Here is a 1153433-nt window from a genome sequence, read left to right as displayed (position 1 = left end):
ACTGGCTCCTCTCGATGTGGAGGAGCAGCGGCTCTACTCCGAGTCCCTCCCGGATGTCCGAGCTCCTCACCCTATCCCTAAGGCTGAGCCCAGCCACCCTGCAGAGGAAACTCATTTCGGCCGCTTGTACTCGCGATCTCATTCTTTCAGTCACTACCCAAAGCTCGTGACCATAGGTGAGGGTTGGAACGTAGTTCGACCGGTATATCGAGAGCTTAGCTTTCTGGCTAAGCTCCCTTTTCACCACAACGGACCGGTTAAGCGCCTGCATCACTGCTGATGCCGCCCCAATCCGCCTGTCAATCTCCCGATCCATCCTACCCTCACTCGTGAACAAGATCCCGAGATACTTAAATTCCTCCACCTGAGGCAGGACCTCCCCCCCGACCTGGAGTGGGCAATCCACCCTTTTCCGGCTGAGGACCATGGCCTCAGACTTTGAAGTGCTGATTCTCATCCCAGCTGCTTCACACTCGGCTGCGAACCGTCCCAACGAGAGCTGGAGGTCACTGTTCGATGGAGCTAGGAGGACCACGTCATCCGCAAAAAGCAGGGACGAGATCCTCCCATCACCAAACCTGACACCCTCCACCACTCAGCTGCACCTAGAAATTCTGTCCATGAAAGTTATGAACAGAACCAGTGACAAAGGGCAGCCCTGGCGGAGTCCAACCCTGGACCACTGGACAACCCGGGAACAGGTCCGACTTACTGCCGCCCACGCGAACCAGACTCATGGTCTTTCGGTACAGGGACTGGATGGCCCTTAGCAAGGGGCCACCAACCCCATACTCCCGGAGCACCCCCCACAGGATGCCCCTGGGGACACAGTCGTAAGCCTTCTCCAAATCCACAAAACACACGTTGACTGGTTGGGCGAACTCCCATGCCCCCTCCAGCACCCTGGCGAGGGTAAAGAGCTGGTCCACGGTTCCGCGTCCAGGACGAAAACCACATTGCTCCTCCTCAATCTGAGGTTCAACTAACACTTGGATTTTCAATATGAGATCAGTTAATCCAAATGATGGTCCATTGCTTGTTTGCTTTAACAGGCTAGCAGGTGAGCTACAGTTAGCAGTGTGGGGGCAGTAACAGTAGTGTACGACACTCCTCGAAACCCCTGCTGTCCAGGGGTCGCGTTAACCAGATTTTCTCGGTCATTGACCAGTTTTTTACAACAATGACCAGAAAATCTGAAGGCTGCCGGTTTATTGACCGGTTGCAATTACCACCCCTGCCCACCTGGCGGCAGAGTGTGCTCATTAATTAGCTATTGTCTAGTCTTGATGCATGACCACCTTGTTGGCTGCTGAGTCTCCGAAATTTTTCCCAAAAGCCCAATAATGGTGATAAAAAAGGTGAAAAAAGAGGCACTGATGCATTGGAGGATGAAGAACAAACAATTAATCAGCCTTCGTCATCTATAGAGCAAGCAAGCGGCAGCAAGGAGGTCAGGAGGGAGTACAGAGTTCAGTGGGAGCAGGAGTTCACGTGGCTGAGGAGGGAGGATGGAAAAATGTTCTGCGACATGTGAAAAAAGCCAATAAGAGCAACGGATTTGTCCGAGGGTGCACAAACATGCAGAAATCAGCATTAAGTGAACACCAAAGTAGCCACAGCCACATCGAGGCTTCAAGGGTCCTCAACCAGAGTGTGGCCATGATTAAACGTGGAGAAATCACAGGTTGCCTGCAACGAGGCTTTAAAAACACAACTTAAGGTTGTGCTACACATGGCTAAAACAAACACCCCAAGCCACATGTATCCTGACCTCTTACAGTCTGCCGGCTGTCCAAACCTTAACAGTGCACACATGTACACCCACCATGAGACAGTCAGTCAGATGGAGGAGGCATTATCAAAGACAATAACCAGCGCTATATGTGCAGATATGTGGGAATAATAGTTGATGAAACCACTAATATCACGGTGGAGAAAATGCTGATGACATATCTGACACTTCAACACAAAGGGGAGCCTGAAACTGCATTCATCGGCAATTACGCAGTAGCCTCTGGCACTGCTGAATGCATCACAGCAAAAACAAAAGAGGTGCTATCGGGCTGTGGGGTCGCTATGGCTCGGGTTGTTGGACTTGGAAGTGATGGAGCGAATGTGATGGTGGGTCGAAAGGCCGGAGTTGCACAGCTGTTGCGTCAGAATGACTCTCCCTTCCTTGTAAACATTCACTGCGGTGCGCAAAGGACAGCGCTCGCTACGTGCAATGCCTCCACTGCTGTGCGTCGAGTAAGCACATATGTCACCACTGTTAATAACATATACACATACTACAAGAATTCCCCCATTCAAACATACCGACTAAATGAACTTCAGTCCAGTTTCCAGTGTGGCAGCAGAGCTCGGATTCAGCCTTCAGAACAACATCAAAACAGCCACGAGAAGTCGTCTGTCCGAGGCAAAAGTACAAAACTTAATGACAATCGCCTCCGCAGCAACCTCCCTTTGATGCGTTTGATTACGCACAAGCCGGCACAGAGTTCCAGTCCATGTGCAAGAGGAGGAAGGTGTAAGACTGAGAGTTCAGGCCACAGGTGACCTATGTTCAAGTCAGCTGATTTCTTGCCATTTTTTGTTCAGATTTTATTTGTAATTGTTTAATTTTGTTAAATTGCTTCGTTAATATATTATGCACAGTTAGTGGTTTAAGTGGCTGCCATTTTCACACTGCAGCGTTGTTGACATAAGAAGCCTAATGGCACAGGCGTGGATGTCTGTTAATCTTTTCGTTCATGTCCTTAATGCACACTTTGTAACGAGCTTGTTGAATTTATTAAAAATGAACGAATGAAAACGAAATGTCTTTGAATATCTTTATTATCATTTAAAAAAAAAAATTAAAATGACCGGTAAAAATAGATTATGACCGGATTTTTATGACCCTCTCGGTCAAAATGACCCGTGACGAAAAGGTCTAGCGCAACGTCTGCTGCTGTCATATATCTCTGCAGAATGAACTCTCTCTGTATCAACATCACCCGACACAAACACACCAGCTTCCTACTGAACAAGCGGCACCTAAACGCCTCTCAGAGATGATTTGTGACGCTCTGATCGTTGGCTCTGATACAATCTGCTCTCTCATTTTACATTTCAGGCATTTCGCTGACACTCTTTATCCAAAATGACTCCCCAGCAGTGAGACAGGAGAATCATAAAAACACATGTCATGTTGCTCTGTAAACGGTGGAGGAATTTATCCCAGATATATCTTACAGGGTCAGGAGCAGATACAGGCAAGGATCCAGTGGGAGTAGAGGTTCGCAGAAGTCATCCTGCACTCCTCTGGCAGCCATGTTGGAAGATATACATGTGATCCCAGTGAATCTGGCTGCAGTTCCTTCTGTGTGCTGCTACTGTAGGCCAAACAGTTCATATTTCAGGTCACTAAATGAGCACCAAACTTTAAAGCACTTCATCAGGAGTCACACATGATGGGTCTGTGTCGACATTCAGCAGAGATAGGGGGAGGCTGGCAACAGTTTGATGGAAATAAATGAAATATCCGGGCAAAAAAATTGCAGCTGAGAACTTTATAGCACTCTAAAATACACGATATTGATATTGTGCATGTGCAATAACTGTGTCTCCACTTCAGCTTCATAAAGCTCTAACGAAAGTTCAGTCAGGAAGACAATACTGTTCATGTTCAGGCACTAACTTTCTTTCTCACCCTGCCATTCACTCGTATGCTCACTCACTGTCTCTAGGTGTCAGTGTCTGGGTATAGACTTCTAAGTCCCCAGCTGATTCACAATCAACCAATAACACAACGACACACCTTCTCTGTCAGCCTATCATCTTCCTGCACTTCATTTTAAATATGGTTCTTTCTCTGTCGTAGGTATTTCTTGTTGCCATCGTGCACATTTTCCACCTCCCAATCACCACCTAGTCTTCACAGATTCATCAGCCTCATATGCCCCATCAGCCATCAACCTCAGAGTCATCAGCCACCAGTGTCTAGACTCCATGGAGGGATTTGTCTTGCTGCCGCTTAGATGTCCCTCAATCGCAGAAAATCTCCCTCAGGTGTCCAAGCGCCAAAAACTTCTGTTAAATCTTAATCAGCACAAATCACCTGTTAATCTGTTCACTCATATTCTGTATTAAATATTATCTTTACTTCACTCTCCTTCTCTCCTGATTGGATTATGACTCGTCAAAGTTAATGTAACTCCTGCACAGCACATGACATGTTGGCTTAGCTATTAGCAATAGGGAGCCAACAGGTGGTGTCATCTGTGGAGGCTGATGGGTGGCTCCAGATTATCAGAGCATACAGGGAGAGATTTAAGTTTTGACAGCAAACAAGAACAGGAAGCTGAATGAAATCAATGTTGTATCCACAGGTTTGAGTGAAAACAGTAATTCCTCCTTTGCTCACAATCTTAAAAACATTTTGCTTTTAGTTGTGACGGTCAAACTTTTTTCATTTTTTTCATTTGTCTCACTGATGTCACAGTGAAGATGATCTTTGACCTTTTGGATATAAAATGTCATCATTTCATCCAGTCAGACATTTGTGTAATTTTTTTTCATTATTAGAACAATCATTCTTGAGTTATGGCCAAAAACATGTTACGTGTGGTCACAGTGACCTTGTCCTTTGACCTTTATCCACCAAAATCATATCAGTTCATTCTTGAGTCGTTCTTGAGATATCACATTCACAAAAATGGGACAGACAACCCAGAAACATAATGCCTGTGGCACAGAGGCATAAAAATGTTCAGTAAAAGTTGCTATTGAAAACTGTAAGACAAGATATTTTACCAATTTATTATATACATTTTAGCTAACGTTACTGTTCGGTTGTACAGCAACATTTAACAACGCTGGCTTATTTTGTCAACGGGGACAAAAAGGTTTGGGTAAAATACATTTATACCCCCCCCCCCCCCCCACCCCCCAAGTAACCATAATCTGCATCTCTTTTACAACTTAGTTTTTCGAGAATCATTTGCCATATTATTATTATTATTTATCATTATTTATCATTTTTCACATTTCTCATTTTAATTTTCTTCGTTAATGTCTCTTCAAAGTTTCTACTTTATGCATCTGTTAGTATGAAATGCTTTATATCCACCTTATTCCTGAGGGTGCTACAAATGAGTATGGTCACAACTTCCTGTGAGATAGGGAAAGTGGCAGTAAGCTAGTTAGTTGTATTGACTCTGTGGTTTGTCCCAGTGGCTATTCTCGGTGGCTAACCGCCAAAGGTGGATCTTTTCTAAAGTAATTTGCCTTCAATTTAGCAAATCCTGCTTTGTTTTTTAACAGATATTTAACTCATGTTAAGTTTGCTTTTTCTGAAAATGTGCTTGTGAAGCTCTGGTACCTGTTGTGCTCTCCACCTCTGTGACATTACCAACAACCAGACTAGGCTAAATTTGTGGCTTCGACAACAGTGTGTTAAACACACACCAAGAACAAAAAGGGATTGCCCCTGTACCCAGTGGTACAGTTTCCATCGGCCACCTACAGAGGGGAATATTTTGCAACCCGTACTTTAGAAAATTAATACCACGGCGGACTTCAGGGTTTTTTCGGACCTAATTGTATTGCGGAGTTTTGCACAGCGGCAACCGGATCTTTGCTCTCAAACCACAAAAAATGTGATGGCACAACAGTCTCCTTCAGTACATTATTCTATGCTTTCTTTTGATTTTCACATTGGCTAGTCATCCTGTTTAATTTGTCTTCTGATTAAATCAGAACCGTTGAAACAAGTTGTAGGAAGCCTCTGCAAGTAACTGGTTGCTGGCAGACACTCTGTGCTGCAATAAAATGGTTAATCAGCAGTGCCGTGCACTGTAGAGCCGATGTGCTGCTGGTTCTGCCAGCCTGAATAGAATATAATGTCTATAGTCTTACTATTGTGTGTACAGCCTTTATAGACTGAGCTGAGTAGTGATGCACGGGTCGACCCGTAACCCAGCACATCGCAAATGGACCTGCGGGTCGGGCAGCAGTGATCGTCTGTTAAATCGGTCTGTAAATGATATTTTGACATTATTGGCTATTACTGTCATGGCATCTGAAGGTACTGATGCGTTGAGCAGGTGACAGTCCGCGGTCGTTTTCAAAACACACTTGTGTCACGCACTCCAAAAGACTTGTTGAAACTTTAAACAATAATTTATTGCACAAAACGGGGGAAACAAACGTTGACAAAAACGGTTCCATAATTCATATTAAATTCAAAAGATAACGAAGAAACAGCCACAAGTTAGAGGGAATAGTGATAAAGTGGTAAAACTTGGCATTGATCCACAGCCTCAGACGGATGCGCTCAAGCGTGCCGTGCACACAAGCTCAGTTGGTAAGCGATACTATTTCACATTTTTAACAATGCTATTTAAAAGTTTTGATGTTTATTGATAACCTACATTTACCAACAACAAAAAGATTACATTTAGCACCAAAAGATATGTTAAAAAAATAAATAAATTTAAAAAAAAAAAAATGTAAATAAAAAAACGAATATCGAATACCAGATTTTCATAACGAATACCTACCCATAGAAACAAATATTTGAATACCCGAATATTTTGGTACAGCCCTATGATGCATACACTAGGTCTTCACGTGCTTGGAATGACATAAGAAATAGAGTTTTCAGAAGAGAATTACACCCAGTGGTCTGTCACTCAAGCCAGGGGTCAGGGTTAGAAAAATACCTCTGACTGTGATCCAACGAAAAACTGATGCATATTTTACATTATAAATATTATTACATTGCTTTATTGTGACTTATTGTGGCTTGCACCATTTGTTATTTCCAGCACCAGTGGAGGAGGAGAATAAATAGTTTTGTCACTCTGTATGATTGCTAAGTGTTTATAAGAGAAATACGACCCATGGAACAAAGGCACTAAGAACTTTTGGATGACGTAGCTCTGATCCAGTCGAACGTTCTGGGCCCCTCCTCCTCCTGGATTCATTAACTCGTCCTGACGCACCTTTTCCCAACAAGACGTACCCAGAGAAAGGTCTCATGCCCAGGCAGCCTGGCCCTCAGGGACACTCTGGACTGAAATAGTGTCATAAAGTCATCCATCAAACAAGTAGGCCAAGGGTCAGTAACGAGGCGGCAGCCGAAGGAAACCAGAGAGATAAAACTGAACCCAGCAGGAACATCCCAGAATACTCCTGAATTCACACTCACATATTTTTAGACTGTAAAGTACGTGTAAAGTTTTCTCAGTTAACGTCTGCAAAGGTCAACCTGCAGGAATTTATAACCAGATAATTAGAAAATACAAACTTGCGTCTAGTGTTTTAAACGGCATCGTGTGATGACGCAGATCAGTTCCAGATGGTGCATTCAAGAACACTTTGATTTCTGATTACTAATAGCTTCCCCTTTAAAATCCCCGTATCAGTAACATATGATGTAACTTACATAAGAAAAGAGTCTGGTGTGTCCTTGAATGCACCGAAACGACACCTCTTTAAACAGGTACCTACTCACAAATGCATCATCGTGTTGTGACGATGGAACAAAAAAGGTCAAAATTATCCCTGTGATGAATTATGGAATAAAAAACATGATCACTCCTATAAAAATATAATGAGGACTCAACTTAAGTCCAGACAGTGAAACCTCCCAATACAAGAAGTGTCACTCGGTTCATTTCAGCGTGCTATAATAATCATCTGACAGAGTTTTTAATACAGTGGTGGAGAAGTGCTATTTCTGGGGGTGGGTTCAGGGACACTCCGACATCAGACATTACAGGCCTCTGCAGAACAGCAACCTGTACAATAGAAAAATAATAAATCACAAGGTCTGTGTTGCTTACTTACTTTTTCTGTCCCCTGGCTCTGATTGTCACACTGCAGAGCTTCAGACTGAAACACTGCTCAGCAGGAATCTAAAATCTTTTCTATTAGATGGCTGGCTTTTGTCAACTTTTGTCTCAGATCACTGACCAGGAGTGAGACACTCATCATGTCTTTGAATGCACCGCCAACAAGAGTTTTGATCTCTTGTGTATTTTTAATAGTGCTGTTTGGTTTGTAGATGTGAGTCGTGGCAAATTTCACCAAATGCAACAACGTATAAGAGCCTTGCTGTCACTACCATAGACTGTATATAAAGATGGACGACATGACAGCCCCCAAAGTGAAGGCGAAATATCTAGATCGCCCCCTAGTGGCTGGCTGCAGTACAGGTCATAAAGCCCACCTTCTCCATGTTAATGGATGGGACATGGGCCAAACTAAAAACTCAGAGTACACATCAAATACATTTTTCCCAAAGATGGTTTCTGTCATTTAAAGTATTTTTTATTTTTCAGGTAAATCTGGTTTTAATTATTTATTAGGGGTGGGTGCGATACGGGCATAAAATAATATGATATTTCAGGGTAGTTTTGCAATAACGATATTCTTGACGATATATTTGTTATTAATTTAAGAAAACAGTATTGCAGCAAAATAAATGGTCCAGTTTACCTTCAAATATTCAGTAAAAACTAAAGAAAAATGATGTCTCATTTCCTTCGTTTAGTAAAATCCTAAATGACTGAGTTGTTTTTTTCCCACCTGGACCTTTATGCTCTGCCATTTCTCCTCTGATCATCACGCTGTAACCTGTGACAGGCTGCTATGATACCACAACTATCACACAGTCACATATATGGAGTTTCTTCACGTAGGTTTACATCACCAAAGGTTTATGACAAAATCACTTGACGACACCGACTCCGCTGTGCTGCTGCCAGAGGAGCTGCTGAATGAGTTCCCTCTGAGCGCTAAGAGAAGTAAAACATTCAGGACGACACAGTTTATTCCACACTACTGAAGCTGCTCCTCTTTTTGGAGCCACCAAGGAGTTGCTAATAATTTCGCTTTCAGCCATGCTTGTTGTTGCCGTGGGTAACAGTATGACGTCAATATGTCAACAAGTGAAAATGTCCCAAGTATCACGATATGAATTTTTCATATCATATCAAACATTATACCAGTGTTATCATGAACGAGATGATATGGCACACTCCTAATTAACCAGGGTCAAATTCCCTGTGTGCAAGAAACTCTGCTTATAAAGATGATAGTGATTAGAAATGTTCTGTTCTGTTGGCGGATCATTTCAGCTCTACAGTGACTGGCAGCCATGTAAAATACACAATATTGTAGTTAGATGAGATGAGTGATGATGAGGCGTCAGTAGCGCTTCGATATGACGCGCACAAATCACATTAACTCTAAAGACAAGTGGGATTACCGCTGAACACAGGACTCCATCTGCTTCCACTCAGATCATCCTCACTGTGTGTGAGAATCGATCCTGCTGTCCAACTTTAATCTGACTTCAGACACACAGAAAGAAGGTAAGACGCTTCAGTCTGAGCCCCCCCGCAGACGAGCCTCCGTCTGAAACTGATCTCTGGTTTGAACCCAAAACAAAATGAAAACAAAACAATTCACAACCCTCTTCCCATGCTCCGCTCCATTCATATTCATCCCATAAGAAAATAACAAACCTATTAGTGCTGATCATCAACCATAAATATCAAACAATCGCTGGGCCCAGATGGGGAGGATTATGTCGCCTTAAAGTCATTACCATCACATCCTCTCCTTAAGCTTCCAATTCCCCCTCTCAGCTGCATTGTAATACCCGGCCTCGGATCACTTTCCCATATTAAACTCACTGTTTGCCGATGAGCTTATTAATGCTTTTGTTTCGGCGTGCCAAAACAATGGCCCTCCACTCCGGCAGATAAAAGTCCAGAGCGTGATGAATCCGATTTAGTCTCAAATGGGTCGTAGCTCTGTGGAAACAGACACATCATGGCTCTACTGGGGCTCTTCCTAGGTGGCAGTGGGACGTGTTTTTTTTTCTTGCCTCCTTTGAAGTGAGGACAGTGCATGTTTCACGCCGCAAGTGGCTGTCAGAAGTCGGGCCGGGCTTATAACAGGCCGTAACCTGAGAGCGCAGAGGGGCTTAGGCTTCCCCCGCCACAGTTTTGATATCAATTAGATTTGTGGTCACCTGATACTGCCGAGGGCCCGGCGCTGAACATCTGCACAGGATAATGAGAGCAGGAGGAGGAGGAGGAGGAGGAGGAGGAGGAGGAGGAGGAGGAGGAGGAGGGTCTGTGGTACCTTGGCACTGCTGGAGCACACACATGAAACATCAGTCCACACTGGTGAAACAGATCCACAGAGCAAGACGACAACATCTATTCTCACAGAGCTCCCAATAAACAGAATGGACAACGATAAAAGATGTCTGACAACAGTGAAAAGTTTCAAGTTTAAGGTTGTGTTGTCAAATTTCTTGGTTTGTCCAACGAAAGTCTAAAGACAGATGTACGTAGGCCCAATGTAGAGTCTACACCGGAACCTACGCAGGTGACCTATGCCGTTGTGAGCACTGACTCTGGTGCGATAGTCGCTCTTCAATTTCACCACCAAACACTAACGTCCACACTGATGTTTGTAGAAATCTCTTTCCATGAAGCTGCAGCTATCTGGCAGTCTTTGTAACTTGGCGAAGAGGAGACCCACAAACGTACATGTTTACAGACTTTCTCAGTTAAACTGTGTTTAATCTGGCTCACGTTCAGTCAAGATGGGGCAGCGGGAAGTGTGTAGGAGGAAATGTCACGCTACCAAGCAGACCGGTCACTGTTGTTTTGGTTAGCATCACAACAACTTGCAGTCACATTTCAGTGGAGGTCAACATCCGGCTACAACATAGAGTGCAATTTGACGCATAAGTATGAACCGGCCTGAAACCCAAAATATATTCAAATTATTATTTATTTCAAAAACAAAAGCATCAAATCCTCATTTTAAAATCCAAATCAGTGACTTAGAGGCCGTACACATCCCGCCTGGAAAACACGAGGTCAGGCTCTGAGTGCTACTCTTGTGCCTGTTCTGTGCCAACTTTCAAGGTTGCTAAGCAATTATATAAACACTATACCTGAAATCCTGAGTGCAGAGCTGATCTTCTTCCAGGGGCTGTTTGTGTGTAGGCCGATGTGGAGGACAGATGTGAAGCTCTGGCAGCTCTGCACTAAATTAATCAAATTCTTCTCCATATTTATCACAGACTGATATTTACTGAAGAAGGGAAGGATATCTGTCCGCTGTGATTGGTTGGTCCTCGTCACAAGACATGCGGTGAAGCTGACATCTGTTTAGTTTTCAGCACGCTGCCGTCGCACCCTGAAAAATGGGCACTTGGGATCGCGTGCGTGCTGCAACTGCACCACACTGGTGTTTGTGTCTAAATTGAAAATGAATTTGAGGGTGCAAAAAACACACTGTGTAAAACTAAACTAAAACGATTCATTCTCAAAACAGTTGCAGATATTTTTTTTGTTTATCAAGAAATTCAGCTCTAAATTAGGTTCAAATTATTTTCTAAATGTGTACATGGCTCCAACATAGTCAAAATATCAGTTTGATATACCAGTCTGAACATCTGTAGAGTCAGAAATGATCTGTTTAGGCCAAAACACACTGGCGCCGTACGACGTGCGTCAAAACAGCCGCCCCCATTATTTTCTATTTACAAACCCACACTGCGGCGCGGCACTTTACACTATTGTCCTATTTTTCCAGCGTCGCCACCCTTGAAAAAGCGCTATTTTGTACTTCCCAGCTCCCGTAGCAGCAGTAGCAACGTACCGTTGTTATCTAGTTGTCGTGGCCGTCCTGCGCTGTGTGTTTTCTTCTCGCGCCCCGTCTTCTTCCTCGTCTTTTGTTCTAATTGGCGGTTGGCAACCAGTACCGTCACCTAACGGACTGGAGTGTGCAATGGAAATCCGGTTGATGCCCCACAGTGCGACGCTTTTTGTGTATGTTGGGGGCGGCACTTGACTCGCGTCAATGACGCCACCGTCAAATGACGCCGCTGGTGTGTTTTGGCCTTTTATTACAGATGAAGCAACAGTTAGTGTAAACATGTACCCTGGAAATCCAGAGTTCTCACGAGAGCACAATTTGAATTTGCTCTGCGAGTCACTCTGGCAATCAGTAATGATGCTCTTTACCTATGCCTATGAAACCGAGCTGCACCAATCACATCAGTGTATCTGATATAGGCGGGCCAGAGGCGAGCTAAACAGATGACGACAGCGCTGCGACGACGAAGTCCAGAATCAGTCAGTAAACATTGCAAGATGGCTACAGATGAACACCAGTTGTTTGAAACGGCTTTGGCCGCTACAATGAACGAGTTAGACTTGGCTTTTTCTCTAAAAGAGGAACAGAAGACGGTGCTCGAATCTTTCCTTTGCAAGAAGGACGTTTTTGCTGTTTTGCCGACCGGATACGGCAAGAGTCTAATCTACCAGTTAGCTCCACTGGTAGCTAAGCGTATACGTCACCCCGTGTATTGTTCTGATTGGTCGTAGTGTTATCCAATTGCGTGCAGTGATATTTACAAATGCATGCTTGGTGCCGCCCCTCAAGTTGGGCCATTTTCATTACTCATGGCCAGACCCTAAATCTTTCTAGATTTGGGTCTGGATTTCCAGGCTAGTAAACATGCTGCTGGACACCAGAAACACAATCAACATGATGAGGACACTCAATCTACACTGCCTGTGCCTTTATGATCAATACAAAGCTTGAACCTCTGTGTTTCAGGCTAAAGGAGGCTATTATGTCACTATTAAACGAAAACACAAAACAATGGTATTCAATTTAGCAAATCAAAAATGTCAGGAGATACATCCATAAATCCACAGTCTGCTGATGGTCGCTGCCTTGCTCAGAGGCTCTCTGGACGTGTTGCCCTCTAATGGTGCAGCAGTGCATGCTGCTGTATTAGTCAGACGAGTGACGACGTGCAGCAGTGTGTCATCTGTTGACACTCTGCTGGTGAACGTCTCCCAGCTGGACGCTAACAAGATGCTGAGAGGCTGACGGAGCAGAGAACTACTTCTCCCAGCAGCCACCACACACACACTTCAAACAGAAAACACAACACACATGTCAGCTGAGAGGTTTGCTCCTGTGTTTTTCTCCCGCTAAAGATGATAAAACCTCTCTGCCCTGCAGACCTGGTCACTAACTCTCCTGTAGTGGTGCAGACTCTGCACAGACGCCTCCCTGAAACACTGCTAGCTGCTTCTTTTTACCTGCCAGACATGAGCTTCACCTGGATGTTGAAACATAGGTACATGAGAGCTTCAGAAGACAAGCTGGCCTGCCAGCAGCCCTTTAAAGGAGTTTCCACTGCACTCCCTCAGCTCTGGGGACAAATTACAGAGCATACATTTCAGCACTGCTCAGGAGGTGATATGAATTATGTTCCTGGTACTTTCAGAGGTTGCCTGTAGCGCTGTCCATGATTGATGCATCTGGCAGAAATACAGACAACTCAAATAGTTTAACTAGAGAAAAATAAGATTACGATGCAAATCAAAAACTACAAACTAGTTTCAGCACATTGGACGCTGTTATAGATTCGTGGCTCCAGAAGTGTCTTGTTGCAGTTGTGCCTTCTGTTCATGTTAATGTGACAGAAAATCAGTAACAACATCAGTGCCACTTCTTCGATTGTTGTCTTGACCACAAAGACTTCACTCGCCCAGCACATTAAAGTTATGAGATCAGTCCTGCTGTTGTCTTTTATGACGTAAATTCAAAGTGTCTTGAAAGACAAGGAAGAACCTGCTACCAAAGCCTCGTAAAGTTCATAAGGTCTCTATAAATCCATTCCTATCAGCGTGATGACTGGAGGAGTTTCAGGACCATTATCTGCTCCATAGCTTGACAGTAACACAATAACAAGTGCACATCTTTACTGGTCAGTCGAGTCATCTGAAGCCAAGTGTTTGCTGCTGCAGACCCAATTTTAAGGTTCACTGAGAACGTTGAGAAGGACGAAACAGGAAGTGCTGCTCTCTGGGGATGCTGGCTGAACCCGTCCCATAATTAACGTCCTCCGTGTTACTCATGCCAACCGCTTGCAAACGGTATGCAAACAATTCTGCAGCCGTCTCGTGTTTCAAAGTCAAGTTCTCTGCACCAGCTGTAGACCAGGACGCAGTTTTTAACTATCTGATGCTGAAATGGGAGCAGAGAGAGTGAGGATGGAGGAACGAGCATGTTTGATAAAGTGCAGATGTCCTGCAGGATAAGACGGAGCTGCTGACAGGCTCTCTGAGCACTAACAGCCTGCAGCAGCAGCAGCAGCTCTGGACGAGTCATTCACAAAGAGCAAATACAATTTCAACATACAGTGCTGATTCTCACTAAAGCTGACCACAGGAAGTGTTTGTCAACTGCTCATCATCATGCTACAAGTTATAGTTAACTTTTATAGAAATACCCTTGTGTCAATACTGTCAATATATTCTAAAAGAGAGACGTCTGTGAAAGAAATCATGTCCCTCCTCCCCTCCTACTGCCTCTAATGGCCTTCGCTAAAATCAGACCGCGATGCAGAGGTAGAGCTTCTAATAGCATTACTGCAACAACCAGTCAGAGCCGAGGAGTCTCTAACGCAGCTGCCAATCATGTCGATCACTCCATAAACTGCGGTCAAACTGTCAAACTAGGCAGCGCTGATCAAATATAAATCAAAACGTTGTTACTGCATTACCTATTTCTCAATAATGTTTCAGAGGCACATTTCAGTGCACTGTTTGGCTGTAACATGAGAAAGTTTACCACTCAGCTGCTATGTAGGGTACAGTCGACCAAAGTACTGAGCACTGCCCACCAGCCAGAGGAAACGTTCTCATCTAAATAATACGCTAACATATGTTTCTGAAAACATTTCAGGCAAGAAATAGACAATGCAGTAACAGAATCTTGATTCATATTTGATTAGCGCTGCCTCATTTGACAGTTTGACCACAGTTCAGTTCAGTTTCTTCTGTCTGTTATTTTTCAAACACAAAGACATGTGAAGTACGACAATTTACAAACACCTGCATAACATTAATGTTGTCACATCAAAAAAGTCACACATACATACATGTAGTTTTTGGGAAGTTTTCAAATGAGGAAAAAAAGATACTTTTCCATGTTTTAAAGCGTGTTTGGAATCTGTTAAACCCCTGCTAAGTTATTATTAACCAGTCACCACGTAGAGTTAGTTATTATGAACCAGTCACCACGTAGAGTTAGTTATTATGAACCAGTCACCACACACAGTTAGTTATTATGAACCAGTCACCACGTAGAGTTAGTTATTATGAACCAGTCACCACACAGAGTTAGTTATCATGAACCAGTCACCACACACAGTTAGTTATTATGAACCAGTCACCACGTAGAGTTAGTTATTATGAACCAGTCACCACACAGAGTTAGTTATTATGAACCAGTCACCACACAGAGTTAGTTATTATGAACCAGTCACCACACAGAGTTAGTTATTATTAACCAGTCACCACACAGAGTTAGTTACCATGAACCAGTCACCACACAGAGTTAGTTATTATTAACCAGTCACCACACAGAGTTAGTTATTATTAACCAGTCACCACACAGAGTTAGTTACCATGAACCAGTCACCACACAGAGTTAGTTATTATTAACCAGTCACCACACAGAGTTAGTTACCATGAACCAGTCACCACACAGAGTTAGTTATCATGAACCAGTCACCACACAGAGTTAGTTATTATGAACCAGTCACCACACAGAGTTAGTTATTATGAACCAGTCACCACACAGAGTTAGTTATTATGAACCAGTCACCACACACAGTTAGTTATTATGAACCAGTCACCACACAGAGTTAGTTATTATGAACCAGTCACCACACAGAGTTAGTTATCATGAACCAGTCACCACACAGAGTTAGTTATTATTAACCAGTCACCACACAGAGTTAGTTACCATGAACCAGTCACCACACAGAGTTAGTTATCATGAACCAGTCACCACGCAGAGTTAGTTATTATGAACCAGTCACCACACAGAGTTAGTTATTATTAACCAGTCACCACACAGAGTTAGTTATTATTAACCAGTCACCACACAGAGTTAGTTACCATGAACCAGTCACCACACAGAGTTAGTTATTATGAACCAGTCACCACACAGAGTTAGTTATTATTAACCAGTCACCACACAGAGTTAGTTATCATGAACCAGTCACCACACAGAGTTAGTTATTATGAACCAGTCACCACACAGAGTTAGTTATCATGAACCAGTCACCACACAGAGTTAGTTATTATTAACCAGTCACCACACAGAGTTAGTTACCATGAACCAGTCACCACACAGAGTTAGTTATCATGAACCAGTCACCACACAGAGTTAGTTATCATGAACCAGTCACCACACAGAGTTAGTTATCATGAACCAGTCACCACACAGAGTTAGTTATCATGAACCAGTCACCACACAGAGTTAGTTATTATGAACCAGTCACCACACAGAGTTAGTTATCATGAACCAGTCACCACACAGAGTTAGTTATCATGAACCAGTCACCACACAGAGTTAGTTATCATGAACCAGTCATCACACAGAGTTAGTTATTATGAACCAGTCATCACACACAGTTAGTTATTATTAACCAGTCACCACACAGTTAGTTACCATGAACCAGTCACCACACAGAGTTAGTTATCATGAACCAGTCACCACACAGAGTTAGTTATTATGAACCAGTCATCACACACAGTTAGTTATTATTAACCAGTCACCACACAGTTAGTTACCATGAACCAGTCACCACACAGAGTTAGTTATTATTAACCAGTCACCACACAGAGTTAGTTACCATGAACCAGTCACCACACAGAGTTAGTTATCATGAACCACACAGAGTTTGACCACTGGACGGTTTGTGTTTTCCAAAGGAAAAGGAGCAAATGGTAAATGGAGCTGCATTTGTATAGCACCTTTCTGGTCATCTAGTGACCACTCAAAGTGCTTTTTACATTACGAGTCACATTCAACCATTCACACACACATTCATACACTGGTGGCCGAGGCTACCATACAAGATGCCATCTGCTACTCAGTTTTAACACACTCACACACCGATGGAACAGCCATCGGGAGCAATTTGGGGTTCAGTGTCTTGCTCAAGGATACTTCGACATGCAGCCTGGAGGAGCCCGGGATTGAACCACTGATCTTTCGATTGATGGACGACCCGCTCTGAGCCACAGCCGCCCCATATGAATGAATTTGCTGTACCAATGTTAGCTAAAAACCACCTAGCTTCAGAGGCACTGACCATTTCTGTGTTAATGTTTCTGTCTGTGTTACTGCCCAAGTCTTTGTTACTTCTCTCCAGTCTCTCTCCTTTTTCCTCGTCTCTGTACATTTTTGAAGCAGATGAATAAAACCCAGAATCTGCTTTGTATGAGGTCATGCTGCATCCAAACTTCTGCATTCTGCCCGAACACACAGTTATGAGCATCAGTCCATCCTGAGACTAAAATTGAGAATAGTCACTGTGTATCTGAAATTCAAACTACCGTTCAAACATGAGAACAAATGTAATATTCAACCTCAGTAATACGACCAATTTTAAAATTACTGTGTAAAAATAAAAATTAGGCTTTTCTTCTTCTTGCAATGGAAAATGGAGGAATTTAGCAAGCAGCGCTGAACAGACAGTTGTCAACCCAAACCATGTGAGGCGCAACATGAAGAAGTATTTCAGATTCAGCACCAAAGATGGAACAGCTCATGGATAAAGGAGGTTGCTGCCTTTTAAAAATGCACCTGACTCACAATAACATAACCACCATGTAAAAATCTGAAGTCTGAAGCTGCTGAAGTGAGGCAGCAGCAGAGGCAGCAGCAGCAGAGGCAGCAGCAGCAGCAGAGGCAGCAGCAGCAGAGGCAGCAGCAGAGGCAGCAGCAGCAGAGGCAGCAGCAGCAGAGGCAGCAGCAGCAGAGGCAGCAGCAGAGGCAGCAGAGGCAGCAGCAGCAGAGGCAGCAGCAGCAGCAGCAGAGGCAGCAGCAGAGGCAGCAGCAGCAGCAGAGGCAGCAGCAGCAGAGGCAGCAGCAGAGGCAGCAGAGGCAGCAGCAGCAGAGGCAGCAGCAGCAGAGGCAGCAGCAGCAGAGGCAGCAGCAGCAGAGGCAGCAGCAGAGGCAGCAGCAGCAGAGGCAGCAGAGGCAGCAGCAGCAGCAGAGGCAGCAGCAGAGGCAGCAGAGGCAGCAGCAGCAGAGGCAGCAGCAGCAGAGGCAGCAGCAGCAGAGGCAGCAGCAGAGGCAGCAGAGGCAGCAGCAGCAGAGGCAGCAGCAGAGGCAGCAGCAGCAGAGGCAGCAGCAGAGGCAGCAGCAGCAGAGGCAGCAGCAGAGGCAGCAGCAGAGGCAGCAGCAGAGGCAGCAGCAGCAGCAGCACCAGAGGCAGCAGCAGAGGCAGCAGCAGAGGCAGCAGCAGCAGAGGCAGCAGCAGCAGAGGCAGCAGCAGAGGCAGCAGAGGCAGCAGCAGCAGAGGCAGCAGCAGAGGCAGCAGAGGCAGCAGCAGCAGAGGCAGCAGCAGAGGCAGTGTGAATGAACGGCCAAAGTCAGATACACAACAAATTTTACTACTGGATACGTAAGTAAAAATGTTTGTCCATCAGCAGATAATTAGAAGTAATTAATGAGCTGTGATCTACTGAACCAAAGGCTGATACATTCAACATCCATGTGCTGCGTTCACTGCCTGCTCAGACTTTACCCTTGACTTTGGTTCTACTCTCTCTCAGTAACCTTAGGCTGCCGACCCCTCCCCTTTTGTCCTCACTGACCCCATCACCGGAGCAGAGCTGAATTTACATTCTTCACCAATCCTTTAAGCTCAGCGACCAAGACGCTCTCATCCCCTGATCAAAACAGACCTGTTGACACGTCCAGCCGAGTCCCCGGACACAGTCTGTCCTCCTCAACTTCTCTAATTGGCTCACTGAGAGGAACAAGATGTCGTATGGAGAGGCGACAGTGATCAGGGGGAAAGAGCTATCTCGCCAAATCTTGTGGTTGTTGTTGACTGTCGGCCACCATGACAAGTACAGCTTCATTAGGAAGGGATAAGCAGAGGCGAGACAGAGGGTCAAAGGTCAGAGATGATGTGTGAGGGACTAAACACCTGCAGAGTGAAGCTGTAAAGATGAAGAATGACCAGTAATGTGCTCTTAAAAACTACAATCCTGCTGAAAACTCCTTCAAAGCTACTTGCCAGTTTGGCAGAACGATGTGTTCGTTGACTTGCAGGAAAATCAAGAGGAAAGGAATGGGAAGAAATTAGAACCATTTCTAGTAACTTCTGGAGGAGGCACATAAAGAAAGGAGTCAGTCTTTCAGTATGTCATTAATATTGTTTGATTAACAATATTTTGATGTAGAGCTGAAACGATCGTCAGAATATTATAACTGGCATCAACTTTGATTAATCAATCATTTTCAAGCAAAAATGTCAAATACTTTCTGGTTCTACGTCTTTAAATGTCAGAAATATCTTTGGGTTTTGGACTATTGGTCGGACCAAAAATAAAAAATGCTGACGACATTACTAAACTTTTTTTCCATTATTCTAAATGACTAAATGACACAATAACACTTACTGAAGAAAAACGAATCTGCAGATTAATCAATATAGAAAATCATGCCGGCTGTACACCAAATGACTTTTCAAGTAATTCCTGATGTTGGAATAAAATCACAGGTGACAGGTGGCAGAGTCAGATTACTAAAACTAAAACAGCAACTAATAAATAATGATACTGTACATTATTATTACTGTATATCATTATCAGTTGAGCTACCCAGCACTTTATAAAGTAATTAAAATGAACTCAACTTTTACCAGCTGCAACATTTAAGTGATGAACACATTAATGCATAAATGATTCCAATAATACATGGGCCATGGGGACTTCTATAAGGGCTTACCCCCCAATAGTCGACCAGAAAGGTCATTAGGCTGCAATATTTAATTGGTCACTTAATTGCAGAAACAAAACAAAAATAAAAAATAAATAAATAAAAATAAAATAAAATAAAAATATGAAACTCTATCAGGAGCTGCACCTTGTCAAAATAAATCCAAACCTATATGACTGGACCATGTGTGACTTTAATGTGAAAGGACAGACACAGGAAGTGTCCACGCTCAGCAGTCAGACAGGAGTCAGGTTAATCTCCAGGGCTGGTACCTGCGGTTATTCCACAGGCTAGTTAATAACATGTCGGGCAGGAAATCCAAAGTGTGGGATCATTTTGAGAAGGTGAAGGACGAACCCAAGGTGATATGTAAACTCATCTTCATTGGTCGACTACAAACATGACGCATAATGTGAAACATGGAAGTAGCTACATGCCCATTAGCCCACAGCGTCATTAACAGGCGGCTCGCTCAGTGTGTGACGTGCACTTGGAGATAAAATATAGGCCTATATTAATGATCAATATTAAATGACTCAGATCAGGATCAGGGGCAAAAACTTGTAACAGTATTTTTACACTGTAGTATTGTTACTTTTGCTCAAGTACATATTTATTTACTTCTTCCACCACTGTTTAACACTGACTTTGTTTTGCTGGCTGCCACTGGTCTGTGACCTCTGACCTCTGAGGAGAGTGGAAAAATGAAAGGCTTCTCTATGCCAGAGAGAGATAAAGTATGAAATGAGATCTAAGTATGAATGATGACACATAGTGAACTGATGACACTCCGAATAGCCTGAACTCTGACTGGTAATCCTGCCATGTTGTGACTAATCATGTTGATATCAAAGCTATGAGGGGGTTTCTCATTTCCCAGCGTCGATCCGGGGGGATGAAGTTGTAATCTTTCCTTCTCTCTCTCTTTGACCAACCAGGACGATGACGGCAGCAGCGAAGCCTCAAAGCCTTTCGGTACATGAGGAACACTTAGTGAGGCTTCAAAACCACAAAACCTCAAATGCACCATTACCTCAACGTGTGTTATCGTAAATGTTTTTGTTATAGTTTCCAATAGAGGCCAACAAAAGCAGGAAATTACACTTAATTAATGATTCAAAGTGGGATACCGGATATGAATAATTTTCGCTCTGCCACCTGGTCTTTGAGTCATGTTTTATCACTAGGGCTATGTATCACCTCTAAATCCTCAACTAGTGTTGTCAAAAATATTGACTTACTGATGAATACTGATTTTGAATATTTAAACAGTTTCAATACTAATTCTCTACAGTATCGACAGACTGGTACCAGCTGTACGTTCTCACTCTCTCATATTATTAATGTTTACTACAGTCATTCTGCTGCTCTCTGCTAAAAACAAAGTAAAGAAAAGTCGTTGTTGCCACGTTATAGCACGGTTATCTTGTTTATCTTTAAATAAAAAATATATGCCCTCAACGTCAATTTTTCGAAAGTGATATTGAATATCATTATTTTTCAAGGTATTGTATCGAAGTTAGAAACTTTATTAATAAAACAGCACTAACCTTAACCAATCCGATGCCCTTTTTAGTGTAGATTCAGAGATTTTTACCAGTTTCTTTGAACATTAACGCTCTAGCTCTGATTGTTGAACTCACAAAAGGAGCCTACAAAAGTACATCTTGTAATAAATACATTTAAACTAGAATTACTGCCTTGTGGTTGTGCGCCTCCACAAACCAGTCAAGCAGTTACAGTCTCCATCCATGTCAGTGAAAACATGGATGCTTCACACACAGAAGATCTATACAATCAGCACAGTTTCAAGATTAGAGTCACCAATTCAGTATCTGACCAAATGTCTCCCCTTCTGATATGACGTTAAATAATGACCGGAAAAGTGTTTTTGGGAGAACATTATGATGTCGCAGTGAAGTTGACCTTTGACCTTTTGAATATAAAATGTCATCACTTCATCATTTTATCTTATTAGACATTTCAGTGAAATTTTGTCATAATTACTGTATGACCTCTTGAGTTATGGCCAATACATGTTTCGGGATATCACAGTGACCTTGACCTTTGACCACCAAATTCCAATGAAACTATCCTTCAGTTCAAGTGAAGGTTTGTACCAAATTTGAGGAAACTCCCTCAAGACACATCAGGTTCAGGAGAATGCAAAGGACAAGGTCACAGCGACCCTGACCTTTGACCATCGAATTCTAACCAGTTCAGCCTTGATTCAAAGTGGATGTTTGTGTCAAATCTAAAGAAATTCCCTTAACATGTTCTTGAGGTATTGCGCTTATGAGAATGAGACCAATGTAAGGTCACAGTGACCTTTGACCTTTGACCACCAAATTCTAACCAGTTCATCCTTGACCCAAAGTGGATGTTTGTGCCAAATTTAAAGAAATTCTCTCCTCCTTTTTTAGATATCGCTTTCACAAGAATGAGACAGACGAGGTTACCTTGACCTCTGACTTTTGACCACCAACATGTAATCAGTCCATTGTTGAGTCCAAGTGGACATTTGTCCCAAATTTAAAGAAATTCCTTTAGATATAATGCTACCGAGAATGGGACGACCAGAAAACCCCAAAACATAATGCCTCTGGTCACGATTTTCACAACGTCACAGTGCAGAGGCATAACACAAATCAATAATTTCTTAAATGCCCGTTTTGGAGAAATCTATGAAATACAACAGTCCTACATACTGAAACAAAATGTTAGAAGGCTGAACTGAAAGTATGGTGTAATGTTAAGAGTGGGTTAATTTAGCTCTGGCCTGATCTAAACTCCTCTACAAGATGGAAGTTATCCTTTCCCCCATAACTTGCTTTGACCTTGAGATAAAAGTCATTTTAAAATTCATAACCTTTCCATTAATCCTCTCCTAAGCATCAATGAAACGTGGTGAGGTCTCATCATGGCTCACACTTTTCTCAGAAACCTTCCAGTCATTTCTCATCATTTACATTTCAGAGTTTAGAGTGGGCGCAGAGCATTTTGGGAGTGGAGTGTTGGTATTGAGAGCTACCGTCTGATTTTTGGCTGCGGCTGCATGCCTGAGGCCTTACTGTCATAAAACTCACTCTAATCAATTAAAGCATACAGCTGCAGTGTGTTGAGCCGATCGTGTTTCCCACTCAGAGCACCTGCTATCAGCCGTGATCACAGCTCTCTGCGGCTGAAAACCCACTGACTCACACCCGCCTCGCAGTTGGCCCGTCCACTGACAGGGCATCAGCACACACACACACACACACACACACACACACACACATATCGGCTTACACAGCGGTGTGCGTGCCAACAGCTAACACGCTCCTCCACGCACAGCCTCGCAAACTTTGTCATTTTATTTTCGTGCCCGTCACAATTTCACACGTCTTTTCCGGGCGTGGTTGGTTAATCTCTCGCGGGGCGAGCGCCTGCAGGTCAGCGGGGCCGCGGCATGCCAGGCCGAGACCGTCACGACCCCTAAAAAAACATGTGAGCCAAGGTGAAGCTCGCTCAGCATTCTGGGTGCTTTCTTGGTTCTGCGACAAAACTTCAGGCGATATTTCCAGGAGCTTTTCTTAGAGAGGATCGAATGACTCTAAACATAAAGTGAAGAAGAAGAAGAGGCCACATCAGCGTGAGGAAGACTGAAAACACGACACATGCAGTCATATTGGTACATGATTTATAACACGTTTCACTGTATTTGGTTTAAAACTGAGTTCAAAGACAGTTTTACCAAAAATTAATTGAACTGATTGTGTAACAGGTGAACAACACTGTCAGGGCGCTGTTCTATTTCTAGATATAAAATCATATAAAATTTTAGGACAGTGAAAGTTTCTCAGTCTTTTCTCCCAATTTTAATGTCCAGAAATGTTTATGGGCCCAGCTATTAGAGCTGTCAAGCCATCGTGTGATTTTAAGTTTAGCATATTTTGGTATTTTCAAACAAGGAATCTAGGAAATATGCTTGACCTTATCTCTCTCTCTCTCTCTCTCTCTCTCTATCTATCTATATATATATATATAGATATATATATACACATGTATATATATAAAAATATATGATATATGAGATATAAAAATATATGATATATGAGATATATATATATATATATATATATATGTATACATATATATATATATATATATCATATATTTTGACAAATAATTTTGTGCTTAAAGTTACGAAAAGAAGGTCACTGCCAAAACAGGAAGGTGTCATATGACTGCAGTAAAAGCTGCAGGTCATCAGTCTACCTCCAGGTTTGTGCAGGTGCACTGTCATGCTTCTATGCGTCTTAGCAACAAACCGATGAAACTGCTGTGAGCTAGCAAGTCAACTTATTTTGTATTTTAGCGGCACTGCAGCCAACTTAACGGATGCGGACTTTGCGGAGCAGTTGTCCTGCGGAATATATCTCTTTATTGGCCGCACATGCAGCATAGGGTTGTGTGAGTCACAGGCAAAAAAAGACGATGAGCTCCACTTTGGGATTGTATAGGATTGTTCCTGGCCAAAACAAATGCAGACAGGGTTTGTTATGGAAGCTAGCGAACAAATTAGTTGCCCATATCAGCTATCAGTTAAATTGTGAAGATGATCATTGTTCAGAAGTAAATGAATTCCAGCTAACATTAGATTCATATTCACATATCTTTCCCTTGATGAAGGAGGTGATGAAAAATCCTCCACCTCATAATTTACTAAGACTGACCACTCTCTATCTGTGCTACTGTTTGACACGTACACTAGAATGGCAGTGTGGTTTAGGGCTGCCCCCTGAAAGTCAGAGATTGAAATCCTCAGTCAGAGACCCCTCAGTCGACTGAGACTGCTTCGTCCTGCAGTCCTCTTTTGTTGTTTTTAATTGCAAGTCAGTGTGCAGTGTCGGCTACTTCTGGGAACAGTTTGGTCCGCACATTTCGCTGCAGCGTGAGCTCTCTCCACTTTCACGCTGCTCTTCAATACAGGCAGCTGTGGACACAGAGGATGCTGCCTGGAGGTAAAGAGGCTTTGTGCGGTCAGGCTCCAAGATAACATTATCTCCTGCCCTCTGCTTAGAAGTGGTGAATTTACAGCTCACAGCAACTTAATACGACACAGGCTGTGGCTTTTGTTTGATATCTAGTGTGGGCAAAAAATGTTGTTGCACATTTCTGATCAGTCGTAAGTGTAGTTAGCTTGTTCACTATATTAAGTGAATGTCACTGTCACTCTGAACGTCTCGCTGAGCCCGAACAGCCAAATATCATTCGACTGATATAATCCTGAGTCAGGTACAGCCCTAATCTGGTTGCCATAGTAACGGATTACATCCCACAATTAACCACACCCCCATCCTCTGCTTGAGAAAGAACATGAACCGAAAAACAGAAGGCGACAGTAGCTGAAGTGGGGCTCTAAAATTAGACTGTGGGAACTTGAGATGGAGATAATTAGTATTTTCTAGACAATTTTCTAAACTAAACAATAAGTTAATTATTCAGGAAAATATTCTTCACATCAGTCGATAATGACAGTAATTGTTGGTTGCACCTTTTGTGCTAGGACAGTTTTGTCATTTTATGGATTTAAGGTTAATTTCAAAAAGTAATATGTGAAAAACAGCCTGTTTCTTATTGAAGAGAGCAAATGAAAGCTTTAAAACAATAATCAGGGAAAGGACCGGAGAACATTTAAAGGCAAATTAAGAGTAGACAAAAGAAAATACACGATAGTCTGGTTTTAAGACATATCACTCCTTTTAAACAACTTTAAATTTCAGACGTTTGAGGGCCAGAGGACACCCCGATGCCACCCTTGTGGATGAACACAGTATGCCCTGTGTATGTACGTACTGTATATGTGAGGATATCCATCAGTCTCGGCACATGAATCACAGTAAAAGCCTCCCGTCTGTGGGACTCTGGAGAATAATCTGGCCCAGCAGTTTGTCTTTTCTCTGCAGTTACTACTCATCGCTGTGAAACACCCTCATGCTTTGGGAGTAGAGTCAGCGCTTGTTAAAAACAAGGATTACCTCACCGATTCTGCACGGTAAAGAGGCCGAGCGCTCCGACAGAGACATTCTTTCCAGTTTACTGTCGGGACGGTAATGAGCTCAATGACGACGACTCAGAGCCAGAACACAGAGACTTTATGGAGGTTAAAGATGCTGCCGTCTTTGGAAACAACCTTTAGACAACAACTCTGTCTGTTCATGTCTCCAGAGACTGAAGCTGCTCTGGAGGCTGGCGGTTAATTCTGGCACGATCTGTCAGTACACTTGAAGAAATGGTTGCTAGTATGGCTCATGTGTATTCGGGTACGATTCCCATTACATGTGAAAACCAACTGTACAAGTTGAGCAGCTACAGCTCAGGAGGTCATCTGCTACCGCTCAATCTGCCAATCTTCCAAATAGTTAACAAACGAGCAGTTCAATTCCTGGCTCGTCTACTCCACTTGTCGAAGTATCCTTAGGCAGGATACTGAACCGCCAAATTGACTGAGTAGCAGGTGGCATCGTGTACGGTAGCCTCAGCCATCAGTGTATGAATGTGTGTGTGTTCAGGTGAATGTATCAAGTAGTGTGAAAGCACACAGAGTGGTCAAAAGACTAGTCTCTTGAAACAAATTTATAGTTTTAGTTAAATCCAGTTTCAAATATTAGTATTTTTTGTTAATCTCAGTCAGTTTTTGCCCTTTCTGCCAAAAGAAACTGAGCGACCCACCACAAGTAGCCTTTGTTTTAAAGCTGATTTCACCTGATATTGACAGTTTGACACCACTGATGTATCAGAGCCAGGGTTTCCAGAAAAATCTGTTGAAGTCTGACATATTTAAATCTCTTCTGTCCAAATGTCTATGTAATGAAAATAACTCTCTGTGACAACATGTCCTAACTAAATGTGATGCGAGCTCGTGTCAGCACCAAATGAGTTTGTCTGTGCAGGTATTTTAAACTGAACTCTTGACACCTTGTTTCGATTTATGCTCTGAAAGTGCCTCAATTGAAGAGCAACAACTGATTCATGGAATTAAAATGACGCCTTGTCTAAACAACACCTCCTAATTTCGCTACAAAAACCTAAATAAGGTGGCAGCTCAAGGTCCAAAATTAACACTCGCCAAGCACCAAATGTGGGTCGATTTTCTCAAGTGAGTGGCGAGTACATATCAGAGAGATATCTGTCACACTGGTGGGTAAATATCTGTACCACAATAGTCATGTAATAGTAAACTATGCTGAGAATCTGTACCACCTTTTGGTGTAATTTAGGTGGTGTAATTATATCACTTGCAGCTGGACTGCTACTGTTGCACCCATACTTATGAAGGTAATAAAATATTAGCATGGAGGCTCTGTAGTCTGAACCAAGATGGCAAACTCTTAATGCCTCCCACACTGTCAGCAGCAGTGCATTAGCTTCACTCCTTCCATTCTGACCTTTCACAATAAAAGCCCTAGACCCGTGCACTGAAAAGTACAGTAGTAAAGTTTCTGGTAAATGACCGTCGCTAATATCAACTTGCTGTTGGATGTATTTTATGTCATTTCCAGTTAATGTCGCAATATAAAACGTGTTTTCTGTTTGAATAGTACAAATGTAGGAATACAGCAAGTAATCACACGTTTTCAGTGATTATGTCTCCAGTCTGACCTCAAACACACAACAGTGCTTTCAGTTGGTTTTAAGCTCAATAAACACAAAACACTTAGACTGAATTTCTTCTATTAGTTCAGGATATTTAAGGACAGATGAACCAGCACAGATTATTCCTACAGAAAATATAAAGTATAAATAAGACAGGACAAACTAAAGGCCTTCCTGTACAGCAACGGTGTCTGTGGCTCCCCAGTGGTGTCACCATGGGGGTGAGGTGGGTGCAGAGGTCAAAGGTCATGGGTGACGGGGGAGCCTGTAAACAGCAGTGGTGGGCCGCAGCGGGCAGGTACAGCCGCAGCTTTATTTATGAAGCTGCAGCCGTGGCCTGGGTCACGGTTGCCAGGGGCGACTGGCGGGGGGAGGTTGGGGGGGTCGTTACTGTGCCCACGGGGATAGGAAGTTGGTCACGGGGTCAGGGGTCGAGGGGGTGGTGTAAGGGGTGTGTGTGTGTGTTTGTGGGCACGAAGGGGGTCGGATCGACAGGTGGGGCGCTGCTGCAGATCAGCCACACCTGCCCCGCCTGTCAATCAACGTCCAGCCACGAGTGTGCGGTTACAGTGAGAGTGTGTGTGGTTTTTGTGAATGAGATGACAGAGACACAGATAAAGAGACAGAGAGAGACGATTTGGACAGTTTTAATAGACCTTGTGTGTGTTTGAGATTTTTTTATCTGATGATTCTTTCTTACATTTCGACCAAAACAAGCCTCTGAACTCTTTCAGCTTACATATACGTGTATACGAATGGGAGGAAGAAAATGAGGACAGGAAATGAGAGAAGAAGGTGAGGGAAGGATGAGATAGGTAAAGGAAAAGAAAGAGAATAGAAAGACAAACAAAATAAGGAAAGAAGGAAGGAAAGGAAGAAATATATTGTCCCAAATAAGCATCAGTTATCTTAGTAAAAGTATCAGCTAGCTGCCGGTCAGTTTCCCATCATGCCCTGCAGTTGGTCAGTCGGACGCTCGGCTCCGTCTGTCTCTTATGTAGGCCCACTGTATGAATGTGTGTGTGTGTGTGTGTGTGTGTGTGTGTGTGTGTGTGTGTGTGTGTGTGTGTGGGTGGGTGTGTGTAGACGTACATTTGCTGTGTCAGTGGCAGGTGCAGATTAGACGGGTCGTTGTCCTGACAGTTGCAGTCGACCCAAAACAACACATGCAACACACACACGCGCACACACACAAAGCTCGTTCAGTGAGTCAGCAGTGTGTGTGTGTGTGTGTGTGTGTTGTGTAAGAAGTACACTTTCAACAAAACACTTTTATTTAATACAGTAAAGCTCCATTAATTAGATTATTTAAGATTATGTGCCTGCTTATTTTAAATTAGCACGTATTTTTTGTATTGAGTCATTCGTTTAATTAAAAACTTATAATATCTATTTGACAAAAAAATAACTTTACAGCTGCAACTAACTGAGAAGCACAGTATGATGTGGTGAACATGAAATATTAAAAGGTGGCACCATGAAAACATGGGTGTGTGTGTGCAGTCTGTGACAGGGAGGGATTCTGGGAAACTCAAGAAAGCAGATCTGTGAATTTAGAGCAGTTTGCACTCGATATGATGACATCATTTTCACATCGAGACAGGAATTTAAAACGTGAACAGAAATGATGTGTGATGGAAATCAACTCGGAGAAACATGGATATTACAGCAAATGTCAAATAAACTTGGTGTATAGTTTTTGAGACACTTTTTCATCTTCTTCTTTACAACTTCATCTTCTCTAGAGGGATGTTTAGTTTAGAGTTTAAAATGTAAATTTTTTCCATATTGCATAACTATATCACATACATCATTTCTATGTGTTTCTTCCAGCAGTTCCCTGATGGGTACAGGAAACTGCTTCATTTAAAAGACTCTTGTGGTGACGGTAAGTCTCTCTGTGATGCGTAATTTCACGGTTCATTTGCACTGATTCTGCATGAAATTTGCTTCTGTTATTTAAATGAAAAGCACAGAGATTATTTTCTAAATTCATCTGAGCATGACTTCCGTGATAACACAATCAATGCAAATCCCTTTGTATAAAGACACTTAACAAAAATGGCTTTGTATGAACATTCTTCACAATATGATCGATATTAGTTTAATCTGATCTTGTGGTTTCAGACTTATTAAGGCTTTCACGCTTCACTGAGGACAAACACTGAAGGACGAACACAATGTTCCCTGCAGAGGAAAAAACCCTGTTGTCTCTAGAGGGCGCTAATCCCGCTGTACTGCCAGTGTGTGTGTGTGTGTGTGAGAGAGAAAGAGTGTGTGTGTGTGTTTTGAAGGCCATGAGGGACCCATGGGACTCTCCAGTTGCAGGCCTGCAGACTGGCTGGCACCCTCAAAGTAGCTTCTTCATCCTGGAGACAGCTGTTGTCTCCGTGACGACACGATTGGCCAATGAGGGAGTGGGTGGGGAGGCTGAGGGGTGGGGGTGTTGTCCTGTGAGTGTGAGTGTGTGTGTGTGTGTGGGGGTGTGTGTTTGTGTGTGTGTGAGGCTGGAAATATCGAGTGGCGGGGATCAAGTAAAGTCAGATTTACTTGTAAATAAATACAGAAAATAATAAAACCTGGGAAATTAAGATTATGACATGAACTGTATGAAACACAGCTTGTGTGTTGCGTGTGTGTGTGTGTGTGTGTGTGTGTGTGTGTGTGTGTGTCAGCAGTACAGTCCAGTTGGCTCTGTGCAGTAAACACCATTCCTTCAGTCCCACTGTGGCAGAAGAAAAGACTCCATATAGATTCAACAACAAGGAAACATAATTCTGGGTCTGATCGTGCAGTTAGCAGCTGGACGTGTAAAGAGCCTGCTGGGACCAGACACAGGTTTCACTAAAACAGTGTTAGCTTACATCCAGCAACACGGGCCTGAGGCTGAACTGTCTCAATGTGTACAAACAATCTGTATCCACAGAAATAACACTGGTCAGTTCTGCTGTGCACAGTTTAGTTGACAGTTAGGCCTCGGTGAGGAAGCAGTGCAGCCTAAATATGGCTGGACCAAGGAACAGCAGGGTGTGTGTTGGTCCACACACTTATTCTACACATAACCATACCAAGAAAAAAGATCAGATATGACTTCTTGTGTTATCACAATTCAACACACACAGACAGCAGGGCTGTATATTAACTTGTTTTGCACATAGCTCTGGTGCTGCAGAGGTGGAAAGGGTTGTAGCACAGGCACAAATATAAAAGTATCAAGGGAGTCTATCACAGTTTGAGGCTATTCAGATTTAGTGTGATGCAGAGTCAGTGCCGACCCGTGGCATAGGCAGTATAGGGGAATGCTAAGGGCGCCATCATCCATAGGGGGCGCCACAAATGGGGGAAGAAAAAACAATGTTTATCTTTTACCGTTTTTTTACTGATACTCTTATTGTTTATGAAATATTACATTACACGAGGCCTTTTTAACTGCGCTCCCAGAATATGTATTGTATGGCTCTCAGCTAGCGAGGCTTCTTCCACTGTAGATGTTCAGTGCAGGTTTTGAGGAGGCAGCTGCTGAAGTGACCAATCTTCCATCAACCTGAGCTGAGACCTCATCAGACAGGTGGAGTGTAAAAGACCAAAAACACAACGTCATGGTCCTTTAACCAGGTGAGTGGATGAGGAACAAGATGTGAAGTGATTGGCCAGATGATGCAGTGACAGGGCACGACACTTGGTCCTCAGGAAGTGACCTCAACACCTCTGAACATGTCCATGTCACCTCCTGCAGGAAGAAGTGCTGATGTGGTCTGAAGGAGGCAGAGGGCAACGACTGATGTGTTCTCAAGACACAGGTCAGTACAGAGAGACAGGTGTGTGTGTGTGTGTGTGTGTGTGTGTGTGTGTGTGTGTGTATGTAGGTTTCTTTAATATGAACTGAACAGCAGGATAACATACAATGGATATCTCAATCTAGATTTCAGATTCATGTTGACTTTGATTAATTGCTGCCTGATTTAAATACAGTGGGTCTTCCGTTGTTGTCGACTGTTTCCCCAGTTGGAAAATAACCATTCCCATCAGCATTAAAAATGGAGACTGTACCATAAGTCCAAACAAACGTCCTTCACTACAAACGGGCACAAACTACCAAATATACAACCAGCTTTCTCAGTAGGCTCCTGCCTCACTAGACTCAGTCAGGACAATGGACAAAACCCACACATCTTTACTGAGGGGCTGTACGCATGCTGCGTCAAATTCATTGTTTTCAATATAGACGCGTGGCAGGACGCTCAAACGCCAAAGCAACACCAGAGCAGCACACATGCATTCCCAAGCGCCTCTTGATGGCTGCGCCCTGAGATAAACAAAGTTTAACTTTTGGATCGCAGCACGGTGCACTGCATGTCATGTGATGAGGAACAACCAATCACAACAGGCAGATATCTTTTCCTTCTTCCGTAAAGAAGAAGTTCTTTACATCTGTCCCACTGATGATATGTTTGGTCTAATACACACAAATTACCTGGAAGAAGATCAGCTCTGCACTCAGGATTTCAGGTATGTAGGCTATACTACAACACTGCTTATCGTCGCTTAGCAACCTCAGACACAACCTGCCTCCACGCCCTTAAAAATTGGCACAGAGAAGGCACAACAGTGGTGTCCAGCACCCAACCTCGTGTTTTCCAAGCGGTTAAAGGCATGTTGTGTGTACGGTCCCTAACATGACCAACAACAAATAAAAAGGGCTGTGAGCTGTAGAGCTGCAGGATACAAGGAAGATATGCGATAACATTGTTGGATATCATGATAACGATATTATATATTGCAATAACTACACAGATATTAAAATGTATTCAGTCCCCACTTCCTGCTGCTCCTGCTGATAAAATACAATCAATTGCTTGTTAAATTAAAAAATAAAAGTAAATTGTTTCCAACAGTCTTTTCTTGAAGAAATTTTTAACTGAATACAAAAAGCACTCGTGAAAAAATAAAGGTAGTTATATTTTAAAGTTTAGTTTTCTACTGTTGCTCTCTTTTAACTACATCTAGCGCAGTCTTTTGCAGTGTGTTTCCCATCGGTTCACATCAGGATGACAATAAAAACATTGTGCAGCCATACAGTGGGCTGCTGGAGTAACAGGGAGCGATACAGAGAACACGAGTCAAATATTTACAATTGATCAACTTAAATTTGAGAAATTTGAGAAAATGACCCTTTCCCCTCTACTGTCTCCTCACTCTCTTTTCATCATGAGTGACCTTTGACCTTTGTAACTGACAGTTTAGCAGTTAGCGTTAAGTTGTGCTGAAAATGTGTTCACATCCAGGAAGAGACAAGTCCACAGGAAGATACCTCACAACAACTGCTAACATGTGAACGTACTGCATCATCACCTGCTTTAAGACAGATTCATGAGTCCAGCTGAATTTAGACATTTAAGAAGTTGTGTACATTTAATATTACAAGAGATCATTCTGTAAGGCTTTGTTTTTCCTTGCGGCATAAGCCAGAGTGAGACACTCCATGTGGTTCTCCTCTGATGTCCCAGCATCCTCTGCTTCATTTGCAGTAGCTGGACAAGAAACCTGACACTAACTGGTCGGGAGGGGGGTCAGCTCGAGGTCAAGGCCACCATCCAACTATCAGGAGCAGCCGATGATCAACAGGTTTGAAGACAAAGACCCTTATAATCTCAAACTGAAAACACTGATCTGAGAACAGTCAGACAATTCTGCACTGAATACTTCTTAATGTTGGACTCATTTCTGAAGGTAAAAAGCAGATTCAATCAAATATCGTATCTTCTGCTGCCACTGGTGTCTGGCCATGTACTAGGTAATGTCAGATATTAAATCTCTGACCCTAAAGCATCAGTCACCATTCTGCACCTCCTTAATTAACATGGCAGCAAACATTTATTTTCAACTGACAAAAACAATCCAAACTCTATTTTTTCCAGAGCTTTAAAATACATGACACTTCATTAGATGATGAAGTTTACTCAACTGTCATACAGATAAATACACAGGAGCAGTCTTTTTATTTAATTTGTGGCATTTATAGGACCTGTCATCTGTGTGGGCTTAAAAGTGAGACCTTGTTTTGTCATACAGCTTCTTCCACGGTCAAGAATGAACTTGTAGGTTGCTTCATAAAGCTACAATCTACAAATCCTGTGGGTTCTTTTGGTGGGGGAGGGAGAATGTCCCTTAATTACAAGAGACTGAAAACCCACTTTTTTGGCTTTTAACTGTGCCTGACATTCTGTAAATCAGAATACACTGTGAATAGAAAGCAATTTTTATGAACAGAGTTGATTCACTTCATTACGTTGGGATGAAAACAGCAGCTCATCTCTCTGTACATCCCCACTCCAGAATGAGAAGTGACTGAGGATACACTGATACATCAGCTGAACATCGGTATCGACCAATATTCACCTTGTTGACTGCCTTCGGCCTATCTGCAAATGAGACAGCAGTCACCAATGGCAGTGGCTGATGTTTTATTGTTGTGTTAGAATTCTGACACAATGCCGCTGTGTCTGGGTTCACAATATCCTCCAGAAATGCACACAGCTGGGTGAATATCATCACCTCCTGCAAGAGCTGCGTCTGAATGACGGTCATTTCCAGCGGTACTTCAGGCTGACGCTGGCCCAGTTTGAGGACCTGTTTGCCCATATCGGTGCGAGGATCTCCCGCCTGGACACCAACTACAGGCACTCCATCCCAACGGCGGCGTGTGGGTCTCCGATCCAAATCAGATGCCCACAACAGATAAAGAGCAGCTACGGTAGTTAACTCAGCCATGGTTGACGAGAAAATAGCGGGAGGTGAAGAAAATTGCGGGAGGAGGGTTGCGTTATCGCGATTGAAGCGACGAAGCGATGATCAAAAAGGTGACATTTGTGATCAAGCGACGCGATACTCACGTTACGGACGATGACATTGCGTCCATCGCGTTTGGTGTGAACGCACAGTTAGGGACGAACAGAGATCTTCTCTAGGACACCTGTGAGAGAAAAGGACGCAGTACAATCACTATCGACACTTCATGAATTCACGCATAATCGCGAGATATAACAAGATGTAGTTTCTATAAACAGAACCACAAAACCAGAGGAGTAGTAGGAGGACATCTGGGTGCACCTCCATGATTAACATCTCCTTGTCCATGGTGTCAACGGGGTGAAATGACGTCTGAAAACCTCTGACCTGTTGACTTCAGGTCTGCCTCCACCCATTATGACGTTTTCAAGGTGTAGTGCAGGGAAATATGATCCGCCGTGAACACTGTGTATGTTATTTTGAAAATTAACTGGATGTTTTATTTTGTTTCTGTGCACGACTTTCTGCCCCGCACGATCTGCTCTGTGCTGAATTGCTGCATTATGCTCCAGCGTCCAGCAAAAATAGAAGTCCTGCGTATCTGTGGCGGAGGGCTCCGGAGCGCCACAGCTGTGACGGAGCTGGAACGCAGCACAGCCACAGCCGGTGGAAACACACACATTGACTAGAATTGAAACGTATCGGCTCCGCTGCCGTTCCGGAGCGCAGACGCAACCAACACGCATCTGGTGGAAATTGGGGGTGAGACGGCCCACTTTAGATTCATTTTTCACAAGCCCCAACCCGTCTAAACATTCTTACACTGAAATAGCTTTTTCTTTTCAGACAGACAAACCTGGAGAAAATCAACTTTGTTGGAGACATGTCTCTGTTTTGGTAACATACTCTCATGAGATCTGGCAGCTACTGACGTGATCTTGCACTCGACTGAGATCAGAATTAAGCTAGCAGATAAAAACGAGCAACAAAATAAGGAGCAAACATTAAACTTGCACTAAATATAGTGTTTTATTGTTTTCAATCTGATTTCATCCATCCACAAAACCTTTACTGCACTTCCCAGTGAGGTGGGGGGATGTGAGGGAGAGCACACCACAACAACTAAGGAGACCGGAAGTGTATACCATGTCATACCACTGCCGTAGCTTTACTGCGTTATCTTTTGTTCTAGAGTCTCTTCAAAGTAACATTATGATGCATTCAAGCTCTATGCAGTGAAAATTAGTGTTGAGTGAAGGTAAATCATAACATAATCATGATGTGTCCATATGTTATTAGTTTCTGGCAAGCATCTAATATCAAACGTCTAATCAAACGAGCATCTTCACTATCAATGATTTGACTGCTGAACTTCAACAGTCTCTTCCTCACAGATTAATTACCCACAACCCCCTAGCTGCTTCCTGGTCAGAAAGTCATTTGTCAGTATTAAGGTGGATCATGTCGGGAGCCACCGTAGGTACCAAGGTTAGGACACAGCAGTTGAGTAAACATCAGTCAGGGTATTGCTTTCAGTCCGGCTGCTGGCCTCACCTCAGGGTAAACAGAGGCAGCGTCCACACTCACCACGATTTACGCTAAGAAACCCTCTCATTTCTGTCAGACAGACTGAGGAACACACGAGGAGGAGACGCTCAGCTGTTTATGTCTCCTCTGTGTTAATCGGGATATCTGGTGTCCTGTCTGAGTGGAGGCTTTCACTTCAGGTCAGCCTGTGACCTGCTGGACCTGGACGTCCCCCCAGACACCAACACGGTCTGGTAAGACTGGAGCCCATGCTTGATCGTTTGGTCTGATGAAAACATTAAAACACGCCAAAACAGTTACCATGTTCTGACACCAATACCCATACCTTGCTTTGAGAAATGCAAACTAGTTTTGCTGAGGCCTTTTTGTCACTTACAAAATTCTTATATTTAAACATTTATTTTAAACTCTAGTTGGCAATGCTGAACAGACAATCATGACACCAAACCGTTTCCATGCCTAGCTGTTAAGGTAGCAGCTAAGGATGTACCCAATCCAAATATGTTCTTCAGTAAGGCTCAACTAATGTGATGGAAACAGATATTAATTCTACACAAAGCTGCTTGGCATAAACAAAAAAACATCATCAACAGGTGTGTGTCTGTTTTGGGGGAGGGGGTGGACTACTGTGTGGCAGTGTTTTTGTAAATTATCAATAAATTACAGTTCAAAATATTAAAACAATCCTTTGACAACAGGGACCTTTGTTGCACATCACCCCATCTCTTTCCTCATTTTCTGACCGTGTCCACTACATTCTATCAAATATAAGCAGAAAATTCCCTAAAAAATAGTTTATAAAATAATAATCTGAATTCAGATCAGTCACTGTGTTCTCATGGCCTGCTGAAACCCCTCCTCCAATCTCGAGGTGGTTGTTCCTGGTCTGTGAGTCAGTCGGATCAGAAGCTTGTTTTGTTTGTGTATCTGAATTCCCAGCTGGCTCTGAAGTGTCAACTCTGTAAAGCCAAACAGAGGAAATCTTTGAGAAATCTGACAGGTTCACGTCCAGTCAGAAGGTCATGGACACCGAGGAGAGATTCGGTGTTTCCGAGTCCGTCAATAAACCAGCCTGTTCATGAAGTTAATCCAAAGCTGTCAGGGGACAATTTCTCCAATCTAAACACTTTCTTAATGTTTACAAAGACCAGCAGGTTTCTCCAACAAGTCAATTTGTGTGATTTTTATTTTACTTTATCTATAAGCATGTTGTTTTTAAACTAAAACACATTTCTTGTCCATTAATTGTTTGGCTGGTTGTTGCTGACAATTTCTGAACCAATTTGCATCTCATGGTGGAATCAGGAAGTAAAGATCTTGAAAATCAGATTCCAGAGTTGCCCTCCTGACTTGGTACTGAGCTGTAAACATCACATTGTTGAATTATTTGCTGCTGGTCTGGTTTGGCATTGAACTTGGCGTCCCCCGGCACGTCTCCAGTCCACTGTTTGACACTAAACTATCACATTTCCAAAACAGCGGTGACTCTCTGCACGGCCGATGAAATATTCAATGATGCTTGGGTTTCAGCTCTTCACCAGCCTGAATCCTGCGGCTCGTACTGAGGCGTCCCCCGGGTGCCTCGCCCACTGGACCCACAGCCCCCTCGGCAGAGTTTGGACCTCGTCAGTAGGAAGCGGGCCCCTGGGAGCCGTTTATAACCCGACTCAGAGCTCGCAGGGCAGCGCTCGCTCTCCTGCACTTCTCTGCCAAGTGTTAAAAGAGAGATTCTTAAAAATGGAGCAGCCATATGTAGCGCACCCCGGAGCTTTAAATGAGCTTTTCATCGAGGAGGGGGTCGAGCTTTCTCCTCTTACAGCCTTAAGCACTCAGCCGCCTGCTGACAGGTCAGCCATCTTTGAGGACTTTTCTGTGGTGGTGTGTGGCGTTCAAGGGAAAGTCAGCGGTCCACTGGAGTTACATTTTGAAATTGTCTTTAGTAAGTTCGAAGTTAAGTTACTCAGTGAGCGTGCCAAGAGGTCTGAGTTGATGCTGGACAAAGATTAAGGGAGGGAACGCTGGCGTTGTTATTCTCCTTGGCCTTCATGTCTCATTCATGGTTTCAGTCAGCTGTGTTGCTTTGAGGCGCAGACACAAGTCTCATCCACTCTTTGCATGTGATTTGTTCTCTCCTGAATGTGAAAGTCTTCAAGCAACAGATGACGATGGTTGATGAACAGTGATTTTCTTTATTGCAGTCTGCAGTCTCAACATTCAGTCAAGGTTTTCACAGGCTGACGCTGCAGGTGCATGTGCAGCAACATGACAGCTCTTCAAAAGTGGAGGCTGGCTGTTAGTTTAGGAGGCGCTTGATTTGTTAAGCGCATCAGGGGAGTTTTCTATGAGCGGAGCACGCATTTTAAATGTCGGTCATCCTCCATCCATGTAATTGTGGGAAGCCAAAATTGTGATTAATATGCCATTAATTATGCAGCTCTACATTAATTGTGCACTTCTGTTACCTCATGTAATCATGTATGTATCATGTAACTGGATCTCTTAACCAGCCGGGTTGGTGCAGGTTTAAAAAAAACCCTGACCCTTGCATCATTAGAGAGCTGTATCTGCTGGCTCAGTGGTGAACTATTTTCAGTTGTAGGCAATAGCGTCAGAGGAAGCTATCTGGTGTAGCTGAAGACAGGAAGCTGCATTTCTCTCTTGAGCAACACACAGAGTACATACTGTACATCTACAGTCAGGCTGAATGGCATACAAGCTACACATGAACACACACTGAAAATAAATACTGCTGCAGTCTTAATGTGAACCTAGTGCACACTCACACATGTATTCTCAGTTTAACTGGACCAGGTTCAAGGTGGGTGGAGCTACAGTTTGATGGAAGTCAAGTCAATGTACCAACAACTCTACCAGCAGACAGCTGCAAGTCAAACTATTGACCATCACTGGTCAAGTTTCCAAATGAAGGACAAATTTTAACTGAATTTCCAGAAAATCAGCCAAAAAAATAAGGTGTTTGTGCAAGATAAGCAGCTGGTAAAATTAAACTAATTCTCCAGTCAGGTCTTATTAAACCACTGCAGAGGAAGAAGAAGAAGACACAACAAGATGAGGCCATTAAAAGTGCTCCAGTCAAAACTCACACAGTGGAAAACCATGTGGAATAAATGATGGAAATATGACACACGTATTAATGTGAGGAAGGTTACAGTCTCCTCATCACTCATCAAACATCTGATGTTTACAGCTCTTCAGTTTAACTCACATGCTTCATGTACTTCTACATTCATTAATTAAGTCTGTTTTTATTTGGTTTTTGATCAACATTAGGAGTGTAAATCACCAGTTTCATCACGAAACGATATAACAATTCTTTAGAGAACAATACAATACTTGCCGATATTACAAAGCCCGCCACGATACAATTTTGATTCAATGCGATTTGAGGGCCTGCGATCGATATTAAACAGTATTATCTGCCCATTTAACACAGTCAGTTACAGAAGATGCAGCAGCATCTTAAGACCTAAGCTGTAATAAACCAGAATCATCCTATAAGAATATCTAAATTATTATGTGCAGCCTGTGCAGCTCATAGATTAATATCAACAGAAGACATGAAATGACGTAACAACAGGAAGTGTGGGAGAAGTTCTTCACTGAAACAAGAGTCAGAGCGCGGCATCGAGGAGTCCGGATAACTGTGTGTTCCCAAAATAAAGCCTAAAGACTTCAGTGCCTCTGGTTGGGAATGTGAGCTATGGACACCCTCTAAGCCCCGGGACCAGATTCCTCCTTAAAATAGCGTCCTGGGTGAAGAGAGATGTTCTGAGGCCACGGAGCTGCTTTGTGCAGGAATTTACGCTTCAGTTAATTGGAGGTTTCTTCATAGCAGTGGTGGACTGAAGAGAGACACAGGAATATCTGTGATATCTGTTTTAAAGGCAGCAAGGCTCTGACCTTTGACCTGCTTACGGTTGGTCCCTCGTAATGTTGGTGACTGTATTTACCTGCAGGAGTCTGACAGTTACAACTACATCATTAATTGAGTTTCTCTTGTTTCTGCATCACAAAAGCAACAGAAATTAGCAGGTTGATTACTGTGATTTAGTTTTTCTCTTTTGTCTATGAAATTAATATTTTGTGAAGGAGACCTGCATCTTTACAATGTGGTAAGTGATACTGATGAACTTCTCCACCCACTGGATTGTGTCATCGTTGGTCCATTGTGTCCAGACATTAATTGGCCCAGCTGACGGTTGTCTGCCACCCACTTTGCCAGCACACATTACAAATGTTGGCAGCTCTTGTCGCATGCGTCAGAAGTCTTTTTGACGTTATTGGTCCCCTTGAAAAAATGCCCCCACCCCCACCCCCCCATTGGCCTTGGCATGGAATCACCATCAAACTGAGCAGCACATACCGCCATGGTCGCCTCCCTCCGCCCAGGTGTGAGGTGTTTTCCATGACAGGATCCTCCTCCTTCCTTTATTAGCCTCATACGCTTCCTTTGACATTTTTTCTAACCTCCACACACCAGTCAAGTTTCTCTTAAAGTTTACATCCCTATCTGTGAAAACATGTTCTTGAGATATTGCATTCTCAAGAAGGAGATGGACGCAAAGTCACAGCGACCTTGACCTTTGACCCTTAACCACCAAAATCTAATCGGTTTATCCTCAAGTCCAAGTGCACATTTGTGCCACATTGGAAGAAATTCCCTCAAGGTGTTCTTCAGATATTATGTTTACAAAAATGAGCCGGACAAGGTCACAACGACCTTGACCTTTGACCCTTAACCACCAAAAACAGATCAGTTCATCTTTGAGTCCAAGTGGACATTTGTGCCAAATCTGAAGAAATCCCCTTGAGGCTTTATGGAGCTGTCCTATTTACAAGGATGGGACGGACTTACAACCCAAAACATAATGACTCCAGCCACGTCTATAGCCGGTGCAGAGGCATAAAAAATTATTAGGATATCGAGGGTTAGCTTTAGCCAGTTAGCATCATAGGTAAACTGTCCTGTGACTGTGATTGGCAGAAAACGGTCACTGGTCTGAATGGGCCAATCAACTTCCCAGACATACTTTTTTACTGGCCCCAGGCCATCAGGCCATCGCCTGTGTCGAACCCTGATTTAACCTTTTAAATGCTCTCTGATAAAACAACAACAATCACTTCCAGGTAGACAACTGGCTATTGATTTCATATTTTAACTTTATGTTAATGCTCAATATACTGTTCACTAAAGGCCATCACAGTATAAAGTATTTGTACTACATGTTAGCTCTGAAAGCAGTATTTCAGGTTAAAGATTAAGTTTCTAGGTTCAATGAATGTTGTGATAATAGCATAAAATAAAATTCAATACCAGCACATCCCTACTTTTCATACACCTTAACACAGACACTTTACAGCAAGCTGCACCCAGACTGTTGGTTCAAATCCCTCTCTGACTGAAACACCTCTGTAGTCCTGAAGCTTGAACCTGAAGCCTGTGACACTGTGATAATTGGGGCATTACAGCTGTTCTGGAGGGCCCCTGGCCACAGGAAGAAACCTCTAACTTAAGGTCTACCAACCCCCCACCTGCTAGACTGAATGAGCAGAGACAAAACATCATCAGTGTATGATGTATAATGCTGAACGTGTCTGTGTGGAAAAAACGTGTCTCTGTGATGAAGATGAATGAGTTGTGGTGGGAAACGTCACTTGAACAGGGGGATGATTTAACTGAAGGATCATTAGGAGAACTACACACACTTCACATGAGAGAAACCTTACGCACCAAAATTCACAAAACCACCGACAAATGAAAACTATACAACCTGGAAAACATATTTGTACTACAAGATGCAAATCACCAGTGAACACAGAAACAATCAGTCACTCATTTAAAGGCTCATGTTCAAATCAAAAACACCAAACACATGACACACTTGTGCTTAGTGTATAAAAATGGACTACAAGTCGGCACTGCAGAGAGGCAGCTGCTCCCTCTGAGGATGTGGCATATATGCATTTGTTTTGATGACAATTTTTAGCACTTTCTGTTACCATTACACTCTTTTAAGCTCCATCAGCCCCAGTTATCAGCCACAGCTATGGCCTACACGGCCTACAGGACTCAGATCACTAATTAATGTACAACATCTAAAGTACAACAAAAAACCTTCAGTAAAGGCAACAAACAATCACAAACCCCAGTCAACTCCAACAGGTGCAAAATAAAATGCAAAACTGGGAAATTACTATTATAGTGACTCAATATAATCTCCATAACCAGTGGTGAAAACTGACAAAGTTACAGCTCTGAGGTACTTGTGCTTTACTTGTGAATATCCAGCTACTTTATACTTATACCTAACTACATTTCAAGGGGAGATATTATACATTTTGCTGCACTTCATTAAGAACTTTACTTGTTACAGTACTTCTTTACTTAAGTATCTGTACTTTTATTTATGTAAAAGATCTGAGTACATATTCCACCACTGCTTTTACACACTCTTGAAATATGCTCTTACAAGTAAAAGTCCTGCATTTTAAATGTTATTGATGTAAAAGTACATTATCAATGCATTTTATTGTGTGGAGTTGCAGTTGGTAAAGGGGGAGATTACTGTAAAATCTTTATATACTTCTGGGTAGTTTAACCTGTAACAATACAATACGTACCTCAGGGATTTTTTCTGCTTAGCAATAATAAAATATTGAAAACCACCCCACTGTTCCCAGCAAGTTTTCCTGACCACCCCATGGTTCCCTGTGCTTTGTTCCCTCTGCTATCAAGACTTTTGAACTTAGATGACCTCCTCCTCCCCACAGAAATGTTCTTCTCATTTAAAACAACTTCCCTGCTAGTCCAATGACCATGGGCGTGTATTTCATGTCAAGTGTAATTGAATTTGAATTGTGCTTAGTGATTAAATTTAACACTATGATCTATCTATTGCTTGCTGTTCTTTTTTATGTCTAACCCTGACATTTACAGATAAAAGGTCAGCTAATCTGATCACAGAAATGTAAACTTTTACATTCAGTAAATATAATGGCTACTTTTTAACCAACCATCTTCACATCCTCATTTACTTGAAATCAAAATGGTTTTATTGGTATTGTAAACATTTTAAAATTTTAAGCAGTACATCTCAAGGTAAAAGTCATTCATCTGCCAAATGTGATCGACTGTTCTTCCTCAGTCTGACTATATGGCCGTTCCATACGGGGTAATGCTGCCAGAGCAATTATTAGAGTCACTGCATTTCTGCTTCAGTTTCCTCAAATTCCTGGAATTCAGTATATGTCCCATCTCCAGACGGATACTTGGGCCTAGAATAGAATAGAAAGTTGTTTGCCATTTGTAACAAAAACACAAACATATTACCAGGTCACAGTTCCTACACTTCCACTTCACTGATTCAAAGTTCAGCAGTCTTCCAGTAGCAGACGCCTAGATACTTCGTGTCTAGGCTGGTGTAACACTCACCAGCTCTGTATTCCTACCTACAACCATAACAACTATTATTCTGGCGTATTCCACCACTTAGCATAGTTACAACGCACAATTGTTTTGGGAAGATTACTGTGCCTAATGTACGTAAGTGTTGATCAAAGCTCAGATCTGGCACCCATACAATGCAAAACCATTTTTGCACAGTAAGAAAACTTACTTGTTAGAAAGTGTACCGGCGGGCCCCTCTGGTTCTGAGTTCCGACTCCAGTTTATTCGTGGCGATCTGAAGAAGGTTGTCAGTATGCCTTCGTTGGAATGATTTGCTAGGTCTGGGTGGTCGACAATGCAAACAGGCTGCTCCAGTAAAGTTAGATCATAGACATCGGCTCGAACAGATATGGTTGTATGGCCGCTGCCGCGCCATAGAAAGCAAATTCTTCATCATCTTGGCGATACATAATTTCGCTAGACTGGCTGCTAAGAAGAAAATACTGTGAATGATAGTAGCTACTCAGCTAACCAGCAGCAAGCCACAACTCACACAACAAATAGTGGAGGCAGAGCGACGTCACGCCCTGCGACGAGCGCTAGACGGCAGGAAATGAACAATGCAGAACGCGGTTTATTTGATTTTGGTTAAAATCATCTTTTGAAAACAAATTTTTGGAGAGAAACTAACGCCAACGTTTTGAAGCTTGCAACTATAAAACAATTTTAAAATATGTTTGGTGCCCATACGTTAACATTAAAAAAATAATGAAAATTTGTACAAAAAATAATATCTTTTTCCAAGAGCTGCAGTTGGATGGATGGATGGTCTATAATGGACTCACGTAGTGAAACTGGTCCATGGAGACAAGCATTGATTGGGACTGGCCTGGCCCTTTAATATAACATCTCTATATGAGTTTAATAGAAAGATGAGTGTCTGTATTATTGGTGATTTTGAAAATCATATCGTCGGGCTTTCTAAATACCCTGGTATCCCATAATATTGTACTCTCCTTGAGTATTTCCATTTCCTGTTACTTTCTTTATACTACTTCACCACGCTTTAAAATGAACTCATCAGAATCAGCATGTTTGTTTGTTTTTTTTTAAATTTTGCACAATGAATGAAAATTACATACATTGAAAAGTATTGTATTTCATGTCTCCATCTGCTGGTGGGCCATCACGATAAGCGCGTGCATGAATAATACAGTAGCTATGTTTCCATCCAAAAGTGATTTGAATCATTGGGAAATGCGCATTAAAAGAAATACGAATCCTGTGTGTTTCCATTAAATGTACGGACTTTGGTGAAAACTACGAACTTGCACGATTTTTCCGCAGAACCGGACACAAAACAAGTCTTCTTCTTCTTCTTCTACGTTTTCTGGCGGTTGGCAACCAGCTTGTAAATGCATTACTGCCTTCCCGACCCGGAGTGTGGATATCACCATGGAGAGAGGTGCGCTACATCACACTTAATTTGAACATAACTGTTTCCATCCCCCGTTTTGCGAATCAACATTTTTTTCCAATCAACCAAAACCCAGCTAAAGCGAGCGTATTTTAGTTTGTGCGAATCAGGGGATTTTAATTCAAATTTTGGCGTTTCCATCCTAATCTTCCGATGCGATACTTCTAGATGCGCATCTAAACAGGCTGATGGAAACATGGCTAATGTTAACTGTACTACAGACGAGACTTGATGCTCACTAAAATTAGGTAAGTTGTTATATATCGACAAAAATCCAACATGGTGCATTCCTAAAATATAATCAATAAATTAATGTTGTATAAATATAATTTAAGATAACACGTTATTGATCCCCAGAGTTAAATTCACAAGCTAACCAGCAGATATAGATTAATTCAAATTTAGTTCCAATACACTCAAGCACTGTACACATTAATGTATAACGTTAGATCCTCCAGTAATTATACGGCCTACCAAAGCCATCTATGCATGATGACTACTTTTACTTTACTTAAGTTTAGGCTACTTTGATAACAATATATTTGAACTTTTACTTTGAATTTAGAGCTCTGACTTGCTACACAGTATTTCAACACTGTGGTTTTGTTGTTTTTACTAAAGTACGTTACACACGATGTAAGTAACGTTACTTCCACAGTAGTCCATAACATTAGCGACGCAGCCAGCAAATAGACACAGCCAGTAACGCTACAGCACTGAGCCAGTAAATACACAGAGCCACTGCGGGACATTTAACCAGCAGCAAACAAGCTAGCAGACAGACAGACAGACTCACCTCATTAGAAGAGGCCGTTGTCCTTCGGTCCTTCACGGAGGTTTGTTTGTACAAATCCACGTTATTATGTCCCGCTGAACTTGTTGTTTTGTGGCGGTTAGAGCTCCGGTTATCGCCATCTTGTTTAACGGTAACTAGCTAAAATACGCTAACCTAGCTAAAGTTAGCTGTCAGTAGTTAGCCAACCATCCAGGTTGATTTTTATAAAAAGAAACTGTCTTTAATTAGCTTCAAGTTTGTTTTCTAGACCCATCACAGTTTTCCGGTGACTTACCGGTGACCACGTCATCGTCCCGTTTTACTAATTAACGGAAGGTAACGTTTCACCGGCTTCTCTACCTGAACGGGAGGGTGCACTACCTTTTCTCACCGCTGTCGTTGACTAACACATATCTGCCGTTAGAACTAAGAGAGGCGCTGTTTCACCAATTTGAAGAACTCTGAAAACTGGAGAAGAAGAAACTGTTAAAAGACAAACTGAAACATATTTTAAAAAATAATGAGTGTTACAAACAGTAATGGAGGAAATACTGAAATGTTTTACTTATGTAAAAGTAGCAATACCACCTGAGATTAAAGTAAAAGTACAGAAATGTTGCAGCAAACATTTACTTAATGTATAAAAGCACACAAGCTCACTTCAAAGTGTTGATATATTATTCATGATTATTATTTATTTATGTGGATCCCCATTAGTCACTACCAAGGTAGGAACTACTCCTCCTGGGGTCCACATGAGCAGACATTACATCATAGTGTAGTGTGTTTTGTGCAGTTTACGTATAACACTGATTTGTGTGTTTCTTATCACCGATATGTTTTTATATATTGCGTTATGATTTCTTCTACTGATGCCTCCTGTTTGCACCATTCCTTTGCTGCTGTAATGTTGCAAACTCCCCCGCTGTGGGACGAATAAAGGATTATCTAATCCTATCTCGTCTTATCATATATAATGGTTATCTAATCTTCAAGCTGCGATGTGTGATTGTTGCACAGTCAGCTGCAGCAGTCCACTTTTGTCATAGAGCCTGGGGGGGTTTGAAGCCTCCTCTAAACAGCCAAAATATTCACGTTAGCTCAGCTTGATGTGAACAAAACTGGTGGGAAAAAAGTACCAACAAAAGGAGGAAGTCAGTCTGTCCAGTCTGTGTTACTCCTCCAGCGCTGCACAAACATTACATTCATTTCTGATTTTTCAGATGATTATGATCATGATTAACTAATAATAGCTATACACTGTCAGGAAATATTGAGAAATAGCCATCATCATCATCATCATTATTAAACTAAACAGAAGTTTACATATACAGACATGTGCTTATTTACCACAGTGACACTGGATTCAACAGGGTTTTTTTTTTTACTGTTTACTGTTATGTGGAAATCAGCTGTCAGCAGAAACTGACAGTAAAAACTCTTTTATTGTCATTTGCACGATGCTCCAAACAGACTGTATACAGTAGCACTGATACTGATTTAAACTCTGTCACTGATGTCTACTGATGAGAATGAGTTGAGTTTCCTGAGTGAATCAGAGCTGTTATGTCTTTCACAGATGGACAGACACCTGTCGTACTGAGACAATGACCCCCAGTCAGCAGGTCAAAGGTCACAGAGCCACACAAACACACTGACCTACTTCTGAAAAATATAAACTGATAGATCATATAAATCTGCATCTTTTTTATGACACAAATACACTGAGGTACCAGGGAACTTTTTGTATTATTATTATTATTATATTTTGTATTATTATTAACATTATGGAAGAGATCAACATTTGTAGTGATATACACAAAGGAAGATATCAACTATAACACATATAAAGTGAGTATTTAAGATATAAATTATTAATTTGAGGCAACAAATTGGGTACAATAAGAGGATGAGAGTTAATCAGCAACAGTTTTCAAAATTGAATTAAACGTTATTCATATGATGCAGCAAATATAATCAGTAAAGCACAGCAGCACTGAAAGACAGTAATAATTTACTTTAAGAAGTAAATGATTAATTGATTACTAGATTAATGGATAATGAAAAAGTGCAGTTGTAACATTCACACCTTAATCATGTGTGTGTGTGTGTGTGTGTGTGTGTGTGTGTGTGTGTGTGTGTGTGCACATGTACCGTGTGGTTTACTGCAGTGGTTTTCAAACTTTTCGTGCCCAAGACACACCAAAGGGCGACACTTCTGTTTATATCTGTGCCCAGTAGCCTCGATAACGAGTCTCGTCACTCTTATCACAAGATAAATATTTGTTTTTATTTACTAATATCAAATAATACTTATGAAATATTTATTAACAAATGATTCAAGAATTCATTTTAAGCTTTTTAATATTACATCAAAGCACCAAAAACACATCTGTTTAAACAGTAATGTGAGATCATTTAAGATAATGTGATGTGTCACACTCTTGTAATTCCCACATGTGAACGTTGACAAATAGGTTCCCGTAAAGGTTTTGTAAACTGAATTTACTTACTTATGGGGCAAAAGGCTGCAATTGTTCACTGCCACTGAACCCTGTCTCGTGCTTTGGCCTGTGCCGTCTCCTTTAGCTCCATCATCACTGTCCTTCGCCCTTTCTGGTAGGGGGCTGGTAGAGTTTGCCTCTTTATTGGAAAATGGGTGTCCACAACATAGTGATACAGTCAATTAAAAGTTCATTCATAACTTTTTGTATAGGTCCAGTTTGATATTACAATTATGTGTGGTTATCACAAACTCCCACGGCACACCATTTGAGAACCGCTGCTTTACTGCAACTTAACAGGAGGTGGGTTTTTTTTTTTAAGTTAGCTCGGCTGCAGATACTCTAACATTTACAGGAAGTGCATTTCATTATTGAGAGGTTGTGACAGCAGAGGCCGACCGCCTCTGATTATCAAGTTGGACTCCTGAGGTGATGTTACGTTTGTTAAGAGACATGTTGTATTGTCATTTATCAGTCAAAAACAGCACTGGTGACAGTTAAGGACTGAAACATTTGCTGCTGTTTCTAATCACTTTTTATTATTATTTTTGCACGTTGAGCACCCGTCTTTTTTAGTGCACGAATGTTCTAAATAAACTGAGTTTTTTTCTTCTTCTTTTTTTGCATTGATCTCAACCTGTGAACCTTTTTTTGTGGCTGTCCAGCCCAGTTATATTGGTGTGCAGATATCTCCTCTGCCATTTTCTTTTGGTTGTTCATTGTACCGACACACCCAAGATAAAAAAAAAAACATGTTGCCTCAAGTAGGCGCAGTTTCACAGCAGCCCTGAGACTCAGTCAAAAACAAAACTGAATGTCTCTGGGTTTCAGACTGTTTGGTGACTGTTTGGTCACTCGGGGCATTCTTCCCTATTATTTGACATCTTATAGATTGAACAGTTGATAGATTGATTAAAAAAAGGAGGAAATAAGAGATAAATCTGAAATAAAGGTAAAGCTCAGGCAAGCCAAAGCTGAGGACCCAATAGGCATGTGTAGCTAAATCAAAATCAAACCAAAGATAAGAACAGGTGACCGCAGGCTGAAGATAAAAAGGTGAATGATGACGTCCTGAAGTCAAACCAACACAATAAACCGTAAACTGTGAACTTAAGTGCACACACACAAACCAGAGCTGCAGTGTCAGCAGTCCAAACACTGGTGGAGCATCTGGAAACTTCATCCACTTCCACCTCTGACACTGCTTCCACCCTCCAACCCCCCGCAGGCTGCAGGCTGGGACACTGCAGGGTGGAGGAGCTGGAGGGGACAGCAGCCAGCCTGAAGGGACCTGAGGGAAGTGTCCGGGGGGGAAACTCCCACGAGGGACAAACGATCCTGCCATGTTACTGAACAGGACGCCACGACCTGGAAGTCTTGTTTTCTACATCAGACTCAATGTGGTAGACCAATCTCTCCACAGCCGCCCTGGGAACCCAAAACACTGGCAGAGCACGAGGGAAAGTCTGGGTGCAGAAAGCTCCAGGTTTATACTTTAATAAAGAACACAAAGTCTTAATCTTAAAAACTGCAGTAAAAAATACAATAAAAGGGTCAAAGAGATAATGGTAATTAAAAAATGATTATTGTCAGAACCAAACAGAAAAAAAGATACTGATCTAAAACAAAATATTAAAGTGACATTCAACAAGAAACAAGAGGGAGATACTGATCCATCAGGTGTAGTAATGATGTGGTTGAAGAAGTATTTAGTCTCTTAATGAAGTAAAAGTACTGATAACCACACTGAGTAAACACCCACTGTAAGTCAAAGTCCTGCACTGGCTCTCACTGGACAGGAAAACTGTCACCTGAAAAATGTAAGAACAATACTGACCTCTGACATGTAGTGGAGGAGAAGTTTTATAAAACTGCTTAAAATGGAATTGAATTTGTGCTTAAGTAAATATACTTAGTTAGTTTTCCACTAGCTGGAAGATGTTTTAGGAAATCTGGAGAAACCTTAAATCAGCTTCACTTCCAGTCTAAACACACCTGAGCATGCAGCCTGATTCTCCACGCCCACTCAGGTTACCTCTCCTACACCCCCTCCCCCGAGGTGCAGTGAACGTGAGCTTCAGCAGGTTTGATATTAAACCTGATACCAGCCGGTGGTTGTAACATCCAGTGTTTATATAAAACCAGCAGCAGAACCCGAGGCTGCGAAACACATCAAGCTCAGAGGACCAAACTCCACCTGTTAACAGAGGGAAAGGCTTTACTTCTCTCAGTCTGTAGTTCATTAACACGTATGATGTTCTGAGCAGGCTGGAGTCCGTGAAGGTGTTTGGAGGTTTATTTGGTGTCTTCAGATCTTTTTTTTTTTTTTTCTTCTTTCACTGTTGTGAGCATTTATACTTGTGTGGTGGTGTGTCTGTGTCACTCTGCACTTACACCTCCTAACCACTGGTCGGCAGCGGGGCTTCTGTGAAGTGCTGTAAAGTTTAGTTGATTCTAAACACACATTAAACACACATTAAACATGGCTTAATAGAGACAATGTCAAACACAACTCAGCTTCACTATAACTCGCAGCATTCACAGACAAACACTTGTCTTTATCTGGACACATTTTCCCCACAAATACAACATGCTAACGTTATTAGCACAAGCCTATGGCATTTTACATTGTTTTGTGGAGGCTTTATTATTTTCACAATTTATTGTTTCTTATCTGTGAAATTAAAGTAAATCAAAGCTTTGTTTCCACTGAGGGAAATGGTTTCAGCTAACAAAAATTGCCGTGACGTGTAGTTACATTTCTGAGGAGGTGCACGTCAGGCTGTAGCGTTGATGGCAGCATGGATTCAACGCAGACGTAAAAATCTAGCTTAATTTAGAGAAAACATTTACTGAAGAAAGGCACACGAGGGGAGCAGGAAAATATGAGTCATTAAATCTAATATAAAAAAGTAGAGAAAAAAGACATAAAATAATGCAATTTCCAAAAATAAAATCAATGTATTGATTGAACCAGTGGTGGAAGAACTATATAGACTTTTACTTCAATAAAAGATGCACTACTACAGGTAAAAAGCTTGCACTGAAAATCTCAGCAGTATTGTAGGGGCTTCAAAATAAATAAAGCATCAATATGATCAACGTCAGCCCTTTCCTGTTTAACATGACATGTCAACTCCATAAAGAAATGCTTTCCCAGTTTGATGTGGAAGAACTTGACTGGTCTGCACGGAGCCCTGACCTCGACCCCATCCAACACCGCTGAGATCAACTGGAGCAACAACTGTGAGTCAGACCTGATCACCAACATCAGTATTTGACCTCACTGATGCTCTTGTGTCTGAGTGGAATCAAATCCCTGCAGCAGGTTCAGGAACCAGAAGAGAGGAAGCGGCACATTAATCTCCCTGGTTCTGACATATTCAGCTATCACGTATGAGTGCAATGTCCAGCTGTCCACATACTTTTGGCTACGAGAAGTGTAGCGTGGAGCACTTGAGCCTCAGTCTATGAGTCACATGTGGATGACTGTGGATTCTGAAAGCTAAAAGTTGTTCAAATATCTTCACATTTTTGTGCACTCCAGCGGTCGGGCCAGTTCTCACAGCTTCCTCTTCTCTTTCATCGTTTGGACCTCACACTGCTCTCTGTCGCTCACACACACACACACACACACACACACACTGACACACACACACACACTGACACACACTCCTCTCAGATGGCTTGTTGGTCTGTTGCTGTTCCTGGTTGGTTGGAGCCGGGGACCCCCCACCCTGCCCTGGCTGAGTGCCGGGCTGCAGAGGGCAGGACGGCGCCTCCATTACTTAGAGGGCAAAATTCGCCGGGTTCACGGCTTCGTCTGTGAGTGGAAAACGAGATTATATCCTGCGGTTTGTCTAAATCCACTGACCCGGGGAAAAGAAAATGTCTGATTAAGAGCCTGAAACACCACATTACAGAACATTTGAGGTATTTAAGCGGCCGGGGGGCAGAGCGACGGGCACTGACTGCAGCAGGTGGAGCTTTATGGGGCTGAAACTCAAACATTTTAATGATATAAACAGTCGAACGTATCAATGAACTGAAATCGGACCTTGTTTTGATCAAGACTTTGTGACAAAATAGAAGCAGGAGCACTCTTTAATTAGCAGCAAACATTCCTCCACATCATTAACTAGTGGTGGAAGAAGTATTCACATCCTTCACCTGGTAACAGTAGTAATACCTGCATTCAGAATGTTACTCACAGGAAGTTCAAGTACAGAATTATTAACAGCAATATCAAAAGTAAGTATTTGTCGTACAGAAACACTCCTTTGAAAGAGAGCACATTATATTATTAAATCATTTTACTTAATGTTGTAAGTTGTCAGTGCGCAGCCAATTTCAAGTATCTACTGATGAGTTTAATAGTAAAATATCATCATATACATCATATTTTATGAGCTCCTTATATGTTTTGTGTGTTTACTCTTAATCTGAAAAGTAACTAAAGCCTCCAAAATAAATGTAGTGGAATAAAAAATATAATATTTCTCTGTGAAGTTACAGAGTTGACGTAAAAAGCTGAATGAAAAGGAAATACTCTAGTTAAGTACCAGTACCTCGAAACTGTACTTAGGCCTGTTTGAGTAAATGTACTTAGTTACTCTCCACCGCTGGTATTAAGTAACATCTATCACTGAAGCACCAGTCAACATGTTGATCATGTGTTTAGCATGTTAGCATTGTGAATCTTCAGTGTTGTGAGGGTTAGTTTTAAAATGTCCACGATAGATTACTGAATACATTCCCTCATCTGAGTAAAGTAGTCGAAATTCTCTCGATAACTTTTGGAATACCGTAAAACTTTTTTTTTTTAAGATATTTTTTCGGGCATTTTTGAGCCTGGGGCGGCACAGTGGTGTGGTGGTTAGCACTCTCGCCTCACAGCAAGAGGGTTGCCGGTTCGATCCCGGGTGTGGGAGCCCTTCTGTGCGGAGTTTGCATGTTCTCCCTGTGTCAGCGTGGGTTTCCTCCAGGTGCTCTGACATGTTCTCCCCGTGTCAGCGTGGGTTTCCTCCAGGTGCTCTGACATGTTCTCCCCGTGTCAGCGTGGGTTTCCTCCAGGTGCTCCGACATGTTCTCCCCGTGTCAGCGTGGGTTTCCTCCAGGTGCTCTGACATGTTCTCCCTGTGTCAGTGTGGGTTTCCTCCAGGTGCTCCCACATGTTCTCCCTGTGTCAGCGTGGGTTTCCTCCAGGTGCTCTGACATGTTCTCCCCGTGTCAGCGTGGGTTTCCTCCAGGTGCTCTGACATGTTCTCCCCGTGTCAGCGTGGGTTTCCTCCAGGTGCTCTGACATGTTCTCCCCGTGTCAGCGTGGGTTTCCTCCAGGTGCTCCGACATGTTCTCCCCGTGTCAGCGTGGGTTTCCTCCAGGTGCTCTGACATGTTCTCCCCGTGTCAGCGTGGGTTTCCTCCAGGTGCTCTGACATGTTCTCCCTGTGTCAGCGTGGGTTTCCTCCAGGTGCTCTGTCATGTTCTCCCTGTGTCAGCGTGGGTTTCCTCCAGGTGCTCCGACATGTTCTCCCCGTGTCAGCGTGGGTTTCCTCCAGGTGCTCTGACATGTTCTCTCCGTGTCAGCGTGGGTTTCCTCCAGGTGCTCCAGCTTCCTCCCACAGTCCAAAGTCATGCAGGTTAATTGGTGACTCTAAATTGTCCGTAGGTGTGAATGTGAGCGTGAATGGTTGTCTGTCTCTATGTGTCAGCCCTGTGATAGTCTGGTGACCTGTCCAGGGTGAACCCTGCCTCTCACCCAGTGTCAGCTGGGATAGGCTCCACCCCCCCGTGACCCTCAAGAGGATGAAGCGGTTAGAAGATGAATGAATGAATTTTTGAGCCTTTAATTGATAGGACAGGTGAGCCTGAAGGGGGAGAGAGAGAGAGAGGGAGTGACATGCAGCAAAGGGCCACAGGCTGGAGTCGAACCTGGGTTGCTGCGGCAACAGCCTTGTACCACTAAGCCACCGACGCCCCAGAATACTGTAAAACTTCAATCAAAAGCCTGGTCCCAATTAAACAGGGACTGTCCCTTTTACTAGCCCAGTGTGATTTTAACAAATAAAGACCTGTCTCAATTAGAAGTCTGGTCTGGTTGCACTTCATTTTTATAGCAGTTCTTTAGATGTGTTAGGGCCGTTTCATAGTCGACGCACGCAACACGAGCAGCGACGTGATCAGCACACTTCCTTTCATAGTCAACACACTGAATGCAAACGACACGGGCGACACTTGAAATGCAATACACTGCTCGCACAGTAGGGGGTAGCAGCGTCACTGGTACGCTGTGGCTAGCTAGCACTGCTGTAGCTAGCTAATGCTGCTATTTTATTAGAGTGCAGGGCACTTGAGCTGTCATATAAATGGGGTGTGCTCGTACGAGTTCGCAAAGTTTTTCCTCCTTGTCCACCATATTTCATACCTGCTTCTTCTGTGAATAACAAAAAGCGGTTAATTTCAGGTATGTTGCTTGCACTATCACCCCTGTGAGTCTGTGAGGGTACACTGATGAAAAGAATGAAATACAAATTTCATACAAATTAATCCAAGTTGTGAGGATTGTTTTAACAGGATAAAGTGCTGTTGTGTCTGTGTGTCTGTGTGTCGTGTCATAATGCACTCTCTCTCTGATGCTTTGTGTGTCAGAGCCAGATTAAATGAATGACTTGTAACTGACGTGTTATTTAAAGTCTAATTTTTATACAAGTACTATTCATACTGGCTCAAATAAACAATTGTTTAATTGTTGGAATTAAAGGCCCGTCTCAAATACAGGCCTGCTGACTTCAGTGGGCTACTGACTGAAGTTTGACGGTACTTCAAAATCTTGTTGCTGAGCTCATCTGTCTGGGTCTTAAATTTAATGCCCACATCACCAGACAGTGTCCTGGCTGTGTTTCCTCTGCCACAGTCATGCAGCAGGTGCACTGCAAAGACTTTTAAAAATCGGTTTATGGGAAATACCTCATATGAGTTTTACATGCTCAAACAGCAAACGACTGAAGCTCTGTGTCCACACTGAATCTGTTAAATATGCACTTCTGATACATCATATTTAAACAAACCATGTCGACTGCCAATCAGCTGTGCGCTCCACTCGAGACCTATCCCCTGAAAAGATGGGCGGGTACCTTCTATCTCTCTACGTTAGTACTTTTTAAATCAGATATCACATGTTTTTTATTGTGACATTTACTGAAAATGACAAACAGTACAGCCATCAGTAGGAAACCTTCAGCTCCCTGGAGGTCAGAGGTCACAGAGATACAGAGGTGACACTGCAGTGTTTTAACTCCACTCTCTCGTGCAGGATAAGATGGAACATTTTCTCTGTAACAGGATGGGCAGCTACAGCATGTATCGTCTGACGTGTCCTGTGTGAAGCACCTTGCAGGAGTTACAGTGCAGATATGTGCAGCCCCAGTGGGACTCAAACCCTCGACCTCAGCAGCCAGAGTGCCTTGCTCTGCTCTGTGGAGCTGCACAGGACACTTGATCCCAGTCATATCGGAGGGTTTAAATGGGTTTAAATGAGGGCTCAGGGGAGTGGTGAGGGGGTGAGGGATGAGGAGGGGTGAAGAGGGGTGTGGTGGGGAGTGAGAGAGGAGATGAATGGCCGCTGTTGGGAACAGCAGAGAGGCATTCTGGGAACTGGTCATGCTGAGGCCTTCCTTATGGCTCTCTATGAGAAATGGAGAGAGTGTGACAGGAGCCAAATGGAGCTGACAGCCAACTGGTTTTGACTTCCTCTGCCACGCACACACACACACACACACACACACACACACACACACACACACACACACACACGGGGCCTCATATCCACCACTTCCATTTTCTTTTTCCATAATTTTGTTTTGGAAAAACACGAGCTCGTGTTTCGTCTCTCTGAGAGCCACCAGCGCTCTCCAAACTTTCATGTGTCCTTCGCTCCGACCCTCCGCTACTTAAAGACCTTTGTTTGGGGCTGAGGGCAGATTTTGGCAGGCGGGCAGGTGCTGATAGAGACAAACTCCATAACGCAGAGTGAACCGTGTGCCAAGAAGCTAATGGCAGCCTAAAAAACACAGAAAGCCAGATGAGAGTGCGTTTGAGTGTCGGCTCTGCTGGAAATTATCCTGTTGTTCTTCAGAAGACTGATGAGCTCATCTGGGAGGGAAGTTTCCTCTCTGGACATCGGTCACAGGTTAAAACTAGAATAATGGAGCGTTACAGTCCCTGAGGAGTGCGTCATATCAGCTTTCACTGTACTGAGCATCATCACAGAGCTGGGGTTATATCAGAGTTATTAATACTGCATATCAGTTTATTTACGACTTCTCACGTCCCCAAAACAACACTTTGGGTGGCATTGATATGTTACATTTGTACATTATTATGTAATAGATGAGTTGAAACTTTACTTTTCAAAAATGCATCCTCATCCTCACTGTGACCTCGTCACATGTCCACGTTTGGTCATGGACTTTCCACGTCCACATATGGCGTCCAAGGTACCCTGGGTGTGTTGGTTGTTGACGTTCTGGGACGCCGTGTCAACTTCAGCCTGTTACATGCATTGTCTGTTTTCAAAATACACTTCTGTTTTCACAGGAAATGTACAGTTTGATACAGTCTCTTTCAAAATAAAAGCACTACGTCAGTACAACACCGCCAACTGATGTTTTTTTCCTTCAGCACAAACACACGTGGTTACATTTTGCTAACATATGCACATAGTTGTGTTTAGGACAAACCCACAGTGTTTGGCTTTGTAGTCTTACAGGGGGAGAACATCAGCCTCCCGACTGAAAGTCGGTGGGTGCTGAACACATCCGCCACCCCTCCCAGATGCAACCACCTTAACTGTGGTCACTGTCCTGCCACATTTCACCCTGACGCCGCTAGGCACCGCTAAACAGTATCAGCGACCACCTGCGTATCATGCTGACGTGAAAGGTCAGCTTTTGCGTCAGTGTCTGATGCTGAAAGTCACTGCCTAAGCATCTGTTATTGACGTCTTCAGAGTGAGACCAGGTTGGTTTAACGTGGTCAGGGTTAGACACAAAAACCACTTGGGTATGGGTGGCTTCAAATGACTGGTTTTGTTGGTCCTAAACAGTGGTTGGCAGCTTGGCAGCCGCAGGTGTCACGCCATCCATCATCCCCTCCACCTTCAGATGACCCAGTCAGCTCATACGTCACGTTAGAAATGTTCATATGATTCAAATGAAACTTTAGAAATATAACATGTTCGTGGTCTGCAGAAATACACAACTCTCCTGGTGACTGGGCTGCAGAGGTGGCAGCCACTGTACAACATGCTGATTTTCCACCTTCATTTCCCACAATGCTCTTGACTCTGTGGAGCCCCTCTGGGGTTACATGGGAAAATGACTCAGAGTGTAAAAATAATGGACTTAGCTACTGTGATGTCACCCACTGGTTCAAGCATCAAGTGTTTACAAGCGTTGAGTTCAGCATTTCGGCTGTCGCCATCTTGGTTTTTTGGAGCCAGAGGTGATCATATTTGGATGAAAGGCTGGAGCTGTGGAGGAGAGAGGGGTGGCTCCAACTTGTGGGTTATCAAAAGCCTGCTCTTGATTATACATAAATTTAAGCCGTACAGTCGTCATGAATGTGGAAATTAGCTATACAGACCACAACTGTTTTTGTGCCAGGCTGTAAATATGTTTGTTTCTGCTGTAAAGTTCTAACATGGAGGTCTGTGAGGATTGACTCACTTCTGGAGCCGGCCTCTAGTGGACATTAGAGGAACTGCAGTTTGTGGCTCTTGTGTGTTGGCGTCATGTTTCAGCCACAGAGGCTGCTGTTACCAGGAAGTTAATGTCAAACATTGTGATTCAGTCTGTTGAGGGAGCTGAGATTAAGCTCATATAGACTAACATTAGAAAGCACTTGTTGCCATAGCAACAGTAAACATTTAAGATGTGGGCTGAAGGAACGTAAACAAAGAGATGATCAGGCTACACTGTAAATATGAGATGTAGTGCAGTAGAAGTACAAAGTGGCAGAAAATGGAAATACTTGGGTAAATTACCTCAACGTGTACTTAAGTGTAGTGCTTCAGTGAATGTACTTAGTTACTCTCCATCACTGTAATCTCATCCCAAATATATTCTATGACTTTATTTTCAGAGACTTCTGCTTCCCACTCCTTCTGCTGGTTTATTTGCTGTTAACAGCAGTTTGTGTCTCCACTTGTGAACCTCGGGATGTAGAATTCATCACGGTGCTGAAACCCGATCTCCGCTCGTTCCTGGGGGCCTCCCTCATCCTCACCGCTCAGCGTTTATGGCTAGCGTGCTACAGTTACAGCGCTGAGGCCGAGGCTGGACGGCTCTTTACTGCAGCCAACTCCAGCATTCCTCTGCTTTTGTCACAGCCACGCTCCACGCTGCTGCTGCTGCTCCACGCTGACGGAGGAAACAGAAGAAGAAGAAGAAGAAGGCAGGAAGCTGGAGGATGTCAGGAGCTGGATCAGACTCGGGTTCAGTTTCCATGACTGAGGAAATTCTTCAGCCGTGTAAAAGATTATAAACAGCTCTGCTGACTCGTATGTTCAGCTCACTGAGCAATGAGAGGAACACAGTACTCTGCAGATGATCACGTTTTACATGTTAGAGCCTTAAATTTAACCCTGCTGATCTCAGTGTGACCGAGAGTACATTTACCCACCCACTGTACTGAATTACAAATCCAATGTACTTTACTTGAATATTTCCATTTTAAGCAGCTTTATACTTGTACTCCATGACATCTCAGAGGTTAATATTGTACTTTTTACCTCACAACATTCGTCTGACAGCTCTAGGTACTTTTCATTCATTCATTTAGTATCTGTAACTGCTGATCCTGGCGGAGGGTCGCAGGGGGCTGGTGTCTATATAGTGGTTGTTGCTCAGTTTCTTGGGGGAAGACCGCCAGACTCCCTTCCTAAATATATGAGCCCCCAAAATTAAGAAAAACCCTACATCCTTGTCTGTCCAGAGTTTTGGATCATGGTGAGCACGCTGACACTTGCTTTGGATGGAAATGACCAGTGTGACGTCCAAGTGTCAAACAGGAAAACATCGTGGGAGGTTCGGACGTGTGATGAGTCCTAATTGCTGCAATTCAGAGGCAGTTAGACAGTTTGGATCCTGTCAGACGCTCAGCAGGGGAAACCTTCTCTCTACATTTAGTTATTCTCATGGATGCTTTACTGAACGGGCCTATCGGGGCCCAGGGCCCGAAGTGTCGGGGCCCCCTGGCCTTTATCTGCAATGTGTCACTCAAATTACTGCAGCACACACCAACCAGGAGAAGACTCAGAATGACCACAAAAATCTGAATCAGAAATACTTTATTGATCTTTGAGAGGAAATCATGATTGGTTACAGCTGCTGTGATGTAAGAAGAGAGGATTCTAAGAAGTCAGAATGAGAGTATGAAATAGAAGTAGAATAGAATAGAAATGTAAATGTATATAATGCGAATATAAAGCAATAAATAGCAACAAAATAAAATAAATAGAAATGAAAATGTAAATCAAAGTTAGAATAAAATGTGCATTATGCTACAGTGTTTAACACTAGTACTTAAAATATTAAGATATTAAAAATATGAAATAAAATAAAATAAAAACATATATCCTCACTGTGCTGAGGCTGTAAGTGTGAATACATAGATAGAATCAAACAAGAACAGAATAAGAGTTAACATAAGAAATATGTACTGTATGAAATAGAAGTAAAATATAATATAAATTGAATGTATATAATGTAAATATGCAGCAATAAAAAAGAAACAAAAATGTGCATAAAATCAAAAAGGTGCATAATGCTACAGTGTTTAACACTAGTATTTAAAATATTAAGATAATAAAAAATGTAATGAAAAATAAGAGAAGACAAGACAAGATAAAAACTGTGCTGAGGCTGTAAGTGTGAACATTTAACAACAGAATAAAAGTAAACATAAGAAATATGAATGGTTTTGTGCATCGTATGTTGAACAAATAGAAACATTCAAGAGGTGAAACACATGCAGCAGTTGAGTTATTGCAGCCAGTAGATAATAATGAATCATATGTTGCATTAAGATGCAAAGGAACTGCACACAGTAACTGCAAAGACAAGAGAAAAGACACGAAATGAACTTTAAGAGACACAGAACCACAAAAAGATGTGTGACGACTACAAAGAGATGCAAAACAGCAAAGGTGTGTCTTGCTTCTGTGTAGGAGAGGTAGCTGGGCCTTTCACACATCTGTGCCCAGAGGTCCATCGTTTCATAATCTGCCTCTGGTTATTTTTTACATCAACAAAAACATCAGGCATAAAAGCACGTAACATTATAGGTACACACAAAGATAGGAAACATTAGGCATTACGCCCATCAGTACGTATGTGAGGACAGGATAACACTGAGCTGAACTTTCAGGAAACAGCTTCACATTCCTCAAACGTCTCTGGTGAAGTTTGGTGGACAAAAAGTTTTTCTAACCACTTCAGGAATGTTTCGTCCAACTGTCAACGCTCAGCTCATCAAATGGTCGTGCGGAGGAGGCGTTGATGTTCGACACATACTTCACCATTTGTACAGAACAAGAATGTAACAAAGTGTGTGGACCACCAGGACGCTGAGGACACCTCTGAGCCATCGTTAGGATGTGACGTCCAGAGGCTGCTCCAGAGTCTCTGTCTGTGTTCGAGGTGTCCTCAGCTGCTGGTCCTGTCAGAGCCGCTCTCGCTGTGTGTCCTCCTCCATCCACCCTCCAGGAGCTCAGCTGGAAGTCTGAGAGGACGCAGGGAATCAAACGGCCGGTGATGAAGGTAAACACTGAGCTGCTGTGATCTTAGCTGAGGTCTGCTGATCTCCTGCAGGGCCGAGCAGGAGGGGGGACGACCAGTCTGCAGGGACCAGACCAGACTGGACACCAGTCACCTCTGAAAACTCCACCCTGTCTCCTGGAAATAACCTTTACTAAATGTTTCCCCAATTATGTTGTGGATTATGATCACAGGAATCAACTCAGTTTTATGTACACCGACCGACCAGTAGCACAAATCCCACATTTTCCTCATGAGGCTTTAAACTCTGTCCTGAGAGCCTTGACTCAGATAAACAAACACTGTTAGAAACCAGGAGGAGCATCTGAAGACAGATCCCTCTGCCAGGATGGACACATGTGATAGATGTTGCGTCACAGTAGAGACAGTCAGGATGACACAATCATAGATACCTTATAAACATAAAGACAATGGATTCAGGAGGACGTCCAGCAGCTTCAGGTTTCTCTGCAACCCATCCTCACTGTGACCTCGTCACATGTCCACGTTTGGTCATGGACTTTCCACGTCCACATATGGCGTCCAAGGTACCCTGGGTGTGTTGGTTGTTGACGTTCTGGAACGCTGTGTCAACTTCAGCCTGTTACATGCATTGTCTGTTTTCAAAATACACTGAATTGACTGTGTTAACTTCAGCAACAAACGTACGTGATGACGTTCAGCCGACACGCTCACGTGGTTGGGTTTCAGAGGAAAAAAAAGAAGAAAAAAAGAACAGGGTTTGGCTTTACAGTCATACAGGAAGTGAGCACTGGCCTGCAGGGTGAAAGTCAGTATTTGTTGGACCCATCCGTCCACGTACTCACCTTAACTTACGTTGTTGTCTGCCCGTATTTCCCCCTGACGCTGCTGTGCGCCGTTACACAATCTCAATGATTGGCCGTGATTCATGCCGATGTGAAAGGACAGCTTTTTTCGTCTGTGTCTAATGCAGGAAGTCACTGCCCATGCGTCAGTATTCGACGACTTCAGAGTGAGACCAGGTTGTGTTAACGTGTGCTTGCTTATGGTTTGGAAGACAACATGTTTTGTTTTAAAATACTTTTTATGGGGGGCACAATCGCTGCCGGAAAAGCAGTGATGTCTTGGTTAAAAACTATTTTGTAGTTTGCCGGACTTTAACAGTGGTTTGCAGCTTGGAAGCAGTCTCACGTATGTGTCATGCACCCCCCCCCACCTACCCCACCTACCCCACCTCCAGGTGACAAAGTCAGCTCATATGTCACTTTAGAAACATTGATATGATTTGTATGAAACTTTGAAAGTATGATGTGTTTGTGGCTCTGGAGAAATGCAGGCTGCACAAGTGCTAGCTACTGTACAGCATGCTGATTCTCCAACTTCATTTCCCAGGATGCTTTTAATTCTACCTCCAGGTTTCCATGAAAAACAAGACTCAGACTGTAAAAATAATGGACTTATCTGATTTGATGTCACTCACTGGTTCAAGCATCAAGCGTTTACAAGTGTCAAGTTCAGCATTTCGGCTGTCGCCATTTTGTTTTTCCGGAGCCAGGGTTTGAATACAGTTACAATTACTGTACATACAGGAGCATTTTAATGTTGTAGTTTGTCAGTGTGGAGCAACTTTGAGACACTTTGTGTATCATTAGGTAGATTAGTCGTATAGCGTGACATCATATCATATGTTCATGAGTGTTTTTAAGTGTCAGACAAATGTAGTGGAATAAAGAGTACATCTCAGATGTAGTGGAGTATTAAGTGGAGTATAGAGCAAATACTCGAGTACAAGTATGTCAAAGTACTTCAGTATCATGGCTGGTATAATCCCATATAATAATATACTGCACATTACTCTGCATAATGAGTACTTTATCTTGAGTGAGACTGTGGACGCAGCACTTTTACTCTTTACAGAGTATTTCTCCACTGTGGCATTACTGTTTCTACCTAAGTGTAGGAGCTGAGTACTTCTTCCACCTCTGATGGACTCTTTAAGAAACTTGACCGCGAGCTGAAAGGTGAACGAGGATGATGATGATGATGATGTTGATGTTGATGATGATGAGGATGATGATGTTTAAAGTGTGAAGAGCAGCAGCAGCAGCTCAGTGTGTTGACTCAGACTGTGGAGGCTCCTGAGGCCTGCAGGTTAAAGGGTGACAGACCACACAGAGAGGCCACACACACACACACACACACACACACACACACACACACACACACACACACACACACACACACAGTGTAATCTGAGTCTCATTAGTCTGTGAGGGATTACTGTGATGTGCTCATCACTACATTAACTGCCATGTAACACACAACCAGCAGAGTGTGATTACTGCTACCTGTGTGTTCAACAGAAGTACACACACACACACACACACACACACACACTGGACACACACTCATATGGATTTATAGTTGTATCAATGACATTACAGGATTTATAAAATACATTACATACAATTGTATGTATGATATGTGTTATTAAGATAATATAACAAATATTACACTATAAACCTGATAAAAATGGGAAATAAAAAATAAACTAGAGTTACCACCTCGTACTGTAGTTGTACGCCTCCACACACCAGTCATGCTGCAGTTACAGTTTCCATCGGTAGTCTGAAAACATGGACACCTCACACACAGAAGATCTATACAATCAGCACAGCACACCAATTCAGTATCTGACCAAATGTCTCCCCTTCTGTTCCTGAGATATGACGCTGACCGGAAAAGTGTTTTTACAGAACATTATGATTTCACAGTCAAGCTGACCTTTGACCTTTTGGATATAAAATGTCATCACTTCATCATTTCATCCTTTTACACATTTGTGTAAAACCTTTGTCATAATTAACGTATGAATTCTTGAATTATGAAAAAACATGTTTTTTGGGGTCACCGTAATCTTGACCGCCAAATTCCAATCAGTTCATCTTTGACTTGGAGTGGACGTTTGTGCCAAATTTGAGGAAACTCCTTCAAGGTGTTCTAGAGATATCACGTTCATGAGAATGAGACGTAAGCAAAGTCACTGTGGGCTTGACCTTTGGACTTTGACCACCAAGTTCTAATCAGCTCATCCGTTTGTGCCAAATTTGGGGAGATTCCCTGAATGTGTAGGAGATATTGTGTTCATGAGAATGGGACGAATTAAAGGTAACAGTGATCTTTGACCACTAAAATCTAATCAGTTCATCAGAGTTCAAGTAAACGTTTGTGCCAAATTTGAAGAAATGTATTCAGGGCATTCTTGAAGTGTTGTGCTCATGAAAAGTGTTTTTGCTTACTGCGCCCAAACCTTTAAGGGGTATTAGTGTAAGTGTTTAGGTGTACTGTGGTATGTCTATTGTAGATGTATTGTGGGATATGTTGTGATGTTTGTGATGTTTGTGTTGTGGTGTGTGGACTGTGGTTTATGTATTTCATTGTGCCTTCCATGTTTACAGTATACTGTGGCTGTATGATGTTTTAAACTGTATATTTCTAATAACATTATAGATCTACATGTAAGAGCCCAACGAGAGACAAGAGTTGAAAATTAGCAATAGCTATAAACTCTGTGTGCAACACATCAGTCCCACACTCTGCACTGGAACTATGTTAAACTGTATCGTCCCTATCAAATAATAAATAAATGAATAAATAAAGAACTGGACAGACAGATGATTTTTGCAAATTCAAATTTAAAAAGTGCACAACAGAAAAACTAAACATGGAAACAACTGCACTGTTGTTTTAATATTATCATGTTGCACAGACACAGTGTGAGGGTGTGTTTTTAAAGAGCTCATCTTCAAAAGGGGGTTTACAGGGGGGACGACAACCTGCAACACACACACACACACACACACACACACACGCACTATGCCCACTTGCTGAGTCTTTTTAAAGCAGCTTTGGTTTCACTCTGATCTCATAGTTACTCACCGGCCTTTAAATGGACCAAACAAAATGGACGTCAGACGTCTCAGCAGAGATATGACTGGATTCTCACAGCATCTTTATTCCTGTTTTGAATAATCAAACTGGCTCCATTTGAATGAAAAAAAGCCATTTTTATTAAACCTTTGGCCTCCAGTTCCTCCCAGTCCCACACTGAACTGGGACGGATCTAGAAACCAGTGTTCCTCTGTGGATTTTCCTGATGTGTTGAACCTGCAGCAGATATGCGAGATGTGTTGATACGTTATCTGTCCTGGGCAGAGAGACGTGTGAGTGTAACAGCAGCAGGTCGTTCAGTCAGTACGACAGCGATCATCTCTGCACATGATATCTGGGTCATCGTCACTATTCCCACCATGTGGAGGAACAGGAGACGTTAATCTGTGCAGGGCTGAAGATCAACACAGCTGTCAGACACAACCTGTCAAAAACAACCTGCTCCATGCAGAAAAAATACACTTATGAGTTAAAATAAATACTCATTAAATGGGACAACTGAAGTCACTACAGTCCTGTCCCTTTAGTTATTATTGCTAGGTTGGACAATTTGACAATTTGTGCTTGTTGCGTTTTGCTGGGTGCTGCTGTGTTTATTAGATCCTGGGTGTCAGGCAATCAAGTTTCAGCATGCTGAAAGCAAGGACTACAGCATGCAATGGAAGGACGTATTCATGATAGGATAATGCATGTCGTGTATGTCCCAATAAATAACGCCAAAAGTTACTTTGAGGCGGCACACAGCCTTACAGAGGTAATATAAACGAAGGACCGTTAGCCAGGTGTTAGATTCCACTAAAGATTATTCATGTCATTAAAAAAAAAAAAATGTCAGCAACCAACCACTCTGTCCTTTCTAAATGTTTTTAAAGTTGTCACAAAAGCAAGACACAAAGAAGCAAACCTGGCTGACACTGGTGAACTGACATTAGACGAACTCCTCTTGATGTAGCTATATCTAGTTAGCGCTTTGCTAACATTAGCTAACTTTAGATGTGACTAAAAGCAGCGCTCGTTTTTACAGGTCCCTCAGCCACAACTTTAAACCTCTTCAAAATGTGTTTTTCTTTGCCAAAGAGACACGCCTAGCACATGCTTACTTACTTAATCCTCTTCTTCAAGGCTTCGACGACTCAACGTCATTCATCTCGGTGTTGTGCTACTTTCTGTGCATCTCCCCATGTCAGCTTCATTTCTTTCAGCTCCCCTTCAGCTGTTCTCCGCCAGGTGTTCTTTGGCCGCCCAGGCTTACCTTTTCCAGGTGGCGTCCATCATAATGCTACCTTCAGTATCCTCTCCTTGTCTATTCTTAGGACGTGGCCTAGCCATCTGAGTCGCTGGTGTTTTATTTCAAGGACCACATCTCTGCATCCTGTTTTGCCGTACAGCTCCTTGGTTGTTATTTTGTTTGACCAGAAAATTCGGCAGATTTTTCTCAGGCACCCATTGTGGAAGGCACTGATTTTATTTATGTCTCCTTTCACCACTCGCCAGCATTCTGAGCCGTACATAAGAACAGATTTCACATTGTTGTTGTAGAGCTGAATCTTAGTCCTAAGGTTGTACTGTCTGGACTTCCAGATTGGCTGAAGTCTTGCAGATGCCCCATGAGCTTTGGAGAGCCTTGCTTGGATGTCCTTTTTCCCTCCATCATCCTTACTGCTGAGGCTCCCCAGGTATGTGAAGTCCTCTACAAAGTCAAGTGGCACGCCATTGATGGTGATAGGTGTAGGGTTGGTGGCTACTATGCACATGACTTGTGTCTTTGAGGAGCTGATATTAAGACCTGTCTGCTAGCACATAGCATATTGGAATATAATGGAAGGGGAAAGTTGACTGAGGTTCTGTCGGGTACCCAGCTTGCTCAATGTTATTGGAGCACAGAGTGAAAAGGGGCGGGATCAGTTATTTAGTACTGTTTTTGCAGCATCACTGTGATATGATGTCATCCAATGCAACAAGATTACAGAAAGTTCAGCCAGAGATTTAGGTGTCAGTAGCAGCTGATGCAGTATTTCCTACAGACTTAGATGCTGTATGTGGCTGCAGTTTTTCTGCTGCACTTACACAGGTTAGACCAAGGGTTAGTGCACGGTCTCCATGTGAACGCAGCCAGTTTCACCTAAAGTAGGTTTGAAAAACGTCAGACACAGACGGGTCCGTTTTCTTTGGGTGCGTTTGTATGAGAGTCCCGATGTTTGAAGAAGCAGAGCGTTCTATTTTAAATAAGTTACGCATATTCACTGCGCTGAACACTCTGTCTGAGGAGACAGAGCAGCAAAGTGTCCAGAATACAGTCTGCTGCTCAGAAATCGTGGTGCTCTAAATAACGAAATGCCCAGTTTTTAGCAGAGAGTGTGGTGTTCTGAATAACAAAGGGTTCAGTTTTGAGCTGTCTGTGTGGGAACCCTTGGCTAACGTATCCTGAAGCCTCTGTTCTGCAGCAGAGATGAACAAGCTCAATTCTCTCTAACTCCACACCTCCAGATTTTTGTAGTCTTCAACTGACACTGACTCAAGTGACATCACTAAAGGCTCATGCAGCTTTTAAAACATGCAGAGGAACTCCTCGACATCCAGAAATATACTGATGTTTTCTCCTTGTTGTTGTTTAAACCACATAAGGAGCTAGTTACAGGCCTAATGCAAGTATCAGTAATAATATCAGTAAACTGGTGGTTTAAGTGTTAAAATGAGAATCTTTTTGAGTCTGAAAAACAGACCTGAAGATCGACTTTCCTCCATCACGGTGGTCCGATTACCCACAGACACCGAACCCCTCACATGTGTAAAGAATGTGTTTCTGCCATCGCTGGAAATAGTCCTGTTTTCACCCCCCCCCCTCCTCTGAGCATCATCATTCATCATTGTTTAATTTCTGCCACATAACACTGCGGCATCCATTTACCCTCCATCCCTCTCTGGACCAGACCGCGCTATATTTGTCTCTTTAATGAGGAAGGGGGCATTCCAGGGGCTTTCTGGGTAATCACAGTGTCTGGCACAAAAGGCATCCAAGAGGATGGGGGGGTCTCATCGGCCTCAGCGCCAAACTCGGATTTACTTTCCTCCTGTTTCAGTGGGCAACAACATCCTTCAAACGGGCCGAGTCTGTTTCGTCCGATGAAGTTTACAACAAGAAGGAAAAGGTGGAGCAGCGCTGTGAGGGGGTTACGGTCCCCATAACGAGGCAGACTCTGGTGTCGGGTACCGGCTGTGAAACAGGGCACCGCTGCAGGCTCGGGTGTCCCGGCTCTGATCAGTAATTGTATTTACCTTGTCTCTGTCTTCCCTCCATTAAGGGCGGTAATGAGGCGAGTTGTGAGCTGAGGAGTTCTCCACTGATGACGATCAGGAGGATTCTTAATAGACAGCTGCTGGTGCGGTGTAAAGACAGGTCCTGCTGATCTGTTTGACAGCTGTGACCTGCTGCAGGCCGCCGGCTCTGCTCACTGAACATGTCACACCTCTGAGATGAGACATGAAACAGATTTTAATCCAGCAGGTTACGATCTCCATGCAGGATCGTTAATTTGAGTTTGGAAGAACAGTATCAAGAAAAAAAACTGCCCAAAAGAATTTTAATAATGTGCAATTAAGATATTTTTCTTAATATTTCAGTCATGATAAAGTTAATCAGTTATATTGAGAACAGTTTGTATAATACACAAACACACAGAGTATACTCAGGAAGTTCTAGCGCTGGTTGCACAAAGCACCTTACGTGAAGAAGTGATTCCTTTAAATCAGAGTTAAGATTTCCTTTTAACAAGATCAGTTGCACAAAAAACATCCTTAAGTCTTTTCCTTAAGGTTTCCTTTAGTTTTTTTCCTTCTCTTGGTCTAATACGTAAAGAAGTTCTGGCTGCACCTTAACAGCAACATGGCTGAGTTTATGGTGATGAATGAGGAAAATGAAGGCACAAGTAAAATCCAGTTGTGGTTGTTTAGCCTGTGTGGAGCTACAGCCAATGTTTGCGGATGCGGAGGGCTCACCTTTGGTGCGGTGTATTTCCTGGAGCTTCGCCTTGCTGTGCTGTCGGTTGTAGTAGCCGAGATGTTTCAGATCGGAGGTTTGAGGACGTGTTTTTCGCAGTGGAAAGAGTTTAAGTCTGCAGCAACAGTGTTCTTATCATCTTCCCACTCCACAGAATTAAAGTAATGAGAATGTTTCCAGCAGCTAACGTAAATGTTTCCATTTTCCAAACTAGCTTGCTGCTTCGCAACGCACCTGTGCAGCACGATGACTGCTAAAATGAGTCTGCTGCTATGTATTTCAAGTCAGTAGTGATGTGATAACAAAAGTAATGCAACAAGTTATTTGATTTTGGGGTACCTGTAATAGTGATTAGTTACACTACTTGTTACTGGAAAAAGTCATATTGCCGTAACACGTTACTGATCAACACTGTGCACGACAAACCCCCCAAGGACCCTACGTAGAGGAGAGTAAGAAAGAATGAGAGAAAGAGCGTGGTAGTAAGGAGGGGTGAAGAGCACGAGAGCAGAACAGGAGGCGTGGGTTTGAAAGGTAATTACGCAGGATTAGATTTTAAGATGTTGAAATCACAAAAACATGTTCAGTTAGTTTCTTATTGTGTTGATATGATACAGTTCAAAAATCCAAACAGCAGTAAAATTCTCCAGGTCTAAAAAGTTTGCCTTAATATTCAGGTAATAATGATCTCAAGTGAAGATCAGCTCCTTCCAGTGTCTTTGTTTCCCTGCAGACGTCAGACGATCTGTTTTTGTTCTCTTCAGTGCACCAGCTGTTCTGTCTGAGGCACGAAGACATGAGGCCTCGACATGCACGTATTTATAAGCCGGGTCATGTGATGAGAGACAGGAATTCAAAATGAGGGGCGGTGGCGGTTCTGGATGTCGCACAGAGCCACGAGAGTCCGGCTTCATTTTCTCTTCTGTGTTGGTGCTGCATGATCAGACTGAACCATCAATTTGTGTCACTCCATTGTTCAGTCTAACTTCATGCTCCAGAGCAGTGGGTCCCAACTGGTGGGTCACGGTCCAAAAGTGGTTTGTGACTCCATTCTGTGTGGACAAGTGACTCACGAATGTGTCAGGTTTGTAAAAACACACTTTGTTTTGAAGTGCAGTGAACGTCCAGCACAGAGCTTTTATTTTGAAGTGCAGTTTCCTGCTGTAGAGTGAGTGACTAACAGACAAATACCTGACAGAGACAGAGAGCCAGCTCGACGACACGACGCTGAATATTTTAAACTGTGTGGACCATCTGAGCCCTGTGCCTGCACCAGTTGGGAACCTCTGCTCTCGAGGGTTGTTTAGCTGTACGCAGATGATTGGTAGGTTTAACCTGCATGTCTTTGGACTGTCGGAGGAAGCCAGAGAAAACCCACACTGACACAAGGACAACACGCAAACCCCACACAGAAGGGAAGAGACCGGTTGGCGGCTTCTAACCAAGAACCCTCTCACTGTGAGGCAACAGTTCTGCTAACCGCTGCACAACTGTTATATACATATTCATATTTTTTTAAAAATATTTTTAGGGCATTTTGCCTTTAATAGACAGGACAGGCAAGTTTTTGAAAGGGGGAGAGAAAGAGGGGGTGACGTGCAGCAAATGGCCGCAGGCTGGACTCGAACCCAGGCCACTGTGGCAACAGCCATGTACATGGGGCGCCTGCTCTACCACTAAGCCACCGACACCCCATACATATTCATATTTATTGTCATTTTTTATGCACCACAACACCAAATATAGCATCTCAGCAATAATCCTGACTTTGTCAAAATGTTGACAAAACACTCAGTTCCAGTCAGCTCCTGGTCACTGGTCAGACTGGTCCAACTGGTGTTTAATCCAAACTCCTGTCGTCAGGCCACAAACACAGCAAACCTCACAACTGTCTGCAGAGCTGTAAATCTGCTGCGGCAAGGTAATCCAGCTCCCTGCGTGTGTGTGTGTGTGTGTGTGTGTGTGTGTGTGTGTGAAGTAATCTTTCACCAGTGTGAGGACAATGCAGTCGTTGTAACGTTGGTGGTTTACAGCAGGCAGCAGGTGTGGAGGCCGACACCTCTCCTGTCAGTCTGCAAGTTTTAGGTTTATTAAGTGCTTTATGTGTGTGTGTGTGTGTGTGTGTGTGTGTGTGTGTGTCCTGTCTCATTATTATTGTGTGTATATCTGTTATTTGTCTCTTTGCTGCTTTGTAAGTTTTGTTGAACAGATTTGTCATAGAGAACTTAACATCACATATTAGATATTACTCTGAATATTCTACAATGTATTATATATAATATAATATACTGTGTATGTTATAATTATTATTATATATAATTATTTTTGAAAAGACTATACAAAAGACTTGTTTTTATGTTATTTAACGTCTTGTTTTCCTTTTTCCTTTTCATTCTGTGGATGTGATTTATTGACAAGTCTTCAACCAAGACTGGTTCATCAGGTGAAGATTAAAACATGTAGCAGAGAGAGGACAGTCATTTCTACGTAAAACTATATAGTAAAGGACTTTATCAGCAGATTTTAATACATTATGGAAAGAAAAATTAAAAGATGGTTTTGAACCGATTATAATAATTGCAATATGACCGGCGCTATGGCAGGTGTCACAGTACACGGCATTTCACAGGAGGCAACTGATGATTTTTGGAGACATAACGATCAGATGTCATTGAGAAGTAACCAAAAGGGCCTAAACTACGCATTGGAGGGATATATTCATCATTTTATTGTTGAGAAGGTCGATGAAAAGCTTAAATTACAAGCCAAAATTTACAGGTCACAGTGTACGCTTGTGAACTGCATCTGGTTGCCGTCACCATCAAAGACAACAAGTTAAAGTGCCACTGAAGTTAAGGTTTTTGGCTCAGAATATGAGAAAAGGATAACGGCCTTTTTACCATCTTTACCAAGAGTGTCTCTCCGTTAGTTTGGTGCTACAGTATTTACACTGAATCATTCAGCATAACGTTTGCCAACCTTTGTTATCTCTGCCATTACAGATAAGTTAATGAAGCTAAGCTCCAGAAGTTAACGTTAGCTTAACTAGAGCCCTTTGGACAACAGCTAACAATGATGTACCATCACCAAAGTACAAAACTAGAACAAAATAGGCTAATGAACTCCCAGCAAACAAGGTGACATGATGAACAACGCAGCTAGGACGTTAGGCTAACTTTAGCTAACGTTAGCCAGAGATGTTAAAGATAACTTTATATTTCTTTCCAGCAAAGTGACAATATGTTGCCTCAAACACAATGTTGACTTACCTTAGAACAGATGTAGACATCATTGTTAATCTTATTCACGTTGAGTTGATGTTGTGGTCTAACGTTACCACACAACTTTATCCAAAGGAGACACTTTTCTCGCTTGAGATGTGGTTTAAAGTGTAAAAATACACCTGGTCGCCCAGCCTCTCAGGATACCTTGTGTCAGAGTTGCATGTACCCCATGCACACCGTTTGACCATTTTTAAACTTCAAATCTCAGAAAAAGCTCATAAAACCCAACAAACTGACTTTCTGTAATGCATTTCAATGGACGTCCAGGCAGAGAATGTCCCAGTGTATGGGAATGGCTATACGCACTGTGATTGGCTCATCACGTTTGAGGGCGGGGCTTAGCCATAGGTCAGTTGTCCACATGAGTGTCCAAGTGAGCCCCGCATGGGGGCTAAGGCTACCTGGGCACCAAGTGGTAATGGGCAGAAGAGGGGCATCTTATTTTGGGCCTACTTGGGTGAACCCACCCACAATTGTGCATCATGGAGCCTGTGGGCAGTCCCATATAGGGCCCATTTTTAGCTGATTTATGGGGCCCACATAAAATTTTGGCTGGGTTGTAGCTATTTTGTGTGTCTGGGCACTTCCTTCCTTTGCATCTCTTTGAACAACCAGACTCATTAACAGCTTCTTCCCCCAGGCTGTCAAAGCCACCCCCCCATCCCACCCAATGACTGAGGCCCCGTTTAGATGACAACGATTTCAACTGAAAACGGTAAACTTTAGTTGCGTTTTGGCCGATCGTTTACACGACAGCGGCGTTTTGGTTGCCTGAAAATGCAACGGGTTCCAGATGTGCAACTTTTTCTGAAAACGGAAACTTTTCGCACGTGTGCATTACGGTTCCAGTCACTAGGCACGCCGACCGTCACAACAACAATGCCGAGCTGTGTTTGTGCTGCTCACCCTGTTGATCTGAAGTGAAGTGTAGATCTGTTACTGTAGCAGCTCCACCTCGTCGTCCATCCAGACAAAGTTATCTGTGCATGCTTTCACCATTGTGTCTTCTTTGTTTTGGTTTGTAATCACGGCGTTGTAGAGGAAGGTGCTTCAGTGCATGGCATCATGCTGTGGTGTTGCTTTGCAAATTTACACTGCCACTCATTGGCCTGGCGTGCATACTGCAGTGTTTCCAGTAGATTTTGCGGCTCCGTGTGAACGGGGATCGTTTCAATAACGTCGTCATATAAACGCAAAAGTTTTTTAAAACGCAAAGGACAGATTTTTCTGTTTTTAGAGAAACCGTTGTCGTATAAACAGGGCCTGACACTGGAACCACACTAAAATATTGAGTGCAATGTGCACACAACCCTTTGATTTCCACAACCTCCTGCACCTTAATAATATCTGCACATAATACTATTTCATTCTGTATATATGTTATTTATATTGTTCATATTGTTTCTTTTGCATATATTCTGCTTATATTGTTATGTTATTTTCATACTGTTACAGTGTTATTTTTATTTTTACTATTTTTTGTACTACTGCCAAATATGAGCTGCTAAACTGATTTTCACAGTGATACTGTCTGACAATGTTAACGGTGACAATAAAGTATTCTTATTCTTATTCTTTGTGGTCCTTTTGTGTCCTTATGGAAATTCTGAGTCTCTTCCTGGTTGGTGATTTGAGTGGCATTTTGCAGATGAGGGTCAGGGGGGTCCCTGTAACTTTGGGCCCCTGGGCCTGTGCCTGCCAGGCCCATTCAGTAAACCATCCATGGCTGTAGTGCCATATTTATCGTACAAATATGAGAGTGGACTCAATATGCTCATCTTATGCTTAGCTTGAAAGCACATACATCAGCAGTGTCCAAACTTTTTTGATTAGATAATGTGACAATACCTGGGGGCCAGCTACTGAAAAACGGCACTGATCATGAACTGTGACGTCTCCAGTTTGAGTCCGATCTTTGTCACGTGTCCTTCCTCTGATCGCTACAATCGTTTCCTGTCAAATTCCCTCTGTCACCTCTGTGATGGAGACAGAAAATACCTTCCTACTGCTTCACAGTGTTTTAATATTTGAATGATTAACAAACTGTATCTGTACTCACTGAAGTGTGACTCTCAGAGGCTGTGTATGTACAGAGAGTCCAGCTGGACAACAACAACAACAACAACAACAACAACAACACAGTGTCTGAGTGGAGCTCCGAGTGTGTGTTGACAGCTGCAACGTCCAACACACAGACAGCCCTGTGTGTGTGTGTGTGTGTGTGTGTGTGTGTGTGTGTGTGTGTGTGTGTGTGTGTGTGTATCACAGTAGCATAGTGGGGGGTTGCAGCGATGGTCGACCTCCACAGGGTCATGAATCAAAGCGTCCTGACATCTGAAGCCCAAATATGTTATGAAGCTGTGTTTACTCACATTATCAACATAATTAGAATTATATTTGAATCTCATACAGTTAAACTGAGAATTGCTCCAAAAACCAACCACTGAGGTTTGAGTCCAGTTTAACTGATCGTCATGTTATCATCATGTGGTCTGTCCCTCTCTGTGTCACTGATCAGCTGATCATCAGTAGTCTCTCCGGGGTCACAGTCGACCCCCCGTTCTTCCTCCTCTCCTGTTGCAGGATGAGTGACGGGAGGGGCTGGCTGCTCCCCGGGGGGTCAGCTGGTCCAGCAGGGAAGAAAGGACGACTCTCAGGCTGGAGCACCCCCAGGGTCAACAGGACCCCGCACCCTTGACACGACCCCCTCAGACCCTCCCGGGCCCTCGGACAGCTCAGTAATCACCTGGGCTGGACCTCGTTGTAACACATCATGGGCTCGCTGCAGGAGGTCACTCACCTTCCACCAGGTGATACTGCACGTTTCGACAGCAAGGTCTTCTTCAGTGTGAAGAAGCGTCAGTGTACTGGTGCTGCCATCCAAGCTGGTTTATTAAACTGAACTATTACTATTAAACGATTTTTGCAAGCCTTTTACTTGTAATACAACTTGTAACTTGTCATGTCTTTATTTCAAGCTGACTCGACCACAGTAACACACTTTTTACTGGCCTCCCAAAAAACACCACTGACAGACTTCAGCTGATTGAAACTCTGCAGCTACGAACCAGAGCCAAGAGGAGCGAGCACATGAGGCCAGTCTGAGCTGCTCTGCACTGACTTCCTGTTACATTTACAATTGATTTTAAGCTCCTCCTCCTTGTACATGGGCTGGGACCGAGCTACATCGCTAACTCCCTTGTTGACTATTAGCCTCCAAGAACACTGCGATCATCTGCTGCTGGTTTGTACAGACTGAAGCAGATCGAGGATGCAGCCTTTGTCAGTGACGCCCCAAAGATATGGAACACACTAGCTGCAGATATCAGAGAGGCTAGCTCGCTAAATGTTTTTAGAAGGAAGCTGAAGACATACAGTATCTGTTCACTTTAGACTTTAACTCGCTCTGACTTTCCTGATGCAGGTCTGAAACTCTCTTTTAACGCTTCACACTGCTGCAACTCTTAAAATGTGTCTCACTTGATTTTATTATTTATGGTTTCACAGTTCTAAGATTTTATTTTATTTTTTTTTTTACTGGTTTTAAACTGTATTAAATGTCCTTTTATATAGAATTGCCTTGATTGTCTACTTTCTGCATTTCTTGTATGAAAGGTGAAATATAAATAAAGTTTATTTCTCCATTGTGGTGTTGGAACTCTGAGTTCTTCTTCCAGCAGTGTTCTTCACTGACGTATAGATGAGAGTAAACCTGTTATTAATGAAGCAGCTTATTGCAGATGATCCTTCAGTTAAGCTCTTTAACATGTGAACTCTGGAGTCATCATGATGAAGAGGAAATACAACTATCTGTTTTACAAAATAAACTTCCTCATGCTGTCAGATCATCTTTATGATGTTCAATGTAGAAAGAACATAAAGGCATAATGACTGACTGCATCATGTTCATATGATTATTATTGTCTTATAACACTGTTTTTTTCCATGGCAGCAGCTCTGAGCTCAAACGCACCGGATGAACTTGAGCAGCTGACCGGGAAACAGTTGATCCACGCTGGCTAAATTTATCCTGTGTTGACGGGTCGTGTCGGCTGAAGAGGAAGAGGACGCGTTTATTACAGTCGGACAGTTTATCACCTGTAATTCACCTCTGCGGTGAAGGTGTCCGGACTGTGCTTCCTCTCCTGGATCAGTGACGGGGCTGAGACATGACTGAGCCCGCAGAGAAGAGGCTGAAGAGCAGCCTGCCGCTGTGCAGAGCGCACCGGAGCTCCGCGGGCTGCAGCCGGGCCAGACACAACCTGCAGGCCGCTGTGGAGGAGGCTCTGTGCGGGGTGAGCAGCCTGCTGTGGGACGGAGTGTACCGGCTGCAGGCTCTGGTAGGAGACACAGGCATTCAGCATGGAGCTCTGATCTGTGTGTGGCTGTAAGAGCTCAGACAGGACGTCAATAATTAAATCTCTGGAGTGTTTATTCGTCAGAGCTGAAGGTTCCCTGAAGGACACTGAGGTCCTCTGGGTGTGTTCTGGGAGGTTAGCTGATGGACACGACCTGAATTAGCACATGTAGGATGTTTTATAACTTCTTTAAAAAAATTAAATTAATTTAAAGTCCACTTTATGCACTTTAAAGTCACACACAGAAACAAGTGCATTAACAGACATAATTATTATCAAATACATCGTAAGTACTGTGAGGATCTAGATCAATAGTATTAATTGTATTAATGCTACAAGAGGAGGAACACTGAAGGCTGTGATCACATCCATGTTTACTGTTGAACCAGTCCAGTCACCAGGAGAACATGTTGGCATTGTACATTTCTGCAAACCATGAACATGTAACATGAGTACGTTTCATATCATATCAATGTTTGATGTAATGTAGGAGCTGACTTTGTCACTGTGAGGTGGAGGGGATGGCGTCACCCAGGCGACATGTCTGCCCACCTGCAGACCAAACAGACAACAAAACCTGTTGTTTTTTTACAGAGACATTGCTGCATTTCCTGCCAACACATCCTCCCTGTGACCTCGTCACATGTCCACGTTTGGTCATGGACTTTCCACGTCCACATATGGCGTCCAAGGTACCCTGGGTGTGTTGGTTGTTGACGTTCTGGGACGCCGTGTCAACTTCAGCCTGTTACATGCATTGTCTGTTTTCAAACTACACTTCTGTTTTCACAGGAAATGTACAGTTTGATACAGTCTCTTTCAAAATAAAAGCACTATGTCGGTACAACATCGCAAATTGACTTTTTTTTCCCCCCAACACAAAAGCACGGTTGGGTTCAGGAGAAAAGAACAGGGTTTGGCTTTAGAATCTTACGGGACCGAACACCTCTCTCCTGGGTGAAAGTCGGTTTTTGTTGGACACATCCACCATGCCTCTCGCCCTACTTGGATTTTCACCACCTTTCTTGGCCCAGTGCGTTTCCGCCGATGCCACTGAGTGCCTTTATACTAACTGCGACCGGCTGCGTATCATGCCGACGCCACAAGTCACTGCCCAAGGGCCGGATTCCGACGGCTTGGGAGTGAGACTGGGTTGTTTGTGATTGTGCCACCAAAAGCAGTGTTTCCACAGCATTAGAATCTATGTGTGGTTGTTGCTGGCGATTCCATGAACACAGCTCAGGTGAAAATCTTCTTTGAGTTTGTGGAGTTTTATGTTGTGGGGTTGAAAATTGATCAGTCGCAGATCTGATCGATGGAAACTGTGACTACATCCTTAAAGCACTGTAACCACACATCACCATTATAAGAGATAAAACTGTTGACAATGAACCTTAATCTGAAAACAGGTATTCAATTATTATTCTTAAAACAAGAAGTTTTTTATATTGGCAAAACTACCAGATTTTTATGTGTATGACATCATCATGATGTAAACTCTGTGGGCCGAATGGCCAGAGGTTAAAATGCTACTTAGCATGTGCAGTTGGCCGCACAACGCTGACACAAATCAGGAAGACTTTGTTGGCTGACGAGCAGTTTTTATTCAGATGAGGCAATTCTGAACCCAGTATGCATCCCTGGTTTATACTTAGAGATAATTAACCTTAAAGTGTTGACACTGTGCTGTTGAGTAGGGGACCCTAAGACACAATCATGGTGTGTTCAGTGGGTCTTCTTCACTCCACTCTGTGTAATCTTTTTTATTCTAATGTATGACTTTCCTTTTATCTGCTGCAGGCCAGCGTGTTTGAACGGGACGATGTCGCTCTGCCCCGCGTCACCTCTTTCTTCCAGCAGGAGGCGCTGAAGCAGGAGGAGGAGGCCGAGGCCATGCTGGGCTACCTGGCTGAGAGAGGGGGAAGCTACTGTGGCAAAGACGTCCAGGTTAAAACTCTTTATTAAAAAACATTGTCTTTTTCATTGGTAGAAGAAGTAATCAGATTCTTTACTTTGGTAAAAGTACAAATACCTCACTGTAGAAATACTCCATTACATGTAACAGTCCTGCATTGAAAATGTTACTTAGGTGTGAGTAAGTACAAACAGTAAAATGTAGTTAAGTATTAAAAGTATAAAGTGTCCCCTGTGATCTCGTTAGATGATTCGGACTCATACATTAATGTGGAAGCAGGACTGACTGTTGTAGTTTGTTGAGGTGGAGCTCTTTCTCCGTTCACCTTAACTCAACATTGAACTGACGGTCAAAGGTCACTGTGACCTCGCATCTGTCTCATTTTCTTTAATGCGTGATCTCAACAACACCCTGAGGGAACTCCTTTGGATTTGGCACAAACGTCCACTTTGATTCAAGGATGAACTGATTAGAATTTGATGGTCAAAGGTCAGGCTCACTGTGACCTTGCGTCCGTTGCATTCTTGTGAATGTGATATCTCAAGAAGGCTTCGAGGGAATTTCCTCAGGTTTGGTATGGTCACAGGGCTGCTGTAAGGCAACAAAAAGTTTCTTGGGTGTGTTGTTTCAATGGACAACCAAGGCAGGACGGCAGAGGAGACACCTGCACACCAACAACTGGGCTGGACAGCAGGCACTGATTATAGTTAAGGGGTGAAACGTTTGCTGCTGTTTGTGCACAGATGTTCTCAATAAATTGACTTTTTTTTGCTTTGATCTCAGCCTGTGAACCTTTGTTGTGGCTGTCCAGCCCAGTTGTACTGGTGCACAGGTATGTCCTCTGCTGTCCTTTCTCAGATTTGGCACAAACGTCCACTTGGACTCAAGAATGATCTGATTGGAATTTGGTGGTCGAAGGTCAAAGGTCACTGTCACCCCACAAAACATGTTTTTGGACACTCAAGAATTCATACGCTAATTATGGTAAAACGTCACACACATATCGAACTGGATAAAATAATGAAGTGATGACATTGTATATCCAAAAGGTCAAAGGTCAACTTCACTGTGACATCATAAGTTTCTGCATAAAACACTTTTCTGGCTTGACTGGTTTGGTTTGGTCTGCGAGCATACGACCACATCATTCTAGTTTGAATAACTGTTGTTATCCCTCTTTATTTTTTCTGTTAAACCACAATGTAAAAACACTTTGTCACAAGAAAAATCCTCAAAAATCAAAGACAGAATGTGCAGGTATTATCAGTAAGATGTTATATATCAAAAGAAGATGGTTGCTTTCTCCGTGTTGCATTATTGGACTAAAGATTATGTTTTAGTTGGTTGAGATGGAGCTAATTTCAACTACTTATTACACTGTTGGGTTGTAAACTACATCATTTATTTTAATATAAACACGCTGAAACTGAAAAGTAACCAGTAATGCCAGCTGTCAGATAAATGTGGTGCAGTGAAAAGAGCAATGTTTCGTTCTGTAGTAAAGGTAGAAGTAAGTATGTTAAAGTTGTACTGAAGCACAGTACTTGAGACACAGAGAAGTCAGTCAGAGGTCAGAGGTCAGGGTCAAGAGCGTTTGTCGCCCAGAGACACTTCAGCAGAGTGGGGGAGGGTTGCTGAACCCTCGAGGGTCCTGAGGGGCGTTTAGATGATCCGCTGTGAAGAGCTGATTTGTGGATCCATTTTGAAACTAAATTTACGATCTGAACTTTATCTGTGAGACAGAGACGCTTCAGTCTGTAACAGCGTTCTCGTTTTACTCCTCGCGTTCCTCCCGATACGTCGCAGCAGGAGGATTTATCTCTCCTCCTGTGCTATCTTTCATTTTGTCAGAGCAGGTGTCGTCTCTATCTCTCCGTGTTGCTGCTTTTTTTCAAATTTCAGAGATCTCATTTTGGAACGAAGCTCTTTATTCTGTGTCAGTGATCGGACGGACGGGTGGACGGAGGAGGGGTTGGGGAGGAGGGAGGTTACACCCTGGAGACCTGGCCCCCGGCTCTGGCCTACAGCCGGTCAGGGTGTCCATTTCCTCCCCTGAGTTCCGGAAAATTGGCGAGATTAATGCTGCAGCAGAGGGATGGTGGTGCTGATGGCGTTTCCAGATGGCTGAGTGGCATCAGCGGTGGTGGCGTTGGCGCGTCGCAGCGTGGCCTCCGACCGCCGGCCCAGGTTTATGAGTCGTGTAAAATCGTTTCAGGGCTGAGGCCCCGGGGCCCAGTCAGCAGCAGTTTGGGACACCTTGTTATCCGTCTCTCAAAGTGGCGTGTACTTCAACGACACAACGCCTCACAGTTACTGATCGCCTCAGTTTGATTTAGTTTCACTTCACGCCCCATTTGATTCTATCAAATTAAAGTTTGGCCCCTGAATCAGATGTCGTTTATACGTTCATACAACTGTTTGACAGACAGACCGCTCATATGTTGTGGGTGGTGTCTTTACTGTAGTTTATTCTCTAACTAATCAAATGTCTTTGATTCTCAGAAGCCGAACTGTGAGGCCGTCTGCGCCGTCCTGCCGGCTCTGGAGCTCCTGCTGCTCCAGCTGAAGGAGGAAGCCGCCGTCATGGTCGAGCTGAGCCAGCTGGCCCGTAACCACGGAGACCCGCACACTGCCAGCATCGTGAAGAGCGATTTCCTGACGCCGCGGGTAGACCGCCTCAAACTGCTGGGAGACCTGCTCACCAGCGCCCGCAGGGTGGGCTGCACCAACGACCAGACGGGGGGATTCGGGGAGTACATCCTGAACGAGCTGCAGGAGGAGCTGAGCAGATAATCGGTCGGAGTCAGTCAGAGGAAGTATTGATTGACTAGAAATGATTCTCCTCTCTGAGTTCAATTCCCTTTTGTAGAAGCTAAAACTCAGGATTTTCTCCAAATGACCAGAGTGACATTTTGGCAAATTAGCTTGTTAGCAGTGTCCAGAGTCCAGACAGATGTTAGTGTCACTTCACTGCCTCCAGTACAGAAATACGTGTTTAGCATAGCTTAGCACAAAGACTGGAAGCAGAGGGAAACTGTTAGCCTCAAGCATCCAGCAACTCGAAAGTCTGATTTTACATTTTGAAATGTTTCCAATAAATATTGTAATATTTTCCACGAATTACCATTTCCATTCAGAACAGCTAGCAACAGTCAAACAGCAGCTAACAGTTAGCAACAGTCAAACAGCAGCTAACAGCTAGCAACAGTCAGACAACAGCTAACAGTTAGCTAGCTGGAAAGTTGCGACCTTCCCACACCGCATAAAATGTTTTTAGAATTATGAAATGAGTCAGTACTTGTCACTTTGAGTGAAGAAGCACATTTTGAAATCAAGCATCTGAGGCGTCCAGGATGTGTTAGCTTAGCTTAGCTTAGCACAAAGACTGAGAGCCAGGGGAAAGTGTTAGCCTCAAGAAAAAATACTCTCCAGCAACATGAAAGCTGTCTGAGTTACAGTCTGAAATGTTTTTCAAAAGAAATATTTTAATATTTTCCAAAATTCAGGGCACAGTTAGCTAGCTGGAGAGTTGTGACCTGTCAGCACCATGTAACATGTTTTTTTTTTATATTTGTCACTGTAGGTGTGGAAGCCCATTTGAATTAAAGCACCTTAGGCGCCGCACACATGCTGTGTCTTTAACTGCCTGAAAAACGTAAGATCAGGCGTTGGACAATCTGGAAATCCATCGGTTAAAAAAAAAAAAAAAAAAAAAAGGATTTTTCTTTTGTTCCTTTACCTCTGGAGGCACAGCCCGGAGTTTTTCGACTAACGGAAGTGCAGGGGCCTCGGGCATCGCTCAACCCCTTCACTTTCGGTGGTGCCCCCAGGGAATCACCGTGTTGTTTACAAATACTTCCAGGTAGAAAACTGGCAGAGTATATATATATATATATATATCTCACATTTTTCACGTCACTGTATCACCGTGTAGACTAATCTGATGTTTGTAAAGTCTATAAACACAATGATTGAACAAACGTTACTATTTCTGTGTGCACGTTTTGTAATTAATAACATGGTTATCGTAGATTAGCTGGGCTAACCTTTAGCTGTTAGCCCCATTAGTGGTGTCTGTAATAACTCAGTAACTCAATAAATAGTCCGTGAATAAAATATCTTTTCCAGCGGATATCTTAGTTACAACATGATTGAGCTAGCAAAGCAGTTTTGTGTTGCTATGTGTGGTATTTATTCAGTTATGGGAAATCACGATGTCTAGAAAGCATCAGTGGCTGCAGCTGACAGGGACAGTTAGCAAAGCCAACATCAGGACATCATCTGTTAAAAGCCTCCCGTTGTCGGATACGACATGAAACTACTCCAGTTAGCTCAATCATGTTGTATCTAAGACATTCGCTGGGAAAAAAAAAAAAAAATTCACGTTGATGTGACGCCGTTTTGGGTGGAGCGGTCGCCATGGACATGGAGCTTTCTGTTTCTGTACGTACACATTTCCTGGGGACACCTGCACGTCTCGGCCACGCCCCCTCAATTGTGATGGGCTAAAGCGCAGCATCGTTCAGACTCAAAGCCCCCCCCCCCCGCCCCCCCGTAGTCATCTTTCACACAGAGCTGCCGACAGATTCTACAATGTAAATTGCAGAATCTGTCTTTTGTCTCGTTTATGAAGTTTATGTTCACTTTGTTCCTCCTGAGACCCTGTGTCCTCATGAGGACGTCACATTTTGGGTTTACTGGACCATACACTTCATTCTGCTTCACTCAGACCTGTTGTCCTCGTTCATGGACACTTTTTTGTGCCATCTAGTGGCAGTGAGAGCACAGCACACTAATGCATGTAAAAACAAGATGGCAGCCATCTCCAGTCTGCAGCCGATCCTGACACAAAAGAGGACAAGGTCTAAAACCTGATCACATGTTATGACTGAAACTTGTTTATTAATAATTAATAATATTTGTAGTTTGATATGGCAACAACTTTTTAGCAATTTAAGCAACAGTAAGACAATAAGACGCTGTTGATTAGGAAGTACTCGTCTGAGGACTCTGGGACTTTATTATCGTTGACAATGTTTAGTTTTTTATACTTATCAGGTCCTACTGATCTTAAATAGCGAGGAGACATTAAAAATGCAAACCTAACAAAAGTTCAGGTCTCAGGAGGATAGAAATAAATATAAAGTGTGAGCAGATGAAGACTTTGTTAAAAAGGCTGATAGAGGCCGTCGAGGCCGTGTTAGGCTGAGCTTAGCACAGAGACTGAAAGCAGGGCAAAACTGAGCCAAATAATATAAAATTTTGTATTAAAACTGTACTTTTTTAAAATATCTTTGAAGAATTTAACACATTTTTTTTCTACAGAACTTGATTTGGGTACAAATCTGAGACAAAAATTAATGCCAACAACAGTAGTTTATTAATAAACAGACATATTTTGGATGGTACCAAAGAAATATTAATGTTCAATAACCAGCTTATGAAATAGTTTGACCAAATCATTTACAAGTATAAAATATTTGTAAGTATTTTATTATTTCCCACCAGTATACTGCTACTTGTGTATTCCAACATATAAATGTGCTTTTATTTTGATCATTTCTTAACTATGTATTCAATATCTGTATGCTTCAGAGACAGTTTGACTGTGAAGGAGGAGACGTGATAGTCACTGGTTTGGTTTTGATTTGTTTGCACTTTGTAATAAAGTTGAAGTTAGAAAAATAGTTTTGCGGCTCTCAGTTTTTCCCACATCAGTGCTCTGTGTCATGTTTTAAAAATATTAATCCACATGTAGAACTCAGTGAGTTTAAAGGATCATTCTGCATTTTTGAGCACATAAAGTGAAAATGAACATATATAACATCATTTTAGACTTTGACCTCTGAAATATTATTAGTTTTATTTAAGTTTGTTTAACTCTTGTTGAGAAACATTACACTCACACAGACAGACCTCTAATAGCATCTGAAAACATTACCAACATGCATGTAGGTGTCGGAGTCTTGTATTAAAAGACCTGTCAATCATTTTTGGAGTGATCGTGATAATCCTTTGAGCAGAGGCTTTGAATATTTGTCTCAAACACTTGCAGCAGCCACAGAGTCCAGCTCCTCCTCATCTGTCCTCTCTGACAGGCTGGAGGTGGATGGGTAGTTCGTTCACAGCCTGCGAGACGAGGCTCAGGGCACAGCAACCCGCTGGTGTCGGAGCTGCAGCGGGCTGGTGGGAGAGTTCTGAGCTCTGCAGCGCCCTCCAGCTGCAGTGATGTGAACTGCTGCATGTTTGAGTCAAATCAATAATCTGCGTTTGAATATTTCTGGATGGAGTCGGTGCGGTGATGAGGAGGGCTGCAGGAGGAAGAGGAGGAAGAGGAGAAGAAGTCAAATGAATCTGTCCTTCAAAGATAAACTCTCAAAATTAAACTTGAGTTCACACTTTGGTGCAGTTTTTACACTCTTAAAAAAGCCGTGTCCGAGTCGTGTATGAGTTCTTTCTGTGTCTTGATTATTTTTATATCCATAAAATAAATATAAAACATTTATTTAAGCGTTGTGATCTTCATGCAATGACTTCCCATGTCATGTGTTTGCCTTCATGCGATGCTGCTGTGATTGTGTGCTTCTTTCAACCCCATAGGGTCTGTGATGGGCTCTTTTTGTTGTTATTAAAATTAAAAACTAAATCAAATATCTTGAAAAAATAAAACAAAAGAAATATTATTATTTTTATTTTGTATGCTTTTTTGGTTTTTGATTTCTTTTTCTTTACATATAAAAATAAAAGAGTCAGCTCTATATAGAAAACAAACTCCTGCTGAAGGACCTGTTTGACAGTAATTCAAAAAAATAATTTATTTCTAAATGCGACCAAACAACACATTTTAATAATATATATATATATTTGCCTTAATTCGATTACTTTTATAGTTTTCTTGCAGGTGAAATAAAATGTAATAAGATCGAGATTTCCCATTTTACTGTTTTCTGCTTTGATTCAGAAATTACATGTTTCCCCTTCTGTTGAAACTTTCTTTACTTTATTCATTCTAGGAGGCAAATAAATGAGAATTTCGTTTTATTACAAATTAGATTGGCTTTTATTTGAGCTTCAGTTTCACATTTTAATGCATGGTTTTATCATACCTTTAATTTCGTTTGTTCAAAACAAATTTGTTTCCTTTTAATTCGTTTTTTCTTTACTTATTAAAAACATTATTTTGATCAGGCCTCTGATTACATTTTTAATTTCTGTCTCTCTGTTTTTAAAATTCTCTTTTTCCAAACTAGTTCCATCACTCTGTGCTGCAAGACATGCAGTCCATTTTATTGTCGTTTATTTATTTATAAGTAAACTCAGTATGAAATGCATTAATACAAAAACAACATTTACAGAAGAATAGCATAAACGAAATACAATATGACGCAATAAAAGTCACCACTTTAAGATATTTTATGATTTAAATACTTTAGTTTTTGTCAGTGTGTGTGTGTGTGTGTGTGTGTGTGTGTGTGTGTGTGTGTGTGTGTGTGTGTGTGTTGGCCCCCCGCTGTGTGCAGCACTATATCACCCTGCTGTTACTGCTCTGTTAGGGGTAATTGTACACTAATTACCGTGAAGTTGTAAACCCCTCCTGCTGCCAGCTGATTGGTCAGACCCTGGTGGTCATCATGGTCCTGACCCCGCCCCCTGCTGATGTCCCAGGTATAAGTTGATCCAGGTCAACAGCTGAGAGACAGAACAGTGTGACAGGACTCTACATTCCCCCGAAAACACAGAGCCGCTCCGCAGCGTCCCGCCTCTTCTTCCTCCTCTTCCTCCTCTTCTTCTTCTTCTTTCCTAAAAACAGTTTTGATTTTGGCCTGAAGACGCTTCTGTCTCCGTCACTGGATTTTTCTTCTTCTGTGGTGTGTTTTTGGGACTGAACCATGGAGCTGTCGGATATCTCTTTCCCCATCCCCGCCGCCGATGACTTTTATGACGACCCGTGCTTCAACACCAGCGACATGCACTTCTTCGAGGACCTGGACCCGCGGCTGGTCCATGTGGGCCTGCTGAAGCCGGACGACTCCTCCTCTTCGCCCTCACCCTCCCCTTCCTCCTCCTCTTCCTCCTCCCCGTCCTCCCTCCTGCACCTCCATCACCACGCCGAGGTGGAGGACGACGAGCACGTCCGCGCCCCCAGCGGGCACCACCAGGCGGGCCGCTGCCTGCTCTGGGCCTGCAAGGCCTGCAAGAGGAAGACCACCAACGCGGACCGGCGGAAGGCGGCCACGCTGCGGGAGCGCCGGCGGCTCAGCAAGGTCAACGACGCCTTCGAGACCCTGAAGCGCTGCACGACGGCCAACCCCAACCAGAGGCTGCCCAAGGTGGAGATCCTGCGCAACGCCATCAGCTACATCGAGTCTCTGCAGGCGCTGCTGCGCGGCGGGCAGGACGACGGCTTCTACCCGGTGCTGGAGCACTACAGCGGGGACTCAGACGCCTCCAGCCCCCGGTCCAACTGCTCCGACGGCATGGTGAGTTCAGGGTCTGACAGGTGTTAAAGAGAGGGAGAGGGGGGTCAGTGCTTTTGAGTCTGTCCGAGCGCTTTGGTGTGTTTGTGAACGTGTCCAAGAGTTGATCCAGTGCGTCTTTACGCACGGACAAATGTCGAGTTTGACTCTGCTTTGGTTCATTTCATGTTCACTTTGAGTTTTTATTTTTACTCTTGTTGTTATCTTGGATTTATTCTTTAAGGTGCGTTGACCAAAATTTGATTTGAACAATTTTCACGCGTCATTACAACCCGTGAACTTTACACAGGCCCGTGTTTTATTTTTGACACATTTGGCTCAAACGGATTCTTTTCTCCTTTTGGCGGTAACATTTTTCTAAACTGATCTCAAACAGTGACCTGCGCTTCACTTCAGTGCACTTTTGGAATTTAATGAAGGAACAGAAAAAGACAGCTAACTCGTGTGTGTGTGTGTGTGTGTGTGTGTGTGTGTGTGTGTGTGTGTCCGCACTAGATTAGTTTCACCCTTTAGAGGAAACTTAGTTTGTATTTCGTTGGATTTCATTCTTTTTTTTAATTCTAAATAAACAGAGGGTCAATTTTCATGTTGATATTTTAAAGAAACACGTTTTTAATTTAACGGATAAAAATCAGTCGCGATTCTTGAATGTGAAAAGATGAAATTCATGTTCGTTTCACGTTTTTGATTATTTGACAATGTGATTTTTTTTTTTGTGGTCCGCAGTGATTCAAACATTTCAGAAAAATTATTCTAAAACATTTTAATTTAATAAAGATTTCACCACTGTGACTGAGTGTGTGTAAAAGGTTTTATGAGTTTATTAAAAAATATGAATCTTTTTCTGAAGAACTTGTTTTATTCTTCTTTTTTAAACACTGTTTTCAGCTTCAGTTACAACTCTTTACCCGAGTGATGCTGAAACATTTAGGCCTCAAGATTTTCTCTAAATTAAGTCATACAGAAACATCACTCAAACTAATTCCTTCATGTCTTCTCTCACTACAGACGGATTTTAACGGCCCGACCTGTCAGTCAAACAGAAGAGGAAGTTATGACAGCTCTTATTTCTCCGAGACTCCAAACGGTAAGAAATCTGAAAGGACTCATAATATTACAATACATACATGATATAATAATAACAATAATAACAATAATAAAAATAAAAATAATAATAATGATAATAATAGGAGGAGCAATAAAAACAGCAATAAAACAATAAAACGTAAACTTTAAACTGATTTCTGTCAATAATTAAATTTAGTTTTTGTATTAATAAACACATCAATTAAATGTTAAGTATTCTTGATGTTTGTTTCACTACAACAAACATCCACTAAAGTTTTAGCACATTTTACTGAAATATGTCATTTGTTGAATTCAGATATCTGGATCAAAAAACAAAAAATAGAATAAAAAGAGTATTATGTTTTTACTCACAGTAAATCCAAATTAAAAAAACATAATAATTCAAACAAATGGAGTAAACAAACAGCACCATGATGGAAAATATTTTGTCTCATTCTGTAAACAGGAAAATAATGAGACAAACACTTGATAATCTCACTCACTCAGGATTAAACTAAAAGAACAGTCAAACCGATTTATTCAGCTATCTGTGATGTTCTTTGTCTTTGCTGTTATTTTTTAGGATCATTTTGACCATAAACATTAAGATATGTCTTAAATCATTGACCAAAACTTTATCTGTGCTGTTTTGTGTCCTGCAGGCGGCGTGAAGAGCGCCCGCAGCTCGGTGGTCTCCAGTCTGGACTGTCTGTCCAGCATCGTGGAGCGAATCTCCACCGACAACAGCAGCCTGCTCCCACCTGCTGACGCCCCCGGGTCCCCGCAGACGGACCCCGCCGGTGAGGCAGCGGCCCCCGGGCCCGTCCAGGTCCCCTCCCCGACCACCAGCCAGGACCCCAACCTGATCTATCAAGTCCTATAGACCTTCACACCTGGGACTTTACCATCCTGTCATGTCACAAAACACACACACACACACACACACACACACACACACACTAATTTAATTTAAAGCTACCGGGCTGAGCTGAGTCTTCACAACCTGTCTGCATCAGCGGTGGCGTTTCATAATTCAGAACCAAAGTTCAGCCTGTTTTTATTTCCTCAAGCTGAAAGTATGGAGGCTCGTTCCTGCCGGGAAAATAATATAATCAGAGTGTCAAAGATCAGGAGTGACCTTTCCGTCTGTCAGATAAAAAAGTTAAGGCCCATGTGTAATCTGACCTTGTACTGAGCTCTCAAGGCTTCGCACAGTGTTCATCAGAGGACTGAGTTTCAGATTTTATATCAGAGTTTATAGATTTTATAGTAAGCAAGCAAACTCCATGTGCTGATGAAGATCGTGAGATGAAGTTGAAAGTTTTGTAAGTGGGCCTCGAGTTAATACTGCTAAAAAACGCCAGTCTAAATCTTAATTCAGTCTTAGTTCGATAATTCTCAGCATGACAGTGAATAATAATTACAAGATAAAGTCAGAATTACATGATGCTAATTTATATTTGTAGCCTAAATGAAATTTTTAGTCTTATTTTATCATTTTTTTTTAAATAGATTTTGTCAATCTGACACAAGGAAATTAATAAAAAGCTGAAATATGTAAAAATAAAAAACAATGAAAGTGAGGAGGTGGCTCGCCAAAGCTGATTATCATTCCAAAGTTTCCATACCATAGATTTATTTTCCTGGCATGAACGATCTTCCGTACTTCAGCATATCCGAGCCCCAGATTCTCTTTCCTGCTGTTAAACTTATCTGTAGATTTAGATAAAAACCACTTGGATGCTGAGAAATGTTGTTTTATTTTGAACAGGTTTACTGATCGGTTCAGTTCTTGCTGTACTTTTATTTTAAGTTATGAGAAAATATTTTAACGGCTCAGCTGAGTCATTCAGATGGATTTTTCTTCCTTTCTGTTTAAAAGTCTATTTGATGAAGGACGGAGGCCAAGAGAGAAAAAAGAAACACATCCATTTACATTCCTCCACTTTCGTCCATCTGAAGTTGTAAAAAGCCCCAGCTGTTCACTTCCCTCAGGAAACTAAAAGCAACTGCAACAGTCCTGTGATATTTTAGAAAGATGTCGCACGACTGCAGATTTCTGTGGAAAAACTGAGGTGATAAAAAACAGAACCCAAAAACAGATCAAACTGTGTGAGTATTGTCGTGACAGGAAGTCGGTTCAGACCTCCATCCTGTCAAACTCCAAATTTCATTCACTGCAGCGGAGGACCATTTTTCTGTTTCTGTACATATTATGTAAATAAGAGCTGATTTGTTCCAACTGAAAGTATTAATTATGTATTTAATGTTTCTGTCTGTATGTGCTTTGTTTGTTGTGAAAATGTTAAACTTTATATTTATACATCTGAAAAGCGAGTGACAGTCACATGACAAATAAATGAACCTGCTTATTTATACAAAAACACATGACTCTGCTTTTTTATTTTATTCAACAAAATTTATATTTTATGACGAACTATTTGATATTTAGGCCTCGAGATTAATTAACATGTTAGTTTTTTGTTTTTAGGAATGATGGGAATTTTTTTTTTGTTAGAAAAGCTACAAAAGAAACCAACCAAAAAACAAACACAACACAAAATAGAAAAAACAAACAAAACCAAAAAAAGAGCATTTAAACCAAAGTTTATTTATTTTTAATCAAATTTATTTTTTTATTTTCTTTGATATCTGATATATATATATATATATATATATATTTACACACACTGTATATATATAGTTTTTATTTATTTTTAGTTGAATATATTTAGTTAACAGTAGGGTTTTATAAATAATTATTAATTGCAGTTGTGATAGTTAAAACTCATGAACACTTATCTTGAATTGCTTTAAATTTTTCTATTTTCATAACACCCTTATTATAACTTACTTTAATTATGTTTTATTTGATTTTTTTTTTCAATCATTAAAACTTTTTTAAAGAAAAAAAAAAAACAGCTCCACAAATTACATTTATTATTTGAGTTTTGTATCCGTGTCACCATGAAAACATTTTAATTTACACTGTGAGTGAAGTGAAACACTTTATTATGAATAGGATATTCATCACACTAAGGCTAGACAGAAAATATATGGATAGAAAATAGAATAAATAAGCTGCTGAACCTTTACACCCGTTGACTCAAAGAGCTGCAGCGCCATCATGTGACTGAACAGAATAACTACATAATAATGTGTCATATTAATGACGTATACAGTGGCCTGCAAAGGTTTGGGCACCCCTGGGTCAAAATTTTGTTTACTGTTCTCCAGAAGACATGAAGTTAAAGATGAAACATTTCTTCAATATTTTAGGCAAGATTACTTTTTAGTTTAGTTTATTTGCACATACATGTTTAGAAAATACAGGAAAAAGAAATCAAAAGATTGTGCAGGAGAGGTTAGAAGACAAAATGGCGTATGAAGATACCTCCACTATTAAATAACAACAATTATACATAAAAAGAAAAGGACAAAAACAATCAATTGTTCCAGACTAAGAAGTATTAAGAGGTGTTAAAGATGTGTAATTTACAAAGACAAAAAACACAAAAAAAATCAATAAAGTGTTGAGAGTCTTTGTAAGTTAGAGTCCTTCTCAGATGCTTTTTGAATAATGATAATGTAGATGATGATTGTAGAGATGGAATGAATCAATGAATATTGAGAATGTTAATATTGATATTTAATATGAGAATATTAAGATATGTGTGACAGTAAGGAAGACAAAGGTCCTCAGAGTGTCTTGTGGAATATGATTGTATGTTTGAGGAAGACTTAAAAATGTTCTGAAAAAATGCTCAGCAAATCATGATTGAGATGTACACATTTACACATGAATACACAAGTCTGGTTTATGTTCACATTAAAACTTGATAAAAAAAAAAAAAGTTTATATTTTCTAAAGAGAGAAGATGATTTGCATTTTTTTAACAAAAAAAAAGTTATTTTGATGTTATCTATAAAAATTTGGGCTTTATTTATTTATTTTTTTTATTTTTGTTAGAAACTATCATGAAGTCTGATTTCTCTATATTGAGAGAGAGTTCATTCATCTGAAACCATTTAGAGAGAGATGATAGCTCTTCATTTGCTTCTTGCATGAGTGTGCTAAAGTTTTCATGTGAAGGTACCAGACATGTATCGTTAACAAATAAAAAAAGGCAGTACATTTTTGCAGACCCTAGGTAGGTCATTTCTGTAAATCAAGAACAAAAGAGGTCCAAGAGTGGAGCCCTGAGGTACTCCACAAAGAAGCTTAGCTCTACTTGAATCATACCTGTTAACAGCGACATACTGTTCTGTCTCTGTTGAGGTCTAGCCACAGATTTGTACTGATGTTTAGGCTGGGAGACTGTGAGGACTGTGAGGGCCATCGCAAAACCTGCGGCCTGCTCCTCTTGAGGTCATCCATTGTAGATCTGGAGGTGTGTTTAGGATCAGTGTCCTGTTGTAGAAGCCATCCTCTCTTCTTCTTCAGCTTTTTTACAGATGCTGTGAAGTTTGCTTCCAGAATTTGCTGCAATTGAACTGAATCCATTCTTCCCTCTGCCTGTGAAACACAAGCCCAAAGCATCATCCATCCAGCCCCGTGTTTAACAGTTTGTTCTCAGATCAAACCTTTGCTCATTGTGTCCAAAAAGTTCTATTTTACCTTTCTCAGTCCACAGGACTTGTTTCCAAAAAGCATCAGGCTTGTTCCTTTGCAAACTTGTGAGGCTGAATTTTGTGGTGATGACTCTTCCATGAGGGTCATATTTGTCCAGGTGTCGCTGCACAGTAGTAGTAGAACTTCCTGCAGGTCTTTTGCAGCCAAACACGGATTTTGATTTGTCTTTCTTACAATCCTACGAGCAGCTCTCTCTGAAAGTTTTCTTGGTCTTCCAGATCTCAACTTGACCTCCACAGTTAACTGCCATTTCTGAATGACATTACAAACCGAGGAAACAGCTCCCTGAAAACACTTTGCTATCTCCTTATAGTCTTCTCCTGCTTTGTGGGCATCAGGTATTTTAGTTCTCAGAGTGCAGGCAGCTGTTTAGAGGAGAACATGGCTGCTGATTGTTGGGACAAGGTTTAAATAGTCAGTTGAAATTAGCATCACCTGGCCTTTCCTAACGATGACTGTGCATAAGCCGTAGCCCTATAAAGCTAATTATTGTCTGAAACCCTGGTAAAAGTTGTCTGAAATCTCAAATGTCTTGGGGTGCACAATGCTGCTTTCATTTTCTTCACTCTAAAATTCTACAAATCAAAAATAACATTCTAGTCTTGCTTAAAATGTTGAAAAGCATGTTTCATCTTTAACTTCATGCCTTTTGGGGATCAGTTCATCTTCTACTCACTTAAATATTCACAGGAAAAGAAATTTGGACCAGGGGTGCCCAAACCTTTGCGACTATAAGGTCGCATAGAGATGAAAACGGTCAAGCAAAGTGCCTCAGAATGGTACTAAAGTACAGTAACTGATGAATGTACTCAGTTACTTTTCATTTGTAAATGAAGCATGTGACTGTGAGGAGCTGAAAACATCAGGTTTGTGTGGAGCGATGGGGAGACAGTAACCTTCCTCACATCAATACATGGAACAAACAGAAATGTTGTATTTTCATAATGTTTTATTCCACATCGTTTGAGTTACTTGAACTCTTTTTTAAGACCTCAACTCTTCCTGTCTGTCCCAATACCCGTACTATCATACTATATAGTACGGCAGAAGAAGATTTAGTATGTCCTGACACACAGTATGTCCAATGCAGTATGCCAGAAATACCAGGATGTTCTACTACATCTGGTTGGATTTTGCAGTGTGCAAGCCAGCATGCTTTTTTGGCTGCTCTGACCCACAATCTGCTGCAGCGAAAGATTCGTCACATCGACTGTCAGAAGTCTCAGTGATGGATGATGCATTAGAGTGACTGATGACCAGTTGATTAGTAATAATAGGAATATAAATTGTTTAACTGAATAAAATATTCAGAAATATAACCAAGAACAGAGGGGCATGAGCATTAAATATCTATGAAAGTAATGTTTAGCCTCTGTCATTTTAGGATTGTGAATTTCATCTCTGGCGAGTTCGGTGAACAGCATTTTGTTTTATCTCCATGGTAACGGATATATAAGCAAGAGGGTTAAAGTTCGGGGCGTAATGTTGAGGGAGTAGTTTGTCCTGATTGTGTGCATACTGCATGTAGCAGTACATCATTTTTAAGAACAACTGCACTACCTACTAAAAGTAAAAAGAAAAAAGTATTCGGTTCCAAACGCACCCTGAGTGTCCTCTTCTTCTTCAGCAGCTGCACCAGCTGTTTCATCAAACCATTGCAAGAATAAATTTTGGCATTGTATGTTTCTGCAAATCACTGATTTGCTACATTTGTACATTATTACACAGCAGTTATGTTAAAAGTTTACAAGTCAAGAACGATGTGGTTAACATGTGGTTAGGTTTAGACACAAACGTCACTTGGTGATGGTTAAGAAACGATCAAGGTTTGGCCTAAATTATCTGGTTCTGGAGGCACAGTCCCTGCAGGAAATGAACAAACACCCAGAAATAGGAGCGCAAAAGCAGCTGGTAACACAGTGATGGCTCTCTACAAAACACCCACATTTAGAGGATGAAAAACTGCAGGAAAAACAACAGTTTTTGCTGTTTGTGGTCTCAAAGTTCAGTCTATAGTGTTGCTGGCAGGAGTCTTGCCTAAATGTCACACCATCCATAGACTCACAAGTCAGTCTTTAGACACTTTGCTTAACTAAAGACTGATGTCTTTCTCCCTGATTTTGTGTTTAGATGGGCGGATACAATTTCAGAGTTTAAAAAAACTCCCTAAGTTGCAGAACTAATAGTAAATCTGCAGGGCGGTCCTTCGGTGGCTCGCTGAACTCTTGTGCTTGTAAACACAGTCCCACTAGAAACACGTGTAGCGGTACAAAATGGCTCAGCTGCGCTCGCAGAAAACACCGTCAAAGTTCAGTGGATGTTTGTCGCGTTTGCGGTGACACATTCTCGCCAACTAAAAGAAACAAACATAATCTTTTACAAGGCCATGATTCATCCGTCCGGCCGGACTATAGAGGGAATCGCCTTGTTGTTTACAAATACTTCCGGGTAGAAAACCAGCAGAGCTTTTAGCTATGTCTATATGTATATACTATTTCTTAGCTGTTAGCCGTGTCTGTAATAGGTAATAACTCATTAAACAGTCCGTGAAAAAAATATCATTTCCAGCGGATATCTTAGTTACAACATGATTGAGCTAGCAAAGCAGTTTTGTGTTGCTATGTGTGGTATTTATTCAGTTTTGGGAAATCACGATGTCTAGAAAGCATCAGTGGCTGCAGCTGACAGGGACAGCTAACAGCAGCAGCAAAGCTAACATCAGGACGTCATCTGTTAAAAGCCTCCCGTTGTCGCATACGACATGAAACTACTCCAGTTAGCTCAATCATGTTGTAACTAAGACATCCGCTGGAAAAAAATATTTTCTTCACGGATGAGCACACGTTTGATAAAACAGAGTTTAATCTCTCGGCATCCATTTTCAAGCTCTCTGTGTGTTTGTTTCCTTGTGGACGAGAAAAGGGAGAGCGCACATTTCCGAGAAGACATGTCCTTTTCAAAAATGCCAGAGGCGTTGCTTTGTTGCCGGCCGTTTTCGCCGGTGTGTTATACACACTTTAGAAAGGAGTGTCCCCAGACTATCAGAAGGCGGAGATCTCTGATTGTCTGGTGGCGAGACTACACCATCCACCATCTCCTCTGCCTCCAGATGACAAAGTCAGCTCATACACTACATCACTGTAGAGACGCAGACACAATGAAACATATCCATAGTTTGCAGAAACATTTTCTTCTGGTGCCTGGGCTGGTTTCATTCAACAGTGAATGGAAGTGCACAGATTCATTTGCATTTTCTCTGGGTTTAAATTTGCTCTACATTTTCTATGGAAACCTAGAGAGTGTGAGCTTGTGCGCACAATACCAGGAGCCTGAAATCAGCTCAGTGGAATTAAGCCATCATTTATTTTATTATTCACACCTGTGTTTTTCTGTCTGTGACATGACAAAATGTCTGCCAAGGAAAAGGGGCACTGAGGCTGATCTGGAGGATCATGACAGATCGTTAAGACGCTTTGTTGGTTTTCAATTTAACTTTTCATCCATGTATCTGGACAACTTTGAAATAAGGTCAAGGGGTGTTGCTTGAATGAACTGTTTATTGCACCAGAACTCAAGTATCAACCAAACAAAGCAAAAAAAGCTCCAGTCTAAACCTTCTTTCTACATTCCCAACTTCAATCCCCACAGCTCCCAAACATGTGAAAACCAGCTCAACAAACTCTGCCTGCGTTTATAGACTTTCACCTGCACTCAGGTGTTTACGATCAACAATCACACACCTGTCTCCTGTTCTCTCAGTCAGGTGGTGAGTAATCCCAGTGAGAATTATTTGATTCAAGCCTCTAAAAAAGACATCTAATAAAGAATAATAATGGCAACTCAATAATCAGTGCATGAAGTGAGTTTTTTGACCAACAACTGATAGATCTTGTAACATTTTTGTGTACTAAACTTCTAATTTCAAGATAATTGTTTCAAGAAATATATGTTTCCGAAACACTCACTGCTTTCTTAGGCACCCTGATGCAGTATTTGTCCATCTTAAATCTGAAAATACAAAAACTTTCACTTTCCTTTAGCAACCATTTTATTCTAATTTAATCACTGCACAAAATTGTTTATTTATTCAGCAATATAAGAAATAGAGCAAACTTTTGAATGCATTTGGATAAAATACAGAATTTTTGAGGTAGCTATGAATGCAGAGCCTCCATATCGACTACATCGCTAAAGTTCGATTCAACTCTGCAGTTAGAAAACAGTGTTGAACAAACGACTGTCTGAAAAATACTGAACTTTATTGATTTCTGAATGACAACAGCTCTACAGACATGGCTTGAAGTGTCACACTTTATTTACAAAAATACTGAGAACCAAACAGCTGAGGGCGAGGAAGCATGATGGCGAAACAAGTTTTTATATAATTCCTATAGAACAGCAGCTAAAGGTTCCTGGTTGTATGTAACAGGAAGTGCGTTGATAACCGCATGGTACACCTCAGTGTTACTGGCTTCTTCTGAGCTAAGACCTTCGCCACAGCGCGCGTTGTTTCATCAGGCGTGTGTCCGAGACAATAGCAGTTTGGTTTCTGGGTTGATTTACTTTCTGCGGCGAGCGGCGGCTCCCTTCTTGCTGCTGTAATACGAACAAACAAAAAGGAAGATACACGTCAGAAATCTGGGGTGTGTTCAACAATTTGTAAATTCAACAAGGGACAGTTGACGGTTGTGCAGGCTGAGCTTCGGTTTCACACAAATTCACACTCCAGAGTTTAGCGCCACACTTAGAGGCTCCTTAGCAGCAGTCAAATTATACGAAGTGTTCGATCCTCCATTAAAAATACTAACAACTGTAGAGTCTGTCTGGATCATGTGGAAGTAAAGGTGGATATTTTGCATCATCTTGTATGCAACAGATTAGTCTTCTAACATGATGTCCGAAATCTCTTAATAAAATGCCAAAAATAGTGAAAACAAATCCACGGGAGATAAATGTTATGCGGTGTGAGGCGTCAAAAAAGTACATTTAAATCTTTTAGTTAGTGCCTTATATTAGAGACGTTTGCTAACGGCATGCTAACTGACACAGAAAGCAGCATTAACACTATTTCTATCTCTATTTCTTGTTCTAGGGTACTTTGTTGCCGAAGCTCAATGCGATGACATGAATAAGTTAGCAAGTTACTGCTTACTACTACTGCAGTAGTAGTAGAAGTAACAGTTGCTTTTGTCTGACCAGCTGAAATCTTAGGGTAGCTAATGTAGCTAACGTAGCTGACAACAAATTCCCAAACAATTAGCATTTCACTGCAATAGTCGATTTAGAAAGTGACTTATTTAATGGCACAAAAGATATCTCACAAGGAATGAAAGAATGGGGATAATGTTTAAGTGCTCATAATTAAGTTTATCTTATAAAAAAATAATAATTACAGGGAGAAATAACAGTCTAGATCACAAAATAAAACCATCTGTTCTTCTCAAAATACTTTTGTTTGATCATGAAAACTAAACCGACTTCTATTTTACATACAAAGGGATTTCCAGCCACATGCAAAATGGCAAAAATGCTTCATTTCCAGTCTACGACATTACAGTCAGACGTCTCTGTTGACATGTTGCAGTTCAGACAGAAATTAGTCACAAACTCATGCAGCACTTACCTGCACATACTGAATCATTACTGAGCCCAACAGTCACTAACTTAATGTGAATACCTTCACAGTTACTGCAGTAATGGCTCTCACACCAAGTAAAGAGGTCAGTATGAAGAGAAGGACCCTGACCGTTACTCTGAAAAAGGATGCACCATTCTGGGTCATAAGTGTACTCAATATTTTTTGTTTCTGTTAAATGATTACTAAAAAATGATTGTCTAAAAAAAGAAAACAGACAGTGTTTGCTTCAACCTTGTACAATAAATTGACGAATTGAGCTGTTTATACATCTTTTTTCAGAGTAAACCAGGGAACGCTCCTCACATACTGACACTGAGTGACACCAGTAAATCCACAGTTATAATGAAATGTAAAATGTGTTGTTAATTATGGAAAACAAAATAATACACACAAAATGTCTGGGACATTACTGAAACAACACAGACACAAATAAACATGACGCCCACCTTGTATCAGGAACAAAAGTAGACATCTACGTGCACAAATTGCTAAACTAAGCAAACGAGATAATAATGGTTTTTTTATTGCTTGATTTAGCAATTCATTTACATGGAATGCCATCTTATTCCTACTGCATGTCAGAAATAGATGTAGACATACAAAAGCAGCAGCTTGTTTTTTCTTTAAATTAATATAACAGCAGATTAGCGTTTTAGTCTACAAATGTCTTACCTTTTCATCATTCTAGCCATATTATCATATTCTGGCCATTACATTAGTTTGTTAGCTAGCTTGTAACACTTTCTAAACAGCATACGAAAAATGTTTGTTTTAATTTTTAAAAACCCTGTTATTAACTCTAAATTATTCAGTTTAGTTATGTCAAGTTTCCCACGTTAGCCAGTTAGTCTAGCTGACTTTCATGATCAATCCAGCCACATTACGATTTACGATTGAACAATTTTATTGAACATGTTAAAAGAAACAAAAAGTCAAACAAAATAAAGCATACGACATAAAACAAAACAAAACAAGCAAAGCAGAATCAAATAATAAATAACTTCAGTGATATTGGTCATGTTCAAAAGGGGTAAGTAGAAGTAAAAAAAACCTTTTCTAGTCCTTACCATACCTGTCAGCTATTTATATTTGGTAGCTAGTTTGCTACACTTTCTAAATGGCATAAAATGTTTGTTTTAACTTTTCAAACTCTAATATTAGCAGTAAACAAACATATTAAGTTTTCTGTGTTAGCTAGTTTGCCTAGCTGACTTTCCATGATCAATCTAGCCACATAGCCGGCAGCTATATTAGCTTGTCAGCTAGCCCGCTAAAGTTTTGAAATATTACATGATTAATGTTTTAACTTTTAGCTTTTAGAAACTCTATCATCAACTGTAAACAATTCAGTATAGTTATTATGTAGTTAAGTTTTCAACGTTAGTCTAACTGACTTTCTATCATCAATCTAACGTTAGCTGTGTTAGCTTGCCTGTAAAACTTTACTAATGGCACAAAATAAATGTTTGTTTTAATGTTTAGCTTTCAGAAATCTTATTATTAACTGTAAACAATATAGTTAAGTTGTTTCAAGTTTTTAATGTAGGGTAGTTAGCCGAGCTGACTTTCCATGTTTAATCTATAGCCATATAACTGTAGCCTGCAGGTATATTAGCTTGTCAGCTCGCCTGTAAAACCTTCAAAATGGCAAAAGATGAATGTTTGCTTTAACTTTTAGCTTTTAGAAACCCAGTCAGTAAACAATTCAATTTAGTTAAGTTTTCCATGTTAGCTAGTTAGTCTAGCTGACTTTCAGTGATTAATTAAGCTATATTAGCTGGGTTAGCTAGCCTGCTAAACTTTCAAAATGGCACAAGATTAATGGTTTAACTTTAAGAAACCCTATCATTAGTTCTAAGCATTTCAATTTAGTTATGTTAAGAATTCTATGTAAGTTAGTCCAGTTGCCTTTAAATGACTGATTTAGCTGTATTAGCTTGCTAGCCTGCTAAACTTTGAATTAACCTTTGGCCTGCTATATAAGCTATGGTGTCACAGACTTGATGACAAACTGCTGCTGCTGTATCTTTGGACAAACACGTGACATGACAACATGTATGACCTGTGAGGTGGATCAAGACCAGTCCACTGCCTCCATGTTGACTTTCAGACAAGACAAGTTTGTCTGGGCCTGGATTTGGGCCTAAACACTTACTGGTGGTGTTAGTGTGTTTGGTGTGTTTATGGCTTTTCTAGCTCACAAAAAAAAGATTAAAGTATCCAAAAATACATAAATAAAAAATCCCCATTGTGAGATTCACGGATGGAAAGTGGATGCCAAAAGTTCAGATGTGGGCTGCTATCTTTGAATGTACAATAAAACTTAAGAGTGAAACAAGATTATAGACAAAAGCTGTAAATTGTCTCCTGCATGAAAACCATTGCCTTGCTAATATCCAGCTCATATTTAATAAATACTGTAATAAAAAGTAATAAAAATAAAAAATTGTATATTATATTAAGTGAAAAACATTAAATCCTCTGTCCCTACCAAGCAAGTGTTTTCTGCCATAAACTGACATAAGCTGTCCTGAATGTTCAGGACAGCTTATGTGTTGCTAAGGGAAGGGTTCACGCAGACATCAGTTGGAGTTAAGTTTATGAGATGACTGGATGTCTATGAACCCAGACATGACAGTACTTACTGCTTCTGTAACTCATCAATGCGGTTCCTGTACGTGAGCACCTGAAAGACGACACAGCAGCAGCTTTAACACATTTACCTCTGAGGAGAAGGACTTCCCTCTGCTCTCCTGTAACAGGCTCCGTGGGCTGAAAGCTGCAGACTGAGGCATCGTGGGAAACCAAGATGGGGTCATGCATATGATCAGTATTTGGATTTGACTGTCTCTGTAATGTTAGAGTGTACTGAGAGATATTATTTTTGTATGTTTGGGCTAAATTCTATGGGTGCTCAAGGTTGGGACTTTATGAGAGGAATAAACACTGTGTAACTTCCTGATTGGACTTGTTGATTATGAATAATCTGATCATTGTTGCATTAAAACACCCGTTCTGGTTTCCCCTCCAAAAAGAAACAGTTTAGAGAGATTGGGCTTCAGCTCGGCTCTGTGACCTCAGCAAGGTCCGACTTACCTGTTCGACCGCTCGCTCACACACCTGACCAAAACTCTGTGATGCTAAAACTAAAAAATTCCAGACCAGGACAGAATGTGGAGGAGCTCAGACACCCAGCACCACCTTTACAACTGAAGAGTTTGACTCCAAAATGACAGCTGTAATACACATTAGTATAAAACCAATACAACTTTGCAAAGGATGGAAGGTAACTTAACGGTTTTAAATAATAATTTACCCATCAGTCTTCATTCATTCAGTTTAAGGTTGTTTAACTTATGTACGGAAGCTCAAAGGTGTCATTATTAGAAGAAATATTTTTACATTTTTCTTCTTAAAGGAGGCAACTTTTTGAAAACCTTTTCATAATCGGGAGAAAAACAACAATGTTTCTCGTGTTGACCTTCTAGTGATGTAAAGAAAAATGTTCTTTTATTAATTAAACATTGTGAATTATACTTGTTTCCTTATCTTTGAGTTGATGTACAGTAACTCTATTTTTTAAACCGTTAAAAAGTTCTGATCCAGAGCCAGCAGACACAAAAAGAAAAAGAAGTCAAGCTAATTGATACGACTCAAATTATTTTCAATTTGTTGAGGTGAATCCCAAAATTAAAGCTGTGGTGCCTCCTTAAATAAAACAGTAAAAAATATTTAACTCAGCTGATTGCTAAACTTTTTCACAGCCGATGCTCAGATGTCATTTTTGGAAACAAACTCTTCACCTCCCTTCTTTAGTTTTTATTTCCTAGGTGGTGTGTTGTGTCCTTTCTCGGCCAGCGCAGGGCGCTCTGGTTCTTACCGACCTTCCGTCATGCTAACATGCAGCGAGCCTGAAGCCAGCAGGCAAAAGTCCCTGCTGCTCAGCTCTACTTACAATTTACTGAGCTCCTCCACTCTCTTACGCAGGGTTGTAACCTGGAGGGAATCAAAGAGCACATCGAGGGTTCAAACCCGGAGGTTTGCTTAGCCGCACGCTCACCTCAGGCTCAACAACAACAACAACAATAGCTGGTACAGTTTGAGAAAAGTGTGATTTATGTTTTCTTTATCTGCTAGTTTTGTGTGTAGATCAGAGTGCACAAATCAGCGTACATACTGAGGACAAAGCTGTGGATAAATATGTTATTTGTGTGCAATTAAGGCTGAGTAACATTATGAAACCAGACAAAGTAAAACTTTTTTTAAAACCTCATTTTGAGAAAACATATTTTTCAAAAAAATAAATAAAAATATTTTTTAAGTTGTCAGTTTTGAATTTTGTCTGAACACAAGCAGCAGTTATTTCTAAATAAAAAGAACTTTAAAACTGTCAAAATCAAGATGTGAATCAGGAACAATTAAAAAAAAAAAAAAACAAATAAAAAAAAAAAATGTAAATAAAAAAATTAAATAAAATTACAAAATGTATCAATGCCAACTTTCTGTACTTGACATTTTTCAATACTTGATGGTAGAACTGTGGCATGGACACCAAAAAAAGTACTGAGTTTCTCTCTATATGATCAAAAATGAATATTAAATAAATAATTAGGTAAATAAAAAACAGGTAAATAATAATAAATAATAAGAACAAATTACTATTCATCCAAGTATTTAGTTTTGAGTCCCAGCTCTGTACATTATCAAAATGGCTGTGAACCATCTCCATTAAAACTGGACCTGATTTATTTTGTGTGACAACCTTTGTGCTAAAATAATAATTCAAATCAAGTCAATCAAATTTGTAATGTCATTAAAAAACAACTATAACTAAATGTTTTTTTTCCTGGTCAGGATATTGAGCCAAATGTATTTTCAAAATAGCACAGAGTAAACATATAGCAGGTGTCAAAAATTCCAAAAATTCAAAAGCATCATTTGCAGGATAAACTCCTCAATAAGCTCCTGTTTCAATGTAAGAACAAAGACTTTTTGTTTTACTTAATATCTGTAACGAAAAAGTCAAATGTTATTAATCAGTTTTTTTTCTAACCCAGGATTCTGCAACCAACAAATATATTTAAGAAAGTCACAAACACAAATAATCTTTCAGGTCTTAAAATCGACCCCAAACCTCTTCACTGTGTGATCCTAACCTCAGAGTGAGAAGAAGAATAAGAACCACACTGAACATCATTACCACCCAGTAAACATCAAAGCAGCACATTATGATAAGTAACGACGGCGAGGATGGGGCGGAGTCTCACCTCATACTTCTGCCTCTTCAGTCTCTCCATGTGGTCGAACTTCTCAGACTCCAGCTGGGTCATCCATTCATGCAGCTCATTGATCTTATCCCTGCAGGAGACACAAGTGAGATAAATAAAACACGACGACTTTAAGAGCAGCTCAGTTAAGGTAAGTCAAGTTAGTTAAGTTTTTTGTGTTTGAGTCGTACCTCAGCTTGTCCTCATTCAGATGGTCGATGTTGAGTGCCTTGCGTCTGCCGGCCAGGATCTTCTTCTTCTTCTCTCTCTCAGTCTCTTTCTTGCCTCCTCTCTTCTGGTCAGCCTGTTCAGTGTGAGTGTGCAGACACAGGTTAACAGCAGTGGTGGAGGAGGTACGTGCATGGTGGAATGTAATGGAGTACATTTTACTCAAGTACTTGAGTACAATCTTAATGTACTTGAGGTAGAGCTAATTTGATCAGTTTTATATCCGTCAGGTGGCTTCATTTACTGTATGCTTTTTGTTACATAGGACCATATTACCCTAATCTGAAAAGTAAGTGATGGATGAATGAAGTGTATTAAAAAGTATAATATTTATCTGAAATGTACTTGAATCTAAGGAAAAAGTAGCATAAAATGAAATGACGTAAGAACTGTACGTACAGTCCTTGAGTAAATTTACTGCTGCATTTATGACTGTGTGTACTGACTCTCTGCAGGTGGCTGCTGTAGTTGGAGCCCATGCTGGACAGAGCGGACTTCTTCTTTGCCTCCTCTTCTGCCTTCTTCTTGGCCTCGCTCTCCTCCCTGCACCGCCTCTCCTCCTGGTTCACACAAACGAATCAGAGTGAATCAAACATCTGATTATAGGGTCATATTTCAGCAGTCAAAGAAGAAGAAAGATGAAACCACGAACCTCACGTCTGGCCTGGCGCTCCTTCTCCTTCTCAGCGCGGACCCTCTGTTGCTCGGCCCTCTCAGCGCGACGCTTCTCCTGCAGGACAGCAGCAAATACATCGTCAGCGCACTTTACTCTACACAATTAAACCCAACACAGATAATAGATGAGAAGATTGCAACCGCTCTTTTGTTTCTATATGAAGCTACAGCCAGGTAGCTCAGCATAACAACTGGAAAGAGGGGAAAACAGATTGCCTGGTTCTCTCCAAATGTAGCCTATGAAACCGTAGTTTTACAAATTCTGTCTTGATACCGTTCAAAAACTGCAAAATGGTGAGTTTGTACGGATTTAAGAAACCATGAAGTGTCGATCAGTGAGTTTTACAGGAGCTGCTGGGTGGATTTTGTTACCTTTCGACAGAACCAATTTTCAGTCTTTATGCTAAGTTAAGCTAACGGGCTGCTGCTTCATTTGTACAGGATGAGAGTGGTATCCATCTACTCATGTAACTCTTGGCAGGAAACTAACAAATATTTTTTAAGAATTTTAACAATACACCATTCACCATTTCTTAATGCTAGTACATATCTCTTGAAATAAACTGAGGGCCCCTCAAATCAATTAATTTCACACTCAGAATTATTGTGCAAGCTTACACATTGTGCATTCCTTATTTCAACATTTCCTCTTAACATTAAGAAGAAATGCTGCTAATTGATGAATCTGGCATGTTCCAATACTGTTGATTCTGAGTGTGTCAGCAAAATGTTTCAGGTGTTTTTATTGCCAAAATTAGCAATCTAGCTACCTAGCAATCCACTCATAGCGACTACAGCATTGTTATGTATTATTTTTGTTACCTTATTTGTTTATATTCAACATAAATCACAATCTTTCCCTAATCTTAACCAAAGTAGTTCATGGTGCCAAAGTCCTGCACAGATATCATCCCCAACCACCTAGCCAGCAATTACATTGCCACAAGACCGTAATTCAGAAATCAGTTTGGAAACATAATTTCTAGGAAACAGTGGTAGATATTTAGTGCTCTGTCCAGTCTCCAAGGATCAAATTCAATTGTATTTTTCATTCTATTTTACCAAAATATATGTGTGAGAGGTTTAATGGGGTTTTAAGGTGTGATGTTATTGTCTCTGGCTGAAGACTCACAATCCTCTCCTTGAGGGCGATCAGCTCCTCCTCCTCCTTCTTCCTGCACTCAAAGTGAGCATCGATGAGGCCCTGCAGCTCGATCAGATCCTTGTTCTGACGTTTCTTCTGGATGTCCTGCAGGGTCACAGACGCACAGGAAACAACCCTCAGCCAAACAGAAACACTCACGCACTTGAGGTGACAACACTTGTCACATCAGGTCCACTTACATCAAAGTCCACTTTCTCACCATCGGGAATCTTTGGAGCGCTGGGCCTACAGGAGAGAGCGTTTTGGTTTTAAGTGCACAGGTGCTGATTATTATGTTGTGTCAGTGCTTTATTAAATTCTTGTCAGCCAAACATCTTGGATGGTAATGTCTATGGAAATGATTTGAAGTCAAAATTACACAAGAGGGAAACTTACTTGAATTTGGGCTTCTCCTCTGCAGGTTAGGAAATGAAGAGGGGACAAGTACATGTCATGGGGTTAGAAACAAGGCAGATTATTTCACTTCTCTCAGGCATTGCATGGATTAAACTGTGTGGGTTTTAGGTCTATGTGACATGTTAGATTAAGATTAAAACAATTGTGCCTCGGTGTTTGAGGGTTAGAACAACAGGTGAAAACAAATGAAAACTTCACATATAAAAAAACAAACAGTTTTTAACATTATGAAGTGAACTGTGAATATCAGAGAGCAATCTTTAGGTGAATGCAGTTACAGTAACACAGTTATGTATTCTTACGAAATGTTCAGTTTTCTTATAAAGCCTCATTTATCTAAAAAAAAAGTCGCTTGAAGTTGTGACTTTTCTGTACCGTACCAACAGTATGTGTTATGTTTTTTGGCTTGACCCCAAAACCATTTTACACAAGCAAGACAAAGTCATTCCCCCATTTCTTCCTTGTCTTTTTACCCAGATGCTGGCGGCTCCATGCCATGCAGATGACGAGTGGCATAGCAAGAGTGAAAAGGTGGGGTCGCTGCGCAGTAAAGCACGTGTTAGCATTTCATATTCTTTCACCCTTTTTCTCCACTAGTTTTCTCAAAAGTTGATCAATAATAAAATTCAGTGTATTAATGTGAATTTGGATTCCAAACTCTCAGTGCCAGTTGGGCAGCGCTCCTGGATTTTGACAGACAGATAAAATTTGGACAGACATTTCGTGAACAGCAGGCGTTCCCCAAGTACAGACGTCAGACCTGGACACTGTGGTCCTTCCCAAAACCAGAATGACAGATTTCAGATTTGTCAGAAGTTTGTTTAAATCAACATACCTTCCTCTTCAACGGCCTCTGCATGCAGCAAGCATCCAAAACAGAAGCAGAATAGACAACATTGTTAGCAAGCAAACTGTACACCGCTTCAGCTAAATACAGTGAAACTGGGAAATTAATGCAGAGAGTCAGTGTGCTGCAGCTTCATGAATTTTTCATTAGGCTACTGTAAATTATCAAATAATGGCCGAGTAATGTCAAAACGGCACAAATAAAGGCAATTTGCTTATAATGCGCATTGCATACGTTTGTACAACAGCATTAACATAAATACCACTGATGCTTTTTCACGTTAGCTTTAAAGAAATTTAAAATAAAGAACTGGAAATGATTGGGAAACAAAGAGAGGCTAAAACATTACAAAATATATGTTAAAAACGGGAGGTTTTCAATAAAAGCAATATAGGACTGTCAAATAAAAATCTCACTGTAGTTTGAGGTAAATAAAGGCCAATATTTGAGAATTTACATACAGTTTAATATTCAAACAGCTTAATAAAGTAGGATCCCTTTAACATTTATCCCTGACTTCACACGCAATTTCAAAAATGGCATGTGAAGTCGAAAAGTCAGGGTAGATTTCGGTAGACATGCATAATGCAATGATAGTTTTTAACATCAAATTTAGCAACAGATATCAAGCTTTACATGGGTCTGGGTTTTGCATTAAATCATACATTTAGTGGAATTACATGTAAGTTATCACCAAAATAGCACGTGAATGCAAAACAGACTTTCCAACTAGCATGTGAGCGTAATATAAGATGGTGTGACAGTGGTAAATTTAGAAAAAAGATAAAATCTGTGACACCATCTTTGTCTCGTTTTTATTGAAGTAATGTTTTTATTCATGCGTAGCAGTAAATGTTATTCCCTTAAAAGAAGCAGTTCAGATATTTAATGTCATGGTTACCTATATCTGATATCAAAACATTAATAAAGCAACCATGTACGCCAAATACGAGTACTTAGAGTACATGTGGTACAGTAGTATTTGGGGTTAGACTGATAAAAGAGGCCAATATTTATCTTCTTTTTTAATTTAAGCCCTCAGATATTCCCTTAGTTTGAAGTAGAAAGCCATTGTCCATTATGAATGCCAACATGTTGGCATACAGTATGCTAGGCTAACTTGCTAATTACCTAGCACTCTATGTTTTTATGTATTTGTAAGTTTCCACTATTTATTTTTTTTCACATTCACAGAAAGGTATATTTTCTTGTTAGACTTTGAATGTAATTGTTTACTTCACATGTAAAGTAAATTACGTTAGCTAAGAAGCTAAACTTTTCACAACTGAGATTTTCATTTTTCTTAACTTGTGAATCTATAATTCTCAGGCCCAAAATGAAAACTATATAAATTTTAGATTTCTAAAGGGGTTTACAAATACTTAGAGTACATGTGGTACAGTAGTAAAAGTGGAGAAAGACTGATAATATTTGTCTTTTTAGAATTTAAGCCCTAAAATATTCCCTCTGTTTGCAGTAGATAGCTTTGTTTACTACGAATGGCAACATATTAGCATACAGTATCTCAAGTCAGTAATTAACAAGCACTCTCTGTATCTTTTTATATATTTGTAAAATTTTAAGATTCACTTAAGACTTGTTGAAATTACTAAAAACTATATATATTTTGTTGTTGTTTCACATATAGAGCAAGTCACGTTAGCTAAGAAGCTAAAGTTTCGACAACTGAGATTTTCATTTCCCTGAACCTGTGAATCTGTTTTTCCCAGATTCAGAATGAAAATTATATATATTTTAGATTTCTAATTAGGGTTCATACTGTAGGATGGTATACTCTGATAATCTTAGGCTACTGTATCGTACTGTACTGTGACATGTTAGCTCGAACACATCAGGTAGATGCATCTACATAGTTTGTAGTAAGTTTTTATTGCCCACTTAAATTAATAATACCAATTCACCTCAGAATTAATCCCGCTAAAAACATATAGATTAAGAAAGGAATGAATTAACTTTTGCTTTTGAGCATTTTGAGATTGGAAAGCTGACGGAACAGATGCTAACATATATGTGGGGCAGGACTTTGGATCTTTGTATCAGCCTAAAACATGAGCTTTGGTAGAAAGAAAAAATATCGGCTTTCAAACATTAGTCATATGTAAAATGCTTTATCTCAACATATGTTTATATAAGAAGTCATCACATCCCAACTTGCGCCCCTTTGAGTGCTGCATGAACAGGCTTTCTTTGACTTTGTTCAGAGGTGAAAGGAAGGTAACGTTAGCGTTAGCATTAGCAGACATGGTGTGGATCAGGATTAGTGGGGTCTGTCTGGCTGGCTGCAGCCCGTTGGAGCGCACCTGTCGCCTGGGAAAGGATGATAGAATACCCCTTCCCCCCTCCATGCCACATACCTTCAGGCTCAGGCTCAGGCTGCGGTTCTGGTTCTGGTTCTGGTTCTACCACTGGTTCTGGCTCTGGTTCTGGTTCTGGCTCTGGTTCTGGCTCTGGCTCTGGCTGTGCCTCTGGCTCTGGCTCTGGCTCTGGCTCAGGGGCCGCCTCAGGGGCCACCTCTACTTCCTGTACTACCTCCTCTTCTACAGCTACACAACATGCAGCCAGTCACCAGGGGAGAGGAAGGGCGGTGAGAGTGTTAATGAAAGCAGGAGAAAGGGGAAAGAGTTGGAGGTGATCGGGGGGTGAGTAAATGGAAAGGGGAGATGTGAGATATGAGGAGGTTCATTGCAGGGCAGTTTGGGGAAACTGCCACCGGATGGAGCTAAAGCATGTGAGACAGCAAGCAGTTAAAGGAGGAAAAGGTCAGTCATTGATGGTCAGTCATTGATGGATGAAATATAATTGAATCCTGCGCTGCAACTCAGAGTAGTCGAAGACAAATAAAGACAAAGTCTATCCTGACGCAATCAACTTTTCTAACCTGCGTCTTTTCATTAGTGTTAACCAGCATGCCAAAGTTCACGTGGAAGTATGAACACATGTTTTCAAAAATGACCGACAAATTAGTATAAGTGGCATAAGACTTATCATCTGCAGGCTGCGTCTTACCATCGTATTCTTCACGTCCGTCCGAGAAAGAAAGGAGCAGAAGAACATTAAGAAAAGATCCCATTTGTACCCATTTTTGACAGAATACAAATTCAAAATGTGGGTACACTGGGGATCCATGCTGAGCAAACACAACACAGTCCTCCTGGGCTGACCAGAGCTAACAGACGGGACCTTTAAGTGGCATCAGACTTCACGAATGTCCTTTAATCTGAAGGACTGTTCAGCTCAGGAGGACTGCACAGTTGCAGGTGGTCATGCAGTGCTGCAGGACTTGTTGCCAACAGGCCAGTGTCGGCTTTTTTAGACTTTATAAGGTAAGACTTTAATCTCACACAACATAACTGACACTGTCCTGATGCCAACATTAGTGCTGCAACCGCGCAACAGCGGTGAAATAATTTATGAGCAGATTCACTTTTAAGTTAAATTGCACAACTTGAATCTGGAGGGAGTCAAGCCAAACCTGAAAACATACGTATTTGTCCAGTGCAAATAACTTTCTACAGGGGATGGAAAATCAGTTAGGCAAGATTCAGAAATAATACTGGGTTTTAGCATGGAACTCCGGACTGTACCTGGATCTAATGTTTAGGGGATTGAATATTTTAAACGGGGGAAAATGGTGCTACTTACCCTCAACCTGATCACTGCAAGACAGAAGGCAAAGAAATTCTGATTTAGAGTTAAATCTAATCAAAATATCAGCGTAACAAATTCATGCTTGACCACGAATATAGTAGTCCGCTTTGTGGCTTTTTCTAGAGCTTTCAGCTGCAAACACATGCTTATGAATTCTCAAGAGGTCAATAAACAGACCTTGACTTGATTATTTTGTCAAATCTATCACCATAAGTTTCAAATGTGTGAGTGAAAATGTGAATGGACTTACACTTCCTCGTCAGACATGGTGACAGTGGACTTTACAACCTGGAGGCAAAAGAGAAGAGAGGAACTTAAAGTCTGTCTGCAAGAAGCAAGTGAGCAGCCGGCTGTATTTATAGCTCAGGATTAAGTTGCAGATGTCTTAAATATCTGGTGCCGACCCCACCCTGACCAGACCCCACTCTACTGGCCTTCACATATTTCACCCCCATCTCCAAAAACACAAAATATTTATGTAGAGTCATTTCTAAAAGTTTGTTCCTCATCATTTTTGAGGAATACTAATGAAATACATTTACAAAACTCTTGTGTTCAAAACTCCAACTTTGCAGATCCAAATTGGTTTATAATAAGCGTTAAAGCTTTGGGTTGAAATCCGAGCCTCAGTCCTGAATCTGCATCTCTGATGGTAACTGAGAAGGGAGCCAAACATAGATTTATGCCAACGGTCTGTTTTCAACTGAGGGATCAGATTAATGTTTTAAAAAAGAGGGGGGTCATGGTAAAGGTCGGCCTCCTGCCCTGTCCCATCACTCTGCGTCCAAGGCGTTAAAGACTTTTTATCTTTAGAAACACTCTCGACAGCTTTTAGCAAATTCCATCACATCTCTAATCTCAGCTCACGCTCCAGTTCAGTGGTAAAAATCCAGACTGGATCTGACCTAACCCCCTGCAATGATAAACACACATGACCTGAATATATTAATAATTTTAATCTATCAGTGATTAAATGTCGGATTAGTTGCCCATTAGTCTCATTAGCGTGAGGCCACCATGAGTGCGTCCCGACATCACAACTATTTCCAACTGACAGCTGCACAGGTCCCAGATCTGGTTTCAGGGGACCCGATGCTGAAGATTGGGTTCCTTTCTCTGGACCACTACCCACAATTCCACCTTCATCACCTTATCTGGCTGTCTCGCTCTCACATGTTTCCTTCAATCACGTTCCTGAGGCTCCCTGCTGACTGAGGCCACTTTGCTGAGGAATTAAAATAAACCCTGAGAAGCAGCCATGAGGGTTAAAGGGCTAATGCTTGTATTTGCTCTTTGAGTCTCGTAAATTCCAACCTCAGATTTATGTTTACGCCATGATGTAATATTGGAAAAATCACTGGAGGTTCTTGGCTCCTGTTCAAGATGTTAAAGTGTTTATCCTCAAGCTATGTGCACTACAATGTACACACATGCCACGCCCAATTTACATCTTCACTACTGGACATCAGCAACAAGATAAAGCCAAGAAAACCTGCAATCCAAAGGGTACAGCAATGTTCTTGACTTAAAATATCAAGAATAACAACTCCATTCATCACCGCTGCTGTCATGATGTTACATAAGTCATTAGTATCATCTTCTGTCTCCTGAAGCGGAAAGCTGCTTCAAAGGCTATAAGCCATCTGTAAATCCTTCAGGTATGAACCTCCGCCGCGTCACTGGACTCGAACCAAACCGGCATGACAACAATAACAAAGTCCTTTAAGTTAACGGCAGATGTACTGCAAGAATGTCAGAACTTCTAAACCTTTAAGAGTTTCACATCTTAACATCAGCTGAAGGTTTTGCATGATTTCAAACACCACAAAGTCATCAGATTTCTCATTTTGGAGATACGGATGTACCACAAGGTGTCAAAAACCCCACTGCTTATCAGCTTCTCAGGCACACAGCTGCAATCAAACACCAACGCAAACTACATTTCATCACTGCTGAGCTCAAACATAAAAGCATCACACTCTGTGGGCTTCAAAGAGAGGCCTGTTCTCTTCTAACCCCTGACCTCTGCAGCAGCCTCTGCTAGTCGTGGCAGTGATTTTAACACATGGGGACTCAGCTGTCCTCAGTTTGGGTGATGTTTGGGGGATCATTGCACTTGAGCTTCATTTCTTCCATTCACACACTCACTCTCTCTCCTCTTTCTTACCTCAGAAAAGCTGAAAGAAGCGAGCTCTCCGCTGGCCAAGACAGGCTGTAAGGTTCTGCAAACTTACCGCGCTGATTATGTCCTTCTGTTATAGTGACATCTGATCCACTCGGCCTTCCCATTGGACGAGCAGTCGGCATGGAGGCGAGGCCTTGGCATGCGGTGGGGCAGGGTCCACCACTTCGGGACCCCCCCTCCCATCGCTGGCACTCAATAAGGAGATGGAAGGGTCGAATGCTAAGGAGGGAGGCTCAAGTTTGGAGAAGGGGGCAGCCAAGACGCCCCCCAGGTTGCTATTCTGGGTCAGCTGCATTAGGCAAGCAAATTTCATCTGAGACTAACAGGAGCGTTTGGACATCAGGGAAACGAGGCAGGTGGTGATCCTGAACCTCTTAAAGAAGTAAACATAATGTACAGTCAAAGGAGGACAAACACCTGATTAATTTGTCTGTCCAAGCTGTAAATCTTTCATGTTTATCCATCCTCTGTTTGTTTATTAGAGCCTCTGGTTTGCAAGAATCACATAGAGGGGCAAAAATAATATCCCCAGGAGTCACTGGATCTAAGTCAGTCAGTTTTAATCCATGCAGGTCCTAAAAACATGCAAAATCAACATCTAATGTCAGCTGAGATTCAACACAAACAGCTCATCCTCATGTCATCAAACTGTAGTTCCTCAGTCTGGGACAAATTAAAGGAAAAAAAAGTAAAAATGTAAAGGTGTCTCATAGTTATGTAATATGCAACATCTTTGTTAATAAATCTTTGTAATTCATTTTTGTTTTTTCAAAATCCCCCATTGAAGACTAAGTATTAACCTTTTTTAATAAGTCAAGCTGTATTACATTGAAGTACAGTGTAAGGTTTTATTTCCAGTGTGATATTGTTTCAAAAATAACTACCTATCTGACAGAGGATCAGTTTGATCTGTTGCTAATGTCTTTCAGCTGAGCTGCAAGTCTAAACAAGCTGCAGCATGAATCATTCAGCAGACTCCTCTGCTTGATTTATAAGCAGGATCTGTGATTTGGGTGTCAGTCTCAACCGTCTCACGGATCCTGAGTGAGCCTCTTTTTCCTGCAGGGGGCACTACAATGACAGCATAAAGAACAGAGAGTCTTGGTCACTCCTGTGGGGAGTGTCAAATGTGTCACAGAAACACAAATAGACAAACCTCAGGCCAAAGACCCCCTGTTCAATTCAGTTGTAGTTGGTTAACAGTTGAGCTGACAATCAGCTACAATCCAACTGCTGGGATGAAACTAACCACCACAGCAGTTATATGGTGCATTGCACTGCACAGCGTAGCCAAATAAAACCTAGTCTGCCAAACTGCACAAGGAATTCCCCACAAAGGAAAACACAACCTTTTCAGTGACCTCATGGATCCTTACACCTCCTGAAATACTCTTGGAATCCCAATAAGGACCCTCCAGACCTCAGACAGACATTAGAACCTGCTTTTCAACCCAGTCACCAGAATAAATGTTGGCATTAAACATTTCTGCAAACCATGGTTTGTGGTTTAGGCACAAAAACCACATGGTTATATGTAAGTGCTATATTGTAGACAACTGGACTCGCTTGTGTTTCCAGCTGCCTACGTCATCTTCCAGGAGGAAGAAAACTTAGGAGTGTCTCTGTAAAAACAGTTGCTTTTCCAACACATTCTCACTCCGACCTTGTGACATATCGACGTTTGATCGTGGACTTTCCACGTCCAGATATGACATGCAAGCTACCCTGTTGGTTGTTGACATTCTGGGACGGTGTGTAAAATTCTGCCTGTTACATGCATTGCCTGTTTTCAAGATAAACTTCTGTTTTAACAGGAAATGTACAGCTTACATAGTCTCTTACAAAATTAACACACTACGTTGATACAACGCCGCAACAGACACATGTGGTTGGGTTTAGGAAAAAAGAACAGGGTTTGGCTTTACAATCTTATGTGGAGCAAACTGGGTGAAAGTCAGTGGTTGGACCCATGCACCAACCCTCCCGCCTGCCCCACTTGGACTTAACTTTCGTTGTGTTTCCACATTTCCTCCTGATGCCACCGGGCACCATTAAACAATAATGGCGACTGGCTGCGTATCATGCTAACATGAAAGGACAGCTTTTTTCACTGGTGTCTGACACTGGAAGTCACTGACCAAGCAGCGGTTTTCAACGGGTTTGGAGTGAGACCAGGTTGAAAGCATGGCACTATCCCTGTTGGAAATACAGCATCGGCTCACTGAAAAACACCCATGTTTGACGAATATCACATCACTGGAAAAAAGGCAATGACTTGCCAAAAAAGCATTACAAGCATTAGGGAAAAACATTAGGAACCTCCAAATACCCGTATAATCCCATGAAGGATCCATAAAACCCTACTTTTTGTTGGTATATGTACAAACAGTGTATGAGAACAACCTGAATGACCACAACCCCTTCACACCACATTACATGATGGTGGGATGTAAGTAATGTGTAGAGAAATTACGTGCCAGCACTACATTAACAGTACCAATACAAAGTTAATTAGGGTCCTTCATTGTGGTGGACACTCAAATTTCCTGGTTTTATGACACCATGCAATGATTGGTGGTTAATATTAAGACACCATAGGTGGTATAAAGAGCAACAAAGTGTGTTTAGGGAAAAGGTCGGGTGGCATATGGGTCAAGCAAACACAGGACTTTTGCACAGGAGGCCATTGTTTGTGTTACATGTGAAACCAAAAGTCAGTTACTTGATGTCCTGCATGTCCTGTACATAAAAACAAAACAGACTTTGTTTTCTTTCAGACAGAAAACACGATCTTTTGTTACGGTGCCTGAACCCAACAGTGCCACCTCCACACAATGCAGTGTTAAGAGACTGTGGTCATTTCACATTTCTCTCAATCAATACAAGACCTCTACAGCTTTCAGCACCCTGAGGTTCCTCTTTCAAGGGTTGCATAAACCCTCTCAAGGATGCCCTGGAACTCTCTCAAGGACTTTCAGATCCACAATTTAAAAATCCCATTAAAGAGTCCTGGAACCCCTTCAAAGACATCTGGAATGTCATACCCAGCCCTGGAATCCTGTCAATGACCCTTGGTAATCCCCTTTGTAATCCTCCAATGCCATTACAACATCTCACAGAGATTGCTGCGTCTCATAGACTCACTGCAAACAGGGACGGTTTCTAATGTGAAACCAGTTTTAAGAGTACCCTGAAACTCACTATAAGAACCCTAAGAACCTCCTGAAGAACCCACAGAGTCCCCTCAGAAACTGTAAGAACACTCTAGGGAGCCTAATGCTGTGGTCATGTTATATGAGATGGATGGTAGAGATTTTAATGACTTGCAAGTGTTCACATCATCAGGATGGTTGTATGATTACAGATTTGGCTGTATGAAAATATGGTGTATTGACAATTAACACCCTATCAATAAAATTAGGGGCTATTACAACAACAACAGACTTGATGTGAAGCATCCATGATTGTTTTCTGCCACTTTTATATTATTAAGTCCCGAGTCAAATATATATCACAGCTTTTTGTTTCCCGGTTGTGACAGGACTTGGATGTTGACTATTTATAAGTCACAAAATCATGATTACAATAACCTACGATACGACACGAACGCAGCATTACAGCTCCCAGAAGAGCCAAAAAGACTGAACCCCTTTCATTACCGTAATTACAGTTTACAGCTTGTAAATGCCATGCACAGTAGCCTGCAATAGCCTGCATCTGTTTTGGACGTTCAAGGATGGCGTGCATTGTGACTTTTTAAAATGCAGTTCCGTTTTTGCAGGAAATGTACAGTTTCTGATTGTTTCGCGCTTAAATCTTTTTCAAAATAAATTTACGACGTAGGTAAAACAGTTTGCTTTTAGGTTTATTTTCTTAAGGTTAGCCAAGAAAAGGTCTGCGTTTAGGTTTAGAAAAAAATAATGGTCTGGCTTTTAAAAGTACAGTTGTTACTAACATAATGTCACGTCACATGACATATGCCATGTGACATACATCACTAGCATAGCATGGGTCATAACACCACAGACTACCCTGTAACTTTACACTGATAACATAACTTTACCTTAAGGATGTAACGTCATTCATTCTTGGGGCGCTAATTCATAAGATATCATACAGACCGTTCGAACATCAGATTGCTTCAGTGTTTACTGATGAAGATGTCCTAACCTGCCCCGTGCTTCGGTAAACAAGCTAAGTGACATAGTAAACAAGCTAACTGACGATCTGACCGTATGAATAACTGCTTGCCCTGGCTTTATTTTGGCAAAGCTCAGCACGCCTCCTATCCGTTTTCAGAGCATCAGCAAGCTGTTGCGTAGGCTCGATACCCTCAATCAATGTTGATGTTGCTCGTAGTCTAGCAGGACAAGTTTTTGCACTTCACTCGCCAGAGTTTGCTGGCTTGCTGTATGTTAGGAGGAGGGATGAGAACCTTGCAACACTCCTTTAGGACCTTTGAAATCACATCAGTGATGACTGACGCTAAATTCTGGAACTTTAAATAGGACTCAAGAACTCCTTAAGTCCCTGACAGCACCTTTAAGACTGTTTAGAACCCACTCTGATATCCCTGCAACTCCTTGAAGGACCCCCAACCACCACCATGAACCCCAGAATGTCCACCTCTAAAGCACCTCTAAAATCTTTCCAGAGTTTTTACAACTCAGATGTTTGGGTGACTAGAAATTCCAAATCCCATCAAGAACCCCTGAATTATTTCAACAGAATTCAAATCACGAGAAGTTAAATTCTTTCTCATTTTTTGGAGCCCTCTACCGGGTCCATAGTACATCCGTCTAGGACCCCTGGGTGGCCCTCGGACCCCACTTTTAGAGCCCTGAGGTGGTGAAACCTAAGGTCCTGTGGCCTGTCGGTGCTGCGTCTCGCCTCGCTCCACTGTCACTCTGAGCAGCTCACAGGGCTCAGGATTTATTTTTGGACTGCCATGGCGTCTGTTCCTTCCATTTGTAGGAAGGGGGGTCGAGTTGGGCTCAACATGAACCTGCTGCTCTGACACTCCGGGCTGGGACAAGCAGGCAGCAGCCGGCCGGCCGCCCCCCGAACAGCAGTCGCACAGGTAAACACGCCATAATTACACCTTTTGTTCTCCAGATAGAGCGCAGGGAAGCTGTTAGCAGTGTTGGGGAGGCTGTTGCCGTCGAATGCAGAGCCCCCCCACCTCTGCAGCCGGAGATCTGACATGTGTTCGGACAGCTCAGGGTGTTTTTTTTGCACCAGCAGGGCTGAGCTAAGTGTTAGCCTCGCACTCTTTCTACTCCCTGTGGCTTCAAATCACACCCTGCCCTGTCATTTATCTGCAGTGAGGCATGACTGAATCATGAGCACATTTCAGCTTTGAGTTGTAATCTTCCTGCTGTGTAATTATGGGGAATAAAGTTTGATATTCTACACTGAACCTGAATCCATGTTCTCTCCTGTTCCGTCAAGGGGAACCTGCCTGCAGCACTGCCTTGAACATCTGCAACAAGTTTTTACCTGGTACGTTCCGTCTTTTTGCATCTAAACTCTAAAACCGTTTGCTGTGTTTGTGTGTGTGAAGCCTCATAACTTCACCGAATGACTTTTTGGGGTGGATTCATTTACTTAAGGAGGCCATTGTGGACCAACTTGGTTTTTTATTACACGGCTATTATTACCCTTTCCTCTTTTGAACTTGCATCCTGAAGGCGCTCCAAATACCGAACCTACTAGAGCCTTAAAAGGAGGAGCGAGCTCTCATGTGTCAGACAGGCAGCAGGTTCAGGGTGGGAGGTGGGAGATAGGAGCGGGTGGGGGCGGCTTAAAAACACAACCGGCTCTGGCCTACATTTCACTGAGGTGACACACATAACAAACTGAGGATATAAAACAGTTGTTTTTATACAGTTATCGTCATAAACTTATCTGACTCCTATTTTAAGATCAGGCTGACAGCTGTGATGTCACATGACTCTTGAGCTGTTTTATTTTACTTTTCGGGGAAATAGAAATAAAAAAAAAAAAAATCATCCTTTTATGTTAAATACTTGTCCTCTCATGTGATTGGTTGTCCTCAGTGACAACATATTTCTGACGCCCTATCCTGCGTCGTCAAGCTGTGATGTCATGAGGTCAGATACCCTACATTCACTTTCACCCCTCAGCAGATATATTTACACATCTATATGTGTATTTAAGTGTGAAGAGACACGAGAGGATCCTGACAAAGCTGAAAAATAAAACAGTTAACTGTAACCTCAAAAGAAGCCATAAGTTCGCCGATATTTAATATCGAACATTTGAAGTAGATCAAATATCGCCTCTTTTAAAACAGGCCGCTCTTGTAAATAAGAATTTGATCCTAATGACTTATGTTAAGGTTAAGAGGAGACATCTCAGGTGAATAGGGTGAAACTTTAAACTAATATATGCCACTATGAAGCTTCATAAATATGCACTGATTTGCCTACATATCCAGAACAGAAGACCAAACAATGATTAAAGTCAAGTTCAAAAACGTTTCATTTTGTTGACGTATTAGAGCCAAATATTTTTACAGACGGGATTTTGAGTATTTCCTTTAATCACTCCATAAATGACAAAATACTGTCAACGGCCATAAAAAAATCCAATTTTGACAGTTTTTTTGGAATATAATGTTATAAATCAGGCTGTCATATGATATCTGTAAAAACCTTAAGAAAAAAAATGTAAAGTTTGGTATGTAAGTGCTACTGAAGTTCAGATTTTTGAGAAAAAACTAATTTTGAGAAAACAGCCCTTTAAGATAAATGATGTAGAATTCCATTTACATTTGATAATTTCCACTGACAATTAATTTGTGTACTACAAGTTTTCTGAAACTTTATGCAAACGATGACTTTTCTAATTAAGTCGGCACATTTGCGTACATTTCCAGAGCAAAAATCTGAACCAAAATGAAACCCAAATGTGTATTTTGAACATTTTCTTTCCACTTGTTTTAAAGAAGACATGCATGGAAGAAAAATAGCCCAAAAATCTCGAAATTAACCGGTGCATTAAAAATATATGCTTCCATTTGGGGCGTCTTGCCTTAGATAAAAATAAAATAAGAACAAGAATATCTTAAGTTAAGGAATATGAGGCTAAGGATGGAGATAACCAAACAAATACTTGCTAGATTTACATGAAATTAACTATGAAATATATTACTTATTTTGACCCTGAGTTTTCCGCAAGTATGCAATAAATATTAAAATCTAGATTTTGATATCTTAACGATCATTAGCCATTTGTTATTTTCAAGACATTTTGCTTTGGATGTTCCTGGTCTCCAGAGGATAATCTGACCTCCTTCCCTTTCCTCTAGTGCCATCATTAGGAGACATTTTCCACTTTTATACAGGAAACATTCAAATAAAAAAAAGGCAAACATTTCCTGATCATAGTCCAGCTCCCCAGTGGATGAACCATTTTGTTTTTAATGAGGACATGATCTTTCTCTTAGCACAAACTTTATATTTTAAGCTCCTCCACTGCTAACGCTGTAAGAACAGCTGAATCATCAGTATGTTTTTTTATTCTGTTGGACGTTTTATTAACTTCCAACTGTGTTAGTCATGTTAAACCTGCAAAACGAGTCCCATAATTTGACATTTTCTTATTGTTTGTTGAACCCCGCCACCCTAAATTAAACCTTAGACCTTTATGATTCATTCTGAACACTGATCATAAGTGAACCATAAGTGAACCGTGATGTTGCTGCAACACCTGTCAGGACAAAACCCTCAGAGCCAAATTTAAGATCAGACATGAAAACATAAGCAGCCATATTGACCTGATGCTGCACTCATGAACACACTTTATGCAACTGCAGTTGATGCTGAAATATAATCTCAGTTACTATACACCTGTCGTACACAGCGCTCCTCTTACGTAGAGTTTGTTTTTGTGATGGTCTGGAGGCCGCTGAGGCTGCAGAGGCTCCAACTGATCTGCATCACGGCTCTCTGATTTACTGTTTTCGGGAAAGTGATGCAGCCTGTAAAAAGCTGGGAGTCTTAAAAAAGGAAGCAGATGATTGGCCGAGACTCCTCTCTGCCTTCAAACTAAATTAGGACAGAGTAAAAAGCTCCCAGGATCAGCTGTGAGGCTGTAACATCATCCAGGAAGACTTCAGCTCAATTCTCCTGCTGCTTTTACAGCTCGCAGCGATGATCTCTGGGTTTTAAAAACAGCACTCACACAAACAGGATCGGTCATTCTCACTGCATCTGTTTGGAGTTACCGATGTTTTGGAACTGCATATAAAACCTCTTAAACCCAAATTACTGACTTTTATGTTGTGTTCTTTGTAGGCAGAGAACATTTTGTCTTTCTTTTTATTTGTACTTTCACTGCATTTATACTCAATTTGAAAATCTGAAAAAAAAAGTATTTTCATTCTATTTATATTCTGTTAAACTCTGATCTATACATTCTCAGTTCAATGTTTTGATAATACTTTATAATAACCATCATTAACAATTGGTAAACTGATTAATTAAACTTTAGTTAAAAGTTATTTTACTGTTAATGAGTGATTAAATGATAATTATTAATGTGTTCTATAGTAATGCAACAATTTACATTATTTTAACAGTTTGTTGTTGCATGCATTATAAATACTGAATACTATACTGTATACTAGATCAAATGTTTTTTACCAAATGATTCGTAAACCTTTAAGCAATTGTTTGTAAAACATTGTGAAACATCTATAAACATTACTTACATAGATGCACCAGGTATTTGTGACACTTTTTTTACTGGTTAATAATTGTGTGTTACCAATTTGAATACAATTATGAAGCTGCAACTGATGATTATAACACCCTGTTAAATGGTTAATACTGTATATATAAACACTGCTACATAATGGCCGTCCAATTAATGTTTATAGATGGTTTACAAACCAATTATTATCCATTCACAAAGTGTTATAAATATCAATCTATGTGATGTTCTTACAATTTCTTAAAGGTTTAAATATCATTTGGTAATCATTAATAAATACTCAATAGAGTATATAAAATGTTATAACATGTGCAACAAGTTAAAATTACATAAGTTATAGTACAATTAATAATAAGTAAACATGATAATTATCATTTCACTGTTTGTTAACAGTAACATAACTATTACCAAAAGTTTAATTAGCTATCTGTATAACATTCATTGATAATGGTTATAGTAAAGGGTTTCTCTTTGTAAAGCACTTTATGACTTATTTGTTTGCTTCAGTGTTTACCGATGAACTTATATGTTAGATGAACAGTTCTTACTTTAATTGAATTTCAGTACATGCTTAAGCCAAAGCAGTTTGGTACATTACTTTCAAACTACTTTCTTTTAACAACTCAGATCCCTCATAGAGAATAAAGATTTTGCTATATCTAAAATTTTGCTGGTTGTGGAGGAAAGATATGAGGTTTGTCCTGCAGGTGGCGCTGGAGAAGAGATCATGAACTTAACAAAGGGTTCATCCTCTGTGGAGCAGGAATGTCATCAGGAAATTTCATTCTGATATTTCTTATGTAGTCAAGGACATTTTGGCCAAATGGTGACACTACAGGAAAGTTCAAAGGGTCACTAAAATCATTAGGATTCATCCTCTGGTGACCACGAATCTCCACCAGTGATTTAATGGAAATTCAGCCAGTTGTTAAAATATTTTGCTCATAGATATTGAGCCTATAGATATTTACTTTCCTTAACCTATACATAACTTTACTTGCCCAAACCAAACCTTCCCAACTTTACAGTGCTCAAGCATATTTATTTTCCTGAACCTCTATGTAACTTACCTGTTCTTAACCTTCACATAACTTGCCTCAACCCAAACTTTGCAACTTTAAAATGCCCAACCATGTTTCTTTTCCTAAACCTAAACAATGTAACTTTACTTTCCATCACTTATACGTGACTTCACTTGTCTAAACTCAATATTTGCAACTTTACAACGCCAAGCCATACTTTTTTTCCAAGCTTAATTTATGTTACTTTTTTGCTTAACCTAACCTGTAGGTTTAGGCAAGTTAAGTTACGTAACGTAACTTAACTTGCCTAAACCCACCCTATGTAACTTTACAAAGCCCAACTACATTTCTTTTCCTGAACCTAACCAATGTAACTTTAATTTCCTTAACCTAACATACATAATTTTAGTTGCCTAAACCCAATCTACATAACGTAACAACACCCAGCCATATTTCTTTTTCCTAAACTGTATGTATGTAATTTTACTTATGTTGCAATATTAGTGAGCATTTCAGATGTAAAAGGTTATAAAGTTGTGTTTAGGCAAAAATAGTTTGATAAAGAGGACACTGCAAAAAGTAGAAAATGATTTAATTTATTTAAGAAAAGGGGTTATAAACACTTACAATCAGAAATCTCAGTACATGGATATTAAAGGTGAAAAACATCTGCAGTAGTACAGAGACAGAGCTGATAAAAACACACAGGAAGTAGTTTGATTGTGTTGATTGATAAAGGTTGTTGAGATGTTACAGTTACCTTCTTCTACATGGCTGCACTAAATAATCTGAGACATGATAAACTCGGTTTTCAAACTTTTAGTGTTAATATTGACAAAATGTGTCTCTGCGGAGCTCTGTATGTAAACTTTTACTATTCTAAAGACTTAAGTTTCCCAACACACCATCATACGTGGACAACCCAGACGTTAGGAATGGTTCACCTAAACACTGTAGTCGAGAAGAATACAGAAACATTAAAGCTCACAGTCAGATATATACACAATAACAGAAACAGAATGTCAGAAAAAACAAAAGCAAGGAGGAAAGTGAACAAATATAGACATTTGATGATAAAATCTTTTGGACTTGAACTGTTGGTTTGTATACTTCATCTGAGAGAGTCGGAAAAAGTGATTTATTGGATATAAATGAAATGAAATGACGTGTGGAATGGCTGCTTCTGTTCGACCTGAAGAGACGACACCTCCTCAGTAATTATCATGATATAAATCTGCAAAAGACACAAAAATAAAAGGTTAAATATGAATATATCATAAAATGGTCCACGTCAATTTAATTACCTTTATTTGTTTTGGAAAGTTCTAACACTTTTAGGTTGAACAAACAGGATGGATGCATTGGCAGCTGTAACAGGATGTTTCAGAACATGATGAATCAGAACTGACAATAGACCGATCTGATCAAAATCAGGCTGCAAGGCTGGTTTGCACTGCGCCAGAGAAAAAGCTCACAAAGACATTTTAAACCTCTTGAAACTATATTAAAAAAAACGTATGGTACAAGTGCAGGAATCTTGGAAACCAAAATGAAGTACAGCTCTTAGGTTTTAGTCTCAGATAGTAAGAAATGTGAACTTTCTGAACTTTTAACTTGACAAATGCTTTGATCATAACTTGCTATGAATGTCCCATTTCTAACAGTTTTTGTTTTGTTTTCTCCGCAGGGTGCTGATGCGCTCATGGCTGTCGCTTATGGTACCGTCACCCAGCTGGGCCTGCTTTCCCAGCAGTACCCTCCCCCCCTGCTGCCCAAGCCTGGAAAAGACAACGTTCGGCTTCAGAAGCTCCTCAAAAGAACTGCCAAGAAAAAGGCCTCCGCTCAAGCATCGCAGTCCGCTGCACCCTTCCGCTCCAGCCTTTCCCCTGTGAACGAAGCAAGTCCTGACCTTGAGCACAGTGACCACTCCACCCCTCCTAAGACTCCAGAGACACCGTTCAGCCTCTACAATGTTCAGCAGCCTCCACGGTTCACCATCAGGCCGCTGTATCAACATGTGGCGTCCCCTTACCCGCAGCGTGCAGCTTACGGCAAAGCAGCGACGTTCTCACCTCAGACAGTGGCGACACCATCATATTCTTACTCACAGCACGTTACCATAGTTTCTTCATATTCTGCATCAACCCACCTTCCTGGAGTCTCAACAGCTCCAGGGCCAGTTGCCGAGCTGGAGGTGCCCAAAATACCGCTGCCAGCCTCCTCTGTACCTGAGACAACAGCTCCAGCTGCTGAAGCTGCTTTTAGCACATTTGCTGAAACTCATGTTGACCTTAGACCTACTGCTGCTGCAGGAACCCTACAGACAAAAGGTCCAGGTCCAACTCCTTATATAGCAACTGGGGGTCAAGCTGTGATTCGTCCTCTCACTGTGTTGACCACGCTCAAATGCAAAAGTCCACGTCCAACATTCAAAGCAACGGAACCTTCAAGATCGCCCAAACCGATGTTTGATGTTCCTCAAATTAGGATGTACACGGCGACCACATCGTACTACGAGTCATCCAGGACCCCACCAGTGTATGACACAGCTGGATTAACTGCTATTGGCAGCGCAGTACCTCAAAGTAAAGATCTGACTTCAACATCTGAGGTTAAAAGAGGTGCAACACCAACGGCTCTGCCTCCTTTACTGGGCACAGACCCCCAGAGGAAAACACCAACCCCAGAACCTAAAAGAGGCACTACACCAACAGCAGAGATTATTACAAGCATAACTCCAACAGCTGAAATCAAAAGAGCCACTCCAACGTCTGAAATCAAAAGGGCTACCCCAACACCTGAAATGAAAAGAGCTACCCCAACGCCTGAAAACAAAAGGGCTACCCCAACACCTGAAATGAAAAGAGCTACCCCAACGCCTGAAAACAAAAGGGCTACCCCAACGTCTGAAATCAAAAGGGCTACCCCAACGTCTGAAATCAAAAGGGCTACCCCGACACCTGAAATCAAGAGGGCTACCCCAACATCTGAAATCAAAAGGGCTACCCCGACACCTGAAATCAAGAGGGCTACCCCAACATCTGAAATCAAAAGAGCTACCCCAACATCTGAATTCAAAAGAGCTACCCCAACATCTGAAAGCCAAGTTACAACAACTTTTGAGTTTCAAACATCAAGAACACCAACAGGACGACCTAAAACCCCGGCATACTATGTGACTCGGGCTGCAACACCTGTCTTTGAAGTCTCAAAACCCAATCCTCTCTTGTTTGCTGTGTCACCAATCACAGTAGAGCCAGAGAGGTCAAGAACACCTGAACCTGCTGAGACAATACTGAATGGGGACATTCATTTGGACATGACACCTCCAGTTAAACCAATCCAACAAACAATTACAAAGTCAAAATCAGAGCCTGATCTGACAAGACAAACTGCTCCAGCAGGCTCTCAAAGACCTAAAAGTCCAATGTCTGAGCTACAGACACCAACGGTGACTTCTTACGGCAATCAGAGGCCCAAGACTCCAACATATGAGGCATCCCGACTTATGACCACATCACCTGGTTATAGAAGACCAAAGACACCTACATATGGGACATCACCTTCCGGTGTATCACCTGTAGCCTTTCAGAAACCTAAAACTCCAACCCAAGTGGCTCAAAAACCAAAGTCTGGCTACCGTGGATTGACACCGGCTGAATATGCTGCTTACGGTGGAATCAGAACTTACACTCCAGCATTTGCTGTCTCCGGTTCTAAGCTGCAAACTGAGGTGGAGGTTAAAACTTCAAAAGAGGAACCAGCAGAACGTAAAACACCTAGCCAAGAACCATCTGTGAAGGTACAATCTATGTCTGAGGTGTCTAAAGCCAAAGAGACCCCCAAAGATGTAGATAAACCCTACGTGAGAGATGAGACTGGCACCACCCCCTTGATCCCTGCTATTATTGTTTCACAGGCATCTGACACCGCAGGAACAACACAAAAGACAAGTTCAGTGTCAAGTCAACTTGCAGCCAAACAAGAAATAACAGTGATTCAAGAAACACCAAAGGCTAAACCTCCAACAGCTGAGGAGAAAACTCCTGTGAAACTGAAGGTGGAAGCACAAATTCAAGAAGCTGCCAAACCAACACCACCTTCTGAAGTCAAACACCCTCTGCCTAAAGGGGACGACCAGGATCCTCTGAAGGCAGTGAGAAAACTTTTAGGCAAAGATAAAGTGCAGAAATCTGCAACTCAGACAAAAGCTGACATCTCAGATAAAATAGAGCCAGCGAAACCTGTAGCTGCCGTCAAGACTAAGCTCGAAGACTTTAAGGCAGCTGAGCCAACAGGAAGTGAAGATAAAGGACAAGAAAAGAAAGCAGAACCAGACTCAGCAGTTAAATCTTTACCTGAAAAAAAGGAAGCTGAGGAAGCCCTCCCAGAAGCTGAGCCCCTTCTTAAAGTCATACAAAAGCCAAAGGGATTGAAATCCAAAGTCAGCGGTTGGTCCCGACTCAAGAAGCACATGGTGGTGGAGCAGGAGGAGCCCAAATTTCCAGAGGTAGGCCCTCAGAAGGAGGCCACTGGGCAGGACCAGAGCGAGGCGAAAAAGGTTGACGAGAAGGCTGCTGACAAAACTGGCACTCAGGACGAGAACCAAACCAAAGACGCCCCCATAGCAACAAAGATGTGGGACGCCGTCCTCTTTCAAATGTTTTCCTCTAAAGAGAACATCATGCACCAGATCGAATTAAACAAAAGCGAGGAGGAGAAGAAGAAGGACAAAGAGGGAAAGGACGAGTCGAAAGAGATACCTTCATTCGCTTTCCGGCTGCCTGTGCTGCTTTTTAGTCCAAGGTTTGATGCTAAAAAGCTTAGAGAGGCGGCGTCGAGGCCCGTGACAAAAATTTCAACTGTTTTTGAAATGGGTCTGATTGGGCGGAAAGGTAAAGACGAGGAACCAAAAGACTTTAATAGAACAGCAAAGGGGTTCGCTGCTACTTAAGCTAATATAATGAAGTGCCAGGATGAAAATGTGAAAAACAAACAAAAAAAAGTTCTGATATGTTTTATGTACAGGTGCAGAAATCTTTGAAGTCTTTGTGTTAAACAAATGACGTTTGTGTTGTAGAAAAGTCGGCTCTGAACTTTATACTTGACAAATGCTTTGTGTTGCATTCGTGTGACTGGTCGTCTGGATGTTAAATGTTTGTATTTGTGGATTATCTGGAAAAAGAGAGAGAGCTACATTTGTCTTAAAGTCATTCAGACGTCACATCAGATTAAAGTGTTTTTGTTTTCAGTAAATTTGAAGCTTCTCATTTGTTCCTTTCATCACACGTTCACAATTAAACATAGATCAAGTTAGAGATTTGAAAATATCTGGTTATTGTACAGAAAATTATCTGTGAAACAGAGACTGATCATTGATACGCAGTAGTTCAACCAAGATTGAACTATTAGTTAAAAAAAAGAAAATCAACCAGTGAATTATTAATATTTTATTTATAATATCTGTATTCATAATAGGCAAAAACAAGTTTAAAATCTTTTATAAATTTAATGATTTTAAGACAAATTATTCCTGAAGGAGAAAAATTCTGTTTTCTCTTCAATGATTATTCAAATATCCAATTTTTTTTCAAAATGGTGCTACTTGCCTCAGGGTAAACACTTCGTATGTAGAGTATTACATGATTTTTGAAAGTTTTGTTAGACTATAGGTATTTGTTTTGTGATTTAACTTTCTTCAAGTCACAATGAAATGACATTTTAAAAACAAATTAATTTGACCTTCAGCTTGCTCAATCAGGGTGATAATGCAGTGACGGATCAATTAAAAGAATGCACCAATCGGATATCATTTAAACCGTTTTCTCATACAAACTCTCAACAATGTCTGCAGAATCAGGTCGGACATTATCTGTAGTTTCCCTTTCACTCGTGTAGCACACAACACGAGACATCTGGGTCAGAAGCATTCTCACTAATGGAAATAATCTGGTTTAGGTGAGGAATGGCGTCTGGTTAGAGCGTGCAGGAGGCAGGACATGACGCAGACTACACCGCAGTCACATAGACAGTTCGTAATTTGGTTATAAACAACAATCTCTTGCCATTCCTTAAATTTGTCTGACGATTTCCACGACGGCCCTTTCTGACAGAAGTTTCCGAATCTCGACATCTCTCCAGTTAGACATTTTCAATGCCATCTTAGTGGAAATGACCAAACAACCCTTGTTCTCTACCTGCAGTTGTTTGTTTTCTTCTGGGTTTGCGTGAGCCACATGATAAAAACATCATCCATATGCCCCCTCTCTTGCTGTGAATTCTCCAGACAATAGACTGCCCCAGAAGTTAGCCCTAAAACCTGGAACTGAGTTAGCATTTTAGCACTCCTGGTTCCCTCGTCTGAAAGTCAGTGGGTTTTTTAATGTGTTTTTGGTTAGATGTCTGAAATAAGGTCTGTGGTGAACACAAGCTTAAGAGACTTTCACGTTTTGTTCTAGGACATAAAATAAGTCAGTATGTACCCCAGTTGTTTATTTTGAAGTTTGTCTTGAAAAAATCAGTTGCTAAATGAAACTACAGAACATCATCATGCCGACTGTGGCTTTACAGCCTACTTGTGGTCGCGACTTTAAACCATGCAACCATAGCATAGTTCGTTTATATTCGTTTATGCATTTTACTTTTGATGATTGCACTTTGGCTTCATAAATAATAAAAGTAGTGTTTAGTTTTGCAGAGTATCCTGAACAGAATGTGTAAGTATCATAAATGTGTGTTTGCCACAGAGCTTATTTTCTGCAGTAATCCAAAATCCAGTGGAAAAATTCCATTGGCTTTTTGACGAGGGAACCAGGATGATGCTAATTTCCGTTTTGGCCGACGGAGAAAAGTCGTCCCAGGAGCACTCTAATGCCTGCCCTATTCACATGGGCTCAGTCAGATATTACACGGTCTTGTTCTCGTGAGATGTGACATTTGTGTTCTCACATACAGCTCCTCTGGGTAATGTCTAGGTAATTTCAGGTTTGCAGTGCATGTGTGAAAGGGGCTTTAGACACACACAAACAAGAGGTTTGACTAGATGGAGAGGCAGGTTTACCTGGTGGTGGCATGTAATGTGTTAAAATTACAGGCATGGAAACAAGCATGGAAAAAATGTCAGTGGAAAGTCAATTAGGATCCTTTGTTGCGGTGGACACATGAGTTCCCTGGACATTGTCACGGATGGCATAAAGAGTGACAGGGGGTCTGGTATTGATCAGACAGGTCAAACAAACACAGGACTTTCACACAGGAGACCACTGTTTCTGTCCCTTGTGATACCAAAACTCAATGTTGGGTATTTAAACATTACGTACTTGCGTATCTTTACCTAACTATGTCACTTTACGGTCCGTACATACTTGTTTTACTGAAACCTAGATCTTTCCCTAACCCTAACCAAACTGCAACAGATTCACAATTTTAACAACGTGTTTAAACTGTGAACATGATTGACTTTGCATTAGCGTTGTTTCTGTGGTGCTGGCACGTAATTTTAACACATTACATGCCATCATGCAGTAATGCAGTGAAGGTTGAGGTGATGGAAGAGGCTGTGGTCATTTCACATATTTTTTGTGAGATCACATTGAGGGAGGCTACATGACAGGAGAAATTTGAATTTCATTTATTTTCAAAGAAGTAAAGAGCCATCGCGAGATGAATATATAAATGTACAGTATCAATCTCACTCATCTTGAAGCTTTATAATGTTCTCATAAAGAGAAAAAAACCTGCAATCAGCAAACTTCCTAACGTCAATTACACATTTATAAAATACAGCATGTTGCATTGTGGGACTGTTAGCTGAAAGTAGTGTTACATGGTGTGGACTGGATGTTGAGGTCACCAACACAGTCAGGATGGGAATCATCACCATAAGATATTATCATGATACTTAAGTCACGATACAGTATTATTAGGATTTTACATATGTTGCAATTTATTACCTTTTTTCAACTGTAAATTATGTCCCCAAATCAAAACTTTTTTAGCATCTGTTTTATCTGGTAAGATAAAGTTTCCAGTCTTTTTATCTCATTTCACTCATTTTTTTGCAGCAGGAAAAAAAAAAACGTTTCTAGTGGACTTAAAAAGCAATTGATTATATTATCCTACTGAGCTACCTAAAGTTCAATCTGTACATGTATTACTGATCATTTATATAATAAGAAAATCAATACTTGGCACTGTGTGAAGATACGATGTTTCCACACAATCAAAGTTTTCCCCACCCCTGCCACACAGTGGATAAAACTCACTCTCAGAATTCCAATAAATCCAAATAAAAGAATAGTTAAAAAATTATAAATATAGTGCACGAGACATTAAACCTGTGTAGACAGGTGACCCTAATATTTCTCCAATTTAAAAATATTTCAGTGAACAATTATCCGCTGAGGGAATGTTTGTTTTCATTGTGACTTGAAGAGCTGACCGACTTAAACGCTTGATTAAGTTCAGAAGAACAAAGATGAGCAGCCTCCACTGTGATGGAGGTCAGTGTGATAGTGACCTGTGGGGTTAAAGGTCAAGATTTTAGAGGACTGTGAAGTAGCGTGGGCTATAACACAAACTATTCTTCTAGTGTTAGGTCTTTTTCTAATGTTCTTTCTAATGTGTGTGCTGGACTTTGTTTTTTGTTTTTGACAGTTTCCTTCATCTTGACTTCATCTGTGTTTCCAAAGTTTCAACACTGAAGCAGCAGATCATTTCTGTTCAGTAAAGTTATTTTTCTTGTTTGTATGACCGCACCTACAGAGACACAATACATTCACTTGAGAAATAAAATATTTGCCACGTGTAACTGAATTAATTATTATCTCAGAAATATGAGAGAAGAAGGAAAAAAATCAGATTTTTTTTCTATTTTTTAAAAGGTTTTTCATTTTCTTGTTTATTTCCTGCTGATTTAACAAAAGTATTATCTCTTAAATTCAGAAATCAAGAGCAGATTTTTTTTCTATCAAACCTTTATTCATAATTTTGAGATAATGATTTTATTACTTCAGATAAATAGTAGGTGATTTTTTCTTTTCTCAAGTGAATGCATTTTTCTTTTGAATGCACCTAAATGGGGTACTATTACTATCGTATAAATATTGCCATCATTAATGGTCTGTGTAATGCTTATGAGTTAATTTTCCATGTAAAAATAAAATAAAAAAAATCCATAATTGGGAAGCATGTCAGATCAATGAAAAATTAAGACTTTGTTTGTTTGTTTGTTTCTCTGTTTTCCATCTTTTGAGTGTTGGACTGAAAAACTAGAATAAATAAACAAAATATATTTATAGAAATATAAACTGAATTATTATTATTCTATTTCTTTTTCTTGTTTTTTCCCTGAATCAACAATAATTGTATTTTGTTAATTAAGAAAACAAGAGCAGAACTTGTTTTTCTATTAAAGTAAATGCAATTATTTCCTGAATGCATGTGAATGAAGTGCTCTGGAAGATTTTCCAATCATTCATGGTCTGTGTCGCGCTCATGAGTTTAATTTCCAATGTAAGAAAAATTCAGTAATTGAAAAACATGCCAGATTGTTTGTTTGTTTTCGAGCTTTGAACTGAAAAACCAGAAAAAAGAATAAAAAATGAAATATGAAAGAGCACATTTTAAAATCTTAAGTTTACATTCATCTGTGCTGCTGAAGGTGTTTTACAGACAGCTGTCAGTAATTAGTTACAGTTAGTCTGTGTTTGAACTCTTTTGTTTTCTTATGTGAAGGACTGAACTATCATCCTGCACAAACACACGCTGCAAAATAAAGTTTGATGTGATTCAACTGTTGGATCAGTGAATTCTTTCCAGTTTGGGCTTCAGTTAAACAGCAGTTTGTTTTCAGGCAGAGAATCAGACACAGCTGATTCACCTGTGGAGTGATCTGTGGCTCAGAGACACACCTGCAGGCCGTCACGAATCAGCTCTCCTCTCCACACATCTCCTACCACACATAACCAAAGTTGAATTCTATTTATTGTCAAAATAGTAAGTAGCACACAAATACAATACACCGTAAAACTATGATTAAAAAGCCCAGTGCAGATGTAAACACCCATGATGTATTGTAATGTAATGTATAACTTATAAAACCGGGTTGTTGGCTGCCCACCTGAGCTAATGTTGGCTAGCTGTTTAAATGGCACATACAGGTGTAACCATGAGCACCACAGTCGATCGTAATTCATTCAGCTGCATCGGCATGATAAACACGAAAGACCAAAATAAAGATGGCGACCCCCTCCGTTACCTCTAAAGCCATCATAAAGTCACAAGATATGTCTATGCCTTGAATACATGCTAAGTTATTCAGATTTCTTTAGTTCATCAGGGTTTCCAGAGTGCAAATGTTTGGAAACAGCAACTCTCCCTAACCCTCCATCCATCCATCCATCCATCCATCCATCCATCCATCCATCCACCCATCCATCCATCCATCCATCCATCCATCCTCTGAGGTACTGAACCCCACCAGAGGAATAAACCTTTATATTCAGGTGTTGATATGTTTTCACTCATACAAACAGTTTTCACATGTTGGGAAACGTTCAGGGACACTTTGAACACTTCCTGTCTGTGCTCTTACCGGACTCTCCGTTAGTGAACTCTCCTCCGTTCTCATCATCCACGGGGATCTTCTCATATTTGCCGTGACCAGTGACCACAAATTTGTACTTTTTACCAGCTGCTGAGCCCTGAAGAGAAAAAAATATATAAACTGTCTGAGCGCTCTGAAATGATTTATCATCATGAGACGAAACACTGAATACAAACCCATCATATATGAAAAGCTCAGCAGCTGAAAAATAAAAGTGTTTTTCCAAAATGTTGTCATTAAAAACTCTCAAAAGATTGAGTTAACTGAAATAGATAATAAATAATATAAATAATAAATGAAAACAATTGTAGAGAGGGGGAAAGGTTTTGTATTCACTTGTATTTGTGTGTGTGTGTGTGTGTGTGTGTGTGTGTGTGTGTGTGTGTGCGCGCGCTCACCTTGGGTCTCTGTCTGGGTCTCTCTGTCGAGTCTCCAATAATCTCCCACATGTTCTTTTTCTGCATCACATCTCCAGGTCTCACGTCCTGACAGATCAATCAATAATCAATGATCAGAAGATGCATCAGAAAATACAAAGCAACTGTCATGGTGTCGTCAGACTGACTTTGTTTAGAAAAAATATTTTCAAAAAGTGTGTGAGAAAGTGTGGACCAAGAGAGGAAGGGCCTACAGAGACTGCTCATACAAAGGGCCAAGATTCTGGTGCTACGTCCCTGAATACGGACGTGCAACATGGAAGATATATCAAAAAATGATCAGCATTAAATAAAAACATCTCTGTTGTTAAGAAAAATGTATTTTTCTGACCTAAAAGTATCAAAAACTATTTAATTTTTTGTGGTTTCTAAATATTCACTGCAGTTATTTAAAAATATTTTAGCAAAAGTTTGTTTCTCATCCACTCATTTTCACAAATAAAATAAAATAAATAAATAAAATATCAATATAAAACGTAAATGAATAAAATTTGAATAAAAAATATTAATGAAAAAATATTCACTGCAGTAAATTAAAATAACAGAAGTTTGTTTCTCATCCACTTAATTTCATAAATAAAATATTTCAAAAAATTAATAAAATTTCATAAATTAATAAAATATAAATATAAAATATAGATAAATAAAACATTCACTGCAGTAATTTAAAATCATTTACCAGAAGTTTGTTTCTAATCTACATAAATAAAATATTTTAATGAAATAATGAAATAAGTAAATTTGAATACATTAATAAAAAATAAATATAAAATGCAAATAAATAATGTAAATATAAAATAAATAAAATATTCACTGCAGTAATTTAAAATAATTCAACAGAAGTTTGTTTTTCACCCGCTTAATTTCATAAATAATATATTTTAACAAAATAAATAAAATTGAAAAAATTAATGAAATATAAATATGACATTTAAATAAATACAATTTAAATATAAATAAATAAAAGTAATTAAATCCATCCCAGGTGCAGCAAATGAAGCTGTTTCAACATTGTTGTTTCTTTTTTCTCCACAAGAGGGAAACCTCGCAAAACAAACCTTTAAGCTGCACCTGAACGCATCACAAGGGGTCAGCCGAGCAAGATCAGATCCTTTACTTCAGTTAACAATGTCAAAATACTCCATTACAAGTAAAATACATTCATGACCCTAATTAGTTCAGTAACAGTGTTAACAACAAAACTGACTTAAAGCATCAGCTGTAAAAAATACTCATCCTGCAGTGAAACGTCTCCCGTGACTGATTTGATGTGACGTCATCGGATATAATTTATGCATCAGTGTGACAGCAGCATGTTTCTGTTGCAGCTGTTTGAGGTGTTTGACCTGTCGTCATGGTGTTGTGTTTGTGACTTACTGCTGGTTTGCTGAGCGACTGTCTGCTGCTGTCAGACGGACCCTTCACCCACTGAGTGATCCTGTTGGCCACGCCCACCTTCAGCCCCTCAGTGTCCTGATCCAGACAGAAAGTTAAGTTTGGGTCAGATTAGGTTGGAAAGGATTTGATTTTCAGAGGTGCAGGTGGTTTCATATAACTATCAGCATTTTAACATGTGAAACAAAACACCTTCACCAGAACCATCGTCAACCAAACTCAACTTGATTTTTAAGAAACAGATAAAACATGTGAGCGATCTGATTGATTCCAGATGCGTCGTACAAACTAGGCAGAGAAAACCTGCTTCTTCTCTGTATTTTAATGTTTAATTCAGTCTGAACACACCACAGTCTAGAACCCTCCAGTGAAACAGAGAGCTGCACACTCAGAGCTCCGTCACCGCCTCCATTAAACTCAAGTGTGCTTGTTTGTTGTTGACTTCAGAGAGCTCCAATAAAACAGACTGATATTTAACACACGAGAGCGTCGGGGCGTCTGCCAGGAGTTTAAATAGAGGCGTGAAGGTGGAGCTCTGAGTTCAGCCAAACTGACAAACATGATCTGCAGAGATCTGATCTGTCTGTTTGTTCTCTGACGGGACGTTCACAGACTCAGTTAAAGCACCCTGGGTGTGTTGGTTGTTGACGCTCTGGGACTCCGAGTCAACTTCAGCCTGTTACATGCATTGTGTATTTTCAAAATACACTTCTGTTTTCACAGGAAATGTACAGTTTGCATACAGTCTCTTTCAAAATAAAAGCGTTGGGACAACACAGCAAATTGATTTTTCCCTTCAACTAAACACACACGTGGTTAGGTTTAGGAAAAAATACCAGGGTTGGGCTTTACTTTCATGGTGGAAGCGAAAGTCGCTGATTGTTGGACTTTTGTCCCTCTTAACTTACGCTGTCGTCCCACTGCCTCTGTCAGGCACTGTTAGGTATTGATGCCCCCAGCTGCATATCATGTGGATGTGAAAGGACAGTTCTGTCTGTCTGTGTCTGACACAAAAGTCACTGCCCAAGTGTAACAGGGTCAACTATGCAGCAGCAATATGTGTAAAAGAAAATGTACATTAGTTATTGTGTTATAATTACACAAAATCTGTGTAACCTTAAGTTTATTTTATTTATTTTAGTTAATACCTGACACGTTAGGCCTCCGAGTCAGTGATGTGGAACTTTAATTTGAGACTGTACCCCTACGTTTACCATACAGTGTGACACTGCCCTCTGTAACTAGTGTCTCCATGCCTTTTTCTCTTCCCTTTTGTTGTTGATCTCCGTGGGAGAGGTAAGCGGCCTTGCAGTCTGTGTTTAGCCTCTGTTATTTACATTTAAAAGTTTACTGGCTAGCTTAAACTTGTTGTGAAGTGCTTGCGATACACTACAACATATGTCAGTGTCATTTAATTTGTGTAGGGGCACGTTTTATGGAAGACAACGTGACTGACCGGAGGATTTTGTATTTATGCTGCTTCTGTCAGATTAAATGGAGACTGCCTCCAAAGATATCCACGTCTGAGTCTCTTCCTCCAACACAACGCACACAGTGCAGAGTCAGACACCACCGGTTACACAAGCACTGATAATCCACAACTTTGGATTGAAAGCGCGTTGCCTTGGGCCACATTAGTTGTGAACATGACCCTGTTTGAGCTTTAGTCAGATTTCATGTTTAGTTATTGCAGATACAAATGACCCACTTTCATGTGTTCACACTGTGTGTTAACTACAGTATCTATCATGCACACGTTCACATGTAAGAAACAGTAAAGACATCAGGATTCTTCAAATCAAACTGGCTTCTCTTGATTATCACCTGACAGTCTGGAGGGGCCGTTTGCAAGACTTCCTGTTGGAGCGGGAAGTAACCAGGTCTCCAAAAGGCTTCTCTTACCTTGCAGGTGGCTGCTTTAGTGGGACTCTGACTCCAAACCTCTCCGGCCTCAAACAGGTTTTTCTTGGAGATGACGACCTCAGGTGAGCTGTGCAGGTCGGGTGGTGATGCCTTCACTGCCCGGGTCTCCTGGGAGTTCTGCACAACAACAACAGCAACCACCATGGCTCAGTGTCCAGTCACACTGTCATATGACAAACTCAGAACTTTCATGTCTTTAGAGAATTATAACTTCTGATCAAACAGAGAGCAGCGACGCACCTCAACATTTATTAGTTAACTGTTTTACATATTTTAAACTCCAAATACTGATGAAATATGAACCAGTTTTGTCTTCAGTTTAGAGGAAAGTTTAGTCTTTCAAACAACATTTTAAAATGCTTAAATGTTTGTTAAAATGTCCGGTAATATTTGACTTTATCACTGTTTTCATTTATTCTTTGTTTTATTTTCCTTCCCATGATATTTCTTTTTACCATGTTTCTCCTCGTGGGTCTTTCTGTTTCATTATTACTATTAAACTTTGTCATCAGCAATGTTTCTTTTATTTTATTTTATTTTATTTTTTTGACTGTGAAGACTTTTCATAATCCTGAATCTTGACATAAACATATATATGTATATATATGTATATATATTTAGTTTAGTTTTGAATTAAAAACAAGCCAGGTGCAGACTATTTGTATTTTTTTTGTCTTCAGATTAAATTGTCTGCATCTTCTGTCAGTTTCATTACCGTTATAGCAGTGTGATGCAGTATGATTGGTCAGTTCAGATTTCATTTAATTTTGGTTCAAATTATGTATTTTCTCAATATGAAAATGAAAACCAGTTTAACATATATCATGTGCAAATAAAAACCAAAGCTCAGTTCAAACTTATTTTCAATGTTGGCATCATTGAACATCCGTACTTTAGAGGGCCATAGATGAATTATGTGGGAATAAAAAGCATCTCGACTCGACTGGTTTATGGTGAGAATATTCGTTCTTCTTCACATCTGTAATTTGTCCTTTATTGCTTTATTGAGTTGAGTTAACCTGCAGGTCATTCAGCGTGCTGTCAGTCAGCCTGAGGTGAGGAGAACAAACGGGGAACGGAAAACTAAAAATAAAGAGGTCCTAATGTCGGGTGTTCCTGCCATAAATCTGTCAGCGCTGTGATGTCATCGCCCAGGTGTGACAGAGATTTGTGACCTCAGCACAAAAAGGGTCAGAGCTGCTCTTTGACCTTCAGCTGGTTTTAAACAATAAGAGTCCTAAGTTCATCAGCTGCTTCTCAGTGAGCAGAAAACACCAGAGGACACTTTGAACTGGTGGTTTTACCATTCCTATTCACTCCAGAGACCTCGTTAGCATCAGTCTGTTAAATGTAAGGCTACAAACAGCAGCCAGTTAGCTTAGCTTAGCATTACAGTGAGCAGTGAGCTTTAAAGAAGCTGATCTGTGGATCTTGTTTCCTCTGAGCGGAGCCAGGTAGTTACCTCTCCCTGTTTCCTGTCTTTATGCTAAGCTAAGCTAACCAGCTGTTGGCTGTAGCTTCATATTGTTGCTGTTGGGTGGAAACCTTGTATCTCCACATTTCAGCATTCTGCATTTTCTTTTCAGAAATTATTAGTCACTCTTTATGTCTGTATGTGGATTTATGAATATTTAACCAATGAAGTGTTAAAAAAAGCGTGTTCACTTTAACTTCCTGTCATCATCCACCATGATGACGCTACTCCCCCTTCTCTTATTAATACCTTGTAACTGTTCTGGCAGAATGGAGGCATGAGGGCTGTCAGAGACCTCTATAAAGAGACAAATGATTTCAGACTCATCTACAGATTTTAATTTACCTACAGCCCATCGATTTCTCTACTTTCAAATCAGACACTGTGCCTCTTCAGCCATGAGATGACCTCTTGACCTTTAATCCTCATCAGAAATCACTAATATCCAACATTTATGACCAGCCCATGGTTCCTGATACTTGTTCGGTTGTCAGAAACAAAAACACTCGAGGGTATGAGCTTGGGGCAAATCTGGCAGATCAATAATGAGACAAAGTTGTGCACAACTGCTCCTTGTGTCAGGCTGCAGCTTCTTCACTACAGGGTTTTACACAGAGTCCATTTCAGCAAATATCAACTACCTGACACAAATCCTAATGTTCCAGACCAATGTGACAGACGCCACGCCTCATCGGGTAATCTGAGTGATACGTTCGTCCTCTGCCTCAGACTAGTTAGACTCTGGACTGACTTGTTATGATTTTTAACAAAGGTTTTAGGAGTCCAGATAAAAATGGATCCCTTTATTGCCATATTCAGTGGTGTCATCTGAACAACTCCAAATTAACTCCTCACGGTCAGAGATATTAACCTTTACTTCCTTTTACACACCTGTGGAAGTCTCCTGAACCCCCATCGATAACGCTGTGGTTTAAGGATGTTGTGTCCTGTCCTAGATGAGAGAAAGTAAGTTTGTGTGTGTGTGTTGTAGTGTGAGCTGACCTCCACAGCGTGGGTGTACTGCTCCAGCTTGTCATCGATCTTGGCCAGCAGGACGAGAGGCTGCGTCTTCTTGAAGCTGTTACTGGTTAAAAAAACAACACGACAGGTTCAGGATCAGATCCTCACTGTGGACACCTGACGTCTCTTTGAAGGTCATCACACCTTCTCTCTCCACACTGCATCATTACATCACCTACAGTACACACAGTGAACTTGTGCATCATCTTGTTTTATTTCTCTGCTGAAGCTTTATCATTTTCAAACTGAGAGAAATATTCATGACTCCAGGTATTCTAGACTGAAGATGCTGTGCTTCATTTTGCTCACATTTCTGCTAAATTCAGGCTGAAGTTTTTCCACATTTTTTGAGAAAGATAGTCTTCATAAATGAACACCATTTTCATGATAACTGAAGCCTAAAGGTGAAAGCCTAACGTTAGACTACAACCTAACGCCTAACGTTACCACCATAAGACGAATGTAAAGCCGTGTTTGGCGAGATGAAGCTCTGTAGTCTCATTTAGCCACTTGTTAGCAACCACCTTCTTAAGCTTTAAAGTTCACGAGTGGGGGATTTACTGACGTATTTTATGTCGTAGAAGAAAACATGAAAGTCTCTGAAGCTGGTGTTCAAATTCACCACAGACCTTATGTCAGACATCTAACCAAAAACCCACTGACTTTGAGACGAGGGAACTGTAAGTGGTAAAATTACTTTCATGAACTTTTGGCTCCAGCTGTCTCAAAAAAACAAACTTCACCTAATTTCATTAAACAAAAGTTCCTAATTTATTGCCATAACAACAAATTCTGTGTTTTCCCGTGTTTTTCTCTCGTCACTGTTATTCCCTCGGGTAAACAAATTTAAAAGTCTCATGTCAGAGCGACACATGTGGGTCAGTGAGTGATGGTGTGTATGAGTGCAGATCCAGGAGGGTTTCACTCTTTGGACCAGCTGTCTAAACTCAAACACTGAGCCTCCTCCCTCACAGCTACAGCTTCAGATACGACTGCTGCTGCTGGATGATGTCACTGCTCCACAGCGGGGGAGGAAACATCATTCATCATCCAAATCTGCTGTTTCAACATGTTGGAGGCGCCGCCGCAGAGCCACGCCCACTTTTAAGAGGAGGTGTACACATGATGATGTCATGGCTGGTGGAGTGAAACACAGCTTGAGATGACATCAGATCTGACATGTTCAGATTGATAACTGTAGATTCTGTTTAATAACGTTTGCTGACGAATGTTAATCTAGCTGCTCCTAATGCTGCTCAGTTTTGTGTCTTCACGTCTTTAAACGCTTTTCTCATTTCCATACTCTGAAATCAGTACAAATCTTTAACCTTTAGATCGATACATGAGATTTAAATGAAAAGCGATGAGGAAATATATTTTGTGCAGCTCAGTCACCAGAAGCAAATATTTCCTCAAACACATCACATTTTTATGTTTTATACGTTTCATATCAAAGTTTCTAAAGTGACATAGCACAGCTGACTTTGTCATCAGCAGGTGGAGGGGATAGTGGATGGCGTGCTGCAGCAGACCACTCTTCAAGACCATCAAGCAACAAAACAGGCTGTTTTCAGTGAGTCACTGCAGCATTTGCAGCGACTCTTCAGACACCAAACAAGTGTGTTTTTAGCAACCTGTTGCTGTGTTTCCACCAGAGATTGTGCCACAAAAAGCTGCTGTTTTTTACTGAGACATTGCTGCGTGTGCTGCCAGGAAAGTGTCATGAAACGGGATCGTTTTTTACCGAGACATCATAGTATCCTGTCAGGACAGTGCCTGATAGAAAAGTTGTACTAAGTGAGATATCACTGTGTTACTTGTCGGGATAGCGCCGAACAGCTGTTGTTATTTGTCGAGGCATCATAGCATTTCCTGCTAAGACAGTGTCACAAAAAGGTTTTGTTTTTTTACCTCGTCATCACAGCATCCTGCCAGCATGTTGTTTCTCACCGAGACATTGCTGCGATTCCTGCACAAATAGTGCCACACAAAGGTGTTGTTTCATACACCTAAAACCAAGAGTTTTAAACCAAAACATGATCTTTTCCTAACCAGGAAACACATGGAAATTAAGTTTCCATGTTAACACTACATAATAATATACAAATGTAACCGTGGTTTGCATAAACATACAATGCCAACATTTTCTCTGGGGTCTGGGTCAGCAGCCCCCTCTGAACACTGTCCCCTGCTCCTGGTGTACTTATTATAAAAGGAAAGCATCCACACAGAGGCTTCGCTCCTGCTGAGAGCTCCTCAGAGCTGATAACTTCCTGCTGCAGACTGCCTGGAGCCTCCACACCTCACCAACCACCAGAGAAAACACAGAGAACTCTGCATCTGGACGGAGTTAAGCCGAGCCATAAATCATGGTCTGAGGAGGGTGATGCACTGAGAGAGGTGGAGAGGTCACCTCCGACCCTCCGACCCTCTACTTCAGTGTTTACCTTCAGAAAAGTGAGCTCTCCAAATGATTAACTGATTGACAGAAAGTCACTTTAATTGTTTGATAATCATTTATGGTTCATCAGTTTCATATCTTCCATCCATTTTCAACAGCTTCTTCCAGGTAGCGGGGGCAGCAGGCTGAGCAAAGCACCCCAGACGTCCTTCTCCCCAGCAACACTTTCCAGCTCCTCCTGGAGGACCTCAAGGCGTTCCCAGGCCAGATGAGGTATGTAATCCCTCCAGCATGTTCTGGTCTCTGCCCCGGGGCCTCCTACCACTTGGACATACCCCAAACACCTCCAACTGGAGGCGACCTGATCTGATGCCCAGACGAGTTCAGCGGTCTTCTTTCGATGCAAAGGATCAGCGGCTCTATCTCTAAGGCTGAGTTCAGACACCCTTCTGAGGAAACTCATTTCGACCGCTTGTATCCATGACCCTCGGGGAGTTCAAGTATCCCGGGGTTCATAAGTGAGGGTAGAATGGAGTGTGAGACGGATCAGCAGTTTGGCGTGGCATCTGTAGTTTGAGGTTGCTGTGCCGGACTGTCGTAAGGAAGAGGGAGCTGAACCAGGAGGCAAAGCTTTCGACTTACTGGTCCATCTACGTCCCAGTCCTCACCTGTGGTCACGAGCTATGGTCACGGTCATGTTTCATATCATTATAAACTGAAATCTTGGGGTTGTAGAGTGTTGCAATCGTGGCAGGAAATGCAGCAATGTCTTGGTACAGAACATGTGCTTTCCGTGCTGGAAATACAGTGACAGGTCATAAAAAACACGTTTGGTTCCTAAGACGCCGCTGGAAACACAAAGATGACTCACTAACAAACACCACCTTTCGGTTTTGTTGGTCTTGAATGGTGGTTTGCAGCTCGACAGGCGTCTCTCCTCACTGCAGCGTCATCCACCATCCCCTCCACCTCCTAATGACAAAGTCAGCTTGTATACTATGACGTCACTTTAAGAAATGTTGGTAAGACATGTATGAAATGTGCAAATGTATCTGTGGTTTTTTGTTGACTGATCAAAGTCAGTCATTTTATCTTGATTTTAAACGTTGCTCGAGGACGCTTCTTTACAACTAATGTACAGAACTTTATTTCAAGTTCAAGAGGTGATCCCAAAACATCCAAATATACCAAATACTGAACTTTGGGAGAAATGCTTCTTATGCATTGCACTAAACATCCAGAACATTTCTCGCTGACGGACTGATGCAGCCATAAAAAACAGATTAATGAGGATATTCACCTTTTCTTCAGCGAGCGGTTCAGCGACTCAGTTCTCTCTGTGATCTGAAAGAGAAGAGGAAGAAGTCTGAGGTCATTTTTTCTGAGGAACACAGGAAGTTTTCCATGTCACCGCCTCGGTCCAGAAGTGTGTTAATTACAGTTCGGCTCTGCGCTCAGACCGCCGACAACCAGGTCCAACACAAACACAGCCGAGTCTGCTGGCCTCCATCAAACTGTACGAGTCATCGCAGCAGCTACACTGAGCAGAGGATGATGGGAAACAGAACAAGACACGGACTCAGACTGTGTATTTTTACTGTTTGCTTAGCTTGTTGTCAGGTGTATGAAATTAATCATGTTGCAGTTTGTATTTCTGTTTCAGTTTTCCCAGCTCGCGTGTGTCTCTTTGAATTTCCTTTTCATTTTGTCCTCTGAGGTGTTTTTTCTGGGATTTTTCATCTCAAAACTTCAGGATGTACTCTAAAATAAAATCTAAAATATTTTCAGGATTAAACCGCCTGTGGCAAGAATATAAGTAAACTCAACATTTATTCTCAGTACTGTACTTAAAACAGTTACTTTACATCAGTACTTTCCATTTCATGCTACTTTATACTTCCACTCCACTTTACTTTACAGATTAAGAGTTTATATACAAAACATCTGATTACTGTATAAAATATAATGCACTTACTCCTAACAACTGACTTTGTATTGACCAGCTATGATGGTGAAATGCTGTTTACTCATTAATGCACCAGCAAAAAAATTAAATTAAATTAAATTAAAAATAAATAAATCTATTCTTACGCACTGGTTATGTTTACTTTTCACATCTGTACTTGTATCATTTTTAACACATTTTCTACAAGTAACAGATTATTTCTGCAACGTGCTATTAGTACTTTTACTTGAGTAACATATGTGAGTACTTCTTCCACCTCTGTGCACCTCTAGTCACTAAGTGTGATGTTATCAGCATGACGTGGAGTGGAGCATTTTTGAAGTATTTTCACACTTAATTGAATACTACTGTACTTCTGTCAATGATCTGAGTACTTCTAGCGTCAACTTCTTTGTACGCGACAAGAAAAAGCACCCCCACTGTCAGTGGTGACTTCATCTGTTTTTCACAGTCTGACACTCCCGACATCGTGACATAGTGTTTTAGCATTAGCAGCTCTTTCGGGCAGTCTGCTGTGAAACCCTGTGAAGGACTCGTGTTCTGGCTGCAGTTGTCACATGTTTGTCACATGTTCGTCACATGCTAGTGAAGCTTTGTTTCATCAGTCGACTGATGTTCAGGACAGGATCATTGTTTTCTGACCTCAGAGGTCAGCCTCTCGTCCTGCTGCCCAACACTGACTGAAGGCTGGAGTAGTGCGCCCACTGAGCTCCACTTTGACCAGCTGCAACAGTGAGGAACACATGAATGCGTCAACAGCTATAATCACCTAATATTATATATATTATCCCTAAACGGGACATTCTGCCTAAAGAGAAGTGTTGGTGCTTTATACCTTTGAAACCTGAGCAGTTTGATTTCTTTCAAACACATGGGAGGAAGACAACAAGCAGCTTAAAAAGAAATGACCCAAAAATAGCAAGGAAAAAAAAAGACCTGAAAATTAGTTAAAAATCAATCAATCAATAAAAAAATTAAAAAAAACCTGAAAAAAGTGCAAGCTAATTTTAAATACATGCTTACATAATAATTATAAATACAGGTTTGTGCACACAGCTTTTTGAAAAATTCAGGATTTACAAATGTACCAACAGTTTGCAGAGCATTTCTTGCCAAGTCGCTCATTGACCTTTGTCCCATGTTTGTGACAGAAACCAAACCAAATTGTTTAAGTACTTGTGAAGGGTGTCTGAACGCAGTATGAAAAGGTGATGTCGCTCCAGGTTTCAAAGGGTTCAGTGTATTCTGATGAGAATTATTTAATTTGATTCTATTATCATGATTTTGTAATTCGAGAATGTTGAGCAGCTGATCAAAGGTGCAGAACACACAGGCAGTGTCATGCACATCAACATTTCCATCAGACATCACAAACTAACCTCCAAATACAGAGACAAAGTCCTGAGACATGTTTGCACACAACATATTTCAGGACTGCAGGAGCTCTGTAAGGATCATTAATAAATATCTGTGACCAAAGATTTTAACTTGTGGGAACGAGATAGAAAAATGTTCAGCACTTTGGTGACTCTATTCAACAGTGTTGTAAAACGCAGAGAGTCCACCTGCAGCTGGAACACATTTGGAGAAATTTCCCTTGAGGCCTTTCTACCAGAGACGGATCTATTGGTTAAGGATCGGAAAAAACGTGGTGGTTTGGGTTCAAATTAATGGATTTGTCTTTCTGGGAGAAATCCTACAAGGAGAACTTCTCCCATGTGCAGCGGGCACAGTCAGATGTTCACAAGTCAGAGTCACACACCAGAAACATTTCAAGGATCCGTGAGTTCACAACACGCTTTTCAAACAAACACACACACATGCGACTTACAAGCTGAGCCTGAACCCATCGGCTGTGAAGATAACACACAGTTAACCTGTCACTAGCTTTGTTTACAGTAGTGACATCATCCTACACAAGTCAGTCTGTGTTAGTTAATGAAACTTAATGGGTTACAGAGTCGAAGGACAGTTCACCCAAAAAACACACTGGAATATGATCCAGTCGGAGCGGTGTGCAGCTCCTCAGGTGATCTTTACCTTGTGTGTAGAAGTTTTGGGGCTGAAGGGACTGAACGTCTCGTCTCCGTCCGAGCTGGACACACTCAGGATCTTCATCCTCTCGGCCGCCTCCATCCTCCTCCTCTCGATGTCCTCCTTCATCTGCCTCCTCTCCTCCTGCGAGTCGCGACACAACACAGTTCAGCTCCACATTCCTTCATCAGCTGCACAAGTCTGATTATAATAATGACAGTGCTGTAGTGAAAACATTCACACTGCACGTTTGCTTCACTTTAAATATGAAGTAATGGTTTTGTCGCAGTCGTGACATCACTGATGACTTTAACTGTAACTTCACTGTTTAAGTACATTTGATTAGTGTGATTTAGCAGCACGCTCCTGTAGAGTTACTTCACTGTAATCTCACAGCTAAACTTCATATATTTTATATTACAGTGATTTAGCAGTATGTTTATGTAAAGTCACAGTAATTACCTGCATGAATTTCACAATAAAGTCTGATTAAATATCACAGTAACAGCCTGTGAGGTGATAATAATGTAATTGATTACAGTTACATATTGGAACTTCCTGGAAATAATTTGCAGCGAGGTTTCATCTCTACAGTCTAACAATAGAAGCCTTTAATGAGGCCCGGTCACCTCCTCTTTGGCCAGCCGCTGCTGCTCCTCCTCCTCCCTCCGACGCTCCTCCTCCACCCGCACTCGACGCCTCTCCTCCCTCCTCCTCTTCAGCTCCTCCAGCTCCTGCTCGGCCTCCACCTGCCTGTGTCTCAGATGCTCCAGCTCCTGGCACTCCTTCTGCTGGAGGCTCTGCCGGATCTTCTCCAAGCGCTGCTCCGTCTCCAGGATGGCCTCCGCCTCCTCTGGCTCCGCTCCTCTGCTGCAAACACCAGGAGGTTTTTAAATATCTAACACAGAACTCTTTAATTGTCTGTCTCTATTCTCAGACATCTGCTAAAGTTAAACATCTGAAGCTCAGTCTTCACTACAGCCTTCAATAAAACACATCACACACCTGGTGGAGTGTTTTGTCTTGTTGTTCTTGTATGATGTCACTTCCTCTTTGGTTGCGTCTCCGTTGGTGTTGCTGTGTTTTGGCTCCTGGTGGAGAACCACCTTAGATGTGTAGGAGATTTTGACTTCTTTTCTTTTCTCCACCTGAACAAGAAGCGTTCAACACAACAGATCTTCTTTTTAAACATGTTGTGTAATTTTTAGTCAGCTGCCAAAAACCTGAAAGACCTGAATGTTGACTCGTAACTTGTGACTTTACGTGGTCCTGAAGAACTTCAGACCTGGACTTGTTTCAACTAACTTGAGATACAACAAATTATTTTCAAGCCCAAGTATCTTGAGACTTGATCCGACATTCGTCTTAAATGACTTGAGACCTAACTTGGACTCGTGTCTAGTTGCTTAGAGAGGATCTCTTACCTCTGGATTCAGCCTTTGGATCTCCCTCCTCCTGGTCATCACCTCCTCTCTCTTCCTCTTCTCCTCCTCCTCCTCCCTCTCCTTCTCTCTCCTTGCTCTCTCAGCCCGGATGGCCTCCTCCTCACGCTCCTTCCTCCTCTTCAACTCCACCCTGGCCCTGTCCTCTTCTTCCTCTTCCTCTGCCTGCTCCTGTCTCTGGAGTCGGCTGGAGGACGTGACCGAAGCCTGGACGGTCTTTACGGGTACAGCTTTGTTTATCATGTGCTCTTCTTCTTCCTCGTCTTCCTCGCCTGCCTGGCTGAGCTCCTGCAGGCGCTGCTGCCTCCGTCTCTCTCTGCGCTGAGTCCAGTCACTGAAGCCTTCGTCCTCCTCCAGAGATGGAGAGCTGTGTGGCTTCAGTTCACCGTCGTACCTGAGGACGAGACGAGAGAGGAGAGTCAGGACGTCTCATTGACAGAAATGAACTGATACGAAACAGCAACAGGAGGAATCGCTGCAGAGGGCATTATGATAAAACATAATTAAAGACAGAGTTAGAATACTAGTAACATGACTCAGCAGAAAATAGAGAAACAGAAAAATGAACATGGTGCACTCAGCAGGTTACAGTTTGGTGTCATCAACAAAGAAAGACACTGTGCTCATCATAAGCGCACAGTAAGATGATCATACAAACACACAATCATCTGATTGTATGTTGGTGAAATGGACTTTTATAGGAAAATATGTTTGGTTCAAGGGCACGTGGGGATAAAGGGATGTGCTTTTCCTTATTTTCTTCATATATTCAGTGTTACAGTGTTGGATGTTCATTAACTGTGGCAAAAGTTTCAAATAACGTTTTTTTTCCTACTGTGGCTCCAAGCTGCCGTCAGCTCATGATGGATTTCTTTATATGTTCATCTGCTCCAGGCACACTACTGCATGTGTTCTCATGACATAGACTGCTACATGTAGCTACATGCTAATGTCAGGGAAACATGTAAACTCATTTGCTGATGTTGTAAATTTTTCCTTCAAAAAGCTGACCAATGGAGGTCTTAAGGTGCGGACACACCAAACCGACATCAAAGAACTAGCGGCGATGAAAGCCAACTGTTGCGTCGTCTACGTCGCCTCACGTCGCCCTGTGTCAGTTGCATTTGAACACACTACACGGACTACATCCGACGGCCAAGTAGCACGTACGTTCTGCGCCTGCGTGAGAGAGAGCGGAGTGAGAGAGTGGTACATCCTGTCAGCCCAGGGGTTTCCTATCTGTGCAGCCGAGCACCGCAGCACCTCCACGGACTATTACATCCAGACGGTCCCGGTGTTTCCTCCGCAGGCTCCACTTCACTCAGCTGCCCGATAAACCCGCTGCTTCTTCCCACTTTAACCTGAATAACAAACCAGGGCTCGGTGCTCCGGTTGGATCCAAACGGAGAGCCGGGGCTAGCTCAGAGACTAGCGGAGGCTAACTGGCTGTGCTTCCCTCCGGTCATGCTGCGGCTAACGCTCCGCTAGCCTCACAGCTAGCCCCGGTTTGTTATTCAGGTTAAAGTGGGAAGAAGCAGCGGGTCTGTGGGGCAGCTGAGTGAAGTGGAGCCTGAGGAGGAAGCACCGGTTAGCCCCGGTTTCACTACAGGCAGATTCACTCGCTACAGGGGCGAGGAAATAAAACCTGAACAGCCAATCAGAGTGATCTCTCTCACCGACAAGCTCTGCCGCCGATTCAACATGCTCAATCGGCCGAAAAGCCGTCGACAGCGAAGTGCCGACGGTGCGGGACACACCGCAAAAACTAGGCTGACAGACGCTCACCGTCAGCCCGACTTTGGTTGACGGCCGACCGTCGGCTTGGTGTGTCAGGGCCTTTAAAGAGACAGGCACCTAAACGGAGCGTCCAACATGTTCTCATACCAAGTCATGACATATCGCTGCTTTGTCAGTGGACTTTCACGTCTACATATTACACACTAGTTATCCTTCTGCGTCTGCTGCTGATTTCCCGGGACGCCGCTACCCACATCAAGACGTCAACAGAAGCACGTTGTTAGGGTTAGAAAAAAACCATCATGGTTTGGTTCTACATTCACACAGGAAGTCTCCCAGGTGAAAGTCTGGGGTTTGCTGGACCTATCTACCCTAACCCTAAATGGACTTTCCAACTTCCTATATTACATCATTACAAGCAGTGTTTCAAACTGAAGTTGTCCTGTGGCATAACATAATGTGTTACAAACTGATGCCACCCGGGATCAGCGCATCATACCACAGCGAAAGGTGTCTTTTGGCAACGCTACGTGACACCGAAATCACTGACAAAGCAGCAGTATTTATCAACTTCAGCATGAGAACTGGTGTTTCAGAGAGAGGGGGAAGGCGTCCCAGCAAAATGTAGTTTTTTTCTGAACATTAAAGTATGTAAACATTTTCTAGAAACCCAAAGTACAAGTATGAACCTGTAAATGACTGTAATAGATTAGCTTTCATTTTATTTTTAGTTACTTAACTTAAGAAGAATACGCACCTGTATAGATTTTCTTTCTTGAAGGATTTATTTTCCCTCAGCACCCTGATGTGGATGTCAAAACAATCATACTGCTCAATGTGAAAACACAATGTTCTTAAATCTTTTATTCAGATCAGATGACTAAATAAAAAGTTGTTCTGACTTTATTGTACGTGCAGTATTACTATAATGCTCATTAATTAATAATTCATAGAGAACAATGTAAGGTCAGGTTTAAGTGGAAACTGTTTGGGCTTCATTACCCAGAAATCCTTTTACAACATGGGGCTAATTTTCTCAGGAAATAAATAAATAAAGTGACATCACTACATGCAGCTCCCTTCCTTGCTGTTTGAGATTTGTCAGTCACCTCTGTGAAACAATTTCTTATCAAACTGGCAGCAGATATAATTTGGAAAAACAGGCAGAAGTCACAGAGTCCAAAGCCAAGTGTAAAACTTTCCACTTCCCCACCCTGAGAAATGATGCATTCAGTGCCCTCTGAATGGCACAGCGTCCACCCTGCTGTCCATTTCAGAGTCTGTCCACACCCTTCAGTTGGCAGGGATGAGACACACTGTCTGCTCAGCTGTTGGAGCACTGAGATCTCTCTCCTGATGGAGGTTTATCATGTTGATTTTACTCTTGAGAAGCTTCCAGGACGGGGTCATTAGTCCTGTGCTTTAGAGGCGACAGGTGGGCTCCTGACAGCAGGTCTGAGCTCGCCTCAGGTCTCAGTTTCTGTCCGTCAAAAGGCATTAAGTGATTTTAGTAACAAGCCCTTGGGCGCTTCAGTAAACAGAGACTTTGCCTGACACTGAAACACCGCAGTAAAGATATCTGCTGGGTCAGACTGAGGCCGCGTTGGACCCGCGTGTTAATATCAGAGCTGCAGCTCCTCCGTGGTGGCTCAGTGCTGATGGAGCTCTGAACACAGGATGTGCAGATCATCAACAGTGACACCTCTGCGGCTGCACACCTGCCTCCCTCTGCAGCATCACCCAGATCTCTCTTATATAATGTTCGACCTTTATTTAAGTGTTGATCCAGTGAATTTAGGATCGGACACATTCTCAACAATTAGCACAACGTCTCCCCCCCCCCCCCCCCCCCACTGAGTGAAAGTAATGAAAGTGTGTTTTGTGTTCCCAGGAGCTGGCAGAAAGGAATTCACTCAGCATTCCCCAGATGATTAAGACGCCCGGCTGGCCGACGGAGCCCCCGCTGCATGATGGGAGTCTCTCAGCAGCTAATCAGCCTTAACGAGCGGCGATGTCTCTGTTCCTGTGTGTGTGGACACCTGGATGGATTCCTGACAGGAGTGAGTCAGGAAACGTCTCCTCCTCCCTGGTGTAACATATTCTACTCGTCTTCTCACGGTCGGATCCTCTGTTGCACGATTTCTGTCGTCAGTTTAAAAAATGTTCTCTAAGTATTTTTTGTCATGATTTAAAAGAGTGTGTAAGAACGGCTCCTGAGGTTAAGACCAAACAATATCGTGCTTCCACTTTCCGACCGATCATCGATTAGACCTCCGCCATCTTTAACTGTTGTTGTTTATCAGCGCCCGGCCACGTATCATGCCGACATTAAAGGACGCCTTTTTTCATTGGTTTCCGATGCTGCAAGTCACTGCCCAAGCACCGGATTTCAACAACTTCAGAGTGAGACTGAGATCACTGGGTGACACATTCCTTCATCACCATGAACACACACTGTAGTGAATTTTGACTCACACTGTCCTGCTGCCACAAATACTCACTAGAGCAAGTGTGGATTAATCCGCTGCTGAAAATAGTCCCCGATAAAGTCACTATTTCTTCCTGTTTGTTTGGTAAAAACTACAGTGAGCAGCTGTTCTAGAAAATGAAACATGAAAATACATAGTTGTGTTTTTACAGATTTACATCTTCAGTAGGAACCAATGGACCTGCAGCTGAGAGCCACAAACAGGAAGTTGGTTAGTTTAAAAGATGGAATGACAAATTAATTGATGGTTGATTCAAAGACCAGATGTAGAGTCGTCGTGTAGCCGGACAGTTTAATCTGAGCAGAAGACTGATGGTTACTTCCACCAACATCCGTGGGTTTAAACTCTGCCTGCACTTGACCTCCGACCTTATCTGAGGCAGGAAATCATGGAGCAAAAGGGGGATTTCGAAACAGCATTACATCACTGCTGCGTCTTGAACAGAAAACCTTTCAATTACAGGCTGTAGCGGAGCGACCTCACGATGAGTCACCGCAGCCTCAGACCAGCTGAGCCTGTGATGTGACGGAGGAGAAGGTGTTCGAGGCGCAGGCTGTAATCAAGAGGCCGAAATTAAAAGTCGTCTGAAACGCCACAGGCTTTGACATGGTGGTCGTTTCCCCTCGAGACGCTTTGTAGTAAACATTCTTCTGAGGTTGTGTAATGAGAAAGCAGCTGTGTGTTTGTCTTCACTTCAGCACAACGGGAGGGAAGAGGTCGTTTGCAGCTTTTTCCCAATGGAAACGTTTATTTTATGGAACCAGACGAGTGTGAAACTGAGCGAGCGTACGACGAGGAGCAGCGAGGAGGAGAGAGGGGGAAGCTTTAAGTTTCACAGCTGTAAAAATGTGACGACAAACTCTTTAAACTCGCAGTTATCGCCAGAGACAAATAACGCACAGTCGCAAAGTTAGCAGCTCGTACAGGAAGTCGTTATACATGAGGCGAATGAGTGAATAATGTTCTGCACTTAATAACTTCCTGGGTTCCCATGAGTACATGAGCGAGGAATTCATCCACTGTTTGATGTCATCTCTGCATTTGACATGTGGAAATAATTAAATGTGGAAGTCTGGAATCATGCAGCTCCAAGTTTGGTGACTTTTACATTTAAGATATTTAAGAGTATTTGGCTCACAGACTGGAATGTAACTAAGTACATTTACTCAAGCACGGTTCTTTAACAGAAATGTAATGTATCCTTCTATGAAACTACATTTAAGAGGGAAATATTGTACTTCCTCCACTACCACAGCATCACTAGCATGGTGAAGGAAGTATTCAGACTGTTTACTATAGTAAAAGTAGTGCACTAATGTGTCCGTCACTTAAATGTTAAAACAGTGGATCCCAACTGGTCATTAGCTCAGGGTCCACACAGGTTAATATATTCAACGTCACACTTGTGTTTGGCCATGTCGTTGAGCTTTGCCGTCTCTTCTGAAAGGCTTTTATTCACTCACCCTACAGCAGGAAATGACCCTGCAAAATAAAAGTTTGTGCCAGAAATTCACTGTATTTCAAAAATAAAGTGTTTTTTTTTTTTGTTTTTTTTACAAACTTGACAGATTTGTGAGTCAGTTGCGGTCCATTCAGAGCGGACCAGCGACCCACCAGTTGGGAACAACTGGCTTATAAGTCCAGTGTGTAAGATTTAAGGGCATTTAGTGGCGTCTGGCAGTGAGGATTGCAGATTGTAATCAGCTGAAACCTCTCCTGGTTAGAATTCCTTCAGTGTTCATTGTTCAGGAGGTTTTTACCGGGAGCCAGATTATCCACAGAGGTCTCTTCCTCTCCTGAACAAACAGACCAGCTGATTTAAACCAGTAAAAAACACTGAATAAAGACGTTTCACTGCAAAAAGAAGTTAGTGTTTTTCTGGCGCTGCTCATCATAGAAGAGCTTCTGACAGTGGAAGCCGACATGAATACGCAGTGTTTGGTTTGACTGTTCTGGGCTGCTGTAGAAACATGGCAGTGCATGACTGAATCCTACACTGGACCTTTAAAACACCTTCGAACTTTGCTTTATAAAGCGCTGTTTCAAATATGATTAGTATTATCATTGTTATTACAGAGAGTGTGGAGCTGTTTTTACGTACATGCTCTCCTGTGCCGTCGTCTCGTTCTCCTGTGAAGACTCTCCGGCCAGCGAGGCTTCGTTGTTCCAGCGTGAGGCCTCCCTGGCTCGACGACGGCGCTCCCTCTCCACCTCCTCAGCGTCCTCCATGCTCCTCTGAGCCGTCAGCCTGCAGAGGAGAGAGCACACAGTACAGTTAGCAAGGCTGGGAGAGTAACAGAGTATGTATCCGTATCAGTATCAAATGTATCAGTAATTGAGTACTCTCATTTTCCAAGCAAAATATTGGATATGGTTACATAGATTTAAATTTAACCTGAAAGAAATATCACTGTTTGTTGGGACTCTCTGCTCCACTGTCACACATATACATGTATGCATTCAAGATGTCCACTCCACCCAGGTACCATTATTCACTACTTCCAAAATGACAGATAACCCTACTGAGGATCAGACTTGAGACCAATTTGGTCACAAACATGCAAATAAATATGACCACAAAAAAGATCTGTTTGATCAAATTAAGTGATTCTTTGTTTGACGACTGCAACGAATGATTTTCATGATCGCTCAGCTCAGCTCGTGGTGCCTTCAGTCAGTATGGCCCAACTCTCTGGAACGGACAGATCTTTTTTCACAAGCTTTTCATTAAGTTTTTAAGCATGTTTTTATTTGTTTTAGGAATTAGTGTTATTATTGTTATTATCTCCCCTTTTTTTAAGAATAATAATAGTACCCAATTATTTTGTTTGTTTTTTCATGTCCTGCTTGTTTCTATGTGTAATACTTTATTATCTGAGGTGATATTTTATGTTTGTCATGTTTGATGTGTTTTAAGCACTTTGAGTTGAAGCAGGAAATGTGCTTTATAAATGAAGCTGACGTGATTTGAAAAATGTTCTCAATTTATTTACCGTAAAGTGTCGAATCTTTAAGACGATTAACAGCTTTAATAATTTACAACTTTATTTATCCTGAGAAAAAATGCTGCAGTACAAAGTAGGAGCACTGCACATACAAAGCATGCAATTTACAAAAAGACTAAACACAATTAACAGCAGATTTAAAATGCAACTGCAAGGATTCATCAATTATTAAAATATTACAATATATTCAATAATATCTCTACAAAATGTTATTTACGTGCTGGCAAATGACCTGTGTTTTTATGAAATGAGCGATCAGAAATGAGACATCAATTTATCAGAAACTGAAAAATCTGTTTCTTAGCTCGATGACACAACTCCCTAAAATCCCATATTTCACTTCATTGCTGACGTTGACACGTCATGAGTGTTTTTCCATCCTCACAGATAACGTCTGTATTCAGTGGTGGTTAGGAAACAATAAAAGCTTCAATGGGAAACATTTGTCACGTATCACACTCTGACTCAGAACCGTCTCTCAGGATTTCTCAACAAAGACTGTGTGAAGTGGTGAGGAGGTTGAGATCCGGCCAGACGAACATCTGCCGAGCTTCGGACGGGAAATGTTTACCTGCGGGATAAACACACGTGCTCTTTGCCTCGTGTGCAGCGTGACATCACAGTATTTATTACAAACACTGTTAATCTTTATTTATGCAGAGACGACGTGCCAAACCTGAACACACACACACATGCATGAGTGTTCGTCTCCACAGTGACTCAGAGAGCTTTGATCCAAGTACTTCGCACACTTTAAAACATTTTATTGTTTGTTTGATCATTAAGATCTGCATCAGGGGTCGGGACTTTGAGATCATGGTTTTTACATCAGTGTTTTTATGAGCAGATCCTCGATTAGTTTGCACGAAGCAGCACATGTATCTGAGCAGCAAACACAGGTTGAACATTCAAAAATTGTTGCAGGAGTGCCTTTAATAAATGCTAAACTACGTCAACTCAGTCTCACTGCACAGAAGGAAACATGTATCTACTCATGGATGAGAGGCTCGTGTACGTGACAGTGTGACATTAGTTAGCTCAGTGGTGCTAGGTGAGTTAGCAGTACATGCACGCTTCCTTCAGTGTGGTCATTGGGTTGGTGGGTGTAGTAAAGTAAAAAGAAAATAGTCCCTAAATGAAACTGCTCACAACAAGGTCTGTGGATTATCTTGAGTCACTGGGTCATGATCTCAGGAAAGAGACGTTGATGTTGAGTATTTATAACATATTTTTTTGGCACTTTGAGCGCCACAAGAGGAGTGACATCTAGTTCCATTATACTGGAGAGAAGGCAGACATCTCTGAGGCCGAAACTATCTAGACTGATAAATAGCACCACAGGTAAGAGGGAAAATATCAAGATTATTGGGTGAACTGTCCCTTTAGTTTTTAAACCTGTAGATGTATGAGTGTGAGCTGGACTGCAGCTTGTGTTAATGTTGATCCTGTTCAGCTTCAGTAGAGACAGTTTGAGGACTAACAGCTCAATGAGCTCCATGTGGCAGCTCAGGTGTCAAGTTACTGGACTCACATTTGGCTTCTGGGTCACTAACAGACCCCTAATGGCTCCATCTGTTCCTCCACCCTCCACTCTCTTTCACAGAGGGGTTGATGAAGGTGGGGGTCACTGTGACTTCTGACCTCTCAGCATCTTCACACACAAAACTTGTATCTGCACCTTAAAAATATCTTTAAAAAAAGTCTTCATGTTTTGCTCCTCCTCGCTGTTTAACACTTTCCAGATTTTGTCACATTAGATTTCTGTTTCTTGTGTGTGTGACAACAAACTGGTTTAGTTTCTGCAGCTGATGAAGGAGACTGGCTGACAGCGGATTAATATAAAAGCAATCACTGGATATCAGTTAATGATCCATGGGAACGCTCTAAAACCATTTCGACACAGTGCTGGATCAAGGTCTGGGCGCACTTTTCTATTCATCGCATCCTTGTATGCCAATTTAAATCGGCATCTCTGTACAAAAAGTAAGCAAAATACATGAAGCCAATATAATAACGACTTCTTAAATGACAATGTTAAAGTAGTGACGAATCTCCTGATCCAGAGTTCTGTCATGGATCAGTTGAATCTGCAGCTGCTCTCAGCTTTACAGAGATTTAAAGAGAGTTTCAGCTCTTGTTTTTCTCCCTGGCCACAACTCTACTGCTGTGCTTCACTGTCACTGCTCTCAGAGCGTCATTCCCAGACACAAGAGGCATCAAGCTCTGTATGAAAGGGACAACCAGCAGGACGGCACCACAGGTGGCACAGGTGTGACATTTCAACGGCATGTTATGCATGCAACCCACTGCGAGAGATTTAAAAAGTAGCTGATAGCAGTTAGTGGCTAACTTCAAGGAAGAAGAACAGCAGCTGTAAATGTCTGCAAAATGGGATCACAGTGACGTTAAGGAGCTCCTTCCCCCTCAAGGAGATGATCAGCCGGCGTATAACAGGGACGGTAAATGACTGTTATTGCCATTTCAATGCCATTGTTATTGTTTAGAAAGCGCTCTCAACACGTATGTTCAACCAGGTCTCACTCCAAAGTCGTCAAAATCTGGCACTTTGGCAGAAAGCTGTCCTTTAAGGTTGGCATGATACGTGGCCAGTTGCCATTATAGTTTCAGGGGGAAACGCGGCGGGACAAGAGCGAAAGTTAAGGTGGCAGAAGTGAGAGAAGGGTGGGCAGGAAGGGTGGATGGGTCCAACAAACACAGACTTTCACCCAGGAGAGCTGTGTTTGTGTCCCGTAAGATTCTAAAGCCAAACCCTGTTCTCTTTTTTGGTGGCGTTGTTTGGTTCTTTGTAAAAATGCAAAGGTGGCATAAAAAAGGGACTTCGTAGTGCGATATAGTGATCTCTGTGTAAAAAGAGCTGTTAGAGACTAGCTGGTGAACACAGTGAAATATTCAGCAGCTAAAGAGACAGAGTTGATGGACACCAAAAATACCTGACCTATTTGAATAAATGGAGGAAATAAATCTGAGATGTGGGTGCATGGTGATCCAGAGATCTGTAACTAATAAGCTCTACACTAATCAGCATCACTTCCTCCTCCTCCATTTGTCTCCCCGAGCTTCCTGTGAGCAGATGGAGGGACGAGCAGAGAGGAAGTGAGTGAAGCGACGGAGGTGGAGAGGCCGATCAGCAGCTGGATGTGGGTCAGAAACTCTCTGATAGAGGCTGGAAGCTGCAGATAGGCAGCGGTCACCGTGTCGGCACGATTCACTCAGGATGTGCAGTTCAAGCAAGAGCTGACATTTAAAACAAAAGGTTCTTAGAAAATATCAAGACCTCTGCATCGCTGCACACATCTCAGATTTGTTCAGCGGTGGAAGAAGTAGTCAGATCCAGGATTGATCTTGCTGCTGCTGCTGCTAAGATGCTCCTGGATCGCAAAATATCTCCCTCTGGTGTCCAAACACCAAAGACTTCTGTTAAATCTTAATCAGCACAGCTCATCTTTTAATGTGTACACTCATAGTCTGTATTAAATATGATCTTTACTTTATTCCTCTGTCTCTCCTAATAGAAATGACTTTGTCATCAGGTGGAGGTGGGGATGGAGAAAGACGTGACACTTGCCAAGTTTCACTGTTCAAGATCACCAAACGACAAAACTGGCTGTGATTTCACAAGTCATTGCGGTCTGTCGAGCACCTTTTTTAGCCGCCAAATGTGTGTATTTTTTAGTGATCTATTGCCATTTTTCCAGCAGGGATAGTGCTATGAAGAGCTGTTAACCCTAGCGTTTTTAAATTGTAATGTTTCAATGTATCTGCAGAAAATATACAATGCCAACATTTTTATCTGGCGATTGGATTTGTTTGTCAGTGTGGAGGCTTTATATGTTGCAGTAATTATCATATAATCATATAATATAAGTAAAAAGTACAATATTTCTCTCTGAGCTGTTGCAGAGTAGAAGTATAAAGTGGCAAGATGGAAGTATGTCAAAACTGTACTTAAGTACAGTACTTGAGTAAATGTTACATCCCATTGCTGCCTTTTTGTACAATTTTACTTTGAGATTTTTCTGTTAATACTTTTGTACGTATACAGAAATATATTACATGAGTATCGTATGGTTTTATATGTTAAACCATCCGGTCTCACTCAAAAGTCGCCAAAATTCAGTGCTTGGTCAGTGACTTGCGGCGTCAGAAACCAACGAGAAAGCCGTCCTTTAACGTTAGCATGATACGCGGCCGGTTGCCGTTATAGTTTGACAGCTAAGCAGCGTCAGGAGGAAACGTGGCGAGACAAGGGCGAAAATTAAGGTGCCAAAAGTCCGAGTAGGGCAGGCAGGATTGGTGGTGGATGGGTCCAACAAACACGACTTTCACCTGAGAGAATGGTGTTCTTTTTTTCTAAACCCAACTACTTGTGTTAGTTGTTGGAGGAAAAAAAACGTTATTGTTGTACTGACATAGTGCTTTTATTTTGAAAGAGACTGTATGCAAACTGTACATTTCCTGTGAAAACAGAAGTGTATTTTGAAAACAGACAATGCATGTAACAGGCTGAAGTTGACACGGCGTCCCAGAACGTCAACAACCAACACACCCAGGGTACCTTGGACGCCATATGTGGACGTGGAAAGTCCATGACCAAACGTGGACATGTGACGAGGTCACAGTGAGGATGATGATGACAAAAGGAACTATAAATGTCAAATAAATGTACCAGTGTGTCCATTCATTTTTTTTAAAAACTCTAACAAGAATAATTTTGCTCAGGGATCTAAGGAAACTTTTTAATATGAGGCAGAAAATGTAAACAAATGCATTATACATATATTAAATAGTATTTTGTGTTGCTGTGTGGGACAGTTGAGCGTACAGTAGTTGGTGTATAGAAACTGGCCCAGCCGCTTGTCTGTCTGCTGTTTTAGTGTTAAAAGCTGCCGGGCTTGGACCCAGCAGACTGTATGAGCTTAATGTTATGTCTCCGTTCTGTAATCAGTGCTGTGTGATTCTGTCATGCTCGACTCAAACATCTGATTCAGACTAAATAATTAATCCCTCTCAGAGTGATTTTTAAAGTACCGGGATTACCGGCAGCTTTACTTCCTCCTTTTTCTTTCATGCTCGTGTCGTCTAATCATCCAGAACCCTGAGAGCCGGTCTGGACTGAATCGGGCTAAACGCTGCCTCTCAGACAATTACAACAACATGTACAGAACACTTTCACTTCCTCAGCAGGAGTCCAGCAGGTTTTCTGTAGCCTTGTTGTTTCTATGTAAACTGACACCAGAGGCAAGACCGAGCACGCTCCCTCCATAAACCATCCCTCCAATTACAGGCTGACACAGTGCCCTTGAGCCCTGGAGGTCCTTGTGATTAGGAAGACGGTTGAAACCTGTTAACACGAGGAAGCAGTGAGACCAAAGGAGAGCTGTTCAAAACTAAAGAAAGTTAAAGATTTAATAAAAGGACAGAGATGTGATTCATGTGGAAACTCTCTTCTCTTATTTTCTGTGTTTAAATGGGATTTTTGTAAGGAAGGCATTAAATTTAATTTGAGTCTCAATGACTGTGAGCCACAGACATTTCCACTGTTTAATTGTATCTTAAATACTTGGTAGCAAAACATCTTGTGTGGATGCTTTCCATATTTGACTGTGTAGAAGAGAGAATAAAACTGAGCAAGGCCATGGAGATGAAAGAGAATGAAGATGGAGAGAAGAAAGAAGAAATTGAAAATGAAGAAAACTGAATAAGATCATGAAAAAGAAAATGAAGGAGACGAACAACAAGAAAACTGAACAACTGCACAGAGATGAAGAAAATGAAGAACACGAAGAAAAATAAGACTTAAGAGCGACTAAAAAGGGTACATGGAAGAAAAAGGATAGAAAGGAGTGAACTGAAAAAAGATGAAAAGAATGAAAAGAGACAAAGAGGACAAGAAAAAGAGAAGAAGAAGAAGAAGAAGACAGAATAGAAAAAAGAACAAGAGGAAAAATATTAAAGTTATAAAGAAAAAAGAGGATTTGGATTTTTGGTTATTTCTGGTGAACTTACAGAAGTGATTATCAGTGTGTTCCCTCCCTGTTATATCAACCCTGTCTTCTAGAAATTAGATCTGTAACAAATGATTATTTTCATTATCAATTAGTCTATCAATCGATTAATTGACCTGTGGCTAAGCCCCGCCCTCAAACGCGATGAGCCAATCACAGTGCGTATAGCCATTCCCATACACTGGGACATTCTCTGCCTGGACGTCCATTGAAATGCATTACAGAAAGTCAGTTTGTTGGGTTTTATGAGCTTTTTCTGAGATTTGAAGTTTAAAAATGGTCAAACGGTGTGCATGGGGTACATGCAACTCTGACACAAGGTATCCTGAGAGGCTGGGCGACCAGGTGTATTTTTACACTTTAAACCACATCTCAAGCGAGAAAAGTGTCTCCTTTGGATAAAGTTGTGTGGTAACGTTAGACCACAACATCAACTCAACGTGAATAAGATTAACAATGATGTCTACATCTGTTCTAAGGTAAGTCAACATTGTGTTTGAGGCAACATATTGTCACTTTGCTGCAAAGAAATATAAAGTTATCTTTAACATCTCTAGCTAACGTTAGCTAAAGTTAGCCTAACGTTAGCTCCTAGCTGCGTTGTTCATCATGTCACCTTGTTTGCTGGGAGTTCATTAGCCTATTTTGTTCTAGTTTTGTACTTTGGTGATGGTACATCATTGTTAGCTGTTGTCCAAAGGGCTCTAGTTAAGCTAACGTTAACTTCTGGAGCTTAGCTTCATTAACTTATCTGTAATGGCAGAGATAACAAAGGTTGGCAAACGTTATGCTGAATGATTCAGTGTAAATACTGTAGCACCAAACTAACGGAGAGACACTCTTGGTAAAGATGGTAAAAAGGCCGTTATCCTTTTCTCATATTCTGAGCCAAAAACCTTAACTTCAGTGGCACTTTAACTTGTTGTCTTTGATGGTGACGGCAACCAGATGCGGTTCACAAGCGTACACTGTGACCTGTAAATGTTGGCTTGTAATTTAAGCTTTTCATCGACCTTCTCAACAATAAAATGATGAATATATCCCTCCAATGCGTAGTTTAGGCCCTTTTGGTTACTTCTCAATGACATCTGATCGTTATGTCTCCAAAAATCATCAGTTGCCTCCTGTGAAATGCCGTGTACTGTGACACCTGCCATAGCGCCGGGCACTGAATGTTGATAGTTTGTCCGAGTGAGTGGAGGGGGCGTGGCTTAGCCATAGGTCAGTTGTTTAGTCAGTGATGTGTCAAAAAGAAGTGGAAAAAAAATACCCATTACAGTCTCTCCAACACATTCTCACTCCGAAGTGGTCACATATTGAAGCAATATCACACTCGAGCTCGTGATGAAAAAAAATGAAGAACGATATCCCAAAAAGTCAGACTGTTTCTTTAAGTTACAGTCCTCCAGTGTTTTGGAGACGCAGCTTGTTGCTGCGTAGCAGATTTCTGTCCACAAAGACTTTAATAATTCAGTTCTGTGACCACCAACATTAGAGGCAACCACCAGAAACACAACCCCACAGTAACCAGATAAAAGCTGCACCAGCTGCCAACACACCACCTGAGCCGCACATTGTTGCTCTCTATCTGTCTGCACTTGTTCTGGCTTCAGCTTTATTGTCCGGCGACGTTTTACCGGAATGAGCGTGAAAGAGGGATTCACTGTCAGGAGCACTAAAAGTTAAAAGTATTAGCTGCTCTTTTGTAAGCACACATGCTGTCATCGCGGGGATGACTCGGTTGAATGACACAATAATAACAGCCTGAAAAGCCCCGCCAGGCTCAGCGGGACAGATGAGGACGGTGGGAAGACGTTTGGGAGATGAAGTCACTGTTATGTTGAGACAAGTCGCAGTGACGGAGGGCATTGAATCACTCTCGCACAACAACAACAACAACCAAGACGACACTTCCCAGAAAAATGACATCTGACGAGTTGTATGGGAAGGAGCCGCAACCTGCAGAGTCTGTAGCTTCACCATCACTGTCCAGTGGATTTAAAATGGACAGGAAGTCACCATATATGTTTTAACCAGGTCATGAAGGGTCAAAAAGCCGAACAACAGCTGAACACAGCAAAGACCGTCAAGCAGTCAGACACCAGCTGCCACCACCACAAGTCCAACAATTCCTCAGAGACATCAGGCAGACAGTAACCACCCTGTTATGGCCTTATGTCCGGGTGTTTGTCCCCCCACGCAGAGCACAAATGGGCTGCAGCTCATTTCCTAGAGATCCCTGAAGTCTGGGAACCCTGCAGCTTTGTTTGACTTTAACTTTGAAGGACAGCAGAGAGACGAGCAGTTTGTCAGACCTGACAAACGACCTCATCCTGAAGGACTACAAACAAATTCAGGGTTACAGCGACGGCATCTTTCTCTGTGAAGTCCCAAAGACAACAAACTTTGTATCTGATTGAACCTGAAGCTTTATTTTCTTTTAAGATGCCAAAAAAATGACAAGCAGCAGAAACAAGAGGGCGAAGGTGAAGAGGTGAGAGCCCTGAACGTTTCCCTGAGGCCGGAGACGCTCGGGAAGGTTTCTGGTTCATGTTGGAGGCAGAAATGTTTGATGTAGTTCCCACATTAGTAATTAATGACCTTAGCCGCGACCACATATGATTATACACCCACATGGTCATGCTGTTGTCCACAAACAAGCCTGTGAATCCATTTGGAAGTAACGCATCTTTTAAGCCCAGTCGCCAAAAGGAAATGTTGGTGTTATACCCTCCAAAACCTCGGACACATAACATTTGTACATTTTATATGTATCATATCTATGTTTAAGTGACGTAATGTGTGAGCAGAATTTATCACTGGGACATGGGGAGAGAGGTGGATGGCGTGTCACCTAGGCAAGATGGCTGCCAATGTTCAAGACCAGCAAACAAGCCACTGCTGCATTTCCAGCAGCGATTGTGCCACCTAACATGGGTGTTTTTAAGCAGCCAGTCACTGCCTTTCACTGGGGATAGTGCCACGAGCACAAATTGTTTTTTAAATAGACATCCTTTCATTTTCAGCTGAGCTCTGTGCCACCAAAACCATTTAATCTGAGCCAAAACTTGATCTCTGCTTTCCATGACCAAGAGGTTTTTGTGCCTAAACATAACCACACATTAACCACAGCGTTCAGTTCATTAAGAGACGTCCAATATCGACCAGAGAGGAGTTTCTGTCTGTGCTCACATCACGTCACATTATCTGCTCTCACAGATACGACTCCTGGAAACAGGAAGCCCTCTCTGTTTACTTTCCCTCCATCCGTTTAATGCAGACAACCTGCAGAGGGAGGGAGAGTTCAGTGCCCCCATCACTCATCAGCTAACTCCACCCCTCCCACCCCGAAAACATTCCCCCGTCTCTTATCTGCCCGTATCGTAAACACTGAGGACACCCACCCATGTGTGGGGGGTTCGGGGGTCAGAGGTCGCAGCAGTTGGTTTGTTTTGAAGCAGGTATACCTCCTGGATGACATCATCTGGAGTGAGCTGATTAAAAACAGTCGCTCTGCATACCTGCCTGGACCCAGCACAGGATCTGATAACAACATGTTTTTGATACGCAGGCAGTTGCCTCCTCTCTGAAAACAACAGCATCAGTGTGGAACACAGCCGCAGCGCTGCAGCTCGTTAGCAACACAAACTGTTGTTGGCACCAACCTGGTGTGGACAACAAATCTGGTCATGTGACTTGGCCACAAGCAATAATATATTTTCCAAAGAAAAGGCAGGTGGTGCGAGGAGAGAAACGCAACTCTTGAAAAAACTAAGTAGCTGTTTACAGACAGTGTGCAGAGACAACAGAGATAAATCAGACAGGTGGTGAGAAAAAGCAACTACAGCTGTGAAGCAGAGTAGCGTACCACTACCATAAAGCTCCAGTGTGCAGGATTTAGGGGGATATATTAGCAGAGATGGAATATAATAAAATAAGTATGTCTTCTTTAGTGTGTAATCACCTGAAAGTAAGAATCATTGTGTATGAGCCACTGAAATCTACACAGGGAGCAGCTCCCTGGATGTTGCATCCGGACTGACCAAACACTGGCTCTAGATAGGGACATAATCAGCAGTCGCTCTGGGATGAGAGTGTCAGAAAAACACTGATATTTGTCAACGTGAAACTGCTTTATGCACCGTGTTTACCAGTTTAAATCACCTATTCTGATAATTTGAGAGAGGAAGAGACCTCTGAGGATAATTCAGCTCCTGGTAAAGACCTCTTGAGCAATGAACGCTGAAGGAATTCTAACCGGGAGAAGTTTCAGCTGGTTGCATCTGAAATCCTCATACGTCCTTAAAGACTGGACTTAAAGGGGAAATACACCCACTTTCAAAACTCATACGTGTTATTCATTTGATCTGAGACAGCCCATCTCTGCCAAATCCAAAAACAAGAGTGCTAAAACTCATACTTATGATGTCATAGGGTAGAAAGTCTGGAGATCCTCTATAAATAGTGGATGGTGAACGATGTTCTAGATGACACTGAGAGCAGCCAGGAGCATGTTCTGAGCATGTGGGTACATGATCTGTTTCAGGACTGAGAACACAGTAGAATAAAACTCATTAGGGTATAAAACAGAAAACACACATTGTGTGGCTTCACAAAGTCAGTCTCCTTTTCATCGTCTACGGAGCAGCTCCAGATTTTATACTCTATGACATCACAAGTTTTAGACTTCCTTCTCTGGTTTCTGTCTTTGAACGAGAGCAGCTCATGTTTACAGATATTGATTGAACTTTTCTAGGCGATGGAAATAATAAACTGGAATTCTTAAGTTCTTCTTTTAGGTACAAATGAACAGGTAGCACTCCTCTTGTTTTGTCTAGATAAGTTATTCACAGTAGCACTAAAAACGTGGACAAAATTTAACCTTTCCATTGGGTTATCTCACCAGTTGAACGTTATATTATTAACTGGAAAGCTGTCAGGTAAAAAGGTTCAAAATAACCTATAAATACGCAGATATAAAAAACCCAAACTCAACTTCTAACCCGACATGGAGAAGAAGTCCTCACAGTGCTGCTACAGAATGTTGTGCGATACGATCAAAGCTCAAGAACATCTACTTTCATAATGAAAAACTTTCAATCTGAACCTTTAAACCAAATAAATATGTCTGAATCCCTAAAAGTGAATTTGGGACTTTTCTAATGAGAATAAACCAAATAAATTGGATCAGGTTTCAGCAGCGCAGCTCAAAATGTAATCCAAAACATCACAGGCAGCACCGCCTGGATAAACTAAACTTCTCAACATCAACGCCTAAACATGCAGGATGAATCACTCCGTCTGATGTGGATGATGGATGTAAAACAGTTGAGCTAAGATGCCTACGTCGTGCGAGTGTTTTCAGAGTGATGTCACCACCACCACCGCCACTCCTCCAGACTGATGCCATCTGCTGAGTGGACTGAATCACAGCGAGACGCCACCTCCTCCAGCTGTTATCTGCTTCATAAATATACAGACCAAACTCTTCTCACTGTGACTCAGACGTTTACACCGAACTCACTGATTACAACACCTCCAGAGACACGCAGACGACGCTCGCAGCTCCATAACTCAACTGTATGACAAATCTGTGCATCAGCTTTCTACAGAAACTCTGGAGTGGACGGGAAGTCACCAGTTACACTGAGAGGGAAAGATGCTCTGGTTTTACAGTTAGGATTCACATGCTTGTCAAGTGTCTGATGAATCGCCCTGACTGGAACTTTGTCTTTGAACTAAATCATTTTTCGATGAGAGAGTTTAAAAGAAAAACAAAGCAGACGTCCGTAAATTAATTTTCAATACATGAGAGACCTGAAGACGCTCAGAAATACGACCTGAACCAAAACACAACTGACTCGAACAAAACCACAGAAACTCATCTGTTATGTCTGCAGATCAGGTCATCTTCAGGTCGACTTTATGTCGTCTGATCTTCCCATTAATGTCAAAGTGCAGCTGAGGCAGATGGAAACTCGGTCATTAGTTTTAGAGGAGTCCTTTCAATATGTAAAGGGCTTAACGAGTGGAAATGTTGACTTGGCTGTTTGTGCTAAGTGAATATTCAGAGGATTATTAGAGTCATTAGGATTCATCCTCTGATGGATTGTCTTAAAATTTTGGATAGACATTTATGTTCTCCAGACAGTTGTTGAGATATTTAACTAAAAACCAAAGTGACGGACCAACAGATCAACAGACTGCCTTCACGGGACAGTGGAGTCTTTCTAAGTGATTACAGACTTAAAACTTCTCTATCCAACACATTCTCACTTGTCACATGTCCACGTTTGGTCATGGACTTTCCATGTCCACATATGGCGTCCAAGGTACCCTGGGTGTGTTGGTTGTTGACGTTCTGGGACGCCGTGTCAACTTCAGCCTGTTACATGCATTGTCTGTTTTCAAAATACACTTCTGTTTCCCTGGGTGAAAGTGGGTGATTGTTGGACTCAGCCACCACCCCTCCCAACGACCCTACTCAGACTTATGCGCCTTAACTTTCGTTCTTCCCCCTGTGTTTGGGTTTAGACAACAAAAACATGTGGTTGGGTTTAGGAAAAAAGAACAGGGTTTGGCTTTAGAATTTTACGGGGCATGAACCCCACTCTTTCGGATGAAAGTCTGTGTTTGTTGTAGCCCTCCCACCCGCCACACTCTGACTTTTGCTACCTTAACTTTCGTCCTTGCCTTGCTGCGTTTCCCCGTGTGCTGGGCACTGTTAAAGGGGAATTTCGGTTTATTTCAACCTGTCTCCTATCGTCCTAAATTTGTTTCAAGTGACTAGTGACATAAAAATAATAGTTAGCATGTTAGCCGTTAGCCTAGATACAGCCGGGGCGCATAGTAGCGTCAGACCTGTTAAAACATAAGTGAACGGGCAACCTTCAAGTGCAAAGTTAGTCCACTAAACAAGCTTTTTTTCCCACAAAGACCGCCTCATATCGTTAGGATAAATGTCAGAGAACATATAGAAAACGACATGTAAACGTGTTGTCTTACCTTACCGGTGTGCTGCCATGTTTGTTGTTTACAATTTAGCTCTGCTTTCCAAAGCACGGCCGAAATATATCTCGCGAGCTCTAGATGAAGCCCAGCTGGAAACTGAAATTTCCCTTTAAACTATAGTGGCAGCTGGCCGCGTATCATGCCAACATTAAAGGACAGCTTCTCTGTCAGTGTTTGACGCCACAAGGCACTGCTCAAGCGCCAGATTTCAATGAATCTGGAGTGAGACCAGGATGTTCTATCAGAGATATCTAAACAGTTTTTATTATTGATCTGGATTTGAAACAGTGATCAACCACGACTGAAGACCTGTGTGTGTGTAATACAGAAAACACTCTTAATATACTTCAGGAAAATCTGGAAAGATGATCTTTAGAACCATCATAAAATCAAGGTTTTGCTGACAAGCGTGTCATGTAGTGTGTTTGTGATATAACTCTCTGCCAGAAAGAAAATGTATCTTCACTTTAAAGGCAAAAATCAAAGTTGCAAGTCTTTTTTGATTTTGTCAAGTTGGAAGATTCAGATTCATGACTCAAGTTTACTCAAATCAAAGTCATGTAAGTCTTTTGGTTTCACTGACTAATGCTGAGATCAGACTACATGGCATCAGCCCAGTAATGAACCAACCTACAGACGTGTCGTACTTTTATTAGTAATAAGTTACAGTACTCATTACCAGAAAAAGTACTGTGATTACTGTAAGGTGTTACTGCCCAACACTGTGCCAAAGAAACAATAATGTGTAATACATTAGTTTTTTGATTAACGACACACTGGTCCTGAAGGAAGGCAACGCACACCTTGCAAAGTCTCGACACAAAGACTAAGGTGATCTTTTTTTTTTTTGCCTCTATGAGTTTGACAACTTCTGCAATGTAGGAAGAAGTTTATCGGCTCAGCTGCCTCACAAGGAATGGCAGCACTGTCCGCTGCTCTCAGAGAAGGGATGCATCATCATCATCATCATCATCATCTTCATCAGGGAAGGCTTATGAGAAACAAAAAAATGATTTAACTGGAGTTGAAATGTTGCTCTTCTAATGAAGTCCATGTGCTCCTGTGCACTTTGGACCAAAACTCTCCTGATACTTCTACAGTGTGCCGGCTGATGGTGACGGTACGAGCACACAGAGCTCCTGAACTGCAACCGTGGAGAGGAGACAGACTGACATAGTCATGGTGAGACTTTATGACTCTCTGATCTGCTGATCTGTCACAATGTCCATCTCCAAACGCAGAAAAATCCCCTGACTACAGAGCATCAGCAGGATGAGCTCTTATCTCCTCCATGAACAAACCACTGGAACCTGACACAGGATGAAAAAGAATACAGGACGTGTCGCCACCCGAAAAACAAAAGACTGACTCAGGCGACCTTTCACCTCTGACACAGGCCACCGACATCACTTCCCCTTTCTCTATGAGAAAGCCTCGGGCGTCCAGCTCGTCTCAAACCTCCCAGTCAGTCTGGACTCGTTGTCTTGAGTTTGACATGAATTAAACACGTGTGTAACTGTGTGTGAACAGGAACAATAAAGATTACAGATCGTTCCTTTGTTATGATTGATTAATGAGAGCGGAGGTAAGTCGATTTAAAACCCCAAATCCTCCCAAAACCCTGCATGACCCAAAACACTCCCATTAATCCCACTGTTCCCATTTAGACAGACGTGTTTACCACACACACACACACACACACACACACACACACACACACACACACACACACACTACAAAAACACTTTATCCTCATCTGCAGATAAAAATACTTTGTTTTTTCCAGGAGAAAGTGCATCTTCTCAGCTGATGAGATTCAGATTTAATTTCCTAATTCCCTTGAATCAGTGTGTGTGTGTGTGTGTGTGTGTGTGTGTGTGTGTGTGTGCGGTGTTTAAATATTAACCTGAGCTGTGTCCTTCTGTGTGGACACAACAGAAACAAACAGAAACCAGACACACACAAGAGGACGATCACATACCTCATCAGGTTTTGTAAACCCTGTTTGCTGGAGTTTCTCCTCAGCAGAGCGTTGGACATGTTGGCCTCTTTTCTTCTTCTACTTGTTCTACTACTTCTTCTAACTCTTCTTCTTCTTCTTCTTCTCTCCCTCTGTTAGAAACAAAACAGATCGCTGAGAACAACTTTCTCTTCTTCTTCTTCTTCCTCTCAGTTTCCACCTCGACAGTGAAGGCAGCTCTCTGTCCCGCAGCCGCGCCGAAGCCCAGAGCTCAAACTGATTAGTGTGTGTGTGTTACACTGTTAATGACTCCTCTGGTGGTTTCACACACACACACACACACACACACACACACACACACACACACACACACTCTTTCTTGTTGGATGTCACACACACAGTTTTCTCCCCTGCAATGCTTGTTGGGAATGTCAGCGGTGCTCAGAGTGACTCCCCCTCTCTTGGAGGCTGGGTTTTAGTCATTACACCCCCCCCTCCCCTCGTCTCACACACACACACACACGCACACACACACGCACACACGCACGCACACACACACACACACACACACGCACACACACCTCACCCCCCTCCCTCTGTCCTACATGTGGTTTTCATTGAAGAGCTCAGAGCAGCGGGGCCCAACATCTTTCTCTCTTTTTTCTTTGCTGCTTTTCTCTGTTATGCCGGGTCATGTGGTCTTCCCTGAGGGGGAATGAAAAACGATCCCCCCCCCCATCCACTACTGAACCATCCCGTCCCCGACTCAACATTTCAACCTCCCTCTGATTGCCAAAGCAGCAGATTGGCAAACAGTTGTTTATCTCTCATTAGTGCAGCTGTGACAAAATCTAATCCGTCACATAATGTAAAAACATCAGTGTGAAGACATGAGCAGTGTAACCATACAAAAAAAACTAAATGTATAAAGATTTGGTTTTAGATGAAATAATTGGTGCACATTAGACACCTTTAACAAGGAGTCTTGCAGACAGCACTGAACGCAACCTTTATACACGTCACCATTTCCTTGCAAAGCATAAATAGATAAATGAAAACTTGCATGTAGGTCTTCTTAAATTCTATCAAAGTGAGTTTGAACCAGAACCAATGAGAATATCCACAGACTTCACTGTGGATGCTCGCACTTCTTTACATTTGTTTTAAACAGACAGTAGTTAAAGTGTCAAAGACAAACAAAATCCTCTTACTGGTGACAGAGGAAACATTTTGCCCTCTGGCAACCTTTTGAACTTTTGAAAAACTCTCATGCTCATGATATATATGGTGTCAACAGGACTCTGCGGCTGGTTTTAAAGCACAAAGACTCACAGATTCATGCCGACAGCCTTATACCTCCTCTCCATCATCTGATCAATCACTGTATCAGGCTTTCTATCTTTCCCTGCAGCTGGAAAACAGCTCAAATCCCCGCTGTTTTTAAATCTGAGGATCCAACCCTGGTTTCAAACTACAGGCCAATATGCATTCTTCCTGCAGCATCAAAATTACTGGAGAAACTTCTGTCCAACCAAATTAGCACTCACCTTGAAAGCAATAAGCTCCTCAGTGACTTTCAGTTTGGTTTCTGATCCACATGATTAACAGTATCTGCTATGTTATTATTTACTGAACAAATATGTATCCCACTCATCAAAGGTCATGTCGCTGGAGCCATTTTTGTTGATTTCAGCGAAGCCTTTGACACAGTGAGTCATCAGATTCCACTAAATAAACTCAGCTCATTTCAACTTTCTTCCTCTGTGATAACAATTTCCTCCTCTTATCTAACAGGTTTCAAGTAGTTAAAATCAATCAGGGAGCACCTGCCCCTATAACTTGTGGGAGTTCCACAAGGCAGCATTTTGGGCCCCCTACTTTTACTCCCTTATGACATTGTCATTTTTCTTTCTGAGCTAAACCCTGACATTGTAAATTTGAAACTACCTCTGATCTGAACTGCTTCAATGACTGGCTGAAACATAATCATCTAACTATCAATGTCAAGAAAACTGAATGTATGTGTTTTCATGCCCCTAAAAAAAACAGTGTCTATGTCTGACCCTTTTCCTTTTGCAAACCAAACACTAACCATCACAGAAACCTACAAATATCTTGGAGTACTCATTGACTCACATCTCACTTATCGACACCACATTCAGAACCTAACAAATAAGCTCAACCAGACACTGTACGTCTGGAACAAAATGAGACCATATCTCACCCCTGCTGTTTCAGACACATACCTACATGCAAATATTCCATCATCAATATCCTACTGTCTCCCCATATGGTCCCTCGCCACAAAGGAAACCACTGAACCCATAGCAAGACTATACAAGGGAGCTTACAAGATCCATGGTAACATCTCCGTTTGGACTCATCACTGCACCCTCACTTTCTAACACTCTGATTTTTCAAAACTACGCAGATCTAATCTAGCCATTAAATGTTATTATCAGATCCTAATCAACTCAAATACTACACTTACGGCTCTACTTCCACGTCCCAGCACAAGACAGCAGTGCATCACTAGACCAATTTCACATGCACTTATTCCTGTCCCGCATTACAAAAACAATTATGGTTGGTTTCAGTTTTATTTCAGACCAAAGATTTGCAGCCAGCTTCTTGCAGTGTGCCGTTCTGTAACGTTCTAAAAACCTGCCAGTTCACACCAAGTCACCATGATGAGACGGCGTATCATCTCTAGTCAACGACTCTCTGTGCTTCTGATCTGTAACGTTGACAGGAAGTGACCACCATGAGACGGCGTATCATCTCTAGTCAACGACTCTCTGTGCTTCTGATCTGTAACGTTGACAGGAAGTGACCACCATGAGACGGCGTATCATCTCTAGTCAACGACTCTCTGTGCTTCTGATCTGTAACGTTGACAGGAAGTGACCACCATGAGACGGCGTATCATCTCTAGTCAACAACTCTCTGTACTTCCGTTCTGATTTGCAGCTTTTCAGACTTATTTTGTGGCTGAATATAATTTGTAGCTTCTTAAAATCTGAATGAGGATAGTGATAGTGAGATACTGGCTACAGTGATGAAACAAAACCAGCATCAGATGGACTGTATTCATAATCAATACGCCACAATAATATAAATAACCAGCATCAGGTCATCAGTCAGTGAGAATGTGTGTGTGTGTGGGCAGGGCATAAGCACATACAGCCAGCAGCAGCAGCGACCCACCGTCTGACACCAAACAGAGGGCTCGGTGGGGACGAAGCACCTGCTGCAGCAAGCCAACACACCATTTGCGGTCATTTTGACTTGACCAGTGGACTTCACTACAAGCTGATTGGCTGTTGAAACAGGCGACGTGCTTTAAAACCAGCCACTGGTGATTTGACCAGCTGAGTTGCAGGTGACACCATCAGCCGGGTTGAGTCGGGCTCAGACCGGCCAGTTCACACTGCTGCAACTTTTCTCTGCAACTTTCTAAAATGGTTTCTTCTCATGACGAATCTTTGGTCTGAACTGGGCTTAAAGGAACAGTGTGTAGGATTTAGTGGCATCTAGTGGTGAGGTTGCAACACTGCAACTGGCTGAAGCTTCTTCGGTGTGCCAAGCATTTGGGAGAACTATGACTGCAGACGTAAAAACGGAAAAGGCCGTATTTAGAGCCAGAGTTTGGTTTGTTCGTTCCAGGTTACTGTAGAGGTAGCATGACAAGCTCTGTACAAGGACATGCTCACTATGTAGATATAAGCGGCTCATTCTAAGGTAACAAAAACAACAACTCTTATTTTCTGGCAATTATACATTAATTAGAATATCTGACTATATAATGACGAAAACTCTCTGTGTGTGTGTGTGTGTGTGTGTGTGTGTGTGTGTGTGTGTGTTCCACGTTTTTCTCCTCACTGACTTGGTCAATCCATGTGAAATTTGGCACAGTGGTAGAGGGTCATGGGAGGATGCCAATGAAGCAATATTACATCAATTGGCCAAAGGGGGGCGCTATAGCAACCCATTGAAATGTCAAACTTTGAATGTGCATATCTCATGCCCCGTATGTCGTAGAGACATGAAACTTTGCACAGAGATGCCTCTCCTCATGAGGAACACATTTGCCTCAAGAACCCATAACTTCCGCTTATATAGATTTTCCGCCATTTTGAATTTTTTGAAAAACACTTCAAATGGATCTCTTCCTAGGAAGTTTGAGCGATCTGCATGAAACTGGGTGAACATAATCTAGGGAGCAATATCTAAAGTTCCCTCTTGGCAAAAGTTGGAAAACTTCCTAAAACTGAGCTTCTATAAGGCAATGAATATTGCGGAGGGCGTGGCTCATCACATAAAGGTGTAGAACATCTCAAGGGTTTCACCCATCACCACGCAACTTTGTAGGCATATGACCACACATAATCTGAGGGGACCCCTCCATTATTGACCCCATCAAACAAAATGGGGGCGCTAGAGAGCTCATTTCTTATCTAGGCCTAACCGCCATATGGATTTTTACTAAACTTGGTAGATATGTAGAACAGGACGCCTCAAGGTGACTCAACGTGCTACCTCAACTACTAATGTACAGTTTTAGCCCACTAACTATCCCACTCTTGGCAATGGTACTACTGTACTTTCAATAAAGCAATCGTACTATCAACTTCACAAACACTCTGTCTGAATACATTGCTCTTCTTAATGGGTTCAGTTGACTATTTAATCTGCAGTTTCCTATGACCTGTATCCCAAACACACACCATGTGAAACTGTACGTGGGCCACTGTGCACTCAGTGGGTATGGACTAGTAGTTATAAATATCAGACTGTATTTCTACACACTGAACCTTTAAGTTTCCAGCGATGCAAAATATGTCAGGCTGAATTTTGTGGGTGTGTGTATAAAATAATGCAGAAATTAATTCAATATTTCTCTTCAGTGGGACTATAAAACTATTTAAAAAATGAAGCCTTCAGAAGCCCTCTGTCTTCTTCCTTTTCTGCAGCACAAATTTGTCTTTCAAAGATGTAAAAGAACAGAAAAACTAGTAAAATACCTGATTTTAAAGTCAATTTTTGACTTTGGAATAATAAAAAAAATCCTCTTTATTTTAACCTCTGCGTGCACGTGATATCCAGCTCGGCTGAATTTGTTTGCCGAGCGCTCACAGGTCATGAAAGTGTCTCTCTGCCCTTCACACAAACAAACCCCGCGTCTTTGTCTTCGCCCACCCCTTCCCAAACACCCTCACACTCACATAATCAACACACTGCCGTTGCCACGGTAACCCACTCATCACCATTCACCCCTGGAGTGTTGGTAAGTCTTGCTCAGTGGCACGTCAGACAAAAGGGCATTCTGGGAAGTGAATTCATGGCTTGGACGACAACCCCTTCATCTCTCGTGCTCATAAAACAGAGCTGTGGTTTCCAACAAACACTGGCTGACCTGAACACAATCCTGACACTCAGACGCTCTAAAACAAACAGAACAGAAACGTTAAAGGCTGAATGGTGTTTGAACGGCACTGATTTTCATCACAGCTGCATACGTTTGAAATCATTGTTTGTCTATAAAAAAACCCAAAAACAATCCTGGTACACATGAAATGAGACACGACTCATCTGTGATGAGGCAAAGACAGTGGTAGGTGGATTTTAGGAATGAGAAAAACAAACACAAAACAAACATAGTGAAGGTGTCACTTTGAGTCATTGTGATGTAATTTCTCATTATTTTCACGATGTTTACAAACTAACAATTAACAAAAAATATAACCAGCAGATTAATCCATAATGAAGATAATCATTCGCTGATAGTTCAAAATGAGCTCCACCTCAACAAACTACAACAGTGAAATCCTGCTTTACATGAATGCATGAGTCACAGTCATCTCATGAGAACATTTGCACTGCTCAAAAAATTAAGGGAACCCTTAATGGTCACAGTCTGGCAGGAAGTCAGTTAAACTTCAGGGAGATCAATCTGTCCATTTAGGTCTCACTTCGAAGTCATCGTAATCTGGTGCTTGGGCAGTGACTTGCGGCATCAGAAACCAACGTAAGAAGGCATCCTATAACGTTGGCATGATACGCAGCCGGTTGCCATTATAGTTTAATGGTGCCCGGCGGTGTCAGGGGGATAAGGACGAAAGTTAAGGCGGCGAAAATCTGACTGGGGTGATCTCATCTGGATGTTGAAAGTCCATGACCAAACGTCAGTGTGTGATGAGGTCGGAATGAGAAAGTGTTGCCCAAGAAGATTTACTGTGTCTCCCAGCACAGTCTCAAGAGCATGGAGGAGACACCAGGAGACCGGCTGTTACACGAGGAGAGCTGGACAGGGCCGTAGAAGGGCATCAACCCAGCAGCAGGACCGCTATCTGCTCCTTTGTGTGAGGAGGAACAGGAGGAGCACTGCCAGAGCCCTACAACATGACCTCCAGCAGGCTACTGGTGTGCATGTTTCTGACCACACTGTCAGAAACAGACTCCATGAGGGTGGCACGAGGGCCCCACGTCCTCTAGTGGGACCTGTGCTCACAGCCCAGCACCGTGCAGCTCCATCATTCACCAGAGAACACCAGAACTGGCAGGTCCGCCATTGGCGCCCTGTTCTCACTGAGCACATGTGACAGGCGTGAAAGAGTCTGGAGACGCCGTGGTGAACGTTATGCTTCTGGAGTCAGCCTCAAGTGGCCATTAGAGGGACTGCAGTTTTTAACACTTTAGTATTAGCTTAATGTTTTAGCCCTGGAGGTTACTGCTTAGTTTCTCCTAATGGAAACATTTTGGGCCGTTAGAGTGTGTTTGCTCTTGTCGGCCGCCGTAACATCATGTCGTAAAATCTAGACAGCATTAAGGTGAAAAAGCTGTGAGTTTAATGCTGTAAACACAGCTGTAAAAACAGCTTCTGATCCTGAAAGACATTAAAAAGAGACTCTTCAACCAGACTCTTCAAGCAGCAGTGGAGTGATGGGGGATGAGTGTTTTCCATCAATACCTGGCATCAGCAGATAAACCAGAACACCAAACAGGCTGTTTGCTTTGAGCTGGAGGTGAGAGTGTTGCTTCTCTGCTGATGGATGGAGGTGTTTGTTTTCCAGTATGCAGGGAAGGTGGAGGAGATAAAACAGAGACGACTGTGATGCATAAAGGCAACTAATTATCATCGTTTTCATCATTACAAATCTATAAAACTATTTGATGAGGTGATTTATAATTTATTTTATCTAACGTTCAACTTGATTAACCCTTTCAATAACACAGACGGAAGAAGTGCTGATAGATTTGTTTGTGTGAAGTTTTCATGAAGCAATAAATGTATACATCCACATTTAATCTAATATTCCCAGTCATAACATGACATTTTGATAAATCTTTTTTTGATTTTTTTTTTTTTTAAATAAAACTGTGACTTTATTCTTTAAATATTATGCCATTATTTTTCTCTTAGCAATTACAATGTATTTTTTCTTTATTCTCAAAATATAACTCATGGTTTTATTATGATGTTAATGTTCACAGCACAAAAGTATGAAAACAGTCCACAGCATCGTCTCAGGCCGCATCCACACGTATACAGATATTTTTTGGCCTCTCGTCCACACACACACACACACACACACACACACACACACAGTTAAGGGCAATAAAATGAAGATTTTAAGGTGCAGATTTTTCAAAACTCCAGATTCTGTTTCTCAAGCTGTTTATTATAGTTACAGTTACAGAGAAGCACGAGATGAAACTCTCCAACAATGCTCATTAAATATTTTTAAAAAGAAAATCATGCATGTAAAACATGAGAATCTAAAACATAAAATGAGGCAGGAGTCAAAATATGTGGCCAAAATATACATATATTTTCATCAGCGATTAAACTGATTACATCCTCTGCAGACACTGATTGTGCTTTCAACAGCTGAATATTTCAAACCACATCGACGCTTCATTTTTACAGATTTAATCTGCCTCGCTGTGCTTCAATCAGAGCAGGACTTGTAGAATAAATGTCTGAGTCATGGCTGGATGTCTGCGGCAGTGTGAATCATTCAGACGAGCAGTTTTTACATCTACAGAAACAGTTCAGCCAGTCGTCCCACTGTGAAGTGAAACACATTCAACCTCCTGCGAGCCGTCTTTCCTCAGCCAAGATTGACCCTGGGTTCCTCCTGGTGCAGAGGGCCTTGGGTTCCTCCTGGCGCAGAGGGCCCTGGGTTCCTCCTGGTGCAGAGGGCCCTGGGTTCCTCCTGGCGCAGAGGGCCCTGGGTTCCTCCTGGTGCAGTGGGCCCTGGGTTCCTCCTGATGTAGAGGGCCCTGGGTTCCTCCTGGTGCAGAGGGCCCTGGGTTCCTCCTGGTGCAGTGGGCCCTGGGTTCCTCCTGGTGTAGAGGGCCCTGGGTTCCTCCTGGTGCAGAGGGCCCTGGGTTCCTCCTGGTGCAGAGGGCCCTGGGTTCCTCCTGGCGCAGTGGGCCCTGGGTTCCTCCTGGTGTAGAGGGCCCTGGGTTCCTCCTGGTGCAGAGGGCCCTGGGTTCCTCCTGGCGCAGAGGGCCCTGGGTTCCTCCTGGTGTAGAGGACCCTGGGTTCCTCCTGGTGTAGAGGGCCCTGGGTTCCTCCTGGCGCAGAGGACCCTGGGTTCCTCCTGGCGCAGAGGACCCTGGGTTCCTCCTGGCGCAGTGGGCCCTGGGTTCCTCCTGGCGCAGAGGGCCCTGGGTTCCTCCTGGTGCAGAGGGCCCTGGGTTCCTCCTGGTGCAGAGGGCCCTGGGTTCCTCCTGATGTAGAGGGCCCTGGGTTCCTCCTGGCGCAGTGGGCCCTGGGTTCCTCCTGGCGCAGAAGGCCCTGGGTTCCTCCTGGTGCAGAGAGCCCTGGGTTCCTCCTGGTGCAGAGGGCCCTGGGTTCCTCCTGATGTAGAGGGCCCTGGGTTCCTCCTGGCGCAGTGGGCCCTGGGTTCCTCCTGGTGCAGAGGGCCCTGGGTTCCTCCTGGCGCAGAGGGCCCTGGGTTCCTCCTGGTGCAGAGGGCCCTGGGTTCCTCCTGGCGCAGAGGGCCCTGGGTTCCTCCTGGCGCAGAGGGCCCTGGGTTCCTCCTGGCGCAGAAGGCCCTGGGTTCCTCCTGGTGCAGAGAGCCCTGGGTTCCTCCTGGGGCAGAGGGCCCTGGGTTCCTCCTGGTGCAGAGGGCCCTGGGTTCCTCCTGGCGCAGAGGGCCCTGGGTTCCTCCTGGTGCAGAGGGCCCTGGGTTCCTCCTGGTGCAGAGGGCCCTGGGTTCCTCCTGGTGCAGAGGGCCCTGGGTTCCTCCTGGCGCAGAAGGCCCTGGGTTCCTCCTGGTGCAGAGGGCCTTGGGTTCCTCCTGGTGCAGAGAGCCCTGGGTTCCTCCTGGTGCAGAGGGCCCTGGGTTCCTCCTGGTGCAGAGGGCCCTGGGTTCCTCCTGGTGCAGAGGGCCCTGGGTTCCTCCTGGTGCAGAGGGCCCTGGGTTCCTCCTGGCGCAGAAGGCCCTGGGTTCCACTTGAATAATTATTTAATCAAGATCTGATGTGTGATTTTAAGAGTTCCCTCAATTCTTTTGAGCAGTGTAAAATCGTGGCAGCTCAGCTTCTCCTCAATTACAACAAGTCTGTTTTGCTTATTTGGCTGAAGCAGGATTAAAGCTCTGGAACAAAAGAGCAGCTCATTCCTGCAGATCTCCTCCCTCCCTCCCTCAGAGCGAGGAGTGCTGTTGATCCATTAGAGAGCTCGGGGAGTGTTGACCTGCAACCCAGAATGTGTTCCTGCCTCTCCTCTGGTCGATGCCAGAGCTGCTCTCATCACCTCCCACTCAGAGAGGCTCCTCTCAGGCCTCAGGAGCCAGAGATTTCCTCGTCTGACACCGAGAGCCAAACAACACCAGGCTCTCCTGGCGGATGAGTTTACACACTGGAATCCAGTCACAAGTTAGTCGAGATTAGGAATTAACCCGTCAGCAGGAGCTTTGGAAGTGATATCATAAAGATATCAATGTTGAATCTTTAAAAAGTAAAGCTGTGGGGAAAAAAAAGACCGTCATGTAAAATCCAAACAGAAATTACTCACATTTTCTCATATTTTGGATTTCACAGTATCCTACAGAACAAACTTAAAATTACCCATAACATCGTCGTGTTTGAGGTGACGTACCCGTGGGAAGAGAGGACGTTAACGCTTTAAAGACAACACAGGTGAAGGAATGCACCGACAGCAGATGGAGGGTTAAGTGTCTACCTGTTGAGGTCAGAGGTCAAGAGGTTTTACAGACCAGTCACTGTGGAGTAGACGGTGGTGGAAGAAGTAGTCAGATGTTTTACATAGGTAGAAGTAGTGATACCACAGTGTTAAAGTTCCGTATATACTTATAAAGAAAAAACCTGTGCTCAAAATTGTATGTAGGTTGAAGTACACAAGCATTAGATTATACCTAAAGAAGCAACATTCAGAGCATTAATATAGCAGCAAAAAACTATTTGTTATGTTAAGATATGGTCGATTAATGGTGTCCTAAGCAGAGAATGAAATGAGTTGGGAGTGAGAATATTTTGCCCTGCCAGAAGAGTGAAGCCAACACAAGTGCCAAAACCTGCAGTTCCTCTAATGGCCACTTGAGGCTGTGAATCAACACCCACACACACCTATGTTAAAATCTCCAACTTTACAGCAGAAATAAACATGAATACAGCCTGGTACAATAAACGGTTCAGGTCTCTACAGTTAATTTCAACATTCATGACAACAGTACATGGGGTGACTTTTTATATAACACACCCGTTTACATTTTATTAAGGCTAAAAGTTCTGCATAATTAGGGGCGGGCCACTTGAGTGACAGACTGTCTGCCGATAGTGTCCTCGCTCCTCCACAGCTCCAGCCTCTTGCCCAGATATGTCACTTTTGGTTCAAAAAAACCTGAGCTGACAGCAGGTGAAATACCAAACTTGAGGCTTCTAAACTGGAGTCCACACATCAAGGTGGCTACTTCCAATATTTCTACAGTCCATGGTATATCCACTCTGAAGCTCCACACTAAAATGAGAGCACTGTTGTTCGAAGATGCTCTGAGAGTGTGGTGCTCTGAATAACTGAAGGGTTTATTCCAACAGTTCCCGGAATTTATGAGTGGTTCAGTTTGTACCAGAGTGCACTGTGGCGTTCGGGGAGACTATTCATGAACGCATCCACACAAAGTCTGAGTGATGTCCCGAACAGCATTTACAGCCTGGTGAAAATCTCAAGACACTAAATCACTCTGATTGGCAGTTCAGCTCAGTGCACGAGAAGAGAAATGGAAGTGAGGAAAGTAAACAGCTAAAGAGGGAGTGAGACAAAAAACAAAGTTGTTACATGAGGTCATATTATTTTTCTTTAGACATTTAGCTCTTCAGCAGAAACATTTTTTGATGTTTGTGTGACGTTTGTGTTGTTGTTGTTGTTCACTGGTGCTCGGTAAATGTGCTCTTTTTTTTCAACATTGGATTGTGTTGTTATTGTGCTAACTGGCTAACTAGCATTAAGACGATTTCATCTTTAAATGACGACTACAGACGACCACCGTCTGCTGGTGTGGAGAGTTAATGTCTCTCACACAGGCACAGGACGTACATGCTGGTTGGCTGTAGTTTTTGCAGTGTGTTCACGTACAACTTAGTGGCAGAGACTCAGACGACAACGAGCGATGCAGCAGGGTGCTTTTGTTGCTGCAAGTTTTCTACAGTTGGTTTTGTGTGTCTGGGCCTTTATATGCAAAGATTCATATTAGACGCACCTCGGTAGGTCCATCAACGAGCCTGCAAGACTGCTCTGGAGAAACGCAAACAGCTGGGTTCTGTATCTGGTGTACTGTCAGGTTTTGTGGTTCATGCAGGGTCGGTATCTATGGTCATTCTCACAGTGTGCCATCACTCATTGGGCATATTAGTCCGGGTAATTCACCTGCTGCTATCCTGGTAATTTATTTTCCTGTAAACAAAGCCAAGTAAACAGCCTTACAGTACACAAGTCCATAAATATTCAGTGGGAATCGAACCCTTGGTCCTGGCAGAGGAACACACACATGAAGCAGCCCCGGGGTCTCGTTGTGCAGCTGAATATCTGAGGAGAGATTCAGTTTCAGATCCTACAGCTGATTAAAATTTGGAAAAAGAAGCTGACGAGGGGAAAGATGATCCGAGGGGAAAGATTTGAGTCTGAAGATGACGGAGTGAACGTCTGCTGTGTACTGTAAACACCAGGACATTAAGGAACCATTCACTGCTGCCGAGGGCCCTGAAGGCTTTTCTTCCAGAACACGATCACTTTGTTGTTTTCTGCCTGCGGTGGTAAATAAAGACGGGTTTCCATGCCAACGCAGATCTGCTGACACCCGACTCGTAATGAAACCTTTCTCAGGAAGAAACTAGAGAAAGTGTAGTTCCTGCATCTGTATGTGTGATATTTGATATTACGCTGAAACCATAAATGCTTAAATATTGGCAGAACCAGCTCTGGAAAAAAAAAGTGCTCAGATCTCACATAACTTCTTTTTCTTTTGGTGCTTGTGATCGTCTTTTTTGGTCATTGTTGTTTCTGTTACTGTTTGTCAGTGTTTGTTTTATTGTTAGTCTCTGAGGCTTTATTAGGCCATAGTCACACAGGAAGAGTTTATACTGTTTATTTATTTATGTCACAGTAATGAGTGTGTAGCTGCTGCCATGTTGAGGCAGAGGGTGCTGTCTGTAGCTCTGGTTGAGGGTGAGAGGCTGTCAGCAGATAAACAGAGATCTGTGTGGGTACATGAGACCCTAAAAAACAGGCTGGATCATGGGGAGTACCACCAGTTGGTCCAGGAGCTTCTCCTCCATCATGGACGTTTACAGGCAGATTTTAGGATGACTCAGGGACAGTTTGACAACCTGCTGTCTATCATCAGGCCGTATAGCTCTGGGTATCCAGCAACCACTACCACCAGTTTCTCCTCCATTGGTTACCAGCTGTAAATTGTCCGATTGGACAATGGGAAAAAAAGATGGTGCTTTTCTGCTCTGAGTTGAAGTCTTTTTTTTACTAGAGGAATTCAGAGCGCTGCAGCAAAAATGCCAGGCACTTAGCAAGCAGAAACATGACACACATCGCAACACAAAAACATCAAGCAAGAAGCTTCATTCTCATTAAAAACAATTACGCTTGCTGTGTGATCGGGGCGTTAGCATGTTGTGATATGTGTTTTATTCTTCAAATGTTTGACCAAAAACAAGGTATGCAAATTAGCTAAGGCTAGAAGTCCTATATACACTGCATCAGCTAAATTTTATTTAAATGTAACAATGCCTACATGTGTTGTCCCTGTCAAATAACTTAATAAATAAAAGCGGCAATACTACAGTATAAAAATACTGTTATTAAACATTAAAAATCATACTCCAGTTAAGTACAAAAGTATTAAATATATTTAAAGTACCAAAAGTAAAAGTTCTCATGAAGCAGGAAGAATTTCTTTATGCTAAATTCATTCACAGTTCTCTCTCTGTGCCACCGCTTCCTCCAATCAGCTGACTACAAGCAGTCCCTCTCCAGGTTAGCCTATCAAACTTTGCCACAATCTCCTTCAGCCATTCATGTTGCTGCTGCCAAACTTTCAATCTGTTCTCCTCTCTGCTGCTGTCAGCTGTCATTTTATACAGAAGTGTTGCGCCCTCCTCCTCCCCGTTCACCTCCAGTCACCTGATCCAGAGCCCAGGACGAGCTCATCAAAAGCCCACTCCTCTTCACATCCAGATCCTCAGCTCCCTCTTCACCTCATCACCACCAGCGTCCACACTCCACAGAGGGGTTTCCCTAACCTGCTACATCTGTACCACCCTCCTGAAATATGACATCACAATGGGGTCTAATCACCAAAGACTCTTCACATTTCTACTTATGTGCACATGTAAATAATATATATTCTTTTCTCTCTCCTGACTGAAATTATGGAGCACGTTTACATACTGATGGTGGATTAATCTATAGTAAGATATCAGAATCTATTAGTTGAATATGTTTTGTATTAATAATCTTGTAACTTAAGCTGTCAAACAAATGCAGTGCAGTAAAAAGTACTATCTTCTCCTGAAAGGTAGTGAAGTAGAGGTATAAAGAGACATGGAAACCACAATACCTCAAAATTGTCCTTAAGCACATAGAACTTCAGCAAATGTACTTTCCAACACTCAGTGAAAATCAAGACAAACTTTGTGTTCAACAGTGTGTTTGTACATTTAATTATCAATGGAAAATTTTTGAAAGAACGGCACACACACTGTAGATCATCAGAGTAATTTACTGACCTTGAGAAGAAGAAACTTCCTCCTCTTGGAGTCTCTGGACGTTATAATCAGCTGATGGCAGACGTGAAGTTAAATTAATGGACTCGACCTCAGTTTCAGGCCCCGGCCGCCCCGGCAGCTCAGTACATGAAGTCATACACTGAAGTTAAAACACCCTATTGATCTTGTTCAGGGTGTTCAGTGCTGCTGATGATTGATCAAGGCAGCTGTGGAGTCTGTTGAACACAGGTGTGCACTGCTGACAGAGGGTGTCACACACCTGGCCCATAATCACTGCTGTGACTGTGGAAATCATTTAAACAGAAGTGTGTGTTGCTGGTAAAGAAGGTGTAAATGTGTTTGATGTAAAAATCAGTGTACAGTGCATTTGCAAAATACATCTGTTTACTGCGATTTGTGACACACGACCCCTTGTCTGTTCATGATCGGCTCTGTGCGCCGTCATCATCAGTACATTATAAGATAAGTTTTTACATTTTACTTTCACACTTTAACTTAAAATAATCCTCATGTGTTCATTCTGAGTCACATGCTGCATGAGGTAACATTATACATCTGTTATTCCCTCACACCTCAGTACACTCTGTAATTAGTGTTTGATGGACAGAGAGCAGAGAGGAGGCTGCAGGATGAAAGAACTTAATGTTTATATTAAAAACCACATGAAGTGTTTATGTAACCAGCTGGTAAACAATGTGTTTGTTTGTTTGTTTGTTTGGTGAAAGAAGAACTCACAGAGTCAAGAGGCTGATCCACCCTGCTGCTGCTGCTGAGGGCTACGAACGGGTCAAACACAGGACAACAAAGGGCACATACAGCATACATGTACAGGAAGCAGCTCCATAAAGTTAACCTGACAGACAGATATAAACTACAAGTCTCTTGGACACATAAATAAAACCACAACAATATCCATTCAACTCTGACTCTAAATAAAGGTTCAGACTGATAGATACAGATACTAAACAACCCAACTGTATGTTTCTACAGACTTATTATGTAGTAGATACACTGAAACTTAACGTGTCAATAATGCTGTGGTTAACTTGTGGATAGGGACAAAAAACACTTGGTTATGGTTTGGAAAAGATCATATTTTGGCCTAAAACACCTGGTTTTGGTGGCACAATCGCAGGGGAAACGTGAAGTTTCAGTAAAAAAAACCCAATTTATTTTTTGCAGTACTATCCCTGCTGGAGAAACGACGACAGGCCACATACATACACCCATATTTGCTGGCTTAAAAACAGCTAAAAACACAGAAATTATTCGTGAAAAAACAACATTTTTGTCCTTTGTTGGTCTGTCCGTTAAAAGCGTAGATTTGTTCTTTAGTTCACACCTCCTAACATTTCGTTTCTCATCTTCTTCAGACTTCAGCTGTGATGATGAAAACCTGAAGGATTTTTCTGCACCAACACAGGAATGTGATGATCATGTTTCAGAGAGCAGAGGAGAATAAACAGCTACCTGGAGAACGTTCTGTGTTCAGTCGTTGTTCCTCCTCCTGGTTTTTATGAGCTGCAGTCAGGATAGCTTTTATGGCAGTGTAGTTATTTTACAGCCCCCCCACCAGGAGCTTCACAGCATGCAAGAGGTGTGTTGAGCGAACTGACGAAGTAATGCAGCAGTGATCCTACATTCAGGTGGAGGAATGCAGCCTCATTAAAGCAGCAGAGAGCAGGAACGATGCATTCCTGCAGAGTGAGGTAAAGCAGGACGACACACAGGAGATACCAACAAAAAATAAATAAAAAATCCAACATTGAGTATGACTCAAACTACAACTTTATATACTTTTCCAAAGGTTCCATGCAGATGTTATTAATCTGTACATATGTTCATGATATCATGTTAATCATCTGTAACTGATTAGTTTATTACAAACATCAGTCACACTGCAGGCACAAAAACTAACCAGTTACAGCACAAAGAAAAGTTTAATGAAAAAAAGCCACTTTAAAACAAGTTCAAAAAGCAAACACATGATGTATCTAACCACAAAGAGAGGCAAAATAATATTAAGCAAAATTATTATTACCAAATACATTTACAGCTAATATTAATTACATTTTTTAAAGTCTTCTTGCAGACTACACAAAGTTCTCCATCATTTTTCTGTCCTAGAATCATTTTTATCTGTCTGTCTGTCACTTCAGATCAAATCTCCAGTCACTACCGGTGTTCCTCAAGGTTCTGTCTTGGGTCCCCTTTTGTTTACCATCTACCTGCTTCCTCTCCGCCTCATCTTCTGTAAATTCAACATCCACTTCCATTGCTATGTGGATGACACCCAGCTCTATCTGTCCACCCTCCCAACCTCCTCTCTCTCTCTGACTGCCTTCAGGAACCTGGTTCTCCTGCAACATCCTCAAATTAAGTCTGCCTACTTCCATCTACACAACATTATGCATTATATGCATTGTATGCATTGTCTTCTTTCAAAATATACTTCTGTTTTCACAGGAAATAAACGCACTACATTGGTACAACACCGCAAATTGACTTTTTTTTTTCCCTTTAACATCAAACACACATGGTTGGGTTTAGGGAAAAAAAGAGCAGAGTTTGGCTTTAGAATCTAATGTTTGTTAATGTTTGTTGGACCCATCCGCCACCTCTCCCACCTGCCCCACTCGGACTTTTACCACTGTAACTTTCGTCCTTGTCCCGCGCACTTCCCTCTGATACCGCTAGGCACCGGAAAACTACAATGCAGATGTTTAAGGATGCCCCAAGTCACTGCACAGGCGCTGGATTTCTACATTTTCAGAGTGAGACTGGGCTGCTTAGCTGTCACTCCATCCACCAACGCCTCCACCTCCCAGTGACAAAGTCAGCTCAGATACTAAATAAACATCTTGTACCATAGTGAGAGCAATCATCTCCAGTCGTGTGTAAACTACACAAAGCGTCCAATTTAACGGAGGACAGAGAAGCAGCTCTCAAAGCAAACCTGTGACAGAAACCAGTCTGCAGTTTGACTGTGACACAGAACAGAGACCTGGATGTGCACTCGATGGTCTTCCTCTGCAGCCCTTCAGGACTTCTAATGTTGGAGAATGACACACAGATGAAATCATACTGACTGTGGGAGGCTCAGATAAAAGTAAATAAAGGTTTCATGTGCAGAGATAAATTCCCACAATTCACAACAACTGCCCGCTCCCCCTCCAAAGGTCAAAGGACACATTCCAATTAAAACGTCCTCTAAATATTAGTTCACTTCTTTAATATATTTATAGACTGAAACATTTGCTTTGGAGAGCTCAATGCTTTTTCAGCTCCTTTGATTCAAAGAATTAGATTTTTGTTCCCTGTCTGAGGTCAACACGGTCGCATCATTCACACACTGAAAGAATCTCAGATACACAAACATCTGGTAGAAGCTGCAGATTGAGTCCCAAACACCAACAAAGAAGAGACACAAAGGGTAGAAAAAGGTAACGAGGGATCCAAACTGGACCAGATGTTTACTCACAGCTCCATAAATAGCTACAGATTGTCATCCAACACCACAATTACTTCAATTACTCACACCTACGACAGACAGATTTCATGCTGCTCTCGGTGGTCTGGAGACGCTCAGCAGGATCATTAGTGGTTTAAGACCAGAATTATTTTGCAGGTAACCGGATCGGCATTCAGCGAGGAGATTAGTGATCATGTGACATCTGATGCAGATCTGGATTCTGATGCAGAATACTGACGTTCTGGAACGCCGCGTCAACTTCAGCCTGTTACATGCATTGTCTGTTTTCAAAATACACTTCTGTTTTCACAGGAAATGTACAGTTTGCATGCAGTCTCTTTCAAAATAAAAGCACTACATCAGTACAACATCGCGAAACTGATGGGTTTTTTTTCCTTCAACAACAAACGCATGGTAATGTGGTCGGCTTTAGGAAAAAAGAACAGGGTTTGGTTTTATAATCTTATGGGAAGTGAACACTGCTCTCCTGGTGAAGGGCAGTGTTTGTCGGACCCCTCCAGCCAGCCTCACTCGGACTTCCGCCCCCTTAAAGGCGCTGTATGTAAGAATGTGGCCAAAACGTTTACTGCACTCAAATTCAAAATACTGCCGCGAGTCGTGTCTGCCCCCCCTCCCCTACAGATTCGCTTTGCTGGACAGCGGCACGCTGGAGACTGATTTGTTTGCCCACGGGCGGCTGCTGTGGCAGGGCCGCGTCGCCGCGTCCTTGATCTTCAGTTTTCCAGTGGACCGTTCGAGCAAGTCCGGCTTCTCTGCTGCTAACACTGCTGCCGGGATACAGTGGAGGAAGAGCCGGCTGCTAATGCTATGTACCGGGACACTGCTAATGCTGCTTGCCGTGCTGCTGTAGCTCAGTCGTAACTGTAACTAATGCTGAGACTCTACTGACTGTGTGACTGGTTGACGGCGGTGGGTGGCACAACAGGCCAAAACACAAATTCAAAACATAAACATGATTTGCAGACCGTAAAAATTGTTTTTGAAATGCGAATATTCTGGCTGTACTATTGTTGTCGGTGAGATCAGTATGTTATATTAACATTATTCCTTAGTCTCTGTGACATATTAGGAGGATTTTACGACTATTTGCTTTAGATTTCTTACATATAGCTCCTTTAACTTTCGTTCTCGTCCCACCATCTTTCCCCCTGATGCTGCTTGGCGCTGTTAAACTATAACAATGACTGAGCGCGTCTCATGTCGACGTTAAAGGACGGCTTTTTTCATCGGTGTCTGACACAGCAAGTCACTGTCCATGCGCCAGATTTTGAAGACTTCGGAGCGAGACTGGGTTGGTCTATGGGGACTCGCTCTTGGAGTCTGCCTCAAGTGGTCATTAGAGGAACTGCAGTTTTGGCGCTTCAGCGTTGGCTTTATTTTTCAACCTATGAGGATGTTGCTTGATGCAAACAGATTCGATCTTAGAAAAACTTTTGGTTAAATTTAGGTTAATCCGGCCTTAGCACTCAGTAAGGATTTTAAAAATCCACAGCTGTGCCTCTCTGGAAGGTGACAGCACTGTTTGAAATCAGATAAACCTGATCCTGATGCACAACCTTTAGGAACCAGATGGACCTGAGGTCGGGCTGCAGAGGAGCGTGGGCCGCAGAGCGCCTGGCGGACGGCCGAATTCAAAAAGAAATAAATCACCATCCATCCAGAGATGACAACAACCACTGACTCCCCGTCTGTGAGCTCCGGTGTGCTGAAAGTGAAACCATATGGGACAAATGAGGGGAAAGTTAATGAGATTTTGAGCAGGCACTAAATGTAATGGCACTCCTTGAACTTTTACAATGACCTCCGGCAGCCTGGACATAATAACCCTAAATGACTTTACAGCCTGCGTCGGTTATTAGGATGTGCTTGGGTTACAGTCATGAGGTCTGCAGGGAGACAGCATGACGGAGGGAACGACTGCTGAGCGATTTATATCTGAGTCAGCAGAGTGAGGAGATGGAAAATGACCCGAGTGATTTCCACCGTGCAGGAAATAAAGAGACAAAAAGTAAATATGAAGCGGTGGATGTAAGATAAGAGGGCACAGGGAGGCTTTGGACCATGAAACTGAAGTAAATGAAAATGAGAAAACAATAAGAGAGTTCATACAAGACTGAAAACTCCAATATTAAAAAATTCCTGGAGCTGCACCAGGAACTAACCTCGTGCTTCACGGTCAAACTTTCCACCAAATCATTTATTCCCCAAAAAAGGGCAGCAACATTTTTCATCAGGTGACTGAGACGTGCAGCACGTAGCCTTCTCCTGTCTCTGTACATCAGCTCCACTCTCACATACTGTATATTTACAACTGAGTTACAATAGTCATTATAAAGGAAAAATACAAAAAACAAGAATTTAGATTGGATAGATAAAGTTAAGTATCTATCTCACTGGAGATTACAAAGCTATGAATATGACAATGCAAATACAAGAGCTTATAATCCACTCAGACGAGCAATAACAGTAAAACATGAAATATACTGAACAGACTAAACAACCAGAGACGGCCTGCGAAAGAACTTTACCTTCTGGTGCAGCTCGTTTGAACTCAAAAGCTAAACTACCATTTAATCCAGCTAATGGTCATGAAAGTGTCCAGACAGCAGTCTCAGAAAAATAAGACAATAGGAATGTGACAGTAGAGATAAGCATCTCAAAATATTTGTAAGAGCATACGCAGACAAACCTGTAACAAGGTTATTTCAAAACTAGACTAGAGATTGTGCATTTAGAAAACATCACAAATGCTTTTTCAGGTTGTGAACAAAAGCCTTTCTGTCTGTATTCATTTTTTTTTTTAATTCAAGGAAGGAAATGATAATTTAAGAGGGCTGCTTATTTATGAAACATGTAAAGTAAGAACTAATGTAAAATACAGATGTGTTTCAGTTTTGGGAGTCAAACTATGAAAAAGACTCAGTGCTGATTTGAAATTGTGTTGTTCTCTGTTGAGTTTCAAAAAGGCCTTAAAACATTTGTGTGAGGAGCGATCAGCCTGTCAGTGTTAATTATGCATAGGTGACATAAAAATAATAGTTAGCATGTTAGCTGTTAGCCTAGATACAGCCGGGGCGCATAGTAGCGTCAGACCTGTTAAAACGTAAGTGAACGGGCAACCTTCAAGTGCAAAGTTAGTCCACTAAACAAGCTTTTTTTCCCACAAAGACCGCCTCATATCGTTAGGATAAATGTCAGAGAACATATAGAAAACGACATGTAAACGTGTTGTCTTACCTTACCGGTGTGCTGCCATGTTTGTTTACCATCTAGCTCTGCTTTCCAAAGCGCGGCTGAAATATGGCGACTATTATTTCTATGTCACTAGTCACTTGAAACAAATTTAGGACGATAGGAGACAGGTTGAAATAAACCGAAATTTCCCTTTAAGCCTTAATAAAATGGGTTATATGAAAATTCAGCCCCCGTACAGTTGTCATGAATGTTGACCTTAGCTACAGAGACCAAAGCTGTTTTTGTACCAGGCTGTAAATGTGTTTATATCTGCTGTAAAGTTGGGCATTTTAACATAGAGGTCTATTAGGACTGACTCTGTTTTGGAGCCAGCCTCAAGTGGCCATTGGAGGAACTGCAGTTTTGGTGCTTTGTGTTGGCTTCACTTTTCAGCCCCAGAGGTCGCCGCTGGGCCTGATCATACTGGAGGAAGTTAAATGGAGGAAGGAGGATAAATATTTGCTGAGAATACTGACAGTGAGTTTTTTCTTAAGAGGCCACTGTGTTTGAATAGTTCATTGTATGTTTGTTGTGTTTTAAAAGTGTTTTGATTGGCTCTCAATGGGACCTCCTGGTTTCATAAAGGTTAAATAACAAAAAAAATTCAGTAGTATTTTAGTATTTAGTATTTTCAGTATTTTTTTCCAGTCACCAGTTTATGTGCAGATGACCACACAAACTCAATCTGAGCTGCTGTTCAGAGCAGAACAGACCAAACACGCCCCCTACTGACCGTGAACCAGCAGGACGACCTCCAACAGCTGATCTGAGGTCTGTTTCAGCTCTGAGCAGGAACATCTGAACATGTGTGGATCTCCTTATGCACCAACACCAGTGAGGCTTCACACTTTCAGTCTTCTTATTTATACTTGTATTTTCCACCATGTGTGTGACCTCTGACCCTCCCTGATGTGTTCATGCTGGTTTCCACCCTGAAGACCTCCAGTATGTGGTGAGAAACATTCAGCTCATCTTTATTATCTGAAGCTTTTTTCTGCGTGATTTACTCTGATCGACGGCACAAACTATCATCCTGCAGCATCTCAAGTCCAGAAATAACCACTATCAGTTTTCAGAGAACCATACTGGTCAAAGTGGGACGCCCCTGACCTCTGACCTCTGAGCCAGTGTCAGCCTGCAGCTCCCCCTGTCTGCCTGAACACAAATCACCAGGTCTCTGCTACTGCTGGGAGAAATATTCAGACCTTTAACTGCAATTAAAGTACCAATCCCACAACACTTGGCTCCAAATAAAGAACGTATGGTGCAGTAATGTTAGCCTTCCTGTTGTTTTAGCTAACGTCTGTGCTCCTGACACAGTGGACCCATCCTCTCTTGGGGAGCTGGATCACAAGCTGAATGTGATGGGTGATTATCCACTGATCATAGGTGGAGATTTTAATCAGGTGTGGGACCCAGTTTTAAACCGACAACCCTCAATACTGCGACCCTGTGGATCTGTGAACATGTTAAAGGATATGTGTGAGAGCAGATACATGGCGCCTCCATAATCCAACATCCAGAGAGTATATATTCTACACTGCCTCATGGCTCACTCTCTCAGACTGGTTACGTTTTATTTCTGACTCCACTGTGTCCTCCACATGAACCGGTAGCACAGGCAGTATTCACATCTCAGGCCACGCCCACATGATGGTCAATATTCTCCCTATTAATGGACTGAACAGGACCCCAAGATGCAGACTGAATTCTTCTCCTAGATAGCGACTTTAGGGATCATTCCAAACTCAAATTACTCTCTTTAAAGAACCAATTTTAGGGGGAACTTCTTGTGTTTATTTGAATTTGAAGAACCAATTTTACTACAGTCTCTTTCAGTAGGTGCAGCAGGAACAGGCTTATTAATCAGGTGGAGAAACATCTCCGTCATTAAAGGTCCCTGATGTAACTATATGATGATGTAACATACTGGCTCAAATCCTTAAAAAATATTTAGAAATGTGTCATGTGACATTCGGCTATTTTCACATCTGCCAGTGATTATTTATTTTTATTATTTTTATTTTATTATTTATTTATTTATTAACGTATCTATTTTTATTTTCTAGTATTGTTCATTTCTGATCTACTGGCAGTGGAAAAGGAGTCTATAGCCGACTGTTAGCGTGCTTACTCGTGTTTTGACGACCTACATTTACATGCTTATTTTGGTGGAGCAGTACATGTAGGCAGCACTGACTGAATGTAAACCAAGATTCTGTCATTGTGTTGCCTGTTTGTCACCTGCAGTGTCCTCAGAAACGTCTTTTAGTGCCCTGTTTTAATTCAAGATCGTTTGTTACCAAACTCTTGAGCAGAATCTAATTCCTCTGTTCCCACTATTTTTACACATTTATAGGGCCATGTGATGAATCCCATTTGAACGTGAACGTTGTATTTCACTGCTGTAGATGTTAAAGGTTGTGCTCATCTTAACTCTTGGGTAGTTTAATCTACTGCAATGCATCATACGTATATTTACCTCTGAGATGTCGTGGAGGAGAAGGATAAAGTAGCATAAGATAGAAATATTCAACTGAAGTACAAGTACCTCAAACTTGTCCTTAAGAGCAGTCCTTGAGTAAATGTTGCTGTCTAACCTGTGTGGCTCTCTGTGGTTTTCAGTCCTGCTGAGTTTCAGCTAATTAACACTGATTTCTTCCAGCTGACGTCGCAGCTGTAAATTATAACCTAATGAAACAGCAACAATGGAAACCAGCAGGACTGAAAGTCAACGCCTAAACTGCACTCAGATATTTGCAGGTGAAGGTTTTCCTGTGATGTATTTATTTATTTATTTCCCCCCACAAATAAAGTTTAAAAAAAAAAAAACTGGTGACAAATAGTCACAACATGGTGTTTATTCTAATTTTCTGATTATTAATCAAAACACTTGCTCCACACAGTCCATTTAAAACTAGCTCTGAAGAGTCACACAGAACTGTAGGTTACAGATGTGTTATTTAGATTTTAAGATATAAATAATTACAAGGAGCAGATTTTTTTTTGTCTATAATTGAACAAATAATCATGTACAAGAGTGTGGACATACTGTACGTATGCATGAGGTGTATATGTTTATGTGTTGATGTGTACTGACTCACCTTTGAGCTCAATGCCAACCACATACAATCACAAAGTTGTCTCTTATAAAGTATATCCTCTCCTCATGAGCATCTCACCTGAGCTCATTGCAGCTGGTGCAGTAATATATTACAACAAAGAATTCAGTCAGTTGGATTTTAAATGCAACTTTCTAACCTTAAAAACTAAAACTAACATCTTCCTTACTTTCATGATGAATGTGCTCTCTGCAGCAGCACGCAGTCAAACATGTTTACATGTGCAGATGTGACCTGTGGAAACATTACTGGCCTGTTTTGTACCGTTTGTTTTAATACGCTGAAGCGTCAGTCGGCCAGCTGTGGCCACATCTGCTGAAATAAAGCAGAACGCACCAGGACGCCATGACATCATTAACAAAACACCAACATGAGCACCAGCTGGTGTTCTGGACCGCTTTGTCCATTACATCAATATTTACTGTGTTTAAGACACATTCATGGATTTAAAGAGACAGATATTTCCCTCAGGAGTTGGTGGAGACCAAAAACAGAGCTAAAAGAGACAGACTGACCCTTGGCTGCTGCTCTGCCTGCCTTAGACTTTCCATGTAAGCGCATGGAAGGGCAGGGAGGCCCCAGAACAGAGCCATACATACCGCCAAATATAATACTGCAAATGGAAATTAAGTTTTCTTTGACTAAAGTGGTCCTGACTGAAATACAGCTTAAGTATATCCAAATAAACTTTACACATTTGACAGGTACTGAGTTACACAGAGGCAAGGACTCCAAAACACAGGCTCTCACCGGGCAGATCAGTGGAGACAAGTCTTTTACAGTCCGGATCAGCACACAAACAAAAACAACAAGCTGAGGTCAAAAATCACGAGAAAACTCACAGAGGAAACAACGCTGGAACAAAGGCGACACGAGGGAACACACTGACAACAAACTGAGACAGACTGGGGATATATACACAGGTAATCAGGGGCAACAAGACACAGCTGTGACACAGGAGGTGGGGAAAGACATCAAGCTGGAAACGCTGGGGCCTGACTGGATCTGAGGAGACAGGAAACACAGGTAAGTAACCAAAATAAAACAGGAAGTGACAGACTGAAACACAAAAAACTGAACATAACCTCAGGAGCTTGACGGAGTCATGTCAACATTGTGTTATGGCCTGATTACCAGAGCCTGCGATATCTGCTTACTGCATTGTGAAGCCACACTGTGACACTGGGAGACACGTTCCTTTATCGCCATGAACACACACACACACACACACACACACACACACACACACACACACACACACACACTGTAGGTGGTGGGTCACAGGTCTTTATTTTGAAGTACAGTGAATTTCTGGCACAGCACTTTTCCTGCTGTGGAGTGAGTGACTAATGGACAACACGGCCAAATGTATGAATGTATGAAACTATGTGGAACTAATGACTAAGGAGAAATCTGGAGCCTGAGGCTCGACCAGGAGGGAACCACTGCTAGTTTACTCTGACTCATTCCCACACACACTGTCCTGCTGCCACAAATACACACAAGAGCAGCAAATGTGGATTAATCCGCCGCTGAAAATAGTCCCCAACAAAGTCACCGTTTCCTCCAGTTGGTTTGATCAGCTGCTCACTGCAGTTTTCTACAGTGAGCAGCTGATCAATACTGATGAAATGATGTATTTGTGTTTTTAAAGATTTACATCTTGGCTGTGTGAGCTGTAACTAACGGTAACATAACCAATGCAAAGAAGTCTGAAGTGCTTTGTGGTCTTTCAAACGATAAATCTAGAGCTGGACAGATTATTTTAGATTATCTTCATTATGAAGTATTTCCGCTGTGGGTTCCTCTGCCTCCCTGTTTCTCCTGTCGCTGTGCTTTTCACTCTGAAACACTTCACTTACATATATTATCATTTTAATGCCACATAGAGGGCCACAGGAATCCTGCTTAATTTCTTTAACTTAATTTAAAACTCAGCGATGAGACTGAGCCCAGCAGACGGCTGACAGAGAGAGAAAATGCAACGATTTTTAAAGGGAGTCTTGGTGAAGTCACATGATCCAAATATAACTCTGAGGCGTCTGCTCACATTCCCTCCGCTGACCGACAGGATAAAGTTAGAAACTGAGGAAACTTTAGAGGCTCCGGAGCCTCGGACCCCCAGCAGGCCGGAGGCAGAGCTCAGAGCACCATAGAAGGAGTGTGAGAGCGTGTGTGTGTGTGTGTGTGTGTGTGTGTGTGTGTGAAACAGGCAGTGAGCTGTATCTGTAGGCTGTAAAAATAATGGACGCAGCCACCGTGACGTCACCCACTGGTTTGTGGACTCCAGTTTTGAAGTCTTGAGTTTGGCATTACGGACGTCGCCATGTTGGTTTTTTTGGAGCCAGAAGTGACCATATTTGGGTGAGAGGGTGGAGCTGTGGAGGAGCGAGGGGTGGAGCTGACTGACAGAACACGATCAGCCTGTAACTCAAAGCAGCCACATGCGTAATTATGCCAAACTTTAAGCCTTAATAACAGATGACTTATATAAAAAATGTAGCCTCTGTCCAGCTGTCATGAATGTTGTAATTAGCCACAGAGACCAAAACTGTTTTTGCACCAGACTGTAAACATGTTTGTATCTGCTGTAAAGTTGGGCATTTAAACACGGAGGTCTTCTGTGGGGATTGACTCATGTTTGGTGCCGGAGTGGCCATTACAGAAACTCTTCCACGCTGGCTTCATTTTTTAGCCTCTTAAGTTGCCAGAGATCGAAATTCTTCAGCAGAAGCAAAGTTGTTGACAAAGTCCCTGATGAAATCTGATAATAAATACACTCATAAACCATCAAACTGAAGCATATATAAAACACGTTCATAAATATACAGTACAGGCCAAAAGTTTGGACACACCTTCTCATTCAATGCATTTTCTTTATTTTCATGACTATTTACATTGTAGATTCTCACTGAAGGCATCAAAACTATGAATGAACACATGTGGAGTTATGTACTTAACAAAAAAAGGTGAAATAACTGAAAACATGTTTTATATTCTAGTTTCTTCAAAATAGCCACCCTTTGCTCTGATTACTGCTTTGCACACTCTTGGCATTCTCTCCATGAGCTTCAAGAGGTAGTCACCTGAAATGGTTTCCACTTCACAGGTGTGCCTTATCAGGGTTAATTAGTGGAATTTCTTGCTTTATCAATGGGGTTGGGACCATCAGTTGTGTTGTGCAGAAGTCAGGTTAATACACAGCCGATAGCCCTATTGGACAACTGTTAAAATTCATATTATGGCAAGAACCAATCAGCTAACTAAAGAAAAACGAGTGGCCATCATTACTTTAAGAAATGAAGAGGTCAGTCAGTCCGGTATAAATTGCTGAAAAACTTTAACATGATTTATTTTTGCACAGTGTTTACTTAATTAGTCATAAAACAAATAATAATATACAATGCAAAACTGGCAACATGAGGACCGCAGGAAAGGAAGACCAAGAGTCACCTCTGCTTCTGTACCAGGAAAATATAAGTTCATATATACAGCCTCAGAAATATTCTTTTGATTTTAACAGCAGCTCAGATCAGAGAGCAGATAAATGCCACACAGATTCTAAGACCCATCTCTAGAACATACTGTTAAGAGGAGACTGACAATCAGGCCTTCATGGTCAAATAGCTGCTAGGAAACCACTGCTAAGGAGAGGCAACAAGCAGAAGAGATTTGTTTGGGCCAAGAAACACAAGGAATGGACATTAGACCAGTGGAAATCTGTGCTTTGGTCTGATGAGTCCAAATTTGAGATCTTTGGTTCCAACTTGTCTTTGTGAGACGCAGAAAAGGTGAAGGCATGGATTCCACATGCCTGGTTCCCACTGTGAAGCATGGAGGAGGATGTGATGGTGTGAAGAGGGTGTTTTGCTGGTGACACTGTTGGGGATTTATTCAAAATTGAAGGCACACTGAACCAGCATGGCTACCACAGCATCCTGCAGCGACATGCCATCCCATCCGGTTTGCGTTTAGTTGGACGATCATTTATTTTTCAACAGGACAAATCCAAACACACCTCCAGGCTGTGTAAGGGCTATTTGACCAAGAAGGAGAGTGATGGAGTGCTGCGGCAGATGACCTGGCCTCCACAGTCACCGGACCTGAACCCAATGGAGATGGTTTGGGGTGAGCTGGACCGCAGAGTGAAGGCAAAGGGGCCAACAAGTGCTAAACACCTCTGGGAACTCCTTCAAGACTGTTGGAAAACCATTTCAGGTGACTACCTCTTGAAGCTCATGGAGAGAATGCCAAGAGTGTGCAAAGCAGTAATCAGAGCAAAGGGTGGCTATTTTGAAGAAACTAGAATATAAAACATGTTTTCAGTTATTTCACCTTTTTTGTTAAGTACATAACTCCACATGTGTTCATTCATAGTTTTGATGCCTTCAGTGAGAATCTACAATGTAAATAGTCATGAAAATAAAGAAAACGCATTGAATGAGAAGGTGTGTCCAAACTTTTGGCCTGTACTGTATATATGATGCACTGCAGTAGATTAAACTACCCAAGAGTTAAAATGAGCACTCAACATATAGGATAAGATACTCATCACTGGAATGTTGAGATGAATTTAGTGTTAGTTGGTAGTTTTCATAACTGCATTAATACAAAACTAAATGATTTTACCTTTGAGCTGTCATTTCTGTCCATGTTTGACGGTTACGTCCATTTATTTATGTCTAACTAATATGGAAGATACATGATGCTGTGGTATAACTTTCTACTGAAATATTTTAAAACATTGATTTATTTTTCACAGCACTGTTTACTTAATTAGTCATAATAACAAATAATAATATAATAAAATGCAAAATATTTAATTAATATTAAAAAAAATCAGCAGTAGGATAAACTTGAATTTTTCAAATTGTACTTTTTTCTGTACCAGAAAAATATTTTTAATTATATATAACATATTTTAGAAATATTCTTTTGATTTTAGGCTAATCTAAGCTTTAACACAAATAAAGATATAGATTCTAAAATTTTAACATATTCCATGTTGAAATACAATATTTCATGTTTTGTGGTCTGAATAAATCATTTTAAAAATAAACTTGTTTTAACTATTAAAAAAACCCTAAAAAAAAAACACAGTAGTGTTCAGACTGCCTTAAAAATTTAAGTTGACTGAATTTAAAAAGTTGAAAACTTACCTCAACTTGTCTTCTTAAATTCAGTCAACTCAAAATTTGAAGGCAGCCCAGACACTAACTTTTTTAAGTTAGAAGAAATAGATTTTCTTTACAGTGAAGAGAAGTTAAATTAATCTATATTATTTTACATTTTATGAAAATGTTATTTTTGGTGTTGGGTAAAACATCTGTGTGGGTGTGGGGTGCACTTCTCTGAAATCAGTCCCATAAACAGAAACGGGGCAAAAGACGACACAAAAAGACAAATCCAGACTTATTTTCTTCCACTTTGACTTTATTGTTTCTACTCAGCATGGTTGAGTTTGTGTGGATGTTTCCCTGAATGTGTGGAGACCTGGTGATGTGTGTTGGTGTGCAAACCTCCTCCCCCTCCCTCCAGACAAACAAAGTGCCAGAAAATAAAAACAAATAAACACCTTCAAATTTCCTGCAGAGCTACTCCCCTCAGACACGCTGGCGTGACTCAACTGACGTCTGGTTCAACCAACACATGTAAGACACATGGAGTTCATATAAACAGAAAGCAAAGCAGCAGCAACACGTTTAGGCGGCGGCCTCGAACATCTTCTTCCTGTCGGCCTTGTCCTCAATGTTCTTACGCCAGTCGCCTGCGGCTTCTACGGGCTGCAGAGAAAAAACAATTTTCATCAGAGCCAGGTTTGTTGCCAAGTCAGGTTTCACATACAAGAATTCATGTTTAGATATCAGACTGTCCCTCCCCCGCCAAAAATGACCTCATACTGTTGGTCGTCTGTATAAGAAGCTTTTTACGACCCATGTTTCAGGGTGTCTGCATGTATCAGATTATCATATTTAATGCTTCTGAACCTTTGCAAGATAATTTTAACCAGACGTATTTGTCTTTTTTCTTATGTAAGTGTTGCAGGTAAGTACAAGGTTAGTAGCATATATTTGGTCCCATGGAGAGGTTAGTTTTATGTAGGAATACAGACACTTAAAGACAAGTGAGCACAAGTAAAAATTATAAAGACAACATTAGGTTCAGTGGTAGGGTTAAATATTTGTAACATCAGATGTGGACTTTCACTCAGAAGAGCTCGACTCATTTTGACTGAAATAAATTAAAAGATGGATAAATTAGATCAAATATTTGTGGCAGGTACGTCCTCACAGATCAACTTCAAGATTAATCTAATATTCATAAAACTGAATTTAAGACATTTAAGACTTTTCTGTATCTACGTTTCGTTGGATGGCGACCTCTAGTGGCCGTAATTATGACGGGAGCGAGGGAAGGAGTCACGTGACAAAAGAGAAATTAAAAGTCAACGTTGAGTTATTTAAACCTTACGTTGTTGTCATCATAACGTAACAAAGTTTTGTCTCATAACATACGTAACTTAACTTGTACACATCGAACACATTAACACGTTCTCATTCAGCTCATCACATGTCACTTCTTGGTCTGTGGCATTCATGTCTATATGTTACACGTTACGTACGCTCCTGTGTTTGTTGTTCAGGCACGTTATAATGCTGCCAAAGGTTCCATCTGGCTGCATTATGATCTGCCGCCACCCTTCCGTGTTTCATACTGCTGGGACATGCATATCATAACACTGCCAAAGGTTGTGTGGGGCCACGTTACAAACTGACACCGTGTGTTGGTGTATCAAAGTGCCGTGAAAGGTGGCTTTTGGCACTGGTGTCTGACGCTGGCATCACTGACAAAGTGGCGGTATTTTAACTCAAGAATGAGAGCAGGCTGGGGCTCATTTGTCCTCAGCGTTAGATATGGAGGCCGAGATGGACGGTCCGTACTCTGCGTTCATTTCAAATCAGTGTTTATTGACGCTGTTGTTCTTATGGGGCTGCCACACAAACACAAATGTCCCTATCTAGATCCAGTGTGTGATTTGTCCACTCTGGGCTACTGTAGAAACATGGTGGTGCAGTTATTACACACTAAAGAAAACAAACTTATCATATCATATTCCTGTCAATTTGTCCTCCTGAATCCTACACGCTGGACCTTTAAGTATCATCTACGAGGCACCTCGAGTATTACTGCAGTATTTGTACTCTAATGTAACTGGACTAAATGATAAACACAGTAATAATATTTTTAAATAACGGTGAACTCACCTCCTCTTTTGACTCCTTCTTGACCTGCTTCAGGTTGGCCCTCAGGTCCATGTTGACTGTGTGTTTGGAGCCCAGCAGAGCCTTCAGCATGGAGTCAGCGGACATACGTACTTTCTTCAGAGCGGGTTTCTTCACTCCTCTCAGATCCACCACTTTGATCTTCAGGTCTTCAATCTACGGGAAGAAAAAGAAAATGTTCCTGATTCAGTTTACACTTCTTAAACGGAGTAGCTGTTGTTGTTAGATCCCGTCAGAGTGTCGTCACCTCTTTGTCAGCCTTCTGCACTTTGGCCTCGATGTCGTACCTCTCCTCGTCCACCTTGTCGATGAGGGCGTGGAGCTTCTTGCAGTACTCCTGTCGACACACAGGTCTCATGTTACCTTCATGTCAGACTACAGATGCATTTATACGCGTCAAGCTTCTGCTCTGAAGCTGAGGCTGAAAAGTTCAAACTACAGTGACGTCCCACTGAAAGTTAAAGTAGATTTAAAGTTAATACTTTCATTTCAGTTTTGGAATATCACAGAGTACAGTTTCTATAGTACTGTGCTAAACTTTAAGGTATTTGAAGGTGAGTTTTTCCATTTTACGCTGCTTCATACTTCTAGAAGACAGAGGGAAATATTGCACTTCATTTATCTGACAGCTGTGGTTATGTTTCACGTCAGGATTTATTGATTTTTTTCAAAGTAATCAGCAGACAAAAACAGAATCTTGGAATTGTTTTTACAGATTTTAGCGTTGATTCAGAATGAAAATCTATGGAATATTTATTTCTTGCTTGTCATGTGATAGATAATATTTATGTTATTTATTTATTTTTAATCTTGTAAAAATATGTAGAGATTTGATCAGACTTGTGTGGGCGCAGATTCAATGTGCACCTGGTTCATCGTTTAAAAAAATATTATGTACCCTCATAAATTAAACTACATAAAGTCGTATTTATAGACCGCATCACTATGACATCACACTAACAACTTGTTTATTTCTGCTGTCATTGTCAGCCGTGGTGCAGCATTTAAAGATATGTGGTCAAACAGTGGTCTGACCTGTCTGATGTTTCTGTTTGCTCTCATTTTTGATGAACCAAACCTACCTGCAGAGAAGGTGACAGTGCACCGCTGTGGACGGGGCTGCAGCCAAATATATTTTAGCCACTTATAAAAATCAGTATCAGTGCAAGTGTACACTGTGTTTTGCATATTGGCTCCACCTACACACTAACCAACTGCGGTTGTGGTAGACCTGCAACTCCTGTGTTCTGAGAAGTCAAATTTTTGTCAGTACAATCTGGTGGCTTTTATGTAACGGCGTCAATGCTCACTTAAACTGATATTGATTTTTTTAGGTGGCTAAAACGAATCAATTGAGGCAGCCTTTTCTTCAGTGCTGTTTGATTATATGTGCATGATGCAATGGTTTCCTAACAGGAAGTGATTGTAAATAAACACTGTCCTTCTGTCTTTGGCTCCATCTTGACATTAAAATATCAGGTCACATATTTAGCAGGGGGACTGTGAGCATCAGACACTTAATGTCCTGCGCTCTGGTGAAATTCTGTGGACCAATTTGTTTGTTTTCTGAATCAATTAATGGTGGAATGTCATGGTACTGAAGCAAGAACCAGACAGCACAGTGTCCTGGTGCTCCTGGCGCTCCTGGCGCTCCCTGCTTCGACTGCACACAGTTGTTTCTTCTTCTTTACGTTTTTGTGGTAGATTGAAACCGTTGCAGACTGCGCACACCTGCTTTCATCTTTCACGTCGCTTCTATGAGTTGCGTTCTAGCAGTTCTTCAAAATAAAAGTCCTCTGCTACCTCATGTTTTTATTCTGAAAGATTCAGAGGGGTGTGTCCCCTGCACGCCCCCCAAAACCTACGCCTATGTGCTCCTTACATAAATGCATCAATAATAATGATTCCAAAAACATATATAACACTCTGAGGTCATTTTGCACAGTGGGTACTTTCACCTGGCTACTTCATGTATATTTTGATACTAATACTTCTATAATTATAAATTTTGGATGCAGGATTTTATTTCAAATTACGGTTAAATAAAGAAACCCTGGCTCTGTGATTCTGACGGTCTTTCTGGCCGGTGCTCTGCTCACCATCAGGGCGGCCTGGTCTCCGCTGGTATCTGGGGGAGGACAGTGCTCGGCCATGTAGGCCTGCTTGGCTGCTTCGTTGTCCTTTCTCTCCTGTGTGAGCCAGTTCTGAGCGATCGACAGGATCAGACTCTGCAGGACGAACAAGAGGGAAACAGCTTTTATTGTTCCCTGCAGTCACAACTCATAAACAGCATCATGAAATAATTATACTATTGAAACCCATCACTTTAAGCATACCTAAAGGATGAACACCAAATATGGATTCATCCGCTGCTGAAAATAGTCCCCAAAAACTGTGCTAATATTTTTTATCGCTAATATTTTCAGGAAACACATTGAAAATCTCATTTCTATCCAGGACAGTAAGAGATGCATCTGTAAGTACAGACAGATTTTTTTCAGGTTACCTTCAGATGATGCCTGCGGCTCGAAGTCATCTTTTTCCTGTGGGGGAGGAAGTCAGGTCAACATGTCATCATAAACATCATGAAGTACATTCATATTTACAACTTTTCACTCTGAAATTCATGCTTATTTTTACAAGTGAAAATAATTTGACATTTGTTACAGTGAATTTTTTGCTTGTTCAAAGTACAATTATAAAGTTATTGCTTTGAAATGAGGCAGAGTTCAGGATCATTTTGTGCAAAAAAATAAGCAAAAGTTGTAACAAATACACCAGTTTTAGAAAAATGCCATTATAGATTCCATAATATGAGATGATGATGATGATGATGATGATGATGGTGATGTGCTTGTAAACGTGGGTGTTTTTGCACAGACGTGATGTAACCCTGATCAGAGAGGATGCTGTTCAGACTTACTCAGACATCTTGGCGTTTTTTGAGGTTCACAACCTGCATGAGGACACACAAGAGAACACACACTGAGTGGGGGAAACATCTGAGTGTTTTTGACCTCTGCTGAACACCGTAGTCGCTCAGATCAGGATGTCACAGATTCTCTGAGATCAGCATGTTCTGCTGCTCTGACGGATGGACAGAATATTTGTGCAGTAACGTGATCTGAGGCCACAGCTGAAGAGCAGCGACGTCGACTAAAACTAAAACTGGATCGGTCGGGATCCGGTGTCGCGTCTGAACTGTTTATGACCAGATCGGGTGAGAGGTTAATTTAAATAAATTGTCTAGCGGAATATTACCAACTGAAGTTCATCACTGATACATTGAAATACTTTGAATGTTAAAGCAGCAGCTCCAAATCAGGTGGAATGATCTCTTCATGATTAATTAATTCACAACTTTAGCTTTAAATTCTTACAGTGAGCTCTCAGAACTGACAGACCCAAATTTACCACCTTTAAAAGCTGCATTATTTCCAGTTTTTTTAGTTTTTGTGACAAACTCCGAAGCAAGATGCTAAAAATAAAAGAAATATCAGCCAAGAGCTGAATTCATCCAGCTGTTTATCAAACTGCTCAGTCCTGCAGGCATAAATAAATGTTCTTGTTAACCATGATCATTATTTTTAAGAATAATATTCATATTAATTACCAATTAATTAATAATAAGTGAGCTGTTATTGTCATTAAAAAGAACCAATAAGCTTTAAAGAACATTTCAACGTCCTGCTCAACAAAAAAATGGCTCAAATTTTAAGGACTTCAGTGATGCAGATAAATAAATAAATTTGCTCTTATTCAAAAAGATGTTTCCTCAAATCAGAGTCATGATAATTGTGTTACTCTAAACCCTTTTACAGCATCATCTAATTAAGATATCATAATGACAACATGTTATTTTAGCCGTTTAACTGAGCTGCAAACAGCTTCAGGACCATTAAACACAACACAGTGCAGCTGAACAGGTCCCATAAATTCAGGTCTGTCAGGAGAAGGTCAAATGTCGGCAGCAAACATGCAGAAAGCGATTTCAGGATGTCAAGCAGGGCCAAAGGTGGAGCAACAAGCGGCTGTGATCCCCCTTTATAAAAGAGGATTTTTAGAAGCAGAGTCTGGCTGATGTTTGGCTGCTCTAAACTCCTCTGGTAAAATATGAGATGCTGCTCTCAGAGAGGCTGGACAGAACAAGACAGAGACAAAATATAAAGAAGATCATTTCTCACCTGTTGAGAGGACGAAGAAGACCACGACACACTGGGTGGAAGAAAATCAGACACTACCAAAGCCACACAGTGAAAAATGAAATAGGGTATATATGGTGGGTTGCGATGCCTCAGCAAAATGCCCAGATCCTCTTTATGGAAATGGATTCCCGGGCAGACCAATGGGCCAACGAGCTCCTGAAATACACCCGACCCAGCCCCGCTCTGCAAACCGCCCCCTCCCTGTGAGACGACTTCAAGCTTCAAGATGCGGATTCACACAGGCAGGAGGGGGGTTATAATATAAAAGAACATCAACTGGACAAACTGAAGTTGTTGTGACACCAGTTAACCTTCAGGGTTCTTTAAGTTGAACCAGGAGTCCTTAAAAAACTTCAGCATGGACTCTTGTTTCTGATTTCCACCTTATAGAATCTGCCATGTAGCTTTAATGGTGTTACAAGTTATTCACCAATTACAACCAACATCAAAAGGAAATATTTATATATATATGTCAAAGTAACTATAAACACATGAAACAACAGAAAAGAGACGTAAAGACACACAAAATGAACTCAAAGAGACAAAACGACAACAAAAAGATGCAGAAAAAACTAAAAGAGAGACACAAAACGACTACAAAGAGACACAAAACGACCAAAAAAGAGACAAATGACAACAAAGCCATGCAAAGAAACCTATAAAGAGACATAAAATGACTAAAAGACAAATATACCTCAAAGACATGAGATGAGACATGACAAGAAACTACAAGGAGACACAAAACAACGACAAACAGATGCAAAGAAACTACAGAGACACAAAACAACAACAACAGAGATGCGAAAAAACTACAAAGAGACACAAAACAACGACAAAGAGATGCAAAGAAAATACAGACACAGAACAGCGACAAAGAGATGCAAAGAAACTACAAAGAGACACAGAACAACGACAAAGAGATGCAAAGAAACTACAAAGAGACACAGAACAGCGACAAGGAGATGCGATGAAACTACAAAGAGACACAAAACAACGACAAAGAGATGCAAAGAAACTACAAAGAGACACAGAACAACGACAGAGATGCAGAGAAACCACAAAGAGACAAAGAGACACAAAACAGCGACAAAGAGATGCAAAGAAAATACAGACACAGAACAGCGACAAAGAGATGCAAAGAAACTACAAAGAGACACAGAACAACGACAAAGAGATGCAAAGAAACTACAAAGAGACACAGAACAGCGACAAGGAGATGCGATGAAACTACAAAGAGACACAAAACAACGACAAAGAGATGCAAAGAAACTACAAAGAGACACAGAACAACGACAGAGATGCAGAGAAACCACAAAGAGACACAGAACAACGACAGAGAGATGCAAAGAAACTACAAAGAGACACAGAACAATGATAAAGAGATGCGATGAAACTACAAAGAGACACAAAACAACGACAGAGATGCAGAGAAACCACAAAGAGACACAGAACAACGACAGAGAGATGCAAAGAAACTACAGAGACACAGAACAGCGACAAAGAGATGCGATGAAACTACAAAGAGACACAAAACAACGACAAAGAGATGCAAAGAAACTACAAAGAGACACAGAACAGCGACAAAGAGATGCAATGAAACTACAAAGAGACACAAAACAACGACAAAGAGATGCAAAGAAACTACAAAGAGACACAGAACAACGACAGAGATGCAAAGAAACTACAAAGAGACACAGAACAGCGACAAAGAGATGCGATGAAACTACAGAGACACAAAACAACGACAAAGAGATGCAAAGAAACTACAAAGAGACACAAAACAACGACAAAGAGATGCAAAGAAACTACAAAGAGACACAGAACAGCGACAAAGAGATGCAATGAAACTACAGAGACACAAAACAACGACAAAGAGATGCAAAGAAACTACAAAGAGACACAGAACAACGACAAAGAGATGCAAAGAAACTACAAAGAGACACAGAACAACGACAAAGAGATGCAAAGAAACTACAAAGACACACAAAACAACAACAGAAAGACGCAAAGACACTACAAAGAGACACAGAACAGCGACAAAGAGATGCAAAGAAACTACAGACACAGAACAGCAACAAAGAGATGCAAAGAAACTACAAAGACACACAAAACAACAACAGAAAGACGCAAAGACACTACAAAGAGACACAGAACAGCGACAGAGAGATGCAAAGAAACTACAAAGAGACACAAAACAATGACAAAGAGATGCAAAGAAACTACAAAAAGACAAAACAACAATAAAGAGATGCAAAGAAACTACAAAGAGACACAGAACAACAACAAAGAGATGCAAAGAAACCACAAAGAGACACAAAACAACGACAAAGAGATGTGAAGAAAACACAAAGCGACACAGAGGCTCACTGTCTCATTATCTGTCGGTGGAAACATTTGATTGTTTTGCTCTTGATTTTAAACATTTCACATGTTATAAAGTTGTGTGTTTCTGAATGAGAGTTTGACCTGCGTGCTGTTTGATTATTCAGGTCACCATAGAGAGTAAGATGAGAGGATAGATTTTAATCAAAGTTGGAGGCAGGCTGTGGTTAGCTTAGCTTATCTTAGCTTAGCTTAGCTTAGCATAAAGACTACACAGGGGGAAACAGTTAGCATGGCTCTGTCCAAGATACACATCCTGATTACTGTGCTAGAACTTTTCTTTTGCCCTTTGAGATTTGAAGTTTTGTAAACTTTTTAAACCAGAAAAACACAATATGTTAATCAGTGAGCTTTAGAAGTGTTAGCAGAGCCAGGCTAGCTGTCTCCAGTCTTTATGCTAAGCTAAGCTAAGCACAAATGAAATTATTATTATCCATCTTCTCATCTCACTCTCAGAGAGAGAGCAAATAGACATACGATGCTCACACTGCTGGAGAAAACATTTCACAATGAGCTAATACGGAAGCTGAAAGCAGACATGCTTACACTTATTTTTTTAATGACGTTAGCCGGAAATCACAAGTTAATTATTTTGTTATAACATGGCTCATTTTTTAATGATTAATTTATGTTGATTCTCTCAAAGAAAGGCCAAGTTCTTTGAGAACGAGATAATTTATCACAAGAAAACGACTTATGCTTTCTCCAGTCACAGGATGACAGTGGAGAACCCAAAAACTTGTTATTTCTCCTGTTCATTCTTATTCTATTTCATTTATTTATTTACTGTCTTTTTATTCTATGGAGTTTTAATCATCTCTTAGCTATAGATATATATCTAATAGCTAAGCTTGTTTTATTCCACATAACAGCTTGAGAAAAATAAGTGCAAGCACAGCCGTCCTTGGCTTCCGTAGATTTTTACTGATAACTACTTGAAATATTTTCTTTATAGGTTTAAAAAAGTCCTGCAGGAGGATGATTTCTGTCCATTTCTGTAGATTAAAAAAAGATCTTAACTCAAGGTCCACTTATTAGTTTTTTTTCTGAAGCTTTCAACCAAATCTAATGACCAAAGTTCTCACTTCAACTTTTCTGCATCATATTTTAAACACAAAGTTCAGTTCACGTGTTTGTATCCAAACTGTTTGAGTGTCAGTTTGCTGTTTTGGGAGAAACTAAATGAAGAGTGAATAATGTGAGGATAAATGTACCAAACAAATTAATCCTTATTTCAAAACGTTTATTTCTAATGACTCCATGAAAACCTGTACATTTTGAAATGATCATTTTCTGTCAGACGTTTTAACTGCGAACATGTTGGCGTTACTTTGTCTCAGTTCAGTCTCTGTCTCGGGGGGACGACGGTATCACAAACATAACCTACAATAACAAAAAAGTGTTTCAAGTGTTGTCCTTGTGAGTCCTGCTGGAACTCAGACACTTTCAGTCACTCAGACCTCAGACGGAGACGTCTCCCCTGCTGTCGCTCCTCGCCACTTCAGGCAGGTTTTTAGGAGGTCTCGAACATCTTCTTCCTGTCAGCCTTATCTTCAATGTTCTTACGCCAGTCGCCGACCGCCTCTGTCGACTGCAGAGAACAGCAACACAGACTCATTAACACAAAGACATTATCAGTGTCACTTCAAACTACACAAGCTATTTCTATTAAATAACTGTGAGACTAAATATAGAATTATTTTTGTCCTGTAGCTCAGTCCATAAGATCTTATTCTCCTGAAGGCATGTTTTAAAAGCTAGCAAGTTCTGTCGACTTGTTTCAGACAATGAAGGAAGATGATACGAATGATGCATTCAGAAATACCCAGAGCGCAGTCTGGACACTCTGTCTGTGGAGACGGAGCAGCAGAGCGCCGAGCGGAGTGAATGTGTGATTAACTTAACCGTTGGTTCATTCATGTAGAAATATAACGCTGCGTTTCTTCCACCAACAGGGCTCTCATTTTAGTGTAGAGCGTCAGACTGAATTTACCAACGCACCATGTCAGGTCACTCACTCTCCGGGACCGCCAGTGTTACTTGAATAAGTAAACACTGACCAACGGGACCAGACTGGCCGACCCGTATGCTCTCACTCAGTGGATGGATGATGTCACAGGAAGCCAATCTTACAAAGGAGGACCACACTTGTTTGTTTTGCTATGGAAGCTAACGTTAGCTAATGTGCTAAAAAGTTAGCGTTGCAGAGAAATCCAATCTTCCTCTTAATCCCTCCCCAGTTTCTGATGAGGTGGACATGATAACCCTTAATACACATAACCTTATTCATCCCTACAACAGGAAATACTTTTTCCCTAACCTGATATGAAGTGTGCGCTGCACATGTGAGCATTTTTGATGATGGCCTCCGTCCAGTCCTTTGGTCTTATCACATTTAACCATAGTTGTCTTTGTTTTTGTTGACGGGCAGTGGCGGCTGGTTTTGAGCCATGACTCCTTCTATTCTGGCTCCCAATAACACAACAAGCTCCTCCTGACAGTTCACTCCTAACTACAGTGTTGGCAAAAAGTTAATTTCAGGTGCAGAACTTTTATTTGTAATGGAGTATTTCTACACGTTGGTGTTTGTAATGGATCTTTGTCGACCACTGACCTGGAATAAACTTGATCGGGAGAAAACTCTCTTCAGAATAAAGATCTCAGTCTCCACTAAAGCTGCATGGGTCTGACTTTAGCACCTAAGTGTCATTATTATCTGATACATGATTTCATGGTGGAGGGAATCATGTGACAGCAACAGCTTATTTCAAGCTCCTGTGATCAGTGCGGACTCCTTCCTCACCTCCTCTTTGACCTCCTTCTTGACCTGCTTCAGGTTGGCCCTCAGGTCCATGGTCACCTTGTGTTTTCCTCCCAGCAGAGCCTGCAGCATGGCGTCAGCGGACATACGCACTTTCTTCAGGGCAGGTTTCTTCACTCCGGCCAGCTCCACCACCTTCATCTTCAGATCCTCGATCTGGAGGCAGAAAAACACCAACACATGTCTGTCTAAAGAAAAGTCTACAGATAGATGAGAGACGATTTCTCTCTTTGACACTGAAGCTAAAACTACATGTACTCAAAGGGGCAGTATCAGTCAATCAATTGTATTTATAAAGCCCAATATCACAAATCACAGTTTGCCTCACAGGGCTTTACAGCATACGACATCCCTATGTCCTTATGACCCTCACAGCTGATCAGGAAAAACTCCCCAGTAGTATTTTACATCCATAAATTTTGAAGCAGCTAATTGTGTTGCTGCTAAACTCAGTCACCAGAAAAAATGTTTCTGTGAACCATGGATACGTCACATTTGCACATTGTTATGTAGCAGATTTATTAAAACTTTACATTTCAACATGTTGGTGAAGACTCTCAGGCATCCATGTCACGGTGATCCAAAGCCCTTTATCACAGGCAACTGGACTCGCTTGAGTTTCTTTCAGGAGGTGTCAGAAAAGTACGCACAGGGATTACTGGCTTGTGGCGGCCAAGCGTTCATAGCGACGTCGCTTTTTGATCCTTCGATGTCGGCTCTTCCAATCATTGTGAAGCAGAATTCACCAAGCGTTAGATTGTTCACCCACTAACAGGGAGCTGGGATCAGACGTCGTGAGACAGGTTAGTTTGGAAGTTTCTGAGAACTTCAGACCTGAAGACGACTCTTGGATGAGAAGTGAAACATCGTCAAGGAACTCAAACGAGCCCAGTTGCCTACGATATGGCACTAAAGATTTAAATTTCAACATCGCTATGGTTAATGTGAGGTCAGGTTTAGGCACAAAAACTACTCGATTACTGTTGGGAAAACATCATGTTTTGGGTTAAAGTATAAAAACTGGGACAGGTCGCTAACAAACACCCACGTTGGGTGTCTTAACGGCTGCTGGAAACTCAGCAATGACTTCCTGAATCACAACTAGTTTTGTTGTTTGCTGCCATCAACCAGCCCTCCACCTCCCAATGACAAAGTCAGTTACTTAAGAATATGTTTCATAGGAAACGTACAAATGAGACATATTTGTGGTTTGCAGAAACGTACAATGCCAACATACTCTACTGGCGACTGAGCTGTGCTGCTTCTCATTGATTACAGTGTTATGAGACTCCACTGGGACAAATACAAAGTGCTTCAACTACAACTTACCAGAACCCGACATGCACATAAATACTAATTAAATGAAGTGATCCAAAGACAGAAAAAAAAGATACACCTGATCCAAAATGCACCAGTGAAGGAGCAGCGATAAATGTTGTGTATCATCAACTGTTCTTAATCACGTCAGAAAGCGTTTACCTCTTTGTCAGCCTTCTGCACTTTGGCCTCGGCGTCGTACCTCGCCTCATCCACCTTGTCGATGGCCTGGTGGATCTTCTTACAGAGTTCCTGTTGATACACACAAAACAAACAAACACTCTCACTGAAGAGCTGTACGTATGTTCAGAGATACTGTATAGGGATGTCCCGATCCTATATTCGGATCGGTATCGGCCGCTGATATTAACAAAAAACGGACATCGGTATCGGATCGGACTGCATGGGAAAATGCCAATCATGAACTCTGATCCAGTTTTTCATGGAATCTGTGCCAGGTTTTCCGGCCAGCCCAGCGCTCCGCGATTCAAGCAGTCAATTCCAGTGATCTGCTCCAGCTCTTACTATCAATCCAGCAGGCCAGCATGCAGACGGCAGACACACGGAGGGTAGGAAGAGTAGCGGTTAATTTAGCTAAGTGACTATTTGTTTTCTGCTCTGGTTTTTTGAGAGTGATATTTTTATTTGGTTTACACTCTTACTGTTTAAGTGAAGAGCACTGATGGCACTGTTTTGGGCACAATTAGTGAAATTGGAGCCATGGATGGACTACAAATCACTACTAAAATAACTGAAAAGGAAAGGCTGCATTGTTTGTTAAATGTCAACAATGTCTTGTGGTGTTGATCTATTTTTTATTTATTAGGGGGCCAAAGCACAAGTGTGTGGAGTCTTGCTGCTATTTTAATTTCAGTGTTAGACATTTATAGTCACATTAGTTATTGCTGTGCAGTGTGGGGTAATGCAGCTCTGAGAGATATGAGGAGGCTGCAGATTACATTAAACAAGGCAGCTAGAATGGTCTTAAGATGTGGGTTTGAAAAAGCAGTAAGTGAACTTCATGCTATGATGGGATGGCCCACAGTAGTAGAGCATGTGAGACAACATTCTATTGCACTAATTTCAAAGATTCAAAAGTTTAGCAAGCCAGTGAGTATCAGGGACAAGTTGTTATTAGTGCGTGAAAAACATCAAGTCAACGTTAGAATAAGAGATAAAAATCATTATTAGTCTAGCAGCAAGTCCTCAAAAAAGGCTTTAGTTTTCGAGATACCCCTACCCGAGGTAGAACAAAACACAACAATGTTTTTTTAAATCTTCAGGGTCTCCCATTCATGAAATGGATTGTCTTCAACTTTTATTTTGGGGCAAAATTATTTTTGGGGGGCATTCTTTACAACTACCCCAATCTCTGAAAAAGGGACAAATCAGGCCAGTTCGGATAAGGGAAATATGACAAAAAAGCCAATTTCTTGAGAATGCTCACTCCTTTCCTCATAATATTTGCTGAAGTATAAAACAAGTGTCTGCCCTACATCACAAAAGAGTCAGAAAGTAATTCACTTTAAAAAATCCTGAAATATAACCCTGAAAACATGGCTTTAATTTAGGCGGAAATTGCATTTTTGTGATAATAAGAAAAGAGGGCTTCTTTACTTTTCTCTTATTTAACAGAAAATCATAAAGTCCTGTCAAATACACTGTTACTGTATTGTCTAAGGTGTTTTTGAAAAATAACCATTGGTTGTTTGGAGATACCTAGTACAGTTTTGTTGTAAATGAGGTTTCTATAGGTAAACCCCTTCTCTAAAAACAGCCAAATTAGGTCATTCCGAATGAGGAATGGGTGGCATAGCCTATAAGTTAAGAATGCTTAATCTGATGGTCATCACACTTGGGGAAGAAAAGACCAGGTGATTGAAAGGTTGAGATGTGTATAATACAGTCCTGTCAAGACTGGCTCTGTTGGCTCCATTATTACAGTAAACTCTGGAAAATATGGAAAATACAGTAGTTTTATGTGGCCAATTTTTGGCCCAAGTCTCTCTCTCCATCATAAACATACACACACTCACACACACACACACACACACACACAACTGCTAACTCATGCTAGCCTCTGTCAGCCTAGATCAGAACACCTGCCAGTGACTTACAACTTCCAATCTATCTTGCAAATAAAACAAACTATTCTTTAATCTAAAAATATGAAGGAATATGTCATTTGCACATTTGTCTTACCTGTTATTTGCCATTAGGTTGGTGGTTCCTTTTGTTTCCAGCGCATTTCATGTTTCTCCTCAGCAGAGCTGTATGTTGTGATTTAAAATAACTGACCATCAGTAGCCCCGCCCCCACACTGACTGTTACTGTTACACTTACTGTAAGTGTACTGTAAGTGTGCAGCACTTGTCTGTATTCAGAGCCTTATAATTCCCAGCTAAATTAATTTATTAATACACTTTCTGTTTGAGTGTGTAGAACAGATTGTTCTGACTACTGAAATTGTAAATCTGATCAAAATAGATTTCCATTAATAAATGACGTGGTTTTATGTTGCCCTTCCCTATTCGGAAGAATGAATCTCTTCTCCTGGATAAAACTTCCCTTAACTTGCCACTCATAAAACTCATGTTTAAGGTCTTGACAGGACTGTATTATACACATCTCAACCTTTCAATCACCTGGTCTTTTCTTCCCCAAGTGTGATGACCATCAGATTAAGCATTCTTAACTTATAGGCTATGCCACCCATTCCTCATTCGAATGACCTAATTTGGCTGTTTTTAGAGAAGGGGTTTACCTATAGAAACCTCATTTACAACAAAACTGTACTAGGTATCTCCAAACAACCAATGGTTATTTTTCAAAAACACCTTAGACAATACAGTAACAGTGTATTTGACAGGACTTTATGATTTTCTGTTAAATAAGAGAAAAGTAAAGAAGCCCTCTTTTCTTATTATCACAAAAATGCAATTTCCGCCTAAATTAAAGCCATGTTTTCAGGGTTATATTTCAGGATTTTTTAAAGTGAATTACTTTCTGACTCTTTTGTGATGTAGGGCAGACACTTGTTTTATACTTCAGCAAATATTATGAGGAAAGGAGTGAGCATTCTCAAGAAATTGGCTTTTTTGTCATATTTCCCTTATCCGAACTGGCCTGATTTGTCCCTTTTTCAGAGATTGGGGTAGTTGTAAAGAATGCCCCCCAAAAATAATTTTGCCCCAAAATAAAAGTTGAAGACAATCCATTTCATGAATGGGAGACCCTGAAGATTTAAAAAAACATTGTTGTGTTTTGTTCTACCTCGGGTAGGGGTACCTCAAAATCTGAGGGCCCCTGCTGCTAGACTATATGTATTACCAAAAATAAAAACTGAAATGGGAAGGCGGACTTTCATTTTCAGAACCATTAAATTATGGAATTCATTACAATAATTACTGAGGAGCGGTTTGGCAGTTGGATTGTTGACTGTAGGATTTGTATTTGTATTTTAAATGTTGTTATTATCACAATATTATATTGCAAGTAGGTTTGCACAGTAGTGGTATTTCTGTGAATGAATATCTCATTCACATGAATATTTCATTTCATACATGCATTTGTTTGAATGAATGTGTGTATATATGTAGACATATATAGTACTCAAATTGTGCTAATGTATTTTGGCTGAGTATGTGTGTGTGTGTGTGTGTGTGCGCGTGAGTGTGCGTGAGTGAGTGAATCTATATATGTATATGATTATATGTTTAAGTGTTATGATTACTGTATGTTTAATTGTTTTTAATCTTGATGTGGACTCTTGGAAGATTAGCCAATGGCTAAAAGAGATCCAAATAAAATCAAATCAAATCAAGACATTTTAAAGATTTCTTGTGTTGATTTATTTTCTATTTATTAAGGGGCCAAAGCAGCCAAAGCAAACCAGCTATATTTTTTATTTAATGTTAATGTTCAAGTTTAAAGTTTGTTTATTTAACCCTGTTAACAATAAACAGGTCAGTTTCTCATACCAACTGTTGTGGATCATTCTAACTAACCCGATTAAGTAGTTGTTCTTTGCTTGATCAAACCTTTTCGAACATGACTGACAACAAAATAAGTGAATATGTATAATACGTGTTTGGATCGGATCAGTATCGGCCAAAACTCAAGGCTGTAATATCGATATCGGATCGGAAGTGAAAAAGCTGGATCGGGACATCCCTACTACTGCAACTGTGCTTTACTCTGTTATACACACATTTTACACACACAACACATGATCGTCTTATAAAACAACACTCTCTTCAATTAAACTGTGTAACACTATATAAAACACATTTGAATGTCATTTAAAGATTCATCCATTCATTTTCATTCATCAGCTCGTGGGGGCAGCAGGCTGAGCAAAGCACCCCGGACGTCCCTCTCTACAGTGACACTCTCCAGCTCCTCCTGGAGGACCCCGAGGTGTTCCCAGGCCAGATGAGATATGTAATCCCTCCAGTGTGTTCTGGGTCTGCCCCGGGGCCTCCTACCAGTGGGCGGACATCTAATATTTAGGATTTAGTGGCATCTGGCGGTGAGGTTGCAGATTGCAACCAACTGAGGTCACATCCACACTAATATGGATTTCTTCAAGTCTTTTAAAGTACCAATAAATGACAAATAAAAAAAAGTGCAATACAAAGTTCAACATTTGCCTCCACATTGTTGGAGTAGAGATATATAATGTACTAAGTTACGGCCCACTGCTGCCATTTTACTTTTCATATTTTAGGTACATTTTTCTGAATGTACCAACATACCACCACCTGTTCTATATTTTGTTCCTGATACTTGTAGCAGAGTATTTTACAGTTACCACTGGCTGACAGCGTCATGGTCTCACCATGAGGGCGGCCTGGTCTCCACTGGCGTCGGGGGCGGGACAGTTCTCGGCCATGTAGGCCTCCTTAGCCGCCGCGATGTCCTTCTTCTCCTGCTCGATCCAGTTGGCGGCGATCTGCAGCATCAGACTCTGCAGGGAGGTGAAAACATCAACATGTCATAGTTAAATTAAAAACAATGATGCTTAAACAAGACGTCAGTGAAAAGGAAAAGGTTTTATCCTCACCTTCAGATGATGCCTGCGGCTGGACGTCATTTTCTTTCCCCTGTGAGACAGAGATCAGTCTTTAACGGTCGTTATCATCTATTCTTCAAGTATGATTCAACTTTTAGGGTGAGAGTATGTGAGGAGATTGATGCCACTCTCATGTCTGTGCAGTAAACATGAAGCTACAGCCAACAGCTGCTTAGCTTAGCTTAGCTTAGCTAGGCTAAGGGGACGGCAGCAGCTCAGTCCATAGGGATGGATTGGGAACCAGACGGTCACCAGTACAAGTGTCCGTACAGACCAAGTATGGAGCGTGGACTGGTAGCTGGAGAGGTGCCAGTTTGCCTCCAGGGCACTGCCGAGGTGCCCTTGAGCAAGGCACTGAACCCATGACTGCTCAGAGTGAGCAGCCACCTCACTCTGACATCTCCCCATTAACACATGTATAGGTCCTGTGTGTGTGTGTGTGTGTGTGTGTGTGTGTGTGTGTGTGTGTGTATTTCAGGCCCGTGTGTATGTGTGTGACAACTGAGTGAAAAAACTGAGTTTCCCCTCAGGGGTTAATAAAGTATATCGTCTTGGAAACAGTTAGCCTGATTCTGTCCGCCATCACGCACCTCTGCAGCTCATTGTTAACACGTTATATCTCATTTAAAACCATGATGAAGATGATGAGTTAACTAGTTACAGGTTTTATGTGTTTGACTATTTCTTAGCTGGGACCAGTAACTTCCTGGAGTCTCTGCTGGTTGCCTAGCAACTGTGCAGAGCCAGGAAACAACCCAGGACACAACCCCTTGTTTTACTGTTTGGTAAAAGACATGATCATAGATAATGTGTTAATTAGTGAGTTTTAGAGGAAGTGGAAGATTTAAACCAGCAGGAGCCAGGCCAGATGTTTCTCCTGGTGTCCAGTCTTCATATGAAGCTAAGCTAACTGGCAGCAGCTACATACAAGAGTGGAGTCAACCTTCTCATCTAACTCTCTGCGAGAATAGTATACACTATTGATATATAGAAAAAAGACAAAAAGCATGAATAGAATACAATAAAAATCTGCACGTGGGTTGAGATTATTTCACTGCTTCCAATCTATGAAATGAATGAATCAATGTTTTTTCACTTCTTTCAGCACAGAAACATTTTTAAAAGATGCTAAACTGGAGAATTCATTACTCAGCTCAGCTGTTCCTGTTTTTGTCTCACACACATTTAAAGTGATAAACTGTGGGAGGATAAACACAGAGATACTTTAAAATGTATTGATCTGAAGAGAGAAGGCAAACTGCAGCCATTTAAGAGGTTGAAATAGATTAAAAAATGGCTTCTTTTAATATCCTGAAATATAAATAAATATCTCCGCCCGCTTTAAAGCTCCAGTGTGAAGGATTTAGGGGTTCATACTGGCAGAAATTTACTATAATAAATGGGTTTTCTTTAGTGTATAATAAGCTGAGCCATTTATATCTATGTAGGGAGTGGGTCTCTGTCTACAGAGATCGTCATGTTTCTACAGTAGCCCTGAATGGACAAACCAAACATGGCCATTGGTGCTTTCATGCCAGCCACTGTAGTGAGCAGCCGCTCTGTGATGAACCAAACAGCATCAGACAACACTGATTTTTGACATCAAACTGTTTAATTAAGTGTTTTCACTGGTTTAAATCAGCTGATGTGTTTGTTTTGGAGAGGACAGACCTCTGTGGATAACTCAGCTCCCACTAAACGCCTCCTGAACAAAGAACACTGACGGAAAACTGACGTTTCGGCTGGTTGCAGTCTGTAACCGTCACCACTAGACGCCACTAAATCCTCCACACTGTTCCCTTAACCTGTTATTTATTCCTCGCACATGCCAGCAGCACGTACAGCTGCTGTCATCTGAAGCTGCAGGTTTGACCTTCAGACTGAACTGTTGCCTTCACATGTGCTCAGATCAGTTTAGACACATCTCAGACTCTCCGTCGGTCCAACAGCGAGACGTCTCAGCGACCGTCAGACCGACTGTCGTGATAATTCTCTGCAGAGATTAAAGTTCACCAGAAGATGACTCCTGATGAAGCAGGTCAACGTTTACACGACTGAATGTCACTGAGCCGTACTCTGGGATTAGTGCCAACACACAGCGCTGGAAAGTGATTAAGCTTTCTCAGATACTCTTCTGAGCTGCTTGTACTTTACTTGAGTATATCTTGAGGGACATGATGTACTTTGCATATTCAGACGACTAACCCAAATTATAATCAACTAATTAAATATATTGTTATAGATTCTCAGTAATTTATGAAGTGATGAAAATGAGCTTCACCTTTACCAGCTGCAACATTAAATCACACATCATGAGTTAGAACAGAATAATATAATATATATCATTATGAAATGGGCCGTTCTGCACAGTGAGCACTTTGATTTGGGGTGTTCTATTTTAATTCTAATACTTTTACTTAAATGAAGTTTTATAAGCAGGATGTTTAACCAAGTATTTCTACACTTCTTGATGTGATTTCTTTTATACCAAAACATTTTTGATCATATTTTCGTATGACTCAGTGTTTTAGTTTTTTAGCTCCTATTTCTTTAATGTGAGACACTGAACGTCTCCGTCCGTCTGTGTGAAACTATGAAAACATTCAGGGACAAAGACGAAACGTCCAGGATTTGATCTAATGTGTCCTATTGTTACTAATACCTGACAATATTGTCAATAAAACAAATAACTGTTTTCTTTCGACTTTCTTTCTTTAGTTCAGCCGTCTCCTGTTATATTTCATCCCTGAAGTCTTTTAATTCACCTTGAAATCCTCTGAGTTCCTCTGTAGTATCAGATGCTTCAATCTTCGTCTCCTTTACTGTCCCAAATTGTGGATTCATCCCTCTTTAAGTTAAGCTCAAGTGTCTTTCATCATGTTTCAGTTCAAGTAGTTATTTTAACATTTTAAGATCAGTGTTTTGGAGAAGATGAGCGCTTGTGCTGCCGTCATCCCCCACTTTGTCAATAAAACAAAGTCAAGCTAAAAGAGCAGCATATCCTGGTTTATCTTACGAGACACAAGTGAGATGTAACTGTGAGCTCAGATTCATGAAAATAACTATTTACTAATTTACTTATGTTAATAATTTGAGTTCTACTTTTAGAGTGAATGGAGACTGTTCAATTGTACACATACACATGCATCAAAAGGCAGTCTACAGTCCAGAATAAATGCAAAATAATGTAAATAAATTCATTAATAACTAACTAATCAATACGAATTTGGGTTTAAATTAAGATTTTCTTTCATTAAAACTTCTCAAGAAACCATCAACTGCCTGTATTTGAGAACTTTGTCTCTATTTTCTCAACATTTACCACCGAGCCACGTTTATTTTTGGACTAAGCAACAGATCATCTGAGCAATTAACAGGGCTAAGTTTGAATTTGGATCTGCTGGATGTTTGAAAGGTCATGAACTCTAAAGAACATGTGTATTAATGCCTGTGTAAGTCCAGCAACATGTTGTGACACACTATCTGGGATTTACACCGTGTTTTTACTCAGAGAACCTCTTAACAAAGGCTTAGCCTGACAAGCTGAGTCTGAAACGTCTCCAAAGCCCCAAAACGGCAGAAAATAATTAAATAAATGAATGAAAATAAAAACAGAGAGCTGTTACAGTTTAAAAATCAGTGAGAGGAAAATGATGTGATGTCGGTGAGATTTTTAAATTAAATTAAATTAAACATTTCTGAGTTTTTGGTGAGTTTGGCTCTCGTTTGAAAAGTTAACAAAACCAAACCACAGAAGAAGAACAACTTAAAGAAGAAGAGGAAGAATACGTGTACTCACTCAGACATGTTGGCGGTTTGTGATCTTCACACCCTGTTCAGAGACAGAAATCAGTTAATCATGAGCAGACAGGTGACATAAAGCTGAAGTGAACTTGTTGCCTCCCCGTTATCAATCAGCGACCCTTGACCTCCAGCAGGAAACACGATATCATGGAAACCCTGGTTGCCAGGCCAGCGATCACAAACCGGCTAATTTTGGACGGGCGGGGTCAGATGCCGGGGCCCTGGTGCTCTTCAGTTGCCCCCTCTGAAGACATTTCTGCCTGGAATTTAACTTCTGAACTGAGCACGAAATGCCACCAGCACAGGAACCAAATGTGGCGCCAAGCACGTGGTGAGAGCCGTTAACACCGACGCCGTTAATACCGACATCCTGCAGGCATCCGAGCTGCCGGCTGACAGCGAGGTGTGTCCAGAGACAAGTTAAATCAGAAACAATAAAACTTTGTAGGAACGTACACGAAGCTTTAAGGCATAAAAACGTCACGTCTGAGGCTCAACGAATTTAAAACAACAAGTACAAACTCTTCTTTACAGTTTCAAACCAGCAGTGGGAACAAATGTGAGATCTAGATTCCTTCACACGACAATGCTTTTTCAAATCTTATTTTCATACCAGCATCAAACGCTGAGCCGCAACAAAACATCCAACTAATGCCGAAACGTGAAGATCAAAATTCATTAAATTGTTAATGAAAAAAGTGCTACATGCAAATGCATTAAACTTGTCCACAGGCAGCAAAGAATTTAAAATATATGAAGAACTCAGTTTCCAAAAATGAATAAATGGATATTCACTCAGATTAAATGCTTTTCCTTCAAGGAAATTAAAGTTTTCCTGCAACTGGTGCCAAATAACAAACTTCTTTTTGGAAGGAAATTATCAAATTATTTGTATCTGTAATGTGCGAATCAGTTTTACACTGCACGCAAAATAAAATGCTTTAAAGATTTAACATCCAAGTTGACAAAACAAACATTAACTTTATATCATTTCATATATTACACATCAATAATTTTCCCAGCAGCATGCAAGCTCATGGAAACACCCAAGCTGCATCATGAGCTGATTTTCATCTCAAGACAAACAACAAATCAAACGCTGCAGAATAAAACCACAAATTTGCTTCAGTTTCAGTCCAAACTTTAACCTGAACGTCCCGCAGTTATTCACAGTCCTACAGTGTCCTCCAATAAGTCCAACAAGTCTCAGCGTCTCTCTGATTCTGAACGCAGCCTCAGAGGTCAGAGGTCACACCTGCAGCAGCACCTTTCAAAGAACCCCTTAAAAACCACCTTAAAGTCCCACCTGTCGACCAGACCTCAGCGCGGCTCTCTGTATTGTCTCCTACCGGAGTGAAAACGAAGCCGAGCTGCAGAGACTCTCACCTACTGAACGTGACGAGGAGGAGGAGGAAGAAGAAGAGGGGGAGACGCTGCCAAGTCCTAAACAGTAAAGAATAAACAGAGTATATAGGGTGTGAAGTGCTCACTCAGCAGTAAAGTCAGCCCTCTTTATGGTAGCAGAGTCACTTCAGACCAATGGGCCGGCAGGCTCCAGAAATACCACCCCAACTCTCTGAGGAACCTCATAAATTTCTGCTGCAGGAAGTCGCCTCCCTGGACTGAACAGACGCTATCAGGTTCCCCTCCCACGGAGAGCGGAGCTCGGGTGAAGCAATTGTTACACAACAGTCAGGGCGACATGATTAGAGCTCAGAGATTCACTTTGCTTTATACCAGCAGCTTAGCAGGCAGAGGTGACAACAGTCGCACCCGGCAGGAGTCAGCTAAACTAAAGTTCAAGTTAATGTGAGGCTTCAGCAGGCTGAGGGAACATAAATCAGCTGGAGAGCAAAATCCCTCTGTGGTGCTGTGAAGGCTGAACACTGATAGAGTCCCACTGATGTGTCTCATTCACACTGAAGGAACAGTTCACCCACAGAATCACACTTTTTCTATCACTCACCCGTGTTACGATATCAGATATGTGAAGAAAAGCTCTGTTTTTCAAACACGTGTCAGTCACATGTCCACGTTTGGTCATGGACTTTCCACGTCCACATATGACGTCCAAGGTACCCTGGGTGTGTTGGTTGTTGACGTTCTGGGACGCCGTGTCAACTTCAGCCTGTTACATGCATTGTCTGTTTTCAAAATACACTTCTGTTTTCACAGGAAATGTACAGTTTGATACAGTCTCTTTCAAAATAAAAGCACTACGATTTTTTTTTCCCCTCAACAACAAAAACATGTGGTTAGGTTTACAGAAGAAGAACAGGGTTTGGCTCTAGAGTCTTACGGGACATGAACACTGCTATCTCGTGTGAAAGTCAGTGTCTGTTGGACCTGTTCACCACCCCTCCTGCCGACCTCACTTAGGCTTTCGCCGCCTTAACTTTTGTCCTAGTTCCACCACGTTTCTCCCGACACCTCCGGGCCTCATTAAACTACAACAGCAACCCGCCATGTATCACGCCAACGTTATATGGCAGCTTTCTTTCGTTGGTTTCTGACAATGCAAGTCACTGCCCAGGTGCCGGATTTTGACGATTTCGGAGTGAGACCCAACTCGTTTATCTCACATGCCTTCACGCTACACGAACAATCCAAACACTGAGAATATTCTGATGAACTGAAGTCATGCAGAGCTGCGTTTAACAACATCAGTGTCAATACATCAGTTTACGGACTCATCACACAACTCGTGCAGAATAATCAAAATCTCATCTATGCAGTCATACACTCAGTACTTCCTGAATACATGCATCTTCACAAAAAACACTTCTGCACACGAGTGGCAAACACGAGCAACTGCATGAATTTAAACTGCGCTCTTGGAGTCAGTTGAGCTGTTGAGACGCACTACTCGTCCATGTGTTGGACTGTTTATGTGAAAATGTTTTAAATGTTACGGTTTAAATGAAAATGCATGTGTCAGTGAAGTCCAGAGCAACGCCTGGATAAATGAGACTTGAGTTTGCAAACTGAAGTTTTGCTGTTGTTTGACGTGGAAACCAATGACATCAGCTCACGAAGAATTTTCACTGTTCTTGGATTCTTGGTTCACAATGTTTCTTTACAAAGTGAAGGTAACAAGAGATGAGTTAACTGATGTACAAGTATAACTATAAAAGAATAAAAAAATAAAAATGGACACAGCAAAAAAAAAAAAAATTAAATGTTAACCAGTGACTAAAAAAGAAAAAAGGCAAAAAAATTCAGAATCTGAATTAATTAGTCATCTTAACTTTATTAAACTGTCAGAGTCAAACTGTTTTTTAGACAAATTCATCAATAACTGTAAAAAACACCACCACATGGGAACAGATGAACATTTAACCGTCATAAATCAGTTTTTAATACGGTGTTAACGTCATCATTTATTATTATAGAAGCTGAATGAACGACATAATCATTTTTTATGGACTGAATCATCACTGACAGAAATGTGTTCAACTAAACCTAAACTACCAGTGAAAATGAAAATGTCGAATAAATCAGAGAAATGTTTTGGTTAGTTTTAACGATTCTGGATGAAACTAGATTTTAAATATTGTTTTCAGTAAGAACTTCCTGTTTGCTTAAATTTTAAAGCAGAAAAAGTTTCAGTATTTGTGAACTGAACCTCTTAAAGTCTAAATTCTCCACGTGTAAAAAGTCCAACAAACCTTTTTATTTTAAATCCAAATAAAGTTCCCAAAACAGTTCTCAAAGAAACCAAATTTATTGCCCTGACATTTGGGGAATTGTGTTAAAAAAATAAGAAGAATATTTAGAATGATTCCCCTTGATGGATACGTACAGTCGTAAAAATGTAAAGTTTAATAATTTTACTCAGTGGATGAATGTGTGCTCCTGTTCTGTAAGATGCAGATGGTTTCATGAAGAGTTGAACAAAACCAAATAACATGCACAGATTAAATTCAAAGTAAAGTAAAAAGAGGAAGTTACTCACCATCTGTAGAGCTTCATGCTGCTGCAGCTTCGCTTGTGACGGAGAAGTAGAAGTTTGATTCTGATGGAAATTTTTGGCAAGAAGCCATTTCTCATGACAGAAGAAGAAGAGATGATGTGCAGGAAGTAAGAAGAGAGCACAGAGGGAGGAAGGCTCTCTGCTGACATCTGGTGGTTCATTGTGAACACAACACTTTTTTCAATTTGCTGCTGTGCCACATAAAATATTTATCAGTTTAAATTAAAGTTAAAGTGATTTTTGTTGCTGAGAACAAGCTCGCCTGATGTGGAATTAGTCTTCTCCTCTATAAGACTTTCAGTGTGAAAGTCCAGATTAACCTCGACTTCTATCTGGCTGAGTCGTTGTTAGAGAATATAAAGTGGGTTTTAAACAGAACCTCCTTTAGTAAAGTTAATGAAATGTAAACGGAGCAAATCCAAACTTCTGAACAATGTCTGGAAAAAACTGCAGCGTGACATCAATGCCTTATTCCAAAAAATAATTTAATGGCACGAGTTTTTTCAAAGATGTAACAAAGAGTTGTAGAAGCCCACAAGAAGTGAAAGTCTTTAGGAAGTCTCGAACATCTTCTTCCTGTCGGCTTTGTCCTCAACGTTCTTACGCCAGTCGCCGACGCCCTCGCCAGCCTGAAGGACGGACACATTCGACACAGTGATGCAGGTCACGTAACACCAACCCAACGTGGAGTGCATATGAAGTCAGTGATGTATCTGAGTCTCACCTCCTCTTTGACCTCCTTCTTGACCTGCTTCAGGTTGGCCCTCAGGTCCATGGTCACCTTGTGTTTTCCTCCCAGCAGAGCCTGCAGCATGGTGTCGGCCGACATACGCACTTTCTTCAGGGCGGGTTTCTTCACTCCGGCCAGCTCCACCACCTTCATCTTCAGATCCTCGATCTAAAGACACACAGACGTGAAGCTCAAACAGCTGCAGATACAGTCACACACAGTGCTGGAGTGTAACTAAGTACTTTTGACATACATGCACTTTTTCACAGCTACAGTGTTGATCTCTCATCTAAAACTAAAACAAGACTTATGTTCCCTCAAACCTGCAGGCAACTCATTGATCTGCTCTGCTCTTAGTTGTCCTTGCGTGTTGCTGTATTATTCGCAGTAATGAGTTTGACAGTGGCGCCCGTCAAAAGGCTCAACAGCTTCTCCCTGACGCCCCTGTTTGAGTGTCTCGAGGACATTAAAGCACGGATGGTGCTAAACTTCTTTAATATAAATGAAAGTAAAACAGAAGTTGTTGTCTTTGAATCAAGTGGTGTTAGCCTAGTTTCTTCCAGTGACTTGGGTTTCCTGTTAAACCTGTGGTCTCTAACCTTGGCGTCAAAATAGACAGTGCTCTTACACTTGAAAAGCAGATAAATGCTGTAGTGAAGTCCAGTTGTTATAATTTGAGGCTTGTATCAAAAATCAAACCTGTGCTTTCTTTTAATGACCTTGAGCGGGTTATCCATGCTTTTGTTTCTAGCTGTTTGGATCACTGCAACGCACTGTATGTGGGGCTAAACCAGGCCTCCCTAGAACGTTTGCAGGTTGTTCAAAACGCAGCAGCACGCCTCCTAACAGGTACCTGCAGGCGTGAGCACATCACACCCATCCTGGCCTCCCTCCATTGGCTTCTGATCAAGTTGAGAATTGATTTTAAGATTTTATTGTTTGTTTTTAAAGCGCTGAATGGGCGAGCTCCCCAATACATCGTCAACTTCCTAAAAGTGCACACCCCCTCAAGGTCACTGAGGTCGGCCGATCAGCTGCGGCTTGTGGTCCCAAAAAGCCGTTTGAAAACGAGAGGTGACCGCGCCTTCTCGGGAGCTGCACCCAGGCGATGGAATGACCTGCCCACACATGTCAAAATGGCCCCACTGTAGAATCTTTGAAGTCCCGCCTCAAGACCCGCTTGTTTTCCTTGGCTTTTGATTCTGGTTGACGAGTAGACCAACCTGTCTCTGTGTCTTTTATCTCTTGAGCTTGCTGTACTCTCTGCATCTCTTCTGCATCTATGACCTGTATATGCTTATGTGTAGTTTTGTGCAGCACTTTGGTGACTTTGTGTTTTAGAAAAGTGCTATATAAATAAAATGGACTGGTATAATCTTTCTGAAGCACTGGAAGGTGCTGTGAGCTTCACATTTACCTCTGTGCAGAAACAGGGACTGGCTCATTTGTAAAATAGGAACAGCAGTAAGTTTAATTGAAAAATCTGAGACAATGACTTCCCTGTGATTTTTACACTTAGCAAAGTCATTAAATGAGTGAGACTGGACCCTGTGATGGGCCGGATCTGGTCTGTGGGCCGTGTTTTATGTTTGACACCCCTGCTCTAATTACATAATCAGAATAAAGCTATGATAAAAATAGGGTTCAGAGTTTTAAATGAAAAGTTTAGTTACTCTTTAACATCAAATCAAATACATTTGACATTAGTGTGACTGTCTCTACCTCTTTATCTGTCTTTGCCACTTTGGCCTCAGAGTCGTATCTGTCCTCATCGATCTTGTCGAGGGCCTGGTGCAGCTTTTTGCAGATTTCCTGTTGATATAAAAAGAAAACAAAATCAGCTCCGTTCAGTCTCTCTTTAGCACTCAGAGTTTGTTTCCCCACAATATTTTTATTTAAATATTCATGCCATAAAATACAGAACACATAACGTAGCATGTAACTGCTGCCTCAAGACAGAACCAAGACAAGTTGATGCTTTTTTCCTTCAACATCAAACACACGTGGTTGAGTTCAGGAAACAAGAACAGGGTTTGGCTTTAGATCTTACAGGAAGCGAACACCGGCCTCCTGGGTGAAAGTTAATGGTTGTTGGACCCATCCACCCTCCCACCCTATCTACTCAGACGTTTACCGCCTTAAAGGGATAGTGCACCCAAAAATGAAAATTCAGCCATTATCTACTCACCCATATGCCGAGGGAGGCTCAGGTGAAGTTTTAGAGTCCTCACATCACTTGCAGAGATCCAAGGGGAGAGGAGGTAGCAACACAACTCCACCTAATGGAGGCTGACGGCGCCCCAGATTCAAACGTCCAAAAACACATCATTGAAACCACAAAATATCTCCATACTGCTCATCCGTAGTGATCCAAGTGTCCTGAAGCCCCGACATAAAAAGTTGTTTGGAAAAACCTCATTTGAACTCTGTTTTTAGCCTCATTGTAGCCTGTAGCTCTGACTGCCTCTCTGGGCACCGCGCTCACGTGTGTGTCGGGGCTTCAGGACACTTGGATCACTACGGACGAGCAGTATGGAGATATTTTGTGGTTTCAATGATGTGTTTTTGGACGTTTGAATCTGGGGCGCCGTCAGCCTCCATTAGGTGGAGTTGTGTTGCTACCTCCTCTCCCCTTGGATCTCTGCAAGTGATGTGAGGACTCTAAAACTTCACCTGAGCCTCCCTCGGCATATGGGTGAGTAGATAATGGCTGAATTTTCATTTTTGGGTGCACTATCCCTTTAACTTTCATTGTTGTTCCGCCATTTTCCCCTCTGATGCCGGCAGGTGCTGCAACCCATCACGTATCATGCTGATGTGAAAAGACAGTTTTTTTCATCTGTGTCTGATGCAGGAAGTCATTGACTTGTTATTTCAACGTCAGAGTGAGACTGGTTTGGCATCAACCATTTACACTGTATTAATTCAAGGTGTGTACAGTATTTATAGACTTCAGCACCAGCTGAGCTCCAGACTGTGTTTCTTTTCTGCGTGTTTCGGGCTGTTTTTGTTTCTTCTCACCATCAGAGCCGCCTGGTCTCCGCTCATGTCGGGGGCGGGGCATTTCTCTGCCATGTAAGCTTCTTTGGCGGCTGCGATGTCAGTAGCTTCCTGCTCGAGCCAGTTAGCAGCGATCTGCAGTATCACACTCTGCAGGACGAGGACACACACACACACACACACAAACACACACTCTGTTAAGTGACAGTGACGCAAAAGGCTTCTTATTGTTCTCAGAACAACAATAATTAATCTTTTGGCCGGTTGGAGACAAATATACGGAGGCTGAGAAAGGCCGTGCTTGAAATTATTTTTTTTAATGTTTTTATCTCGGGATCACAAGTTAATTATTTTGTTATCTCGAGTTAACAGACTCATTTTTTGTTGTGATTACATGGTAATTTATGTCAAGTCTGGAGAAAACAAAAGGCTAAAAGATAACAAGATAATTTATCACAAGAAAACGACTTCTGTTTTATCGACTTCACTGGATAATAATAATAATAATAATAATAATAATAATTATACTGTGGGTGAGTCATCGCCTGTGAATAACTATCGCGAGTCTTTTTCTTGAGATAAATTATCTTGTTATTTCTAGAAATTTGCTTTTTTTCCCCGAGAATCAACATAAATCACCACGTTATCACAAAAAGATTAAACAATAATGAAATCATTTACCTGTGCTCTCAAGATAAAAGCATTTTAAATAAATAAATAAATAAATAACTACAAGCACTGCCGTTTATGGCTTCCATACTGAAGAACCTTACACAGTCCTGTCATGTCACAATATGCCGTTTACATTTTAGCACATTATTCCCTTTTTGTTTTTACACCCAACAAACACCTGAGCAACATCAGAATCTGATCATTTTTAATCAGTGTTAATCTCACCTTGAGATGATGCCTGCGGCTCGATGTCATCTTCTTTCCCCTGTAAGTAATAAAAAAGTAAAACAATAAGAACACTTTCACAGAAATCATCAAAAAATGATGAATAATAATAATAATAAATCAAAATGATGTTCTTTTACTTAAAATCCAGATCGTACGTGTTTCTGGGTTAGTTTGTGTGCAGAGTGAAAGAAAAGTCAATAAACTCACTCAGACATCTCGACTTCTTTTTGGTTTCAGACTCTGTTAATAATCAGAAAAATCAAGGAGACAGTTAGGACAGAAATAAGAAACTATTAAACAACACCTGCGTCTGTAAGTGACTTTGGTGAGTATAAACATGAACAAACATAACAGAATCACAATAAGTTGATATCAAAGAACAACAAGACTGATACCAACACTTAAATAATGTGCTGATACATTTAATAAACATCTGCTTGTTTGTGTCCTTTTATAACCCCATTAGCAGCTGTGTTTTTCTGCCGGTCATACAAACAAATGTCATATTCAAACTCTCAATATTTATTATTATTCTAAAATCATTGTCTTCACTTTAAACCAAAAATATTTCATCTCATTTTTCTTTAATTTTTTTATTTTAATATGGTTTTATTTTTATTTTATTCTCATAATATTTCAATTTTTAAAAAAATAAAAAATCAAATTTCTTAATCAAATACAAAGAGAACACTGAATACATTGCACTCTGTTTTTAATGTTCCTTTTACACAGCAACACATTTTCCCACTAAATTACCGTAAACTTTAGGCAGCTGTCGCTCACGGCATCCTCCCATTAATTTACAGTGTCACTACCATAATTCACTTCAACAGTCTATCCTGCTGAGACCCTGTGTCGTCATATGAGGACGTCACATTTTGGGTTTACGTGATCTTAGACTTCATCCTCCTCGAGTTTGACCTGTTGTCCTCGTTTGTGGACACTGCCATCTAGTGGCAGTAAGAGCACAGCACACCAATCCACGTAAGAACAAGATGGCTGCCATCTCTGCCAAGTCAGTCAGTCTCCCGACACACATGTTCACATGTTGTGACTGAAACTTGTTTATTTATGATTAATAACGTTTGTAGCTTGATATGGCAACAAATCTTTAGCAATTTAAGCAACAGTAACGCGACAAGACACTGTTGATTAGGAAGTACTCGTCTGAGGACACTGGGACTTATCAGGTCCTGTTAATCCCAAATAACTAGGAGAAATTAAAAATGCATAGCGAATAAAAGTTTGGGTCTCAGGGGGATATTACTGTTAAATTTATGACTGTATTCCACAGTAAAATATGAGTTTACAGTGTCATACTGTGGCTAACCTGCCAGTAATACACTGTACCTCCACAGTCTTATTACTGTAATCTACACTAATGTATTTTACCTTCAGTTTCTCTGTAATGCATTTACATTTTTATAAAGATTATTATAAATGTAAATAATATTCTGTCTGTACAAAACAAAGCCTAACAAATGAAAATGATCCCATGTACAGACAAACTGTCAGAGACGAAACCTTTAAACCACTTTAAATGAGAAACATTTGTCAGAGTCAGTGTCAGTGTCTGTCAAACTGTGGTCTGGGGGCCACTGGGGGCCCCTCTGTAGGCTCCAGGGGACTCATGTGTCGTTTCTCTCTCAGGCCAGAGCTAATCCTGGCTCAGGGTCAAAGGTCAACACTGACGTCTAAGATTTATCTGTGAGCAGTGACACAGACGGTAGCTCATCTGACAGGTGAGGCAGGCGTCAACAATCAGTCAAGTAAAAGTCGACACAAGTCAACTGCATGTGAAACAAACCACATTCAGACTCTCACTAATTTAATCTCAGCTGAGTCTCATCTGAGAACAGATTTACTCTTATCATGTATAGATTATATTTCATTATTTTTATTTTATTATCTTATTTTGGATCATTATGTTACATTATTTAATTGAATCTAATCTAATTTAATTTAATTTATTCTGTATTATATTATAACTATAATTTTGTCAGTAATCAAACTCCCTTTCCTTTTATTTACTCATTATTTTAATTTTTCCTCTTTTACCTTTAACTCGAGCCTGGTTCAGTTTAAAAGATGCTGACTTGCGTCATCTATAGTTACATCACGTATTTTTCTCCCTGAGCTCTAACCTGTCCGAGGTAATCTGATATCTAGGTTACGTCTCACTCAAAGGTCGTTGGATATATGAGACAGGAAACACTGACCAGCGAGGAGCCAAAGACTTTCCTAACAAATGCAAAAGTTTTTGCTCCTGCTGGAAGAAGAGGAAGGAAATTCTTTGCCTACTTTTTGCGTGCAGAAGGCAGAATTTTTTTTTTTTTAGGTTTGCATGTGTAAAATCTGGATTTAAAAAGGGAACATTAAAACACAACATATCGCATCCAGACACGACACAGTAAAACATAAAAACACCATATACTATAGAAACTAAAGGGGCCCAGGTACTCCACCCTGAGGTCCACACCAGTACTAAATACTTTGTGGAAATATTCATTAACGTCTGGTTTATAAATGAAAGAAAATTGTCACTTAAAACAAGAACTTCACTTCTTAAATTTAGGAAAATGCAAAGTTTAGGCAGGATGAATCTTCATTTTCAAATGGTTTCAACTATTTTAAAGAGAAATTATGTAAACTTTTCAATAGATCTGTGCTCATGACACGACGTTAGGGTGCACTGAGGCAAAAAAGAATCAAGTATACAAAAAAAAAGAAACTTAGGTCCTTAAATTTGAAAAAAAAAAAAACTTAGCTTATTATTACCCACAAAGTAAAAGAGCTTCTCACCTACACAGTGACGAGGAGGAGGAGGAGGTGGAGGAGGAGCAGCAGAGACTGACAGAAGGACTGAGAGAAAGTGGGGGAGTCACAGACTAAAATGTGAAATCTGTGGGGGTATATATATGAGCTTGGACAGATATTTGAAGGTTTCTCTTTATGGTCATGAGAATGTCTGAGACCAACCAGGCCGAAGAGCTCCTGAAATACCGTCATGGTTTGACCACTCAGGTTGTAAATCGTCCATCAGTGTCTGATATCTGCTCAGGCCGAGGTGGTCAGCAGTCCTCAGGGGCGGGGGGGGGGGAGAGACCTGGGGAACACACAAGAAAAATATCACAAGACATGAAGTTCATAAACCTAAAGTGTTTAAGTGTCTGTAATCAGCTGATGTGAGGCGGACATGTTTGTTTGCTTTGAAGGCACTTTTATATGATGAAACATCAGAATATTAATAAGGTTTTAAACGTGACCACTGTGTATTTAAGCACAATAACAAAACAGCACTTCACCTCTCCCAACAACAAACACGTCATGAGGGAGCTTTAAAGACAAACCTCTTTTGTTTCTGCTGCAGTTCATTCTGGACTCAGACACGACAACTGAAACACAACACGGACTGAAATCAAACAAAAACAACAAAAACACAAAGATCAATAATTTTACCTTTTTATATAAAACTGACTGAAGGTGACATTTAATGACAGAAACGTTTAAATGAGACATTTCTGCACATAAAAGCAGAATAAAATGAGATGTGTCTCACCTTCTGTTTGAACAGAGTCCTCCTCTGATCAGTACGATCGATGGGAAACATTCATGTGTTTATCAGTGGAGGAGCAACGTATTTTTGTAAAAATGACAAAAAAATGGGTATTTGAAAAAGAAAAGAGTTCAGCTGATGAAGAGCTTTGACATCAGTCAGTATCACGAGACATAAGTAATAAACTGTATCAACAAGCAGCAGTTAAACTGAGTGAGGTCATAAATTACAATAAAATGCAAATTATTTGGACAAAATTTCTTAATTAAAGAGTCAGAAAGAAGCGTCCACCGGACTTTAAAAAATGTTTTAAAAATACGTTAAAAAAAAAAAGTAGTGAACATGAAAACAAAAATAAACAGCTCAGTATTTTGTGAAATTTGTCAAAATATGTGATTTAAGGAATTTGACCAGAGGAATTTTTGTCTTCATGTGTCCAACATGAACATGTGACGAAAACTACAGACTGAAACACTGAACACAGAGAGAGTAGTGAAGTCCTCTGCTGACACCGTGTGGTCGCCGTCATCGCCAACATTTACTCCCCTTGTTAAAGCATTTAGTAACTGGGTTATAACACATTCAAAAGTTGTGAGCAGATTTAAGTTTATTAACCCTTTGAAACCTTGATTTCGTTTGAAAGTGAGCAACAAAAGAAATGTCCCCAAAAGCAGGAAATCAGGAAAAAGAGAAAATTATGAAAATCAAGAAAATTAAAAACAAATAAAAAAGTAAATGACCTGGAAAGTGCTTTAAAATTACAATACTTCTTTGCAATAATTAAAAAAAATTAAATAATAATAATAATTATGAATATAATTTTCCCCTAGCTTTTTTCTTTCTTTCTTTTTTTTTAAAGTTTGTGGAACAATTCTCACTGCTTATTTTATTTTATTTATTTATTTATTTATTTATTATCATATTTTAGAATGAAACTGCACCAATTTGCTCAGAGAGGGTTCAAAGGTTTTAATACTTGTCTGAAAGCAGAAAAAGAAAAGTGATGTTGCTCCAAGTCTCAAAGGGTTAATGTATTTTAGTGGAGGCTGCTGAGAAACATGATGAGATGCAATATAGTAAAGCACAGCTGTGATAATACAAAATATGTTTTCATAAGGGGCATTAAAACAGCTGGCGATGACTCTACATTAATATAATATGTGTGTGTAAATATAAGTATGAAGCACTGAGTCATTAGGCTGCGTTCCTAATTACAGATCTAAAATACAAATGTGTCTCAAAAGTATCTCTACCTGAATAGTTTTTTTTAAATTGAATATGGATTTGAGCGTGTCTTATAAAACATATTCTAAAAACAAAGTTCAGGTACTTGCTTGTTTTCTAGAGCTTTCCACAGTCTCGTGTGGACTTCTTCAGTAAACCCTCAGGCGTTATCACATGACCCAAGCACGAAAAATGTTGATCATGTGAGAACATGTGGTCCTGAGGGGTCTGCAGGAGGTGAGAGGACAGGACCGAAAGCTCTGGGAAGGTCAGTAAGTGAACCTTGAGTTTAGAACATGTAATCATAGATAGGTTAGGGGGTTTTGTAACTGGGTTTTGTTTCATTATTTGAAGTGTTAAGTTTTAACATTTAAAATCAAGGGTGGCTGAAAAGAGCAAACACACTGCAGCGGCCCAAGAGACGCTGAAGCTTCAGAAACAACAGCAATTCAAAAACACGTCCAAAAATCCAAAACAAATACACGCTGCGAACACAGAAATGATGACCAGCCGGGCAACACAACAGAGGTTGTCCAGGTCTCTAGAGGCAACACGTCCTCACTGTGACCTCGTCACATGTCCACGTTTGGTCATGGACTTTCCACGTCCACATATGACGTCCAAGGTACCCTGGGTGTGTTGGTTGTTGACGTTCTGGGATGCCGTGTCAACTTCAGCCTGTTACATGCATTGTCTGTTTTCACAGGATTATTTTTTCCTTCAGCAACAACAACACGTGGTTGGGTTTAAGAAAAAAGAACAGGCTTTAGAATCTCACAAGACGTGAACACCGCTCTCAGGTGAAAGTCGGTGTTTGTTGGACACATCCACCCGCCCCAGGCAGACTTTCATCGCCTTAACTTTTGTCCTTGTGCTTGTGTTTCCCCCGATGCTGCCGGGCATTGTTAAACTATAACTGCAACCGGCCACATATCATGCCGACATTAAAGGATGACTATTTTCTTTGGTTTCTGTCGCCGCAAGTCACTGCCCAAGCACCAGATTACCAGGACTTTGGAGTGAGATCGGCTCCTAGAGCGAGCACTAAGAGGAACAGTTTCATCCTGAGAGAGACCAGACGAGAGCGTGTAAAAGACAAAGGCCCGACGTAAAAAATATTGAGTATCTTTTTATGTTGGGCCTTACTCTCTCATCTCAGCTGATCTCTCGGGTCATAAGTCAAGCTGTTTGACTTTCACCTCCCTCTGTGGTATCTGTATCTGCAGCATGTTTGCTGCTAAAATGTTGGAATTGTACGTTTCTGCAAACCACTGATGAGCTACATTTGCACATTATTATGTTACATTACATTTCAACAACGGCATGGTTAATGTGTGGTTTAAGCACAAAAACCACTTGGTTGTGGTTAGGAAGAGATTATGGAAGTGCCTGATTTAGGGGGCCACAATCCTGGCTGGAAATGCAGCGACGTCTCTGTTAAAAATAAGCACTGTTTGTGCCTAAAAAGCAGCCAGGAATACATAGATGGGTTCCTAAAAAACTAGCCATGTTTGGTGCTTCAAGAGCAGCTCTGCCATCACTCATTAAACAAACTGGTGGCGTACAGCTTGGCAGGTGTCTCATCAAGGTGTCACGAAGTCCACCATCCCCTCCAGTTCACATGCTACGCCACTGTAGAAACACTGATATGTTCGTGGTTTGCTGAAACGTACAATGCCGACATTCTCCTGCCGACTTGTTCTGAAGCTGCAGCACGTTTCTCCTTATGGAAATGTTTTGGGACGTTGAAGCATTTGCTCTCTCAGCCACCGTAGCAGAAAATAATAAAAGCATTTTCCTAAGTCTAAGAAGCGAACTATTAAACGACAGGTCAACATTCACTTTTCACAGCTCCCTGATCACATGACTACAGATGGAAGCATGGATATTGTGTCTCGTGCCTCACTGACATGCACAGCACTACAAGGAGCAGCACAACACAACCTCATTAAAGCTCGGCCCCGCCCTCAAACACAGCTCACGATATTATAAAGTTCAGTCACGTCAGAAAATTCAGTTTTAATCAAAAGTAGTAAAAGTAAAAAAGCTTTTGTTGCAGCAGATATTAGCTGAACTTAAAATAAGCATGAATTCTGTTTGAGGGCAGGTGGAGCTTTAACGCCTGACAAGAACAAACACAGGTAAACGAGCTAAATGTCGATCTTAAGAACTCCGAAATGATTTCAGTTTCATCAAGGTGTGTCATGCGCTTCGTCTGCAGTGGTGTGCGTCACCGAGTCAAAGACAGAATACCTCATGACGAACAGACTTAGGAAATAAAAACACATTTATTACAAAAACACTATGAAGCAGGAAGTTGTCAAAAGTCAACAGGAAGTCACACTACAGAATAAAGGTCTGATATCGGAGAAGGAAATCAAAGCTGAACCACTCACTATACAAATGTACAATGACAGGCCAAACTGAAACTTACAGATTTAATGAAACAAAAAGGTTTTTCAATTCGTCTAAAAATTCCATAAATTCCATAAAAAGTGCTAACAGCCAGAGAGCGACTACAGGAGCGGCGGTGGATTCTTTAGGAGGTCTCGAACATCTTCTTCCTGTCAGTTTTCTCCTCAATGTTCTTACGCCAGTCGCCGAGCGCCTCTGCAGGCTGCAAGACACAGACAGGTCACGGTCAACAGGCGTCGACTGCTTGTGTATGTGTTTACCTGAGTGGCTGACGTCCTGCAGACACTCACCTCCTCTTTCACCTCCTTCTTGACCTGCTTCAGGTTGGCCCTCAGGTCCAGGTTGACCGTGTGTTTGGAGCCCAGCAGAGCCTTCAGCATGGCGTCAGCGGACATACGCACTCTCTTCAAAGCGGGTTTCTTCACTCCGGCCAGGTCGATCACTTTGATCTTCAGGTCCTCGATCTGCGAGGAAGAGTCTGATGAAGTTCTGCTCTTTTCTGGTCGTCAACACATCTCATGTTCACACTCAGATCGACACAAACAAGTACAGTGTGTGTATCTACAGCCTGATGTATCTTCTTCCTCCACTGTAGCTCCGGTGTAGGGTGCGCGTCTACACAGAACCTGCACCTCCCCACACATATAACTATACTCCATGGTGTTGCAGACCTCCTGTCTGTCTCTGTAAGCTGAAACCATTTCCCTCAGTGAAACAAAGCTCTTATTTAAAGTAAAGGTAAAGTAAAGTTCCACTGATTGTCACACACCTGAGTGTGTGAAATTTGTTCTCCGCATTTGACCCATCCCCTGAGGGAGCGGTGAGCAGCAGTGGTGCTGCGCTCGGGAATCATGTGGTGATCTAACCCCCCAATTCCAACCCTTGATGCTGAGTGCCATGCAGGGAGGCAATGGGTCCCATTTTTACAGTCTTTGGTATGACCCGGCCGGGGATCGAACCCACGACCTCCCAGTCTCAGGGCGGACACTCTACCACTAGGCCTTTACTTTACTTTACTTACTTTACTTTGATTTTACATATAAGAAACAATAATTGTGAAGACAATAAAGCCTTATTTAGGTAGGAAAACTCCTCTTGCCACAAGGCTAATTTATGCAGTGTAAAATGTCATAGCCTTATGCTAATAACGTTAGCATGTATTTGTGGGGAAAATGTGTTCAGAAAAAGATCTGTGTTTTGTCTCTGAATCTTGTGAGTTATAATGAAGCCAGTTTGTGCACTTGTGTTCGAAATTATTGCTATTAAGCCATGTTTACTGTGTGTTTTAGGTGTGTTAGGCTGCTGTCAGCCCTAGAGTGGTCTCCTCTGGTCTGAATCAGGGACTCATGTTGTTCCAAAGTTGTATAATTGCCTAGAGTTGGTTGGTGTTCTCACGGCAGCATTTACAAGAGGACCAGATCAAATGCCTTGTGTGAGAAAGCTGCTCTTGATTGGTCAGAATTTCCATGTGGGAAAAATCCAGGAAGTAAAGCAAACGTTGAAGAAGAGTACACTTGCAAGATAAATGTGACACTTTCTAATGTCACAATGGAGGGACAACTACGCAGGTTGATTTTAGCGCTGCTCATCGTGGACTATATTGCTGTCATTGTTCATTTTAGTCAAAGCATACAGTTTGAAAACGAGGCAAACGCGGCTCCAACTAGAAAACAATGTTTTGATGCATTGGATGTGCTGAATGTGCATATTAAGGCAGTACAGGAGGAGGTGCACATTAATAATCCTCCAGGACTGTAACATGCTCATGTTTAACCCAAACAATGTGTCATGTGACTGCAGTTGCTTCACATCCAGGTCGCAACAACTACGCAGGTTGATTTTAGCGCTGGCATTGATCTCAGCCTGTGGACCTTTTTTGTGGCCGTCCAGCTCAGTTGAATTGGTGCGCGGGTGTTTCTTCTGCCATCCTCTCTCGATTTGTTCAGTGTACTGATGCAGCCACTTTCAATTTTTGCTGCCTTAAATAGGCGCTGTTTCACAGCAGCACCTAAAACTTAAAAATAATAACTCCCACAAGCTGCTGGTACTTTTATACGCCCTGTCCATATCAAGTTCTCTGAGTGATTCATAATAGCCCTAAATAAACTGCATTACCCATGGGGCAGTGGTCGCACTACGTGATGCTCACCTGTTCCCGTTCTCGCCTGCCTGCTGTTTTTGTCAACAGTGAGTCTAAATGACGTTGGGCTGACTCCAACACAAACTGAGCATGAGCAGAGTCAGATACATCAGCATGTTTGTGAGAGGAGCACTGACACTTATTTCTTTCCATTTCAAGCAAAAACTTGACACGTCATGACCTCACAGACACAACAGGAAAAGGAAGAGCAGTCAGAGGAAAAAAAGGCCAGACCACACACACTCCTGATGACGAACACACACTGAGTTCAGTCTGAATGATTTCTGTCAGCTGTTTGTCGTGTTTGCATACGTGTGGTGAGAAGCTCAAAGGCCGCACAGCAGCAGGAGGAGGAGGAGGAGGAGGAGGAGACGTACCTCTTTGTCAGCTTTGGTCACTTTGACCTCCATGTCGTACCTTTCTTCATCCACTTTGTCGATGAGGGCGTGCAGTTTTTTGCAGGTTTCCTAAAGACGCAGACAGACGTGATGTTTACTCACCGATCCCAACCCTTCACTGATGACATCATGCTGCAAACTGCTGCTAATAAACACTTATCTAATCATGCTGGTGTCAACTTTAGTATGAAGTATGTTAATATAAGGTAATAAAATACAATAGAAGAGAAATAAAAATGTGCATTATGACACAATGTTAGCAACAGTACTTAAGACATACAAGAGGTGTTAAGACACCTGCACAGTTGAGTAATTGAACAGTATGTGCGAACATTAAATAAAACACTCACTATGAGGGCACTGTGGTCTCCGCTGGTGTTGGGCTTGGGGCAATGCTCAGCCATGTAGTTCTGCTTGGTGACTACGAGCTCCTGTTTCTCCTTTGCGATCCAGGTGGCCGCGGTGGACAGTATCAAACTCTGCAGGGACACATCGAGGAGCGAGAGTCAGCAGAGGGAGGACTAATGTGCTCTTTAATGGTTTCATACAGTCATTCATCAGGTTTAAGAACGTTTGTGAGGATTATTTTTTATCTCTAAATGTGAACACTGTTGTGAGTTTTGCACATGTGATAAAAATGTTCTGACTCTGAAGGCGTTAACAAATTAGACCTGTCCCTTTATCATTATTACTTCCTGTTTAACAACCTGTTTACATCTCTGTATGTTGATTACTTCTCATTACGCATATGTTTACATTCACATTACATATTGACTGTACACCTGTCAACCACATATTGTGTATTATATTTTATATACTTTATATTTTAACTATTTTCCGCCTTAGATTCTTGTTTTTTCAGACGTGGGACGGAGTCATTGTTTTGCAAGTCACAAGTAGGTCTCAGGTCTTTGCACTCAAGTCTAGACCCCCAAGTCAAGACCAACAGGGTCTCACCCCAAAGTCGTCGAAATCTAGTGCTTGGGCAGCCATCCTTTCACGTTAGCATAACACGTGGCTGGTCGCAGTTATTGTTTAACAGCGCCTGGAGGTGTCTGGGGAAACGCAGCGGGACAAAGGCGAAAGTTAAGGTGGCAGTAGTCCATGTAGTGTGGGTGTAGTGTCGGTGGTTGTTGAACCCATCCACCACCAACAACCGCTGACACTACACCCGGGAGGCTGGTTTTCCTTGTTGAGGCAAAAAAAGACATCAAAACCAAATTTAAAGCCGTTTTTAAAACACAGTAATAATATATTAAATGTACATCATTTATGAAGGCTTTTTAAAGTTTGCATTTATTTGTTTAAATAAGTTTGTTAAAAAACGTACTTGGTTGTGAAGCTAACGTTAGCTAACCATTAGCTCATTAACTATGTTAGCATTAAGCTCCACCTACTGTTCTTTGCACAGCTTCAAATGTCAAACAAGGTTGCAAGATGTTGTAATTTTCGACCTGTGTGTTTTCCATGCTGCAGTCGTTTTTGGACATGAACTAAATCGTCTTTGGTGTCATTTTTTTCCCAAATTGGTGCTGGTAGCATCATGTGAGTGAGTTGATTGAGAAAACGAAGGTAAATGAAAAATGTTTTTTAATTTTTGGGCTTAAGGAAAAGTATCAAGTACTTTCATGTCAAAAGTTTTAAGTCCAAATTAAGTCACGAGTCATCAGTGTTAAAGTCTTTTTTAATTTTATCAAGTTGAGTCTAACGTTGTCAAATTTTGCTTCGAGTCCAAACCTCTGCTGTTTTTACTGTACAGTGTGTTTGTTTCCTCAGTTCACATCAGATGAGCGTTTGATGGACGGAGCCTGATTATCTGTACGTATGACAATAAATAACCTGAAACATCTCTTGTTTGGGTCACAGAGGTTTTTCTTGGTCCATCTATTTAGAAAATAAAGAATATTTTACTCCATTTAACTCGAGTCAACTTGGAGCTCAGCAACATCACAAAGAACCTGAATATGATCCTCTGAAGCTCCGTAATATTAACGATGAATAAATCACCATGATGGAAAATAATTAAATTACTGTATCAGCAAACACATCATTCATAAAATCACACTCACAGCTTCCAGTCTGTGACTGAAACCAGTTTAAAGTCAACAGACGACGCTTCAACACACAGTATAAACCAGTATGAAGACTAAGTTCATCACATGACAAAACTTTTAAAACTTTTTAGTATTTCTTAAACATTATTCTGTGAGTGAGAAACATGAAGCAAAAACTAATCTACCAACAATCTGACCAGGACTACTGGTCTCTGCAGAGGACAAAAACAACACCTGCCTCTTATTATTGATTATTATTGATCTTATTTCAGGTATTTTTCTGGGATGTCACGTGTTGGTACCTTTTAACTTGCACTGATTTTAAAAATTTCCCTGTACTTATACAACGACAACAAAGGACTTCTGTTTCTTTTATTTATTTTCTATTAACTTTCAATAAAACAAGTCAAATAATTTATGTAATAACTCAACTGTGCATTACACTAGCATTAAAACTGCATTTATATTGTACACATTGTCAACTGGTGCACTTGTTATTTATCCTATTCTTGCATTTAACACACACATCGCTGCATTTTAATTTTTTATTTACACTGTGGTTTTATGTTGCAGGATGACTTGTACATATTTCTAATATTTATATTTGTATTTTCTCTCTGCGTACATATAGTCGTGTAATACACATATTTTGCGTTGCTCTATGCTTGTATGTAAGAACAGCTGTAACACGACACAACAATAAATAAAGTATTTCTGATTCCTGTGAATCGCTTTGTGTGTTCGACAGTTTCCACCAGCAGGTGGCGCATCAGAGCCGCAAACTGTCTCAGCTATGATGAACTGATCAGGTTTATAGTACAGACAGACAAACAACCAACAGAGCCAGATGTTAAAAACACAAATCAAAAACTGCAACAACAACAACAGTCCAGCACACTACAGAGCAGTGGTGGAAGAAGAACTCAGATAATGTGTAAAACTGTCAGTATCACAGTGTAAAAGTAATCTGTTAAAAGTAAAAGTCCTGCATCAAAAACTTTACTCAAGTACAGGTACAAAAGTATTAGAATAAAAATAGACTTTAAGTACTGACAGTAAAAGTGCTTGGATTATAATTATTGATGCGTGTAAACAATATCACACCACAGAGAGTGCTGTTGAACTGAATATCAGCACGGCTGTGATCAATACTGTCACAGATAATCAATAATCACAACTGCTATGAGAAAATAAACACCAAAACCAAATCTTAAATGCAACGTGAACATTTTACACGTCTTTAACTGAAACCTTTAACACACACAAATATCCAAACACACTTCCTCCAACAAAAGAAACTCTTAATAAAACTGCTGAAACAGTAACTGAGTACATTTACTCCAGTACTTTACCTGATTAAGTACAAAGGTGAGATGTTCTTTACTTTTTATGCAACTTTACACTTGAACTCTGCCACGTCTCAGAGGGAAACACTTCAGATTATATACACATCTAAATGATGATGTATTATTATAGGTTGGACTAAAGTTATTGAGATCAGCTCCACTTTTACCAGCAGCAACATTAAATCAATCAATCAATCAATTTTTATTTATATAGCACCTTTCAAAACAAATCAGTGTCATTCAAAGTGTTTTACATTTTGATTGAAAAATACAGAGAATAAAAAAGTAAAATCAGAAAAAGGACTGGGAAACTAGTGCACACTGTGTCACACAATAATAATTTAAAACAATAGTAGAAGATAAAATCAAGATCAAAACTACTGTGCTGCTGCTAAAAGAAAAAAAATAATATTTAAAATAACATGCAGGATGAAATATGAACCCAAAGTCAGGAGAACAGCAATAATAAAAAGAGAAAAATACAGATAAGACCACTGAATAAACACAAAAATAAAAATAAAATGCAGGATAAAATATAGAATAAAATAAGATATAAAAACAATCAGGGAAATATCAATAAGACAAATACAGATAAAAAGTAACACAGAACAATTATAAAACAATAGAACTAACGTAGGACACACTACATAAAAGCCAGACTGAAGAGACAGGTTTTTAGCCTATGTTTAAAAGTGTCAGTGTTTCTGACTCCTCTCAGATCCTCCGGCAGATTGTTTAAGTGATGAACACACTAACGCGTCAATAATTATAATCCAATAATATAATATTTATGAGTCTGAAATGGGCCTTTCTGCAGAAAGATGATAATACTTTTGTATTGTTAAGGTCCTGACACACCAAGCCGACGGTCGGCCGTTGACCAAAGTCGGGCTGACGGTGAGCGTCTGTCGCCCCTAGTTTTTGCAGTGTGTCCCGCACCGTTGGCACTTCGGCGTTGGCGATTGAGCATGTTGAATCTGCAGCGGAGCTTGTCGGTGAGAGAGATCACTCTGATTGGCTGTTCAGGTTTTATTTCCTCGCCCCTGTAGCGAGTGAATCTGCCTGTAGTGAAACCGGGGCTAACCGGTGCTTCCTCCTCAGGCTCCACTTCACTCAGCTGCCCCACAGACCCGCTGCTTCTTCCCACTTTAACCTGAATAACAAACCGGAGCTAGCTGGGAGCGGCTAGCGGAGCGTTAGCCGCAGCATGACCGGAGGGAAGCACAGCCAGTTAGCCTCCGCTAGTCTCTGAGCTAGCCCCGGCTCTCCGTTTGGATCCAACCGGAGCACCGAGCCCTGGTTTGTTATTCAGGTTAAAGTGGGAAGAAGCAGCGGGTTTATCGGGCAGCTGAGTGAAGTGGAGCCTGCGGAGGAAACACCGGGACCGTCTGGATGTAATAGTCCGTGGAGGTGCTGCGGTGCTCGGCTGCACAGATAGGAAACCCCTCGGCTGACAGGATGTACCACTCTCTCACTCCGCTCTCTCTCACGCAGGCGCAGAACGTACGTGCTACTTGGCCGTCGGATGTAGTCCGTGTAGTGTGTTCAAATGCAACTGACACAGGGCGACGTGAGGCGACGTAGACGACGCAACAGTTGGCTTTCGTCGCCACTAGTTCTTTGATGTCGGTTTGGTGTGTCCGCACCTTAACGTGACAAAGTTTCTGAATGCAGGACTTTACTTGTAACAGAGTATTTTCACTTTGTGGTAATATTTCAGTTACTTTAGTAAAAGAGTACGTCTTCATCACTGGCTGCTGCTTTACTGTGACTTGAACCGTAGATTAAGAACACGACATGTGATAACCTGATAAAACCTTTATATCAGTGACTTTATATGTTCCAGTTCTGCACCTCAGTTTACTTCCTGTGAAGCAGGTCATTAAAACATTCTCCCAACATTATTAACCAATCAGCAGCTTCAATATCTGAATGAAGCTCAGACAGGAAGTGATGTGTGTGTGTCGTACCTTCAGATGATGCCTGCGGCTCGATGTCATCTTCTTACTGTGAAGATCAGACATTAACTGTGTCAGTGTCATTCCTTCTTTCTTTCCTTTCTTTACTTCCTCCCTTCATCACTTCTTTCATCCCCTTTCCCTTTATTCCTCTGTCCTCTCTGTCATCCTTCTTTCCTTCATTGCCTTTCTTCCTTCTCTTTCCACTTGTGTGTTATTTTCTGTCCTTTTTCTTTTCTTTCTTCTTTCTTTTCCATCCTTAATTTTTTCTTCCTGTCTTTCACTTTCCATGTTTCATTTTCTCTCTCCCTTCATTTCTGTTATTACTTTCATCCCTGCTGCTGTCCCATCTTCTTCCCTTCCCCCATTATTTCCTTTCCTCATCCTGTCCTTCCTTTTATCCTTTCATCCTTTAGTCTTTCTTCCTTCCTTCCTTCCTTCCTTCCTTCCTTCCTTCCTTCCTATCCTCCATCCACTTTCCATCTTCATTCTCTCTCTCCTTTCCATTCGTTCTTTGTCTCATTTATTTCTGTGCTTGCTTCCATCCCTCTTCATTCTTTCTCTCCCTTTGCATGTTTCTCCTTCTCTTTTCTCTCATCCTCCTTTCCTCTTTCATTCTCTTTCCATATACTCTCTTTCTGTCCTTTCTTTTATCCTTCATTCTTCCCCATTCTCCTCCTTTCTTCCTTCCTATCCTCCGTCCACTTTCCGTGCTTCATTTTCTCTCCTCCTTCTCTCCTTTCCAATCTTTCCAATCTCTTTATTTACTTCTGTCCTTCCTTTCATCCCTCCTTCTTTCCCTCCCTTTGCCTCTTCATTCCATCCTTCTCTCTTCTTTCTCTTTCTTTCCATACTTCCTTTCCTCTTTCTGTCCTTCCTTTTATCCTTCATTCATATTTTCATTCATCCTTCATTCTGTTACCCTTCCTTCCTTCTCCCATTCTTTCATTGTCTGTTTTTTTCTTCCTCCATTCTTCCTTCCTTCCTTCCTTCCTATCTGCCGTCCACTTTCCATGCTTCATTTATTCTTTCCTTCCTCTCTGCTTTCCTTTCTTTCATCGTCTCCTAATTTATTTCTGTCCTTCCTTTTATCCCTCCTTCTTCCCCCTTTCTTCTTTCCCCTCTTCATTATTTCTTTCCCTTTGCCTGTTTATTTCTTTCTCTTTCCCTCTCTCATTCTGTCCTTTCATTTATCCTTTTTTCTGTTCCTTAGTTCACCCTTCCTTGCTTCCTTTCTTTCTTTCTTTGTCTGCTCAGCTGTAATAATCAAACCCAGACACACTGTCCACCCAAACTAAACTCTAACTCTTCACAACAAATACTTTTATACTTTGGAATACTCGAGTAAACTTCACTGCTGATACTTCTGAACGTTGAATACATGAGTTGCACTTGTAACCAATATTTTCCATCCCCTCACAATCAATAATCAATAAGAAGAAGCGACACTTACTCAGACATGATGGCGGTGTCTTTTCTTCACGGCCTGACAAGAAAAAGCAGAAGAGAAGAAGAACTCATTGAGAATAAACGACGTTATCATCTGCGCCCTGCTTAAATATCAGAGACCCTCCTCTGTATGAAATGTGATCTATTAAAACAGTTGATGAGCAGCTGAGTGGTGACAGAGCTAAGTTTGGAGTTTGGAGTTTGGAGTTTGGGTCAAATGTCGGCGCTGACGCCTGCGATAAGCTCCTTTACAGGTGTTCAAAACCGAATATCCTCTGGGAGTTAACACTTCAATTCCTTTCGGGGAGGAGAAATGTGCTGCGGCAGCACGTTAGCTGCCAACAACAGTCTGTCAATACACAAACGCTCACGCACTGCAGACACAAATCAGTCTCAACAAGTGGCTCACACCCAGACTCACATTTCACTTCAGTTATTTTAGCCTAAAAATAATTCAGAAAAATGAAGCGCCACAGAAACAAACTGAAACATTCTCACTTCAATTTACAGATTTTCACTAAGTTAAAGCTCTGAAAACAATATAAAAAGTTTTTTGTGTTTGTTCTCCAAAAAGTCTTTCAGTTTTCCAGAACAAAACTTCAAGTGCAGAAATCAACTTTTCCAAAATGTCTGAACCAAGTCTATAAAATATGAGTAAAACATCATGCATTGTAAAAATCTTTGGAAGCTTTTTTAAATTTGTTTTTATGGATCAAACCTCCAGAAAAGTCAAATCAAAGTGCAGAAGTCACATTTCTAAACTTTCCAAACAAGCCAAAAGCTGCAAAAATCAAAAATTCACTGTGAACAAAAATCTGAATCATAACAAGCCATTTTGTGCCCAAGTCCAGGCAAAATCTTAGAGGTATAATTTCCACCACAAACTCATCTTATTTCACCGTTATTCTCACAACACTAATTTACCAATCAGCTCTTGTTTCTCTTGTTTTACGGCACTGACTCAATTTTTTAGAAAATTCCAGAAACTGAACAATGAAAAAGTCAAAAAGTCTTGATGGCAAAATTTCTCCTGCAAAGATTAAAATCTTTTGCAGCAACAAAATCTCAGTATCTTCTCTCCAATCCATGAACCAAAGACAGGAAATTAGGAATCAAATTTCTAAACAGCACTTGTTCCACTCTTGCAAACACAAGGCTCAGACTTAACGATTATGAATGCACAAAAACTTTAGCAAAATCACAAGCGAACAAATCAGCACATCTCCAGCTCATGAAAATCTCCAAAATCATTCCTGCAGTATTCAGCCCTCTCCTTCACCCCGGATCACATGTCCCTTCACTTATTAACAAACCTCAGAGGTCAGGACTTCATCACCTTAGCACCTAAGCAACAGGTCCTCCCAAAAAGACTCTGACTCCACTCAGCTGCTTTGTATCCATTTACCAGCTCCGTTCAGGCATGCAGAGAGAGGAAAGGAGGGAGAGGAGGAGGAAGAAAGAGAAACTGGTCTCACCTACGATGAGACAGAGTCAAGGAGGAGGGCAGCAGTGGGAGCGAATCATCCTCAGGGAGTATATATATATACGAGGGCTCGGACATGGATATGGAGCCCCTGTTTATGGAAATGCAGGATCCTCAGACCAATCGGCCGGCAAGCTCCTGAAATATCATCATCGTCTGCCAACATCTCCCTGTAAATCAACATCATCGCCGAGGAGGAGCCTCCGGTCATTTTAGGAGCGTGCTCGGTGCCACCGGGACGCTATAAAAGGGAGGAAAAGAACTATAAACCATCAGTCCAAAACGTTTAACCAGATGAAGGTGGCATTGATGAAGGACGAAGGACAGCTGGTCATTTCTGTGTTTTGGGGGGTTGTTGAGGATCGTCAGAAACACCTGGAGGTTCTTTGGTGATGATACACTGCAAATAGGCTCCAGTTGGCTTCTAATGCACAAGTTAAGGGGAAATTTGAGGGAAAATCTGTAGATTCGCTGTTCTAACACCACTTTAAATGGTCAAGCATCAACTAGGAATCATATTTAGAGTTTTAAGGTTCTTTCAAAACACCAGAAAAAAAACCAGAGAAATCTAGATCTGGATCAAACCTGCTTTACTGGATTTATTTTAAGAGTCCAAATACACTTTTCATGACCTAATCAAAAGCCACAAATCAGACGCCAGCTTCAGCTTTGCATTGTTGCCAATCACATTTCATGATTTGTCAGCTTTTGTTTGTTCTTTCAAATTATGAGCAAAGTTAACTGGTTTATTAACCGAGTCAACCTCCTGCAGGACTCACAGCGTGTCAGGTCTCAGCGCGCTCACATCAGAGACATGAATGTCTCTTTACTAATTAGATTCCTCTTGACAGACTCGCTCTCTAAAGTTGGCGAGGAGTCATATCCCAGCATCTCCCCGCCGTCACCTCCACTTAGGGATTTCAGCTGCGGAGTTTGAGCTCCGATGGTTTTAGCCTCCGACTCCGCAGCTGCCCAACACCTCTGATCACAGGACGGGGCTAACGGCTGGCATGCTAACAAAGAGCTTTGATGCTGAGTTGAAGATTTTCTATATACACAGAAAACAAAACCCTCTTAAAAACCCCCTTAAAGCCTTTCTTACCAAACCTTAATGTGCATGGAATAAGTAACTCTTAACACAACACAATCGGACTGAAAGAAAGTCCTAAATGTTGCTAACGTCTCCTGCGACTACTGACTTTAAGGTCTATTTAAGCAGCCTGTCCCCTGTGATTGGAACATAAGGGGAAAACTGACTTAATCTTATGTTATGTTTAGATAGATTTAAGAAATGGTTAAGTTACTTTTAAGAGTTTTCAAGGGATGTTTGGCCCCTTAAGAAGCGTACAACAGCAATACCAAGGAACAGAGACATCTTAACACACCCATACGTGACAAATTTTACACAAGAGTACTAAAAAAGTTTAACTTTAGACAGGACTACCTGAATTTGGAAGACGTTTTGCGATCATCCGAATGTAAAAGCAACGTTCCAGGAGTCGGCAGCTGATGACCTTTGCCACTCTGATCTACAGCTTTTTCTAAATTGTACTTAAAGTTCCTACTGACTAACTTCATAGGACAAGGAAAAAGAATTAACATCCATGCAGCAGAAAAAAAAACACGTAGATTTTCCGAAATATCAGAGATGCGACGACCCTGCAGACAGCTGCGAGTTCAGAAACAGGTTTAAAAGAGAGAAACCATCACTGAAACTTTGATATTGCTTTTAACTATTGCTCAAAATAAAGTGCTTACCAAGCTCAAATTTCTGCCATCTATAAATATCGCGTAATTACCGTTTGGCCTGGTTAGCGTTTCATCTTGGATTGTGGAGTCGAGCCGTGGTTCTGCCCCTTAAGAAAGGCTTCCAGACCTTTCTCTGGCTGCAGGAGGGCCTCTCATATTAACACTTGTGCTATAAAAATATGTGGGCATGATTTCAGGTAGGCAGGGAGGCAGATTTTCCATGTGGATAAAGTTACGTCTTGACTTGCTCATAAAAAGCTTTCTTATTGCTTCAGATTCCTCTCAGGGGTGAATTTACCTGAACAGGAATGTGTCCTGCAGTGTGTGACAGCTCTTACACAGCAGAAACAAAACATTTAGAGGTCAGACTCTTTTTGTAAAATAATGAAGATAATGGTTTGGAAAAGATTGTGGTCATTGTTTCGGAGCTCGTACCTCTATGGATGTCAGTGTTGGTTCTCCACTTTGAAATATCTCAACAACTACCACCTTGTTTGCCATTAAATTTTGTACAGACATTGATGTTCCCCAGAGAATGAATCTAACTGACTTTGGTGATCTGATTTCCCTCAAGCGCCAACACATTCTCACTCTGACCTCGACATATAGATGTTTGGTCATGGGCTATCCACATCGTGATACGACGTCCAAGGAACCCTGGGTGTGTTGGTTGTTGACGTTCTGGGACGCCGTGTCAACTTCAGCCTGTTACATGCATTGTCTGTTTTCAAAATACACTTCTGTTTTCACAGGAAGTTTACATACAGTCCCTTCCAGAATAAACGCACTATGTCACAATGGCACCACAAACTGACGTTTTCTTTCCTTCAGCAACAAACAAACGTGGTTGGGTTTAGGGAAAAAGAACAGGGTTTGGCTTTACGATCTTACAGGAAGTGAACACTGGTCTCCTGGCTGAAAATCGGTGGTTGTTGGACCCATCCATCACCACTCCCACCTGCCCTCAGGTTCACCCCTGATGCTGCCAGGTGGCATTAAACAATAATGGCAACCAGCTGCGTATCATGCCCACGTTAAAGGACAGCTTTTTTTCGCCAGTGTCTGATGCTGGAAGTCACTGACCAAGCGCCAGATTCCGATGACTTCGGAGTGAAACTGGGTCACTGTCGCCACCAGTGGATCAAAGTTCTCACTTACAGTATCATGCACAGTATGTGAACATCTACATGATGGATTGGTGCAAAATCTGGTGCACATACATGTTCCCCTCAGGATGAACATCTAGCACTATCATCAGGTCAACATTTTAATGTATATAATACTTGGTTCATGATGAAATACCCAGCATGCTCTCACTCCCAACTCCTTGGTAAGTGCTCCTCTGCTGCAGACACTGACAATATGAGACACACCGGACGTCAGCTGTTTCTGACGCTGCCAGCAACTACTGTTCAATTGTTACTGTACAATGCAGCGCTTCAAGTTAAGTTATCCCCAGCTTTTAGTCTGGTGGCACGTCGCCACAGGATCAAACAGCTGCAGCTCAGAGCGTCTGCTGCAGCTTTCCACAGACGTGGCACGGCAGCTCACCGCAGGCCACACTTCATCACTGCTTAGTGGGTTTTCTGTGTAATGACACACCCATAAGCCTCAGCTGCACTTTATGAAGCTGCTAATAAGCTAATGTTACCATGCTACAACCTGGTGAACAATACACCTGATAAACGTCAGCGTGTTAGCTTTGTCATTGTGAGCATGTTAGCATCCTGACATTCAGCATGTAACTTTGATCACATTAGTCCTCAGCATGGCTGTAGACTCGCTGTCTGCTGCTGACTGTCTCAATCTTCACTTCACTTTTTGATTTCTAGCACAAGATTGACTTGCTGGAAATGTTCTGTATTTTCCAGCTGCATCCCGTGACTTTGATCACTCTTACGATTTTCTTCAAGCTTAATAGTTTTCAGCAGGCGCGGCGCTAGGACTGCATTCTTGGATGGGCCAAAGGAATTTTGGCTGCGCCTTTAAATTACAGATATTAATACTGTTTGCCTGGCTTCCAACTGGTAGTGTCACTAACACAGAAAGCTGATATTGTGCTGTGGACGCCAACTGACCGGTCTGCTTGATTATGAAACTCTTGATAATCTTTTTCTAGAACAATACCGACACAGTTAATGAGAGCATTTCCTGCTCTAGACTAATACATCCATTCACTGAGAACACTGACATTTTAATTCTGTTTTAGGAAATACCGTCTTGTTTGGGTGATTTGGACGATTAATATTTGTTTATGTTGACTGCAGGGAGAGAGAGCAACATTATTTATATATACAGTACACCTATGAAACACACACCCACAACGACAACAGCAGGAGCTCATCTCCTCACAGCTCAGTCTGTTTTTAGTTATTCCTCCACTCCATATTTTCTTTGTTTGTTTGTTTTCACACACAAACACATAAATATATATGAGACAAATGAGATATAAATGTAAGTCTATATATGTACTGTATATATTTTTTTTGCTCACTAATTTAATGACCTCTGTTGCATCATTTGTGTGATCAGTTGTAAATTTTAATTATATTTGTGCTTTGGTAACATGTTAAATGTCAGGCCAGCAAAGTCCGTTGAATTGAAATTGAAAACAGAGATTCAGGAGCTTGTCTCATCAGGAAGATTCTGCTTTCAAAGTAATATCTAGACGCAGGGCTCTAAATTAATGCACGATGTAGTTGTTTGAATGGGCAAATGAAAAATAAATGTGATGTCTAATGTTATCTGAAATTAAACTGCGTACAGTATCTCTGATGGACTGATGAGAAAAATCTGACACACTGCACACTGTAGTGTTTTTTGTTTTTTTTTTTTAGATATTTTTAGGGCTTTTTTGCCTTTAAATTAATAAGACAGTTATTGGAGTGAAGGAGGGAAAGAGAGCATGTACAAAGCCTTTGTACATGAGGTACCTGCTCCACCAGGTGAGCTAATGTGCACCGCATGCAAACTATTGTTACGCAATATCAGTGTGTAGTTGCTGCCATGTTGAGGCAGAGGGTGCTGTCTGTAGCTGTGGTTGAGGGTGAGAGGCTGTCAGCAGATAAACAGAGATCTGTGTGGGTACATGAGACCCTAGCAGAAGCGAGCAGAAGCACGCAGTGTGCTCATTAACTCATCGACTCATCCAACTACTGTATAAAAGCAACATCACACTTGAGCTCGTGCTGTTGTACTGAATATCAGCACAGCTGTGGTCATCTCGTGCCTACGACCCAGTCACAGCCGTGCTGATATTCAGTACAACAGCACAAGCTCAAGTGTGATGTTGCTTTTATACAGTAGTTGGATGAGTCGATGAGTTAATGAGCACACTGCGTGCTTCTGCTGTCACACAAGCACAACCTGGAGATTTACAGTCTATCAGGCTTCTTTCCGTCTCTTTATGTGACTCAAATGTTATTTATGAAAATATGTTCTTCTTTGCGGTGCAGTGTTTGTTACGACGATCCTTAATGTTGGCAAATTAATGATTATTATATTGGGTGTGCTGGAGCCTATCCCAGCTGACACTGGGTGAGAGGCAGGGTTCACCCTGGACAGGTCGCCAGACTATCACAGGGCTGACACATAGAGACAGACAACCATTCACACTCACATTCACACCTACGGACAATTTAGAGTCACCAGTTAACCTGCATGTCTTTGGACTGTGGGAGGAAGCTGGAGCACCTGGAGGAAACCCACACTGACACAGGGAGAACATGTGGGAGCACCTGGAGGAAACCCATGCTGACACAGGGAGAACATGTTGAAGCACCTGGAGGAAACCCACGCTGACACGGGGAGAACATGTCAGAGCACCTGGAGGAAACCCACGCTGACACAGGGAGAACATGTCAGAGCACCTGGAGGAAACCCACACTGACACGGGGAGAACATGTCAGAGCACCTGGAGGAAACCCACGCTGACACAGGGAGAACATGTTGAAACACCTGGAGGAAACCCACGCTGACACAGGGAGAACATGTGGGAGCACCTGGAGGAAACCCACGCTGACACAGGGAGAACATGTCAGAGCACCTGGAGTCAACCCACGCTGACACTGGGTGAACATGTCAGAGCACCTGGAGGAATCCCACGCTGACACAGGGAGAACATGTCAGAGCACCTGGAGGAAACCCTCGCTGACACAGGGAGAACATGTCCGATCACCTGGAGGAAACCCACGCTGACACAGGGAGAACATGTCAGAGCACCTGGAGGAAACCCACGCTGACACAGGGAGAACATGTCAGAGCACCTGGAGGAAACCCACGCTGACACAGGAAGAACATGTCAGAGCACCTGGAGGAAACCCACGCTGACACAGGGAGAACATGTTGAAGCACCTGGAGGAAACCCACGCTGACACAGGGAGAACATGTCAGAGCACCTGGAGGAAACCCACGCTGACACAGGGAGAACATGTTGAAGCACCTGGAGGAAACCCACACTGACACAGGGAGAATGTGTCGGAGCACCTGGAGGAAACCCACACTGACACAGGGAGAACATGTTGGAGCACCTGGAGGAAACCCACACTGACACAGGGAGAACATGTCAGAGCACCTGGAGGAAACCCACACTGACACAGAGGAATAACATGTACAGAGCACCTGGAGTTCAAATTTTTAACGCTGACACATGTTTGGAGAACATGTCAGAGCACCTGGAGGAAATTTCTTCCACCCTGACAGAGGGAGAAGATGTGTGAGCACCTGGAGGAAACCCACGCTGACACAGGGAGAATGAGCACCTGGAGGAAACCCACACTGACACGAGCACCTACACTGACACAGGAGAACATTGAATGGATACTTCCTCTCCATTAGTGACAGAAGGATTAGACATCCACATGTCAGAATACTGAGCTGCAGAGATCTGGATGTAAAAACGTACAACACCTGTCTACATTCAGAAAACCATCTGAGTAATTGATCACCAGGAATCACCTCGGACCCTCCGAACAGTCAGAGGTGTCAGCAGCACGATGAGCATTTAGCAGGTCAGACTATAGGAGCGACGGCTGAGGGAGACACGGTGGTGACAGGTCTGAGTGAGGCGTAGACAGCACAGATGATCGAGTTGATGTCACGCTGGGAATGTAGCAGTGGAGGGTGGTGCTGGGGGGGTGGAGGGGGGTTGGGTTCATGGTTCAGTCAGAGAGACGGGCAGGTGTTTTCTACTCGAGCCTCTGGAATGCTCTGAACGGCAGGTCGGAGTGGCGTGTGGCCTTTCCTCACTATGTGACAGCATTAATAACTATATGTGTATGTTTACATGGAGTTTGATTCATAAGACTGGTGCAGTAGTAGTAGTTTGTTTGGATGGATGCACCATCTGGGTGTGCTTGTAGTGCGGATGGAGTGTCCGTGTCGCCCCCCCACAGGGATGGTGTGCGGTCAGATTTACAGCCTGTCACTAAGGATTTACAGATATGAATTTACAGTATGATAAATGCATTCCAACCATGGCTGTACATTTTTAACTTTTTACACATTACTGATGTTTTTTATCAGTTTGGAGCAACGAGTACAAAAATTCCCTGTATTCACTTTATATTCTCCAAAAAAAGAGTAATACCAGTAATTCATCACGCTGGCTATCAGACCGATGCTATCAGTATCTGTAACACGTGACAGTGGATTTTCTCTGTAAGAGAATTATATATGATGTGTTTTTGCTATAATGCAATACGTTTTACATGCTGTGTTTTACTGTTTTTAATTTTTCTAGGATGCGCTTTTACAGCTGGTGAAGGGACTGAAAAAATAGCCTTTCAGCTAATTCAGGAGCATTTACATTTGTTAAAATGTTGATTAATGCACACTGTCCCTCTTCTTACATAAATAATAATATAATTTAATTTCAAAACTCACGTGTGCTCACACCCAGGAATAGTTTTGTGTGAGTGAAGTTATGGAACAGTTTGAATGTGGTGAGTAAGGATCGTCCCAACATACACCAATTTAAAAATGGTGTCTGTCCAGTTACTCTACGGTCGACTGCAGGGAATCTGCCTGTGGTAGAAAGTACATACATTTATTCAAATAGTGTATTTAAGTATATTGTTTTAAGTAACTGTACTCCATTTTATGCTCCCTCATACTTCTGCTATACAAGAGGCAGATATTTGTATATTTTACTTCACCATATTTAATAATAATTATTATAATAATAATACATTTTATTTATCGGCGCCTTTCCTGACACTCAAAGTCACCTTACAGGCAAAGACAGAGAAAATAACAGCAGATTAGAAGGAATAAAGTAACAGAATAATAAATAATTAAATATAATATAAATGTTTATTTGATAAGGTTAAGGTCCAGTGTGTAGGATTTAGGGCAGGGGTCGGCAGCCTTTGCTATCAAAAGAGCCTCTCCCAAAGAAAACATCTGTGTGAAGCCATGAAACATATTTGAGATGAATAATGAAGGTCACAGTCTGTTGAGCCTAAATTAGCTTATTAACGTTACGAATAATGCACATTCATTTATTTATGATTATCTGTTACCTTAAAGAGGCAACAGATAGCATCTTTTCCTAAATATATCATGATGAAAATAATGTGGGTTGCACAGGGTAGTGTTCACAGTAAAATCAGACTATCAGCGTTTACATAGGTTACTTAGTGGCTTTGCAATCTTTGCAATAAGCTTCTGCTGCCGGTGCCGAAATTTTGCGGAAAAAATCTGCTTTACGGCAGGAAACGCGTCATGTATTGTGAAACTGGTCGGTCAGCCAATCAGGGACTGGAGCTGGTCCTTATGAGGAGTTGGGCATGAGATAGTTGAGTCACGAGCACAATGGCAGACGGACAAAGTTTGGAGACAAGTGAAAAACGGCCTAGCAAAAGAAAAGGAGCTCCTCTGTGTGAGGAGGCAAAGAAGAGCAAAAAGGAGAGTGATAAAAGAAGAGGAAAAACAAGAGTAAACCTCAGTCAGGCGTTCAAGAGATGGAGGGAGCTCCGTGACCAAAGAGGCTTCAAAACCCATGTCCAGCTAGCTTTCTTTCTAATGGATCAGTAAGTAACACGGCTAAATGTTAGCTAGACCAGAGAGGACTGGACTGTACTGGCTGCTAGTTCATTCCTAGCTGGCCAGCATCGCAAATCGCCGCAACCAGGAGCGGGTAGCGAGTGTTGGTCGGCTGACATCCTCAGCCCTCGGACAGTGATACCCCCCTCCCTTCCTTCTGTTCTCTTCTCACGGAGGCAGCTATCCACGGACATCGCCCAGCTAAGTTACGCCCAGCTAAGTGAACACTGGACTTTGTTTCCCATTCAATTTGAGCTCCAACCGGCCGCATGGTTTCCATACGGTAGCGTTTATTCTAGAATGGGGACTGTTTACATGTGCATATTGGTATAATTCCACTGTGTCTACTGTTGTTTGTACTGGTACTGTACATATTGGTGTCATTTACTGTGAGCTGTTTGTACTGGTACTGTACATATTGGTATCATTTACTGTGAGCTGTTTGTACTGGTACTGTACATATTGGTATCATTCACTGTGAGCTGTTTGTACTGGTACTGTACATATTGGTATCATTGACTGTGAGCTGTTTGTACTGGTACTGTACATATTGGTGTCATTTACTGTGAGCTGTTTGTACTGGTACTGTACATATTGGTGTCATTTACTGTGAGCTGTTTGTACTGGTACTGTACATATTGGTATCATTCACTGTGAGCTGTTTGTACTGGATACTGTACATATTGGTGTCATTTACTGTGAGCTGTTTGTACTGGTACTGTACATATTGGTGTCATTTACTGTGAGCTGTTTGTACTGGTACTGTACATATTGGTATCATTTACTGTGAGCTGTTTGTACTGGTACTGTACATATTGGTATCATTCACTGTGAGCTGTTTGTACTGGTACTGTACATATTGGTATCATTTACTGTGAGCTGTTTGTACTGGTACTGTACATATTGGTATCATTTACTGTGAGCTGTTTGTACTGGTACTGTACATATTGGTATCATTTACTGTGAGCTGTTTGTACTGGTACTGTACATATTGGTGTCATTTACTGTGAGCTGTTTGTACTGGTACTGTACATATTGGTGTCATTTACTGTGAGCTGTTTGTACTGGTACTGTACATATTGGTATCATTCACTGTGAGCTGTTTGTACTGGTACTGTACATATTGGTATCATTCACTGTGAGCTGTTTGTACTGGTACTGTACATATTGGTATCATTTACTGTGAGCTGTTTGTACTGGTACTGTACATATTGGTGTCATTCACTGTGAGCTGTTTGTACTGGTACTGTACATATTGGTGTCATTCACTGTGAGCTGTTTGTACTGGTACTGTACATATTGGTATCATTCACTGTGAGCTGTTTGTACTGGTACTGTACATATTGGTGTCATTTACTGTGAGCTGTTTGTACTGGTACTGTACATATTGGTATCATTCACTGTGAGCTGTTTGTACTGGTACTGTACATATTGGTGTCATTCACTGTGAGCTGTTTGTACTGATACTGTACATATTGGTGTCATTCACTGTGAGCTGTTTGTACTGGTACTGTACATATTGGTGTCATTTACTGTGAGCTGTTTGTACTGGTACTGTACATATTGGTGTCATTTACTGTGAGCTGTTTGTACTGGTACTGTACATATTGGTGTCATTTACTGTGAGCTGTTTGTACTGGTACTGTACATATTGGTATCATTCACTGTGAGCTGTTTGTACTGGTACTGTACATATTGGTATCATTCACTGTGAGCTGTTTGTACTGGTACTGTGCATATTGGTATCATTCACTGTGAGCTGTTTGTACTGGTACTGTACATATTGGTATCATTCACTGTGAGCTGTTTGTACTGGTACTGTACATATTGGTGTCATTAACTGTGAGCTGTTTGTACTGGTACTGTACATATTGGTGTCATTCACTGTGAGCTGTTTGTACTGGTACTGTACATATTGGTGTCATTCACTGTGAGCTGTTTGTACTGGTACTGTACATATTGGTGTCATTTACTGTGAGCTGTTTGTACTGGTACTGTACATATTTGTTTCTTACTGTGAGCTGTTTGTACTGGTACTGTACATATTGGTATCATTCACTGTGAGCTGTTTGTACTGGTACTGTACATATTGGTATCATTCACTGTGAGCTGTTTGTACTGGTACTGTACATATTGGTGTCATTCACTGTGAGCTGTTTGTACTGGTACTGTACATATTGGTATCATTCACTGTGAGCTGTTTGTACTGGTACTGTACATATTGGTGTCATTCACTGTGAGCTGTTTGTACTGGTACTGTACATATTGGTATCATTTACTGTGAGCTGTTTGTACTGGTACTGTACATATTGGTATCATTTACTGTGAGCTGTTTGTACTGGTACTGTACATATTGGTATCATTTACTGTGAGCTGTTTGTACTGGTACTGTACATATTGGTGTCATTTACTGTGAGCTGTTTGTACTGGTACTGTACATATTGGTGTCATTCACTGTGAGCTGTTTGTACTGGTACTGTACATATTGGTATCATTTACTGTGAGCTGTTTGTACTGGTACTGTACATATTGGTATCATTTACTGTGAGCTGTTTGTACTGGTACTGTACATATTGGTATCATTTACTGTGAGCTGTTTGTACTGGTACTGTACATATTGGTATCATTTACTGTGAGCTGTTTGTACTGGTACTGTACATATTGGTATCATTTACTGTGAGCTGTTTGTACTGGTACTGTACATATTGGTGTCATTAACTGTGAGCTGTTTGTACTGGTACTGTACATATTGGTATCATTTACTGTGAGCTGTTTGTACTGGTACTGTACATATTGGTGTCATTCACTGTGAGCTGTTTGTACTGGTACTGTACATATTGGTGTCATTCACTGTGAGCTGTTTGTACTGGTACTGTACATATTGGTGTCATTTACTGTGAGCTGTTTGTACTGGTACTGTACATATTGGTGTCATTTACTGTGAGCTGTTTGTACTGGTACTGTATGTACATATTGGTATCATTCACTGTGAGCTGTTTGTACTGGTACTGTACATATTGGTGTCATTTACTGTGAGCTGTTTGTACTGGTACTGTACATATTGGTATCATTTACTGTGAGCTGTTTGTACTGGTACTGTACATATTGGTATCATTTACTGTGAGCTGTTTGTACTGGTACTGTACATATTGGTATCATTTACTGTGAGCTGTTTGTACTGGTACTGTACATATTGGTGTCATTTACTGTGAGCTGTTTGTACTGGTACTGTACATATTGGTATCATTTACTGTGAGCTGTTTGTACTGGTACTGTACATATTGGTGTCATTCACTGTGAGCTGTTTGTACTGGTACTGTACATATTGGTATCATTCACTGTGAGCTGTTTGTACTGGTACTGTACATATTGGTGTCATTCACTGTGAGCTGTTTGTACTGGTACTGTACATATTGGTATCATTTACTGTGAGCTGTTTGTACTGGTACTGTGCATATTGGTATCATTTACTGTGAGCTGTTTGTACTGGTACTGTGCATATTGGTGTCATTCACTGTGAGCTGTTTGTACTGGTACTGTACATATTGGTATCATTTACTGTGAGCTGTTTGTACTGGTACTGTACATATTGGTGTCATTCACTGTGAGCTGTTTGTACTGGTACTGTACATATTGGTATCATTTACTGTGAGCTGTTTGTACTGGTACTGTGCATTCTGCTATAATTATTTGCATTACTATTTGTTTTTTCTTCAGATAAATCTGATAATTGTTGCTCGGTCTCTTTACTCATTTATTTAGTAGAGTGTCCACACACCTTCTCATTCTACAAATACATAGAGGTATACTGGTGGCTTTACAGCCTACATTTTATTCATTATCTCTGATCCCCACGCTCAGTTTGGTCGTTGCCACAGTGCGACGCAACACCACTGACGCTAGGTGGCACCAAGCTTAAAAAAAAAAACGAATCCTATCTGTTGTCTCTTTAAATTTGCAGCATTGGCAGTGAAAGTAAACTAATCAGTCCACATACTATTACATTTTATTGTCCTCCGAGACATTCTGGGGGGGTTTGGAATCCATAAATACCACAGCCAGGCGCCAGGTCATAGACATATGAGACAAAAAGTTAAAAAAAAAAATTAAATACAGTGTTTAGGCTACACATTTGAATTTAAGAATCACTGTAGGCCTACAGTCATGACAAATTAAAATAAAAATATGCACACAAGATAGGACATAAGAATGTGCGGTCCTGTAGAGAAACTCTGATCCATGCATATGAACATTTTGGAGACGGGGAAATTAGCAGGTGGGGAACTGAAGCCAGGCTGTAGAAATTATATGTATAATGATGCGTCTCACACATTAACGAGGCTGACTGCTAGAGCTAGCATCAGAGACTGTGCTAGTTCGGACCTCCAGGTTTGCTGCAAAATGCTTTGTGAGGTGATATTTCAGGCCTTAAGTTCTCCGATGATACAAAAATTCTTTACTGCATGAACTGCAGAGGGTGGTGGTATTTTTTTAATATATATATATACATACATATATATATATATATATATATATATATATATATATATATACATATATCCCCCTGAATCCTACACACTGTACCTTTAAGTTCAGTGAAAGTGAACAAAAGGAACACTAACATGTGAAACAGACTCTGTGTTGAGTTCACTGCAGAAACATGTCAGCGCTGTGCATCCTCTTTTGGATATATGAACAGGTTACATCACTGGCTGACATGTGCTATCATAAGGAGAGACAGTAAACTCCAGCATGACAGGGTTTACTGAGCAAGTCGTGTTTTGTAACTTTATACTGAAGATATGTTCTGTTGCTGCTTCAGACCCGTGTTGTAACATAACTTATTTTACAGTCGATGGGACAGAGGAAGAGGAGTGTTACCCAAACAGGCACCGTCACAGCTGAGTATGATTGGCTGAGAGCCCCATCAGTCAACCGTTAATATCTTCTAAATGCAACATACATATTTCCAGAAACATCCAGACACAAAGTTTAAATTACTTACTGAGGGCCAAATATGAAGGGGCGAAGTGTGTTAGAAGGTGAAGTGTCTCACTCAGTCATATTTCTGGGGCTTGCAGCAGCATCTAGTGGCCATTAGAGGAGCTGCAGCTGACGACAACAACCTCTGACAGTGACTGATGGCTGCTGCTTTCTTTATACTTTAGCTTCTCTAAATTTAGTCATGCAGCACAAAGTTTGAATTCCAAACATCTAATGATAGGAAGACAACATAGCCGATGGATAACAGTATTTGAGCTGTGACATTAAATGACACCAGTGTCCTCACAACAACCCCTCTGAGCACTCTAACTTGATATCTTGGTTGGACCAGAAGCTTCTCCCAGCAGGTGCTGTCCGAGTCTCCCAGTATGTGACTGGTGTCAGTTTCACCTTCAGAAGAAGATGCTCACCTCCATCAGACTGGTCTCCAGTGCTGCTGCAGTGGGATGATCAGTGTTTCCTGAAATGTAAATACAGTTGAAATGTGTCAAAATATTTATCGCTCAAACCTGCAAACAAAACTGACTCCAGTTCACAGATAAAGTGCCATATTTTAAACTTGGAGATGTGTGGCATTTTTATGGTTCTAGCATGTTTTACTAACACAAAACCAGAAAACATACACACCTTCAACACAGCAAGAGTCTCACAACAACACACCAACACATTTCTGTCAGAGGCTGTTTCTACCTGATGTGGAAACAAACTTAAAGTGTTCAAAATATTATATATATCGAGTATTGCTCACATTTGACTGTAATTTAAAAATAACTGTCAAGTTTTCACGCCAGTGCTTGTTGCTTGTTAAATTTTGGAGTGCTACAAGATGTGACAAGATGAGCAGCTGATTTCACTGATTAACAACCTTCACTCAGAGAAGACGAGCTAATCAGTAACATCAGCTGCTGCAGAGTGTGACTGGAACACACACCTGTAGGCCGGACTGCTTTTTCCCACCTTAAATGAAACACAGCTAAAGAATGTTACACAATTTAAAAAAAAACAAAAGGCAAATAGAAAATGGAAACGTATGCCTTCATTGAAGCAACAAAGGTCCCAAAGGACCAGCCTCACACTGAGGACATCAATGATCATGACGCCAGAGCCCTTGGTCACCAGGGAACCCTAACTTTGACTTTGTTTGTTATTGACCTTTCAAATTTGTAACCAAATACAGACCAGCAGCAGTACTTGATGCAGCCTGAGCAAAATTCCTGCTACCCGATGCACAGATTTGTCTAAGTAATAAATATATATATGGAGATGGAAACAGGTTGTAAAACAGTAAGTAGAGGTATCAAGCTAAGGTGACGGTGCTAGTGATGCAATGAAGACACTGGGCCTCATTCATCAATAGCTTTTTTCTTAAGAAAAGTCTATGTCAGATTCACGAAGTGTTCTTAAAGGGCAGAACTGTTCCCACCTGTGTTCTTATCATGATGAATGCCACTCAGTGCGTTTACATGGACAGTTTAATTCCACTTTCATTCGGAATGAAAGACAATTCCGATTAAAAGTGGTCATGTAAACGGTCGTTCCGATTGAAAACTGGATCCGATTAAAGGGGGTGGTTTATTCCGATTGTCATTCCAAACGAGAGAACGTTGTGTGCTTGTATACACTCATTCCTCTTTAAGTTCATTCCAGTCTTTCTGCGCATGCTCGTTACCTTGCCCTTCTGGTGCCATGACGTATATAGCGCGCATAGCAACAGGCTGAGATAGAGCAGTCGGACTTGTTGCACTCACTGGTTTCCATTCGCCACAGCATGGTCTTCTATCTCCCTTCTTCGACCTTCTACCTCCCTTCTTCGACCTTCTACCTCCCTTCTCCTCCTCAACAGACGAAGCATTAGCAGAACAAGGTTGTTGTCGTACTGCTGCTTCAAGAATATCAGCAAAACAAGCCCCAAAAAGGCACTAAGAACGGCGTCGTCAAGCATCTTGTTATCCGGAGTGAGGACTACAGTGTTTTCTTCTGGTAAACGTAAACACGTAACATCCGCCCCGCCCCCTATCCAATCAGAAACCTTCCCTGCCCCAAACCTCGTGCAGACCTGAATAAAGGCGATTAAACTGATCTCTGTGTAAACCCTCATTCTGAATGAATATTTCCCATGTAAACTACCTGGAAAGACTTTCATTCCAAATGATTTCATTCAGATTTATTTCATTCTGAATGAGAAGCCATCATGTAACCGTAGCCACTGTCTTTGTAAGTTGATGGCACATGACAGCACGTTGATCCTAATTAGCATAGGTAAACGCCCCTTAAATCCCCATAAAAGGGCATGAGACTGCAGGGCCGTGTGCACACAGGGAGAGAATACAGTCAAGAATGCCTGAAATGTTGTGTTCACACCAAACACGATGCAAATTTTCATTTGTTTGAATGCTCGAACATTTTGTGCTGACTCACTTCATACGTGCGTGAAATCGCTGAATGAACTTTATCAATTATAATAGTAGACCATTATTGTAATCCCATAATATCACACAGCTGTCGAACTGAATAAAATGCAATAACTATTAATTTTTCACGAACATGTCAAAACAAAATGTGTGTGAGAGTGATCTGGAGTGTGTAGATTCTGTTCTCATGTAAGAACAATCCCAAATAGGAAAACATTGGTGAATGTCAGAATCGTCCTAAAAACTGTGTAAGTGTGTTTTAGGAAGACATTTCTTCTTAACAACATTTGGTAAATGGCCCACTGTCACTCGTTTCTTATAAGCTGGCAGAATCTGTAAACAGACACTGTTTTGTGGTTGATTCATGTTTTATTTCACATTTCTTTTAATCTTTTTTTTTTTTTTTGTGGAAAATGACCCTCAAGCTGTCGGCTGTGTCCTACCTGTGGGTCCTGAAGACAGTTTTCATCCATGTTCGGGGCTTTACGCAGGACAGAGACAGTTCAGCTCCTTTCTGAAAGGACAAAACGTATCAGTAAGCCATGAGAGATGTTTTTGTGAGGTGCTTCCACAGTTTTGCTGTGTGCCAACCCAATCACCAGAAAAAATGTTGGCATTGTACGATTGTGCAAACCACAGATACGTTAATATTTGAACATTATTATGAAGCATATACACCGAAAACATTAAAACCACCGACAGGTGAGGGGAACAACATTGATCATCCTGATACAGTGCAATGTTCTGTTGGGGAACCTTTGGTCCTGGAATTCATGTGGATGCTACTTGATGCGCTCCACCCACCCGAACACTGCTGCAGACCAAGTAAACCCCCTCATGGCAACGGCACTTGTCTATGACAGTGGCTCCCCAGCAGGACAATGCACCATGCCACACCACAAAAACTGCTCAGGAATGGTCCGAGGAACAAGACAAAGAGCTCAAGGCATCGACCTGGCCTCCAAATACCTTGGAGCCCGATTTGATCAAACATTTATTGGACATGCTGGTACCCCACCTCACAACCCACAGGACTCAAAAGATCTGAAAGTAACGTCCTGATGCCACGCATGAAAGGACACCCTCCAGAGGTCCTGTGTCCATGCCGTGACAGGTCAGAGCCAAGTCCGGTCCAAGGAGGACCCACCATGGGTCCGGGGTACCTCTGGGGTACCAGCACGTCCCTCAAATGTTTGCTCAGTTTGGGATCTGGGGTATTTGGGGGCCAGTTTTGTTGTTTGTTGGTCTCAAGCAGTGGTCTGAAGCCTAGGAGGTGCCATCCACCATCCCCTCCACCTCTCGATGACAAAGTCAGCTCATATACTACGCCGCTTTAGAAACATTGATATGATACATATAAAACATGGAAATGCATTGTATTTGTGGTTTGCAGAAACGTACAATACCAACATTTCCTCCTGGCGACTGGGCTGTGTCTGCAGTATTTTTCTGACAGGTTAACAACACAGTGGCCATTGTGAAACTGTTACAGCTCTCCTCTCTCCAGATGGCTCTCCTGCTCTGTTCACTCATTTCTAATTCTGGCTGGTGTGAGTGGAAGAGAAGAGGCAGCTGTTATCTGAGGATATGATCCAGCCGTCAGCAGAGGTCAAATATAACCTGCATTAACTCTGAGGAATGACATGCTGAACACAAGACATTGTTTAGGCTGTCAAGTGTTTACTGTTCAGAGAGGTGAGGTGCAGAACGAGAGCAGTAAAACAAACCGTAAAGATTATTTACCACCCAGAGCTCCTATAAAACAGAGACAGTTTTTTGGCATGAAGACCCTGTCATTCTTACCTGTCAGTGCAGATCAGAGGCTGACGTGATCCGGATTATCAAGGGACTTAAGTGGTGTAACATTGTATGGTTGAGATCAGGACAAGGCAGGAAACTCAAGCCTCTGGACTGAATGTCTGGCAGGCTTACCTCATCTTGATGTATAACTGTTTGCTCAGCAGAAATACAGAGAAAGGTCACTTATTTTCACAGGCTGGAAATGGATAGGGAGCAAACAGGTGAGGGGAAAGCCTCACACTTTTATTTTCCTTCCTGCTGACTTGTAATTTTATTCCGACAGCTCAACAAAACGCTGCATTTGTCTTCATGGAACAGGAAGAAACGGCACCTCTTGGACCCAAAGGACGGAGCAGCTGAAACTGAAACCAAGACCTCCTCTGCGTCCACATAAACAACTTTTCAGCATTGTTATGGTTGTTTTATATTTTACTGGACAGATTTACAGTGCAACACGTTAACCTGTTTATATTTTTGACATTGTGACATTTTTGATATTAACATTTTGTACACTAATGACTGTAATGCTCAGGGCAATTGGCATTGCATGAAATTTGCAGATGATACCATTATTGTGAGTCTTTTAAGTAATGACAAGATCAAGCATGGTCCTGTTGTCGATGATTTTGGCGCTTGGTGCAAGGATTTTGACCTACTGATTAATGTGTCTAAGACTAATAACATTATAATCAATTTTCATCAGTAAACACTTGACAGCCTCAACAATGTCTTGTGGTTGTACCTCATTCCTCAGAGTTAAAACCAGACTAAATCTATGAAGGATAAAAATGATTAAAATGTGACTACTAATTAGCATTTTCATCTCAAGACTAGGACTGAATCTAAATACCTATCAAAATGACCACTGATTTTCATAGGTTACAGCCCACTGTTACTCATACATGAAGGATATGGATGTTGAGATTGTTTGTCATTAGCCTGCAAATACTAGGGAACCATTACTAATAATAAACCCAACAATGAACCCAAAAATGTGAAAGGGTCCAGCAGGGATTGTTCTTTTTAAGAAAGATGAACTTGTTTAAGGTGTGCAACATTTAAATGACTTTGTTTTATCAGTGTTTCATATAATCTGTCCTCACACATTTAATTATGGTTTAGTTTGGTTTGGTTTGGTTGTCTCACAATGGCCAGTAAAAACAGGTTAGCAAAGCTAAGGCCTGAACTACGAAGCCAGTTCAACCTGCTCAGGATATCTTTGCATTATCTGGCCTGACTAACCCTAACATTGGCTGTCTGGATAACTACGAAGCTGGTTATCAATTAATTCAATCAACTCTGGGTTTCCCTATCTTCATAACATATGAGATGAAACAGTACTGAAAGTATCTGGTACTTCGAGACAGTAAAATGTCAGTGGCGTGGGATGTAAACGATAATGGCTAATCCTACAACAGAACATGTAGAAACATTGAAAATGCTAACAAAAATTCACCTTTGGCCGAGACTTAAATTACATGTAGTTATCACTAGGGTATATTGGACATTAGTATAGAGGATTTTTTGCTATTTATTTGGATTATGATAAAACTATACTGAATATGTCACATAGAACACTTTAAAGTGATGTCAGCTTCGTAGTACTGAAAACCCAGAGTTAACCCCGAAGTTGGCTCGCTAACTCCAAATCCTGCTTCATAGTACAGGCCTCTGGTCAAAGTGGCAAGTAAAGTGATTGGGCTGCAGCAAGCCCAGCTGCAGAATATCTACAGTAAGCGTGTTACCAGTTGGGCTCAACAAATCCGTTGCGGTCCTGACCACCGGCTTCTTGTGGTGTTTGATCTCCTTTCCTCTGGCCTTCGTTTCACAATGCCAGACAAGCAAGGCCTGCCAGAGCTTCTTTTATCCCTGTTGACACTGACTAGCTTAATTTGCTGTCCTAACTTTCTTTGTTTACTGCAGATCTGGATTAGATAGTTAGATTGCGTACCTTTATTACTTATGCATTTATTTATCTTACCGTGATTATTTATCACTATGTACTTGACCTGTTGCCACTGCACAGCACTTTATTACTTTAATTGATGATGCTATTACTGTGCTGTTTTCAAACCACCTCAGTTCTTGGTTCAGTGTGGTAGTAGAATCGAGCTGAACAATTTTTATAATTTATTACTGATGTTGTTCTTTATGTATTTTTGTGTCTTGACGCCTGCTAAAGAACAAATTTCCTTCGGGATAATAATAAAGTTGAAGAAGAGTTGTGTCTCTTATATTTATATTTTTACTCTGTATATATGCACTCTTTCTTGCTTTGCACTGCAGCTGCTACACAACAGTTTTGCTCAGGATGAAAAAAGTTCAGACTTATCTGCTTTAACAGGAAAGTGAATGAACATACCTCTGCAGCAAACCACACCAGGCCACATTTAAGATTACCTGCAAGAAAAAAAAAATCAAGTAATTATTGTGGGACAAATAAAATGATTTTAACATAATGGCACTAGATTCAATAACTCACCTCATCTGCTCCAACGGGAACAAGGCAGAGACTTTTCCATTCGTAAGTTTGAACAACAGCAGATATTATCATTATTATTATTATTATTATTAAGGCTCAACTAATTCAAGAATATTCACTCAGTATCACAAATGGACCGCATACAATTCTTGAGGGATCTAAAACATAGACTTATATTTGACTAAAAAAGACTAAATTTGTATTCCTGGGAAGGTTAAAGTGTTCTTTACATTACTAAAGTTATTAAGTTTGTACGAGGATTGGCACCAAAATAATTTCTTTACAAATATGTCTGTTGTTCATGCTAACGTGAAAAAGTTATATAGCAGTTAGCCAACGGTAACGGTTTAACCATAACCAAGTGTTCGTTGAGGTTTGTAAACCTTTGAAAAATCTAAATAATGTCAGAGATCCAACATTATTAGTATTGTTTTATATTCTGTGACTTGAGAATTCATACATTTTGGTACCAAAATAATTTCTGTCTTTTTAGATATCAGTTCATGCTAAATATCTGTTGTTCATGGTAACAATTACAAGTTAGCTTACGAGTAGCTAAGGGGTACAGTTTAACTGTAACCGAGTGTTAGCTGAAGTATGTGAACATTTCAAAAATCTTATTAAAGTCAGGACATAAACTTTCAAAAATCCCACATTATTGTTTTATATTCGGTAACTAGAGAATTCGTATGTTTTTGTATCACAATGATTTCTTTATGGATGTCAGTCTGTTGTTCATGCTAACGATTACAGGTTAGCTAATGGTTAGCTGAATTAAGTTATGTAAACCTTTAAAAAAATCTTAAAGTTTGGACATAAACTTTAAAAAAAATCCCAAATTATTAGTATTGTTTTGAGACGTGACAATTTATACATTATAAAAAGGCTTAAAATCTTCATCATCATAACATGTCTCATTAGCTAGGGATTGGCATAAACTTAACGTTAGCATAAAAACTGTGATAACTGGTTAGCTCATAAAGCAGTTAAGTTGTGCAGAATAAAGGAAAAGGGCATTTTAATATTTTAAAGCATTTAGGCATCAAAAATCATTGAAGTGGTGTTCATTTGTGAAGGTTATCTTGCTGAGCAAAATGTGTACGTATCATAAACCTTTGTTTGCCACAGAGCTTATTTTCTGTCAAAATCCAATGGAAAAATCCCATTGGCTTTTTACCGAGTGAAACGGGAACACTATCTTTTGTGTCAGCCTACGAAAAGACGTCATCGCTGGAGCACTCTGTAGCTACAGTCTATGGTTCTTCATTGTTAGCATAATGCTAATTTCACCCAGTCTACACAGAATCCTACAGAATAGTAACCTTTAAACTCAACGACAGTTAACAATTAATTTAAGATTTAAATTTCCAGCATTTGAGTATAAACATGCACCACAGAGCTAACCAAGTGTTTACAAATTCAAAAGGACTATAAACAAGATGGCCATGAAGCTTTTGTATTTAATGTGACATCAAGATGAGAAAAGTACATCACATTTGTGTTTGAACAGTTTAGAAAACATGACATGATGTTGTTTAGACATCACTGTACAGACTGAAGGCTGAATTATACTTCTGTAACAGAGGAGTTGGTGTTGCTAACAGTATGACTGTTTTTTGCTTTACATCATCTATTATTGTTAGCTCACCATGCTAATGTAACCCATTGGCTAACATTGGCCTTTCTCCACTGAGCATTGTGTACCTAACATGCCACAAGAATGGATGCAGATAATCGGCGCAGTCAGAGTGAGAATGAGACAAATTTATTACTAAATTCAGGCAGAAGCATAAGCCAGCCTTCGCAGAACAACAGCAGGTTTGATTCATCACGTACTAATACTGGCATCAGTACATAACGTACAGTACAAATACATCACAGTACAGTGTCAATGCAGCCAAAAGCAGAAGGAAGCTTTGATTCGACTGGAGAGTTTTGTTCCAAAGTACGATATCCAAAAACTACCTGAACCCTGCCTCATCTACCTCTGGTTTACATTTGGAAAGTAAAAGCAGCGTAACTCAACTCTCAACTCTTGGAGGGGAAAAATAATTCATTTGAGTAAAAAACTGACTTTTAAAGACCAAATTAAAACGTATAAGTTTGAATATAATTTTAATTTTATATGTTAAGATATAATCACTTTTAAAATCCTGTAAACCAACTGAGAAGATTATCGTTCATCACTTACTGTGCCATACTAGAAGCTCTAAAATACTATCATCTCTCTTAAGAAGTGTACCTTTAGTTCATAAAGGATCAAAGGTACTTACACTGGTTATCAGTGTAACCTCCACAGCAGTCATGTCTAATCTGTCCAATAAAAGTAAAAGGTAGATTTACAGAGCATCTTTGGAATAAAACTCTTCAATTACAAAAAGACATTAAACCTGAATTCTGTCCTGAAAAGCGCTCGTTTAAGCCCAACACTGACATCACTGACAGATCACATTTAACTATCAAACATCTTCTTCCTATCAGACTTGTCTTCAATGTTCTTACGCCAGTCTCCCACATCGCGCAGCTGCTTGTCCTGTGAACACAGACAATATTTCATTTAGATAATGACCAATAAAATACATGAAGAGATGGAAAGAAGCAGTAACTGTGGAGTCATTTTTACCAAGAATACTATTAATGAAATGGCGACAAGCTTTATTATTTGACAGGTAAATTTAAAAAAATGACACTGACTTCCTCAGAAAATACAAATTGAATTTCTCGGTTTTTAGTTTAAATATCATTCAAACTTTGCCCCAAATGGGCCACTGTACACAATGTCTCAGCCTCTAAAACAGAGCCAGAACTACAACTCTAAATAAACCTGGCTCCTGGATGGCTGCTGCTAAATATATATTCATTGTCGGTTTGAATACAATCCAGTGACTCATTCTAATTCCCAGGTTGTCATGTACTGATGCTTTGTCACGCTACCTCGACATGTGATACCGACAACAAGGCATCATTTGGCATCTCTATGAGATGCACATGGTTTTCAATATACTCCAGTGTCAACCCATCCGCAGCCGTGTTTGACACTGAAAGAAACTGACCTAGTGTAAAGAGCAAGAAACTCATTAAGTCTTAAACCCAGGTCTCATGTGAAAGCAAAAGTCGGTGTTGTTTTAATGTAATCTTACGCAAGTTACGTAGGTGCGTCCCATGCAAAACCATAAGTCAACCTTGTTTTAATGTAGTGTTACGTAACTTATGTACGTTTCTTTCTGCAAGATTTAAGATTTGAGAACAAGCAGTTACTGGATGTAACTCTAGTTCTACTTCATACACGCTACGTCCTCTAACGGGCTTCACTATTGGGTGCCAGTGAACTGATGGGGTAAACCAACGAAATCACTATGTTAATTTACAATAACTTGCAGGTAGAAAATCTCTGCGTCACATACATTGAAATCTAACAGAGCTGAGAAGACGTTGCCATAATAAGTTAGTTTTTAACCACTTCAATAAAAAGCCCACCAATAAAAAAAAAATCAAAACCAGTTTAAGTGTATGCTATATTTAAAGTATTTTCGCCGCTCTACCTTGCCACCAGACAGTCTTTTACGACTGATAACTGAAGCCGTTATTAAAGCCACCAGCCTCAACTGACAAAAACAGTCATTTTATGAACCAGACCATTGAGTTGGTGGTCTACCACAGAGTTGATTGGTTAGTGTGTGAGGTAAAGCGGAGCAAATACTAAAATACAGCGTACACTTGCACCGATATTGATGTTTTTTTTTTTTAGATGGCCAAAATACGTTTTTGCTGAAGCCCTGTCCACAGCAGTGCCTTGTTTAGCTTCGGTGCCGGTAGATTTGGTTTGTCAAAGATGGTAACAAAGCAACAGGGTACATAATATGAACAGCAGACATGACATACCACAGTGTTGAACTATATATCTTTGACTGTAATCAATCGGCAGTCCTCTACTTAGAAGTAGAAGTGATTGTTGTTGTTAGAGTAATTCGGTCTATAGAATTATTAAAAAAAAAGGTGCTAAAAAAACATACACATTGGTGTTGAGAAAAGGTGTTATTGTCAGTATTATCAGTATTTTTTTAATGGCTTACTGCTTGTCTTTCTCGCCCTGTCATACTTCCTGTTAAGCAATATCACAGTGTTCCTAGATTTCGGTACCAAACTAGGTACCAGGCCTTATGGAGTTATCATAACTGAAGTCCAAGCCTACAAAACACAAGTGGTAATAAACCAGATTAATTCTTAAACCCCACCTGCTAGTGGAACAGAAAATGAGTTTGAGCGACTTAAACTTTCCCTTTAAAGTCAAAGCTGATGTAAAGAGGTAAAAGAAACCACGCTGACAACGACACCACAGCTTAGGGAAATTAGTTGGTAGAACACTGATGAAGTCCGGATGGTGGCAGCTCACCTCCTCTTTCACCTCCTTCTTGACCTGCTTCAGGTTGGCCCTCAGGTCCATGTTGACCGTGTGCTTGGAGCCCAGCAGAGCCTTCAGCATGGCATCAGCAGACATACGCACTTTCTTCAGACGGGGTCTCTTGAACTTTCCCCTCAGATCCACGATCTTTATGTTGAGGTCTCTGACCTTTGGGGGGATTCGGGACAGACGTATGTAGTTTTATTACAAGTCAAATTATCATGTACTATCATGATCGTTATGAAGGTAATTTGAGTTCTTAAACGGTCAACAGTATTTGCCTGCTGAAACATAACGTAAACAAACATTAACAATTTCACTTTCTTCACGTAAGGTCATTGTTGCTTTATATTTATGAAAACACCTACTTATTTTGTACTTGTATGTACGTAAGATTTTTAACCTCCCTTTGTTCAGCTATGTGAACAGACCTGAAAAAGAGTCTCACCTCGTTCAGAACCATGTTCAGTTTGAACTCTATGCAGTATCTCTCCTCCTCACTGATGTCAATCTGCTGGTGGAGTTTCTTGCAAAGTTCCTGAAGAGAAAAAAGTTTTTGATTGCAGTTATTGTTGAGACTGCTGACTGACAGCAAGCTTTCACCAAATCAATCTGACTTAAGTTTGTCTAGAATATTTTCTTCCTGTCTTAAACCCACAAAACTGAGCTACAATGTGTGCAAAGATTTTCTCTGCTTATGTGGCACGAGATTACAAACTTTCCAGCAGTAGTGCACATGAGCTCTTAACTATGTAGAAGTAAGTATATCACATAAAGCTGACTCCAACACACAGTCATGACCCTGACAGCAGTTTATCATATAGAGTCCTGTTTCTGTCTCACCAGGAGCTCTTCCCTGGAGTACGGCAGCTCCAGAGGAGGACATTTCTCTGCCAGGAACCTCTCCCTCTCCTCCACCTTTGTCGATGCTTCAGCCTCCAACAAATTAGTTGCAACCAGCAGCATACATCCCTGTTAATGACATCATCATGCAGCTTAAGTCAGCAAAAAAAATCAAAGCAACATCTCTGCTCCTCTTTGTAGAGAATAAAAATATACTCATCTCTTACTTTCAGAGTATGCTTACGCCTCGCAGACAGTCTCTTCCTGCAGGTGAAAACACAAAACATCAGTCAGACATTTGGGCCATTATATTATAAATAAATAAATACATACATACATTTATTATCATAATTATTTGTTGTGTTTCATTAGAATCATGCAGTAGTGACTTTTAGAAAATTAAATGTTCCATAAATTAGGGACAAATATCAACACATCCTGCCGTCTATCAAACAGAACAGTAAACACAGTGATACATATCAAACGTTAAACTCACTCAGAAGCCATCTTAGCTGCAGGATCCTGATGCTACCTGATTAAGAAAAACATAAGAGACAGCTGTAAAATATGTCTGTATGTTTTCATATGTGATAAAACATGGACGTGTTGCTGGAGCATTTTAGATATTTGATAAATGCGATGAACTGCAGTGACACACAACACATACATGACCCTCGTCTATTTTACTGTTTCCTTTCATTAACACAGGTCTTATGAAGTGTATCGCACTTCATATCAAACAAATATCCTGCTTTCTATTGATCTAAATTGATTATTCTCTTACTATGAGCTTTCCAGTTTCACTATGGGCACATATGGTGCAGCAAAAGTAACATTAATAAACAGAAAAACGCTCATTTTCTTCCTCGCTAGTTAACAAAATCTGACTTCCTCTGGTGACACACTCATTCACCCCTATTTTTTGTATTACTTTCATTTATAATATGTTATACTATGTAATTATGTGTTATTTGTCAAGGGGCAATTCAAGGCAAGCAATCTTTCAAACAGAAATACACAGTCAGTTCATTCACGCACATAAAACGCAATACAAAACTACAAATAAGACATAAAGACACACACGAGGACTAATGACAGCGACATCCATCACCACAAACACAAATTATGGGTAAAAAACAGCCCAGTTGCCTCAAGAAAATGTTGGCATTGTAAGAGTTCTGCAAACCACGGCTCTGTTAGATTTGTACATTTTATGCGTGTCATATAAAGATAACATGTATATTAGCTGAGTTTTTTAATCGGTAGGTTGAGAGGGTGTTGGATGATGTGACAACTCGCTGAGATGACTGCCGAGCAGGCCGTCACGCAACAGACCACTGTTGAGGACTCACAAACAACAACAGCAGGTATTTTTAATGAAATGTCAGGACATTTCCAGACGTATCTGTGGTGACCGAACCAGGTAATTTCAACAAGACATCGGGACTATTCCAGAGCTGAATCTAGTTACCAAACCGACATTTTTAACAAGATGTCGGGACACTTCCAGCCATATCTGTGGTGACTGAACCAGGTTTTTTCAACGAGACACCCAGACATTTCCAGCCATATACAGTATGTGGCAACAAAACTGGGAATTTTCAACGAGACTTCCAGGACTATTCCAGAGGTGATTGTTGTGACAAAACCGGTATTTTTAACAAGACGTCAGGACTTTACCAGGCATACTTCTGCTGACCGAGCCAGGTATGTTCAAAGAGACGTCCAGACATTTCCAGCTGTATTTGTAGCACCTGAACCAGGTATTTTTGATGAGACATCCAGACATTTCCAACCACATTTGTGGCAACAAAACTAGGTGCATTTTATCAAAACATCAGAATACTTCCAGATATGTTTGTGGCTACAAAAACAGAGTATTTTCAATAAGACGTCCTGATTTTCATCCGTGTTTGTGGTGACCAAATCGGGTATTTTAAGTCAAGCCATGATCTTTTCCTGAAACTAACCTCATGGTTTCTGAAACATATAGGAACTTTATGTTTTAACATATGCAACATCTATTCAGTCAAGTCTGAACAAACTGACAGCACTGTTATTGGAGCTCACCATAGCCACAGGCACGTGGTAGCTACACATTCCTATACCCAAAATAGTAATTTAGCACCACAGCGGTACAGCTAAACACTACATCATTACAGTACAGGAGACATAGCACAAACAACAGAGTGACCATGACTGCTTAAAGCTTTCAACCTCAACACTGACCCTATATGTGTTCGTATGACACAATATCTAACATAGATTCCTTCCATTCGAATGTATATTATCAGAATCTGAGGCTCACTTGAGCAGCTGTGACGACCCCTATATTTATCACAACAAGGTCATATTTTGATGCATTTGGCACTTCTGTTTGGTCCCCCGATAAGGCACAGCTTTGGTGATTTAGGTACGGTCATACCCAGATTGCATAGAGAAACATCCCTGCTTCTGTCTGAACTTTCCAACATAAAATATTATCCGGTAGACCCATCCTGTAAGAGCTTAGAAAGGGTAAATCAAAATCTATGAATTACTTTATACTGAGTAAATTTCCCCCTTGCCTCCTTTATATATTTCCCAGTATTTTACAGTATTCAACTATTCCTCATTGCTTCATGATTTGGAGACTTTCAAATGTGTTTTTAGTCTGAATTTTACACAGTTTTTCTGCTGACAGTTGTGGTAAAAAATATCTGGAGTAGACTATCTTGATAAAGTTTGATGTCATTCATTCAGTATAAGCCCTGCCTGACATTACACATGCCAGTGTCCCACTGTTTAGAAGCTGATTCACAAAAAACTACAAGTTAACGCCTCATATTAAACTGTTATTTAACTGTTCCGTTCGTTGGTCAAACTGCTTCGTGTTTGAAGCCATGTCTGCTCCCTCTGATCCCGTCCTGCTGCAGAGACTCATCTGTCTCATATTTCATGTTTGGATCATGTTAATTCTATCTAAAGACTCCGATCTTGATTCCAGGACATTTATTGGAACTAACTTTGTAACTGAGGCCGCGTTAATGCCTTAAAGGACCAAGCTGCTATTTTTAGCATCATGGTTCTGGGGATGGTGGCCCGGGCACTTTAAATGGTGCAGTGCAGATATCTCCACAACTGCTGGATAGATCGGTACGAAGTTTAGTTTTAGACATTTAAGTATTCACAGAGGATGACTCATGATGACTTTGGTGGGCCAGTGACTGTTGTTTTAGTGCCACCAACAGGTCGACATTTATACCAACTTCTCACTTTAGGCACTGGACTGGACTGTTAGCATTAGCTAATGCTAACATGCTCACAATAGCATGCCACAGATAGTACGTTAGCATTCTATTGTGCACATGTTAGCACTGGCCTCCAATTTAAGGTCAGACTGAATTTTAGAAATATGTTGTCATGAAGTGAGAAGTTAGCATAACATGCTACATGTAGCCTAAGTGCTAAATCTTACCGCGCTAAATGACGGTATGGTAACATGTTTAAATAACATGTTAATGTTAGCCTATATGCTAAAAGATAGCATTATAACAAACCAAATGCTTCATATTAAATGTTAAAAGCTAAATTTTAGCATGTTAGTGTGACAACAGTGCTAACACCTCAGCTCACTTCTAGTTGAAAATCTCGTCCCTGCTGCTCCTTTAGCTATTGTATGATACATCAACCAAAAACTATCACAACAAAGACAGGAAAGTAGAGGAGCAGACCGGCCGGCAGACACTGAATTTGCAGGTGAGGGTTGTGTTTTATTACTCTACGCGTTTTAAGCTTGTTGTTGACTGTGTAGTCAACCCTCTGTAAATGTAGCATTACGTTAGCTACCTAGCTAATGCTGGTGTCGATGCTCTGTTAGTTTAATAAATATTGATTTGGTAAATGTTCCAGCACTGGGACTTTTAACTATTCATGCTCTGAGCCAATAACTATGTTCACCATTAATTTGTTTAGACTGGAGGTGATTCCGGTTCACAGTCAAGATGGCGGCTTAGCGTCTGTTCGGCAAAATAACCCTGAGAACATTTCAGATTACAGTAAGGGTTTGTCTTCAGACATGATGGACAACAGGGTTACTAGAGGTCGTAGGAAGACTACGCCTGCGACATAAAATACTGAGGTACGGCCACCACAATACAATGCTAGCCGAAGTAGCGCCCCCACCTACGACATGAGTGAGAAAGATGGAGTGGGTGAAAGCATACTGAACGAACTCACACACTTTAGACGGGACAATAAGGAGCAGCTAATGGAAATTAATAAAGAACCATACAGAACTAATTTGCCTACATTAAGGGTGGTCGTGACAAACATTGCACCACAAGGACGAACACATTCCCATAACTAACATATGAGCTAAATAATGAACGGCAGTCAGAAGAGGATGAAGAGACGCACAGAAGCCTCAATATTTCACTGCAAATCTCCAGGTATGTTTATGTGACATCAGAAGAAGCCGCAGTGTGCTGATTAAGCTGTTAACCTACTGGCATCACACATATGCCACAAAAGTGGCCGTCAACAGACTGATGATTTCACTGGTCGCAAAATAAAAGAAAACACACAGCTGTAGCCTACATGACAGAAAGTAGCTGGTCTGTGGTAACGTGTCGAACCTACACACAAGTTGGTAAAACAGCGAGCTGATGTGCAGGAATGTTTTATGTGTTGCTTGGCAACAGTCCTGTCCCGGTCTAGATGCAGAACTAATTGCATTAGCAGAGCCAATTAAATCATTTATTAAACAAACAAATCATAACCTGTTGCCGCTTTTACTGTTGATAAATGACGTTTCTAGAACTGCTGTATAAAAGTACTGAATATTAGCATGGCTGAGATTGCCTTGTTCCTATGACCTAATCACAGCCATGCTGACAACAGCACTCCCCCTCTTGTGATATTGTTTAATTATAACTTCTATTGCTATGTAGTTTCCTAGTTGACTTTTTGTCCTGTTGATGCGACTTTGTTTAATTCATTCTTTGTGTGTGAAACTCAGACGTGACACGTAAACGTCATGTCTGCAGCTGCTGGTGTCAGTTATGTTATTTTTGCTTAATGCAGCTCTGTCCGGTCTGCTCCACCACACAGCAATTACATCATTTCAAAAACAGTTTTTAAGTTCTGTCTTTAGATTCCTGAGAGCAAAGATTAGACTGTGCTTTGGTCCACATTACCGTTACACACACATCAACAACTACAGTGCAATATGGAAGATAAATGAGCTTTATAAGCTGCAGTACTGACAGTAATAATCACTGCAAGAAAAATGATCAGCCTACGTCAGACATCATTAAGAGCTGCATCCACAAATCCTCCAATCTAAACAACAGATCAGGTCAACCTTCCAAAATGCAAATACAAGTAGTTTTATTCACCCATCGCTCCTAAATGTTTTTCTTTGAGCACTGCTATTCGTCACCATTAGACTGTGACTAAGGTACAGATCTTAGGCTAGCGGTCAAATACAACCAAAACTCTTTAACTTGAATTAAACATACCAATACTACAATGTAAAAATACTCTATTACAAGTAAAATTCCTGCATCAAAAATTCTACGTGAGTAATTTTTTTTTTAAGATTATTTTTTGTGGGCTTTTGCCTTTAATGGATAGGACAGTGTGTGAAATGGGGAGACAGAGAGAGAGTGGGGACTGACATGCAGCAAAGGGTTGCAGGCTGGACTCGAACCCGCGAGCACTGCAGTGAGGCAATGCCTCTGTACATGGGGCGCCTGCACTATCCACTACGCTACCGACGCCCCCTACATAAGTAAATTTAAGTGTTATCAGCTAAATATATTTGTAGTGTTAAAGAAAATATGTTAATATTACTGATGCGTCAGTGTTAGTGCAGCATGTCACTGCTGGAGCTGCACTCAGAGCTAGTTTTAAACTTCTTTTGTTTAGTCCACAGGTTCCCAACCTGAGGATCAGACCCCTCCAAAAGGTCACCAGATAAATCTGAAGGGTCATGAGATGATTAACAAGGAGAAATTCTGTTAATTTGTTTTTTATCTTTGAGCTTTGAACAGCTGTTGAAGTTAAAACATGTCCCCCAATCAGACACCACTTTTTTAAGGGTTCATTTATGCTCAGTGTTAGATACATATACAGACACGACTGCTACTGGCTCACCCTTTTTCTTCTTTAAGGGCGGTGGCCTTGTGGGTAACCTGAGGGTGTGACATGTGCTTTGTGTGTATGTGGAGGGAAGCAGGAGTCCCCAAGAGAAGTCATGGTGAAGACAGCAGGAGGCAAAGAGTGATGATAGTCAGCAGAATCAAGTGTGTAGATGAGCTCAGGGCTGCTGTTAAACCTCATGAGGAGGCCATGGTTATTGTTTTGTGGCGAAGATGGCAATGAAGCCATTGTTGGTGAACGGCACCTGAACGGCTCGCCATCCTTCCTTCTGCAGAGTGGTTCGGACTGCTAGAGGTAGTCAGCAGCTAAGATGAGCCAAGCTTATTAATATTAATAAGCCAGCGTGTTCCCAACTACGGTAAGCCGTCACTGAGAGAGGTACCACAACGGAGCCTTCTGGCTGTTCTCTGCGTTCATTTCATCTGTATTTGTGCGCATTTTTTAAAGCTTATGGATGAAACAGAGCAGTATCACCGGAAATCATGGGGCAGTGTAGTGTTGTTCAAGTGAGATACAACCGAAGGAGACGACAAAGACATTTTAAAAATGGCAATGTAGTAGAATGAATTATTCATCCACACGTCACAATGTATTCAGTGGCTTCACAGATCACCGTCGTCTACAACTTTTAACTCTGTTAAAAAGTATGTTATTACGACCTCCACCACCGTCACCTCATTAGTTGTTGTCTGAAACTTTTGGCCCTGCTCTCTGGTGCAATGTACCCAGCTAACATTTGCATGTGCGGCCCATGTGGGTAGTAAATGGGTTGAAACCCATCCATCCATCCATCTTCTAACCGCTTCATCCTCTTGAGGGTCGTGGGATGGGTTGAAATATGGGCCCTATATCGGATTGTCCATGGGTTCCATACTGGCCCCATTCCAACTGCCCACACTGATGGCTTTACCCAAGTGGGTCCCACATGGTTATTCTAGGGCTGCCTGGGTACCAAGTGGGTATGGGCCCAAAATGGGCATCTCATCTGGGGCCCAATTTCCACATGTTTAGCTTTACCCAAGTGAGCCCCAGATGAGATGCTCATTTTAGACCCATGCTCACTTGGTACCCAGGCAGCCCAAGCATAACCATGTGGGGCCAATTTTTAGCCCATTTACCACCCACATGGGCCACACATACAAATGTTGGCTGGGTAGTGAACGTATCGATGCCAAGATATAAGACGTATGGAAGTATGAGGGACGTTTACGTTTGAAACGAACATACTGGGAGTATAAATGAGGCTTCAGATAGTTTGATCTTTAATGGATTGTACTTTATAAATGTACCTCTTTTTATGTAAAATTTTAATCTGTAAAGTAACCCCTAACTAGAACTGTGAAATAAATGTAGTAGGGTAAGTAGTTCCTTCTGTGGTGTAGTGGAGTAGTCATATCAAGTTGCATGAAATAGAAATACTACAGTAAAGTACATGAGTTCCTTAATTACAGTCCACCACTGCACCCAGCAGACACAGAGCAACATGATCATTTATTTGGAGTGATGTAAACTGACTCTTCTGAGAACGAGGCTTGAGGACTTTGAGGCCACTTCCAGAGGTACTCGGAGGCCAGATCTGCCTGTAATGTTTAGGAGCTGTGACAGAGCAGTGGATTAAGACTCTATTCCTGGAGCCTCAGCTGTTCCTAACATCTTCATTATGGAGAAAAAATAAATGACAGCAAGCTCGTCTTAAAAGAAAAGACGTCTGACACCCAGCGCAGGCATCCCACAACACATAGCTGGCCCGGGAACAAATGGCTGTAAACCAATAACAGGCAGGGGGTATCTCTGGGGCTGACGGTGTATTTTTAGGACACTCCAAACTTGCAGGACATAACAACATGTTGCTCTGGAGATGGAATAATATCTACAGGGTTAAATTTGGGGTCTGATTTTTGTCTTAAGTAAGTGTGAGGATTGTCTCTGGAGGGAGGATGGAGGGGTTCTTAGTAACCCAACACTGCAGATCATCCCTCGGACGAACAAGATGTTATCGCCAAAATAACTCTCTGTTGGGCTGACGTCAGATGTGTGAACAGTTCATCTGCTTCACACCGACAAAAATACAGACGAGAGGGTACTATGGCATTTAAACCCAGTGCAGCAAAAGAAGAAGAAGAAGAGCAAGATGTATCTGAAAGAGAAGAAAGATACTTGAAAGAAAACTTGTTGTTCAGGTCCGTGAAATTACGGTAAACCAAAAAAAAAAAAAAGGAAAAAAAATTGTTATTGAAAGAAGCTTGTTTTTAAAAGATATTAAAATAACATTTTACTGTTCAGTCCTATTCAAACACTAGGACTGAACAGTTGGTGACTAAAGTGAAGACCAAGCAGCAAACTCCTGCACTGAAAAATGAAGCCAACACGTATGTGCCGAAAAACTGCAGTTCCTCAAACGGCCACTTGAGGCTGGCTCCAAGAACATGTTAAAATGTCCAACTTAACAGCAGAAATAAACATGTTTACAGCCTGGTACAAAAATAGTTTTGGTCTCTATAGCTAATTTCGACATTTGTGACAACTGTACAGAGGCTGAATCTTATATAACTCATCCGTTTACATTTTTTTAAGGCCTAAAGTTACGCATAATTAAGGTCAGCTCATTTAATTAGCCATATCCACCCGTGGCTCCTCCACAGCTCCATCCTCCCATCCAAATATGGTCCCTTCTCACTCCAAAAATCCAAGATGGCGACCGCCAAAAATGTAAAACATGAGCCTTCAGAAGAGAGTCCACAAACCAAGTGGTGATGTCCCAGTAGCCATGTCCATTTTTTAGACCGTTTGTGGTGAAGGGCAGGGGTGGAAGAAGTATAAAGATCTTTTACCCAAATTCAAGTAACTAAAACACGGTGTAAAAATACTTCGTTTCGAGAAAAAAAAAATCCTGCAATCAAAATCCTACTCAAATGAATGAATAAATGATTTAATTTCAAACCAAAAATTAAAAAAACAAAACAAAACAAAACATAATAAAGAACAAAACAAAGATAACAATGTCCGAAATGGAGTAGGTAGAAGTTAATATTAAAATGTCTTCACCCTGTTCTTACGTTTCTTCTTTTAACTCATATATTATTTCAACAAATTCCCAAATTCATTTACAACTAATATACAACCATCCCCAGTCTATTTACCATCCAATTCATAAATAAGTTATAATCCCAGTTTATTTACAGTCCAAGTACCACCCAGTGCTACAAAATAAATATGCACTCCCAAAATAAAAAAGTACTGGTATCAAAATGTATTTATCAAAAGTACTGCAAAATGCAAAATGACTCAAGTACATGTACTTAAAGTTAAGTGCAAGTATCTCAAAACTGTTCTTAAGTACTTGAGTAAATGTACTTAGTTAAATTCCACAACTGGTGAAGACAGTCCAAGGTTTAGACCAGGATTTTAATTGTCGCTAATTCTCTTAGAGATACAGCAAAAAATGAATTGATGTAATTGGGATTTGTAGTAATTTATTTCCATAAAACCTAAAGATAAACTTAAAGAAATAATAATACACCTAAACAAAACTTTGTTGTTCAGGAGACGACTGAAACACAACCTGTGGTAAAAAGCTCCTCCACTGCTGGAACCATGTTCAGTAAAATAAAGCTTTAACATCTGAACGCTTGTAAGGAAAACAGGCTAAATTTGGGGAGCAGGGATTAAAGTGAAGTGTAAAGTGAAGACAGAGACCAAGGTTGGCAGCCGCTGCAGATTAGAGCAGGTTTTCCTCTGAACGCCCTCGGTGCTGACAGGAGGATAAACACTGACGGATCGCCTTTCAGGTTCATGCCTTGTCGTGGTGTTTCCTTTCAGCGCGCCACTATCACCAGGCCGTATATCACAGGTTTGCCACCGAAGCACTAGTCTAAGATGATGATAAACTGATACCAAAAAAAAACCCCACTACTCCTGAAGCACCACCCAGGACACAAGAATAGAGTAGAGGTGTACTAATAAAAGAACTTCCCACATTTTCACCTTATCTAACAATAAAAGCATATTAAAATAATCTAAAACAATTGAAACATCAACTAGAAAGCCTGCAAATTGGTAAAACACATCACAAATCTCCCAAAAACATCAAAGAACTATCAACATCTGACGTTTTACCATCACTACAAACAGATTAAATCTAACACCTTGATAATAAATCAGCCAATCATCAAATATTCAGCAAAGATATGAACCGTTTCCCTCCACCTTCCACTGACAAAATCTGATTTCAGCGAACAAAAAATAAACTCCTGACAACCGTAACGACGACACAAAACATTTACAACTGCTGTCATGCAAAGAATGTTCATGCAAACCACTAAAAATATTCTCCATCTACTGAACACAGAGAAAAGAGTTCTTACTTTAACAGAGCAGAGTTGTCAGCTTGTTAGAGACGCAGACTGAGTCCCAGCCAGACCAAGTGTTAAGAAGGTATATATTGCAATCTGTGATAGCCCTCTAAATCCTCCACTTTCTCTTTATGGAAGTGGATTACTGGTCAAACCAATGAGCTGGCAAGGTCATGAAATACAGTACAGTGTCATCTGCCCCCTTTCCTCTGCTCGCCTCATTATAAATAACCCGCCCTTTAAGATTGTTATCTGTATTATCATGTGCTGTCGAGCTTCTGACGGACAGAACGCAGGAAAGTGATTAAACCACAGAGGCATTTTCTAATCAACACGTCATATATTAGTACTTTGATTAAATTCATTGTAATCAGCTGGTTATACAGATGTTTTTAGTCTTTCCTTCAATATTAACTTTTAACAGAGTTAAAAAAAAAAAAAAAAGTATGATTCAGACACCAAATGTATTATTTACATGTGCATGTCACATTACATGTAGTGTTATATATAGATAGAGACATACAGTGGGTAAAGACTGCCATAATGCAGGATGAAATCTGAGATACAGCAGAGACTAGTCTAACATGAACTAGAGCTGAAATGAATTGATTCATCAATTAGTCACTTTACAGCAAATTAATCTGGAAATATTCCATATTGTAGTTCATCAAACTGTTTGATACCGTCAGGATTAAATTAGTTTTATTCTGAGATTTTTAATTTCTTTTCACCTCATTTATTCAGTCTGACATCTTTCTGTTGGATGGTAATTACCTCCACCAAGGAGGTTTTTGGTTCGGTTTGTTTGTCAGCAGGATTACACAAACAAACAAACAAACAAACAAAAAAACCTACTGGCCTAAAGAGGAGGCCATTTAATTTTGGAGCGGATCTGCATTACAGGACTAATACACAAATTATTTTTCACTTTAGTTAATTTTACAAGATAGTGGGCATTTGGCCTTAGCTGATTAAGTGCTATAAATCTAAAAAGCCTACGGATGGTACTTACGTTAACTCATGACTAATGTAATAGTCATGAGCACCAGTAATGCTCTGGGGTAGCCTTCATTTACTCAAGCAGTCGGAGCACTAGGGAACAGTGGTTTCATGGGACAACTGGTACAACTGTAACAACGGAACAATTGTAAGGACGTTCTCATGTATACCTACGAAATCAGTAATGCACTAGAATTTGTACGTAACCCACATAATTGTGAGCCAGTAGCCTAATTCAGATATAACCCATGTAATCACGAGCCTGTAATTGGATCTGTAATTGGCAGTTTTTGGACGTAAGCAACGTAATAATGAGCCAGTAATTCGTATACAACCCACGTAACAATAAGCCATTAATTTTAATTGTGAAGGCTGCGATTACCTGACCAATGTGCTGACGGTAATAAAGAAGGAAGTAGAATTAAAAGAAGAAGTCTGCGAAAGGAGGCAGGTTGGGGTGATAGATGGGTCAAACAAACACGTTCTTCCTCCAGGAGACTGGTGCTTGTGTCACGTGTAAAACCAATTGTACTTTGTTTCTTTAATGTACGTCCTCGTGTCGCCACGTTATGTTAAGTACGCAACTTTTTGTTAAGTGTATGTTTCCTTAGACATAACCCACATAACTTTACTTTTCTAAACCAAACCTACGTAACTTCACGTTCCAGTATCTAACCTACTTAACTTGACATTCAGTACAAACATACAAAGATTTTAGTAATGGAGCAACTCTTTTCTTTATATTATTTGTATTACTAATAAAAAAATAAATACTACTAATAAAAGTTGAACTCACAGTTGCTGTTGTTGTTGCAGCCCAACGGCTCTGAAAGAGACTCGTCTGAATACCTGAAACATAAAAAGTAACGTGTAAGACAGAACAGATAACTTCTCCTTGATGTAAAATCAATTATGTGAGTCTATATCAAAAACATGTGAATCTATAAGGTGAAAAAACATAAATGTAACACTTGATTTTAACCCTCCCTTTTTACATTTATAAGCAAAACGTTAAAATCAATCAAAGCAACATATAAAACTATAAATTATTAAAACAGATTTCACTTACCTCAGATCTGTTTCTCTTTTTGTGATTCAGTCGGTACGTTTGACGCTAAACCTCACCAGCAGAAAGATAAAAGTACTTAACAGATTTAATTTAAGGGGCCAAATGATTAAGTGTAAAATTATTAGGGTCTCTCCGTCTCTTTTAACGATGTGTTGAAGATGACACCTCTTGCTGGGAGTTTTATGCTTCAGTCAATCCGTCCGAACCCATTAGAGGCTTTACACATCATAAAAAGCAACAACCACGAAACTTTAGCTCAGTGTTTGATAATGTGTTCACTGCTTTTAACACACAGTGAAGAGACATGGTTATCATTAACGTCCATCCGCCTGTTGTATCGACCTTCATCTTCAACACTCACAGATAAATTGGAAACAAGTTATTAGGTCTTGAAAGGCATTCAATTTAGAAAAAATAATTAGCTTAACATTTTTAATCATTATTGTTATATTTTAAAACACTGCACATATTTTTCTTTAACAAGCTGAATTCACAAAATGCAGTTTACATTTGTGCCACCCGAGGGCAGCATGTTGAAGATCAACCCAGTCGCTGAGATAAATGTTGGCATTGTACGTTTCTGTAAACTACATATTTCTTAAACTTAACATTTCATCGACGCATGGTTAGGTTTAGACCACAGACTGTAAAAGTAATGCAAGTAGCCACCGTGACGTCACCCACTGGTTTGTGGACTGCCGTTTTGAAGCCTCGAGGTTGGCATTTTGGCCATTGCCATCTTGGATTTTTGCAACCAGACATGCAAATATTTGGACGAGAGGGCGGGGCTGTGGAGGAGTTAGGGGGAGCCAGGGGGACCCCACGAATGACGTTACGTCATCAACGTAAAATTATGGGATTAACATAAAAGTACCATGGTTAAGTTTAGGAAAAGAAACAAGGTTCCAAACACCGGTCTCCTGGGGAAAGTCCCATGTTTTGTGACCTTTTCACTGCCTCAACCTGCCTTATTATTATGCTACTGCTAAAATTCAATTAAAAGCCCAGTCCCAATTAAATGCCCATTATCTTTCACTAGCCCAGTGTGGCTACACATTTTGACAACTAAACAGTTTTACACATTCTTCGGATGTATAAAACCAGGTTGTTGGCTACCTCAAATTATGTATCTGTTCCTCGATTACTCTGTAAGTTATTCATATTGCTTTAGTCTGTAAGGGTCCTCAGATCAAAGGAATCAAAAGGCTTTTTCATACAAATTAATCCAAGTTGTGAGAATTGTTTTAACAGTATAAAGCGGTGTTGTGTCTGTGCCGTAACTTCTCTTTTTATACAAGTAATATTTATACTGGTTTAAATAAATAATTCGATTGTATTTCTTGATCTTTGCTGAGCAACAGTTTTGTATGAAATGAATTTAAGGCCTGTCCCAAATATAGGCCTGTTGATTTCAGTAATTTAAGCAAATAATAGCCCGGGCTATTCATACAAGATTTACAGTATTATAGTTTCCTTGATTTACTCCCGTCAGCCCACTGGTCATGTGATTGCAGCCTTCCAAAAAACTTGAGCTATGCACAAATTACTGGCTTATCATTACTTGGGATATGTACGAATTTTGTTGAATTACTTTTCATAGGGAAACATACGAACAGTGCCTGAGAACAGCCTGACTAAAGAACAACCCATTTTGTCATTTTATTGTTTTTAACAGTGGTCTGCAGTTTGACAGGCGTCTCGCCAAGATGTCATGCCAACAACCACCCCCTCCACCTCCCAATGACAAAATCAACTCACGTACAATGTCACTTAAGAAATAATATATGTATGAAAATACAAATGTGTCTGTGGTTTGCAGAAACGTACAGTGCCAACATTTTCTTCTGGTGACTGGGCTGTAACGATACCCCCTTAAAAAATTAATTGGTAGTGTACCAAGCACAATTTAGTTTTGTTTATTTTCTCAAAGTAATCATCATGACGTTGAACAGTTTTGTGTAATTATGGTAATGAACCTCCAGTGTAACCCGACAGTCCCCAGATGATGCATCTGTCAGCTGAGCTCTGGGCCTCCATTTTAGCTTCTAGCTAACGGTAGTTTCACAGCCCGAAAACACTGCTGGAAGTCATTGACCCATTTTCAATACATTTTATATACTGATGTAATACTTCAAATTTAACTGGCAAATTCCAAATACTCTTAATTATCTGTTAGCATTAGCTGCTGCCAATGTGCTCAGCTGCTTCCTGTTAGCCCCTGCTGTCATTCAGGCATTCATAAAATTCATAACAAAGGTGATAATAATAAAAATGTGAACTCAGTGGATGGTAAGCAGTCTTCTCAGTAAGCAGTAATACATTACTTTGTAATGCCTTAAAGTAATTGAATTACTTTTTCAGTAACAAATACCCAAGTAAGCATCACAACACGTCTCTTTCACTCCATTTATTCAGTCGCAGTTTCTGCAGCTCAAAAAGTGGTTCAGAAAATTAATTTGTGTTATCTAAATTAATCTGATCGGATTAAACCAATCGGTGAAAAGCAGGGACTAAAAGTACTGCAGCTTTGTTGACAGCAGATTGATTTATGCCTCAGCCTCAAACATCTTCTTCCTCCCGTCCATGCCGGCTTTGTCTTCAATGTTTTTACGCCAGTCGCCGACATCTCGCAGCTCCTTCTCCTGAAACACCAGAGACGGCCAAACGTCACAGCGGGACCAGGATGTTTCACCAAACTTCATCTTTAAATCAGAAGGTTCAGATCTGAATACTGGTGATCCTACTTTCCTTGCACTGACAACCTGCCTGACACCAGCCTTTATAATGGTAATCATAAAGAGTCAGTTAAGCCTGGTTCACATTACACAATTTTTCACCGCAATTTTGACGTCGCAGAGGATCTTGAGAGGGTTGCAAGGTCTGCTTATTAGCTGTGACTTTGGGCTTGTTTCTGAAGTGGAGTTGCTTATCTGGGCTTGCTCTCTAAACGTCACCTTTTTCTCTATATATATCCATCTAATAAGGTTTTTAAACGCATGATAGTCGCTTCTTTTGGGCTTGTTTCCAAAGCCGGCAAGCAACAACAACAATGGCGGCGTCCACAGGATCAAGGGGAGCACGTTGTGTTTGGACCCAGGCCCTGGAGGTGGATCTGATTCAACACTGGGAAGAATATCCATGCCTTTACGATGTGTCGTCTCCAAGTTTGGTGACGTCACCGTGTTATCTGGGGCTCTGTCGGCGAGGGCTCGGTGGAGAAATCTTGTGGACACACAGGTCGTAATACAGTTGGCGAGACTCCCGCTGACAGAAACACACGTCGCCAGGTATGAACATTCAAAAGATTACGACAGTCTCCGCGATGCAAAATCAAGGTGAAAATCGTGTAATGTGAACTAGGCTTTAGGGTTAGCTTTAATTCTTTTTCTTACTTCTTTCTAAATGGATTTACCATACATGAACTGATTGTGTTTGTTGTGAAAGACAAAGGAGTGACCACACAAATAACACTATAAAGATAAAGGAGGACTTTCTCAGTGGCAACCTTAACCCTTTGAAACCTGGAGTGTTATCCCTCTTTGTGTGCTGCTTTCAGATGCCTTTTGCAAGTATTTAGACCTTTGAACCCTGATGGTGTCATTTCATTCAACAACATGGGGGAAAAAAGTAATGAGCAACTTGGTAAGAAAAGCTAGGGAAAAACTATATTTAGAAATTATTATGTTACATAAATATTATATTTTTTACGCAGTCTTTCAAAGTGATTTCCGTGTTTGTCTTCAGCGTTCTTTCTTTTTTACTAATTTTCTTCTCAACTTATTAAATCTACCATCTGCTTCTGTAAAAAAAAAAGGCGTGTCCCTTACAAACAGGTTTATAAAAAGAGGCCACCTCCTCACCTCCTCTTTGACCTCCTTCTTGACCTGCTTCAGGTTGGCCCTCAGGTCCAGGTTGACTGTGTGTTTGGAGCCCAGCAGAGCCTTCAGCATGGCATCAGCAGACATACGAACTTTCCTCAGGACAGGCTTCTTGAATTTGCCCATCAGGTCCTGAACTTTGATCTTCAAGTCGTCAATCTGGAAAGTGGAGACGGTACAGATTCCAGGACGGATGAAAATCAGATCCAGACAGGCACAAACAGCTCCAGCGTGCTACTGATGATATTCACAACCTAGTACGGTCTAGCAAAGAATTAAAACCCTGAACACTATCAGCCTTCTTTAGACCATGATCCTGTTTTCAGATCCCAAATGACCTGGTCATTTTGCCTTCCAGTGGTATGAAGGGAGCCACAGGATTTAATTACACTGAACATGAGTTCTTAAAAATGGAACTAAAGATGTTAAGTTTGTCCTGAGTGTGGGAGCAGAGGAACGTAATGGGGTCATTAAAATCTAGAGGGCTCACGCTCTGGGCTGCAGGGATGTATTTTAAATCATTGTATACACATTTCCCCAAAATCTAGTGTGACGTACTCCCTAACCTTTTACAATAAAGTTATGTGACACTGTTTGGAGGCACAGCATGAGTGTGGAGGCTCTGCAGGGGTTTTATAATTAAATAATAATAATCTACCTCCTTGTTGGTTTTAGTGACTTTCATATCCAAGTCGTATCGTTCCTCGTCGATCTTGTCGATCTTGTGGTGAATCTCTCTGCACAGCTCCTGGGCACAAACATCAGCAAACTGTCACAACACCAGACATGATGTAGACCAAAAACATTTTCTTTAATAAAGAGTTTCCTCTAATACATTTAAAAATATAATCACACAGTGGATTTGAAGTACTGTATGGGAACTGTGTGAAACAGTGAATTTTATGCAACATGTTAACAATACAAGACTTGTTAGGAAATAAAGAGATTCTGTCCACTGAAACAGTGCAGGGTTTTTAATTTGAAACTAGAGATGCACAATAGTATTAGCACATCACTGATATCAGCCGATATTGGCTTTAAAGTGAACTATTGGAATCAGCCAACATTCCTTGTCTTATTTTACACAGTGAATAAATATTACATACACCAGACAGTATTGTGTTTCATTGTCTCCGTCTGCTGCTGCTGGACCGTCATGAGAAAACACTTCAATTTTTGGTTTGTTTCTTTAGGTGTGCGCGACCTTCTGCTGGGCTTTTCTGGACATTAATGTCATGTGCACTTTTTGCACTTTCTAAAAATACTTCTATGTCAGTATTAAGTTGCTCATAACGATATCTTGTTGTTACTTATAGCTGTGTTATTATGACAAAGACAAATAAAGAATTGATTGATTGAAAAGCACATGATTAGGTTTAGAAAAAAAAAACATTATGGTTTGTCTTAAAATAAATGTTTGTTACTAACATAATGTACCGTCATGTGACATATGTCAGTAGCGTAGCATGCTACACATACTAGCTCACTAAGTTGTTATTAAAATGACTGGATTTACTTCTGGATTCACACAGGAAACAAAAAGTGAGCTCTCAGGTGAAGTCCGAAGTTTGTGTGACCCACCCCCGACCCTCATGCCTGCTCTTTGCAGACTTTCTCACTCAGAATGTCAAAAAAACCTCTGCCTGCTGCATTTCATACCGCTGCTAAAGGGTGCCTGTGTGTGTCGGTATTTGATGCAAAGGAGCCTCTTGAGGAGTTCGGCTTGAGACTGGGTTGGAAATAAAGGCCTGTCTCTAATGCACGCCTGCTTCAAATAAAGGCCTGGCACCCTCTGCAGGTAATTTAAGGCCCTGGACAGCATTTGAGAACTGACGTTATATCTGATCAGTGATTGCGCTCATTGATTCTGTCTTTACTGACATGAACTACTAGAAAGAGTTAAATCACACATTTACATTGAATTCAGGCAGTTTCCACTGATTTTAAGTGCACGTTTTGTCATATTTTGTAAGAAGCTGAAAACACTGTCACTGCCTGTTCTATGGAGAAATGAATACAGTTAACACAATATAAACCCTGTATCATGCATCATACCAAACTCTGAGCCGATGGTGAATCACAGGACGTACCTGCAGCTCCTGCATGGTCCTGGGCATCCTCACAGGAGGACAGTTCTCAGCCATGTACCTCGCCCTCTCCACCTCTCGCTCCTTCTCCTCCTCCTCCAGTAAACCTTTGGCGATGGACAGCATCAAACTCTACCAGACAACAGAACAGCAGATATTAATGTAGAGTTCTATGTTCTTGTGACTAAAAAGATTTTTGCCAGTTTCTGAGGACACTGTTCGTCAATATCTCACAAAAAATGACCACTTTTATTTTATAGCTCAGTTTGGCTTTGTTCTGTACAACACTGTAAAAGAATGTTTTACCTTCAGATGATGCTTGCGACTCGACGACATCTTTTTCCTGAAGGGTTTGAATAAACATCCATCTTTTAGGACAGATTTTTGATTAATATTCTTGACTAATTCAGTATGCAAAGAATCAAGGGACTTGATTCTAGAAAGGTCTTGAAATCTATTCATCTTCATTAGAAACAGTTTTAGGACTTAATAATGGACGTAAGGGGATTACATTTATATATATGTTTGCACGAATGTTTCTGTAACACTTCTTCAATATGCAGAGTCCTGTTGTAAAAACAATATATGGTTCTCCTGATTAAATAATGTAATGTATGTCAATAATAAAATATATGAACATTAAGATGAAAGAGAGACAGAATTACTCACTCTGACATCTTGGCGTTTGTTTGGCGTCACAGCCTGCAGAAAAACACAATTTGACATTTTGACAAAGTGCAAAAGTGTAAAAAAAAAAAAAAAGAATCTCAGAAAAGTGATTAACTGCACAGCTGACACAAGGAGGGCGAGGAGGGTCAGGACTGGAATGTCTCTGTCCAGTCTATAAGAAATAATAACTCCACTTTGAGGAAACAGGACACCGAGCATCAGCGGAGGCAAAATCATCGAGGCTAAATTAGGACAAGGATCTAGGGTCCAGTTGTCCCCCCCTGGCCATCCTTGTCATGAAAGGTCTGTCTTCTGGAAGATTATCAGGAAACACCAGATACGTCCTCTGTTGGTACAAACATCTCTGACATGACTGAGACGGACACGTCTTCTCTGAAAATAGAGACTGTGCAGAACAATCTGGATCAACAATCACTGTGTCCAAACCGAAAACTAACGGCTCTTCAACGCAGGCAAAATGTCTAAAACATGTTAAAACAATGATTTATCCACCAAGACAAACGCAGAGTTGAGAATAGTTGATCAAAACCAGGGATGTTACAATAATCTTTTGCACGTGATCCGACTCCTTTTACACCGAGTGTCTGCGTTTGATCTAATGTTTCTCATAAGACACAGAGCAGATCCTGATTTTTAACAGAATAAAAACTAAAAAAGTATCGGAAATGGATCTGACTTTATGTAGCTGATACTCATCTATTAAGAAATTTCAGAATCAGCACTGATCCCAATTCTTCAGATTGACTTGAGACCTCCAGAGTATACACCGCATCAGTTACATTTTCTCAAAAAACCCATCATAACATACCTTAAATGAGCTCTTTACAATATTTAGAGTGTATTTATGATTCAGAGATTGTCTGCACACGGCTCTCAACAGAGTGGTGCCTGAGCCAGCGGCTAACGGTCCTAACAGCTCAAACAGTGCTAACAATTGTAACAGTGCTGACAGAGCTAGCATTTTTATCCAGGGGGGAACTAGTGGGTCGGCGCTACACTTCTGCATCGATGCCGTCCCGATATCGGTGGTAACCACCGTTCAGCACAGTGCAGAGTGGCGCTGATCAGCTCTCAGTGAGGGTGCTTTCAGACCAAGATTTCAGGGAGCATTATCAGGAACTCATGTTGTTCCAAAGTTGTATAATTGCCTAGAGTTGGTTGGTGTTCTCACGGCAGCATTTACAAGAGGACCAGATCAAATGCCTTGTGTGAGAAAGCTGCTCTTGATTGGTCAGAATTTCCATGTGGGAAAAATCCAGGAAGTAAAGCAAACGTTGAAGAAGAGTACACTTGCAAGATAAATGTGACACTTTCTAATGTCACAATGGAGGGACAACTACGCAGGTTGATGTTAGCGCTGCTCATCGTGGACTATATTGCTGTCATTGTTCATTTTAGTCAAAGCATACAGTTTGAAAACGAGGCAAACGCGGCTCCAACTAGAAAACAATGTTTTGATGCATTGGATGTGCTGAATGTGCATATTAAGGCAGTACAGGAGGAGGTGCACATTAATAATCCTCCAGGACTGTAACATGCTCATGTTTAACCCAAACAATGTGTCATGTGACTGCAGTTGCTTCACATCCAGGTCGCAACACCTTCTCACCACAAACCAACCGCACCAGAGTTCCTTTGGAACCGGACTGAGACCACCTCTTCAAGAAGGTCTCGGTCCGGTTGTTTTGCTGTGTTCACACCTGCACAAATGAACCACACTGAGGGGGCAAACCAACTTGAGTTTGACTGAACCGAACCAAACAGGGCAGGTGTGACAGCAGCCTGGGAAACACACATGCATTAACATGCACGTTCATCCGTCTGTCTCCCACAACAGAGAACAGAGAAGCTCAGATTACAACACACACACAGAGGGAGTGTGACTTCATTCTCTGCTTAGTGCGCCACTACTCCACAATAAACTTACACAGCAAACAGAGGTTTGCTGCTGTATCACTACTCTGACTTTGAATTGAGCTTCTTTTAGGTCCTGACCCACCAGGCTAACGGTCCACTATTGGTCAATGTCGGGCTGTCGATAAGCATCTGTCGCAATAGTTTTTGTGGTATGTCTCGCACCACCGTCATGAGTCAGCCTGTGTCAGCTTTTTTTAGCCAATTCAACGTGATGAATCGACGTCAACCTCTTTAGCAGAAGTGGTTCATAATTGTTTGTGCTGTTGTTCACTAAGGTACAGTATATACTTCCTTCTCTCAACATCAGGCTGTGTTGTTGATGTGCTAACTGGCTAACTAGCATCTTGAATCCGTCCTGTCAGTCTTCTGCTTTCCCTTGTTGAATGTCAAATACAGATTATCGCCACCTGCTGGCATGACAATGTATTTACTCTCACACAGTTTTGAGTGTATGTGGTAGTTGGCACCAACATTCAAGTACGTGTTCAAGTGCTACTTTTTGGCCGAGACACAGGCGATATGAGGCAACGCAGCAGTCTGCTTTTGTTGCCACTAGTTCTTTGATTTTTTCTGAACTTTTGAGAGGGTTTGGAGGCAGTGTAACCAAATCATGTATTGTGTCTACACAAATGTATTTTCAAGAGTTCCCTTTGACAGTTCGTAGCCATATTGTGTTTTAATTGTTAAATGTTGAAGTATCCTGTGTTAAAATTTAATCAGATAACTTTTGAGACTCATATTTTGTAATTTTAATAACTTGGTGACTTGTTTTATACACAGTTACTTTATACTTCATACTTAATTCCATATTATAGGTTTTGCTGATAAACATAAACACCTCAGTATCATCAGCATAAGTAAATCTTTGTTATCTGTTAAATGGTGACAGTTCTAAAGTGCTATCTGACTTTAAATATGTGAGACCTTTACTGAGTGATATCTTCATCTTCTCATAATTATTTGGCAAGAAACATAAAACCTGTTCAGTGTAGCACACCGCAAATTGAGCAATAAATCAGTTTATTGTCAAACTATATGAACTTTGCACTTTCATTAAATATACAGCACCAGTCTGGCTCAGTCAGCACCTCAGCTTCAGACACCACAGCCAAGAATTCAGACTTTCATACAGTCCTGTATGTCTGAGTGAGCTGGCATCACCATGCCCCAAAGCTAACCCTAAACAATAATATACACTTTTAATTTCAGTGGAGAGTTATAGTGTCCTGCTATGGTGGATGTTTGGTAGGTTGAGCTCCTGAATTCAAAATCTCAAACACAGCTGCCAGAAAAATCACCAGAATAGATGGTGGCATTGTACATTTCTGCAAGCCATGCATATGTTACATCTGTACGTTAAAACACTGTGTTTAACTTGTAGTTACGTTTAGGTACAAAAGCTGCTTGATTATGGTTCGGGAAAGATCATGTTTTGGCTTAAAGACTTACTTTTAATGGCACTATCCTGTCAGGAAACGCAGCAATGTCTTGATAAAAAAAACAACTGCTTACCGTGGCACTATTTCCAGTTGAAACACAGTGATGGGTCACCAAAGAACACCCATGTTTGGTGGCTAAAAACTCGCTGGAAAAACAGCAACGGGTTGCTAAATCACATCCGTTGTTTTTTTTTGTTTGTCTTGAACTGTGACACTTGGCAGGCATCTCATCTCGATGTCCGCCTCTCAGTGACAAAGTCAGCTCATACAATACGTTGATATGATTCATATGAAACGTACAAATGTGACTTATTCGTGGTTTGCAGAAACGTACAATGCCAACATTTTCTTCTGGTGACTCGGCTGAAATTTCAGCTCCCGTTGACGTCAGTCCTCAGTCAACCTGTTTTCAATCAGCACCACAAACTGTGGACTCATTTAGAGAAAACAAGTCTTTGAGGTCTTATTCAAGCTTCAAATACAAAATGGATCTGATATCTTTTCTCGCAAATTGATTCGATGACTTTGTGTCCAAATTCTGTAAAACACATTGATCTGTTCTGCTGTACCTTCAGACAATGAGCTCACATGTAGACTGTAACTAAATTTACATTATAAACCATGCATGAATGCATTTGCAAGGTAACTGTATTGGAACATAATGCACATTTTAGCTTTTCTATTTCTTGGTCTCTTGACCTGCAGACTACTGTTAGCATGAATCAAGCATGAAGCCAACGACTGTTGCGCTGAACAAAGCTGTCAGATTATTAAGTGAGTCAGTCTGAGCTCTGACACATTAAATCTATCCAGACAGTAGGTGGTGACAGCAATAAACACCAGGACTATCACTTTTCAGCTCCAGAGACTATTTACACCAGCACACCTCATCAAGCATCACTTCACACCTGAAGCACCGACCGCTTCACCCACAAAAATGAACCATATTAACATGCAAAAACTCCTCAGTGGACATCATCACCCTCATCAGCACACAGCGACAGTTTCTAACGAGCTGGTTCATCTTACCGACAGTTTAAAAACAACACAGCTCAAAGAAATAAAACAAAAATCCTGTTTTCACTCAGCAGAGAAATAAAAAAAGATTTCTCACCTGTTGTTCGGAGACAGAAACAGAGTGGAGCGTTAGATTTGGGAAGCAGCTCAGATTTGGCATTATAAGTTGGTATATATTGCATTCCCCAAAGGCAAAGGAAACCCCATCTTTCTCTTTATGGAAGTCGATTTTCTCACAGACCAATGGGCTCCCCAGCACCTGAAATATTATATCCAACCCCCTCCTTCACAGCTGAATCTCCTCCCTATCTGACCATTATAAATAACCCCTTCCTTCTAGATTGTTTCACCGATTGCATTATTCCCCTCTGACCCCCATGAGGAAGGTGCTTGAGAGCCTGGAGGTGAAAACACAGATCAATAAGATGTGACTCGAAACACAGATTAATATCAGACTATATGAACACTGCCAGGCTCACTGTATAAAAGGCTGGGCTGGATGAAGGAGACCAGGGAGCAGCAGTGATGAAAGTTGAGGGGACGGCAGCTGGGAGGGCAGTAAAAGTCAGAGTGCAGTTTCAAGGCGGTCATTTAGGAAACACTAGCTAAGTGGATGCTATTAAGAAGCTGTTAAAAGGAGTTGGGGGGGGGGGGGGGGGGGGGTTGAAGATCACATGGGATTTTCTGTGAAGAAAGAAAAGCAGGACCATGGGAGTAAAAAGGTCATAACAGAACAGACTTATTGGATGCTAAAGATCCGTTTACCGGTTTATTAGGTCCAAATTTGTTTACAGCTTGTGGTTTAGACTTAAAACCATGTGGCTGGCAGCAGAAAGGCCTCTCGGAATAAGCCGGCAGAAGCCCCAGCGTCACCATGACACCAGGAGAAGCCTTTTGAGTTGTATCTTGACCAGGAATGAGTTAAGACAACTGGATACAGTGTTTCAGGCAGGGCCCATTTCATACCTATCAAAGAAGCCAAAAAACTATTTTTCCGCAGTATGAAATTACCCAGATCTTCCACATCGTGGAGCCCACAGAGCAGGTGCACTGGAGACTTCCACCGGCCAAGCAGCTAACTTCTGCTTTAGTGGGCCGCTTACTTTAATGTGGATACAATACTTTAATCATGCAGCTGTTTAGACTTTCAAAATGTTTTTAGACCAAATGAACCAAATCTGGATATTAAAATAATAATTAATTAAGTAATTTCGTCCTAGTAATGACGCTCAAAAAACTTACATTAGAGACGACTGCATCACTTAACGGACCCAAATGTTGTAATCCACATTTGGCAAAAATACACACTCATGTATTCCTGACGGGCGCAGAAGCAGGAGAGCATTTGCTCTGGTGTTTCTCAGTGAGAGGGGTAAGTCACATAAAAGCAGGGCGGGGGTCAGTCATGGCTGCTGGTGACAGACAAACTGCAGCATGTGAAGCCATGAAGAACTCTTAACTCTATCACAGTTTATCTTAAAGTCAAATTAGTTAAGCTGGAAGATGTGATGTGAGCTTGGTGCTTCTAACAGCAATCTGTTTATGTTGCACTTTTACATTGGTAGCTAATGTATCACGCCAGTTTGTGTGGTGACTAGAGGATGCTGTGTTTACAGTGTTTCCAAGTGATGCAATGCAGAAGCTAGTTAGTTGTTAGGTCAGTAGGTAGTTGCTACTAAGTGTTCATGGTTTTTGGGGTCAGTTGCTAGAGGGGTTAGCACTTATAATGAACAGTTTTTCAAAGTGTTCCACTCCTGCCCTGGACTGAATCCATCAAATCCCGTCTCAGATGTGGTGAGAGGACACAACCCAAAATAGAAAGCACGGACATCACCTAATGAAGTGGACAGCAAATTATAGTGGTGACAAAATCAAAGCAGAACTCTCTAGCACTCTGATACAGCTAATGTGAGGGTACTGAGCCATTTTCACACATCAGACTCTGGGAGCATCCATGATATCTTCTCAAAAACATCTTTAAGTGATATAACATAACATACAGAACAGTAACTTCAGAATAATAAATCTAACATTGAGGTTCTCAAAACATTTATTTAGCCTACTTACCAAACAAGGAGCTCCTCTGGTGTATCTCTGCTTGCATGAACCCAGACAACACCTCCACCTGTCATCTGTGTACAAAGTCAAGTGACCACATGTATTTTCAGAGTAAATTGAACCATTTGTTGCCAGTTGCTTTTTTTTTTGGAAAAAAAGGAGCAACATGTAGGATTGATAGGATTTGGTGGCATACAGCGGCGAGGACTGCAAATTGCAACTGCTAAAGCTTCTCCCGTGTGCCAAGTGTGAACTCCTGGTTAGGACTCCTTTAGTGTTTGTTGTTGAGGAGGTTTTCACTGGGAGCAGAATTATACGCAGAAGTATCTTTGTCTCCGAAATACACTGATTAAAACCGCCAACACTGAATAAAGCAGTTTCACTTTACAAATCAGTGTCTCCTGACGCTGTTCTGCACGTCACAGGCTGCCAGCCCAGCACCTGCTAATGTGTGCTCACCTTTTTTCTAATCCAGACGTTCAGGAGGTTTTTACCAGGGGCTGACTTATCCACAGAGGTCTCCTCCTCTCAAAAACATACTGGCCCGCTGCTTGGGGTGGGGGGTTCAAATCCCGGGGATGGGGGAGCCCTTCTGTGCGGAGTCTGCATGTTCTCCCCATGTCAGCGTGGTCTTCCTCCCACAGTCCAAAGACATGCAGGTTACTAAAGTGACTAAAGGGTTACCATACATTTTCATGGACAACATTTCAAAACCCTTCCATGAATTTTCAAGGAGCCATTCACAACATATAGCATGAGCAGAACTGTATGACACCCCAAATGTTGATTATATTACTGAAGGCAGTCTGCTGACACGGAGCAGTAGATCATTTGGCACTATGAGTGACAATGTAAGGCTCTAAACTGCATGTCAATTGCTCCATCTCAAAAACCCGGTGCCATTTAAAAACATTAATGGGGCATATGTATGGCAACTTTGGAATTTGTGACCCAAGGTCTTACATCATGTTATTTTTTTTGCCCCACTTGAGATTCAAACTCTAGTCAAACATTATTCCAAGTACACGGCATAAATGGAAGGAGAGACAGAATACAGGGGGAAAAACGAAAAACCAGACGAAAGGTAAAGACAATACAAACAAGAACTAAGATAGTAACTTGTGTGCAGGGCACAATTAATTGCAAAATAAAAGCTTGTGCACACAAGAAATATCACCTTTCGGGACTTCAGGGGCTCTGTAAAAGGTTGTGTAAAATTACACTAATATAGTAATAGCTTTCTCTATTGTGGACTGTCTCAAAGGTGAGCACTGTCAAGATGTTTTGCATTTGTCAATAGCGCAAATTCACGTGTCAAGGTTCACCTGAGCTGAACTCTAAAGATCTGTGAGGATTTACTTTGTCTGTGCAAACATCACCTGCCTCGTAGTTTTACTCCTTTGTACCACACGGTTCATTTGCTAAGTCATCACCAGAACAGCTGTTAAGTACATCCTCTTCTTTAATAATTCAACAGTACAAATTATATCTGACTTAAGAAACATGACATGAGAAATACATCGCTTCACATTTCTGAATATCATATTCATTGAGAACATTCTGGGCCACTGAGAAATCACCTGAGAGAACGAGTTAGATAACCTATTCAGTTTGATATGATAACTTTGAGTTAGAGCATGGATAAACCAAAGATATGCTCACACTGGCTGTCTACTGCACTGTCCCGTATGAACATGTGGAGAAACACATCAATTTTGGGTCTCATCACCACCTGCATTAGTAAAACACCGGTACTGTATGACTAGCAAATATATTACAGCAAAGACCACATCACACAAATGTCATGTTCTTTTTTTTCCCCTCAAAATAAAACATCAAAAAAATATTCAACATTTTACATTTTACATATTGAGAGAAGTTAAAGTCCTACAAAGTGTGCAAATGTCACCATATGGTCACAAGACGACTCCAAATGAAGGCACCATACTCTTAGCTTCCACTCCTACCAAACCGCTCACATGACAACTTCACTGTGCTGCGCAGGGTTTGTGTCACAAATGTTTGAAACGTCCTGTACAACTGATACTCACCAAGGCTGCCCATGAACCGAAAGACAAAAAAGAAAAAGAAAAATGGAAAGAAGAAAATTTAAAAAACCCTGTAGTAATGCCGTTTATCCTTTCAAGACATAGTTTCAGTGTTTGTAGAGTTGGAAGGTTTTGTCTTACAGTAATAATGTTCTGATACAAAGTTGTTCCATAGTGAAATGTACTGAACTAAAATGGTTCAAGACAAAAATCCAACAGTGGGCTAATATATATCTTGTTCAAGTTTTACACTAAAAAATACCTTTAGCTAAGATGATCGGCTCCAACATTCTGATCATGACAATGTTTTGTACAAGGGAGGGGGTTTTGATTGAATAAACAGGACAAAAATGTTAGCTGACTAACCCAAACCTGATCTGTAGTTGCATCATTGTAGAGTTAGCTAACTAGAACCAAAATTTGGCTGTTTAATTAAACCGTTAGCTAAACAGAACCAAACTTTTAGCTGCTTAATTAAACCGTTAGCTAGCCAGAACCAAACTTTCAGCTGCTTAATTAAACCGTTGGCTAGCAAGAACCAAACTTTTAGCTGCTTAATTAAACCGTTAGCTAGCCAGAACCAAACTTTTGGGGGAACTGCCCATTGGTTCGACAGCCCATTGTTCCGACCATATTAAACTCATTGTTCCGAAGTCTGTTCCGAACTCATCATGATGCCCTGTGGTTAAGGTCTGGTTAGGTTTAGGCACAAAAACCACTTGGTTAGGGTCAGGAAAAGATCATGGTGTGGGTTAAAATGAAAAAGAAAGTGACAAACGCATAAGCCGTGAGCCTGCTCTGCTTCAAGCTGGTCGCGGCGCACCATACGCCCGCTGCGAGCCGTTCAGCACCGCGGACAGTCGGACTAATGGGATGTCGAACCAATGACATGGACCCACTTTTGGCCGCTCATTTAAAATGTTACCTAAACAGAACCGCACTTGTAGCTATTTGACTAAACCGTTAGCTAGCCAGAACCATACTTTTAGCTGCTTAATTACACGTTAGCCAGACAGAACCAAACCTTTAGCAACTTGATTGAACTTTTAGCTCTTTCTGGACCTGAACTTGCTTTGAGCTGGTTGTTATCTGTTTAATTAAACCGTAAGATGACCATAACCAAACTCACAGCTGCTTAACTATACCATTATCTAGAAAGAACCACACTTTTAGCAGCATAATTAACCCGTTAGCTAAAAAAAATTCAGCTGCTCAATTGGACCGTTAGCTAAACAGAACCAAACTTTAAGCTGCTTAATTAAACCATTAGCTAGACAGAAACACACTTTCAGCTACTCAGTTACTGCGTTAGCTAACCAGAACCAAACTTTTATCTACTAAACCAAAACATTAGCTAACCCTAACCTGTAGCTAAACATTAAATGTAAAATGGCTGACCTGAAACATCTGATTGCTTCACATTTGGATTTTGTTGGCCCCCCCGTCTAAAAAAAACAGCAGAAGTTGGACAAAGTTTCAGGCTTTTCAGGGCTGCACGTTCCAAAATATTAAAATTGCATTTCTAATCATCACCTCTATGCAATTATATGTGCATAATGAAGCCATAATAGCATTTGAAAGGAGTGTGGTGCATAAAATCAAGCTCTCCTACAACCTCTATTAAATCAGAGCACAGGCTCATGGAGCTAATCTGTGGCGGCTATTGGCGATTTCCACAAGTTCAAAAACACACCTTTTTAGTATTTGTCATTATCCCCGTTTGTTCACTCACTGCCATCCAAACAGTATTCTTCAGACTCTGCAGCAAGTTCTCATTTAAAAAGGGGTTTACCCTCTATCTATGGGGAAAGAGAGTGGGAACGCTATGATCTTTATATCTATAATCATGTTGACCTTTGTCTCAACTCACCTCACATCTTCAACCAACTGTTTTCAGATGATCTTGTTAATATTAATCCTCTGGTTTTCAAAGTACTTACCGAACTGTATGTAGCACTAAGTGTGAAAACCTGCCATTTACCGAATGTTGGCACTAATGCTGAAACTATTAGCTGATTCACTAATTAGCTGATAAACAAAAAACTAACATTTTTCATAACCAATCTTTTAAGTTATTTAAAAGCAGAAATAAACCCTCTCTAATGTGAGGATTTGCTGATTTTATTCTTTGCATCACTGTAATATGAATATTTTGGGTTTTAGGACTTTTGAAGATGTCTCATGAAACTGGGTAGGTCATTTTTCACTGTTTCATCATTTTCTAGACTAAACCATTGATCAATTCATTAAGAAAATAATCAGTAATCTTAACCACAGTTAGCACTGGCTATTCTGACTGACTTAATCAAATACCATAACATATTTTCTATGGTGAAGTTGTGGTATGGATAACGTGTGATCAAACAGTAGTTGTGCAAAAACATTTTTGTATTAAAAAAAGTAGAAGATAATAAAAATAGATAATGATCAGACTGAAACTTGTATTGTTTCAGTGGCAGGACAACAAATGGAAAAGAAAGTAAACTTGGTTGATCAGGGATATTAGATAGTGTGAACCATGAACACTTTAATTAAACTGTTACCTTTATCCAGTTATTCTTATGAGCATGTAAACATCTCCCTCCTATGTGAAATGTCATCAGCTATACTCCCAAAATAATAATTCAAACAATATTAAAATAAAAAGGCAATAATTTGCATTCTGGACAACCCTGTGAGTAGTGCAAAATCATCCCTTGCAGTGTAAACCCTGGATCGCAGTTCAGTGGCACCGATACGACAATACTGATAATCCACAGAGATGCACGTCACCCAGCTTCACTGCATACACTGAAGTTCAAATTCACAAAGCCACAGTCTGAGCACCACCGTAGAGAATAAACCAAACAAACTGTGGCTGAAAATGGGGCTACAGTCTTCCTCACAGAGGACAGGTTGGGCCGTTCACCTTCCATCAAGTATGACCTCGGAAAACACACACACACACACACACACACACACACACACACACAAAAGAAAAAGAATGGTGTGAAAAAGTCAAAGAATAGAAGCAGGTCAGATTTTAGACGTGTGTCCATGTGCAAAGTTCCCTCTTGCGATAGAAGCAGATTAATCAGTCATGTAATCCAGTCAGTGGTGATAGATCCAATGGAGACAAATCATATGTACGTCCTCCAATCTTCAGAGTTGCAGCTTTAACAGGAAAACAATTTTTTTTTAAACCCATCGACTGCAACGGCTAGTACATCCAAACAACCATTTTACCAGCAAAGAAGATTTCTAGGAAGCAAAAACAAAATAAATGGTGGCCAGTTACTTGCTCCGTTGTCAGATTGTGTCAAAACTGATGCAGTTCACACCTGGCATCCGAAATATGTCTAAAATGCATCTCTGGTGACGGCTTGTGTTTCATTTTCATTTCAATTAATCTGTGAGGTAAGTAAAGCCATTTAAAACAGAATTCAGACTAAGCAGCAATAAAGCCAGAGAGGAAGGTTAGGCAATTTGATAACTCACTTAAGCAGTATTTCATATGTATATAAAGTACAAACTTAAAAGGTACTCTGTGGTGTTTTTGACTACTAGTAGTGTTATTGAGCAATGTATTGATGAACAGGTCCCTGTTTTGTTTGCGCATGGCGACACTGTCACACCTGTATTTAAAGAAAAGTCCACAGGGTCCCTTTTAAAGTCCCTGTACAAATTATTTAGCATCTCAACTTAAGTTATTAGTGTTGGGCAACAGGACGAACACCCTGTATCATAGTGATGAGCAGTTTTCTTAAAGGTGGAGTCAGCGATTCTAATCCAATACAACACACTATTTGTCATATTCAGTGATTATCTTCTTATGGTACGCTAGCTGTTTGTTCAGTGTGTGCGTGGGTTCATACACAACCCTGGCTCTGTAAAGGAGCTCTGAGGCCAGCAGCGGCGCTCAACAGAGCTGCCGGGTTCTACTTCAGACAGGAGCCGGCCATGGAGCTCTACAGCTGCTCCATCGACTTCCTAGTGAGCCAAAGCTTTCACTGTAGCGCCTATCAGTCGGTTTTAACATGCCAAGCTGGGCCTGAGATGGACCATCAATAGAGGAGGGCCCAAAGCACACCTGACTGCCTCCAGTTGGATAACAGTGGCGTTTCACTGACCGCAGACAATCCCCCTTCTCTCCCTGAAACAAGCGTGTGTTGCAAGACTCAGCTCATGTCTGTCGTTGCAGGAGACGGGACAGAAAGGTGTTTTTAAAAGTCCCTGTGTTTTCAGCTCTCAGTACTTTTCTACCTTCCAACTGATTATCTGTGGTTTGGAGTTACGTTTCTCTCCTGCATCCCTGTCTGTACTTCACATACACCTTACCAAGATGCATTTTCATGCCAGGTGTGAACGGAGTCACAGACTAATCTAATGAGTAATTTCCCACCCTGTACTGGAATGACATCAATAATCTCCTGAGATCTCCCATTAAGAAATTCCCCTGATATAAAACACCACCACGACGGCATGGCACAGAACTGAAGCAGGACTATATCAATTATACGGCCAACACTATTACATCGTTATACCAAGAAGCTGTGTATGTTACAGTGAAGTCTATTGCGTCTCCTGTTCGGGGGGGGGGGGGTCACAGCCGGGTCACATTTACAGGTTTGAAGAGGAAATACATCAAATTCATAACTTTTACAACCACTGAACTCAAGTGGGGACAATAATATCCAGTTGACCAGTCTACAGGGGAAAGTACAGCTGCTCTGGGTCGTCTGTAGGAAAATATCTAATACCATGGGAGGGTGGAGAAATAAAGAGAGTCTTGGACAGCAGCCGAGCACGTTGAGAGTCAGGTCCACGCCACTTTGCGAGAGATGGCCTGTTTGAAGCACTCGGGGTCGACGTTGCCTCCAGGCCGCAGCGCCCTCTCCAGGCTCACCAGCACGTTTTGGTGGCACTCCCTGATGTTGACTGGGTACTTGGCTCTCAGTAGCTCGTAGGCAGCGATCAGCCTCATGTTCTGTTTTACCATCAGGTATTGGATGATGCATGTCGGCGCCAGAGAGAAACCGTCTCGACAATGGACCAGGACGCGCTTCCTCTTCTCTGTGGAGGCATCGATGCACTCGTTGATGTCCTCGAAGCAGCGCTGCTTCAAGGCCGGGCCGTCACCTAGAGCGTCCGGCACGTCTCCGATGTCCACCTTGAGGCGGGACCAGCTGTGGCGGGTGCCGCGGGAGCAGGTGCATGGAATGAGGTTGAGGCTGGGGCCCGGTTCTCCTGGCACACTGCTCATGTCTATGATGCTGTCAATGTTGTTGCGGCACAGGGTGCGCCCGTTGTACGCCGCATTGAGATTGCCAACATAGATGTAGTCCGTCACCTTGGAGATAACAGGTTCAGAGTACTGGAAGTGTTCAGGGCCGCTGGGTTTGGGCTCAGGCGTATCCGGGCCTCTGGCGCCGGCCGGCCCCGTGGCGGCTCTCCTGCTGTAGTTGCGGAGCTTCTTGGAGCCGGAGCGGGACGGAGGGTTGGAGTCGGACTCAGAGCTGCTGTTCCAGGGAGGAGAGAAGAGAGAGAAGCGGCTGGAGGATTTGCTCTTGTTGAGGATCTCCACTGGGCTGGACAGGCCAGAGCTGGATGCTGTGGTGGAAGCTGAGGCGCAGAACAGAGACGCTCGCTCCAGAGATCCTGTGCTGCTGGCAGCTCCTGCGCTGTGGGCCTGCTCCATCTGCAACAAACAAACACACGCACACACACCTGACATGTGAACCACAGAAACCCCAACATGGAACTGGTTCTGCTGTTGTTCCTGCACCTAAGTTTGAACAGTGTAGAGCATTTTGACCAAAACTATATTGATTCAGAACCAGAAAAGTTGGATCTCAGCTGGAACCAAAAAAAATCACAAGTTTTCCTTGACCTGAAGTCGGAACCGTGACGACATCAGTGGGCATGTCATACTCTACAGGTTGACAAGAGAGGATGGAGGAGTCAAGTGAGAAATCGTCAAAGAGCATGCAGTGGTCTCATTAATAGTTCTGTGCTTGTTTTCTAGGGTAGAAACAAACATCTGTATTAACAGAACAAAAGTTGTGCAACGTGCTCTGTTGACGACACATCTTTGATCACAATGGTTCCACTCAAAACTGGTGGAAACACAGACTGGTTCACTGGATAACATCAAGATTCCAGTAATTGTGAACGTAACCAGTTCAAGAACCAAAGCTATGAATTTAAATATGGCACCGATTTCCATTCCACTTTAAAGAGCATGGTGTGAGCTCCAAAGTAATTATGCCATGCACAGGGCTGAGACATCTCACATACATTGAGTTATGTGCTTCAATACCATTAAAATAAATTACCACAGCATGTACTATTAACATCAGCCGACCTCCCCTGAAGACATAACGACTGTAGCTGTAGTCATATGACCCCTTCCATACTAACTCTCCCATAACGCCTCCCAAAATAGTAATTCAAACAATATTAAAATAAAAAGGCAATAATTTGCATTTTGGACAACCCTGTGAGTAGTGCAAAATCATCCCTTGCAGTGTAAACCCTGGACCGCAGTTCAGTGGCACCGATACGATACTGAACTGTAGCTGGCGATGGCTAAACCATGCTGTAACAGATACTGAGTTTCTTTTTTCATTAATTCGCGTTTTAGCTGGTTAGCGCGGTACGGATGCTGCTTAATGGGTTTTGCGTCTTTTACGTCAATATCATGCTCTAACACAGTGGTGCGAGTGGGGACGTCACCAAAGAGGCACGGGAACTCCGCCACTAAGCCGGTAATACCGTGCTGCTGCTCAGGCTCCAGATGAGTGAGATGTTGTGGAAACTCAACCAGCATTTGGGAATTTGGCAAACGCGCACCTTGAACAGAGGAAGGACGCATGCGTAAACCATCTCCCTCATCTGGATTGGACTCGGCTACGATGAGCACTTCCGTTTAAGTTAGAGGTTGACGCTACTGCAGTCGGTGCCGGTGCGGTGTTGTTGCAGGAGGATGCGGCAGGTGTCGAGCATCCTGTCAGCTATTTCTCGCGCAAATTTAACGCCCACCAGCTTCGTTATTTGACCATAGAAAAGGAGACGCTCGGCTTACTATGGTCACTCCAGCATTTCGAGGTGTATCTTGGGTCTTGTAGTCTCCCCATCGTCGTTTACACCAACCATAACCCCCTCGTATTCTTTGCGCGCATGTACAACCACAACCAACGTCTCATGCGCTGCGCTCTGTTGGTTCAAGAGTGTCAATCAGTTATGTGTGTGTCTAACTGTCTGCTTTTCTGGAGGGAGTCCCCGGCTAACCACTCCTCCAGCCCGCCCTCCTCTGCTGCTGTTCAGTGTTCCCCCGCTTGCAGGTCGGCCAGCCCCCTCGCTGCTGTCATCAGTTCCAGCCAATCACCGCTTTGCCGGCCCCTCGTCTGAACCTTTAAAAGCTGCTCGGAGTCAACGGCAATGGCGGCTGTGATTTAATCTGAGCAGTCCGCCTCGCTCCATTTCTGTATTCTGTTGTGGCTACTGTGACTATCTGGGAAATCTGAGGGCATTAGGACCTAGCTTCTTAGCCTAGCCACATTCCTTTTACTCACACATGTAGATTTTTCCTGTTTAACTCACTAGACTTATGGGTGCCGGTCAGAGTGTGTTTTGTTTGTCAGGTAAGTCATAGAGCAGACAGGTAGAGATGTTTTTGTTTTGTTTATCTGGGTGGCCTTCCGCTAAAGTTAGTTAGCTGGGGTGCTTTTGGTGACAGGTCAGAGTTTTCTTTTAATAGTTTTATGATTTGCCGTCACCCGCAGCCCTTCCCAGTGTTTGTTTTGCTGTAGATGTAATTCACCGCTGAGGCTCCTCTCCTCAGGTCCGGTTTCTAGGTTGTGTTGAACAGCTTGTGTTTTGTTTTCTTGTTGTGTGATGCTTTTCTAGCAAAACGTAGCCCGTATTGCCATTTTATTGCACTGAATGAATAAACGGCAGCTTGCCTTATTCATTCTACCTTTCTTGTCTGGTTTTATGCTGCTTCCCTTACCCCTAGTCTCCTATTGGGTTGTAACACTGGCAGCTTCTGAGTAAACGTTAAGCACAACATGTGTGAGTGTTTTAATCCTTTCTGTGGAGTTTATTATTATCTGTCATTTCATTTCTTTTAACAGTGATGTGTTTTGCTCAGTTTCGTCCTGCTAAGGACAGAGCACGGACTCAGCGGCAGGTGTGTTTGGACGTACCTGAGCTTTGAGGTTGTTCTTCCACTCCTGCGTCTCCAGAGCTTTGAAGCGTCCGCTGCTGTCGGAGGAGATCGACATGCAGAGGGGCCGGTGAGCTCTGGGGGGGAGCTGGGGGGTGAGGGCCACGGGGACGGGCCTCACATCGACGTGCTCGCTCCTACTCATCATCAGATTTGGACAGGAGCCTGGGTCACACAGGAGGACAGGTCTGAGATCAACAGCTAGGAGACAGAGTAATCTGTCCTTGGTGGATAAACCTGTGAGGGCTGATCAGCTGTGATCTTTTTAAGTTTAATACAACATTTGACCCCAGCTTATTTGGAGAAAAAGTTCAGTGATGACTCTCACTGGACCTGCCCTAAAATATTCTTGTTGTAAATTCAGAAACAATAGCTAAAAATGTTTACGTAACATTAGCGACACATTTTAGACCTAAAAAATGTCTTTGTAAGTCTGGTTAAGCCGTAGCTGGAAACAGTGTGTGTCCTTTCTCAGTTTGTTCAGTGTGAACCATAATTAAATCTTCATCAGTTAATTTCCACTTATTATCTTTTTGGAAAGTCCCTTTGTATGTGTGGCAACTGTCAACAAATACAACCACAACAAAACTCACTGCAGTCAAAGCCAGCCACATCATCTCACTATAACATCATCACCAACAATAGAAAATTAGGTTCAGCACATCACAAGGATCTGTTTAAAAGAGCTTAGGACTGGGCAGTGTGGAGGAAGTCAAATCTCACAATACTTTTGACCAAATACCTTAAAATCAATATTGCAACGACATGACAGGGTCGACTATTGGTGCTTTCACAACATATTTACACTATGAGATTTTTGATAAATAATCATCAGTAATGTGTAGCGCTGCCCCCAACTATTAATTATCCTAGTCTCCGTAACATTCTATCAGTAACATTGTTAACACTGTGCTACATTACAGAGAAATACAAACCGTACTAATGAACCTTCATTAATATAGGCCTATATTTTATCTCCAAGTGCACGTCACACACTGAGCGAGCCGCCTGTTAATGACGCTGTGGGCTAATGGGTATGTAGCTACTTCCATGTTTCACATGATACGTCATGTTTGTAGTCGACCAATGAAGATGAGTTTACATATCACCTTGGGTTCGTCCTTCACCTTCTCAAAATGATCCCACACTTTGGATTTCCTGCCCGACATGTTATTAACTAGCCTGTGGAATAACCGCAGGTACCAGCCCTGGAGATTAACCTGACTCCTGTCTGACTGCTGAGCGTGGACACTTCCTGTGTCTGTCCTTTCAAAGTAAAGCCACACATGGTCCAGTTATATAGGTTTGGATTTATTTTGACAAGGTGCAGCTCCTGATAGAGTTTCACGTTTGTTGTTTTTTTCCCTGCAACTAAGCGACCAATGAAATCTTAACTTCTAATGACCTTTCTGTTTGACTAACGACTACTGGGGGAGCCAAAGTAATGTGGATATACCAAGTATGTGGGTGACGGCAAAAAATGAAAAATTACATCACTTTACTTCAATGCAGCCTTTAAAACCGGGACAAGACAATGCTTATGATATTACGATACCCAAACTCTGAGACGGTATCCAAACTCAAACCAAGATATCGATACAATATTGATCTATTGCCCAGCTGTAGTTATGCTATAGAGTATAACTATATTCAGGATGCACAATGTTGTATTTTTTATTTTTTTATTTTTTTTTACCAATATCCGATACACTGATATGAAACAACTCATTTGAATGATAACCAATATCGATACGTCTACTTTTTCCCCACCTAATTTTAGTGATCATCAAGTCTCTGCTGTAGTGGAATTAACATCATATTAAACATACATACTCTTTTCATGACGGCCCACCAGCAGATGGAGACATGAAATAGAATACTGTTCAGTGTATGTAATATTTAATTATTGTGTAAAATAAGAAAAAGCATTTTGGCCGATTCTGACATTTAATCTTAAAGCAAATATTGGCTGATACCGATGACTTGCCGATATTATTGTGCATCTCTACTGTATGACATTACTCTCTGTTGTGTTATTATACAGAATATAATATAAAAAGAACACTGGATTGTATGAAACCTCTTACTTTACCCCATAAACTGTACGTAGACAGTAAAAGTCTTAACTCAAGGGCTCCGTCCTAGGGAAAGGAACGTTAGAAGAGTCTTGAACATCCCTTTATAACAACCTGGGATGTATTTAAAGTACCATTTGTAAAAGATTGCTAGGCATGTCCCTTTCAGCAAATCTCATGCTCAGCTGTGATTTGAATGAAGCACATGAGGGACACAAACTGGGACAAAAAAAAGTTGACATGCTGCTCCTGTAAATGCTGCATTAACTTGCTTTATGTCTGAAGTCTCCCCACTAAATGTAATAACATGTTCACTCAGCACAAAATATTAAACTGTTTAACTCCATGTCAGATGTCACCTACCTGCACATTCTGAGCGGGTGATGGACTGAATCTGTAGAGTGTTCTGGGTTTTCAACAGGCTGTGAAGAGTTCTCACTATACCTGTGAACACAGAGGTCACCTTGCAGTAAGCGTGCACGGAGAGTATTTAACATTAACAGTTTGGAGAGGACATGAAAAAGCACCAGTCTTACCGATCCTCCCATTCTGCTTGCAGAGCACCTTTTTATCCAGCAGTTTGTGCGCACTCAGGTCTTTGTTCCACTCTTCCTCGGCTTCCATGTTCCGCCTCCTGCTGACAGAGGCACAAAAACCCGGCTCAGGCGGCCCGTCATCTTTGGCAAGCCGAGCAACACTTCAGCTCCATCGGACAGACATCACTTCAGCAGCTCGCGGCGGGGACTGACACTGCTGCTAGCATCAGTTAGCCGCTAACGGGCAGGCTAACTCAGCCAACCAGCCCCGCTAGCTCACTGAGTGTGAGTCATGTTGTGGGGCTGGTGGAGGCGCTAACCGTCGGTTGTTTCTGCCCCGAGGGGGGAAGTAATGCAGCGGCGAACAACAGCATCCACACCGGAGGACGGAGCTAACATGACGACTGAAGTGGTTATCCGTTAAAATAAATGTTAGCGAGCTAACGTTAACTAACCGCAGCTGGTTAGCATCCCTGGCCGCTGTCCGCTGCTCCTCTGCGGGTCCCGCGGCTCTCTGCGCGCAAACACCGACTACCGCCGCATCTCGGGATCCGTCAAGCCGCTACACATTACCGGCTAACGTCGGGGACAAACACCGCAATTGTGACAGTTTATGCGGGGCTCCGGTGGCTAACTGGCCGGCTACCAAACAGCTCCATCACCACCGTGAGCGCGAGCACGACCCCCTGCCGCGCGGACTCCAATGCGGGTCTGCTGCTGCTTCTTCTTCGTTGGTGTTTATTGGCGGTGGGCAAACAACGTTATGGCGCATTACCGCCACCAACCGGTGTGGAGTGTGGACCGCCGGAACAGGTCTGTTTACACATTAATTAAATACATTTGGGGAAAAACACAAAACTCAAATATCTTCTCAATCATATTAATATATTTTAGGTAATGAAATATCATTATTAACTGATATATTTTGGTGGTTTGAGTTGAAGGTGTGAGAAAGAATAGTATCAGTAACATTGTTAACACTGTGCTACATTACAGAGAAATACAAACCGTACTAATGAACCTTCATTAATATAGGCCTATATTTTATCTCCAAGTGCACGTCACACACTGAGCGAGCCGCCTGTTAATGACGCTGTGGGCTAATGGGCATGTAGCTACTTCCATGTTTCACATGATACGTCATGTTTGTAGTCGACCAATGAAGATGAGTTTACATATCACCTTGGGTTCAATCGATAAGATTCATTTTTTAAAATCCTATTCATAAGTAGAACACACATTAATCAACAGTTCTGTAAATGTGCCAGTGTTAGCCAGTGTTAGCCAGCTGGCTAATTTTCAACTGCAGTCCTTTGGCAAGATGTTTTGAAACAATTCAAGGATAAAATTCACAGGACAAAGACAGCATTAACTACAGCAATTAGATATTGTCACGGTAGAACAGAAGCCATGCAAAGCAACAAGCAACAGCAGAGCATCAGTACAATACAATAACGCAACAACTAGCAATGAAGCACCAACACGCAGTGAAGATTACATTACATTCAGACATGCAGAGCAGCAACAGAGAGTAAACATAGATAAAACATCCCCTGAGCTCCTCTGTAAAATATCTGTTAAATCAAACTGTTCTTTAATCTTTATATGGTTTGGGATCATCTGTTGAGTGGAGCGTATGTGGCGAGCATTAGCGTAAGAAAAATGAAAAGACAAAAGCCGTCATGCACATACTGTATTCTCTTATTGTGTATTATTTATTGCCATTGTTTGTTAGCCAAGCTGTTTGTATGTGCTTACCCTAAATTTTGCTGATATCACTGAAATCAACAGGCCTATATTTGGGACAGGCCTTTAATTCCCAATGAAATACAATCAAATTGTTTATTTAAACCAGTATGAATATTACTTGTTTAGAAATTAGGCTTCTGATAAAATAACAATTACGAATCATTCATTTGATCTCGCTCTGACAGAGACTGAGTTACAGCATTTAAGGGTTATGGCACACCGACACAACACCACTTTATCCTGTTAAAACAATTCTCACAACTTGGATTAATTTTTATGAAAAACCCTTTTGATTCTTTTGATCTGAGGACTCTGACGGACTAAATGAATATGAATAATTTACAGGGTAATCGAGTAATGGACATGTAATTTGAGGCGGCCAACAACCCAGTTTTATACATCCAAAGAACTCCTATAAAAAAAACTGCTTTACAACCAGACCAGGCTTCTAATAGAGACAGGTGTTTATTTGTCCAAATGTGTAGCCACACCAGGCTAGTAAAAGAGACTGGCCGTTCAACTGGGACTAAATAAATACAATAGTAATAAATAATAAAAATAATAATAGTACTGGGGGTCCTGGCACTAGAATTATAAGCACTTAAATCTTTACAATAATGACCGTCAGTTCAGAACATTCATTTAAACCAAATAAATCCTGCATTATTTCTTATTTTCCTTTTCCCCTTTAAAATTAGTTTTGCTTTAAATCAGCAGAACAGTTTCAGATTGTGTTTGAGCTTCCTGGTTAAACAAAGACTCATTTGACTCAAAGAATCATTTGACTGATAATAAATCACACATTCATGTTAAGAAAGCTGTAAAACATGAACAATATTCACACCATCAGAGTCTTTAATGCACTCACCCTGTGCGTGTGCGTGTGTTGTGGTCGTCCGGCTGTTTCCCAGTGTGTCAGCAGAGAGACTGAAGCAGCAGCTCGCTCTGAAATCAACAATTATCTGGGAGCTGATCTGGAGCCTGTTTTTTCCTCTTCTTCTTCTTCTTCTTGTGTTTAATTGGATGGCCGGGGCCTCTCTCCAGGTATCCTGGTAACCCACCGACCTGCTGATGTCACTGCTCTCCATAATGAAGTGTGAGTGTATCTAGCTGCCTTTGTCAATAACCAGGCAGGGAAATTCACAGGAGATAAGACGGACAGTGAAGGCCACGTCTGCCTGATCAGGACACACTCGGCTCCCACACGGTTATTATAACAGATTATTACCTCAGATTATTTTATTTTCATTATGTGTTCTTAGTTTTAATCTCATTTACATTCAGTCTCCCTTGAGACAAACCAAACAGCACAATTAAAGGACCATGATGGTGATTTTTAAAATAAGATTTACCACAAATTATTATTAATACTTATTAATACATTACTTTTAGCTGACCAAAATGTGTACATCATCCGTCCCCCCAGGCCTTTTGGTTTCCATTCACCTCCCTCACTATGAAACCAAGTACCTTAATGTTTTACCTTAAAATTCCAAAAATGTATCCATTAAAAATGATGCAGTTAAGGTACTTTTAAGGTGGTGTAAGGTGATAATAAATTAAGGATTAAAATAAAGGTGCAAATTGTTCTGATCACCAATAGGACAAATTAAGTTAAGGGGGCTTTTAGTGGATTACTTCCATGTTTAAGAGTTTTTATGCCTCCATGCCAGCGATAGCCGTGGCTGGAGGCATTATGTGTCCCATTCTCCTGAAAGTGATAGCTCGTGAACACCTTGAGGGAACTGACCCTTCACTAAGCCCCGCCCCTTTGTGATGGTCCAACAGGCTGTCAGAGTAAGCATGGAGCCGACACCGTCACTAACTGCACTCCCTGAAGAATCACATTTTTGTAAAAAGGAAGCAGTGATGTCAGAGAGAAGCAGACAGAAGGATGTATCCAGGATGTCAAACTGACTCAGCAGCAACAACAGGTTAAAAAGACAAAGATAGTTAGAAGCTAAAGCCGAACTATAGACTACAGATCACAGTGTGAAAGTGAACCACCACATCACTGCTGATCGCCACACAACACAATGAATATAAAGGGAAACTTTGCTGATCCTGAACCAGCTGTGTGGCATCACAGTGTGTGCAGATGAGCGGTGTTTGACCTCTGCATCTGCACACACTGTGATGACACACAGCTGGTTGAATCTGAGCAAAGTGTCCCTGCTTCCCTTCACTGGTTCCTGTACAGCAGGGTCGCTCTTTGTTTCACTGTTAGAATCAGTACAAAGCAAGAGCAGCATGTGTATACATTCAGTAGGCTATAGAGTGTGCCAGGGCTGACGTCAAAACCCGGAAGTTTAGCATCGCGCTGGTTCCCGGAAGAGAAAGTGAATGTGATGTTTGCATTGCGTTTTGGATTATGTCAGAAAATAAGCTCTGTGGCTAACACAAGTTTATGATACTTACAGGTTTTGTTCAGCGAGATAATCTTCACACATGAACACCTTTCATACTGCGTTTGAAGCTTAACTGCGATCGCCAGAAGTAAAAAGCTAACGTTAGGCTTTAACGGACTACATGACTACTCCACGGTCGCATGACTCTTGACGTCACCGCCACTAAGCTTTCAACTGATTTCGGCTGCTTTGTTTTAAAAACATTGTATAATGGGGAAATCGGACTGTTGAAGCTAAATAAGAAGCTGTAATGGCGGACTGCCAGAACTCTCACCTGTTCGGGGGTGATGACGTTTAATGTCCCGACAGGGTTTGTAGTCATATTGAGCAACTTGTTAGCAACCGCCTTTTTTACGACACGTAAAAGCTTCAAAATTCACAAATAGAGTATTTACTGACGTGTTTTATGTCGTAGAACAAAACCTGAAACTTGCTTAACCTTCTGTTAACCACAGACCTTATTTGAGGCATTTCACCAAAATCCCATTCAAAAAACGTTTTGACTTTTAGACGAGAGAACCGGAAGTGCTAAAAGCGCTAACGGAGTTCCAGGTTTACTGGCACACTCTATATCTTCAGTAGCTAGCTAACGTTAGCTAACCCTACACTTTTCAGGGTCTGATTTTGGTTTTGGAACAGGGAAGAAACCTAAATCTTTTTCCAACCTCTCCAGGTAACGAGTGTCATTAATACAGGATGTGCCGCAGACACAACATTTAGCTCCACATCCACAAAACCAGCCTGGAAATGAAGGAAATCTGACTTAGCAAAGGGTTACTTCTTCACTTGGACCCAACAATGAACTGATTAGATTTTGGTGGCCAAAGATCAGTGTGACCTCTGATCTGTTTTCATGAACACTTTGAGGGAAGTTTTTCAAATTTGGCCTAAACATTCACTTGCACTCAAATTGGACTGAAACTGTTTAGATTTTGGTGGTTAAAGAATCAACTGAGTCTCACCTGATCCTCCTTAAACCACAGCCTCCAGTACTGTGTAACATACAGGTATAAGGAAACCTTGAGAAACAGGGTGAAGTGTTGTATTAGAACATTAAAGAATAGGTGGGTGGAACATTTGCATTTCAAAGGGACTCCTTGAGCTCCTCGTCTCATCACTGCTGAATCTGTTGGACCTTCGCTGGCCCTTTAAATCCCCCTCTGATGCTGACAAACACCTGCCTGAGGAAACAGGAGCATCGCAGGACTCAAAGAAAGAGCAATGATCAGTACACTGCAAAAAATAAAGATAAATAAGTTAAATACACAAAAAGACAGATATATGTCAGATATATTTCTAATTTCTCATTTCAGAGAATGTAAAGTATTCTGCCTGCATCCACAGGGTGTGAGACAGAAGTCAAATATACAAGTGTGAAGCGTTCGGGTGTGTCTCCTGTTAACACCGTTGCTTCCTGCTCCAGGTAATGTGAGCTCAGATGTCAGCATCAGGTGCAGACAATAAAAATCAAAGCCCTCAGTTTGCTCCTGAGCTCAGGGAGCGTTTAATGAATCTGATCTCTGGTGGCCTGAAGCAGCAGGAAGACACACCTGCTGAACTCAGCTTGATTGGTCTCCGGTCTTAATTTAAAACCTTCATCTATCTGGGGAGAGACGAACGCAGAGCACAGATGTGAAGATCTGCCTTTGAATAATGAGATTTACTGTGATGTAGGAGTGATAATGTTGAGGTTACACAAACAAATATTGTGAAGGTGTCACTGTGACCAACATTTCTCACTATTTTCACTATGTTTTTACAGACCAAACAATCAGTAGATTAATGCAGGACGTATTTTTACAGAGTGGACTTTATACTTTTACCAGTGTAAAGGATGTGAATACTTCTTCCACCACTGTCTGCACCACGGTCACAACAACACCTCAGGCTGAACATTACAAACCATGACGAGTGAACTCATCCACCTCTTTGCTCCGTCCACATGAGGGCACTTTAGTATCGCTCAAGAGGCCAAAATATTTCTTTTAACACAGCATCTTGTGCAGAGCTGATAAAAATGTTCTGTCGACCACAGACTTCACAGCTCCTTCACAAAAAGCAGAGGTGGAACAAGTATCAGAGAAGTATAATACCACACTGTGAAAATACTCCACTACAAGTAAAAGTCCTGCATTCAAATCCTACGTAAAAGTATTGTAAGTAAAATGTACTTAAAGTACTTCGAAGTGTGTTTGTTGCAGTTAAATATTTCATGTTGTCAGTGTTTTATTCTATCTGATGGTTTTGGATTAATATTCCTGCTGCATTAATGTGTATGTGTCATTATACTGCTGCTGATGTTTCAGGCTGTATATCCTGTATGTCAGTAGCTATTTGACAGCCTGTCCGTGGGCCCTTGATGATAATGATTTGTAAAAAACTGCTGCATTTGTTGTTGTTTAAGTGGTTTACTCATGTGACATATTGTTTGAAAGATACGCTCCTCACAGCCGTTAATGCTTCCATTTCAGGACAGACCCACCACAGAAGCCTCAGTAAACACTTCTGTCAAAAAAACAACAGCTATATAACTGACTTATGAAGCGTTATCATGATCCACAGATCCATATTTTCCAGAGCACATCACAGCTTACACAGCTCCAGATGATCTGTCCAGCGAAATATTTAGTCCAAACCCATTGTTACATCCAGAGATGTCCTCCAACTGCTGTTGCTTTGTTTCAAACATTTATATTTCTTTGCATATTATCCATAATGTCTTTGCACTGCATGTAAACAACTGACTGACTAGGACCTCAAAATGGAGGCCAAAGGCAAGCCTTTTGATTGACACCTCACTTGAGCCAGTAGGAGCTTCCAGTGCCAACCTGGTCTCACTCTAAAGTCATCGAATACCAGCAGTTGGCCAGTGACTTCTGGGGTCAGGCAGCGATGAAAAAAGCCGTCTTTCATGCCAGCCTGATGGCGACAGGGGGAAACGCAGCAGGACAGCAAAAGTTAAGTGGCAAAAGTCCGAATAGGGCAGACGGGAGGGGTGGAAGAGTCCAACAACCACGACTTTCACCCAGGAGGCTGTGTTCCCTTCCCTTATGATTGTAAAGCCAAACCAGACAAAACACTTGTCTTTATCTGGACACATTTTCCCCACAAATACAACATGCTAACATTATTAGCACAAGTCTATGGCATTTTACATTGTATAAATTAGCCTAGTGACGAACGGAGATTTCCTCTTCTCATATAAAACCAGGAACAACAGCAACATGTAACAAAGTAACGGCACAAAATTCAGCTCCATCACAACTCACAACATTCACTGACAAAACAACTGTCTGATACTAAACATGTTTTCAAAACAAATATGACATGCTAACATTATTAGCACAAGTCTATGGCGTTTTACATTGTATAGATTAGCCTAGCAGCTAGCAGAGATTTCCTCTGCTCATATGAAGCCAGGATAAATCACACACAAGACTTAAAATGCTATTTTTGTGGAGGCTTTATTGTCTTCACAATTTATTGTTTCTTATCTGTGAAATTAAAGTAAATCAAAGCTTTGTTTCCAATGAGGGAAATGGTTTCAGCTCACAGAGACAGACAGGAGGTCTGCGTCACAGCGTGTAGTTACATTTCTGGGGAGGTGCACGTCAGGCTACAGCGTTGAATTTGATGCAGAAATATAAATCCTGCTTAATCCTGAGTACATTTTTCATTTTAGTCATTTTTCTAAGTGGGAATGAGTAATAAACTTCAACTTGAGGGTATTTGATTTAATAATAAATTGTTGTTTTTTTTTCAAGGCTGAAAGCTAGAAAATCTTTAGTATAAAAAAGTTATATAATGTGTGTTTTTAGTAAATATTCAAGAAAATTCAACACAAACAATCGTTACTTCAAATAAATATCCTTCCAGAAGGTTTTCAATGACCTGACTGTGTAAACATTTGAAATAAGTGGAGTCGATCGTCATCACACAGATGTGATTACATGTTTAATACATAACACAGAAAACTTAAGAATATTATCATAAGTTTAAGAGTTTAGTTACGATACAGTTAAGACCAAAGTGCTTGGGTTTGAAATGTCAATATGATTTATAACTTAAATTTAATAGCAATATATAATTGTTAATCTTAAATGAAAAAATATAAAGTAATCAGATTTAAGAAGAGCAGCTGAGAAATGATTTATACACAGTGAATCTGCTCGATGCATTTGAAACGTTTTGATGTTGGACGACATCATGCTGGTGTAAACAACTAGTGCAGTTTGGGCAGTTTGTGCTGCAGGGGGATTTTCTTCTTCAGGGACAGGGTGGAGTTCACCTGCTCGGCCGACAGCAGGCTGTGCCACTGAGCGACCGGCCGCCGCGGGTTGGACAACATGTCGGCCCAGTGCCTCAGCTGGTTCCCCGAGGCGTCGCAGCCTAGGAAGATTTTCCCCATGGCGTCGTTTCGGGATATGGCGTCGTGGTCCCACAAGGAGATCACCAGGTTGACCCTCTGTGGACGACAGCAGGAGTCGCCTTAGTCTCATTTAGATTAATAAACTTAAAACTGCAGCATTAAAGGAGCATACTGGGTTTGTGTGTGGCTTGTTTGTTTGTTTGTTTGTTTGCAGGTTTCAGAATATTTCAGGCTTTTTTTCGTACGTATACCTACAAAAGTGATGCGCCAGATTTCATGATCCACATAATCATGAACCAAAAATGTGCATAAAACTCATGTAATCGGGATGGATGAGATCATGTGACCAATGCACTAACAGAAGTAAAGAAGAAAGTGGTATAAAGCGCAAAAGTCCATGTAAGGACGCAGGGTGGGGTGATGAACGGGTTAACATTACTGGTCTAAACCTAATGGGTCTCATTCAGTAGAGCAGATTTGCACATAAAAAACCTTGGTACTAAAAACCTACTCCGGATTCATGAATGCCAGGGGAAACTTGGATATGATCGTAGGGCCGTGTGTATGTTCATGAACGCCAATCTATTGTAAATTCACAGCGTGCTCCTGCGAGCCAGCAATTAGCATATAATACATCCTACCTATGAATAGCCAGAGACCGTCATATATGGAGGTGATAATTACTATGGACAGGTGCATCCTGTTGACCTGCAAACATGGAGCAAACAACGAGAGAGAGAAAGAAAAACTTGTCCGACGCTGAGTTTGAAGTTATTTTAGGTAAAGTGGGTTTGAAATGAACATTTTATTTTCTTCTGTTAGTAGTAATGTGACAGGGACAGGTAAATCAAAGGCCTGGAAGGAGGTAACAGGTGTTATGTCTTCTGTTGTAAGAACCAATGAAAATGCCTCCATGTGAAACTAGATGCAAAAAAACACAGCAGGCACAGGAGGCTCCGCCCACTCACAGCTCTCTGCTGCAGACAAGCGCATTGCTTACATCATCTCTGTCAGTTTGCCCTGAGTCTCAGCATTGTTTGCCACTGCTGTGAAGCTTAACCACTATCGAAACATGTTCGTACAGGCAGACTAATGTAGGCAACAACCCATCGTTAAGTTTAACAACAAGTAAGTCTGGCGTGAAACCACACCGTCTCCCTCAAACTCTGCCAATTGCTTTCCCACGTCCACGTGTCTATTTAAACCAAAACTCAGTTTGAAATAATGTCTACGTCTCCCATGTTGCGTGTGTAAACTAAACAAAAATGACATGCAGTTTGGTGCTATGGTGCGTAAACACTACTGTACTGTAGTTTTAAATCAATTTGAATAACTCATTCACATTTTTAAGAACGCTTATCTGAAGCTGAAATCTGCTAAATGCCGACTAACTTAACTAAATGCGTCATGTTTCTAATCTCTTGTCATGTTCGACTCAAGTGTTTCAGAGGCATCTGTGAACATGACAGAACACAATATGAAATAAAGCTGTAATTTCTATTAATGACAAGTTTATGTGCAATATCTTATTAACGAATATTAATGGATGCTGAAACAGCGAAGAGTTTACACACTAATTCCTTCTGCTCATGTTTCATGAATGAGACCGACTGTATGTAACTTTAAGTTAAGCAGGCTGTGTGACGTGATGATGCATTCATGGAGGGCTAATTTGTTCTATCATGTGAACTGTTGCATGAGGATGTGTTAAACATTTACATATCCCTCCTCTGGTTTCCATTAACGTCACTCAAAATGAAACTGAATAACATACACAATGACATACAATAACACATCCTGCTGCTGCTGCTGCTTCACATTAAAAGCATTCAACTGGTGAAACACGCTGTGGCTTTTATTGTGAAAGAGTTCAAATGTTCCATTTGGTGCATATCTTTGTTTCTTATTGAATAAATCCTGATTGTAACTGTTTCTGTAGCTTGTTCCACCCTCAGATTTTGTTTTATAAATCAAATTACTGAGATATTGAATATTTGAGTTTAAAATAAATATGATTAAATCTCAGATCTGTCAGGTTGTGATTTTTATCTGGTGACACTCACCTGGATTTGTTCAAATGTCACGTCGAAGGTGAAGGACTCGTTATAATACGGGTTCAGCGTCTTCTTTTTAGTAGACGTCTTCCTTTTCCTCCACTTCCTCTTGTCCAGAGCCAGCTGCACCTTCACGTAGGGATCTACAGACACCAAGCGCACATTAAACTTGTGCATCAAAACGACAAAGATGAAGTATAATTTGTTCAAAAGATGAAATATTGCTTTACTTCTCTCAGGAGTTAAAGTGTCTGAAACTACAGAAAACAGAAAATACAAATTAAAGGTTAAGAAAAGTTTTAAATATTTTTGGATTTACACCAAAAATATATTCTTTGGTCTTTCTTCTGCATTTAAAGGTCCAGTGTGTCAGATTTAGCGGGATTTAGTGGATTCTGGCAGTGAGGACTGCAGATTGCAACCAGCTGAAACTTCTCCTGGTTAAAATTCCTTCAGTGTTCTTTCTTCAGGAGCCGAATCATCCACAGAGGTCTCTTCCTCTCCAAAACAAACGGACTAGATGATTTAAACCAGTAAAAGCACTGAATGAATCAGTTTCAGGTTTAAAAACATCAGTGTTTTTGTTGTCTTTCAAACATAAATGTCCCCGTCTAGAGCCAGTGTTTGGTTTGTCCATTCTGGGCTACTGTAGAAACAACATGGCGATCTACGTAGACAAGGACCTGCTCTTTATGTAGATATAAACAGCTCGTTCTAAGGTAACGAAAACACAACAATTCCTAGAGTGGTCTCCTCTGGTCTGAATCAGGGACTCATGTTGTTCCAAAGTTGTATAATTGCCTAGAGTTGGTTGGTGTTCTCACGGCAGCATTTACAAGAGGACCAGATCAAATGCCTTGTGTGAGAAAGCTGCTCTTGATTGGTCAGAATTTCCATGTGGGAAAAATCCAGGAAGTAAAGCAAACGTTGAAGAAGAGTACACTTGCAAGATAAATGTGACACTTTCTAATGTCACAATGGAGGGACAACTACGCAGGTTGATTTTAGCGCTGCTCATCGTGGACTATATTGCTGTCATTGTTCATTTTAGTCAAAGCATACAGTTTGAAAACGAGGCAAACGCGGCTCCAACTAGAAAACAATGTTTTGATGCATTGGATGTGCTGAATGTGCATATTAAGGCAGTACAGGAGGAGGTGCACATTAATAATCCTCCAGGACTGTAACATGCTCATGTTTAACCCAAACAATGTGTCATGTGACTGCAGTTGCTTCACATCCAGGTCGCAACACCTTCTCACCACAAACCAACCGCACCAGAGTTCCTTTGGAACCGGACTGAGACCACCTCTTCAAGAAGGTCTCAGTCCGGTTGTTTTGCTGTGTTCACACCTGAGTGTGATTGCTGTGTTCACACCTGCACAAACGAACCGCACTGAGGGGGCAAATGAACTTGAGTTTGACTGAACTGAACCAAACAGGGCAGGTGTGAAAGCAGCCTTATTTTCAGGTGACTGTACACTAAAGAAAACATACTTATATTATATTATATTTCAGCCAGAATATCCCCCTAAATCCTACAGACTGGACCTTTAACTGAAATCTGTTTACTGACATGTTTCTCAGAAACCCAATTAAAAAACAAAAAGTCCCGCTGATGGAGGTAATGACTGATTTCACCTGTCAGACCTCCAACCACACATTGTTTATTATCATTATTATTATTATGACCCACAGCAGAAATTTATGAGTTTATTTGCAAAAACAGATTCTTTAAAAGCAACAAATCAACATCAGCTTGATTCATTTTCCTGGAATTGCACAATAAAAAAAATATGATTTATAAAGATTATCATTTCATTTACACATCTTATCAAAACAACCCAACACCAGTTTGATTGATTTTTCCCTGGATCACATTAAAAAATGATTTAAAACATCATGATGAAGAATAATTAATAAATAATTAATGAATTAACAGTAACCAGTGGTGGTTGGTGATTAGTTACCTGTTTTGGCTACAGTCAGTGAGGACCTCTGCTCACACACTAACAATGTTGTTGTCTACTTTAACTTTCAACTATAGAGGACTGTTAATGTCACATTTAGTCACACCGACAGCTCAGACCAACACTGAGGATCTTTTCACACCTGAACATCCGAACCAAGGTTTGTATTTTTATTATATTTGATCCAGTTAGTTCTCGCTTTGCAGTGATGCGAGTGCACTAACAAAGCATAACATACCTCCATCCTGTTGTTGCAGCCTACGTCCTGTATCACCTCTGTGAGCTGTGTCTCCCTTATTTGACTAAGTTTACATGCACACTAATATTCCATTATTATTCAGAATAACCAGAATATTTTGTGCATGTAAACCAAGCAGCAACCTCCAAGGCTGAAAAATGGAGCCAATGCACATCTGCAGTTCCTCTAATGGCCACTTGAGGCTGACTCCAAGAGTGAGTCAAAATGTAAAAATGCCCGGATTTACAGCAGAAATAAACATGTTTTCAGCCTGGTACACACAACCGGTAATTTCAACAGTCATGACACCTGTACAGGGGCTGAATTTTTATATGGCTCACCCGTTTACATTTTATTAAGGCTTAAAGTTAGGCAGAATTAAGGGCGTGGCTGCTTTGAGTGACAGACCGTCTGTGAGGTGTTGCTACAGTCTGTGAGTCAGATCCACCCCTCGCTCCTCACAAGCTCCACCCTCTCGCCCAAAAAGGGTCACTTCTGGGCCTGGCTTTAAAACACCAAGATGGCGGCAGCCAAAAAGCCCGACTCGAGTCTTCACAAATCACAAACCAATGGGTGATGTCACTGAAGCTACATTCATTATTGGTATAGTCTATGTTGCAAACATAGTCACTGATGCATTGTAGGTGGGCTCCAGTGTCCTCTTGTGTCCTCTCAAAAAATATTTAAAAACTATCTGATTTTTGAGTTTATTTTTGTGTTTGTTGTCCTTTTTCTGGTTCTGATGAAAGCCTGCCAGAAATGGAGCGATGCCTGCGAGCTAGTCCAGGCAGTCAACTCGAGCTGCGCTGATTCATACACACACGTCATACGTCACTCCACGTCATCTACAAAACACGCCCTCCCAATGTGGCGGTCTATTTAAGCTGCAAACTCTTCCCAGCCCTGTCTTTGCCTTGTGACCGCTGCTGCCCTGCACCAGAACTGCTGCCTGCTCTTTCAGCCCCACCTCCACCCCAACATCCACCTGCAGGCTCTGGCTAAGGTGGGGAAATATTTAATCAGATTCACACTGAAGCGCCACGATTTGTTAAATCTCACGCTGACGGCCATCAGCAGTCGCCTGCCTGTTGACACCTCTCTGCACCGGTCAGCAAGTGATTCTGCTGCCTGCTCTGTTTAAATCACATGACGAGCTCCGTGTTGTCTGCTTGTGTCTTTGCATGTGTGATAGCTCGTGTGTGTGTGTGTGTGTGTGTGTGTGTGTGTGTGTGTGTGTGGGGCGAGCTTGTTGAATGGCATTTTTAACAGATATATGAGTGACTGATTGGGTTTTCCTGCAAATCTGCACAACTCCTGTTTAAAAAAACTCTACCGTTTGGCCATCACTATGTGACGGCTGTCTACTGCTGTACTACAGCTAGACAGGAAGAGGTCGAATTCAGTACCACAGCATGCGTCGCTCATATTGATAACACTTATATTTGACCTGATTTAATACTTGATTTCTTAACAGAATGACTAAAAGTCTCAAACAGACTCTTCCAGTAAGCAGTTAGGACAGAAGTCTAAACGGGGATAAACACACGTCAGTCCTGTTGTTTCATTGGTTCTTTTCACACCCATTCATGTGTTGAATTATTGTGTATTGCAGCTATAATAATTTATTAGTCCTGCTGAGTCTGGATGAAGCTTTGTGCTCCCTCTGTTGATGGACGATAACCCTAACCGAACCGTTAGAGACTCTTGTGGAGAACTGGATGATTCTGATGTGAGATCTTATTTCAGTCTGACCTGAAGTTCCGATGGTGTCCATGCTCTTCAGGTTTTTGGCCTCCAGGATCACCACAGTCAGTTTGGCGGCGGTGGGAACGTAGCGCAGAGAGAGGCAGATCTCTCCCAGGTTTTCTTCCTGCAGCACAAAGAAATCTTTACAGCAAAAATCATCAAACAATTCAATGAAAATCAAGGGACTCTTCTTCTGTGGTGCTTTTTTGGTGTTGGAAGTCATTGAAAATCATAAACATATTTCCACAGATGTATTTAAATGTTTAAAAAGTGACTCTGTCTCCAACAGAATACTTCAGGTGACATTTGTGGGGAAAAAATTAAAGAATGTGTGGCCACAAAGACGTAATACGTCAAAACAAGACACCACTCTGTCACCACGACTTTCTTAATTCATGGGAACAAGATCATTCAAGTTCCAGATGTGGTGGGATCTCTGTCAGTGTTGCAGCGATGCAGGTCATTGGAGACGGCCCAAATCCCAGAAAGCACAGACATATGAGGGACTACTCCAGCCGCTGTAATTTGCATCGTGAGAGTGACAAACTGAACAACGGCAAAGAAAACCTCAAACTTGGCGGGCTCGGCGAGGTCCTGCCACTCCTCGATGACGTGGTTCCAGTCGACGTTGCAGAGCTGCACCCTGAGCTCACCGATGATGTTGTGTTTGGAGAATCTGTTGAAGTCAAAAACCTGCATCACCACCGTTGACTTCAGGAGGGAAGACTTGGATATCTGAGGAAATAATTCACCGTGTTAGAAGAACAAGTATCGCTGGGTTTTGAATCACCTAAAAAAAATCAGTTACATGGTGATAAAGCTGAAGAGCAGCGACAAACAGAAACACAGCTTCATCTGTTGGGTTAAACATTATTTTAGTTTTACTTTGACTGTGTTTTACTTACAGCTTTTTGAGAGAAAAGCAGTGTTAATTTTGTTGATAAAAAACTATGATGAAAATTTTGCGTTAAGAACCATTTTTTCCACGACGAAACCAAGACGATGACGAGCTGAAAATAGATCTTGATAATAAAAAACTAAAATGAAATCTATGTTTCATTTTCACTGACGAGAGCCACAGAGATCAGAGCCAAGAGCGGCCGTGCTTGTAATGATCTTCAGATGCCTGATGAGCCACAGGCTGGTAAACTCCAGTAAATAGTCTGCACCAGGATGTTTGGGTTGGTGCGAGTTGTGAGCTGTAACTCAGCAGTAAATAATCAGCCGTGTGTGTCTGACTGTGGATGGTGGAGCTGCTGAATGGATTTGTGGAGTTTGTTAGTTGCAGCGGTGGCTGTTAGCAGCTAGCTCCGCTCGCAGCCTTCACAGCTTCACCCCGCAGGACTCCACTCAGTCCGGACTGGAGAAGGTTTGTGGGTTGATGGTGTTTGACAGGCAGGTAGGAGGCTCAGTTATCTGTGAGTGTAGCTGTGCTGTAAGTAAACAGGCTGAACTCAGATCAGTTTTCTCTGACAGAGATGAAAGTTTAGTTTGAATCACCAACTCTGTGAGAGGACACCAGTTTAAACCTCCAGACTAACATGTTGCACACGAAGAAACAAGTTATGTTTCTGCTTCTTAACAGTCACATGGATAAGTCAGAGTTTACAATGAACCTGGGGACAAATCCTAGTTGGCTCACATTAGTTATTTGTTGAGAGCATAAATAGAGAGATGTTGAGCTTTTCAGATGATGATCAGTGAGTGTGTGCTCGTAAATCAGCCCTTAAACCTGTCACACACTGCTGGAGACATGACAGGTTGGAAGTGTGCACACATTATTGGTAGTTGGAAAAAAAAGTGTCTTAACGACAAATTTATTTAATTCTTTATTCTTATTTTTTGACATAATGACTAAAATGTTTTAAATTTATGTCAACTTAAACTAGACTAAATCTATTAGGGATTAAAAATGACTGAAATGCAACTAAAACTAAAACATTTTCGTCTCAAGACTCAGACTGAATCTAAAATAGTTGTCACACAGGGTTTCTGCAGGTTCACCAGCTTAAATCTGAGGCCTTTAAGGACTTCTTCTGACAGAAAAATGTTTGACATAAACTCCATAAAAAAGGACTGAACAGCCTCCTGCAGGTCACGCTGAATCACACCTTTAGTTTAGAGGTGTAAAACGTGTCCTGACAGATCGCTGTCACACAGAAATATTGTACATCTAACATCAAGAGAAAATCTTTAAGACTTTTTTAAATTAAGTGTAAGACTTTTTAAAACCTTTTAAGACCTTTTTGTTTAGAGGAAACTGAATGCAAGACTTTTGGTCAAGTCTCCACATTTTTTGCACATTGCACATGTTCTTTATACTTGATTATATTAAAACATATACATGTCTCACATTTTTATTGTAAATTTCTATTTTATTTCTGATTCTTCTCTAGCTCTTGTTTTTATTTTTTTATTTTATTTTTATTTGCTCCTACTATGTTTACTGATGTGCACTGAAACACTGAATCAAATTGCTTTATATGTAGAAACACTTTGATTCTGTAGATCCTTCCACAGCTACCTCATACCTGGAAGGCGAATTGTTCGTTGAAGACGGGGTTCAGCGTGCTTCTGAACACTTTGGTCTCGAAGGTTTTGGATTTGTTGGGGAGGATGTAGACTTTGACGTATGGGTCCGAGTTTCCTCCCAGGTCCATGGCCATCAGGCTGTTGGCTTGTTTGATCCCGACTGTGAGCTGTGAGGACAGACGGGACACAGACAGACAGGTAACACTGGGAGAAGTCTGTGGATATTCTCATTTATCCAGGTCAATTCCATTTTGGCAACAATTAAATCGTAGGCAACTGGACTTTGATTTTGTCTAGAAGACATTTCGCCTCTTATCCAAGCGGCTTCATCAGTTCTCAACGCATCCGTCTGACTAGTCCTCACTAGTCTGACTAGTGAGGACTAGTGAGGACTGGTCAGACCGATGCAGCGTGATTCAACTACCACATCTACACGATCAGGCCCCGTCGCTCCTTTGTAGCACAAGCCCTGACGAACATGCTAAGTTAGCGTTTAGCTAGCTATAAAGTGTTTGGTCTAAACAGAGACGGTTACATCTTTTCACTTATGAGGTGAAACACACAGCCGCTCTGTAAACCTGGTTTAATCACCTCAGACTGAGCAGCGTTGTAGTCCAGAGAGTAGAGCATCTTCCCTCTCTGCTGTTTGGTCGAGCCGTAGTCCACATCGGTCACATCAGGCTGAACCTGTCGGAGCACAGGAAACACATCAGCACTCGTTTTTAATACAGGATAATAAATTACTGTAGGGACAAAACAAAGGCGACTTAAAGAGAGACTTTGCAGCAGCCCCCCAACGAGTGTGATAACTCGTCTAAACGATTAAACGTCCGCCCCATCGCTAGTCGGCACCAGGAATATGAGTCACTTAAACCAATTAGTGTTTTATTCATGTACAAGGCCGCTTAACTGTCATGCAGCCGCCCGCCACTAGTGGGAGCTATAGCAGTCCCCCTCCCCGCGGTAATGCTCGAGTAGACTGGAGTTTAAAACAGCACGGTGGGAAATTGGAGAGACGTCCTCTCACAAAACCAGCGCGGTTTGGCAGCACTTTGATCTAGAATATGAAAACAGGGTAGCGTGTCAGCTGTGTCAGAAAAAAATGGCAGATAATCAGTGGCCTGGAGCAATGAGCAACCACAGCCAACTCAAGCATTTGGATGTTAACCTGCACGGAACGACGGCTGCTGCTGCTAGCGGGACCGGGGACAATGCTAACCACTGACACACTGCACTGACGTTTGACTGTTTTCTAGGTGTTTTTGTTTAGTCGACAGGGAAATTAGTCGCCAGCAACATCCCTACCTACAACCTGATCTCGGTGTAAAATGGTAAAACCCCAGAGACCTGCAGGTTCACCTTTCAAACTGTTTTCATGTTTTCATCATTTGTCACTGACTGGTTGTGATCGTAGACAGCTTCACTGCTGGGCTGTGCGTCTAAGAGAGAACCAGACTCTCCTCCCGAGGACGCTGTCACTGTCACTCACCAGAGCTGTGGTGGTTTTTCCGTTCACGCCGTTCAGACTGATGTTCTCCTTACTCTTCTTCTGCCGCTTCTTATTCTTATTCCTTTTGCGGCAGCAGTAGATGCAGGCACACAGACAGCAGAGCAGAATCAGCACAGCGCCGACCGCAAAGATGGCGTACACCGCCCAGCGAGGCACTGCGGGAGACGAGGAGACGTGTTAGTCATTGTGTCAGGGACGTACAAGAGGTGGAGGAAGGATTCAGATCCTTTACTGAAGTTAAAGCACTAACACCACACTGTAAATATAAAAGTCCTGCACTGAGAGTTTTACTTGTACTGTATTATATTCAGACGGCTCTGTCCTCCACCTCAGCTTCATCTTTTTATTTTAGGGTCAGTTTTGGGTTGAGGTGAAGCTGCAGTTCACTCACAGGGGATCTTATTCAGAATATTGTTAACGAAGCCTGCGACGGCGACGGCAGCTGGATTGGCGGTGGAGTTAGTGTGGGTGGAGGTGGGGAAGGTGGTGATGTTGGTGATGGGGTGAGAGGTCACCGGCAGGAGGGAGGTGAAGGGCGGTGTCTCTAAAGGCGTCACATGAGATACTGGAGGAGAGATTGGTGTAGGCTGGTGGATGGTCGGCATGATGAAGAGAAGGAGGAGGATGAAGAGAGGAGCTGTGGAGGAAACAGGAAAGAGTTTCAGTCTGCACAAATAAATACAGAGAAAGTCACACATCAGTTTCAGCTTGATGTAAAACAGGTGACGCGTTTTGGAAGCCAATACTTTGATCACCGCATTTATCTGTGACAGGCATCAGAGAAGAACGAATGAGAAGGGGAAGAGGAAGAAAAAGAAGATGAAGAACAGGGGAGGGAGATGAAGTGGAAAAAGAGGAAGAAAGATGAGGAAAAAAACACAGGAGGAGGAAGAGGAAAAGATGAAGAGGAGGAGAAGGAGACAGAAGAGAAGAAGGAATAGGAAACAGCAGAAGAAAAAGGACAAGAAGAAGAAGTAGAGGAAAAGGAGGAGGAAGAAGAGGAGGAATGTAAGTTGCGTTTCTTGAAGATGTTTCACCTCTTACCCCAGAGGCTTCTTCTGAACTGAAGTGGACGACTGAGGATCTTCACCAACAAGAAGAGGAGGAAGAAGAAGAGGAAGAAAAAGGACAAGAAGAATAAGTAGAGAAAAATGAAGATGAAGAAGAAGAGGATCAAGAGGAAGTATACCATATATGGTATCCCACAGTACCATTAAACCCATAAAACTCTCCACTGTCAGACTGAACAATCAAATCTCCTCAGCCAGAGTTTTCCTGAACGTTTCTGAACAACAGTGACGTCTGAAATCAAACATGAGAGCCGTCGAGCTCCGCTGACATGACGGAGTGAAACTCCACCATGAACAAACAGCAGCAGCAGCACATTAACCCTCCGTCTGATTCACTGTCTGATAACAACAACAAAGACTCCACACTGTTATCAGCCCGAGGAATCCTTCTGATGGAGTCAGTGGACCTGAAGGAGGCAATTATACCTCCACTGCTGTAATGCTATCAGTAACCTTAAAACACTCCCTGTGAAGGAGTGTGGAGCGGACAGAAGGTCCTAAACACGTCCTCAGTTTGTTGGGTTTTATTTAAAAATATCTATTGACCTCCATTTTCTAAAAGCAGCCCTCACACACACCAAACTGAACCAATGCACCAGACTCTGTCCAGTATGTGCGACTCCTCTACGATAGGTGGAGATATGCCCCCTTTCAGCTTGTTAGTATTGGACCTTTTTCCTGTTGACCTATTACGTCACAGACCAAACAATGGACAAACAAGTTAGCTACGGTTAGCTAGCAGCTAACTGCTACCATGGTGGACAACTTTACAGCTCTGTACATTTGGTCCGTCCAAAAAGTCACAGCTCTGGATGTAGATTTCTCCATGTTGTTACCGGCTTCTTCTTCTCTTACACATTTAATGCTATTGGACTTCCGGGTCAAAGCCCGGGGCGGAAACTGTGGAGCATGCTCAGAGCGCCTCGGCCAGTTTGGGTCTGATTGACTGTATACATGCAGGAGGAATTCAACTCCCAGTAGCATTATCCGGGTGTTAGTCCGACTGTCAGAAAGATTTAGTGCGATTTCTGTCACACTAATATGTTAACCTGTATTTTAGAAGTCTGGGTTGAGTCAACACAATTAATCCATTTTCTCTAATGTCATGTAAACGTACTGATGATGTGGACTGGTTTCAGATTTCTTCCAACGCTCGTCACTAAATTCAGTTCAGTCAGGAACACTTTAGTCAAAGAAAACTTTATTTCCATTTGCAGGATTATATTTGGCGGTATGGCTCTGTGCTGGGGCCTCTCTGCTTTTCCTCGGGCCTAAGCAGAATGCCTATTGCACACGCCTTGAAACACATGTTATTGAAGCTGTTGTGCACAGATGTACATACAGGTGGGCCTTGAGATTTTGGCTTTGATCCTGATATTTGGATCAAATGTATCCCAGTCTAACCAGAAAGCGAACACATGATGAAGATTTGATCCACATCAAAACCAATGCTCTGTTACGTGATCAAATCCAATTTCAGAATCCTTTTTGCTTTCGAACAACCCATTTTCAGGATCTGATCCTATCTGATCAGATTACTTCTGAACAACTGGGCCCAGGAAACTGTTACACCTCCAGGAAGATCCTTCATGCCCCATGGCGCACCCAAAAAATAAAATAATATCAGAAAACAAATTAAATAAAGACTTCTTTGAAAAGAGACAGAAACAGATATATCCCTCTTGAGATCATTCACAGATACGATGATATGATGAGACTTTCTGAACCTGGCCTCTGCCTTCAGCCATTCATCACATCACATATATTAACTGCACGACGCACAACACCCTCTGAGCACCTCACAAATAAAACCTGAAACATTTTACTCACTAATGACGAGGTTTTACAGAAACGTCCACGTCTCTACTCGCCAGCTGAAGTTGTTCCTGATCCGTACGGCTCGAAGTAAAAAGGGAGTCATGATGGAGAAGGAGTGTAGAGGAAGGAGGTGACGTACGAGAGAAAGAGTTTTCCTAAAAACAACAAAGTGTTTGATCAGAGAGAGGAAACGTCTCCTCCCTCCGTCTCCATCCACACTGTTTTCACTGTGAGCAGGAAAACACATCAACAGACCGACTGAAGGAGTCCAAACATTTCTGTCTCTAACACAGAGAAAGAGACAGAGGTGGAGGAAGTACTCTGATGCCACAGTGTAAAATACTCTGTTACATGTCAGTCCTGCATTCATCTTACTTTAATACTCAAGTATTAGCATCAGACTTTAAGTTGCACTAAGTACGCTCCCTGGCATTTCAGCGTGTATTGAAACGAACGTGTTGAGCATAAACGCCTCTGTGCACGCTCATAGCTGCGAACAAGGTGTCAATGTCACACCTTGCTGCAGTGACGTTAAAGTGTACTTTCAATCTTCATTAGTTCACTGTGGGCCTCACAAGTGCTGTGCCGTGAAAGGATTCACTTGTGACTCCGCACCAGTCATTTAGAACTGAAGAAGCTTCTCGGATGAGAGGCAAAACGTCTTCAAGAAACTCAAGCAGGTCCAGTTGCCTACGATACAGCACTTAAGAATACCAAGACCTCGATGACTGAGAATCTTCACCGACACACACTGTGGGCCTTTCCCTAACCGCCCCCTATGCCGTTTTAAATGTTTCCACTTTCACGCGGAGGCTCCACAACATTGTGTACCGTCCCAAACCAACTAGTGAGGAAGTGAGTTATAAAACCCTCCGACAGCGAGCCTGCGCCGATGCTGACTTACTGACCATGTGCAACGACGTGTTATGTTTGTCACAGAAGAAGCTCCGTACAAATAAAGTTCCACGCGACTAGCCCACAGATTGTAAACTGTTCAAACTAAGACATATATTTAATATTGTCACACATACTTTAACATCTTAAATGCAACATTATACAGTTGCAATCAAATATATTCAACCCCCATTGCATATTAGGCTTATTGGCAAAATATACAATTTCTCAGCTGTTTGCAATAAACAGATTACACAAGAACTGTTTAAGTAGTTCAATGAAACTAATATTACAAGGGTTTTGATCCAAATTCAACACAAAATGTTACTTTTAATGACCACTGCAGTCTCAAAATTATTCAACCTCTTCATGACGAGCATCTTCAGTACTTAGTAGAGCACCGTTTTGCTGTTATGACCTGCTGCAAACGTGATGCATAGCCAGACACCAGCTTCAGACAGCGTTCCTGAGGAATCTCAGCCCATTCCTCATGGGCAATGGCCTCCAGTTCAGTAATATTCTTGGGTGTACGTTTTGCAACCGCCTTCTTCAAATCCCACCAGAGATTTTCTATGGGGTTCAAGTCAGGCGACTGTGACGGCCACTCTAGAATCTTCCATTTCTTCTTCTGAAACCAAGCCTTGGTGGACTTTGAGGTATGCTTGGGATCATTATCCTGTCGGAAGGTCCAATGACGCCCAAGCTTCAGCTTCCTCACAGACGACATGACGTTTTTACCTAAGATTTCCTGATACTTGACTGAATCCATCGTGCCCTCCACACGCTGCGGGTTTCCAGTGCCAGAGGCAGCAAAGCAGCCCCAGAGCATCACTGAGCCACCGCCATGCTTCACTGTAGGCAGGGTGTTCTTTTCAGCATATGCTTCATTCTTCTTCCTCCAGACATACCGCTGCTCCATAGGCCCGAAAAGTTCCAGTTTTGTTTCATTGCTCCACAGAACAGAATTCTTAAACTTATATGGTTTTGAGCATATTAGAGCCGACTTTTCTTGTGCTTTTGGGTCAGTAGTGGTGTACGTCTTGGAGTTCGGGCATGGAGCCCTTCGGTGTTTAGTATGCGCCTTATTGTACAAACTGAAACCTCAGTGCCTGCTGCCACCAAGTCTTGCTGCAGGTGTTTTGCAGTCACTCGAGGGTTTTTGAACACTTGCCTCCTCAGGAATCTGCTGACAGCCGCTGACAGTTTCCTCTGTCTGCCACGTCCAGGTAGTGTAGCCACTGTTCCTTTAACTTTGAACTTGCGAACTATGCTTCCAGCTGTATCTCTAGGAACATTCAGAGCTTTTGCTGTCGTTTTGTATCCTTTTCCTTGTTTGTGCAAGGCAATGATTTCTTCTCTGAACTTTCTGGACAATTCTTTTGACTTAGCCATATTTCTAACATGCAATCAAACGTCACTCTCAACAAACTCCTAGCCAGTCCAGGTATTTATGTGTTCTGTCTCAAGCACAGCTGAACTAATGACGCCCTTGATTAGTTGCACCAGGTGTGCTTGAGACAGGGGGTGGAATAATTTTGACACTGCAGTAGTGATTAAAAGTAGCATTTTGTGTTGAATTTGGATAAAAACCATGGTAATATTAGTTTTATTAAACTATTTCAACTGTTCTTGTCTACTTTGTTTATTGCAAACAGCTGAAAAATTGTACATTTTGCCAATAAGCCTAATATGCAATGGGGGTTGAATAATTTTGATTGCAACTGTATCTACAGTCTCTATAAAACGATAGTCGTCTTTATTTAACAGTAAAATGTGACAGGAACTGTTGCAAAAACTGAGCAGCTTATAAACGTCAGAGTGAAAAACAAGAAGATGAAAACAAGAAATGTCACCAGTGAATCTCAAGGATACGTTTTTTTTCCGTTTATGTATTATTTATTTATATTAATGGCAAAAGGACTTTACACCACCAAAGTTCCAGTGAACAGCAGCACGAATCAAATCAAAGTGATTCAAATCCATATAAAGAACATAAAATGGGAGAAATGTATTTTTCTCCATGGTTACCAAACATAACGACAGCTCCTTTTTCAGCTGCACAGAGGGAAGTTTGTCCCAGAGCTTGGCGCTGTGTTTACACCCCACACTTTAATGTAAGAAGCTTCACTCAGCTGTGCAGGTGACTGCAGGTGACTGCAGGCAGAGCGGGAGTGGGTAGGGTTCGGTTTTGTAAAGGCTCGGTGACATTGCAGTTTGGTGCGATTACAGTTTAACCAGAGAGAGCAAAGACACACTGATTTTCAGGCTGCTGTTATGACTCTTGGTGTGACTGCACGCCTTTGTATGTTTTGTGACACTCTGTGTTATTTTGTCATAAATGTCGTCGGACAGTCTCTGCAGTAAAGAAAGAAGAAGGTCAGTGTAAAAACTTGAGAGCCATAAATACTCCAGTAAATGTGACGGAGTCGTCACTGCTGCGTCACCATGAAGAGAAACTGTGACCTGAAGTTTGACTGCAGAAAATAAAGTGTGTCATCGTCACACAGACAATAAATGTGACTGAAAAACAAGTTTCCTTCACTGCGTGTCCACAAACAGCCAGAAGCTGTTTACACACACACACACACACACACACACACACACGTCTTAACAAGTCTTAACCCTCAAACAGGCCTGTGAAGAAGTAAGGACTGGCCAAAATGTCCTCACTTTAAACGAAGGGAACCCTTAATGGTCACAGTCTAACAGGAAGTCAGTTAAACTTCAGGAGATCAATGTGTCCATGTAGGAAGCACAAGTGATTGTGAATCAATCAGTGACAACAGGTGCAATGGAGAGGCAAAAGCAAGACAAGCCCCAAAAAGGGAATGGTTTTACATGTGGTGTCCACAGACAGTTGCTCTCTCCTGATCCTTCTTCTCTAGTTTGGTCTTCTGCTAGTGTCCTTGGCACTACTGGTAGCATGAGGCCGTACCTGCAGCCCAGTCAGGTTGCACAGGTAGTCCATCTGCTCCAGGATGACACAAGAAGGTTTGCTGTGTCTCCCAGCACAGTCTCAAGAGCATGGAGGAGACACCAGGAGACCAGCTGTTACAGCTCAGTACTTCGTCCACTGCTGCTAATACTGAACACTGCGCAGGACATGCAAAGTTACAGAGTAAATAACAACGGGAAAAGTGTTTTCTGGGAAAAGCAAAAGAGTGCTGAGAGTAAAGAAGAAGAAAGACAGAAAATAAATGGAAGCAGAAAAACACATGGGAGAATTTGGAAGAAGAAATGGAAAGAAAAAAGAGAGATGGGATGAAGATCAAATTCAGGAAAACAGGAAAAAAGAAGTAAACGGGAAAAAACAAAAACTCATAAGAAGAGGAGGATGATGAAGGGAGGAATGAAGGAAGAAGAGATGAAAAATAAAGCAGCATAGACGCACGGACAGACGAGTGAAGTTAAACAGTGAAACTTGTGGTTGTGGTTTTTGGGATATAACCACAAAGCAAACAAGCAGCTGCAGCTCACACACTCAGACCCAGTGTCCTCGTCTGCAGACACAAACCCTTACACACTGAAACAGGACATGACACAAGAGAATAAAACTGTTCCACTGACAGAAACACAGTCGGATGAAACAGACAGAGCAGAGGAGCCGGCAGTGAAACACTGACCTGAGTGTAACGATGAGACTTTGTGTCCAGATGTTTGATTTCCTCTTATTTTAATCTCATTTCTTCTCCTTTTGTTCAGTCGGCTGTTTAATCTGTATTTTTATCTTCTGTCCTGCTGAACTTCAGTCGGCCATCTTCAGCTCTGACAGTGTGTCGACTTCAACCTGCAGCAGCCACCACACCTGCTGAGCACACACACACACACACACACACACACACACACACACACACACACACACACACACAGTAGTTCAAACAGAGGTGGAGTCGAGGCTGCTAAAATACCAGTTATTCAAATATGTGTCATCTAAGAACAACTACTTACTGAAACAAGGAGCAGGTCTGTTTGCTGTTTGCGTCTGGAGGAAATAAAGTGCCTCTTTAAAGGAACAATGAAAATCATTTGTGTAACAGTTACTCACCTGTGTGACGCTGTGTTTGTGAGGACAGCTTTGTTTTCCTCGCCTCCCTCCACGGTGAATGAGGAATGATGAAAAAAGAACAACAGTCTTGATGAGTTGAAGTCACTGGGCTCCACGTTTAAACTGTTTCACACGCTCAAACAACGTGTGCAGAATAATCCAGTTATTCAGTCGTATGCTCAGTGTTGGGCTCATGACTCTTAAAATGTAATATATTACACATTACCCTTTTCAAAAGTAATAATATTACTTTACTTATTACTCCCTGCCAACACTAATTTGTTACACTACTTACTATATTACTTTTCTGTTACACACTCGCCCCAAAATTCAGGTGTGTGCCTCTGTGTGTTAATGTCAGGGTGATCAGCGTTAAGTGTAGCTAAGGCTGGATAGCTTCTATTTACCTGAGGGTCTTTCAAAGCCTCTGCCTAAAAGATGGAGAGTCACTCATGGAGCAACATTTCATCCGCCACATATCCAACAACAAGCTCCATCACTTCTCTGTAGCTGCAGCTGTCCACCAGTAAAATCCAGGTTTGGTTTTTTAAGCCAGTGTAGAGCTACAGCCGGCCTCTGCGGCTGCAGCAGGCTCACCTTTGGTGGGTCGATTTCACCAAGGAGTGGTTTTGGTGCAAAACAAACACTTGCAATCAATTCAGAATCCTGAAAGGCCCAGTGTGACCCCTCACTAGCTACTGAAGGCCGAGGCAGACATTTTCAATTGTTCACAGGTAAGTTTTGTACTGTCAGACACCTTTACCAACACACTGGTGAAGACATTTGTTTGGTGTTTGTTCCCAGATTGGCTGAATATCTGATAATATTCCCTGAACATGGAGCTTTATGTTGTTATGAAGCTCAGCGTGAGTTCAATCAGGAAGACCTTTCTCGTGCTCACCCTTTCACATTCTCTCCATCACACTCTCACTACTCCCTCCAGTCAGCTGACTATGGTGTTCACTCCTCTAGTTATCCAGTCACACTTTGCCACGATCTCTCAGCCAATCAGGATGCCACTGCAAAATTTTAAATCTGCTCTCTCTTCTGCTGCTGTCAGCCATCATTTCAGGCAGAATCTTCACACCCTCCTCCACCCCGCTCACCTCCAGCCATTGTATCCAGAGTCCAGGACGAGGTCTCAAAGACTCATTCCTCTACTCATCCAGATCATTGGCACTTCTCCATCTTCCTCTCATCTCATCTTCACCACCTCTACCACCACCAGTGTCTAGACCCCGGGGGTGTTCCCTATTCGACTACAGATTCATCACCCTCCTTAAATCAAACCATCTCTACAGGGTCTAATCACCAAACACTTTCCACATCCTTACTCATTCATTCACATGTTAATAAATATTCTTTTACCATGAAAACTAGCCGAGGTGTTTCAGACTGCAGGTCTGAAGACATGTTTTTCACAGTGGAAACAGTTTGAGTGCGACCACCTGCAGCAGCAGTGTTCTTGTCATGTGGCCTCCCAACACAATCATAACTGAAATATTTCCAGCTGCTATGGTAAGCCTTCCCATCTTCCAAACTAGCTTGCTGCTTTGTGACGAGCCTGTGCAGTGCAACGATTAGACAGTGCGACTGTTGTCCAGTCAGTAGTCACGTGATAACAAAAGTAATATAACGAGTTGTTTGGTTTTGGAGTAACTGTGATATTATTACTGAAATATTATTGCAGTGCAGACCTCCACCAAGTAGGTGATATTCCCCCTCTGCATCAGATTTTGCAGCCTGCATCACAGTTAGGTGACTTGCATCACTATCATTATGAGGTTATATATGTCTTCACCATGGAGACACTGTGCTGTATTTATTTCCTTTTTATTTTGTACCAACACAGAATATAATATGTTTTTTTACATTTTTCACTTTCTTTTTTTCCAACACAGAACATTAATTTCAGCTTTATAAATTATAGCTGCTGCGCAGCGATGGGTCGGGTCCGGGCATTTTTAGGCAATTCTGAGCAACCTCTGGAACCTAAGACGGTCATCTACCGCTCTGAGCTAAGTGGCAAGTAGCAACTCAACAGTGGCTTCACAAACTGAGTAAGCCATTCACTGTTGTGTAGGAAAGCAGCCATCCATGCATGGAAAGGCAGATTTGAAACCACTGTAAAAAATTCAGTTATTAAGACAAAAACCTGAAAATACACATATTGCATCTAGACAGCATGGAGATGTTGGTAATTTGTTTGTAACAATGATTGATTTGCTCCATAAGTGAAAAACTGATGTTTAAAATTGCCATTTTTACATTGACTCCAATTGTTCACATTAGAGCAAAATTCAAAATGCTGTCAAAAATTCAGTTTTTGAGATAAAATTCTGAAATTTGCCACACATCATCTACCATGACTCTAGAATTTTGTCATTTTTTTCATGAACATTGAAGATTTATTTAGCAAGAATTTGCATGTATATGTTTACAGTACCGTTTACAGTCAAACATTTTGATGCACTGTAGGTTCAATTTTTGATAAATCAAAAATCTGAGAAACATAGTTTGTGTAGGACAGTCTGAAGATGCTCTGTAGCAAGTTTGGTGTCAACTGAGCAAAAATTGTGGGAGGAGATAGGTTTAAGAAGTTTTACAGTTTTTGAAAAAAAAAAACAGTGATGAACTTCATAATTTTTAATAGGTTTAAATGTACAAAAGTTTTTTCAGTATTGGGGCTACAGTTTGATGAAAGTTGTGAAGTTGTAGCACGTATGGTTGATTTGTTATGAATTTTCAAAGTTTTGAACTTTAGACGCTTGCTGTAGCGCCACCATCAGGACTATTGGCTTGAGTTTACAGCTGAGGATATCTGGCATGAGACTGGACCTTTGTGCAAAGTTTGGTGAGTTTTCACCCATGGGAAGTATGATTTCCTCGGAAGAAGAAAGAAGAAGAAGAAGAAGAAGAAGAAGAAGAAGAAGAATACCTAGGATTACAATAGTGTAATAATTACAACAATATTTAGCAAGTAGAACAAGACGTGCTTTCCGGCCACCAGATGGCGCTATCTTCACCGTCTGTAGAAATTGGACTTGCTGCTGAGGCTGTCAGACCGTAGAATTTATATATTATTTTATCCACTTTGCTTCAACCGATCTCCACCAAAATTTTATCATCTGTTCCTTGTCCCATTATCCACCTTTCCTGAACATTTCATCAAAATCCGTTCAGAACTTTTTCAGTTATTTTGCAGACAGACAGACCAACGCTGGTGGAAACATAACCTCCTTGGCAATAAAGGTATTAACAGTAGCTGTTGGATGTCAAACTGAAATAGGAACTTCACTGCTCTGTGAATAGGAGTGTAGTTTGGTCAGACCTCTCTGGATTAGAGTGTCAGACATTTTAAGTTGTTGGTTTGGTTCAGAAATCCTTTTAATTCTTATCCAAGTGTGTGTTTTCTGTTATTATTGTGGGTCTAATAACTGTCTGTGGAGTTATTCTACCACACTGAAGACAACAAAGGCCCTGGAACTGAAAGAATGGGTTCATGCAATGGTGGAAATAGCGTCTTCTGAATGTATGCTCAGTAGAATAAAAGGCGATCAGGAGAAAGGAGGATCTCCTCTGGACCGGTGATGGACTCATATCAAACTGGAATTTAAGCCTATATAATCATGAACCTGCTCTGTGAGCCTGTAGTGTGACGTATGAGGACATGTGTGTGAAATGTTATTTAACCTCCATGTTATAAAAACATGTGCCTTGTATTCCAGTATGCCCAGAGAATAATATGTGTGCCATTAACCCAGCCTTTAAAACCAGTAAAAACTTTGGTTTTTAAAAAAAAAAGGTGCAGCAAACCCAAAGTGTGATGACCTCACTGGAAGACGCAGGGTCTCATGATGTTAATGTGTCCAGTACAAACCCAATGGCACTCCCATCAGCCTCGGCTGGACTCTGTTTACTGACTGCTTGTGTTTTTACTGGACGTTTGTACAGAACATTTTGATGCCAGCACCTCTGCAGGTTTAACTTCTTAATGGATAATTTAACTTGAGCTAAAGCTCTCAGTACAAGATGTCAGTGACACGCTGCCATCTTATTCAACTGATACTGCTTTTATTGGTTTAAATGGTGAGATAAGCAAGAGCAGGCCAGAGCCAATCACAGTGAAGCAACCAGAGCAGGAAACCGTATCCAAGCAACGACCAACAGCTTCAGTTCTATTGGTCTTTAAAGGGTAAATCAACACAATGTTCGAGCGTGTTGAACGCCTGGCTCTGCACCGAGCAGGAGCCCAACTCTAAATGTACATTAACTAAAGTTATTCTTAGTGTCACTAAAACACACAGCGTGAATCCTTCAGGTCCAACGAGTTAGGCGCACTTCCTTCCTCATGAAACACAGATTTTAAGTATCTTAAACTCTGCATTGTTTACAGTCATGTCAACCAGCTTGCAGTCTCTTTCTTCGCTCTATCTCTTGGCATGTTACGGCCACCTGTAAAGGACTCACACAACCCACTCATCAAAACACCAGGGTGCTACTGCAGATCTAAAACTCCACAGTGAAGCTTTAAAACATCGACAGGAAATGCTGCGTTTCATAAATCAGAGGAAATGATTCCCACATCAAGAAAATTAAAATTAACGTTCTCTGCTGTGACACTCTCGCTATAGAGGAGTTTACACTTTGATTTTTTTAATCTTTATGTTTTGAATCAAAGCTCAATGTGCATTTACTAACTTCTTCGGAGTCGTCGACCACATCTCAGCACAAGGACTTTGCTCAGTTGTCATGACTTAAGTGTCGCTGATGAAGACTGAAGCGTGTTTGAAGGCTCTGGGAAACAAGCGAGTAAGTGCACCTTAAAAAAAGTTTCAGTTTTGAACGGTTTAGTGTTCAACTGTTCACGCTGTCATTTCTCACCTTAATGGGACTGATCTTGTTGAGAAACACTGGTTTGAGGGAACAAATGATTTAATTTAAAAAGGTTTGTCTTGAAAATGTCTTGGGTGCTTCTGATTTTCACGCTGAATATTTTGACAATCCAGGGTTGAAACGCCTGCTGTGACTCCGCTGACTGAAGCTCAACGTACTTTAATGTTTCGACCCACAAGGAGCAACTTTAAGAGTGAATAAAAGCCGCTTCAGTTTCCTGCTCTGGTTACACATCATATTTGTGGTTTTAAATTCTGTAAAAAAACAGAGAAACAAAAACACTCCCTCCTCCCTCCAACAAGAGAAAGCACAGCCCCCAGCCAAAATAATATTTATATCTCTATGTGCTGAAAATGAGTGAATAATATTCTCCTCTGGGATCTTCTCAACTATGTGTTTGGGAAACAAAAGACTGATGTGCAGTCAGCGTTTATTTACCGCCCAGACCCCCTTTTTATGGTTTTATTGAGAACATTTAAATAACATTAGAACTAAATGTGGTAGAGTTTGGATGTACACGGAGGATCCTGCAGGGGTGGATGAAGGTTTCGACGCAGAGACACACACAGCTTCCTGTTTGTCCTCGTTATGTACACTGAAGGTGCGACAGCGGCCGGCGGATCAGAAGTTGATGGCTTTGCCGAAGGAGGCGGCCAGGTTTGCTTCTCTGAAGGCCTCCGACACCGTCTGCAGGAGGAGGAGGAGGAGGAGGAGGATGAAGGGAGGGATGAAAAGGAGAAAGAGACAAGAGTGGAAAAAGGATGAAGTGAGAAGAGAGTTTGAGCCCCTTTTCTATGAAGTGCATTTAGCCTGAGCCAGTTTAAAGTAGTAGTATGAATGTTTCACTGTGTGTGTGTGTGTGTGTGTGTGTGTGTGTGTTGCAGCAGGACGTACAGGATGAGCGTGGCAGACTCTGGCGACGTCCTCACAGGAAGCACCGTACTCCATGGCCAAAGCAGCTTCGTTGATCATCTCTCCAGCGCCCTGCAGGTGATTTCAACACGTCCATCAAATCTGACATTTACTGAGAACACTGTACTTTAGGCGACGGGCAGCGTGTCTCCAGATTCTCTGGATAGTTTTGGCATCACACCAACACAGGTGTTTTTTCTTTGACTGACTGGATCTCTTCATGGTTTCACTTTGATTGCAGCTGTTTGAGCGAGACAACGTCACCTTTATCATCCATTACTACATCCAGTGTGCAGCACATTCTTCACAGACCTTTAGGGTGTTTTCACACTAACAGACTCAGAGCGGTGACTCAGCACTTTTAGCGCAAATGTGAACACTCAAAGAGAACTCAGACCCCTCTGAAACAAAACGAACTCAGACCACCTCCAGAGGTCTGAGTCCACACAGAAGGCTGAAAACACCCTAACTTTCATTCACAGCTTGTCATGTCGTGTCGTGTCGTGTCGTGTCGTGTCGTGTCATGTCATGTGTGTCTCTTACAGATCCGAGGATGTGAGCTCCCATCATCCTGTCTGTCTCCTTGTGGCTGAGGATCTTCACCATGCCGTCAGTGTCAGCGTTAGTCTTGGCTCGGCTGTTGGCTGCGAAGGGGAACTTTCCGACTTTGTACGGGACGCCCTGAGGAGGAGAGAGGAGGAGTCAGACTGTAAAACCACCGCTCGACCAAACACCACACAGAGACTAGATATCACTGAGATATCAGTTTTCCTAACAGCTTCAAACATCGTCAAATCATGCCTCTTTGAATTCCATCATCAGTTAAACAGGCCGAGCTGAGTGGTGGTGACGTCTCGCCGTTTGTAGCTGACCCCTGACGACCCCCCTTCTCCCCCTCAAACAGCCCCCCCCTCTGGACTCTCACCTCCTCTTTGAGCTGCTCCTCTGTCTTGCCCACCCAGGCCACCTCGGGGTGTGTGTAGATGACGGAGGGAACACAGTTGTAGTCGATGTGCACGGCGCCGCCAGCCATGCCCTCCACGCAGATGATGCCCTCATCCTCCGCCTTGTGGGCCAACATCGGCCCGGCAACCACGTCACCGATCGCATAGATACTGAGGGAGGAGAAAGGTGAAGGAGAGGGCGCTCAGAGTTTGTTTGTTGTTGTTGTTTGCTTCAGCAGCCTTTATTACTGAGTCACACAAGAATTAATGTTGAGACAAATGTTTATAAAATCATTTCTATTCATACGTGTTACCATTCACGTGCAGAAGAACAGGTTTTTATTGCAAGCATGTGACTAAGATTAAAATTAAAAATGATATTAATTAAACCGGTTTCTTCTTCTGCAGGTTGATGTTGGATTCCAGGACTTTTCAGTAACTTTCCATAACTTTCCTGACCTTTCAAGAGACGTTAACTGAACTTCGTTTGTAAAATGAATCTGAAAATTTAAGCAAAGAAACTAAACCAAAAGTTTTATTTATTATAATCACTTATTGCCGATTAATATGATGATGTCTCACTACAAATATCACTGTCAGCACATTTTATGCATTTCTCACGTTTTTTCACATTTTCACTTTCTTTTTTTTTTTTAATTTTTATTTATTATTTTCTATTTTACATTATATCTAAAAGTTTTATATGCCACATGTTTTTACATCCAAATTTATTTTTCGCTAACTCAGAAAGTATTTGTTGTCGTTATTGATTCCGCTTTAATCCAGTGAAGTTTACTTTTTACTTTAACGACACATTTATTTTTCAGCTGCACACATTTTGGTCTAAATTCTTCTCTAATAACCAAATTTAAAGGATTCTTATTGAAAATAAAAAGAATTATAATAAATGAAAATTAAATGAAATTAAAATTCAATTAATTAAAATTAAAAAACAAAACAAGAAAAACCTTTAAACTCTCAAAAAAGGTAATCGGCCTGTGAGATTCAGCTGCAGCTGGACTCTGGTGATGTTTAACCCTCTCATCTGTAAAAGGAGCACGATGCACTTTTCTTGTGTCTCTCACAGATGTCAGCCTGAGCTGGCTGGTACCTGGGTACTTTGGTCTGGAAGCGGCTGTTGATGGGGATGCGGCCCCTGTTGTCCAGCTCGATGCCCACAGAGTCCAGACCCAGGTCCTGGGTGAAAGGTCGTCTGCCGATACAGACGAGCAGCACGTCGCACGTCAGAGTTTCATTCTTCCCTCCGGCCGCCGCCTCCACTCTGAAACACAAACACACGCATGGTTACAAACAGCTGCTTTACATTTCACACCCTCATCCAAACAGGAAGTGAGGTTTCAGGGGTGTTTTACTCACGCCACATCGATCTTGCCGTCAGGCCTCCGGGTGGCTCCCATGACTTTGGTGCTGAGCTTGAACTTGAGGCCCTGCTTCTGCAGGATGCGCTGGAAGTTCTTGGAAATCTCCATGTCGATGCCCATGCCGCCCACGTGGCCCAGGAACTCCACCGCCGTGACTTTAGAGCCCAGACGCTGCCACACTGACCCCTGCAGGACGGGAGCACAAAGACAATTTGAATTTGTCACTCTAACTGTGGTTCTATGAAAACTGGGCTACTCATATGACAAGAAGCAAACAGACGAGATGCTGACCAGCTCCACTCCAATGACTCCGGCTCCGATCACAATCAACTCCTCTGGAACTTTCTTCAGGGACAGAGCTCCTGTCGACGACACCACGGTCTCCTCATCAATCTAAGAAACATATAGAAAATATATTAAACATGTTTAAACACAGTTACAGCTACATGCCCATTAGCCCACAGCGTCATTAACAGGTGGCTCGCTCAGTGTGTGACGTGCAGTTGGAGATAAAATATAGGCCTATATTAATGAAGGTTCATTAGTACGGTTTGTATTTCTCTGTAATGTAGCACAGTGTTAACAATGTTACTGACACTATTCTTTCTCACACCTTCAACTCAAACCACCAAAATATATCATTTCATCATTACAGCAATATCAGAAACATGCAGGAGACTAGTCCACCGATGGACCCTGATGAGGACTGTCGGTCCACCGATGGACCCTGATGAGGACTGTCGGTCCACCGATGGACCCTGATGAGGACTGTCGGTCCACCGATGGACCCTGATGAGGACTGCTGGTCCACCGATGGACCCTGATGAGGACTGTTGGTCCACTGATGGTCCACTGATGGACCCTGATGAGGACTGTTGGTCCACTGATGGACGTAAATGACGACTACTGGTCGACGAGGAAAACTCTTAGTCGGGGGCAGCCCTCGTAAAAAACTTTTATAGTTTTACTAATTCCACTTCAGATCATTATTATAATGAATTAATGCCGATTAATGTGATGATGTCACACTGTCATTACCTGCGGAGCTGTAAGGATTCAAACACAGCCGTACCTGGATCCCGGGGAAGGGCGTGACCTCAGAGCCCGTGGCGAGGAGGATGTTCTTGGTATTGATGACCTGTTCGCTGCCGTCTGCTGATACAGCCGTCACCTGGTTCTTACCAGTCACCCTCCCAAAACCGTTGACATGGGTCACCTGAGGGGAGTGATGTTCAGATTCTTAATGAGAGTGAACACCCATTAAATTAAAAACAGAGAAGAGGAAAAAAACAAGCCTGACTTTGTTCTGTTTGAATAAATGTGCGATTCCTCCGGTCAGCGCTTTGACCGCTCCGCTCTTCTGAGCCATCATCTTCTCCAGGTTCAACGAGATGCCTGAAACTGAGAGAGACAGACTTGAATCAGCGTTTTCATCCAGAGCAGGGTTTAAATATTCCTAAACAGAGAAGCAGTGTTGAGTTTTTATGCACCGTAAATCTGGAACAAACAATCAGTCAACTGCAGGTCTGCTTTTAAATCAAGGCTGAAGACTTTTCTGTTTGCCACTGCCTTTTTAAAATCAAATATTTATCAATGTCTTTTACAGCCCTTCCATTTTAGCTTGTTTACTCTTCTCTTGGCTCATTAATAACTGTTTTAGCTGTATTTAAATGTCCTCTATGATGTGTTTCTTTTGCACTCTGTCTGTAAAGCGCTTTAAACTAAATCATAATGTTTATTTACGATAACTTCCTGGGAGAAACTCCTCGTATCACGGACATAAAATCAAACGGTGCTGAGCAAACGCTTCCTCTATTAGTTAGTTTTTAGCCACATAAAAAAAAGTCCCACGTAACAAGTAAATATCAGTTTAACCCTTTGAAACCTGCAGCAACACGACTTCTCTTGTGCTGCTTTCAGACGCCTTTCACAACGATTTAAACATTTGAGCATATTTTTGCAATTTGTTTCAAAAACATGGGGAAAAGGGCACTAAGCAACTTGGTCAGAAATGTCCCACAAACTGCAAAACAAATAATAGACTTAGAAAATAATTTTTTTTAAAAACCTAGGGAATAAAGAAAAAGTCTTCCAGCCTCAGCACCTCTGGTGGACAACCTGCTCATAGTACGACCTGGGATACAGCATAATCGTACTTTCTTTTCTTTAACTGGCAGTATTATTATTATTATTATATTGTTGTTGTTGGTTTTTTAAATTAATTTGTTTTTGTTCTCATCTCCCTTTATTTGGCTTGCTTTCTGCCCTGTATTTGTGAATGTTAAAAACTCAAGAGTGGGTTTCTTACTTTCGATGCCTCTACTTTCAAAGTCCTTGCCGTGAGCCAGGTGGTACAGGTAGGAGTTGTTCAGCAGAGCCTGCAGTCACAAAATATCACAAAAGTGTTTTATGATTTTATGCATCTACGTTCAAGTAAATATTCAATTTAAAGAAAATACTATTAGTTTAAACCTGTTCATTGTTGTTTGTTTTTTAGCTCATCACACCTGAGTTACAGACCGACTCCTCTCTAAGTGACAGATACAACTCTGCAGCTTTGTGAAATCATTTCTAAATCTGCTTTGCAGGATATTTTGCTGTTAAACTACAGGATGAATCACGAAGACAAGCACTCCTTAAACTGTAGATGACACATTTTGATCAGGAAGAAAACCAGTTCATTACCTTGGAGGGGATGCAGCCGACATTCAGACACGTCCCGCCCAGCGTGAGATTTTTCTCCACACACACTGTCTGCAGAGGAAAAAGGTACAGCAGAGATCACCACACTCATGTCAACAGAGAGACCTGTCTTATTAACCATTAAAATAAACTGGAAATTAGATATTTTTCTATCAAAGGGACAGAGACAAAAAAAATGGGTAGGTGAAAAGTCTAGGAAGAAATAAACACCAGACGTTGAGCTGCCACATTATAGAGATGAAAAATACATGTTTGTAAATAAAGAAAGAGTCGACTACAGGTTGAAACTTGACTGAAATTTTGAAATGATCAAACTTCTGCTGAAACTGTTTTTAATTCTTACAAAATCCTGAGAATGATTATCCTCGTATTACATATCCTCATTTATATAACAATTTGCAGCATATACTAGGGCTGCCACCTGATGGTCGAACCAAATATTAGTCGACCAGAAAGGTCATTAGTCGGCAAGATTTCATTGGTCGCTTAGTGGCAGAAAAACAAATGTGAAACTCTATCAGGAGCTGCACCTTGTCACAGTGAATCCAAACCTGTATGACTGGAGCATGTGTGGCTTTACTTTGAAAGGACAGACACAGGAAGTGTCCACGCTCAGCAGTCAGACAGGAGTCAGGTTAATCTCCAGGGCTGGTACCTGCGGTTATTCCACAGGCTAGTTAATAACATGTCGGGCAGGAAATCCAAAGTGTGGGATCATTTTGAGAAGGTGAAGGACGAACCCAAGGTGATATGTAAACTCATCTTCATCGGTCGACTACAAACATGACGTATCATGTGAAACATGGAAGTAGCTACATGCCCATTAGCCCACAGCGTCATTAACAGGCGGCTCGCTCAGTGTGTGACGTGCACTTGGAGATAAAATATAGGCCTATATTAATGAAGGTTCATTTGCCTTTTCTGTGCCAGCTTTCGAAAGCGCAGCGGCAGGTTGCGTCTGAGGTTGCTAAGCAACCTTAACAAGCATCATATAGCCTATTTACGTGAAACCCTGAGCACAGAGCTGATCTTCTTCCAGGAGCTGTTTATAAGTGTGTAGGCCTATCGTCCGTGGGACAGATGTAAAGCTCTGGGTAGCCCTGCACTAACATGATCAACTTTTCTGTGTTTATCAGACTGAATATTTACAGAAGAAGAGAAAGATAATCTGTCGGCTGTGATTGGTTTGTAACCTGACTCCTGTCTGACTGCTGAGCGTGGACACTTCCTGTGTCTGTCCTTTCAAATTAAATTCCCACATGGTCCAGTCATATAGGTTTGGATTTATTTTGGCATGGTGCAGCTCCTGATAGAGTTTCACATTTGGTCGACGAGATTCAATATGCCCTGAAGGCAGCTTACCTTGAAGCCAAGCTGTGCGGCTTTGATGGCAGCGACGTAGCCGCCTGGACCAGAGCCTACCACTGTGACATCTGCATCGACTACAGAGAGGAAACACAGAAACTTCTATTACAAATTCAGCTCAGTTCAGCAGCTCAGAGCACAGAGATAAGCCACTGGAAAGATTTTACCCCATAGACTCCAATGCATTAAAATGATTACATACTTTTTTATACGCTAAAATTAGTGTTTTTCTTTTTCTGAAGAAATGCAGAGCATCTGTACCTGACTCGTACAACAGGTCCAAACCAGTCGGGAATTTTGTTTGTATTCAAAAACGACAAAATAATTTGTGAATGTCACAACCACTTCAACAAGTAGTTCTTGCACGAGGTCCAATGTCTGTTAAATGTGGAAACAACCACCGTACATCAGGCTAAAGTTCATAAGAGAACACACCATTAATGAAACACATGATAAGATTTACAGGTTATCTTACTTGCTGCTTTGTCAGCATAGGTTCTGACGGACACAGCTGTGGCGCCGTGCAGTTTGCAGGGAAGGTGGTGGCTCCGCTGTGAAGCAAACCAGAAGTAAGTCAGAAAAAACACGAAGCAGACAAAACAATCGAACACAAGGTCACGATACAAAACTAAACACTACAGCAAAAGGGGTGGGACAAAATTATGCAGCATGTGAGTAATGTGATTTCCCCAAATACAGTGCAACCGTTTGTCTTTTCTAAATAACTGATTGTTTATCTATCAGTGGCTTTCTCTAACTATTCTAACATTTTAAGAGTAATGATTTCAGAGACTGACAGCAGAAAAGTCAAAGTGATCAAACCAGTTCCACTTCTAACAAAAAGATATTTTTGTTGCTGGAATCCAATTCCACAATCCACAAGTATACATTTACAGTATTTTCCGGGGGAACTCTCAGACTCAACAATAGCCTGCTTGTTTTCTGTTTTGTGTATTTCTTTCACTACAATTTCCTCGTTCAGCTGCTCACATGTGAAAACAGTGAGGACAGATTTTGGAAGTCTGCAATAACGCTGTCTCTCTCTCTCCTCTCTCGCTGTGCGCACATGGGAGTCGGTGTCATCATGTGATTTTGTCATCAACCTTTGGTGATGTAAACCTACGTGAAGAAACTCCATATATGTGACCGTGTGATAGTTGTGGTATCATAACAGCCTGTCACAGGTTACAGCTGATGATTAGGTTCATTTGTATTTGGGAGCTGTTTAAATGTGTCATTAGTGGTAGAGTTGATTTAGTTGAACTTTCAATATTGAATCTGAATCTCACTCTGAGTTACTGTTGTTCACAAACTAAAGAAATGAGATCACTTAAGTTTTTACTGAATATTTGAAGGTTAACTGTAAAACTATATCACTTGTTGTGTTGCACATCTATGTTCTTAAATTAACACTATTTTTTCTTTCCTAATTTGTCATATCATCAAGAATATCATTATTCAAAAATACCCTGAAATATCATTATGGCATTTTATAGCAATATCGCCCACCTCTAATATGCATCATCAATCTGAATCTGGAATATCATTCTGCAATAAATATGCAAAGTTTGCCTCTAATATGCATTAAATAACTATATTACAAGTACATCAAAACTGTTAGTACAGTATTCGGTTACTTTCCACCACTGGTCAGATTTAAAGGCTGAAGGACAATAAATGAAACAAATATTCTCACGTTGCTTTCTTGAGTTGATTATGTACAGAAAACATTTCTTTGGCGGGACTGCCAAAGCAACTACAGAATGTCTGGGGTTCAGTGTTTTGCTCAAAGGCACTCAGCAGCAGAGATGTTGAACACTGATGTGTCATCAATCAGTGCCTCGTATCGAACCAGCAACACTTCAGTGTTTCCAGCTAAGCAGGCTGCTAATGTGCTAGCAAGCTGGCTAACAAACATGTTTATATGTTTAATTCAACTTCTCAATTAGATGAATAAACAGGGAATGATGAGTTATTTAGTTCGTGACGCTGTGAGAGGGCACAGCCTTAAACTGCTGAGCCTCTGACACATGCTGAAGTTAGATAACCACTGCTAATTCCCTTAGCATGCTAACACAGCTTGTAGGAAGAGAAACGTCAATAAACTAGTTACATATACTGCGTTTAGCATTAGCACAAACCTTTAACCTTAGCGTACACATATCACATAAAGCTAACTAGTTTTTTCTTCATTTGAAAACGACATAGTGAACTTCTTTTCCTGGAAACCACTGGTGAAACATTTAACAACAAAGTCGTAATTTTGCTTCACTGTTAGCACTTTTGTAATTTTGTTTGTGCCGAATAAAAAAGTGAAGGTTATAAAATAAGACCATGTATAAACTACATATCTAGCGGCATATTTCATCGCCAATATCCATAACAACTCTGAACTACATGTTTTTCCAGAGGGGTCTGGCGCTACTATCACACCGGACCGGGGCTGTTAGCTGCCCCGCTAGCCAGGCCCGGGCCGCGGGTCTGAAAACACCGGTATTCCCGGGACCGACAGCAGGCAGGACAAGTTAGAGGCGGATCCGGACAACTCCTGCTCGTTAATAGATTAATAATATCCGTCCTTACCGTGGCCAAGGAGCGGTATAACTGAGTCCAGCTCTGCATTTTGTCTGTGTCCCCTCACCAGATCTGTAACCTACAGCAGGCCGACCAGCCAAGGACTCCTCTCATTGCGCACGCGCAGTACCGATCCATAAAAACAGGCCTAGAAGTCGCCTCAATATGACGTCATAACATAACTTAGCATGATAACTTAACCCCAAGAGACCTCCTGAGCTTCTTTTTAGTGCGCATTTTTAATTTCTCTTTACCATTAGGGATTAACAGGCCTGACTGATATAAGAATAAAGCATAGTCTTTGAACAGTCAGAAGTTTTTTTGAAAATAATGATGTCCCTGTATGGTGATAATGGGTTTATTAAGTCAACACTGTTTATTTCTGTGCCTGAACATGACTGTGCAAAAACAAAACTGCAAACAATGCAACATTTATTGAATGCTTTGTAACTTCCTCACTCCTGAGAAGTAGAACAAAACATTATTTATGGAAGGTTTTGATTTTTAGTTTCAGTTAGGCTGGGAAACTACATTTTAAAAGACCGAAGTCCTAACTATTAAAGGAGCTATATGTAAGAAATTTAAAGCAAATAGTTGTAAAATCATCCTAATATTTCACAGAGACTAAGGAATAATGTTCATATAACATAATGATCTCACTGACAACAATAGTACAGCCAGAAAATTCGCATTTTAAAAAATTGTTTACGGTCTACAAATCATGTTTATGTTTTGAAATTCTGTTTTGGCCTGTTGCACCACCCACCGCCGTCTACCAGTCACGCAGTCAGTAGAGTCTCAGCATCCGGGTTGCCAGTTACGACTGAGCTACAATGGCTGACGGTGCGACTAAACCCAAACGACCTCGTTATGATTCCCAAAAACGCCAAGACAAAACTCGAGGCAAAGCGAGGGTCTATATAGGAGATGCTTTCGAACGGTGGAGACGGTTGAAACCAGAGAAGAATTTGAAATCGGATGTCGAAGTGGCTACTCTTCTCCTCGACAGGTAAGCTTTAGCCAAAGTTGGCTAACTAGCATCATAGCTAGACGGGGATGGACATTTTGAATACTTTCAACTGTTATTCATTTTCGATCACACATTGTAGCCCATGTGCAGGTGGGTCATCGACCAGGCTGATTTTTTTGAAAAATAAATGTTAGCAGCACGGCAAGCAGCATTAGCAGTATCCCGGTACATAGCATTAGCAGCCGGCTCCTCCTCCGCTGTATCCCGGCAGCAGCGTTAGCAGCAGAGAAGCCGGACTTGCATCAACGGTCCGCTAGAAACCGAAGGTCAAGGATGCGGCCACGCAGCCCTGCCATGGCAGCCGCCCATGGGAAAACAAATCTCCAGCATGCCGCTGTCCAGCCGCTGCCGGCGTGTTTGCTTTGGTAACAGCGCAAACATTAGCACGATAAGACAAAACTTTACATTTGACACCAATTTGAGTCCTCATTAGGTCTTCGCATATATATTGCTATAAAGCTATATAATTTTACAGAGGTGAAGCAAAAATGAAGCATAGTTAGGTCAAATATCCTGCATATTTCCTCCGATATGTCCATCCCTAGTCAACAGCTAACATCAATTATAATACATCTTGACCTTTACTGATACAACAGGAAATGCATGTACCCTCTGAGAGCCACTCATGTATGATAAAAACGCTCATCTCTTTAGCTATGTGGGTCCAAGCACCTCCACCCCCAGTAAGAGGCAGAGACCGTGGAAAAAGCACTTGATAGCTCCATCAGGTGGGCATGACTCACAGCAATATTTTGAATTTGAGTGCAGTAACCGTTTTGGCCACATTCTTACATACGGCGCCTTTAAATCTTGCAATGAGCCAACCTCCACGTGATTTAATTTTTCTTAAATAGTACAATGGACGTCAGAGTTGTAGCAAGTAGCCATTATATTTTTCACAGTTGCTCAGAGTTTTCTTATTGCTGATCAAAATACTCAAACATAATTCTTACTTGGTTTTGATTTGATGGACAACAGAGTTTACCTGTTATGGCTGAGACACACCCGATAGCAATATTACAATATTAGTTAATCAATGTATCAAAAAATAGAAAGCTAATCACTACTTGAGCAGCATTCACAACTTTCAAGAAACCAGGGGCCGTATTCACAAACATTCTGAGAACACTCTCAGAGAGCTCCTAATTAGGACTATTTATATAAGGCGATATGTTCAGGAAAGTTCTCAGAGCGACTCTGAGCAAGGAGGGGACAGAAAGTTTTACCTTAGTGAGGAGGTGTTGTCGACCCCGTTGTTAGGTGAGACACATTCTTTTAACAGATATGATTGGTTGTCACAGACAGGCCTGTTGTGAGCCTGCAAGGTGTGGACACCCAGTGGAAATTAAATGAACTGCATGAGAACATGAGACCATGAAAGTGTTGTCACTGTTAGTGTGATCACTTTGCTGATGGAAGGTTGAGACAGATTCAAGTCATCACTGCTGCACGGTTGTGTTTTTACAGTTTCTTCAAATATCTCTATTTCTGCCATTGTAGCATTAGGTGGGAAATGTGTGCATATCCCTAATCAACCACACATATTATCCCTGCACCATCTAATCATTTACTCACAGTCATGCAGCGTTTTGAGAATATTTCTCAGAATCCTTGTGATTTTGCTTTCCCTTTTTATATCTGATTAAATGATGTTTGTAGAAATTTGACAGAGTTGACAAAAATCCTGAGGCCGTATTCAGCTTCCTGGTGCCAAGAGTTGCTCCGAGTGACAAAATTCTAAGATTTTTTTAGAACTGTGACGTTTTCTTAGAATTTTTCCTCAAAGTTAAGACTAAATCTGTGTAAAGAAGTTATTTACTGAGCATCTTAGACCTTATAAGAGCTCCTAAGGTGAAAAACTGTTAGGAGCAGGGAGGAGGACTTAAAATGACATAAAATGAACACAACACTAAGATATTTGGAAAACTTAAAAAAAAAAAAACAGTGCAGTAGTGATGAGTTCAGTCTGTCTCAACCTTCCATCAGCAGAGTGATCACACTAACGGTGACAACACTTTGACAGTCAGTAATTTCCACTGGTTGTCCACACCTTGTAGGCTCACAAAAGGGCGTGTCTGTGACAACCAATCACATTTGTTAAAAGAATGCATCACAACTAGCAACAGGGTCAACCACACCTCCTCACTCAGATAAAACTTTCTGTCCCTTCCTTGCTCAGAGTCGCTCTGAGAACTTTCCTAAATCACCCCTAAGCTAGGAGTCCTTACTAAAATATTTTTGAGTTAGGAGCTCTCTGAGAGTGTTCTCAATATGTTTGAGTACAGCCCCTGGACACATCTTTGAGGGGCCAACATTTTCAAATACAAATATTTCAACATTAAAATGATTAAAGTAGAACATGTTTACACCAATGTCATCAGTATCAATGTCATTGTTTTCTGGCACAATTAACATTGTTTGGACACATGACACAAAAACCACAAGGCATCTTGTTATTGTGTATGGTATGATTTTTGAAAATCAATTTAGGAATCTGACAAAAAAAAAAAAAAAATCACCAGCACTATTTCGCCAAAACAGAAAATGAACATAGGCCAAAAAGTCCCAACTGCAAACTGCATTAAAGAGAAATTATGTTTTGAGTTGCACAAAAAAAGGGCAAAAAACATCTACAGGGGTCTGAAGAAAATTCAGCATACAAAGCACACAGTGCTGGTAAATGTGCAATTTTCTTTCATTAAGTGTCTTGCAGTCTGTTTGTAGAAAGTTAAGTGGCTGTTCTACTTAGTGTAATTGACAGGAGAGATGATCAGAGGGGCAGAGTTTTTACCATCATTGTTGGTACAAGGACTTAAGTATGGGTAGAGTTTCTCAGTGAAGGAGCAGCCAGTAAAGGAGTAGATAAGAGCCGCAGCATCAACATCATAAAAGGAGACCAGACCCTCCTCATAATCCACAAACACCCCCACCTTCTCAGGCCGAGACTCTAGAGACAGACGGATATCAGGGCCGGCACGGGCATAGTACTCATTTTCATTTCTTAAAGATAATAACCAGAAACCATTCTGAGGGTTTGCTGGGATTCTTCCCTTCCTGTTGATCGACTCTCTGGCCACTCCTAAATTCCATTCAGTCTTCCATTCAACCTGAACCTCATAATAAAATCTTCCTGAAGAGAAACTCTGCTTTGCTAAGACATTACCATGAAAATTAAATCTCTCTGGATTGTCTGGGACATTTTTCCACACATCACCAAGCTTTACTTGTTTCCCATCATGAGACAGGATGAGTGTAGGATGTGCTGTATCAGGATCGAGTGTCACATCCACTGCAGACTGCTGGACCCTCTTCAGCTCGACCTCAAACAGCTTCTTCATCTGTTTACTAAGTGTCTCCTCCAGCTGACTCACAGCTCTCCTCACAGTCCCCTCATGTGAAGGTGGACGGACGCTGACCTCTGTCCAGTCCTTGGTGGGTGGAGCAGTGTTCAGGGACATGAAGCTTTGGAAGAGGTGGAGGTGGTCTTCAGAGCATGAGAGCTGCTCCACCTCAGTGCTCCTCTTCTTCAGCTCAGAGATTTCCTGTTCCAGCTCTTTGATGAAGCCTTCAGCCTGTTTCTCTGTCTTTCTCTGCTTCTCTTTGATCGTGTCCATGAGCTCGGCCTGGCTTCTCTCAACAGACTCCTTCAGAGCGGTGAAGACCTGAACACCATCTGCTATCTCTCTGTCTGCATCTTCCTCACTGAGCTCCACTGAGTGTTTAATCTCCTCAATCTTCAGTCGTCTCTTCTGGATCATCTGCTGAATTTCAGTCTCCAGCTCGGCCTTCTTTCCTTCATATTCTTCTCTCAGAGGAACAACATCATGTGTCTTGTGGTCTGAATAGGTGCAGAGCATGCAGACACACATCTGGTCGCTCTTACAGAACAGCTCCAGCAGTTTATCGTGCTTCAGACACATCCTGCCTTCCAGGTTCTCCACAGGGTCGATCAGCTGATGTCTTTTCAGGCCTGATCTTGTCAGATGAGGCTCCAGGTGAGTCTCACAGTAGGATTCCAGACACACCAGGCAGGATTTCAGGGCCTTCAGTCTGGTTCCAGTGCAGGCATCGCAGGGAACTTCTCCTGGTTTGGGAACTTGTTGCTCTGAGCTGCTGCTGCTGCTGCTGGCTTTCTGTTGAGCTGACTGTCTGAACCGAGCAGCCATCTCAGAGATGAAGGTGTTGACATGCAGCTCAGGTCTGGTGCTGAAAACCTTCTTACAGTTTGGACACTGATAGGGGACATTAGTACTCCAGTGTTCAGTGATGCAGGTTTTACAGAAGTTGTGTCCACATGGTATGGCGACTGGATCAGTGAACACATCCAGACAGATGGAGCACAGGAACTGATCTTCAGTCAGCAGACAGCTGGCAGCAGCCATATCGACACTCTGAGGACAACAGAGAGAAACAAAAACATAATTGTGTTTATTTCTTTTTATGATTTTTGAGCTAGACCGTTCAGTAGGAGTGCTGACATAATATATATAGGCTACCATTTGGTTATTCATTGCACCACTCTCTCGGGGTGCGGCGTGTACTCTTGGCACAGATGGTGCAGCAGAACACCAGGCACAGTGAAAGTGAAACACACACAACAAAAGGAAAGTTTGCCCCCAGCCTCAGCTCCCACCACAGATTCTACTTATGTAGGAAACACTGCACTGTTTAGAGGAATATAAGGAGTCAGTGTTGTTGTTTTATCGCACCTGAGGGCCAAATCAACTAAGAAAATGCTGAAACGCAAATATGTGCTGTGGTTGTCGATGAATCAGTGGCTACAACCTGCATGTGACCAGAATTTGATTTACTAAACAGCTCATTCTGCAGACAGGTTCAGGACTATTGTGAGAGCTTAGATGTGCAGTTTGGTGGTGGTGCTGTAAAACTTAATAGCCTCTGCTATTATTTGCTTAAATCGCTGGACTCAACCAGCGTTTATTTGGGAAAGGCCTGAAATTCCTTTCACACAAAATTGAGGCACAACAAACACTGGAACAGGCCCACAGTCAGGAGGGGTCAAAGGAGGAACATCCCCCTGCAGAGCTGGAGAGCCACAATATTAGAAGTGCATAAGTGCGAGTTCCAGAGTCAGCATTTTAGATGTGCGCAGGCGAAAGCACCAGACCCTCTGTTTTATGTTGCACAGACCGAGACTGCTAAATATATATTTTTGATTGTTGTTGTTGTAAACACAACGTAAGCCTTGCGTTCACAGTTGCTTGTTTAAAGTGGAAGTAGAAAACTTTTCCAGTAGCTGGTGCACTAGCTTGCTAGCTAAAGCTGTTTGGTTATTGACTCCGTAATCATGGATCATAAGTAAGGGATAATGTAAAAACTCCACGAAGTGCATTAAAACTGACCGGATTCGACAACTTTTGGTGAAAGTTTTGTACTCACCCAGACTTAGTGGACTGAACCGAAGCATAAAACTTGCGTAAAATGTCATTAAGCATGACTGCCGAGTGTGTATTCAAATCTGTGTTCTTTTGTTTTTGGCAGAAAAAGTCCGTCAGTATAGTAGTAGTACAGTACAGTATAGTACAGTAGCCCATTTTGTTGTCTTTTTTGTATTTATCTCATCTTTCTCCTCCTCTATCACTTGAAGCTCTTCAGGTGTCAGTTCCTTGTGCCATTTTTCGCTTGATTTTTTTGTTCTTTCCTTCTCTATTTCTTTTTCTTCAGCGGCATCCCATTCCTCAAAATCCTTCTAGCTACTCTCCAAATAAGTTAAAAGAAATGTTAAAATCAGCCATTTCTATTTGTCTTTTCCCTCGGAAGTTGTTTGACAGCTGCAGTGTTGCAGGGGAGCGTCCCTAGCAAAGCTGGGCTACATAGCAACTGTGTAATGACCGTTGCTCATTACACAGTAATATCAGACCACTGAATACCGCGACTGACCAATCAGAATACAGCATTTAATAGAGCCGTGTAATAACAGATTATAGCAACTTTCACCGCAGTTCATTTGCAGAGGACCGCTGCAAGGGAACATGTTCTTTATGCAGACTAGTCCATACCCATTGGTAGCTTTGTCACCTTCTACCTATGCCAGTCCTCAATGCCTATGTGCAGTTTCACATAGATTGACCACGTCAGTGAGTAGAAAAACGTGGGACAGACAGAATGACTGACTGACAGAATGACACACTGACAGTTTCCGTGATTATGTACAGCATACCATACCATGACTTAGTCATACCAAACATTAGAAACAACACCAACATTGGTCCACAGGGGGAGCCACAGCGATCGGTCGCATTTTAGCCATTTTGAAGCATTTTTCTGTTGTTATAGCGCCACCCAGTTGCCAATTAGAGTTAAATTTCTCCAGTCACCTTGAGGCGTCCTGTTCTACATATCTACCAAGTTTAGTAAAAATCCATATGGCGGTTAGGCCTAGATAAGAAATGAGCTCTCTAGCGCCCCCATTTTGTTTGATGGGGTCAATAATGGAGGGGTCCCCTCAGATTATGTGTGGTCATATGCCTACAAAGTTGCGTGGTGATGGGTGAAACCCTTGAGATGTTCTACACCTTTATGTGATGAGCCACGCCCTCCGCAATATTCATTGCCTTATAGAAGCTCAGTTTTAGTAAGTTTTCCAACTTTTGCCAAGAGGGAACTTTAGATATTGGTCCCCAGATTATGTTCACCCAGTTTCATGCAGATCGCTCAAACTTCCTAGGAAGAGATCCATTTGAAGTGTTTTTCAAAAAATTCAAAATGGCGGAAAATCTATATAAGCGGAAGTTATGGGTTCTTGAGGCAAATGTGTTCCTCATGAGGAGAGGCATCTCTGTGCAAAGTTTCATGTCTCTACCACATACGGGGCATGAGATATGCCCATTCAAAGTTTGACATTTCAATGGGTTGCTATAGCGCCCCCCTTTGGCCAATTGATGTAATATTGCTTCATTGGCATCCTCCCATGACCCTCTACCACTGTGCCAAATTTCACATGGATTGACCAAGTCAGTGAGGAGAAAAACGTGGAACACACACACACACACACACACACACACACACACACACACACACACACACACACAGACTGATATTAACGAATGAAACCTGCTGAATCAGGCTCAGTTTTAAAGCTACAGTAAAGACACTGGTATCATATCAAACTAGATGACCCAAGGCATCAGGTGGGGCTAACCACGTTATGCTATCTTGTTGGATTTAGGGGCAAATAACGCTCCAAAGTTATGCTAAATTTTGACGAGGAAAAACGCAACATTTTCAAAATTGTGTATCTAAATATTTCTGAGACTGAGGTCCCTGAACAGTGTCGGCATCACATGAATCTTGTCTGTGCAGGTCAGTGAACTCACCACTGTTCAGAGACAAGCAGAAAGATTTGTCTCAACTGAAGCTCTGCTGACGGTCAGACAGATAGTTTCATTTCAGGAACTAAAACACTGCAGACCTCCTTCTTCACTGCTGTTTCTCCTGCTCTTCTTCTTCTGCTGCTGCTGTTTAATGGCAGTTGACGAACAGCTTTCAGGTGCATTACCGCCACCTACTGGACTGGAGTGTCTTTCCCAAATATTATAAATACTGTCCTGTATCCAACGTGCCCTGAACTCAGCTGGAGTGTTTCCTTAACTTCCAGTTTCATGTGTTCTTTTTCCAGCCTGCTTTTGACTACCTGTCTTTCCTGCTGGTATTTTGGACATTAAATAACAACATGCTCTGCCTGTTTGTTGCACATTACAACATTCACACAGAGCAGTTTCATGTCTACCAAAAATCTCATTCCTAAACTGATCTTCAGTAATTTGTCAGTATGCAACACTTGTTATATATAATATGGTCAGATAATAAATAACACATGTAGATAGATGGAGCACAGAAACTGATCCACAGTTTTTATGTTGTGTTTATTTCTTTAAAAAGTGTAATCACTTTCTTATTCAGACATTTTGCCTCAATAACTGCACAAAAATCCAACATTTTTATACATCAGTGACCAAAGTTTAAAATTTGCCAAATGAACATGGAATGACTTTTAACAAAGCAACTTTTTGGCAACGCTTCTTTGATTAATTGCACTTGTCATGTATTGCAGCATTATATGTGGTGTTTTAAATCCCTTAATTGAAGCTGTTGCACCCATTAAAACAGATTAGACAACATGATGTCACATCAGTCTGTTCTCAAACTGGTGTTCTTGATCAAAGATAAATGTAATCAAGAAAACAGAAAAAAACAAAAAACGCTGGGACACTGTGTACAAACAGAATGCAATGATGTGCATATCTATTTTGACTTACATTCAAATGAAAACAGAACAAAGACAAGATATTTAATGTTCAAACTGATAAACTTTTGTACAAATATACACTCATTCTGACAGTCCAGGGGTGTAACGATCCATCGGTCAATCTAGATCGTCAACTTTAGGATAACCTTTTTTTTTGCTGTCGGGAGATGCAGCGACTTAAACCACAGACGAGGAAGAAAAATAATAATGTAGCATGCACTTTGTTATTAACAAAGAAAACACCGCTAGCCGCTATTTTATGCTAAATTAAAAGCTAATATTGTGTTACTAGCAAAAACAAATGACATGTCTATGAACCTTGACAGTTATTACTGAGTGAACTTGATACTTTAGGAACATGATGTTGTTATGACTACTGGGAGAAGTTTGCCTTCAGAGCTTTGAGCCAGATAGACCTGGGGCCTGTATCACGAAGCGAGATCAACCTTTCCTGGGTTACCCAGACCTATCCTGGGTTGACTAACCCTAAGAATGGATTCAGGATAATCGGTATCACGATGCTGGATATCAACTCGGTAACTCAACCCAGGGTTGCTTTATCAAGAGCCGTGAACGCGCACGCAGCGGACCAATCACAATCATGAGAGAAGCGCAGCGTCACTGAACGTCACTGAGCGTCCTCACAGAGCGCCGTATGTGAGGAAAAAAAGTATTTCTCATGTGAGGATCAGAGATTAATTCTACTAAAATATGAGGAGGAGAAAAGCAACATTAGAGAAAAGGCCAACACCGTGGCAGCTGCAGGAGGAGGAAACATGCGAACGGGATGAATAATGTTTAGTTTTAGTTTAGATTAGTTTATTTGCACATAATGTTAAAAACAGACAGAATAACATTTACAAGATTAAAAAAGAAAAGTGCTGGAGAGGTTAGAAGCCACTAAAAGCTTATCAAAGAAATTCCCGTCAAAACATCAATGAAATCACATAATAGAGAAGAAAAGAAACGGGTGAGGAAAGAAGAAATAGAGGAGGAGAGAGGGAAAAATCAAGACAACACAAGGCAGCAAATAAAATGATGTGTAGGTTAAATGACTCACCACTGGTTCAAGTAGCTACAGTACCTGTACATCTGACACTGATCACACCCTTGAATCCCATGAAATCAATGCTGCGCAGATGAATTGCGTGTATTACAATTATCATCTAACATCATTGCGTCTGATAAACTGGTCTTCTTTGTCATAACGTTATATATGCTACAATAAAGCTTAAAGCTGACGCCACAGTTAAATCATATCAACACCAAACTGATAGTCTGAATAAAATCATCCTGATATTGAGCTGTGTTAGAAATTAACAGCTGTGCAGAAATATACCTAGTGTCCCTCTTTAAAACACAAAAGGAAAATCCTCAAACACCATGAAGTGTAGACATGATAGGCTACTTTCCACATTTCCAGCAGCAAAGCTGTCAGTTAGGCCCATTATCTTTAACAGGATCATTTCCTCCAACAAAACAAAATGTTGGCACTAATTAATGGTGCTATTAAGTGTCCGCTAATGATCAGTTTCTTTCTTATGAAGGGCTGGGATGAAAGTTCCACTTCTTTTCACTCCTTTTTGAACAATCTTTTCATTGTCTGTTGTTGTTGCTTTCTTTTCTTTTTAATGTTCAAAATAAACTTTCAAATCAAAATCAATCAAATGAATTAAACTTCCCGTCATGACTGGGCTGCATTTCTGTCAGCCATCAACAGCTGATTGGCCAGTGGGTGGTGCTTTTTATAGGATCAGATTCAACCCTGAACTTACCCTGCTCCGGAGCAGGATAACCGTTCACAGTAAGTTACCATGGTGATCTACCCCGATAAGAACTGAACCAGCTTCGTGAGACCAAAAACCCAGGGTTAACCCTGAAGTTCCCTCGCTGAGACATTAATCCCGCTTCCTGATACAGGCCCGACGTTTATGAATAAGATCATGGTTTTGGTTAAAATGAAAACATTTCATCCAGACAAGTCTTTCTGAATCCAAAAGAGATTTACAAATAGTTGCATTCTGTTTTTATCTACAGAATAGGGGTGGAAAAAAAGTTCTTGCAATCCCAACAAGTAATTTCTTGTTGTAGTAAATCAAATGTTCTACTTAGCGATTGACAGGAGAGATGATCAGTGGGGCAGAGTTCTGACCATCATGATTAGGACCAGGATTGAAGAATGGGTAGAGTTTTTCAGAAAAGGTGGAGCCAGTAAAGCTGCAGATAACATCTGGAGCATCAACATCATAAAAAGTGACCAGGCCCTCCTTAAAATCCACAAACACCCCCACCGTCTCAGGCTGAGACTCCAGAGAGAGACAGACTGCAGGATCAGCAAGAGCATAGTACTCATTGTCGTTCCTCAATGATATCGTCCAGTAACCATTCTGAAGGCTCGGTGTGATGTTTCCCTTCCTGTTGATCGACTCTCCAACCACGCCTACAGTCCACTTCGTCTTCCCTTTAACCTGAACCTCAAAATAAAATCTTCCTGAAGAGAAACTCTGCTTTGCTAAGACATTAACACAATAATCAAATCTCTCTGGATTGTTTGGGAGATTCTTCTTTAAATCACCACGTTTAACTTGTTTCCCATCATCAGACAGGATGAGTTTGGGGTGTGCGGTATCAGAATCGAGTGTCACATCCACTGCATACTGCTGGACCCTCTGCAGCTCAACTTTGGCGAAGAGCGTCTGCATCTGTTTGTTGATCGTCTCCTCCAGCTCATTCACAGCTCTCCTCACAGTCCCAACATGTGAAGGTGGAAGGATGCTGACTTTGGTCCAGTCCTTGGTGGGTGGAGCAGTGTTCAGGGACATGAAGCTTTGGAGGAGGTGGACGTGATCTTCAGAGCGTGAGAGCTGCTCCACCTCAGTGCTTCTCTTCTTCAGCTCAGAGATTTCCTGTTCCAGCTCTTTGATGAAGCCTTCAGCCTGTTTCTCTGTCTTTCTCTGCTTCTCTTTGATCGTGTCGATGAGCTCGGCCTGGCTTCTCTCAACAGACTCCTTCAGAGCGGTGAAGACCTGAACACCATCTGCTATCTCTCTGTCTGCATCTTTTGCACTGAGCTTCACAGAGCGTTTGATCTCCTCAATCTTCAGTCGTCTCTTCTGGATCATCTGCTGCATTTTAACCTTTGTCTTCCCCAGCTCGGCCTTCTTTCCTTCATATTCTTCTTTCAGAGGAACAACATCATGCGTCTTGTGGTCTGTGCAGAGCATGCAGACGCCTGTCTGGTCATCCTTACAGAACAGCTCCAGCAGTTTATCGTGCTTCAGACACATCCTGCCTTCCAGGTTCTCCACAGGGTCGATCAGCTGATGTTTCTTCAGGCCTGATCTTGTCAGATGAGGCTCCAGGTGAGTCTCACAGTAGGAGACCAGACACACCAGGCAGGACTTCAGGGCCTTCAGTTTGGTTCCAGCACAAATGTCACAGGGAACTTCTCCTGGTTTGGAAACTTGTTGCTCTGAGCTGCTGCTGCTGCTGGCTTTCTGTTGAGCTGACTGTCTGAACTGAGCAGCCATCTCAGAGATGAAGGTGTTGACAAACAGCTCCGGTCTGGTGTGGAAAACCTTGTTACAGTTTGGACACTGACACGGGACATTAGTATCCCAGTGTGTAGTGATGCAGGTTTTACAGAAGTTGTGTCCACATGGTGTGCTGACTGGATTGCTGAAGACATCCAGACAGATGGAGCACAGGAACTGATCTTCAGTCAGCAGACAGTTGGCAGCAGCCATGTCTACACTCTGAGGACAACAAGAGAGATACAAAAACAAAACTGTGATTATTATGGTATTAATATTGAACCATGATCAGCTGATTATAAGGAGTGTCATCAAGAAAATTTGTTGTAATGTTGCATCCAACTGAGGGCAAAATTTACTGAGAAAAATGAGCAACAATAATACAACCTGTGGTTGTCCATAAAGTTTGCCAACACAATCTGCATTTATTCAGTGTCTGGTTTACTAGCTCATTGTGCAGTTAGGTCCTGCCTGATGTAGGTGTATTTATTAAAACAGTAGCAAGCATTTACATACACACTAAAAGAGAAACTAAAAGGAGACATAATGGGACAAACCAAAGACACAAAAAGTGCACAGAAGCTGTTACTCAATTCTCAAAAAAAGTCACCAAGAGGCCCCTAAATGTTTCCCACATAAACGCAGAGTGGATTTCAGGCTTCACAATATTGTTGTTTGAAACAAATTGGTCCAGCAGACACCAAGATATGTTATTCAAAAACTGAGCAAGCAAACAGGCAGCGCCACGCGGAGGTGAAACAACAGCCCCTTTTACTGGGGTCAAGCCAGCCCTCACTTTGTTTTGCGGTGCGCGCATATACTACACATTATGGCAAGAGCGAGACAGGACTGATTTCAAAGTAAAAGCAAGCTTCCAAAATGACCTCAGGGTGCAGTAAAATTACGCAATATCACACGAGAGGGAGTGATGTTGTACTGTATATCGTCACGGCTGTGATTCGGTCGTAGGCACAAGTGCCGAAGAAATAAATGATTTAAGTATGTTATGTAGCTCCGCGATCCCCCAGTCTGTTGCCAGGCAACGCAGCACACACGCCAGGAACTCACAAGCTACTTTGTATTTACATTGATCTGCAGCTGTGTAACTTCGTCCAGTTCGGCTGATGAAACGTTGGCAAACCTGGATGTTGGCACGGCCGGATTCAGCTTCCTCTCTCCCTCATCCTCATCAGTACCTCATCACATGATCAGTGATAATTCCTGACCGTGTTCGCTTCATTTTTGCTCCTCTCCAGTTTGTCGAGGTCGGCTGATGTTACTCAAACACACCTGGAGGTCTGCACAGAAGAGTCCTGGCTTTCCTTTTCCTCGTCCTCTCCTGACGACCACTCAGAATTTGATTCAAATGTCATTTTGGGGAAAATATCCATCTTCTTGGTGTAACGCTATAGTGTCCGTTTGTGTCAATGTAGCCAATGTGACAGCTGGTTAATTAACGGCTGTATTTATATTTATTACACCTGTGAGCGGAGTGATTTTACTGTTATCAGTAGTCCCAGTGATGTTATACTCTATGTCACCACTCACGGAATGCCTCTCGTCCAATCAGATTACTCGGTCGGAACTAACTGTTGTATAAGCAAGCTTCCAAAACGACCTCAGGGTGTCACCCAGAAAATATCAGGTCAATCTGATGTAGCATTTCAGAATAAAAGCCCTCTGAACTTTCATATACTGAACTTTCAAATATTGCTTAATTTCACTGCACCCTGAGGTCGTTTAGGAAGCTTGCTTTTACTTTGAAATCAGTCCTTTCTCGCTCTTGTCGTAATGCGTAGTATATGCGCACACCGCAAAACAACGTCACCAAACGTTTCAAAGTGAGGGCTGGCTTGACCCCAGCCCCCTTTTACACTGCCAGCTTTCCCGCGAATGTTGGGCCGATTTGCCGGTGTTGCACCGAAATCTGTGACCGTCGGAATCTGTGACCGCTGTACAGCCATCAGAATATGTGACCTCTGTGTTTCTATCTCTGTGATGATCCCAAATACAAATATATGTGTCCATATTAATGTGAGAGGATGACAGAAGGATTGAAAACAGTTATTTTGAGGTTTAAACTCATTATTATGCAGATTCAGTGAGGTCACATATTCTGATGGCTGTGCATCTAGCTCTTTACAGTTGAACTTTGAAATGAGAATACATCTGTCCAAATAGTGAGGCAATAACAGAACACCTGTGTCGATGTTCACTCATTTATTAAACAGTGCATACATTATCACACAAAACGTTGTTATAATAAAAGTAATTTACAACATCTACCTTAAGGCTATCTACTTTCCATTGCCATTGTTGATGGCCACACACACGCAGACAATGTGCAACATCGCCCCCTGTGGTCACAGATTCCGACGGTCACAGATTTCGGTGTAACACCGTCCGACACACTTCTCATTAGCCCGCTCCATGTTTTTCTTGTGTTCTTTCTCGCTTATCGCTTCATTTCTCTCTCTCTTACCAACCGAAACAAAACAATGACCGCGAAAATGCACTGCGCAATCACACGCTCTTTGGAGCCCTGTGAAGGCTTTCTGCTACATTCTTATCAGTGGTTTTATATATAAAGACATATATTTAATTCACATTTATCACCATCACTGCCTCACACAGCCTCTGCATTGTGTTTACACGGTGTCGCATCAGCTGTAAAATCTTTTGGTTTCACAGGACACATAAAATAACTTACTAAACCGTGTTGGACCCAAAGTGAATTGAAGCTGAGCTACACCTCTTTTAGCACGACTGCTTCAGCTGTTAACGTTACATTTCCTGGTTTTAACTAACCTTATGACGGAATCTTCAGTTTCCTGTCGTCTCTGTAGGTCAGTGAACTCACCAGTTGCTGATGGAAACCTGCTGGATTCAGCTGAATGTTTGTGTAGACAGAAACACACACACACACGTCTCCACTGCAGCTCTGCTGTCGCTCACACTGACGGTACGCCTCGTTGCAGGAACTTTAACCTCTTCTTCTTCTTCGTCTTTCTTGTTGTTTGAATTTTAATGGCGTTAGCAAACCAGCTTTCAGGCGCATTACCGCCACCTAGCGGACTGGAGCAGGAACCGCAGATTGGCAGGAAACAATACGAGAACTAAATGCTTTCTGTTGTTTCTGTTACTCTTAAATAATTACACAGAAGCTTACATATATTCCTTTATAATAATAATAATAACTTTAGTTTCTATAGCGCTTTTCAAAAAACCCACGGTCACTTTACAATACATAGTAAGGAAACAATAACACCAACAGAACAAAACAAGCAGAACAGAAAAGCAACAAAACTATTGATTTGATTTGATTTTTATTTGTCTCAAACAAGCACAAGCATTTAACATTCAGTCTTTAATATGAAATAGAGCCCTGCTTATAAACATACAAGGCTAAATAAAATCCTTTCTCAAAAAGTATAAAGTAGAAAATTAGCAGTCCAGTTCTTTATAGCTGACCAAGAGTGATTGTTTGTAGTTGTGTTTAAATTGTTTTAAGTTAATGCACATTTCTGTGTCCTCATCTAGTTTATTCCACAGTTTTACACCACAGACAGAGATGCACATACTTTTCAGAGTCGAATGGATGGTAGGATGTTTAAAATTATGATTCCCTCTTAAATTGTATTTTCCCTCTCTGACCATGAACATCATTTGAATGTTAACATACTATAATGTCGACTATGACAGACAACAGAAGAAAGTAGAGAAACTGTGTGATGGTACACTGGGCATAAGAGGGTTAATCAAATTAAAAAGCCATGGTGAACAGATGAGTTTTGAGGGTGGCTTTGAAAATGTCCAGTGAAGGGGCGCTGCTTACATATACTATCATTTATCAATATAATTATAATACAATTGATACATTTTTGACCGAACCCAGCCCAACCCGTTGGGCTCTGATCGGGAAGCCACACTCTAGTGTGTATGTGTCCCCTATCTATTGGGGCCTATCTGAATTTCTGTCTTTGAGAGATATTATTTTGTAATATAACTGAATTTTCTATCCATACATATAAACTTTAAATATATTTAAATTATAAGGCATCTTTGAGTAAACTGCGAGTATCATTTAAGAAGGCTATGTCGTGGCCGGGCCGAGTGTCCTCTTTTTTGGAGATCAAAATATGGTCACCCTAACATAACTCAGTGATCTACACTACAGACGGTGTGAATTATTTGCACAGAAAACCAGTTGTGTATGTATTGTATGGATTAAATACAGTCACAGTTTCAAGTACTGCTACTGAAAGGGCTTGAAATACCACCAGTCCATCCACTGACGTCACACAATACTGTTTGTCTCGGCTAATTAATGTGCTGTATTTACACACTAAAAGGAACCCATATTATTTACATTTCCACAGTCAAGATCATTCACACTTGTGTCTACGCCCGTTCAGTAAGCGCCCTACACAGCCTGTGTCTGGCTTTACGAATTTGAACATACAAAGAAAGCTCTGAAAGCCATTTGTGTATGTATTGTTATGCATTAAATACATTTCAGCATTACAAGTACTGCTACTGAAAGGACTTGAATAGCACCGTTCCATGCACTGACGTCACACAATGCTGTCTGGCTAGGATAATGTAGTGTCTTTACATACTAAAAGATTGTCCAGACCACTTATGTACCTCCACAGTCAAGAGCATTCACAACAACAACTTGTGTGTGACTTTAGATATTTGAACATACAAACAAAGATTGAAAGACAGTTTTGAATGAATTGTTTCTGATTAAATACAGCCACAGTTTCAAATACTGATACTGAAAGGGCTTGGAGTACCACAACAAGAATTATTTATTCATCCAGAACTATTCACATCTGGTGTAAATAGATGATGATGATCGCCCAATTTCAGAGATTTTATTTACTTCAATGTTTTTATATCAGGAAAATGTGCATCCAGGAATATTTGCTCTATCTATCTATCTATCTATCTATCTATCTATCTATCTATCTATCTATCTATCTATCTATCTATCTATCTATCTATCTATCTATCTATCTTCATTCAATCATTTTATTTTACAGTTATACAGATTACACAAAATCACACATAACACAAACAGTAAATGGTCAGACTGACAAACAAACAAACAACAAAAAACAAATAAAAATACAAGAAAGCAATATCAACACAAATCAATCATCATCCCCCAAATTTAGCTACTAGGAAATCGTTTTGCTCGATTTGCTCCCAAGGTTGCAAAACCTTTAAATGTAATTTCAGCACATTCCTCTCCCATAAAGTCTATGACAGGGGACCAAACAGAGAAAAACCATTCAAGTCTCCATGTAGGACATATGTGAGTCTTTCCAAAGGAAGTAAACGTACAACATTATTGACCCAACCTGAAATAGATGGACTGTCATAGTCTAGCCAGTGCTGCAGAACTGATAATCTTGCACTGTACCACAAAAGACTGAGAATTCTCTTATATATGTTTAATTCAGGTGAGGCAGCGTGTAGGCCTAATATACACTGTAGTGGATTAAGCTCAATAGAGTGATGTATCATGGATGATATTTTATATTTTATTACCAATTTCGACCCCAAATTTCTGTATTTCTGGACAGCTCCACATTAAATGAATATAAGTACAGTATAAGATAAGTATTTTTTTCCCTCCTCAGCAGACGCGGTAAAGAAGTGATTCAATCTGCTCTGGTCCTTGACCTTCCTTGTACTGGGGTATTAAATTTAAAAAACGTTGAATTTGCAAAACTCCAAAGAAGTGTTTTGTAAAGATAGGGTCTAATCTATTCGCTAAAACCTTGGCTAATATTTTATTTTCCACACACTGCAAGCTAATTGGTCTGTGTGAGGAAGGTTCTTCTGGGTTTTTACCTTGCTTTAAAATTAAAGTGATGGTTGCTGTTTTCTTTAGTTGGATATTGTTTGTGATCTGTTCACAATTTACTAATTCTGCCTCCAGGTTTTTCTGTTCATAAATCATTTTCTTCTTCTTTCCACTGCAAAATGAGATAATTAGCCCTCTTAAATATGCCTTGGTAGTTTCCCAGAGTGTAGAGGGGTTTACAGCACCGTTGTCATTAATTTCCAACAACATGGATAGTTCTTTCTTAATATAATCACAAAATTCTGGGTCTGATAAAATGGCTCTGTTTCATTGCCATCTAAAAGTGTGCATCGGAGATTGCAGAGTTAAATCTAAAGTAATTGGGGCGTGATCTGATATGTGAATTGAGCCGATCCTACAATTTAAAACTGATGCTGACAAGGAGCGTGGAATAAGAAAGTAATCTAACCCAGAGTAAGAGCTGTGGGGGTCTGAGTAGAATGTGAAATCTTTAACTGAAGGATTTTTTAAACGCCATATATCTACTCACCCCATTTCATGCCTTATCTTAACAATGGTTTTAGAACTCTTGCTGAGGCATTTAGCCTGGGGAGATCTGTCTAAGTTAGAATTTAAAATACAATTCCAGTCTCCGCCGATGATAACGTTTGGTGATGTAAAAGAAGAGGTTAATTCAGCGAGCAAAGTGAAAAAATTTGGTGAGTGGTGAATTGGGTGGAGCATATACATTCAATATGACAATATTTTCCCCATATAAATAACCTTGGATGAACACGTAGCACCCGTCAGGATCAGATTGTACTGTCTCACTGATTAGGATTGCAACTCCTCTACTTCTACTGGAATAAGATGCAGAATACACTTGACCTAGCTACCCAGTCTTTTTTCAGTTTGTCGTGTTCAACTTTACTCAAATGGGTCTCCTGGAGTAAAGCGATATCTGCTTTTTCTTTTTTAAGGAAATTCAATATTTTCTTCTTTTTAATTGGATGATTGGCACCCTGTATATTCCAGCTGTGGATTTTTAAGGCATTGGATCCTGGCTTCATCAGTCAAACTGAGTATCTTGCTCAAAGGGAGGAGAGAGATCTATATAAGATGGATTTTCATGCATAAACTTGGAGCTAACCAATACAAGCACAAAAGGATGATGATGATGATACAAACCACAATACAAACATAGAAACAAGACAACAAAATCATAACTCATAAAGCCCAACATATTCCCTTTCCCTACCCCATAGCTCCAACTTGTGGAGTTTCCAGAGAACCTACTTCTCACTCTGGCGTACTCCATGAGAAGCACTCCCTATCCCTAATTTTCATGGGGCTCATGTCAGGTTCGTAGCTTCTTTTATAAACAATAATAGCCAATAAGTAGCTACCGACTATATCTGTTACTAAACCTAACCTAAAAGACACAATAATGAACAAAGAGATTGTGTGTTTTCTTTTCATTTTATCATCTCATTATTTTCAAACTACTCATTACACAATAACAACTATCTAGACCCCCTTATTTACAAAATCAAATCAAAGACATACTCCTGCGCACATACGCTGTGTTGTATAATTGTGTGCATATGGGTTCACATTTAATTGACAACAACCTAAGTCACAGGTTTCTCTTCTCCAGTAAAGGGATTTATATTTTTCCTTCCTTTTCTTTTACATATTTTTAAAAAATAACAAAAAAGAGAAGAAAGAACAAAACTAATATAGAGGTAAAAGGGGGGATAGTAATAAAAATCAATAGAGCAACTAAGGGAAAAGCCAAAACTTTTATGCTTTTCCAATTGTCCGTCATTACTGGACAGAGTCCATCAAAGGAAATCCGAGAAAAACATCCCCATCTAAGGTACATTAATGAAAAAAAAAATGAAAATAATGGTAATTAAACGGAAAAAAAAAAGATAAAAAGAAGAGGTGTAGTAAGAGAAGCCAACAGGGCAACTAAGAGAAGAAGCGAACCCCTTAAGCTTTTCTAATTGTCTGTCATTATTCAGTGGAGTCCATCAAAGAAAATCTGAGTGAAACATCCTCATCTAAGGGACTTTAATAAATGAATAAAGTAAAATAAAATGAAAAAATAATAATAATAATAATAATTAAATGAAAAAAAAGGAGAAAAAGAACAAGAGGTGTAGGAAGAGCCAATAGAGCAGCTAAGGGAAAGGCCAAAACCTTTAAGCTTTTCTAATTGTCCGTCATTATTTGACATTTGTCTATGACCTTTCGCAAAATTTGGCCTTAAATCAGTGTGGGTTTGTTCAAACGTCACCAAACTCAGTGGACTTTTTTTAACTAAGCCATTAAAGCATGTCCCCAAAATGTCTCTGCAGCTGACCAATAGGAAGCTAGAGAGCTTCCAAAGAAGAGCGTGGCTCGGTAGAGATTTGGACGTAAATGACTGAGCATCTGTCTGATTGTCATAAAACATGTTGTTTATCTTTAATGCAGGCGTCCTAAATTGTCAAAGGTCTTCATCTTACCCAGCTTTCAAGTTTTAAAGGTCCATGTTGGCTTGAACCCCAGAATTGCAGCTTGCAGCTTTATTTATATCTTGCTTTTACTTTTCACTGTTTACAACCATCTATCAGGAGCAATATCAGTACATGCTGACGTGTGCAATATCTTTGCCTCTATCGGTCAATAATGTGGAATCAGCCGTTCACCCTTTTTATTATATTTTGCTTTTTTTGCTTCTAACTTATTACATTGCACTGGGATTTATTTGTTTACTCATCCTTTTTATTAAAGGATAACTGCAAATCACACAAAATTACAGTTGAAACTTTTCTGAACAAACATCCCTCTCGTCATCTCCCACCCCAACCTTGAAAGTCCATGGAGGTACAGGTTCAACACACAATGACACTGATTTCACGTAAAAAAAAAAATAAAGTACAGTGGAAACAAAAGGAGGATAAGTAAATAAAAAAGGAAAGAGAAGAGGAGAAGGTCTTTTTGAACAACAGTGCGTGAGAGTAAATAGAAAATGAAAACCTGCTGGATTCAGTTGAATGTTTGTGTAGAGAGAAACACAGAGACTTGTCTCCACTGCAGCTCTGCTCTCACTCACACTGACTTTAAGTTTCGTTTCAGGAAATGTGACGTTGCAGCTCTGCTCCAACCATTCAGTTGAACAACGAGTGAGCTGGTCTGGCGTAAAACCACACCGTCTCCCTCCAACTCTCTGGCTGTTTCCGGTTCACCGACTGCCCGGTGCGAGCACAGACAGACGCCGAATTGCTTCCCCACTTCCACATGTCTTTATAAACCAAAACTCCTCTCCAGATAATGTTTACATCTCCCACGACACGGCTCTGATGATTAATTTAAATAAATGTGAAATGCGGTTTGGTGCTGCACATGCGTCGTGCTGCAGAGTCCTCTGGACTCTTTATGAATATTTAAAGGAGGATTTTAGGTATTAATACGTGACTATTTAATATAGTTAATGTTTACTAATTATTGTGGATTGCATTTTATTCTGAGCCAACAGGAAATAAAACATTTAGCTGGTTAAATTAAAGGGTTCTGATGGGACAGTGACAACAAGAGAAAATATAAAATAAGTGTTGCATTTAAGGCCTGAGGGAAATTCAATAACTGCACCAAAATCCAACAATTTTTATGCGCATGAGACCAGCGAAAGCATGTGAACACACATGAAGGCAGTGCCCATGTCTCACGGTCTCGCGCAAGCGCACAACTTTTTATGTCGGGGCTTCAGGACACTTGGATCACTACGGACGAGCAGTATGGAGATATTTTGTGGTTTCAATGATGTGTTTTTGGACGTTTGAATCTGGGGCGCCGTCAGCCTCCATTAGGTGGAGTTGTGTTGCTACCTCCTCTCCCCTTGGATCTCTGCAAGTGATGTGAGGACTCTAAAACTTCACCTGAGCCTCCCTCGGCATATGGGTGAGTAGATAATGGCTGAATTCTCATTTTTGGGTGCACTATCCCTTTAAAACATAATGCCTCTGACAGCGCGAATCATAAAAAGCCACCAAAGCATCTTGTTAGTGTGTCATGTTATGAATTCTTGTTTAATGAATTTAGGAATGTGCAGAAAACTCACCAAAGATCTTTCACAAAAACAAACAATCATATGAACATATTCCAGAAAGTCTCAACTGTATTAAAGAGAAATTCTGTTTTGAGTCATATTTTTCTGAGTCATGTCCTGACAATGTTGATTAGCGACACTGTTAGTCAAATATTTTTTGACAAATAATTTTGTGCTCAAAGTTAAAAATAGAAGGTTGTTGCTAAAACGGGAAAATGAGCCTCAAAAAATCTAGTGGTTGTTCTACTCATGATTGACAGGAGAGATGATCAGAGGGGCAAAGTTTTTACCATCATCATGAAGACAGGGACAGAAGAATGGATAGAGTTTTTCAGTGAAGCAGCAGTCAGTAAAGGAGTATATAAGAGCTGCAGCATCAACATCATAAAAAGAGACCAGACCCTCCTCATAATCCACAAACACCCCCACCTTCTCAGGCCGAGACTCCAGAAAGAGACGGATATCAGGGCCGGCACGAGCGTAGTACTCGTCATTTCTCAAAGATATTAAACAGTAACCATTCTGAGGGTTTACTGGGATTTTTCCCTTCCTGTTGATCGACTCTCTGGCCACTCCTAAAGTCCACTTAGTCTTCCCTTTAACCTGAACCTCATAATAAAATCTTCCTGAAGAGAAACTCTGCTTTGCTAAGACATTAACACAATAATCAAATCTCTCTGGATTGTCTGGGACATTCTTCGATACATAACCAAGTTTAACTTGTTTTCCATCCTCAGACAGGATGAGTTTTGGATGTGCTGTATCAGGATCAAGTGTCACATCCACTGCAGACTGCTGGACCCTCTTCAGCTCGACCTCAAACAGCTTCTTCATCTGTTTACTGAGCGTCTCCTCCAGCTGACTCACAGCTCTCCTCACAGTCCCCTCATATGAAGGTGGACGGACGCTGACCTCTGTCCAGTCCTTGGTGGGTGGAGCAGTGTTCAGGGACGTGAAGCTTTGGAGGAGGTGGAGGTGGTCTTCAGAGCGTGAGAGCTGCTCCACCTCAGTACTCCTCTTCTTCAGCTCAGAGATTTCCTGTTCCAGCTCTTTGATGAAGCCTTCAGCCTGTTTCTCTGTCTTTCTCTGCTTCTCTTTGATCGTGTCCATGAGCTCGGCTTGGCTTCTCTCAACAGACTCCTTCAGAGCGGTGAAGACCTGAACACCATCTGCTATCTCTCTGTCTGCATCTTCCTTACTGAGCTCCACTGAGTGTTTGATCTCCTCAATCTTCAGTCGTCTCTTCTGGATCATCTGCTGAATTTCAGTCTCCAGCTCGGCCTTCTTTCCTTCATATCCTTCTCTCAGAGGAACAACATCATGTGTCTTGTGGTCTAAAACAGTGCAGAGCATGCAGACACACATCTGGTCAGTTTTACAGAACAGCTCCAGCGGTTTATCGTGCTTCAGACACATCCTGTCTTCCAGGTTCTCCACAGGGTCGATCAGCTGATGCTTCTTCAGGCGTGACATTGTCAGATGAGGCTCCAGGTGAGTCTCACAGTAGGAGACCAGACACACCAGGCAGGACTTCAGCGCCTTCAGTTTGGTTCCAGTGCAGACGTCACAGGGAACTTCTGCTGGTTTGGAAACTTGTTGCTCTGAGCTGCTGCTGCTGCTGCTGGCTTTCTGTTGAGCTGACTGTCTGAACTGAGCAGCCATCTCAGAGATCAAAGTGTTGACCTGCAGCTCAGGTCTGGTGCTGAAAACCTTCTTACAGTTTGGACACTGATAGGGGACATTAGTACTCCAGTGTTCAGTGATGCAGGTTTTACAGAAGTTGTGTCCACATGGTATGGCGACTGGATCAGTGAACACATCCAGACAGATGGAGCACAGGAACTGATCTTCAGTCAGCAGACAGCTGGCAGCAGCCATATCGACACTCTGAGGACACAAAGTGAGAAAACAAAACTATAATTAAACCACAATTAGAAGAATATAAGAAGAGCCATCCTTAATGCTGTTGTCATATCACACCTGAGAGCCAAATTTTATAAGGAAATGCAGCGATGCAAATATGTGCTGTGGCTGTCGATGAATTAGCGGCCACGACCTGCATGTACCCAGAGTCTGATACAATAACCTGGACTATGCTGCGAGTGAAGGAGAGCTCAGATGTGCAGTTCAGCAGTGATATTTCAATGAGATCACTTTGCTCAGAAAATAAGTGACAACATGGTGATCTTCATTTCAAAACATTTACTTTGACTGCCTGGAGAAATACTGAATATAGTAGATAATGAATATGATAATATAATCTTGAACTAGGCTTGTGTGGTATCTATTTTTTCATACCTGAGTACCTTCCTGACATTTCACAGCGGTTTACAGTACACAACAGTATTAAGGCTCATTTATACTTCCTTTACATATGAAAATAGATATACACGTTACAAACCAATCATAGCCCACAGATATCTTTCTCTTCTTCTGTAAATATTCAGTCACATAAACACAGAAAGGTTGATCATGTTAGTGCAGGGCTACCCAGAGCTTTACATCTGTCCCACAGACGGTAGGTCTACACACTACAGGCTACACAATGATTGTTAGGGTTGCTTAGCAACTTCAGACGCAACCTGCTGCCACGCTCTTGAAAGCTGTCCCAAAAAAGGCTCAAGAGTAGTAAGAATTAAGGCAGTTCTGAAGGTAAAAGGGGGTCCGACCCAGGACTGGTAAGGTGTACCTAATAAAGTGGCCTTTGAGAGTATATGGAATACATTTAGATTTCTTTCCTCTTATAGTCTTTTATTTATCTCTTATTTACATATGTTTTAAAGGGCTGACAGAGCCAGGTTAGATGTATTGCACTGCATTTAAATGTACAATTGTACTTTTTAATGTATATGACAATAAACTAAAACTTGAACTTGGACCTCAGTTAAAATGTAGCCTGAGTGGAACTTCCTGTCTGAGTAAAGCTCAGGTTTTCAGTTCACATCAGCTGTTTAAACACAGTAAATATGATCATCTATTCAGCCTTACAAAGACAGACAGCAGCCACTACACAAACAGTGAAGCTGTTGTTATAGTTTTATATATAAACGGCTTTAGAGGCAATAAGAGAAGCTCCAAAGTGAATCCAGGCTAGGACAGTTAGCTTTTAGCATGACTAGGTTTCTCTTTCTCTGTAACTGATCGTGGTTGTAACTAACCTTATGACGGAATCTTCAGTTTCCTGTTGTCTCTGTAGGTCAGTGAACTCACCAGAGTTTGCTGTTGATGAAAACCTGCTGGATTCAGTTGAATGTTTGTGTAGAGAGAAACACAGAGACTTGTCTCCACTGCAGCTCTGCTCTCACTCACACTGACTTTAAGTTTCGTTTCAGGAAATGTGACGTTGCAGCTCTGCTCCAACCACTCAGTTGAACAACGAGTGAGCTGGTCTGGCGTAAAACCACACCGTCTCCCTCCAACTCTCTGGCTGTTTCCGGTTCACCGACTGCCCGGTGCGAGCACAGACAGACGCCGAATTGCTTCCCCACTTCCACATGTCTTTATAAACCAAAACTCCTCTCCAGATAATGTTTACATCTCCCACGACACGGCTCTGATGATTAATTTAAATAAATATGAAATGCGGTTTGGTGCTGCACATGCGTCGTGCTGCAGAGTTCTCTGGACTCTTTATGAATATTTAAAGGAGGATTTTAGGTATTAATACGTGACTATTTAATATAGTTAATGTTTACTAATTATTGTGGATTGCATTTTATTCTGAGCCAACAGGAAATAAAACATTTATCTGGTTAAATTAAAGGGTTCTGATGGGACAGTGACAACAAGAGAAAATATAAAATAAGTGTTGCATTTAGGGCCTGAGGGAAATTTGTAAGGAGTTGGATTTGATGTAAATAAGCCAAAGTACCCCCAAAAGACTCTTTTCTCTTCAGCACTCTGTGAAGTTCATACTGAAGAACTTTGAGGTAGAAATCATCCTCAGTGTGTCAGAGCAGCTTCTCCTCTGAACATCCAGAACCATTTAAACCTCACTGCAGAACACAGTCCCTCATTTATACAGTGAAACATGTTGACTCAGCAGACAGCATGAAATAAGACGAGCTCATCTACAGGAGAATAAATATTTGAAATCAGTACAGGATGAGAGTGAGAGTGTAACTGGATTATATTCTGTTTTAAATTATTTCTGTCATAAATTGATGCAGAAAAATTCAGGAAATGACGTGTTTGAGGCTTTAAATTTCCTGTTGGAGGACGCACTGAGTGAAGACTGTGTGCTGTCAGTGTGATTATACTGATGAATAAAGTAGTGACATTTCTGAATGTGCACATGATTTGGTGTCATAGAAACACAATCAGCTGATTTGCAACACACACAAAAAAATATATATTTTGCTTTTGCTCTTTTAAACCTTTGAAACCAGAGAAAATTGGGGGTTTTTTAACATGGGAGGAAGACAACGAGTGGTGAGAGACCAAAATGACTCAAAAAATTGGCAAGAAATTAGTAAAAAAAAAAAAAAAAGAAAGAAAGAAAAGAAATTAAAGGCAAGAAAATTTAAAAATGAGAAAATTAGTTTAAAAAAGTTTAAATGACCTGGAAAGAGTGCTTAAAAATATAATAATTCTATAAAATGTAATAATAATTATAAATATAGTCTTCCCCAAGCTTTTTTTTTTTTATTTTGTCTTAATTCTGATTATTATTACTTTTAAATAATTTTCTAAATCTATTTTGGATTTTCTTGCAATTGGTAGAACATCTCTCTCCAAGTTGCTCGTTGCCATTTTCCCATATTTTTGACAGATATTGCACCAATCTGCTCGAAGGTTCAAAGGTTTAAATCGTTGTGAAAGGCGTCTGAAAGCAGCACAAGAAAAGTGATGTCGCTCCAGTTTTCAAAGGGTTAAAAAAAGGATAGAAAATCAGTAATTTGTCAGTATGCAACACTTCGTATATATAATATGATCAGATAATAAAAACACATGTAGACAGATGGAGCACAGAAACTGATGTGCAGTCAGCAGACACATCTACACTCTGAGGACAAACAGTAAATGTTGTATATTATAAATTACAGCATGAAACATGAGGAGTGGAACTTCCTGTCTGAGCAGAGCTGAGGTGTTTTATTAATGCTGGTTGTTAACTAACTTTATCAGCTGTGCTCAGCAGGGTTTGGTAAACTCTGCAGAGTTCAGTTTAATTATTCTTCAGTGTGGAAACACCTGTGACAGCTGAGCTCTTCTCTTCAGCTGCTGTCACACCTCTGACTGCACATTAGCTTTGTGGCCTGTCAGCTTTGGGTGTGGCATCACTTCTGGCACAAGATAAATTCAGTGAGCAGCAGCACACAGGTGGAACACACCATCATCATTACTGCAGACAACAAAACAAGAGACTACAGCATCTGAGACGTGAAATAATATAAGCACAGAAACAACAAACATTTATTCATCCAAGTTTTTATGTTGTTTATTGATTTAAAAAGTGTGATTACTTTCTCATTCAGACATTTTCCCTCAATAACTGCACCACAATCCAACAATTTTTATACATCAGTGATCAAAGCTTAACATTAGCCAAATGAATATTGGCAACTTTTTGCAAATATCATATTGAAATTGTTGTATAAAATATATCAACTGGAAACAAATGCGTGCAGCAAATATTTTTCAAATATTATATAAAGGTGAAGGATGTGTTTTTTTATTGATCCAAGTTTCCTGATCATGTGTAGGAGCTGGATGATCAGGTCTCTAATGTTCCATGGAAACATGATATCCTAAATAAGATCAAAATGAGGATATTTTAATGTTCACATAGATATACTCAATGACAACTGAACTAAAAATTTCAAAGTTGCACATATTAAACCATAACTCATCTGTTCATTTGTCTAATTTATTCATATCTTATTTTACAACATTTCAGTTGCTTTATATTTAAAAGAGAACAATAGTCTGCACAATCATCTGTGACAAAATGACTTTTTAAGTATCAGAGCACGAGAAATTACAGGAGTTTGTTTTGATGAAAATGAACAAAAAACACTTGGACACAGGAAACAACTAGAATTACCGCCCCACGACTGTACGCCTCCACACACTGGTCACGTCTCTCTGACAGTTTAAATCCATGTCAGTGAAAACATGGATGCTTCACACACAGAAGATCTATACAATCAGCACAGTTTCAAGATTAGAGTCACCAATTCAGTATCTGACCAAATGTCTCCCCTTCTGTTCCTGAGATATGACGTTAAAACATGATGATGTCACAGTCAAGCTGACCTTTGACCTTTTGGATATAAACTGCCATCACTTCATTATTTTATCCTGTTAGACACTTGTGTGATGTTTTGTCTCAATTAGTGAATGAAGTCTTGAGTTTTGGCCAAAAACATGTTTTGTGAGGCCAATCTGACCTTGACCTTTAACCCTTGACCACCAAAATCCAATCAGTTCATTGTTGAGTCCAAAATAAACATTTGTGCCAACGTTGAAGAACGTCCCTCACAGTGTTCTTGAGATATCTCATTTACAAAAATGAGACAAACAAGGTCACAGTGATCTTGACCTTTGGCCACCAAAATTCATCCTTGAGTCCAAGTGGACATTTGTGCCAAATTTGAAGAAATTTCCTTGAGACATTGTGTTTACAGGGATGGGATTGACACACAGACAACCCGAAAACATTATGCCTCTGTGCTGGCGACGGCTCAGACTCCAGCTGCTGTGAGAGGCAGCAAAACATCCTTTCATTTTATAGTTACACTTTACTAATAAAACTCTCCACAGTATGAACAGTGGTTACATGAGCCTCAAAACCAGACACAACTCAGCCCTGAGCAGAGTGAGCGTCCTCTACTGACCAATCAGACTGCAGTGTTCACAGCTCCACCTTTTAGTACCAGATCTGTGTGCTAGGTACCCCAACAGAGGGGGGACCAAACATGGGGACGCTAAGGAACGCTTCTGTTGGGACCATCCACAACTTTCACTGTGGAGACAGAAAAAAAGCGTAGTGAACTGAACTGAACTGAACTGAACTGAACTGCTCGGTAGAAACGGAGCTTAACAGGTCAGATCGCTGTGAAGCACACAACTTTTAGTTAAAAGTCCTGTTAGAATAATAAGAATATTATATGAATCGCAGTGCTGCCTGGGGCGGTGTCGGTGCTGAGCTGAGTCAAGAGCAGCTGATGCTGGTGTACGGTACACCTCCAAAATGTCCCACAAATCCATTTCAAACAATGGACCTTCCCAACATGTCCATCCTTCCTGCGGTGGACTGTGGTCTACACGCAGATGTGCGGCTCTCCCGTGTGGCAGCAGCCACACGGCGCTTCATCACAACAACAACCAACAAAGAAGAAGACAGCGAGTGAGAGAGATAGTTGCCATGTTGTGCCAGTTATCTAATCTGTGGTCTGATAAACAGGAAACTCATCAACCTAAGTGCCATATTGCTGTTTTCCAATCGACTGTAGCTGCAGTCTCATTGTTATGGAAGTTGATTCATGTTAAGTTTGACTATTAAACAGACCCCCATTTTCTGTTTACCAAAGAAAGTTAACACAGCAACAGCAGGAAGTAACACTGGCTGGAGGGGGGATTTAAGTGTTTCTCAGTCTATAGAAAATCAAGTGGTCGTTCTACTCATGACTGACAGGAGAGATGATCAGAGGGGCGGAGTTTTTACCAACATCATTAAGACGGGGACTGAAGTATGGGTAGAGTTTCTCAGTGAAGGAGCAGCCAGTAAAGGAGTAGATAAGAGCTGCAGCATCAACATCATAAAAGGAGACCAGACCCTCCTCATAATCCACAAACACCCCCACCTTCTCAGGCCGAGACTCCAGAGACAGATGGATATCAGGGCCAGCACGAGCATAGTACCTGTTGTCAGTCCTCAAAGATATCGTCCAGAAACCATTCTGAGGGCTCAGTGTGATCTGTCCCTTCCTGTTGATCGACTCTCTGGCCACTCCTAAATGCCACTTAGTCTTCCCTTTAACCTGAACCTCATAATAAAATCTTCCTGAAGAGAAACTCTGCTTTGCTAAGACATTAAGACGTGGAAAAAATCTCTCTGGTTTGTCTGGGAGATTCTTCTTTACATAACCATGTTTAACTTGTTTTCCATCATTAGACAGGATGAGGTTGGGATGTGCTGTATCAGGATCAAGTGTCACATCCACTGCAGACTGCTGGATCCGCTTCAGCTTGGCCTTAGCCAACAGCTTTTTCATCTGTTTACTGAGTGTCTCCTCCAGCTGACTCACAGCTCTCTTCATAGTCTCCTCATATGAAGGTGGACAGACGCTGACCTCTGTCCAGTCCTTGGTGGGTGGAGCAGTGTTCAGGGACATGAAGCTTTGGAGGAAGTGGAGGTGGTCTTCAGAGCGTGAGAGCTGCTCCACCTCAGTGCTCCTCTTCTTCAGCTCAGAGATTTCCTGTTCCAGCTCTTTGATGAAGCCTTCAGCCTGTTTCTCTGTCTTTCTCTGCTTCTCTTTGATGGTGTCCATGAGCTCGGCCTGGCTTCTCTCAACAGACTCCTTCAGAGCGGTGAAGACCTGAACACCATCTGCTATCTCTCTGTCTGCATCTTCTTCACTGAGCTCCACTGAGTGTTTGATCTCCTCAATCTTCAGTCGTCTCTTCTGGATCATCTGCTGAATTTCAGCCTCTGTCTTCCCCAGCTCGGCCTTCTTTCCTTCATATTCTTCTCTCAGAGGAACAACATCATGTGTCTTGTGGTCTGAAACAGCACAGAGCATGCAGACACACATCTGGTCGGTCTTACAGAACAGCTCCAGCAGTTTATCGTGCTTCAGACACATCCTGCCTTCCAGGTTCTCCACAGGGTCGATCAGCTGATGTCTTTTCAGGCCTGATCTTGTCAGATGAGGCTCCAGGTGAGTCTCACAGTAGGATTCCAGACACACCAGGCAGGACTTCAGGGCCTTCAGTTTGGTTCCAGTGCAGACGTCACAGGGAACTTCTCCTGGTTTGGAAACTTGTTGCTCTGAGCTGCTGCTGCTGGCTTTCTGTTGAGCTGACTGTCTGAACTGAGCAGCTATCTCAGATATTAAAGTGTTGACCCGCAGCTCAGGTCTTTGGTGGAAAACCTCTTTACAGTTTGGACACTGATAGGGGACATTAGTACTCCAGTGTTCAGTGATGCAGGTTTTACAGAAGTTGTGTCCACATGGTGTGGTGACTGGATCAGTGAACACATCCAGACAGATGGAGCACAGAAACTGATCTTCAGTCAGCAGACAGCTGGCAGCAGACATATCGACACTCTGAGGACACAAAGTGAAAACAAAATTGTAATTACACATCTTGGAATCAATAAAATTAGCTGTAATCAGTGAATCATTCAGATTTGTGCTGTGTTTGTTTGTGTCCATGCTCTGCATGTACTCAGCTTCTGATTTACTACACAGCTTAATATACAGTCAGGTCCTGGACTATGCTGCAAGCTCTGATGTTCAGTTCAATTTTATAAGATCCCCAAACTTGGAAAATAAGAGATAACAGATCTTCAATCAAAAACATTTAGTTCAGCTGCCTGTAGAAATGTATAATATATACAAAATATGTTGATATAATCTTGAACCTAAATTTAATCATCAATAGGCTACTGCTGCTGTCAGTAGAAGGTTGGAGTAGACACATCAATATGAGTGAGTAACGTCAGGTATTCATGTAAAGTCTGAAACGTTATAAATACAGTGATTGATTGTGCAGATCTATAAGGTTTATAAATAAGTGGGGAAACTGCATTTTACCCAGGGAGTCATTTGGGCTCACGTCAATTAGTTGTCATGGTAACCAGCAACCAATTAAATGTATCAAGTATGACAACATGAAGTTGAGCTGAATACTGGAGCAGATATGAGTCAATGAGCACTTGCTGGCAACCAGCAGCCACAGTCTGACTTACTGAACTTCCTGTCAATGCCACAGTTTGAGACTTTTTTCCAAAGATCAGACTGAGTTTGTTTTGGTGGATTTTTTGACACTAAACAAGTGGAGGTGGATCACTCTGCCTTTTCTTCTCTGAGGTTTTACATCATTTCTGAAGGCTGCCTCAGGCTGATCCCTGCCTGCTGACTGTCTCTTATATGACTGCAGCCTTCAGTGATTAGCTGCATGTTCGTGATTCAAATTATAACAATGATAACATAAAACAATGATTAACTGATCTGATGTCTTAAACATTATAATGATATCGTCAGAAGCCTTATGGTTCTTGTTAATATCCTCGTGAGACCTGAACTTTTGCTGGGTTTGCATTTTTAATTTCTCCAAGCTATTTGGAATCAGAAGGACCCAAGAAGTATAAAAAACTAAACACTGTCAACGATAACAAAGTCTCAGTGTCCTTGAGCAAGACGATAATTAAGTCCCAGTGTCCTCACACGAGTACTTCCTAATTAACAGTGTCTTAGCTTGTTACTGTTGCTAAACTTGGTCAACTTTGTTGCCACACTAAACTACAAACATTATTAATCATCACTAAACAAGTTTCAACCATAACATGCGATCAGGTTTTGGACCTTGTTCTCCTTTGTGTCAGGATCAGCTGCAGACTGACTTGGCAGAGATGGCCGGCATCTTGTTTTTACATGGATTAGTGTAGTGTTGCCTCACTACCACTAGATGGCACAAAAGGTTTGAGGTTAAGTAAACCCAAATGTGATGTCCATATATGAGGATCAGGGTCTCAGCAGGATATCATAATTTAAATGAGTCAAATCATAATGCAATTTTATTTTAAATTTGGAACACATTTGGATTTCTTGTGTTTGTCATTTATTTATCTCTTATTTACATGTGGTTTAAAGACTGAGTGGAACTTCCTGTCTGAGTAAAGCTCAGGTTTTCAGTTCACATCAGTTGTTTAAACACAGTAAATATGATCAGCTGTACAGTCTTACAAAGACAGACAGCAGTCACTACACAAACAGTGAAGCTGTTGTTATAGTTTTATATATAAACGGCTTTAGAGGCAATAAGAGAAGCTCCAAAGTGAATCCAGGCTAGGACAGTTAGCTTTTAGCATGACTAGGTTTCTCTTTCTCTGTAATTGATCCTGGTTTTAACTAACCTTATGACGGAATCTTCAGTTTCCTGTTGTCTCTGTAGGTCAGTGAACTCACCAGAGTTTGCTGTTGATGAAAACCTGCTGGATTCAGTTGAATGTTTGTGTAGAGAGAAACACAGAGACTTGTCTCCACTGCAGCTCTGCTCTCACTCACACTGACTTTAAGTTTCATTTCAGGAAATGTGACGTCACTGTTGCTCCACCTCTCAGTGTACAAGGAGGAAACATTTCATACTCCTGTTTATGATCATGTTTTACTGAGGAGAGTTTTCACTGACTGATGCAACACACAGGAATGACCCCAGGTGGTGTTCAAGCACCTTCCCTTTTGCCTTCTGGGTAGATCAGTGCCCTTTTTGTGAGACATTTCTCTTTTATATATTTTTCCAATTTTAATATTTTAGTTTATAAATTAAACTACTATTAGGGTTTTCATTGTGCCAGATGAAGAGCCCCTGCTCCTCCTCATCACCTCACCTGCTCACAGTCACCACAGGTAAACTGAGCGCCTTGCAGACCAGCGTTACGTCTCCCTATGACCTGCCTTCATGGACAGGCAGGTTTGTCCTGAGCTTCAGTGTTGTTTGTATCTGTTGTCAGATTAAACTGTTGAAACATCTCATTACAGCCAGTCTCATTAAACGAGTGAGCTGGTCTGGCGTAAAACCACACCGTCTCCCTCCAACTCTCTGGCTGTTTCCGGTTCACCAACTGCCCGGTGCGAGCACAGACAGACGCCGAATTGCTTCCCCACTTCCACATGTCTTTATAAACCAAAACTCCTATAAAATTAAATCTGAAAACGGTATACTCCACATATCACATAAAGACGTAAGTAGTAGATTTAAACAATTCTTCGAGGGGTTATATACATCTCGATTTAACGCATGACCAGGCGATATGCAGAACCTTGTAGATTCAGGCAAACTACCAGAATTAGAAGATAATGATCGTAGTTGTTTAAATGCGAAGATTACTTGTGAAGAACTTATAAAATCAATTGACTCTCTGTCAAATGGGAAAAGTCCAGGTCCAGATGGACTAGGGAATGAGTTTTACAAGAAGTTTAGTGGACGACTCGCCCCCTATTTGCTTAAAATGTATAAACAGGCATTTAAGGACGGTGTAATGCCACAAACCCTGAATGAAGCTATTATAACTCTCTTACCAAAAAAAGGAAAAACTTTAGAAGAAGTTGGCTCCTATAGACCCATCTCTTTAATGAACACGGACCAAAAAATTCTAACTAAAACTTTAGCTCAAAGACTTTGTGTTTTGATGGGTAAACTTGTACAACACAGAGACCAAACGGGTTTTATTCCTGGAAGGAGTTCCTCTCTTAATTTTAGGCGTCTTTTTAACATCATACATTCACAGAGAATTCCAAAGGATTTAATAATTTTGAGCCTAGATGCTGAAAAAGCATTCGATCAAGTTGAATGGCCTTACCTCTATGCAGTCCTTGAAAAATTCCAGATGGGTGATAGGTTCATAGCTTGGATTAAGTTACTGTGTAGCAATCCCATTGCAAGGATACTGACAAATCAGACATTGGGCTCTAGTTTGGCAGACCGAGCGAGGCGGGGGCGCAGTGCACCTGCGCTTCGCCAACTGGGTGTGGCCAGGCGGATTTTGCAAGTTTGGCACACCGTGCGCTTGGCGCAGCTACTCCTCTTTCCCACCTCCGTCCCTCCTACTGGCGCAAGTCGGAAAGAGGGAGGAGAGAAGGCGTGGAGTGGGTTTTACACACATCACACCAATCAAATGAGCCCCTCTCATTTAAATGTGCCGCGCAAAGGCATAATGAGAGTTTATTCAATTCGCCATGGCAGAAGAGAGCAGCAGCGTCAGACGGCCAAACTTCTCCCAGGAGGAAACTGATGTTTTGGTCCGGGAGGTCTGCTCGCAGTGTCCGAATATACGGAACTGCGAGCAGACCTCCACGGGCTGATGATGCAAAGGTAGCCTGGGAGGAGGTCACCACAATCATAAATCAATGTTGCGTTTCTCTCGCGCGTGCGCACTCTCTCTTTCTCTCTCACAGTCTCACTCTGTTTCTTTTCTTTTGGCTTTTCTAAGATGGCAGATGCTGAATATATACTCCCTATCTGATGCTGTGGCTGTTTGTGGTTGGCTGAGAGGGATGTGAACTCATTAGTTTGCAGCTGTGTTAATCAAATCAGATTGGGTTTCCATTACGCGTGCCAAACGTGCCAAACGTGCCAATCCCCTTTGATCTGACATCAGATGTGACGGGACAGTCGATATAGAGATACATTTATGTGCTGATTGCAGATAGTTGCATTGAATAGTGGTTTTTGGGTATTTATTGCATCGTTAATGTGCCTGACATTCTGGAAACCTGCCTGTGAGGTTTTGGTGACGTGTGCGCACTGTCCGCCGGTCAGCCAAACTTCGGCTTACACCGACTGTGCTCCGCCTGCGCTGACAGCAGACCTGGTTTCAGCTGGCGAGCTTTTAGCGCACCTTCGGCAAAGCCTTTTGGCACGAAACCGTCCCTGCACCGTCCCAAGCTGGATCTGTCGACACCTCCCCCTGCTACACCACCACACCCATCTCAGCGCACCTCAGTCTGCCAAGCTACCAAACTGAAGACGCCTCGAGTTGTGCTGCTCGAAACTAGCTCTGCGCTGGGTTTGCCACCCTGCACCACCCTGCGCTGCGCCGGGAAACTAGAGCCCATTATCTGTTCAGTTTAAATTATGTAGAGGCACTAGACAGGGGTGCACATTTAGCCCTTTATTATTTGCTTTAGTGATGGAGCCGCTCGGAGAGACCATTTGATGCCATCCAGATATGCATGGTTATGACACGGAACATACTGTAAACAAGATATCACTGTTCGCGGATGATATTCTATTATATGTATCTCACACGAAAACTACAATACCCTCAATATTATCCGTAATTAATTCAGTTGGTAACTTTTCTGGATATAGAGTTAATTGGTGTAAAAGTCTGCTGATGCCTGGAGGATAAATGGAGGATTATGGTTGGCTCGAATCACTTCCATTTAAAATAACAACAGGAAAATTCACTTACTTGGGAACTGTGATTACTAAAGAGTATGATTAATTATTTATGGCGAACATTCTTCCATTACTAGATAAACTTAAGGACAATATTCAGTTTTGGAGGACACTTCCAATTTCATTAGTAGGGAGGATAAATACAATTAAGATGTTTTTTCTTCCACAACTACTTTATCTCCTCCAAAACATACCAATTTTTTTTAACCAAATCTTTCTTTAAGAGGCTAGATTCAATAATTCTTCCCTTCATATGGAACTATAAATCCCATAGAATTAAGAAAGAACATCTCTGCAAGCATAAATTCCATGGAGGACTTGCTCTGCCTAATTTTATGTTTTATTACTGGGTTTCAATTATCCGTCTTATTGCATCTTGGTTAGATGATACTGCTCTGCTTTCAGACCAACTGGAGATGGAGCGAGAGGACTGTCTGCCATACTCTATCGGTGCAGTTATTCTATCTCCAGTTCCTCTTGATAAAACATACTATAAATATAATCCCATGATACATAATACAGTGAAGATCTGGAAACAGATATCAAAATACTTTAAACTAAGAAAAATGTCCTTTCAGTTGCCGATATCAGCAAATCCCTCTTTCAGTCCATCTAATTTAGACAGGTCCTTCAGCACCTGGAAAGAGCTGGGGATACGTAATATAGGAGACTTGTACATAAACGGCACTTTTGCATCCTTCTCTCAACTTCAACAGAAATATCACCTGCTGCAAAATCAACAATTCAGATTCTTTCAAATTAGAGATTATGTGAAAGTACATCTTCCCCAGTTCATAATTGCCAAACCAGATAAATTGGATGAATGTTTGAAAGGGTCTACTGGGGTTCAATCGACAATATCGTTTATTTACAGTACATTACAAGATATGAGTTGCCCATCTACAATCGCTGTGAAAGCAGAGTGGGAAAAAGAACTAGCTATCCAAATAGAAGACAACATATGGAATGAAAGTCTGGCCTACATTCATACTTGCTCGATGAACGCACGCCACTGTTTAATACAGTTTAAAATTATACATAGATTGCATTACTCCAAGAAAAAGTTGCATAAAATGTTTCCGGAGGTTTCTCCAGTGTGTGAGAAATGTAAGTTAGAAGAAGGTAACTTACTGCTTTGCTGTCTGTCATAAAATACAAACTTACTGGATTGAGATCTTTATTTTTTCTTTCCAAAGATATTAAATGTTCAGATAGACCCAGATCCAGTTTTAATAATTTTGGCCATATCGACAGAGATTAAAAGGTTGAAACGGGCACAACAAAGACTTTTGTCATATGGACTCATTATAGCTAAGAAACTGCTCTTGGTGTACTGGAAAAAAGGAGCTGCCCCAACATTGAAGGTATGGCTCACAGATCTGATGATACACTGATTTATTATTAAAGATAAACGAAATGAATTTGAAGAAATCTGGCAACCTTTAATCTCATACCTTACAGGAAATAAAAAGGAAAACAAATTTTAACTGCAGTCTGAGACAGGGCGGGGAGGAGTCGGTGGGGCTGATAGGGGGGTGAATGAAGTTTGTTATGACCTGAGGGTCTGCTTTTTGGTGTATTTTTCTTTTATGATGTTGTTGTTGTTTTGTGTTTCTGTTTTGCTTCTTTGCAAGGACATTTTTTAGGTGTTATCACCAATTAATGTTTCCTTATCGTCCTCTTCTGTTTGTTTGTGTGTTTGTACAGAGAAGGGAAAAAAAAACATGGCAAAGCAGTCTTATTTGAGGTTGGCAGCGGATTGTGCGCTCTAATGTGAAACAATGTGATGTAAAGCCACTTTAAATTATGTACAAATGTTGTGGTACCTCCATGAATGCTTCGAATATATTATTTGAAACACATAAACCAAAACTCCTCTCCAGATAATGTTTACATCTCCCATGACACGGCTCTGATAATTAATTAAATAAATCTAAAATGCGGTTTGGTGCTGCACATGCGTCGTGCTGCAGGCGGCTGTCCTCTGGACTCTTTATGAATATTTAAAGGAGGATTTTAGGTATTAATGCATGACTATTTAAAATAGTTAACGCATGTGGATTGAATTTTATTCTGAACCAACAGGAAATAAAACATTTATGTGGTTAAATTAAAGGGTTCTGATGGGACAGTGGCAACAAGAGAAAATATAAAATAAGTGTTGCATTTAAGGCCTGAGGGAAATTTGTAAGGAGCTGAATTTGATGTAAATGAACCAAAGTACCCCCAAAAAGACTCTTTTCTCTTCAGCACTCTGTGAACTTCATTCTGTAGAACATTGAGGTAGAAATAAAAAAAATAGCAAGAAACTACTAAGAAAAAAAAGGAAATTAAAAATGAGAAAATTAGTTTAAAAAAAGTTTAAATGACCTGGAAAGAGTGCTTAAAAATATAATAATTCTATAAAATGTAATAATAATTATAAATATAGTCTTCCCCAAGCTTTTTTTTTAATTTTGTCTTAATTCTGATTATTATTACTTTTAAATAATTTTCTAAATCTATTTTGGATTTTCTTGCAATTGGTAGAACATCTCTCTCCAAGTTGCTCGTTGCCATTTTCCCATATTTCTGACAGATATTGCACCAATCTGCTCGAAGGTTCAAAGGTTTAAATCGTTGTGAAAGGCGTCTGAAAGCAGCACAAGAAAAGTGATGTCGCTCCAGTTTTCAAAGGGTTAAAAAAGGGATAGAAAATCAGTAATTTGTCAGTATGCAACACTTCGTATATATAATATGATCAGATAAGAAAAAAACACATGTAGACAGATGGAGCACAGAAACTGATGTGCAGTCAGCAGACACATCTACACTCTGAGGACAAACAGTAAATGTTGTATATTATAAATTACAGCATGAAACATGAGGAGTGGAACTTCCTGTCTGAGCAGAGCTGAGGTGTTTTATTAATGCTGGTTGTTAACTAACTTTATCAGCTGTGCTCAGCAGGGTTTGGTAAACTCTGCAGAGTTCAGTTTAATTATTCTTCAGTGTGAAAACACCTGTGACAGCTGAGCTCTTCTCTTCAGCTGCTGTCGCTCCACCTCTGACTGCACATTAGCTTTGTGGCCTGTCAGCTTTGGGTGTGGCATCACTTCTGGCACAAGATAAATTCAGTGAGCAGCAGCACACAGGTGGAACACACCATCATCATTACTGCAGACAACAAAACAAGAGACTACAGCATCTGAGACGTGAAATAATATAAGCACAGAAACAACAAACATTTATTCATCCAAGTTTTTATGTTGTTTATTGATTTAAAAAGTGTGATTACTTTCTCATTCAGACATTTTCCCTCAATAACTGCACCACAATCCAACAATTTTTATACATCAGTGATCAAAGCTTAACATTAGCCAAATGAATATTGGCAACTTTTTGCAAATATCATATTGAAATTGTTGTATAAAATATATCAACTGGAAACAAATGCGTGCAGCAAATATTTTTCAAATATTATATAAAGGTGAAGGATGTGTTTTTTTATTGATCCAAGTTTCCTGATCATGTGTAGGAGCTGGAAGATCAGGTCTCTAATGTTCCATGGAAACATGATATCCTAAATAAGATCAAAATGAGGATATTTTAATGTTCACATAGATATACTCAATGACAACTGAACTAAAAGTGTCCAAATTTCAAACCGTAACTCATCTGTTCATTTGTCTTAATTATTCATATCTTATTTTACAACATTTCATTTGCTTTATATTGAAAAGAGAAAAATAGTGTCTTTTTAAGTATCAGAGCACGAGAAAGGTTGTTTTGATGAACAGACTGAAAACGCACAAAAAACACTTGGACACAGGAAACAACTAGAATTACCGCCCCACGACTGTACGCCTCCACACACTGGTCACGTCTCTCTGACAGTTTAAATCCATGTCAGTGAAAACATGGATGCTTCACACACAGAAGATCTATACAATCAGCACAGTTTCAAGATTAGAGTCACCAATTCAGTATCTGACCAAATGTCTCCCCTTCTGTTCCTGAGATATGACGTTAAAACATGATGATGTCACAGTCATGCTGACCTTTGACCTTTTGACCTTCATTGTTTTATCCTGTTAGACATTTGTGTCAAGTTTTTTCGTAATTAGTGTATGAATTCTTCAGTTATGGCAAAAACATATTTTGTGAGGTCACAGTGACCTTGACAAAACCTTAAAACATAATGCCTCTGACAGCTGTCACCAGCACAGAGACATAAAAAGCCACCAAAGCATCTTGTTAGTGTGTCATGTTATCTCAAGTCTTGTTTAATGGATTTAGGAATGTGCAGAAAACTCACCAAAGATCTTTCACAAAAACAAACAATCATATGAACATATTCCAAAAGTCTCAACTGTATTAAAGAGAAATTCTGTTCTGAGTCATATTTTTCTGAGTCATGTCCTGACAATGTTGATTAGCGACACTGTTCGTCAAATATTTTTTGACAAATAATACTGTGCCAAAGTTAAAAATAGAAGGTTGTTGCTAAAACGGGAAAATGACATATGACTACAATAGAAGCTGCAATCCGCACAATCCGCTGCCAACCTCAAGTCAAGAGGCTCCGACAGTCACTGTCGGAGCCTTTGTAAATGCACTGTTATAAACATCGTTGTGAGCTAACTCGTCAACTTATCTTGTATTAACCATAACTGTAGCATCACAGCCGTAGTTATAGTTGCTCTGCAACGCTTATCTTTCTCTGAGTGAGGATTAGAATATATGTTGTTCACATAATCCAGCCGAAATTAATATATATAAACTCTTGAAGATCCACTCATTACTAAAAGTGTGTGTCATATAAAAACTAAAGTGATGGTCAAAGTTGTCACAGTGAAATTTAAGGTGTGCTGATGGATTCACGTCATCAACTCATGCATTGAGTAACATTACAAGTTAACGTTCCACCTTAAAAGTTGCCGGCAGTCGGCCCAGTGAATGAAGTTATTATTTCTCAGACTCCAGCTGCTGTGAGAGGCAGCAAAACATCCTTTCATTTTATAGTTACAGTTTACTAATAAAACTCTCCACAGTATGAACAGTGGTTACATGAGCCTCAAAACCAGACACAACTCAGCCCTGAGCAGAGTGAGCGTCCTCTACTGACCAATCAGACTGCAGTGTTCACAGCTCCACCTTTTAGTACCAGATCTGTGTGCTAGGTACCCCAACAGAGGGGGGACCAAACATGGGGACGCTAAGGAACGCTTCTGTTGGGACCATCCACAACTTTACACTGTGGAAACGGAAACTACTGAACTGAACTGAACCGAACTGCTCAGTGGAGCTTAACAGGTCAGATCGCTGTGAAGCACACAACTTTTAGTTAAAAGTCCCATTAGAATAATAAGAATATTATATGAATCGCAGTGCTGCCTGGGGCGGTGTCGGTGCTGAGCTGAGTCAAGAGCAGCTGATGCTGGTGTACAGTACACCTCCAAAATGTCCCACAAATCCATTTCAAACAATGGACCTCCCCAACATGTCCATCCTTCCTGCGGTGGACTGTGGTCTACACGCAGATGTGCGGCTCTCCCGTCTGGCAGCAGCCACACGGCGCTTCATCACAACAACAACCAACAAAGAAGAAGACAGCGAGTGAGAGAGACAGTCGCCATGTTGTGCCAGTTATCTAATCTGTGGTCTGATAAACAGGAAACTCATCAACCTAAGTGCCATATTGCTGTTTTCCAATCGACTGTAGCTGCAGTCTTGTTGTTATGGAAATGGATTAATGTTACATCTGACTATTGAACAGACCCCCATTCTCTGTTTACAAAAGAAGGTTAACACAGCAACAACAAGAAGTAACACTGGCTGGAGGGGGGATTTAAGTGTTTCTCAGTCTATAGAAAATCAAGTGGTCGTTTTACTCATGATTGACAGGAGAGATGATCAGAGGGGCAGAGTTTTTACCATCATTAAGACGGGGACAGAAGAATGGGTAGAGTTTCTCAGTGAAGGAGCAGCCAGTAAAGGAGTAGATAAGAGCTGCAGCATCAACATCATAAAAGGAGACCAGACCCTCTTCATAATCCACAAACACCCCCACCTTCTCAGGCTGAGACTCCAGAGACAGACGGATATCAGGGCCAGCACGAGCATAGTACCTGTTGTCAGTCCTCAAAGATATTGTCCAGAAACCATTCTCAGGGTTTGCTGTGATTGATCCTTTCCTGTTTATCGACTCTCTGGCCACTCCTAAATGCCACTTAGTTTTCCTTTTAACCTGCACCTCATAATAAAATCTTCCTGATGAGCAGCTCTGCTTTGCTAAGACATTAGGACAAGTATCAAATCTCTCTGGTTTGTCTGGGAGATTCTTCTTTACATAACCAAGTCTGACTTGTTTTCCATCACGAAACAGGATGAGGTTGGGATGTGCTGTATCAGGATCGAGTGTCACATCCACTGCATACTGCTGGATCCGCTTCAGCTTGGCCTTAGCCAACAGCTTCTCCGTCTGTTTACTTATCGTCTCCTCCAGTTCAGTCACAGCTCTTTTCATAGTCTCCTCATATGAAGGTGGACGGACGCTGACCTCTGTCCAGTCCTTGGTGGGTGGAGCAGCGTTCAGGGACATGAAGCTTTGGAGGAGGTGGAGGTGGTCTTCAGAACGTGAGAGCTGCTCCACCTCAGTGCTCCTCTTCTTCAGCTCAGAGATTTCCTGTTCCAGCTCTTTGATGAAGCCTTCAGCCTGTTTCTCTGTCTTTCTCTGCTTCTCTTTGATCATGTCGATGAACTCGGCCTGGCTTCTCTCAACAGACTCCTTCAGAGCGGTGAAGACCTGAACACCATCTGCTATCTCTCTGTCTGCATCTTCCTCACTGAGCTCCACTGAGTGTTTGATCTCCTTAATCTTCAGTTGTGTCTTCTGGATCATCTGCTGAATTTCAGCCTCAAGCTCAGCCTTCTTTCCTTCATATCCTTCTCTCAGAGGAACAACATCATGTGTCTTGTGGTCTGAATAGGGGCAGAGCATGCAGATACACATCTGGTCGGTCTTACAGAACAGCTCCAGCAGTTTATCGTGCTTCAGACACATCCTGCCTTCCAGGTTCTCCACAGGGTCGATCAGCTGATGTTTCTTCAGGCGTGACATTGTCAGATGAGGCTCCAGGTGAGTCTCACAGTACGAGAACAAACAAACCAGGCAGGACTTCAGGGCCTTCAGTTTGGTTCCAGTGCAGACGTCACAGGGAACTTCTCCTGGTTTGGAAACTTGCTGCTCTGAGCTGCTGCTGCTGGCTTTCTGTTGAGCTGACTGTCTGAACTGAGCAGCCATCTCAGAGATGAAAGTGTTGACTCGAAGTTGAGGTCTTGGATCAAAAACCTCTTTACAGTTTGGACACTGACACTGGACATTAATATCCCAGTGTTCAGTGATGCAGGTTTTACAGAAGTTGTGTCCACATGGTATGGCGACTGGATCAGTGAACACATCCAGACAGATGGAGCACAGAAACTGATCTTCAGTCAGCAGACAGCTGGCAGCAGACATATCGACACTCTGAGGACACAAAGGTGTGAGAAAACAAAACTAAAATTAAACCATGATTAGAAGAAGAAGAGTCATCCTTAATGCTGTTGTCATATCACACCTGACAGCCAGATTTTATAAGGAAATGCAGCGATGCAAATATGTGCTGTGGCTGTCGATGAATTAGTGGCCACAACCTGCATGTATCCAGAGTCCCACAGACGGTAGGTCTACAGACAGGTCTAACAGTGATTGTTAGGGTTGCTTAGCAACTTCAGACGCAACCTGCTGCCACACTCTTGAAAGCTGTCCCAAAAAAAGGCTCAAGAGTAGTAAGAATTAAGGCAGTTCTGAAGGTAAAAGGGGGTCCGACCCAGGACTGGTAAGGTGTACCTAATAAAGTGGCCTTTGAGAGTATATGGAATACATTTGGATTTCTTTCCTCTTATAGTCTTTTATTTATCTCTTATTTACATATGTTTTAAAGGGCTGACAGAGCCAGATTAGATGTATTGCACTGCATTTAAATGTACAATTGTACTTTTTAATGTATATGACAATAAACTAAAACTTGAACTTGGACCTCAGTTAAAATGTAGCCTGAGTGGAACTTCCTGTCTGAGTAAAGCTCAGGTTTTCAGTTCACATCAGTTGTTTAAACACAGTAAATATGATCAGCTGTACAGCCTTACAAAGACAGACAGCAGCCACTACACAAACAGTGAAGCTGTTGTTATAGTTTTATATATAAACGGCTTTAGAGGCAATAAGAGAAGCTCCAAAGTGAATCCAGGCTAGGACAGTTAGCTTTTAGCATGACTAGGTTTCTCTTTCTCTGTAACTGATCCTTGTTTTAACTAAACTTATGACGGAATCTTCAGTTTCCTGTTGTCTCTGTAGGTCAGTGAACTCACCAGAGTTTGCTGTTGATGAAAACCTGCTGGATTCAGTTGAATGTTTGTGTAGAGAGAAACACAGAGACTTGTCTCCACTGCAGCTCTGCTCTCACTCACACTGACTTTCAGGAAATGTGACATCATAGCTCTGTTGCTCCACCTCTCAGTGTACAAGGAGGAAACATTTCATACTCCTGTCTATGATCATGTTTTACTGAGGAGTTTTCACTGACTGATGTGACACACAGGAATGTTATTTGTTAAGTCAAAAGCCAAAGATGAAATTCTGGAGATTCACTCTTGTCGTGCAAATCATGCCAGGCGACGCCCACAAACACTGAACTGGTGCAATAAACTGCACATCAAATATGTTGTTAAGAGGAGACACCCCAGGTGAATAAGATAAAGTCTTAAAGTAAGGGATATATATATATATATATATATATGTATATATATATAAAGCTCCTGGAAACTACAATATTTTTTCCTTGAGAATAAGTGACCCTCTCTCCATCATAACTTACTTGTTAGATTTTTAAACCTCACCCTTTGATGTCTGAAAGTTAAAAGCAGAAGAAAATCCAGGAGTTTAAAATCATGGAAACTGTTTTTATTTTGAGCCAAATTTGAAATAAGATGTTGAATAAAGTGATTTTGAGGAAATATCACATTTATTTTTTCTGAAGCGTTTGTTGCACATGATGTGTCCAAGCACTGTCGGAAATGTGATAATCCACAATAATTTCTGTTCTTACAGCATCTGGCTGTGATAAATGGAGAAATATTGGTGATTTTGTTTAGACGGCATGTTTGTTGTTAGCAAATCTCAGTTTCCCTCTTTTTGCCCGTGTCTTGTTGTTACTTTTCTGTGTACACACACCAGTGTGTTTCCCTTTGTTCTTTGTCTGTTCATCTGCGTTCATTCTTGTGTTCTTGGTGTCGTCCCCTGCCTGGTGTCTTTTGTCCTATTTGGATTTTTTTTTCCTGAGTTCATGACGTTATCTCGGTTGGTTTCCAGTGTTTGGTCCTCTGTCATGTAGACTTTCAGTTACCTGCCTGCTCTGGATGTTTTTTATCATCTTTATTAAAGCTCACTTTTTGTTGAACCTCAAACCTGCCCTCTGCTCTGCATTTGGGTCCTTCCAGAACTGATCCCTGACAATGTTATCAAGACAACAGAAAAAAAATAGATGATAAAAACTAGATACCAGAATAACCAGGAATAAAAATATTTAAACAGTTATTACAATCACTACAAGTGATTTTTTTTAATTAGACTTTTTTCTTTCATTTGAGGAAAGTGAACTGTGTTAAGTTTCTTCACAGACATGAACTGTTTTAATGATGACAGAGTAGCCTAATAAAATGCTTCACATGCGATCTGTTCACCTTCCACATGAATTCTTATGTAAATCAGCATCATATCAGTTTGCTGCTGTAGATTAGCCAGCTGAGCAGAACTGTCCCCTCAAATACAGAACATGAAAACACAGAGAGGAAAGAAATACAAGACAACAGCTTTTATTAAAGATCGGTCAGATGCAGTCAGGGCTTCACATCTGGACAGATGTTACGTTTTAGAATCCTCAGGGCTGCTGTGAAACTGCACCCAGTCAGGGCAACAACAAAGTTTATCTTGGGTGTGTTGGTGCACTGGACAGTCAAGAGAGGATGGATGATAATCAAGGACTGAGACATTTGCTGCTGTTTTTATCACTTTTTATTTTTTTATTTTGCACTTTGAGCACTCTTCTTTTTGTGCACTAATGTTTTGAATTAATTGACATGTTTGGGCATTGATCTCAGCCTGTGAACCTTTTTTGTGGCTGTCCAGCTCAGTTGAACTGGTGTGCAGGTATTTCTTCTGCCATCCTCTCTTGATTTTAAGAATCCTCTCATCCTACTGACCACAAGTCTTTGTGTCGCTAAGTATTTCAATAATTAAAACAGTCCAGTGTAAATATAGATCAGTGGTTTTCAAACTTTTGGTGTCTGATGCGCACCAAAGGGCGAGCTAAAATCTCAAAGCACACCTGTATTTATATCTGTGCACAGTAGCTTCTATAACGTGTGTTATCACTCTTATCAAAACATTAAAAGTAAGACAGATAGTTTTCATGATACTGTCTAATGACTTTTTTTTTCTTTTTTCTTTAGGTTGTCGGTCGTCTTCACTGGTGCTTTGTTGTAATTTGCTCTGTAGAATAAAGCGATCCATCGTCACACTCGCTGCTGTCTCCTTTTAAATGTCATCATGCCTCACACTGGCTGCCAATCAGGGCTTTTGATGAGTCACACACTGATAATTCCCATGCGCGAATGGCAACAAATAGGTTCCCTATGAAGGTTTTTTACATTAAATCAAATGAAATTACATTTTTAGCTAGAGTTGCCTCTTTATTGGGAAATGGGTGCAAACAACATACTGATGCAGTCAATTAAGAATTCATTCATAACTTTTTGAAGAGGCCCAGCTGAATATTGGAATAATAATGTGTGGTAATCAAAAAATCCCACAACACACACACAGATTGGCATCACGGCACACCATTTAAGAACCACTGATATAGACTGTGTATAGTTTAGGATCTGTAATGTGAACGTATTCAGTCTCTCTGACTACTAAACTTCACCATCAGCCACAGCATGTTTTCCGTTCACAGAATAAACCTTCAAATCAGACAGTTAGTGTCAAAATCTCTCCAATTCAACAAAAATGAAAAGATTATCTAAAACATTATATTACTGAGTCAACATCTAAACCAATCAGCTGTTAGATCAGGTGAGAGCCAGGTGTTTCCCATCATGCCCTGGGGCTTGTAGTCGGTAGAGACCAGCTGCAGTGCCTGGCTCTAAAAACTGCAGCTGCCTCAATCTGGTGAGATTTGGCTCATTGGAAATGAGCCGGGCCTGCACAGAATCGATCACGGCCGATCGCAGCACAACACATGCTGGTTAGTGTCTGACTTCCTCTGACATCATGCAAAAGTGGACAACAATATTCTCGCGAGATCAAGGCAGCTGCAGTTTTCAGAGCCAAACAGTCTCCATCCACTGCTAAACCCAGTTACAATGCACAACCTTAAACATCCCCAGCATTAAATGCCACATACATATTAATGCAGCAGGAATATTCATCCAAACATATCAGATAAAACAGTAAAACACTGTTTTACTGTGCAATGAATACTTTTAGTTTTTATAGCCTACCAGGAGTACATCCTGCTGAAAACACCTACAGACTTGTACTTCAGTAAGGTTTTGTACACAGGACTTTTACTTTTAGTGGAGTAATTTCAGTGTGGTATTAATACTTTTACTGACATTAAGGATGGTGTCAGCCTACTTCGTCCACCACTGCCTGTACAATATGATATTGCCACCATCATATTAAAATGGTTATATAAAATATATCAATTAGAAAACAAATATGTACAGCAAATGTTTTTCAGACATAACATAAAGGTGAAGGTGGTGGGTTTTTTTTTTTATATTTATTCAAGTTTCCTGATCATGTATAGGAGCTGGATGACCAGGTTTACATGTCTCATGTAAATGTGGTATCCTAAATAAGATCAATATTTGGATATTTTAATGTGCATATAGCAAAAAAGTCAAAATGTCTAAATTTAAAAGTTGCAAATATTAAACTGTAAGTCATCTATTTGTTATTTGTCTTGAATGTGGATTCATATCTTATTTTACAACATTTCAGTTGCTTTATACTTAAAAGAGAAAATAGTCTGCACAATCATCTGTGACAAAATTTCTTTTTAAGTATCAGAGCACGAGAAGTTACAGGAGTTTGTTTTGATGAACAGATTGAAAATGCACTACAAATACTGTTTGGATACAGGACACAAAAAATCACAGAAGAATCTTGTTATTGTGCATGTAATTAAGTTTTTTCAAATGAATTTAGGAATCCATGAAAAATGTAGCAGCAGTATTTAGAAAAAGCAAAAAAGCATAGAAACATTTTCCAAAAAGTCCCAACTGTGCATCAAAAAAGGGGAAAAAACATTCATCAGAGTCTGAAAAAGAATTCAGCATGAAAGGCCAACAGTGCTGGTAAATGTGTAATTTTCTTTTATGAAGTGTTTTGCAGTCTGTTTGCAGAAAATTAAGTGGCTGTTCTACTTAGTGTGACAGGAGAGATGATCAGAGGGGCGGAGTTTTTACCATAATTGTTAGTACAAGGACTGAAGTATGGGTAGAGTTTCTCAGTGAAGTGGCCACCAGTAAAGGAGTAGATAAGAGCTGCAGCATCAGCATCATAAAAGGAGACCAGACCCTCTTCATAATCCACAAACACCCCCACCTTCTCAGGCCGAGACTTCAGAGAGAGACTGACTGAAGGATCAGCACGAGCATAGTACTCATTTTCATTCCTCAAAGATAATAACCAGAAGCCATTCTGAGGGTTTGCTGCGATTTCTCCCTTCCTGTTGATCGACTCTCTGGCCACTCCTAAATTCCATCCAGTCTTCCCTTTAACCTGAACCTCATAATAAAATCTTCCTGAAGAGAAACTCTGCTTTGCTAAGACATTAACATAAGCATGAAATCTCTTCGGATTGTCTGGGACATTCTTCCACACTTCACCAAGCTTTACTTGTTTTCCATCATCAGACAGAATGAGTCCAGGATGTGCTGTATCAGGATCAAGTGTCACATCCACTGCAGACTGCTGGACCCTCTTCAGCTCGACCTCAAACAGCTTCTTCATCTGTTTACTGAGCGTCTCCTCCAGCTGACTCACGGCTCTCCTCACAGTCCCCTCATATGAAGGTGGACGGACGCTGACCTCTGTCCAGTCCTTGGTGGGTGGAGCAGTGTTCAGGGACCGGAAGCTTTGGAGGAGGTGGAGGTGGTCTTTAGAGTGTGAGAGCTGCTCCACCTCAGTGCTCCTCTTCTTCAGCTCAGAGATTTCCTGTTCCAGCTCTTTGATGAAGCCTTCAGCCTGTTTCTCTGTCTTTCTCTGCTTCTCTTTGATGGTGTCCATGAGCTCGGCCTGGCTTCTCTCAACAGACTCCTTCAGAGCGGTGAAGACCTGAACACCATCTGCTATCTCTCTGTCTGCATCTTTCTTACTGAGCTCCACTGAGTGTTTGATCTCCTCAATCTTCAGTCGTCTCTTCTGGATCATCTGCTGAATTTCAGCCTCTGTCTTCCCCAGCTCGGCCTTCTTTCCTTCATATTCTTCTCTCAGAGGAACAACATCATGTGTCTTGTGGTCTGAATAGGTGCAGAGCATGCAGACACACATCTGGTCGGTCTTACAGAACAGCTCCAGCGGTTTATCGTGCTTCAGACACATCCTGCCTTCCAGGTTCTCCACAGGGTCGATCAGCTGATGTTTCTTCAGGCCTGATCTTGTCAGATGAGGCTCCAGGTGAGTGTCACAGTAGGAGACCAGACACACCAGGCAGGACTTCAGGGCCTTCAGTCTGGTTCCAGTGCAGACGTCACAGGGAACTTCTGCTGGTTTGGAAACTTGTTGCTCTGAGCTGCTGCTGCTGCTGCTGCTGGCTTTCTGTTGAGCTGACTGTCTGAACTGAGCAGCCATCTCAGAGATGAAAGTGTTGACTCGAAGTTGAGGTCTTGGATCAAAAACCTCTTTACAGTTTGGACACTGACACTGGACATGAATGTCCCAGTGTGTAGTGATGCAGGTTTTACAGAAGTTGTGTCCACATGGTGTGCTGACTGGATCAGTGAACACATCCAGACAGATGGAGCACAGAAACTGATCTTCAGTCAGCAGACAGCTGGCAGCAGACATATCGACACTCTGAGGACACAAAGTGTGAGAAAACAAAACCTGTTATTACACATCTTGGGATTAATAAAATAAGCCATAATCAGTGAATCATTCAGACTTGTGCTGTGTTTGTTTGTGTCCACGCTCTGCATGTACTCAGCTTCTGATTTACTACACAGCTCAATATACAGTCAGGTCCTGGACTATGCTGCGAGCTCTGATGTTCAGTTCAGCTTGATAAGATCCCCAAACTTGGACAATAAGAGATAACATGTAGATCTTCATTCCAAAACTTTAAGTTTGGCTGCCTGGAGAAATGTATAATATATACAAAATACATTGATATAATCTTGAACCTAAATGTAATTATCAGTACTGCTGCTGTCAGTGGAAGGTTGGAAGAGACAATATAAGTGAGTAACGTCAGTCATTCATGTAAAGTCTACTTATTGAGGCCTTTAAGGCTGATTTATTGACACAGCATGCTTGTAGGCTGCTGTAACATTAGGTTTACAGAGAAAATAACGGGAAGTCACTTAATCGTGTGAAAATATTGTTAGTGAAACAGAAACAAGCGTTAGTTAGGGGACAAGAGTCAAGAGTCACAAAGACTCACTTGTGTTAAAAGTTACTTAGGCTACAACCGGTGTTATGTGTCCGGGGTCCTTCGCCTGTGGAACGAGTAATGTGACCACTAACTTGTCCCCAAACGAACGCGTGTTTCTGTGAGGCCTATGTGTTTCACTAATGTTCTTTATGTATTATGAAGAATGTCAGACTGGCCAGTCAGTGGCAGAGTTGGGCCCAGAGTTTCGACTGACACAGAACCGGCACGGTGCCGGTTCCTGCACCTAATTAAGTAGGCTACTTACAACGGCATGAAAGACAATCTGATATTCTGTTTGTTGTTGGTTATTTCCTTAAAAACTACAACTTTATTCTCGTAATATTATGACTTTAATCTCGTTAAATTACGACTTTAATCTCATAATATTTCGACTTTATTCTCGAAATCTCCAAATTTTTTCTTCTTCAGTGTGGCCCTAATACTCCGTCGTAGTTACATAAATGATCTTAAAGAACATTTTCTCTGAAAGCACCTGCGGATTTATAAAATGATGTCATAATAATAAAGGATGTTATTAAAGTCCTGCTGAAGCATGAAGGTTCTATTTCTGGCATCTTTTCACTGTGATAAAAGTCTCTGACCTGTCACAACTGGAAAAAATTATTGTTAATTAATAAGTATTAAAATAATAATTAATTAATAATTAATATTATGCAACTTATAAGTCGACTGACTCCATCAGCATTGTTTTTTAGAAATGCACACTCAGCAAAAAGCCATAAGCAGTGATGCAGGGGGAGTTGCAGGAGGTATCTTTCCATAGTCAGTGTATTGCCTTCAGTAAATGGTGGTTGGCATGCTCCCAGTTTGGAGAGGGGGACGGGGAACCGAAGCCGTTACATCGCTCTTTTTAAAACCACCAGAATCCTCTGAGAAAAACAGGAATTTTAATTCGTAAAACACAGGAGATGCTGGTCTACCCCTGATCAGTTAGTTAGTTGAGCACATTCCATGGCAACCAGCACACCACAGTCTGACGCACTGAACTCCCTGTCAGCGCCACAGTTTGCGACTGTTTTCCAAAGATCCGACAGAGTTTGTGGATTTTTTGAGACCATCAAGTGGAGGTGGATCGCTCTGCCGTTTCTTCTGAGATTTTACAGCATTTCTGACGGCTGCCTCTGGCTGATCCCTGCCTGCTGACAGTCACTGATATGAATACAGCATTTAGTGATTAGCCTCTGTTAGTTTTTCATCCATCCATTTTCATCCACTTATTTGAAGGCGGGTCACAGGGGCAGCAGGCCGAGCAAAGCACCCCAGACGTCCCTCTCCTCAGCAACACTTTCCAGCTCCTCCTGGAGGACCCCGAGGTGTTCCCAGACCAGATGAGATATATAATCCCTACAGTGTGTTCTGGGTCTGCCCCGGGGCCTCCTACCAGTGGGACGTGTCCCAAACACCTCTAACCAGAGGCGCCCTGGAGGATCCTGATCAGATGTTGAACCACCTCAACTGACCCCTTTCGACACAAAGGAGCAGCAGAAGGCAGGGGAAAGGAGCAGAGGAAACTCATTTTGGCCGCTTGTATCTGTGACCTCATTCTTTCAGTCACTACCCAGAGCTCATGACCATAGGTGAGGGCTGGGACGTAGATGGACCAGTAAAACAAAAGCTTTGCCTTCTGGCTCAGCTCCCTCTTCACCACGACAGCGTCTACATCACTGCAGATGCAGTTAGTGAGATAGTAATTTAAAAAATCTATTTAAACCCCCCAAAACACAATGTGATCCCTCCATTACTGTCACATCACACATTAAATAGAATAAAACTGCCACCCTGCTGCTTAGATTGTAGAGTGAAAATATTTTCTAAGCATGCAAAAAGAGTTTAATTCCAATTAATATGGAACACATTTATTACCATTTACAGTGAAATATTTAGCCACTCTTTGGCTTTATTATTTGTTTTACTGAAGCATCTGAGGGAGTAGAGAGGAAAAAATCCTTCTCTGTCCAAAGACTCTTCATGTCAGAGAGTCAGGCTGAGTAAAGCTCAGGTTCTGAGTTCAAACAGTTGTTGAAACACAGTAAATACAATCAGCTGTAAAGCCTTACCACAACTGATTTAGGTAACTACAGAAACAGTGAAGCGCAGAGAAAAGGTTTAAAGTTCAAGACTGCTTACGTCAATTTTATGACTTTAGAGGCAATAAAAAGAAGAAGTCAGATACTGCACTCTGTGTTTGGACAGTTCAAATCCAGGCTAGGACAGTTAGCTTTTAGCATGACTAGGTTTCTCTTTCTCTTTCTCTGTAATTGATCCTGGTTTTAACTAACCTTATGACGGAATCTTCAGTTTCCTGTTGTCTCTGTAGGTCGGTGAACTCACCAGAGTTTGTTGTTGATGAAAACCTGCTGGATTCAGTTGAATGTTTGTGTAGAGAGAAACACAGAGACTTGTCTCCACTGCAGCTCTGCTCTCACTCACACTGACTTTCAGTTTCGTTTCAGAAAATGTGACATCACTGTTGCTCCACCTCTGTACACCCCAGTGTACAAGGAGGAAACATTTCATACTCCTGTTTACTGAGGTCAGTTTTCACTCACTGATGCAACACACAGGAATGTTATGTGTTACTTTTTCTGTCTCGTCACAGCCCAGCTCCCTCAGTCACACTCACATGATAGTCATTCATTCATTCATTCATCTTCTAACCGCTTCATCCTCTTGAGGGTCGCGGGGGGGGTGGAGCCTATCCCAGCTGACACTGGGTGAGAGGCAGGGTTCACCCTGGACAGGTCACCAGACTATCGCAGGGCTGACACATAGAGACAAACAATCATTCACACTCACATTCACACCTACGGACAATTTAGAGTCACCAATTAACCTGCATGTCTTTGGACTGTGGGAGGAAGCCGGAGTGCCCGGAGAGAATGCATGCAAACTCCGCACAGAAGGGCTCCCACGCCCGGGATCGAACCAGCAACCATCTTGCTGTGAGGCGACAGTGCTAACCACCACACCACCGTGCCGCCCACTCACATGATATATTTTGTTTTAATTATTTAATATTGAGTAGAGTGTCCTGTAGTTATTTGTCTGTACTGATCACTGATGTGTTGTGTCTGAAAGTCTGGACCAGATTCACCCTCTCTAAGAGACTGTTCTTTACTTATCAGAGGAAGGGGTGGCTTTGTTTTTTCCTTTGTTTTAATTGTTTTTATTTTGAGCTCCCTGAAGCTTCACTTACAGCTTCTGGCTGTGATAGATAGATTTTTTAAAATGAAATATGTTTAAATATTTAAATGAATGGAAAAAAACCCACAAATTTTCATACATTTTTCCAGAACAAACACTGGAACAACAGGAACACTGAACACTGGATAAAGTCAGGTTCAAAATTCATGTTTGACTTTTTTTTTTTGTCATATCAGAGTCAAATGTTTTTAAAGAGGGAAGTAAAGATGTCTCTTGTTATCACTCAGTAAATCAGAAAATGCTGTCAACAGCTATTTATTTATTTATTTATTTATTTATTTAATTTATTTATATTTATATATATATATATATATATATATATTTATATATATATATATATATATATATATAAATATATATATATAAACTTATATATATATATGTTTATATATATAAGTTTATTTATATATTTATATATATATATATATATATATAAATTTATATATATATATATATATATATATATATATATATATATATATATATATATATATATATATTTTAAATAAGACGTAGAATAAAGTGATCTTGATAAAATGTCACTGTTCACTATTTTGAGCACAGATTTGATTTAATATTACTTTCTAAATTTATTTATTTGTTTCAGATGGAAGCATTCGTTGCACATGATTTGTCTGAGGATCTCTGGAAATGCAAAAAGCCATCAATAATCTGTTTTTACATTTCTGGCTGTGATAAATGCTGCAATTCTGGTGATTTTTTTTAGAAGGCATTTTTAAGCAGTAAATTAAATACTCAATACAACCATTTACAGTTGTGTATCCTTCTCCTAAGCCAAAATAAAAAACATAAATCACTCCCTAGTGCTTAAGATTATTTGACATGCCTCCCCATTTTTGCACCACCCTCTCCCTTCTCATAAATAACGAACAGTAAAATGCAGCTGGTTGTGATCTATATGTTTAACAGGCCTGCAGTGACACCTTAGTGGACAGAAATGGGAGCTGCACTAAACCAGATGGACAGTTTATTGTTGTGTGTTCATGAAAACAATGTAAATATAAGATTACAATATTTTACTTGTGCACGTGAGACACTCCAGGTCAAAACCTTTTTAATGCATCCGTCAATTTTGATATTTTGGGCTATTTTGCTTCTATAATGTTTTTTTTTTTTCGAGACTAATGAAAAGAAACGTCAAAATTACATACTCAAATTTAGGTATTTATTTTAGTTTGAATGTTTGCTCTTGAATTTTATACAGAAGATGCACATTTAATTAGATAATGTATTATTTGCATATTTAACTATCTGTTCAAATTTTAACCGTAGTGTCTTATTTTTGTCTAAAGATTTTTTTTTCCCCTCAAAATTACTATTTTTTCTTATTCTATTATTTTAAATTTAAACATTTGAAGGTTAAAATTGTAACAGATAAATATCACCATGAAACTTTCTCATAAAGTTAGGGCACCACATTAAGACAATTTTTGTATGAGCGCACAAGTTTTCAGAAATTTAGTTTAAATATGCAAATGCAGCATTATCTAATTTTGCATACAATTCCAGAACAAAAGTACAAACTAAAATAAATACCTAAATATGAGGGTTAATTACGACTAACTGTGCATTCACACCACGCTTTTGGTGTGAATGCACAGTAAAGACGACAGCAGCATTATAAATCTGTATCTGTTACGGTGTGAGTCAAAATACAACTAGGCAGGTGGACCCAAAAGCAGACTTAACACAGCGGGGCAGAGTTCAAACATTGATTTAATAACAAAATAAAAAGTAACAGGCACAGGCTTACTTCAAAGCACAAAAGGTCCAGAAAACAAGGTGGAAATCCAAACAGCAAACACGAAGGAGTCCAAAAACACTGGAAAAAACACTGGAAAGGCTCAGGAACTCACACCCAAAAACAACACATGAACTGACAAAGACACAGAGAAACACAGGGACTAAATAGACAAACTAATCAGACACAGGTGGGTCAGCAAACAGGTGAACAGAATCAGTGATCAAAAAAGAGCGGGAAAAAGACAAAGACAGGAAGTAAAGACAACAAAGACACACAAGGGGAAACAAGACTACAAAATAAAACAGGAAGTGCCCAACAGAAACTCAAACCAGACGAAACCAGAGCGGTATGGTGGCCGTTAAGATGTTACCTGACGGAGCCCGTCGGCCTCCAAACTGGGAGCGCTTGCTGTAATAAAGGCGCGTCCCGATGTGAAAAATACGCAGAGAACCTTGAGGAAACTTTATTTTGTATCCGGCACGGTAACAAAAACAAGCGCACCACAAGGAAGCCGAGGAACTGGTAGAACTGTTTTAGGAACGTTAGCATACAGTTAGCATGGACTTCACAGATGATATTCACAACTTTAGTTAATGTTTTTTAAAAACTGTCGTGATAGTTTTGATCGATGAAACCTTACGGACTAGAGGAATATAAATAATGGCGGAATGAACACATATTCAGACTCTGACAGCTTCAAAGGTTAGGACACGTCTCCTGATTAGCATGCTAGTAAATCTGAATGAATCATACTTTGGTTGTCATGGTTACCATACAATGAACCGAACCAACGATGTGCAGCATCTCCACATTAACACAAGTTTGACGTTTAATATCTATATTTTGTTGCAACATTAGCTCGAGCAGGTGTTTCGGATTTACTTCCGACCATGTTAACTGTCAGCTGAATGCGTCTGCTCTGTGGTTGTCATGGTGACAACAGCTGTTTTCCACCCGGAAGAGAAAACGCGCCGCTGTCCTCGTGACTGCCTCTTTGTTCAAGTTTTCACTACAATGTCAAACAAAGTCAACCTGATTTGTCTCTGGACTCTTGTTTGAGGAAACCAGTCACACATTAACACTCAGTCTCATTTTGAATACGACCTGTTGTGACAGAATGTTGAAAACTAAGAGAGAAAGTTGCTTTTCCTGTAAATTTAACTCATATCTGTAATACACTTTATAAATAGGCCTACACAGTTTCGTCTTTGGCACCTGTTTAAATCAACATAGTATGCCATGTTAAAGAACTATTCCACCCTTTGAAATGTGAAAAAGAGAACATCTTCACGGGATTTGAACTCACTCCATTATGGGAAAATAAGTGACAACCACAGATGTATTTGGTTTAATCTGGAAAGTACGCTTAACAACCCTTTTTGAGGTACGTACTTCAATTTTTTTAATGATTAAGTTGTGTATTTTGAATGTAAATGAGGTGCCAGTGTGCAAATAGATATATCAAAATAGAGCTTGTTTATCGAAGAAGTTTATTAAAAATGTCATTCACATGTATGAAAATAAATGTCCTGACTCAGCAACAGGATCAGTCATGATTAAAAGTTAATTAATGGCATGTTCTGTGTTCTTCTAAACAGCAGGCCGCATACTGTACACACTGATGGAGTGAAACTAACAGTGAAATCGTTCTTTGTCTTTGCTTAATAATTGTAAATAATAAATTCAATAGATGCAGTTTTGTTGTTTGTACACTAGGGCTGCAACAATTAGGTGACTAATCAATGACTAATTAACTATTACAATAATCGGTGACTATTTCAGTAGTCGACTAATCGGTTTGAGTCTTTCTGCATAGAAGAGTACTATAAAAGTTACTCCTATTGCAGCTTCTTATGTTCAAATATTGGCAGCTTTACACACTCTCCCATGGCAGTGAACTAAAACCCTTTGGCCTGAGTACGAACCAAGACATTAGACATAATTTTGGGGTTTGGGAGAGACAGATAAAGCGATTTGTTGATTAATCAAAGAAATAATCGACAGATTAGTCGACAATTAAAATAATCGTTAGTTGCAGCCCTATTGTACACTAGGTGGTACACTAGAGCAAGAAAACGGCGGGAATATAGGTAAGGTGCAGGTGAAGAGCAGCAGGTGTGTGAAGGGGTGGCAGCATGAAGAGTTTGTAGCATGTTGAAACTGGAATTGATGAGTGGAAACTAAGACACTGAACTGCTGAATGGACACTAACCTGTGAGTAACAACTGAGATGACTTATGGACAGACAATGTTTTAACCGTGTGAAGGTGAGCACATGTGAAAATAAATGGGTCACCGCACTCAAAGAAATCTGAAGAATTCAACATTGGTTTATTGTTGTTGCTCAGAACACGTATCCGAAAAGTTCTCCCCATTCGCCACTCAGACGCCTTAAATGTAAGGCTTTTTTATTGAAAGACTCTAAACATATGTGACATAATGGCCATCTTCAGGAAGTGTTTATTTTCATCAGAAATTCAGACAGATCAGTGGTTTTTTTTGTTTTTTTTTGTTGTTTTTTTTACATTTATAAGATCATAAACATTTAAAAGGACAGACAATTAGAATGAACATCATTATAGTTGAGTAGATGTGCAAAAACATACTGTACATCAAGTCCCTTGGGTCAAGATAAATACAATAAAATGTACGTGGTGATTTCCTACCTCTGCCAATGTGCCATTCTGACTGTAAGCATTTCAGTTTGTATCTGTTTCATACACTCCACAGTCTGTGATCCATCATAATCTCTCTGCACTTCGCTGCTGTTCTTCAGTGTTATGCCCCTTTTCTCTACCTGCAACAGAGCACCGAAGATAATCACAGCCATGCTGATATTCAGTACAACAGCACGATCTCAAGTTTGGTATTTAATGATTAAAGTGATATTTAATCATTAAAGGCTCAGAACACCTGTAAAGCGGAGTGATACATGCAGAGTTTAAGTCTCAGTGCTGTTATACTGTATATCAGCACCCATAGAATGACTCCTATCCAATCAAATTGCTTGGTCGACAGTATGATATGCGCTGACATCAAAATATTTTTATTGGTCTTTTATGTATTCTTGACAGTAGGGCTGCCCCTGACTAAGAATTTTCCTAGTCGACCAATAGTCGTTACTTAGAGACATTAGTCGACTAGTCGCCGCATGTTTACAATATTAATTTAATGATTAAATGATATATTTTGGTGGTTTGAGTTGAAGGTGTGAGAAAGAATAGTATCAGTAACATTGTTAACACTGTGCTACATTACAGAGAAATACAAACCGTACTAATGAACCTTCATTAATATAGGCCTATATTTTATCTCCAAGTGCACGTCACACACTGAGCGAGCCGCCTGTTAATGACGCTGTGGGCTAATGGGCATGTAGCTACTTCCATGTTTCAGATGATACGTCATGTTTGTAGTCGACCAATGAAGATGAGTTTACATATCACCTTGGGTTCGTCCTTCACCTTCTCAAAATGATCCCACACTTTGGATTTCCTGCCCGACATGTTATTAACTAGCCTGTGGAATAACCGCAGGTACCAGCCCTGGAGATTAACCTGACTCCTGTCTGACTGCTGAGCGTGGACACTTCCTGTTGAAAGGACAGACCCTTTCAAATTAAATTCCGACATTGGCCAGTCATATATTTTTTGATATGACAAGGTGCAGCTCCTAATAGTTTCACATTTATGTTTTTTGTTTTTTCTTTTCTGCGACCAACGCCGACTAATGACCTCTCTGGCTGACTTGGCTGACTAATAGGGGGCAGCCCTACTTGACAGTGGAATGAGCAACTATAAACCTATGTAAAGGCTTAGTCATGAAAAAATATATATATACAGTGAAACTGCCGGAATCTTAAAAAAATACCATGATACAAATTTTTGGTCGTATCACACAGCACTAGATTAGAAAATGAAAAGTTTTGACTTTGGAGCCCAGCCATTTAAGGCGTGGTTCATTTTTTGGAGTATATTGTTTTGCGATGATCAAACAGTTTTGAAGAAAGGTAATGCAATTTTTAGAATAAATTAAACTACATTAAATAATATCAATCACTGCGGTAAATTAGGTTTGTTGACAGGAGAGATGATCAGAGGGGCAGAGGATTTTACCATTTGTTTCTTTTATCAAAAAATGGACTGTAGAATGGGTAGAGTTTCTCAGGGAAATGGCAGCCAGTAAAGGAGTAGATAAGAGCTGCAGCATCAACATCATAAAAAGAGACCAGACCCTCCTCATAATCTACAAACACCCCCACCTTCTTGGGCCGAGACTTCAGAGGGAGATGGACTGAAGGCTCAGTGGCAGCGTAGTACTCATGGTTATCTCTCAAACATATTGTCCAGCAACCATTTTGAGGAGCTGGTATGAAATTTCTCTTCCTGTTGATCGACTCTCTGACCACTCCCAAATCCCATTCAGTATTCCCTTTAACTTTAACCTCGTAATAAAACTTTCCTGAAGAGAAACTCTGCTTTGCTAAGACATTAACACATGGAGAAAATCTCTCTGGGTTGTGTGGGACATTATTCCACATATCGTGTTTTAATTGCTCTGCTATACGGTGCCAGGGATTTGTTATGTAAGATTCAAGTGTCACATCCACTGCAAACTGCTGGATCCTCTTCAGCTCACCCTCAATCAATTTCTTCATCTCTTCATGAAGCGTCTCCTCCAGCTGACTCACAGCTTTCACTACGGTCCCCTCATGTGAAGGTGGATGGAAGTTGACTTCTGTCCAGTCCTTGGTGGGTGGAGCAGTGTTCAGGGACATGAAGCTTTGGAGGAGGTAGAGGTGGTCTTCAGAGCGTGAGAGCTGCTCCACCTCAGTGCTTCTCTTCTTCAGCTCAGAGATTTCCTGTTCCAGCTCTTTGATGAAGCCTTCAGCCTGTTTCTCTGTCTTTCTCTGCTTCTCTTTGATCATGTCGATGAGCTTGGCCTGGCTTCTCTCAACAGACTCCTTCAGAGCGGTGAAGACCTGAACACCATCTGCTATCTCTCTGTCTGCACCTCTCTGACTGAGCTTCACTGAGAGTTTGATCTCCTGAATCTTCAGTCGCCTCTTCTGGATCATCTGCTGAATTTCAGCCTCTGTCTTCCCCAGCTCGGCCTTCTTTCCTTCATATTCTTCTCTCAGAGGAACAACATCATGTGTCTTGTGGTCTAAAACAGTGCAGAGCATGCAGACACACATCTGGTCGGCCTTACAGAACAGCTCCAGCAGTTTATTGTGCTTCAGACACATCCTGCCTTCCAGGTTCTCCACAGGGTCGATCAGCTGATGTCTTTTCAGGCCTGATCTTGTCAGATGAGGCTCCAGGTGAGTCTCACAGTAGGATTCCAGACACACCAGGCAGGACTTCAGCGCCTTCAGTTTGGTTCCAGTGCAGACGTCACAGGGAACTTCTCCTGGTTTGGAAACTTGTTGCTCTGAGCTGCTGCTGCTGGCTTTCTGTTGAGCTGACTGTCTGAACTGAGCAGCCATCTCAGAGATGAAGGTGTTGACCTGCAGCTCAGGTCTGGTGCTGAAAAGCTTTTTACAGTTTGGACACTGACACGGGATATTAGTATCCCAGTGTTGAGTGATGCAGGTTTTACAGAAGTTGTGTCCACATGGTGTGCTGACTGGATCAGTGAACACATCCAGACAGATGGAGCACAGAAACTGATCTTCAGTCAGCAGACAGTTGGCAGCAGACATATCGACACTCTGAGGACAAAGTGTGAAAAAACAAACTGTAATTACACATCTTTAGTTACTTCAATAAAGATCAGTGCCCCTCTCTCTCTGAATAAGAACAAACTCAGATCAAATAGTGAAACAAGGCAGTGCTGATCAAAACTAAGATTCTGTCACTATGTTGCTTATTTCTCACCTAAAATGTTTTCAGAATTATATTTTAGCTCACAGTTTAACTGTAACACGAGACTGTTTGTTACTGGCTGGCTGCTGTATTGTTTTAGGACAGGCAACTCAAATTGCATCACCCACAAGTGGGAGCGTTTATTGGTTCGATGCAGCACAGTGCATTCTGGTAGTCGTAGGTTTGCTACCTCTGAAGTAAAAGCAAATACCACAGTCCTTTTCTTTTGTTTTCTCTGGTCATACAGCACCAGTATCAAAAGTATTTATGTTTTTCTGCTACATAGACAGTCTAGTATTACAAAAAGACTGTCTTTCCAGCAGTGAAACACTTTTTTAAACAATTAAGACATCACCATAAGTATTAATCAAAGACAATAAGCCAAATCCATGCTTGGCAAATGAGTTTTTAGTTACTGTATTTATGATGATGACAACAATTTCCTGATTTATGGTGAGACATGCAAAATGGCTGCCACGCCACAGCAACGCCATTTGACAACAATTCAGTTTTCAGCAGAAATCATCATCAAGGTCTTGAGGCTTTTCAAAGCAATTTTGATGTGGATCTAGTAAACATACAAGGAGAAGTCAATGACAACATAAAACATGTAATTTCCTGTTGCCAGTAGGGGGCACTATAACTACAACTAATTACTGGCATATGAATATGTTAACAGCAGGACTATGATCAAACCTGTGAAGTTTTGGGTGGATTGGAAGATGTATGGTGGAGTTACAAACCACTTCCTGTTTCATGGTGAAACATGGAAGTTTGACGCCTCGACACGGTCACACGGTTTGATTAAAACTCAAACTCTGAGTAACTTTTCATGTCAAAGGTCTTTAGATGGCACAGACAAAGTTTGAAGTCAATTGCATCAAATCTGTACACTGGAAATCCAGAGTTCTCGCGAGAGCACAGTTTGAATTTGCTCAGCGAGTCACTCTGGCAATCAGTAATGATGCTCTTTACCTATGCCCATGAAACCGAGCTGCACCAATCACATCGGTGTATCTGATATAGGCGGGCCAGAGGCGAGCTAAACAGATGACGACAGCGCTGCGACGACGAAGTCCAGAATCAGTCAGTAAACATTGCAAGATGGCTACGGATGAACACCAGTTGTTTGAAACGGCTTTGGCCGCTACAATGAACGAGTTAGACTTGGCTTTTTCTCTAAAAGAGGAGCAGAAGACGGCGCTCAAGTCTTTCCTTTGCAAGAAGTACGTTTTTGCTGTTTTGCCGACCAGAGACGGCAAGAGTCTAATCTACCAGTTAGCTCCGCTGGTAGCTAAGCATATACGTCACCCTGTGTATTGTTCTGATTGGTCGTAGTGTTATCCAATTGCGTGCAGTGATATTTTCAAATGCATGCTTGGTGCCGCCCCTCGAGTTGGGCCATTTACATTACTCATGGCCAGACCCTAAATCTTTCTAGATTTGGGTCTGGATTTCCAGTCTATCAAATCTGTAGGAGGAGTTTGTTAAAGTACGACCTCTGGAAATGGGCAAAAATGCAAAAGAATTGCACAGTAAATTCAAAATGGCCGACATTCTGTTGGCACACGAACAGACACAGTGACTGAAATAACAGTAATTACATTAAAAATAGGACAAGAATAACCTGATGACATGACACATGGCGTGAAAGACGACCCGTGATGATTGATGTGGACCATTGTGTTGTCTGTCATGTCTGTCGGCCAAGTCATGGCATTTCATGACTCGCCTACTGTGACATAGTGACTGTCGGAACAAACAGAAATGGCATATAGTTTGAACTAGGCATGAAAAAACAGGGTTTAAAGTTCAAGACTGTTACCAAAGGCTGTAACAGTTAAATTAGTTGTAAAACTTAAACTTTATACCTTAATAGACAATAAAAGACAGTCACGCTGAATCAGACACTGCACGATCCAAAGGGCATCAAGCCTGGACTAGTTTATCTAGTGTTTCTTTTTTCGTTGGTTAGTGTTGGATTCAGCCCCTGCCTCATGTATATATATGGTAAAACAATCTTATTTACTAAGCATCAAAATTCATTTTTCAAGTACAGGAAAGACATGTGGGAAACAGTCTGTGAATTTGCTCAAGCTGTGGCTGTATTCTGTCTGACTTAAGTTATCAGGAATTCAGCCACTGTGGTTTGGGTTTTTCCTCTGTTATGGCAAAAATGACAGTTTGGTTTTTAACAATAATACATTATGACATAATCTTCTCTATGTGGCAGAACGGATGTAAAACAAAAAGTCAGATTATGGTTTTAACTAAACTCTCACATAGCATTTAGTTGGTGCCTCTTGTCTCTGTAGGTCAGTGAACTCACCAGTTTGTTGTTGAAGAAAACCTGCTGGATTCAGTTGAATGTTTCTGTAGAGAGAAACAGAGAGACTCGTCTGGACTGCAGCTCTGTTGTCACTCACACTGACTTTTAACCTTATTGGAGGTAATGTGTTGTAGCTCACTTCCTTCACTGTGGCTCCACCTCTCATTGGAGCTCTGTGAGTGAGGTTTTATTGCCTCTGGGAAATATCTTGACAAAGCTTTTAAACTGGATGAGTTTTTGCTTTTTGTTTTTTCTTTTTTTTTCTACAGTGGAATTTTACAGCAGCCAAAACAACAACCGCAAACAGATAATATAACAAAAGAGGTCAGTGCAAGATATTCAGTAACATCCTGTATCTTTTGATCAGTAGGCTGCAGTTTGTTATAAACTCCACAGGAGGTCTGGGATGAATCTATTGCAGTGTGTAAATAGTAAACCTGTGTTAATGTTTGATATTTTTACTGTGAATATTGTGGCTGAAATCAGGTCCTTTCAATATAAAGGCTCGATAATTAAGACATTCAAATCCTGCCTGTTGCTGTAGACCTACAGGTTAAAATGCTCAGCTTTACAGCAGAAATAAACATGTTTACAGCCTGGTGCAAAAAACAGTTTTGGTCTCTATAGCTAATTTTTCCATTTATGACAACTGTACAAGGGCTGAATTTTTATATAACTCACCCCTATACATTTTACTATGGCTTAAAGCTACTTAAGGACGGCCACCTTGAGTGACAGGCCATTTGCCGATAGTGTCCTCAGCCTAGTTTTTTTTTCTTGGCGTCAGCATCTTTTTTTCGGTTGTTCCCAGTGTCCCAGTAGGGAGGGTGGGTGTGTTGGTGGATAGGTCCAACATTCACCAACATTTTCTCGAAAGACTTCAGTAGTTAGTGACAGCATGCAACACTTCTTATTTCAACAATGGTTAGACATTACAATGTTTGGAATTCTCATTACAAAGTCTCCCTCAAAAACAAGGTTTTAATCTCAAGGGAATTCCTGATCAAATGAAGATTAGATAAACTTTTATGAGTGCATTGTTTTGTTTATTAACAGTCTTGAAGGCAGGTATTGCACTTATTAGAATAAACGTAACTATAATATCAATCAGTGTCATACAATTCATACGTTTAAATCACAGTTTGCATTGTGATGCACCAAAGTAAGCATTTACAAAGCAAAACTCAGAATCTATCTATGAATTGCAAACATTCACACATGTCCATATTTGCTTAGAAAAGCCCTCAAATGAAGATATTTTAACTCAAAAACATGACATTATTGTGACACACGAGTAGGGTCGGAGCGATATATCTGTTTCAGAGTACACTGTGGTATGAGAACTGACAATTATCATATTTTTTGATTTAGAAAAAATGCAACTGGATGGAGAATCTGACCTTTAGCTATTTTCAAAAGGGAGACTTTTTACATGTACTTCCTGGTTTCAAGTTTCATTCATAGCGATAAACAAAAAAACATCCTTCTGTTTTTATTCCTTTGAAGGTCATGGTCACTGATTATAATAAAATAGTGTAATAACATTTATCGTCAAATGGCAATATTTTCTGAGACAGTTATTGTTCTGTGAAAATTTCATACCATTGAAACTCTACGAGTAAAGCATTGAATAGAATACCATAAGGTGGCATCAGAAATCAAATCATTTTTTTATTTCCAAATTCTCAAAAATGTTTTCAGTGATCATTGATGTATTTTGATAGATAGAGAGACAGACAGATAGATAGCAGAAGTACTTTGTCTGTTAACTTAGGTTCAAATGCAGGGTGGGGGGTTCGAAACCCAAGGTAGGGAGTCCTTCATTGCGGAGTTTGCGTGTTCTCCCTCTGTCAGTGTGGGTTTTCTCCAGCTTCCTCCCACAGTCCAGAGACATGCAGGTTAACTGGTGACTCAAAAGTGCCGGTTGGTGTTGTTTATCTCTATGTGTCAACCTTGTGATAGTCTGGTGTACCCTGCATCTCGGCCTGTGTCAGCTGGGATAGGCTCCAGTCCCCCACGAGCCATTACAGGATAAGCAATTACGGAAAATGAATGAATAATCCGTCTCTCACAGAATCAAACACAAGTTACTTTTATCTCTTAAACAAAACATGCTTCAGCAGTCAACCTGTCTGTATCCATCTGCGGTAGTTTTATATTTCTACACACACATTTACCAGGAAAACAAGCCACCGATGTGTGCTGCTGGGACAGGGAGATCCAAGCAGCACGAAAAGCTGCCAGGGCCAGAAGAAAAAAAAGCTGCTGCCCACGGACAGTTAGTGACATCTAGGTGAAATCGGTTCCGTGTCCTATTTTCGGCTCTGTTATCTCTTGGACATTGGAGATTCACTCTTGTAAATTTCTGACCAGCCACCACTTTTCGTGTATATTTATTTTTATTAGAATGTACAAAACTAGGGCAGCTTCCACACTAGGCCACGTCGGTAGATCTGCCTCTGGACAGGAGAGATGATCAGAGGGGCGGAGTTTTTACCACCATTGTTGTTACAAGGACAAAAGACTGGGTAGAGTTTCTCAGTGAAGGAGCAGCCAGTAAAGGAGTAGATAAGAGCTGCAGTATCAACATCATAAAAGGAGACCAGACCCTCTTCATAATCCACAAACACCCCCACCTTCTCAGGCCGAGACTTCAGAGAGAGACTGACTGAAGGGTCAGCAAGAGCTTCGTACTCTTTTTCATTTCTCAACCATATCGTCCAGTAACCATTCTGAGGGCTCAGTTTGATCTGTCCCTTCCTGTTGATCGACTCTCTGGCCACTCCTAAATCCCAGTCAGTCTTCCCTTTAACCTGAACCTCATAATAAAATCTTCCTGAAGAGAAACTCTGCTTTGCTAAGACATCAACACAAATATCAAATCTCTCTGGATTGTTTGGGAGATTCTTTACTACATCACCACAGTTTACTTGCTTCTTATCATCAGACAGGATGAGGTTGGGATGTGCTGTATCAGGATTGAGTGTCACATCCACTGTATACTGCAGAACCCTCTTCAATTCAGATTCAAAAAGCCTTTTCATCTGTTCACTGAGCGTCTCCTCCAGCTGATTCAAAGCTCTGACAACAGTTCCCTCATAGGAAAGTGGACGGATGCTGATTTCTGTCCAGTCCTTGTTAGGTGTAACAGTTTTTAAAGAGGGTAAGCTTTGGAGGAGGTGGAGGTGGTCTTCAGAGCGTGAGAGCTGCTTCACCTCAGTGCTTCTCTTCTTCAGCTCAGAGATTTCCTGTTCCAGCTCTTTGATGAAGCCTTCAGCCTGTTTCTCTGTCTTTCTCTGCTTCTCTTTGATCATGTCGATGAGCTCGGCCTGGCTTCTCTCAACAGACTCCTTCAGAGCGGTGAAGACCTGAACACCATCTGCTATCTCTCTGTCTGCACCTCTCTGACTGAGCTTCACTGAGAGTTTGATCTCCTGAATCTTCAGTCGCCTCTTCTGGATCATCTGCTGAATTTCAGCCTCTGTCTTCCCCAGCTCGGCCTTCTTTCCTTCATATTCTTCTCTCAGAGGAACAACATCATGTGTCTTGTGGTCTGAATAGGTGCAGAGCACGCAGACACACATCTGGTCGGTCTTACAGAACAGCTCCAGCAGTTTATCATGCTTCAGACACATCCTGCCTTCCAGGTTCTCCACAGGGTCGATCAGCTGATGTCTTTTCAGGCCTGATCTTGTCAGATGAGGCTCCAGGTGAGTCTCACAGTAGGAGACCAGACACATCAGGCAGGACTTCAGGGCCTTCAGTTTGGTTCCAGTGCAGACGTCACAGGGAACTTCTCCTGGTTTGGAAACTTGTTGCTCTGAGCTGCTGCTGCTGGCTTTCTGTTGAGCTGACTGTCTGAACTGAGCAGCCATCTCAGAGATGAAAGTGTTGACCTGCAGCTCAGGTCTGGTGTAGAGAAGCTTCTTACAGTTTGGACACTGATAGGGGACATTAGTATCCCAGTGTTGAGTGATGCAGGTTTTACAGAAGTTGTGTCCACATGGTATGGTGACTGGATCAGTGAACACATCCAGACAGATGGAGCACAGGAACTGATCTTCAGTCAGCAGACAGCTGGCAGCAGCCATATCTACACTCTGAGGACAAAAGTAAAAGTGTGACGAAGCAAAACGATTAAAAATTTTAGATTAGTCATAAAAAAATAAACTCCATCAACAGGAACACCAGGAATTAGGTTTAGATTATTTTGTTACTCAGCACTAAAGTAAAAGTTTCATTTAAAAGCATGAAATTAGGAATATGGAACATCCTGTCTGAGTTGAGGTGCAGTTTTTTTAGGGCTGGGCGGTATGACCTAAAATTCATATCACGGTATAAATCGAATCCCTTCACGGTAACGGTATATATCGCGATATAAATTTAAGTGTAAAAGTTATAATAGAAGTGTTTCTGAATGGGTTTTGTAGTCCCTCAGCAAAGCTAAATTGATAAAAAAAACCATCAACAAAAGCAAAGCTATAATGTATTTTTTAGAGCATTTATTGTGCAGAATGCAGATCTCAAAACTCAAAATTAAAACCCAGCACTCTATGGTGCAAAATGTCCCCTGGGATCTACATCAAAAGGTAATTTCCTTCTTTTAGTAAAATCCTAAATGACTGAGTTGTGTTTTTCCCACCTGGACCTTTATGCTCTGCCATTTCTCCTCTAATCATCAGCTGTAACCTGTGACAGGCTGCTATGATACCACAACTATCACACATTCACATATGGAGTTTTGTGGAGCCCCTAGTGTCACATAGGTTTACATTACCAAAGGTTTATGACAAACTTTCGTGCCGAAAACCAACTCCCGTGTGCGCGCGGCGAGAGAGGAGAGGGAGAGACGCTGTGCTGCTGCCAGAGGAGACACTGAATGAGTTCCCTCTGAGCCGTAAGTCGTTAAAAGAGTCTGAGAAGTGCAGGGCTGTTCATAAAACATTAACTCACTCACTCACAAGTTCTCCAGCAACACATGTTGCACGTGCTATGCAAAATCACGGACGTGAACCAGCTCCTCTTGCTCCGCTGTCTCTGTGCTCGCAGCCATTTTCACACTGAGGCAGGTGCGATGACGTCATCGACGATCGGACGGTAGAGCACAAATCTCTCAAAATTTATATCATTTCTACCGTCTACCGCATATACTGTGCAGCCCTAAGTTTTTTTTGTTGATTTTCTTAAAAACATGAATGAACTTGAACAAAACATTAAATATTTTAAGCTGTACTCACTGGTGTTTGGCAGAGTTACTGATGTGTTGCTGAGAAAGACCTGATTTAATCAGCTTTTTTGTTTAGACAGAATCGGAGCGTCTTGTCTGACAGCAGGTCTGCTGTTCACATGAATGCCAAGTTTCATTTGGGGGATGTGACATTTAAACTGTTTTTCCAGTCTTGCTCCTCCTCTTTCTGCTCTGCAGGTGAGGTTTTGTTGCCTTTCAGGTTTGACCTGATAGTGACGCACTTTTGGCACAAGCCTTTTGACTTAGTTTTGTTTATGTTATGTTGGAATCTATAGTATGCTGTTACCGTCAGACAAAAAAAAGACTAAAGAGGTGAACACATGCATGAACATCCTGTAGTGGATCAGTGGGCTGCAACACGCTCTATACAGTCTCCTCAAGCCCAAAACAATCCTAACATCATTTCAGTGTTAAACTTTATAACCTTTTTACATCACATGTAACCCACAGCACACAATTACTCAACAAGTAATAACAAATGTAGAGATGATTTACATCACTAAATATACAATGAAGATTTTGGCTGCATTTTAATTGTGTAAAGTTTATTTAATCCGCGGGGTGACAGCTGACAGAGAGGCTGATTTTACGCTCTGATCCCAACACTGCAGTTCATATAAGAGACATATAACATGAGACACCTGTGTGGTCTGAGCCGCATGGCATAGGTAGTATAGGGGAATGCTAAGGGTGCTGTCATCCATAGGGGGCGCCACAAATAAGGGAAGAAAAAATAAATAAAAATGGTCATCTCTTACTATTTTTTACTAATACTATTACTATTTATCATTATTATAATTATTTTGAAATACTTCATAAGGCCACAACAACAACATAACTGCATGGCAAAGGGTTCCTGCATTTTTTTTCTTAAAAAGAACGTATTTTGTGTCTATAGAATAATCCCCCAAACAGCTGTCAGTACTAAACAAAAATATTCAGTTGCAACAGTATTTTATTTTATCACTTGATATTAAAGTATTTTCTTACAATTGCATCCCACGTGCTCTTTCTGTCTCCTCAAATAAAACACTTAAAGTGATCCCTGTTCTTTACACAGCCTACACTGTGATATTTAGTCCCATATAGAGTACTGATTATCCAGATATGGTAATCTTGAAGTCTTTGTCTTGATCAGGGTAATCTTTGAAAAACCCACACAAAAGTGAGATGGATCAGCTGATCCACAGCAAAATATGGGATTTCCAAATCTGCATCATCCTGATCCAGATTAAGTTTCTGAACAGCTGTGCACCTGTTTGTTAACAGTTTGTATGTAACAAAGAGGGTGAGGAGGATCTGTTTATCGTCATCCTTTATGTATACAATATAACAGAGCATCTCATAAAGTAAAAGTGGAGGTCATTGTATGGACTCAGTGTGTTGGACAGACCTCCCAAACAGCTTCTCAGCGGCCTGTTGTTACCTGTGATAGTCACTTTAACACATCAGGATCATGATGCAGCAGCCTCCCACAAAATTACATTCACTTCTGTCTCTTTCGGATATCTGAAGATTTCTCTTTAAGACAGAGAAAGAGTTCTCAAAACACAGAATAAAAGCTCATTAATGACATTAGACTGAGACTCAGATTTACTTGTTTTCCGGCATCCATGTTATCTGCTTCAGCATCAGACTGAGGAGTTAGTTAAGAACAGCATGTCCTCATGTGGCCACAGGCTGCAGTTTGTCATAATCTCCACTAGAGGGTGTCCTCAGCTCTCACTTACTCTCTACAAACTCCAAGCACCATGTCAGTGTTCACATCAGCTCCTCAAACACAACTCAAACCTTAAGTAACACCACATGATGTTATGTCACTTACTGTCTCTCATGCAATAACAGGTGATGGAGCATTTAACGACATGTCTTTCAGCTTTTAGATTCATCAGAAGCAAAATAACTTAATCAGACAGAATAAAAACTTCATTTTGATTTTGTTTGTATAAAAAAAGAGGCTAAAAGGAAATGACTTCTTGCAACAGTGATCAGATTGTAATTTTTTTTATTTGGCATCCAGACAATACTTAATCTCTATGAGTACATTGTTTTCTGATGATTCAACAGTCTTGAAGGAAGGTAATGCAGTTATTAGAATAAATTATTTACATTATTATATATATGAACATACATATATAATATGTGCACAGCGGTCAGTCCTCATAACTTGGTGCAGGTGATGGCAGGAAACATCAGATTGATAGCAAATAAGCAGATACACCACTTTGTTTGTAACATGTCAAGTGAAGACTAAATAAAAAGAAGAAGCAATTTAGCCATCTTGCCTGCAGTGTATCTGATTATTTGCTATAAATGTCATTATTATACATATTTACTTTTTTTTTTTTTTTTTTTGGTATTGAACCCATGGCCACTGTGGCAAGTGCCAATGCCACATGGGACACCCACTTTAGCCACTGGTGCCCCAAATCATGTACATAACATAACATAACATTAGTCAGTGCAGTAACATTGTGGTATTGTAGTTAGGGCTGCCCCCTGACTAAGAGTTTTCCTAGTCGACCAACAGTCCTCATCAGGGTCCATCAGTGGACCAACAGTCCTCATCAGGGTCCATCAGTCGACCATCAGTCCTCATCAGGGTCCATCAGTGGACCAACAGTCCTCATCAGGGTCCATCAGTGGACCAACAGTCCTCATCAGGGTCCATCAGTGGACTAGTCTCCTGCATGTTTCTGATATGAATGTAATGATTAAATGATATATTTTGGTGGTTTGAGTTGAAGGTGTGAGAAAGAATAGCAAGCCTGCCGCTTGCTCCGTGGAGTTAATTTAATCCCTCGCGATGACGTAGGAAATGCAGCCCTGACTTGTAACACCCCTAGAGGCCTGTGTGAAAACCAGTTGCAATGCTTCATTTGTCCATGGGGAGGAGCAGTGATTATCACCAAAATACTGTAATATCTGCAGATTTGGGAAAGACGGCTTATCAGCTAGCCAATGCTCCACGAAGCCACTATTTAGCCTAGTAGCATTTTATGACTAGGTCGAATTACAACTACTGTATGCAACCCATATTTTTAAAAATAATATTACTATGTGAAAAGCCAAGAGGACGCTCTCTTTTATCTTTCAAAACCTACTTGTCCCTGTGTTTCCTGTTAATTAGGCTACCCCAGTGTAATTAAACTCCATCTCATTTACCGTGCTTTGTGTGACTTTTTGCCGTGTTATCATGATTCAAACTGAGGTATTTGGAGAAGACCCAAGAAATGAATAACATCGATCTGTATGAGCTACCTGCAGCTGGAGCAGGGACCTAGATGCACACAGTTTGCCACAATGACACACACACACACACACTCGTCCTTCACCTTCTCAAAATGATCCCACACTTTGGATTTCCTGCCCGACATGTTATTAACTAGCCTGTGGAATAACCGTAGGTACCAGCTCTGGAGATTAGGGGCTGCACACATGCCGCATCTTAACCAGCCTGGAAAATGTGAGGTCGTTTTGAGGTCGTTTTGACAAGGCGCAGCTTCTAGTAGAGTTTCACGTTTGTTTGTTTGTTTGTTTGTTTGTTTTTTCTGTGACTAATGAAATCTTGCCGACTAATGACCTTTATGGTCGACCAATGTTTGGTCAACTATTAGGGGGCAGCCATACTTGTGGTAGTAAGTAGCAATGTGAAACATAAAAATAATGTAATGTACAAAAAAAAAAAGCAAAAAAGCACATTGATAAGAATCTGATAAAACAACAATGTAAACACTTGGCATCAACAAAAAATATACATGTTTGACATTACTTAATGGTGAATCTTTCTGCAGTAAATCAAATGATTGTTCTACTCCAGTGGTTCCCAAGTGGTAGGTCTTTGTCCAATAGTGGATCACGGGATATTCTGAACGGACCACAAGTGACTCACAAATGTGTCATTTTCATTCAGTCAATCATTTTATGTTTAAGTGCAATAAATTTCCAGCACAGCGCGTTTATTTTGAAGTGCAATTTTCTACTGTAGAGTAAGTGACTACTTGACAGAGAAAGCGAAGTAGCTCGACAACATGGCCAAAGGCAAGTATGATGCTGAACGTATGGACCTTGTACAAATGACTACGAGAAAATCTGGACCCCAGGATGGACCAGTGGGGAACCACTGCTCTACTCTGTGTGACTGACAGGAGAGAGGATCAGAGGGGCAGAGTTTTTACCATCATTGTTAGTACAAGGACCAAAGTATGGGTAGAGCTTCTCAGTGAAGCGGCAGCCAGTAAAGGAGTAGATAAGAGCTGCAGCTTCAACATCATAAAAGGAGACCAGACCCTCCTCATAGTCCACAAACACCCCCACCTTCTCAGGCCGAGACTTCAGAGAAAGACGGACTGCAAGGTTAGGAAGAGCTTCATACTCGTTTTCATTCTTCAACCATATTGTCCAGTAACCATTCTGAAGATTCGGTTTATTGTATCCCTTCCTGTTGATCGACTCTCTGGCCACTCCTAAATTCCAGTAAGTTTTCCCTTTGACCTGAACCTCATAGTAAAATCTTCCTGAAGAGAAACCCTGCTCCGCTAAGACGAAGTTACACATGTCAAATCTCTCTGGATTGTTTGGAAGATTCTTCTTTACATCACCATATTTAACTTGTTTCCCATCACCAGACAGGATGAGGTTGGGATGTGCTGTATGAGGATCGAGTGTCACATCCACTGCATACTGCTGGACCCTCTTCAGCTTGATCTGAGGAAGCAGCTTCTGCATCTGTATACTGAGCGTCTTCTCCAGCTGATTCACGGCTCTCCTTACAGTTCCCTCAAATGAATATGGACGGATGCAGGCCTTTGTCCAGTTCTTGACGGATGGAGCAGCGGTCAGAGAAGTAAAGCTTTGGAAGAGGTGGAGGTGGTCTTTAGAGTGTGAGAGCTGCTTCACCTCAGTGCTCCTCTTCTTCAGCTCAGAGATTTCCTGTTCCAGCTCTTTGATGAAGCCATCAGCCTGTTTCTCTGTCTTTCTCTGCTTCTCTTTGATCGTGTCGATGAGCTCGGCCTGGCTTCTCTCAACGAACTCCTTCAGAGCAGTGAAGACCTGAACACCATCTGCTATCTCTCTGTCTGCATCTTCCTTACTGAGCTCCACTGAGTGTTTGATCTCCTCAATCTTCAGTCGTCTCTTCAGGATCATCTGCTGAATTTCAGCCTCTGTCTTCCCCAGCTCGGCCTTCTTTCCTTCATATTCTTCTCTCAGAGGAACAACATCATGTGTCTTGTGGTCTGAAACAGCACAGAGCATGCAGACACACATCTGGTCGGTCTTACAGAACAGCTCCAGCTGTTTATCGTGCTTTGGACACATCCTGCCTTCCAGGTTCTCCACAGGGTCGATCAGCTGATGTTTCTTCAGGCCTGGCTTTGTCAGATGAGGCTCCAGGTGAGTCTCACAGTAGGAGACCAGACACACCAGGCAGGATTTCAGGGCTTTCAGTTTGGTTCCAGTGCAGACGTCACAGGGAACTTCTCCTGGTTTGGAAACTTGTTGCTCTGAGCTGCTGCTGCTGGCTTTCTGTTGAGCTGACTGTCTGAACTGAGCAGCCATCTCAGAGATGAAGGTGTTGACCTGCAGCTCAGGTCTGGTGCTGAAAACCTTCTTACAGTTTGGACACTGACACTTGACATTCATTTTCCAGTGTGTAGTGATGCAGGTTTTACAGAAGTTGTGTCCACATGGTGTGGTGACTGGATCAGTGAACACATCCAGACAGATGGAGCACAGAAACTGATCTTCAGTCAGCAGACAGCTGGCAGCAGCCATATCTACATTCTGAGGACAAAAATAGAGAACAAACAAAACTGCAATTACATATCTTTGGATCAGTAGTTTCCTAACATTTAACTATGATTAGATGAATATGAGAGAGCAGCAGAGTGGAGGATGTGAAGTTGAAGATGGTGTTTATGTCATTCTTAATGTTGATGTCAAGGCAGCCAAAGTGACACTTAGACATTGTTGCAGCCTGTTGTTATTTTATTGATGGTCACATTCCAGCTTATTAACACAAACAAAACTCCTCATCCACTATTTGTTGGTGTTACAGTAATCTGATATTATGTTTTTTAATAACAGCCCATTCTTGGAACCCATTGGCAACAGCAGATATTTTGGGAAATCTAATGTAGCCAGTGGGTATTTGGTCTGGTGATGGACGGTCCGATTCTTTTTACAGTTCCAGTTCCTTCGAGTTGATACTTTGAGTTCTGATACATTTTGCAACATACAGTGTCATTTTCGACAGCTTGTGCTGTCCACCCCACAAAACCTCTGTTCAGTACCAGTCAGGTATGAGTTTACATCAGTAAAATTTATATTAATTTAAATGCATTTCAGCATCCTACGTAGGCCATGTAAGCTTCTTTGAGGGAAAGTAGCATTGCAGATGTCTCCGTAACCTTCGCAAGCTTGTGCTGCATTTGTGTCAGAAAAATTTGAAAAATGTAGGACTGCCCCCGACTAAGAGTTTTCCTAGTCAACCAATAGTTGTCATTTAGGGCCATTAGTCCTGCATGTTTCTGATATGAACGTAATGATTAAATGATATATTTTGGTGGTTTGAGTTGAAGGTGTGAGAAAGAATAGTATCAGTAACATTGTTAACACTGTGCTACATTACAGAGAAATACAAACCGTACTAATGAACCTTCATTAATATAGGCCTATATTTTATCTCCAAGTGCACGTCACACACTGAGCGAGCCGCCTGTTAATGACACTGTGGGCTAATGGGCATGTAGCTACTTCCATGTTTCACATGATGCGTCATGTTTGTAGTCGACCAATGAAGATGAGTTTACATATCACCTTGGGTTCGTCCTTCACCTTCTCAAAATGATCCCACACTTTGGATTTCCTGCCCGACATGTTATTAACTAGCCTGTGGAATAACCGCAGGTACCAGCCCTGGAGATTAACCTGACTCCTGTCTGACTGCTGAGCGTGGACACTTCCTGTGTCTGTCCTTATAAGTTAAATTCCCACATGGTCCAGTCATATGGGTTTTGATTTATTTTGGCAAGGTGCAGCTCCTAACAGAGTTTCACATTTGTTTGTTTGTTTGATTCTGTGACTAAGTGGCTAGTGAAATCTTGCTAACTAATGGCCTTTCTGGTTGACTAATGTTTGGTTGACTAATAGGGGGCTGCCCTAGAAAAATGAGTCCCCCATCATATGTCATTTCTCACCTGATCTGTTTCCTTTGTTCTTCATCATTAATAGAATATTTAAACTCTTAGAGCAATAAAATACAACATATTGTCTTTGTGGCGTCCATTTTGTTACCACGTTACAACTCAAACCTAATTTTCACACTGAACTCGGAAGAACAACCACCCGAGGAGCACATGACTGCACCATTGACCTTGGCTGGCGGAGGTCCTGACCTGAGTCCGATTTAATCCGTCCTCGTTCCTCTACAAACACCCTACTGGGGAGATTTCAAAAGAAAGAAAAGACAACACTGTGGCTCATAGCTCCTCTACATACAGCCCAAGATTGTAGCAGTGTTTGCAGCTTGCAAAAAAATAAGACAAAATGCGGTGAATTAAACTCTCGGTTTGTTTGTGTCTTCCTCTGACTCCAGTGGTTCTTTTACCTGAGACAACAGGGCATCTAGCAGGCCGATTACGTGGCAAGCTTACCAATCTAATGCTATTTGTGGAGTATAACTTGTTTTCGTCTGCTATTCCAAGCAATAGGGGGTGAGCACTGATGCAAAATAATGTTTTATGGTGTACAGTAAAACATCAAACTTTTAGGAAGCTATCTATATGTTATATAATGTATTTTCAAAGTGATAAGCCCATGCTTGTACGTATGTAGACCCAACAGAAATATGATCTGACTGCATCGATTTGTCGTTCTTCCTGGACAAGCACAATACGTCCCACCTCGTGAGTACAGCTCACACAGTCTTGTTCAATAAGTGTAGCTGTTAGGCTGTCTGAACCAGAGCCTGATTCATTTGCATCTCGTTCACTCACAGGCAGTGTGAGCGGTACCCTACAGTAACCATGAGTGGGAGCAGGGATTCATGAGCACTTGGACGTTCGACAGGCTGACCTGGTACATATCTGACACTTACTGTAAAGGAATACTCCGACGATTTGGGAGTTACGCCCTTTCTCTATCATTTTCATATTGAGACAACATGATCGATATCTTTTTTGTGTCTGTACGTCCAGTGGCTGGGTCTCAGCGGTTAGCAATGCGGCTTAGCCTAGTGAATACAATTGAAGTCTATAGCGGGTCAGTAGCCTGCTCATTAAAGTGAACAAATAAACATTACAGAAACCCTGAAGCTGGTATTTCTGCATGTGCATTTAAAATAAACATGTTTAAACATTAATTCGAAAAACGAGAGTCCTTTTTAGTTGTTTTAGAAGAAGTTTGATACATGAACTATAGTGTGTTTACGTCCTGCGCTGTGATCCACGGAGGGATACACCGGTGAGCAGGCACAGGCACAGACGTAGCTTGTAAACAAAACTCAGTTGTTTATTTAGCCTAACGATATCTCCGGACTATAGTTGCTGCAATGGACGACTTTGAACGTGATTTTGAAGAGTTTCTTGTTGCGGACACAGATCCAGAGCCATACCTGTTTGAGCCCGTAAACACAGATGAGGAACTCCATGTGTTGGATGCTGAGCGGGCGAGAAGAGAGGCTGAATCCTCCGAGGCAGCAGAACAGCAAGGGGCCGAGGGGAGACGGAGGTCAGGGGAGGACTGGTGGTGTAGCTGCGGGGCTTTGCCTACGGAGGTGGAATTATTTTGCTGCACAGAATGGGATTCAGTGCTGCCATTGTTGGGAGGCTAGAGATATATCATCAGGAGGACAACCGCCGCAGAGAGTGCATCACAAGGAGTGAAACTTTGCAGCAATCACTAATCCTGGCGTGATTGAAACTTTTTTTCATGTTCCTAAGATAAACTGGAAAAAACGCCCCAGGCCTGCAGCTTTCAGTCGAGTGAGTAATCGCTTCATGATCGTCCGTGTCGTCTCTTTGTTTGCTTGTACCGAGTGACCTAGCATACCTGTCCCAGAGCCAGCTGCAGCTGTTGCTCACCGGTGTATCCCTCTGTGCAGGACGTAAACACACTATAGTTCATGTATCAAACTGCTTCTAAAACGACTAAAAAGGACTCTCGTTTTTCGAATTAATGTTTAAACGTGTTTATTTTAAATGCACATGCAGAAATACCAGTTTCAGGGTTTCTGTAACGTTTATTTGTTCACTTTAATGAGCACGTTACTGACCCCCTATGGACTTCAATTGTATTCGCTAAGCTTAGCCACAATGCTAACCGCTGAGACCCAGCCACTGGACATACAGACATAAAAAAGACATCGATCATGTTGTCTCAATATGAAAATGATAGAGAAAGGGCGTAACTCCCAAATCGTCGGAGTATTTCTTTAAAAGAATGTTCAAAATGATTTGTTCATTAATTTTTGACTGTCACTAATTTGGTGTAAGACCTACTCTTCTATGTGCCAGTCAAGTCAGCTCACCACTATGAACAGATATGTGCATACGAAGGGAGATATAATAAAAAATAAAGCTGATAAAAGCTAAATCATTGTCAGACGGTAGCCGATGGGGCCTAAGGTTGCATTTCTGCCAATAAGTTCTGCCTCTCCACACTGACTGTGGACCAGCTGCTTATTTATCTTTGTGATAATTGTTTGTCAGTTTTATACAGACTAATGTTTAATTATTGTTCATCTCTGTTTATTCTCTATACCCCCCCCCCCCCAAACACTGATTGACCTCAGTCAAAAATCTGCCCACAGTGGGACTTCCTGTTTGTGAAGAGCTCAGGTTTTCAGTTCATACTGGCTGTTGAAAAACAGTAAATATTATCAGCTGTATTGCCTCACAGAGTCAGACAGCGGTTACTATACGAACAGTGAAGTTGAGAAAAATATTCAGATACTTTGAACGATCCAGAGGGAATCTAAGCTAGGCCAGTTAGCTTTTAGCATGACTAGTTTATGTGGTGTTTTTCCTTTGTTGTGGATTCTGGTTTTAACTTAACGTTGACCTAATTCTTAGCTGTGTCTCGTCTCTGTCGGGCGGTGTACTCACCAGTGTCCTGCAGAGAGTCTGCTGTGTTGTGAAGAAATAATAACCTACTGGATTCAGTTGAGAGAGAAACAAAGAGACTTGTCTCGACTGCAGTTCTGTTGTGGGACAGACACACTTTCAGTTTCATTGCAGGAAATGTGACGTTGCAGCTCTCCAGTTTCACTGTTGCTCCACCTCTCAGTGTGGATCTGTAGTTTAGGTTTGTTGCCTCTTTGGAAACTTCATGAGAAGTATTGAAATAAGAGTTAAAAACTGAGATGGAGAATCTGTCTGATTGGAGCACAGCAGTAGATTAATGGACTTCTCTGTGATTCTTTACTTTTATAAAGTAGTTGAAGTATAAAACATTTTAAGTAAAAGTCTTAAATGAATGTAAAGTTGCTGATTTTAGAATGAACCAAAAATGCTTTATAACACACAGTAAAGCTTGTCAATGACAGACTGCATAATTGCACCAATTATTCTTATATTTCATTTATGTATTCTGCTTCAGCATCAGACTGTGGAGTCATTTATTAAGAGCTTGTTGTCAAGTTTGTTATTAACTCCACTAGAGGGCTTCCTCAGATCTCACTTATTCTCTACAAACTCCAAGCACTGGTTCATTGTTCACATCAGCTGCTCAAACACAACTCAAACCTTAAATAAAAAATAACACCACATTATCTTACTGAGAACAGCCAACTGTTTTTGATCACATGATTTGGTGTCATTAGAAACACCATCAGCTGTTTCTTTTAGCATTTATATTAATTAAAAACAAAATAATCAGTCTCACAAAAAATATTTTGCTTTTGTTTATTTAAAGAAAAGGAAAAGGATATAACTTCTGTCTTATTTCTAAAATTATATTCAGTAATTTGTGCAATTTTAGAACACTTCCTATTTAAAAAAAATGATCATACAATAAATATTTTGGCATCCCAACATTTAACTAACAAATGATTTTTATTTCTGAGCGCATTTTCCCCCTGATGATTTAACAGTCTTGAAGGCAGGTAATGCAGTTGTGAGAATTAATTTAAAAAATAAGGAAAAATCTAGAAAAAAATGTAATACACCACAAATCACCAGTTAATGTGCATTTATTAAATTAGGTGATAGTGACTCTTTCTGTACAGATTGAAATGTTTTTTCTACCCTGTGTGACTGACAGGAGAGATGATCAGAAGGGCAGAGTTTTTACCACCATCCTTATCACAAGGACTGAAGAATGGGCAGAGTTGCTCAGTAAAGCAGCAGCCAGTAAAGGAGTAGATAAGAGCTGCAGCATCAACATCATAAAAGGAGACCAGACCCTCCTCATAGTCCACAAACACCCCCACCTTCTCAGGCCGAGACTTCAGAGAGAGACGGACTGGAGGGCCAGCAAGAGCTTCGTACTCGTCATTCCTCAACCATATCGTCCAGTAACCATCCTGAGGGCTCAGTGTGATCTTTCCCTTCCTGTTGATCGACTCTCTGGCCACTCCTAAATCCCACTTAGTTTTCCCTCTAACCTGAACCTCATAATAAAATCTTCCTGAAGAGAAACGCTGCTTTGCTAAGACAGAATTACACGAGGAGAATCTTTCTTGGTTGTCTGGGAGATTCGTCTTTACATCACCATATCTAACTTCTTTTCCATCATCAGACAGGATAAGTTTGGGATATGCTGTATCAGGATCGAGTGTCACATCAACTGCATACTGCTGGACTCTCTGCATCTTGGTCTCAGCAAGCAGCTTCTTCATCTGTTTACTGAGCGTCTCCTCCAGCTGACTCACGGCTCTCACCACAGTCTCTTCATATGATGGTGGGCAGATGCTGACCTCTGTCCAGTCCTTGGTGGGTGGAACAGTGTTCAGGGACATGAAGCTTTGGAGGAGGTGGAGGTGGTCTTCAGAGCATGAGAGCTGCTCCACCTCAGTGCTTCTCTTCTTCAGCTCAGAGATTTCCTGTTCCAGCTCTTTGATGAAGCCTTCAGCCTGTTTCTCTGTCTTTCTCTGCTTCTCTTTGATGGTGTCCATGAGCTCGGCCTGGCTTCTCTCAACAGACTCCTTCAGAGCGGTGAAGACCTGAACACCATCTGCTATCTCTCTGTCTGCATCTTCCTCACTGAGCTCCACTGAGTGTTTGATCTCCTCAATCTTCAGTCGTCTCTTCTGGATCATCTGCTGCATTTCAGCCTCTGTCTTCTCCAGCTCGGCCTTCTTTCCTTCATATTCTTCTCTCAGAGGAACAACATCATGTGTCTTGTGGTCTGAAACTGTGCAAAGCACGCAGACACACATCTGGTCGGTCTTACAGAACAGCTCCAGCAGTTTATCGTGCTTCAGACACATCCTGCCTTCCAGGTTCTCCACAGGGTCGATCAGCTGATGTCTTTTCAGGCCTGAGATCGTCAGATGAGGCTCCAGGTGAGTCTCACAGTAGGAGACCAGACACACCAGGCAGGACTTCAGGGCCTTCAGTTTGGTTCCAGTGCAGACGTCACAGGGAACTTCTCCTGGTTTGGAAACTTGTTGCTCTGAGCTGCTGCTGCTGGCTTTCTGTTGAGCTGACTGTCTGAACTGAGCAGCCATCTCAGAGATGAAGGTGTTGACATACAGCTCAGGTCTGGTGTAGTAAAGCTTTTTACAGTTTGGACACTGACACTTGACATTAATATCCCAGTGTTCAGTGATGCAGGTTTTACAGAAGTTGTGTCCACATGGTGTGGTGACTGGATCAGTGAACACATCCAGACAGATGGAGCACAGAAACTGATCTTCAGTCAGCAGACAGCTGGCAGCAGCCATATCGACACTCTGAGGACAAAAAGTGTGAGAAAAACAAACTTAATTACATATCTTTAGATTATTTGTTTCATTAAATCAAACTCTGATAAAAGGAATATGAGAGAGCAGCAGCACGGAGGTGATGGAGATGATGTTGATGCGCATCAACACAATTAATTTTTAATAGCCCATATGATGCGAGAAGCAGCTGGCCCCTAGGCATTTTCAAATGGTCGAATCTGGCCCCCAATCAAAAAAGTTTGGACACCTCTGATCTATGGTACCATGTTATCTGTAGGTAAGATACCCATTTTTAGCCCTTTACACTCTCACAATACATCCTCAGTCTTCTCTGTCTGCAGAACAGACTGTATATAGTTTACACGCACTCTCTTCCATTTACATGCATTGTTGGAGCCATATGTTTGATTTGTGTTAAACATATTATACCGCCAAGCCATAAGGTGGCCTATGTCACCAGCTGAGGTGAGAAACATCCCCCTGCAGAGCTGGAGAGCCACAACCGTTTTAGACATGTGCATGTGCGAGTTTCAGAGCCATCATTTTAGATGCGCACTATGCTTGTTTAAAAAAGAAATAGAAAACTACCTAGCGCAGTAGCTCGCTATCTAACCCTGTCTCCTTATCAGCTCAGAATATAGAAACTTTGCGGCCAAAAGGTATCATGCACAAGACAAACATATGGTTAAGAACATACCTTTAAAATATCTAAAAATGTTATGTAAGGTCTGGTACAGTGATCAAATGAGGGAAATACAAAAGGTGCACTGTTTAAATAAAATGGTGAAATAAATTTACCAAAGAAAGTAACAGGAAAAACATAACATCTTAACAGTGTTCCAGGCTGGGAGCCAGGTCCGGCACTCGGGATGTTTTCTGCAACCTTTTTTTTTCATTATTATTTCCTGTTAGCCTGTATTTATCCCGGGCCATCACAAGTTGATAACGAGCCCCCGAAACCAGTCCAATACTGTCCAAATCAGCCACGCAGTTGCTGAAATACAGTCTAAATAAGTGACTATGCTAATCAATGCTAATTAGGCTAATTATGCAAATATCCCGACATATTCAAGTTAGCATCCGTCAGTTTGTAAATGCTGGGCACCCATACTGTACATTTCTATCATAAAACTTTCAACACTTCCAGGTTCATATTGCTGACTCTGGAAGAATAGTGACTGGAAATTCAGTTTTCTCTGATTTGAGGTATAGTGACGAATTTAGGCCGAAGTAAGTGTGATTTTCAAGATAGAAAGGTCGACTTGGGCTCAAATTAAAGCTCATCAGCTTGGGAAGTTTTCTATGTACAAGTGAAGCAGTGATAACAAACAAAGTGATGAGAAATAATCATTTTTGATGTCAAACGGACAGTTAATTTTTGTTTTCTTTGGGGGGGAGATGTTGTGTGTGATATTTAGAAATAAAATGGCAGCAAGCCCCAGAATCTTGTTTTGCTCCTTCCCCCTTTGGGTCACGATACTTCTTTCCAAATTTCATACTTGTATAACAATTTATGTCATCATAGTGCCTTCATATTTGCATTTGCATTGTCAGCGGGGGTTTTGGGCCCCCTGAGACCAAACAGCCTCAAGCTGGGGGTGCTCGCTATCAACTTGAGATGGCCCAAAGTATATTCAGGTTAACAGGAGATAATAATGAAAAAAAGGCAGCAGAACACATCATGAGGGCTGGACCTGGCTCTGCTGAAGGCAGCTGTACTGGGTCTGTGTCAGCGCTGTCTGAGGCTGGATGTGGTTCAACTGAGTCCATGCTCTCACTGGCTGATCGATACTTTATTAATCCTGAGGGAAATTAAGGCACCCAGCAGCTTATTACACAACGCATACAAAAACACAGATACACATATGGACAGAGAAAATAAGTGTAAGAATAAAAACACAGCAGTGAAATGATGGTCTCGTCCCGGGACTGCTACAGGGAGCTGTTACATATATGGTTGAAGAGCAAATTTAGGTGGTTGACAGTGCAGGTATTGCAGTGTAAGGTGATTAAGGTCCTGTTTATAGGACGATTTTAACCGAAAACCGTAAACTTTAGTTGCGTTTTGGCTGATCGTTCCCTCAACAGCTGTGTTTTGGGTGGCTGAAAAGCAACATTTTAAAAATAGGTTCCAGAGTGCAATTTTTTGGAAACAGCACTGTCTATGTTGTCTTGTAAACTTGCAATATGAAGTTCCTTTTCGTACATGCGCATTACGGTTCCAGTCACCAGGCATGCGCGAGAAAGTCAATCATCACAAAAACAATGGCGGACTCCCGAGCTCTGTTTTACTGTGGCAACTCAACCTTGTCGTCCGTCCAGACAAACATTCGTGCGGTTGCCATTTTGTTTGATTATACATCACCGTGCTGTAGAAGGAAGCACATGTGCATAGGTGCATGTTGTTTCATTACAAAGTCACACCGCCAACTACTGGCCTGGCAGGTATACTGCAGCGTTTTTGGTCATGTTTGTTATCAAAACGTCTGAAGGCAGAACTTTTTCCAAAAAGAAAATGAGAAAGGATTACTTTTTCAGCGGATCGTTTTTGGGTAAACATGGTCTAAATTAAAGTATAAGAGCAGTGCAGAGATAATATATACTTTGCTACGGATGATATGAATGCAGATACAGGTACAAAATTAAAAAGTAGACTGTGTTAATAAGGAATAAGGAATGCTGTAAAATATAAAATATATAAAAGGTGCAGAAGGTTAAATGTGAAATGCTGTGAGGGTGAATAATATCTAAATAAATACAAATGCCAGTAAAGTGTAAATATCTAAAGAAAATCTCAATGCAAACTGTGCAATGGTTACATAACTGATGATCCAGCTTCTCCTCTGCTGATGAACATATCTCCTTTTATACATTTTCAGATATAAAACTATTTATACTTTGGCTTGGCTGAATGCTTGATGGTTATTATTTACTAACTGATGTGCACTCATGTTGCCCAGTATGCCCAGCTGCTTTCCACCCTGAGTCAGTCCAGAGCTGTAACTAAACCTTACGGAGTTGCGTAATTTGCAGAGCCTACGCAACTTGCGTAGTTGGCGTACGGACACTCGGCTCTGTTCGTGGGACATTTCATGAGCTCCTGGGGGCCCTGTGCTCACCACGGGGCCACAAGCAGCTGTTTAGTTCGCTCATGCGTCGTGTTGGCTCTACGCTGCTGATTCTGACTTTAACTGAATTCTGACCAAATACTTCGCTGTGTCTCGTCCCAGTCAGTGTGTGTAGGCTACTCACCAGTGTCCTGCAGAGATCCTGCTGTGTTGCTGAGAAATAAAAACCTGCTGGATTCAGCTGACAAAGAAACAGAGAGACAAGTCTCGACTGTAGCTCTGCTGTGGCTCAGACAAACTTTTACTTTCACTTCAGGAAGTGTGACGTTGCAGCTCTCCTGTTTCACTGTTGCTCCACCTCTGGGTGTCGCTCTGTAGCTGAGGTGGTATTGTCCCGTTGAGAGATTTGAAGAGGAGGAAAATAAGAGTCTAAAACAGAGGTGGAGAATCATTTTGATTGGAGCACAGCAGCAGATTCATGTGGTTCTCTTTTTAATGAGTAAAAGTCTTAAGTGAAATAAAGTTGCTGATTTTTGTGTGAATTCAAAATGCTACAGAACACACAGTAAAGCTTGTTAATGACAGACTTGCAGCGCTTGTACCACTTAGATATTATTATTCTCCCTCTGCTTCAGCCTGTTAACAGCATGTCGTCATGTGGCCACAGGCTGCAGCTTGTCATGATCTCCACTAGAGGGCGTCCTCAGCTCTCACTTATTCTCCACAAACTCAGGACTAGTTCAGTGTTCACATCAGCTGCTCAAACACAAGTCAGACCTTAAATAACACCACATGATCTTACATTACCAACTGTCTCTCATGCAAGAACAGGTGATGGAGTTTTTAACGACATGTTTTTCAGCTTTTAGATTCATCATAAGCAAAATAATTTAATGAGAAAGAATAATTTTCATTTTGATTTTGTTTATTCAAAAAAAAGATGTTGAGAGAAAATTACTTTCGTTTTATTTATAAATAACTTTCAGCAATTTGTGCCAGTATGCAACACTTTTTATTTCAACAGTGATCAGATATTAAAACGTTTTTCTAATTTGACATCCAGACATAAGGATCATAGCGATGATTCTTCTCTGTGAATGCATTGTTGTAACATTGCGTCCGGAAAATAAACCAAATCATCATCGCTTTAACAAAAATTAATTCAGACAGAGTTCCTAAGAATTCATAGCAGACCTGAGTTTGATTTTCATATGAATACATGGTCATTTATAATAAACATAAATCCTCGTCTGCCTGATAAATTATAAATCATCCATCCTGAGCTTTCACACATTTGCCTCCAAGTAGGGCATTAAATAACACACCTCTTATCTTCCAGGGGGATTTAGTTTCACCAGGTATATATTTGATACATACACCATTTCCAAAATGTACACACATAATTTATTTATAATTTCTGAAATGTTTGGAGATGCTGTTTTAACACACTTTTAATATTCTCTTAAACAATATACACTGAATGAATTCTAAGTCCAGTCAATCTGTGGTTTGACCCAGGGACAATTGCAATAGTAGGTCATTGAAGTTTTTTTGTGATCTCTTGGGACATCCAAACAACATATTTAAAGTATACCATTACATATTTAGTGGATCAAGGTAAATTCAGTGCTTGAAATTTGGGGCCATTATGTCACAGCTTCAGACAAAGAGGTGCATGTGTCTGATTCAGAACATGATATTTTCATGTAATCCAAACATTATTTTAAGAATACTTTTTCACATATAACCATCAGATACGACCTGTTCTGAATGTATATGTGCACTGAGGAGGTCCCTGTACCTTAAAATGATCTTTTTTTAAATCCAAACAAAGTCAGTAAAATTAGCTTATAAATCATATTATCATTCCGCACATACAGTGGTGGAAAAAAGTTTTTGGACACCCTTAAAATTTTACACAATCTCAAATATTATCATGAAATATTTGTGGAAAAATCTTTTTTGTGTTTCAAAAGGTGTGGCTGCATTAGACAGATACAAACAAATACAAATTATATTTTTTTGTTTATTGTTTACAAGAAAAACTAACAAAACTAAATTCTTGACAGTTTCAGTATGTCAGTTCTCAACATTGTCGGTATCAAAGTCAACAAATAACAGAGAATGTGTTCAAAACTGAACAAAAAATAAATAAACCATCACATCATCAAATTAATATTTAGTAGTCCTGCCATTGGCACGTAGTAGAGCTCTAATCCTGGCTGGCATGTTCCCCACGAGCCTTTCACACTGTTGAGGGGTAATCTTGTCCCATTCTTCTTGAATTACTGCTTTTAATTCTTCTAAATTCTTTGGTTTATGCTTTGAAACAGACCTTTTGATAATCCACCACAGATTTTCAATGGGGCTCATATCCAGGGATTGAGCTGGCCACTCTAAGATACTGTGCTCCTGCAGCCAAGTTCTACTGGCCTTGGATGTGTGGCAAGGGGCATTATCTTGTTGAAACATCCAGTTTTTACCTCGACAGAACAGTGCATGCGCAGAAGGGAGCATGTGGGTTGGGTTCAATGTGCCATCACAGACAGTGAGATGACCAACACCAGCAGCTCTCATGCATCCCCAAACCATGATACTGCCTCCACCATGCTTGACAGTAGGTACTGTACATGCTGGAGATGATGCTTCGCCTGGCCTTCTGCGTACCCTCACATTAGTAGGAGGAAGATAAAGCTGGAAACTGGACTCATCTGACCACAAAATCATCTTCCAATTCCTGGCTGTCCAGTTCTTGTGTGCCTGGGCCCAACGACGCCGGGCTAACCTCTGTCTCTCATTGATCAGGGGCTTCTTGATAGCCTTGTAGGACCTTAAGCCATGATCTAAAAGTGCGGGTGGAACACTGGACACCAGTTTGGTTTGACCACTGCTGCTGAAGCTCCTGTGATGTCATTCGGCGGTTTTGCCTGCACATGCGGATCAGGATGCGGTCATTTCTTGCTGAAGAAATCCTTGGACGCCCAGATCTTGGTTTGTCTTCCAAGCTGTTGGTTCGTCTGTATTTCTGCAGAGTGTATCCAACTGCTGAAGGACTGCATCTGCACTTCCTGGCTATCTGGCGGCAGCTGTACCCTTCCTGGCTGAGAATCTTTATCTTCAGGCGTGTTTCCTGCGTTAGGTTCCTTGTTTTAGCCATTTTTGTGTCTGAAGAACTTTCAAATGTGCTGGCTTTATGTAGACACGAAGCTTGGCAACAAAAATTGTGTCTTTTAATAAAAAGAACGACCTTCATCACTGGTACCAAAATGAGCCAATACTCAAAATTTCTTATGTATTTTTATGGAACCAATCAATTTTAAGTTTTTAATGGCTTTTTTAGGATTTATTTAGTATTTTGGCTGTGACTGTAATAAAAGAAATTGCACTTGAAGACCTAAGAGTGATTCTTAATGCAGTATTTCACAAATGCATGGGGTGTCCGAAAACTTTTTTCCACCACTGTATACAAACGTGTTTGTCCATGAAAACCATGACGCATATCAGCACCCAGATTGAGAGCTTGAGTGAGACCACACTTGAAACATGCCTCTGCTTTTTCATTCTTTGGTTTAACTGTTGGTGTCATTGAAGGTTGATATCTGTACTTGGGAAGGGTTATTATGTTGAAATATCATGTAGAGATAAAAAGTTTTTCATAATACCAAACTAGTATTTGCTGCCTTGGGTGGTACCAGTTAGTGAAAATTCTGACCTGGGCCCATAAAACACGATCACCAGTGATTTCCCATGATGTTTTTGACAAGTAGAAGCTTCCACTGTTGCCCTGTATGTGTTTCCTGTCCCATATAAGATGTATTGGATGTCTTTTTCTGGCACATCATCATGAGGCACAGTGTTTCATTTTGCCTTTGCAATTTACTTAAATTTAAATGCACTGTTTTAAGTGAGTGAAAAGAAAGAAGATGATGACAATAAGAGCAAAGGTGCTAATAGAATATTTGAATGGAATAGAGTAGAAAAGTTGCTAATAGATCCAGTCAGCTCACACACACTCTGTATCTCCACATCAACTCAACCCTGATGACATCATACATATGAAATATACAGAATCATTTATCCAAGATGGCAGTGCGCGCATATGCAGCTGCCCCTCTGACTCCCGCAAAAAACAAACAAACAAACAAACAAACAAAAAACATGACTTGACTGTTTAGATGCAGATACGTCCATAGGAGCAGTGGGGCACAAACTGTAAGTGGACAGGTACAACACATCACAATATCCTTTACCCAAAAACTTAAAACAAGACGATTTAAATCATGAATCGGATTTGTTATGAAAAAATCTGAGATTTTTTTTTTTTTAGGCCATATCGCTCAGCCCTAATATATATCTATATATACAGTACATATATATATATAAATATATATATATCTATATCTATCTATATACAGTGGTGGAAAAAAGTTTTCGGACACCCTTAAAATTTTACACAATCTCAAATATTATCATGAAATATTTGTGGAAAAATCTTTTTTGTGTTTCAAAAGGTGTGGCTGCATTAGACAGATACAAACAAATACAAATTATATTGTTTTGTTTATTGTTTACAAGAAAAACTAACAAAACTAAATTCTTGACAGTTTCAATATGTCAGTTCTCAACATTCAGGTCGGTATCAAAGTCAACAAATAACAGAGAATGTGTTCAAAACTGAACAAAAAATAAATAAACCATCACATCATCAAATTAATATTTAGTAGTCCTGCCATTGGCACGTAGTAGAGCTCTAATCCTGGCTGGCATGTTCCCCACGAGCCTTTCACACTGTTGAGGGGTAATCTTGTCCCATTCTTCTTAAATTACTGCTTTTAATTCTTCTAAATTCTTTGGTTTATGCTTTGAAACAGACCTTTTGATAATCCACCACAGATTTTCAATGGAGCTCATGTCCGGGGATTGAGCTGGCCACTCTGAGACCTGGATACTGTGCTCCTGCAGCCAAGCTCTACTGGCCTTGGATGTGTGGCAAGGGGCATTATCTTGTTGAAACATCCAGTTTTTACCTCAACGGAACAGTGCACACGCAGAAGGGAGCATGTGGGTTTCGAGAATGGTACAATACTTGGTAGAGTTCAATGTGCCATCACAGACAGTGAGATGACCAACACCAGCAGTACTCATGCATCCCCAAACCATGATACTGCCTCCACCATGCTTGACAGTAGGTACTGTACATGCTGGAGATAATGTCGCCTGGCCTTCTGCATACCCTCACATTAGTAGGAGGAAGATAAAGCTGGAAACTGGACTCATCTGACCACAAAATCTTCTTCCAATTCCTGGCTGTCCAGTTCTTGTGTGCCTGGGGCCCAACGACGCCGGGCTAACCTCTGTCTCTCATTGATCAGGGGCTTCTTGATAGCCTTGTAGGACCTTAAGCCATGATCTAAAAGTCGGCCACGACAGTGCGGGTGGAACACTGACACCAGTTTGGTTTGACCACTGCTGCTGAAGCTCCTGTGATGTCATTCGCGGTTTTGCCTGCACATGCGGATCAGGATGCGGCCATTTCTTGCTGAAGAAACCCTTGGGCCCAGATATTGGTTTGTCTTCCAAGCTGTTGGTTCATCTGTATTTCTGCAGAGTGTATCCAACTGCTGAAGGACTGCATCTGCACTTCCTGGCTATCTGGCGGCAGCTGTACCCTTCCTGGCTGAGAATCTTTATCTTCAGGCGTGTTTGCTGCGTTATGTTCCTTGTTTTAGCCATTTTTGTGTCTTAAGAACTTTCAGATGTGCTGGCTTTATGTGAACACGAAGCTTGGCAACAAAAATTGTGTCTTTTAATAAAAAGAACGACCTTCATCACTGGTACCAAAATGACCCAATACTCAAAATTTCTTATGTATTTTTATGGAACCAATCAATTTTAAGTTTTTAATGGCTTTTTTAGGATTTATTTAGTATTTTGGCTGTGACTGTACTAAAAGAAATTGCACTTGAAGACCTAAGAGTGATTCTTAATGCAATATTTCACAAATGCATGGAGTGTCCGAAAACTTTTTTCCACCACTGTATATATATATCTATATATATATATATATACATATCTATATATATATATATATATATATATATATATATATATATATATACATATATATCTTACTGTCAAAAACCAAATGTTTATTCTATCCAGCGTGATTGACAGGAGAGATGATCAGAGGAGCAGAGTTGTCACTCTTTAAAATATCACTGAACAATCTGAGTTCCTGATAACAAGGACTTAAGTATGGGTAGAGTTTCTCAGTGAAGGAGCAGTCAGTAAAGGAGTAGATTAAAGCTGCAGTATAAACATCATAAAAGGAGACCAGACCCTCCTCATAATCCACAAACACCCCCACCTTCTGAGGCCGAGATTTTAAAGAGACATGGACTATATGGTTAGCAGCAGTGTAGTAATCATTTTCATTTCTCAACCATATTATCCACTGACCATTTTGAGGGTTTGGTACAAACTCTTCCTTCCTGTTGATCGACTCTCTGACCACTCCTAAATCCCACTTAGTCTTCCCTTTAACCTGAACCTCGAAGTAAAATTTTCCTGAAGAGAAACTCTGCTTTGCTAAGACAGAGGGAAAATTAACAAATCTCTCTGGGTTGTCTGGGAGATTCTCCCAATCATCACCATGTTTAACTTGTTTTCCATCATCAGACAGGATGAGTTCAGGATGTGCTGTATCAGGATCGAGTGTCACATCCACTGCAGACTGCTGGGCCCTCTTCAGCTCGACCTCAAACAGCTTCTTTGTCTGTTTACTGAGCGTCTCCTCCAGCTGACTCACAGCTCTGACAACAGTCCCCTCATATGAAGGTGGATGGATGTTGACCTCTGTCCAGTCCTTGGTGGGTGGAGCAGTGTTCAGGAACATGAAGCTTTGGAGGACATGGAGGTGGTCTTCAGAGCGTGAGAGCTGCTCCACCTCAGTGCTTCTCTTCTTCAGCTCAGATATTTCCTGTTCCAGCTCTTTGATGAAGCCTTCAGCCTGTTTCTCTGTCTTTCTCTGCTTCTCTTTGATCGTGTCGATAAGCTCGGCCTGGCTTCTCTCAACAGACTCCTTCAGAGCGGTGAAGACCTGAACACCATCTGCTATCTCTCTGTCTGCATCTTCCTCACTGAGCTCCACTGAGTGTTTGATCTCCTCAATCTTCAGTCGTCTCTTCTGGATCATCTGCTGAATTTCAGCCTCTGTCTTCCCCAGCTCGGCCTTCTTTCCTTCATATTCTTCTCTCAGAGGAACAACATCATGTGTCTTGTGGTCTAAAACAGTGCAGAGCACGCAGACACACATCTGGTCAGTCTTACAGAACAGCTCCAGCAGTTTATCATGCTGCAGACACATCCTGCCTTCCAGGTTCTCCACAGGGTCGATCAGCTGATGTTTCTTCAGGCCTGATCTTGTCAGATGAGGCTCCAGGTGAGTCTCACAGTAGGATTCCAGACACACCAGGCAGGACTTCAGGGCCTTCAGTTTGGTTCCAGTGCAGACGTCACAGGGAACTTCTCCTGGTTTGGAAACTTGTTGCTCTGAGCTGCTGCTGCTGGCTTTCTGTTGAGCTGACTGTCTGAACTGAGCAGCCATCTCAGAGATGAAAGTGTTGACCTGCAGCTCAGGTCTGGTTTTAAAACCCTTTTTACAGTTGGGACACTGACACTGGACATTAGTACTCCAGTGTTCAGTGATGCAGGTTTTACAGAAGGTGTGTCCACATGGTATGGCGACTGGATCAGTGAACACATCCAGACAGATGGAGCACAGGAACTGATCTTCAGTCAGCAGACAGCTGGCAGCAGACATATCTTCATTCTGAGGACACAAAGTGAGAAAACAAAACTACAATTACATATCTTTGGGTTATTAAAAAAAATCAAAGTATGATCAGATTATCTGAGGAGAGTCATCTTGAATTGTTTATGTTTCATGCAGCTAAGGGCCAGATTTACTGAGAAAATGGTGTAATGCAAATACAAGCTGTACTATCTTATCCAATCTTAATGTATTATTATCCACTAAGACAGCTCATTATGCAGTCAGGTCTGAGACTATACTACAGTTGCCAGGTTTATGGGCAATGAAAGGGAAAAAAGACAAGATGCACAAAATGTACAGAAGCCTTTATACAATAATTTATTACCTTTACAAGTTTCTTTGCTGATTCTGATTGATAATACAAAATATAAATCAACAATATTGTGGTGTGTTGTAATTGACTAGGCTACTCAGCAGTATTAGTTCAACTGAGCTCCACCTTTACCAATATCACAGTGATAAACACATTAATGCATCAGTGATAAAAATCCAATATTAAATACAGCCAGACTCACTTGAACGTTGATGCAGCTTGTAGTGATTTTGATTGATGCTTAAATTCAAGAACACAAACCAAAACTTTCCATTCAGTATTTGTTTGAGTTACAATAATTAGGGCCTGAGCACCAACTGGTGTGAGGACCCAATTGAAATCGCCCATTTATTATTGTTTCACAGAAAGAATTGCATTTTGACAGGCTTAAGGTGCTCAAAACTAGGGATGCACCGAAATGAAAATTTGTGGCCGAAGCCGAAGCCAAATATTATTAAACGCTTGGCCGAATACCGAGTACCGAATACCGAATATCATTGTTTAGTTTTTCATTAGTTTTTGCAGATGAACCTCCTCCAGATTAGTGTTGTCACGGTACCAAAATTGGGACCCACTGTACGATACCAGTGAAAATACCATGGTTCTGAGTAGTATCACGATATCACAGCGAAAATGAGGCAGATGTGCCTTTTGTCATTTATAAAAAGATAAATCACTTTTCTATAATACATCAATGATATTTCAATGGAATAAATTACTTACTGACTTATTCATACTTCAAAGACAGCATCAATAAGTGATTAACATAGGGGGGATCAAAATAAAATAAATGAATGAAATAAAAATCAACCAGCCACCCTCCTCCCCTGACAAGTAAAGAACAGTCCCTTCAGTGTGGTGAGGTTTGTGGGCTGTTACCTGCCACAAAGAGAGAAATGTGAACGGCTCGTTTCTCCTCTGACACGTCACACACCTGTGCTCGGCTGTTCAGGTACTACTGGGCAGTCATGACGCCAGGAAAAGGATATTATTGGAACCGACTTCTCTGTCGCCCGGTAAGCCGATGGCTGCCATATTTGACAGGAATACATTAACGTTACTGTCTGTGTCTGTGACCCCCGTTCAACCCACAATCGATGGGATTCGCCTTTCGTTTCTGCTGCTGGTTGAAATCTGTAGGCTGCTCGCACAGCGTGCTGAATGATTTAAGCCTATTTTGCTGCTCAAAACTATTTTTAGTTGCAAATGCGAGTGTGGTGACGGACGGATCGCCACACTACCGACATTTTATTCCGCCCATCACGGCACACCGTTTGATTGCGTTATCAAAACGCCGCTATTATTCAGCCTTGCTTTTAACTTATTCCACCGAATACCGAATGTGTGGTTTTTTTGCAATATTCGGCCGAATATATTCGGTTACCGAATATTCGGTGCATCCCTACTCAAAACAAAACAAAACTTTGAAGTCTCAGCAGAACATGTGAAAAATTCGATATTTTATGAGCTTCACACTTCATCAAATATAAATTAAAATAATTACAGATTAAGTTGTTCATAAGACCAAACAATAAAATTATATATGACACTGTAAAATAATAAAATGTACAAATTAACTTTCTAATTGAACTAGGGATGCACCGATTTTTAAATTCTGGGTCAGTGCTTATACCAGTGTTTTAAATATTATATTGGTATTTCTTATTAAGAAGTACAATATTTCACTCTGAGATACAGAGTATAAGTATAAAGTAGCATAAAATGGTAGTAGTCAAGTACAAGTTCCTCAAAATTGTCTAAATTTTAATGATAACAGTTGCAAAATATAAATAATTAATGCGAATTACTTACAACTACTAATATATTTAACACCACATTTCATGAATAGATAGATAGATAGATAGATAGATAAGTTTAAGTTCAAGGATAAAAAAACAGCTTGTTCATTAAAAAAACCAAAAAACTCCTCCTATCGCGGTCAGAGATAAGCCCCCGCAGTCCTAGACTCATATAACAGTGAACTAACAGGACAATAACAGGACTTAAACTTTGACACAGACAAACAAAGGCTCTTAGTAATACAGTAAATAAGATATACTTTTTCATGATTACATTTGGTAAGTAACCTCCAGATTGGGGCTAAATTTTGCTCTGATTACCTGATGAAACTTCATATTGTAATATTTGACCAAGTATTTACATAATACTATTACTAAAGAGGAGGTACAGAGAGAGAGGTTGATGATACAGAGAGCAGACAATCACTTTAAATGTGACAAAGAAAAGATGGAAGCAGCTGCCCTAGACTGCAGGAAATATATATATTACTCTCAACAACCCCTAAAACCACCGAAGGACCTCGGTTAAACATTTGCCCTGAGTGGAACTTATGAGTTTATACCGGTGATTGAAACACAGAGTAAACAGTGGAGCTGAACAATCCAAAGGGCATCTAAACTAGGCCAGCTTAGCTTCTGGCATGACTGGTTTAGCTGGTGTTTTCCAGGTTCTGGATTGTGGTTTTAACTAAACTTGTGACCAAATCTTCAGTTTCCTGTTGTCTCTGTAGGTCAGTGAACTCACCAGTGGTTTGTTGTTGATGAAAACCTGCTGGATTCAGTTGAATGTTTGTGTAGAGAGAAACACAGAGACTCGTCTCGACTGCAGCTCTGCTCTCACTCACACTGACTTTAAGTTTCATTGCAGGAAATGTGACGTCATAGCTCTGCTCTGTCACTGTTGCTCCACCTCTCAGTGTACAAGGAGGAAACATTTCATACTCCTGTTTATGATCATGAGTTACTGAGTTTTCACTGACTGATGCTGGTTAATGCAACATGCACAAATATTATGTGTATTGTATTTTTCTCCAGAGTCAGAGGCAACTATTGGTTATTGATAATCAATGTGTTGGTATGCCTGCAGTGACATCTAGTGGACTAAAGTGGGAGTTGCCCATGCACTGTCTCAGTGAGTCACTGCAGCAGCAGCAGTAGAGGAGTGAATGGATAATGGACAGTTTATTGTTATGTGTTCATGAAAACAGTGTAGATGTTTAAGTTTTACTCGTTAACAACATATCCTGTTTGATGTACATTTTATTGCTCCAGTTTATTGTTAATTGTTTGTGGTTAATTGTCATAATGCAGCAGCTAATTAACAGACCCAGTTTAGAAGCCTCGCAGTTTTTATCACTTGTTAGCTGCATGAGTGACATGTTTCTGACATTATTTAGTTCTTGTGCTGCTTGAATGTACATATTTTGTACCTTTGGATTATCAGTCAACATTATGCTGTTTGCTGATGTGTTTAGTTGATGGTTAAATGTTAGCCCCAGTTTGTGTCTCTCAGGTATTACTCATAATACTACATTTAAGTCACAGTACTTAATATCTGATTTTCAGAAAGAAAGAAAAAAGAAGACCTGTAATAAAAAAACATTCTCCTACACTTTTGGCATGTGAGAGACAGGCTGCTAGCCTAGTGCCTGCTAATGTTTTTTTTTTCTGACAACTTAAAGATCCAGACATTCAGGAAATTTTCAGCAGAAGCACGATCACCCACAGGGGTCTCTCTCCAAAACAAACGGACCAGGTGATATAAACCAGTAAAAACACTGAATAAAGCTGTTTTTTCCGATGCTCTCTGGAAACATGGCAATGTAACATGGTGGAATCTGTAAAAGAGGACCTGCTCCCTTTGTAAATATAAGCAGCTCATTGTAAGGTAACAAAAACGCAACAATTCTTATTTTCAGGTCATTACATATTACAGAAAATGTACTTCAGTCAGGAACACTTTAGTCAAAGAAAACTTTATTTCCTTTGCAGTATTATGGTTGGCAGTATGGCTCTGTTCTGGGGCCTCTCTGCCTTGGACAGGCAGCCGTGGAAAACCTAAGGTGGGTTTATAAGAGCCTGACATGCACCTCCCCAGAAATATAACTACACTGCACGGCGATGCAGACCTCCTGTGTATTTCTGTGAGCTGAAACCATTTCCCTCAGTGGAAACGAAGTTTGTATTTACTTGTATTTCACAGATAAGAAACAATAAATTGTGAAGACAATAAAGCCTCCACTAAAATAGCATTTTAAGTCTTGTATGTGATTTATCCTGGCTTCATATGAGCAGAGGAAAAGTTTGCTGACTGCTAGGCTAGTTTATACAATGTAAAATGCCATAGACTTGTGCTAATAACGTTAGCATGTTGTATTTGTGGGGAAAATGTGTCCAGATAAAGACAAGTGTTTGTCTGTGAATGCTGCCAGTTATAGTGAAACTGATTTGTGTACTTGTGTTTGAAATTGTCTCTATTAAGCCATGTTTAATGTGTGTTTAATGTGTGTTTTGAATCAACTAAACTTGACAGCACTTCACAGGAACCCAGCCACCGACTAATGTTGTGGAGGTGTAACTGCAGTGTGACAGACACACCACCACACAAGTATAAAAGCTCACAACAGCTGGATAAAACCTCCTGAGCGTCTGGTTTAGGAAAAAGGTGAACAAACATTAGATTATCAAAGAAAAGGGATGAGCACAAACAGGTCTGTCTCCAACATGGCAAACAGCATCGGAGAAACACTGATTTGTAACATGAAACTGATTTATTCAGTGGTTTTAGCGGTTTAAATCACCTGGTCCGTTTGTTCTGGAGAGGAAGAGATCTCTGTAGATAATTCAGCTCCTGGTAAAAACCTCCTGAACATTGAACACTGAAGGAATTCTAACCAGGAGAACTTTCAGCTGGTTGAAATATGCAATCCTCACTGCTAGATGCCACTAATCTCCCTAAATCTTACACACTGCTCCTTAAAGTGACCTTTTCTGTTGTTGGTTCTGTAAAGTTCATATTCATTTCAATAATAGGTGTAGATGTGTTTATTGAATGCCCCTCAGTTTTTGCAACTTTTTGTGCCAATGACATAAAATTTTCTTCCATGAGTTATGAGTCAAGTTGGAGGATGGTTTCTGTCCCCACAACTGCTTCAGACAACAGCAGGGGAACTTGCAAATATTTACACAAACAGTGCGATTTTCTTATTTCAGTATGTATGTAAGAGGTGGGATGGCGATGGTGGGACCGACATGACAGTAGGACTTTTAAAAAATGATTTGACATTTTTGACTTTATTCACTAGTAGATAGTGGGTGAGGGGGTGATAAATGGTAATGTAACTTCATAAATCTGAGTTTAAAAAAAACCCCACCCCAACAGCAAGAAATTCTGTCTTAAGTCACATACATGTATCATATTAGAAAAAATGAAAACAACAATCAAAAAATGAAGAAAAACAACGCTGACTTAGATTATCTAAATACGTATAGCTTTTTACATCAAATGACACTGAGTCTTTCTGTAGAAAATCCACTTGCTTTTCTACATAGTCTGATTGACAGGAGAGATGATCAGAGGGGCAGAGTTTTTACCACCATAATTGGGATCTGTACTTAAGAATGGATAGAGTTTCTCAGTGAAGCAGCAGCCAGTAAAGGAGTAGATAAGAGCTGCAGCATCAACATCATAAAAGGAGACCAGACCCTCCTCATAATCCACAAACACCCCCACCTTCTCAGGCCGAGACTTCAGAGAGAGACTGACTCTGGGGTCAGCACAAGCTTTGTACTCATTTTCATTCTTCAGACATATTATCCAGTAACCATTTTGAGGGTTTGGTGTGATCTTTCCCTTCCTGTTGATCGACTCTCTGGCCACTCCTGCATACCAGTCAGTTTTCCCTTTAACCTGAACCTCATAATAAAATCTTCCTGAAATGAAACTCTGCTTTGCTAAGACATTACAACAAGTATCAAATCTCTCTGGATTGTTTGGGAGAATATTCTTTACATCACCAGTTTGAACTTGTTTTCCATCATCAGACAGGATGAGTTCAGGATGTGCTGTATCAGGATCAAGTGTCACATCCACTGCAGACTGCTGGACTCTCTTCAGCTCGACTTCAGTGAAGAGCTTCTTCAGCTGTTTACTAATCATCTCCTCCAGCTGACTCACAGCTCTCCTCACATTCCCCTCATATAGTGGACTGACATTGACTTCTGTCCAGTCCTTGGTGGGTGGAGCAGTGTTCAGGGACAAGAAGCTTTGAAGGACATGGACGTGGTCTTCAGAGCGTGAGAGCTGCTCCACCTCAGTGCTCCTCTTCTTCAGCTCAGAGATTTCCTGTTCCAGCTCTTTGATAAAGCCTTCAGCCTGTTTCTCTGTCTTTCTCTGCTTCTCTTTGATCGTGTCCATGAGCTCGGCCTGGCTTCTCTCAACAGACTCCTTCAGAGCGGTGAAGACCTGAACACCATCTGCTATCTCTCTGTCTGCATCTTTCTTACTGAGCTCCACTGAGTGTTTGATCTCCTCAATCTTCAGTCGTCTCTTCTGGATCATCTGCTGAATTTCAACCTTCAGCTCGGCCTTCTTTCCTTCATATTCTTCTCTCAGAGGAACAACATCATGTGTCTTGTGGTCTGAAATAGCACAGAGCATGCAGACACACATCTGGTCAGTCTTACAGAACAGCTCCAGCAGTTTATCATGCTTCAGACACATCCTGCCTTCCAGGTTCTCCACAGGGTCGATCAGCTGATGTCTTTTCAGACCTGACATTGTCAGATGAGGCTCCAGGTGAGTCTCACAGTAGGAGACCAGACACACCAGGCAGGACTTCAGGGCCTTCAGTTTGGTTCCAGTGCAGATGTTACAATGAACCTCTGCTGGTTTGGAAAGTTGTTGCTCTGAGCTGCTGCTGCTGGCTTTCTGTTGAGCTGACTGTCTGAACTGAGCAGCCATCTCAAATATTAAAGTGTTGACATGCAGCTCAGGTCTGGTGTTGAAAACCTTCTTACAGTTTGGACACTGACACTTGACATTAGTACTCCAGTGTTCAGTGATGCAGGTTTTACAGAAGTTGTGTCCACATGGTATGGTGACTGGATCAGTGAACACATCCAGACAGATGGAGCACAGAAACTGATCTTCAGTCAGCAGACAGCTGGCAGCAGACATATCGACACTCTGAGGACACAAAGCGTGAGAAAACAAACTTTAATTACACGTCTTTAGGTTATTTGTTTATCAAATCAAGAGCAGTAGAGCAGAGGTGGTGTTCATTATTTGTTTAATGAAATCAAACTATTGTTGTCACTATACAGATTCCACAAAATCAATATCAGTGTAAATGCATGCTATATTTGAATATTTGCTCCACTTCACCTTACACACTAAACCAGCAGTGCAGTGTTCTACTAGGTAAAATGATCTTTTTTTTTCAAAGGCCATGCACCTACGTTACACAATGAGAGTTTCAACACACCGCTGTTTCTGTTTAAACAAATGTTTTTTAAGGTATTGTAGGGGCTGGGGCTCCAGCAGGTCAGTTTATGATTAGATGTTTCAATCCCTCGATGCTCATACTTGAGACTATGAGTGGGAGTAAAGGGGGATTTATACTTGTGCAGCAGACCCTACGCCGTAGCCCACGCTCGTGGCCTGCACCGTTGTGAGCATTTATTCTTAAAAGAATGTGTGAATTGAAAAAAAGACAATATCTCTGGGTCTTCTGCATCAAATTTTTACACACTCCATCTTGAGTTTGTTAATCTTAGAGGGTTAATGCGAGATCAGGGTACTCACTTAACAATTAAAGTTACAGGAAATGAGGTTTAGAATCAAATTTCTTTTCCCTGTCTGCGTGTAGGACATGTGATGTTCCATGCAAAACATTTGAAGTTTAATAATCAAATAAATAAAGGTTTCTCATGGAAGCCTGGACGACCAGGATAGCATGAGAAAATTTGAAAACATTGTCAAATCAACATTGATTCATCTTTCAAAACCAAACATAAATCAACAGGTATTCAACCATGGTGTATGACGTTGTTTCAACAGTGAATAAACATTAGAATGCCAGCTGGGAAGTGTCATACTTAAGGAGAAAACTTAAGGTGTTTTGTGCAACCGGTCCCAGGGGCCATATTCATAAATATTCTGAGAGTCCTCTCAGAGAGCTTCTGACTTAGCCTAAAAACTTTTAGTAAGGACTCCTAGCTTAGTAGTGATTTAGGAAAGTTCTCAGAGCAACTCTGAGCAAAGAAGGGACAGAAAGTTTTATCTGAGTGAGGAGGTGTGGTTGACCCTGTTGCTAGGTGTGATGCATTCTTTTAACAGATGTGATTGGTTGTCACAGACCTGCCCCTTTATAAGCTTGCATGATGTGGACACCCAGCGGAAATGAAATGAACTGCTGACTGTCAAAGTGTTGTCACTGTTAGTGTGATCACTCTGCTGATGGAAGGTTGAGACAGACTCAACTCATCACTGCTGCACTGTTTTTACAGTTTTCCAAATATCTTAGTGTTGTGATCATTTTATGTCTGGCGTTGTTGTGTTGGGTATGAAATGCGTGCATACCCGAACGAGATTGACAACTCATTTTATCGCTGCATGATCTAATCTGTAGCATTTCATTGACTCACTGTCATCCATTGTTTGGAGAATATTTCTCTGACCTCTTTGTGTTTCCACCATTTTCTCCTCTGATTAAGAAACTCTTGAGCTTCTTAAAAGTCCTCCTCCCTGCTCCTAACAGTTTTTCACCTTAGGAGCTCTTTTAAGGTCTAAGATGCTCAGTAAATAACTTCTATCTTTACACAGATTTAGTCTTAACTTTGAGGAGAAATTCTAAGAAAACGTCACAGTTCTAATAATTTTCTTATAATATCGTCACAAGGAGCAAATCTTCGCACTGGTGTTTCGGATTTACTCACGACCCTGTTAACTGGCGACCTTCAGCCGAATGCGTCTGTGGTTGTCGTAGTGACAACAGCTGTTTTCAACCAGGAAGAGAACACGTAGCTGTCCTCGCCAAGGCCTCTTCACTCACTTTTTCATAACAATATCAAAACATAGCTGACCTGATCCGTCTTTGGACTCTTGTTGGAGGAACCCAGTCACGAACCGACACTCAGTCGCGGTTTGAATCACACTTGTTATGACAGAATGTTGAAGACAGGAAGAGGCCAAGTTGCTTTTCCTGTAAATCTAACTCCTATCTCGAATACATTTTCTATATAAGCCTACACAGTTTGGTCTCTGGCGCCTGCCTAAATAAACATGTGCCATATTAAAGAACCGTTCAGCCCTGTGAAACGTAAAAAAGAATATTTTCACGGGATTCGAACCCGCTTCATTATGGGAAAATAAATTAAAAGCGCACAATTAACGTGGTGCGCAACTGTGACAACACCACGTCACTGACAGATCCATTAAAAATCCGACAACATACAGCCAGCTATGTCTTCAAATTGGGAGGCAGCCAGATCAACTTGTGACCACACTGTCCATGCACTGAGGAACATTTTACAATCTCACTGCTTTCCAATACGAAAATCAGCGGTTTTAAATCCACTTAATTCATAAACCTAACGTTTATTGTTGTGCTACAGGTCGATAAAGCCAATATTCATATTCTCACCTGGAAATACTTTATTTTAAATTAAGCAATAAAGCAGCAGCTGTATAAATCCAGTTAGGCCAACTACATAAACGTAACGCAAGATAACGTCATGTTGTAGCCTTCATAGGCAACACTGAAAATCACATCTTTTATGTAACGAATGAGGGCCCTGTATCAGGAAGCAGGATTAATGTCTTAGCGAGGTAACTTCAGGGTTAACCCTGGGTTTTTGGTCTCACGAAGCCGGTTCAGTTCTTATCGGGGTAGATCACCATGGTAACTTACTGTGAACGGCTATCCTGCTCCGGAGCAGGGTAAGTTCAGGGTTGAATCTGATCCTATAAAAAGCACCACCCACTGGCCAATCAGCTGTTGATGGCTGACAGAAATGCAGCCCAGTCATGACGGGAAGTTTAATTCATTTGATTTTGATTTGAAAGTTTATTTTGAACATTAAAAAGAAAAGAAAGCAACAACAACAGACAATGAAAAGATTGTTCAAAAAGGAGTGGAAAGAAGTGGAACTTTCATCCCACCCCTTCATAAGAAAGAAACTGATTATTAGCGGACACTTAATAGCACCATTAATTAGTGCCAACATTTTGTTTTGTTGGAGGAAATGATCCCTGTTAAAGATAATGGGCCTAACTGACAGCTTTGCTGCTGGAAATGTGGAAAGTAGCCTATCATGTCTACACTTCATGGTGTTTGAGGATTTTCCTTTCTGTTTCTTAAAGAGGGACACTAGGTATATTTCTGCACAGCTGTTAATTTCTAACACAGCTCAATATCAGGATGATTTTATTCAGACTATCAGTTTGGTGTTGATATGATTTAACTGTGGCGTCAGCTTTAAGCTTTATTGTAGCATATATAACGTTATGACAAAGAAGAGCAGTTTATCAGACGCAATGATGTTAGACGATAATTGTAATACACGCAATTCATCTGCGCAGCATTGATTTCATGGGATTCAAGGGTGTGATCAGTGTCAGATGTACAGGTACAGGTACTGTAGCTACTTGAACCAGTGATGAGTCATTTAACCTACACATCATTTTATTTGCTGCCTTGTGTTGTCTTGATTTTTCCCTCTCTCCTCCTCTATTTCTTCTTTCCTCACCCGTTTCTTTTTCTTCTCTATTATGTGATTTCATTGATGTTTTGACAGGGGAATTTCTTTGATAAGCTTTTAGTGGCTTCTAACCTCTCCGGCACTTTTCTTTTTTTAATCTTGTAAATGTTATACTGTCTGTTTTTAACATTATGTGCAAATAAACTAATCTAAACTAAAACTAAACATTATTCATCCCGTTATGCGTTGCCACGCATGTTTCCTCCTCCTGCAGCTGCCACGGTGTTGGCCTTTTCTCTAATGTTGCTTTCTCCTCCTCATATTTTAGTAGAATTAATCTCTGATCCTCACATGAGAAATACTTTTTTTCCTCACATACGGCGCTCTGTGAGGACGCTCAGTGATGCTCAGTGACGCTGCGCTTCTCTCATGATTGTGATTGGTCCGCTGCGTGCGCGTTCACGGCTCTTGATAAAGCAACCCTGGGTTGAGTTACCGAGTTGATATCCAGCGTCGTGATACCGATTATCCTGATTGCCATTCTTAGGGTTAGTCAACCCAGGATAGGTCTGGGTAACCCAGGAAAGGTTGATCTCGCTTTGTGATACAGGCCCAGGTCAGCTATGTTTTGATATTGTTATGAAAAAGTGAGTGAAGAGGCCTTGGCGAGGACAGCTACGTGTTCTCTTCCTGGTTGAAAACCGCTGTTGTCACTATGACAACCACAGACGCATTCGGCTGAAGGTCGCCAGTTAACAGGGTCGTGAGTAAATCCGAAACACCGGGAAGCTGAATACAGCCCCTGGAATCAGTTGAATACCACACAGTAATCAGTTGTGTGTCCTTACAAAGACAGGCAGCAGTCACTACAGAAACAGTGACGTTGAGAAAAACATTCAGATACTCCGTACTTTAAACAACCCAAAGGAAATCTAAGCCAGACCAGTTTGGCTTTTAGTACGACTGTTTTTTTTTTCCTGTGATGGATTCTGGTTTAACTAAACGTTGACCAAATATTTAGTTAGCTGTCTCTTGTCTCTGTAGGTCAGTGAACTCACCAGTTGTTGATAAAGACGTGCTGGATTCAGTTGAATGTTTCTGTAGAGAGAAACACAGAGACTTGTCTTGACTGCAGCTCTGCTCTCACTCACACTTACTTTCAGTTTCGTTTCAGGAAATGTGACGTTGCAGTTCTGCTCTATCACTGTAGCTCCACCTCTGGGTGTGAATCTGGGAGTTAGGTTTCATTGTCTCTTAGCAGTAGAAGTAGAAGCATTCAGCTGGCAGAGTTTAACCCCTTCAGTCATGTCAGTAGTTTCATATCAGCCTGGTTATAGAGTTGTTTATGAAGAATGCGTGTCAGGCTGCAGTTTGTTATGTTCTCCACTAGAGGGCGTCCTCAGCTGTCATTTACACTGGTTTAGGTTCATGCAGCTTGTCAAACATTAATTTAATTTAATTAACCTTTATTTAACCAGGAAGATCCCATTGAGATTAACAACCTCTTTTTAACCAAAGCTTTAAGTCTGGGACACCCTAGCCCTTCACGGGAAAGCACAAAAACTGTGAGTGTGAGTATTGGGACAGACCCATCTATTACACTGAATCACCTTGTGCACTCAGTCTGTCTTCGTTGTAGGCTCCATCTCTTTCTTTCTGAACTCACATCATGCAGGTGCTTAAAACACAGGTCATTAAAAAGTGTTGACCACCTTCTGCAGGTTTTGTTCTTGTTATTATGTTATCATTTAAAGCCTGACACAGACTGAGGCTGATGTCATCAGACAGGATGGCATGCAGCAAGAAGCAAAGAGACAAGCGGATGTTTGAGTGGATGGTGTGGAAACAATGTAGAATACAGTTTCATTATAAAGTCTGTAATTCAAAATATGGAGATTTGTCCCATGTTTTTTCTGAGACGGAGGGTTTTGTCTTTTACTGTGAAGGATCCCAGAACAAAAAGTCTCAGTACTACTTTCCTTAACGTAGGCCTACAGTTTTACAATTGTTTTCCAGTTAATGATTTTGATATTTTGTGTCTGTGAACAGCGGCTGACAGAAGAGAGATTACAGGAAAGGAGGGCAGAGACAGACGGAGGGTGACGTACACTTACCTGCCACTTTATCAGGTACACCGGTTCAACTGCACGTGAATACAAATAGCTAATCAGCCAATCATGTGGCAGCAGCTCAATGTATTTAGTCATGTAGACATGGTGAAGATGAGCTGCTGAAGTTCAAACTGAGCATCAGAATGATGAAGAAAGGTGATTTAAGTGACTTTAAATGTGGCATGGTTGTTGGTGCCAGACGGGCTGGTCTGAGTATTTCCTGGGATTTTCAGCACAACCATCTCTAGGGTTTACAGAGGATGGTCCCAAATTAGAAAATATCCAGTGAGCCAAAATGCCTTGTTGATGCCAGAGGTCAGAGGAGAATGGCCAGACTGGTTCAAGATGATAGAAAGGCAACAGGAAGTCAAATAAGCACTGGTTCCAACCAAGGTGTGCAGAAGAGCATCTCTGAAGCAACAACACCTTGTCCAACCTTGAAGCAGATGGGCTACAGCAGCAGAAGACCACACCAGGTGCCACTCCTGTCAGCTAACAACAGGAAACTGAGGCTACAATTCACACGGGTTTTCTCACCAAAACTGGACAATAGAAGATTGGAAAAACCACATTCAGATGGAAGCATGGATCCATCCTGCCTTGTATCAACGCTTCAGGCTGCTGCTGCTGCTGCTGGTGGTGTAATGGTGTGGGGGAGATTTTCTTAGTACCAACTGAGCATGGTTTAAACACCACAGCCTACCTGAGTATTGTTGCTGAGCGTGTCCATCCCTTTATGACCACAGTGTACCCATCTTCTGATGGCTACTTCCAGCAGGATAACGCACCATGTCACAAAGCTCACATCATCTCAAACATGACAATGACTTCACTGTACTCCAATGGCCTCCACAGTCACCAGATCTCAGTCCAATAGAGCACCTTTGGGATGTGCTGGAACGGGAGATTCTCATCATGGATCAACTGTGTGATGTCATCATGTCAACATGGACCAAAATCCTTCTAGCACCTTGTTGAATGTATGACACCAAGAATTAAGCAAGGTGTACCTAATAAAGTGGCCGGTGAGTGCACAACAATGGTCACATAGCAGGGATGTTGCGGTTCATGGTTTGCACCTTCAGCTTCAGACCACCAGGGTGCCCTACAATTATGATTTTAAGTAAAATGTTAAGACTGAAAAACTGCTGTGTGAGTTTGAGGATATGTTTTCTTAAAACTGTTGATATGTAATAATATAAATAATATTGTCAGCTTTATCTTCTAACAGCCATTCAGACTCTTTCTTACTGTTTTATCATTTGTATATTTACATCAATTTGTGTAAAAGTTCGAAATAACCAAAATGATTTCAGCAGCGTTTAAAAGTCATTTGACCTTTTTTTCATGTTTCCTTCAGCAGAATCCTAGAAGAGTGTTTTCATAATAAGCTTGTTTGGGCCCCTTTGAGACCTGCTGACAGTCAAATTCAATTAAAACATGATGCCAACATCCCGGCAAACACTCCCTACTACTCTCAGAGAAACGCCGGCTTTCAAAGTCAATTGTGTCCGATGTGAAGAGCCGGCCTTCATGTCCCCGTCTGGAGCCTTTTCACGTGCTAAAATAAGAGTTTCCCCCTCTTTCCCCAAGTCGACATGAGCAAAGTGAGCGCTGTGAAAGGCCCAGAGAGAGCTTCCATTTGACGACTGGCAGCCTCAGGTCTTGTGTCTGTGTGACACTATGGGCCACTACAAAAGGCCGTCCTTTCTCCTGCTGCAGAATAAAACTGAGAGAAAAGAAAAGAGTTGGTGCATGATGGGGAGGAGGAGGCGGGGGGGATTTTAGAGGCAAAAAAGGGGGTCTGGCTTTTGAAACCGACCCGGCGCAGATGTACAGGGCAGGAGGATTAGGCTGCGGGTGTTGGTGAAGTTCAACCGGCTCGACTCTCCCTCCGTCGTGGCCCTTTGTGGCTCCCAGCAGCCTTGCGGTGGTAAGCTGCCTGCCGGCGTGCCAGCGGGCCTCAATGTGCGCCCGACAATGGTGGAGCCACCACCCCCACCCCCAAACCCCACCAACCTCCGGCTCCCAACTCACCCACTGCAGCTCCTCACACAGAGGATGTGATAGGGGAGCTAATGTCACCCCATCTGACCAGCAACAGTGTGAGTGTGTGTGTTTGTGGATCCATAACAATGTGAGAACAACAACCTGTTCACACACACACACACATTGTGGGGACTCACTCAGGGGCGTAGCACCAAATTCAAGGCCCTATACATGAGCAGTTTATGATTAGATGTTTCAATCTCTTGATGCTCATACTTGAGACTGTAAGTGGGAGTAAAGGGATTTATACTTGTGCGGCAGACCGTACGCATGTGGTCTACGCCATTGTGAACATTTATACTCAGACAAATGTGTGAATTGAAAAAAGAGAGTATCTCTGGTTTTGCTGCATTTTCGAAGGCTAATGTGAAACTTTACTTAGTACTTGCTTAACAATTAAAGTTACAGGAAACGTGGTTTAGAATCACGTTTCTTTTTCCTGTCTATGTGTAGGACATGTGACAAAACATTTGAAGTTTAATAATCAAATAAATAAGAGTTTCTCATGGAAGCCTGGACGACCAGGACAGCATAGGAAAATAAAACTGGGAGGACTTATTAAGCTACAAATTCACAACTCCTCGATGCCAAGGATCAGCACGCCCGGGGCCCCGCCCCTGCCTGCCCCGCCACACAATGCTCTGAACCCTGATTCCTGCCCCTGCAGGTGGTGGGCCCACAGGGGCCCACAGGGCCACGGCTCCATGTTATTTATTCAGGTTGAGTCCCAACTGGGCCCCAAGACCCAGCCACCCCAGGGTCTGGCTCCCGGGGGCGTGTCCCCATGCTGGGCAAGGTATGACATATCTCATCTGGCCTGGGAACACACTGGGGTCCCCCAAGAGGAGCTGGAAAGCGTCACTGGGGAGAGGGACGTCTGGTCTGGTCTCTCTGAAGATTGCTAGGTGAGTTTTGGTTCAGACTGTTCCCCTCTGAATAAACTGTAATAACTGTGGTGATCTGATTTTTCATTGGGCTCCATCATCATGCCAAAATTTCAGTTTGTCCAATACTTCCCATCAGCCTCAGCTGTTCTTTGAGTTCAGGGCAGATGTTAGCATGCTAACATGTTAAACTGAGATGCTAACAAGCTGCTGAACATCAGCATGTTAGCATCGTCATTGTGGGAACTGCCCATTGGTCCAACGACAGCCCATTGTTCCGACCATATTAAACCCGTTGTTCCGAAGTCCGTTCCGAAATCATCATGATGCCCTGTGGTTAAGGTCTGGTTAGGTTTAGGCACAAAAACCACTTGGTTAGTGTCAGGAAAAGATCATGGTGTGGGTTAAAATGAAAAAGAAAGTGGCAAACACATAAGCTGTGAGCCTGTTTCGCCTCAAGCCTTTCCCAGCTGACCCAGAGCCGGTCGCGGCGCACCGTCAAGGCAGAAATACGCCCGCCGGGAGCCGTTCAGCGCCGCGGAGAGCTCCCCACACAACCCGAACCCCAGAGTTAATAACCGGAGGTTATGGTGTTTCACTCTCTCCTCTCTATGACACTTGCATCTCGACCAGTAGCCTACTTTTGTTGTGTTTGCTGATCCTCTGTGGTACACAAATACAGTATAGCCTAGTATAATCACATATCGGAACAACGGGACGTCGGACTAATGACATGGACCCGTCATTGTTAGCATGTTAGCATACTGAGATTGGCACTTAACTCAGATAATTTCTGTACATAATGATAATAATAATTATTATAATAATAACAAATAAATAACAAACTTTATTTGTACAGCACCTTTCATAAAAGAAATGCAGCACAGTGCTTTACAATAAGGACAGAATAAGCACTGAGTACTTCACATGAAAACAGACATAATGGACATAAAACAGGCAAAGCAGTTCAATATAAAACCATTAAAAAACTGTTTTAAACACGGATTAACTGACTCATAAAATCATTGAATTGTAAAACTATGAATCATAAAATTAAAGTAAGATTGTAAAACAGTTGCAGCAGCGTGGAGTGTAAATAGATAGAGATTCAGACCTGTATGAGGAAAGTCAGAGGAAGTTAAAGTCTAAAGTGAACAGATACATGTTTAGCCTTCTGTTAAAAATATTTAGCGAGCTAGCTTCCCTGATATCTTTAGGCAGTGTATTTCACTGACAAAGGCTGCATCCCTGATCTTCTTCTGGCAGTTTCTGGGAACCTCCAATAAACCAGCAGCAGATGATCGCAGTGTTCTTGGAGGCTAATAGTCAACAAGGGAGTTAGCGATGTAGCTCGGTCCCAGCCCATGTACAAGGAGGAGGAGCTTAAAATCAATTGTAAATGTAACAGGAAGTCAGTGCAGAGCAGCTCAGACTGGCCTCATGTGCTCGCTCCTCTTGGCTCTGGTTCGTAGCTGCAGAGTTTCAATCAGCTGAAGTCTGTCAGTGGTGTTTTTTGGGAGGCCAGTAAAGTACTGTACTGTGTACTGTGGTCGAGTCAGCTTGAAATAAAGACATGAATCAGCTTCTCAGCATCTTTTTATTTAGAAATGGTCGTACGTTCGCGATGTTTCTGAGGTAGAACATGATCATCATCTTGTTAAGTGCAGCCTCACAGAGCTGCTGGTGCGGCTGCAGCTGACTCTTTGTTGTCTTCACTCTCACTTTTAAATGATTTGTTTAATTTTGATGCAGGAATATATCACTTCCTGATCCTCACACATCATCCTAATACATCACCCAGTGCTGAAAGAGAAGTGGGAGAGAAGGAGAGGGACAAGCACATATTCTCAGAGCGCATTGTGGAGAGGAATGCCATTGAATTTGGGTGTTTTTTCATGCGCCAGCCTCTTTTGTGTGCAGGCTAAGGAAGTCCATTGTGCGGGCAGACACCCTGAGAAAAGAGGCGAGCTTGGAGCCGTTGTCTGCCGGTGCTTCTGCAGCGCTCAGGCCCTAAAAAGACCTGAATGAAGCTCTGCCATCGGAAGCAGCCGGCCCGAACCGAGAGACAATGCCACTGGGCAACTTTGAAGACCAGCAACAATTAAAAATGCAGCTTCACTATATTAATTATGCATTCATGCTTTTGTCTTGGTTTCTTTTTTTTCCTTGTGAGGGGAGAATGGGGGAGCTGTGAGGTTTAAGATTCAACAGGTCTGAGGCAGGGTGAGAGATTACAGTGAAAAAACAACACATGCAAATGCTTCTGCGAACGCTGCTGCTGCAGATTCACTGAGGGAGAAATGTGTGTGTGGTTGGATGTGAGCGTCAGGGGATTACGAACACAAACAGGAACTTATGGAATAATAAAAACACCCTAGTTTTAATCTAATTAAACCAAATTTATCTTAAAAAAAAAAAAAAGAAAAAGAAGAAGCGCTGAATAAAAAATCTGATCCAAAGAGGTCAGCGAAACTCTCAGTTTCATCTTGCGGAGCATGTTGCTAGGAAACTCTGAGTTACAGCTCGGAGTTGCACTTTGCAGACTTTTTCTTTAAGGCCTTTCTCCTCTCTCTTCCCTCAGTTGCAGGCAGGACACACATAAAGCAGCTTTCTGAAGGCATTGAGGTGAATTTCTGCTGGCTGGCGGCTCTGTCAGGTGGCTCTGTTGTGCTCGGAGTCGCCAGCAAATGGCTCCTTTTGGAGCAGTGGGAAGGTTTATTCAGAAAAGGCCAACACTGGTTTGAAAAATCGTTCTGTTTGGGGGAGAATTCATGCCTCGTTTACAACCAAATCTGTCACACTGTGGACACAGAGTCTCCCCCTGCTGGTCAAGAGACAAACTGCTTATCGGCCAATTTTCAGATTGTTGATGAAGTTTTTTGGTGATAACATTTGTTTCATAATCAGTAATGCAATTCTTATTTAAAACAAGCAGTAACAGATGAGATGGGAGCCACAACTCTCATCTTTACATGAACAATAGTTTTACTCACTGGATGTAGGCTGTAGCTATAAACCTGCCACTGGTCACTTGTCCCTTTCTTCTGCTGTCTATGTGTTGACGTTTCAAAATCTCCTTCACTATGGGAAACAACAACCCGAGAGAACAAAGCTGTGACTTCATAACAACGTCTCCTGACTTCTTCCTTTGTTTAAGACAAGAATCATAATTGTAATTTTTGTTTTTGTCGGGATGACAGTCTCATTTTAGCAGCGACGCAGATTTATTGTCAAAGATGCTTTTGTGACAGGTAGAAATAATTAGCAGAACTCGAGAGCCAGGTTTATAAATCCAATAATTTCATTACTGCACCTTGAGATGCTCCAACATCTGTAGCTGTATTGAAACATCTTTCTACAAATACAGAGTGAGTACTTTTTCTCCCACAAGACGATGGAGTTCAATGTGTGGACACTTTACCAATGTCAGTATCTAACTGACACGAGTCCTTTTAGGGACTTGATCCTGACTCGTCAGAGGTCAAGGGAACTCATCTAAAAACAAACGTGACAGGAAACAGACAGAGGAGAGGGCACAGTGGACCGAGCGAACGGTCGGCAGTAAAACAGGTTTCTGTGTCACACACAGAAAAATCCCAGAGATCGATTCTAATTAGCTTCAGGAGGTTTGTGGACGCAGTAAACAAATGTTTGACAAACAGCAGCGGAGCAGAGTTTGTGATTATGTTCCTTCTATGTGAACATGTGTTGTACTTTTTAAAATGAACGACAGAGAGCAGAGCGGACAGGTTTTACTGACGTACCCTTGAAACAGATTCAAAACATTGCAGCAACAAAAACTAAAAAATAAACATGAGCAAACATTTATTACAACGTACAACTTATAATACAACTAATGCATCGTATACTGTGTTCCTAATATTTTGCCACCCCATTCAGGCTGTCCTCCTCTAAAAATGAGCCCACAGGTCGTATGCACAGCAGAAAATTACGACTGTAGACCGTCAGATAAGTAACTGTAGCCAGTGTGATGTCACCCATTGGTTTGCAGACTCCTGTTTTGAAGTCTTGAGTTCAGCAATGTGACAGTGGCCATCTTGTTTTTTTGAATCCAGAAGTGACATAACTGCTCAAGACGGTGGAGCTGTGGAGGAACGAGGGGTGGATAGAGACCGAGGTGACACCTGGCAGACAACCTGTCATTCAAAGCAGCCACGCCCTTAATGATGCGTAACTTAAAGCTTTAAAAATGTGACCAAATGACCAAAACCGTTTTTTGTACCTAACATATTTATTTCTGCTGTAAAGTTGTGCATTTTAACATGAGGGGTCTGTGGGGATTGAGTGGCGTCTGGAGCCAGCCTCCAGAGTCTGCACCTGGTTTATCGTCCACAGAACGAGGCTGCACGCCCACATTTTCACAACAAAATAGAACAGGCTGCAGTGAGAGTCTCTCTCCATGGGATATTTCAAAATAGCAGCTTTGTGCATTTAGTCCTTCTCAGGCAAGCTCAGGGGTTTAGTGTTGCTGTAGCCCACAGGAACGACGCTCTGTTGAAATTTATATATTTTTAAACACTTGAAGAGCCACTCACTACTTAAAGTGTCTGGGTTGAAGGACGTGTTGCCCCATTCATATCAATAAAGGTAGATTGAATATTAGAAACATCACTCAGTGTAAACAATTCAGTTCAACAGCAACTCTCTGAAACTGAACATAGTGAGCTTCATGAAAGGCTTCAGTGTTTCATTAGATTATCAGTTTTAGCTGGTTGTACCTGATAAACTGCCGGCTGAGTGTAGCTCACAAAATCTTTTTAAAATCAGTTTATTGTGTGTCTGTAATGAGTTTAAAAGTAACACACAATCTTTGACCTTCACAACACTTTAACGTACATTATTAACACTCATTATATTATTTAGTATTTCATTATTTTCCAGGTAAATCTATTGTGACGGCTGAACAAGTCTGATTTATGTTTTTAGTAAACTGACAGAATGACTCCGAGCTGCTGCAGTTTCTCTTCCTCCAGCGCAAACAGATTCAAACACAACCCTCATGACGGTGTGTTGTGGAGTGCAGCAGGGGTCAGAGGTCGCGTGCGTTGGCAGCGTGTAACTCACCATGTGTTTCAAATCCAAGCAGGACTGCCTGAATGAACGTCTGAATGCAAAGCTCATTAGTGCTGCAGGAGGCTGTGCGAGGAGAGTCAGAGATCGTAGAGTTGAAGTGAACGCAGGAGTGCCTCAACACATTCCTGCCTCTTTATTAAGGTGATCTGTGACCTCGTCTGTCCCAAAATAGAACGTTTTTCCATTGTGTGCATGTGTGTGTGTGGTGGTCGGGGCTAATACAGTGCATATCGGACCTCTTCTCTCCTAAAAAGGAACTTGTTGTCAGTTGAGAGACCACTTAGTGCTCTTATACTCTCGTCAGTGTGCAGATAAAAGCGAATCAGACCTGCTGTTTTCTGAAGCCTCCTCCACTGGAGAGGCTGGAGAGGAGCGTTTTGTTTCGCCGCTGGTATGCAGAGAGCGGCCTGTATGCACAAAGACGCTGGTAATAACAGTTAATCTTTGCAAAGGTTCAGTGGCTGCCAACCAACCAGCCGCGATTCAGAGTCGCCCCAACAATGCTTGATGAAACATCAAAGTCGGAGGGAGCGCGGAGCGGCCGGTTCCCATCACCTAAATCAACAAGGCCTCGGCAGAAAGTAAACATGTAGCGTTAACAGAAGGAGTCACATTCATACGGATGTTGCAGACGCTTGTTTGGACGCTTGAATACAACACAACAGGCATTTCCATCTTAATTACACGTCCAATTACTGAGGCTGAAAAGGATGTGTCTGAAATAAACACTTTTCCTCAGTCTGCTCTGTCTGTGCCTCAGAGTTTGATCTTACTAAGTCATCATTTTTTTAAACAGATTTTGGGATCAACCCAATCACCAGAATTAGGCTGCTGTCAGCCCTAGAGTGGTCTCCTCTGGTCTGAATCAGGGACTCATGTTGTTCCAAAGTTGTATAATTGCCTAGAGTTGGTTGGTGTTCTCACGGCAGCATTTACAAGAGGACCAGATCAAATGCCTTGTGTGAGAAAGCTGTTCTTGATTGGTCAGAATTTCCATGTGGGAAAAATCCAGGAAGTAAAGCAAACGTTGAAGAAGAGTACACTTGCAAGATAAATGTGACACTTTCTAATGTCACAATGGAGGGACAACTACGCAGGTTGATTTTAGCGCTGCTCATCGTGGACTATATTGCTGTCATTGTTCATTTTAGTCAAAGCATACAGTTTGAAAACGAGGCAAACGCGGCTCCAACTAGAAAACAATGTTTTGATGCATTGGATGTGCTGAATGTGCATATTAAGGCAGTACAGGAGGAGGTGCACATTAATAATCCTCCAGGACTGTAACATGCTCATGTTTAACCCAAACAATGTGTCATGTGACTGCAGTTGCTTCACATCCAGGTCGCAACACCTTCTCACCACAAACCAACCGCACCAGAGTTCCTTTGGAACCGGACTGAGACCACCTCTTCAAGAAGGTCTCAGTCCAGTTGTTTTGGTGTGTTCACACCTGAGTGTGATTGCTGTGTTCACACCTGCACAAACGAACCGCACTGAGGGGGCAAACCAACTTGAGTTTGACTGAACTGAACCAAACAGGGCAGGTGTGAAAGCAGCCTAAATGACGTCATTGTTTGTTTCTGCAAACTGCAAATACTCTACATTTACTAATATCATGTATCCAATACGTTAAAACTTTACGTTCCAGCAACACCGTGGTCAAGTTTAGGCACAAACACCACATCATTATGGTTAGGAAAAGATCATGTTTTGACTTAAAGTACCCTGTTTGGGGGCAAAATCCTGGCAGGAAAAGCAGCAATGTCTCAGTGAAAATGATCTGGTCTCACTCCGAAGTCGTCAGAATCTGGCACTTTGTCGGTGACTTCTGGCATCAAACACTGACAAAAAAAAAAAGCAGTCCTTTAACATCTGCACGATATGCATCTAGACGTAGTTATTCTGTGTGGCACACAGCGGCATCCAGGGGAAGGTGACTGGACAATAATGTAATGTAAGGCGGTGGTAGTCTGAGTGAGCAGGCGGGCGGGAGGGTGATGGATGCATCCAACAACCACACATTTTCACGCGGGAGGCCAGTGTTCACTTTCCGTAAGATTATAAAGCCAAACCTGTAATTTTTTCCCAAACCCAACCATGTGCTTTTGTTGCCAAAACCCAAACATATGCGTGTGTTGGAAAAACCCGGTCTCACTCCGAAGTCGTCAAAATCTAGTGCTCAGACAGCGACTTCCAGCAACCACCAATCTTCTTTTATTTTGAAAGAGACTGTATGTAAATGTTAAAATTCCTGTGAAAACAGAAGTTTATTTTGAAAACAGACAACATATGTAACAGGCTGAAGTTGACACGGCGTCCCAGAACGTCAACAACCAACACAGCCAGGGTACCTTGGACGCCATATGTGGACGTGAGAAGTCCATGAGCAAAAACTCAAGGCTTCAAAATGGTAGTCAGCGAACCAGTGAGTGACGTCATCGGTCAGTACAAGGCTGTCATATTAATACATGTGATGAAACAGGTCACTTCATGTGCTACTTTAAATCTGTTGGACAGCAGGTGCAGTTCTGTGTCTCCTGAGTGGAGCTGCTGTTTCTCTGTTTCTGGTTGATCTCTGTGTTTGATGTGATCGGCCTCTCTGAGCGCGCTCTGTTGTGAACTTGACCCGTGTGATCGATGGATCCGACTGACACTGTGTGACGTGACGGATGTGGGTCCGATGAGGATCCCCAGAGGGCTCAGAACCTGCTGCCTGACTGTTACCAGCTCCAGAGTCTGACCTCTGACCCCTCTGTGAGGACGCGGGGGGAGGGGGGGGGGGGGGTTAATAACACCCAGCGTGTTCTGTGTGACATGACCTCATTACCTCAATCCATGTATTGATGGGGGGGGCGCAGGGATTATCCTCAGTCTGACACATTCAGAATTTATACACCAGAGTTACGTAAACATATTTCTATATTTCTATATGTAATTTGTGTGAAGTAACTCATTTCAGGTGTTTTATTTTTAAATGCGTCATTATTTTAAAGGACCACATCAGTGATTTTTATGTTTTTCACAGTTAAAGTTTTTCAGTGTTGTCTTTCCTTCCTTTCCAGTTTTAATTTTCTTTTTTGATATGTTTGTTCTTATATTCTTTCTTTCCATCTTTGTTTTTTATTTTCTCGCTCATTTCTTCACTTTTTCTTGTCATTGTTTGTTTTCTTCTTTTGTCTTGTTTTCATTTTCTTGTACTTAGTGTCTTTTTTCTCCTGTTTTTTTAAAAACTTTTTTCTTGTTTTTATTTATATTTCATAAATAACATTCATAAAAATTCTTTTTGGAATTTTTTCATTTTTCTTGTTTTGTGAGTATTTGGATGTGTGTGATGCATATGTTGGAATTAAATCAGTGCAAATCTGATTAAAATATAGTGTGAAATATATTTAGCTAAATATTATGTTGAATATATATTTTTTAAAAATTTCAGTTTAAATAAACAGAAAGAGAAAATGGAAATGCAATTACAAAATTCAGGTCAGGTGATCCTAAAGCACATGAAGTCTGTAAACTCTGACTCAGGAGGTAAAATAATCAAACGTCCATCCATCAGTTTATTTTAAGGTAAAATTCCATCACAGCACTTAGACTTTTCCACTGGGCCGTCCTAATATCTGGCTCTCGGTGTTATTTGTTGTGTGAATTTGTTGACCTGCATTAACTTGAGGCGGGTGGAGCTGCAGACGAGCACAAAAATAAAGGTTAAAAAACACATGAACAATAAAAACTTATCTGATGTCCTGAAAAACGCCCTGGGAACCTTCCCTCAGGGGATTTGTTGTTGTTTGTTCGTTTCAATGGCCGCTGCTTTTTCCCACGTAACATCATCCGAGGGTGGAACCTGCCTGTGCATCTGAAACGGATGTTTGCTGCAGCGTCTTCTGTGACATTACTTCTTCCATTAGTGCTGAAACAAAGATGGAGGAGCTGAAGACCTGAAGGTCAGTGGTGTCTGAAACCTAAACGACAGATAAGGTCATCTGTAAAATATTATAAGAGCGTCTGGATCCATCAGTCCCCAGCACTAATTTCTTTTTTTTTTTCTCTCAGTTTAGGCGACTAAAACTAAATTTTGCTGCTATTTATTATCTTAGGATTTATCTTTGTAGTTCAGTCCATTATTGTTGGTAACATCGTCTGAAGTAACAAGAAACACAATCAGACAGGTTGGAAATAAACCAACAGTTAATCCAGATGATCTAAACCACTTTATTTGGAAGTGAACGAACTGAAATGTTGCCAATAATCACTCATTGAACAAAACTGTGTGACCACAACTACAGTAAATACGGCAGGAAGTGAGTCTGTAAGCTGTGATGGACGACCAACTGTTTGGCTTTCATTTCTCTTCCAAATCCATTTTTCTGACTTGCTGATTTGTTGCTGAGAAAGTGACGTCCAGCCACAGTGTCTCCTCAAGCAACTCATCCTCCCTGTGACCTCGTCACATGTCCACGTTTGGTCATGGACTTTCCACGTCCACATATGACGTCCAAGGTACCCTGGGTGTGTTGGTTGTTGACGTTCTGGGACGCTGTGTCAACTTCAGCCTGTTACATGCATTGTCTGTTTTCAAAATACACTTCTGTTTTCACAGGAAATGTACAGTTTGATACAGTCTCTTTCAAAATAAAAGCACTACGTTGGTACAACAGTGCGAACTGACGTTTTTTTCGGTCAACAACAAAAACACGTGGACAGGTTTAGGAAAAAAAGAACAAGGTTTGGCTTTCGAATCTTACGGGACGCAAACACAGCTCTCTCAGGTGAAGGTTGATGTTTGTTGGACCCATCCACCACCCCAGTCGGACTTTTGTCACCTTAACTTCTGTTCTTGTCCTGACACGTTTCCCCCTGACACCACTGGGCGCCGTTAAACTATAACATGCCAACATTAAAGGACAAGTGCCAGTTGATATATAACAACTTATAACTGACATCAATATATCCACTTTTTCCCCACCTAACTTTAGTGATCATCAACTCTCTTCTGTAGTGGAATTAACATCACACATGTTCTTATCATGACGGCCCACCAGCTGATGGAGACATGAAATACAATACTGTTCAATGTGTGTAATATTTATTCATTGTGCAAAATAAGAAAAAGTTGGCTGATACCAATGCCGTACTGATATTATGGTGCATCCTTAGTTGTTAATGTGCTAACTGGCTAGCTAGTGTCTCGAATCCGTCCTGTCGGTCTTTTGGCCTCCCTTTATTTAATGACAATAACAGACGACTGCCGCCTGCTGCTGTGAAGAGTTGTGCTAGTTAGCTGCTGATGGTCGTCTTTGCCGTGTGTTCAGGGCAACTTTTTTGCTGAGATACAGGCAACGCAGGGCAACAAAATGGTTGGCCTTAGTCTCCACCACATCCTTGATGTTGGTTTTGTGTGTGGGCCTTTAAATGTCTGAACCTCATTCGTGCTCCTGAGAGGATGAACCATTCAGGTTTTAATCAATCACAGAACACAGCAGGTGTTTGGTGTTTCAGTGTGTCATCAGAGAGTGAAATCTGCCACAGGCAGGATTCAAACCTGCGACGCTTCCATTGAAAATGCTCCGTCACTGCTTCACTTCCTGTGCCGATTGGCTGATCGATCAGTGTCCCTCTGCTCTCCCTGCAGGATCAATTATCTGTGCACAACTGTTCAACCTCTGAGCCACTGAAATGCTCTCTGCCTCTTCACAGCAGCTTGTTTTTGTCCTGGACATGTTCTCTGCTGTTTGATCATGTGGGCCGGGCACCGTGAGAAACGACTCTATTCACTGAGTCACACAGTAAAGAGGTGAGAGAGAAAATAAAGTCTGTCTCACTATCTGGCCTCTTAGTTTTCCTCCAGAGATCACTTCAGGTCACAGGCTCGTGTTGGAGGGAAACATCACTCTCAGCCTGAGTGCAGTTTGTAGGAAAGTCATGGAGAACTGTCCGAAAGCTCCCAAAAAATCCCTGAATGGGCGCTCTGTGGGAGTACAACTAATTTTATTAGCCCCCTTGGAAACATTCAACCTAACAAGTGGAAAGCAGTTTCTGCATAAATTAAAGATAATCCAGAGTAAATTATGCAAATGTATTCGCAGAGATAAAGGAGGGGGTGGTGTGGTCGTTTATTGTGAGGTTAAAAAATCTGAGCCAGTGGTTGAAACTGAACCGAGGGAGACTTCACTTAAAAGTCTGTGAGGGCTCGGCCTGTGGGGCAATAACACCGCCATGTTGCATCATCTGCGAATCACAGAGAGGGACAGAGGAAGCTCTGAGGAGCCGAACTTTACCTGCAATAACATGTCATAAAATGTCAAAGTCAGTTTTCAGGTTGATTTCTTTCCCTCCAGGCAGCCACCACGCTCTGTTCACTTCCACCAAAATCAACATGCAGACACATTATGCAGAAACATTCCATCAGGTCTATATTAAAGAGATGGTTTGGGTTTTTTGAAGTGGGGTTGTATGAGGCAGCAGCAAAATGACATTTTATCCACCTAAAAATATCAATTTAGTTTAAGTCTACACGATATTGAGAGTATTTTCACTGCTTTACCTAACCGTCAGACAGCCCGTATCGATGGGGAATCCATTAACGGCTTCAGCACGCATCACCACAGATGCCGTGCAAACCGCCGATCCATCTCACGCTCCATTCTGCCCTCACTCGTGAACACGACCCTGAGATACTTGAACCCCCTTGCGTGGGGAGTAACTCCCAATCCAGAGGGGGCAATCCACTGTTTTCTGCAAAGAACCATCAGACTTGAAGGTGCTGACTCAGGTTCATACTGGGCTGCAAACTGCCCCAGTGCATGCTGGAGGTCAAGGTGTGATTAAGCCAACAGAACCACATCATCTGCATAAAGACAGTCAGTCAGTTTGTCAGTGGAACTACACGTCAAACTTTGACACGCTAGGTATCCTGCATCTATTTCAACTATTTCAGTGACAGCGTGTCAATTTGTGTTTGTTACATGAATGATCTCTTTTTACAGAAAATGGACAATTTCCACTCGTGAAATGCGTACGGTCTTTACCAAACAAACTTACAATTTAGGTAAAACACTGTTTTTAGGCTTAGGTGCACGGTGGTGCAGTGGTTAGCATCGTTGCTCCACAGTTCCTGGTTCCTGCTTCTGTGTGGAGTTTGCATGCTCTCCCTATGTCAGCGTGGGTTTCCTCCAGGTGCTCTGGCATGTTCTCCCTGTGTCAGCGTGGGTTTCCACCAGGTGCTCTGACATGTTCTCCCTGTGTCAGCATGGGTTTCCTCCAGGTGCTCTGACATGTTCTCCCTGTGTCAGCGTGGGTTTCCTCCAGGTGCTCTGACATGTTCTCCCCGTGTCAGTGTGGGTTTCCTCCAGGTGTTATGACATGTTCTCCCTGTGTCAGTGTGGGTTTCCTCCAGGTGTTATGACATGTTCTCCCTGTGTCAGCGTGGGTTTCCTCCAGGTGCTCTGGCATGTTCTCCCTGTGTCAGCGTGGGTTTCCTCCAGGTGCTCTGACATGTTCTCCCTGTGTCAGCGTGGGTTTCCTCCAGGTGCTCCGACATGTTCTCCCTGTGTCAGCGTGGGTTTCCTCCAGGTGCTCCCACATGTTCTCCCTGTGTCAGCGTGGGTTTCCTCCAGGTGCTCTGACATGTTCTCCCTGTGTCAGCGTGGGTTTCCTCCAGGTGCTCCAGCTTCCTCCCACAGTCCAAAGACATGCAGGTTAATTAGTGACTCTAAATTGGCCGTATGTACGAGTGTGATCATGAATGTGTACCCCACCTCCTCAAGGTTTGGCTTAAAATTCACATGGAAAATGAACAGCGTGCTCCTGGTGAACATCTGGAGTTCCTTTGATCCATCTACCACTCCTCCTGCCCGCCCTATACAGACTTCCCCGCTCGTTATTTTACAGTAGTTGCCATGCGTGTCATGTCACTGAGAAAGGTGCCTCTGTGCGTCCATATCTGACGCCAGCGTCCACTGATGAAGCAGCGGTATTTGAAGAGTTGGGAATGAGAATGAGCTGGCTGAACACGTCCTCTGTGCTGGACCCACAGTGATGAAGCTGGTGTCTGTCTTCTTTCGTGACACTGGAGAGAACAACAGGTTTCTTAAAATGTTTCTAAATCTCTTTGAGAAGCCACAAAGTTTTGAAATATCAGATTCATATAACAGCCTCTGTGATCCTGTGATCTGAACAAACAGTTCTCACTCCTATAGACATAAAGATGGACTACACACACACACACACACACACACACACACACACACACACACTCATTCCACATTCCCAGAGTGAATTGTGATTTCTGGGTCACTGCTGATGTTTTGGTCTCCATTTCAGGGCGAGCTGGAAGCGTCTCTCAGGGGTCAAGGGGTCGGCCGCCCTGTGAACTCCACCACACACACTTAAAAACAAAAAGACACTCCTCTCAGCCGTTTCACTCAATTACTCTTTATGTTGCGTTCATGACTCCTCGCTGTCTGCAGGAAACAGAGTCACAGCAGCTGGTGACGTTTGTAAAGAGAAACTCTGATGATGCTGCAGAGATAAAATCCACACACTGTGATCTACACAGAGTCTGGGTGAATCACTTTAATGATAACGACTGTGATCAGGAGGCTAACTGATGACTGATTAGGAGGATTTTGGTTATTAGTTGTTTTGTATCCACATAATTTCTCGCCCCATGAATTATAGGCATAACTTCAGTTGTTCCTTTCACTGATCTGGTGTCTGTGAGAGTTAGCGTGAAGCTGCAGGCGTCTTCTTCTTCTCTTGGGCTTCTTTTCTTGAAACTCAGGAAATAAACGATGTAGGAACACAACCTGTGAGGAGGTGAACTTACCGTCCTGCTACTGCAGACATCAGGTGAAACTGGAACTAAGAGGGTGCTGCTGGGTCTGGAGTGGATGTCAAATTTAAAACTAAGTTCACCGCAGTGTTTTGGACCGGACTGGCGTTTGAAACAAGAGAATATATTTTGTAACTGGAGCACGCACAGTCAGCGCTTGCTATATTAACAGTCACAGAAATTGGTCCGCATGCAAACGTGCACCCACTGTGCAAACCTTTACTATATGGGTGGAGAACCTCGTCTCGCATTGAAGTTGACGAATTGTGGCGCTTAGTCAGTGACTTTCAGCATCAGACACAGATGAAAAAAGCCGTGCTCTCACATCGACATGGTTCATGGTTGGTGGCCGCTGTTGTTTAACGGCGCCCAGCAATGCCCAACAAGCACCAGCTTTCACCCAGTAGGTTGGTGTTCTCTTCCTGTAAGATTGTAGAGCCAGACCCTGTTGTTTTTTCCTGTGGGTGTACGACATATTTACATCACACAGACTTTAGACCAAAGGATTTAACAGGATAACGTGGTCACAACGTGGACGACCTGACCACACACATTGTTTTTCTTTTCAGGTGTCATCAAATTGATGAAGATGTTACTTCGTTTGTTTGTATTCTGTCTATTTGAAAAAAGTGGGTTTTTTTGTATTTGTGGTGTGTTGAGCTCTCAGGGCCACCGTATGATAGGGGCCCGCAGTTTAATTTTTGCCCCTGGGGTTTGTTTATAGTTGATCCAGCCCTGTAAGTTACCATAAAGTTTGAAGAATTCAAAAAAGAAAAGAACAAAACATATTTCAGAAGCTCAAAATTTCTGCCTTGTGTTTTTAAAATTGTGAGTATTCCTTATTTCCCTCTTTCTCCCCATCCTCCCAACTTCACAAGTCTTTATTTCTTTTTTATTTTACTTATTTATTTATTCCTCACCTTAGTTTCTTTTTATTTATTTATTTATTTATTTATTTATTCCTCAACCTAATTAAATAATTTATTTATTCCTCACCTTAATTTCTTTCTTTTTATTTATTTATTTATTTATTTATTCCTCACCTTAATTTCTTTTTATTTATTTATTTATTTATTTATTCCTCACCTTAATTTCTTTCTTTTTATTTATTTATTTATTCCTCACCTTAATGTCTTTTTATTTATTTATTTATTCCTCAACTTAATTAATTAGTTTATTTATTCCTCACCTTAATTTCTTTTTATTTATTTATTTATTTATTTATTTATTCCTCAACTTAATTTCTTTCTTTTTATTTATTTATTTATTCCTCACCTTAATGTCTTTTTATTTATTTATTTATTCCTCAACTTAATTAATTAATTAATTAATTCCTCACCTTAATTTCTTTTTATTTATTTATTTATTTATTCCTCAACTTAATTAATTAGTTTATTTATTCCTCACCTTAATTTCTTTTTATTTATTTATTTATTTATTTATTTATTCCTCACCTTAATTTCTTTTTATTTATTTATTTATTTATTCCTCAACCTAATTAAATAATTTATTTATTCCTCACCTTAATTTCTTTCTTTTTATTTATTTATTTATTCCTCACCTTAATGTCTTTTTATTTATTTATTTATTCCTCAACTTAATTAATTAATTAATTAATTCCTCACCTTAATTTCTTTTTATTTATTTATTTATTTATTCCTCAACTTAATTAATTAGTTTATTTATTCCTCACCTTAATTTCTTTTTATTTATTTATTTATTTATTTATTCCTCACCTTAATTTCTTTTTATTTATTTATTTATTTATTTATTTATTTATTTATTCCTCAACCTAATTAAATAATTTATTTATTCCTCACCTTAATTTCTTTCTTTTTATTTATTTATTTATTCCTCACCTTAATGTCTTTTTATTTATTTATTTATTCCTCAACTTAATTAATTAATTAATTAATTAATTCCTCACCTTAATTTCTTTTTATTTATTTATTTATTTATTCCTCAACTTAATTAATTAGTTTATTTATTCCTCACCTTAATTTCTTTTTATTTATTTATTTATTTATTTATTTATTTATTTATTTATTTATTCCTCACCTTATTCTATTTATCTATTCCTCGCGTTAATTTCTGTCGTCCATACTTCCATTATTTTTCCTCTAATATTTCGTTTTTAATTATTTCACTTCTTCATTTTTTCTTTTTATCACCTCCTTAACTTTTCATAGGCTACTGATAATTTATTCTCCTCCTCTCGCTCTGGCTTTGATAAAAATAAAAACAAATAAATAAATAACTGAATAAATAAAACGACAGCACACACTGATGTCAGTCTGACTGTGTCAGTTGTGGTTGATGTGGAGGAAGTGAGGCCGGTGTGGCTGCGGGCTGTGGGCGGTGCACAGCTTCAGTCTGGCGGCTCGCCCTCAGTCAGTCAGTCGGTGTGGAGGAGAGCGGACGGAGCGGAGCTGCGCACCGTGACCCGGGATCTGTACTATACACACACACACAGACACACGCACGCACACACACGCGGCAGCGAGACCAGAACCGAGCGACCGGCAGGCAGGCAGGCAGGAGCCGAGCAGCATGGAGCTGTGAGCTGCGGCCGACCCGGGACCTGCTCCCCAAACACCACTGTTTGATTTGTTTATTTACCGCATCTACGAGCTTTCTTTCCCCAACATGGAGACTGCAGGCTGCAGGCTGCAGCTGGCTGCACTCCTCATCCTCCTCTGCCAACAAGGTAAGACGCGATGCCATTCATGTTCTGTCCTCGCATGACACAGGAACCTCAGACCCCCGCATATGCTCACATTTGATCCCAAGTGTTTTCAACTCGCTGCGCCAACTTTAAGGTGACTGCGCAGGTGAGAGTGAGAGAAATGAGCTGAGTCCCAAACGAACCAAACAAGCCCTTGTGCACAGTGTGTGTTTGTGTCATTGTTAAAACCAGAAACATCTCTCTCTCTCTCTGTGCTGTGTATCCGGGATTGAACCTGCGGTGCGTAACGCGCTGTGCGTCTTTGGAAACATTCAATGAAACGAGTCCAAATCGTCGGTGCGCAGGTTTTCTCGTGTGACTGAGACATGTTTGAGTTGATGCTGAGCGTCACTGCTCCTCGGGGTCTGTGGGATCGTAGATTAAAACGTCTGAGAGGCGCAGGGCGTCACATACATCAGCTCCAAACCGGAGCTGTCAAGCATGAAAAGAGGAGTTTGGACACGGTAGTCTGACTGGCTTATTAAGGGTGTCAGAGGCTCCATATCTGGCAACAACAACAGCAGTAATCCCATAATGCTTCTCAGAAACAGATACTATCACTGCAGAACTATACACTGATGCATGTCTGCTTTATTCCAGCCCTGAGGCATTTGATAAAACATTTATGTGTTGACAGAAACACACGGAGCTCTTTAAATCTGTAGAAATACTGAATGACAGTTAAAGTTCATGTGACTGTAAACTCAGTGGAGCAGCAAGGCCCTGAGGTGTCTGATCAGGAAGAGACTTGTTGTCATCTGTGTTTGGAGTCTCGTCTGTCTGCCGTGGGAGTAATTCAGCTAGTTTCAGGTTTAGCTGGTGTCAGTTTGGACTGCGGTGACTGTCGCAACCTGCCCGTTTGCACAAATGAAGGGATGCAGTTTGTTTCAAAATAATACACTGAGGAGCGTCCAGCAGGGTTGGAGCTCCAGGAGACCTTCTGTTTTCTGGATGTGCAGCAGCAGCAGCGCCTTCTGTTTGCTTCATTTAATGTTTAATGTCTGTGATGTGATGACGTCTGTCGGAAGTGATCACGTTGCTCTCCTGTGTGATTGTTGGAAAAGTGCCGATATGATTTATGTTTCAGTACCAACACTGAAATTATACGTTTTTGATACCTTTTACTTGTAAACATGTTTTGCTCCAGAACTTTTGAAATTTAAAGGTCCATTGTGAACGACTTAGGAGGATTTAGTGGCGGGTAGCAAGTCGTGGCTTCAAACTTCTCCTGGTTGGTATTAGGTGCTGAATCATCCGCAGAGGTCTCTTTGTCTTCCGAACAAACAGAGCAGGTGATTTAAAGTGAAAAAAGCGTTTCAAAAATGTCAACAATCAGTGTTTTTCTGATGCTGTTTGGCATGTCGGTGACAGGCTGCTAGCCCAACACCTGCTGATGTGTGCTCACCCTTTTTCTGTGATAACTTAAGATCCAGATGTTCCAGAGGTTTTTAGCAGGAGCCGAAATTCCAGTAGAGGCCTCTCTGTCTTCAAAACAATTAGACCAAGTGATTTAAAGTGAAAAAAACACACTGAATAAAGCAGCTTCATGTTGAAAATCAGTGTTTCTCTGATGCTGTTTGGCGTGTTGGAGATGGGTTGCTAGCACCTGCTGATGTGTGCTCACCCTTTTTCTCTGATAACTTAAGATCCAGACATAAATAAGTGTTTGTTGCTTAAAACTTTCTGGCAGAACCCCCGTTTGAAGTGAAGGGTCACTGAATGGTATTTTTGTTGTCTTCCAGCAAATTCTGCCGTCATGTCGTCAAACACCAGTGCTTTGTCACGTCCTTAGTGTCTAGTGACGCACTGGCTTTTCAGCTAAGTGTAAAGCCATCTGCAGCAGTTCTCGAGGCTGAGAGCAACTGGCGTAGCTTAAAGAGTTAGAAAGTCCGCACAGGGCTGGAAGGAGGGGAGGTGGACATCTCAAACAAAACTTTCACTCAGGAGAAAGTTTGTCTCTTTGTGAAACCAGAAGTTGTAATTGTTTTAACTTAACATCACATAATTTACGTATAGGCGAGCAGTTTTTTTTGTCAGTCAGTGAACTTGTAGGGACGTTTTGGTCTTCAGATTTAGCGGCAGAGTGAGCGCTCCCCACTTTTAACGCTGCTCCCCGGTACAGGCAGCTGAGGACCCAGACCCAGGGATGTGAGTAAGATGGAGGCAGCTCCAACTTACACCGACTTTCACGTGCATGTGCTGGCTAAACATAACCACTGTTACAGACTGTATCAAACTGTACATTTCCTGTGAAAACAGAAGTGTATTTTGAAAACAGACAATGCATGTAACAGGCTGAAGTTGACACGGCGTCCCAGAACGTCAACAATCAACACACCCAGGGTACCTTGGACGTCATATGTTAATGACCAAACGTGGACATGTGATGAAGTCGCAGTGAGAACTTTTTTCTAAACCTAATCATGACCGTTTTAAAAAATTAACAAGATATTTCACTGTGTTTCAGCTTTGGGTCACGTAGAGACACCAAAGGGTGCCCTGTGCATCCCAGTCAGACGCTGAGGGGCGTGTCATGTATTTGATGACATGTGAATGAGATCAGCTTGAGCAGCACTTCATTGGAGCAACATGAGCTGCTCTGAGGGAAATATTCTGAACCCAGGATGCTGTTCTTTACAGTCACTTAAAGAATAAAGACATTCTTGTACATGTTACTGAGACAGATTTTACAGAATCCAGCCTGACATTATCTCTGCTGGAATTTAAAATGAATTTGAGTGGCTTTGGCAAGTGTTTCTAATAACGAACCCACCAGTGCATCCTGCGGGGTCGAAGAGGTTTAAGAAGTCAGTGGAGATGAATCGGGATTTGTCACCATAAGCCTGAACACTGGAAGGGTTTTCCAGCTCCTTATCCTCTGGTTTGCCCTCCCAGCCGTACGGTCCAGTCGCAGCGTGCCAGAGAGGACACTGATCTGCTTGGTTGGATCTTTTCGGGGGATGAGACTTGAAACAAAGATTAGAGGGGGGAGAAGCTGGTCGGAGCCAGTTTTAGCTGAAGAGATGTGAAACCTTTTGTGCCCGGGCCAGTGAGCCTGGATCTGTGCTGGACGGTTCGGTACCTGCAGAAAGCCTCCGGGCTCCCTCACGCCTTCTCCTTTTTCATTTAGGCTGTTTTTTTGTGTTGTTTTTTAATGAAGCTTTGCTGAAATGTCGGGGCACAAAGGAGGTGCCAGCTCACTGAGGAGGCAGCGCAGGAATGGTTGATGGTGGAAGAAAAGACACATGAGGAGAAAACTCAGCACCATCTGTCCTCCCAAAAGATATTTGTGAATGGGCAGTGCCAGCCGAGCCCTGCGCTGCGCCCGGGCTCATGGAGTCTCCGGGCCTCTTGTTGTCTAACAGGGAGTCTGCTGACAGATGGCCGTCACAGTCAGGCAGTCTGTCAGTCAAACACATGCAGGGGGCGGCTGTAGATGACATGCCCACCACACACACACCAGGCGTGCCAACGCTGAGCTGAATATGACTGATAGTATTTGTTGTCCGTCATTTTTGAGGGACAGATTCACATATTTTTTCAAGTCTGGCTGAAAATACCAAATTTAAAAATGAAGGCACCAGTACGGCTCCAGGAGCGTAAGCTAACCATCCCAGTCATAATTCATCTGTGGATTATATTTTTTTTGCCTTTAATGACGGGACAGTTATGAAGCACGAGAGGTGGAGAGACAACAGATGACATGCTGCAAAGGGCCTTGGGCTGGAATCAAACCTGCGGACGCTGCAGCAAAGACACTGCCTTTGTACACAGGGCGCTCGCCCTACCTACTGAGCTACTACGCGCCGCTCATCTGTAATTTTTATTTAATTTTTTTCTGATGAAGAACCAAACAATGGCGGCATCATTCAGCTCCAATGTGTGATTTTGGACTGCATGCTGTCATTGCAAAGTCAAAGGAGGCTTGATGGGCATGACGTGTAACACCACAGCCTCAGCCTCTAGTGTCAGATATAACATGTGTGTCTGCAGCCCTTTATAAACAATAATGATGGCAGAACATTATCAACAACAATCATTTACCATCCCTGTTATATGGGGGCTGATCCCGTCCTCTGCTCGGAGGATAAGAAGCTCCTGGACCTCATTGTTTCCCCAATTTCCAGACATTTCCGGCTGCTGTTCTTCTTTGAGTTAGCTGCTAACTGCTATCAGCTACTTTTTTAAATCTTCTGAAGTGGCTTACACGCACAACATGCCATTAAATCGTCACACGCATGCTGCCCATGATTCTGTCCTGCCAGCTGTCCCGTTTATACAGACATCATTTTGGCGCTGTAACTACCTCCGATGCTGCCTTATTAAAGGAGGAACAACTCTGTCCTTCCTCCTTCCACGAATGTACGTTTTAGGAGCCGTACACATGCCACGCTTTATGCGCCCTCAGATTTCTTGTTTTTAATGTAGACGCACAGCAGTCACACTCAAACGCCAGAGTGACACTGTCGCAGTGCGCACGCGTTCCCAAGCGCCCATCCCTAGAGTTCAACCTTTGGAGCGCAGCAACGCGCACTGCATGTCATGTGACGAGGACCAACCAATCACAGCCGACAGATATCTTTCCCTTCTTCTGTAAATATTCAGTCTGATAAACACGGAGAAGTTGATCATGTTAGTGCAGGGCTACCCAGAGCTTTACATCTGTCCCACAGACGACAGGCCGACACACTTATAAACAGCTCCTGGAAGAAGATCAGCTCTGCGCTCAGGGTTTCACATAAACAGGCTATATGATGCTTGTTAAGAGACATGACCTGCCGCCGTGTTCTTGTAAGCTGGCACAGAAAAGGCACAAGAGTAGCACCCAGTAAAAGACTGCCTCTGATATGTACGGCTCCTTACACAGCACAGCCAATTGGCATAACAGCGGGAAATTCCCGTCTTGATGAGGCAGTGTAAAAAGGGCTAACAATGGTGTCAAGTCGTGAAGTCCATCTACTACAGCACAACCGTCACATCCTTCTACAGGCCACGCTGACCTGAAGCAGACAGGTGTATAGTGATACACACACACACACACACACACACACATCAGCATAAAAGAAAAGTCTTACCTTAAAAGTCAACGTCACACTTACCGAAAGTCTTGATCTTCGTACCTCACTTTGGTGATGTAGAAGTGTCCTCTGGGGTGTGTCAGTTCACCGTGACATCACTGGTGGGTGTGGTTACAGCTGCAGTGAAGCAAACAGCTGATCACAGTGATGCTGGCTGTGGTCAGAGGAGAACACAGTAACACATTACTTTTCAACAATACAAGGGATGCACAATAGCATCGACACGTCACTGGTATCAGCAGGTATTGGCTTTAAAATGAACTATTAGAATCAGTCAACATGCTTTTTCTTACTTTGCACAATGAATGAACATTACATGTTGTATTTCATGTCCCCATCTGCTGGTGGGCCGTCATGATAAGACTATGTCATTCTGTGTATGTAATCCTATGTCATTTCTGTAATAATGGGAACCGGTGAAACCCCAAAACATTTCGGAGATGGTTATTGTTCTGTGGGTGTCTCATACCGCTGCGACCCTACACCAGGGTGCAGCACTGCTGCTGCTGGTCCCAGAAACTGGCATTAAACAAAATAAAGGTGGGAGCAAATTTGGTTTTCAGTCTTTGTGACGATACAACACATATTGGATTTTTTTCCTTCTACAAAACCTTAAACGTCTGTTTACAAGCAGCCGTACAAGAATTTTGTCTCATTAAAACACTGTCATGTCACGTAGATGATAAACCTGAGCAGGTGTCTGATGCTCAGTTGTGTTGACATATTTGGGCTGACAGTGTGTGATCCAGTCAGGGTGTGTTTTGTGAATTACATCCTGTGTAAAAGCTCATTTGGATTCTGTTCATCCTTTTGGGGAAGGACACAAACAAGACGGCGGTCACCTCAGATGACCTAGTCTTTCTTCCTCTGTGTCCTCCCATCTCTGTCCAGAGCAGCTCCAGCCGGGCAGACGTCCCTCGCTGTCCCGCTGACAGTCTGGAGAAAAAACCGGAGCAGATTTCCAGTCGTGGCAGTGGGGGTATTTGATGACCAGATTAGTGGGTATTAGGCTCAACGGCATTCACTCAGGCGTACACAGGGGCCACCGGTTTGAATCCTCCCGAGTCGCCCCTCTTTTTCTTCCCGCTGGCCCTCGGCTGAATGGAGGCCGGGGTTACGTGGGGAAACAACCAGCCAGGTCCTCTGCGGAGGTCAGCTGAGGAGGCCCGTCCGTCCTGCGCCGCCTCCTCTGGCCCGGCCCGGTGAATTATGCTGTCAGAGGGGAGATTTGTTTTGTAACAGTAGGAAAGGGAGCAACTACAGAAAGAGGGGAGGTGTAGATTGAGAAGGGCGTGGGGGCTGGGTGGGGGTGGGGGGCTGATTCAGAGCAGCAGAGAAAAGAAGAGGCTGAGGGGTGGTTTCAGGGGGGGAGCATTTAAGCGTGACGCATGATGGCTCTGCGATTTGTCCCAGTGGCGGTGGCGGCGACGAGGAGGAGAGGACGCTGTCACACTGTGAAGCTGGAGCAGAAGTGTGGGAGCGCAGTGTGTTAGGGTGAAGGGGGGGTACACACACACACACACACACACACATTCTTCCTCCGACACCTCGAGGTTGGAGGCCTCACAGAGCGATGGAGTGCAGGTTAAGCAGCACTCCTGCCTTCATTAGTCTTCGTGAACACCCCAGCCTCGTTACCCCCCCCACACACAACCCCCCCGCCTCAGTATGTGTCTCCCATCACTGTTCTCAGGCCTCCGCTCCCCTCACACACTGTAAAAAGTTACCCGTCCTAACAAGTCATTTGGAGCTTCAGCAGGTGGATTGATGAAGGTGCAGCTGTGATCGGACTCAGCGGGTGAACACTGGTCAGTTTTGAGATTTTAACAGTTTTGGTCATTAAATGTGTCAAATACACATCAAGGTGTTTATTTTACTTCAGATATCTGCACTGGAAATGAATCCAAAAAGCACATATTTAAATTTTAGAAAACTTGTAACACAAAAATACCTGTCTCAGTGTAAGTAATCAACTGGTGATATCTATGAGATGAACTCTTTAACCTAGTGTGTTACTTTTTCTGTTAAGGCTCATTCATGCTCAACATTCGACACAGAGACAAACAGAGCCTTCTGTCGGTACTTTGCGTTTATTTTGTGCATGTTTCCTAAAAGCTTGCAGATACGGACGAAACAGAGCAGTGTTACCGGAGGTTCTGGAGGCAGTGTAGCATAGCTGAAGAGAGATACAACCACAGGAGATGATGAAGAAATTTAAATAATGGCGGAACAGACTGAATCCGTAATAGAGTGAAAAGAATTCTCTGTCCGCATGTCGAGATGTAAAAAATGTCCGCACAGACTCTGCTCTCTTGTGCCATCTATTGAATATAAATATATACCCATAAAAAGATCCCGGGCTATTATTCGCTTAAATCACTGAACTCAACAGGCCTATATTTGGAACAGGCCTTTAATTCCTTACACACAAACCGTTGCTCAGCAAAGATGGAGATAAATGATCAAATTGTTTATTTGAACCAGTATGACAGGCAGCAGAGGGCTGGAATCGAGCTTGCGGCTGCTGCAGCAAGGATATAGCCTCTGTACATGGGACGCCCACTCTACCCGATGAGCTACTAGGCACCCTCCCAACACTTTCTTCAATGTTCACACCCAGAGGAATATATCTAAGTCATTTGATCGCTGTACCCTGTCAGTGGTGCCATGCATCAGGGTTGAAGCTGTCATACATTTACTTTTTATCTCCACATTTTTATGAAACACTTTTTAGATCTCGGTTGATTTTAACGATATGATTTAACCAGATGAAGGATTATAGTCATCAGACGTTTGGATCTCTTATCAGAGAAACAAGCTGCTGCTGTGCCCAACAGCATCAGAGAAACACTGATTTTTAACAGGAAACTGTTTTATTCAGTGTTTTTACCAGTTTAAATCAGCCGGTCTGTTTATTTTGGAGATGAAGACAACTCTGTGGATGATTCGTCTCCCAGTAAAAACCTCCTGAACAATGATCACTGAAGGAATTCTAACCAGGAGAAACTAGCTGCAGTGACGTCATTGATCCGTGTCTTGTTACCGCTCTGACAGAGACCCTTAGCGGCAGAAAATTCTAATTGTAAATATTCTGGATGTCACATTTCTCCAGCCTTAAATATTTGGGGTGTCTTGAAACTAGATTTTAAAACAAAGTTCTGTGGGTTTAAACAACGTTTGGACATCGTGAGACTGAAGAATTTAAGATTTTTGCGACATTAAGATTGAGATTTTTTGCAGTGTGTTTCCTCGGGGCCTGATCTTTTTCCTTTTTTGTTTCTTACTCTTCAATCTTCTTGAACATTTTTTCTGTCCACCTCCTTTTTCCTTTTTCTGTCCTCAGCTCTTAATCTCTCATTTTCTTTCCTCCTTTCACAACTTCTCTGTGCTGCTGCACATCCTCCGTCACCCTGTTGTCCCACATTTCTCCCCTTTCAGAGCCTCATGCCTTCATCCTTCTACTGTCTGCCCCCCCCCCCCCCCTCCTCCTTATCCCCCTTAACGTTTTTTAATCCTCCTCCTCCTCCTCCTCATTTGTCTCCTCTTTCGTTTCTGGGCGGGTGAGGGATGAGGGGTGTTGAGGGTAGGTTTTTTTTTTTTGGGTTAGCCAACCATCTTGTCTCTGCTGGTGTCCGCCTGGTGCTCTGCCACCACCGTCACCCACCCCCCTTCCTCCTCCTCTTCCTCAGTGCCCACCGCCCCTCTGGATGCTGTAATGGATGACGGGGCAGATCCGGGTGGCCCATAGCGCCTCTGAAAGGGGGGCCGCTCACACCGGGGCCCATTGCAGCGGAGAACAAGTGGAGCCCCCGCAGAGTAGCTGGTGGAGAGCCATTTGATTTGTCCTCCACTTTTCTCCCTGTTCTCTCCACTCCTCAGCTGCCTGCGAGTGTGTGGTCTCCCTTCGATCCTGGATGTTCGATGGCCCTCGTCTCTCAAACCACTGAATGCCCAAAAAAGTGACGCAGAAAAAGGCCGGCGTTAAAAAGGCCTGCGTGGAGGACGCGGGTCGGTCAAGGTCCTCTTCAGCGAAAAGGGCCGATTCACTCCTTTTCTTCCCGTTTCAGTGGCTGGTGGAGGGGATCTAAGCAGGTGAATGTGGAGACGCTTTGGGCAGATGTTGGCGTGCACAAAGGGATTCGATGGGCCTCAACAAGGCTTTTCAAGTATTTACAGAACATTTACATTTACATTTCAGGCATTAGTCTGATCCTCTTATCCAGATCAGCCTCCATTGAGTGCAGCAGGAGAATGAGCTTAAATTCCTCGATCACCGACATTACAAGCTAACAGTAGCAGGGGGTCGAGCTGTACAGCACCGTGTCAGCGCTCTGAAGTCTCCAAAGGAGTAAGAGAAGAAGAATAAAGAGCAGAAAAGAGACCCAGATACATTGGGTGTTTACAACAATGTGAAAGACCAGACTAACAAGTGATTTTCACACAGTGTGAATGGGTTTCAGGCCACTTGGGGCCATAAAAACAAGACAGGACTAACATATTATCACCTTGTAAGGTTGTTATGGCTTTTCTCACATCCTGTAAAACACAAAGCGACACGATCATCCCCTCTGAGCCGTGTTTGTCTCCACCTGATGAGTCCAAGTCCAATATTCTCTCTGTTTTAGCTCTGTTTTTGGTCTCCACCAACTCCTGAGGAACATTTCTGTCTCTTGGGCCTTTGAGTCACTTGGATCTGTCATGCACCTTTGTGTCTGTCATCCTACCAGATTTCATGACTCTAGGACATATTTGTCTGAATATATTTGGGGCTCAGTCAGCTGCTACAACTTCCAGACTTTTGCCACCTCAACTTTCACATTTCCACCTGACGCAGCTCGACAAAACACTCCATATATGTGAGTGTGTGATAGTTGTGGTATCATAACAGCCTGTCACAGGTTACAGCTGATGATTAGAGGAGAAATGGCAGAGCATAAAGGTCCAGGTGGGAAAAAAACAATCATTTAGGATTTTACTGAAAGAAGGAAATCAGCTGTTGATTTATATATATAGATCCCAGGGGACATTTTTTGTGTTTGGGAGCTGTTTAAATGTGTAATTAGTGGCAGATTTGATTTAGTTGAACTATTAATATTGTAACAGAATCTGAATCTCACTCTGAGTTACTGCTGTTGTTCACAAACTAAAGAAATGAGAGATCATTTTAGTTCATTGTGTTGCAATTCTGTTTTCTTAAATTAATAATAAAATACTTTTTAATATGATTTTCGTCATATCGTCAAGAACCTCGTTGTCGTAAAACTACCCGGAAATATTGTGATATTATTGTAGGAACATATCGCCCACCCCCAAAACAAAGATACATGCATTTGCTTTTTTTATTGAAATATGATCAGTATTTCCTGGTTTACAAGACGGGGTCTGATTGGACCATTTTCAGATGTGCAAAAAACATCACCATCTGGCCGTCTGCCTCATAACCACATTGCTGGGATGTGTCTCGTGTGGTGACGTATGCAACGTACTTATTTTAAGCCAAACTATGATATTTTCTAAACCTGATCATGTATCTTTGTGCCTAAACCTTTAGAAAGTGAAAGTGAAACTGCTCCTGATGCAGACTGTCATTTATTATTAATAGATAGATCATATTTGATGGGTGTGGGTGGAGCATGCCTCTGGAACAGGGCATGATTATTATCATATAATAATTATATCATGATGATCAGCTCATGAAACTATTATTTCTGATTGTGGTTTAACTCACTGGTCTGCACCTCCATGTGTCTCAACTGGAGGAGTTACAATCTGAACGTCTTTCCAACATGGTGGGAAAATACACATTTGAAAAGAAAATAATCTAACTTAGCTGTTAAGATTCTGAGGGCTTCACTTTGACCTGAAGTCTTCAGGTGTGTCGGATCTGAAGGTGAATACCTGCAGAGGTCAGCTGTCACTTTGACCTGCACTTTAAGGCTCGTACAGCCCTGAGCAGATGTTTCCCCCAGGGGCACTCGCTCCTCAGACGGAGGATCTGTCCTCCTCCTCCTCCTCCTGGTCCGACTGGTTCTGCAGACGTCTGCTCCTTAGAGGGAGGCCTCAGGTTGTGTTGACACACCTGAGCTGTCGTACAAAGATCGGAAGGATTTGGGAGTAAAAATGTGGACTTCACCCATGAGGCTGGTCTGCAGGGAGGCGTGTGACAGCTGTGAAAGGTTAATCCAGACAATTACAGCAGTTACATCTAATTGGAAGCAGATATGAAGTTTTCAGTTTGTCAGTGAATGCAGCTGAAGTTGACTTGGGATGAAACCAAAGCTGATGACCTCCAGATGTTCTGTTGGACCCACGGGTCGCTGGTTCTATTGTATACATCATGTGTTATTGTTGTTCCACTCCTGTTCAGATCATCGGACAATTTATTTATTTTGTAGAAAACTATCCAGTCAGAAGCCACAGGTGTCGTCTCCAGAGGATGCACCCCGAAAATACAAACATCTGCAATCAAACAACATTTTTCTGAAGTTACACTGGAATATAAATATCGCCAGTGCTGAGGGAGGAGACAGAGAGAGGAGTCGTATGGTCATTAAAGTGAAAAGGGTTCATCCTCAGGGGAGCAGGAATTACACATTACGTCATCCAACACATCCTCACTGTGACCTCGTCACATGTCCACGTTTGGTCATGGACTTTCCACGTCCACATATGACGTCCAAGGTACCCTGGGTGTGTTGGTTGTTGACGTTCTGGGACGCCGTGTCAACTTCAGCCTGTTACATGCATTGTCTGTTTCCAAAATACACTTCTGTTTTCACAGGAAATGTACAGTTTGATACAGTCTCTTTCAAAATAAAAGCACTATGTTGGTACAACATCATGAACTGATGTTTTTTTCTGATGTTTTGGAAAAAGAACAGGGTTTGGCTTTACAGTCTTACAGGAAGTACACACCGGCCTCCTGGGTGAAAGTCTGTGGTTGTTGGATTCGTCCACCCCTCCCGCCCTCCTTACTCGCACTTTTGCTGCCTTAACATTCGTTCTTGTCACCAGGCACCGTTAAACTATAAAATTGGCCGGCTGCGTATCATGCCGACGTGAAAGGACAGCTTTTTTGTCGGTGTCTGAAACCGGAAGTGACTGCCCAAGCGCTGGATTTTGACGACTTAAGAGCGAGACTGGATTGCTGTGTGTTGAGGAGTACTGTGTGTCTTAAATTAGCGTACAGCCTTCAGTGTCTCCAGAGGAAGCTGTGTGAAGTCTGATAAGTGTCCTCACGTGATGTCACGTGTTATTTAAATGGACATCATACACACACATACATTTCTGGCATCCTCCTCAGTGATGGCTGTCAGAATGCAGCGATTTAACACTTAATGTGACACATACGTCAATGTACCTTCTGAGATTGCCGTTGACTGCTCCAGTGGAGGCATGTCGCGGTCTCTCCTGACAGAGAGGTCTCCCGATGATGTAAGCAATGCGCTCATTTGCAGCAGAGAGCTGTGAGTGGGCGGAGCCTCTGGTAGCAGTTGTGATTTTTGTGTGTAAGTTTCATATTGAACTATTTTCATTTAACTTTTTGGATGATTCTTGCAACAGAGGACACAGAGTTAACGGCTCCTGTTACCTCCTCCAAGCCTTTGATTTACCTGTCCCTGTCACAGCACTACTAACTTCACCTAAAATAACTTCAAACCCAGCTTCAGAAAAGTTTTTCTGTCTCTGTCCGCGGGTCGACAGGACGCACTTGTCCAACATAGTAATCACCTCTATTTATGATGGTCACTGGCCGTTTATGGGCGAGTTGTATGCTAATTGCTGATGAATGGGAGCGTGCTATCAACTTGATTGGCATTCGTGAACATACTCACAGGCCTCCAATCAAATCCGAGTATCCTGCAGGGTGCATGAATCCAGCATAGGTTTTTAGTACCAAAGTTTTTTATGTGTGCAATGGAGTAATTTATAATAATACAACACAACATAAACAGTAAAATACGGGCAAAAACTCAGTCAGTGAAAAGTGGAAAACACTCGTTATGATTTCTCAGAGTCCAAAGTGATCTTTTCAGATGTGGCATGTGTTATCCAACCATCAGTCTAAACTCAACAGTATTCAGTTCACAGTGATATAAAACAATAAAGCAGCAAATCATCTCACTGGAGAAGCTTTAAGACTCTTTTCGTCAGTCAGTTAATCAACTAATCATTTCAGCTCAGTGAAACTGTTTAATAAATTCCACAGCAGCGTGAAAACAGTTGATTAGTCCATGATGGTTTCTGCACAGTGTTCTTCCTCTCCTGCAGATGAAGAGCACTGATGCATGTTCTTCATCTTCATCAGCTGGTCGTTAGCCGGACTCTTTGTTTGGCCCAAAAACTGAACGCCCAGTGTACCTCCCTCTGTGCATGCAGCAGACGGATGTTTCCACGTCTCTGCATGTTACTGGCTGGTTGAACTGGTGCAGTAGCCCAGGGAGGGTACTGGGGATGTTGGGAGGCAGCTGGTGGAGGAGGAGGTGAACAGCAGGAGGTCGACTCGGCACTAACCAGCTCCAACCAAACGGCTGCATCTGGACCGCCAGGAGCTGATTTACTGCAGATATTTTTAGGGACAAAGTACAGTTACAGTTCACCTCGATGTCACATGAAATATGTTTTTCTCCCAGTTTAAATGAGATCATTAACAGAGAGCAAGAGACAATGTCATATTAAGAGATTTCACTTTAAACAATGGGACATCTGTGATTTGTATTTTATGTTCAGTGTCAAACTATCAAACATTATAATCTCATAAAAAGAGAAAATATGTTTTATAAAATGTGTTTCAGATGATAATGATGATGATGAGGAAACATCTGCTGTCATTACTAACGGGGAGAATCCGGCAGAAGTGTGTCAAGGTTAAAGAAGGACAAAGTGTAAAATCCATAATTTCCTCTGTGTCTCACCCCCCGCTGCTCATTTCAATTAGGTCATTCCTCAAAATAGTCACGCATCCCCAAGGCACCGTCACAAAATGTCCGCCTGTTAATGAGCTGGTGATTGTGCTGATGATGTTCGCCTGGTTACACCGAGGCGGCGCCGCGGATTCACACAGGTGAAAAAGCAATTAGCGCGTTTGGCTGCAGACCTGCTACTCATGCAGGACGACTCCTGCTGTGACCTGCAGATGATGTGGCGATGACATCATCTGGAACTCTGCGGAGGGGGCGGGACATCCTGCTGAGGGAGGGAGAGAGAGCAGGTGAAGGGTTGTCTGGACAGAGGGCTCATATTTAACTCTTCAGGAGACACTTTGGACCAGACTGGAGGTTTTTACTGGTTTCTAAGTCTTGATTTTTTTCCTTCCAGATGGTTTCAGTGTTTCTTGTTGTCTTGCAATAGCAAAAATAAAGAAAAATCTTTGCCCTGTTTGCAGCTCTTTCAAAATCCTGCTGTCAGAATTTATCTGAAACAAAGGAACAGAAAGATATGTCATAGATCTTGTGAAATCTAAGGTTGAAGAGTCAGTTACACTAATAGTGACCAAGGTCACATGATCATACCCTGTCATTAAGTATCACTACAGTTTTCTGTTTTCTAAGACATGGTAGAGTCCGCAGGAGAGACCGTAAACATGGATGTCAGAGAGCTGCTGGTGTATCAGGACTTTGAGAAGCAGGTGGGACATGTTGGTTCCTCCCTGCTCTGCTGCTGATGTGTGAAGCTCTACATGTTGATGGTGGAGGCACACACACACACACACACACACACACACACACAGAGCAGTGACTGCGTCCTGCTGGAGCGTGAACAGAAGTCAGTCAGCCCACAGGAGCAGAGACGGTGACTCTGCAGAGTGTCGTCTGTCTTCCAGACGGTGTGAATCAGTGTGAAGCTGCAGTCTGTCTGTGGTGAACATGAACATGTGGTTTAGACACAGTGACAGAGAGAGAGTGGACCTCATGCAGAGACGGAGGTTTGATTTGCAGCTACTTTGTCTGCAGAACTTTTCTCCATACAGATTCAGACCGGAAACGCTGGTGCATTCATGTATGCATGTAAAGTGTTTGCATAAGTTGTGACTGCAGCTGAATGAATACAGTCTGTGTGCCTGTGCGATCACAGAAATATTAACGTAACTTCGAAACGCAGCGCACAGTGGTTTGTGCAGTGTTTTTATGCGTCTCTTGATTATAAAACAGTTGGGCACGTACTTTATTATGTCTCCGCGCTGCTGTCTGTACGTCCCATTCTCATGAACACAATGTCTCAAGAATATCTGAAGGGGATTTTCTCAATTTTGGCACAAACGTCCACTTAGACTGAAGAATGAACTAATAAGAATGTGGTTGTCGAAAGTCAAGGTCGTTTTTGGCCACAACTCAAGAATTCCTACACTAACTATGACAAGTCACAAGTCTCACACATGTGTCTAACAGGATGAAATAATGAAGTGATGACATTTTATATCCAAAAGGTCAAAGGTCAACTTCACTGTGACATCATCGGCTGAATCCATATGTCCACCCTCTGGACCTGCAGACTGAGCTGTACTGTAGGTAGTGTGACGTATTTACTGTGTGGGCAGAGACTGTAAGCGGCTGACAGACAGCCCTCGAGACTGTTTTACTCGTTACCATGGAAACATTCGACTATCGCTGCGGTCATATTCCTATATGTCACATAGGGTGATGAACAGTGCCTGCTCATCTGTCCCTGCAGATAACAAGATATAAATCACATATAGCCTTCTTTGTGACTGAACAAAAATGTATTAACACATCTCTATATAACAGGCTCCACATGTTCAAAAACACACGTGTGTAAATCAGGACTATAACTCAATAAATGAAGTATTTCTGACATTAGAAACCTTCTTTTGTTGTTTTGCAGCCATATCTTTAGCCTATGTCACTGCACAGCCTGACTGGAGGCAATGATAAAATACATTTTCAGTCCCTCTACAGCCTGTACTTAACCTCCTGAGACCCTGTGTCCTCATATGAGGACATCACATTTTGGGTTTACTTGATCTTATACTTCATTCTGCTTAACTCTGAACTGTTGTCCTTGTTTGTGGATGTTTTTTGTGCCATCTAATGGTAGTAAGAGCACAATACACTAATCCGTGTAAAAACAAGATGGCAGCCATCTCTGCCAAGTCAGTCTGCAGCTGATCACGACACAAGAGTGGACAAGGTCCAAAACCTGATCAAATTTTATGGTTGAAACTTTTTTATTTATGATTAATGTTTGTAATTTGATATGGCAACAAATTTGACTAATTTTAGCCTACAAAACTGTTAATTAGGAAATAACCATTTGAAGACATTGGGACTATCATCTTATTTGAGGACATTGGGACTTTATTGTTGTCTCGTTTGAGGGCACTGGGACTTAATTATCACTGATAATGTTAAGTTTTTCATACTTATCAGATCCTACTGATTCAAAATAGCTAGGAGAAATTAAAAATGCATACAAAAGTTCGGGTCTCAGGAGGTTAAACATATCTCTATCATGATGTGGTTGAATTTTATTTCTGGCCGACACATTTCAAGTAACATTTTAATACGCCTAATTATCAATAACTATTTTACACATTCATAAGTTTTTTGTTTTGTTTTTTTGCTAGTTGAAAAACCCACAACGTCACGTCTGTATGGCAGTAAACTGTAGGTTATATAATCAAGTCTGCTGTAGTCTGCACCCCAAGTGGACTCTCTGGAGGTCTGCAGAAAGTCTGCTTGAGACCCCTTGTGGACTGGAGGAATTGTAGCTTCAGACAGCACTCAGCACTCCCAGACTTCCTGAGAGTGTTTCCTTCACAAACTAAAGAATTTAGATATAATTTCTGTTTATTTTTTTACTGAATATTGAAGCAAACTGTAAAACTAGATCACTTATTCAAATGCATAATAGAATATGTATTTTTTTTTACATATTTGTTATACCATCAAGAATATTATTGTCGCAAAAATACCCTGAAATATGGTGATATTATTATAGGGCCATATCGCTCAGCCTTACTTGCAAGTTTGTATGTTTGCTGACCCTTTTGATGACTTCTTGGAAATTTGGTTCACATTTTTGATATATTTGGATGGAAACTTGGCTTCAGAGGTTTTGAAAGCATTTAATTAAATCTAAATCTTTTTAAATTGCACTTTAAATCTATTTATATTTTGCTTTAAACATTTTTTATTAGAAAGAAGGGCAGTGAAAGAACCAGAGGCTGTTTTTAATTTTATGATTTTATATACTTTAAGGATGGGAATTATAAAACAAAAAGTAAGAAAACACATGCAAACATTGCATTTAAAACTTGATAACTTAACATCATGTTTTTTTCCATAAATTTGTCGTACATTTTTACATTTAATTAATGTGGTTAAATCGTCCATATCTGTCAACATTATTCATGAGTTATTTATATCGCTGCTAAAACAGGCCTCACTTTAGAATTTGGACTCGGACTGCCAGCCTCTGTGGATTTGTTCAGTGTTTACTGACTGTTTTCCCCAGTTGGCAGCTTAGAAATCCTACATGACTTGAATGCAGCATCAGCTCCCGAAATTCACTCAATAAATAATCTTTTAATTAGAAACATGTTCTTACGACATCATTAACAGCGTGAGCCTCATCTGAAGCCTGAGCTGAAGAGCAAATGAATTAGTAAAAAGTTTATAATATAAGTAAGTGGCTTTCACACACACACACACACACACACACACACACACACACACACACACACACACACACACACACTTCCTCTCTCATTGTCTCTGCTGTGGGATACAGCGTTGGCACTCTGCTTGGTCCATTCAGCTCCAGTGTTTAATTAAGTCGTTTTTCTGTTAGAGAAGCTTTTCTCTGGGCCTCTGACAAACTGTTTCGTCACCGTGTGTACGATTAGATTAGAAACACGTCTGCTGGAACCAAAACAGCTCCGCTGGACTTTCTTTGCAGTGTGTTAGAGTAGAAAATAGTCCTCAATAGCTCACAGGTGAATCCATCCAAATTGGGACGATTAAAAACAATGCAGGATGTTGACAATAGAAACCAGACACATGTTCATCACCACACGGAGACTAGTATGTTAGAAATAACACACAATGACGTGTCACTGAGACATGGGATAGAATGAAAGATTTAGTGCACATGGTTTTGCTAAAATTAAAGTATACAAGTCTGGTGGTGTTCTGTATTTTTAGAAAATACAAAAGCTTTTTACAAACATATTTGAAGTACACAGGAAATCTGACACAGATTGAGCCATGGATGCACTAAGAGAGCAGTGTACTGTGCTGCCACTTTCTGCATGGTATTGCAGAGAAAAAAACCCTGCATCCCTTCAGGGGTAACTTTGGAATTTTTGAACTTGGTTCATCAGTTAAGACTTGGTGTTACAATCCCTGGAGTTTCAGCACACTTCATGCCAGAGCATAGGTGTCTCAGCTGTGACCACCCGGCAGAGCCACCCCTCAGCACATCATCACTTGTGCACCTCAACATCATCAGGTGTTTCGGCCTTTATCCCAAGACACCCTCCGCTGAGGCAGGCCCACCACAGACTGATCAGGCCTGGTTGTGTGTCAGAAGGTTGGCTCCTCCGAGGTCACCAAGACGGGATCCTTCCTCTTCAGACGTAGCCAATGACTGCACCTCTCAGCTGTATTGGCCAGATCCTTGACCACTTTCCTCTGGGCCTGCCCATGATTCCCAATTTCCTTGAGGAACCTAGTGGTGGAATTCGCAATGAAACCTCTGCAGCCTACCTCGATCGATTGCACCTCAGCTTTCCATCCTCTAGTTGTTGATTCAGTTACAAGGTCAGCGTAGCTCAATCTCTTGCGTTCAAACACCTCCCCCATGACATCCTCTCAAGGGACAGTTAGTTCTGTGAGGAAAGCACACTGACAGGACTTCAACCAGAGCAACAGGTTTGGTCGTAAGTTGGTTCCTACTACGCCTGGTGGAACTATGAGACACCGGCCCAAGTCAGCGTGCATTTCCCAGTTCCTGGCTCCATGTAGCAGGCTTGAATCAGGAGGCAAGAGGCTTGTTACTTGTTTTACTCCCTCCAGGACGAACATTACTTTCCCATGTGTTGTATCTAAGTGACTAATGGGAACAAGCATTTTTGAAACTGGTCCAGTTAGCAAGAGCGGTCTTTGCTGCTGCTCTCTCCACCTTAGGCTTTCCTTTCCCGTTTGCACGTGGAAGGGCAGAGAAGTGTGCTCTCTCTGCCTTATCCCAGATTTATTCTTGTGCAGCAGACCCAACGCCGTAGCCTACGCTGTTGTGAGCATTTATATTTGTGCTGGTGTGTGTGTATGTCTCACTCTGCAGTTACACCACCAAAACACTGGTCGGCGTCTGGATCCCTGTGAAGTGCTGTAAAGTTTAGTTGATTCAAAACACACATTAAACAAACACACAAACACACATTAAACACACATTAAACATGGCTTAATAGAGACAATTTCAAACACAAATCAGCTTCACTATAACTCGCAGCATTCACAGACAAACACTTGTCTTTATCTGGACACATTTTCCCCACAAATACAACATGCTAACATTATTAGCACAAGCCTATGGCATTTTACATTGCATAAATTAGCCTAGTGGCTAGCAGACTTTTCCTCTTCTCATATGAAGCCAGGGACAACAGCAACATTTAACAAAGTAGCCATCATTAGAGAAGAGATGTTTTGAAAACTTTTTCAAAAGAAGCCTCACAAACATTGAGAATTGTTTTTGTATTGTGAATTTTTATGGATGCTTCATTTTTCTAGAACCTTTCCAGACACGTGTGCTTACATTTCTTCAGATTATGAGCCTGTCCTGGGTCATGCAGAAAGGTGCTGCTGGGATCAAATTCATTCCAGTTTGATTGCTGGTAAAGTTTCTGTAAACACAAGGCCACCTGGACGCCATTTTGTTTACACATTACGCAGATAGCTCCCATTAGAAAAGTCGTGAATGCCACAGGGATGTGATTTAAGAGAACTTCAGACCACCAGTTCCCTCCAACATACACACCGCTGCTTTGTTCTCTGATTGATGCCAGCGTGAGCCACATGCCACCTACATTTAACTCTTCCACATGTTTTTATTCTTTAATTTGTTGCTGTGCCGCGACATAATAAATCATTATTTATGTTCTGCTCTGCAGCAGCTCAGACATGAAGCTGAGGCTGGCATCGCTAACAGTGAACGTTTAAAATAAATAAAGTGGCTCTGAGATCTCTGTGCTGGAGCCGTACCTCGCTCAATTTCCCTTTAAATCTTCCTCTTCCTGTAAACAAGTCGCTCTGAGTGGGGGCTCTTTGTTTTAACATCCCTGTCGCTCTCTGAGTGTGTGGAGCCGCTGGCTGTGGAGGTGACGGCCGGGCAGACGAACAGAGAGAGGCACTCTGAAGGTTTTCGGCTGCAGGGTCTGTGTGAGATTGATGCAGCAGCAGCAGCAGAGGCTGGCAGGCAGTGAACGGCGGGCAGGTACCCAGCAGACATTTAAAAGTTGAATAGGTGTTGATGGGACAGCCTGCGTCAGTGCTGAGAACTGGTGTAAATACAACAAAGAGTGAAAGTCGAGACGACATCTGCAGTCAGCCAGGGCCGGTTTAGTGAAATCAGGACCTGAACATTTGTCTCCAGTGTTTCCAAAAGCTGTTTTCATTTCGTTCTTTCATTTCTTTTTCTGTACTTTTCTACAGGGATGTTGAAAAGAAATAAAATCCTGAACTCTGTAATTTTGCCTGATAAAGATCCTTTCACTGAAACATGACAGTGAGCAGGATTTCATTCCCTTTGGGATCAGCCTGTTTTTTTGTGATGCCAGTAGCGCGGCTCTAGGGATGGAAACGTCAGTTTTTGGTCCAAACTAGTGTGATCTCACAGAAATACATGAAATAACCACGACCTCTGAACACTGCATTAATTGGTGGTGGCATGTGATGTGTTGAGTGTACATGGTGGAAGCACGGTTGAGTTTAGGCACCAAACTACTGAGTTAGGTTTTAAAAAAAGGTTGTGTTTTGTTTAGGATGTACGTATGTCGTAACTAGACGTAACTACGTAAAGGATGTAAGTACGTTCAGGTAAAAGAAGGAAAAGTTGACTTTTAGTTTCAGGGACACAAACATCGTTCTCCTGGGAGAAAGTCCAGTGCTTGTTTGACCTGCCTGCTACCTCGACCTTGTCCCTGCATGGACTGTCTCTCTCATAATACAAGGGCTGTACCCGAGTCAGAATTATGTCATTTGAATCAGATTTGGCCGTGTAATATGAATATTAGACAATTCGTTTTTTGTTTATTTAGTTATTTTTTTATATAAAGTTTTAAAGTTTCAGTGGAGCTCAGTGGCATTCATGTAACATATTAAAGATATTTCTCTGGGCATTTTTTAATTGACAGGACAGGTGAGTGTGAAAGGGGGAGACAGAGAGGGAGTGACATGCAGCAAAGGGCCACAGGCTGGACTCGAACCAATAACCTTGTACATGGGACGCCTGCTCTACCACTAAGCCACCAACATCCCATTCATGTAACATATTAAACAAGCTTACGCTGCTAACAATGGATCAGAAATGTGCAACAACATTTTTGGCGACACTAGATATAAAATAAAAGCCAGAGACTGTATTAAGTCACCGTGAGCTGTAAATTCACCACTTTCTAAGAGCCTTATGGTAGAAAGTTTCTCCTCCTCTGTGCTGTTGCATCATGTCCTCAGTTATCTGTAACAAAGAACAGCACTCACTCCGCAGTAAAACCTGGGGACTAAAACATCCGCAGAAGTGCACTGCACAGCACCCTAACTAGCAAAAACAAAACTGATTGTTGTATGATATGACGTTGTGTGATTGTGGTGTGGCTTGGCTCTGGTTACACCCTCATTTACACCGCAAGCGATGCATTCGCGAAGCGGTCCACAAGCGTAGCGGCAGCACATGTGTATTCACACCAAAATTGAACAGACGCGGCCTCTGCTGTCCCGTCAAAACACAAACCGCACCTGAGCAGTTGGTGGCGCTAGTGCACCATGTTTGCAAATCTCCAATAAACCCTAAAGAAGAAGTGAGTTTGGACCCACAGCCCAGGGTGGACAGGTTCGCGCGCCAGTTATTATTCCAACGCTTGGAGAATTAATATTTAGCACTACAAATGGGTAAGTACATGAAACATGTGCCCGTCAGGTCTCGCTTGGTCAAGGGGGAGATGTAGAACAGATGCGGTGTGAATGCTCTAACCTGTTAACATGCTCGCTGAAATGAAAACGCGAGTAACAGCGACCGTTTGCGAGCTCTACCCGAACGCATCGCTCGCTGTTTAAATGAGGCCTTAGTGACAACCTTGTACAGAGACTAAATGTCGTAGAAACTGCCAAATTGGTGACATTTTTCAAACAGCTAACATTACACTATTTATCGGAAATCAATTCTTTGCTACTCTAAAACAGCTACACAGAGCAACTTGCTGTAAATTGTAAATTGACTGCACGTGCATAGTGCTTCTCTCGTCTTCTGACCACACTACATGTCACATTCACCCATTCACACACCGGTGGCGTTCAGGGTGTCACCTGCAGCTCAGTAACCAGTCACACGCTCTCACACACTGATGGAACATCAGCAGCCATCAGGAGCAATTTGGGGTTCAGTATCTTGCCCAAAGATGCTTTGACATGCAGACTGGAGGAGCCGGGTATTGAACGTACAATCTTGTGATTAATGGACGATCTGCTCTGCCTCCTGAGCCACAGCTGCGCCTGTGTAGGTGACTGTTTTAGCAGCAAAGAAGAATTGATTTCCGGGACAGCTGCTGTTTTATCCAGCTGTGAAACTATTGAAAGGTTAATTCATAAATGACATGATATCAGATCAGTAGACTCATTTATTTGCCAATACCCGATCGAGCATTTTTGGCCATATCAGAGGCAATCCCAAAACTGGTATCTGTATTGGAATACTAAACTCTGCTTCAAGAATGGGTTTATATCTTCCTGTGCCAGAGCCAGGAAAACGTTGCAAGTGTGGATCAGATGAGAGACGAAATAACACCTAAGGAATCAACACATTTCTTTTATCGACATGACAAACATGAAGCACAACCACACCTTCTGTGTCGACTGAAAATGACATTAGCAGGACAGATATGACACTGGAGACTGACTGGTTGAAGCAGGAGACCAAACCTGCTCATTGTTCAGAATAAAACAGAGTCTAACCGAACACGGTGGCTGCAGAGTGTTTGGCTGCGGCCCAGAGAAGCTGCTGATGGAAACTGTAGACAGTCAGATCCATTATTCATCTGCTCTCCCCCCGGACACGTTATTTGTTTCTGACCACAGATAACAGGTAACACATGAGTGCATGAACACACACACACACACACACACACACACACACACACACACGAAGCTGTCACAGAGCTGTTCAGTCTTATCACAGTTCAGTGTAGTGAAGTCAGTGTTGGAAGATGTTGACCAGAGACGTTACAGTGCAGTTAAAAGTTAAGACCATAACTACACACACACACACACACACACACACACACACACAGAAGTGAGTGTGCTGACTGACAGGAGCAGGAGAGAGAAAGAAAAAGATAAAGAAATTACAGGCGACTCCTAAACTGTCCTGCTACAAACAAGTAAAATAATAATGATTATCTAATTGAATTAAATTATATTACACAGGAAGGAAAAAAGTCAAGAAACCCAACAGAGATGCTGCACCATGTTAACAAATTATTCACATCCACATATATGAACAAAATATTGATTGGTGGGAAATCTGAAGTACTTTACACAAACCTTTCCCCACAGATGGTCGTTTAATTCCAGTAGTGATTCAGCTTAATTGCAAACTCAGAGTGCCGGAGCAGCAACTAGTGTGACGTTACCATTATGTAGTGCAGTAAAGGTGTGGAGGCCCAGGAGGTGGGTGGAGGTACCAAGAGATTTTGACACCAGAGGCTGGCCTCGTCACATACTGACGTTTGGTCAGGTACCCTGGGTGTGTTGGTTGTTTTGATGCTCTGGCACGCCGTGTCAACTTCAGCCTGTTACATGCATTGTCTGTTTTCAAAATACAAATCTGTTTTCACAGGAAATGTACAGTTTGCATACAGTCTCTTTCAAAATAAAAGCACTACGTTGGTACAACACAGCGAATTGACGTTTTTTTCCTTCAACAACAAAAAAACATGGTTAGGTTTAGGAAAAAGAACAGGGTTTGGCTTTAGAACCTTGCGGGACGTAACACCGCTCTCTTGGGTGAAAGTCAGTGTTTGTTGGACCCATCTACCACCCCTCCCACCTGCCAATGAGGATTACAGACAACCACCGTCTGCTGGTATGGATTCAAATAAACACAAGAAGTCTGTGCTCGAGAGAAAGGATCATAAGATCATATGATAAGCTAATATGGCAAGGCTTAACTATACAGACCAGTGAGCAGTGATAACTAACATGTCTTTGGGGTCATCAGGTGGGAACCTCCTTTCACCAGTGTTTCATCTAGTTGGTCCCACGACACCTCCAGGAGGCTAGACAGTGATCTCTGGCGTCCCAGAGACACTCCCCTAATGCCAGGTCTCACTGCTCCCCGCACCAACCCGATAACCTCCTTTACCTTACTTACACATGGCTTTCTCAGCCCAAACAGCACTGCCACCTTCAACAAACCCAGGCTCCGTACATGCGAGCTCCAGGTAGAGACAGTGCTGACACTACCTTTCCTAGCACATTCACCATACTCTATTTCAGACGCTACATAGCATAACTACAATATAAGCTAAAGTTAAAGGACATAAATGAACTCACAGGATCAGCAAACACACTCACCTTGCAGCATGGCCTCAAACAAAATGGATTCAAATAGGCCACTCCCACACTTAAATACTTCCTCTTCCTGGATTTCCTCCTGAGAGGAAGTGGATCTCTCCACCTGATCTCAAGGAGTTATGTACCCTGTTTAGCAGTTCCCCCTGCTGGCCCCCAACTGACATTTTTTTTTTCTCATCCAAATCCACTGGCTACATCTGACTGCTTCATCTGACATTTCCCTCACTGTGTTCCTCAAACTCTGTCCCCACACTCCGAGTTCTCCCAGGAGCGAGACAGCTGATCTTGCTATGAATCCCCTAGGATTGATCAAGTCATGTCTGTACATGATGGCACTGAATGCGCACTTGCTGGTTGTTAGTTTGGTGTATTCATGTGCTTTTTGGCTGAGACACCTCAACAAGAGGTGAAGTAGCAGGGGGCTCTCGTCACTGCTAGTTCTCCGACATCATCATGATTATCGTCATGTCCAAGTGAACGTTTGTGCTGAATTTGAAGAAATTACCACAAGGTTTTCTTGAGATATCATGTTCACGAGAACGAGATGTACATACATACGTACATAAAGATTGGCAAACTGAAAGCATAATGCCCCCAGCCACAGCTATCGCCAGCGTGGAGGCAAAAAAGTGAAAGAGTTTGCTAATCAGTGAGATGTTATGAGTAGGTTTATACGAGGGAAATCATTCCTCTTGAAGGATGGCCTCACTTTTCTGAAATGTGTGAAGTTAATTGATCAAGTTGATGTGCATGAGAACAGTGCGGTCACCAGAAGAAAGTCTGGTGCAGGTAGACACATGCAGAAAACATGGTTTGTAGATTGATGCACATAATGTGCAGCCAAAGTTCACAAGGGCGAGTTCCACTTGGGACCTTTAGCTGTACACTGTATGCTAACATATTCCTGTGTCACTTAATTTGTGTAGAGGCTCGAGTTTTATGGTCATTATTGACGGAGGATTTTGTTTTTACCTCTTGCTGTCGGGTATGTTTCCTGTCTTTTATTGTGCTTAATTTAATGTAACATGGTCCTGCCCCCTTTTTGCTGTTTTACTCCATGGGAAAGGGGCTGGAGTTATATGGTCGTAATTGACGGTGGATTTTGTTTTTACCTCTTACTGTCAGAAATAAATGGGGATTGCCTCCAAAGATATCCATGATCTGTGCTAGAGATGCACCGATCTGGCTTTTTCAGTTTCGACCCCGATCCCGATGCTGTGGCTTTGAATATCAGCCGATACCTGATACCGATCCGATACCATGGTTGAGCTAAAAAGCTATAGACCTTTACATGTAGAACAGAAAAGACTGGAGGCATCAGGCATTGATGACTACACAGTTCTGTCCCAGGATAAAATGAAACAAGATGAAACAGATTAGTGCAATGATGAACTATTTATTTTTTAACAAAAATAAATAATTGTGCAACAGCAGTTGAAATAGTGTGAAATACCTCCACACAGCAGATTCTCTCCTTCGCTCCATGACATATGACGTAGCTCGCGTCGCAATAGATTTAAAGGGAAAGGATCGCCTAAGGTATAGGTTGCACATTCCGATACACGATCCATCTATTTTGATGATATTGGGGCCAATATTTGATCCAGATATTGGATCGGTGCATCCCTAATCTGTGCCTCTTCATATCAACACCACTGCAGTCCACCGGTGACATTCATACAGTGTGACACAGAGGTGTTTGAAATGTTACGTGTTTTTTATAATGAAGACAATTTGCCAGAGTGGCCAGTGGACAAAATGTCCCTCAGTCCCCAGGAGGAGGAGTTTGTTTGAAACTTGCAGTACTGTCTGGCTCAAAATCAAAATCTCAAAATCAATGAAAAGAAAAAGATACTTAGGCTTTTTTTCTTTTCCTGCTGTATGAAACTCACACCCGACCGTGACTCCTGCACACCGTTACACCCTCCTCAACACTCCATCGGGTGACTGACTACAGATGATTTTCCTGCAGCACTGGGTCATTTTTTCACTTCAGTCGAGCTCCTGCAGTCTGTTTCCCTGCCTTCATTCCTGGCGTGCACATGTGAAATCATCCTCTGAGCAGCTCTGCGTCTTTCATGTTTCCTCCTCCTTTTAGGGCTGATGGACTCGGCCTGTAGATAATCCACAGCTTTTGTTCTTTGCCATTTATAGTTAAAAGGGAAAGATGAGAGCGGCTGATCGATGAGAGGAACTTCAACCCCGAGGCCTCCGCTCGGCTGATGAGTTTAGTTTTCCACCACCGCCTCTCCCCCGTGTTAACGCTCCCAGCAGCAGTTTTTAGGTAGAACTGACTTTTCATTTGTCTAATGCCTGCAGCGCTGTGACGAGGCGCTTTGATTTCCTGTTGGTGGTCTCATAGTGGATTTCTGGAGTCTTTATGGAGGTTCTGCTGTATATAAATCCAGCAGGAGCACTTTGATGAATCACTCTGCTGTCTGAGCCTCACAAAGGTCAAAATCTGTTTCTTTGCCAGCCAGTTTGGAAATGTTGATATTTCTGGTGCACTTGAATCAAAATAGTTTTTTTACCTGCAAAAACAGGAAGGAGAGTAGAGAGCAGGAGCTACAGGAACAGCGAAGTGGAGAGAACAGGGTTTGAGGTGAAGAGGCTCTGAGACAAAGTTTGTAAAAGATACAGAAGTTCTTTTCCTCTTAGGCGTGAATAACTTTTAGTTACTTAAAGGAGCAGTTTGTAGAATTATGTGGCATCTTGCAGCGAGGATCAGGGTTGAACCGGGAACAAAATTCAGCCCTGGCATTTTTCCTTCAGACAGGCTGGTCTGGAAGCTCTACTGTAACTGGCTAGCTCTGGTAACTGTCACTACATGAGCTAGCTTAGCATTAGCAGCATCACCCGTTGAGATCATCGATCGTCCTCAGCGGCGGGCAGCGACCTCTTCTTCTTGCCCCTGGCCTGTAACGTTACTCCACTGGTGTCAGTCTGCTGCTGCTCATCTGTTCACGTTAAGGCCTTTGCACACTGAGTCCGGGTTTTTTTTTTTCAGATATGTTTTTTAATCTGTCATACGAAAACATTGTTACGCACAGAAACCTTGCAGACTGATTCCCACGGCTCAGTCTTGTAGTTAGTAGCTTTGTTCATCTTGTCACTTTGTCTGCAAACTGAATGCATCGACAGACACAACAAGCAGCTTCAGCTCTGTTTACTGGACAGAAGAGATTTAATTCTACAACTCTCCTCCATGAGCGCACCACAAATGGATGATTGGAGGTTTGTGACAAATAAAAACAACAACATTGTTGATAGAAGATGAAATCATGTAGCAGGACCTGTGCAGCAGTTTCAGTGGACATGTTATGACAGCAGAGATTTTCCCTCTCAGTCTGCTGACAGATGAGGCCTGCGGTCAGACCTCTGAAGTGTAAAACACTCCAGCTGTTCAAACTCATCCTCCCATTCACTCTGCCTAACAGCTTTCAAAGTGTGTTTCTGCCCTGACCTCAGTCTGCCAGGCACAGCTTGCTCTCTCAATCTACAGTGTAACGGTTTTTAGAGGCCACATCTCAGGAGCCTCTTTAGCTCAAGATGGATTATCATGACATTTTGTACATGTATGTTCGTTTTGCTGCTTAAATGTCCCACAGTAAATGCTTGCAATGCCTTTTTATTGTTGCCAGGCAACCACCCCATCACATCCTTACGCTAACCTTCCCGTGTAATCAATCTACTATTTGATTTTTTTCACAGTAATGAGTGTGTAGCTGCTGCCATGTTGAGGCAGAGGGTGCTGTCTGTAGCTCTGGTTGAGGGTGAGAGGCTGTCAGCAGATAAACAGAGATCTGTGTGGGTACATGAGACCCTAAAAAAGAGGCTGGATCATGGGGAGTACCACCAGTTGGTCCAGGAGCTTCTCCTCCATCATGGACGTTTACAGGCAGATTTTAGGATGACTCAGGGGCAGTTTGACAACCTGCTGTCTATCATCAGGCCGTATAGCTCTGGGTATCCAGCAACCACTACCACCAGTTTCTCCTCCATTGTTTACCACCTGTAAACTTGTTGTAGTGACCACCACAGAAGCCCCGCCTCTCAAATCATCCCATTGGACAATGGGAAGTGGCGATGACATGGGGAACTTCGCCACACTGAGTTGAAGATTTTTCAACTCGAGGAGTTCGGAGCGCTCCAGCAAAAACGCCAGATGCCTAGAGCTCAGAAACATGAGGCGCGTCACAACGCAAAAACCGTGAGCAAATTAAGAACAATTACAAAAAGCCGCCTCCAGCTGCTGAAACACTTTCTATGTGATCAGGGCCTTAGTCTACCTGTAACTGACTAAATGACTCCTTTGCAAATGGACTGCAGACCAGTCTTGGTGGTAGAGGACAGAGGGAAAGTTGTGTCCAAAATCCAGCAGCTTTACTATGACACTTCTGCCAAAATACAATTGAAATGACGTTTTTAAAATACTCTCACAGCGAAAAAATGATGTATATAATTGATTTGAGTCAAAGAAGGCTGGCGGCACGGTGGTGTGGTGGTTAGCACTGTCGCCTCACAGCAAGAGGGTTGCCGGTTCGATCCCGGGCGTGGGAGCCCTTCTGTGTGGAGTTTGCATGTTCTCCCTGTGTCAGCGTGGGTTTCCTCCAGGTGCTCTGACATGTTCTCCCTGTGTCAGCGTGGGTTTCCTCCAGGTGCTCTGACATGTTCTCTCCGTGTCAGCGTGGGTTTCCTCCAGGTGCTCTGACATGTTCTCCCTGTGTCAGCGTGGGTTTCCTCCAGGTGCTCCAGCTTCCTCCCACAGTCCAAAGACATGCAGGTTAATTGGTGACTCTAAATTGTCCGTAGGTGTGAATGTGAGTGTGAATGGTTGTTTGTCTCTATGTGTCAGCCCTGTGATAGTCTGGTGACCTGTCCAGGGTGAACCCTGCCTCTCGCCCGATGTCGGCTGGGATAGGCTCCAGCCCCCTGTGACCCTCAAGAGGATGAAGCGGTTAGAAGATGAATGAATGAATGAATGAATGAATAATTAATGACAGAACATGTAATGAATTTATTTTTATTTTTTTTCAATCACTTGATATTTTTTACACTAAAGAGATGAGTAAACTATGATCTACCTGCAGGAAGCTGATTTTCATTGAACAGAAAACAAACCAGTGGCTGCCTCAGAGGAAGGAAACCAACTGATGAACTTACTGTGTATGGCAGATTTATACTTTAGGAGATGTTGGTGATTCTCAGTCATCCAGTTCATTGTGATCTTAAGTGCTATATCATTGGCAACTGGACTTGCTTGAGTTTCTTGAAGATGTTTCACCTCTCATCCAAGAGGACCTCCTTAAGTTCTGAAGCTCTGAAGAGGTGAAATGTCTTCAAGAAACTCAATCACGTCCAGTTGCCTACGATATAGCACTTAAGATAGACTGGCATGGTGCCACCACTCAGGTCCTCTAAAGAAATACAAGCCCAGACTGTCCACAGATTAACCTGCCATACCCTCTCAGTCTGAGCGCTGGGTATTACTCATACCACCCCCACCCTCCTCAGACCCTCGTCCCCCTGGCACCAGGAGAGGGGCAGGGATTCGGGGTGGTGGTGGGGGGTTGTCACACATTCTGGCGTGGGCACCAGTTCTCACCCCCACAGCCTGTGGACGTCCCGGCTCTCCCAGGGCTCGGCTAATCCTCTTATTCAGCGTCCGGCTGGAGGCTGCGGGGCTCCCACAGACCGGAGCGCAGAGCCGGCCACTCTCCGCTGAATAAACACACTGACACAGTTGTGGTCTTTTTCTCTCCGTACAGACGCTGAGCAAGAGTTCTCCATAGAATCTATTCTACTCATTCACTCTTTTCCAGTAGAACATAAGCATGTAACCCCCCCACCCCACCCCACCCCCGCTCTCTGTCCTCATCATGAATTACATCCCCCCTTCTCCTGCTCCATCACCCTCCCATCTTCACTTCCTTCTCTCCATTTGTCTTAAATCAGCTTTTCTCTCTCCGGCTCTTCTTGCTCCTGATTTTGCTCCTTTAACAAAACTTTTCCTTTTCAGAGCACTTGTTTATTTATGAAATAATTCTCGATCATTACGACAGCAATCAGGAATTTTATTTGCCAAAAGGAAAAACAGACACTGGCCTATTTAGTGTAGCGTAGCATCATTTGACACCCTTGCCACAAAAGCTCCTAATTCCTGAGCCAAGATCCGATTTGCAACCGAGCCACAAGGAAACAAAATGATGAGTCAAAGAAGGCTGAATAATCAACATGTTCTCCCTCCTAACTCATCAAATATCGCTGTTTGGTCAGTGAACTTTCACTTCTACACATGACGCACCAAGTATCCTGGGTGTGTCTGATGTTTCAGCATGCCATGTCAGTTTGACACCTGTTACATTCACTGTGTCTTTTCCAAATACACTTCCATTGTCACTGGACATTTACAGTTTCTGCTCGTCAGATGCATAAAGTGTTTTTTTTAAATGAACTTAGACCTTCGATAAAACACCTCGTGTTTGGGCCCGGTCTCACTTGGAAGTCATCGAAATCTGGTGCTGAAGCAGTGACTTGGGGCGTCAGAAACCAACGATAAAACGTGTCTTTTAATGTTGGCATGAAGCATGGATGGTTGCCGTTATAGTTTAATAGCATCCGGCGGCATCAGGGCGAAAGTTAAAGGGATAGTGCACCCAAAAATGAAAATGCAGCCATTATCTACTCACCCATATGCCGAGGGAGGCTCAGGTGAAGTTTTAGAGTCCTCACATCACTTGCAGAGATCCAAGGGGAGAGGAGGTAGCAACACAACTCCACCTAATGGAGGCTGACGGCGCCCCAGATTCAAACGTCCAAAAACACATCATTGAAACCACAAAATATCTCCATACTGCTCGTCCGTAGTGATCCAAGTGTCCTGAAGCCCCGACATAAAAAGTTGTTTGGAAAAACCTCATTTGAACTCTGTTTTTAGCCTCATTAGACACTGGAATAACCGCAGGTACCAGCCCTGGAGATTAAGCTGACTCCTGTCTGGATTTTAAAATTAAAACGTTGACCTGATGATTAAAAGTCAGAGGATCTAAACCAAACTTCATGGCACTCGATCAAATAGTTGTTGAGACGTTTCAGTCTGGAACAAAGTGATGACCAACACTGCCGTCCACAGAGACGTGCCAACAGCTGGTTGGTGTTAAGGTCGTGTATCTGCGACTAGACGAAAGTCAGGTAGAGAGTGGATTGCTGTGGCTGTGAGAGCTGAGATTCAACACCTCCAACATTTAGAGGAGTAATTAAGTCATTAGTATGTTCAGTCATATTCTGTGGTTGTAATCAACACTGCAGGGTAGTGTTGACTTTTTTCAGTGCAGCTTTAGTATTTCCTGTCTAACACAGGCACCCTGTGACAGACTCAGCAGGTGTTTTCTTTGTAGTTACTGACACAAAAGGTCTCCAACCCAACTCATGTGTCAGGCGTTGTCACGACGCCGGTGTGGTCTGTAACTGAAACCTGCAGCGTTTGATGAGTACATGTCGGACAAGTCGTGTTTGTCCTGCAGCACAGAGAGGATCAGACGCACAGGGAGGACGTGATGGAGTGAAACTGAGGCAGCAGATGATCAGAGCATCAGTCGGAGTCACTGTGATCTGAAGTTACACTGGTGCCTTTTGTTAATGCAAGAACACGATGAAAAGACGGCATTGAACCCAATTAACTAACACACTTTATACTAAAACATATCACTATGCTAGGTCTATATCGGCCTATATAATATGTACATACTCAGTGTCTGTTACTTTCATTTATTGGTCTGCATGATTTAAAGGGAGCTGACAAAAATAATTAATGTTAAAAGGGTAGTTGTAATAAGCTGAGGCTCCAGTCCTGTTATGGTTTTTTATTGTTTTGTTTATCTTTTGTTTGAATGCCAAAAAAGTGTTAACTTAATGTTTGTCTATTGTCTACCTAAGAGTGTATTTGAGTTATAAGTTGGAAAATGACCGAACTAAACCAAACTAAAATGAAATAAAATTAAATAAAATTTAAAATCAATTTAATATATCTTAATTTCTTAAACATCTCAAACAAAATTGTGTATTTCTCTTGGACAAGTTAGAAAAACTATTTACTGTATTATTTTATCCTCCTGAGACCCTAACTTTTTCCTCGCTATGTGAGATTAGTAGGACCTGATAAGTATAAAAAACTAAACACTGTCAACATTAAAGTCTTAATATCCTCAAAGGAGACGATAATAAAGTCCCATGTCCTTCAACGAGTTGATGAATAAAGTGTCTTGTTACAGTTGCTAAAATTGGTCAAATTTGTTGTCATACCAAATAAGAAACGTTATTAATCATAAATAAACAAGTTTCAACCATAACATGTGATCAGGTTTTGGACCTTGTCCATTTTTGTGTCGGGATCAGCTGCAGACTGACTTGGCTGCCATCTTGTTTTTACATGGATTAGTGTATTGTGCTCTTACTGCCACTAGATGGCACAAAAAAGTGTCCACGAACGCGGACGGGACGTCTGACTTAAGAAGAATTGACCTATGGCTAAGCCCCGCCCTCAAACATGATGAGCCAATCACAGTGCGTATAGCCATTCCCATACACTGGGACATTCTCTGTCTGGACGTCCATTGAAATGCATTACAGAAAGTCAGTTTGTTGGGTTTTATGAGCTTTTTCAGAGATTTGAAGTTTAAAAATGGTCAAACGGTGTGCATGGGGTACATGCAACTCTGACACAAGGTATCCTGAGAGGCTGGGCGACCAGGTGTATTTTTACACTTTAAACCACATCTCAAGCGAGAAAAGTGTCTCCTTTGGATAAAGTTGTGTGGTAACGTTAGACCACAACATCAACTCAACGTGAATAAGATTAACAATGATGTCTACATCTGTTCTAAGGTAAGTCAACATTGTGTTTGAGGCAACATATTGTCACTTTGCTGCAAAGAAATATAAAGTTATCTTTAACATCTCTAGCTAACGTTAGCTAAAGTTAGCCTAACGTTAGCTCCTAGCTGCGTTGTTCATCATGTCACCTTGTTTGCTGGGAGTTCATTAGCCTATTTTGTTCTAGTTTTGTACTTTGGTGATGGTACATCATTGTTAGCTGTTGTCCAAAGGGCTCTAGTTAAGCTAACGTTAACTTCTGGAGCTTAGCTTCATTAACTTATCTGTAATGGCAGAGATAACAAAGGTTGGCAAACGTTATGCTGAATGATTCAGTGTAAATACTGTAGCACCAAACTAACGCAGAGACACTCTTGGTAAAGATGGTAAAAAGGCCGTTATCCTTTTCTCATATTCTGAGCCAAAAACCTTAACTTCAGTGGCACTTTAACTTGTTGTCTTTGATGGTGACGGCAACCAGATGCGGTTCACAAGCGAACACTGTGACCTGTAAATTTTGGCTTGTAATTTAAGCTTTTCATCGACCTTCTCAACAATAAAATGATGAATATATCCCTCCAATGCGTAGTTTAGGCCCTTTTGGTTACTTCTCAATGACATCTGATCGTTATGTCTCCAACAATCATCAGTTGCCTCCTGTGAAATGCCGTGTACTGTGACACCTGCCATAGCGCCGGGCACTGAATGTTGATAGTTTGTCCGAGTGAGTGGAGGGGGCGTGGCTTAGCCATAGGTCAGTTGCATATAAGGTGCAGTAAACCCAAAACATGACGTCCTCATATGAGGACACAGGGTCTCAGAAGGATATACTATTCAGCCTCTAAGTGTCTTCCTGATGTCAGTAAGTGATGAGCTGCAGGGCTTCTTCAGGCCTCGCTGGTTTGGTCATCGTACAGTTCAGTAGATGGAAAGTCACGTGAAGCTCCACGTCGGTGACCCTTAAAGCCGTTCCAGTCGAGATGGACGACAGCCAGAGTGTGAAGGAGAAAGATGATCTCAGACGATAATCCTATTGACACTGAGCACTAAAACAAACACACTTTTACACAGGTATCAGTGTAACTGTGACGCCCAAACTTAAACTCTGTAAAGAAGTGTAAACCAAATAGAACAACATCATTTTCAGAGTTTTTTTTTCTTGTAAACTTGCCACACAAAGACTACACACACACACACACACACACACACACACACAGACAGACTGTAATGGACCCTTGCTGATGTACTGTTCGGGGAGCAGACAGGTGTTTCATGTCAGAGCTGTTGTTTACACTGTCTGGTTTCCATTTTGACGTCAACAGAGACGCAGCTCGCGGCTTCCTGTCTGTCCTGACCCACCTGACTGCTCCGAATCACAGAGGGAGAAACTGGAGGAGGGAGTCGTCGATGACGTCTCTCCTACCGTCTATATGTCCACAGGCTTTACGTTCGAGTTACAGGGATCAATGTCGGTCTGTTGCATCAATGAAATATCTCGACAACTAATCAATGGATTGTCATGAAGTTGTGTTCAGACGTTCATGTTCCCCTCAGGATGAATCTCAGTGAATTTATTGATACGCTTCTTCTGGTGCCATAATAAGGTTGACTTTTGTGGTTTTGAGTGAAACTATGGCTGAAGATTTAGTCTAACACAACTGCACAGCAACTTTTTTGTACTGATGAACCAGGAATGTCAAATCAAAGTGACCAAACCTTGTCTACGAGAATGAACCAGACCGTTATTTCTAGGGATCAATGCTTCAGCACCAAGTTGATGCCAAAGTTCTGAAAATACTCGATTTTCTCGAGGCATTAAATTGTTCCAGACCTGACGGGGCAGCACTTACACCTACAATACCTTGACCTGCAGCTCCACCTTGAATAGTTGAAAGGAAAATTATTTTTTCCTGTAGCGTGTATTTCCTAAATTCTTTGCAGTTGGAGTGTCGTGTATTTACCTCTGCTACAATCAACAGCAGCCTGATGAGGTGCTGAGAGTCTTTCTTGTGCTTAGTGCTGCACGTTTGCCTTTTTTTAATGGTTGCTGAGAGTTAAAAAATTTTCAACTTTGGGTAAACGCTGCACTCGTCACTCTCACTTTTTAACCAGGCATCCAATCACAGTGGAGGAGGGGCGGGACAAATAGCCAACCATAAAGACTAACTGTCACATTCTCAGTCCGACCCCGTTACATGTTGATGTTTGGTCATGGACTTTCCACATCTGGTTGGTTGTTGACGTTCTGGGACATCGTGTCAACTTCAGCCTGTTACACACATTGTCTGTTTACAAAATACACTTCTGTTTTCACAGGAAATGTACAGTTTGCATATAGTCTCTTTCAAAATAAAAGCACTACATCTGTACAATACAGCAAATTGATTGTTTTGTCCTTCAACAACAAAAACATGTGGTTGGGTTTAGGAAAAAAGAACAGGGTTTGGCTTAACAATGCTATGGTAAGTGAACACTGCTTTCCTGGGTGAAAGTCAGTAGTTACTGTTTTGTGGTGTGTTCTACACCATTGGCCCTTCATCAGCCCTTGTCAGCTTTTTCCAGCCAATTCAGCATGTTGAATCAGTCTAGGAGATGATGGAGCCCATCTGTGAATGAAATCACTCTGACTGGCAGCTCAGCTTGGCGCATGAGAAGAGAAACGGAAGTGAGGAAAGTAAACAAAGAGCTATTGTCAGGGAGTGAGACCAAAACAAACTTGTTACCATTGAGCTCTTTAGCAGAAACACCTCCTGATGGTTTGTGTTATTGTTCATTGGGGCACGCTCTGTTCTTTCAGCACTGGATTGTGATGTTTATGTGCTAACTAGCATCATGATGGTCTTCCGGTTTCCCTTTTTGAATGACGATTACAGATGACCGCCGTCTGCTGGTTCGGAGAGTTATTTCCTCTCACGCAGGCACAGAACGTTCGTGCTGGTTGGTCGTTGGCTGTAGCCTTTGCGGTGTGTTCATGTGCAACTTTTTGGCCGAGACACAGGTGACATGAGGCGAGGCAACAGTCAGCTTTCGTCACCTTTTGATGTTGGCTTGGTGTGTCTGGGACTTAATATGTACAATTGCTGAACAACAACAACAACAATGGAGAAATGAGTAAATTGTCATGAATCCACACAGACTAGTACTTTGTGTTGAAGGTGGATCATCAGGGTGTAATATAATTTAAATTACAGTACGTTTGAATATTTTTAATAAAGGAGTGTATGTTTAAGTGCATGGAATTTATGTTTCTGTTTTCCCCTGTGGTATCAAGTTGGGTATTGAGAATTGTTGAATTTCACTGGTAATGGTTTCAATTAAATTTCTGGTATCATGTGACATGCCTTGTTTCTTCCCAAAGTAACACCTTCCACTTTTGTACTTTATCCTGTGTAAAAGAAGAAAATGTTGTCCATATAATGGTGCCAGAAGAAAGGTCAGGGGGTCACCCAAATCATCAGTTAATTAATGAATATAAATTTAATCCAGTCGTTCCAGTAGCACTTGAGATGTTTGTCTCTGGACTAAAGACGCAGCGGAAACCTCCATACTGAGGCGATAACGATGTAACAACATCCTCACCACATAAAAGCTGCTTCTTGTTACTTGAACTTCTCACCTCTGAACCTTTAAACTAGAGGTCATGACCCCGCCGCAGTCTGAGTGTTGGAGGTCAGCGATTAAGTGAAAGCAGCAGAGTGAATAACGGCACCAGAGCGAGGCGGCTGCACAGAAACATCAGGACAAGAAAAACGATGTCACTTCTCCCTGATTGTTTCTTTATTGCCGCCTTTTGAAGGAAACGAGCTGCAGCCGGCCGGCAGGGGCTGTAACACAGCTGGAGCACGTTGCAGTAAATCATTCTCTATGTATGGTCATGCAATGATTCATGGGAAAGTGGCAGGGAGTGAGTTTCTGCCTCATCAGGAGGTTTAGTTCCACTTTGGTGCTCTGTCACTCCGTTATTCTCCAGAAACTAAAGTTTAGAGTTTTCTCTGCTGGATATCATGTTTTTAAATTTAAACCACATTTAAAGATTTAAGGATCAGACTGTCTGCACTTTAAAAGAAGTGATGACTGGACCGTCCTGGGATGATCCACGGAAACCCAAAAACAAGAAGAGCTTTATTCTCTCAGAAGAAAGATTGAATCTGCTGAATGTTTTCCCTGAACAGTGTCTCACAGGCAGATTCAGCATAACATCCCTGACAATCAGGAGTTGTAAGTTACAGAAGGTAAAACCAGCTATTTTAGTCTTCATCTTGAGAGAAAAATATTTTGGTTTTAGCCACATTTTAGTCATTTTTATCCTTCATAGTCCATGAAAATTCAAAATGTAATAGTAATGATTGTTAGTGGGGGACTATCAGACATCGAAAGTCAAGAACAGCCATACTCGTAATTATCTTCAAATGCCACATGAGCGACAGGCTGGTAAACTCAAGTGAATAGTCTACACCAGAATGTTTTGCTAGCCAGCAAAGAGCCTCACACCGGAGGAGCGCCAGCCATTGGTGAGAGTTGTGAGCTGTAACTCAGCAGTAAATAATCAGCTGTGTGTGTCTGACTGTGGATGGTGGAGCTGCTGAATGGATTTGTGGAGTTTGTTAGTTGCAGCGGTGGCTGTTAGCAGCTAGCTCCGCTCGCAGCCTTCACAGCTTCACCCCGCAGGACTCCACTCAGTCCGGACAAAATTGTTGTGTTTGATGTTTGATTTTCTTCATATTACCCAGCTGTTAAGTTTATAGTGTTGGTGCATCAGTTGAATCATTTAATGATCCTGACATATGAAATTAAGAAAGCAAATTTTATTTTAAAACTCTAAAAAAGGTCAATTAGTAGCTGTTCTGGAGCTTCGGATCACATCACGTGATCTTTGTATTGGCATCATACTGAGCACGCACACACAGTTCAACACAATTTATTTTTTATTTATTTAGAGATTCTCTCCTACATACAGACCATATTGTTTTATTTCAAAGATATATTTCTTTTTTCCTGGAATGATTTGAACCATGTAGAAAGTCCCTCCATCTGCTGCAGCTCTTCTCGACAGTAAAATCCACCCTGCAGGAAGTTTTAAAGCCCAATCTGATCCAAACTTTCAGAGTGATTCTGATCTCCTCCTTCTCATAGACAATTAATCCAGTGCAGCTCCTGCACTTTTAAAGCAGTCAGATTAAAGGCAACCTGCCTGCAAAACACCTGTTTTACGAGACAACTGTACCTCCTCTCTGAAGGTCTTCATACTGAAGGTGCTGCCCCGCAGGCGACCTCTTCGCTCTGCAGACTGTCAAACATGTAATCCTGGATTAGACCCACTATCATCCAGAGCTCAGAGGGAATAAACACCGCGCAGCAGGAGACCTCATCTCCTAATTTACTGCAGACTAATACTGAACCGACCACAAACAGGTCGAGACATGAAATTTAATTTGGAGAGGAGGCTGGAAACACTCAGAGGGATTTCTGACTGTGTGATTGTCTTGGCTTGAAGTTTGTAACACTGAGTACATTTTGGTTCATGTGGAGGATTCATGATATCTGAGTTATAATCTGGATGTGACCGACAGAGTCAGGTGTGTGTGTGTGTGTGTGTGTGTGTGTGTGTGTGTGTGTGTGTGTGTGGACAGGCTTTCCACCAGATTCTGGGACATTTGCAGAGATTTGCTCAGCCACAAGAGCATCAGTGATGTCCAGCACTGATGTTGGTTGATCAGGTCTGGTTTGTGATGGCTGCTCTGGTTCATCCCAAAGGGGTTAGATGGGGTTGAGGTCAGCAGCCCTTAAAACTAGGTAGTTTTATTGTAAAGTTGTGTTGATGTTTATTTGCACATCAGAGACTTAAGGTTTATCTTAGCCACTTGGGTGTAAAGTCAACACCCTTTCCCCACAAGACAAAAAACCCACAAAAGCCCGTTTGGACCAAACCCTTTCAGTCCAGCACCTTCAGAACCAGCAGTAAGCCTTCAGACATGGTACCTAGACCCTCGGTCTGTTCAGACAGTCCTCTTAAATGTTGTCACTCACTGCTCCGTCCAGCACTCGCTGTATTTCCTCATCAGCGGTGACACAGATGGAAGTCTGCACCTGGTTTATCGTCCACAGAAAGACTTGAAAGCTCTGTCTCATGTTTGTTCATGTTGTTGTGTGAAACATGAACCCAGTTTGCTGTTCAGTGTGATTGGCTGGCTCTTTTAAAATGACTCACTATGTTCTTGAGAAATCAAACCCTTCTCAGTTTTTTTGCTTCAACCTGCCAAGAAACAAAGACACAAGGTGCATTGTTTTTGCGTTTTGCTTGGCAACTTCTCATAATGTAGAAAGGTGCTGCCAAGTTTGAACATTTGTTTTTACATGTGAGCTCAGCAGACCTGCAGCCTCCAAGCTGACATTTCTGCAAATCGTGGATATGTCAGATCTGTACATTCATATATGTAGTGGATATGTTTACACCTTGACACTTCAAGAGCACTGTGGTTAGTGTGTGGTTATGTTTAGGCACAAAAACCACAGATCATGTTTTAGCTTCAAATACCATGTTTTGGTGCCACAATCACGGCCACGAAATCTCACAATGTTTGTTGGTCTCAAACAGTGGTCTGTAGTTTGGTGGTCATCTTCTTCCTGCCAACTTCCCATGAGTCCTTACATCAGTCTGTGTGTAAATATATATATATATATCAGCAGTGCACCTAATGCACGGTTCAGTTCCAAAAATAGAAATTCTAAACATGGTGTCAGATGTTTTAGAAGAAGAAGAAGATATGCTTTATTAATCCCTGAGGGGAAACTTTTTCACTCTGTTCTCATACACGCAGGTCTGAAATACACACACGTGCACAAACAGGACCGACACATGCATCAAATAGAGAGATGTCAGAGTGAAGGGGGGGCTGCTCATGGGGGTTCAGTGCCTTGCTCAGCAGCACTTTGGCAGTGCCCTGGAGGCAAACGGGCACCTCTCAGACTACCATGCTCCATGTTTGGTCTGGATGGGGACTTGAACTATCCGGTTCCCAACGCAAGTCCCTCTGGACTGAGCTACTGTGGCATCAACATCAGTTAAGCCTCGTGTCCACATAGCTACATAAGTGTACGAAGAAGTACATTCATTCCTATGGCAATCTCTGTGATATCCAAGGTACCTGTGAAACTCCTCCCCTCTGTAATTTTTCAGTCTGGTGTGATGGAAAATTCTGGTATTTGCAGATCATTTGCCTTAAGTACGTTAAAAAACTGAACTTTTGCGGTGAATTGAGACCATATGACAGTGTGCTAACTAGCTAACATGCTATTACCTGTAATTCAATTGCCTGTTGATCATCAAGTGAGTTTGTTTAATTAAAAAGAACTTGTTTATCTCGTTTTAACACATTGTGAATCTGACTAATGTTCTGCTAAAATATGGTTAAACGTTATACAGTCAGATTGTCATTAGACTTGTTCAGCTGTTCATACGTCTTTTCAATTCAGTAAACAAGGCGTTAACATGGCGGCTCACCCTGGATTAACACACATAACACAAAGTAGCTGTCCGAACATGTTGACGTACACGAAGTAGCAAGCTAGTGTGCAGGAATGTTTATGTGTTGCCTGGTGTAAATCCTGCTGCGATTGTTTTGGCAGAGCTAAATAAATCATTAAATAAACAAACAAACAAACAAGTCATAATCTGCTGTGGCCTTTTACTGCTAACTAATAAATGTCACTTGGAGAGCTGCTGTGTCAAAGGTCATGCTGTTGTGCTGAATATCAGCACGCCTGAGAATCAGTCGTAGGTGTGACGCCTCAGGCCGTCTCTGTGATACTGCTTAATTCTCCCTGTTTGTTCATGTTGTTGTGAGAAACATGAACCCAGTTTGCCATTCAGTGTGATTGGCTCGCTGTTTTAAAATGACTCACCATGTTTCTGAGAGATCAACCCCTGCTCAGATTTTTGGCTCCAACCTGCCGAGAAAAAAAAGGCACAAGGTGCATTGTTTGTTTGTTTGTTTGTTTGTTTGATTGTTTGTTATTTCATGGCAGATGTGGTTTATGAACCCTGGCAGCTTCTCATGCCGCTAAGTTTGAAAAACTTAACACGTGAACATACCTTTAGGCAGCGTTCACAGCCGGTGTGATCTGATGCCTGAAGGAAACGTTGGAACATAATCCAGTCAGTTATTGGAGCGCAGCTTTATGAGCAGAAACACAAGGTGGTCTCTGTTGTAATAAAATATAAGTGCATGTTTTTCTCCTCGGAGGAAAGTCCATCAATGAATTCCCAACATTTCTCTCAGTATTGTGACTGCTTGTAAACACACACCTCATCACGTCACCGTATTTCTCCTTCGTGTCACGTGACCTCTGCTCTGTGTTTCCCAGTCGGGCCCTCGGTGCTCTGTTATGGTAATGAGGTGTTGTTCTCTAACGGCCCCTCGGGGCGTCGACTCCACTTCATTAATGTGACAGATGCCTGGACAGCCGCTTGGGTTAATGATGTCACTGCGCAGGAGCTCATTATATACATCGAGTCGGAGTGAAGCAGGTTGGTCAGCAAGGTCAAGAGGAGGTAGGGAGGTTGGTGTGCTGCGGATCAGGCATCAGTATGGCAGACTGGGCAGAAAAATGGCCATTGTTACTTTGAATTTGGGCTGAGCTCAGGTGTTGTGACAGGTTGGTCCCTGTCAGGCAGCTAAACATGCCCTTAAATATCCCCCTCTGAGGGGCACACTGGTGACTTATGAGTTAACGCGCCGAACATAAAACACAACATCCCTGGTTCCAGTCCAGCTGAGCTCTTTGTTACATGTCGTTCCTCATCGCTCTCTCCCTTCATTTCCTGCCATCTCTTTATTTGCGACTCCCTAAAGAAGCATTAAAACGCCCCAAAAAACATTTAAAGGTTAGTTTGTGTAAGATTTAAGAGGATTAATGGCATACAGTGGTGAAGACTGCAGATTGTAACCAGCTGAAAGTTCTCCTCGTTGGAATTCCTCCAGTGTTCAGGAGGTTTCCTGCAGAGGGCTCTTCCTCTCCCAAACAAGGAGACAAACCAGTTGCTAAGTAGCAGGTGGCACCTTGTATGGTAGCGTCGGCCATCTTTAACTTTGAGACTCTTGATGGTGTCTCTTACAGCAGATTGTGATCACTGTTAACTTGCACAGCTGGCTGAAATGATTTCACTGTCAGCCAACACTGGCTTACCATGTTGACTCAGCTGCTAATGCTAAAGCTAATGCTACACAGTGTTACTTAAACAAAGTGGGGTCACAAAGTGCGAAACACAAGAGGCAACACAGCAGAACTGTGTTGAGCAGGTTTTTAACCACAAAGCAAAGAAGTGGACAAACTGAAATCTATGTTTCGATCTAGCAGCTGTTGAGATTTTTCAGTCTGAACCAAAGTAACATGAATTCTTGCTCTGTTTTTTTCCTGAGGTGGAAACTACTATCTGTGCAGTTTTGTTCTTGCAGTCTAATGCATCAGCCTCCACAGTGTTGTTGCACAGTAAAATACATGTAATACATTTCGCAGTAGCTTGCTGGTTGTGAAACTACATTCATATTTGTATTGTGATTTAAGAGGTTACATACTTTGTTTATTTATTTATTCTTTTTTTTGTGTGTGTGTGTGTGTAGTTCATTAATGAAACTACAACTTATTATGGGCCACTAAAGAGATAATTTTTTTTAATTTTATTTTACTATTGCATCTCTACTGTAACTGAACCTACTCTGATCACAATTAATCCTAAGTATTGATTATTTCTATTTCTGTTTATTTATGAACACATCTTTTTAGCGCTAAAATTAAATTTCAATCCACTTAAGTATAAAACATAGGGATTAAAAATGTTTAAGTTTATTTTAGTTTGATATTTTTGTATTATGATGTGGGTTTTTTTCATGACAAGCTTTAGATTTTTTTTGTATCACTCTTTTTAAGTGTATATATATATTTTTTTACAATGACATTGTCATTACAATGACGCGTCTCTTTTCAATCTCTATTTTCAGTTTCAAGTTTTTGTTAGTGATTTAGTTTTTATGACTTTTTATTTTCAAAAAATATTGGGATTCATACATGTACAGCAGTACATTAATTTATTCATGTTGCTAAATGGAGTGGATACTGCCAACCTAATTTTGTTGTGTTTAATATGCAATGAAAATAAAGTATTTATCTAAAAACAGAACTGACACTGAAAAAAGAGTGACATTAAATAAAAATCTGAAGATTGAACACCACGTCAGAATGCAAACAAATAATAAATAAATAAAATAAAAAGCATTTTCTGCCTGTGTTTTATTTTTCAGTGACACTTTTTCTTTTTTTAATGCCATTATGTATAAAACCAAAGTCGACATTCCTGCACTTTTCCCATGATTAGTGAGGTTTTTATTCATTTAATTATTTAATTATTTTTGGTTTATGACCTGCAGACAAGTCAGCATTTTTTTGCTCAAAACTCAATTTAGTGTTTTTTGGTTTGTTTGGTTTTTTTTTGCTGATGTTTCTTTTTTTATTGTATTATTTTTGTTAGAATTTTGCACCACATGAACATTGTCAGTAATTTGAACTACTTTTTAGTAAATCAAACTAAATATCTCCTGAGGACGCTTTGCTGTAGTTCAGCATCTCCCAGTCTGAAGTCATTTGTAGTTTGCAGAGCTTTCAAAGTAGCTTCACTGAGCCGTCACTAGAATCCTGTGTCTGAAGAATACAGTGTTGAGTTTTATTAGTGCTGCTGTTGTTCTGGATGTCTTTATATTGAAGGGTGTCTACAATAGTGGAATTTTATGGGTTCGACTTGCAGCCCAACCTGGCACAAATACGGAGCGAGATTTGTCACCCAAATGTTACTCACTGACCCACACGTTGAAGGCAGAGTTTAAAAGCAAGTCAATAACCTAGAAATGAAGCACATCTGGAATTCAGGTTTATTTGCACAAAACAAAATGACAGAAATACAGCAACAAAAGAAAAACAAGTTGTGTACTTGTGATTTAGGGAACCCCTCGGGGCTGAGTAATGCTGCATGCTGCACACATACATAAGTCATGTAATGATTCAGTCGAGGAGGTAGGAAGTTGTCTCTGATTTTCAGAGCTGTAAAACAAACACAAAGCAGGTTTATAGGAAACAAATAAAAACTCAACATGACAAATAATGTCACATTTTTAAAGCTGTAATTGACTCTCTGATCATCTGCATCTGAGTTCAGAGTATTGTTGGTGTTTTTGGTTTTGTTTGGAAGCTGTTCAGTGACTTGATGTCGGGCTGCAAATCAAATTAAACCAGTAACAACACACCAACAGCTAAACCATAAAAAACCATTAAGGTCCAACCCACTGATGAACCTGTCGGCTCAGGGATTTAAAGTTCATTTGTCTCGCTACATTTATTCTGTATGTTAGCGGTGCTAACAGAGACAAAGTTGGCTTAAGTAATGAATAAAGCACATGAATAAATCTCTTCAATGGTCATCTCTTTTGTCTCTCTTGCAGTTGGAGGATATGGATACAGGAACCAACGCAAGTTCTCAGAGGACATCGAGTGGTCGTACGCAGGTGAGTGACAAGGAGCAGTTAATGTACAAAATGAAAAGTGACTTCACTGCTAAGACGTTAAAATGCTCTGACAGTTCACCTGTGTGTTTACAAGATGAGAGTATCGTCCTGTCAGTCGGCGAGACAGGAAGTTCTGGTGTTGAGTGATTTCAGCGGCGTAAAGGCTCTGTGTTTGTTTAGATGCTGCTCTGAGTGACACTTTGTTTATTTTGTTGCAACACAAACACACACCTGCTGTGGAGTGAGAGGAAGGTAGAGTGCAGTTCAGTGGTACGTTCAGTATGTGCACGAGTTAGCTGCTAACCGAGAATAGACCAGGAAATTAATGTTTGTCACACCTCCTGCTGAAAGGAAGAGTCTGAGAGAGGTACAGACTTGGTGATGTGTTTATACTGTTCACAGGATTTGTGTGTGTGTGTGTGTGTGTGTGTGTGTGTGTCTCTGTGTTTGTGTGTGTGTGTGTGTGTGTGTGTGTGTGTGTCCCTGATCCTTGCAGTGCAGCGTTGTGTTACTTCAGAGCAGTTCACACTCTCATGTCTCCTTTCAGAATATAATTAAGGGAAACGATGTCGTCCTTCTCTGCAGAATCACATGAATCCGATTTTACCCGCTTCAGTCTCATTTTAGGATTTGCATGTGAATATAAACACACACACACACACACACACACACACACACACACACACAGAGTTTATTTGATCTCTCTGGATCAGAGGAAGTGATGGCACTGAGGAGAGCTCGACATAGTAAACAAACACTAGAGATTTAATAAAAGCGGTTGTATGGCACGTGTCCTCTGATCATCCTGGTGTCACAGGATGTGTTTGTGACCTTTGACCTTTCACTATAAGTGGTGTGTCCATACACAGGCTGTCAGATAAATAAAACTGTATATTTTACCATTTATTGTCCTACTGAGTCTCTTAAAAATGTAAATTTATGTAAAATGTTAAATGGTGTGTTAGTTTCCTCTCAGACACGAGCAACCCAGTGTCTAATAAAGCAGATGCTGGACCAAAGAAACATCTGGCAAAGTAGAAAGGAAATGTATGAAGTCTGAGGACAAGCTGTAGACTCTGAGCTTCATTTCGTTCTTCATAAAGCAACAGCGTAGGCTCTGCGTGAACACGTAGCCTGTACCGTAGCCTGACGTGCACCTGCCCAGAAATGTAACTACATGTCACAGTAACACAGACGTCCTGTTTATTTCTGTAAGCTGAAAATGATTTCCATCAGTGGAAATTGTATTTGCTTTAATTTCACAGATAAGAAGCAATAAAGTCTCAACACAATGTCATTTCTGGTCCAGCATGTGATTTATCCTGGCTTCATATGAGTACAGGAAAAGTCAGACTGACATGCATTCTAAAATTTCATAGGCTAATGCTAATAACATTATTCATTCATGCATTCATTCATTATATGTAACCGCTCATGCTAGTACAGGGTCGTAGGCTAATAACGTTAGCATGTTGTATATGTGGGGAAAAAAGGTGTCTAGTATAAGACGGTTGTTTAGTCTGTGAACCTTGTGAGATGTAATTGAGCCGAAATTTTTGATGTAGTGTTCTCTGATCTGCATTCATGTTGTTGAAACATTCATTATTGTTTAAGAGAAATGATGTTGACTTAAGGGCCGTCCACACCAAGAAAGATAACTGCAACGTTAACTATAACGATAACAATGGCAGCATCCACACCAATGAACGATATCATTGTGTTGCTAGGTTACGCCAAACACACACTGCTCGGTGCGGTCGGCAGGGGAGGGATGAGTGCAGCAAATCTACCAGCCACTTGCATATTTCACCAGCATTCAGCTGGTAACGTTAAATGGTGCTAATTTTGGTCCGTGAACGGTGGTGATAATAATCATAAGGAGGCGAGACAGTTGTTGTCATTCATGTTTAGCTACGTGAGGTAATGCTAGTTAGCATAACAGCTAGCGTTGGCTATTCATAAACATCTTATCTCCGTGAACAAAAACACTCACCACTTATGCCAAGGGTGCGCCTGATTGCGTCCCAGATGTCCCTCTTCTTGGTCGCATCTTTATAAAGTCGATCACTCTTATCATAGAGGGGTGGATTTTTTTGTACCTCGGTGATTTGCCACTCTCGTACATTGTCCGCCATGTTGAATGAGTCTGAGTGACGTAGTGACGCGATGAACATCTCAATCTGTCATTTCGGATGGATTTTGATTGGCTGTCAGTGTTTCTATCGTTCATCAAATCGCTCTGAAAGTGATCCGAACGATATCGTCCACTGCTATCGTTGTCATTATAGTTGTAGTGTGGATGCTGCCTTCCACTTGAGTTTAGAACGATTTTTAAAACTGTATATTTATAGTTATATTTATAGTTATAGTTCTTGGTGTGGACGGCCCTTAAGGTCATTTTTAGATGCAAATTCTGGATGAATGTCTGAATCAGGTTTCATCACAACCCATGCGACAGTTGTTGAGATGTTTTACTCAGAGACATGAAACACCAAATTTCAGGGAAATTCACCCAGAAGTTTTTGAGACATTTGACAACAAAGCAGAAAGAAAAATAACCTATATTTCAACCTTGTTGTGGCAGTAGAGGAACAGTCAGTGGGATTTATCTTCTGGGGAACATGCATGTACCAACCATATGGTAATCCAGCAAACAGTTGTTGAGATATTTCACCGGACCAAAGTGGTGGAGCAGCTGAGTCACAGACCAGCATTTTTTCCATGTTGCAGGAGGCTTTTTGTCCACATACAGCCTCCGTACCTTCCACACCCTTCAGTCTGAATCTGGTATCAGCTCACTGTGGCAGCATGAATAGACTCTGTCCGCCCTTTAGTCTGAATGAGCAGGAGCTTAAACAGATGTCTGTAAGCTTTACAGCACAATGTGTCATTTACTGAGGAGTGATGGTGACAGTTTGGTGAGACAGGTTCACAGCAGACTGCCTGTGTGTTCTCAGTGAGAGGATGAACAGTGGGGCCAAAAGTGTGAAGTGCCTTTATTGTGTTGTAGGTAAGGTTTTTTGTCTGGTTTGGTTCCCTTAGTTCCAATTAGTAAAAAGACGCAGAGCAGAGGACATCTAGATTATTTCCATTTGGTGGAATAACAACATTAAAAACAGCCGTGAGTTTTAATATTTCACTCAGTGTAAACACCATAAAGCTTCAGCGAGGAGCTGCAGCAACAGAATAATGTATACTGTTTGTATTGTAACGACATAATGTGGACAATAATTCTAACTTTACATCTGCTTAAGGGGAAATCAAAGGTAAATATTTCGGGCCCAGGAGGTGAATTTACATTTATGATGCTTTTATATATATTTTAAAGAAGAAAGTACATTGAACTATGAGAGATGCTTCACACTGAATTAAGTTTGTTTAAAACAAATCATCCTTTAGATCCTTAGAATTCACCTTTAATGCCTTTAAGCCTTATTTATAAAGTGATCTGTTTACAGTGTTTGATGTTTTTTATCTACAGTATTTTATTACCCAAAATAAGAGTTAGTTGTGTTTAAATGCATCTGAGGCATCCATCCATTCAATACACACTGACCTCTGTTAAAATATCAGTGTCCTCACAGCTTGTTGTCGTAGTCCTGTCAGCAGCATGTAGTAGCTGCTACCTGAGAGGCATACAGGTAGAAATTATGTTACCATGGTGACGATCACATCTGTTAAAAGAATGAATCATATCTAGCAATGGGGTCAACCACACCTCCTCACCAAGGTAAAGTTTCTGACCGTTTCTTGCTCACAGTTGCTCTGAGAACTTTCCTATAGCCCCGTCTCCACCAAACTCTTTCAGTCCAGCACCTTTGGAACCAGCAGTAAGCCTTCAGACATGGTACCTAGACCCTCGGTGTGTTCAGACAGTCCTCTTAAATGTGGGCGGGGTTGTTGTCACTCACTGCTCCGTCCAGCACTCGCTGTATTTCCTCATCAGCGGTGACACAGATGGAAGTCTGCACCTGGTTTATCGTCCACAGAACGAGGCTGCACGCCCACATTTTCACAACAAAATAGAACAGGCTGCAGTGAGAGTCTCTCTCCATGGGATATTTAAAAATAGCAGCTTTGTGCATTTAGTCCTTCTCAGGCAAGCTCAGGGGTTTAGTGTTGCTGTAGCCCACAGGAAGTGAGGATTAGAATATATGACCTTCACATAATCCGCTCCAAATGAATCTATATTTTTAAAGTCATTACTAAAAGTGTGTGTCATATAAAAACTAAAGTGATGGTCAAAGTTGTCACAGTGAAATTTAAGGTGTGCTGATGGATTCACGTCATCAACTCATGCATTGAGTAACATTACAAGTTAACGTTCCACCTTAAAAGTTGCCGGCAGTCGGCCCAGTGAATGAAGTTATTTTTTTCTCTTTCATTTTATAGTTACAGTTTACTAATAAAACTCTCCACAGTATGAACAGTGGTTACATGAGCCTCCACATGTACCATCCACAACTTTTCACAGTGGAAACGGATAAAAGCAATAACAGATAAAATGACTGTACCGTACTGCTCAGTGGAAACGGGGCTTATATGTTGCATGTGCTACGCTAAATCAGTCTGTGAGCAGAATGAAATGACAGCAGCACACATGCAAGCTGCACAGCGCTGCCGATTGTGTCAGGTGAGAGTTTGTTTGCTAGTTTGTGTGTGAGGTGGATCATAGCATGTCGCCGCTTTTTCTTGGTAGTTGTAGTCTAATGTGACACTGACAAAGCCTCCATGTTGATCCACTGTTCAGGTCTGACACAACACAGTCTGACATGCAGCTACAACAGGTTGAGTATCAGGAGGCTGCAGCTCCACCTGAGCGCCCAGCCCCATCATCATGATCACTATCATTTGCTCATTAAAACCTGTTCCCAGACAGATGTCAACTAGTAGAAACACTTTTCCATTACATTACAATAAAGGTTCAGACGTCTAAATTATGGGTTGAGGTGACAGTCATTGAATCTTGGCATAAATAATCAGAGCTGCGTCCACAGCAGCAGGAATCATCCTGTAACTGCCTGTCTGTTTATTATTATATATTGTCCTGTTTCGACTGTGTATGACATATCAGGCTTTTTTATTTTTTTATTTTGAAACTGTAAACCTTATGTTACAGTAAAAGAGCATCTCTCACCTGAATAAAAGCCCAAGTTGATCCACTATTAAAAACACTAAGAGCTTCATTTGTTCAGATTCCTTCAACAGAAAACAGCCCAGATGTTCAGAGTGATGAACTGTCTCGGTAATCGTGCAGATGTTTGCAGCTATTTAACTCTTCTGTGCTAATTATGTGTTGCGGTGTTGTTTCAGCCAGCTGGTGTGGTGTCTGTTAGCAGGTACGCCAGAGGTCACATGACTCTGTGCCCTCGCTCTGATTGGCTGTTTAGAGCTTCTGCCACCAGAGGACAAAGAGCCCGAACCAGGTCAGACAGGCTTCTGGGTCAGGGCGGATATTAGCATGTCAATGGAGAACACACACATACACACACACACACACACACACACACACACACACACACACACACACACCCTGACCTTAAACCACAGGGTTGTGAAACCTCGACTAACTCGTAGCAGAAAAGTTTAAAGAAAACAATAAGAGTTGTAACATGAAAATGTGTGTCTGCTCAGAAAAGGGTCATCTCTGAGGTGCTGCTGGAGTAGTTTGGTGTAATGAAACATTATGGTTTGGACTTAAAAGAACAGTAAGATTTAGGGAGACTTAGTGGTGTCAATCAGTGAGGACTGCAGATTACAACCTGCTGAAACTTCTGGTTAGAAGTTCCTTCATTGTTCATTGTTTAGGAGGTTTTTACAGGGAGCTGACTTATCTTATCTTCCCTGAAACAAACAGACCAGCTGATTTAAACTGGTAAAAAAAAGAGGTTACAAATTATTGTTTCTTCTACACTGTTTGGCATGTCACAGTCAGGCCGCTCACCCAGCGTCTGCTGTGTCTGCTCACTTTAATATATTTAAGGGGCCGTATTCACAAACAGAGAGCTCCTAACTTAACCTAAAAGACTTTTCTACAGAGTGCTAGCTTAAGAGTGATTTAAGCCACGGAGCAGTTCAGTTCAGTTCAGTGCACTTTTTGGTCCCCCCTCTGTTGGGGTACCTAGCACACAGATCTGGTACTAAAAGGTGGAGCTGTGAACACTGCAGTCTGATTGGTCAGTAGAGGACGGTCACTCTGCTCAGGGCTGAGTTGTGTCTGGTTTTGAGGCTCATGTAACCACTGTTCATACTGTGGAGAGTTTTATTAGTAAAGTGTAACTATAAAATGAAAGGATGTTTTGCTGCCTCTCACAGCAGCTGGAGTCTGAGAAACAATAACTTCATTCACTGGGCCGACTGCCGGCAACTTTTAAGGTGGAACATTAACTTGTAATGTTACTCAATGCATGAGTTGATGACGTGAATCCATCAGCACACCTTAAATTTCACTGTGACAACTTTGACCATCACTTTAGTTTTTATATGACACACACTTTTAGTAATGACTTTAAAAATATAGATTCATTTGGAGCGGATTATGTGAAGGTCATATATTCTAATCCTCACTTCCTGTGGGCTACAGCAACACTAAACCCCTGAGCTTGCCTGAGAAGGACTAAATGCACAAAGCTGCTATTTTGAAATATCCCATGGAGAGAGACTCTCACTGCAGCCTGTTCTATTTTGTTGTGAAAATGTGGGCGTGCAGCCTCGTTCTGTGGACGATAAACCAGGTGCAGACTTCCATCTGTGTCACCGCTGATGAGGAAATACAGCGAGTGCTGGACGGAGCAGTGAGTGACAACAACCCCGCCCACATTTAAGGGGACTGTCTGAACACACCGAGGGTCTAGGTACCATGTCTGAAGGCTTACTGCTGGTTCCAAAGGGACTGGACTGAAAGGGTTTGGTGGAGACGGGGCTATAGTCCGATGTCACACTGTAGACTAATGAACAGACAGATTAAACAAAGGAGCAGCTCTGTGTCTCTCTTAGTGTTGATGGAGAAACTATGAGTGAGTGAGTGAGTGAGCGAGGTGGAGCTGTGCAGAGAGACTTGACCCTATATCAATATAAACGGTATAAATTTGTATCTTGCTGGAAAATATATTGATATGTCCTACATAGTTGTGATATCGCCCAACCCTAGTAGATATTAACTGGAAAATGCTAAATTCGGATAAAGGGGTAAATTGGAATTTTCAAACAGAATATGTTGTTGACCCATATTAAATTCAAAATATTGTCATCTTTGGAATAACAGTGGAATATTAGTGTACACGGAAACGTAGTGACTCACATTTGGTCCAGTGTCAGCTGGAGCAACTTCTGTAGGGTAAAAAAACTCAACACTTACTGGATTTTTAAAGAATGCCTACACTGCATATAATCCAGACAGCAAGACACTGACGTCTAAATGATTAAGTAGCACATTCACATACTTTGCCTTAAGTGATATTTGACTGTACGTGCATTATTAAGGAAGCGCTCTGTTCATTTAGACAATAGTCATCCAGCTGCAGCCGTTCACCAGAGACACTTAGAGTGAGTCCATCAGCTCTCAGTCTGTGTCTCGTCTCTTAAATGTGACTCAGTCTCAGAGACGTTGTCGTGCACTGAGTGAAGACAGTAACTCTGAGCAGATGTGAACAAATCCACATGTCGCAGCAGTGGGACACATGAGTCGAACCTCACATGCTGCTATCATTTATTTTTGTGAAACTAATGTGAAACTAAAAGCTTGAGGCTGTAGATCAGTGTGATGTGAATCTGAGCTGCTGGACTCAATCTGTTTGGTTCAGTTTGAGGTGCAGCTGACACACACACACACACACACACACACACATGAATGAATGAGTGAAGGATAATTTGTATTCCTGGCTGTAACACTTTCCATACTGTATTTATGTCGTCCATCATGTCAGCATGTTCTTTGTGTTTGGAGGTGAAGATGAAACCTGATGCTGAACTGTTTCCTTTGAGCAGCGGTCGTTAGCTGAACGCTTCAGGCCATATTTGAGAAAAATCTCCTTGAACACTGACAAATCTTAAACTCTGACCTTTTGAGAGCTGAAAGAGAGAAACTGTGAGCTGATATTAAAGCCAGAGTGCAGCAGAACAGCTGGAGGTTATTAGCTTGTTAGCTCATTAGCTTGTAGCTCTGCCAGAGCAGAACACCTGCACGTGGTCATTACGTTATTAGATAGAGAGAAGTCTGCACTTCATCAGTTCGTCAGAGAATATCATCAACACCTGAACTGTTAAATGCTTCTTATGCTCATATAATACTGTGTATTTATAGTTTGGTTTTTGCAATCTCTCTTTCACAGTTTCTGTAAAAATAACACTGAAGTCATGAAGTTTGTGTAAAGGTGTATACTCGATGTGCAGCAGCTTGGACCACACAGTCGCATGTGTGATGTGACTATATTGCGAACATTGAGTATTAATTGTCACATGAAAAGCACCTGTGGTTCAACTTTGATTTATTTCTTTATAACACTTTCTCATTTAACTTTATAATGCCAGTACTTTATTTAATTTTTAATAACAGTATTTTATTGAACTTTATTGTAACACTACTTTATATAACTTTAACTTTATTATCACTGTACTTATTTAACTTTAGAATAACATTACTAAATTCGCCTTTATGACAACACTACTTTATTTAACTTTATGATAACCCTTCTTTATTTAACTTTATAACACTACTTTATTTAACTTTAAGTTTATTATCACTGTACTTATTTAACTTTATTATAACACTACTTCAATTATCTTTTACTCTATAATAACACTTCTTTATTTAACTTTAAACCACTACTTTATTTAACTTTATAACACTACTTTATTTAACTTTAAGTTTATTATCACTGTACTTATTTAACTTTATTATAACACTACTTCAATTATCTTTTACTCTATAATAACACTTCTTTATTTAACTTTAAACCACTACTGTATTTGACTTTTACTCTATAATAACACTACTTTATTTAACTTTATTATAGCACTACTTTATTTAACTTTAAACTTCATAGTAACACTACTTCATTTAACTGTATTATAACACTTATTTATTTAACTTTCTAATTACACTACTTCATTTAACTTTATTGCTTTACATTATTTATCTTTATTATAACAATTCCTTAATCAACTTTATTATGACAGTACTTTATCTAACTAACAGTACTTTACATAGTAGTTTAGCATGTTAGGAGTCTTCAGTAGTTTAGTTTCAAAATATTGAGATATATATATTGTGTATTGCGATAAAGACTAAATATTGCAATTTTATTCATCGGCCAATTCACCCAGTGGTTGAGTGTATATGCATTTGTTTTTTAAAAACAAACAAAAACACAGTATTTTGACTCTGTACTCTGTTGTTTCAGTATTAACCCTTTAACCCGAACATGTTCAGTAAAACACAGAGTTCATGGAGCGATAAGGACCATGTGCCAGTTAGACGTTTGTCCTGGTGCATACACAAGTTTCAGATTTGTCCTCTCTGAGTATGTTCATGTTTTGACCAGCAACACAGTGATAACCTGATTGATTCACAGTGACACAGTTCAGTGTCGAATCAACTACAGACCCAGTTTTTATAAAGCAACTGATGGATCATTCTCCAGTCTGGTACATTAAATAACACTCGACCAGATGTGTTTAAAAACAGCTGGAACACACTGGTTCATATCAAACATGTTCACTGATAATGCTGCAGTTTAAATGACTCCTGCCAGTGATTAACTAGTGTATCAGCGATCTGTGTTTGGTCCTCAGAGGATATAAAATGGATGGTGATTATGCACCTGGGGAGTCAAAGAAGCAGACAGCTGTCATATAATTGTCTCACCTATTTAGGGTTCCTGAACGCCCTTGAAATTACATAATTACATTTTACCAAACTTGAACTGACATCTTGACAGCTCTGTAATTGTTGGGGCTGTGAGAATTTGGGGACCTAAAAACAAGGTCAAGGATCACTGAAGGTTAAAAAACTCATGGCTATGTACTAAAACATCAGAGCGGAATATTCTGGCAGTCAGTGTGCGACACATTAAAGGACCATGCTGATGTTTTTGTTTTGTGACTACAGTCTGCTTTCTGTGAAAATCATGTGGTAATGTGGTTGTGAGCAGAAAGCTGTTGTCAAAACTCTTCCTTGTTGCTACAGTCAGGTCCTTTTAGGAAACTCCCAACATGTGAGACTTAAGAGTCACCTGCTGAACTTGTTTCTGTCTGCCCTCCAGGAACTTTAAATCAAAACAACTGGGCCAAGAAGTTTCCCTCCTGCAGCAACGCCAAGCAGTCTCCCATCAACATCGAGGAGAACCTGGCTCAGGTGAAGCTGCAGTACCAGAAACTGAGGTTTGAGGGCTGGGACAGTCTGACGACCGACAGGACGATCATCAAGAACGATGGCAAGACGGGTAAGGACAATCACCTGCATGTGTGAGGAAGCAACTGTGACTGTGGTCGCTGAGCTGAAGGTCCTCTGGATTATTCTTAAATTATATTATCAATATTTTAATTAAACTGCAGCTCCTCTTCACTTTAGTGTTCCAGAGGGTTCCAGATGTTTTGCCTGCCCAATTTTTTAGACTTGCCAATTTAGTAGATTTGGTCATTTTAAGCAGGCTGTGTAATTAAATGGTGTCTTTTTCTTCAGTTTTCATTGTGTTTATTTCCTACTTTGTTGTGCTGTAGCCTACAGACAAAGTTTATACCGTTAAAACTTCAGTTGTGAGCAACACAGATCCAAGATTTGTTGCTGTGTTTTAGTTATTGAAAATAAATTTATCCCCTTAAATTGTGTCTATATTTTACACACAGCGCCTGTTAGCTGGGGAAATTGATCTGCTTTGTGCAACGCTTTGCAGCTCCATCAACAATAGATGAGGCACACATTTGTATCATCTTCTGGGATGCTTCTGAAACGTGCTGCTGTGCATCAGCTGTAATTATAAGAATTGTTTAAAGTGGCTGCAAGATCTGGGGCCAGTTGCACAAAACACCCTTAAGTCTTCTCTTTAAGGTTTCCTTAAAAATGTCCACTTAAGAATGAATTGTTTTCTCCTGGTCAGCTCTTATACTAAAGTAATCCCTAGATTGTTGCACAAAAGACCTTAGCAACCAAAGCAAGGTTAAAAAAAACTTAAGGTACCTCTGACTCTCTTAACTGCAACATGACTGAGTTTATGGTGATAAATGAAAACAAACACGAAAGGAAAACACAACATGAGAAGAGGCCAGGAGAACCCATGGATATACTCTTGATTTTACACTTTAGATTTGTCTGAATTAATTTACGTTGCCCTGTCCTATAATCGTTTTTCTGTATTTGAGGATCAGATTTACTTTGTAGTTTGTGCTTTTTATGATTGTATTCCTGCAGAAGTATAAAATCTTTTTCAACACAGTAAATGAGTTAATATTTTTCCTTAACTAAGGAAACCTTTTAAGGGACTCAGTGCAACTGTTTAAGTCCCTCAGTTAAGGAGAAATTCATCTCTAAGTATCATACTTACATACATACGAAAAACTTAAGGTGATTTGTGCACCTGGTCTCTGCACTCCACTTGTCTAGTATTCATTTATTCATTCATTCATTTATTGGCGTTGCAGAGATCAGCCTGTTTGTTTGTCATTGTACAGAGGATTTTAGGATTTGGATAAATCTTTCACATCCTAAAATTGTATTTTTAGCATGATTTATTTTGACTAATTAACAGTTAAAGAGACAGTAACATTTTAAAAATTGGTTTAAACTTTGTCTCATTGAAACAGTCTTTGAGTCAGAATCATTTCTATGATAGTGAAAGCACTTACAGCCGTTCCTAAAGCTGTTTCTTATTAAGTGACAATGTCTTTTAGAAAAGTTTCCTTACTTCCCTCCCCCTTTGTCCCTCCTGTGTCGACCTCCTGTTTTTCTAATGACAGTTTCTCCCAGAGAGACACTGAGCGATGGGGCCTTTTCTCATACAGTGGTGTCCTATTGTAAAGGATACAGTTACCAGTTTCTCATTTGACAGGATCGAGAGCCTTTTATATATTTCCTCTCTCTAAGTGGTGTGACACACAATAACCTACAGTGTGCATTCAAGGTAATTGTTAAGTGAAATTGTAGACAAGAGGGATCCTGCCTCGCCTTTCGAAAAGCTCCAAACAGACGAGTCCAGTGCTTCTTAGCAACGGGACTCTCAGCGAAATAAGAAGCACTCTGTTGTGGTTGTTGTTCGGCCGCCAGCTGCACCAAAGGCTTTTATTAATGGAGATGTTTGGTGAACAATCTGAGCATGATTCAGGCCGACAGTACTTAAACCTGTTTTTATCAGCCCACAAATGGGCCCGGCGTAGGTTCAAGGCTCAGACTGCCATCCATACACACTCTTTCAAAGCTCTGGGCTGTAAGGTTTACACTCCACAAATGGAAGATTTCAGTTTTAGAGAAAGAGGTGATGGATGGAGCGTATGGATCTGTTCGTGCCTTTTGAGACGAGGCAAACAAACTTGTCAACAGGAGTGAATCAGCGACAAGTTGAGTCAATATTTGCCCTACCTTGAGGGGATATTAGGTTTTAGACAGCGTTAAAAGAAAACATAATAGAACATAAAACACACACTGAGACCACAGACAACAAAGAGGACATGAATGAGGCCAACCACATACACATCAAAGAGGTGGAGAGAATAAATCCTACTGAAAGCAAAGAGAATCCTTAAAGTGTTCAGCTGATCGATGTTTCTGCAACAACTAAATGTTGTCCGCAACTTGACATGAAAAATATCTATTATCTGCGCAAAAGATAGGCACATAACCATTTTGTTTTAATGTGGTGGGCTGGATGTACATTATGTTACAGGAGATGAAAGGACTATGAAATGTTCCACCGATTGGACGATCAAAGAACGTTTCGAGGGGACCTTTTGTCAGGTCAAACAAAGACCGACCTGAAGAAGATCCCCTTGTCGATTGAATCATTGTTTGATGCTCCAATAAAGGTGTTAGTGGAGTACTGTGTGGTGTACGAGCCCTCATCTTTTGATCTTCTGTACATTTATAATCCATTATTTCAATAAGAGGTCAGGCTGTGTCGTCTTCAAAGCCTTAAAAGCAGGAGACAGATTTGATCTGGGTGGTAAAGTTTGTTCAACGAAATCAGCAGAAAAAATGCTGACGTTTTACATTTCTGCAAACCACAAATATGTTACACTGAAACTTTATGTTTCAGCAGCGCTATAGTAAACATGCGTCTAGGTTCAGGCACAAAAGGCACTTGCGCTGTACCTCTAATCAGATACTTCTTTCAGGACACTCACATGTAGTATAATGGGTACTAGAGCTGAGCTGAATACTCGGATGAAACCAGTATCCGGTACAGATACTGTACAAGTATCATACGAGTATATCTCAAGGCAATTGAATGGAATGCAACTGGACTTGGTTTTGTCTTAGAAGACGTTTCACCCCTTATCCAAGAGGCTTCATCAGTTCATGCTTGTCCGACTAGGCTGGAACTAGTCTGACAAACTGGTGTTGAAAAACCATGGTATTTAACCTCTGAGGAGGTCTTCACAAGGCCAATGATGTCACTGGTTTGTTAGTGCTCCAATGGTGTGTCAACGACGGTCATTGAAACTCCTGCTGCAACGGTGGTCGTTGAAGTCGTTAGTCACATGAGGCCATTTGTGAACAGCCATTGCTTTTAGAGGTTAAGCTTAACCTCTAAAAGCAATGGTACAAACACCAGTTTGTCAGACTAGTTCCAGCCTAGTCAGACAAGCATGAACTGATGAAGCCTCTTAGATAAGAGGTGAAACGTCTTCTAAGACAAAACCAAGTCCAGTTGCGTTCGATTGAATTGCCCTTGAGATAACTATGACCTGGATAAATGAGAATATCCACAGCCATACGAGTATAATGTGTCAGTATCTGTACTTGTGATGAACTGGGGTCCAAAAAATCTGAAGCTTATGGTGCATTCCAGGCAACCCGTAACTCGTGTTTTCACAACCTGTAACCCGTGAAAGTGCACTGGAACGGCAGTCAAACCCGTAACTTCCCACCCGTGAACTCGTACCAGATCGATGTACTCCCAGTTACGCTTTCTAACGTCACACAGCCCTCTAAACCAATTACCTTACTCCTCTAAACAACAATGGCAGCCCTATGGATGCGGTGTTGATGCAGGTGATACACGGTGAGAAACAGACATAAAATAACCCTAATGTTAACGCATTATTGGCAGCCGCTCTAACAGCTGGTTTCCAGTGCAAGAATAATCAATACAAAATACGTTTCCAAACACACAGGTAACGTAAAATAAAAACTATAATAGCATCTGTGACCTTGTGCGCTGTTTTTCCTCCTCCGTTTCGCTCAAATGAGCAAGGAGCAGGCACCTTTGGCGATAGAAATATTGGGGAAGCACAAACATACAGTTCGCCATGTTCAACGTTAAACAGGAAGTAACTGGCAGTTTGCCATAACTTTCCTGGAACGCTACAAAGTCGTAACTCGTGACTTGAAGTCGTGACTTACGAGTTCAAAAGCCTGCCTGGAACGCACCATTAATTCTGAGGTTGTTCTCTAAATAGTTCTCCAGTGAATAATCAATAAAGCAACTTCTGATCAAACCATATCAATATCAGGCTTAAAATAACATTTTCTGGTTGGGTCCCACCCACTTTTGATTTAAATTCGATCCACTTCCTTCTTAAACTCTGTCCATTCTGAGTATAGATGCGGATACAAATAATTTAGTTGGTTGAACAAATACAGAAACAGACAGTCACTTTAGAAACTTTGACATGATATGTGCAATATGCACAAATGTATTTGTGGTTTGCAAAAATGCAAACTTCTACTAGCGACAAGGCTGAGTTTGTTCTCACATGATTGAAATAAAATACAGCACATTTAGAGTCATACATTTATTTGCTCATGTTTGTGTTTTTCTTAGTGGCGGTCAATGTGGATGGAGAGTACTACGTCAGCGGAGGTGGTCTCAGGTCGAAGTTCAAGGTGGGACGTATCACCTTCCACTGGGGGCGCTGCAACGCCTCCTCAGAGGGCTCTGAGCACGGTCTGGATGGAGTCAAATATCCTCTGGAGGTGCGATGACTCATCGTATATGCCAAATGTTGAGCTCAGGGATGTCCTACCTGCTGAGTTCATTTTTTCTTAGCTGGCGCAACACATTAGGAAAAACAAATTACCTTTATGTTACTCTCAACTACAACCTGTGAAAAGAACAATATTGGCATTAACTGTCTCACCACAGCTTCATTTCATCATGCTTAAATATTAAAAAACAATAAAATCTGTGTCTTAGTGGAATGATTTATTTCCCTTTTACTATTATTTACCCATGTTTCTGTTATTGATGGATGGAGCATCTGTAGTTCTGTGGTTTGAACTGACTCAGTGACATATAACTCAATCCATATTATAGATTGTTTTTACAGTTAAAATGCACAGTTTCTAACATGTATCATCGTGAACTGTCACTGTCTATATAAATCCTACACGCTGTATATACTGTATTTAGACATGAGTGTTTTTTCTACAAATCTTTTATTAAGATTCAATTATTGTGCAGCATTACGTACAAAGGTTTTGTTTTTGACAATAATTATATGTACTGTAGCTTCCATTTTAACTTTCATTAATGTCACAAGACGAAATGGCAACAAACCTCACCAAACACTGGTTTTGTTCCTTTTGTCCACCTGTGTTACAGAAAGATCTGGTGCTTTTACAGACATATGACCAAAAGAAAAAGATGGCAGGTTGAAAACACGGTGTAGCTCCTGTTAGCACCTCACTGGACTTACCATGATTGTGTTTTATTCCCACAGATGCAGATCTACTGTTATGAGGCCCATCGCTTTGGCTCTTTAGATGAAACCATCAAGGCTGGAGGCAGAATCACAGCGCTCGCCGTGCTGTTTGAGGTGTGATGCTTTACAGGGCAGACGTTCATGTAGGCTACGCTAATAACACTGAGATCAGTTTACAGGCTGGTTGTCTGTCTCCCAAAACAGTGAAGTGGGCATTAAAATGCAAATAACCTATTCCAATCATTGAATTTGAACTAGCAGAGTTAATTCTATTAATAAGCCAAACCATTTAAACAGTTAAACTTAACTGGTAGCTAACCTGAACCAGGCTGTTTAGCTGCTAATTCATTAGCTAAACCCAAACCGTTAAACAGTTAAACCTAACTGTTAGCTATCTTGAACCAGATTGCTCCATCTGCTATTGACCTATTAGCCAACCTTAAATCAGTTTTGCCAGCTAAACAGCATCGTTAGCTTAGATTAACCAACTGAACTTTCAGCTAAACCTACGTTGCAAACTTTATTCGCACTTTTAGCACAGCTAAGGTTAATTTATTCTGTTGCACAATGAAATGTAAGTTTTGATCTTGAACACACTACATACAGAATAAATGTAGAAATATTTAGATTTGAATAAAAATAAATTAGATAATTACATAATGCACATACACTTATTATACTGGTAAGTAAACTATATATTTCTATTAATGGTGGAGTGCAGAAGACTGGAGGTGAAAGAAGTTTTTAGATCTTTTATGCAAGTAAAAGTAGGCCTGTAGTAATACTACGGTGTAGAAATACTCTGTTCAAAGTAAGTGATAGTCTTGCTTTCAAATCTTTATTAAAGTATTAGAATCAAAATAAACTTAAAGTACCAAAAGTAAAAGCATTCATTTTTCAATAGATTCCTATTCAGATTATTAAATCCTATATTACTGGATCATATTGCTGATGCATTTATGTTCATCACTATTTGTATCATTAATTAGTGTCACTAATGCTGCAGCTCGTAATGATGGAGGTAATTTTAACTACTTTATTTACAGGCAGGTAGATCAGTCCTTAAAAAAACATCATGATCTATCCATTGATTTATATTTTGTATTAATAATCTGAACTATACTATACTATACTATACTATACTACACTATATCTGAACAGTAGTTATCAAATGTAGTAGAGTGAAAAGTACATTTTCCCTCTGATGTGTAGTTGAGTAGTAGTATAAAGTACAATGGAAATACTTGAGTAAATGTAAAGTTTATTCACATTTCACTTCTTGCAGAGGATGAGCTGGAGCTCCAAGCAAACTTCAATCAGACTGACTGAGCTATTAGCTTTACATTAACAAAGGGCTTAAAATACATCAAGCCCAGGATTAATGTCCTCTCAATAGCTTCCTACTATTTGTTGAGTTTTTACAGTCAAATGTTCCTCAGCTTTTTATTAATTATTTTTGATTGCGGATATGTCCTGAAAGTCAGGGTTAACCCTGCTGTGTGGGTTTACAGCAGTTAGCTCCGGGCTAATGGTTTAGATGTTCCACATTCTTGCGGGGGTCTTGACTATGAACATTATCTGAAAGGCACCATTCTTGCACACAACACAGGAGTTTGAGTTCATTTCACAAAATCTCTGATTTCAGTGGTGTATCTGAAGTTCTAAAAGTTGGCAGGTTTGAAACACAGGATGACTTTGCAGATGACTTTTTGTTGGAGAAAGATGGAGAAAGTTAGACTGAGGGAATGAATCAAAGTGCTGCAGTGTTATCACCAGGATGCTGTGGTGATACCTCAGCGAGCACTCTGTGTTTGAACAGTTTGATTCATATCTTGGCTGAGGATCATTGCCCGGCTCTCGTCTGTGTTTTCGTGTTTGGTGCCAGGGTTCGTACCAAGCGTCATGCATACTTTCACTGTGGTTTGCTTTGTGCAGTCATGTTGCCTCCGGCCGGGTTGGCGTGTTGGAACTGACAGAGGCCGTGTTGGAACAAAACTCAGAGAAACGTCTGATGTGAAGCTGCAGGCTCTGTGTGTGTGTGTGTGTGTGTGTGTGTGTGTGTGTGTGTGTGTGTGTGTTTTGGGCTGCAGGTTGGGCGGAGAGCAGGGTGGGAAAACTATCAAACAACACAAAAAGAGCTAGTAAATTTTGTTTTTGTGCGCTGCCAACCACCAACCAGCTTTGAAACTTTTTGAACTCTCCAAAATTCATATATATGGGAGACTGGTGGCTTTGAATCTGGCCTTATTGCATGTCCTTCTGTACTTTCTCTATGCGTTGTCAAATAAATACTGCAGACTATAAGATAGTTGCACCATTAGCCCACTTATGTTTAGCTGAACACTTGCGTGTCCTTAAACTTCACCTCTCAGACTGAGGATGGAGTGTAGAAGGATTTCTGTGCTGAGCTCCTGTCAGAGTGGTTTAGATGACGACCGCCCACTTTCGTATTTTTGGATCTGACATCAAAGTTGGTTAATCTTCCCATGAAGCTTTTCATTGTGCCCTTAGAGCCAGCTTCAGGGAATCCACATGACCCCACAGCGTTTTTACTTCAACCTGAATGAATACTTACAACTGAGGCTTCCTCCTAACCTAGTGTTCGGTAACCAAGGTTACTCGTATAGCTGCAGTTGCCGGGGAGCAGGTGAAAGATTGTAGAGTCACTCAAGTAATTTAAAAAGTAAAAATTATGTTGAAACTCAATAAATATCCACATATCAAATCAGCTGCAAACACTTCAAGCTCTGATTGAGGCGCTAAAGGCCTAAACAATTAGCTAGAAGTGACAGATAAATACAGTGAGGGAATGTGACTAAGTACATTCACTTAAGTACCGTACTAAGTACAGTTTTTAGATTCTTGTACTTTGCTTGCATATTTCTATTTTCTGTTACTTTAATATGTTTAATTCCACTACATCTCAGAGGGAAATACTGTAATTTTTACTGCATTACATTTATCTGACAGCTTTAGTTTTATCTATTTTTATTTATTAATTTGGATCCTCATCAGTCACTACCAAGGTAGCAACCACTCTTCCTGCTGTCCACACAAGCTGACATTACTTCATAGAGTAAAACAAATATATAATAAAAAAATCCAAGGCAAAAAAAACAAACAAAATACAGTAAAAAAAAAAAGGAAAACTACAAAATAAATATAAAAAACACAAATAAACAAAACAAAGTGAAAACAAACAAACTAAATCAATCGATTAACCACCAAGTAGTCAGAAATTGTCAGAAAATTATAGTTATAATAATGATAATTAAAACAATACTTTTACAGCTTAAAGGTAATTGTAGTGCTACTCAAAACAGCAGATACAGTGACTGAGAGTATGAAAAGAACAGTAAACAATAAACAATAAAGTTTCACATTAAGGTTTGTTCCTAAATTACTTTGCAGATTCAGATCAATAATACAAAATAATCCAAAAAATGAATAATGACGTGTTATTGTAGGTTGAAAATAAGATAAAACTTTATTGATCCGGGGGGAAAGTCACAAGCTACCCTGTGCTGTATAAAGTAATTAAAACGAGCTCCACCTTTACCAGCTGTGATATTAAAGTGATGAACACATGGATGCATCAATAATTATAATCCAATAATATAATATAATATAATATAATATAATATAATATAATATACATTATTCTGAAATGGATCATTCTGCAAAATTAGTAATTTTTCTTTTGGTATTTTAAGTTTATTTTAATGCTAATACTTAAGAGAGATCATTGTTATGTAGTGTTCACACTAAAGACAACAGCTAGGCTACATTATCACCGAGTCGCCGTTGTAGATTTGCTGAAAGCACTTGTTAACTTAGTAACATTGTCACGGCTTGTGTATGTCTGCTATATGCCACAAAGCACTTCAGCTTGACATTATTTAAAGTTCATATTTGGTCAAACAAATATGAGCCCCAGTTTTAACATCACTTTTCGCCGCCACATTGCATCCCCGTTAGCAACGCAAAGCACATAAAGCCATCAATCAATCAATCAATTTTATTTATAAAGCCCAATATCACAAATCACAATTTGCCTCACAGGGCTTTACAGCATACGACATCCCTCTGTCCTTAAGACCCTCACAGCGGATAAGGAAAAACTCCCCAAAAAAAACCCTTTAACGGGGAAAAAAAACGGTAGAAACCTCAGGAAGAGCAACTGAGGAGGGATCCCTCTTCCAGGACGGACAGACGTGCAATAGATGTCGTACAGAACAGATCAACATGATAAATTAACAGTAATCCATATGACACAGGGAGAGAGAGAGAGAGAGAGAGAGAGAGAGAGAGAGAGAGAGATGCAGGTAATGACAGTATCTTACAACAACATTAATGGAAGTAATAATATTATAGTTATACTTCTGGTTACTGCGGTACAATATGTTGAAAGTATGTATTAATATCTGGCAGTATACATGTGTGACAATAATCATATGTGTATAATAACAGAAGAAGTATGACTAATGACTAATGCTGGCAGCAGCAGCAGGAGGCATCTGGCGGGACCACGGCAGCAGCACAACCACACACGTCACGCTGTCCAGGCACCGCTGTGATATGAGTTAATCTGAGAGACAGTGGAGCACAAAGGCTCCGGAGAAGAAGCCGAGTTAGTGACATCCAGAATGGCCGAGTTAGCAAGATGCAGTAATAGAATACGAGAGAGAGAGAGAGAGAGAGAGAGAGAGAGAGAGAGAGAAGGAGAGAAGGGGCCCGGTATACTATAGAGGGGTCCTCCGGCAGACTAGGCCTAAGTCAGCCTAACTAAGGGCTGGTACAGGACAAGCCTGAGCCAGCCCTAACTATAAGCTTTATCAAAGAGGAAAGTCTTAAGTCTAGTCTTAAATGTGGAGACGGTGTCTGCCTCCCGGACCGTAACAGGAAGATGATTCCACAGGAGAGGAGCCTGATAGCTAAAGGCTCTGGCTCCTGATCTACTTTTGGAGACTTTAGGGACCACGAGTAACCCTGCGTTCTCAGAGCGCAGTGTTCTGGTGGGATAATATGGCACTATGAGCTCTCTAAGATATGATGGAGCTTGACCATTTAGAGCTTTATAAGTTAACAGTAGGATTTTAAATTCAATTCTGGATTTTACAGGAGCCAGTGCAGAGAAGCTAAAACAGGAGAGATATGATCGCGCTTAGTTCCTGTTAGTACACGTGCTGCTGCATTCTGAATTAGCTGGAGAGTTTTTAAGGACTTACTAGAGCTACCTGATAATAGAGAGTTACAATAATCCAGCCTTGAGGTAACAAAAGCGTGGACCAATTTTTCTGCATCTTTCGGGTCAGGATAGGCCTAATTTTCGCAATATTACGAGATGAAAAATGCAGTCCGTGAGGTTTGCTTTAAATGAGAATTAAAAGACAAATCTTGATCAAATGTTACTCCGAGGTTTCTTGGTAGTGGCAGGGCCAGAGCAATGCCATCTAGAGAAACTATGTCATCAGATAAAGAGTCTCTGAGTTGTTTGGGGCCAAGAACAATAACTTCAGTTTTGTCTGAATTTAACATCAGGAAATTGGTGCTCATCCAAGTTTTTATGTCTTTAAGGCAATTATGGAGTTTAGTTAATTGATTGCTTTCTTCTGGCTTCATCGATAAATACAACTGTGTATCATCCGCATAACAATGGAAATTTATAGAGTGATTTCTAATGATGTTACCTAAAGGAAGCATATATAGAGTAAACAGGATTGGTCCGAGCACAGAACTCATGGAACTCCAAAACAAACTTTAGTACGTAAGGATGGTTCATTGCGAACGTCAACAAATTGAAAACGATCAGATAAATAAGATTTAAACCAGCTCAGTGCAGAACCTTTTAGGCCAATTAAGTGATCCAGTCTCTGCAGCAGAATTTGATGGTCAATAGTGTCAAACGCCGCACTAAGATCTAATAAAACAAGTACAGAGACGAGTCCTTTGTCTGAAGCAATCAGAAGGTCATTTGTAATTTTAACTAGAGCTGTCTCAGTGCTATGATGCACTCTAAATCCTGACTGAAATTCCTCAAATAAATGGAGAAAAATGGAGAAAATCACACAGCTGGTCTGCGACTACTTTCTCAAGGATCTTTGACATAAAGGGAAGATTAGATATTGGTCTATAGTTGGCTAACACCTCTGGATCCAGGGTGGGCTTTTTAGTAGAGGTTTAATTACAGCTATCTTAAAAGACTGTGGTACATAGCCTGTTAATAAGGATATATTGATCATATCTAATATATGAGTGTTAACTAAAGGAAAGACCTCCTTAAGTAGCCTAGTTGGGATGGGGTCTAAGAGACACGTTGATGATTTGGATGAAGAAATCACTGCGGTCAATTCTTGAAGAGAAATTGGGGAGAAGCAATCTAAATATATATTAGATTTTACAGCTGTGTTTGAGGTTAGATAGGTACTATCTGAGGGCAGGAGGTCATGAATTTTGCCTCTAATAGTTAGAATTTTGTCATTAAAAAAGCTCATAAAATCATTACTGCTAAGGGCTAAGGGAATACAAGGCTCAATAGAGCTTTGACTCTCAGTCAGCCTGGCTACAGTACTGAAAAGAAACCTGGGGTTGTTCTTATTGTCTTCTATTAGAGCTGAGTAATAGTTTGCTCTGGCATTGGAGGCCCTCTTATAAGTTTTGAGACTGTCTGTCCAGATTAAACGAGATTCTTCCAGTTTGGTTAATCGCCAATTCCTTTCAAATTTTCGCGATATTTGTTTTAACTTACGGGTTTGAGAGTTATACCAAGGAGCGAACTTTCTTTGCTTTTTTAACTTCTTTTTAAGAGGAGCTACAGAGTCGAGCGTTGTTCGCAGCGAGCCTACGGTGCTATCAACAAAATGATCAATTCGGGAGAGGTTAAAGTCGGCACGGGAAACCTCTGTTACTGAAGGTATTGGTATTGAATTTAACGACAAGTAATCTTTTCCTTAAGTTTTATGACAGCACTATCTGATAAACATCTAGTATAGTAACTGTTGCTGAGTGGCGGTAATCGAGTAAAAAGAAATCCAAAGTAATCAGATAATGATCCGATGGCGAGGATTCTGTGGAAAGACTTTTAGGTTATCAATTTCAATTCCATACGTCAGAACTAGATCAAGGTATGGTTAAAACAATGAGTAGGTTCATGTACACCCTGACTGAAGCCAATGGAGTCTAATAATGAGATAAGCGCGGTAGCCAGGGAGTCATTATCAACGTCGACATGAATGTTAAAATCGCCTACAATAATAACTTTATCTGATTTAAGAACTAAACTGGATAAAAACTCTGAGAATTCAGATAAAAATTCAGAATACAGGCCAGGAGCACGGTACACTATAACAAATAAAAGTGGCTGCGAGGTTTTCCAGGTCGGATGTAAAAGACTAAGAACGAGGCTTTCAAATGAATTATAATCCAGTTTAGGTTTAGGGCTGATTAACAGACTAGAGTTAAAAATGGCTGCAACTCCCCTCCTTGCCGCTGCCTCGAGGAATGTGGGTATTATTATGACTGGGAGGAGTGGACTCATTTAGACTGACATATTCATCTGGACACAGCCAGGTTTCAGTGAGACTGAGTAAATCAATATGATTATCTGATATTAATTCGTTTACTAACACTGCTTTAGACGATAGAGACCTGATATTTAACAGTCCGCATTTAATTCTCCTGTTTTGTCTTTCTGTCACAGAAGAGGTTTTAATTTTTATGAGGTTGTTATGCACAACTCCTCTTTGTTTAATTTTAGATTTAAATAATTTAGGTAGTCGGGGGACAGACACCGTTTGTATAAAACTATTAAAACTATGGCTGGGTAACTGAACTAGAAGCTCAGAGAGGCGTTTAGGACTGCGACTCTGAGTCCTGGTCTCAACTCTGGGTTGTCAGGGATTTAAATTACTAATAAAGTTTGCCAGGTTTCTAGAAATGAGAGCAGCTCCATCCAAAGTGGGATGAATGCCGTCTCTCCTAATAAGACCAGGTTTTCCCCAGAAAGTTTGCCAATTATTAACAAAACCCACATCGTTTGCTGGACACCACCTGGACAGCCAGCGGTTAAATGATGACATGCGGCTAAACATGTCATCACTGGTCAGATTTGGGAGGGTCCAGAGAAAACTACGGAGTCCGACATCGTTTTTGCGTATTCACACACCGAAGCAATATTAATTTTAGTGACCTCCGATTGGCGTAACCGGGTGTCATTGACGCCGACGTGAATAACAATCTTACTGAATCTACATTTAGCTTTAGCCAGCAGTTTTAAATTTGATTCAATGTCGCCCGCTCTGGCCCCACGGATACATTTGACTATGGCCGCTGGTGTTGCTATCTTCACGTTTCTCAGAATAGAGCTGCCAATAACCAGAGTTTTATCCTCAGCGGGTGTGTCGCTGAGTGGGGAAAAGCGGTTGGAAACGTGAACAGTTGGAGCTGTGCTTCTGGCGAACCGTAACCCAACCTCCCGGCTGAACGGGAGTTACCGGAGGACAGTTAGCAGAGGCTAAGGCTAGGCTATGTGGCTCCGCACCGGCTACAGGGGACTGGCTAACTACCGCAGCTGCTGAATGGTTTTCCATGGTGCGGAGCCGCGCTTCTAATTCACTAAGCCTCGCCTCCAACGCAGCAAATAAGCTACACTTGTTACAATTACCACTGTCGCTAAAGGAGGCAGAGGCATAACTGAACATTTGACACACCGAGCAACAGAGAGCAGGAGAAGGAGAAGTCATGGCTAAGCTAATGTAGCTAACAAGGCTAAGAGCGTGCAAACAACAGCTAAGAGATTAGCGAGAAAGTCGTAGAAAGGAGGAGAGCTATAAGTGCTTAAACAGAACTAGTGTGGGTTATGACTTGAAGTAGACGTTAAAGCAGCTGAGGTGAGAAAGCAGGCTAGTGGAATTCACCAGAGCAGTACAGAGACGCTGTCACAGAAACACCGGAAATGACACAACTCGCTTACCGCAATACGTCAGCACGTATGTGCTAAAATAACGTAAAGCTAAAATAACGCCATCTAACTAAACTAATAACACAATACCAATATTTGTAGCAGGGTGGCAAGTGTTGGGCCGTCAGTTTGTAGCTTTATGTCACCGGCTTTCACTGAAAATGACTTTTAGCTTGTTGCTATGTCGCTGGTGATGTAAGTATAGCAGTATAGTCCTCATAAAGTTAAAGTTAATGTTACACTTGCCACAGACGGCAGTTCTTGAGACCGACTTTTGGTTAGTGACTGTGGCCCAAACTTTGAAAATGCAGGTCCAGTTTTTTTCCCACGGGACAGCTAATGTCAAGTTACTGATTAACTGATCAAAATTAACACTTAAACCTAATTCTGTTTGAACTTGTTTTTAAAAAAACTGAGCACTTAAACGTACGTTGAGTAAGGTTAATCACTCGCGTAACGTTATCTCTGTATGCTAACGTTATCTCCTCACTCTGGCCACAGTAACATACACATGACAACCGAATCTACAACTAAAGCTGTTTGGTTAAACAATCAAATAACACAAAAACAACAACAATGCACTATCACTCCGAAAAACACTTTCTTAACACTTACCTTGGCTGAGTCAGTCAGGGCCGGTCAGAACCGGTCAGGACGAGAGCTCACAATGACACAGCGTGACAAAAAATAAATAAATAAATAAATAAAAAATCACAGATGTTTCCTTTAATAGCCACGTCTCTGCATGAATTTCACAATAAAATTCTGAGTATGACATTATTATATGAAGTTTCACAGTAAAGGCCTGTGAAGTAATCATGATATAATTTACGTTTCTCACATGCCTCCACGGTGAACAGAGGTCTTTGTTATGTGATTTTTAATAAGTCCTACTGTGACATGTTGAGCCTGGTCTGTGTTAAACTCTGCAGGGTGTTTAATTATGAACAGTTTCCATTCATCAGTAAGAAATTAGACTCGATATGAGATAATTATGTTGTTTTTTTCTTCACAGACGAGCATTGAAGACAATGTGAACTTTGCTCCCATCATAGACGGCATCAACAGCGTGAGCAGACATGGTACGTCTGTTTCTTCTTCTCTCTCCTGTCTCGCCTCTTCTTCTGTTGTGCTTTCTAAAGCTGTCTCATCTGCCGTCCAGGAAAGAGCGCCGAGGCTATACCCTTCGCTCCGCGAGGCCTCCTGCCAAACTCCACAGATAAATACTTCATCTACAACGGCTCTCTGACTACGCCGCCCTGCAGCGAGACCGTCGAGTGGATCGTCTTTAAGAACACAGTGGCCATCTCTGACGAACAGGTGAGAGATGGGGCACCAGAATCTTTAGAGAGATTATGATCTGAACTTTAAGGGTGCTCTCTAAACAATCCATCTGATAATCTGGGTGCAAAGTCAGGTGCAGGGGGCAAAGGGGTTGTATTTGGTCCTTTAATTAATCAAAGGTGTGTTTTGGGTGTAACATGGATGTAAAAGTCAGGTGTTCCTGCATAATTAACTGCTGAGGGTAGAGCAGTAAGAGCAGTGATTTTACGTGGCAAATACTGTGGGACATTTAAAAGCAAAACTAAAACTATAGGCAGAACAGAATGAATCTCAATCTTATTGAATCTCAATAACATCATAAAAGTGGGAAAGCATTTTCAGTGACGAGCGGAAGCACTCTTTATTTCAGGGTAGGTGGTGCAACCTCAGATAAATTGTGATGTTAGTGATGGAAAAAACTACACACATTTAGTACTGTACTGTACTTAAATACAGTTCTGAGGTAATTGTATTTTATTGCCAAATTACTGCAACTTTTTACTTCTACTGCAAATACTGTACATTGTACTCCACAACATTTATTCGACAACTAAAATGATTTTGGAGATTCTGTTTAATAATATAGATCTATTTTACAAATACATTATGATGTTTTATTTTAAAGAATAAGATGAAACTATATTTATTCCCAAGCTACCCCGCAGCATAAGTAAAATGTTCTCCCACCACTGTATGAAACACATCTGGGATCCTGCAATGTCTCTACGAGTGCAAAGTGTTTTCACACCAGAGCACGTGTTGGAAAAGAAAACTTACAAACCATCTATCAGCTGTAAATGAACTGAGCCAGCAAGCATTCCTCTGAGCTTTACACAGGATGGGTTACCTCCAGAATTATGTCTGATAAGCTTCATCTTTGTTTTCATAGACATCAACTGAAACTTGAGGTAATGGAAGGTAATTAATCTAAAAACTAATGGGGCAAATTAAAAAATGTAAAAGCATTGATGTAAGGTGTGTGAGCATCTCGTTGATCATTGGCTAAAAACACGTGTTAAACCACCGGTGTGGTCCTTTAAGGAGCAGACGTCAGCTCTGGGGCTTTTGTCGAAGATGAAAAGACACAAATACAGAAACGTCTGTAAATAAGCGTTTAGAAAAACAAGGAGCTGAAAGAAGGAATTATCATACCAGAGCTCAGAAAACACTCAAGTGATGGGTGAGGCAGCGAGACAGCAGGCTGTCAACACTGTGTGTGTGTGTGTGTGTGTGTGTGTGTGTGTGTGTGTGTGTCCATGTCATTCAGCGTAAATACCGTAAAGATCTTTTGTGAGCTGATATTTGTTTGATGTAATGACCACTTCTGTACGGCTGTCAATCACTCTCAGCCTGGGGCAATGTCACACACACACACACACACACACACACACACGCACAGAGAGAGAGAGAGAGACTTGTACAAACATGTGGAAACACACTAACAAAAGCGTTTCAATAGAAAGGCTCTGGTGTGACGCCTGCTGAGGCTCAGACGTCATTTTCCACCAGATTTATTCACTCTGAACACACAGCTGTCAGAAGGCAGGAGGCCTCACACACACACACACACACACACACACACACACACACACACACACACACACACACACACACACACACATTTGTAAATCTGTATTGTGATAAACCTTAAGCTATGCAGACACCACACTGTTTTGTGCATTGTGTTAACTCACGCTACTCATTACAGTCCCTCTCCTGCACAGCCAAAACAACACATCCTCACTGTGACCTCGTCACATGTCCACGTTTGGTCATGGACTTTCCACGTCCACATATGACGTCCAAGGTACCCTGGGTGTGTTGGTTGTTGACGTTCTGGGACGCCGTGTCAACTTCAGCCTGTTACATGCATTGTCTGTTTTCAAAATACACTTCTGTTTTCACAGGAAATTTAACGTTTACATATAGTCTCTTTCAAAATAAAAGCACCCCGTAGATTTTTTTTCCCTCCAACAACTAACGCATGTGGTCGGGTTTAGGTAAATGAACAGGGTTTGGCTTTAGAATCTTACCGGATGTGAACGCCGCTCTCCGGGGTGAAAGTCTGTGTTTGTTGGCTAAGCCTGCTCTGATTGGTCAGTGAGTGGTCACTGCAGCGGCACTGTAGAAGCACTTTCTAGTTTTATAGAGTATAGTTGTGACATCACAGTTTCCCAGAGGTTCGCGCGGCTCATTTCAAAGCACAGTTTCTGAATGTGGACTTAAAAGCATTTTGATACTTTCACAGTATTTATATAAGACATGGAAATCTGAGTCTTTGCAATGTGGGACCTTTAATTATTCAGGGAACTAAACAGGTGACGGATGACAGTGTGTGACCACAACCAAATGTAAATCTTAAAGGGACAGTTCACCCCAAAATAAAAAAATATCTATTTGTCCCCTTACCTGTAGAGCTCAGTCTTAATTGTTTTGGTGTGAGTTGTTGAATGTGTTGCTGATATCAGCTGTAGAGGTGTCTGCCTTCTCTCCAAGATAATTTAACTACATGTCACTCAGCTTGTGGTGCTCAAAGCAACAAAATACATTTAAAAAACTCAACATCAATATCTCTTTGCAGAAATCAAGATAATCCACAGACCTTGTTGTGAGCAGTTTCATGTAGGAGCTATTTTCTTCTTAAACCCACCAACCAGCTCACATAACAACACTAAATGAATGTTACAGCAGAGAAGGGCGCCATTAAGGTTAACATCTCGCGCTGTGACAAGCATGAGCCATGAGTAGATGCTCCCTTCCTTCTGCACATGATACGGCACCTCACACTTATGGTGATGGTCGCCACTCTTGATCTCACACATGTATTTAAAGTTGGGAGACATTATTCATGTTTGGTATGAGTGTTGATGACCAGAAACAGACTCTATTTCCTTTTTGCTTCTATTTTATTCTCTAATTTTAGCAATTTATTTTCCTTCACTATTGTCAGATACCTGAAAATATATAAATACAAGTAACTGCTCCATCATAGAGAAAGAATTGGCTTTCAGAGTTGAGGCAGCATGTGTGGGTTATCCTGCTGCAGGTCTTCCAGGTTTCTCCAGACCTCAGTGACGTGTCTCAGCCAGTCCACATTCCAGCCCAGGTTGTCTGCCAGACTTTAATACATTAAAGTCACGACTTTAACAACCACAACTGGCCTTAATGGCCTCAGAGTGCGACTGTGCTGCAGTGTTGACTTTGTGTGAGTCAGTGTTGTGTAACCGGAGGGGAAGTGACTCACCTGAGCAGGTACGGAGGCAGCCCGCAGATTAAAGGACGGCTCCTTTACGCCCATTCACTTCCAAACTGCTCAGAGAGCTGATGCTGTGTGCTGCGGATGATTTACACTTTGTTTTATTGTTGTAGTGTTGAAAAATTGAGTTGAATTACTTTCCAATTTGTTGTAGCAGGGAATTAGAGAACTAATTGATTTAATGCAGTAGATTAATCCCTTAGATGATGGACATGAAATAATTGACAGCCAATTTGATAATCATTTAATTTCGTTATTCATTCATCAATCAAAAACTCTAAACATTTTCTGGTTGCAGTTTCTCTAAAGTGAGGATTTGCTGCTTTTCTCTGTTTTATATTGTTGTACACTTTTTGAACATGGATCAGACAAATTAATCTAGTGAATATTTCAAGCGCTAGATCAATTAGTTCTCAAATCTCCTGCAACAACAAACTGGAAAGTAATTTAACTAATGTTTTCGTAACTCTTTACTGGTCCATCTCCGTCCCAACCCTCACCTATGGTCATGAGCTCTGGGTAGTGACAGAAAAAATGAGGTCACAGATACAAGCGGCCGAAATGAGTTGTCAGGGCTCGGCCTTAGAGGTAGGGTGAGGAGCTTGGAGTAGAGCTCCTTCGTGTCGAAATTGGTTAGTTGAAGTGGTTCGGGCATCTGATCAGGATCCTCCTGGGCGCCTCCAGTTAAACGTGTTTAGGGCACGTCCCACTGGTAGGAGGCCCCGGGGCAGACCCAAAACACACTGGAGGGATTATATATCTCCTCTGGCCTGGGAACACCTCGGGGTCCTCCAGGAGGAGCTGGGAAGTGTTGCTGGGGAGAGGGACGTCTGGGGTGCTTTGCTCGGCCTGCTGCCCCTGCGACCCGGCCTCGGATAAGTAGATGAAAATGAAAATGGATGGAGAACATGAGGTCGTTACAAGGTCAAATCACAGCACATTTCTCACTTTCATCCTGGTTTACAGTGTCACACTTTTCTCAGTGGCGTTTTCCATTTCTCCCAATATTTTGTACATTTTTCCATCTCAAGCCTTCAAATAAAAGCATATCTTTCTATACAGTAAATTTCATTTACAATCCCAGCCATTGTGCCCATGTTGGAGGATCAAACTGCAACCATTTGCGAGTTATAGCTTTCCTGCCAACACATCCTCACTCCGACCTCGTCACATATCGACGTGCTTGGTCGTGAACTTTCCACGTCCACGTACGACGTGCAAGGTACCCTGGGTGTGTTGGTTGATGACGTTCTGGGACGCTGTGTCAAGTTGTCTTCTTTCAAAATACACTTACATTTTCACAGGAAATTTAATGTTTACATACAGTATCTTAAGTAAGTGAAAGCACTACGCTGGTACAACACCTCAAATTGACGTTTTTTTTCCTTCAACAACAAAAACACATGGTCAGGTTTAGGAAAAAAGATCAGGGTTTGGTTTTAGAATCTTATGGGATGCAAACACAGCTCTCCTGGGCGAAGGTCGGTGTTGGACCCATCCACCACTAACTCTGACTTTCATCGCCTTAACATTCGTCCTTGTCCCGACGCGTTTCCCCCTGAGGCTGCTGGACGCTGTTTAACTATAACAGCACCTGGCTGTGTATCATGCCAACGTGAAAGGACGCCTTTGTCGTTGGTTTCTGATGCAGCAAGTCACTGCCCAAGCGCTGGATTTCAATGACTTCAGAGTGAGACCGGGCTTTTCCTGCTACTTGCCAAAAGTATCCTCAATAAATCTTTATCTGGGACAGTTTCAGGTATTTTTCTGAAGAATAATGTAGCAAATTAATAGACTTAATCCATCTCAATTATCTTATGAATCTCAGCTGCAATCTCCTGCCAGTATGGTTGTACTTTTGGGCCCAGGAAAACATGATGATTGGCCAGTGAGGTTCCATATTGTGTCCAACAAAAGCCCCGGCTCTGCAGACTTGTTTACAGAGCTGTTAGTCTCGGGGTGATACTTCACTGTGACATCATAATTTTCTACATAAAACACTTTCCTGTCCATTACTCAGTGTCATATCTCAGGAACAGAAGGGGAGACATTTGGTCAGATACTGAATTGGTGACTCTAATCTTGAAACTGTGCTGATTGTATAGATCTTCTGTGTGTGAAGCATCCATGTTTTCACTGACATGGATGGAGACTGTAACTGCAACTTGATTGGTTCGTGGAGGCGCACAACCACGGGGCAGTGATTCTAGTTTGTTTGTTTTTTCGCTGGAAAGGAGCTGACGGTGCTCACGCTGTTAATATGATTTGTTGCAGCTGGAGATGTTCTGCGAGGTGATGACTATGCAGCAGGCCGGATACGTGATGCTGATGGACTACCTGCAGAACAACTACAGAGAGCAGCAGCAGCAGTTCATGGGTCAGGTGTTCTCCTCCTACACCGGCACAGAGGAGGTCCTCACACCAGGTACGTACATTAATTTCACAGTCTGCAAGTGCCACGTTATCATGCTGTTCTAAAAAATACCTTTTGGAGCGTTCAGGGTCACTGGGATATTCTATATACTTGAGAGCTACTTGATAACCAGCTATGGAACATTTGCAGTGGAAGAAAACACCACATTTCTTTTATCAGTTTGATAAATACAGTTCTGTTGATTCTTTTATGGATTTCTTTTTCCACCAAGACAGCTCACAAACATCTGAGTGTCCCTGAATGCACCATCAAGGACAGTTTTAAAAACAGTCTTTGCTCACTGGAGTAAGAATAACAAACAGTTTTGTTGTCAAGTAGGTTCGCAGATAACATAATCTGCCTTAGAGGTTTGGTTTATAATAATAAACACAGTGCAACAATCTGGAGATGTAAAATAAAATAGAAATTTTTAAAATGGAAAACATGAAAAAAATAAAGGAAATATGTAAAGATAGATGTGGCTGTCTGGTTCTAGACCTCAGTGTGACCCCGAGTATGAAGAATCCCACGTTAATGCTAATTAAACAGAGTCTAAGTGGATCACAAATGACAGAGGGACGAGAATAGAACTTCAGTGACCCAAATAAAATCTCAGTGACAGCGAGAGGAGGTCAACTTGGTTAACCATCGATTTCCACGCTGGTTACATTCGATGATGAGTAATGAGGTGACATTGATCTGCGGTTTTTGGGAGAGTTTGTTCTGACGTAAGAGACCAGGAGACTGTTGGTGTTTGTTCACAGCTCAGAACCGTTGATGCAGTTACACTCTCAGATTTTTATCTCTATTTTTGTACTTGTAGTTTTGAGGTACTTGTACTTTACTTGAGTATTTCCATTTTATGCTATTTTAAACTTCTACTCCACATCTCAGAGGGAAATATTGCTCCTTTTACTGCACTACTTGATAACTTAATCTTTGCAGAATCAGATTATCAATACAAAATATAATATATAATCAGCTAATACATGTTGATAGATAATCCACCCAGCTGTACGTAAGTCAGTAAAATGAGTTCTACCTTTAGCAGCTGCAACATTAAAGTGATGAACACATTAATGCAGCCAATAATATGATATATAATAGCATGAAATGGGCCATTCTGCATAATGAGTACTTTTACTTTTGGTACTTTAAGTGTATTTTGATGTTAATACAAAGTACTTTTGCTGAACCCTTTGAAACCTGAGCAAATTGGCTTTTTTCTTTTTTTAAAATAACAAAACATTGGAAGAAGGCAATGAGCAACGAAAGAAGAAATTGCCCCAAAAAAATAGCAAAAATTAGTAACAAAAAAAATTAAAAACAAGAAAATTAGTTTAAAAGAAGGAAAAAAGAAAAGAAAGTTAATAACAAAAAACAAACCAAGAACTGACTTTAAAAAAAATAAAATCTAAATCTATAATTTTTTTTGCAATTTGTAGAACATTTCTGACCAAGTTGCTCCTTGCCTTTCCCCCCATGTTTTTGAAAGAAATTGCGCCAGTGTGCTGGAAGGTTCAAAGGTTTAAATTCTTGTGAAAGGCGTCTGAAAGCAGCACAAGAAAAGTGATTTCGCTCCAGGTTTCAAAGGGTTAAGTATAATTTTGAATAGAATGTTTTTATGCTGTGGTATGAGTGTCTTTAAAGTTGTCTCCTGCACACCTCATGATGCAGTTAACTGTAAAAAATTAAACCTTCCTCCCTGGTGATAAAACAATGGTGCACATGAGGTATTTCCTACAAAATGCTGTACAATTTTGCACCTGTCTGAATATTTTAATCTCGTAAAAAAACAAACAAAAAAAACAGCCACTCCCACAAAACTCAAGGCAATCAAACAGCTTTCACTCCTATGAGATTTAAAACATATTTTGGAAAAAAATACTTTTTAAATACAGCCACACGTCAGTGAAATAAGCAGCCGGTGACGCGTAAGCTAAATCCAGTTTATTGGAGATTTAAATCCAACCTGCTCTGATTCCAAAGTCGTCAAATACCTCAGTCACTGATTTCCACTTCAGACTACATCAATACAATAAAACAAGAATAGAATAAGAGTAAACATAAGACATATATACAGCTATGTGAATTGTATGTTGAATAAATGTAAACATTTAAGAGGTGTTAGTGAGAATAAAGTTGTGTACTGAAAAATGTTACACAGCTGAATAATGCCACAGAATATTGCAGCGATGAGTTGTTAGGTTTAATGTGAATACACACTGCATAAGGAACATTTTATTACTCTGTATTATGGAGGATCAAAATGACTTCTACATTTGTATAAAACAATCCAACATGGAAACAAGAAGTAGAAAAACTGGCTTATCCTCGTGGGAACCACCATCTCTATTTTATTTTGACAGTAACAGGAAGCAGCACAGAGCACTGAGTTTGTTACATAGCCAGCAGTTCTCTTTTAGCGTCACCGTTCACAGCATAGATTAACTCTTGCACTCCACCGTCATTTTGGAGCAAAAACACCTAAAATGACATACCCAAATTAAAATGACTGTAGCTTCTGAACCACTATGACTACATGCATGCATGAGGTCTTGCCAGAAAGAAACTCCCTGAAGTTTCTTGTGAAAGTGTCAGAAACACTCCAGGTGATACAAAGACAGAGTAATGGGCCTCTGAAGTCAGTAAAAAATGGAAGATTTTGCCTAAAATAAAATAAAAAATATGATTTTCAGGATGAATAACTGTCTGTGGCTTCATCTGAGCAGGTAAATGACACTGTGGGGCTGTAGGCACACTATCAATGAACACTTGTTTCAAATTTGAAGAAGACTGCTCAAGTCGGTCACTCAGCTTCAAAACAGTACTATCAGTGATCAAACAACACTCAGCCAGCTTCAAACATTGTACCTTATTGAAATCAGGTGTGATTTTGATAGCTGATGTTGTTTATGACACAGAAACACCATAAAATATCACCAAATAAAGCCATATGAAACGTGAAAGTTATGATCCCACTTTCTAGACGGTATATCTCAGCCAAAAATAGTGGTAGGAGTGAGACTCTTACCTTTTATAAACCAGCTAAGTCCCCGCTAACGGCTCCGCATAAGATCGTGAGTAATCCTTTAACTTTTCCCGTCGAAAAACGGCATGACATGACTTGTCATCACTCATAGTGATTCTGGACTTTGTGTGTTTAGGCTGCTCTGGTGCGAAATACATAATAAATAAAAGAAAAACAATGTTATTTTTGAAAAGTCGAGAGCTTTCTGAATCCGGCAATACCAAACATCACATGGTTTGATGACGTAGTGCGCCTGGGAGATGCCATTTAACAGAGGAGGGGGGAGCGAGGACGTCAGTGTCCTGGCGGAGTTAGAGAGGTTAAAAACGAAACCACTGACACACTCTCTGTGCAGACTATAGTTTGACTACTTCTCATGCACTTTTTACATTCGAGTCTGTTTTTGAGGATAAACTCCAGTTTTTCTGTCAGATTTTCATTTTAATTTAATGTTATGGTGATATTTAATTATGGGTACTCATCAGTGCTGTTGAACAGCCCATAATCAGAGTGTCACACAGGTGTTAGACGTAACATTCATGGGCGTAGCGGACAAGGGGTACGCGTGGGACATGTCCCCTGCACTTACCGTATCTGTGCCCTCCGTCCCCTGCACATTTTACAGCTCTTACCACCGTTTAATTTGTTTTTAACATGTACCGGTTTTCCGAGCAGTCTGTAAATGCACCATGAGAAGGCAGCGCCAGGCACATACACATTAAATCAATGTTCAGTGTTGTCATTTGGCACTTAGTTATCTGGCTGCTTACCCTGTAGATGCTCGAGGGTCATTCTGTGTCAACTCAAGCTAAGACTTTAGACTTTGATAGTATATCATTTTAAAGAGCTAAAGTCGGTCCCTGGTGCTGTGCTGTGGCTGTGTTATGTGGCTCTGTAGCCGCTAAGGAGTGGTACAACTGAATGCGAGAGGATGATAAATCACTCCATAGACCTCTGAACAATTTGTCCCCCTCACTTGAAATGATGGCTATGGCCCCGGTAACGTTGGTACTTTACCACAGTGAACAGATCAACAGGTGAATAGATCCTCATGTCACGTTCACACGTGTTCTCCTGGCTCACTCTGCCCTCTGGTGGTTAAACTGGACAGCCTCAGATGTCCTGCTCACAGTGTTTGTCCCTGTATTTTCCTGGGTGGGGACCATACGTATCTGATTTGTGGTAAAATACAGTTTATCACATGTGTACACATCAGATTTTATCGGCTCTACAGCAGCTCTGACACACACACACACGGGCGTGACATTTTCACTTTGATCCCTCAGAGAGGACAAAGGTCAGAGGTTAGTGAGAGCAGAGGTTCAGCTCCGAGCCATTAGAGGAGGAAATGTGTCATTGTTTGTCTATTATCATCCTCCCTCAGCCATTTTTAATCTGGGTTAATCCAGACCTCAGAGTGTCTGTCATCTGCTCCTCTAATCTCAACTCTGACCCAGAATCACTGTGTGAAGGACACTCTTAAAAACACAGGAAGGAACAACATCAAGAACCCCATCAACGTCATCGGACTTCTGTTATATGGTTTTATTGATCAATATAGATTTTATATATATTTCCTTGAAAGATATGAGGCTGGCAGAATCACTCTCAAAATGTATCTTTTAAAATGAATCTGATTTTATTTCATTGCAGTCCTCACATGTTTTTGTTCCTGGTTCAACCACGTAAAACATCATTATTATTATTATTATTATTATTATTATTATTATTATTATTATTGTTGTTGTTATTTCAATGAGTACAGACTCATTTCTAATGAAAAGAATATCTATTTACTTTTGCAGAATTGTGAAAAGTCTGTGAAGGTTACACCCCATTGAGATGGTATATATATTTAAGGAGGGAGATGAATCCAAAGTAGAATAATGACTCACTTTTGGTGTCAAGTTTTAATTTAACTAATAAAACCTTTCTTCAACCCCCCAAAAAACACCTTCAGTTTTCGTTCCTTTCAGGGTCATTGTGACTGATGATAATAATAATAATAATAATAATAATAATAAGTCTATAACACCATGTTTCTATGAAGCCAAGATATTGCTGTAAAATTTATTTCTGCCACCCTCAGTTAAGACTTTATATAATGTCGCTTGTTGCTTTAGGGGTTGTGTTTTGCTGATGGTGCTCTGTCGTGTGCTGGTGTTATGTGCAAAACATGAATGGCTGATGTGTAATACTGTTGTGTAGTATGTGTTTTCATGTGTTTATGGTGTATGCTTTTAATTTCTTCTGGACTATTATTGTAAGGCAGCAATACTTGTGCAGCTCCTGAGTCCAAGACAAATTTCCCTGCAGCGACAATAAAGGTTATCATATTGTATTGTATCTTACCGAATCGTACCGTACAGTATCATATTGTATTTTATTGTATCATATCATATTGTTTCGTATCATATCATAGCATATCGTAATCATATTATACTGTGAAAATTTCATACTGTTGCAACCTTAGTCAGCCTTACCTCAGCAGGTACTCGTGACTCTGGGAGTGAAATTGGTCAGCACAAAAATTTGGAATTTAAAGGATTATTTTTTATAACCTTTTTTTAAGTTTGTTCTCGTCTGTCTCCCTCTGTCAGTGTGCAGTTCGGTGTCGGAAAAGATCCAAATTTCTTCAGTTTTGGCACAAACATCCACTTTGAGTCAAATATGAACTGATCAGAACTTGGTGATCAAAGGTCAAACGTCAAGGTCACTGTATTTCGTGTCCGTTGCATCCTCATGAACACTGTATGTCAAGGACACCTTAAGGGAGTTTATTCAATTTTGGCACAAATGTCCACTCAGTGATGAACTGATTAAAGTTTGATGGTCAAAGGTTTCATTTTCAATCATGAGCGCGATATCTCACTGTACTATGAAAATGTCATACCATTGCAGCCCTAGTGAGCAGGTACTCATGGCATTGGGAGTAAAAGTGATCAGCACAAAAATTTGGAATTTAAAGGATTCTATTTTTTATGACCTTTTTTAAATTAATTTATTTGTTTCCGTCTGTCTCCCTCTGTCAGTTTGCAGTTCGGAGCCGGAAAACATCCAGGCACTGCCCTACAACCTGAGCAGCCTGCTGGTGACGTGGGAGCGGCCCCGGGCGGTGTATGACGCCAGCATAGAAAAATACTCTGTCAGCTACCGAAAGGCCGATGCAGAAGACGCTGCTCCTTCTATATACCTGACTGACGGGGACCAGGATGTGGTGAGAGGGAGAGTCCACAAGCTCAAAATATCAAAAATGATTTCCTCAGTTTGTGATAACGTCTCCATTCAAAGCCGGTCTGCCAGCTTTGTGAGGCCTTAGTTAGCAGCTGAAATGAAGTTATTCACTGAAAATCTAAACGCGTGTCAAGCATTGATCGTAAAGCCCGACAAAAGTTTCAACCACAGATGCTCAGTAACACACTGAGCTTTCTTTAGACCAGATATTTTTGTCTCACTAGTTTCTGTGCAAAACCATCCGCCACTTTGTTAAAGGACAGAGTTTCGACCAAATTTCTATATCCAGATTATGAGCTCCATGCTTGAAGGGATGTTTCCTTCTCTGGATTTTGTACATTTTTTATTGATTACCATGCATCGTGATCACATCAACAGCTCCTCATGTTGTGCTCCCTGTAAACGGTCAGTTATTCTAGTTTATGGTCAGAGCCTGGCCTCGCCTCTCACTGATCTCACAAATTTCAAGTCCTTACAAGTTGATGCTTGTAGAAGTTAGCTCCAGCCAACTCTAGAAAAAATCTGCCTGAAGTTGATGGTGTCATTGGGTCAGTGGTTCTTCAAAGTGGGTGTCATTCATTCTCCTTCCACCAGGGGGCGATACTCGATGACCTGTTAGCCAACACCAGCTACGTGGTCCAGGTGGTGGCGGTCTGCACCAACGGTCTGTACGGACGTGTGAGCGACCAGCTGCCGGTCGACATGCCCATCGATGACCCCGGTAAGAGCGACCGTGCCCAAGACTGAGCGTAGAGTTCGGCAGCTGAACTGTACAGATATTTCTTATTACACTGCTTTTTTTACGTTGAAGAACTGAAAACTAGTTCTCTGGTTTCTTAAATCGCAACATTAAGACTTAAAAAAGATTAAAGAGGACGACTAAAATCTATGGAAACCCATTCCTGACAGGAAAAAAAAGAATATTAATATTTAGTCAAATTAATGAAATACTAAGTCAAACTTCAGAAATAGTAAGTCAGGTTCATAAGATACAAAGTTTTGAGTCAAGTTTTTAAATCTTTTAAAAATTATTAGTCAAAATTTTGTCAGTTTAATATGACTTACTATTTAATTTGATATCTAAAAAAAATCTGTTACAAGTATATTAAGAATTTTTCAAAACTTTGTGAACATTTGGTCTTTTTATCTCATACTTATGGCTTACCAACCACTATGTTTTAGAGAAAGACACTGAATGTTATATTTTTGTGTTGTTAAGTCAGAATTTTGACTTAGTTATTTACCGCAGTTATAAATTTTGATTTACTGAGTATTTTTACTCATTTCTTGCTGAACTTTTTAAATTTTACTGTCAGAAATGGGCCTTCATATTAAACAACAGAAATGCCAGATAACTAAAAGTTTTTAAATTTACACCTTGACTGACAACCTGTAAGACAAAGACTGGAATCATGCGGAGACCGCTAGCATTGCTAATATCAAAAGTGAAAAACAGACCCTAAATTATTGAATCATGAGGGAACAAATCTACTGGTTAAACTAACAGGAGATATTTCTGATATGGGTTTGTGTTAGTGGTGCAGTAAACTTCTGACTTTTTCCTTACTGGCCACATTTCTTCTTCTTTTTTATTTAGAAACATTTCCATCCTCCCACTCTTCCTCCCTCTGAACCCTGAATGAAACAACCAATATATATATTTTAGTTTCCATCCTCTTTATCTCACTCACCCTCCTTGCTCTTCACTCTGGGGTATATATTCTGTGTTTTGTTGGGATTTAATCGCACACACACAGTGCTGTTGTTTGACTCGTCTTTTTCTACGTGTTTAACAGTTGTACATGTTTCTCTGTGTGTACTCTTCAGATGTGCTTTCTCTATATATTTCTATATCTCTAAGATGAACATGCTTGGTTTGGGGTCATTTCCAAAGTCGCCATCTTTGTTTTGTTGTCACTGTGTGGCGTTCGCTCCATCTGCCTCTCACAGTAAGAGAAATGTTTGCATGTGTGTAACATGGACTGGAATTATAATCATAGTAACTTTGTATTTCAACTGAACTTTATATTAAATAAACTAATATATCTTGTGACAAAGAAAAAAGCCATTGCATCCTATTTCAGTGTCAGCTTGCATGAGTGGGTGATATTCTGCAACATCTAGTACATCACCAAATCTTTTTGTGTCGCCACTGTCTGCACCATGTTGGCTAAGCTAACGTTACAGTCCCATTTTAGCTGCACCTTTAAATGTCACAACTGTTTCCAAGAAAGTCCTTTTGTGAAATGACAAGTGAAACATTGCATGATCGTAACTAACACAAACGCTTTTGCTATTTTGAGCAGATTATCACGTTAGCTTTGTGCTACATTTTGGCTATCTTAACACTAATGCTAGCTATGTCTACAGCTGTAATTATTAGAAGATTAAACCATTAGTTGATCAACAGAAAATTAAATCTGTGATATTGTTGATTGATTATTAAATATTCAAATACAAAAAATACCTCACATTTGCTTGTTAGACATTTAATCAATTTTAAGACATCACATCGGGTTCTGGTAACTATCTTTTGACATTTTATCGATAAAGTAATTCATGTACAAACATACATTTATTAATGGATCATAATTTATTGAAATCGTTTGCATCATTAAAAGCAATCATATCTGTCTCATAAATTGCAATTAATATTTACTATTCCTTTATGTTACTTATTTCAATTAGTATAATTCTTCAGAGGCTAGCATGAAGTTATTTATTACTGTATTTGAATATGACTTAGCCTAATTTCAATATTACTTCTAAGTTAATAAGTGTTGAATACATTATTTTCAGATGTAGTTTGAATAATGAGCCCGAAGAGGTGTAACTTTAATTTTATAAATAATATTAATTAACAATATCTATCTATCTATCTATATCTATATATAATACTATTATATTTATATTTAAATGGTTAGCTATACAGTGCCAATATTTATATTTTAAATTTATTATTTTTATGATAGCCCTGGCCGTGTTATGTTTTTGGGTTGTCTGTCTCTCCATCCATCCATGTCTTGAGGGAATTTTCTTAAATTTGGCACAAATGTCCACTTGAACTTAACATTGAACTGATTAGATTTTTGGTGGTCAAAGGTCACTGTGACCTAATCCGTCTCATTCTTGTTAACAAAATATCTTAAAAACACCTCAGAAATTTCTTCAATTTTGGCACAAATGTCCACTTTGAGTCAAGGATAAAATGATTAGAAGTTGGTGATCAAACGTCAAACATCAAGGTCAGTGTGACCTCGTCCTCTGCATTCTTGTGAATAGCGCATCTCAAAAACACCTGTCTGAATGTCTTCAAATTTGGCACAAATATTTTCTTGGACTCAACAATGAACTGATAAGAGTTTGATGGTCAAATGTCAAGGTCAGTGTGACCTTGCATCTGTTTCATTCACGTGAACATGATATCTTAAGAAGGCCTAAAGGGAATTTCATCAAATTTGGCACAAACATCCACTTGGACTCAAGAATGAACTGATAACAATTTGGTGGTCAAAGGTCACGGTCACTGTGACCTCACATAACATCAAATCAATTTCAGAGCGCCACTTAGATTGTTTTTATCAGTTAATTTATCAAGCCTTTTTTTTTCAACTATGAAATGTCAGTGCTTAAAGTGAATTAAAATAACCGTCACTATTTACAAGGGCCCAAAAATTGATGACAATATTTCAACTCATTTCAAATCATTTAATTTTAAAAAGTTTTAGTGGCATAATTTTTAAAGGAGAGCATGCAGATTATTGAAGCTCTAACATTTTGAAGCTATAGATGTTTGTTGTTTTTATTTGACAGTTGACTAAAACTTACAATTAATTAACCTTCTGTTGATCAACTAATCAAATTAAATGTTTCTTTCTTTTATTTTGATTTAATTAATCAAATATACCTCAACAAGAGTTTTCCACTGATAACTTAAAGTTGGTTTTAGCCACTTACGTCCTTTTGTGCCAAACCCGAGTCATCTCCTTCAAACCCAGTTCATTAAACTTGTAAAACCTCACCTCATGCTTCACAAACCAGTTTGATCTGGTCTCCATGATGTGTGACTTAGCCTCAGACAGGTAAGAGCCACACCACCACCTGCCCCCCTGACATGCCCGCTGTGTGCTGTGCGTCTGAGCTCAGTGGCATTTGCAAATAACTCTTTTGTGAGTTTGTTTTATCCCTCTCAGGTGACAGACGGGTGGAGTTTGAATATCAAAAAGTTCAGACAATCAGAGGAAAGTAGCTGAGAGTTCAAATTACTTTTCTTGGCTCGTCTTGTTTTACAGGAAGGATGAAACAGAAGGAAAAATGATTAATTGCAAATGCTTTTTGTTAAAGGTTTTCTGTGCTTGCTTGTGTCTTTGGGGGAATCCATGCATGAAAGTGCGAATATGTCTGGTGTGTTGCATGCAAGCGTTTGTCATCATGTGATTTTGTGTTTATCATGGAGCCAACATACTGCTTGACGTGATATCTGCAACCTTTCCCTCTTTGTCTCCTGCTGTCATTTCACACATTTACATCCACCAAGAGCACAGTCACTTTCAGATTTTATTATGGAGATTATGCAGTGTTTTAGGTTTACAGTAAACGTAACTGAACAGGAACTTTGTCTTTTCATTTTTCTGAAGCATCCAGAAACACAGCGTTCCAGGGGTTTGCCTTTTCCTCTCTGTGATGTTCTCATCACACTGTTTTCAAATTGTTTTACCCTTTGTCACGTCTCTGCTTCTTGGTTTACGCACATTTTTAACCTCAGGAAATTAACACCAACATAAAAACAACTCAGAGAAATTTAAAAATCAAAGTAGGGTCAAGTTAAGTTCTGTATTCCATGACACTGATATTTTTAAATAGTTGTTTTAGTTCTTGTTTTGACATATTTGTGTAACTAATGATCCAAACTGTGCCTTTTTCCAGAAAATACACTGGATCCAGATTCTGATGAATTTGACGACGAGGTGAGGAAACTTATTCTTCCAACACTGCATGTCGTTGATTGTTTGCATGCACAAAATATTCTGGTTTCTAACCTTATTTCAAAAAAGACAATATTCAACATGAAAACATGGATCCATCAGTTGTTTGGTTGTTTGAACTGCGTACTCGTCGAATGCAGGACGAGACTGATTAGCAGAGTGAACGCTGTGTGAATATAGATGTGTTCAGGTCTTCTCCGTGCCCTTTTGTAAAATGTATATCTTGAATAATAATTTGAACTTTAAAAATGACAATTTCATTTGGTTTTCTTCACACAAATGAATGAAATAGTGAGACGGAGGCTTGCTGTATATATAATTTCAAAGTTTAAATCAAGAAGGCCTCTGAACCCACATTAAATCTTTGGCAAACCCCGGTGGGGATCGGGACACCCAGATTGGAAACCAGTGTGTGAGGGCATGTTAATCGGAGAATGCACAGCTGCATGTAAACAACAGTATTAGTGGGATATTCATTCTTATTGGTCATGTAAACAGCATAGTAAGAATATTGTCTTTCTCAGAATAAGGGCAGAAACTGTAATATTTTGTGCATGTAAACGTAATGACTGTTTCTTCAGAACTATCACTGTTATTTACAACTGTCCATTGACCTCTTTCTCACCCACAGGGCAACTATGATCCCGATCTGTCCTGGAATGAACCAGTCCAAACTGAGGATTATGATCTGGCCTGGATCCCTACAAACTCCCCGAAGACCACGACTCCTGCATCACCTCTTTTACCTCTACCTGGCATCAAAACCACAACAGAAGAATCAGGTTTGAGGAAAACCACCACTGATCCAGTTCCTCTGGTCAGATCCACCCACACTGGTCAAGTCCAGAGTCATTCTGAAGAGACAGTACACCGCAGTTCCTCCACACGTCCACCAGAGGTCACCCTGCAACCAAAAACCAGAGGAGATGCTGACTTCAGTGGCAATGCTCCCTTTTACTCCACAGCCACCACCAATGAAGGCTTTATTTCCACTTCCAGTACTCCTGTGTACTCCAATGCAAAGACAGATGGTGCTCCTGGAGGAATCAGTCCAGACTCAGAAGATAACTTTGACAAAACAAAAGGTGGTGTCAGTACCACTGCTCCAACATCCAACAGCGCAGAGACAAAAGGTGGTAAAAGTATTTCTTCGTACAGCCCCACCACGACCACACTGAGGTCTCGCACCAGTGACATGAGCAGCACAACGACATCCTCATCCTTCATCCAGGCTGAGGTTGACCAAGGCCTGGGGCGACCCTTAAACAAAGACACCACAGATGGAGGTGTGTCTGCCGCACCTGGAGGTCTTCCAGAGATCCAAACTTCGACCACCCAGCCTTCCTCCTCGGGTGAAGCTGTTCAGCGTAGGCCCACAACTCCCAGCATGCCTCGTTTTTCGTCTACCACGACCTCTGTCCGGTTGAGTGGCGTTCTCTTGCAGACCACACAGCCGCTGTCTAACGGTGAGCGTCCCTCTGTCCTCCCCTCCACCTCCTCTTCTTCCTCCTCCTCCCCTCTGTGTGACACTGCGGACCCCTCCACCTGCCTGCATGACCCTCCCTCCTCGTCTTGGCCTGTGTTGTCTGCCTACGCATCGGACTCTGAGCATGCCGCTAGCACTCCGCTGTCTAGCAAAGACCTGGCTTCTCCTTCAACCCCCACACTCTCTGCCTCCACCCTGCCCCACCTCCCCCACCCTTCACACCCCCTGTCTGGTTGGGAGACTGACCCCGTGTTCCCCAGTGTTGGGTTCGATGATAGCGATGGTGATTTGTTATCTGGGTCTTCATCTTCGTCGGTCTCCTCAGGTGTCCCCTCAGTGTTTAGCGATACCCCTCCTCTCCAAACGGTGCCAGATCCATCTAGCACCACTGTCGCCGCCGAGCCTTCCGAATCCTCCTGGGATCCGTCACTCTCAGCAGTCTCTCTGTCTCTAAGCCCCACACTTCAGCCTTCAGTTCTCCTCTCTAGTGACTTCACCCTCTCTGGCACAACTCCGGGCTTATCCCGTCCTCTCTCAGTTGGGTTTGAGGACGCAAGGTACGCCACGGGGAGCACAATAGAGTCTTTTCTCCCTGAAGTCAGCGGTGATGGGTTTCCGTTAGCTAGTGACATGGACCCCATGTGCGGCTGTTCTCTGGAGCCGTCGGCGTCCTCGTCCTGGCTGCATGCCTCTCCTCATGTACCCCTGCCGTCCTCAGCCTGGGACTCTGGTAGCTTAGAGCTTTACTCTAGTGTGGGCTCCCTTTCAGCCTCTGGTGTCGGTGTAGACGACCTTCTACGTTCTCTGTCTGTGGCGGGTTCTGATGGTCTGTCCTCAGACCAGCCTCTGCTCTCCTATAGTGCTATTTCTCCCTCATCGTCCTCTTTACACTCCTACCTTCTCCAAGTCACCCATAGTGACCTGCCCGTTTCTGTTGCAGCCACGGCGTCTGCCGCCATGGATCCCTGGTTCTCAGCATCAGACAGGACCTCCACCCTCCAAACCTCTGTCCTCCCTAACTCACCCACAGCCTCCCCTTTCACCCCCAGCCCAGAAGGACATGCGTTAGACACTAGCAGCAGTGCCTCCGGATCGGCCCTGTTCCCTGACTCCCAGGAGGGCATAGATCAGGAGTGGGACAGGGTTCAAACCTCAGCCTCAGGAGAGAGTGCGTTCCCTTACTCAACCAAAGTCACTAATGTCGTCCCCCCGTCTACGACTTCTGAGTCCGGCCAGTCCCCGGATGATTTGGACGAACGCTCCTCAGCGTTCTATTTTGAAAGCGAGAGCGGCAGTGCCATGACCTCGGAGGTTGGAAGCACAGCGACGCCAACCATTCCTACGGTAACCTCGGCTTCACCCTGGTCGCTGGGTGGGGAGGAGGAGAGCGGCTCAGGGCAGGGTGAAAGCCTGTATGACAACGAGACGTCCTCTGACTTCAGTATCTCCGAGCGCACAGAAAGAGAGTCGGAGGAAGAGGAGCCAGTCGCAGGTAAAAAAGCCGTCCGAATTGGGGAAAAAACTGCATTACACCTGCACAGTGCCAAGAGATCAGGAAGAGTCCTGGACATCAAACAGATGACTAATCCACCATCTATCAACAACAAATCTGCATTTCATTTTATTTTCATTTTTGTCTGTGAAAGTGAGACAATTCATGCATGCGAGGTAAAACATCACTTAACAGGATCCAGTAACTTTGATGAGCGTACCATCACTGTCTCCATCATCATTTGAAATGCATTCATGTTAGTGTCAGTCATTCATCCATTTTCTCAACCACTTATTCTGTTCAGGGCTTTGAAGCATTGGAGCCTATTCCAGCATGCATTTGGTGAGAGGTCAGGAAGGGACACTGTTTGACACAGAGCTCAGTGCAACACTATTACACTACCTTAATCCCAACAAAAGTGGTAATAAGAAGCAAAAGTTACCATGTCTGGATTGTATTTAGTGATTCTATTTACAAGTAAATGATAAATCTGCTTTTTTATTTGTTGGCGAATTGACCTTTCTCTAAGCCCCGCCCCTTTGTGATGATCCGACAAGCTGTCAGAGTAAGCATGGAGCCCACACTGTAACTAACTGCACTCCCTTTTTGGAAAAATGAAAGAGTGATGTCAGAGAGCAGCAGACAGAGGGGTCTACAGTGTGTGTTTGAAGGATGTATCCAGGATGTCAAACTGACTCAGCAGCAACAACAGGTTAAAAAGACAAAGATAGTTAGAAGCTAAAGCCGAACTATAGGCTACAGATCACAGTGTAAAAGTGAACCACCACATCACTGCTGATCGCCACACAAGACAATGAATATAAAGGGAAACTTTGCTGATATTGAACCAGCTGTGTGGCATCACAGTGTGTGCAGATGAACAGCGTTTGGCTTCACCCCCGTTCTTTTGTTGAAGGACAAGAAAAACGTCAATTTGCGGTGTTGTACGAACATAAATTTCCTGTGAAAACGGAAGTGTATCTTGAAAGAAGACAATGCATACAATGCAGAACTTGATACGGCATCCCAGAACGTCAACAACCAACACACCCAGGGTACCTTGCACATCGTATCTGGACGTGTAAAGTCCATGACCAAACGTCAATATGTGACGAGGTCAGAGTGAGAATGTGTCGCATTTAGGTGTTTTTTTGTTTGTTTGTTTGTTTGTTTTAAAGATAATCTGAGATGGACGGCGTCAGTTGTTGTTGGCTGCATGATGTGAAACCTTACCACCATCAAACATGTTCTGATGAAGGTTTCTCATCACAGCAAGTCAGTAGATTTGTCGGTCTTAGTTGAAAATAACATCGCTAAAAATGATCCAGAAGTGGTGACCCTTTGACTTATTAATTAACATTTTAGTGCTGCTTTTTTCCCTGACGCTGCTGGTGCAGGAGAATCTCACTTGTTAACTCTTACGAACTAAATCCAGCCTTTTAAGTATTCATTCAACATTTGGAATTTTTACCTGCCTGCTTAGTTTCTTTAGAAACCTTTAGCTGCTTCAGTACATACCTTCATGTATTAATGGTACATTCACTATTATCAGTCCTCTTATATTTTTGAGTACATGAGTATGAAAAAAATAAATACTTTTACAGCATTATCACAGTAATTCAGAGTTCAATGGCATTTTCAAAAGTGTTATTAGAATTTTAAATGAGAGGATCAAATCAAGTGCATGCTGAACCTGTCCCTATGACACATGCTTAAAGGGATATTTCAGATTCTTTGAAGTGGGGTTGTATGAGGTACTTATCTGTTATCAGTGTATTACCTGCAGTAGATGTTAGTTGGCACGCTCCCAGTTTGGAGAAGTGGCATGAGCAGTGACACAGAAGCGAAGCAGGGTACTGCTGTGAACGTAGCAGCAGCAAAACGTATTTTAGACACCTACAATATCAATATCAGTTTAAGTGTATGATATATTTAGCATATTTTCACAGCTTAACTTTGCTGTTAATGAATTTACTTCCCCATCTATGCTGTCATCAAAGCCACCAGACTCCTTTGACAAAAATGGTAATTTTAGCTGTCTCAACACAGCAGCTGCTGGTCTACTGCCCCCTCGATCAGTTAGTAGCTTTGTGTTGTTGTTTGACTTTGGTGAATCTGAACTAACCCTTTAAAATGCTAAAGTCACAAAATAACACAAATCACTGTTTTTCTCAATGGAGTCTGGTTTTGAAGAGAGTGATATGTTGTCTTCATTTCCCTGTTGGAAATTGCTGTCTGATGACAAGGTAAAGCAGTGAAAATATTCTCCATAGAGTACACTTAAACTGATACTGATTTTTTAAGTGGCTAAAATATGTTTTTGTTGCTGACCCCGTCCACAGCAGTACATTGCTCAACTGTTATGTCAGACTTCTGTCTGCTTCTCCAAATTGGGCTGTGCCAACTGACTATGGATCTCATACAACCTCAATGAAAAGATCCAAACTATGCCTTAATATGCACATTCAGCACATCCAATGCATCAAAACATTGTTTTCTAGTTGGAGCCGCGTTTGCCTCGTTTTCAAACTGTATGCTTTGACTAAAATGAACAATGACAGCAATATAGTCCACGATGAGCAGCGCTAAAATCAACCTGCGTAGTTGTCCCTCCATTGTGACATTAGAAAGTGTCACATTTATCTTGCAAGTGTACTCTTCTTCAACGTTTGCTTTACTTCCTGGATTTTTCCCACATGGAAATTCTGACCAATCAGGAGCAGCTTTATTGCACAACTCTACACAATTATGCACCTTAAGACCAAAGCAAGACAACTCTAGGTCTGAAAGCTCCCTAATTCAGAAGTCAGTCTCCTTGTGACAAATAAAGCACAATGCTTGTATAATCCCTCTCAATCATGTATTTATCTGCAGAGACTCTGTCCTCTGCCTTTATTTTTTTATTTTCCTCTAATTTTACTGTGTTCAGGATGTTCCTGGGCACAGCGCGCAGGTAGTGACCAGGCACCAGACTGTAAGCAGCAAGTACCAAAGAGGACGCTACAACACAGCGCCGAAAATTAAACACAAATTCAGTGTATCTGGGGTCAGCTTCCATTTTTGTTGGCGATATTGTTTACAAACAGTAACCAAAAATTCCTGCATGGTATACCTTTAAGTGTGTAGAATGATGTCCAAAATCCTCAAATGCAATGTGAGATACAGCTCAGTGACAAACATCTCCTCTTCCCAAATGTTACCCGTCATGACCACTAGAGTGCAGCAGAGCTCTGTGAAGCCCCGACTGGTTTAAACCCCACGTGTCTCTGAGCACACTGCCCTGTGTGCAGCCTCAAAAAGGACTCAAAAAACAAAACAATTCGTGAAGCTTTTACAGAGTGTTTAATAATCTGAATAAATGTCCTGCAGTATGTTTAGTGGGAGCACTGGTCCGAATGTGAGGGGGTTAAAAGAATCATGCAGGTAGTTATGCATGTTCTGAGCTGTATGTTAGATTCGTAGATTAGGAATGAACTTCAAATCATTGCATCAGTTTCCCTTCTGGGCAGCAATTTTAGTCATTAAATATCAAACTTATATGAAAACCAACCCACGGAGTCTATACAATAGCTGCAGAGTGATAATTCATGACAGGGGACATAAGTCCGCCTGTATGTTTTGGTGTAGTTACCTTAAGGACGCTCTGAGTTTTGAATGAACCATCTAAATTCACACATTTATTGATATGTTTGTTTTTTTATGTTATTTTTTCTTTGTGTTTGCTCGTTGTTTGAACTCCAGCAACAGCGGGCTCATGAATGCCGGGCAAGTTTTGTTTGTCAGAGCAACTTTTAAATCACAATAAGCAGAGTTTCTTTTACAATAGTGTCTGTGTGCGACTGCATCACAACATTACAAAGACTGCACAAATGGGAAATGTTACAGGAATGAGTCATTCACTGTGTAGTAACCCATCTGCAGCACGTTTCAAGTCTCTTAAAGTGGATTCTGTATCTGAATCAACGACCCAGATTTTAAAGCACTTTGAGGCCAATTTCAGCAATGATTTTGAGCTTTATATTTAAGATTGTCGTGACTCTTAGAGATGAATTGGCTGCCTGGGAGGAAATCAGTCTAAAATATTTTAACTAAAACAGGGATCATCTAAAATATGCGTGGCATATTTCCATATCCATGCCCTTCACATTCTCTAGATATACAATAACAGAACTCCATCCTCATTATTTACTTTCTTAATCATGTAGATTGAAATCTTTTCAGTGGGAAGTTTTGTGTCCTTAATTCTCATCAGATCTCCTTTGAGTCACTTTTTTCTCTTCAGTCTCTGCACGAAAACCAATAACCTTTTGCATCTTCTGTCCAGGCCTTTTCTTTTCCTTTCGCCCATTATCATGTGTCCAGGGTTTTTGAGAGGCAGACAAAAATCTGTTGGATGGATGGATGATTGAATGAATGGGTTTTACTCTGAGGGAGTAGAAAGCGTACAACAGGCTCTTTATGAACTTGTCCACAGGGCTGACCCAGCCATTCACGACTGAACTGAGTCAGTTTGTGCAGAAGAGGTAAGTTCTGACAAACAGCAAGGTTAATCCATACTAGTGTTTTCCTCATTGGTTATTGGATGATAAAGGGAGGATTCAGCAGCATCAGCTCAGCGGGGTCAGGTTCAGTCGTCAGGTTTTCTTTTCACGTTATTCAGAGTTATAATAATGCCGCTTGATTGACTCCAGCTCAGCTTCACTTGTATGCGGCTGCAGTTTGATGAATATGTCCTTGCTTGATCTGTGATGGACTTTTGATTACGATCCTTCGTGACTCTGTGTTTCTTTCAAGAGGTTTGGCAGGTCTGAATATGATGAGTTTAGTGTTTGTGCAGTAGGTGGGTGAGTGTGAATGGTGGTGCATCGTGTTTCAGCTCTGGGCTATTAATACGGTTCATGTGACATTTGAAGTAGATAATAGATACTAGAAAATGTTAGAGGTTTCTGAAAAACAGTTCAAGGAGGTCCAGCTGCTCTGGAGGCAGAAATTAGCTCATTGGTTGAATTAACCGTCATCTCAGGTCGTCCTGTCGCTTCTCACATGTTTCGGTGTTTGGTTCCAAGTTTTTTTCTGCCATCACTAAATTTTGGAATGAGGACATGTATGGAAATTCATTCATCATTAATTTTCTACATGTCCCTTTAGATTTAAAGCGTCCAGTTTTGGCGCATGTATTCATCAGAAGCCCAAATGCTCTAGAACCCCTCTAGTACTAATACCACTTGTTAGGTCTTTACTCTAGAGTCCTCCAAATTTAGGGAGATCATTGACATAAAGAATTAGCAGATTTAGCCTTTGATTGAAATTTAATCTAATTCTTCTGTAGATTTCCCTCTAAAATCAAGCATGGTTGCAGATTTATCTCTACGTACACTACAGAAATTTTCCAGTTTATTACAACTCAAGTTTTATTTTGGTAGTTTTGTCCATTATCAATGAAATTGTACTCAATAAGTGAAACGCTCGAGACAGTGACACCAGCCTTTCAGCCAAGAAATTTGCACATGTAATCCATAAGATTAAATGTGTTAAAGTCACACGAGATAAGACACTCAGAGACCATAAGGATTTTTGAAAACACTCTAATTATGAAGTCTATTGAAAAGGTCATAAGCGAGAAAGAAGGAAACTGGTATAATGACACCGAGCACTCTGCTACTGAGATGCTGCAAACATCATTAATGCCAAGGTCGGTAATAGACAGAAACAGAAGTCACTGATATTCATATTTTCATATTGGGTTCTTCCCTTTAAGGTGTCACTTGTAGAAGAATACTTAAGTGTTTCCCAACCATGAGGTAGTCATGCATTTGCCAGGGGGTACATGTGGAGATTTTGGAGTAACTAAATTAATTTCACAGAAAACAAACTAGATTTAATTAAATTATATACATATAATTATATATATATATCCACATATTGAGTCAGCTGTAACACTTGAACACTACATGTTGAGATTGCATGAAAAAAAGTTAGCAAGCAATCTAAGATGTTGGCTTAAAAATGATAAAAAACTAAAAAAAGTAATGGATAAATGGTTGTTAATGGTAAAACAGCTCTAAATACTTAATAAATTGTGAAACAGCTGAAAGTTCTTCATGACTGACAGCTATGGCAAGGCTAGATAAAATCAATATATGGTTGAAAATAGCACAAAAGCTAAAAGTAATAAATAAATGGCTGAAAATTGCAAAAATAAAAGTAATGGATAATTGGTTGAAAATTGCTAAAAAAAAAAAAGCATTGGAATAATAACTGAAAATGTTGGAAAATATGAAAGTAGTAGAAAAATGACTGAAAATTATGAAAAAGCTAATAGTAATGATAACTAGTTGAAAATAGTGAAAATTTGAAGAGTAATGGATAAATGGCAGAAAATGGTAAAAAAAGAAAAAAGTAATGAATAATTGGCTAAAGTGTAAAAAAAAATCAAAAAGTAAATGATAAATGATTGAAAATGGTAAAACAACAACAACAAATTGATAAGTAATGGGTAAGTGGCTTAAAATAGTGAAAAGCTGGAAGTAATTCATTATTGGCTGAAAATTGTGACACGGCTAAAAGAAATCAAGAAATGGAGAAATGGCTCAAAATAGTGCAAAAAGGAAAAACGAATGAATAGTTAGTGTAAATGGCAAAAGCTCTAAGTAATATATAAATGTCTAAAAATGGTGAAAATGCCAAAATTAATGTAGAAATGTTTTAAATGTCAAACTTTTGCCACTTCAACTGCGAGTACTAAATTAATTAAACTGACTTAAAAATTCAGTTCAGTAGTTTGAAAAAAAGTGTTGTTTTTAAAACTACTTAGTGCTTTGAATAGCATCCGCTTAAAAGATGGACACATCTGAAAAACATGGTGTAAATTTAGTGGTACTTTAGTTCATCTGCAGGGCCGGAGGAGTTCATCAGAGAAAAAAGGGGACAGTAGTTTTACTATATGACTTTGGCTGACCAAGGTTTGATGAGTTATAGTTCTACAACCAGAGCATCTGATTCTCTGAGAAACACTGATAGTGAAGGCAACAGGAAATGGCTCTGACTTCTTCTCTCACCCCGCACAAGCTTTAACGTCTGTCCGCTTCTGTTCTTCCCCTCCAGAGGCCAGTAACAGCAGCCATGAGTCCAGAGTCGGTTCGATCCGGGACAGAGAGAGGAAGGCTGTGGTTCCTCTGGCTGTCATCTCCACCCTCACCGTCCTCGGTCTGATCGTCCTCATCGGTATCCTCGTCTACTGGAGGTCAGTACTGCTGCTGCTGTATTTAAAGATGTGTGTTTTTTTTTTATTGTTTTGGCCACTAGAGGGCAGAAATCGTCCACAGCAGGCTGACAGAAACACACCCTGACATATTATCATCTTATAAAACTGTTACGGTTGAACTTGTCTTCTTTGTTTTTATTTAAATGTGCACATGATTGCGGGTTCCTCGTGACCTTGGGGTTAAGGTGCCAACTGTGAACAGCAACATCACTGTTCGACTCCGGTTGGAGACGATGTTGAATGTGGAGATGGAGAACGTCCCATCTTTTTACCCTTATTTTCTGTCATCTCTTTACTGTTCGTTTTCAAATACAGGCTTAAAAATGCCTGAAAACATATATTTGTTCTTTTAAAACTGTACTTATGTTTAAATGAATGCACCTGGAAAGGTAAACAGACAGTTTGTTGAAGAAAAGACGAGGATATGTGGTGGAATCAGTCAGTCAAACTTTATTTATACAGCACTTTTCTTACAACCAGAATGCAACAAGAAGTGCTTCACACAATAAAAATAATTAACGATTAACAACAATTAAGTTTTATCAGTGATTTCCATCTGTGTAGGTGTGATTAATCCATCCAGTATTTTTAAGACACTCTCGCACACGGCCTCTTCAGCTCCCCCTGCCCTTCAACCCCATCATATCTCATGTAATATGGGGGAGGGGGAGTGAAGTGGGGACTTTAGCCAGAAGACTCTCATATTTGTCTGGGAAGCTGCATCTCCTCAAACACGAGCTCAGCCTCTGTGTGTGTGTGTGTGTGTGTGTGTGTGTGTGTGTGTGTGTGTTTGTTCACCAGCAGCCCCTTCACAAACAATACCTCCTGTGTTGTGCTGTTGATGCGGCTGCTGGCGGACTGAATGAAGCCTTTCAGCCGCCGCTCTCTTTTGACAGCAGAGTGTTTTGGATTCCTGTCGGCTGACCTTGAGAGATGCTGTTTTTTAAAAATTTTTATTGAGATGTGTGAAAAAGACGTGGATTTTGAGCAAACAAAAGTTTCTTCAGTAACATAAAAGTTTGTTTGTTTGTTTGTTTTCTGGTATGTCTATTCAGGATAAAAACCTAAAATCTCTTTTCTTCATGTGCTGAAAACATCTTTGGCTGTTCAGAAGGAAAAAAGCCTGCAGCCCACTCAGACCGTGAAATAACCAACTTCAGAAATCCGATCAAGGACACGCTGTCAAACGCAGTGTAAACACTTTTAGTAATATTTTGTACATTTCTCATCTGGCGTGCTGGAGACTCAACATATTGTTCTTGTTTTGCGCCCTGCTTGTTGTTGTATCTCCAAGATTGAGCAGTGCTAAGCTGGTAATAATCTGGGGAGCAGGGGGATTAATCCTCGCTGAAGGATGTACCTTGGCTGCAGCTCTGCGAGCGTCCACTCAGCAGAGAGGGTCGGGGGATAGAAAAGGACATCCGTCTGATTATGTCAGACAGAAGGAAATGTGTCAGCGTCTTGTAGGGCGAGCGGCAGGAGGCCAAACTGCGCTAATCCTGCTGCTGTTGTGTCCTTTTTCACTCCCTCCTGACAGCACGGTGCTCATTTGGACACTGCTGCTGTGCATTTGAGGTCAAGCAGTTAAAGGGGATTTTAGTCGACTTTACAAGTTTACAACCAGCTGAGAGATGCAAAGCAAATTAGCATCTGATCCATTCCAACTTTATTCATGTCACAGCTTTTCTTTTGGAGTCCAGGACCAAATGTTTGTCAGAGACATTAGGAAAAAGACAACCCAGTCATCAGAATAAATGTTGGCATTGTACGTTTCTGCAGTGTTACGTTTGTACTGAATGTTTCATATCTAGTTGAAATGTTGAAACTTTATGTGTCTTTCTGTTTCAGTTGTTAATTTTATGTTGTGACAACGCTATGGTTAATAAGTGGTTAGTTTCTGGCACAAAAACACTTGCTTCAGGTCAGGAAAACATCATGTTTTAGCTTAAAATACCTTAAAATGAATGGTTTAAAAAAAACACCTGCTTTTGTCGCTACAAACACAGCTGGACATGTCCTCAGCTCTCATAAAAAAAAATATTGCTTTTCTCACTACAAAAAGGCGTGGACATGCCTTGACCTCTCATTAAAACCTCTTGTACTCCACCCCCGTTTTGTAGCAACGCCTAAAATGACATACCCAAATTAAAATGACTGTAGCTTCTGAAGCGCTCTGACTACATGTATGCATGAGGTCTTGCCAGAAAGAAAACTCCCTGAAGTTTCTTGTGAAAGTGTCAGAAACACTCTAGGTGATACAGAGACAGAGTAATGGGCCTCTGAAGTCAGTAAAAAATGGAAGATTTTGTGTAAAATAAAATAAAAAATGTGTTTCAGGATGAATAACTGTCTGTGGCTTCATCTGAGCAGGTAAATGACACTGTGGGGCTGTAGGCACACTATCAATGAACACTTGTTTCAAATTTGAAGAAGACTGCTCAAAGTATGACCATTCTACAGTGTTTTTACCATGAAAAGATCCAGGCGGAGCTCCAAATGACAAGTGGGTCACTCTGCTTCAAAACAGTACTATCAGTGATCAAACAACACTGCTGATGCTGTTTGTGACAGAAACACCATAAAATATCACCAAATAAAGCCATATGAAATGTGAAAGTTATGATCCCACTTTCTAGACAGTATATCTCAGCCAAAAACAGTGGTAGGAGTGAGACTCTTACCTTCTATAAAACAGCTACGTGCCTGCTATTGGCTCCACATAAGATCTTTTGCCGTCGAAAAACGGCATGACATGACTTGTCACCGCTCATCATGATTTTGGACTTTGTGTGTTTAGGCTGCTCTGGTGCCAAATACATAATAAATAAAAGAAAAACGATGTTATTTTTGTAAAGTCGAGAGCTTCCTGAATCCGGCAATACCAAACATCACATGGTTTGATGACGTAGCGTGCCTGGGAGATACCATTTAACAGAGGAGGGGGGCAGTGAGGATGTTGGCATCCTGGTGAAGTTAGAGAGGTTAAGAAATTGCTGCTTTTCTCACTAAAAAAGAAACATTTGGATATGTTTCTAATTTGCATTTAAAAAAAAACACAGCTTCCGTCTCTTCAAACACGTCCCAAACTCTCGTTAAAAAATATCCACTTTTTCTCACTACATATACAGCTGGACCTGCCTTGAGCTCTTGTTGAAAATACCTACTTTTGTTGCTACAAACAAACCTGGACATGTCCTAATCTCTCATTTAAAAAAAGCTGCTTTTCATGCTACAAAAATGGCTGGAAATGTTCCTAACTCCCATTAAAAAATATCCACTTTTTCTCACTACAAAAAGGGATGGACATGTTCTGATAGTTGTAACAAACACAGCTGGACATGTCCCAAACTCGAAAGAAAAAAAATGCTGCTTTCCTGCTCCAGACACTGATCTCATCCAATTTTGGCGGCAAAAAAATGGCTGGACGTACTAATAAGTTCCATCGAAAAATACCCGCTTCCATCTCTACAGACACGGTTTGACATGTCCCAAACTCTTTTTTAAAAGACATCTGCTTTTGTCACTACAAAAACAGATGGACATGTTCTGAACCGTCAACATTTCCTAAATTCTCATTAAAAAACCTCCACTTTTTCTCGCTACAGGAACACACGGACAGGTTCTGAACTCTTGTTAAAATATACCTGCTTTTGTTGCTACAAACAAGGTTGGAAATGTCTCGAACTCTCATTCAGATATACTTTACTACTGTTATCACTGCAAACACAGCTGGATATGTCCCAAACAACTGTGAGAAAACACCTGCTGTTGTCGCAACAGGCAAAACAAATGTCCATCTACAACTGTCATTCAAACAACAATACTGCTGCAGACGAACTCCACCCTGAGGACGCAGACAGTGAATGTGTCCGGCGCCAACATTAGATTGTGTGTGAGTGTTTTCTTAATGAGCAGCAGCTGTTTTTCTTTTTTTTTTTTAAGTTGAAGTTGTCGCTGAGCTTCTTACATCAGAGTAACCAGATTAAGTAGTTTCAGTCTCAGTAGATAAACAAGTAAAATTCACTAAGTTGGCCAATGAACATCAGATTTACGTCTCTGGAGCAAAAAGCTAACCTGTCTCACAGCGTCAGATACCATCTGTCAGGAGACGAGCTCTGTGATGCCATGAAAGACATGTGGCGGTAAAATCAAACATTAAGTCACCAAATGGCAGCGTATGTGACATTACAGCTGATATAGTAGTGTTAGCTTGTGGCTATTGCTAACAGCGCGAAACACAGACCTGTCTGTGTGCAGGGGCTGATTAGGTCTATGGGTTTATAACACACTGGACACATCAATAAAACCACATTTCCATGTTTTACCAGGTGATTGTGTAAATTGATTTATTGCACTGTGTTACATAAAGCACTGTTTGAACTGTGAGACTAGAGCTGTGTATAGATTTGATTTATAAAGACACGGCTTTACAAGGGACACACTGATTTATTGGCTGCCAGTGCTGGAGATAACACGTTACAGTAATATATTACATTACAGCAGTAACATTGAATATAAAATGTTAACCACAAGGTTTCGGGTAATATTATTACATTTACAATGTTACGTAATGTGGCACCACCTGAAATAAACTGTATATTGTCTTTATTGTTCATTTATCCACACCAATCCGCATCGTGCCACTTCTGCCATTACGCCACCAGAAAAATATCGTCCGAAGGTTATTGTGTCTTATCCGTACATCAGTATCAGCTGTCGGCCAAATTGTTAGTTTAAACACCAGTACTGGCCGAGTGTTTCAGTCAGTGCATCCCTAAATTTACACAAATTCACATCATCTTCTGCTCCATATGTTTCCTCCCAGTAGGGTTCAGACTGAGCAGCAACCTGCGGGGCTGAAAAATGACGTCAACATCAAAGTGCCAAAAACTGCAGTTCCTCTAATGACCACTTGAGGCTGGCTCCAGAGGAGAGTCACTCCCCACAGACCTCCATGTTAAAATGTGTTTACAGTAGAAATCAACATGCTTACAGCCTGGTACAAAAAAAACTGTTTTGGTCTCTGTTGCTAATTTCCCGTTCAGGACACCTGTACAGAGAGTGATTTTTAATCATTTTATTAAAGCTTAAAGTTGAGCCCTGCGATCATCTGCTGCTGGTTTATTGGAAGAAGATCGGGGAAGCAGCCTTTGTCAGCTGTGGAACACACTGCCTGTAGATATCAGGGAAGCTAGCTCGCTAAATATTTTTAACAGAAAGCTAAAAATGTTTCTCTTCACTTTAGCCTTTAACTCGCTCTGACTTTCCTCATACAGGTCTGAAAGTCTTTGTTTTTACGCTTCACGCTGCTGCAACTCTTTTAAAATACTTACTTGATTTTATGACTTATAGTTTTACAACTCTATGATTTTATGAATGAGTTAATCCGTGTTTTAAACTGTTTTAAATGTCATTTTATATGGAAATACCTTGTTTGTCTGTTTTATGTCCATTATGTCTGTTTCCACATGAAGCACACAGGGCTTATACCGCCCTCATTGTAAAGCACTTTGTGCTGCATGTCTTGTATTAAAGGTGCGTTAAATAAAGGTTTTTATTATTATGTCTGAGCGACACAAATCAAACTCCATCTTTTAGTGGATGAATGAACACCATCAGACTTGCTAAGAGAGTAACTGTTTGTGTTTCCTCCCAAAACACGTCTGTAATCTCAGAGCTCAACCCTTCTACTGTTTTTTTTTTTTTTTGGCGCTGATAATCCCTGATGCCCATTTCTGGCCGAGACAACGCAGGTTCATCAGAGGCAATCTCATCCGTTTAAAAACTTGTCAAGGATTAACAGGACATCTTTTTTCCTGTGTTTTTGGGAAGATTACGTGTATTCTCCAAAATCTGGGCTAACGCAGAGTCACATGCAAACAAAAGCATCTTCTGCCTTTCAGCTGCAGACTGCAGCACCACATCAGAACAGATTTACAGGCCATGCTATAGTTTATTTTCTATGTATTTGTTTATTTTTTTGCTTGAGACTGTAATGCTTGTCTTTGATATTTTATTGTCTGGACGCCAGGAAGACTAGCTGCCGTCTTGGCGTCAGCCAATGGGGATCCTTTTAAATAAACAAATAAACAGGCGTTTTACACACAGTATATGTGTCTTTATTCTAATTTATAAATTCTAACATTACTGTTGGTTTTCAGTATGTGCTGATAGAACTTAAAATGTTTGCATTGATGTAAAAATGAGTTGCAAAACCTTAAAATGAAAAAAAAAAAATTCTGATGTCACCCTGGTGTTTGTTTGTGTGTGTGTGTGTGTGTGTGTGTGTGTGTGTGTGTGTGTGTGTGTTTTGTCTGCAGGACCTGTTTTCAGACGGCTCACTTCTACATCGATGACAACTCATCACCCAGAGTCATTCCACCATCCACTGCTGCGTTAACATCTGGTAACACACACACACACACACACACACACACACACACACACATGAACAAACAAACAAAATAACATATTTACATGTGAGGACTCTCACAGACATAATAACTGAGTCAAGTAAGTTTCATTTTTACAGACCAAAGTCACAAATTTTACTTAAAGGTCCAGTGTGTTGGATTTAGGGGGCAGAAATACAATAAGTGTGTTTTCTTTCGTGTATAATCAGCTGGAAATAAGAATCACTCACTCATCAACAAGACTCTGAGATACTTGAACTCGTCAGCTAGAGGCAGTAACTCTCCCCCAGCCCGGAGAGGGCAACCGTTTTCCAGCAGAAAAACATGGCCTCAGGCTTGGAGGTGCTGACTGGATCTGGACACTGGATCTTAAAAGGGCTCTAAAATCTGCACAACATAGCTCTCTCTGTCCTTAAACTAGATTCAGGCAAAGAAATACTACACAAAACTCTTAACCTTATCCCTTAAGTTGTGGCCTTAACCGTAAAACTGTAAAAAAAAAAGGGATCCATTGCCTCCCTGCGTGGCACTCAGCATCAGGGGTTGGAATTGGGGTTAGATCACCTCATGATTCCTGAGCGCTGCACTGCTGTTGCTCACCGCTCCTTCAGGGCATGGGTCAAATGTGGAGAACAAATTTCACACACACTCAGGTGTGTGACAGTCAGTGGGAGTTTAACTTTAAACCAGGCCTGAACCCTCAAACAGCTCTTTGATGAAATAAGGAGCAGGTAAAAAGTCTGCACTTTTCAAAATGTTCACTTTTTAAAAATGTCCTTGATGTCCTGGATACGCCTGAAACGTCCCCACTCTCAAATTTGCCATTTTAAAAACTTTTCCTTGACAAAATTATCCTCACTTTCTAGAAAATGTTCCCACTTTAACAAAATTTCTCAGTCATAACTGTCCTCAGTTTTCTGAAGTGATTTCCAACGTCTTTACTCTTAGAAATATTCTTACTTTGCTAAAAGATTCTCACTTTTCAAATAAGTGTCATCACTTTAAAATAGCCTCCATTTCTAAATACGTCCTCACCTTCTGCATAAATATGTCTTTATTTTTCCAAAATGTCCTCACCTTACCAAAAAGTCTTCTTTTACCAGAGCACACACACAAACACAGGTTTATTATTCCTGTTCATCAACATTCAGACCCCTTAAAATTTACTACAACTCAATCACAGACACATTTTTATTTCAGTAATACAGATTCACACAGTGTGAGACAGTTATAGATATTTGGAGGTCCACTTGTTTGTGCTCACCTGCGAGTCGATCAGTTATTGTTTCCTGTTTGTCTTCCAGATGAAAAAACAGCTTTTCCAGTGAAGGAGTTTGTGAAACACGTGGCCGAGCTTCACGACACACACGGCTTCCAGCGAGAATTTGAGGTACAAACACAGGATTGTTTTTCTATTTTCCATCTGAAACTAAAACACATGAATGTTACTCTTGAATATGACTGTGGTGTGTGTGTGTGTGTGTGTGTGTGTGTGTGCGTGTGTGTTTGTGTGGTTGACTGTCATCATGTTGTCTGCACGGTGCATGATGAGCTGTGATGATGTGACACAGTTACTGACGAAGGGCTGCAACATTATGTCACTATTTTAGATTCTATGATCAGAGCTTATCAGTAATTCATTCATTTTCAGTGTGTTCACAGTTGTGACATCATGATTTAATAATCATTTGGAGGGTGAATGTTGCAGTCCTGGTTCATCTCTTTGTGAGGAGCTTTCATTCATTCATGTGAGCAGCGTGTCTGTTGTCTCGCACCTGTCGACTGTCGGCAGAGCAACTTGTCATCAGTCACGTCGTGAATCGAATCTGTTTTTTTCTGAAGCTGCTACTAAAGGATAAATCAACCCAAAGACAAGGAGGACACAGAGGAAAGGGTTTTCTGTTGATCACAAAAAGTACTTCCTTAACTTAATTTTATTTATTTATTTATTTTTATTTCATTTTATTGTATTTTTTAAATATATTTTTAAAATTATTTTTTATTTTTCTTTAAATGTAATTTATATATTTACTTATTTTCCTTATCTTTATTTATTTAATTATGTATATATTTATTTTATTTTTTTGTAGGCCCGGTGGGGTGGGGTGGGGGAGTTGTGTAAAAGAAAAAGGGGGGAAAAAAGTGTTATCTATGTTCACTAAATTTCAGTGTACTGTACTTATAAGATGAATAAATAAATCTGTTTTAAAAAAAAAAAAAAAACATCTTCCTGATATTGATGACAATGATGATGATGGTTATAAAGAAAGGAAAGAAAACACAGTCAAAAAAAATGTTCCAACTTAATTAGAAAACAATCTGAATTTAGAGAACTAGAAACTGAAATAATATTACGTTATTTACAAACCAAAGCATTAGATTAAAGTTTAAAATTAGAGTTTTTCTTTTCTTTTTTATAATTTTCTAGTTTAGTTTATAAAACACTGACAAATGTCCATTGTAGTTTCTCAGCGCCCAGTTTATTTAAATGTCTTTTTTTGTCTGAAAAGCAGCCCAAATAATATAAACCAAAGAAAAGCCAAAGAGCTTCACAACTTGATCCCGGAGAATATTTTACATTTTTGTTTTCTGTCAACCCCGTCTCACTCCAAAGTCCTCGAAATCCAGTGCTTGGGCCGTGACTAACGGTGTCAGACACTGATGAAAATGTCGTCCTGTAACGTCGCCATTATACGTGGCCTGTTGCTGTTCTAGTTTAATGGCGCGAAAGTTACGGCGACAAAAGTCCGAAGGGGGCAGTTGGTAGGATGCTGGATGGGTCCAACAAACACCGACTTTCACCCGGGAGAGCGGTGTTCAAAAAACAAAAGTAAAAGGAGATTTTAAAAAAAAAAGATAACATGGAGGATAGAAACTTGCATAACCCCAGTTTTTAATGAGTACATTGTGTGTCGGCGGAGAGCAAACTGAACGACTGACTTACATGCACACTTTTATTCCAAAAATGACAATATTCCAAATTTGATGTAGATCATGTACACACCATTTGGATATTCCAAATTAGGCCTTATAGACCGAATCAGGTTTGTTTTAAATTCCTGCTAGCATACTTCCAAGTCACGTACATAAAATCAGTGTCTTACCTTGCTGTCAGCTCTTTCCGATGTGGAACTGAAGCACTGTGGCATGTCCAGCACTTTACCAACAGACTCCTTTTATTTTTAGTTGGACCTGTTGAAGTGGACCTTGTTGTTCTTTGGGTTGATTTGTCTCTCTGTGTCGGCAGCAGCATGACCTGTACTGTGAGATGAATTAGTTGTTTTCTGTGTCGTCTTGTAATCTGTGTTTTTGCACCTCTCGGGTTGACTGTGTTGTCACGGAAACGTCCTGGCTGCCTGCTGCCTCCTCCTCACCCTCATCATTAGATACTGAAGGAGAGTTACGAGGTAAGACGCTCTCCTCCTGACGTCTGCGTTCACTGACGGACGCTGCTCCACTCGTAGCTGTGTCTCTGTCTTGTCTTGTAGTGCAGAGTGTTTCTGTTAATGTGGGACTGTGGATGTACAAAAGCATGATTTCTGTTTGACACCAGTGGAGGAAGTCACTGATGTATTTTTAAGAAACTGATACTGACACCAGTGGCACCTATTCTCTACAAACATGAGCCAAAAAAGTTTTCTCGCCTCACTTCTTTTTCTTGTAACTCATAATCAAGGAAGAGACCTATGCAGGTAATTTGGCTCCCAGTAAAAACCTCCTGATCTTATGTTAAGTCTTAAGTCTTAAGAGACACATTAGCAGGTGCCCCCCCCCCCCCATATGTACACACTTCATACAGTCATCCAGTGTTTCCCATACTTTGATTTATTTATTCCTATTTCCTTGTAGATCGCAGCCACAAATGTGACAAGAACTAGCTAGCTAGCAACACCACGGTCACTCTGCCTCACTCCCCGCTGCTGTGGACTGTTTCCCCAGGAGCGGAGCGGACAGCAGCTCTGAGACGGACCATTGGTTAGCAGCTGTGGCAACTCAAATTTAGCCGGTGGAAACTCCCTAGTGCCAGGCGTCACAGTGGGGCTCGTGGCCAGCTGCAGTGTTGGGTCTAACCTGTGTAACCGCAGCAACAGAAAGTTTGCTGATCTGGCAGGGAGTCTGGTCTGGGGATTGTGCTGGCTGGATTCAGGTTGCTGTGGCCACTGACCGTCTCCAGAGCTGCTACCTGCTCTCTTCCTGGAGGGGGGGTCTGTATCAGCGAGAAGTGAGGCGGAGGACACATTGTGATTCCAGCCAACGTTAGCGACATAAACGTGAACTTGAAGCCGCAGCTGTGGCTCTAGTTAGCAGAAGGCTAAACTCTTAGCCAATATTGACACTATTTCATTTCATTTATTGTCAGACTCTATTTTTGATAAGTCCGTCTTTCTTTTTTGGATTGATTTGAAGTGTCAACAGTTGTTACAGTTGTTGTTCAATGCTGCAATAGCATTGAATCAGGCTTTCACTGCAGGGTCTTGCACACACATCTGCATTTGTAGAGCAGCCAATAGGAGCACCCTCTCTCTGAAATGTCCTGTGAATCGTCAAAGTCTCCTGTCAGGCTCGATTTTCTAAAGCCTGAAAACAGAGCCAAGAGGAGGTGCAGAAGTTTGGTTTTCTCTCAGACCACTTGAATTACAAATGTTTAAAGGTTATTATGGGATTGACACTAACATGAGCCACCTACCTCCGTTTTAGGTTGAAATATGACAATTAAAATATCCACACAGACAGTTTAAGTCCAACTTTTTTTAAAAGTTTTAAAACTCTCTGCATTTAGATTTGTACCTCCATCAAGGTGAATTTTGTTGTTGTGCTATAAAAAAGTAGAAGAGTTTTCATATAAAAAACTTAGATAATCTTTCAAAGTTATTGTGATCTGAGCACAGTAGATGTTTTGTACCTGACTGAGGTTAAACCTGAATACTTTTTTGACTTTTGAGGTTCCCACAAAAATGTGTCCTTGGCACCGAGTATCAAAAACTGTCGGGTGCTGAACATTATTGCGATAATCATGTTGACTCGTTCTTTGATCAGATAGTTCCTGAGTTAAATCAGAACTTTTTAGACTGTGTTTTATTCAGAGTTCATGTGCAGCTGCTTGTGGTCAGACAACATTTAACACTACTGCTGTTGGGTTTTTTTTTAAAGGATTTTGTAGAAAAACTTGTCTTTTAGTCTCAAAGTCAAGTACTGGAAAATGTTAATGATATTTAACAGTTAATATTTCTTCTTGTGTAAAATGTCAACTCTGACCAGCAACAGACCTGTCAAACAAATGGATCTATAGGAGCAAAACCTTGAAACTTTGTCTGTGTGTGTGTGTGTGTGTGTGTGTGTGTGTGTGTGTGTGTGTGTGTGTGTGTGTGTGTGTGTGTGTGTGTTCAGGAGGTTCAGTCGTGCGCGGTGGACATGGGGATGACGACTGACAGCTCCAACCATCCTGACAACAAGACTAAAAACAGATATAGTAACATCCTCGCCTGTGAGTACGCTTCAGCTTTGACACACCAATGATTTCACACAAAATTTCACACAGATGTCGAACAGGATAAAATGATGGTGGGACACCATTTTATGTCCAAAAGGTTGACTTCACTGTGACATCATAATGTTCTGCAAAATCACTTTTCTGGCCTCAGAAGAGTATCTCAGGAACAGAAGGGGAGACATTTGGTCAGATACTGAATTGGTGACTCTAATCTTGGGTCTCCACCTTGAAACTGTGCTGATTGTAGGCTGCAGATCTTCTGAGCTGCTGGGTTGAAGACGTGTGTGAAGCATCCATGTTTTAACATTTGTAGCTTCTTTGCATCAGCATCCATATTTGAAGTATTGTCAGCTGTCATGGCTACATATGAGTCTGAACACACATGGATGTAAACTATAACTGCAACTTGTCTACAACCACCAGGCAGTAATTCAAGTTAAAGACTCATGTCTTCAGTAGGAAACAATGGGCTTGGAGCTTAGAGCCACAGACAGGAAGTCAGAAAGTGTTAAGAGAAGAACTAACTAACTGATAATAAGAGTCTCAAATTAACCCTAGGCCAGTGTTGGTCAGTAACGCGTTACAGTAATATTACTACTTTTTCCTGTAGTAGGAGTAGTGTAACTAATTACTAATAAGATTTCAGCAATAACAGTACAGTTACCCCAAAACTGAACAACTAGTTACAACGTTACTTTTGTAATCACATTACTACTGACTTGAAACACAACCTCACACATCAGCGGACTCATTCTACTAATCGTCATACTGTGCAGGCTCGTCATGAAGCAGCAAGCTAGTTTGGAAGATGGCAACATTTACCTTAGCAGCTGGAAATATTCCCATTACTTTGACTCTGTCAGGAGGAAAGATGACAAGAACACTGTTGCTGCAGATAGAACTGAAACTCTTGACACTGCGAAAAACACGTCCTCAAACCTGCGTTGTGAAACACCTCGGCTACTGTGATAGACAGCACAATAATGTGAAGCCACAGGATAACACCCCGCCAAAAGTGAGCCCTCCTCGGCCGCAGAGGTCGGCTGTAGCTCTACACTGGCTAAACAACCAAACCTGGATTTTACTCGTGGACAGCTGCAGCTACAGAGAAGTAATGAAGTTTGCGGTGGATGAAATGTTGCTCCACAAGTGACTCTCCATCTGTCAGGTGTAGCTTTGGACATATACTGGTCACAGGCAACTGAAGACCCCTGGGTAAAATAAAAATAAATCATTTGCATGATATCTATCCTTGGGTACACTCACCAGCGATTACCCAACATTCACACACAGGCACACATCTGAATTTTGGGGTGATACACAATAACCAGTTTTATGGTGTGTAACTGAAAAGTAATATAATAAGTGGTGTAGTGAATTACTATCTGCAGGGAGTAATAAGTAACGTAGTATTTTTGCTTTTGAAAACAGTAATGAGAAATTAGTGAGCCCAACTGTGCCCCAGACCTAGACTTTATTTGAAAAGAACATAAAGTGTTTAACGATTTAATCTGATCACACATTCTTCTTTTTGTGTCTCAGATGACCACAGCCGAGTGCGACTCTCGCCGCAAACTGACAAAGACGGGAAGACGAGGGATTACATCAACGCAAACTACGTGGATGTAAGGCACTCTCTGTTTCCAGCCTGTTTTTTCAGTTTCAATCTGAGCTTCATACAAACCGAGGCCTTCCTCTTCACCCTGAGCTTCGCTCCTGTCAATCACACAGTCAGATTTATTATTTTATCTTCATTCACAGATCCACTCCACTTTTCCCTCTGTCTTCCTAAAGTCAGTACGCCCCCTGCAAAATCCAAACCTATTCATGACATACCTTTTCTGTTGTCAGTGGGGACTCGCGAGGCTCTCCATTATACTTTTCACAGCACCATAAAATTTCAGCGTTCGGCGTTTTGTGAAAGGCAGAGGCGACACACAAAACAAAAACCCTGACTGTCACGGCCTCTTTGGAGAGCCGACGTACAGGTTACAAAGTTGGTAAAAGCATGTCGAGGATCTCTCCAGCTCACACTTTTGTCTGCGCCACAGTGCGAAGGCAGCATGACGCTGTCAGTCATGTGAAGGTTATTTGACTATTAAAGCGGGTGATTGAATGCTGCCCTCTGCTGAAAACAAGGGACACTTTCTCTCGAGTGCTGGCCTTAAAGGGACCTTGTGGAGTTTTCTTTCAAACAGACAAAAGTCATATTTATGTTCAGTGTTAATCACCAAAATGCACTGTGTGAATCCTTGAGCTCTAACGATTTGTTGAATGCATTGCCCCCCCTCATGAAACATTAGCAAAGTCAAAAAATGTAAGTATTATAAACCCAGCATTGCTGACGTCCGTGTTTGTTAGAAAGCATTCTTCTTCTTCTCTGACATATAACATCTATATTATGATATGAGACTGCACAGCCAAAATATTGAAGCCACTGGCGGGTGAAGTGAATAACACTGATCATCCTGTTACTGTGCAATGTTCTGCTGGAAAACCTTGGGTCCTGGCATTCATGTGGATGCTACTTAATGTGCTTCACCCACTTGATCACCACTGCAGACAACATAAACCCCCTCACGGCAACAGCACTGGTCTTTGTCAGTGGCCCCCCAGCAGGACAGTGCACCATGACACACCATGAAGCTGCTCAGGAATGACCCCAGGGATGGGACAAAGTGCTCAAGGTGTCGACTTTGCCTCCAAATACCCCAGATCCCAATCTGATTGAACATTTGATGAATGTGCTGGTACCCCAGAGGTACCTGGCTCTGACCTGTTAAGGCATGGACACAGGACCTCTGGAAGTGTCCCTTAGTGTCTAGCACCAGGGCTTTAGCTTCAGATCTTTTGAGTCCTGTGGGATGTGAGGTGGGGTGCCGGCACGTCTGGCAGATGTTTGATCAAATTGGGGTTCAGGAAATTTGGAGGCCAGGTTAATGCTTGAGCTCTTTGTCATGTTGATTGGGTCATTCCTGAGCAGTTTCTGTGGTGTGGTGTGGTGTATTGTCCTGCTGGGGGGCCACAGCTTCTGGGGAATGGAATTACCATGAGGGGGGGTACGTGGTCTGCACTGGTGTTTAAGTGGGTGGAGAATGTCAGAGCCCAAGGTTTCCCCGCAGAACATTGCACTGTAACAAGATGATCAATGTTGTTCACTTCACCTGTCAGTGGTTTGAATGTTTTGGCTGATCAGTGTATGTCCTCTTAGTTTTTGGATATTGTGTTGAATTGCTTGAATGAAAGAATCATCAGGTCAAATTGTAAATTTGTCAAACACTTTGTTATATGTAACTGATAACATTTACACAGAAGTTTATAAAAGCCGCCGTGTGTTTCCTCAGGGTTTCAAGAAGCCGCGGGCGTACATCGCAGCTCAGGGTCCTCTGAGGTCGAGCACTGAGGACTTCTGGAGGATGATCTGGGAGCAAAACGTCTGCGTCATCGTCATGATCACCAACCTGGTGGAGAAAGGAAGAGTGAGTGACCAGATCTCAATTACACACACTTAACTTACATTCATGTTTGTGATGTGAAACATTCCTGGACATTTATTGATCCTTCATAGATAATCCGAGGCTGCATCTGATACTGACAGTCTGGAGTCATGGTGGTTATTGTTCACATATATATTCTAATACTTCCAACCAGGTCTTTACTATAATATTTTTTAAAATCCAGCTTTAATTATCTTTTAGTCCCTTTTTAAAAAATTACAAACATGAAATATTCCAGAGTGAAAAGCTGACACTTTTTAATTTTATTTGTTTATGGTCAAAAAATAGATAAATAAAATAAATAGTTTTATTATATGTAAACATCATAGAGAATATTAAATGAGATTAAACTGAGTGAGAACAATTTAATATAAATTTTAGTTTTTCATTTTAATGTTGGCCGACAGTTTGCTTTCCTAAACCTGAAAATAAAAGTAGAGACTGGTTTAACATTCAAGTATATACTCATTTTTATTCACATAAAATAAAGACAAAATCTCATTTGCATTTTCATCATAATTCCTAATATTTGATGTGTTCACGTCTCCTCAGAGGAAGTGTGATCAGTACTGGCCGGTGGAGGTGCAGGAGGAGTTCGGCAGCTTCCTGGTGACGATGAAGAGCAGCAGAGTGCTCGCCTACTACACCCACAGGACCTTCACTGTCAGGAACACACACGCCAAGAAGGTGTGTTAAAATCTTACTGTTTATTAGCAGATCAGGGACACTAAAAGTTCTCTGGACATGTTAACATTAAAAGTAACATAGAGCACTTCCGTCCCCTCATATGTTGTTGTTGTTGTTGTTGTTGTTGTTTTCCCACACAGGAGATCATAATCACTGATACAGATTAGTTCAATATGTTTCACCAAAACTCAGCTGTGCTCTCCAGCTTTGTTTCATCCACATCTTCTGAGTTGTGATAAATGTCAAGGAATTTTCTGAACTCTCTTCTTTAACGTTTCTAATCTTATACAGACCTTGATTTTAATTATTCCTTTTTGGTTGCACCTTTAGGGCTCTCAGAAGGGGCGAAGCAATGAGCGGACGGTGACTCAGTACCATTACACCCAGTGGCCGGACATGGGCGTCCCAGAGTTTGCGCTACCACTTCTCAGCTTCGTCCGCAAGTCGTCCAAAGCCATGACAGATGACATGGGGCCGATGGTGGTGCACTGCAGGTAAGATCTGATCACGCTTTGGTTTCACTTTTAGCCTCACATCGGTAAATCCTGGATTCACCTCGTTTTTTTTTTTTCTCGTTGCTGTGCAGCGCCGGCGTGGGGCGGACGGGCACATACGTGGTCCTGGACAGCATGCTGAAGCAGATGAGAGACGAAAGCACCGTCAACATCACAGGATTCCTCAAACACATCCGCAAACAGAGGAACTATCTGGTTCAGACAGAGGTCAGAGGTCAACTTGTCTGTCTGTCCACACACATCCACACAGTTGTTCGGTCGCCAGTGTTACAACAGGCTGGAGTTTGAACCATAGAGTGTAGAACTGGATGTAGCCACCGTGACTTCACCCATTGGTTTGTGGACTAACATAAAGAAGCCTCGAGTTGTTGTTGTCTGTCGCCATCTTGGATTTTTGGAGTGAGAAGTATATTTGGACGTTAGGGTGGATCTGACACATTTTGATGCCGCGTTAGCAACTTGTATACAATTTGACCTTTTTTTTTTTTTGCAACTAATGGAGTCGCCCCCTGCTGGCCATTAGAAAGGATGCAGATTTTTTTTTTTTTTTAAAGATATTTTTTGGGGGCATTTTTAAGCCTTTAATTGATAGGACAGACAAGCATGAAAGGGGGGGAGAGAGAGAGGGAGTGACATGCAGCAAAGGGCCACAGGCTGGAGTCCAACCCGGGCCGCTGCGGCAACAGCCTTGTACATGGGGCGCCTGCTCTACCACTAAGCCACCGACGCCCCAGGATGCAGGTTTAAGGCACTTCCCTGTTGGCCTCGCTTGTCAGACCTGGAGGCTACGTCCACTCGTATTCAGTCTGTAGTTTTAACCCAGTCAGCATCTTCACGCAAAACACAGCTGCATCAAAACTGGGATCATTACAGTTGAAAAGTAAAAGTTAATTAACATGTTGAAATATAATAATTTTTAACGTTAGCAGCGTGGTTTTAAGAAGGCTGAAAAATCTCAACAACTGTACAATGGATAGCCAGGACATTTTATTCAGACATTCATGGTTACCAGAGGATGAACCCTGCTCACTTTGGTGAACCTCTAACGTTTCCTGTAGCGCTGCCATGAGATTTACATTTGGGGTTTTTTGTAAAATCAGCTATTTAATGGATTGCCAGGAAAGTTGGTACTGACATTCATTTTCCCTTCAAGATAAATGCCAATAGCATTGGTGATTTCCTGAATTGTCATCAAGCACCATATTTAATTTTGTCCAGTAATTAAGTTTATGAAAATACTATGGATGTTCTCATTGGCCCCAGCAGTGCTTTGTGTTTAATTCTGTTAAACAAATGTTTGCATGCTAACAAGCTAAACAAAATTTGTGAGCATAGTAAATATTATCACGTTAACATTGTCATCATGAGGATGTTGTTGCAACATTCAACAGTAAAAGTGCAGGGAAGCGGCAGTATACACAAAATCTAATTATTAAAATGTTAGTCCAGTTTAAATATGGATGTATGGAAGTCTTTTGGGCTGCAAATAGATAAGCAAAGCGTCCCTTATAAAGACTTCAGGGAATTAATTTGAATGTTTGATACTTAAAATATAGATTTCTTCTTGGAGTAGCCCTTTGCCCACAAATAATTTCAAATTCAGTCTTTATCTGACATGTAACCTCTCAGTCAGTGCATGTAGAATAATGACGAAGGATTATCATTCTGATTTCTGAACAGACGGTGCCTGTATGACTCACAATGAACGACATAAATACTCATTTACTATACAAAAAGGGTGATTAGACTTCTTCAGTGTATCTGTCTCCTCCTGCAGGAACAGTATGTTTTTATCCACGATGCCTTGGTAGAAGCCATCTTATCCGGAGAGACGGAGGTGGCGGCAGCTCACCTGCACAGGTACGTGGATGAGCTGCTGATCCCGGGGCCTGCTGGGAGGACGCACCTGGACAAACAGTTCAAGGTGAGCAGCTCGGTGAACTGTTCTCTGTGCTCACTGGACGACTGCTGAAGCTTCATGAGTCACTAAAACAGAATCTCAAATATGTGTCTTGTCTGTGTTGGTTTATACTGTCACTAACAGATGTTTTCCACAGCTGGTTTGTCACTCTGGAGCAAAGGAGTGCGACTCCTCTGCAGCGCTGCAGGACTGCAACCGCACCAAGAACAGAAACTGCTCTCTGGTACCTGGTGAGTCCCAAGTGTTTGACAGTTAAGGAGCTGTAGCGCCTAAAGAAAAAGGAGACATCAGTTAGCCTGATGTATAGGACAGGCTAAGAAAGGACACTGCTGCATGACTCTGAAATGTTTATCAAGAGTTAACTCTTATTTTCTATCTGTCTTTGCAGTTGAGAGGTCACGAGTACGCCTGTCTACGACGGCGGGGGAAACGTCAGACTACATTAATGCGTCGTACATCGCAGTAAGAGCAAACTTTAAATCTTTTCCAGAGTCAGGTGAGGAGATCAGTTTCAGTTTAATCACAGAGAAACGGTTTTCTCATCTGACTCTGAGTGAGACGACCAACTAAATGAATAAATAAATCAGCCCAGTCACTATGTGAAAGTAAAAAACAATAAAACATGAACATCTTTGATCCTGAGTTGTGGTTCTGTTCCTGCAGGGTTACAGGCAGAGCAATGAGTTCATCATCACCCAGAATCCTTTATCTGGCACCATAAAGGACTTCTGGAGGATGATATGGGACCACAACGCCCAGGTCATTGTGTCACTGCCTGGGACGCCATCAGGCGAGGTGAGGAAATCATCGTTATGTGTTATGTGTGTTTGTGCGGAGTCTGTACACTTTAATTGAAAAGAATTAGTTAAACATTTTGGGAAACGCACCTTGTCAGACCAAAGAGTCCGGGGGAGCTCCCCAAAAACGAAATACCTTCAAAGGCTTTTTCTGTGATGCATTCACACCTCCAACAGGAACGCTGAAGTGACGTAAACCACCTATTGAAGACATTGCATTGCACTTTGGCGAGCCAGAATTGCTTTGTATTTGCACCGCTGCTCAGTAAAGCCTTGACTTCATTGTGAGTCATGTTGGTTAAGATTCTCAGTAATCCAGATCCTGGTCATCCTGCCAGTACTATATCATAGGCAACTGGACTTGCTTGAGTTTCTTGAAGACATTTCACGTCTCATCCAAGAGGCCTCTTCAGTTTTAATGGTCTGGTGCTGTGGTGGGGGGTTGTGTTGGTTGATAGGTCACAAAACACCAGCCTTTCCTCTGGAACGTTTCCCAGGAGGTCCTGAGGTGTTTGGAACATGTAAGCTGAAATTTGGGTCATTTAAAGGTATGTCCCCAACCTAAGCACAGCAACTTTACATGTCTAAACTTAACCTCCACAACTTTATGCTAAGAAGTAATTTTACGTTAAATACATAAGGTCATTAGTGGGGCGCAAATTCGTAGAATATCATACAAACCATTGTGTGTGCATTTTCGTAGGATACTATACAAAGTGTTGTATGTATGGGGTGCCGTTTGTAAAGTGTCTCACGCTGAAAATAACATCAACATTTTGCCACATTTAGCTTCAAACAATGTTTAAAAAAGTATTGTGATTTTTTTAACGTCACCTTTTACCACATTTACAGCAATATTTGTTAACTTAGAAATATATTAAATAGTTAAATCTAAATATTAAATGTCGCACCTAAATGTTAAATGTTAAATCTAAATCTAAATCTAAATGTTAAATCTAAATGCTAAATCTAAATCTAAATGTTAAATCTAAATATTAAATATAAATATAAATGTTAAATCTAAATGCTAAATATAAATCTAAATGTTAAATGTTAAATCTAAATGTTCTGGGTGAAACTAAATATTTAGCTAATATACAAATTCACACTGCCGGTCACCGGAAGTACCAAAATAAAAGCTCAAGATGGTCAGACTGTGTTTATAGAATCAAATAATGAATTAAAACCAACTTATCGGGGGAAATGAACACTTGAACACACATTAGCTCGATAATAACTACCTAAAATAACAAGAAACATGTTTGGAGAAATTTTATTTGACGTGTACTTTGAGTTGTTAGTGTCCCTTCGGAGGGACTATTAACCTAAGCTAAGCTAACAACCGTTAGCGCTTAACCCTGTTAGCAGTGTCTGTAATGACTCATTAACTCTTAAACAGTCCGTGAAAAAAATATTTTTTTCCAGCGGATGTCTTAGTTACAACATGATTGAGCTAGCAAAGCAGTTTTGTGTTGCGATGTGTGGTATTTATTCAGTTTTGGGAAATCACGATGTCTAGAAAGCATCAGTGGCTGCAGCAGCAGCAAAGCTAACATCAGGACGTCATCTCTTAAAAGCCTCCCGTTGTCGGATACGACATTAAACTACTCCAGTTAGCTCAATTATGTTGTAACTAAGACATCCGCTGGAAAAAATATTTTTTTTCACGGACCGTTTAGAGTTAATGAGTCACTACAGACACCGCTAACGGGGGTAACAGCTAACAGTTAGCCCCGCTAATCTACAATAACCATGTTATTAATTTCAGAATGTGTTTGTAATGTTTGTTCAATCATAGTGTTTATAGGCTTTACAAACACCAGATTAGTCTAAACGGCAATATAGTGATGTGAAAAATGTGAGATATGCACATATATATATATATATATATATATATATATATATATGTAGCTAAACTCCGCTGGTTTTCTACCTGGAAGTATTTGTAAACAACAAGGTGATTCCCTCTGAAGGGACACTAACAACTCAAAGTACACATCAAATAAAATTTCTCCAAACACGTTTCTTGTTATTTTAGGTAGTTATTATCACGCTAATGTATGTTCAAGTGTCCATTTCCCCGATAAGTTGGTTTTAATTCATTATTTGATTCTATAAACACAGTCTGAGCATCTCGAGCTTTTATTTTGGTACTTCCGGTGACCGGCAGTGTGAATTTGCATATTAGCTAAATATTTAGTTTCACCCAGAACATTTAGATTTAACATTTAACATTTAGATTTATATTTATATTTAGCATTTAGATTTAACATTTATATTTAGATTTATATTTAATATTTAGATTTAACATTTAGATTTAGCATTTAGATTTAACATTTAACATTTAGGTGCCACATTTAATATTTAGATTTAACTATTTAATATATTTCTAAGTTAACAAATATTGCTGTAAATGTGGTAAAAGGTGACATTAAAAAATTCACCACACTTTTTTAAACATTGTTTGAAGCTAAATGTGGCAAAATGTTGATGTTGTTTTAAGCGTGAGACACTTTACAAACAGCACCCCATATGTATGGGGTTACAGTACAGTAGTATGTCAGTAGATGAATAAAATAACTCAGCCCAAAGTTCATCTCAGCCAAAATTTAATGTCTATCTGACATAAGGGTCCAACATTTTTCTGACATCACATTGATGTCCGGTGCTAGCTGAGTAGCAGCCAGTTATCACCAACACTGCTTTTAAGAGCTTTTTATTCTCTTTCAGCTCATTAGTTTGGTCTTCCAACCAGCAAGTGCTCTTATCAATCTTGTTTCCAGCAGCAGCAGGCGGCTGTTTTTCACCCAAAAAGTTTTGAAAATCTCATTGTGCACACCTGCCAAGCACCAAATGGCACAGATACAAAATTAAATACTAGCTGATGAACATAGTCGTGCATTTAGCAGCTAACAGAAGAGATTTTAATCTCAGGAGCTGGTGGAGACCAAAAACAGAGCTAAAAGAGAGCGCAGAATCGGCCATCATGTGTGTTGGTAGGGTGGACCCATGTAACCCTAACGACACACATGATGGCAGGATGCGTCAACAACTCACATATGACCTTAACGACTCTGTAAAAGTTCACACCCTCACAGAGTTCAAAGCCTGCGACTCCGCACCAGTCATCTAGAACTCAAGCAAGTCCAGTTGCCTACGATATAGCACTCTCCTCCCTGCCATCTCCAGCATAAAGAGCTGTCCCTTAGTCTGAGCTTGTATAATTTTGATGGTGTCCAGTTGACTCTGTTCTAGACCTTACATTGTATGAGTCTAGTTTTAAGATCGCTGGACATCTTTCTGGCATTTTTTAACATCAGAGTCCACTCCTGCATATGATGTGCCCAGCTCGGACTCCCACACCCCTTTGTTATTGAGCTGTGCAGAAACATCAAGTACTAATGTGATGCTTCGTGTCCTGCCTCAAATATCTGAAGTGTCTACGTGAGAATATCTGCAGTAAGGGGTGGAGTGAAACCAGATCAAGATATTTGGACAAGAAGGTGTCTCATTTGTAAGCAACGCCAAAACTGATGTTAAGGTAGCACAAAGGACTCCTTGAGGTTATTGAAAGACCTAATTAATTTAGCTCTAAATTAGGCTTTTTAAATGGAGTGATGACAAGGCGACTACTGGGGCTGACCATCTTCAAGAGACGGAGTTTTCCCTGTTCTGCCCATTCTGCCGACATGGCATACACGCAGCATTAACACACAGACATGAGAATGATATCCATCGACTCATATCTCTCAGAAAAGAAGTAAATAAGAGTATTTCCCAAAATGTTGAAGTATTCCTCTAACATTCACAAAAGCACGTTTGTTTGTGTAGGTCGTTGCTCCTCTGTCATCTCGTGTCACTCTGGTGTTGCAGGATGATTCATTTCAGTCTCTCCTGTTGTTGGAGCAAAGTGTGATGTAACCATCTGTGGATGTCCTGTGTTATTAGACGGAGGAGGAGGAGGTGGAGCTGTGTGTCACCTGGCCCCGTAAAGGGCAGCCAATCAGCTATGAGACGTTCACTGTCACTCAGAGGGGTGAGAATCACATCTGTCTGACCAACGAGGACATGCTGGTGGTCCAGGAATACGTACTGGAAGCTACGCAGGTTAGTGCAACTTTATGACAGCTTTAAAAATCACTGGAAACAGGTGATGGTAATACATTGTCATGATATAAGAACAAATATTAGCTGCAGCTTCCATGAAATGTTCTGATCCCAGTCTTGCACAGGAAAAGTTCAAACATAAAACAAGACATTTCAAACGGCCAAGTTGTTGACTTGATTGCAGAACATAATTCCCCACAACTCTCACAAGGTGTCACCAGTTGTCATGCAGCCAGTATCTCTGTGAGGGGGCCCAGTTTGACGCAGCAGACAGCTAGTGTAATCAATGTATCTATTGGAGGGGAAATTATTGAAATGGACCGCTGATGTTTAAAATATGATGCATTGATTTCAATGACATGTTCATTGTATTTATTGTGAACTGTACTATTGCATCTGTCTTGACTCTTTAGAGATTATTTATTTCCCCATACTATACTATGATGTTTGATGTATAATGTTATCACTTTTTTCAACATACTATACTATGACATTTTTATACTGGCATTTTTATCACTTTTTTCGACATACTATACTATGACTTTTTTCGACATACTATACTATGACTTTTTTTGACATGCTATACTATGACTTTTTTTTCCACTTTTTTCGACATGCTATACTATGACTTTTTCCACTTTTTTCAACATACTATACTATGACTTTTTTCGACATGCTATACTATGACTTTTTTTTCCACTTTTTTCGACATGCTATACTATGACTTTTTTTTCCACTTTTTTCAACATACTATACTATGACATTTTTATACTATGACATTTTTATCACTTTTTTCGACATACTATACTATGACTTTTTTCAACATACTATACTATGACTTTTTCCACTTTTTTCAACATACTATACTATGACTTTTTTCGACATGCTATACTATGACATTTTTATACTATGACATTTTTATCACTTTTTTCGACATACTATACTATGACTTTTTTCAACATACTATACTATGACTTTTTTCAACATGCTATACTATGAGTTTTTCACTTTTTTCAACATACTATACTATGACTTTTTTTCCCACTTTTTTCGACATGCAATACCATGACTTTTTTTCCACTTTTTTCAACATACTATACTATGACTTTTTTCGACATGCTATATTATGACTTTTTTTTTCACTTTTTTCGACATGCTATACTATGACTTTTTTCGACATGCTATACTATGACGTTTTTATCACTTTTTTCGACATGCTATACTATGACTTTTTTCGACATGCTATACTATGACTTTTTTATCACTTTTTTCGACATGCTATACTATGACTTTTTTATCACTTTTTTCGACATGCTATACTATGACGTTTTTATCACTTTTTTCGACATGCTATACTATGACTTTTTTCACCATACTATACTATGACTTTTTTCAACATGCTATACTATGACGTTTTTATCACTTTTTTCGACATGCTATACTATGACTTTTTTTCACTTTTTTCAACATACTATACTATGACTTTTTTCGACATGCTATACTATGACTTTTTTCACCATACTATACTATGACTTTTTTCGACATGCTATACTATGACGTTTTTATCACTTTTTTCGACATGCTATACTATGACTTTTTTTCACTTTTTTCAACATACTATACTATGACTTTTTTCGACATGCTATACTATGACTTTTTTCACCATACTATACTATGACTTTTTTCGACATGCTATACTATGACGTTTTTATCACTTTTTTCGACATGCTATACTATGACGTTTTTATCACTTTTTTCAACATGCTATACTATGACTTTTTTTCACTTTTTTCAACATACTATACTATGACTTTTTTCGACATGCTATACTATGACGTTTTTATCACTTTTTTCAACATGCTATACTATGACTTTTTTTCACTTTTTTCAACATACTATACTATGACTTTTTTCGACATGCTATACTATGACTTTTTTCACCATACTATACTATGACTTTTTTCGACATGCTATACTATGACGTTTTTATCACTTTTTTCGACATGCTATACTATGACGTTTTTATCACTTTTTTCAACATACTATACTATGACTTTTTTCGACATGCTATACTATGACGTTTTTATCACTTTTTTCAACATGCTATACTATGACTTTTTTTCCCACTTTTTTCAACATACTATACTATGACATTTTTATCACTTTTTTCGACATGCTATACTGACATTTTTATCACTTTTTTCAACATGCTATACTATGACTTTTTTTCCACTTTTTTCAACATACTATACTATGACATTTTTATCACTTTTTTCGACATGCTATACTGACATTTTTATCACTTTTTTCAACATGCTATACTATGACGTTTTTATCACTTTTTTCAATATACTATACTATGACTTTTTTCGACATGCTATACTATGACTTTTTTCACTTTTTTCGACATGCTATACTATGACTTTTTTCCACTTTTTTCAACATACTATACTATGACTTTTTTTCCACTTTTTTCAACATGCTATACTATGACATTTTTCACTTTTTTCAACATGCTATACTATGACTTTTTTCACTTTTTTCGACATGCAATACCATGACTTTTTTTCCACTTTTTTCAACATACTATACTATGACTTTTTTCGACATGCTATACTATGACTTTTTTCGACATGCTATACTATGACTTTTTTCGACATGCTATACTATGACTTTTTTCAACATACTATACTATGACTTTTTTATCACTTTTTTCGACATGCTATACTATGACATTTTTCACTTTTTTCAACATGCTATACTATGACTTTTTTCACTTTTTTCGACATGCAATACCATGACTTTTTTTCCACTTTTTTCAACATACTATACTATGACTTTTTTCGACATGCTATACTATGACTTTTTTTTTTCACTTTTTTCGACATGCTATACTATGACTTTTTTCACCATACTATACTATGACTTTTTTCGACATGCTATACTATGACGTTTTTATCACTTTTTTCAACATACTATACTATGACTTTTTTCAACATACTATACTATGACTTTTTTCACTTTTTTCAACATGCTATACTATGACTTTTTTCCACTTTTTTCAACATACTATACTATGACTTTTTTTTCCACTTTTTTCAACATACTATACTATGACTTTTTTCACTTTTTTCGACATGCAATACCATGACTTTTTTTCCACTTTTTTCAACATACTATACTATGACTTTTTTCGACATGCTATACTATGACTTTTTTTTTTCACTTTTTTCGACATGCTATACTATGACTTTTTTCGACATGCTATACTATGACGTTTTTATCACTTTTTTCGACATGCTATACTATGACTTTTTTCACTTTTTTCAGCATACTATACTATGAGGTTTTTATCACTTTTTTCGACATGCTATACTATGAGGTTTTTTTGACATGATATACTATGACATTTTTATCACTTTTTCCAACATACTACAGTATACTATGATGTTTTTATAGCTTTTATCAACATGCTATACTATGACTTTTTTTCGACATACTATACTTTGTCATTTTTTTTCACTTTTTTCGACATGCTATACTATGACTTTTTTATCACTTTTTTCGACATGCTATACTATGACGTTTTTATCACTTTTTTCGACATGCTATACTATGACTTTTTTCGACATGCTATACTATGAATTTTTTCACAATAATATACTATGACGTTTTTATAGCTTTTTCAACATGCTATACTGACATACTATACTTTGTCATTTTTTTTCACTTTTTTCGACATGCTATACTATGACTTTTTTATCACTTTTTTCGACATGCTATACTATGACGTTTTTATCACTTTTTTCGACATGCTATACTATGACTTTTTTCGACATGCTATACTATGACTTTTTTATCACTTTTTTCGACATGCTATACTATGACGTTTTTATAACTTTTTTCGACATGCTATACTATGACTTTTTTCACCATACTATACTATGACTTTTTTCGACATGCTATACTATGACTTTTTTATCACTTTTTTCGACATGCTATACTATGACGTTTTTATCACTTTTTTCGACATGCTATACTATGACTTTTTTCACCATACTATACTATGACTTTTTTCAACATGCTATACTATGACGTTTTTATCACTTTTTTCGACATGCTATACTATGACTTTTTTCGACATGCTATACTATGACTTTTTTCACCATACTATACTATGACTTTTTTCGACATGCTATACTATGACGTTTTTATCACTTTTTTCGACATGCTATACTATGACTTTTTTCAACATGCTATACTATGACGTTTTTATCACTTTTTTCGACATGCTATACTATGACTTTTTTCACCATACTATACTATGACTTTTTTCGACATGCTATACTATGACGTTTTTATCACTTTTTTCGACATGCTATACTATGACTTTTTTCACCATACTATACTATGACTTTTTTCGACATGCTATACTATGACGTTTTTATCACTTTTTTCAACATACTATACTATGACTTTTTTTCCCACTTTTTTCAACATACTATACTATGACTTTTTTTCCACTTTTTTCAACATACTATACTATGACTTTTTTCAACATGCTATACTATGACGTTTTTATCACTTTTTTCAACATACTATACTATGACTTTTTTCACTTTTTTCAACATGCTATACTATGACTTTTTTTCCACTTTTTTCAACATACTATGCTATGACTTTTTTATCACTTTTTTCGACATGCTATACTATGACATTTTTCACTTTTTTCAACATGCTATACTATGACTTTTTTCACTTTTTTCAACATGCTATACTATGACTTTTTTCACTTTTTTCAACATGCTATACTATGACTTTTTTTCCACTTTTTTCAACATACTATACTATGACTTTTTTCGACATGCTATACTATGACTTTTTTTTTTTCACTTTTTTCGACATGCTATACTATGACTTTTTTCACCATACTATACTATGACTTTTTTCGACATGCTATACTATGACTTTTTTCACCATACTATACTATGACTTTTTTTTCCACTTTTTTCGACATGCTATACTATGACTTTTTTCACCATACTATACTATGACTTTTTTCGACATGCTATACTATGACGTTTTTATCACTTTTTTCGACATGCTATACTATGACTTTTTTCACTTTTTTCAGCATACTATACTATGAGGTTTTTATCACTTTTTTCGACATGCTATACTATGAGGTTTTTTTGACATGATATACTATGACATTTTTATCACTTTTTCCAACATACTACAGTATACTATGATGTTTTTATAGCTTTTATCAACATGCTATACTATGACTTTTTTTCGACATACTATACTTTGTCATTTTTTTTCACTTTTTTCGACATGCTATACTATGCTGGGGGTTTTCTTTTCTGGATATACCATACTTTGTTGTTTGTTTCACATTTTTTGACATACTATACTTCTGTGACTTTCTTATTCATTTTTTTTCCTGTTCATTTATTTTCTTATTTATTTTAATGATATATGTGTTAGGAACCCAAAAAAGCTCCTTACCAAACGTCTATATGTTTCAGTCAGTGAAACATATTAAAAGAAGAGTCCAGGAGTCGCACAAAATATTATTCAGTTCATTTAAAAAAAGGGTGACCACTAAACAGATCAAAATAACCAAACGAAGTCTACTAACAAAGAGACTGACGGGCCGGCTGGAATGAATAAAAGGAAGGGAAGACACCCAGACTAACCAATGGAGGGTTGTAGGATCTGAGCTCTCCCTTCTAACTTAAACCACCAGAACAACTAAACCTAACAGAAATAAAGCTGTGAAAATAAAACTACCTGATGTACCAAAAAGAACATGAACAGAAAAATAACAAAGGCAAAAGTATAGATCATGTCACATGTTATCATATGAATAGTGGGGGGAGGATGGGAGGTGAACACTCAGTGCCCCATATCATCTCAGTTTCTCTGAAGGAAGGACTCAGTCCTTGGTGAGATTCACAAGGGTCCTTGACATTGAAACAGTCCTTCGGCGGGGTTCGATGATGTAGCATCTTTGAAATTCGGCCGTTTTAGGATCCTTCCTTGACTTTGAGAAACACCACCAACACACATGAATGACAAACCTGCATAATCTGACCAGTAGATGGGCGCATGTATCATACAATAGTTCACATTTCTTGACTTTTTTAATGATATTTTGTTTTTGAATTAGATTTTAATGCATAATATACTATATACCATTATTAAATGACCTTTTAATAATATTTTTGTACCACACTATTCCATGACTTTTTCTGTGATATTTTTATAACAAACTATACTATGACCTTTTAAGGATTTTTTTTATGGCTATAATTCTATGACCTTTTAATTATATTTATATGACATACTATCATATTTCTACGCCATATAATACTATTACTTTTTAATATTTTAATACTGTACGATTCTGATTTTTTTTAAAGATATTCCTAAGCCATACCATACTATGACTTTGTAAAAGACATTTTAATGACATACTATACTATGACCTTTTAATAATATTTCCATACCATATTATTCTGTCTTTGTAGTGATATTTTTATGCCACACTATAGTATTACCATTTATTGATATTTTCTTCCCTTACATACTATGATTTTATTTTAATGGTATTTTTATCACATTCTGGTAAATCATCCTTTGACTTCTTTATATTTTATGCTATACTATACTATGACTTTTTTCCCACGATATATTTGACATACTTCACTATAACTTTTTAATGATTTTATTCTGCCTTACATTACTTTGACTTTTTTTTTTTTGCCGTGACAGCAGTTTTGATTGAGTTTTTTCATGTTATACGCTGACATTTTTTATGACATACTTCAGTTTGATGTTTTCAGTTCATTCATTTTTATGGCATACTAAACTATGATTTTATTCGGACATTTTTTCATGATATACCATGCTATGACATTTTTTATGACATACATTTTTATAGCATACTGTAGTATGACATTTCTTATAAAATGTCTATGGAATACTTTACTATAACAATTCTTTATGTGAGAAAAACGGTTTCACTTTTGCTTTACGGCTTATTGAGTGAAGACTGCCTCTTAAAATTTAATCCACAACACAATAAAGCTTGTAAAAACTAACGGGGTCTGAATATTTTCTGATGCCACTGTGTATGATATGAGATTTATGTTATCAATAGGATTAGCATTGCACAGTATAAACCAATGTAGGACCTTCAAAAATATACTAAACAGACATCACTTTGTTTTAAGGGTGAAAGGACAAAAAGTTGAAATGTGACAGATGTCTGCTCTCTTCCTTCTCCATCTTGACAGGACGACTACGTTCTGGAGGTGAAACACTACCGCGCCCCGCGTTGGCCGAATCCAGACAGTCCCATCAGCAACACTTTCGAGCTCCTTAACCTGGTGAAAGAGGAGAGTGCAGCAAAAGACGGCCCCACTGTGGTGCACGATGAGTAAGACCTTCACAGAGTAGTCAACATTTACCTTTAAAATAAAGACATTTAAAGGTTTTTTTTCTTCTGATATATGTTGTGAGTGATGATCAACAACAGTGACAGGTTAGATTTTCCCTTTTTCTAGTGAGGGTGGAGTCACGGCAGGAACGTTCTGCGCCCTATCGTCTCTGACTCGTCAGCTGGAGGCAGAGGGTTCGGTTGATGTCTTCCAAGTAGCCAAGCTGATGCACCTCATGAGACCGGGAATCTTCAGTGACATCGTAAGGCTGTTTTCTATCTCACAATATGCTGACGATAATGCACTGTCTGTTACACTTCTCCTGTGACTTACATATGAGAGCATTTATGCTATACAGAATAATTACAGTTTATTACAACTTGGGTGTCATTCTTATAGTGTTTCCATCTCCTAACAACATAATTTTCACCAACTAATGGTTGAGATCTGGAAACTTGGTGATATCAAAAAAAGTCTGATGGGTCAAGAAACACCAACAGTCAGACAGAGCTGTCTGAGAATGACTTTTGAATGCCCCGCAATGGCATCATTTTTGGATGCTAAAAGGTGTTTTTTAAAGGCATAGTATTATAAATAGTTTCGGTCATGATGGCAACACAAATTTTTGTTATTTTCAGGACAACACAGCATCATAGTAACACTTTATTTAAAATGGAGGCAGTATTTGGTAATTATATAATAATTAGTTGCTTGAGTAATTAAGCACAGGTCAGCTATGGATGCAAACGGTATACTGCCAAGTGATAAAGGAGTAATATTTACTTGGATTATAATGCAGCCGTTCCTCCTGTTTCCTCCATAATTATTACCAAACTACACAGTTCTCTTAGGGTGCTTTCAGACCTTGAGCATTTACAAGAGGACCAGATCAAATGCCTTGTGTGAGAAAGCTGCTCTTGATTGGTCAGAATTTCCATGTGGGAAAAATCCAGGAAGTAAAGCAAACGTTGAAGAAGAGTACACTTGCAAGATAAATGTGACACTTTCTAATGTCACAATGGAGGGACAACTACGCAGGTTGATTTTAGCGCTGCTCATCGTGGACTATATTGCTGTCATTGTTCATTTTAGTCAAAGCATACAGTTTGAAAATGAGGCAAACGCGGCTCCAACTAGAAAACAATGTTTTGATGCATTGGATGTGCTGAATGTGCATATTAAGGCAGTACAGGAGGAGGTGCACATTAATAATCCTCCAGGACTGTAACATGCTCATGTTTAACCCAAACAATGTGTCATGTGACTGCAGTTGCTTCACATCCAGGTCGCAACACCTTCTCACCACAAACCAACCGCACCAGAGTTCCTTTGGAACCGGACCGAGACCACCTCTTCAAGAAGTTCTCGGTCCGGTTGTGTTGGTGTGTTCACACCTGAGTGTGATTGCTGTGTTCACACCTGCACAAACGAACCGCACTGAGGGGGCAAATGAACTTGAGGTCGATTGAACCGAACCAATCAGGGCAGGCGTGAAAGCAGCCTTAATCTGACCTAAGAAGAAATTATTCAGAAATTACAGACCCGTAACTGAACATGCAACAAGATACCGAGATACTGAAATACCAGTAAATAATCATTTGCTTACCTCTTTTTGTTTTACAGGAGCAGTACCAGTTCTTGTACAAAGCCATGCTGAGTCTCATCGGGACGCAAGAAGATGAGAAAACCCTCCAGTCGTCCGACAACAACGGTACCATCGTGGTGGGAACTGCCAGCACCGCCGAGAGCCTTGAATCCCTGGTGTAACCGCCCAAAACAAAAACACAAAGAACTCTTGTTTACTTTTACAAATGAGCAGCAGCATTTTGTCCTTCCACTTTCACACCACCAACAGAACTTCTCCCGATGCCACAACCACTAAATAAAAATCCTCATCGTTCAGGACTCTGTGTCGTAGTTTGAGGCTGAAGGTTGAACGACCTTCTCCTTTGCTGGATCTGGACTCCGTTGCGGTTTTGTATTGTGTGCCTTTTTGTATTTTTCATCCTGTACTTCTAACTTTGATACAAGCTGTAGACTAACTGTCCGATGTTTTAACGCAATACTGCCCTGAGACGTTTCGCTCAACTAACAAACTTTTCCTAAACCTTTGTATTTATTGGCACTGAGCCAAACAGGAAAAAAGGGAAAACTGCATCTTTTTACATCAGAGATATTTTGTTAGCTTGTCTTTTATAGAGCTCCTGCACTGAACTCCTTTCTGTAAATACCATCGCAACAGTAGCAGCAGTGTGCTATTGAAGTCAAATATAAAATAAGGGCCTGGAATAATAAAAAAAATAATAATCTAATGTAAATAATATTATAGTAATCAACTCGATGGACCAAATTTCTATTTATACTTTTAGATTTTTATATTTTACCATTTTTAGTGCATTCAAATGTTATGGTTTGATTCTAATTGCTTAGTTGGAGAACATTAATGCTTTTATATTCTGGATTTTGTAACAGACTAAATGTGATGCATGGGGTACTGACATGTTTTGTTTTTTTTAGCTGGACATGAAACACTGCTGGATTATTAGCTAGGGGATTAAATAAGTGAAAGAACACCAAAGAAAGAGCCTGTTGGACTGTTTTGTTCCTGTGTGCTGAACTATAACACATCAAGAAAAAGACTCATGTTACCAAAGGCACTAATATCACTAATAGTAACTAATGTTACTAAATAATCTAAATAAGTTTTCAGAGCTGACCCGTCTATACTTTGACATTTGCAACAACGCTACAAAGATGAAGAGAGGCCAAACTATCAAGTCAAATTTCACATTTTCAAACAGAATTTGTAAAACAAATCTATATTTATATGTAATTTCAATAATTGTGTAATGTATATAAATTATAGTATAATAATAACAATTCTAAAAAATATAAAATATATGTATAATTTTATTTAAAAACAATTCATAAAAAAATCAATATTTTAATGAATTAATAATTTGTTAATTTATTTGAAAAAATGGTTCATATTATAAATTATTAATTACAAATTATTATTATTATTAATATCATTAATCATTTCTAAAAAAATTATTCAATTTACATATGTTGTCCATTTTGATTTTCAAAAATATCCCCTTTTCAGCAAGTTAACTGGCAAACCAGAGCCAGGTAATATTTATGGTTTTTTCATTCATTCATTCATTCATTCATCTTCTAACCGCTTCATCCTCTTGAGGGTTGCGGGGGGGTGGAGCCTATCCCAGCTGACACTGGGTGAGAGGCAGGGTTCACCCTGGACAGGTCACCAGACTATCACAGGGCTGACACATAGAGACAGACAACCATTCACACTCACATTCACACCTACGGACAATTTAGAGTCACCAGTTAACCTGCATGTCTTTGGACTGTGGGAGGAAGCTGGAGTGCCCGGAGAGAACCCACGCTGACACGGGGAGAACATGCAAACTCCACACAGAAGGGCTCCCACGCCCGGGATCGAACCGGCAACCCTCTTGCTATGAGGCGAGAGTGCTAACCACCACACCACCGTGCCGCCCATGTTTTTTTTCGTATTAATTTAATTAAGCTGTTTGTCACATCGTCAGCTGGGACCATTTCCTACATTTGCTAATTTTGCTAAGGCTGTACATGCTTGACATATCTCTGCCATTGTCAAGAGCATGCAGGGGTCATCCCAGGAGGAGCAGGAATGGGCGCGGGGTGTTTAATCTTTATTTAATATTTTTGTGCACAAACGTATTTTTAGTCCGGCCTTAGTAGGGCTTTACCAAAAATATCAGGGTTCACCCTGTGGGGATCATCAATGTCCACAGTAAATTTCATGGTAATTCAGTGGATGCAATATTTCACATCGATTTATTTTAACAGACAAACTACGATCTTATAATATTTTCAATATCTGGGATAAAAAGTTTGCGATGCGACTCCCAGCAGGAGGACGAAGAGACAGTCTGAGAAAGCAGGTTACCTTTACATTTTAGGCCTTCAGCTGATGTGTTTGTTCAGAGTAACTTACAGCAGCAGAATGAGCCTCAGCTCCTCACAGACAAGCAACAGGAAGGAGGTCCAAGGTCAGAGGTCACAATGGCGAGACAAAAGATGGAGCAGACACCCCCGTGAGCCTAACAGGAGAGAGGTGTTAATGAAACAAACACAGAAACAGAGAAAATAAAGACGGGGTCTGATGAAAACCGAGTTGTGTCCGACCTGTGGATTATGTATTTTCCCTTTATGGAATCATGTTTTAATCCCTGCACTGAACCCGTTATTCCAATTGATTTCCCAAGTGTTAATCCAGGCTAAGACTCTGCAGGAAACGCGCCTTTTCAGGATGGAAAATAGGTCAAGTGTCCAGACATCATCTTGACCGGCCGCCGTATCCACACCTTCATTTGCATTTGTGACCTTTCATAATTACATGCCCAATTATCCCCTGCTTGGTGGCCCAGTTTGCATGGCTGCCTCCAAATGGAGTGGAAACAAACGAGCTGATTGTCTTTTTTTTTTTCTTTTTTTCAGAGGAGCTGGAGGAAGTGGTAGATTACAGAGGGTGGTGGAGGAAGTATTCAGATGTTTTACTTAAAGAAAAGCAGAATACCACCGTGCACGTGAACTCAGCTACAAGTGAAAGTTCTGTAGAGCCACAAGTAATAACAGCAAAACACACCTTAAATTACAAAGTAAAAGTACATATACACTTGTTGGGTCCTTAAATCTACACTCACCGGCCACTTTATAAGGTACACCTGTTCAACTGCTCGTCAGCACAAATAGTTAATCAGCCAATCACGTGGCAGCAACTCAATACCTTCTGGGAATGCTGACAACAGGAAACTGAGGCTACAATTCACACGGGTTTTCTCACCAAAACTGGACAATAGAAGATTGGAAAAACCACATTCAGATGGAAGCATGGATCCATCCTGCCTTGTATCAACGCTTCAGGCTGCTGCTGCTGCTGGTGGTGTAATGGTGTGGGGGAGATTTTCTTAGTACCAACTGAGCATGGTTTAAACACCACAGCCTACCTGAGTATTGTTGCTGAGCGTGTCCATCCCTTTATGACCACAGTGTACCCATCTTCTGATGGCTACTTCCAGCAGGATAACGCACCATGTCACAAAGCTCACATCATCTCAAACATGACAATGAGTTCACTGTACTCCAATGGCCTCCACAGTCACCAGATCTCAGTCCAACAGAGCACCTTTGGGATGTGCTGGAACGGGAGATTCTCATCATGGATCAACTGTGTGATGTCATCATGTCAATATGGACCAACATCTCTGAGCAATGTTTCCAGCACCTTGTTGAATCTGTGACACCAAGAATTAAAAACTGGGTCCAACCCGGTACTAGAGAGGTGTACCTAATAAAGTGGCCAGTGAGTGTACATTTTTGTATATAAATCTGAAAAGTAACAGTTCTCACATAAATAAAATAGAAGTATGAGTAAGAATTAACAAAAAATAAAGACACTTAAATAAAATACATACACGTCAGTGCTGTACTTTAAGTGTTTTAGTAGTTGCAAAGCAGCAAGGAGTCCATGGTGAGTAAAGAACCAGTACGAACAGGAGCTTTAAAGATGTTCAGAAGGTTAGTGAAAACATGATGTAGGAAAAGCTTAAAGGTTCAGTTCACCAAAACACCACCCTCAAATAAAAAACATTCCGCTTACCTCAACAGGTCACAAAGACAGTTTTGGATTAATTTGCATGTTTAACTGGGAATCCCCACTGGAAGTGAGATGTGAGTGGTGCGCATGAACATAGCTACCCTGATGTCACCCATTGGTTTGTGGACTTCAGTTTTGTAGGCTCGGGTTTTCTATTTTGGCCGTTGACATCTTGGTTCTTGTTCGGCATGGTGATGTGGTGGTTAGCACTGTCGCCTCACAGCAAGAGGGTACCTGGTTTGAACCCGGGGTGGGGGGCCCCTCTGAGTGGAGTTTGCATCTCCTCATTATCAGCGTGGGTTTCCTCCAGGTGCTCCCACATGTTCTCCCTGTGTCAGCGTGGGTTTCCTCCAGGTGCTCCAACATGTTCTCCCTGTGTCAGCGTGGGTTTCCTCCAGGTGCTCCAACATGTTCTCCCTGTGTCAGCGTGGGTTTCCTCCAGGTGCTCCAACATGTTCTCCCTGTGTCAGCGTGGGTTTCCTCCAGGTGCTCCAACATGTTCTCCCCGTGTCAGTGTGGGTTTCCTCCAGGTGCTCTGACATGTTCTCCCCGTGTCAGCGTGGGTTTCCTCCAGGTGCTCTGACATGTTCTCCCTGTGTCAGCGTGGGTTTCCTCCAGGTGCTCAGAACTGTTCTCCAGTTGTCAGGGTGGGTTTCCTCCAGGTGCTCTGACATGTTCTCCCGGTGTCAGAGTGGGTTTCCTCCAGGTGCTCTGACATGTTCTCCCTGTGTCAGCGTGGGTTTCCTCCAGGTGCTCCAACATGTTCTCCCTGTGTCAGCGTGGGTTTCCTCCAGGTGCTCTGACATGTTCTCCCTGTGTCAGCGTGGGTTTCCTCCAGGTGCTCCAACATGTTCTCCCTGCGTCAGTGTGGGTTTCCTCCAGGTGCTCTGACATGTTCTCCCTGTGTCAGCGTGGGTTTCCTCCAGGTGCTCTGACATGTTCTCCCTGTGTCAGCGTGGGTTTCCTCCAGGTGCTCCAACATGTTCTCCCTGTGTCAGTGTGGGTTTCCTCCAGGTGCTCTGACATGTTCTCCCTGTGTCAGCGTGGGTTTCCTCCAGGTGCTCCAACATGTTCTCCCTGTGTCAGCGTGGGTTTCCTCCAGGTGCTCTGACATGTTCTCCCTGTGTCATCGTGGGTTTCCTCCAGGTGCTCTGACATGTTCTCCCTGTGTCAGCGTGGGTTTCCTCCAGGTGCTCTGACATGTTCTCCCTGTGTCAGTGTGTGTTTCCTCCAGGTGCTCTGACATGTTCTCCCTGTGTCAGCGTGGGTTTCCTCCAGGTGCTCTGACATGTTCTCCCTGTGTCAGCGTGGGTTTCCTCCAGGTGCTCTGACATGTGTGTGAATGGTTGTCTGTCTCTATGTGTCAGCCCTGTGATAGTCTGGTGACCTGTCCAGGGTGAACCCTGCCTCTAACTATCTGTACATTTTCATGAATGTTGAAATTAACCATAGAGACCAAAACCGTTTTTTTGTACCAGGCTGTAAACATTTGTTTAGGCATGTTCAGCATTTTAACATGGAGGTCCATGAGGACTGAGTGGTTTTGAGTGGAGGATTGAGGATATAGTGGCCATTAGAGGAACTGCAGTTTATACAACTTCTGTGTTGCTTCATTTTTCAGCCCCAAAGGCTGCCGCTTGGTGGTGCAAAATCATTCTGTTAACCAATCCGCACCGACTCCGTCTTTAATAAACATCTTAGGGTTCAGCTATGCTCAACATTAGATATGAACACAGAGACAGACAGAGCATTCTGTCCGTACTCTCCATTCATTTCGTCAGTGTAGTGTAGTTTTAGTGAAACATGACCTTAGGAGATGACGAAAAAATTAATGGCGAAATGGAACGGTAATACATTAAAAATAAATTCTCCATTCACATGTCGGGATGTATATAATGGCTACACAACCTGCCATCTACAACACTGCCTCTGTTTGAAGGTACAGTATAACAACCTCTGCCACCATCACCAAGTTTGTTGTTGAGTGAAATTTTTGCATTCTATTAGACGTTTGTGTGAAATTAAGTCATAATTAGCATGAGTTATGACTGAAAACATGTTTTGAGGGGTCATAGTTACCTTTGACCTCCAAAATCTAATGAGTTCATTGTCAGTTCATTGACATTTGTGCAAAATTTGAGAAAAATTCCCTCAAAGTGTGCTTGAGATATTGCATTCACAAGAATGAGATGCAAGGTCAGAGTGACCTTGACCTTTGACCACCAAATTCCAATCGGTTCATTGTTCAGTCCAAGTTAACGTTTGTGCCAAATTTGAGGAAAATTCCCTCCAAGTTCTTCTCAATAAATTGCGTTCAAAATGATGAGAAGGATGCAAGGTCACAGTGACCTTGACATCTGACCACCAGATTCCAATCGGAATTGTTGTTGTGTCCAAGTGGATATTTGTGCCAAATTTATAGAAATCCCCTGCAGCTGTTCTTGATATCGCTTTCACAAGAATGAGACTGATGGACAGACAGACAGACAACCCAAAAAACATAATGCCTCTGGCCACAACTATTGCTGGCACTGAGGCAAAAATAATTAATTTTTTGTCTTTAAACAATGAAGGAAGAAGAAACAATGTAACATAATACATTTATTCGTGTAACCATTTTTACATTTTTATGAAGCAAAAAACGTTCTATCAAAACAAGCTTTTACAAACAAATGCTTGAACTGAAACATTAAAACAAATAAAATAAAACCGTTAGAGATCACTGATGAGTTAGTGCCGTTCTGTGTTGCTGACAAAATTTGTGTCATTCCAATCCAAACCTACAAATCTACCAAAAACATCACACGAACACTCTTCTGTTTAAAACCCTACGAAGGCCCACAAATAAAGTACATGTCAGGTACACATATGGATAGTTTATTTTAAAAATATAACTCAGGTACATATTAAATAACTCTCTTTCTGGGTATTAATTTTTTACCCATTTAAAGCATGTAACAAACTATTTATAAGGTGACCACATCCCTCTTAAATGATAAATTAAATATTGCTCAGGTGTCAGACAATAAATAGTCTGACAAACTTAACACAGGCTCCACAAATACAGAATTCAGACTTAACAACACCTTGAAAAAAAGAGTTCCACGTCTGAGCTCCACAGAGGCTGAACGCCATTGTTAGCAATTATGTTTCAGTTAACAAATCAAGATCATGAGAAAAATTAAATTATATTCTATAGATATCACTTTCATAGTTTTTGGACTCTTTTTTTTGATATTACCCAAAGGTAGTTAAGATCTATACCAAGATAGGTTCAGTGTTTTAAGGGGAAAAAAAGTAACTTTTCAAAAATAATTTTAAAACAGACACGTTGTTTCTGTTTTTAAGCACATTGAGTCTGCGCTTGTCGCATGAAATGTTTAGACTTAACGTTACGTTACGTTAACGTTTATAGAAAGCACACTCAAAATTCACAGTTTCTTGTTTAAACTTCTGCACTTTGAGTTGTTAATTTTAACGTTAATAGCATCACAAACAAAAGTTTTATTATTATTGTAGTATTTTTGGGATACTGAGATTGTGATGTCATGACATTGCACACATACTGTAAAACACAAAAGCACCACACACAAAAACCAAATAAAATTATTAACTCGTGATCCTGTACAAACCAGCTGAAAATCATTTGCAGCTGCTCTCAGGTTCGTTAGCGTTCACTCTGAGGCAACATTACGTAATATTACATCCTGTGAATGGGAACTGTCAATGGTATTTCATGGTTTTGTTGTTGGACTTTTGCTCTGGTTGATTTTCCTGATGTGTTTAAAGAAATAGTAAGTTAGGTGTGTAACAAGGTTGAGGTCTTTCTTGTTCGAAGTTATCACAGCTTGAAGGTCAGTGCAGTTTTGAGCTGTTGGATTTTTATTTAATACAGAAATCAGATGCTGTTTCAGGTGATGGAGGAAAAGTTAAAAGTTTAAACTAGGAAAGGTTCAGCAACTATGTTGATTTCTAACTAGGGATGCACTGATTGTGAAAATCTGGGCCAATACCGATGTTTAAAATAACAATTTGGTCGATAGCCGACGCTTTTTTGTTTCTGTGGTTTATTTTGTTTGTCGTTATTTATTCCCCCTTTTGTGCACAAATTCAATCATTCACAGTTATGAAACAACCTTTAACTTTACCTTCTTTAACATGAAAAAATCTTTTAATTACTGCTTCAAAAGTCTTTGTACTATACATAATATTTCATAATTTCCTCTATGATATCTATTTTATAAACAAATTTCTCCTTCGAACAGCTGTATATTTATTCAAGTTTCTTGCAAAAAACTACATTTTACAAGATTAAATTTGAGCACATCATTACAGCGTTATAATTTACCGTTGCCAAATCCTCATTTTTACCAAACAGACCTTGAACGCATCATGATGTAATCAAACACATCAGGAAAATCTACCAGAGCAGTTAGTTACAGTCCACGACTGCTAACAGCTAACGTTAACTAGCTCTCCCCCTCCTGCCAGTGAAAACACAGATTTGTTCTTTACAACTGATATTATCAGGAAAACAACAGGGTGAGTTCCCTCACATGTCAATAATGAGTTTACGGTGCCGTTTCGTCCCGACGGTGTCCTGGGGAAGATCTCTGTTCATCCCAAATACATTCTCTATTGTCCCAGGGACAACAGGATGCCAATAGTTTCGAGTAATGCATTTTAGCCTGCGCAAAATTGATGTGACACAACAGAAAAACATCGGCCACTGCTATCGGTGAATGCCATCTTATTTGCAGATAGACCGATGGCAGTCAACAAGGCGAATATCGTCCGATAACGATGGGCAGCCAATAAATCAGTGCATCTCTATTTCTAACCAATTACAATCTACAAAACAAATGTTCTGATAAAAACTTTTGACTCCGCCCTTTGGTGCCCTCTATTGGCTGTATCTGTTCCATCATAAATGACCAATGCCATTAAGGGGAGGGGGCAGTGACATTTACATCGTGTGAAACAGATGCATCTTTTTTCGTACGTAAAGGGAGTATAAACAAGCCCTTAGCCGTCTGTCATGTGGATGTGTTATTATATCTAGGTACTGGACCCCAAGATGACACGATTCAGTCCAGTGAGAAACGCTCGCCTGGTGTATACCCCAAAAGTGTCTACCTTCCAGGTTTACTTTCACAATATGCAGCCCCCTGAATACATGCAGTAGTGTTTCCTCTGCTGGTCCGGCCCTACACAGATTTTTTAATCTCTTTTCTCAACTTGAGGAAAGTTTTACAAACATAAAATCTGTATGGATCAAAAATTCGAGAGACAAAATTGACCTTGTTTGCAGTTTGCGGTGTCATGTCTATTTTAAGAGATGTCTCTTTTATAATGGTGGCCTAGGGGGGAAATGCTTTTTGGGCCACAGGTGATTTTCTCACTGTTATATGGTGGACACAAAAAGAAACTGGAAGCAAGGCTGAGAGGCGTTCCTGTACACCTGGTCTGAAAACTGTCAACAAACTGATCAAAAACAGTTTTCAACAGTGTTTTTATGCACTGGTCCATTGCTTTTATGTAACTGTATTGTAGTTAAAATGTAAAAAATATTTAAGGTTTCATTTTGTTTTTAAACAGCTTAACGCTTGCAATGAGTGCTTCATTGGTTTTTACGTTAGATGTCAGAATTAACCATCGAGTCTCCAGGAACAGTCTCAGGTTCAGGTTCAGGTTACTTTATAATACCCAAGTGTAAACTAGTTTTACAGTGGATAGTCAAAACATCCATTACAGTTTGAACAGTCGGACCTGATTTCTACAGTAATTAAACTTGATTTATGAGACTACATGTGTGCTTTTTAATGCTTTGAATTTTTAATGCCTTAAATACTGCTGGATTAGTGGACACAACTTCACAGAAGAACTTTTCTCTGAAACTAAACTGTAACTATTTCAGTTTGGCACAGATTGACGCATTTAACCAAACTCAGATGCTTATATCAGATACAGATTACTTAATATAATCACCAGCTGCCTCTTCAGATTTTTGACCTAAAACAAATTTAAAGCATCACCAAATTGTTCTAAATTTCATTTCAACACAATAAAAACAACGTTTGGCTTTTTTCCTTCTTTTAAACTTTTTCCCCCTTTTTAACCTTTTACATATTTATTTGAAGGGAAAAAAAAGACATAACTAATATTTATTCTATCAGCCTCTGGCCGGTAAGATTAAAATAGATTTTTAAACATCACTAGACAGTTGAGTCTGAGTCTGTCGGAAAATCCAGTTTGGATAAAGCTGGTGAAAAGGCAGCTGACAACGTGGTTGTCATAAAGTTTCTCTGTATTTACAGTGATCACTGATCTGCTCTCTTTGAAGGCTTTACTCCAGCACGGTGCTCTTAGATATGAATTGAAGTCCTTCCTCCTTCAGTCTGGCCAGAGCCGGCCCGTAGATATCCTTCGTCATCGGAGTCACTAATCCCTTTGCAGTGATTTCACCTGCAGAGAGAAGACACACAGATTTAGGTTTAAACTTAAGATCAGTAAGGTTTTTAACTTTCAAGGTAGCCGCTGGTTTCAGTTTAGCAGGACTGACGAGCGTTAGCTTCACAGACTGACAAACTAGGGTTAGCTTCACAGATTAACAGGACTAACAAATACTAGCTTCACAGACCGACAAACGAACATTAGCTTTACAGACTAACAAACAAATGTTAGCTTCACAGACTGACAAGATAAGCTATGGTTAGCTTCATAGATTAACAGGACTAACAAACATTAGTTTATGACTAACAAACTAATGTTAGCTTCACAGATTCACAGGACTAACAAAGGTTAGCTTCAGACTGACAACCTAAAGTTAGCTTCACAGATTAACAGGACTAGCGAACGTTAACTTTACAGACTGACAAACTAACGTTAGCTTCACAGATTCACAGGAATTGTGAACGTTAGCTTTACAGACTGACAAACTAATGTTAGCTTCACAGATTCACAGGACTACTGAACTTTAGCTTTAGTGACTGACAAACTGACATTAGCTTCACAGATTAATAGCACTAACGAATTTTAGCTTCACAGACTGACAAACTAACGTTAGCTTCACAGATTAACAGGACTAACAAACGAACTTTACAGACTGTCAAACGAATGTTAGCTTCACAAATTAACAGGACTAACAAATGTTATCTTGACAGACTGACAAAAAAAAGTTAGCTTCACAGATTAACAGGACTAACAAACGTTAGCTTCACAGACTGACAAACAAACATAAGCTTTACAGACTGTCAAACGAATGTTAGCTTCACAGACAGACAAGTTAAACTATGGTTAGTTTCATAGATTAACAGGACCAACAAACTTTAACTTTAGAGATCCACAAACTAACGTAAACCTCACAGATTAACAGGACTAATGAACGTTAGCTTCACAGACTGATGGGACAAATTAAGGCCAACTTCACAGTCTGACGGGACAAACTACCAATTCACAAATGAACAGGATAACCTAATGCTAGCTTCACAGATTGAAAGCATTAGCCACTGTTAGCTCTGCAGACTGTGGGGATAAAACAATGTTAGTTTCTAAGACTGAAAGGACTGGTTAACATTAGCTTCACAGACTGAGTAGACAAACTAAAGTTAGCTTTGTGGACTGACAAGACAAATGACATTCGTTCCACAGACTGACTGGACAAACTAAACTTCGCTTCTCGGACCAGAGGCCTGGACTATGCAGCAGGATTTGGGATAAGCAAGGTAACTTCAAGGTTAACCTGTAGTTTTCAGTACTACAAAGCTGGTTCACTTTTATCAGGGACAAATCACAGTGGTTTTATTGTGTGATTGGTATTTACACTTAAACTTTTTTTTATTTTTTTTTTACAGTTTTTATTTTACTTAATAACTGAGATGGAAACAATCTCCCAGATTGATGTCACTGACCATCAAGGACCATGCGAGCAGCAATAGCTGCTGGGTATCCTACAGTTTTGGCCATGGCGGAGAAGCCGCTGGGGTCACCGTAAACCACCAGGCTGATGTGTTTGGTCTCCAGCTCGCCAGTTGGGTGGCGAAGCCCGACATCGTTCCTCATGATGATCATGTCTCGCTCGCCCTTATCTAACCAGGGCAGAAAAGTCATTAGTAGTTTAAGTACTAGTATCACATTTGGTACTTGTGTTCTTCTGATTTGTGGTAATAAAATGAGCTTGTGTCTCACCAAACGAGAGTTTGACTTCCAGATGTTTTGTCAGAGCAGCCAGCACGTTGTCGGCGTGAAGCACCAACTCGTCATCACTCAGCATCCCAAACCTGAAAACAGAGACACAAAAAACAAGACTTTTCTCACAACAGAAAAACCTTCACAAAGCCATTTCAAAAGGTTTAAAAGAAAATTACCCTGACAGCGCTGCAGCAGCAGCCCACACATCCTTGGCTAAATCTAAAGAGATGAGCAGTTGCTTTTTGTCGTTGCTTTGCTGGTGAATTGAATAAATGAACAACAAGTCATTCAATTTGAGCTGCGAGCGTGTTGGCTTTTTACTCTTTTAACTGTAAAAATGGAATGTTTCCAACAGTTCACTTTTACCGTCAGAGGAATTTACGTTCCAATGCCACCGTGGCCCTCTTCTCTTCACCGCCAGCGGCAGCAGAACAATGGCGGCACGGAGCCTTGGTCTGAAGAGACCCTTGGAAAAGTTGATTTAAATTGAAGAGTGTGCGCGCTACACCACTTCAGGCGTCCTCATTAAGGAGGGAAGTGAAAACTGTGCAGAAGAGGAGCAGCCTCGGCCTTGTTCTCCGCCCGCAATCCACAGCTCCAACGCTAACTTTGAAGAGCATAAAATGTCAGCCTCTGCCTCATCTCACCAGAGCCGAACAGTACAGACAAATGGGCATCCAAAGAACTTGAACAAGGGGTGTTATGCAGGATTTGGACCGTTTCATAGCACCAAATAACCAGTTGATCAACAGACTGAATAGGAACAATACAACGCTACTGTTTTCTGGCCTGCAAGACCAAAAAACAGTAACTGAATGAAGACCAGAATCTAACTTTTTGGCATTTGTTTTACTGTGTAAAATATATTCTGCCATACTAATGTAAGCTATTCTATATAAGAACATGTCAAAAACACGCTTAATGCACTCTCTGCAGCACAGACAGTCAAACTCTCTCCTCATTCATTTTTGGATACACAAGACACAGTAACAGCAATGCAGTCTTTATTCATCCATGGTGAGGAAAGAAGTTGAGCTGCCATGGGAGCAGCAAAGAAGAGCTGCAACAGGAACCAGTATGTACAAGCTGAGAGCAAGTGGGGTAAAAAATGTGTTCAACTGAGGGGCAGCAAGGCTTATAAGAGGACAGTGGCGCGAAGTGCCACTTTGGGGCACGTCCAAGAGACGTTTGGCAGCTGTGTGTTTTGGTCTTAAGCCAAGTTCAGACCAATAATTCGTGACAAGATGAAACTGTTTTGGAACAATGAAGAGAAAAGTTGCGGCAGTGTGAACTGACCGGTCTGAGCTCGATTCAAGCCGGCTGATGGCGTCACCTGACACTCAGCTGGTCAAATCAGCAGCAGCTGGTTTTAGTACGTAAAGCTCATCACCTGTTTCAACAGCCAATCAGCTTGTAGTGAAGTCTGCTGGTCAAGTCAAAATGCTGCATGCTGCAGCAGGTGCTCCGTCCCCACAGAGCCCTCTGTTTCCGTCCTCACAGTGTGCCGGTGTCAGACGGTGGGTCGCTGCTGCTGCTGGCTGTATGTGCTTATGCCCCGCCCACACACACACTCTCATTGACTGATGACCTGACGCTGGTTATTTATATTATTGTGGCGTATTGATTATGAATCCAGTCCATCTGATGCTGGTTTTGTTTCATCACTGTAGCCAGTATCTCACTATCACTATCCTCATTCAGATTTTAAGAAGCTACAAATTATATCCAGCCACAAAATAAGTCTGAAAAGCTGCAAATCAGAACGAAGCACAGAGAGTTGTTGACTAGAGATGATACGCCGTCTCATGGCGGTCACTTCCTGTCGACGTTACAGATCAGAAGCACAGAGAGTCGTTGACTAGAGATGATGCGCCGTCTCGTGGCGGTCACTTCCTGTCGACGTTACAGATCAGAAGCACAGAGAGTGGTTGACTAGAGATGATGCGCCGTCTCGTGGCGGTCACTTCCTGTCGACGTTACAGATCAGAAGCACAGAGAGTGGTTGACTAGAGATGATGCGCCGTCTCGTGGCGGTCACTTCCTGTCGACGTTACAGATCAGAAGCACAGAGAGTCGTTGACTAGAGATGATGCGCCGTCTCGTGGCGGTCACTTCCTGTCGACGTTACAGATCAGAAGCACAGAGAGTCGTTGACTAGAGATGATGCGCCGTCTCGTGGCGGTCACTTCCTGTCAACGTTACAGATCAGAAGCACAGAGAGTGGTTGACTAGAGATGATACGCCGTCTCATGGTGGTCACTTGGTGTGAACCGGCAGGTTTTTAGAACGTTGCAGAACAGCACTTAGGAAGTAGCTGCCTGTTTAAACTCGTCTCATCCCGAATCTTTGGTCTGAACTGGGCATTAAAGAGCAATAGTTCTACTCCTTCTGGAGCTCCTTTATCCTTTCTTTAAGGCCAAGTTCAGCCACTTTACAGGGGGAACTCATTTCTCATTTCAAACCCAGATGGAATGGTGCATTGTGTTCCAACAGACAACCATGGCCTCAGACTTGGAGGTGCTGGCTCTCATTCTGATCGCTTAAAACTTGACTGCAAACCGGTCTGCAAACTAAAACTAACTAGCTTAGCAGAGTATTGGGAGCTGACTCTTTAACTGCCTTTTTTTTTTTACGAGTGGAATTCATGTGCTATGATGAAGTTAATAGAAGAGTTCATGGAAGAGGATTTATGTCCCTTGGTGATCTATGGTCCCAGAAAAGGTTTGTGTTTGAATTTGCATGAGCTGTGAATGGACATTTGGACAATGCTGCACAGGAATTTTCATAAAGTTTAAAGACTTTTTAATAACCTTTTTTGGCTTTTTTTTTTTACTCTGTTAAAATCTGTTTTCACGGATTCGCTTTCATTCACTCCACTCAATGTCATTCAATACAAAACTTTTTCTGGAACCACAGAGAGCCTGGGGAGGTACTATATACAATGTGCATGGCATTTTTTGTGAACTTTACCTTTGAGACCTTGAAATCACACATTTGGATTCATAGCTTTGTAGATTACTATATTATTATTTTTGTATGGACTATAAATAATTAAAATAAGGTTTTGGGACAAAAAAGCTGAAAGACCACCTTTTGTCGTAGCTCTAACCTTTCTATCTGTTCACAGTTTGCCGGCCAACCTGAAAACTTTAAACCTTTTTTTCCTCAACTTCCCTCCTGTAGGTACTGCTCTCTGATGTTGTTCCCAGGTGTTCCCTGACTTCTTCAGATGGTTCAGGTTCAGCATTAGTACACAGAGGTTTTCCTCCCCACATGCCTGTTGGCAGCACATTCCTCAATCCTGCGATATTTAGAATTGTGTTTTAATCTCTCACCATCTCAGGGCGTCCATCACAAAGTCGTCCTTTCCGATGCGCTCATACACAGCTTCTTCAAAGGCATCTTGGGAAATGGAGGAGGACAAATCCATCTGCTTACAGAGGAGGTCTCTCTGCAGAGACGAGAAGACAGACCACAGTTTCTGTTTTAACAGCAGGTCCTCCAACACTTTGGGGCTCATGTGTCCTTTTTGTCTAGAATGTCTCCTAAAGCTGTTCTTCAGGTCCTAGTCTCCTAGCTCCTCTTTAGCTCCTTGATGTTTCCTAGCTCCTCTGTATCTCCTTCACTGTCTCCTAGCTTCTCTTTGGCTCCTAGACTGTCTCCTACCTCCTCTTTAGCTCATAGACTGTTTCCTAGCTCCTCTTTAGGTCCCTGGCACCTCTGTATCTCCTATGCTGTTTCCTAGCTCTTCTTTGGCTTGTAGTCTGTCTCCTAGCTCTTTTGTATCTCCTACACTGTTTCCTAGCTCCTCCTTAGCTCCTAGATTGTCTCCTAGCTCCTCTTTGGCTACCTAAATGTCTCCTAGCACCTCTTTAGCTCCTAGTCTGTTTCCTAAAGCTCTTCTTTAGCTCCTAGACTGTTTCCTACCTCTTCTGTATCTCACTGTTTCATCGTCTCCTTCAGTGTCTCCTTCTCTTCTCTTTATGGACATTCAGACACTTTACGAATCAGCCACATTAACCTTTTTGGCGGCTCCAGGGCTAACTCTCATTATTTCTCTATTTCTCTTTGCATCTTGTTTCCAGAAAATGTTTTTTTGAGTGTTTTCAGAAAGACAAGTGGCAGATTTTAAATTGCTAATCATGCTTTGATTTGTGATAAACATATCCCAAACATTGCAGTTCTGTGTTTGTTTTTCATCTCAGAGGAATAAAGACGACAAACATTATCTGCTGTAAACTCTCGGTGTCAGAGAGCCTTGGCTCGCTGCAGCCTTGATGTTTACAAGCAGCTATTGACAGTAATGCAATAGACTCTTGAGCTAAACCCACTTCCACAGTAATATGCTTCAAGTGGGAGCTGCAAAACAGTTCATTTTATCAAACTAAATGACAGACGGGAGAAAGAGTGGAGGCTGGAGGCACTGCTCAGAGGCTGCCTTTCAACCATCATCCCTTTTACACTGAATGGATCATCAGCGGAGGTTCTTACCCAGGAGACAGGAGACGAAGTATGCTGCAGGATGGGACATGGCTCACTGTTTATTAGACCTAGTTTGACAAACCCACTCATGGCCTTGGAGAAACCCTGTGGGACAGAACCGGAGTCACAATGACACATTGACAGGGAATACGATACTTATCATGATACAGGGGTTATGATTCAATACACTGCCATATATTGATACTGCAATTTTTTTAAATCTATTTTTAGGAGCCTACACACGTGGCCTACACCTTTGTGAGCATTTGTACTTGTGTGGTGGTGTGTCTGTGTCTCTCTGCAGTTCGGACCTTCGGTAGAATTTATAACGAATATTCGTTCGCGGCGGGCGGGTGGGGAGTGGGGGGCTGTGCTGAGGCCGTGCTGCCTGCTCTCTCCGGTTTTACGCTGGACTCGGCTCCTTTCAAAGACTCCTTGCAAAGCACTACTCTGGGGTTTTTTCGGACCTAATTGTGTTACAGAGTTTTGCACAGCAGCGACCGGATCTTTGCTCTCAAACCACAAAAACATGTGATGGCACAACAGTCTCCTTCAGTACATTATTCTGTGCTTTCTTTTGATTTTCACATTGGCTAGTCATCCTGTTTAATTTGTCTTCTGATTAAATCAGAACCGCTGAAACAAGTTGTAGGAAGCCTCTGCAAGTAACTGGTTGCTGGCAGACACTCTGTGCTGCAATAAAATGGTTAATCAGCAGTGCCGTGCACTGTAGAGCCGATGTGCTGCTGGTTCTGCCGGCCTGAATACAATATAATGTCTATAGCCTTACTGTTGTGTGTACAGCCTTTATAGACTGAGCTGAGTAGTGATGCACGGGTCGACCCGTAACCCGCGGGACCCGCAAATGGACCTGCAGGTCGGGCAGCAGTGATCGTCTGTTAAATGATATTTTGACATTATTGGCTATTACTGTCATGACATCCGAAGGTACTGATGCATTGAGCAGGTGACAGTCCGCGGTCGTTTTCAAAACACACTTGTGTCACACACTCCAAAAGAAACTTACTACAACTACAAAACGGGGGAAACAAACGTTGACAAAAACGGTTCCATAATTCATATTAAATTCAAAAGATAACGAACAGCCACAAGTTAGAGGGAATAGTGATAAAGTGGTAAAACTTGGCATTGATCCACAGCCTCAGACGGATGCGCTCAAGCCTGCCGTGCACACAAGCTCAGTTGGTAGGCGATACTATTTCACATTTTTAATGATGCAATTTAAAAGTTTTGATTTTTATTGATAACCTACATTTACCAACAACAAAAAGACTACATTTAGCACCAAAAAAAAAAAGTAAAAAAATTAATAATAAAAAAAAAAAAAAAGTAAATAAAAAAAACGAATATCGAATACCAAATTTTCATAACGAATACCTACCCATAGAAACGAATATTCGAATATCCGAATATTTGGGTACAGCCCTAGTGAAGTCCCGAAAATTTACTTGATTCAAAACACACATTAAACATGGTTTAATAGCGACACTTTAAATTAAAAGAACACACATTGGCTTCACTATAACTCGCAGCATTCACAGACTTGTCTTTATCTGGACACATTTTCCCCCACAAATACAACATGCTAATGTTTTTACATTGTATAAATTAGCCTAGCAGCTAGCAGAGATTTCCTCTGCTCATATGAAGCCAGGGACAACAGCAACATTTAACAAAGCTAACGTTACAAAATTTGGCTCCATTACAGCTCACAAGGTTCACTGACAAAACAACTGTCTTATACACGCTAACGTTATTAGCACAAGCCTATGGCATTTCACATGGTATAAATTAGCCTAGTGATGAGCAGAGTTAGACAAATCAAGACATTTTAAAGGCATCAACTTGGACTGTGATGCACATTTCTTTCATTCTACATTTTTCTGACATTTTATAAATGAAGCAATTGATTATTAGCTGATTAAAACTGATAATTTGAGAAAACACTCTGTGTACCTGTGTAGTAGTAATGTGTACTACTACACATTAATCAATAATGACAGTAATGTTTAGTTGCAGCCCTAAACATCAGTTTGAGATTAATTAAGAAAAGATCAAACTTCTGAAAAAAAATTCTAACAAACAAAGCTGACAGCCTAAGTTTGCGGGGTCAGTGTGTGATTGTGTGTGCGAGTGTGCATATGTGTTGTACCCTGAAGCGCAGCGTTCCTCTGATCAGTGTGTGTGCAGACTGGATGCCGTAAGGCTCGGCGTACTTGGTGCTGTCGCGGTTTGGAAATCCCTCCAGGTTGAAACCAGGAAGGAAATCCATCGGCGTGGTAGACTCCATCAGAGCGCCGCCAGCCGGGATGCTCACCACCTGGACAAGACACACACACACACACACACACACACACACACACACACACACACAGATTCAGTTTCTCCTCCTGAGTTAAAAAGCTGTAATTGCAGGAAAACATTTTTGCATGATAATAATTTCTGCTCCTGTGAGGCCTCTGTACCTCGTTGTCTCTGAGGAAGATGGCGGGGCTGATGGTGTTTAAGAGGACGCCATATGGACTCCAGCTGAACTTGTAGCGAAGAGGATTGTCTGAACACTCTGGAGCAGGAAGACCTCCACAGAACGAGCTGTAGGACTCCACCTGAACATTTAGGGTCAAAACATACGGTATGTATCAAGACCTGAAAGTTTATAAACTCTGAACCTGAGATCTCCCTTACATAAACCTGCTGTATGAATGTTTTTCAACTTTTACATTTGGTTCTTAAAGAATAATGACCCAGATATTCAGCGAGTGAGACATTTTACAGTGAAAAACAAAACGTGTGCTTCTTGACGGAAAACCTTGAAAAAATGGAGACAATATTGAGCTGAAATATTCTCAGACATGTCTGGTTACTTATCAGTGTGTTTCCATCCACCTACATTTATTGTATTTTCAGTGTGCATACTGAGCTGGAAAAACTAAAATTAAATGAAATTAAATAAAAACCAGCAGAATGTTTGTACACCAGGCAGAGGTAGAAAAACTGTAGCAATAAAAAGAAAATGTGCCAAAGTGCAGTGGAAACAGACGGAGCAAATAAATCATGACGTACATGAAGCGTGTGACATCTTACTGAAGACAAATGGCGGCAGACTAAAACATCAGATCACGTGAGGAGTAATGAGAAGACTGTAACCTTCCTCACATTAATGCATAAAAACATGTCATATGTCATATTTCCATCATGGTCTCCGTCGTTTGAGCTTTGACTGGAGCTCTTTTAATGACATCATCTCGTTGTGTCTTCTTCCTCTGTGGTTTTATGCCACTGACCGGAGAATTAGCTCCACCAGCTGTTTAAACAGCAGAACATTTACATAACAGTAATGGATAAAAACGTGCATTCATTCTCATTTTCTTTTGCCAGCATTACGGAAACTGAATGCTTTGGCACAGTGCATGATGCGATGTAATGCTTGGTTAGCCACTCTGGTTATACACTACTTTTCACGGTGCATTGTGGGATACTTTGCGTGCACTATATAGGGTATAATATTCCCACTATACATTCGGACAGCACTGCTAAATGGCAAAGTCACTATATAGTGCAGTGACTCCCAACTGGTGGGTCCCAAGTCCATTCTGAATGGACTACAAGTGACTCGGGACTGTGTCAAGTTTGTAAAAGATGCGCTCTTTTTTGAAGTACATTTAATTTCGGGCACAGAGCTTTTACTGTGAAGAGAGAGTGAGTGACTAACAGACAGCTACGTGACAGAGACAGCAAACTAGCTCGACGATATGGCCGAACGTAAGTATGACACTGAATGAATTCAACTGTGTGGAGCTTCAACTACTGACTAAGGAGAAATCTGGACCCCGTGGCTGGACCACTTGGGAACCACTGATATAGTGGACTATGTAGTGAGTTCAGCGCTTTGACTTTGGGTCGACTTGGCTCTGTCAGAACTTGAACCAGGTCCTAATTTACATACACATGTTTAATCACAGGTCAAAGGTCTTTTTAGGTTCCTGGTTCAGGTGCTGACTGATGAAAAACAAACTGTGTGACGTCGTCTGTTTCTGAACAAAAACCTGTGTTACAGCAGTGTGAACATGTGGACTGTCAGTGTGTGTGATGGATCAGTATGTGACTGCATTTGCACACGCGCACACACACACACACACACACACACACACACACACACACAGTCAGAGTGTTTGCTGACTCACGGTGCAGCCGTCAGCTTTGGCCTTGTCGATACACTCCATGGCCAGCATGTGATCGATACCCGGGTCCAGTCCCATCTCATTCACTATGGTGATGCCCGCCTCTTCTGCACTGACACACACAAAATCACACACACATAAGGTTTTAATATCCCTTGATGTAAGGCACAGTGAATCAAATTTTCATGAAACACACACTGGATCAACAATAACAAACTTCTCTTGAATGTGTCTAAAACAATTAGTGTGGTAATTAGCTCAAACTTTTCTCCAGGTTCAAAACCAAAGCTCGATCTCAATGACACGTCTCTCCTTAATGGCGTGTTAATGAAGCAAGTAGAAGAATCCAAACTTTTTGAAGTTATCACAGAAAATAAACTCTCATGGGACAAACAATTACAGAGCATGGCAACTAAAATGGGAAACACTTTATCTGTAATTAAGAGATGTGCAAAACATCTGACACAACAAATTGTCAAACAAGTAATTCAAGCTTTGGTTTTGTTCCACCTTGATTACTGTTCAGCAGTTTGATCAAATACCTCATTATGCAATATAAGATATTATCCAAAATCAAGCGGCACGTGCAGCTCTGTCGTGTGGGTTGAGAACAAATGTCGCTAAAATGCATGAATGTCTCTCTTGGGTTGAAGTGAGAAATAGACTCACTAAACTCAATAAACCCACTGATGGTTTTCATTTTGAGTGTCATAACAACAAAGACTCTTTTCATTTCTTGCAAAAATTCTCTCCAATTTTAGACACACAGTTATTTAACAAGGCACGCTACTGGGGGTTGTTTTACTTTACCAAAATCCTAAACCACATCAGTCCAGTGTGCAGTAATATATCGAGCAACGCAAGAATGGAGTTCATTTCCAAATCATATTATCCATCAATCCATTTTCTCCCACATATCTGAGGTTGGGTTGCAGGGGCAGCAGACCGAGCAAAGCACCCATGATGTCCCTCCCCCCAGCAACACTTCCCAGCTCCTCCTGGAGGACCCCGAGGTGTTCCCAGGCCAGAAGAGATATATAATCCCTCCAGTGTGTTCAGGGTCTGCCCCAGGGCCTCCTACAAGTGGGACGTGGCCGGAACACCTCTAACAGGAGGATCCTGATCAGATGTTGAACCACCTCAACTGACCCTGTTCGACTTGAAGGAGCAGCAGCTCTACTCTGAGCTCCCTCCAGACTCCTCCCCCTGTCTCTAAGGCTGAGGCCAGACACCCCACGGAGGAAACTCATTTCAGCCGCTTGTATCTGTGACCTCATTCTCTCCATCACTACCCAGAGCTTATGACCATAGGTGAGGGTTGGGACGTAGATGGACCAGTAAATCAAAAGCTTCGCCTTCCGGCTCAGCTCCCTCTTCACCACGACGGACTGGCGCAGCTCCTGCATCACTGCAGAAGCTGCGCCAAACCGTGATCCATCTCACGCTCCATTCTACCCTCACTCATGAACAAGACCCCGAGATACCTGAAGTCCCTTGCTTGGGGCAGTAACTCTCCCCCAATTCTGGCACAGAATCATGGCCTCAGATGTGGAGGTGCTGACTCTCATCCCAAGAGAGTCATATTATAAAACAAAATAATATTTGCAGTTTTAAAAAATAAAATAAAAAAATGCTAAAGAAGCATTACTTAAAAAGAAACTTCACAAATGAATAGTGTTCTTCAGTGTGTAAATGTTTCATCTTCATTTGAGTCTATTGTTTGTTACATGATGAAATTTATCTGTTAGATTATGATGGATTCAGTCGGAGCTGATTCATTTAGTGTCTTTTTGTGTGTGTGTTCTGTAAACTATATCAACTGTTAGTGTTTCTTTCACAGCTGATGTGCATTATGATGTGTTGTTAAGTGTGAATGTACATTTTGTGTTGCACCCCAGGAAGAAGAGCTGCTGCGATGCAAAAGCTAATGAGGATCTTAATAAACAAACAAACAAACAACTACCAGACTAAACCAATTAATTTGGTTTAAATGTTGTTTTCTGTTTAGACACCTTATTTTGGTGCTATTTTGTTTATCCAGTTTGTTAAGTCGAGTTCTGTCACAGTTTCAGCTGTGACCTGCCTGATGGACCGCACATGAAAAGTCTGTTTTAAGCCAACTCTGGCATAATAAATCAAATGGTAACATTTCCTTTCATATTGTACATGGCTCCTTATGAATAAAATAGAATATTCATTTCATATTAATCTGTTATTTAAGGATCCCCTCCACCTGTTTTATCTTTGTCTGTTGTGCAGCTCACCTGCTCTGCAGCTCCTTCATGGCAGGACTCAGGTAGCTCGCTGTCACCATGTTGACCTTCCTCTTGATGCAGTGTTTGGCGATGAGCGGGTGAAGCGAGTACGGCAGCATGCTGAGGAGCAGAGGGAGGAGGTGAGGTCGGGACAGACGGCAGATGAATTTATCACACTGGTGAAAACTGAGCCCAGCCTGATCATGTAGAGCTGAGCCTGACAAGCTGAGCCTGACAAGCTGAGCATGAGATGCCTCACAGGGCTGATGTGGAGGCTTCAGACTTCACAGCAGCCCATAAAGAAATAAGAGTATGCAAACACCAACTTTCATTGGCTGTGAGGGCCGTTGGATTTTAACTTTTTTAACTTTTTTTTCTATACATGAATTTCATCACTTGGAGGCTAACTGTCAAAAGGGTTGAGCTAACTATCCAATCGCCAGGCACTAATTTTTCCATGTCGTGTATGGAATCATGATTTCTTTGCCCTAGAAATCTGGGGTTTTAAGGAGTAATGTTAGACACTACTGTTACAGTCCCCACACAGTTCACTGTAGCTCACCTGTTAGCCTGCTGCCAAACCGTACCACCAAGCACAGCTAGCCACCTCACTTCCTTTAGCTCAGCCTGCCTTCACCTCAGTTACAGCAACTAGCTACAGACCATCACCATCATCACCATCTGTATTAACTTCAAATTTGCCGGCAGTGAGAGTAATAACACAACCACTACTGACCTGTTTTTGGGACATTATGCTGATTGGCTGGTCTCACACAGCCAGCAGCTCCGAAAATGTTGCCACAAATTTTCAAATAGCTGTTGTTTGCATCAACTAACCACATACTGGGACTCTGAAAAAAAGCTGCTAATAAGTTATAGTAGTTTTTAAGGTGAGAGTGTAACCATTTAAAGCTTTAAAAAACAGCTTCTTGTCACGTAAAGGATGATAAAGGATAAAGCTGGCAACATTAACAAAAGTAATCACACCTCCGGTCTCAATCTCAAGTAAGAACACAAAACACTGAATACGAAGGTACCCTAGTTGAGGTAAAGAAAAAGGTAAATAGGCCGAATCACTGTGACATCACACGAACAAAACAGTCACTTCCAGCTGGCATTTAAATACAACTAGGGAGACACACAATATCGGCAAACTTGTTGATTTCTGTCGTCATTTTCATTTGTAAATTTAACATTTAAAGATATATAGTAATACACAGTGAGCCAACCTATCTGTTGTTTTTCGTATTGTAGCCACGTTAAAGTGGAGTTCAGTGTAAGAGTGTGCTTTATTTGAATATCTGCTCCACTTTACACACTAACCGCTGATAAAAGTTGGGGTAGACAAGCAACTCCAGTGTTCTGTGAAGTGAAGTTACTGTTTTTATCAAAAGGAGATTGGAGGCTATGAAATATTGTAAATGTAGTGAACACTTAAACTGAGGTTGATCTTTTTGGCCACTTTTTCTTAGGTGGCTAAAAATAATTCAACCAAAGCATCGTTTGCTCAGATTTTCTGTGCATGACATGAGTTATTGTGAATAACCATTGTGATTCAGTCTAGCTCTCGGTGTTAATCACCCAAAAATAACTGGGTCCATTTAAAGTCGACTTTAGAGACCCTGAAAAATAAAAGGACATGTGACAATGCTGTCAAAGATTTCACGTTTACTAGTAAAAGAAACGACCCTCACATGTTTCATCAGTTTGTGTGTGTGCCTCGAACAAAACGTTCTGTTTTACAGCCTGACTGCAGGATGTGCTGTACCTGATGACTAAGTCGTGATCTTTGACCAGGGAGTCCAGGTGTCCTTCCTGGCTGCCAGCGTCCAGCATGACGGGGATGGTGTTGGGATATTTGGCTGCCAGCTCCTCTGCCTGCTTCAGCAGCATCGACGCTGAGAGAAGAAACCACAGTGAACACAGTCAGTGTGAGGGTCGTACAACACAGGGTTCAGAAGAAGTTTCCTCTGGGATAAACAACTGGATATATGGGCTGCCTGCAGTTATGATTACAGTTAATAAATTGCATTTTATGTAATGAAAAGGAGACTAGTATGTACTGAAGTCCTGCTGGCAGCCATGTGAGGCTTCATTGTTAATTACAGAACAACACACTGATGATTACAAAGATAAGGTTACAGTGACCTTGACCTTTGACTAATGACCACCAAATCCTACTGAGTTTATCACAGATATCGATGTCACAAGAATGAGAGAGCTGATCTCACAGTGACCTTCACCTTTGACCATCAAAATCTAATCAGTGCACCCTGAAGTCCAACTGGGCATTTGTTCGATTTTGAAAACTTCTCTCAAGATTGAGACATAACGTTTATAGTAATGCGACGTACGTATAAATAAGTACAGACAACCAGAAAACAAAGCCTCTGGCAACGGCTGTCACCGGCACAGAGGCACAAAAATAATAAAGTACAAGTAAAAGCCAGTTTCATTTTCTAATGCAAACTTATAGATGCAAAGTGGACATTCAAACTAAAACTACGCTGTGACATATTTCAAATGACACATCACTTTTATAGCTACTCAGAGTTTGTAAGACAGACTCACCAACGGTGACCTGGGTCCTCTCATCGCGAGTCAGATACTCAACCACAGGTCCGGAGACGTATCCTGAACCCAGCAGCAGAACACGCTTCATCCCGCTCTCCTTCAGGATCTGAGCCTTCTCCCTGGAGAGCGTTAGACACACCGACTTAGAAACACTTCAAAAAAATTCAATACATCAAACAGCAGTGGGTCTTTCTGTCTGTGACTCATGTAACAGGATGTTTAACTCTGAGCTACAAACTCACAAAAAAATAAAGCAATAGCACAGGTTTCTAAAGATGAAAACACCACAACGAAAGTCATGACTTTAATTAAATGAGCTGCAAAACATTTCATCAAATTTTCTTTCCGATTCAGAGATTTTAACCAAGATATGTTTCACCCATAAGTATTACCGTCCTTGTGACTGAGCAGAAATAAAAAGAAAATGATCCACTCCACTTTGGCTCTTCACACATTCTGATCTTTGACAGAAAAGCTATCAACACTGCATTATTGTGGGGCTGCTACATTCAACGGAAAGTTTCTCCTGCTACTTTTTCTGAATGTACGATTTTAGATTAAAATAAATATACAGTATTTATGTTCTTTAATTCCAGTGAAGTAATGTCATGGACAAAGTGGTGTCTGGCACAGCACCTACGTGGAGGTGCAAATATAAGGGAGAAAAAATCTAGCAGCTGGTATACATATATATATATATATATATATATATATATATATATATATAGGACGGTACGATAAGCTGCACAACAGAGAAAAAGAAAATAAACACATTGTACTAAAAAAGCATATTCACCTGTTTTGTTTAAATATTATTAAAGGTCCAGTGTGTAAGATTCAGGGAGATTTAGTGGCAGACAGCAGTGAGGACTGCAGACAGCAACCAGCTGCAACTTTTCTGGGTTACAATTCCTTTGGTGTTAATGTTCAGGAGGTTTTTACCAGGAGCTGGATTATCTGCAGAGGTCTCTTCCTCTCAGAAACAAACTGTGAAACACTGAATTAAGCAGCAAACTGTGTGTTCAGGCGCTCATCACAGAGAGGCTACTAACTACGATGGCTGACGCGAAAATGCGAACGTCCCTATCTAACATGGCGGTGCAACATGGTGATCTCTGCAGATGAGGGCTCATTCTAAGGTAACAAAAACACAATTCTTATTTTCAGGTGATCATACACTAAAGAAAACCAACTTATTATATTATATTCCATTCCTATTAATATATCCTCCTAAAACCTGCACACTGGACGTTTAAATCACTGAAGAAAAGCTGACATCAATTTGTCTTTGATACTTTTTTAATACTTGCAGCTTTAAAGTTTGATAAAACTTTGAATGTTTTCTTGAAAGAATCAGTTAAATTACAGGTGATTTTACTGAAACAAGTGCTATAAATGTTGGGTTTCTATTTAATACATAAGCCTTTGTTTTTGAATAATTAGCTAATTTTTTTTTTATTTCATATATCTCAGAATCACAAAGTCAAAGTTTTTTGATCAAACAGTATCAGTGTGACTGATGAGGTTGTGGCCTGAACCCAGATGAGAGGAATGGAAGGGTGAGCAGAGATGGGATCACCTGAAAAATAAATACATTAAATAATTAATTAAAAATAAAAAATAGAGTAAAATGTGTCGTGATTTCCTGATTGTCTTTTTTTTTCGGGACTTGTTTTTTTTTTGTTTTTTTTTTTAAATAAATTCAGACAACTATGCATCACTGTCAGGGCTGGTATTACACTCACACTTGTGAAATTAAAGTTTTTACACCTGTAACATCTCAAAACCACACGTGCCTGTATATTAATGTATACATCTCATAATCACATCTCTTTTTTTTTTTTTTTACATGTGAAATGTATTTTCTTAAGTTAAAAATTCATAGTAAGTATTATTAATATTAAAAATGTCAATATTTTGTTAAAAATATACCTGTTAGTAATAATTCATGATAAAAAGGAGTAAATGTGTAAAGTTCTTTTCCCTGTTTTTTTTTTTAATAAATTCAGAAAACTACATGTAACATCCCTAACCCAAACGTTTCGCATGTGATACCATTAGGCTATATGTGATTATTTTTTTTAAATGTATATATATATGTGGGAAATGGCTTTTTATGTGTTATGAATTCAAGTATTTTTTTTAAAAATATTTATATTATTACTTATATTGTTAAAAATATAGCTGTTAGTAATTTATATTACATTAAACATTAACAAAAACTATAAAGTTCCTGGTAAAAATAATGATATTAATTTCAGTAATAGCAAACTGGTATTTATTTATCAATTGATTTCAAACAGTTCAGAATAAAAATACTGGTAACCTCAAAGTAATACTACAATAATAATTATCATTATTATTCAATTAAATACTAAAACTATTTTTACTGTTTTTCTGCACTTTTTCTAATTTAAAATCCAAACTTTAGGAAGAAAAAAGTCTGTAATGTTTTCTACAAATATTCTCTGAACTGAACAAAGTGAGGATTAAATGTAATAAACAGAATAAGAAGTTTAGAATCTGTTTCAGGTTTTTTTTACACTGTCAACAAACTGTTTTGCACCGAGCCCTGCAGAGAGAAAGAAGCCACGTGACTCCGCTGCACCAAGAAGCTCTCAGGCCTTTTAATTAAACTGAGAGGTCGTCTCCAAACAACTGGAGTCAGTTAAAAAGTCTGTGATTTTGCATGCTGGATTATCTTTACACCATAACAACAATAACACCATAATGGAGGCATCAGCCCGAGTGACCTGTGGCATTAATATCCCACCACCAACTGCCTCAAACCCCCCAGGAGTCAGAGCCCAGGACTCGTTAGCTTTGGTCTAATTGGACGGGACACTGCACACATGCACACGAGTCGCAGCAGGACTGGCTGGATGTCCGACCGGCGGTCCGCCCGCCGCCGAGCCTCATCCTCTTAATTAAAAAAGAAAAGAGAGACGTTCCCTCAGGAGGATTTCTCCCTCACTTTACATATCTTAAGGAGCCAAACTCAATCAGAAGGATTAAGATTTAGCCGCATGGCTTGTCTGGAAAAAATGATACTTAAGATCAATTAGGAAAGAAACTCATCAGGTCTCAGAGGTGGCCTAAATATGAGCAAGCACAACTCTTCTGTTTTTAAAACACTTGAGTCTCAAGAAGAGAAATCTGTTTACAGAGACCCTGAGGAGCAAATCTGCCCTGAGCCTGAATGTTTATAATCTGAGGAAACAAACATCGTAAGTGTAAACATCAGGGTTATGTGGTTAGAATAAATCTGACGGGCTCATTAAAGTGTTTATTGAGCTGACTGAAGCTACAGATAAGCAGCGAGGGAAATGAAATGTATAACTAATTCAGAAAATAATCAAAGCAGATTAAAAAGATAAAAATTAATAAGAAACAGATGCTGATTAAGATTTCACAGATTTGCAAGTAAATGATAAAAACATGCCGATGAATAATTTGTTTTCGGTCTTATGCAAAGACAGACGTGGAGATCAATTTCGTCGCTTGTGCGTCCAGTACAGCGTCAGGTCGACTACATGTTTAGTCTACATTAGCACAAAAACTGGGGAGACTGCTAGCCTAGCTCCACCAAAACTAAAAAGCAAGAAACTGGCAGCACCAGCAAGAACAACAGCCATCTGGATACAGATAATTAAAACAATAAAACAGTCTCCTTGACAGCAACTGACTAGCTAGCTAACTGAGCTGCTAAATCTAGCAAAGTCACCAGGTTGGCAACAGTTTTGAGGATGGTTTCCTGTGGTGCACGCTTTGCAGACACAATTATGACAACAATTAGTTGAATTAGATTGTATTGTGACAGTGATGGTGATGGTGACTTTGCAGCCTCTTTGCCAACCGGTTTGTTGACACTGTTCATGTGGACACACTGTAGTCCTCCTCAGAGATATAGAGCTAGCTCATGGCACAGGATGGTTTTAGAATTGTGGGAAGACGGATTTATTTCTCTGCTAATGGAGAGAGGCCAGCAGTTTCAAGTCTCTGTGCTAAGCTAGGCTAAACACACCATACATCAACCTCTGCACTGAATGCACAGAAATTAACCTGATATTCATCTTCTCATCCGAGACAAGACAGACTGATGGGACAGAGTGGGTGACGGCGGTTTTTATATAAAGTGAGAAGAAAAGATGTTTCTACCCCTCGATACCCAAGGGTCCAGCGTCTGACGTCGGCTAGCAGCTGCGGCTTATTAGCACGCTAGCCATGCAAGGTGTTAATGCAGAGGCAGGAGGGCAGAGCAGACACCAGAGGACAGCACTGTGCAGGAACAACGACAGGGTGACTGTTAGTCGCTACGAGTCCAGCTCACAGAGCTGCTGGCTGGCTGGAGGTCACTAAATCATCACAAACTGCAACACTAAAGAGGGTGAGTTAAAGAGGGGAAACAGAAAAACAGGAGACTACAAAGCACAAATAGACCCTTTTACTGTTAGTAAACAGTATGATGTTTTCTAGTGGGCGGGGCTTAGCTGGAGGCAAAACAGACATTAGCTAGCGCTAGCTCGTGATTTTTTTTTTGGCTTGTTTTAGACAATGGAGGAAAATGATGTGAGTGGTGGATTGGGAGATACTCATTCCCATGTCAGGTCACTCACTCTCCGGGACCGCCAGTGTTACTTGAATAAGTAAACACTGACCAACGGGACCAGACTGGCCGACCCGTATGCTCTCACTCAGTGGATGGATGATGTCACAGGAAGCCAATCTTACAAAGGAGGACCACACTTGTTTGTTTTGCTATGGAAGCTAACGTTAGCTAATGTGCTAAAAAGTTAGCGTTGCAGAGAAATCCAATCTTCCTCTTAATCCCTCCCCAGTTTCTGATGAGGTGGACATGATAACCCTTAATACACATAACCTTATTCATCCCTACAACAGGAAATACTTTTTCCCTAACCTGATATGAAGTGTGCGCTGCACATGTGAGCATTTTTGATGATGGCCTCCGTCCAGTCCTTTGGTCTTATCACATTTAACCATAGTTGTCTTTGTTTTTGTTGACGGGCAGTGGCGGCTGGTTTTGAGCCATGACTCCTTCTATTCTGGCTCCCAATAACACAACAAGACAAACACATTTTAACACTCCTATGGAGCCTACAGCCCTGTGGGGGAGAGGCAGGTTTTGCCTCCAGCTAACAAACTGACGTCAGTGTGACGTTGGCCCTAAAAGGGTCTATATCACTTAGCTTTTAGTAAGCTGCTACCAACAGTAATGATTAAACACTACAGTACAGGTGAGCTACGTAAGAACATGAGAAACAGATTTTAAACGTTACCTGTCTCGCAATCTTTACACATTTCATCCATACATTGGTCGCATTAACTCGTAGATGGAGCAGGCATGTGCCAAAGTTTTGACATTTTTATGAATAATTCACATGAGAAACAACGAAAGCTTAATTTGAAAAGCATACACCGTGCACCAAATACAGCATTTTACAGACATACTGTATAATATACTCACAGCGTCAGTGTGAAATAAGTCTTACCTTGTTTCTCGAAGTTTTTGAATGTATTCAAACTTTGGGGTGAGGACTCCGTTTGAGGTGATTATAGCCTTCAGGAACAAAGAGATGACGTCAGATGTTATAAAGTGATTCTTCATTTTCAATCATTTGCACTAAAATAATATAGGTCTTGTCAAATATGTAAATATATAAATAACGATGGTATGTAAATAAGGTTATGGAGACCTTGGCCTTTTGTTACTAAAAAATACATTCTTATTCAAAATCATGCTCCACCCAAAATCTATCTTCAAAGAATTAAACACTGAATACATTTCAAATGTCTGTTTTATCATTCATGCATCACAATGGCACGACGACTGGCTGCTAGTGGCAGGGATAACGTCACAGGACTGTAAACCTGAGTTGGTGATTGTTGAAACAGTGGACTAACTAACTAACTAAACCTATAACAAGACTAACCATGATGCTTAGCGCTGCTCATCGTGGACTATATTGCTGTCATTGTTCATTTTAGTCAAAGCATACAGTTTGAAAACGAGGCAAACGCGGCTCCAACTAGAAAACAATGTTTTGATGCATTGGATGTGCTGAATGTGCATATTAAGGCAGTACAGGAGGAGGTGCACATTAATAATCCTCCAGGACTGTAACATGCTCATGTTTAACCCAAACAATGTGTCATGTGACTGCAGTTGCTTCACATCCAGGTCAAACACCTTCTCACCACAAACAAACCGCACCAGAGTTCCTTTGGAACCGGACTGAGACCACCTCTTCAAGAAGGTCTCAGTCCGGTTGTTTTGGTGTGTTCACACCTGCCAAAACGAACCGAACTGAGGGGGCAAACAAACTTGAGTTTGACTGAACCGAACCAAACAGGGCAGCTGTGAAAGCACCCTTAGAGACTTTTACGTTTTGTTCTACGACATGAAATATGTCGGTAGATACCCCACATGTGAATTTTGAAGCATCTATGTGTCTTAAAAAAGGCGGTTGCTAAGTGCCTAAATGAAACTACAGAATGTCATCATGGTGTTGCTCATTTATAACCTCTAGCTGAACAAAACATCTACATATCATAAACTTCTGTTTACCACAGACCTTATTTTCTGCAATAATCCAAAATCCAATGGAAGAATCACACTGGCTTTTTGATGAGGGAACCAAGGTGACGCTAATGCTGCGTCAGCCCACAAGAAAATGTCATCCCTGGAGCACTCCATTACCTGTCTAGACATTTTGTGAGTAGACAGCAGGGTTGGCAACAGTCAAATGCTGGTAAAATATGTAAGTGGCTGCTGGATTTTCTTCACACTTCACGCAGCCAATAAAACAATGGTAATCTGGAATACACCAGCCACAGTGGCAGGTGGACAAAAAGTTAATTTCCAACCCTGGTTGACGGAGTTTATTCATTAGACTGAAAAAGTTAGGGAAGCTTGTGAAACATGGCAAAGTCCCTGCACCAGGGGGATGGGGCGGGCGTGGGTAGGTGGTGCCGCACACTAGCACACTAATACCGTCATATACAGTAGACCCCAGTGAAATTTCAGGAAGGTATGAAACAATAGATTCTGCCACAGTCTGGACAGAAGTTACCTCACGTAGAGTTCTTACTGCGATGAGATACCAAGACTAAGTGAGATCAATGTAAACAACGTAACAAAAATCAAGAACCTTCGTTCAGACTTTCAGGCCTGAAGAAATAAAAAATTTCAGTACAGCAGCAACATGCGTCTGTGGCAAATACAGTGAAACACTTCTCTACTATTAATGTGACGTGACTTACGTCTCTGACTTGCGGGCTAAAGTCCTCTTCATCCAGCGGTCTGGTGGCGTCTGAAGGCAGCTGATGATGACAAAACACTAAATTCATTACCAATTAAAAGAGGAAGGAATTTGGATGTTACACTGTTGCTTCCACAGTGTGAGAAACCCGTCACCTCATGGACTGAATACAGACTATGACTTCAAGGTGTTGCTGTAATGTACCCTCTAATCATCATAAGATGTGTGACTAAGGTGTGGCCTTTATACCGGATCACTGGCTTACTATGATGGTGGATCTTAAAGAGTGTTGAAACCTCATCTGAATCCAGAACCACAGGGTCGACGTCTTTTTCTACTGTCTAGTCCACATTCAGTGATCAGCACCTCACCACAGCCCTTTGTGTGTGTTACTTTTCTACATTTCAAAATAAAATTAAAAAAACAGAAACTGGCAAAAAACTGCTGAATGTCCTGTCTGTCGGGTTTTTTATTTACCCAGTTTACCACGTGAAACCTGCTGCAGCGCTCTCCCACAGCAAACTTAACCAGAAGCCAGACAGAAGCAGAAACGGGCAGCTCTACTGACCTCTCCTTAACTTTCCCAGACGTCTTACCATCTCCCAGATGTAGGGGAAGAGTCGGTCTCCAAAGTACTCTGTGGCTCCGATGGGGAGCTGAGCAGGAAGGTTGTCGATGGAGCACATGAGGATCCCATTTCCCTCCACACTGTCAGGACCACAAGCATTAATATTTATTACATACAGTATGATTAGCACATGTTTACCCTAAGACTGCAATAAAGACAGAGTGTCAATCATTACACCCAGCTAATGATAACATAAAGATCATAATCATTAAATCAGTTACATATTTTTGCCAGCAGTTTTTTTAGAGCTGAATTTTCAACTTCATCACCACCACAGAAGAAGAGTTGGGCAGTGTTCAGCATTTTTTCATATGAAACAAAAGGTGATTTCATGTTCCTTGGGCTGCCCCCTGATAGATGACCAAATGGTAGTTGACCAGAAGGGTCATTAGTCAGCAAGATTTTATTGGTCGCTTAGTCTCAGAAAAAAAATAAAAAAATAAAAGTCAAACTGTATCAGAAGCTGCACCTTGTCAAAATATCAAAATAAATCAAAACCCATATGACTGGACCATGTGGGAATTTAATTTGAAAGGACAGACACAGGAAGTGGCCATTCTCAGCAGTCAGACAGGAGTCAGGTTACAAACCAATCACAGCCGACAGATTATCTTTCTCTTCTTCTGTAAATATTCAGTCTGATAAACACAGAAAAGTTGATCCTGTTAGTGCAGGGCTACCCAGAGCTTTACATCTGTCCCACAGACGATAGGCCTACACACTTATAAACAGCTCCTGGAAGAAGATCAGCTCTGCACTCAGGGTTTCACGTAAATAGGCTATATGATGCTTGTTGAGGTTGCTTAGCAACCTCAGACACAACCTGCTGCTGCACTCTTGAAAGCTGGCACAGAAAAGACACAAGAGTAGCGCCCAGCGCCCAACCTCATGTTTTCCAGGAGACACGGCATGTGGACAGCCCCAAAATGGGATCATTTTGAGAAGGTGAAGGACGAACCCAAGGTGATATGTAAACTCATCTTCATTGGTCGACTACAAGCATGACGTATCATGTGAAACATGGAAGTAGCTACATGCCCATTAGCCCACAGCGTCATTAACAGGCGGCTCGCTCAGTGTGTGACGTGCACTTGGAGATAAAATATAGGCCTATATTAATGAAGGTTCATTAGTACGGTTTGTATTTCTCTGTAATGTAGCACAGTGTTAACAATGTTACTGATACTATTCTTTCTCACACCTTCAACTCAAACCACCAAAATATATCATTTCATCATTACATTCATATCAGAAACATGCAGGAGACTAGTCCACTGATGGACCCTGATGAGGACTGTTGGTCCACTGATGGACCCTGATGAGGACTGTTGGTCCACTGATGGACCCTGATGAGGACTGATGGTCTACTGATGGACCCTGATGAGGACTGATGGTCCACCGATGGACCCTGATGAGGACTGCTGGTCCACTGATGGACCGTAAATGACAACTTCTGGTTGACTAGGAAAATTCTTGGTCAGGGGCAGCCTTACCTTTTCCCATAAATACTATTATTGCGCAACATTTGGAGTAACTCCTCTTGATGTCAACTAAGTGGGGCCCAGGTGGACAGCAGAGGCATAAAAATAGTGTCAGAAAAAATCTAATTTAACCAGGAAAGCCTCGCTGAAATAATGAAATAAAGCATGACCTGGCCAAAAACACTAAGTTAGAGAAAAAATGTTTTAAATAGCATAACAGATTCAAAAAGTAGTATCTTAAATGCAGCCTGGGAAAAGTTTAAAACCCACAAATAAAAATAATTCAGACCAACATCTGAAACTATTAAACAATAAATTAAACCCTAACACGTCTAGATTCTGTTACATCTCACAGCCTGAAGAGAGAGTTTCTGCAGCAATAATTTAAGTTCACAGATATTAAATGTGTTACAAACTGAAACAATAATAACCTGAAACCTCTCATGTCTGACTGCAGATCAGCTGAGTGAAAGTGAAAGTCTTAAACAGAAGAAACACTGAGACAAACAGGTGATGCTGGTGAGGAGACACAGGTCAGGACTGTTAGCACTCTACCTGTTGTGATCTATGTGCTGGTCAGCGTCGTACATGCAGAAAGGCTTGTCGATGGTGGTGCACTCGGTCATGAACTCTATGGAGCCTCCGGTGTCGGCAGATATGTCACAGATGGCCAGTAATCTGGAGAGAGAGAGAAGAGGTCACAGCAACAGGCTGAACTTACACTCTGTAAACATGACTGAAGATAAGGATGTGACCTGTGACCTCTGTAAAAATACAGCAGCTACCAGACTGCACTTCTATCCATTGACTACGACACTCAGCTGTCGGTGTGTCAGGTACATCCTCTGTGTCTGAACGTCTCTCCCTGTGAGGCTGTGATGTTCTTACTTGTGAGGCAGCCCTGGTGATCCCTCTGTGGCTTCAGGCGAGCCCTTGAGCGGTCTGATCAGCCTCTGGGCGTCCAGTCGTCTGAGGAGTCGGGGGGTTTGGGGGGCCCAGTAGATACCGTTGATCAGACAGGTTGTGTAGGGCGCCACCTGTGGTTAGATGAAACATTTTTAAGGGTGTCCAGTGAAGACAGAGAGCATATGCAGCTGCATGCAGCCACCGAGGGAAAAGCACAGCACCCCATGTTTTTTTTCAGAGCGCTCAGTTTTTCTTTTCTGCACCTGCTCTGACCGCTTCTAACCCTTTCACGTATAGTGGTCGCTGCAGTGAGCAGCTATTTAAAAGCCATTTTCTTGTACATGCATGGGTTTTGATGCTGGAGTTGCACTTAAGTCACTATAGTGGACCCTTGTGCGTCATGCCGAACACTGCCACACACTGGCCAGGTGTTGTCAGTGCAACACAAGTCTCTCAAACCCAAGGACCACCGAGGAGTCAGGAGCAGTTCAACGCTTTTGCATGACAGTATTAAAATTTGTGAAAAAAAATAAAATAAAATGTGAACACACTAGTTTAACAGTATTAAAATATATATTTTATAGTTTCGCATGATATACATCAGTTTTTGGTCTGAATCAGGGACTCATGTTGCTCCAAAGTTGTATAATTGCCTAGAGTTGGTTGGTGTTCTCACGGCAGCATTTACAAGAGGACCAGATCAAATGCCTTGTGTGAGAAAGCTGCTCTTGATTGGTCAGAATTTCCATGTGGGAAAAATCCAGGAAGTAAAGCAAACGTTGAAGAAGAGTACACTTGCAAGATAAATGTGACACTTTCTAATGTCACAATGGAGGGACAACTACGCAGGTTGATTTTAGCGCTGCTCATCGTGGACTATATTGCTGTCATTGTTCATTTTAGTCAAAGCATACAGTTTGAAAACGAGGCAAACGCGGCTCCAACTAGAAAACAATGTTTTGATGCATTGGATGTGCTGAATGTGCATATTAAGGCAGTACAGGAGGAGGTGCACATTAATAATCCTCCAGGACTGTAACATGCTCATGTTTAACCCAAACAATGTGTCATGTGACTGCAGTTGCTTCACACCCAGGTCAAACACCTTCTCACCACAAACCAACCGCACCAGAGTTCCTTTGGAACCGGACTGAGACCACCTCTTCAAGAAGGTCTCGGTCCAGTTGTTTTGGTGTGTTCACACCTGAGTGTGATTGCTGTGTTCACACCTGCACAAACGAACTGCACTGAGGGGGCAAATGAACTTGAGTTTGACTGAACTGGACCAAACAGGGCAGGTGTGAAAGCAGCCTTAATGTAGCGTTATGTTAGCTACAAAGTTCATGTCAAGAAACTGTTGTCATAGAAACAAAACCCACCCACTTTATAAACCAAATGATTCATCATTCATAGAAAATAATCAGCACACTGTTCGATAACATAAATGATTGTCAGTTGCAACAAAAATCATTAAATAATAAAAGTATTTTTTCATTGCTGACTATTGTACATGTTGTTATGTGAAGGATTATTGATCAGATAGATGTACTGGTTCATTCTCTGCAAGGTCATCTGAGCCAGACTGTGATGAAAGTCACAGCTGTGTGAATGCTGCCACGTGGCACCTGCTGAAACACCAACACAACCAGCAGCTGTTAACTGCTGACGACTGAAATAGAGGACGAGGCCTCTCAGTGACTGACAGGAGCAGGTGGGAGTTTTGTAACTGGTGACGGGGTGGTGGGTTAGAAGCTGGTGGACTCACGCTGGTCCTGAAGTGTGAGGTGTAAAGTTCCGGGTGGTCCTCGTACTCCATGGGGTCATAAAAGCCGTCGCTCTTCCTCACCAGGTGGTGATGTCGGCTCAGGACGGTGGCGTAGACTTTGGTCATATCTGACAAGAAAACAACAACATACTGTTAATGATCATGTGTGCACTTCTTACACTATCATACGACATGCACGCTGATCCTAGTAACAGGCACACACAATAACAGGCACATCCTGTTTGTCAGGTGTTCCTCTCAGGGAGGCGTTACACATCTGTCCATCTCAGGGATGAGAACCAGGAGCAATCAAAAGCGGGGTTTTTACTTGAAGGGTCTCAGTACTTTTTCCACCCCTGCTTACATCTGATCCACCTAACAACATTTATCACACACTGCAGGCAGCTGCTGTTCGTCTGCTCTAAACTCACAAAGTTCACTTTACTCAGATCATAAACATCTTAGTTATGGCTGCAGATAATCAAACTTTGAGGCTGATGGTTTTGTCAATTGATCCATTTGTTCTCTGAAGAGGCGAAATCAGCTCCTGCATCATTTTCCTGTTTGTTATTTTCTTGTGCGGTTGCTACAGTTACACAGCAAGCAGATCACACACACACACATCTGTACAAGATATGATACAGGACACGAATGTGACCTTCGATGTTTTTACATGTAATGTCCCTCTGCAGCTCTGCAGCACTCGCTGTGTTGCCTCTCTTAACTCCCAGCATGCAGTGAATGAACACTGAATGTCCCACCCCTCACTGTGATCGGCCACCAGTACGTTGAACACGACGCACGTCACATCACGTTAAAACAAGCACAAAGACAAACACAGGAGTTTCCTACCTCCTGTTTGAGAGACCTCCTTTAACTCGTGAGGTTCAACGTATTCAACAGGAAGCTCGTTCAGGATGTCTTGGGCTCCCTGCAGGAAGAAATGAGGAGAATGAGGATTTCTGAAGCCACTGAGTGTTTGGTTTTGGGTTTAAATGGATAGTTTGGATCTTTTGAAGTGGGGTTATATAAGCTACTTATCCAGAGTCAGCGTATTACCTACAGTAGATGGTGGTCAGCGAGCCTCCAGCTTGAAGAAGCAGGCAGGAGTACTGAAACAGAAGCTCAGCCAAGTGCTATGGTGGATGGGTAAGTAATTAAAGGTATTTTAGCCACCAAAAATAATCAGTATCAGTTGAAGTGTACGCTATATTGATGGTATTGTCTCTGCTTTATTCTACCATCAGACAGGGACTTCAGACAGTGATTTCTGACGGGGAACTGAAGCTGTGATATCGCTCTCCTCAAAGCCAGGCTCCATTGAGAAAAACAGTGATTTAAAATCGCTGATTTTAAATCACCAGCTGCTGGTCGACTGCTGCTGTGATCCGTTAGCTTGTTTGTGTCATTGCGTTACTTTAGTGTTTAAAAGGGTTAGTCTGGATTCACCAAAGTCAAACAATAACACAAACTAGCTAACTGATCACAGCAGCAGTAGACCAGCAGCTGCTGCTCGAGCAAGCTAAAATGACTGTTTTTGTCAATGGAGTCTGGTGGGCATGAAGAAAGCGTAGATGCACTGTAGAACTGAAGCTGTTTAGGGCTTCCCCGTCTGAACAGGCTGTCTGACAGTAAGGTAAAGCAGTGAAAATACTCTCAATATAGCGCTGTCCTTAACTTCAAGCGACATCGCACATGTGTGATTTGACTGTACTCTGTCCTGTGTTTGACCCTCAGGTTAATGTCAACATGTGGAGTTTGACTGTACTCATTTCTGACACTGTGTGTGTGTGTGTGTGTGTGTGTGTGTGTGTGTGTGTGTGTGTGTGTGTGTGTGAGATAATGATATAATGAAGTGAGAACGCAGGGTTACTCGTGGTCCCTAAAGTCTCCAAAAGTAGATCAGGAGCCAGAGCCTTCAGCTATCAGGCTCCTCTCCTGTGGAATCATCTTCCTGTTACGGTCCGGGAGGCAGACACCGTCTCCACATTTAAGACTAGACTTAAGACTTTCCTCTTTGATAAAGCTTATAGTTAGGGCTGGCTCAGGCTTGTCCTGTACCAGCCCCTAGTTAGGCTGACTTAGGCCTAGTCTGCCGGAGGACCCCCCTATAATACACCGGGCACCTTCTCTCTCTCTCCATACAGGTTTCGATCCGCAGGTGTTGGATAGAGGCTTCCCAGCCAAACCATGGTCCCAGTGCAGGTGTTTTCGAAGTGGTCTCCGCACATGCGCAGCTCCCACTGCTAATGGTGCTGACAGTATGAATGGGTAGTGGACAAAAACGCGAATATAAACAGTAGAAATCTGGGAAACATGTCTTCACATGACCAAGATGAAAGCCTATGTGCAAGTTCAGAGAAGTAGGTCAAAGCAGTGAGGAGGAAAACGGATGATGACACATGGAAGGACGGAGGGATGGAGGGACGGATGGAGGGAGAGGTTTCTCCATTTAATAGTAGGATATAGAGAGAGCATACACTTAAACTGTTAACAGATTTATTTTAGGTGGCTTGAGTAGGTTTTGAGGCTGGCCCCATCCACAGCAGTGCATTGCTTTGCCTCTGTTTCAGCACTCCTGCCTGCTTCTTCAAACTGGCAGCATACTGACAGACATCTACTGTGTGTAACACACTGACTATGAATAAGTACCTCAAACAACCCCACTTCAAAAAATCTGAACTATCTTTTTAACCTTGCTGTACCTTGGAGACGTTGCCCGTGCCGGTGAAACAAAATGTCACTGGACCGATAGATTTGGGCACGAGCCCCGTGGAAATCTCATACCCACAATCCCTCACTGCCTGGATGGCCTGGCTGACGTTCCTGTAGTTGTGAGCCATGCCGATGTGCTGTGAACAGCAGGGAGACAGGAAGTGACAGGGTAAGAATTACAATCACATTATGAGGACAAAGTCTATATTTTTGGTTAGAAATTTCTGAGGAATGTTTTCTTACCATGAAGGGAGTGTGGTGCCCGAGAGCCAGGAAGCGCAGCCCCAACCCATGCAAGATGTTAATCATTCCTACAACAAAGATTCACTCTGATTAAACATTACTCTGACATGATTTACTTGCTTTTGCCTGAGGCCCCGTTTATCAAAGTGTTCCTGGATTCATGCAAAAATAAGTTGAACAAGTTTATGATCGGTGACATTTACACTGCCCTGGGCTATTTCCTTGTCTACAAATGTTTACAGTTTTTAAAACACATTGTGTGTTCTAAGACCAAACAAACAATGTTAATTCTCTCTCTTCCACAAAACTTTTACAAAGACATTCTTCAAATAATTTGAAACATGTTTTATTAACATCTACAGCAGTCTTGTTCTCCACTGTTGATTGGCAGCGCACTGATATGTTTCTCTGTGCATTGCTGCCACTAGGGCCCTGTTTCCACCAAACCCTTTCAGTACAGCACCTTTGGAACCAACAGTAACCCTTCAGACATGGTACCCAGACCCTAACGTTTCCACCACAAACAGTACTCTCTCACTGTATTTCCTCATCAGCGGTGACACAGATGGAAGTCTGCACCTGGTTTATCGTCCACAGAACGAGGCTGCACGCCCACATTTTCACAACAAAATAGAACAGGCTGCAGTGAGAGTCTCTCTCCATGGGATATTTCAAAATAGCAGCTTTGTGCATTTAGTCCTTCTCAGGCAAGCTCAGGGGTTTAGTGTTGCTGTAGCCCACAGGAAGTGAGGATTAGAATATATGACCTTCACATAATCCGCTCCAAATGAATCTATATTTTTAAAGTCATTACTAAAAGTGTGTGTCATATAAAAACTAAAGTGATGGTCAAAGTTGTCACAGTGAAATTTAAGGTGTGCTGATGGATTCACGTCATCAACTCATGCATTGAGTAACATTACAAGTTAACGTTCCACCTTAAAAGTTGCCGGCAGTTGGCCCAGTGAATGAAGTGATTTTTTCTCAGACTCCAGCTGCTGTGAGAGGCAGCAAAACATCCTTTCATTTTATAGTTACAGTTTACTAATAAAACTCTCCACAACCATGGGGACGATAAGGAACTGTTCAGTTGGTACTATCCACAACTTTTCACAGTGGAAACAGAGAAAAATGAACCAAACTGATCCGGACTGCTCGGTGAAAACGGGGCTCGGCTGTCCCTAGAACAACATAAATCCACAAACAGAAACATGTTTCATGTCACCTGTACACTCCCACCTTGTGTGCATACATGGGCATCCTTGAACCAACTCTAGGCATTTATGCAACTCTGTGACAAAATTAGTCCGTCACTGGAACCAAAGCAAGCAACTCTAGGTCTGAAAGCACTGTTAATCTAACAAAACTCATGGTGGTCAGCAGAGTCTGCAGCAAACTGTTACACACTGAGAAGAAGCAGTTAATGATATCAAGTTTGTGTTCCTGAGAATAATCTTCTGTTAACACCTGTTGGTCACATGGATCAGGAGCCAATCACCAAGTGGAGCCACCCACAGTTGGTGCAACCACAAGCCACAATGTTTCGAAACACCAGCTGCAGTTAGAGCAGAGGTGAGGTGTGTGGGTGTGGACTTTGGTAAGAATCACACAGAGACACTCTGCAGTCTGGTCTGCATAATCCAGTATCACTCTGGTGTTCAGATGAGTTAATAGAGTTTCCTGATCCAGATTAAATATCCAGATACAGGAACTAGTGGCTGTTAAGACACTGTTGTTGACCATTTCATTCATTTTATGAGCTCTAGCACCACAGACAAAATGTTTTTGGGAACATTTGTATTTACTTTCCCTTTAAACAGGTGAAAGTAGATCAGGGCACAGAGATGAACTGATTTTGAATCAGCGTCACCGTGTTCACACAAGTCTGACTCAACAGCTTCAGCTCTGACTGATGACAAGGTGAAGGTCCAGATGATTCAAACAGAAATGTTTGAACAGAGAACACGTCTCTGCTGGTTGAATTGTTTACAGTCAGGTACTGATCTTCACTGTTTCATTAGTTTCACAACAGGTCCTGCTGCCAAACGCTGTCACAACAGTCCAAAGAAAACCCTAACCAGCTAAGGTACATTGCATAAACTCACCGTCATTTGTTTGTTTTTGAGGAGGTTTTCATACCTGCGAGACCGGCCCACTGACCAAACGCAACAATCCGGAAGCCGTTAGCATCGACCATCTTCTCGTAGTCGATCAGACGAACCTCCTGAGGAGACAAAAGTCGTTTCATTACAGATTTTGAGGAGTTTTGTTGACAGAAAGACAAACACACAGATGCCTCATTCCCACTGCACGGTTCAGATCAACGCTCAACTCACTGTTGGTACCAGGTCCTTCTCTCTATTTGGTTTTATTTTAGCTGCGGAGTGCACCCCCTAAGTGTAGGCAGGATTCTCAGCTGATCAACATATCAACACTGCATGAAACTGCTGTGACATCATCTTAAACTAGACACTCGCTCAATCCTTTCATCAGCAACCAAACGCTTTGCACGTGAACTGCAAAAGAAGAGGTAGAGACATGCTGTACCATGCAGAGGAGAATGTGGCTGGAGATACAACAAGGACGACAGAAGAATGTTGAAATACTTGATATATCACATTCTGCAGCATCAGCTCCAGTGCAGAAGATAAAACTGCTCTCTAGGGCTGCTCCCCTAACAGTCGATCAAACATTAGTCGACCAAAAAGGTTATTAGTCGGCAAGATTTCATTGGTCGCTTAGTGGCAGAAAAAGGGGAAAAAAGGGAAACGTGAAACTCTATCAGGAGCTGCGCCTTGTCAAAATAAATCTAACCCTATGTGACTGGACCATGTGTGAATTTACTTTGAAAGAACAGACACAGGAAGTGTCCACGCTCAGCAGTCAGACAGGAGTCAGGTTAATCTCCAGGGCTGGTACCTGCGGTTATTCCACAGGCTAGTTAATAACATGTCGGGCAGGAAATCCAAAGTGTGGGATCATTTTGAGAAGGTGAAGGACGAACCCAAGGTGATATGTAGTGTTGCTTTCGTCAACAAAAAGTATGACTAAATATCGTCGTCAACGAACCTTTCTCACGTGACGAAAACGAGACGAAACGCAACGTAAATGGTGGTCATGTGACGATAACTATAATTAAATATATAATGCAATATTGTTGACGAATAAAAACAAAACTAAATGTGGTTTACAAAATAAAACCTCTGCTAAAATGTCTCTTCATTTTCGTTGACCAAAACGAGACGAAATAATGTTATAATGTTTAGTAGCGTTATTATTATTATTTTGCAGTATTTCTGTTTCCTAGGCTGTGCGTCGCACTGCACAGACGGATTATAGCCGTGACGATATACAGTACATCACTCGCTCTCGTGTGATATTGCTTTTAGGCTATACAACAGTTCAACAACAGCCTAAACAGCAATACTGAGTAGGGAAATGTTAACCAAAGGTAATGAAATAAATTATTTAAGTATGTTATGTAGCTCCGCGATCCCCCAGTCTGTTGCCAGGCAACGCAGCACACACGCCAGGAACTCACAAGCTACTTTGTATTTACATTGATCTGCAGCTGTGTAACTTCGTCCAGTTCGGCTGATGAAACGTTGGCAAACCTGGATGTTGGCACGGCCGGATTCAGCTTCCTCTCTCCCTCATCCTCATCAGTACCTCATCACATGATCAGTGATAATTCCTGACCGTGTTCGCTTCATTTTTGCTCCTCTTTGTCCAGGTCGGCTGATGTTACTCAAACACACCTGGAGGTCTGCACAGAAGAGTCCTGGCTTTCCTTTTCCTCGTCCTCTCCTGACGACCACTCAGAATTTGATTCAAATGTCATTTTGGGGAAAATATCCTTCTTGGTGTAACGCTATAGTGTCCGTTTGTGTCAATGTAGCCAATGTGACAGCTGGTTAATTAACGGCTGTATTTATATTTATTACACGGCTCTATTAAATGCTGTATTCTGATTGGTCAGTCGCGGCATTCAGAGGTCTGATATTACTGTGTAATGACCGTTGCTATGTAGCCCAGTGTTGCTAGGGACGCTTCCCTGACAAGGAGATTCAGCCGTTGCCGGCAGGGCAGGGTGCGCGTCGGGGTTCTATTCCCCTGTCGGGAGTTATTTATAACACCTGTGAGCAGAGTGATTTTACTGTTACAAGTCCCAGTGATGTTATACTCTATGTCAGCCCTCATGGAATGCCTCTCGTCCAATCAAATTACTCGGTCGGAACTAACTGTTGTATAGGCCTAAATAAATATATATTTAGCTCTAAGTAGGAGCTAATTCAGAAAAGAACATTTTGGTCTGGTTATACTATACTAGGTACTTATACTATATTGACTGGGTATAATAGAATTGCATTACTAAAAAGAGATTAAAATACAATTTTCATTGACTAAAACTAGACTAAAATGTCATCAGTTTTCGTCGACTAAAACGAGACGAAAAAAGTCACTAAAATAAGACTAAAATGCTCAGACTTTTAGTTGACTGAAACTTGACTAGACAAAAAAAGAGTATGAACGTGACTAAAACTAATAAAAACTAAAATGACAGTTTGACACAAAGACTAGACTAAAACTAAAATTAAAACAGGCCGCCAAAAACAACACCAGTGATATGTAAACTCATCTTCATTGGTCGACTACAAACATGACGGTACGGCCCCTAAGTGTCCCACAGTGCAACAGCTCATGTGACAGACTGGAAAGTAAACCTTTAAAAATGAATCCTACACAGCACGTTTACTTGGTATTTTCACAAACGTAGAATTGGCAACAGTTTTCTAAATTCAGCTACAAAAGTCAGTTTCTTCAACACTAACTGCAAAAATAGTTCACTGCTAACATTAGCACACAGAGACCTTTATATCATGAGTGTAACTGCACTGGGTCAGGACCACTGCAGAAAGTGTTAGGGCATCTTTTGAGCGCTCTCACCTTCTTCAGCAGGTCCTCCAGGAGCCCCATGTTGGCCTCCTGAGCTTTGATGGTGTGGGAGAAGAAAGCGTACGTCTTCCTGGGAATGACCTTCTCCTCCGGCGGCCTCTTCACCCCGATTATCAGAGACGCCTCCGAGAGGTCCTCCTGGATGACAGCCCCGGCCCTCTCGTAGTACTGAAAACAAAGCACAGCCTGTTGGCCGAAGCACTCACACTTCTTTTACAGCTTTATTACCTGTGTGAAGTCTTTCATTACTCCCAGTAGTAACTAACACATCCAATAAACCAAAGGAGAGATAAGACAAGCTTTTATTGATCCGTGACAGGAAATTAACACATCACAGCAGCACAAGAGACGAGCTAAGATGTCAGGAGAACACATCTAGAACTGAACCAATAGACTGTGCAAAATTAATTAAGTCTGAATTATTTTTCAGAAATCCACCACTTCAACTCCGGCAGCCATGATGTGTATATTATTTATAAGTACAGGTATATACGTGTGCAAATAAATAATAAATACATGCATTAGTGTTATGTATGACGTCCAAACAGCCACATCATTAAAACCACCTCGGGAATGACCCGAGGAACGTGACAAAGAGCTCAAGGCGGCGACCTGGCCTCCAAATTCCCCAGATTCCCATCTGACGTGGGACGTGCTGGTATCCCACCTCACAGCCAACAGGACTCAAAGAACCTGCTGCCAATGCCCTGGTGGTGGACACCACAGGTCAGCCAAGTCTGATCCAAGGAGGCCCCAGTGTGGATCAGAGGTACCTGGGGAATCTAGGAAATTAGGAGGTCAGGTTGACGCCTTGAGCTCTTCGTCACGTTCCTCGGGCTGCCTCCACACATATAACTTCAGACAACGTTCGGTGGCTCACCTTCTCGTGGATCGCTCTACGGTTGGATGGCTGGACCAGAACCTTGATGCCTGCATTTGTGAGCTCTTTAACATGTCGTGGGGCCAGCGGCGCCCTCCTCTCCCAGGGGTTGATGTCCTCACGGCGGATGGCCATGATGGCAGTGTGGTGCTCATAGCGGCGCTGGCCTGCGAGGCAGCCCCGCGTCCTCTTACTGTGGTGACTGAGGAGTCTGAACATGACTTCACCTCCCCTGCTTTGGGGAAAAAGACACAGGCTGCTGATCACACGGTATTCACTGAACACGCTGGCTCATGACCTTCAGCCGGGAGGTGACACAAACTGTCAGGTACTTCCAAGTAATTTTGCAAAGCTTACTAATATTGCAAAACAAAAAAAAAACTTTAATTGTGAGTGTGTTTCTTTGTACCATGTATTTATTGTACTTTTGACCGTCTGACAAAAGAGCATTAGAATATAACTTACAGTCGAGGGGAAGTATGATTGAGAGGTCAGAGGTCAAGTCTGTTTGCTGCTGGGAGAGAGCTGCTGTTGAGCAGGTGGTTTTGACAGACCAGAAAAACTGGTGAGACCTGCAATGGAACTACAACACACGAATTCAAGTGCTGAGGACACAGAATACGACATGAAGTTTTATAAACAACATGAACAGCACAGACGCTATAATCACAAACACTGATTTCAGATGAGGAACAGAGCACTGAATTATTTCATGCAAATTCATCCATTCATCCATTTTCAACCACATATCTGAGGCCAGGTCTCAGAGGCAGCAGGCTGAGCAAACTATTCCAGACGTCCCTCTCCTCAGCAACACTTCCCAGCTCCTCCTGGAGAACCCTGGGGCGTTCCCAGGCCAGATGAGATATATAATCCCTCCAGCATGTTCTGGGTCTGCCCCCGGGCCTCCTACCTGTGGGACGTGCCAGGAACACCTTCAACGAGAGGCGCCCAGGAGGATCCTGATCAGATGCCACCTCAACTGACCCCCTCCATGAATATCGCCACCTTAATGTGGTGGAGGGGTTAGCATGTCCCCGTGACCCTGGGAGCTGTGTTGTCCAGGGCTAACAGCCCCTGGTAGGGTCTCCCAGGGCAAAGTGGTCCCAGGGGAGGGGAGTATGAGCGGCACAAGAAGAAGGCACATTTCGGGACACCTAAACCACCGTCTGGAGCCAGACTAGGGAGGCATTAGTCATGTAAAACTAACCAACTAGTGGGTGAACAATCCAAAGCTCTGTGAATTTGGCTTCACGACAATCAGAAGAGCCGACATCAAAGGATCAGAAAGCGACGTCGCTATGAGCGCTTGGGCGCCACGAGCCAGTTACGCCTGTGGTAACTTTTCTGACACCTCCCGCTTAAAACTAAAAATGTCAAAAAGATCGTGAAGCTCCAGCTGAGCTTGCTAGCCGGCGTCAGGTGGCTGGACCCACCGCCCGCAGGGACTTGCATAGAGCCCTGGTGCAGTGTGTGCAGGGCTGCAGGCAGGCGTGGAGACCCCTGGTATCACAGACTGGTGCTAATATAAATGCGTTTAACAGTGTGATGACACCATTAGGTTACGCTGAATTACTTTGTTTTCCATGTAAACGTCTAGAGTACTTTGACATTTTGAGAAGTACGCTTATTTTAGAAATGAGACGACTGATACAAGTCCTTGCCGGTGGTGGTCAGTCATTCGGGCTAAGCTGGACTGGGCCCCAAAGACCTGCTCGCTGGCATCGATACAGACAACCATTCACACTCACATTTAGAGTCACCAATTAACCTGCATGTCTTTGGACTGTGGGAGGAAGCTGGAGCACCTGGAGGAAACCCACGCTGACACAGGGAGAACATGCAAGCCTCCTCGCTGTGAGGTGACAATGCTAACCACTGCGCCACCATACCATGTAAGATAAACTTAATTGATCCCACACTGAGCAAATTCACATCACAGCAGCTCAAAGCACAGACAGACAGTGGGGAGATACAATATGTAAGTACGGCACTATAAAGAACAAACTCTACACACAAGATTATATGTTGCTGATGTGCTGTTATGGCTCCAGGCACACAAGTCATCTCACACACACCCCATAAAACCATAACGTTTAGCTGTTACAGTCTGGTGCCTGTGCTGCTCACAGGTGGGCTGTGCTCTCACTGGGCACAATCAAGCTAGCTGGTTCCAGTCCTTATGCTAAGCTAAACTAGCTGCAGGCTGTAGCTTCATATTCAGCACACACACGAGTGTTATCCGTCATCTCATCCAGCTCTCAGACAGAAAGTGAATATTTGAATATCCTAAATGATCCGACTGTTCCTTCAGGCATGACGACACCTCTGACATGTGTCTTACAAAGCCCTGACGGGTCTCAAACCTCAGGTTGGGACACTGAGCTACAGTAAACCTGAACACTCAGTTAGCTAACACGTCACAACACAACTTTGATATCAGACTTGTATTAAATTAATGTTTAGTAACGTTACCACAGAGTGATTAGATAAACTTGAGCACTGACATGTGACGGTGATGTATCACCTGCTGACTCGGTGATAACCACACACACGGTGTTCCCGGAGTTTGGAGCAGCAGCTCGAGCTGTCTGTGCGGATTTAAACCGCATGGGTCAGTTCCGGGATCCGGTCAGCACCGAATCAATCTCACACACACATTTATTTATTTCACTGATCGATACACTGATCGATAATGACGTGACGCAGCGGCCCGGTTCAGACTCACCTTACCGACCGGTTTCTGTTCACCACGCCAGGTCCTGGCGACAGTTCACCGACAACACCGGAGTGTCGCACAGAGGTGAGACAGAGACAACTTCCCACAGAGCTGCGGGACACACGCGCGCGGAGTAAACTAAACCGCTTCCGGCCGGGATTTCAAAATAAAATGGTAATATTTCCAGTAAAGTCTCCGAAATGATGGACAGACAGACAGACAGACAGACGGATAGACAGACAGACATAGATAGACGGATAGATAGATAGATAGATAGATAGATAGATAGATAGATAGACGGATAGACAGACAGACAGATAGATAGACAGACAGATAGATAGATAGATAGATAGACAGACAGACAGACAGACAGATAGATAGACAGACAGACAGACAGACAGACAGACAGATAGATAGACAGTCAGATAGATAGATAGATAGATAGATAGACGGATAGACAGACAGACAGATAGATAGACAGACAGATAGATAGATAGATAGATAGATAGATAGATAGATAGATAGACAGACAGTCAGATAGATAGATAGATAGATAGATAGATAGACAGACAGACAGACAGACAGATAGACAGTCAGATAGATAGATAGATAGATAGACAGACAGACAGACAGATAGATAGATAGACAGTCAGACAGACAGATAGATAGACAGTCAGATAGACAGTCAGACAGACAGATAGATAGATAGATAGACAGACAGACAGACAGACAGACAGATAGATAGACAGTCAGACAGACAGATAGATAGATAGACAGACAGACAGATAGATAGATAGACAGATAGATAGACAGATAGACAGTCAGACAGACAGATAGATAGATAGATAGATAGACAGACAGTCAGACAGACAGATAGATAGATAGATAGATAGATAGATAGATAGATAGATAGACAGACAGACAGATAGATAGATAGATAGATAGATAGATAGATAGATAGATAGACAGACAGTCAGACAGTCAGATAGATAGATAGACAGACAGACAGATAGATAGATAGATAGACAGACAGACAGACAGACAGACAGACAGACAGACAGACAGACAGACAGACAGACAGACAGATAGATAGATAGATAGATAGATAGATAGATAGATAGATAGATAGACAGACAGACAGACAGACAGACAGACAGATAGACAGACAGACAGACAGACAGATAGCATGTTGATTTTGCAATATTTTATTTATAAACATACGTAGCAGTAAAACTGTTAGTTTGTGAGTCTTACAATATTTTATTCTGAAGGTAAACTGACGGGTTTCCGGTTCAAGTTGTGCCTGTTGCCTGCAGTGTTTTTCCCGGGAATGTGGACGGGACGGGATGGAATTCCTCCGTGAGGAAACCCAAGACACAGGTGAGTTTGTTTGTGTTGGCAGCGCACCCCGTGTGGGCGGCTACAATGCTTTATAGTTATAATGTTTAAGAACTAGCGTACACAACCTGACGTCACAGTTTGTTGTGGCTCAGGAGGAAGGAGGTGGAGAACATGTTGGCACATAACACGGGGCGGGCGGAGCTGCGTGGACGTGACCGCCCGGAGGAGCTGCAGGCAGGTGACGAAACGAGCGCTCGTGAGCAGCTCCTGTTCAAGGAGAACCTGTCCGCGAGCGCTGCTGTGTGTAGATCTCCAACAGCGCATGTGCAGTCACTGCAGGCGGTGCAGGCTCAGCAGAGCGTTTATACATCTACACATTACTCAAGCGTCTCCACCAATCAGCTGCCAGAGCTGAGGAGCGGCCTCCTGATCTGAGGGGTCAGTCCTCTAAAGTAACTGAGTACATTTACTCAAGTACTGTACTTAAGTCCAATTGTAAAGTATTTGTACTTTGAGTATTTACATTTTACACCACGTGACTTCTCTTCCACCACACCTCAGAGGGAAATATTGTTTTTACTTCACTACATTTATTCAGCAGCTTTAATTACTTTGCAGATTCAGATTATAAATACAAAATATTAATCAACTACATTAATATATTGGGGTTTAAACTACACAGCAAATACAAAGTAATTACACCAGCTCCAAATTTACCAGCTGCAACATTAAATGATCAAAATATTAATGCATCAATTATTTTAATTCAGTAATATAATGTGTAATTTTTTCTTTTAGCTCTTTTTGTTTGGCTGTTTTTGTTTTTCTTTTAAGTTTTTATTGTATTTATTTATTTATTTATTTTGCTCTTTCATACTATTTATCATATATTTTAAAAATGTAGATATGAATGTATGTGACCATGAGAATGATATGACGAGTGAGTGCGTGTTGGTGCATGTGTAATCTTTATATGCTGCTAAATGGACTGCTCCAACAGAGTTTCGTTGTGTAACATACAATGACAATAAAGGATCTATCTATCTTTAAGTACTTTTAATGGACCACATTTTGATGCTAATGTTTTTGTACTTTAACATTTTTTAACTTAATTAATAAAAAGATCTGAGAACTTCTTACACCACGTGGTATATTAAACTGTCTCGATTTTTTTTGGCTGACTATATCTAGATTGGTCCTCAATTCATATTTATTTGGAAAGATTTGTTGTTTAGAGTGGTGTATAATTTATATTGATATAAGGCAAAATTACCTTCCTGAGTTAATTACACAGACACAAACAACACACCTTATCTGAGCTGAACGTGTCGAGTCTCCTTCTGCTAATTAGTTCAGACAGATTCTTGTGGGGTTTTTTAGTGCTGTGATGAGATTGTCACATATTTATTTTGCAGGTGTTTAACAGGTTTTTATAAAGATCTGTCTGATTAAGTAACATTCAGAATTTGTCATGTTTATTCAAAATTATAGCAACATTTTTATATTAATTCACACACAAATACTGGAGCAAGGCTTTCTTTCCCTGCTTTGGTTACTAAAATTAAAAGTTATATTATTTCTTAAGGAACAAAAAGATTCCAAAACATCCTTCACGTAATTGTCATTTAGTATTTTCATTTAACCTCTGTTCAGTATGGAAGCCAATTTCTGCCAGGAAAAGAAAAAACGTTATGAAAGCAATGGTGAACTTAATAATGTGTAATTGTAATTTTATGAGCAGTATCTGATGAAGTTTGCCTTCGTAAGTCAAAATATTTAATAATTCTGAGTTTTGCATAGGTTGACCTTGACCTTGACAAAGTTTTGACTCATCATGTTTTCATTTTGTATTAAAAAGTCGTTGATTTGACTTTGTTTTGCATAGATTTAATGTAAAAAATGTTGACTTCTAAGTCAGATTTTTGACTTTAACACGTGGGTGTTTTTAATTTTTATCACACCAGACTTTCTATTATTTTATTTTCCTGACAGAAATGTGCCTCTATAGTGTCGCCTGCTAACCTGACTCCACTGCTTGCTGGTATTTTATGTAAATTATTCAGCCTTTGTTGCTGTACGCTTCTGTACACTTGTTCTATATTCAGAAATAAAATGTATTTAAAAGAACAAACAATGACTGCAGTTTGTCTGCGTTTATGAAATGGCCTCTAATTTCTAAATGTACTGTTTAACCAACCCATCCTCCCTGTGACCTCGTCACATGTCCACGTTTGGTCATGGACTTTCCACGTCCACATATGGCGTCCAAGGTACCCTGGGTGTGTTGGTTGTTGACGTTCTGGCGCCGTGTCAACTTCAGCCTGTTACATGCATTGTCTGTTTTCAAAATACACTTCTGTTTTCACAGGAAATGTACAGTTTGCATACAGTCTCTTTCAAAATAAAAGCACTATGTCAGTACAACACTGCAAACTGACGTTTTTTTTCCTTCAACAACAAAAAGACACAGTTAGGTTTAGGAAAAAAGAACAGGGTTTGGCTTTAGAACCGTAGGTTACGGGACGCGAAAGTGAAAGTCTGTGTGTTTTGGACCCACCTGCCTCCCTTCTTGTCTGCCTCAGTCAGACTTTTATCGGCTTAATTTTCGTCCTTATCATAGTGTGTTTCCCCCTGACGCTGCTGGCCACCGTTAAACTATAACAACAACCAGCTGTGTGTCATGCCGACATTAAAGGACGCCTTTTTTCGTTGGTTTCTGTCGCCGCAAGTCACTGCCCAAGTGCTGGATTTCGACGACTTCAGAGTGAGACCAGGCTCATTTAACTGTATCTGTGCACACACTTGTTTTTGGCTTTAAAAATGATGAAAGAAAAGTGATCACACACATTTGATTTTATTTATTTTTTCTTTGTTAAGCATCTGCAGCATAGCCCCCCACCCCAACCCCCAACAAAAAAAACAAACAAACTAACCTTCACCGTGACAAGAAACTTTTTTTTATAACAGTAGTACAATTTAAAATAAATATCATAAAACACTTTTTTTTTACAATAATCCTGAGATTGAAATCAAAAATAACAACAAAGAGAGCGATGGAGGGAAAGCGTCAGCTCGTCCTCCTCCGTCAGTCAGGACCAGAGATGTAGAGGTGAAGCTACAAGCACATGAGTGGGTTATTAGCTTCTTACAGAGGGTTTGGGTTCTGAACTGAAGTTAAATTTGTCACTGTTGGCTTTAATGCGAGGGTGTTCACATCCAAATCCCGTCAACCATGGAGGAATTATACATAGTATTACAAATGAAAGACAGCTGTGGTTTCTTACAGCTTGGCTTACAGTAGTTTTGTAGTTCTGACCATCATTTCTGATAATGATAATATTGCACGTCATGGAAAAGAAGAGACACAAGCGGTGAGACAATCAGACAGTTTGGAAACAAACCAACAGTTTATCTAAACTATTGAAAGGGAACACACCTGAAATATTGGTGATGATCCCTCGTTGACAAAGAAACGGTGCACACAACGATGGTAAATACAGCTGTCAAGGTTAAAGCAAGACGTGAGTCCGTAAACTGTGATGGATCTTTACAACGGATAGTTTGAGTACTACTTCTTGGAGGTTTGTTTCCAACCTGACTGATCGTCTGACTGCTCGTGTTTCTTGACTCAAGATATCACCGTGTTCCCAGATCTCAGTGATGAGTAAAATGTTTTCATCACTGATAGACATGGCGGACAAAAGAGCAAAAATCAAAGCCCGAGTTGTAATAAAAGCATCAAATCATGCACTGTTGCTCCAGCAGGATGTCAGTGCAGAGTCAACATGTTTTTGGACATATACTCATGAAGCAAACTTCATTTGTTTGATTGATACGCCATAAATGGACCTAAAATAAAGATTACGTTGCCTGCTGTTCTCCAGGTCAAGGCTAAATGTTCATACTCTAGCTCTTGATTCTACATGTATTCCAGAATACTGCAGATTTATCTCATAAACATGTTAAAGCACAAGTTTGGTGTTTTTTTGTTTTGGCTGTTGCCTTAATGTGACGGGGTGGACTTTCTGACTTCCTGTCTTCTTTAAAATCATTAAAAACATTTCACAAATATATAGTTTCATTTTTTAAAAAGTCTCAGTAATTTCCTACAACAGCTGCTCACTGTAGTTTTTGGTTGGTGCGTTCATGGTAGGAACATGTTACCCAGCGCAACATATGCTCATACAGTGATACCTAACAAATAAATGCTTAAAGAAATAACGCCTCCACTGGTTAGGTTAGGTTTAGGGAATGAAACATGGTTTTGCACTCACGTTGCTGAAAAGTACAGTTATGTATTTAATGTAAAGTTACGTAGGTTAGGTTTAGAAAAGCAAACATGGTTGGACATCGTCACGTACTTCATGTAAAGTTACCTGGGTTAAGTTAAAGAAAACAATCATGGTTGGACATCATTACGTAGTGAACATAAAATTACGAAGGTTAGGTTTGGAAAACAATCATGGTTGGACATTATCACGTTGTGTACTTAACGTAAAGTTATGTAGGATAGGTTAAAGAACGTAAAGTTTGGTCGGTTAGGTTTAGAAAAACAAACATTGTTGGGTGTCGTCACGTTACATATTTAATGTAAAGTTACATTGGTTAAGTTTAGGAAATCAATCATGGCTGGGCATCGTCACACTGTGTATTTAACTGACAGTTACGAAGGACAGGTTTGGGAAAACAACCATGGTTGTGCGTCATTCTGTTCCATAATGAACATAAAGTTACATAAGTTAGGTTCAGGAAAGCAAAGTCACGTAAGTTAGGTTTGGGAAAATAATCATGGTTAGACACTGTCAGGTTACATACCTAACGTAAAGTTTCGTAGGTTAGGTTTAAGAGAGTAAAGTTATGTAGGACAGGTCTAGGAAAACAAACATGGTTGGGTGTCATCATGTTACGTGCTTAACGTGAAGTTACGTAGGTTAGGTTTGGGAAAACAAACGTGACAACATGCCTTAAAATAACTCAGAGTTCACTTGGTTTCACTTGGGTCATGAACACCGATCTCCTGGGTAAATATAGTCCTCCGACCTGCCTGTTTGCTCTTTATACTACGTTCTTATTTACTTCCGTCAGAGCACTAGTCATGTCATCACAGCCTTCACACATTCATCTATAACCCAGATGATGGGGTTATAGATGAATTACTGGCTCGTGACCACGTGGCTCATATATGAATTCTGTTACATTACTTTTTGTTGGTGTAAGTATGAAGGGTGCGACAGTGCAGCTCGCTGATGTGTTTTTAATAGTTTTCTGGACAAGGCAGCAGATAAATCAGGCTCTGACACACACACACACACACACACACACACACACACACACACACACACACACACACACAATACTTGTTAGTAAAATAAACTCTGTGTTGGTTTTGGTCTTTTTATGGGATTTGTTGAAAATAAGAAAAATACTGAATATTTTAAAATGTTGGTATGAATCCTGTCTTTGACTCTAAAATCGATGGTTGTTGCTTCACCTCTGCCACATCTCTGGTCTCAGAGTTCATCAATCTCACATCCTGAGATGTAACTGAAAAATAATGAAAACTAGGAATCACTGATGACTAATGACGTAATAATTAGCCACCATTATAACATCATGGACTAATAATCAGAGGACGGCAAATCTAAGTTCTGTGTGTCCTCTGTGAAATGTCCTCAGTCCAGAGACAGAAGCATCACGGCCCGTTGGTCTGGAGGTTATCTCCGGTCAGTTTCCAGGCTGGCGTCGTGGCCAGAGGAGTCAGAGGGGTCAGGGGTCACGTCAAATCAGGTCTGAGGGGCCCTTGTGGGGCCTGGAGGGGAGAGGACGTGTCCTGATGGCTTTCGCAGGGTGAAGTTCAAGAGGAAGGGTCAAGTTAGGGTTCAACAGGCCTGAGAGGCGACTGGGCTTCCTCGTGTCTTTCTTCTAGGTCACATTTAGGGCGCCACATCGGGGGAAATTTGTACAAAGGAAACGTCTGTTATTGGGAAGAATTTAGAAATGACTCTCTGGACTCTATCGGACGAGCTGCTCACAGTTAGTTGAGAGGAATAGTGACCAAAACATACACGAACCTCATTAAAAATATTTTAGTTGTGCTTCACTGACCCTGAACAGGGATCAGAATGTGACAAAACACTGTTGGACTTCATCGGTTTAATGTAAAACTGTGTCTCTGTAAAGCAGGGCCGTACATATCGAGCAGGTCTCCGACTAAAGATTTCACCACATTTCTTTTATCACAAGGGTCAACTTATACCAGGGATAGGTCAAAGTTGAACCCTGAATAGGCGCCATTATCCCTTTCAGAAGGGACCGCCCTCTTAATGATGTGATTGGTTATCGTCGGTGTCAGTCAAAGAGACCCCGCTGCATGGTCAGTTTTCCTCTGCCAGTTGTCTTCAGTGACTCTTTGTGTAGCTCTGAGAAAATAACCCTGATGATGTCATAGTGATGTCATCAGGGTTATCTTGGCGCAGGCTTGGAGGCTTTAAATGTATGAAACAGAAAACCTGTGTTACAAACTGGACGAATTGAGTTTGAAAGACGTGGCCAGGCAGGGAGGCTCTATTCAAAACACACAGTCCAGTTGCATTGTGGGAAATGTAGGGTCCTGTGTTTTTGGAGCTTAAAGCATACACCAGGAGCTAAACGACGGGATGTCTTTGTCTCTGTGCTTTGATTTTGACTGTTTTTGTCTCAAACTGAACATATTTTTTCTAAATGTGGATCAGAATCAGCTTTAATACTTAGATTTCATGGCTGCACATGAAGGAATGAAGTCATCTGAGAGGAGGACTGAGTGATCTTCAGGTGAACAAAGCACATTAATCAGTCATTTGAGGGCACGAGTTTCTATTTTATAAAATAATCTTCACCCTAACACCTACAGGACTCTGTAACTCTGGACTATAAGGAGTTCAGTTTAGTTTCAGTTTGACAGCGAGGTCACAGCGGACCTGATGTATTTTTTGGTGTGTCAGGATGAAGGGTAAAGAGTCACTGTTCAGGTCCGAGCCGAGCGTCTCTCAGGCCTGAGGGGGCGACTGCGGGCCGGCCGGGTCGTGCAGCTTCCTGATGTGTTTCTTCAGGTCAAAGTTCCTGCAGAAGCCCTTGCCGCAGGTGGGGCAGGTGAAGGGCTTCTTGTCGTTGTGCGTGTGCATATGGAAGGTGAGGTTGTACACCTGGTGGAACGCCTTGTTGCAGATGGAGCACTTGAACTGCTTCTCCCCGCTGTGCGTCAGCTTGTGGTTCTTGTAGTTTCCTGCACACAGTCAGAGGACGAGGAGTCAGAGCAGGGCAAGACAAAGCCAAACACTGTGACGCCGTTTGCTCAGTTTTATAGAAAAAATATGAAATGATTTTCAGCAGGTCAGTGGCTCCAAAGCTTTCAGGCTGCTGACCCTTTAAGGTAAAGTCATGTCAAAGGTTGGAGATACATCTGAGCTGCGAGCAGTTCAAATAAAGTGAGGTTTTCTTCATCGATCAGTTTCCTTGAATTCTTTTTAGATGACTTACAGGAAAAACTGTCCAGTGTCTCTCACTGAACATACAGAATATAGAATGCACAGGATTTGTGAAGAAGGAATAAGCAGAATATGATTTTATTCTTGGAGCTCCCCCAAAAACTAACTGTCACTGTAACAAGAATTTTTTTAATAGTACATTTGATATTTTATATACATAATTTATTTGTATTTAACATAGAAACATTTTTTTTTTTTACATTTTTCTTTATTGTATATAGCAGTATATTTGATATTTTATATTATTTAAAGATGTACTACTTGTGATATTTAAAATAAATATCAAAAAACACTAAAAAAAAATCCTGAGATTGAAATCAAAAATAACCACAAACAGACAGACTGATGGAGGCAAAGCGTCAGCTCGTCCTCCTCCGTCAGTCAGGACCAGAGGTGCAGAGGTGAAGCTACGAGCACGAGTGGATTTTAAGTTTCTTATAGTTGGTTTGGATCTGAACTGAAGTTAAGTTTGGCACTGTTGGCTTTAATTTGAGGGTGTGTGATCCAAATCCTGTCAACAGTGTCAGAGTTATAGACAATAGAGGTCTTATATTCCTATTTCCTGTCAATCATCCTGTCACCCCCTCAGATTTATCTTCTGATCACCAAGGAACCCCCGTATTGAAACAGAGGGACCACGGGAGAAAAATGTCACTAAATGACACTAAAAAAAAAAGGATATTTTAAGTAGCTGAAAATTACAAACTCTCCTACAAATGCTAATTTTCCGCTTCCACTTCATCAAATCGTCTGATGACACAACCCTCCTGGAGCTGTTTTTCTAATGATGCTGACTGATGATGATTTTTGACCCTGGAAAACGCCACTGGTCGTCCACATTCACTCTGTAGCTCATATATCGAAATAAAGCTCTCTTAACAGTGTCAGTTAAATCTAAATAATATAAATATATTCTGTTACTGTCCCCCAGAATGCTGGCTTTAATCCCTCCAAACACTACAAAAGACTGTGCAACATTCTGTCATTAACGCGTCTGTATCAATAGAATAAATGTGATTTTAAGAGCATATGTAATTTCATACTTTACATAGTATTGTAATTTTATTATGGTTAACACCAATCTAACAACCACTTACAGCATGAAGTGTCATTTCCTAGATTGATAAAAATGTATAGAAATGTTGGAAATATCTGAAAATCAAATACTTGTATTATTGTCTGCAGCTTTAACATCACTGCTGCACATGAAAGACTTCCAGGGCCCAACTCAAGTCATCTGACGGGACAATTTAGTGACTAACACAAACTGCTTTTGTAATTCAAGTGAACAAATGACCAATCTGAGGGAGCAAAGGCACCACACTGAGCACACAGGTTACTATACTGAAGAAAATGACTTGTCATTTGAAGATCTGAATTTAAAGATATCAGCCTCCAGACTTCATCGCTCGACTCTGATCTGTGAGCAGAAAACCTTCATATCATCTTCACGTTCCACCCTCTGACACCAGACATAAACTTTACCACAATAAAGTACAATTACTCATGTGTATCTGAGGGTGGGTTGGTGTCAGCGGTGGAAAGTAACTGAGTACATTTACTCAAGTATGTGAGTGCTGTCATTGTATCTACTTTTTTTACGTCCACATTTGAAGGCAAAATATTTTACACTTTACTCCACTCCATTTATGTGGCAGCTTTATCGTATGAACACAAAATATACTCATTAAATAAATGCTGATGTGATACAGATTAAAGCACCCAGCGGAGTACAGCGTTAAAGTGATGAACACATGAATGCATCAGTAATTAGAATCCTGTATGTCACTGTGAAATCTGCATGATAAGTGAAGTATACATTTTGATGGTAATATTTCTGCACTTTAAGTCAGATGTATTGAACATTTCCCTCAGCACTGGTCAGTGTTTCAGGAGGTGCTGCTGGATTAAAGGTTTGTGCAATAGTTACATGTGGTTTTGTGCCTATTGTATGTGATGAGTGTCACTCTGTAAATGTCTTCTGTCGGATTTTATGACATCTGTATTTATTGTATTTATTGTAAACAGCAGGAGTCTGTCACGGGGACATTAAAGTGTGTTCAGCATCAAACCTGCTGTGTCTCTCAGTCTGTCCCTTTAATTAATATTACCATGATTATTTGTCTTTCTCTTCTGGCTTTTTATTTATTTATTTATTTATTCAATTTCTCCTCTGGCAGTTTCAAATGATTTGGTCTTTTTGGGTGTCAGTATTCTGACAGGTGTTGCTGTGAAACAAAGTGACAGCTGACAGATGCTGCTGATGCTGCTTCAGCCTGATCTGAGAATGTCATTAAAACACTTTCTAGAAGATGGTTCCTTTATTTCTTTATATCCTGTATGAATTATTAAACTATCACAGGAGAGCACTGACCTCTAAGTGAAGAGTGTGTGTGTGGTCACCAGACATTTAGAGTGATGACAGTAAATTATCATTATTATAACACATACATAAAGATAAATATTTCATCAATTGACTGAATATTCCAGATCATAATAATAAACAATAATTAAACAAATATTAACGCGGTTGTGTTTCACATTCTGTCTCTGTCACTAACACGTTAAAACACAAACACTTTGGGTAGATGTCTCTTTCACTGTCTCACCTTTCTGATGAAATCCTTTCCCGCAGAACTCGCACACGAACGGTTTGTATCCCGCGTGGATGCGCGTGTGCGTGTTGAGGGTGGAGCTGCGGTTGAAGGCTTTCCCGCACTGGTTACACTTGTGTGGTTTTTCCTATGAAAATAAAGAGGAAGAAAAAATATTGTCATGATTGAAAATTACACATCTGATTTAAAATGAATAAAGGATGTTTCAGGGATTTTACAGTGAACGCAACACGAGATGATGCGTTTAATGACCTGACTTTCACGGATAATTTAGGGAGCATTAAAGGGAGTTTAATTTTTCATTCTTTTTTTTTCAGGATTTAAAAACATTAGCTCACTTTCTTTAGTGTAAACATGAGCCCGGGATTATTTTAGACACTGATGTGTTAGAGGCACAGTGAGACCACAGGAGGAGCTCAAACACAACAAACAGGCTGAGCACAGGCGCGAGGCTTCACACTCTCCTGGGAAAAAATAAAATAGAATAAAAAGCAGAACTCGTCATAATTTATATTTATTTACAGATGAGGTCAGACTGTGAAACCACCATCCACGAGACATATCATGAAGCAATGTTAGACTAAAAGACAATTGTTTTTGTTTTACAGGATTAAAAATGTATTTACCACACACACACACACACACACACACACACACACACTTAGATAATGTTAAACTCCTCATAAAGCCTCGAATAAAACACTCGATTTAATTAACTGAACGAAAAAGTCCCGCCCACAACATATACAATATGACTGGAGACTCCCATCGACCTCACCTTGATCGACAGGTATTAAAACTATGAAACTATAGTCACGTTAAGAATATTCTGATGCTGTTTGAGAGCTGATAACAAGCCCGAAGAAAACAGGCCTTTAATCATTTCTTTTCTTTTTTTAATCGGGGCTTTGAAGCGTGGGAGAAAAATGTATTTCATTATTTTTCCACTGGAATAAAAGAAACAAAAAGAGAATTTATTACTAATATATAATAATATGGATACTAATAAATTCGTGCCAACCTGACTTCCTGTTCATGCTCTAAAAATGGCAACACAACAGGAAAGAAAAATAAAATAAATAAATAAATAAAAAGGTTTCAATATAATCCATTTCTTCTTTAACTGCAGTCTGATTATTAGTTTTGAATGAGATCAATAATGTGTGTGTGTGTGTGTGTGTGTGTGTGACCCACCTGAGTGTGGATGATTTTGTGTCGGCACAGTGTGCTCGCCTGGCGGAATCCTTTCCCGCAAACTTTGCACACAAACGGCCGCGCGCCTGTGTGCACGGGCATGTGGCGGGTCAAGTTGTAGTGCGCGTTAAACACCTGAAAGAGACATTTACAAATGTTCATAATAATAATAATAATAATAATAATAATAATAATAATAGAGTCAAATAATTTAAAAATGTGTCTCAATGCACAAAACATTTTTTAAATAACATTCACACTGGTTTTATTTAAAAACAACATTAACTTCACATAATTTACTTAAAAAAATAATTTGGACTAATTTCAGCCTCTGAGCTAAAATGTAAAAACAACTCATGAGTTTTCCATTAACATCCCTTAAGTCCGAGTTAAGGGTTTATTTAATGGCTCGTGATCGTTTCCATTTAAGCCAAAAGAAAGAGGAAAAAAATAAATCCGGTGCCCTGTAATTATCCGATTGAGTCTAATTAAATATAACGTGTCAGGGCTCGTTTAATGGATTTAATGTGTCGTTAATAACACAAGAGTAAACCTGCACAGCGCGCACTGTGACGAAGACACTTAAATTCATAAATAACACTCGTCATCCTCGAGAATATTTGACTTTGTTGTAACGAATAATGAATCTTGATCTCATAGAAAAAATAACATTTGATTTAAATTTGTTGCATTAAAGAAAAACGGAGAATCCCAAAAGAAGAACACAATTTCTTTTAATAAAACACATCTGATATTAAATTAAGATTTATCCTAAAAAGAGGTTAAAAAATTTAAAACACTTTCAAATGAAACTATTTAAATTGATCCTGAAAAAAAGTCTAAATATTTGTTCCATATTCACTCATATAGTGTTTCAAATTGTGTAGATGGAGTCTTGGTATAATAATGTGTGTTTTCTTTAGAACACAAACATCACGTTAAAACGTTCATGTGATTATTGAATATGACTGATGTGTCTGACTTTATGATCTACGGACACACTGCTGCTTGTTTCTACCTGGTGGCGCCTATAAATAAAACGGATGTATTGTTATTATAATCATTATTATCATTATACATTTGAAGCGTCGTTTTCCAAATCTGACCATTCAGATGATTTGATTTAACGACCGTTCAGCTAATACATTTATTTCTTAAATGTTAAAATATGATCGAATAAATCAGATTTGTAGCTTCAATCTGGATTCTTAAATCGATGAATAAAAATTAAACCCAGTGAGAAACGAAAGGATCCGAGCTGATGATTAACAGATGAATCAGCTGCAGGTCAGAGTGTGATGAAATAAATCCTCTCACCTTGCCGCAGACCTCGCAGGTGAACACTTTGGGCTTGTTGCCGGGACAGGAGCCGCTGAGCCGGGCCGCCGCCGCCGCCGCGGAGCCCTTGAAGATCTTGTCTGTGAGGATCTGGTCCCGCTCCTTCATGTAGTGCTGGATCTGACTCTGAGACAGCTCCTTGAAGGCCTGCACGCCGGACACCGGGTACCGCTCCCCGGCCTGCTGCAGGCCCGGCTTGCTCTTCTCCGCCATGAAGGCTTTGTGCCGGGCGGTGAGCAGGTACGAGGCCATCGGGTGCAGGTTGACCAGGCCGGCCGGCGGGGGACACGCGCCGCTGTCCCCGCTGCAGTTCAGGTAGCACACGGTGCCCATGGTGGGGAAGGAGGACTGGTTCACCACCCGGGGCCTGAAGAGTTTGTACTGGCCGGCGCTTTGGCTCACAGCGGAGTCCTCCTGCTGGTTCTTATAGTTCAAGCCAAAGCCCAGAAAGTCTGCGGGAGCGGCGAGAGAAGACGCGTCGATGTGGCCCGGATCCAGCCCGGTGATGCTGAGCCGGTGGCCCGGCTCGTACCCGAGCGGCACCAGCGGGATCATACAATGCAGCGAGGACGGACAGACGTCGGGTTTCCCCACGGGAGCGGACTGGAACCAGCTGGGGAGCGGTATCGACTTGGGCTCGGGCGTCCTGGCCATAATCCGGTCGATGGAGAAAGCGAGAGGCTTGCTGCTGCTGCCGCCGGAGGTGAGCATGTCGGAGCCCGCGGGCTGGCTCCCAGAAGCCGGGGGGGAGCCGAGGATCCCCGCTGGGCGGCGGAGAGGACCATCCATCACCTCCGCATCAACCGCGCCGCGACAGCAACAACAACAACAACAACAACAACAACAACAAGAAGCTGCTGGAGGGAAGCCGGGGGTCGGTGCTGCTCCTCACCGGCCCGCAGGAAAGGGCATCATCTACCGGGGAACCCCCCCTCCAAATCACCGGCCCCGCTCCCCCTTCCTTATTGACTACAATCAGGGCGGCCGTGGCTCGCTCGATAACGGCGTGCGGAGAGCCGAGACCTCGCCGATCGTTACCGTCCAGGAAGGAGAGCGGAAAAGTAGATAATTTGCTCAATTCTCCTCCGTCGATTCTCTGCACTTGTCGCCGCTGGAAGAGGAGGAGGAGAGGAGGAGGAGGTTGTCCCTTACTTGGCAGGACTCCTGCTCAACTGGAAGGTATTTGGTAAATCCCAGGTCCCCTTGTGGCTTCGCGTGACATCATTTTTTTTTTTGAATCGCAATACGCCAGACGCGCAGCGGCCGCGAGGTCAGGAGCTGTCAGAGTTTTAGATCAGATTTGGACGCATCTTTGGCTCCAGCCCTTTTACGCACGGCTCAGAGAGGACACAGAGCTGTCATGCGGGTGAACTCGAGACAGAAAACGGATCGAGATGTTGAACAGGAAATGGATTTCAAGACATCGATCTCAGCCTGGGTGGGCTCCGGGTCTCTGAAGCACAAACTTTGACTTGAGCGATTTTCTCTCTCTTTTCTTTTACGCACCAGATTTTTAGATGCCAAACCCACCCGCGACAGAAAACACTCTCTCAGACAGACTCTCATAGATGTTTGCTACAGAAGCAAGAGCAGAAACAACCCGCGCGCTCTCCTCACATCACCTCCTGTCTCCTTTTTCTCTTTTCTTTTCGGATGCAAACGCAGCCTCTGTTACGCACAGAGAGCAGACTGTAAAAAACTCAGCGGGCAGAAACGCAAATTCCACAGGATGAATCAGTGAGACTGACACAATCATGCCTCCATCCTGTCAGTGATGGAAGCAGTGAGTGGGTTTGATGCTGCGTGGATCTGGACAGAAGATGGAGAGAAATGAGAGTGACCGCTGCCGGCCTGCAGCTGAAAACACAACAAATAAATACAGAACATAAATATCAATAAAGGTATTCCTTCGTGTTGGTGGACTGATGATGATTTTTTTTATAAGTCTGCACAAAGATATTTAAAAATGTAAATATTCTAATTTTGTTTTTCTTAAGTAAAGCACGCTGCGCTTTATTTGGAACAAGAATACAGAATATTATAACTGATTAAAAGCTTCGACTCAAAATGACGAATGTACTTTAAATAAGTGTGAAACCAAAGAAAGCCGTAAAGTAATAAAGGTTCATGTAAAAATAAAACTCTGAACATTCACGTCCTCAATAATCAGAATGTATGAAAGCTTAAAAACAAAAGATAAAAGCAGATCTTTAAACTGATGGAAATAACTAACATTATTTATTTGGAACATTTAATTTGGCGACACAATCAAACGCGATGCCTTTAAGAAACGCCATCCTTCAGTGTATGAACATTAAGGTGGAGCTCATTTACAATAAGGTCCTGTTAGTTTATTATTATCAAGCACATTAAGGACGTCTTTAGAGGTGCCTCGGTATTTTAGGTGACGTTGGGACATTTCAGGTGTCAGAGGTCACACAGGATAATCAACACATTTCAGTAAAATCACACTTTCACTATGAGGCGTGTAAAATCACACCGTAATGATGTCATCATTATTTCAGGCGGATTGCTGGGGTTACTGTTCATATTTTGTAATAGATCCAAAGACGGAAAGACACACACAATTTAGTGTTGCAGTCGCAGCGGCCTGTTCTATTTTTAACTGTTATTTTGTTTGTTCATACACACACACACACACACACACACACACACACACACACACACACACACACACACACACATATATATATATATATATATATATATATATATTTGAATCCAAAACGAAAGTAGGTTTTAATAATTAATAAAGCAGGTTGAACCTGTAGACACTAAACAGGGCAAATTAACACACTGGTTTTGTTACAGATACTGGTTATATTAATATAAATCATGAACACATATATAAATCATCAACACATATATAAATCATCAACACATATATAGACATTGAACCTGTACGCAACATCTGTATATATCAAATATGTACATGTAATATAAGAATGTATGTTACATGTAAAATATAATAACTTTTAATTTCTACTTGTAATTTTTTTATCTATTTATTTTTATTTTGCTTTTGTTTATAAAATAATTATCATTATTATCATTTATTGTTATTACTACTTTATGACATGCTTTAGCAATAACATATCTTTGTTCAGGCCAATAAAGCTATTTGAATTTGAATATAGACAGAGACATAATTATTACGAGTAGCTATCCGTAACAAAACCAGTGTGTTAATTCGCCCTGATGTGTTGTCTACAGGTTCAACCCGCTTTCTTTCCTCCGCCAAGGAGTTTATGTTTTCTGTCTGTTTGTCTGTTTGTCTGCAAAATAACTCGAAAAGTTCTGAACGGATTTTGATGAAATCTTCAGGAATGGTTGATAATGGGACAAGGAACCGATGATAAAGTTTTGGTGGTGATCGGTTGAAGCGAAGTGGATAAAATAATACAATGGCGGGAAATCCGAGCTGCTTGGCGGAGGTCTGCGTTATTTATTCAAACCTTCTAATTCTGCTTCCGGTCTGTGTCCATGACATTTTTCCTCCTGACTGATTTAATTTCATCCTGCTGAGTGAACATTATTAGTTTATATGTTAATATGAGCTGAAAAACATTCACATATTTGTGAGTCTCCCCGCTGACTGCAGACTGAGGGGAGCTGGTTCAGTTTTTTAAATCTTAATAACCATGATGAACACAGTCATGCTGTTTATAATATCAAGATTAAAAAGGAAAACAAAACTCAAGCTGTAAATTAGGTTTGAACTTTATACTTCACTTTTAAATATTTGTCTCTTCGCTGGGAGTCAGTTTTAATGTTCAAACCCTTAAATCTTCAGTATTAAGGCTACTTTCTTCTTATTGTTTTATTATTAATAACAATAATAATGACTATAATGTGTCCTTGGTCAAGTGTGTGTGTGTGTGTGTGTGTGTGTGTGTGTGTTTGGCTGGTGCAGGACTCAGACTCGTTTTTTTTGTTGCAGGAAAAAGGTTTGATGCTCATTTTAATGTGGAGAGAAAAGAAGCTGCAGCTGATGGACGGCAGCCAGCAGACAGTTTCCAAAGGAGGAGAGAAGCCCTTAAAAACGTCCTTAAACCTGCCAGATTAAGGTGAAATGAGGAAAAGGATAAAACAATAGGAATCAAAGTCAAGTCCTGAATGTTGTGATTTTAATGAGAAACGTTTTAAACCTTTGGGTGAATTTCAGAATTAAAGTGACCAGTTCCAAATCCAGTGAATGAAGTGATGTTGGGTTTATACTTGAGAGCATGTGCAGTGATTAATGGATGAAAACAGGCTTTTTTAAAATTTGCTTAAAACTTCAGACAGGAGTGAGAAGGAGATGGAGGAATTTTAAAAGCAGTTTAGAGGGATAGTTGTTCCTATACACAGGCCTGCAATATGTTTTAAGTGTTTTGATTTATTGGTGCTTTTATTGACAAATCCTCACAGATTTCTTACTGTTTTTCCTTTTTCATCTCAAGGGTTTCCATGAGCTTCAGCAGATTTTCTCTCTCTCATTTTTTATTTTCTATTCATCGTTCCTGCGAATAAACTCCTTTATGAACTCTCACCCTTTTTTAAATCGTGATCTTCTCCTTAATGCTCTGCTGGCTGCACCACTACTGAAGAGGGAGATATTATACATATATGATTTATTGTTGGATGGGTTGAGGTCGGCACTCTTCATTCAAGCTCTTACACACCAAACTGGAGAAATCATTTCTTAATGGAGCTGCTTTGTGCACGGAGGGTATTGTCATGTTGAGACGCGAGAGGGACAAAAACACAAAGTAAGAAGAACACGGCTGTCTAAAACATCATTTTTCCTTTCACTGGAACTGAGTGATTAAATTGCACCTTACTGTTATTTCATTTTTAGATTTTGCATGTACTGTTCTGCTATTTTCATCTGTTTGTATTTTTGCACTCGTCTAACTTTGCATTGTATCTTATCTTATGAAGTCAGGGGGTGTCCTCATACTTTTGGCCATACAGCGTGGTCTTAATTAACACATGAATTTTGTTTTATCCGCCCCAAATCAAAACCCCCAGATACTGATTCATTTTCCAAATTCTTACATAATATTTTTTTAACCCCATTTCCATGACTTTATTCAAGCAGTTTAAAATAGCTAAGGCCTGCAGCAATCAGAGCGCAATTCTGAGTGTGTTATGCCTGAAGACAGTAGACACAAAGCAGTGACGTTATCCGGTCTGGTTATGGCCTCTGTTGAGCGGCCTTTGGGTTGTCTTGACGTTTTCCCTTGAGCAGAGCTGTATCTGTAGTGCAGGTTTGCCTCTCTCTTAAGAATGGTGCAGGAATGAGTCCTAAAACCTGGCTACAAGTTAATTTTAGCACGTCTGGTTCCCTCGTCTTGAAGTCAGTGGGTTTTTAGTTCAATGCCTGAAACAAGGTCTGTGGTTAACACAAGCTTTAGAGACTTTCATGTTTTAATTCTACAACATAATCTGGAAATACCTCACTCATGAACTTTAAAGCTTTTACGTGTCTTCAAAAATGGCTAAATGAGACAACAGAACGTCGTCACATGACTGTAGTGGAGTTTGTTTATAGCCTAACGTTAGCTTCTCACTTCCGGCGATCGCTTTAACGCTTCACAAATCACAAAAGTGGTGCTCGTTTGTGAAGATCTTTGCTAGACTGTGAGAGGGGGCGGGGTTTATGACCTATACTGCAGCCAGCCACCAGGGGGCGATCAAGATGTTTTGGCCTCATTTCCGAGGAGCTGGAATGTCGTCCATTCTTTTAAAATCATATAATCTGTTTTGTCATTAGACAAAAATGCTTTTTAATTTTAGTCCTTTTTATGCTTCATAGTTTTCCATCTAGTTTTAGTCAGTAGGCGAAAATTATGATGAAAAATGTTCGTCAACATCCCTTTCTCCATGACGCAGATGAGACATTGACAAGCTGGAAGTAGATTTTGCTAATAAAAACTATGATGGCATATATATTTTGTTTCCGCTGAACAGAGGAGACGGAATGAAAATGTTAGCGATGGACTCTCAGACATTCAAAATAAGACATGAGGAGAGCTAAATGATAATTATTTTGTTTAATTTGTTAGAAAAATGTTTTTAAGAAGCCACGAATGGCCGTGCTCACATCTTTTATCGCAACACATTGTCAAACCTAGTCATATATCGATGTTCGGTCATGGACTTTCTACATACGACGAGATACGACGTCCAAGGTACCCTGGGTGTGTTGGTTGTTGACGCTCTGGGACTCTGAGTCAAGTTCGGCCTGTTACATGCATTGTTTGTTTTCAAAATACACTTCTGTTTTCACGGGAAATTTACAGCTTGCATACAGTCTCTTTCAAAATAAAAGCACTACATCGGTACAACACTGCAAATTGACGTCTTTTTCCTTCAATAACAAACACGTGGTTGGGTTTAGGAAAAAAGAACAGGGTCCGGCTGTACAATGTTAAGGGACACAAACACCGGCCTCCCAGATGAAAGTCAGTGGTTGTTGGACCCACCCACCACCCATCCGGCCCATCCTTCCCTGACTTCCACTGCTAAGTGCCATTAAACAATAACAGTGACAGGCTGTGTATCACGTCGATGTGAAAGGACAGCTTTCTTCGCCTGTGTCTGACGCCAGGAGTCACTGGCCAAGCGCCACATTTCAACAACTTGGGAGTAAGACCGGGTTGTCTAATGCCGTATAAGCAATACGAGATCAGAGCGTTGATGAGTGAGCTAACTCCAGTAAATAGTCTGCACCAGGACGTTTCGTTGGCCTGCAAAACACTCACATCCAGGGCAGCATCAGTCGTTAGCAGGAGTCGTGAGCTTTAATTTGGCAGCCAATAATCAGCCATGTGTGTCTGACTGTGGATGGTGGAGCTGTTTATTGGATTTTGCAGAGTTTGTTAGTTGCAGTGGTGGCTGTTAGCAGCTAGCTCTATTTGTTAGCCACTGAACTGCAGCAGAGCAAGCCAGACTTCACATCTGTTGATCCTCGCAGGACTCCACTCAGTCCGGACTGTCAAGAGAAGGTTTATGGTTTGATTGCTGTTTGACAGGCAGGTAGGAGGTTTGGTTATCTGTGAGTTGTGAGCTTTTTGGCTCAGTGTTTCGTCTTCTTGACAAAAAAAAAGGTTGTTGCCGAGCCTTTTTCTTCATCATTTTGGTTAACAAAATTAGCACTGCTGGAAAACATTTGTTCCAATTTCATAACTTTTCCAGGACTTCATGACCACGAGAACTCTGATGATACAATCACAAATTTCTCTCATATAAGAAAAACCAAAAAGTAAGTTAATCTTTCGTTTGACTTGAAATAAAAACTGAGAAAATAAAAATCCACAATGGCGAACACACAGGTGCTTTAAAAACACTTTTAATTGTGACACTCAGATCAGACACCTGAACAAAGCAGGTGCACAATAAGACAATATAAATATACTCCTTCATATAGGTTTTTGTCCTTTAGTTTTTGGCCTTTGAACTGCACTGACACAAACTGGACCGGACAGTTAAAACAAACGGCAGGTTGTTGCACACAGTCAATCGAAGGCCTACACTGAATTTACAGGTAAAACTCTTTTTATTTTTTCCTGAACGACGACACGCAAACAGACGGTAGTGAATGAATGAACAGCGGTGATGAGACGCTCGGTCGGCTCACAGCTGCTCAGATTAAACACATCAATCAGATTTAAAACTCCTAAAATGTCCCTGCTTAAAAAAAGAAAGAAAAAGTCCAGACTTTTCCAGTTGGTTGGCACGTTTCTAAGACTTTGATCAATGTTGGATATGATGCACATCAGGCAGTACGACCATATCACTCTACAGCTCAATATTATTATTCACAACAAGTAAATATCACAATGAACAGAGATAACAGCAACTACATCCACATGTAGTCGTGATTCTGAACAGTTACTCCCCAATCTCAAAAGAGTTCCAACCATCTGAAGACCTTCGTGTGGTGACCCTTTGTGTGTGGACCTATGTCCTGTTTCACTGAACACTGAAACATGTGTCAGTGATATTTTGTTTTGCAGTGGACAACCACAGTAGAAATATTTCATTTTTTGCATTTTGTACCACCTGAGGCCGACAGTTGTCGCTCAGCAGTGGGGACATTATCAGCTACAGAAGGTTTGAAAACGACAGCAGAGCAGCAAGGTTTCATCAGCTTGGAGTTGTAAGAGTTCTTCTGCAGAAGTGAGACTCCAAACAAACATTAAGCTCCTAAGTACTTCCTGTCTTTGTTCTGAAAGCTCAACCCTGGCAGACTAAAACTTGATGGACGATTCTGCGAAACAAGTTTAGATTCCATGACAATGCTTCAGAGCACTGAATGCTAATGTTTAATTTTTACTATATCTGTGCAGCTGCAGTGTGCTAAGTAACAGACAGATCCTTGTGGAAATTGGGGTTAAAGGATATTCGTGGTGTATCACAGCTTGGGTCTACTTTTCACAAATTTGACCATCAACGTACACAACACATTCTCACTACGACCTTGTAACATGTCCACGTTTGGTCATGGACTTTCCACGTCCACATATGACGCCCAAGGTACCCTGGGTGTGTTGGTTGTTGACGTTCTGGAACGCTGTGTCACCTTCAGCCTGTTACATGCATTGTCTGTTTTCAAAATACACTTCTGTTTTCACAGGAAATGTACAGTTTGATACAGTCTCTTTCAAAATAAAAGCACTACGTTGGTACAACACCACAGATTGCTGCTCAACAACAAATGCACATGATTGGGTTTAGGAAAAAAAGAACAGGGCTTGGCTGAACAATGTCACAGGAAGTGAACACCAGCCGCCCAGGTAAGAGTCAGTGGTTGTTGGACCCATCCACCCTTCTTGAACTGACGCCACCTTAAAGGGATAGTGCACCCAAAAATGAAAATTCAGCCATTATCTACTCACCCTCATGCTGAGGGAGGCTCAGGTGAAGTTTTAGAGTCCTCACAACACTTGCACAAGGAATGTGAGGACTCTAAAACTTCACCTGAGCCTCCCTCGGCATATGGGTGAGTAGATAATGGCTGAATTTTCATTTTTGGGTGCACTATCCCTTTAACTTTCGTTGTTGACCCACTGCGTTTCCCCCTGACGCTGTTAAACAATAGTGGTGACTGGCCTTACATCACGCCGACGTGAAAGGACAGCTTTTTTTGTCTGAGTCTGACGTCCGAAGTCACTGAACAAACGCCAGATTTCGCCGATTTCGGAGACCGGGTTGACCTACGACTACATTCAAAGTCTCTGGAAGTGCGACAGCCAAAGAAAAATGAGCAGTCAGACGATGAACAGGTTGGAAATAAATCGCCGGGTCAGACAAAACATACTTATTGATCACTGTAAACATCCATCACAGTTTACAGACCTACATCCTGCTACAGTTTTCACCTACTGTACTTACAGTGGACGGTTTTATGACCAACATCTCAGGTGTGCTCACTTTTAGTTTGATATTCAAACAAAGTGGTTTACATAACCTGGGTAAATCGTCTGCTACTGCTCGTGTTCCTATTGTATTATCTCAGATGTTAACTTGTTGAGTTCAATTTTTATATTATCAATAGAAATGATGCACACAACTACAAAGACCCAAACTGTAATAAAACCACAAATATCCTTTAAGGTTTGGGCAAAACAGTAAATGGAAACATCCTGATGGCAATTAACAAAAGCTAATGTTAATAATTTGATCTGTGACGCAAATCTATGGAGGCGTAATGTATTCACTTGAAAAAAAAAGGACACCTGTTTTTCTGAATTAATGAGATCATTACCGCAGAATTTTGAGAAAAGTTTTCATGAAAGAAAATCTGCTCTTGTTTTTCTGAATTAACAAGTTAATAAACTTGTAAATTTTCCTTTTGTTCTGAGTTTACAAGATTATTATTTTGTTAATTTTAGAAAAATGAGGATAATTTTTTCAACAAAACTTTTCTCATAATTCTGAGATAATTATCTTGTTAATTAAAAAGAAGAAGAAAAGAAAAAACAGCTGATTCTTTTTTTCTCAAGCGAATGCATTACACTTCTGAACAACTCTTTCCTCAGCATAATAACAGCTGAACTTGCTACGTACTCATTTACCACACTGACTTTACGTTCTGCCTCGCTACATAAAAGACACTATCATAGAAACTTTGGCGTTGGATGTAAATTGTGAGTCGCAGATTTGTCGACGACTAAGGCGAGGGAACATGGGGGTGCAGGGGAGGACAGCTAGGGGGCCAAAGAACGGTATTTTTGGTGGGCGAGTTGGATCTGCATGTCCACAGCAAGTTAATCAAAATGCACTAGTGGCACTCATGATCGCCAGAGGATGAATCGTAACAACGTCCTGGTTTTCCTCTGCAAACTAACCCTAACTCTTTTTCATTTGGACAAGAAATATCAAAACCTAATGAGAAGATATTGATGCAATGTCCCACGTTTTGCCCTCAAGAAGATAAACTCATGATTTCCTGTCGCCTCATCCCCAGGACACTGACAGGGTAATGCAGGAGTCATCACAGCCTCCTTGCTCATGATTATTCGGGTTATATAAGAATGATAGTGCATTACTTCTAGGTCTTCAGTACGAGCAGTGAAGGATAAGAGCCTGAATAGGTTGGTTATTAAAAAAATAGTACAAAGTAACATTCAAAGATGTGACCGTGGATAACTTTGATTAAAACAGTCAAATAGAACCTTACAATTCCAAGCTTCCTGTCAAATAAAAATAGATCTCTTTAGGTGATTTTGCTGCCGTTGCTGTCAGTTAAAAACAATGTTGAAGGCGGCGAGGTCGCTCAGACTTGGGGGGGGGGGGGGGGGTCAGAGCTGCCGCAGCCTTTTTGAGCAATTAGCTACAACTGTGGATGAAAACAAAAAAACACAGGAAGGAGCTGCACTGACGGCGATCGCTGAGCTCTACTGTACAAAGTGACATCAATCAGAGTATGGCTGCTCGTGGAGGAGGGCGGGGCTTCCTGCCCTGCAGGTGAGGGAGGGTGGACGAGGTTTGTCTCTGCAGAGTGTCCGTCGGATGCCACACCTCACCTCGACTTCCTGTTTGTCGTACATTCTCATTCGTGCACGATTTCAACACGCATGTACAGCAGCGTCAGGGCAATGAGCATGTGACAGGTTGGGTAGGAGGGAGGAGGGAAGGGGAAGGGGGGGGTGACTACCTGAGCGCTCGTCCTCACCTGATCAGGACCTCCAGTCACGATGACATGTTACCTCTACTGCACATGTTTGATCTATACCATTAATCACACTGTGATGGAAGGTCCTGATCTGCTGGAGAGGACGATGATCAGGTAGTAACCAGGTGTGTGTGAAGGGATGATGTGTGCTCAATCTTCCTCCTCATCGCTATCTCTCATGCTGATGCCCTGCAGGCCGTCGCCCGACTTGACGGCCGCTGTGGCTTCCTCCACTGTCAGCCGGTTGTAGATGGTCTCATAGCTCTTGTTGTTCAGCGTGACGTCCAGGACGCCCTGCAGCCTGAAGTCACGGTAGGTCTTCTGTTGAGGTGGGAGGGTGGAGGGGTGGAGATGAGGTAAAAGGAGAAGGGAGGGAAAAACAGAGAGCATCTTAGGAATGCAGCGAGCGGGAGGAGGCAGCTGCCATTTGGAAGGACAAAAGCGGGAAGATTGAGGCTCAAGGACGAGCTGAGTCTTTTATGCGTCGGACCGAGAAGGCAGACTGAGGCGTCTGAGGGGTTTTTACCGTCAGTCAGAAGCCATTATAATTCCTTGTCTCGTTGCTTTCAAGTTAAACTCACACGTCTCTGCACATTAGCAAACTATGAAAAGACAAAAGCGGCAAGCAGCACAGTTGAGCAGTTTTGTCATTCATGTCTCGCCGCCTCTTCACACCGCTGCTGCTTTCAAGGACACTTCTGGTTTGATTTGTCTTTATTTTTTGGTTCTTTCCTTCAGTGTCAGTTCTGACTGTTTTTACATGAATATGCCACGATTTAAGATGTTTTTTAAATTCAGTTTAGCCAGCCTGAGGCTCCTCCACTGCTGCTCTTCTCAAACAGCAAAGAAAAGGAGATTTAGTTTAGTAGGTAAAACTATTCTGTCAGCTCTGAATGGCAAATGCCCTTTTTTGGAATTGTTTTGGTCTGTCATTAATGGTTTTATATTTTCCTACCTTCACAATCTTGATGAGTGTTTTCAGCTGGTACATGTGAAGCTGCAGGTCCAGTCTGTCTGTCAGCCAAACACACACTGCCTTCATGGAGCCGGTGTACCATTGCTGTGAGAAACAAAAGCACATTTTTGTGGTTACACAGTTTCCTGCAGCCTGGCATCACCAGAGCAAATGAAACTTGAGCTCTCAAACTCATATGTGTTTGCCCTTTGAATGTTGCGATAAAACAGATCAACTGTCTGATTGTTTGACTGTGTTCCAAGATCTCAGCTATTAATTTGATGAGTACAATAAAAAGCTGTAGAACAAATGAAACCTGACATTTCAACAATGCTGTGATTAATGTGTGGTTAGGTTTAGGCACAAAAAATACTTGGTTATGGTCAGGAAACGATCATGTTTTGAGTAAAAATACACTGTTTTGGGAGCACAGTCCCCATCGGAAATGAAGCAATGGCTCAGTAAAGAAGAACTGCTTTTGTGGCACTATCCTCTGTAGCAAAACAGCCATGAGTCACTAAAAAACACCCACATTTGGTGGCTAAAAGCCACTAGAAACAAAGCAATGACTCGCTAAATCACAGCTGCTTTTCATGGCACTACCCAGCAAGAAACGCAGTGACGTCTCAGTAAAAAAAAAAAAAAACAACTGCTTTTCATGCCTTAGTCCAAAAGGAAACTCAGAGATATCTCAGTAAAGAACAATCACTTTTCGTGGCACTATCTCCACTATAAAGACAGTGATGAGTACATAAAACACCCGCGTTTGCTGCTGGAAACACAGCAATGATTGCTAAATCATAACCACTTAATTTGGCACTATCCCAACAGGAAAGGCAGTGACGTCTCCATGAGAAACAACAGCTTTTTGTGACACTGTCCCTGCTAGAAAAACTGTGATTAGTAGCTTAAAAAATCCCCATGTTTGCTGGCTAAAGAGCTGTTGGAAACTCAGTAATGACTCGCTAAATCACAACCGCTTTTCGTGGCACTAGAAAAAGCAGTGATGTCACGGCAAAAACAAACACTTTTCGTGGCACTATCTCCGCAAGAAAAACAGCTATGAGTTGCTACAAAGACCCATGTTTGGTGGCTGAAAAAACACTGGAAACACAGCAGTGATTTGACTTCTCAGTAAAAAAAAAACCAGCTGCTTTTCGTGCACTATTCCAACAGGAAATGCAACGTCTCGGTAAAAAACAATCACTTTTTGTGACACTAGCTAGAAAAACAGTGATGAGTAACTAAAAAACACCCATCTTTGGTGAGTAAAAAGCCGCTGGAAACACAGAAATAACTCACTAAATCACAACCACTTTTCATGCACTATTCCAGCAGGAAACAGTGATGTCTCGGTAAAAAACAACCAGTTTTTGTGACAATATTCCCAGTTGAAACACAGCAACGATGTGCTAAATTTCAACTGGTTTTAACTGCACTACTTCAGCAAGAAACTCAACAATGTCTCAGTAAAAAACAACCACCCTTTGTGTCAAAATCTCTGCTAGAAAAAACAACAATGACCGATCTTTGGTGGCTAAAAAGCAGCTGGAAACACAGCAGCACAACAGCTTTTAGTGGCACCATCCTGGCAGAAAAAGCAGTGATGTCTCGGTAAATAAACATCCACTTTGTAGGCTGCTATGCCAACAACACCACAGCGATGTCAAACACCGTTTGTGGCACTATCCCATCTCTGTCTTATGGGCTGCCACACAACCACATGTTTGGTGGCTAAAGAGCTGCTGGAAACAGAAATAAACAATGCCAACATTTTCTTTTGGTGACACTGGAGTAAGTAAATAAAAAGATCGCCCGAGTCCATGGACTCTTACACAAAAAGCACTTTTGACTTTGTATTTTAAAGAGAAGTTGTTTTTTGTCCATTCACTTTAATACATCTGTTGGACAGGAACTGTGGCTCACACACAAACTTTGTTTTCAGCACTCAGCTGTGGCAGCTCCTGAACAAAAACACAAATAATTGTTGACTGTATGTTTGAATTTCACAATGAGACAAATTAAGCCAAAACCTTGAGTTTAACAAACTACCCTTTGAAGTGAAGCATTAAAAAGGGACAAAGCATGGCCTTCTGAATGAGTCATACATGTACAGCTGTGTATAACAGATTTTCTAGTCTGGAGGATGTGACCTCTGACCACCAGAGCACATTCTCTACAGAAACCAGCTGAAAGCAGCTTCATTCATCGTCCTGAATGCATCCTCAAGCTGATTTTAAAGTCAGAAAACAAAGAACCAACATCCCGAGGAGTGTTTTTAAACCCTTCGCTGTGTTTGTTTTTTCCTGAAATATCCTTGAAAAGAACATAAATAAAAACAACATTATGTTAATGGTTGCTCTCAGAACAAGGACGGTTTATGGTTGTCATTTCTGCATGTTCGCCTGCGGAGGAGTTCACAAGATCGCCGTTTGCATGCTGGCAGCTTTAGAAACGCCTCGCTTCAGTCACACCGACGACACTACAGTGCGAGGTCAAAGGATGTGTGGCATCGAAACGGCAAAACTCAAAGAGGGCGAAACATTTACGTATTCAAAAAGGTACCAATTTACTGCACAACTCCTGAATGCTGCATGTCAAGGGAAGAGTTCATGGCTCTGCTTCGACCTTCGTAGATGGGAAAAAAAATCAGGTTCCGTCTTTGTAATTTTCATTAAACGCTCTTCCTTCACACCTCCCGCCACCAGGCCATAGCTGCAGGGAAATCAAACGCACCTTTTCTCACCTGAAGAGCGATCCTCACTTACAGCAGCATTCAACATGCTGCTGGTAAAATGCACACATCAGGTGGCTTTATTCAGTTACCAGTCAAACAAGAATGCTCAGGGAAATTGCTCTGACACAGTAATGACCCGTAATATTCAGATGTGCTTCAAGAGCCACTGGCAGACTTAATTTCATACTGACAAGAACTGTAATTACCTTCCAATTTAAGAGAGAAAAACAGTCCAAAGGTTATTTCATGCACTTGACAAAAGCCAAAACACGTCCGTGATCATTCGTTGGTCACGCAAATATTTGATTCCATCTATTGTGGGAGCGACCTCTGACCCCCTTCACACCGGCTTCTTAATTATGGCAAAGTAATGAGGCAGTTTTTCCATTCAGTCCAAGTAGCTGCAAGGAAATGTGTGTTGACTTTCAAATGAGGATTCAAGATTAATCACAGGTCCTGGTTTTATTTCTTCTCTGCCCAGAGAGAAGAAACAAAGAATGTTCGCTCTCTGAAAATGTCGTACCTTGTTATCTGAGGGTCAACATACACCCACAAATTTGGTGCCTTTTCATAAACTTTTTTTTTTTTTAACATTTTATGTCGACGATGTATTTTAATGCGTTGAGTGTCAAATGTCTTTAAAGTTGTTTTTTTTTGTGCCAGAATCATGTCAAATTGATTTTTACGCAACAGAATCATCAGAGTCAACTCATTCCCAATCTGATGTTGACAAAAATCGATGCTTGGTCAGTGACTTCCAACGTCAGACACCAACAAAAAAGGCCTTCCATTCACGCTGGCATGACACGTGGCAGGTCGATGCTATTGTTGAACGGCGCCCAGCGGTGTCAGGGGGAAAAGTGGTGGGACAACAACGAAAGTTAGGGTTGCGAAAGTTTGAGTAGGGCAAGTGGGAGGGTTGGTGGATGGGCCTGACAACCACCAACTTTCACCTGGTAGGCTGGTGTTCATTTCCTGTAAGGTTATAAAGCCAAACCCTGTTCTTTTTTACTTACTAACCCAACCACGTGTTTGTTGTTGAAAGAGACTGTATGCAAACTGTACATTTCCTGTGAAAACAGAAGTGTATTTTGAAAACAGACAATGCATGTAACAGGCTGAAGTTGACACGGCGTCCCAGAACGTCAACAACCAACACACCCAGGGTACCTTGGACGTCATATGTGGACGTGGAAAGTCCATGACCAAACGTGGACATGTGACGAGATGTGTCAGAGGAGTTGCCAGAATAAATGTTGGCATTGTACGTATCTGCAAACCACCGATACGTTACATTTGTATGTCATTATGTAGCAGATACACTGAAACTTTAGGTTTCATCATCGCTGGGCTTAACATGAGATTAAACAATAATGGCAACACGTATCATGTCGACGTGACAGGACATCTTTTTTCGTCTGTGTCTGACGCTGAAAGTCACTGTCCAAGCGCCGATATTCGATGACTTTGGAGAGAGACTGGATTGTGCAAATCACTGTATCTCTGACGCTGTCTGAGGCGTGTCGCTAGCTTAGTACCTGCTAACGTGTGCTCACCGTTTTTTCTCTGATAACTTGAGATCCAGATGGTCAGGAGGTTTTTAGCGGGAGCTGAATTATCTGCAGAGGTCTCCTCCTCTCCAAAACAAATGGACCACGCGATTTAAACTGGCAACAACACTAGGGGGAGCAGTTTTCCATTTAAAAAGTTATGCTTTTCCCATGGTCTTGTCACAGAGGCGCTGCTAACTACGGTGGCCGACACAAAAAGGCAAATGGCCCCATCTAAAGCCAGTGTTTAGTTTGTCTGATATAGGCTACTGTAGAAACAAGGACCTGCTCCCTATGTTGCAGGGGCGATTGCTCTGAGACAAGGGAGGCTGAACGTCCTCTAAAATTTCATAGAAGAAATGGTCAAATATGAACTATTGAGTATACATTAAAATAAGAATTATAGAAGATTATAGATTATAGAATAATATATTATTTCCAGTTTCTGCCAGTGTATCTCCCTAAATCCTACACAGTGAAACTTTACTAATAAAAGTATTTATTTATTTAAAAATGACTTTATTGCTTCCACTAAGCGTCTGTGATCAGACCTGAGGCCATAGATTCGTTCTGCTCTTTGGAAATAATAGACCACAGAATGTGGCGATGATAACGTCCATTCAACTGAGTAATTTTTCTTTGTATCTGTACAAGATGAAGCGGAGACATTATTCTTCAACATCTGCTCAATTTTCCTCCATAATTTGAAGCATTTAAAGGATTGCGGACACATCTTTGTTTCAATTTGTGCCACCTATACAGAAAATTTGCACCCACAAAATTTGCTTTGCGTTCAGCATGGGTGCAGATCTGATGACAAGTTTGGGGGGGACACAATCAGTTGTGATTTTTTTTAATTGCACACCCACACGCCCAATCATGCCCACAGAGCGCTTGAGATTGCCAGCATATTTCACGATTTCATAGAGGCTCATCACCATCACCAAGTCATTCAAAAAGCACTACAAAGAGAATCATATGCTTACCTTTACTGTTTATTTCTCTTAAACAGCCAGAAGTACATGGAGCCAGCCATCACCCTCCTTTTCACTGCTTCGCTGTTACTTAATGCTACTTCTAGTTTCAGGGTCTCAGGCATGTTATGTCCACTCATGTTCTCATCTCTCGCCTCTCACGGATTCCCATTTCTCCTCATCATCTTCTCCCAGTATATAGGACTACTGTATACGTTTGTTCAATTTCAATCATTTAAGCTATTTAGAATTTGGGGGGACAATTTGTGTTTTTCAGAATTTGAGGGGGGGGACATGTCCCCCCCGTCCCTCACGGGATCTGCACCCATGGCGTTCAATTTCAACACACCGAACATAATGAGACTGATGCTAATCAAAGAAATTCATGTAGGAAATGCACTTCATTTTACTTTAATGTAAGATAATGTGATGCAGTGTGTGATTATATTTGTCCTCTGTAATTTGTTTTTCTGTCTTTTTAATTGAGGAACTGCCTCTGTGTTTGAGATGTATTGGACAAATAAACATGCTTTATGTGAAATGTATTTTATTCTGTTCTGTGTGTGACTGTGTGGAAAACTTAGGTGGACAGATTTAGCCTTTCCGTCTACAATATTGTCTTTTTTTCCCTTCATCCTACCTCTTTCATCATTTCCTCCTCCTCTCTCTGCACACTAAACATTTTCATGCTGGAATTCAAGTTGTATGCTAATCAGCTCGCTGACGATCGCCTCGCACTCTGAGTTAACAGATGCTCGAAGATGTTCAAATTACTGGATGATATTTGCTGCTCCTGGGGTGATTTCTTCTGGTTTCCTTCTCTCTCCTCCTCCTCCTCCTCCCTCTCTTCATCCGCTCAATGAAACATTTATTTGAGTCTCTGGGAGGCGAGTCTCCTCAGAGCAGCTAATCAGCTGCCTGACGGTCGCCTCGCGAGCCACGTTAACTGTCGTGGAAATTGAGTACGAAGACGCTCCTTAATTGAGCTGATTAGAGGACGAGAGTGAAAACAGATGGAGGGAATATGTGGGGGGAGAAGGGTGGAGGTCTGCACGGCATTGTGAGTCTGCATTAGTCCTGTCAGAAACAATTTCTGCATGATGAATGGAGGGTGGTTCCCTGATGGTGTCACAGTAATGATGTCGTTTCAAGGTTCGGCACACATTCTGCGTTTGACACACAAAAAGGTAATTTTGTTAAAATCAAAAGTAATTTTAACTATTAAGTCTAAAAATCTTATTTTAATTCCCAGGATTGAGTCCTAAAATATTATTCTGTTACACAAAAAATATCAGCAAGATGAGTTTGGTGTTTTTATGAGGTGTCATTTTCTTGATTGTAGAGCTGCAATCTGCTTCATAGGGTTTCATTTCAAGAAGCTGACGCCCGTTTCTAGAGAATATAAATAAAACTCCAACAGGAAAATATGCACTGGACTAACACTGAAAATGTCATTTGTCTTAAGTAACAAAAGGTTACGTCTGTGAACTCCTAAAATTTTGATTCCTCCAAAGCAGGGGTGGGCGACGTGCGGCTCCAGAGCCACGTGTGGCCCCTCTCAAGTGTCACTGTCGCTAAAACAAGGTGTATGGAAAATAATTACTTTTTAACATCAATTACATGTTAATTATTGTGGGCCTAAAGTGATTCTTACATTCTCCAGTTGTAAAAATGTGTAGCCGAAACATCTACTAAAAAAATGTTTTAACATTACATGAATAAAAATGTGGTGCGTATGTCTAAGGCAGGGGTGGGCAACCTGCGGCTCCAGAGCCACATGTGGGTCTTACGCCTGTCTCAGTGGCTCACTGTGGCTTAAAATTCAGTGGAAATGAATAAAGTTTTTTCTTTTTACATCTTAATTTTTCATTGTTGTAGGTCAAAAAATATTCTTACATTCTCCGGCTGTAATAATGTGAAGCCTGTACATTGGATAATAAATGTTTTAACATCAACTAAAATGGCCTCTGTGCGTCTGCGGCCTGGCGCCATTTCCTCTAAATTTTGCTGACTCTCAGAAGCGGTGGCTGGTCTTGAGTCTCCAATGGAAAAAAAACATGTATAATTTAATAATCCACAGACTTGTTTGTTTTCAGCACTAACACTGTAAATTTATAGAACGAAATAATCATCAATAGCCATAAACTTACATCCACTGGTTTGTGGACTGCTGTTCTGAATGTCTCATTCAGCATTTCACCTGTTGCCATCTTGTTTTTTTGGAGCCAGCAGTGACCATATTTGGATGCGAGGGTGTAGCTGTGAAGAAGCGAGGGGTGGATCTGAGTCCTAGATTGTGGTGACACCACACAGACAGCCTGTCAATCAAGTGGCTCGCTGGGTAACTTTAAGCGTGAGTAAAATGTAAGCAGGTGAGTTGTATAAAAATGAAACCCCTGTGCAGTTGTCATGAATGTTGACATTAGCCATAAAGATTAATACATGATAACGATTAAGATTTTTGTAGCAGGCCGTTAACATGTTTCCTCGACGTATTCTCAGAATGGTTCATATGATATCCTACGAACTTGTGCCCCATGAAGGACGTTACGTCCTTAATGTACAGTTTTGTATTAAGGTAAGAAACATGGTGCAGACACACCTTAAAATGAGTCAAAGTTAACACCGATCAGAACACATGACTCTGAGGAAAAGTCCCGGGCTAAAGTCAGCTGTTTTGTGATCCTTGCATAACCCCAACCTGCCTCCTTACAGGCGTTCTAGACTGCTCCCTTGTTCACTGCCGTCAGCGCATTGGTCACGAGATTGCAGCCTTACAAAATAAATGTTGAATTCATTTTTTCAGCCTTGGAGGTTGCAGCTTGTAAAGAGTCCACTGCAGAGCAGCCACTGTGTGTTAGGATGTATTAGTGAGTGCTTATTTAGACCTGTTAGGGAGGTTGAAAGGCTAATTTAGACTTAATCAGCGATGTTACTTTCATTATTACAGGGCTCAAATATGTTTCGCTGCTCCAGATGTTTTTGTTTTCTTTTTTTTGTTTTGGCCAACAATGTGTTGATTCTAAAGCCTGCAGAACGCTGGTCTGAAGGAAATAATTTGGATTTTCTTCACGTCCTTTTCTTGATTCTTGTGCAACCATCTGCTTTATTTTTGTCCTCTCTCGAGACACTGACACCAGTTTCTAAAAAAATAAAAGAATTCTGAATGTCAACAAAAGCGCGTCAAGAAAAAAGTGGCATAATCTCAAACATTTTATCTTAAAGACTTCCTGAAGGTTAAACGACTTCTTGTTAAAAGATTTATTTATTTACAGCATGCAGGCTCGTCCTCGTCAGCTGCTTCATCAAGGTGATTTGGCTGCTAATGTGAAGAGGATGAAGCTGTGTGCGTGCGTGTGTGTGTGTGTGTGTATGGGCATGCATTACACTCCTCATCCACACAAAGACGCTCCCTGGTGAGCACTTGTACACAAATAGGCGGACAGGCACATGTGAGCATGCACACGCAGATAAAAAAAAGGAAAGGTGTTTACAGCTGCGTGCTGACGCCCCACGTGTTCGCCCGCTCTAACAGCCTCTTCTTCTTCTTTCTATCCGTCTGTGTTCACAAACCTTCTGCTAAAAGAAAAGGCGCCTTAAATGAATTTGACTTCGACTCGCTCAGACACACGTAAACAAGACAATTGCATACCCATAATGCTCCTGGTGGGAGGCCTGATGCTGCTGTATGAACACACACTTTACTTTCTTTGTTACACACAAACTGTAGGCTTTGTGTGTGTGTGTGTGTGTGATATGTTGAAGGGCTGAGCGGAGACACTTCGAGGCCCCGCCGTCACCTCCTCCTCGGTGCATGACTGGGCGCTTCTGAGCTCCATTAGACTCATTCTCCTCAACCCCCCCACACACACTCTCTTTCAACACACACACACACTCGAGCCTCAGCCACAATACTCTGAACCCTCAGAGGAGGCAGCGGGTGGCAGAAATCCATCGCTCGGCTTCGTGCTGCTAATGTGTACGAAGGTCTGAGCTGCCATGTCCGCTGCATTGACTCACGGCGGCGAGCTGAGGCGTGTTTGGCAACTCTGTGCTAAAATATTCTTATAAATCTGAATCCTGGCGGGGGGTGGTCGGTGAAGAAAACGGGCAGCGTGGGATGGAGGGATGGATGCACGGATGGACAGGTGGAGGCGTGGAGGTGTGTTTGCGGCTCCTGCAGAGCGAGCTGACAGCTCTCGGTGTTTCCTAAGTGATAAACAGGTCAACAGAAGCAGTCGGTGTTTTCAGCCTCCAAGCGACCTGCTGCTGCTCCGAAACTGGAGAATCAAACCTCACCAACAGTACGCACACCTGACTGTGAGCTCCATTTGTAAAGGTCTTTATCAGCCGAGTGTGCTTTCATGCATTTACTGTGTGTCTTATGAAAAGATCCGATAGATAAAACATTATTGTCAAAATCTCATGCTAAATGCCTTTAAAAATATCTGAGTGGAAACAAGTTTCTACGACTGAATGAGGTGGAAAAGTTTCTCTGTGGATAAAAAGAAAATATGAAACAGGATTCACTTGAGCTTTGACTGAAGAGCTGCAAACATCAGGTCTGTGTGGAGCGATGAAGAGACTGTAACCTTCCTCACATTATGACACAAACAGAAACGTCACACTTCCACCATGTCTTCTATTGTCTGAGCTTTGACTGGTGCTCTTTTATGACCTCATCTTGTTAAACCAGCTCGTTCTCATTCCCAACTCAACACCTACTCACTATGCTTCTGCACCCGAATCAATGCTATACTATGTTATTATTTTATTGTGACACACATTGTGGCACATGGTAATTTTACTGTGGTTTTAAATAGAAGTTGAAATGATTTCGGTGTGTGAATTTGTACGTTTTGAACAGTGTGAGCACATTTTAACAATACCGCAGTACTGGTCCATACCCACTGAGTGCACAGTGGCCCACATACAGTTTCACATGGTGTGTGTTTGGGATACAGGTCATAGGAAATTGCAGATTAAATAGTCAACTGAACCCATTAAGAAGAGCAATGTATTCAGACAGAGTGTTTGAAAAACGTGGGACAGACAGAATGACTGACTGACAGAATGACACACTGACAGTTTCCGTGATTATGTACAGCATACCATACCATGACTTAGTCATACCAAACATTAGAAACAACACCAACATTGGTCCACAGGGGGAGCCACAGCGATCGGTGGCACTTTAGCCATTTGGAAGCATTTTTCTGTTGTTATAGCGCCACCCAGTTGCCAATTAGAGTTAAATTTCTCCAGTCACCTTGAGGCGTCCTGTTCTACATATCTACCAAGTTTAGTAAAAATCCATATGGCGGTTAGGCCTAGATAAGAAATGAGCTCTCTAGCGCCCCCATTTTGTTTGATGGGCTCAATAATGGAGGGGTCCCCTCAGATTATGTGTGGTCATATGCCTACAAAGTTGCGTGGTGATGGGTGAAACCCTTGAGATGTTCTACACCTTTATGTGATGAGCCACGCCCTCCGCAATATTCATTGCCTTATAGAAGCTCAGTTTTAGGAAGTTTTCCAACTTTTGCCAAGAGGGAACTTTAGATATTGCTCCCTAGATTATGTTCACCCAGTTTCATGCAGATCGCTCAAACTTCCTAGGAAGAGATCCATTTGAAGTGTTTTTCAAAAAATTCAAAATGGTGGAAAATCTATATAAACGGAAGTTATGGGTTCTTGAGGCAAATGTGTTCCTCATGAGGAGAGGCATCTCTGTGCAAAGTTTCATGTCTCTACCACATACGGGGCATGAGATATGCACATTCAAAGTTTGACATTTCAATGGGTTGCTATTGCTATAGAGCCTCACGTAGGTTTCCATCAGCAAAGGTTTATGACAGAATCAGAGAGGAGAGGGAGAGACGCTGTGCTGCTGCCAGAGGAGCCGCTGAATGAGTTCCCTCTGAGCGCTAAATCATTAAAAGTAAAACATTCAGGACGCCACAGTTGATTCAGGACGCCACAGTTTGCATCCACCGCAGAATCTAATAACTTCACTTTCAGCCATGTATCATGACATGAATTTTCCATATCACATTAAAAATGATGCGGGTATTATTGTGAATAAGAAGATATGGGACACCCCTAAGATAAAGTACTAAACCCCCTTAGCTCTCAACAGTCCCAGAAAAAGTGTTTTACTGTATGGCATTAAGGAGAGCGAAGTGTCCAAAACATGAAATCATATCAGTCCCAAAAGATTGCTAAGCTAGAAGCTAAGTGAAAGAAATTTTGAAAACAGACAATGCATGTAACAGGCTGAAGTTGACATGGAGTCCCAGAAAGTCAACAACCAACACACCCAGGGTACCTTGGACGCCATATGTGAGGAGTGAGAATGTGTTGCCAGGAAACAGAGGAGGTGCGACTGGTTTATGCTTTTCGGTGGATGGCCAAATCGTCTAAAACACAAGTTATACCTCTGGTTTCTGTCAAGGAATTGATATCAAAACACTTCTGTTGGTTTACAGCCCAAACACATCTCTGATCTTCTGCTGCAGAATGAAGCATCCTGAACTTCCAGGTGCTCTGGTTCAGGTCTGCTGTGTGTCCCCGGAGTCAAAACTAAACCTGGAGAAGCAGCGTTCAGTTTTTAAAGCACCACATATTTGGAACAAACTCCCAGAAAACTGCAGGTCTGCTCCAACACTCAGCTCTTTAAAATCAAGGCTAAAGACTTTTCTGTTCGCCGCTGCCTTTTATCAAGTCAAATAAAGTCAAATAAAGATGAATTTCTTACACTGCACTGTAACTTTTATCCTTTTATTTTATAGCTGTCTTTTTCTGTTAGCCTGTGTTATTCCTTTTCTCCTGGCCTTTTCATGACTGTTTCAACTGTCTTTAAATGTGCTTTTTAAAAAAAAAGTGTTTCTTTGTCTCTATACTTTGAATGTTTTATGTGAGGCACTTTGAATCACTGCCCTGTCGCTGTTGCCTTGGTCTTTTTGGCAGTTAAACAGCTGAATTGGACTGAATTATTTTACATTTTGTAAATCACTGAAAGATGGATGTATTTGGATTTGTGTTTTGGCGAATGGAGACACATTTTGTTGCTTTGTGTAAACAAGAGTATCAAACTGCATCTGGATTTTATGAGAACACGAGAGACATGAGTGTTTCCAGCTGCTTTTAATTCCAACATATTCTCACTTCAAACATATCGCCGCTTGATCAGTGGAATTTCATATGTACGTGTAACATGCTAGGTGTCCTGGGCGTGTCTGTTATTGACGTTCTGGAACGCTGTGTCAATTTACGGCTGTTGAGTGAGCCAGGGCTGTGCAAATCATTGTATCTCCGACGCTGTTAGCTGTTAGCTGTTAGCCTAGTACCTGCTAACGTGTGCTCACCTTTTTTCTCTAATAACTTAAGATCCAGATGTTCATGCTCTCTTCCTCTCCAAAACAAACGGACCTGGCAGTTTAAACTGGTATAAACACTGATAAAGCATTTTTACATAAACAAAATCAGTGCTTTTTCATGGTCATGTCACAGAGGCGCTGCTAACTACGATGGCCGAAGACAATTATCCCTATCTAGACGCCTTTGCATGCATTGTATCTTTTCAAAATACACTTCCGTTTTCACAGGAAATGCACAGTTTCTGCCCGTTAGATGCAGACAGTCTTTTTCAAAATAAACTTACAATGTTGATGAAACAATCCGTAGTTAAGTTTTTTTCCTTGTGCAACAAACACATGTGGTTAGGTTTAGAAAAACACATCATAGTTTGGGTCAACATTCATACGAAAACAAACACCGCGCTCCTGGGTGAAAGTCCAGTGCTGTTGGACCTCAAAACCAGACACAACTCAGCCCTGAGCAGAGTGAGCGTCCTCTACTGACCAATCAGACTGCAGTGTTCACAGCTCCACCTTTTAGTACCAGATCTGTGTGCTAGGTACCCCAACAGAGGGGGGACCAAACATGGGGACGCTAAGGAACGCTTCTGTTGGGACCATCCACAACTTTCACTGTGGGAACAGGAAAAGAAAGCGTACTGAACTGAACTGAACCGAACTGCTTGGTGGAAAGAGGGCTTTAATGGGAACATATGACCAAACTGGAGGTGAAGCCACTGGGAGGAATGCAATGGTAAACAGGAACTATGAATCGAGGGATCACACTGCACAAAGCATCACTAAACCAATCAATGAAGAGGAAGAACAACACCATCCGAATGCATCATGGACTTATTTTACCTGTTTACATTCTGCAGACAGCTCTGATAAATAAACAAGCAAAGGTGGAGGGCAGACTCATATCAGTACTTTGGAGAGAATCCATGAATGCTTTTCCTGAATCTACAGGGGAGAAAAGGCTTTGATAAGCAGGAAATCGAGTGCGGAGAGGGAAGAGGACGACCGCTGGGCGCTGTGGTGAAGGGAGACGACATAATAGAGGAAGACGAGGATGTATTGGGGAAAGAATGAAAATTGACAAAAATAAAGACTTGTTTAGCATCCTAAAGATCTGAGAGCTGTTTGCAGAGAACATTGCTTGTGAGTAGAAAGCAGGAAGAGCGGAGAGGTAGGCCTACTTGTCCATTTTAACCTCCTCAGACCCCAGCATCTGCTTTGTAAGCATTTTAAATTTCATGCATTAATGACCTGCTTGCTGTTCATCATCCCACTTATGACATGGTTACAATCAATAATGTGGCACAAAATATTGATTTAAAAATGATTTAATTGCTTCTGCCAGAGTGTCAGATCTGAGCTGCGTCCATAGCAACAGTGTGAAGTTACACACTGTTGCTGCATGTAGTCAACAAAGCCGTATAATAACACAGCGCAACAACAGATCATTGTTGAGATATCTTAAGAAAAACCCTTTGTGTGTCTTCAGTGCTTGTCTGAGAGAGAAGAAATGTTCTGCTCGCTGTGGTTTTGTGTGATGAGGCTGTGAACGCAGCTCACAGGTAACCCTGCCTGGAGAATCGATTGTGGACCACTATTATGTTTTTATGTCCTCAAGCTCAGATCCTCCGCAGGAGAGTCAGCAGTCGGCTGACAGTGGAGAAGTCACGGCCATGACTGCTTCCTCTCTCATTAATCTCGATCCTGTTTGCTTTTTTCTTTTTCTTCTTGTCACAAAAAGCACCATTCTAAATATTTCATTTCATTTCAAGCAGGTCACGGCTGCTGTGTCATGTCTTTATAAATATTCAGAGCACATGCTTTAATCTTGTTGTCACATCTTATTTGAGGTGAAGAAGAAATGAAGGTGATTTGTTTACTTTGTTTGCATTTTTTTAATATCACCTGCAAACATTTCTGCTGTCTTGTTTTGTGTTTTGCATCTCAGACTGGCTGTAGTTTTGTTTCCTGTAGATGGAGTTTACTGACATGTTTGAAGGTTTTAGGGAGTGCACTTATGTTTTCCTTTCCTGCTGTTATGTCAGGTCTGAATGCATTATTTTCATCTCCCACTTGCTTTTCTACTCTCATCCATTTTGTATTTATGCAGCTTTCTATGTATTCGGGCGCTGGGAGGTACAGCTGTGAACGGCTTTTCCTATGTGAACTTAGAAAGTAAAGGTGCGCTCCATGAGGCTCATACTTTCTGTTTGATATTTTAACTCTTCTTTGATTACTAAGGAAAATGTAAATATTTGAACTCTAATGACCAAAATTAGCTCACTGATGCAGTTTTTTACATCACAACCCGCTGCCAGTAGACATTCTGCCTTTTTGTTTCTTTTCCTCGTGTGTCGTGTTCGATGTCATGAACAGACCAGAAAACAGGTTAGGAAACAGTAGCAAGCAGCATGGAGGCCAGCGAAGATGTTACAGTGATTATTTCTTTTTTGTATCCGTTACTTATTCAGTCTTTCTTTAAAACTCGGTGCAGACTAAATTGGAATGATGTTGGTGCACTGCTTGGAGGGAAACAGGCACTATTTTGTGGAACACTGAAAAAAGAGGTGAAAATTGGCCACACACATCTTGTATTTTTATCACTGCCGATCGCAGCTGATCAGAGCTGAAGCTGATGAATACCTGTGACTACTGCAGAGTAATTTGTCCAGGGAGTCTGGCTCGGACTGGTCATCAGGCAATTCTGGCAAATTCCAGATGGGCCACGCTGTGAGCCACGAGGCCACCACAAATAATACTGGAAAAACTTGATGCTGGAACAACCCATCTGATTACATGGTCTAAATCTGTCACTAGACTACCTATACTGTAAGGCAGGTGTCCCCTCCCCTCGCCTCTTCAAGTGGAGCGGTCCATCATATAATGTCAGAGGTGAAGCAGAAAAGAAATTAAATCAAGACAGAAAGAGCGGAGTAGGTAGAATGAGAATACAAGCTAGATGGATAAAGGAGCAAAAACAAGAAGATGGAACGAAAGCCGTCCTTTCACGTCGTTATGATACGTGGCCGGGCGACACCAGTGTGTAACGGTGCCCGACGGTGTCAGAGGGAAATGCAGTGGGACAATGTAAGTTTCTCCTAAACCCAACCATGAGCTCTTGTTGCCTAAACCATGTTCATTTGTTGTTAAAGGGGGAAAAAAGTCAATTTTCTGTGTTGTATTGACATAGTGCTTTTATTTTGAAAGAGACTGTATGTAAACTGTACATTTCCTGTAAAAACAGAAGTCTATTTTGAAAACAGACAATGCATGTAACAGGCAGAAGTTGACACGGCGTCACAGAACGTCAACAACGGACGAACCCAGGCTACCTTGCATGCCACATGTTGATGTGGAAAGTCCATGACCGAGTGGTAACATATGTATGACGAGGTGAGAGTATCAGAGAAATACAAAAGTCAGAGTTAGCGGGTGTTAGAGGCTTCAGTTAGTCCCCGGTGAGCAAAGTCGAACTGATCTGGTAATCACAACACAAAAGCATCTGAGAAGGAGAGTTGTAAATTAACAAAAACCAAACATACTGTCGTTGTGTCCTTCTCTTCTGTGATAGTTTGATGGCACGTGACCAGAGACATTAGTGCCAACTATTTATTCATCTTGATGAATCACACTTTGCAAAACGCCCTCCTGTTTCCTCTTTGACCTAGTGTTCTTCCTGTGCAGTTTTCCTGAGCAATGACTGATTATTACCCACACTTCAAGTGCACTGACTTTGAGTTTGACCTCCACATTAAGCATTTTGGATCAGCTGGATAAATTGTTGGTTTGTTTCCCACCTGTCTGATGGTCTGACCTCCGTTAAATAACATCATCATGTTCGCAGATCTCATTTATGAACTATCTCTAATAAAAATTCTGGACAAAACTGCAAGAAGAAGTCTTTAAGAACAAGAAGCAGCACTCACATCAAACACCGTCTCGATGTACAGCTCGTCGTTGACGCGGTCTCGGAGGATGTCCTGGTTCTGCCGTATGAAGGTGATGTAGGTGTCGGCCAGATCCATCCCCGGTTTCTGCAGGAGAGAGGACACACACACACACAGACCTGAAGACGACTGCAAGAAGGTGGAGGCTGATTGTGGAGAACAATGTCAGACATTCACAACAAGCAGTCTGTTGAGTCTGGTGTTGAAAATGTAAACATGGCAGGCATTCATGGTGCAACATCTCACTTCATCCATGCTGTTCATATGCTGATATCACACCACAGCAGAAGCCAATCAGCAGATTGGCTGCACATGATGACCTCTGCACACATACACAACAGTGAAGCTTGAAATATAGCAGCAGGTTTTCATTACAGTGAGATGGAACAAACTCCCAGTCATATTAACATCAACAGGAAGAACAGACAACAGTGCACAGAGATCTCACTTCCTGGCATCACTTCTACTGCTTCTTTCCTTTGTCTCTCTGAAGTGAGAACTGCCCCTAGCCTGGCTGCCAGACCTCTGAATGCCCACATCACAAACAATCAACCAATCAGAGGTTTGCAGGCAGAAATTAAAAACTAATCCTTTTCGTATCAGGAACGACAATGGCTTACTGCACATCAAAGATTTTTATAAGGACGGTCTCTTGACTGATTTCACAGAGCTCACAACTGGGTGTAACCTGCCCACACCCCATATCTACATTTCCTTCAAGTTAGAAGTGCAGGTCAGCCACCAATTAGAATATTGGCTCGATCCCTGGCTCCTCAAGCCCACATGCCGAAGCATCCTTGGGCAAGATACTGAACCCCAAATTGCTCCTGATGGCTGTTCCATTGGTGTGTGAGAGTGTGTGAATGGTTACTGAGCAGCAGGTGGCAATTCTTTTACTCTTGCCCAAAATTTCAATGAAAAAAAACAAAACAAAAAACAAAACATGTCTGTTGACTAACTGCTGTATGGTCTCTGGTTCTCATAAGTCCAGTTCAGACCAAAGATGCGCGACAAGACGAAACTGCTTTAGAACGTTGTAGAGAAAAGTGTCAGCGGTGTTGACTAGAGATGATACGCCGTCTCATGGTGGTCACTTCCTGTCAACGTTACAGATCAGAAGCACAGAGAGTCGTTGACTAGAGATGATACGCCGTCTCATGGTGGTCACTTCCTGTCAACGTTACAGATCAGAAGCACAGAGAGTCGTTGACTAGAGATGATACGCCGTGTCATGGTGGTCACTTCCTGTCAGCGTTACAGATCAGAAGCACAGAGAGTCGTTGACTAGAGATGATACGCCGTGTCATGGTGGTCACTTCCTGTCAACGTTACAGATCAGAAGCACAGAGAGTCGTTGACTAGAGATGATACGCCGTGTCATGGTGGTCACTTCCTGTCAGCGTTACAGATCAGAAGCACAGAGAGTCGTTGACTAGAGATGATACGCCGTCTCGTGGTGGTCACTTCCTGTCAGCGTTACAGATCAGAAGCACAGAGAGTCGTTGACTAGAGATGATACGCCGTCTCGTGGTGGTCACTTCCTGTCAACGTTACAGATCAGAAGCACAGAGAGTCGTTGACTAGAGATGATACGCCGTCTCATGGTGGTCACTTCCTGTCGACGTTACAGATCAGAAGCACAGAGAGTCGTTGACTAGAGATGATACGCCGTCTCATGGTGGTCACTTCCTGTCGACGTTACAGATCAGAAGTACAGAGTTGTTGACTAGAGATGATACGCCGTCTCGTGGTGGTCACTTCCTGTCGACGTTACAGATCAGAAGCACAGAGAGTCGTTGACTAGAGATGATACGCCGTCTCGTGGTGGTCACTTCCTGTCGACGTTACAGATCAGAAGCACAGAGAGTCGTTGACTAGAGATGATACGCCGTCTCATGGTGGTCACTTCCTGTCGACGTTACAGATCAGAAGTACAGAGTTGTTGACTAGAGATGATACGCCGTCTCGTGGTGGTCACTTCCTGTCGACGTTACAGATCAGAAGCACAGAGAGTTGTTGACTAGAGATGATACGCCGTCTCATCTATCTCGCTTCTGCATTGTTGTGAACCAGCAGGCTTTTAGAAGGTTGCAGAATGGTGCATTGCAAGTAGCTGCTTGTCTAACTCGTCACAAATCTTTGGTCTGAACTGGGCTTAGGGAAACAAAAAAAAAAAAAAAAATTCAACCAGCTGTGTGTCACCGCAGTGTGTGCAGATGGATGGTGTTTGGCTTCCCTTCGTGTCCAGCTCGGAGCAGATGAGTAGGGATCTGCTGAACCAATTAGTTGGTGGGCGTTTCTCTGATTCTTTCTCTTTGATGTCTGTATTGATGGATCACGTTTTACTGGGAGCTTTCTGTACAAAATCAGAATAAAATCAAGAAATCAACAACAGCACAGTTCTCTTCCTGTATGCTCCTCCTGGAGCCGATTGTTAAGTATTTTTGTCCAGTATATATGTTATGTTCCTCAGCCCGGAGAAGACAAGTTTGTCCTCCGTGCTGCAGAAAGTACAACAGCTTTGAAGGACAGATTAAATAAGGGAGATCAAAGTCAACGTGAACCAAACAGACGCTTCAGTAAAATGTTAAACACCACCGATGTCTTGATTTTGATGTGAATTTCCAGTTAGACTTTTAACTAATGTGACCAATATAACTTTCAAAGTGCAAATGTTTTCAGATTGGATATTAACAAAACTTGCCCTAAAAGCCTCGGGGCAGTTACACAATTTTTTGTCTACTTAACAAAATATTAAACAAAAACTTTGTGTTGGCAGCTGAGGCACACTTCAGGTGTGTAGTGATGTGCAAGTTGACACCTGTATCACACAACAAAGGCTCCGTAAGAAGCAATCAAAGCACAGCTGTGGAAAAAATACGGCTTTTGTGAACCAGAAAGTAATTTTGTTTCTGTTAAGAGTTTTACTGTCATAAGCATTCAAAGGTCAATAAAACAGCACAGTGTGTTTTTGTAAAGTGTGAATATGTGATTCCTTAAGTTTTGCACACAATACTGATCAAATTCTGAAGAGAACAAAACATGACTCCAGGGTCTTATTGTGGCTCCACTGACCTGCAATAACAATTCCTGAGGCAATTTTATCTCTAATTTCATTTCATCTTATTTACTTTAAAAGTTCATGTTCCAGTTCAAGTTCAGTTTTTTGTCTAATTCTTGTTTAATTTCAGTTGAAAAGCGGTTTCTTAACCAAGAGTTTGTATTTGTATGACATCTCAGTGGGAATGTTTTGCTAAATCTTTACAACTGACAATTAAAACACCTTTGTCCCCAAACTGTACTCAATTGTTGCCTTGAAGTCAAAATTCTGCCCCTTGTTTTTTGTTACAATGATTGTCTCTTAACTAATTACCTCAAATGATTACTTTATTACAAGTGTGCATTTCTTTCCCTCTTGGAACTTTATTTCACAACATATTGTGTAGTCATTTTAATGACTTATTGTGGAGTGTGAAATACTATCTAGGACTTCAACGAATTATTTTCTTCATTTATTTGAAAGACATCATGTGCATACAGTTTGAAAATGGCGATAAAAGCCCATCATAAATCCCTGAAACTTAACAGAAGGTAGCAATATGCAATGAAGGCGTCAGTTTGCATCAAATAAACTGCTTGTTGGCAGAAGTGCATCCACAACTCCAATGCTGGAAATTTGCTGTGTTAAACAACTTTTGTGACTTCCTAAAACAGACAACGGGACTGTTGGTGTGTGTGTGTGTGTGTGTGTGTGTGTGTGTGTACAGCACGGTTTGAACTTCTCTCTAGTCTTTTCTTTCTTCACATAACTACTTCTGTCATTTTTCTTGAGAGCAACTGAGCGCATCGCTGTGAATGTCTTTAAGGAGAGTCTAAGCATCATTATCTACATTCGATTCATCAGTTCTTCCCCATCTCTATGACGGCCGGCTTTTCACCTCGCCTCTTCCACAGCTATAGACACTTCTGCCTTCATATATCGGATGACATAATGTACAGACTACTTTGTTTCAAGTATTCTAGGCCTTCAAAAGCACAGCTACTAATGTCAGGAAATATCTGAAGTGCTCAAATCCAGCAGTAATTTCACAATAAAATTTTAAATAATTTTGAGGGAACCGAAATCAAGATTATAAAAGATGTACATTTAGCACAGTCAATAACGTGAGGCACTGATTTATCAAAAACAGTTTCCCTGCTGACACCTACCAGACTGTGCACATGTGTCGAGTGTGTTTTTGTTCAGGGTAACACTCCATCAACACAGGGAACAAATGTTCAGCTTCACCTGCTGCTTCTTGGGTGAAGAGAAGAAGAAGAAGAAGAAAAAAAAGACTTTCCCCATGCTGGGAGTAACAAGAAGCTTCTGGAGCTGTTAGACCGGAGGAAACATTAACTGCTGTGGAAGCAGTGGTTTGTTGGGCTGGGAGAGGCCAGAGGCAGGAGAAGTGGGTAAAGCCCTGTTCATTCACACTCCCTGTTGTCAGGGGAGATTACAACTGTAATGCTTATTGTAATTGCTTTGACATCTTTCACACCCGTTTTCTCTGAGCCGGCATGCGTCTTTCGCCCCCGGGGGGGTTGTTGTTCTGCTACAGCGCTGCTGAGCATGGCACGTCAGGTCCCCCGTGGAAACACAAGGAAATGGAGCCTCAAGAAACCGAGAAACCTTTTGGCTTCACTTAAAGGCAAAAGGCAGGTTGGAGACTGATTATGAATTTGGGATTGTAACCTTTTGCTTATCAAAGACAACACAAAAGAAACACACACTGTCACATGCTAATGTTGGAGGGAAAAAAAAGAAAAGAAAAAGAACTGGATCTCGACAACATCGCCTGATGTCAACTCTGTCACCGAGAGGATCAAGTGCCTGAATTTCAGTGTAGGGTTTGACAAGCAAAGAGGCAGCTGTGGGAAAAACGTACCAGCTCTCGCACTTGACGCCGTTTCAACACGACAGAAGTCACATCTTGTGATTCTTAAGTCTCGTCTTTGGTACATAGCAGGTGCAAACAAACACAAACTGTTGTCTGTCTGCGAGGGGTATGCCTGACATACATTTTGTCATCTGGCAATGCCTGTGATGGTCCATGCAGATGGTGCATCTGTGAAAACGTCCACCCACACAGACACTCAGCTGAATTAATAAGTTGATTCACAGAGTATTTGACTGACAGAAAATGAACGTGCAACTATTTTGATGATCAATTAAGTCATTTTTTCAAGTAAAAGCAACAACTGTTCCCTGGCTGCAGATTCTCTGAAGTGAGAATGTGTGTTTCAGCAGTCCTGGGAACATGAAACAGAAGATAGAAGAACCTCTCTGATCGTTGAAAGTCAAATGTTTTCTGATAAAAACAGTCCCAGCAGCTGTTACAGAGGCCTCGAACAGCAAGTGACAGACTGAGATCAGTCAAAGACGCTCAGCTGTAATTCAGACAGACCGCTCGCATAGAAAACCTGCAGATACGAGAGGTTAAAGTGGGGTCACATGGCTGCCAGGGGATCTGGAGTGTGTGTGGGAGAATGAGGGGGGTGGTGTGAGTATGTTCAACCACAGAGAGGAGGGGCCAGGTCCAGTGACTGACAGGCCTGTCAGAATCCCCATAATCCTTTGGAGTGAGAGTTGGGCAGATTGAGGACGATCGTCCAATGACAATGTTGACGAGAATGAACCAAGTGTGTGTGTCAACGTGTGTGTTACAGGATGTGTCACGCTGTCGCTGATCTGTTCCAGCACATACTTTCAGATCATATTCACACTGATGCACATAGATTTCAAAACTCTGTTTCAATGTTGGGAGTTTTCTGTCCACACTCATGTTTTTCAGCCATGCTGAAAAGCCAAACAAGATGCCTACAGTCGGATGTTGACGGTGCTACATCAACATCAGTGGTTAGTGCAGATAATCTGAGAGACTGGTGTTATCTTGTCACGTATTTAGTCTCTCTGACTTCTTCAGGTCCACCCAAAACTCCTTCTAGTTCTTGAGTCCTTGAATCCTGAGCCTTGAAGTTCTGCAGTCCTTTCCACTGAACACCTGTCTGCTGCTTTCGTCCCCTGAACCAAACAAGCGTGAAAAGTATCCTCTATCACCACACTGCACCTTGCATTACTACCACAACAAGCCCACGTGACTTCCCGGCCACAACTCCAAGCAAGCCTTTCAAATGGAAGCTTTAAACATGACCCCCTCTGATTCTATCCTCGTAGATGTGTAAAGAGAACTGGATACAGTGTTTGAGACGGGACCCCGTCCATTCGTACAAAAGTCTTAAAGACTTCCAAAATGTTATTGGAAGAAATGGATCTAATCAGGATGTGAAATGACGTCACACGATGGACCCAGAAGTTGTAATTCCAAGACGTCGTATAAAGCGCAACAAAGCCCATGTGAGGAGGAGGTCAGGGTGAAGAGGCAGGTCAAAAAACACAGGACTTTGACCAGTGTTTGTGTCCCATGTGTTACCAAAAGACTTTGAGGTATTTCAACGATGTAATACTGGACGTCACGTTATGTTAGTAACAAATGTACTTATTTCAACCATTATCTTTTCTTAAACTGAACTAAGCTAAAGCTAACCAGGTAGTGTTTGTGCAACTGTGAACGTTAACAGTTACACAACCTACGCTGTCGTGTAGGTATGACGCTGGAAAAGACCCTATTTTAAGAAACGCTCCTGTGGGTCGTATTACAAATAAAAACAAATGACTTATGTCATGCTGCAGGAATATGGAGCGGTTTACAGAGGTGTCCCCGATTACAGTATACCTAGAGCTCCTTTCCCACCATAAAGGGGAAGTCATTAAACATCCCAAGAGTTTGTTTTGGTCAGTGCATGAGGACCCCAGCATCAGATCACCTGCTGTGCCCACATGGCATGTTACTGTACTGGTTTATGGAATGAAAACAGTAGAGGGGACAACGTCATGAGTTAAAGTGACATGAACATATGTGGCTGCTGCTCGTCTGGCGGCTCAAGAACGTTTGAAGCTTTTAATCATACAGATTAATAACAGAGCATGGAGCTCATGCACTCTGTCTTCTACAGTATTTGCAGTAATCAGAGATTTACTGGGAACAAGGTTTTGGTGCAGACACTGTCATCAGGTTATTTTACAACCAAAAATAACCTTCATGGTTGGCCCGTGGTTTCCTCCTACACACCTGTCTACCTACAGGTGTGCAAATGTTTTACTTTTTGAATCACACAGATTGAACCAGCTAACTTTAGAAAATCAGTATTCTGATCACTTTAAGAAACATACCAAGCTGTGAATCAAACTTTTAGAGTTTTAAAGGCATTCGTACTGTGGTGAGTTTTATTTGATCCACAGTGCCACAACTGGTGGCAGATTCTGGGCCAGATGTGGGCCGTACCCGGCACAGACAATACCCTCAGTGAGGTTAACTCTAGTGAAGACATGCGGTTAATCAATGTCTGTTGGTGAGTCTGTGCCTGTTAGGAATGATAGGGTCTGATCATTAATGATGTCTGAGGGCCTAAAAGGTGACACAAGAAGGAAGATCTCAAATCACCACGACTTTTAAATGAAAATTGTAGAATCAGTGAATCCATGTTTTAAACTGTTTCAAATGTCCTTTTATATTGACTTGCCTTGTTTGTCTGTTTTATGTCCTTTATTATGTCTGCTGCATTTCTTTTATGAAAGGTAGTTCATAAATAAAGTTTATTAATTATTATTACAATCATTTTACAGTAATGTGTGTTTTTGCCAATGCAGGGTGCAACATGTGACATCACACCTAATATCTGACCTTCTGAGGCAGGAATTATGACATTTAACTCTGGCTTGAAAAGTAAGAAATACAACGTAAAGTCTATGACCTTCTGGTGGGGGCTGTTTTTCTTTTCAAGGTCACTCCAACCTCGTCACACATTGATGTTTTAGTCATGGACTTTTCACAGCCACATACGATGTGCAAGATACCCTGGGTGTGTTGGTTGTTACCCAAGTTCTGCCTGTTACATGCATTGTCTTCTTTTGAAATACACTTCTGTTTTCACAGGAAATTTAACCATTACATACAGTCTCTTTCAAAATAAAAGCACTACGTCGGTAAAACAATAAGAACAACATTTTTCTCCCTCAACAACAAACACACATGGTTGGGTTTAAGAAAAAAAGGAACAGGGTTTGGCTTTAGAATCTTACAGGACGTGAACACTGCTCTCTCGTGTGAAAGTTGCCGTTTGTTGGACCCATCCACCACCCCTCCAGCCCGCCCCAGTCGGACTTTTGCCACCTTAACTTTCAAACTTTTCCTGCTGCGGTTCCCCCGGGCGCCGTTGAACTATAACTGCAACCGGTTGCGTAGCACAGCGACATTAAAGGACGCCTTCTTATGTTTGTTTCTGCCGCCACAAGTCACTGCCCAAGCGCTAGATTTCGACGACTTCGGAGTGAGACCAGGTCTGGCTTGAGCCCCTTAGTTCCACTGAATGGAAATCATAACGCCACAGCATACAAGACTGTGTGTGTGTGTGTGTGTGTGTGTGTGTGTGTGTGTGTGTCACTGGCAACATATTATTGCTCCTGTTGTCACTTGAGACATCAATTTCCCCCCTTCCACCCCCTTAAGGCTTAGTCTCAATCATTTACCTCTCTTTTCTCTCCTTCTGACGAGGTGACAAAGCAGCATGACAGATCGGAGACGCCGGCACAGTTCCAGCCAGTGAGATTAAGACTTTAACACGAGAGGGAAGAAAGGCAGACAGAAAAAACCCCACACATACAAGCAGCTCAGTGCTCTTGTCACGCTCTGCCCTCTCTGCCTGTTTTGTCTCCTCCGCTGTTTCTTCACTTGTAGCCAAACACCAGTAATCCCCTCCGCGCTGGGATAATGGCCGCCTGGTTGCTCGTCAACATTTGACAACAAAAAAATTGAGAGTGTAAAATTAGGTGGTGTTCAACAACAGACAGGGGGGTGGGGGTGGGGGGGGTGGAGGACTGAAGTGGGGGGGTGGGGGGGGAAGGCCTGTTGATAATGAGCAGTTAGTGTGGGAGGAGGAGGAGGAGGGGGAGGAAGGCGGTGAAATGCCAGGTAATTACACCCCACTACCGGCCTCGTTTCCTGCCCTGGATTCATTTCATTTCTACCAGGTGCACATTGTGTGTGTACAAATATGTGTGTTTGCACGTTACAGCAAAAAGTCCCTCTGTTATTCAGATTAACTGTTTATGATGCTAACGTACAGGAGAGGAAACATTAAGTCACTGTGCCTCCACTGTCAGTGTCTGACTGTTGATGCAGCAATAAAGACTTCAGCTATAACTAATGGTGGATGTCATAAACTGACGTCTCCATCAGTGGTCGTACTGCTTCCTTTATCTGACCTGTGACCTAAAAACCTTCTAATACATCGAATCTATAATCAAACCAAATTAAGAAAAGCAGCATATTTGAGAAGCAGGGGCCTGATAATGTTTTTTAAATGTTTGGATGACTGAATAAATGATTATGCACATGTGAATTTTTGGCTGAGCAATGAATTATTTCAAATCTGCAAAAACATCCCGCACGCAGGGTTTTATTTTGTGAATTTATATGTAAAAACGTAAAATTTATTCTCCACACGTGGAACTTGTTTTATACGTCACCTAAGTTAAAATTAAATTTGTTCACATGTTAGCTATATTTTAAATGTGAAATGTTTATTGTCAGTTTATAACGCTGCCGGACGGCAGTAACCAGTAACAATGTAATAAAAGGAGCTGGAAAGTCCCTGTAGGACTGGTGTCAGGGGAGGTGGATGGGTCCCACAAGCCACAGACGTTCACCCAGTGTCACCCTGTGTGAACACTGAGCCTACCCATGTTTTTTGTAAAGCTGACCACATGCTTCTGTTGCACGAGGGGATAAACTTGAATGTGAGGTATTGTACCGACATTCTAAGTTTATTTTGAAAAAGACTGAATGCGTTCAACAGACAGAAACTGTGCATCTCCTGTGAAAACGGACGTGTATTTTGAAAAGATACAATGCGTGTAAAAGGCGTGAATTGACATGGCGTCCCTGTATGTCAACAAAAGACCCAGGAGGATACTAGGGCTGTACCCGACTCAGAATTATGTGAGTCAAATCAGATTTAGCTGCTCAATATGAATAATTGCAGATTGTTTTTTTTCCATATAAAGTTTTGAAGTTTGACCAAGCTCAGCGGGACACTCAGTGTGACGGTCACATTCACGTTATATAGTAAACAATGGTGAACAAGCTAACGGCGCCAATGTCAGATCAGAAATGTGTAACAACAAATTTTGCTGACACCAGACATCAAACGAAAGCCACAGCCTGTGTCGTACGAAGTTGCTGTGAGCTGTACGTTCACCACTTTCTAGACAGAAGAGAGAAGATGTTATCTCAGAGCCTTAAAGTCCATTCTCACTGAGGGCGAATATCCACGCGGATTATTCTCCAGAAAAAAATATAAAAGTTGATTTCATGGGTTCTTATGGAAGTTTGCACACCGGGGAGGAACTTTCGTGCGGTGAAAAAAGTTTCTGCCCAGACTTTGACCCCTGCGGAATTCGCCGGTGGAACTACACAGCTGGGCCAATGAAGCTGTTTGTTTAAAGGGATGTCGCGCAGACCCGGGAGAGTCCGAAATCCAGTCAGGCAGGACAGAATGAGAGAAAGGTTGATAATCCTCGTTTCACAGCACTCCGTCCTTTTTGATAACAGACGGGATGATTTTATGAACAATGAATTAAAGGACAACGTCTGGCAGTCCATTGTCCAGCTCGGTGGCTGCGGTGAGAGTGGTAAGTGCTAAAGAAAGTTGATGTTGACGCTTGTTAAACGTTAGCTTGCTAGCTTGCTGCTGCTGCTACTCTCGTCCATGTTCACCCACACCCGTTCACACAGCGCGGACTTGGAACACAACAACAACGCGAAATTCCGCACCGCGTCCGTACCGCGCCTGTGTGTATGGGTTAAACGTAGAAAAGTGCTACACAAATATTCCGCAAATCCGTCCCACATTTCCGCATCGCGGCAGTGAGAATGAGCCTCTATGGTGCAAAGCTCCTCCTCCTTTGTGCCCCTGTATCTTGTCAGCACCAAAGAGTATCATGAAAGTCAAGAGCGCTCACTTCAAAGCTTTTATTTGCTGATTTTAGCTCTGCTTTTAACAAAATGCAGCCTCATATTTTAATTGAAAGGCTATCCTCTCATTTTATGCTACCAGATCAGATTTTATTGATGATTTTAAACTTTTTAACAAACAGACTGCAGCAGGTCTTTGTGAATGGACGCATGTCCTCTGTTATACAGTCAAACACAGGCTCTCCTCAGGGCCGTGTCCTTTCCCCCCTACTTTTTATTCTTTACACAGACAGCTGCAGATCCTCTCAAGAAAACAGTTGTCTTGTCAAGTTTTCAGATGACACAGACTTACTGTCTCTTCTTCAGGGCCACCAATCAAATCACAGTTGTGCCCTCCCTGAATTTGTCAGTTGGTGTGATGATAGCTTCCTCGACTTAAATGTGTCAAAAACCAAAGAAATGATCATAGATTTCAGGAAATCCAGTGTCGACCCCAAACCAAGCACTACCATGGTGAAGAGGTACAAATAGTACAAACGTACAAATACTTGGGAACTGTGTTTGACTCACAACTAAAATTCAGTGAAAACACTGACAGCAATGTGAAGCGAGCAAACCAAAGGATCCATCTGCTGAGGAAACTCAACTCTTTCAGTATCAGCAGAAATATCTTGTGTACCTTTTATCAAACTTTTATCGAGAGCCTTTTAACATTTTCTTTTATATGCTGGTTTGGTGGTCTATCTGTGAAAGACAAGAAGTGTCTGAATGACATCATCAGAGTGTGCTGTAAAATTACTGAAGTCCAGCTTAAGGACCAGACAGGATATTATCCCACCCTGATCACGCTCTGGCCAGTGAGTTTGTAATCATGCCCTCAGGTCGGTGGTATTCTGTGCCAGTGTGGAAAACAAACCACTATGCAAACTCTTTCATCCCGTCTGCCATAAGACTGCTAAATGCACATTTGCAGAATGAACTGCGATTTGTTTTATTGTGAATTATTTTGCATCCTGCTCTATTGTGCTATCACTGGTTGTTGCTGTTGTTGTTGCTGATGTGATGATGCTTGAGTGTGGATGTTGGCTGTTTGTTGCATTGTGTTTTTGTTGCTATAGACAGGCTATAGACTGTAGAAATGAATTGCCCTTTTGGGACTAATAAAGTATTGTGAATCTGAGTCTGAATAAATCTGGGGACAAAACCTCCCCAGAGGTACTGTACAGCACATTGACTAGCACAGAAAAAAAAAAATAAATAAATAAAAAAAGGTCGACTGAGGAGTCTCCAACTGATGACTTGAATCTCTGACTTTCAGGGGCCAGCCCTGCAGAATACCTAGCGTGTCATATGTAGATGTGAGAGTCCACTGACAAACATACTTAATATATTATATTCCAATTCTGTCAATGTGTCCCATAAATCCTACACACTGGACCTTTAAAGATGGTGATGAGCCAGTGATGACGATCACTCTCCCGATGTTTGTGTTCCTGCTTTGCCAGCGTTGCATATGTTTGATACGAGCATCTCTGGTGTCTTGGCTGTGCAGACATGAACACGTGTGAGTCAGTGACACACACACACACACACACACACACACACACACACACACTGAAAGAGTCCAACTCTTCACAGTGTCATAATATTATAGCACCACACTACAAGTAAAGGTCATGTACTGAATGTCTGCGTCAAGTTAAAGGAAAGGAAATATCACAGTGAAATTAAATGTTTGATTCAGGGTTGACTGAGAGAAGACACCTGGGCACCAGGTGAGAGAAAAAAAAGCAACTAGAATAAGCGAGGCACTAATTCATCAGCCACACATAGGTACTGGCCGATATTTGCCTTGTTGATTGTCACTGGCCTGTTAGCGATAACATGATGATGTTCTGTTGTGTCACACTGATTTTGCGCAGGCTCCAGACCAACAGCCACAAACTTAAATCAATGAGCAGGTACAAGAAGAATACAAAGACTGTTTGGCAACTGGGCTCTGTGATCTCGCTGCTGTGTGATGAAATGGCTATGTCGCAGCAGCTGCCATCCTGTAGTGTCGGGGACAACAGAAAAAGTGTTTGGGATGAACAGAAATCTTCCCTGGGACACCTTCAGTAAACTCACTATGCAGGCGTCAGGGAACACACCCTGTTCTTTCCCTGATGATGCTACATTGTGAACAATGAATCTGTGTTAAAATTGGCAGGAGGAGAGCTAGCTGCTTTGAGTTACATTATGTTGCGTTCAAGCTCTCGTAAAAATGAGGATTAGGCTGAAGTTGACTGCTATCATGATGCGTTCAGATGTAATCTTCTAATATTCAGTTGTTGGTGAGAAACTTGAATAAATCCAGCTGTTTGAAGGAGCAGCATATAACAGATATTAGAGTGAATTATGATGAATTATAAAGACTTCTGAAGCTGCTTTTTTAGGATGTTTTTCATATGAAAGGTTGTTTTATACATTTGTATGACTGAACAAAAGTTGTATAATGAAGGACTGAATGACTTCAACACATTTCAGTCAGAATTTCACAATCAGCGCATCCCTAATTAAAATGTTACAAGAAATTACATCAGACGCACTGTTATACACTATAAGTGATGTTATGATCAATCAAACTAAAGAAATGAGAATCTTTAGGAAATATCAAATCATACGGGTGATTAAGAAAGTGTTTCCATAAACCAGATCATAGTAATAACAGCTACAGCTACAACAATTACTGTCAAGAACAGTAATCATTGGATCAAAAACATGGTTAACAATTAAAGCTGCCGACACCAGATCTAATCTGAGACACTGTTGACACCTCTCAGTCTCCATGGAGGTGATGGGCTTCAAAGCAGAACTGAATAATCCAGACTGTTCACTATCGCTAATCATTAGCCGTCAGTATCAAGTGTTATCAAGCTACACTGTGCAGAGCTGGAAAACTATGTGCATGTTAGCAAACGCTTATTTGTTTATCGACTCATCGCTTTGTTTGTCTTTCTAAACACCAAAATAATGCAATGCACTCAATTAGTCCATTTGCTCACTTTGTAAATATCAAAACAGAGAGTGGTGATGGCAGACCATCTTTGGCTGAGCGTACAGACACCAGCTTGTGATGCACGTTCACCCACAGCCAACACTTTCATGCTAGAGTTTGGCTAACGCACAATATGAATGCTAATTGAGAGAAGCTGATACAATCTGCAAGTGATGATGAATAATGAGGAGCCTGCAGCAGCATCCTGGTCTTGATCCTCCCGGGCACAGAGAGGCTGTCGTGATGGGACGTGTGCGGCCCAGTTCAGACCAAAGATTCACAACCAAACTGTTTCAGAACGTTGCAGAGAAAAGTTGCAGCAATGTGAACTTGCAGGTTTGCGCTTGACTCAAGCCGACTGATGGCGTCACCTGACACTCAGCTGGTCAAATTGCTGGCAGCTGGTTTTAAAGCACATCACCTGTTTCAACAGCCAATCAGCTTGTAGTCAAGTCAAAATGACCACAGACGGCGTGTTGGCTTGCTGCAGCAGGTGCTCCGTCCCCACAGAGCCCTCTGTTTCTGTCCTCACGATGTGCCGGTGTCAGCAGGTCGCTGCTGCTGATGGCTGTATGTGCTTATGCCCCGCCCACACACACATTCTCACTGACTGATGAATTGGTGCTGGTTATTTATATTATTGTGGCGTATTGACTAAGAATCCAGTCCATCTGATGCTGGTTTTGTTTCATCACTGTAGCCAGTATCTCACTATCACTATCCTCATTCAGATTTTAAGAAGCTACAAATTATATTCAGCCACAAAATAAGTCTGAAAAGCTGCAAATCAGAACGAAGCACAGAGAGTTGTTGACTAGAGATGATACGCCGTCTCATGGTGGTCACTTCCTGTCAACGTTACAGATCAGAAGCACAGAGAGTCGTTGACTAGAGATGATACGCCGTCTCATGGTGGTCACTTCCTGTCAACGTTACAGATCAGAAGCACAGAGAGTCGTTGACTAGAGATGATACGCCGTCTCATGGTGGTCACTTCCTGTCGACGTTACAGATCAGAAGTACAGAGAGTCGTTGACTAGAGATGATACGCCGTCTCATGGCGGTCACTTCCTGTCAACGTTACAGATCAGAAGCACAGAGAGTTGTTGACAGCAGGTTTTTAGAACGTTGCAGAACGGCGCATTCCAAGTAGTTCCCTGTTTTACCTTGTCTTGTTGCAAATCTTTGGTCTGAACTGGGCTTAAGGTCGTCTTTATTTGAGCGGCACACTCAGGATTAAAATTTTGAAAAATGTACCAAAAATAAAATGGGGTGGGTAGAGCAGTCTGTCCACTAATCGGTAGATTGGCAGTCAAAGTATCCTTGGGAAATATCCTGAATTGTTGTTGTGTTGTTGTTGTTGTTGTGTGAGTGCCAGTTCATGCTTTTATATCCACTGAAGATGGAAAGGGAAGCAAGAAAGACAGAACGTTTTGTCTTGGTTGAATAACTTCTTTAAATCCTTCTAAAAGTTCAAACTGAGAGATGTCAAAGTTTCTAAAAAGCTGCCAGTTGACCAAAAAAAAAAAAAAAAAAAGCCCCAAAAATCTCAAGTTGAATGTAAAATATAAAAGAGCATGTCCCGTTAACAGCTGTCGGATAAACGTAAAGATATCATAAAAAATAATTCCCTCTGAAACAAAAAATGTTAACACTTGGGGGCAAAAGCTTCAGGTTTTCGTGACAAGGTGTGGTGGGGCGGAGCTGTCTGGCGAGACAGCTCAGAGGCTCCGCCCCTCTGCTCTTCAACCCACCTGGACAAGAGGCTTACCTGCGTCAGGTTCCCTCCACACAAAAGACCAAAAAGGCCAAGGTAGCAGTTACATTATAATTTCAGGGGAGGAGGAAGTCTGGACGGGAACCAGAGAGCGTGATGGGATAGGTGGGAGGTGCTGTGGCGGGGCAGAGGATTAAGGAGGTCAGGTGAGACTGTTGTGCTGCTCTTTATCTCAGCTGTTCAATGACTCAGTGCTGGATGTTCTCACATCTGTGTTTCAGCTGGGGTTTTATTTTTAGCAAACGCAACGTGTAGATATGTGAGATGTTATTCTGCAGAAAGTACGAATTCATACTATTAAATACACTTTAGATTTTGTAATTTTGTTTACATGAATCATTAATTGTGGCTTGAATTACTTACTCATCATGCTGCGTATCTAATCGAAGGATCTGAGAACTCTACTGGCATTAATTTAGATGTTGACAGAAATACAAAAACAGGGACAAAACTAATCCAATGACTTCTACAACAGTTTTGTTAGTTTGAAATAATAATATCTGTGTAAAACAAACTAAATACAAGGCCTACCTGTGTATGCAGTGAACACACGAGTGGTTACAAACAAACAAATACTGGAAAACATGTTTCCCAGTTTAGACACCTTTGAAAAAATATAATATGAGTTGATATGAAGACATTTGATCTTCCCTAATTTCAACATGAGAGCAGCCTTAGATCCAAATTAAACTGTATTATTTGGAATGATGAGGCTTTTCAATAAAATGCAACGACCCAGTTTTAACATAAAGCACATCTTCTCACTCTGAGGACATGTTCTGTGTTGCATCTTATGAGCGACAGACCGCATCACTTCAGATCGCACTGTCCTGAGATTTCTTTGTCCTCAGACTGTGTGACTATGTCAAGACAGTCCACAGAGAACGTACTGAGGGATGAATGGAATAAATGATGTAACAATTAGAGTTAATCATCGAAGTAATTATATTGACCCAGACTCCATGACGAGTCCTCAAAACTAAATAACAAAACAGCCCTTTAGAAAAACGCACAGAGGCTTTTTTGGCCAAAAACAAAACACAGTTAGAAAAACAAATCACTGTTATGATTTCTCAATGCTATGGTTAAAGTTTAAAGTCTGGTACAAAAACAACTCTTTCAAGGTTTGGGTTAAATGACTACTTTGTTAAGATCGTCATGGTTACGTTAATAACCACTAAGTTAAGGTTAGGGAACGACATTTTCATGGACTAAAGAAACCAGTGAAGCAGCATGTGCCATAACTGAAAGCAAAATGTAAGAGACTCTCACAATGAGCTGAAATGAAACAAGTGTTCAAACCTTCAGTGAATACAGTAACAAAAAAAAATCTCATACTACATTTCGTCTATGGCGTGTAGTGTTGCACCGTGACGGCCCCAGCCCCTGCTCTTACACGCACAGGAGCTCAGCGGAGTGAAGGACAGACAGACAGCAGAAAGATGAGGCCCGTTTCCACCGCAGGAACCACCCCCGAAGGACAGAGTTCCGGAACTTTTACAGGGGCTAAACAAGTCCCTGCCTCGGAGTAGGTACTCAGAACGGCCCAGAGAAACTCCTGGCTGGGGCTTGGGGATTACTTGGTGCTGATTGGATATACTCAAGGCGGGATGTGACGTCAACAGAAAGCGACAAAATAGCCGGCATTTTTAAAACTCAGCAGACAAGGGTTAGCTCGATCATAGCTTCAGTAACTCAATAAACGGTCTGTGAAAAAAATATCTTTTCCAGCGGGTATCTTAGTTACAACATGATTGAGCTAGCAAAGCAGTTTTGTGTTGCTATGTGTGGTATTTATTCAGTTTTGGGAAATCACGATGTCTAGAAAGCATCAGTGGCTGCAGCTGACAGGGACAGCTAACAGCAGCAGCAAAGCTAACATCAGGACGTCATCTGTTAAAAGCCTCCCGTTGTCGGATACGACATGAAACTACTCCAGTTAGCTCAATCATGTTGTAACTAAGACATCTGTTAGAAAAAAAAAAAATTCACGGACCGTTTCTTGAGTTACTGAGTATTACAGACACCGCTGCGTTGCCCGATTACGTCACATCCAGAGCCCGGTAACGTTACAGGAACCTTCCTCGTACTCCGCTCTGTCAGTGGAGACACGCTGGTTGAGAGGGCCGAGCGAGAGGACGTTCCTGTAGTAGTTCCTGCCCCCCAAATAGTACCAGGGACTTCTTCAGTGGAAACGGGCCTATGGAGAGTTGACAACGGCTGCACTCTGCGTTTCTGTGCATGAAAGCTTCACAAGTAAAAGCAGCGGTGTGATAGCTGACCTAAAACAAAAAATGGATATATCTCATCCTGATCAGTTAAAAAATACCTTGTTCGACCCTGATACTGGTCTTTGACACTGCATCAGTACGTCCATAGTGCCAAGCTAAGCTTACACCCAAATGAGCTCAGGCTACCTGTCTCTATACAAATAAACATTAAGTCAATAAAAGATTGTGGTTACTGAAATAAAACGAAACACAGTGTTTGTTGCAGGTCTGTGACAGGATGTGAAATCTGGCCTTGTTCATGGAGTTGGTTGTTCAACACATCCACCCACCAACATTTTTCATTCATCCACATGGATCCACACTGCTCCACTTCTGCCACCAGAAAAAATACCATCCGAAAGTTGTTGTGTGTTGTCTTGTCATTACAGACTACATTACAGAAGGATGGGCACACCTGGGTGATGTACTGTGCATCATCACGTGCACCGTGTTTCCATTAATACACCTGCAACATCTACAACATAGCTTGTTCTGTATTTGTGTCCTAAGCTGCCAGAGAGCAGCGGGGATAAGGCGCTGACTTTTGGTTTGTTTTTTCCTTATCCCGATGATCGGCACATCTGGGTGATGTCAGTATATGTTGGATGTGTTTCCATTCACGTCCCCTACAATGGCAGAGGAACGCCGGCACTCAGTCCTGTTCTTATGCATAACTCTCACTGACTGGCCAGCTCCGTGTATTAATTTGTGCTTGTCATAGTGACTTTATCGCACAGCATTCTGTTTGCTGTGCTAAACTCAACATTTGTTTATTGTGTTTCATATCAGGCCCACAAATAACCTGCGCCTGACCCTCCCTGTCCAAGGATATTCATTTATTTAAAAAGGTCTTGGCAATTTAATTGTTCTATATCGTCACGCTATTATTACTATAATCAGGGTATTTTAATATAAAGCAATAACCCCTGTGTGTGAACACATGACAGGGTCAGACCTGCAGCACTGGATTTGAAATGAACTATAATAAACTGGAGCTTTTGTGAAACAACATGACATCATCCATTTAAGATCAATGTTTATCCTTCTGACGTAAATTTGCTGAAAACAACACAAATGTAGTTTAATAAGTAACTTATTACTCAAAAAAGAGTAATAAGTTACTAAATCTTTACATGGTTACGTGAGGAGAAGCAATTGTTCTCGTCTGAATAACAGGAAAACAGTTGCTTATGTGACGGGAAACACCTTTTAATGTGTACTGGAAAGCTGACTGATACTGCTTGTTGCTCAGACACTTCAAATTGTCATTTAAATTCTTTCTCGCGAGAAAACCTTCGAATGTCTTGAGTCTCTTTATTCTGCAACATAACCTATTACTCTACACAGAGAGTAATATTGTAAAGTAACTAGTAAGTAGTATTTAATATATTACATTTTGAGAGTAACTGTGCACTGATACAGGACTCAACTGCCTGCATTCCCACAACCAGTGGCACTGAATGGTTGCACATTGTGAGGGACAGACTCTTCCAACATCCATGCAATTTCTCAGGATATGTATCTTAATGTGGCCAAAGAGGGCGGGTGAGGCTGAGTGTGATAGGCTGAGACACCTGTCAATCAAGGAATATTAATCACATCAAAAATAAATAATCAATTCAAAAAGGCATCATTAAAAGATATAAAAGTGTACACTGAGAGCATCACTATATTTAAATCAACTTGTTTTGTCAGATTCAATAAGAAATATATTTTACTGTTTTATCTACTGCCAGTGAGACAGGAAAAATAATTCACTTTCCAATTTATTTATTTATTTATTTTTTTACATTTCCCTCCTCAGTGCTTTGTGCCGTTTGGACTGAAGCCTGGGAGGTTTGGAAAACTGATTTTTACATATCTTTAATCCCAGTGGATGCTTTTAAAAAACTGCCAGAATTCATATTAAAGAGACAGAAAATGTAAAAACTCAAATCACAGAGGAATTCTACTTTGTTTGTTCTGAGCTGTTAATCACTTTAGAAAACGAGGGGTCATTTTATCTTCAGAGATCTAATTCTGGCGATTAAACCTCTCTCTCCTTCACACCTTGAACGCCGCCAAAATGTTAACGCCTCATCACCTCCACACTTTAACTCCTGTGCCGTACACGTCGTCGCCTCCTCCTCCTGCTCGCTCGCCGCAGCCTCTGATCTTTGCCACGTCGCCGTCGTTCATTAACCGCTCAACAGCCGAAACGCTGCCGCCCACAAAGCGACACTTCAGCAAAACACATCTCCAAGGACAAGAGTGCAATTAATTAGGCTTGTTGTGTGATCTTTGGCTCTGGAGCTGCAGGAAAAAAACCCTCTATATCTTTCACACATGTTTAACACGGTACGATGACAAACTTACAAGAAAAAAACAAAACAAAAAACAAAAAAAAAAAACACCCCAACAAGCACATGACTGAATGCAAAGCGCGGCCACTTTGCATTTCCAGGCTGCTTTATTTTCCACCCAACGCTTCGACTGTCTGAATGCGGATGGAAACACAAATATGGAAACCAACTGTGACGGACAGGGTGAATAATAAAACAGCAGGCAGATTGACGGACTCACAGGGACTTCCACATATTTGGCAGCTGCTTTCACCTTTCAGCAGGCGGAGGCAGGAGGAGGAGGAGAAGGGGGGAGAAGAAGAAGATGAAGAAGAAGAAGAAGAAGAAGAAGAAGAATGACACTGAAGTTCAGCTGGGAAGATCTGGTTTCCAGCAAATAACAGGCTGCCTCTGTGAGCGGTGAAAGAAACAGCTCGGTGCTCTCTGTTTCCAGGAACAAAAAGAAGGCTACTCACTGTGAAAGAGAGGATTGAAGAGAAGAATGTCCCTTCATCGTATCTCGAGAGCTTGGAGAGGACGCCGTCCAAAACAGCAGCAAACTGCAGACACAATAACAGTTTACTGCTTTCATTTCACATTCATTTTGAATTAAGAAAAAACTTCTAAAATCTCTTTTGGCTACAACCTTTGTGTCTGAGAATGAGTTTTATTTTCTCAAACCATGTGTGAAAAAATGTGACGGTGCAGCCAGAATATTCAACTTATTTTAGGCATTTTCTAAAATCAGGGTTTTATTATCTTGAGTCTGGTGAAGGTAGGGTAGAGAAAAAATCTTGAAACAATGATTTAGAAATTGGCTGAATACCCTCACTGCCCTGGTACACGGTTCCCTTTTGTTTCTTGAAATTAAAATACATTAGCATTTCTTCAAGGGAATTAAAAAAAAATCTCATAAACTAATCACAATTACAAACAAGATAAAAAATTATATATGAAGACTTTAATAAAAATAAAACAGAATCAATAAACAAATAAATGTAGATAGTAAATAAAAAGTAGATACATCCATCATGCTACTATCTCAGACTAAAGCTCAACCACCTATTTAAAAACATTAAAAACAAAAAACTTGAGAAAAATAAGAAAGAAAAAAATCTGAAATAAATAAATTCACACATTGCAGCAAAAAAAGAAGGAAAAAAAACACTAAATGAAAGAAAAAAGATAATTTCTAGCAGGTGTAAAGAGTAAAATAATGAATGAATAAGCATAAAAATATGTGATAACTACTTAAAAAAGTAAGGTTTCACCCCACTGTGTAGAAAATGGAAAATACAAAATAAAAAAGCCGAACAATAGAACAATAAAGAAATCCTGAGTGTAAACAGCCAGTGAGAGGATCTGACTGAAGGATAGAGAGATATTTACCCTTGTGACGAGGGAGGAAATCATTTCTTTAAACGTGTCGTCAATCAGAACATCGATCTTTGAGTGGTACTGTTGCTGCAGGGAGGAGGGGGGAGACATGGAGGAGGGGGGAGGACAAAAAGCAATATTTTATTATTTTCAGGAAACTGAGAGGACACAAAGGCTAAAAATGACTCCTCGCCTCCCTGATACAGAACAACACTGTTGTCTACGCTGTAAAAGACAGAAAGAAAAACCTTCAACACTCGGTATGAACATCAAGCCTTCACACACACACACACACACACACACACACACACACACACACACCAGCGAGGCGTGAAAAACCTTACCATCCGTGTAACGCCGCTGAGTTAAGCAGCTAATAGGACCATTATGTGGCTGAATGACATTCTCGTCCACGCTGGAAAAGCGAAGGAATCTGAAGGATACTTTTTGTGCGTCTCCCTACAATTAGAGCAGCCTTGTATTTCTCTAAAGCACCGGTCCAGCTGCGAGGACCAAAGGCTCACACAAGATTCAATTAATCCGCCATTTCATGTCTCGTTTGGCCCCCCCTAAAACATATTCATGGCACCTTTTCCCTTGAAGGAAGGAGAGGGAAAAAAAAGGCTGGGGCTGAGCGCTGAATGGCAGCAGCAGCAGGGGAGTTCATCTCTTGGTGACAATGCCCTTTCACTGGCCGTCTAAAGAACACCCAAATTAAAAATTTCAATCAACAAAGCGCACAGATCGCTGACAAATTGTGGGTCCAGGGAGGTCACCGCCGCCAGCCCTGATTTTGTTTTTTTATTTTTCCTCCACAAGTCCGCAAAATGGCAGTTTTCTTTCAACGCGCCGAATCTTTCTGGCGAATCTTGAGAGCTTTTCTTTTTTTTTCTCTCTCTCTCTCTCTTCTTACCTCAATTAACATTGCTGATTTTACCTTCTCTATTTCTACAAAGGCTGCCATAAAAAGCAGAGAGAAGAAGAAGAAATTGTTTGGTCTTTGCCATGTGCGCAGCAAAAACTGAAAAGAACAATTATAGCTTTTAAAAACATTTATCTGGTTGTTGAGCTGCAGTCGGCGCCGCTACTTCAGCTCTATGAGGCGTTTTAGATTCTGAGCCGGGTCACATTTTCAACACGACCCCCCTGACACTATTTAAATGACCTCAGCAACAAAAGACAGCAGCACGATTAGCATTTCCATTGATTTCAGATGATCAGCACAGTTTAACAGGGGTCTGTAAAAGCAGATTCATTAATCCAGCAGAGGAGTTTCTCGTCTGGATTAAACTGTCAAGTGCAGATTCTTCACAGGCTGTCTGCTCGCTTGCCAGTTGAACTCCTCACGTCTGCAGGCGATAAAAACTTGGACGCCGTTTTCCCTATATCGAGAGGTAAAAGTGAAGAGGGGCAGCAGAACCTGTCGCTGAGGCTTCAGAAATGGCCGAACGCTTTGCTGCAGATGGACGCACTGTAACAATCGTGGCAGAGAACGGACCGTGTTAAAAGGTCTGGATCAAGTTCAGACTGACATCTTCAAGACCCTTCAGACTGCTGGTCAGAGGTCAGAGGTCAGGAGGCCTCATTCTCATCACCCACTGGCAAGTGAACATGAATCTACGTCAACTGAACCACATTCATGGAGAATCAAGAGCGTCTGCTGATGTTTGAAGATCACATGGAAAGAACTTAAACATCACAATGGAGGCAAATCTCACGTCTTTCTAAATCAAGGCCGTGATTTGTTGTTCAAAGTTCAAATCTCAATGTAAATCAGCAGCCTCTTATCATACTGTGAACTGCAGCTCATTCCTCAACAGGTATTTTGTGCATATTATTTATAATGATATTTTTGTCATTTTTGTTGTCTTTTTAAGATGTTATTCATGTTTCTTACTCTTTGTTTGGCTTTTATCTTTGACTCTCTCTTACTACGTGTCTTGTTATGCACCAAACACCAAGGCAAAGTCCTTGTTTGTGAAAACCTACATGTCAATTACGTCAATTCTGATTCTGTTGCAGCAGCATTGCCTACATTTGTAAGTGTGGCTTTAGCAGGATTTATACTTGTGCGGCAAACCCTATGGAATAACGTACGAATGTCGCCTACACCATTGTCAGCATTTATAGTTGTGCGGTGGTGTCTGTGTCACTCTGTAGTTACACTTCCAAAACACTAGTTGGCGGCGGTGTTTCGGTGAAGTACTGTAAAGTTTAGTTGATTCAAAACGCACCCAAAACACACATTAAACACACACTAAACACACATTAAACATGGCTTCATAGAGACAGTTTCAAACACAAATCAGCTTCACTATAACTCGCAGCATTCACAGACAAACACTTGTCTTTATCTGGACACATTTTCCCCACAAATACAACATGCTAACGTTATTAGCACAAGCCTATGGCATTTTACATTGTATAAATTAGCCTAGCGTCTAGCGATCTTTTCCTCTTCTCATATGAAACCAGGGACAACAGCAACATGTAACAAAGGTAACGTTACAAAATTTGGCTCCATTACAGCTCACAACATTCACAGACAAAACAGCTGTCTGATACTAAACAAGTTTTCAAAACAAATACAACATGCTAACATTATTAGCACAAGTCTATGGCATTTTACATTGTATAGATTAGCCTAGCAACTAGCAGAGATTTCCTCTGCTCATATTTCAGCCAGGATAAATCACACACAAGACTTATAATGCTATTTTTGTGGAGGCTTTATTGTCTTCAAACTTCTTATCGGTGAAATTAAAGTAAATAAAAGTTTTGTTTCCACTGAGGGAAATGGTTTCATTTACAAAAGTAGACAGGAGGTCTGCGTCACCGGGACGTGTAGTTACATTTCGGGGGAAGTGCACATCAGGTTAGCTACACCCGTTAAATTTTATTAAGGCCCAAAAGTACCCAAATTTAAGGGCGGGGTCGCTTGAGTGGCAGGCTGTCTGTGAGGTGTCGCTACAGTTTATGAGTCCGATTCACCCCTCGCTCCTCTACAGCTACGTCCAAATATGCAGTGTTGGGCAGCAGCATCACTACAAGTAGTGACGAGATTTCTCAGTAGTGAAAAACAAACATCGACTTTCACTCGAGAGAGCGGTGTTCGTGTCACGTAAGATTCTAAAGCCAAACCCTGTTCTTTTTTCTTGAACGTAACCATGTGTGTGAAAAAAAAGTCAATTTGCTGTGTTTTACCGACGTAGTGCTTTTACTTTGAAAGAGACTGTATGCAAACCTTAAATTTCCTGTGAAAACAGAAGTGTATTTTGAAAGAAGACCCAGAACGTCTACAACCAACGCACCCAGGGTACCTTGGACATCCATGAGTCCACGACCAAACATTGATATGTGACGAGGTCGGAGTGACAGTGTTGTCATGTAAATAACTCCTGATTGGCTGACCAGCTCATCGATTTAAATGAAGTAGGAACGATGGAAACCATGCAGTGCTCGGCCTTTTCAGGACCACAGATGGACACCACTGCCACTGGAAAAGGCTCCACTTAAATATAAAAAAGGAAACTACAATGAAACTGTGTGTGACGTTGTCTCAATCAGTGAAGGCTCCTTGCGTGTGTTTAACTGATGAGCTGGTGAAATGAGATTTCAAAACAAAGAAACTTTATATGTCGTGTGGAGAAATGTGACAGGGAAAGAAACAGGCTGAGAGGTGATGGAGGGACTTACCCATTGTTTGTCAATCTGGGATTCAAACAATGACGTGCAGGACAGATGGACATGAGGAACAGGGGAGGACATGAGACAGGGAAAGAGGGCAAACACCATCAGCCAATCAAATTTTAAAACACATTAAAAAAACATTCCCTCATTCGTTTAAATTGAAATCTTCAAGAAAACTTTTCACGAGAGTTAAGGAAACACAAGTCAAGATTAAATGTATTCATGAAACATCTTCAATAATCTTTCCACTCATGTCTGTCTGTAGTTTTTACAACTTTTTTCGTTTCATCCCCATCACAGCTTTGACCTTGAATCAAACATTTTTTGTGACACTGCACAAGAAAGAGTAATTGTCAGAATTTGCAACACTTCTCTGAGTTATAAAATCAAACATTATCATTATATTTAGTCTCTGTGGGTCCAAATGTATCTGCTATTGTGAGCTGTAAATATTTAACATGTAAAAACGAGCAGAATGCAGACGAGTTGTAAAAGCTTTTCTCCTTTTGAAAACTCCAAAGAAGCATTTGGAAAAAAGACGTCTTCAATCAAAGACTCTCTCTTTAATCATCAAGGTTAGTCATACGGAGTTTTTGGGGCAGAGTCAAGTTCAGTCTGACAAACTGAATCAAACATTTTGTGCAACAATATTAAATGGAGGTTTGCTGTGTTTGGAAACCCAGAAGGACTTTGTGAAATTAATTTGTTCTAGGGATGGGCAGCACAAGCAAAAACACTATTCGAAAATCATGGCAACTATTTGACAATTTTTTCGAATAATTGTCCCCCCGGAGCCACGCACACAGAGATCCATTCATCATTACGCCAGCGCCACACCGCCCGTGGAAGTTCTGCGAAGCACGGCACACCGACATTCTCGCTGGAGCACATCCGTTCACATCGGGCATTTCTCCACGCCAGTCGACAAGCGGCTCTGCTCCCAGCTGCTGTCTCCATCACCCGGCTTGACACATTCGCTCGTGGCTCGCCGCTCGCGCAGAAAACAGACCAGACACCGAAATGATCACTGCAGGGGGCAAGCCAGCCACGGAGCTGCATGGCGCGGCGCGGCCGGAGTGGATGACACAATCGGGTAACATGGGCGCCGAAAGGAAACTGGCCTCGCTTCTCGGTGCTTTGAGGCTATTCGCAGCGCTTCCGTGGGTGGTGTGGCCCTGGCGTTACGGTCCCTCGCCGCCTCCTGTGTGCCTCACTCTCAAATGACTGTGCATACTTGTTGTAGACTTGTGATACGCAGAGTTTGCACTGCACCTCATTTTCGTTTATTTTGTCGAAGTTGTTCCACACGGAACTTTTTTTGATGACTGTAGTAGTCTCTGCATATATAAAGGTATAAAGGTAGCAATCCTATACTGCCCTCGTGTGGTTAGGAGCTGAATTGCATGTCAAATAAAAGGGGGGAATAAGACGGCGAATAGTAATAGGCGCATTAAAAAAATCGATTTTTCAAAAATGAAACGACTATTCGAAATTCAAAAATCGTGACCCATCCCTAGTTTGTTCCTCTTGAGTGGACGGACACAAAACACAATTTGTTGATGTCTCAATGCAAGATGTTGAATCTTTACTCGGGAAATTTGGCTCCATACGATCTTCATCGTTGGGTCTGTAAATATCTGATCTCTGAATGTTCTGGATGTTTTAACCTTTAAATCTCCTCGTGATGTCAGTGCACCTAAATGCAAACAAGTGCACCAAGATGTAATGGATTACATTAGCAACAGGGAAAGACCGTGGTGGAGATACAGACAAACAACAGAGATTGGGACTTTATCATGCAGACCACATGAGCTTGTGAAGCCCTGATACAACCAACCATTCGCTAAACCCCTCCCCCAAAGAGCGACTGTCCAATCATAGTTTAGCAATCCTAACTTAGACACCGGTGTTGCCAACTTGGTGACTTTCTCTCTAGATTTTGCAACTTCTCACACTCTCTTAGCAACTTTCTGTCAACCAATTTAGCAATTTATTCATACCAACGGGGAACATACTGAAATATATTAAAAAATATATTGTAATATATTCCCACACATGTTGGAGCAGGGTCTCTCCTTGACCTCTTGTGCCAGCAGTCAACAACTATACACAACACAACTATAAAAGTGTCTGATGATGTCGCGGATATGGGAAAGAGCACATGATGTCATCTGGCAACTTAAAGCATTCTTTGTAGCTGGTGCTAGCTACTGTTATTGGAAAATAGTTGGAGACACTGTTAGTCATGGGATATAGTGGGAGCTATATTCACCACCTGTGTGTTTTAGCCCAGTGGTGCTCAGATGGAGCAGCCACGGTGTCCAGATTTCTCCTTAGTCAAGGTCCACACAGGTTAATGTATTTCACGTCACCTAACTGATCATCAGTGAATCATTTCAGCACTACACCAAAGAACTTATAAAAGTAATAATGTTTATAAGATGGCAGCACTTTATCTACTATTTGGAAAGTGCGTTCAAGATTTTTCCAATATCATTTTGAACTATGGATGCACCAATATGGATTTTTTACCAACCAGTTTCATAACCGATAATTTCACAGTTTTTTATTTCATAAAGAAGTGTACAGCCTGTAGTTTATGACTCTTCATACCTGCCGACATCAGGTCTACCCTCAACGCCCCGCCCCCACATAACACCAGCCTATAGATAAACATGATAAACACAAGGATGTGAAAGTAAAATGACTTTTAATCAGTATTAAATTCAGAGTTAACGATAAGACAGAGGGAGATGATGAAGCTCAGGGTAATTCTGTGGTGTATCAGTAAAGTGTATCAACTACACTGCAGAGTGGAGTCTCTCCTAACAGAGACAAACACTGACAGCTGATGAACATCAACATCGGCAGGTCTGTGTTACGTCTGCTGTATGAAACGTCTGTATCGTCACGCTGCATTTTTACATACGCACCCAGGCGCCGTCTCACCGTCCCACGATAGACTAGCCTACAGCTACCAAGTAGAAAAGTGATGTGCTGTTGATTCACCTCACACATTAACACTCAGCTCAGTTGCTGTGCCTCACACACACACGCAGCCAGAGAGGCAACGTACAAATAATCACTAGCTGCAGCATCACATAGCTGGTGGTTATTAATAAGTTTAACAAGAGTCGAGTCTTTTAAAAGCTCGGTGTTGGATGTTAGCTGCTGCTGCTGCTAATTAGCTCATGCTAACACTGTGGAGGCGGTCCTTCAGTGCAGTGTCTAAACTGTGTCGGACCGCCAGAGATCAGACCCCCGGCGCAGTCCTGTTGTCTTCCTCTGGAGCTGTGAAAGACGTCCACAGCATGACATGTGTTGCCCTCCTGACGGCATGCTGCAGCTGTTGTTCTGCTCGCAAACCAAGTTTAAAGGTACATGTACCGACACCTACTGTGTCAGGTGCGTAGATGCTGCCTTTGTTAAGTCAATGACAGCAGTCTGGCTTCTTATTATGGGCTATAATTTTGATGATCAGAATAATGCATAATGATAAAAATGTTCCATTATTGGCTGATAATTTACCTATCTATCGTGCATGCCACTTTTTAACCCCTGATTTTTGAAGAATCACCTTTCATTGCAGATAAGTATAAAGGTAAGCAGTAAATATGTGGTCCTGTGCAGAGCTAAGTATTGTGTAGGAATATGGTGATTGGAGCGAGGTAGGTTAACCTATATTTTACCAACAGGTATGTACGAATATAAAGTAAAAAGACAGTACTGGCTTCAGTGGGAGGTTTAAAGATTTGTAACATCAGAAATATGAACTTTCACATGAAGAGCGTGATTCATTTTGACAAAAATAAATTAAGAGATGGATACACGAAATTAGATCAAATGTTTGTGGCAATGAAGACGTCACAATGAAGACCATTTAATGAAGTCATTTAAAGGACCAGCTGACACCCTTTGTGTGGAATACCCCACTTTCTTTATTTCCTCTTTGTATTTAATTTTCTTGCTTTTGTGTCTGAAACTGTCTTTGTGTTGCATCCTGAAAATGTTATAATATGTAAATACAACAGCAGAACCAGTGTGAATGTGGATGCTCTTTGTGTGTGCGAGGCTGGAATACAGAGTGTCCTTCTGCAGGCAGGTATGCAGTGTGTGTCAGCGGGAATAAATGGACAAATGGTGTTTTTGAACGGCGTGTTGGAAGCTGGAGAAGAGAGGAAGCTGAAGGTCAAGAGAGCAGCGAGCTTAGCTCTCTGTCAAGACTGTCTGTGGCCAAAGGGTTTCGCTCTCAGCGACGCCAAGGCCGCTGCCTCACACAGTCTTCACGGTCATCCATTTAACAGCTCATGTCGAGCGTTTGGCCGTTTCAAGTGAACACAAATACACCTGAACTGCCCGTCTGCTGGATGTTTGGAGGGAAACAGTCACGTTTTAGTGGCTGATCTGACAGTTTGACTCGACCCGCGCAGTGTGAGGCTGAAAATAAAAGACGACTGAGGATTTTCAGAAGCTGACACACTTTGATGGTCTCTGATGGTGTGCTGTGCAAACTGAAAAATACAAACCATCTATCTGTCTTAAGTGATTTAGCTTGATAGTCAGCCAAGGCTCGACAAACACGAAATATTCTGCCAACGTGGAGATGATTTATGTTGCGTCAGTTTCTCCTCGTTTCAGATTTCTAGATCAGATAATGCATCAGTCACACCAGCATTTATGATTTCAGACCAAAATCCATGTCACTTCTGCAATTAAAGGGATGCACTCATGAAGGTGAAGTAAATCCATGTGGAGCATTTCAGTTTTGGCGAACGTGGACACGAGACTTGGCTCCTGACCAAATGAACAATCCTCAGCACCACCCCTTTCCCTCACAGCACTGATCACAGATAAGTACAGACTCTGTTGACCAGGGGTGGAGAACAATCTATCCTTAAATGCACTGCAATTATCTTTTGAGAGATTATATGTCTCAATGCCGAAAAGTCAATAATTGGAAATTTAAAGGTCCAGTGTGGAGGATTTAGGGAGGATATACAGGCAGAGAGGGAATATAATATAATAAGCGTGTTTTCTTTAGTGTATAATCACCTGAAAATAAGAACTGTTGTGTTTTTGTTACCTTAGAATGAGATGTTAATATCTACATATGGAGCAGGTCCTTGTCTATGGAGCTTGCCATGGCTCTAGATATGGTCAGTCGTATTTCATGTTAGGCGCTGTAGCTAGCAGCCCCTCTGCGACAAACAGCATCAGAAAAATACTTATTTTATTAACGAAACTGCTTTAGTCAGTGTTTTTACCAGTTTATATCACCTTGTGTGTTTGTTTTGCAGAGATAAAGACCTCTGCGGATAATTCAGCCCTCGCTTAAAACCTACTGAACGTCTGGATCTTAAGTTATTGGAGAAAAAGGTGAGCAAACATTAGCAGATGCTGAGCTAGTGGCCCATCTTTGATGAGACAAACCGTGCAGGAGAAACCCGGATTTTAAACATGAGTGTGTTTACTGGTTTAAATGAGCTGGTCTGTTTGTTTTGGAGAGGAAGAGACCTCTGTGAATAATTTAGCTCCCACTAAAAACCTCTTGAACAATGAACAATGAAAGAATCCTAACTATGAGAAGTTGCATCTGGCTGTGGAACAGTTGAAAAGACCTGTTCATTTTAACATCATAATTCGACGTTGCAAAGACGCCCAGGAGTATACACCATGGGTTCAAACAGGATTGTTAGCTACAAGTAACTGGGTGCAAATAGCATCTGCCTTGATAAAATAATTCAAAATCTCTCCAACATTATTATGAATTAAGAAAGAAAAACAAGTAATTTTTGGTTGCTTGTTCAAAGGATTAAATTTGAGTTTAGATAAACGATTGGGATGGAGATTTTCAGCAGTGACAAATCATTCAGATCTGATGTTGAAATATCTGGCTGGAGACGTTTGTGAGTGACTACTGACAGCTGTGATCCATTTCCTCTTTGGGTTCAGATAAAGTTCCAACTGGAACATACAGGGATAAACTCCTGTGATCAGTCATGTGACCGTTAGCTTACCTCCTGACCGGTGTCCAGCACACAGAGTTTGGAGCACTGCTTCTTGGCGTCCATCAGCACGTTGAACATGGTGCAGACAGACAGCGGCACCCGGAAGTCTGTTGACTTACTGGCTTTCTGCATTTTGGAATCAAATGCATATTTTGTTCTGTGGGTCGAAACACATGGAAAGGTTTTTATGATTGTTGTTGCCCAGAAATGGCTGAAATTTAGAGTCTTTCCTTTAAAACTGTGACAAATTTTCGGCATATTTTTGTCATATTACGACAAAGTCCAGAGAAACACAATTAAATGAAAATCAAGAATTATTCCAAGGACTTAAAGACCATCAAAACAAGTGCCAGAAAACCCGGTTAGTTTTCAGAGTTTGTTGATCTTTGACATTTTAAGGTTAGAAGCAGTTGGCTCAGATTTGTACTCGAGCCTACAGAGCTCATTAACTCAGAAGCTAATTACTGCAGGAACAGTTGTGTGTATTTACTGGGTTGTGCTCTATCTTCATAGTATTTAAAAATGTATTCAGGCAAAACAACAATAAAAACAAAGAAAGAGAAGGATGGAGACAGATGTGAACCCAGAGGTCCTGATCCAGCTGTGGTGACCTCTCAGTCTGACCTCTTGACACACGCCTCCATCATGTCGCTGGCCATCAGTTTGAGCCTCTGCTCCAGATGTTTTGCGAACTCGGGCTCTGGCCAATGGAGGTCCAGCACGAACATCTGCAGAGCGTCCAGCTTCCAGAACAAATCCTCCGAGCTGGCCGAGCCGTTGCTGTGGGGAGGATGGAGACAGTTATTGACCGAATGTCACAAATACAACAAAAACACACAGGTTTACATGCACCTATTTGTTTTCCTACAAAGTCGAGGGATCTTCTATGATGCTCATTTGTTTCAGAAAACTCTCATTGGGGGAAAGTTTACAAAATGTGCAGCAAGTGTGTATCTGAAGGTCAACACTTGGATGTTTTGCTGTATGTGTGAAGTTGCTGTAAACAACTTTTTGGTGAACATATTTGTATGTTTTTATGTTGTGAAGCTACATTTTTATGGGTTTGTCATGTGAAGCTGTGGTGAGCAACACAATGTGATAGAGACTGTTCAGGCTCCAAATTAAAGTTTAAAAATCTCCATCCCATGACCCAGAGTGTAAGTTAAATCTCTGCAGGGGTCCCATAATTGTGAGCAAGTCCTTAAAGGGAGAGCTCTGTGATTAAACAGGGTGAAAGTAGTGAATGATATGACTGCCACAGCTTTTAATGCACCTGCCTATAATAACGCCTTCTTTCTGATCCCACTCTGTGTCCAAGTGTGTAAAAGGTGCACAAAGGGAGCAGCACCACAGAGTTACCACACCACAGAGTGTTTGGCAGTGCACGCCTGTCTCTGATCTGGCCGCTCCACATAGTTCACGACAGTAGAGCCAGTTGCGCCACAGAAAGTGGGGGGACAAATGTCTCGTTGTATTCTGGTGCCAGTGGCTCCTATACAGGCAGCTCGTTTCTATTATATCAATGTTTGATGTCTAAAGCCCGGTATACACGGAGCGATTTTGGGCTGTGTCAGTATGGGAAGATATCGCATTGTATGTCGTAGCCTGTGATTCAGTAGGCGCTGTCATCACACAGTCTGCAGACATCAAACTTTATTAGATCTGCACAGTGTAGCTGCACTAAACTTATAAGACAGCTGAAACCTCACAGTCTGTCAGAGGCTTGAATCATGGGTGTGTTTACAGCAGTGAGCAGGGACAATTATAAAAGTCTGCAATTGAAAGGAACCAATGGAAATGCTTCATTTCTGTATATGTGTCTTTCATTAACACAAAATCAAAAAAAAAAGTTTCCTGGTAACTATATAATGTTGTTAGGAAGTTTAAGTCTTACCAAACATTTTCAGTGTAAGGAACAACAGAATTCTAAAACTGAGTTGATGTTCTGACAACATGGCTCATAAAGACATTTTCGTCAGCTGAATATCAAGTCCAGGATATCACACTGTCACGTAATGCACATGTTGTGGACTGTGATGGATTATCACTCTGCAGCAAAGAGATTTCCAGAGAAGAGAGGAAGGAAATAAATCTAAGACCTAAAATGAGAGGCAGAAAATTTGTATTTCATGTGCACAGATATGTAGATTCACTGGTGTGATCCTCTCTTCACTGGCATTAGTGGTGCATGCTCAGTCACACGAGCGTATTCAGGTTCTGATGTGGTTCTTCAACAGGTTTTGCTTCAGAGCGGTGTGGCTGCAGTCAGTAAACACAGCACCAGGCTGAAACAGAGACAGATGGACGTCTCCCCGCCTTCTCCCCTGCGCACAGGTTACACAGCAACACATGGCAACGCTCGCCACCACCGACATCCAAGTGTACAGCGCCCGGCTAGAATGACAACCACGGGAGGATGGAGGAGAGGGTTGGAGGGTGACGGGGGGAAGGGGGGTTAAAACAAGCGCCACTCACTCCCTCACTTTTCTCACTTCGCCTTTAAAAGACTGTTACCTTAACAAGTGGCGCACAGGAATAAACGCTTTGGGCTGAGTCCGCGGTGCAATTAAACGCTCGGTGGCTATCCCCCTCATGTCTAATTAGTGGTGCTCTTCTCAGAGCGCGCTCCGCCCCGCTCCCCGGGGAACGGGACGATCCCACTCGCCCGTCTGTGCTCGCTAATGAAGTGCCAGCTTTTTTTTTTCTCTCTTCTCTCTTTTTTTCATTGGATCGAGGAGGGCCAAGTGAAGTGAGGTAGAGGAACAGTGTGGTCTGTGTTGTGGGAAAGGCTGGGGGAGTCGGAATGAGGAGCCTTTTTAAGAAACACGACCAGCCTCCTGGTCGAGCGTTGGTGGCCCCCAACATGGCCACCAACACTGCCAGCTCTGCTGAGGACTCGCTCACTCAAACACAGACTGATTTAAAACATATACAAATGTTTCGCAGGTGAATCTGGATTACACGTCTGATTTATTATTTTCCATACTGACTAATCTCTCAATCATTCCGGGTGTAAGCAACGGATGATTTGGCCTTAAAAATAGTGTTGAACTTCCATCATGACTTCACAGAGTTCAAGGGGTCTTCAAATGTCTTGTTTCGTTCGATCTACAGTCCGCACCCAAACCTTCCAATGATACGAAACAGAGAGGAGCAGCAAATAACATGTCTGACTTAAACTGCATAACATATCTTTTGTTTGGTATTAACGGCTTGAATTTTATGGATTTCTTTCTATGCATGTTGCCCATCTTTAGGAACATTCACATCAAGCGCCGAAACTGTGCAAAAGAATCAGTTTCTTTCAAAGAACTTGCTGCGATCAAAGGATTTGTATGTGGGTGAAATAAATCTGCTCAAAGATGTTTATGTTTTGTGGCACACGGCTTGTTGACCAACAGCAACCCATCTGGATGGTACTGACTTTTGAGGGAACAGAAGCCGGAGAGTCTAAAATCAAGAAGGCTATTGTCCTGTGTGTCATCATCCAGTTTCACTGGACCTCCTCTGTTTGAGTATAAACTGCTCCACAAATACACAAAACAAAATTAGTTTCCCTTGGTTTTTGATTGTTATTTATTACTTATTAATATTACTTATTAATTTTTGTCCTGATGAGCAGAGGAATGTGGGTACTGGAGTTTTGACAATGGGGTTGTGTGATTCAGGGAAAGCCAGGCATGACATAATCCTTGTGTGAGCTGCCATTTATAAAGATAAAGATCCCTCAAAGTAAAAGTTTTAGAACCCTTCCTTTCCTATAACCCAAAAATCTGATAAACACAAACTTACGTGTTTAACAAAAGTGAAGGTTTTCTTTATTCCTTTGTTGACTTGTGGTCTCAAGAAAAATCTCTTCTCGATCATAGTGATCTTAGAAACTTTGTTTTATTGTGCTATTTAATCTCTTTTAGGAATATATATACCACACATTTGTAAAGTCATTGTAATTTTAAACTTTAAATCCTGCTTAAGTTACACTAAGATCAGATCTTAAGCTGTTTCAATGTAAAATTGAATTCATAAATTTGCACCCAACTGTTAGCGAAAGAAATAAGTGTCTCATAAAAAGGCTTCATGAACATTAAAGGAGTTACACGCGACATTCAGAGCATTTTTCTGCGCCTGTTTACAGCTGGTATTAACCATAGGCTGTGAACAATGTGACATAACGTCACCCATTGTTTCATAGACTCCCATTTTAAAGCCTTGAGTTTGGTACTGTGGCCATCGCCAGCTTGGTTTTGGAGCCGAGGACACTATCAGCAGACAGCCAGTCACTCAAAGTGGCCTGCTTTTAATTATTAACAGCTGTCATGGATGTGTAAATTAGCTAAAAAGACTATGACTGTTTTTTGTTCCACGCTGTAAACAAGTTTATTTCTGCTGTAAAGTTGGACATTTTAACATGGGGGTCTTTGGGGAGTGACTCGCTTTTGGAGCCAGCCTCAAGTGGCCAGTAGAGGAACTGCAGCTTTGGCACTTTCATGTTAGCTGATTATTTAGCCCCGGAGGTTGCCGTTTGGTATCAACCAGTGTCTTGGCTGATCTGATCACAAGTAAACAGCTCTCAACAAAAGTGTAAACAACCACCAAATTGCACTGGGTTCCAATCTCTCATACCACTTGACCACAAATCTACTGTAGTGTAAACGTAATGTGTGAAGTGCTGTAGAGTTGAGTTGAATCAAAACACACAGTAAACACACAGTAAACACTAATTAAACACACATTAAACACACAGTAAACACTAATTAAACACACAGTAAACACACATTAAACATGGCTTAATAGAGACAGTTTCAAACACAAGTACACAAATCAGCTTCACTATAACTCGCAGCATTCACAGACAAACACTTGTCTTTATCTGGACACATTTTCCCCACAAATACAAAATGCTAACGTTATTAGCACAAGCCTATGGCATTTTACATTGTATAAATTAGCTTAGGGGTTAGTGGACTTTTCCTCTTCTCATATAAAACCAGGGACAACAGCAACATTTAACAAAGGTAACGTTACATAGTTTGGCTCCATTACAACTTACAACATTCACTGACAAAACAACTGTCTGATACTAAATATGTTTTCTCCACAAATACAACATGCTAACGTTATTAGCACAAGCCTATGGCATTTTACATTGTATAAATTAGCCTGGAGACTAGCGAAGATTTCTTCTACTCATATTTCAGCCAAGATAATTCACACACAGTGTGTGGAGGCTTTATTGTCTTCACAATTTATTGTTTCTTATCTGTGAAATTAAAGTAAATAAAAGCTTTGTTTCCACTGAGGGAAATGGTTTGACAGAGCCTTTGGGGTGGCTGCCCCGAGGCTCTGGAATAGCCTGCCCCTGCACATTAGGTCTGCCCAGACCCTAGAGGTTTTTAAGTCTTTTCTTAAAACCCACTTCTTCTCTCAGGCTTTTAACTCAGGTTGAGCTGGACACCCAAACATTTTATCTTATTTTTATCTTATTTTATAACCCTTGTATTTTATTTTATTGTATTGTATTTTATTTTATGTATCTTATGGTTGTTATTGTGGTGTACTATTGGGTGCCTCATTGTATTTGCTTGTTTATTTCTACTGACCTGTTCAGCACTTAGGTCAACCTTGGTTGTTTTAAATGTACTTCATAAATAAAGTTTGAGTTGAGTTGAGTTGAGTTTCATCTTACAGAAATAAAAATGGGGTCTGCGTCTCCACAACATGTAGTTACATTTCTGGGGAGGTGCCATGTCAGGGTCGGGCGTGGGCTCTACCTTGACACAGAGCTTACATTGCAGGAGTGGTGTAGATTCGACACAGAAGGATAAATTCTGCTTAAAAACAGCAACACTGCTGACAGAGCTAACGCAGTTAACATTGGGTGGGAATGAAGGGTGGGGATAATGCTTGAGTGACAGCGCCTTGGGTGGTGTTATCAACAGTAACTGCTGAACGTGTGCAGAGCAGCAGCGACTGGCTATCCAGCGGGATACAAACATAAGCATGCACCACCGGACCACCTAACGCCACAATGAACAGAGAAGCTGGGTGTTTTAAACACAGAGAGGCAGCGTGACTTCAGTTTCTGCTCAGGACGCCACTCGTCCTCTGTATCTTTACATTGCAAGTTGTTTCCTGCTATATTAATGCTCTGAATGTCGTAAACAGAACCTTTAACGTTCCTTTTGTCCTGGTGAGCACTGACAAACTCCAAATTGATACTAGCTTAAAACATGGAGGGTCAGAGAGTATAAAACACTGTAAAACAGTAAAAAGTGAAGGACAGTCATGATGAGTTTCTTTTTGTTTCCTGTGTTTGGATGCAGAGGGACATGTTGGAGAAGAAATGGAGCAGGTGGGGTTTAATGAACAAAGCAAACCATTTTTCAACTTACAAGATGTCAGGTAGATTTATGCCTTGCAAGCTGCAATAGAAAATTGAGGTGTTGTGTTATTATTACAATGATATTCTTCACATTGTGACACGAACACTGCACAGCACAAGGACTCGTGACACACTGCTCAGCACAAAATCTCTACCAACGAGTCTCTGAGGAACAATCGCATGCAGGCGGCACCCCGCTGACAAAAGAGCCACAGTGTCACAGAAACAAATTGAAACCACAAACCTCCCGCTCCAACGCTGAGCCTGGCTCATACAGACGAGAATAATGCTGCATGCTCTTCAGCTATCTCTCAGAAACCAGGGATGAATGGCATGGTAAAGTTTTGCTGGATTTCAATAAACTACTAAGTAAAGTAAAATGTTAAAAACTTCAGCAGCCTCATGTGAAAAAAGTTTCTTGATATAATAATTCATGTTAGTGATGTGGTCTCTTTGACAAACATGCAGGCGGATGAACAGAATCAGAGCAGCGACGTGACTGCTGAGCATTCAGGACAGACGGAGGACAGTCCTGACTAGAGGGCTTCACCCAAACCTGACCTCCAGAAACCCAAAGACCTGACCTGACCTGATCCACGTCTCATCTTCACACTTTCTTGTGCACTTTAATTTTGATTCACTGAATCAAAACTGAATACAAAGCTGACTGAACCCTGCAGGACTTGAAACATTAAATTCAAGCATTTTGCTGTTGTTACGCATCATGGTGCCGTTGTTTACCAAGTTTACATTATTTGAAGAAATTTCAAAAATACATATGTCTTTTGGGTACGTTACCTTGAAGCAAAATCACATCATAATGATAAAAAATGAAAAAACAACAACAACAAAAAAAACAAAACACAGTTATTATTATTATTATTATTATAAATTTTAATAAAATTTTAGATAATACCCATACTTTTTTTTTTAAACCTTTCAAGAGGCAACAGACAGCATCTTTTCCTAAATATATCATGATGAAAATAATGTGGGCTGCACAGGGTAGTGGCCACAGTAAAATCAGACTATCAGCGTTTACATAGGTTACTTAGTGGCTTTGCAATCTTTGCAATAAGCTTCTGCCACCGGTGCTGAAATTTTGCGGAAAAAAATCTGCTTTACGGCAGGAAACGCGTCATGTATTGTGAAACTGGTCGGTCAGCCAATCAGGGACTGGAGCTGGTCCTTATGAGGAGTTGGGCATGAGATAGTTGAGTCACGAGCACAATGGCAGACGGACAAAGTTTGGAGACAAGTGAAAAACGGCCTAGCAAAAGAAAAGGAGCTCCTCTGTGTGAGGAGGCAAAGAAGAGCAAAAAGGAGAGTGATAAAAGAAGAGGAAAAACAAGAGTAAACCTCAGTCAGGCGTTCAAGAGATGGAGGGAGCTCCGTGACCAAAGAGGCTTCAAAACCCATGTCCAGCTAGCTTTCTTTCTAATGGATCAGTAAGTAACACGGCTAAATGTTAGCTAGACCAGAGAGGACTGGACTGTACTGGCTGCTAGTTCATTCCTAGCTGGCCAGCATCGCAAATCGCCGCAACCAGGGAGCGGGTAGCGAGTGTTGGTCGGCTGACATCCTGGTTGCCATTCTACGGCAGCCCTCGGACAGTGATACCCCCCTCCCTTCCTTCCTCCCTCCTTCTCACGGAGGCAGCTATCCACGGACATCGCCCAGCTAAGTTACGCCCAGCTAAGTGAACACTGGACTTTTGTCAATTTGGTCGTTGCAACAGTGGGACGCAACATCACTGACGCTAGGTGGCGCCAAGCTAAAAAAAAAAAAAACAAAAAACCCGAATCCTATCTGTTGCCTCTTTAATTCATGCCATATGAAATGAAAAAACATAAAAAGTCTGTCTGAACGTTACCTTCAGACAACACTGTGCCACTGTGAAAACAGCCCAGAGGAATGAATGTGTTAAAGGGTGTAAGTTTATTTCAACAAACTTTACGTCAACAATTTATCAAAACAAACTATGATCTTTAAAACAAGACAGTGAATTATATTTTAGTGTTTGATTATTTGTTTTACGTGTAAATGTCCTGCTGCTCGTCTTTCCTGACTATATGTCGCCACTATTTGTTGTTTGCAGCTTGCTGTCTTCCAGACTTCTAAATTCAGATTCATCCTCACTAACATCACCTGGGGGGCTAATTTGACCCTCTTCTTCTTTGAAGAATCATACAATAATAATGCTTTCATTCTATAAATGGAAGAAATACCTACCGCATCCACTATAAGATTCTACTTCTGAGCTATAAGGCCATCCACAGCCTCGCCCCTGCGTACCTCTCTGACCTCCTTCCTATCACCATACCTGCTCGCACCCTCAGATCCTCCTCTTCTATCACATCCTTCTGTCTTTGAGTGGGTAGATGTTTTGTTTATGTTTGTTTTGTTTGTTGTGTAAACTGATGTTTGTTTGTTTGTTGTAAAATGTTTAATTATCTTGTACTTTGTATTTTACACTGTAAGGCGACCTTGACTGTCATGAAAGGCGCCCAGAAATAAAATGTATTAATATTATTATTAAATATGTGTGTAAAATATTAGTATACAGTCTGCTCTGCAGAGAGGACTCGTAAAGTGCATTGTTATAGTCGACTATACAGCTTCATAGCTTGAACTTTGTTTAAACTACCATTATTATACTTATCTAGGCTAATTTGTGGGATAGAAATTTAACGATGATGACTGTTGGACATTTGAACAGTGTACAAGTCTATATACACAATGCTATAAACTGTCATGGCAGGATTCCATAAATGTCAGATGATGCTTCAAGGCAACGTTGACATTTTAACTCTTACCTATTACTTAATAATCATATAAAGTTAATTAAACAATTCAAAATTAAACTTTGCTCATCTATTATTGTGAATCCATTGTTCCAGATTGTCAAATGACAGAAAAACATGTTTTCAGACCATTTTTTACGGAGAGAGTTGACAGAGCTGAACCACGTGAGGAAGGCCCCCAAAAGAGACTCAACATGGCCTCCAGAGAGTCATGTTACAGTATAAGCTGTGCTGTCGTCTCTTTTTTAAAGTATTGCAACATAATTGAGGATGTACTGTGTGAGTGCAAACAGCCACACATTAGTGTCTTACCTAGAGGGAACATGGCACCATAGAGGGTTTAAGTTTTCTCAGCAGGTTTAGAGCTGGAGAAGGAAACAGACCAGGAGCTCTACACTGGCTTCCATCTACATGACGGCAGAACATCAGCAAACACAGGTCCTAGAGTCTTTGGGTGAGTTTTAGATTGTCAGCTTGTGTGAAGGCCTCCAGTCCAGTCTACCCTCTCTCATACATACGTGTTCTCACACAGCGGTCCCATCCAGGCAGGCGCTGAGAAGGTGGGCATCTGTGGCAGTGTGAGAGGGAGGCTGGGGACTTTGGGAAGAGGAACGCTCGCTAGATTGTTAGTTAACGACCTGCCCAGTCGGAGTCAGCAGCGAGGTCGACGAAAGCCGGAAAAGGAAAATGTTAAAAGAATAAAAGAGAAGAAATAGAGACAGTAACAGGAGGCGTTCAGCACCACAGCAGCACACACACAGAAGAATAGTGACATATAATAGCAGCTATTTGTTCTGCCTGCAATAATTGATCAATAGCAAACACCATTAAAAGACAGAAAAGTCACTGCTCACTTCTATTCATTCTATTTTCTTTCAGTTCAGGTGTTTTTTGTTGACGAGTGCAGCTCTCAGTGCATTGTCGCTGACTGCAGTGTGTCCTTGCTGTCTCAGTTTTTGTACATTCAGCTCTGCCTCCTTTTGTTCCTCAGCTGTCCTATGCAGCGTTTGGTTTGTTGAGTCTTTTTATTCTTTCCGTTGCATTCATGCGGCAGCCAGTATCACACTTCAACAAATCAACACCGCTGAGAGTAAACAGAAGGTAAAAGTGACAATAAGAGAAGCTGACCGAGTTCACCGGGAGGGCAAGGAGAGCATTCTTATCAGAAAAAGACCGTGTCAGAAATATGGAACAGAAAAACACCTCTTTGTTCACGTGGATAGTTTTTAACAGAAGCAATTCGCCACTCTAATAAAAAGATCAAACCTGAAGACTTTCTCAGGTTCTTGTTGATTGTTGCCTTTATAATGATGACTGAGTTTTCTTCTGCTGTTTCATCACCTTCTATTTTATTTTACTCTGTTCAAATTGGTATTTGTATTTCGTTGTATTGTTCCCTGCATCTTTTCCATCTCATTGTAATGACTGTATGCCTCGTGTCACAGCTCTGCATCACCTTGTTGCTGAAAGGTGCTATAAACTTGCCTTATGTGCTGAAAAGAAACTGCATGTCCATACACACGTTTCATACATGTAACCATAACACTGACTTACAGAGTCTGAAATTGAATGAACACTTACGTGAGTGACTTAACATTTACACCGGAAGTTGCAAAGACTTCTAAGGTCGACACAAACCAGCAGTGCTTCTACTGTAAGTGTGACATGAGCGGTGAGAGCTGCAGGCTCTGCAACACAGTCCATGTGTGTTTAAATTACTGTGACTGAATCTGACATGTGAATTTGACAGCAGACATGTTTGCACAGGCTGAGTTTATTCAACCCAAACAGTCCAAGTACAAACTGTGCAGTTAGCCAACATGTAATCTCTATAAACAGATCATTTGTATGCAGTTATGTGCAGGTGACGGGACAAGATTTTGGTAGCCAAAGTGTTCTGGTTTCCGTTTTGTAGTCCGAGCTGCATCGATCAGTCAGAGCCAAACAGTCCATGTGTAGAGGCTCCCTCACAGCTGCTGACTCTGGTTTCTTTTAAAAGCCAGTAAAAGACGCACCTGTTCAGACAGGTGTTTGGGTAACTCGTATGCACCAGAAGTCTGATTTATAAAACCGTACGTATGGACAAAACCAAAAATAGCCAACAATTTCTCCAATCAGGCTTCCACCTCACCATCTGCATCACCAATTTCCTGTCTCCATATGTTCATAAGCATGGCCCAAAGTTTATCCTATCAAGTCTGTTTTTACAGATCACAACTACTCGGTGTGAAGTGGCGTACGCGTCTTTCAGGTCTCCTTCTGTGTGTATGCAAAGGTAATAAATCATACCCCAGATCTGTATTACATTCATACTTTGTCTGTTCTTGTTGTGTATTGTGATTTAATTTTGCACTTTTAACAACATGGCTCAGGTTGTCACTTTGTCTTCTTTGTTTTTGTCGGGTTGGCTGTTGTCGGTGAGATGTCACCCGCCCTCAAGCAGAGGGCCCAGCTTTTGGACCTACTCCAGAGAGCGTCCATCTCCGGCGCAGGTTGCTGTGGCATGGCGGGTCTAAACTAGTCTCGCCAACAGACAATCAGAGATCTCGGAGAAAACGGCCGGCAACAAAGCAACGCCTCTTGCATTTTTTTGAAAGGACACGCCCTCTCGCTAATGTGCGCTCCCCCTTTTCTCGTCCGCAAGGAAAAAAACACACAGAGAGCTTGAAAATGGATGCCGACGTGTGCTCAGTCCACAAGATTGTGGAAATGAAGGACTTACAGCGATGCTATGTTTACAAGCACAAGAGTTCAGCGAGCCACCGAAGGACCGCCCTGCAGATTTACTATTGGCTCTGCAACGTAGGGAGTTTTTTTAAACTCTGAAATTGTATCCGCCCATCTAAACACAAATCAGGGAGAAAGTCATCAGTCTTTAGTTAAGCGAAGCGTCTAAAGACTGACTTGTGAGTCTAGGTCTAAACTGACAATGGAAACACAAATCGGGGCGGCATGGCGTTACGAGGCCAAGAGTGACACTGAAAAAAGGTATTATTGTCGCTGGACTGATAGCCAGTGAGTCCTGAGATTGGCCAACATACACACCAACTGTTTGTTAAACGCTCAGCCTCTGACACGAACTCCAGTTGTTTATGTAACTCTCTGTGTGTGTGTGTTTTGTTTTTTTCCTTACGTTGATGCATTAGAGCCTTAAGGCCTCGGGATTAAAGTAAATATTTGCAAACTGAAACATTTTTACCTCAATTAATCTGGAGTGAATCTGTGTCTTCTCACTTCTTTGCATTCACTTCATACGACACTGCACTGCTTCTAAAATACACTTTGTGTTTACCTGAATTTTAACTGTACATTTTGGGCTGAAAGTTCAAGATATAATTAAAATCATCCCCGACCATAATCAAAGTACAAAAGCAGCCTTTTGTTATCTTTACAGAACAACTTTAAGAACAGAGCAGCACGAAGCAGATTTTTTTCTGGGCAGACTATTTATAAATTAAACATATGGAAACAATAACTAAAAATTTAAATGACCTCATGTCAGTGTGAAGGAGACCTTAATTATGTCTAAATATAATTGGTGAAATCCTGTTGCAAAAACGGTTATATGAGAAACCTTTCAATTATGACTATTGAACTGTAATTTAAAATATTCCATGCTGAGTGGAAAGAGAAGAGAGAAACTCCTGAGCTGCACACAAATAAAAAGCTAAAAACATTAAGTTGTATCCGAACGCACCTTTGTAAATCTCCAAACAGCTGAGTCTGTGGTTCAGCGCTATTTTCACACTGCAGTGCACAGGAAGTGCTCCTCAGTAATGATGGTGGAGGAAACTTACTTGACAGACTGCCAGGTCTCCTGCTCGAAGCCGCGGTGGATGGACTGGGCGATGGACGACTCCATCAGGTCGATGTAGCGCACCACCAGGGGGACGAACAGGTCCTGCAGGTGTTTGTGGAATATCCCGTTGCACAGGTGAGCTGTGGTGGGGCGGGGCCAAAAGAGGACCAAGGTGAGCGAATGTTATACCTTTGAGACCATTTCTAGAGAAAGAGGGAGTAGGGGGAGGTAGAGTGTACGGCCCAGTCCGGCGGGGGAGAGTTCAGTTCGCACTGATTTCTCTCCTTAGCTCTACCTTCCCTATGCTCCGTCTTACTTTTCTATCTACCTTTGCTCTTTCCTACTTTTCTATCCATCCAACCCCGTGGCTCCCACTCGGACTCCCAGACAACACTATTACTCCCATTCAGCAACTCATGTATGTGCATCAGGGATTGTAACATCTAGTCCTGAACTGAACAAACAAACAAGACTACATTACACAAGACTGTCACCAGATAAAGTTTATATTCTACTAATCTGCAACAGCAAATACTGTCCGTCTGACTTTATTAACATTTACTGAAACTCTAATATTTTCCCAACCGACGCCAAAACTATAGTTTCCCTCTTGTTTCCAGTCTAACAAGCTAACAGGCTACAGATATATGGATATATATATATGTATATATATATATATATATATATCTATATGATATATATATATATATATATATATATATATATATATATATATATATATATCGGTGCCTTCTGACGCACAATCAGTGGTGTAGTGGAGGGTATATGCAGGTATATGGAGTATACTCACCTCTTTTCTGGCCATTTACATTCTACCCACTGAAAAAGACTTTGGAATTTATGGGAAAGTACAGTATACCCACTTCCTCCTCGGTGCCCTATCCATCTATCTAGTAGTACACCCACCTCATCAACTACCACTACACCACTGCACACAGGGCATCCTCTCGCGTCTGTATGAAACGCTAGCTAACCCTACACTTTTCAGGATTTGATTTTTGTTTTGGAACAGGGAAGAAATCTTTTTCCAACCTCTCCAGGTAGCGAGTATCATTAACACACGACGTGCCGAAGGCACAACATTTAGCTCCATAGCCACAAAACCAGCCTGAAAATGAAGGAAATCTGAAACGACTGAATTCGAGTCAATGGAGCACAGCTGTGTTGTGGTCAGACCCTGGTTTGAGCCGGCCTGATGCTACGTTATGATTGGCCAGTCTGCGTGTGGGGGCGGGACTGAACGAAGGGTCGATTATCCATCTGACAAAATATAAATGTTGCTTTTGCACCAAGCAGGCAGAACAACGACAGAAAGAAAAAGAAAAGTGAAAGCTGCAGATCCTGACCAACGAGGTGCGGAGGGATTCCTCAAAACTTCAGGCAGTCTGGAAAGTCTGAGCGTGACATCCCTTATAAACGCACTTCAGTTCCCGCCAGCTCTCTAAAGACACTAATAACTTCACTGTAACTGTGCGTGGCTGTTAGCGCTGATCTCTGTGAATTTGTTTGTTTCTGCATTGAGGCTCATTTGCATTAAAAAGGGCCAATGTTGCACCCAGTGTCTGCTCATCACCTAATTTAAATATGTGCAAACAGCACAGGAGCAGCAACAGAGATGCTGTTTGCTTTGCAGTTTCAGGGGTGCATTCATCCTCTGCAGGTGCTTTGAGAATTACACCTTTTCTTTTTGTCTTTTTTTGTGCAGGTTTAGCGGCCACAAAAGCCACACAATCCTTTTGTGAATTTGCCCCTTAAAGTCTCAGCAAACCTGAGCATTACAAGCCGTTAAAGGTAGAAACTGTTCCTCCAGGACTGAATGTGACTGCACAGGTGTTCATGATATTGTGCACCCCCACCCCAACCCCTCCTTGTGGGTTTGAGAAAGACAGTCAAACAGACAGATAAATCTCCAGAGAGGCTGAGAGTCCACAGTGAGGAGAGACAAAGACGGAGAATGTTGGGTGAGAAGCGAGCAGGCTGGTCTCTCAGGACTTCATTAGTTTTAATTCCTCTCGCTCTGCTCCGTCATGATTAACACTAGCCTTTTTGCCCTCCAGAGAGTAAAAACCAGCCTCCCTCGCAACCGCTCGCCTTCGCATGCTGACAATCAAGTGAGCATTTAAATAATCTACACAACGACTGAGAGATAATAGACTTGTTGAAGAAAATCCTCACAGAGTCGATGAGATGTATTGAGTCACCTGAGATCAGCCGAGCGGCGGGCACTGCGGAGGTTTTGTTGATTTTTCCGAACGATTTAAATATTTTAAAAATGCTGTGAAAAGTTAGAAAAGTCAAGGATTGTTCATATTTTATCATTGTGGGGTTTAGAGAAGGCAACTTGTAAATAAACTTCATATCCTCCAAACCTTTTTATACTCCTGCCCTGTCACCTGAGTATCTCTGTGGGACTGAACTCAAACAAATCTCTTTGTTCTCACTCACAGACATAATTATGAAATCGACGGTTCTGTGTTTCAGCTCCGTCTATTGCCTCATTATGCTCCAATTTAAGTTGACTAATGTTGTGACACTTGGAATAATTACGGCATTAACAGAGGATGGTAATTAGAAAAAATATAAACGATACGAGCCACAAAAAAAGGAGATTTGTGGGTTCTTCACATAATGAAACACTGAGTTTTTTGTTCCCAACAGTGCCCTTGGGCTGTCTGTCTATCTGCCTGCCTGTCTGTTACTGTATTCGAGGTACTTTGGCATCAACCATGTTAAATAACGCCTCACATCTCGCCAATTCTCTGCTGGCGCTGGGACAAAGCCTCGGAGCCGACAGAGGGTTTGGATGAAGGAAACAATGAGATGATTTTTCTCCGGCAGTCAAATGAAATCTTAACCGTGAGACGCCGTTTTATCAGGAAAGGAAATGCTACAACAACCTGAAATACAGCAGCGCGACAATGATGTTTGTCACACTTTAAAGTTTCCACAATTATTTTTCAGGTTTTTCTTGTTGGTTGTTATTTTTTTGGCACCTTTGGAACCTTGAGACGTAGAAAAGCACATTACAAAAATAAGTGGGTGTCCACAAAATGTTTTCGTTCCTCCTGAAATCATGTTGTTTGTTGTGTGGATGTGTTCCAGAAAACCATTTACTATTCATAAAATCCACGGAACAATTCTGAAGGAAGGTGTGAGTGATGAAATCTAATCTCAAATCTTTCTTTATCTTCAGCCTCCATCTTTTATCATCACGAGTGTCAGTGATTTTTGACTGATTGACTTTCTTTAGCTCTGTTTCTCTTTGCACTGTACAGCACTTTGAATCAACTCTTGAGTTTGAGGTGCCGTATAAATAAAGGTAAGTTGACTGATTGATTTAACTGTCCGAGGTCACATGTTGCTCAGCTGTAGGAGCTTAAAAGAAACTAGACAGACACAGGAAAGACGGTCACATAACACATCATGATGTACACATACACAAATTACAAAAGAGACCTCATTTATGATAAAGGCACTCTGTTTTAGCTGCCATGCTTTTTCTATAAATCTTGCCTCCTTATACCAACATATCAGGCTTGGTATGGGACAATAAACTGTTGTATAGCTGATCACCACAAAAAACAGTCACTATAGGTTGATCATGGTAAATTTTTGTTAATTTCATTTCCAGCAGCGCCCACAGAGACTGCTAAAGAACCCAGGCTGTACACACACCAACCTTAACGGTTTATTAGCCTGGCTTTTTAAGATTGTGTGATTGTTTGCTCTTCAACAGAAAAGATGTGTCCAACTGTGATGCAATGAAAATGTTTGTTTCTTATAAACATGTAAGGTAAGAGGGGGCTGGAGCCTATCCCAGCTGACACTGGGTGAGAGGCAGGGTTCACCCTGGACAGGTCACCAGACTATCACAGGGCTGACACATAGAGACAGACAACCATTCACACTCACATTCACACCTACGGACAATTTAGAGTCACCAGTTAACCTGCATGTCTTTGGACTGTGGGAGGAAGCTGGAGCACCTGGAGGAAACCCACGCTGACATGGGGAGAACATGCAAACTCCGCACAGAAGGGCTACATTTGACTATTTAATAGATTTGTTTTGGTCTTTCAGCAACCCGAGGAGAGACTGCATCCAACAATATATTTAATTTTTACTCATTTACTTTGTCAAGTTACTCTGCTGTGTGCACAAGATGAAAACATACATGGTAACCCTTCACAGAAAAACAAACTCAACACATACTGTTTATAATTGATTTATAGTTTGATTTAAGTGTAAATAGTTAACAATTTGAAAGGCAATAAAGTTTCTTCAGGACATGTAATAACGTTCTGTTTGTGCTGAAACTGTTTTAGAGCATCTGAACCGCATTATTACAATAAAAGTTTGTCAAACTTTAACTGTTAATTTAACAGTTCTTCACAAGTTATCTTCCAATTATCACATGAGCCAAAAAGGCAGAAAAACAACTCCTGAAGTTTACTGTCCTCTGACTAAATAAGGAGGAGCAGAGTGAAGACGCTGAGGTGAGACAGGTAGGCAGGTCAGCTGATCGCCTCCCTTATTCGTCCTCAACAACTTTCTCCGCTGTGTTAATTACTTCTCTGCCTGAGCTTGCGAGGTGCCGTTAACCTCGCCTCTTCACAAGCCTTGTCTTCTCTGGCGTCACCGGTGTTAATTAGCGCTCTTAGTGGTGAGACCATGTGCCGTGCCGTATGGGGCATTTCCTCCCAAAGAGATACAGTTTTAGAGGCATGAAAATGAAGGTCAGGCTGTGAGCGGAGAGTATGAAAAGAAACTGAGAGGCATCAGTGAGGAGTCATGGCTGAACGTTGGCTGCAAAAGTAATTCTTGTTTTGAGTGTATTTTTATTCCTGCAGGTGATTCTTACTGTTGGAACTATCTGATTTCTCCACGAGCATCATTTTAAGTTTTAATTTAAAGCTGCAGTCACGTAATGTTCCCTGCTGAAGATGTAAAGACTTTAGAGTGTGCAAAACCTCGTTTGCACCGAGCAGCTGAGTTCAGTTCATTACACATCAGAATGGTTATTTTTGTGTTTCAGCTGAGAGAGGTTAGCCGTGTTTCCACCAACAATTTTGGAACAGGACTTTTAGAACCAAATATAACCCCCACAATGAGGTACGCAGACTCTGGACCCTTATAGCATTCCACTGCAGACAGTACTCTTAAATGTAGGGACTGCACCAGAATGAGGCTCTGCCATGAGAAACGTCTGCACCCCTTTAATCATCCACAGAACGAGGCTGCATGCCGACACTTTCAGAACAAAATAGAACAGGCTGCAGTGAGAGTCTCTCTCCATGGGATATTTAAAAATAGCAGCTTTGTGCATTTAGTCCTTCTCAGGCAAGCTCAGGGGTTTAGTGTTGCTGTAGCCCACAGGAAGTGAGGATTAGAATATATGACCTTATATATTTTTGGCTCAAAGATCCACTCATTACTGAAAGTGTCTGTCATCTTAAAGAGACTATAAGAACTAAAGTAACGGTCAGAGTTGTCATATTGAAACTTAAGACGTGTTGATGGATTCACATCATCACCTCATGCACTGAGTAAGATGCTAAGATGTTACATGAACAACTCTGTTCTATTGGTACCGTCAACAACTTTTCACAATGGAAATGGAAAAATAACCGTTCTAATGTGTGTCGAACTGAACCGGACTGCTTGGTGAAAACGAGGCTGTTGTTTTTTCCTCGCCCCTCTGTTGAGCTACCTAGCCCGCTGATCTGAGAGTCGAAGTTGGAGCTAGAAACAACAAATGCACAAACCCTCCGTTTACAAATATCCCATTGATTGGGACAGAGACTCCAAACACTCCAACCTGTTCTGAAAATGTCTGTAGCAAGACCTGGATGGAGCAGTGACACAGGTCTCATCATCCAGTGACAACCCCACCTACATTTAAGGGTACTGTCTGCAGAGGAAACGCAAAACTGATCTAGGGTTGTAGTAGGTCAATTTCCGTCCAGATCACATACACATTCAAAGGGTACAATACTGAAAATGTTTAGTGGAAACTAGGCCTGGGTATTGGTACTCGATACTTTTAAGGTATCGGCCAAAATAACCCAGCACCAGGAAGCACTGAAACTGCAATGGATCCTTAGCCTGGTTCCAGACCATAGACCCCGCCCACTCAACTGAGTAGGCTTGCATCTCTGGTCTGGCATACTGCAATGAATTTGCGATTTATCTCGTCCAAAAGATGGAAGGACCAATGAACGCCGGGGGTGGGGGCGGGTCTAGCGATTAGCCAATCAGCGCCACGCTGATGTCAAGCTGTACGCCGGTGGGTAACTGGTGAGGATAGCAACAATGGCGACCGCTACAGATCCTACAGACCACATAAACGATGCTATCGAGGTATTTCGCCACTACTCGTGTCAATGGAGGACCAAATTAAGGAAGCTGCTAAACTGGATTTAACAGCGATGCAGCTGGGCGTGCACGACGACGGAGACATTTTAAACGGGCAATGCTCGCTTGTTTTCGGCACCCCCGAGGCATGGACACTAATGACGTCAGATTCTGGGTGAGTCGATCTCTACTGATTGGTTAGGGGAAAATCAAATTCCCTCCTTGTAAATCACCTTCAATGGAGGCAATGTCAGACTGAAGGTTCTGGGAGCTGACACTCAGGCTATTGGATCCTTTTAGAACCCAGATCTGGTAAAAATGACGACTTGTATGGTTTGGCTTGCAGTCAATCACTGCGACTATTTCTCAAGTAAATTCGGCATGTGATTGGCCAACTACCATGAAACTAAATCCATACAGTCTGTGGTGTGGTGATGTTGGACAGAGTTGGCAGTTCAGCAAGCCCAGATGCCACCAAAATGTTCCAAAGTACGGCGATACTACACCAACACATTCTCAACCCAAGATGTCACACATAGCTGCTGCTTTGTCAGTGGCCTTTCATGTCTACATATAGCATGCTACATATCCTCCTGCATTTGCTGTTGACATCCAAGACACCGCAACCAATGCCGGCATGTCAAGAAAAGCACATGGTTAGGATTAGAAATAAACATCATGGTTTGGCTCAACATTCATGTTGGACCCATCCACCCTCCCTCCAGTCAGCTCCTTATATTATGTCATTACTGCCAGCATTTCAACCTGACGCCGTCCAGCAGTGTATCGTACCGCCACGACAAGTGCCGTCCGGCCAACCGGCAGTATAGCAAAACACCACGAAAGGTTTAATCTGGCCGTGTTACAAACTAACGTTGCCTGGCGGCGCATCATACCGTTGCATTGTTGACTTTTGGTGTCAAGTGTCTGACACTGAAGTCACTGACAAAGCAGCAGTATTCGACAACGTCTGAAAGACAACAAGCTGATGACACATCTGTGTCATCTGGTGACATTTTTCACCACCGAATGCTTCCATACACATGATGGGTGTTTAATGAAGTTCTCTCTTTGTATCAGTTTCACTTTAAGGGTACTGGTGCTGTTAATTGCATCGTAATTTTTTAAAGGACACCCGGCCCTGGTGGACACAGGGTTGATGTGTTACAGTGAAGGTGAGAGCAGTGTGAAACTACAAAGAGATTTTTATTGGATTAAGTTTGGATCTTTCACTTTATGATTTCCCACCAGAGAGAAAACTGACAGAATTTAATTTGGAGAAAATCTTACGCCGCTCCGTGTGTGTGTGTGTGTGTGTGTGTGGGACGATCTGACTGCTGCACCCACTTGTTGGTTTGGAGCCCAACAGAAACTGGCAGAGTGAAGCTGTGATTACAGGCAGCAGGAAATTATACACTGAACTGTGTTTGACACTCGGTTGGTCGACGACTCTCAAATCACAGTAAATCTTTTGTGTTGAACTCGACTTGTTAATTTTACACTCAGTAAATGAAACAAGCAGGAGTTAATTCTGACACGTCTGCATGTACAACGACGACTGTAACAAGGCATGTCATCAGAGAAGAGATGATCATATGTTTTGTATAAAAACAGATTGATGAAGACGGAGCCGATGATTCTGGAGATCTGCTCTCATTTTTAAAGCAGCCACGAGGAGTTATGAAACAGTCTCAATTTAAACATCCAGTGTGTAAGATTCAGGGGGATTTAGTGGCGTCTAGCAGTGAGGGTCGCAGATTGCAGGTTAAAATTCCTTCAGTGTTCATTGTTTGGGAGGTTTTTAGCGGGAGCCGAAATATTCACAGAGGTCTCTCCTCTCCAAAACAAACAGACCAGGTGATTTAAACCGGTACAAACACTGAATAAAGCAGTTTAACGTCACAAATCAGTGTTCCTAGCATGTCACAGACGGGCCGCTTGCCCAGTGCCTGCTATGTGTGCTCACCTATCTCTGCAATAGCACTTTTATTTTGAAGTGCCATGCCCCGGTTCCTAGTGAGTAGAGGCAGAACAAGCACAAGTATCCTATCCAAGCTGGCTCTGACAGTCATGTGACCATCGTTTTGCACTTCTGTTGACTGAGGTGAGGCTAGCATGCTCAACAATAATGGACTAGTATATATTCATATTTGTTTTACTTAATCTGAATTAAAAAAGCACTTGCTAAAAATGTGATAATATTTAAGCCCCTGCTGTAGCGTTTGTTCGTTATCATATTTTCATTTTGTGAATTAAAATTGAGGTTTGTCAGGAAAGCTTTGGTACAGCTGAGTCTGACAATGTGTGTCCAACAAGAAAGAAACAATCAGACTCACGGTCAGTTCGCAGGAAGTTGTTGAGGAGCTGGAACAGAGGGAAGCTGTCCCACGAGTCGACAGGCTGGACCTGCAGAGCGGCATCCATGTCGGCTTTGTACAGAGACAGAAACATCTCGGCGTGTTCGGCCATCAGCTCCGGCCACCACGAGAAAGCCTGAGAGACACAGAGAGACGTGACAACACAACAAAGAAAAATGTCAGAGATATTAACAGGAAGTTGTCTTAGGTTGGGTACAATGACACAGGTCTACTGATGCATCTCATGTCTGATCCATCGACACTGTCCTCCCATGATAAATGACATCTGTTCATGATCAAGTGACAAAGCCTTCTAACGGCAGAAGTATTTATGCCTCTTGTTTATCAGGGTCAAGAAAGGAAGACACAGGTGACATTATTACAGAGCGACAGTGTAGGGAGAAGTTTGGGGCGGATCGATGGGTCAACAAAACCTTGGACTTTACTATGCTGTCTGTTTCCCATTTCCAGTCGACAGTTAACACTGGTTTCTTCTCACCGTGACCATGCACACACCCCACCCTTATTCAGTTATTATAACTGTAACCATGATGACACTTCAAATAGGTGAACATTCTCCATGGTCGTTATTTAAGTTTGATTTTAAAGCTGCCCAGAAACACTGTAGGGTGAATGATCTAAATGTCCTTTTCTCAGTGAGCGTGTGGACATGTGGGTGAGGGTAACGGAGGTGGTGAGATGTTTGGATTCTGTTAGGATCTTTCACTGTTTAATTCTCACCAGAAAGAATACTGACAGATGTCCTGCTGATTTAGGCGTTAGATCAGAAAAGGCTTATGTTGTTCTAAAGGTCGTGGATAAACAATGTATTCTGGCTTTTATTTGGTAATCTTGCTGGACAGGTCACGTCTCTGAAGGTCCAATTTGAGGCTCGACGTTTAGGTTTTTTGCTCACTACCATCTTAAGTTACTGGGGCCACCTGATGTTAGTCAACTTCTGTGATGTTATTGCTCCTCCTCCTGAATATGAAAACACGACCTCACTTATTTTTGGAAAGAACACAACAGCGTCCATTTTTGTTGGCAGTTGCTTAGCAGCAGAGTTCTCATGGCAAACCATTTTAACACCAAACGTATCGTGAACTTCACTCCTGCTGCTGAAAACACAAACTGATGAGAGGTGTTAAAGGTTTCTGTGTGGCCTCTATCACTAGTCTGCTTCTTGCCCGGTCACCTGAGGATGACCGGTTTTAGGCAGATTTACACCTGAGTGATACTTTTTCTGTTTCTTTTATTAAACTGACCTCAAAGCTGTGTTCAGTGACATCAAAACGTGCTTGAATCCAACTCCTCACTTCAGCTCTTAAATCACCTTTTTTTGTGTTTCTTTCTCTTCAGAGTGGAGGCTCTGCTACCAGAAGTTGGACTAAGGTGTAGACTATTTAAAATACAAGCAATGAAATCTACACACATGATCTCCATTTATATTAGACCTAAAACCAAATAGTTTAAGGGAGCCAACGCGTTCACCTGGTAGAGTGGCTATGTCTTTGCTGCAGCAGTTGCAGGTTCGTTTCCAACCCACGGCCGTTTGCTGCATGTCATTCCTCTTTCTTTCCCCCTTTCAAGCTACATCTGTCCTATCATATAAAGGCAAAAAAACCCAACAGCTTCACCAGTGATGGTTTAAGTGTGTCCCATTAAATCTAGACATTTTGCATTTTGGATATTCAATGAATTTACGAGACACTTTCACATTAAATGGTCTTTTTCTGTTGATAAAAAAGCAACATTAAATCTAATTTTATATACATCTATGTTTGTCTCCCAAGTTTATTTGTAGACTCATTTATTTATCTTAATTAGTTTGTTGATTTTTTGGGGTGGTGTGTGAGGTTGGTGTATTTGTAAATGGCGTCCTTTGTTTGAAAAAAGAAAAAAAATCACAAATATAATAGGTTGTTTGTCTCTGCAGACAAGTTGCAGTTAGAGTTTACATCTGTGTCGGTCCAGACAATAGCCATGACAGTTGACAAATACTGATGTTGCTGCAAAAAGGTTACAAATGATAAAACATGGACGCCTCACACACATCTTCCCCCGACAGCTCAGAAGATCTATACAATCAGCACAGTTTCAAGATTAGAGTCACCAATTCAGTATCTGACCAAATGTCTCCCCTTCTGTTCCTGAGATATGACGCTGAATAATGGACAGAAAAGTGTTTTATGCAAAACATTTTGATGTCACAGTGAAGTTGACCTTTGACATTTCGGATATAAAATGTCATCACTTTATCATTTTATTCTATTGGAAATTTATATTTTGTCATAATTAATGTATGAATTCTTACATAACGGCCAAAAGCAATTGTTTGAGGTCCCATCAGTTCATCATAGAGTCCAGTTGGACGTTTGTGCCAAGTTTGAGAAAATTCCCTTAAGATGTTCTTGAGATATAACATTCACGAGAATGAGATGGATGCAAAGGCAATGACCTTGACCTTTGACCACCAAAATTCTAATCAGTTCAGCCATGACTCAAAGTGGGTATTTGTGTCAAATTTAAGAAATTCTCTCAAGGCGCTTGCAAGGTCACAATGACCTTGACTTTTGACCACCAAATTCTAATCGGTTCATTGTCGAGTCTGAGAGGATGTTTTTGGCAAAATGTGAAAAAAAAATCTCCCAAGGTGTTCTTGAGTTATTGTGTTCACAAGAATGAGACTGATTAGGTCACAGTGACCTTGACCTTTGACCAAATCATATCAGTTCATCCTTTCAGTCCAATTGGACGTTTGTGCCAAATTTGAATAAATACTATCAAGCGTTCTTGAAATGTTCATGAGAATGAGACAGAGGGATGGATGACCAGAAAACATAATGCCAGCATGGAGGCATAAAACTAGATACAAGTAATTTATACGACTTAAATGTAAATAAAACTGAATAAAATAAAATAAACCTTTTTTGATGTCATAAAAAAGAGCAGTGGACTCTTTTACGTAGGCAGCATATGTTACTGACATAATGTGTGTCTAATGTGTCATAAATGTCTCAATGACCAAAACATCTTGATCTGGTTACGAGAGGCGACCTGTTAAAAGCTGCAGAAATCTAAATAAATGGAGGCAGACAAAGATATATTCAGCTGCTGTTACTGCTACCTGCTACTAAAGTGAAAAAGAAGGGAATAAAAGCACAAAGGTGCCGCTGCATCCCGGCTGTGTGGCTCTCCAGCGGACAGAGATCAGCCCGCTCAGGTGACGACTAAAGGACATCTGAGACAAAAGTACAACTAGCCTTGAATCAAATGCTGATGCACTGAGGTCGATATTTGTGTACGAATGAGAGATAGGAAGCAGAGATGTAAGACGGGGAAAAAGAGAAACGACACTGCAGCGTCTTGTTCTCGTGGCCTTGTAGGACGACTTCTCAGGTCTTTCAAAACGCGCCTTTTCAGTTTCCTTTTACTGACAACAAACAGCATAAAACCAGCCTGACGATTCCTCAACACTCACAACTCTTTCTTTCTCAAGACATCGATTTCAATAATGGCTGACTGTAAATAAATGCTGCTCTCAGTCCATCAAGGAAGACAAAGACAGAGACAAGAAGGCAGCACAGGATTCAAAGAAAGGAGGGTGAGATGGAGAGAAACAAGGACGACAGCGGAGGAAAGGAAAATTAGAAGAACTGCTAAAGTAGGAAAGGAGGATGAGATATGGGAAGAATAGAAGGCGATAAAATATGAATCAAAGAAAAAAAGGGGAAAAGAAGAGTGAACAAATCAGGACTGAAAGAAAGGTGGGTAAAGAAAAGCAAGTACAGAAATGATGGAGGGAAGAAAGAAAAGAAAGTGGACGAAAGGGCAAGAATAATTGAAAGACGATTAAGATAAAGAGAACAAATGATGACAAATGGAGGGACTGAGTAGAAAAGGAAGAAAGAAGGGAGGTAATGTGAAAAAGGAAAATATGGAATGAAGAAGGAAACAAAAATGAACGAGGGAGGACTGGAGGAAAGTAGGGAAGAAGAGAGAAGAAGGGAGGAAAGGAAAATGGATAATAAGAAGCAAGGAAAGAAAAGACAAAGAAAGAAAGAAAGAAAGAAAGAAAGAAAGAAAGAAAGAAAGAAAGAAAACTGAACTGGAATTTGGAGTGTTTGGAAAAGGGTGATAGCATGAAGGGAAGAAAGAAAAGGGGATGAAAGTAAGGAATAATTAAGGTAAAAAAGAGTAGTAAAAAAACAAAAAGGCAGAAGCAAAGAAAGACAGGAAGAAATATGCTAAAGAATGAAGAAAAACAAATGAAAGAGTGAACAAGAGGACTACAATTAGAAGAATGAAATAAAGGATAAAATAAAGAGGAACTTAAGAAAAAAGAAGTGACGTCAAACCATGAAAAAGGGATGACGAGGGAGGACTGGAAGGGGGGAATGAGAGAAAATGATACAGTAAAGACACAGAAACAGAAAAATCAAGGAAAAAAGGAACAATGTACGAGGAAGGGCATTGACAAATGAATGCAAGGAGCAAAAAACAAAAGATGAAGGTGACAAGGTCTTTTCAGAATACACTTCTGTCTTCAGTGCAGTTTCTGCTCGTCAGACACAAACAGTCTTTTTCAAAATAAACTCAGAACATCGCTTATGTTTAGGTCAAGTTTAGGAAAAAACCTCATGGTCTGGCTCGACATTATTATGGGAAGCGAACTCCGAGCTCCTTCCAGCTCCCTTAAGTTACGTTGTTTTCCAGCGGCATTTCAAAGTGAAATAGTCCAGTGCAACACATTCTCAGTCCGACCGCATCACATATTGACGTGCTTGGTCATGGACTTTCCACGTCCACATGCAACATGCAAGGTACCCTGGGTGAGTTGGTTGTTGTTCTGGGACACAGTGTCAAGTTATCGTCTTTCAAAATACACTTTAGCTTTCACGTACAGTCTCTTTCTAAATAAAAGCAGTACTTCGGGACAACGACGCAAATTGAGTTTTTGTTTCCTCCACCAACCAACTTGTTGGTTGGGTTTCAGATAAAAGAACAGGGTTTGGCTTTAGAATCTTATGGGACACGAACACAGCTCTCTGGGGTGAAAGTCCGTGTTTGTTTGACCCATCCACCACCCCTCCCACGTGCTCCACTCTGGCATTCACCTCCTTTACTTTTGTCCTTTTCCCACCGCGTTTCCCCCTGACGCCGCTGGGTGCGGTTAAACTATAACAGCACCCAGCGGCGAACTGCCTTTTTTAACGCTGGTTTCTGACGCCGCAAGTCACTGCCCAAGCACCGGATTTCGACAACGTCCTTTTGAGACCAGGCTCGTCCAGTGGTGTATCATAAAGCCGAGAGAGGGCGGCTTCTCTTGTTGGTGTCTGACGCTGAAATTACTGACTAAGCAGCGTTATGTGACAACACTGGAATGAGAACGGGGTGGAAAGAAAGAGGAAAAATGGACAAATGAAGGGAGAAAATGTGAATGGTAAAAAAGGGAAGAATGACGAGAAAGGAAAGGATGGAAGAAGGGAAAAAAGAAAGTAGGGAACAAAAACAGGGAAAGGAAACAAAAGGTAAACAAGAACAAAAGTATGAAAGTGGAAGGGAGGAGCAGAGGAGAAGGAAAAAAGAGTTATTAAGGCAGTAAGACTGGAAAAAGAAAGTACGAAAGGAAGGATAAAGGAACAAGGAAGAGCAGGAAGGAGGGAAGGATTGAGAAACAAAGAACAAAAGACGAGATAGTCAAAGAGGAGAAAAAGGAAGGACAGGACTACAAATGAACAAAGGAAAGACAGAGGCTGAAAACAAAAGGTAGAGATACAAACAACAACATGGGAGTGAGGAGAAAACAAGAGAATAAAGATCAGCGAGGAGGATAGAGGGAGGAAAGAAAGGAATGACCGAAGGAGAAACGGAGGCTCCAGCCTGTTTACATCTAAAACATTCCCTTATTTTATTAAGAGAAGAAGAGCGGCGGTGCTGTAAAGGGCTAATGTGTGTATTGTACCACCAAGGACACCCAAGTCTCCATGTCGTCCCTTCAGCACAGGACAAAACGTGTGAAAGCGTCATGACTGAATATCGTCCACATTGTTGAGAGAGGTGAAGGAGAGTGTTTGTGCAGCGACGGTGAGGGACAACTGTCAAAACTGGGATGTAAGAGACCCTTTGAAAAATAGTTCCTGTTCACGGCTGCACAACAACCCAAAAATGGGAAATAACTTGGATTTTTTTCTCTGCTGCCTGAGTTTGTGTGCTGTTTTAGTTTTACTACAACTCAAATATTAATGTCTTTTTGAAGCCTTTTCTTCTTTATTAGTCCTCATTTCTGATCCACAAACAACCTGAGGATAAAACCTTTAGAGCAGATATTTATGTCACCATTCAGTGATAAAAATCCTTTGAACTGTCAGATGAACCCAGGTGTTAGTAGGTGATCTGACTGGATCTTGGCTATCGCATTGGATCAAATCTTGAAAATGATTGTTAAGAAGAAAAAAAAAAAAAAAAAAAACTGAGAAAAAGTATTCCAAAATTGGATTAGATTATGATTTGGATCAAACCTTCAGTATGTTGTTCAAAACTGGACACCTTTCATCCAGAAACACAGGATTATCTGGTCCCGGCAGAAGGCTGGATGTGAACAGATATTTAAACATGTATTTATATTTTGCACTTGCTTTGATTAGATAAAGCATACATCAGGCTGCCTATCAAGCCTTTCAGTGCAGTAATTTTAACAAAAAAGGATCATGTCCCCATAAAATAACCCCCCAAATGGCTGTCAATATTAATTGATATTAATTAAATAATATTGGTGAAAGTAAAGAGGAATGTGACATCTGAAGTGTAAATGCAGGCGTTCAAATGAGACCTCAATCCTCAAATCAGAGTGCAGAGCAGGTGAAACAGCATCACCCAAAAGTAACAATTAAATGTTGAATGATCGAAACCACAAATTAAAAAAAATAAAGATGTGGATGTTGCTGCAAATAAATTACACATTCTAAAATATAGATGCTTCACACACATCGTCCCCACGGGCAGCACAGACGATCTATGAGGTGGACACCCAAGATTAGTGTCACCCCTTCAGCATCTGACCAAATGTCTTCCCTGACGTTCGGTAACGGCCAAAAGTATTTTTGCAGAATATTATGACGTCACAGTGAAGTTGACCTTTGACCTTTTGAATATAAAATGTCACAACTTCATCATTTTATTCTATGAGACATTTATATTTTGTCATAATTGGTGTATGAATTCTTGTGTTGTGGCTAAAAACAATTTTTTGAGGTCTCATCAGGTAGATCTGCGCCACGTTTGAGGAAATTCCCTTAAGGGGCTCTTGAGATATCGCGTTCACGAGAATGAGACAGTTAAATTTATCATTTTCTTCTATGAGACATTTTTGTGAGGTTTTGTCATAATTGGAATAAGAATCCTGCGGTCATGGCCAAAAACTGCTTTGTGAGGTCACAGTGACATCTGACGTTCGACGATCAAATTCTAATCAGTACATCGAGTCCAAATGGACGTTTGTGCCAAATTTCAGGAACTTCCCTCATGGTGTTCTTGAGATGTTGTGTTCACAAGAATGAGACAAACTCTTTGATCACCAAAATCGAATCAGGTCATCACTGAAAGTGGACATATGTGCCAAATTTAAAGAAACTCCCTTCAGGTGTTTTAGAGATATCGAGGACAGATGTACCACTCGAAAACATAATGCCTCCAGCATGGACGCTGTCCCAATAAAATAATCCCCCAAATAGCTGTCAATGTTTATAAATATTAATTTGATAATACTGGAAAAAATAAAGTGAAACATTTGAAATAATGTACATCAGGCCTCAATCCCCAAATCACAGTGCAGAGCAAGTGGAGCATCGAGGGCAGATCAGCAAAAAGTTACAATTAAATTTCCAACAACAAAGAACCAAACTACCAACAAATAAATGAAATAATAAACACGCTAAATTATCCTGATTGTGTGGCATTAATAAGCCCAGGTTACACTGCATTATAACCAAGACAGTGAGGAGAAGACGGGGGATCAAATGATTCTGTATGGTAAGAGCAATAATTCCTCCTCAGAACATTAATACATCATCTAACAAACATGAAAACTACAATAATTGCTACAACTTTGTGTTTTAAAGATGATTTTCTCTAGACAAACTGATATATGACTCACAACTGACTCATAATTTTATAATCACAGCAAATCATTCAGCCCTTTGTGCATCTAAGCTTAACAAACCCTTCTGTATTAATGGAGAAGATTTTTAACAATCCGATGGCCATGAAACTCGTTAATTAACACACAACAAAGATAACACACAGATGGGAGGTGGTGACGCACGGAGAACAGGTTCTGATGGAGCTCTGGATCCAACAAACCAGCAGCGACACAACAAAAACACAAACACGAGTGGAGGGTGACTGAAACATTCACACAGCAAACTTACCTCTCGTCCCTTCCCGTGGTGGAAAACAAAAAGAGAAACAGAGAGGACAGACAGTCAGATATACAAGAACATGTTCAATGTGATCTTCAATCCCTGCCTATTGTACGCGTCTGCAAACCACTAATATCTAACACTTGTGTGTTTCATCCGCATCATATTAAAGTTTCTTGAGTGACGTAGTGTATGAGGTGAATTTGTTATGTGTGGTGGAGGGGACTGTGGATGGAAGGTCACCGAGGTGAGATGCATGGCAAGCTGCAGACCACTGCACACGACCAACAAACAAAGGTTACCAGGTTGTTACCACTGCTGTGTTTCTAGCAGCTTTTTATGCACCAAATTTGGGTGGTTGTAGGCAGCATGTGACTTTCTTTCCAGCAGCTTTTCAGCTTGTTTGTGTTTTTTAATGGACCCAGTGCTGTTTTTCCAACGGCTTGTCAGCTCCAAAACGCAGGTGTTTTTGGGGGACTTAGGGCTTTCTTTCAAGCGGCTTTTCAACCCCAAACATGGGTGCTTTTTAGGGACCCAAGGGCTTTCTTTTCAGTGCCTTTCCGCCCCCTTTTCAAACCCAAAACACAGGTATTTTTTCAGGGACCCTGGGCTGTCTTTCCAGCAGATTTTCAGCCCCCACATGAATGTTCTTTAGAGTCCCGCTGCTTTTTTCCAGTGGCTTTTTAGCCCCCAAACATGGTTTTTTTTAGGGACCCATGACTGTTTTTTTCAATGGCTTTTAAGCTCCGATACATGGAGCTTTTCTAGGGACCTGCTGCTGTTTTTGCTGTGGCTTCCAGCCTCCAAATGTGGGTGGTTTTAAGCAGCCTGTGGCTTCTTTCCTGTGGCTTTTCAACCCCCAAACATGGTTGTTTTTTAAGGACCCATGGCTTACTTCAAGTGTCTTTCCAGCCCTCCAAACACAGGTAATTCTAGGGACTTTCTGCTGTTTTATCCGGATCTTTTCAGCCCCCAGAGATGTGTTTTTTCAGGGACCCAGGGCTTTCTTTCCAGTGGCTGTTCAGCCCCCAAGCATGGGATAGGAAACCCTCCCTGTATTTCCAGCGGGGATGGTACCATAAAAAGTGGTTGTTTTTTTACAACGGCATTGTTGCGTTTCCAGTGCAGGTGCCTCCAAAATAGGGTATTTTAATCCAACATATTGTCTTTTCCTAACCATAAGTGTTTTTTGCTCCACTACATCTTACCCACAGCGTTGTGAAAACGTAAAGCTTCAAAGTTATCTGCAACATGGTAATGTACAAATGTAACGCATCACTGGTTTACAGAAACGTACAAGGCCAACATTTATTCTGGTGACTGAGCTGCTGCAGTAGTTGCACTGGATGGTCCCAGTCCCCTGATGGTGAACTACACCTTCACCTTTATTTCACTGTTGAGTGCATTCTCAAACTTTTTGATCCCTGGATTTTAAATGTTGTGTATTAATGTGTGTGTGTGTGTGTGTGTGTGTACTTAGTTTGTTTGTGATAGAAACTTTGAACGTCTCCCTTCACTCAAAACACGTGTTGTGCTTGTTGTTCTTTTGCTGTGACGTTTGAGCTTCACTGTGCAGAATGATGTTTGTTTTCACACAGATCTGCTGAAGGAGCAAAGTTTCTCGGAGCTCATCTTTGACACATGGGTGTATCTGTGGAATTATGTGACATCGCAACAAGTCTGAGGCCAATCAGGGTTAGGTATGAAACTTACACATGTGTGATGTGCAAAGTTGAAACCACCAGAGCGCAAAGTCAAAGAGAAGAAGGACACATCTTGTGTCCGGCAGTTGAACTTTTGAAATGAACAACATTCACTCATTTTTCAGTGTGTGAAGAATAAAAGTAATTAAGAAAACGTCAAACGAGATAATTCCTTCATACCAGACAGAAATTATTATCTGATGCAGAATATTAAACATGTCTGGAGGACTCTTCACTTTGACATCATCCTGATCAAACACTGACAACAAAATAAACAAGAGAACGTTGTTGACGCTGACAGTAACCGAGTAAACAATTATGATCCATCTCTAAATTTAAGCTGTGACAGCTTGTGGCGTCGCTCTGACAAAAAGCCTCTAATTTGTAGTTAACATCACATCTGAAGCTCGGAGCAGAGATCCACCGGTCACCATGGCAGCGGCAGAGCGTGTTATTAATAGCTCAGAAACAGATGCCTGAGCGCCACGCTGCCACTTAGGGCCGATCAAACCGCCACGTCTCAACACCTATGATTGATCAGTTTTACACCGTGGCGAATGAAGGCCGCCTGCATATGGGCCGTGGGCGTTGTTTTCATCGTGCCTCCGACGCAGATTTCAATGCAGCGACGCCACTTGCCGTGTCATCTGCCACTTTAGCGCGAGCGCTGCCAACAGAGGCAAAGTAAGAAAATGGACAGTGCTGCGAAAAGTGATCAAAAACATTAATGAAATGATCAAGTGACTCTTTGCTGCTGTCACGCAGAGAGAGAAAAACACAACATAGTTTCTGCTGAAATTCAAAGGAAGACAAGAGTTTCAGAATTAAACTGCTGTAATAAAACAGATGCAAACAAGACGCAGAAGAATTGTTTTTCTTCAGCGAGTCCGCTGCTCACAACACATATATAAGTTATCCTACCCTGATGCTACAGCAAATATTTACCCTCTCAAATGTCACTTTATTGGACTGATGGTTTAATCCAAGGGTTTCAGACATAAGTCAGGTTCACCGCCTTTCACGAGTTGTTAAAAACATATATATGGTTTATGCACATGTTGTTGAGAATGCGGATGAATTGAAATTCATGCTGTTATCAAATGGCACAAAGGTATCAACTGATCTCAACTGCTCATGGGGCTGACACTGAGATGGTCATAACATATAAGTATTATTTTTGATCAGAACTCATCATTCAAACGACTCATTTAAAACCTTGTGTCCAAGTTTCTTTTCCAGGAATATATGAACAGCTCAGAATTACAGCAGCAGAAAATAAGAAGTATGTAAAAGTATAAGAATGAAAATATGCTGAGTGTGTAAAGTGTGTAAAGAATGTTCAGCTATGTGCATTATGCTATGATACAATGTGCTAATTTTCTATTCACTTGGCACTTAATACTAATTTTGTTTCTATGTTTGTGTGAGTATGAGCCCCCTCACAGGTGCTGACCTATACACAGGAGGAGGAGCAGGAGAGAGCGTGGCTGACTGGGAGCACACAGCTTTTGACCATGCTGTTGCTGGCTCCACTCCCCTTATGATTTATCAATTAAGTTCATTTATATCTGTTGTTTTTATTTAACTAAGGCAGAAAATACATGTAACCACTTAATGGCTGGAATAAATCTAGTTCCCCCCAGTCATCACCCATATGTGTATAATACTACAATGTACAACACATCATTTACATGAGTGGGAATGAGAATAAGAAATACAAACAACATGTGCAACATATGTTAAATGTACCTTCATCAGTGGGCAGAATAAATCCTGTTTCTCCCAGCAGGCAGGAGACATTTGATTTCAGCAACTTCTTTTTACCTTTACTGGGATACACTCCATGAATGCACCTTACCAGTGCCTAAAGAAGGTGGAAACTGTAGACTATAGTGCATTACATTTTATTATTGGCAATGGCGACTGCGTACGTCCCTGTACACTGTATGCTGCTGCTGAATGGCCTTCTCTGTACGTCTGCAGACTTTCATATTTGGCTGGTGTTTATTTATAAACCCCTGCTTGGGTTGTTTCCGTCTCATCTGTGTATGTACATGTTTAAGAACTAAAATCAGTACAGCAACAATAATCTGGATTTAAACTTTTTTGTGGATTTAAACTGGATGTTGTCTTTGCTCATTTGTGGATTGTGACAGTTGTATTTGTTTGCTTATGTTTATGCCGCCCTCTTCACCAGATCGCGCTTGAAAAGGAGAATTTAATCTCAACAAGACTTGTAACAGGTTAGATAAAACGTAGAGGTAACTGCTGAACAAAATGCCAAACAGCGACGTAATGACGCTCAGTCAGATGTGGTCACTTGTTTGCATGTTCCTGTTTGCTCTTGGCTTTTTGTGTAAAGTAACGATGTGCTAAACCCTTCCTATGTGTACCTGATATTGTAAAACCTGTTGCCTTCACTGTCTAATTTGTTCTGGAGCTGATCCTCTCTCATAGCTACGATGCTGCTCTGCATGTTTAGCAGATTGTATTCTGAGGGAGAAAAACCTTTCTTTTTGCACCTGAGACAGGAAACATTCAGATTAAACTCCACGGAAAGAAAACATTAGTTGTCGACTTCTCTCGTCTCCAAGAAACACTTTGGTGTAAGTATGCCTGATGCTGCCATTTTGCAGCCTTGCCAAAATGTTAAATGGCAACTTTAAGATAAAAGACTGGAGAAAATCAAAAGTGGGATGGGAACTGAAATCAGTGTCAGTTTCAGGGTGGGGGGCTTATAAAACTGTTACAGGCCTCCAGGCTTCAAAAGAAAGTTCCCAAGTGTACTTTAATATAATAACTTGTGTCTCTACAGGTTTATTGAAACAATAACTGCTGTAACTATGCAGGACGGTGAGGTTACATTCAGGACCTTTCAGCTGAAACAAACTGTGCAGATAATCATCAATAACTCACCTCGGAGTGATGTTCGTCGTTCTGCTGCAGGACTTCGATACAGAGCTCTCCCAGTCGCATCATGTCCTCTAGTCTTTTCTCCGGAGCTGCCTGAGTGTCCACTGCAGGTCCCAACACAGCAGGAGACACCCAGGATAGAAGAAGAAGATGATACACTTTATTAATCCTCGAGGGGAAATACAATGCTTTCCCTGGGTTTTCATAAACACACAGGCCTGCCCATGGACAGGCGCCCCGAGCAGGACATGACCCTCTGCCTCCCAAACCTAAGTCCCTTTGGACTGAGCTACTGCCACCCAGCTGAATCCTGACAGTAGTTGTGTGTTGGCTGTTTGTGTGTCCCGACCTTTGTGATAATGAATCCTACGAGTTTAAAAACTGGGCTTGTCCAGGATTTGAACCCTGGACCTCTCACACCCAAAGCGAGAATCATTCCCCTAGACCAATGACCCTTAAAAACACTTGGTTAATATACGACTCCATTTCCCATAATCCTCAGCTAACTGTTTGCTGCCCCATGAAATCATACTGTTCACAGCAAATGCTGCTGAAGCCTTTTTAATGATCCCGTGAATTTCCTTTAGCGCCACCCTTCAGACAAACAGGGCACTGAGTCCTGTGTCTGGACTCAAACAAGGGACGTTGTGGTTCTGGATTCAGGCATCCTTTATCAGGTCTGTTTAGAAAATCGTTTGTTTAGTTCCCAGGTATTTTTTATCCGCAGACTACTAAAACACTGACGTGGACTCATGTATACAGAGAACTGAAGTGACATCTGAATGACGAACAGAAAATCCATAAACTCTCACCCTTGATCTGAGCGTACTCGATCAGCTGACCGTAGTTGATTCGAGCTGCGTTTTCCAGACACTTCTGCACCAGTTTCTTCATCTCCTCTGGAGGAACAGGTGTGGTGATGTCCTTCATCAAAACCTGACACGACACAAACAACAGCCATCATGTCACTGAGGTTCAAACAGTTCAGAGACACAGAACAGACACCTGATTCTCTTATAAGCCCAAAGTTAACAAGTGTCTCAAGAGCAGGAAATCACCTCTAACTGGCCAAAAATTCTCAGTGACACAAGTCTGGTCCTACTTTAGGTCTTGGAGGAAAAGCATTTGATCAACTTTACTAACTTCCCTCCTCTCTCTGAGAGCTCCAGAGGTGTACTAACTGGTTAGGAGCTGCGGGAGATGGTGTTCAGGTAGAGACAAGCGTGCACATTTATGTTTGATCTCTATGAGCTTAAAATGAAATCATTTTTATGGATCTTATGTGGGATACAAAATGGAGCGCCCTCTCCACATAAACCCAGATCCTCAACCTCAAATAACCTGACTTTATACTTCACTACATAACAAAGGGAAGTATCATACTTTGTTTTCAGTTTCTGATGACATGTGGTCAGGGTGGAGTTATGCTGGGATTTATGTGAGGTCACCAGTAACAATGTTAAAGCTGCTGACTTGTCCTGCAACAAAACTGGCAACAAGGACCTCACAAACCTGGAAAATTATTAGCATTATTTTGTGAAACAAGATAATAACCTACAATATGCACATGCAATTTTAAAAAAAGTCATCTGTCCGGACTTTGGGAGCTCCATAATTTAACACATTAAAGGGTCCATCACGAATAACGAGTGCTTTTATGATAAATCAAAGATGTGCTGATAAAAGTGTTGGAAAACGATGTGACTGTGATCAGAGGGGCTGAATCAAACTGTCTGCCTGCAAGTTCTTTTTTTAAAAATATATTTCCAGGACCTTTTTTACAGGACTGCTGGAGAGCAACAGGAAAGGAAGGTGAAATAATTAAAGATAACAAGCAGCAAAGGGTCACAGGCTCTAATCAAAAACAGGCCGCGCTGCTTAACCCTTAGCTCACAGTGGGGCGCACGCTCTACGTGTTGAGCCAGAGGTCACCCCCAAGTTTTAATCAGAATCAGACTGAGAATCAGAAATACTTTTTTGATCCCCGAGGTGAAATTATGATTCGTCATAGTTGCTCTGAAGTTAAGAGTAGAGAATTATAAGACGTAAGAATAAGAATATGCTAAAAAGAACATAAATTTAAAGCAATAAAATAAAACAGAAATTAAATGTGCATTATGCTACAGTGTGTAACATTAGTACTTACTCAACACTTACCTTTCTGGAAACTGTACGCTTTTCTTTGTTCAGGTTAAAATGCTAATAATAAGTGAATTCCACCAGAAACAAAAACTCATACCATTCTCATATGGTTCTAAGAAAACTCCGACCAATCACTGCATTCACACCGAATGAAATGATTGGTCGAGCGTCCTGTCTGTCTTCCCCACATGGAGGCCTCCGACTGATGTAACATCTGCTTTAGTTTGCTTCTAATATAACATATAACGTTAGATGACAACAGAGCATCCAGTTGCTAATGGCTAATGTTAGCCTACTGTAGCGTAGCCTGTGAAACATTAACGTTATCTTCCTTGTGCGTTTCCACTTACTCGTAACGTTAACACTACTATCTAACGTTAGCACTGTAACCTTACTCTAAAACTCATCAGTCATCACTGACTGAGTTTTAAAACTCCGGGGTTGCATTTGTAACGTTACACTCGCTCTCCTCTTCCGTGTATCTAACGTTACCATGGCAACGCCTACATCTATCATAGACGTAATGACAGCGTAATGGAGGAGGGGGAGTAGGCTGTTGGAGGGAGGTGGAGTTGTGGATGTTCAAATTTTTTCTAAGTGCTGTGTGAAATGGAAGAAAGTAAGAGTGGCTTTAAGATATAAAAATTTAAATATTAAAATAAAACATATATGGTTACTGTGCTGAGGCTGTAGGTGGGAAAATGTAACTACAAGATATACATCAGTAAAATGTTTCAATGTTTGATCAGCCTGACTGCCAGAAGTAAAGGTTGTTTTGTTTAACCACTGATACATCACATTTGTATGTTTCATACATATTATATCAACATTCTGATAACATGTATATTAACCGACTTTGACACCAGGAGGTAAAGGGGGGTTGGTGGACACTGGGACACTTTGGCGAGACGACTGCCAAGCTGCAGGCCACTGTTAACGACCAACTAACGACACAACTGGTTGTTTTTTAGCGAGACTTGGTGGCATTTCCAGCCCTGACTGTGGCACCAAAACTGGGTATTTTAAGCCAAAACATGATCTTTTCCAAATTATAACCAGGTGGTTTTTGTGCCTAAACGTAACCAAATGTTAACCACAGCGTTGCTGAAACATAAAGTTTCAACAGATCTTCTTCATAATAATATACAAATGTAACGGATCTGTGGTTTGCAGAAAAGTAGAATGCAGACATTTATTCTGGTGATGGTTGTTTGATCCATGCATGCAAACTAATTATTGGTAAATATCATCATATATTTCAGCTATTTATACTCTGATATTTCTGCACACATGACCGAAATATGTCACTTACCTTCATGAATAAAACCTGTACAAAAAAGAGAGGCTATTTTCTGCATTTCTTGTTGTTCATTTGTTTAATGAACAATAAGAAACAGCGACATCACACTCTCTCTTTAGAACAATCCCTCCTCCGACTGAAAGCAAATGAGGTTTACTTTCAGCATGATCCAAAGACACCTGATAAATACGAACCCAAAACCTTTCCACTCTGGACACATAAAAATTTTTACCACCACTCAGAAAACATCACAGGAAATATCTGAAGTATTTAAATATGTATTTAACGTGTACCCGTTCCTGCAGGGAGAGTGTTGCCTTCAGGGCCCCATCTGGTCGTCCAAAGGGAAAGCAGTACCTGCAGATGTAAAACGTGGGTGGTCATCACATTTAGAAACAATCTCAAGGACAACTGTGTGGAGAAAAAAAAAGAATATGATAATAATAAGAAGAAGAATAGGAAGATGGAAGCAGCGGCAGCAAGACATCAGTGAGCGTCAACAGATGGCTGCCTCCTTTCATCTAATTACACTGACGAAGGAAGCTTTTCTCACCTCCAGCTCCGTCTGAGCGCAGACGAGGCGGTTCACCGAGGTTTCACGTTGCTAATTGACAAGTGAACAGAACTAAATAAACAAAGGCACGCGGTCACACAGGTCAGCCATTTATTGGACAAAAACCTCCAGGCAGATGTTCTGTTCCTTCACAATAATACGACTGAACAAAAAACCACAAAATCTATAAAAAAGATTAACGAGCAGGACTTTGTTTGAAGATTCGGTTCATACTTCAGGTGAAGTCACCAGTTTGTGATGTTCATTTCCATGAAAAAAAAAAAAAAGGAAATCGGTGAAAGAGCAGGAAGTGTTGAAAAGGCCTGAGTTGTTTTTGATGAATGTTTTCAAGTGTTTGAAAGGCGCTGACAGAAATATGTGATATATGAACAATCACACTGCATAGATTCATGAATTAATACCTGCTGCTTATGAAATCAGATTAAACTAAAAGTCAGAAACAGAAATATTCTTTTCAATTTTGTTCATAAAACTTAACGGCAAAATAAAAACCAAATCATTTCAGTCGTCATTAAGTAAAAGTACAGCTTCACAATGGTTTCAGTTTTATTTGCTGCATATTATTTAAGTAACTGGAGTGTTTTTTTTTCAGCTGCATATCTGACTGAAGCCCTTTTCAGACACAAAATTAGTAATGAAACAATGATGTGGGTCAAAGCCAGGTTGCCGGTCTCTCTGAATGGGCAACCTTGTCTCCACCGGTTGCATTTAAATTCTACTATTTTGTTTTTGCCTAATAGATTGTGAGAGAAACACGATTTTCTTCCTGGATTATGCTCAGTGGGTTTAAGCAACAAAAGCAAGAGGTTAGAGAAAGATCATGGTTTCAGTGAAATGCTAATGAGAGTCAGCACATCCAGTCTAATAGTATTTAACCAAGACCGTGATCTTTCCTTCACACAGTGTTTAAATATAACAAGTTTAATGATGCTTTAAAATGTTTCCTCAGTATGCTGATAAAAAGTGATGTGATGTCAAGGAGACCGGGTTGGAACAGGTCAAAGTGCATCAGTTGACTCTGGGTGTCTGTGTTTCTATCAGGAATGGAAATGAATTAAATACTGATGATTAAATGTCATTTAACAAACTCCCCAAAAAGATGGAAGGATCATTTAGCCTTGTCAGTAACATAACATCCACATTCACACCAGTAAAGTTGTTTGGGTTAAACTGAATTGAGAGAGGGAACATGTGTGTGGACAGAAGGAGAAATGTTATGTAACTCTGACCTCTCCTTTACATCAGGTAGACGGCACTGCTGTGGATCATAAAGTGATGATTATTAATCTTCATGACTTTGTTAATAACAACCCGAAGTGAGAAGGACATCAGCTTATTAAGGTTAGGAATATCTCTATTAACAGGTATCTGCAGATGAATGCATCATCTGGAGGCAACAGGACAAGATTTTGACACTGGAAGCATTCTGGTTTCTATTTGTGGTCCGAGTAGTATTGATCGATCACCTCTGAGAGGTAAACAGTCTGTGTGGAGTCCAAAAGAGGCAGAGCCCACTGGCTGGAATACAATCTCAGAACCTATGAGCTAGCATCTGACAGTGATTTAGCTTTTTATTATGATTTCTTTTGCATTTAAATGTAGGTGCTTATAGAGATTAGCTGACATGTTGTCTGGACCTGTCTCAAGTTGCAAATGAACTGTAAACCATGGCTGTCGCATGTAAGAGGAAGTCTTGTTCCAGATAGCCATTTAGTGGACATCTGTTGGCCACACCGGATCTCCCAAAATATTTGCTGTTGAACCCAGAGGTCAACTCACTGTCAGACCGATAGCCGATGGGTTCTGAGACTGAGGTAATGGAAAGATGGTTACAATAAATTTATGTTGACTGTTGGTACGAAACAGGATGCAAAAGCCAGACTACTGTGTCACAGACACTTTGCTGACCCATCCGTCCCCACCATTCTCCTCTCTTAGAGGATTTGAAGAACATGGCTACCTTTGCTCCTCACAGACAAGAGCCATATTCCTGTTGTTTTAATGATGAGAACAGTTTCTCTGAACATTAGTGTTCCTCCAACTGAGCGGCAACAGGCTGCAAGCTCCATAAAGAAATGGTTTTCCCCTGTTGGTGTGGAAGAACCATAGACTGTACATGAATAATGGACGTAACCACCTTCACGTCTCCCATTGGTTTGTGGACTCAAATTTAGAAACCTCAAGTTTAGCCATCATCATCTTGGATTTTTGGAGTGAGAAGCAACTGTACTTGGATGAGAGGACGGAGCCCCTTTTACACTGCCTGTTCAAGTCAGGAATTTCATGCCATTTTTTATAAAAGGTATGATCACGGAATTGAGGGAAAGAGTTGTCTCGCCTTTAAGTTGGCAGCCGAGGTATTAAAAGCGACTGAATGATGTCTGGATAAAAGGGACAGCCAGCAGGAAGGCACCATAGGTTTGGCAGGTGTGACCTTTTGACGACGTGTTATATGTCCAACCCACCACAGGAGACTTCAAGAGCAGCTAGAAGCAGTTAGCAGCTAACTCAAAGAAGGAGAACAGTGGCTGAAAATGTCTCAGAAATGGGGAGACAATGAGGTCTTGGAGCTCCCTGCCCTCCGAGCAGAGGACGAGATCAGCCGTCATATAGCGCCACCCATGTTACACTACAGGCTGACCCTGTCGTGTTTTATGTCACTCCTGTTTTGCTTCCATGATGCCGGCATGCTGTCTAAAACCACACACTGCAGCAGGACGATGCAGCCGTTGTTTTGTTCTGTCTAAAATTGCAAGGGCGGCATGAAGAAGGGACCCTTCTCTGTAGAACTGTAGTTTTTTGAACTTCTACATCAGCGGAAGTTGCGGCTTGTGAAGCGCCCACACCTCATTCCCGTCCTACACTTCTGGAATGAACAGAAACACAGACGGAGAGGCAGACCTGATCAGCTGACATCAGTGTTGGGAGCAAATCCCTGCAGAAGGTTCAAACATCTGCTGGAAAGACTTAAAGCAGAAGAATGGAGGCGGATATAAAACTATAACACTATCATTACCTGCACAGGTGTCCACATATTTTTGGCCATGTTGTGTATATTTAGTGTCTTCGGATCCATGTGGATGTTCATGACACCAAAATAAACAATCGTGTTCCTCTACATTTATCTTTCCTTGTAAGACTGTTGACTGTTGGCAGGCAAAACCAAAGAAAAATAATAACTTATAAAACAGTAATCTTTGGATAATAATAATCAGGAGAAGCAGTGAAGAGGAGCAGCTGTAGTTTAAATGTAAAACCTTACATGAGTCTTTAGTGGCTGAGCTCAGCTTTAATCTAAACTAAACTGTGGAAATCCTGCTCTTGTCTGAGGGACATTAACATAATCCCAGCATTGTTCCAGCCATTGTTTACCAGCATTAGCCTCTTGTTGAGGTGAGGTAGTAATGACTCCCGCTGATCAACCCCCCCCAGCACACACACTCGGCCCTGACCGGCCCCTCCTCTCCTCTCTGGGGCCAGATGGAGGGCCCCTCTCAGGCGTGAAGGGTTTAAAGAGCCGGGCTTCGGGACAGTTAATGGCACAGGTCCATTCAGACGAGTGTTGCTCAAGGTCTTGGGGCTGCCGCTTTCACACTGCGCTCACAATGTGTTCACACGGCGGCGGCGGCGCTGAATAGCAGCACGCAGATGCAGGGAGGTCTCATCATCCGGCATCGACGACGCATGTCCTGCACCTGTTGTGTGCTGCTGCTGATGGGGCTAAAAATACCCAGACTGCCTGTGTTCATTATGACGGAGTTAAAGGAGCATACCGCTGGTTTTACATGTTTTGATTCCCTTCAAATCACTTCACTTTAGATCGCAGCCAAGCATTTAGCAAACGTCTTTAAGAGGTTAAGATGTGTTAAGATTGTCTCTCATTCATTACAGTAAGACAATCTGTGCACAGATTCAGAGCTGGCGTGAGCTGTGTAATCTGTAACAGTCACAGTTAGATTATCTTATGAGGTGAGGCAGAACAAATGCATCAATCTACATTTAAAGGGTCAGTTAGTCCAAATTACACACAACAAAAACAAACATACAAACATAGCCTCTCTTGTCCCTCCTGTTGTGACGCTTCATGCAGACCTTAAAGGGACAGTTTGGTTTTTTGAAATGGGGTTGTATGGGGTACTTATCCATAGACAACAGATAACATACAGTAAGTGTCATTCAACATGCCACCAGCTTTGACAATTTGGCTGCAGTCCAACATGGAAGCTAAGCAACCTGCTGCTGTGGAGGAGTCAGCAACAAAATGATTTTGAGCCACTTAAAAAAAACATATATCAATGTCAGTTTAAGTGTGCGCTTCACCGAGAATATTTTCATTGCTTTACTTTAATGTCAGACAACAATTTTGAACAGCCACTATATTTCTCTCTCTTAGCCAGACTGCATTGAGAAAAACAGTAGTTTTAAATAGCTGAGCACACGAGCTGCTGGTCGACCTCTGACTCCAAGAGATATTTTTTTTATGATATTGTGTGACTTTGGCGTTTAAAAGCGTTAGTTTGGATTCACCGAATTCACACAATAAAAACTTATTGAAGCAGCAGTGGTCGACCAGCAGCTCCGTGTATAGCATGCTAAAATGACTGTTTTTGTCAATGGAGTCTGGTGGCTTTGACAAGAGCAGAGATGGGGAACTGAAGCCTGTCAGAATGAGCTGTCTGACGGGGAAGAAAAGCGATGAAAATACTCTCAATGTGGAGTTCACTTAGATTAGATTAGGTTAGATAGAACTTTATCAATCCCTTGGGAAGACCCCCTTAGGGAAATTAAGATTCCAGCAGCACTGGATAGCAGCACACAGGGTATCAAAAAGTAAAAAAGTAAAAAACAATTTGCAAAATATAAATATAAGATATACAGAGAATAAATAAGTAATTCCTTATTATATTCCTTATTGTAGTGGCTACTGGCTTAAACTAATATCGTTTTTTCAATGGGAACTTTTTTAAAGGTGGCTAAAATATCTTTTGTTGCAGCCCCCCGTCCACAGCAGGACATTACTTAGCTTCAGTGTCAGACTCCAGCCTGCTTCTCCAAACTGGGTACGCACAGACTGACATCTACTGTAGGTAATACACAGACTATGGATAAGTACCCCACGCAACACGACCTCAAAAACCCAAACTATCCCTTTAAGAAAAGGGCAAAGTGGCGCCACACTTCAGGGCTCGACAGTGCGAGCGTTTCACTCGCATTTGCGACTAAAAATAGGTGTGTGCGAACTGTAAAAAATATTTAGGGGCACATGTGCGCATAAAAAAAATCAGCCGAAGCAGCCTATATTTTTGTCAGTAAAACAATATGATAATCTAACCGCAAATGTTGGAGGAACTCCAGCCGCCTTCCCTCTTCCCCGTGTTACATGGTTATAGGAGGTTTTCCAAGCCACTGTCGGCACAATGAATATCGTGCACGACGCCAAGGGTAGTGGTGGCGCTTTGTCAGGCGTTGCTGCCCTCTCCGTAGACAAACAATGGGACAGCCAGCGCAAAGCGGTTTTACAGCTGATCATGTGTAGAGGCCTTTAGGGACCGTTCGCCACGGTGCCGCTGCTGGGCAGGGTGGAAATAAAGCCCTTTTCACACAGAGCGCGCAAAGCGCAGACCTCCGCCAACGAACCCATTCATTGTGTATGTGCTACCGCTGCGCAAGAGCGCACCGCTCTGCCGCCGAGCTGTCTACGCGCCGCCAGCCTGCGCTCGAATTGAAATTGACGACACCTTGGCACCGGGCATCCAATAGCAGAGAAGAGCCTGAAGTAGACCCGGAAGCGGTCACCATGGAGCTGTAGCTCCTGAACGAGCCTGTACTCCCCCAAATCCTGTCCTCTGCGCCCTACCCCGCGGTGGGCGCCGCGAAAGCTCTGTGTGAAAGAGGCTTAAGTCCTGCAGAGTTTCAGACGACCTGGAGAATGTTTTAGGATAGTAATAACATTATATAAGATAATCATATTGCAAAGATAATATATATAAGATAATAACATTAAAGACAAAATTAAATTGCAATACTTTTTCAAAACTTGATGATTTTACCTTTCTGTACATTTTATATACAAATTCATTACATAATTTTGCTTGTAAATGTCTATTTGCATCACGTTTATTACGGAAAACACATTATTTGATCAATTTACATTGTGCCCCTAAAGTTCTTTGTGTGCTCCTTACTTTTTCAACTTATGTGCTCCTTGGGAAAAAAGTTAGCGTCAAGCCCTGCACTTATTTCGCAGAAGATAAAAATGTTTGACTGGAGCGGATGAAAGTGTTATGAATCCATTGAAAGATAAAGATATTATCCACAGTAACGACTGTCACTGGCTCGTCTCATTATCTCTGACAAACACACCAATAAAATAAATAAACCTGAGTACTGAGTTAAGTATCCTAATTTCAATTCACATCCTGGTCATATCCTGTTTGGCATTCAGTGGAGCATGAAAAACCTGGTTATTCACATCCCTGTTTACATGACTTCTCTGCGGTTGTTTACACGTGCAGAAACAGAATCTTCATTATAACCATAAGACGGTTGCACATGTAAACACACTAAATGTCTCTGGAGAAAGAGACACAATTGGTGATGATGACTTTTTAAAAAATGTAATTTAATGTTCTGAGCAGCTCAGACTAAATCCCATCACCTCCATAATATTCAGGTGGAGAAATACTGTAAATCTCAAAGCCTGTATATGAACAATAAAATCCAAATAATTTGCATGAACAGAGTAACTATCTGCATGAACAGGTAAAACTAGAAAAGTGTTTTCTGTAGGTGTGGTGGAACTTTTAGCGGTCGACCAATGGTATTTCACACAGCACAGAAATGAATTTAAACCACTGTCTTGCAAAATAACTTTGCTGTTTTCTGGCTGTGAGGAGAAGGTGTTGAAGGCTTAAATGTGTTCATACCTAAAATGTGTGATCTGGTTCTCCAGCAGAGCCATGAGTCGACCCCTGACGGCCTCAAAGTTGTCTTTCTCCTCCACCGTCACTGTCCCCATCCCATCAGGCCTGACGAGACACAAGAAAGACACACAGGACACAAGTCAGCTGTATTTCTTAGCTACAGACCACAGGCTTGAGGTATAAAATAGAAGTGGGACTGCTATATTTTCTTCTGCTAATATTCAGGAAATATCATTAATATGTGGCTTTACTGTAAAAACAGAATAAAAGTTGGCAAAACAGCTCCTAAAAAATATTCCAGTGGATTGTTGGGGAAGCAACGAGCTACTCCTCACTGACAGTTAATCTCCAGCTACACTAGTTTTTTTTTCAAACAAGGTATTTTTTTTATTAGTAATTCAATAAAGATGTATTATGAGCAAACACAGAGTCAGTAAGGACAAAAAGGCGACCCCACCCACCCATCAACCCAGGAACAGACACAGCCAGACCAGTCAAAGGAAATTTAACAGAGAAGAAAATATATATAAATATAAAACAAGTATTGAAAAAAGGGAAACATGGCAACAAATTAACATAAGCAGGAGAGCACAGTGTGTTTCAGTACAGTTTTTCAGCTTCCATATTTGCCACAAAAGTTAGAAATAGTTGCCAGGTGGCAAAGAAGCGTGCAGCTGATCCTTGAATAAAACAACAGATTTGCTCCAACTGTAAATGATAAACACATCCTTAATCCAGTCTCCACGTGTTGAAGGTGAAGAGTCCTTCCATTTACACAGAAGAAGAGGAGTTACTCCAAATATTACCACGGACACAGACGGGACAACAGCAGCAGCAGTTTTAAATATTAAATCCCAGAAATGAAACAGTTTGGGACATGACCAGAACATGAGACATAAAGTGGCTGAAGACTGTTTACACCTGTCGCACGTAGGATCAGGATCACCGCTAATCACCACCAACTGAGCTCTGGACCAGTGGAGACACCAAGTCCAGTCTTAAACTGAACAACAATGTGTCTCAGACGAACAGAGAGCTCAATGTGAAGGTGAAGGAGACCAGCTTTGAAACCAGCTCTACAGAGGGACAGGCCGTCTGTCATGTCTTCTCTCTGCTCTGTATCGTAAAACCAATCAGCTGCTCGATTCTGTCCTGATTCTGAAGATGGAGGTGAAGTTATGGATCACTTGTGAGCTTTAAATTCTCAGGAGAAGAAAACACAGTGCTGTAACGGTTTGGTCGTGCTGTCTTACTACATAGTGGGAACAAATAGTTTGCTGCTGGGAAATGTAGTTTAACTGTGAGCATCAGTACATGTAAAGCTGCAGAACAAAGTGCTTTAAAGACGCTTCGCTTCATGATGCCGTCTGATCTGTGAGAGAGGCGTGACGCAGCTGCATCCAGTGGACATGAGGAGTCACTACTCCGCTCATTCTAATTACAGTCGCTTCTGCTTTGCAGCAATTATTTTCAGACAGATAAAGAAAATCACATAAAAAACACAACAATAAATAATGTGCCAATAGAAATAAATGAAGTAAAAAAAAAAGTCTCTAAGTGACTATTTATTAATCTAACTGTCTGGAGTCCACTAAGGTGAGTACTGGGGGTGTTACAGAGTCTGATGGCTGTGGGGACCAAGGATCTCCTGAAGCATTCAGTCCTGCAACACGAGGAAACAAACCGATCACTGTGGCTGGAGAGGGTGGCTGCAGTTCCTGAGGATGACCTGCACCTTGCTCCGTGCGCGTCTCTCCACCACAGTCCCCACTGAATCTTGGATTGGACATTGGATTCTGCCAAGTACTGAACCTGCCTTCGCAATCAGCTTATCCAGCCATTTCCTGTTCTTCACCATCATGCTGCCTCCCCGGCAGACGACAGTTGTTCGTTGTTAAACTAGCAACAATAAAACTGACAGCAACTTCCTGCAGATGTTTTTCTAAAAAGTCCTCCAGGACATCAAGTGATCATATTCCTTTGAGCTGTTGGAGAGCTCTTATTTGATGTGAACCATCAGTGTTGAGGTTCATTTACAGAAGCTTAACAGCGACTGAAAAAACAAGTCAGGTGAAGTAAATTTCAAATCAAATCATAACAAGAGTTATCTAAGCACACTTACCACATCGAGCAATTTACAGATCAATCAATCACTTTATTTGCCACATAGAATCATACAAGCTACAACTTAACAGTTACAGTTAAATGTAAGTTCATCGACCCAACAATTCCCAACATGAGCAAGAAAACTGGCGATAGCGGTCAGGAAGAAGTTCCTTGCAAAGTACTGAAAGTTATTTGTGAGTAAGATCAGTATATCTGTTTAACATGCACTGTAAACCTGAATTCATCTAAACGTTACCTGGAGGAGCTGTATACAAGAACGCGAACTCAAATTTTATACAACGTTGATTATCAGGTGTAATCTGCATTTTTTCACCATTTTAGTTCATATTTAGTAACTTTTGTACTTAACTTAATTCTATAGTTACTCTGTTAGGCACTGCTTTTTGCTTTTTGCTCCTTAAACACATTATATCTTGTATATTTTCAATATTCTGACAGATACTTAATACTCGTATTTAAGGCTGCTGTCAGCCCTAGAGTGGTCTCCTCTGGTCTGAATCAGGGACTCATGTTGTTCCAAAGTTGTATAATTGCCTAGAGTTGGTTGGTGTTCTCACGGCAGCATTTACAAGAGGACCAGATCAAATGCCTTGTGTGAGAAAGCTGCTCTTGATTGGTCAGAATTTCCATGTGGGAAAAATCCAGGAAGTAAAGCAAACGTTGAAGAAGAGTACACTTGCAAGATAAATGTGACACTTTCTAATGTCACAATGGAGGGACAACTACGCAGGTTGATTTTAGCGCTGCTCATCGTGGACTATATTGCTGTCATTGTTCATTTTAGTCAAAGCATACAGTTTGAAAACGAGGCAAACGCGGCTCCAACTAGAAAACAATGTTTTGATGCATTGGATGTGCTGAATGTGCATATTAAGGCAGTACAGGAGGAGGTGCACATTAATAATCCTCCAGGACTGTAACATGCTCATGTTTAACCCAAACAATGTGTCATGTGACTGCAGTTGCTTCACATCCAGGTCGGAACACCTTCTCACCACAAACCAACCGCACCAGAGTTCCTTTGGAACTGGACTGAGACCACCTCTTTCCAAATGAACCGCACTGAGGGGGAAATGAACTCCAGTTCGAATGAACCAAACCAAGCAGTGCAGGTGTGAAAGCACACTAACACTAGGCCCACTATGTGACCCTGACAAGGAACCCACTGCTTGTTCTGGTTGTTACTGGTTTGTGATCTTTAATTTCTGTTACTGTAATTTGAAAAATTCTCTGGTGCAAGAATTTCCTTAAAATAAAGTTCTATTGAATGGGATTGAAATGTCTGAATCAACTGGATCGGACATTATGAGGACTTCATAGTATAAAGTCTGTGTGATGAGTGAGCCCGTGTTTGAATAAGGCATGTTGATGATGTTTCTATCACTGGCACAAACCCAGAAGAAAACAAACATACGGTTTACATAACAAAACTGTTTAACTGGAGAAATGACAGGGGCTGTAGCTGAAAACCATGAGTCAAATTAAAGGAACGGCAAGAGAGTTTATGACCACATCACAAACCGGCTACATCCTGCCTCCTGCACAGTCTGCCCAGGTACCATCCCTCGCCTAAACCTAACAGAGTATTTCCTGTAGGTGAGAATGCTCTGACACAAGCAATCTGTTGTGTGCTACATTTGAAAGAGAAGCTCCGTGCAATGTCTGGAGTTCATAAGAGAAAATGACTGTAGGAAATATGTATTACTATATAATGAATACACACATATGAAAAAGAAAAAAAACCCCGTATGATAAAGTTCCCCTCGAGACACGTTGGAAAGTATCTAGATATACTCTGCTATGATTAATATTTAGAGAAGTTTAAAAACAATAACAAAAACAAAACTCTAAATAGTTGTTGACCGGTGAAAAGAGCAGTGCACGTTAGGATGGCTGGTGTTAGCGTTAGTGTTAGCGAGGAAACACTGGAGGGATACGAACAATCATGCATCTCAGGGTCTTGTTCAAAAATGAGGGTAGAATGGAGCGTGAGATGGATCAGTGGTTTCATGCGGTGTCTGCAGGAGCTGCGCCAGACCATCGTGGTGAAGAAGGAGCTGAGCCGGAAGGCAAAGCTTTAAATTTACTGGTCCATCTACGTCCCAACCCTCACCTATGGTCATGAGCTCTGGGTAGTGACTGAAAGACTGAGATCATGGATACAAGCAGCCGAAATGAGTTTCCTCTGTAGGGTGTCTGGGCTCAGCCTTAGAGATAGGGGGAGGAGTCAGACATCTGGAGGGAGCTCGGAGTAGAGCCGCTGCTCCTTCATGTCCAAAGGGGTCAGTTGAGGTGGTTCAACATCTGATCAGGATCCTCCTGGAGGCCTCCCCTTAGAGATGTTCCAGGCACGTCCCACTGGTAGGAGGCCCGGGGCAGACCCAGAACACGCTGGAGGGATTATATATCTCATCTGGCCTGGGAACACCTCGGGGTCCTCCAGGAGGAGCTGGAAAGTGTTGCTGAGGAGAGGGACGTCTGGGGTGCTTTGCTCAGCCTGCTGCACCCGTGACCCACCTTCAGATACGCAGATGAAAACGGATGGACGTTTGAGCCTCAGTCAGATCTAGATGAGGAGTCTGCTGAGCATCAAAAAGGCGACTCGCAGATGTATGAGAATAGTAAGTGCAGTTAGCATCTCTTATTTGTTTATGCTGTTAGCTGTTTAGCTTGTAACTGGCAGTGACCCACAAGCGTTAACAGTTCAGAGACAATAATATCTGCTGTAATGTCACAGTGTGTTCACGTTGGTCCAGTTTACATCCAAAAAACTGCACACTCAACTATGTTTGCTGTCAAAACTCCCACTATGCTAATGCTAACTCTGCTCTCTGTGCTGATAAGTCGGCTCTGCGCTGGAGGTTTCAGGGCTCGTTGCCGGTGTTTAGTTGAAGTCTGGTCCCCTGTCGATACGTCTATACCGTATTAGACAGCGGTTTGCTTTCCTATTGGTGACGTAACTAATCTAGCTTCCTGGGGGTAAATCTGAATCTTAGATTTTAGGGAAATGCAGGCATCGTCCCCTTCAGCAGACATGAAAACACCTCTTTGGCTACAAAGTTTGCACAGATACAAGTCAATATAGTCAAGGTCAGACATTTTAAGGGATGTAGACACAACAAAAACACAGTTTTGAGTGGAGAGGGACCTTAAATATGTTTTATATTTCAAAAATGAGCCTGTTTTAAATAAAGTCTTGGCTCTCTCTTGAGGCAAAAAAAGATTTTTTCCACTATTTGAGAATCTGAAACATCGAATGTGAACCATGGATCCTTTATCTTTGATATGTTGTTGACATTTCAGCACAGAAGCCCTCCGCACGAAGACCTCTTCACTCCAAATACCTGGATGAACCCTGTGCCAGCTGTAAAGGTCCTACACATCAAGAAATCAGAGACACGCAGGGGTGAAGGCAGTGCAGGAATCTTCATTTGTTTTTCAAATGAAAGCATCAAAGAAAACGGAACAAGATGTGAAGTCTTAGCAGAACGGCTCAGGCTGCTTTTTCTGTCTTTGGATTTTCTTTCTCGCTCTGACAAGTCCGACTGGCTTATTTTCACTGAACTAACTGATAAAGCAGCCAAACTCTCCACGCTGACCTCAAAGTCAACCAATCAAACAGAGAGCTGCTCAGGCTCCTCTTCCTCCTCCACAACTCACCCGGCCGGCAGGAGGAGAGTCCACAAAGAAAAAAACTGTTAGTTGAGCGCTTCATTAATGTTTGTAAAGCTTTCATTCCCTTCTTGCCTTCGTCTGAATAGGCACTCTGGCAAAAAAGGGGAAAAAATGCAATCAGTACCCAGAGCGACCAGCCTTGACTTTCTGGGCTTTGTCTGTGCAGCTGAAAGAGAAAAGCACCCTCTCCAAACGGCACTCGCAGTCGCTGGAGGGAAGAAGCGAGGAGGTTGTCTGTTAATGAGTTGTTCTTATAAAAGCCTTCGCTGGTTCAGCCCCTGACCACCGCACCTCGAGTACCAACACCGAGCTCCTCTCGGTGTGTTCCTGACTCTCCACGGTCGAAATAAAAAACGTGACGAGAAAGGAGAAGCAGCAGAGAGGTCTGAGGCTCTGCAGAGATGGAGTCAGGTGAGAGGAGGACACTGAACAGCCACAGATTTACCTCCTGTCAATTACAATATGGAATTAATAATTATTTCATCAGGAAGGTGAATTACTGGAAATAAAAACCTATTTTATGGGATGATTCTGAGCAAGCCATCAAGAACACAGAGAAAATACATGACAGGGAAAAAATAATGAAGCCTTGTAATAATTAACTAAAATAAAATAAAATAATGACATCTACGTATGTGTGTGTCATTCAATTCCAGTTATGATAAAAATAAAATCCTACGATTGTAGAAATTATAATGCAATGAAAGAAGTTAAACACAATAATGTAAAATTACATTACATATAAAATAACATGGTTGCTTATGTATATAAATAGACTGAATTAAAGAAAAAGATATCAAATAAAAAATAGTAAATTAGGTAGAATCTACATAAAATATACAAAAAATATATAAAATATATGACATGCAGAAAAACTGCATTAACTAAGGTATAAAATCAAACTTAATGCAATAACATAAAATAAAACAAATAAATTTAAAATAAACCTAATAAGAATTATGTCAAGTTATATGACAGACAGTGTAAAAAAATGTAATCACAAGGAACAGATATAAAAAAAAAGATACTAAAAATAAATAAAATTGTATTACACAAAATAAAACATGAAATAAAATTATGTAAAAAAAATATTTGATAAAGAATTAATGAAATAACAAAACTACATACAATTAAATCACATAAATTAAAACAAATAAAACAATTAAATTAAAAAAATAGAAATAAATATTTAAATCAAATTATTCTAATCTAATATATTTTTTAAACTGCTTTTTGCTCATTCACTTTTCAGACAAATCTCTGTGTGACGGATCTGTCTCCAGAACAGGTTGGTGTTTGAAGGGTGGAGGTTGTAGACGAGGTGCAGCATGACAACACAAAGTGGTCACGTATTGTGTGAGAACATCAGCGCCTCTCTTCAGCTCCACTCTACTCCATTTGTTCTGTAATGAGAGGCAGCTTTCTCCGCACAACAGCACTTGTTAGCACAACTTCTAAACCCTGTTGTTCCCCAAATCTGTCAATTCATTACCACCGCCACCCCCGCCTCCACCCCCTCCTCATCACAGCCCCTCCACTTCCCACAACCCCTATTTAACAAGCACCAGTTAATCCTGAGGGAACATAAAGCAGAGCTGTTGGGAGGAGCGTGTGCGCTCACTCATGTAAAGGCAAGAAAAGCTCGCTTTCATGTCGAAGCAGCCGAGGGCCTCGCTGCGCTCTGGGTCCCTGCGTGGACAAATTAAGACGTGAGGTCTGTGATGGATGGATGGCTATGGAGATATGGAGGGATGGATTCACGGATGTAAAGATGGACGGACGGCCTGAGGCTCCAGTCCCTCACAGTTAATGCCGGCTGTCCTGTAATCTGAGTTGTTTATTGTCTTCAAACAATCAGTTTTGGTTTGCATGTGCAGCCCACAGCGAGGTGGCAGATATAAAGCTCTCATGTTGCACTCTGTAAACAAGGTGGAGCCCAACTTTTACTATGTTCAGATAAAACAAAAAAAAAAACCCAACAACTTTCAAATATGTGCTTCTTCTTTTTAAAAGATGTCAGAGCGACTTTAAAATTCTTGGAGATGAAGAATTGTGCACACTGTGGTCCGATTTATTACATATTTAGTGACACAACATTCATCAGACATGTTTTTAATGAAGTGCCTCATGGATGCTGTTGCACCAAACCACACAGATCTAATACAGCGACTAAAGCTGCAACAGTTGTTTTCAACACTGATCAGTCAGACGATTAGTTTTAGGAGTGCCCATTTATAACATTTTTTAATCAATTTAATTCAATATCTTTTATTTAAACACCAATTTTTAAAATAACAATTTGGCTGATAGCCAATACCGATGTTTTGTTTTTTGGTTGTTTTTTGTTTTTGTTAATATTTATTGTGCCAGGGAAACAAAGAATTTTTTTTTTTTAAAATAAAAAAATAACCAGACTGTTTCAAAGTCACTCAGTTCTTTGTTACACTGCCTTTAAATGAGCACAAATTCAATCATACACATTTATAAAGCAACCTTTACAATAACCTTTCACGAGGACTTTCTTTTAAATAACTGCTTCAAAAGCCTTTTTACTATATGAAATTTATCATAATTCCCTCTTCTGTATCTATTTTACATTGCTGTGAAAAGATCAACTAATTCTCCTTCAAACAGCTGAATTTATTCAAGTTTCCAGCCAAAAGCTCCATTTTACAAGATTACATTTGAACACATCATGAAAACGTTTTAATGCACCTTCGCCCAATACTCATTTTTACTGAATAGAACTTGAACACATCATCATGTAACTTAATACAACCTCCATTCGCTGTTGGTTCCTGCCACCGACTGCTAACAGCTAACATTAACAAGCTCTAGCACATAATCGTACAAACTTGGGTTTAATATACGACTGATTTTATAGGCACCATCTTATGTTGATGATGTTCTGGTGTCAGGTATTTACACTAGCTGGCGTTGTTCAGGCAGCTGGTAGTTTTTGGGGTCAGGAAATCAGAGACAGACTGATCTGTGTTTTCGGACTTCACTGATGTTATGAGGAAAACCAAGAGCACGTTGGACTGTTTTATTCCTTCTCACACACCCATGTCACGTACACTGTCAGGAAACAACAGGGTGTGTTCCCTGATGTGTCGACAGTAACTCTACGTCCTTTCAGCCCAGCGGTGTCCCTGTAAGAGCTCTGTTTGTCCCAAAATTGTCCCTGGGACGACAGAACCCTGTTAGTCTCAAGCTCTGCTTTTTAGCCTGTGCAGAATTGATGTGACAACAGAAAAACTGCCACTGCCATCGGTGAATGAGTGCTGATAGGCTGGTGGCAGGAAACAAAGTGAAAACCGATGGCTGATAAATTGGTGCCTCCCTTCTTATATTCTTAATTAATTACTTTGTGAGTCCCAGATGACGTCTTCAAATGTTGTTTCGACCAACCAAACGTCCAAAACCTGGAAAGATTCGTCATGAAAAGGAACAAATCCTCACAGGGCATTAAACTTGGACTCTCTGGCGTCACTGCAGCTGTTCAAACGCCTCATTTCACATCATGCTTTAAATGACTGTAAATTATTTCACCAACGCATCTACTCCATATTATCCTGTTTTTTAACTTTTATTTATGTCACACTATTACTGCTTGTTGTTTTGTGTGACTGTATTTCTACTTCAGCTGATTTGCATATCGATCATCTGTTGATTTTAACCTACTCTAGAGTTACTGGCTGTGTTTTTAATGGCTTGTTCATGCTTGGCATCACTTAAAATAAGAGTCTAGCTAAATTGATTCCCTGAGTCTTAAATAAAAGTTTGAAGCCAGGAGCTGAGAGGTAGAACATGTTTGGCTTTTTTGTTTCAAAAGTGATTAAATGATTAATCGTTTATCAAAGCAGTTGCTAATACATTCTTCTGTCTATCAAAACAACACCTCTCTTTATATTTAGATGTCTACAAAAGCAGAGTTTTTGTTGCTGTTTTTCTAGAAAGGGCATGCTGTGTTAAGGTGCTGGTTTACAGGATCAACCTGCACAGTTTTAGGTCACAACATGGCCAGATTATAATTCATGTTCACCATCGTTTTTATTAGAGCTGACAAAATATTGATTAATTTAAAAAGACATCCCTTTGCCTGAGAATCAGATGTAAAATGACTGACTGGAGAGGTCACTTCTCCGATCAATAAGGTCGCACATGAACACAGACTTTTCTTTCAGTCTTCACTTCCTGCTGCGTTTCTATGAAAACTTCAGAAAGAAGAGAAGTGAACACAAAAAAAGAGAGAAATCTCTTTCTCATGGGTTGAAGGTGGGAACTCAAATCAATTCAGCGTGTTGGAGGCTGAATTATTTATTTTTTTTCTGATCGTCACAAAGAGCTCATCAAGAGCTTTCAAACGACATGTGAAACTCAGTCTTCCCCCAAATGTCACTCACACCCTCCACTTCCTCTGAATCGAATTACGACAGAAAACTAATCGGACGAGGAGCGGGTTGGCAGCAAGCCAGATGCAAAACGCAGCGAGTGCGTAAAAACACAGCTCAGTGTTGGTGTTTGGTTTGGTAGCTCTCCTCGCTGTGCCATTAAATCCAGTCAGATGTGTGTTCATGCTTGGGCTCACACGGCGGAGTGGGGAGCGATGCGACAGCTTGTCGGGGTTCAGACACATTGTTGCTGCTAAATGAAGCGAGCGCGTTGGAGGCGAGGCTGCTGTGAGCGGCGCTCTGGGGCCGAGGGGGAGGCGGGGGGGCGAAGGGGGGCTCTGCAGACTCAGGTTTGTGTGTTTACAGTCGATGTGGCTCAAGTGTAAACGTATCCGCCTGCGGGATCCACCAAACCCTCTGGCTGTTTGGTTCTGATGTCAGTTGACACGAGTCGTCATGAGTCGAGCTCGTCGAGCGGCGTGGCAGGGTACCGGGTGTGGACGCCACTTCACCTTAAGAGGTGTGGAAAGGAGATTAAGCTGAGTGGCAGGTGATCATGTGTGTCTCCTTCCTCCTTCCTCATCACCTCTCTGGAGATGGGGGGTTGTTGTGTGCAGGGTTGGGGGAGGTAAAAGCTCCTGTCACATCCCGTGTCGGTGCAGTGTGGATGGCTCGGTGAGGAGGAGATCGGACGTGACAGGTGAGAGGGAGGCGAGCGGACCCCCCCGGCTCTGGTAATGCTCCTTTAACCCTGATCCCAGTTCAAACGCACCCGTCTCATCAGTCCCACACCGACCAGAACAAGACGAGTCAAAGTGTCATCAATTGTTTCATCACTTCCTGCAGCACGAAATACTTAATGATGAACACAGCAGGTTCTAATGGCTCCATACTCATCAAGTGTCTCGTATCTAGATAAACTAATGTAACGTTTACATTACAGTGTCATTTCAGCTGCTAACATCACAGGTGACGAACACTGAAAGTGGATTCTTCCACAGTGACACTTCAGAGGAGGAAATATTATTCAGTCTGGAAACACAAATGTGTTTTTGAAAAATCTGGATAAACTGCGCCACACCATTTTGAATAAATGACTCGAAGCATCTGGTTAATGCAAAGTTATCACAACATCTCTCAACGATTCTTCACCACAGAGTTGCCGGACTGTAAAAGCTAGCTAGCAGCTATGAGCCAGGCTAACGCTAACAGAGTTAGCCTAAAGAAACCATAGCTCTCCAAACTACGATTTGGAGCTGTGAGGCTCAAAAGGTAATGTTAACACTAACAATAACCCACAAAAGAATTCTGTTCGGGGGTGTCATTGTTAGGGGGAAAGAGCCCCAGTGCGAGGGGGGCCCCTGAAAAACCGGAAATGAGAAGTTTAGTTTTATTTGCAATTTTTTATTTCACTTTTTTTTTTTTATTTCTGAGTAATCAGAGCCTTAACTTAATTTAAATTGGCTGAATCAATCAGTTGAAAGACTGAACTTTGTATGACAAATCAATGGAAGCTTTTCGAGGCCCCTCTCACCCCTTAAAGGCCCAAAATGGTTTAGTCCGCTCCTGCACTGGGAATCGTCTCCAAACACAGCTAGAGCCAAGTGAGTGACTGGAGAGAGGCAAATCAGGATTCCAAAAAGAAAAGAGACAGAAAGTAACGGAAAAGAAAGCAGAGAGAGCACTTATGCATAGGCGCCAGAGTTCGGTTCTACGTCCATGAATCAGTCTGATAAACAACCAAAGGGGAGAAACAAAAGGAAGCCCAATTATATTAGCGTTAGCAACATGTGTAATTAATAAGACATATGCAGATATATGACAGAGACTATTATATGAATGCAATAGTAACACATTTTTATATATATATATGTATTCTGTTTTATGGTTGTGTACATGTTATATTGCTATACATTTGTGTGTCATTCTTTTAATGTTTTAATGTTCTTTTAAGCACTCTGGTCAACACACACCACAAGATATACTGCAGAAAACAAATATTGCAATGTCACTAATTCTCAGCAGGAAGTAACACATTCTCAGCAGGTGCTGAACTCCGCCCAGGTTGTCCCTTGTCACTGACACTAGTTGTAATTTTTACGGACAGGATCTCAAGGTGCAGCTGAGGGGAGGACAGTGTCCAGTTTGCTTCAGAGACCTCAGAATCACCTCTCTGCTCTTTGCAGACGATGTGATTCTGTTGGCTTTGTCAGACTGTGACCTTCAGCACACATGAGAGTCAGCACCTCCAGGTCAGAAGTCATGCTTGGAAAACAGTGGACAGCTCCCTACTCCCTGTTTGAGAGTTAGTCGCTAAACCGAGTGAAGGAGTTCAAATGTTTCAGGGTCTTGTTCACAGGTGAGGGTAAAAATGAGGGCGCTGGCCTGACATTAGCAGGCATTGTCGCAGAAAGGAGTGGGTTAAGGCGCACTGAGCCTGCTGCCACCACGTCTCAGCCCCAGATACTGATAGAAAGTGCATTAATGAAATTTAGTTGTTGGCTAAAAGTAGACTTTCTTGTTTGCTAGTTTGAGAATTAGGAGAGGAATGCTACAGTTTTTCCTCTGCTAATATTCACTAGTCAGTAAATACAGATGCAGAATAAAAATAAGAATGTGTGCCGTCATTAAAACTGGTAAAGCACTGACAGAAATGTGCTGCAAATATTTTTTTCAATCTCCTTTAAAACAGGAAAAAACTCTTAACAATACTAAAATGCTTCTGTTGAAGAACAGGCAGAGCTGCAGCCACAGGACATCAGGGCTAAGAATAACAGAGGTAGTGAAAACTGCTCTTTTTACAGTCCTTTGTGACCCTAAACATCAGGAAAAGAAAAGAATCCAAATTTTTTTTAAATAGGTGATCAATCATAAAACATAGGAAGCGGAGCTGGAAAAGTGCTGAAGTGTAGTGAGCAGAAGTGGAGCTAACAGGATTTTGAATTTAAAAAAAAGTTATGGTTAAAATCACACAAAGATTAACAGTTTTCTTGAGAAAAGCACAGTCTGATCTACTTTGTATGTATTGCCTTCAAGTATTAGTGAAGTACTCTCCTGGTGATCATTCTGTGGCGTCTCTTTGTCCTCTCTGCCTCCCGACGTAGTTTTGTCTCTTCGAGCAGCCCTCCAGGGAAAACTCGAGTTCTGTAATTAAGTTTGTTTTTCTTCCACCTCCGAGTCTGCCAGCCGTCCAAAACCTCTTTTTTCCCATCCACACCCACTCAGGCAGCTCCAGGAGCCCTGAATGGGCATCAATTATTCAAATGAGAGCTCCAACTGACAAAAAGCCAATTCCAGTAACCCCTCCCCACCAATTTATATCTGGCGATTTCCTGGAGAAGCTAATCATTACGCTTTCTAATTGACTAAATGAGTCGACAAAGAAAGAAAGCACAGATATCAGTAATTACCAGCCGGGGAGTCAAGCAGGGGAGTGAAGTGGAGAACTGAACTGCTGGAGTGATGCTGATGCCAACAAGTGGCTAAAAGACACTGCTGCTGCTCATATCTGGGCAGTTTACTTCAGCGGAGGCCTGAAACCAAAGCTGAGCTGCCCTGTGGACCCCGCTCAGACAATGAGCCTCCCCCAAACCCTGTTATCCAACTGTGACAACTTAAGCCTCGTTTTTTTAACCTATATTTCTTGGCATTTTGGCAAACTGTCATCATTAAAAGTACGCCGCACTGTCTGTTAGCAGCTCCTGTTTGCACTGATCTCATGACGCTTATCACTGGATTCATTTGATACTGAAGAAAACTTAAAAACACAATTATTTTCAGGCAAGTTCTAAAGCTATGAAGAGTAGGATCGGGTATTGTCTATAAAATTACAATATCAGTTCCCGTAAAGTGATACTGATACCAAAACAGTACTTTGTTGGATACCTTTATTTTCAACTTCATTCGATACCCATCATGTGAGCGGAGTGGTGTGTAGTTTAGCCATACTTTTGAATCTTCTTTGAAACTATGTCAAATATATACTGCTGCAGAGTGTGAGAGTCAGCCCACACACACACGCACACAATCAGCACTTTTACATGACATTAGAGAAAATCAATTTAATGTGTTAGTGCGACTAAAACGTTTTAAATACATGTAAACATGTTTGTCAGACTGAAATTGTACTAAATTGAAACTCTCAGTCAGACTAACACATCAAGATCATGTGACTCCTGCATGTATGCAGTCAATCAGACCCAAACTGGCCGAGGCGCTCTGAGCATGCTCCACAGTTTCCGCCCCGGGCTTTGACCCGGAAGTCCAATAGCATTAAATGTGTAAGAGAAGAAGAAGCCGGTAACAACACGGAGAAATCTAAAAAAAAAGGTCCAATACTAACAAGCTGAAAGGGGGCATATCTCCACCTATCGTAGAGGAGTCGCACATACTTGGGTCAGTAAATGGATTCCCCTCCCGTGCTTGTATACTGGGACAAGGACAGGAGGCCAGTTAGATGTCCTCGTCCAGCTGTAAAAGTGGCTCGACTTAACTGTGCATGTAAACACACTGAGTGACAGGGCTAACTGTTAGCATCACACAGCTAAAGTTACCTGACAGTTAACAATGGGTTAAATGACAGAGTCAAACTGCTTCAGTGTAGGTGTGAGGTTTTTAGGGCCACTTTAAGGCTCTGTGTCAGATGTTAGCATCTGCTGCATGCTGAACTGATGGAGAGGAGAGCAGCTCCAGAAATGGCAGTAAAAGGACATTGGCTAACGCTAAGAGTTGGAAGAGTCACGGATACTGGTATCATAAGACAATAAAAATTTGGATACTACTTGCAGTGTTTCCCACAGAATTAAAAACTGTATGTGGTGGTAGCTGAAAACAGGGGGCGGGGTTTTACCAACACTGTGGCCCCTCTCTAAGTTCAGAGGTGTTTGAGGGATAAACGATCTGTCAATCCGATAAGAGCTGATCAGATCAGATGGATGGATGAGAGGAGCAGCTACTGCAGCGGCGAGTAAAAGCAAACCTTTAGAATCAATGCAATGAAGGCTAAGGTGCACTTCACTATGTTCAACTGCTCCGTCTGTGCCAGAGTACGCTCAGGCACCACCATAGTAACAGGTAACAGGCCGGTTCTGGTACTGAGCTTTACAGGTATGGGAGGGTGCAGGTTTTCAAACATGGACCCGTGCAGGACCCTGGCACACTCACTATGCACACAATCTGGCACTGAAATGAGGGACCAAAATCTGTGCTGTGATTTGGTCTGACAGGTCGCGGTCATACAGGAGGGCTGGGTTTCGGTTCCCAACCCTAATGAGACTGGACTTAGCTGCCATGAATGTATCTAATGGCAAGATCTTGAACGTGTAATCCACCTAGTATTTCTCTTAATGGAACTTAATTTAGCAGGGAAGTTTATTTTTGTCCCTGGAAATCATAGATTGACACATAAACAAACTTACATACATAATAAGAAGTCTTCAGAAACATAAGGCACATTTATGCTCTGAATCTAAACTTATTAGTGACTCACTTCATTTATTATCATCACATCTACTTCTTCATGTTACTGTCAATTCTTCCAAACAAAGTCTGGTGAAATCTGCGCCCGCAGTGGATTCTGCAGAAAGTGCACTTATGGCCTCTCGCTTCAACTTGATGAAATGTGGTTTTGGACAGCGCTCAGCAGTCCAGACTTCACGATTGTGTGCCACAAACCGAGTCTGTAATGTGTGGAAGTTCGGACATTTGGATTCAGCCTGTGTGTGCGGCTGAAAAAGAGCATCTGTGCTCAGTAAAGATGTACAGAATGAATGGAAAGGTCAGATTACAGTCTGTTCACAGGGCTGTTCTGAGAGAGCTGCTGCTTCAAATGTAAAGTAATTACACATATGTTCAGTTTTAAAATGTTATGTTATAGAAGATCAAGTCAAACAATGATAATGTTTCTCTATTCTGAAAATCTCAGCATGGTATGTCAGTCTGAGTGTATATTGTTTGGGATTCACGGGTTTTTTAAGACCCAATAAAATGGTGTCATTACTTCCTTAATGTGAAACAGTGACACTGAGTGTTCAGTTTTAAGTGTAACACTATAGAATATCAGTTATAAATATACAAAGGGTTTGATTTTATCAGATGCCGATGACTTTATTATTTCTGTAACACTTTTGTGTTTCAGCATGAGGTCACCACTGATGATGCTCCAAGACGTTCAAGTGCTCTCTAATGGTCCTTCACTTTGTTTTCTTGCAAAACCAAAGCCGTCAACTAGAGAACAAAGAAAATTAAAAAGACAGATGTTCTGCACAGCATCACTAACGATTGTTCCATCCATTTATGAAACTATTCACCTTTTTACCCCAACTACAAAAGTACAGGTTCCTCATTCAGCGATGGAATGTAATAAAGTTTATAAATCTTAGGTACTTTTATTTTACTTAAGTCTTTTCATCTTATTCCACTTTATACTGACTGCTGTAGTTACCTTAAAACTTAGGGATACTGTATAAAGAACACACAAAGAGCTTAAAAGATATGTTTTGTTGGGTATTGAATCCAACAGTTTATATAAGCACAGCTGAAACAATTTGCCGATTATCTGTTTAGTCAATGGACAGAAAAGTCATTGTCAATATTTTGATGTTTTAACACACACACAAAAAATCCAGTTTAACAAATGTGATGATGTGCTGTTTTCCCTTTTACTTATTTTACTAATTCAGAATTTTTAATGCTATAACAGTGTAACAGTTACAGAGGTTATTTTTCTGCATTGTGTACTCTTACTTTAATATTAAAGTACATTTTCCTAATTACACTGACATGCTTTTACTTAAAGGGGAACTTCAGCCATTTTCAAAATTCATAAATGTTATTCCTGTGGTCTAAAACAGTCAGAAAATATCAGTAAACATTAACAACTCTCTAAAATCCAAAAGATAGAGAGCTAAAACTCAGATTTGTGACATCATAGGGTGTAAAGTTGGGGAGCTGCTCCAGAGACAGTTAATTTGGAAAGATGTTCTAGATGACACTGAGAACACTCAGGGGAACGTTCTGAGTACATTTTCTGTTTCAGACCCGGGAACACTACAACAGAATAAAGCTCGTTTGGATATGAAAAGGAAAAACAAATATTCTTTGGGTTCACAAAATCAGTCTCCCAGTCACCGTCTATGAAGCAGCGCCACACTTTATGCTCTGTGGGGCGTCCAGTCCAGAGCAAAGACTCACAATGAGACCAAGCCGTTTCAGAACGTTGCAGGACGCCACATTGACAGTAGCTGCCTGTTTCAACTCGTCTCATTGTGAATCTTTGGTCTGAACTGGGCTTTACTTCTCTGGCTTCTGGCATCGAGACAGAGTCGCTCATGTTCACAAACACTGATGGAACTTCTCAAGCTCATGGAAATTGCATTTTGGAATTCTTAAATTGGGCGGCGTTCACTCTTATCTCAGTTTTAAATGCAGGACTTTTACTTGTAATACAGTGTGGTATTAGCACTTTTAGTTGAGTAAAGGATCTAAATACCTCCTCCACCACAGTCCTCTACACTGTAGGAGCCACTGTGCTGAGTGATAAGGACCAAATCCCTCACTGGCTTCCCACCCATAAAAATAAAAATAGTTTTCATTGGCCAGGTTACTATGACTCACACACCTGGTGGACGGGGACCAGCTATCATTATCATAAGCTCCCCTGTGATTCCAGGGACTAACTTTAACGAGTACCTGTTTCCGTGGACGTGGGAGGCGCAGAAGGCGTAGCTGTAGTGCAGCAGCGTGGGGTCGACCAGCGCGTTGTCCTCTGAGTAATCCATCAGATCCCTCAGGTAGCTGAGGTGACGGTGGCAGCCTCGAACGCCGTACCGAGCGCAGTACTCGTCCAGGACGAACACTTGACCGGGACTGAACCAACCCTGAAGACAAAAAATTCACATCAGACCTGTCACACTAGATAATGATTACTTGAGGATAGAAAGGAGAGATGAGAACGCTGCTGTCGTCCAGGGGTTACAATTTCATGTGCCTGTTGAACAAGGTGAGCAACATGACTCGGCTCCAGAGTGTGTATAGTCAAAATGATGTATTAGTTGTCAATGATTTGGTCAGGTCTCTTTTGTACAAGAGATTTTCAATCTCAATAGGATTCCTGGTTAAATAAAGGTTAAACAAAAATAATACTTTATTATTATGATACTTTTGCAGTGCCAGTCTGAGAGTTTCACTGATAGCATGGGGTAAAGCGCAGTCAGCTCGATCTACTGGGAAGTCGTTTCCCATCAAGCATTTCACTTCCGCAGCTCTTGCAGAGAACCTGCTGTGCCTAGCTCTCGACATCGTGTGCGTCTTTGTCTCGCAAGAATTACACGTTTTAAGCAGTCTAGCTGCCACAGCAAGACGGGAAAAAATCACTAACTCACTAACCATGTTGCAGTACACTCAGCACGATGGCAAACTGTGCAGCGTCCGTCTGACTCATCTGAAACGTACCTATTATCAGATGTTTGTAGGATCAGTAAAGCAGCCTGGCGTTCCAGAGGAAAATTTAGGCGCCTGCAACACGTGATCAGCAGTTTGTTACAAACTCTGCTGAAGGCTAAACAAGTGTCCCGAAAGATGACCAAGACTCCTCACTCACAGCTTCCTGTTACCATGGGAGACGTAAACAGACTCGGGTCACCTTTTGGCTCCACAAACTCAATAAAAACCCTTGATACTTTACCACAATTAACCAGAGAAGTGTGAAAGGTTAACCCTTCAACTATTAATTCTCTGCTACAGTAAAAAAAAACCACACACACACACAGAAAGGTGTGGAACATCCTGAGATCTTCATTAGTTCATTCATCCTGCGTGTAATCACTAAATTAGGCATGAAACTTACAACGTTAATTAAGATTCCTCACGGAAGGAACATTAGCAAATTAGCACCTCCACCGAGCTGACGACACACACACACACACACACACACACACACACAGAGCTCCTCCTGGCAGCCGTGGCTTTGCGCCCGGCTGTCAGGCGACCCAGAAAGAAGACGAGCTGCAGAGAAACTGTTTCATTTCCTTCGGAGCAGATCGTTTCAGGAGGAGATTATCTGCTGTTTGAAACATGCACGACATAGTTTCTTTAGTTAAAGGACAACAAGTGTATAAGATTTTACACATCAGATATCCTATTGTATAAAGAGCATACTGAATTATAAGGTGATGCTTCTTCTTTAATGCTGTGAGAATATTCATGCAGTCATTTTGGATTTTTAAGAAAAGTTGCCGAAATGTCACAACTTGATACTTCAATTTAAAACACTGCACTATGCTCAAAAACAATATGATTTTTAAAGTCATCACTGCTGATTCATAACTTTAATTTCCTGTTAATGTGACCTTAAAGTTGCTTTAATATAAAATATGTTTTCGGAGGAGGTAAAAGTTCTCACTTGAAACTTGTCAGGTCTATTTTGAACTGAAAATAACTGTATCTTGACTTTCTTTTTTTTTTTTTTTATCTTGGTGCTTTTGTAATTCACATTTAAGGATCATTTTCACATTTGCACTAATAAATGAAGGTACACCTGCACAGGAGTTTGATTCTCTGTTTTAACATCTTTTCAAGGTGAAGATTTTGTCTCGGATCAGGACGTCAACTGTTTCACATAAATACAACACAAAACAACATTTAACCAAACAACAAAACCACACTACAAATGCTACAGTCACGTTATGAAAACAGGATGCAGTGCAACAAATAACTCATTCCTACTACATTCAGTATTCAACCAGGTGCGTTGAGGTCACTTAGAGAGCATACTCTGATTTAGTACTGTCGGTTGACAGGTTGAGGAATAAAAGAGCTCCTGAACCTTTTGTAATCACCCTGTGGGACTCCAAATCTTCTGTGTGATGGCAAATAGAGAATGTGATGTTTTGACCAAACTGGCAAAAGCAAATAATCAGTGGCTTGTTTTTTTGTTGCTGACTGGTTCAAACCGAAGGTGAAGGAAGCGTTGAGCACGGCAACACTAACGACGTGTGTAGGTGAAGTGAATGTGCACAATTCGCACTATTTTTATATCTGCAGGAGATGACATTTTTACAGCTGTGTCACGAGTGTACCAGCGCTGAGATCTTGTTGAGAGTCCCTTGATGTTACCAGCATTCACAAATGGAGGACAAACATATCGTCGTCTGTGGGCGCCCCGAGCTCTATGACTCAACGTCAGTACTGTACAGAGATAACAAACAAGGAGAGGGCTCAGAGATTAGGGAGCAAAGCAAGCAGTGACCTGTGGGCTGAGAGATTAAGCCAATAACTGCTGTTGGAAAGGCAGCTTAACATGTTTACAGCCTGGTACAGAAACTGATTTGGTCTATATAGCTAATTTCAAACATTCATGACAACTGTATGGGGGTGAATTTTTACACAGCTCACACGTTAATATTTTATTAAGGCTTAAAGTTACACATATTAAAGAGTGGGCCGCTTTGAGTGACAGACTGACTGCTCATAGTGTCCTCGGCTTCTCAGTCAGAGCCAGCCCTCACTCCTCTACAGCGCCACCCTAACACACAAATATGATCACTTCTGGCTCTATAAACCAAGATGGTGACGGCCACAATGCTGAACTTGAGGCTTCAAAACGGGAGTCCACAAGCTGATTGGTGATGTCACGATGTCTACATCCATTATTTTTAGGGTCTATGGAACAAAAGCCACGGGAATACGTGGTGCGTTCTGAAAATATGTATTGTGTAAGCTATTTTGTTGAGTTGCCTCTCAGCAAAATTTTCTACGTAATTTAGTCTCGTCTTTTCATCGTGAAAGGTAAACAACTGGAGGAGTCAAGCAGAAACGTGCTGCCACAAACAACATGGACGACAACAACAGCCCTACTTGAACAGATAATGACAGCTGTGTGAACAGGGCTGTGACGAAACATGAACTCTGGTCTCCAGCGTGAACGCCGAAGCATCTTTTATGTTTTTCACAAGCTTTCAAATCTTTTCTTTCAACACCAGTTTCACTGACAAATGAATTAATGGAAGTTACAGCTGACTGGTTTAATGTGTCTTCAGCATGGCAGCGCTCTGAGAAATGATTTCTGTATGTTTAACTGTATTAAAGATCATTTGAGGACTTGAAATCAGACGACAGTATTTTATTTAGACTCTTGCGGACATGTTGCTTCCTGTCGGGGTTAACTGGACCTGGCACATTTCTCCTCTGCAGGCCTTTTAGTGTCTACCCCCTCCTCCCCCTCCCCTTCCGTCCTCAGTTTGTTTGTCGTTTCCTCCAGTTTCTTTCTCCATCTTTCTCTCCGTCTGTGAGCTCGAGCTATTAATATCACACCACGAGGAGAGAGAGGGGCCTGTCGACGGGCGTGAAGCGACAAGATGTTCCTCTGTGACAAACAGATGGCGAACTCCAGTCTTGGCGCTGACCGCTCAATTAGCGGCTAACGAGCCGACTGCCTCGTTAGTTCCGTCAGCCGTGGCTGCACGTCTCTGTGTCAGAGCGCTGGCGTCCGTCGCCTCACTCCGAGGAACGACATGACCCCTTAAAAAGTGAAAGCAGCATGTGGCTCTAAGGCGACGAAAACCTCGGCTTGAAGCTCGTCACTTGACTACAGACGCCTGACAGGAAGCTGAGAGAGTGAAACGACGAGGGTTCTCAGACTTCTTTTGGCCCATAAAATCATTCTTCAGTCCAAAGAGTCTCGTGACCCCAACAGTCAGAGATTTGTCACTTTGTCATGCAGATTTGGGTGGCATGCACAGTACTACATTTTTATTTTTATCTTAACTTTTTGTCTTCAAGATGAAACCATTAAAAAAACTGTCCTGTCTGCAAGTCAAAGGACAATGTGGCGTCGACAGGTGACCTCTGATGAACTCTGTCAAATCTGATTTTATAAGAAACTGTTTTATAATTTCAGAACGCGCAGCTGGCTGCTCCTAATTATTCTGAAGATTCAGTTCAGAAATCTGCTCTCATTCTGGAGGGATTTGCTCATTTTCTTAAAGTATAATTATTGAGAAGTTGTTGTATTTGGACCACTCGTACGACTGCTTTTAAAGACAACACCTTAGTCATGTAATATTCAACTGACAGTTTAATCAAAAATGACAATTAGAATTAATTCCAGCTGTGATTTTAAGACATTTCTTTCTCATTTGCCTTTATAGGAAAGTTTGATAATATTCAGGAGAACAAAAAATGTCATGTCTTCAACATTTACTCTCAACAACTGACCAGATATTTAGCAGAGCTCCGCAGTGGGACGATATGGTCAATACACCCATCCTGAGACATCCTGAGTCCTGACAATGAAACTGATGAGGCACAAGCAAAGAAAATGTTCCCTGTAGTTAGTTGAACCTTTGAGTACTTTGGTTTCTTTCATCAGTCACATAACTGCCAGTTAAACTTGTGCATACTGATTCAGATTTAAACAGCCACCTGTAAGCCAATCAGAAACAAGGATTTACAATGGCAGCAGTACAGAAAGAGCCACTTTGAAAAACGGTCCACCAGTGCCTCCAGTGGTACTTTTGCTCATTGTGATGTAATTTCTTTGAGTATTTTCAAATGCATCATATCCCAAAAACCTATAATAATTTAATTTAAAGCATTATTACTTCGGACGTTAAACTAAATCGGACGTTTTTGTTACCAGATTTCACAAAATAAAAACACCCAAAAAAATTATTAAAAAGACTTTTGAATTCATAAACAAACATAATTCTCCACAACTTATTTTAACTATATATATATCTTGAGATGTGCCCATTTTTATAAACAGAATGCAAAGGCGTTCCTCTGGTGCCAACGCGAGTTATCCTGCGGTTTTGCACCACACGTAACGTAGCACAATGACCTCATTACACGTGCACATGATGACACTGGGCCACTGGGACACAGGAGCCTGAGCTCTCCGCTGCGAAAATCTTCTGCCTATTTTTGTTTTTATGTTTGACTGATATCTACAGGATAATGCAAACAACAGTCTCCCAAAGCCATTTCAGGAAAATCCTAGAGAAATTCTGTACAGCAAAATGATATGTTTGCAAGACAAGTAAAGAAAGGTAAAATAAGATCATGACATGATGATGATGATGATGATGGGAAAGACAGAAGTTTTAGCTTTCTGCTGCAAAAAGAATGAATGCTCTGCTAAATACTAGCTTAATTACAGCAAAATGCTATGTTTGCAGAGCATGTAAGGTGAGGGCAGGTGAGGTATGGTATGGTATGGTAAGGTATGGATGGTATGGTATGGTATGGATGGTATGGTATGGTATGGTATGGATGGTATGGTAAGGTAAGGTAAGATGACGGGGAAGACAAAGACCTTTGCTTCCTGTTGTAAAAAGAATGAATTATATTTGTTAACAAACAGGATCATGTAAAAACGACCTCCTGCGGCTGTTGACAGGAAGTCCTTTTTTTTTTTTTAGGTTGATTCTGAGACATTAGTTGTATTTACATGAATAAACCATTTATGGGGCTTATCTCAGTTATGATCATATTCAGATATTCGCCAGGATTTTTAGGATTGTGCAGCCTTGACAATTTTTTTTTCACATCATTCTCACCAACATCCCTTAAATATATATATTCATTCAACACATAATGCACATAACTGCACTTATATCTTATGTATATCCTTATTCTTGTTTTTATTCTATTGATGTACATACTGTAGGGAACACTATAGCATAATGTGTATTTTATATTTCTAAATGTAACACTAGTTTATACATTGTAATGTAGCACTGTAGCATAATGCACATTTTTATTTCTATTTTATTTTATTACCTTATATTGACATACCTCTATTTCATAATCTTAATCTTACTTCTTATAATTCTCTGTTTTTCCCTCGGGAATCAATAAAGTATCTCTGATCCTGATTTTCAATTTCTGCACTTCAATATTTGCATTTACAAAATGTTCAGCCTCTCACTGATATTATGTGACAATATTATCACAAATATATCAGTATCTATCTGTATGTCTGCAGATAAATAACAACACACTGCAGATTAGAAATGCTAAATATAGGTCTGAGGTCATTTGTCTCCATTATGGTTCATAATCTGTCCAGCAGAGAGCACTGACAAGTTTACTTTTAGACTTTGACAATTCTTCCATTCCTAGGTTAAAGGGATCCTCATTAAAAAGGCCGATATATATTCTTCTAAGATTTCATTAAAACACTTTAATCTCAATATCTGTGTCCTCCTCTACAGATCTAGTATCATCAGACTCAGGTCTCCAGCACCACTGAGCACCACCTGCTAAAAAGTTATCCTGTTTAGCAGCTGAATTTTCTCAGATGCTTAAAAACGATCACTGCATCACTAATGAACAGCAGATGATGAAGACAAATACTGGTAAATCTCTCAGGTCAGCGGTTCATCTCTGCCATGTGAACACTGCGGTGCAATCTGGAGCCTCGCGTCTTCTTCTTCTGCAGATTCCTCTAATTAGCACAAATGTAACTGAATCACAGGGAAGCTTCAGGTTTAAAGGAGTGGGAGCTTGCACCGTGTGGATGCATACATCTGAGTAATTATATTAGACTCCATCGGTGGTGAAGCTCTGCGTCCTCGTCCTACAAAAAGTAAAGACGGAGACAAAGATGTCTCTCAGTGTTTTAGTGTTCAGCACTGAAGGTACAAAGGGAAACCAAAGTGGGTCAGTTACGTCACAGTTGTGTGGATTAAAAGACCACAGAGAGGTAAACATGTTGTCCAGTTCAGTGCCCATTCTCCATGATCCCATGACCCTGTTCCTTCTGCTTTACTAGCCAGAGGTTTAGGGAGGATGGTGGAGGGTGGGTGGGTGTGGGGGGGGTCCTGGGACGAAGACAAGCTGCTGATGATCGAACTCATCAGCTGAATATCAAGCTTTGCTCAATCCTACAGAACTTTATTTTAATTCCTAGTAGGAATCCCAAAGTTTTTAGAATATGACAGGCTGAATTTTAGAGACATGTGTCTCACCTGAATATTTATTTTGACGGGTCTGAATAATTCACTAAGTGCTGACAACATATAGTTTTAATGAAGAACCAGAAAAAGCTAAAAAAACAAATAAAAACATGACAACATTTTTTTGGCTGCATCCTCAGAACATTTAAGGGGAAATCAATGACATAAGAGGCTAAATAACTTGAGTGTAGTCATTAATGGTGGTGATTATTTTCTGCTCATCACTCTCTAAATGAATCCTGACAGATGGAAAACTGCTCGTTTCAGCTGCCACAGGGCCACAGGCTCTCCCTTCTGGTTAGAGTAATGTTTAAAGCCTCAGTGTGTAAAAATGGTGAGTAACAGTGACTTCAACGGTCAAATTCTAGATTGCAGGGCTCACTCGCTCACCCCTCCTGTCGGGTAAGTGACGGTGGCCTCGTAGGACAAAAAGCCTTGCGCAGACACGAGTTTTCCAGGAGTAGGCCTATCTAGCGATGAGGTGAATATTTATTTAGGAATCTAAACCATGTTACGATATTGTAGCGACCCTGCAGTAAATGTTCTGTTATAATGTCAGTGTTCTGTGAGTTAATGGCATGTTTGGGATTGAATGAGTATAGGTAGGGGGGCGGGGTGCGAGTGTGACGGGGATGAGAGCTGTGTGAGTGTACTTGCTGGTGTGTGTATGAGCGAGCTGGAGGAGAGAGCAGGAGTGCACAGTTGGAATTACAGCTAAGTTCTTGTTTGTTGGTTGTGTTGGCGTAGTTACGGCCAACAGTAACCTGTACTGTTCAGTAATAAACGCTGATTTGCCAAATAACTGCGTCATCCTTTCCACACATCCTGGCGGACGCTACAATATGTTATAGCTTACCAGTGACATATAGGTTATCTGTGAGATATAACGTTATGTTAGGAGTGTTTTATTTTTAATTGTTTTGGTAACATGAGCAAACATTAGCACAGTAATGCTAAAATAACACGTTTTATGTGATAGTCACAGCACAGTGCGGCAAATATAGGTTGGTACGATTATAAAATATGCGCAGAGTGTTCTTCCACAGGAGTTCTTTCCACCTGGAATAAGCAACGCTGATATTCACTCGCGTTTTGTTCCGGTCTCGCTTATCTGATCTTTTTCTTTTATTTGGTGGCGTGGTTTCCCTCTTACAGGGCAAAACATGTGTGTGGTCCTCCATTTAAAGTGCGACAGAATCATAAAAGTACAAAGCAGGTTCATGCAGAAGCGCCCCGGATTGAGCTTCACCTTCTGTCTCCAGTGACGACAAATTCTAGATAAACGCGAAAGGCGAAGCGCGTATATCCCTTTCAGCCACTGTATTCAAATATGATGATGCAAGAGGGCATCCTCCAGCAGACCGCGCCCTGCCTGTGTATATATAGAGAACTTATTCTAAGCCTATGAGAAAGCTTCCATTTGTATGTGAATTGCATTACACTTTAGCAAATATATATTTATGAAAGCAATAGTTGATATTTGCTAATAAACAACCACGTAAATTACACACTGTAACTTTAATATTCAGCAATGTCCACCTGATGAATATACGTCCAATATCCACTCTTATTTTAGCTCTGGTTTGGTCTCCACCAGCTCCAATTCTGTAGATAAAAAATCTCTGACTGTTGAGTGTAGATCCATGGATTAAATGCCTACGTATAATGTAACCATGTATTATGTACTGTGAAATTACCATAAACGAGGGGCGGAGGCTCACGTTGTAGACATACAGGGCTTAACCCAAACCGAGGGGGGTTCAGGGGCACACTCTCCTTGGGAAATTTTTTCCATTTATGGCAGCTAGATGCACTATTTTGTCACTTTTCTATTTTTTAATCCGTCAATAGAATGCCTAAAAATCTCAACATCATTTTGGAAAAACATGACAGTTACCAAACAAGAAAATCATCCACAGAGCCTACATCCTAGACTCTAATTGCTCTCCAGCAGTGCTCTTTGTTATTTTGAAACTACAGCACAACAAATGTTGAGGACAACTGACTTTCATTTTTGCCTCCTAAGAAGAGGAAATAACTGTCAAATGTTACTATTTTTAAACCGCACAGATCCATCATCCATTTCAGTGGACATAACTTTTCTTGAATGTCTAGATCTAGGATTACTGTCATCCAACTCCACCGAAATGCACAGACTTATTTGATGGGATGTCTATGAGTGGCAGCATGGTGGTGCAGTGGTTAGCACTGTCACCTCACAGCAAGAGGGTTCGTGGCATGAACCCCAGGGTGGGGGGGCCCTTCTGTGCAGAGTTTGCATGTTCTCCCTGTGTCAGTGTGGGTTTCCTCCAGGTGCTCTGACATGTTCTCCCTGTGTCAGCATGGGTTTCCTCCAGGTGCTCCCACATGTTCTCCCTGTGTCAGCGTGGGTTTCCTCCAGGTGCTCCCACATGTTCTCCCTGTGTCAGTGTGGGTTTCCTCCAGGTGCTCCCACATGTTCTCCCTGTGTCAGCGTGGGTTTCCTCCAGGTGCTCCGACATGTTCTCCCTGTGTCAGCGTGGGTTTCCTCCAGGTGCTCCCACATGTTCTCCCTGTGTCAGCATGGGTTTCCTCCAGGTGCTCCCACATGTTCTCCCTGTGTCAGCGTGGGTTTCCTCCAGGTGCTCCCACATGTTCTCCCTGTGTCAGTGTGGGTTTCCTCCAGGTGCTCTGACATGTTCTCCCTGTGTCAGCGTGGGTTTCCTCCAGGTGCTCCGACATGTTCTCCCTGTGTCAGCGTGGGTTTCCTCCAGGTGCTCCCACATGTTCTCCCTGTGTCAGCGTGGGTTTCCTCCAGATGCTCTGACATGTTCTCCCCAGGTCAGCGTGGGTTTCCTCCAGGTGCTCTGACATGTTCTCCCTGTGTCAGCGTGGGTTTTCTCCAGGTGCTCCAGCTTCCTCCCACAGTCCAAAGACATGCAGGTTAACTGGTGACTCTAAATTGTCCGTAGGTGTGAATGTGAGTGTGAATGGTTGTCTGTCTCTATGTGTCAGCCCTGTGATAGTCTGGTGACCTGTCCAGGGTGAACCCTGCCTCTCACCCAGTGTCAGCTGGGATAGGCTCCAGCCCCCCTCGTCACCCCTAACAAGATAAGTGGTTATGGGAAATGAATGCATGAATGAATGAATGTCTATAAGCCAATGATAGTGTTCTGCATCATCCAAAGTGGACTGCAGTCCAGCAACACCTCCTCTTTTAACAAGCTTGGCTGAGCATGAGGCAAGGAGGAAGCGCAGGGCACGTTTTAATCCCTTAATCATACTGTCAAAGTTCATCATTTGTGTTTAAACTGTGTTTAAAGAAAACATGACATGTTATATTACTTATACATGTCAAAAAAATCATATGAAAGGTTTACAGCTTTTACTCAGCATCTTTTGAACAAAGGAATACTTTGCACATCTTCTTCCAGGAGCGTAGGAGAGAGATGAGCAGGACACAACTTGTAGAAATAAACCACTGTCTAACAAGCAAAAGTAATGACTGTGATGCTGCAACTTTTCAGTGACTCCACCTCCATCAGGCAAATCCTATTCTGTTGGCCTGATGAGGGTCAATGCACCAAAACATTAAAACATTAAAATCATCAAGTTAGACAGTGCACAGGAGTTTTTTCTACTCAGGATTTTTTCATAAACAAGCGCCCACTGGAATGGACGGTGGATCTGAGTGTCACCAGACAATGAACAGGGAAAATGTGTGTGTGTGTGTGTGTGTGTGTGTGTTAGAGTGCAGCACTGGCCACATATTTCTGTCCGAACCCTACAGTCATTCTGTTTTGTTATGTCCGAAACCAAACCGAGCCCGACATTATTTAATGACTAAAGCATTGAGTTTGTGTCACACAGTTGTCATGGTTACAGGCTATTTAACAGGCCGGGCGTGCACCATGGGTGCTCCGCAGAAAGGGAGACCTCTGTGTTTGAGACGGGAGCGGGCAGCAGGAGGTCGGAGGCTTCCAGCAAGGGGAGAGGGAGAAAAAAACAGCCAATGTGTGTGTGTGTTGTGTTCAGGTGTTGTCACGTAAATAACAGTGCCCAAGCAATAAACAGGACAGACAATAGGATTTTATTTATTTTTACACTAGATTTTCACTGAAAGCTGACCGAATCCGACCCGAGCCCGAATACAATTTATAGCTATATTTTTGACCAAACCCGGCCCGACCCATCAGGTACCGTCGGGTACCGTCGGGCTCAGATCGGTTCGCCACACTCTAGTGTGTGTGTGTGTCCCCTATCTATTGGGGCCTATCTGAATTTCTGTCTTTGAGAGATATTATTTTGTAATATAACTGAATTTTCTATCCATACATACAAATTTTAAATATATTAAAATGATAAGGCATCTTTGAGTAAACTGCGAGTATCATTTAAGTAGGCTATGTCGTGGCCGGCCGAGTGTCCTCTTTTTTGGAAATCAAAATATGGTCACCCTACTGTGATTAGATTTTCTACAATCAGCTTATAATGCATCTTATTGATTATGTACACACTATATTCATTTCAGGAGATTTTCAACACACCATTTTCTGGAGATGCTTCAGAAATTAAGCACATTTTGAGACCTGATGATTGACACAATGCTGAATAGATATGCAATGTGTTTTAAAGCATCACTTTATTTGTTGAAATTAATCAAACACTCATGAACAATAAATTATCTCATGTTTAGACTTTTTATTGTCATTTGTCCCTTGGTGTGGGCAGAAAGAAAAGCCACATAATAAGTATCCTAATCATTTCTTTCTCTGCTAATAATTTATGAGTGCATTCAGAGTAGAAATCCACCATCACAATACTGTTTTGTGTTTGGCTCATAATGAGCGGGTTAAGTTACACAACATTGGCAGGGTAGTGATTCAAGGAAACAGCATAACCAATCTTGAACCTATTTTACATGTACTACTGTGTGCTGCGGTAGAGTTCACAGAATGAATGTTCAATCCATCCCATAATTATCTGGGCAGCTCTAATAACAAATTAAGGATCTCCAACAAAGGCCAAGTAAATGTTATCTTCATATTCTGAATTGAATCGTAGGCCAAAAGAAGAACATTTAGTCAATGCTATTAATCTGCCACAGAGAAAGTGAAGTAGGAAAAACAACATTATTGTCTGAATGACATAAAGCTGAAAGTGTTTTAGAAACCGAAAAGGTTCAAGGCTTTTGAGAAAACATTTGGGGCTGGAGCCTTAGAGGCCACCATCCTGTTCCACCTCTGCTGCTCTGAGAAGCATCTCTGCCTCTTTGGGCTCCTAGTTTTGGATTGACGGCACATGTCCTGCCTAGTTCAGTCTCTGTGTTTCCAGCAGCAAACAACAGAGAGTTAGAGACTAGCTGGTGAACATGAAGTTTTTAGCAGCTTAAGAGACAGATATTTCTTTGGGGAGGAGGTGGAGACCAAAAACAGAGCTAAAAGAGACAGAAAACTGGAATTACATTCATTGAGTGGATACAAACGCAAGAACTTCAAATGAATAAACATGTTGCTCTGCTGGATGTGGGAGGCAACTGTTTAACATGATGACCAGAACAACTTTATAAGGTGTTTTACATATCAATGTGATAGACAACTGACAATTGCATGAGAACTGACAGCCTGTCTGTCAAAGCAGCATGTCCCTAATTATGCATAACTTTGAGCTTTAATTAAAATATAAGGGTTAGTTATATACAAATTCAGCCCCTGTACAGTTGTCATGAACAGAGAAATTAGCAATAGACGTCAAAGCCTTTTTTGTACCAGGCTATAAACATGTTTATTTGGACATTTTAACACGTGAGTCTGTGGGGTTTGAGAGGTTTCTGGAGCCAGCCTCAAGTGGACATTAAAGAAACTGCAGCTCTGTGTCGGCTTCATTTTTCAGCCCCAGACGTTGCCACTTGCTTCAGACTGAAATCATCACTGCATGAAAAAAATGAAGCCTCTTCCTTCATTCCAGTCAGACCGTTGTTTTAAAGTGAAGAAAGATAGTTGATTACTTAGTCTCATTTCCAGGTCTGCGAGTACCGACTCTTTGGATTGGTGGTTCGGTCCAACTGCCGACCCAAAGCTGTCTGTATTACTGCTAAAACCTATTGAAAACCTGGGGATAAGACTCAAATGTCTTTCTTCAGGACTGCACACTGACCTTACCAGTGCTCTTATGTCTATTTGCAAGTATTGGCTGCAGATTTACCAATACACAGCCAACACACTGAGGTGAGCATTCAAAGACATTTCTAGTAGATTATTTTGTAAATTGGATGGAAAATGCTACAACTTACCGATCATGGAAGAGGTGATAAAATACTTACATAGACTGGTAGTATTATGAGCCTCTGAGCAGAGCAGTGTTTTAGTGTCTTACTGTATAAACCTTCAGAATCAAGGATATGGTACTAAAACTGGACACCCTATAGAGTGGTGCAGGGTTTGTTTTTATGGACTACATGGAAGTTAACATTGCACTGGTTCCATCAACAAAAAGCCAGTGGTAGGATACTTAACATATTTTGTTTGGCGAGATAATCTTCACATTTGAACACCACTTTTATGATTTCTGAAGCGTAAATGCAATCGCCAGAAGTGAAAAGCTAAGTAAACAAACCATATCATGGTCACATAGCCTAATCCTCACAACCACCACGAGACTGTAAAGCCGTATTCGGCGTGATGACCATCTGCAGTCTCACTTAGCCACTTGTTAGCAACCGCCTTTTCTAAGACCCCTTAAAGGGAAATTTTGGTTTATTTCAACCTGTCTCCTATCGTTCTAAATTTGTTTCAAGTGACTAGTGACATAAAAATAATAGTTAGCATGTTAGCCGTTAGCCTAGATACAGCCGGGGCACATAGTAGCGTCAGACCTGTTAAAACGTAAGTGAACGGGCAACCTTCAAGTGCAAAGTTAGTCCACTAAACAAGCTTTTTTTCCCACAAAGACCGCCTCATATCGTTAGGATAAATGTCAGAGAACATATAGAAAACGACATGTAAACGTGTTGTCTTACCTTACCGGTGTGCTGCCATGTTTGTTTACCATCTAGCTCTGCTTTATTTTTATGTCACTAGTCACTTGAAACAAATTTAAGACGATAGGAGACAGGTTGAAATAAACCGCAATTTCCCTTTAAGGCTTCAAAATTCACAAGCGGAGTATCTGTTGATGTATTTCATGTCACAGAGCAAAACGTGAGTCTCTTCAGCTTGTGTTAACCACAGACTTAGTTCAGGCATCTAACCAAAAATCCATTGACTTCAAGACAAGGGAACAGGGGGTGCTAAAATGCTAACTCATTTCCTGGTTTTAGGAATCATTCCTGCACCACTTGATTTAATTATCCTATTTGTACCTAAAATGACATGCTCACACCTGCATTTGGCAGAATTCATTTTGGGTAGAAATGTTGTCTTTTGGTTTGTCACATGTTTTGAGATATGAAGACCAAAGGTATGAGTAATACTGTATTATGGATCCTGATTAAACTATTTCAGGAATGTCCTTTCCCTTTACTGTTACTACCTACATGGATGAAGTTGTGTCAGAAAACCATTTCAGCTGGAACTCACTGGTATTTAACCCTTCAATCATCAGTGGGAACCACACTGATCCCGTCAGCAGGACTCTGGGCCCCAGCTACAAACCAAATTTCTGCCTAATTACTGTTGTTGTTGTTGGGTTCAACTCTTTGTGAATAAAATATGACCCCGTCTATGACATGAATCCAAGCCACTTCTCAACAGATGTCCCCCACGCCGAGGCACTGGCCTTTTCTCAGAGTGTTTGGTGAAAAGGGGCTCAGGCTGGAACACAAAGCCCTCGAGTTTTCACAAAAGGCTGAGGGGAGAGGAGCTGGAGGGGCGGCGTGAATGGATCGGTCTAATTGCAGAGCTGGAAAGAGTCCTGGTGAGGCAGGTAGAGCAATGAAAGAGGCACAGATGTCACTTTGGTGAACATCTCCTCATTCTGCTGCTTTTTTTAAAAAACACGAAGAACAGAGCGCAACACATGTCAGGATGAGCTGACTGCTCAAGATCCGTCTGAGTTTCAGAGTCTGACGATGGTTTAAAGTCTGTGTGTCTAACACTGCTCACATGTTCCACAGACAAAGTCCACTGAATGCAAAAGAACAATAACTTCATGTTCAAGGTGTGAAGGCCTTACTGTTCCACCACTCGACTTGAATCAAACTTTTAGGATCACAAAGTCATCTGATTCAATAAACATCAATACAGGTTAATGAAACGAGTAGATGCTTTTCCAAAATCTTCACCACTTTAACTAAGGCTGGTGTTTTTAGATTTATCCACGCAAGAGAGACACAGATATGGAGATGTATTTCTGTTTGTGGAAAAAGCTGGCTTAGTGTGAACAGACGGACAAAACTTTAGACAGTACAGTACAAATAGGTTTTATAGTTCTTGTTTAACATGAAACACGAACCCCTCACTTTATCCCCCTCCACACACACACACACACACACACACACACACACACACACACACTTTTATTTAGGCTTCCCCCCTCCTCCCTTCCCGCCTCCATTGAGTCAGCCCAGCAGTTGTCTATGAGGGTCATGTTCCTATTTGTAAAGTATTGATTAGAGCGTTTATCCCCTCAATCAGTGTGAGAGAGGCCCCCAGGCTGAACACACGGAGGGGGGGATGTGGGGAGAGACAGAAGTTGGGTTTCCATCCAAATGTAGTGAGAATTTTAACTGAATTGTAAATCAGTGATGGAAAATGTGAATCCTCTGTGCATGCTCATGTCTCACGAGACTGTAAACGTGACCTGAAACATTTATTTACGCTTCAAGTGTTCTTTTTTTCCCCACAATACATGCATGAACACCAGGTTGATGCTCAGTAAAAAGGCACTATATATTTCAAAACATTTGGCATCCTGGGTGGAGCAGAGTGTGCTGCCTCTGCACAGAGAAAGAGAGCAGCATGCTTGGCTGCTGTTTGTAATTTAAGAGTTTGTTTGCAAAAGCTGATAAGAGCCATTTTTAAAATGAATAAACCAGTGCTCAATAAAAAAATTAAAAAACATGATTCATGAAAACTTTAAAACTTTGAGAAATGTTGTCAACACAGCCAACACCACTCTGACTGAAATTCTTCCTCGTATAAGAAAAACATGATTTAGTAAAATAAATCAAACAGAAATATCTGTATCTGCAAATGAATTCTTCATTCACTTTTGATCAGCAGCTGGAAATCTGGACTGCTTTTCACAACCAAAATTAAATTGTGGTTATTTCAGAGAGAATAAAGTAAAGAAAAAAGGTACTGTTGGATACCAGCACTGAATCCCAGGTACCAAAATCAGTTTAAATGCATGCAGTAACCCAACCCTGGTCTCAGGGGGTAGCTGACATGACGTAAGAGTCTAAATCAATGAAATGGGAAAAAAACAAACAACATTTGACTCTAAAATATCTCCTGTACTTTCTCATCTACAGCTTATTAACACATTCTTACCACCTCTGAGTTTTGGGTTGTTTTTAGACACTTGCGTGACAAAACTTGGTGAGAAAACATTTACAAGTGCTGAACCACTGAAAATATAGTTGATTGAGACTTGTTTTTAAATTGCTATATGTTGTGTAAATTTTTAAGATTTGTCTGAGACTCTGAAGGTATTTTATTTGATATTTAAGTTATATTATTATTATTATTTTTTTTTTTAGAAAAGATTTCCTTCCCAGGAACTTCTCACCACCTTCAACATGATGTCCTTTCAACTTAAAAGCACTGACTGTATTAAACTTCTCACCCTCCTCCTCTTGTACTTAACGCTGCTTATTGTGGTTCAATGTTTGAACTTTAAACTGTCACTAGAAAAAATGATTTATAATGTGACGTTGCTTATATTTCATATTTGTTTGAGAAAGACAACAGAAGAGTGTTGAGCAAAGATACAGAGCATTACCTTTAGAAACTCAAACGTCATCAGCAACGTCAGTCCCACCTCCCACTTTGACTGACAGCAGATCTCTGAATGAGCTAACTGGCAACAATGACTGACATCAAGTGATAACCTAAGAGTGTGTCAGATGATGTGTTGGTGTTAACGCACCAGGCAGGAGAAGGAGTCATTCATGCGGTGCTGCAGAGTGTGTTTCTGTAAGATGGTGAAGAGGGCGGCGTGGTCGAAGTGACATGGAGCTGCAGAGATCAACTCCTCCACCCCCTGACGCTGAGACGGATCCAGACCTGAACAGGAAACACAGGAAAGGAAGAGGAATAAAAACTCTGTTTCCCACAGTGAATGTTTATGACGGATGTTGGACGTATATTTTATTTTATTTATTTATTTTTTTAAACAAATCCAACATGAACTGAGAGCAGCATAAAGAGAAACATTCATTCACAACCTTCACCTGAAGGTACACGTGCACATTAATTCAAGTCTGTCTTTAATCATCTTCTGTCTTCTGTCTGGGCAGAAGACAACTTGTAGAAAAACTCCTGCACTGAATTTCAATGTCATCACGTCAGCATTTTATCCAATTCAAGTGGATTTATGTCACCATTCATTAAATAATGAATTCCTGAGTGACCTTTGACCAAAATCTTTTCAGTTCATCACTGAGTCCTTGTAGACCTTGCTCTTAAGTTTGAGGAAATTCCCTCAAGGTGCTCTTGAGATATGGCGAATGGGAAGGACAACCCGAAAACATAATATCTTTGGTAACTGAGGCACAAAAAGATGAGGCTGTCCTTTAGCTCTCTACATACAGTAGAAGACACACACTGGCACTGACTGTGAGTTTCGGACACAAATTGTTTTAGTTCATCCAAAACTAAAGTACTGTATGCCCACAGGACTCCAGCAATTTCATTACCTAAAAAAGTGGACTGAAGTTATTTGCAATTTCAAAATAATTGATTCCAACTCATCTTCACTTTCAGGACCTTAAAAAGAAATGCAAGGTTTAAGATTCAAACAGATGTTCAAACACCACCATCAGGAAAACTGTCCCCACGATTTGGGTCAAAAGTAAAGTACAAATTCTTTGATGAGAGGAGAGAATAAAGTCAGGGAAAATAGTACAAGAGAATAAAAACTTAGTTAATCTATCACTAATTCAGGAGCAAAGAAACTAATCTGATAAAAGTGACCTTTAAAGAAGAGGTGATGAAATGTGGAAAATATTTTAATTGCAAAATGTAATTCAACGCCAAAAATGTCAGGATATTTATGATATTTACAGTGAATTATCTCCCTCATATCCCCTGTTTAAAACAAACTGAAGGCGCAGTGTGCAACATACAAAACAGAGCATATCTTAAATTCAGAGTCTGGGGCAGGATCTTTTGAATTCAGTTCTCAGCATGGTGCTAACTGAGCCCTCAGCTGGCAGGTAATGGTGCTAACTCCATAAATAGCACTAAACAACTGCAACAATCAGTGTGTATAGTATACAAGCACAGGAGGGGAATCCATTTATTGAGCCAAGTATGTGCGACTCCTCTACGATAGGTGGAGATATGCCCCCTTTCAGCTTGTTAGTATTGGACCTTTTTCCTGTTGACCTATTACGTCACAGACCAAACAATGGACAAACAAGTTAGCTACGGTTAGCTAGCAGCTAACTGCTACCATGGTGGACAACTTTACAGCTCTGTACATTTGGTCCGTCCAAAAAGTCACGGCTCTGGATGTAGATTTCTCCATGTTGTTACCGGCTTCTTCTTCTCTTACACATTTAATGCTATTGGACTTCCGGGTCAAAGCCCGGGGCGGAAACTGTGGAGCATGCTCAGAGCGCCTCGGCCAGTTTGGGTCTGATTGACTGTATACATGCAGGAGTCACATGATCTGGGTGTGTTAGTCCCACTTTGAGAAATTAGATTTTGTACAATTTCAGTTGAACTAACACGTTTACATGGATTTCAAAAGTCCAGTTATGGTTGGACTGACACAACAAATGGATTTTCTCTGGTGTCATGTAAACGTAGTGAGGGCTGACAGAGCTAATGTTCAATAACCAGGGAGGAACCGTCCTGCCCAGGGCTTGAGTCACATGTGCTCCTAGGTTGAAAAAGTAAGGAGCACACAAAGAACTTTATGGGCACAATGTAAATTGACCAAATAATGTGTTTTCCGTAATAAACGTGATGCAAATAGACATTTACAAGCAAAATTATGTAATGAATTTGTATATAAAATGTACAGAAAGGTAAAATCATCAAGTTTTGAAAAAGTATTGCAATTTAATTTTGTCTTTAATGTTATTATCTTATATATATTATCTTTGCAATATGATTATCTTATATAATGTTATTACTATCTAAAACATTCTCCAGGTCCTGTGAAACTCTAACTCTATTTCCACGCTGCCGACAGTGGGACTTAACGGCCGGGCTCCACCGGCTGCAAACGTTAGCGTCACGTCAGCGTAGCATCGCGGGGTATTCATTGGGGCTCCACTGACTGCGTACAGAAGTTTACCGCCGAGCCAAGAGGCTGCGTGTAGGCTGAAAAAGCATTTTCCACCTAAGTTATTACATATATTTGAGTTATCTACAAGTTTACTGTACTGTTTGTCATCTACTCGTTTTCAAATGTCCGCCACGGACATTTACACAATGTCACGGATAAACAAAAAAAAATCATCACATATCACCTCTGATAATGGTTTATTCATTTAAAAACACATTGTGCTCGTTTAGCACACTATTTCATGTAGTTTTTATCTGCTGGAGGGTCGCGTAGCGCGACAAAAATAGAAGAGCCCCGTAAAATAGAGAGTTGTTGCGCGACAGACGGGGGTTGTCGCGCTGCTCCCGTTGCCGGTGGAACCGCTGTAATTGATTAACAGGGGGGCGAGCTGCTACGGGACTTGCGCTGCAGACGTGTCGTGCCGCTGACGTGCCCGGTGGAGCCTGGCCGCTATATTCATTGTGCCGACAGTGGCTTGGAATACCGCCCATAACGCCAGGGCCTGCCCTGCCTGCGAAGCGCAGTGCACCGAAATTCTCCCGCGAGCCAGAGCACTTCCATTCACATCAGACGCGTATTTCTCCACGCTGGTCGACAAGCGGTTCTGCTCCCAGCTGTTGTCTCCGTCACATTTGGGGCTGTTTTTCCATCATGGGTAACTACCCAGCTTGACACATTTGCTCGCGGCTTGCGCAGAAAATAGACCAGACACCGAAATAATCGCTGCAGGGCCGGCGGTGGAGCTGCACGGCGTGGCCGGTGTGGATGACACAATCGGTTAACATGGGCGCCGAAAGGAAACTGGCTTCACTTCTCAGCGCTTCGAGGCTATTCGTGGCGCTTCCGCGGGCGGTGTGGCTCTTAACCGTGTCACACGGGGAAGAGGGAAGGCAGCTGGAGTTCCTCCAACATTTGCGGTTAGATTATCATATTTTTTATTGACAAAAATATAGGCTGCTTCGGCTGATTTTTTTATGCGCACATGTGCCCCTAAATATTCTTTACAGTTCGCACACACCTATTTTTAGTCGCAAATGCGAGTGAAACGCTCGCACTGTCGAGCCCTGGTCCTGCCCCTCTGTGATGCCACAGTCTGGATGTCAGTGGTAAGTAGAGAGTGGGACACACTCACAGGGACTCACATCCACATGCAGCCGTCCTGTCAGCCACCACAAAGAACAGAGAAACTCAGATTACAACACACACAGAGGGAGCTTGACTTTGTCCTCTGCTCAGGATGTCCTTACTCAACTTCATCTTTACATCCTTTAACATTTTAACATACCAGAATTTTTTACTGAAATCAGAGTTAAAGTGTGTTAAGATTCTCCTCATCTGTTCCTACATTTTGGTTAAATTCTTAAAGCAGCAGCAGCTACAGTGGACTGTGGAACTTTCTGAACGACACTGCCTCCACCACAAGAATCATCCCTGTGTTTGAGACTATGTCATGTAGAACCAAACTCCAGCTGAGTTAATGTCAGGCAGTGTTGCTAAAAACAAAGAACAAAAGAAAAGAGTAAAAACTGTGTTGTGAAGTTCAGTGTCTGCACAGAGTCACTGCATGATGCCATCAGCTAAAGAGGTGATATAGAAATGTGTTCAGACTCACAATCGTTCACGCCTCTCTTTGAGCTCAGCAGTGAACTGAAGTGTAAACACACACACACACACACACACACACACACACACACACATTGGCAGTGTTAGTTCTCAGTGCTGTGGTTAATAGTTCCCACCTCGGTTGGCTACAGATCGTCTGTGAAGCTGTCAGTACTCTCAGCTGACACAAAACACTCGCCAACATGGACGACATGTGAGGAAAACACTGGAAGTGACTCAGAGTCGACAGAGCAGCCAGGAAGAGAGCAGACGATAACACGCCACTGATCAGCTTCATGTCCAAAAGGCTGATATTTCAGGTCTCTCTTGTAAAAAATAAAAAGATCTCAGTGGGACTTCCTGATAAACTAAAGGTAAAAACGTTATCCTGGTTGTGCTTGATAAATGACTTAAAATACGAGCCACACAGTGACCTATACGGACACTTCTGCAAACAGCTGCATCACATTGTGCTCACTGTTATTAATGTTTATGAAAGTCATAAGTCATAAGCGAGAGTAATAAAGAATTTTAAGGAGCAAGCTTTCAACCCCATGTCACCATCGTCTTCATCAGCACATGCAGTTTACTCAAGTGTCATTATGTGACTGAGTCTAAGTGGATGCTTGTGCCAAATCAGAGGAGACTCCCTTACGGTCTTCCTAAGATATCGCGCTCAAGGGAATGAGACGGATGCAAGGTCACAGTGACGTTGACCTTTGACCTTCGACCACCAAAATCTAAGCACTTCATTTTTGAGTCTAAGTGGATGCTTGCGCCAAATAAGAGGAGACTTCCTCACGGTCTTCTTAAGATATCGCCTTCAAGAGAAAGACAGGGATGCAAAGTCACAGTGACCGTGACCTTTGACTGCCAAAATCTAATCAGGTAATTCCCCTTCTGTTCCTGAGATATGACGCTGAGTCGTGGGCAGAACATTATCTTGCATAACATGATGTCACAGCAAAGATGACCTTTGACCTTATGTATATAAAATGTAATTATTATGTTATCCTACTAATTATGTGATTGTGTTGTAATTAGCATATGAATTCCTGAGTTATGACCAAAAAAGATGTTTTGTGAGGTCACAGTGACCTTGACCTTTGACCGCCAAAATCTCAGTTCATCTTTAAGTCCAAGAAGACGTTTGTGCCAAATTTTAAGAAATTCCCTCAAAGTGCTCTTTAGATATCGCGCTCACAAGAGTGGGGCAGACAAAAGGATGGACAACCCAAAAATACAGTGCCTCTGGCCGTGGCTATCTCTGGTGTGGAGGCATGAAAATAGAAATAAAACCAATTTTGTTCATTTCTTGTAAAACGTCCGGTGTAATAGGGAACAGGAGTGTTGTCACTTGCTTAATAAACAAGTGACAACACTTAATAAACAAAGTGTTGTCACTTGTTTATTAAGCCATAGGAAAATGACTGAGGCATCCTAGTGACACCATCTACATAAAATAATCCCACCTGAGCAAGCGCCTTTAAAGGGTCTTTCTGGCATTATCACCCTTTTATTATCAACAGTCCAGACGTGACAGGAAATGAGGAGATAACATGCAACAAAGGTTCCTGACTGAACGCAGACTGTCTCATGTTTGGGGCCTCACAGCTCTCGGCCGATACGGCATCCCTATTTTATATTTTTCTTAATGTCATTAAGTCCCATGAAAAGACAAACGAACAATGTCTTAGTTTGTCTGGTTATATTTCCTGACTCTGTCTGTGGCTCTCAGCTCCAAGCCCATTGGCTCCTACTGTAGATGTACGTATTTTCATTTCTTAAATTAAGTCTCAGTAATTTCCTGTATCAGCTGCTCACTGTAGTTTTCATCAAACAGGAAGTAGTGCATCTCTTGGGGACTATTTTCTGCAGTGGATTAACCCACATTTGGGGCTCTGGTGATTTGTGGCAGCAGGACGGTGTATGTGGGATTGAGTCAAACAGTAAACTAAAGGTCTATGGCACAAAAGAGGAAGATATGTCAGGCTGCACATACACCAAACTTAAAACTCTAGATTATCAACAGACTTACACTTTGAGTAAAAACTGAACTAATGAAGTATCAGTACACAGCAGTACAGATACTTTGAGCTCCTCTTGCAGATTGGCTGTGCGGCGCCTGGAGCTGCAGACGATAACGAAGCATCGGGGTCAGCGACGGAAGAATCAACAGAAAAAAGGAAAAATAAAAGAAGCAGAAGAGGCGCGGGGCGTCCCGGCCTGAGCAAACCTGGGTTCATTTCCAGTCCTTTCAGGCCTTCCTGTTAATGGCCCCACCAAATGAAAAGCCTAACACTCTCCATTCTGCCTTTATCATGGGAGTACATTTCGGGATGGGAAGTTTCTGAGCGTGACACATGGCCCCACAAAAGACCATGGCTTGCTGAAGAATGGCCGGCGCTGTTTCCACGCCTGCGACGCCCGCGGCCTCGTGCCCAAGACGAGCATTAGTGATCGCTTTTTATTAACGCTGCTATTTTGTTTTTGTGTGGACGCAGAGAAGCCCGCAAGGACTCTCAGACATTTGTGTTTCTCTGCCCCCCTCCTCCGTCCTTTCTTTGTCGCTTTTGTCAGAAAGAGAAAATAAAAGACAGCAAAAGTGAAATCTCCACAATCAACTTCCAATCGACGCTCCTCTGCTTTTCTTCCCGTCTTCTTTTCTTCTGACTCTCCCACTTTCTGTCACTGCCCTTTGGCTCCTGTGGCCTGCTTTCTCTCTGTCTAATTCCGATGTAGGTCATTTTACATTCGTTACCTCCAAATCACGGGATTGTCCTTAATGTAATTTGGAGAAAAGACAGCGAGTGAAGGAGGCGACTCTAAAGAAAACGAGACAAAGAAATATAGATTAGTGCTGATAATAAGAAGAGGGGGAAGGAGGGGGAGTATTGATTGGGGGACAGACAGTGGAGAAGTGATGTTGATCCGTGTCAAGTCCAACTTTCAGCTATTATCTGTGGGGAGGGTGCGTGTTAAAGGGGGGAGGGTGTGTGTGTGTGTGTGTGTGTGTGTGTGTGTGTGTGTGAGAGAGAGAAAATATGGATGGGTGTCACTGCTCCTGGCACAGATGGCTGTGTGTTTCTTCACTTTGTGTCAGTTTCTCATCAGTGTTTGAAGGCTATTTGAAGCCAACGTGGAAATGGCGGACCCTGCCACCAACAATGAAAAATACTATACAGAGAGGTAATTAGAGAATTTATATGCATTGAATGGCTTTTGCTGAGAAATGCAGACTATATCCAACAGCATCATGTAAACATCTCTGCCCTCCTGTCTGGGCTCTGTTTCAAACGAGGAAGAAAACAACAATAAAAAAAAAAGTTATACTCAAAGCAGAACAGTAAATTTAAATGGAGATACAAAGATTGTAAACTCTACATAGAGAGCAGGAAAACAAAAAACTCCATCAGCTGAGATGTGACTTTAAATGATTTCTCCTGCCACATGGAGTCAACTGTCACAATTCAACACGTAAAAATCAAACATGTTCAAACTAGTTAAACAAAATGCACCCACATCTCATGGCCTTCATTAGCAAATAGCGTAAGTGCAGTACGTGCACCTTGAGTTAAGATTACAGTTATCTTACTGAAGACGACAATATCAGGCGAAAAGTCAGTCAGTCTGCTGGCTGTCAACTGAACCACGCTGACCAGACGCAATCAGATCAGTAACACTCAAATTAAATGACAATTATTGGCCAAAGAATCAGAACGTGTGTGTGTGTGTGTGTGTGTGTGTGTGTGTGTGTGTGTGTGTGTCCATGTCTTAAAGTCCACTGACTTTAAACATCAGAGTGTTTACAGGTCTTGTTAACTTCAACTGCGTATGTTTCAAAAGTAGTGTGAAGCCTTTGTCTTGGGTGGGAACACAGTTTTACAGCCTACCAGGGTATTTAGAAATTCAGTGTAATTTTCAAAACCGCCAAAAATACATACGCTCATCTTCCTATTAACCTCACACTCAGTATGTTTACATGCACAGTTAAGTTGAACTATACAAGCACGGAAGGGGAATCGATTTATATGCCCCCTTTCAGCTTGTTAGTACTGGACCTTTTTCCTGTTGACCTATTACGTCACAGACCAAACAATGGACAAACAAGTTAGCTACGGTTAGCTAGCAGCTAACTGCTACCATGGTGGACAACTTTACAGCTCTGTACATTTGGTCCGTCCAAAAAGTCACTGCTCTGGATGTAGATTTCTCCATGTTGTTACCGGCTTCTTCTGTTACGTGCTTAATGCTTTCGACTTCCAAGTCCAAGCCTGGGGCAGAAATTGTGGAGCATGCTCAGAGCGCATGATCACCTCCCAGTCACATTATCTGGGTGTGTTAGTCCTACTTTGAGAAATTCGATTTAGAACAATTTCATTCAGACTAATATGTTTACATGTGTTTTAAAAGTCCGGTTTTAGTCGAACTAATGCAATAAATTATTTTTATCTGATGTTGTGAACATACTGACTGAGAGGCTGTAATGAGGCTGTTCTGCATGCAGTGCACATCACACGTCACCAGAGGTCAGTCTTGCGCAACAAGCAGCTGAGCTGACTGCAGATGGTGGGGATTACAAGACTGTAAACAGCCCGAGAGAGCAGAGAAACTGCAGGGAAACATCTTATTTTCACATCTAACTCAGTTAATTGTGGGTTTATTCCAACCAAAGTGGAGCTGGAGATCGCTGGAAGAGTGGACTAACTAACTAAATGACTAACAAGACTAACCAAGACGGTTTTGGGGAATTGTATTTTGTTTCTGTTGTATTTGAATGAAGTGCGTTTTACAATGGTTATGTTTCATAACTCACCTGTGAACATTTTATTAAGGCCCAAAGGTACAAAGGTCTATGGTGGCTTTATATTCTGATTCTGAATATTTGAAACTGTTTCAATACTCATTATCTGTAGTAACAATACACCGGTGTCAGCTGTGCTTTCCTGCTCTCTCTTATCATTCATGTCTTACTACAGTTCTCTGCCACTAACCAAGAAATCAAAAGTCTTCACTGTCATGTCATAGCCTCGTTATATTTATCTTAAAATTAATTTTTTAAACTGTATGCCTTCAATGTCAATTTCCTCAGTGGAATCAAAAATAGCATCAAATTTCAGTTATTTTGAAAGGTACTGTATCGATCTTAGTAATTCCAGTATCATGACAACAGTATCTGTTAATACAGAAGTTGATTGTGAAAGGCACTGTGGCATGTGATGACACATCCAAAGCTGATGCTAGAGGTGTACCTAGGGTGTCATAGTTTGAAGCGCAGGGAAACTGGCCAAGATGCTGTATTATACAAGGTGGAAGTAAGAACATGTTGCTCCAGAGGGAGCTGTGCAAAATCTGAAAAAATATCCATAAGTGATGTCATTTGAGTCAGCATGAGGTGGATCTGAAGACTACAAGTTTGACAAGTAAAAAGCTCACTGGAGGTGTGGAGTTAGAAAGAAGTGAGCTAACAGAGCTCCAGGCCCCAGGAACGATGAGACAGTACGAATCTATGAATAATCTGTCACCAGTGGAGTTGCATTATGGGTAATGTAGGTGCCGCATTTTGACAAGGAAGAAAAATGCATTCAGATAATTTTTTAAAGGGTGTTTTTGTAAACTCTCCATCTTGAGTCAGACTTGTTATAGAAGTGCAGTGCCAAATCGATGCAGTAGAACGAGTAAAATGTATTTTTCAACAACATGTGGTTTGTATAGGTCTATATCTTATTTGAGTGACTGCTGAGGTGTGTGTGTGTGTGTGTGTGTGAGAGCGGGGGTAGCTTTCTGCGCTCAATCTCTCCATATCCATCTTGTCTGGGCTGCATTGGTATCGTCACGGCAACAGTCACATCCATGTGACATCCTGCTCTGAGAGGTGGTGGCAGCCACTGATGGCAGGTTATTGATGCAGACGAAGAGGAGGAGGAGGAAGGAGAGCGTTTCAGTTTCAGGTGCACTGGGCTGAGAGATGTGACTTGATCTGCCTGTCGGAGCGTGGCGGCGGCGATGAGGATGATGTCAGGGCAAGCAGAGATGAAGATGCAGAGAGACAGGCCCATCAGTCTCCGTCTGGCTGAGTGAGGCTTCTGATGGTGCCGAGCGAAAACAAACTCAACTCTGGGAAAAAAGTTTGAGAGAAGCACACGAATGCATCTGCAGCTGTTTTGCTGCGTTTGAGGGCGCGGCTGAAAACTCAGGGAGGTTAAGGCAAAGGGACAGTTTGGCCGTCCGCCCTTAGGATGGTCCTCGTTGTCAAACTGACCACCTGCTACTTTAAAAACACAACTGACAGGTGTAAACATCCCCGAAAAACAACTTGAGGAACGAGTCTCGACCCTCAACAGGCCTGTCTGTTCAAACTGAGGACAGGAGTCAGTCTGTGAGATAAAAGTGGATTTCAGGTTAAAGGCCGGAGCCCAACCTCCCCACGGCCTCCAATGATTTCCACTTGTTTGGACTTTGTTTGTGGGTCGTTTGAACGCTGGTCTATTTTAATCTTGTTTATGTGAACTGCTGGCTGCAGTGAACAGGCAAGAGGGTGACAGGAAGTGATGTCTCCTGGAGCTTCTTTTGCAAACTCGCACTCGTCTGTTTGTCCTTTTCTTCACAGTTTTCACTTCAGAGCTGAAACATCACGAAGGCCAGCGGCCAGATCTGCTCACAAAGCAGTAAAACTTCTCCTGAAACTGCATCAAGATGAAGGCCTGGTTTGTTTTACTGATCCACAATTGTTTTGTGCTCATGTCTCCAATTTTCCCTCGATCATCTACTTTTCTTCTTCTGTTGCATTTTTCTAAGGGCATCTTTTCTCAATTGTTCCCAATGAGGAGAGAGCGTATGCAGCCATATGCGGCCGCCTTGAGAAAAAGCACCGCACCCAGCATCTCTTTTTGGAGCGTGCCACGTTTTTTTGTGCCGAGTTGAAAATTTCTCAACTTTTCAAAACGGTGTCAGTGATGAAAGGTGAGCTCTGACATTATAGCCAAACCAAACCAGCTGAGTCTGATAAGTCCTAAAATGGCCACTCAATAAACGCCATTTGGATTCAGGTAAGAATGTGACCTTTCTTTCGGTGCTACACACGGGACGATCTTTACAGTTTATTTCCTGGTAAGTAATGGACATAACAGCCTCATGAGGTAGGGCTGCCTCGTAATGGGCAACCAAATGCAAGTTGACCAGTAAGGTCATTAGTCGGCAAGATTTTATTGGTTGCTTGGTCATAAGAAAAACAAACAAATAAACAAACGAAAAACGTAAAACTCTACTATCAAAATAAATCAAATCCTATAACCAATCATAGCCGACAGATATCTTTCCCTTTTTTCCATAAATATTTAGTCTGATAAATATGGAGGAGTTGATCATGTTGGCGCAGGGCTACCCAGAGCTTTACATCTGTCCCACAGACGATAGGCCTTGAACTACATTCAAAGCCCAGAAAATGAACTTGGGTACGTTCATGCCTTCTGTTTTTTAAAATAAATAAAAAGCCATTTTCCTAACCCTAACCCTAAAATTGTTATTTCAAATTCTTTGCTCATGTGCAGACTTGTTTCAGCCCTGAAGAGCACATTTTGCATATAAATGTTTTCTGTTGGAAGTCCTTCAAATACCCATAGGAACCGGCTTTAGCAGTACCGGTAGCTGTGTTATGCCGGCACACAAGTTCAAGTTTCGTTCACTAAAAATATCAGCACAACACTGGTTATAATAGACATAAAACCAGAATACTTCAGACACCAAATGTTAAATTTACATTTCAGATGGTTTGGGGCATTTTTGGGCACTAAAGAAGATGAATGAAATATTAAACTTCCATTTAGTCAATGACCACACAGTGTTGCATGAGAGGGGAGAATACTGTGTGAACCATTTCATGAAAATTAATCAATGACTGATTTCATCTATTCTTATTCAACTGTTGCATTGAGGGATGTTTGTCTCTTACTGCCCTCTCTGTCATCAGTCTGGCTGACCCATTGTACAGCATTTTGTCCTCCGTTTATAAAACAAACCCTTCATACTAAATAACACTTTCTGGAACCTAAAAGCACCAAAGACCATTCAAAAATACAAACTGAAAACACCGACACAATTAAGGAGCGAACGACTCTGTCAAACCTATCACACAGACACACAGACACACACACAGCGGCACTTAGCACCCAGTTAAGAGCTATTTCAGGGACACCTTCTATTTCCTCCTGCAAACAGCGTGTCAGCACCTCTTGCCATTAACGCTTCAATCTATTCCATTAAACGCTAACGAGCGGCAGCGAGAACAGGCCGCCGCGGCGACAAATTTACACAAATACTGGCATAATCAGCTCTCAGTATGAAGCTCTTCATGTCACAATGCTCAGCCAGGAGGAGGTGGCCGATGAGCATGCACACGCCATCCTCCTCACACAAAGATAATTAATGAAATGTGATTTGTATGTGAAGGGGAAGAGGGGGAGGTAAAGAAAGAACAAGATGTGCAAATGTGGAAGCAAAGACGAAATACAAAACAAGTTTGGAAGAAGAAAAGGACAAACAGAAACTAGAATTACCACGTCAGGGCTATGTATCTCAAGGTACACTTAAAGTTTATATTCATGTTAGTCAAAACACTTCACGCACATTTTCCCCCCATCAGCACAGACGATCTGTACAATCAGCACAGCTTCAAGGTGGACACTCAAGATTAGAGTCACCAATTCAGTATCTGACCAAATGTCTCCCCTTCTTTTCCTGAGATATGACGTTGAGTAATGGCCAGAAAAGTGTTTGCAGAAAATTATGATGTCACAGTGAAGTTAACCTTTAATCTTTTAGGTATAAAATGTCATCACTTCATTATTTTATCCTGTTATCAAAATTTGTGTGAAATTTTGTCATAATTAGTGTACGAATTTCTGAGTTATGGCTAAAAACATTTTTTGTGAGGTCATAGTGACCTTGACCTTGAAACTTCAACCACCAAATTCTCATCAGTTTAATCCAGTCTAAGTGGATGTCTGTGCCAACTTTAAGCAAACTCCCTCACGGCCTTATTGAGATATCGTGTTCAAGAGAATGAGAAGAATACAAGATGACAGTGACCTTGGCTTTGACCTTCAACCACCAAAATCTAATCACTTCATCCTTGAGTCTAAGTGGATGCTTGCGCCAAATTAGAGGACACTTCCTTACGGTTTTCCCAAGATATCGCCTTCAAGAGAAAGAGAGGGATGCAAAGTCACGGTGACCGTGACCTTTGACCACCAAAATCTAATCAGGTAATCGTTGAGTTCAAATGGACATTTGTGCCAAATTCAAAAAATTTCTTCAAGACATTCTTGAGAAATTGCATTTACGAGAATGGGACGGATGAACGTATACACGTATTTAGGACGGACAACCTTAAAACATAATGCCTCTGGCTGCGCTGGTGCTGAGGCATAAAAATAAGATGCATGAAGGACGTACAGAAAAATAGGATCAAAGAAAAATGGAAACTTAAAGGTACTCTGGTAATTTTTTGTCCACTAGCGGTGCTATAGAGCAGTGTTTCCTATTTTGTTTGTCCCTGATCAACAGTTGCAGGCGATGAGCCAATAAATGTAGCAATGTGCCAACAAAGCCAGCGAAGAAGAAGAGAACCAGCAAGGACACGAGGATGTGAACAACGCAGGACATAAGTATCTGAAAAAAGTGGCTTTGCAAATATTTTCTGAGGAAGAAAATACATTCAGCACTTGTGTCTGACCTTGAAGATACAAAAGGCTTTTTGGTGAGAAACAGTGAATGAAAACTGCCCGGGGCTCCTTGATGGCTGGATGAGGGGAAGAAGGGAGGAAAGAGTGAAAGAGAAAAATAAAGGAAGAGAAAGAAAATGGAAGAAATAACTAAGAAAAGGAATCCTAGAAGAAAGAAAGGAAGAGGAGAAGAAAAACAACTGATAGGCAGACAGGAAAAAGAAAAGAGGGAAGGAAACCACAGATGATGAAAAGAATGGAAAAATGAAAAAAGGAAAGAATAGGGAAAAATGGAGGCCTGGGCTAAAGAAGAAATATGGAAAAATACAAATAATTAAGACGTGAAAGAATGGGAGGAGAAGAAGGGACCGAAGGTGAGAAGACAGGCAGGTTGTGTGATGGAAGAAGTAAAGAAAGGAGGATGAATGAGAGGAAATGGAAATTAAGAAAAGCAGACAAAGACAGGAGTGTCTCTCATATTGTCTTTGTCTTCTTCTCCCTTCATCCCTTTCTTTCATTTCTACCCTCCTGTCCTCTCTCCTGTGTTTTGTCTCTCTCACAGCGATGTGTGTGTGTGTGGATCTCCAACAAATGACCATTCTGCAAACAAATCAAAAACCCTCCAAAGTTCAGTCTGTGATCCTGCTAACTGTCTGGCTTCCACGTTTCTTTCTTTTCATCCAGGATTCAATAAAACACTGTTTGAAAGCTGGAAAAGAAGCAAACAAACGTGTGAAGGAAGACGGCTGATGGAAAGAAAGACAGGAAAGATTAGGGTGGGGTGGGGGGGGGGTGTTAGAAATAAGGAAAGAACGAAGTAGGGAACAAAAAATGAAAGAAGAAAAAGGTTCGTGTTAAATAATCTGAAGATGCGTCAGACACTCAGACACAGGGGTTTGACGTCAGAAAACACAGATACACTCTTCTTCTCTGAGTTTAAAACGAAAATCACAACCACATGAAGCTCCACCTACCAACTGGAGTCTGAAGGTGTTTTCACATATAGTCCTTTTTATACAAACCAAACTCAGTCCTCTCAAAGTGGACCAACAGAAAAGGGACTCAGTCCTCTTTCTTTTATATATAATATATACTGATACAGTTTTGTTTTTACTCTGACGTGGCGCTGCAGTGTGGTTATGAAGCCCCTCACTTTCAGATGAACTTAAAACTGGAGGTGTGTCTGTGCTGCAGACTGTTGCTGTTAGATGTATTCTACATTCCACACCTGGAGACGTGCAGTATCTTCTGTGGACCAAACTACTCCTCGTCCTGCGTCCTTGCAAACGTGACAGGCTGAAGTGGTTTCGTCTGTTTTCTCAAGCGTCCCAGGTCAACAGTGATCTCATGTGATCTAGAGGGCTGAATACAACGGCAAAGAGAACCTGGAGCGCTTTGTGTTTACAAGGCACAAGTTAAGTGAACCGCACTGTGGACTTGAAGTTCGTCAGAGGAGTCCAAGTTCTCTTGGAGTGTTCACATATGTGCAAAAATAAAATTGATTGATTGATTGATTGATTGTCATCATCAAACATACGAGTCTCCGGCACGTGATGACCAACAAAACCTGACGATAAGAGCACTGCCTCTGGTTTTGTTCATGCTTGTATAAAATAAACGCTGTCTCACAACTACACTGAAAATGTGTCGAGATCTGTTTGACTCATCACAGGCCAGCAGTGGAATCTGAGTATGTTTACTTTAACTTTAATACAAAGTCTGAGCCTTAAAGACTGACTTCATTATGTCTTTTGTCTGAGCTGCCGTTTTAATTGGTTTCATTTTGAAATGATAAAATCAAACCCAGTATGATGAGAACCTACTGATGGGGGACGCTGGTTTCTGCAGTCCTCCTCTGCAGTTTGTGGTTCTGTTCTGCGGCGGTGGGACCGGTTTGTAGGACTGTCCCGTGGCTCGGTACATGGCCTGGACCCACAGCATCCGGTCCTGCTCATCGTCACAGGCGTACATCACTAGGTCGCCCTCCTTCACCGCGTTAAAGAACACCCGGCCGCCCTGCAGACCTGAGGAGGAGGAGGAGGAGGAGGAGGAGGAGGAGGAGGTGAATAAAAGGTAAAAGGCTCCGTACCAGACTTGATCAAGATGATAAGAAATAAGCAAAAGTCTTAGTTTTTTGAAGTGAGGCTGTATGAGATATTTATCTATAGTCAGTGTATGACATAGAGTAGATGGCAGTCAGCGTGCTCCCTGTATGCAGAAGCAGATGGGACGAGCACCCCAGAAGCTCAGTGATGCATCACTGTGGATTACAGCAACATTTTTAGCCACAAAAAAAAAAAAAAAAAAAAAATCAACATCAGTCTAAGTGGATGAAATATTTACAATATTTTCACGGCCTTATCTCTCTGTCAGACAGCCCTCTTCTTCTTCTTTGGCGCTACATTTTCTCAACTGTATCACTTCCATATTACTACTCACAAAAGCCCAACTGTGCTGTGTACTGTATCACACCGCCCACGGAGCTTTAAGGACGAGACAACAAATACAAGAAAATGAAAAGTAGAATTACTGCCCCCCTGTCGTATGCCTCCACCCACCAGTCCAGTGTCTCTGACAGTCTCCATCCATGTCAGTGAAAACATGGATGCTTCACACACAGAAGATCTATACAATCAGCACAGTGTCAAGATTAGAGTCACCAATTCAGTATCTGACCAAATGTCTCCCCTTCTGTTCCTGAGATATGACGTTAAGACATGATGATGTCACAGTCAAGCTGACCTTTGACCTTTTGCATAGAAAATGTCATCACAAAAACACATGTATCACAGGCGTATCACAGTACACAGCACAGTTGGGCTGTGTACTGAATGTAGCACCAAAGGAACGGACTGACAGAAAGGTAAAGCAGTGAAAATACTGTAAATATGGCGTCCACTGAGGCTGATGTTGAATTTGTTTGCGGTAGGCCACACCACACCCACACAGGGTTTAAAGCCTGCGACTCCGCACCAGTCCATTAGAACTGAGAAGCGTCTTGGATGAGAGGTGAAACGTCTTTAAGAAACTCAAGCAAGTCCAGTTGCTTACGATATAACACTTAAGATTACCATGACCTGGGTGGCTGAGAATCTTCACCAACAGTTACATCAGTGTTGCAATGATTGATGGATCGTTCACAGAGAGTTCACTTGAGGCCTCTTGTGGACTTGATGAGTTTTGGATTTGACAGCAGTTCTTGCAGACACACAGAGAACACGTCTGACAGTGTGGGGAAGTCTGGAGGTTTGGATTCAGCCAAAGAAGTCTGAACATTTTCCAAATGTATTACGAAGCCGTGAGGACCTTGTTCAGTGTGGTCGCACTTGGCCATATGGCAGCATTATAATTACAGTTCTGAACCGTACGTCTCTTCTGATTCATCGTAAACCTCACATTCTGGATGCTGCATGACAGATTTAACTAAGTGATCATTTCAGTGCTCTCCTGCAGCAGTGTGTGTTTTCTGTGTGCTGTGTGATGACATCAGTGAGGAAGCTCAGGTGAGTCTACCTGGCTGAGGGTCACAGTAGTCCACCGTGTAGCCCTCCAGCTGCATCAGCTCCTGAGGCTCGGCTTTCTTCTCTCTGTAGCTGCACATGGCAAACGTGTACTGACTCACCTGCAGGACACACACACACACACACACACACACACACACACAGATGAACGACAGATACGGCACACTTAGGAAGCACACACCATCCTGAACACACAGGTGAATTGTTAACTCTCTCCCATTGTCAGTACTCGTTTTGTCCCGTAGAGCGCTGGATTGATGACGGAGGCGCAGCCTGTAGTTTGTGTACAGTGTCACGATGTGTCCCAACATAAGCCCAGTATCCACTGTCTGATTTTGGGGCTGGAAGAGTTTTACAAAAGATCCACTGACAGTCATCTAAAACAGAGTTTGCATGAGGACAAAAGGTCGAACAGGTCAAAATATACCCGTGTATGTGTTGACTAGGCTTGAAGCTTATGCTGTACAAGTGAGCAGATTTGTTACTTCCTGCAGACGTCTTAGTTTGGGGGAACAAATAAAACTGAAGCCGAACATTGTTCACACCATCGGGAAAGAGGAGTCTTGAAATGTTGTCAAACACTCCATCGAGCATTTCCACCGTCACTCAAGCTCAACAAAATATAATCCAAGGATTCTATCTTTTGATGCCTTTAAAGGACTTTCAATCTGATGCAGAGATATACAGACTTGTGATTTAAAAAGACCAAATTTGAATTTAAATGTCTGCCCTTGCCCTGAAAGTTCCCGAGTGATCACTAAGTGCTCAGAAAGTAAATAGCAGCTGCAGTGAAAGCACGCAAATGAGAATTTAAGAGCCCAAAACTCAATTAACTTTGCTTCAGCAGGACTCTCAGACGAGGTGTAAAAACATGTCGAGTACAGTGACTGAATTGAGATGATTTTATTTAATAAACTAAAATTGGGGGACTGCCTCTCTTTTTAAAACTCTGCAAAATCAAAGACGGAAAAGACTTCTTTAAAAAAGAGAGACGCCTGAGTGTGAGGACATGTTTTCTCTGAGGGCAGGAGGTTTGATCCGATGCGTCTTAACACACGCAAACTTCTGTTCAATGAGTCATTTCATAATTTCACTGATGCCGGATCTGTTCAAACCGACGCCCGAAGAGATTATCAACGTCAGAAAGCTACTGATTTACCTCAGTTTTACTTTAAACCCTCAGCCTTTCTTTTACAGCCTGCACTGCCTGTCTGATCTGAAGACAGTCTCCACATCGATCACAGATCAATACGTGTCATCTGATCCCGCTCTCGTCAGCTTCTTACCTGAACAAGAACAAAATATCTTCTTTTCCAGCGTTTCCAGACTCTCTGTCCCACAGCGTACAGGTACCTGGAACACAAACAACAACATGACGTCAACTTAAACCAAAAATCGGGAGGTTTTGCAGTTATTTACAAGTCATTAATAAATCAGATATTCAGCTTTTTTTCTGTTTTAATCCACTGCTAAATGAACATCTTTAGGTTTTGGACTGTTAGTCAGATGAAACAAAACCTCTGAAGACGTCGACTTGGACTCTGGGAAACAGTGACATCCATATTTTACTATATTCTGACAAATTAGACCAAAAATGAATTTGTAAATCAAAAAAAGGTTAACAGATTAATAATGAAAACAACTGTACACCTTTGTGTGGCCATGGTGCTGATACTTTAAAGGAATACTTCACCCCCCAAACAACCATTTGTAGATTAGTTACTCACCATGTGTGATGTTGAATTCGTAAAGAAAACTTGGCTTTCCTCACATGCTTCCATGGAGAACAAAGAATCCAAAAAAATTCTAGATGAATTGAGGTCTTAGGGGACCGCGTTTAACAACAACAGCAACACTTCATGAAAACCTTAGTTTACAAACTCTCACCCAACTTGTGCAGTGTGATCGGAGTCTCCCAAACATTCCTTTCCTATGAGGAGCTAAAGAGAAAGTGAATCTTGACTGTGCTCTCTTCAAAGCCAGACTCCATTGACAAAATCAGTAATTGTACCTCTCTGAACACAGGAGCTGCTGCTCTACTGCTGCCTCATTTAGCTAGTTTGTTTATATTATTGAATGACTTTGGTGTTTTAGAGGGTTCGTTCAGATCCACCAGAGTCACTCAATAACACCAACAGACTTACTGACTGAGGCAGTGGTAGAGCAGCAGCTCCTGTGTTCAGTGAGGTAAAATCATTGCTTTTGTCAGTGGAGTCTGGCTTTGAAGAGAGCATCGGTAAGTTTCACCTTGAGTTCGGTTTCCCATCAGAAGGGGCTCACTGTTTGGGAGACACTGAGCACAGGACCAGATAAATGAGACCTGGATCGTAGTGCACGAGCTGTTTTGTACACAAATATTTTGATATAGTTTTGCTGTCAATAAATATGGACACCTTTGACTTTGATTCTTTGTTCACCATAGAGGCATGTGAGGAAAACAATGTTGTCTTCACATATTCAACGTAACACACGGCGAATAACTGATTTAACAGTCATTTTGGGGGCTGAAGTATTCCCTTAATATTAATAATACAAGGCAATGAGGCATTTAACTTGAGGGTATAATCAGAACAATAAAAGAACACTTATCAGACTCTGCAGGTTTTATGTATAGCATGAGAAGGGTTCTTTTATCAGTCATATCAGTTGATGTCTATCATTAAATGGAAAACACAAAAGCAGCCAGGCTCAGCTTCTATGAGGATCCATTTTAAGGCTCCTTGATGCATGTCCTCATATGTTTCTATCACACCACATTAAGTCATCGCCGCCTCAGCTGTGAACATTATCAACACATTAATTTCCTCCCCCGATGTGAAAGTAAAAGGAGAAAGTAATGAGTCCGGAGGTGAGAGAGGCCACGACACAGACAGCAGCTCATTGAAGAAGTCTCGAGGAAAATGGAAGAATGACCAGTGTGGCCTCTCAATCAATGGCTGCTCCCGGGCCTCCTGAAGCGTGGGATACAGGCAAGTGCAAGTGAGGAAAATCAATCGATGGCGAGACCTCTTTCTTCAGCCCTGCTGCCCGCCCTTAAAGAAAAGGCCTCCAGTCAAGGCTGCGGCGCGTCTGGACGGAGAATCTGGGCCATTCTGCGCGACTCCGGGTTAACATGTGGCACCGCTCGCCGGCCACTTGTGAAAATTATTTGGCCGGCCGTCCTCCTGCAGGGTTTCAGACATCCATTCAGCTGCACGCCGCCGCGGTGATGGACTGCAGACTCCAAAGAGTTCACTGCAGGCATTTAACAGTCCTCACTGCAAAAAAACATCCATCTTTAACTGGTCATTTAGCTGGATATTCAGACTTTTATTCAGGGGCTTTTTAAGGAGTCATCAGACACTGGACTCATTCTATTAAATCTATGGTTTCGCTTATTCAAAGAAACGTCTAGAAATGAGTCGCTAAGTTTCAAATGAGCCAGAATGAGACAAATCACTGCACCACAGTCGTTCGTTAGTTAGTGTGGAAAAAATGGTTAAATTAGCGCACAACATGAAGGGATTTGTGATTGATAGATAAATAATTAATAATTTAAGACTAAACAGCAACGAAGGAGGTTTTTTTTTTTTTTTGCAGTGGCAGAAATTTTAATTGCTTCATAGATTGCCTTTTCTTTTTTTTTTTTGTCTTTTAATTCCAGCACATTTTATTTTCTAAGGCACCAAAAAGCAGCTCCGTCTCCTGCAACAATTATATTTTCACTCATTTTACTTATTTATAAAGGAACAAAAATGTTTAAATAACTTGGCAGAAATTAGATTTTTTTTTTTTTTTTTGCAGTGACATCTGCAGAATTAAACTGAAAATTAAATTCAAGGTTATCGTTATTAGTTTTTGTAGATTTATAAATCTCATTATATCGGCTCATTTTGTCGCTTGTTTAAATAAAAGAGCAGATATATTTTTTTGCACATTAATAATGACATAAATTACTTTTTTTGTGTGTGTGGCAGAAATGTTCCACTAAATGGTTCTCATATTAAGTCTGTATAACATTTTATAGCAACAGATTTTTTTTTTGTTCTCAGTCATATTCTCACTACATTCAAAGATATTTTTACTTGATTGAGAAAATATGATTTTAGCAAAGGAGTCATTTTCAAAGGAGAAACATCCTGATTTCACAGCATCCCCTCCCCCCACTCCTGACAGCAATCATACTATTAATTTACCTATAAGTTAAAAATATTCTGGATTTCATAATTGATCATAAAATCATGATAATCATTAATTATAAAGGAGTCGACTGCAGGCTGCATTTTATGTCTTTTTTTCTGTTGCGATCACAGTGAGATCTTCTTGTTCATCTTTCATACGATGAAGATTGAACATCCTCTGAGCTCAGAAACACGATCAGAAAGAGCAGAACAAATATTGTCTCCATAAAGTGTTTACTGATCACGACAGGGAAAAAAAATGTGTTGTGCTCTCAGTTTGAAAGATAAAAATGAAAACAGATCCGGTTCCCTTCAGCGATCCTCCATGTGGAGAACCTCACTGCTGTTCACACTGAGCAGCTGACAGGTACAACATTTACTTCACTGTCATCTTAACGCATCAGAAAATACAAGCAAACATCAAACGTGTCAGCTGAGGACAGAAGTGTTCCCAGTTTGTTCACTTTTTCACTCTGAAATTAAAATGTCTGTCATTCTTTGAAAATATTCACAACCCAAGAAAAAAAAATAAATAAATCACACAAATATAAAACATTTCTTGTTTGTTCTCTTTTTCTTGACTTGAGCATCAGACATTCCTGCGTCCGTTGGCCTCTTCCTTGGTTTTATTTCTTTGACGTGTGAGGAGTCATTTTGGTTAACGTGAAATATGTGGAATATCTTTGGAATAAAAAATGCAGCGTGCAGGCCTTGTGCGCCCCGCGTTAGTCTTAAGATCAAAGATTCACAGTGAAAACAGCATCAAATAACCTGAGTGGAGAAAAAAATAAAAACACAGGATGACACCTTTCGGCAGGTGGATCACAGATTGTGTCTGTAATGAATCAGAAATGACAGAAAGACAGTTTAAACACAGTAAGAGGAGCAGGATGTGAAGCAGAGGCGAGCTGCACTCACTGGCAGACGAACACTGAGCCCTTGTGGAGGCTTTTGAAAACTGCACTGAATCTTTATTCTCCTTTCTTTTGTCTCTCTGCCGGTCAGTCTGATTTCAGAGCTGCCTGACTCCCACAGTGTTTGTCACAGTAACAGAGTCTGTGGGCTCCTGCAGGACGCTGACAGGAAGGAAAAGGGAAAACTGAAGAGGAAGTCTGACACAGAGGGCTCTCAGACTGCCTCATCCCTCCTCTACCTCCATCTACATTCCTTTACAGTCACTTGATTAACTCTAAAGACGAACTGTGAAATAATGGCACCGACTCACAGTAATAGTCTGAGCGTCCAACACAGAAAGACATTCAGGATGTGCCAACTGAGCACAAAGACTTGGAAGTTGGAAGCAGGGAAAACAGCTGATCGTTCTGTCACCAGAGAAAAAAGCCTCAAAACAAAACCATCTCTGCTTCACTTGAACTGGGAAAATATTCTGTTTCTGGTTTTAACTGGACGTAACTTTACAACCTGCATTTGATTGAGCAAAATTAGTGATGAGAGATGAAAAGAGAGATCGTACTGGCCAAATGTCAGATGAAATCCTCAAGCCCTGAACAGTCACACCGTGCACCTCCTTCCAAAAATGTTTCCTGCGTTCCCAGAAAACATGAACAACTGACCTTGAACATGTTTCACATCTGTGACATTAAGAGGACGAGTTATACATCTTACTCAAACGTAGCAGGCTAAGAAACATCCTGTGCATACATCTATAATTCTGTTCAATTACTTTGTTACAAGACGTGAAAACACTGTGACACTGTGACTTTCCACTGATCATCAGCAAACTCACGACCCAAATCTTTCTGCTTCACTACACCTGTGATGTTTGACCTTTATTGTGCAGAACAATGTAAGTGCAGAGTTTGTTTTCACTTTCATTCAAAGTTTCTCTGAGTCAAAATGTGCTGACTGGGTGAAAAAAGCAGGACAGATATTCATTATAAATACTAGTAGGATGTAAAAGAGCAATAAGTGGTTGAAATGGTCGAGTAAAGGGCTTCCAACAGCCTCTGAATGGACAGAAATAGTTACGAACAGCTGACTTTTTCCCCGAGACAATATTCAGTAAAATGAAATCTGACTCTGACGTGATCTGATTTGATTAATGAGTTTTGTTTTGTCCCCCTGGCAAAATTGTGGCTCACTGATAAGTGGAAGATTCCTCCCTCCCTGGAGGTGCCCTGGGTTTCAAGGGGTCAAAGTTGGGGATCACAGGGACCTTTGTGGTCTTGAGGGACGATCACAGACATGGAGGAGCTGTTGTCAGTGGTACGGCAGTGTAGCCTTACATAAAACTGACATAACATTCCTGTCAGACAAGGGTCATGTGACACATTTATTTTGTGCCTGGTGTCCCGAAAAATGTGACGTTACTATATTGCACTAAACTAAAAGATTTGATTTGTGTCAACACTTGAAACATCCACTGCACACTGAGAATTAACTTCTCAGCAAAGTAGGACACGTCATGTGTTTCGTAGTTTACTTTTGAAATAAAAAATACTTTTATATTGACTGGGTTCATCTCACTTGTCAATGAGGAGGAGTAAGTAAATGTTATATTAAGAAGCTATAACTAGTCTACTGAACCTTTTTTTCTTGAAAAACTATAGACGGACAAATCAGTATTTTATATGCAGTGTACATGGAGGGGTCCTGAAGGAGCTACTGATACAGAAATGAGTGTCTCTTACTGTGTGTGTATTTAACTGTAAAACACTACAACCTCAAAATGTGAAGTGTGTCTTTGACACACACACACACACAGATTTGTGGCTCTTTATACATAAGGTTTTGCTGCCATCTTGTGGCAGACAGTAAGAACTACACATCACATGCTGCCTCAGTAGGTTTTACATATTTTAGCAGTTTTGCTTAAATCTGACAGAATATGCAGCAATTAATAATTGTGGTTTTGTAAAAATTTAAATCTTTAAAAAGCAACACTGAAAGCTTTCCCCCATCACTCAGAGAAAAACTGAACGTATAATTTGTTTGAACTCCTTCAAGAGCACATGCACCGTGCACAGAGCTGTCAGAGCTCACAGCGTGAGGCAGGTGACGACAGGAAGCATTAGATGGACACTTAATACACAGATGCACTGAACACATGAAGGCTGAGTTGCCTTTTCTTTTAATTGAATCCTCATTTGAAACGTTGCAAACAAAGCTACTCGCCCGTGATGAACCTGAAGGCTTCCTGAGCACCTGCTGAAGCCACGGGCCAAACACCTTGTTTGTCATGATTCAAATGGAGATTCAATTAAAAGAAGAAGAAATTCAGTCTTATTTACTATCAATATAATTTATTTGTCTAAACAGTAAAAAAACAGTTTTCCTCTTTCTTTTTTACCGATCATGATCTACAACATTTACAATTTGCAAAGCTAACTGATGGAAACAAACCTGTGAGTCCTGTGTGAGACGGTCTATAAAAGAATATGGGAGACGTGAGTCCTGATTCTCTGTTTTCACTTTAGATAGAGAGTAAAGTCACAGCTGGATCACTGACCCAACAACACTGCAATCTAATTAAATCCTCTTGAATCACTTTTAGTTGTCTGAGTAAACTTCTTGAGGGATTAATAATATTCAAGTGTAAATTATTCACAATTTATACTGAGGTTGAAAAACCTCTGACGGATGACAGACACGTTTAGAAATCAGTGATGTTATTACACATTTTTTTGAATTTTATTTCCACAAGTAAAACTATGAAATACATTCATCTTTAATAATTAGACTTTTCAGACTTTCTGAATTTTTAATAATAAATGTCACATTATCACGATCACATTTCTGCAGTGCATAATTTACATAATAATTAACTGTAATGCAGTTAATGCAGTAGAGTGTGTGCATCACGTCCTGCTTCTGATGTGTGTGTTTACATGGTGACAGACCTCAGCAGGATTTCAACAGACAGGAACTAACAAGCTGCTCTCATCATCTCACCATCATGTGATCACATCCTCAGGTTGAGCTTCCTGCATTCAACCAGCAGGTGTAGCTGTCAGCCTGCACAAACTTCACACGACACACACACACACACACACACACACACACACACACACACACACACACACACACTTTACAAACACACACATTCAGTTTTTCTCTTTGCTTCATGAACTGCATTTATTCTATCTAAAGGGCTTTTTACAAACCTTTACAATCTCTGCCTCTCATTCATCCCTTCACACACACTGTCTCAGTCCTTATTGTGTCACAGTGTGTTAGTGTATTGGGGGTGTATTGTTGTCAAGCACGATGCTGAAGTATGTCTTTGTTTTGTTTTTCATTATGTGTGAAGTTATTGACGGATAAATCTTCAGAAAGATTTAAAATTAGAAACACTGATGAATTTAAGGGCGTCATGCAGAGTGCGGTGACAGAGACATGAGGTCACTGTGTTTGAATAGTTGTTGTTTTATTGTGGATTTCTGTTTTATATCTTGTATTTGTTGCATTTTAATGCTTTCTGATTGGCTGCTGCATCAACCAGAGGCCTGTACTACAGAGCCAGTTCAACTTTCCCAGGATATGTTTTAGTTATCTGGCTCAATCCATGAGCGTGTTCATGTGAAAGAGGCGGGACTGTTAATTGCCAGCAACGTCATCCGAGACTTAAATGAGGTGCAGGTATCACTGAGCTATGGGCATGGGTTTGTTTTGCTATAAATCTGAATGAAATCATTTGGAATGAAAGTCTTTCCAGGTAGTTTACATGAGAAATATTCATTCTGAATGAGGGTTTACAGAGAGATCAGTTTAATCGCCTTTATTCAGGTCTGAGCAAGGTTTGGGGCAGGGAAGGTTTCTGATTGGATAGGGGGCGGGGCGGATGTTACGTGTTTACGTTTACCAGAAGAAAACACTGTAGTCCTCGCTCTGGATAACAAGATGTTTGACGACGCCGTTCTTAGTGCCTTTTTCGGGCGTGTTCTGCTTATATTCTTGAAGCAGCAGTACGACAACAACCTTGTTCTGCTAATGCTTCGTCTGTTGAGGAGGAGAAGGGAGGCAGAAGGTCGGAGAAGGGAGGCAGAAGACCGTGCTGTGGAGAATGGAAACCGGTGAGTGCAACGAGTCCGACTGCTCTATCTCAGCCCGTTGCTATGCACGCTATATACGTCATGGCGCCAGAAGGGCAAGGAAACGAGCATGTGCAGAAAGACTGGAATGAACTTAAAGAGGAATGAGTGTATACATGCACACAAAATTCTTTCATTCGGAATGACAAACAGAATAAACCACCCCCTTTAATCGGATTTAATTTTCAATCGGAATGGCCTTTCATTCTGTGGAAAAGTGGAATTAAACTGTCCATGTAAGCGTACTGATTGTGGATGAAAATAAACTTTGCAGAAGTTAAATTACAGCTAAAATCATGTGTTTAGTGTGTAAACGATCTGTGTGTGAAAACCAGTGGAAACAGAGCCCTGAACCAATGAAATGATTCTGCTGACCTCTAACAATATATAGGTTTCTCTTTTTTACCTGTCACTCTGGACGTTTGTTCATGGACAGGTTTTTCTTCAGTGACCTGACAGGTCAGAGGTCGGGGTGTTGACAGGCTGTGATCCGATACCCTGACGTTCCTCTGCTCCGGAGCAGGTTAGCTGTTCAGCATCAGTTACCACGGTGATTTATCGCGGTAAAAAGAGAACCAGCTTCGTAGTACTGAAAACCCAGAGTTAACCTCACTCACTTCAAAAGAGACTTTCAATCTCAGTGGGACTTCCTGGTTCCTGACGTTCCTTTGCAAATTATGTACTGTGTCTTAGAGAATGTATTTATATGTGTTAATAGAAAGAAATCAAAATAAACAAAGAAACACACAGAGAAGGCAGCAGCAGCAGCCTGCCACGCAAGGCTCTGGTCGACCATCAGCAGCAATCTGGGATTAAGTTCCTCGCTCAGACACTTCAACATGTGGAGAGGAGGATCGATCCAGCCCTGCGGGCGGTGGACAAACTCCTCTACCTCCTTTTGTTTTAAAGCATGAGGGAAGTGTTGTGTTTGGCTGAGGATAGTCTGGAAGTTTCCCCACAACATAAAAAACGTTAGCTCTACCCACTGTAGAATACGTCTCTGTTCAGTAAACACATCATCACTGACTGACATCTGCAGCGTCTGATAAACCTTCACACTCATCGATCTGTTAGTCAGACTGAACTTCCTGCAGCTTCCTCATCGGACCTGAATAAGCACAAACTCTCACACGCACAAACTCACTCACACACACACACACACACACACACACACACACACAGAGCTGAACGTCCACCACTGCACATCAGAGTGTAAACAATAATAATATCACTTTTCTGACTGACTTTCTGTCACGACTGAGATTTTTCTCTTCAACAGGGTAGAGTTATGTAACTCTGGGAATTATGAAATACACAAAATAATTTTTACACTTTTCCTCTCCACAGTGGAACTGGCAGGATCACACCGTCCACCTCCTGTGGAAAGCTGGCAGAAAGTCTGCGTAATTCTGTCGTGCACGGCTCTCACAGCTGCCTGAGAGAGCGCAGCTGCCGTTAGCACAGAGAATAACAGCTCTGCTTTTGGCAATGTCAGACTTTTTAATTTTAGAGGGAAGTCTGTGTTTAACAAGGAGGATGATATCAATCAGTCATGAAGACTCATGTTACTGTGGGAAAATTGATTTCATTGATCTTGTGACACGGATTTGAATTCTTCAGAGTAGGGTGGACACAGGAATCCGATCTGGGCCACTTTCATATGTGCTCCTAAATCTGACACATATCTGATCACTGGCCATGTGACCGCTGTGAGAACGGTCAGAAATCATACGCATCTTTCTCGCATCCATGGTTTTTCCACGTCATCCTTCCACGGCTGCTGAGGTAGCCCGACTGCCTGACGCTTCTGATGGGTACAGTGTGCCTACATTTTGAGTCCTGCTGTAACAGTGTTGTCGTAAGGTACGGACAGAGATACTGAAATGTAGCCCTGCACAGACCTGTTCCGCTGTGAAGCCTTCCACATTGCAGCCCCAACACACCTGACCCCGTAGAGGACCCGACCCCGTGACTCCGGCAGACTCACCCGCTGTGCTTCATGTTGGGCGGTTTGTCCATGCGGACGGCCAGTTTGATCTTCAGCTCTGTGTCCTGGCTGCTCTTGGGGACGACCATCCGGTGGAACTCGGCCTGCTTCGGCCCGTTCGTGGTTGGGTTCATGACCACCTGAGGAGGGGGCGGGGCAAAGAGGATTTTTATCGTGAGTGGTAGTTCTGTGAACTCTTTTTAATTGACAACACAATCAACTAATACCCATCATTCTTGCTCAGGATAATAATTAACAGTGGTATCACAGTGTCATCCGTCAACAGCCAATAGGTGATCTCTCTTTGAATGACATCAGCACGTCAGGTTGTGACAGGAGGCTGCAGTAAATCATGATGATGTGTTGTTGAAATATGTGAGCACAGATTTAAGGAAATCAACAAACAGTTTTCCAGCTGAACAGAACACCCCTGCCCCTTAGTTACGGTTGCTATGATGGATAACGTTCAGGTACCAATGTGTCTATTCAGCCATCTACTGACAGACAGTTTTAGGATTTAGAGACAAAAAAACAACACTTGTGTTTGTGCCTGTAAGGCGGAGAGAGTCTCAGGAGAGAGCAAGAGAACCTAAACGGTAAAGTGAGTCTCTTAAAAACAACAACGTGACAGTTCACACTCGTTCGCAAGCCTGAGGGTCGCCAGTTCAAGTCCCCATCCGGACCATATATGGAGTGTGAACTGATAGCTGGAGTAGTGCCATTTCGCCTCCTGGGCACTGCAGAGGTGCCCTTGAGCAAAGCACCCAACCCTCAGCTGCTGGAGGTGCTTGCCCATGGGCAGCCCCCTCGCTCTGACATCTCTCCATTTAAAGCATGTCAGGACACAGGTTTGTGCATGTGTGTGTATTTCAGGCCTGTGTGTGGAGATTAACAAAGTTTATCTTCTTCTTTTACATCCAACATGAAACAAGCCACGCTACACTGAATATAATCGATATCCAGATGGTAAGGACACTGACTGTCTCTGCTGCAGATCAACCAGACAGACCTTAAGACAAGCGTCTTTGTTGTAGGCATGCACTGACGGAGACTCAGGTTTTAATGCCTCATCAAGCTCTGGCTTTATATTTAAATAAAAATGATGCCGACAGAGTGCTGCAGGGATGATGTGTTTCTGTAGGCTGATGTGGAAGTTAGCATCACTCTTGTTCCCTCATCAGAAAGCTTGTGGGATGTGTCTGTTGGATTTGGTATAACTGCAGAAAATAAGCTCTGTTTATGATACTTACACGTTTTGTTCAACAAGATAATCTTCACAAATTAACATCTCTTATAATTGTTGAAGCATACATGCACTTGCCAAAGGAAAAAGCCAACACTGGGCTATGAACGAACTACAGCACAGTTGATGACTTCAGCGTTGCCACGACAACGTGGCTGTAGAGCCGTGTTCGGTGTGAAGACATTCTGTAGTTTCATTTCTCCACTTGTGAGCATCCATCTTCTTTACGACACATAAAAGTTTAAAATCGAAGAGTGGGGTGTTCACTGATGTATTTTATGTCGTAGAACAAAGTGTCTTCATTGGCTCCCAGTTCATTTTAAAATTCATTTTAAAATTGTGCCTTTAGTTTTTGAATCTCTTCATGGACTGGCTCCTGACTGTTTATCTGATATGTTGGTCAGATACATTCCCTACAGATCCCTCAGATCCTCCACCTCTGGTCTACTCAGTGTACCCCAGAGTAGAACTATAAAGTACGGTGATGCTGCGTTCAGTGTCGTTAATCCTTGTCTCTGAAACAGCCTTACAGACGACCTATCTTATTCAGTAGACAGCTTTACACAGAAGCTTTTATTTAATTAACTGCTATCAAAACTAATTTGTATTTTTTATGTGTGTGTGTGTGTGTGTGTGTGTGTGTGTGTGTGTGATTATGTATTTGTTCTATTTATACTGTCTTATATATCTGGATTATCTCATTTTTATTACGTAAAGCACTTTGAGTTGCACGTGCTGTATGAACTGTTCTATACAAATGTATTTATTATTACTTTTTAGCAACAGTCTTTTTTAAGACTTTTTAAGGCTTTAGGACTCATTTCTGGAGCACTCTGTGAGTTCCATGCACTGAGCAATATAGGTTTTAATTTGGGGGAAACAGACCCTTGGATTGGTGCATCCCTAGTTTGTGGTTTGTGACCTGTATCATAGATGTAGGTGCTCTGCATCTGCAGCACTGTGACTGTTGTACTGAAGGCAGACATCTTGTTCTGGATTGGTCAACAAACACACACACACACACACACACACACACACACACACACACACACACACACACACACAGTCTGAACTGTCTGCCTTCATCTCAATCAGAATTCTGCTTATACAACTGGTTGTGTGTGTGACTCATGTTAACATGTCCAACATCATGAGAGACGTCTGAAACTTTCTGAACTCTCGGTGCAGCTGGCCGACTTCGTTTCTCACTGTTCAATCAGTCTGTAATTAAAAGGTCTAAACCTACACAGGTGGCTTCGTGTCTCTGAGGGAGGTTACAGCTGATTTTAATATCTCATCAGCTCCTCAGGGATCCTGTTCTGGTTAACAGATTTTTTATTTCTCCTCTGCTAACAAGACTGTACAGATTCACAGTTGCCAGTTCACACCGCTGCAACTTTTCTCTGCAACGTTCTATAACAGTTTCATCTTTGGTCTGAACTGGGCTCAATAACAATAAATGATTTAACTAATATGAAATCGCCTAATCCTTCACGCTCACAATGGTGTTCAAGACCATGTTCAGTTTTAAAATCCATCTGTGATGCAGCCTGACAGAGAACAGAAAACCCTCTTCTTCCTCACTATCCTAACTTTTTACTCAACTCTCCCAAATGGTGCGAGAGCACGGAGCTCTCTCTGTTAATGTCTTGTCATGTCTGAATGGAGCTGGAGGGAAAAATGATGTAAAAGTCACTTATGTCTCAATGACACAAAGACATCACTTTAACATGTAATAAGTAATGCTTCTCAATGACCCACTCTCATAGTGAAGTGTAGCCGTGTATTTTTCTGCACAGACTCTGCCTGTATTTTTTTATTTTCTTTTATTTTGCTGTGTTTGGGAAGTTCCTGGGGACGGTGCACAGGTGAGGCAGGGACTTAATGAAAAGGTGGGGACCATGTGGCAGACCGTGCGCAGCATGTTTCCAGGAAAAGGAAACTTGTGCTTAAGAAAACCCAAATATAGCGAGGCAAAAGGCACAGTGGAGTGTATCTCATTTTTGTTCCTGCACAGTTTACCTTTAAAGCAAGTTCAGCTGCCTTTGATTTACCACTCTGGATCTCCTGGTCATAAAACCACCTGCAGACAACACTTTTGAGCAAGTTGATTTGTGTCTCATCTGTGAACAGAGAATTACAATTTCCAAATCCCCAACGACGACCTCAAAACAAATCCACATCTAAAATCAGCAGTGGAATGTAACTAAGTACATTTGCCAAAGTACTGCACTGTTGTACAGTTTTCAGGTACTTGTAATTTATTTCCATTTTTTGCAACTTTATACTTCTTCTACACTACATTTCAGAAGTAAGTACTGTACTTATTATTCCACTGAGGTGGCACGGTGGTGCAGCGGTTAGCACTGTCACCTCACGGCAAGATGGTTTTGAATGCAGGACTTTGCCAGTTTTCAAAAATGGACCCGTGCAGGACTCTGGTGCAGGTAGTACTACTGAACTGAAGAGCTGCAAAATTTAACACCAACTCTAATATTCCTACAGCAAACTGTATCTAAGAGACTGAGTGCTGATCTGACTCAGGTCATAGATAAACGAACATCTTGTGTTGCTGTGTGTTTTGTGTCTACAGCTGTGTGTGTGGTACAGTGTGGTGTAGACGGACTCTCACCCGGCCCAGCTCCTTGTCCTCCAGAGCCAGGACCCCGGTGCTCTCTGTGAACAGCTTCACTTTGACCGAAGGCAGAGGGTGAGTCGTGATGAAGTCGCCCTGAGTCCCCCACCTGAAAGACACAAGGATCCTCTTTAAAGCTCGGCAGACACTGTGCATTTTTATTCATTTTGTTAAGTTACATTTTGCATTTTAATAAGCTTGTGTGCACGACCCAAACTGTGACTCTTTTATGCAAACTATACGAATCAAGTGAGCGGCCACAACGAGGCTGCTTTTGCTGAACGAAGGCGCAGCAGCCTGATGAGTTTTGACAATTCTAATAAAGTTTATTCAAATAAAACAACCACATCCACAACAACACTGATGAGAGCCAAAAAGGCAGAATTATTTTGTGCAACTCTTCAGCAGATGGGAGAAAGCTGCAGACAGTCTGCTCCGTCTGTTCTGCTGCACATGTTCAGGTTTAATTTTAAGTCAAGACAACAATTTTAGTCACAAGATGTAAAATGCTCCTCCACCAAAATCAAAACAAGCTCACTGCAGTTTATAACAGATCTTCTGACAGGAGCCATGAGGGAAATCTGACTGTGGAACTCCTTAAACTGTTTCTGATCTGCCAGAAATCCAACAGTATCACTGAGAGCAACATGTATGATTGTTCCAGGTGTAAATCAGCCGTCATGACTTCCTTCAAACTGTATGCCGAACGACAAGAGATCTAACAGAAAGCCGGACTGATTCTAAGAAGAACAGGGGCTGAGCTAAAAACATACTGTGTCTGCCCGTCAAATGCACACTGTCAGGCTGCAGTACACATCCTGTCTGTCAAAAGACTCACAAGCAGCATTCTTTCCAGTACAGATGGCATTTGCTTTGCCAAGTTTTGAAGGAATACTGCACAGTTATTTACAATAGCAAAAGAGGGGAAGAGTCTTGAGGAACTGAAGTAAAAGGTAACTACCTGTAACACCAGCATAACTACATCAAAACACCCGTTTACAAACTCTCACACAACTTGTGCAGTATAATCCAAGTGCCATTGATCTAGTCATACGCTCAATACTTTCCAAACACATGCATTTTAGCTAAAACCTCAGTATTTAAAGGTCCACTGTGTAGGTTTGAGTGGCATATATTGGCAGAACTGGCATGTAATATAACAAGTATGTTTTCTTTAGTATATAATCACCTGAAAATAAGAATCAGTGTGTTTTGTTACCTTTGAATGACACATTCATATCTACACAGTGAACAGAAGATAACCATGTTGCACCGCCATCTTTCTACAGTAGCCCAGAAGAGAAAAACCAAACACTGGCTCTAGATAGGGACATTCGCCTTTTCGCGTCAGCTACTCTAGTTATAAGCCCATTTACAATTAGCAGCGTTGGGGGGAAAATATTGAAACATGAAACAGCTGTATTCAGTAATTTTTTAAAACTTCATTTGTTTGGGAGAGGAGGAGACCTCTGTGGATCATTTGGCTCCCAGTAAGAACCTCCTGAATAATAAACACTGAAGGAATTCTAGCTGGGAGAAGTTTTTATCTGGTTGCAGTCTGCAATCATCACCACTAGATGCCACTAAAGACCCGAAAACTTACACACTCTAAGTTCCTTTATGCTTCTGCGTACACTCAACGCAACGTGCACGCAGTTGCTGTGTGCCTATCATAGTTCTGCGTCCTGTTGGTCTATGTCGCTATGCAACCCCCCGCCAAAGCGCTTGGGGGTGCGGTGTTCTTTTATATACCTACCTAGACTCTGTGACGTCTGTGGTCGCTGCTCGTTCATTGTTTGTTTATCTTCTGGCTTTGCTCTAGTCACAGTGAAGATGGCGACCGAGAGAGAAAGACTTGCTGGAGCTCGAAATGATCAACATTGAACAACAAATGCTCTTATTACAAATGTTACGACGACAACGAAGAGAGAGGTGACTGTGCCGGTGGTCTGTACGCCCTTTGAATGGCTCGAGGCAGACTACGGGCGAATATGTGACGCTGCAGCAGGAAGTGAAACCTTGCGAAATGCCGGAAATGATGTAGTTTGAAGGACCAATCATAGCTCTTGCAGTCTGCGTTGGCTCTGCGTTGCCTCGATGATGATTACAATTTTTTAGAGGTGCACGTCGCGTCTCTGCGTTGGTCGCAGAGGGACGCCACGCCTCCGCAAAGCCCTATGCGATGCAGGTATGCAGAAGTATAAACCTTGCTTTAACTTTTAAAATGCTTTTGCACAAACAGTCTCATGTGTGGACGAGTAGCGCGTGCTTGCCTGGGCACATTTAGGACACACTATTGGTTTTATAATGCAACGTTTTAGAAAAATTGCTTCTGTTTGGAAAGTACTGAGCATACAGCTTGATAAGTGTGACTTGGGTTATACTGCGTGAGTTCTACGTTTACCGTGGAGGCAAGCCAGAACAAAAGAAAGGTTTTCTTCACAAATTCAATGTAACACAGGTTGAGTAACTGATATAAAAATAAGTCATTTTGGGGGTGAAGGATTCCTTTAAGGTCTCCCAATTGTCATGAGCCCAACAAGCAGAGAGCCTTCACATGTGAATCTGACACTATTTTTGTTCTCAACAGCATGAACAAAGCCCAAAGTGTAGCTACTGATTAGACATTAATATAATTTACACCTCATACTTTTTACATTTGCATACTCAGGGCGAGGCGTCTTCATTCTTATTTGCAATGACTTTGACATCAAGGACAGCAAAGTTGACTTTAACAAGAGGTAACCCTGCAAACTTTGCTCAGTCATCACACCAGGTCTTAGTCACAGATCCAGAGGCAGTAAACAGTCCCATCAGTGTCAGCTGTTATCAACAATCACTTATTGTTCATCTCTAATGGAGCAGAGTGACGCCTTCTGCTCAGGACGACTGCGACGCGGCCATTATACACACCAAGAGCCGCCACGCTCCAGTGATTACATGCCTTACGTCAAAACTGTCATTTAAAGTATGAATCTGTGTGTGTGTGTGTGTGTGTGTGGTGCACAAATGACAAGTGACCCCTTCACTTGTTGCGGTTGAGAAGCGAAGCCGAGCTCTGTGTTCAGTTTCCACAGTTTCCAAGGCAACATTGCGCAGAAAGGTGTGTTCACTTCACACACACATTTTTAAGTAATCACAGACGTCAGGTTTGTACGACAGAGGACAGACACAGATACAAACAGCTCTGACCTCACGTATTCACTGACCTGAGATAACAGTTCAAACGTGAGCGATGACATAATGACGGCTGTTGTTACGGTTTCTCTTTGTGTCTTGTCTGGTTTCACAACTTGACCTTGAGCATTAACGACATTAAAACCAGACGGTGGTGAAAACAGACTGCAGGACAAATTTTAAGGTGAATTCTCTGCTGTTGTTTGGTTTTGTTGGTCTGAGATAAAAATTATTGATTTTCACACCTGACGCCTGAAAAGTCTGAGTTAAATAAGAGTGTATATGATTAAATAATAATATTATGATAAAGTTGTCAATTGAAATATAATGCTTCACATTTCTACATTAGTTTTATTTGCTGAACCACCACAACTGGCCCCTTTCAATGTGAAGGAGCAGCGGCTCTACTCCGAGCTCCCTCTGGAGGTCTAAGCTCCTCGCCCTATCTCTAAGGCTGAGCCCAGCTTCCCAAGCCGACGGTCAGCTGTCCTTCTAGGTTGGGCTGTCAGTGAGCATCTGTCACCCTCGTCAGTGCAGCGTGTCCCTCACTGTTGCCCCTCACTGGCCCCTGTCAGCCTTTTTTGGATGATTCAGCAGGTTTAATCAGTGTTGTAGACGGAAGAGTCCATTGCTGATTGAAATCACTCTGACTGGCAGTTCAGCTAAGTGCACAAGATGAGAAAGGGAAGTGAGGAAAGTAAATGAACGACTCAAGTCAAGACTGATAGCAAAACAAATCTGCGTTGATAATGTGCTAAATGCTAACTAGCGTCAGTCGTCCAGTAACCCTTTCTGAATGACGAACATAGACTCCTGCCATCTGCTGATGTGGAGAATTATCTCCTCTCATGCAGGCGCAGAACATGAGTACTGGTTGACCTTCGGCTGTAGTCTTGTTCTAGCTGTGGTCTGTTTATGTGCAAGTTTTTGGTCGAGACACAGACGACATGGGGCAACGCAATTGTCAGGTTTCATTGCGGCTAGTTCTGTGAAGTTGGTCTGGTGTGTCTGGGCCTTAAAATCAATGTCTTTGGACTGTGGGAAGAAGCCAGGGTATCCAGAGAAAACCCACGCTGACACATGGAGAACATGCAAACTCCACACAGAAGGGCCCCAGCTGACCAGACACGCAGGTCTGAACTCACTGCAACCACTTAACCACTGCACCACCATGCCACCCATGGACTCAACACACAATGTAGAATTCTGTCTGTTAGAATCAGTTAGTGTTCGCTCTGAGGCACGTCAGTACATCATGTAGTGAACTGTGTTTTCATCTCAGAAACTGTTTGCAGTCAAAACTCTCTAGGCTGCATGTGAAGTCTCAGTTTTACATCATATTTTGGAAGAAGATGAATTAGATTTGTGGGTGAGGCCCTGCAGCAGGTGAAACAGGAGCAAAATGATTCAAAACAAACTTTATTTACAGGGTTAAATTAAAAGATTTAATTCATAATCCTGACTGTACCTCAGTGTGCTGTCAGGTCTCTGCTACTTCATTTTCATAATGTATGGAAACAGGCCCAGAGGGAGTCTAAAAAATTTATATCTGAAGCGTACTTGATTTGTAATAAACATGAAGAAACAGTGGCTCGGTCTTTTAAACGATTCACAGATGCTTGACATTACAGAATAATTAAGGGTGTTACTAATGAAAAGGTCCTCAGTGATTACAGAGCAGTTACGTGACAACGGCAGGAGTCATCAGAGCAATTGGACGACAGTGTAATCACAGCTAATCGTGTTGTCCGTGTAATTATGGTTAACTACGATGTCATTAAGTGTATGGGTGTGTTACTGAAGATGAGAGATGTCAGTGTGCGCCGCGGGCTAATTACAGTGAAGGTTACAGGAGCTGCAGTGAGGCTGGGTTACAGCACAGGATCCCTGTTGACCAACAGGGTCGTCAGGTGACGCTGTGCTCCTCTAATTGGCTCTGTTTGGTGATTCTGGCGAGCAGAGGGGCTGTCAGAAAGAAAAATCTCCAGCAGTAGCTGGAGCATGTGAAAGGGCAGCCTCATTACCGTACAGACCCCCACTGTCCGACGGGCGTCCAAAGAGCAACAACTGCCACCAAGAACGTGGCCGCGCAGCCCTGAGTGATAATCAGCTGCCAGCAGGCTGCGACGCTATGGTGAAGGAAGTAAAAGCATTTTCATTTTTCAATGGACAATGAAGCTTTTCACACAACAAGGAAAACAGAAGTGGAAATCAATTCAATGTTTTCTTTACTCGTAACTGAGAGATATATTTTACTTTTACAGTTCTGAAACTGCTCTCACTCTGTTACTGAATATATTCTCATTTGATTACCATCATAAATCTTTTTTTTTTTGTTTTTTTGCTTCTGTGTAACTTGATGGTTGCACAACAGTATTTAAATAGAATTACTGCCTCACAATTGTATGCGTCCCCAAACCAGTCATATTGCACTTACAGTTTACGTCCATGTCTGTAAAAACATGGATGTTTCACACTCTTCTTTCCCGCTCTGCGGCACTGGATTCAATCAGCACAGTTTTAAGGCGGACACCCAAGATTAGCGTCACCCGTTCAAGTATCTGACCAAAGTTATCACCTTCTGTTCCTAGATAAGGACATTAAGTGATGGCCGGCAAAGTGCCGACATGTTCTCCCCATGTCAGCGTGGGTTTCCTCCAGGTGCTCTGACATGTTCTCCCTGTGTCAGCGTGGGTTTCCTCCAGGTGCTCTGACATGTTCTCCCTGTGTCAGCGTGGGTTTCCTCCAGGTGCTCCCACATGTTCTCCATGTGTCAGCGTGGGTTTCCTCCAGGTGCTCCGACATGTTCTCCCCGTGTAAGCGTGGGTTTCCTCCAGGTGCTCCCACATGTTCTCCTTGTGTCAGCGTGGGTTTCCTCCAGGTGCTCTGACATGTTCTCCCTGTGTCAGCGTGGGTTTCCTCCAGGTGCTGCGACATGTTCTCCCCGTGTCAGTGTGGGTTTCCTCCAGGTGCTCCCACATGTTCTCCCTGTGTCAGCGTGGGTTTCCTCCAGGTGCTCCGACATGTTCTCCCTGTGTCAGCGTGGGTTTCCTCCAGGTGCTCCAACATGTTCTCCCCGTGTCAGCGTGGGTTTCCTCCAGGTGCTCCAACATGTTCTCCCCGTGTCAGTGTGGGTTTCCTCCGGGTGCTCCCACATGTTCTCCCTGTGTCAGCATGGGTTTCCTCCAGGTGCTCCCACATGTTCTCCCTGTGTCAGCGTGGGTTTCCTCCAGGTGCTCCCACATGTTCTCCATGTGTCAGCGTGGGTTTCCTCCAGGTGCTTCAACATGTTCTCCCTGTGTCAGCGTGGGTTTCCTCCAGGTGCTCTGACATGTTCTCCCTGTGTCAGCGTGGGTTTCCTCCAGGTGCTCCCACATGTTCTCCCTGTGTCAGCGTGGGTTTCCTCCAGGTGCTCCCACATGTTCTCCCCGTGTCAGCGTGGGTTTCCTCCAGGTGCTCCCACACGTTCTCCCCGTGTCAGCGTGGGTTTCCTCCAGGTGCTCCTACACGTTCTCCCCGTGTCAGCGTGGGTTTCCTCCAGGTGCTCCCACACGTTCTCCCCGTGTCAGCGTGGGTTTCCTCCAGGTGCTCCCACATGTTCTCCTTGTGTCAGCGTGGGTTTCCTCCAGGTGCTCTGACATGTCCTCCTTGTGTCAGCGTGGTTTCCTCCAGGTGCTCCAACATGTTCTCCCTGTGTCAGCGTGGGTTTCCCCCAGGTGCTCCGACATGTTCTCCCTGTGTCAGCATGGGTTTCCTCCAGGTGCTCCGACATGTTCTCCTTGTGTCAGCGTGGGTTTCCTCCAGGTGCTGCGACATGTTCTCCCCGTGTCAGTGTGGGTTTCCTCCAGGTGCTCTGACATGTTCACCCCGTGTCAGCGTGGGTTTGCTCCAGGTGCTCCCACATGTTCTCCCTGTGTCAGCGTGGGTTTCCTCCAGGTGCTTCAACATGTTCTCCCTGTGTCAGCGTGGGTTTCCTCCAGGTGCTCCGACATGTTCTCCCCGTGTCAGCGTGGGTTTCCTCCAGGTGCTCTGACATGTTGTCCCCGTGTCAGCGTGGGTTTACTCCAGCGTTCTTGAGTGAGTGAGTTCATCCTTGAGTCCAAATAGATGTTTGTGCCGAATTTGAAGAAAGTCCCTCATGGCGTTCTGTATTTAGATACTGTGTTCATGAGAATAGGATGTCGGAGGACCAAGCCAAAAACACAATGCCTCCAGCAGCGGCTGTTGCCGGCACAGAGGTTTAAATATTAATACTGTTACACTTCATATTATTATCTGTTGTTGAGCCCGATCAGAGAAATGGTTGTGCCCCGGGTCACAAGGAAAACATGTGGAAACACTGAGTGAAGACAGAACCAAATAATCAACAAGCGTGTTCACATGGGATGTCAGACAGAGTGAAATGTTCCTGAGGTCAGAGAAGTGAACACTGTCATGAAGTTAGGACTCACTGTTTACAGCAACATCCACTGTTTACCTCATGACCATATGGTCATATGAATGTTACATGCTAAGCCAAAGCACAGCTGCACTGGAAATCCTAACTTAGTATGACAGACATGATTCCTGAGGAACCTGAAGGTCAGAGAGGTGGACTTGCGACCAGAAGCTCCCTGAGTATCCTGATCTCTGGACAGGCCGGTCGGTCTGTGTGGGTGCTTGCATTCCCTCATTATCTCGGGTCACAAGGAAAACATGTGGAAACACTGAGTGAAGACAGAACCAAATAATCAACAAGCGTGTTCAAAAAAAAAAAAAAGGAAAAAAAAAGGACCTGGCTCTTGAGGAAACAACCCTAAAGAAACAAAAAACGCTATACTGAAGCTAAGCTGTACCTTTAGCTCCCATTAGCCTCAGCTAGTTAGCTACAAGTTAGCCCAACCTACACAAAAAGTCCAGTAAAGTCTGACAGTGTATGGCTGAGCCTGACAAACTAAGTGTGAGATTCTGTGTTAATTTGCTAATCATGTTAACCATTAGTGTATTAAAACAGCTAAACATGGCCGCAGTGGTCGAACACGGTACTGCAATAAGACATCCCATGCAGCCCAAAAAGCCTTTTTCCTATTTTTCCCAAACTACTGACAGGGCTCCTCCATCTGCAAACAGCTGAAATATTATCAGATAATTGTTGCACAATGAATTCTATCTAATTTTATATTTATTAGTACGCGTGACAGCAAGAAGAGCTCCTGTGTTTGTTTTATGTTGAACAACAAGTAAAACACAAAAATAGAATATTTAATCCCCAACTGCTTCACAAGAACAGGATCAGTGACAGGAAATTGGTACAGGAGATGAGGAGCATGCACAGTTGACACACAGCTCTGCATACAGTCGGTGCAGTGACGAACTTTGGGGCGAGCAGATGAACATTACGTCACACAGACCAAAGCGGACCCTCGCAGACAATTAAATTGGCTTTCAGCACGGCAGCTTTGTTATTCTAGTATTCAGCTCAAAGGTCATCTGAGTCCAAGTCCTGCTGAAGAGTTGAGCCCGACAAGCTGAGAATCTGAGATGTCCTGAAAAGGCCACCGTACAGAGAATAAAACCTTTGGATTTAAGTCACAGTACGACCTCTCCTCAGGACAAACTTCACATTTTATATCCCACCAACAGTGAGAATAGAGATGCTCCCACTGTTTAGTTTTCTGGTGTGTAATGAACATTACAGCCTCACAGGGGCCACAAGTCTGCACACACACCAGACGAGCTCATAAACCTGCTTCCTGTCGAGTCCCAGGTGAGACTCAGTCCCTGATTGGATGTAATGAAAAACATCAGAGGTCTGACTGGGACTGCAAACAGAAACATAAAGAGGGTTTGGAGCTCAGCTGGGCTTTCCTCCAGAAACCAGTGTGTGTGTGTGTGTGTGTGTGTGTGTGTGTGTGTGTGTGTGTTTTGTATGTGATGAGGAGACACCGACTCCCATCACTGTTACATAACAAGCTCATCTTCTCGCTGTATCAGCCTGTGCTGCAGAATGAGAAACATCGCCCAGGGCGGGTGATACTGGTGTTTGTGGGAGCTGAGGGTCACCCTTCCCCCGTTACATAAAGCGTAGGGTTCTTCTTCTGTCTACGATCCACAGAGCACTGCTTGCATTTCAAAGCTGTGTCTCTGCTGTGATTCAGTTTCAGGTAACCGTGTTAAGGAGGCTTTTCACCGACGTCTGCGTGTTCATTTCATCTTCAAAAGCTCAGACGGTAATCCAATTAGGAGTCAAGAGTGAAGCACAGCAGGCTGTAAACATGAAGCTTCCAGTAAACTAAGTAACAGCTCTCAACACTGTTCATGTCTCTAATTCAGCCTTTAGGTGTTTTTATGCTGTAACACCATATTAAGCTGCTGCAGGGCTGATTCAGGAGATACAGCGCTGCAGCAGCTGAAGGCAACAGGTTTGAGTGCTTTAAAATCAACAGCTAGAAGAAAGTGTAAATCCAAAATTAGAGGGTGTAAGTTCATTTAAACCTCAGAATCAGTTTGTTTTGACAAAATTATTTCAACTCAACTGCTTCAAAAGCCTTTTTTACCATTTATTCATTCATCCATTTTCAACTGCTTATCCGAAACCGGATCGTGGGGGCAGCAGGGTGACCCAAGTATTCAAGACACCATTCTTCCCAGCAACACTGTCCAGTTCCTCCTGGTGGACCGAGGCGTTCCCAAGCCAGATGAGATATATAATCCCTCCAGCATGTTCTGGGTCTGCCCCGGGGCCTCCTACCAGTGGGACGTGTCCAAAAACACTAGGGCTGTAGTTTCCTGGTCGATTATTTGGTCGATATGCTCCGTCCAACCAAATTGGTCAAATAATCGCCATGTTACCTTCATAAGGAGAAAAGCGCTACATCAACAGCTTTCCAGGATTAGTCTATTATTTCCTGTGGTGGGAGGACAGGCTAAGTTACCTGTGAAAATGGTGGTGTTTTGTGGGGAAAATGTGTCCAGATAAAGACAAGTGTTTGTCTGTCAATGCTGCGAGTGATAGTGAAGCTGATTTGTGTACTTGTGTTTGAAACTGTCTCTATTAAGCCATGTTTAATGTGTGTTTAATGTGTGTTTTGAATCAACTATATAAATAAAGTTTGATTTGAACTAAACTTTACAGCACTTAACACAGTCCTCCACTGCCGACTAGTGTTTTGGAGGTGTAACTGCAGAGTGACACAGACACACCACCGCACAAGTAAAAATAATGTGCAGATTTTTTTTCTTCCCACAACTAATCGATTAGTTCAAGATTATGTGCGACTTTAGTCGACCAAGATTTTCTTTGGTTGACTACAGCCCTAAAAAAACACCTCTAACAGGAGGTGTCCAGGAGGATCCTGATCAGATGTTGAACCACCTCAACTGACCCCTTTGGACTTGAAGGAGCAGCAGCTCTACTCTGAGCTCCCTCCAGACTTCTCAACCCGTCTCTAAGGCTGAGCTCAGACTCCCCACGGAGGAAACTAATTTCAGCCGCTTGTATCTGCGATCTCATCCTTTCGGTCACTACCCAGAGCTCATGACCATAGGTGAGGGTTGGGACATAGATGGACCAGTAAATCAAAAGCTTTGTCCTCTGGCTCAGCTCCTTCTTCACCACAACGGTCCACAGCACTGGATTCACTGCAGACACCACGCTAAACCACCAATCCATCTCATGCTCCATTCTACCCTCACTCAGGAACAAGACCCCGAGATACTTGAACTCCTTTGCTTAGGGAGTAACTCTCTCCCAACCCAGAGGGGCAATCCACTGTTTTCCAGCAGACAGCCATGGCCTCAATCTTAGAGGCGCTGATTCTCATCCCTTTTTATAATACACAGTATATCTTAACTTCCTCTCTAATATCTATTTTATAGTGCTGTGAAAACATCAAACAGCTGTATTTATTCAAGTCTTTAAAAAGATTACACTGGAAAAAATGATGAGAGCTTTATAATTAACCTTCACCTAGGGTGACCATATTTTGATTTCCAAAAAAGAGGACACTCGGCCGGCCACGACATAGCCTACTTAAATGATACTCGCAGTTTACTCAAAGATGCCTTATAATTTTAATATATTTAAAGTTTATATGTATGGATAGAAAATTCAGTTATATTACAAAATAATATCTCTCAAAGACAGAAATTCAGATAGGCCCCTATAGATAGGGGACACATACACACACTAGAGTGTGGCGATCCGGACGCTACCCGACGGGTCGGCCGGGTTCGGTCAAAAATGTAGCTATAAATTGTATTCGGGCTCGGGTCGGATTCGGTCAGCTTTCAGTGAAAATGTAGTGTAAAAATAAATAAAATCCTATTGTCTGTCCTGTTTATTGCTTTACGTGACAACACCTGAACATAACACACACACACACACACACACACTGGCTGTTTGTTTCTACCTCTCTCCTCGCTGGAAGTCTCGGACCTCCAGCCGCCCGCCTCCGCCTTGATTAAACACTGAAAATAAAATAAAAGAGGGAGACAGGTTTTTCCTATTTTATCTTATTTTGTTATATTTCTACCTCTGCCCTCACTGGAAGTGTCGGACCTTCCACCGCCTGCTCCCGTCTCAAACATGGAGGTGTCCCTCTCCACAGAGCACCCACGGTGCACGCCCGGCCTGTTAAATAGCCTGTAACAACTGTGTGACACAAACTCAGTGCTTTGGTCATTAAATAATGTCGGGCTCAGTTCGGGTTTGGACAGAAATATGCGGCCCGTGCCGCACTCTAACAAACACACACAAACACACGGAAAACCAGACATTATCATCAGTTTATAAAACCCCCGGACACCCCAGACGGGACGTGAAAAGTGGACATGTCCGGGCAAAAGAGGACGTTTGGTCAGCCTACCTTCACCCAGTACTCATTTTTACCGAAGAGAGCTTGAATGCATCATAATGTAACCCAGTGCAACCTCCGTCAGCTGTTGGTTTTGGCAACTAGCTGCTAACAGCTAACAGGTAATGTAACTGGCTCTCATGCTGCTGATGTCGACACACGTTTGTTGCTCCCAGTGTAGCTTTATAAGGAAACAATGGGGTGCCTCCCGTGGGTCGCTGATTATTGTGACCTTGCTTGAACGTTTAACCTTCACTGTGCAGAATGATGTATGTGCAGAGTTTGACAACAAAACTCCTTTTTTCACATTAATGTGTTGAAATGGGAGAGTTTCTGTGCGCTCACGTTGAACTTCAGTTCAAGACACATAAATAGGCATGAAAGGATTTTGTGACACCATAACTAGTTTGATAACCAATTGTGATCCAAGATGCAGTGCAATGTGACGATTGATTTTTATGTTTTAACCACAGCAGGAGGAGGTAGAACTCACTGTGGTCTGGAGGCTTCAGCTTGGTCTGTCTGCAGCTTCTCTCCTCCCTCCACCTCCATGGTGCAGTAAACGATCCGGTTCGGAGCCACAGACTTCAGACCCTGGACCTCCACAATCACAATCTGAAAACACCAGCAGAGAATTACAAAACATGGTACCTCTTCACACTACTTGTTTCATGCGTGTGCCATTTTTTTTCTCTGAATGATACTGTCTGCAGAATATCAAAAAACTTGAATTTAGAAATTTGTATTTGTATAGAAGGTGACATCTTTACGTTAAGTCTTTCTATCCAATCAACCATCTAAAACTCAGTTTACTTCAAAGATGATTTAAAGGATTAATAAATGATCAGCATTGGTGCCAATGACTGTCAGTAACTGTCAGGATTTTATGCATTGCTACCTCATCTTTTCTTGTATTTTTTCTTAACAGGAAAACTAAATTAACATGTCACGTGTCATGAAATCATACAATAGTTCCAGCAGTTATCTTTTCAGCCAACTACCAGGAGAACAGATCAGTTAAGACTCAGACCTCCAGAGTAAACGACAGCACGACATCAGACTTGGACAGGATGTCCCCCTCATCTCCCATGTCCAGGAAGGAGTTGTTCATGGAGGAGCGTTTGAGCTTCTGTTTGAAGTCTGGACCTCCTTTGGACACTGGCAGACTCTCCAGGTTCGCCATGAGAAGATTGACTGCAGAACGCAGCTCCTCCACGTAGAGAGGCTCCATATCAGCAGATACAAACTTTGGGTATCTTCTCTCCTGCGGGACGGACAGTCAGACGCAGTTCATCACCAACACATTCCCTTCACAGCAACTTCTTTCACCAGTTGGGAAGAATTTTTTGGCGGTTAAAAATCTGACGCCAGCAGAAAGAAGACAGAGTTCCAAACTTTGTTTTATCTACAACTCTGCTCTCTGTTTTACAAAAAAATATAACAAGACTTTTAGTTGTTCTAGTCAGGATATATTCTTCTATTTGTGCTGTTTTTGATTGCCCTGTATGTGAAAAGGAGCCAGTTGACAAAGAAACACTGTTCATGAAGGAGAAAATTTAATTGGGGAAAAAAGTGTTGTTAGTCTACTGGGTGGTGGATAGTGGACAATTAGGGTTTTTTTTCTGTTAGTATGTGAAGAGAGATGTGCATCTATTTTTACAATCAACAAAGGCCAGTCTAGAGAGTCAAGTGAATTGATTAAGTCTGGAAAATAAAAGCATGATTTTAGCAAAGACATTTTTTAGCTGCATTAATAGATTTGTTGTCCACTTGAGGTCAGCAGAATGAAAAATATGTGGCTCTTTGACAGCTTCATGTTCCACTTTCCTCACCAGCTAGTCGTTAAAGCCCTGTTTCCATCGAGCAGTACGGTTCAGTTCAGTTCGGTAGGTTTTTTCTCTGCTTCCACCGTGTAAAGTTGTGAATGGTACCAACAGAAGCGTTCCTTAGCGTGCCCGTGTTTGGTCCCCCCTCTGTTGGGGTACCTAGCACGCAGATCTGGTACTAAAAGGTGGAGCTAGAAACCCTGCAGTCTGATTGGTCAGTAGAGGACGCTCACTCTGGTTTAAGGTGGAACGTTAACTTGTAATGTTACTCAATGCATGAGTTGATGACGTGAATCCATCAGCACACCTTAAATTTCACTGTGACAACTTTGACCATCACTTTAGTTTTTATATGACACACACTTTTAGTAATGACTTTAAAAATATAGATTCATTTGGAGCGGATTATGTGAAGGTCATATATTCTAATCCTCACTTCCTGTGGGCTACAGCAACACTAAACCCCTGAGCTTGCCTGAGAAGGACTAAATGCACAAAGCTGCTATTTTGAAATATCCCATGGAGAGAGACTCTCACTGCAGCCTGTTCTATTTTGTTGTGAAAATGTGGGCGTGCAGCCTCGTTCTGTGGACGATAAACCAGGTGCAGACTTCCATCTGTGTCACCGCTGATGAGGAAATACAGCGAGTGCTGGACGGAGCAGTGAGTGACAACAACCCCGCCCACATTTAAGAGGACTGTCTGAACACACCGAGGGTCTAGGTAGCATGTCTGAAGGCTTACTGCTGGTTCCAAAGGTGCTGGACTGAAAGGGTTTGGTGGAGACGGGGCTTAGCTGTGTCCGTCTGCTGTGTGGTGCTGAGCAGGGAGTGTAAAGTGGGTTTATCAGAGCTTGTTCTGCTGAAAACAGCTGCCTACTGCTGCTGCTGTTGGAAACTCAGAGACTGAACCAGACAGTAAAAGTAAAACCAAAACGGTGAGCTAGAAGAGGCTGAAAAGCTCCATAGAGCTCTTCTCTCTGGTCACTTTTCACATTAAGCAGTCAAATTAAAATACTGAATAGTGCAGCTTTAAAAATGATCTAACACGTTGAGTTCGGGTTTCTCACCCTGGCAATCTTCTCGGCCAGCTGTAACCTTCCGTCCAGCTCTCTGCGGATCTGAGCCGCCTGCTCGTCCACGTTGTCCAGCTGAGAAAGAAAAAACATAAACATTAAGTTTCATCAGTCAGCCAATCAGAAAGCTGCAGAATCAATAAAGCAGTCAAAAGGTGAAGGACAGACACAGCAGGACAGGTCTACTCCGGAGAAGTAGATTTTAAAGGAAGCTCAGTTTTGCATTGATCAACCAGTTAGCAGCTATGGTGGTTATGAACGACAGTAATTAGCCAATTAGTGAGTGAGGGTCTGAGATCAGCTGTTCAGCCACTTCATTGTGTCTCTCAACCAGTTACAGAGAAGAGAAGCTGTTTGATTGATGTCAGAGTTCATGCTGCAGGTCATTCAGCTGCAGTTCCTCTAATGTCCACAAGATGCTGCTACATATATCTCTCTGACTGTATTAAAGTCAATGGGAAAACTTTTTTTTTCCCCTCACAAATTTTTCATCTATTGTGTCTTTTTGGCTGGAAAGAAATTAGGACATCATTTTACTATCATAGTCCATCTGATAACATGTAAATCACATAAAAGGACTTTTTTTTTGTTTGTTTTTAAAGAAAAGAAATTCAACATTTTAATTTATATCAAGTTAACTTTTAAAACGTTTAAATCAGCAAACATAAAAACATGTCAATGAATAAATCATGTTGCGTGACCCACTGTCTCAGCCCTGGGATAGTCTGGAGACCTGTTCAGGATATACCCCGCCTCTCGCCCAATGTCAGCTGGGATAGGCTCCAGCTTCGTCCTCTGTTGTTCTAAGCTTTGAAATGTCTCATCCCGCTGTGAGCAAGAGTATTGTTATTAATAAAACAGCAGAGTAAACTTAATAATTTGGTGGAAGTGAAAGGGAAGTTGGTACTGTAAAGCTCCTGTTCACTGTCCCCACTGTGGTTTCACCTTCACCACAGAGAGCTGTGCCGTTTGAGCAAGACACCGTCCAACAAGTCATCTGTTAAACTTGATGTCAGCGAGACTCAAAGAGGAGATGAAAGCAGAGGGAAAATTGAAGGAGGTTTGCTTACTGGGCAGAAAACAGCGCCTCGTTACACAAATCTGTGATGAGCAGAGGCGTCTAAAATGACAATCAGAGATAAAACAGCTCTGATGGAAGCTGGCCTGAAGCCAAAGAGACAAGTGGAACCTTCAGAGCCGATAACAGAGAGAAAAGATAAGCTGTTTAATTTGAGACTGTTTTAAAATGGGTCCCAGAAAATCAGTTTTAAAAATCAGCCGTCAGTGTCTCAGTTACAGCGACTGCAAACTTCCTTTAGTCACACTGAGGAGTTATCCAGACCTGCAGCTTGAGAGGAAAACGCTGAGCAGCAAGTCCTCAACTAAAAATCAAACTGTGCCACAACTGCAGACCACACCCTCAGGTGGAAGGACCGAGAAATTCATCATGTTTTTATTCTGTTGGAAAACTGACTCACACTGACACCATCCACTGCAGCGCTCTTCATGTTTCTGTTTGTAGAAAACCAGTCAGTATCTGGTGTGACCACCATTTGCCTCACGCAGTGCAACACATTCCTTCGCATAGAGTTGATCAGGTTGTTGATTGTGGCCTGTGGAATGTTGGTCCACTCCTCTTCAATGGCTGCGCGAAGTTGCTGGATATTGGCAGGAACTGGAACACGCTGTCGTATACGCCGATCCAGAGCATCCCAAACATGCTCAATGGGTGACATGTCCGGTGAGTATGCTGGTCATGCAAGAACTGGGATGTTTTCAGCTTCCAGGAATTGTGTACAGATCCTTGCAACATGGGGCCGTGCATTATCATGCTGCAACATGCTCCTCAGGATCTCGTCACGGTATCTCTGTGCATTCAAAAATGCCATCAATAAAATGCACCTGTGTTCGTTGTCCATAACATACGCCTGCCCATACCATAACCCCACCGCCACCATGGGCCACTCGATCCACAACGTTGACATCAGCAAACCGCTCACCCACACGACGCCACACACGCTGTCTGCCATCTGCCCTGAACAGTGAAAACCAGGATTCATCCGTGAAGAGAACACCTCTCCAACGTGCCAGACGCCATCGAATGTGAGCATTTGCCCACTCAAGTCGGTTACGACGACGAGCTGCAGTCAGGTCGAGACCCCGATGAGGACGACAAGCATGCAGATGAGCTTCCCTGAGACAGTTTGTGCAGAAATTCTTTGGTTATGCAAACCGATTGTTGCAGCAGCTGTCCGGGTGGCTGGTCTCAGACGATCTTGGAGGTGAACATGCTGGATGTGGAGGTCCTGGGCTGGTGTGGTTACACGTGGTCTGCCGGTTGGATGTACTGCCAAATTGTCTGAAATGCCTTTGGAGACGGCTTATGGCAGAGAAATGAACATTCAATTCACGGGCAACAGTGCTGGTGGACATTCCTGCAGTCAGCATGCCAATTGCACGCTCCCTCAAAACTTGCGACATCTGTGGCATTGTGCTGTGTGATAAAACTGAACATTTCAGAGTGGCCTTTTATTGTGGCCAGCCTAAGGCACACCTATGCAATAATCATGCTGTCTAATCAGCATCTTGATATGCCACACCTGTGAGGTGGGATGGATTATCTCAGCAAAGAAGAAGTGCTCACTAACACAGATTTAGACAGATTTGTGAACAATACTTGAGGGAAATGGTCTTTTTTGTGTATAGAAAATGAAAAGTGGGAGCAAACACAAAAGTGTTGCATTTATATTTTTGTTCAGTGTAATTAAAAGTGAGGGTCAGTATCATGGAACAAGACACAATAAAGCAGATTACTGGTGAACTTTACTCAGAACAAGGCTTTGAGCCCCGTCTGTATGGTGGTGTGATGACTGGCGCAAGCAGTTCTCTGACCATTTAGTATTTTCTTGACTTTGAAATTCTCTTTGCCAAACGAGGAGAGGGTTAGAGGGTTAGAAACTGAAGCCAACACTTAAGTGCCAAAAACTGCAGTTTGTCAAATGACCACTTGAGGCTGGCTCAAGAAGCGAGTCAACCTCCAGTGACCCTAATGTTAAAATAGCACCTGAGAGAGATTAATTACATTTTCTGCAGTGGCCATATTTTTAAAATAGTTATTTAATAAATAATTTGTTTATTTAAAAAAAAAAAAAAAAGGTCAGGCCTGACATCCGCTGCCTAATTGCTGAGAGATGGAGATTTGTTCATGGATGATTTGACAGGTCTTATCTCAGTTCAGTCAACAAAATGTTTCAGAAACCTGGTGGTGTGGATCCATGTGCAGAGACACTCTGACATCCACAGATGAAAACTAATAGACACGTTTAGTCATTCTGCAGTCGTTACTGATGAGGTCTGCTGACAAGAGTCCTAATTAACTCAACACTGTGAGGGAAGAAAAGGGAATTAATTTTCAGAGTGATGGAGGTCAAACCAGCGTGCACATGTCAGACACATAAACTAGTTTTTGTGTTTCTCACTTAAAGCTGCAGTGGGCAGATTCATTTTGGCCCACAATAAACTTTTAGCATCTTGTAATTCAAGTGGACTGAGAGGAAACTAGAATTCTGCACCTCCTCTTGGCTCTGTTTTCAGGCTTTTGACTTCACCAATCACAGGCCATTTCACAACTAACTGGAGCTAACCTTCTAACTGGAGCTGATTCTCACAGCTGCAGCTTCAAGTTCATGTTTATGTAGCCAACGTTAGTGAGAGTCTCAAATTGCCATGTGTCCTCCACCTCACTCCCCGCTGCTACAGACCACCTCATCAGTCCCAGTCAGAAGCCGCAGCATTCCAAATCCAGCCAACAATAACCTCAGCTCCAGAGGACAAAACAGTCCTGACTCCCCACTGGATCAGTAAACTTTCTGTTGCTGCCATTACACAGGTTAGACCTGGAACTGTCGCTGGCCACCAGCCCGCTGTGACACTAGGTGCTAGAGGGTTGGCACTGGTTAAAGTATGGCAGCTACAGCCACAGTTTGAAGGCTGTCTTGGAGCTGCTGTCCGCTCTCCTTCTGGGGAAACAGTCCAAAGCTGTGGGGAGCGAAGTGGAGGGACCGTGGGGCGGCTCGCAGCCAAGTCTTGTCTCATTTGTGGTTTGATAAACAGAGAGAGCAGGGCAAGGAGGGGCTGAGCGAACACAATGAAATAAGATAAAGCAAATCAAAGTATGGGAAACACTGGGTAGCTGAATGAAGCGCGTGCACATGCCTGTTCTCTGGTAGGAGGGGCTTAGGACAGAGATGGGAGAGCCTCTCTTTTATTTAGCCCACTCCAGTTTTAGTGTTTATTCCCTGAAAGGAGGCATTAAGACAGGTTTATGCTTTAATTAAAAATTAATATTAATACAGCATAGGCTTGTGCCGATTTCCGGTTTAACCGGTTCGGTCCGGTTTAAGAGCTCCACCCGGTTTAATTCACGTCAACTGGATAAACCGGAGGAGGAAAAAAAAAAAGCTTTTCACATCGGCAGCATGTCAAGGGACTATATTCAACTTATCTTGCATTGTAATATGCATTATGACAACTTTCCTCAGGGACCGCCCTTCATTGGTTTAAATCCTATCTGTCTGATCAATCCTTTTCTGTGGCTGTTGGCCCTCATAAATCAGAGTTTGCCCCCCTTTCTTGCGGGGTGCCCCAAGGTTCAGTGCTTGGGCCTATCCTCTTTACGCTATACATGCTCCCTCTCAGAGATGTCATCAGCAATTTTGAAGGTATCTTGTACAATATGTATGCAGATGACCTCCAGTTATATTTTTCTGATAGGACCGATGGAATTGACTCACTGTACGATTGTATGAATGTAATCAAAGGGAAATTTCGGTTTATTTCAACCTGTCTCCTATCGTCCTAAATTTGTTTCAAGTCACTAGTGACATAGCCGTAGCGTCAGACCTGTTAAAACTTAATTGAACGTGCATCCTTTCAAGTGCAAAGTTAGTCCACTAAACAAGCTTTTTTTCCACAAAGACCGCCTCATATCGTTAGGATAAATGTCAGAGAACATATAGAAAACAACATGTAAACATGTTGTCTGACCTTACCGGTGTGCTGCCATGTTTGTTTACCATTTAGCTAAGGGTGCAACCGGTCCCATTCCTTGCAACAGAGGCATTCCTCTTCTGTGGGCACTGGGGCACAGCATTCACAGGTACACCACCAATCTCCAGAGCTACGCAGCCTTGCAGCAGCCATTCCTCCTCTCTCGTCCTCTACCTGTTGCGCCTCTCTCTCTCTTCTCCTCCGTTCTTCAATTTCACGAAGCTCTTCGTCAGTGTATTCTGGCTCAAATAAATAAACGTTCAATTAAGTTTTAACAGGTCTGACGCTACAGCTGTATCTAGGCTAACGGCTAAAATGCTAACTATTATTTCTATGTCACTAGTCACTTGAAACAAATTTAGGACGATAGGAGACAGGTTGAAATAAACCGCAATTTCCCTTTAAGGACTGGATGTCTTCTAACTCCCTTCAGTTGAACGCAGCTAAAACTGAGATTTTAATTATTGCACCTGACGCCTCAGCATCTAAAGTGGCCAGCTGCTCAGGGTCCCTCAGTGCAAATGTGTGCCCCAAGTTGAGAAACCTTGGGGTCACATTTGATCAGGCCATGCTCTTCAATGACCACATCAAAACTGTCACTCGCTCCTGCTTTTTCCACCTCAAAAACATTTCCAAACTCAGATCCATGTTAACTTATTCCGAGCTAGAAATGATCATCCATGCTTTTATTTCCTCACGTCTGGATTACTGTAATTCTCTTTTCACCTGTCACAATAAAACTTCATTAGACCGCCTCCAGCTCGTCCAGAACGCTGCTGCCAGGCTTCTGTCCAGATCTCCTAAGTTCACTCACATCACTCCAGTCCTGACATCCCTGCACTGGAGGATCCAGCACAAGATTCTAACCATCATTTACAGAGTCCTCCATGGTCAAGCACCTGTATACTTGACGGATCTGGTGTCCTTTCACTGTCCTGTCAGGTCACTGCGGTCCGCTGAAGGCCACTTACTTACTGTCCCTCACACAAGATTAAAGACGAAAGGTGATAGAGCCTTTAAGGCTGTTGCACCGAAATGGTGGAATGCACTACCTCATGAGCTGAGAGCGGCCTCTTCCATGGACATTTTTAAAAAGCAGTTAAAAACACATCTGTTTAGGCATGTGTTCCATTAATTGTCCATGTTATCATCTCTGTATTTCGCTGCACTTTACTTTTTATTTGTTTTTGTGCATTTTGCATTGTTTCTGTTCTGTTGTATTTGTTGTATTTTATCTTGTGAAGCACTTTGTGAGTCCTCTCTGTGAAAAGTGCTATATAAATAAAATTTACTTACTTACTTACTTACAACACAGTAACGAGGGAGGGAGTTAGCAGTCATTTGCCCTAGTAACCCGTTTCCACTGAAGAAGTTCCTGGCACTATTTGGGGGGCTGGAACTACAACAGGAACGTCCTCTCGCTCAGCCCTCTCAACCGCCATGTCTCCACTGAGAGAGCGGAGTCGGAGGAAGGTTCCTTGGTGTCCTTCTGCGTCTTCTTCTTCTTGTGTAACCTTGTATTGGTGGTTAATACAGCATCACCACCACCTAGTGGATTGGAAGCGCATTACACCTATAGTGGGCTTTTATTGGGAAAAATAGCTCGAATGCGACCCCCAGTGGTAAAATTAGGTACATAATTCGATATATCAGTTAGGTTAGATATTTGGCTTTAAATCAAACTGGTTGGAAAATTTTCAAACCGGCACAAGCCTAATACAGCATCAATAACTGTATTAAATACTGTGTTACTTTCCTTCCTTTCAAATTTTAAGTCTGATACGGTTTACCGTTTTATAAATGTTTTAAGTGATGATGTTTTTGATTACAACTTCTCTATCTTTTTTGTTTGTATTTGGTTATTTATTTTGTATCATTTTGTTTTGTTTTGATGACTTTTAGTCATCAGTCATTTGCTGAATCTATCTCAATCATCCTTTGCCATCGTCTCCTTACCTTCTGTGTCTTAAACCAGTGGATGGAAACTTTCTGCTTGAAGGCCAGCTGAATGAAGCTCGGCTCCAGATACTCTATGATGATGAAAGTCATCACCCAGAGGCAGTTTGTGGAGCGTCAGTCAGTCAGCGGTGTGATTAACTTTGTGTGGTCAGAAAAACAACAGCTACATGTTGTTGCTTTGCATTCGTGGCTGTGTCTCTTGTTAATTACAGTCAAATCTAATTAACTGTACTGAGATAACAGAGTCAGTCCACCGCTAATCAAACTCTCTCTGTACAGCACGTTTCACTCAGCAGACACACACTTGAGAAGAATTTATATTTACTCCGAGCAATTAATAGATCTGAAATTCATTAGATCTTCTGTTGATTCATTTCCCTCCCCGTTAGATGACGAGAGAGACAATTACTGACACACCCACAGTTTGACCGCGTGTACTAAAATTAACAAGCAAACACACACACACACACACACACATGGATCAGAGTACACGCTGGCTTTGTTACCATGACTTCTATTATGTGGTCTTTGTTGGCAGCCTTTCTAATTCTGCCTCACAGAGCATTTCTATGACAACCAGCCTTCATGTGACTCCGTTAAAGTCTCTGCAACATGTCAGAGAGGCTGAATCCACAAACTGTTAAGACACTGACTTGAAGGCACATGCAGGAATGCTTCCGGTACGCTCTACAACACACTTAGATCATGTTTAGAGTTTAGACAGTGAGAATGGGGAGTGGAACCCTCGAGGTGTTCAGACTGAATGCAAAGAGGATTTTGGTGAAAACAAATTTGCAAGAGTGGAAATCATTAAAGGAGAGATTTGAGTGATTTCAAATTTTGACTCTGATGAAGACACATGGCATCGAAACGCTGGCCTCAGAGTTTGTTGCCTCTAGTCTGTGTGCTCCAGTATACTTTAAATCAAATCTCTGAGGTCTCTCCTGATACAAGATTGCCCACCTCTGAGATCACCAGCGTGGAGGTGGATGCCAGAGATGTGGGAGCTGGAGCAGTCCTTTTCCAGGGTGATGCATGGGGTGTAAGCCCTCTGCTACTTCTCCTGCAAGTTTAACTGACATCAAATGAGCCATTCAACAATAGAGAAGAAATGTCTTGCAATGCTGCTGGCCTTACAACAATTTGAAGTCTACGTGAGGTCCAAAGAAAAGACAAAGGAAGGAGGGCAGCGGCGTTCAAAGAGGTAAAAAATGTTAAAAACTGCAGCTGTTCTTTGGTCCTCGGCGAGGAAGCTTAATGAGGAAGAAGAAGAAAAGGCGGCCCAAGGCACTCTGGAAATTAAAAAGCTTTATTAAACAGGCTAGTTCATGTAGAACAGATAAAAATTGCCATCTACGTGAGGTTCACTTCGCAACCTGTGGTGGTTTACACGGACCGTAAACCTCTTGTGTGCCTATCACGTAACAGCAACCCACGTCTAATGAGGTGGGCGCTCATCACTTAGGAGCCAGTCAGCGTCTGGGGTATATAACGGCTGAGGAGCTGCTCTTCTGGTCTCTGTTTGCTGACGTGTTGCTTTGTTGGGGTGTTGGTGATCCTCTTTTACTGTTGGTCCAGAGCTCTGAATGACTCTTTGTAAACCTGAGAGACTGTTGTTAGATTAATCTGTGTTGAAGTACTGTTACTTGTTGAGCCAAATTTGTTGTTGTTAGACATGCCGTTGCCAAATTACAGTGATCTGTTAACAACTACTGCTTTGTTGTTCTTAAATTTAAAATTGTGAGGCTTCTGTCGCCTGTTGAGTTTCATCCATCCTACTTCATAACCCTAAAGTTCACTGCCAGGAGGCTCTGTGGGGGAGAGCTGCCATTTTTGTTGCTTTGTTTTTCTCTTGTTTTTTCATGTTTGGTTTGAGAGCTACCTACAGGATTGTACTATTTCTTTTTTTTCTAGCAGTCAGTTAGTTCTGTGGTTTGTTTGTTTGTGTATATATTATTCTTAAATCAGAATCAGAATCAGAAATACTTTATTGATCCCCGAGGGGAAATTATTTATGTTACAGGTGCTCCTTGCAAGAGAGGAAAGATACGTGAAAATATAAGAAATTTAAACAATAGTATTAACAAATATATAGTTAAATAAACAGGAATTATTAACAAACATGAACGCAAATATATATATATACATATATATATTGTAAACTGAACAAGATTATTTACACAAACAGAATATATACAGTCAGGGTGAATGGGGTTATTGCACAAGTTAAATTAAATTACTGCAGTGTGTGAAAAAGTCTCAGGGCCACTCAGAGGGAGGAGTTGTACAGTTTGATGGCCACAGGCAGGAATGATTTCCTGTGGCGCTCAGTGGTACATCTTGGTGGTATGAGTCTCCCACTGAAAGTACTCCTGTGCCTGACCAGCACATGGTGGAGTGGGCGTGAGACATTGTCCAAGATAGTTCGTAGCTTAGACAGCATCCTCCTCTCTGACACCACCATCAGAGAGTCACACTCTGTTCCCACAACGTCACTGGCCTTGCGGATCAGTTTGTTGAGTCTGCTGGCGTCCGCCACCCTCAGCCTGCTGCCCCAGCACACAGCAGCATAGAGGATAGCACTGGCCACCACAGACTCATAGACAATCCTGAGCATAGTCCGGCAGATGTTGAAGGACCTCAGTCGCCTCAGAAAACAGAGACGGCTCTGGCCCTTCCTGTAGAGAGTGTTAGTGTTCTTAACCCAGTCCAGTTTATTGTCAATGTGTACCCCCAGGTACTTATAGCTCTCCACAATGTCCACACTGACCCCCTGGATGGAAACAGGGGTCACCAGTGTCTTGGTCCTCCTCAGATCCACAGCCAGTTCCTTTGTCTTTGCCACGTTGAGCTGCAGATGGTTCTGCTCAACTATAGCAGAGTCATCAGAAAACTTCTGAAGATGGCAGGTCTCAGTGCGATAGCTGAAGTCCGTGGTGTAGAGGGTGAAGAGGAAGGGAGAGAGGACAGTCCCCTGTGGGGCCCCAGTATTGCTGACCACTCTGTCTGACATACAGCGTTGCAAGCGGACATACTGTGGTCTGCCAGTCAAGTAGCCTACAATCCAGGACACCAGGGGAGCATCCACCTGCATTGCTGTCAGCTTGTCACCCAGTAGAGCTGGACGGATGGTGTTGAACGCACTAGAGCAGTCAAAAAACATGACCCTCACAGTGCTCGCCGGCTTATCCAAATGGGCGTAGACATGGTTGAGCAGGTAGATGATGGCGTCCTCAACTGGGCCAATGTGTACATGAGTACTTTTGGTAGAACATGTTGATGTTAATACTGTACTTCTACTGATGTTTTGAATACAGGGCTTTAGTAGTATGGTTACTGAATGCTTCTTCCACCACTGACAGAGGCACAGGGACAATCAATGCAGCCCGAACAACAAATTCCTCAAGTGAAATATTGCAAAAGTGGATCAAGGTGTGATTTTAGATTTGAGGAGATGAACAATATCCGATGATTGTTAAACTATTGTCTCATACTTCTGCCGACATGCAACGTTCATGTCCACAGAAAGAATCTATTAAATATGAACTTTCGTGGAACTCAGGAAGATTTGTATTGAGCATGATGACATATAACTCTTTAAATAAGCTAACTATGATAATCCAATAATGAGAATTTAACTTTACCTTAAACAGTTAAAATAAATCAGTTATCAACACTGGAGATACAAACAGTCTTTGGATGGTTATAACTGAGCTCTCTCTGCCTGGCACAGCTGAATGTTAATGGACCAAAACAACAAGTTTCACAGACATTTCCTTTTGATGACTGTGTTCTTCACATTAGTCATTGCTTATAGTGGATTAGCAGTGACTAAGCAGCTTTCACATTTACAAAAGCCACAAACAGCGAGTGACTATTCATGTGCTGAAATTAAATGGTGTGGAAATGGACACAGCATGATCTGGAACGGTGCTGCTCAGTTCTGGAGGAAACAAACTGTACAATGTTCAGAAAGCTTTCATCCTGATCAGAAATAAAGACAGTCCAAAAAAAGGGTTAGGAGACGCAGACCTTTCTGGCTCTTTCTGTAAGCTGAAACCATTTCCCTCGGTGCAAGTGAAGCATTTATTTACTTTAATTTCGCAGATAAGAAACAATAAATTGTGACGACAATAAAGCCTCCACAAAAATAGCATTTTAAGTCTTGTGTGTGATTTATCCTGGCTTCATATGAGCAGGAGAAATCTCCTCTAGCTGCTAGGCTAATTTATATGTAATAATGTTAGCATGTTGTGTTTGTTTGGAAAACATGTTTAGTATAAGACAGTTGTTTTGCAGGTGAACAGCGACTAAGGCTAAAGTTAGCTAGCCAGTGAAGTCTGGAGGGTGGGGAGTGGGCACATTGTTTCTGCATGTTAATGGGGCGAGCCAATAAAAAGTCAAAAGTCAAAAGTCAAAAGGCCATATCTAGAAGAAAATACCAGTACTGTTGAAATCAGATATTGTTGATGACAAAACTGCACAACTCCTGTGCAGTGAAATTTGTGAAAATGATACCTCACTTTGGTGTGATAAAAATACCAAACTTGATATGAATAGAAATCAATGAGGCAAATACTGCACCCAGACTATTTCACTGCCTTTGTAAAACACTTTGTAAAATAGATTTTTTAGATGTGCTGTAAAAATACATCATCATTATTATCATCATCATTTTATTAGCATTTCTATTTCAGCAATTATCCAGAAACATTTTGTTTCCCATGTGTGCAGAACAGCCTCAGGGTCAAAGGAAAAGAAACCTTTCTTGTTACACCGCTGTCTTATTACAGACTGAACAACCAGCTGAGCACAAACGCAGCCGATCACAGACGCATCATCTGACAAAGAGACGAAAGACTGGCAGAGAAAAGACACAATTACACCCTGCCATCAGTTACAGCGACTATCAAAAGAAGCGTGGAGGAGGAGCAAGAAAAGACAAGAGGCATGGAGACTGGGTTAAAAAAAAGAAGATGAGAATGAGAGGAAAATGAAACACCAAAGAAGAAGACAGCGGCTCTGGGGCAGAAAGCAGATTTTCAGACAACATTGAGCTGCAGCCTGGAGCTGCTGGTAATTTATTAGAGTTTCATCTACCTGCCTCTTGCAGCTAATGAGAGACGACACACAGACAGAACCAAAACAGAAATCAATGGAGCCCTCCACAGCCAAGCAGGCCCCCTGTTTTGGGCTATAAGATCCATGAATAAAAGAACCAAATGGGTCAAAACACCAGGGAATATTGGGACTAAACAATGAGTGCCTAAGGCTGCGTTTACAACACCCCTGTTTGGTTTGGTGTGGTTTGCTCAGGTTGTGTGAAATCTGTCAAACCAGGCCTGAATATAATAGTTTGGTGCATTGCTGCTAGAAAAGCATGACGCAGTTTGAGGCACGACTGTCAACATTAAGCAAATGTTAAACAGAGACGTGTCTACAAGCAATCAAGAGCAATTTGGAGTTCAGAGTGTTGTTCAAGGACATTTACTGCTAGGGTTGGGTCGGTATGGAAAAAAAAAAAAACGGTCCGGTTATTGTGAAAAACCGCATCAAGTCGGTAATACTGGATTTTCGCCACTTGGGGGTGCAATTGACTCATTTAAAATAAAAAAACGACCTTAGGACAACAGAGTGACAGTAACAAGTTGTTTCTTTTATTCCTTACAAATAAATTTTGCAGCTTACTCAGTCAGTGCAAACAAGGGCTGCCTCCTTCGTCTGGCTCAAAGCCAAAGTGTTGCCGTAGTGGCGCATTTCTTGATTTCGTCCAGACTAAATTGTCCCCCATTATCGACTCCCCGTCACTATTAAACAAACTCCAGGCTACAGTAGAGGTGCATGCGCACTCGCACCTCCTAGCTCAGTCCCTGCCCCACCCCCCTCTTTCTCCTGCTTCCTGTGCGCTTGGTGAAGAGGCAGACACAGGTGCTCACAGACTCGGGCGTACTATAAGCGGAGCGGACTACGTGTAAAAATGTCCATGAAAAATCCCCGCGATGTGAAAAATACATGCCGAACAGTCTTTTGTGTGGCACTGGTGCGCAGAGCGGTGTCCGCGCGGTCGTGCAGACGTCCACTTTTACCAGGCGGACCTCCGTGGCGTCCGCTCTGCATACGTTCTGCCCGAGTGTGTGGTCCGGTCGGTCTCAAAAAATAAAACCCGGTCCAAGACGGAGTACCGGACCGAACTGGTATTACCGAGAACCGACCCAACCCTATTTACTACATGTACTCTAAACTGGAAGAGCCAGGGATTGAACAACCAACCCAATCTTACTGCCAGAATAAATGCTGCAGTGGTGCGTTACTACACACCACTCATATGTAACGTCTGTATATTATGTAGTGGATATGTTAAAACTTTATGATTCTTCACATCTCAACAATGCTGTGGTTAACGTGGTTATTTTTAGGCACAAAAACCACTTGGTAACAGTGAGGCAAAGATTTTTTGTTCGCTCTATGTTTTGGCTTAAAACACCCAGTTTTAGTGCCTCAATCACAGCCACTGAGGTCTCACAATTGCCACTGTATATGTTGCCAATGTCTTACTAAAATAAAAATATAAAAACGTTTGGTGACACAATGCCATGAATGGATTGCTAAAACAAAGTCAGTGTTGGTGCCACACTCTCTGCTGGTGGCACAATAACGACTAAAAATGATGCCGTTGTCTCACTAAATAAAACAACAACAACAACAAAACAGTTCTGGGTGGCACAGTCTCTGCTAGAAATGTCATCAATGTATCACAAAAAAAGAAGCTATTTTAAGTGGCACAATCCCCATTCAATGAACTAAAAAACACCCAATTCTAGGGCCACAGTCACAACTGCCGAGGTCTCGCAAAGACACAACCCATTTTGGAGGCAAAATCACTGCTGTAAATGTTACCAATGTCTTGCTAAAATCTAAAAAGTCAAGTTTTTGTGGTACAATGTCGCCAATGGATTGCTAAAACAAAGTCGTGTTGGTGTCACAGTCTCAGCTGGAAATGCCGCCAATGTCTTGTTTAAAAACACCTGATTAGTGGCACAATCACGACTGGAAATGCTGTCAATGCCTCACTGAAAAACACCATGGTTTGGTCATTGCTGCTGGAAATGTTGCTGATGTTTCTCTAAAAAACACTTTTGGGTGGCACAGTCAACTGAAAATGCTGCCGTTATCTTGCAGAAAACAGTTTTGGGTGGCATAATATCTCCTGGAAATGTCATCAACAGGCTGCTAAATGTGGTACAATCCCCACTTAAAATGCCGCTAATATTTTGCTTAAAAAAACACCTGGTTTTAGTGACACATTGCTGCAAGATATCCCTCCGATGTCCGGTTTTGATGGCACAATTGCTGCTGGAAACGCTGCTGATGTTTTGCTAACAAGTTGTTGTTGGTTTGCAGCTTGGCAGTCATCCCGTCTACGCCTCACGCCATCCACCATCCCCTCGACTTCCTGATGACAAAGTCAGCTAACACACATGTAACCACAATGTTGTCACTTTAGAAATGCTGATATGATATGAATCCTAGAAATAACATAACATACGTGTGGTTTGCAGAAACATACCCTGCCAACACTTCCCTCTGGCGACTGGCCTGACTAACGTTGTGATTAATGGCACCCAAAAATCAAAAACAACTGAAAATGGGTTTAGTTTCAGCACTGTATTCACAGCATCATCACGACTCAGAGCTCTGCACTTTAATGAAACATTTTGCCCTGTGGAGCACTGTCGACTATATATAACTCTGTGGTTTAATTATATTGTGTGTTATTCACACTTAAATATGAAGTGGGAGTTCAAACTGGCAGCATGCAGACCAAAAAACCAAAAGGTTTTCTGAGTGCAGTGTTGATGGACTCCCAAAATTCAGTGCTCAAGTGAAAGGGAAGAAGACGCGAGGCAAAGACATGCCATTTGTGTCTAAATTTAAGTCATGACTCAAATCTGAACACACAGACATAGCAAAGTAATCCACTGACTGTCGTCTGTACATCCACTGGTACACTGCAAAGAGCAACTTCTACTAGCTAACTGGGTAAACTTTAAACTGTAAACAAATATTGACTAAACAATGGGGTTCACTCTATGACAACATTTAACTTTAAAGGGATAGTAGAGATCTATTGAAGTGGGAATGTATGGGGTACCTATTCACAGAGAGAATACTACATATAGAAGATGTCAGTTGGTACGCCCCCTGTCTGGAGAAGCAGGCTGGAGTCCAAGATGGAAGCTAGGCATCTACTGCTCTTGAGGGGTCAGCAACAAAATGTATTTTGTTCAGGTGTTCGCTATATATCTAGGGTATTTTCACTGCTTTACCTTAAAGTTAGAAAGCGATTTCCAACAGGAGAATGAAGCCATTATCACTCTCTTCAAAGCCAGACTCCACTGAGAAAAACAGTGATTTAATATTGCTGAACACAAGAGCTGCTGGTCTACCGCTGCTTCGAACAGCTGTTTTGTTTGTCTATTACTGATTGACTTTGGTGTTTAAAAGGGTTATTGTGGATTCACCAAAGTCACACAAAAACACAAGCAAACTAACTGACTAAGGCAGCAGTGGACCAGCAGCTCCAGTGTTCAGCGAGCTAAAATCATTGTTTTTGTCAATGGAGTCTGGCTTTGAGGAGAGCTTAGGTGGGGAACTGAAGCTGTTAACGGCGTTCCTGTTGGAACGGGCTTTGAAAATACTGTAATATATATTACAGTGTACATATAAACTAAGGCTGCTTTCACACCTGCCCTGTTTGGTTCAGTTCAATCAAACTCAAGTTCGTTTGTCCCCTCAGTGCGGTTCGTTTGGGCAGGTGTGAACACAGCAATCACACTCAGGTGTGAACACAGCAAAACAACCGGACTGAGACCTTCTTGAAGAGGTGGTCTCAGTCCGGTTCCAAAGGAACTCTGGTGCGGTTGGTTTGTGGTGAGAAGGTGTTGCGACCTGGATGTGAAGCAACTGCAGTCACATGACACATTGTTTGGGTTAAACATGAGCATGTTACAGTCCTGGAGGATTATTAATGTGCACCTCCTCCTGTACTGCCTTAATATGCACATTCAGCACATCCAATGCATCAAAACATTGTTTTCTAGTTGGAGCCGCGTTTGCCTCGTTTTCAAACTGTATGCTTTGACTAAAATGAACAATGACAGCAATATAGTCCACGATGAGCAGCGCTAAAATCAACCTGCGTAGTTGTCCCTCCATTGTGACATTAGAAAGTGTCACATTTATCTTGCAAGTGTACTCTTCTTCAACGTTTGCTTTACTTCCTGGATTTTTCCCACATGGAAATTCTGACCAATCAAGAGCAGCTTTCTCACACAAGGCATTTGATCTGGTCCTCTTGTAAATGCTGCCGTGAGAACACCAACCAACTCTAGGCAATTATGATTTCAGACCAAGCAAGACAACTCTAGGTCTGAAAGCACCCTAATATTGATTTTTTGTTTTAGGTAGCTAAAATATATTTCTTTGCTGACCCCTCTCCACAGTATTACAATGCTTAGCTTCCTTGTCAGACTACAGCCTGCTCCACTGTAGGTAATACACCGACTACGGGTAAGTACCCCGCACAACCCCACTTCAAAAAAGTTTTACATTCACCAGACACCACTTTAACTTTCAGCAGAGCAACGTTTCCTCTCAGAACTTCTCTTAAAGTTTCTTCTGACTAAGAAAGTAATTTGTAATTTTATAAAATCAACTGAATTTGCACCAAGAAAGGTTTTACTAACAGTTTTTGTTGAATTCTCTTGTATAATATTTCATGTTTTTGTACTGAATTCTTCCAAAGTCACAGAACACACACACACACACACACACACACACACACACACACACAGAGTGGACTGTCATTGCTGCTTATCCTCGGAGACCAGATGATCTGAACACCTGGACTTTCCCTCCCTCTTCAGCTGTAGGTCTTCCTCAGCTCTATTTTTATCTCCCTCCATCTTTCCCATCACAGACAGAGAAGTGTGCAGCTCTGTGACTCACTCACATCCCTGCACTTTGTATTTTTCATCCTCCTCCTCCTCTCTTCTCAGCTCAAGGACCCTCAATTTTTGTGGATGCGTATTTTGATAAAGTCTGATGACACTTTTCACATGCAAATCAAAATCTTAGAAATTTAAGTCATTTTTGAAAATGATCATTTTTTTATTTTATTCCTTGTGTATCACATCTGAGAACTCAGCATCTTTATCAAAAACACTGCTCTCATGAACACAGTGCGTTTTACTGCCCCTCCCTTACCATAGGTATTTAGCTGCCATTCCAAGTGTAAAAAGCAGAACACTGTCTGACCATTGCCCCAGTGTGTGCCTCTCATACATAGCTGCAGACAGCATTAGCAAACCAGATGAACTGCAGTGGAAATAAGGCGTCATACATGAACAAGATCCCAGAGGCAGTGAACACAACACGTGGGCCTGCCGATAACTGTGCTATATTCAGAGCTGACCAAGATATTTAGAGCTAATGACCAGTAATGTTTAAGAGAACAAACAACAGGGCTACTGCTATGTACTGACACTCCCCCTCAGACACACACACACACGGCGAACCTCACACAGTAGAACAGTCGAGCGTAGACTGTGCCCACACAGTGACTCCCTAAAAGGGCCATAAATGTGACAGTCAAAGCTCGAGCAGACTCCAAGTCTTTCCAGAAGAGACACAGAGTCTGACAGTAGCTCCTCACGGCTGGTTAGCTCTGACTACCAATTGCGGACCCCTCCTATGTCCTGTATTCAGAATAGGAACTGCTCCCATCAGACAGACTCGGCAGGGTTCCAATTAAATACTGGAGACGATTCCTCAGTAGGTATAAAACCTCCTTCATCACTCAGTCAGGGAAAATCCTAAACTCAGGACATAAGGAGGGTGTGGAATAAGGACGCGTGCTGCACGTATGTGAATGCACTGTAAAGCTGCTTTTCCACTGCATGAAAAAAACCTGCTAACACCAGCTAACATCTGGCTTTTAACGTCATGGGAAAGGTTGCAGTCACAGCCAAAGGCACTGACACCTGGATCAAATGACTGTGCAGTAGTCACAGGTATTTATCGGCTCCAGCTCTGATCAGCACTGATCAATCCCAATTAGTCTGCACTGAGTTTTAAAGAGAGATTGAGCACCTTGAAGTTTTTACTGGCCTCCATGCTGCTTATCACTGTTTACTAACCTGTTTGCTGCCGGTCTGTTTTTTTGTTTGTTTTGTTGTGGCAGCAAAGTGGCAGCCTTGGAGGCTGAAAGGTGATCCCAATGTGGACGTGCCAAATACTGCAGCTCCTTGAATGGCCACTTGAGGCTGGCTCCAAAACTGACTCAATCCCCACAGACCTCCATGTTAAAATGTCCAGCTCTACAGCAGAAATAAACATGTTTAGAGCCTGGTACAAAAAACAGCTTTGGCCTCTATAGCTAATTTCCTCCTTCGTGACAAGTATATTTTTATTTCAGTGTGTTTTCAGTTCATGAAAGTAATTGTTATTGGTTACCTAAAAAAGTCTTGCTCAGTGTTTGGTTGTAGGGCTGCTCGATTATGGAAAAAATCATAATCACGATTATTTTGGTCAAAATTGAAATCACAATTATGCAAACAATTATGTGGCACATGTGATGACTTATTTACATGATGGCATGTCATTTCTGTCTCCACATGGTCGCGCGTTTACAATTCTCCTCTGCTCTCTGTATTGCACATGGTGGAGTTTGGCCCTGATGTGCGCACGCACGCACGCACGCACGCACGCACGCACGCACACCAACCTCTCTCGCTCTCCCTCTGCCATTTTCCGCAAGCTGTTTTTGAAATCTTCGGCGATCAGCTGCCCCTCACATTATTCGATTTCACCTGCTTGACTGGCTTGTGGAGTGAACAGAGGAGAGGAGGGGAGGGGGCAGTGTTGCGCATGCATGGCTTCCGGGTGCGTTTGATTTGCATCACAAGACATAATTCATGTTTTCATAATTGTTGAAAGCCCAAATCGTAATCTAGATTAAAATTCGATTAATCGAGCAGCCCTATTTGGTTGTACTAAAAACCCTCTAAAGACGCATGTATACTTGTGTGTCCGCTCTATGCAGAGCCTACGCCATTGCCAGCATTTATACTTGTGCGGTGGTGTGTCTGTGTCACTCTGCAGTTACACCTCCAAAACACTAGCGCTGTAAAGTTGATTCAAAACACACATTAAACACACAGTAAACACACATTAAACATGGCTTAATAGAGACAATAGCAAACAAAAGTACACAAACCAGCTTCACTATAACTCGCAGCATTCACAGACAAACACTTGACTTTTACTGAACACATTTTCCCCACAGATACAACATGCTAACGTTATTAGCACAAGCCTATGGCATTTTACATTGTATAAATTAGCCTAGTGACTTTCCTCTGCTCATATGAAGCCAGGATAAATCACACACAAGACTTAAATGATATTTTTGTGGAGGCTTTATTGTCTTCACAATTTATTGTTTCTTATCTGTGAAATAAATGTCTATAAAAGTTAGAGTAGTTACATTTCTGGAGAGGTGCATGTCAGACTACGGTGTAGGGTACAGGGTAGATTCAACGCAGAGATATAAATCCCGCTTAAGGAGTCAGATGTTCAGTTTCTTATGTTAAGTAAATTTTGTTTTAACAATTTTAAGCCTGTTTTACGCAAGCAAAAATAGCATTAACATTCTCGCAGTTAACCTTAGCTGTAAATGCACCCCACTAACCAAGCTAGCCACTAGAGTTAGGGGTATTGCCACCCTCTCATCCAAATATGGTCACTTCTGGCTCCGAAAATCCAAGATGGCAGCAGCCAAAAATGCCAAACTTGAGGCTTCAAAGCAGGAGTCCACAAACCCATGGGTAATGTCACTGCGGCTACATCCATTATATAATACAGTCTATGGTTTCCAGAGGGATAACTGAAGTAATCTCTAATCATGAATACCAGCTCTGCTCTCTGTTCATGCTACATTGAGCGGTGGTTGTTCTTTCTCCTCCGTGTCCCCTGATCCTTCACACCACATAGCCACAAGACCATGCAACCTACAGTCCGGTGTTTTCTGTCTCCTTTGTTGCATTGTTTAAATTTGTTTAAAGGAGGGGATCTAGCAGAATCCCAGGGAAGGGTAACCATCTTAAAACAACATGTCCTTATTGACAACGAAAAAGTTTTTGGTCATTGCAATCATTCCTCATCGTCAAGAGATCCCTTTACTAACATGCTTCTGTCTTCGTTCTGCTCAGAGATATGTTTAGTTTATCTGAAGGTGACTTGAGTTTTCAGTATTCTGACTTAGACAAAATCACTTGGGTTTGTTGGATCTTGTTTCCACGCTGAGCTGCAGTGGATAAAAACAAAAGGAAGAAACTTTCAGTGCTCATACTCAATTAATGTGTGACCGTCAGACTGCAGACGTGACACACATTATTGGAGCTGTAATCATTAATTAGATCAGTAAACAAGTCTCAACACATCAAGCAACACTGTCAGCCAATTGATTAAAAATATATCTGTTATATTTGACCGAGCAGAGTGTGGTTGAAATGTAACTTTATGCTGGTAGAAAGTGGTACGTGTCAAAGTCTGACGGTCTCAGTGTGCTATTTGCCCAGTGAGCAGTCAGAGAAGGTTCAATGTGACAGACTGAAGGATTCCCTCTGTGCTAATGCTGCAGACAGTGGATATCATCCTGCCTGAAATAACCTGCCTTACAGTTTCAGAGCTGATCTCTACATCTAAAATAAATAAGGGCTGTGATGGTCAGGTGCAAATTTTCCATTCGCTGACAATGTGTTGCAGGTGTGCTGATTCTCACAAAACACAATAAGAGCCTAAAACTGTTCCACTGACCAGACTGACTCATACACAATATGTCTGTATCTTATTGTATCAGTGAATTTTTACTGAATAGCAGCACCACTAATGAAGTTTTGCTATTCTGTGATAAAACCACAGCTCTGATGCAGCCTGAAAGCAATCACTGGAGCACACCGGCATGATTACCCTCCATGGTAATTCTGCCAAAAATACAGATAAATGGCTAAATGGCCTCTTCTCCACTCGACTGGTTCAGGGGGATTTGACTTAACTTAGTTTCGGTGCCAGGTCCTTTTCTCTGTTTCATTTCATACTGTAGACAGTCCCCCTCAGTGTATACAGGACTGTCAGCTGAACATCCCTGGCTCAAGTCAATAATGATAATATAAAAATTAGAGGCTGCTATTGACGGCAGCTCAGCTATTTAAAAATGGCAGGTTTGCAAAGGATGTTCAGCTCCTTTTCTGGGGCTGGGTCGCAGAGGCAGCAGGCTTTGCAAGGAACTCCAGGCGTCCCTCTCCTCAGCGACGCTTTCCAGCTCCTCCTGGGTGACCCGAAGGCGTCCCCAGGCCACATGAGATATGTAATCCCTCCAGTGTGTTCTGGGTCTGCCCTAGTGCCTCCTACCAGTTGGATGTGCCCGGAAAACCTTTGACGAGAGGCTCCCAGGAGGATCCTGATCGGATGTCAGAACCACCTCAACTGGCCCCTTTCAACACAAAAGAGCAGCGGCTCTACTGTGAGCTCCTCACCCTATCTCTGAGGCTAAACCCAACCACCCTACATTGGAAACTTAAATCTGCCCACTGTATCCACCATGGCTGTATAAAGAGAAGTGGATACAGCGTTGGAGACAGGACTCCTATGAAAGCTGCTCATTGGCGCATGAGGCCAAAAATAGACAACTGCTGCTTATAAAATTACCCAGATGATTGGCGCTGCTTCCAAATAACAGAACCCAAAGAGCAGGCACACAAGAGACTTCCACCACCCAAGCCGGCTAATTAGAGCCAGCTGTAGCCCCGGTTTTAACAGATCTGAGGGAAAACTGCATTTTCCTTCTCTGATTTTTATATTATATGTTTGCTGCTTTTCAAATTTATTTTGATTGGCTGCTACCTCAGTCAGGTCTCTCTTGTCAAAGAGATTTTCGATCTAAACAGGACTTCCTGGTTGAATAAAGGCTCATTTAAAAAACAAAAAAACTTCCAAAAAACCCTTCAGTTTTAGTGCTCCGCAAACTTGAATGGGGATAAATTGATTTAATCTCACGGCTCTGCTAGACTTTCCAAATGTTATCGGACCAAATGGCTCAAATCCCAACAGAGACACGAGTCATTTTGCAGGGGTTGTGATACTCAAAAAATTGTATCCACTATTTTACCTCTCTTTCCCAATGCATGTCCATAGGAAAAAGTATTTTGGGGCCCAATGGCATCATGTGACGGGCTTGAAAGCTGCAGTTCCACTGTGAAATCTTATTCACAATCTTATTCTATCGGTCACTAACCAAAGCTCATTACCGTAGGTGTGGGTCAGAACTTCGGTGGACCAGTAAATTGAGAGGTTTGTCTTCAGGCCCATCTCCCTCTTCACTACAATGGCCCAGCGTAAAGCTCACATCACTGCTGACACTGCGCCAAATGGCCTGTGCGTCTCCTGCTCCGTTTTACCCTCACATGTGACCAAGACCTGAAATACTTGAACTCCTTCGCTCAGGGTGGAATCTCTATCCCCACCCAGAGGGGGCAATTCACAGATTTCTGATAGAGAACCATGGCCACAGACTTGGAGGTGCTGACACTGATCCCAGTCGCTTCACATTTGGCTGCAAACCGCCCCAGTGCAGCAGTGTTGAGTCTCTCTGACCAATCAGTGCTCTGCAGTGTTTTAACTCCACCTTCTAGTTATAGGCGTAGCTCGCTTGAAACTTCGACCAAGGTGGTGCCAAAAAAAGTACCAGATACTATCCACAACTTCTGATGGAAAACCAAAAAAGACTGAGTCAAGTTGAGTAGAGCCGTGCAACGGAAAAGCAGCAATTGTCTGCTGTTTGGTGCCTGCTGCTCTTTGAAACACTGAACCAAACAGTAAATGTCATTCAAATAAGATTACAGGTTTCGGGACACTAGAAAGTCCGGGATGTGGTGAAGAGTTTTTGGAGGCAGCCCATCACAGCGTGATTATGATGAAACCCTGGAAACACAAGTGAAACTTTAACATGTGATTAGCTCCTGTTTCTTTTAGAGTCCCCCCCTCTCTTCTCCCCCTTTGGTCTTTCTTCTTCTTCTTCTTCTTCTGTTCTGGCCTCTAATGAAGCAGGACGATAATAGAATCTGTCCTAGCAACAGACACTTTCTCGTTGTTCTACAGGCGAGGATGATGTCTCAATGGGCCATAAAGCAATCTGTAAATGGAAGCTATTTATGTCCACAGCCGGTTACAGCAAAAGGAAACAATCAGAGGAGGAGAATCTCTGAGGATTACTGACGCACCGTTTCCTCTATAGGGTGGGATTCAGACACTGCGAACACTCCTGAACACGTATTTAAAGTCTGTTCACCCAAATGAACAAAGAAAAGAACAGATTTTCTCTCTTCCCTCCAGTGGTATGTCACTGAAAGGACAGCTTTGGTTTGCTTTGTCCATGTCTTGAGGCATCTGTCTCGATAAGGAACAAGCCTGCCCGTTTGGCGTTCAGCTGCGCCTTCCCACCTCCAACGAAAGTCAAAGCCCATATCTCTCCTCTGCCTCTGGATGACTGGCTGCACCATAACGTCTCCACTGCCTCGGCACAACAGCGGAGGAATGAACCCCAAACTGAAGTCAGCACAGCAGAGTCTCTGCCCAGCTTACACCACAGGCTGACACCCACCTTTTTCCAAACAACCACATGCCACGCTGCCACTTATCAGCTTCAAAGAGTAATAAAACAGTACAAAAGACTTTTACTGTAGCACTAAGTATGCTTTTAGTTGATTTTGAGGAATGCACTTCCAAATATTTATAACTTCTAGCTCTTACATATGAAGTTTGGATGCATATACTGTAAGTTTATTTGGACTTTTTTACTTCCTGACGCAGTTTGTGGCACTCAGCCTCAACTCTGCTGCTGCTACTGAAGATGTTCATGTTTAAAACACCTCACAAAGTTTTACTATTCAAACAAATGCTTTGTATTTTCCAAAACAGCTGGACACCGAAGGTTTGATCAAACGTATCAAATGACATTAGGGCTGCAAATGCAATAAGCAACGATGATGTTGAATACTGCACTAACGCTATAACTTGTCATAAATAAACAGATATTCAAGTGTACTCAGCTCTTGATTCGACCTGCAGAGCACCTGTGCTTATACCACATCATCTCTCCTGTTTTCTAAGTATTACCAGATGGCTGACGTGCTCGGTTTTTGAGGCACCGATTCCTCTTTGGCATTTGCACTTTCATCTGCACTCCTCTTGTCACACTTTCATCCTTCAATCATACAGAGCTTTACGGCAGCACTGGACCAATATCCTTGTGTATTCAGCTTTTCTAAATGCAGGAAAACCTGTTAAAAATAGGCCACAGAGTGCTTTCCCTTTGCCAGTGGACCGCAGACAAGTAGGCCTTTCTGTTTTCTTGTGTTTGTTGAAAACAGGTTAATAAACATTAGAAAGCAGCATGGACCCACAGTTTGGATCCACATTCAATTCATAGGAAGACAGATGGTTTACATTACTGCAGCAAAGGGGCTATAATTAGTACCCGGGTATGGTATTTCCATCGCTGTCTATGAGAGCTGATTGGAGCTGGAGCCGATAAATACACATGACGACTGCAGAGGTTGTTGACCCGAGTGAATGCCAACTGTACCTTACCCTTGGTAGGCTGCACGAGAGGGTTTTCCTGAATAAGGACCTCAGCATACAGACCAAGGTTGCAGTCTACCAAGCTATCTGCGTCTCCACCCTACTCTATGGCTGTTAAGTGTATGGGGTCAGATCAGTCTCATTAGGGTCCGGGCAGCTAAGCTGCCAGGACACTATTGTAATCCTAGGTATTCATCTTCTTTCTTCTTCCGAGGAAATCATACTTCCCATGGGTGAAAACTCACCAAACTTTGCACAAAGGTCCAGTCTCATGCCAGATATCCTCAGCTGTAAACTCAAGCCAATAGTCCTGATGGTGGCGCTACAGCAAGCGTCTAAAGTTCAAAACTTTGAAAATTCATAACAAATCAACCATACGTGCTACAACTTCACAACTTTCATCAAACTGTAGCCCCAATACTGAAGAAACTTTTGTACATTTAAACCTATTAAAAATTATGAAGTTCATCACTCTGTTTTTTTCAAAAACTGTAAAACTTCTTAAACCTATCTCCTCCCACAATTTTTGCTCAGTTGACACCAAACTTGCTACAGAGCATCTTCAGACTGTCCTACACAAACTGTTTCTCAGATTTTTGATTTATCAAAAATTGAGCCTACAGTGCATCAAAATGTTTGACTGTAAACGGTACTGTAAACATATACATGCAAATTCTTGCTAAATAAATCTTCAATGTTCATGATAAAAAAAGACAAAATTCTAGAGTCATGGTAGATGATGTGTGGCAAATTTCAGAGTTTTATCTCAAAAACTGATTTTTTGACAGCATTTTGAATTTTGCTTTAATGTGAACAATTGGAGTCAATGTAAAAATGGCAATTTTAAACATCAGTTTTTCACTTATGGAGCAAATCAATCATTGTTACAAACAAATTACCAACATCTCCATGCTGTCTAGATGCAATATGTGTATTTTCAGGTTTTTGTCTTAATAACTGAATTTTTTTACAGTGGTTTCAAATCTGCCTTTCCATGCACGGATGGCTGCTTTCCTACACAACAGTGAATGGCTTACTCAGTTTGTGAAGCCACTGTTGAGTTGCTACTTGCCAATTAGCTCAGAGCGGTAGATGACCGTCTTAGGTTCCAGAGGTTGCGGATTCGAGCCTCAACTGGTGCAGAATCCACATTGTAATGTAAACATCTTCTTGTGCTCCAGCTTATTGCTTAAAATTGCCTGAGCGTGACTGATCACTGTGCAGCATCTTCAAGTCTTTCTTCTGTTAGAAAATCTGCCTTCTCATGCTTGAAAATAAACCAAACTTTGCACAAAGATCCAGTGTCAATACTTCAGTGTGAAACCATCTGAGGCTTCTCACTTTGCACATAGCTCAACTAGTTAAACATCAGTTTTTCACTTACGGAGCTAATCAATCATTGTTAAAATAAATTCCATGCATGGCTGCTAAACCTGCACATCTGGCTTAGTCAATTAGTGAAGCTACACATGAATTGTCACTGACTAATTAGCTCAGTGAGACAGAAACTGATTCTTCGTCTCAGAAGTTGTGAGTTCAAGCCTCAGCTGATGCAAAACGCAGACTGTGTTGCTAAATTCCTAAATCTGTGGATATTCTCATTTGATGAAGCCGCTTGGATAAGAGGCGAAACGTCTTCTAGACAAAATCAAAGTCCAGTTGCCTACGATTTAATTGTTGCCAAAATAAATTCCTAAATGTCTTCCAATTCTTCTGCTTGTTGCTCAGAATTGCCTAAAAATGTCCGGACCCGACCCATCGCTGCGCAGCAGCTATAATTTTATTTTTATTTTTATTTATCCTTTATTTAACCAGGTAAAACTCACTGAGATTTAAAAACCTCTTTTACAAAAGCGACCTGGCTAAGAAAGCAGTGCACAAACAACACCACATAGAATTATACAAACAGCATGAAAATGTACAAATTACAGATTACATAAGGCAAACACAAGAGCTGAAAGATCTCTTTTCTTGATCCTTCAAAACTGATCTGAATTCCCCCAGGCCAATAAGTTCAGTCAGTAATGAATGAACTCACGCAGGGTTTTTCACAACTGCACATGCTCTGGTTCGCAGTTGTATTTCGGACTCACTAATGCACACGCTCTGCTTCACAAATATTATTTTGAGGCACACTTGTAATATAAATTCACAGATCATGCAAATCGCTCAATGTGCATTTACAAACTGCTTCTCATTTGTGAACCTCTCTGTATTTGTGAGAGAAACCTGTGTGGTGAATTTTGAGACTCCCCTGACGTCGCAGGTCAACAAACGTCACCATTAGCTGATAAATCTGTCAATCAAATTTATGATTTTGATTGACAGATTCATCAGTTAATCAGGTGTGTTCGCTTTCAGCCAATCGCGGTGGAAGACAATATATCAGGCCAACAGTAAAGAAAGTGGAACATCTAGTATTAGCCAGTATCACTTACAGGACGATCCAGACTGAGGTCACTGATCCTGTTTCTGAGGACAAACTAGCTGTGTTTTGAGTCTGTTTTAAGGTTCTGCAGCAGACACAGATGAATTCATGTGAGGTTTTAATTGCTGTTATGATTTTATTTTATTGAATCTTTTCTTCACACTCCTGACCTTCTTTTAGACGGCCACTATAGGATGATCAAAACGCAGACACGGTGCTTCAGATTCTTTCAGCCATTAAAGGGCTCTTAATATTATAATGAGACATATACACTTGTTCTTTATCTTACCAGGAGCTGCACTTTATTTCCCTCTATATATGCACTTATTCTTTATCTTTATCATAACATCTCTGTCTTTGACTTGATTGGCCGGTCTTTATTTCTAGTAGGTATATTTAATTTTTAATACTTTCATGTCTTTATTTGCTTTTTACAAATATATTATGAACTGTTTTTAAGCCCTAAACTGTAGACTGCTGCTTATTGCCATCGATGTATGTCTATGTCCTGTGTGTCCAACGCCTGCCGGCTAACCAAATTTCCTTCTAGATATTAATGAAGTTGAACTTTTCCCTCTCACACACACACACACACACACACACACACACACACACACACACGCGCAGAGGAAGAAAAAATATTAAAAGCCAGGCTATAAAACACTACTGACACAAACACCTGTAAGATGACACGTGAATGAACTGAACAAACATCCAGCTGAAGAATCTGTTTTGTTTTTTTTATTCTCCTGTCAAACTGCCGACTGAAAAATGTTGTGAATTCATTTTCGCGGCAGCCTGTGAACTTTAATTTGACCTTTAAGTTTCAGCAGATGGAAGATGACTGAGGTCCTGCAGGTCAGGAGACAGACTGTGAGGGACTCAACAAGTCCTGCACCAATCAGGCCTGAAGACTGAACACACGGGCTGAATGGTGGGAATAATTATCAGAGGTCAGAGGTCAGCAGCTCTCCTGCAGCTGGTCTGAGAGACTCTGTGTTTGTATCAAGACCCATTCTACAGTAACATTAATACTGACTCTACTGATCAACAAATACTTTCCAAACACTGTCCGTATATTCATGTCTGTTCTCTCACAGCTGCACGAATCTGCTGTAATTTTATTGTTCTCTCCTTAACTAATCCACCTTTCAAAGTGACTAAATTTAGGTTTAAATCTGTAGTTTGCAGTCTGATCAAGACAGATATTTAATGTGCACAGTTTCAAAGCCCAAACCTCCCCCAGTCACATCCTGCTACACACAAAGTGTTTGCCTAAAATGGTTCATTTAAAACATTTGCTTCAGTCATGTGTTCCCACAGAGACTTGAACCTGCAGCTGGTTACCTAGCAACAAGACGCAGACAAGACCCAGACATCAGATTCCCACTGAGACAACATGAAGGAACTGGAATCATGCAAACGAGTCTAACCTGCAAACAGCTGCCACATTTCTCATTATGATTTCATTATCAGCATTATCATATTACTGATAGGGTTATTAAACTCACAGGTTTTCTGTAATTTTAACATTCCAGTTAGAATCTGTCCGTCTTGTAGACTGATCAATTGATTTTACTCAAAAGGATAAAGTACAGTACACAACAGAGCTGGGTCGATTTCTGGTTTTGTCAGTCCAGTCTAGTGTTTGAATTGAAACTGGTTTGATTTGATGCAAACTGGCTGAATCCCGTTTGTCATTATGATACTTTCTGGCAACTTAAAAGTAGCCTACATTGTCGACCTGTGCTGAAGGCGTTAAAGCATTTGTGATAAGCAATATGACAATGTGATTAATATATATTACGTTTAGAAACAGACTTACGGAGCCACCAGAGTCCGACAGGCCATGTGCAGTTTACACTGTGTCCTAACCGGATGTGATGCGAGCGACGCGGCGCGCTGTTTTGGGCTGAACCTTTGTTGGACACTCGTTGTATTTTTATTCTATTGCTTACATTGGTAAGGCAGTAATGGACGAGGAACGGCTGATTCATGAAGTTTAAATGACGAATTATCTGCAGGAACCTCTTATTGCACCACAAAAAGCTAAATAAGTTGGCAGCTGGCTGGAGGGAGATCGTCATGACGATGAACATTTCTTGTAATAACTGTTTGGGATGCTAGTTTGTTTTACAAAGTGGAGATATCTCTAAGTTACTAAAAAAAACTCATCCATCTTTTCAGTGGTTACTCTGAGACCACGGCTGCTGGGTGAAGTGGTTTGTTTACATGACATGACAGAGTTCCATATTTAAAGGATTCAGTGTGGAAAGAGGGCATCTGATGTAGCGTGATGTGACTTGACACTGTGACGCTCACATTCAGTTATGACAGAACGTTACTGCCGAGCTGAGCCCAGGCCAGCAACATGAGGAAGGTCAAATTTCAGTAGAGGTGGGAGGAAGGACAAGTGATGCATGTTGTTTGTTTGATAGACACTTTATGTGTTTTTGAGATGATGAGAGGAGACATGACAGTTGGCCTCTGAAAGTAACTGAAACTGCACTAATATGCTGCAGGTGGGGCAGTGCGCCATTTATAGCTGAACTTTAAACGGACACCCTGCTTCTGTTTATTCCTGTCGCTCTTGTCAGTTTTAGGTGTGAGAAAGAATAGTATCAGTAACACTGTTAACACTGTGCTACATTACAGAGAAATACAAACCGTACTAATGAACCTTCATTAAAGGGAAATTTCGGTTTATTTCAACCTGTCTCATATCGTCCTAAATTTGTTTCAAGTGACTAGTGACATAAAAATAATAGTTAGCATGTTAGCCGTTAGCCTAGATACAGCCGGGGCGCATAGTAGCGTCAGACCTGTTAAAACGTAAGTGAACGGGCAACCTTCAAGTGCAAAGTTAGTCCACTAAACAAGCTTTTTTTCCACAAAGACCGCCTCATATCGTTAGGATAAATGTCAGAGAACATATAGAAAACGACATGTAAACGTGTTGTCGTACCTTACTGGTGTGCTGCCATGTTTGTTTACCATTTAGCTCTGCTTTCCAAAGCGCGGCTGAAATATATCTGGCGAGCTCTAGATGAAGCCCAGCTGGATACTACTCCAGGTGGAGGTGTCTCGTCCTCGGTCACATCCAGACCTTGAAAATAAGGCTGCAACCAGTCCCATTCCTTGCACCAGAGGCATTCCTCTTCTGTGGGCACTGGGGCACAGCATTCACAGGTACACCACCAATCTCCAGAGCTACGCAGCCTTGCAGCAGCCATTCCTCCTCTCTCGTCCTCTACCTGTTGCACCTCTCTCTCTCCTCCTCCGTTCTTCAATTTCACAAAGCTCTTCGTCAGTGCATTCTGGCTCAAATAAATAAGGGCGGCCATCAAACTCTGCAAAATCAAATTCCTCCTCCACAAAGTCAAAGTCTGGCAAAAAGTCAGCCATTATTCTATAAATCTTTCATAAAATAAATGAATCAACTTTTCAGGCTACTGTCCGGTTCTGCCTTCCAGCTGTTGCTGCTTGTTCTCGCGAGATTTCGGCCACGCTTTGGAAAGCAGAGCTAGATGGTAAACAAACATGGCAGCACACCGGTAAGGTAAGACAACATGTTTACATGTTGTTTTCTATATGTTCTCTGACATTTATCCTAACAATATGAGGCGGTCTTTGTGGAAAAAAAGCTTGTTTAGTGGACTAACTTTGCACTTGAAGGTTGCCCGTTCACTTACGTTTTAACAGGTCTGACGCTACTATGCGCCCCGGCTGTATCTAGGCTAACAGCTAACATGCTAACTATTATTTCTATGTCACTAGTCACTTTAAACAAATTTAGGACGATAGGAGACAGGTTGAAATAAACCGAAATTTCCCTTTAATATAGGCCTGTATTTTATCTCCAAGTGCACGTCACACACTGAGCGAGCCGCCTGTTAATGACGCTGTGGGCTAATGGGCATGTAGCTACTTCCATGTTTCAGATGATATGTCATGTTTGTAGTCGACCAATGAAGATGAGTTTACATATCACCTTGGGTTCGTCCTTCACCTTCTCAAAATGATCCCACACTTTGGATTTCCTGCCCGACATGTTATTAACTAGCCTGTGGAATAACCGCAGGTACCAGCCCTGGAGATTAACCTGACTCCTGTCTGACTGCTGAGCGTGGACACTTCCTGTGTCTGTCCTTTCAAAGTAAAGTCACACATGCTCCAGTCATACAGGTTTGGATTCACTGTGACAAGGTGCAGCTCCTGATAGAGTTTTAAGTTTGTTTATTGTTTCTTTTTTTCTGCTACGAAGCGACCAATGAAATCTTGCTGACTGATAATAATAATGTTTGGTGGACTATCAGGGGGCGGCCCTACGTGCTGCTATGGGTGTTGTCATTATTAACTTAGTGTGGTGTGATGGTTGTTTAAAAAGCCTAAAGATCCCAGCCAGCATGTTGTAAGACATAAAAAAATTGTTTTCATTTTGTTGTTTGTAATCTATCATTCTTTGGTGTACCACTGTTCAGTCTTGTTGTCTACTTATTGTTGTAAGTTGCTTGCAGTTGTGTGTAGCTCTATTGCCCAAGCAGAGTCTTCCCTTGGGGACATTTTGGGTACATTTTATCTTGTGATACTAATTTGTGTCTCACATATTTTTTCCTCAGAGGCAGAAGAAGGATTATAACTCATTTTTCATTTACTGTCCTGTCTTTCTGTGTAGCTTCTTCTGACTCACTGTAAACCTAAAAACTCGTGTTCAGGGTGAGGTCAGTGCCACTACACGCCACTTTCTTCCTCATTTTACGATCTTCATCTTCAGTCCAAGTGCATGTCAGCGCTCCTACTGTACATGTGAAAGTAACACTGGATGGTGCTCACTGTGTAGATCCACTGACCATCTAATTACTGAGCAGCAGTGTGCTGAGACACTGAGACCTTCATGATGTTCTGCAGAGTCTGCTGCTAATGAGGCCGCTTGCCCGTCAAAATTCACCTCATGATCCGAGTTAAATTCATTTTTAATCAGAGTTGTAAAAGTACAAGAAATGTCAGGTCTAATAAGGAGGCAGAGGGTCTGAAGGTCAACGAGGTGCAAAAGAAAAGGAGAAAAAATAAACATACTGATTTTATATTTGTTGAGAGAAGTTTTTTTCTTCATATGTTTTAAGACAGTCAGAGTTTCCCTTCAGCGGCATCTAGTGGACATTTGAGGAACGACAGCAGCATTCTTCATCATTAAGCCTGAGTTAGTCGCTCTACACGCGAGTATTCAGTGTGTAAATGTTTCCCTCTGGTGGCTCACCTGGCAGGCGTTGTACAGCAGCTGGTGCTCGAACTTGCGGATGCCGAGGATCTGCTGGAACATCTCGTACAGCTGCTCTTTGCTGAGGATGAGCTCTGACACGGCGCTGAGGTGCGCCCGCTGTGGCTGACGACGCATGTCCTCGTCCCCCCTGTAGATGGCATCGTACTTGGCGATCCAGGAGCTCAGCACCGTCTCTTTGCTCAGGCCGTCGATCTCCGGGAGGCTGCGGACGCGTCGCTCGATGTTCTTCTTGAAGACTTCGCGGAAGTCGTTGGCCGAGCAGCCGCCGCTCTGAACCATCCGGGACACGCGCTCGCTCTTCAGGAAGCCCTGCCAAGGAGAGAGATGCAGAACAATAAGCACTTCAGAATGACAACACAGATGTTAGCGATTTGTTTCGCCTATATTTACTGTGGGTCGACCAGGACACCAGACAGATCTTCCCAACACTTCCAGCAACTAGTTTGATGATTGCTAAAATAATTTAATTTTTTTCTGAGGAAAAAAAAAATCCAAATTCTCAGATTCTACCTTGTGAAAATTTTCCAGTGTCTTTCCTCCTCTCTAGTGAACTGAATACATTTGGGTTGTTGACAAAAAGACATTTGAGGACGTCATCTTGGGCTTTGAGAAACACTGATCATCACTATTCTCCATTTTCTGACATTTTATGGACCAAGTAACTCATAGATTGATCCAGAAAACATACGTTCTGAGACGGTTATTGGACCGTGAAAATCTCATACTGTTGGACACGTATCCCTATAAATTACAACTTGTGCTGCTATAATGCTGTGTGAATTATTTACCCCCAAAATCAAAAGTGTCTTCAGTTATTTTTAGGACGTTCTCCCTGATCAAACAGTGAGAGCCTCCTCTTTAGATGTTTTATGAATACGTCCTAAACCTGAGACGGGATGGAGCTCAGCTCAAAAGGAATATAAGTTACTATCAAATTCCAAACCTCGACTGGTTTTATGCTTAATTTACACACTGCTATAATGGAAACAGTGGCTTCCAATTCCTTTTATTTAGATTTGAGCACTTCTAGGAAAAATACTCAAAGTTAGAAACTCTTAAGAAATTAATGGATAAATGCCATTTTTCCACCCTCTGTTCAAACATGTGAGACTTCAATTATAAAAACACTCAGCGGTCAAACTGTCCTGTCCTCCGCCATACACTGACTCAGAGGGTCTAATGTTAAACACTCAGGTTCATTCACATTGGTGACTTTTGGCAGAAGGTCCTTATCCAGAGCGGCGCTCGCTGAGTCTGACAGAAGAATAAGTGGCTCAGACTGAAGCAGCGGCAGCAGCTCAGTGTGACATTAAACAGTCTCTCAGCTGGCTGCTTCACCTCCTCCTGTTAGTCGCTCTGAGACTGTGAGCAGCACAACATCAGTGAGAAAATGATTCATCTAATGGAGGCCAAGAGCTCAGAGAGCAGCAGCTGAGGACAGTCTGAAGAGACAAACATGTACCAACATCAAACTACGTTAAAACATTTCACATCTTCAGCCTCTTTCCTCCACTGATGTGCACAAATCCATGTCCTTGGAGTTTTTGATGGGATCAACCCAAACTCTGCTGTGCTTGGCAAACGTCAAACTTCAAAATCTACGATTTTCTTTATATAATGTTAAAAACAAACAAAAACAGATTCTGCTAAACTTTGTTAAAGTTATGTTGTGTATCACCAGGTTTTACTTTTTGAGATCTGCCCAGCTGAAACCAATCAGTATTTCAAAAATCCAAATAACCTATTATTTTTTTATGCAAATATGAATTTATCCAACACGTAAAATGTCTTATGAAGATCCTTAAAGGTACACTATTAAATGTATACTAGGGATACTATAGGTAACTACGAAGAGAGAGTAAATGCACGTTTTATACCAACTCACACCACACAAAATAAAGTGAATAAATAGAGATGTACACATCAGCATCGGCCAATTTTCACCTTGTTGACTGCCGTCTGCCTATCAGCAAATAAGATGACATTCACTGATGGCAGTGGCCGATGGTTTTCCTGTTGTGTCACATTAATTTTATGCAGGATAAAAAGCAGGGCTTGAGACTAGAGGCATTCTGTCATCCTGCATACAAGAGAAAACTTGTTTGGCATGAACAGAAATCTCTCTACATTGTGAACAACATATCTGTGTTAAAATCTGCAGGAGAGCTAGTTAACGTTAGCTGTTAGCAGCTGCTGGCCAGAACTAACAGCTGACGGAGGCGGCACTGAGTTATATTATGATGCATTCAAGTTCTATTCAGTAAAGAGGAGTATTGGGCGAAGGTAAATTAGAACATTGTCATGATGTGTTCAAATGTGATTTGCAAAAATGTATTTTTTTGGTGAGAAACTTGAATAAATCAGCTGTTTTAAGGAGACATTTGTTGATGTTTTCACAGCAATATGAAACAGATATTAGAGAGGAATAATACGATATGATATACATAATAAAAACACTTTTAAAACAGTTATTTTTCTTAAAAATGTTTTCATGCAAAAGAAGGTTATCTTAAAGGTTGTTTCATAAATGTGAATGATTGAGTTTTTTCCTAATAAATGTTTCTTTGTTTCCCTGGGGAAAAGGGGGGATACATAAATAAAACAAAATAAACAACAATCTGTATGAATATTGTTCAAATTGTTATTTTAATTATTCAACCGGGGTATCAGCTCAGAGTTTCACAATTGTTGCATTAATAAGAGCAAACAAACTAAGAGAAAACAAATAAAGAGTTTTATCAACTACAGAAAAACAAAAAAGATCCAATTATAAGGCGCTGAGGAGATCAATCCTCTCACATCAGATCAGTCTATTAAAACATTTTTTCCTCTCGCAGTGACTGGAGCAAAAAAAATAAAATCTTGTAATAATAATTTGTCAAACAGTCTGTCACCAATAGATAGGAGGTTTTACTCCTTAAAAAACTTCCTTTGTCTACTTTCAGCCAAAATGTCCTGTGAAACTTTTTGGAGCAAAACACTGAACCCTTAACTGTGGTTCACTCAGGGTAAATTCTTGAGGATCAGAGAGTTAAATACATAATGTGTAAAATGGGAAAGTTATTAAAAGAATAAAACTGCACTCAAGTTATGACCCTGTAAAAACCATGTAGCAGTCAAACACTCCTGGGAGCCATGTGCAGGTACAAGTCATGAAAGTGAAACGACCCGGCCAGACCCTCATGCAATCATTTTGGATTTATGAAGCCCGGTGGGATGAAAACACAGGTTATAATGTGGCCTTCAGCGTGCAGAGAGTTTCTGTGATTATACATAATGAATAAGTTCTCCAGGGGTAAAACCACTGACAGAGTCTGCAGACATAAACAGATCAGTGAAGAAGCAAAGAGAAAGTTATCAGACGTCTCATTTATTCTATGTTAGTGCTCAGAAATGAGTTATTAATCTATGATTAAATTATAATAATGCAATAATCTTTATTAAAGGAAGATAAAATGCTAATAAAAGCTGTTTGTGTATATTTCTTTAATTTTTCAAAGTCAAATGAACTTTTTTAATCTAAGTGCAGCTGCAGTAATCATTTAATAAATGATGTGCTCCTTAATTTCTTAATAACAACAGTTCATCTGAAGAAACTAAAACCAACAATAAACTCATCTACCAACATGTATTGTGGATGTTGCACTGAGTGATGACAACTGTTGTTTATTACAAAATCAAAAGTGAGTCTGAGAGCAGCTCTGTGTCGCGCTGACATGTCCCCTGTTTAGATGAGACAAACAACAGCAATCAGCAGCTGACCTGAGTGCTGATAAACAACCTAAATAATCAAACTATAGTTTGTTTCAAAGGCAGAGTGGTGATAAATAAGTGAAACAACAAATACTTGGTGAATACTCCTCTTCATTATTACTTAAGCGTTACATTTTAATGATCTGTAAATTCACCAATCAGACAAAACATTCAAAGCACTGACAGGTGAAGTGAATAACTTTGATTATTTTGTTCCAATGCATTGTTCTGCTGGGAAACCTTTGGTTCTGGCATTCATGTGGACACCACCTGATATGTTCCACCCTGTTGCAGACCCCCCCCCCCCCCCTCATGGCAACAGTGCTCCCCAATGGCAGTGGCCCCCCGGCAGGATAATGCACCATGCCACACTGCAAACATTGCTCACGAATGGCCCAAAAAAACCTCAAAGTGTCAACCTGGCCTCCAAATTCCCCAGATCCCAAACTGAATGAGCATCTGTGGCACGTGCCATCAACCCACCTCACAACCAACTGGACTAAATGGGTCTGGTGCCAACGCGCTGGTGCCAGACACCGCAGGACACTCCCAGAGATCCTGTGTCCGAGCCAAGTCCGATCCAGGGAGGCCCCACCTTGGATTAGGGGTACATCTGTGGCACCGGCACATCACAAGCAGAGCAGATTGGGACCTGGGAAATTTAGAAGCCAGGTCGACACCTTGAGCTTTTTGTCACGCTCCACAGGCCATTTCGAAACAGTTTCTGTAGTGTGGCACTGCTGGAAAAATGGCCTTTCAATAACACAGTAGAAAGACACAAATACTTTTGAAATAGGTGCAACAGAACCAGAGAAAACAGAGAAAAAGGATGCTTTAGCTCAAGAGAGAGAAAACCTACAACTACCAGAATGCACTCTGCTACACAGAACCAAAAAACACTCCCGCTGGTGGGTGATGTCATGTGAAGACGTACGTTTGAAACAATGGCGGCCGGCTGGCAAGAAATGATCTCATATCACAGTTAAACAGTAAAACATGTTTCTGAAAACATTTTCGCCAGCTCAACAGCAGAAGCTTGGTTTGTATTTGATCAGCGCTGCCTAGTGTCACAGTTTGACCTCCGTTTTTTCCGCCTTCATTTTCACTGTTCAGGAAACAGTGTGCCGCCCACTTCCTGTTCACAAACTGTCACTATTACAGCTAAACACGGCACTTCAATATGTTTCTAAAAACACTGTAGGCGAGACACAGTTTGACGCACACTGACTAGTTTTGCTGCTTGATCAGATTTCGGTCTGAGTTTGAGAGAGAGGGCGGATCTGTCTCTTGGGAAGAACTGCAGCCAGAAGTACAGGCTGTAATTTGAGCAATTACATACTACCCACACTGTTTTGACACAAAGCTGGTTGAAAATCAGCAAAGTGTCCTTTTAAAGGTCCAGTGGGTAGGATTTAGGGGGAAATATTGGCAGAATGGAATTTAATATAATAAGTATGTTTCCTTTGGGGTAAAATCCCCTGAAAATAAGAATTATAGGGCGCAGGTCCTCGTCTACAGAGATCGGCATGTTGCTCGGACATGTTTCTACAGTAGCCCAGAGCAGACAAACCAAACACTGGCTCCAGATAGATCTATTCGTGTTTTTACGTCAGCCACTAAAACCCCACCTGTGACATGCAGTGTCTGAACAATTGTGATTAGTAACCTGAAACTGCTTCATTCACTACTGGTTTAAATCAGCTGGTCTGTTTGTTTTGGAGAGGAGACGACCTCTGTGGAGGATTTGGCTCCTGGTGCAAACCTCCTGAACAATGAACACTGACAGAACTCTAACCAGGAGAAGTTTCAGCTGGTTGCAATCTACAGTCCTCGCTGCTAGACGCTATCAAATTTCCCTAAATCTCACACACTGTTCCTTAAACTGATTATTTCACCTTGTCTCTGAACAGGACGCTACTCCTGCGTAGTCCCGTGCCAGTCCCAGAGTTGCCTCTACCATTATATTGACCCCACCTATTGGACCCCCTGATTCACCTGACCACCAGGTCATCGTCCCTGTATCATGTGTAGTTTAAGTACTGTGTTTCTGAATGTTGTGATGTTCTGTTAGACTGATGATCTCTTTATGGGATATCTGTCAAAGACTGCATGTCATTTTCTTCAGCTGAAGCAAAGCTGCAGCAAGACACACTTTCAAGAACCCTGTAGTGTCTGATAAAAAGCTAAAGCAGTGAAAAATATTTACTCTTTGAAAGAGACAAACACCATCAAGCTGGTGGCCAAGGCGATGCAGAGCAACACAAATGCTGGACTATTGTACGTTTCCACAAACCACAGATTTTAAATTTATACATTATTATGCAGCAGATAATGATGAAACTTTATGTTTCAATATATGCTTATGTTTAGACACAAACACCACTTGGTTATGGTTATGAAAAGATCCTGATTCGCCTTAAAATACCCAGCTTTGGTGCCACAATCACGGGAAGAAATGCTGCGATGTCTCACTACAGAACACCTGCTTTTATTATGTGTTGGTCTTGGACAGCAGTCTGCAGCTTGGCCGCTGTCTCTATTGCCCCATCCACCCTGCTGTCCACCTCCTGAAGACAATCCCAGTTCATATACAAGCAATCAGAATGACATCAAATTAGAAACCTTGATATTATATGTATGAGACATACAAATATAATGTGTCTGTGGTTTGCAGGAACCTACAATGCCAATGTTTTCTCCTGGCGACTGGCTGTGCAGAGACCTTAAAATGACTCCTTTAATTTATTGTAATTACTTTTCTTAATGTTTATCTGACTTCTTGAAACATGCTTTGCATTACAAAGCAATATCAAATTGTTATATTTTAGTTCTGTGGGAATGAACATTTGAAGTGTGTTGAACAGGTTTTCTCACAGCTCGACTGCAGCTGACGAACACGGAGGCACACTGACTGATGGAGGAGGGACGGGACGCCTGTGAACCAGCATCAGCAACTGAATGATCACCTGACTGAGCAGAACTCTGATCCACAAAACAACCCAGACACGAGCAGGTGAAGAAGAGAAAAGGCTCCCGCACCAAACAAACCCTCAAAGAAGCGACAGTTTGAAAACATGATAAACCCAGATGTCACCATTAGCTCCCTGATGAGGACTGAAGGCATGACCTGACAGCTGATACCATGGAAACAGGAAGCACAGACTGCCGTTAAGGACATTCCTGTATGAAGGAGAATGTTTCTATGATAATTTCCAGGTGTGTCCTGGAAACACCTCAATATGTTTCAGTCACTCACAAATTAATTTGTGTTTTTTTCTTGCTTTGATTTAATGTAGCTGTGAGGAGGAGAAGATGGTGGATACTTAAACCTTCAGTGCACGTACACTGAGAGTGAGACACACCTTGTGTCCAACAGTTAGGCCTGGGTATCCTTCATATTTAAACCAATACCAGTACCTAGAATTCAGTATCTATACCCAACAGTACCTTTGTTTAATACTTTAATTCCTCTGTAAAAACAAACATTTTGAACAAGATGCAGCGGTGACATGGTCAACTAAAAAGCAATTCTGTTCCTCGTCTCTATCGCACAAAGAACTAATCTTGTGTCTCTCTCTGTCTGTCTGTCTGCTTGTGTGTGTGCATTTGTGTGTGTTTGCCCATCTAGCAGTGATACAAGGCCAGGGATACTCAAATTGCTTTGCCCTGGGTCCACTTTTGCAAAATGACAAGAGTCCAGGGGCCGGCTTCTTGGAATTGAGAAAATTCGGGGCTGAGCCCAGACCTGTGTCGGGCGGTCGAGGATCCTGCCCTCGCACTTAAAACAGATAAACAAACAAACCCCTCTGTTTTGATGGATTTTTTTGCACACTGACACCTTATTAACGTACAAAGTTAAAAAAGAATTGCAAATATGAATCAGTTTCTTTTCATTGTAAATTAGAGGGGCCACCCTGCACCGTATCGCTGGCCACATTTGGCCCGCAGACCGTGAGTTGAGTATCACTGTACCAGGATATTACTGAAAATAATATAGAAAAGAAAAAGACCAGACGCCTGAACCATCGTGGCAGATCAATGCTGCAGAGAAAGTTTTGGGTCACTGGAAAGTTGACGGAGCTGCGGCCAGATCTCCGACTTCGGCACGACCTGATTTTGCTAAGAAGAACATGCTCCTGGATCGCGTTCCTGGAACAACACTGCAATCAACCAATCACAGCCCTCTGACATCATCAGTGTGCTGCTCCTGTGCTTATTTCAAAATTCCTTTGTGCTCCTTCAGAGCAGCTTGAAGTTAATACAGTTAAACAAGATCCTCAGTAACATTGAACAATAACCATGTAAGCTACTGCAGGGTTAGCAAGTTAGTTTGTTAACTAGGTAGGATATGCTTACGAGTAAACTAGTCAAAAGACTACAATATTGTTCATTAACATTAACAGTAAGGATGATGTCATGTTGGATGCATTTTTCCTCCCTATTTATACCCAATTCAAAACTTTTTTTTTTTTTTTTTTTTTTTTGCAAGATTGCAGTGTTCGTGTTGATCCAAGACCATCACTGCTATGTTGATGTCGACATCAACAAATGATCCAGAGCCAGCGTGATGGTGATGGTCCTCAATAAACCTGACCAAATCTATCCAGGATCAACACGGGAAAAGGAGGGAAAATGTGTGAATTGCAGGGATGTGCTGCAATGAAAAATGATATTATCTTTACTCTTTATTAGTGACAGTTTACTTGTTAGCACAGAAAGCTAACTCGCTAACATTCTAGCCTTTTGGCAAGCTTACTTGTTAGCATAGCCAACGTAGTAAGCAAGCTACCTCGCTAACCCTGCAGTAGCTTCAAAGACTATCATTCAGTGTTACAGAGGATTTTGTTTAATTGTACCAACTTCAATTTAAAAAAACTAGCTCAGCTCTGAAGAAGCACAAGGGAATGTTGAAAGAAGCACAGAAGCAGCACACTGATGATGTCAGAGGGCTGTGATTGGTTGATTGCAATACTGGTCCTGGAGTGCGATGAGAAGTTGGTCCAGGTCCTATTTGGCAGAATCACATCGTGACCGAAGTCCAGGTGCTTTTGGCTCCTGTCTGAAGTTGAACCCAGCACTTTGGCCTCTTGTGCACACCTGACATTATCACAGATATGCTCTCAGGTACCAAAATTTGGCAACGGTAGATTAACTGTGAATCAAAGCTCAGTTGTACAGATGTAATCCTGTCGGTACCCTTAAATATAGATTGTAAATACTTCAGTGAAGGAGGAGTAAATTCTAAGAATGTAAAAGCAGGCACAGGTCAAGATCCTAGCAGAGTATTTTTTATGTCTTTTAACACATCAGGAGGGAAAAAAACTAAAAAAAAATATTCCAATGAGGCTGCTCAGCAGCTGGGGTCATTTTAATATGTTGGTCTGTTGTAACACAAAATCATCACCTCAGTTGCTCTTCTCGAGGTGTCTTCCATTTCTCCCAGTTAAAAGGATTTTCTGTGGTGCTTTTCCCAACTGAGTCGAGCATCTAAGGACAGAAGGCATCGTGCACTGTACAGCCCCTTGAGGCAAACTTGTTATATTGGAGTACAAAAATAAAAAGACTTGACTCAACAGCCAGTCACAGAGGAATACGTGCACTGGTTGCAACATGTAATAAAAAAGAGGTTATGAAAGATTTCTGAGAGATGGATGCTCAGTTTGGTGACAGACTGAAGGTTGTTCCTGTGATATGAAATAACACCATGTAATCAGCTTCAGTCTGTTCTCAGGGTTGTCACGCTGCCTCATGAGAGCGATAGACCTGTGGAGCGTGAACCAACAGCAGATGGAGAGGAACCGCCGCAGAGCTGCAGGAGCAACGACATGAAACAGAAATCAGTGGAAGCTGAAGAGCCTCGACGCTGAAATAAAAGAGGAAAAATCACACAAAACTGATGTTTCTGTGTTGAGCAAATCAGCGGCGACTTTTTAAACCAGCGGGGGGGCGACGCTGAGAGAGTCCTCTTTATGGTGATGAATGGAAATGGGCAAACGTTAAGTGGATGAAGTGGGAGGTGACAGATGCAGACGCCACCAGGGGAGCCTGCTAACAGCAGCTAATCTGCCTCTCTGCATCGCTCAACACAAACTGCTCCGAGCTGTGGAGGATAAAAAGACATTAAAGTGAAGGAGAGGAGGCAGGGCGGCCAAAAACCATAAAACTGAGGGTTTCAAATGATGACTCTTGAAAAGAGGAGACAGATGCTGGAGTTTGGAGTGGGATTAAGCCATGTGAGTGTAATGATGCTGCAAACAGGCCGGCTGGTTTCAGGTTAATCTAGGTGAAATAAGAAGTCAGCTCAGAGTCGGGTTTCTGTTCAGCTCTTAATCCAAAACACTACAAAGAATGAGCCAACAGTGCCTGTTACACATCTCAAGCAATACATGTGGGGATAGAAATATTAAATAATGATCCAACCAATCCAAAAAGTAATTAAGCTGTTTAGCAAGACGCTTCATATTACAGACTGAAGACTGAAATAAATCCAGCTGGCCACTGACCCAGGTTACCGCTTCAACCAAACCATGGCTGTTCAACCATATTGCTCAGGGAGCCACATTTTGCAGGTCAGTCAAAGATTCACTGGATTTTTGTCATGTGACTGTTGGTCTCAGCCGAGTCATTCACAGCTTTTCAGTTGTGCTAATGAGCCCAGAATATAATGTGTTTTGTACAGCGTCTGGTTAAACTAAACGGTGTGTCTTTGGCAAAATTTTAGAATAAAGTGATTTTTAATGAAATTTTATTATTTAGGGCCCGGGCACCGACCACAGGCATTTGCAAAGGCCCTCTTGAAACTGATTGTATTCTGATTATTTTTCTCCAAAAAGAATCCCATTTTGTTAAGTCACACACATCAGAACTGGCGGAAATTTACATCCAATATGGGTCTGGTAAACTGGTGTCACAAAATGGCTCAGTAGTGCCCCCCGTTAAATTTCTATAACGCAGCCCCTACATGTGCCAAACTTGGTAGGCACATACACACCCCAAGACATACAAAAAAGTGTCTTGGAACAGGAAGTCAGCCACTTTGAATTTAATGTGTCATTTTGGTGCAATTTTTTTTTTTTGGCCATTTCCAGAGGTCGCACTTCAACAAACTCCTCCTCAAGATTTTAGCTGAATGACTTCAAATTTTAATGACTTTAGGTTCTTTTATCTCAGACATGTTAGGATATGACATACCTTGACATGTGTGTATCCTAACATGTCTGAGATAAAAGAACCTAAAGTCATTATCATAAACTAAAGACATAATAAACACCACTGGACTTCAAATTTTGACGATACCGTCACCAAGACCTTGGACATTAAAAGTTGCTTAAAGTATGAGCTTTCATCGAACTGTGTGACCGTGGCAAGGTGTCAAATTTCCATGGTTTGCCACCAAACAGGAAGTGGTCTGTCACTCTTTAATACATGGTCCAATCTGCCCCAAACTTATACATATTACTTACTTACAGGGTTTTCCCTGGGTTCTTTCGAGACCAAGGTGGCAAAGGCCTGTGGTGGGGGGGCATCTGGACAGCTGTACTTTTAGATACGGTCCCCCCCTCTATCAAATATGAAAGGAGGCCTCCACATGCTTGAGCTTTACACTGCTCACAGACATGTCCTGTGATTTTCAGCCTTCTATGATTGTATTTACTCTTTACAGCAGGCACATCCTGACAGCTGAGAATATTACTGTCAGGTAATGTCCCCCCTCTATTAAATATGAAAGGAGGCTGAAAATCACAGGACATGTCTGTTCTGATGATACAAGTCAGCGGCCCTGAAATGTGCGTTTCTCTTCTATAACACACATTCTACATCTCGGAGGCAACGTCTTTCCACATACAGGCTTCCTTCGCCTTTCATACGGGGCAGAGCTCTGTGGGAAACACTAGGCGAGACACAGCCTGAGGAGGAACCAGGATCTGACACAACACCGGAGGGAGAAGCAGGTCCATGGAGCTGTGTGCCGGACGAAAAAACAAGCTCGCTACGCCATCGCTTTGGGTTGTGAGCGTGCATTATGTGCGTCTACACTGAAAGTAATGGGTTCGTGCGCGCAAAAGAAGCTACATCTGAACCCCACCCCATACACACACAAATGCTTTAACCAAGGCGGCGGTCCGCCTTTGTCTTAGATAGGCAGAGAAAACCCTGCTTACTTACATGTGTCATAAGGCTCCAGGGCTGAAGCCAACTACATGCACATTAGGTGTCATGGTGACTGTGCCACCTACTGGCACCAGGAAGTAAGACTTGTCAGAAAATTATCTTTTGATTTACCTGAAATTTACATGGTGGGGTCTACAATTGATTTACAGCAACATGACATATAGTTAGTGGATTCTCCAGTGGCACAAAATGTGACAAAGGTCTTTCAAATGCCCACACTCTGTGAAGGATATATCATCTCACTCCTGCGTGCAGGGTCTGACTTTCACAGAAAACAGCGGCATCAGCCAGCGTCCTGCCTGGACCCCCGAGTAGCACAATAGTGCGAACGCCCGTCCATCGCTGCTTGCAGATTTAATTTAAGCTTAGATTTGGTTGCGTTTCCTGACAAAACTGTTCGTCACACGTGATGCATTCCAGGACCGTTGAACATTTGAAAAACGAAGATAATTTCTTTTGTCACAGTTTCTGGTTATGATAAAGGTGTAATTTTGTTGTTCTAAAGAAGACATGCCTTTCAAACTGACCAGTGGGTTGTGGGGTTAAGAGACAATTAGGCCAAGAGCAGAGGAGCGCTCTGCTGGTCTGAAGGGTTCACTGTGGCCAAATGTCCATCATTCATGTTTTTTTTTCTTCTTCAGGCAGTAGATGGCCGAGAATACCACCAGCTGAATAAGCCCGCTTTAGACCGTACAGAAACATACTGACAGCAACGACATCACTGATAATTTGTAAAAAGTATGCAGCAAAATGAAGGCAATCTGAGCCTGAGATGTTTCACTGAGAAGGATGAGGGAGAGTTGCAGAAAGAATCTCAGGCTCATAAATTAAATACAAAAAATATCAATGCCTGACACAAATGTATAGATTATGCACCACGGGAATAAAGGTGACGATATATCGTCATATTGATTATCAGTCCCACCCCTGGTGTCCAGATGTGCGAGGCTGATTGATGTGAAACCTATACACACAGACTGTAAGGCTGTAATTGCTGCTAAAGCTGCACCTACTCATTACTGACTGAGGGGATGAATGCTTATTATTACACTCAAGTGTTGGTCAGTGTCAGAAAAGCCACCTTAAAATCTACTTTGATTTAATGCTGTAAAAAAAAAAAGAAAGAAAAGAAAATGTGAAAACTTTCAAGGAGAGTGAATCCTTCTCAAAGACACTGGACAATCTTGAAACGGTTCAATAGTGCAAACATTTACAACAGAACTACAATTATTTCAGCAGCAGTAAAAGTTACCTTCTCTTTAACTGAGATTTGCCGACACTTTTAAGAAGGCCCCTGAAAAGCTTTGTATGTAAGTAACTGTATGTATGGTTATAATTTAATTCATTTTATTCTATTCTAATAAAAGTTTTGTTTACATGTTTTATGTGTTTATGTGAGCGTGAATGGGCAACAACTAACATATCACACTGCAACCCTGTGTTGTAAAATGACAAATAAATGAACCTTCTAACCAGGGATGTCAGCAGTTAACCGTTACTTGGTGAACTGCAGAGAATACTTTTGATTGGTTAATTTTGCTCCTCTTCGGTTTACAGCACTGCGCACCACTTGGGTCTGCTGGGTGCTAGTTAGCAGCGCTAGTTTTGAGCCACAAACTTCCTTTAGCGTTGTTAACTATGTTATCACTGTTAGCTCTGTTAGCACCATGAGCAGTGCCACCATAGCCAGTGTTGCTAACATGGTTAAATATGCTAAATAGGTTTTGCAGCTCAAATAAAGCCGTTTACTCACTTGGGCGACCTGGGGGAGACTGGATAGTGGCCACCACATTTCCACAGGGCACAACATTACCAGCGTTAAGTTGAATAAGCGGCAACGCTAACTAGCTATCACCTGACCTGAGTGGTGCACAGTGCAGAGCAGCCGAGGCTTAATGCTCACCACCGGAGACTGGAGAGTGAGCAGTGGGCTATATGGTTCCACTAACTCTATCAGCAAAACATTTAAGTCCGAAAACATTAACATATCACCACCTTTAAAGGGATGGTGCTTTGAAATGCAGTGGTCTAGTCTACGGCTTTTACACTACATGTCACATTCACACATTCACACACTGGTGAAACTGCCATTAGGAGCAATTTGGGGTTCAGTATCTTGGTCAAGGATGCTTTGACATGGACTGGAGCCTGGGATCGAACTGCCAATCTGACGACTGATTGGTGGACAACCCGCTCTGCCTCTGAGCCACAGCCGCCCCAGTGCTAAAGGTCACTGAGTCAATGAAGCACCGGACTGAAAAGAAAGGCCTCTAGTATTTCATGTCATTTAGCGTCTATGTTTTTCTTAAAAATTAATGGTTTAGTAACCGGTTAATGGGTGTCGGCCAAACGAAAGCGAAATTATCTGAACTCACATCTCTATGTGTGACCTTGCTTTACACAAGAAAAGAACCGAAACTGATAACAATCATCAAAACCATTTATTTGGAAACATTTCTGTTCAAGAATTATCAACTACATTCATCTAAAGCGCAGTAAAGAACAGTGGGCCAAAGTTGGACCAGGAAGTAGCTCTGGAGATTGAACAGACGTTCATAATAGACCGTTTGGGTTTTCAGTTCCTCTCTGTGAGCTTGCCTCCCTGCTGATTTTCAGTCTAGTCATTTAATCACTATTTTTTACTGCACATTTGATGCAATTAATGATCAGTTAACACAAAAACAACAATTAGTCATTTTCTAAGAACAGAATTACAACCGATTGTCCAAAATGAAAAACACTGCAGTATCTTCATGGCCCTGTCGTGATAGGAACCTTTCACACATCAGCCTGTCTCAGCCATCAGCAGATGGTAAAATGATAATTATCTAATAATGGTGACTGGCATGAAAACAGACTAATGGAGGAGCCAGTGGCTCATTAGCCAGCACAGATTATTTTTCCATGTCAGTGTGATTACTGTGTGCAGTTTCTCTGATTGTCTCCTATCTGAGCTGAAACGACCGCAGCTTTGACGTTTCATTACAACGAAAATGATCCTGTTGAGTGTAAATGTGTTGACTTTGTAGCATCACCATCCACTTTACTGTGACCTGCAATTATCCTCCTGCTCTGTGTCAGTGTGAAAGAGGCATGGGATACCACAACCACACTACATCTTCTTATCAACAACAAATGTCAGCAACGATTTAGTCCGTCACGTAATGCTGTCTGACTTCCTGTCTGTGGCTCTCAGCTTCATTTAACGAGGTACTTTGGCTTTAATTGCGTGTTATTCTTTTTTTTCTTTAGGTTTTGTTACCTTGTAGGGCTGTATTTTTTAACAGGGAAATTAGTTTGATTGTATTTTTCAGTACATTGCAAAATAGTCATAAAAACCAACATGAAAAACAATCATGATAAGATATTGATGATGATGATATATTTTTTGCCGTATCGCCCACCCCTACAGGGGGGTCAGAAAATGTTAAGTGAAATATAGAATATCATGACTTACAAAGGGGGGCTGATGGTGTTGGTGCTCTGTATATACGTGTGTGTTTGTGTGTATACTTGAAGGTCGCTCCCTCCTCGGTGGCTCTGAGCCTCCTGTCAGCCTGCTGGAGGTCCCGACCTCCCGTCCAGACGCCCTCTGAGATCGATGACTCCCCCAACCTGCACTGTACGCTACGCTGACGTCAGACCATGTTGTTTTAACTGAGAGACTATGTCCCCCAACTGCCTCAAAAACTGGAGAACACTGATTTACACTTGTGTTCATTACATACAGTATATTTTTTGATTAAATGTCTTTTTTTTTCATTATTATTAAAAACTAAATATGCTAAAATGTAGCAGATTTTATTATAAATATAAAGTGATATTTATGTATGTATATGTGTATTTACTATACTGTGCAATATACTAAATACAGATATAGGGCGGGGAGATACGTATTTCAGGGTGTTCTTGACGATATGACAAATAAGTAAAAAGAAACTATAATTAATTTAAGAAAACAGAATTGCAACAAAATCAGTGATGTAGTTTCACTGTTTGCTTCAAATATTCAGTAAAAACTAAAATGATCTCTCATTTCTTTAGTTTGTGAACAACAGCATGTATGAAAATGCACATTGTTCACTGAAGTTTCTGACTTGCTTTACATGCGAATGAGAGTCGGCTGATAGATATTTCTAGTTTACATATACGGTCATATATGAAACTTTTGTATGAGAAAATGAATGAAAACAGAGACCACATTAGCTGAAGGACTCTAACAGAGGATGTGAGCCGTGACTCTGGTCGTCAGTCAGCCTGCAGCCTTCCCTCTGCTGCTCTCTGCATTCTATAGGCTCTCCTCCGCTTTGTCTGGCGACACAAATGTCAGCCATTATTACTAATGAATCGATCAGCAGGAGACTTCCTCCCACCCTGCTGCTCGAATTAATTGGGGCTTTAAAATTTCACTAAATTATTTACACACCAGCAGAGCGCTGGGCTGTGAGTTGGGAGATTAAAGGCACAGGCGACCAGCGTTTGCTGCCCTCTGAGCGTCAGTACAGCTGCTACAGAGGATACGAAGGAAGACCATCGTGCACACTGACACCGAGGCTCTCACTCCAACCCTAACAGGTTTGAAAACAGTCAACGCCTCACCACTACCGCATTATTGAAAATAATAAACATGAAGGGAAAGAAAATATAGATGACTCAAATTTTTAAAGTTTCTACAGTGAATGTGAAACAATGTTTTTGAGTGATGTGATGAAATGTAGAGTTGCAAGTAATGTTATTTTTGTCATTACTGACTGATCTGTTGACTGTTTCTTCAACTCTTTGTCTATGAAAATCTTGACATTTGCAAAGAATTCCAATAATAAAAGTCCAAGGTGATGCCTTTAAATGTGTAAAGCAGTCCAAAACCCCATAATATTCAGTTTGAATTCAAATAAAAGAAAGAAAAGCAGCAACTCCTCAAATTTGAAAGGCTTCAACCTGAGAATATTTGGGATTTCCACATGACTCACATTATTAATCAATTAATCACCTTATTATTTCAGCACCAAAGAAATGTAGTTCATGCTGTGCTCCCCTCATCTGAGATGGATGGTTGGGTCTATTTCTGTGTCTACAAGGGTTCACAGCACATGGCACTTGTATTAGTCGGTCATGCAAGGGTAAAAAAAAATGCATGTGGTCAATACAGTTGCAACGTGGAAGGGTTATTTTGGGCTTCCCTGGTACCACAAGAAGTCCTAGTGATTCTCCCATTAGATGACTCACTGTCAGAGCACTGCTGTGATTTCTCCGGGCTGAATCATCAGGGTGAAAGACTAAAAGCAACCATATCTTGTTCTCTAAAAAGCTGAAGCTTTTGGACACAAAAATGTTGAGGGAGGAGTTTACAACGACTCCCAAAGTGCATTTTGGCAAGACACATCTAATCACAGAGCTTAAAATTCTGCTACATGCTACAGATTCACCATGAGACGAAACTGTTTTAGAACGTTGCAGAGAAAAGTTGCAGCAATGTGAGCTGGCTGGTCTGAGCTCGACTCAAGCCGGCTGATGGTGTCACCTGACACTCAGTTGGTCAAATGGCCGGCGTTGCAAAACGGGGCATTGTAAGTATTTGCCTGTTTCAACTTGTCTCGTTGCGAATCTGTGGTCTGGACTGGGTTTTACAGCGAGCTGAAGCTAAAGCACTAATAGCCTGCACCTTAAATAATCAATCACAGCTGTGCTCTACAAACTCTCATAGCAGTCGTTTCAGATTTCCTTCATTTTCAGGCTGGCTTTGTGGATTTCGAGCTAAATGTTGTGCCTGGAGCTCGTCATGTATTAATGATACTCGTTATTTGGAGAAGCTGGAAGGATAAACGTTTCTTACACATTCCAAAATCAAAGACTATAAAGTGTAGGGTTAGCTAGCCAGCTACTGAAGATATAGCCTACTGAATGTATACACATGCTGCTTTTGCTTTTTAATGACTATAACAGTGAAACAAGGAGCGACCCTGCTGTACAGGAACCAGTGAAGGGAAGCAGGGAAACTTTGCTCATATTCAACCAGCTGTGTGTCATCACAGGGTGTGCAGTGTGTCTCTGTTCACCGCCAGCAGAGGTGCAAAAGCTTAACAGATCATCACAAAGGGGCGAAGCCTAGCAAAGGGTCAAAGGTGCCATGTTTCGTTCACATATTCAACAACAAAGCGCTCCGAACCTGCTGCAGGCCTCTGGCTTCTTCGTGGCAACAGCAGCCAAGGCTCATGGGTGATGTAGTATTTAAAGCTGTCCGCCAAATGCACAGATAAGACATGTCTTCCACAAAAAGAAGTCACATTTAAGACTGCTGGTCTGAACATCTTTTTAGAAATAGCAAGGAAACGTTGCTTGGAAAAGACAGACACACACTGCTGCACACACTGCTTCTCTGAACATAAGTTCAGAAAAGAATCAGCAACTTCCTCTACTTCTGATCATCACTTTATCAGCACAGCTGGAAGGTGTCTCAGACCTATCAGATTGCTCTCTTGATGTATTGAACTGTTCAACTGTGCCGTCACAGCATCATTCAAGCATTCTTCTTTATGCTCCACTGCTCGTATGTTCCTTCATGCATAAAACATGTTTCATATTAAAATGTCTCCATCGCGTGCTGCAACTCTTAGTCTGTCGGAGGGTCTGAACGCTTCATATATCAGCATGAAAAAGTTTTATATTCACTGTAACTGTAGAAAAAGTTACACTATATCTGAATATATATGATATATGTGTGATACTGCAAATGACCATATTGTCACACTGAGATATTCCTTCCACATCTCAGTCATTTATTTATGCATTAAAAGCAGGTTGTGTTTACAGGAGACTCTTTACACCTCTCACAGAGATTAGTCACCAAGTCTCCTCTTCTGTTCCTGAGATATGAAGTTAAATGATGGCCAGAAAAGTGTTTTATGCATAACATTATGATGTCAGAGTGAAGCCGACCTTTGACCTTTTAGATAGAAAATGTCATCACTTCATCATTTTATCCTTTTAGACATAATTGTCATAATTAGCATTTTGATCCTTGAGTTATGGCCAAAAACATGTTTTCTGAGGTCACAGTGACCTTTACCTTTGACTGTCGACCATCAAATTCTAATCAGTTCATTCTTAAGTCCAAGTGGGCATTTGTGCCAAATTTGAGAAAACTCCTTCAAGGCCTTCTTTAGATACTGCATCCACAAGAATGAGACAAACGCAAGGCCACAGTGACCTTGACCTCTGAACACCAAATTACAATCAGTGGATCAGAGTTCCAGTGGATGTTTGTGCCAAATCTGAAGAAATTCCCTTAAGGTGTTATTGAAATATTGCGGTCACAAAAATGGGATGGACGGGATCACAGTGACTTTGACCACCAAGCTCTAATCAGTTCATCCTTAACTCGAAGTGAATGTTTGTGCCAAATATAAAGAAGTTCCCTCAAGGGGTTTTTAAGATGTCACCTTCACGAGAGTGAGAGGGACACCAGTGACTCTGACCCCGACCTCCTATCACTTAAATCAGTTCATCTTTGAGTGCAAGTGGACATTTGTGCCAAATTTTAGGAAACTCCCTCAAGGCCGTCTTGAGATATTGCTTCCACAAGAATGAGACGAACGCATGGTCACAGTGATCTACATCTCTGAACAACAAATTCTGATCAGTCCATAGTAGAGTCTCAGCTGACGTTTGCGCCAAGTTTGAAAAAAATTCCCTCAAAGGGTTCTTAAGATGTCGTGTTCGCAAGAATGAGACGGAAAAAAGCGGCATTAACCTTGACATGTGACCACCGACATCTAATCAGTTCATCTCTGAGTCCCAGCGGACGTCTGAACAACATTTGAAGACAATTTCTCAAGACTTTCTTCAGGCTCATTTATTCTCCTTCTACGTACAAAATAGGTCTGTTTCGATTGTTGTAAACATCACTGCCCTCATATTTCCATGTGTCATTTATGTCGGCATGGATACAGCCAATAGATGGCACTAGAGGGCGGAGTCAAACAGGGCAAGGTGGGGGAGGTCGTAATACTGTACCTTTTAACGGAGGCAGCGCTGTAGACAGTGGCGGTCTGTGCAGCGATTATACACACCTGACGTATGGACGGATATGGATTACGACATACTTATATATTACTGATTGGTTCTGGTCCGCTATTATTTACATTTCTTCACCGTCTCCTATGTTGCATCTTGCTTGACCTACTCTACACTGCCTCCACAATCTCAAGCGGCACTGCTCCAGTTCGTGCAATCATAACTATGTTTTCAGTGAGATTCAACAATCAGTCACACGTAATGTGATCAATGCAAACACCGTTATGTCTCCAGAAGAAAGAAAAGTCATCCCTGACTGTCTTAAAATCCAGACAGAGTGAAAAAGAGATCACATAAAGTCAGTATGACTATGACTATGTAAATGAAACCCAGATTATTAAACAATCCAACTTTTATCATGAGTCTTACTGTGAAAATGACTTCTCACTTAAAAACATGAACATGAAGGGCATCACTAAAAAGTTAAGACCAGAGTTGTAAAAAAAAGTCAGTTTCTGGGTTTTAACTTCTACCTCAGAATTTTCAGACTTTGATCAATTTAGCAGACAGGTCTTAATGTAACAGGAAGCAGCCAGGCACTGACCAGGACGTTGTCAGCCTGTCTGCGAGACTCTGGTCGAAGTGTGGAAGCTCAATTCGGTCTGATTTGACAGAAAAAAACCTCGACTCGAACCTCCCACGGCGGTGGTTTTATTGAGGCCATGTGTCATTTTGTGAAGCCTGTAGCAGATCATCTACCAGCTGAAATGATCTGACAGAGTTTATTCTAAAAAACCAATTACTTCATTTTCAATAAAAACCTGATGATGTGCAGATTAAAGCAACAAGCGTGGGCTTCTCCTTCACGAGCAGAGCTGCAAAATCTTTTTTAACACCGGTTTTCCATTCCTCGTTTTAAATTGCAAATGTCACAGAAGAAGCGTGAAGCAGCAGAGTTATGAAAGTCATCAGTCAGTGAGGGGAACGAAAAGGCCACAGACGAGGAGTATCGGAGTCATGACTAACAGCTGTTTGTTCTGTGTCGAGGTGACAGCTCAGATTCATCAGGAGTACCTGGAGAATTTGGTTCAGTTCTGATGAGAAACGCTCTGATTGATCCTCGTGCTCAGTGTCTGATCGGACAGGTGGAGCAGGAAATCAGAGCACGGCGGTGAAACGCTGCTTTGACCCGGTGCTCTGATGGAGAAGGAACTCATTTCCATTCTGACTCACTGAACCGAGAACAAACAGACGAGGAGGAAACAAAAAGAAAAGATCACAGGAAGTACGGGGAACGTGACAATGGAGGGAAACAAGAAGAGGAGATGGAGAACAAATGTAGTGCCACCTTGAGGTTCACATTTATGGTTTTCAGTGAAATGTCTCGTCAACTATTGGATGCATTGCCATTAAAACTGGCAAAGACGTTCATGTTCCCCTCAGGAGGAATTTTAATAACTCCAGTGACCCCTTAACTTTTTATCATCACCATCATCAGATCTTTGGTTTATGACGAACGGTTTCCTAAATATTACCCATGTTTGGTGCCTAAAAAGCTGCTGAAAAAAACAGAAATGTCTCACTCAAACACCATTTTTTGTTTGTTAGGCTAGAATAGTGGTCCACAGTTCGGCAGACGTCACACCATACACCATGCCCTCCTCCTTCCAATGATAAATGTCAGCTTATATATCACGTCATGTTAGAAACATTGATAAGATACCTCTGAAACATGCAAATGTACAATGCCAACATTTTCCTCTGGCGACTGGACTGAGTTTTGAATAATGTTCATGTCCTCAGGACCACAAACGTGAGTGCTGGGATAGACATGGTGATGACTGGTGCTGTCCAAAATGATGCATTGTGACATAACTGACTCAGAGAGGAATTTACCTGGCTATATATTTCATGCAATACTGACCTAATTCAAATTGGAATATTTAGAGTCATGTCAAAAAAAAATAATATCCCAGCTAATCACCAGACCACAGTGAATAAGAGGAAAACTGCACAGTGACTGAGAGCCATTTCAGACACCAAGGACCAACAAGGAAGCCAAGAGACATTTTTCAGACATCAGTACATGAAAACTCTCTCTCTTCTATTACGAGAAAAACAAATGAGTCAACACGAGTGGCAATAAAAAACTGCGAGCACAGTTAAATGAAATGCCAGGAATGATTTGCAGCTTCTGTCTGATCCAGATTCCAATTTTATCATTAAGAGTCTCTGCTGGACAAACGACACAAAGCTGAATTATGAAACAAAAAACAGTGAAACAGAGGGAAACTTTTGATTTTGGACGTGCTTGTTCATCTGCAGGAGGAAAATCCTTTTTACTGCCAGGAAGCAGAAAGTTTACACGGAAATCCCCAGAAAAGACGGGAACACAGGGAGAGGGAGAGACGGATAAACTACACTTGTGTTTGAGCTGAACAGAAAAGATGTGAGCCGTTATTGTCACAATTCATAGTCTCACATTTTCACCTGCCCTGCAGTAAACCCTGTGTTCCTGCCATTCCCAATCACCTGACCTCTCCCGCCCACCTGCACACCTGTGTCCACTTTCCCTCAGCTCAGCAGCACATACACTCACTTCAATTCATTCCACATCAGATCGTCTTTTGTGCTTCTGCCTTAGTGTTCAGGCAGTTAGACTTGACCTTAAAGGATAACTTCGGTATTTTTCAACCTGGGCCCTATTTCCCCATGTGTATGTGTGCGTATGACTCATAGGTACAACTCGTTGAAAAATTAGTTCAGAATTGAGGGAGCCGGCAGCCGCGAGATAGATATGGGGGCAAATGCGTCCCTTATAAGTTTGCGCATTAAAAGTGCTTTTTGCCGCCACTGACCGGTTCAGATCGCCATCATACCATACTAAGCGTTTCCCTGACCCTTCACCTCCTCCCGGCTGTGAGTGACGTCATCTCGCGAGAGCTTTGCTTGTTGCCGGAAGAAAACAGGGTACGATATATACGAGGGCAAAGTATGCAACATTAAATGTGCGTCTCGGAGACAATTCTAGGTATCAGTATTACATGCATAAAGACATATTAGTTGTACTTACTTGATGGATAGTTGACCATTTGGTCCCTGTGGTTTTGGCCGCCTCCTCCAGTTTATTTTGGGCACATGAAAAATGGTATCCAGCACTGCCCTGTTGATCAGAGGGGGGAAACCCTCTAACGTAGTTACACAGCGTTTGGTAGTTTCTGTATCATCCCAGGACACATCGAGACAATGAATATTGGGCAGCAGGTCCCACTCGTTGCAACACAGACATTCTTCCTCTGTGGGCATGGAGTCACAGCAACCACAGGAGCACCACCAGTCCTCAGAGATTCGCGTTCGTGCAGCCGCTGCTTCACCCTCGTCTGTTTGTTGGCCCTCTCTCTCTATCCTCGTCTGCTCTTCAATTTGTAGGAACTCCTCGTCCGTATACTCGGGCTCAAATAAGTACCGGCGGCCATCGTAATAAAAGGGCTCATCCCCATTCTCGAAATCGGGTAAATATGCAGCCGTGATACCGATGCAGTAAAACTCTCAACTGTACTCCGGGACAACCAGCGCCACTCTGAGCAGCGCTCAGCATGGCTCCTCTGTTTTCTTCCGGCAACAAGCAAAGCTCTTGCGAGATGACGTCACACACAGCCCACAGGAAGTGAAGGGTCAGGGAAACGCTTAGTATGCTATTTACAGAGATAGCACTGGCGATCTGAACCGGTCAGTGGCGAAAAAAAGCACTTTTAATGCGCAAACTTATACGGGACGCATTTGCCCCCATATCTATCTCGCGGCTGCCGGCTCCCTCAATTCTGAACTAATTTTTCAACGAGTTGTACCTATGAATCATACGCACACATACACATGGGGAAATAGGGCCCAGGTTGAAAAATACCGAAGTTATCCTTTAAGTAATCTTAAACATTTTTATTTTACCTGTCTGCACTCTGAGTCATGCTTGTGGGCTCAAACCTGCCATAGCTGAGCCTTTACAATGACAAAAATACAGTAAAATACCAACTCTTGTGCAGACCTCATTTTCCTTCAAATGTTTCTCACTTTAAAAAACATAAAGTTCGAACCTCTTAAACTTTGCTGAAGTAGCTTTAAAGTTAAACAGCCTCAACTTTTGAACTGTGTCTCCTTTGATGGTGTTCAGATCACACAGCAAACATCCCTCCAGGTAAAAATAAACATGTTTTCCATCCTGGCAACAAAGTGAAACAACCAATTCAGAGGAAAAGGTCAAAACTTATCAGCCGAACGATAAGGCAGCTGATACGTGATGCAAATACAGAGTGAAAGCAGAAAGTTTCAGTGCAATGCAACAGAGAGTTGACAGTCTGAGGTGTATGGATGTTAAACTTATTTTGATTTATGAGGAAAGAGGTTCTATTATTCTTTAATAACTTCAGATCTCATAAGAAACGCATCATCAATGTTTTTATGCAACTCATATCAACTCATTTCATAAGAACATTTTTCATATCTGTCATACTAATATACACACAGCTACACACTGGAACTTCTATTATTTTGTCCAACCCCATTTACAGACTGCTGCAAGGCGTGTAGTTTTGTTGATTCAAAACACACATTAAACACACATTAAACATGGCTTAATAGAGACAATTTCAAACACAAGTACACAAATCAGCTTCACTATAACTCGCAGCATTCACAGACAAATACTTGTCTTTATCTGGACACATTATCCCCACAAATACAACATGCTAACATTATTAGCACAAGCCTATGGCAATTTACATTGTATAAATTAGCCTAGCAGCTAGCGGACTTTTCCTCTGCTCATATGAAGCCAGGGACAACAGCAACATGTAACAAAGGTGACCTCACAAAATTCTGTTCCATTACAGCTCACAAGGTTCACTGAGAAAACAACTGTCTTATACTCAACATATTTTCCTAACAAATATAACATGCTAATGTTATTAGCACAAGCCTATGGCATTTAAAGTTTTATTAATATGCCTAGTGGCAGGCAAACTTTCCTCTGCTCATATGAAGCCAGGATAAATCACACAAGACTTAAAATGCTATTTTAGTGGAGGCTTTATTGTCTTCACAATTTATTGTTTCTTATCTGTGAAATTAAAGTAAATAAAAGCTTCATTTCCACTGAGGGAAATGGTTTCAGCTTACAGAAACAGACAGGAGGTCTGCATCGCCGCAACATGTAGTTACATTACTGGGGATGTGCACATTGATTCAACGCAGAAGTATAAATCCCACACGTTTCCCTGAAGAAACGAACCAGCACAAAGAGTGGACTGCAGCAGTCAAACATACAAACTGGACACTGTTGGCAAACTCCTTGTCTGCAGGGCTCATTTCATCACCGCTAAGTAAGCTTGTTCAAGCTAACATTTAGTAGCCAACAGCCCACAGAGGCAGAGAGAAGCATTTGTGTGCTGTGTGTCTGTCTTGACATTTTAGTTCTCCAAAAAATTGTGAAATGAGCACTACAGACTTTGACCATGCTTTGTGCTGGTTTGTTTCTTTAAGGTAGTGATAGACTTTTAAAGGAACAACCTATCATTGATCAGCAAGGTCCTAAAACTATTTCCCACGGTATGTATTTCAATTCACAAGGACCTAAGTCCAGTTCAGACCAAAGAGTCACAATGAGACAAGTTGAAGCAAGCAACTTCTTCCTCTCTGTACTTCTGTTCTGATTTGCAGCTTTTCAGACTTATTTTGTGGCTGAATATAATTTGTAGCTTCTTAAAATCTGAATGAGGATAGTGATAGTGAGATACTGGCTACAGTGATGAAACAAAACCAGCATCAGATGGACTGTATTCATAATCAATACGCCACAATAATATAAATAAGTAGCGCCAATTAATCCATCAGTGAGAATGTGTGTGTGGGCGGGGCATAAGCACATACAGCCAGCAGCAGCAGCAGCGACCCACCGTCCGACACCGGCACACGTGAGGACGGAAACAGAGGGCTCTGTGGGGACGGAGTTCCCACCTCAACAAGCATGTCGTTTGTGATCATTTTGACTTGACCAGCTGACTTCACTACAAGCTGATTGGCTGTTAAAACAGGTGACATGCTTTAAAACCAGCCGCTGGTGATTTGACCAGCTGAGTGTCAGGTGACACCATCAGCCGGCTTGAGTCAAGCTCAGACCGGCCAGTTCACACCGCTGCTACTTTTCTCTGCAATGTTCTGAAACAGTTTCCTCTCATCGCAAATCTTACACATACATATGCGCTGTTTACGTGCAGTAGTGGCGAGATCGAAAGTCTAAGTGGAACAATGTTGTGTCCTAGTAATCCATGCCCTGAAGCGGTCTGTATCAGTGAGGGCAGAATTAACACCTCTCTGTATAATACAACACAGTTTAACAGCAGCAGACCGATACATCGGCCAGCCGATATATCGGGCCGATATTTGAGTTTTTTTACTTGTATCGGCATCGGCCGATACGCGCGTGGGTTCGCAGATTTATTTTTCCCTGGCATGATTTACAGACAGGCATCCACGGGCAGCTCTGTGTTGCCGGAAGACCCTGCAGCGCACATGCAGCGAATCCTACTGTGTACAGTAGTTGTTGTTTTATTTATGCTTCAGCTTAAATATTTCTTTATTTTATAAAGACATTACTGGAAGATTTAAGAGCACTGAACTCTTTTTTTTTATTTGAATGTATAGTAATAATAATAATAATAATAATAATATTCTACCTGTTCTACCTCAACTTTCCATCTTGTTTTAGTATTTTTTACTATTCAATAAATGTTTCCTATTTTAAACTTGAGACCTGTAATATTTGTTATCATTGTGTCATTTTTTTGATGTAAATTGAGGGAGCAAAAGCAGTATCGGCCCCAAATATCGGCTCAAGAAAATCGGCAGTCCATAATCGGTCATCAGCTAAGGGTGATGGAAAAAAATCGGTATCGGCATCAGTCCTAAAAAAATCCATATCGGTCTCATATCGGTCTATCCCTACCACAAACTGCAGCCTCCACAATGATTGTTTAGTTGAAAGGTGAGAGGAAAAATGTGTATTTTTAATTTGGGGGCGAATTGTCTCTTAACAGCTGTGCTCATGTGTCTGTGGTGATAATGACATTTAGAATATAAAAGATAAGGAAGAAAGTTTTTCATCTGTTGCTATGGTTAAGTAATAAAGTCAAAGTCAAACAATCTAAGAATAATTTCAATTTTTATCTAAAGCAGCTGAACAGATTCACCAGTTAGGAGCAAATTAACATAATAACAACCTTAACGGTGAAGTTCATTACTGGTTTCATACATCGTTAAAAAATTGAGACATATTAAGATAATCACAGATTAAACATAGACACCAAAATGAGGATTTTCCTTTATCACAAGTACAGATAATGACACATTTTATTTATGTGATCCTTGTACTCGTAAAAAGCACATTATCTAAACCAGATACTCGTTTCTACCGAGTATTTGGCTCAACCCTAATCGCTGTGTTTAATACATTATCTAATCTCATCCTTGGTATGAAAACAACTTAAAAACAGTTTCTTGACTGAAATAATGTTGATTTGCCATGATGTGTTTAGTGCTGTTGTATAGTCCTGTCATGCTGTTACCATTAGGCCCTAACTCATGCTGATACAGTAAAGACTCACATGACTCACACTTATTTCTATTATGTGGAGTGGATACATCATGGCTGTCTAACAAATCACTATACTACTCTCATAAAACTCACTGTACCCACTGACTCAGACTGCATTAGTTTTTGCTAGGTGTACCTAATAAACTGGCAACTAATAGAGCAGTCCTGCAGTAAATTCTCCTTGATGAAGGTTATAGTGTCAACTTCAAAAATTAAACTGGAAAACACAATCACTGGGGATCATTAGCAAACTACGGATTTTTTTAAATGTCTCTTGTTTATTAACTTTACATTACTCCATGATTTATGCTTATTTGATTTGATGTAATGTTGTTTGGGCAAACACATACCCCTCAAATCTGCATAAGCTTTATTTGCTGCACAAACGATTTGTAAAACTGGCAAGGCCTCTGTTCCACTGTTCAGGAAATGGAACCTTCTTTTGGTATATGATATAAATATTCATCAGATATGTGTGTTCATATATAAATATAAGTTCTTACCTTCTTGTTTACCATCATCGTTTAGAAATGTCTCTGCATTTTATTTCTATATTCATTCATATAAAACTCGACAGGTTAATCAGCTCCACCTTCCTTTTTTACAGAACTAAACACGGTCAGATATCGTGGCGTTCAGATTTGGAGCACCAAAGTTCATGTTGTCAAAAGCTCTTCGTCCTAAGAACATTTCAAAAGGAAAACATCACTGCATGTAATTCATGATGTCTAATTATTTCTTGACTTGCATATATATACATATATATCAGGGGTCACATTAACCGGATATTCTCGGTCATTGACCGTTTCTTTACAACAATGACCGGAAAATCTGAAGGCCGTCGGTCATTTTGACCGGTTGCAATTACCACCCCTGCCCACTTGGTGGCAGAGTGCACAGTCAGTGGTTTAAGTGACTGCAGTTTTCACACTGCAGAGAAAAAGTCATTCATCTGCTTCATGTAGCGTTGTTGACATAACGGCCTGGACACACCGGACGCGGAACCGAAGCGCAGTGCCCAGCAGCGGAGGCAGTTTTCAATCGGCGCCCATGTTAACCTATCTGACTGTCCACACAGGCCGCTGAGCAGAGCGGAGCGCCCGCAGAGGCAGCGCTTCAGTACGGCGTCTGGTCTGTTTTTCACGGAAGCCGTGAGCACTTGTCAAGCTGGATCGAGCAGATCGTACCAAACAGGAAGTCGGACACAGAAAAGACGAGAGAATCCGGCCAATTTTCAAAATAAAATAACAACAGCACGCACTGAGGAACGTGAGGAGAAAATACTGTGTTTATAATTTAAAATAACACAACAGTGCATAACCGAACACATTTTTCAATACCATAATCACTTCATTACAATGTTAATTTTGTGTCACCGAGCCTACAGACATAACTACATAACGCCCTGGACACACCAGACGCGTTAGTGCTGTCCGGTGTGTCCAGAATGACACGGGTGTGTGGATGTTTGTTCATCTTTTCGTTCATGTCCTTATTAATGCACACTTTATAACTTGCTTGTTGGATTTATTAAAAACGAACGAATGAAAACTAAATATTTTTGAATATATTTATTATCATTTAAAAACGAAAATTAAAATGACCGGTAAAAATAGATTATGACCAGATTTTTATGACCCTGACGGTCAAAATGACCGGCAACGAAAAAGTCTAGCACAACGTCTGATATATATATACAGACATCATATATATGATTTTCTTTTTGTCACTGCACTGTGTTCTATGTATTTCTCGCCTTTTATTTTTCACTGACCGCTCAGTGTGTTTCCTGTTGTTATTTATCTTTGGTTGTATTTTCCTGTATAATGTTAGTTTAGTTCTTCTGTCTACTTTTCTCCCAACTTTTGTTATTGTTTGTTTTTATTTAGTGCACCCAAAAATGAGAATTCAGCCATTATCTACTCATCCATATGCCGAGGGAGGCTCAGGTGAAGTTTTAGAGTCCTCACATCACTTGCAGAGATCCAAGGGGAGAGGAGGTAGCAACACAACTCCACCTAATGGAGGCTGACGGCGCCCCAGATTCAAACGTCCAAAAACACATCATTGAAACCACAAAATATCTCCATACTGCTCGTCCGTAGTGATCCAAGTGTTTTCAGATGACGTTTTTCCAAACAACTTTTTATGTCGGGGCTTCAGGACACTTGGATCACTACGGACGAGCAGTATGGAGATATTTTGTGGTTTCAATGATGTGTTTTTGGACGTTTGAATCTGGGGCGCCGTCAGCCTCCATTAGGTGGAGTTGTGTTGCTACCTCCTCTCCCCTTGGATCTCTGCAAGTGATGTGAGGACTCTAAAACTTCACCTGAGCCTCCCTCGGCATATGGGTGAGTAGATAATGGCTGGATTTTCATTTTTGGGTGCACTATCCCTTTAAGCTGAGGAGAGGTACGTTTGTATAAGCCTGTGGCTTTTTGACCTCTCCTGACACATTTCTTGTTCTTTTCTATTTGAATTTTATGCAGTTTTGTGTGTGTGCAAATAAAAAGATAAAAATAAAACAGTACAATCATTTTGGAGGCTGCAGTTTGTGGTGTTGTTTAACTGTACTGTGTTATACAGAGAGACGTTCAGCCTTTGTAATATAGGGGTTGAACAAAAGAACAGAAACTTCTGTGTGAACCTGAGTGTGTATTCCTTTCAGGAAACACTATGGGAGGAGGCTAAGTTGAAACAAAGACTGGAAGCAGGGGGGAAACTGCCTGCTGAGCTCCATCAAAAGTGTAGAAATCATCCAAAGCTGTCAGAGTAAAACACTGTAACTAACTTCCCAAACTTTTGACATGGTCCTTTAATGAGGACGGTTTCTATTTGGCACCTGGGGATGTTTCGGTAATGTGTCCTCGGGGACATTATGAGGATCTGTTGCGAGAGGACAGCTGAAAATGTCAGCAGTCCTTTAATGTGACAGACTAACAGGTCGCTCGACTTCACAGCAGAGAAGGTGTTGAGTCACTGTCACCTCCCACTGATCGGGAGCTCTGGGAACAAAACTGAGGAGGCTGCAGAGGGAGCAGCAGCTGTGGATCATTAAGACAGAAAAATGACGGTGAACATCAATGTGTTGGAGGCTCTAATACGACTGACAGGTTCAGATCTTCTGCCTGAGCCTGTCATCAGGTCTCTGTGTTCTCTGCACACTAACAAGGTTTCTGATTAAAGAAAAATGTGATGTATAATTATTGTAAACATCTATGAATCATGCAGTATATTAATGCATTCAAACTGCTTCTGTTTGTGTGGAAACAACAATCTGATGTTAGGGTTAGGTAAGAAATATTGGCACTTTGAGGCACTGCAGATTTCCTCAAAAAGAAACACACAGCAGCACAGTATTTGCTGTTTTACACTGATCAGATTTCAGGCATTGGTTTAGCAACCAGGAAAGTCACATACTAATTGCATGTGTTAAATCATCTCACAGGATGCTACACCACCAATTAAATCTGTGTATTCTGATAAGCGCTGCAAATCGAGTGAGTGAGATAGGCTACACACACGGTAGAGACAAGACGACAGACAACAGTCGGTTAACAGACAGAAATCACCCTAAATTGAATATTTACAGCTAATTCCTGACAGTTGATAGACTTACTGTGTGTATGGCAGTGTATGTGTCTGCAGCCGTGTGTATATGTACGCATGCATCCAGGTATGTATGTGTATGTGTGTGTTTTACCAGTATCACCTCTGTTTTGTATTTTCTTCACCTTGGAAAGCACTCTGTGCTTTCAGCTTGAAAAGTGCTCTACAAATAAAGTTATTATTGTTAATAATTCAAGGGCTAAACTGAAAAATACTTTCTACTGAAAAGAAGACAGCAGAGCACCCAATACATCTATTGCAGATATGAGCTTGTGTAAGAGAGTAAGAGAGTGAAGGTCCTGGAAATTAGAATCAAGTTGTGTCTGCAAAGACAGTAACATACCCAAAGCACAGGGCACATCAGGCCAGATTCTGTGGATGGCCCCAGGAGCCTCACAAAAGGCGGAACAGCGCTGGCTGGTCTGTGTAATATCATCACACTGGAGTATAACACCATTCTCAACTTGCTGAAAGCCTTCATCACTCACTTTTTAGAGCCAATTCAGACCTCACACAACTACCAGAGGTCTGACAAACACAACACACAGTGAGGTTCAGAGACTGTCGATTCCAGATTCAGCTCAAAGAAACTAACAGAGGTCACATCTTAGTGGAGACGTTTTGTGCTGCCGAAAGGGCCGCTTTGGCCAGCATATGCAAAGGAGGTGCAGGCGGATTTCACGCACATCCTACCACCACTGTCTGATTGTCCTGATCATGAGACAGTCCTTACTGCTGAATGCACACACGTTTTCACTGGCTATAAAAGCCGTGACGAACTCGGATTGAGCAGTGGATAACTCGTTCCAAGGAATTGGACACCTTTCAGAAAGGCACAAAGCAAGTGGATCGATCCACCCTCAGTTTGAGATGGGCCAGCAGTTTATAGAGGCAGCATCCATCAGCCCAAGACGGATCAGTATTAATATTGGGTCCAGATGGTCGGAAGGTACAGTGAAGATGCAGGTGTGTTGATTTACATAGAGATAAGAGATCACATTGTTGTTCTCAAAGGACCTGGTGTTATTTGAGGCCCTCTTCCTCCAAGCCGGAAGATTTCCTGTCTTGATTCCCTTCCTTCAATCCTTCCTTCATTGCCTCTTAGTGATTATTCTTTCAAGCAACACTCTGAGCGTAAACGCCGTTTACAACAGTTACCGACACCGGCATCTTGGCAAAGTATGGGCAGAGAGTACCCTCCACAAGGAGACATCAAAGACCTTAGCAATGATAGAGCCAACTGAGGAAGACAGGGCAGTCCTGGAAACACTCCCACACCATGCATCCCAGTGGAGCCACATGTACAGAACCACTCCAGCAGATCGGCCAAGATATGTGGTGCTTTTCAAAGTCAAGGAATTCACGGAGGCTATGTCATTGAATCCCACCAAAGGACTTTTCCAATATCAAGGATCCTACAAATTATTTCAAGGAGAGGCAGAATTCACCCTGGACAGGTCACCAGACTATCACAGGGCTGACACATAGAGACAGACAACCATTCACACTCACATTCACACCTACGGACAATTTAGAGTCACCAGTTAACCTGCATGTCTTTGGACTGTGGGAGGAAGCTGGAGCACCTGGAGGAAACCCACGCTGACACAGAGAGAACATGCAAACTCCCTCACCCTGGATTCAAACCGTAGACCCTCTTGCTGTGAGATGACAATGCTAACCACTGCACACTGTGCCGCCAACTAATTAAATGACCCAGGAACAAAATAAATAATAGAACAGAGACTACAAAATGAAGTAAGGAGACCAATAAGCACCCTCCCTCAGGACAGAAGTGAGCACTACTGACCCTGGTTCCAACCAACATATAGCACAAGTGCCGCCCAATAGCCCACTGACTCCATCTGATTTCTCTCCTGAGCTCTTAACTGTTACGTCCTTAATCAGCAAGTGAACACCGGCATGTTCATCTAGCCACAGCACAGCAAGGATGGAAGAGAGACAGGAAAAACCAAACAAGAGACACACATCACACTATGTTAATAACAGGATTGTCAAAGGCGAGACTGTGAAATGGTTCTACAAGACATAGCACAGAGCATCTCAAGTATTAATTTTAAGTGTCTCCCTTGAATTTGTAACCAGACAAATAACCAACAAGAGTAATGGTTTGGACTGTCAGTTCAGTGCAGCTTTAATGTATCACTGCTGCTGCGGGAACATCCTCGGTACAAAGCTTAAGTAAGACAACATTAAAGTGCCCCTGTCAAGCTGTGCAAAAAGAATACTTTCATGGATGAAGAAATGTTTAAAGGAACATGTAAAAGAAGAACTGTATGTTCATCTATGGAAAAGACAAACCGCTTGTATACACACTTCAAACGTTTACACAATCCTCCTCAGCTGAGTGTAAATCCACTTTCATGCTGCACTAGCAGGCTTCCATGTGAAACTTGTATCAAAGCAAACAGACACAGACAGAAACAGGCCTCCCACTCACACACTGAGGAATACATGCATTCAACAGCCTGCAGGCAGAGTGATGAAGCTCCTGATGTGTTCACAGCCTCTCTGTACATGACAGGTGTGTTTGTTTGGAACAATAAAACATCACATCTAAATGTGTCATAGCTTCGCTGGTCCAAAACATATCAGGTTCACAATAAGGGCATTGTGAGATATCGAAGTTTTTTTTCTGCTATCATGTGTCCACATCACGTGACTGCCAAGTGTCTTTCTGGAAACAAATTAATAAATAAAATGGTGGACATTTTATTGTCAGTGGAAATCCAAAATTTAAAGATAGTTAGTTTTGGCATTAAAGTGATTTTTGTTAACACTTCTAGCAAGAAATGTGCATTTTTTTTCATGATCTTCATTCAGTGAACGCGAATGATCTTTACCTGTAACGAAGACTGTTTCAGGTCTCGCCAGAAAATTGTTGGACTGTAATGTTGTTGCTGTGGACCCTGTTTTGCCTGTCAACACATTTTTTAACACAAAAACACTAAAGTGTCCTGATAACTCAAAAACACGATGGTTCAATGCTTCAGCTAACAGTTTAACAGAGAAATAAAGATTTTTTTTTGTTGTTTGTCAGCTGTGGATAGCAGAAGGCTACATTGCTCCAAGCCCCGAGGAACAGCACTGGGCTTTGAAGCCAATTTTCCATAGTGGCCAAAAGTGGAATTACAACTTCTGGGATGGTCACGTGACGCTACTGGACCAAAACAGATTTTTTCCAACAGACTTACATTGGGAAGCAATATCTCTAAATCAGTGGTTGATTTATTTTAGTGTCACAACATCCGTTAAAGACTTTTGTTAACTATCGGGACTTGATCCATTCGGTCTGATAACATTTTTAAAATCTAGAAACTGAAACTGCGCTCTTTTGGCCTCATGCACCACTGAGCAACTTTCATAGGAATGAATGAGGCCTCGCTTTCAGTATGGAGTATCCAGGTCTTTTTTTTTACATTCATACATTACTCATGATTCTCAGCTACCGTTACTATGGAGACAAAGCCAGTCTTTTGCAAAACCATAACTGATCTCAAACTGGTTAATATTTTGTGCACACACTGAACATTTGTTTCCCTGGCTCAGCATAAGAAGGTTATGCCATTGCTTCCCTTCTTCTACCACTAAAAATATCCTATATATCCATGACTGACTGACTGACTGACTGTGTGAGCTCAGCTCAGATAACTATCCATCTGAAGTTACACATCATAACTCACACAGGAGACAAATGATTCAGCTGCAGTGTTTGTGACCACTTGGCTTTCTCAGCTGTGGCATCCAAGAGGTCATGTAGTAGAGGGACATTACATTCCCATACAAGACCAAAAGCCAGGGCTTCTGGTGACAAGACTGCAGACTTTTCTGAAGCTGGGACCACTAAAACCAGAACAGGGTGGACAACAAAACTTCCCATCTCTCCACTTTCTGCATGCACACACCACAGGCTCTACAGTTGTGAATCAAACGGCACACCTGGATCACAGTCAGGTGCATCCTGCCAAGTGTGTTGGGAGCGTGGCAAACACACTTTTAGTGATTTCATGGCCAGGCTCCCTTGAGGCACCTGTGGCGCACCTGGGCACAGAGTGTCATACAGGATCTATGTACAGTATGCAGGTTTACAGCTGAATCTGCAGTAACAGCAGCTTGTCTGCATCCACCTACATCCCAGATTCATCTCTAATCTTCTTCACACTCACTTCCATTTTGCTTTTTTCAAATCACTGTTGAGCCACCGTCAATGAAACTCAACAACTGTTTCTCACTGAAAGCATTGCCGTGGCTCAGAGGACATGATCTTGCTATTTCTGGCAGACTTCCATGAGCAGAAAACAGTGTAAGTGTTAGAAATATAAAGTGTGAACAGCACAGTGCTGAGTGTGACACAAGTCTGTTGTGCTGATGGGGTTAGTGCTACACCCCTACCTGCTGCTGGTCTTAAAGAAAAACCTAAAGATTGAGGCCCTGTCTGCACGTATACAGTTATTTTTGTAAATAGATATTTTCCCCTGCCATTTTAAAAAAACATTCTGGACTGGAGATCTAATCACTGTTTATTCTCGTTCAATATAAGGCTGAAGTTCGCTCAAGATGATTGATGCTCTGGAAATGCTCAAATTTTTCTTCCATTCCTTATCGACAAAAATCCCACTTTGGAAAGTGTCCCACCATCTCCTGGTTTAACCAGGCCTCATCTAAAACTGATGTTTCTGGCAGACTTTAAACCTCAGACGCTGAGGTGGAGCAAAAACACCGGGGGCAGCAGATGCCTCCCTTCCTCTATGAAGTGCTGCAGCAAAGGTAAGTTTAAGTGTAAAGCAGTCATTAGACCAAGCAGTGCTAACAAAACGTTAGCAAACCGACGTCTGCCATTGTTGTTTCTGGCATATGCTTATTCCACAAAACGACGGTAACGATGCTCTAATGTCTGTAATGTAGTTTTTATATAGTAGGGGAGGGGTTATGTTAAGGATGCTCCAGTACGTCCTCAAGCCATTTTTTTGGCTCACCGTTAAAAATCCTGGACACAGAAATAATGGAAAACAGTTTAATGGTCTGACTCCACAATCCAGTACGACACAGTTCACAGTCTGTTCACATGTGTTCAACAAGTATGTTCTGACATGTATGTTGTGTTTAGAAATAAATCACTGGTCTTGCTTTACCCAGACTTTAACAAATCCATTTCAACCAAATCATAATTCCTTTGTTGTACAAAAAATAAAAAAAAATGCACAAATTATGTTAATTTTCATTTCATTTAAAATTTTAAATAATAAGGACATTTCTACTTTTTTTGCTGTATGAAAGCCACCAAAACGTGACAACACTACCATATCGAACAATGGTGTGAATTGTGCTAACCATTACACCCCTGCTGTCTACTATATGAGTCACTATCATACCGTCTATATATCTAATGATGTTTGGACAGTAGCATTAGCCCAGCATTTATTCATCAGAAAATGTTTAAAGGCTGTTAACATTGATTATTTCACAAGTTAAATTATTTCAAAGCTAAAAATGTAGAAAATGATAATAAGTGGAAATCATTTCTCAGTTCTCTGATGATTAATAATATCCATTTTATTTATTCTGTGAACTCATAAAAGGTCACAGTCTCGCGCTGATCCAAGATCTGAGTCATAGAATATAGATTTTTCACAGAACACAGACATCGATCGGACGTAACGAAGCTGACCTCTGACCTGAACCAGTGATTTCCCTGCTGCCCTCCACTGCCTCATTTTCTACACAGATCAAAGGTGTGATGACTGTAAACTTGAGATGAGAGGCTGTACTGAGAGCAGTTCCACCATCAGATCTGATGTCAGAGGGTCATGGACGATCTGTGGAAATCTTTCTTTAAATAAAGAAAAATCTCTGAGCAGGAGGCACTTACAGTCTGAGCAGCAGCCTCCCTGCTGAGCTCCTGAAATGTCACAAACACCTGAAGCACCGGACTCCAGCTGCTTTAAAGCACTAAATTACAGTTCATACACCTGCAGCTCCAGCACATAAATATGTCCTCTATAAATATATACTGCACATAAAATCACATCAATTTGGTCAAACGGTGCCACAGAATCCTTGGTGGTGTGATACGTACAGAACGTTTACATCTTAGGCCCTTCTCTGCAATGTCTACACGGGAGAATAAAGACACTCTTCAAAAGGAGGATATCAAAAATGACAGTCATTCAATTTTAGATTGTCAGACAGATCGCCTCATCATGCCAGGACAAACTTTGTATCAGGTGTAAAAAGCAGTAAGAAATCCTTGTTGTTGTTTTTACCATGCACGATGCTTGTTAACTGAAACCCTGACTCGAGTAAATTTTCATGAACAGACCATGAAGCTGTGAAAGTTTTCTCAAAGTGAGCAACATTAAATTGAATCACCTCCTCCGTATCTGCGATCTGTCACACGACGACTCCACGCCGCAAAGTGCAAGACAGAAGCAATTAAAACCACTTCACCACTCGGAGGGACGACTGATGGATGAGGATTTCATTTCCTATGTCCCCTGAGACTCTCACACACACACACACACACCTGGCTGTTTTTAGGATATGAATACCTAAAGACATTCTGTAGTGGTCAGAGCAGGTCAATAATGAAAACGTCTGGAGAGAACGGCCAATAAACCGTCCTTTCATCAGCAGACTGTCGCTCAGGAGCTGAAATCATATGGAAGAAATTGAATTTGCTCCCAGCTAACGCTGCTTTCTCCTGTCAATCTGGAGACCTCATGTTAACTTGTCCCGTCAGTCTGTAAAGCTATCATTAGTTTATTCTGTCTATAACTGACACTAATGTTAGTTTGTCCTCTTAATCTCTAAAACTAACACTGGTTTGTCCGTTTGTGAAGCTACCGTTAGTTTGTCCTGTCAGTCTGTGCTGGTAACCTTAGTTTGTCCTATTAATCCATAAATAAAGTTAGTTTGTCAATTTATTCAGAAAATGTTTATCCAGCGTGGTAAACTGTGAGGCTAAAATTTGTTTATCCTATTAATCCATTAATCTAAAAAGCTAACACTGATGCTAGCATTAGTTTGTCAGTTTTTGAGGCTAACAGGGCCGATCATCTGTTCCATCCTGTTTCTGACATGTCAGAAATTTTGGTCGGCCGACACAGACATTCGCACAGTTGAAGCAGAGCCACGAGCCGATTCAACGACGTCTGTGCATTTATCCCTCACTGCGCCTGCGCGAAGACATAGATCACCATGGTGACGCGTCGGTGGACTGTAAATATGGAGGCCAGGTTGGTTGAGCTGTGGCAACAGTATGAGTGCCTGTTCGACGTTTCTTCTTCCACCTACCACGACCGCTATCAACGAGAGAAACGCTGGCAGGAGATAGTAAATATTCTTCAGCTGCCTGGTAAGTTTTTTCTGCTCTCATTTTCAAGCAAGCGCAACAAACATACAAGCTAGCGCGCTAGACGAGGTACAACACACACACACACACACACACACACACACACACAGAGGGTGTACCCGGCTGTAGCCGGCTTACCTCCAACTCTCGTTGTAAAATGGACAAACCATACTGTCCATGTCTCTCAAACCATCTGCAAGTCCATATGCGCCGACGCCTCTTCTTTTTGGACGTTTCGGCACACAGTATAGCGCAAATCATCAAGGCAAACCGCTTGTCCTGCTTCGTTGACAACAACGGTACTTTTGGAACAAATCAGAGCTTTCAAATGTAACGTTATCTTTATTGACAGCTGTCAATGGGCAGGACAGTCAGCAGAGGCCGACGAGCCGTTTTCGTACAGTGTGAGCTCTCTGATCGTGCTTGATGATCGGAACGTACAGTGTGAGCACATAAATCGTGAGCTTTGGCCGCACATCGCAGACGATTCACTCGTACAGTGTGAGCTGGTATTAACAACAAGATTTTAAAAATCGTACAGTGTATGCTGGGCTTAACGTTAGTATATCCTGTCAGTCTGTGAAGCTAACGTTCATTTGTCAGTCTGTTAAGCTGATGTTAGTTTGCCTGTTTGTGAAGCTAACGTTACTTTGCCCTGATAATCAGTGAGGTTTACATAAGTCCTATTTGCTGCCATCTGTTACTTTCTCCAGTCAATTTGAGGAACCCTATGTTAACTTGTCATGTCAGTCTGTCAAACTGACATTAGTTCAACTTTTTAATCATTGACACTAACATTAGTTCGTCAGTTTGTGAAGCTAACATTCGTTTGTCCTGTTAATCATTGAGGTTGAAGTCCTGTTTGCTCACTGTGGTGTAATGATACGCAGATCGACCCACAGCCTGCAGACCCTGCGGTTATGGGTGGGCAGGTCAATAAGTGACAACACAGCACTCTGAGTAAGTTATTAATATCTTACAGAAACATAGTACAGTAATCCAACTCCCATCTTCTCTTTCCCTTTCCTAACGAAGCAAGCAGCTTTATGATCAGTGCTGCTGCATTCAGGCTTTCCATTATTTGGTCTTTGACCAGGAGAATCTTTTGAAGTGTGACATATTAAAATCTCCTCTGTAAAAATATTTCCTTCTTCAAATATCTAGGCCTAACTTAATGTCCTAACAGCAGACAAGTGCCTGTCTGTCCACAATGACTCCATTAAATGTAACATCATGTAAACAAACCACTGTACCTATCAGCTACGTGCTCTTGTAAACAAACCACACAAAGTATCAGCTGCATGCTTGAGATGATACTTAAGACATAAGTACTTGCTGTATTCCTATGTCTGTACTTTTTAAAACAGAAAACACACATTATTAACACACATATTGTGACATTTACTGCAGATCACATACAATGCCAAGAGCAAGTAGGCTGTTATTAGCCATGGTCATTTACAGAAACTCTCACCTCTCGTTTGCAAGTCTGGTTCAGGTCATTAATTTAGGCATATGTTTACAGGTCGGCAGGGCAGAGTGGTGTGGGCTTTAAAAACCCTGGCCCTCACATCACTACTGCTGTGCCAAAGAGCTGCATAAACAAGATGCCAATTAAAAAAAGCAGAATAGCAGCAGAGCAGTCATGATATCCAATACAACAGCTTATGGGCGTTAATTAATGAGTCTAATAGACAGTCAGGAGGAGGACATGGGCTGCATTGTGAGACAGATGACAGGATCAGCCAGGAGGACTGTGGGGCAGTCAGTGATAACCTCGTATCCATTCATGGTCCTTCAGTGATCAGCAGTTAATGTCAGTCCGGTCAGTAGGTGTGGAGAGGAAATGCATAAAGATACGTTTCTTCTCACTGGTTTTGAACAGACAGTTGAACAGACAGTGCCAGTGTCAAAGACAGACAAAATCATCTTGCTGGAGACTGAGGTAGCATTTTGGTTAACTATGTTCAATATAAACATAAGGACAATTTCACTGCATGAACACTGAACATACACTTTCCCAAAGGCAACAGGTCACAATAAGCTACCAGACTGAAAAGCATTTTTCACTATATTAAACTGAAAATAGAAAATACTGGTTGCTTTTTCTTGATCTCAAGAATCGACACATCTGGGTGATGCTGCTGAATGTGCATTAGCATGTCCGATGTGTTTCCATTCACAGACCCTACAATGGCAAAGCAACAGCAACACAATCCTCATCTCAGATGCAACTCTCCCTCCATTGCTGTTGTAGCCGACTGCAAAACTTCAGACGGGTCCTTCAGCTCTGCCGTTTCATTTTATTTACAAAGTCCAGTATCACAAATCTATAATTTGACTCAAAAGGGTTTACCTGAGTGAGCCATTGCTAACATCCATCCATCCATTTTCGTAACCGCTTATCCTCTAGAGGGTCGTGGGAGCTGGAGCCTATCCCAGCTGACACTGGGCGAGAGGCAGGGTTCACCCTGGACAGGTCACCAGACTATCACAGGGCTGACACATAGAGACAGACAACCATTCACACTCACATTCACACCTACGGACAATTTAGAGTCACCAGTTAACCTGCATGTCTTTGGACTGTGGGAGGAAGCTGGAGCACCTGGAGGAAACCCACGCTGACACGGGGAGAACATGTCAGAGCACCTGGAGGAAACCCACGCTGACATGGGAAGAACATACAGACTCCGCACAGAAGGGCTCCCTCCTGGGATGGAACCAGGAACCCTCTTGCTGTGAGGCAACAGTGCTAACCACCACACCACCGTGCTGCCCCCATAGCCAACAGTGTACTATTAAAGGTTTTCAGGTGAGACTCGTGCTTGTGAACTTTTGTTCAATATTACATGTGTCAATCTACATACTGTGTATTATGTGTGTGGCTGCTTACACAGGACCGTGACGGATTGGCGGGAAACCATTACAGCTGTACCAGCCCCCACCCATTACTGCTCAGACAAAATAAAGTTGCCTGAAGCCTCTTGGGTAGACAAATGGCTACGACACAGCTTGGGACGTGTTGTGACCGCCTTCGACTTTTTAATAATTGAAGAAGAAAATGCCACAAAATAAAATACTTAAGAAAATTAAATTAAAAAAAATAAAGTTGCCTGAAAACAAGACTGACATATAGGTTTTCTGATGCATTACTAGTCTTATCTTTATGCGGTAGATACAATGTGATGACCCATTGAGTAATTCCACTTATCAAAGCATCAAGCATCCTCTGACATCTTGTCCATCCCGTATGCCATCTTACTTTCTGAGAAAGTAGCAGAGGAGGTGTGCCATGGTGGCAACTTAGCTAATTTTTCTCGAGATCTAACCTTGAAGAAAGTTTCCAGTACTGTTTGAAGAATGTGCAGTAAACCCTTCCCCCTGTGGCTGAGGCTCTGTTGACTGTGCTCAGTGAGTAGGAGAGAGCAGCAGTATGTTCATTCAACCACACAGCAGCCTGACAAAAACATGACTGAGCATACCAGTGGTCCTAATCACTGATCCCCATTGTTGAGAACACCTACAAAACTGCCCACCTGTTAGAGCGAAAACTTTATACACAGTGAGGGAAATAAGTGTCAAATGCGTCAGCATTTTTTTCCATTAATGATATTTCCAATGCAGCTATTCACATGAAATATACACCAGACACAGAACTCAATAAAAGTATAAAGATGAAGAAATAATAATGTTTCAATCCATGAAAAAAGTTATGTGCAATAAAGCGGAATAACACAGGAAAGAGTACTGAACACACCAACTGAAATATACTTAAAAATTGGTGGAAGAATGTTTGTTTGCAATGCCAGCTTATAAGATGCCTCCTGTGTGAAGGAATCAGTCTCTCACAGTGTTCAGATGGGATTTTAGTCCAGTATTCCACACAGACAGTCTTAAATGAAGAAGGTTCTGAGGGGCCAGATGGTGAATCTTGATCTTAAGCTTCTTCCGCAAATTTTCTATCAGGTCAAAGTCTGGTGATTGAGGCCCCGATCATACAGACAGCGTTTTGCAAGTTGCAAAACACAAGGTGCACCACACTGTCTTTTCTTTTTACAATTGAATGCCACTAGTAAAAAAAAACCCCGCTCAATTAGCATTTTTATTGTTTCCAGGCAACCAACCCATCACCTCTTAACCCTAACCTCTTCTGGTGTGACTATTTTCGCATGGCACTGGTAATAAGTGGCATTTATTTGACTGAGATGATTAATCATCACCTATATTTATAAAAATAGTTGCAGATTAAGTTTCTGTCAATAAACTAATCAGCTTATTAAAATGTTTAAGTTCCACTGTGATGCACATACCAAGGCTGCTGTCACACCTGCCCTGTTTGGTTCAGTTCAGTCAAACTCAAGTTCATTTGCCCCCTCAGTGCGGTTCATTTGTGCAGGTGTGAACACAGCAATCACACTCAGGTGTGAACACAGCAAAACAACCGGACTGAGACCTTCTTGAAGAGGTGGTCTCAGTCCGGTTCCAAAGGAACTCTGGTGCGGTTGGTTTGTGGTGAGAAGGTGTTGCGACCTGGATGTGAAGCAACTGCAGTCACATGACACATTGTTTGGGTTAAACATGAGCATGTTACAGTCCTGGAGGATTATTAATGTGCACCTCCTCCTGTACTGCCTTAATATGCACATTCAGCACATCCAATGCATCAAAACATTGTTTTCTAGTTGGAGCCGCGTCTGCCTCGTTTTCAAACTGTATGCTTTGACTAAAATGAACAATGACAGCAATATAGTCCACGATGAGCAGCGCTAAAATCAACCTGCGTAGTTGTCCCTCCATTGTGACATTAGAAAGTGTCACATTTATCTTGCAAGTGTACTCTTCTTCAATGTTTGCTTTACTTCCTGGATTTTTCCCACATGGAAATTCTGACCAATCAAGAGCAGCTTTCTCACACAAGGCATTTGATCTGGTCCTCTTGTAAATGCTGCCGTGAGAACACCAACCAACTCTAGGCAATTATACAACTTTGGAACAACATGAGTCCCTGATTCAGACCAGAGGAGACCACTCTAGGGCTGACAGCAGCCTAAAACATGTCTCAGCAACAACATTATGTACCACAATACTGTGTTTACTGTAATGTGACTAGTGCAGCCGACATATTTTGCTATCAAACTTATTATTATCTGGTTACTACAAAGTCCTTCTTCATGAAGTATTCCTGTTTGTCCTCCATTTTCAAATCAGACATCACTTTATTTCCTCCACTCACAGTTTGTTTGCAGTTTGTTGGTCTCAAGGACTCAGCAGCAGCTTTTATACTGTAAACAGTCTGAATGAAACCTTTGTGTTTCAGATCTGAACCGTTTCACCTCACAGCCTGGTGAGATGCTGATGCAGCAGAGGAGATAAACTCTTCCACTGAAGGAGATAAACACTTACAAAAGTGATGCAACCTTGTGATGAGGAAAATCAGTGTGAAAGCTGTGAAATCCTGTTGACTTTCCAGCTGTCTCACTTCCTGTTGGGCTGCCAGTTCAGAGTTTCCTCCTCCGCTGATGATTCACCCCATCTACAGAACGCTCTCCTGCTCTCCTCTCTGTGGCTGCTGATGATTGTGGATTGCTTTACTGGTGCTTTTCACCACAGCTATTTACAGTGCAATGATGGTCGAGTGATATTACAGTTTACCGTGTACCATTAAACAAAATGTTGACAATTTAGCTGCAAGGTCCCCAGTTCGGGTCCAGCATGGAGACCGTTGATGTATGTCATCATCCCCTTGTTTCCAGTCAGATCTCTGTTGTCACTAAAAAAAACCAAACATCTAAAAATGCAAAAATAAATAAACCATTTTCAAAGTTTGGTTAATCATACATTTCTACTCCTGTTATCAGGAATAGAAATGTACGCCCAAAAGAAAAGCCCACATTTCTAGTTGGAAAAAGAAACACCAACTTTTAAATGTTATGGAAGACTTGGATACCAACAGGTTTTTGGATACAACTCCAACCTTTTCAAGAAGGTGGTTGAAAAAAATGAAATAGGGAGGCTGTGCGGCACAGTCCAACAGGAGCGCCACTGGTAGAACACTTTGATAAAATCTTATTTTAATGCAAAGAAGCAAAATGACAAGCGGCTCCAGCTGTTTATAACTTTCTGTTTTGATGTGATGAATAATATGTTGGGGCATGTTAAAAGGAGCATGTAGAGCTGCGTGGACACAGGGATATTAGTGGAATATTCATTTTCATTAGCGATATGCTACCAGCAGTTTGGTGCACTGCACTGGACCATCGTGGTGAAGAGGGAGCTGAGCCAGAAGGCAAAGCTTTTGATTTACTGGTCCATCTACGTCCCAACCCTCACCTATGGTCATGAGCTCTGGGTCGTGACCGAAAGAATGAGATCACGGATACAAGTAGTTGAAATGAGTTTCCTGTATGGTGTCTGGGCTCAGTCTCAGAGACAGAGGGAGGAGCACGGACATCTGAAGGGAGCTCAGAGTAGAGCTGCTGCTCCTTCGCATTTAAAGGGGTCAGTTGAGGTGTTTCGGGCATCTGATCAGGATCCTCCTGGGCGCCTCCTGTTAGAGGTGTTCTAGGCATGTCCTTCTGGTAGGAGGCCCCGGGGCAGACCCAGGACACGCTGGAGGGATTATATATCTCAGCTGGCCTGGGAACACCTCGGGGTCCTCCAGGAGGAGCTGAAAAGCATTGCTGGGGGGAGGGAGGTCTGGGGTCCCCTTTTGAAACATGGGCAAAAACCGGACTATTTAGTGTATGTAAACGTACTCACTTTCTTTTTTACATCGCACCCTTGGGCAGCCCTTTGAGGCGAACAGCACTCAACCCAACTCAACCACAGACGACACCTTTACAGAAATCAAATCCAGGGGATTCTTTAATATAAGACATGCAAACCTGACAATAATGCCAGAGGCCTCTCTGCTCTGCTGTTGATACAGAAGCTCTAAAGCATTTCTCTCCCTGGGCCAGGTGCACCTCGCCAAGCAATGCACCTTGTGAAGCAAGCAGCACACCTGGGTAAAGCTACAGGAGAGGAAAAAGGGAAACAGCACAGGCTGTTACAGGTGGCATTAGAGGATGTGGGTGAAAATCCAACAGTTTTTACAGTTTGCTGCAAGTTTGAGAGCAAGGTGGATACTGCTGCGTCCAAATAAGTTAAAAAGTAGCCACCCACAGACGCCATAATGGGAGATATGATGAGCTCACTGTCTTTGGTTTAGTTTACTCACTGTTCAATGATCCAGGTGCTTCGGCTGGTTTTAGAGTTGACTGATTTGCAGGATGTATTGAGAGTTGCAAGATGACACTATGAACTGCTTGTCTTCAAAAGAAAAAAAGACTTTAAGATTGTAACCCTGTGGCGTCTTCCACACTCCACACTTAATTAATTACCTGCCTTTAATTAAAATCTTTGAAGATGCCAGGTCAGGTGGCTCATTGCAAATAATGCTGCTAATTATCAAAAAAATAATAGTCTTTGTTATTATTTGATAATTGCTGATATATAAAACAACCTGTATATAGGTTAGTAATAACTGAGTTTGGGCGCCTGGACAAGTAAAAAAAACAAATGATGTTGAATCCTGAATGGAAACATCTTCAACTCATTTCCAGAGTTGTGATGTTCTTATTATAAAAACCTTACACGTTCGTATCTGATCTCACACTGACATTGTTTGTTTGTCATTTTTAAAGAGTCGACATGTCGTCTACCAGGAGTGATGCAGAGTCGGAGCAGGGCGAGAGGCAGAAATAGATCATCTCATGCTTCTCTGCGGAGACAGCCCTCTTCCCTCATGTGGAACATCTGCCATGAGTTTATGAAAAATGTAGAACAGCACAAATCCCTGTTGTTGTTATTATGTGTGAGCAGGGAGGTGATGCCCTGATGCTCTGACTCCACTAAAATATGACAGTGTGATGTCTCAGGAGGACATCTGAAACATGACAAGTGTGTTGTGGCTGATCTCATGAGGATGATGATGTCCACTGAGGAGGACCAGTCGTCTCACTTTGATTATTCGGGCCGTCAGCTCCACTGCACCGATACAAAAGCTGTGATTGAGAGTTTCAGTGAGATCCTCTCGTCTCACACTTGCTGGCAATTAAGAAGACGAGCTGCAAGTGGCCGATAAGATCTCCATCTCACAGCAGATGATAGGCACTTCAGCAGAGGAGGGGAAGACAAAGATTCGGGTGAGATAGAGGGGGAGACGGAGGCATAGGAGCAACAGATAAGAGAGAGAGAGAGTATAAAAATGGGAAAAAAAAAGAGTGAGGAAATTCACTGCAATCTGTGCTCACAGCTGTCCTCCTCCAACACTGGAGACGGAAACACAAGCCGATGTGGGAGGGTGTGTAACAGTGTCAGGGGACAAGTTTCCATCCAAACACTGAGCACATTTCTGGAAAAATCCCAAAAAGATGGCAAACAAGATGCTGCAGAGATGACATGATCCAAAGAGCCCCAAAGACAGTAGACGGCAGGGCTGTCGCAGAAACCGCAAAAAAAGTTTCTACCTTCCGAGTTTACTTCTGGGGTGTACGACCCCCTGAATAAGTGTTTCTCCCATTTGCCCATTTGGCTCAAGGAAAGTTTTACATATATAAAAACTCCACAGATCAAAAATTCTTAATAGAAAGAGTCATAACTGACCTTGTTTGCAGTTCAAGGTGTCCTGTCAACAGTTTTACAGAAGTCTCTTTAATGATAGTGGTCGAGGGAGAAAATGCTTCTTGGGCCACAGGGAATTTTATTTGCTGCAATACCACGTGTGGCCTTGGAAGCAAGGCTGAGCACAATCCCTGGGGGCCTGGTTCAAAAATACTCAACTCTGGGTTAAACACTGGAGCAAGAAGAAAAAAAAAAAGTCCAAAAAAGTTAATAACTTCCGAATTATGGCGAAAAGGTAGTTTATTGCAACCCTAGGAATCCCGTGCCATCAAACAAAGCTTCGAATTTTTTTGGCTCAGCCCTAGTTGTAATGGAGCCAAATTATGTGCCATTACCTTTATTACATGTTGCTGTTGTCCCTGGTTTCATATGAGAAGAGGAAAAGATCGCTAGTTGCTAGGCTAATTTATACAATGTAAAATGCCATAGGCTGGCGCTAATAACGTTAGCAAGTTGTATTTGTGGGGAAAATGTGTCCAGATAAAGACAAGTGTTTGTCTGTGAATGCTGCGAGTTATAGTGAAGCTGATTTGTGTACTTGTGTTTGAAACTGTCTCTATTAAGCCATGTTTAATATGTGTTTAACGTGTGTTTAATGTGTGTTTAATGTGTGTTTTGAATCAACTATATAAATAAAGTTTGATTTGAACTAAACTTTACAGCACTTAACACAGTCCTCCACTGCCGACTAGTGTTTTGGAGGTGTAACTGCAGTAACGTGCAGATTTTTTTTCCCCCCCACAACTAATCAATTAGTTGAAGATTATGTGCGACTTTAGTCGACCAAGATTTTCTTTGGTTGACTACAGCACTAGTTTTAAAACTGTGTCATCTTTGTCATTTAAAAAGCAGCAAAATGCCGAAAAGTAAAATAAAATCAATGTGTACACTTCCAGGTAGACAACTAGCAATTGTTTTGGATTAAATGTAAAATAGTGATTGTATGTGAAATAGGCCAACTTGTTTATTTCTCAATTTTAGCAGCAACTGGAACATTTCAAGGAGGGATTCAACAGTATGAGATTTTCATGGTACGATAACTGATAACCGCTTCAGTTTGCAGTTGGGGCTGTCTGACGGCAAGGAAAAGCCATGAAAATATTCTACGTATAGCATATCCATAAACTGACACTGATTCTTTGAGGTGGGTCCTTTTTTACGTGGTGGCTAAAAATTAAACAACTGAGGCAGCATCTGCTCACCGTTTCATTTAAAGTTTGTGACAGGGGTTTTTGTACCCAGATGTTATTACCAATTTGATTCGATCTATTGCCCAACAGTAAGGCTTATTTATAAAGCGCTTAAAATCAGGATGAATGAAGTTATCTGCAAAATCAACAAAAAATGGTGGTAATACTGCATATCAGCTTTTGAGCCACCCTTAATCAACGCAGGGGAAATTCCTTCACCGCGACAGCGTTGAGGCCTTTGCACAATGAGTCTGTTTATTTGGTCCAATATTGTTGCACGTCTAAATATGAATACTTCACATTGTGTCAATTATGTTTGCACACTGAGTCCAAAACTTTTGTCCACCATTAAAATTTTGAACAGGTTCGATTTTCTGCGTTTTTCGCATCCGTCGGAGCCTTTAGAGACGTTTGACCAAGAATCAGTGAGGACAATGTGGACAAGACAGAGGAACAGGACGCACAGAATCATTTAATAACTCAGGTTCAACAGGTCTGATATAGTAATATTCAGGTGGATGATGATGAAGAGGAGGAGGACAGCTCCGCCCCTTCATTCAGCTGTGGTGCCAAACGACAGACAGGGAGAGAGTGATGACAGTCAGATAGGTAACTCCAGTGGAGGGAGGCGAAGGAGGAAATGTGTCTCTTCATATTGTCGTGTGTTGTGATTTTTCACAATGAATAGAACAATAAACCGCAGCAGATACGTTTCTTCAGATGGCGGATTAAAAAAAACTGACTCAGTGTGCAAAGGCCTTTAGTAGATGAGTGTGCATGAAAAAGTATTTTCAGTGATAACCGAGAGAAGCTGTTTGGAGATGTGGGTGGTTACAGGGAGCAAAGGTGATGGAAATTAAAAAGCTCTCCTTTGGAGGAGAGAGATTTGTGGCACTGTGCTCCTGAAGACAGAAAAACCACCTCACAATAAAAACAGCTGGTGAGGTCGATTTTTTAATCGGTTTCAGCCTGACTCTGGTGATAAATTTCATTACTCTGTGCCATAAGAGCTCAACAACCACTCTGTCATCAGTGGTGTGGAGGTGGACGGAGGTACGATGGTCCAACAACCAGCGCTGAATGCGGGACAGTTTGAAACCGCAGGAAGGAGAAAAGAACCTCCAAACAACAGCTCTGAAGTCAAAGGAGTATTTCTGCTAGTTTTCTAATCATTTCTAATACCTGGGTCTTATTCTCACAGTTTTGAGAGACCCAGACACCAACAATGAACTTGCTACATGAAGTCGCTCAGTGCATAAATGCCAAAGATGTTTTCAACTTCTGACTGAAGTTTAGTCCGTTTAATGTTAACTGGAAAAAGTTTGTTACTGAAAAGAAAAATTACAAAAAGTTTAATTACAATGTGACGACTATTTTGCAGTTCCAGCTAATTAATAAAAAAATGTATTCAATATTTATTATAGTTCAGATTTCTGTTTATTTCATAAGCTGTGTTTTAATTTTATTTTTCTTCTTTAATTAATACATTTGTTCTAATATACTTTGTCTGTGTGTGTTTCTAATATTTACTGATACTAATTAAATTCTGGTGAAGCTTACTGTTTTAAATTTGCTGTTCTATATTCTGTTAGTAAGTTGGTGTTGTTTTAGAATTTAAAATGTCCCACTGAGAATGTATCTTGGTATGAATTATTTAATAACTTAATTTAAGGGATCCTTTTCGAAAGATAAGTTTGTTTCAAATCGAATTGTGACACAATTGTGAGGTTCCTAAAGATCCCCAGACAGCATTGATGAGAGGGAAACACTTATTTGAAGATATACATGCAGATGGTAATGACACTGCCAATTGTCATCATGGTTTGTATTGCTGTATAGCTGTCCCAACCACTTCTGTAGCATCTAAGCTTAACTGAGAAATATTGAAAATAAACTGATAGTTGGAGGAGGGATGAGAGACCAAAGGACATTTTTTGAAACATTATGTTGCAGTTCTTGCATCTAAAATAACTTGACAATAAAGCCCTATTCGGACGGGATTAGTTTAACGTAGAGACGTGGGGTAAAGTAATAATTACCAGGGATTTTAGTCCCGTCCCAACGCACCATGTCTGTAATCATTACGGGGAATGTCAGTAAAAATTACGGCGACTTTTACCTTCTGTAAAAAGGTCCAGAGAAAATACCTCGGGTAATATTAATCCTATGTTATCAACTAGTTTTCCACGTTTTTTTTTTTTTTTTGGATGATGGAGGCGCTTGAAGAAGCATTCGGTGTCAGCAGTCGTGATAGTGGACATTCTTCTAATGATTGCACAGCCCTACGTGGGTGACCAATCAAAAAGGTCGAGAAGAAAGCACTTTTCGGAGCCACAAGACTCTGGTTGTGTTCGGTAGGCCTGATATAAATCCATATTGCTAATCGTTGTGTACACACAATCCTGATCATGGGCAATATTTCATATTGGGCTACTAGAATTACAGAGATTTCTTGTCCCGTGCAAATCAGACATTTATATTGCAGACATCCTGTGGTAAACTGAAATTAGTCCACATCCCTATGTAAAACTAATCCCGTCCGAATAGTACTTAAGACACATTAGCATGCAGGTTGCAGAAACACAAACTATAATAGCCAGAAAAAAAAATACTTTGCAAGACCGCTAAGCTGTTACGTACAGTTTTCTGGTGATCTGCCAGGTGGTTGCAGATTTGTGATATAACAGTTTAGTTTGGCAAATTCGACACTCGGCTCTTTGGGGGTCATCTTTGCAAACTCTGAAGCCCCTACTAGACTTTATCGACATCTTTCTAGCGTATCTGTAAGCCTGTCAGAGGTGGTCACATTGTCGGAGACGCAACACTGGGCCTATCGTTATGTTCTAATGTCCTTGTCTGAGAATAACTCAGAACTGATGTTGATGCAAAATGAATAATGTTGGATTACTATTTCTTGATTTATGGGTTATTTGGGGATTTTTAGGGTGATGGTAAAGAAAAACAGAGCTTTCGAAAACTGATTTAGACATCGATTATCATGGCAATCAAAGCTTCGAAGTATTCGCATCAGCTCCAGTAATAACTGTGATTACTTTCTTCCTCAGCTGCCAAAGTGAACACTGTGCAGCACCTTTGCCTTTATGAGTAGTGCACATGAAGGTGCAGCTGTGTACCAGTCAGACAGAGATACAAGCACCACAGCAGGGCCAACAAACCAGGCTCCACGTCCAGCTAGCTGTAGCTACTGTGGCCATAGCTTGCTATGCTAACACTGGCTGGTTGCCCTGCCGGAGCAACCACAGTGTCAATTTGTTGCTTTAAGCAAAAAAAAAACAGGGCACACACTGTATGAGCTGGTAAGAGGAAACTGGCTCCCTCAAGATTCAAACATATTACGTTCTTCCTCACAGGCCAGCTCTGCCCGTAGCAAAAATTCACTTCAGGCTCGGAGGGTAAAACTGTTTGCATATTGGACCACAATAATCAGAGCATGACAGTTTTGTCACGGCACATCTGTAACCAAAGGAGAGTCCCAACTCTCCAAACTGTGCCTCCAGTTGTCTCTGAAGGACACCTGGATCACTGTCAGAATTAAAAAGCAAAAAAGAGGAGAGCAGAGTAAAAGTATAGTCGTCTTGCCTCATAGTAGCTCCTCACAGCGTTACAGAAAGCTTCATCCGCCACAATCTGAGTTTCCCCGTTGAGGAAGGCCAGGAAACGCTCCTTCACCGCCTGCAGCTGCTGCTTGTTCACCTGAGAAAGACATGAGAGAAGATGGAGGAGAAAAGTAAAGTGCAGAGAGAAAGAGTTTTGGAGGAGGAATGAGAGGAGAGACGTTGGCAGAGGAGGGTGTAATCAATTAGGAACAGATGGAGAGGAAGAGCAGAAGATGATGGGGAGTCAAGATGGATGAGAAACAGAACAAAAGTACAAGATTAGAGTCATTGTTAAAGTGTGACAGAGTCTGACACCGTCATTACAGAGAAGAGAAGAGTCTCATTATCTAACAAATGTCTTTCATTAGGAAACCAACTTCTCCAAAAACAACACAGGAAGACGAATGTGTCTCGGTGTGGCTGGAAAAAATGTTGAGACATGATTTGAGACTGATGAAAATTCTTTAAAAGGACCATACCAGATATTGAGCTCATTAAGCACAAATTGCCTTCATTGGAATCCATGGCCAACCTTTCAAAGACGTGAGGTCAGTTTTACACTCGTTCTGAACTGAACTGTTTTCATTTCCAGACACTGATATCAATATATCCACATTTTTCCCCCACCTAATTTAAGTGATCATCAAGTCTCTTCTGTGGTGGAATAAACATATTATACATGTATACTCTTATCATGATGGCCCACCAGCAGATGGAGACATGAAATACAATACTTTTCAATGTATGTAATATTCATTGGTTGTGCAAAATAAGAAGCATGTTGGCCGATTCCAATTGTTCATATTAAAGTCCATATTGGCCAATTCTGATGACATGCCAATATTATCCTGCATCCCTATTACTTTATATAGTACATTATACAACACTTTAGATAGTGTTGCATTGTTTTCAGTCTGATTTCATCCATCCTCACTACGTTTCCTACACTCCCAGAAGAAGTGGAGGATGCAGTGGAGAGACGACCACGCCCACATAGGAGACTGGAAGTGTACACCATTTGGTTCCATTGGCGCAGCTTGTAGTGGGATATCTTCTGTTATAGAGTATCTTTGGAAGAACGCAACTGCAAGAGCACAGTGTAGCAGCTGGACGATGTACAGCATGCACACATCCAAGAGTTACCATCTATTCCTCTATTAAAAAGAGGCAAGTGTTCGGGCACATTATAGCTTTATGTAATGATATTTTGTGCCGACTTTGTACCACATCAGGAACGTAGCTAATAATAGCTAATGTTGGTGGAGTGGAGCACCAAACTCACCAGCACTAACAAACGAGACCAGCACAAAAGTCAAAGGATGTAAATGACTGCAGGTTGTAGCCCTACTATCCGTCATCCATCTACCTGCTCACCTACCTCTCCACCTCTACCCACTGGATTCAAGTTTATAGTTTGGTGAAATAAACATTTTCCAACAATAACAACATTTTTCAGAGGAGCATTTCAGCAGAGCAGAACAGTCATGCCAGAGAAGAAAAAATCATTCCCACAAATGTCATCTGTCCTGGTAATTTCTGCGCAGTGAACCACAGCTGACATATTGTGTTGTAGGAGAATTTTAAGTTTTCATGAGCGGCAGAGTCACCAGAAGCTGCGGCTCATAAGCTGCATATGTATGAGGCGTCGAGCGGACAGCGGCGTCAGGGGAAAATTAAACCATTATTCTTCCGCTTGTTGCAACACTGCCAGCAACAAATGCATTCTGGGAGTCAAAGTGCCAATTTCCAGCTACACAAAGTGAGCAGAGACTTATCTCCTGCTGACAGCTTTTTGTGTGGGCTTCCTCGCCTTTTCTGTGTCTAAATGGAGCCGCTGTGGTTTCGCCTTTAACCATAGGAGAGGAGGAGACGGGTGAATTTATGAAAAGCAGCAGGTTGAGACCGCTCGCATTCAAACCTCCATCTAACAGGTTGAAAATGTGAAACAGTTTATTACAGATAAGGAAACTCCTGCTGAAGGCCGGTGTCAGAGTGAAATGTGGTGCAGGTGACAGCAGCAGCAGCTGAGGACGCATTCATGCTAAAAACACACATCCATCTTCACAGATTTGGGGAGAAAGCGTGTCAGGCAGAGTCAGACGTCTTTGTAGATCTGATTTAACAAAATACAGGGTTTTTCCTTTCTCAACATGAGGCAGAGGCGGCACCATCCTGATCATGTGCACACACCTGAATCTGAACCGTGGCTTCAGCCAGCCCAACACTTTTGTATTTGTATCTTATGAGTTCTATCTGTGTGAGGTGATTTAGGTGACACTGTATAAGAGAGAATTTACTGAACATTCTTCCCAAAAGAAATTCCCCCCAAAATCATGAAAAAGCATATTTTCCAAACTTAAACGCAGCAGTATAACCAACAAGAAACCACTGATGTGTGAAGTGATTTTGAGGACACTACACTGGCTAACAGTGAAGTTATTACGTATTTTTGCAGCAGGTTATCTCTGTTCAGTGTTGCACTCACTGCACGGTCGTGTCATGGCCGCCTGCACGCATTGTTATTTGTTGATCTCGGCGGTTGGCTGGTTTTGACGAAAATTAGGTCGTAGCTCATTGTTGACTTTACTACAGTTGGAAAGAGGCATCATTTGTGTTTAAAAAATGTTTTACTTAGGGGCGTCGGTAGCGCAGTGGATAGTCGATGCCTCGCCGCAGCGGTCACAGATTCGACTCCGGCTTGCAACCATTTGCTGCATGTCACCATGTCATTTATAATGCTAAGACCAAATGACTCTTTTCGTCCTCTCTGGTACTTTTGGCGGCGCCTTTCCCAGGTGCACTGTGCTGATTACGATACAGTGCTACCACACTGATGTAACGTTGCAATTGCACTTACAAATGACAGAAAGTCCAGCACTTGTTAGCGAAGTGTATTTCCATGAGGCAACCTCTAACTCATCTGGTAGAGTGTGCGCCCCATGTATGCGGAGTTCTTTGCAGCGGCCTGGGTTGAATTCCAACCTGCGGCCCTTTGCTATGAGCCACTCCGTGTCTTTCTTCTCCACATCTTTTCATCAAACGAAAATGGTTTGATAGGAAATATGATGCAAAAAAAACACACAAGTACACACACAAAAAACCCACAATTGCTACAAGAGGAAGCCCTTCCCAGGAACAGCTGAATACATCCATTGTGGAGGGATTCAAGACATTACAACACAACAAAATACATGATTGAGTATAAAAGAAGAGAATCATGGACAAAAGGTCAGAAAATTAAACATACAGTTTAGAATAGTCACAGCAAATATATCATGATAACAATGTGCAACTCTGTTGGTATCAAAAAGGATGAACTTTAAGTAGTTTAGGGACTCAGTGCTCTTGGTGGACGAAATAATGTCATCTCTTCTCAGACTTAATTCTTGGTATTGAAGACGTATTAGAGGGTGAATCTCAGGTTGTGATTTTCTCTTCCCAAAATCTGATTTGTAGTTTTAAATTAGTCTCATCCACCTTTTCAGAGCTGACAAACACCTCCATTATGTGCTTTCTTCCCCTGAATGGAAATACTTTGCAACTACAGAATCATTCCTGTTCTGAGGCCGTTTTGGCTGAATTTCACAGCCGCTCTCTCCTTTCACCATCCTTCTTTCAGTTGACGGCTACAGTAATGGCTTCCCTCATACAAATGTATCCTGCCCATGAAATGAGGGGCGACAACCTGAAAAGGAGCTGGATATGCACTGTGAAAAGCCGCCTGTCAGGTTTCAGTTGAATTTCTGTTCGTGCCTCCCCATCTCCTCTTCTGTGTCCAGGAAATGGATTTATCCCAGGGGGGTTGATAAGTGAACGCGGCGCACTTGTGCTCCGTCAGCGGTGGAAAACATCCAGGTGGAGGTGTAATTTCCCCCTCAGGGACGTCGCTCTGCATGCTGGGCTCAAATTGCCAGTCTTCGAAAACCTTCCCGCTGAGGAGAACCACTCTGAGGTCAGCGGGTCGACATCTCTAAATGTTGAGGGAGCGCTGGCTCTCAGAGCGGCTCTCAGCGAGCAGAGAGGATTAGCTGCTGTCGGCTTTTCATTTCTCTGCAACACTAAGAGCTCTTCAACAAAATACTTTTCTTCTTTACCAGTGTGAGTGTGACTCACGACTCACATTTTCATCCCATCAGCCGAGCTGTGTCTTTGGTTAATGAATAAACAGAAGGACAAAGAGAAAAATAGTTAAACCGACAACTTTTGTTTGAATTTTCCCTTTTTGCTGAACTGATGCCTGAAATATGGCAGCGACTGTTGAACATTCACTCTGCAAACACTGCAAACCTCTCAACTGCATCAGAGTTCAATGTTTTACAGCCATACAGGAACTTTTGCACACACAGTATAAAAGTGTCAGGACCCAACAACACATTAAGAAGATACTTAACTAAAATGTCAACTTAAGCCCCGTCTCCACCAAACCCTTTCAGTCCAGCCCCTTTGGAACCAGCAGTAAGCCTTCAGACATGGTACCTAGATCTAATGACATGACATGACAATGACATTATTTTGTCCACCAAGAGCACTGAGTCCCTAAACTACTTAAAGTTCGAATTGAATTGAGTGCTGGACGGAGCAGTGAGTGACAACAACCCTGCCCACATTTAAGAGGACTGTCTGAAAACACCGAGGGTCTAGGTACCATGTCTGAAGGGTTACTGCTGGTTCCAAAGGGGCTGGACTGAAAGGGTTTGGTGGAGACGGGGCTTAAGTTGACATTTTAGTGAAGTATCTTCTTAATGTGTTGTTGGGTCCTGACACTTTTATACTGTGTGTGCAAAAGTTCCTGTATGGCTGTAAAACATTGAACTCTGATGCAGTTGAGAGGTTTGCAATGTTTGCAGAGTGAATGTTCAACAGTCGCTGCCATATTTCAGGCATCAGTTCAGCAAAAAGGGAAAATTCAAACAAAAGTTGTCGGTTTAACTATTTTTCTCTTTGTCCTTCTGTTTATTCATTAACCAAAGACACAGCTCGGCTGATGGGATGAAAATGTGAGTCGTGAGTCACACTCACACTGGTAAAGAAGAAAAGTATTTTGTTGAAGAGCTCTTAGTGTTGCAGAGACTGTGCAGTGAGTGCAACACTGAACAGAGATAACCTGCTGCAAAAATACTGAATAACTTCACTGTTAGCCAGTGTAGTGTCCTCAAAATCACTTCACACATCAGTGGTTTCTTGTTGGTTATACTGCTGCGTTTAAGTTTGGAAAATATGCTTTTTCATGATTTTGGGGGGAATTTCTTTTGGGAAGAATGTTCAGTAAATTCTCTCTTATACAGTGTCACCTAAATCACCTCACACAGATAGAACTCATAAGATACAAATACAAAAGTGTTGGGCTGGCTGAAGCCACGGTTCAGATTCAGGTGTGTGCACATGATCAGGATGGTGCCGCCTCCGCCTCATGTTGAGAAAGGAAAAACCGGGCACCTTCGCACCTTCTCTCTCTCTCTCCTTCTCTCTCTCTCTCTCTCTCTCTCTCTCTCTCCTTCTCTCTCTCTCCTTCTCTCTCTCTCTCTCTCTCTCTCTCTCTCTCTCTCTCCTTCTCTCTCTCTCTCTCCTTCTCTCTCTCTCTCTGTTCAGACAGTCCTCTTAAATGTGGGCGGGGTTGTTGTCACTCACTGCTCCGTCCAGCACTCAATTCAATTCAATTTTATTTATAAAGCCCAATATCACAAATCACAATTTGCCTCACAGGGCTTTACAGCATACGACATCCCTCTGTCCTTATGACCCTCACAGCTGATCAGGAAAAACTCCCCAAAAAACCCTTTAACGGGAAAAAAACGGTAGAAACCTCAGGAAGAGCAACTGAGGAGGGATCCCTCTTCCAGGACGGACAGACGTGCAATAGATGTCGTACAGAACAGATCAGCATGATAAATTAACAGTAATCCATATGACACAATGAGACAGAGAGAGAGAGAGAGAGAGAGAGAGAGAGAGAGAGAGAGAGAGAGAGAGAGAGAGAGAGAGATGCAGGTAATGACAGTAGCTTACAACAACATTAATGAAAGTAATAATATCATAGTTATAGTTCTGGCTACTGTGGTACAATATGTTGAAAGTATGTATTAATATCTGGCAGTATACATGTGTGACAATAGTCATATGTGTATAATAACAGTAGAAGTATGACTAATGACTAATGATGGCAGCAGCAGCAGGAGGCATCTGGCAGGACCACACGTCACGCTGTCCAGGCACCGCTGTGATATGAGTTAATCTGAGAGACAGTGGAGCACAAAGGCTCCGGAGAAGAAGCCGAGTTAGTGACATGCAGAATGGCCGAGTTAGCTAGATGCAGTAATAGAATACGAGAGAGAGAGAGAGAGAGAGAGAGAGAGAGAGAGAGAGAGAGAGAGAAGGAGAGAAGGTGCCCGGTGTATTATAGGGGGGTCCTCCGGCAGACTAGGCCTAAGTCAGCCTAACTAGGGGCTGGTACAGGGCAAGCCTGAGCCAGCCCTAACTATAAGCTTTATCAAAGAGGAAAGTCTTAAGTCTAGTCTTAAATGTGGAGACGGTGTCTGCCTCCCGGACCGTAACAGGAAGATGATTCCACAGGAGAGGAGCCTGATAGCTAAAGGCTCTGGCTCCTGATCTACTTTTGGAGACTTTAGGGACCACGAGTAACCCTGCGTTCTCAGAGCGCAGTGTTCTGGTGGGATAATATGGCACTATGAGCTCTCTAAGATATGACGGAGCTTGACCATTTAGAGCTTTATAAGTTAACAGTAGGATTTTAAATTCAATTCTGGATTTTACAGGGAGCCAGTGCAGAGAAGAAAAAATGCAGTCCGTGAGGTTTGTTTTAAATGAGAATTAAAAGACAAATCTTGATCAAATATTACTCCGAGGTTTCTTACGGTAGTGCTAGAGGCCAGAGCAATGCCCTCGCTGTATTTCCTCATCAGCGGTGACACAGATGGAAGTCTGCACCTGGTTTATCGTCCACAGAACGAGGCTGCACGCTCACATTTTCACAACAAAATAGAACAGGCTGCAGTGAGAGTCTCTCTCCATGGGATATTTAAAAATAGCAGCTTTGTGCATTTAGTCCTTCTCAGGCAAGCTCAGGGGTTTAGTGTTGCTGTAGCCCACAGGAAGTGAGGATTAGAATATATGACCTTCACATAATCCGCTCCAAATGAGTCTATATTTTTAAAGTCATTACTAAAAGTGTGTGTCATATAAAAACTAAAGTGATGGTCAAAGTTGTCACAGTGAAATTTAAGGTGTGCTGATGGATTCACGTCATCAACTCATGCATTGAGTAACATTACAAGTTAACGTTCCACCTTAAAAGTTGCCGGCAGTCGGCCCAGTGAATGAAGTTATTTTTTCTCAGACTCCAGCTGCTGTGAGAGGCAGCAACACATCCTTTCATTTTATAGTCACAGTTTACTAATAAAACTCTCCACAGTATGAACAGTGGTTACATGAGCCTCAAATCCAGACACAACTCAGCCCTGAGCAGAGTGAGCGTCCTCTACTGACCAATCAGACTGCAGTGTTCACAGCTCCACCTTTTAGTACCGTACTGCTCGGTGGAAACAGGGTTTTATATTTTGTTTGTCCTTTTGGCTTGTCTTGTCTTGAAATTTTAATTTTGGAACTACAGTTTCCAGAGGTAAAATGTTAAAGAATGGAGAGTCATAACGTCAGTGTCAACGCTTGAATTACTTTCACACTAAAGATGAAAAAAAAAAAAAACACTTTAAAAAGTGGCTTATGTGCAATGGACCACGCTGAATCTAAAAATGTATATCACATCTGCGTGTTTAGATTTGACAGAGTTATGACTCAGAGAGATATTAGATTTGGAAAAACTTGAAAAGATGTGACTGCAGTGTCACTGCCGTGTGAACAACACACTCCATCAGGAACAGGCTTGATAACAGTGGGTTTAGTCATTTAAAAGATTGAAACTTCAGCCAAAAATTTAACAGCGCTGAGTGATATCAGTATCAGTTATGCAAAACAAGTAAACAGGGTATTTAGTCAGTGATGCCTCTTCACTTGATATGATCTGAGCAGACGAGACAGAGGATCAAAGAAAACTGTCAAACTGTCAATCATCAGGAAACAATCCAAACTAAATCAAACAGCAGTGTGTCAAACTGACAAAACTGATCTAATGTGAAGAGAGATAAAGCATAAAAAGTCTGCAGTCCTGTTATCAGTAAATTTCAGCGAATGTTAGACTATGAAGAAACTACACCTCAGTTGCATGACTTCAACGTTACCACCACAACAACGCTGTTGAGTCATGTTCAGCATAGTCTCTATAAACAGACTCTACATTCAGTGAATAAAGATAGGGATAAAGCTCCATAGAGATGCGTCGTCACATACAGTCTGTGGTTACAGCCTTCAATTCAGACTCGAGCAGTGTTGAAGTGTTTGGGATATGTCACAAAGTCTGACTTTTCTACCCCAGAAACTTTTCCAGGTATCAGTGTCTAAATTTAGCTTCTCTGCTGTAGCCGTTGGCCCCCACAAGTCCACTATCCCCTAGGCGCTATCCCCGCTGGACACTCAGCAATGACTTGATAAAAACAACTGGTTTTTGGTTTGTTGGTGTCAAACCGTGATCTGCAGCTTGGCAGGATTCTCAACCCCTCCACCTCCAGATGACAAAGTCAGCTCATATGCTGAGCCACTTTGGAAACGTTGATTTGATACTTATGAAACATACGAATGTGATGTATCTGTGGTTTGCAGAAACGTACAATGCCAACACTTTCCTCCTGGCAATTGGGCTGCAGAGGGAACCTACATTTTTGGAGCTTAGTTCTCCAGTTTCGTAAACACTGTCTACTGTACAGTATGTGTGTTCTCAGTAAGCGTAACTATTTAACTGAAGAGAAACATTTAGTCACGTTGCAGTTGCAGCTTTTACTGTGACTCAGGAACCTATTCAGACACAACATGACACACGACATGTGAAAGTGTCAGAGCGTTTACATATCAAGGCGCGAGTCTGAAAAAGGCTGAAAGTAGAATCTTCACAACTTAATTTGCACCTTTGTTAACGCCGTGCACAACACCTGCCGAACCTGCTGTAACAGCTCCGAGCGCTGAGGTTCCCTGTGACGAGGAGATGTTTCCGGGTTACAGCAGAGACTCGGCTGATGTGATGAGACCAGAGGTTTAACAGCTTTTACATTTCCAGTTGTGACGGTCAGGCATCTGACCTTCTGCTCCTGTCTGAGGGAGATCAACGAGAGGAGGTGCCGATGTTAGTGTGTGCGTGTGTGCTTATGTGGTGCACATTAAGGTTTGTTTATGCTTAAGGGTTTAATTTGAGCTGCTTCCTCTCGTCGGGGGAGATGATAGGTTATCAAGGACAGTTAACAGCTTATTTGGGCAGCAGCACCGACCTCCCGATGGCAGATCAATAAACACAAAGAATGCTCTGTGTGTGTGTGTGTGTGTGTGTGTGTGTGTGTGTGTGTGTGAGTGAGTGTGCGTGCGTGCGTGCGCGTGGCATGACTCCACAGAAAAACTACCACTTCTCTTCGTTACCGGCAGCACTCTCAGCTGTCAGGATGCTGCTCTGGTGAGAAAAACACGAACCAAGTGAGAGCGAGACATATCTGTCAGACGTCTCAGATTAATAGACGGGGGGCAAAGTGTGTGTGTGTGTGTGTGTGTGTGTGTGTGTGTGTGTGTGTGTGTGTGTGTGTGACCAGGAAAAAACACACACACAGTAAGGGTAATCTTCTCAGTGCCTCGATACACAGAGGTAATTATATAAAACTGCATCTCAATGGCTGCCGCTTTTCCGTGGACACACCTGCCTGGATCTTCTCCTAGCTTCGTAACCAACCAGCCCGCCCATGAGCAAGGCAGCCAAACACAACCAGGGGAAAAGAAGACAGATGGGAGTACATCTAGTATCATACAACTTTCTGGTCTTATTTTCACAGCTGTGTCAATCACTTCTAGGTTTGGGTACCGAAACCCAGTGACCAACACCTACTAAGGCCGGGCGATATTTACTCAGGAACAAATCAGCTGTGTGAACAATTTTTTTGATTTTGGATAAAATATGGTTCAACAGACAGAACACATGCCATATGTAAACAATGACGTTATGAGAGAAAAAACACAACGTAACCATCTGGCTGGTCATCTCAAATCTCAATCAACAGTTCTTAACAGCAACATTAGCTGCTCTGTCTCAACAATGTTTGAAACAGAGCGTGCTGTTCTGTCGAGAGATGCAGCAACAGTGCGTGAGAAAATTAATGTGTAATTTATAACGCTATGAGAAGAGAAAAACTCTGCTAGCGGCTAGGCTAATTTATGCAATGTAAAGGTGCTTAAGCTAATGAGTGACTAGCAAAAACAACTGACATGCCTACAAACTGTGACACTTATTCCCGACCTGAATTACTTTTGTTAAATGATCTTGTTGTTAATCCGTGTTTTATGGCTGTTAGGGAAGTTTGCCTTCAGGGCTTTAAACCAGATGGTCAGACAGTATAAAGTAAACCCTACTGCACTTATAACTATCAACATTATTAACGTGTTGTTTTGATCTTTTATGGCCAAAAGCAAAAAAGAAAGAGGTGACAACTTATCGTCTCACATCGATCACAGGCCCCTGTATCGCACCAAATCGAAATCTTATCGTGGCGCAGACTTTGTGATACCAGTCAATATTAAACTGATATGTCGTATTGTGACGAAACCAGTGATTTACACCCCCGGAGAAGGGAACATGGTGATGTCACTAAAATGAAGAGACACAATCAAACAGGTTGTAAACAAACCAAAGACTTTGTAAAGTTTATAGTTTCTACTTATATTCACAGAAAGACAAAGACAAACTGTCACAAGGGCACAGTGCAGCACCAGGACGATGTACAGCATTCAGTACAATCAGGGCTAAAAATACCACATGCATATCAAAAGTGGTCCACATACTGTACGTAATTCTCATGTCTAAATGCACTAGTCCATGTAACCTGGGACAGAACATATGTTTTTTAGTGCTGCCAACTCTTGAGCATTGACAGATTTCACACGCTGTCACACTGCACGTCTATTTTCTCACACAATTAAAAACAAATGTGTATCTGATAACGTAGCAGCTCAGAGAGAGGACACTGAAGCTTTGCTTAGACTCACGCTGACAGCACCTGGACAGACAGACAGACAGAGCAGCACAGCACAGCAGCACCGTCAAGACAGCTGCTGCTTGGATTTTGATGCACGTCTATTCCTGCAGTTACGGTACAGGTGCATGGAGTAGCCAGAAAGGACAGAGAAAGACTGGCATTACAGAACTGAGTTGGTGCACATGGTACATCAAATAAGTTTTGTTGAATTATTGAAGAAATTAGTAAAAGTAAAGATTTAATGCAGGTAAAAAAAAAAAAGAAAATGTTGCTGGTGCTTGTAACTTTAAAAGTTCCCTGCAGCAGAGCAAGTCTCACGGGAAGCCTCTGGGCACACTTTGGCTTTAATAACTTAATAACGAGGCTTGCAAGGTTAGCAAAGTGAAGCACAGAATACCAGCACCAACAAATGAGCCAACTAACGGAGACGCACTGCAACACACACCTCAGGTGAAGAAGATTATTCAGTCCATGCTCCATGGTTCATTTAAACAGACCTTCATCTGTACACGACTGTAGATAACGATGAGATTCTCTGGTGCTCGTGTTGCAGCAGAAACCGTTCTCCACTGCAGCAGATGTGGTGCTAACACTGAGCAGCATCCTGACTCCAGGACACACACCAACTGTTTGTGGTGAAGTTTACCTTCACGTTATTGTTCTCATACTGACTGAGATATGTTTACATATTGCATTTCTTATTTTTTAATAAAAGGTGGTGTACTCCCAGTTGACTTGGGCTGACTTCCACTTTCTCTGGTCCAGTCCGGTGTACGAGAGTGTAAACCTGCTGAGCCAACATTTGTCATTATGACACGTTCTGGAAAAGTAGCCTACAGCAGCAACCTGTGCCGACGGTCCATGGCGCTAAATCCAACTCATGTTGAATTAGTAACAAGCAATATGACAACTTGAATAACATAACATTTTGTTTATAAATGGACTTACTGAGCCACTAGTGTTCAACAGGCCTGTGAAATTTACTGCCGAGCTGAGCACGGCAACATGAAGATTAGATTTCAGTAGAGGTGGGAGGCGGCAGATGGGCGCATGCCATGTTTGTTTACTTGAAAGTTCATGTGTTTTTTGGGGTGAGCAGATGAGACATGGCAGGATTAGACCCCGATCACAGAGAAAGCAATTTACAGGTTGCTAAATGCTAGGCCCAATGTTTTTTTTAATTCAATGCCACTAGCAAAACAAAAAATGCTTGCTAAATTTTAAACTTATTTCCCAGTAATCAGTGTGTAGCTGCTGCCATGTTGAGGCAGAGGGTGCTGTCTGTAGCTCTGGTTGAGGGTGAGAGGCTGTCAGCAGATAAACAGAGATCTGTGTGGGTACATGAGACCCTAAAAAAGAGGCTGGATCATGGGGAGTACCACCAGTTGGTCCAGGAGCTTCTCCTCCATCATGGACGTTCACAGGCAGATTTTAGGATGACTCAGGGGCAGTTTGACAACCTGCTGTCTATCATCAGGCCGTATAGCTCTGGGTATCCAGCAACCACTACCACCAGTTTCTCCTCCACTGTTTACCACCTGTAAATTTGTTGTCGTGACCACCACAGAAGCCCCGCCTCTCAAATCATCCCATTGGAAAATGGGGAAAAAGTTAAGATGATGTCGGGCAAGTTTCCGCTCTGAGTTGAAGTTTTTTCGACTCGAGGAGTTCATAGCACTCAAGCAAAACGCCAGGCGCCTAGAGCACAGAAATGTGAGGTGCATAGCAACACAAAATTCATGACCTTTTTTATTTTACTTCAAATACATCATTTGTAATTTCCTGTCAATATCACAATAAAAAAAGTGATTTCTTTCTTTTTAAAAAGTAACATCACAAACGTAGAAAGATATCATAGGCTACTCACCCTTCTCTTATCTGGAGCGCACAGCTGATACTTAAGTGGTTCTTTAACGTGTCGTAACAGAAGTGAATATTTAACAGATTCAGTGTGGACAGATAGCTCTGATGTTCTGTGATGCCACACAATAACCAGACACACCAGGCGTGTTTGAGATGGGCCAGGCCTTCACAGATTTGATCACCAGCAATCTCCACACAACTCCACGCCGGTTAATTTTGTGTCTCTGACGTCATAACAAACTGGACAGCAAGAATCTCCCAAGATCAAGGCAGCTGCAGTTGCTCTCTACCAACTGCAAGACCTGGAGCATGATTGTTGACTCAGCAAGATAAGGTTTTAGATAAACTTTTCATTGAGCTGAATTTCAGAGGTTTAAATTTTATTTGTTTGATTTGAAGGTTTATTCTGTGACTGATGGTCACGTTTAGTCGTTGGAGACTAAATACATTCATCATGAACTATACAGAGTCTACTGATAACATGGGCTGTTTTAATTATTGAAGCATCACAGAGACTGGTCAGTGGGATGTGAGGATTCTTAAAATAACATCTGTAAATGTGAAGCTCTGACTGTATCTGTTTTTGTTTTCCTCTGAAAGAGTTTGGTATACCAGTCCAGTCCAGTGTTTGGCTTAATGTCAAACCGGTTTGAACATTTTCACACCGGCCCAGCGGTAACTCCAGCCTTTTTCTTTTGGTTTAGACTTTAAGACCAGCTAGTTATGTTTCAAATCATGACACCAAGAATCGTAGTCAAAAGATTTTGGCTCCAACAGTTTATTATTGAAACTATAAGTGAGTTCACCTGAAATGTCTAATGTTCCCTAAACTACGGGACCTTTGTTGTTGCATCTGACTCTGGTGCTGCACTTCATTAAAACATCATCATCTGTTCACGAGAATCATTTTCTGACCACAGCGCTGTCAGCAAGAGCCCTTTATAATTAGGCATTACTGCGAGGCAGTTATTATTTTTCTTTTTTTCTCCACACTGGCCACCAACACACTGCGCCCTACAACCTCCAGGCGACACACACACACACACACACACACACACACACACACACACAGCCCACTGAGCCGTCACACCGTTTCCACAAATTGACTGATTGTTTTTTTCCTCTCAGAGACGTTTGCTTCGGACTGAAATAGTTTGTGCACAGCAGAAGTGACAGGAGGAGAAATGTATGTCCCTTGTAGTCACTTAGGGTGTGTGTGTTCATGAACAGCACACACACAGTGAAGCTCCTCCGTCGGCCATCGTCCTGCCGGGAGGTACAGGACCCCATTTCTGTCAGGTAAAGAAACTTAGATTTTCAACATGATGTTTCCAGGAACAGAATTATTAAGTTGTACGTCTGACAGCTGCAGGTATGTAATGTCCTTACCTCACACTGTAAACAGTTTTATCTGCCTCAGAGGTCTCAGGATGTTTCTAACACCCAGAGCAGGGTCGTCTACTTAATGGGACTGCAATTAATTACTATTTTTATTATCAAAAAACAAAAACGTTTTGTCTATAAAAGTCTGAAAATCACAAAAACAGACCCAAAAATATTCAGTGTACCATCACGTATGACCAAGAAAAAGCATAAAATCCTCACAGCTAAGAGGCTGAATTCAGGAATTTTTAGCATTTTTGCTTAGAAAATAACTAAAGAATAAATTGCTCCAATTTTAATTTGATGAACTGAACAACACCCATCACAAAGGAGAAAACAAAACAAAGCTGGCAACCCCAAATTTCTGTACATACATGTTTACAGCCACTGTCTGTAATTATCTGTCAAAAATGCACAAACACACACACACACAGTCCTCTCCTGATTGTGCTGCATGACAACTCCCCCAATTGTCATGGCAACGATCTTTGCAGCACATGCAAAGTGTCTGCATCACTGACATCTCACTCATACACACACACACACACACACACACACACACACAGAACATAAAGTAAAACATAAAGTGTGGTTCAACACCTGGAGTGTTATTTTTATATCTTAGATTTCCGTATCTGTGCTGCCGCCTCCTTTATTCACTGTGGATAGTTTGGAGCAAAGGTCACAGGGTAAAGGTTCATCCTCTGGGGAGCAGCAGCTGCGATCAGCACATTTACTGACAACCCGGTCGAGAGGAAAGGTCAGAGGGCCTCTGAGATCATTATGGATCATCCTCTGGGGAGCAGAAACATCTACAGAAAGTTCAATCACAGTCTCACAATTGCAAACCATGAAGGAGCGCAGATAATTTGAATAAAAATAAATTATGCTACAAATGCTAACGTATTTGTGTTCAGAAATACAATAAAGACAAAACATAGGACTGCAAATTAGTGCGAGGCTGGTGAGTGACATGTCCTGGAAGTATCTGAGTGGCAGCCATGATAAGAGCTGGTCGAATTCTCTAAATGCTGAGGAAAGGTGCTTTAGTGCTTCCTTTCTTATCTCCTTTAGCAGAAGTTACTCTGCACCATCCTGTATGAAAGGACAGGAGATAATTCTGTTTCTTGCAGCAGCAGCAGCAGCAGCATTTAAAGCGATGCACCGCTCAGCTGTTTACAAACACTATGCCTTTCACACATAAATGTGACAATTATTTTCATATAATCATTCTAACTGGGAAGTATGTGGATAAATATGAGCGGACAGGGGGATCCTGAGGCGTTCCCAGGCCTGATAAGACACATAATCCCTCCAGCGTGTTCTGGGTCTGCCCGGGGCCTTCTACCAGTGGGACATGCCTAGAACACCTGTAACAGGAGGCGCCCAGGAGGATGACTGTATGAATACAGTCCATCTGATGCTGGTTTTGTTTCATCACTGTAGCCAGTATCTCACTATCACTATCCTCATTCAGATTTTAAGAAGCTACAAATTATATTCAGCCACAAAATAAGTCTGAAAAGCTGCAAATCAGAACGGAAGTACAGAGAGTTGTTGACTAGAGATGATACGCTGTCTCATGGTGGTCACTTCCTGTCAACATTACAGATCAGAAGCACAGAGAGTCGTTGACTAGAGATGATACGCCGTCTCATGGCGGTCACTTCCTGTCAACGTTACAGATCAGAAGCACAGAGAGTCGTTGACTAGAGATGATACGCCGTCTCGTGGTGGTCACTTCCTGTCAACGTTACAGATCAGAAGCACAGAGAGTCGTTGACTAGAGATGATGCGCCGTCTCATGGCGGTCACTTCCTGTCAACGTTACAGATCAGAAGCACAGAGAGTCGTTGACTAGAGATGATACGCTGTCTCATGGTGGTCACTTCCTGTCAACGTTACAGATCAGAAGCACAGAGAGTTGTTGACCAGAGATGATACGCCATCTCGTGGCGGTCACTTCCTGTCAACGTTACAGATCAGAAGCACAGAGAGTCGTTGACCAGAGATGATACGCCGTCTCGTGGTGGTCACTTCCTGTCAACGTTACAGATCAGAAGCACAGAGAGTCGTTGACCAGAGATGATACGCCGTCTCGTGGTGGTCACTTCCTGTCAACGTTACAGATCAGAAGCACAGAGAGTCGTTGACCAGAGATGATACGCCGTCTCGTGGTGGTCACTTCCTGTCAACGTTACAGATCTGAAGCATAGAGAGTCGTTGACTAGAGATGATACGCCGTCTCATGGCGGTCACTTCCTGTCGACGTTACAGATCAGAAGCACAGAGAGTCGTTGACTAGAGATGATACGCCGTCTCATGGTGGTCACTTCCTGTCGACGTTACAGATCAGAAGCACAGAGAGTCGTTGACTAGAGATGATACGCCGTCTCATGGCGGTCACTTCCTGTCGACGTTACAGATCAGAAGCACAGAGAGTCGTTGACTAGAGGTGATACGCCGTCTCATGGCGGTCACTTCCTGTCAGCGTTACAGATCAGAAGCACAGAGAGTTGTTGACTAGAGATGATACGCCGTCTCATGGTGGTGACTTGGTGTGAACTGACAGGTTGTTAGAACGTTGCAGAACAGCACATTGCAAGAAGCTGCACATTTTAACTTGTCTCGTCATGAATCTTTGGTCTGAACTGGGCTTAAACAAAATACGTTAGATCAAATACGTTAAATAAATAACAACAACACAATACAGATGCTCGCTTAGTATCTTTGAAACATTGTAGTTTCACCACAGCAGACTTTCATCAGAACAATCTGCCATCACGTCGTCACAGAGTCTAGTGTAGGCACTCAATTTCTCGCAGCACTGTGATGGTTCTTTCCAAAGTTTGTATGAATTCTCTTTCACATATTTCCCCATGAAGAAAAAGTCATTAGGAAAAAACATAGGACGTAATATTTTTGACTATTCATATGCAATTCAGGTTTATTACAAAATACCTGCGAAACTAAACCAATGCTAAACTAACATAATGAACATGGTAAACATTTTTGCTAAACATCAACACGTTAGCATTACTACTGATGTTAGCATTTAGCTCAAGTGCAGCCTCACAGAGCTGCTAGCATGGCTGCAGACTCTTTGTCCTAAAGGGGAGCCACACAATGCTGCACATTCAACAAACTAACAAAGCTGTTGATTATCATGAAGGAATATATCAACTGCACATACTTAATCTTAAATGTGTTTCTGCCTTTGGATGACAAGAAGCCCAGAGTAAAAACCATAAAATGGAGGGAAAAAAAACACAAATCATAAAACTGACAGCTGCAATTTTCAAATCCTGAGACTCTGAAAAAGCAGCGTAATCTTCCTCACTGCTTCTTGGACTGTAAATCAAGTTGCACAAGACATTTATTTAGATTTCCTTTAAAAGAGAAAAATAAATTACAGTTTGTCAGTGTGCAGAGGAAGCAGGTGAAGTCTTGCAGAACATAAACTGAACTGAACTCCTGCTGTGATGCTACACAATTATTACTACATGTTGTTAAAATCTGAAAATAACACGTCAGGCTGCTGTCAGATATTTTGACCAGAGTTCAGTCTGCTGCAGCTCTCGTGAAGGATCGGTAAACCTGAGAGGTTCATTATCAGACTGACGGAAAACAAACAGCACATCAGAACCATCTCCTCAAACTGTGTTAAAAAACACAAAGTCCAGTTCCCCTGTCAACCTTCATTTAAAACATCAGCAATTCTGGTTTTAGTTGATTCAAGGACACACAAAATAAACTGACCACAGGCAGAGCCAGCCTTAAGCAAAAGTGAACTAACAGGCTGTTGGGGGCCCCGTGGTGAGCACAGGGCCCCCAACAACCCTTAACACGTCACACAAACAAATCCAGCTGGCCGTACGCTCACTATGCAAGTTGCATTGGCCCTACAAATCACGTAAGGCCCCTGCCTCCCTCCTTGTATCAAAGTGGGTGTCAATGTTTCATTCATCCATCCATTTTCCATAACCACATATCCTACTGGGGGTCGCGGGGGCTGGAGCCTGTCCCAGCTGACACTGGGTGAGAGGCAGGGTTCACCCTGGACAGGTCACCAGACTATCACAGGGCTGACACATAGAGACAGACAACCATTCACACTCACATTCACACCTACGGACAATTTAGAGTCACCAATTAACCTGCATGTCTTTGGACTGTGGGAGGAAGCTGGAGCACCTGGAGGAAACCCACGCTGACACGGGGAGAACATGTCAGAGCACCTGGAGGAAACCCACGCTGACACGGGGAGAACATGTCAGAGCACCTGGAGGAAACCCACGCTGACACGGGGAGAACATGTCGGAGCACCTGGAGGAAACCCACGCTGACACAGGGAGAACATGTCAGAGCACCTGGAGGAAACCCACGCTGACACAGGGAGAACATGCAAATTCCCTCACCCTGGTGCTTGAACCAGGAACCCTCTTACTGTGAGGGGACAATGCTGACCACTGCACCACTGTGCTAGGGCTGGGCGGTATACCAGTTTGTACCGAAAACCGGTATTTATTTTCGTTATGATATGAATTTTTCATATACCGCAATACCGGTGAATAGCCCAAACAACGTCCGGAACGTGCGCGGCAGGAAAGTGTTTCAGCGGGGACCCATTTCACCGCTGCACACCACAGGCACGCTTGAGCAGGTGAGAGCATAGAAAAGTTTAGAGGCGAGAATGGCTGCCAGAGAGAGTCCTGAAAGCAAAGCAACTGTACACGATGACCCAGAAGAACTCATACCAAAAAGAGCAGTGTTTCTCCCTATACGCAACCCGATGCACACAAACACACACACACACACAGACAAAGCGCACACAGGTAAGCACACTTGAGCACGGCTCGGACCGCATTTTCCTGACCGAAGACGTCCCGAGTCCGAGACAGTTACGGCCAGGCTCCACCGGGCACATCAGCAGCGCGACATGTCTGCAGCGCGAGTCCCGTAGCAGCTCGCCCCCCCGTTAATCAATTACAGCGGCTCCACCGGCAACAGGAGCAACGCAACAACCCCTGTCTGTCGCGCGACAACTCTCTATTTTACGGGACTCTTCTATTTTTGTTGCGCTACGCTCCCCTACGCGACCCTCCAGCAGATTAAAACTATATGAAATAGTGTGCTAAACAAGCACAGTGTGTTTTTAAATGAATAAACCATTATCAGAGGTGATATGTGATGATTTTTTTCATGCATTTACCCATGTTTATCTGTGACATTGTGTAAATGTCTGTGGCGGACATTTGAAAGCGAGTAGATGACAAACAGTACAGTAAACTTGTAGATTACTCAAATGTATGTAATAACTTAGGTGGAAAATGCTTTAACATTTCATGCAGCCTACATGCAGCCTCTCGGTTCAGCAAACGGTAAACAACCCCGCTGGCTTCTCTACGTGTCGCTTCCGTACGCAGTCAGTGGAGCCCAAATGAATAGAGCGGAGCGTGTGTTGTGTTCAGGCGTTGTCAGGTAAATAACAAATTCCGGCACTTGAATAGGCCATAGCACAACACAGCAGCATGTCGAGTTGGCTGAACCTGAGCAAAATACCGTGAAATACCGTGAAACCAATATGATTTTTTCTTAAAACAGTGATACGAAAATTTTGTCATACCACCCAGGCCTACACTGTGCCGCCATAAGTGCAGCCAGCCAGGGCTGCGATCTGTGACTGACAAAAGTGAGAGTGAAATACAGCAACAACACAAAGTGACTTTGTGTTAGGGATGCACTTGATTAGACCTCTAAATGAATCGCACCAGAAATATTAGTCGCTTAAACCAATTAGTGTTTTATTCATGTACAAGGCCACTTAACTTTCATGCAGCCGCCCGCCACTAGTGGGAGCTACAGAGCCGTCAGACAGCAGTCTCCCTCCCCGCAGTAATGCTCGAGTAGACTGGAGTTTTAAAACAGCACAGTGGGAAATTTGAGAGACGTCCTCTCACAAAACCAGCGCGGTTTGGCAGCACTTTGATCTAGAATATGAAAACAGGGTAGCGTGTCAGCTGTGTCAGAAAAAAATGGCAGATAATCACTCGACTCAACTCAAGCATTTGGATGTTAACCTGCACGGAACGACGGCTGCTGCTGCTAGCGGTGCGAGTAGCCACACTCAAATTGACATCGTTCACCTGGAGACGCTGAGATCCCGCCTGGTCTGAGAAGGTAACGCAGCTCATCTCGACAATGACCTCGCAAGATATGCTTCCACTGAACTCTGTTGAAGGTAGAGGCTTCAGGAAGTCAATGGAATATGTTGAGCCTGAATACACCAAAGTGATAACCTCCACGCTGGAGCACATTCACCATGAAATGACGGAGGAGATCAAATTCAACATGAGGAAGGCAGAATATGTGGCTATTACAACAGACGGCTGGACTTCCATAACAACAGAATCAGATATGACAACGCTTTCCTGTTTTTAGACTAGTTTAGTTGACAGAGAAATTAGTCGCCAGGAACATCCCTACTTTGTGTCATATCTGAACAAAAGCTTAAGCTTCCTAAATTGCACCTCTGAATACAACTATTTTTTTGGACTGAACAATTTCTAAAGATGAAAGTGGAACCATTCCTACCTCTATATACCATAAAGATATGGAAGGTAACTCAATACTGCACGCTGCTCGCAACCATCCCAGACATCTGAGGGATAATATTCCAGCTGGACAGTTTTTGAGGATCAAGCACACCTGCTCAGATCCTCAAAACTTTCACTCCAAAAAACTATCATGGCTACTCGGTTCAAGGAAAGAGGTTACTCCTCCAACTCTTTTCAAAAAACCATACAACATGCCAACATCACCCCTCGTCCTGATCTACTCTCCAATATAAAAACAAAGAATCCAAGCCGGGCTTGTTTCTCCACTGAACATTATCACTGTGATTCACTGATACAGGAGATTATCAAGAGACACTGCACTCCAAGCAGAACCATCCATGAAGGGCTTTTCTAAATCGCCACCCCTTTTCTCCTTCAGGGGAGCACCTACCATTGAAAATACTGTCATGTACAAGACATGACTCCAAACAAGACCACATGGTTGACTTCAACTGGCATGTGCAGATGTGGTAATTGTGCCTTCTGCAGCAACACCACAAATACTAAATCATTCAATCATCCCTACACTGGGAGGAAAATTCCTATTCAGGAATTTATGAACTGTAAACGGACCCATGTCATTTACATGTTATCATGTCCCTGTGGGCTTCTATAGTGGGATGTACCAAACGGCCCCCGAAACAATGAATATCTGAGCACAAAACTACAATCTGTACAGGCAACATGAATTATGCAGCTGCAAAACATTACGCCGAAACAAATCATGGTTCATGCTCCTCATTAAAACTTTGTGGGACTGAGAAAGACGTGATGCCGACTAGAGGAGATGTTCTGAAGAAACCGGCCCAGAGAGAAAAGGTTTGAAAACACACTCAACAACATGGCACCAAATGATGATAATGATAACTTCAGCTTACAATGCTTTTTTATTTGAGAGTATCATTTAAGGACGTGTGTCTTTAACAGTGAATGATGGCCAGGGAAAGTGTTTGTGAAGCCTAGTGTTTTATCTAACGGGGTTATCTGTGATTGGTCTTTGTATCTACAAGCATGGGAAAGGAAAAGTGACTGGGTCCAACCCCCAGCTGTGTGCTTTCTCTGCGCTTGTGTGTGTATCACCAAACTGAACCTGCACAGTACTGCAAATGCAGTCTCAAGAGCATGGAGGAGATACCAGGAGACCAGCTGTCACATGAAGAGAGCTGGACAGGGCCGTAGAAGGGCATCAACCCAGCAGCAGGACAGCTATCTGCTCCTTTGTGTGAGGAGGAACAGGAGGAGCACTGCCAGAGCCCTACAACATGACCTCCAGCAGGCTACTGGTGTGCATGTTTCGGACCACACTGTCAGAAACAGACTCCATGAGGGTGGCATGAGGGCCCCACGTCCTCTAGTGGGACCTGTGCTCACAGCCCAGCACCGTGCAGCTCCATCATTCACCAGAGAACACCAGAACTGGCAGGTCCACCACTGGCGCCCCGTTCTCTTCACAGATGAGAGCAGGTTCACACTGAGCACATGTGACAGGCGTGAAAGACTCTGGAGACACCATTAGGCTTGTGCCGATTTTCCGGTTTAACCGGTTCGGTCCGGTTTAAGAGCTCCACCCGGTTTAATTCACGTCAACCGGATAAACCAGGTGGGGGTGGGGGGGAGCTTTTCACATCAGCGGCGTGTCAAGGGACTATATTCAACTTATCTTGCATTGTAACATGCATTTTGACAACTTAAAGGGAAATTTCGGTTTATTTCAACCTGTCTCCTATCGTCCTAAATTTGTTTCAAGTGACTATTGACATAAAAATAATAGTTAGCATGTTAGCCGTTAGCCTAGATACAGCCGGGGCGCATAGTAGCGTCAGACCTGTTAAAACGTAAGTGAACAGGCAACCTTCAAGTGCAAAGTTAGTCCACTAAACAAGCTTTTTTTCCACAAAGACCTTGAAAATAAGGCTGCAACCGGTCCCATTCCTTGCAACAGAGGCATTCCTCTTCTGTGGGCACTGGGGCACAGCATTCACAGGTACACCACCAATCTCCAGAGCTAAGCAGCCTTGCAGCAGCCATTCCTCCTCTCTCGTCCTCTACCTGTTACGCCTCTCTCTGTCTCTTCCTCCGTTCTTCAATTTCACGAAGCTCTTCGTCAGTGTATTCTGGCTCAAATAAATAAGGGCGGCCATCAAACTCTGCAAAATCAAATTCCTCCTCCACAAAGTCGAAGTCTGGCAAAAAGTCAGCCATTATTCTATAAATCTTTCATAAAATAAATGAATCAACTTTTCAGGCTACTGTCCGGTTCTGCCTTCCAGCTGTTGCTGCTTGTTCTCGCGAGATTTCAGGCACGCTTTGGAAAGCAGAGCTAAATGGTAAACAAACATGGCAGCACACCGGTAAGGTAAGACAACACGTTTACATGTCGTTTTCTATATGTTCTCTGACATTTATCCTAACGATATGAGGCGGTCTTTGTGGAAAAAAAGCTTGTTTAGTGGACTAACTTTGCACTTGAAGGTTGCCCGTTCACTTACGTTTTAACAGGTCTGACGCTACTACGCGCCCCGGCTGTATCTAGGCTAACGGCTAACATGCTAACTATTGTTTTTATGTCACTAGTCACTTGAAACAAATTTAGGACGATAGGAGACGGGTTGAAATAAACTGAAATTTCACTTTAATAAGGTTTATGTATGTTTTTAAATGAAGTGGAGGAGCCTACAAGTGTTTTGTTTAGTTTGTCTCAGAGGCTCCGCAGACTGTGGACTCCGGACTCCGCAGCTCCACTCAGCTGTCTGCCGCCAGAGAAGTGTTCTCCTGCTTCTTCTTGTGTAACCTTGTGTGTATTGGCAGTTAATACAGCATTATCACCACCTAGTGGATTGGAAGCCCATTACACCTATAATGGGCTTTTATTGGGAAAAATAGCTCAAACGCGACCCCCAGTGGTAAAATTAGGTATATAACTCGATATATCGGTTCGGTTAGATATTTGGCTTTAAATGCAGCTCCGAAAAGTTAACCACATCGTGGGTGAACATGCATTAACATGCACATACAAGTGGACATTTATGCCAAATACAAAGAAAATCTCTCAAGGTGTTCTTGAGATATCGTGTTCATGAGAATTGGACAGACAACAGGAAAGCATAACGCCTCTGGCCACGGTTATTACTGGTGCGGAGGCCTAAAAAACTTAAATAAACCAAACAATAAAACTTCCTCTGCCCTGCTGTCTGATGAGTCTCTTTTAAAACTCTGAATTTAATTTTCTACATTCCTGAGCATCAAACCGTCCTCAGTACCTCTGAGTCTCAAACTTCCTCTCAGTCTTATCTCCTGAACACAGATATCAGTCCGTCTGCAGCTCTGAGGGTGAGAGTGATCACTCCCCGAAGACAAACACGTCCTCCCCTCCCTTTATAAACACCAGCCAGCTGACCGCTGCAGTCTGTCTGCAGCCGGTCATTGTCCACACACACACACACACACACACACACACATATATATTATATATATATATATATATATATATATATATATACAAACACACACCTGAACCACATGCTGTTCTGATAAAATCCTAGATGGAAGCACAGGTGTTTGCTACCTGGGAGGCATTTCTGCCTGTCGCACCAGTTCACACACACACACACACACACACTAACTGTAGGTTTTTAAAATGATGTCAGCTCAGGGTCTGGCTCTGTCAGTCTGATAATATCAGAGGGACATTTTGTCCGATAATAAATTACCGTCAGTATTTCCTTGTACTGCTGAGAACTCTTCCTTCAGTGTCTCACATCCATAAACGCTGCATTTTCTAGGGTCTCGCTGACATTCAGGATCTGAATCTAACGGACTGAGACCGTGGAACATTTTGAGACATTACAACCGTCTATGGCTGGCTCTGATTTCCATCAAGTCTTCAATGCATACTTCCCCAGTGGATGATCATTAATGATTCAGGTGACCTCCCTGACCTTTCCTCGAGCACCGTATTCAGACCAACCTTTAGATTTGTAAAGTTTACCACTTCTTGCAGTCCTGCCCAAAGAATGAATTATTTCTATTGTACTCACTCCTCTATCAGGACAAAATGTCAACACTGCAAATAAATATCTAGATACACTCTGTCGCATGGTTGTTGGTGCCAGACGGGCTGGTCTGAGTATTTACTGGGATTTTCACACACAACCATCTCTAGGGTTTACAGAGGATGGTCCCAAAAAGAGAAAATATCCAGTGAGCCAAAATGCCTTGTTGATGCCAGAGGTCAGAGGAGAATGGCCAGACTGGTTCAAGATGATAGAAAGGCAACGGAAGTCAAATAAGCACTGGTTCCAACCAAGGTGTGCAGAAGAGCATCTCTGAAGCAACAACACCTTGTCCAACCTTGAAGCAGATGGGCTACAGCAGCAGAAGACCACACCAGGTGCCACTCCTGTCAGCTAACAACAGGAAACTGAGGCTACAATTCACACGGGTTTTCTCACCAAAACTGGACAATAGAAGATTGGAAAAACCACATTCAGATGGAAGCATGGATCCATCCTGCCTTGTATCAACGCTTCAGGCTACTGCTGCTGCTGGTGGTGGTGTAATGGTGTGGGGGAGATTTTCTTAGTACCAACTGAGCATGGTTTAAACACCACAGCCTACCTGAGTATTGTTGCTGAGCGTGTCCATCCCTTTATGACCACAGTGTACCCATCTTCTGATGGCTACTTCCAGCAGGATAACGCACCATGTCACAAAGCTCACATCATCTCAAACATGACAATGAGTTCACTGTACTCCAATGGCCTCCACAGTCACCAGATCTCAGTCCAACAGAGCAGCTTCAGCCATGCACCCAGAAAGGATTGCTCACTCTATTCAGGGGGGACAAAAGCAGCTGGTTTAAGGGTCAGGGTTAAATTGATCTGATCCTCCTAAAAAATCTAGAAATATTTTAATTTTAAATCACTAAAAACTCAGAGCCTCACAGATATTGAACGAAAGCAAACTTTTGTATCTTATCAGGTGCACAACTGCTATAATAATATTCTTTACCATTATGGCCATAATGGGCTTCCTGTTCCTGTCTGGTCCGCCTGTACCATCACCTGCTCTCCCTCACAAGGTAATTCATCATCACTGCTTTTCTCCTGAAGATTTATTGCTCGATGCCTCATTTCCTTTAGACACAGGCACGGATTATCACTGCGACTCAAAATGAGATTTCACCACATGGGAGGTGTGAAGAATCAATCCTCAGCTGCTGCTCTTATTTCAAACTGTCAGGAGTCATCAAACTTCTGTCCTAAGCCTCCCAGGAGTCAGACAGACTGTCAGCGTCATTCTGCAACAGCTCGACTTGTCCAGGTAACAAGCTGACCCTCAACACCTGCACAGGATCATTCAGAAACACCAAGAAGGTTTGTCGATATGTGTGGCTGCAACAAAAGGAGGTATGAGCCTCAGGATTTCAGGTCATTTTAATGTTGTTTACAATTAATTAATAATTAATTTAAACTAAAAAAATAACAGCAATTTAAGAGTAAACAAGGTTAAAGGTCTAAAACCATTGAAGTTGCTCAGTGAGGCCGTGGTGGCTTTGAGCTAAATGCTAACGCTAACCAGTTTACTTAATGTCATTATTCATTGACTTGCATTGACTGAACTTTAACAAAAAACTTTTTAACAGTGGATCGTCTTAAACATTAAAAATAATTCAACTATACAATCGCTCAGTGGCCATAATTCTTACTGAAACCGTTAAAGGGATAGTGCACCCAAAAATGAAAATCCAGCCATTATCTACTCACCCATATGCCGAGGGAGGCTCAGGTGAAGTTTTAGAGTCCTCACATCACTTGCAGAGATCCAAGGGGAGAGGAGGTAGCAACACAACTCCACCTAATGGAGGCTGGTGGCGCCCCAGATTCAAACGTCCAAAAACATATAATTGAAACCACAAAATATCTCCATACTGCTCGTCCGTAGTGATCCAAGTGTCCTGAAGCCCCTGTGCCCAGAGAGGCAGTCAGAACTACAGGCTCAATGAGGCTAAAAACAGAGTTCAAATGACGTTTTTCCAAACAACTTTTTATGTCGGGGCTTCAGGAGAAGAATCTTGTTACCACAAAAATACCCTGAAATATCGTATTATTATTTTAGGGCCATATTGACCACCCCTAATGTGAGTGTGGTCAGATGTGATTGACACTCATTAGTTAAAGCGTTTGTTATAGATTTGGCACAGTCCGAATCTGCAGTGGGACGCTGTCTGAACGCTGTTGGGAGAGTGACTTGTCTTCCAGGCTGTTTTTCTTTTTCTTGTAATCTGCACATTCAGTTGATGACAACATCACTGAAATGTTATTTTTAGAAAGAAAGTCACAAGAGGATCTGAAACGTGGCTAAAACTAGCAAGGAAGTTGCAAAGTTTTCTGAAAATAAACTTTGATTAATTGTCCAGCCCGACCCTGAAGGCAGCATTAAGATCTGTAAAAGATTTATGGCATAAATATACAGTAGTGGTTTAAACATTAAACTCAACAGCTCATATTTCAATGTCTTGGTGGTCGCAGAGGGAAAGTCTGGGGAGCAGCAAATTCAGTATTTTCATTCTCTACTGATCAGGAAAGTTTGCACCAAATTTCACTTCAATCAGTTCAACAGAAAATGAGATAATTTAGTCTGGACCAAAGTGAGGGATCAACAAACAGACACTGCCATCCATAAAGCCATGCTGTCAGTATAATTAAAAATTCTATGGTTCTTAAAATCAGCAAAACACTGTGGAAAAAAAAGTGACTTTTTAAAACTCCACTCTCACAAAACAAATTATATATCTGAAGTCTCCTATTATCTGAAACAGCCACAGCTGATTTACTGGTTTGAGAAAAATATGAAGACAAACAGTGCAGGATGTTTGTTTCCAAAAACAGTATTTAGACACAAACACTGTGAAGGTTATTGTACAGTTTACACCTGCAGACAACAATGCAGTGTTACATTAACTAAAAACCTGTCTGAACTCAGTCTGAATCTGTTCATGTTGCTTGTTGAACAGCAGCTCTGAAGTTTTCCTCCACCTGAACAAACACTGACAGATGCTGAATGTTGCCTGTTTGCCACTCAGGTGGGAGTGACCACGGTGACTACACCAACCGTGGCGTTGTGTACAAACCCTCAACAGAGACTCAGCTTGTGGTTTCTGGTTCAGATCCAGGAATCTGTCCTTCAGTATCAGAGGAAGGAAGCTCTGCTGCCATCGCTGCTTTCTCAGCTGTTTCCTCATATTGTTGCTGTCTGAGTGTGGGATCTCGGCCTCCACCTGATCGACAGTTTAATGTTGAGAATGTTCAGTATTAACTGTCCTGTGCTGATGTGACGTCACACAGAATGAAGTGTTGATCAACACGGACGTGCTTCAGGCTTCAGTGACTATTTAAACTGGAACGTTAAACTGTTTGAGTCAAACAGAGTCTATAGCGTGTGACAGTAAAGTAAACAGTGAATATGTCATGATTCAGAGATGATGGAGCTCCCTGCTCAGCCAATCACAGCTCTGTTTTGATTACCAGTGGTGTGGGTAAACCAGTGTGACTTTACAAGGCAGCGCACACATTTTTTATACATTGAGAGTCCTAAAGATGAAGATATGACTTCACTTGGATTTGTCTAGTGATTTTTTTCCAGCCTCAAAACATCTTGCAGGCCATGTCTAAACTCTGTAACACTGAAACACCCATTCATTTACATTATAGATATTTTCAGGTCAAAGTCAGATTTTAAACACACATATCATCATGTATTGTCACTGTCTATATAAATCCATCTACATGCTGTATATACTGTATATATATCCTCCTGAGACCTTTTGTTTAACGAGCATTTTTCCTTGCTAGTTGGGATTAGTAGGACCTGATAAATAAAGAAAAAACCTAAACATTGTCAACAATAATTAAGTCCCAGTGTCCTCTAACGAGACAACAATAAAGTCCAAATGTCCTTAAATGAGACTACATCCCAATGTCCTCAGACAAGACAACAGTAAAGTTAGTGTCCTCAAACGAGATGATACTCAAGTCCCAATGTCGTCAAAAAGATGAAAATAAAGTTCCAATGTCCTTCAGACAAGACGACAATAAAATCCCAATGCCCTCAAACAAGATGCCAATAAAGTTTCAGTGTCCTCAGACGAGATGCCAATAAAGTTTCAGTGTCCTCAAACGAGATGCCAATAAAGTCCCAATGTCCTCAACTGAGACAACAAAGTCCCAGTGTGCTCAAAAAAGATGACAGTAAAGTCCAAATGTCCTCAAACGAGACAACAATAAAGTCCAAATGTCCTCAAATGAGACAATAAAGTCCCAGTGTCCGCAAACGAGACAACAATAAAGTCCAAATGTCCTCAAATGAGACAACAATAAAGTCCCAATGTCCTTCAGACAAGACAATAAAGTCCCAATGTCCTTCAGACAAGAAGACAATAAAGTCCCAATGTCCTCAAACAAGAAAACGTCCCAGTGTCCTCAAACGAGATGCCAATAAAGTTTCAGTGTCCTAAAACGAGATGACAATAAAGTCCCAATGTCCTCAACTGAGACAACAAAGTCCCAGTGTGCTCAAAAAAGATGACAGTAAAGTCCAAATGTCCTCAAACGAGACAACAATAAAGTCCAAATGTCCTCAAATGAGACAATAAAGTCCCAGTGTCCGCAAACGAGACAACAATAAAGTCCAAATGTCCTAAAATGAGACAATAAAGTCCAAATGTCCTCAAACGAGACAATAAAGTCCAAATGTCCTCAAACGAGACAACAATAAAGTCCAAATGTCTTCAAACAAGATGCCAATAAAGTTTCAGTGTCCTCAAACGAGACGACAATAAAGTCCAAATGTCCTAAAACGAGACAACAATAAAGTCCAAATGTCCTCAAATGAGACAATAGAGTCCCAGTGTCCTCAAATGAGACAACAATAAAGTCCAAATGTCCTCAAACGAGACAATAAAGTCCAAATGTCCTCAAACGAGACAATAATAAAGTCTAAATGTCCTCAACTGAGACAACAATAAAGTCCCAATGTCCTCAAACAAGACAATAATACAGTCCCAGTGTCCTCAAATGAGACGATTATAAAGTCCCAATGTCGTCAAAGAAGATGACAATTAAGTCCCAATGACCTAAAACGAGACAACAATAAAGTCCAATGTCTTTAAACGAGTGCTTTCTAATTGGTCAAATTTGTTGTCATAACAAACTACAAGCATTATTAATCGTAAATAAACAAGTTTCAATCATAAAATCTGATCAGAATCTGGACCTTGTCCAGTTTTGTGTAGGAATCAGCTGCAGACTGACTTGGTGACTTGATGGCCGCCATCTTGTTTTTACATGGATTAGTGTGCTGTGCTCTTACTACCACTAGATGGCACAAAACGTGTCCACATTCAAGGACAACAGGTCTAAGTTAAGTGGAATGAAGTATAAGCTGCGGTAAACCCAAAATGTGATGTCAAATAGTCAGATGTGATTTGACCTTTCCAAGTCAAATTCCTCGTGTGTGCTTTTCTGATTTTGATGTTTGTGTTGAGTAACGTTTTGTAATGATGGAGGAGGAGGAGCCATCGAACCACCAGTCCTCCAACAACCATATGTGAAGCTCATACAGAGAGAATCTGAACCCCCGGGTCACTGCGGCACCATGTCATACAAATGCAAATATTCCAAGTGTTCACACGAATCTCCTCCTGACATTTAACTTTTGTTGAAAACCTTTAAATCCAAAGACCTTTCAGAAAGGTTTTGTTGGTTTGAGTTTATGATGACTGACCAGCGTGGCTCAGAAAAATAAGGAAGCAGCAGTTACGTTGAGTGTTGGAATCCAACAGAAGCCTCTCCTGTCTAATGACTGCTGGTGGATCGAGTCAATGAGGCAGAAAAGCTCTCCACTGGGTCGCAGCAGGAAACGAGAGCAGAGGGAGGAGAGGGAAGAACGGGGGGGAGAGCAGGGACAATGGAGGAGAAGGAGAGGGGGAACGTGAAGCGCAGAGAGGGGAGGATGAGATTGAAAAGACTGGACTGGGGAGAAGGGAGATGACGGCTGTGACTTCACCAGTGGAAGGATAAAAATAGAAGCGCAGCGCTGCCTCGGCTCGTCCGCTGAGGCCATTTGAATCAATTGATCATCGCGGCACAGTAAGAAGTTGAAGTCTTTTATTAGATTAGAGCATCCAGAGAGCTGCAGCCGTGGTGACACAATCCCATTCTAACCACTTCATCACCAGCAAAATACGTTCCACTGTCACCCGTCAGAGCCTGACGAGAGGCTGAGGAGACGTCATGACATTTTAAAAACCATCCTGAACACAGTCCACAGGCCTCCAGAGAGGACGGCTTCATGAAGTGACTGTACAGCTCCAGGCGTTGTTGCTACTTTGAGCTGCTTTCAGTATCAGCATTAGGAGAGAGGCTCATCCTTCATGCTGCTGAGCAAAGAACAGAATATTATTTACCATCACGACTTTGGCTGCCCGCAATTAAATGAAGGCAATCAAATATAATTTTACCGTTTAAACTGCGTGCTTCACTCAAAGACAACTCTGCTGCAAATCAAATCAAGCACTTCCTAAACTAACAGCCAAGAGCTGTCATGCTGCTGTGCGAGCACCCCGCAGCAGATATCTGTGGAAAAACTTCCCTGGATGATGTAAGAGCAGACGGGGGAAACGAAAAATCAACCGTCATCATCTGTTGTTTGGACACAGGAGAGAACAAATGCAAAGAGTGCATGAGACGTGTGTCGTAACGTGTCAAACCACCTGTGAAAAACATCATACTCTACATTGCGATGAAAGCATGAAGGCCAAGAAGAATAGCAACACTAACGTTATTGTACCGTTACCGTCAATCTCTGTCTTTGTCCAGGATCAACTCAGACAGTCACAGCAGCAACGTTGCAGCATGTTACAGTACAGTGACCACTGTAAAAAAAATCTACGCTGTGGATACGTTTCCATGAAAGATGCACTGAATCCAGGTGAAGAATATTATTTTGAGTCATATTTTGATGCAAAGATTTGTTAATTAGTAGCATAATGTGAAAGTAAAAGTAGTGCTTTGTGTATTCAATTTCAGGAGCTCAGACATCAGGAGGAAGCTCGGAGTAGAGCCGCTGCTCCTTCGCGTCATAAGGGGTCAGTTGAGGTGGTTCAACATCTGATCAGGATCCTCCTGGGCGCCTCCTGTTATACGTGTTTCTTGCACGTCCCACTGGTAGGAGGCCCCGAGGCAGATCCAGAATACACTGGAGGGATTATATATCTTGTCTGGCCTGGGAACACCTCGGGGTCCCAGAGTTTATTATATGTTAAAGTTTTGCTACACAGTACAGCAAACCCATCTTCTTCTCACAAAAAAGATCTTTAAGTGCAGGTAATTGTTTTTCTTCAGCGAAAATATACCTTCCAGTTCATTCAACACTGACAGGGTAGTGGCTTCACCATAAAGTTCCACAACAGCTGCAGCCATCTTGCCTCCTCATGCTCTTCGACTCAAACGTGCTCTATCTTAGATAAACGGTTGTGATGGCCCAGCAAATCTCAGGCTGCTGGATATCTGTCTAAAGTGGACGGGACCAGACACATCTGCCAGAGAAAATGTAACATGAGCTCACATATTCGTCTTGTTCCCAGCTGAATAAAACCCAGGACCAATGAGACAGCACTGAGTTGCAAAAGCTAATGGAAGGGAGACTGGACCGCGATGTGACGTCAAGGCTTCGGCTCCATTCGCAGTGAGTCAGCCCTAAAAGTATGAAGTTTGTTGAGTCACGGAGGAAATACATTTCTGATAAGTTAAAACAAGTCGGGGTCTCTACTGCACAAACTGACCGCAGACTGAATCATCTGCGAAGCGGTCAAAAATTACATCTGTCACTGCACGTCATGGTGAGGAGCTGAAAAAGACTGAAGTCTGATAAATGTAAAGAGCCAGAGAAAATCAGCCTGACTGCCTTCAGAGCCCGACAGCAGAGAGAGAGAGAACATGAGACCGATAGACAAGCTGCACAAATGTGAGATTTACACTCTGCTTTCATGGAAGTATTTCAAGTTTCACCTTTACAAAACGCCTCAAGTCTGAGGACTCTCTCAGAAACTTTCCCCGCACAACTATTCTGAAAGTCTTTCAAAAAGTATTTTTCCATTGAAACTGTTGGAATAAAAGAAGTCGTCTGTTGTCTTATCATCAGGGTCATCTGATAATCAGAGCAGCACAGTATATTTCAAGCCCTGAAATAGAATCTGCATCTGTCTTTCCAACACTAAGGTCCACACCAACATCTCTCAGGACTCATCTCCATTTCCGATTAACTGAATACAAACCTTATTTCAGACACAGAATGACTGCATACAGAGTCAACAGAAAGATGTGAAATGATGTGAAAATTTACTTCAGGCAGAATAAATTTCAGCCAAGCTGTTTGACTTCGTCTCATAACAACATACAAACTGTACGTCCCAAAAAGCTGTAACAAAAATAAAAAGGTGAAGCCAACTACGAGTCATGAGTTGTAAGGTTTGTCCCTCAACCAGCCATCTCAGCTGCTGACAGCAAGAACGTCCTCACGGTTAAACAGAAGTTCACCTGGAAAATTTCAGTTCTACCAAAACACAAAACCATTAAAATCATCTGCTTAAATTGGGAATGTCCTGATCCGATCTTAAAAATCGGTATCCCGGACCAATTAAGGCATTTTTTTAACCGAGTGGGATCAGCTATATTAAGCGTGATCACACAGGTGTTTTTATTTGTGAAGCTTTTGTGCACAACAACGCAACGAGCGCAGCTGTCGTCAACACTCCAACTCTCAGCTATCTGTCTCTCCTCCACTCCGCTGAGTTCTAGTCTTAGATCCTGTGAGAGCAGGGACTGAGCCCCGCCTGCGGTGAAACACTACATGCCATAGTCGACAGTATAATGCAGTATGAGACTGTTCATGCTTTTATCAAAGAAAATTGCGAGAGACTCTCACACGAGTGAGAGTCTCTCGCAATTTTCTGTCATCTACAGCACATGGTGTTTCACCATTCTGCTCAGAAGAGACAGACAGAGGTGCAGCACTTACGGCAACCACACTGACCTCGCCACTGAGAGTACAAAAAAGGCCCTCAAAAAGGCCAGTAAGAATATCATATTGATGCAACCGAACAGATAATGAAAATAAACATTGGATGCAATACAATTCATTCAGGTAACTCAGACAAGGCTGCACCACAACAACAAACAAAGAGAATACTCTCTTGCAGGAAAATTCCCCCGAGACAGTGACAAGGCCAACAAGATTAAAGAAAGGGTTTGTTATTTGTAAAAAAAAAAAAAAAAAAAAAAAAAAAATAGAAATTAAGAATCACAAAGGAAGAGCTTGGATGTAGGGTTTTTTCTCTCAATGCACTGCAGGGCTATTCAGTCTATTCATCTAACTTTAATAACTGTGTGTGTGCAGCTGTATTAAAATGGAAAATAGAAGTATCAGATCGCAACTCGGTATCGGCAGATACTCAGTATTAAATGACTCGCATCTGGATTGGGGGCAAAAGAAATTGATCTGGACATCTGTAGCATGAATACATTTTACGGTGTGAATTACAATACTTAAATAGACATTACAACATGTGGAGATCAAGGTGCAATAATCATCATTATATCAATTAGTCCACTGGGTCTTATTCCATCTTACGTCTAACTCAGTGATTTAATTCATCCATGTCACGTTCCTCACACACGTTCCCAGATTAAAATTTTTATTGTGAAAAAGCGGCAGCCTCCTGTGCTGAAAAATGAAGCCAATGAGGAAGCACCAAAAACTGCAGATCCTCTAATGGCCACTTGAGGCTGGCTCCAGCAGTGAGTCAATCCACACAGACCCCCATGTTAAAATGGCAGAAATAAACATGTTTGTCTGTTTAAAGCATTCTGTACTTCTCTTTATACTGCCCACCTGTGGTGTCGATACAAGAAAAGCAGCACGCAGAGACTCACTGTGGCTTACAATGATTGTGTGAGGTTGCTGCTTAAGGCTCCAAGAAGCTGCAGCACAAGTCATATGTTTGCTACCCTGCACTCAGCTCAGTCAGGTTCACATCTAAGATGTGGAGTCACTGGCGATCATGCCTGTACACTCGTGTGTGACTCTTATATTTTATTTTCTGTACATTACTGTTTTATTGTGTATTGTCGTTGTCTTTTTTTTTTTTTTAAATTGTGTATGTTGTTTGTCTTGCTCTTATGGTGCTATGGACCTCTCCTTGAGATGTGTCTTTAATAAAGTATGAATTGAATTGAATTGAATTTACAGCCTGGTACAAAAACTGTTTTGGTCTCAGTAGCTAATTTCCTCATTCTTGACAACTGTATGGGGGTGATCCATTACATAACTCACACCTTTACATTTAATTAAGGCTTAAAGTTAAGTATACTTAAGGGCGTGGCCACTAGGGTTGGGTCGGTATGAGAAAAAAAAAAACGGTCCGTTTTTTGTGAAAAACCACATCAAGTCGGTAATACTGGATTTTCGCCACTTGGGGGCGCAATTGACTCATTTAAAATAAAAAACGACCATACGACAACAGAGTGACAGTAACACTTTTCTTTTATTCCTTACAAATAAATTTTGCAGCTTACTCAATCAGTGCAAACAAGGGCTGCCTCCTTCGTCTGGCTCAAAGCCAAAGTGTTGCCATAGTGGCGCATTCTTTGATTTCTTCGAGACTAAATTGTCCGCCATTATCGACTCCCCAGGCTACAGTAGAGGCCTCGGCGCATGCGCACTCGCACCCCCTAGCTCAGTCCCCGCCCCACCCCCACTCCCCTCTCTCACCTGCTCACTGTGCGCTTGGCGAAGAGGCAGACACAGGTGCTCACAGACTGGACTCCGCGAGGAATGTCCGCAGTCATTCGGGCTTCCATAGTCGAGCGCATTTCCGTGTTGTAGTTTCCTGTAAAAATGTCCGTGAAAAATCCCAGCGATGTGAAAAATACATGCCGAGCAGTCTTTTGTGTGACACTGGTGCGCAGAGTGGAGTCTGCGCAGTCGTGCTTTGCGGGCACAGGGATTGCGGATGTCCACTTTTACCGGGTGGACCTCTGTGTACATTCCGCCCGAGTACGCGGTCCGGTTGGTGTACCGAACCGAATTGGTTTTACCGAGAACCGACCCAACCCTAGTTGCCACTTGAGTGACAGGTTGTCCGTGAGACGTCACTACATTCTGTGAGTCAGATCAGCCCCTCACTTTTCCACAGTTCCATCCATCCATCCATCCATCCATTTTCAACCGCTTATCCGAGGCCAGGTCGCGGGGGCAGCGTGCTGAGCAAATGCTTTCCAGCTCCTCCCGGGGAACCCCGAGGCATTCCAAGGCAAGATGAGATATTTAACTTCTTCAGTGTGTTCTGCCCCGGGGCCTCCTACCAGTGGGACGTGCCCCAAACACCTCTAACAGGAGCAGCGGCTCTACTCCGAGCTCCCTCTGGATGTCTGAGCTCCTCACCCTATCTCTCAGGCTGAGCCCAGTCACCCCACGGAGGAAACTAATTTCTGTCACTTGTATCTGTGACCTCATGCTTTGGTCATTACCCAGAGCTCAACAGTCACTTCTGGCTACAAAAGACCAAGATGGCGGCAGCCAAAATGCTAAACTCAAGGCCTCAAAACGGGAGTCCACAAACCAGTGGGTGAGGTCACAGTAGCTATGTCTATTATTTTATACAGTCTATGATTATGGAAAGCAGAAAATAAAACCATGCATTTCTTTTTCATGTAATTACCCCAGAATATACGTCTCTACTGCGAGTGTGATTTGATCTCAGTATTATTATCCAGACTCTAAGAGCACTACAAAATGTTCTTTTACTGCAGTCTGGAAATCGCTGTTATATCGCTGAGTTATTTCTGATTTAACTTGGACTCAAAAGCTGACTGACATCCATTAAAATAAAGTTCAAGTGGGAAGGGAAAGTGAAAGCAGAGTGCTGCCATCGAAGAAGAAAAAACATCACAGCGAATGAGTGGCTGCAGAGAGGTGATCACTGAGAGGGGGAGCAAGCAGCTCTGATTCTTACAGAGATGTGATGGAGACTTTCTTTCCACTATTTTTTTGCACAGAATAGCAATATGTTGAACGTATTTTTCATGTGAGCAACATGATGACAGACTGCAGCTGCTGTGACGTTCTGCTCAAAGATGAGGACAAGATGTCTGCTCACCCACAAAGGACAGGCGTGTCAGATAACAGAAGGAAATGTTTCATTCACATGGAAATTCTTTTGTGCTCAATTTCTGCACAAAGCAGCCAAAATGTTGCACTCAGGCTGAGTTTCAAACCCCAGGACTTCTTTCATGTTATAGACACAAAAAAGTGCCGCAACACAGGACGTTGGTGTCAGTGCAGCATCAGATTCTTGTTTACTTATTATTTGATTAAATCAGAAAGCTTTGATGTGAGAAAGATGTTTCATGTTCAAATAGGAGTGCACCATGCAAAAAAGGGGAAAAAAATCATATTGCAATCATTTTGAAAGATACTGCCTTTGGGGTATGAGTTGCCATTTAAGTAGGAATGGTAATTTCTGCATTTCAGTTTTACTGAAAAAAGTTAAAGAAATAATAATGATGTGCTTTTTGCTTGTTCCCTTACGTCTGATATGATTTGTAGGCTGGGCATCTCTGTAACAAAAAAAATGCTGCATTCATTCTGAACAAACATTTTAATGCAACACTTTTGTTTTTGCTTCCATTTTTTCTCAGGTTTCATTTATAGATCTAAGAATTTTTATGCAGTCAATAAATTTAATTCTCTCACATTTTGGTTGCTGGTTGGTTGGTGTTAAAGTGTTGTTGAGCTCTTCTCGTTTTTCCAAGATAATCTTTGAAACCTGGAGCGACATCACTTTTTTGTGCTGCTTTCAGACGTCTACTCAAACCTTTGAACCCAGAGCATATTGGTGCAATTTTTTTTTTTTTTTTTAAAATATGGGGGAAAAGGCAGTAAACAACTTGGTAAGAAATGTTCCACAAATTGCAAAAAAATAACAGATTTTAAAAATCATTTTTAAAAACCATGGGGAAAAATTTTTTTAAAAAAAGGGAAAAACTATATTTATAATTATCATTATTATATATTTAAAATTAGGTTACAGAATTATTGTAAGTTTTAAGGTCTTTTTCAGGTTTTTCAAAATTAATTTTCTAATTTTTTTTTTTTTTTTTTTTTTTTGGTTCTTAATTTTCCCTTTTTATTAATATCTTGCTCATTTTTGGGTCCATTCCTCTTTCTTTGCTTGTTGCCTTCTTCCCATGTTTTTGAAAGAAACCATTTGCTCAGGTTTCAAAGGGTTAATCAGCATTCTTGCTACACAGGTGTGTCCGTGATGGTTACAATGTAAGGTCACTCTTTAATGTGCAGTTTAATCACAACACAATGTCTCAAGTTTTGAGGGAGCTGTCACTGGCATGATGACTGCAGGAACGTCCACCAGAGCTGTTGCCTGTGAACTGAATTTATTTCACTACCATTACACGTCTCCAGTGTCATTCTCAGAATTTGGCAGCACATCCATCCAGCCTCACAGACCTTCATCTCAAGATCATCTAAGAGCAGCCACTCAGACAGCTGATGCAACAACTGGTTTGCACAACCGAAGAATTTCTGCACAAAACATCAGAAACTGTTACAGTGGAGCTCATCTGCATGCTCAGCATCTGCATGTGTCTTCTGTAGTGGAATTATCATCATATTATTCATGCATACTCTTATCATGACGGCCCAGCAGCAGATGGAGACATGAAATACAATACTTTTCAATGTATGTAATATTTATTCATTGTGCAAAGTAAGAAAAAGCATGTTGGCTGATGCTGATTCTGGCTGGTTCATTTTAAAGCCGATATCCACAGATGTGCCCTTATTCTCGTGCATCCCTAAAACAAGCAACTACTGAATGTAAATACACTGAATGGTTCTGGCTGAAATGATGTCAATATAAACAGAAAAAAAATGTGTTCCTCTGATTAAAATCTGAGGGATTTTGTCTTTAAGTGCACACTGTACCAGGAGAGTGCCAGGACACTTAGTATTTTTCTGGCAGAAGTTGCAAAGCGCACTCATGGCACACAAGTAAACATTAAGAGGAACCTATCATCAGTGGGCGTGTTAGGAGCTGCTGACAATCACGGCCAATCACAGCTTGGTTGTGGGAGTCCACACTCCACACTGTGGCCAGTGTGTGTGGCACTGCTGATATACAGCAGGCCAACCAGCCCAAACTTATACTGTGCAGAGGCCGTCACTGTGAAATATGAAAACAATACTTTGTGCTGTTTATAATGAAAAAAAGGCTGGTGTAAGGTGAGCTCTTCCTCCCTGCTGTCCTCACACATCCTCACACTCCTGGACTATTAATGATTCTCTGTCCAGGCAGGTGCTCTGCATCCCAACGAGGAAGACAATTATTTCCAGAACATAAAATTTTACTGCTGCTCAAATAAACACCACAAGGACAACAAACGGAGAGGAAATATATGGACGTATGTCAACGAGGCCAATGTGTGCAGCTGCTACTTCAAGTTATACACTGTATGTAAAGGAATGTGTGTGTGTGTGTGTGTGTGTGTCTTTATCAACAAAGAGCAGAGGCGCTGTGGGGGCAGAATCAGCCATGACGAACCTGGGAGACAGTTTCCCTCAACAAATTAAGTCAACCTCAGTCTTCCTATTCTCACTCCCTCTCTGTTCTCTTTCTGCTATCACATAAACGGGTAACTGTGTCAGTCGTTTCAGTAGAGATGGAGCCTGTCACTTCAGAACGGGGAGAAAGTCTTAATCTGTGACTGTGTGTGAAGTACAGAGCCAGAGACAGGATACAGTTAGCTTAGCTTAGCAACCGTGGGAAACAGCTCTGGGTTCATACACATCTTTACCTGGAAATTTCCGTAACTCTGAGGCAAAATTTTCATTACAACGCATTCTCCAAAGTCTTAAAATAAAAATAAAAATAAAAATCCATGTCAAAATGTACCAGTCAGTTTCTTAAAATAAGGAACCTGTCCAAAAGAACATATACTGTTTATGAGCACCTGACTGTTGGGGAAGATGACCTAAAAAAGCTGGCCTGCGTCCTCTCGTGAGTTGAAGGAATAGCGAGAATTCACCACCTTTAGCACCAGTAGTACCTCTGCAGTCAGGGCTTGGTTTCTGGACACAGCAGTCCTATTTGATGGTGAAGAAGAGGGAAGCACTGCAGCTGGAGTCACATTAGTGACAAATTGATTTGCGTGTCAGTAGCAGCGCAGTGCTTAACGTAAGCTCCTTTAGCATGGCTAGCTAATGCTGCCTCTCCCATGTTTGAAACCTAAAACATATAACTACTAGGGCTGTAGTCTCCTGGTCACCTGGTCGATTATTTGGTCGCTATGCTCTCGCTGTGTTACTTTCATAAGGAGAAATGTGCTACATTAACAGCTTTCCAGGATTAATCCATTATTTCCTGTGGCGGGGGGACAGGCTACGTTGCCTGTGAAAATGAAAATGTTTTCAAAACACCCCCGTTGTTGACAGAAAGTTGAACTCGCCTACCCTCATGCTCATCGTATCGGTGACGCAGACCTCCTGTCTGTTTCTTTATACTGAAACCATTTCCCTCAGTGGAAACGTAGCTTGTATTTACTTGTATTTCACAGATAAGAAACAATAAATTGTGAAGACAGTAAAGCCTCCACTGAAATAGCATTTTAAGTCGTGTGTGTGATTTATCCTTCAGGGATTTATATTTCGGGATTTATCCTGGCTTCACATGAACAGAGGAAATCTCTGCTTGTCGCTAGGCTAATGTATACCATGTAAAAAGCCAGAGGCTGGTGCTAATAACGTTAGCATGTTGTATTTTCTTGGAAAACGTGTTTAGTATCAGACAGTTGTTTTGTCGGTGAATGTTGTGAGTTGTAATGGAGCCAAATTATGTGCCGTTATCTTTGTTACGTTGCTGTTGTCCCTGGTTTTATATGAGAAGAGGAAAGGTTGCTAGACGCTAGGTTAATTTATACAATGTAAAACGCCATAGGCTTGTGCTAATAACATTAGCATGTTGTTTTAGTGGGGAAAATGTGTCCAGATAAAGACAAGTGTTTGTCTGTGAATGCTGTTATAGTGAAGCCAGTTTGCGTACTTGTGTTTGAAACTGTCTCATTAAGCCATGTTTAATATGTGTTTAATGTGTGTTTAGAATCAACTATATAAATAAAGTTTGATTTGAACTAAACTTTACAGCACTCAACACAGTCCTCCACTGCCAACTAGTGTTTTGGAGGTGTAACTGCAGAGTGACACAGACACACCACCGCAGAAGTAAAAAGATTTTTTTTCTTCCCATGACTAATCGATTAGTTGAAGATTATGTGCGACTTTAGTCGACGAAGATTTTCTTTGGTTGACTACAGCCCAAATAACTACACAGTCCACATTTTGTACATTCCAGGTCCTGATCTTTCTCAAGCCATGCCTTATACTTGTCCAAGTAAAGCCACACATTATTTAACCGGCCTTTTCCTGGCAATATGCGATTTTACGTCAAAGTAGAAGCTGCAACTCAAGTCAGAGTCTGACGTTAACACAGCGTGTTTACTCTGTTAAACAGGCATTTGGAACGCAAATTCCTTGACTTTCCCAGAACTTCTACAGGCCTGGAAATCGCTATTTTCTAATTCCATGACATTTCCAGGTTTTTCAGTGCCGTAGGAACCCTGCCAGCGAGCCTGGCTCTGTTCAAGGTTCAAAAATGCACCTACCAACCTCTAAAGCTCACTGATTAGAAGAGTACTCCACAGATTTAGCACTGTACTTCCTGTGCTTCTTTACATTGTCACAACAGACAGAAAAACTAGAACTGGACGTTTGTGCCAAAGTTGAAGATATTCCCTTAATGTGTTCTTGAGATATCTCGTTCATGAGATGAGGTCACTCTGATCCTGAGCTTTGGCCACTAAATCTAATCATCTTTGAGTCCAAGTGGACATTTGTGCCAAAAATTCCCTCAAAGTGTTTTTGAGATATAGCATTCACGAGAATGGGACAGACCTGCCTCCTGCCACGGCCACTGCTGGTGCGGAGGCCACATATTCTTCTTCCTTGTCAAAACTTGCCATCCACACTACCAACAATGTAACTTGGCTGCCAACCACAGACACATGTAGACGCTGCACTGACTGTCAAATCCAAGTAACAGCATATTTATTTCACAGTAATCAGTGTGTAGCTGCTGCCATGTTGAGGCAGAGGGTGCTGTCTGTAGCTCTGGTTGAGGGTGAGAGGCTGTCAGCAGATAAACAGAGATCTGTGTGGGTACATGAGACCCTAAAAAAGAGGCTGGATCATGGGGAGTACCACCAGTTGGTCCAGGAGCTTCTCCTCCATCATGGACGTTTACAGGCAGATTTTAGGATGACTCAGGGGCAGTTTGACAACCTGCTGTCTACAGTGTTTCCCACAGGATTTTGGGAAACTATGGGGGGGGAGATTTGTATACAAAATGTACAGAAAGGTAAAATCATCAAGTTTTGAAAAAGTATTGCAATTTAATTTTGTCTTTAATGTTATTAAATCTTATATTATCTTTGTAATATGATTATCTTATATAATGTTATTACTATCCTAAAACATTCTCCAGGTCCTCTGAAACTCTGCAGGACTTATTTCCACCCTGCCCAGCAGCAGCACTGTGGCGAACGGTCCATAACTGCGGGGAGAACAGAGCAGGCTTCCCCGGAGGGCCGCCACTTTTCCCGGTCCCTCTTCTCCACACTTTGGGCTCTAGTTTCGCAGACCGAGCGAGGCGGGGGCGCAGCGCACCTGCGCTTCGCCAACTGGGTGTGGCCAGGCAGATTTTGTAAGTTTGGCACACCGTGCACGCTGGCGCAGCTACTCCTCTTTCCCACCTCCGTTCCTCCTACCCGCGCAAGTCGAAAAGAGGGAGGAGAGAAGGCGTGGAGTGGGTTTTACACACATCACACTAATCAAATGAGCCCCTCTCCTCGCCCTTAAATACGCCGCGCGAAGGCATAATGAGAGTTTACTCAATTCGCCATGGCAGAAGAGAGCAGCAGAGTCAGACGGCCAGACTTCTCCCAGGAGGAAACTGATGTTTTGGTCCAGGAGGTCTGCTCGCAGTGTCCGAATATACGGAACTGCGAGCAGACCTCCACGGGCTGATGATGCAAAGGTAGCCTGGGAGGAGGTCACCACAGTTGTAAATCAATGTTGCGTTTCTCTCGTGCGCGTGCGCTCTCTCTTTCTCTCTCACAGTCTCACTCTGTTTCTTTTCTTTTGACTTTTCTAAGATGGCAGATGCTGAATATATACTCCCTATCTGATGCTGTGGCTGTTTGTGGTTGGCTGAGAGGGATGTGAACTCATTAGTTTGCAGCTGTGTTAATCAAATCAGGTTGGGTTTCCATTACGTGTGCCAAACGTGCCAAACGGTGCCAATCCCCTCTGATCTGACATCAGATGTGACGGGACAGTCGATATAGAGATACATTTATGTGCTGATTGCAGATAGTTGCATTGAATAGTGGTTTTTGGGTATTTATTGCATCGTTAATGTGCCTGATATTCTGGAAACCTGCCTGTGAGGTTTTGGTGACGTGTGCGTACCGTCCGCCGGTCAGCCAAACTTCAGCTTACACCGGCTGCGCTCTGCCTGCACTGACAGTAGACCTGGTTTCAGATGGCGAGCTTTCAGCGCACCTTCGGCGAAGCCTTTTGGCACGAAACTGTCACTGCGTCAAGCTGGATCTGTCGACACCTCCCCCTGCTGCGCCACCACACCCATCTCAGCGCACCTCGGTCTGCCAAACTACCAAACTGAGCACGCCTCGGGTTGCACTGCTCGAAACTAGCTCTGCGCGGGGTTCGCCACCCTGTGCCACCCTGCACTGCGCCGGGAAACTAGAGCCCCTTGACTTATTTCCGCCCAGCCGACAGTGGGACTTAGATTCATTGTGCCGACAGTGGCTTGGAAAACCGCCCATAACCGTGTCACACGGGGAAGAGGGAAGAGGGAAAAGGGAAGGCGGCTGGAGTTCCTCCAACATTTGCGGTTAGATTATCATATTTTTTTATTGACAAAAATATAGGCTGCTTCGGCTGATTTTTTTTTTTTTATGCGCACATGTGCTCCTAAATATTTTTTACAGTTCGCACACATGTATTTCTAGTGGAGTGAAACGCTCCCACTGTCGAGCGCTGGATCTGACAGCCTGAGCACATCGGCACAAAACGCTACGGCGTTCGAGATATTATTTATATCACGAGAAGTCAATACTTTCGGCAGCCTAAATCTTTTATTTAGAAACTATGGCGGGTCAAATTAAACTATGGCGGGCCACCATAGTTTCGTTAATTAATGGGAAACACTGTGTCTATCATCAGGCCGTATAGCTCTGGGTATCCAGCAACCACTACCACCAGTTTCTCCTCCATTGGTTACCAACTGTAAACTTGTTGTCATGACCACCACAGAAGGCCCGCCTCTCAAATCATCTCATTGGACAATGGTAAGAAAGCGGAGATGATGTGGAGTGCTTTTCCGCTCAGAGTTGAAGTTTTGTTGACTTAAGGAGTTCAGAGTGGGGGGCACACAATAACACAAATACAGCAAGCAAAAAATTATTAGCATTAGCATTAAAACAATTACAAAAAGCCGCCTCCAGCTGCTAAAATGCTTTCTGTGTGATCAGGACCATCAGTGGTGTGATGTCACAACTGCACAAACTATAAATTAAAAAATGGCTTTGTAAACTGAAAGGAAACCTTTGCCAATTTTCAACTAGCTCTGTGTCAGCGGTGTGGGCAATGTGTGTGTGCAGGTAAATGTAATCTCTCAAGACAGATTCTGCAATTTACATTGTTGAATCTGTCAGCAGCTCTGTGTGAAAGACGACTGGGGGGGGCTTTGAGTTTGAACAATGCTGCGCTTTAGCCAATCACAATGGAGGGAGCGTGGCCGAGACGTGCAGGTGTCCCCAGGAAATGCGTACCTACAGAAACAGCAAGCTCCACATTCATAGCAACCGCTCCACCCAAAATGCCGTCTCGTCAACGTGAAGAAAGAAGAAAAAAAAATTCCAGCGGATGTCTTAGTTACAACATGATTGAGCTAACTGGAGTAGTTTCATGTCGTATCCGGCAACAGGAGGCTTTTAACAGATGACATCCTGATGTTAGCTTTGCTAACTGTCCCTGTCAGCTGCAGCCACTGATGCTTTCTAGACATTGTGATTTCCCATAACTGAATAAATACCACACATAGCAACACAAAACTGCTTTGCTAGCTCAATCATGTTGTAACTAAGATATCCGCTGGAAAAGATATTTAATTCACGGACCATTTATTGAGTTATTACCTTATTTTTATGCAGTCTATGGTTATTACAGACACCGCTAACGTTAACAGCTAACGGTTAGCCCAGCTAATCTACGATAACCATGTTATTAATTACAAAACGTGCACACAGAAATAGTAACGTTTGTTCAATCATGGTGTTTATAGACTTAACAAACATCAGATTAGTCTACACGGTGATATAGTGACGTGAAAAATGTGAGATATATAAACTCTGCTGGTTTTCTACCCGAAGTATTTGTAAACAACACGGCGATTCCCTGGGGGCACGGCAAATGATCAGGGTGTTCTGGGTGCTCGCTGCAGGGTGGGAAGCCAAACACTGTTCATCCTTTAAGTTTTCTTAATCAGGGACTTAGTGAGATATGTAACCTTCTACATATGACCCTTTATATGTAAACTGTGCCACTGCCAGTTAATCAGAGCAGTAGACCATCATGAATAATGCTATAATTATGTAAATAAACATAAAGAAGCCTGTTTCAGTAAAGGTTGGTGCGGCTATGAAAACCAAATGAGTTGCGGTGATAACTTGCAGAACATGGTGTGCTTCATACAGCGGTATATAGAAGTATGAAGTATAAGACAAACACCCCCCTCTTTAAAGGTAACGTTAAACTCATCAGTATGGGCCGAGCTAAATGCGAGGCTCTGCATGGAAAGCATATAAAATAATCCCTGTTTCCGCGGGTGATCATTATATTTGCTGTGTGGAGGGATCAAAGAGAGTTAAAACATGGCCTGTTTGCTGCACAGGACCTGATCAAGGACTGAAACTAACATGGTTCAAAGAAAAAAATGTCTTCAACCCCAAGGGAGAAATAAATGAGGGGGTAAAAATGCCCCAATGTGACCCATTTCTGCTTTCTTCTTCATTTTACAAAGTTTACATGGAGCTTTAAGTTTTCTGTGTGTCTTCCATCAAACGTCAGAATCTCAGTGGCTCACTGCAGGTGAGAGACATTAAACATAACTGAATCCACAGCTGTAAGCAGCCGGTGTCACAGAGCCTGTAAAACCAACACAAGCAGCTGCATTCACAAAAAATATAAACATCCAGAAAGTGAGCATTCAGCAACACTGGGATACACAATGGCACCAAAGTGATGATAATAATATGAATGTAGTCCTTTTATTGTTTTGTTTTTTTGCTTTAAAAAAAGTGTCTATTCAGGAGCCAATGCTCACATGTTCGATGTCAAAGCATCCTTGAACACAACAATGAGAAGAGTTTTCACAACAGTCTCTTTTCCTAACTAAATAACCAGGCAAAAATTACGTGGAAAGGAAATGTAACTAAAAATCAACTGCGATATTTCAATCTCTGCAGCTATTCAGGTCTCTGCAGGTTGATTTTCTTAGACATCAACTGACACCTGCCTGAAAGGAGGGAAACTTAATCAACCTGAAAACTGAAAGTGATACACAGATATGTAAGGTGATGAGTCAGATGAGTTAGAACATCCAAAAACAACCAGTCTGAGAGTCAGTCTACAGTCAAACTGGTCACAGTGGTGCTTGAGCTAAATGCTAAAGTCAGCATGCTGACATGGGAAAGCTGTGGCTCAGGCGGTAGAGAGGGTCGTCCACTAATTGGAAGGTCAGCGGTTCGATCCCTGACTCCTGTCATGTCAAAGTATCTGTAGCCAAGATACTGAACCCCAAATTGCCACCGATGGATGTACCATTGGTGGCCAAAAGTGTATGAATGGGTGAGTGTGACAAGTAGTTTGAGAGCACTTCAAGGGTGTTTTCACACTTGGTCCTTTTCAGCCCTCGAACTGGACTCAGAGCAGTGACTCAGCATTTTTTGCACGCAGGTGAACTCAGACCACCTCAGAGGTCGGTCCAGTGTGTGGTTGACTTAACCTGTGCATTGTGAACAAAAAGCGCTCCAGCTTCACTTTGGAGTATTTTGGTCCACAGAAGATACTGCACATCTCCAGATGTCGAATGTAGAATATATTCTACAGTCTACAGCACCAACCTCCAATTTTAAGTTCATCTGAAAGAGAGGGGCTTCATAATCGCACTGCAGCGTTACGTCAAAGTAAAAACAAAATGTCAATACATATTATATATATATAGGCTATAGTGTGAACAGAAGAGCGCTGTAAAAAAAAATTCTAAGTTCAAAATATATTTGGTATATATTTTTTTTCAAACCTAAATTTGATAATTCGAATATCATTAATAATTAATTAACACTATCAATAATGTTGTATATCACGGTGAATCCCGTTCGGGTGGAGATGGCTCACACACAAGCCGGGCCAGAGAGGGACGCAGAGAAGGAGGGAGAGGCGCCGACGGAGGAGCCCGCTGCGCCAACACCACCCATTGCGCAATGAGTGAATATCAAAAATATTCAAACACAATTTCATGGTGCTTTTGACAGGCCTAGAACAGAAAGAGGACTGAGGCCCCATCAGAGCTGAAGTTGACCAGAAAGAGAACTGAGTCTTCTTTCAAATGAACTGACAATGTGAACACAAAAAGAACCCTTTTTCTGTTGGTCCACTTTTTAGTGCACTTTAAGAGAAGTGCGCCCTATACTCCTGAAGTGTGGAGTAATGAATTACTGAACAACATATATATTCCAATAATGCTCCTAACAAACATTCCAGCTCTCAAAATAAAAAATCTATTCCTGGTGGCATGTTTTGATCGTCATGGCCCACCACAAATAAACAAATCTGTGGGAAGGATTTACAGTTCCTGATATCCCTGATATAAACTGAAGGTCGTCAGGTTTATTTCCCAACGCCTGTACAATGGCTAGCAAGATGTCATTTAGCCGGTGTCCATATTCTCCATCTTTTCCTCAACGTTTATTGAGGTTTACATTTGATAACTTTGGCTTTGCTAGCTAGCAGAAGTAGCAGCAGGAGAGTTTACAGACTGGTGAGTTGATTTCCTCATCCCCGAGCAAACGACTTGCAGCCACACGCCACCACAATCCAACACTGACTACAAAAAGCAACACCAAGACTTGCAAAACAGACATAAGAATATTAATTAAGCACAAATTTAGCAGAGCTGACAGAGAGGCAACTGGAAACATCCACGCCTACATCACAGAAAAGGATCACTACATGTGACAGAGGCCACAGCCCCACCCACAAACCTGCTGCCCTCGATGGATGGATGGATGGATGGATGAATGAGACTGAGGGCTAAAGCTCCAGATGGGGGGGAATAATGTGAGATATTTCAGATGACGGACAAATAAAAAGGTAATTTAAAAGGTTTAAAACAGGATGAGTGTGCTGCCTGGAGGGAGAAATTCAATCACAAGTGACTTCGGTCTGAAGGGTTCGCCTATGAAAAGAAAACTGATTGCAAATACAAGAGGTGTCATTTTCCATTTCACAGACAGATCTGCTGAGCCTTTGTGCTTTCCAGTACCTCCACTCAATTAATACTTCATGAGAATACAAAGGAACAATAGAAACATGCAAGGCTGTGTGGGCTGATGCTGATTAATGCCACAAATCATCATACTGAAATTAATATGAGACCTATACAATGGAAACAGTTTAAAAAAAAAAAAAAAGAAAAAGAAAAATGCAGTGTTTTGTTTGGAGTTAAATTTTGCTCATTTGGGGGCTGAGAGCTGCTGATAACTGAACATAAAAGTGAAAAATCGATTAAAAGAATAGCTGCAGCACTGCTGGAGCTCCATTTTTATGCTCGACATGACAGAGAAGCTTCCTGTAAAAAGACGAAAATAAAAAAATAAATAAGGAGAATCACACTGTGCTCATGCACAACAGCCCAAACATGTGACTGCTCACGCTCTGCTACACAGGAAACTATAATGACACTCTGGGAGAACATGGCAGAGAACAGAAATCAGTATGTATATAACTGCATGCAGTGTTAATTTTGTCAACAACTAAGTACTCAAGAGTACATAAGTACTCACTGATGTCCTTTTATTTTATGACTAACTTGTAACAACTAGAAAGGACAACAGAGGACCGCACATTATTTTTGGGTCAAATTCCCTTCTGGTGACACATATTAGCATCGTTGACCAACAGCAAGCCATCTTGGTTCGCTGTGGTGGAGTGAAGTGTATCCTCAGTCTGATCTCCACTAGCATGGTAAGAGGAAGACCATGACCGCAGTGGATGTGGTGTATGCTCTAAAGAGAGAGGGACTCACTCTGTATAGAGCCTTTTAAGGGCTGACATCACAATGACATCACGTTATCATGTTATCATATTAAAATGTGTTTGTCTTGTTGTGTTATTGGGAGCCAGAATAGAAGGAGTCATGGCTCAAAACCAGCCGCCACTGCCCGTCAACAAAAACAAAGACAACTATGGTTAAATGTGATAAGACCAAAGGACTGGACGGAGGCCATCATCAAAAATGCTCACATGTGCAGCGCACACTTCATATCAGGTTAGGGAAAAAGTATTTCCTGTTGTAGGGATGAATAAGGTTATGTGTATTAAGGGTTATCATGTCCACCTCATCAGAAACTGGGGAGGGATTAAGAGGAAGATTGGATTTCTCTGCAACGCTAACTTTTTAGCACATTAGCTAACGTTAGCTTCCATAGCAAAACAAACAAGTGTGGTCCTCCTTTGTAAGATTGGCTTCCTGTGACATCATCCATCCACTGAGTGAGAGCATACGGGTCGGCCAGTCTGGTCCCGTTGGTCAGTGTTTACTTATTCAAGTAACACTGGCGGTCCCGGAGAGTGAGTGACCTGACATGGTGCGTTGGTAAATTCAGTCTGACGCTCTACACTAAAATGAGAGCCCTGTTGGTGGAAGAAACGCAGCGCTAATGTCTGTGGAGAATTGTTTTGCCTCCCGCCCCATTAAAAAACGTCATACTGTTTAGGAACAGTAAAGAGTCTATGGCTTAAGCAGATCCACCCCAAATTAAAATCCTAAAATCTGATCTCCGTAATATCAGATAAATATTTAAGTTCTCTTGGCAACATAACTTACAGATCCAGGACTCGACAGTGCGAGCGTTTCACTCGCATTTGCGACTAAAAATAGGTGTGTGCGAACTGTAAAAAATATTTAGGGGCACATGTGCGCATAAAAAAAATCAGCCGAAGCAGCCTATATTTTTGTCAATAAAAAATATGATAATCTAACCACAAATGTTGGAGGAACTCCAGCCGCCTTCCCTCTTCCCCGTGTGACACGGTTATGGGTGGTTTTCCAAGCCACTGTCGGCACAATGAATCTAAGTCCCACTGTCGGCAGGGTGGAAATAAGACAAAGTGTGGAGGAGATGGACCAGGTTAAGCGGCGGCTCTCTGGGGAAGCCTGCGCCGTTCTCCCTGTCGTTCAAATAATTTCAACTCTGAGCGCAGCGCTCAGGCGGAAAATCAGAGCGGTGCACGACGCCAAGGGTAGCGGTGGCGCTTTGTCAGGCGTTGCTGCCCTCTCCGTAGACAAACAATGGGACAGCCAGCGCAAAGCGGTTTTACAGCTGATCATGTGTAGAGGCCTTTAGGGACCGTTCGCCACGGTACCACTGCTGGGCAGGGTGGAAATAAAGCCCTTTTCACACAGAGCGCGCAAAGCGCAGACCTCCGCCAACGAACCCATTCATTGTGTATGTGCTACCGCTGTGCAAGAGCGCACCGCTCTGCCGCCGAGCTGTCTGCGCGCCGCCAGCCTGCGCTCGAATTGAAAATTTTTTTTAATTTCACCACAACGCACTGTGACGACACCTCGGCGCCGCACGTCCAATAGCAGAGAAGAGCCTGAAGTAGACCCGGAAGCGGTCACCATGGAGCTGTAGCTCCTGAACAAGCCTGTACTCCCCCAAATCCTGTCCTCTGCGCCCTACCCCGCGGTGGGCGCCGCGAAAGCTCTGTGTGAAAGAGGCTTAAGTCCTGCAGAGTTTCAGACGACCTGGAGAATGTTTTAGCATAGTAATAACATTATATAAGATAATCATATTGCAAAGATAATATATATAAGATAATAACATTAAAGACAAAATTAAATTGCAATACTTTTTCAAAACTTGATGATTTTACCTTTCTGTACATTTTATATACAAATTCATTACATAATTTTGCTTGTAAATGTCTATTTGCATCACGTTTATTACGGAAAACACATTTTTCAACTTATGTGCTCCTTGGGAAAAAAGTTAGCGTCAAGCCCCGAGATCCTACACTATTAGAGTGTTTAATATGCTATTAATAATTGATGTATTTACTTTGCATATTTCCCACTGGACATTTTGGCCGTTGACATTTTCGTCTGATACACGTGACACCAGCACAAACTCGGCACATTCCAGCTAAGGTAAACTGTGCCCGTGAGAAAGCAAAGCTGTCTTTCTATCTTTCATCCATCCAAGGTTGCTAAAGGCTTGTTAATGTATTCCTGCCATGTGAAATGAAACATTTTATTCAGGCCCTGGACTTCTTCTGTTGTTTTTGCCTGTAACTTCCCTTGAATCAGATTATTGGCAGTGCATCACATCAGTCTGTGGCAGAGCCAGACTTCAGCCTTGGAGCTAAGTAGCTGAATGACACTTTGATGGAAGACTGAGAGCATCATGACTCCACAGCAGACTGAGAGGCTGCTGCCAAGCCGTGTTCAGCTGACAGATAGGATTTACGTGAGACACCTACACTATGTCTTTTCTTCTTGTTTTTAAAGAGTGGATTACACCCATTGAAGTCCTTTACCAAGTTCAGCTGTGAGAGAGGATTCAGTGTTGTTCCTGAGAGAAGCAGCCTCTGGATCTTTAAACAGCTGCTGCCAAATCTGAGTGTTAGGTGTAGGTGGAACGACAAACACGAGCACATGACAAACAGCGTGGGACTGCTTTTCTGTTTTTAAACTCAACAGCTCAATTACTCGGTATCAAAGTCGTCCCAAAGGAAGCATCAAAACAAAGAAAACAAACAAATCTAAAATGACAGACACTTTACATGAAGACAAACTCAGCACCTGTGCGAGTCGTCCCGAGAGCCTGCGAGCTCGCACTCAGCAAACCGAAACCTTTTCTCTTTCACAAATCTAAATTTGCACTTTGCTGCACAAGAACGTGGAGGCACCGCAGCGGAGACAAAAAAGTCTCAGGAGCGTTTGCAGGGGACGACAGAGCAGGGCGTCGTCTCGACAAACGAGCGGCGTGTGGAGACGCCTCAGGGGACTTCATTAGTCACCAGAATCACTGAGCGAAACCGCGGGCTGATCCGGCTGCCACACAGGGACATGATGCGAGCCACTCAACCTGTCAATACCTATTTATTTATGACAAGTCATAAATATCATCGGCCTCCAGGAGAGCAGAGGACGGCGGCTGTCTGTCTGTCTGTCGAGGCAGCATAAGGTTAACCCCGTGTGACTTGTCTGGAGAGACACTTCGAGGCCACTTTATTAGGTACACCTGGACAATCTGGGACAATCTAATACAACTGTTTGAACATGAGTCTGAGGTTTTGTGACACTGTCGCAAAGGTGTTAATTAAATGATGTGTTTTAGCAGTGAGGTCACAGTTACAGAGGATGATGATTTTCAGAGGTGGAATTTAATTTGGAACATTTACTTGAGTACAAATTGGAAGTACTTGTACTTTACTTGACAGTTTCCATTGTATGCTACTCTAATATTCTACTCCACCACATTTATTTGACAGCTTTAGTGACTTTGCAGATTCAGGTTATGAACAACTAATAATTGATGGCGTATTATAAAAACATGGTTCACTCCAAAATCAAAAACACATTTTCCTCCTACCTGACGTACGGTTAGATTTTTTTGGTGTGAGTTGTAAAGAGTTGGAGATATCAGCTGAAGAGATCTCTGTAGCAACTATTTTATCTTCGAAACTAAACCCGCCAACCGTATCACCACACAGCGTGCTACTCATGGACAAGAGACATCAACATTAATGGCGTCGTCCTCAGTTGAGCTGTTACATTCGCTCAGAGGTGCTACAGTGATACAGTTGGCGGGTGTTATTTGGCAGAAAGGAAATAGTTTTGAGTGCCATTAAAGTTCCATTATACTGAACAGACGGCAGACGTCTCTACCAATATCTCCAACACTTGGCAACTCACAGCAAAACCACCTAGCTTGATAAATAGCACCACTGGTATTTTGGGATGAACTGTCCCTTTAAGATACCCAGCTCTATCTTATCTTAATATATAATGAAGAAAACTGTGTGTGTGTGTGTGTGTGTGTGTGTGTGTGTGTGTGTGTGTGTGTGTGTGTGTGTGTGTGTGTTCCATGTTGTTCTCCTTACTGACTTGGTCAATCCATGTGAAATTTGGCACAGTGGTAGAGGGTCATGGGAGGATGCCAATGAAGCAATATTACATCAATTGGCCAAAGGGGGGCGCTAGAGAGCTCATTTCTTATCTAGGCCTAAGCGCCATATGGATTTTTACTAAACTTGGTAGATATGTAGAACAGGACGCCTCAAGGTGACTGGAGAAATTTAACTCTAACTGGCAACTGGGTGGCGCTATAACAACAGAAAAATGCTTCAAAATGGCTAAAATGCGACCGATCGCTGTGGCTCCCCCTGTGGACCAATGTTAATTCTTGTCTAATTTTTGGTATGACTAAGTCATGGTATGGTGTGCTGTACTCAATGGGTATGGACTAGTCTAAAGGTAAAATTAAAATGAGGTCCTCCTTTACCTGCAGCAACATTAAAGTGATTAATACATTAATTCCAAGAGGCATTACACAACAAATAACATTTGAGTTAAATCATGAATGGTCGTCAGTAAAGGACAAAGGGAGGGAAAGAAGCCTCAATATCTCACTGTAAATCTCCATGTGTGCTCTTATGACATCAGAAGATGACGCAGCATGCTGATGAAGCTGTTAACTTACCTGCATCACACGTATGCCACCAAAGCGACCATCAGAGTTATTTCACTCGTCACAAAATCAATGTTAACACACAGATGTAGCCTCCATGATACACAGTAGTTGGCCTGTGGTAACGTGTCGGCCTACACACAAGTTAGTAAAGCAGCAAGCTAGTGTGCAGGAATGTTAATGTGTTGCTTGGTACAGTCCAGTCCGTGTCTAGATGTGGAACTATTTGTGTTGAATAAATAATTAAATAAACAAACAAATCACAACCTGTTGACACTTTTTACTGTTCAGTAATAAATGGCGCTTGTAGAACTGTTGTATAAAAGCAACATCACACGAGAGGGAGTGATGTTGTACTGAACATCAGCACGGCTGTGATCTGATTGTAGGCACCCAGCCCACCGAATCACAGCCATGTTGATATTTAGCACAACAGCACTCCCTCTCGTGTGATATTCCTTAATTATAACCCAGAAACATAATAATTTACAGAATTACATTATTCTGAAATGGGTACTTCTAATTTTGGTACTCTTAGGTATATGCTAACGTTTATACTTGTGTTCTTTCATTTAATATAGTAAATAAGTTACTTAAGTAACTAAAATATCTGAATACTTCTTCCACCATTGCTGATATTCTCTTCCCTTCATGTATGTAAATAGGGAGGACATTTACGTATTCTAGTACAACACCACCTTTACACATTTCCCACAATGTCAACAAAAAATTAACATTACAAATTTTATTAAGGTAGAACTTATAGCAGAGCAGTTGTATTTGAAAAGCAACAGTGTGCAGGTGTACCTAATAAAGTGGCCACTAAGTGTATGTTTCCTTATAACTCAGACACATCTGAATAAATCAAGTGTGTATGAACACAATGATTTAAAGTGTATTGTAAGAAGTCTATTTACAGGCTGAGCCTTCATTCACTGTCTGTCACAGTGTGTTCAGGCCTCAGGCCGGCAGGATTATCTTGAATAAACTACATTCATCCTGTTTTCTTGCGCAGTATAAACACCAGAGGCCAGAAGCATTCAACCCTGTAGATTCAACACTGTAATTCAGTATGCACAGACAGACATAAGCACAAGCAATCCTCTCATCAGATTTATGACTCTGATATGACACTGTTATGTTTTTTTAAAACTATACAACGGTAAAAGATTTGTGTATGTATCCCGCAGTTTGACATGAATGGTGTGCACAGACCCTAAAACACCTATTTGCATATAAAAAGCACCTCTACAGGTGAAACAATTAGTCGATTGACAGAAAAATAAATCTGCTTCTACTGTAATGGTTAATCATTAAAGTAATTTTCCAAGTACAACTGACGATGATTCTCTAGTTTCAGCTACTAATTGTGAGGATTTGCTGCTTTTCTTTTGCTTATGTGACAATAAGCTAACGTCCATTTCTTATTTTTAGCCTTCCCCTCACTTTCAAGTGCCTCCTTACCCCTCAGAACAGAGTTATAAGGGGCAGATCTTTCCCTATAAAACGGTACAACTCTTCTATCAGCCGAGACACTGGAAGGTTTAACGTCACCCCAGAGGAGGACAGAATTTGTTTGTTGCGTAATTTAGGTGAATGAGGTTCATTTCTTCTTTTCCTGTTCTGTATATGAAGACAGACGGGGAGTGCTTTTCAGTAAAATTGCCTCCATTTATGTTGATTTCTTTTAGCTGAATGAACATTAAAAATGTGATTGTTGTTTCAGAAGGAAACTTTTTTGTGGCTGAATTTCTTTGCCAGGCCTGAGATAGATGGCAGGGTATTCTGTCTGAGGACTGATCACTTCAACATCATTGTATCAGTGTCTTGTAAATCTATGGCGGTTGGGTACATGTTTGTGTGCACAACATAAAATAAAGAAAAAATCCTCACCATCATCATCCAGACCCTGATACTTCGTGTTGCTGGACACTGCAAATACACTGTCTCCTGAAGTGGTGATTTCTCGTGGGTGGGATAAAGAGCAGACTTGCAGTTGTTACGATGCTTGTAATTTGTTCAGTACTTAAATTTTATGCAACCAATCAATCAAAAAATAAATAAAGGTTTCTCAACCTTTTATTGCTAATGTGATGATTAGAAGAGAAATGGCAGAGCGTAAAGGTCCAGGTGGAAAAAAACAACTCAATCATTTATTTTACTAAAAGAGGAAAATCACCTGTTGATTTATATATAAAGATCCCAGGGGACATTTTTTGTATTTGGGAGCTGTTTAAATGTGTAATTTGTGGTAGATTTGATTTAGCTGAACTATTAATATTGTAACAGAATCTGAGAATTCTCTGAAAAACCTTCGTCTGCAGAGCCATGTAGCCCAAACACTTCACCCTAGGGCTGGCCGATGAATCCGCTTTTACGTCTGGAACCTCCCATCGGCGACGGGCTTGAGACATGCTCTCGTTGAGGACTTGGCGCAGATTAACATGATTCTGTTTTGGTTCGGCAGTGGGAACCTCTAGCGACTGCATGCCTTTGCTGACGATGACCCCAGTAGGATTCGAACCCTGGACCTTCTGTATGGAAGACGAGTCTGTGCCCCACTACACTAGGGACAAGACTTAGGCCCAATCCCAATACCCCCCTTGTCCACTACCCTTAGCCCTCAAAATGAAGCAACAAGGGGTAGGGGTTGAAATCTCTCCCTAGGAATTGGGACACCACTCACTACGTCACTGCGTCGCTTAGGTTCACGCATACTAGGGCTGTCAACGAATATCCTAAATTCGAATTTGAAAAAAAAAAATGGACCTTCGAATGTGAAAATTGATATTCGATTGTGGAGAAAGAAAAAAACACCACCGCAGCTGTCCTCTTTGCGAGTGGGCGTTGGCATCAGACGCGCATTTCTCCACGCTGGTCGACAAGCGGTTCTGCTCCCAGCTGTTGTCTCCGTCACCCGGTTTGACACATTCGCTCACGGCTCGTGCAGAAAATAGACCAGACGCCGAAATGATCTCTGCAGGGCACGAGCTGGTCATGGTCCGGCACTTCGAGGCTATTCGCAGCGCTTCCGCGGGCGGTGTGGCCACGGGTCAGAGGGGGGGGGCAAGCGAGAGGTCCACGGTCGTTTATAACGTAATGTTATAGATAATTGTTTTATGTGTTTTAATGTGTAGGTATGTAAATGTTTTCAAAGACGTTTATGTGGAAATAAAAATACCTACAAGTAGTTATGTTCCCTTGTATTAATACATATACAAGTATGTTTCCTTGTATTAGTTTGCCCTCTTGTGGACATAAAGCGAAAAAAAAAAAAAATCAAATGGTTCGAACCTATGAGTTATTTTTAGAAGGAATATTCAAACGTCATTTTTGAGCAATTTTGACAGCCCTAACGCATACGTAACTATTTTAAACAGGAAGCTGCGAGCCATCTACATTTCCAACCGGCATCTACAATGGAGTCTCCGGTTGAGTTCATCCTACCGATCACATTTGCCGCATTCATCATGCTTCATTTGATGAACAACAGACGACAGGGGACTTCTGCTAGCTAGCTAACCAGCTAACATTACGAGGCAGCATAGCTATACTAGCTGGCGTGTAACCGTAACGTGAAAAGTCCGACAGTTTTGCAGAACAGGACAGATGACAGATGCCAGATAGTGCGAGCTAGCTAGCTAGCTAACAAGCAACCTGACGACGGTAGCGTTAGCTATGTATGAACTTTTTTCCCCATCTCTTGCTCGGTGGTAGCCATGGCGATGTCTACCCCTCGCTGGCAAGTCAGCATCTGAAATCCCTCGCTCCAAGTGAGGGGGCGGAGCTGTGCAGAGAGTGTGAGAGGGCAGAGATGCACACTGGTATGCGTCATGTCACTCGACCCTATATCGATAAAGTTGGTGTTGTCTAAATGTATATCGTGCTTGAAAATATATTGATGTATTGTATACAGTAGTTATATCACCCACCCCTACTTAACCCCGACCCTCCATCCCAACAAGAATGGAGACACCACACCACTGGACATGAACACGCAAAACGAAGGGATAAGGGCTAACAGGTAAGGGCAAGGGGTGCATTGGGATTGGGCCTAAATATCTTTAGGTTGTGGAGTGTTGTCCTGCTGGAAACTGTGACTGGGCATTTTTCAGACAGTTTAAAGACCAAACAAATTAATCTGACCGATGAAAGTAAATACACTTAAAACTTACAATCGTGCACAACCTCTCAAAGTCTTCAGTGTTTAATGTTGTCACAATCAAACAAGAGCTCAATCTACATAAAGTATAAGAGACAATAATGACTGTAATGGGAACAGATCTAGTTTAATAGCTATTTTATTGGTTTTACTTTGGATTTCTCTCTCTGTTACTACCCTGTGAAGAACTTTGTAAAATTTGATCTCAAAGTTGCTACACAAATAGTTTTTTTTATTATTATAAAAAGTTGAGTCCAAGCCTTCACTGTAGGCTACAGTACAGTTTTTATCTGAACTCCCCCTCATATCCTCAAACACTGTTATGTGTCATCAGTCTGGTGTTCAGCACGCCGCCGCGTTCCTGTTGTAATTTATTCTATTCAGCTGAGAGGGTTGTGTAGGTGAGGAGAGCCAGAGGTTTCCCGGTCAGGATGATCTGAGTATGGGCTCATTCAAAAACATGCGTTCCTGTTCCTGCTCCTGTGGGTGTACAAATTGAAAGAAGGTCCTGACCAGAAAAAAATACAGGTTTTGGTCAGTGTCCATACAAACAGCTTAAAATAACCAATGTTGCTGCATTCGACAGGAAAGCAGGAAGTGGCTTCAAGTTCTTAACCAGCTGGAGCGGAGATGATTAGTGGAGAGTTGTAAACTGAATCTTTGTTTGTTGATTGAACTGCCACGTATTAAGTATTTCACTCAGTAACTGATTAGTGACCTCAGTACTTTATGTTACATAGCAACAGAACAGATGCAGGATGAATTTCAGCAGAAAACATATTGAGCTGTAAAGAATTCACTGTTGTGTTCGGACTCAAAAAGCCATGATGGAAAATAACGGTGCTGCAATTTTAATGAGTTCCCTGCAGCTGCACAGCAGCAGAAATCACTCACACACATTCACAGTTTCTCAGGCTAAAGATTTGATTTTCTTTTTTTTTTAATGTAAACTTTACAGCTGATGTAAGGGCTGTAACAGTTTGTGTATTTGTGCCGAACCATCACGATACGGGGGTCATGGTCAGGGCTGGGTAATAAAACAATAATCATCTCAATATAATTTTCGTTGATAGAGATATGATTAACATTTGATAGATCCTCCACATGATTACACCACCCATATACCCGGCGGATGGTAATGCACTTTAAACGCCATTTTCCCCCCTCCATTAACCACAAGAACAAGAAGAAGGAGCAGCTGTAGTTGTAGAAGATGATGAGACCAGCTACTGATGTGTACGGTAACGTTCTAACGTTACAACAACATTCAACACACTCATAGTTATTTTTTGCATGACTATTTTGACCATATCATAAACATGCAGGAGACTGGTCGACTAATGGCCCTAAATGATGACTGTTGGTTGACAAGGAAAATTCTTAGTCGGGGGCAGCCCTGGTTCATACGGTGTGATACTGAAGTGTTTGAAATGTTCCCTATTTAAATTGTGAAAATACTTTACCAAAGTTGCCAGTGGGCAAAAACTACCTCCGTCTCCAGCAACAGGATTTTCACTACTGCTGCTGCTACACCAAACTCACACTGAGCCATGACTCCGAAGCTTCTGTGCACCATTACACCCCAGCTTGTGTGCTATGCAGCAACTCACTCTGATGTAATCTGTAAAAATGAGGACCATGGATAGGTGTGTTTCAAATCATCTGACAGGTACATGCATTTTCTTTCCCTGTGTAGAAAACAAATGTTTGTTTCTGGAATTCATTCGTCTTTGTTCTCAACAGTCTAAACAGTTACAGCAACAAACAATTTACAGAGTAAAGATGTTTTAAATCTGAAAATAAATCAGAGCTTGTGGTTGAAAGACGGACCTGATTATGATAACGTACGTAAACAACACGATGTGTCCCATTTCTGTCCTCTTCAGTCTCCCCTACTCTCCTCACCTCCTCTGAAGGAGGAAGAAGGAAAGAAAACACACCGTGCTGTTCTCTCCATCTTTCCTGCCAGGCACTTCCTGGTTGGGACTCATGAGATCTCCTTTGTCTTCTCAACAAAGACTCAAACACGCAAAGTTGTCAGACATTGACGACACACTTGACTCGGTGTCTGATGACTCAGCTGTGTGGTCAGTGGCGTCTGATGTCCTGGACTTTATTATACCTGTTGTTTTTACTGTGTCCTCTCATGTATGTTTAGAGTAACTGTGATGATTTCTGCACAGCGAACACACTTTTTTAGTTACTGTAAGTTTTTTCTTTTGTCATCATTACTGACGAAACAAATACCTGTTCGTCTATAATGCAGTCTCACACATACTGCAGCTGTGCTACAATACTCGTTGGAGAGAAGCTAAAAAAAAAACCAACAACACCCATGCACAGTATTAAACTCACTGTACTGTACTGTAATGAACTGCTGACTGCAGAGACTTTGAGCTGAGTGAGGGCCATCTTTGGCCCCGGGGCCGAGCTGACTCGCTGTCTGATGCTCTTCACGGAGCTCCTTGCTCTACTGGAGCCCTGCTGAGACATCCTTTCACATCTCTGAGAGGAAGAGGAGGAGGAGGAGGAGGAGGAGGAGGAGGAGGAGGAGGAGAGGTTACATAACCCTCTGAGAAGAGCTCCGTCTCAGGGAATCTGACAGGGGAAGGAAAGATGACAAAGGAGGACGGAAGTCGCCTCCAGCAAACGTGTGGCCAAAAAACGCGCCCACTACCCCGCAGAAGAAAAAAAAAAAAACCAAGCCTCCACATCAGCAGAAGTGGCTCCTTATAGCAGAGAGGCAGGAGGAGATGGTGTTTATCGTGTTTGTGTAATAAACAGCTGCCAGGGGATTAGACGTGTGCAGGGAGGGATGCGTGGGTCTCCATCGGGAGGGGGTTTCTGCAGTTATGGTTTCCCTGCTCGCTTTGCCAGGCTCGCTTGGAAACAGGACAAAAACAGAAACACTGGGGGAAGACTGGAGGCTTCCGATGCTTGAGAGGCAAGAAAACACAACAGGTGGGCGTTTCCTCTTAATGTCATGAAAGATATCGCGCCAATAAATAAATGCATAAATATTCTCTCATTTCCATTATTGGCGAACTGACTCTGGCCACCAACCAGGTTCCATATACATTTATCCACATTTTAAATCAAAAAGCCTCGAGGCTACGGCGCAGACTGGAGAATATTCAGAGACGCTGCTGAGCGATGCAAGCCCACAAGGTCAAAGGCAGTAACGGCATAAATGTTTCACTCCTTCCCTTGAAATGATGTGGGGAAAAATTCAAGGCTCCACAGGTTTCTGAGGCAGCCGCAGCTCCTCGTCCCCGTCTGAAGACAGACTGGTAAGAAGTCGGGCAGGAAGCTCTGCAGATCTGCAGAAAGAGAGCTCAGAAGTTACTGCACAAAGTTGCTTTCCACTGTGGATGTGACAGGCAGTGAGGCAGTTAAAGCTCCATAACTCCAGGCCGCTGTCCAGCTGTCCTGCTGCTGCTCTGCCTCCCTGCAGCTACCAGACACACATCAACCAAAACTCTGCTTCAAGATTCTGCTGGTGAAGATCTCAATCAGCCGACTAAGACTCAGAATCAATCTGTCTCCTCACAGAGGGCAGGAAAGCGCTGATGCTCGGCTCATTGGAGATTTAAACTTTCCAACATGTTGCATTTTGCTGTCTCAAAACACATGCTTCCTTTGTGCCTTCATGGAGGAGGTTTAACTGGATTGTATTTCTTTGCTCCATTTAGGACGATAACGGGGGAAAAAATAAAGAAAAACAAGATTACTATTGACTACACCTTTCACCACATGGTTTAGTCTAAGTCCTGCAAGGATCAGGGCAAAATTGTAGCTCGGGGGGGAGAGTCTGATCAGCTGCTTACTCAACTTGAAATGTGAATTATTAATCAGAATTGAGGAATGAACCTGAGTCGTCGTGCTCTTTGGGAAATAAACATCCCTTAATTTATCCAGCAAGCCTCGGGTGAAACCTGGGCTGTTTCCTTCCTCTCGTCTCATTCACAACATGTTTAATCCGCTCCAGGAAGATTTCATCAATACCAGACGCTTGTTCAATTTCAAAAAACATAAATCAACATCCCTCTGGAGACAGGAGGAAGAGTATTACATGCTTACACACCTTTTATTACTTTCTTGATCCTTTACAACTCAGGGGACCTTGAACAACCTCAAACTGACAAGCTGAGCATTAAAAACTGAGACAGGAGCTTTTAAACACTTCGAGGTGGCTGCTTTACAAAAAGGTGACACCATCCTTAAAACAACAAGCTGAGCGAAGCTGCAGAGCTCATTCAGTCCAACACCTCAAACTATGTAAACAAGGAAAGACTCGATGTTGCACGGCTGGTTTCGCTGCTTTAGTTTCCCTGCAAAACTTCCCCCAAAGCAGTCAGGGTTGACGGACGGTGTGATTCATATCTGTGGGGACTCTGCAGAGCGGACTGATGTCACCACATCAAACAAACCTTTTAAACAGCAAACACAATACAACATTTATATCTGGCTGAGGGGGAAAGCAATGAATAAATATTGAATGCAGCTCTGAGCAGAGCCGCTGTGAATTTGAGAAAAAACTTTCTTCAAAATCTCAGAAACACCTGAACAGCAGGGCTGTAAATCACCAGTTTCGTCATGATACAATATTGTATAGAATTATTATGTCAACAACAATACGATATGTGCCAATATCACAAAGTCTGCCGTGATAAGATTTTGATTTCATTCAATATCATATGATCATTTAACACCAGCTTTTACGGCAGGAGCTGCCTCCCCTTTCTGTTTTGCTTTTGGCCATAAAATATTTTCTAAAAAACACAGAAATGATTGTAAATAATTGTAACTGGTGAAGTCCAGGAAAGTTAAACAATTCAAATCCTGCAGAAATGCAGATCAGTAAGAGCTAGTATACATTAGGACTCAGAATCACCAAAGGTTAAGGATACAATATTATCTAGGGATAGACCGATATGTATTTTTTAGGGCCGATGCCAATTTTTTTCCATCACCCTTAGCCGATGACCGATTATGGACTGCCGATTTTCTTGAGCCGATATTTGGGGCCGATACTGCTTTTGCTCCCTCAATTTACATCAAAAAATGACACAATGATAACAAATATTACAGGTCTCAAGTTTAAAATAAGAAACATTTATTGAACAGTAAAAAATACTAAAACAAGATGGAAAGTTGAGGTAGAACAGGTAGAATATTATTATTACACATTCAAATAAAAAAAAGAGTTCAGTGCTCTTAAATCTTCCAGTAATGTCTTTATAAAATAAACAAATATTTAAGCTGAAGCATAAATAAAACAACAACTACTGTACACAGTAGGATTCGCTGCATGTGCGCTGCAGGGTCTTCCAGCAACACAGAGCTGCCCGTGGATGCCTGTCTGTAAATCATGCCAGGGAAAAATAAATCTGCGAACCCACACGGCCGATGTATCGGTCTATCCTTAATATTATCACGATACTTTAGTTACGATATAATATTATTGGGATTTTAAACGTTTTGCATTATGCTGTGAATTGCGATAAGATATACTGCGATATATTGCAATTTATTGCCCTTTTTTTTTTTTACAACAATAAATATGTCCACAAAGGAAAACTTTGTCAACATCTCTTTTATCAAGTAAGTAGTCAAGTTTTAAGGATTAAGTTTCTTACTTAAATCATTACAGTAAAAATACTGGTCCATCCAGTTTCACCAATTGATTCTATTATTTTAGTAGGTTCATTTGTATTTGCAATATTAATACTTGATTTAATTTAAAAACCCTATACATGGCGTCCAAGCCACACAAAATAATACTATACTATGCTGTATAGATTTTTCCCATCTCTAGTAGACAACAAGGCGAACACAGCTACATGTAAACACTGTCAGAAAACGTCAGAGAGGGGCGTCGGTGGCTTAGTGGAAGAGCAGGTGCCCCGTGTACAAGGCTGTTGCCACAGCAGCCCAGGTTCGACTCCAGCCTGTGGCCCTTTGCTGCATGTCACTCCCTCTCTCTCTCCCCCTTCACGCTTGTCTGTCAAATCAAATAAAGGCTAAAAATGCCCAAAAAAATATCTTTAAAAAAGAAAACATCAGAGAGGTGTGTGTGTGGCCCGTGAGGATAGTGGGATGGTTTGTCTGTACACAGGACAGGCAGGTGAGGCGGACGTCTGTTTAGCAGTAAATCACTGATGTTCAGTGTAGGCTACAGTTTGTCAGAACCACCAGATCACTGACGCTATTTTAGTCTCATGTGTTTTGCATGAGGCCTTCAAATTATTTAGCACAAATATTGGTTGCCAATAGATCAGAGCACACTCATGTGGGGAAGTTCACTTCATATCCCTTGTTTGTCCCCGACTCTGGCTGCTCAAAGTAGAGATAGCAAGTTAATTGCATATGAGGAGATTTTGACATAGTGCCGCTAATCATTTAAATGCATATAGAAAAGCATTATTTGCAAAGACCTATCTCTATCGTCAGACTTATGTCTGTAAAAATCTGGACTGTCTTCAGTCCTCAAAGTGTGACTATGCAGTTTTTATGCCTGTGATAAAAACACTGGTAATAATCCAGATTTTTCTTCACTTGGGTCTTTGTGAGCTCAAACATCAGCCTTGGACGCTGCTCTACAATCACATTTGTGCTCTTTCAATATTTTAGTCCTTCAACTACAAACTAACTTTGCTTTTAATTTCATGCTGATTATTTTCCAAATCACCCATCAGTTTTTCAAATTGGTTTCTTTCCTTAAATTGGCTCCAGTTAATTTCTACAAAAACATCACTTTGCAGAGAGTTTATATGTTAAAAATAAGGTTCAAAGTTCATTCTTTGTTGTGGAAGCTTCAGTTCACAAAACAGCCTTTCAGCACAGTGCATTTAGCTGTTCTGGAGCTTTCGATCATTTTACATGAACTTTAAGGACTTCTTATGTCTCCTCATGTTGGCTTAAAACTTCCCTCAACTTTTAGATAAAGCTCCAGATTATTTACTAAGCTGAGCTTGAGGTTTGATTGTTTAATAGATTCATTAGCACAAGTTATTTCATTCAAGAAGCGGGGAACACCCTGGACAGGGCGCCATCACAGGGCTGAGATATTTCAAAGTAAAGCAATTGTTTAACTGAAAGAGGACATGTGGGTCCTAACTTTGAGTCATACAAGGATTACACAATTAATATACACAACTCACTACATATGTTACATCAAGAATGTGTTACAAAGGAGTCAGAAGACCTGCCAGCAGATTATTTTTTTCTTCATACAGTTGTAAAAATAAACAGATTTTTCTTCCACATAAAAAACAACCCATGTCATCATAAATGTGTTTTCTGGGAGGTGAAACCCTGAGGCGTGAGCATCACGAAGGCTCACAGTGAACCCGCTGAAGGCTGAGTTTGTACGCTAAGCATCGGCTTGCATCATTAACTCCGCCTCCAGAGGCACGGCAGCCAGCAGGAAACTGACAGGATTCAACACGATGACAAAGTTTCTGTTCAGTCTGATTATTAGTCTTGAATCACTTCACAATGACGAGGGAAAAAATAATTTGAAGCCCAGCTCAACACTAAAGTCCTGCAACATGTACGGTCACAAAATCATCTTCAGTTCTGCATTAAAGGAAAACTTTGCTCACATATTAACCATGTTCATCAGTTAGTCACAACGAGTTACGCTGAATATGTTAACAAAACTTTATCTGGCATGGCTCTGGTGAACAAAGAAGCATATGCTCAGTCGAAAACATGTTGCCTTGCCTTCAGCCTTTTCTGACCACATCTAAAACTGAACCTTATCAGTGCTTTCACTTTCAGTCCCGTTCAGATCATCAACAATGTCTGAAGCTTTTGGATTCTTCATTCACCAGAAGCAAGTGAGACCAACAAAGTTATCTTCATGAATTCAAGGTAAAGCAGCATGAATAATTGATATAGACCCTTTACTGTTAAAAAGCAGCATGGCGTTTTTGGTGGGCGGGGCCACAGACATTAGCTAACAAGTTGTGTTGTCTTGTTTTAGACGATGGAGGAAGATGATGTGAGTGGTGCGTTCAGAAACACTCATTGTGAGTGTGGGAGCGCACTCTGACACAAACTGGAGCGTTGATAAATTGGGAGCGCTGTGTGAATGTAGCGTTGGGTTATCCAGAGCAGTGCACTCTCAGAGTGGCAGAGCGCACTCTGGACACTCTGTCTGTGGAGACGGAGCAGCAGAGCGCCGAGCAGAGTGAATGTGTGATTAACTTAACCGTTGGTTCATTCATGTAGAAATATAACGCTGCGTTTCTTCCACCAACAGGGCTCTCATTTTAGTGTAGAGCGTCAGACTGAATTTACCAACGCACCATGTCAGGTCACTCACTCTCCGGGACCGCCAGTGTTACTTGAATAAGTAAACACTGACCAGCGGGACCAGACTGGCCGACCCGTATGCTCTCACTCAGTGGATGGATGATGTCACAGGAAGCCAATCTTACAAAGGAGGATCACACTTGTTTGTTTTGCTATGGAAGCTAACGTTAGCTAATGTGCTAAAAAGTTAGCGTTGCAGAGAAATCCAATCTTCCTCTTAATCCCTCCCCAGTTTCTGATGAGGTGGACATGATAACCCTTAATACACATAACCTTATTCATCCCTACAACAGGAAATACTTTTTCCCTAACCTGATATGAAGTGTGCGCTGCACATGTGAGCATTTTTGATGATGGCCTCCGTCCAGTCCTTTGGTCTTATCACATTTAACCATAGTTGTCTTTGTTTTTGTTGACGGGCAGTGGCGGCTGGTTTTGAGCCATGACTCCTTCTATTCTGGCTCCCAATAACACAACAAGACAAACACATTTTAACACTCCTGTGGAGCCTACAGCCCTGTGGGGGAGAGGCAGCTGCACCTCCAGCTGATAACATGATGTCATTGTGACGTTGGCCTTAAAAGGATCTACTGTATATACATGGTCATTTTGTGGATGAAGGATTCCTTTATGGGGTTACAGTATAAGTTAAACTGTTATCCAGCTTCTTAGAAAGTCAAAGATTGCTGTGTGTGAATGACTGGCTGTATGAACCGATCAGGACCGCAGTATTTAACCTGTATTCACTACGGCTGATAAGAGCAACCAGAGGCTAAGTAACACAAAACCAGTGGTGGAACAAACACAACAAAGAGGTGGGTCACACAAGGTCAAAAGAAGCAGATACAGTGAGGTGGAGATGAAGAGCTGCAGGCGACAAACTGGTGCTGCAGCTTAGCTGAACTCAAACTTATCTCCAAACATTCCTGTCACATAAAAAACACTAGACCGTAGCTCTGATTATCTGATGGCTCATTATATGATTAATATTCTTCACATCATGATATCAATAAGCATATTTTTCCAATATTGCTTTATATCACAAGATCACATCAAATATAGGCTTCCATTGCTGTGAGACTGTCACAGTACGATAACTGTCTCAGAAAATATTGTGGTTTCGTAGTATATTACATCATTTTTATTATGAATGACACTGAAGGGTTATTTTTGGTTGGACAAATAATTTATTACTTTAATTGAAACCATTTTAAAATGGAAGTATGTGTTAAAAGTTATTTTAAAAATAGCTTAAATAAAGGTGAGAGTCACCGTCCAGCTGCATTTTTTGTTTCAATATCGTAGATTAGCAAATGTATGAGGTAAGATAATCGTTAAGTTTCATATCACGGTATACCTTAAAGCCAGTATACGGCTGCAGCAAGAGTCAAATGTAAGATCACAAACCAAATAATCAAACTAATGTTCAAATCAATTAACTGACCTTTCCTTTTAGTCTGGCGCTCCACTGACTCTGTGAGCTTTAGCGCCACATTCTGAATGCTATTCATTCAGACGTGGTGAAATTATAATTGTTCGTGATTTATGTGTCTTGACTTTTTTTTATTTTCCGTTGGCTTTGCTGACAGACAGCCAGAAAGCCGTGTTTACATCCATTACATCATAGTGCCCAGGGCCTACCCTCCAGTGTCCACTACTTAGCTAACGTTAGCCTTAGCTGCTCTGCCCTGTGCACCACCTGGGTCACGTGAGAGCTAGCTAGCGGCACTACTCATTCGGTGAGTGGGACGGCGTTGCTGGGGAAACATGGGGGGCGCTCTCCGGTCTCCCCCACAGAGCCATGGTAAGAAAGCAGCTTCATTTTGAGCCGTAAAACCCCCTTTAGCATTGTTAGCTATGTTAGCACCACTCCAGCTGTGCTGACACTGCTAACAGAGATTACAGTAGATAACAAAGCTAACAGATGAACAAAGAAACAGGAAATATTCACATTAAATGAGCTGAAATCAGATTATTTTGACTTTTTTTACTTTTAAGATGACTCAAATTAATTCGTCACAGTTGGTGATTGATTTAATAGTAGATAACTAATCAATCAATCATTGCAGCTCTACTGAGAAGCGTTAGTTTGGTCAGACGAGAACACGACATGATTGTATCATCCTAATATGAACAGGTACAGCACAGGTATCTCAACTAGACATGCCACAAAATGGTGAACAGTGTCTCTCACACATTTCCAGAGTCCAAATCATTGTCTTCAGATGTCATTTTGTTCAATAGCAATACTTTTTGGTACCGACTAAAATACACAGTAGCTTCATTTAAAATTCTGTCCCTGCAGCCCCTGACCTGAGCAGAACAGAACATTTTAATCTGGATCGGTCACGTCCACACAGGCGACCTGATCCACTTAATAAGGTCAATATTAGACCCAACACTAATGCAGTGAAGTAGATCGGAGGACATCTCGTCTCAACTGGGTGGAAAATTTAATAAAAACACTGACTGTTTGTTCTCAGATCTGCTTCCTGTCACAGTTTGCCCTCCAATGACTTTTCCTCCGCAGATAAATCCACTCCTGCCGATGAGCCGTTATCCTGGGTGTTATATTGATTCCTCCTTCCTGCAGCGATCCAGTGCAGTCTGCTGGGCGAGAGTCGAGGGATTCAAACGGGCAACTCACCACACACAGACACGCCTACTGCCACCTCCCACCAGGGAGTACTGCTACATGTGAAACTCCACTTCCTCTGCGAGACGAGAAGTCGATGCCACATTCTTCAGGCCTTTTAATGAATTCACACTCTGTTTATCTATGAATCAGCGCAGGGAGAAGCAGGACTTCCATCATGAGTTGGAGTGAAAATTAATACTCGGGAAGAGGCCGATTCCTCCTGCTGGATCTCAAGTTTCTGTCTCATTAATGTGACATGGGTTTAATCTTCTGAACTTACACTTGAGCGCAAATAAACTCCCACGTCTGCCTTCTGTCAGAGCAGATTCATCACTCAGACGCACGCGTACGCTGAATAAAAACGCCTTGTCTGCATATTGAAATTAAACACCACGAGACGCTCATTAACAAGCCTCCCGGTGGGACAGAAGAACATGGGGGGTTCTCCAGTGGGATACTGGTGTCGCTGTTTGTTTTTATCAGTGAGAGCTCGCAGGTCCAGGCTGCCCTCCAGCACAGCAGAAACGCATCCATCTGAATCTAACGTGGACAAACCAGTGGAGAGCTATTCACCAAATCAGCTGAATGGCTTCTGAATGTGGTGCAGCCAAGGATGACTTCAGTGCATCCTGCAATCTAATGCATGGACTCCAGAAAATAAAATCCACACAACAGCTTTAGACTGAATGCACAGCCGTGTGTGGCTTTGACTGAGTAGAAAATAAAGGTGACTTTAACAGAACTACCCTCATGTAGCGTGAAGGTTCTTAAAGTAAACCCAGTGAAGCAACTTTCATGTTGCAGGACATTTTAAGGAGAAGAATCCCATCAAGTGTCAGTTTACATGTGTTAGTTTGCATTTTAAGGCTTATGGCACAAATAATGAGCTTATAGTAAATACAGTGGATTTTAAGAGAAAGTGAATTTGAGTTAAACGTTTTTGTAATGGTGATGGTTTACTGATGGTATCTTAACCCATTTTCTTATTTGGTAAGAGGTGCATGTACAATAATGAGTTAATGTTGGTGTCACAGGGTAGTTGGTTCTTTTCCAAGGCAATTTAAAAAACTGCAAAGAGCATACATGTGCTGAGAAACCCTGATACTCTAAATTCAACCGAGTGTCTTTACCACCACACCAGATTCCCTTTGGATTTCCTTCAATTTAAGGTTGACATGAGGAGAATCGAGCAAATACACACTGCACAAACAACTAAAAGAGCTTACATTACACAAGTCAGTTGGATGTTAAATTCGGCCTTCATTTCATACAGTATGTGGCGCTTGTTTGAGAGATATTTGAAATTTAGCGGTTGGATTAAAGCAGTGGACGGCGCCCTCCTAGCAGCGTTTTGGAACGACAACACCGTGGAAGCAACAGGAGAATTGAAGAGAAAAGAAACTATTTTGTTAAAATGAGTGATTCATGACAAATTAAATGTTTGCCGAATTAATTAGTAGTTCCGTATGATTCCGAAAACATTAAAAGTTTTGTTGTTTGTCTTAAGCATTTTGTGGGTTGAGAGAGTCAGCTTTAATTTGATAGATTTCTAATGGAGTTTAGCCAGCAGGTCGCTTCCAACCAGACAACAGGTGCACGTAGTTCGGCTCAGACTCACCTTCTGCTGCCGCCGGGCCATGTCGGTGGGCTGCTTGGCGTTGAACGGGTAGGCGATGCACCGCAGGACGAACACATAAATCTGCAGTTTAATTTTCCTCTCCTCTTCCTCCTTCTGGATCCGCTCGCGCTCCTTCTTCTCCTCCTCCTCTTCACCTGTGGCGTTGCCTTCTTTAGCACCTTTACCGGGTGCACCTCCAGGTGCGGCGGACTGCCGCCGCTGGCCGCTCGCCCGGCTGCTGCTCCCGCGTTTCCCCGCCGAGGAGGCAGCCGGTTTCCTGGGAGTCTCCTGGACAACTTCTGGGTCGGACTCCCCGCCGGTGTCTTCGCTGGAGGACGGGTCCAGCATGGTGTCACGGCGGTGAAACTCCGGTTCGACAGATCAAAAGAAAGACGGGAACAACTGTTAAAGCTTTAGTTTGTTTGTTTTAGTCGACGTGGCGTTAACGGCTGCACTTCACCGCCCGCCGGTCCGTCCCCGCTGCGGCCGCTGGTGTTCGGAGCCGCGACCCGAGAGGAACGTCGGTGTGTTTCCAGGGGGCGGGGCGGGGGAGTGCTAACGTTAATATTTGGAGGTTGTGGCCGCGTGCGCTTAGTTCCGTCGCACCGGGGATGTGAGTGCTGGAATGGTAGCGCGCGCCCGCTGCCTCTGGCTGCTGCTGCACGGAGCTCGCGCGCTGTGAGACTGAGCGCTCCAGCACACAGGTGAGCAACCTGTAGCTGCAGCCAGAGAGGAGAACTACAGAGAGAGGTCTCACTCTGCCGGTGTTTCAAAAACCACAAAACTCACTGAACTCTGAGTCTTCTTTTTGTTTCATGCTGCACTCAAAAATGTTCCGTGTGGAGCCACAGAACATTTTGAGCCTTATAATTAATAATAAGCTACAGACAAACTCTACAGAGGTCTGTTCATGATTTTTGGTACTACACTATAATTCTTTATTTTCCTCAAAAACTTTTAATATTTCGGATTTCAATTCCATAGGTACCCTAGCTGGGACATGAAAGACGAGCCAACATTTAGAGGTAAAGGGCCCAGACTGCACACAGATGACGCACGTTTTAGTTGATGAAATGTTAAATTATTATATTTTTTGGTGCTGAGGCTACACAGTTCTACAACTGGAGAATGTGAGAACTTCTTTAGGCCACAAACAACAAATATAAATTAAAATTAAAGTGTTAAAAAAAAAAACGTCAGTCATTTCCATGTGATTTTTTTATTTTATTTTTTTTGTCAAAACCACCAGGAGCCACAGGTTGCCTACTCCTGAGTTAAATAGTAAAAAAAATAAAATAAGATTAAAAAAAAATGAAAAAGTTCTACACTCTGGTATTGTTAATGTAGGCTAACATTTTGAATGCAGAGGTACCACATTACAAGTTAAAGTCCTGCATCCAAAATATGGTTTAAATGCTAATGTGTAGGATTTAGGTGGATGTATTGGCAGAAATTAAAATCTAATATAATAAGTATGTTTTCTTTAGTGTATAATCACCTGAAAATATGAATCGCTGTGTTTTTGATACCTTAGAATGAGCTGCAGTAAGCAAGCAAATAAGCAATAGTTTCATGTTTCAAGGAATACTGAAGTTAAAAATCATAAAACTTTAAAAGCCTAGACCCAATTAAATGCCCAGTCTCTTTTACCAGCCGGCTACAAAGGCCTGTCTCCATTAGAAGCCTGGGATCTCATTTATAAACATTGCATACGCACAAAACGAAGCCTGAAAGAGGCATTCGCCACTTACCACGCAAAAGATGTGATCCATAGAAACAGACTTGATGGGACAAACTTTGACCCATGCTTATGAACATTTTGGAGACGGGAAATTGGCAACACAGATGGTGAGGTGGAAGAGTGATGGTAGAAACTGAAGGTTTTTTTGGCACATGCCATTTTTGGTTGCCAAGCAGTTTTACGGAAGTTCTTGATGAAGATGTATAAAACCAGGTTGTTGGCTCCCCACTGAAGCTAACATTAGAGAGCACAGACAGAGCACACCTCTCCGCTCCTCCATGTGCCTACATGGAAAGCCTTAAGACAAAGGAAACACACTTCTCTGCCCCTCCATGCGCCTACATGGAAAGCCTTAAGGCAGAGGAAGCACACCTCTCTGCCCCTCCATGTGCCTGCATGGAAAGCCTTAAGGCAGAGGAAGCACACCTTTCTGCCCCTCCATGTGCCTACATGGAAAGCCTAAGGCAGAGGAAGCACACCTCTGCCCTCCCACCTACCAGCACCTCTAAAGCAAATTAACACACTATATTTCGTTGTTTCGTCCTTACAAAAACCAAACCATAAGAATAACAAGTTGGCTGCTTGTCCCCACTGTATTTCCACTTCCTGTGCCAAGCTTTTTTTCCCAATTGTGTGATACCTCTTTTTTCATAGACAATCTTTGACTAGAAATACAAAGCAACATGTGTTCAACTCTCACTCAACCAGAGAGCTGGAACACAGACACATTTAAAGATGTCAGGCCTCACAGTGAAAATATCAGAGGCAATATAAATAGGGCTTTTATCAGTACTAACAAACAATACATGCAGGCACTCCATCCCATAATTTAAACACCAACAACACAATTTCTCAAACCTGGAAACAGTCAGATCTGCAGACTTTTAAACAACAGTTCAGGAAGCACAATTTATGGACAAACTAAACATAAAACAAATATCAAAGAGGACATTTTGGGAAGGTGGAAATTGATTTATTAAGAATAAGACTGATGATACTTCCTTTGCCTACTCTTTGAAATCGTCCAAAGGATGCTCAATTTGCTGCATTTCCTTTTTATTTATTTATTTGCTGTCATTGTAAAGACATGTAAAGAAAGGAAATGTTCACACATGCGTATGAATGTAACATTGATATATGATTCAAAAATAAAGGTTTATAACATATCAATGTCTGAGCGTGAGCAGCCTGTGTATGTACATGTTTCTTTTTCTTATTATTTTCTAGAACGTACAAACATCCTAGGGTTAGAAATTAAAGTATAAAAATGGAAATCATGTATAGAAATTCCAAAATATTACCCATGTATATTAATGAGAGTAAATAAAACCGTTCAGCTCAAATTACAGCCTCCAACTTTACGATCAAGTTGAATCGACACTTCTCTGAAACAGTTTCAAAAACTTGAGTAAAGGAAGGATGTATTGCTTTGTTGCTGCACTAACATGAGTTTTATTTAGGTGTTTATATTTATACTGTTTATTTAGACAGTTTATGTAAACAGTTTGTGTTTAGAGGCTGTAATTAGAGACACTGTGTCCACTAGAGGTCAGTGTTTCTCTCAAAGACAGCAAATACATGTAGGAAAAACAAGCGTGTGTGTGTGTGTGTAGTCAAGTATTATACTGTTCCAGGTGCAGTGTATGTACAGAACCCCTGTGCCTTGCTGCCATTTGTGTACATTCATTCATTTTCATTCAAACTTTATTTACACTAAGAAAGACTCAGTCAGGACCACGTTTCAAGTTTTCCACTTTAACCAGCCCGTTCTCAGTCCCAACTCATCAAATATCATCGCTTTGTCGGCAATTTCTGCGTCAGAGGCAGAAACACAGAGGCACCTTTTGCAGTGGTGTTAAATCCACCAAGCATGTCAGTTCTAAAGTCAGCAGGCAACAACCAAAGTCATCAAATAACATTATTTGTCAGTGAACATCAACATTAGACACGGAGGCAGAGAAGCACCTTTCATGGCAGTATGCTCCCCACTGGTTGATGGCAATTTGTAACACCACCGGCAACTAACGTTATATAAAGAGCAAATAAGCCCATATAGAGCCGGCTGTTTGATTCTGCATGAATTTTAAGTTAAACCATGATGTTTTTTTCTTTTTCATAACAGAGTGCTTTGTTGCCTGAACCCAAGGAAATCAACCTAAAAGCTAAGTATTTAAATAAAAGACATGTAATGAGCACATATTGTACATTTCCTGTAAAAATGGAAGTGTATTTTAAGGAGACACAATGCATGTAAGCGTACACTGACACACTGCAGGAGAACATCCAAAACAGATGAGTTGGGATGAAAACATGTTGGTTTTACAGCTCTTGTAAATCCCTAAAAAATGACAAAACATCAAAACAAAGAAACAAAAAATAACAGATCAATTAAAGAAATTATTATCTCTGGCAATTTATAATAAATGTATATACTAACATAAAATCTAACATGATTAAAAGTTAGTATCGTCAGCAAAAGTCAGACAAAATAAGAGTTTATGAACAGTCGTGGCTGACATGTTAGCAAACAGCTGCCTACATCCACGTCCAGCAGACACACAGACACATGAGAATCAGGCTGGGGCTGTGTTTGTGTCCACCTGATGAATTTAAATCCAATATTCACTCGCCTTTTAGCTCTGTTTTGGTCTCTACCAACTCCTGAGGTAAATATCTATCTTTATAGCTGCTAAATGTTCAACTTTCTTCACAGTCTCTGGCTGTGTCTGTCTGGTGTTTGGTGTTGGGCAGCTGGTGCACAGTGGGTTTATCAGAACTCGTCTGCTGGAAACATTGAGACTGAACCAGACAGAAAATGTGCTGCAAAACCAAAACTAGGAGCTAAAAGAGGCTAAAAAGCTCCGTTGAGCTGCAGAGATGATGACAAGTCTCTGTGGATTCATCACCATAAGTAACACTTTTCACATTTGACAATAAAGAGTATCAATCCAACGACCACCTCTCTGTGCCACGGCCTGCTTGGAGCACCTTCAGAGGTCCCTGAGCTCCACACTGTGATCCATGCTTGGGCACCAATCATCACGGTGCTGTGGAGTTGAACCCGGGCAGGACCGGCGCCCAGTCAGGATACGTATCCAGGGAGAATAATGGAACACCCCATGTCGCCACAGCCAGCAGGGCAGTAAGGACGCCGATCACGTTGACGCCAAGCCCCGCCTTCACCTGCAGCAGCAATCAGACATGGAAGTTATTTCAATATGCATAATTAAATTTAATGCTGAATGTTTGTACATAACAGCAGGTTGTGTTGGAGGAAATTATATCTGCTTTTTGTTAACCTGTTTCTGTGTTTGTACCACAGGACCTACCATGTCCACGATGTTGATGTGTCCGTAGGCAAATACAACAGCGTTGGGCGGGTTGGACACCGGCAGCAGGAAGGAGAAGGATGTGCAGAGGGTGGTGGGGATCAGGACGTACAGCGGGTTGACGTGGATGGCCTCAGCCTGAAGAAAGATGGATCACATTAACAAAACCATCTGTCTGATTATTCAACACTCAACAATGTCTGTGATCAAAGTAGGAATGTCATTCATCATCTTGGAATTAAAGGTTCGATCAACCATCTTTGTCAAACCTGAGTTCGTCATACATTCTTATTCTGTGACAACTTATTAACATTATGTGAGGTGTTTTTTAAAGTTACACGCATTTTTGGACTTTTTATTTAGAAAACAAAAAGGTTCTATCTCCAAAATCAAACTCTAACTTGGTTTTATAGAGTTTCATCTGTGAGCCAATCAGCACTGAGACTAACTCAAAGCCCTTCCCTCCGGTCGCCACTTGTTAGCTTGTCTTGTGCTCTGCACTGCGCACCAGCTGTGTCTGGTGGGAGGTAGCTAACAGAGCTCATATTCTCACGGCAGCATTTACAAGAGGACCAGATCAAATGCCTTGTGTGAGAAAGCTGCTCTTGATTGGTCAGAATTTCCATGTGGGAAAAATCCAGGAAGTAAAGCAAACGTTGAAGAAGAGTACACTTGCAAGATAAATGTGACACTTTCTAATGTCACAATGGAGGGACAACTACGCAGGTTGATTTTAGCGCTGCTCATCGTGGACTATATTGCTGTCATTGTTCATTTTAGTCAAAGCATACAGTTTGAAAACGAGGCAAACGCGGCTCCAACTAGAAAACAATGTTTTGATGCATTGGATGTGCTGAATGTGCATATTAAGGCAGTACAGGAGGAGGTGCACATTAATAATCCTCCAGGACTGTAACATGCTCATGTTTAACCCAAACAATGTGTCATGTGACTGCAGTTGCTTCACATCCAGGTCGCAACACCTTCTCACCACAAACCAACCGCACCAGAGTTCCTTTGGAACCGGACTGAGACCACCTCTTCAAGAAGGTCTTGGTCTGATTGTTTTGCTGTGTTCACACCTGCACAAACGAACCACACTGAGGGGGCAAACCAACTTGAGTTTGACTGAACTGAACCAAACAGGGCAGGTGTGAGAGCAGCCTCAGTCAATGGAGCACCAGATCAAAAGGAATTACCGACCTGACATCTCTCATACAGAGAATATGTAGAATCAGGTGTGTTACAGCAGCTGTTTGTAGTCTAACCCAAAGAAAGACTAAACTATTCCAACAGTCCAATAAGAAAACTAAGATTTGTTCAACAAGAAATATCTTAAAAACATCATAAAAGGCATTAAATTAAACTTTCTCGTGCACGCAGACACTCTGTTACACTAATTTTATGTTTTAAAACAAGTTCTAAGTAAACTGTATTCCTTGAAAATCATTTCTTCTTTTCATGATTTGTGAGATCGAACCTCATAACTCATGAGCATTGGACTCCTCTGTAAAATCTCCACATATGAAACTGACAAGATTTTGATATTTTGCACTTAGAATAACTTTAGGGCATCTGCCATTTCTGTGTATGAAAGAGAGTGGTTCCACGGTATAATTTTTTCTTTTTGGAAAAACTCTGAAGCTCAGTATCTCAAAACTGTTCAGAACGCAGACAGAACTTATAATTCTAAGGTGGCGCTTCGTCTGTTTGTCCATCTGACTTTCATGCACGACAGTTTGAACACTGGTCATCATCCCTTCACTCTTCACACCTACTGTAAAAACAAATAAACATGACTACCATGAGAAAATATCCGTCTCAGGGAGGAGGACCCGCAGGACTGTAAAAGTGAAGTATACAATAACAATAATATTTTCAACAAACAAGATGAGCCACAGGTCGATACTTTCAGCTTTCAGATGACGACGGAGTCATGATATCAGAAAATCATCTGTTGGTAACTGACAGTATTTAAAACTATTAAAAAACAAAAACACAGAGAACGTACCAGAGGAGAGAGGATGGGGAGGAAGATCGTAATGGTGGCGGCGTTACTGGCCACCTCTGTTACCGTGGTGACAATGAGGCAGGCGACGGTGATCGTGGCCAACACTGGCAGATCATCCAGAGGTGTCAGCAGCTCGGCCACCCACAGAGACAGGCCCGACTCCTGCAGACGCACACACACATCACGACGTTATGGCTGGTTGAAGCAGACTAAAGGGTCAGTTCACCCAAATTACAAAAAGCCATCTTTCTGTTAGTGCCCCGTTCATATCTGCAGTTTATCCCAGAAATGTTCAGGAACATTTCCTGCATGAGGTCATGTGTGAATCGGAGCAGGAATCGATATTCAGGGAAATCTTTACTGCTTATTTTCAACGTCAAGACCTAAAAAAATCAGGAAAATGACAGTAGGGCTGTGCTGCTGTTGTGGCAGTGTCGGCAGATACTCCATCAGGGGCAAAAAAACCTCGTCAGGACATCCCTAGTTTTCACTGCAGCTACTATCAACAAGGAATAAATCTAACTTTTTTACCTTCAGACTGTTTGCCCTTCTTAACAGTCGCCATGATGAGCTATAAACTGGCTGCTGGCTGTAGCTTCATGACAGTGTGACTGCTCTCCTGATGGAACTCTCAGCAACATGTCAACTTATTCCTTTACTGCAGTAAAAGTGATGCCTCCTTTTGAAACACATTTTTTCTCCTTTCTTAGTGAAATTTGTGCAAAATCCAGAATCAGATTACATGAACTACTGTGAATGTATGAAGTGTATGTTTGACACAGAGAGACACAGCTTACCTTTGTGCCTTCAGCGAGTGCAAAGCCTCCGCCGACCAGCAGGGCCACTTTCCACGGCATGGAGGCCTGAAACTCCTTCCAGGAGATCATGGCCTCTGGATGAAGAGAGAGGAGAGAATACATCCTGTTCACATGTTTAAAGACGGATAAAAGTTGTCTCTCCACAGACTGAGCCCTGGTTATCAGCTGGCACAGTCAGCAACAGTTATAACATGCTCCGAGGGTAAAATCAGACGTGACACACAGCTGCAGTTGAGTAAAAAAGAATTTAAAGTAAATTACAACTACCTCAAAACATTATTTTTGTAAAGTACTTGAGAAAATGTACTTAGTTACATTGCACGTCTGGATGTGGATGCTTCACTAACCTACCAATCACAGATCATCGGTAACGTCTTGTGTATGTACCGTATTTCTTGGAGGGTCCGTAGGCAGGTATGATGAAGAAGAGGAGGCCCAGCAGCAGAGCCACAGTGGCGTCAGTGATGTAACCTGAGTGACTGAGTGAGACGAGGACAGAAAACATCAAGTCAACGAAAGGACACATTTCTGACTTCCCTACTCGACCCTTTCAGGTCCTGAAGGTGTGAAGATTTAAAATACAAATACACATTTTTGTTTTTAAAACACACGGTCATTTCCTAAAACAGCTGCTCAGTAAACAACAGGAGGACATAGTACATTTGTTAGGGACTATATCCAGCGGCGGATTGATCCACATTTGGTGGCAGCAGCACGGTGTGAACAAACCACAGATAAATAAAAGAGTAAAGTGACTCACTGAGGGAAGAGAGACGTCCAGCCCGGCATGAAACCTGGAGACCTGGTCAACCACAACAACACCATCAGCAGGAAAACCACCCCGGTGACCATCTCCTGAGAACTGAATGAATGAATGAATGAATGAATGAATGAATGAAAGGGTGGATGAAAAGATGGCTGGATGGATCGATATCTAAATTAGAGAATCAGTGTAAGAAGATGATGATGGATGAATAACTGAAAAGGAATTAACAGACAAATGAACAAATGAATGAATTAATAAACATACAACTGAATGAATGAATGACTGGATGATTGAATTAACATAGAAATTAATTATTGAACACACAACTGAATGAATGGATTTATAAATAAATGAATACATAAATGAACATACGACAGTGTGAATACATTAATGGATGAAAGAATATACAGTATAACTAAATAAATGAATGAATGAATGAATGACTAATTAAATGGATGGGTGGATGAATGCATGAATGGACATATAAATGAATGAACGAATAAATCAGTGAATAAACATATAACTGAATAAAGGATTACTGTAACATGATAGGCCAAACACATGACTGAATGAATGAGTGAACACAATTGTATTAAATGAAGAAATTGAATTAACAACAAACATGTCATTGTATAAATGACTAAATGAACATGACAGATTGAATAAATGAATGAATGCCTGAATATGTTACTGACCAATACAATGATTTAATGTAAAAGTGAATGAATAATGAATTTATGATTCACTGACTGCTAGAATGAATGAATGAATGTATGAGTGAATGACTGAATGAATGAACATATAACTGAATAAATGCATAAATTAATCAACATGATTGCAATAAAAAAAGTGAATGAATGAATGTAAGTGACTGACAGAATGTATGAATGTATGAATAACTGTTCAAATATATAACTGAAAATATCAATGAATAAGTGAATATATAAATGACTGAGAGAATGCATGAATGGATGTATGAGTGGATAAACATATACCTGGAGAAATGACTCAATGAACATATGACAGCTTTAATTAATAGATGAATGAACATAAAACTGACTGACAGAATGAATGAATGAATGAATGTATAAAAGTAAGAGTGAATAAGTAAACATATAACTGATTGACTTGAGTAGTGAATACATGAATGAACACACCAGTTAATGTGTGAATGTGAACATATAACAGAATATAAATGATATAACTGAATAAATCAATTAATGAGTAAGTGAATAAACATAGAGCTGAATAAATGAATGAATTCATAAATTACTTAACATAGGATTGAAGAGGTAAATGAATGAACAGATGAATTTATTCATGAATGACTTAATCAACGTAAATGAACATATATATATATATATATATATATATATATATATGTATATATATATACATATATATATATATATATATATATATATATACATAAAATATATAAAACATAAGTGAAAGGTGGATGGATGAATTAATGTATGAGTGAATTAACATTTAATTGATTAATAAGTAAATGAGAACATAACTGACTGGCAATAAATGTATGAGTGAATAAGGAACATTTACGTTAACTAATAACTGATTGAACTTACAACTGAATAACTGGATAACTGAATGAATGAATGAATGAATGAATGAATGAATAGATAAATTAATGGAAAAATTAATAGATAGGAATTGACTAACTGACTGACTGACTGACTGACTGAATGAATGAATGAATGATCACCTCATGGGTCCCAGCGTCCTGTATTCTTCTTCTATGACTTCTCTTGCTGCTTTCTCTTTGTCACACTGCTCTCCTCCACGTCTCCACAGGAACCTGAAACTGTGTGTGTGTGTGTGTGTGTGTGTGTGTGTGTGTGTGTGTGTGTGTGTGTTGAGTGCACACAGACATATTATATTGTTGATAGGTATCATTAAATCAGATGATTGACTGTGATTGGTTAAAGCACACTCAGAGAACACGGTGCTGACTGAGTGATGAATGAATGAGTGAGCCTGAGCGAAGGTCGGCAGCGCTTACAGTTAACCTGTCTGACACCATCACACGGCTGATACTAACATTAGCATTACGCTCACACCTCTCAGCCTCAGGTCGTATTAAAATGAAAGCAGGTTTCATGGAGTTCTGAGATGACATCAAACGTTTATTAAATCCAAACTGAATTATTCACATATTCAGCGTCTTTGATTCACTCATCTAAGGTTTACAGTTTGTTCTTTAAAGTTGAAGCAATGTTAATATTGAATTCTGATAAGAAATCAGAAATGTAATGTACTTTTTAAATTATTATCATTATTATTAGTGTTACTCAATCAATCAAACTTTATGTACATAGCGCCTTTAAAACAAAAAAAATACAGAATTTTAATAAAACAAAAAAAACAGCAACCAACAATGAAAGTTTGACAAAAACAAAAAAGAGAAAAAAAATGAATAAATTAATAAATAATAATATTGATGAAAAAATAAGTATAAATAAATAATGAAACTTTAAAATTGTGAAACACTACATAAAAACCAGACTAAAGAAATGGGTTTTGAGTTGATGTATAACGATATCAATAATTTGTAGCTCCTCTCAGATCCTGTAGAAGGTCATTGCAGCAGCTCAGAACAACAGCTGAAAGCAGCATCGCCTAATGTTTCTGTTCTGCCTTGTGAAGAGAAGAACTGCAGAGGCCTTCCTGGGTCATAATCTAGAAGCATTTGTGAGAGGGAGTCTGGTGCATGGCCATGTACTGTCTCATGAACTGATGTTGAGACTTTAAAACAGGTGTAATGTGTGAATTAAGTGTAGCTGATTTATTGTATTCCTCCGTAGACCAGGAAGGAGAGCGCTACCTTAGTCCAGCCTGCTGGTTATAAAAGTGTGCACTAGCGTCTCTGTGTCGCTCACAGAGAGAAATATTATTGTCCTTGGTGTTTATGCACTTCACCACCCTTTATCAAGGAGGAGGTAAGCATTCAATGTCTGCCATTAAGCATAGTAACTATTTTCTTCGTTGTTCTTCACTGAGCTTGCTCTCTGTGCTCACTCCATCTCAAAACTACAGTCACTGGCTACGTTGATATGCATAAATATTCTGGTTTTTGCCCTTATTCTGAAAAAGACAATATTCCTACTCAGCTGTTTACATGTCTAATGAAAATAATCATCACACTAATGCTCCTGTTTACATGCAGCCATGCACACTCTGATTAACGTGCCCTTACAGTACATGTCGTTTATCACATCTAAATATGATAAAGTGGAACAGCTGAGGCATCTGGTCATTTTGTTTCGTACCATCAATTTCTTTCCATTTTTAGAGGTTTTTTCAAAGTGGACTTGTTTAACCGCACCAACACAGCCTCCCTTTTTCATTCCTTGAACCGCCTTTTGGAAAAGGTTGGCGTTCCAATATTTGCACATATTCAAAAACCTGTTGATATCAAAGTCTTCTACAATGTTTAAGAGCTGGTGTGTTTCTTCTTGGGATCAGAAATGTGGACATTTCTTCTGGGCATACATTTCTTTACCAGCCTTGCAAACTGCTGGAGTGTTGGTTTGTGTGCAACGTATCTGTGACGACGCACAGAGCACTGAATATATGCCCAACTAATGCTATTAAAAGCTAAACAATACTGGCATTTCACACATCTAAATCAGAAAATGACACATACGGAAAATGGCCTAATCTGAAATATCCAAATGGAATATGTTGTTTACACGACGCATATCAAATTCAGAATATTGTCACATTCAAATAACAGTGGAATATTAGTGTGCATGTAAATGTAGCCTTTGTTTAAAGTTTAAAAGTTAAAAGTAAGTTTAAAGGGATAGTGCACCCAAAAATGAAAATTCAGCCATTATCTGAAGTTTTAGAGTCCTCACATCACTTGCAGAGATCCAAGGGGAGAGGAGGTAGCAACACAACTCCACCTAATGGAGGCTGACGGCGCCCCAGATTCAAACGTCCAAAAACACACAAGCCCCGACATTAGAGCTACAGGCTACAGTGAGGCTAAAAATAGAGTTCAAATGAGGTTTTTCCAAACAACTTTTTATGTCGGGGCTTCAGGACACTTGGATCACTACGGACGAGCAGTATGGAGATATTTTGTGGTTTCAATGATGTGTTTTTGGACGTTTGAATCTGGGGCGCCGTCAGCCTCCATTAGGTGGAGTTGTGTTGCTACCTCCTCTCCCCTTGGATCTCTGCAAGTGATGTGAGGACTCTAAAACTTCACCTGAGCCTCCCTCGGCATATGGGTGAGTAGATAATGGCTGAATTTTCATTTTTGGGTGCACTATCCCTTTAAAGTTGATAAGAAGACATTTACGAAGGACTGAAGCCCCGATCACACAGAAGGCATTCTGCAGGTTGCAAAACATGAGGCGCACCGCACTGCCTTTTTTTTTTTTTTTTTAAATTGAATGCCGCTAGTAAAAAAGAAATGCTTGCTTGTTTGTTGGGCAAAGGGAAACCTAAAAGACGCTAAAAAAGAGGCTGGATCATGGGGAGTACCACCAGTTGGTCCAGGAGCTTCTCCTCCATCATGGATGTTTACAGGCATTTTTAGGATGACTCAGGGGCAGTTTGACAACCTGCTGTCTATCATCAGGCCGTATAGCTCTGGGTATCCAGCAACCGCTACCACCAGTTTCTCCTCCACTGGTTACCACCTGTAAACTTGTTGTTGTGACCACCACAGAAGGCCCGCCTCTCACATCATCTGATTGGACAATGGGAGAAGTTGAAGAGTTGACGTCTTTCCAACTCCGGGAATTCAAAGTTCTTCAGCATAAACGCCAGGCGCCTAGAGTGCAGAAACATGAGGCGCGTAGCAACGCAAAAAGCTTCTTTCTCATAAAAAACAATTACTAAATACCACCTCCAGCTGCTGAAACACTTTCTGTGTGATCGCGGCCTACATTAACAAAAAAAAAAAGTTTTAAAATTAAACTTGTTTATTTTAATATTTGGCTTAAAGGACCATCTCTTTGGAACAACCTCCTCCACTACAGTCTACATCTACATTATCAGTACTCAAAAAACATCTGAAATAGACTCTGATTTACAGGATTCATGCACTTCATTGGTTTCTTTGTAACACATCTCAACTCACATTTGTACATTTTTCTATCAATTTTGTTTTGCTGCTTTGTCCTAAACTTAGATCATTTCTGCAATCTTTGTCTTTTTATCTTTACGTGTGATTATTGCTGTTTAATAGGCGAGGCATCTTCATTTTGCATTTTTGGCCTCTAACCTCTCCTGCACAGCTTTTTTCTTTCCTTTACTATCTTCTCTACGCACATGTGTGTGCAAATAAAAAAGAAAAAAAGTCTGAGAGCAGCTCAGCCACAGTGTGTTAGGATCACATGATATGTCATCTCTGCTTGTGACTTTCCTCAACATGTACAAAAAGATAAATGATGGAAGCAAACAGTTCATTAGATACTGGCCTTGGACCGCACGCTATCTTCACAACAATCAAGCACAGAAATGTGATGAATGTAATAGCTGTCGTAAAGAATCGACGGACAGGAGACAAAAGGAAAAACAACACAGGATGAAGCTGATAATGTGGAGATGAATACAAAGAACAGAGGCACTGACGGAAGGTAAAGAGCTGGTAAAGAACCAGACAGACTCAGATGAGCTGAAGTAAAGACAGATGTAGGAGGTGATTGGCCGAGCAGATGATGACACTCACTCCGAGCCGATGAAAAGCCAATACAGCCAGATCCATGTCAGCAGCAGCATGATGACACTGATGGGCAGGCACAACAGCAGCCAGTTCCCAAAGTTAATGCAGTTACAGTTTGGGTAAATCCTGGATTTAAAGACAGTGTTTGAGGTGGATTTAATTGCATTTCTTAATGCACACAGAAGCTTTGAATTCTTCTGGCTTCTTCTTCTTCTTTAATTTTCCAGCAGACTGAACTAAACAAACATTCTTCACATGAGAGAAAGTTAAATTTCAGTTTTATATTTAGCCAATACCAACTCTGACACAGAGTTTGATTCATTCTGTATGTTTCCTGTTTCTGTCATTCCCTTCCCTTTTTATTCTCTCAGTCTCACACACTCAGCATGTCAGGTGCACCACTCACTGGTTGAGGTACTCGGAGAAGATGAGGTTAGGCGAGGTGCCGGGCAGCGTGGCGATGCCTCCGATGTTGGAGGAGTAGGCGACGCTGATGCACATGGCTTTACACACCATCAGGTCCTGTTTACTCCTGCTGGGAGCTGCAGGCTCAGGCACAGCAACCTGCAAGGCAACACCAAGGGAGAAATTACCCAACATGAGAACAGTGGTACTATTTTCGTGACTTGTAGTGATAGTTGCATCATTAGTAGTAACTGTAACATTAGATGGAGAAAGAAAATAAGATTGGTTAGCAGTATTTAGCATTTAGCAGCATCATAACAGGGCTGCCAACTATAATAACGTTTCACTGATAGGAGTCATCGTGGTGTCAGTGGTGAGGGCAGTGGTGCAACATTAACAGCAGTATTATTATTAGTATAATATTTGCGGTAGTAACAGAAGTAGCAGTGGTGGATTCAGGCTGTCTGTGTTGCAGGGGCAGAAAAATCATCAGCTGCATTTGTTGGGGCATCAGTGTGCAGAAAGTGTTGTAGCATGTGGCACTCAGTGGCGGCTGCTGGTCTTTCAAACAGGGGAAGTTTACATCATAAACCTTGTCATATGGTAGCGAGACAGTAACTTATAAAAGGAACATTTAATTGAAGCCGTTTTCAACCACAGTCGTGCCATAGAACCACAGCAACATACACCTCAAAGATTTTCAGCAGGGTTTAAACACCTGAGCTGTACAAACGGTGAAAATGAGTGATATGGAAATAAGGAACTCTGGACGGCACTCTGTCAGAAGACTCCTCTTGCAAATATCTGCATGGGGCTGAGCTTGAAATGCGAAGCGCTGTCAATCACAAAGGGGTCCAGCCTTTTAGACAGTTCCTCCACAGAGCGTCCTCTCCCGCCTACCGCTCCAACAGGTCCCAGAGAAGCTGAGCCTCCCTGGAAGTGACGAGTTTGTGGCATTTATCCAATGACCGTCTCGCTTTGCTGCATGAAAAAACCTGCTCAGCGCTGTCTCATAGGAATGCTTGGAGGCTCTGCGTCCACCATGCTGATACGAGAATGTATGACACCTGACAGCTGACGTTTGAACATCATAGTCGTGATGTTAAACGCATCCTAGCGCATGTTTAATGCAATGTAAATTCTTATTTTAATGTAAATTCAGTAGTGCATATGTGACCATTTCTTCCATGAAATTTTATGGGAAAGTTCAGCCTCCCTTGTCACAGAGCAATCACCCCTGGTGGCACTGTGTCGTGTTTTGAAACAAATTCTCATCTAACTCATCATATACCACTGATTTGATGCGCTAGCTACCCTCCTGCATCAGTCTGGTAGTTCGGGGACGGCTTGTCAATTTATGCCTTTTACATGCATTGTGTCTTTTCAAAATAAACTTCCATTTTCACAGGAAATGTAAAGTTTATGCTCTTTAAATGCATACAAGTTTTTTTTTTCCCCAAACAAACTTACAACGTAGCTAACACACTTTGTTTTTAGGTTTACGTCCTCAGGTTTAGGCAACAAAAGCACGTGGCTGTGTGCTCAAATGTGCTCATTGCTAAGCTGTCTCGGTTTAATTTTTTCTCTCGATGCTTTAAAATGGTTTAAATCCTACCTGGAAGGCAGAACACAATCCGTCAGAATTAAGGGTAAACTATCACCTTATCTAAAAAACGAAGTGGGGGTACCCCAGGGATCAATTCTGGGTCCTCTACTGTTTAGTCGGTATATTAATAATTTGCCTTCTGTCTGTACCGGTTCTGAAATTCAAATGTATGCAGACGATACAGTAATCTATGTACATGGTAAAAACAAAGAAGAGGTGGCAAAAAAACTTTCAACAACTATGGTGCAGGTATCTAAATGGCTCCACAATTCCTGTCTTCACCTTAATGTTAAAAAAACTGTTGGCATGTTTTTCACAAAGAAAACATCTAATACACCTGACCCAAATGTGTATGTTGCAGGTGAGAGGCTTCAAGTGGTGACAGAATTCAAATATGTGGGAATTACTCTTGACTCAAACCTCACATTCAAAAAACGGGTAAAGAAAGTCACGCAAACAATCACACACAACCTGGCCAACTTCAGATACATCAGAAATTGTTTAAACTTGGAAACCACAAAATTATACTTCAATGCAATGATAATGCCCCACTTAACATACTGCCTCACCAGCTGGATCCAGACCTGCAAAACAACATTAAGACCAATTCAATCTGTGTATAAGCAAGCCCTAAAAGTCCCGGACAAGAAATCCTTTCGTTACTATCACTGCAGTATCCTGGACAAGCATGTCCTTTTAAGCTGGGATAACACTGTAAAATTTCACAACATAAATCTAGTTTTCAAAATTCTCCATGGTTTGGCTCCACCACCACTTGCCGACTTTTTTACATTGAGCAGCAGACTGACCAGATCGGCCTCAACAACTACCCTCATCGTACCACTGAGAAAAAGTTCCTTCAGCCAGTCAGCCTTCTCAGTGCGAGCTGCCCAGTTCTGGAACTCATTACCACCACACATTCGCAATATTGAAACACACAAAGCCTTCAAACACACTCTAAAAATATGGTTAAAAGATAATCAGGCCTGCGATCACAATCAGTATTCCATACTAATCCTATAATTCTGTCTACCTGCTTGCGTGCCTCTCTGCCTCCATGTTGCCTGCTTGACTGCCTATCTGCTTGTCTGTTTCGCTTGCTTACATGTTGCTTAAATGTGCATTGCGTTTTGTTTTGTATTGTTCTGTATTGTTTGCTCCTGGTGTCCTGCCAATATGCTGCATTGCCACCATGTTTGTCTGTTTGCCTGATGTAGCCTACCTGCTGGCCGAAGCTTATTTTCCTGTCTTTTAATGTGCTTGATGTGCTTTCCATTGTGATTATGTGCCACTTCTTGTCTTTTACTGTGTGTGTTATGCTTTCTATTCTGATCCATGTGCTTTTATACGTGCTGTGCTGTATATTTTACTGTCACTACACAATGTTGATTGTAATGTTTTTTTCTTTTAGCTGGCATTTAACACCTTGCCTGGGGACTGCAGTTGGAAACTAGCTACTCAGCTAAAACTGGCACATTTACAGAAATGTTCATTAATGTGCACTGTCCCTGTGCAAATAAACAAATAAATGAAATGAAAAAATGGTTAAGTTTAGAATAAACATTAGCTTGAAACAGAGTGATGCAGGATTTTTTGTACGCAGACATGGAAGTTAGCATCACCCTTGTTACCTCGTTGAAAATTCAATGGCACTTTCCCAAACAAATGCTTATGATACTAACACTGTTTGCTCAGTGAGATGATCTCCACAAATGAACACCACTTTTATGAGTTTTAAAGCGTAAATGCAATCGGCAGAAGTGAAGAGTTAACATTAGGTTACAAACAAACTATACTGCGGTCACATGACTTCAATATTGCCACCACAAAGAGGCTGTGTGTTGTACCTGATGCCAAGTCCACTGACAAAGTGGCAGTATTTGACAAGTTTGGTTGCTGCCCACTGCTTTAGAAGCAGATGCTTGGTGCGTATCATACAGCCACAAGCTGTGCCTCTGTGTGTTGGTGTCTGATGCTGAGATCCACTGACAAAACTGTGGTATTTGACAAGTTGGTGGTGAGAGCAAGCTGTGTGTTTTTTCCATTTGAAGGCCGCCCTAGAGGGCAATTCATCGTGTTTTCTCCACTGGATGGGTGACCTTTAGGGCACTAGGGATATCCAAGACAGCGCTTCTGCTGCTTGTTCTTTGAACAAGGGCATCATGGGGCTCTGAGATTGATTACAAAGTGTGGATCTCTTACTGACCACCTTAACAGAGCTATTCTAGGTAGAATCCCCCCTCTCCTTATCTTCTCTTTTAAACTTGAAACATGGAAATTACAGTCTCCAGGACTTCTTGTGTGTTGTGGTGCCCGAAGTCAGAAGTGAACTGGGAAAGGAAGCTTTTAGGTTCTTTGCACCTGCTGCAGGGAACAATCTGCAGAATGATCTTTAGCTGCAAGACACGTGACGCTGAATGAGTTTGGTGAGGTCTATTTCGCCTGGGCCATCTGTGTGCAAATGTCTGATCATTTTCATATCACTCAAATCTTTGTGCTTTTATGTCAACTGTTGAAACTCTGTGTTGCTGCTGCTCTTGGTCAGGTGTCTCCTGTAAAAGAGGTCTTCTGTCTCAGTGGGACAAACCTGGTTAGTTAATGACAAAATTAAAAAAATAAAATAAATTTGCAACAGCAGTAGAAACACACGTAACAGCAGTTTCAGATCCAGCAGTAGTAGTAATAGTTGTGGTTGTTATACAGTCAGTAACAAAAGTAACAGTGGCAACAGCAGCCATACAGTTGCCGTAGTCGTAGCAACAGTAATATTATACACATCTTCAGTGTTTTTTGTACCTGAGCTGCAGCAGGCTGTGACCCTGTCTGCATCTGAACGCAAGTGAAGGTCTCTTCGGAAACATCTGTATGCCTCCTGTCACTGAGAGACACAGAAATATAGTATTAATATATACTGGAAGTTCTGCTGAGAATACTGCAAACACCCAGAACCCAGAGGGACAGTAAAGACAACACAACAGGACAGCAGAAGTGATCGATGAGCAGCAGTGCACAGAACGAAAACACAATCCATCACATACCTCATAATTTCTTTCATCTTTTCAAAATGGCCGTCAGTTTCTGCAAAAACAACAGACTGTGGTTTATTAATGTGTCTTTATTCTCATGACTCCACTGTGTTGCTTCTCTTCATGGCAGTTAACCAAAAATGGTGGAGAATAATGTCTATGTACTCCTGTGCCACCTTTTGTTCCAGAGTGAACAGTCACGATAAGACACAGAATTTTGATGTTTCTCTCACTTTTCAGAACTTCGTGTGACTTTGACTGAATTTTTTTCACTAACGAATGTTGTTTGTCATCAACTTCATGTCTCTCTGCATGTTGGCTTCTTGGACAGACCTCTCATAATTATTTTTAACTGCTATCTTATTTCATTTAATTTGAAATACAAACAAACAAACAAACTGTCGATTAAAGGGATAGTGCACTCAAAAATGAAAATTCAGCCATTATCTACTCACCCATATGCCGAGGGAGGCTCAGGTGAAGTTTTAGAGTCCTCACATCACTTGCAGAGATCCAAAGGGAGAGGAGGTAGCAACACAACTCCACCTAATGGAGGCTGACGGCGCCCCAGATTCAAACGTCCAAAAACACATCATTGAAACCACAAAATATCTCCATACTGCTCGTCCGTAGTGATCCAAGTGTCCTGAAGCCCCGACATAAAAAGTTGTTTGGAAAAACCTCATTTGAACTCTGTTTTTAGCCTCATTGTAGCCTGTAGCTTTAACTGCATGTCTGTGCACTGTGCTCCCCTTGGATCTCTGCAAGTGATGTGAGGACTCTAAAACTTCACCTGAGCCTCCCTCGGCATATGGGTGAGTAGATAATGGCTGAATTTTCATTTTTGGGTGCACTATCCCTTTAAGGTGGTGGTAGACAAGCAGCTCCTGTGTTGAGCAAGACAAACTTGTTTTAGCAAATTTTAAAATATATTAAATCTAATATATTATTACTCTGTTGTTAAACGGCATTCGCTCATTCTTGAGAAATTAGGCAAAACCTTATTTTGGTGGTTTTTGATTTTTACTCTTCAAAACCTTTTAATGAGCCAACTTCCCAGTGATTTGATTTATTCTTCAGCAGCATACATGATGGATGTCAGAGGTAAGATCTGATGAAGTCGATGTCTGACAGAGTTGACAAAGAGTTACATATTTAGTCATTTCACAGGAGCTGTAGTGAGGAGCCATTTTATTTTTCAGAGATGCTAAGAGTTCTCTTAATGCTAATCAAAATGTTAGTTTTTATACCAAAATTCTCATTTAGTTTTGTTTTAGAAGGGTTACGGAGTTTACATGTCATGGTTGAGACACACCTGATAGCAATATTATTAAATGAATTTATCAATATTTAAAAAGCTGACCAGTACTTGAGCAGCATTCCCACCTTTTCTGAAACAAGCACGTGAGACAGGAGCCCTCAGGATATACCTAACTCTTTTTTTAAATTATGTTTTGGGAGAAGTCAGACTAAGTTGGCAAAAATCTTGGACACATCTTTAAAGGGCCAACATTTTCACTAAAATATATTTTAAAACAAAGTTGATTATACTGTAGTAGTAAATTTTTACACCAGTGTTATTACGATTATGATGTTAGTACGCACTGTTAGTTTTAGATTTTGAGGGCTCTTAACACATTTTTTTAATTGTTTAAACTTGTGAATTCTTATCTGTTAAGGCTGTTCTCTGGCACAGGGTGAGTTTGGAAGTAAAAAAGGTAAAAGCTGAATCAAATCATAAAATCATATTGTTTTTGGTAGGACAGGATTTGTCCCAACTCTCAAGAATTGGTGCATGAGTTATTTAGGAGTCAAAAAGATCGAGGTAAAATTATCGTTTTTGTCAGTGGAGTCTGACTCTGAACAGAGCAAATATAGGTTTGACTTTTCACTCAGCTCCTCATCAGCAAGGGCTGTCTTAATAAATGAGAGGTGGATTATAACGCACAAGCTGTGTGAGAGTTTGTAACCATGTTTTTTGATTTAGTTTTGCTGTTGTTAAACGTGGCTTTTTTTTTACTCCGATTTATCAAGAGTCATCTCTGTGTTTGGATTCTTCATCCCTCTTGTCCATCGTTTGTCTTCTCTAGTTGGTAAAAATGCAGGTTTAAATGTTGGTGATCCATTAATAAATATTTACTAGATATTTTCCAGAAGGTAAGTGGTAATAGAGGAGATAATGCACTAATAGTGGTGGCATATATAATCTCAGGGTGTGTGTCGATACACATTCCTCTGTTAAAAAAAAAAAAAAAAAAAAAAAAAGAATAAAATGCAAATTCAGGCACCGTCCAGCTGCAGGTTGGGGTTGTCTTCACCAGCACACCCTCCATCCTTGACCTTCAGGAGCTGCTGGAGAACAGCCTCCACAATGGGCATCACCATGGTAACAGCCGAGGTGTTGTGGACCCACATGGAGAGGAATGCACAGCCGGACATGAAGCCCAGCATCAACCTGGAGATGACAGCATGGTGGTCAGAGCAGCAGCATCCACAAACACACCAAATAAAATAAACTGTATCTCCAGTTTAACTCGCTAACCCACCTGCATCACTGCATCATGCATTAACACACACTGAAGAGCCAGCGAGAGAAGGGTGGCGCTCACCGTGCAGGGTTGACTCCCACTGTGGTGACGAGCCTCAGGGCGATTCTGCGGTGGAGACCCCACTTCTCGATGGACGTGGCGAGGCAGATGACGCCCACCAGCAAGAAGTGGAAGTCTTTAAAGTACTCCTTCGCCACCTGGAGGAGAAACACAGAGATAAGGGCTGAAAAAACAGAATACATTTTAGCCCAGGTTCTTTTGTTTATTTGTGAAATAATCGACATTAAAGAAGAAAATGCTGAATAAATAAATAAACAAATGATAAACATGAGTGCACTCTGGTAAACATTTAATATTTTCATAATTATTTCAAACCTAGCAAGAATGATTCGTTATTTGATATCTTTATTATTACTTTATTTTTTTTCTGATTTAACAGCGCTTGGACAAAACCTACTGTATCACTATGAATCTTTTTCTCTCATTATCAAGGTTATTTTAAAGGAGCACAGAAATGAATTACATATTTGGTGAGATAACATGAGAAAAAACAGGTGTGTTGACAAGTGGGGTATTTACAGTATAAAATATTTTGGTTTCCGCTGTAGTTTCCAGATGTTTGTGAGCAACACATCCAGGCTGTAGGTTAACGTTTCATCTCTTCATTAGTTTAATAACAAAACAACTCATTCATTGTTTTTAAGTTAAAGGATAGTTCGGCCTGCTAACAGACAGATAAACTCACGTCTGAAGACTTCATGATGCCAAACATGGGGAAGAGGATGGCGGGGAACATGGCGGTCATGGACAGAGGAATCGCCTCTGTCACCCAGTATGTCGCCATCAGCAGCAACACAAAGGCACATTCTGACTCCTACAGTGACAAAACACACACAAATACACACTGTTGCTTTATTTATAATTGCATTCAATTTTTCATTACAATGATCTCAGACACAGAGTTAAGTCACTGAGTGGTTGGAGGTGTTATGAGGGAGCTGATGATGATGTCTGTTACAACATCACTGGCACGGCCATCCCTGGTTCGCATCATATCTCTGCTACAGACAGACAATTCATCCATATCAACTGCACCTCCTCTACCGCTCCTCTGTACCAAGGCGTCCCCCAGGGTTCTGTGCTTGGTCCTCTCCTTTTCATCCTCTACATCCTCCCGCTTGGTAACATCATCCGCTGATATGGCCTCCATTTCCACTGCTATGCCAATGACGTCCAGATCTACATCGCCACCAAATCCATCACTACAGCAATCAGCTCCACACTTGAAAATTGCCTCACTCAAATAAAATCCTGGATGCAAACTAACTTGCTACAACTCAGCTGTGACAAATCAGACATGATCCTAATCGGCCCCAGTTCCCTTACTAAAACCATCCATGATTTCAGCCTTAATGTTGCAAATTCTACACACTTCTCCACATCTACGCAAACTCGGAGTCACTTTCGACAGCAACCTTTCATTTGAACCGCACATTAATCGTATCACCAAAACCGCTTTTGTTTGCGTCCAGTAAGATTCTAAAGCCAAACCCTGTTCTTTTTTCCTGAACCTAACCACGTGCTTTTGTTGTTGAAGGGAAAAAAAAGTTGATTCCTGGTGTTGTACCGACCCAGTGCTTTTATTTTGAAACGTTAAATTTCCAGTGAAAATGGAAGTGTGTGTTGAAAGAAGACAATGCATGTAACAGGTAGAACCTTTGATTTCCCATAAATTTGCTAAATCTTGGAAAGCACCATTCAACCAGGTGACTCTTTTTCAATACACTGATCTGACAGAACAGAGGACTGAGGAGAGGAGTTATCTATCTATCTATCTATCTATCTATCTATCTATCTATCTATCTATCTATCTATGTGTGGACAAGTAAATCATTCCACAACCAAACGCACACCTCAAAGGAGCTGACGGGAGCACATTTCAGTGGAGTAAGTCACTGTATAATTTAATGTGTCAAATAAATGATTGATTGATTACAATTAATTTCATCGTGAGTGGTTTTTGATGGATGCCGTCACTGACACCAGGAGAGCAGTGCAGTAACGTGACACGCCCGGTATGAGAGTGTGTGTGTCACTACGCATGAAAGTGTGACTCCTTACGTAGAGGAGTGTTCTGGAGACTTTCTCCAGGACCCCGACGATAAAATGGAAAAGACACGGCCAGCAGGGCCAAGAGGGCAGATGACCTTTGGGTAATTTCTTTGTCACCTAAGGCTGTTTTGGTTCTGCTTTTATTGCATGTTTGTGTTTTGTTTGAGCGACAGGAGATTACATGCAATGCATCCTAATGGAGGCTCTGCAAGCAGAACTCTGTTAATGCTTAAAAAATCTCTGGAGTTCTGCAGAGTTGGAGAGAGCTCTCTGTGGGTTACTGATCTGAGCCGCACCTTATTTAAAAACATTACTTAGTGCAGCTTTACTGTTACCAAATAAATGACTACTGCTAACTTACTACTACTGGCAGCAAAGTTCTTTCACGACTTCAGTTCAGTTTACTTTGATTCATAAACTTCAAAGCTTTAAATTTATTGCTCTTTGCTCTAGTCTGGTTGGCGGCATGTAAAGAAGACTCACCTTTGTCCCGATGACAAGAGGAAGAGGAAGCAGCAGCAGTGGCGTCAGGATAATCAGGGCGACGCTGCGGTAGTTCCACAATCCTCTTCTCAACCTCCTCAGCATTCTCCTGCAGGTTCCTGATCCTGCGGTCATTAAGCTCAAAGACTTTAATAATTGACCTGTTGTTGAGCCGGCAGAGACACAGTGTCAGGTTGGTCTGATTCCCAGACTTCTGAGTGCCCCTAAGTGAGGTCGAGGTCACAGAGTTTTCTTGAGCAAGATACCAAACCTGCTCAGTAATCGCTGGTTATCTCTGTAGCAACACAACAGAGAGATGATAATGTGACACGGCCATTAATTTATGACACTTTAAAAGTGTTCCTTCAAAGTTAGAAAAATGAGTTCTTAACATTTTTATGTTGTTGATACCTAATAAAGGATGAGACAAATAAAAGTAGCCTACATGTGGCAAACTGAGGATGGTCATAAAAAACCCACTGAAACTTGAAGAAGAGTACACTTGCAAGATAAATGTGACACTTTCTAATGTCACAATGGAGGGACAACTACGCAGGTTGATTTTAGCGCTGCTCATCGTGGACTATATTGCTGTCATTGTTCATTTTAGTCAAAGCATACAGTTTGAAAACGAGGCAAACGCGGCTCCAACTAGAAAACAATGTTTTGATGCATTGGATGTGCTGAATGTGCATATTAAGGCAGTACAGGAGGAGGTGCACATTAATAATCCTCCAGGACTGTAACATGCTCATGTTTAACCCAAACAATGTGTCATGTGACTGCAGTTGCTTCACATCCAGGTCGCAACACCTTCTCACCACAAACCAACCGCACCAGAGTTCCTTTGGAACCGGACTGAGACCACCTCTTCAAGAAGGTCTCAGTCCGGTTGTTTTGCTGTGTTCACACCTGAGTGTGATTGCTGTGTTCACACCTGCCCAAACGAACCGCACTGAGGGGGCAAATGAACTTGAGTTTGACTGAACCGAACCAAACAGGGCAGGTGTGAGAGCAGCCTAAGACTAATATTTAGTGGGATACTGGTGTTTCATTTACCTTAATTTTGCTATTTCTTAATATCCTACTTATATAAACTTGTACTACTTAAATGCTGAATTTACAAGAAGACATAAAGGATTAAAGATAAGTCGTCAACAGTTTGTAACTGTGAGTGATAGTTGTCCAAAGCAAGAGAAAATATAAAACCGCCTGTTTTTTTAAGGGAGTTTGGTGAGAAACAACCAAATCAAGAGTTACTGTTTAACAGGAGAATGAAAACCAATGTTGCATGATGGCCCGAGAGATTTATAAACACCATACACGATATTTCCCTAAAACAAGTATAAAGGTAGTTTGTTGGTGAAGATTCTCAGTCATCCAAGTCATGGTAATCATAAGTGCTATATCGTAGGCAACTAGACAACTTCAAGAAACACAAGCAAGTCCAGTTGCCCACGATATAGCACTTACAAGTGCAAAGGTAAAACTGACAGTTTTTTTAATGGAGTTTTGTGACTGTCCCTGTATGAGAGCGAGAGAGACGCAGTCAGGATATAAACGTCTTTAAATGAAAAAACAGGAGAAACTAACTGATGCCAGAGACATCAAGAATGATTATTGTATAGAATATTGATTACGTTGTTTACAATTTGCAATGGCCAAAACAAAGACCAAAATTAGCACCGACAGTTTTTTAAAAGATGTTTTGTGACTTTTGCCCACACAGGACAGAAATAAGGGGTTCCTTTAACTGGATTCAACTGCTCAAGCTCTAAAGATAAAAATTATTAAAAATAAATGGCCTGTTTTGTTTTCTTCAATTTATAGAATAGTTTGAGCTTGAAAAAACACATTTATTTGCTTAAAGTCCTCAGTGTAAACGCTACATAATTGGGATTTTTACTATAATTTGAATTAAAATTCAGTGTGTGTGGATGAGTAAGACCTGAGTGCATTACAAACTTACACCAGATATATTCAGACACCACTTGACTGTGAAAAAACAGTGAGTAAAGACAACATATTCATCAGAAAAAAATCCATTATATGAGATTAAATTTTTCAGAGTGGTGATAATTTAATGAACAATCTGTCAATCAGACTGAATCTATCTTTACCCAGAACAGGCAGGAGCAGGAGGACAATGTCGTGTCAACAGAGAGAAACATGAGAATTATCTCGTGATAATCAAAGTGCTGCACCTTACCTCACTCACTGTCGGCTCTGACTCTCTGTGGGTGTGAAAACATCTGCACACATCACTGCTGTTAAACCGTCGTTTAACGGGGCTTACAGGTCGTTAGACGTCAGAGGAAGAGAGAGAATAAAACAGAGCTCAGTGTGAACAGGTATACTTTAGCTCCTTATCTTAAAGTCCCGAGAGAGCCATTAACCAGTTCTTACTCCGTTGGTGACCTTTGACCCTTGGCTAATGGCTCTGATTATCAGCATGCAGGAGGCTGAATGAAACTTAGCAGAGGGGGCAGGAGATGGATTTGGGCCTAGCTGGGAATTTTTTAACAGTGGATTTAAGTGTGGATTTGGTCAAATATTACACACCAACACCAACAACACATATGTACAGAGACCTCAGAGAACAAATATAAACTTTTACAGTGTTTAATATTAATAAATTAACAATGACACAATGTAAAAATACAATTCATACAAATCCATCACAAGTAGAAGTTCTGCATTTTTAAATCCTACTTAAGTAGAAGTGCAGAAGTATTATCAGCACAATATGTTTTATGTATCAAAAGCTCTGATTGGTCAGAGTCACACTGAATGTTCAGGTTCAATCTTCAGACTCAGAGCTGATTCTTTAAACTGTTTTTTTTTTTTACCTGAGGTGTTTCTGAAGTGTGTTCACTGTCGCTCAGTCTCAGTTTCCAAAAGCAGCACGCTAAAGGGGAACTCCACAAATTTCACACAGCAGCTGAACTGTTATTTGCTATTTCAAGGATAAATTATAATCATTATTTTTATTAAGTGTCAGGCCAAACTTGTGGAACTGCATGTACAGTATCTGCAATTCAGAGAGAGGTCAATGGCAAACATATTCCGGCAGAGATCAACTGTAACGTGAGAAACAAATAACAAACGTTACTTAAGCCTGATGAGCTGAAAATCATCAACTTAAAGGTCCAGTGTGTCAGATTTAGGGGGGTATATTGACAAAAATAGAATATAACAATTATGTTTTCTTTGGTGTATAATCACCTGAAAATAAGAACCATTGTCTTTCTGTTACCTTAGAATGAGCCGTTTATATCTACATAGTGAGTGGGTCCTTGCCTGTGGAGATCGCCATGTTCACCACCATGTTTCAACAGTAGCCCAGAACAGAGAAACGCAACACTGGCTCCTGATAGGGCTATTTGCATTTATGCGTAAGAAAAACACCAATTTTTAACATGAAACTGCTTTATTCAGTGTTTTTACCGGTTTAAATCAGCTGGGTCCGTTTGTTTTAGAGGAAGAGACCTCCTCAGATAATTCAGCTCCCAAAAAACACCCGTGAACATCTGGATCGCAAGTTAACAGAGAAAAAGGGTGACCACACATTTGTAAGTGCCGGACTAGCAGCCTGTCTCCGACTAGCTGAACAGTGAAACACTGATTTAAAACATGACACTGCTTTATTTAGTGTTTTTACTGGTTTAAATCAGCTGGTCTGTTTGTTTTAGAGAGGAAGAGACCTCTGTGGATGATTCAGCTCCTGGTAAAAACCTCCTGAACACTGAACACTGAAGGAATTCTGACTAGGAGAAGTTTCAGCTGGTTGCAACCTGCAATCTTCATCACTAGATGCCACTAAATCTGAGCAAAAGTAACTACATCCTTCTTTCAAAATAAAAGTACTAGAAGTGAAATAACTTGACATAAGTAGAAACCAGCAGTAAAACCACTCTTAACTTTATTTTAGATTTCAGATAAAGTGTTTCCTAAAGTCTCAGACAATATGAGTGAAGGAGGAAACAGTGACAGAAGAAAGAAAACCACAGGGTGTTTCTTAACGGGCTGAGGCCGGTGGGGTGTCAATGGTGTGCTTGCTTGTCGCCATAGTGATGGGCTTGGAGACAAGCTGGTTGCCCAGGGCAGCAGGCGGCTGAGGGTCCAGGTACTCGGCCATGACGGCGATCTGGCTGAAGTGGCGCCGAGCCAGCATGTGTTTGTGTTCAATCCTGCGGATGAATGTTGCCTCGTATGCCTGAACACACACACACACACACACACACACACACACACACACACACAGAGGAGGGAGTCTGTGTAACAGCTGGAGCCTGAACTGCATCTTTTACTGTTCGACCAGACAAGCAGAGAGAAGACCAAACACAATGGGCCTCATTCACAAACAGTGTGTACGCACAAATCTGTGCTTAAACTGTGCGTACGATCGTTTGACGCACAAATCCGGGATTCATAAATATTTTCTTACCCGAATTTGTTCTTACTCTGCGAACAAATTTAGAACTGCCTCAGACCATGCGTACGCACAAATGAGGAAGGCCGAACTGACTTAGAAAATGCAAACATACCTTTTAAGTACATGCAGAGTCTATAAAACCACATTCATGAAAAAGAGATTTAATGAACATTTTTTAAAATAATTAATTTACTAATATATTGGCCAAATGGATTAAATTACCATGAAATTGACACACGTTCACCCTCATCATTGTGACAGTTAAAATATTAACAATAACATGAAGAGAAAAACTATCACTCCATCAGCGTGCAGATGATCTGTAATGCCGACTGCCATATCCTTAAGGCTGTGGCCCGCTGGCCAGGAGGCACCACGACTCATTTATTTTGCAAAACAGTACAGTGGGAATGCGTTTGGAGGCAGGGGCTGTGAGAAGTGGATGGCTTGTTGGTGAGCATCTTTTGTTCTAGTCTTTTATTTCAATTGTTTGTAGGTAGTATTGTCAGTAAGTCTCTATTCCGTTAATGTTAAAATGTTATATTGTTTGGGTGACCGGGCATATGGCCTTAAAACATGGCTGATGACACCATACGCAAACCCTGAAGCCCCTCAAGAGGTGCGCTATAATAACATACATGCCCACACACGCGCCGTAGAACACACTTTTGGCGTACTTAAGGGCCGTTGGATGTGCTTGGATCAGATACGGCTGGTGGCAAACTACTTTATACCCCTGAGAAGGTGTGCAAGATCATCCTGGCATGCTGTGTCCTCCACAATCTTACAATGACCCATGGCATTCCTGTAAGACCCGGCGCCATCGCTTCTAACAAACTGTGAAATTTACTACTTCTCTCCTCGTGTAACCGCTTCCTTCATTCATGAATCAACTCTAGGCAAGCGGTTTCCTTACATGGAGAAATGGGGGCGTGGCAGTATGCTGATTGCAGATCGCGGACACGCGCCTGTCAATTTAGAATGGTTCTGATTTACTAACATACGCACGGTGGTGAGAACAAAATTGGCCGGTACGCACGTGTCATGAATCCAACGGTGATTTTGCGCAAGTACTTATTTTTTGCGGAGAGTAAGAACATTTCTGCGCGGATATTAGTGAATGAGGCCCAATGTCCCTGTGCACAAAGCCAGGCCCGTAAAGAAATCATCACTTGACAGCTTGTGTTTCTCATTGAACTTCTTTCAGTGATGTCACTGTGTCATCAAATCTCTTAACAAATAAATGAGGGACAAAACTGCCAAAAACCCAAGTTTTAATAAACCAGAATTACTCATTAATGGGGAACTGGTCATTCCGAACTATGAGAACAAAAAGTGGGTAAAAAACCCAGTTGATTCTGTTCTGCTGATTAACAAATTTAAGGGTAAGTTTGGTTTTTATAAACCTGAACCCGATTTAAGAATTGTCTTTGTGTCTGAGTGACTCGTGGGAACAACAGTTTTTGCTGTTAATGTTTACGTGGACAGACCTTGTGGATGTTTTCCACCTGCAGGTGAGCTGAAGTCTCTTCTTTGGACAGCAGGATGCAGTTCCAGGGGCTCCAGTCCCGCTGACGCTCCCAGCGGACAAACACCAGGTTGTAGAGGTCGCTGCTGGCGTGGAGGGCCGAGCGAGACGCCCAGACCACCTCCACCAGGTACTGCACATCCTCCTCCTGACAGGACACACATGGAGACATCAGGGTCAGGTTACCTGCACTATAAAATCAGCAACCTGAGGCAGGAAACAGGAAGTGTCGTCTCGAGGCCTGTAGAGGAGTGAGATGAATCAAACTAACACACATAAAGTGAAAGCGGGTCACCTGCAGCAGGAAGGGAATCTTGGCGTCCTCGTTGAGCTGCTGCTCGTCAGCTCTCAGCCTCTTCAGGATGCTTTTGTAGCAGGAGAAGTCATCACGAGATCTGGCTATGTTGTCCAGTCTGATGCAGTCCTGGCACCGACCGCTCAGACGGGTGCTGGCGGACGGCTTGAAGTTGGCAGAGTTTAGGTAGCGATGACAGCCCCAGCATAGGAACATGTCGTTCTTCAGCTGAGAGGGATTCTGGGGAACCTGGGATAGATTTTAGGATCATATGCAGATATTTACATTTATATCCAGCCGTGTCCAAAGTTCATGAACTTAGCAGGGCTCTTTGCTCACCTTCAGCAGCTTGGCCACCTCAGGGTTAAACGCTGGTGTTTTGATGTACTGGAGGAACAGAGTGCAGATCCTCTTCCTCAGCCCCTCCAGAGAGGCTTCCTTTACCCCCCGAGACATCAGGTCCACCTCCCTGTCAATCAAATCCACGATGTCCCGCGTCAGCTGACACTCGTGCTCCTGTACAACAAGGACAAACACAACCATGCTGCCAACAATAACAGATATGATCATAGCAAACAAGTCTGGAGTGTTCTGACGTACAAACAAACAACAAATCTAATGTGTGCGAAGCAGACTTTTATTTTGAAAGGTACCATCAACAGTCCTGATGTTGTATTTCCTGTTTGTTTAATGTTTTCTAAAGTGTTGTTCATATTTTTATGTAGAATTTGTATGTTTTCCTATAGAAGGGATTACACACACACACACACACACACACACACACACAGCCTGGGTATTGTTTGTTGGACAGCAGTGTGTGTGTGTGTGTGTGTGTGTGTGAGTGTGTGGTACCTTGACAGTGTGTTTGAGTGTCATGAGAACGTGGCATCTCTGCTTGCCGCTGACAGTAAACAGACTGACGTCGTTGTACAGATCTCTCAGCTGTCTGGCTCTGATGGTGTGTTCACTGTCCTTCTCGATCAGTCGACCGTCTGCAGCTCGCCACCGATGAGGAGCAGCAGACTGAAACACACCAACACACTGTTAGTACTACTGCTGATAATACTGCTGTTGTTTCTGCTACTGCTGCTACACCTCACAATATAACTGCTACTACTGAAATTAATATTAATAGTAATGCAAATAATACTGTAAATATTAATCCCAAAAACTGCTACCACTACCCCTACTACTGATACTAGCATTACCACAACTAAAGCTAAGTTCTCCTCCTCTTCCTCCTCCTCCTCTTCCTCCTCCTCTTCCTCCGACGACTACACTACTCAAACATCTTGTAGAAGTAGCAGTAGTAGTAGTAAGAGTAGCAGTAGCAGGCTCCGATGACTACAACCACTACTACTGCTACTAGACATGCTAACCCTACAACTACTGCCCCAGTACTACTACTAATGCTCTTCATCGTCCTCCTCCTTCTACTTCTACTACTCATACTACTTGTCGCAGTATTCCTACCAAGGTAAGTTAGATTTAACACTCTCTGATTGCCACTTGCAATGACATTTAACACCAATTTTACAATGACCAAACTGAAGAGGAAAAAAAACACAAAGCAACATCAGTGATGTGGGATTAGACCTATAAATACGTTCAAATTTTGCCCAAGTTTTGCATGGTGGAGACAAAGGGTAGAACAGAATTTGGAAATACCTGTCGTTTATTGGTGAGTTTGAGTTTTATATGCACTGCCTCACACTGGTTTCAGCCATGCCATGAAACCTTGGTTGAATAGCACATTTTCATTGAATCTGCACTTCCCCTCGTCGTACAGGGCACAGTTACATCTAGTGAGCAGATGGTGAATCATCTGCTCTGAGCAACGCGACCAGAGACCAAATATGATTATTGTTGGAACTGCATTCTGACATGATGTTAATGCCAGAGGCTTTCAATAACTCATTATTAAAAAATAGATGCTACTTGTTATTTTGAGATTTTACAATGTAATGCCAAAAAACAGTTTAGGCCTTATTTTTATATGAATGAATGTAACGCATGTTAAGGCCTTTAAAGGATCTATGGAGCCCTGTTTTACTTGTATTACCACAACTACTACGGATATCAGTTCTATTGTTGCTACTTCTACTACTGTTTCTACAACTTCTACGACCAGTACTCCAACTAAAGGCCAAGACACACCAGCAGCAAACGCAGCACTTTAAACAATATGCTGCGCCACCCAGCCGCACTTCATATCACTGTCCTATTTAATGCATTTTTCCTCCACTCACTCTCTGCTTGTACATACCAGCTCCTGTAGCAGCTCCTTTTCTCTGCTCCTATGGCAGAACTATTTTTCATGTGTGACAAAGAATGGATGAGGAGAGACTTGTTGTTGAGGTCCAGAAATATCCCGAGCTAAACGACCCACAATCAGTTATTAGAAAGACAATGGCCAAAAAGATACTTCCTGGCGAGTCAACTCTTAAGCTGAGACATCAAGTTTAATTAGGAGCTGTCTACACATGATTAAAGATCATTCTGATTAAGGTGGTCTGTTAACTCTTCGTGTACTCTGACTACTTACATGCCCCCTATTCTCTTTTTGTCTTTGATTGAGCAAGAGTTTTCTCTATACAGTGTTCAGTAAAAAAGGGTTTTAATTTTAGCCCTCACTTCAACATCCAGATCACTTCGAAGTGGATTTCTAACCAGACATAAAAACTGTTTTGATCTGGACTGAGAGCTGTGGGTGGAGTAGGAGCAGTGACCTCTGACCTTGTCCAGGAAGTTCCTGACAGTTTTGTCATAGTTGTTGTTCTGGACGGCGATGCGATGGCATCCGATGGCGGCGATGAGCTGCATCTCCTGCTCCAGCAGCGCACAGAGAGCTGCCTTCCTCTCAGCTCCTCGCAGGGATGAGCGGATCTGCTGCTCCTCCTCACACCTCCACTCTGAACACACAATTAGAACATGTTACTCGTCAACATCAGCTTTACAACCGAGTGAGACCTCGTCACACGCAGCCTACTCTCTAGAGCGTGGTACAGCAGGTTGAAGTCCTCCCTCCTCTGCGGGTTCATCCAGCGGTGGCGACGGTCTCTCAGCTGCTCCTCTTTCTCCTCCTTCCTCTTCTTCTCCTGCAGCTCCAGCCAAGCTAGCCGCCGGTCCCGATCCCTCCTCAGCCTGGCCACCTCCTGCTGAGCCAGCCAGCGCCGAGCAAACGACTGCAGACGGATCGTCTGAGTGGGTGAAAAGAGACGAGGAGAGCAGGTCACCACAGAATATAAGAGCAACAAGATGAAATAAGGCTGCATAGTATCTTTACCAGAGTACAACTTGTTTATTTATCATGTTATTTTATCACAGTATTCTATTAAGTTATTATATCTACATTGTTGACTCTGTTTTTTTGCTCCAGTAGGCTAGATAGTCTTTCCATCTGTACAACAGTTTGATCCAGAACATGATATTTCAACTTTACAGGCCAAATTGTCCCAAAATTAGCAGGTGACCCCCCTGACCTTTCCTCCAGCACCACAATCAGGACAGATATTCCACTTGTAAACAAACTGATAATGCCATATTGACCATTTCTACACTGGGGAGAAAATTCATAATTTGGATGTCCAATCAGTGTCGATAGTAAAGGTCATTAATTGAAGTAATAAATCCCTCACTACATGCTATATCGACCAAGAAACCTGAGTTCTCCTGCACAGGGTCATGCTGGCAGCACCTACATGTACCAGGATGCATTGCACGTGAGCTTCTAAATAATGTTGCCACAGCCTCGGCCTCGCTCTGCTGCATTTTTTTGGCTGTGTACTCTGGCTCAAATAACATCTGAGTCAGCCAAAACACTGCACAATGTATCCTCCTCCATAACATCCTCTGCACTCATATTTAGGGATGCCATTTTGCTGTTGGAAACGTCGCTAGTTTGCAATACAAGTAAAAAGAACAAGGAAGTTCAGTTGCTGAGGTCAGAGCACACCCCTGGCTACCCAGAGGTGGGGGCTAGAAATCCAAGCCGAAATAGCGTGTCGTTTTCGTTGCCATGAACTACGTCTCTCTACCACATCAAATTACGGTGCTGGCTGCAGGAGGAACAACAGATTTTGCATCTGCAAACTCAGCTTTGTCAGTCAAGCACTGAAGAATTTATCGCTTCAACTGACAATTTTCATCAACACCAACTGGACATCCACATAAAAGGTGGCAGATCTTTCCCTTAAAGAAGTGCTTTTACTGTTGGAAAGGTCTTCGTACAAAACTGGGCTGTCTATGCATTAGAAAGGTGCAAAAACTTTTGAAAGTGGTGCTACATGATCACTGAAAAAAAGAGAAAAGGGGCTGTGGTAAGTAAAACAAAACTACAACTGCCACGATGCACCGTGCCTAAGCCGACTAATAAATGCTCCTGCTGGTGGGTGACATGATGCATGCATTGTAATCACACAAACTCAGTGTTCACCTACAGCTCTCAACCTCCTGTCATGATACTCATCAGCAGTGATGTAGTTGCCGGGGGTGACCAGTTTGTCGTTCATACAGGAGACGTAGCAGCCGATTCCGGTCATCTGGGTGGAGACGTTGACGGGACACTGCTGGGCCTGAGACTTCAGCTCCACTGTCTGACAGAGACACAGAGAAAGAGACTGAACACATTTTTCTATAATTATAAACAAATTAATACATTCAAAACTAGAGCTACTGCCTCGCGGTAGTATGCCTCCGTGAACTAGTCAAGTTTTCCTTCAGTTTATATCCATGTCAGTGAAAACATGGATGCTTCACACACAGAAGATCTATACAATCAGCACCCAAGATTAAAGTCACCAGTTCAGTATCTCTCCCCTTCTGTTCCTGAGATATGACGCTGAATAACGACCAGAAAAGTGTTCATGCAGAACATTATGATGTCACAGTCAAGCTGACCTTTGACCTTTTGGATATTAAAATGTCATCACTTTATAATTTCATCCTATTTAAGTGAAATTTTGTCATAATTAGTGTATGAATTCTTGAGTTTTGTGAAGTCACAGTGACCTTGACCTTTGACCATTAAATTCTAAACAGCTCATCCTTGAGCCCAGGTGGACGTTTGTGTCAAATCTGAGGTAATGGACCTTTTTCACAGCAGACATTTTGACTTGTGTCAGTAGAAAAAGCACAGGTGAAATTGATAACATTAAGGATGGCTGAGTTCCATTCAGTGTCCCAGTAAGCTAGTAACATTTAGCCAACATGGACAATACCAGGGTCTCCCCTAAGTGGAACGCAGCTGTCATTAGTGTCATTGAACACACCTGTGTTGCTCCTACTCTGACGTGTCAAAATGTCTGCCGTGAAAAAGGTCTATACCCTCAAGGTGTTCTCGAGGGATCACATTCACAAGAGTGAGACAGATGAGGTCACAGTGACCTTTGACCTACGACCACCAAAATGTAATGAGTCCATCATTTGTGCCAAATTTGAAGAAACTCCCTCAAGGCGCAGTAGCATTTGTAGTAGTGATGAAACGGCGAAAAACAAACAAACCAGCGGACTTCACTACAAGCTGATTGGCTGTTAAAACAGGTGACATGCTTTAAAACCAGCCGCCGGCCATTTGACCAGCTGAGTGTCAGGTGACACCATCAGCCGGCTTGAGTTGAGCTCAGACCGGCCAGTTCACATTGCTGCAACTTTTCTCTGCAACGTCCTAAAACAGTTTTGTCTCGTCATGAATCGTTGGTCTGAGCTGGGCTTTAGACAGAGCAATGAGTTTCCCTGGTTGCTGATCTCTGTATGGAATAAATTGAGCTTACACCTGGCACAGGTAACCTCCATCAAATGGGCTAAAACTGTGAAAATATTCAGTGAGTTTTGTGGTTGTGCCCGAGGAGGGATCAGCTTCCTGCCCTGCAGACAGGCTCTGTCTGCTGATATGGATGAGCTGTGTAATGGAGGGAAGCAGGGCAGCTGCGAGCATCTGGAGGCCACAGCTGAGGTCACAGGCTTCAGGCTGTTAATGGAGGTTCACTGGAGGCGAGATGAGGTGGTGAGTAATGTTTTACATTTCCCAGGCTTGTGACACAGATTGATGATACTCGAGTACCCTAAAAAGTCTCAGCCAAACCTTTAATTAGTCTGGAATCATCTCAGAGCGCCCAAAAGGACAGTACACACATTTTATATGAGCTTAGCTGAAACACTTATTGAGTGCAACTGTATAATATACTTTCAAAGTCCAGTGACATGATGAGCAAACACAAGAGTTCATTTCCACATGGAGTGTCAGCTGACTGATAATTTTAACGCGGTGATGGACACGAACCCTTCCTGGTGAAATCAATTAGACACTGAGCTGAAAAAACTCTGTTTCATTAAAAAGTCAAAGGTCACGGACTGTGTCCATAACAACCTCAGTAGGGAAGTCAGCTATGAATCCCAGAGAGCATCGGAGTGAGAAACATCCAACCAGAGAGAGTTTGACCTTTCATTAATGTCATCAGCTCGCTCTACCTGTGCTTTTGAAAATGTCTGCAGTGATCAATGTCTGCAAATCTACATCATGCCAGAAGGTTTATTAAGATTCAGGTTAACAAGATTTATTCAGACAAAGAACGACAACATGCGAAATACAGGATGGCCATATTTTTGACAGGAAAGAAAAAGTGATGCTCAGTGAGCGCACACGTCAATTAAATCCTGAAGGTGTCAGTCTGCTCCTCACAGCGTCTGAAGCTCCATCCATCCACACCTCTCTGACATCAGATCAACGGCACTGTGTGCAACAATCTGACAGTTGGGCCAGGTTTGATTTTCTCTCTCAAATGTTTCATACATCTAATAAGTTCTTCTGTCACTTTTTGTGTGAACACCTGACAGTGGTGCGGTGATGTAACGAAATAATGCTTTGTTAAAATACTTAAGTATTTCTTGGTAGTATCTGTACTTCACTTGGGTTTTTAGATTTCTGTCAACTTTCACTTTTTCTCCACTGCATTACCTGATAAAATGTATACTTTTACTAAAAGTATTTCACTCTAATTTTACTCCACTTTCTGAGTCCTAAAAATTAGCGTTACTTCCTCACTACAAAATAAAATCGGAAGGTTCGGTGAATCAGTGCTCCTGGTTTGTAAATTAGATTATAGGTTAATCACAGAAGGGCAAACAAGTGCTCTCAATGCTCCAGTTAAGTTTCAATATCCAGTAAAGCTTAGGCTGCATGTCAGAATACATGCTACCAACAAGTAATAGTACAAGTAATATTCTAATTTAACTTTGACCAAAATCATTTTCTGGTAAGATATCTGTACTTTTACTTAAGTCTGGCTTTCAGTATTACACTGACCTCTGGCACTGGAGTGCAACATCAAGTCTTAGAGGAGAGACCGTCTCAAAATGTGCGCCGTTATCCCCATTTGTACGATTCATAAATTCCAGTGTGGATGCTGGAAACAGCTGTGAACACTTAAACGTGGTTGGATGACATGTTGCACCAACTGATTTGTTCCAAGCATACCAAAGCCTTAAATAGGAACACTACAAAGACTATCTTGTTCTGGCATTATAGGAGAGCCTTGTGTCGATAATATTTATACACTCAGTTGGACAAAAGTTTCATTTGCATGTTTTTTATTTGCATAGCAAAAACTAATAAGATGTATAGACATGTAAACAATATGCAGATTATGTGCTTGATAATGTTAGGTCAGGTAAGTCAAAAAAGAGAGAATTCCTGATGAACTGAAGTCATAGGGTTGGCGTTTAACAACAGCACAACAATGTCAAAACTTCTTCACAAACACAACTCCAGCAGTTTAAGTGTCATTTATCCAGTCGTATGCTTAGCACTTCTCAAACACACAATCCTTTCCACTGCAAAACTGAAATGAAAATTAAATCTATCTGTGCTCTCTTCAAAACCGGACTCCACTGACAAAAACAGCAGTTTTAACTGGCTGAACACAGGAGCTGCTGGTCTCCTGCTGCCTCCATCAGAAAGTTTGTTTGTGTTATTGTGTGACTTTTGTGTTTTAAAGCGTTAGCTCAGATTCACCAAAGTTACACAATAACACAAACAAACCACCCAGTTACTGACTACTGTACAGTAACAAAGTCAAGGGTCAGAGGTCACTGTGCTGTGACAGCTTATTAAACAACTGTACAGGTTGCCACACAATTATAGATATGTTTTCATGTTTCTCATTCATGCATGGCTTTTAACACTGAGGAATATTTTAGGGGAGCTGAATAGAAAAAGGAACAGAAACACACAACTGTGACCTGATTCCTAAATTAATAAAACAGAAGATTCCTATTATAACCACTGATGATAAATGAGGTGCTGTAAAGAGAAGGAAGACAGGATAATGAGGCCAGCAGGCTGTGACCCTGTGATGTCTAAACAGTCTTTACTGTGGGGTAACAGGTCATCTCATCACAACATCAACACACACACACACACACACACACACCCTGAGGTCTCATTACTGCAGCGGTGTGTGTCTTCATATATGTACATCTGTAATGAGCCAGCCTCCGTCATTAGAGTATATTTGTGGCAGAGGGCAGCTGTGTGCAGGAGGGTGAAGGTGAGTGAGTCACACACTGTCTTTGAGGTGGAAAAGACAAAACATCATGATCTGACATGCTGAAAATAAAAACAAAAAACTGATCTGACAGCACTGATGCAGCGGCGGAGTCATCATGAAGACTGTTGCAAATTATTTGAGCTCATAAACATACTGATTATTATTTACTGTCAGATTCTGACTGTGATAATTAATGAAGCGACATATGTGGTGCTGGGCCACATCTGTAAATATGCACAGTATCTCTCTAATTTGGAGATGCACACATTGATCCATTCACCATCCTCCTCCTTACGTGGATTGTGTTGCTCTATAATAGTGTTACATTAATTCCTCCTTTATTTTGGTCACCAGCCAGATTTTATCACTTTAAATCCTGTCATTTATCTTGGGAGGACAGTCTCGTGCATTTACATTTACAAAATTATACAACAGTTAGTTCCGGCCCTGCAATCTGATTGGTCGAGAGACAGTAAAACCGTGACGATATTGGAGAACAACATCACGGTTAGTTCACTGTGTATGTATCACTCCGCCTCACAGCTGATTGCAATCAACAATCAAATCAAAACTGACGGTTAGTGTCAGTTAGGTCAGCAGTTGCGTTGCATCCCTGGAAAAGTATTTAAACACACTTCCACCAGATGCAAATGTCCTTTATCTGAAGCCCAGGATGACAGCAGCTCACACAGACAATCTCTGGTACACTAAAGCTCCGCTGGGAATAAACTCACTCGCACAGATGCTGCCGAAGAGAGAGACTTATTTCACCAGCTGCACAATTAATGGAAATGTGCAGATAAATGTGTATAAAGAGTCAGTGCATGGCGCACCATGTCTGCGTTACATAGCAACGGTGACAGCGGAGTCCTGAGGGAACTATTTTTGTTGGTGGAAGACAAATAAAATGCTTAAATTATCTATTTTGTCCTCATTTTTCAACATTTCTTAATCAGCCTTGCTTATTTAACTGTTGAACTGTTGTATAAAAGCAATATCACACTCGAGCTCGTGATGTTATACTTGTATATCGCCTGCAGCCTCATGCCTATGACCAAATCACAGCCATGATGATATACGAGTATAACATTACTCCCTCTCGTGTGATATTGCTTAAACATCACATGTACTTTCTCCAAACCTCCCTGCTGTCACAATGAAACATTTCTGCGTATATGTAGGTTTCTTTACTTGTTAAAGGTCAGTTCACACATTAAATTAACAAAGAGAAATGTAATTTATTCAGTTCAAATCCTTAGTCCTGTCACAGCTGACAGATATCTTTCCCTTCTTCTGTAAATTTCAGTCTGTGATAAATATGGAAAAGTTGTACAGGGCTACCCAGAGCTTTACATCTGTCCCACAGACGATAGGCTTATAAACAGCTCCTGGAAGAAGATCAGCTCTGCTCTCAGGATTTCACGTAAACAGGCTATATGATGCTTGTTAAGGTTGCTTAGCAACGTCAGACGCAACCTGCCGCTGCGCTCTTGAAAGCTCGTTTTCGTTTTTCTTTCCTCTTTTAGATTTCTGCCTACCCAAGCTTTAACTTCAGTAAACAACACAAGCTGCATCGACTTAAACACTAATTTACACTGTGTGTCCTGTGTGTAAAGTCTAATACAACAGCCCTGCAAATCAAACATTTATTTATAATGTTCAGTTTTTGGCTCCACCATAACTGAGAGGCTGAGAGGTGTTTTGTCATATATATAAATAGGGGGGCAGTGCAGAACTACAGCCTCCAAAATGATCTTGCAGATTCACCAAGAAAAAAGTTGACATGATAATTTATTTTTTATATAAAAAAATCAATGAAGAAATGTCACATTCTTGATTGAGAGCTCGGTTAATCTTGTTTTACTTTGTTTTGTGACACAGTCAAGACTTTATTTTGTTTGAATGTTGGTCTGTTTAGCTTTAGCTCTTCAAAAGTCTCACTAAAGTTCAGTTTCTGAAATCAACTCAGACACCAACAAAAGTTGCAGACATTCATTTTAACTGACAAAATGTAAAAGCTAACGTTGGGTGAACATTGACTGTGATGGATTATCTCTGTGCAGCAGGCTTCACATCTCTGCGAGTTGATTTTCACAGAAATAAGAAAGCATGGAAGCAAAGAAATCAATCTGAACAGTGAAGGATGATTTAAAAAAAGATCAGCAGTGATCAGCTAACAAGGTTAATTATACAAAACCCTAAGTGAGGTATTTCTGGACTAAAACACTGTGTAAGTGTTTTTCTTTGGTTGATATTCTTCTTAATATGAATAAATGAATGCACAAGACTGTTAGAATCAAACTAATTAAACATAACGTGTACCAGAGAGGTGTTACAGTGACCATTTGTCTTCTGTCTTCTGGTTCAAGGAGCTCATTTACACTCTTCCTCGCTCTCTGTAATTAGATTGTTTAATTTGCACATAAAGTCGTGTTGTCTCATGCCTGAATGAGAACGCTGCTCTGCAGTAATGAGTGACCTTTAAATGCACCACACACACTCTTCCAGCTGTTGGTCTGTGTGGTTTCAAGCGTTTAAATGAGCTTTTAATCATTATGTTCTTCCATTTTTATTGTTTTTATTCTGTATTAAATTCTGTCTGAAAACAAATGTATCACTACGCAACTGAACTAAAGTCTGTCACTTCGTTTTGAAGCCCTGTGCTAGCCTGTACCTGCGTGTCACGGCTGAACACCACCACTCCTCTGTCAGGTCTCCTCTTGGGCAGGGTCTGGACGGCAGCGTGGTGATACTCCGCCCCCGTCAGCCGGTGTCTGTAGCCGCCCAGGAACGCCTTCTGCTGGAGAGGACGCTCAATCTCCACCACCACCTCCTGGAACACGTCCTCATCTGGAATTCAGAAGGAAAGAACTGAAGTCTTTGAACAGTGTTCCTGTCGTCAAGTGTGTGGCCCAAAAGTCCGGCAGAAAAAGTGATGGGATCTGTCAAAAAAAAGTACGTTCTGAAATAAAGTACCTTCACACCATCTTTGCAAATCCTTTCATCCTTCATTCACAGCTTGTAATAATTTCAGCTTCTCCGTATGAACAAGGCAGAGCTATTTAGTCTAGAATTTAGGAATTTAGTTTAGGTTTATATTCACTGAACTAGCTTTATACATGTATTTATGCTCCACTGTCAGAACCAGCAGTGGCACAACCGATGACTTTGACATCGTGACAGGTGTAAGACAGGGTTGCATCTTGCTCTTGCTCTTCCTTATCGTTATGGATTTTGCGATGAAGAAGACCCTCGCCGGGACGAACTTCAGTATCAAGTGGGGACAGGGCAGACTGCATGACCTGGACTTTGAGGACAACCTGGCTCTGATTAGTCATACCCACGTTGCGACCAGAGACGACCAGCAATCTCCAAGAGTGCAGAGCAAAGGTTGGTCTACAGATCAGCCACGAGAGGACCACGGCCATGATCATCGGACAGGATCAACACCACCCACCACTCACTCTAGGCGAGTATGACATTGAGTACGTTGAGAAATTCACGTATCTTGGCAGTAACATGTCGAGTACAAGAGAGGTGGAGAAAGATGGACGAACGAGAATGGGCAAAGCTGCAGGAGTGTTCCAACGGCTCCCCAACATATGGTCGTCCAAAGCCATCACTACAGCCATCAAGCTATGTCTGTATATGTCAGTGGTCATTCCAACAGCAACCTATGCCTGCGAGACATGGATGAGGACTGCGAGCATTACCAACATGTTGGATGTCTTCCACCGACGATGCCTCAGAACCATCTTGAGGATCTCATGGCGAGACCACATCACCAACGATGAGGTGATGAGAAGGGCAGAGGTGGCGCTACTGTCTGACATGGTCTCTGACAGGAGAAGAAGAATGGCTGGACACGTACTACAACTGCCAAGAGAGAGAGCAGCAAGTGTGGCAATGGACTGGGTTCCTGAGGGCGGCAGGAGGAAGAGAGGGAGGCCAAAGAAGATGTGGAGACAGACGTTTAAGGAAGACCTAAGCGGGATGGGTGTCAGCTGGCATGGTACAAGGAGGGTCGCCAGGGACCGGAGCAAGTGGAAAGGACTCGTCGCCCAATGTTCCAATAGGAACAGGAGGAACTTAGTCTAAGTCTAAGCATACGTTTTTTTGTGTTTCTGATTTCCTTTGGCCTTTTGTGCTATGGAGTCTGAAGTGACAACAGAATAATTATAGAATTTAAAAGTATTTATTTACAATCAATTAATCAGTTAAAAATCACTTAAGTAGTTGATTAGTTACACTGGGCAGAAATGGAATATAATATAATAAGTATGCTTTCTTTAGTGTGTAATCACCTGAAAATAAGAACAGTTGTGTTTTTGATAGCTCAGAATGAGCCGCTTACATCTACATCAGAAGCAGGTCCGTGCCTAAAGAGATCACCATGTTGAACTGCCATGTTTCTACAACAAGCCCCTCCACAACAAGCAGCGTGGGAAGAATTTTTTAACCTGAAACTGCTTTATTCAATGCCTTTAGTGATTTAAATCACCAGGCTTGTTTGTTTTGGAGAGGAAGAGACCTCTGTGGATAATTTAGCTCCTGTTAAAAACCTCCTGAACAATGAACACTGACAGAATTCTAATCGGTTTGCAGACGTTTCAGTTGGTTGCAATCTGCAATCCTCAGTGCTCATGCCATTAAATCCCCAAAAATCTTACAACAACATACAAATCAAACGTACAAAGTTTACATTTTTTACTTAATTAATAAAAAACTCTACAATAATTAATTTAAAGCTAATTTCTGACAGACAGACTGACACAGAGCACTGATAAACCATCAGCCGTAACATCTGTAGAGGACAGTGCAGACAGCAGGGTGTTCACACCTGTTTGGACTCGGACGGTGATGACATCCGGCATGTTGTCATGCTCTGGGGGGCGAACTGGGCGGAGTGGGTGGACAGTCGGGTCAGTGGAGCTCATCTCCATCCGGGTGGAGCCGTGAGGCTGGACACCGAGCTCCATCAGGCTCTGCTGCTCCTCCACTACTCTGCCTGAAAACATTAACAGAAATCTTACAATTACACGCTGGAAAATCTTCAAGTCTTTTGACTCACATTTGGGCACTTTGAAACAGATAACTGCATGTGACAGCGCCCCCATGACACAGGTTTGTAAAATTCTATGAAAATTCATATTAACAAGCAAAGTTTATAATAAGTATTTTACGCTGCCGTTTGTCTGATTTTATTTTTTCAATATACATTGCCAGTCTCAATTAGAAAAAAACAGGAAACACTTTATATTTTGATCAACTAGAAATTCATTTTTCTCACCATTCCTTTTGTTTTCACATATTTTAGATGCAGAAATCAACATTAGATTCTTGTCTGATGTTGTTCTTGGGCTTGCTTAATGACTCACATCACTCTGAGAGGAACCAGTAAAAGAAACATGGTAAAATATGTTTTTCTGAGGGAGGACCACCGCTCAACCCGGCCAAGTCTTGGTTGAGGTGCTGGAAAAACAACTACAAAGTCCACAATGAAAAAGGGGGATTTCCGCACACTTAAATTTGCACTAAAATTCACATTTATTTATTGGTATACTCTAATGAAGGTGTTACTGAGCGAAAGCTAAGCAATAAATGTGAATTTTAGAGCAAATTTACCGTAAGTGTGTGGAAATCCCCCTTTTTTCAATGTGAAAATATGTTTTTCTACAATAAAATAGCAAAATCAGGAATTTATTTTAATTTATTTTTCATTCTCGTGAGATATGATGTTTGCTTGCTTTGACAGGTGTCAGGCTGTTGCCACAATTTACTCACTGCTCTTCAACTCTTCAAACCCTTCAAAAATCCCAAACATCTCTGTGTTTGTTTGTCGAGAAACAAACCTACCGTCCAGAGAGATCTGCAGCACCTCAGCAGGAACTCTGAGCTCCGCGGCGAGGTGAAGCTTCAGCTCCTGAATGCTGAGACCGATGGCGAAGGCCACAGTCATCACATGACCCTCTGGCACCAGCACCACCTTCACTGTAACACACCACACACAGAGAAAGTTTGTCACACGCTGAGTTTACCTCTGAAATCTGTTTTCTTTGTGTCATGGGATTTTATCAGGACAGTTTTATATAGTAGCATGCAGCTGAAAACTACTAGAGCTGACACACAGAGGGGAGCAGGGGTCGGCCGGGAGTTTGCCCAGTATCGCTTTACAGATAAAAATATACCAGTGTTGTTGTCTGTGAGTGGTCAGTGATCCAGTCCAACAGACCAAATCATAAAGAATGCAGTGATGAGTCAGGAAATTTGCATTTGTTGCAAAACGTAGAGATGCATGGTACACTGAATCAAGGCTACAGAAAATGAAAGAGGTTCCCTGCACATGCAATGTGACCTTGATCAATCACAGACACAGACATTATAATCATACCTTATTTTACATTTTGTATTTTTTGTCCTCTTGTTTTAACTTAACCCCAAATGCACCTTAGTTGTGTCTCATTTATGTTTTGGTCGGACTGTTTGGCCCTCTGTTGCCATACTGCCTTCTGAGTATCCTGTTTCTGCTTTGTCTGTCAAAGCACTTTGTAAACTCTGTTTTTAATGATGCTATATGAATAAAGTTATAATTATTATAGAGTTATATTGCGCAGCCACGCTTTGATGGCGATGAAGAAGAACAGCATGTATGTCGGTATCTTTTTTAACAGTGAATTAGTGATAAATCACCCTCATGCATTTTCAACTGATGTCATGGGCTCATGTCTTATTAAAACAGGGCTGCAAAAACGTTTTTGAATGAGGGACAGATTAGATAATGTGAAAATACCCAGGGGCAGCTGCTTCCTGCATCATATGTGTTAATGGGGAAAAAACACAAACAAACGAGACAAACACAACTGATTCATCTTTTAGTGAAAAAGTATTCAACATTCTCCCATTCCTAAAAGCAGCAGCGCTCACTTTTCACTTTACACTTCTTTGCTGTGGACATGTCTGCTGCCTCACAGTAAATGTCTGCTACTGTCACCATTCATTTGCTTGTTTACTGTTTGTGGAAACACATTAGCTCTGCCTACGTAGTTTCTATTTGGTGCATGTCCACACACTGTATGATGGTCCTCCTGTCATGAGGGGAACGGAAAAAATAGAAAGTGAATAATGTGTGGTGGGCCACATATCATAAATTTTAGGAGACAAGCCTCAGGCCATATAAAATTGGCCCCTAGGCCGGACTTTGTACATGCCTGTATAAAAAGGAACAAAGCTCCCCCTGGCTCCTCTGTGCTTTACTGCCTAATTGGGGGTTTATTTAATGTTTTGGTCGCTGCTAATAGAACTTTAACAAGATATTGATCCTCATGTTGTATAATCCCTGTGTCGGGTTACCTAGAAACCACACAACACATCTTCAGGACTTCACTGCCTACACCAATCTTTCCATTTTTCTGCCAATCCCAGAATGCATGAATATGATCTGCATTCATTTGTTATGGTTTGTTTATATCGTGCCTCCCGATTCTATCACTCTGCCAATATGTAAAACTGCAATGGAAATAAAAATAGAAGGATCTGTGTCAAATGAATTTGAGAAATGTGTCACACCGTCAACACATCAGTCTTAGTGAGACAAAATCTGATAGTACAGGTTTTATCTTTTTAAAAATGGAGATAAACAGAATTTCATTTGGAAGATAAACTGAATGAATCTCATCATGCAGCATCAGAAACAGTGTTTATTCTTAAATTACCACTTTGATGACCATTACAAACACATTATCTTAACTTCCAGTGTTCTTATCCCATATCATGGCTCAGATTTTACAGATTCTCTCATTAGTTTTGCAGCTGTAGTTTATTTTTTAAGTATTTTAACCCATGCTGACACGGGGAGAAAATGCAAACAAACACTTGCTCTGGGGCGACAACGCTAACCACCACCATGCTGCCATGCCGTCTATATTATGTACAGAGTTTTTTGTTATATTGTTTTCTGAGAACTAAAGAATTCATCAATAATAAATAAAATAAATAATAACTGTTCTTTGGATCTGAAACTCTAAGTTTCAGTCTGACCTGTTGCCGTAGAGTTTCCAACATCTTCTTTTCTCTGAGGCTCTCTGAGCTGCTCGGCATCATCGGGCAGATCAGCCTGAGATTCAGCTTCTTCAGCAGGCTGAGGCACATCTGTAAAGTCCAGAGGGTTATGGTTAATCACATAAACACATTAAAATTATTAAAAGAATTGTACTTCTCAGTCACTAGATTTAGGAAACCGTTTTTTTAATCCACATAAGCACCATCGCTTGAGGGATGGCAATGTCAGTCTGTCTGTTGGTCTTTTGGATGGATAACCATAGAATTTACAACTCTTCATCAAATCAAATAGGTCCTCATCATTATAGTTTGATTACGCTACGAATATTTGTATATAAATAAATAAAATATTGGCTGATATTCTCCTCTAGTGTCAACATGCTGCCGTTCATTGTTTTGTGAAAGAGAAATCCAAAGTAAATCATGCATATTTTTTCAGACTTTGTCAAAACTATCAGCCACTGAATCTGACACTTTTGTTTTAACGAGTGATATCAGATGCATGCAGGATCTTTGAAACTGTTTGAGTTAGACTTTGACCTGTTGAGACTGAATTTCCAACATTTCCTGTTTGCTGAAGCTCTCTAAGCTGCTCGGTGTCATCCTGCAGATCAGTTTCATCTTGTTCCGCAGCCTCCAGCACATCTGCAAAGTCCAAAAAGATTTTATAGACCTGAATGTCAGTACAAATATTCCCATCAAACACTAGACAAGCATAGCCATTTTAGTATCTAATAAATACATCCACCAAACTATTTGAGATATCTGCAAAATAAATTTTTAAGAAGCTGCACTTCACCTATCATCTCAAATTTTGGAGCCCTTTTGTAAAACTTCTTCTTCTTTTTTATTTTATTTTAAATTTCAATGCCGAATTAAACCAGAAAAATATATGACAATGTGAAACATTTAAATATTTATTAGTTGATTTATAACACTGTCAAGGACCTCCAGTCAGTCTGAAGAGGTCAAACTTATTTTTTTATTATTTAACCAAAGAAAAATACAAAGAACATCGGTGGAAATGATGCAACTGAAAACAACCGAGGTACCATTAATATGAAAATCAAGAGAGATTTTTTTTTTTTTAAATTAAAAGGCAACAAAAACAAAAAGGAGAAACATCAGGTAAACCAAATAAATAAAACACAGTAGAAGAGGGAGTACGTGCTTTCCACTTAGGGACTATTCGTTACTTATGAGGGGGGAAGGAGTAGTGCAAAAAGGGAGAGGCATGTCAAATAATTTTTTAAACACTAGGGAGGGACTTGTGTTTTTTATTCCAGCTTAGGGGTGGAGCATACAAATGTAAATGGTTGTATTCTTTATTTATTTTACCACTGGAAGGGATGCTTTCTTTAAAAATCACCAAATTGCACCATTTATCTCAGCCAGAAACTGTGAAAATGACGGCTGTTGGACACATCACGTGCGACATACGCCTCCATCAGAAAAACCCATCATCAAATCTGAGCATAAAATATTGATTTTTAATCAAAATCTCTTTATTATACATTTAAAATTTGGCCAAAAATAAACCGCTTACACAAATTAACCAGCATGTACGCTAAGAGTGAAAAATCAAGGCTTTTTTCCAACGCCAGGATTTTGTGTTTGACTTTTAACTTTTAAATGTCAAAAGGTGAGTTTAAAAATCTAATCACTAATTTATAGTGGAGGCAGGGTCATGCAATTTCTGCCAGTTACCCAGGGAGGCTCTCGAGAAAAAACATTTATAGCTTCAGGGAGGGTAGAAAAAAAAGAGGAGGTCACACCTCCTGCCTCTGATAAATAAAACACAGTCCCTTACAAATATCAATATGATATTTAACACTCCAAAAATAACAAAACTAACAGCATCTGGAATGTTTGCATTCAGGTTGTGCATAAAATAAATTATATCATTATCACTAAATTACAGGATATTATCCATTTTAGTGACAACCAGTACCAGTTGTAAATGAAAGACTAAAACTGGAGAGGTCAAACTGGACTCACCTGAGGTCAGACTGAAATCACCTGAGGTCAAACTGGACTCACCTGAGGTCAGACTGGACTCACCTGAGGTCAGACTGAACTCACCTGAGGTCAAACTGGACTCACCTGAGGTCAGACTGAACTCACCTGAGGTCAAACTGGACTCACCTGAGGTCAGACTGAAATCACCTGAGGTCAAACTGGACTCACCTGAGGTCAGACTGAACTCACCTGAGGTCAGACTGAACTCACCTGAGGTCAAACTGGACTCACATGAGGTCAAACTGGACTCACCTGAGGTCAAACTGGACTCACCTTAAGTCGAACTGGACTCACCTGAGGACAGACTGGACTAACCTGGGGTCAAACTTTGCTCACCTGAGGTCTTCCTGTCAGTCTGCGCCTCCTCTCCATCCCTCCCCGGCTCTCTGTCGTCCTCTGTCTGTTCTTCAGTAACTCCACCTGGTTGGAGGTTTGTTTCCGTCTTTTCCTCCTCACCTTCTTTCACCTCCTGCTCTGTAACGTTATCTTCTCTTTGCTCCGACATGGCAGCTTAACGGTAACTAACCGGCTAATGCTAGGTTAGCTTGTTAGCTGCCCCACTTTAAGTCAACTTAAGTTAACAAACGAGCTGTAAACCCGCCTGAACGCTGAGACACGGTGACACAGCCGTGACACGGTGAGAAACAAGTCCACTGACCCTCGTTTAAACTTCTTCTTTAATCCTTTATCTGGTTTATTCCCATCTTTTTAGCGAGAATTTGAATTAGCAAAGCGCAGCTAGCACTCGTTCTAACGTTATCTTGGTCTCCAGGCAACGCCAGAGTGTACACGTTGCTATGGAAACCATGAACGTCACTGTCAAAGTAGACTTCCGTTTTCTTTGGAGTTTATAAAAACAAAAGTATATTCTTCCAAAATTAAATTGCTAAAAAAAAATCATATAATTTTGTTACTGATGGCGTTTAACTGAGATGATTGTAAACCTGTTCCTAAAGGTGAAAGCTTTTCCTGTGACTTAGGGACTGTTCTTTACTTATCAGAGGAGGAGGAGGAGGGTGGCTGGGGTGAGATTTATTTTTATTTATTCATTTGTTTGTTTTGTTTGTTTTTTTGTGGACTCTCTCTGAAGCTACAAATATTTCCCAAGACTGGCAGAAAATGCACAACCCTCTTCCCACTATAAATTAGAATGGCCAAATGTTTGGTTTTTTTCTTCTATTTTTGGTCATTCTGTCAGTCAGTCATTCTGTCTGTCCCACATTTTTCTATTCACTCACTGGTCAATCTACTGTACTTTCAATAAAGCAATCGTACTATCAAATTCACAAAAGCTCTGTCTGAATACATTGCTCTTCTTAATGGGTTCACTTGACTATTTAATTTGCAATTTCCTGTGACCCGTATCCCAAACACACACCATGTGAATCCGTACATGGGCAACTGTGCACTCAATGGGTATGGACTAGTGTGAAATAAATAAATAAATTATGACGATGCATAAACCAACACACTGTTTGAAAAAATAAATTGGTACAGTAATTTTTTTGTTATTGCACAAAAATAAAAATCTTGTAGATGCAAGAAGCCCCCAGACTCTACCTAAATAAAACAAACTAAAACCCTGATGGAGTATTAGATAGATTAGTCAATAGACTCATTATTTTCAGTGTGTGGAATCATTATAATATCAGTACAATTAAATACACATTGTAGTCAGTGTTTTGCTTTTTCTTTAAAGATGTTTACTTTGTACTCTGATAAGAAGGAAGATGGCAGAATGTGACCAATTTTGCTGATTTATAACGTTTAAATATCAAATAAAAACTTAAATTTACGTTTGATTTTAGCTTTACATCCCAAACATACAAAGTACGATCAACTGAACCAGTTAAGGTGAGAAAATGTAATGTGAATAAAGTGTTTTGGCCTCACAGAAATGTACATTTAGAATATTTGTTTTATTTAATTAAATATGCATATGTGATTTAGTGTTGCAGTGTTGTAGTGTTTTGTTTTTGTTTTTTTTGCATTGTGCGGGACCGAAATTATATTAATATACAAAGAAATACTTTTACTAGCAGTAATGGTAGTTGGTGTTTGTAATTTTCATTGTGCTCACATACTTTACCTCTAACGACTACAAATACATGAAAGTATGGTCAGATAAAATCTTTAAACGTTGGCTGTGTCATCGTGAGGATCAGATCCAGTGTTATTTTAGTAATGTTACAGCCTCCCTCTGTGTACAGCAACCGTATGGGAGCTTTATGTTGAGCTGCGCTGCTGCTGCTATTTCAGTCTGTGAGCCAGAGGAGGCGACATGGTGGCCCCTGTAAAGCTCCACTAATCTGCAGCTGGACATCAGCTGGCTCCCTGGAGATCACGGAGCTGGGCCCTGGTGTAAACCTGTCACACACACACACACACACACACACACACACACACGTATTCATTTATCCATAGGGGGTCCTGTTTGTCCTGTTAGTGAATCACAGTGTTTCCCACTGAGACACTTAAACACACATGTGGGGACATGTTAGCTAAACGATCTGGAATTTGGGAGGGGCTTTGATGCAATATGAAACTGTGCAATACAAAACAAAGTGATAAGACACAAAAACATTCTACAATATAATATGATATACGATGAAGTACGACCAGTGGTGGAAAGTAACTAAGTACACTGTCTGAAGTAGGCTAAACACAGTTTTGAGATATTTACTCGGATATTTTGATTTTCTGCTACTTTCTACTTAAACTTCTCAGAGGCAAATACTCAATAACACGTCGTCAAAATGTCACACTAGTCTCGTCCTGCTGGCTCACACTTTTTACACAGACGTTGATACGACACGGTTACAACCTTATACTAACCTTAAACCTGATACTTCACTTACCTACCATTTGTCATCAGTTAGTCATGCCGTGTGAGCTTGAACTTGTGAAGAAAACTTTTCTAAACAAAGCAAACTCAGTCCTCTTAAAGTGCACAAAAAGTGGACAAACAGAAAAGAAGCTCAGTCCTCTTTCTGTTCACACTATAGCCTACAGTATAATATTGATATAGTTTGGTTTATATTCTGCTGCAGTGCGGTTATGAAGCCCCTCGCTTTCAGATGAACTTAAAATTGGAGGTGTGTCTGTGCTGTAAACTGTTGCTGTTTGATGTATTCTACATTCCACATCTGGAGACGTACAGTATCTTCTGTGGACCAAACCACTCCTTGTCCTGCGTCCTTGGAAACATTACAGGCTGACTTGGTTTCATCTGGTTATTTAAGCATCCCGGTGCAACAGCATGTGATCTAGAGGGCTGAATACAACAGCAAAGAGCAAAGTGAAGCTGGACCGCTTTGTGTTCACACAGGTATACAGGTTAAGGGCCTGTTCATACGGTTCAGTAGGCTATATTTCTGAAAAACGGGTATTTATCTTTGCGTTTGCACCTATCATTTTCACGTAGCCGGCGTTTTTCTTGACAAAAATAGAGATTTTCAAAAACGGCTTCCAAAGTGAAAGTTTTTAAAAATATCCATGTCTATGGAGACATGTAAACGGGATAGACAGAGATTTTGGAAAATGATGACATTGCAACCCAGTTTGCGCATGCCCAATAGGCGCCCGGGAACCACAACAACAATGGCGGACATATACCGGGTTGTTTATGTTTTGTTAGCACTTTTGGGACTACTTACAAGCTTCCAAATGAACTTAGCACTGCTGCATCAACATCACCACTACATCGGCACACAAAGACGTGTGCTGTGCCCAATATTAGTAAGTGCATAGCAGCTAACTATGCTACATAAGGTTAAAATGTAGTTTATCATTGTTTTTTATCACTAGCGCCAAGAGGAAAACACTGGGTCACTGGGCATGTGCAGAACGTTCTTCTATTGTGTTTGACATATGGCGTCTCACCACCTGCTGGCCTGGCGTGATAACTGCAGCAAAAAGCTGCCGTTTCTGCGTTTTCATGTGAACAGGGATATCGTTTTCACAACTGATGGTGTAAACCCGGAATTTTATTTGTATCGGTATCCCTGTAAACAAGGCCTAAATGAACCACACTGCAGACTTAAAGCAAACCATGCTCAGGGAGTCACCTGAGGCAGTCTGAGTTTGGTTCACTTCATAAGGGTCTGAGTTAACTTGAAGTGTTCACACATGCACAAATAATGCTGAGTCACTACTCTGAAGCGTTTAGAGGGCTGGAAAGGACCAAGTGTGAAAACACCCTAAAATCTTAGTTGACTGAAAGCTGAACTAATCTCTGCACTCTTCAAAGCTAAACTCAAATACTAAGGTTTTTAGTTAAAATAGGAGTACTGAGCAAATGACGGGATAATAGAGACTTGGATTATACTGCAGGACTTGTGTGACATGTTGATATAGTTTTTCTGTTGTTAAACATGGTCCACAATCAATCAATAAATCATTATGTTCACCATTTTCTGTGGAGGAATGCAGGCGAGTTTTCTTCATGAATTCAACATAACACAGCACAACTACCTGATGTACAGATGGTCATATTGTAAGTGAAGTGTCCTTTTAAAGGCAGAACAACTATGTCCCCCCCGTCTGAGTTCACAGCAAAGACTGTAAAAATAATGCACGTAGCCACAGTGACATCACCGACTGGACTGTGGACTCCTGTTTTAAAACCTCGGGCTGAATCCAAATGTCCATCCTTTGAGCCCTCGCAGACTGCAGTCGCACGCACTGTGATGAGTTGACCATCACATCGCTGACAGACAGCCCTCGAGACTGTTTTACTTGTTGCCATGGAAACATTTGAGCGACGATTACAATTGTTGTACTGTAACTGCTGTCATATTCTGTCCGCTCATCTGTCCCTGTAGAAAACAAGATATGAATCTCATGGATATGGCTGCTCTGTTAGTGAACAAAATACATTTGTGTAGAACATACAGACTGCAGACACACAGATGCAGAGATGATTGAAAATAAGGACCGAGCTAAGACTAAATAAATTGGGTAGACCTGTTAGTGACATCAGAAGATCTTCTTTAGTTGTTTTGCAGCCACTTTTCTATCCTTTATATTTGGCATTACCCTGCACAACGTACAGGATAGGCTGCAATAATACAAAGCATTCTGATTCAACGTATGTTGTTGAATATTATTTCTGGCCCACACAAGTCAAGTGTGTAATAGGCTAAAGGAACTGTTTCACAGGCACATAAGTTTCGTTTTTTAGTCGGCTATTGGAAAAAAACACTGCCACATGATGTCTGTATCGCAATGCATTGTGGGCAATTAAATCTGTTTAGTCTGCTGATGTCTGCACCCCAAGTGGACTCTCTGGAAGTCTGCAGAAAGTCCGCTTTAGGCCCCTTGTGGACTGGAGGATTGTGGATTTGGACAGCCCTAGGTACTCCCAGACTTACGTCAATGTCAGCTTTATTTATATAGCACCTTTAAAACAGCCACCGGCCACCCAAAGTGCTTTACAGTTAAAATAAGCAAAAACAACAAAACACAAACAAACATTTATACAGTGAAATATAACAAAGATAAAAGACCCAATAGAGGCGACTGTACTCAACCAAAGGCCAAGGTGAACAAGTGAGTCTTAAGCAGTGATTTAAAAGTGGAGAGGCTATTCGCAGTCCGCACAGTCAACGGTAATGCGTTCCACAGAGTGGGAGCCGCGACCGCAAAGGCTCGATCTCCTCTAGTTTTTAAGAGTGATCGAGGAACATCCAAGACCATCTGATTCGCTGATCTGAGGGCTCTGGAGGGCTGATGCAACTCAACAAGGTTAGATAGGTATTCTGGAGCCAGCCCATTCAGAGACTTAAAAACAAATAAAAGCATCTTAAAATCAATCCTGTACCTAACCGGAAGCCAGTGAAGTGAAGAGAGCACTGGAATTATATGCTCATGTTTCTTTGTCCCAGTCAGGAGACGAGCTGCTGCATTCTGAAAAAGCTGCTCTGATTGCTCAATGCCGACGTACAGGGAGTTGCAATAATCTAAGCGAGAGGTAATAAAAGCATGGATAACTTTGTTGAGGTCTTTCTGGCTTAGATAGGGTTTAACTTTGGTTAGAAGCCTCAGCTGAAAAAAGCTGGACTTGACCACTGAGCTGACCTGTTTGTCTAGCTTAAAAGCACCATCAATAATCACACCAAGATTCCTAGCGTGGGATCCCATGTAAGGTCCTAGTGGGCCCAGGGAGCTGGCAAGGACCTGAACCAGATCAGGGCGACCGAACAGGACAACCAGATTTTAAGAAGTTTAAGTCCATCCATGTTTCAGTGTCACTCACGCAGTTTAGCACGGCCTGAAGGGAATCTTTGGAAGGAATATTTAATGGCAAATACGCCTGCACGACATCAGCAAAGCAATGAAAGAGAATACCATGCTTCCTAAATATTGACCCCAGGGGTAGCATATAAAGGGAGAACAATAGAGGGCCCAGAACTGACCCCTGGGGGACCCCGCAGGTCAGAGGGGCCACTGAGGGGGAAAACTGCCCCATAAGAACAGAAAAGGATCTGTCCGAGAGGAACGATTTAAACCAACTTAAAACAGTGCCTTTTATACTACACAGTGCTCTTGGCGTGACAGGAGAATTGTGTGATCCACTGTGTCAAACGCTGCTGTCAGGTCAAGAAGAATTAAAATGACACAGTTACCAGAATCAAGGTTTAACAAAAGATCATTAAAAACTTTTAAAAGAGCAGCTTATGAATTTATACTCCTGCGTTGAAATGACGCCATACCTACGCTGTATTGTCTCTATCGACAAAGAGCCTACGCTGTACCCTGCGCTGTAGCCTGACGAGCACCTCCCCAGAAATGTGACTACACATTGTGGTGACGCAGACCTCCTGTCTATGTTTGTAAGCTGAAACCATTTCCCTCAGTGGAAACAAAGCTTTTATTTACTTTAATTTCACAGATAAGAAACAATAAATTGTGAAGACAATAAAGCCTCCACAAAAATAGCATTTTAAGTCTTGTGTGTGATTTATCCTGGCTTCATATGAGCAGAGGAAATCTCCGCCTGTCGCTAGGCTAATTGATACAATGTAAAATGCCATAGACTTGTGCTAATAACATTAGCATGTTGTATTTGTTTGGAAAACGTGTTTAGTATAAGACAGTTGTTTCGCTGGTGAACCCTGTGAGCTGTAATAGAGCCGAATGTTACCTTTGTTAAATGTTGCTGTTGTCCCTGGCTTCATCTGAGTAGACAGACGTCCACTACCCGCTAGGCTAATTTATACAATATAAAATGCCATAGGCTTGTGCTAAAAACATTAGCATATTGTATTTGTCACTGGGAATGCACCCACAAAGTCCACGAGTCTGCAAGTGTGGTGAAGTCTGAACATTTGGATTCAGCCTTGAGTTTAGTATCTAAGTTGTCGCCATCTTGAATTTTTGGAGCCAGAAGTGACCATGTTTGGACGAGAGCGTGGAGCTGTGGAGGAGCAATCTGTACTGTTATTACTCTTTAATGGTTTACAGTTGGATGTTGATGTTAATACATACTATAACACTGGTATTGAAGAAGGAGAGATTTGTCATTTCAGCGAGATTTTGTCGTTAAATAAAGTTTTTAAAACATCTAAGTGAAAAAGTGCTTTCCTGAGAAAAGGAAGACAGTAAAACAGAAGTGAGACAATTAAGAGAAAGCAGAAAACAACTTAAATAAAGCCCTTGAAAGTCATTAAAAGTCAATAAAACCAGAGGCACAAACAGCAGAAAACAAAACCAGAGCATTAAAAAAATGGCACCGGGAAACTGTTTCCTCATAAAAGCAAATTCAAAACATGGATTAAAGAGACGGCACAGAGCTTCACTGTCGCCTGGCTGCACAGTTTTCCTGCAGCTCCCAACAGTTTCACCACACACCCATCATCTCATATTTCTTCAACAAAGCAGCGGAGGAAAAAAGCCCCAATTGATTTTGCTTTCCATGGAACACAATAGACGGTGAACTGGGCCGTGTGAGTCCGCAGCCTAAAGCCTCGGAGGCTTGTGGGATTTTGAACATGGGACTCCCGCCAATGCCACAAAGACCTGGCTTAGTTCACACAATAGCACACGTAACCCGGCTATATTTAAGACCAGCAGGCCAGGTTTTGAGCACACGCGCCCCACACTGTGTCTCTGCAGGCAGCATCAGTGTGGTGATTTCGAGGCATGTGAAAGCAGGTCACACCTAAATATAAAACCACTCTGTGCTGCTGGTGCAGAGTGACCGGTCAGTGTGAGCCGTCAACACACAGGTGAGAGTTTTTCATTTCATCTGCAGCTATTTGACTTTAAAGTTCTGATTGTGGAGGTGAGTGAATTCATCCGCAGGGGATCATGCATGAAAAGTTTTGATGTTTCCAAAGGGGGTGGACACAATAACACGAACACCTACAGGTCTGGAATCTACGCTACGTGTTTCACTGTCATCTGTCATCGTTGGTGTTTTTTTTTTATTTTGCACTGGCATGTCATTTTTGTTTAATTGTTGGGTTGTAAGTGAAGGGGGATCCTGAAATAGGCAATCACAGTTAAAGTTCAGAATAAGCTAACTCTACTGGGTAATGCTTTATTTTACAAGTCTGTAATTTCATGATATTTTCCTAGAAAGTTTGCTGGAAAGAAATATTAAATTTGGCACCAAGTGAACAGAAAAATAGGAATATTCTTGAAAAAAAGCTCTATACTTCTATACTTTTTAATGATTGTAAACTTTATTCTTCATAGATGTTGAATTGTTTGCGAGCCTGTGGACGAGTTCCTCATATGTGCATGCTCAGCTGACCTGCTGTGCTCTGGCTAAAAGGCTCTCGAGGGAGCATTAGCAAATAAATGGAATTTATTAATCGAAAGTTTATCAAATTAACGCCTTCCCAGTTCTATTATTAGTACCTCTTTCCAGGAAAGTTCCTGGGGAACGATCAGGAGGAGACAGCAGAACTGTAAAATGAAACGTTACCTTCTGTTTTCATTGACACAACGCCAAAAGATGTGTTGGTTCAACTCCAGGGTCAGTTTTTAGGCCAATAATGCGTTGGGATGTTGTGTTGGATTGTTTCTGTTATTTTGTCCACCCTCTTGTATCATCAGGTATTCCAACTGCATGCAGAGAAAATATTTGAGACATGCAGAGAATATTTTATTAAAATCAACTTGCCAGAACATCTTTGAACTTTGAGATTTTGGACAGTAAAGTAAAAACATAAAAACACAGAGAGCTGTAGAGCATCAAGACTTGAATCGATGGTGTTGTTGCTTGGAGGGAATTAGCTCGCTAATTCCTGCTATCAGCTGTTTCCTGTTGATCAACAACAGCTCCTCCCACAAGTCTAAAACAGCGCCTCCCGTTGCGGAAGGTCACCTTGGACCGTTTAAACTAAAAAGGTTCCACCAATATGTCTACCCTACAAGGCGGAAAATTGGGCACCTCAGATCAACTTGCCAATCCGGCTCTGTGTGTCTAAACGCTCACAGCTTTCTGGCAAAATGGCCCAACATTCTCTGAAAATCTGGCAGAGTAAAAGGGGCTACAGACTGTCAAATAGTGGATGTAGCTACAGTGACATCGCCCATTGGTTTGTAGACTCCCATTTTATAGCCTCCAGTTTGGTATTGCTATCTTGGATGTGAGGGTGGAGCGTGAATCTGACTGAGTTCTCGAGGACACTATCTGCAGACAGTGGACATGCACTTAATTATGCACGACTTTAATCCTTCCTAAATTTAAAAGGGTGAGTTATATGAAAATTCACCTCCCGTACATGACATGGACGGCAAAATTAGCTATAGAGACCAAAATCATTTTTGTACCAGACTGTAAATATGTTTATTTCTGCTGTAAAGTTGGACATTTTAACATGGCAGGCTTTTCTCACAGCATTTATATGTTTTCCTACAAAAGTAATTCAACTTTTGAGTCACTTTAAAGGAACACACAAATCCTTGCCATGTTTCTTTTCCTAAACCCAAACACATAACTTTACGTCCAGATTCCTTTTATTGTCATTTTTATGATGAAACATTAAAACAAAATACTGTTTCATATCTAAAATCAGCAAAATTAATTCTCAGTGCAGTAAAATTATTCGATTAATAAATAGATAGAAACATAAATCTAAAATAGTGTGGGGCAAAAGACAAGGTAAGTTCATGTGTGCTACAGTTCAACAGTCTGATCGCTGACGGAGAAAACCTGTTCCCCAGACATGCTGCCCTGCAGCGGATGCTCCTGAGCCGTCTCCCTGACGGCAGGAGAGAAGAGAAACTGTGGGAGGAATGAGAGGAATCCTTAATTGTGCCCTCTGGCTGTAGACATCCAACAGGGATGACAGCAGCACACCGACGATCTTCTTACGCTAATTACATAACTGTGCGTTAAGGATGTGATGTCATTCGCTGGGCACTGATTCGTAGGTTATCATATGAACTGTTGTGCATGCCTTGTGATATCATACGAACCATTCTATGAGAACAAGTTTAACACAGGGGTCTGTGGGGATTGACTGGCTTCTGGAGCCAGCCTCAAGTGGCCATTTGGGAAACTGCAGTTTTTGGCACTTCCATGACTTCATGTTTGCAGCCCCAGGGGTTTCCATCTGGGTCGGTATAGAAACGTCACTTCGGTGCAACATACAACAACGACAACAGTCTGCTCCTCCGTCAGTCCATTTGTCTGTGTTTTCTTCCATTTTTTCATTACAAGCTGTTGTTTTTGTTTGGTGCTGTCCGTTGTTTACACAGCTAACAGGTTTTTAAAAATGGCGGTTGCAAGTGCTGCACTGGCTCGTGTTCGACTAATCAAGGCAGACTTAAATCACTTAAGGTTCATCTGGTGCTGAGAGAGTCCATCCATCCGTTTTCTTCTGCTTATCCGGGGCTTGGTTGTGGGGGCAGCTGGCTGAGCACAGCACCCCAGACGTTCCTCTTCCCAGCAACACTTTCCAGCTCCTCCTGGAGGACCCCGAGGTGTTCCCAGACCAAATGAGATATGTAATCCCTCCAGTGTGTTCTGGGTCTGCCCCGGGGCCTCCTACCAGTGGGACGTGCCCAGAACACCTCAAACGGGAGGCGCCCAATCAGGAAGATCCTGATCAGATGCTCAAACTACCTCAACCTCATTAGTGTAGAGAGTATCGACACTAAAATAGGAGCTAAAAAGTCCCTCAAAACAGTGCTCTAAAAACTACAATCATTCCTTGTTCTTATGGAGCAGACTTTATAAAAAAAAGGGGGTTCTGAGCACTATGAAAAGGTTTTACCATCCTGAAAATACCTGGTGTTACCAGCTACAGTGGGTGGCTAATTTCATCAAACAAGCTCTGGTAAATTCACTGCACACTACCTGCCAAGATCCAAACAGCAGACAAACACAATTAGAGACAAGCCAGTGGAGAAAGTTGAACAATTAGCAGCTAAAGAGATGGATATGTTCCTCTGGAGTTGGTGAAAACTAAAAACAGCAAGTGACAGTTGGACTAATGTAAATCAGGTGGACACAAACATGACGCCATGACTGATATGTTTTGTCTTCGGCTCGTTCTGTTGCCTCCGAGTTCTTATAAGTACTGTACAGGGGATTTTTAGTTGATGTGTTCAAAAATGCAACATCACCAGTTTGGTATCAATCAGCGTGTGTCCTATCTACAGAGTGATGAACACTTATGAAGAATATGGTGAAGAGGAGCTCACTGACTACATCATCCAGCTCAGTATTCAAGACTCCTGCCAAGATGCCTTTCTGAAATCTGCAGCAAGGTATCAGAGCCACATCCAAACCTCACCCTCCTCCCTAAAAATAACCAAACACATTTGCTTATTTAAACAAACCCAGCTGACAGCCCTGTGCTCCCTCTGCTCCTGGCTGTTAGTTTAGAAGAAACGACGGATGAAAATTTGAGAGTCCTGGCCGCCATCGAACAAGGTGGGTTAAACAGCACGCAGGAAATACCTTCACGATCACACACACTGTTGTTTTTGTGTCGGGTCTGTTGGCGCTCCTCTGTGGCCGACAGCCAAAGTCACACGGCCAGCAGCTGTAGGCGAGGATCGCCAGGCATCAGGAGGCTGGCAGACGGACAGAGAGAGGGGGGGATAAACAAACAGAGAGGTGGGAGAGGGATGAAGTTGGAGAGGAAATGTGAAGGACCAGAAACTGTTGATTTGCAGAAAAGGAGAAAAGTACAGAAAACTTTTAGCTCCAGTGAGTCCTGGATGTTTCTGAGAGTTTTTTTTTTTTTTTAAATATTGCCTTTTTTCTTTTGCTGAAATCCTGGGGCTGTTGCCTTGTTGCCGTGGTAACCAGGTGAGGTCTTGGTGCTCAGGGGGATGCTGAGGCACACCTTCGCCTTCAGGGAGTTGGACAGTCGCGGCTGGCTTCCCCTTCATCGAGCCGCCTCCCAGCCAGTCCCTGAGATCCTGCAGACCGTACTGACATGTGAGTACATTTGTTCAGTGGAAGGAGGTCAGCTCATAGCAACATTGTTTTAATTAATGCAGTAACACAAGTCCAGCACCTGAGGCCATTTTGTCAGTAATGTACGCAGGTGTGACAACTTTAACTGTACCTGAGGCTGCAAGAGGAAAAAGAGGTCACAGATGTATGGTATGAGCACTTCCTTCCTGCTAGCTAATATTTACTAGAATAACGACTTATCGTTATAGGTGCAAAACATTTTCTGTCATAATAAACTGCATTTATATTTAAAAAAATTACAGGTGCATCTTAACAAATTAGAATATCGTAAAAAAAAAAAAAGAAAAAGAAGTTAAATATTTCTTGTCAGTTATTTCAGAAAGTGAAACTGTGTATATTCTGGACTCACACAGTCCTGAGAAGAGCTCTAATCAAAGAGCCTTTAATCTGTGAGTCTGGTTCAGTTCACACGACCACAATCAAGACTGCTGATTTAACAGCACTGACACCCGCTGCAAGGAGCATAACCCACAGAAGGTCACTGCTGACAGGGTCAGCTGTTCACACTGATCCCAGAGGTGCAACGTCCTCTTTTCAGATGAAAGTAAATTTTGCATTTCATTTAGACATCAAGGTCCCGGAGTCTGGAGGAAGAGCGGAGAGGCACAGAATCCAAGTTGCTTTAAGTCCAGTGATGATTTGGGGTGCCATGTCATCTGCCCGTGTTGGTCCACTGTGTTTTATCAAGTCCAAAATGAACACGGCCCTCTCCCAGGAGATTTTAGAGCACTTCAGGTTTCTGTCTGCTTTATGGAGATACTGATTTCATTTTCCAGCAGGATGTGGCACCTGCCCATAGTGCCAAAACCACTCGTAACTGATTTGCAGACCATGGTGCAACTGGGCTCGAGTTTGAGCAATCAAAAAAATTAAAACAAAAAAGGCTTGAAATATTTCACTTCATGTGTAATGAATCTAAAATATACGAAAGTCCGTAACTGATCAAAATCACTGGATCAGATATTAGAAAAAAGAAAAGTATAATCAGATATGATCCATTAGCCTAAACTATGAGGTAAATGTTAATTAAGCTGAGAACGACAAGCCGTAAAGAGACATGTCACTTGATGAGTAACACATGAGCGAGCAGAATGTGTCACCTGAACAGTAGAGTCACTTCACAGCTCACACTGTCGACCCTGAGATAACTTTTCCAATGCAGCTAACTTGGTGTCAGGTGTAATGATAGACTGTGAGTGCCCTCATATGACTCGTCTACTGTATTGTCATCCAATGTACACTTCATACCGAAGATGCTTGCGTCTTTGGGGTTGGCACGGTGATGCAGTGGTTAGCATTGTCACCTCACAGCAAGAGGGTACCTGGTTTGAACCCGGGGTGGGGGGGCCCTCTGAGTGGAGTTTGCATCTCCTCATTATCAGCGTGGGTTTCCTCCAGGTGCTCCCACATGTTCTCCCTGTGTCAGTGTGGGTTTCCTCCAGGTGCTCTGACATGTTCTCCCTGTGTCAGTGTGGGTTTCCTCCAGGTGCTCCCACATGTTCTCCCTGTGTCAGCGTGGGTTTCCTCCAGGTGCTCCCACATGTTCTCCCTGTGTCAGTGTGGGTTTCCTCCAGGTGCTCCCACATGTTCTCCCTGTGTCAGTGTGGGTTTCCTCCAGGTGCTCCCACATGTTCTCCCTGTGTCAGCGTGGGTTTCCTCCAGGTGCTCTGACATGTTCTCCCTGTGTCAGTGTGGGTTTCCTCCAGGTGCTCTGACATGTTCTCCCTGTGTCAGCGTGGGTTTTCTCTCCAGGTGCTCTGACATGTTCTCCTGTGTCAGCGTGGGTTTCTCCAGGTGCTCTGACATGTTCTCCTGTGTCAGCGTGGGTTTCCCCCAGGCGCTCTGACATGTTCTCCCTGTGTCAGCGTGGGTTTCCTCCAGGGGCTCTGACATGTTCTCCCTGTGTCAGCGTGGGTTTCCTCCAGGTGCTCTGACATGTTCTCCCTGTGTCAGCGTGGGTTTCCTCCAGGTGCTCCCACATGTTCTCCCTGTGTCAGCGTGGGTTTCCCCCAGGTGCTCTGACATGTTCTCCCTGTGTCAGTGTGGGTTTCCTCCAGGTGCTCTGACATGTTCTCCCTGTGTCAGCGTGGGTTTCCTCCAGGTGCTCTGACATGTTCTCCCTGTGTCAGCATGGGTTTCCTCCAGGTGCTCCGACATGTTCTCCCCATGTCAGCGTGGGTTTCCTCCAGGTGCTCTGACATGTTCTCCCTGTGTCAGCGTGGGTTTCCTCCAGGTGCTCCCACATGTTCTCCCTGTGTCAGCGTGGGTTTCCTCCAGGTGCTCTGACATGTTCTCCCTGTGTCAGCGTGGGTTTCCCCCTGGTGCTCCCACATGTTCTCCCTGTGTCAGCGTGGGTTTCCCCCTGGTGCTCCCACATGTTCTCCCTGTGTCAGCGTGGGTTTCCTCCAGGTGCTCCGACACAGGCTTCATGCCTATGACCAAATCACAGCCGTGATGATATATGAGTGTAACATCACAGGCTCGAATGTGATATTGCTTTTATACAACAGTTCAACAGTTAAATGAGTGAGTTTATTCCCAGCGGAGCTTTAGTGTACCAGAGATTGTCTGTGTGAGCTGCTGTCATCCTGGGCTTCAGATAAAGGGCATTTGCATCTGGTGGAAGTTTGTTTAAATACTTTTCCAGGGATGCAACGCAACTGCTGACCTAACTGACACTAACCGTCAGTTTTGATTTGATTGTTGATTGCAGTCAGCTGTGAGGCGGAGTGATACATACACAGTGAACTAACCGTGATGTTGTTCTCCAATATCGTCACGGTTTTACTGTCTCTCGACCAATCAGATTGCAGGGCCGGAACTAACTGTTGTATAAAATATGTTAGAATCTACATCTGTGCAGTTATAACTTTTAAGTTAAACTACATACATTGCGAAGTAACAACAGCACGGCTCTCCAGGTTGATCTCACTCTCTGGCAAACTTGGTAAGCACTGTATATAATAAACAACTCCGTCTCTGTCGAGTTTGGTGGCGAGTGGCGTTCATTTATCTCCAAGGTAACAGATATAAAAGCAAGAGAATCAAATTTCAAGGTGTAATATCATAAGAAAGTAGCATGTCCTGATAGTGTGCATGCTGCATGCGACAGTGTGTACTTTTTAGGGCAGCTGCAGCACCTACTAAGAGTAAAAAGAAAAAGCACATGATTTAAACAACTCACACTTGTGTATACTCGTATAGGCTACAAGTGTGGAGTTAATAAAAATAAATTAAATTTCATTTTGAATGTTTGAATGCTGCTGACCAAACAAAAATGCGGCAAAAATGACGCGTGAAAAAGAAAATAAATAGAATAAATAACAGAAAATAAATCAAAGAAAAGCTGCAGTATTGCATAACCAAATATTTGTTCCACTGTTTGAGCATGACGTTTTCTAGATGGCTTGTTTGAGGTCTTTATTTGACAGGACAGGATTGAGCATGAATGGGTGAAAGAGAGGGGGGATGACATGCAGCAGATGGCTGGAGGCTGGAATTGAACACACAGCTGCTGCGGCAAAGATATTTCCTCTACATGGCCTGTCTGCTCTAATCACTGAGCGAGCAGGAGCTCCAGCATTGTAGTTGTTTAAAGGGATAGTGCACCCAAAAATGAAAATGCAGCCATTATCTACTCACCCATATGCAGACATAAGAAGTTGTTTGGAAAAACGTCATTTGAACTCTGTTTTTAGCCTCATTGTAGCCTGCAACTTTTTATGTCGGGGCTTCAGGACACTTGGATCACTACGGATGAGCAGTATGGAGATATTTTGTGGTTTCAATTATGTGTTTTTGGACGTTTGAATCTGGGGCGCCGTCAGCCTCCATTAGGTGGAGTTGTGTTGCTACCTCCTCTCCCCTTGGATCTCTGCAAGTGATGTGAGGACTCTAAAACTTCACCTGAGCCTCCCTCGGCATATGGGTGAGTAGATAATGGCTGAATTTTCAGTTTTGGGTGCACTATCCCTTTAAAAGAAGGGAAAAAGGGTGCAGTGTCGATATCTGTATCAGACATGAAAAAGTGTCATCAACCATCCCCACTACAGATGATAAAACACTCTTCCTCAGCAGTGATCTGGTCGGCTGAACTGAAAAATCAGAAACTGGAAAGCTCAAAGCCAATGCCCTTAAAGCAGCATTTTTTGGCCACATGGGGGCAGCACAACAAGCAAGCCGCAGTGGATTTATTGAAGCTCATTTGCTGGAAACACTGAGACTTACTCAGACAGTAAATGTGCTGTGAAACCAAACCTGAAGGCGCTGAAAGAGGCCAAAAAGGTCTGCAGAACTGCTGAGTCATTATCAGTGACGTCTCCAGTGATTTTCATTTATCTGCTGGTTTCACAGCCTCACACTGAAAGACAGAAACATTCTGTGTAGCATCGTTAAAACCTGCTCTAAGATCACAGGAGTGACACAACAGAACAAATCCGAGGATTTTAGCTTCCTGTGGACAACGTGTTCTTGCAGGTGTATTTTTTCTGTTGCCGTCATCGTGTCATTACGCTTCACCTGCTTGTAAAACAACGCGGTATTCAAAATCTTTTATTCCCTCTGCAATTTGTCTTTTACATTTTCTGTAAATATTTGTCTTTATAGTTTTTTTTAAAATCCATTTTATGATAATCTGTCTATTAACTTTTATTATTCATAGATTGCCTCGATCCACTGAACTCCTTGACATAGTTTAATTTCTGTTTTTTATTTATTACTCATTTATTTACATGTCTACGTGTCACTGTATGTAAGTTGACTGAATCTGAATCATAACTTTATCAAAAAACAGATAAATGAAGGTTTAATTAACATTTTCTGAGTGTAATAAATGTACAGTATTATCGTGCAGTATTTCTCTGGAACATAACTTCATTGTTGAGCTGGTGTAGCTGCAGTTCATATGAAGCACACAGATGTGTTAAACCCCCAAATGTTTCTGTTTAGCAGCCAAGCTACTGAGATGCCATGTGACTGTGGAGAAAATATAACCTCCTCCCACCTTTAACTGGTGGAGTTGACACCAATAAATAAATAAATGAAGTTGACAAGTGAAGATGAAGCGTCAGGTCACATCAGGTTGGCTGCAGCAGAGATGACAGGCCTGGTGGGTGGCTTCATCAAAATAATGGCTGCCTGAGATAATATTAATACACAGAGTGCTTCAGTGACAGATGACAACTGATGTTGACAGTCCTCTGGGTCTGAAATAACCTGTGATGTCGATCCCTGCTCACTCAGCCTGGAGGTCAGCCAGCAGCAGCAGCAGCAGCAGCAGCAGCAGCAGCAGCGAGGTGTCACCTGCCGGGGCCACACAGCTGGTCGTCCCGTGTGAACTCCACGCTGACCTGTTTGTGTTGTTTGTGTCAGTGGCAGCTCAGGGGCTCAGCCTGGAGGAGAGGACGGCCGTGGGTGGAGAGACTCCGCTGACACTGGCAGTTAAAGCCGGACTGGTGCAGAATGTGAAGAGCCTGCTGGAGCACGGCGCCTCGCCTCACAACACCAACAGCAAGAACGAGTCGCCGCTGCTGCTGGGTAACACGGAGGAGAGAGGAGGCGCTGATTAACAAGACTAACAAGGTCCTGTGAGACGGTGATGATCAATACACACAAAGTGGAGAGACATCTGCAAACATCTTTACCTCTGGTGGAGTAAACTTGTAGAGTTTGTCCTGAGTGTGGCGCCAGAGTAACAGCCATGTTAAAAATATGACATTAAAAAATAGAAACTAAATGAGACTAAAAAAATATGACAGCCCATTTCTTTCAGTGTGATGAGAAATCACGTTCACTCATTAGAATCTGAAACTTTTTCTAAATAATGACTTCATATCTCAAAAAATTGACTTAGTATTTAAAAATAATGGCTTTAGTACTATTTCTCACTATTTTCAGATACTAACTCATTTAGAGAAACTAAGTCATTACATGCAGGAAGTTTATAATTATTAAGACAGCAGCTCATTATTTTGAGAAGTTTTCTCATTATTTTTGAGATATGAAGTCATTATTTTTAAGACACCAACAAAGAGAGATATCAAGTCTTTTTTAAAGTGTTTTCTCATGATTATGAGAAACTAAATCATTTCTTTTGAGACAACAGCTAATTATTTTGAGATGTTAACAGTATTTTTGAGATAATATGTCATTATTTCAAGACAGCAACTCATTACTTTGAGACGTTAACTCATGATTTTGAGATACTTAATCATTCTTTTAAGACAACAGCTAATTATTTGAGATATTGAGTCATTATTGTGAGATATTAACAGTATGTATGACATACTAAGTCATTATTTTAAGACACCAACTCATTATTTTGAGACATTTTCTCATTATTTTAAGACACCAACTCATTATTTTGAGACATTTTCTCATGATTTTGAGATACTTAATCATTCTTTTGAGACAACAGCGAATTATTTTGAGATATTAAGTCTTCTTTGAGGTGTTTTCTCGTTATTTTGAGATACTAAATCGTTCTCTTGGGACAACAGCTAATTATTTTGAGATATTATGTCATTATTTTAAGACACCAACTCATTATTTCAAGAAATTATACTGACTTGGTTGGCAGAAAAGGGAAAAGGGCTTCCATATAACAGCTCCACAGAGCTGCAGCACAGAACGTATATAAAGATGGATGACATAGCAACTCCCAAAAGTGAAGCCAAAACATCTGGATCGCCCTCTGGTGGCTGGCTGCAGCACAGGTCATAAAGCCCGCCCTCTCCATGTTAGTGGATGGGACATGGGCCAAACTGAAAACTCAAAGTACACATCAAATACATTTTTCCCAAAGATGGTTTCTGTCATGTCAAACTATGGTAGTTTTTATTGCGCTGCTGTTTGTTTTCCTGACAAGTTTGATTTTAATTCGTTATTTATTCCATAAAACAGGGAGTTTACAGCATGATTGACAACTTTGTGAGCCAATCAGTGGGCTCACACTTAGTGGTGCTGTTTATGAGTGGTTAGACAGGTGTATGGGTGCGAAACTTGATACCCCGGAGGTCACTACTGCGCAGACTCTGGCTCCGAGTGACTTTACAAGAGCAAGATGGTAGCGGCCATGTCTGGGATATTTTAGCTTCACTTCTCTACAGTGGGGGTTAGAAAAGATGCGTCGTCCGTCTTTATTTAATTTAATTTTATCTACTTTATTAATCCCCGAGGGGAAATTCAATTTTTTCACTCAGTTGTCAATTACACACAGGTCTGAACACACACATGCACAAACAGGACCTATACATGCACAAAGTGGAGAGATGTCAGAGTTGGCTGCCCATGACAGGACACGCACTACACTCTCTGCCTCTTTAGAGGTTTCTCATCGATATATCCAGAATTCACTGCTGACTAAAACACTTTTTCCCACCTTGCAGCGGTGAAGGCCGGCTCTTATGAGATGACATACACGCTGGTCGCTCATGACGCCTGGGTCGATCAGGTTTGCAGGAAGAAATGGACGGCAATGCATGAGGCAGCCAAGGTCGGCAACGTGGACATCCTGATGCTGCTGCTGAGGAACGGCGGCCGAGTGAACCAGAGGGACGTGACGGGGGTGACGCCGCTCGCTGTGGCTGCAGAGCACGGACACTTCCACATCACGGAGATCCTGCTGAACTGCGGTCAGTCTGAAGATAAAACTACAGGTTTAGATAGTGTGGAGATACAAACTCACGACAAGGAGAGAAATTATGTAAAGTGTGATGAATTTGTAAGACTGGTGAAAAGGAAAATATATTGTAAAATTTCAAAAACTAAATTATTTGCCATTAATTGTATATTTTGTATTCACTTCCTCTCTATTTTTAGGTGCACAGGTCCAATCTTGTTTCTTCCTTCTCCTCCCTCTGCAGGTAGCAAAGTGAACTCTCAGGCCTTCAATGGTGAAAGTGTCCTGATGGACGCGGCTGCATCAGGAAACACCGCCTGCATTCAGCTGCTGCTGGACAACGGAGCCAACCCCAACCTGCCCAGCGTCACCGGACACCTGCCCATCCATAAGACAGCATACGCCGGACACTACGAGTGAGCTCCGTCTGTCCAACACTGTAGCAGCTTGTAGGGGACTCCAGTGGAGCTTAATGGCATAATGTGGCAAACAAGTCGATATCTATTAAACAGATATCTGCATACGTACGCAGGTTTCTGTTTGGTATTGGAAGCGTTCTGGTTTCAAACTGTTGGTCAGGCAGTACTGACTGTGTGGAGAGGCGGGACGCATTGGCAACTCCTCAGCTATTGCCTGACAATGACTTAGCTTTATTTTAGCTCCCTTTAAAATGTTTCTGTATTTGTACGCCTATATCTGTTTATAAAGCAGAGGAAGTCTTGGCCTGGATATCCGTTAGCTACACTGGATCCCTGGAATTATTGCCCATTGTCCCCTGAAGCTTAAGTCAAACTGATAGCTGATGGGTTCTGGGATTGCAAAGGAATCAATCAATGTCAGATATCAGGAGACACAGCTCAAGCAGGTGATGATGACAGGACATAGTTCTCTAGTGTGCTCACATTAGTGCAATGTGAACCCGAAATTAACCGGATCAAATGTAGACAGTGGAACAAAAAGACAAACCTTGGTTCAGATTTCAGGTGTAAAAAGGCCCTTCGAAGTGTTTTTCAACTCTTGGTTCTCATCAGCTGATGGACCCTTGTTTTCTGTTCCCACAGCGCTCTGAAGATGCTGTTACCTCTGACCACCAAGAAGGCCATCAAAGAGGCGGGACAGAGCCCGGTCCACTCTGCAGCGGAGGGAGGCCAGTGCCGCTGCCTGAAGTTCCTGTTGGCCTGTGGCTTCGACGTCAACTACCGCATGAACACTAGAAACTCTGAAAACTACCGGGACATGAGGAGGAGCGCCTTGTACTTCGCCGTCTCCAACGGGGACGTGGAATGCACCAAACTCCTGCTAGCGGCCGGAGCGAAGACGGACCTGGACCCGCTGTGCTGCCTCCTGGTGGCGGTCAGGTCGGGGCGCTATGAGATCGTGAAGCTGCTGCTGGCGGCCAAAGCAGACGTGAACTGTTACTTCACAGTGGTTAGTGACACAGTGTTTCCCACGGCGCTGCAGTACTGCCTCAAGGACGAGGTGATGATGAGGCTGCTGCTCAACAACGGCTACAAGGTGGAGAGGTGCTTTCAGTGTCACCATGACGACGCATCTGATGCTGCGAATGAGGGGGATAGGAAAATTCCAGTGAGTGACAGCTGTTTTTCCTTGTTTGTTTTCCTAAAAGAAATACTTTGATATTTTGGTGCATACGCTTTCTTCAGCAGCTTTGTCAGCAGCCTTGTTGCTTCAGTGTAAATTTCGTTAACGAAAACTATGACATCATTTTTTCGTCAACGACCTTTTTTCCATCATGAAAACAGGACGATGATGAGCTAAAAATAGATCTTGAAAATAAAAACTACAATGAAATCTGTGCTTTATTTTCGTTGACAGGTCGTGACGAATATGTTTGTGGACTATTGGACATTTAAAGCTGAGAACAGCCATGCTTTAAATGCAGCTGGTAAACTCCAGTGAATGGTCTGCACCAGAATGTCAGCCATGTGTGTCTGACTGTGGATGGTGGAGCTGCTGAGGGGATTTGTGGAGTTAATTTATACAAAACTAAAGTTTAAAAACATTAGCTCAGAGTTTTACAGCGGGACATGTGTAGGTTTGACTATTTCTCGGTGTTAAGCAGTTCCTAGGCAACCAGCACAACTCCAAGAACTGTTCCCAGGCAACTCCTCTTCCATTAAATCCATTTTTCCGTCAGTATGAATGTGAAACATTGAGGGGAGGGATGATAGTCTGTATTAAACAGCATTTCTAAAATGGCTCTGGTAGACTTGTTGATTCTGTTTCTGTTATTTACCGACAAAAATCACAAGTTGAGCCCCGTCTTCAAAGAAAGTGAGCACAGCTTCTTGCTTGAAAAACGCTGCATTTATCATGAAGGAAGATAGAAAAGCTTCAACTTCGACAAACAAGAGGAGAAAGAAAAAACATCAGAATCAGTTGCACACTTATTTAGCTGAAAGTTTCTGTTTTAATGACACATTTGTTTTAAATGTGTTTGCATTGACCTTGTGAATGTCTGTCCTCTTTCCAGTTCTGTGAGTTCATGAGCCTCTGCTGCATCATGGATCTGTCCGGGAGGGTCGTCCGGATTCTGCTGGACTACGTCAACCACGTCCACATCTGTCCCAAACTCAGACTCCTCCTGGAGACACAGAGAGAGTGGCCTGAAATATGCGACATCCTCAGTGAGTTTATTCACGATTATTGTACGAGGTTTTATAGCAGAGGTGCATAAAGACTGCCTCCACTAACACCTGAGGAAATGATCACACTTCAAAGACATCATGAAATCAAATAGTTCGACATATGTCTTGCACTGATCATCATGCCAACTCCCAGGGTTTCCCATGGATGTATAATGTGAACTGGATACAGGAGGTGGGCCCCAGTCATTCCTGTACAAAGTGCTCAGTGGCGTGTGAAGCCAACAAGTTGAACATTTTTGGGTATCCTCAGTGCTGTGTGGCTCATAGAGAAAGCACACAAGGCCGAGCAGCTGACTTCTGGTTAAACCCTCCGTTAACTTGAATGGTGATGAAATAATTTAATCATGCAGCTCTTCTTGACTTCTGAAATGTTATCTGACCAAATGGATCAAATCATTTCACAGGCTTGTGATGCTTAATAATAATGTATCCACAAATTTACAGATATCTCCTTCACAATGAAAGTCTATGGGAAAAAAGTCTTGTAAGGCTCCAATTGCATCACGCAACAGACCTAGAAATTTTAATTCCACAGTTTGGCCACTGTGTTAAATTGGCTTCAAAGTCTGGTGCTTGTTTTTGTGTGTTTCCACCTGATGAATCTAGTTCTGTTATTCTCTCATTTTAAGCTCTGTTTTCATTCTCCACCAACTCCTGAGGAAAAATCCTGTCTCTTTAGCTGCTAAACACTCCTCTGTGTTTCAGTCTCAGTGTCTCCTTTGGTCTAGTCTCATGCTGGGCCGACTCTCACTTTAAGATTGGAGAAAAAAACGCCCCGGCTGCTTGTACTTCTTTCAACCAATCACAATCATTCTGGGCGGTGTCACAGCAACGGTGCGCTTGCAAAAATATTGCCGGGGGGAAACAGGTTTTGGTGTAGCACGCCCACAAAAATATTGCCTACAGAAAGCGAACCATGGCAGAAAAATGGCTACATCCCCGCAAGATCAAACAACGCAAAAGTTAGTAAAGGACGTGTTGAAAACGGTTGAAAACTGCTACACAACCGGAGGTGGTAGGGTGGGACATCAGCGGGTGGCTCATTCCGGCCAATGAGAGGCTGATCTCTGCAGCAAACTTCTGCCCACTCAGTCTACCTTTGGTCTGAATCAGGGACTCATGTTGTTCCAAAGTTGTATAATTGCCTAGAGTTGGTTGGTGTTCTCACGGCAGCATTTACAAGAGGACCAGATCAAATGCCTTGTGTGAGAAAGCTGCTCTTGATTGGTCAGAATTTCCATGTGGGAAAAATCCAGGAAGTAAAGCAAATGTTGAAGAAGAGTACACTGACAGGTTCAGGTGTTTAATGACTCCCTGATGCTTCCTCTAGTGCTACCCAAAGCAAAAACTTTATATTTTACTTTTTTTAGAAGCTTTAATACTGGTGCGACTCTTAAGATCATGATTATGTTATTTGATCCGTCCAGCGCTTTACCAGTGTGTCTGTAACGAACACTGCAGCCTCATGGGGGCGCTAGCTGTGCTGTAGGCCTTTTAATTTTGTCTCTTCCCTGCACAAAGTCTGCACATTTTAGTCCTCTTAGATCTGTCTTTCATTACAGTATGAAATAATAAAGTAATTTTTTTTGGACCTTGCTCTCCAGACAGTCCTCGCTCCCTCAGACACCTCTGCCGACTGGAGATCAGGAGGCGTCTGACGCTGAAGAAACTCAACAACCCTGAAATCATGAACTCGCATGTTTTCCCTCCCAGACTGAAGAGCTTCATACTGTACCAGGAGCTGGACCTCTACAGCCAGGACCCTGAATGCATCATGTGAACATATGTGGATTGTTTCCGGATGTTTTGAAAGGATGTAACTATTTTTTTTTAAATCTTTGTAATCTCTGGTTTTGACATGCACAATGCTGTATAAACAAACTTCATTGTTATTATTTTTTAAGCACTTTTTTGATAAAAGATTGTGTTTTTTCCCCCAAATTTTAGCCCATTTACTTCAACTTAAAAGTACTCCACATCCCTGCTTTATTTTATTTTATTTATTTTTTTGTGTTTTTTCATGTTGTGGCAATTTTTGACCCATCCGAGGCTGACAGTTGACAGGGTGTGTCGGGGCCCTTAGCTCTGTGGGCTGAAAGTTGCAGACTGATTGATGGGTGAATGTCATAATATTATTATTGCTTAAAATTGTTTGGCACTAGCTCATGTAAGCCCCAAAGACTGTATTTAAAGACACACAATGCGTCTCCACTTCTTCCCAGTGTACAAAAATACAGCCAAAATATCTGCCATATTTCGCCGGTGATGTCATTTGGAGCCAGAGTCGGCACTGTAGCGATCTCTGCGGTATCGTGTTCCTGCCCATACACCTATCCGTCCAATTGCAAGCAGCTCCACTGATCTGGAGCACACCGACTGACAAACCCAGCTGTCCATCATGAGGTCAAACGTTTATCGCATCATATTGCAAGTTAAATACCACTTCAGCTCGATACCTGAAATGACACTAACCATCTTTGGGAAACATTCATTTGATGTGTACTTTGAGTTTTATGCCACCGAGGAGCAATAGAGATGATTCGGTTTCACTTCTGGGAAGCTGTCGTGACGTCCATCTTTATTTACACACAGTGGTGAGCACATGTGATATTATGTTTCACAGGGAGAAATCATGACTTGATTTTGATGTAAGAACACTTGAAGAATTTTTGCACTGGTGATACAGACTTTCACAATGACTATTGATGTAAGGCAGAGGTAGAACAATCCTGACATCTCACCTAAAATAATAAGAAGAAGTGAAAATAATTAAAATTTCCCCTGCAGAGTAGGTTAATTCTTTTCTTCTTTAACACACTCCTACAAAAAGGTGACATTTTGACTGGTTGTCATATTAATAGTTGAATGTTTTTCACCTGTAATGTACATGATATATTGATGATGGAAGGTCAGTGCTTGTGCGATAATTTCATCTGCAATAGTTTATGAGTTTAAAAGAAAACTTAAGATTCAGTCACATGTTGTGTCATGTTTTTTTCTCACCAATAAAAAAGTACAATTTAGGCTGTACTGTAGTTTATCTGCAGCGTTATGATTAAAACTGCCAAATGTACAGGATGTCCTTCATTTTGAACTGTGTATAGGAGAAGGAAAACATTTACAATCCCTCAAATTAATAATATGTTATTAGCATTTGTTAGTTTGGTAGTTAACAGAGAAAAATATGCAAAGCTGTTCAGATTTAAGTGCAGACTTTACGGTGACAGTAAAGTCTCACTTTCACAGATTTCAATGGTCAGCAGCAGACAGAAAAGGTCACTTCACTCTTCAAGTCTCTTCATATTTCAGCAGGTTCTCATCTATATGTCTTCTAACAGTGTTTGAGTGCACGGCGGACGGATCTCTTCTGTTGCAAAAGGGCTGTCACTGTCTGATGAATCATAATCACGCAATAAATATTCATACAACAGGCAGCTTCATTATTGTTTGTCATTAGATGAGGAAAATGTGCAGCAGAGTGACATTACACTCCATTAGGTGCTGTGGACCGGCCTGCATGTTAAATACACTGGAACAGGTGACACCTATAAATAGCGTGGTGGAGTGTGTGTGTGTGTGTGTGTGTGTGCGCGCAGAGGGGGAGGGCCGTCAGCCATGAAACAAACACTGTGCTGCTGCCGCTTCGTCCTATGACTCCAACAATGACACATTTATCAGGTGAGAATGACTCGATGCAGGTTTTATCACGTTACAGACGTATTTTGCGAGTTCTCCTGTTCAGATTGATACGTTTGTGTTCTTGCTGGCGTTTCTGGATCATTAGTTTAATATCTGATCAACAGAAAGGAGGTCAGGGGTCAAAGTGACCTGAAAAACTGAGCTCATAGCAAAACAATTAAGAGCTCAACAAAGACAGAGCATGTTTATTAAATGTAAGCTTGGCAGTATTACAAACTAACTGTTGGAGTGAACTGAAGGTATCTGTGATCAAACATGAGTACGAGACTGGAGAGCTGTGTCACAGTTACATAATAACTGCTGAAGTCAGACAAACTTTCATAACAGCAAGATTTTGGACCAAGACCAGTTAATTTTAGTGGAAACGAATTCAGGCAGAACTTTTGCATCAAATCTAGAGACCTGAGTAAACTGTGTGAACTTAGTTTGGTTATCAATAACACATTATTACATCTTTAGCTTTCAGGTTTATTTTAGCTGTAATTATTTCTTACTGATGAATTGTGTCGTGTGAAGCTGTAACTTTGTGTGTCTGTACCTGTTTGACGTCAGAAGGATGGATTCAGCTGACGATTTGGACGAAGACGAACTTCTGGACTTCAACGTTCAGATGAGCATTCAGGAGTCGTGTCATCTAATGGGACCAGGGAGGTACAGCGACATGAAACAATGTCATCAGCCGTATAATAAAGTCTGACATGTTGCAGTTTTCTAACCGTCATGTTCTTGTTTGTATGTTTAGGAGTGAAGCTTTGAAGCTTGAGTTGGCCATCAAACAAGGTAAAGAGTCAAATGCTGGTGTGGTTAGAAATCCAAACGGGCCACAGTGTTTACATCAATAAACTGTTTTCATCAAAATACATAATTAAAGACAAGGATGTCTTGAGTCCATAGTTGAGACTGACTCTCAGTGGAGCCAGATGCATTTACAAATGTAGAAAAATACCGACACTCCCTGAGGCACCACCATCATCTAAACACCAAATGAGGAAATATCTTTTGAATCATAACCTGCTGGAAGTAGCCATCAGAAGATGGGTACACTGTGGTCATAAAGGGATGGACACGCTCAGCAACAATACTCAGGTAGGCTGTGGTGTTTAAACCATGCTCAGTTGGTACTAAGAAAATCTCCCCCACACCATTACACCACCAGCAGCAGCAGCAGCCTGAAGCGTTGATACAAGGCAGGATGGATCCATGCTTCCATCTGAATGTGGTTTTTCCAATCTTCTATTGTCCAGTTTTGGTGAGAAAACCCGTGTGAATTGTAGCCTCAGTTTCCTGTTGTTAGCTGACAGGAGTGGCACCTGGTGTGGTCTTCTGCTGCTGTAGCCCATCTGCTTCAAGGTTGGACAAGGTGTTGTTGCTTCAGAGATGCTCTTCTGCACACCTTGGTTGGAACCAGTGCTTATTTGACTTCCTGTTGCCTTTCTATCATCTTGAACCAGTCTGGCCATTCTCCTCTGACCTCTGGCATCAACAAGGCATTTTGGCTCACTGGATATTTTCTCTTTTTGGGACCATCCTCTGTAAACCCTAGAGATGGTTGTGCTGAAAATCCCAGTAAACACTCCAACAACCATGCCATGTTCAAAGTCACTTAAATCACCTTTCTTCATCATTCTGATGCTCCGTTTAAACTTCAGCAGCTCGTCTTCACCATGTCTACATGACTAACTGTACTGAGTTGCTGCCACATGATTGGCTGATTAGCTATTTCCGTTAATGAGCAGCTGAGCAGGTGTATCTAATGAAGTAGCCAGTGAGTGTATATTAAAGCATCTGTTTACAAACTCTCACACAACTCGCGCAGTATAATCCAAGTCTCATTTATACAGTCATGTCCTCCAAACACATGCATTTTCGTTAAAACCACATAACCAGCACAGACACACACTCATCTGTGTGTGAGGAAGTGTTTTAACTGTTATGCTTTTAGACCACTGGTCTAACACATGAAAACATCCCAATGAAATTAAAGTAAAAGCTCCTCACTGAGACTGTTCCTGCAGGTGACATGGTGGCACTGCAGAAGCTCTGTGATTTCCCAGCAGCCTTCAGTCAGGTGGACAAGCAGGGCTGGTATCCACTGCACAGGGCGGCGGTCCAACCTCTGGTCCAGGTGCTGGAGACGGTGCTGTACGGTGGGTAAGAGGTCCACACTTTGATCTCACATGAAGTAAACAGAGCAGCTGTGGGTGATGGATGTTTTCATTGGACCTTAAAAGTTTTGTTTCAGTATGTGAAGTGAGCGATGGAAGAAAGGAAGGAGGGATGGGGGACATTTTTCTCCATGCATGCTCTTCAAGCATTAGTATTTCAATTATTTAATAAAAAAATTGTTCGTAACTTTGAACTCAGATCATGAGTTGATGTGATGATGTGTCAGTGTCTTGAACCACAAGGCCACCAGGAAGCCCTGCTGCTCACAGTGCATGATATTGTCAACATGTGCACTGTCTGCCTCAGTATTCAACTTCATACGGCTTTTAACAACTCTCCATCAGTACGAGTCCTTTTACAGCTGAATTCAGTGAAATAATGTCGAGCTTTGGTTGTGTGTTTCAGCATCTTTCAGTCTGACTCTGGAGGAAAAGACTTCGGGGGGTGAGACTTTCCTGACTTTAGCAGTAAAAGCTGGTTTGGTGGAAAACGTGACGATGCTGCTGGACCATGGAGCTTCTCCTCACACGACCAACAGCAAGAATGAATCCCCTCTTCTTTTAGGTCTGGACACACTGCCTCTCAATCATTGCATCCCTTCTTGGTATATTCTGTCCTTTACAGCACACATGTAGAGGGAAAGCCTTTGGAAAAGTTTTGTCCATCCTCACTGTCTGTTCCTCCTCTCTGCAGCGGTCAGAGGCGGATCCTATCAGATGGTTTCCAGTCTGATCGCTGGAGGAGCTCGGGTTGGACAGGTGTGTCTGAAGAAGTGGACGGCCGTGCACGAGGCCTCCAGGGCCGGCTGTGTTCGAGTCATGGAGCTCCTGCTGCAGAACGGAGGTCAGGTGTCAGAGACAGACCAGTATGGAGTGACACCTCTGGGCATCGCTGCAGAGTACAGCCACTCTGAAGTCCTGGAGCTCCTCATCAAACATGGTGAACCAATAATGCTGCGCTGATTTAATTTAAAACTATCTCTGTGCTCCTGGTCTAAAAATCTATGTTTCTATTTTTATATCAAAAGGTGCTGATGTAAACGCTCAGGCGCCAAATGGCGACAGCGTCCTGTACGATGCTGCAGGTTCGGGGAATCCAGACTGTATCGACATCTTGCTGCAGCACGGAGCAAATCCAAACATTCACAACCTGAGTTCCCAGCTGCCCATCCACCACGCTGCATACGAGGGACACTATCTGTGAGTTGGTCGATGTTATAGAGCTGCTGAGGCTCTGATCAGCAGGGCTTCTTTGTTAAGAAAAAGAAAAGTTGGCCTGGTGTTGGTCTGAGCCAAAGAAGTCTCTGAACATCTGTAATTGGTCAAAAACAGACGCTGTGGCAGATTCATTTGTAAATGGATCTTTTCTTTAAATTCACGCAGCAGAATCTGAGACACTTTGTATGGTAAACGAATGATCTACTTCTTTTCTCCGTCAGAGCTTTGAGGATTTTGATCCCCATCACCACCAGACGGGCCCTGCGGCTGTCCGGCCACAGCCCCGTCCACTCTGCCGCTGATGGAGGCCACACTCACTGCCTGGAGCTCCTGCTGCAGAAAGGCTTCGACGTCAATGCGCAGTTGGCCCCTCACATCACCGACAACTATGGAGACATGAGGAGGACCCCGCTGTACTTCGCTGTCTCCAACGGAGACGCGACCTGCACAGAGATTCTACTGAGGTCGGGTGCCAAACCAGACCTGGACCCGCTGCGCTGCCTCCTGGTGGCGGTCAGGTCGGGCCGCTACGAGATTGTGAAGCTGCTGCTGGCGGCCAAAGCAGACGTGAACTGTTACTTCACAGTGGTGAATGACACGGTGTTCCCCACGGCGCTGCTGTACTGTCTGAAGGATGAGGTGATGATGAGGCTGCTGCTCAACAACGGCTACGACGCAGAGAAGTGTTTCTGTTGTAACCATGACGACGAATGGGACGACCTGAGAGAGACTAGTTACTCACAAGATCAGGAGGAAAAAGTTGCTGTAAGTTGTTTTCTCACTGTAGAAATAAAATGATGTCTCGGGGTGCTTTCAGCCCTAGAGTCGTCTTGCTTTGGTCCGAATCAGGGACTAGTTTTAAAGTTGTATAATCGCCTGGAGTTCAGCTCCTTGTGCAAGGAAGCTGCTCCACCTCCATATTGCAAAAAAACGCGGCATATGTATGGCCTCTAAAGCACACCCCTCCTCTCCCTCTCTCAAGAGAGTCTTCTGCTCCGTCAGATCGGATCAGTGTCAGTGCCAGTGCCAGATCTGTGTCTAGGATTTAGCCACGTTTCAGTGAATCAGAGGATATTACAGTTCCTGATATCATGTTGGAAACTGATGCGGCACCGAGGCCGTCCAGTATTTTCCAGTTTTCCATTTTCCTGTGCAATGGCTAATAGGATGCTGGTTCAGTTTGCACCCATTCTTCTCCATCTTATTTTGATGTTTACTGATATTAACATTGAAAACCTTGACCTGGCGAGCAAGCAGAAGTCAAAAGGAAAGTTTATAGACAGCTTTCCTCATTCCGATGAATGACTCACACCAGAATTCCACTGAATGCGTGTCTGTTGCGGAACAGCAGCGCTGGTTATCCGCTGCGTGCTCCGCTGGCGTCAACACCCTCCGGCTGCGTTTGCTGTGCGGAGCGGTGCAGCTCCGCCAGACAGCGGGAGTCACGAGGACCCACGAGATCTCGTGAATTCACGCATAATCGCGCAATATAACAAGATGTAGTTTCTATAAACAGAACCACAAAACCAGAGGAGTAGTAGGAAGACATCTGGGTGCACCTCCATGATTAACATCTCCTCGTCCATGGTGTCAACGGGGTGAAATGACGTCTGAAAACCTCTGACCTGTTGACTTCAGGCCTGCCTCCGCCCATTATGACATTTTCAAGGTGTAGTGCAGGGAAATATGATCCGCTGTGAACGCTGTTTTTTATTTTGAAAATTAAGCGGATGTTTTATTTTGTTTCTGTGCACGACTTCCTGCCCCGCACAATCTGCTCTGTGCTGAATAGCTGCGTTGCTGTCTGGCGTCTGGCAAAAATAGAAGCCCTGAGTATCTGTTGCGGAGGGCTCTGTAGTGCCACAGCATACGCCGCCACCACCGTCCAGAGCAAACCACAAAAGCACCACCAACACTTGTAAAATCGACATAAAAGGATAAATCAAGCACAAACTTAGCACACATTTGGCGGAGCTGGCACAGTGGTGATTGGAAACATATATGCCTACATCACCTTCTTTAACCCTTTGAAACCTGAACACTTTTGGTGTGCTGCTTTCAAGGCCTTTTGCAAGAATTTCAGGGCTTCCTGGTCACATAAAATCACAAGTACATTATAGATAATTTTTGGAACATATTTGTTTAATAGGTGTGAATTATGACATGGAAAATGAGGCTGGTTTAATTGCTCTCATGAGAACTCTGAAAGACAAATACAGCTGACTCTAAACAGTAAACCTACCTGTCTGAATCCTGTGAATGTTGTTCTGTCGTCCAGTTTTGTGATTTCGTCAGTGTCTCCTGGCTGGTGAACCTTGTGGGCCAAGTCGTCTCAATCCTCCTGGAATACGTCGGTCAGGTTTCTCTCTGTGGCAAGCTGAGAAAGATCTTGGAGAAACACAAGGAGTGGTCTCACATTCACAGGACCATACGTGAGTTAACAGTGTGGTGAAAACAATTAAATAGCTGTTGTTGTACATGAGAACCAGGGGGCGTACTTCCTGTTCCTGTCAGGTATGACATGTTCCTGTCACTTTGGCACAAACTGCTCCTCTGTGCTCTCCAGGTAACCCTCGCTCTCTGTCTCACCTGAGCAGAGTGGTGATCAGGAAGCACCTGAGCTGCAGCAGTCTGATGTCCGCCCACCTGCCCAACAGGCTGAAGGACTACCTGTTGTTCAAAGAGAACGACCTGTACGCCAAAATCATCTGCAGGGAGGTCTGAGGGGACGATTTCCATCTTGTATACTGAGTCTTAAATTTGGTAATGAGTTTGTGTTTTTTTCTTTCCTTTTATGTAACAGGGCCTGTATTTATCAACCATCTATGAATTACACCTAAGAATGATCTAGAGCAGTGGTTCCCAACGAGTGGGTCACAGTCCAAAAGTGGGTTGCGGGCACATTTTAAGGCCCCAGTCACACAGAAAGTGTTTTGCAGGTTGCAAATGTTGAGGCAGAGGGTGCTGTTTGTAGCTCTGGTTGAGGGTAAGAGGCTGTCAGCAGTTGGTCCAGGAGCTTCTCCTCCATCATGGACGTTTACAGGCAGATTTTAGGATGACTCAGGGGCAGTTTGACAACCTGCTGTCTATCATCAGGCCGTATAGCTCTGGGTATCCAGCAACCACTACCACCAGTTTCTCCTCCATTGGTTACCAACTGTACACTTGTTGTCGTGTCCACCACAGAAGGCCCGCCTCTCAAATCATCTGATTGGACAATGGGAAAAAGATAACAAGACAAAAGATGATGTGGGTTGCTTTTCTGCCTTGAGGTGAGTTGAAGTTTATCCAGCTTGAGGAGTTCAGAGCACTCCAGCAAAAACGCCAGGTGCCTAGAGCGCAGAAATGTGAGGCGTGCAGCAACGCAAAAACAGCGAGCAAAAAGCTTCATTCTCATTAAAAACTATTTCCTAAAAGCACCTCCAGCTGCTAAAATGCTTTCTGTGTGATCAAGGCCTAAATGGACTGCAAGTGACTTGGGAACATGTCAAGTTGTAAAAAATGCACTTTATTTTGAAGTACAGAAAATTTTCGGCACAGGCTTTATTTTGTAGTGCTGTTTCCTGTTAACGGACAGATACTTAACAGAGACAGCAAACTAGCTCGACGACATGGACAGACACAAGCGCTGAATGTATTAAACTTTGTGGATCTTGAACTAATGACGAAGGAGAAATTTGGACCCCGTGGGTGGAGCAGTTTGGAACCACTGCTCTAGAGCTCACCTAGAAAGTGTGAGCAATGAGACTGTGTTACTGTAAATGATTTTTTTCTAAAGGGCATTAACGAAGTTTATTTTCACTGTATTGTGTGAGGTGACTCAGATTTCTGGGACTCAGGTGTTGGATAAAGGAGCCTGTTAACTGTGTATCTGTTTTTTTGGGGGGGAAATATAACAGAGACGGTGATGTTCAGACCATTACGTACCCGAAGCAGGGAGAGCTCTTAAACACTGTAAATTGTCAAATAAAAGGGTACATCTAAATAATGTCACAGGATCAAAGTATTTTTTAAGGTGCTGTTGCCGTTAGTAACACAAAGGCTGCTGTCAGCCCTAGAGTGGTCTCCTCTGGTCTGAATCAGGGACTCATGTTGTTCCAAAGTTGTATAATTGCCTAGAGTTGGTTGGTGTTCTCACGGCAGCATTTACAAGAGGACCAGATCAAATGCCTTGTGTGAGAAAGCTGCTCTTGATTGGTCAGAATTTCCATGTGGGAAAAATCCAGGAAGTAAAGCAAACGTTGAAGAAGAGTACACTTGCAAGATAAATGTGACACTTTCTAATGTCACAATGGAGGGACAACTACGCAGGTTGATTTTAGCGCTGCTCATCGTGGACTATATTGCTGTCATTGTTCATTTTAGTCAAAGCATACAGTTTGAAAACGAGGCAAACGCGGCTCCAACTAGAAAACAATGTTTTGATGCATTGGATGTGCTGAATGTGCATATTAAGGCAGTACAGGAGGAGGTGCACATTAATAATCCTCCAGGACTGTAACATGCTCATGTTTAACCCAAACAATGTGTCATGTGACTGCAGTTGCTTCACATCCAGGTCGCAACACCTTCTCACCACAAACAAACCGCACCAGAGTTCCTTTGGAACCGGACTGAGACCACCTCTTCAAGAAGGTCTCAGTCCGGTTGTTTTGGTGTGTTCACACCTGAGTGTGATTGCTGTGTTCACACCTGCACAAACGAACCGCACTGAGGGGGCAAATGAACTTGAGTTTGACTGAACCGAACCAAACAGGGCAGGTGAAGACCAGAGGGGCCCCTGGTCCTGTGCCTGGTAGGCCCGTTCAGTTATTTATTTATTTATTTATTTATTTATTTATTAACTTTCCAGAGGGAAGTTGGGTTTCCCCCAACTAGTGGTCATTAGAGAAATTGCAGTTGAACAAACTTTGAGCCATAGCACTGTTAGATCATGCTGACAGTGAACACAGTGAGGAGGTGTGAGCTGCTTCCTCTGGCTGACAGACAGTGAAAGCAGATCCACTCTAAATTTAACCTCCTGACCTGCGGCAACAACAACAACAACAACAACAACGTGGCTGCACATTCTGGCAGGTCACCCAAGAACCTGATAACAGACAGAGGTCACATTGTTTTGAACGACCTCCAAACTGTTGACACGCGCTGGAAGTTGAGTCAGATGTGTAAAGCAGCAGGTGTGCTAATGTGCTAAAGCACAGCACGTACAGATTAAAGCGAGACAATAAAACAAGGTGTATGTGACATATCACAGGATTTTCAGGTGCCATTACACCTCATCCATCAGCCAAACTCTGCAGTGCCAGCAGCTGGCTGTGTTTCTGTCTGTCTGAACAAAATTAAAGTGAAGTGAAAAGCAAGTTACAGTTCGAGGTTTCGGCCACTGGGGGCAGCAGAACAAGCTGAAAGCACGCCGAACATAATATCACTCTGTAAAGTAGCTGTGCAGCTGCCAGTGGTGAAGCTGTCGAGTATCAAGTGTCTCAGAGGAAAATAAATGAAAAGAGCGTCCAAAATGTTTGCTTTGAGGTTTGGGACTTATGCCGAGGAATAACAGAGATGCGTCATGAACACATAGATACATTTTGTGATGGATTATCTCTCTGCAAGTTGATTTTTGTAGAAATGAACTGAAACCAAAGGCTGCCTGGCAGGAGGGGAATGAATCTAAAAAGTTAGCAGGAAATGACACACAGTTTGGGATTTAATGGAGTTAAACATGCAGGAAACACCAGTTGGGTCCTTTGTATTGTAACTGAACGTGTTTCCATTCTCAGTCCAGGCCGCACAGCTGGATGACTGATGCTTATCAGCAATAATCCAGGTCAAAGGTCACATTTACGACAGCTTTAGGATGAGAGCGGCGTTATGTCACTCAAAGTCTTTTCACTTCAGACATGTAACATGAAACGACTTACAAGCAGCTTGTTAAACATTCATCAGTGACGGCTGCATGTTGACACTGAGCTCTGATGGTTGTCTTGGCAACAAAACAACAAAACTATTTAAAGGAGCAGTGTGTCGGAGTAAGAGGGGTCTACTTTATATATAAAAAGGGTTATGCTAAGATCTATTTGATATATAAATAGAACATTTACATCTATGTTTTTATTGGTGTAGAATATACCTTTGTGCTGTTGGCAAACAGTATGAAGTTTTTTTGGTGGGTGGGGCTTAGCTGGAGGCAAAACAATTCTCCACAGACACTAGCAACTTTTGTTGGCTTGTTTAAACAATGGAGGAAGATTATGTGAGTGGTGCATTCAGAGATACTCATTCCCAGTGCTGCAGCGCACTCTGGCACAAACTGGACTGTTCAAAGTTGAGCATTTTAACATGGGGGTCTATGGGGTATTGACTCGCTCTTGGATTAGAGGAACTGCAGTTTCTGACACTTTGCATTGGCTCTTTTTTTTAAGCCCCAGAGGTTTGCACTTGGGCCTTTCGTTTTTTTAGGTTACTTGAAGGCCACCGTAGGTTCACAAAAGGGAGGTGTTGCAGAGGGGTATTCACTTAGTTGCAATTTGCATCCTCAACACTAGATGGCACTAAATCCTACACACTGATTCTTTAAAGACTTCCCCTTCACGTTGGCTTACAATTTCAGTTTCAAAGTTTACTATGAATGAATAACTACTAAACAGATTTTGAGGTGAGACCGCTTTCTGTCTTGTGCTTCAGTTTGTATCTCGGCTGCACTGAGACAAATTCCTTTAACCTTTCCTGATTGATACTGCAATCATTTTTTAACTTGATATGGCAGATTTTGGAGATCAAAATCAGTCACTCCTTTGCTTTTGTTCCACCAAATGTTAAAAAGAAAGTTGATGTTGTTTCTGTTCTGGTGTAAACAACATGAGGGTCCAACATCAGTCCTCCTCAATGCCGGCCAGAGCTGCACTGTACATAATCCCACCATCCTCGGGAGAACAAGTGTTTCCCTGACAACACCACAACCACGGCGTGTTTCTGTGTCCCGACACGTTACGTAATGCCGCAGAGCTACATCTCCGATGTCTCCCCACGGCGTTTTGTTCCCTTCATTTCTTTCGAGGCACGAGTCGCTGATGAGCTTTCAGCATAGGCCACTCAGAGGGCTCACATTCCAGCAGTAAGCCTATCTCATTGACCCCCCACCCAACACCCTAAAAAAAGACAGGACCATCAGCGGTATGATGGCCCTCCCCTTTCTCCCTATCAGGCTCCTCTGGCAGCTGGGACCAGTAGATGAACAAGGATTCTGTGATTTGCCACCAGTCGTCCACAGCATCCCTGATGTGAAGGAACCTGATGGAGGACAAGTCAGTGCGAGGATTCAATCAGAAAAACAACTAAAGGAAGATTCAAGGACACAAAGAGATAAAAGTACAAGGAGAAGATCCAGAGATTGAGGTGTTTGAGGAATCTTTAAACAAGAGCAGAATCATGAGTACCTTTGGGTACCGCAGGGAGCTGAAGAAGTACGAGGAGGTGGACGAAGACGAGCTGCTGGCCACTCTGTCCTCGGAGGAGCTCCAGGAGCTGGAGAGGGAGCTGGCCACCCTCGATGACAACATCCCCATCGGCCTGAGGCAGAAAGACCAGACTGCCAAAACCCCAACGGGGAACTTTGACAGAGATGCTTTGCTGAAATACTGGGAGGACGAGAACAAGAAGCTGATGGAGGACGAGAAGATGGAGTCCAATGGAGGACAGGTGAGAGGGGACATCAATACTCTGTCTTAAAGTTTTCTATAACACACTTAAAACACCATAACTGCACGTTTTAACCACCAGGAGAGGAAACTTCACATTCCTGCTGGTCATTCTCCAAATGTAAGACAGTGTTTTCAAAACTCTAGTGCCTTAAAGGACTCGCCAACATCTGAGATTTTAGAAACTACCAAATTTACACGATCCTCTTTACAATGTTCATGTTTGTTTATAATGTTTTGGATTTAATTTTCCAAAAATAAACAGCTAACTTTCACACAGGTGCTACAGCAGCAACGGCAATTTCAAATATGGTCCCTGCTTGCACCTGCATCACATGATGATCCGAACCTCTGACAAAAATAAAAAGTTGACCAAATGTTAAATGTGATGGACTGTCTCTTCCCAGTAGGGATTATTACAATATTCGATTCGATATATTGCAGTTTCATGGTATCATGGAATTAAACGATTATTAGTTTTTAATCAGAATGAACTTTAAAGGAATGAAACTTAAGGGTCATTTTGTGTTAAATAAACGTTTTATTACTATAATTGAAACCATTTTCTTTAATGGAAATGTGGGTAAACAGTCTGCCTTTCTGGAAATAATTAAAATAAAGTTGCAATTCTGCATCCATTTGCTTTTTTTCTTCAATATCATAGATACGCAGCTTTCATGTCACAGTCTACCTTAAAACCGGTACACCGCTACAACTCTACTTCTCAGCAAATTTAAAGTTACTGCATGTTGATTTTAACAGAATTGAACTGAAGCCTGGAACAAAATCAATCGGTGAACTTGTAGAAACATGTAGAAATACTCTGTAAAAGAACAAGAACATTGAAATATACTTAAAGTACCAAAGGCAACAGTGTTTGTGCAGAATGGCCCATTTCAGAATATTTATATTATATTACAGGATTTTCACTGATGGATAAATGTGTTCATCACATAAATGTTACAGCTAATGAAGGTGGAGTGTATTTAAATTACTCTATAAACTGCCAGAGGGCTTAATTCTTAAAAATACATTGTAGTTTATTTGTAGACTGTATTTTGTATTAATAATCTGAATGTGTCGACATGAAAGGCTCAGTCGGCAGCTTTTATGAAAATGACTTTCACTGTATCCTGACAGTCGTACATGAGACAGATTATCGGTGAAAAAATCAGGTTCCTCTGACTCCTCCAAGTGCTCTAATGGTATTTTCAAGAATCCACTATGCCTGAACGAAAACAACCAATCAGAGCAGGGAGGAGTCTCCAACGCAGTGTCAATCACTGCTCGTGCACATGCAGTGAAGCTCCCCTCCCCCATACATGCTCTCACTCAGTCAAGTTTAACACAGTGGCGAAACACAACCACCAGCAATAAAAAAAACTGCCCATTCCTCCATTGCCAACATCAGCGTACACGACAAAGACAAGTAAACACATCAAGACTGACGACTGACTGAAGACTCTCTCCTTCTGAAAGTATAACTTGTTTTAATCACATGACTATTATGACGTGCAAAATTCAGATGGAGGGCAGGAGGTGATAAATCCTAATACTGAGGAAAGTGACTACATATAATGGTTGGATGAACCCGCAGGCAGCAGGTATTGTCAAAAATTGAAACTCATGTTGGAAGTGATCCATACAAACAATGAAAAGTGTAATTTTTTCCACAGCTTGAATGATTTGTTTGGTGTCAACACTATTGTTGTTACAGATGACCTCATCTTCCAGACCTCCTCACATTACTTACATTACCCAGCGAGCAGATAAAAGCATACAAGAGTCTAGTAACTGTAACTATTTTGTGTGCAGTCTGGTCGATGACTGAAGCAACTACGATCTTTTTTTTTGGCTGGGTGAGTAAATGTGCTTAAGTGTACCTGTCTTTTGTGTTTCCACTCTGCTGTCAGGCTACATTACTAGCTAACGTTAACTTCATTTAATGTTTTCTACCTACAAAGTCAACTGTGCGTAGAGGTCTGGTGAAAGTCCATAAAAAAATCTGGCTTGTTGCTAAAAACAAGGAGAAATTGTCACAGCACACTATAATGCACCTGTTTATATCTGACTTTGAAATTAGTTGACTCCGCTCCTCCAGACTAAACATGGAGGTTTTTGATTGACGTTTGCCGCTCTTTCTTAGTGCCTTTTTAATTTCTTAAGTTTCTCCCCTTTACGTCCTGCTATTTTTCGGGACTTAAAGTGGCCTTTGTTTGTTTTTTTCCAGTTTGACAAGAACACCTGTAAACAACACAAATCGGAGGCATTTGTGCAATGTTGGTAGTCTTTGCCGCCAGGTCTCCGGACAGCGCATATGCAAAGACGTGACGTCACATACAAAGAAGCGAGTGAGAGCATGCACAGGAAATAGGACTGCCTTAGAGACTCCTCCCTCCTCCTCATTACATGCATTGTGTCTTTTAAAAATACAATAATAATACGGTTTCTGCTCATTACATGCATACAGTCTTTTTCAAAATAAATGCGGGTGAAACATTGTTTGGTTTTAATTCCTTCAGTTTAGGCAACAAAACCTTTGGAGTGAGAACTGAGATGAAACAACGCGTGCAGTATTTTAAGTAATGAATCAATCAGTGACGAGACAAGACAGCCTCAGTCTGACAAAGTAAGACTTGTCCGGATCAACACCCTGACAGCAGGTTTGGAAAAAAACAAAAAATCAGAAAACAGATTCAGTTTCAGTTTGGGATTAAAGGAGCACTCTAACAATTTTACACATGATGATCAGTTTACCCATCACGTTGAGTCCTGTTTAGCCTGTGAAAACATTTGTTTGGTGTCTTCTGTGGCCCTGCAGCAGAAAATAACCCAGACGACCTCGCAGTGATGTCATCAGGTTTGGCTTGTAGAATACAAATGTATAATAGAAGTTCTGCGTCACAAACTGGAGGTGTGGAGTTTGATTCACAGTCGAAAGTTTTTGTCCAGTTGCATTGTTGGAAATGTAGGTTTCAGTGTTTCTGGAGCTTGGCCCATACTATGGACTAAAAGTGACAAATATTTTGGTCTCCGTTGCCTCAATTCTTTCTGAAATTTGAATTTTTTTCTACTTGTCTCTCAAAAGTCCTTCACCTTGATGAAAGTTCAATCATATCACTGCAATACAAATGTAATGCTAGAAATACAGTCATACTGTATTTGTGCATGTTTGGCCACAATGAGATGAGTTTTTGACATGAAGCCTTTTGCTTTGGGACCAAAATGTCCTCACATATTGTGTTGTCCTTTTAATTTCAGATGCATGCTCAGTGTGTGTTCAGATATAAACTCACTGGTGTGATATATATAATGATGTAGAAAGTGTCACATGTATCCAGTTCACTAAAATGTGTTGGTGGAAAACAGTCTAAAAATACAGACTGTCGGAGAAATGCCAGCTCTAATGACTGTCTGCCAGCGTTGGAGAGGGTTCCTAATTAAAAGTCGGAGGCTGGAGAATGTCAGGGTTCGACCTAATTTTCTGTCCTGTTGTCGTGTGCAGGAAGGACGTCAAGATAAGAGCAGAGGGGAGCGAGTGACAGTGACCACCAGCGATGCCAGTAAAACTGTGGACAGCGACAGGAGGAAGTTTTCACAGAAGGGGAAGAAAGTTCAGAGTGTCTACAACAAAAATGATGTGAAGGAAGATGAGGCGGAAAAGAAAGATGAGTGTAAAAAGGAGGCTCTGATCAGGATTAAATGTCCTCAGAAAAACGGTCTGTCAAAAGGCACGAGGAGTGAATCGAGGAGGAGTGAAATGACAGAACAAAACCTGAATGCAACCTCTGACAGAGCAAGCGGGAACCCGATTGTAATTGATGAAACTCTGGAGCAGATCCGGAGTGACGATCCCACCATGAGAGAAGTCAACCTTAACAACATCGAAGACATTTCCCAAGAAACCTTGCTTCGTTTTGCCGAGGCCTTGTGCACAAACACTCACGTCCACATGTTCAGCCTCGCCAACACCCACGCCGATGATCGGGTTGCCTTCGCCATCTCTAAGATGCTCCGTGAGAACCGCTTCATCAGGAACCTGAACATTGAGTCCAACTTTGTGTCTGGTCAGGGTATCCTGGCTCTGCTGGCAGCGCTTCAGCATAACAGGACACTGGTGGAGCTTCGCTTCCACAACCAGAGGCACATTTGCGGGGGTAAGGTAGAGATGGAGATGGTCCAGCTGCTGAGGGAAAACACAACTTTGCTCAAGCTTGGTTACCAGTTCGACCTCCCGGGTCCGAGAATGACAGCGACCAGCATCCTGACACGCAACCAGGACCAAGAACGACAGAGGAGGCTCCAACAGAGGAAGGAGCAGAGTCCTCCAGAGGTGTCAGGACAAGGTCCTGGTTCATCTGCAGAAAACAGACCACAGAAGAAGCCCTCACAATCTTCTAAGACTGTTGAAAATCAGATCAGAAATCCCCCTGCTCCTCCTCCTCCTCCCCCTCCTCCATCTTTAAATCCACCAACGAGGAAGATCTCTGAAATGGTCAAACAGCATGAAAGTTCAAACAGCACGAACATTCAGTCAAACCAAAAAAAGCCAAAGTCAAAGAAGCTCAAGAACGGGGCCAATGAAAAGGAGAGTGCAGATATTCTCAAAGACCTGAAGAACGCCTTGAAGCCGTCACTGCAGAAGAGACGAGACGAACCATCACGTCTTCCACCACCACAGAGGTCAAGCCGCGATGACCTGATGGCGGCAATTCGTGGGAGCAGCATTGGGTCCTTAAAAAGGGTAAGACTTCCTGTGAGCAGAATTTGACTTGACACTCAAGACTTGAGTGAGGAATTTTGTTTTTCTTGAGTGAAAGCATCACAGACATAATTTAGCCTCCAAAAGCCATTAGACCCCCTCAGCGTGAACGCCCGCTGTCACCAGATGACAGCCTCTGTCATTCCTCGACTCTCTGACAGGTTATAAATAGTTTGACTTCTTCACTGCTGTTTGATAAGACTGATGGCTGCTGGGAGGAGAGCAGATGAGAGTGTTGTTCAGATTCCCACCGAGTTTAGAGAGCTTTGAACACAATGTTGTAGCTCCAACATGTTTTTAAAGGACAGTGACGTACAAACAGGACAAAACGCACGATGCTGGGAGCAAAATTAGTTTCATGAGTAGCTTTCATGAAGTTAATCTGGACAGCAAACAACCAAAGTCAAATAAAATGATCTGATCCTACCAACACAATGTGACTTCAGTGGGCATAGTGCCATGAAAAGAAGCGGTTTTTAATAAAGACATTGCTGCTTTCCACCGGGGATAGCGCCACAAAAAGCAATTGTTTTAAACTGCTACATTACTGTGTTTCCACCAGGGATAGTCCCATGAAAAGCAGTTATTTTTTTACCAAGACATTGATGCTTCTCTGCTGGGATAGTGCCACCATATCAGGTATTCAAAGCCAAAAAATGATGTTTTTTCCAACCATAACCAAGTAGTTTTTGTGCCTAAACATAACCACACATTAACTGCAATGTTGAGATGTAAAGTTGCTTGCAACGTATCTGCTACATAAAAACAAAAGAAAAATAAATGTAACGTATCCATGGATTGCAGAAACGTACAATGCCAACATTTAACCTGGAGACTAGGTTGCCAGATTAAGTTGTTTTTTTTAACCCCTAATAGTCTGCAGTGGAGTCAGAAAGTCACCAGTTGATGTTTTCTTTAATAAAAGGAAAGACAAAAGACAAACGCCAAGTGCGCTCAGTCCTGTCAGACTTGAGACAGCTTTTTAAACATTCAGTCTTAAATTGCAGCTCAACGTGTGATGTTTGTCGTTTCAGGTGGATCTGTCAGAGGGCTGAACTCACCTGCTGATCACACCTCAACTTTTCTCACTTTGTATTGAAACATTTCATTTTTATTTAACACTAAAAATGTCACTTTGTAACGGTATCTTATTTAAATTGTCACACGGCGTAGCAGCAGACTGCATTTCTGTATGTTTCAGACGTTGTTGTTGTATTTTGTTACTGTGTGAAACTGACTGTGAATACTGATGTGTAGAGAAATAAAGTTTATGTTCTGACTCTGCTTACGTTTATGTTATAAAAACATATGAAAGGATTTTTAACAGCTCTTTATTGATCACATAAGTGTCTATTCTTCAGATTTATTTGGACTCAGGATCAGAATAACATACTTAAAGATGTGGCCTTCAGGTCCTCCTGGGACATTTGTACACTGATACCACATGCACTCTTTTTTTGTTTTTCGTCCAATGCATTGTTCCACAACAGGTGTTTTTTTTTTTCCAAACCACGGTCTAAATTTTTTGTTGAAACATCGAATTAATTGCTTACCTGGGTTTATGAAGATTAGTAATTAAGTTGTTCTCTTTAGATTTCTGTTATTAAACTGATGGTCATATATATTATGTAATATTTACTATTAGTTTTGTTTTCTTTGCAGCTGTCTTTGTCGACTGCTTTGAAGTGGAACTTGTGAGTCTAGATTTTTTGCTTGCGTCTTTGATTTTGTGACAGCAGGGGTACAGACAGGAGGCGAGGAGGATTGTGCACACTTGCCAATCAGGAGGCCTCGTTCAGAGAGCTTATTACAAACAGTCTTTTTATAACACGTGACTTTTTTTTTTTTAAAAGATATCATTACAGGTCATACAACAGCTTCATATGTTGGGCGTCCTGAGAGGAGGATCAGCTCTTTGTGTTCTGTAATAAAGACCACTCACAGAGGGATTAAACTCCACCACACACTCACACAGAGAGATGTTATGTGAGCTGACTGCAGCAGCTGCAGCTCACTATCAAAACACACACACACACACACACACACACACACACACACACACACACAGAGTATACGTATACTACAGATGATTATTTTTTTTTCATGTACGGAAAAAGGCAAACTGAAATGAAAAGTCAAAAGCTGTACTCGTCCAACTCCTCTGCTGTAACAGCATACTTCTAAATCTAATGAGAACTTGTTTGCAGTCATACGACTATTATGACTGTCTGATGAAATTCAGATCGGGGGCAGGAGGTGATAAATCCATATCCTTCCAATCACAAATCGGAAATAGAGGAAAGTGACATAAACGGGCTGAATGAACCTGCAGGCAGCACAGTGGCGTTTCCTGGGCTTGAGGACATTCAGGGCTTCACCTGGACCTCTGTCGGGGGTCCAGAGGGTACATGCAGTGCCGCCCATGGCATAGGCAGTATAGGCAAATGCTAAAGTCGGCGTCATCCGTAGGGGGCGTCACGAATGGGGGAAGAAAAAGGAATCAAAATGTTTATCTTTTACTATTTTTTACTAAAACTACTACTACTGTTATTTTGAAATATGACATAAGGCCACAACAACATAACTTTTAAAAAAGGTGAAGTCCGCACACTGTTATAGCTCCTCAAATGTTTATTGTAAGGATCAAAGTTTTGATCAACATAGATCTTCATCTTCCTGACGAAGATTTATGTTGATCGAAACGTTCATTAACTCTGAGAAGAGTTTAATAGAAGTTCTCCAATTCTGGGAACTGCCCATTGGTTCGACAGCCCATTGGTCCGACCATATTAAACTCACTGTTCCAAAATCATCATGATGCCCTGTGGTTAAGGTCTGGTTAGGTTTAGGCACAAAAACCACTTGGTTAGGGTCAGGAAAAGATCATGGTGTGGGTTAAAATGAAAAAGAAAGTGACAAACACATAAGCCGTGAGCCTGCTCCGCCTCAAGCCGGTCGCGGTGCACCATACGCCCGCCGCGAGCCGTTCAGCACTGCGGACAGTCGGACTAATGGGATGTCGAACCAATGACATGGACCCCCAGTTCTAACATTAGCTTGACTCCTAGTGTTATGTCTTGTACTAGTAGGCACGTTATGACTCTGGTTCTGTCAGTGTATACATGCCTTTAGGGTGACTGTTGTAATGTTATTTTAACAGTTTTTAATAATGGCACGTGACCATATTTAACTCCGGAAATAACATTGGATGTAAGGAAAGTTTAATAGCAGTTCTCTAGTTCTAACGTTAGCTTGACTCCTAGCATAATGTGTTGTGCTGGTAGTCATGTTATGACTTTATGTTTTGCTTTGTTGCTTTGATATAATAGCTAATAAACATACTGTTCATGAATGGATCCAGGAGGTTGTTGAGCAGAAGAGAGCCACATGACCTCTTCACCCTGGAAACCTGGAAAGGAGACAGGCTACACAAACACACAAAGAGCAAAACTCACCATTCAAACAGGCAGGATAAAATAAGACATCATGGGCCGTGGGCCAAGAGAGCTTTAGGGCTCTGCGACATGAATTCAGAGGTTGGACATGAGAAAGTGTTACCACCAACACAAACAAGATCTTTATCTGGCTTGGAAAAAGAGCAGTTAGTTGGAATACTCATCACAGGTAGTGACTGCACAATAAGGATATTAAAAACAAGGTCTGAAGCAATCAAAGACTAGACGTCTAACTGACAGTTAAGATGAAGAGATGAGTTTCCAGTTTAGATTCAAAGGTCGTAACAGTCTGATATCAAAAGGGAGGTTAGTGGGGGCATGATAGGGAGAGGCCTGCTGACTTCTCTTTGACTCCTGGGACATACAGGAGCATTTTATTCTAGCACGCAATGAAACTAAAAATAATGGTTTTCTTTTATATTCAGAGAAACTTATTTTTTCCACCTTTTTTAGCAGTGAGCAGAAGTTTTGCGATCACCTCTGTCCGTCCTTCTGTTTGTCCATCCATCCACGTCCGTCTGTGTCTTGTTGGGTTTGTTTGCTAACATATCTCAGAATAATAACTGGACTGGCTCAAAATTTAGTGCGCACATTTATGCTACAGAGAGAAAAAAACATTAATTTAATTGAATACAAAGCTTTTCTGTTAGCATTTGTTTACGCCATACATATGACATGAGCAGAGTTTCTCACCACGAGTATGAGGCGTGGCAGACATTTCCAAGCAGCCAAGCCATGTTTCAGCTGTTAAGAAGACTGTCGGCAGCAACAAAAGCAGGTATTTTTTACTGAGAGTTCGGATGTTTCCAGCTGTGTTTGTGGTGACAAAAGTGGGTATTTTTTTAACAAGAGCTCAGGATGTTTCCAGCTGTGTTGGCAGTAATAAAAGCAGGTATTTTTTTTAAAAGACATTTTTTTGAGGTATTTTGGCCTTTAATCAACTGGACAGACATGTGTGAAAGGGGGAGTGACGTGAGAGTTTGGGATATCTCCAGCCATGTTTGCAGCAACAAAGCAAGTATTTTTAATGAGAGTTCAGGGCATTTTCCAGCTGTGTCGGCAGCAACAAAAGCAGGTATTTTTTTACTGATTTCGGATGTTTCCAGCTGTGATTGCGGTGACAAAAGTGGGTATTTTTTTAACAAGAGCTCAGGGTGTTTCCAGCTGTGTTGGCAGCAATAAAAGCAGGTATTTTTTTTAAAAAGATATTTTTTTGAGGTATTTTAGCCTTTAATCAACTGGACAGACATGTGTGAAAGGGGGAGAGAGAGGGGAAGTGACATGCAGGAAATGGCCACAGACTGGAGTCGAGCCCGGGCCCCTGCGGCAGCAGCCTTGTACATGGGGTGCCTGCTCTACCACTAAGTCACTGACGACCCAAAAGCAGATATTTTTAATGAGAGTTTGGGGTGTTTGCAGCTGTATTTGCAGTGACAAAGGTGTTGTTTTTTTTCATACCGAGAGTTTGGGCCATTTCTTGCCATGTTTGCAGCAAAATTGGGTATTTTTAATTAGAGTTTGGGATGTTTCCAGCTTTGTCGGCAGCAACAAAAGCAGGTTTTTTTGGGGGCATTTTTTGCCTTTAATGGACAGAACAGTTAAGTGTGAGAGGGGATGAGAGGGGATGACATGCAGCAAAGGGCCACAGGCTGGACTCAAACCCGGGCCGGTGCAGCAACAGCCTTGTACATGGGGCGCCTGCTCTACCACTAAACCACCGACGCCCCAAAAGCAGGTATTTTTTATCGGGAGATTGGGACATTTCCAGCTGTGTTTGTAGCTAACTGATATTCAACACAACAAGTTTTCATACATGCATCTATGCACACAACAGACAGATCAGTGATGTGTGATTTGATCCGATATCAGCTGGCAGAGAATCAGTAGCGTTTTAGATCTGTCGTCTATGAATCACTTTCTAATCTGGTCTACACACACACACACACACACACACACACACACACACACACACACACAGAGTCACTGAAGTTCACCAAACAGCTGTTCAAAGTAAATATGGACTCTCCTCAGGGAGGACAGTGTAACTGTGTGACCCCTCATTACAACACTAAACATCTTTAACAAAATGCCACCTAAATGTTAGACTCAAGTTTAATTGGAGGAAAATCGTCCACTTGTGAAGTGTTGACAGACACCGCAGCATGTCTGTCTGAGGAGACGGCCCAGCTGCCCACTCAGAAGCACTGTACTCACTGTATCACTCATTAAAACACGAGTTCTTCTAATATACATTTGTCCTGCTGAAGCGCTCTGTCTGCAGAGCTGGGGAACAGTTGTTTGTCTTCAGTCTGAATCTTGAATAAAAACTAAAGACGAGGAGCTACAGTCATGTTAGCAGCTCTGTGAGGACGTGCTGATGTTTAGCAGGTAAAGTGTTTACCATATTATGACACCTGCACACTGTAAAGTTTTTAAAGTCATTAGACTGCTGTAACTGATCACATTACGTGAGTGTCTCATAATGAGGTATCCTGGAGTTGCTGAATTTGCATGTCACAAGTGATTGGCAACGGGGGGTCACACGTGCAACTGATCCAAGTTTGTGCACTGATTTGCAATGAAAAACTAAGAAAAACAACAGAATGTGAGGGATAGTGTGGCTGGGGAGACAAGGGCTGCAAGGATTGTCTGATCTGCTAGCTGACGCTCTGTTACAGGTGTCATGGCTCCTCCCTCTGACACTGGCTTAACGTTGTTGCTGCTGTCATGGCAGGTCAAAACAAAAATTTTACACTACAGGATTTGGACTCACAGTTTAACCTCATTAATATCTTTTGGGGGTCTGCAACTTATCAGCACATTCACTGATTAATTATCCATAACTGATTCTTCTAATCAGGGTCGCGAGGGTAGAGCCGACCCCAGCTGACACTGGGTGAGAGGTGCGATACATCCTGGACAACCATTCTAACCAATCTTAAGTCACCAACTGACCTGCATGTCTTTGGACTGCGGGAGGACACAGAGAACCAGGAGAGAACCCACGCTGACACAGAGAGCATTCAAACTTCACAGCCTGCCTCCCATCTTTGAAAAGACCCCCGTATTGTCGCTCAGGAACGAGCACTGATTTGCCTGAGGTTAGCGTAGTGAAAACTTGTTTAGCACAGCATTAATTAATGCATTAGCATGCTGACATTTGCTAATTAGCACTAAAAACAGTGTAGCTGAAGCTGATGATACGAATGTCAGTAGTTTTGCAGGTATTTACGTATACCATAAAACTTCAATTAAAAGCAAAGCACCAAACAAACACCAAGTCCCTTTTACAAGCCTGGTGTGGCTACACACTGACAAATAAAGGCCTGTCTCAATTAGAGGCCTGGTCTTCACGTTACGTTGTGCTACTTTACCATCATTTGCAGCAATATTTTTTTCTATAAGAAACTGCCATTGCACTGTATTTCGAATTCAAATTGGTTCTTGACTGAGCTTTAAATATAAATATGTTACCCAACCAGTACATGATTAGGGTTCAATATCTTCAGATATGTAACTCTTAGAGCTTTTAAATTCGGTCAAGGCACAGACAAAATGTTGTACAACAGATCCAAATGATTAAAAAGCATCAGCAGATGAGAAATGTTATGGCTGTAGGAGCAATATGTGTAGAAGATATAGAACACTTAAAATGGTTTCCTGTCAGATGTTTTTTAAGGTTTTAAAACATGACAAAATTCCCCGAAATTCTCAAAAATCTAAAATCTAACTTGACACAGAGCGACCCTGTAATAATCTGTATGAAGCTTCACTACGGGTCGTTCGCCAAACCTGAAATGCTGGCACACTGTTTCCACAAGGATTTAAATAAAAAATACAAATAAACTCCTGAATCTCAAACCAAACAGTCCGATGAAGGACTGAGTTTAACGTCTCTGAAGCACCAGATGCAGAAACACTGACAAAAAACAGGAGCCAAAATTCTCTGTAAATATTAACATTTATTTAAGTATACAATTTAGTATTCTCATCACCCCCCCACCCCTCCCAACCCTTTTCACAGGTTCGCTGTCAGTATCTCGGCTTCTCGATGCAGCATTAAGCCTCGCTGGAGGACGGTAAAAACTCTTTAACATCAACAGTTAAAACGAGCGTCGGTTATTTCTTTATCTCCGCGTACGGACGGAGGATCACAGGCATCGCCAAACCCACAAGCTGCTTGCAAATGCCACATTTGGTTCATTATTTGCTTTTTTTATTATTGTTCTCCACGAGGAGACATTACAGTCGCATTGCATAAAATTATAGTTTGTTAACTGGTGGACGGAAGAGGATGAGTGATGTCTTTATCTTTTCTCTGTGCATGATGTGATAGTTGAAATACCGAGCGGAGCGCTGCTGCTGATTCCTCCTGCAGGAAATAACGGAATGATGTCACAACAAAAACAACCAACCAGACATTAAGAACAAAACTATCATTTCACAAATGCCACAGTGTGTGTGTGTGCAGACATGTTTCTGTATTAAGCCAAAGAAAGTGAAACATCGTCAGTCATGCTCTGTATTTCCATTTAAAAAGGTCACAACATTGCAGAACCTTTTCAAAGTGTCCGTCGTCACTGTGACCTGCCTGAAAACAAAATTAAAATGTACTCGACAAACACACACCTGAAAAACACAAAACTGAACTATCGTATAAACTGTGTGTGCAAATAAACGGCTTTAACTTCATAAAAAATAAAAGTCGAGAATCAACGTGAGGCTGCCGCCGCATTTTGGTCAAAAAGGATTTATGAAAAAATAACACGACTAAACTACAATTTATTAGGAAACTCGAGAGGTACGAAAAAAGAAGCACGGTAAGAAAATAGTGTTATCTGGCGTTTAGAGCGACCGCTGTCAAACACAAAGAGGATCCTGCCTGTTTGGTCGCACGTACGTCTCCCTTTTCCCGAGGAATGAAAACACAAAGAAATGAACACAAAACAATATTTCCCACGGAGCACATGAAGTTCAGATTCCTCAGTGGAGCAGCCTAGTGTTTATATTATTGATTATTGATATGAAATGTATCCGGATGTGTCTCCACATGGTGCTGATGGTTAAGTGCTTTCTAATGACAGGAAATCCCGGGGAAAGTCTCTTTAACGATGAGGATGTGTGACGAATGTAACAGATTTAACAGATGAGGTATTGCACAGATTAATTATAATTATCATTAAAAAAAAAAAAAACAAAGCAAAAAAAGGCAAAAATAAATATACAGCCAATTCTTACAACATTTACATTACAATTTTAGTCAGATGCTGGAAGATTTTTAGAGGATATTTTAGTGTCAGCGGTAGGTGCAGGTGGGGTGGTGGGGTCAAGGAGAGATCTTCACTAGTCGTCCCACTCGTCATCGTCTTCGAAGTCCTCGTCTTCGTCGTCATCCTCGTCTTCGTCTGGAAAACAAAAACACATTTAAAGAGAAATCCAGAGACTAAATCTTTTCATTCATTGACTCACGAGTCTGAAGCTACAGGGTGAAGGTAAAAGATAAGACTGAAGAATAGGAGTTCTGCTGTAAAGGAAAAGTTTGATGCTTCTCAGAGTTAGCAGAGAGGGTTGATACCACTCTCACGTCTGTCCGTTAAACATGAAGCTACAGCCGGCAGCTCGCTAACTTAGCTTAGCACAAAGACTAGAAACAGGCGGAAAGAGCCCGACTCTGTCCAAACTTTACACAATTCACCCAACAGCACCTCAAAGGCAAAAACAACTATTTGCCATTTCACTGGCCGTTATGAGTCTGACTATTTCTTGGATTTAAGGAGTTGCCAGGCAACAAGCAGACACAGAGGAAGTTACTGCTTGAATGACAAATATAAGGACAGTACTGATAGTCTCAGCTCTCCATCAGAAGGTGATGCACTTCCTCAGTTGATGACTATTTCCTTAAACTCCAGACTTAAATATACATATGCCGCAACATTTCACATCTAACTGGGTGAATTAAGCGTTCATTTTAAAACAAACCAGAGTGGATGATTGTTGAGCAGTGGAAAGTAGGGCTGCTCGATTATGGAAAAAAACATAATCACAATTATGCGGCGCACGTGATGACTGACATTGCTTACAGGACGGCATGTCATTTCTGTCTCTACGTGGTCGCGTTTACAATTCTCCTCTGCTCTCTGTATAGCGCACGGCCATTTTCCACACGCTGTTGTGCGTTTGATTTGCAACACGAGACAACGAAAGTAAACTGACAAGAAGCGCATAATCGTTTTATGTCGATTATTTTGTTTTCATAATCGCTGAAAGTCGTAATCTAGATTAAAATTAATCGAGCAGCCATAGTGGAAAGGCGGACCAAGATGGTTTCTGTGAGTTTTATTTTGTTTCCATCGACTTTGAATGAAGTGTGTTGTATGATGATAGAATTACTGTTTATTTAAATGGAGTCTGGTGGGTTTGGTCAAAGTGATTTTGGGGCTGTCTCTGGTGAAACCAAAAGGATCTGATTCTTCAGCACAGAGGTTGTTCTCTGTAGGGATCCTTTCCATAATATTGTCAGACATTTGTAACAATAGTCTGAGCCTGTCAGTGGCAAAAACAAACACTGTAAGTGGACAGAAACTGACAGTGCTCATGCCACATATAAGTTAGTTACCTGAGGAATGGATGGCTTTGCTCCTCTTCTGCATCACTTCCATGAGAGCGCCGACAATGCCCGCAGTGGGAGCCGACGTTGGAGGGCCGGACTCTGGATGATCCGGCACCTGAAGACACACAAACAGATCCGCTCCAGTTTAATAAAAGGTACAAATCAGATGTTCCTTTGATCATAAAAAGCATTACGGATTTTTGTGTCGGCAATAATAAAACATTTTGCCGCCTAAACTTCTATTGATCTGATTTTACATAAGACAGCAAACAACATCAAAGACTTTGCTTTGTTACTTAATTTTTACCTGTTTTCGTAAGCCTAGAATTGTTTACATTTGGCAAAGATGTGCCATAAAAAGTCATACCGAATGAACCGTTAGCAGTTCTTATTTGCACTGTAACCATGGATGTAAAACAAAACCACTGGATTCATTTTGATTCTGATAAATCTCTAAATGTTGTAGGGAGCGCCTTATTTCTTTGAACTTGAAGGGGATTTATGAATATTAATCTTTAATGGACATCAGAGGTATTTATATCACAGAAAACTGTATGTCACACTGAATCTAAAAATATGAGTATCATGTCTGTGTGATTAGATTTGACCGAGTTATGACTCAAAGAAAGGAGCGATGTGATTGTCGTACGGTCTTGAGCTGGATTCCCTGTCGGATCTGGTCCAGCAGGGCGTCTCGTCCCACGCCGGAGGACGGCGCTCGGTTGTTCTGCTCCACCTTCTTCAGCTGAGTTCCTCCTCTGATCTGCTCCAGCAGCGCCGACTTTCCACCGGGGCTCGGCGAGTGAGGAGAGTCTCCGCCTCCACTGACACCGTCCAGCTCTGGAGGGGGAGGGGGGCCAGGAGGAGGAGGTGGAGGAGGCGGCGGAGGAGGTGGAGCAGGGGCCGAGCTGCCACCTCCACTGACTGGAGACTGCTGGGCCAATGGAGGAGGTGGAGGCGGCGGGGCCTGGGGGGAGGCAGAGGAGTGCGAGGAAGGTGGAGGAGGAGGAGGGGGAGGCTGGTGGTGGTGGTGATGGTGGGGAGGAGGAGGGGGCTGGTGACCTCCTCTGGTGGGAGGAGGTGGAGGAGGTGGAGCACCCAGAGTTCCTGGTCTGGAGGGAGGCGGAGGAGGAGGAGCTGAGGTGGGGGCTCTGGATGGAGGAGGGGGAGGCGGGGCTCCACGGCCGCCTCTGGACGGGGGAGGAGGAGGTGGTGGAGCAGAATTGTGTGGGGGCGGAGGAGGAGGAGGGGGACCGCCACGGGAAGGAGGTGGAGGGGGTGCTGCAGGGGGGGAGAGAAAAGACATGAGATCAGGTCGTATCACCACACCTGAAGATGACATCACAGAGACGTGTTAGGCCCAATCCCAATAGCCCCCCTTGTCCACTGCCCCTTAGCCCTTGTCCACTGCCCCTTAGCCCTTGTCCACTGCCCCTTAGCCCTTGGTCCTACCCCTTAGCCCCTTGTCCACTGCCCCTTAGCCCTTGTCCACTGCCCCTTAGCCCTTGGTCCTACCCCTTAGCCCTTGTCCACTGCCCCTTAGCCCTTGTCCACTACCCCTAGCCCTTGTCCACTGCCCCTTAGCCCTTGGTCCTACCCCTTAGCCCTTGTCCACTGCCCCTTAGCCCTTGTCCACTGCCCCTTAGCCCTTGTCCACTGCCCCTTAGCCCTTGGTCCTACCCCTTAGCCCTTGTCCACTGCCCCTTAGCCCTTGGTCCTACCCCTTAGCCCCTGTCCACTGCCCCTTAGCCCTTGTCCACTGCCCCTTAGCCCTTGTCCACTGCCCCTTAGCCCTTGGTCCTACCCCTTAGCCCTTGTCCACTGCCCCTTAGCCCTTGTCCACTACCCCTAGCCCTTGTCCACTGCCCCTTAGCCCTTGTCCACTGCCCCTTAGCCCTTGGCCACTGCCCCTTAGCGCTTGGTCCACTACCCCTAGCCCTTGTCCACTGCCCCTTAGCCCTTGTCCACTACCCCTAGCCCTTGTCCACTGCCCCTTAGCCCTTGTCCACTGCCCCTTAGCCCTTGTCCACTGCCCCTTAGCCCTTGTCCACTGCCCCTTAGCCCTTGGTCCTACCCCTTAGCCCTTGTCCACTGCCCCTTAGCCCTTGTCCACTACCCCTTAGCCCTTGGTCCTACCCCTTAGCCCTTGTCCACTGCCCCTTAGCCCTTGTCCACTACCCCTAGCCCTTGTCCACTGCCCCTTAGCCCTTGGTCCTACCCCTTAGCCCTTGTCCACTGCCCCTTAGCCCTTGTCCACTACCCCTTAGCCCTTGTCCACTGCCCCTTAGCCCTTGCCCACTACCCCTAGCCCTTGTCCACTACCCCTTAGCCCTTGTCCACTGCCCCTTAGCCCTTGTCCACTACCCCTAGCCCTTGTCCACTACCCCTTAGCCCTTGTCCACTACCCCTTAGCCCTTGGCCACTACCCCTTGGCCCTCAAAATGAAGCAACGAGGGGTAGGGGTAGAAATCTTTCCCTAGGTATTGGGACACCACTCACTACGTCACTGCGTCGGTTACGTTCACGCATACTTAACTATTTTAAACAGGAAGCTGCGAGCCATCTACATTTCCAACCGGCATCTACAATGGAGTCTCCAGTTGAGTTCATCCTACCGATCACGTTTGCCGCATTCATCGTGCTTTGTTTGATGAATGACAGATGACAGGGGACTTCTGCTAGCTAGCTAACCAGCTAACATTACGAGGCAGCATAGTTATACTAGCTGGCGTGTTATCGTAATGTGAAAAGTCTGAGAGGTGTACTGGGACGGGCCCTTAATGTCACTAGAAGTTTCCTCCAGTGTAACTTAAGCCACACCCACTCATGATGAGCAGTGATCACGATTTCAATATAAAAACAGAATGCACCGGTTTATTACAGCTTTTGCATTGAACAACATGTTTTCTATAAATGTTGTGTAACAGGCTTTGTGGTGCGTCTTTGGACGCCGCTGCACAAGGCAGTACATTCCTTTTTGTTTTGTGCTGGCACTATGGAAAGGTTAATAAAAGTTGCGAGCACATGAGTCTGGGTAAGAGCATGCGCCTTCTCTGTGAGCTGTAAGCAGCTGATGGACGCAACTAACAGCTCACGGGAGGTAACACTGAGTTAACGCTCTCATGATGTGTTCAATGTAATCTTGGGAAATGTAGTTTTTTAGTTTTGTATCTGAAAAACTTGAATCAATGCAGCCATCTTAAGGAGAAATGTGTTGATGTTTTTATGACAATTAATTATATGTACATTTATTTGAAATAGATATTTGAGAGGGAATCATGATGTATTGTGTATAGTAAAATTAGTTTTTCATGCTGCTTTTTTTCATGTGAAAGGTTATATCAAAGGTTGTTTCATTAATCTGTGTGACTGAATTTGTGCTTACTTGGGCTATAACAGTTCAGTTAGGTTTCTTTATAACAAAGTATCGGCCCAGAATTTCACAATAGGAGAGTTACTGATCGAGTGTATGTGAGAGTTTTTAGAGAAGAACTCGAGGAATAGTCTCTATATCCTGGAAAAAAAATTCAATCAAAGATAACTTGAAGCGAAACGAAATCGTAAACAACCACTGAAAAAGATAATATTTCAATACTGATCACACACAGATTGATTTTTAAATCACTGGGACCACATGAGAAGACCCTCCATCCATCATCGATACCACAATCTAAATCTGACCAATGGTGACACACACACACACACACACACACACACACACACACCCTTAAATTCAGATTCAGATCACTCCCCACACGTCTCTCCAGGTTAACATGAATAAAACATGGAGGAGAAGAGTCTGTCACAAAGAATAAAAGTATCTGACACAGGATAACGTTTCATCTGCGCACCTCAAACAGACTGTCTGATAGAAAAATACTGCAGAAAGGAAGGAAATGATATTTCAAGATAAAACTGAGAGGATTTTAAATCAGTTCATAAAAAAAGTTATTTTGCTTCTGTTTGAAATGATGAATACGCAGAAAAGCAAAACTGTCACACCTGCAGGAATAATACTTATTTCACGTTTGTTGTGTTTCTGTATCATTTTTCTGGGTGTTATAAACTTTTTAAACTGAATGGATCAATCCTTAACGTTTGTCTGTGAGAGGACTTAAAGATTTAAATCTAATTGTTTCTTCTCTCGTTGGTGTTTAACTTTTAACTTTAAGGGACTCTTTTCCCACAAGAGTTTAAAGACATAGTTTGACAGCTGGGGAAATACGCCTGTTCACCTTCTGGTGTAGAGTTGGATGAAAAGATCAATACCACCTTCATATCTGTCCTTTGGGCAGAAACTTCCTTCATCCCCGCTTGTTGCCTGGCAACCACTCAAATCCAAGTATTAGTCTGGCTCATAACTATCCGTAAAATGACAAATAGTTGTTTTTGCACTTGGGTTTTTGTACAGATTAAACAAAGGAGATGTAATGTGTCAGTGACGGAGCTTTAGAGGTGCCGTTGGGTGGATTTTGTGACAGTTGCACAAAGTCGGGCCACATGTTTCCCTCAGTTTACAGTCTTCGTGCTAAGCTAAGCTAACAGGCTGCTGGCTGCAGATATAAGTGGGGTAATAATCTTCTCTCATCTAAGCCTACTTTGCAAAATGTCAGACTATTCCTTTAAGATCTGTTTCAGATGCTTTTCCATTTTGTCAAAAGAAAACAAAGTGTTTGAATGGAAAACTGTAAAAAACAGAATATATTTCAGCATTAATAAACCAGATCAATAAAAATCACATGCAACATCACCTGCATTTAAACATCCATCCAAAGTGAGCAGAGCCCTACAGAGACAACTACTTGCAATGTGCCATTCTGCAACGTTCTAAAATGGTTTCGTATTTGGTCTGAAGACATTTTTAGGAGGTATGCAGACCAAGAGGGGTGATGCTGATGGCTTGGTTATTTATTCATTTGGCTCTGGGTGTTACTTGGGATGTAAATGAAGTTGAGATGAGGTTTGTAAATTTAATTTCTAAGACTGATGTTTATTTATTCATATTAATAGTTGTAAATAAGTTTGGGACAGTTGTTGACGAATTCATTTTAAATGACAGTTAAATAGTGAGAAGGAGGTGGGATTAGTCGACACTTCTTTCTCCTTTTTGAGCATGTTTGTTAATATTTTGCTTTTATTTTTTGTTTCGCTCTCAGTTAAGTTTTTTGCAACACATCAAATAATGTTTCTCCATTTCTAAATCGAATTTAACTTAAAATTCCTTCAGAACAATGTCGACCTCTGAGACGCTGTCGTGCTTGAAAGTTCTGTTGTTTTGCAGCAGAATCCTGGTGGAACGGATCAACTGTTGCAGCACTTCATTATTATTTAGGATCAGTTTGATACATCAAAGGCAGGTACCTCTGACTGTGTGTGTGTGTTTTCTCACCCTGCCTCCTCAGCTCGTTCTTGACGGCCTCCACCCCTCCCTTCTTCTCGATGAAGTCGTAAATGACCTTGGACGTCTCCCGGTCCTTCAGCTGAGCCTCAGAGATGCCACACATGTCAAACAGGTTCTTGAGTTCAGGGTCCAGGTTGTTCAGCTGCAACATCGACAACACAGACAACATTTTAAAAAACACACACAAGACTTGAAGTGTGTGTTGAGGACAAATTTAAGATGATTTGTCAGCTCAAAATACAGTTAACTGATGACTCCTGGTGGTCAAACCTCATTTGAGTATACAACAGCCTCAATGAAGTGTGACAGCTGCAACTGAAATTGCTTAGTATCAACAATCTTTGAGCCACAACTGATCAGAATTCTTGCACACTATTTCTAGGTAAGTCTGGCTGAAAGATGGCTGCAAAAAAAAAGTGCGTTTGTCCCTGGGGATGGATCATTAACTCTTTAAGTACGCACATGAAGACAACTTTTTTGCTGTCATTCGTTCAGCCTCTGTTGAAGTCTATTTGTCGTGATATGGTTTCATGTTTCAGGCTCTCTGCTCTCCATAACGCCATTCGATAGAAATATTTTGTCCACAGTACAGAAGCAGTGATTTGACTTCCTCTGCAGTGAAGATGAACTGCACAGCTTTCAGTCACAGTGTCAGTGTGACACCTGGTGGCCAACAGGAAGAACTACAAACTACCTGACCCAAACCACTCAGCTGCCTTCCATCAAATCAGTCATTAACCTGCAGCTCATTCACACCTCTGGCTCCTGTCATGCTGCAGTGCATTCTGGGACTGTCTGGTGTGTGACTGACATGTTTTCAGGATCATTCAGCATGCTCGTTCAGTCAGGTACACAGGCACAATAACGAGGCGGCGAATGGAGAGCAGTCACCCTTCTGCTCGTTAGTCCCATCAGTCTGAACACAACGTTCGTTAGTGGACAAACTCAGCGATGACACGAACCAGCTGCTACGAGAAACCAGTCGAGGTCCTGGAAACATTAGTCCAAACTAAATGAGAAAATCACAACCAGCAGGACTGTGTATATTTGGTTGAAGTATTTTGCTGGTTGAAGTAACGATTTGTTCATGAGGTAAATGAAGGGCTCTCTTGATCAAATATTGAAGGCTATTTTTCAAAATCGAAACGCTTTACAAAACTCTTCTCCAGTAAACTGTGCTTCGAGTTTCTCATCAACAGCCTCAGACACCACCCTGATGAAACCAAGATGATGCACGGAAGCTAACACTTCTCCGCACCTCGCTGTGTGTGCTCTTTAAAATGAGGAAGAAGCTATTCTGTCTTTTCAAATGTCTGGCTCCTTTGCAGTGATAATCAGAGTAAACAAAAACTGCAGAACCTCCATTACTCTTACTGGACTTGTGATGCCGTCACAGCACCCACTGAGGTCATATTAGGAGGATTTATTTTCTGCTCTGGCACCAGATCACATAACGAGGTTTCCCTTTTCGTCTGAACAAAGTGATGAGAGCTAAAATACAAAGAGGAGCTTCTTGGCAGCCAGGGCTCCCTTTGTGACAGGAATAGTGCTGGTTGGGGACCACACAGTCGTGAGTGTGTTTGCGAGTTTAAAGCCTGATAAATAAAGGCAGATCAACTTTATTTATACAACATAAGGTGGGTGGGAAGTGGGGACAGAACTGTGTCTTTTGTGCCACAACACGACACTGCAGCTTTTTATTTTTAGTGCCATGATTATTAATTAAATTAGGGCTTTTTAAATTTGTGGGGGAAGAAAAGAGGGGGTCTTTTAATGCATTTATATTTAAAATCTGTTTGTTTCTTTAAGAAAGTAGTGAACACTGCAGGCTGCAGCCTGGCTCTCTCGGGAACATTCTGCAGCTTCTGAAACGCAGCGAGATGTTTGTGAATATGAGCAGGAAGCAAAAAGAGCCTATTGTGTGATTTCATCATGCAGCCACCACACAGGTCACTATTGTGCTCCTGTGTGTGCGCGCATGTGTGTGTGTGTGTGTGTGTGTGTGTGTGTGTGTCTGTGTTAGAAGGGGGTACTCACATCAAAACCTGTGTTCGGATCCCAGCCCACGTGACCGATGTGCCTGAAGAAGACGGGACAGATATGTGGTGAGATCACACACATATAAAATATACAGAAGTACAGCAACTATTTAACATATGCACGTGGGCAACCATGTGCACATGCTAAATAGTGAGCCCACACACACACACTCACATCAGTGAGAGTGACATCAGTCAGAGAGACAGTGTGGTCATTGAGCGCTCTCAGACCTCAATGCAACATGTTTACTGTTTCAATGAAGCCGAGTGTTGCTGCTGGATCAGATGGCACAGTGCAGGTCTATGACTGCACACACACACACACACACACACACACACACACACACACACACGCAACTAAAAGTCAGGATGTCTTGCCGCTTCTATTTTTGACTTTTCGAATCTGCTGAAACAATTACTCGACTAACAAATAAGTCAAAAGACAGAGTTAACTTATTTTTATGACGGATTCATTGCTTGGGTCATTTTTTAAACAAAAAGTGCCAGTGTTTGTCCGTATAATATCTTTGGTTTTTGGAGTTTTATCCAGACAAAACAAAACATTTAAAGACAAGTGTGACTCACTGGAAGTTGCTGGGCGTGCCGATGTCGGCCTTGGTCAGCTTCTTCTTCTTGCCTTTGGTCTTCTTGTCCTTCCTGTTGAGCCCGCTGTGGCTCAGCATGTTGTTGAGGTGGTACGGCTGCTGGTGGCTGTGGGAGTTGTGGAATCGGACATTGTTGATCTCCGGGTTCTTGATGTCCACTGTGGCCATGTGCAGAGCTGGACCTGCACACATGGGGGGAGGAAGAGGGAGGTCAGGATGAAAACTTCAGGAGCTGTGGTCCATTTGGAACAGAAGAATTATACCACTGGTACATCAGAAGTATTAAAAAGTGATAAGCAGACTGCTAAGAAATGGTCTGCTCCTGTTTAAATGCTCTGAGCAGTCGATTACAACACAGCGGTTTTGTGGTGTCCATGTTATTTCTACGTTACGAGTTTGTGAACACAGTGACGTCGGAAGAACGACACCCAACTCAGGAAACTCGATCATCTGAGGAGCATGCGAATTCACCATCAAGACCCGCAGATACCCTGATCGCTGTAGTGAAGGCTGCATCCTACAGGGGATGCTGGCAGGACTTCAGGCTGATAAACTGGTTTATTCTGTGGTATGTAACTGCCCCCTCCTGACCCTCACACACTGTCATCAATATTCCCTTAGTAATCCAGGTACCTGAGGGATCAATATGGCTGCCGTAAACTCTGTCACTGAGCTTTCATGATCCATCTTTTCTAATAAAAAAATGCAGCAGCTGAGCCTCTCCCGATGGTCCGAACTGCTCCAAATTCCTCGTAATCTCCACAAACCACAGCAGCATCTGACATAAACCACTAATCCACTGCTAATCCCAGTCCAAATCCCTGGACTCCCCATGAATGCTGGATGTCTATGACCACAAGGACCAACAGGCTCGCCTCAAATCTGCCGTCTACAGTGAACCAGGACTGACACGGTGGGCGTTTCCCCGGCCAGAGCTAGACTGGATGGTTCTGTGCCGGCCTGGGCATCAGAGTTGAGTACTTTTATGGTACAGACTAGGGCTGCAACTAACGATTATTTTCGTTGTCGACTAATCTGTCGATTATTTCTTCGATAAATCATTTATCGAAAAATGTGTTAGCATGTTGAAAAATGCCGGTCCGTCTCTCCCAAACCCCAAAATTATGTCATCTAATGTCTTGTTTCATACTCACGCGAAAGGGTTTTATTTCACCGTCATGGACGAGTGTGTAAAGTTGCCAATATTTGAATGTAAGAAGCTGCAGTAAGAGTATTTTGGGGCACTTTTATAGCACTTTTTTTATGGAAAATGACTCAAACCATTAGTTGCCTACTAAAATAGTCACCGATTATTTTAATAGTCGATTAGTCATCGATTAGTCGACTAATCGTTGCAGCCCTAGTACAGACTGAAAATCTTCTGTACTAAAACTAATGCAGAATCATTTGGGACAAAGTTTTGATACGTATCTATGGACACTTTAAAAATCATACTTTTTTTTTTTTTTTTTTTTTAGACAAAAACCCCCCCAAAAAACCCAAAAGCAGCGATACAAGATATGGACAACATTTAACATCTGAGACCTTTGGCTGCATTTCTTCAATAAAACTAGAATTACCACCCAGTGTTTCTATGCCTCCACAGTCCACACACCAGTCAAGTTTCTCTTTCAGTTTGAAATTTTCAATGTCTGTCAAAACATGGATGCTTCACACACAATCTATACAATCAACGCAGTCTCAAGGTGGACACCCAAGATAAGTGTCACCAATTCAATATCTGACCGAATGTCTCCCCTTCTGTTCCTGAGATATGACGTTGACGAATGGCCAGGAAAGGGTTTTATGCAGATCATTATGATGTCACAGTGAAGCTGACCTTTGACCTTCTGGATATAAAATGTCATCACTTCACATTTTATCCTATCTGATATGTGTTTGGAAGTTTTGTTATAATTAGCATATGAATTCTTGAGTTATAGTCAAAAACATATTTTGTGAGGTCACCATCACCTTGACCTTTGGCCATCAAAATCCAATCAGTTTATTGTTGAGTAGAAGTGGGTGTTTTTGCCAAATTTGAAAGAATTCCTCCGAGCCATTCTTGAGATATCGTGTTCAAGAATGGCATGGATTAAAGGTCACAGCGACCATGACCTTTGACTCTTGACCACTAAAATCTTATCAGTTCATCCTTGAGTCCATGTGGACATTTGTGCCAAATTTAAAGAAATTTCCTCTGAGCGTTCTTGAGATGTCGTGTTCACAAGGATGGGACAGACGCATGTACAGACAACCCAAAAACATACTGCCTCTGGCCACGGCTATTTCCGGTGCAAGCGCATAAAAATGGTTTTGTAGAAAAACATGTTTATATTTCTCAAAGTAAGGCATCACAGATCATTTTTCTATCATATCAGAAAATTTTATTCCACCAGTGCAAAACGTGCCTGCTTGAAACAGGCCCGTTCTTTGGCCTCTGGTGTTTCTGCTCGTAGCCTTCTCAAAACCAACTCATTCATACAACTTCGCACTCGACAATGCTCTTCCATGGTTCCTGAGAAATACGCCTGCCATGAAACAGTTGTGTCCCCGAGTAATGCTAGAGTGTACGCATCATTTGCTAACTGCCAACTATTTGAGACCAGGCTTTTTTCAGGAACAAAAGTTCTCGTTCTGAAAGTTACATTGTTGACGCTTTAGATGTAACATCTCTGGCCTTACTTACCACCTCTTCCTAACATACAGTAAGTGAACTCTGGCAGATGGACGGTGAAAAGTGTCCAGATATACTACAAGCGACAACAACATTTAAGAAGCCCTGAGCCAGCCTACGTAACATCTTGCTGATGATCTGATCTGAAAATAGGTTGGAGGTGTTGAAAACAGAGCCAGGTCGAGCATTTTAAATAAGCTACACGTCGCTTAGCTTGCTGAAGCCCGGAGCAGGTTAGAATATCCTGACTGGAAAACACTGAAACAATCTGATGTTCACTCGCTCGCTCGCTCGCTTGCTTGTTCACATCACATCAAAGCAGAAAAGGTGTTATCCATCCATCCTTGAATGTACTGTGGCAAGCGACGCAGAGCGAGCTGTACCCAGCATGCTGTTAATAGTTAATAGGGGTCCCCTTTCTATACACTACAGTGTGTACATAACACTAATAAATTTGTTCTGGAGATCTCATAGCTCGCACTCTACACTGCACTTCCTCGGGTCCTCAGCAGTACGCCCACCAGGTCGATTGTAAAAACAGTTGTCCAGAAAATGGAAGGACAGACATACATGCAAACAGACAGACCTGTGCACTTTAGTTGTTTAGTTGGTCTCCTGATCAGTTTGCCAAGAAAAACGTGCGTTCCTGCCAAGAACACTCGGATCAAGAACATTCAAACTCGGATCTGAACTTGCCAGACTCGACTGACAAAGGTCGGGCGCACTCTCAATAAGCAAAGCTGCCAGACTGGCTGCCAAGACTCTGGGTTCTTTTCCAAAACAGACGTGACCAACAACACTTCCATTCAAGCCCACTGCATTCAGTCTGTCAATGAACAGCATATGTAAAAGAGCTTGAGCTGGATATAAGAGTTCACATCAGGTAACAAGAGAGTCAGAACCGAGCCATCAACATTCCCAAACACTGTGGGTTATCCCTGAAGTACCAACACGAGCAGATTCCTCACAACAAAAGCGTTTTTTATTGAGGTTCTCACAATGAGGACAAGAACAAACATACATCTCTCAAACAGAGAGTCCAATCCAGAGCAACAACGTCCCTCTGTTAGTCTCATGCTTCACAACTGAAATGTCAGAATGAATCTGCGCCACCAGAGACGAACTTCAATGAAAGAATGATCTCAGGCACAAATCCACGGAGCTGACTGAAGACACGACTGATTTGTTCAGTGTATGTTAATCCTGCTCTTTGCGGCGTCAATGTTTGCCAACAGTCACAGGGCTTAATGAAAGTAAACAGTCTGCTGGGATGACACGCAGACACAGCTGCAGAGGAGGAGAGCTAAATTAAAGCTGTGATGCACTGGGACCGTTACTCACAACTTTGTTTGTCTGCACCTGAACAACATCATGAACAAAGGCTGTAAAATAATGTTTGTGTTTTGCAGGGTTGTGGAGGGAGACATGTGCTGCTCAGACATTTTTACCCCTAGAACCTGTCAAATTACCATGTTTACTTCTACCTCTCAAAACCACAATGCATCAGACGCCATAACATCCCAGAAATTTTAACATATGGCAAATTACCATCTCAGGTACTTTACCTTAGGCCACATTAACCCTTTGAAACCTGAAGTGATATCACTTTTTTTTGGTGCTGCTTTCAGACACCTGTTGCAAGTTATTTAAACATTTGAACCCTGAGCACACTGGTGACATTTCTTTCAGAAACATGGGAAAAAAGGCAGTGAGCAACTTGGTGAGGAATGTCCCTAAAATTGCAAAAAAATAAAATAAAATTAAATAAAATTAAATTAAAAATAATAATAATAATAATAAATAAATAAATAAAATAAAATATAGGTTTAGAAAATTATTTTTTAAAAAGCTAGTGAAAACTATTAATATTATTACTATAATTATAAAAAAATATATATTTTTATTACATTTTAAGAACTCTTTGCAGGTCTTGTTTGTTTGTTTGTAACTTGTTTTTTTTTTTTTAACTAATTTCTTGCTAATTCTTTGGGGTAATTTCCTTTTTAAGTTGCTCACTGCCTTCTTCCCATGTTTTAAAAAGAAAACAAATCAATTTGCTCAGGTTTAATGGGTTAAGCCGACTAAATCTTGAACACATCTTTTTGCTCTTAGTTTTGGCCTTCTGTCCACAAGATGGTGCCAAAAAGATACCGAAGCTGGTGGGCTTTTTAGAAACACCCTCTGGAGCAGGGCCCCAGGAAGTGCGTCGGGCTTTGAAGCCAATTTTCTTAGTGGCCAAACAATGGATTTACGTCCTTCACTTGATGCTATGTGGCCCAAATGACTTTTTCCCCATAGACTACTGAAGGAGAACATTTTCAGCCAATTCCAGGCTGGTGTCGGTACCTTGAAGGAGATCAAATGTCAGTATAGGTGGTAAGGGGGATGAGTGGCTCACGCTATGTTTGTTTACTCAATCTATGTTTTTTGGGGTGACGAGAGGAGACATGACAAAGTTAGTCTGTCAAGAAAACTAAAACTGCACCAATATGACATCATTTTGGATTTAAAGCTGATGTAAGAGGCGTCCTAACAGGCTGCAGGTGCTGTTTTCAGCTGAACTTTGGTCACAAACTGTGTTGCTGGCTATATTATATGTAATCTCCAGTCAATGTTACAATATAAAACACATGTTTTCTGTTTAAAAAAGTAATGTCACAAATGTAGGAAGATAATAGGTCTGCTATTCACCCATCTTTTAGGTGGTTACATCTCCAGCCTGATCTCGAGCGCACAGCAGAAATCTATGTGGTTCGTTTGCATGACGTAACAGAAGGTGACTTTTAATGTAGTCAATATGAACAGAGAGCTCCGATGTTACGTGACACTACACGATTGTCAGGCACTACTTTTCTGTTGGGACACAGTGTCATTATGTTCCACTCTGGAGCAGCTGCTGAGTTGAGTGGATAACATGGTAACATTTGGTATACCAGTCCGGTCCAGTGTTTGGCTCAATATCAAATTGTTTTATCACACAGATCAAAACCTAATTTGAGGTTGTGGAGGTCTATGGGGTAAAATGTTGTTGCAGTAACATGATTGGCCACTGGAGTAATTTGGCAGCGATGGTGAGTGGTGGTGTCATATCCAGCTCTGTTGATATATCCATGTTCCCACTGCTCAGCACATGCTGGAGATCTTTTATCTGTTTATCAATGCATTTAAATATCTGTTTATAATGTGTTTCTTTTGCACTTTGTATTAACTCTTTTGATGTATTATGTAAAGCACTTTGAACTGAACTGATCTTTTGTAAATATTAATGCTGAAATGTGAAATTAATTCTAATAAAAAAACATGAATCAAGGATCAATTAAATGAACAAAACAAATGTTCAGCAGCAGTAACTGTGGGGATTACAGATTAGGCCTCGTGTGCATCTCAACAGGGTTTAAAGGGGCCGACAACACAGACCATGTGGTCTACATATGGCACAGATGGGCTTCCTGCTGATCAGATTAACCTGCGGCAGACTCCACTCTGTGTCAGTGTGTGAGTCACGTTGTCTGTGAAACAACGCCGCCAACGTGTCAGGAAACGCCACAACTCTCCAACACTTAAGTCTGCTGGCATTTGTCATCCAGTCACGCAACAACATCTATTTCTGTCGGAGACGTGCAACGAGCATGAACACTGTTTTCAATCAGCTTCTTGCTTCTTTATTAATAAACCCTACTCCAGGGTTTTCTAATCTGGACTATGTTTCAGCCACGTGTCTGTTTCAGTCCCTGAACACCACATATAACACAATGAGCCTCCAAACTGACCCCAGATCAAAGTCACCAGAAGATGTTTTTTTGCCGCTGAAAGGCCACAACAGTAGAACTAGAATCTGCATTATCAATATTAGGAGTTCAACGTACCATTTTTAGGGTCACCTCTCTTCTCTGCAAAAGAAAAATTAACACAATTATAGTTTCAGAACAAAATCAACACATAAAATGGAAGATATTTAGTTTTTAAGAGGCGAGAGAAGAGGGTGAGCTGTTCAAGAGTCAGGAAGCGTGCTGAAGTTCAGTTAGTTGCGGCCGGAGGGAAGACGACAGTTTTAAAGCCCGCAGGTGTCAAAGCTGTCAGAGAAAACATGCTGCCTCACGTCTTCAACGCCGTGGGCAAAACAGTCAGAGAGACAGTTCAGGAAGTCTGAGCAAATGGAGACAAGCAAAAGCTTTGAGAGCTCAGATGTGTTTGATAAAAAACGCCCCCCTCTAAAAAAAACCCTTCTGTGTCACAGCTCTGTGAGCCTTTGGACCCTCAGTCATCATCACAGTTTGAGTGGTGCACTTCAAAAAGCCGGCGTGCTGAGAGGAGCTGGAGGGGAGCCAAGAGGACCCTTGATGCAGAGATGTTTACGACACAGAGACACACCGACAGTTTTACTACAGCAGCGAGAAACACAATGAGCTCACAGCAGCAGAGGAAAGAAGCAAACTGTCCCAAACCTTCACTCATGTCCTCATCTGGGAAAACATTTTTACAGATTTCATTTTGGGTACTTCGATTTATCGCTTCACACACAACAGACATTAAGTCAAGTTTGAACTAACGTGTAGTTAGTTGGAATTAATTTGAATGCAACCCATATACCGCAACGTACGACCTCACATACAGCAACATCCATCAATCGGCGGTGAGGCAGAGTCTTACCCTTCAGCACTGCCTATATGTTCCCCCCTGTGGTGTCATACAGCTGCACTATGTGTCTTAAAATTGGAGTTTAATATTGTAGCTATTGTAGATTTTTCCGTCATTATTATCACAACCTTCTCCTGAAGCAACGGCAATGTACCGAATATACTTGCATATAAATCTTGCTATCATATCATTGATGACCATTTTACAAGATTCTGGGATGACTGTGGTGAAAAGTAGTCAGACGAGGTTGCTCCTCTCACTTCTGGTGCCTCTGCTGTCTCACTGGCAGCTGAGTCCTCAGATTTGTTGTGGATCTAGAGTAAAGCAGCTGCTTCAATACACTGCAAAGACTCAGAGGAGACTGAAGTCTGTCGTCCTCTCATATCTAAAGACAATCTGAGTTTTTAGTCAAACACTACATTTGAGTTTGCAAAGACTGGGGATCTTGCAGGGTCACTATTTTTAAGACTACGATTAGATTCTTTATTTGATTATCTCCCATCCTGCTCCTGGTGGAAAATAATATGACAAACTCCCTTTAAACCATATGACGTATTAAAAATTCCTTACGTGTCCGCAAAAACACGTAACTCCTGACACACAAATAAAGGTATTCCTGTTAATTCAGCATCAATATGATTCATAAAGATAAACTGCATCTGCATATAAACTTTATATGTTGTCGGCTTCAACTTGCTACCAGCCTCTGATGGTCAGGTGTGCTGTTTTAGTGGGAGAATTAAGATTTCTCACTAAAGTAAGTGCTGGTTGGTGGATCAGATACAAATTAAACACTCTAGTTCACGCCACAGCTCCACCAGTTTCCAGCTCAGTTTTTTGACAACCTCACACCAAACAACTGAGACCATAGTAGCACCAGTGGAGGTACAACTTTTATGATTTTATTCTGCCTTTGGAAATTTCTCGGCGACGGTGAAATCGCTTGAAAAGTCGTATGTTGCAGGGCTGGTTGTTGTAATCTTTGATGGTAATTTTGCCATCTACGGTGTAAGACCTAAAATACTTTCACACTCTACTTCTCAGATGCTTCGATGTTTAGCTTTGTTATCTTAGTTTATTGACAGGTCAATAAGGCATGCAATAAGTCAAGCTGACAGGAAGTTTTAAAACAACCTCTGCTGGACCACAAGGAACAACTCCAAAGGTCTGTTAAATTTAAGATCAAAAGTCCGACAGTGTGTGGGATTCTTGGGTTTCTTCAAAATCCCCCTTTCTACCTTTATGAGCTATTTCAAAAATCCATTCAGTTCTCATAGCAGCAGCAACACCCTGAATCCTCCATGCTTGCTCTTGAGATGCAGACACACAAATTAACTCCAGGAACTGTTCCTCCGTGAGTCTACTTCCTTGGTTGATTTGATTTTATCAGCCCTGCACATCTCCCTGATGCAGCTGGACATGAGCGAGGCACACAGGTTTGGGACTGAGGTTGAGGTCTTGTTAGCAGAAGAGGTGGTTAAGTGTTCTGGAGTCTGAGCCCAGGTGTGAAAGGTGAAATGTCACACACAGGTTGAGGAAGCGAGGAAAGAGGACAAGCTTGAACAGTAGAAACGTACCTGTTTTGCGCTGTCGTCGGTTGAGCAGGTCGTTGATTGCGGCTCTGAATCTTTTGGCCTCTTCTTCGCTCGCAAAGTTCAGACCGATCTGACAGGTCTGAGAGGAAGAAGAGGAAGAGCCACACATGATTAAAATGGCATCTATTTTTACATAAAAAGTGTTGAACAGCAGAGATTACAGAGAATTAAGTCTGAACATCTTGAATAAGAATGTGTGGATCAGAATTGAAGCTTTAACTTCTAAACCTGAATTTAAATTTAGAAAATCTGTAAAATAAAAACACTGATAACAGGTTATATCCAAAATTATCCTCAGGTAAAATGTCTGGATTTACTCATGCTGGTGATTCACTTACAGGTGCAACAAGAATACACCTATTCATTTCTGGTCTCCTCATGTTTAATAAACATTCTGGATTTATTGGAAGTGCATCCTCTGAAGAATCTGTCAGCAAAGTACAGACATCTACAGCTCAGGGCATCCTGCAGCGTTTGATAACTGGGGCAGTCCACCTCACCGGACATCAGAATTATATTTGAGGGACAAGATGTGCCACAATCTCTTTGACTCTGATCAAAACCCAAACAATCATTGAGGTCAACCTTAAATTGACAGAGAACACGAAGTAACTCAAATCCAGGCAGCACTGCAAACGAAAACAAACAAAACCACAAACTGCGAACTAGCGATGAGGCCAAAATTAACACGAGATTCCTCATAGGGTAGCTCTTTAACAAGCCCTGTTTACACTGCCTGTTCAGGGCGGGAACACTGTACAGTTGAAGCGGCAGAGTGGTCTCTCCTTTAGTCTGCAACAGGAGGTAGTTACAGTGCCAAAACAGTGTCTGCATAAACAGCCACAGGATGGGACCATGGGCAGCATGGGTGTGATGTTTTGACAACATGTGTGCAACCCACCGCTGCAGCTTTAAAAAAAGCAGCTGATAGCAGTTAGCGGCTAACTCCAAGAGGAAGAACAGCATCCGAAAATATCCACAAGCAGTGAAAACAATGAAGTCCGCGAGCTCCTTACCCTCCAAACAAAGGACGAGATCAGCCGCCATATAACAGGGACGGTAAGTGATTCTTACTGGCATGCTATGTGATTGCTATTGTTTCTAAGGTGCTGCTGACGTGTATGTTATATGTCACACTAGCGGCCAGTGCCAATGTGTGACATGTCACACCCGTCACGCCTCCTTTGATTCCATTATGTCAGCTTGCTGTCTAAAAATCATACACTGGGGCAGTGTGATGCTGCCATTCTTTGGTTCTGTGTAAAAATGCAAAGGCAGCATAAAGGCAGGACTTTGTAGCGGCTCTATAGCGCCATCTTTGTGCAAAAAGGGCTACAGAGATGTCCAAACTATGGCCCACAGGTGGTGTGTGGCCCCGAATATTAATGCATATGGTCCATGGGTGATTATAAAATTGACATATTTGGCTTGGTGACGACATTATAATCCAGTGCCTGTTGTGACTGCTGGGTGTCACTATCACAGTCTGGGAATATCAGTCACAGGAAGCAGAAATCTGGCTGTTCACAGCCTTGTTGAACTGAGCAACACTGAATGGCTGGCAGAGAGCTCACACGGGAAGATGGACTTTCAATGCAAATGCTTACACACATGAAATCATTTGTTGCAGAGCTTGGACTTTTTTAAAGGCTAACCAGTGACAGCACTTCCCAGCTCTGGGGAAAAACGATCTCTGGTTTCCAAACACCAACATTTCTGTGGACACGGGGGAAATATGTGACTAATAATAGAATCTAACCAGCACTGTCAAGATCTCACTGCCCGAAGAGACATTATCTTGTTCATGGACAGTTTCTCTGATGATATGGAAGGAGTACAGCAGGACGAGCATTTGGAGCTTATTGAAATGGAAAGTGATGACACAAGGCTAATGGCCCAGAACTATATGCATTAATCTCTATGTGGCCCCTGACATGAAAAGTTTGGATGCCCCTCCTTTGTCGCAAACTGTCAAAGAAGTATGTCAGGAAAACGCCAAACTTTTTTTCAGTTAGAAAAAGTAGACACAGACGCTGCTGTTCAGACACCGGGTTTCTTAGTCTTAGTCATCTACATAATGGGATGAGATTAAATTACATATTACTTTTGGAACATTTATCTTTTGGAAAATGTTTTTGAATAAGAAGAAAAAAGAAGAAAAAGAAAAGTGAAATAACTGAGAATAAGTCACGTGACCCATGTGTATGAACACACCTGTGAGTGCTCATGTGATTCTGTTGAGTGAACCATGGGGCAAAACGTGTTGTTGGCTCTTAATAAAATCACAGTAATTCTGTTCAGTGTGCAGTGGCTTATGTTTATGATTGTAGATGAATCATTTTATTATCTTTATAAAAGCAACAGTTCTGTCCATCCGTCTGCTCCTTCATAACACTCCACAGCTGAAGTCACCATGTGTCACACAGACAGAATATAAGACCAAACCATTTTTAGTTAAAGCCAGAATCCATTGAGAAAAGCAGTGATTTAACATCGCTGAACAAAGGAGCTGTTGGTCTACTGCTGCCTCCATCAGTGGGTTTGTTTGTCTTATTGTGTGACTCTGGCATATAAAACAATTAGTTTGAATTCACCAAAGTCACACAATAACACAAACATCATAACTCATTGCGGCAGCCGAAGACCAACAGCCACAGAGTTCAGCATGCTAAAATTACTGATTTTGTCAAAGGAGTCTGGTGGCTTTGACGAAAGCAAAGATGGGGAACTGACGCCCGTAATGACTTCCCCAACTAAATGGGCTGACTGTGGCAAGGTAAAGTGGTAAATCCATTCCCATACAATTTAACAGTTACGGATTTTTTTAGGGGGCTAAAATATGTGTTGCTGCTGCCTCTGTCCACAGCAGCATAATGTCTAGCGTCCAAGTGCTACTCCTGCCTGTTTCTCCAAACTGGAGGCGTGTCGATCGCTATGTACAGTGTGTGATACACTGACTATGACTTACCTCATACAATCCCACTTCTAAAGATCCAAACTATCACTTTAAGATGAGCACAGTCAGTCATGTAATCCAGTACTTCCGATATGATTACATTTCTACTGTTGATTTATTGATTACAAAACATTTATCTGAGATGTAAGCAAAAAAAGTCTATAAAAATCTGATTATGCACATGGTCACATCTAAAATGTATTTTGGCCAGGACTCCTTGAAGAAGAGATCTTGTTCTGGCTGAATAAAGGATAAATAAAAATGTTTTGCAGATAAAATGCAGCAGCAGTGATCTTTGTAAAGAGAAATAAGAAGTGCATTTTTGTTTCCAACTCACACTCAGCTTAGTTCAGCTACCTTGTTGTATTTCTGCTCTTTTCTTTTATAAAACCTGATCCCTTCTCAACTTCCAGAAGCCCTCAGCTCAGAAACAGCAGCGACATGTTAAAAAGCAGACACTTCCTGAAGGCCTGTGGCTGCTCCACATTAGTCTGTGTGTAAAAACAGGCCATGAGTGAGCAGACCCTGATGTGAATATTTGACTGAGCGTAAACACATTCAGTGATTATCACACCTTATTAAACAGAGTGGAACCTGATCAGTGAGACCAGGCTGTGGTCCTGAGGTAATCACAAAGAGCTGCACACTTACGTCTCCTGTGAATGAGATGAAGTAGGACCTGGCACTGCTGATGGAGAAGTTGTGGTACAGTTCCTGCTCAAACATGGTTTTCCCTTCCTGCAAAAACACAAGACAGAGAGGGAGAAATATGAGAGTTTAGAGGGACCACATGTGTGAATCAGCAGATTTTCATCCACTGAATACAAATCAACCGCACAATGAAGTCGTACTCTTCATTTAAAGATTGATTTCCTTCCCTCCACAGTCTCAACTGCTCTCAGTTCATTTCTCTGAAAATCAATGTTCTGACATCCGAGGTTTATGAGTCAGCTGTTTTTTAATGCAGAAAAAAAGAAACTCAACCACATCATCAAAAAGGGGACTTACTATGCGGATTTTCAGGCCCATACTTGTGTTAATGCTCTGTAATACAAAATGTTCACATGCTTCAATGTTCAAACTAGATTCCCACCTCTTAATTGTATGCCTTTGCGAACCAGTCAAGTTGCAGTTACAGTTTACACGCATGTCTGTCCAGACTCATATGTAGCCACAACAGAAGACAATTGTTCAAATATGGATGTTGCTGCAAAGCTACAAATTCTAAAACATGGATGTTTCACACACGTCTTAAACCCAGCAGCACAGAGGATCTACACAGTCAGCACGGTTTCAAGGTAGACAGCCAAGATTAGAGTCACCAGCATCCAACCATATGTCTCCCCTTCTGTTCCAGCTCCAAAAATAGTTATGATGTTGAATAATGGCCAGAAAAGTGTTTACGCAGAACATTATGATGTTACAATGAAGTTGACCTTTGACCTTTTGGATCTAAAATGTAACCACTTAGTGTTTTGTGGGGTCACACTGAGCTTTGACAACCAAAATCTGATCAGTTCATCAATGAGTCCAAGCGGATGTTTGTGCTAAATTTGAAGAAATTCCCTCAAAGAACTGCGTTCACAAGAATGAGGCAGACAGACAACAACAAAACATAAAATCAAAAATCAAGTTTGTAAGGAAAAACGTGGGATCATTTTGCTTATAAATCAGTCCTCTTTGACTGCAAGTTAAAAACTTTTGCTTGCAGATCAGTCTTCTTTGCTTGCGAGTTTAAGTTTTGCTTGCAAGTTCAACTGCACTTAACGGGTGGGGCCCACGCTGTTGGATGAGAGAAGAGTTTCTATTGGTGGGTTTGACATGGCTCCACCCATGATTCCCTCTCTCCCACTGGAAACGCCCGACAGTCAGCATTACTGCTACACCCCGGGGCATCGAAGGTACTGACCATTACGCCGTCAAATAGTTCTGCCCTGGCTGAACAAAAGCAATCTACATGCACCAGTTCAAATAAAACATTCTTGCTATTATTAGGCCTAGTTCACACGGACCTGTGTACTTTTGAAACCGTGTATTATTCTATGTGATTTGGCTGTTTGGCCACACGCAACTGCACTTTTGGGCCCCCGAAACCGCGTTTCTTTGAAACTGGAGTCCAGGGTGAAGTTTTTGGAAGACTCCGGTGCCAGCGGTTGCATGTAGATAGGGTAACCACAGTATTTTATTACCTGTCTCTATTGTTTGACGTCAGAACGACGGTAAATAGCTCTTTTCTAAAAGTTTACTAACTACTAAAATCCCACATCCTGTGTTAAATGCAATGTATCTTAACTATATTTACAATGAAGCCTGATTCCGCACTCTGCACTTAGCCCGTATGTGAATGTTTACCGTTGCTATGGCAACAAGTGACAGCTGACGTTAGCGTCAGTTAGCTTAGCTCAACCGTCCGACAAACAATAACCCATAAAATTAATTCAACATATTTAAACAAAATCAACAGCAGCTACCAACAGTCCGTACAACCTGAGCTAATGTGTTGTCACAGGTTAGATTGTAAAATAAAAGTAAGTACAGCTTAAATCCCTGAGGAACTACGCTAGCATTAGTGACGGTTGCTTCCACTCGTATGCAGTTACCTTACGTTACTGTTCCCTCAAACAATATCACGAAGCACAATAGAAACTACATAAACAACATCTATTAAGGGTACACTACTGATAAAATCTGAAGGTGCTGAGGTGACATTTACCCACATGAAAGAATAAATGAAAACAAATGGTGATTTTGCTGGTCTTCAGTAGCTTTACTCTGGGTGTAACTGCCAACTGAAGAACCAACCGTTTATATACCCAGATTTGCTCTCGTGCCTTCACTCAAATCAGTTCTGCTTTAAATTGAATGGGGGGTATCTGTATGGTATCTGTAAAGATACAAAATTGATATATAAAATAATGTCACAATTGAGTGGGCAGATACAGATAAATACCCTATATGTCACACTAACTTTATTTGTGAGTAGGGGTGGGAATCTTTGGGCACCTCACGATTACGATTCAGGCGCTACGATTCGATTATAAAACAATTATTGATGCATCTTTAATTTATGTATATTGATGCATTTTTCACAACACACATTTCTTTTTGTCTCACTGAATAAGCATTCAACACTTGCAATTTTTAAAAACAGTGCATTTGTAATAAGAAACAGTTGAATTCATTTCCATTATATTTTATTAAACATATAAATGGAAATGTGTGCAACCAAAGGTAACAACAGGTATCTTAAATCACAAGATAAAATGCGCAGTTAGAGTAACAAATGATTCGGTGGCGACAGACGTCCACGCATCACATGTAACTGCGTTCCTACCTGCCTTCAACAGTGAGGCCATGACTTCTGTTTTGGTTTGATGGTAGAGTGTCGGGATGGCTGTGTCGGTGAAATAACATCGGGATGGGATGGTGTATCTGGGCTCCAGTGTACGCAGCAGTCCTCGAAATCCCTGATTTTCCACGACAGAATAAGGACGCAAATCCTTGGCAATAAATGCCGCAATGGCCTTCGTAATTCGCTTCGCCTTTTCCGGTGAGGGTGGCAACTTTCTAATTGCTTCCTCGATTGTTCTCTGGTCAGTAGCGCCACTAGTTGCCGCAGCAACAACAGCCTGCCGTCTCCCTGACTCCTGCGTCAGGTGGAATCGAGTGACATGGCTTCTCATGTTTGTTGTGTTGCCAAAGTATTTTATTTTAGCACGACACAGCTTACATATAACGTGGCTCTTGTCCAGTTCGCTTCCGCCGTCAACGTTGTAGAAGCCGAAGTATTTCCACACGTCTGCTTTTAAATTAGAAGGAGCTGATCGGATCTCACGGCGAGGTGGGTGGCGGTCAGCCATGTTTGTTTTCCTCTGTGAGAGTGTCGGCATGTCCGCTCCAGGTGCGCATCCCAAAGTGTCCCGGAGATGACGCGTACCGCGCTTCTTAGTTCCGCATCATTTAGAACCTTCTGTATTACTCTAATTAATCGAAATTTGGACGTTTGTGAATCGATTCAGATTCGTCCATGTCCGAATCGCGATGCATCTAAGAATCAGAAATTTCCCCCACCCCTATTTGCGAGTGTGCTGTCTGCTCTCTTTGGATGGCATATCCAGCTGCTCGACCTAACGACCAACGAAGGAGGCTGCTCCTGTTGCTAGCTACCCCAACTACACTACCACGAAAGCAGCGATGGTCCTGCCAACGGAGGTTCTGGATACGGCCTTTCCGTTAGAAGTTACATCGCCACCTACTGCTCTGGCATGTGTATTACATCACTTGGTAGCGGGTTTTGCGGTTTCGTGTGGATATCGTTTTTTTTTTTTTTTTTTAAAATCACACCACTCGTGTGGATGAAATGTTTTTGGAAACCGGAGCATGAAAAACTTTGGTTTCAGAATTGATTTTCGCCACAGCTCCCGCACTGAATTCGCCATGTACTACAGAACTCCTATGTTGCTTTGCAAGCGTACTAGGCTGATGAGTAGGTCTTACAGCTTCCAGTTTAGGCCCCGCCCACCAGGTTCAACTTTTTACTCTCAAAACTTTTTGACTTGCAAACAAAAAAAAATGACTCGCAAACAAATCTTTAGGATTTGCATTTTTTAATCGATCATTTTTTACTTGCAATATTGATACTTTTGCTCTCAAATCTTTTTTTTTGATTGCAAAACCTACTCTGTTTGATTGAATAATAAACAAATGTAGCTCCATAAGCTACAGTCACCTAAAGATTCAGTGAACATCAACAAAAACTGTAATGCATCTGCAGCAAGTTTTAAGTCTCTGCAGGTTTGTTTTTAACAGAGGTAAAGTTAAACCAACAGTATATTTTATGCACCGACTCTTTAATATCCAGATTGATTTTGGAGCCTGAACGAGTCAGACAGTAAACACACATCAGCGGCTGGTAATTCACTTCGATCCATTAGGGTTGCACCATTGATTCCACATCGTCTTTAAAGCACCGTATTAATTTATCCAATGATTACTGAGAGTGTATAAACGCAGCCTGGCCCCAGTCCACAAACTGCAGAGGCAGTGTAAAAAACAAAGGGGAGAGCTAAGAGACAAATGTGAACAGATTTAACAGACAAATCTGCTGTTTTCACCAAAGACAGACATTTAAATGTTGATTTCCAGTGCACAATTCTTGTACAGATGAAATGAGAAATGAGATACATCTAACACTCAAACAAATCCTTTGAGACGCTTCATTCAAACGTCCTCTTGGGTTGAAGCTTCACAGATGTTACCTCGACAGGATGGTCTCACTCACCTTGATGTCAAACACTCTGATGAAGTAGGACCTCTGTGGGTTGTCTTTGACCAAACAGGCCACTCCACAGCACCTCTTCACCCAGCAGCAGTTCCGGTCTGCGCCGTACACCTGGACCACCGCCGAACACAGAGTCTGAACACACAGAGGACAAAGGACAGGGCCGTGAGTATTGTGTGTAGCAAAATAAAAACATTTGATATTCTATATATTTATATTTCATAAACTAAATACACTTAAAATACGTATCATACGTGTCACAAAGCAGGAACAGAGCAACCAATGTGGAAGTGGAAATCTCCATGATGCAAAACATTTAAACAGCGATAACGACCACATGGAGCACAAACACCTGCTGCACCAGGTGAGAAACAAAGAGCAGGTCACTGAGGTGACATTGAGACCTTTTACAATCAGATTATGAGTTACACATGCAAATATCTTAACAATGGATTCTCGAATGTGCCGAATAAAATGGAAAAATTACGTTACACATTATCTTGACTTTTCAGGCCTCAGTGTGCAGCAACTGAAGAGCTTCCCAGATGGTTAAATCATGTCTCAATCAGCTCCCCCAACACTTTTCTGACACTGGCTTTAGGGGACTGCAAGACACCATTTTTCTTTCTAAAAGTAACTGGTTTGTTGAAGTGAAAGCAGCCAGTTTATGGATTAGGGCCTCCTTTTTGTATTTATTTATGTGAACAAATAAAATACAAAACCCTGAATTTATCTGAGGAAAGACATTAAAAGTGTGAGCTATAACACCCATAATGTGTTTGTCAATTCATCACATCTCACTCCCGTCTATGACAGTTTGATTTCACCCACCCTCCCACTGTAGACATTCAAAACAAGTGAAAACACTTTTGACCTATAACATGAAATACAAACTCGTGCTTTCTGAGTTAGGAATGTCAAGCAAACCAATACTTTGGCACCAAGTCGATGCCAAAATTCTGAAAAATGTGACGGTGCTTGATTTTCTTGAGTACTCTAAGTACTGAGGATGTAGTTCGTCTGACTGGGCAGCACATACACCTACAAGTGTTCTTGTCTGCTGTCAAATGCCAAACGAAGAATAAAAACACCAACCAACGCAAACTAACAACAGCAAAACGTGGACCATGGTGACAGGTGCAATTGCAGTGACAGCTCTGCCTCGGCTCTTGGGTAAAACACTCCACTTGTCCCTGTCACTTTTTAACCTGTCGTCCAATCACAGTGAAGGAGGGGGAGGACAAATAGCCTTCCACAAAGGCCAGCCGTTAGATCATGACATGAGCAGACGCTGAACAACACCACCAGTGGAGGATAAATATGCAGGGTTTCCCACACATTTGTGTCTTTGTGGCGGGCTGCCAGAATTAAAGAAATGCTGCCACATTCTAATTTTCTATTTTTGGAGCTGGACTGTTCATTAGACATGCCGCTGGAATACTGTTCTTTTGCTCCATAAACGGTGCAGCAGAACTCCAAGTGCAGTGAAAGTGAAACTTAACCCTCAGTGTGCTGGGTCTAAAGTTTGATTTCACTCAAAAACAGCTGCTGTTGATTAAATCAACTGATGAGTTATCCACCCCACGACTCAAAACCACACAAACTGCTGCTGAGGGAAAAAAGATGAGTTCTACCTGAGCTGCGTTCTTGAACCTGCCATGATAACATCTGTTGCCACCTATTGATTTTCTATTTTTGATTTGGTTTGGGCTTTTTGGGAGCTGGACTGTTCATTGGGAGTGCTAATGGAATATATACCATCTGGTTATCTACTGCACCAGGAGTGCAGAGCGTGCTCTGGGCACAAACGGAGCAGCAGAACGCCATACACAGTAAAGGCGAAACTTTGCTTTCACTCACCGACAGCTGCTCCTGTCATCTATCGATCTGATCTTATCAGCCTGTGCTGCATTCACGGACCCGCAAAAACATCAGAGTTCAGAGTAGGAACACAGAATAATATAAAGGGACACACACTCATGAAACAAAGGAAAGTTTGCCTGTCTGTATGTTTACAATCACTGCCGTGGTGTGTCGCCCTAAAACTGGGGGCCTGTGTATTTAAAAGGGCCAAAAGTTCTCAACTGTTAAGGCAACATGAACACCATTAAATAAAGGCTGAACATCAGCTCTCTGACCTTCCAGTGATTGTTTCATTTCATATCTGTCACGTCTCAGCACTGTTTAACCTTCACTTCTGCAGGACAGGAAACAGAGCCCAGCTGCTGTCCTCAGCACCGTCCCGTCCTCGGACTGCTCTAGTTTGTGGTTTTTGCGGTTTCTGCATCAGTCACACTGCGTTAAATCCTCTGCCAGGATTCCTCTCTCTGCAGCAGAGAGTAACCCTAGCCGCTGGGGCAGAAAGAGGAAATGCCACTGGGCCGGTTTCCTCCTCTGTGATTTATGAGTGCAGGTTGGAAGCGCAGCAGGAAACACTTTTCTCCATGAAATCACCGCTCAGCATCACACAGGAAAGGTTAAAGGTCGGCCGTTAAAAGCCTCATTTAGGTTTTGTAAATTCTCACCAAGGGAAAGTATGCAGCAGTAAACACAGACAGGGACACTGCAGACACACACACACACACTCTGCAGTTACATCAACTCACACACAATACCAGCTCATTCACTACACCACTGATGATCAGCAATTTTTAGATTGATTTTTACCTTCAGGACATTATTATCCACAGTGATTGATTGATTTTTCTGACCAATTACCTGTTTAAGTCTCCTGTCTAACCAAAACACCAATCATCCTCTGGTTCCAGCTTCTCCAATGTGTGGATTTGCTGGTTTTTCCTGTTTTAAAACATTTTAAAGTGAACATCATTGGCTGTTTGACTTTGAAGACATCACTGTGGACTCTGGGACGAAAAAATGATAAAATGTATTAACTGATGACGACAATAATCGTTAGTTGCAGCTCTGGTTTAATTCATTTCAATCCACTTAATAATCGTTTCTAAGTTCGTTTTTCAGTTCTGGAACATCCAAGACGGACATTATCTGAATAGTGCTGCATTCAAGAACAAGAGTAACCAATGTCAGATTTGAACGCCGGTTACAGTTTCCGTGCTAAAAAAAAAATTCACATCCTGTTCACAGCGGATGCTTGTTTGTCCTCTCACCTTGATTTTCTGACCTCATGGCTCATGGATACAATGATTTTTGGCAAAGGACCACAGATTGTCCGGTGTCAAAATGTCCTTGAAAGCATCACCAAGACGATGAAAAAGCAATCTCACCACACGATCGACTCAGTCGCTCCTCTGGAGCTCTGGATTTGCACAGCTGTCATGGAATGTAAAGGTTAAAGTTTGCATCTTTCAGAGCACTTCAAGGACTTCTCATGCATGTATGGTTAAAAGTCGAATTTTAGGCCCTGTCTACATGGATATTTTTGAAAACAATTATTTTTTTCCCTCTGTTTAAAAGAGGAAAAACAAATCCAAATACTCGTCTCCACCAGTAGTTGGCAACAAAGCCTGTGTCACTATACGTCAAATACCAAAGAAGAATGATCCGAAACCATTGTTTCTGGAGGACTTCAAACTGCAGAGAGTCGGACCAAATAACATTGGACATTGTTCATCTGTGAAGTGGTGCAACAAACTAGTCATTAGACCAAGCAGTGCTAACAAAACGAAAACAAACCAGAAGGGCTGCCCCCAACTAGGAATTTTCCTAGTGGACCACCCGTGAAATTATTCACGGCGAAGTCCTTCCTGTGGTATGGAAAATTGAATATTTGTATTCTTTAAGGTATTGTATCAAAACTAGAAACTCTAATATTGTGACAACATTAAGCTACACAACACAAGAGCCACTTTAAAAGAACAACCCTAATTAGCTTTCCAGCTAAAGTATCCTCCTTATCTAAATAACAAACATGAACACACCTTTTGTCCTGCTCCTTAGTGTGTTTAACGAGTCACCAAACAAACGTTCACCTGGGAAAAGTGCACTGCTAATCTCAGTTCGTTGGTTAGATAACTAATTAGCTCCACAGCTGCAGCACATCAAACAGAATGTAAATGCACCTGCAAATGTCACTTTGGACCTGTCAGATGGTGACGTGGTCCTAAACTCTTCAACACCACGAACAACACACTGTCTGCACGACACGGAGCTACAGAGCACGTTTGCTTTCATGCTGCTGCTAAATCCCTACAGTGAAACACCAGCACACTCCCTCAACATGACAAAATGAGAGTTAAGACTCTGTCATGCAAAGTGAACGCCATATATCAACAACATCCAGAGACACCGCCCACTTCTCTGAGCCCAAGCTCATCTGAGACAGACTGACAGTGAGAGTGGAAAAGTGTGCTGTGGTCTGACGAGTCCATCATGGACGTCAAAGGACCATCCAGATAGTTAGCAACTCAAAGTTCAAAGCCAGCATCTGTGATGGTATGTAGGTGTGTTAGTGCCCATGGCATCATGGGTAATTTTCGCACTGGTGAAGGTTCCATTAATTCTGAATGGTACATATAGGTTTTAGAGCAACATACGCCGCCATCCAGACAACGTCTTTCTCAGGGACGTCCGTGATTCTACGTGTGTAACTACAGCGTATCTTCGTAGTAAAAGAGTGCAGGTACTGGACTCCCACTGAAACTGTGTGCTGCATTATGAAGTACAAAATACGACAACGGAGACCCCGAACCACTGAGCAATTTAGGTTGTATATTAAGTAAGAATAGGAAAGCATTCACTTTCCAAACTTCAATTAGCGTCATTTCCCAAACACTGAGTGTTAGAAAAATAATAAAATGATCAGTTTGAATATTAATTATCTTGTCTTCAACTGTATTCAATTAAATATACGTCAAAAAGGATTTTCATATTATTGCATTCTGTTTTTATTTATGCTTTACACAGCATCAACATTTTTTGGACTGTAAACATCCAAACTACCTAATTCAGTGCTTCTCCAAACTTTTCATGTAATCTGCCTCCAGATAAATCCACCACAGAGCCGTTTAAAGAGCAGAGGGGCTCTCCACAAAGCCGGATTAGCAAATTAGCCACATCACTGTAGTACGCTTCGATCTGACTTTTTCTAAAATTGTGTTTTTTCTTTTAAGAGTTCCTCATCTTGCACAACTGACGCCTAACACCAAATGTAAACAATATTCCAGATCTGATTTACAGATGCAAATCTGTATAACCAGATTTAGATTTACTCACAGATATCTGTCTAACTTTCTAATCCTGCTTCGTGAACCCCCCCTCGGACAACCCTCCATCTGTGTGTTTGTGTGGAAAAGAAGATGAAGTCTGACCACAAGTCAACGCTGCTCTTTAACTGAGACCAACTCCAGTGATCAAAACAATACTACAGTTAAATTACACTTCACTTGTAACAGCTGGAATTTATCCTGAGTGCAACAACAAACTTTTAAGATACATTTGTCATCAATTTTTGGTGATACACAAAAAGGAGCTACTGTAAATAAGGGTGAATTTAATTACTTTAAGGTTTAAGTGTTCAGAAGACTGGAGTCGGGCGTGAGAACGAGACAGCTGTGGTAATAATTCTCTCATGAATTTTGTTTGCTTGAGTATGACAGTTGGTGGTGACCTATAATAAGGCAATTAATAAAAGAACAATACAACAATCAACAAAGAGGCAGAGGAAGGTAACAGCGGGGCACTTAAAAGAACCCCATATTTAGTGACAGCGATGGAAATGGTTTAGATTTTATAAGATCAGATTACAAACAAGCCGCTGTCTTCAGCACATGTTAATGTTTGATGTAAGACTGAGGTTCCCTAATATAAGCCTGCACTGGTCAGCTACGCTGGTTATAGTTCTACATTTGATGATACTACTGCTGACACAATAAAGAAATCATACTTTTGTGACACCTTACTTTGAGGAATATGAATGTTTTTATACGAAACAGGACATTTTTCTATTGAACAGAAGAAGCTATGTTAAATGTTGTTTAAACACAAGGAGCCATAAAGAAACTTGTCGAGAGAAAGATGTCTCAAAATGGAAAAAAAAAAAAGGTTTTAAATCAGGAACTATCTGATCAAACTACAAATCAACAAGATTAAAATACATAATATGATACTCTGAGTTGCCGTCACCTACCATCATTTCAATCACTACAAAAAGTGTTCAGGAGCCATATTCAGCCCTGCTGCTCAGTGCAAATCAACCTGCCCAGTCTTGGTTTAATTTACCGTTCTGACCTCTGATCTCAGGTGTTTCACCCTGCATGCAGCTGCTTCATGCAGTTGACCCTGTGGGCTCAGCTCCAGTTCAGCCTCCGACATTAAAACCTGAGCTGCCCAGCAACCGTCATCTCATTACATCACCCCCAAAAAGATCAGATAAACAACAGACTCAGATTTCATGACTTTGTGTTCTGATCTGCGAGGATGGTTATGATTTGGTGTACAAGTGCAGAAAGGAATAAAGAACCATGTTCAGTGGCACAGCATCTAGTCCAGGTGTTGCTGGTTTTCACATTCAAAGTCTCTCTAATTACAATGGCTTACAGCTGATTGAAGTGGCCCTGAAGTGTTTAAGTGGCATCCATTATAACAATTGGTTGAATGTGATAAATGTAAAGTACAGGTGTTTCACAGCTTCCTCTCCCATCTCTCCAAGTTCCCGAACACACACCACACACCATCCTTCATGAAGTGAAAGGAAATGCTGCAACTCAACAACGCCTCCAGCAACATTTGGGTATCTCTAACAGGAGACCCTTCTCATGTTTCACATCAAGATCTAGAGTTTTAGACAACTAATGACAACTAGAGCAATCCGCCAGATGTTAGATTGTCAAACCAAATTTAAGTTTGCTGGTCGGGTTTAAAATTGTATCCAAAAAGCCGAGCTGAGCGACACCTGCCAGCGACCCAGTTCTTACCCATCCTGTCACCATGACAACCTCTACACACGTAAAAATGGTCATATAAAATTAAGTTACACTGACTGGCGTACCACCTGGTGCCCTGCTGGGGACTCCTATAGTTCCACGTCTCAACAGAAAAATCTGACATGCATCAGGATCAAAAATTAAAAACAGACTGATAGTTTGACCAAATATGGACAAGTAAAGTGTTGAGGTGTTACAGTCAGATTTATGCACAACAGGCCATAAATCTGGACTATTACAGCTTGATTCTTTTTTAGTAATAACTAATCTTACAAATTTTGTCCAAAAACAAACGATAGCCTGCTTTGTTTACAACTAAAGATAATAGATGAGCAGCAAACGCTTACATTGGAGAAGTTTGACTAATCAATTAAACATGTTTCAGAGATACAAATATATGGGGCCATATGAAAACACTGGCCTATGTCTGCGTTTGACGGTTCAATTTGTAGTTTTTTGTTTTTTTTTTAAACTACTGAAATTATTTATAATCATGTTAACTTTGAATATGGCTGCCACTGACAGTCATTTCCACTGCTAATCATTATCTTGATCAATCAATTGGTTTGGTCTATAAAATATTAGACAGTTGTACAACATGGCCATCACAACTCCCAAAACCCAAAGTTAAAAGGGAACACAGCCTAAATCAAGAACTCCCATATATTACTTCCATGGCCTAGGGACGTTCAGTCAGTATTTCTGAACATGAGCTACTCTCTTACAGCCAGAAGCCAGTGGAGTAATTCACAAACTTTAGATGTCATTGGGTACACAGTCTGGAGCTGCTCCATGACAGTGGAGAGTGGATATCGATATCGGTCTTGGCCAAATAATATATATCAGCGTATCGGATATCAGCAAAAAACAACAACAATATCGTGCATCCCTACTTCATAACCTATAACATCACAAATTTGAGTTTTGGCATTCTGGTTTCAGGATTTAGGAGACAGATGCTTGTATTTGCTTATATTTTTGGACTGTCTTTGACCACATGAACAGCATTTGTGAATTCTGAAAATGGCTTTAGTTCCCCTTTAAGTCCATAATACAAGAGTTATTCAGTTTACTATCATAAAGGACTGAGAAAACCAGCATATATGCACATCTGAGGAGCTAAAACTGGTTGAGTTAGCCATTTTTGCTTCAGAAATATTACCTACACACGTGATCAGTTATCAAAAATGTTGCATTTTGTGTTTGACAAATGTTCATAATTGCAAGAAATATAAACAAATACACAGTTTATCAGAGACATAATCACAAATCATTTTTATGGATGTATAAATAATATATATAAGTGTTGTTCATGTTTATGTTCAGTTGTCTGTCCCTGTATTTAAAAATCTAAATATCACATTTATACTGAAAGCAGCTTCACGGTTTTGACTTTCTGAAGTTATCAGGCCCATATCTGGTTCACCCTTTGCACTAAGGTTATGCAACTGAAACCAACACACAGGCCAAATAAAGATGGGGTCACCATATCTTTGAGCACTTCAGTATCATGTATGTGGAACAAACAGTAACAATGTCAAGGAGTCTGAAGGGTCACCGATTTCGTGTCAACACCGGGCCCCTGGTTTGAACGCCACAGCGGTGTTTCAACACGTCTCTGCTGCTCTGTCTCAGCTGACAGAGGAGAAGCTGAGTTTGACGTTTCTTTCTGACATGTGGGTGAATGTACCTGCACATTATCAGAGCCTGCAGGTGGTAAACAAACGGGACAACTTACGGCGCATTTCCTGCCCAGGTAGCCGAACAGGCACTCGTTCTCCTGCGGGGTCAGGAGGATGGAGCCGACGTTAACAGCCCTGCGGGGCGGCGGGTGGCTGTTCATGGCTCCGAAATCTTCTAGTTAACCCCCGAAACGATGCGGTTCCCCCCGGACGGACTCAGCAAAACACTGCTAATTACAGAAAATCCATGCGGGCTCCGGTTGCTGTGGCCTGCAACCGGATCATCTCCGCTGAGTCCGACTCCGGGCTGGAGGGCGGAGGAGGAGGAGGACCGGGGGGTGTTTTCCAGGCTTGCTCCTGCTTCACAAAGAAACTTAACCTCTCCGTTTAGTGTTAAAATAAAAAATAAGGAGTCGCTGTGAGTCTGAACGCGGTTAAACGCTCAACTTTCATTCGGAAACTCCAGCAGCTGCAGCGGCGATGCGTACATCCAACATGGCAGCAAGACGGAGCGGACCACTTAAAAAGGAAGGAGAGGGGTGTGCGTTTGGACAAACTCTACAGCTATCCACTGTAACATGGACAATATGGTGACGTTAGTGAACACTGTCACACAGAACGGTGTCATTTAATGTCTGTTATGACTTTAAACTATTTGCAAAGTGCGTTTTTGGGCCACTGTGAAGCTAAAGTGTTGTTGCTATGAGAAAATGGTTCGGTCCGATGTGGCAGCAGGAATGCAGCTCTGCGGAGGGAAAACGAGGGGCGGGTAGCGCGTGGAACGGGATGGAGTGTGACGTAGCGCGGGGGAGGAGCCAGATGGTGGACGTTAAAAAATTGTAAATAAGACGCATTTCATCATAAAATATTTATAAAATGTTGAATAATTTTACTCATAAGAAAAATAAAAAATTGTACTTATGACGTCTTCTGTAAGAAAATACAATATTCTAATTTCGCACCACATTATACAGCAGTGC

The 1153433-nt window shown here is 41.6% G+C and overlaps 35 protein-coding genes and 3 long non-coding RNA genes across 86 annotated transcripts in view; 8 read left to right on the top strand and 30 right to left on the bottom strand.

The window, feature by feature from the left end:
• LOC125887861 (voltage-dependent calcium channel subunit alpha-2/delta-4-like) overlaps positions 1-45864 on the bottom strand; it is a 174524-nt gene extending 128660 nt beyond the window's left edge. The window contains exon 1 of the mRNA XM_049574945.1: positions 45505-45864. Coding sequence (XP_049430902.1) covers positions 45505-45509 — 5 coding nt within the window. The 5' untranslated portion in view covers positions 45510-45864. The remainder of the gene's footprint in view (positions 1-45504) is intronic.
• A 30160-nt stretch (positions 45865-76024) lies between these two features.
• Positions 76025-82404, top strand: zgc:172145 (Ferritin light chain, oocyte isoform-like). 2 transcript variants are annotated; one of them, XM_049574028.1, is made up of 3 exons: positions 76025-76310; positions 78174-78320; positions 80791-82404. In XM_049574028.1, exons 1-3 carry the CDS (start codon positions 76185-76187, stop codon positions 81079-81081), a joined length of 564 nt encoding a protein of 187 aa, XP_049429985.1. In that variant the 5' UTR covers positions 76025-76184; the 3' UTR covers positions 81082-82404. The 2 variants fall into 2 exon arrangements, with proteins under 2 accessions (XP_049429985.1, XP_049429984.1); XM_049574027.1 differs by having other exon boundaries at positions 76025-76355.
• Positions 82405-84134: 1730 nt separating this feature from the next.
• Positions 84135-86001, bottom strand: LOC125887322 (uncharacterized). Its single transcript, XR_007449161.1, has 2 exons — positions 85863-86001; positions 84135-84599 (listed from the first exon to the last, which is right to left on the bottom strand). It is a non-coding gene; the product is annotated as an uncharacterized LOC125887322 (long non-coding RNA).
• Positions 86002-86177: 176 nt separating this feature from the next.
• Positions 86178-90211, top strand: myod1 (myogenic differentiation 1). Its single transcript, XM_049574025.1, has 3 exons — positions 86178-86768; positions 87774-87852; positions 88496-90211. Exons 1-3 carry the CDS (start codon positions 86178-86180, stop codon positions 88714-88716), a joined length of 891 nt encoding a protein of 296 aa, XP_049429982.1. The 3' UTR covers positions 88717-90211.
• Positions 90212-96763: 6552 nt separating this feature from the next.
• On the bottom strand, positions 96764-112665 carry tnnt3a (troponin T type 3a (skeletal, fast)). Of its 6 annotated transcripts, none has more exons than XM_049573517.1 (14): positions 112519-112665; positions 110602-110639; positions 110346-110359; positions 109058-109246; positions 106671-106688; positions 105815-105833; positions 105619-105664; positions 105407-105523; positions 104252-104329; positions 104046-104159; positions 103563-103675; positions 103372-103462; positions 100750-100790; positions 96764-97062 (listed from the first exon to the last, which is right to left on the bottom strand). In XM_049573517.1, exons 2-14 carry the CDS (start codon positions 110616-110618, stop codon positions 97026-97028), a joined length of 894 nt encoding a protein of 297 aa, XP_049429474.1. In that variant the 5' UTR covers positions 110619-110639; positions 112519-112665; the 3' UTR covers positions 96764-97025. The 6 variants fall into 6 exon arrangements, with proteins under 6 accessions (XP_049429474.1, XP_049429472.1, XP_049429476.1 ...); XM_049573515.1 differs by lacking the exon at positions 100750-100790 and adding an exon at positions 102060-102100 and having other exon boundaries at positions 112519-112663; XM_049573519.1 differs by lacking the exon at positions 106671-106688.
• A 4797-nt stretch (positions 112666-117462) lies between these two features.
• prr33 (proline rich 33) lies at positions 117463-131552 on the top strand. The gene is made up of 3 exons (XM_049573160.1): positions 117463-117616; positions 117988-118038; positions 123985-131552. Exon 3 carries the CDS (start codon positions 124000-124002, stop codon positions 127249-127251), a length of 3252 nt encoding a protein of 1083 aa, XP_049429117.1. The 5' UTR covers positions 117463-117616; positions 117988-118038; positions 123985-123999; the 3' UTR covers positions 127252-131552.
• lsp1a (lymphocyte specific protein 1 a) lies at positions 122874-169674 on the bottom strand. Of its 2 annotated transcripts, none has more exons than XM_049573162.1 (13): positions 169245-169674; positions 153323-153469; positions 146978-147389; positions 146559-146701; positions 146183-146420; positions 145560-145697; positions 142854-142897; positions 139135-139216; positions 136638-136775; positions 134718-134813; positions 133302-133388; positions 132892-133000; positions 122874-123531 (listed from the first exon to the last, which is right to left on the bottom strand). In XM_049573162.1, exons 1-13 carry the CDS (start codon positions 169301-169303, stop codon positions 123509-123511), a joined length of 1716 nt encoding a protein of 571 aa, XP_049429119.1. In that variant the 5' UTR covers positions 169304-169674; the 3' UTR covers positions 122874-123508. The 2 variants fall into 2 exon arrangements, with proteins under 2 accessions (XP_049429119.1, XP_049429118.1); XM_049573161.1 differs by having other exon boundaries at positions 146183-146423; positions 169245-169673.
• Positions 169675-198755: 29081 nt separating this feature from the next.
• On the bottom strand, positions 198756-204940 carry LOC125888096 (troponin I, fast skeletal muscle-like). Its single transcript, XM_049575292.1, has 7 exons — positions 204811-204940; positions 203550-203582; positions 203133-203169; positions 202726-202854; positions 200874-200963; positions 200609-200782; positions 198756-199126 (listed from the first exon to the last, which is right to left on the bottom strand). Exons 2-7 carry the CDS (start codon positions 203555-203557, stop codon positions 199046-199048), a joined length of 519 nt encoding a protein of 172 aa, XP_049431249.1. The 5' UTR covers positions 203558-203582; positions 204811-204940; the 3' UTR covers positions 198756-199045.
• A 3499-nt stretch (positions 204941-208439) lies between these two features.
• Positions 208440-224531, bottom strand: LOC125888098 (troponin I, fast skeletal muscle-like). 4 transcript variants are annotated; one of them, XM_049575297.1, is made up of 7 exons: positions 224185-224531; positions 220225-220257; positions 216417-216456; positions 216192-216320; positions 211514-211603; positions 210017-210190; positions 208440-208804 (listed from the first exon to the last, which is right to left on the bottom strand). In XM_049575297.1, exons 2-7 carry the CDS (start codon positions 220230-220232, stop codon positions 208727-208729), a joined length of 519 nt encoding a protein of 172 aa, XP_049431254.1. In that variant the 5' UTR covers positions 220233-220257; positions 224185-224531; the 3' UTR covers positions 208440-208726. The 4 variants fall into 4 exon arrangements, with proteins under 4 accessions (XP_049431254.1, XP_049431253.1, XP_049431252.1 ...); XM_049575296.1 differs by lacking the exon at positions 224185-224531 and adding an exon at positions 221536-224178; XM_049575295.1 differs by lacking the exon at positions 224185-224531 and adding an exon at positions 221616-224178.
• A 137-nt stretch (positions 224532-224668) lies between these two features.
• LOC125888097 (troponin I, fast skeletal muscle-like) lies at positions 224669-233387 on the bottom strand. 2 transcript variants are annotated; one of them, XM_049575294.1, is made up of 9 exons: positions 232183-233387; positions 231812-231938; positions 231635-231694; positions 229040-229072; positions 228830-228869; positions 227954-228082; positions 226655-226744; positions 224927-225100; positions 224669-224831 (listed from the first exon to the last, which is right to left on the bottom strand). In XM_049575294.1, exons 4-9 carry the CDS (start codon positions 229045-229047, stop codon positions 224754-224756), a joined length of 519 nt encoding a protein of 172 aa, XP_049431251.1. In that variant the 5' UTR covers positions 229048-229072; positions 231635-231694; positions 231812-231938; positions 232183-233387; the 3' UTR covers positions 224669-224753. The 2 variants fall into 2 exon arrangements, with proteins under 2 accessions (XP_049431251.1, XP_049431250.1); XM_049575293.1 differs by having other exon boundaries at positions 231635-231938.
• Positions 233388-236036: 2649 nt separating this feature from the next.
• Positions 236037-267344, bottom strand: LOC125888095 (troponin I, fast skeletal muscle-like). Of its 6 annotated transcripts, XR_007449277.1 has the most exons (8): positions 267226-267344; positions 263507-263577; positions 261063-261112; positions 253002-253149; positions 252518-252605; positions 252261-252429; positions 246848-247096; positions 245382-245409 (listed from the first exon to the last, which is right to left on the bottom strand). XR_007449277.1 is itself a non-coding variant. In XM_049575289.1 (7 exons), the coding sequence occupies exons 2-7, from the start codon at positions 245382-245384 to the stop codon at positions 236152-236154; spliced, it is 516 nt and encodes a 171-aa protein (XP_049431246.1). In that variant the 5' UTR covers positions 245385-245409; positions 246848-246964; the 3' UTR covers positions 236037-236151. The 6 variants fall into 6 exon arrangements, 3 of the variants coding, with proteins under 3 accessions (XP_049431246.1, XP_049431247.1, XP_049431245.1); XM_049575289.1 differs by lacking the exons at positions 252261-252429; positions 252518-252605; positions 253002-253149; ... (1 more) ...; positions 263507-263577; positions 267226-267344 and adding exons at positions 236037-236229; positions 236318-236491; positions 238545-238634; positions 238916-239044; positions 243936-243972 and having other exon boundaries at positions 245377-245409; positions 246848-246964; XM_049575290.1 differs by lacking the exons at positions 246848-247096; positions 252261-252429; positions 252518-252605; ... (2 more) ...; positions 263507-263577; positions 267226-267344 and adding exons at positions 236037-236229; positions 236318-236491; positions 238545-238634; ... (1 more) ...; positions 243936-243972; positions 246686-246708 and having other exon boundaries at positions 245377-245409.
• Positions 267345-268785: 1441 nt separating this feature from the next.
• Positions 268786-283184, bottom strand: tnni2a.2 (troponin I type 2a (skeletal, fast), tandem duplicate 2). The gene is made up of 7 exons (XM_049573385.1): positions 283099-283184; positions 273087-273122; positions 272818-272854; positions 272591-272719; positions 272196-272285; positions 271739-271915; positions 268786-269878 (listed from the first exon to the last, which is right to left on the bottom strand). The coding sequence occupies exons 2-7, from the start codon at positions 273095-273097 to the stop codon at positions 269798-269800; spliced, it is 525 nt and encodes a 174-aa protein (XP_049429342.1). The 5' UTR covers positions 273098-273122; positions 283099-283184; the 3' UTR covers positions 268786-269797.
• Positions 283185-287546: 4362 nt separating this feature from the next.
• LOC125886966 (troponin I, fast skeletal muscle-like) lies at positions 287547-296357 on the bottom strand. The gene is made up of 7 exons (XM_049573384.1): positions 296280-296357; positions 291789-291821; positions 291426-291462; positions 291123-291251; positions 289691-289780; positions 289015-289191; positions 287547-287796 (listed from the first exon to the last, which is right to left on the bottom strand). The coding sequence occupies exons 2-7, from the start codon at positions 291794-291796 to the stop codon at positions 287701-287703; spliced, it is 537 nt and encodes a 178-aa protein (XP_049429341.1). The 5' UTR covers positions 291797-291821; positions 296280-296357; the 3' UTR covers positions 287547-287700.
• Positions 293015-337245, bottom strand: syt8 (synaptotagmin VIII). 5 transcript variants are annotated; one of them, XM_049573378.1, is made up of 10 exons: positions 337087-337245; positions 330073-330318; positions 329661-329836; positions 328763-328858; positions 328171-328338; positions 326207-326374; positions 325646-325763; positions 321916-321942; positions 321695-321828; positions 318634-319727 (listed from the first exon to the last, which is right to left on the bottom strand). In XM_049573378.1, the coding sequence occupies exons 2-10, from the start codon at positions 330284-330286 to the stop codon at positions 319485-319487; spliced, it is 1344 nt and encodes a 447-aa protein (XP_049429335.1). In that variant the 5' UTR covers positions 330287-330318; positions 337087-337245; the 3' UTR covers positions 318634-319484. The 5 variants fall into 5 exon arrangements, 4 of the variants coding, with proteins under 4 accessions (XP_049429334.1, XP_049429333.1, XP_049429335.1 ...); XM_049573377.1 differs by lacking the exon at positions 337087-337245 and adding an exon at positions 332582-332686 and having other exon boundaries at positions 318627-319727; positions 321695-321942; XM_049573376.1 differs by having other exon boundaries at positions 318631-319727; positions 321695-321942.
• Positions 299685-312275, bottom strand: LOC125886965 (dual specificity protein phosphatase MPK-4). Of its 3 annotated transcripts, XM_049573381.1 has the most exons (4): positions 311106-311833; positions 310933-311013; positions 308475-308659; positions 299685-305965 (listed from the first exon to the last, which is right to left on the bottom strand). In XM_049573381.1, the coding sequence occupies exons 1-4, from the start codon at positions 311191-311193 to the stop codon at positions 305084-305086; spliced, it is 1236 nt and encodes a 411-aa protein (XP_049429338.1). In that variant the 5' UTR covers positions 311194-311833; the 3' UTR covers positions 299685-305083. The 3 variants fall into 3 exon arrangements, with proteins under 3 accessions (XP_049429338.1, XP_049429339.1, XP_049429340.1); XM_049573382.1 differs by lacking the exons at positions 310933-311013; positions 311106-311833 and adding an exon at positions 312114-312275; XM_049573383.1 differs by lacking the exons at positions 310933-311013; positions 311106-311833 and adding an exon at positions 309430-309468.
• A 4315-nt stretch (positions 337246-341560) lies between the features above and the next one.
• Positions 341561-352434, bottom strand: dldh (dihydrolipoamide dehydrogenase). Its single transcript, XM_049574876.1, has 14 exons — positions 352294-352434; positions 350186-350261; positions 349708-349787; positions 348328-348396; positions 347951-348020; positions 346943-347043; positions 346715-346858; positions 345934-346035; positions 345638-345828; positions 345372-345542; positions 344242-344431; positions 343860-343997; positions 343299-343388; positions 341561-343091 (listed from the first exon to the last, which is right to left on the bottom strand). Exons 1-14 carry the CDS (start codon positions 352330-352332, stop codon positions 343026-343028), a joined length of 1527 nt encoding a protein of 508 aa, XP_049430833.1. The 5' UTR covers positions 352333-352434; the 3' UTR covers positions 341561-343025.
• A 103-nt stretch (positions 352435-352537) lies between these two features.
• LOC125887798 (E3 ubiquitin-protein ligase TRIM21-like) lies at positions 352538-397646 on the bottom strand. 4 transcript variants are annotated; one of them, XM_049574872.1, is made up of 2 exons: positions 397558-397646; positions 352538-357705 (listed from the first exon to the last, which is right to left on the bottom strand). In XM_049574872.1, the coding sequence occupies exon 2, from the start codon at positions 357694-357696 to the stop codon at positions 356056-356058; it is 1641 nt and encodes a 546-aa protein (XP_049430829.1). In that variant the 5' UTR covers positions 357697-357705; positions 397558-397646; the 3' UTR covers positions 352538-356055. The 4 variants fall into 4 exon arrangements, with proteins under 4 accessions (XP_049430829.1, XP_049430828.1, XP_049430826.1 ...); XM_049574871.1 differs by lacking the exon at positions 397558-397646 and adding an exon at positions 386169-386273; XM_049574869.1 differs by lacking the exon at positions 397558-397646 and adding an exon at positions 378189-378329.
• On the bottom strand, positions 363032-368071 carry LOC125887799 (zinc finger protein RFP-like). The gene is made up of 2 exons (XM_049574874.1): positions 367925-368071; positions 363032-365338 (listed from the first exon to the last, which is right to left on the bottom strand). Exon 2 carries the CDS (start codon positions 365327-365329, stop codon positions 363692-363694), a length of 1638 nt encoding a protein of 545 aa, XP_049430831.1. The 5' UTR covers positions 365330-365338; positions 367925-368071; the 3' UTR covers positions 363032-363691.
• Positions 372357-386257, bottom strand: LOC125887860 (uncharacterized). Its single transcript, XM_049574944.1, has 4 exons — positions 386117-386257; positions 382657-384305; positions 378241-378457; positions 372357-376917 (listed from the first exon to the last, which is right to left on the bottom strand). Exons 2-4 carry the CDS (start codon positions 384294-384296, stop codon positions 375274-375276), a joined length of 3501 nt encoding a protein of 1166 aa, XP_049430901.1. The 5' UTR covers positions 384297-384305; positions 386117-386257; the 3' UTR covers positions 372357-375273.
• Positions 392404-406352, bottom strand: LOC125887800 (E3 ubiquitin-protein ligase TRIM21-like). The gene is made up of 2 exons (XM_049574875.1): positions 406211-406352; positions 392404-396673 (listed from the first exon to the last, which is right to left on the bottom strand). The coding sequence occupies exon 2, from the start codon at positions 396662-396664 to the stop codon at positions 395033-395035; it is 1632 nt and encodes a 543-aa protein (XP_049430832.1). The 5' UTR covers positions 396665-396673; positions 406211-406352; the 3' UTR covers positions 392404-395032.
• Positions 401294-458098, bottom strand: LOC125887795 (zinc finger protein RFP-like). Of its 3 annotated transcripts, XM_049574864.1 has the most exons (3): positions 432451-432565; positions 427397-428128; positions 401294-402592 (listed from the first exon to the last, which is right to left on the bottom strand). In XM_049574864.1, exons 2-3 carry the CDS (start codon positions 428117-428119, stop codon positions 401663-401665), a joined length of 1653 nt encoding a protein of 550 aa, XP_049430821.1. In that variant the 5' UTR covers positions 428120-428128; positions 432451-432565; the 3' UTR covers positions 401294-401662. The 3 variants fall into 3 exon arrangements, with proteins under 3 accessions (XP_049430821.1, XP_049430823.1, XP_049430822.1); XM_049574866.1 differs by lacking the exons at positions 427397-428128; positions 432451-432565 and adding an exon at positions 458006-458098 and having other exon boundaries at positions 401294-403333; XM_049574865.1 differs by lacking the exons at positions 427397-428128; positions 432451-432565 and adding an exon at positions 406263-406344 and having other exon boundaries at positions 401294-403333.
• Positions 411805-414604, bottom strand: LOC125887198 (E3 ubiquitin/ISG15 ligase TRIM25-like). Its single transcript, XM_049573850.1, has 2 exons — positions 413504-414604; positions 411805-411813 (listed from the first exon to the last, which is right to left on the bottom strand). Exons 1-2 carry the CDS (start codon positions 414602-414604, stop codon positions 411805-411807), a joined length of 1110 nt encoding a protein of 369 aa, XP_049429807.1.
• Positions 418137-422446, bottom strand: LOC125887793 (probable E3 ubiquitin-protein ligase TRIML1). 4 transcript variants are annotated; one of them, XM_049574860.1, is made up of 2 exons: positions 422334-422446; positions 418137-421196 (listed from the first exon to the last, which is right to left on the bottom strand). In XM_049574860.1, the coding sequence occupies exon 2, from the start codon at positions 421185-421187 to the stop codon at positions 419514-419516; it is 1674 nt and encodes a 557-aa protein (XP_049430817.1). In that variant the 5' UTR covers positions 421188-421196; positions 422334-422446; the 3' UTR covers positions 418137-419513. The 4 variants fall into 4 exon arrangements, with proteins under 4 accessions (XP_049430817.1, XP_049430819.1, XP_049430818.1 ...); XM_049574862.1 differs by lacking the exon at positions 422334-422446 and adding an exon at positions 422050-422269; XM_049574861.1 differs by lacking the exon at positions 422334-422446 and adding an exon at positions 422054-422269.
• On the top strand, positions 420870-453429 carry LOC125887803 (uncharacterized). Its single transcript, XR_007449205.1, has 3 exons — positions 420870-421003; positions 427936-428009; positions 453314-453429. It is a non-coding gene; the product is annotated as an uncharacterized LOC125887803 (long non-coding RNA).
• Positions 424361-438609, bottom strand: LOC125887796 (E3 ubiquitin-protein ligase TRIM21-like). Of its 2 annotated transcripts, XM_049574867.1 has the most exons (3): positions 438483-438609; positions 434355-435239; positions 424361-427243 (listed from the first exon to the last, which is right to left on the bottom strand). In XM_049574867.1, exons 2-3 carry the CDS (start codon positions 435228-435230, stop codon positions 426473-426475), a joined length of 1647 nt encoding a protein of 548 aa, XP_049430824.1. In that variant the 5' UTR covers positions 435231-435239; positions 438483-438609; the 3' UTR covers positions 424361-426472. The 2 variants fall into 2 exon arrangements, with proteins under 2 accessions (XP_049430824.1, XP_049430825.1); XM_049574868.1 differs by lacking the exon at positions 424361-427243 and having other exon boundaries at positions 433253-435239.
• On the bottom strand, positions 443868-446129 carry LOC125887794 (E3 ubiquitin-protein ligase TRIM21-like). Its single transcript, XM_049574863.1, has one exon. It carries the CDS (start codon positions 446118-446120, stop codon positions 444453-444455), a length of 1668 nt encoding a protein of 555 aa, XP_049430820.1. The 5' UTR covers positions 446121-446129; the 3' UTR covers positions 443868-444452.
• On the bottom strand, positions 451520-458102 carry LOC125887802 (E3 ubiquitin-protein ligase TRIM21-like). The gene is made up of 3 exons (XM_049574877.1): positions 458006-458102; positions 453064-453432; positions 451520-452916 (listed from the first exon to the last, which is right to left on the bottom strand). The coding sequence occupies exons 2-3, from the start codon at positions 453421-453423 to the stop codon at positions 451789-451791; spliced, it is 1488 nt and encodes a 495-aa protein (XP_049430834.1). The 5' UTR covers positions 453424-453432; positions 458006-458102; the 3' UTR covers positions 451520-451788.
• A 20143-nt stretch (positions 458103-478245) lies between these two features.
• ptprz1a (protein tyrosine phosphatase receptor type Z1a) lies at positions 478246-610796 on the top strand. 4 transcript variants are annotated; one of them, XM_049574194.1, is made up of 31 exons: positions 478246-478628; positions 523890-523952; positions 534215-534394; positions 538928-539079; positions 539826-539921; positions 549782-549848; positions 549929-550086; positions 555620-555770; positions 561822-562006; positions 562618-562744; positions 566950-566990; positions 567640-568474; positions 569435-569986; positions 577091-577229; positions 583571-583656; positions 584968-585053; positions 587050-587070; positions 589052-589148; positions 590697-590779; positions 592499-592633; positions 593204-593338; positions 593669-593832; positions 593925-594060; positions 595631-595777; positions 595911-596004; positions 596163-596236; positions 596438-596569; positions 600520-600678; positions 607983-608125; positions 608253-608388; positions 609750-610777. In XM_049574194.1, the coding sequence occupies exons 1-31, from the start codon at positions 478568-478570 to the stop codon at positions 609891-609893; spliced, it is 4779 nt and encodes a 1592-aa protein (XP_049430151.1). In that variant the 5' UTR covers positions 478246-478567; the 3' UTR covers positions 609894-610777. The 4 variants fall into 4 exon arrangements, with proteins under 4 accessions (XP_049430151.1, XP_049430149.1, XP_049430152.1 ...); XM_049574192.1 differs by having other exon boundaries at positions 567640-569986; positions 609750-610793; XM_049574195.1 differs by lacking the exon at positions 569435-569986 and having other exon boundaries at positions 609750-610749.
• Positions 608399-612260, bottom strand: LOC125887430 (uncharacterized). Its single transcript, XR_007449169.1, has 3 exons — positions 612130-612260; positions 609733-609884; positions 608399-609638 (listed from the first exon to the last, which is right to left on the bottom strand). It is a non-coding gene; the product is annotated as an uncharacterized LOC125887430 (long non-coding RNA).
• Positions 612261-616374: 4114 nt separating this feature from the next.
• aass (aminoadipate-semialdehyde synthase) lies at positions 616375-659222 on the bottom strand. 8 transcript variants are annotated; one of them, XM_049574200.1, is made up of 25 exons: positions 659077-659222; positions 656814-656931; positions 656349-656583; positions 655460-655636; positions 652652-652736; positions 650513-650580; positions 650260-650406; positions 648407-648485; positions 647555-647682; positions 645772-645920; positions 645439-645561; positions 643371-643482; positions 642776-642835; positions 641005-641072; positions 635492-635613; positions 634689-634818; positions 632930-633040; positions 630669-630777; positions 628950-629090; positions 628637-628804; positions 626473-626568; positions 625317-625432; positions 621979-622070; positions 621702-621878; positions 616375-620256 (listed from the first exon to the last, which is right to left on the bottom strand). In XM_049574200.1, the coding sequence occupies exons 3-25, from the start codon at positions 656565-656567 to the stop codon at positions 620138-620140; spliced, it is 2796 nt and encodes a 931-aa protein (XP_049430157.1). In that variant the 5' UTR covers positions 656568-656583; positions 656814-656931; positions 659077-659222; the 3' UTR covers positions 616375-620137. The 8 variants fall into 8 exon arrangements, with proteins under 8 accessions (XP_049430157.1, XP_049430159.1, XP_049430162.1 ...); XM_049574202.1 differs by having other exon boundaries at positions 656349-656580; XM_049574205.1 differs by lacking the exon at positions 656814-656931 and having other exon boundaries at positions 656349-656580; positions 659077-659211.
• A 4085-nt stretch (positions 659223-663307) lies between these two features.
• fezf1 (FEZ family zinc finger 1) lies at positions 663308-675517 on the bottom strand. The gene is made up of 4 exons (XM_049574223.1): positions 673058-675517; positions 671741-671875; positions 670541-670673; positions 663308-667669 (listed from the first exon to the last, which is right to left on the bottom strand). Exons 1-4 carry the CDS (start codon positions 673865-673867, stop codon positions 667434-667436), a joined length of 1314 nt encoding a protein of 437 aa, XP_049430180.1. The 5' UTR covers positions 673868-675517; the 3' UTR covers positions 663308-667433.
• Positions 675518-682123: 6606 nt separating this feature from the next.
• cadps2 (Ca++-dependent secretion activator 2) lies at positions 682124-1017549 on the bottom strand. 4 transcript variants are annotated; one of them, XM_049574196.1, is made up of 30 exons: positions 1016915-1017549; positions 945912-946025; positions 893864-894196; positions 861465-861545; positions 859600-859833; positions 859063-859184; positions 846556-846667; positions 842681-842820; positions 832769-832835; positions 831475-831583; positions 829785-829985; positions 814268-814404; positions 796932-797119; positions 779050-779151; positions 771843-771906; positions 768920-769043; positions 768111-768211; positions 755051-755207; positions 746338-746479; positions 743059-743178; positions 739747-739776; positions 733979-734134; positions 733364-733511; positions 727353-727367; positions 723669-723743; positions 722756-722839; positions 722521-722553; positions 701782-701889; positions 685219-685323; positions 682124-684584 (listed from the first exon to the last, which is right to left on the bottom strand). In XM_049574196.1, exons 1-30 carry the CDS (start codon positions 1017260-1017262, stop codon positions 684414-684416), a joined length of 3921 nt encoding a protein of 1306 aa, XP_049430153.1. In that variant the 5' UTR covers positions 1017263-1017549; the 3' UTR covers positions 682124-684413. The 4 variants fall into 4 exon arrangements, with proteins under 4 accessions (XP_049430153.1, XP_049430155.1, XP_049430154.1 ...); XM_049574198.1 differs by lacking the exon at positions 722521-722553; XM_049574197.1 differs by lacking the exon at positions 727353-727367.
• Positions 1017550-1021694: 4145 nt separating this feature from the next.
• slc13a1 (solute carrier family 13 member 1) lies at positions 1021695-1041566 on the bottom strand. Its single transcript, XM_049574217.1, has 15 exons — positions 1041462-1041566; positions 1039612-1039740; positions 1038927-1039063; positions 1038606-1038772; positions 1036330-1036369; positions 1036088-1036169; positions 1031687-1031844; positions 1031287-1031406; positions 1027306-1027404; positions 1025574-1025675; positions 1025201-1025292; positions 1024793-1024887; positions 1023996-1024157; positions 1021985-1022122; positions 1021695-1021838 (listed from the first exon to the last, which is right to left on the bottom strand). The coding sequence occupies exons 1-15, from the start codon at positions 1041564-1041566 to the stop codon at positions 1021695-1021697; spliced, it is 1770 nt and encodes a 589-aa protein (XP_049430174.1).
• Positions 1041567-1044166: 2600 nt separating this feature from the next.
• On the bottom strand, positions 1044167-1067178 carry iqub (IQ motif and ubiquitin domain containing). Its single transcript, XM_049574208.1, has 14 exons — positions 1066679-1067178; positions 1064864-1064968; positions 1064303-1064413; positions 1062122-1062256; positions 1061106-1061273; positions 1058940-1059115; positions 1052159-1052314; positions 1050709-1050919; positions 1050456-1050631; positions 1048572-1048742; positions 1048059-1048235; positions 1047720-1047968; positions 1047387-1047572; positions 1044167-1045677 (listed from the first exon to the last, which is right to left on the bottom strand). Exons 1-14 carry the CDS (start codon positions 1066845-1066847, stop codon positions 1045480-1045482), a joined length of 2388 nt encoding a protein of 795 aa, XP_049430165.1. The 5' UTR covers positions 1066848-1067178; the 3' UTR covers positions 1044167-1045479.
• Positions 1067179-1074451: 7273 nt separating this feature from the next.
• LOC125887420 (ankyrin repeat and SOCS box protein 15-like) lies at positions 1074452-1092482 on the top strand. The gene is made up of 10 exons (XM_049574209.1): positions 1074452-1074570; positions 1077962-1078069; positions 1078183-1078235; positions 1078617-1078748; positions 1084158-1084322; positions 1086173-1086418; positions 1086650-1086821; positions 1087467-1087992; positions 1088900-1089053; positions 1090679-1092482. Exons 2-10 carry the CDS (start codon positions 1077966-1077968, stop codon positions 1090852-1090854), a joined length of 1728 nt encoding a protein of 575 aa, XP_049430166.1. The 5' UTR covers positions 1074452-1074570; positions 1077962-1077965; the 3' UTR covers positions 1090855-1092482.
• A 195-nt stretch (positions 1092483-1092677) lies between these two features.
• Positions 1092678-1100024, top strand: LOC125887421 (ankyrin repeat and SOCS box protein 15-like). 4 transcript variants are annotated; one of them, XM_049574212.1, is made up of 10 exons: positions 1092678-1092752; positions 1093329-1093424; positions 1093516-1093553; positions 1094789-1094920; positions 1095345-1095503; positions 1095633-1095878; positions 1095967-1096138; positions 1096378-1096921; positions 1098435-1098588; positions 1098723-1100024. In XM_049574212.1, the coding sequence occupies exons 2-10, from the start codon at positions 1093330-1093332 to the stop codon at positions 1098878-1098880; spliced, it is 1698 nt and encodes a 565-aa protein (XP_049430169.1). In that variant the 5' UTR covers positions 1092678-1092752; position 1093329; the 3' UTR covers positions 1098881-1100024. The 4 variants fall into 4 exon arrangements, with proteins under 4 accessions (XP_049430169.1, XP_049430168.1, XP_049430170.1 ...); XM_049574211.1 differs by having other exon boundaries at positions 1092718-1092752; positions 1093326-1093424; XM_049574213.1 differs by lacking the exon at positions 1092678-1092752 and having other exon boundaries at positions 1093322-1093424; positions 1093516-1093859.
• A 3547-nt stretch (positions 1100025-1103571) lies between these two features.
• On the top strand, positions 1103572-1109921 carry lmod2a (leiomodin 2 (cardiac) a). Its single transcript, XM_049574220.1, has 3 exons — positions 1103572-1103851; positions 1107356-1108594; positions 1109647-1109921. Exons 1-3 carry the CDS (start codon positions 1103582-1103584, stop codon positions 1109665-1109667), a joined length of 1530 nt encoding a protein of 509 aa, XP_049430177.1. The 5' UTR covers positions 1103572-1103581; the 3' UTR covers positions 1109668-1109921.
• Positions 1109922-1116076: 6155 nt separating this feature from the next.
• Positions 1116077-1153160, bottom strand: wasla (WASP like actin nucleation promoting factor a). Of its 2 annotated transcripts, XM_049574215.1 has the most exons (11): positions 1152510-1153158; positions 1143870-1144004; positions 1139240-1139326; positions 1135615-1135711; positions 1133266-1133289; positions 1126703-1126904; positions 1126116-1126158; positions 1124067-1124220; positions 1119327-1119958; positions 1118684-1118792; positions 1116077-1117472 (listed from the first exon to the last, which is right to left on the bottom strand). In XM_049574215.1, the coding sequence occupies exons 1-11, from the start codon at positions 1152612-1152614 to the stop codon at positions 1117411-1117413; spliced, it is 1650 nt and encodes a 549-aa protein (XP_049430172.1). In that variant the 5' UTR covers positions 1152615-1153158; the 3' UTR covers positions 1116077-1117410. The 2 variants fall into 2 exon arrangements, with proteins under 2 accessions (XP_049430172.1, XP_049430173.1); XM_049574216.1 differs by lacking the exon at positions 1133266-1133289 and having other exon boundaries at positions 1152510-1153160.
• Between the last annotated feature and the right edge of the window lie 273 nt (positions 1153161-1153433).

The sequence above is a fragment of the Epinephelus fuscoguttatus genome, linkage group LG4, assembly GCF_011397635.1.
Source record: "Epinephelus fuscoguttatus linkage group LG4, E.fuscoguttatus.final_Chr_v1".
Lineage (NCBI taxonomy): Eukaryota > Metazoa > Chordata > Actinopteri > Perciformes > Serranidae > Epinephelus > Epinephelus fuscoguttatus.
This window is presented reverse-complemented; position numbering and strand designations above follow the sequence as displayed.

Excerpts from the sequence above, each read along its gene's own strand:
- LOC125887795 (XM_049574866.1), bottom strand. The coding sequence starts at position 403,324 with ATGTCTGCTGCCAGCTGTCTGCTGACTGAAGATCAGTTTCTGTGCTCC.
- LOC125887860 (XM_049574944.1), bottom strand. The coding sequence starts at position 384,296 with ATGTCTGCTGCCAGCTGTCTGCTGACTGAAGATCAGTTTCTGTGCTCC. Across the intron at positions 378,458-382,656 it reads ATCTCTCCTGTCAGTCATGA|CCAGAGAGTTGGAGGGAGAC; the intron begins GTAGAACGACCA and ends AACCGGAAACAG. Across the intron at positions 376,918-378,240 it reads TTCATCAACAGCAAACTCTG|AGTGTCGATATGGCTGCTGC; the intron begins GTGAGTTCACTG and ends TTGTGTCCTCAG.
- syt8 (XM_049573376.1), bottom strand. The coding sequence starts at position 330,286 with ATGCCGACCATCCACCAGCCTACACCAATCTCTCCTCCAGTATCTCAT. Across the intron at positions 321,943-325,645 it reads GGACACCATCGGAACTTCAG|TTTCAGACACTTTAACTCCT; the intron begins GTCAGACTGAAA and ends TGTTTTCTGTAG. Across the intron at positions 319,728-321,694 it reads TGACATTTGAACAAATCCAG|AGGGTCAACCTGGTGATCTC; the intron begins GTGAGTGTCACC and ends TGTCGTCCACAG.
- tnnt3a (XM_049573517.1), bottom strand. Across the intron at positions 100,791-103,371 it reads TGAAGAGGCAGAAGTATGAG|GTGCTCACGTACAGGAACCG; the intron begins GTGAGACTCCGC and ends GTCGTCTTTCAG. Across the intron at positions 97,063-100,749 it reads ATTGATGAGTTACAGAAGCA|CAGCAAGAAGGGAGCCGCCG; the intron begins GTAAGTACTGTC and ends TTCGTATTACAG.
- ptprz1a (XM_049574192.1), top strand. The coding sequence starts at position 478,568 with ATGGAGACTGCAGGCTGCAGGCTGCAGCTGGCTGCACTCCTCATCCTC. Across the intron at positions 550,087-555,619 it reads TGGCCATCTCTGACGAACAG|CTGGAGATGTTCTGCGAGGT; the intron begins GTGAGAGATGGG and ends GATTTGTTGCAG. Across the intron at positions 583,657-584,967 it reads CACTGCTGCGTTAACATCTG|ATGAAAAAACAGCTTTTCCA; the intron begins GTAACACACACA and ends TTTGTCTTCCAG.
- fezf1 (XM_049574223.1), bottom strand. The coding sequence starts at position 673,867 with ATGGATGGTCCTCTCCGCCGCCCAGCGGGGATCCTCGGCTCCCCCCCG. Across the intron at positions 671,876-673,057 it reads CCTGCGAGGTCTGCGGCAAG|GTGTTTAACGCGCACTACAA; the intron begins GTGAGAGGATTT and ends TGTCTCTTTCAG. Across the intron at positions 667,670-670,540 it reads GAAAGGATTTCATCAGAAAG|GAAACTACAAGAACCACAAG; the intron begins GTGAGACAGTGA and ends GACTGTGTGCAG.
- aass (XM_049574200.1), bottom strand. The coding sequence starts at position 656,567 with ATGTTCAGACTCCTCAGTCACCACAGTAAGAGGACGCGGGGCTGCCTC. Across the intron at positions 645,921-647,554 it reads CCTCACACTTCAGGACCAGC|GTGGCGCCCTACACAACCTG; the intron begins GTGAGTCCACCA and ends ATCTAACCACAG. Across the intron at positions 628,805-628,949 it reads TCTTCCTCAGAGACAACGAG|GTGGTGAGCATCCCGGCTGG; the intron begins GTACAGAGGCCT and ends TGTCTTGTCCAG.
- LOC125888097 (XM_049575293.1), bottom strand. Across the intron at positions 228,083-228,829 it reads GCCGCAGGCATCATCTCAAG|AGTGTGATACTGCAGATCGC; the intron begins GTGAGATTAACA and ends CTCGTCCTGCAG. Across the intron at positions 226,745-227,953 it reads GAGACCAGGCGGCTCTGATG|GAAATCTGCAAAAAGCTGCA; the intron begins GTGAGAAGAAAC and ends TTATATCAACAG.
- zgc:172145 (XM_049574027.1), top strand. The coding sequence starts at position 76,185 with ATGACTGAGCCCGCAGAGAAGAGGCTGAAGAGCAGCCTGCCGCTGTGC. Across the intron at positions 76,356-78,173 it reads TGTACCGGCTGCAGGCTCTG|GCCAGCGTGTTTGAACGGGA; the intron begins GTAGGAGACACA and ends TATCTGCTGCAG. Across the intron at positions 78,321-80,790 it reads ACTGTGGCAAAGACGTCCAG|AAGCCGAACTGTGAGGCCGT; the intron begins GTTAAAACTCTT and ends TTTGATTCTCAG.
- LOC125887794 (XM_049574863.1), bottom strand. The coding sequence starts at position 446,120 with ATGTCTGCTGCCAGCTGTCTGCTGACTGAAGATCAGTTCCTGTGCTCC.
- LOC125887799 (XM_049574874.1), bottom strand. The coding sequence starts at position 365,329 with ATGGCTGCTGCCAACTGTCTGCTGACTGAAGATCAGTTCCTGTGCTCC.
- LOC125887421 (XM_049574212.1), top strand. The coding sequence starts at position 1,093,330 with ATGGATTCAGCTGACGATTTGGACGAAGACGAACTTCTGGACTTCAAC. Across the intron at positions 1,093,425-1,093,515 it reads CATCTAATGGGACCAGGGAG|GAGTGAAGCTTTGAAGCTTG; the intron begins GTACAGCGACAT and ends TTGTATGTTTAG. Across the intron at positions 1,096,922-1,098,434 it reads ATCAGGAGGAAAAAGTTGCT|TTTTGTGATTTCGTCAGTGT; the intron begins GTAAGTTGTTTT and ends TCTGTCGTCCAG.
- LOC125886966 (XM_049573384.1), bottom strand. Across the intron at positions 291,252-291,425 it reads GTCGCAAGCATCATCTGAAG|AGTTTGATGCTGTCCATCGC; the intron begins GTAAAACATTCT and ends GTTGTCTGGTAG. Across the intron at positions 289,781-291,122 it reads GGACCATGCAGGAGCTGCAG|GAGCTGTGCAGAGAGATTCA; the intron begins GTACGTCCTGTG and ends GTTTGTGCCCAG.
- LOC125887796 (XM_049574867.1), bottom strand. The coding sequence starts at position 435,230 with ATGGCTGCTGCCAGCTGTCTGCTGACTGAAGATCAGTTTCTGTGCTCC. Across the intron at positions 427,244-434,354 it reads TGAAGAAGAGAAGCACTGAG|GTGAAGCAGCTCTCACACTC; the intron begins GTGGAGCAGCTC and ends AGGAGCACTGAG.
- LOC125887800 (XM_049574875.1), bottom strand. The coding sequence starts at position 396,664 with ATGTCTGCTGCCAGCTGTCTGCTGACTGAAGATCAGTTTCTGTGCTCC.
- dldh (XM_049574876.1), bottom strand. The coding sequence starts at position 352,332 with ATGCAGAGCTGGACTCAGTTATACCGCTCCTTGGCCACG. Across the intron at positions 349,788-350,185 it reads CTATGCTGACAAAGCAGCAA|TCGATGCAGATGTCACAGTG; the intron begins GTAAGATAACCT and ends TCCTCTCTGTAG. Across the intron at positions 346,859-346,942 it reads ATTTATTCAAACAGAACAAA|GTGACCCATGTCAACGGTTT; the intron begins GTCAGGCTTGTT and ends CACTCCCCTCAG.
- LOC125887802 (XM_049574877.1), bottom strand. The coding sequence starts at position 453,423 with ATGTCTGCTGCCAGCTGTCTGCTGACTGAAGATCAGTTTCTGTGCTCC. Across the intron at positions 452,917-453,063 it reads AGTCCTGCCTGGTGTGTCTG|ATGTGTGTCTGCATGCTCTG; the intron begins GTCTCCTACTGT and ends AAGACTGACCAG.
- wasla (XM_049574215.1), bottom strand. The coding sequence starts at position 1,152,614 with ATGAACAGCCACCCGCCGCCCCGCAGGGCTGTTAACGTCGGCTCCATC. Across the intron at positions 1,124,221-1,126,115 it reads ATCCGAACACAGGTTTTGAT|CTGAACAACCTGGACCCTGA; the intron begins GTGAGTACCCCC and ends TCGATGTTGCAG. Across the intron at positions 1,118,793-1,119,326 it reads AGGGAATCCAGCTCAAGACC|GTGCCGGATCATCCAGAGTC; the intron begins GTACGACAATCA and ends GTGTGTCTTCAG.
- cadps2 (XM_049574196.1), bottom strand. The coding sequence starts at position 1,017,262 with ATGCTGGACCCGTCCTCCAGCGAAGACACCGGCGGGGAGTCCGACCCA. Across the intron at positions 842,821-846,555 it reads AGGACAAGGAGCTGGGCCGG|GTGGTCATGAACCCAACCAC; the intron begins GTGAGAGTCCGT and ends CCCCCTCCTCAG. Across the intron at positions 755,208-768,110 it reads ACGACGAACATCACTCCGAG|GCTTTCTCGTGGTGGCCGGA; the intron begins GTGAGTTATTGA and ends TGTGTCTCTCAG.
- tnni2a.2 (XM_049573385.1), bottom strand. Across the intron at positions 272,286-272,590 it reads ACTCCAGGGAAGAGCTCCTG|GAACTTTGCAAGAAACTCCA; the intron begins GTGAGACAGAAA and ends TTTTCTCTTCAG. Across the intron at positions 269,879-271,738 it reads AGAAGGAGGTGAAAGAGGAG|GACAAGCAGCTGCGCGATGT; the intron begins GTGAGCTGCCAC and ends CTGTGTTCACAG.
- LOC125887793 (XM_049574860.1), bottom strand. The coding sequence starts at position 421,187 with ATGGCTGCTGCCAGCTGTCTGCTGACTGAAGATCAGTTCCTGTGCTCC.
- LOC125887420 (XM_049574209.1), top strand. The coding sequence starts at position 1,077,966 with ATGAACACTTATGAAGAATATGGTGAAGAGGAGCTCACTGACTACATC. Across the intron at positions 1,078,749-1,084,157 it reads CCTGCAGACCGTACTGACAT|TGGCAGCTCAGGGGCTCAGC; the intron begins GTGAGTACATTT and ends TGTTTGTGTCAG. Across the intron at positions 1,086,822-1,087,466 it reads GCATACGCCGGACACTACGA|CGCTCTGAAGATGCTGTTAC; the intron begins GTGAGCTCCGTC and ends CTGTTCCCACAG.
- LOC125888096 (XM_049575292.1), bottom strand. Across the intron at positions 202,855-203,132 it reads GCCGCAGGCATCATCTGAAG|AGTCTGATCCTGTCGATCGC; the intron begins GTAACCTGAAAA and ends TTCGTCCTGCAG. Across the intron at positions 200,783-200,873 it reads TGCAGAAGGCTGACAAAGAG|ATTGAAGACCTGAAGATCAA; the intron begins GTGACGACACTC and ends TTCTTCCCGTAG.
- myod1 (XM_049574025.1), top strand. The coding sequence starts at position 86,178 with ATGGAGCTGTCGGATATCTCTTTCCCCATCCCCGCCGCCGATGACTTT. Across the intron at positions 86,769-87,773 it reads CCAACTGCTCCGACGGCATG|ACGGATTTTAACGGCCCGAC; the intron begins GTGAGTTCAGGG and ends CTCTCACTACAG. Across the intron at positions 87,853-88,495 it reads TTTCTCCGAGACTCCAAACG|GCGGCGTGAAGAGCGCCCGC; the intron begins GTAAGAAATCTG and ends TGTGTCCTGCAG.
- iqub (XM_049574208.1), bottom strand. The coding sequence starts at position 1,066,847 with ATGTCGGAGCAAAGAGAAGATAACGTTACAGAGCAGGAGGTGAAAGAA. Across the intron at positions 1,050,632-1,050,708 it reads GCTGTACCACGCTCTAGAGA|AGTGGAGGTGTGAGGAGGAG; the intron begins GTAGGCTGCGTG and ends TTGTGTGTTCAG. Across the intron at positions 1,045,678-1,047,386 it reads AGGTGGAAAACATCCACAAG|GCATACGAGGCAACATTCAT; the intron begins GTCTGTCCACGT and ends GTGTGTGTTCAG.
- prr33 (XM_049573160.1), top strand. The coding sequence starts at position 124,000 with ATGGCTGTCGCTTATGGTACCGTCACCCAGCTGGGCCTGCTTTCCCAG.
- lmod2a (XM_049574220.1), top strand. The coding sequence starts at position 1,103,582 with ATGAGTACCTTTGGGTACCGCAGGGAGCTGAAGAAGTACGAGGAGGTG. Across the intron at positions 1,103,852-1,107,355 it reads TGGAGTCCAATGGAGGACAG|GAAGGACGTCAAGATAAGAG; the intron begins GTGAGAGGGGAC and ends TGTCGTGTGCAG. Across the intron at positions 1,108,595-1,109,646 it reads GCATTGGGTCCTTAAAAAGG|GTGGATCTGTCAGAGGGCTG; the intron begins GTAAGACTTCCT and ends TTGTCGTTTCAG.
- LOC125887798 (XM_049574872.1), bottom strand. The coding sequence starts at position 357,696 with ATGGCTGCTGCCAGCTGTCTGCTGACTGAAGATCAGTTCCTGTGCTCC.
- LOC125888098 (XM_049575297.1), bottom strand. Across the intron at positions 216,321-216,416 it reads GCCGCAGGCATCATCTGAAG|AGTCTGATGCTGCAGATCGC; the intron begins GTGAGGATAAAA and ends ACCTCCCTGCAG. Across the intron at positions 210,191-211,513 it reads TGCAGAAGGCTGACAAAGAG|ATCGAGGATCTGAAGATGAA; the intron begins GTAAACGCTTTC and ends TTCTGCCTCCAG.
- LOC125886965 (XM_049573381.1), bottom strand. The coding sequence starts at position 311,193 with ATGGAAGCCGAGGAAGAGTGGAACAAAGACCTGAGTGCGCACAAACTG. Across the intron at positions 311,014-311,105 it reads CAAGCAGAATGGGAGGATCG|GTATAGTGAGAACTCTTCAC; the intron begins GTAAGACTGGTG and ends CTGTGTTCACAG. Across the intron at positions 308,660-310,932 it reads CACCCGCTCAGAATGTGCAG|GCTCCTGTCCAAATCTGATG; the intron begins GTAGGTGACATC and ends TGTGTGACCCAG.
- lsp1a (XM_049573161.1), bottom strand. The coding sequence starts at position 169,303 with ATGTCCAACGCTCTGCTGAGGAGAAACTCCAGCAAACAGGGTTTACAA. Across the intron at positions 147,390-153,322 it reads ACGACGGCACAGGAGAGCAT|GTACGACGGTGAACTGAAGC; the intron begins GTACGTAAAAAC and ends TCTCGTCCTCAG. Across the intron at positions 133,001-133,301 it reads GACCCAGACAGAGACCCAAG|GGCTCAGCAGCTGGTAAAAA; the intron begins GTGAGCGCGCGC and ends TTTTCTCTTCAG.
- LOC125888095 (XM_049575288.1), bottom strand. The coding sequence starts at position 243,989 with ATGTCTGATCTTCACAGTAAGAAGATGACATCGAGCCGCAGGCATCAT. Across the intron at positions 238,635-238,915 it reads GAGACCACAGTGCCCTCATA|GAAACCTGCAAAAAACTGCA; the intron begins GTGAGTGTTTTA and ends CTGCGTCTTTAG. Across the intron at positions 236,492-238,544 it reads TGACCAAAGCTGACAAAGAG|ATCGAGGACCTGAAGATCAA; the intron begins GTACGTCTCCTC and ends TCTTCCTCGCAG.
- LOC125887198 (XM_049573850.1), bottom strand. The coding sequence starts at position 414,604 with ATGTCTGCTGCCAACTGTCTGCTGACTGAAGATCAGTTTCTGTGCTCC.
- slc13a1 (XM_049574217.1), bottom strand. The coding sequence starts at position 1,041,566 with ATGCTGAGGAGGTTGAGAAGAGGATTGTGGAACTACCGCAGCGTCGCC. Across the intron at positions 1,039,064-1,039,611 it reads GCATCATGAAGTCTTCAGAC|GTGGCGAAGGAGTACTTTAA; the intron begins GTGAGTTTATCT and ends TTTCTCCTCCAG. Across the intron at positions 1,022,123-1,023,995 it reads TCCCCATCCTCTCTCCTCTG|GCTGAGGCCATCCACGTCAA; the intron begins GTACGTTCTCTG and ends ATCTTTCTTCAG.